We start from the raw sequence: 1,132,804 nt of genomic DNA on the forward strand, positions 1-1,132,804 counted from the left end.
CACACCTGAGCTGGGGATTTAAAAATTTATTTAAAAAAATCAAATTCATAGATGCACATGCTTGAAAAAGGGAGACAGTCTTTCATGGTTTACAACAAAAGTAGTGGCACCTTGCTCAACCTAATCCCCACTCCAGTTTTCCCCCCAGAATCTATTTTCAACCCATTTAGAAGTTTCTTCTGGTGTTTGTAATCATGTTATTAAATGACACACTTATCCCACTGCTTCCTGATGAGAGTTCAGGTTTCTGACATCCTCTTCACCTCACACCCAACCTCCCACCTTCCCAAAACACCAACAGGAAGGATTCCCACGTGGCGTTTGCATCATCATGACCTAAGTTCTCATTGCTCACGCTGGAGCCACGTGCATCTATGCTTCCGTTTCTGTTCTTGACATCTTTTTGTTTTCTCTGGAGTCAACAGTTCCTTTTGTAATGTGATGAGTTTTCTCTGTCCCATCATCTGTGTTCCACCAGCAGCCTGGACGTACGTCCGTACCCTCCTGAGGCTCCCTCCGTGCTTCGTTCCCTCCAGTCTGCCTGCCTGGCCGTCACCCCACATCCTCCCCCACCTGCATCCTCCCCCCACCTGCATCCTCCCCCCACCTGCATCCTCCCCCACCTGCATCCTCCCCCCACCCTGCATCCTCCCCCACCTGCATCCTCCCCCCGACCCTGCATCCTCCCCCCGACCCTGCATCCTCTCCCCACCTGCATCCTCCCCCCACCTGCATCCTCCCCCCACCTGCATCCTCCCCCACCTGCATCCTCCACCCGACCCTGCATCCTCCCCCCACCTGCATCCTCCCCCCACCTGCATCCTCCCCCCACCCTGCATCCTCCACCCGACCCTGCATCCTCCACCCGACCCTGCATCCTCCCCCCACCTGCATCCTCCCCCCACCTGCATCCTCCCCCACCTGCATCCTCCTCCCACCCTGCATCCTCCACCCGACCCTGCATCCTCCACCCGACCCTGCATCCTCCACCCGACCCTGCATCCTCCACCCGACCCTGCATCCTCCACCTGACCCTGCATCCTCCCCCACCTGCATCCTCCCCCCACCTGCATCCTCCCCCCACCTGCATCCTCCCCCCACCTGCATCCTCCCCCCACCTGCATCCTCCCCCACCTGCATCCTCCCCCCACCTGCATCCTCCCCCCACCTGCATCCTCCCCCACCTGCATCCTCCCCCCACCTGCATCCTCCCCCACCTGCATCCTCCCCCACCTGCATCCTCCCCCCACCTGCATCCTCCCCCCACCTGCATCCTCCCCCCACCTGCATCCTCCCCCCACCTGCATCCTCCCCCACCTGCATCCTCCCCCCACCTGCATCCTCCCCCCACCTGCATCCTCCGTCCTGCCCCCCTCCGCCTCTCTGCTGTGCTGAACCACCTGCTCCCGCATCCCCGGGCTGACTCTTCTTGGTTTTGTCCCTCGTTTTGGTAGAGGGTACCTTCTTCTTTTTCTTCCCAGCTTTATTGAAATGTCATTGACAAATAATATTGTGTAGGTTTGGGGTGTGCCATGTGATGACGTGACCTTGGGTATACTGTGGAATGCTTGCTGCGATAAGGTTCGTTAACATGCTTCACCTCCCGTCTTGTTGCTTTCTGACAGGTGATGCACAGGGATATAGCTTTTTAAGCTGTGTGCACTCGAGTCAGACTTTCCTGTTGGTAGCACGAGCTCTGGGTAGCCTTTTCTTCCCTTTCTCCTGGACTAATTGGAAACTTCAGTTTCTAAGGAAGCCCGAGTATTCACCATTGGGTAGTTTGCCGCACTTGGATTCTCTCAAGAACTGCTAACGCCTGCAGGTATTTCCATGTTGTACTCTGCTCTTGCTACACGTGACATCTTCCGGGATTTGAGAGGTGGAACAAGCGCTTTCTGCTTTACTTCTGCGTCTCCAATGGAGGCACCGAGTGGGTGCGTCTGCACAGGAGTGAGTGTAACTGAGGCAAGACGGTGGCTGTCTATCAACCTCAGATACTTAACCACTAAATGAATTGTGTTTCTTTTTGTTTTTAAACAAGGCAGAATCATTTACACAAAACCACTAGAAAGGATATGATTTGACAAAATTATTAAATATTTAACTGAACGGAATGTACTGGGTGACACGTGGACTGTGAACCTGGGCTGAGCCTCTGTGGTTCGTCCAGCTCTGATGCCTCCTCCAGGGCCTGGCCCCTGAGCTGAAGGTCATGAGCTCCATCCAGATGACCTTGCGAGAAGGCTGCTCTTTGCCTCAGATTTCCTTTCCTGCAAACGTGGGGCTTGTATCTCAGTTCCCAACTGAGGTCTTCGTTGCCTCCTTACTGCCTAAGAACTTCCTGAACTTTTTTCCCTGGGAAGAAGCAATCAGTTCCTCTCCACCTCTCCCAGATGAACTCCTTAGTAGTCGCACCCCAAGACCCACATTTCTGGGACACTCTTTTGCAGTTTAACCATCAAATATCACAGCAGAAACTCAGAGACAAGATCTTTTTTAAGTTACAGAAGTGAAAACTCAGGGCAAGGGTTTTAATCCACACTGTCTTTTGCTGGGCTGTGGCATCTCCCGACCTTTTCTGTGTTCAGCTGGAAAACTAGAAGGCAAGTCTGCTTTGTCACTGACTCACTTTCTCACTCAACACACACCCCTTAGCCTTATTTACATCTGCTAGACCAAAAGAGGTCACTGGTGCTTTAACTTCCTAATTCTGTTGGAATTCTAGAGAGGGCTCAGGAGATAAATGAAAAGGCTGCTGAACTAGGAGATCAAAGCATGTACCGGCCACTCTAACTGTCCCTCACGTGTCCATGAGGGATTAACTCAGAAGGCTGTGAGACTTCAGAGACAACAGGAGCACAAGCAAAAACCCTCCAGAAAGACAAGGAGTTACTTAGCATTCACTGCCAAGGGTAAGTGTTTAGTACCTGTGGCACTCAAAGAAAATTCAAGAGTGATTTCAAATTCTATTTCAAACACCTCCTCTATTTTCTCTCCTTTCCTCTAAGACATTTCTGAATAAGAGCTTCCCTCTCAGTGCCAGGGGAAAATAGTAAGCCTGATCTCACGGAATCAATTAATTTTTGCCCCCGTTAGAAGTAGGGTTCAGGACATTTAATCAAATTTTATTTTGTTTCTCTTTGCAGAGTTTTTGTGATTTTGACAATAAATGTTTAAAAAAGTATGGCAAAATGGACCTAGAGATGATCATACTAATTCAGACAGAGAAAGACGAAAACCATATGATACCACTTACGTGTGGAATCTAAACTATGACACAGATGAACTTCTCTACAAAACCAAAACAGACTCACAGATGGAGAAACAGACTTGTGGTTGCCAAGGGGGAGGGGGTGGGAAGGGGAGGGACTGGGAGTTTGGGTTGGTAGATGCAAACTATTATACGTAGAATGGATAAACAACAAGGTCCTACTGCAGAGCACAGGGAACTAGATCCAATATCCTGTGATAAACCGTAATGGAAAAGAGTATGAAAAAGAATGTGTGTGTGTGTATTTATTTATAAAACTGAATCACTTTGCTGTACACCAGAAACCAACACAACATTGTAAATCAACTATACTTCAATAAAAGTAATTTTTTTTTAAAAGTATGGAAGAATGTGGGGGTGAGTGTTCCGGAACCTTCCATTGGATAGACTTGTTATGGTTTGGTGCCCCGCTGTGGTGTGGAGGACAATCTCAGCCCAGAGCTTCTAGGGATGAAACCATCTATTGTAAAGCTTTGGAGGCTTGTTCTACCAGGGATCCCAGATGTCGCCACGTATCCAGGTCCGCAGTCTGAACCAGGCCTGGAGAGTCGCAGGTCATCACTTTTCTCCAGACTCTGAGGCCCAGGCACTCCTAGTATCACTTTCTGTCCAGTGTCTTACTATTCTCCTTTTCTCTTTTTCCTTCCATAGGGCAGCGGTCCCCAACCTTTCTGGCACCAGGCACTGTTTTCATGGAAGACAATTTTTCCACAGACTGGGAGGTGGAGGGTGTGGTTTTGGGATGATTCAAGCACATTACATTTATTGTGCACTTTATTTCTATTATTGTTATATCAGCTCCACCTCAAGTCATCAGGCATTAGATCCCTGGGAGTTGGGGACCCCTGCCTTAGGGCACCTTTAACTGCATAAAATGCATTATTCCAGAGCATTCTAATATGTGCTTATAAATCCCTGTCATTATCCATTTCCCACATGATTCACTTCTAATTAAAAGCAAAAGTCCTTCTACAGTAATGAAAACAGTATGGTACTGACACAAAAACAGAAATACAGATCAGTGGAACAGGATAGAAAGCCCAGAAATAAACCCACGCACCTATGGTCAATTAGTCTACGACAAAGGAGGCAAGAATATGCAACAGAGAAAAGACAGTCTCTTCAAATAAGTTTTGCTGGGAAAACTGGACAGCTACATGTAAAAGAATGAAATCAGAATATTTTCTAACACCATACACAAAAATAAACTCAAAATGGATCAAAGGCCTAAATGCAAGACTGACACTATAAAACTCTTAGAGGAAAACATAGGCAGAACACTCTTTGACATAAATCACAGCAAGATCTTTTTTGATCCACCTCCTAGAGTAATGAGAATAAAAACAGAAACAAATGGGACCTAATTAAACTTAAAAGCTTTTGCACAGCAAAGGAAACCATAAACAAAACGAAAAGACAACCTACAGAATGGGAGAAAATATTTGCAAATGAAGCTACCAGCAACGAATTAATCTCCAAGATATACAAACAGCTTATGCAGCTCAATATCAAAAAACCCAAACAATGCAATCCAAAAATGGACAGAAGATCTAAATAAACACTTCTTTGGAGAAGACATACAGATGGCTAAAAAAGCATATGAAAAGATGCTCAACATTGCTAATTATCAGAGAAATGCAAATCAAAACTACAGTGAAGTGAGTGAAGTATCACCTCACACCAGTCAGAATGACCATCACCTAAAAGTCTACAAACAATAAATGCTGGAGAGGATGTGGAGGAAAGGGAACCCTTCTACACTGTTGGTGGGAATGTAAGTTGGTACGAACACTATGGAGAACAGTATGGAAGTTCCTAAGAAAATCAAAAATAGAGCTACTATACGACCCAGCAATTCCACTCCTGGGCACAGATCCAGAGAAAACCATAATTTGAAAAGATACGTGCTCCCCAGTGTTCACTGCAGCACTATTTACAACAGCCAAGACATAGAAGCAACCTAAATGCATATTGACAGAGGCATGGATAAAGAAAATGTGGTGTATATGGATATATGTATATAAATATATATAAAATGTTTAATATATATATGTGGTCTATATATAATGGAATATTACTCAGCTATAAAAAAGAACGAAACAATGCCACGTGTAGCAACATGGATGGATCTAGAGATTATCATACTAAGTGAAGTAAGTCAGAGAAAGATAAATATCATATGATATCATTTGCATGTGGAATCTAATTTTAAAAAATGATACAAATGAACTTATTTACAAAACAGACTCAGATTTTGAAAACAAACTTGTGGTCCCCAAAGGGGAAATGTGGGGAGGGGAGGGATAAATTAGGAGCTTGGGATTAACATATACACACTACTGTATATAAAACAGATAACCAACAAGGACCTTCTGTAGAGCACAGAGAACTCTACTCAATATTCTGTAATAACATATATGGGTAAAGAATCTGAAAAAGAATGAATATATATACATGCATAACTGAATCACTTTGCTGTACACCTGAAACTAATACAACATGGTAAATCAACTATACCTCAATAAAATTTTTTTAAGAGTCCTTCATTTACATTTTGGATTTAAGATGTCCTTTTGAAAGAAGGCCTGGGGAGTTCAGGTAAACAGAAGGGAAACCATTTCTGCTCAGGTTTTTTAACTCTCTTCGCAAGTGTGGAGTTTGTTTCTTTCAATTTTAAGTGAAGACTTTTCAATAGGAGAGTAAACAATGATTGCTTTATCTACTCTGTTCCTCTGACTTTGAACAGACGTGGGTTATTTCTAACCCGGAGTGTTTCTGGGGGGCTGACGGCCTTGACAGCTTTGTAGAGTGGCCTCGGCTGACTGCAGAGGCTGCTCCCTTTTGGAGCTGCTGGAGGTTTGGTGAGCACAGGAGAGAGGTGTGATGTGGTGCCTGTTCGCTAAAAGCCGGTGGGAGAAAGTTTTACCTCCTTTCACCTTTTCATCTTCGCTCAGTGGAAAAAGCTGGGAAAGCTGGATATATTTACACAGAACTGAGAATATAAATATTTATTTATCTATCCACATCCAGTGAGATAGACAAGCTTGCTCTCTCTCAAAAAACGAAAACAAAACAAACAAAAAAGACCTGATGTAAGCTTATTTCTGTGACATAAATACCCTCATCACCATCAGCTTCAAGCTACCAATGGTTTGGCCATCAGCTCACAAAATTCCTGAGTATTTAACAATTGGTTCTAGAGAACACGGATGGTGTACTTACAACATACCACTCTATCTCTCTCCCTCCATTTACATCTGTCTTTCTGTCTGTCTATCTATCCATCACTAACTTATCATCCATCTCTACGTGTCACTCATTCAGCTCTACCTGTCTTCTATCTCCCTATTTATCCATCCTCTATCTGCATCTATGTATCTGCCCACCTATCTGTCTTCATCATCTGTGGATCTATCTAGAAAGACAGAAATGTCTCAGGAACCCCAGGCACCCCGGCCCCCAGCTGTCTGGGTCTTCCCAACCCAGATGTATGAAGAGAGCCTGTGGGACGACCCCAGCTCCAGCCTGTCTGCAACCACACGCCAAGCAGGAGCTGCCCAGCTGAGCCCTGTCAACCCCAGATACACAAGCAAGTTAAAGATCACTGCTTGGGTAGGTCTGTGAGGCCAACAGACACCTGTAAGACGCCTCCTTCGCTTCAGGCAGAGTGAGATGTGTAGGACCCAGAAGTGAGAGGAGAATGGGGGGAACGGGAGGAAGTGATAACCCTTCGTGTTCCCGGGAACCAGTGGAGACAGCAGTGGGGTGGTGGGTGAGCTCAGAGGGAGGAGTGACAAGGTCCAAGCAGGGGTGACCCTTGGGGGTCACTGGTCAGGATGAAAGGGAAAGCGAAGCACTGACTTTATTATGTGCTGGGGTCCTTGACGCCAAGCCTTCTACCCCTAGCGGACCTTCCGGTAGGGCAGCACTGCGGCTGCAGGCTGTGGCAGCCAGCTTTCAGGACCACCCCAGTGACTCTCTCCTCCTGGCATGTGTGACAGGGAAGAACCTTTGTGTTCTATTCCAAGTTAATCACGACAGGGCTGTTGCCTATAAGCTTACATGATACACAAAGGCCCATCTCTGGGAACCCTGCTTCCCAGGTAATGAGCATTAAGCTAAAACACCTTTGGTCAGCTCGCAGGAAACATCCTGACCAGACCCACCTGTGAGTGACTGCAGGGAGGAAGCAATGAACACATTGCCTCTGGAGGTGGATGAGAACTGGAAATGTTTGACTTTACTCCCTCCCCTTTTAGTATAAAAGAAGCCTGAGTTCTAACTTGGGCAAGGTGGTTCTCTGGGGGCATGAGTCCACCGTCTTCTTGGTCTGCTGGCTCCCTGGATAAAGTCACTGTCCCTTGCCCCAGCAACTTGTCTTTCAATTTACTGTCCTGTCGTGTGGCAAGCAGTACGAGCTTGAACTTGGTGACACATTCACACCCTTGTGTGGTCTTCTCCCACATGGTTAGGGCTGAGCTGTGAAGCTACAGGGATGCTGTGGACATGATGGTGTGTGACCACTGGGGCTGAGTCAGCAGAGACATCAGTGCTTCCACCTTACTCCCTCTGGGGGGTTAGGATCTCAATATATACATTTTGGGGGGAACGAAAACATTCAGACCATAGCACCACATTACTAAATTTAGAAGGTGGTCAGGTAAAATGGAGATGATTCCTTCATCCCTGTTTTCATTCAAAATCACCTGTGCTGGGGCACAGGCAAGACCCCAGGAATTTAGAAATGAAAACACTGTGGGTTCCCACCCAGGAGGATCTCACATTTAATGAGACAGAGAGATGGAAACATTAATTATTGTATGATCAGTGTGCCAATGTCACCAGAGGTACATTCATGAAATCCCATCAGGAGCTCAGAGGAGGAAGTCAAGAGGGGCTTTCCAGAGAAGGGGTCATGAACTGTCCCCCTCGGGTCCCATCCACTTGAGAAGAAAGGGTCCACATGGTCATGTTCTAACGGCACTTCTCTGCCTGAATATCTGGTCTGCGGGATTTTCCAGTGAACACGGATAGAATTAACAATCATGATATGTCATAAAAGATTGTGCCTTGATGTTCTGAAGGAGTTTTGAAATATCAAAAAATATACAGAAAAAGGTAGCCAGCACGATGCCCTATTTCTCAGAATCCAGAATTTAAACCATTAATATGTTGTCATTTTTATTTCAAGTCACTATTTTTTAATATTTAAAGGAGCTACAATAATATAATAAAGATGAAGTACCCTTTGTATCCATCCCCAGCTTCAACCTCCCTTTTCTTTCCCCAGAGGCCATATTATCATAGATTTGGTATATGTTTGTCTACTCTAAAACGATTTTTATCACATTTCAATGAATATATATCTCTATACCATATTGCAGGGTAGCATTTATGCATTTAAAACTTCTACAGAAATCCTGTGTTATGCATCACATAACGTCCTAAAGCTTGATTTTTTATTCAACATTATGGTTTCCAAGATAGAGCCGACCTGATACATATATCAGCTTATTAATTTTAAATGCTGTAGAGCATTCTTCTATTGAATGACTATTCCATGATTTATTTATACATTTTCCTACTGATGGACACTTAGGTTGTTTTCTCTTTTTTGCTCTTTCCAACAATGCTGCAAGAAGCCCTGTGTACACATCTCCTGGTAGAAAACTGCAAACATTTTTGGATTGTAAACTACGAGCAGCACCAGATAATGCCACCTTACTCTCTAAAGCGGTTGTACCCATTTTCACTCCCACCATCATTTAATGCATTTTTATATTAAGTACTCAGTATTGTCAGGCTTGTTGACTTGCCAATTAGTTGTGTGAACTGGCATCTTGTTGCCAGGCACGTACTGGAATTGGTTTGGGCTGCTGGGGGAGCTGATCACACACATCTCTTCCCATCTCTGGGTTCAGTGATGTTCCAGCATTAGCCAGGATGGGAGTATTTACACCATGGAAAGCGGCAAACACAGCAAATCAGGAGTGCCCCCTGGAGAGCAGGTGTTGAGCATTTACAGGCACACGGCTGCTGACAGCACCCCTGAGGACCACCTTCCTCCCCGGAATTCATCTCACAGACTCCCCGGGTTACCAGAGGGTGCGATTCTTACCGTTTATGGCTGTAAGTCTTACACGGGACAGCCGAGGCACCTGTTGCTGTCATGGTCTTAGCTGTTCCAGGCCAAAGGGGCACCAGGCAAGAGCCTCTCCTGTAAGCAAATTAAAAAAAAATACGTGAACTTCAATGGTTTCTATGAGAGGGTATGCAAGCATGTATTTAAATACATGAATACATTCTATTTGTATAACTTCTGGGCAAAATGTGTATTCAACTCTTTTACTCATTTTCAGCTGGGTTATAGAAGGTCCTTATGTATTCTGGATATAAGTTATCGGGTGTATGATTTGCAAATATCTTAGTCTGTGGCTTGTGTTTTTGCTTTCTTAATGATGTCTTTTTAAAAAAAACTTCAAATTTTATCAATATATTGGAGTAGAGTTGATTAACAATGTTGTGATAGTTTCAGGTGTACAGCAAAGTGGTTCAGTTATACATATATATGTATCTATTCTTTTTCAAATTATTTTCCCATTTAGGTTGTTATAGAATATTGAGAAGAGTTCCCTGTGCTATGCAGTAGGTCCTTGTTGGTTATCCATTTTAAATACAGCAGTGTGTACATGTCAGTCCCAAACTCCTTAGCTACCCCTTCCTTCCACCCTTTCCCTGGTAACCATAAGTTCATTCTCTAAGTCTGTGAGTCTGTTTCTGTTTTGTAAATAAGTTCATTTGTATCATTTCTTTTTAGATTCCACACATAAGAGATATCATATGATATTTGTCTTTCTCTGTTCAACTTACTTCACCCAGTATGACCTAGGTCCATCCATGTTGCTGCAAATGAAATTATTTTATTGTTTTTATGGCTGAGTAATATTCCATTGTATATATGTACCACATCTTTATCCATTCATTTGTCGATGGACGTTTAGGTTGCTTTCATGTCTTGGCTATTGTAAACACTGCTGCAATGAATAGTGGGGTGCATGTGTCCTTTTGGACCATGATTTTCTCTGGATATATGCCCAGGAGTGGGATTGCAGGATCATATGGTAGCTCTATTTTTAGTTTTTTAAGGAACCTCCATTCTGTTCTCCATAGTGGCTGCACCAATTTACATTCCCACCAACAGTGTAGGAGGGCTCCCTTTTCTCCACACCCTCTCCAGCATTTGTTTGTGGATTTAATGATGTCTTTTCAAGAGCAAAAGTTTTCAATTTTGATGAAGTCTAATTTATCACCTTTTTTTTTCTTTTTAAGGATTATGATTTTGTTGTCATATCTAAGAAATTTCTGCCTAATCCAAAGTCACACAAATTTTCTTTAATATTTTTCTTCTAGGTGTTTCACGAATTTAGCTCTTCCATTCCAGTCTCTGATCTATTTTGGGTTACTGTCTGTATACAATGTGAGGCAAGGATTAACTTGTTTTCCCATATGCATGTTCAATTGCTCCAGCACCACTGATTGAAAAGGCAATCTCTCCCCCTTTGGCTTGTCTTGGTGCCTTTGTAATGAAGCAGTGGACTATGCACATGTGGGTCTATTTCTGTCTTTTTTTTTTTTTTGGCTGCAACCCACAGCATGGGGAACTTCCTTGACCAGGGATTGAACCTGGGCTCCCTGCACTGGGAGCCTGGAGTCTTAACCATGGGACCACCCGGGAAGTCCTGTGGGTCTGTTTCTGAATTTGTTTCCTCTTTCTGTCTATATCTCTATCCTTTCAATAGGTTCTTAAATATTCCTGGGATATCACTTTTTAAGAAAATTGATTTCTTTGGCTGCTTCCTATAGAATCTCCTTTTCTTGGGAATCTGCCCCAAGTATCTTTAAGGGTTGGGTCAGGTGAGGTGCACAAAGGTGTCTAGGGATGTCCTTTGAAAGTATTTTAATTATTCTTCCCTCTGTTCCCCATTCCACTTTCCCAGGCCTTGTGTATACACCAGGAGCTCTTCTTTAAGAATGGCTTCCTGCCCTACTGTACACAGTTTCCTAGGAATCTTAAGCCTGGGCCAGGCCAGGTGCCCATTCATCTCCCATAGGTTTCGTTTCTCCGTGGACCCTCCTGAGACCCTGGTGGCCCCTGGAGATGCCCCGAAATTGCAGCGACACCAGCCTAGGACCCTCCGCTCCGCTTATGATACAGGGAGGTAGGAGATTCACCGCAAAGTCACAGAGTGTGTGTTTATGGGCAATGACAATCTCATTGTAATTACATCCTGTCTCCAAATGTTTGGGTCTTCACGCTCAGCCCTGAGTGGCTGAGAAAATGCCCAGCCGCCCTCATGCCTTCAGGTGCCCCCCACCCCCCCAACACAGCCCCTGTCTACTGGGGAGACATGTAGACCAGCAAATGCAGAACCAGAACATCACGTGAAAGGACAACTAGGAAACACAGACGCGACAGAGAGGCGGCCAGAAAGAGACCTGAAACCCTGGGGCAGGCTGTGGGTGGTCCGATGGGAAGGGCTTCAGGAGGCTGACCTGTGAGCTGGGGTGGGTCAAAAACAGGAGAAAGCAGGGAAAAGAATTCCGGGGAGAACAAACAGAGTTGGCAGACCTACCCCGGTGCAGAGCAGCAGAGGGTCACCTGTGGGTTAGAAATCAGGGTCAAACTGTGAAGTCCAAAATGGGAGCAGTGGGAGGCTGAGGCCAGAGGCACTGCTGTAGTTCTGTGACTTCACCCACTTCAAAGCTTTCACAATTGTGGTAAAATACACACACATCTTAACCACTTTTAAGAGTAAGGATCAGTAAAGTGCATTTACAGTATTGTGCAGCCGTCACCACGTCTTCTCTCGAAGATTCTATCCTAGCATAGAATCACACAATATTTGTCTTCTCATGACTGACAGTTCACTTAGCAGAGTGTCCTCAAGGGTCACCCCTCCTGTAGCAGGTGTTACTGTTATTGAACCCGGTTTGTTTTGCCCGCTTGCGGCAGGTCAAACCACCTAGACACCAGGGTTTGCAGCACAGAGAAGGGTTATTCGCAAGGCAGCCAGGCGAGGAGATGGAAGACAAATCTCAAATCTGCCTCCCCCAGGGTGAAGGGCTGGGGTGTTTATGGGATAAAGCAGCAGGGTGGTTGGAGGTGTGGGGAGAGGTGATGCGGAAAGGTGCGGTCATGGTCGTTCTGCGCAGGCGTAATTAAGCCATGGGCCTCTGTACGAGCTGAGGGTGGAGTTTTCCGCCCTCTGACGTCAAAAGGTCACTGAGTGGACCCTCGTGCATGCCCAGCTGAAGGGTCGGTGGTCCTATCCAGTCTCAACCAGTTCAGCTCAAACTAGACACAGCTGACTGCAAGTTCCTGGACAATAACTTGGGCAAACACATTGTTTAGTCTCCGTGATGCTTGGAAGACGTGCAGGTCTTAAACCGACCTTGATTAGTGGAGGCAGGTGAAACGGATCTAACCCATGGTTTCATTGGGATTTCCTTCCCTTTCAAGGCTGAGTAATGTTTTGTTGTATGTAAATGCTATATTTTCTTATCTATGCATCTGTCAATGGACACGGAATTGCGTCCACCTTTTGGTTACTGTGGATAATGTTGCTAGGAACATGAGTGTGCAAACATCCCTTTGAGACCTGGCTTTTAACTTTGGGAGGGGGGTAGACCCGGCAGTGGAATTGCTGGATCCTACGGTAAGTCTATTTTTAATACTTTTGAGGAACCAGCATACTGTTTTCCACAGCAGCCGCACCGTTTGCGTTCTGGTCTACTGCGCGCAGGACTCCACTGTCTCCACATCCTGGCCAACACGTGCAATTTCCCGCCACCCTAATGGGTACCTTCACCCCACTCTTGTTAGGAGACTCACTTACCTCTGAGCCACCAGAGTACAAAGATTGGCTCCAGGTAATGATTTTTTTTTTTTTTTAATGAGTATGGATGCGACCAAGGTCTGTCAAAATTCGATTCTTTGGCTGTCAACACATCAGTGAGGGTCACCTCCAGATCCTCAACTATCAGGTGGTATTTTCATTACACGTCACCAGATGTGGGCTCTTTCCCTGGCCAGAGCCCTGACTGCTGTCCCGGCCGTGCCCCTCACTGTATGAACCCCTCCCCACCCCCACCTCCTGCAACCGCAGACCAGGACAGCGTATCAGACAGAGGGAGGACAGGAGGGAGCAGATGAAAGTTGGGAAACATGAACTTATTCTTGAGCTTTTCCACTGAAATCTGGGTCCTCCTCTTCCCTTTCCGTTTCTCCCCTTTCTTTCCCGGAGTGCAACTGTGCACGTCCTTACCTCCCTCTCATCGGGTTCAAGTGCTGGGTGTTCTTGACAAGCTCACGGGCTGTTACAAGGATCAGGTGAGATTAGCGGTGAGCAGACACTCAAGTCTGAAGTGCTCTATCAACATGCAGGGTTATTACTAATCTTCCATTGATCTCTTAATACGGGGGAAAAAACTAAGCCTTTTCCCGTGGGGTTTCCATGGCAAAGAGATGGCTGTACCTCTCATTGCCCAGCCCCACCTCCCTTTCTCTGCGGGACCCAAAGTTTGGCCCCGGAAATTTCATCACCCTTGTGATTTACCACTGATCAGTCCTTGCCCTAAATCAGAGGTTGCGTGTCTGTTCTGAGGTCAGGTGCATATGTTAGTTTTGCTTGGCTCATGGTAGGTTTAAGAATTACAGTATTTTCATTTTGTGGGCAACGTACAGAAATCAAGAGGAACAAGAATTCAGGTTCCTGACTTTTGGGGAAAAGTTAGAGGACTTGGCTACTCTGGGAATACCTTTCTTCATGCTAACAAGGGTCCTTTCCCCACCTGCCTGACTCTCTCCAGGGACTTGAATTGCAACTCTGATGTGACCAAGTAGCTCAGTGTGAGGATAGCAGGAATCACATGCACCAATACTCTCTTGTGGGAATTCGTGAACAGCACTGAACGGGTTTGGGGATGATTATTTTGGGGGGTGTGTGTGTGTGCGCGCGCGTGCGTATGTGCACACGTGTGTCCCTCCTGGAGCCTGTAAAACCATCACCCCATGGATGTGGTCATCCTCCCCACCTTCTGGTGAATTAAATCCCTTCAAAATACTGGGAAGGAAAGTCCATGGATGGATAACAGTATCAAGACGGAGAGACCTTGAAAAACTGCAATTCTAAGTGTAAGCCTATATGTGTTCTGCCTTAGGATGAAAAAGTCCCAGACAAACGTGAAGTGTAATCAGATAAAAAGATCCAGCATGGTGAGGGGATCTGGAAACCATTCTATGAAATGAAAAATCCTGGGGTGGTATGCAAGGTGGCCGAATAAGACGCTCCCCCCGTTCCCCCCCCACCCCAACAACAATTCCAGAGCCCGTCCACCTACAGATGTGCTCTTGTAGGAGCTCTGGGATCCAGGTATGAGACTGTAAACCCTCAATGCAGCCCTAGACAAAGGAGAGGATTTTGAGATGGAAGGCTCGCACCCTGCAGCAGATTTGCTGACCACGGTCCCAGCTACAGACCCAGAGACAGCTCTGTACCCCTGAGAACTTGGCTACAGCCCCTTCTGGCTTCATCCTGTCATCAGCGCCGAATGCCAAGGGACCTGGAGGAGCCAGGCCCACCTGCGGGTCAGGTGTTAGGCATATAGACCTCGATCCTAGTGGTGGACCCTGAAGTGGCCCGTGAACCGGCCCCAGCCCCTCTTGGCCATGGTCTGGGGGCCGACGGAGGTGAGTCCTCCAAACTGAGTCAGACTGTAGGTTCTGAAAGGGCCCTGCAACTGGGCTCCAGAAACAGAAAAAACAATCGTAAAACTCACATAGAACCATGAGACATCTGAGCAGCCAAAACAATGTTGAGAAAGGACAAAGCTGGAGGCATCACACCTCCTGGTTTAAAACGATACTACAAACCTGTAGTAATCACACAGTGTGGTACTGGCATAAAAACAGAACCAAGAGCCCAGAAATAAACCCACGCATATATAGTCAGCTAACATTTAACAAGGGAGCCAAGAATACTCAATGGGGAAAAGACAGTATTCAATAAATAGTGTTGGGAAAACTGAATATTCACCTGCAAACAAATGAAACTGTACCCCTATCTTACACCACTCACAAAAATTAACAGAAAATGCATTAAAGACTAAATGTAAGACCTGAACTGTAAAACTCCCAGAAAAAAAACAGAGAAAAAACACTCCTTAACATTGGCCTTGGCAATGATTTTTTTTTTTTTTTGGATATGATACCAAAAGCATAAGCAACAAAAGGAAAAATAAACAAGTGGGGCCTACATCAAACTAGAAAGCTTCTGTACAGCAAAATAAAATGAAGAGGCAGCCTGTGGAACAGGAGAAAATATTTGCAAACCATCTGTCTGCTAAGAAGTTAATACACAAAAAATATGAAGAACTCACACAATTCAATCTGCTTAAAACATGGAGGAAGGACCTGAATAGACATTTTCCCAAAGAAGACACACACATGACCAACGGGTACGTGAAAAGGTGCTCAGCATCACCAGTCATCAGGGAAATACAAATCAAAACCACGAGATGCCCCCTCACACCTGTCAGGATGGCTTCATCACAAGACAAGCGGTAACAAGTGGCCACAAGGATGCAGCGAGGAGGGAGCCCCAGAGCCATATGCCGGGGATATAAACTGGCGCAGCCACTGTGGAACGTATGCATTCCTCAAAACGTTAACAGCAGAACCACCACGCGATACAGCAATCCTGCTTCTGGGTACGTATCTGAAGGAAATGAAATCAGTATCTCAAAGGAGTATCTCTACCCTCATGTTCACGGCAGCACTATTCACAATAGCCACGACATGGAAACATGTGTCCATCAAGAGATAAATGACAAAGAAGATGTGATACGTGCATGCATGCACACACAATGGAATATTACTCAGCCATAAAACAGGATGAAATTGTGCCACTTGCAACATGGATGGACTTGGAGGGCATTATGCTAAGTGAAATAGGTCAGAGAAAGACAACGACTGTACGATCTCACTTATATGTGAAATTAAAAAAAAAAGCCAAATTCATAGAAACAGAGAGTAGAATGGTGGTTGTCAGGGGCTGCGGGTGGAAGAAATGGGCAGGTGTCGGTCAAAGTTACAAACTTCCAATTATAAGATGGATAATTCCTGGGGATCTAGGTACAAACTTCCAATTATAAGATGGGTAATTCCTGGGGATCTAGGTACACACTTCCAATTATAAGACGGGTAATTTCTGGGGATCTAGGTACAAAAATCCAATTATAAGACAGGTAATTTCTGGGGATCTAGGTACAAACTTCCAATTATAAGACGGGTAATTTCTGGGGATCTAGGTACAAAAATCCAATTATAAGACGGGTAATTCCTGGGGATCTAGGTACAAACTTCCAATTATAAGACGGGTAGTTCCTGGGGATCTAGTGTTCGGCTGGCAACTATCCTTAACAATACTGTTCTACACACTTGAAAGGTGCTAAGAGAGCAGATCTTAAATGTTCTCGCCCCCAAATAAAACCATAATTACGCAAATGATGAATGTGTTAAGGAATTTTACTGTGGACATCACTGCACCATCTGCACTCCTATCAGACCGCATTGTACGCCTTACATTTACACAGTGTCATATGTCCATTACATGTCAACACCTGGAGAAAATTTCTTAAAATCCTGAATTCAGCTGGGGCTATCCACACGCGGTGTGCTGCATACAGCATGATTCCGGACAAAACCCAAAACATGCCTTTCAAAATGTTTGCTGTTTGGGTCACCTGCCCCTGCCTCCCAGGAAGAACTGGAGCTCGGGGACACGCCAGGCACTCCCAGGCCCGCTTAGGAAGCGCGAGCAGCCTGCAGCCGGCTCGCCCGCGGGGACGCCCCCCAGACCCCGAGCCGGGGTCGCGCGGGCCCTCCCGGGTCTGGAGCCGCCGCGGGCGGGAGGCCTGCAGCCTGCGGGGAGGGGAGGCAGCGCCGAAAGGCCCGAGCGCGGCTGCGGCGGGCTGGCTCTGCCCTCTCCGAGCCCGCTGCCCCCGGGCCCAGGCAGGGCGCCTGTCTCCTCCGGGAACCGGCCCCTCGCTCGGCAGCTCGGGCAGCCCTCCCCTCTCGCGGGGGAGCGCGCGGGCCGGGCGCCGGGGCGGGGCGGCTTCCCCGGGGCCTTTCCCGGCGCCGCCGCCAGATGGCGCTGCGGCCGCGTCCTCGCCAGGGCGGACCGGGCTGTGCGCCCCAGGCGGCGCCGGCACGCGGCCGCGTCGCCGCGGGCGCTGTGGATCAGAGCGCCCCCAGGCGACCGCTCGAGGTGCCGGGGCTCAGGCCGCCGCGTGGCTGCGCTGGGAGAGGGTCAAGCTCAGATGCGCCCAGAGCTTCAGAGTCCCGCCCGGCTGGGGGGATGGGGCACACAGCCTAGGGGATTCCTCTTATTTTGTTTTGTTTTGTTTTTTTCCCCCAAAGACTGTCTTGGCTAATACTGACCCTTTGCATTTCCACATAAGTTTAAAATCAGATTAATTTCTAAAAAAAAAAAAAAAAACAATTTTGATCGGAATTTGAATCTACAGATTCAGCCGACATCTTTGTATTGAACAAAGGCGACTGTAGAGAACCAGCATCTTTACAATATTGAATTTTCCACTCCACGAACAAAGTATTTAGGTTTTCTTTACTTTTTCTAGGTAATGTTTTTCCGTTTTCTTTAGAGATAACCTGCATAACACGTATAAGATGCATTTCTAGATACGTGAACTTTTTGTGTTATTAAGAGTGTCTTTTTACAGACTTTTGTCTTCTTTTTGGTGCTGGTATGGGCGGATAGGTTTTTATATATTGACCTTGTTTCTAGCAATCTTGTTAAACTCATTTACTAATTGTAATTATTTTCTGTAGGTCCTTCTGGGTTTCTACAAACCATTAATCTGTGAATAACGATCACGTTATTTCTTCTTTTCCAATTCTTACACATTTTGTTTCTTTTTCTTGCCTTATTCTTATCTCACAGGATCTTCATTACAATGTTGAGGTGACAGCTGGTATTCTTGTTCCTGTCCTTAAAAAAAGGTTTCAAAATTTTTAGTTTTGGTATTGCTGTAAGTTTTTAAAGAGATATATCCATTATCATATTGAGGGAGCTCCCTTCTATTTCTAGTTTGCTAAACGTTTTTATTTTTATTTTTTAAAAAATGTATTTATTTATTCATTGGCTGCATTGGGTCTTTGTTGCCGCATGTGGTCTTTCTCCAGTTGTGGTGAGTGGAGGCTACTCTTTGTTGCAGTGCACAAGCTTCTCATTGCAGTGGCGTCTCCTGTTGGGGAGCATGGGCTCTCGGCATGTGAACTTCAGTGGTTGCAGCATGCAGGCTTAGTAGTTGTGGCACACGGGCTTAGTTGCTCCACAGCATGTGGGATCTTCCCAGATTGGGGATCGAACCCATGTCCCCTGCATTGGCAGGCGGATTCTCAACCACTGCGCCACCAGGGAAGTCCCTAGAAGTTTTTAAAATCACAAACTGATGATAAATTTTATAAAACTCTTTCTGCATCTGTTGAGCTGATACGATAATGTCATTCATTGATTTTTGAGTAGTAAGTCCACATTGCATTCCCGGAATAAACCCAGCTTGGTCATTAAGTGTTATTCTTTTTGTTGTTGTTTTCTTTTTATTTACCACTGGAATCACTTTTCATATTTTGCTTCAGAATTTTGCATTTATATTCATGAATGTAATCAGTTTTGCCAGGATCTGATATATTGACCTCATAAAACGAGTTTTGGAGTGTTACTTCTTTTTTCTATTCTCTATTAGAATTTGTTTAAGATTTGTATCATTCTCTAAACACTTCATAAAACTTCTCAGGGAAAACAGTCTGGGCCTGGAGTTTACTTTGTGGGGAGTTTTTAAATTACAGACTTAATTCATTTAATAGTTATAGAACTATGCAGATTTTTTATTTCTTCTTGTGTCAGTTTTGGTGAGTTGTGTTTTCCTAGGTATTTGTAAATGTCATCTAAAATTTCAGGTTTATACCTTTGCTCACACTAGCACATTTGCTTTTATTTTTATTTTAACGTCTAAATATCAGTAGAAATATTACCTTTTTCATTCCTAATATTTATTTATTCCTTCTCTTTTTCTTTCCAGAGAACCACTGATTTTATTAGTCTTTTCAAAGATACAACTTTTGGCTTTTTCATCCTGCCTATTGTATATTTGTTTTTTAAATTAACTTCTGCTCTATATTTCCTTCTTGTCTACCTTCTTTAGTTTATTTTGCAGTTTAATTTTTTTTTAAGTTCTTGAGATGATTAGATGATTTTGGGTCTCACTGATTTTGGGTCTTCTTTTTTAAATTTTGGACTAAGCTGAACAGGTTTTAAAGTTATGAATTAGAAATATTTCCATCTTACTCCACAAATAGCTTAAATAACACAGGAATTACCTGTTTTCTTAAGGTTAACGAGAAGCCATCTTCTTGTCATCTCTTTATTTTCAAGCTTTCTGTGATTTAAACATAGGTAGCTATTATTTGAATCATTCTGAAAATTTTTGTCTCTTAATAGGAGAACTTAACCATTTTTAAAATAAATTTATTTATTTATTTTATTGTCTGTGTTGGGTCTTTTTTTGTTGTGCACGGGCTTTCTTTTTAGTTGTGGTGAGTGGGGGCTACTCTTCGTTGTGGTGTGCAGGCTCCTCATTGCCGTGGCTTCTCTTGTTGCAGAGCACGGGCTCTAGGCGTGTAGGCTTCAGTAGTTGCAGCACTTGGGCTCAATAGTTGTGGCTCACGGGCTCTAAAGCGCAGGCTCAGTAGTTGTGGCACACGGGCTTAGTTGCTCTGTGGCATGTGGGATCCTCCTGGAGCAGGGATTGAACTCATGTCCCCTGCATTGGCAGGCGGATTCTCAACCTCTGCGCCACCTAGGAAGCCCAACCAGTTTTTATGTGTTGTAATTACCAGTATGTTTTAATACATTCCCCCATCTTATTTTATGTTTTATTTCCTGTCTTTTGAGGACTGATCGTATCATTTCATTTTTTAATTTTTCCTCCAGTAGCTTGAAATTAAGATGTTATATGTATATTTCTACTTTTCTACTAATTGTCCTTAAACTGAAAAATGTCTAGAGTTAATCAGATTTATTTTCTCCTAAGTAAGACAAGACCGTTCATATAATTTTATTCCCCTCATTTCCTACCAAACTTCCCCCTGTTCTTGCTAACACACCTTTCCTGAGTTGAATTCTTTTGGAATGTTTTCAGCTTAAAGGTTTTAATAACATTTAAAAATATTATGCATCCTGAATTGTCTAGACAGATAATTTTTTTCACCCCTCCATTCTCTCCGTTGTCTACACATGAGACTCATGAGATGACTGTTAGAGTGATTTTATTTTTTCTCATCATGGTTACTTGCATTTTATGTTGCCTACTTAAATTCATTATTTTGGTTTGTTTTGGTGGAGTAAATCCTTAACTAATTTGTTCAAAAAAGATTTATGGACGGTATATGCTTTGAGTCCTAGTATGTCTGAAAGTGTCTTGATTTTGATCTCACACTTAAATATTAGTTTTGGACTGTGAATAAAATGCTGGATTCAAAGTGATTTTTATCCTCAGATTTTTGATGCTGCTGCTCCTTTGTCTTCTAGCTTCCATTGTTGCCAGAGAGAAGGCAGAACCCAGTTTTATTTTTGTTCCTTTGTAGGCAGTCTGTTTTCTTCTCCCTCCCTCCCGCCTACTTTGTAATCTTGAGGACTTCCCCTTCATTCTGTTTTGCTTCTGTTTCGCTTCTGTTTCATTCTTCTGATCAACTTCCGTGAGCCTATTCACCCCCAATACTTGTGTCTTTCTTTAACTCTGGATAAGCTTATTATTAAATGTTTTCCTCTCCTCCATTCTGTCATTCTCTACTTAGGAAATTCATGTTAGATGACTTTTGGGATGGTTCAGTTATTCAGGAAATAATCCATTTTTAGCTCCATCAATCTACTACTCATTTGATGGGTTGAGTTTAAAATTTTCAGTATCACATTCAAAATTTCTAAGACCCCTAACTGGTTCTTTTAAAAAAAAAAGTCAAGCCTCCTCCCTGCCCTGCAACCTGATGCAATATCACTAGGCATTGCTTTATCTGGGGCAATAAAATACTTCATGAAAAAACAGAAACCTTGTCAGTGTTACCCAGTATTTCAAATGGCTTGAGAATTATGCATTCATAGTTGACCTTAACCTTGGTCATGTGCAGAAAGATCTGAAGAAAGTAATGCACCCAGAAGTCATACTGTTAAAAACAAAATTACTCCTGTCAAGGGTAAAGTTATCAATCTTGAGATTCAGCAACACGGACTTACTGGATTCCCCAAAGAGGGACAAGCAAGCAGAACAGACATTGTCTGAAACGCTTTAGGAACTCTGCCATTGCGATTCTGACTTGTCACACAGCCCGATCTGTAAACCTAAATTTAGACGGTTCCTTGTTATGAAACCAGGACGTTCCATTTTTGTTCAAAAAGGAATGAAACAGAAGTCAATTCAGCTGCTTTTAATTCATGAAACAGATTTAAATTCAGCTGAGGAAATAAAGATGTTAATTACAGTATTATTTATAATAGCACAAATTAGAAACAACCCAAATGGTCAAAAAGAAGGAAAAAAGAAAATAAATCATAATCAAAGTATATTATGTAGACATTAAAGACAAGAGCTATGAAGATTCAGTGGCAAGATGGGAAATGCGTTATATAAGGTTAAATGAAAAACAGGACAAAAAACGATGTACACTCCTCTTACAATTATGCGTATGTAAAATATACTTCGAAAATAGGAAAATAGGAAAATGTTATTTGGTCATGAACTGGGATGCTTTTTTTTCTCTTTTATTGTAATTTTATTTTTATTGTTATTATTATTTTCTTCTTTCCCATTATGGTTTATTACAGAATATTGAATATAGTTCCGTGTGCTATACAGTAGGACCTTGTTGTTTATGGGTGCTTTTTTATGGGGGAATTTTTCTGTTTGTTTTTTGAGCCAAAGTTTTGTAACTTGAGATCACTTTTAAAATATTATTTAGGAAACTATTTGGCAGAGATAGGGAATGTGATGGAGAAATCAGGGGATGGAGCCAGGAGCCCTGGGTTCTCATCACAGCTCTGCTGTGGGCTTGGAGCGTCCTTGAACAACATCAGCTTTTCTGTAGCAGTTGGGCTATTGTTTTTGTTGTCTTTTCTCTCGCCATAGGTCATATCCTGTGCACTTTCTGTACTTCAAAAAATCTTCTAGTTGGGGAGGGAAGGATTGGGAGTTTGGGGTTAGCAGATGCAAACTATGATATATAGGATGGATAAACAATGAGGTCCTACTACAGAGCACAGGGAACTATACTCAATATCCTGTGATAAACCACAATGAAAAAGAATATGAAAAAGAATGTATATATGTGTATTATATAACCGAATCACTTTGCTGTATAGCAGAAATTGACACAACACTGTAAATCAACTATACTTCAGTAAAATTTAAAAAACTCTTCTACAGTCAGCCTAGTACTGTTATGTATTTATTCTCATTAAAATGATGTTGTGGGATTTCCTAGGCAGCACAGTGGTTAAGAATCCGCCTGCCAATGCAGGGGACATGGGTTTGATCCCTGCTCCGGGAAGATCCCACATGCCGGGGAGCAACTAAGCCTGTGCGCTACAACTATTGAGCCTGTGTGCCACAACTACTGAAGCCCGTGTGCCTAGAGCCTGTGCTCTGCAACAAGAGAAGCCACAGCAATGAGGAGCCCGCGCACCACAACGAACAATAGCCCCTGCTCGCTGCAACAAGAGAAGGACCATGCGCAGCAACAAAGACCCAACACAGCCAATAAATAAATAAATTTATAAAAAATAAAAATAAAATTATATTGTCTGCCATCTCACAGGAGTTGGAGTCAGAGGAAAGTGATGCTTAGTCCAGCATTTTGTTATGTCTCTATTGTTTATCTTTTGTTAACTAATCAATAATTTTAAAGACACGCTTAGTCGCAACCTTTGTTCTCCTAATGTTACTTCTCCCTTAAATCTTTGTTTTTTTACAGTAAGTCTCATCCAATTGTTGCTAGAAACTTAATCCATGAGGCTGGCATAGACTATCATGTTAGTTCTAACTAACCTTTATTTTAAGATTTATTTCCGTCTTCAACAACTTCTTGCCTCTCGGAGTTAAATAAACTTCATATTACTCATGGTATCGATTACGGATCTTGCACCTTGCTCTTTGCTCTATTGAGCTTGGCCGGGAGGAAATGCTTAGCATTGATTATATAACATCACGTTGAAAGTCACAACCTGTGGGCCCTGCTTTCAGCTGAGGCTCCAGCTTATGGACCGATGGAATCCGTTTTACTTTACTTGATACATACTTCACGATGCACCATCGCCTGTGCGGGCCAGCCTGGACCCGTTCATAAAACAGTACCTGTGGGTAAGCAGTCCTGGTTGACTACACTGCAAGGTATTAAGATGGCATCCCAAGAGCTGCCTGCCTTTTAAAATGTGGCTACTAGAAAATTTAAAACCACACACGCAGCTTACATTCATAGCTCATGCTATATTTCTACTGGGGTTTGCTGGAATAGGGTCTAGAAATAGATCTGTACATATATGATTAATTTTTGATAAAGAGGCTGAAGCAAATCAATGGGGGGAAAGTCTTCTCAACAAATGGTGTTAGACAGACCTACAGACTTAGAAAACAAACTTATAGTTACCAAAGGGGGAGAGGGGGAGGGATACATTAGGAGCTTGGGATTAACATATACACACTACTATATATAAAATAGATAACCAACAAGGACCTACTGTACATCACAGGGAACTATACTCAATTTTTGTAAATAACCTATAAGGGAAAAGAATCTGAAAAACAATATGTATATGTGTGTATATGTATGTATATATGTATATATATCTATATCTGAATCGTGCTATACACCTGAAACTAATACAACATCATAAATCAACTATATTTAAAAAAAAAAAGTTGAAGGAAAATGGTGCTAGAATAACTGTATATCCATGTGGAAGAAAAGTAAACATCAACCCTTACACCAGATCACACACAATATTAACTCAAAAGGGAACATAGACCTAAATGTGAAAGCTCAAACTACAAAGCTCCTGAAAGAATTCATAAGAAAAAAATGTTTGCAATCTAGGGTGTGTGAGAATTTTTTTTGAAATGCACATTATAAATTTAATTTCCAGCTAAAGAAATAGCAACGCGGTGAGACCTCACGGAGAATGGGGAGTTTTAGATACATAAATTTTATCAAATGGATAAGGAGGCAATAATATATTGAGAGCCAGCAATGCACCAGGTCCTTCTTTTTTTTTTTTTTTTTTTTTTTGCCATGCTGCATGGCTTGTGGGATCTTAGTTCCCTGACCAGGGACTGAACCAGTTTCCCTTGCAGTGAAAGCACAAAGTCTTAACCACTGGAGCGCCAGGGAATTTCCCTTGCAATGTACCAGGTCCTTGCCGGCTGTACTTTACATCTGTGACGTCATCCCAGCCACAGAGCACCCCTGCGTGGTGGGAAGAATCGCCTCTGCTTTATAGAGAAGACAGACAAGAAAACGGAAGCTCGCGGCATCAAGTGACCTGCCCACAGTGTTTAAGCCTAAGATGTGAATCCGGAATATAAACCCAGCCTCGTGCCAAGTCCTATCATCATATCATGCTGCCTCCTTTGAGCTACCAAAGTTTTCCCACTCAATAGTCAATTATTTGTCAATAAATGGTCATAAAATGGGAATGAGTTTTAGATGTGAATTCCCTTTCAGTTCTTATTTTGTTCCAAAGCAGACATACAGATGGCCAACAGGCACATGAAAAGATGTTCAGCATTGCTAATCATTAGAGAAGTCAAAACTACCATGAGGTATCACCTCACTCTGGTCAGAATGACCATCATCGAAAAGTCTGCAAACAACAAATGCTGGAGAGGGTGTGGAGAAAAGGGACCCCTGCTACACTGTTGGTGGGAATGGAAATTGGTGCAGCCACTATGGAGAGCAGTATGCAGCTTCCTTAAAAAGCTAACAACAGATCTACTATATGACCTAGCAATCCCACTCCTGGGCGTATATCTGGACAAAACTATAATGAGAAAAGATACAGGCACCGCTATGTTCACTGCAGCACTATTTACAACAGCCAGGACATGGAAGCAACCTAAATGTCCATCAATAGACACATACATATATGATGGAATATTACTCAGCCAGAAAAAGAACGAAACATTGCCACTTGTAATAACATGGATGGACTCAGAGGATATCATGCTAAGTAAGTTACACAGAGAAAGACAAATATTACATAACTTACATGTGGAATCTAAAAAATAATACAAATAAATCTGTTTACAAAAGAGAAACAGACTCACAGACAGAGAAAACAAACTCAAGGTGACCAAAGGAGAAAGGGAGGTGGGGAGGGAAAAATTACAAGTATGGAATTAACAGATATGTAGCACTATATATAAGACAGATAAGCAATAAGGATTTACTGTAGAGCACGGGGAACTATATTCAATATCTAATACCATAATGGAAAAGAATATGAAAAAGTATATATGTGTAACTAAATCACTGTGCTGTACACCTGAAACCAACACAACATTGTAAATCAGCTATACTTCAATTAAAAAACCAAGAACTGCTTACACAGGATACAAAAAAAGCAAATTATAAAATTTTTAAAGTTGATTAACTAGACTTTTAAAGATGTTGAAAACAGCTGATTGAAAACATCATTAAGTAAACAGGGAAAGTCACATAATCGGGTGATTTTTGTTTGCAGCATCTGTAATACACATACCTCAGGAAGGACTTGCATCACATTTCTGTGCACAAGAAGGTGAATGGCCAAATAAAAGACTGAATATTTGAAAAGACAGTTCACAAAAGCTGACATGGTTGGAAACCAATTCTCCATGGATTTCTTGTGTGCTTGCATGGTCCAGGCCTTCTGAGCAAAGAACACATTTCAACAGCAAGCCTGTATTGAAACCTAGGGCTAGAATACTTCTCCAGAGATACTTAGAGAAGTGCCTCCCTAGAGATGTCCCAGGGTCACCAAGATAAAATCTCCTTCCTCTTCTGGAAATATCTGCTTGCATCCCAGGGTAACGATTAGTCTTTTTCTCCAGAGGGGAAGGTTAGCAGGTATGCCAGAAATCTCATAAAGGTTCAGAGTCTCCCAATTTTAAGGGCCCTGGGGGGCACCCACCTGGTGTACAGGTGACAGCTGGCTCTCAGTGCATGGCCTTGTGGGGTTTAGGGTGTGGCAGGTCACATGAGATGCCACTGTGTCTACTCTTTGTGCCATGAGGGATCTATCGTTCGTGTCTCTGACCCACGTCTACGGATATAAAATGGTGGCCGGCTAAATCCTTAGCGTGCTGGTAGGAAAAAATTGCAGGCCTTTCCCAAATTCTGATTAACCCTCGTGGTAATGAGGCTGGGGTCCTGACCTGGCCGTCTGGACAAGGCAGACGAGGGCCCCAAAGACCAAGCAATGGGACCTGAGGGCAGGTCATGGAGATCGGTACTTGACATGCTGGCCAAACTCTACGATCAGCTGGGCCATACGGGGTCTCCACTTGGTCACCCACTAGAAGGATGGTTTGGGGAGGTGGCTGTAAGGTTGAAACATGTAGTCCAAGTGGTGCTTTTGGGTTTCGCTCTCTCCTCCAGGTGGGAGAAGAAAGTCCCCACTTTCTTCTCTGAGTCCCCAGGGCTGGCAGAGGGCTTCGGCCGGACTCATGAGGTTGGAAGGTTGTTCACTGGGCCACGGGCAACTGTCACGCTGCTGAGACCTGTGTGTCAGTGTCACTCGCCTGCTGGCACAGACACACTTTCTCAGGTCCCCCTGAAATTTTCAGGGTTCAGGGTGGGGCTGAGTCTCCCTGTCCCAGAGGAGGACGGAGTGCCCCAGACGACTGTCTAAATACGTTGGGGAGGAAGGACCTCAAACTTCGATTTCCCTGTTGGGTACAGGTACGCGAGTGCCCATCCTCCCTGGTCTTGCAGGGGATGGGACGCTGGGTGCGGCGGTGGGGAGTGGGGGGGGGGGGGGGGGGGAGAAGGGTGGGGGGAGGGGTAAGTGTACTGTGAGGGTTTATTCTGTGTGTCACCTTGGAGGCTGTTTTGGGGTGAGATTAATGTTTACGTTGGTGAACTCTGAGTGAGCAGCCTGCCCTGCCACGTGCTACCACTGATGACGGGTCAGGATGCAGTGTGGGGGCCCAGCAGCCCGGAGATCTCTCTAGATACTGGAGGCTGAACAAGCAGGGGCCTCTTGCTTAACTGGGGCCTCTGGGCTCCAAAGGGAGGCAGCCTCCACCTGCAGGTTCCCTCTGGGGTTTTGGATGTGTGGTTTCCACACAGCCATTAGATAACATGACTTTCAAAAATCAGTTACTAGCTTGCTGCCGAGCTCTTGTTGAAACAGAGGCCTGCAGTCATCTGTGGGACTGTTCCATATTGCGGGGACTGGGTAAACTGGACTCTGTAACTGACCCGCGGGAAGGGCCCACGAGCCTACGTGTCCAGTGGGCCTGGTGTCTTGGAGACTGTAGTCAACTTGGCCGCAGAGCAGCTCAGCTTCACAGGAGGAAGTGGTAAAGCATGAGTTACTGGCTCTTAAGGGTCCTTCCTTCACAAAAGTTCCCCTGAACGCCTGGGTCCGGCTGAGCCGACACAGACGCCATCTACGCTGGCTGTCCAGCCCGCAGGGCTGAGATTGGACAGCCTGCTTGGTGGGGGGAGTGCAGACCCTCAGACCAGGGCAGGTCAAAGACACCCCTCTGTGGGGCCATAAAGTGTGGAAACAGATCGTGGCTGCTGGCTGAACGGACCGGCCATGGTCACGTACGTGGCTGTGACAAAGGCCGTGACAAAGGCCGTGACAGAGGAGGGGTGAGGCCGTGGGTAACGAGGGCTGCAGTCCCTGGACGCCTGCTCTGTCCTCTGATGGGACCCAGGGGAAGCATGTGGCTGATGGGGCCGAGTCCTGCTTTCAATTTTTCACAAGGAAAAGCCGCTCTGCACTTCCAGGCACACACCTTCTTACGCAGGAGAGGCGGGGGGGCGGGGGGGGGGGGTTGTTCAGACAGACAGAACTTTTGGGTTGGGGGGGGTATGAGAATTTAAAATGTTTACAGGTGCTGATAGATTGTCTTCCAAAGCAGGCTACAAGTGACCAGTGCTCTCCTTTCCCTCTGCTTTTAATATAGGGGTTCAAAAAATATGTTACTAAAATACAGAGCATCTGGCTTTGTTTTATCTTACTGTTTTTGTTTTGGAAGCTCTAGTTTTGTCTAGCACCTGAGGCACTGATTTTCACTGGGAAACACGTACAGGGCACCCACTCTCTGGTCTAGGTGTGAAAACACAGCCGGAAGCAAAACGAAGCCCCTTCCCTGTGGCTGCAGCTCGGAGGGAAAGAGACAGCAGCCCAGCCGACAAGGGCACACACAGAACAGGGTGCCGGCCGGGGGGCACCGGAGGGTGGGGGGTGGCCGGGGAGGGGCTGTGATCTTGGATGGGATGATTAGGAAAAGCCTCTCTAACGCGATGACACTTGAACCAAGATCAGAATGAAGCGGTCCGTATCAGAGGATCCATAAATGTTGACTGAGAGAATTGATGTTGTGTATAAAAAATTCCCCCTCACGGCACCACTTGGCCAGATCATACAAGTGGCCCCAGCCCGCTGCCAAAGGACCGTGCACGTGGACTGACCCTTGACCCCGACCGACCCAAACGGAAGATGTTTTCCAGGCCAGTGAACGACAGGGCTCGAGTTAGCCCACGGTGCACACACCTCGGGACTTGTTCTGTTTACAGCGGTGGCTGTCAGTCTTTAATGAGCACGACCCCCAGGTCCCGTCTGGAATCTAAACCCTGCATTTCTGCTCAGAGCTGTTCTTCAGGGACACACGCCCCTTTGTCTGCACTGGAATAGTCTCGGCTTGGTATGCGTTGTCTAAGCTCTGATAGTCTCAGCTTTATTCTTTGATGGCACCCATTCTGATCTAAATGAAATACGGATATAAAGGGTCAAAGATGTGAAAAGGCCAGAAGTAATTTTTATTGGGTTGGCCAAACGTTCGTTTTCCATAAGATGGAAAAACCCGAACGGACTTTTTGGCCAGCCCAATATTTACCTGTGAAGCCTTGCATGTGTGAGGATAAGTTTAATTTCGGTTTATTTGTTGTTTATGGACCGTTGCTGATACCCCGGAAATGTGGCACCCGGGGAACCCTTGCACCTTTGGTGCCCTTCCCCTGAGACTGTGCCAAGAACAAGGACCGCAGGTGGAAACTCACTCCCAGAGGCTCTAACACAGCGTAAGGGCAGGAAAAAATCACTTCGAAATTCAGGGAGCAAGACGGAATTTACTTTCTCTAGCAGGTGAGCTGCCGGAGATGTCTCCTGCCCTCTTGGCCTTCTAGGTTCCTAAGGACGGTTATTTTGGTGCTGATCAAGGGTCCAGTGGGCTGCTCTGGCCACTCAGCGAGCGGAGATGTATGAAGGCGAAAGTTGAGCCATCGCCCAGCAGCTTCTGTTGAGGATGACGACGAGCACAGGTAACAGAATTGATGATGCAGTTTAATAAAGACGTAACGTGGGGCCCTACGCCAAAGTCACAGGACAAAATGCCGGCGTTATCTTGACCCCCAGAGCAATCTCTGACTCATGACTTGGACTAGCTGATAACCCAACCCGACATTAGGGAAGGTATTCACCCCATAGGACCCTAGCCTACCACCTAACCACACCTTTTGCCTTACGGCGCACTGACCAATAGATTAATGCCATGTTCTCAGCAGGAATTTTCCTCGTCTTCGGGTTAAAGGTGGCTGCGAGCCCACGAGAGGGTCGGCTCTCCGTGGTCTGCCAGGAGGTCGCCCCGCTGTCTTTCCAGCGCCCTCACTAAACCCTGTTCTTTGTGCTCAATAAACTCACTCTTTTCTGAAATGCTTTGTGTCTGGAAATTCGTTTCCAACCCGTGCTCGGACCACAACACAGAGGACGAACATAAAAAGTAGTCTGATGCCTTGTGTTCTTCAAGGTGGAATCCATAGTGGATACTACGTTGTAATGTAACAATATTGCTGTGTTATGTCATATATAAACATGATACACTATAGTGTAATATAACATACTACAGTGTAATATTATTACGTCACAGGATGACTTGGTGGTCTGATCTCAATCCTGGACCTCCATCCTTGGAGGTATAGCTTGCGATCAGATTAAGCAGAAATTCAATTTGATTGTTAAAATGGCTAGGATTCAGTCCACCACGACCTTCCCTGCTAATGAGCTTGGAACAGTGCTTCCTGAGTTCAATGTGCGTATAAATCAGTGGGGACCCTGTTAAAACGCAGAGTCTGATCCAGAAATTCCAGGGCGGGACCCAGGAACCTGCATTTCTGACCAGCTCCCGGGGGTGCAGCCTCTGCTGGCCGGTGGACCACAGTGTGAGCAGCGGGGGTAGGGCCTGGAGACATGGTGTGCTGGGCGCAGGCCCCAGGGGTTAAGACGGCGCTCTCTGCAGACGAGTAGGGCCCGGGGCCGCCTGAGTCCCTGGGCTGGTTCCCTCTAGCCAAGAGCAGCCTCGTCCTTTCACTCTAGTGGGTTCTTCTGTTTCTCTGTTCTACACGTACCGCTACGGGGCACAGACTAGCTTCAGCTTCACAGACCCCACACTACCTGTATCTGTTCGGATGCTTTAGATTTCTAGGGACAGAAACCCACAAGCCAAAAGGACGTTGACAAAAAGGAGATGCGTGGGTTCCTGCACTGGGGAGCTCTAGGAACAGCCCTGGCTTTAACGCTTCAACTGATGTCACCATGGACCAACTGCTTTCCTATATTCTCTGGTCCCGTTCACCGAGGGGTGGGTGCTTCCCTCATTTTCTCAGACTCCTATTCTTCCCTGGCAGGGCCGGGAGGGCCGGGGCACCTCCAGACCTCATGTCCCCTCAAGGTCAAAGCCAGAATTCTTAGCTGTAACCTCACTGCATCCGATTGGCTCCCACTGGGTCACACGCTCATCCCTGTGTTAGCCAGTGACTGAACGGCAGGCGAACTGTGTTTCCCCCAAAGATGCTGCGGTCCTAACCCCAGCGCCCATGACGTGATCTATATTTGAAAATAGCATCTTTGCCGAGGATCAAGTGAAGAGGTGGTCATTAGGGCGGGCCCTAATCCACTATGACCGGTATCCTCTTTAAAAGGGGACATTTGGACACAGGGACAGAAAGACACACGGGGGAAGGAAGAGACCGCGGTGACGCATCCACAAGCCACAGAACGCCAGAGACTGACAGCAAACCACCTGTAGCGCGTGGCCTCAGGAGGAACCCACCCTGCCCACACCTCGATCGTGGACTTCTGGCCTCCAGAACAGGGAGACCCCAAATCTGTTACTGCAGCTACACAGGCATCGCTCTGTGATGGCAGCCCAGCAAACCGCGCCCCAGGGTCCCGCAGTGCCCATCCGTCTCTGTTTACGCGGGCCCCTCCCCACGCTTGCCCCCACCCACCATCCTGGGAATGCCCGCCTTCGCGCCTCTAGGGACTGGCCTCTGGTGATTCTCCACCTTGAACCACCTGGTGGGGGTCCTGTGAAAACACGCTTCCCCAGGGTTTCTGATTCAGCAGGTCTGGGGTGGGGCCTGAGAACCTGCATTTCTAAGTTCCCAGGTGATGCTGAGGCGGCCGCTCTGAGGACCCGGCCCTGAACCACCCTATTTTCAAGCCTCCCTCAGAGGCTCTAGATTTTCCCGTTCACTGCTTTGCATTATTTCTTAGACTTTCCTCTTTTCCCCTCATCCCAGCCACGTGTAAGCCTCGGGAGTTGTGTGTGCCCCTCCTCGTTTAGGACACGGTAGACACACCCGTTGCCGATTGGTGTCTAGACGTGGGAGGAACAAGCAGAGAGCCTCCCTGATGTGAGTCGCCAAAGGCTGCAGAAGTACCCTGTCACCCGCACCTGCTTTCCTTTCAACTTTCCTACTATCGTCCATGTTTGTGTACATCCTGATGTACCTCTCCACAGTCCCCAAGAATCCAGCCTAAGTTACGACTTCAGAGAATAACACTGCACACACTTTTCCTGGAGATTTAAAGCAACGAGTTATTAGTGTGAATGCTGTTGCTACTCAACAACTCGAGGGAAATGGAAACACTGCTCGGCTGGTACCCATCTCTAGAGCCACACACGTGGGGCCTCCTGCCTCCTGCTGCACCAACGGCAGTGTGTCATCTCACATGGAGGAAAATGGACTTGTCTCCCCTCATCCCCCAGGGATGCTCCCTGTATACCTCGCAAGTCCCTTTGTGCCCCTACAACTAAGAGATGAGAAAAGCCACGCCTCCCTCAACTTAGGGAGTGCCCTCTCCCCCGCCCCCCCAAGAATCTTCCAGGAGAATAAGAGTTTGGTCGATTGAATCATTGGTCATGGTTTCCTATAATGCACCTGTGCTGTGGTCCTCCCTGCCCCACGGAGTTGGGGATTGGCTTTGGCCAATGGGATGACACAGGCAGGGATTTGAAGTGTGCTTGCAAGATTGAGCATGCACTCTTTTTTTTATTTATTTATTTATTTATTTATTTATTTATTTTTTGGGGGGGTACACCAGGTTCAATCATCCGTTTTTATACACATATCCCCATCTTCCCTCCCTTCCTTGATGCCCCCCCCCAAGCCCCCCCCACCCTCCCTGCCCCAGTCCTCAAAGGCATCTTCCATCCTCGAGTTGGACTCCCTTTGTTATACAACTTCCCACTGACTATTTTACAGTTGGTAGTATATATATGTCTGTGTTACTCTCTCGCTTCATCTCAGTTTCCCCTTCACCCCCTGCCCCCTCCCATACCTCGAGTTCTCCAGTCCATTCTCTGTATCTGCATCCTTGTTCTGGTCACTGAGTCCAACAGTACCATTTTTAGATTCCGTATATGTGAGTTAGCATACAATATTTGTCCTTCTCTTTCTGACTTACTTCACTATGTATGACAGACTGTAGTTCTATCCACCTCATTACATATAGCTCCATCTCATCCCTTTTTATAGCTGAGTAATATTCCATTGTATATATAGAGCATGCACTCTTGACCTTCTATCACTGACAAAAGAGGAGCTTGCCCTGAATAGCTTCTGCCTATTTAACCTGGATCCAATGTGAATCCAGAAGGCACAGACTAAAGTCTGACTCTGAGATGGGGAAGGCGGAGAGACCAGCCAGACTCGTAGCCTGAAGGAGCAGAAACCCCCAGATGAGCCCAGCCTAGATCAACAAACACATGCAATTTATTTTTTTGCCACTGTTCCTTATGCAGCAATAGCTGACTGATACAGAAGGCAAGGACAGTGGTGAGGAAGCTGGGGATGCAAAATATACTTTTCTCAGCTCAGAGATGCGCAGCCAGGCCCTGCTCCTATATCAGAAATCACAGGTCCATGCACAGCTCTTCAAACACCTGATTTGCTTTTTTCTTCCTTGTTAGGATTTGCAGGATAATGATGTCATTAAACAGCTTTAAAAACTCCCATTAGCTGAGGGATGGGATTGTAACCAACACTCTGGCAAGACTGCAAAACTGAAGGGGAGTTGTGAGGTGGGTTCATTTATAACAAAATGAAATGACTTGAAGGTTTTAGTTGTCAGTTATGAAAGTTCGAGTGCCAAAAGCCCAGCTGTGCAATTTAGTCCTTAGCTATTTTCACTAACATTGCCTCAGCCCCCACCGACATCTCAATACCCAGGCAACAGCCATAATGGAGCTCTTAGTACCTGCAGGGCTGTGTATGGAGCTGTGGGGAGAAGGGGAGAAAAACACTCTCCCACTCTTTGGGAATTGATAACTTAGAGTAAACATGAGCCACGAAACAGATCAATTATTCATTTAAATGCTAGGAGAAATTTATCAAAGCACTCTTTAGTAACTATTTTTGTAAGTTATAACCATTTGTGTTTACTTCAAATAACTTACAAAATATAAAAAACAGAAAGAAAAAAATATATTGCCAGTAATCCTAACTTTCAAATAACCATCCTTCACATTTTGATGAACAGTCTCTCGGACATTTTTTCAAGGCATGTGTACTTTCGTACACATTTCTTTTTCAAAGAAAAATATCACATTGCTTTTTTTCACTTAATATAACACGGCCAACTTCTCATGTCAATGATTATTGAACTGAAGCATAATTTTATGGCTGAAAAACATTCCTCTGCGTGGCTAGACCATGATTTGTTTCATTAATTTTCTATCAATAGTCATTTAGGTTACTTCCTGGGACTTCCCTGGTGGCACAGTGGTTAAGAATCCACCTGCCAATGCAGGGGACATGGGTTTGATCCCTGCTCCAGGAAGATTCCACATGCCCCGGAGCAACTAAGCCCATGCGCCACAACTATTGAGTCTGTGCTCCACAACTACTGAAGCCCTTGCGCCTAGATCCCGTGCTCTGCAACAAGAGAAGCCACTGCAATGAGGAGCCTGCACACCACAATGAAGAGTAGCCCCCACTCACCACAACTAAAGAAAGCCTGCGTGCAGCAATGAAGACCCAGCACAGCCCATAAATAAATAAATAAATAAATAAATAAATTTATTAAAAAAATAGTCATTTAGGTTATTTTCTGATTTTCTCTAATATAAATAGCAATGCAGTTAATATTATCATATATTCCCCTATGTCCAATAGTCCCCTTATGACCTTAAAACAGGTTCCTATGTGTGGAATTTTCAGGTCAAATCTATGCTTTTTGAATAAAGCACTTGATACACTCAGGTAAACTGACCTCCAAAGCTTAAATTTTAAATGCCTTCTCTAAAAACTTGATGATTTTGATAAGATGATCTCACCATTGAAACACGTAGTATATCTGAGTCCATCTTGATGCTAAAGGCTATTATTTTCAAGTTTGTAAGTTGGTTCTAAAAGCTTGTCCTTGTGACTCAGCCAAAAACTTTGAATTTTGGTCCTTCCGACTCAGTGTTCATTAGAGGGGAACATTACACATATACAGGAAAAAGAAAACGAAAAAAAGAAATGAAACAAAACAAACAGACGGAAGGTGCTACTGCATCTCTCCTGAGACTCCGCGCTCACGTGCTCTGCGTACCTTACGCCTCCCCTCCCAGCGCACCAGGCCCGCAGCAGTGACTGCTTCCAACACACCCCTACCGACCTCCCATCACTAGACACCTCCCAACCGCTGGGGAATTCCACGGGTTGGAAACTGGCCGCTTCTAGGTGGGCCCAGTGCATCTGCTCACATAGCCCCCACGGTTTCCCAGCCGTGATGGCTGGTTGCTTCACTTACTTTCCCTGCCGTGTTTCTACGGCCCTACTGGAGCAGGACCCTGTGGGGCTCGCGGGCACGAAAGCCTTTGTGTGCCCCCCGTTTCCTGTTTGTAGGAAACAGGCTTCATTCAGCCTCCACGACCTCCCCTGAGTTCCAGAGGGCAGGTTCAAACAGCTGCTCATCAGGGAAGGGAGGGGAGCGGAGACCAGGGAGGAGCGGCCAAACAGGAGAGCAGCCTCGGGGCGGGTCCTGCTTCCCCCTCGAGGGACACACAGAACAATGTCTTCGAGCTGGTTTGCAAATACTGAAACCCCCACCAGGTGGGAGAAGTTAACTGCATGCTGCTCCCCCTCCCAGCACATAGACCCCAGACCTGTTGGAACCAGACGGTCGGTGATGCTGACTCCTGATTACCTCACCACCAACCAATCAGAAGAACATCCACAAGCTGATCACATCCTCCTCTTTGAACCATTCCTAAAAATCTCCTCACTACCCGCTCCAGGTCGGGACATACTGTTTTCAGCCCATTGCGGCCCCCTTTGCCTGGGAAAGCCATAAGGCTACTCTTTTCTACTTCACCCCAAACTCTGCCTCCGAGATTCAATTCGGTATGGGGGTACAGAGGTCAAATTTTGGCTACACCATGAGTTTTTCTAAATATCTTCTGATTTAGAAGAAAAGGGTCTTACATTGCAAATAAGGAACCTGTGATGTGACCTCTTGTGAACTCTATTTCACAGAGCTTTGTAGAATGAATGGGCCTGGGCAGCGGGCACTTTCTGCCCCGATGGGGAGGCTTCCCACTGGGTCGCTTGGTTCGTCTTTTCTCGGTGGGTCCCCTTCAATCTCTGGTCCCCAAGTCCCATGTCCGACCTTATGGAAAATGAAGGCAACTAAAACAAGGACAAAATGTACAAAAAGGAAAGGAAAAGGGTGACTGAGCTGCAGTCTCCACCCTTTGTGTGACAAATGGGTTCCTCTGGTCCTTCCAATGGTGCACGTGAAGCTGGCTCTTCCCCAGCTGCTCCGGTGATTCCATCCGGGGAGCCAGAGGCCAGGCTGCGGCAGGAAGTGGACTCCTTCCTTCAATCCGAGCAGCATCTGCAGAAGTCACGGATTTTATAATTTGCTCTGGGAGAAGGGAGACCCACTACTCTCTTCCACCCCCGTCTCTTGCTCTTAAAAGGCACATCTAAAGCAAAACGCACCCAGAGGTCAAAAATAAAAGGATGGAGAAAAAGACATATCGGTCTGCTGTTCTTATAGTAAATATTAGGCAAATTAGACTTTAAGACATAAAGCATGATAAGGCATGGAGCTGGTCTCTGCAAAGTGGTAACATCTGGTAACATATACGGTCATTCTAATCATGAATGCACCCAGCAAGATAGCCCGATACAGAGGAAGCTGAAAATGGTTAAAACTGCAGGGGAAACGGATACGTCCACCAGGACAGTCACTGGTAAGGTAACCACACAGACACTGAACAAGGCTTTGGAGGCCCGCACAAGCCACAACACTGGCTGAACGGACCCACGTGGGATTCTGCATTCAGTGCCGGAGCTGGACGGGGCCCCTGGGCACCCCCAGCGTCAGCCGCGTCATTACCAGGCCACACAGCACCCTCTACAAATCAAACAGGACAGGTTACATACAGCCCCTGTGCTCTGATCACATCGTTACTAAGTTAGACGCTAATACAAAAAGACAATTAAAACATGCTCAGTAGTTGGGAATTTTAAAGCACTGCACTAAACAACGTGTGGGTTAGAGAAGAAATCTTAAAAAGCCAAAAGCTGATTCTTAAAAAGAAACAAAAAGACCCCAAACCAAACAAACCCACACAGCCAAGTTTCTAGCAAGACCGATCAAGAAAAAAGAGAGAAGGCCCAGCTAAACAATGTTATAAAGGAAGAAGGATTCATAAGAGTGGCTGAGGCCACGATGTAAAAGATAAGAGAACGCTATTACCAAGTACAGGTGAGTTTCATGACTCCTGGCATCTGTTTTTATACATAAACTCTGAGTTAGTGAAATGCTGAACGGCTGCTCCTGGGAAACGTAGGGTTAGGTTCCCTCCAGCCTCTGGTCCCAGCATTTTCATCAACTGATCAATACATAACTTTGTTTTATGTGTGTTTCTGTTGAAAGACATTATTTAATATATATTGTTGATTCACTCACACTGAACTCACAGCCAACCGCGTGGCAACCCAGGCCTGAACGAAGCTCATCTAACGCACGTGTTTTCTCCGAAACGCACATCACAGCCTTACCGCCCCTAGGAACCCGAGACCACACCTCAGCACCCTGCTTAGGGGGTATTTTAAACAGCAAAGAGCATACGGATGCAAAACATGGCATAGACAGACCGCAGGAAGGTTGCTTTTTTACAGCACACGAACGGAAACACGAAGGCAAGGGGCTGCATCAGGTGAATCAAATGATTCTCTGCTTTGCCCAACAGCCCCGCAAGTGCTGGTCTGCGGGTTACCGATCGGTTTCAGCGTGAAGGCAGATCCGAAAACGTGGAACCCGCGAATAAAATCCATTAACTGCAGGGGACAACAGGTTTTTTGTTGTTTTTTTTTGAAGACTTGGGTTTTTTAAAAAAGCAGTTTTAGGTTTACAACAAAGTTGAGCGGAAGGTACACAGATTTCCCGTTTCCCCCTCCCCCCACCTAGCCTCCCCCGTCACCAACATCCCCACCAGAACGGTACATTTTTTACCAAGGATGGACCTACACTGACACGTCCTCACCACCCGGAGACCACAGTCTACATCACGGCTCACTCTGGGTGCTGTACGTGCTATGGTTTGGACAAGTGTGTGACGACATATATACGCCATTATTATAGCATAAAGAGTATTTTCACTGCCCTAACAATCCTCTGTGCTCTGCTTACTCATTTCTTCCCTACCCTCACCCCAGAAACCGCTGCTCTTTGTCTCCATTGTTTTGCCTTTTCCAGAATGTCATATAGTTGGAATCACACAGTATGTCCTCTTTTCATGAGTTGATGACTCGTTCCTTTTTAGCACTGAGCAGTATTCCATTGTCAGGATGGACCACCGTTCATTTATTCACTCACCTGCTGAAGGATATCTTGGTGACGTCCAAGTTGTGAATAGAGCTGTTATAAGCATCCACATGCAGGTTTTTGTGTGGACAGACGTGTTCGACGCCTCTTGTTTCCAAACCAGCTTTGTTTTGCCTGACTGACAGCGCCACAACCCAAGAAGCCGGGGTTTGCTGCAAAGGTCACCTGACGCTCGAGCATGCCCAGCTGGAGGGGGGGAGGGCGGTCCTATCCAGTCCCACCAGCTCAGCTTGAATTAGACACAGCTGACTCCAAGTTCCTGGAAAACAGCTCGGGCAAACACCTTGTTTAGGCTTCATGAGGCTTGGAGGACGGGCAGGTCTTTTGCAGCAACTAAAACGACCTTGATTAGTGAAGGCAGGTTACAGGTGAAGTGGATTTAACTACAGATTACCCACGGTTTCACTTTGTGTAAAACCAAGAAGCGCCATTGCTGGATCCCGAGGCTCTGTGGTAAAAGTATAGTTAAATCCTGTAAGAAGCCGTCAAACTGTCTTCCGGAGTGGCTGCACCGTGTTGCACTCCCAGCAGCAGTGAACAGATTCCCTGTGGCTCCACGTCCTCACCAGCGTGCGGTGGTGTCCATGTTTGCAATGTCGTCTATCCCAAGAGGCATGTAGTGGTATCTCCTTTTAATTTGCATTTCTCGAATGACATACAGTGTGGAGTATCTTGTATATTATCATCCGACATCTGTATATCCTCTTGGGTGAGGTGTGTGCTAAGATCTTTGGCCACGGTCCACTCTTACAGAGACAAAGTGAAGCACAGAGCTGAGATGGTCTGAAGAGCTTAATTCCTGGAATCAGCTAGAATGTAAGCTTAACAAAGCCTTCAACGTGTGTTTCTAATGGCTGCCGTATTTCTAGCACTGAGAACGGTGCCCAGCACGCGCTGGAAGCCCTGTGTTTGCTGGGTGAATCATTAAACAAGACGTGTATGAATTTGTTCAGGAGTCAACAAAAGTGGTCTCTGGGCCAGTGAGGCCCTCAGCCTGTTATTATGAAGTTTTATCGGGACACAGACACACCTGCTTATTTACATACTGTCTAGGGCTGCGTTTGCATTGTAATGGCAGAGTTAAGTAGTTGCAAATGAAACCATCTGGCCTGGAAAGCTGAAAACCGTTCACTCTGTGGCCCTTGACAGAAGAGGTTTCTCCAGCCCTAGACTGGGTCGTCGGATTACCAGCTACCCCGAGGAGGGCAGCACTTGGGGGCAGGAACCGACACCCTTCGACTCCTCAGCTCTTCCTTTAATTTCATCATTGTCTTAGTCACATGTTGTAGCGAGTCCCCAGATTTTATGGAGGGCTGGGGAGCCAGCATCTCCCTTCCTCTGCTCAGGCTGGTGGGGTAGAAAAGTGCGTAAACACAGGTGCCTCATCCTTACCTGCCACTCCAAAATTCGAAAGTTCTGCACACTGAAAGTTTTTAGAACCCTTTTAGCTGCAAAGCCTGACCCGGCCTGATGAGAGGCTATTTATAATCATTATTTTCCCCGCTTAGCCTGAATAGTCATGTACTTTCCTGCAGAAATATTAACGGGCTTGATTACAGTTTGCTGCCCCTGATCCTTCTGGGTTTTTAATGTAACAGCCTCGGCCGTGCATTCTTTGGAAAGCTGCAAAGTTCTGAATGCGAAAGCACAGGCGGCCCGAGGGTGTTGGATGAGGCGCGTGGGGTGGGCCTCTAAGGGCGCTGTGATGCGATGCGGCTATAATCCCCTCTGTCGGCAGAGCGCTGGACTTGGGGCGGGGGCAGGTGAGAGGCTGCGGGACTCAGGTGGGCAGCGCTTTGCGGGCACCTGGACATTTGTTAGGCACCCGGGATGGTCTCGGGAAAGAGAAAGCAAGGATGGGAGAGCTCTGCTGAAAGCACATTTCTAATTTTTCCCAGAAGTGACTCCACTGGAGGCTTCTGCTGCAAGTTGAACTCATTCCCTCCACGCAAAACTGTGCCTTTTCTAGTCTACTGGTTTTCTGTCCGCCCCTCTTCCCCCCAACCAGGTAACTCACAGTCTCAAGTTGGGGAAATTCCTGGTCCACACTGCAGACCTGGTTCTGCGAGGACACTTAGAAGCACAGAGAGCTCCTCGCCCCTTGCGTCTGGTATCACCAGCTCAGGATGGACACCAGGCGGTGCTGACGGGGGGTGCAGGGCCAGCTGTTGGGGAGCTGGTGACCAAAACTGCCCGCCTTGGCCAGGCACAACGACAACCACTTGCCTGAGTCGTCTCGCGACAGGAGGTCCAGATGAGCAACACGGTGCTGCCTCCAAAAACTAACTGGGAGAACCTGGGAGGGGCTCAAAGACGGGAGGAGACACCAGCGCATAATATGTCCCGCCAACCTCCCAGAATCCTTGGCGCTGGAACCCAACTTGGCTGAGAGATGCGCACGCCACCGGAAGGACCGTGAGTAGACCAAATATGGGCCAAGCAAGATGACTGGCCAGCGATAACCCGGAAGCTAACCCCATCTCCATAAAATCCGAGACTGAGCGCCACGCGGCAGAGCAGCCCTCCTGGTTCCCTCACCCTCCTGCTCTCCACCCGGGCACCCCATCCCAATAGAGTCTCTTCCTTTGTCAGCACCTGTGTCCCCTCAGTCCATTCATTTCTGAGTGTTAGACAAGAGCCCACCTGCAGGCCCCGCTTCCTGCAAGGGAGGCTGGGAAAGCGAGGGTCTGGCATCTTCAGCCCTGGTCTCCAGAGCCATCTCTACCCCCTCCCTCCTCCAGGAAGCTCGGGGCCCGTGATTGGAAAACAAAACGGAAGTAGAAAACCAATGAGATCATGGAAATTTCTAAACCATCTATCATTTGGTTTTAGCTTTTTTCCTTCTCACGGATGCCAATCTTCGCTCCCCTCCCTCCCCTTTTCACTTGGGACCAAATTATGCTTTCAAAAGCTAGTCATTTTTTATGGACTGATTGAATGACTTCATTGACTTGAAAGAACTTTCTGCCAACTGCCTTTAATTGCTTTTTTTCCTTTAAATCAAAGGTGCTTATACTCAGTCCTGGATCTGCTCCAAATTAAGTGATTATATGTTGTTGCTGCTACACGCTCTCTCGTTTCTTCGAAGTAAATGGACTATTCACATCCCTGCCGAAAAGTAATGACCCACTCACGGAGGGAGCACCTGCCACGGTGGGTGACTGGTTTCTCGGGGAGAGGTGAGTTTTCTCCGGCAGGCGGCCCCCTTAGAATTCTTATAAAAAGAACCCAATGAAAAGGAAAAGGTAGAAAAAGATAAGGGAAACAGTTGGTCTCCAGGATGACAAATTAAGAAGAATGGTGACTGTGATTGAGTTGCTTTTCTCGTCTTTGGATTTGATTCATTACAACATGGGGCAAGATTCAGCACCTTTTCTGTGTGTAGCACTTCTGCAGAAGCTTTTAGGAAAGACCTCTGTGGGTCTTAGGGAAGAGGACAATATAGAGAGAGGCATAGCTTGGCAAAGACAGAGGCAGCGACGACAAAAGGCATGATTCGATCTAATTCTGATGTCTCAGAGTGGCCAACATCAGGTCTCTGGGCCCAAGCCAGTTTCCCTGCCTCTGTAGGAAAGCTTCTTGTGGCATACAGACCCTTTGGAAACTCAGGCTCTGGGGCACCCTGAAAGGCAAAGATACAAGTTGCAATCATGAAAAGGAATCTAGTTAGAATAAATTGCCCAGGCATGAAGGTGAATTAGCTACAGAGGCGCTGACAGGCAGGGACGGTTGGATTTGGTGATTGCCATCTGCTCAGTTATCAGGGTGATGATTATTTGAAATGACCTTTCAGCCCATCTCTAGGCTGGTACAGAAGAGCAAACGTATTCCCCGATCCATTAACTGTGTGTGTGTTGATGTTTGTGTCTCTGTTCCGTTTGAATGAAGGGAATTCGGAACAAATTGAGGTGGGACTGCTTAGGAAACACTCCAACGACTTTTCCCAGACGTGAGGACTTTGATAAGTGGGGATGCAGGAGAAAAGAACCCAGGACGGCGGGCGTTGTGGAGGACAGGAAGGAAGGAAGGAGGGAAGGGAGGGGGGAGAGGGGAGGGAGGAGGGAAGGAGGGAGGGAGGAAGGAAAGAAAGAGAGGGAGAAAGTGGAAGGCGAGTCACTTCCTTGTGAAAACTGCTCTCTGTTTCAGTCCCTCTCTACTCAAGATCCTGGTGCCTTCTGCAAACGTTGCCTCCCTTGGTGGCCTGCGTCTTTTCTCTCTTCCTAGCTGTGGACACCTTCGGAGGACCGATCTTGAATGCGAGTGTTTTGCTAGCCTTCTCTCCCGCCAGTGTTTTCAAGTCTCCCCGTCAGAGTCTGCATCTGCAGCTGGGACCCCAGCCCCAGTCTGGGTCTCCACCCATTTGCTGCGCATCCCTCCTTAGGGACCCTGGCACGGTCTCAAAATTAACAGGTCTCAAAAACAGCAAACATAACATTCATCTTCTTTTCTTTTTTTGATTGCGCCGCAGGCAGGATCCTAGTTCCCCAACCAGGGATCACGCCCGCAGCCCCTGCAGTGGAAGCACAGAGTCTTAACCACTGGACTGTCAGAGAAGTCCACCTGACGTTTATCTTTAAAGTCTGTCTTTTCATCCTTCCCTTAAAAAAACACTTTTTAATTGAGATATAACACATACATGCAGAGAAACGTACTAATATCAAGCATACAGCATGTGTGTGTGTGTGTGTGTGTTTGCATGTAACCATCACCCCATCAAAAATACTTAGAACATTTCCACCTTCCCAGAACCCTCCCTTGGGGCTCCACCCAGTCGATCCCTGAGCTGCAGAGGTAACCGCTAACCTGACAACTGTCATCAGAGATGGGTTTTGCCTGTGTCACATTCCCATGCCTGGGACCACACACTGTGTCCTATTTTGTGCCTGGCTGCTCTTAGTCAAGGATATCCTGTAAGTTTCCTCCACGTTATTATTTTTCACAATCTTTTTTATTTTTTTTTGATATTTTTTTATAGGAATATAATTGCTTTACACTCTTGTACCCGTTTTTGAGGTACACCGAGGTCAGCCATCTCTATTTATACACATAGGTCTTTTTTATTTTTTAAAAATGGAAGTACAGTTGATTTACAAAGTTGTGTTAATTTCTGCTGCACTGCAAAGTGACCCAGCTATGCATATATCTACATTCTTTTTCATATTCTTTTCCATTATGGCTTATCCCAGGACATTGAAAATAGTTCCCTGTGCTCTACAGTAGGACCTTGTTGTCCACCCTCTCTCTATGTCGTAGTTTGCAGCTACTAACCCCAAACCCCCAATCCATCCTCCCTCTGCCTTGGCAAACACAAGTCTGTTCTCTGTCTGTTTTGCATTCTTTTTTTTATTGCTGTGTCGTATTCTGTTGTATAATACACTGTGCTTTATCCATTCTACTCTTGATGGGCACCTGGGGTGTTTTCAGTTTGGGGCAATTTTGAGTAAGACAGCTGAGCTGCTCTGAGTGGCCTAGCACACAGTTTTGGTGAACAAACGCACACATTTCTCTAAGGACGGAGTTGCTATGCAGGCACGTGTTCAGCAGACAGCTGTAGAAGACACTGCTAAACAATGAACCCAGCTGGCTTTACGGGCTCCACTCGCGCCAGCAGCACAAGAAGGTTCCAGTTGCTTCGTGTGGCCAGTGTGTGCGTGGCAGCGCCAGTCTTTTTTTTTAACTTCTTTCTTCCTTTTTTAAAGATATTAGCCATTCTGCTGGATCTGTAATCATATCTCACTGTCATTTCAATCTGCTTTTCCCCGTTGATCACAAGGCTGTCTGCTGATGGAGAAGCTGATATTTTCTTTTGTGAGGTGTTCGAACCTGTGGCCCACCTTTTCACTGGCTTGTTTATCCTTCTCGTCTTCTTACTTATATTTACATATGACGCCTTCGCCAGACACAGGCAATGAGACGATGTCATCCGTGCCTATGTGTTGTCGTTCCCCATCCTTCATGGTGCCTTCTGATAGAGAGAAGTTTTCAATTTTACTGAAGTCTAATGTCTGGGAATTTTCTTTCTTGGTAAGTCCTCCTGGTGTTCTCTTTAAGAAATCATCGCATGCTTCAGCGTCCTGACAGCAGTGTGCTATTTTTTCTTCCGGAAGCTTTTTTGTTTCTCCTTTCGCATGTAGATCTCTAACCTACCTCCAATAAAATATTTTTTGGTATGATGTGAGGCAGTGGTCAGGGTTCCCTGCTGAACTTCAGGGGTGCCCTTGTCATTAAGGAAGTGACCCCCTAGGTATGGCTCTGGAACCAGACCCTCTACTTGCTACAATGGTCTGCTTTTCTCTCTCGGTGCTGACAGCGCGCTGAACTCCCGGCTGTAGCTTTAGGGTATGTCTGTATCCAGATCTCACCTGACCCAGCCGAGCTCGTCTTTCACAATTCTGTGAAATAATCTCTCTCATTTAGCAAGGCCAACTTCTTCTCTTTTTGTTTGTTTGCCTCATAGTTTCTGCTTTTAGAAATCAAACCAGAAAATTCTGTGAATGTCCACATGTGAAACTAGCAAGCCTTGACCTGCTGTGTCTGGGGCTGGGTGAGGGAGGGGGCTGAAGCCCCCCACGTGGTCCCCTCCCTGCTCCTCTCCATTCATTCACTCAATCTTGTGTTCATTCTGTGTCTACTTATTGAGCATCTACCACGTGCCAAGCCCCACGCCATGTGCGGGGGGAGCAGTGGTGAGAAAACAAGCAGACATGGGCCCCTTAAAGCTCCCGTTTAGAGGAGGAGACAGATAAGGATGTCAACTATGAGCAAGTTGTGCAATTTTGTTATAAACAGAGATACCAGGGAAGCACAGTTCAGTGAAACAGACCAACGAAAGGAGAACGCCTCATGCAGGTGCCAGGGCAGATCTCTCAAGCCACGACCTGGAGGATGAGAGGGAGCCCACTCTGTAAAGAACAGATTATCCTGAGCAGGAGAAAAGGCAGGTACAAAGGTCCTGAGGCAGGTCATCTTTGGATGTGTTCTAAAAACTGAAGACAAGCAAATACAACTGCAGTGACATGTCTTAACTGCTGGGTTCATCTGGAACTGATTTCTCCTGTGCTTGTAAGTTCCCTGAGCATAAGGGTTGGGTCCAGTACTTTTTGGAATTTCTCAAATAATTTGCCATAGCAGGGATAGGACAGGGTGGCCATGTGGGAATGTTCGCGGAAGGAAATTGTCAACACCTTGTCAGAAACTCGAGGCTGTGACTTGGAAGGCTGCCGGGCCCACCTTTGGCTTTTCCCGTGGGTGAATGATTTTTCTTGTTTAAGTGCTGGAAGGAGAAAGAAAAGGAATGAATAACGCCCCAGGCTGTATGGTTTCCACATAAAGATTTAACATCACCCGTTCATAACGGCTTCATTAATTTATGAGGTTATAGTGGTTTTAGGTACCTAAAACTCTTTTAGGGACATTGTAGGATGTGAGTAAATAAGTAAATTATTACAGTGATAATGTCTTCTGAACCTGAGGCCCATGAAAATAAAGCACTGGCTGTTGCAGCCTATTTGCTGGGCTGACCGCAAACCGCTGCTTTGTTGTGAACAAATTCCATCACGGAAAACTCTGGAGGCAAAACTCTGGAGGCATCAGAAATAAAACACAGCACTGGGAGGAGAATTCTGTATAATTAATGACATCATCTACCACGGCAGTGAAGCGATCGATAAATTCACTACCTATCCGATCCCCAGAGACGGATGTGATGCAGCGCTGGAGGTGGAGGCTCAGAGGCAGGCACGGCGGTCCCACTCGCTGCTTGGTCACTCGCTGTTTGACCTGAGGAAGTCACCTAGTATCCCAGGCCTCAGTTTCTTCATCCGTAAAGGGACGATTTCAACATCACCCACCTCCTGGGATTGCTGGGGCCTTTATACGGTTTAAGGGGGCCTGTTGGCTACATCTGATCCTCTACCCACAGAGCCTGTGAGCTAAAAATGAGTTTTACATTTTTGAATGGTTGCGGAAAAAAAAAAAAAAAGAAACCCGAACCAAAAAAACAGAAGAATAGTGTTTTGTGGCACGTAACATTACGTGAAATTCAAATTTCGATGTCCATAAATGTATTGTTGATTCACACACCATCTCTGGCTGCTTTCGGACTACACGGCAGGGATGGGCATTTGGACAGAGACCACATGGCCGGCAAAGCCAAAACTGTTTTTTACCAAACCCAGCGGCTCTGTCCTTTGAAGTTCCTAACCAGCGTCTTGCTAACACATCAGGTGGATTTCTATTGATGAATCTTTTCTGCCATTCAAAGCTACAGTAAACGTTAATGCACGAATCGTGTGGTGAATGTTTAATTCTCATCAACCTGACAAAGGGTAAGAATCACACCAGAAAAAAAAGTAAACTTGAGAAAAATATATGTATGTTCTTTAAGTACGGATGAAATAGAAATAGAAATGTGAATTCCAAATAATGTTTATGTGTTCATTAAATCAAGCTCAGCGGCACTTCTGTTTTTCCACGGCTGCTTACTAAATGCATATCCTGTTAATACAAACACTGTTTTCCCGAAATAAATCAGAATGAAACTTTTCATTGCATCAGGACCTATCTTTCTTTCTAACCCATCCTAATCCCTTTCTTTGCTGCACCATTCAGCAGTTACCTGTTCTGTAGATGCTGGAATTTTATCTAGAAGTTACCTTCCAGGTGCACTAGATTTCAAGGTTATGAGGCAGACACAGTGGTCATTTCTGGTATTTTTGCCACAGCTTTCTATTCTTGACTTTTTCTTGATTTGTAGGAATGCTACCCAGCCCTATAGGACCTTCAAAGGCGGGTGTCCCTGGGGTGCATTTCTGTGATGCTCTTCTAACTGTAATGGCTTTCAATAAGTTAGGGCTGGAAGGTTTCTCCTTCTTTCCCTAAAACATCTGTGTTAGGTAACTCACAGGCTTCTGCTGGAAGTTTGGAATCCTATGATCTTAGGCTTTCCAAAAATAGGTTCACGGCCGTTGCCTTTCAGCAGTCTTGAGGATGTGGGGCTCATTTTAAAGAAACAGAGGTTCTGCTGCTCTGGACATATATGTCCTTCGAAGGGTTATTTCCTTGATGTATATGCTCTCTGGGGTTTTGGCATTTCAAAGTATTCCTAATCAGCCAAAACCGGTTATAAGATGCTCATGGTTACATGGTTCAAGAGGCTAGAATTTCTACTACAGAAGAATCACCGTCCCCTTGCCCACATGGCTCACAATTCAGAGGGAAAGAAAGGATACAGATGGACTTTATTCTAAAGCATGAGTCATGGAGTTGTCCCAGGACAGTGACCTGGAAACCTGTCTGTCTCGGAAGTTTGTCAGGGCAGGCAGACGTCGTCTGATGGACCTGCCAGCATCAGGCCGTCCTCCATCAGCAGCCACAAAGGAGAAGGCAGGGAGTTTACTATGGGGGTTCAGGAGACTGGAAAGGGAGGGTGTCTTTGGAGGGTGCCTTTGAGAGAACACTTGGGGGACTTGACATAGAGACGAGGCCTTGGGTATCAGCTGCACTCTGAGACCTGTAAGTGTGTGTGTGGGGGGGCTGTGTGGAGCGCCCCCGGTGTCAGCACAAGGAAATGAAGGCTGCCTTGGGAACAGGTGGTACCACCATCCGTGGGACCCAATGCTTGCTCCGGTGGTGATGGGGGAGGGGCAGGGGGGGATCAAATATAGATTCAAGGCAGTGAGTTATTTTGAAGGTCACGCCCATTCTCTAAAGACTGCCTGGCAGGCAAAGTGACTCAGCTGACTGGTGGACCGCAGGAAGCCTGGGTGTGTTGAAAGCGGTCAGGTGGAATATACAAAAGATGGTGTATACAGCCGGTGTATACAAAAGATACACTGTATCTTGGAAATGTAGTCAGATTCCCAGCAGTGTTATCTAGGGGGACCCCAGAGACACCAGGTCACAGCTGCACCTGCCAAGTAACAGCTCCTCCCCAATCCTTCTCCCCATGGTGCCTGACCCTGGGGAACCAACCGCAACAGCTACTGAGTGCAGGGAACAAAGGACCAGCCTCCTTTCCACGGGACCCTTCTAACCCCAAAGCCAGCCTCAGGTGATGGAGGAAAAAAATTGGAGATTTAATGAAATTAGAAAATGTAATCCCTGAAAAAGATATTTGTCTGTATTTTCTGAAAGTGATCCAAACACCTCTGCAATCTGCCTGAGATTTCATTAAGGGGTGAGAGGGGCTAGTCAGGAAAAGGGGTTTGAAGAGCCAGTAACAGGAAAGAATAAAGGTGATTTGTTTGCTACTCAGACCAGCTCTGCTGATAAATCCCTTATGTGGGTTTGCCTCAAAGGACAGGAACAGTTACGCCAAGTCAATACTTCATTTTCCTAACGAGTCACCATCATGTCCAAGGCTCATCTCAACTCTTCAGACTACCTTGAAAGGCATATTTTACCACCCCACACACCTAAAACACCGGGAGGCTGAGGAATTTACGAGAGCTTTACTCAAGGGAGGATTGGGTGGGGATGGGATTTTTAACACTGGGGGGTTGTGTCTCTTGCGGTTTCAGAGCTGCTCCGAATTCCATGAAACTGCAGGCAAAATTTTATGTGTTTATGTACATTGTTTGGGGGGCAATGTAGGCATCGTGTTTTTGGAAAGGATTTTGAAGTTTTTAGGCTGGACATGGAGGCATTCCAGCAACCCCACCCCCCCGCCACGCTGTGTAAGCAAATGCAAACTTAGGTAACTTTCCTGTCCCTGTAAGTACTCTCCTTGACCTGAAACGCCAGTCCACAAATGCCAAGAAAATGTCAGGGTATCCCTGTTCTAAATAAGGTCAAATATGCAACCCCAGCCAATCAAGCTTAAGCCAAGTACTCCTGCCTTATTCCCTGACTGAGCATCGAGCCTTAAGGGGAAGGAAACGCCACCTTCCCGCAGCCTCCCCCCACCCCCACCCCGCCGTTTCCACTCTGCTGCTTCTAGGGCTCTATAAACCTGGCTGCACGGAGCCTTGGACGCAGTGCTCTATAAACCTGGCTGCATGGAGCCTTGGACGCAGTGCTCTATAAACCTGGCTGCACGGAGCCTTGGACGCAGTGCTCTAAAACCTGGCCCCCAACCCCCCGGGAACGGTGCTCCCCTGCTTGGGAGGTAGTCCAGGGGCTGTTTTCCCTTGAATTAAAGAGCACTGAACTCACTACTAAATTGGTTTGCTTTTGTCATTTGGCGAGAGTCTCAGGGCTAAAAGCAGTCATAAACCACTGGTTAGACTCTTGGGCCCCGATGAACAATTTAAGAGAACAGTCACTCCGTCCCCGTGCCCAGGCGAGCGCCTGGGGTTCTCTGGAAGCTGAGGCAGAGACGGGGATGTGGGTGGGTGGAGACACTCACTAGGGACCAGGGCCTGAGAGCTGAACGGGGAAGGAGCAGCGAGAAGTGAAGCTGCCCGAGAGGCCAACCGAGCCTCAGCCCACCCAGCCGGGCCCTGGAGTCAGCATGTCCATCAGACGCTACTTCAGAAGAGGCCCCGACGTCTAAAGAGAACCGAATCTGAAGTCCAACTCAGTACCTTTGTTGTGAAAGGTGCGTGATTAGCCTTTCTGGAAATTTTCCATCACAATTTCGCAGACGCCCATGCCACAAACAAAAGAACATAGAGAGCACTCAACCTGTCAGTAAAGAAGCATCCCTGGCTTCCTTGCACAGTGACTTGCTCAGCCACTGGTCGGGGGGCAGGGGCGGGGGAGCTCTGCCGAGTTTCTGGAATCTGGGGTTTTCTTACCGCACCAGCTTCGCCTTGCCCGCGCACAGCAGGTCACAACGCTGAGACACTGAGGTGTGCAGCAAAGAGGGGGGTTATTCGCAAGGAAGCCTTGCACAGAGGGAGAGCAGGTCCCAGATCAGCCTCCCTGAAGCCAAGGGACTGGGGAAGTTATGGGATGAAGGATAAAGACACAGGACACTCAGAGGCGTGGGGAGCGTTGGGAGAGGTGATGGGAAGAGGTGTGGTCACGGTCCTTGTGCGCAGGTGTAACCGAGCCACGGACCTCAGCACGATATGTGGGTGGAGTTTTCTGCCCTCTGACGTCCAAAGGCCACTGAGCAGACACTCACACTGGCCCAGCTGGAGGGTCTTCACCAGCTCAGCTACAAGCAGACACAGCTGACGCCCAGTTCCTGGACCACGACTCGGGCACACACCTTTTGTGTAGGCTCCAAGCGGCCTGGAGGACGTGCCTCGTGAAGACCTTGATTGGCGGAGGCGGGTGGGGTGGATCTGAGCGACGGTTACCCACAGCTTCAGCTTCACCTGGTCACACGGCCCTCGCAGCCCTGCCCACTTCGCCCCACGACGGGGAGCTTTACCTTCACAAATTGGAGTCCTTCGAAGGATGAGCCTCGAACCACCCAGAAGAACGCTCACCTTTTCAACTTCGAAGCTCTTGGCTCCCATTTAATCCCTCGCAAGTCGCAGAAACAGGAATGAAAAGCGCGAGTGCAGCGGTCAGGGCGGCTTTGCGTTGGGAGCGTCAGGCCCTCGCGGCTGTTTTCCCCAATTAGAATGTTTTCTGGACAGTCTGCTTGAGAACTAGGTCATAACCTGTTCAGCTTTCTCCACTTGAGGAAGCCCACTGATTCTGTGTCCGTGTTTAAGTGTTAAAAAAAAATCCCTGTTGTATAAATGCAACTTTTGATTCAGCTCTGGAAACACTGAGTTTATCCAAAGAATATGCAACCTACTATTAGTTTCCTAAGTGTATTTATGGTTCAAGCAGTTTATCATGTTCAAGAAGCAACAAAGAGACAGGAAAAGATAGAAAGTAACTTGGCCCTTGATTTTTAAAAAAATGTGTAAAACAATTTAAAGGAAAAAATACAAAAGTGAAGCCTGGGAGTTTTCAGTTTTTTAAAATTGGAACAGGGAGATCAACTCAATGATGGGTGATGACTTAGAGGGCTGGGATAGGGAGGGTGGGAGGGAGTCGCGGGGAGGGAGGGGATATGGGGATATATGTATAAATACAGATGATTCACTTTGTTGTACAGCAAAAACTGGCACAAGAGTGTAAAGCAATTATATTCCAATAAAGAACTTTAAAAAAAATTGGAGATGAATGGAGCGATCTGGAGCTCATCGGAGAGACTGGTTTCTCGACGGCTTTGTGATGAAGTCCCCATTTTGATCAAGTACTGGCGATGTTTATTCTGTTGCGGAACAGATGTTTATCTTGCTGGAGAACAGCAAAAAAAGTCCTTCTCCTAGCTGAGATAGGATGACAGGGGACAATTTAGAAAATGGAGTTTGTGAACTCTGCAACTGACTTTGGGGTCGACAGGGGGCTACTTGGCTACCGCGTTCTTTCTTCAAGGCCACTGTGATGATCTTTCCCTAAAGGTGGTCTTCATGGGTCCGGCCCTCCTCCATCAGGGCTCAGACACAATTGTTGGTACCCTTCCCAAGTGACTCCTAGGTGTTGGTATCTGAGACTGAGTTCTGTTTTGTAAATAAGTTCATCTGTGTCACGTCTGTTTTTTTAGGTCCCACATATAAGTGATATCATATGATATTTGCCTTTGTCTGACTTACTTCACTTAGTATGATCATCTCCAGGTCTATCCATGTTGCTGCAAATGGCATTATTATTTTTTTAATGGTTGAGAAGTATTCCATTGTACATATGTACCACATCTTCTTTATCCACTCATCTATCAATGGACATTTAGGTTGCTTCCATACCTTAGCTATTGTAAATAGTGCTGCAATGAACATTGGGGTGCATGTATCTTTTTGAATTATGTACAGCACAGGGAACTATACTCAATATTTTGTAATAACCTATAAGGGAAAAGAATCTGAAAAAGAGCAATATATATAGGGACTTCCCTGGTGGTCCAGTGGCTAAGACTCTGTGCTCCCAATGCAGGGGGCCTGCGTTCGATCCCTGGTCAGGAAACTAGATCCCACATGCCGCAACTAAGATCAAAGCTCCCGCGTGCTGCAACTAAGAGACCCGTGCAGCCAAATACATAAATAAATATTAAAAAAAGAATATATACATATATTCAGTTATATTTGTATATATATATATATATATACATATAGGTATATATACACACATACATACACACATATATATAACCGAAACACTTTGCTGTACACCTGAAACTAACAACATTGTAAATCAACTTATACTTCAAAAAATACTGAAAGGAAAAAAGAAAGAAAAAGATACTGAGTTCTAACAGGTAAGACTCATAACCACTTCTTCAGGAAATACTTATAGGGCCTGATCATGGACGTTACACCATGCAGGTTGAACATACATGTAGGATAACCTGTGTCTTCAAGGACTTTGTATGCTCCTAGGGAAGATAAAGCATGACCACAAGTAGGTATTCCACAAGGCGGCACGGGACAAATGTTAGCAGAAAGCTATCCGTGTTAAGGGAGTGTGGGAAGGCGGCACTAACGTCTAGCTATGTGCCGTGTGCCGTGTTTGATTACACGAGGGGCGCGTGGGAGCCATGTGATGCTGTCTCATTAGGAAACGACCTTGGGGGCAGAGGGACAGGATTTACGGATGATTCCTCATTCTGGGGCCTGAGCAATGGGAGGACAGGAGCCCAGCGAGAGAGCTGGGTGTGGGGGGAGTTGGGGATTCCATCCTTCAGCCCCATGAAGGTGGGAAGCCTGTCTGGGTGGGGAGAGGGAAGTGGGAGGGTCTGAGCCCTCTGAGCCCGAGGGTCAGGACAGGAGGACCTGGCTCAGGATTTACATTCAGGGCCATTGGCTTCAGCCTGGAAGAGGTGACCACCGAGGGACAGAGCCCCAGAGCCTGGAGGGAGGGGAGAAGAGGAGGAGGCAGCAAAGTGGTCTGGGGGGAGCAGCCAGAGAGGCGGGAGGGAAGCCCAGAGGGTGTGACGCCCTGAATCCAAATGAAGGAAGCGGCTGGATGAGGAGGGGGCGACCAGCTGTGTCAGGCGTTGCTCCCGGAACAAATAGGATGAAGGCCAAACACCGGGCATTGGATTTAACAGCGTGGAATTCTTGGCGAAAGCGACAAAAAGCAGTTGAGATGCAATGGTCTTTAAAACTCTGACTGGGCTCTGCCCGAGAGATGTTAGAAGGAGGGGAAGTGCAGTGGTTCCAGAGGCAACATCAGGACCAGTGGGTGATGGTTTTATAAGAAAGAGCACAAGACAACTGGGGTCGCCCACGGCGGACCCTTATCCCCAGGGACCTCCCCTACACGGGACCTGGTCCGAGGAAACGGACCAGCACGTTTATCAGGAGGGTTTCTACCGCACAAGGAAGGCTGCGTGAGACGATTTATAAGGTCACCTGCAGCGCTAAGACTCCATCATTCACTTTGCCATGGGCTCCATGACAGTCAATTGTGGTCACGTAATCCGAGGGAGTGAGCGCACCTCGCCCTGGGTGATAACATCAAGGCAGACAGATGCTTCTGCAGGAGACCTCTCTTTCCACCGTGTGTTCTTTTTCTTTTCACAATTGTATTTACATTCCCAGCTCCTCTTCTTACCATGTTGACTATAAACTAACTCCCCAGAGAAGTCCTAGAACTCCTCATAGGATGAATGAACAAAATTGAAAGAAAATCGTCAAAAAGAAACCTGCATAGTAGGCAAGGCCTCCCCGTGGAGAGGAAACACGGGTTCTTAAATGAATAATGATCAAGAAACTCATCTAAATTGCGCTGCACTGGGTGGTAGAGTATAAAAGGCCTAGAAAACTTTGTTTAAATTGAAAGGAACATTCTGAGTAGTGGATAAACACAGTCTCAGGAGAGAAGCAAAGTCATGTTATCACTTTCAATTAGAAGGCAGCTGGATTTTTGAGAAAAATGCTTGGTGTCCAGTACCATTTTTCACCAATGTTATTTTATATTCTGGCCAGAATGACTCACGTTTCTGGATCACTTTCTAACTCTTCACCCTCTTTTGTTTACTTCAAGGTGTACCCCACAATTTAAAATGACACTATTTACTTAATTGCATATATGTTTCTTGTCTATGTTCCTTAAAGACTGAACTCTCCTTTGTCTTGCACGTTGCTTGGTGTTTAATAGATGTTCAATATGAATTTGTTTACTAACCCTGACTTTATGTGGTTGGGGTTATGACACCAACCTATGTTACCAGTGTGTGGGACTCAGTGTATCTCTGGGATGAACCCTGATTAAAACAGATGTTCACTGCCAGGCAACAACCATCCCCCACTTCCTTCCCCTTGGTTTACTGTCCACTTCGGAGAATGGAAAACGGCCAGATGTTTGCTTTCCCAGTATTATTATTATTATTATTATTATTATTATTATTATTATTATTATTATTTTTGGCCACAAGGGATTGTCATATATCATCGTCTCAAGAGAATGTGCTGAAGAGATTCAACAAAAGCTTTTCTGTTGGTGATAATAAAAGAGAACCACTTATAGGGACTTCCCTGGTGGCGCAGCGGTTAAGAATCTGCTTGCCAATGCAGGGGACACGGGTTTGACCCCTGGTCCTGGAAGATCCCACATGCCGTGGAGCAACTAAGCCCATGCGCCACAACTACTGAGCCTGTGCTCTAGAGCCTGTGAGCCACAACTATTGAGCCCACGTGCCACAACTACTGAAGCCCGTGTACCTAGAGCCCGGTGCTCTGCAATAAGAGAAGCCACTGCAATGAGAAGCCCTCGCATCACAACAAAGAGTAGCCCCTGCTTGCTGCAACTAGAGAAAACCCATGCAGATCAATGAAGACCCAAAGCAGCCAATAAACAAACAAACAAACAAATAAAACCACTATAGAAAACAACCTTCTGCCACTGCACCCATCGTTTCCTGCTTTTGAATAAGGCTGCGATGCCTTATTCAAAAGGAGCTACAGCTGCCATCCTGTGACCATGAAGCAACACGCATCAGATCAAAAAGCCCACATCATAAAGAAGAAGGAAGCAAAGAATGGAGTAATCTTGGACACTCTTTTAAGCTAAAGGCATCCACCACCTATCTCTTCTATGAGTTGAGATTTCTGTTACTTGTAGCTAAGGTGATCTAAATGATACAATAACCAGCACACAGCATCATTAAACCCCTGTAAGGTAAACACTGGGTTTTCCAGACAGTCTCCAGGGTGCTAATAAGTCATGTTCATGGTTGATACATGTCTCTCCTCTGTCTAGGGCCAAATAAAGTGAGGCACTAAAGAGTTTACTAACTTGTTTAAGTTCACCTAGCTAGGACTGGGGCACCAGAATTTGGGCTCAAACCCAAGTGTTCCAATTCCAGAGAGAACCTCTGGTTCTCTCTGTACTCTCCACCCACTGGAGGGAGCTGATGAAAGCAGTGCAAGCTAGTGGGTTGGGTGTGCATGGCCTTTAACAGACTTACAGGGACTGTTTTCCAAGGCATGGTTTACTTAATGACAGCTACCTATACTGTAAAGAGATCTGAGTAGTGTGATGTAGTGATAAAATATTTTTAAGAAATTTTAGAAGCGATAAATGTCAAAGAGACATTTTCTCAAAACATACTTGTTCGCAATTAGCATTATGTAGATCCCTGGTGATAAAACACTGGCTGGACTTTGGCCCTGTAATAAAATATTCACCCCTTAAGTTTTTATTTCTTGTTCACTGATTCTACAAAGAAAATATGTCATAGTGAAATTCATGTTCATTGACATGGAAAATCTAGAATAATTATTTAAAAGTTTATAACATGCTGTATCGGCTAGGATACTTTAGCTACAAGTAACTGAAAATTTGATTCAGTGAATAGGATGTTTAGGATGATTAGGGTTAAATGATACAGGTGTTTAGTCTCTTTCATTGGAAGTAGTCCAACAGCAAGTTGTTCCAAGATTGGTTATTTCAGTGGAACCATGAAGACATCACAAATCTGGGTACCTTCTCTGTTTCTGCTCAGTAATCCTCAGCTTTCTTCCTTAGGTGATTTTCCTCATGGTCACTAGATGGCTACCACAGCTCCAGACATCACATCTTTACCCATGCATGTCCAGAAGAATAAAGAGGATTTAATTCTCGAATGTCCTTCTTGACCAAGGAATTTCCCCCGGAATATCTCCTCTGATTATCCACTGGACAGGAGTTGGGCCAGCCTAGCTGCAAGGGAGGCTGGAATGTACATGTTTCTCATTTTCTGCTGCTATGGTGGGAGGTGGCTCTGTCAGCTGGGAAGAGGGCAGAGGAAGGGACGGCAATAAAGTCTGCTCCACAGGCCCATCTGCACAGGGCAATGTTGTGAATCCTCATCAGTGTGCTGGGAAAGAAACAGCCTTCACCAAACAATCTCAGAATTTGGTGTGATCACTCTTTTTCCACAGGATGGCATTGCAGGGAAACAATTCGCCATGATACCTTTTCATCATGTACTTTGGTTTGAGGCTGTAGGGACCCACTCAGGGACTCCTGATGGTATCCTTATATATTTTTCTCCATTCATTTCAGAAAAGGTTTTCAGTTAAAATGAAATTTCCCTCCTATCACTGTCCCCCAGTCCTCCTCCCTGGAAGCAGCCTGATACCAGCTCCCTGTTGTATCTTTTTAGAAATATTCTGCAAATTTGCAAGCACATGCACATGGACCTCACATAGCAATGCCTCAGCTCACGAGTTTTGGCTGTGATGGTTCTTGGAAAGTTACAGCACTTTTTAAACAATGAAGACCCAACGCAGCCAAAGATAAAAATCAATCAAACAAACAAACAAGCAAAAGAATCTTTAAACATGAGGATCACACCCTCTCAGAGCTGACTACACACACGGTAGGAAGGTAAATGTGGATAGGATGCAACTACGCTACATCCCAATCTACTTGGTCTCAACCATCTGTTGAGTTTCTACCCAGTCACAGGCACGAGTTGCGTTCTGAAATGTCACAACGACCAAGGCACAAGCCCAGGGAAAGTGTACAAGGCATTTATGCTGGGGTTTCAGGGTAACAGAGTTGGGGGTCTTTGAGGCTTGTAGAGCCCCCCACCCAGGAATTCCTGTTACCCATGGGACCACACCCTGGACAAGCAGCCCCTCTTCAGCAATAGTCCAAGCTCCTCCCCAGTGAGGGACTGGGAAGACAAGGAAAGCAGTGCTCCCCCAAGTCCTACAGCCTGGAATCTTCTGGCGGGCTTTGTTGAGAATGTTCCTTGAGCTTATTACAGAAAATGTCAACTTCTAAAAGATATATGTGTCAGAGAACTCACTTTATCAAACTTCAAACCCAGTCCTCCATGGAGCTACTTCAGAGACTAAATTAATATATCGCAGCCCTGAATCACTCTCACACAACTCTGTCACCAACAAACAATGACAACAATGGCAGTTCCTGCCCCATGACAAGTCACACGCAGGGACAGCCATCTCACCGGCACATGGGACAGAGATGCTGTAGAAGAGGGCTGACGTGGACAGGTGGAAGGCCGAGGAAAAGGACAGATGCTCCAACTCCAGGCAGAGCTAAATGCACCTGCACAGGCTCCTGGAATGTTCCGGAAGCTGCCAGGGTGTCAGAATAACTGCTGATGCTTAAAAGCTGCCACAGGTTTCTGACCAGATAGGGAAATGGGCCGTGGCTGGAAATAGCTCAAATTCACAAATCACATGGTTTTTGTTTTTCTAGTTGGTGCAAACTTCCACTTTTTCCTTGGACCTGTATGTGAAAATCTACCAGTTTGCCTCTTTCATGCCTCTGGTGGCAGCTGAAATGGGCCAAGTTCTTCTCTTTAGGAGAAGGAAATATATATACTCCTTGGGAGGAAAGCACACAGCCAACGCCAGACACAGGTCATATGAACAGGTGATGCAAAGGGAAAAGGAGCGCTGCACCTTGCAGGACGCTGATGGGAAGTGTGTACAAAGGTCCAACAAGAGCAGAGGGGAGGGTTTGGGGGAAAGGCAGCTGCCATACACGATCGTGTCCTCGAGATGCACAGGGCAAGCAGGGTGCCCCAGACCCTCGCCTTCCCATTTTCCAAAGATGCCCGCTGCAAGGCTTCCCACCTCACCTGCTTCCTTTACCACTCTGCTGGCTACGTCGGGGGATCTGCGTCCCCTCCTCCAGAACCGGGGCGGCCCCTGGTACAGCCTCCACCAATGGAGTTCGATGGAAGTGAGACCCTGTGACTCCCAAGGCTGGCTCATAATAATGCCTTCCTGCCCTAGAACCTCAAGGTAGAACCCAGTCACCAGGCCACAAGGAAGCCCAGGTAGCCTACCGAGAGACAGAGAGAGAGAGACAGAGAGAGACACACACACACAGAGAAACAGAGAGCGAGCGAGCATGTGGAGAGGAACCAGGACCCCCCACCCCCAACCACAGCCCTAGCTGAGCCCCCTGCCAACCACCAGCGAGCGCCAACTTGCCAGCCCTGTGAGCCTGCCATGCTGACCTTGGGCCCTGTGGTCCCCAGGCGAGCTGCCCCAGCTGAAGCTATTTGGAGCAGAGATGAGCCATCTCCCCTGAACCCTGTGGATGGTGAGCAAAATAAATAACGGTTAAGGCGCTGAGTTTGGGGTGGTTTGAGGGGCCGCAGCAGATAACTGACTTTGAAACTAACCTCCCTCTCACCACAACACCACCTCTCATTCCACATCCTCTTCCTATAGCTTGACGTCAAGGCTCTTCCCTCAAGTCACATGATCTGTGTTCCCTCCCCTCCCCTCTGGGTCTGCCTGTGGCTCTGGCATAAGTGACGCTATGCGGCTCCTGAGCCTAAGCCCTGGAAGGTGACACAGCCTCCTTTGCTGTGGTCCTCTGAGGGTGCTCACTCTTCAAAGCCAGCGGCCATACCGTGAGGAAGCCCAACTAGCCCATGCAGAGAGACCCCAGGGAGAGGCCACACGGGCATCCCAGCCACCAGCCCAGCTGAGGTCCCAGCTGACGTCCCAGCTGACCGCCAGCACCAACTGCCAGATGCATGAGCAAGGCCGCCCCTGGGTGCTGTACGACAGGGCAGCCACTAGCCATGGGTGGCCATTTACATCAAAATTAAAGGAATTAAATAAAGTTTAAAATTCAGCTCCTCTGTTGCACTAGCCCCATCTCAAGTTCTCAAAGGCCATGTGCTCATGGTTAACATTTGAAGGTTTTTCCTTCCATGCTTCTTTCTATGCAAATTTTAAATAATTAATTAATTAATTGGCTGCATTGGGTCTTTGTTGCTGCGCTCAGGCTTTCTCTAGCTGTGGCGAGGGGGGATGACTCTTCGTTGTGAAGCGTGGGATTCTCCTTGCGGTGGCTTCTCTTGTTGCAGAGCACAGGCTCTAGGTGTGTGGTCTTCAGTAGTTGTGGTTCACAGGCTCTAGAGCACAGGCTCAGTAGTTGTGGCACATGGGCTTAGTTGCTCTGCAGCATGTGGGATCTTCCCGGACCAGGGATGGAAACAGTATCCCCTGCATTGGCAGGAGGATTCTTAACCACTACACCACCAGGGAAGTCCTCCATGCAAATATTTATGCAGTTTCTACAAAGTTAGGATTATACTACATATCTAGTTCTGTAATCTGTTTCTCTCACTTAAATATATATTTTAGTTTCCATGCAATCTTCTAATTCAAGCAAACTTTCTAACCTGAGCTGAAGAAAAGAGGATAAATAATCAATGTAATATATCCTTATTTGCTGGCAGAAATTTTTGAAGTTATGACCTCTTAGGTGAGGGTCACAGGATATAAATCTATTGTCTGAAAAGTTGTAATTAATTACAGGATTTATATAGGTTAAGCAAGAGAAAGAACTGACAATATGTGTCTCTAAAGGATGTTATCTGTGAGACTGATAATCCTAAACAGCTGTTTGAAATTAACCAAGAGGCATGAATTTAGCTGATGGCAGCAAAAGGCAGTGTATCTATAGTAAATGTTATCTCCAGGATCTCTTTTTTGCAATTTAGGGAATTCCAGCTGGCTCCCATGGAGTTTAGACCCTGGCATTTGGTGGTGGTGGTGGGGGGGACATCCATGATCAGTGGTTGCTACAGATCAAATACTTGTGTTCCCCCCAATTCATACATTAAAATCCTGAATGTGATGGAATTTGGAGATGGTGTCTTTGGGAGGTGATTAGGTCACGGGGTGGAACCCTCATGAGTGGGGTCAGTGCCCTTATAAGAACAGGAGAGCTTCCCTGATGGCACAGTGGTTAAGAATCTGCCTGCCAATGCAAGGGACATGGGTTCAAGCCCTGGTCCGGGAAGATCCCACATGCCATGGAGCAACTAAGCCCGTGCACCACAACTAATGGGCATGTGCTCTAGAGCCTGGGAGCCACAACTACTGAGCCCACATGCCACAACTACTGAAGCCCATGCACCTAGAACCTGTGCTCTGCAACAAGAGAAGCCATCACAATGAGAAGCCTGCTCACCACAACGAAGAGTAGCCCCTGCTTGCCACAACTAGAGAAAGCCCGAGCACAGCAGTGAAGACCCAATGCAGCCAATAAATAATAATAAAAAAAAAGGACAGGAGATAGTCTGTTTCCTCCATCTCTCTCTCTCTCTCTCTGCCATGTGAGGACATACCAAGAAGGCAGCCATCTGCAAACCAGGAAGAGGGCTCTCCCCAAGAACCTGACCACACTGGCACCCCAATCTCTGACCTCCAGCCTCCAGAACAGTGAGAAACTGATATCTGTTGTTTAAGCTACCCAGTCTACTGTATTTTTGTTATAGTGGGACACTGGTAACAAGGGTTATGTAGGAGTAACAGGACCTCAGTGCATCTGTACCTTTCATTCACACATTGTGTAAGTGTGCACTGCATGGTGCTGTAGTCTGATGTGGGATTTTCCCAGAACACCCTCAGGTCCAGTGACTCACCAGAAGGGCTCATGAACTGGAAAAGCTGTTATGCTCACAGTTATGGTTTGTTACATCAAAAGGATGCAGGTTGGAATCAGCAAAGGGAAGAGGCATATGCGGTAGAGCTCCATCCCAGTGGGCCCATGCAGGCAGGAAGGACATGTGACAATATGTACAGAGCGCTGCCAACCAGGGAAGCTCACCCATGCCTTGGTGTCCAGAATTCTTACTGGGGCTCAGTTGCAAAGGTGTGGCTGACCATTTATGTGGCTGAACCTGGTCTTCAGTCCTTCCAGTGGTCAAGCTGATACTGTGTGGTCGGAGGTCCCACCCTAATCCCATCACTGGCAAAGACTCTCTGGCACAGTTTTAGGCCCCAGATAAACAAAGGTGCTCACATTAGCCAGGACATACTAAGGGCTTAGAACATTTCCCAGGAGCCAGTCCAGGGCCACACCTTTGATGTGCAGGTTTGGACAACCGGGATCTACCAATCTTACCCTTCACTACCTATGCTCCCTTTCACCAATGGTTACCTATTCATGTAAACTGAGATTTTAAACTCTGTTGCACCATCCATGCCCTTGATCTGAAGTTCATTCCAGGGCTAGATGACAGATGAAGAGTGTCCTTACTTGGATTCCCTCCTGCTCAGCTACTTCTCTTATCTTGCTCTTGAATCTAATTAAGAAACTAAGAAAGGGTTTACTTATGACAGATGGTGATGTTCTTCCTGATGTGTGACAGTGAAGGAAGAGATGGATTAAAAGAGAATGCTAGCTACATATGGTGAGAAAAATCTTGGTTTGTGATCAAAGTTTAAGGTAACTACTCAAAATCTGAAGGAACCCTGTAGAAGCAGTACTGTTTAGACTCCCTAGGTAACTGGATGGTTTAATGCATACAAATGTAGGTTAATAAGAACAATGAAATTTCAGTAAATGTGACGGGACTGTGGTATTGGGGGATATGACTTTGTTTTTGTCAGGATGTTATTATTTATAACTTTAGTGTCATAGTGGCTCAAATCATTATGAGGATCTTCATAAAAAACACTATTTAATAACTGTCATGAATATCTTCCCTAGGGAGCTTGAAGAATTTTGCTTGACAAAAATCCTCAGAGTGAACAAAGACCCCACCCCACCCAACACACCCATTCCTAAACCACACACAAGGACACATGGGCTTAAGGAATTAAGCACTCAACACCAGACTTTTTAAAACAAAGGCATCTGCTAGACAAAAAGCATATGAAAACTAGATCAACCTCATTAGTAATCATGGAAACGCAAATGAAAGCCACAGTTAACCAGGTTGGCAGTACTTAGAAAGGCTGACTCTAGGAAATGTTGATGAGAACGTGAATCCGTGGGAATACACGTATACTGCCAAGACAATGACAGTGAGATACAATGATCTTGGAAAGCGATCTGGCAATATCTGGTGCTGTTAATGACACCCACACTCTGCCAAAGAGCAATTCCAATCCCGGGTGCAGATCCTGGAGAAAACCTTGTACAGATAGTCACAAGGACTTGGCTGAGAACATTCCTAGCAGCGGCATCTATGAAGACAAAATGATGGGAATGACATAAACATCTGCCACCAGGAGACCAGGCGAATGCACCATGGTATAGCCACACAATGGATGCCTTCAGGTCATCCCCATGGGTGTGCACCCCCAGCTTCCAATTGCACCTGTGATGGGAGCCTAATCAACCCTTGTCCATCAAGGCTGGAGGTTCTGGGGGTGTTAACAGCCCCTGGTCCCTGCAAGCTATCTTCAAACAATGACTGGTGGAAGCTGGTAGGTAACTCACCCTGGCCCCACCATCCCTCTGAGGCCTCTCCCAGAGGAGAGGAGGAGAGGAGACTCCCCTTCCAGGCAGTCTTCCAGAGTCCCCTGGTGGGATGGAGTCCCAGGGGCCCATGATGCTAAGCTTCTTTCCTTTCCACTGTTTATTTGGAGGTGGTCCAAAGAGGCAAAGTGGTATTTATCATTATTTAATATTCATTATCTAGTATTGTTATTATTTTTACATTTACCTCTGGTAAAATGATGTGGGCCCCAATCCTTGCCTCAGGGCCAGCCTTTGGGGGAAACCCACTCTAAGACTTGGCTTGAAACAAGCTGTCTTTCGGAACATTCCCCAAATTCTTTGTAAGTGCCCCAGCAGGCTTGCCGTCCCTCTGATGGTAGCATAAAGCATGAATTGTCTCTTTAATTCACTTGTTTCTCTCAGCTGACTCCCTGTACCCTCTTCTCTGTAGCTCATAGGAAAGAGAGAAAGGCTCTGATCTCTGGGACATGTTCTCATTGGTTTCCCAATGGCTCAGCTAACTCAGTCACTAACTCCATGCTGAACAAAGTTTATCCCCATAAAACGCCTCTGCTACATCTCAGGAGCTCCTGCTGTCCTTACCACACAATTCGTGTCAGAGGACACAGAGAGTCCCTTTCCCACTCTCAGACTTTGAGATACCTTAGAACAAACTGGACTTGTTTCTGGACAAAATCACACAACTCTACCCAACCATTTTGATAAAGGACTTTGTTATACACTTGTCTCCTGCATCATCATATTCTGGAAAGTCATAGATTTCACAGATCAGGGAGGAGTTTCAATAACTGCTGGGTTGATTGATTTTCAAATTAAAAAATGTATAAAGTAAGCTACTTGAATGGCACCTGAACATGGACGTTCTCTATGTCATACTTGCAGTTTGCTTCTTGGTAGTAAGGAGTAGTCAGATAAATGATTAAAGTCGAAATAACATAAAAACTATTTAGTCACCCTAATTTTATTTACCATAAAAGCCAGTCAAAGTAAAATTATTTTATCTTGAAACTGGTCACTTTAACTAAAAGCAGGATAAATCCTGAAAAGAACTTTCAGCTCCCAAAATCTTTAGTGAGGTTTAGTTGTTTAGCAAGATTAAAAGCTGGGATGTTCCACATTTTTTCACGTTGCCTTAAATCTCTTCTAGAACAAGAAAGGTTACAAGATCGGGTAACCATATGATTTTTTTTTTAGCCCAGACTGGAAAAAATTTGAAACTGAAAAGTGAAGCTAAAATATAAATAAGTTTAAAATTATTTATTTATTGACTGACAATTGGTTTCATGATATTGGTGTAGCTATGAAATAGTCCTTTAAAAAATAAATATTTTAAAAAACTAACCAAAATCTACATGCATTAAAGGGAAGAGAATTTAAATCTTTACATTAATCATCTGAACACTAGATAGTAACATGGGAAGAATAATTATTCTTGGCAGCTATTCACATATTTCCCCATTTTTTTAGCCATCTCTACTTCTAATACCATCTCACTGGTATTTTTCTGAAAAAGAAAGTTTTCAATATTGTTCTATTTTATTTTTCATAAGATTGCCTGCAATCTTGCTTGAAGTGGTTCTTATGACTAATGCATTTGAAATCGTTGACACCTTCCATCAATTTTTTTCTCAATCATAATATTTTAAGTTGCAAAAACATTCTTCTCTACAGGTACTGAGGTATCTGATGGGCTCAGAACAATTCGGATAAATGGAGGTTATTATCCATTTTATTATTTTTGTGTTAAAATGTGTAAATATTTCAGTCCAAAATTTTACAGAGCCTGTCATCTTTGTTTCCACCCAGAATACCTTCTGTTATTCAAAGGTGAAAAGCTGAAAGCATTTCCTCTAAGATCAGGAACTAGACAAGGACCACCCTCACCACTTCTCCACAACATAGTTTTGGAAGTCCTAGTCACAGCAATCATGCAAGAAAAGGAAATAAAAGGAATCCAAATTGGAAAAGAAAAAATAAAACTGTCACTATTTGCAGATGACATGATACTATACCTAGAAAATCTTAAAGATGCTACCAGAAAACTACTAGAGCTCATCAATGAATTCAGTAAAGTTGCAGGATACAAAATTAATACACAGAAAGGTGTTGCATTTCTATGTTCTACTAAAAACAAAAGATCAGAAAGAGAAATTAACCAAACAATCCCATTTACCACTGCATCAAAAAAGAATAAAAGACCTAGGAATAAACCTATCCAAGGAGGCAAAAACTGTACTCTGAAAACTATAAGACTGATGAAAGGAATCAAAGATGACAAACAGATGGAAAGATATACCATGTTCTTGGATTGGAAGAATCAATATTGTCAAAATGACTATTCTCAAAGCAATCTACAGGTTCAATGCAATCTCTATCAAATTACCAATAGCATTTTTTGCAGAATTAGAACAAAAAAATCTTAAAATTTGTATGGAAACACAAAAGACCCCAATAGTCAGAGCAATCTTGAGAAAGAAAAATGGAGCTGGAGGAATCAGGCTCCCTGACTTCAGCCTATGCTACAAAGCTATAGTAATCAAAACAATATGGTAGTGTCACAAAGACAGAAATACAGATCAGTGGAACAGGATAGAAAGCCCAGAGATAAACCCACACACCTACAGTCAATTAATCTGTGTCAAAAGCAGCAGGAATACACAGTGGAGAAAAGGCAGTCTCTTCAATAAGTGGTGCTGGGAAAACTCAACAGCTACATGTAACAGAATTAATTTAGAACAACCTCTAACACCATACACAAAAATAAGTTCAAAATGGATTAAAGACCTAAAGGTAAGCCCGGGTACTATAAAACTCTTTGAGGAAAACACAGGCAGAACACTCTTTGACATAAATCACAACAATATCTTTTTGGATCCACCTCCTAGAGTAATGGAAATAAAAATAAAAATAAACAAATGGGACCTAATTAAACTTAAAAGCTTTTACACAGCAAAGGAAACAATAAACAAAATGAAAAGACAACCCACAGAATGGGAGAAAAGATTTGCAAATTATGTGACCAACAAGGGATTAATTTCCAAAATACAAAAATTTCTCATGCAGCTCAATATCAAAAAACAAACAACTCAATCAAAAAATGGGCAGAAGATCTAAATAGACATTTCTCCAAAGCAGACATACAGATGGCCAAAATGCACATGAAAAGGTGCTCAGCATTGCTAATTATTAGAGAAATGCAAATCAAAGTCACAATGAGGTATCACCTCACAATAGTCAGAATGGCCATTATGAAAATGTCTACAAACAATAAATGCTTCAGAGGGTGTGGAGAAAAGGGAACCCTTCTACACTGTTGTTGGGAATGTAAATTGATACAAGCATTATGGAGAATAGAATGGAGGTTCCTTAAAAAACTAAAAATAGAGCTACCATATGATCTAGCAATCCCACTCCTGGGCATATATTCAGATAAAACCATAATTTGAGAAGATACATGCACCCTTGTTCATAGCAGCACTGTTTACATACAATTCCACTGTTTACACAATGGAATACTCCTCACCCATAAAAAAGAACAATATAATGCCATTTACAGCAACACGGATGGACCTAGAGATTGTCATACTAAGTGAAGTAAGTCAGAGAAAGACAAATATCATATGACATCACTTAGATGTGGATACAAATGAACTTATTTATAAAACAGAAACAGACTTACAGACATAGAAAACAAACTTACGGTCACCAAAGGAGAAAGGTGGGGTTGGGGGGGAGAGATAAATTAGGAGCTTGGGATTAACATATACACACTACTATATATAAAATAGATAACCAACAAGGACCTACTGTATAGTGCAGGGAACTCTACTCAATATTCTGTAATAACCTACATGGGAAAAGACTCTGAAAAAGGATATACGCATATGTATAACTGAGTCACTTTGCTGCACACCTGGAACTAACACACCATTGTAAATCATAATCATAAAATGTAAAATAAAAATTAAAAAATTTCTGTGAAGTAGGTTTACTCTATTTATGACTCTCTTGAGTGACTAATCAAAGATGCTGGGAAATTGTAAGTACTGAGTATCAATTTATCAAATTAAAAATAGGAGCTCCATCAGAAGATTCTTTCTGCAAGTCTAGATATTTTCAAACATAATTTTAGAATTTTAAAATTAAATCCTGTACATGGTTTGAACTCACATCATTTAATTTGTTTATTTCCTCGCTTACTTCTGTGGGAACAAATTTCAATACCTTCCTGATTGCAGACTTTATTTTCAATAATTGCATTTTGCTAACATCTTCAAGTGCTGAAGATCTTGTGGTACTACGTGATTACTTTAATTAAAGATTTCCAACGTATTTGGAAAAAAATGTGCCCCAGATTTGGAGAATTCATTTATAGAAAAGAAAAAAAAAATCACACCATTGTAGGATGCTTAAACGAAATAGTTTTCTCTAATGGTTGACACATTTCTAACATGCACTGATGACAGGAAGCAAAGATAGAAAGTGTTGAAATTTTTTCTTTTAAATTCAGCATTAACAGCATTTAAATAATTTTGTAGTTCAGTTACTCTGTGCATAAAAAAACTATTTGTAAATGGTGACAGGCACAGCTTTGGTTTCTATTCACAGAATCTTGCTTTGTATTTGGAAAAAATTATGTGGACACCACAACCTGTTCCAAGTATGTTTTTGCTCCACAGATTTTAATAATTTAGTAAGAATGCTATTTTTACCTTGACATTTTTCTCCGTAAAATTTTGTATGGTATGATCACAGTCCCCCAAATTATTTTATCTTCAATGTTGAAATTTTTAACTGAATTTTTTTCTTTCTTTTTTTTAAACTTTAATTTGTGTTGAGATATAGCTTTTATTTCATCAGACATTTTATGGCATTTTTCTCTGTCTCTAGTTGCTTCTTTCAGTTTGTCCTCCCACTGTTAACTGAATTTTCAATAGCATTTATAATATTCTTAGAGGTTTCACCTTCAAATAGATGAATTTTCAAAGGCTTTACTTTGATAGTGTGAATTGGATGAAAAAGGTCACACTATTATTGGAATAAAGTGATTTTCTGTTAGAAACATCTCGTGACATCATTTAACTTTGTGAAATTCTTCTGTCAATGAAATAGACACCTTAAGAGCTATTGCTTCACTTTTTATACATATGAAGTAAAATTTGGGATTAAAAATGAGCAACACTGATTTAGAAGAACAGTCATTTGATCTAAATGAAAAGTCATGCTCCACGGAGTGTCATGGAAACAGACCTTCCGCAGCTGCACGTGTTATGTTGTCACCTTTGTCATTTTAAAAAGGCTGTGCTCAATTAACTTTTGAAGTAGACACTGAAGCATCTTCAGCAGGTTGGCCTTTTTTTGGGTTTTCATGGGGGGAGTGCGATCCCCACGGTGCCCACGGTGAGCGGTAAATGTCAACAAGCATTTTGTGTCAATTATGTGTTTATCATCAACTTTCTGGAGACACGGAAATTCAGTCTTTAGTTTTATTAAACATGCTGTTTTGCTTTTCATTGCCAGTTTATTATTACTATAAGAGTTTGCTGCAAAATGAAAAGGCATTACCCAACCATAAAATACATAACTAGTTGTTGATTTACTCCATGCAATAAATGTCTGTCCCACCACAGCAAGAGTGTCCGGATGGTTCTAACACACTCGGCAGCAGGGGCTCAGTCTATTTCCCACGCATATTCCACACGCACCTATGCATATTTCCCTGTTTCTCACCAGCCTCACCAGCTGCTGGCCTGGTAGTTTCATACATGGTGCAGATCAAAGCACAGGCAGCTATACTGCATACTTTCCCGTCTCCCCCCAAACTGGAAGACGTTAGCCTTGCCCGGCCTCTCCTGAGTTCCTGCCATTGATCCACAGGCCTGCTTTGTTTTCTCAGTGGGCCCCCTACACGCTCTCCTTGAAAGACATGCATCGGTTTCTGTTGGAAACGCTGGGGAAACAAGGGACAGATGATCTGAGATTGGCTTTCAGATTCCATCATGTGTGAGAGTGAAAACCTCCCGCACGCACGCCACACACACCGCCAGGCGAGGTGAGGGCTGAAGCTCCATGTACACAGAGGGTGCTTCCCATCTGGGCTTATTCTTTTTTTTTTTTTTAAGAACTTTTATTGAGATACAGTTGACATACAATAAACTGCATATATTTAAAGTGTACAATTTGATATTTTTTTCTTATTAGTAATGTATATATGGCAATCCCTATCTCCCAGTTCATTCCCCCCCAACCCTCCCTGCTTCCCCCACTTGGTGTCCACGTGTTTGTTCTCTATATCTGTGTCTCATCTGGGCTTATTCTAATGCGGTGACTACAGCCCCGTGCGCTCAGAGATGAGACATCTAGACAAGTGCTGACCTGGACCACAGGCATAAGCTGAGCCTCTTTCAGGCAAATCGGGGAGTTGGGTCACCCTAGTGAGGACAGATAAGAGACTGATGTGTGTCTGTCTGTCTGTCTATCTATCCATCTGTCCATCCATCCCTCCTTCCAAGTTAGATAGATGATAGATACGCAGATGACAGAGGATGACACTGAGTCCCCTACAACTGAGTTCCTCTGCCAAGTTTATGATTAACCTCTTTCCAAAGTGTTATTATTCCCTTTCTTGTCCAACACCTGCCCCTTCCAGATAGGGGAGAATCAAAGAAAAAGGAGGATTGAAACTGAGCAGGAACCTGTGGGGCCCTCCCAGGCATTAAAGCCTTCCTGTGTTCCCCACTTTTCATTTTCTAGGAAAAAGACTTTCAGCCTCCTAGACCTTCTCTGAGTTCCAGATTCAGTTACTAATCAGGGAAGTGAGGGAAATGCAGGAAGAAACAACAGAGCAGCTGGGGCTGGTCCTGGTTCCTCCTCGGGGCACGCACATGACAATCTGATACAGATCTCTGAGCTCTTCTGTAGGAACCAAGGCCCCCACCCAGGTTGAGGACTTCAGGCTGAGTGCAAGTATGGGGAACCCAGACGAGTGGGGTGATGATGGAGATCCCTGTTACCTCACCACCAACCAATCAGAGGAGGGTTACACACCCTGCAGCCCTCCATCAAATTTTGCCTGTAAAAACTTCTTCCCTGAAACCATTAGGGATTTTGAGTCTTTTTTTTTTTTTAACTTTTTTTTTAGCTGCGCCATGTGGCATGTAGGATCTTAGTTCCTCAACCAGGGATTGACCCTGTGACCCCTGCAGTGGAAGTGTGGAGTCCTAACCACTGGCCCACCAGGGAAGTCCCGATTTTGAGAATTTTGAACACTAGCCGCCCATTCTCCTTGCTGGTCCTGCAGTAAACCGTTCTCTGCTCCAAACTCAGATGTTTCGGTTTGTTTGGCCTCACTGTGCGCCAGGCACATGATCTTGGGTTTGACAACAATAACACAGATGATACACAGATAGATAGATGATAGATAGATGGATACATAGATAGGTGATAGGTAAACACAGAGAGATGATAAATAATGATGGATGACAGGTAAATAAATGATAGATAACATAGATGACACACAGACAGATGATGGATGATAGACAGATGACAGTTAAGTGATAGATGACGGGTAGGTAGATGACAGGTAATGATAGACCCATCGATCAACTGTTTTGCTAATTGTCAATTAATTTTAGAGCCAACTGTACTCAAGCTGACTGCTAATATTCGGCAAATTTACTATTTTGTGAAATGTGAAGTGCAGTGTGGTTTGACTACGTACCGAGAAGTCTTCTACTCTAGGAACTTAGAATTAATCTAAGTTTTAGTTTCACTTCTGGCTCTTCACACAAAGGCGTGATACTGAATAAGATGGTGTCTGTGAGCACACTTTGAAAAATGTGAACTAAAAGCATAGGCCTCTCAAAAGAGAAGGCTCTCCGATGCAAAACCCAGCCATTGCAAACTGCTTCCACGTTTCTGCCAGTTCCAACAGGGAAGAAAAATACGTTACTTCTTCTGGCGAGATAAGAGACGTGGAGTGGCGATGACAGTTTATATTCTCATACAGATTTTCTTTTCTTCCAACTAAAAGATATTACCTATTGTGTTTGATTTTTTAATTTAAAATATTTATCAAAGTATCATGTATATGTAGTTAAAAGATCAAATCGTATCACAAGGCTTATAAGGAAAGCCAGTCCTCCCATCCCCACATCCTACGCTTCACAGATAACTGCTTTTAACCTTTTTAAACTGTGGTAAAATATATGCACCATAACATGTATCATTTTAACCATGTTAAGTGAACAGCTCAGTGGCATTAAGTACACTCACTTTGTTGTGCAACCATCACCACCATCACCTCCAGAACTCATTTCATTTTTCCAAACTGAAACTCTGTCCCCATTAAACACTAACTCCCCTCCCTCAGCCTCTGGTACGCACACTCCTACTTTCCACCTCTGTGACCTTGACTCCTCCAGGGACCTCATATAAGTGGAATCACACAGTATCCGTCCTTCTGTGTCTGCCTTATTTTGCAGAGCATCACGTCCTCAAGGTCCATCTGTAGTGTAGCAGGGGCCAGAATTTCATCGCTTTTTAAGGCTGAGTCATGTTCCATTTATGTACACGTTTATGTGTAAGTGGAACATACTATTGATAAAATGCCGTGTATAGAATGTATAGACCACATTTTGCTTATCTGTCGTTGGCTACTTGGATTGTTTCGACATTTTGTCTGTCGTGACCGATGCTGCTTTGAACATCAGGCTCAGGAGGAAGTGCTGTATTTGAAAGCCCACCCAGCCCCCACGGACAAGGTAGCTACTCTTCACATCTTGACAGAATCTGATGCTTGGAGACCCGGCACTGCCCCTTCAGCTGCCTCTGCAGGAAAAATTCGTTACTGTGAGCAAAGCCACGTCGTGGTAAATTAATCCTTGTCGAGAGATGGGCAGCGCCAGGAGGTGAGAATCTACGTGGAAACTTTTAGTTGCTTCGGACGAAGAGATGAATCTATTGGTCACCGACTTCTCTTTCGGATGTGAGAATCCTACCTCCGAGGTAGGAACCCAAGCGACGCTGTGGCCCTCCGCCTGCCGGAGGACAGAGTGAGTGACGTGGAGAGAGGGTGCAGGGCAGCCTTCAGGGAGACCAGCGAGGCCCCAGGGGCTGAGCACGTCATCCTCGTCTGGGAGCACGGCGTGATGAGATATGCAGGACCACTACAGCTTCAGACCTGGGGGGCAAAGGACGTTGCCAGCCCTGCCCTTCTGCCCTCTGGTTTCCAGAAGCAGCCTGGGCGATACCCCCACCCACTTCTCAAGAGAAAGCTCAGTGGGCAGTGGTAATGCCACCCTGCGTTTCCAGGAAGAAACCCCTTTGCTGATGAGCCGGCGAAAACGGACTTGGAAAGGCCGGGGAAGCTCTGATGCTCGGAAGACAGAGGCGTCATGAGCTGGGTCTTGAACATCCAAGACGATGAAGACAGAGACCTTCGTGGAAGGTGGCAGAGGACAGACGCTGGGGGTGGAGGGACAGGTTGGGCCAGAGCTGGTGCCTGTGAGCACAGAGGGTGCGCTCCTCCCCCTCCCCCAAGAGCAGGGCGTTTCCAAGCCCCCTGCAGAAGTGCTTCGCAGAGCGATGGCAACCATGGCGGAACGAGCAGGAGGCTCTTCCTCCCGGAAGTGTCCTTGTCCGCCGGCTCCTCAGCAGCATCTTCACGCCACGTCTCCCACCGGTTCTCTGTGCCTTCGCAGGTTCCTCCTCTGCACTTCATCCCTTACATGCTGGCGTTGCCCAGGGCTCGGGGCTTGGATCTCTTTTCTTCTTGCTCTGGTTATGCAGTCCCCACCCCCCCACCCCAACCCTTATCCCACAAAAAAATGAAAAAAAAAAAATCAGAGCTGAAATGAATGTAGGCGGGAACACACTACAAAGCCAGTTTCTCCTTCAGACCTCCGTCTGCAGGACAAACACCAAGTGCCCCCCGGAAGCAGCTTTCAAGGAACCACTGGGGGAAAAGGTGCTTAGCTGACCTGCCAAGTGTGGTGGTCACTCGGACAGTCCCCTCTGTCCCCGAGTCCAGGCGCCCCCATCCCTTCCTCTCGGCCCTTTCAGGTGAGCCACACAACACCTGCAGTCTCAGGTGTGACCCAACTCAGCCGTGGAAGTGAAATGCAGCGTCTCTGTTTCCTACCGTGGGTCTCATTTTCCTTATTAGGTGACCCCTGGTGGATGGAAGGGCAGGAGGGAGACATGTTTGTCCGGTCAGCCGCTGCCACCCCAAATGCCAGCTTCCGGGCAAACACTCACTCTCCCGGCATCCCGGCTCCCCCAGGCGGCAGCTGTGCGTCCTGGGGCATCCACATCCCCGGGCGTCGGCTCCGGGAGCGCCCCTGGCCTCGCACCCATTGGTCTCCAACAAAAGGGGGCTGCTTTGCCCTCTGCGGGTTCTCTGGCTGCCGTCCACCGAGAAGGGGTTTTCCTCGTCCCGTTCCCGGGCGCTCAGCTGGTGTCTGAAGCTCTTTCCTAGTGGGATAACCATGGGCTGTTTTCTTGCCCACAGGAAGCCTGGCCATGACTAGCAGGGTCCCACCTTGGTGGTGTTGGTGCTGAGGGACCCCGGTGTGTGGCTGAGGCCCCTCCGGATGTTGGACCCCAATAGTATCTGCCTTTGATGTCACTCGCTTCAGGAACTTCTTCAAAGTCAACTCGTCGGAACCACAGATTTCCCAGACACGCCCCCCCCCCCCCCCCCCCCCCGCCCCAGGCCACGAGGTCGCGCCAGAGGGCACAGCATTTGCTCACCAAACAACTGCATCTCTATCAACACTCCTCCGAGATCCTTGCCTCATCGTGCCGTCAGACCTGAGCTGTTACAGTGAGAGGCCTGCCCGAGCCGGTGTGATCTCCCCATTGAAAGCCCCACCTTAAACCACTGGTGACACGTGGTGGGCTGAATGCTGCCCCCCGCCCCCCAAAGATATGTCCACGTCCTAACCCCTGGAATCTGTGGGTATGGCCTTATTCGAAAAAAAGGTCTTTGTAGATGCAATTAAGGATCTTGAGATGAGGAGATCGTCCCAGGTTATCTTGGTGGCCCCCAAATTCAATGACGAGTGTCCTCACAAGAGACGCAGAGACAGAAGAGGAAGCAGTGTGACAAGAGGCAGAGACTGGGGTGATGTGGCCACAGGGCACGGAGCACCAGCAGCCAGCGGCGGCTGGGAGGGGCCGAGGAGGGACTCTCCCCCCTGCAGCCTTTGGAGGGAGGGTGGTCCTACCAACGTGTAATTTTGAGCTTCTGGCCTCCAGAACCGCGAGAGGAGACATTTCTGTTGTTTGGAGCTGCTTGGTCTGTTTTGGTCTGTTACAGCAGCCGCAGGAAACCGACACTAGCCTAGACCTTAAACCGTACACGCTGAACCCTTGACCCCCTCGACTGGGACACACTGAGACTCTGATGAGCTGGAGTCAGACTGAACTGTGTGGGTAAGAAACCCAGTCCACTTGGTCAATGGGTAAGTCGTCTTCCAGGGAGTGGACAGTCACTAACTCTCTTCTCTTGTCTCAGGCGCTTTCTCTTCACCACTGTGTTACGGTGTCTCCCCAGGCCCTGCAGGGAAAACACCCACTAGTGGTGTAAAGGTCTCCCTCTCTTCCTTCTCTCTCTGTCTCTGTCTCTCTTTCTTCCTCTCTCTTGCTCGAGCGAGCATGAGTGCCTGAGACTTACACTTTTTCATAAGGATTCTCTCCTTGGAATATGTTGCATTTGTTCTGTGGCATCTGGCTCCAGAAACCTGATTAATTCATTTGTTAATTCTTTATGCATTTACTGGATTTTTTGTTTACGTAATATTTTTACCAAGACCCTTGGGAAACAAGAGTTAGTACAGAAAAATAGTTGATAGCATGTAGAGTGGGGAATAGTGAAATAAAATAGATTAAGTGGGAAGAAAATACACATCTAAAATGTGTATAATGAATGCCTAATGCCCTACTACTGTATTAGCATTGATGCTTTACCCAGGATGGGACCAGTTCCTGCTAACAGCAGTCGCTCCAAACAATAGAAGAATTACAGCATGCTTAAAAATACATAGAAAAGGAAGAAAAATCACATTTAATAATACCCAACACAGATGTGATTATATTAGTATCAGTAAAGATCAGCTCGGCACTACACACCCCAGGGTTTACATGACAGCCTTGCTTTCAAATATTCTGTCTTTTGCTCAGATTCTGGATTATAATTGAGCTATAGGAACAAGCCCATGAAAACTGTCTGCTTATCTATTTAGGAAATAGCTGACTTTCCTGGTGGCGCAGTGGTTAAGAATCCGCCTGCCAATGCAGGGGGCACGGGTTCGATCCCTGGTCTGGGAAGATCCCACATGCCACGGAGTAACTAAGCCTGTGCACCACAACTACTGAAGCCCGTGCGGCTAGAGCCTGTGCTCCACAACAAGAGAAGCCACCACAATGAGAAGCCTGCGCACCACAATGAAGAGTAGCCCCCACTCTCTGCAACTAGAGAAAGCCCGCATAGCAACAAAGACCCAACACAGCCAAAATAAAATAAAAAAAAAAAAAAGAAAAAAAGAAATAACTGAGTGACACAAAGTGGGAAATTACAGATTTTGGACTCAGGTACCACTCTGCCTGTGACCTTGGGCAAGTTACTTCACCAATCTCTGCACCCATTTCTTCATCTGTAAAGTAAGGATGGTAACTAGTAGGGAGGAAAGGAGGGCATCTAAGTTTTGGGGTGATATTGTGAAGAATTTCCTGTTCTGCCACTTATAACTAGGGGCCTCCTTCACAGCCCTCAGCCAAGGGCAGGAACATCCAATCAAAGCATCGAATTTTATGTTTGAAAGAACTAGGCTTAGATGTATGACAGAGAGATTTGGTACAAACTTCATGTCACCCCAGAGGAAATAAATCTCCCCTGAATTTGTGGAGGAGGTGGCATGTGGAAAGAGAGCAGCAGTGTAGAGGCTGGTGAGATTTCTGCCCCCTGCACCCCCCACCAGAGGAAGAAGAAGGTTGCAGGAAGTGAGGGGGGAGGTCTGCACGAGTGAGCTCGGCAAGTTACTCAGTAGGTGGATAAAGAAGGAAGGACACATGATCACACCTTACTAAAAACCTTCTCAGAGCACGGAGATTTGAATTTTAGATATTGCCTTTTCAAAGGGCTTACCTCACCTCATTGTGGGAACATTGACCACGTATAACAAAAAGAACATGGTCACTGGAGTAAGGAAAATCTGGGTTCAAATTCTATCTATAGTAGAGAGATGTACCAAGCTGGCCTGGGGGATGAGAACACAGCCGAAGTGATGGCTTGTCACTGTCTAGATCAGGTCATAGAAGACACCGCCATTTCCATCCTGATCTGCCCCTCTTGGCTCCCGCCTGGGGGAAGCCAGCTGTGTTGTCTTGAGCAGCCCTTTGGAGGGGCCCACCTGGTGAGGAGCTGAGGCCTCCTGCCAACAGCCACGACCAAGAACTTGGAAGCCCATCTTCTAACCCAGTCAAGCTTTTAGACAGCTTTACTCCTAGCTGAAAACTTGACTGTATCTCATGAGACCATCCCCCTCCGCCCCCACCACCCCAAGCAAGAACCACGCAGCTGAGCCACTCCCAGATTCTGATCCTTAGAAACTGTGTGAGATAATCAATGCATGATGCTTAAAGCTTCAAAGTTTGGGGATGATTTGCTACGTGAAAAATGACAGCTACTACACCATCTCTCCCAGTTCCTGCTGGGTAACCTTGGGCATGTTGCTTCCCATTTTTCATCTGTAAAACAGGGACTGGGCAGTCAGTGCCCACCCACATCCCCTTGACTCTTCCAGATGTGCCTGCTAGGGGGTCTCATATGCACCAGCAGCTCCGCATGTCTCCTGCCGGAGTCCATTCTCTGGCCATGGGCCGTGCATGGAGGCCAGGCTGGAAGCGTCAAGGATTGGATACCCCAGGAGAGTCCCTCCACCAGTGCAGAAAGGGGCTTAGAGGACAGATACCCCAGCTCCCTTGCTCCTGTGGGAGGGCAGCTCTGAGTGTCCTACACAATCTCTCCTGGTGATACCTTTACTCCTCTCCCTCCCTCCCCTGTCTCGCCACCCCCTTCCCTCTCTGTGCTCCCTGGGACACTCTCAAGGAAAACACCTGTACCCATATCCTTGCCTCAAGGTTTGCTTTAGGGACAATCCAACTAAGACAGGGATAAGAGTAACTAGCTTTCTGTATGGCTGTCATGATGCACGGAGGTATCTCCTTTTCAAGGAGACTTGCAATGAGAGCTTGGTTGGAGGCAAAGCTTCTCTGTCCTTGAAATACCTTATTCAGAGGTGCTTCATCCATAGGAGGGCTTAGTTATGGATTCTTTATTGAACCAACCCTCCCTCTCTTTCTCCGTCCTTCTCTCTCTCCCCTTCTTCCTTTTTCTTTCTTTCTCTTCCTCTCTCTTTCTTCCTTCTCAAATACATCATGTGCTTTTTCTTCCTTTTATATAGAAGAGATAATACATAAATATAGATCTTCCAGTTTGAATGAAAATTTGATGCATAATTACAATGAGCTCAAGAGACAGTTCCCAAAATATCTAGAATTAAAGCCCTGTCTTTCCTTGGTGGTCCCTCTTCTGAAGAAACAACCTGTACCTGAATGATTGTAGAGAAGACTTTGCAAACTCTATAAAGTTATGAAGCATCTTCTCTGACCACAATGCTATGAGATTAGAAATCAGTTACAGGAAAAAAACTGTAAAAAACACAAATACATGGAGGCTAAACAGTGCACTACTAAATAACCAAGAGATCACTGAAGAAATCAAAGAGGAAATCAAAAAATACATAGAAACAAATGACAATGAAAACACAATGACCCAAAACCTATGGGATGCAGCAAAAGCAGTTCTAAGAGGGAAGTTAATAGCAATACACTCCTACCTCAAGAAACAAGAAAAATCTCAAATAAACAATCTAACCTTACACCTAAAACAACTAGAGAAAGAAGAACAAAGAAAACCCAAAGTCAGTAGAAGGAAAGAAATCATAAATATCAGAACAGGAATAAATGAAATAGAAACAAAGAAAACAATAGCAAAGATCAATAAAATGATTGATTCTTTGAGAAGATAAACAAAATTGATAAATCTTTAGCCAGACTCATCAAGAAACAAAGCGAGAGGACACAAATCAATAAAATTACGAATGAAAAAGAAGAAATCACAACTGACACCTCAGAAATACAAAGGATTATAAGAGACTAAGCAATTATATGCCAATAAAATGGACAACCTTGAAGAAATGGACAAATTCTTGGAAAGGTACAATTTTCCAAGACTGAATCAGGAAGAATTAGAAAATATAAACAGACCTATCACAAGTAATGAAATTGAAACTGTAATAAAAAACCTTCCAACAAACAAAAGTCTGGGACCAGAAGGCTTCACAGGCGAATTCTATCAAACATTTAGAGAATTGCTAACACCTGTCCTTCTCAAACTCTTCCAAAAAATTGCAGAGGGAGGAACACTCCCAAATTTGTTCTAAGAGGCTATCATTACCCTGATACCAAAACTAGACAAAGATATCACAAAAAAAGAAAATTATAGACCAATATCACTGATGAATATAGGTGCAAAAATCCTCAACAAAATATTAGCCAACAGAACCCAACAACACATTAAAAGGATCATACACCATGATCAAGTGGGATTTATCCCAGGAATGCAAGGATTCTTCAATATACGCAAATCAATGTGATACATCATATTAACAAATTAAGAAATAAAAACCATATGATCATCTCAATAGATGCAGAAGAAGCTTTTGACAAAATTAAACAGCCATTTATGATAAAAACTCCCCAGAAAATGGGCACAGAGGGAACCTACTTCAACATAATAAAGGCCACATATGACAAACCCACAGCAAACATTATTCTCAATGGTGAAAAATTGAAAGCATTTCCACTAAGATCAGGAACAAGACAAAAGTGTCCACTCTCTTATTCAACATAGTTTTAGAGGTCCTAGCCATGGCAATCAGAGAAGAAAAGGAAATAAAGGAATCCAAATTGGAAAAGAAGAAGTAAAATTGTCATTGTTTGCAGACGACATGATATTACACATAGAAAATCCTAAAGATGCCACCAGAAAACTACTTGAGCTCATCAATGAATCTGGTAAAGTTGCAGGATACAAAATTAATGCACAGAAATCTCTTGCATTCCTATACACTAACAACAAAAAATCAGAAAGAGAAATTAAGGAAACAATCCCATTTACCATTGCAACAAAAAGAATAAAATACCTAGGCATTAACCTAACCTAAGGAGACAAAAGACTTGTACTCAGAAAACTATAAAATGCTGATAAAAGAAATCAAAGATGACATAAACGGATGAAGAAATATACCATGTTCTTGGATTGGAAGAATCAATATTGTCAAAATGACTATACTACCCAAAGCAATGTACAGACTCAATACAATCCCTATCAAATCACCAATGGCATTCGTCACAGAATTAGAACAAAAAATTTTATGATTTATATGGAAACACAAAAGACCCCCAAATAGCCAAAGCAATCTTGAGAAAGAAAAATGGAGCTGGAGGAATCAGGTTCCTTGACTTCAGACTACACTACAAAGCTACAGTAATCAAGACAATATGGTACTGGCACAAAAACAGAAATATGGATCAATGGTACAGAATAGAAAGCCCAGAGATAAACCCACACACATACAGTCCCCTAATTTATGACAAAGGAGGCAAAAACTTACAATGGAGAAAAGAGCCTCTTCAATAAGTGGTGCTGGGAAAACTGGACAGTTACATGAAAAAGAATGAAATTAGAACACTACCTAACACCATACACAAAAATAAACTCAAGATAGATTAAAGACCTAAATGTAAGACCGGGCACTATAAAACTCTTAGAGGAAAACATAGGCAGAACACTCTATGACATAAACCACAGCAAGGTCCTTTTTGACCTACCTCCCAGAATAATGGAAATAAAAACAAAAATAAACAAATGGGACCTAATGACACTGAAAAGTTTTTGCACAGCAAAGGAAACCATAAACACAATGAAAAGACAACCCTCAGAATGGGAGAAAAATATTTGTAAATGAAGCAACTGACAATGGATTAATCTCCAAAATACACAAGCAGCTCACGTAGCTCAATATCAAGTGAACAAACAAACAAGCAAACAACCCAATCCAAAAATGGGCAGAAGACCTAAATAGGCATTTCTCCAAAGAAGACATACAGATTGCTAACATATGAAAAGATGCTCAACATCACTAATCATTAGAGAAATGCAAGTCAAAGCCACAGTGAGGTATCACCTCGCACCAGTCAGAATGGCCATCATCAAAATATCTAGAAAAAATAAATGTTGGAGAGGGTGTGGAGAAAAGGGAACTCTCCTGCACGGTTGGTGGGAATGTAAATTGGTACAGCCGCTATGGAGAACCGTATGGAAGTTCCTTAAAAAACTAAAAATAGAACTACCATATATAACCCAGTAATCCCACTCCTGGGCATATACCCTGAGGAAACCATAATCCAAAAAGATACATGAATCCCAATGTTCACTGCAGCACTATTTACAATAGCCAGGACATGGAAGCAACCTAAATGTCCATCGACAGATGAATGGATAAAGAAGATGTGATACATATATACAAAGGAATATTACTCAGCCATAAAAAGGAATGAAATTGAGTTATTTGTAGTGAGGTGGTTGGACCTAGAGTCTGTCATACAGAGTGAAGTAAGTCACAAAGAGAAAAAACAGATACTGTATGCTAACTCATATATATGGAATCTAAAAAAATGGTACTGATGAACCCAGTGACAGGGCAAGAATAAAGATGCAGACGTAGAGAACGGACTTGAGGACATGGGGTGGGGGTGAAGGGGAAGCTGGGACAAAGTGAGAGAGTGGCACTGACATATATACACCACCAAATGTAAAACAGGTGGCTAGTGGGAAGCTGCTGTGTAACACAGGGAGATCAACTCGATGATGGGTGATGACCAAAGTATTGACCTCATGACACTGGCCTCATGAGGTGTAAGACCAAGGATGTGGCCCAGACGGAATCCCTCCTCGGCAAAAACTGACCATTACGTGTCCCGAGAAAGTGAAGAGGCTTTTCCTTTAGTCCTCGTGACAACACCTCTTCACATCAATTTTTGACAGGATAGTAACTAATGTTTTAATTGACTATTGTGCATTTCAGGGAAGCACATGAATTCTCATCCACTTAGTGAGGGTCTTCTTTATGGAAATCATTATGAACAAGAATTGTTTTAAAATCATGTAGATACAACAACCTTAAATATATATTTTAAAGTTAAAGCTTTTTCCTCTTCAAAGTTGATGAACAGCTGTTTGAATAGATAATATATTTATGTGGTTCAAATAGATAATATATTTATGTGGTTCAATTCACAAGCTACAAGACAGGACATAGTGAAAATCCTCCTTCCGTCCCCGTCATATGCAACTGACTGGTCATCATACACGTGCACGGTCCGCCCTCCATATCTGTGGACACAGGACCATGGAGGCTATGGGGGGCGGTGCTGACCCTACACCACCACTTATACGAGGGACTTGAATATCCGTGGAGTCTGGGATCCTCCGGGGGTCCTGGAACCCCTGCCCTGTGGAATCTGAGACATATTTTCTACGTACAACCAACCAGGTGTATGTGTGTGTATGTATATACATGTGTATGTATATACGTGTGTATGTATATACGTGTGTATCTATGTGGTGCATATCCACAGACACACGTGTGCTGTAGTGGTGGGCAGAGGGGAAGTGCTGTCATTGAGACCATGCTGGTGGGAGCTGGTGGGAAGGAGACCCTGCTTTGTGGTGGCAGAAAGCTTAGCCCAACAGTTGCTATGGTAACATGGAAAATGGGAAATGTTTGTAACTAGTGGATGGATCTGGCTAAGATTTCCAGGCAGAAGGGCAAAAGCATCCACTGGTCTCTCTGCACTAAATTTCCTCTTCCCTGAGCTGTCTCTTCACAGCCTTTGTTGTTTTAACATTTTTGTGACTAGTGTCTTCTTATTAGGGAATTTAGACCTTGCGATACGAATTGCAAATACATTTGTAAGTCTGTCCTTTGTCTCGTGAGTCTGCTTGCGGGGGACAGGGGGGTGGGTTGTGGTACAGAAGTTACGATTATTATTGTTCTTACGGGATCAAACCCCTGTTTTCCTCTTAACAGTTTCTGAATTTGTAGCATACATATACAGCTCCCCAAACCCAAGAACTTTTTTTTTTAAAAAGATCCTCTTTTTATTTATTTATTTTTTTATAAATTTATTTTATTGGCTGTGTTGGGTCTTTGTTGCTGCACACGGGCTTTCTTTAGTTGCGGTGAGCAGGGGCTACTCTTCATCGTGGTGCGCGGGCTTCTCATTGCAGTGGCCTTTCTTGTTGCAGAGCACGGGCTCTAGGCGCGTGGGCTTCAGTAGTTGCGGCATATGGGCTCAACAGTTGTGGCTCACAGGCTCTAGAGCGCACAGGCTCAATAGCTGTGGCGCACGGGCTTAGTTGCTCCGAGGCATGTGGTATCTTCCTGGGGCAGGGCTCGAACCTGTGTCCCCTGCATTGGCAGGCAGATGCTTACCCACTGCGCCACCTAGGAAGTCCCCAGGATCATTTTTTAAACCTAACAAATTATTCTTTATTACTTTTGTGGTTTCCTTTTAAAAAAATAATTTAAACCTTTGTTCTAACTTCTTATGTGGATGTGAGAACGGCTACCGGGTTGTTCTAACACCATTGACTGAGATGCCAACTTAGTCATCAACAAAATTCTCATAAATGTTTGAGTCCATTTCTGGAATTTTTCTGTCCATTCACGTGTTAGCGTGACACGGTTTTAGGGAAGGTAGGTTTAAAATATGCTTTAATATCTGGTAGGACCGATCTTCCCTTCTTTTTCAGGTGTTCCTGTCTGTCTGTACCTGGTTTTCCACATCAGCCTGACAGCAGCTGTGTGTACTGGACACACACGCCCCTCACTGCTAATGCTATTGGGGTTATGGGAGATTCACACACTAATTCTGGAAGTATGGGCATCTTATGTAGATCTTCCGATGCAAGAATGTGATCTATCTTCCCATTTATTCCAGGCTTATTTTGTGCCCCTCAGGAGCATACTAAAGTTTGCTTCACAATGACCTTGCATATTTTATTCTCAGGTATTTTATCTTTGCTGTTAATGTCACCGCTTTTTTTAGGGAATTACTTCTTCTGTTATATATTCTAATTAGTTATTTTATATGTGAAGCCATTTTTTATGTATTAATATTGCTTCTTTTCCTTTTCTTTTTGCCTGCAGTTTTATATCAACACAAAGCAAAAGCCTCTCTTCTAAATGCGATTTCCACTTTGCCCCACCACCCTGCTTCTCACATTCAAGCTTCCCTTTCAGGGGGACCTCTGTCTCCAGGGCAGGCACCTGGTTTCTGTCTTGCAGACAAGGCAGGCCCTTCCTTCGTCAGCAGTGTGCCTGGAGGCTCCTCCTGGGCTGTGCAGCTGCTGTCGCTCAGATCTCTTGTTATTTGCAGCCAAAGAGGATTCTCGTGACAGAGAAGACGACATGGTGAAAGCAGAGCTTAGCCATGGAGCCGGGCGGGGCCTGACGACACCAACCCTGGACCAAGGTGAGGACTACCCTTGGGTTTTTGGTTACACAAAGCAGTAAGTGCTGTTTTGTAAGAAACCTGTGTGACTTGAGCCACCTGGCCGCTGCACCCAAAATCTTCCCCTGTGACTCAGGGAATGACGCCTCTGCCTCCTCTCGGTCACCCTTCATGATGGGCACATGTCACGGCCCGTGGACGCCCGCGGTCAGATCCTGGAGACTGATTTTGTTCTCTTGAACGAGTCACGTTTTCCTGATTCTTCGTGTCGCGTGTAGCTTGCATTGGTGTCCGCACGTTTGAACAAACAGCCCCTCTCCGAGGTCTTATGGACTGGCTTTGACTGGAAAGACCTTTACCAGTCGGCCTGGTAGAGATGTGGGCCTTTGTTCCTCACTGCCCAGAAGTCCAGTCTTCTTCTGGGGGGGAGTGGGGGTGATGGGAGCCTATACTCTCTCCTTCTGTCTGGTGTCTGACTGCCCGCTCGGCCAGCGCCCCGTATGAGGCAAGGTAGAAACAGGCCCCTCAGGTCCCCGACGGGCGACTGGCGCTCGAATGACTGTGGCCACCTCTGCTCCGTCTGCTTCGTCACTTGTGGAATGACTCAGGCCACCGAGGCAGGCTTGACCACCGTAAAGTTTCAAATGGTTTTTAACTGTGAAATTTTACATGGCTGTCATCCTTGGCCACGGCTTAGAGCATACATGGACCAGACTATTGTCCAAAGATAGGGAGCATATTGAACGCTGAATTTTAAATACAAGTTAAACAGGAGAATAAAAAAGAAATAGGGAGACTTCAGATCTGTCTCCAGATGACCCTCAGCAGCTCTTCACGAGAGCCATACATTGCTGTCTTTGTATCAAAAATGACACATTGAGATTCCTTCCTATTTTAAAAACTAGTGTTACAAAGAGTGAAGCGATAGCCCCACCCGAGTTGACTCCACGTCTTCTCTCTCCGCAATGCGCTGTTTGTGAGGAGAGGCTAGCAGGAGGCCCTTGAAACCATCTCTCATCTTTTCACTTAAAACACAAAACTTGTTTTTAAAACCGTTGATGATTTTGAAATCCAAGATTTCAAGAAATTCAAACACCTAGACAACTTTTGTCCATGTTTAGGATGTAACAGGTAGTTGAAATTCAACGTCGATTTCAATATTCATTTTTTTTTTTTAGATTTTTAAGTAAACAAATCAAGCTTTTTGTATAGCTTATTGGCTATATTCCCCTATTTCCCTACATTTTATGAAAGAACTATGTTTATATAATAACTTGTGTTAAACACGCTTTCAAAATTACACTGACCTAGATGAAGTGTTTTAACTTCACTTTATCACTCACCGTGCACGCAGGATTACCTGGTCACCGTGGCTGAGGCTGAGAACTGCGATTCTGAGTCCCTGCCCCGTAATTTTCTGGTTAGAATTGGTGGGAAGAGGAATTTATGGGAGATCTGCGGGAGGCATGAGCGTCCCGGGCAGATGTAGGGATGGGCAGACCCGAGGCGCCCTGGGGCCAGTGCCCCTCACCGCCCCCACCCTTCCCGGGGCGGCTCACGCACCTTTTGGGCCCCACGTCACAGCACTCTCCACTCTCTTCACCTGCACACCCTTGGCTGTGGTCCAGAGGGACAGGAGCCACCCGGGTGTGTGTCCCACCGTCCTCTCCATGGGATTCCCAACCAACTCCGCTAAAGTTGCCGCGTGTGCTTGATTTAGTGTCGCCCCGAGGACCCACCTGGCTCACCACTCCGTGTTCCAGGAAAACTGCTGAATGACTTTCCTATGCTCTCCCGGATCCACCGTCCAAGCCTCCACTTCCCATGTGTGTAAAGGTCAAATATCTAGAATAAACCCCTAGTTCTAAAACACTCATAGTGGTCCTGCTTCCCTGACTGAACCCTGACAGATACACCAAGAAAAAGTTGTGAAACGGTTAAAACCCTTGCAATGGTTCCTACGATGAGATAACACTGTGAAAGGGGCTGGTATTCAGACCACATAGGGAAACCTCAGGTACGTTCAAAACTAGGTGCGATTTTGCTTTTATTCCTTTGTGCGATACTTCGAAAACCCCCAAACCCATACACTACCCCCAGATCCCACAAAGCCACCTCTGGAGGAAAATATGGTTCCTGTATCTGTATTTTGTTCTCAAGACCTTGCGCAGACACTTCACAGAGACTACGAAGCCGGCTGATGTTTTCTGCTCTGGCCTTTTGTGTGCTTCCTCCCAAGGTTTTGCAAAGCCTTATCCTAGTCTGACTCTTAATGCAAAGCGGATTTCTGGATTCCAGGTAAAATCTGGCTATTTTTGAAATCCTGTCCTGGTAGTGAGCCCTTCCATTCCCCTTGGGATGTAAATGAACGCTTTCAACCGCTGGCCAGCCGTCAGGACTTAATCTTTCCAGGTTTTTAATCTGATACATGCAGCGTTTATCTGTGTTTTTTTAATTTGAATTAGTTAACAGCTTGTACACATTAGGTGATCTCCCAGTGAAACCTTGACTTCTGACCTCTCCAAAAACAGTCAGAGGACGCAGCACTATGGGGTCCTCCAACTCGCCTGCCCACAGGTTGCTGGGGTTGAGCAGCAGCTGCCCTCCCGGGCTGAGTCCCAGTCCCCACCCACCCCTACTGTCCCAACCTGAGCCTGCTGCCTGCGTTTGTTCCGCCTGCCAGGCTCCCCGGGGGGTGGTAGGCCTGTGCCTTGGTCCTTTCCGTGGACACCCTTCCAGGCATTGACCCTGGATGCAGTGAACTAACTGCAAGGCACTTTTCTGGGGCCACAGGGTCCTTCAACACATCGTCCTGCCGACGGCCCTGGGAGCTCTTCACATACTTCCTGCTGTCGTAGACGAGACAGGGTGAGCAGGGGACGTGGTGCCCAGCGCGCAGAAGCTTAGAGTTCGGTCAGCCGACATGTTTTCATTTTTTCTGTCTGGGAGATCTCAGCCCACTTATAAGCGTTTTATCCTCCTGGTGTTTTTCTCCAATTCTCTGTTGATTTTCAGAGCCTGTCAGTCTGGATGACATTATCTGCTTCCATGACCCTCGGTGTGTCTGTGTCAGGCCGAGCTGAAAAATCAGGTCTGCGCGGGAGATGCCAGCATGGTCTAAGGTTGCTAACATTCCATTTATTATTATACTCATCTCACATTGAATTTTTCTTCCACTATTTGGAAGTCTCTTTTTAATCATTTTCAGGTTTTTACATCAGATTTTTCCATAGGACTTTGGAAGCGGCTGCTGGTCTGGTTGTAATGGGGTGCAGCAGGTGCAGGCCCCCAATCCTGGCCCCACTGGTCAGTCTACCTGCCCCTAACTTCCCATACTCCGTCCAGACGGAGCACTAGCAGACCCACGGACACCACACACACTTTTCCTCTTTGCTTAAAAGCTCTTTCCCCTCCCATAGCTGCCTGACAAATCCCGGTTTGCGCTGCCGTCCCAAGGAAGGGTACCCTAACTGCAATAGGGCGGAACGAATCTGACTCCACTCTGGATCTGGTTCTCTTACTTCAAGCTTTCTATGCTGTTGCTTTCGCTCCGAGTTAAGCATGTTGCCTATAGTCTGAAATACACAGGATAGCCCATTCTCAAGGCTCTGACCTTTAAGGGGATGACACTTTTCCATTTATATAGAGACAAAAAGTTGCAGAAGAGAGAAGAACATTTGTCTTGTTGGAGGTTTACAGGAACATCATGACCTGACCTGTCACGGACAGCTGCAAGAACAAAGGATTCTGACACCAAGTAGTTTGCAATAACCAACCACACCCCCTTTCCTTTTTAGTATAAAAGTAGCCTGAATTCTAACTGTGGTAAGATGGTTCTTTGGAACACTAGTCTACCTTCTTCTCGGTCTGCTGGCTTTCTGAATAAAGTCACTATTCCTTGCCCCAACAACTTGCATCTCAACTTACTGGCCTGTCACACAGCAAGAAGTATGAGCTTGGACACGGCAACACGATCTCTTAGAATGAGCAGGGTACCCTGCCCTACCTCTAGGTCCCTATGATTCTGGCTCATACATTTGTAACAGCACCCATGTCAGTTTTGCATCAGTCTGCAAGTCTGCTCCCCCACTTGACTTCAAGCCCCCTAACACTGGGACACTCTTTTATTAAAGTTTTTGCATCTTTGCACCATGAGTTTGAGAATACTGTAGGAGTGTATTGGTCAGCTATTGCAACAATAATGCTGCATAACAAAGCACCCCCCAAACTCATGGATGAACAGTAGCAAGCATTTAATGATAACAAGCACTTATTTCTGGGTTGCACGTCTGCCAGTTGGTGGGGATTTGGCTGGTCTAGGCTGGTCTGGCTCTGCTTGGCCAGAGCTTGCCTGCTCTGTGCTTCTTAGTTTGGGGTCATTGGGATACCAGAGGCATGCAGTGTGCAGCCCAACTGGATGAGATTTTAACCTTTAGCATCTCTCCTGCTAACACCCTATTAGCCAAAGCATAACATATGGCCAAGCCCAGCACCCAGTGGTGGGGAAATTCTCTGCCCACCATGACTATTTGGATGTACAATACAACTACAAGGGAGAGAAGAATTCACATCAGTAATTCAGTCTGCCCTAGGGTACTTAAATATTTGAATACTTGAATAGCAAATATCCCATATTTGCTATTCAAGAAACTATGGAAGATTCCTCGCTAGTTGTATAGTATAGCAACTGCATTTACCCACACGTGAAAACGAACTTTGGGAGGCTGCCTCCCACGTGTCCCACTATGTCGTCCAACCCATTTTTTTTAAAGCAGCACTGACTGTTTCAAATCAACCTGGCAGGTCAATGTCATAAATGGGCGGCAGCCTTGACTGGGATGTCTGGCTCCCTCGTGGACTGATGCAACGCGGCGCCATCCGGGTGAATCTGCCTCCGGTCCCCACCCCTGCCTCCCCTATTAACATCCACTCATGCAGCAAAAGGGAGCAAAAGGCTGAAACCGTGTGAAGCTCTTGTCGACCGTCGTGTTTTACTTGGCCAGCACTGCAGGATGAGTGTGGGTGTACATTCGGGAATTATTAACGAAGCTTCGGAAGGAGCAAATATTTCAGCCCATCATTGTTCTTAATGTTTGTTCTTTTGATTATTTGCAGAATTTCATTAAAGAAAACCGAGGGAGATGGGCCCTTTCTAAGCGCGTGCTCGTGGATGTTAATCCCAGGGATTTTTAGGCAATAAGATTTGTTTTTCATTTTTGTCAGGTTGGTGCAGAATTTTCCTTTACCTTTTGAAGCGAGGCAGAGGTCAGGAAAAATATGGATAAATATTTATTGCCTAAACAGTTAATTCTTACTCTTAAGACGATCTGGGAAAGTGGAGGGGAATAAATTTTCATTATGTAGCAGAAAATGTTGGATATTTTAATAGGCCTTTTCAAATACCTGTCTGTGAAATAGAGGTGAGGTATGAAAAGTGAAGGGATGCTTGGAATTGTTCAGGGAGGGAAACCTACCCAGCACAGAGGGGATGGGAGAGGGACAGGACATGACAGAAGGGCACTGTGAGCCCGTGAGGGGCTGTGGGCTACCCACCCTACTTACCTGGTTCTTATCACCTGAGGCTGGAGATGCTGAATTACTTGTGGGCAATTGTGTTGATAGGAAGTCCTCGCCGCCACTGTGGCCTGTGCACTTCATACTAGAGGGCGGCTCTCCAACATGTGTGTACAGAGATGAGGTTTTGCTGGGAAATGTCTCATCATCATCATTTTCTATAAGAACCATGTGTTTTTCTAGGGCGGGCTCAGTTACAGTGATAGGTTTTATGCAATATATCCCTCTTCTGCCCGGTTTCTCGGCATTGGCACCACTGACCTTCTTTGCTGTGGGGTGTCCTGTGCCCTGCAGGATGTTCAGCTGCATCCCTGCCGATCTCTACCCACCAGATACAAGGAACACTGCTCACCCAGAGTGACAACCGAAAATGTGTCCAGACTTTGCTGCATGGTTGCTGGCAGGGGTACAATCGCCCCTGGCTGAGAACCACTGCCTTAGTCCAACCTACACACAGTTATGCGGTTGCTAACCAGGGAAATGCAGGTGAAAACAAGAACTCAGTACTATTTCCTCACTGGGTTCGCAACAGCAACATGTTGGAGAACGCAGGGTGTCGGCAAAAGAACAGGGAGAGAGGCTGTCCTAGTGCCGTGGTGGGACAAGTATTGGGGGGAGAAACTGGTAGATGCTATTCAAACTAAAAATGCACTAAAAATTTGATTCTATCCAAACTAAACATTTCCAGTGACCAAGACCTCTTTCAGTATCGACCCAGCAGAAATTGTGGCCCTTTTACACAAGGACGTGTTTAAACGATGTCTGTTGCAAAATTACTCGGTAGAGTGAAAAATGGAAAACCTCCCATGTGCCCATCTGTAGGAGAGGAGATCATTAAGCAGCAGTGACTGAGGCGCTGGGCTGTTTTGTAGCAGCTAAAAATAATTAGATGCATCTGCATGTACTAATGTGGACGGACCACTGAGACAAAGCGCTAAGAAAATAAAAAGCAAGTTGGCAAATGAAAGGCTCAGAATAATTCCACTTATGCTTCCCTTTCACTCCCTCACTCTCACATAAACACATGTTCTTCAGTTGCATGTTTGTGTATGGAAATAGACGTACATAGAAAAAATCTGGAAACGTTCTCTGGGAGTGGCAGGCCACTGTGACCCCAGTCTCCTTTCCCTGAGGGCTTGGGGAGGGCTTTTTTTTTTTATTTTTTTTATTTTTTTGGGGGTACATCAGGTTCAATCATCTGTTTTTATACACATATCCCCGTAGTCCCTCCCTTCCTTGACTCCCCCGCCTCGAGTCCCCCCCACCCTCCCCGCCCCAGTCCTCTAAGGCACCTTCCATCCTCGAGTTGGACTCCCTTTGTTATACAACAACTTCCCGCTGACTATCTATTTTATAGTTGGTAGTATATATATGTGTCTGTGCTACTCTCTCGCTTCGTCTCAGTTTCCCCTTCACCCCCCGCCCCCTCCCATACCTCGAGTTCTCCAGTCCATTCTCTGTATCTGCATCCTTGTTCTTGTCACTGAGTTCATCAGTACCATTTTTAGATTCCATATATGTGAGTTAGCATACAATATTTGTCCTTCTCTTTCTGACTTACTTCACTCTGTATGACAGATTGTAGTTCTAGCCACCTCAGTACATATAGCTCCATCTCATCCCTTTTTATAGCTGAGTAATATTCCATTGTATATATATGCCACATCTTCTGTATCCATTCATTTGTTGATGGGCATTTCAGTTGCTTCCATGTCCTGGCTATTGTAAATAGTGCTGCAATAAACATGATGGTACAAGTTTCTTTTGGGATTATGGTTTTCTCTGGGTATATGCCCAGGAGTGGGATGACTGGATCATATGGTAGTTCTATGTGTAGTTTTTTAAGGAACCTCCACATTGTTTTCCACAGTGGCTGTACCAACTTACAGTCTTGGGGAGGGCTTTGGTGGGAACTGGGCTGGGAGTCTGGGGGGACAGAAGGACAGGGTGGGGGTGAGTGAATGGAGAGGTGACACAGGCCAGTGTCTGTTCAAAAGCAGGGTACCTACATGCGTGTTCACAGCATCACTCTTTACAGTAGCCAAAAGGTAGATAAGCTCACGTGTCCAACAGATGAATGGATCACAAAATACAGTGAGACACCCACTGGGCTATGATTCAGCCGTACCAAAAAAGACAGATTCACACTACGGCGTCGATGGACCTGGGAAACATGGTAAGTGAGAGAAGCCAGACACAAAAGGCCACGTGTGATATGACTCCACGTGTGTGAAGTGTCCAGAATCGGTAAAGCCACAGAGACAGCAAGCAGGTCAGCATGTGTCACGGGCTGGGGGGTGAGGGATGACTGCTTAATAGGTACAGGCTGTCCTCCTGAGAAAGTCCTGGAGTTAGAGGTGCTGGTGGTACAACTCTGCGAATGGACTAAGCACCACTGAGCTGTCCGTTTTAAAGTGGGCACTTTTATGTGATGTGAATTTCACTTCCATAAAAATAAATGTAAGGAAAGCAGGGCAGTGCTTATTCTGAGAACCAGGCGGAATCACCCTTGAGCACAGCCGCCAGGTCTGCTCCCCCAGAAATGACTCTGTCGTGACACCAGAGCCAGGGTGACCCCTCGACGAAGGGCGTGCTTGTGGTCAAGGAAAACGTTCACTCCTAATTAACAAAAGTCAAATACTTGGATTTGTGACAAAACGTTAAGGTAACCAGCTCCATTCTGCCAGACACGTGGTAGAAAGATGTGAAGGCGGCACTGACCCAGCCCTCAGGGCCTCTGGGAGTAGAAACAGTCGCAAAAACAAATCATTAACGTGATAAATCAGTGCCAGAAGGATGCTTACTGTTTAGGGAAAACCCAAAGAAGGGATGACTACCCCCCCAGGAACCATCAAACAGAAGCACACTCCTGAGATGGCGGGTCTTTTAGGGTCCCACCCCTCCGCGGGGGAGGGGAGCACAGAAGGAAAGAGCCTGAAGGCATCTTTAAGATGCAGATAACAATACCCATTTTGAGAGGGTGAGGGGTTAGATTTCCCGCGTCCGCAGGCGTCCAGCGTGGCCGGCTAAGGGCAAGGCTCTCCACACCTGCAGCACACCCGCTAGGGCCTCTCATGAGCTCCCTTGTCCGTGACCCCGTGGTTGTCCCGAATCCCAAACCCTACATTCCTCCGCCTCTCGTTTTAAGACAATGACTTCGCATCCTTCTCCACCTGGAAAACGGAAGCCACCAGTGTGCAACTCCTTCGCGCTCCCAGGCTGTGCCCGCAGGTGTCCCTGTGCCTCGGCTGCCTCCCCCTTTCCACCTGCTGCTCAGGGCGGGGGGCATCTCCAAGATCGGGGCCGGGCCCTCCCCTGTGCCCCGAGCCCCCTCCCTCAGTTCCCCCTGTTGCTTCTGTCTCATCAGCGCGGGACGTTTGCTGTAACCAGGGGACCAGCACTGCTGCCCTGTCACTAACCGAGTCCACAGCTTCCACACCGGTTCACTCTCCACATCGAACAACCTGGGGGTTTGGACAGACGTATCCACCACGCCGCCATCAGACCGGATCCTCTCACTGCCCTGAAAGTCCTCTGTGGGCGCTTATTCATCCCTGCCTCCTTCCTTCTCCCGAGCCTGGCAAGCACCGACCTTCCCACTGCCTCCACGGTCTCGCTCTGCCCTGAACGTCACACACACTCGGCACCGCGGTCTCTGGCCCTTTCAGCCCGGCTGCTTTCACTCAACAACACGCATCGAAGCTTCCTCCATGCCTGTCCACGGCGGGACAGCTCTCTTCTTTTCAGTGCTGAGTAATAATCTGTTGACCATGTGCATCTTGGTTGCTTCCAATTTTTGGCGACTTTGGTGAAGCTGCTGTGAGCCTCGGGGGCAGGTTTTTGCATGTCCCACGGGCAGGTCTCCACACCTCACTCCCTGCCCTACGGCCCCTTCTCCACTTCCTTCCCTGTCTCTGCCTTTCTTCCCTCACCTCCCATTCGCTTCTCCACTCAGCCCCAGTCTCGCTTCCTCACTCGGCACTGTTACCCAACCAGGTTTGTCCTGCCCGCGTGCAGCAGGTCAAAACGCTGCGACGCTGAGGTTTGCAGCACAGAGAGGGGTGATTGGCAAGGCAGCCAAGCGAGGAGGGAGGACAGGTCTCAGAGGAGCCTCCCCGAACGCAACGGGCTGGGGTATTTATGAGAGAAAGCAGCAGGGCGGTCCGAGGCGTGGGGAGAGGCGATGGGGAAAGGTGAGGGCACGGCCGTTCTGCGCAGGCGTAACTCAGCACCCTCCGAGGGTGGCGTTTTCTGCCCTCTGATGTCAAAAGGTCACTGAGCAGACACTCACACAGGCCCAGTTGGAGGGTCTGAACCGGTTCAGCTAGAAGCAGACACAGCTGACGCCACGTTCCTGGACCACAACTCCGGCAAACACCTTATTGTTTCGGCTCCGTGCTGCCTGGAGGACGTGCAGGTCTTTGGTAATGACCTTGATTAGTGAAGGCGGGTGACGTGGATTTGAGCAGTGATTACCCACCGCTTCAGGAGTTTAGCAAAGTGGTTCTCAAAGTGTGGTCTCTGGAGCAGAGCCGTGGCGGCAGCAGCTGAGAGCTCAGCAGAAGTGCGGTTTCTAGCCTCCCAGGCCCGCCGAGTCAGACAGGGGAGCAGGGCCCGTCTTCCGCGTGTAACCTCCCTGCGTGACGCTGCCGAGGCTCCGAGTTTGGGAACTGCAGCCCTGGACAGTCCTGGCACCTCTGAGCTTAAAAGCACTCAAGGACGGTGTGATACCGCCTCATGCCCTCCAGAACAGGGACAGCAAACACTCTGACAAGTGTCCACGGAGACGCTCATACACTGCAAGCGGTGCAGCCGCTGCGGAAAACAGTCCGGTGGCTCTAGGATTGAACACAGAGTTACCATGCAACCCAGCAGTTCCACACCTAGATGCCCACGAGAAATGAAAACATACATCCACACGAAAACCTGCACACCCGCGTTCACAGCTGCCTTATCCACCGTGGCCTAAAGGTAGAAGTAAACCACGTGTCCACTGATAGGTGAAAGGATAAACAAAATATGCTCTATTCACAGGATGGAATATTACTCAGCCCTAAAATGGGATAAAGAACTGACACACACGCTACAACATGGGTGAACCTTGAAAACATGACGCTCAGTGAAAGGAACTAGTCCTAGAGGACCGCACATCATATAACCCCCTTCGCACGTAGGGTCCACAGTAAGCACAGCCACGGAAACGGAGAGCAGAGCAGGGGTTGCCAGGGGCTGCAGCGGGGGTGGGGAACAGCGGGGCGAAGCCTACGAGCCTGGGACCTCTCGAGGTGATGAAAAGGTCTGTACAATCGACTGTGGTGATGGTTGCACACACCTGGGAATATCTGGAGAGCCACGGATCCCATACACTGTAAACGGACTAACGGTAGCCCAATAAAGCTGCTTTAAAAAAAACACACAGAGCTCCCCACTGCTTTTAATATCAAGTCAGGACTCTTGCCAGCAGCCTGCGGAGCCCTGAACGGCTCCAGAGTGACCCAGGGGAGGTCACTGTGGGTGACCCCAGGCTGTCTCTCCACTGTGATGCTTTTCTCTGCTCATACTTTCCTCAGGTGCAGCTCACGTGGGTCCCTGGTCTGCCCCCCCCCACCCCGCCCCCCGGGGGCCCTGCCTTTTCCTTCATCACACGTATCACAGTTTGTGAAGCATCTTTTTGTTTCATCAGCATCTGGTTCTCTCACGAGACCCTAGGCTCCACGGAGCCTGACACCAGATCTCTTCTGTCTACACACCGAGCACGGTGCCTGGCACAGAGAAGGTGCTCAGTGAATATTAATCAATTAACTAATATTAATGGAAATGCTAATTAGCTTCCACACACCTGTGGGGAATGCATCAATACTCTTCAAATGCATGCAAAAATCATTATGATTGCTTTTCTTCTCCGCTGAGCACAAATTTCATATAATTGCCCATCTTTGAGTTGAAAATAAACTTGGAGAGGTGCTGTTGTTGATTGCATTAGGTTAAAAAGCCCGCAATCCCCGCTGACCTTTTCGTCTATAAACCCCTACTGTTGGGGGTGGGGGAGAATGTGTCTTTAAGTCAGAAGCTTCATAGAAACCCAGACAGAACTCAGGAACAGCCACCTTCATTATCCTGTCTGAAAGGTAGGCCTCTGTCGGAATTTGACATAAATCTATCAAAGCTGTCCACTCATGTCAGTCTTGGGTTTCAAGATATTTATTACTTCTTGAAGGTTTGTTACAAGAAGGTCAAAGAGATGCATGACAGGGGGAGACTGATGTGAGGAGAATGAGATTTTCCCAGGATGAAGCTGGGCGATGCTTATCAATGATGTTCTCCGACGGGGTCCATGCCCGCTTCAGTTTGGGCTCACGTGACAGAGCATCACAGGCTGGGCGGTTCAGCCAACAGAAACTGATTTCCTCACGGTTCGGGAGCCTGGAAGTCCAGGTTTGGTTCCTTTTTTTTTTTTTTATTAATTAATTAATTTATTGGCTGCGTTGGGTCTTTGCTGCTGTGCATGGGCTTTCCCTAGTTGCAGGGAGCGGGGGCTCCTCTTCATTGCTGTGCTTGGGCTTCTCAGTGCCATGGCTTCTCTTATTGTGGAGCACGGGCTCTAGAGCACGTAATCTTCAGTAGTTGCGGGACACAGGCTCAGTAGTTGTGGTGCACGAGCTTAGCTGTTCCACGGCACGTGGGATCTTCCCGTGTCCCCTGCATTGGCAGGTGGATTCTTAACCACTGCGCCACCAGGGAAGCCCCAGGCTTGGTTCCTCCTGAGGCCTCTCTTCTTGGCTTGCAGATGACCGTCTTCTCTTTGTGTGCTCACACGGTCACCTCCTGTGTGCGTCTGTGTACTGATCTCCTCTTCTTATAACAAGTCACAGTGGATTAGGGCCCATCTTAGGGACCTAATGGTACCATAAGTGCCTCTTTAGAGACCCTGTCTCCAAATACAGTCACATTCTAAGGAACTGGGAGTTAGGACTTCCACATATTCATTTTGAGGTGGGGGCGGGACAGAATTCAGCCCATCACACCATCTATGTGAATAAAGGACAAGTTCAGGGAGGACCCAGAATTTTTAACTCTTTCCAGAGTAGTAATGCCAACATGAGATATTCTTTGCATGATATTTGGGTCAAAAGCAGAGAAAAACCACCATTACTCACATGGCACACGCTCTCTTTTCAGTAGAACATGTTTAATTATTGTCTAAATAAATCCGAGACTAGCTCTCACAGTTCTGGTAAATCTGACCACATAGTCCTGGTACAACACAGATGCTTAGTGAGCACAGCCACTGCAACAGGTGTGAAGTGATGCCCCCTGCGACTGTGATCAATGATACTGAGCATCTGCTCGCATGCCTGTTGGCCATTTTGATGTCCTCTTTGGAAAAATGTCTATTTCATCCTCCGGCCCATTTTTAATCAGATTGGTTTTGTTTTATGAAGTTCTGTAAGTTCTTTATCTCTTTTGGATGTTAACCCTTTATCTGATGCATGGTTTGCAAAAATTTTCTCCCATTCTGTAAGCTCTCTTTTCATTTTGTTAATTGTTTCTTTCTCTGGGCAGAAGCTTTTGAATTGGATGTAGTCCCATGTGTTGGTTTTTGCTTTTGTTGTTTGTGCTTTTGGAGTCGTGTTGAAAAAAAATCATTCCCAAGACCAATAATGATGAGCTCTTCCCCACATTTTCTCCTAGGAGCTGCATGGTATCAGGTCTTATATTTCAGTCTTTGATCCTTTAATGAATTAATCAAAGACGTTTTTCATCAGCAGTTGTTTCATGCTATTATAAACAAAGGCTGCTTCTCATCTTACAGTTCAGTGCAGTCCTGTTCTTTTTGAGCAGCCATCTTCACGCACCTTTAGAGACAATTCTTCCCCCCTTGCTTCTCAGTCTGCTGAGTGGTGAGAGTTTTCAAGCCCTGAAGATTGATGATAAGATACTTTTAGGCAAACAGAGCCATTGGACTTGCCTTTGATTTTTTTCTCACTAGGATCGTAAGAGCTGCCTCCATAAACAAGGCTTCATCTGGCTAGTGGCTGGGGCTAAGCTATCCTAACTTGACATGTTGTTAGCTTTTGATTTAACAAGAAAGATAAGTATTTTACCTGTAGGACTTTCCTTAGTAGAAGACTTAGAAAAAAAACCCATTTGTTTCACTCGGTATGTTTACAGAGCCATTTGTGTGTGCCAAGCAAAATCTCAAGTGAAAGAGAAAGAGGGATAAAGCAGAAATTGACAGCACTTGGGAAAGACGTAGAAGAAAAGAGTAAAACCATCTTGGAAATGTAGATGGAGTTGGAAGGAGAAAAGGGAGACTGCCTAAAATAAAGATAATAAAGTTGTAGCCTAAAGCTGACACAGAGAAGCAGAGAGAAAAGAAAAGGAAAAACTGAAAAGAGACAATTTTAAAATAGGGTATGGAGGGAATGATACATGAGCTATGTAAGGTGTCCCTGCATCCAGGTAACTGGAGACCCTGAGGAAGAAACCCAGAAAGGAACAGAAGAAATATTAGAAGATACGATTAAAGAAAACTTCTTTGAAGTAAAAGAAGATTTGAATCTATGTCATGAAAGAACATCCTACGTGACTCAAAGCAGACAATACTGAAGCATTTCTAGTTGGTTACTAAACTTCGAAGTTAAAGAAAAAATTCCTTCGGGCAGCCGTGCAAATAAAGGAAGACTCTTAGAAGGAAAAAGTCCAAGTAGGTCTCAGATGTTTTCACAATAACAAAGCAAAAAAAAAAAAAAAAAAAGAAGAAGAAGAAAGAGAGCGAGTGAGAGAAAGGGAAGTCCTTACAACATTCTCATGGGAAGAGCACATAAGCCGTGATTTTACATCCAGTCACACTATCCTTGAAGCGTAAAGACGAGCCACAAAAATGCCTTTGACTAAGAAAACGTCATTCGCAGAGCGCCTCTTGGGGCAATTACTAGCAGACCTACTTCAGCCAAGGAGTTTGTGACCAGAAAAAGGAGGAAATGTTTCAGATTCTTTTCCTGAAACGAGCATAAGCTTGACGTTCATACCCAACAGGCTGCAGCAGTAGCAGACAGGATACAACCATCACTGGTCACCACGCGGGGTAACAGCAGCGACAACAGCTCACTCATGAACGTAGCTGCAAGATTTCTAAATAAAATATCACACTAGGGAATGCGTCTAGTGACATTTTCAAATACATCATGACCAAGTACATTATTATGGAACATAAGAACAGTTCAATTCGGGGAAATCTAATGAAATAATATAGTTCAACGGGAAAGGAAAAGATCATCTCCATTTTATGCTAAAAGGGCATTTGAAAAATTTTCAACATCCATGCTAATTTTATAGAAAGCACCCAAAGCAATAGGGATAGCTGGATACTACCTTCCACCACAGATACCTAATAAAACATATTCATCTCAGCTCAGAATCCAGGGTCATTCTTAACAGCAATCCCCCAGGAGCATTTTCCCTGAAGTCAGTGACAGGACAACGCTGGCTGCTCTCAACGCTGGCTGCACCGTGCTGCAGATTCTGGCCCGTACAAGTAGCGGGAGGAGACACCATCTGGAGTCTGGCCAAAGGGATCAAACGTGGGTCTAACCAAGCCTCTGGATCTAGCGGCCCCTTTGCAGGAAACACAGAGACCAGAGCGTCCTGCTGAAAGGCACTGCAGCCAAAAACACCCCAGAGTTTTCCACGGTAAAACTGTAAGAAAAAGGGATGGAAGGGAAATCCCAAGATTAAATGAGACTTAAACATAGTGTTTTTAAAGTGGGCAAGGCTGAGCTATAGGGTCCTGGGGGTGCACACCGGGTGATCAGTTTTTCCCAGAAATGCAAGAAGTCCTAGGAAACCCTTGCCCGCGAGCCCAGGAGACAGACGTGTACAGAGACGCTCACTGCCGTGTTGCCAGTAGCTGCCCAAAGCTGCAAATGAGCTAAACGCCCGTCAATGGGAGAACCAATAAATGGACTGCAGCTTCTTCACCCAGTGGAATATTATGTAGCAATTAAACAGATGAACTAGAGCCACATGTGCCAACATGGATAAATCTCAGAAACAGTGCAGAATGAAAAAAATGTGCAGGAAGATTTGTACAGAAGGCTACCTTCAATATATGGGGCTGTAAAAATGGAGAAGAATACCCTATAAAATTCATGGAAATATCTCTGGGTATTAATAGCAATTGGTATGCAACACAGGCCCCTGAATGTTGCATACCAATTTCTGAGAGTGTTTGCCTCTGGGCAGGGGAAGGGAGAAGGGTCAGGAGAAGATGTGGGGGGCTTTGGTTACAGGCATAGGATGTTATCTCTTTAAAAATGAAAAGAACTGAAATATACATGGCAAAAAGGATTTGACAGAGATCAAAAAAAAAAAAAAAGAAGGAATGCAAGGGAGTGATGGCCATACAAGCCAGCAGGGTGGTCACTTTGTGGGGGGAGAGAGGATGTTGCAATCACAGTAGATGGGGGGTTTCTGAGGGGGCTGTCCATGGCCTGGGTGTCACATGGGCGTTTGCCTTAAAATCACTCATGAAGCGGTGTCTCTTTTGCGTGTTTTTCTGCACCCATGTTTTATATTACAATAAAAATGTTAAACTCTGCATGGCATAAAACACCATAAAAAATCAAAAGTCAAAACTGCAACACCGTGTTCACAACTTATATCAGAAGCAGAGGGTTGACTAATTGTATAAAGGGTTCTTCCAAAGCAATAAGAAACAAAGCAGCTGTTTATGAGAAAAAAGGACAAACTATTCGAGCAAAGAGTTAAAACATCGTTTACAAGACACTCGGCTTCACCCGCGGGGGATGGCATTTGTGGGTCCCCTCCTTTCTGGCCCGGGTGCCTCTGAGGTCACGGGACAGGCTTTGGCCAATGAAATGAAGCAGAAGTGAAACATGCACTTGCAGGTGGCAGCGTCTAAATGCCCGTAGGAGGGGCCCCAGGGCCCTCTTCCCCGCCGACATGAACACGGCAGCACAGGTACTACGGAGGTGCAAAAATGAGCCATTACACGGCGGGCAGCTGCCTGGACGGTCACCGAGGTCCACCAGGCACCTGGGGCGACCAAGACACCGGCCCTTTGCACCTTCAGCCACTGAAGTCTTGGGGCCGTTTGTGGCCGCAGCCTAAGCCGGCCCATCCTGGGGGGTGAGGAGGGGCTGCAGACATTCTCAGCGCAGCCCCGACGAGGACCACCTCGCTCCACACTCGGGGGGAAGATGCTGCCGTTCCCAGGGGCAGGGATCCGCCGTGTGCCGCCAAGTGGGGAGGCGCCCCAGTGCAGCTGATGAGGGGGAAACTGACAACCGTTGAAGCAAAGCTGAAGACCTTCATGTTTCAAAATGCTGCACCACAGACAATACGTTTTGATGACCACACGATTTCATGTATTTTGTGATCCCCAAATGCATGCTATTGGGAAAGAAATAGCTGGCACTCCCCCCCCCCCCCCCCCGGCCACTTACTTATTCAACAAATATTTATTGAGTCTGCCACACTTCTGGGTGACAGATTGGGGAATAAAGAAAGTAAAAATTCCCGCTGGCCTCGGGTTTACATTCTAGCAGGGGACACATACAACCAACAAACACAGCACATAAATAAAAGGCAGAGCATGGCGGAAGGTGTTGAGGGCTGTGGGGAAAATAGGGCAGGATAAAATTGGTGGGGAATGCTGGCGGCGGGGCTGGTATTCGGAACGAGTGGTCAAGAGAGAATTTCTTGAGACAGGTGACATTTGAGCAAAGATTTGAAGGAGGAGAGATGTCAGCCATCCAGCTGTCGAGGAAGTGTGTTCTAGGGAGATGAAGTAGTCTGTGCAAAGGCCCTGGGGTATTAGTGGGATAGTGAGGAGGCTGGAATGGGATGAATGAGGGCACGAGAATGAGAAAGGGAAAAGGGCAGAGAGAGAGAGATCAGCTGGCAGACCTGGTAAATCAGCACATGGAGGCAGAGATTCTGTCTCTCGGATTCTGGGTTCCTACTTTCCAAGCGGGAGCTACAAGATTTCTTGATGGTTTGGCTGTGAAATCTTAGAGACGCTGTCAAGAGGGTCTCCAAGGTGTTAACCTGAGCAGCTGGAAAAAGGAGGCAACATCAAGGCAGAGGGGAACTCTGGGTGCGGGGGCCTCAGAGGAAGACCCGGGCTCAGATTTGGACAAACCAACACGAGGTGACCGTTAGGTGTTGCACCCGTCTCCTGTAGCTGCTGTGATAAATGACCACAAACTAGGCAGTTTTAAGACAACAGAAACGTCTTCTCTCACAGTTCTGGGGACCAGAAGTCCAAGTCCAGCAAGGCCACACTCCCTCTGGGGGCGAACCAGTTCCTGGCCTTTTCCGGCTCCAGTGGCACCAGCGTTTCTGGGCTTGTGCTGGTCCCACACCCATCTCTGCCTCCGTGGTCACACAGAGTCCTCTTCTCCTGTCTGTGTGTCTGTCCTCTGTGTGTTTTGTAAGGACACTCATCACTGGATTTGGGGCCTATCGGGATAACCCAGGGTGATCCCCTTATCTCAAGATCCTTAATAACAGCTACAAAGACCTTTTTCCCAAATAAGGCCACACTCACAGATTCCAGGGGTTAGGACGTGGACATATCTTGGTGGGGCGGGGGGAGGCATTCAGCCCACCACGTGTCACCAGTGGTTTAAGGCGGGGCTTTCAATGGGGAGATCACACGGGCTCGGGCAGGGCTCTCACTGTAACAGCTCAGGTCTGACAGCACGATGAGGCAAGGATCTCGGAGGAGTTTTGATACAGATGCAGTTGTTTGGTGAGCAAACGCTGTGCCCACTGGAGCAACCCTGCGTCCTGGGAGGGGTGTGTCTGGGAAATCTGTGGTTCCGACAGGCTGACTTTGGAGAAGTTCCTGAAGAGAGGGATGAGGTCCTTCACTGATCACAGCCACACGGCTGAGCAAGGAGTTCCAGTTCCTAGTTCTGATACTCCAGCCAATGTCCTAGGGATGGGCTCCACTCTCAAAGGGGCAGGATGGGTATCCCTACTTCTCTTCTCTGGACCAAAGTCTTGGTGGAGGTGGGGGTGGGGTGTGCATGTTAGACAAAGAGAAAGCTGGCAACAGAGAGCCTTGGCGGCATCGCTGTCAGGACCCTCGGGGATACTACTTCTCCCAGGAGTTCCCCACCGCCTCCGCGCAGGGGCCCTGGGGCAGGGGGACAATGACATCACCACTCAGTCCAGTGCCGCCGTCCGAGTGGTGGCATCGAGTTCTATTAGGAATGACTTTCCCACCTCTAATGCCCGATGAAATCTTCAGATCACTTGCTAGAACCCTCGCATTCTTAGGTGAGGAGTCCCGGAGACATAAAAACAAGGACGTCACTATGGTTAGACAGCATGCAAACAGGGGAGCTGGGTTTCAAGTCCAACCTCTGTTGCGTCTGACATCCCTGCCATGGCTGCCTTCAAACCCGAGGGACCAACCCTAAAGCAGAAGAGGGTTCTGGGTGAAGGGTGTTAGTTGCAAGCAACAGAAGTGGAGTCTGGTTCACGCCCTGGAGGCTGCTTTGCCAATAACGACACCCCAAACTCCGAACAGCGAGGCCCTCCTGCACAGCACAGGGAACTGCATTCAGTGTCTTGTAAGAACCCGTAATGGAAAAGAATCTGAGGAAGAATATATGTATATGCAACTGAATCACTTTGCTGTACGCTTGAAACTAACACAACACTGTGAATCAATGAGGCTTCAATTAAGAAATAAAAAACCCCCAACAATGCCCCCACCCACACTGGAAGATGCTGCCGTCACCCCGCACGCTGGGGCTGCCTCTGCCTGGCTCGGGCCCTGGACACAGCAGCTCTGCCGCAGCCACTTCTGGCGGGATGGACCCACGAAGTCCCTCATCTCTGGCCTCCCGGCATCGACGCCAAGACTAAGGGACCTGGAGCCCAGGCCAGGAGCCCTCGCCCACTTTCCAGTCTGTCTGGTGGGAGGTAGAGGCCGCTCTGCCCAATTCCCCGGACACAGAGGAGGAGAAGTGCAGGTGTGGGGCGGCCGGGATTCACCGCAGCCTTCACAGCGAGAAGCTGGATGTGCCCACCTGACACAGTGACAAACAAAGCAACCATCTTCCCAAGATACAGGCAGACCTCGGAGAGGCGGCGGCATCTGTTCCAGACCTCGGCAACGAAGCGAGACACACAGATTTTGTGGTTTCCCGGTGCGTAGAAAAGTCATGTTTACATTACACTGGAGTCCACGGAGTGTGCAATAGCACTGTCTAAAAGAACAACAGGCATACCTTAACTAAAAAATACTTCACTGCTGAAAAATGCAAACCACATCTGGGCTTTCAGCAAGTCATCAAGTTTTTGCTGGTAGAGGGTCTCACCTCAGTATTGGCGGCTGCTGACGGATCAGGGCGGGGGAGGCTGCCGAAACGTCTTAAGGTAAGACAACAAAGAAGTCTGCCGCATGGATCGACTCTTCCTTTTACGCACAATGTCTCTGTGGCCTGCAGCGCTGTTTGATACCATTTTACCCACAGTAGAACTTCTTTCCGGATTCGATCCTCTCAAACCCTGCCGCTGCCTTCTCAACTAGGTTGATGTAATACTCTGAATCCTTAGTTGCCGTCTCAACAGTGGATTAAGTTCCCCTCTTACATGGGCAAGGCTCACGGCGTCCCAAAACAACGAAGACAGTAACATCAAAGACGGACCACAGATCACCCCAAGTATGATAATAATAAAAATAATAATACGGCCAGATTTACCCCAGCGCAACCCAGAGACACGTGGGGAGCGGACACGGTTGGAGAAATGGCCCCAACAAACTTACTGGACACAGGGTGGCCAGACCTTCAGTCTGCAAAACCCCACAGTATCTGCGGGGTGCGGTACAGCAAAGCACAGTAAGATGGGGTGTGTCGCACAGTGTCGGTGGTGTCCTGCGCTTACACTGAAACTCAGTGCGTCCCGTGTAATGCAAACCGGAGCCTGGTCACCTGGTCGCCTGGCGACGGCTCGGTGGTGGGCTCCAGCGGGTCTGTCCGGGCTCAGCTCTCACTGTCACCGCCCAGCCTCACTCGGTCAGGCTGCGACAGGCCACTTGCCGTGCCCACCCTCAGCCCCCACGCTCCCTGCTTCCTGCTGCTGCTTTTTTTAGGTAAAATTTACATACAGTGACACGCACACATCTGAAGCCTTAGGATTTGACGAGCCCTGACAAGTGCACACACCTGTGGGAGCCAAACCTCTCTCGAGATACAGAACCTTCCCTCGGCCGGTCATTCTCTCAGGCCCCTCCCTGTCAATCCCCACCTCCATCCACCCCCAGAAGCAACTGCTGATTTGCTTCTGTCACTAGAGATTGGTTTTGGGTGTTCTAGAATCTCACATCAGTGGGTTCGACCGTGTGTGCTTTCGGTGAGCAGCTTCGTGCACCTAGCTAGACGTCCGTGACACTCACCGCTGCTGCTGCGAGCATCAGCCGTTCGTCTGTGACTTCCACGCACCGTGACAGGACCAAGGGGTCCGCGGTGGACCACAGAGGGGCTGGGAAATTCGTAGCTTTGATCACGGATTTTTTTCGGATCCCTGAGCCCGGCTGAGGATGGGGGGGAATGGGGGCCCTTGTGCCCTCCTTACCCACCACAATCAGACCCAATTTTGTCTCTTTTTACACAATAACGCTTTGGCTAAGATTGTACTTGGGGAGAAAAAGAAGATGTTCTTCTATAGAACGTCATTTGAGAAACACAGACTGCACACGACATGAGCGGTTTTTCTCGGAACCAAGCACATCCTCCAGCGAGAAGCCACGTCAGTCAAGACGTTGAGATTTTAGAAAATCAACGCACAAGCGTGTGGCCGCCCAGCGTGGGCGAAGCAGCCCGCGAGGCTCGGCGGAAGGCGCCCCAGACCCCAGGACGAGACTGTACCTGCGGGGGCCGCGGGCTGGCGGCTGGCGACGCTGGTCCAGAACGCTGCCGCTGGTCCCCGGCGAGCTGCGCGCGTCCCGCTCAGAGAGCTCACGTCTCGCAGAACATTCCGGAAGCCTGAGGAGCCCTCCCTGAGCTGTGAGATAGCAAAGGGGGGAGATTAGAGGCCGATGACGGTGCAGTGTTCACGGCGGGGGCGTCGCAGAGAAAACATTTTCATGCTTCACGACAGCTGAGGCTTTCTTGGCAAACATTTCTGACACTTGGGACGCTGATGAAGAACGCGCTCTGGAAGATAACTGGCAACTGTGCAGAGAGGGAGGAATCCGCCTCCTGGTGCAGGCGGAGGAGGCGGCTGCGGACCTGGCGACGCTGGGCTCCCGCGGGCCCCGGAGGGGGTGGCCCCCCACGCCCGGGGGCTGGGGGGAGGACCCGCCTCACCCCATCCCCCCGGCGCCCCTCCCAGGCACTGTTTCAGGCTTTTGCCACGGCCGCACCCCACGTCTGGGCGCACGTATGTATTAAGGATGTGCCGTGTCGGGTGTGGGTTGAGGAGACAGGAGCCGTGGCTCCCGTGAGGGTCTCTTACACAACAGTCCGTGGCTCTCGGTCCCGGCTGCTGCTGGGGGCGCGGGGCGGGGCGATGCTCCGCGCTCCACGGCGTCCCTCAGGACCAGGGTCCTTCCGTCCTGTTGCCCCCTCCCCGCCAGGTCCGGTCCACATCCAACACCACGGGAGCGGCACTGCTACCACGTCTGCGGGCCAGCCTCTGGAGAAGACGGGAAAACGCCAACGCCTAAAACAGGTGGTTTGCCTCCGGCCAGAGCGTGCACGGCGCTTCTGCTCACACCCCAGTGGCCCCTCGGGTCACATGGCCCCGTGGAGCTGAGCGCGAGGCTGGGAGGCGTCGTCTCCACGCGGGCGGGCGGAGAAGGAGCGAGAGGCTGGGGAGACACGGTCGCTGCAGGAAGTCCTCGCGGGATGGCCGAACGTCGTCCGCCCTGGCCGGTGCTTCTGCGCTCCTGCCGGAGTGAGGCTGCTTCTCGCCCATTCTTTTTTTAATTGAATGAAAGATTCTTTAAATTCTACAGTGCTTTACGGTTTTCAAAAGTTTCACCCAGATGATTTCATATAATCTCATAATAACCCTTCTTCTCCTTCTACCCCTGTCTGGCCCCTGCCCCTCCCTCTCCCCACGAGTAACCACTAGTTTGGTCTCTGTATCTGTGAGTCTGTGTCTCTGTTTTATTCCTAGTTTGCTGTAGTTTTTAGATTTCACATATGAGCGATGTCACAGTATTTGTCTTTCTGGGTCGGCCTTATTTCCCTTAATGCAACGGCCCCCCAGGTCCATCCATGGTGCTGCAAATGGCAACATTTCATGCTTTTTTTATGGCTGAGTAACAGTCCATTGTATACATGTGCCACACCTTCTCTATCCATTCATCTGTCGATGGACTTAAGCTGCTTTCATACCTTGGCAATTGTAAGTAGTGCTGCAGTGAACACTAGGGTGCATGTATCTTTTCAAACTAGCTTCTGCTCCCCCGACCCCCCAATATGTGCCCAGGAGTGGAATTGCTGGGTCATATGGTAGTTCTATTTTTAGTTTTTTGAGGGACCCCCATACTGTTTTCCACAGTGGCTGCACCCGTTTACATTCCCCCCAACAGCACAGGAGAGTTCCCTTTTCTCCCCATCCTCTCCCGCATTTGTTACTTGTGTGCTTTTTCATGATGGCCACGCTGACAGGTGTGACATCGTATCTCACCACGGTTTTGGTGTGCACGTGCCTGCTTCTCACCCATTCTTTCCAGCCCGGCCTCCTCTGCGTCTCTGAACCAAGCCGGGTCTGAGGAAGCTTCCTGCGCCGCCTCCCGCCCCAGCCCCCGCACTTGCTGTTGTGACAGCGGTGCAGCGGTTGTGTTTCAGGGTGAACCCCTCATCTTAGGGGTGCGTTCTGCATAACTGCTGCCCCTGCACGTCTTCACTTCTTTCCCTCCCATCGGGTCTTGCTCAACCCTGGCTGCTTTGTCAGTCTGTACACGTACTTTGAAGTCTGTGGACTATATCTATTTTCTGGTTTCCCCGAAAATGGAGTTTATGGGGTTTTAAAATTCTCCTTGCTCCGTATGCATGATTTACAGGAGGAGACGCAGAAACATGTTCTCATGCAGCCACGTTCATTCTGAAGGCAATGGGATAGTTTAACGAGTCACTTTATTCTGGTTAGAGGAGCCAAGGACTTGGCCTCTTGAGACACGGCGGTAGAAGGGATTTGTCTGGAGGGCAAAGGGACTGTGGCAAGTAGCCATTTAGGCCGGTGACAGAAAATCAGCTTGATTGACGACAAGAGCAGAGGAGGAGGAGAGGATGTGTCCGGGTTAGTGCCTTCCTGATGGCCAGCCTCCAGACAGCCTTCATAATGTTGCCCTGGGCCACGTGTAAGCCAGGGGCCCTCCAAGGACAGTGGCCCAGATGCACTTGGGAGGTAGGTGATGATCCTACAAAAAAAGCAAAAACTCCAAGGAAATACATGTGCAAGTGCCGCTGAGTAAACGCGAGGAGGGGTCTCCGTGGGCACCGCCGTCCCCTGCTGGGCAGCAGCACCGCGGGATGTAAATGACCTGAGTGCAGAGAGCTGACCGAAGTGCTGTTAGGACCACAAGTCTGCCTCTGTCTGGGGTCTCCAGCCCGGCAAGAGCGCAGCTCACTTCATCCGCTTACATGATGGTGGCTTGCAGCGCTAAGGCGTCTCTAGAGCATCTGATTTTGTTGTTGTTTTTTCTCCTTTTGAAGCAGGCTGCTGGTCTCAGAGCCAGAACTGTGAACATTTCTGTGTCCCCACAATGTAACCCATCACCAGGTTAATTCTAGACAGTGTGCAATGTATTTGGATAGAGGCCACGGCCAGACTTTCTTCCAGGGATGCCATCATGCAGGACATCCTTCGAAAGCCAGCCACCCTGCTGGGGGCTGAGGACACGGTGTTGTTCCGTTTTATGGACAAACAACAGGCTCACAGGGCTCAAGGGTCTCGTTCTCAGTCACTAAGCCATAAGCTGGCCAGGTGGCTAGAGTGGACACTGCTCACCGGGTACCTAAAACTCATCATCCCCTGCTTCCTTGCTAAGAGGAACTTGAGTTTAAGGCTGCAATGCACCCAGCCCCAAGTGATGACTTATGGCTAGCTAAGATGATCATGGGAATCAGCTGTTTCCCAATTCCCCCCAGCCTTTCCTACAGCTAGCAGAAGCCATGTGACCCAGTTCTGACCCATGAAACCTAAGGAGACGACTGCTACACGGACATCTGGGAAGCCTTTTGGTTTTTTGTTTTAAAAAAAAAAAAGGAAAGATGTGGCTAGCATGACTTCTCATGCTTCCTCCCTTCTCACTGCCTTGTTAGCAGAAGTGATATCTGGTGCTACTGCAGCCATTTTGTGACCCTGAGGCAAAAAAAAAAAGAATGAGTCTCAGAGCTAACATAGCCTGAGCTAAAGCAATGCCAGCAAAAGCCTACCTCCAGATTTCTGTGAGAAAAATAATCCCCTCTTTTAGAAACCCTGGTTATTCAAATTTTCTCTTAATCCCAGCCAAATGCATGCCTGATAAAGTAGCAGAGCAGAGCTAAAATGTTTTCAGAGCACTGTGCCTTCAAAGTCCTGTGGCTGTCACTTTACCATGGAAGCTCCTTGGCGAAAGACTCTGAAACAGGTTTCCCAATCCAACGGAATATGGCAAAAATGTCACGCAATGAGGTGGGGTGTAAGGATTCACATGCACGATGCTGAGTGTCACCTTGCTGGGTCAGTTACCCCGGCCATTTCTGCTCACGTGTGGCCATCAGATGGTGGGGATGCTCGGTTGTCTGAGGACTGGACTGGGATGGATGTCCAAGTGGTGTGCCCACCTGGCTCACCTGCAGGCTGGTGGTCGGTGGAGCTGGTGGCCTCTCCAGCCTGGTGGAGTCTGTCCTCACATGGCATCTGGTTTCCTTGAGATGCCTCCAGGGCAAGCATCCGAAGTGAATGGGCTTTTTCTGCCCTGAGCTTGGAAGCCACCCAGCATCACTTCTGCTCCGTCACAAAGAACTCACCAAGGTCAGCCTCGTTCTGACTGGAGGGACAAGAATCAGAGAATTCTAAGGAGGTGTTTTAAAACCACCACAATCATCTGGAAGGAAATCCTGCCAGAGGACCAACCAGAAGGGCAGCGTTCTGCCAGCCAGCAGCTCTGCACTGAGGGCACCGTGCCAGTACGTTGTTGACCATTTTTTGAGCAGCTTTTGCCTCTTTGCTGATTAGAAAATAATACACGTTAATGGCAGAGGCTCCAGAAAGCAGAGAGAATCTCGAAATCATGCCACACGTAATCTCATCACAGATGAGCCAAAATGGTACCAGTGGTGGGTTTGTTTGTTTTTTTTTAACTCCCTTGGTATTTTAAGGCCATGTCCTGCAGCATGCAGGATCTTAGTTTTCCCATCAGGGATTGAAGCCATGCCCCCTGCATGGGGAGCGCAGAATCTTAACCACTGGACCACCAGGGAAGTCCGTGTTTTTTCTTTCAGTTTTTCCCTTGCCCCAAGATAATTTCAGATCACACTTAGTTCTATGCAAGAAATGGAACAGGATAAGGGCTATAACAGGCCTGGAGTCTTGGGGTGCACTGGCTTCGATGGGGTTGTCAGAGAGGCCTCCCAGAGAGGGTGATGTTTTTACTGAAACCAAAATGGTAAAGGACTTGGGGAAAGAGCAGTCAAGAGGACGGTGGGAGCTGGTGCAAAGCCCCTGAGGTAGCAGAAGGTGAGAGCTGGTGCAAAGGCCCTGAGGTAGCAAAGGATCTGGTATGGCCTGGAATGTACTGAATTCCAGGGAGAGATATAAAATGGGGTAGATGTCAGCAAAGAGCAGGCTTTGCAGGGCTTGTCTGTCGTTGTAAGAAGGGTGAATTAATTCCTGAGTAAAATGGTGAATATGAAGCAGCAGGGAGAAGGGATCTGATTTAGAAACCGTTTCTCTGGGTGTATTAGTTTGCTAGGGCTGCTGTAACAAAAGACCACAAATTGTGTGGCTTCGTAAGAGAAATGTAATCTCCCCCAGTTCTGGAGGCTGCACGTCCAAGACCGAGGTGTGGGCAGGGTGGGTTCCTCTGAGGCTGTGTGGGAGGCTCTGCTGCAGGCCCCTCGCCCAGCCTCTGGGGTTCTGCGAGCAGTCTCGGCACTCCTGGAGAAGCACCACCCTGCTCTCCGCCTCCGTCTTCATGTGGAATTCTCCCTGTGCGTGAAGTGTGTGGATCTGGGTCCCAATTTCCCCTTTTCGGAGGACACCAGTCATATTGAATTGGGGCCAACCCTCGTGACCTAATCTTCACTTGATCCTCTGCAAAGAACCCATTTCCAAATAAGGTCACATTGATGGGCACTGGGCTTAGGACCACAACATCTTTTGGGGAAGAAGGCACAGTTCAACCTGTAACACTGGAGCTGCCTGGTAGGTGAGTTTGGGAGCAAGAGTGGAAAGCAGAACTACTGACCGAGTTCCCTGAGAAAGTTCTCACCTCCTCCAGGGTCTGAGGCCCAGCGGCAGGCGGAGTCCCTGTCCCAGGCTGCCAGCATCCCCACAGCGCCCTCACCGCCAGGCTGAGGCTACGAGGCTCCCGTGAGCAGATCGGACATATCAAGGTCAGGGCCCGACACCTCCAGGGCCGCCCAAGGACTCAGGGTCCAGGTCTTCTGAGTGGACATGGCTTCGTTCTGGTCCAGCCTGGGATGAGGCTGCTTTTCCTGATCTCCCCAGTGACTGCCTTGCATGGGAGAAGATGCTCTACACTTTGCTTGGAGGTTTGTTTTGCCTGCTTTGCTCTGTATCTTGGTTCTCATTATGGGCCCAAACCTGGTAGCCTGACCCCAACTCTGATCGGAAGAAGGCCTGTTCTGCTCACACTTAAAATTCAACGCAGTGGCACTGAGAGGGGGGAATATTAAGATCCTGACATCTTAAACTGAGAGAGTAAATCCATGTGGCTTAGCAGGGACTTGAGGGAGGGGATTGGTATGGGTTTCACTTTGTCCTCCCCAAATTCACATTTTATAGTCTGAATCCCCCAGTATCACAGAATGCGCTGGGATCTGGAGATGGGGCCTTAAAAGAAGTCCTTAAGGTAAGATGAAGTCATCGGGAGGGTCCTAAGCCAGTAGTACGGGTGTCCTTAGAAGCGTAGGACACAGATCCAGACAGGAGACGGCGTGAGGACTCAGGTTGATGACAGTCGTCTACAAGCCAAGGAGCATGGCTTCAGGATGACTCAGCCCTGCTGGTACCCTGATCACAGATTTGTAGCCTTCAGAACTGTGAGACTATAGATTTCTGCTGTGTAAGCCACCCGGTCTGTGGTGTTTTGTCATGTGGCCCCCAGCAAACCAACACCGGGACTCGACATGGAGAGATTTGGATTAAAAAAAAGTATAAAGAGGTTTACGAAGTGGAGTTCCTCCTTGTTATCCACAGATTCCACATTTACAAATTCACAGACTCCTTAACATTTGTAACCCCCAAATCAACACTTGTGGCACATTCATGGGGTCATAAAACAGCCCCAACCTTAGCACAGTCCCGAGTTCCTAAATGCAAGATGCAGGTGTTAGGCGAGCTTCGTCCAGGCGTGAGATAGACGGCTGTCGGCCACGAGTTCAGTGTTAACAAATCAATGCATCTGGATTAAATCAGTTGTCTTCAAATGGAAACACACCTGCACTGGGTTGTGCATTGAGCTGTCTCCGCATATGTTGTGACCAGAAGCTCCCTGGGGAGGCTGTATGTCTCCTGGGAGCAATGGTTCCATGTTGGCGGAGACTTTATAGGACATAATTACTGAGAATGATGAGACAGCGGTAGATGCTTCTAGGCTAAGTTGGGAAGATGCTATGGAGCAAGGGTTTGAGGGGCACCTCAGGGGTGCTTCTACTTAGCAGTTTTTTGGGAGGTGGGCCTCAGAAGGTGGAGACAGGATTAGAAAAGGGATCAAGGGGCATCTCTCGACCCCTATGCTGTTCCTGTGCTGATTTCACCAACCACCCTTTCTCCACGGCCACGGACAACAGAAACGGTAGCTTCCTTTCCTCCCCATGGAGTCTAAGTCCCATGATCAGCATTTTGGGCTCACCCCGTGGCCTTCGTTTTCTTTGGCCATTAGTGGAAGATAACTCTTGCGCCAGGCTGGAGGCGGGCAGGTCTTCATTTTCACGTGGCCAGGAGCCCACAGCACCACATGGTGTGTTTGGGGAATGAACACCTGAAGTTATGGGAAAGTGGAGGCACCTGATGTCGATTCTCTTTCTAAATTGGACAAAAAATTTTCTCTTTAAGAAAAGGGGAAGTTATTTTTCTGAACTTTGCTCTTAATTTTGGGCACCGGGAGGCAACACTCTCTTTCCATAAGATGAACCATATACACTTCCAGGAGACAGAAGACACTGAGCAGATTTTCGGGAGGGAGGCCTATTTTAAAACAAGGAGGGCACGTCCCTGGAAAGATATGGAGAATAAAGTCCTTTTATCCCCACGTTAACTCAGGATTCTGAAGTCTGAAAAGAAAGTACCGCCAAGGTCTCCCCATCTCTCCCAGATAAAGGACCGGGAGCCACGTGACTATTGATTGCAGACCTTGGGCAGACAGGGAGGGAGCTGAAAGTCAAAATGAAGGACCGTACGGGAAGGAGAAATACATTTTTCCGCTTTGGAAATCAGCTCTGTAGTTTAGCCCCGCGCTCATCGGGAGACATAATTAACGTCGGGAGGGAGGACAAGACAGATCACAGCAAACTGATTCAGCAGAATCAGAGCTGGGTATTGACCTCAGCAGGGGAGCGAAAAGCCAATCAGGGAGGCTGGATGCAGCCAGCGAAGGCAGGGCGCCTCCCAGCCCCCCGGTACGCGGCCCTCCACTTGGGATGAGCGATTGTTCATCTGCGCAATAAAATAAGAAATGCACATAAACAATACTCAGTATCTTAAAAAATGAAACCATTAGTGTAACTGCATATGCTGCTCATCCTTCCCTCCTGAAACGTATGAAAAATCCCTTCGCCGGGGCCAATTAGGATCTTCCACCGTTTGCTCAAGCAAGGCCACTTATTATAGGTGACAGCATAATGCTAAAAAGACGCTTAGAAATAAAACCCAGGCAGTAATCATTTGACTGGATAAGACTCCCTGGCTTTGGCAGCCTCGTATATCTGCTAAAAAGTCTTCTTTCCACAAAGGTTATGTCTCTGTTTACTACTTATTACTGTGCGTGTGGGGCCGGGGTGGGGGCGTGGTGGGGGGGAATCTCCGTCCACAACTCGGGTGTGCCAGAGACGTCTGTGTCTTCAGGGTCTTTACATCAACTCAGTTTCGTCTCTGAGTCCCCATCCTGCTTGGCTGGTGGGAGTACAACAGGCGTTTTGATCACACGCTCCCACCCCGGCTTCTTCTGGAAATTGAGCCTAGGATTTGGGGTTCCAGGGGGGGCACAGACAGCTGGGGGGCTGCTTGGGTCAGAGAGGGGCGAGAAGAGACCCCCAGTGCCGGCTCCTATGGACCCTCCAAGTCTGCAGCTCTCTTTGCTGCCTCTGAACCAGGTTTGGGGAAGCTGGGGGTCTAGGATGAGATCCGCACCCCGGGGACATCACGGGGCCATCACCTCTGAGGTCTGGGCACAATTTGGGGTGTAAAGGTCTGACGCAGGCCCCCGTCGTTGAGGGGAACTGTAGCCCCTCCTGCACATGCCCCGGAGATGCTGCTTTTTTATCTGAGAGAAACTCTCCCTCCATCTCCATGTTTTCCCCAGAAACTCACTTCGCTCTTCAAACTATTATTTCTCAATGAGCCTATGCTTTTGAAACTAAACCAGGTACAGAAAGAAAGTATCTGGCAAACACCTCCTGTCTCCCTCCCTGCCCCAAATCTCCTGATGCCGAAAGCATCAATAAGGGGAGAAAATCAGTATCTTAAACAAGGTTCTCTGATGCTTGATTTGACTGGGGGACCTATGGCCTCCACCACAGGAATTCCGCATTCCAGCGAGGTGAGGGCCAAGCAAGGCGAGCAACCTCTCCTTGCGTCTTGCTAGGCCGACTCTTAAAGAATCAATAGGGAGTATCATCCACACACCTCTAATCAACGTGATTTAGTGTTTTTCAAAAGTTGTATTCTTTTTATTTTTGGCTGTGTTGGGTCTTTGTTGCTGTAAGCTGGCTTTCTCTAGCTGGGGTGAGGAAGGGGCTACTCTTCGTGGTGGTGTGTGGGTTTCTCATTGAAATGGCTTCTCTTGTTGCAGAGCATGGGCTCTAGGTGCATGGGCTTCTGTAGTTGCGGCACATGGGCTCAGTAGTTGTGGCACACGGGTTTAGTTGCTCCATGGCATGTGGGATCTTCCCAGGCCAGGGATTGAACCCGTGTCCCCCGCATTGGCAGGCAGATTCTTAACCACTGCCCACCAGGAAGGTCCTGATTTCGTGTTTTTAATTCATATGTTTGGAGTCAGCCTTGCCATCAACTTTCTTGTCAGTGATGGAGCTCAATATTTAAGGCATGGGTTAAAATAATCCCTGAAGAACCCTGTAGAAATTAGAGGAATCCTAGAGTATGCGGGTATGAAATATCCTTTCAAAGTCTCCAAGAGTCATTTGTTCATTTATTCAACCTAATCTCGGAGGAGCTGGAAATTTCAATGAACCTGAATAATTCCTTGAAATAAAGCAAAAATAGATGACGATATGCTTGGGGCATGAGATTTAGGTGGTGACGAAGCTGTCCTCTGAAGGTGAAGAAGACATTGCTAACCTGCCACCAGGAAACAATGCGTTTACTTATCTTTCTAGTAAAAGTAGTGGATTTGCGCCGATCTGTGTTTTTTTAGTTTTGGCTTTTAAAATCCAATTTGGATTCCGGTTCTGGATAAGATGGAATAATACCTCACCCCTATTTTCTACTGTATGTAATTATAAAACCTGGGCAGAACGTATGGGAGAGCTACTGGAGGACTCTGAAGAGAAGGCAGTAGGGGTCCGACTGGGGAAGAAGGCCAGAATTTAAAGTACCACCAAAGGGGTGGTGGACTTATGATTTTCCCCTCCAGTGTCCTCAGCCTGAATTTAATGCAGCTGGAAACTCAGAAGCGAGCTGTGGAGACAGAGAGAGGGCGCACATGCCCAGGGAAAGTGGCTGGTTCCAGGTCAAAGACAAAACAGGAATTCCTATCCTTAGATGGAGAGAGAACATAGACCCCCTGGGTTTCCTTTCCTTCCTTCCCTCTTGTTTTCTCCATCCTCTCACACCCCAGCTCTCAGACAAGCCCAGTGGCCGTGGCCAGTGAAGGGGCCGGGGGGGCCAAGACTCCCAGAGAGAGGAGCTTTTGTTACAGAACCAGCCTCATTTTGCCCGATGCCAAGATGCCCAGGTTTGCATCAAAGAGAGGGTTTATTTGCAAGGCAGCCAAGCAAGGAGAGAACAGATCTCAGATCAGCACCCCAAAGGTGAGGGGCTGGGGTATTTATGGGATGAAGGCTAAAGCAGCAGGGCAGTCGGAGGCATGGGGAGCATTGGGAGAGGTGATGGGAAGAGGTGTGGTCATGGTCCTTCTGCACAGGTGTAACTAAGCCACGGACCTCAGCACGATATGTGGGTGGAGTTTTCTGCCCTCTGACGTCAAAAGGTCACTGAGCAGACACTCACACAGGCCCAGCTGGAGGGTCTTCACCAGCTCAGCTAGAAGCAGACACAGCTGACGCCAAGTTCCTGGACCACAACTCGGGCACACACCTTTTGTGTGGGCTCCGAGCTGCCTGGAGGAGAGCTTGATTGGCGGAGGTGGGTGGGATGGATCTGAGTCGCGATTACCCACAGCTTCACTTTCCTCTGCATTCGTGGAGGCGGGAGCCTAAAAGGAGGAACCAACCAGGACTACTTTTTTCTCTCTCTGTCTTGCCACCACTTGGCCCAGATGCAGACCTGGTCACAGAAGTGTGCAGCAGATCGCTGTGGCTGGAGTCGTAAGCTCTGGACAGAGGACCTACAAGGGCAGCAGGAGGGAGACGGAGGAGCCTGGAAAGAGACTCCACTAGACTGTCTGTGAGCCCTGGGTCCTAATTAGCACACCCCAAAACTTGGGAAGTGAACCTGTGGGTTACCCACCTTTCAGGCCCCAGGCTGACAACTGGGGGGCACACACCCAGGACGGAGGATGTGAAGAGCAGGGTGAAGGCTGTGAAGCTGAATGACATCGGAGCCGTGGCCCCGGGACGTGCAGCTTGAACCTCATGAGGTTGGTTGTTCACTGAGCAAAACTATCAACATTCTCCATAGGATCTGAACAAAACCCGGAGTCTCACAGCACACGGTTACAAATGTCCAGGACAGCACCCAGAGTTATGAGGTGAGTTAGAAATTATCCGCACTCCAGTTATATTAAAATTCTGTTGGCCGCACTGTCTTATCAATGCTTTCTGTTCAAGGTTGCTGTCTCCCCAGTCACTGCTGTGCAGGTGTGAATGTGTTATATCAGTTCATGTGTAACTGCAGTGGGAGCAAAAATGGATGTCCCAGTTGTCATTTGCACGAAAGAAGAGCAGCGTGTAGTGAGTCGTTTTTTTGTGATCTGAGGGTGTACCTGGTGCCGCTCTTTGTCAAAGACCTCGTGTGCAGTATGGAGAAAGTGTTTTGTCGTGAAGAAGTGTGTATGAATGGATAGAGATGCTTATTGAAGAGCTGAAGCCTAAACATTGGATTAAACGCAGAGGACAGCTGTCCAACGGCCTTGTGATCTCGCGTGACAATGCACGTCTGCACACTTCTGCCCACACTGTCGATGCTCTGCAGAAACTTTGTTTTGAGGTATTAAAGCATCCTCCCTATAGTCCTGATCTTGCTCCACCAGACTTTCACCTGTTTGGTCCCCTGAAAGCAGCCCTATGAGGATGAAGATTCACTTCTGATGAAGTGAAGACAGAGGTGTATTCGTGGCTCGCAGCTCAGCCTAAAACATTTTTTAATGAGGGAATACAAAAGCTTGTTGACAGATGGACAAAGTGTATTGGAAAGCAAGGAGATTATGTTAAAAAATGATGTATTTGTCTTTTCTAAAAGTTAATTAAAACAAATTCTACAGCCAGAGTGCAGACAATTTTTGACTCACCCTCGTATTTAGGGTATGAAGAACCACAAAAAAATTCAGCTCTCATGATCATCAAATGAGCAATCACAAGTATTCTTGGAATAGATATTGAAATAGAAAGTCTCAGTAAAGAAGTAGAAGATATTTTTAAAAATGGAAATTTTAGAAATGAAGAAGTTACAATTATTGAAATAATTTCACTGGGTGAACTCAAAGGCAGAATAGAGATGACAGGGGAGTCAATGAACTGAAGATAGATTAATAGAAATAATCCAATCTGAACAATGGACAAAACAAAGGATTGAAAAAAATGAACACAGCCTCAGGGACCTCTGGGATAATAACATGTTTAACATTCATGTCATCAGAGTCTCAGAAGGAAAGGAGAGGGACGTCCCTGGGGGCTCAGTGGTTAAGAATCCGCCTGCCAATGCAGAGGAACTGGATTTGATCCTAGGACTGGGAAGATCCCACATGCCATGGAACAACTAAGCCCATGCACCACAACTACTGAGCCTGCGCTCTAGAGCCTGCAAGCCACAATTACTGAAGCCTGCATGCCTAGGAGCCTGTGCTCCGCAACAAGAGAAGCCACTGCAGTGAGAAGCCTGTGCACCACAACGAAGAGTAGCCCCCGCTCTCTGCAACTAGAGAAAGCCCGTGTAGCAACGAAGACCCAACACAGCCAATAAATAAATAAATATATTTAAAAACAAAGGAAAGAAGAAAGAGGGTGGTTGGTGCTAAAAAATATTTAAAGTAATAAAGGTTGAAAATTTCCCAATTTTGGAGAAAGACAAACACCTACAGATTCAAAAGCTAAGTGAGTCCCAAACAGGATTAACCTAAAGGAATTCAGACACATCATAATTTTAAAAACCCTGAAAACTAAAAACAAGAAGACATATTGAAAGTAGCTAGGAAAACCAACAACAAAACAACACATTACCTATAGAGGAAGAAGGATTTGAATGACTACAGATTTCTCATAAGAAAACATGGAAGCCAGGAGAAAGGTCCAACATTTTAAAGGTATACTGTTGAGCCTACAATATATATGAATATGATGTATTTAACAATAGCAGCACAAAGTAGGCAGTGGGAACCTCGTTTATTGGAGTAAGGAAATGATGCCAGGTGGTAACATGAGACTGCAGAAGAAATGAAGAGAATAAGACATGGAAAATGAGAAGATAACTATCACAAACTCCATAAATATATTCTCTAAGTTTCTTTAAAAGACACACAGTTCTATAAAGTAAAAGTGATGACGATGTTTTGTTGAGTTTATAACACATATAGACACAGTGTGTATAGTAATAGCACAAAAAGAGAAGAGAGGGATTAGAACTACATAAGAGTAACTTTCCAGTATCTCAATGGAATTGTTAGTATAAATCTGAAACAGATTCCGATAAGTTAAGATGTAAGCCCAAGAGAAACTAATACAAAAATAACTAAAAAAAAATTAGGTAAAAATTTCTTAAAGGAATTAAAATACTATTTTTGAAAATATTCACTTCATGCAAAAAAAAAAAAGAGGGAGGAGTAAAGGAGTTTAGTGGAACAAAAATACAGATATATAGAAAACAAAAATCAAAATGGCAGAGGTATCAATAATAATGGCAACCCTATCAACGATAATGTTGACTGTTAATGGATGAAGCAAACCAGTCAAAAGGCAGAGCTTGTCAGACTAGATATAAAAACAAACAAACAAACAACAAACTATGTTCTCTATAGGAGACATGTTCCAAGTTCACAGATGTGAGTAGAATGAGAATAAAAGGACAGAAATAGTAACACCATGCAGACAGCATGCACAAGAGCTGGAGTGGCTATCCTAATAGACAAAATAGACTTTAAAACCAAAAATGTTTCTAAGGATAAAGGGGGACATATTATAATGATAAAATGATTAATCCATTAGAAAGATACATAAAATGATAAACATATATGCTCCTAACAAGATAGTCCTGAAATATATGAAGCAAAAAAATGACAGAATTGAAGGGAGAAATAGGTAATTCAATAATAGTAGTTGGAGATATCAATACTCTGCTTTCAAAAATGGATAGAACAACTAGACAGAAGATCAAGGATCTGAAAGACTTGAAAAACACCATAAATCAACAAGAGTTGACAGATATCTATAGAACACTGCACCCAATAGCAGAAGAACGGACATCCTGCCCAAGTGCACATGGAACAGTATCCAAGACAGACCCTATTCTAGAGCATAAAACAAACCCCAGTACATTTAAAGGCTGAAATCATACAGAGTACAGTTTCCAACAACAATAGAGTTAAATTTGAAATTAACAGAAGAAAATTTGGGAAACTCACAAAGACATAGAAATTAAAAACATACTCCTAAATAACTAATGGGTGAAAGAAGAAATTATAAGCAAAATTAGAAAATACTTTAACATGAATGAGAAAAAAAATACAACCAACCAAGATGTATGAAATGCAGCTAAAGCAGTACTTAAGGGAAATTTATAGTGTGTGTGTGGGGGGGGGGAGGGGGGCGGGGAGAGAAAAGATTCAAATCAATCACTAACTTTTCCACCGTAAGAAACAAGAAAAAGAAAAGCAAACAAAACCCAGAGCAAACAGAAAGAAGGAAACTATAAAGATTAGAGTAGAAATATGATAAAATAAAGACTAGAAATCAATACAGATTATCAATGGAATGGAAACGGGTTCTTTGAACAAAGCTTTAGCTAGACTAAGCAAGGAAAAAAAGGAGTCAAATTACTAAAATCAGGAATGAAGAAGGGATGGAATTAGTTCCTCATAGAAACAAAAAAAGATTACAGGGAATTCTATGAGCAATTATATAAATAACCTAGATAATAGATGAAATAGACAAATTCCTAGAAAGACACAAACTACCAAAACTGACTCGGGAAGAGATAGAAAATCTGAATAGACCTACAACAAGTAAAGAAATTGAATTAGCAATAAAACAATTCCCATGAAGAAAAGCTCCTAATCAAACAGCTTCACCAATTAACTCTATCAAACATTTAAAGAAGAGTTTACACTAATGCTTAATAAGCTCGTCCAAAAAACAGAAGAGGAAGGACATTTACTAATTCTGTGAGGCTAGTATTACCCTGGTACCAAAACTAGAAAAAGACATCACAAAAGGAGACCAACGCTATAGACCAATATTCTTTATGGATAGGGATGCAAAAATCCTTAGCAAAGTACTAGTAAATAAAGTCTAATAACATATGAAGAAGATTATATACCTTCATCAACTGGGATTTATCCTCAGGAATGCAAAGTAGTTTAATACGTAAAAATAAATCAATATAATAAAAATGTTAATAGACTCAAGGACATAAACCATATGATTGTCTCAATAGACACAGAAAAAGCATTTGACAAAATCCAACACCTTTTCACGATGAAAGAACTCAACAAACTAGGACTGGAAGGAACTTCCTCAATCTGATGCAGAACATCTACGAAAAACCTACCACTAACATCATAATTAATGGTGAAAATTGAATGATTTCCCATGAAGATCAGTTATAAGACAAGGATGCCTGCTTTCACCACATTTGTACCATATTGTACTGGAAGATTCAGGCGGGTAAGTAAGCAACAAAAAGATACCAAAAGCATTCGTGTTGGAAAGTAAGAACTTAAACTATCTCTATTTGCAGAGAGATGATCTTGTATTTACAAAATCTCAAAGACAGACCTAATAGTATGAATGATGAGGTTAGCAAGGTTTCAGGGTAAAAGATCAACATGCAAAAATTGCTTGTACTTCTATGTTGTGACCATTCCTTCAGTAACCCAAACAAGCCTCTCAATCATTTCATTTTTAAAAGTTTCCATCACAGAACTGGACAGATACTTTCTAAATACATCAAAGTCTATTGTTCTCTATCACTATGATTTCTGCCTTAGTTTATATTCTTATACTTTCCTCCAATTACTGCAGTAATCACCTGAATGAGTTTTCTGCCCTATTCCACTTTCTCACTTGTATTTCTATGCGCTAGCAACGCACAATTCCAAAACAAAATTGAGAAAACATTTCTGTTTACAATAGCACCAAAAACAATAGAATACTTATGAATAAACTTAGTAAAAGAAATGCAAAACTTGCACACTTTAAACTACAAAACATTGCTGAAAAAAATTTAAAAGACCTAAATAAATAGAAAGACATCCCATATTCGTGATTAGAAGACTTATGTTGTTAGGATGGCGATACTCCCCAAATTGATCTCCTTATTCAATGCAATCCCATTGGAATTCCGGTGACTTTGTTTTGCAGAAATAAACACACTAATCTCAAAATTCATATGGAAACTCAAGGGACCCCAAATAGTCAAAACACTCTTGAAAAAAAAGAATAAAAATGAGTAGTAACACTCTCATCTCAAAGCTTACTATAAAGTTACAGTAATCAAGATCATGTACTGGCATAAGGACAGAAATATAACTCAGTGCAATAGAATTGAGAGTCCAGAAATAAATCCTTACCTTTATGATCAACTGATGTTTGAAAAGGGGGCCCCATTATTTCAATGGGAAAGAATCGTCTTTTCAGTAAACAGCGCCGGGAGAACTAAATAGCCGCAAGCAGAAGAATGAAGTGGACTCCTGCTCACATCGTACATAAATATTAAACCACATGGGTTATAAACCTAAATGTAAGAGCTAAAATTATAAAACCCTTGGAGGAGGATGCAGGAGTACATCTTCATGACCTTCGGTTAGGCAATGATTTCTTAGACGTGACACCAAAAGCACAAGCAATACAAGGAAAAAGAGATAAATTTGACTTCATCAAAATTAGAAACCGTGCCTTAAATGAAACTATCAAGAAAGTGAAAAGACAACCCTTAGGCTGGGAGAAAATCGTTGTAAGTCTATACCCGAAAAAGAACTTGTATCCCAAATATGCAAAACCTCTTACAACATAGTAATAAAGCTTTTTAAAAAATCACATGATTTGAAAAAATCCGCAAAGAATCTGACCAGACCTTTCTCCGGAGAAGATGTATGAATGGCCAAAAGACATACCACGACAATGCTTACCACCAGGAAATGCGACTCAGAACCACAAATTCCCACCTTCTCAGACAGAGATGATCCAAACCACCACCAACAGCAGGTGTCGGCAAAGATGTGGAGAAACTGGAGCCCTCATGCTTCGCTGGTGGGGGCATAAAACAGTCCCACCACTTGGGGAAATACCCTGGCGTAGCCTCAAGATGCTAAACGTAGGCCCGTCGTATAGCTCAGATGTTCTACTCCGAGATACATTCCCAATAGAAATGAAAACACAAAAACTAGGACGTGAATGCTAACAGGACAATCACGTGTAATAGCTAAAAAGTAAAGACAACACGACGTGGACATCAACAAATGATGCATTCAACAACAGGTGCTCTACTCACGCGATGGATGTTTTTCAGCCATACAATGGAATGAATTACTGAAACGTGCTACAGCGTGGGTGAACCTTGAAAACATTATGATAAATGAAAGAATTCAGTCACAAAATACCACATATTGTGATTCCATTTACATCATAGGCCCAGAACCGGCAACTCTATAGGGTCAGAAAGGAGATTAGCGTTTGCCTAGGGCTGGGGTTGGGAGGGAAATGGGAGTGATTACAGATGGGCACACAGAGCTTCTTTTGGGGGTGATGACACTGTCCTGAAATTAGATTTGTTGATGGTTGCAAAACTGTGTGGCTATATTAAAACCACTGAAAGAGGAGTGGGGAGGGATAAATTAGGAGCTTGTGTTAGTAGTTTATACACACTACTAAATATAAAACAGATAACCAACAAGCCCCTATCGTACAGCACAGGGAACTCTACTCAATATCTTGTAATAACCTATAATGGAAAAGAATGTAAAAAAAAGAATATGTATATTTTATATATATGTATAACTGAATCACTTTGCTGTACACCTGAAACTAACACAACATTGTAAGTCAACTCAATTTCAATAAAAATGTAAAAAACCCATTGAAATGTGCACTTTAAGTGGTGAATTATATTACACATGGATTACATCTCGATAAGGCTCCTAAAAAAAAAAAACTCAGTACACGATTCTGGCTGATTCACACGCCCTCTTCCCTGCTGCCGTCTTCGGCATCGCTGTTTGTGAGTGTTGAAAGACTGTGATGTTCTGGGGTAAGTTCTTCTTGGTCAGCTCACATTGTGGTGTGTGCGATGCTGGCTTTGGCCCAATGTACTCATCAGAGCAGAAGCCTCCACCAACTTGAGAGCCAGAGTCAAGCCGCAAACAACCCCAAACCCTACCCTGGTTCCACCTGCCACCCCTGGAGACAGACATGAGGACAGACGCCGGCTGAAAGACGGGAGTCACATCTTCGGGCTGCCCTGGTGCACACCTCCAGGGGGCACTGTTCACAGTGCGCTCTATGCCGAGCGTGGCCTCTTGTGTGAATCACTCCCCCTGGAGTGGTGCAAGGCACAGAAGCTCACAAGCCGTGCTCTTACACACACCACATGAATTCTCACAGCCAACAATGGGGACGCTTACTTATTCCTGATATGCCAGGGGCCATTCCACACGGGGAAAGGACGACAGAAGGCCACACGAGTGCTCACGGCACCTCTCCAAATGGACGATTCCTGCAGCCTCAGATTGCTGGCACCAGGCGGTGCTGGGGGCTCCTCCGTGAAAAGTCCTCCTCTGTGCAAAGAACGGAGACCATGAAACGCAGAATGCCTCTCCCACTGCGGGGGGGGGGGGGGCTCCAGTCTGCACCAGGTACCTCACCAACGCCTGGGGGGCTGGACCCAGCGCGCGCGTGTGTGAGGCAGGCAGATGGACGACCAGTGCCCAGGGAACTGCAGGGGGAGGGTCCACGGCCACAGTCAGGGGCCCAGTTTGCAATGCCCGGCTCCGGATGTCCTCCTCCTGGGGCAGCGTGTGCAAAGGGTTATAGAGAACCCCCACGTCAGCACCAATATTTGTGTCAAATCTGAGTCTAGGTCCTGGTCGTCAGGGGCACAAACAAACATCTGGAGCGGAAGGGAAAATGCCGCCTTGCAAAGAGATGGCACCCGCCAGCAAGCCTCCCTGGGAGCTACAAAGAGGTGAGATGCCAGTGGTTGTTGCATATTTTATCAACCACCTCTTTGCAGTTTAATTCTGACACAGCCCTCCCCCCGGGTGGGTCTGGCGAATGACCCTGATTTGTCACCCCCTAGGAAGAAGGCTGCAGCCGCTACGCTATTTTACATTTCCCCAAATATCTAGACTTGGAAACTGTAGTTTTAGGACCGTGAATGTAAATCCGAGTGGAAAAAACAATCTCTGGAATAGGTATTGGGATAAACCAGACAGAAGGACTCTGGGTTCATAAAGCAGCCAGTTCATAGGAATCACATTATTTTGTTTGGCTCAAACAGGACCCCAAATCTCCTTTATTATCTGTGCCTCGGCTGCTCTCCAGAAACATTTTCGCTGCTCTTAACAGATTATGAGAGCCGGGCTCTCCCACCTAAGAGGGTTTTAGGATGTTGCTGTTACATTTTTGCCTCTCTACTCCCTGCAAATTTGGGTCATTTTGTGCATTACCAAGGACTTCTGCTGTCCGTGTTCGTTTGCTGTGATTATGCTGGTGGTCAAAGGAACCTGGCCAAATTCGTGTGTGGAGGAAGAGAGGTTTCTATGGAAGGCAAGAGGCCTCAGCGGGCCAGCACCTGCCCCGTGTTTTACACAGGGGCACACGTGTCTCGGAAATGTTCCCGCAGTTTTCCACCTCCTACGAGCCAGGCGTGACAATCTGTTTTGAGGAAAGGCACAGTCGATTATGGACTGGGCATTAAACAATAAAGAAAACCCATTAAAATGGTTTTGTGGTGGGCAACAGTTTTGGGTTTTTTTTCCACACAGGGCAATGGACTGAAAATTAACTCTAAACTCATTCGTTACCAATCTAAAGGGTGAAGATACAAAGAGCCAATTCCCTCATCCGCCCCCCACCCCACCCCGTCCTGCTTTTGTTTAGTTTGGATTTTTGACCGTTTTCACCTCTGTGTTAAATATGCTGTTAAATGTGTTCCTTGACATCTCCACAGACTTTTATAATTGAATTACATTATTTTCTGATTATAAGGTTGATGCATGTGGATTGTGGTAACTTTGGGAAATGCACAAAAATCATGGACAAGACAAATACTACCCCAAATCACACCCCTCAAAAGCCAGGCTTCATACCTCAGTGTATTTGTTTTATTAGAATTTTCAAACATTCCACAGTCCTATTGACAGCTGACTGGACGTCAAGCACTGTTCCTTTCAGTGTTTTCTTCTGTGATTATAGGTCTCTATATTTACTTACTTCAGAATTAAGACATACTGCACTTTTAAGTTTGTATCTTGCTTTTGTTACCTAATTTCACCCTCTGCCCCAGGATCATCTTTTTTTTAAATTTTTTTTAATCTTTATTGGAGAATAATTGCTTTACAGTATGAATGGATAAAGAAGATGTGGCACATATGTGCAATGGAATATTACTCAGCCATAAAAAGGGATGAAATTGAGCTATCTATAGTGAGGTGGATGGACCTAGAGTCTGTCATACAGAGCAAAGTAAGCCAGAAAGAGAAAAACAAATACCGTATGCTAACACATATATATGGAATCTAGAAAAATGGTACTGATGAACCTAGTGGCAGGGTAGGAACAGAGATGCAGATGTAGAGAACGGACTTGAGGACACTGCGGGGAGGGGAAGCTGGGACATAGTGAGAGAGTAGCATTGACATATACATGCTACCAAATGTAAAGTAGATGGCTAGTGGGAAACTGGAGGAGTTCAGCTTGATGCTTTGTGAAGACTTAAAGGGGTGGGATAGGGAGGGTGGGAGGGAGGCTCAAGAGGGAGGGGATATGGACATATATGTGTACATGTGGCTGATTCACTTTGTTGTACAGCAGAAACGGATGCAATACCTAATGTTTTATTTTTCCCATTTCCCCATGCCACTCAGTAGCTGTTTAACGGGCACATATAATTTGTTACACAAATTTATCATGGCTTATTTAACTGTTTACTTATTTGCACATGTTTAGGAGGTTTCTGGCTGTTATAAGTTAATATCTGTATACACCTCTTTGTGTGTTTAACTGCTCTTCAAGAATGAGTTGCTAAGTAAGATTTGTAGTCAAAGGTATAAATACTATGTAAGTTCTGGATGCTTATTTCTAAATGATGCTCCAGAAATGCTGGGAGATTTTCTCTTCTATGAAAAGTTGAATGGAAATGTCTAATTCATAGTTCTTATACCAACACTGTATGCTATTTGGGTAGAGGGGATTCAAAATTGGATTTTTAATGCCTTATTTTGCAATGTTTTAAATTTTTAATGTCATATTGTATATGTTTGATAGCTATTTATTTTTCTAGTGACAGAACTTGCTTTCAAAGCCAGTTTTTCGTACACTGGCTTTGAAAGCAAGTTTGCAAATATTTTTCCTACTCTGCCTTTCCACTTTTAATTTTGCTTGTGAGTTTGTTTTCTAATTTCAGTATATTAGTATAATTTCACTCATCTCTTGCCATTTTTTTCATGTTTTTATGGCTAGAAAGTCCCTTCTAGCTCGAGCTCCTTGTATTTCTTTCTAGTCGTTGGCTTGGTTTTTAGATTTAATTCTTTAAACTATTATATATTTATTTTAACATATGATGCAAGGAAGGAAACTATTTTGATTCAATCAGTTATGCCTGCTTCATTCCTCGATGAGGCATGGGTGGTACAAAACACTCTTGGAAGAACGGAAATTATGAAACAGAATCTGGGGACTAGTCTGCTGGGTTTCCTCTCCCAAAACCCCTCCGTGCTGTGGTCTCCCAGCCTCTCAAATGCAGAGGACAGTAGACTTGTTTGAAGCATTAAGTCACTATTTTTAAACAGTTCTACTTTCAGATGTAACTCACATGCCTACAATTCACTGACTTAATGTGTGCAACCCAATGGTTTTTTTTTTTTGGTAAATTCACATGGCCGTGGACCCAGCACTGTGAACATTTTTGTCACCCCCAAAAGAAGCCCTACATCCCCCCAGGCGACCACTATCCTACTTTCTGTCTCCATAGCGTTGCCTGTCGTGGACACGTCACGTAGATGGAGTCACACAAGAGGCAGGCTTTTTGCTTAGTCTCTTCACTAAGCATGTTTTCAAGGTTCGTGCAGGTTCTGGCCTCTATCAGTATCTTTCCTTTTCACGGCTGAGTGCTATTTCATTTCATGGACAGACCACACTTCCCTTGTCTGTTCACCGGCTGATGGGCACCTGAGCAGTTCCTACTGTTCAGCTCCTATGAACCACGCTGCTGTGAACACTGCTGACAGTTTTCGTGGGGGTGTGTGTTGTGAGCGCTCCGGGGAGAGGCACGCTCTCCACTTCTAACCCAAAAGCGATTCAAAAGAACCACGGCCTTCGGGTTGTGTCTGCGAGACGCTGGCCAGGTTGGACGTGCAGGCGAGAGAACAGTCCCTAAGACTCCCCCACTTTTGATGTTAGTTGCAAGTTCAGGGGTCTCCAGGACCACCTTCAGGTGCCACGATTCGCTAGGGCTCACAGGACTGGACGGAAGCTGTGCTCTGGTCGTGGCCACGGTCACAGCGTAGCAGTGACAGGACGCACCCTGGAATCGGCCGAGGGAAGAGGTGCCCAGGGCAGAGGCCAGGAAGTTCCAGCGTGGACCTGCCAGGAACGCCAGCGTTACTTTCCTGGCAACGATGTGTGACAACACACACAGAGCACTGCCAGCCGGGGAAGACCCTCCGAGCCAGGGTCTCCCTCGGGCACCCGCACGTGGGCTTGGCCGACTCCCCGTGTGGCCGAGCTCAGCCTCCAGCCACCCTGGAGCCTGGGCTAACGTCGCTAACCCCAGGCCTAATTCACATTTCATGTGCGGCAAGCCAAGACCCTCGGCAAAACAAACACTTCTGTCACACGTCACATTCCAAGGGCTTTGAGATCATCTCCCAAAGCGGACGGCAAGGGCCAGACCTCTTTGGGGGCAGGGTTAAATTCTTTACCACACTGTGAGGGACCCAAGCAGATTTCCTAGAAAGTAACCTGGAAGTCTCCTGTCTCATACCCCACCTTGTTACAAAATACAGTCTGGAATCTGGATACATCTCGCCCTTAATGGTAGGACTCTGCAATTTGGGAAGAACTTTAGAAACCAACATCATTAGCCATCAGGGAAACAAACGCACATCCAAACCACAGTGAGATACCTCTTCATACCAGGTAGGATGGCTCAGATCACAAAGTCAGATCCTAAAAAACAAGAGTTGGCGAAGATGTGGAGAAATCAGAACTCTCACACCCTGCTGGTGGGACTGGAAAAGGGGGCAGACGCTGTGGGCAAGTGTGGTGGTGCCTGAGACAGTGACAGGTGGTCACCCCATGACCCAGCCTCTCTGCTCCTAGTGTGTATATACTCAGGGTTTCTGGGCCCATCCTCGTCTGTTCCCTTTTTTTTTCTTTTCTTTTTTTCTTCTCTTCTGTTTTTTTTCTAATGCATTTCTAATTATTTATTTAATTTTGTTCCTTTCGGCCATGCTGCGTGGCTTGCAGGATCTCAGTTCCCTGACCAGGGACTGGACCTGGGTCCTTGGCGGTGAAAGCCCAGAGTCCTGACCACCAGGCCGCCAGGGAGCCCCTGGGCCCGTCCTCTTTTCACTAGAGCTGTAAAGAGAAGTCTCCTCACTCAGGGGTTGAAGGTAGGGAGGAGGATCGTCTCCCTACCCGCCACCAGCTGCTAGCACCCAGGAGCACAGAGGCAGGAGGGCTGTGTCTGCCAGAGAGTACACTTAGCCATTCTGTCTTTACCATGAAGTCTGTGTCTCAAAAAAAAAAAAACAACAAATGAGGGAAAACGCACTTGCAGACTTGCCTGGGCCGCAGGGCAGGAGCGGGGTCAGGCTGCGTCCTGCCGGGGCCACGTGCTCGACTGCACGGCTGCCCCGACCAGGCACAGGCCCTGCCCCGTCCCTACTCCAGGTGGACACGGGGCTGGTCCCTGCTGTGCCCGAACTGTCGTGAAAGCCGTCTAGTTAAACAGGCTCTGGGTGATTCCCTTGACTGTGACCATGAGGGTTTATGCAAAGAAGGGAGCAGACTTGGCCTGCTTCTTGGGGGCTGCACTCAGTGCAGACCCGGCCTCGCAAGGGCCCCGAGCCCTCCCCGCGCTGCGGCCCACCGGCCTGCCTCTGACACACCCTCCGGGCCTGCCTCACTCATTAGGCTGTGACCCCACAGTGAAGCCAGAAGATGGCTTGCTCGTGACCACAGCTGGAAAATTAAATTTTATTTTCGACACATCTTTACCCTTCTTGCCGCTGATCTGTGTGGCTCCGAGCCAGTCTCCCCATGGCTTTGGTTTTAATATGTGTCCATAAACCCCTCAGTGTTACAGCCGCTCTAAGCCGGTCCTGGTGTCACTTTCCTCAACACAGTTAATTAAGTTGTGAGCACAGAGTGCAAATGGAGGTGATAAAACTCCTTGGCTGGAGAGAGTGGGTTGGATGCATCTGGGAGAACATCCGAATTATCTTTTTACAACAGTGTCAACACAGAGTGGGCGGGGCCCATCTGGGGTTGGGTGGAAAGTGGCACTTCTGTGTTTCTTTGAAAAATTCTACGATATGTCCACCTTTAGAGATCAACGCAAGAGAAACAGAGACGTAGGTCCACAAAAGGCTTTTTTGAGAATGACGACGGCGGCATCACTGGTTTTAGCCCCAAAGTGGAAACCTGCGCCCAGGAGGCTGGAAGAGACACCGGGGTCCTTCCGTACAAGGGACTCCAGCTCAACAGTAAAAGGGAACGTACGACACGAGAAGCACAGACTGGGTGATTCCGCTGTTTGGCGTTCACTGGCCAGAAAGACGAATCTATAGTCACAGAAATCGGAACAGTGGTTCCGTGTCGGGGTGTGCAGCTGGGAAGCAGCACAGGGGAATATTATGGGGTGATGAACATATTCCGTATCTCGTGTGGTGCAGTGGTGGTGCTGGTATATCACTTTATCAAAGCTCATCCCAGTGTGTGCTTACAGCCTGGGCATTTCACTGTATGTAACTGTTATCTCATAATCCAAGAAGTTCCAAGATGATACAGCCCTGAGAATACCAGAAATGTGAGTGTCCAGCCCGCTCACCTTTCAGGATGGAGCTCCTCAGGCTCTGGCCAGGGCGTGGGGTCGGGGTGCAGGTGGGGTCATCACCAGTGTTCCCTCGGGGAGGGGCACCCCACGGGTGTCTGGGGTTTTCCTACAAACCCTTTAGAGACGTCCCATGGGGAGGAGAGCCTGAGAGACTCATTCACCTCTGGGGGTCCACCTGCTGGAGAGAAAGGTGTTTATTAAGTGGCTACTGAATGCATCCAGTGTTGGATGCTGAGATAAAGAACTCTGTCTTTCAGAATCCTACCAGGGCACCTCTGCCTGCTCAGAGCCAATGGAACAACTGCCACAAGAGAAGATGCTGTGCGCTGCGGTGAGATCAGGCTGGACCGTCCCACATCTCATTGGATGTCATCCTGTATTTCCCATCCTGTCTCTTGCACTGGGTCGGGGTGGTTGGGTGTGAGATGATGGCCCACTGATCACTTTTAGGGTTCTTTTAGGGTTGGTATAACCTTTCCTTTCTTTCTTTTTTTTTTGTAGGTGCTCAATGAATATTTGTTAATTTTATTTTATTTTACCATTGCTTTTTTTAAAAAATTTATTTATTATTTTTTGGGGGGGTACACCAAGTTCAATCATCTGTTTTTATACACATATCCCCGTATTTCCTCCCTCCCTCGACTCCCCCCCCACCCTCCCGCGAGTACCCCCCACCCTCCCCGTCCCAGTCCTCTAAGGCATCTTCCATCCTCAAGTTGAACTCCCTTTGTTATACAACAACTTCCCAATGGCTATCTATTTTACAGTTGGTAGTATATATATGTCTGTGCTACTCTCTCACTTTGTCTCAGCTTCCCCTTCACCCCCCACCCCCTCCCAAACCTCGAGTTCTCCAGTCCATTCTCTGCATCTGCGTCCTTGTTCTTGTCTTGTCACTGAGTTCATCAGTACCATTTTTAGATTCCGTATATGTGAGTTAGCATACAATATTTGTCTTTCTCATTCTGACTTACTTCACTCTGTATGACAGACTCTAGGTCTATCCACCTCATGACATATAGCTCCATCTCATCCCTTTTTATATCTGAGTAATATTCCATTGTATATATATGCCCCATCTTCTGTATCCATTCCTTTGTTGATGGGCATTTAGGTTGCTTCCATGTCCTGGCTATTGTAAACAGTGCTGCAATAAACATTATGGTACATGTTTCTTTTGGGATTATGGTTTTCTTTGGGTATATGCCCAGAAGTGGGATTACTGGATCATATGGTAGTTCTATTTGTAGTTTTTTAAGGAACCTCCAAATTGTTTTCCATAGTGGCTGTACCAACTTACAGTCCCATCAACAGTGCAGGAGAGTTCCCTTTTCTCCACACCCTCTCCAACATTTGTTGTTTCCAGAGTTTGTGATGATGGCCATTCTGATCGGTGTGAGGTGATACCTCATTGTGGCTTTGACTTGCATTTCTCTGATGATTAGTGATGTTGAGCATCTTTTCATGTGTTTGTTGGCCATCTGTATGTCCTCTTTGGAGAAATGTCTATTTAGGTCTTCCGCCCATTTGTGGATTGGGTTATTTGCTTTTTTGGTATTAAGGTGCCTGAGCTGCTTGTATATTTTGGAGGTTAATCCTTTGTCCATTGTTTCATAGGCAACTATTTTTTCCCATTCTGAGGGTTGCCTTCTAGTCTTGTTTATGGTTTCTTTCGCTGTGCAAAAGCTTTTAAGTTTCATGAGGTCCCATTTGTTTATTCTTGATTTTATTTCCATGATTCTAGGAGGTGGGTCCAAAAGGATCTTGCTTTGATGTATGTCATAGAGTGTTCTGCCTATGTTTTCCTCTAGGAGTTTTATAGTGTCTGGCCTTACATGTAGGTCTTTAATCCACTTGGAGTTTATTTTTGTGTATGGTGTTAGGAAGTGTTCTAATTTCATTCTTTTACATGTAGCTGTCCAATTTTCCCAGCACCACTTATTGAAGAGGCTGTCTTTTTTTCCATTGTATATTCGTGCCTCCTTTGTCAAAGATAAGGTGCCCATATGTGTTTGGGCTTACTTCTGAGTTCTCTATTCTATTCCATTGGTCTTCCTTTCTATTTTTGTGCCAGTACCATACTGTCTTGATCACTATGGCCTTGTAGTATAGTTTGAAGTCAGGAAGCCTGATTCCACCAACTCCATTTTTCCTTCTCAAGATTGCTTTGGCTATTCGGGGTCTTTTGCGTTTCCATACAAATCATAAGATTTCTTGCTCTAGTTCTGTGAAAAATGCCATTGGTAATTTGATCGGGATTGCACTGAATCTGTAAATTGCTTTGGGTAGTACCGTCATTTTCACTATGTTGATTCTTCCAATCCAGGAACATGGTATGTCCCTCCATCGGTTTGTGTCGTCTTTGATTTCTTTCATCAATGTCTTAAAGTTTTCTGCATACAGATCTTTTGCCTCCTTAGGCAGGTTTATTCCTAGGTATTTTATTCTTTTTGTTGCAATGGTGAATGGGAGAGTTTCCTTAATTTCTCTTTCTGCTCTTCCGTTGTTAGTGTATAGGAATGCAAGAGATTTCTGTGCATTAATTTTGTATCCTGCTACTTTACTAAACTCATCAATGAGTGCTAGCAGTTTTCTGGTAGAGTCTTTAGGGTTTTCTATGTATAATATCATGTCATCTGCAACGAGTGACAATTTTACTTCTTTTCCAATTTGGATTCCTTTTATTTCTTTTTCTTCTCTGATTGCTGTGGCTAAAACTTCCAAAACTATGTTGAATAATAATGGTGAGAGTGGACACCCTTACCTTGTTCCTGTTCTTAGAGGGAGTTCTTTCAGTTTTTCCCCATTTAGAACGATGTTGGCTTTTGGTTTCTCATATATGGCTTTTATTATGTTGAGGTAATTTCCTTCTATGCCCATTTTCTGGAGAGTTTTTATCATAAATGGATGTTGAACTTTGTCAAAAGCTTTTTCTGCATCTATTGAGATTATCATATGGTTTTTATCCTTCAATTTGTTGATATGATGTATCACATTGATTGATTTGCATATATTGAAGAATCCTTGCATCCCAGGGATAAACCCCACTTGATCATGGTGTATGATTTTTTTAATGTGCTGTTGGATTCTGTTAGCTAGTATTTTGTTGAGGATTTTTGCATCTATATTCATCAGTGATATTGGTCTGTAATTTTCTTTTTTTGTGACTCTTTGCCTGGTTTTGGTATCAGGGTGATGGTGGCCTCGTAGAATGAGTTTGGGAGTGTTCCTCCTTCTGCAATATTTTGGAAGAGTTTGAGAAGGATAGGTGTTAGCTCTTCTCTAAATGTTTAACAGAATTCGCCCGTGAATCCATCTGGTCCTGGGCTTTTGTGTGTTGGGAGATTTTTAATCACTGCCTCAATTTCCATACTTGTGATTGGTCTGTTCATATTTTCTATTTCTTCCTGGTTCAGTCTTGGAAGATTGTATTTTTCTAAGAATGTATCCATTTCTTCCAGGTTATCCAATTGATTGGCATATAGTTGCGTGTAGTAGTCTCTCATGATGTTTTGTATTTCTGAGGTGTCCGTTGTTACTTCTTTTTCATTTCTAATTCTGTTGATTTGCACCTTCTCCCTTTTTTTCTTGATGAGTCTGGCTAATGGTTTATCAATTTTGTTTATCTTCTCAAAGAACCAGCTTTTAGTTTTATTAATTTTTGCTATTGCTTCTTTCCTTTCTTTTTCATTTATTTCTGCTCTGATCTTTATGATTTCTTTCCTTCTGCTCACTTTGGGGTTTTTTTGTTCTTCTTTTTCTAATTGTTTTAGGTGTAAGGTTAGGTTGTTTATTCGATAATTTTCTTGTTTCTTAAGGTAGGACTGTATTGCTATAAACTTCCCTCCTAGAACTGCTTTTGTTGCGTCCCATAGGTTTTGGGTTGTTGTGTTTTCGTTGTCGTTTGTTTCTAGATATTTTTTGATTTCCTCTTTGATTTCTTTAGTGATTTCTTGGTTGTTTAAGAGTGAATTGTTTAGCCTCCATGTGTTTGTATTTTTTGCAGTTTTTTTCCTGTAATTGATATCTAGTCTCATGGCGTTGTGGTCTGAGAAGATGCTTGATATGATTTCAATTTTCTTGAATTTGCTGAGGTTTGATTTGTGACCCAAGATGTGATCTATCCTGGAAAATGTTCCATGTGCACTTGAGAAGAAAGTGTAGTCTGTCGTTTTTGGATGGAATGTCCTATAAATATCAATTAAGTCGAGATGGTCTAATGTGTCATTTAAAGCTTGTGTGTCTTTATTTAGTTTCTGTTTGGATGATCTGTCCATTGATGTAAGTGGGGTGTTCAAGTCTCCCACTATTATTGTGTTACTGTCGATGTCCCCTTTTATAGCTGTTAGCATTTGCCTTATGTATTGAGGTGCTCCTATGTTGGGGGCACAGATATTTACCATTGTGATATGTTCTTGAATGGATCCCTTGATCATTAGGTAGTGTCCTTCCTTGTCTCTTTTAATAGTCTTTACTTTCAAGTCTAATTTGTCTGATATGAGTATTGCTACTCCAGCTTTCTTTTGACTTCCATTTGCATGGAATATCTTTTTCCATCCCTTTACTTTCAGTCTATATGTATCCCTTGGTCTGAAGTGGGTTTCTTGTAGGCAGCATATAGAAGGGTCTTGTTTTTGTATCCATTCAGCCAGTCTGTGTCTTTTGGTTGGAGCATTTAATCCATTTACATTTAAGGTGATTATTGACATGTGTGTTCCAATTACCATTTTCTTAATTGTTTTGGGTTTGTGTTTGTAGGTGTTTTCCTTTTCTTGTGTTTCCTACTTAGAGAAGTTCCTTTAGCACTTGTTGTAAGGCTGGTTTGGTGGTGCTGAATTCTCTTAACTTTTGCTTGTCTGGAAAGCTTTTGATTTCTCCCTCAAATCTGAATGAGATTCTTGCTGGGTAGAGTATTCTTGGCTGTAGGTTTCTCTCTTTCAGGACTTTCAGTATATCCTGCCATTCCCTTCTGGCCTGCAGAGTTTCTGTAGAAAGGTCAGCTGTTATCTTTATGGGTTTTCCCTTATATGTTGTTTGTTGCTTTTCTCTTGCTGCTTTTAATATTTTTTTCTTTGTGTTTGTCATTAGATTAATATGTGCCTTGGTGTATTTCTCCTTGGGTTTATTCTGTATGGGACTCTCTGTGCTTCTTGGACTTGGTTAATTATTTCCTTTCCCACGTTGGGGAAGTTTTCTACTATAACCTCTTCAAATATTTTCTCAGACCCGTTCTTTTTCTCTTCTTCTTCTGGGGTGCCTATAATTCGAATGTTGGTACGCTTAATGTTATCACTGAGGTCTCTGAGACTGTCTTCTATTCTTTTTATTCTTTTTTCTCTTTCCTGCTCTGTGGCAGTTATTTCCCCCATTCTATCTTCCAACTCACTTATTCGTTCTTCTGCCTCAGTCATTCTGCTGGTTATAGCATCTAGAGTATTTTTAATTTCAGTTATTTTGTTATCCATTGCTGTCTGTTTTTCTGAGTTCTTATGAACTGTTTCTTGTACTTTCTCTATTTTGTTATAAAGATTTTGTATCATTTTTACTATCATTACTCTGAATTCTTTTTCAGGCATTTTTCCTATTTCCTCCTCATTTATTTGGTCTTTTGGGTTTTTTTCCTGCTCCTTTGCCTGCATGGTGTTTCTTTGTTTCCTCATGGTTGTCCAAACTTTTGGGGTTGCTTGTCCTGGCGATAGAGGTGTTTTTAGAAGACTGTCCAAGCCTCAGATAATATTTCTGTTTCCTTGGAGTCTCAGCTGTAAGTGTCCTTCTACTCGCCTTGGGTTTTTTTGCATTGTTTTGCGGCCAGCAGAGCTTCCTTTATTGTCGGTCTGTAAGTGTCGGTGTGTGGGGAGGGAGAGGGTACAATAGTGGCTCCTTTCCCTGGGAGTGAGTGAGCAGTGGCACACTGTTGTTTCAGTCGGGCTTGGAGGTGCCTGTTGCAGAGGGACGCTGGTGGCTCAGGTGTAAACAGAAAGTCTCAGAGTTGGGCCTCTCTCGGGTTTGTTTGTTTTTTTTTTTCTCTGCAGCCTCCCTGCTGCTGTCGTTCCAAGGGGTTTTAATCCAGCCCCACCCTGAGGGTCCTTGTTATCCCTGAGCGCCTTAGGTGGCCCAGGGGTGTCTCTCCACTGCCTGTTGCAGAGGCGTCGAAAGAGAGAGAGAGGCTATGCGCGTGGCTCCTCCCCCCCGCCCGGGAGCCTGCAGCCTCCAGCCGCCATCATGGCCGGGCAGCTCTCAGGGACAGGCACTCCTCGCCGTGGACCTCTTCCCTCCTGTCCTCTCGGACCGTCACCTTACTGGCAACAATGTTTCTCACCCTGAACCAGCTCTCTGGTTCCCACGCTCCTGCTCCCGGACCCTCTGTTCAGCTGTGGATCGACGTCTCGGTCCGGGAACGCTGAGCTGCGCTGCGGACCCTCCGTATGTTTCTCACTCCCTCCCATCTGCCACAGCTCCGCCGCTTCACCCTCTTTGAGCCGTTGTAGATGCCTCCCTACCGGTTATGTCGGGCTTCTTGCAGTCCTTTCTGGTGTCCAAGGTCATCTGCTGGTGTTCAGCTGGTTCTCTGTGGGAATTATTGTGTCCTTCGGTGCATTCCCAATGCATCTGTGGAGAGGGATGCACTCCACGTCCCTCTACTCCACCGCCATCTTTTTCTCCCCTTTCCTTTCTCAGAATAGTCTGTGCCTATAAATAAACGGACATCCCAAGTCTACTCGGTATCTCCCTGGGATGGCTAACTCAACATGACCAAACAAAATTCTCTCTCCCCACTGGATGGTTCCTCCTGACTCCCCTCATGTCTTTCTGTCAATGGTCCTGCCCTCCACCCACTTGCTCAGATACAAACCCTAAACATGTCCTTGATTCTTTATTTATTTATTTTTTCTTTTTTTTTTCTAGCTCTTTATTGGAATATAATTGCTTTACACTCTTGTACCAGCTTTTGAGGTACACCAAAGTGAATCAGCTGTATTTATACACATATCCCCATATTCCCTCCCTCCCGTGACTCCTCCCGACCCTCCTCATCCCAGCCTTCTAAGGCATCACCCATCATAGAGTTGATCTCCCTTTGTTATAAAGCAACTTCCCACTAGCTATCTATTTTACAGTTGGTAGTATATATATGTCTATGCTACTCTCTCACTTCGTCCCAGCTTCCCCTTCGCCCCCCGCCCCCCCAACCCCGTGTCCTCCAGTCCATTCTCAGCATCTGCATCCTTATTCTTGTCCTGTCACTGGGTTCATCAGTACCATTTTTTTTTTTTTTTAGATTCCGTATATATGAGTTAGCATACAGTATTTGTTTTTCTCTTTCTGGCTTACTTCACTCTGTATGACAGACTCTAGGTCTATCCACCTCATGACATATAGCTCCATCTCATTCCTTTTTATAGCTGAGTAATATTCCATTGTATATATGTGCCCCATCTTCTTTATCCATTCATTTGTTGATGGGCATTTAGGTTGCTTCCATGTCCTGGCTATTGTAAATAGTGCTGCAATAAACATTACAGTACATGTTCCTTTTTGGATTATGGTGTTCTCTGGGTATATGCCCAGGAGTGGGATTACTGGGTCATATGGTAATTCCATTTTTAGTTTTTTAAGGAACCTCCAAACTGTTTTCCACAGTGGCTGTACCAACTTACATTCCCACCAACAGTGCAGGAGAGTTCCCTTTTCTCCACACCCTCTCCAACATTTGTTGTTTCTAGATTTTTGGATGATGGCCATTCTGACTGGTGTGAGGTGATACCTCATTGTGGCTTTGACTTGCATTTCTCTAATGATCAGTGAGGTTGAACATCTTTTCATGTGTTTGTTGGCCATCTGCATGTCTTCTTTTTTTTTTTTTTATTATTTTTTTGGGGGGTACACCAAGTTCAATCATCTGTTTTTATACACATTCCCCATATTCCCTCCCTCCCTTGACTCCCCCCCCACCCTCCCTCGAGTCCCCCCCACCCTCCCCGTCCCAGTCCTCTAAGGCATCTTCCATCCTCAAGTTGAACTCCCTTTGTTATACAACAACTTCCCAATGGCTATCTATTTTACAGTTGGTAGTATATATATGTCTGTGCTACTACTCTCTCGCTTCGTCTCAGCTTCCCCTTCACCCCCCGCCCCCTCCCAAACCTTGAGTTCTCCAGTCCATTCTCTGCACCTGCGTCCTTGTTCTTGTCACTGAGTTCATCAGTACCATTTTTAGATTCCGTATATGTGAGTTAGCTGATTCTTTATTTTTAAACACACCCTATCCAATCCATCATCAAATCTCATCAATATCACCTCCCAAATCACTCATATCCAATCAACTTCTCGGTGTCCACTAGTGTCCTCTTTTCCACCCAGACCTCAACCTCCTCACTGGCCTCCCTGCCTCCATTGCTACTCTGTGCATGGATCCCATCCCACCCTCTCTGGCTCAGTGGTTTATCACTGCAGGGCGATTGAAAGCCCAGCTCTGTCCCATCTACAAAGCCCTGTAGGATCTGGACCCTGCCCTCCTCCCCGGCCTCCCCTAAATTTTCTACATTTCAGCCACCCCGGCCTTCACCCTGGGTTCGCGGAGCCCACTCCTGCCCCAAGGCCTCTGCACTTCCTGCCCCCCAACCTGGGACACTTTGTCTTAAGTCTGCCTCCTCGGAGATGCCTCTCAGAACACTTGACCTCAAGTGTGCCCTCTACTCAAGCCTGTCCCCACCCTCTGCCCAGCCCCCACTCCCTCACCTTTGGTTCTGCTGCAGTTCCTCCACCAAATGTATCACCGTTTGCATTTATCTTGCTTCTTTGTTGGTTGACTTATTTCCTGCCTGTCTGCCTCCTTCCCACCCAGGAACATTTACACAATTTGCAGGGCTTAGCGCAAAATGGAAATGCGAGTCCCCTTGTTCAAAAATTAATAAGAATTTTAAGCAAAACAGTAAATCAAGCGTGTGGCCCCCTGCACCTGCTCAGGCCTCCCACCTGGAAGCCAGCCCGCCTCCACCCATCACACCTGGAAGGCGAGCATATTGAGGTCACAGCCCTCATCCTACTTGTCCACCTCTGGACCAACGGTGGTGCAGGGCAGGGAATACCCGAGAAGGAATGGAAAAAGGATGTAATCAGGAGATGCCCAGTGCGGTGTGGCAGCCAGAGCGGGACCCAGCCCTGTGACATCATCCCTAAACATTCAGTTCCCCGCGGTCTCCCAGCTCTGAACCCCCAGCTTTCCTGCAGCCACCCGGGATGCCCATCTGCACAGCTGGACATGCCTCCCCGCTTCACTGCCTGGCCTGCAGGTGCGTGGAGCCCACAGATGACCGAGGCCTCGGGTTGTAACTTCCAGCTCCGTATTTTTTATACCTGTTCCCAATTCATGTGGGCTCTGGGCCATCCTAATAATGTGCAGGACTGGGAAGAGGCAGACGGGGCTCAGGGCTCATCTGGCTTCACATGATGGTCTATAAAAAGGGGAAAAGAAAATAGTGACCATTTACACCTGGGCTCCTGGACCAGTGCTCCCTCCATGTGCTCCGGCTTCCAGATGCCAGAAAGACCCAGATGCTGCCTCTCTCCTCCCCGGCGGTCACAAGACTCCTTCACCCTCACAAACTCATCCCAAGCCCTTTCCTTCCTAATGTTTTGCACCAGAAGGTCTCCCTGGTGTTAGACAAGGGGAAACATCTGAACCACAATCACAGTCATTCAGCATTTAGTCGTCGGTGCAACCAGCACCCAAAAGACATTTGGGTGTGTCTAGTATAAAAGCTCTGCTGACCGGAATTGTTGCAGCTTGGGGCAGGGGGCGGGGGGGGGTGTGAAGGTGAGCGGTGGTGGGGAGGTTCCGGTGAATTGAAAGAGGTAGGAGATACTCTGATCACTTAGATTGATCAAGCAAAGGACTTTCATTTTCATGATGGTTCTAAAAATGTGTCTGAAGCTTGAATTGACTTTCCTGTTTTTGCAAGTCCAGCCTCTGAATACACATGTTTCTAGGACTTAAAGATCATGTTAGTTGAAGCCATCACCGTGCAGGAGAGGAGACTGGTTTGAATTCTAGATGGAGGGATATTGCTGGTGTGCAGGTAAATGTTTAAACCACTAACTAACTCTCCAGGCAACAAGCTCTGGTTTGGGGGGTTCACCAGCTTCTGTGGTATGAATCCTCCCGTGGGGCTGACCTCAGGCTGCAGTGCGACATCCCTGAATGTGACGTGGGGGCAAGTTTGGCACAGGTGGCTCCGGCAGGGGGTAGAAGCCCGTGGTACACTCCCAGGAGACCTTTTAGTTTTACTTTGAAAAATATCAGCTATGCGTTTATCCTGCTATCTTCTGGCCCCTTTTGCCTAAAAGGCAAGAGCAGGAGAAAAACGGAGGGATGAGAAGGTCCCAGATGGGGCCTCCCACTGCCGGGCTCTGTGTCACTGGGACCCGCTGGCATGGTCCCCAAGATGCCACTTCCCCACATCTCTGGGCTGGGGCTGGGGGCACTGAGAAATGGGACAAGTTGATCGCCCACAGTAGAAATGTGGTTATCACGACCAGTGGGCGGGAGAGCGAGTTTGGGGAGGGGTCGCTGGGACCCCTCACATCCCCCATAAGGGAGGCTGCCGGCTGGTGAAGGCCTGCAGTCTCACACACGGAACCCACTCAGACCCTCGCTGCCTTGGCGTGTGGCGGTTTTAGCTTCAGCGAAGAGATAATCGTGTTAGTTGGGGTGCCACCATCGGGTGCAGTCGTTTCCGCATTAACTCGCCTTTACTTTCCAGAAACGACCACCAATGCACAGGCAGATTTTCCATGTCTCAGACGCTGGCATCATTGCCAAGAGCCAAACCGTATTTTTCAAAACCATCCGAGTATGAAATGAACAACGAGTATGAAAAAGGGCTTTAAGCCTATTAGCTGATGAATAATTCCTGTCTCAGGTCTAGAGGGAGGGAGAGGAAGTTTCCGGCTCACAGAGTCCGCGCTGAACTCGCTTCTGGTCAAGAACACGAAGGGATGGAGCGGCTGCACGTTGGAACCTACCCTTCGGTGGGCACAAAGGGTGCAAAACTCCTGCACCAGAACGTGCTTGATGAGGACAGGACCCAGGACGGCCGGGACAGGCGGTCTGCCGTCACAGACGCCAAGACCAAAGCGAAGCAAAACAGACAACAGCTATTTAAAAAGCCGAGACGTCCTGGTTAGCCAGCCTGGCGTTTCCTCTCCTAGAACTTTATTATTATGCAAATCTCCCATTCCTCTTTCCCTTCACAGCATAAAAAACCTGAGTATGAATTGAAAGGGCACAGCCTGATAGGATTTCTTCCATGATCTTACCTCCACTCACTGCCCCGGTGCTTTCTCAGGCATCCTGTCTCCCGTCGTGTTGAAATCTTTGATCTCTACTGTACCCAGAATATTCCTGGGCTTCCCCCACCCCCCCAATTCTGTTTTGGGATGTGTAATCTGAAGAGTTCAGCTTTAAGACTTCTGGCAGATCACCACCACCCAGAGTAAGATGTGGACGCGGTCACCACCTAGAAAGTTATGGTCAACCTGCCTGCCGCTCAGCTTCCCACCCCAAAACCCCTTCTGATTTCAACCACTAGATCCATTTTTTGGCTTCATAAGGATGGCATCGTATCTACGTATTCCATTGTGTCTGGCCTCCTTTGCACAACATGATGTCTGCGGGGTCCATGCGCGTTGGTGAGTGTACCCACAGTTGTTTCTTCTCGCTGTCGAGTAGGATTCCATTGCATGAAATCTGTCCATTTTCCAAGCGAACCCATAATTTGTTTATCCATTTTGTGTTGATGGACATTTGGCTCATGAAGGAGGCTGCTGTGGACACTCCTGTGCAAGTTGTTTGTTTCTGACACGCTTTCATTTCTCTCGGGTGAATGCCTAGGTGCAGAACTGCCAGGTTACAGAGGAAACGTATGGTTAACTTTATAAGACGCTTTTCTTCAAAGCGGTGGAGCCGTTTCAGAGGCTCACCAACAACGGGAGCGTGCCGGTCGCGCCACATCCTCACCAGCGTTTGGTGACGCCCGTCTTTTCTATTTTTAGCCATCCTCATGGGTGAGAAATGGGTTCTCTCCTCTCCTGGTTAACCAGCGCCTATTTGTCGTCCTTCAGGTGCTCAGATGCCACCTTCTCTACGTGGCTTTCTGGCTTTGCCGTGTTCCCTGTAGAGCCAGCATGGCCTTCGTGTTGGCTTTGAATCATCTTTCCTTCACAGAACCACGAGGCCCCTAAAGACAGACGCCGTGCGTGGCGTGTCTCTGCCCCTCGGTGCCTAGCAGCGTGCCTGCCCCACAGCAAAAGCCCACGGAGAATCCGATGAGTGAATGAGGGGCAGAGAAGGGGCTCGAAGCTGGTTTCTGGTTCTGCAATCTTGGCATTTCTGATTCTTTTAAAATGGGGATTTCAAGAGACATGGAGGTTAAATGTATCAATACGCTGACCGATGGTGCGCTATACCATATGCCCTGCCCTCAGACTTCTTAGCAGAAAACATTGGGCCGTGGGACCAAAATTTGTTTTGCTTGAATCCAGAGAGGATAGAGGGAGAAAGTGAAACTGGAGTGGGGCAGGCCACAGCACACAGAACATGGCCCAGATTGTGGCTCCCACACAGAAGGATTTCAAAGAAGACGTCCGCCTGCATGACGACACTTCGGCCGGGGCCTGGGCGTGCATGCTGGGGGTGGCGGCTTCTGCTCACCCTCGAGGTCACCTGGGGCCAGCTGGGTCCTGGCCTACTCAGTGCCCCCCTCCGTCCCCACCCCCGGGTGTCGCATTTGCATCGACCGTCTCCCTCAGTGGACGCCAAGAGTCTCTACGTAGCCTGCTTCTACTCACTCCCATGCATTTCTCAAGACCTTACTCAGATAACACCCAGTCCAAGAAGATTCTGGAAATATCAGCCCTTGCTCTATACCTGATTCAGGGCCCTGCACACAGTTGTGGTCCAAATACTGGTTAATTTTCAAACCGAGGAGGACACAGCAATGCCTCCGCGTCCCCTCTGTGAGTGAGACCAGGGTGTTACACCGCAGAGATGACAGTGGCCACGGTGCTTGCGCTGCAGGGAGAAGGTGGCCCCGCCTGCCTCATCGTGCTGTGGTGGAGGGAGAAGGATTCACAGTGAGGGGCTTACCCCATATTTTGTCATATTTCTCAAAATAGTTCAGATTCCAAAATCCCCCATCGAAGAAGAAAGGCATGTTAGACAGGTGACCCACTGCTGAGTCCACATGGCTCAGACACTCTGGAATGCGTCTCCCTCTTCTCACCCACTGTTTCCCAAAGTGGCCTCAAGATGACTTGGGTGGTACCTGGACTGACATCCATTAGGTTAACAGTAGCTATTTTAAGGCAAGTTAGAGAAACGTATAACTAGTACATGTAGTCCACAATGTCTAAGCTATGATTTCATAAGATAAAGCTACATTGATTTAGGTTTAAAAAATTAAAGGTTGAAAAAGAAAATCATATAGTGAATTATAGTACAGATGATATTTGGAGATGGGCAAAAATACTGACGATAGTAGGCGAATGTCAAGAATTTGGAAAACACTGGGCCAGCCGAAGCCTCTCTCATGTCCAGAAGGAGCTCAGACATTTATGGAAACCATCAGTTCCTGGCCTGCTAAGATGCCCACCCAGGGACGTGAAAGGAAGTGCTTTCCAACAGCTGTCTGTGAGGTCCGGCCACTTTTCAACCTGAAAAATTAGCACCCGTTGGAACCTGCGTTTGCAATCTAGTCCAAGAAGTGGGACTGAGCTGCAGTGGACGGATTTATTATGGAAACAGTCTCCACGCTCCTGGCTGCGTCTCTGCATTCTTGGTGCCGAGACAGCTCTGGACGGAAATAAAATGCTGTCTCCCCAGAGCACAGAGGACGGACGTTGCTTCCAGAAAATGAGAAAAGACAAACCCTGGAATTCCAGGGTGTGAACCCACCTGGGCCAAGGGCTTGCAAAGGGGCCAGGTTTCCATCTCCAGCCGGTCAAACCTTCTTCTCCTGTGGAGACCCAATCACTGCCTAGGGTCCCAGTTATGCCTTCTCTCCTCTTTGCCTTCCTGACTGCAACTCCCCTTTCCAGAGTGGTCCGAGACAGAGGACAAAAGAATTAGAATTAGTTGGACAGATTAAAGGAGCCAGTCACTGGGGGAACATGACTCTGAAACACACTCACCTTTCAATATCCCAAAAATGTCCCAGTGAATGGCAGAGGCTTGGGTCCGGGGATAGCCAGGCTCTTACAAACACTGTTCACCCACATCCCACACCTGTGGGATGGAGAGAGAGGCCGTAAAAAAGGTGCTTCGTCCAGCAGAAATCCCCCAGTGATGGAAATGTGCCGTCATCTGTGCTCATACAGTGGCCATTACCACGTGTGATACTGAACCCTTGAACGGTGGCTCGTGTGACCGAGGAGGTACATTTTAAATTTTAATTAATTTAAGTTTAAGTAGCCACATGTGACTGGTGGCTTCTGTATTGGAGAGCACAGCTCCAGACCGAGTGCATTTAAGAGCTAGTGAAATAGTGAACCGAGCCTAGACACCCGCGCCGTCCATCTGCCTCCTCGTCAGGAGCGAGGAGTCAGGGGGATTTGTGGACGTGGGAGTGTCGTATGGCTGTGGAGAGAGAGTGGGCTTTGAGGAAGGAGGGCTAGCTCTGTCCAGGGGATGCGGGTCTGCGGCGGGGGTGTGAAACCAAACGTAGGGTGGGCTGTGGCCAGTTGTCGAAGCTCATCAGCCTACCCACGACGATGAGGTTTTCTCAGCCTTCAGTGAAGCCCACGTTCACCTGGCAGAGAAAAACCCCTAAGATGTCACGTTAAAAAGATGACCATGGAGGTGAAGATGTGCTGCTCTCGGAGCTGTGCCCGGGAAGCACCGCACGGGGAGGCAGGTGAACGTTCTCAGGCACGTCGTCCCCTGAGAACTCGCGGTCTCTCGCACATCTGAAGCCACATTCAAACTCTGGTCCTTTCTATTTCGAAGACAGACTGTGTTCCGTCTTTCAAATAAAGATGCCTCTCAGACGTCCTTTGAAGACAGAAGCGTTCTGCCTTCGTCTGCGTTTTCAGTCCCACGGATAAGAAACTAGGAACTTACTCGTCAGTGCGCAAAGAGAGGCATGTCCCTCGAGGTCTCCTGGCCTCAGCCGTCCTCTTCCTGGGCAGGTGACTGTTCCTAGGGAGTGATTTGGTCTACTTCTTTGGAGGTAGGGCTGGGCTCTGGGCTCTGAAAATCAGGACCCCGTGACTGCTGTGGTTCCTCCTGGGCTGGGAGTCGGGAGGAAGGGGCTGGGGTCTGCAGAGGCCTGGACTGTGAATTAAGAATACGGTAGGAATAAAAATTCCCCGATGGCTGGAAGTTCCCAGTTTCGTGAAATGATGTAGGGCTGGGTAGTGAGATGAATTTCAGCCACATCACTTAAAAATTTGATTGTTGGGGAGACAAATGAAAAAAGCATGAAAAAAGGCATCTCTTTGACAACCTCCCTTCTGAACGAGAAGCGGGGAGGGTTTGCGTCCTCTTGCAGGTAGGATGCACGTTCTGGTTTCAATATTCTGGGCTTGTTCCCAAGCCAGGAAGCACTCGATGACAACAGTCCACCCCAGGGACACAGTCCCCCCTCCCCCAGTCCTGCAAGGAAGACACGCCTTGTGCCAGCCTGGGGGAGTTAAACATGCCGGTCACGTGGCCCTGAAGACCAGGTTTGCACAGACCACTGCTTCTGGTCCTGCGCTGACAGGACCACGCACAGCATCTGGTAGGCAGCGTGGTACCCACCTCCCTCCTCCCCACTCTGGCCTTCCTTCCCTCCCTGGGGGTGTCCCCTTGGCATCAGCATGGGTCTGCGCGGTAAGAACATTTTTACACCTAAATGCGCCCCCCTCACCTTCTCGCGTTTTCACAGCGGCTCCAAATTGCGACACAAGAGCTGGGTGGGCAGAATGTCAGTGGGGAGAGTGGCTCTCAGAGGCGGGGAGGTTTGAAGCAGGAGCGGGGGTCATGGGGGGAGCCCCATGGGACTGGCTCCCGGAGACTAGGGAGAGAGATGCACTGAGGACCTGGGACCCGTAGAAATGACCTGTCAGGCGGGGCCCACACAGGGACGGCCACCCACCCCGTCACGAGCTGAGGGTCCCATTCAGTTACGGAGAATACAGTTGCATCGTGGCCCCCGTCCTTTGCAACGACGACTGTGAAGTTCACACCTCTACCCAGTTTACAACTTGACCGTGACCTCAGGGCCCTCCCTCGGGCCACAGAACTGCGTTGGGCAGTCTGGGTGGGAGCGGCGGGGCCGCTGGACGCCACCCTGAGCTCCGGTCCAGCATCAGTTCTGCCTCAAGTGTCTTTTTTTCACTGTGTTTTTATCATTACACGTATGACCCATAAATATATTTTTTCTCTTTTTCAACATTTAGCAGCTGTATTGAAGCATAATCGATATACAATAAACCGCATATATTTAAAGAGGACAATGTGAGAGAGACATTCGCGTGAAACCGTCACCACACTCAAAATAAGGAACACATCTGCTGCCCCCGAAACTGCTCTCTGATCACTGCCTTCCGCCACCACGACTGTCTCGTGCCCGCCCCTCCCCAGCCAAGGACCTGCCTCGGTCGCTCACTTGCATTTCCTAGAACTCTATGGAAAATGAAGTCACACGGTATGTTCCCTGCTTTGTCCTGATTCTCCGTTTAGCTCAGTGCTCTCGAGGTGCGTCCGAGAGGTCACCTGTGCCAGCTGGCCGTTCCTGTTTTGCTTCTGCTGAGCAGTCTTCCTCTGTGTGAAATGGGCCACCGTGCACTTTATCAGTTCACCTGCGGGTGGACATTTGGGTTGTTTCCAACTTTTGTCAGTTGCAAATAAAGCTGTGATGAACATGTATATATAAATCTTTGTATGGCTACCACCTTTCATTTCTCTGGGGTAAATGCCTCGAATGGAACAGCTAAATTACACTGTAGTGTGCATTTAACTTTTTAAGAAACTGTCAAACTGTATTCTAACATGGTTGTATCATTTTGCACGGCCACCTGCAGTGTGTGAGGGTTCCGACTCCTCCACAAGGTTGCCAACCCTTGCTGTGGCCAGTCCTTTTCATTTTAGGCCTCCTAGTAGATGTGTAGGGGTGTCTCACTGTGATTTTTTAAACTTATTTAAAAATGATCATAGATTCACAGGAAGTTGCAGCGTTATTACAGAGAGCTCCAATGTACCTCTACCCAGTCCTCCCCAATGGTTCCATCTTCTGTAATTACAGTGTGAGAGCAAAACCACGTGTGAGCAGCTCTGCACACTTTATCTCATCTAGATTTGGGTAACCATCACTGCAGTCCAAACACAGAACTGTTCCATCACCTCCTACTACCTTTTTATAGGAGACACCCACCTCCTCAACAACCCCCGCCCGAGTCCTGATAACCACAAATCTGCTTTCCATCTCGATAATTTTGTCATTTCAGGAATGTTACATAAATGGGCTCATACAGTACATGGCCTTTTGAGGCTGGCCTTTTTCACTCAGCGTAAAGCCCTTGAGACCCAGCCACGTGGCTCATATCAGCCGTTCAACCCTTCTTATTGCTGAGTCTTTTCCCACTGTATGGATGGACCAGAGTTGATTTGACCATCCACTCAGGGTTGTTTCGGGGTTTTTTGGCTATTACAAATAAAGCTGCTATGAACAGATTTTTCATGTACGGGTTTTTGTGATGACATAAGTGTTCATTTCTCTGGAATAAATGCTCGGGAGTACAATTGCTGGGTCGTGTGTTAAATGTCCGTTTACTTTTTTTCAAGAAACTGCCCTGTTGAAACATTCACACTCCCACCAGCAGGAGAGAGCCAGTTTTTCTACATCTTCACCAGCATGTGATATTGTCACTATTTTTGTTTTAGCTGTTTTCATAGGTGTGTACGGATATCTCATCACAGTCTTCATTTGCGTTTCCCTAATGGCTAGTGGTGTTCAACATCTTTTCAGGTGCTGCTTCTTCTACTTTTTTTTTTTTTTTTTTTTTTTTGGCCATCTGTATATCTTCTTTGGTGAAATGTTTCTTCACGAATTAACTCATTTTCTAACTGGATTTTTTGTTTGGTTTTTACTTTACTGTTGAATTTTGAGAGTTCTTTGAGTATTCTAGATACGAGCCCTTGGTTAGATACATGATTTTCAAACATTTTCTTGTAGTCTATAGCTTGTCTTTTCATCCTCTTTCACGTGGTCTTTCGCAGAGCAAATATTTTAAATTTTGATGAAGTCCAGTTATTGACTTCTGTCTTTTTGTGCTTTTGGTGTCAAGTCCATGAATTCCTTACCTAGACTTGGATCCTGAAGATTTCTTATGTTTTTCCTTCAAAAGTTGTATAATTTTATATTTTATACTTAAATCTATAACCCGGCTGGAGCTGGTATGGAGTGTATAAACCACTAGGAGGAGGTACAGGCTGAAGTTCAGTTTTGGCATCTGGATGCTCCAGCACCATTTCTTGAAAAGAATTTCTTTTCTCCATTGAGTTGCTTTTGCACATTTGTCAAAAATCCGCTGGCCGCATTAATGTGGAGCTAGTTGCAGGCTCTTTAGTTGGTGCTGTGAATCTATGTATCTAACCCTCTGTCAATAACACAACATCTTTTCTTTTCTTTTTTGGCCACGCTGTGTGGCTTGCAGGATCTTAGTTCTCCAACCAGGGATTGAACCCAGACCGTCGGCAGTGAAAGTGCAGAGCCCTAACCGCTGGGCCACCAGTGTAACATCCAGTTTTGATTACTGTAGCTATATAACGTCTTGAAGACAGGTAAAGTGGTTCTTCCTGCTTACTCTTCGTTTTCAGAAACTTTGTGATCTTGGGCTGGGTAATGAGTTCTTATATAAGACACCAAACCCATAAATGATAAAGGGAAGATAGGTAATTGGACTTCATCAAAGCCAAAAATTTTTGTGCTTCAAAGGACACCATCAAGAAAGTGAAAATACAACCTCAGACTGAGAGGAAAATATTTACAAATCGTATACCTAATAGGGGACTTGTATCCAGAAAATACGAAGAACACTTAAAACTCGATAAAAAGAGAAATAGCTCAATTTAAAGATGGGTAAAAATATTTCAATAACCATTTTCCCAAAAGATGTTTGACTATCTAATAAGCACATGAAAAGATGTTCAGCCATCAGTCTTTAGAGAAATGCAAGTTAAAGCCACAAGATACCACTTTATACCCATTAAGACGCCAGAGTAAAAAAGACACAAAATCACAAGAGTTGACAGGATGAGGAGAAAGTGGAACTCTCATATTTTGATGATGAGAATGTAAAATGGTGCAGCCACACTGGAAAACCGTGTGTCAGTTCCTCAAAATGTAAATGTAGGGGTACCATGTCACCCAGCAATTCTACCTCTAGGTATACACTCAAAAGAAATGGAAACCTACGTCCACACAAAACCTTGTAAACGAAGGTCATAGCAGCATTATTGATAATGGACAAAACCCCAAACAATCCAGTTGTCCATTAACTGCTGAGTGGATAAACAAAACGTGGACGTCCTTATGATGGAATATTATCTGGCCAAAGAAGGGAACAAAGTGCTGACACATGCTACATGGGACCCTGAAAACATCACGGTCAGCGGAAGAAACTGGTCCCAAAATTCCATGTGTGGGTGATTTCATTTATACGAAATGTCCAGAAGAGGCAAATTTCTGGAGACAGAAGATGGATGTGTGGTGGCCCAGGCTGGGCGGGGGGCAGGCTTGGGGAAAATGGCAAGTGACTGCTCACAGCATAGGGTTTCCTTTCGGCGTGATGAAAACATACCAAACGTTCAACAAGGTGAGAGTTGCACAGCTCTGTAAATGGACAAGCCGGAATCGCTGACGTGCACACTTTAAAGGCATGTAAGTTATTTCTCAATAAAGCTGTTAGAAAAAAGTTAAGGGGCAGTGGGCGGCACGCCGCCTGTGGCTGCTGTTTGCAAACCCTGGGACTGCCCTGGCCCCCGCGGGGCAGCTGTCCAGCCTGTGCTCCATGCTTCCTGGAAGAAACCCCTGCCTCTTATGTTCTCAGAGAGGATCTGTTGTGTGAACCACAGAGCACAATGAACTACCCTCTGGATTTTCAGAGGTTTTCTCTAAAGAGCCTTATGGACCTTCCCCCCCCACTCTTGAACTCTGTATTTTGGAAGATTGTATCGATGTAGCGGATTCCTTTACCTTTCCGCAAATAACAGCAGGCTTGGCGCCTTCAAATTGTTGGTGGGGAACAGCTCTCTCCCTGAGGCCTACACGCCTGACCTTAAGGTGATAGCTGCCCCTGCCCGCTCCCTCTCCCCACGTCTATTTCTGTTTGTCATCACAGAGTCGTCTACACACTTCAGCTGTAACTACATCTACTGTTTACTCCTGGCTCCCCTTCCTTGAAAGTCAGTTCCACGATGGGGGTGGGTTTCTCTTATTTGTTCACGGATGCATCCCCAGTAGCACACGGACCACCATCGTACAGAGCTCAACACTGGTCTCTTGAAGGAATGAATGATTACTAAGAAATGCGTAGCTTTCCTTTTCTTAGTCTCTTAAGAATCAGGTACAATAACAATCGCTACCATTTCTTGAGTATTATAAGTATTTTACAGATGGGAGAACTGACCCCAGATCATAGCCTGTGAGGATGGGTCCTGGCTGTGAATCCGGACAGTGGCCTCTGCAGACCCCATGGCAGGGGCCCCAGCTCGGGGCTGTCATTTCACACCAATGTTATTTCAGTGGAAAGCAAAGAGATTGTACAGCCGACGTTAGGGAAAACGGATGATAACTTTTTGTTGGACATTTCGAAATATTGAAAATATCTTGTGGAATCCCCTCATGGTACCTCTTTGGGCCCCTGGACAGGCTGGCGAGGTTACAAGCTCTGCCGGAAGGTTTAGAGTAGAGGCTCCGGAAAACAGAACTTGATAGGCAGATGCATCTCGATTTAGAGAAATGTAAACAGATAACCTGCTTGCTCACAGTCCACCACCAGCAGCAGCGGGGGCCAGCCTGGGGGCTCTGACCGCACCTGGTGTGGGGTCTCAGCCCTAGGAGATGCGTATGCTGGGAGGACCGCCACGCAAAGCCAGGAGTCTCCCAACCCCGCACAGCCGCAGCCGCGCCCCCGTCCTCGGTGGAGCTGCCTGCTGCCCGGCTGGCTCCCTCCTAGGCCCTGGCACGGTGCCTTGCCTCTCTCCCGTCGGCTGCATGGGAATAGTGCGTCAGGGCGGACGAGCTGGCAGGTGGTGGGTCTGGCAGAACAGCCGCCCTTCTGAGCGCAGACACCGGCTTCGGGAGTGGTGATGACCGTGCCCTCATCTCACGTGCGCGTCTCCCGCCCGACATTCATCATCCTGCTTTCCAATTGTCTCTGCTAATAGCTGCCACGACTGTCCGTAGCCTCACTGAGATTCCAGTGCGTTTCCGGGACTTCTGATTCACTCGAAGGCAACAGGAAATTCAGACACCAAATTCAGTGGTGATTGTCCTTGACATGATGAAAGGCCATCAGAATTAAAGGCTACTCGGGAAGCCAGGACAAGGAGGATGCAATGGGGCAAAAGAGGAGACGGGGCTTAGCCACTTATGTTTTGAAGTCATGAGTTAGATAAGTATGTATTTCCAAAACTTCAAAAATACTTTTAAAAAATAATTTATTTGGTTGTGCCGGGTCTTAGTTGTAGCAGGCTCCTTAGTTTTGACTCATTTGCTCCTTAGTTGTGGCCAGCAGGCTCCTTAGTTGTGGCATGTGAACTCTTATTTGCAGCATGTATGTGGGCTCTAGTTCCCTGACCAGGGATCGAACCCGGGCCCCCGCATTGGGAGCGTGGAGTCTTAACCACTGCGCCACCAGGGAAGTCCCCAAAAATAATTTTAAAAAATGTATGGCACTTTTCCAGTACTAAATGGAAGATGGGACTGACTCAAGGAACAATTTCTTTGCCAAAAGACAAGTTGCCCTGAAATGAAACGCCGACCACAGTCCAGTTTCAATGTGAACTGGTTGAAACCAGCGTAGTGAATTCTGTTTTGAACAGAGCTATTTTCACCTAAAACGTATGAGCAGGAATGGTGTGGCTGGGTGGGGAGCCTGGGCCTGAGTACCTCCTGCTTCCAGTCCTCCTGTGAGCACCCGGGCAGCCAGGCCGGGACGGCTCACGCACCTTCAGGTTGGCCTCCATTTCCAACTCAAGGTGGCCTGAGACAGTGGCAGTGGTGACCACAGGAATAAACTGATACGAATGTATCTTTGGGGTCTGCAAACCATCTTCCCACCCATTTTTCACTTAAGCCTCAAAATAACCTAGAGTCATATTAGAAGGGGAAAAAAACCCCAGGGAGGATTAGTGGTTTTCCCAAGACCACACAGCCAGGAAGTGGCCCACCATCTTCAATGCCTGTTGATGTCCAGGGCCCTGATGCCGAGAGAGAGAGGACCAGGCGGGAGAGCAGGGAGGGGGAGGGGCCCGGTGAACTCAGAGCTCCAGCACTGCTCCATTTTTCTCTTTTTTACACGAAAAGATAATATACAGACCTGGTGAAAAATACAAACGGTGCCGAGGTGAGCCTCACTGCACCCGGGGCCCCCTCTTTTGTCCCCTTTCTAGAGATAACTGTTACCAAGCTCCTGTCCATCTTTCCAGAGAGAGTCTCTCCACATTCCACACAGGCGTGTGTGCACATGTGCAAACACACACACGTGGGAGCACGCTTATTTCTGCACAGCGTGGTATAACGCGGAGATGGCTTTGCACCTGTGTCCGTGATTCCATCTCATTGAAACAGCCGCACAGGCTCCACTGTGTGGATTCATTTCCCGCTCGGGTGACGTCTGTGCCAGGGGTGACCCTGGGTGAGGAAGGCCTCATCTCTGGACTTTGTGGAGGGCCGGCCCCCACTGGGGGCAGTGAGTGGGCACCACCGAGGTGGATGATGAAAGGGGGGCTCCCGAGAGGCAGATGAGCCCCCGGGAGGCTGTGTGGCCCCCTTTCTCCGTCAGAGAGGCCCCTGGAGGCCTTGCTGGGTTTCTATCTGGCTTCCGTCACCCCTCATCTCTGGAGCTGCAAGTCCCCAATCTTCCAGCCCTTGATGTTCTTGAAAAAATGTGCCCAAAGACCGAGAGGGGCACAGGACTGTCCCCCGCAGACTCTGGAGCGCCATCATATTTCTTCTTGGGCTTCCTTTGGGGGCCCCAGGGGGCTGTCTGGAACACCCCCAAATTAGCAGGCCAATTACGCCGCTTGCTGGTAGAACCCCGCAGAAGCATTTTCAGGGTGCCTTAGAAATACGAGTTTTTCTTATTAAAATACGTGAGTCTGGATCAGATTCAACCCCGTAATGCTGCGGTTGCTTAACGACTGCAGAATGCTGTCTTATCTGAGGAGAAGCAGGACGTTTTCAGACCGCAGAGTCCAAAGTTAACAGCTTGGAATTTTCGCCCATGCTGGCTGTTAATTGACTCCAGCTATTAAAGGCAAAGAAGTTTTGGCAAACCCTAAGGTACCTGTACAAGCAAAGCCATGGACATGTTCAAATCATTTTAAAATAGGTGTCTGGCAAACCAATCATGTTTGGAAAATAGGCTGGTTGTTCAGAAGGTTTGCAAAAGCTTCTGTGCCTCCCAAATAAAGTATCTGGAAGCAGTTTCAGCTCAGGACAAAACCAAACCTCTAAAACGTACTGGCGAACGTCACACAAAGTGGCAACGCCCACGCTGGACCTCAGTTTTCTCGGGGAGTCCGGGGAGGCCTCCACCCACCTCAGAGCCCCTGCTTGCTCGGCCTGTACTAGGTGCTGCGGGTCCCCGGCCCCCCAGGCTCCTCTGCCCGCAGGCAGGTGCTCCAGGAGGTGCGCTGCTGGGGTAGGCAGGGATAATCACTGCCTCTCGGTCGGGGGAGAAGGATGAGGCCGTGGTGGAGGAGGGGGCACGTGCACGCAGGGGGGCAACTGCTCCCTGTCCTCGTTTACCTGAGTCAACCCCAAGGGTTCCGGGTGGCGGGGCGCAGCGATGCTGACTTAGAGCGGACACGGCGGGCTGCGCCGTTTAAAAACAGTCCATGAAAACTAAATACAGAATTACCATGTGACCCAGAAATCCCACTTCCGGGCACAGATCCAGACAAGACTCTAATTCAGAATGATACGTGCACCCCAATGTTCACAGCAGCACAGGACACGGAAGCAACCGAAGTGTCTGCCGACAGAGGAAGGGATAAAGAAGAGGTGGCGCGTGTACACAAGGGAGTACGACTCAGCCACAAAAAAGAATGAAATGATGCCATCTGCAGCAACATGGATGGACCTAGAGATGATCACACTAAGTGAAGTGAGTCAGAAAGAGAAATGATACCGTATGATAGCATTTAAATGTGGAGCCTAAAGTATGACACAAATGAACCTGTCTGTGAAACAGAAGTAGAATCACGGACACAGAGCACAGACTTGCGGTTGCCAAGGGGGAGGGGGTGGGGGAGGGATGGAGTGGGAGGCTGGGGTTAGCAGATGTAAGTTCTTATACATAGGATGGGTGAACAACAAGGTCCTACTGTATAGCTCAGAGAGCTACCTTCAATATCCTGTGATACACCGTAATGGAAAAAATATTTAAAAAAAAGGAATGTAAAAAAAAGAAAAATAAAGAACACCAATCAATCAAAAAAAAAAAAAAGGGGGGAGAGAGAAAAAATAGTTCATGACTTTCACAGAGTGTTTCTTTTTCCCCTGGAAATGCCTCGATTTGTGGAAAATGCACTGAAGGCGACACCCCCGGCTCGCTGTGGACAAGCCCTCGTCCACTTGCTAAATCCTGCCGATCACGTGGACCATCCCTTGTCTCAGCTGAACGTAAACTGGGCCGTCTTGATTCTCTCCTGAGCCCAGGCAGCCGAGGACAGGGCTGCTCCCGCAGGTCTGAGGACCCCCAGGCGTTGCTGCCGGAGCCCTGGGGGCGGCCTCACACGCGCCCAGAGCCCGGCCTGGGGACCAGGACCCCGCCAGCTGCCAGCAGGGGGTGGTCTCCGGCTAAGATAAACAAGAGGAGCTTATTGAGAGACTGTCGGGAGCCCCTGAACAGGCAGGAAGCAAGGCTGCTCTAGACAAGCCGGGAGGAACCACAGAGGAGTCTCTGCTTCCTCCCCCACTGCGGGGGCCTCACTCCCAGGAGGGGCGCCTGCCCCCTCGGGCCCGCTCGGGTCATCCGTCTCCTGGGAGGTCGTCCTGTCCCAACAGCATTGCTTGGGGGACAGGCGACGGCCCAGGGGCAGCGAGGGTGCCGTGAGGCAGGAGAGACGTGTTCTCAGGGGCCCCCCTCACCCCTGAGAGAGCCCCGCGCTGTGTGCACTGGCCCCTGGCTTGCCGAGGCCAGCTGTCCCTGGACGGGAGGAGAGCTTGGGGAGGCAGACGGCCTCGGGAAGGTGGGCCTTGTGGTGGGAAGGTGGGCCTGACTGCCCGGCCTGGACCCTGCAACTACCCTGTGTCCACAGGGGCAAGTGGCTTCATCCTGGGTGTGCTTCCTCATCTGCAAAACGGGACCCTGAGGGGGCCACCTCGCCCTGCAGTGGAAGAACTCGAGGAGCCCACAACGCCACCTGGAAATGGTACCACTCGACAGGAGCCTGCTACCCTTCGCACGGCAGCTGCGACTTCCAAAGTACTGGAACATGGGCGGACCTTCACTTCATGTTGATAGGGGCGCGGAATGTAGGTGGACAATGTGAGGAAAAGAGAGAAAATGAAATGTTCTCACCTCTGGCATGTCAGTGGCAGTCTTTGCTTCCGGAGCAAAAGGCAAAGTCGGAACCGCAGGCCCCCTTCTCCTTCCTTTGACCTGGCCCCGGGCCCCGTCCTCCCAGGCACGTCCTCCTTAGAGGCACCTGGAATCACTTTTGCAGCTTTTCTCCTGAAAATTGGACGCCTGGGCCCAGCCCCGAGATTCTGTCTTAATGGGCCTGGGTGTGGCCTGGGGTTTTTAAGCACCATGTGGAGAACCACCCTCTGAGGCTGGGAGGACCTCAGGCTGAGGGCAAAGCCGTGCCCTTCCTGGTGGGCCCTGGCACCCGGCTACACGCCCCAGGGCGCACAGGCCCGGCACGAAGGGACGGGAAGGGCCTGCGGCTCCCAGAGCCTGCTGGGCCCTCACGGAGGGGGGACCGGAGAGCCCTTTGGAGCACGCAGTCTCTCCCTAATCCAGGCTACGTCTGGCAATGAGCAGTCTCCCGTCCAGGCACCTGTGGAGTTTCTTGGGGGGTTACGCCAGGTGGTGGTGGGCTGGCACGGAGATGGTTGCTGCCCACACTGGGGTGTGTGGGCCCCACGCTGCCTGCCTCAGGCCCCCAGCCTCTCGGCCAGGATGCTCCCCGGAGTGCCTCTCCCGGGAGAGCTGAAGCTGAACCCCTCTGACCTCACCTCCGCTGTGCGTCCACACCTGCATTTCCAGGAGGGGCGGGGGCAGCCTGCGGTCCAGCACAGCACGGGGCTGGCGTTTCAGGGTTCCATCCTACAGCTCTGGAATTCGTGAGTCACTTCATAAACACTTGAAGAAAATCACAGGCGCATAAGGAACAAAATGATGCTTTTATTAAAAATCGTACCCATAGCACCTCTCTGTCTTCCTACAAGTTTTCTGTTTGTTTTTTAAAGGAGATCTAGTTTTCTGCACAATTCCAGGAGATGTTGTAGGGAAAACTTGAGGACTGACCTAAGTCCCCGATAAACCAGCAGGCGAGGCTGACAGGACATGAGGCGCGCCCAGCAGAACAGCCCAATTCCTGGATTTCTACCTGTTCCCACCTTCCGGAGGGTCCACGCTGCAGGATTCTGAACCGAGGAGCCGCATGTGGATACGCGGATGTGGCTGCTCACTGGGAGAAGAACTACAGTGTGCCGGGAATTCGTAAAAACTGAAAACCATGCTACAAACCATTAGAACCATTATGCAAACACCATGCTGCAGTCGCATCGCGGTCAAGGGCAAGCAAGCGTCACGCGGGGTTGACGGAGTGCGCGCCATCCTCCGCGCTCTCCCCCGACGCCGCGCCACATCACGTCTTCCTCCGCGACATTTACCGAGTGCCCCTTAAAAGCATGGCTGGGGAAGGGGAGGCTTCGGTTTGGACCGATTTATTCAGAAGGAGGTCCAAAGAAGAGGTCAAGGAGATGCGCTCCACGCCCGCTGGGCAGAGGAACTGCCCACAGCCCCGCCCTGCCGCTCACCGGCCTGGAAACCTGTGCCCGGAGCCCCGAGCTGGGACGGGAGCTCCATGCAAACCCATCCCTGCGGCTCCGAGAGCGCGGCCCCGCGGCTGCCTCGCTGCGCGGTCTTCACGCGGAAAGGGCAGCTCGCCTGCCCACCACGGGGCCTTCAGAGGGGGCCTCTGCCAGGCTGAGCGCCAGACACCTGAGGGGCATCACGGCTCAGAAGGCGGCAGGAGAGAACACCCCTCCTTGCCTCGGTGAGAGAAGCGGTGCCTGTCCTTCTTTTTAGAACCAAGGTTAAAATCCAATATCCATTTTCCTATCGTGTGATTTTTTTTTCCTCCCTGAAGAGGAGAGTTTAAGAATCAGTGCTTCTCAGTACCCACACTGTCTGGAGGCTGAACCCCAACCAGAGACACCCGACGCTTCCTCTGGTCCAGCGGCTCCCACAGCCCAGAACCCCGGTGTCCATTACAGCCAGGAGCTGCAGCCTCTGACCGACAGTTCTGTCCCGAAGAAGCGCGCTCAAAGCAGAGAGAACCGAGAAAGTACAGTGAGCCTGGGGAAAAAGGTGTCATGTTGTCACAAAAACCCCAAAGCAAGAAACACACCTCAAACCCAACCGTCCCCACGCTAGGACGCTTCAGCGCCTTCCTGTGTGTAAAGCAACGTCCATATGGCTTAGAGAGCAGAGTGCCGGAGGCAGTGCTTGTCCACGTTCTCTGTCCGTCGCCTGTCTTCCGAGAAGTTCGGGGTGCAGCCTTGTGGCCTTCTGTCCACGTCCCCGCCTGGGGCCGAGAGGACAGAGGGGGCCCTGTGCCCCGGGCAGGTCCTGTTCAGGCAGCTGTGGGGGCGATTCTCATGCAGGAGAAGCTTTGGGTAGAGTGTCTAAGATTTTTGGTTTAGAACGTTTCCCCTCCACTCAGGAAAAGGAAGAGAGGGAGGGAGGGAAGGAGGAGAGAAGGGAGGAGGAGAGAGAGAAAGGAACCTTTCTACACCCCCTACCTCTACTTTTGGAGAAACTGAAAAGGGTCTTTTCACCCAACACAAAACTCTGGAACAGAAAACTCTCCTTGGTCTCCTGAGGCCACACCCAGCAACTCTGAAAGCAGAGGGTTAAGGCAGCCCTCTGCCCTGAGGAGGTGTGGGAAGAAGAGACCCCACAGACCACGTGACCCACATGTGGCCAGGTGACTGGCTCCGTGTGGTGCTGGCGGCTGGCCCAACTCTTCCCCCGGGGACGGGCAGGCCCACCCTGTGCCCTGGCGGGTGTGGACAGGCGCCTGCTGACCAGGCAGCAGGCGGGCTCCTTCCGCAGCCCCACCCCCGGGGTAGGAAAGGAAAAGGTTTCCAGAAAACCCGTTAAGGCTAAGAGCTGGCCTGGGGTCAGGGGAAGGATCTGCTGCACCGCAGCCACGGCAGCTGCAGGGGCCAGGAGGCCTGAGGCCACAGGCCACGCGCTCTCCCAGGAAGGAAGCGGCTACGCGCACGCGCGCACGGGAGGGCCTGGCGGCGCGGGGGTGGGGGGCGGGGCTGGGGACCCCGTCTTCTCGGAGGCGGTTTGCTTTATTTGGAGACACTGTCGCTCTTCGTCTTTCCCACGTACAAAGCTAAACAATTAATAAAAAGGCACCTGGAGACAGCTGAGACTCATTCATTTCATGTGACATATTTTAAAAAAAAGATAAAAAGATTTAAAAAATACTCTGGTTAACAACGCACACCTCCTACACCGCGAGCGGTTCTGCAGCCGCTGTCTTGTCTGCTCGGGCTGGCGGGCGGCCGTGTGCTGTGTGGTCGGGGGGCACGAGCTTGCCAGGGCCACGGGGGCGGCTCCCAGCGGGGGTGCTTCCTGCCCCTGGCTACCAGGTCAAAAGGAAGACAGGAGGCGGAAGCCCGAACATTTCATCGCCGGAAGGACGCGGAAAGGAACCTTGGAATCTGTCGCCCCGTGGCCAGGAAACTTAAAGCCGATTCCTCGCCTACAAACTGCAGAGTGAGGGCATCTCAGAGATGGGCACGGTCGGGTCGGGAGGCCCCGAGCCCAGGTCAGACACGGGCTCCTCGCACCCCGGAGTCGGAGATCGGCGGGATGGAGCCCCAGGCGGGCCGCTGGTTCTCGGGCAGGAGGTAGAGAAGAGAAGGGAGCGGCCTGGAGGAGGCCAGGCCTCCCTGGACCCCCGTCTCCCTCCCCCACCCCCCAGCCTTCCTCTCCGGCACAGGATGGAGAAGCCCGGGACCAGAGGGCTCAGGTCTTCCCAGGTCGGGGTGCCGAGCCCTTGCACCAGCGAAACACACCTTCTCATAAAAAGAAAAGAAAAACAAAGAAACCCGCTTCCTGCAGCGATGTTACAAAAAGCCAGTAAAAAAACTTTCCTAATTGAAACCTCGTGTTCACAAGTGGGGGAAAGCCATTCTCAGGCGTCAGGTCCTGGCAAACCCCAGCCGGAGCCCAGTTCCCGGAGCTGACGGCCTCCACGAGCAGCGCCGCTCACACGAAGGACGAGAAGCCGGTGAGCGGAGTCCGGGCGCCGCGGGCCGCGGGCGCGAACACGGCGCTCTGCGTGGTGACCACCGCGCGCGGGGCCGGCCCGGCCTCGGCCCCCGCCACCGCCTCGTACCTGTGCGGGGCCGCGCCCGCGCGCCGCTTCCACGAGTTGTAGTAGGTGGGGTCGCTCAGGTAGTGGTTGACGAAGGAGTGCTGGGGGGGCGCGTCCTCGGACTCCGAGTCGGTGCCCTGTGGGCGGACGGACGGACAGCGCGGTGTCAGCCGGGTGGCCGTGGGGGAGGGGCTCGGGGAGGGCGTGGACGTGCGGGTGGCCAGGGAGCGGGGTCGGGTGGGGGCTTTGGGCAGCAGGGCCGAGCAGGCGGCAGGCGTGGCCAGGACGGGCCCAGCGCTGGCCCCCAAGGTGGGATGGTGCAGGCCGACTGTTTCCCTCCCCCCTCCCCCTCCTCCCACCCCACCCCATCCTCCCGCACTCCACACAGCCTGCGCTCGGACCCCCCCGGGCCCCTCCCCCACAAGACCCGGTCTGAGCTCAGCATCTCGGCTGGGGTGTCTCAGTGCTCCCCAGTCTCTGCTCTCCAAGCCATCTCTGTGCCCTAGCTGGTCCCAGGAGGATCCACATGCCCCCCCCCCCCCACCCAGGAGAGGTCTACACGGCACCCCCATCCAGGAGAGGGCTACATAGCACCCCTACTCCGGGAGAGGTCTACAAGGCACCCCACCCTGAGCAGTCAAGGGTTCAGCCACACCTGCCCTTTTTCTCTCCCCAGAGGGTGACAGGGGCCTGGGTGGTATAAGGGACTGAGTCGCCCCCAGTGCTGTCCCTGACTCTCCAGGGAAGTCTTGGAGGAGAGCAGCTTCCGGGGCGGTGGCTCCCGCCCTGCCCTCCTGACTCAGTGGGTCTGGGGTGGGGCCAGGGAACGTGCATCCCTCGAGGCCCTGGGAGGGTTCTGATCGGCGGCCAGGCTGGGGTGGGGGCAGGGGAGGAGACGGTCGCCCGCTGGCCCTCAGAGACTCATGAAGACAAAGGACCACGTGGGGTCAGGAGTGCCGGGCCTGCGGCTGGCCCTCACCTGGCGGTCTGGGGGTGACGGCCGCCCCCCGCAGGCAGCTGGGACCTGTGGGCTCATGCTGTCCTCCACCCGGGAGCAGCGTTTTGGCTCTAAGAGCGGGAGGCCTCTTGGCTGTGCACACACCCCTCGTGTACATACGGTGGAGCCAGAGACGCCTGGGATTTTTCAGACAGACTGAAACCCTGGCTCTACCTGGAGTATTTACATAAAGTAACGGTGAGCCACCGCTCTGGGAATTCTCAGGGCGTTAAGCGTGAACTGTTCGTGTTGTGACACCGTACACGGCTGTGGTCCTTCTGTGTTTCCTGGAAATGAGGGCTGAAAAACGTCCCTCCCACCCTCCCCCTCCAAGGACACATCGCGAGGCGGAGGACACCCAGCTCCTCTGTCATCAGATGATGACCATGATGAGAGGCAGCACAGGCTTCTTTTCGGTGGGCGCTGCTCATGACAGAGTAGCCCTCGCGCCCCCGCGGTCACTGCACCGTGACCCTGGGAGGTGGGAGCTCAGATTCCCGGTTTACGGAAGAAGAAGGGGCTGCGTGGGAGCCCCGCCCCGAGCCCGGCCCCAGGTGCCTCCTCCTCTGAGGCAGCTGGACAGGCTCACCACCCAGCCGTGTTCCCAAGCCCATGATGCTCTGAAAACCAAAAGCTGTTCCTGCAACTCGCGTGGAGGCAGAGCCTGACCTGCGTTGAGCTAACGTGGCGCGGACCCTGAGCTGAGCTGCTGGGAGGACATTTGGTGTGGAGGTCCTCAGGGGTCACTGCAGAAACACCAGCGGGTTCCGCGCCTCCCATCCTTTCAGAGACGAGATCAGGCACCTGCATCTGTGGCTGGGGGTTAAGAATGATTCTTCACGTGTTTTCTAGAGGCCTTGAGGGGGCTTACGGGGCCAAGCTCTGGGTTAACGCAGACGGGAGAAAGGAGGACAGAGGTCATGGAGGGAAGCTGAGGAAGCTGTTATCAGTCCCTGAATTGGATCTGTCACTTCTTCAGACACTGATTTTGGTTCTAAATTTCCTGAAGCTCAGGAGAAGAAAGACACTGAAGGCCTCCTTCCTCATGAGAAATTCATGGGATGCTCAGGGTCGGACAATAGCAGCATGGTTCCTGGCTTCACAGATGGGCTCAGGGTTTGTGATGACATGCAGACTGACCCTAAGAGTCAAGATTCCAGCCTTTCGTGTCTGGGGTCCTCCACAGTCCCAGCCACGAGAGGACGAGTGTGAGAAGTTGCATTTGGGTTCCAGCTCCTCATTTTGTGTCGGAGAGAACAGAGGCCCACGGAAGCGGGTGATCTTCTCGGGGTCATACTGGCAGGGGACGGGGGCAGAGCTGGCACTGGCATCGCAGCCCAGGTGGCAGAGTTAGAGCCTTTCTAGTAACCCTTCAGGGCCACCTTCAACCCCAGCAGTATAAAAGGTTCGAGACACTTCAATGAGTGGGTCTCAAACCCGGTCTCTCAGGTGGTGGAGAGGCCATCATGTGTGGTGATCACTCGTTTTATAAACATGTCCCGTACCCAGGGGGTGGCCTGGGGCACTTCTCTCCCCTCTCTCTACCCTTGCCCCGCTCCTGCAGCTGCTCAGGCTGTAGGGAAGCCGGGTTTGCAGTCACTGGATGGGATGGAGAGGCGGCCTGGAAGGGGGCTTCGAGTTCTTGCAGGAGCCAGCGCTTCTCAGAGTACATGCAGCGCTGCTGTGAGAACCAACACATCATGTGTCCCACGCTCACGTGTATGTTCACGTGATTAAAAGAACGTAGTTTCACTGGAGACTCGTAGTAGCTATGTATCATGATGTATTTTCTCAACCAAAGATCTCAGAGTCCTGTAGGCCTGTGACACACGTGGGTGCTAAGAAGAGGTCCTGGCAGGAGATGGTCGGGGGTGGCTGTCCAGCTCACAGTGATGTCCCAGTGTTTGTGTCTGAACCGTGACCCTTTGAAGGAAGTGACCCTTGTTTCCTGTCACATGGGCTGAATGGCTTGTCCCTCAGACAGCAGTGATTGGGTACTGGGTGGGCATGTGACTTAAGCTGAGCCAATCAGAACCTGCCCTGGGATTCAACTGCATCTGGGAGAGCATAGTGTTTCACGTGGGGATGAAGCTGGCAGCTGTCTGGTCCAGCCAAGTGGCCCCCGGAGCCAACGTGAGAGAACAAAACCATCGCGCAGAAAGGAGAGCAGAGACTCAGAGCTGCTCCCTTTAGCTTCTTGCTGTTCACTTAGGGAGAGTGAGAACGCACCTGGGTCTCATGACACACGAGGGTGAGGCTGAGGGTGAGGCTGAGGGCCTCCTGGCTCCTGCTCAGGTCTTGCCTTTGCCTCCATGAGAAAGCACGGATTTAAAATGCCATTCCGCCTCCTGTTGCCCGCTCTATTTATTGTTTATGTGACATTATTATTTTTTAATGAGGATGTATTTTAGTGAGTTAGAATTATTGACAAAAAGGAAACGCTGCAGGGTCTTTTTTTTTTCTTTTAAGTTTCCTGTGTGATATGAAGTAGCGACGTGTGTTGGTTTCCTAGGAAACCGTAGAAGGCCAGCCTGTGATTGGATATGCTGGCAGACTGACTGTGAGAGTTTCTAAAGGTGCACAGATGCCTGGTAAGCAGCTAATAGAGATAATCTCAGCACTTTTCGGACGATGTTGGCAACATGAAAGACTCAAATATTATTAGGGAATTAATTAACTATGAGGGGGTTGGTCTAAGTTGGCTGGAGCAGGAGAGATCTTGAAAACTGTTCCTTTGGGTTTCGAAAACAATTTTTAAGATACGATTTGAACCGTAGCCCTGATATAATTCACAAGCAGCTGTGCGATAAAACAGAGACAAACCCTCTTATTTCTGAATGGAGACAGCAAGTGTCACGTGACGCTGAGGGCCTAATTCAGAGCAACACTGATCAGGCAGGTTCTTGTGCACCCCTGAACAGAGAATTCTGAGAAGAATTCTCACTTGAGCAATATTTCTGAAAATGGTTAAAAACACCCCAGGGAGAAAAGGATGGCATCACTATTTTTTTTTTAGTGAAATATCAGCATCGCAGAAGAGCTCTTCTGGCAGAGACCTACAGGGTTTCTGGCTTTGGAGGAGAGGGTGGGCAGGTGGGGAGGGCAGGAGAGCCCCCCCAGTCGACCAGTCATCAGTACAAAAGGTCCTTCCAGAATGGCCACAGGAGCCAGCAGCTCCTCTCCCCAGTGAAACAATGATGTAACTGGGGAATATTATCTTATAAACAATCATTTACAGTCCCTGGAAATGGTGCCAAGAGTCTATAGCAAAGGGGGGGAGATTTATTCCAGAAAACCTAAAATCACTAAGAATAGCCAGAGTCTGAGCCACTTGACATATGACCTGCTCCCCCTGCCCCTCAGCCCAGGGTGACTGAAGCTCCACGCTGGGCACGTGTGGCCCAGAAGACAGAGCTCCTAGTCCAGAATCTGGTTTGACCTGAGGAAGAAGCTGTGGCGTCTCTCATCCAGCTGCCCACCCCCAGCCTCGTGATGCAGAGCTATTCCAGGCAGGTGCGGCCAACAGAACTGGGCTCCCTTCCCTCATCCAGTCTTTGCTGGGAGGCTGGAAGAGGTTCACTCCGCATGGCAGGCTGAGAACACGGAGCTCGGACGGCCCCCACCCCAGCTGGCCTGGACACAGTAAGCTCCACACGGGGAGGGGCACGGCCAGAAGACCAGGGGCTGCCACCTCCACCCAGCGCCCCACTGCGGAGAGGAGGGCTGCTGTCCTCATCCCAGCTTTGGTGCTGTGACATGGAGGTCCTGATGGGGGAAGAGTCAGTCCTGAAGAACAGAGGCCCCTCTCAAGGGGAATGGCTTTATTTGGACCAGAGCGTGCCTAAGGGCATTACTGGGAACAATGGAGACCTCAGGGGTGAGAAATTAAGAGGAAGCTGGTAGCTCCATGATAGCAACAAGAGAAGTAATAATAAACCCACGAGAAGTTTAACAGTGAGAACCAGGCAAAGAGATCGCTAAGGAGAGCCCTCTTGGGGTTAGAGAGAAAAACAGAGCGTAACAACCTCCTGCCCCTGCAAAAGGGCTGAGCTGTAATTGGATCAAACGATGGAGTCATTTATACCCTGGAGCATTGTCAAAAATAATAGAGCGAGCAGGTACTGGAGGTCAACAGCTGGGTGTGATACTGGTGGTGGTAGACCATCCAGAATCTTAACGGGGAGGAAAGAATAGACGAGGGGACCCTGGCCAAGACCTCAGTCATCCCTGGTTGTCAGGGAAACTGCACATGCGCCCAAGGCTGCCCCTCTGGGGGGTGACATCAGAGGGTACACATTGCCGAGGAAACGGACTGCCCTGAACTGATCCAGGCAAGTCACTCAACAGATGCGCAAATAAGCAAACAACAGTGACCACAACCAGAGGGGGCTGAATATCGGCATTCCAAGCTGATACAAAATATTATCTAAAATGACCTGTTTTCAAAAAAACAGAAGAGTGTGATCCATACACAGGGAAAAAGCAGGCAGCCTCCGAGGAGCCCCAAATATTGGCAAAGACTTTGAAAGCAGCTATTATAATATGTGCAAAGAACTGAAGGAAACCATGTTTAAAGAATTAAAGTGTGCTGACACTCTCTCTCCAAGCAGAGAGTATCAATGAAGAGATGGAAATGACTTAAAAAGAAGCTAATAAGAAGTCCTGGAGTTGCAAATGCCATAACCAAAATAAAAACTCACTAGGGGGACTCAGTGGTAGATTTGAGCTGACAGAGGAAAGACTCAGCGCACTTGAAGACAGAATGATAGAGAATATGCAATCTGAAAAACAGAGAAAAAAAATTTAAAAAAAAACAACAGAAAACCCAGAGCACCCAACAAATGTGAGAACGCACTGAGTGTACCTACATACGCACAGTGAGAGTGCCGGGATGAGAAGAGAAGGAAGGATGCAGGAAAAACACTGGAAGTAATAAAGACTTAATACTTCCCGAATTTGGTAAAAATAAAGTCTATACACCCGACAAGCTCAATAAACCACAAGTGAGATACATGGAACAAGATTCACACCCAGATACATCACAGGTAAAATTCTGAAAGACAAAAAGACAAAAAGAAACTCTTGAAGTCAGCAAGAGAAAAGTGACTCACCCCGTACAACGGAACGCAAATAATGTTAACAGCTGACTTCTAATCAGAAAAAATGGAGGACAGAAGTCAATGGGGTCACACGTTCAAAGTGCTGAAAGAAAACTGTCAACCAAGAATCTTATATTCAGCAAACTATTTTCAAAATGAAGGTGAAATAAAGACATTCTGAGATAAACAGAAACAGAAAAATTCATTGCTAGTAGACCTGCCTCATAGGAAATGCTAAAGGAAGATTATCAGGTTGAAAGCAAGTGACACCAGAGGGTAATTCAAATCTATATGAAAAAACAAAAAGTACCAACGAAGGTAATTACATAGGGAATTATAAAAGGCAGTATAATTACCTGTTTGTTCTCCTTTCTTCTCTTATCTGATTTAAATAGCAATTTCATAAAATAACATGCATGTAATTGTACGGCCCAGTCTATAATATATAGAAATGTAACATACTTAACAAAAGCAGCACAAAGAGGCAAGGAGAAATGAAGAGAACCAGAAACAGTAAATAAAAAGGTTAAAATGATAAATCCTAACTAGATACTTGCTCGCCTTTCTTCTCTCAACTTCTTTAAAAGACACAAAGTTCTATAAGATGATACCTATAAAAATGCATTCTTGGGTTTGCCACATATATGGATGTAATATGTATAATAATAACACGAAGCGGGGAGGAGAAAATAGGCCTGTACAGAAATATAGAGATTTACTATAAATCTGAATCAAATACTGACACTAGGGCACACCATGATCAACTTTCTTGAACCAAATTGCATTAGGACCCAAAAGCAACTGTGGGAGTCACAGAAAGGAGCCCCTCCGCCAGGCACAGGGCTTGCCGAGGCCCTGCGCTCACTCGGCCACAGGGGCCGGGGCTGCGACTCCGCTCTGCGCACCTGGTCTGGCGGGAGAGGCAGAACTGCGCGCCCCACGGCCGTCCGTGTGCGTCTCAAGCCTTGGCTCTCCCACCTGCTCTGAACCTCCTTGCAGGACGCAGTGTGGATTCCGCGTCCCCCTCTCCTCCTGCCCCCGCCCCCCCTCCCTGCCTGCACAGCGTGCATGGTATGTACTTAGCTGCGCGCGTCTACGCCGGCTCAGCGCCGGCACGCCTTTAATAACCCTCCACGCAAATCAGCAGAAGCTGAATCTCAGGACACCCACGTGTGAGAGGAGAAAGGGACCCAGTGCTGCCGCCAGCCGATCCTGAGAACGCTTCTGCGGACAAACAGCCCCGACTTGACGCCTCCAGCCCTGGCAGCTCGGGGGAGGCCGCAGGCGCGGGCGCTGGGCTGGAGGAGATGGTGCGGCCGGGGTCGGCAGGCTCCGGACACGTACGCGTGGGGCTGTGCGTCCAGCCCCAGCCCCTGCGTGTGGGCGGCCTCGGCCCCGGCCTGTCGTGGGAACAAGGACGAGAACCGCCCTGCCCGGCGGGGCTGCTGTGCGCTGACCGCCGGCCCGAGCAGGCGCTGCGTGGCGCTCAGGGCCCGCGCGGAGCCGCGAGGGGCGCAGCCCGCAGAGCCACGCCGGTCGCCGGCACGGCATCCACGAGGCCTGACCCGCGAGGCCTGACGGTCTAAGAGCAGCCGCTCAGGAGCCGAAGGCAGATCAAGGCGGGTGCCAGCGACCGGCTCTAACTGCTGACCCAGAGCCTGCGGGATGGCGGCCCTGCCCCCTCCCCCCGCGCGGCGGCTGGAACAGGGCTGCGGCCTCCTTACCAGGAGGAGGCAGGTCAGCGGCTGCAGCGCTTCACTCCACAGCCCCTCGGTTTTAGCCGGATGTTCCCCCGAACATCTGCAGTACTGCTTGCTGTTTTCCCCGTGCCCACAGGCACCGCACAGACGGGGGGCCCGGCGTCCTTTGTCAACAGAGGCCGTGAGGCCAGTGAGCGGGTGCCACCCGCCACCCCCTGCTCTCTGCTCCCAGTGCGGCTCATACACAAACCACAATTTAAAAGAAGCCATTTTATGGAGACTGGGGGCTCAATAAGGCCCGAATTAGGGTCAAAATGAAGGTGACACTTATTTTAGATTAAATATTGATTTAAAGTATGAATGCCAAGAGGTGGGCCGGGCCTACGTGTCCGGCAAACAGCTTGGTGAATTTCCTCCCTGTCAAGGCTCGGCATCTCTGAAACCACACAGTCCAGGACCGACCGGGACCGCCTCTCTACCTGCTGCTTCAGCAGTTCTGCTGCTGGATGTGAGAGGCTGACCACGTGTGCTTGCAGGGAAGCGGGGCCCCTCCCGGAGCCCCCACGGAGGCCTCGCCCAGGACGCGCTCAGCTCCACTGTGAGAGCCCAGACGTGAAGGAGGCCTGAGATGTACAAGGCGGGGTCCTGGGGGTCGCGGCTGGAGGCCGACACCCCCCTCAGCATGGGGTCTCCCGGGTCCCAGGGCTCCCGTCCTGCTCGCCTGACCCTGTAACTGACCCTGCGACGCTGTGACCAAAGTCCCCTCTTCAGCACAAGGAGGCTGGCAGGAGGGGAAGCCCACGCCCAGGGCGGGGGTCCCAGGCGCCACCAGTCGGGGGGGCTCAGGCTCCCCATTACCCAGCTGGGGGTCAGAGGCCACCAAGTTGCACTGTGACCTCCAGAAAACACTCTCTCTCTCTGAAAACAAAATGGAACGAGGATGGTTTGGGGATCTAAAGTCCACGTTGGGCAAGTGACTGACCTAGGAGGCCTTGTGCCAGGGACCTCGTCGGGGAAGGGGAGCCGTTTGTCCCCCACTCTGCTTGTCCCCTTCAGTCATGGAGGCTCAGATGAGACCAGGGGTGCGGCCCCCGGGGGGGGGGGCCCAGGACAGAGCCGCCACTGCAGTTGCAGGCACCCACCTCGGATTCCATCCCGTCCCCCGGCTTCTCCTGGAGGGTCCCGCTCTCGGTCAGCGCAGTGCCATTGTACTTGTTGCAGATGTCCTCGTCCGAGTAGTGCAGCCCACCGGGGCTCGGCCGAGGCGGGGACCTGGGCAGGGTGGGGACACCCGTTACCCCCCACCAAGGCCTCCTGAGCCGCCCGCTGGCCCTGGTCACGGCTGAGTGAGACATCTGCTGCCTCTGGCACCATGTTGGCCTCCGATGCAAACAAGTCCAGTCCCCCTGCAGCTCTGCGTGACGCTCGCCCCTCATTTGGGGCCGGGAAGTCTCCCGACACCCCGTGCCTACACCTGAGACCGGCCCTCTTGCTCTGTCTCTAGAAATGTCTTTAACAGGTCCCCGACTCCCCGCCCCCCAGCCCCCCGGGCTCGGCGCCGCCCCCTGGACCCGGGGAGGGGGGCCCATGGGCGTGGGCCTGGCCGAGCGGGTCCTCGGGTGGGGGCTGCCCGCGGGGCTGCAGGCTTACCTAGTCCCGTTCTTCTTCGAGAAGGTGTTCTTGACGTTGAGGTGGCGGCTGTTGAGCTCCAGGGCAGCAAATCCCCCGTTGTCCAGAGTCACGGACTCCTCCATGTTGGAGACACTCTTACCTGAAGCCGGGTGGGGAGACGGCACAGACCCCTCAGCGCGTCGCCCCCAGCGGCCTGCGGGCCGGAGCCCGGAGCCCGGAGCCCGGAGCCGGGCGGCCCAGGGTGGCACAGCGGGTGGCAGGGGCGGGCTGGGAGAAAGGCTGCACGTCGGCCCCAGAGCAGAAGGACAGTGTGAGCGTTCCGGTGTTTATTTTCCTTGACACCAAAATCAAGCATTTTTATCAACTTTTATTAAAGAGCACTCGGAAAGCATAAACTTCTTAAACGATTGAGAAAATTAAATATTTCATAAATTTCAAAACACAAGCCTCACAGTCCTATAACCAGTGAGTAGAGTGTACACATATAAGAGTGACAGCTGGAGGGTGCGGGGTTTCTTTCCACGGTGAGGAAAGTGCTCTAAAACCGGGTGTGGTGATGGTCACACGTGTCTGTGAATGTCACTAAAAACCACTTAAAGATAAATCTGTAAATACGTGTCAAAACATATTCTAAAATATACTAGCTGACCAAGCTACAAGTAACCAGGGGATGTGACGTCTGTGTCCTCACAGCTGTCTCTCTGCTCTGCTCGGGTTGGTCCCTGCCCTGTCCCTCCCCCTCCTTGGGAGCCCCTCCCCCAGCCATCCTCCTGATCTACTCACTCACGCCCTCCTTCAGATCACAGTTCAAGTGGCGTGAGACCAGAGAGACCTTTCCGGACCCCACCGTCTTCACCCTGTGTTTTTCTCCCGGCGGTTCCCATCACCACCTGCTGCACCTCTCCTGTGCTGCCTTGTTTCCTGTGATCCTCCGTCTGCCTCCCCTACCGGACTATGAGCTCTTGGGGGTGCAGACCCAGTTACGCTCACACAATTATGCTCAGTTATGAGCCAGCCCCTGGGACACTGCCCGCGCACATACCAGGGCTCCGTGCGTGTTTGTAAAATCCATCAGCATTTCTGAACCCCAAGGATCCTCTCCGCTGGGGACCCCACAGCCCTCAGCTCACCTTAATGTTCTACTCGTGTGCACAGAAAAAAGCCAGCAGAACACAGAGAGTGGCGAATGAAAGATGAAGTTGCTTGCGAGTAGGCATCTGGGTTGATGGGAGGTGAGCGGGTGAAAACTGCGATCGGAAAGGGGATCTGATGTTGTACAAGGAGGGTTATAGGACGAGGCTGTAGCAGCAAAAGTTTAGGTTCTGTGTGTCCCCCGGGCAGGGAGGGAGACCTTCTGGTTGACAGGGGTTTTGTTTTTCCCCTCCCTGGGCTTCAGTGATGATGTTAAATTAACGCTCAGGGTGAGGCTGAGTATGAGAAGCTGCAGGTCAGACCGGGCTTTTCAGGTCTGTTTCCCAGATGGAGAAGGAGAGTGGAAGCGGGGAGCTTTTCTCCGCACCAGACGTACGATTCTGTAATAGCATTAAGTCAGTAAACTGGCATGCCACTCATACACTGTAAATCCCGGAGGAATAAAATCTGATTTACGAACACTTGTTAGAAGTGAATTTATACAGAAAAAAATAAATCCTTTCTCGGGGATGAATGGCTTAACGTTACAAAAGCAGACGGCAGGCACTTTAGGTGCCTGGTTTTATTAACCCTTTTGGTTCAGGGACCACGGTGCTGGGGGCTGAGGTCGGGGGACCTGCTGGCCCCACATTCACGGAGCACCCAGTGGGGTTCCCTCGGGGACCTTTGCTGTTTATACCTCTCCCATCATGCTGCCTTCTAGAAACATCCATCCGTTAGGTTGCTCCTGACCTTCCCTAAGTAGAGTCACACCGGGCGTGCCCTTCTGTAGTCAGCTTTGCCCAAGTTTGTTCATCCTTTCTCTAATGACAGTGATTGCTTCAGAAACAGACCCTCACTGAGCACCTGCTACACACCAGGCCCGGCTGTGCTGGGAACAACGGGGACCCGCCCGTGAGGGGCTCGGAGCTGGGATGAGGGGCCTACGGCAGGAGCTCACCTGTCCATGAGGGGGGCTGGACCACAGACACGCTTCCGTAACCATCCCCGAGCTGCACCCAAGTGTCTGAGATGTGCCCCCTTCACTGTTCTCCTGACACTGAAGAGTGAGATTTTTCTTCCGTGTAACGCTTTCCACTTTTCAGTCATATTAAAAAACACTACTGCATTTGAACAGCTGCAGATGTGGAAACAGACTCACAGAGGCCAAGTGACCCAGAGGACACACGGCCCACCTGAGGGCAGAGCCGGGCCAGGATCTGGGGGCCAAGGTCCAGGCTCCTGTTTCCCTGCACCCGCTGCCTCCAAGGGGACGTCTGTTGCGTCTGTTTGACGGAATGAAATGGAACGCGGATGTGGGCACCCCAGATCCACGAGGGAAACCCCCAGGCGTTTCGGGTCCAGAGCCCTCCACCGCCCGTGGGGGGCGGCGAGAGGGCGGGGCCGTCCCACCTGGGCCGCAGTTCCTGTGCTTCTTGCTCTGGCCGTGCAGGACCAGGGAGAACACCACCAGCAGGACGACCAGCAGGCTGGACAGCACCGTCACAAGCAGGAACCACCACTGCCCGTAGAATGGGGTCTCCGCCTGAGCTGAAGGGCGACACGGCGCCGGTCACGTGGGGCACAGACGAGGTCCCTGCCGTGAACGGGGGAGGGGAGGACACGGGGGACAAGCCCCGGGTGCAGGGGAGGGTGAAACGCTGCCTGGTCTGGGCAGTCGCGGGCAGGCTGACCCGTCTCCCGGAGACAAGGCTCTGGTTCCACCGCCTCTCTGGGGCCCGGGGACGTCTCAGCCCATGCCACCCCCACCCTGAAGCCGTCGCTGTCCCAGACCTTGGCCGTCACGCTTCTATTCTCCCAGTCTCGTTGGTCGTCTGGGTTGCAGGGAGGGAGGAATGCAAGTGCCCAGGCCTGCTCCTCTCTGCCAGTGCCCGGGCTTCCCCTGAGACGGCCCCCGAGCCCCCGGCTGCCTCCATCCCCACCGCCACCACCGCCTCCGCCCGGGACACCGGAACCACTGCCCAAGTGTGTCGCCTTTCCCCACGCGCCCAGATCCTTGACATCACAGGGAGGGTCTCGGGTGGCAAGTCGGCCCCCGCTAAAAGCCCCCGGTGCCGCCCCCGCCAGCCTTGGGGTGTGGTGAGTCTAAGCCTGGGAACCCCGTGACCTGACTCCTGCCCGTGCCGAGCGCTTGGACGCGTCCACACCCGCCCAGGAGCCTCTGCTCGCACGCTCTGGCCGGTGGGCCCCTCTGCCGCATCAGGCCCGCATCCCCACCCCCCCAACGAAGGCTGGGGCGGTGTTTTATGCATTTTGTGCCTCCAGTGAAACTGAGTGGAACAGCGGCTGCCTGTAGATGCCTTTTCCCAGGATGAAGAGAAAAGGTTTCATTTGAAAGCTGTTTTGAAGAGGGATCTTCTTCCTCATGTTTTATTCTGTTTACTAAGAAGAGAAAAATGGGATGGCCCGGGGGTCCCTCTGCCTTCCACCCGCTTCCCTGTTTCGGGGCCTCAGACGTGGCGGACAGAACAGGAAACCCGTTCCAGGTGGAGCCCAAGGTCTGGCTCCCAGGAGCAGAAACCCGCAAAAAAGAGCTCTCCCTTACGCTAAACACCTCACGGGACAGACGCGGAGCGCGTGCACCCTGGGAGCGAAGGGGAAGTCTCCTCTGGGTCACGTAACAGCAGAGTCATGACAGATGACAGCACTTTAAAGCCAAGATACGAGCTGGATTTCAGGCGGTACATTAAGTCCTCCGTCTAAAAAGGCCAACACATCTGAAGCCGACCGCTGGGCAGCGGCCCAGAGCGGACCTGGGCCGAAAGGCCTGGGCTGGGCTACAGGACTCCCTGGCCGGGAAGGACCCCTGGGCTGCACAGCAGGGCCCCAGGGGTGTCGGCAGGTGACGGCCTGCGGGCTTCTCGGAACCATGAGGTGAGCTGACCGCCGTCCAGCTGGCAACCCAGGCGGGCGCTGGGGTGCAGCGGATTTCAGAGGAACGGGCAGCCACGGTGCCCCATGACCTCGAGGGCCGGGAGCTGCGCTCTTACGTGGGAACGAGCCTTTGCCACCGGCTGTGCGTGTGTGGAATGAAAAGCTCTGCGCGTTGGGAACTGCTTTACATTGATTTCTGGTGCCTGAACCAAGGGAGGCAACTCTTGCATTGCTGATGCTGGGTGACGGGTGCGGGGCTCCTTATTCTCTTCTCTCTGCTTTGGGGTATGTTTACAGTCTTCTTCACGAAGATGGAGGAAATGAGGACAATTTGATTTTTCTCCATATTATTCGTTAAACAAGTGAGTGGTGCCCGGGGTCCTTCCCGCAGCCCCTCTCACGTGGCTCCTAGGCCGGGAGGTACAGGCCTGAGCACCCACAGACGCTACCCTTCCTCCAGACTCATGGCAAGGAAAGGATGAAGGATGCTTTCAATGTAAACAAGTGCAGTCAGTAGCTTAGACAAATGTGGCTGCAGGCAAGGGGAACATATCTGTCTTGATTGGAAGGAAGGCTCTCATGGTTTCTGGCCTGGACTCTGCCTGTTCCCTTCTCAAGACCGCCTCCAGTGGTCGGCCGGCAACCACCCCTCACTGAAACCCCTCTAAAGCCTGGCTTCCGATCTCGGCTGCACGTAAGGACCCCTGCGGAACTAGAAAATCATCAAGCCCAGACCTGTGGCCCCCACAGTGAAATCACTGTCTGCGGTGGGGCCCTGTGTGGCGGTTTTCTAGGCATTCCTGAGGGGTGACCCTAAGGTGCAGGGCGGGTGGAGACCAGCTTCTCACCAGCACCCAGGTGCCCAGGAGCGAGTCCAGCCCATGTGACCAGCCTCCCCTCCCCTCCCACCAGCTGCTCCTCACCTGCTACTCCCTCCGCCTCGGCCTAGGCTCTCCCTTCCCTGTGGCCATCCCCCCACCCCCACCCCCGCACCCTTCAAGACACAGATCCAGGCTCCCTCCTCCGAGAAGCCCTTCCTGATTTCTGGGTGGTCAATCCCCGCCCCCCCGCCCCCAGTCTGTTACACCCCTTGCCACGTCGCTGGTGAGGATGGAGTCTCTCACCACGGACACCACGGAGTCTGTCACTTCTTCTGGGAAGAGGAGGCTGGCCTCCCCCACGTCTGCCGCTCCACCCAGAGCAGCACCGGGGGCTGGCACCTCCAACCTCAGGCACAAGGCTCACCCGGGCCGCTCTCAAGGACACCCCGGTCTGACACAACTGCATGTCGAGGGCTAACACACTCCCTGGTGGCTGCTGGGGGTGACTGTTGCTTTTCAAAACCGGCCTGTGGCTCCACGCTGAGGACACGCCCGCTGAGGAGGGCCGCGGGCTCCCCTGTGCTGGGCGTGCCTTCACCCCAGCTCACGGCTCTGGCTCTGACCACGGGGGAAGCGAGGTTCAGAGCGGCCGGCGCACAGTTCGGCTGGGACAGTGTGGAGCGCGAGGGGCCTGGCTGGTGGCTCGGGGCCCACCCCGTCCTCCTAGCACGGCGAGAGATGCGCAGTCCTCTTTCCATCAGCGTGGCTCCAGGCCACCCTCCCTGCCCTCTGGAAGGAAGAGCATCGCCCAGGATTCGCGGGGGACAGGGCTCCTACCTGACACGGCGGCAGAGGGGCTGCTGGGCTCCCCGTAGCCCACCTGGTTCACGGCCACCACCCGGAACTCGTAGGTCACTCCTTGCCTGAGTGTGTCCAGGCGGACGGTGCAGGACGTGGCGCCCCGTGGAATGTCCTTCAGAAACACATCCCACAGGCCTTCATCTGTGGGGCAGGGAGAGCACAGGTCAGGGCGCTCTTCTCCCGGATGGAGCCCTGGGTGCGAATGCCTGCCTCCCTGCCCTCCCCAGGGACGGATGTGAGCGGCAGAGGCCTGGTGAGCTGCACGGGCCAGGGGCACAGGGTGGGAGGAGGGGCCTCCCCCTCGTGATCAGACTCTGCTAAAGCTGCAAGCTGGCTGGAGGCACTGTCCCGAACCCTCTCCTGGCCTCTGGTTTCTGACTGGACCTCATCTTCGGTGTAGGATTCCGGCTCCCTGCCGACATCGCGCCGTGTGTCCCCAACCTTTAAGGTCCCACCTTCCTGACTCACCGAGGACGCCTGCCCCCGCGCGCCACTGGCCCAGTGGCCCCTGCGCACACCAGCTGCGAGTCCTCGGCCCCCCGCCTTCTCACTGGAAATGACGATGCAGCCGGTGGGTCAAAGAGGAAACCTGAACGACAGCCTCTTTCCCCAACCAGCTGCCAGCCTCGCAGTGGTGCTGTCACGTTGTCCACGCTGCCTGGGGCGGTCACCGCAGCGCGCACGGCGCAACTGTCAGTAATCGATCACGGGCCGTGTTCTCACGCGGGGTGACGGCGCTGAGTGGCAGCTGGCACGGAGACGCACAGGCTCCGGGACAGCCCTGCCGGGGCCTCGTTCCCTCACCCGGGGTTCCTGCCAAACCAGACTCCCGTGGTGCTGCCCTCGAGCTTGAGCATCTCTTTAGGGGTTGCAGCATCAAACCTGCCCGAAGACCAGCAGTTATTTAATCTATGCCCAGGTGCTCTAAATACAAGGGTACATTTTAAAAAATACACTGAGTTTTGAACAGATACGTCTACACCCATGTTCACAGCACATTATTCACAGAAGCCAAAAAGTGCAGGCAACCCAGGTGTCCGTCAGCAGAGGAATGGACAAAGAAGACGTGGTCCATTCATACCTCAGAATCTGACTCGGCCTTAAAAAGGAAGGAAACCCTGACACCTGCTCCAACATGGATGAACCTGAGGACGTGATGCTCAGTGAAACAAGCCAGACACACAGAAGATAAATACTGTACGATTCCACTTACAGGAGATTCCTAGAGCAAGTTCATAGAGACGGAAAGAAAAAGGGTGGGTGCCAGGGGATGGGTTGTGGTTTAATGGGGACAGAGTTTCAGTTTGGGAAGATGAACAAGTTCTGGAGATGATGCTGGTGATGGTTGTGCAACAACCTGGATGTACTTAATGCTACTGAACTTTACACTCACACATGGTTAAAATGGTAAATTTTATGTTATGTATTTTACCACAATAAAAATACATATTGAATTTCTTTAAATGCTGACATATAGGAAAACATTAATAAAATTGAAATTAAAACCAGAAAATCAGATGCAGAGAGAAAGGAAGAAGCTAGACAGCTTTGGTGCGAAGCCTGCCTCACCACACGTTAGCTGTGTGACCTTAGGGAGAGTACTTAATCTTTCTGTGCCTCATCTGTGAAATGGCATCTACAAAGGGCATCTACATCACAGGTGTGTTTCAAGGGTTAAACAGGCTAATATTGCTGAGGTGCTTAGTAAACAGCACGCTCCATGAGTGTTTGCAGAGTAAAGTATAAATCCAACCTCTAAGGAGGTCGTTTGGTAAAAAGTAGGCTCAGGGCCCAAAATGTTCATTTGAAGTAGCGATCCTTCGTGCATTGTGAATTCTTTTATAGGCACTGGGTATGTGATCTTTTAAAAAGAGCAGGTGACCTGGAGAGGAAAAGCACATCTGAATATGCATGACGGCGTTGCGGGCCGAGGGTTGTCTGGAAACCAGCCTTATCACACGCCTTGAAACACCAGATACGGCCAAGCGGATCAGCCCCACAGTGAACAGGAAGCGAGTCTATATTTGCACAGGATTTAGAGTCTGCACCGACTCCGCCCCTGTAGTCACAGGCTAATGACAGAGTGGATGTGAACAAGACTTTAAAGGCACAAATCTCTGTACAGGCAGAAAGGAAGTACAATGCTTATTTATTTCTAAATATTCACATTTGTAGCAGTTTCTCACCAAGATACCCATCCCCACTAATAATGTCCAAATGGCAAGTCATAGCTTAAGCCTTTCTTTTCCTTCTGAAAATATTAAGGTTTACACATATGACTGTTGTATGTGATTTATTTCTAGTTTTGCAAGAACAACCGGGGAATAACGGGCACAGAGGGTGCGTTCTCTCTGCACATGCCACTCCCTCTGCCTGGAGCGCCTGGTGGGGGGGGGGCCTCCTCCCCTTCCACCCCCCTCACTCATCCACGCATTTGATCCACATACACTTAAGTGCTCACTCTTGGGCAGGCCCTGTTTCAGCCAACAGGGAATCAGATGAGATTTCTGTTCTCAATGAGCTATTTATATAAGTCTGCAGGTGGGGGACAGAGGAAAGTCAACCTGGTCATTTCACCCTTCCAGATTCATCTTTTTGAGGTTAACCCTGACTACTCCTACACTCCAGGAAGAGATGGCAGCTTCTGCCAATGGGCCTCCAGGACACTTTATATGTACCTGTCTGTTTGCACCACTGGGCTCCTGAACTTTTCAAGAGTTCAATAAATATCAGCCGACATGATTTATCTCCCCTTCCTTACTCCTCTCCTCTCCTCCTTCCACCCACCCTTCCACCCACCCTTCTACCCATCTTTCCATCCATCTTTCCACCCATTCCTTCCACCCACCCTTCCATCCATCCTTCCATCCACCCTTCCATCCATCCATCTATCCATCCTTCCACCCATCCTTCCACCCAGCCTTCCATCCGCCCTTCCACCCATCCGTCTACCCACCCTTCCATCCACCCTTCTACCCATCTTTCCATCCATCCTTCCACCCATTCCTTCCACCCATCCTTCCACCCAGCCTTCCATCCACCCTTCCACCCACCCTTCCATCCACCCTTTTACCCATCTTTCCATCCATCCTTCCATCCACCCTTCCATCCATCCCTCCATCTACCCTTCCTTCCATCCATCTATCTATCCTTCCTTCCATCCATCCTTCCATCCACCCTTCCATCCATCTATCCATCCATCCTTCCACCCATCCATCCATCCATCCTTCCTTCCATCCATCCTTCCATCCTCCCTTCCATCCATCTATCCATCCACCCTTCCATCCACCCTTCCTTCCATCCATCCATCTATCCATCCATCCTTCCACCCAACCTTCCATCCATCCTTCCATCCACCCTTCCATCCATCCTTCCTTCCATCCATCTATCTATCCATCCTTCCATCCATCCATTCTTTCATCCCTCTGTCCTTCCATCCATTCATCTTTCCGCCCCCATAGCCTTTCACAGGACCTGGCACAGGCAAGCTTTCAGTAAATAACCACCACCACCATTGTATTTAGCACTTACTATGAGGAAGTCACTGTTCTAAGGGCTTTAAACATTGAATAAGTTGTGCAGTGTTTTCCCTCTAAAAAGACAATTTTATGCTGTGAAAGAGACTAAAGAAAAAAATACAGACTCTTACAAACTGGATACTGTTTAAAACCATTGAAGTTACGGGACGAGGCACGTGAAAGGTATTCCCCGACTGCCCAGCAGGCCTGAGCACTTCTGTGGTGTGCTCTCCAGATGCCTTCTGCACTAATGCTTCTGCAATGCTTTCTTGCTACCAAAGAAAAAAGGTTATTTCCCCTTTCTCTACCATCACCTAAAGGCCACATTTTACTTTAAGCGCTCTGTCATAGCTCCAGGAATTATGTGCATTTTTCATAAAAACATTTAAAAATATTGATACAGAATCTCAACATAGATGGTTAACTACATTGAAAAATGCTTGGAGGGGAGGAGTCATACCAAGAGAATTTCCTTCTGAATAACTGAAAAAAGTTCGCATTTTTATTCTGCTAATTCTTCCTTTCCAAAATTAGCATACTCAGCATTTTAGATTCCGCTCATAATTCACCGGGCTATTTATCGGCACTAATATTCACGCCGTGATCATGGCACCAGAAACCTCAGCGGCTGCCGAAGCATCCACTCTGTCTCTGCACCGTGGATTGTTTTCCTCGTTTGTATTATGTTGTTAAATATCTCAATAAATCAATGATGGAGAAAAGTATGTCTACAAATTAGGGGGGAAAATGACATTATAGAACTATTAAGCATAATGCGATTTGTGCAGCTGATTTTCCACGCACCAGGATAATCCCCGGGCCCGGGTTTCCATCTCAATCAACACTTGAGGGGAGTGTGGGCCCTTGTGTGTTTCTGGGGATGCACTGAGCTGGCTTCAGACCCCAGGCGAGGCTGCTCCACCGGGTGCTCGTCAGACCCAGCCTGCTTCCCGTCCCCCGGGTTGTGGGGAACTCATGATTGGCCCGAGGAGAAGAGTCACTCTGTTTCCCAAAGCCACATCCCTGGATGACTGATGCCCGAGGCCTGAAGACCAGCCCTGCGGACGGCGCCAGGGCTTTGACCTTCCTGGGGGTAACATCGACCTTCAGGCTGGGGCCTCTGGACGTCTGAGGCAGGGTGTCCCTGGCGTCTGCTGGGCCCGGCCCTCCTTCCTGGACACCCAGCGCCTTCCTGGACTCTCGTTACTGAGACACTGCTGGGAAAACGCCAGCGCGAGGTAGGAAGGCGGGGGAACCGCTGAGAAATAAACTTTGCAAAATGCTGCTCGAGAAACTGCACTCCGCTTTATCCATCCCCGCCGGGCTCGGTAGGGAAGCTGAATGAGCGTCCACACACCTAGGGTGGTCCCACTGTCTGGTCTTCCTTTAAAGACATCAGCTCCTGGTCTTGGCTGTGCTGTGGCAGGATTTGTTTACTAAGAAAGAAGAACGGCTAACACTGAAAATTCTTGAGGAAAGCAAGCGCCTCCCTCCACACAGGTCGCTGCCCCGACCACACTTGGGTCCCGTGAGCGCATGGAGCGAGGCAGCTTCTCTCCTGCGGGGCCAGCACCTCCCCGCCCCGTGGCAGGAGGCACATGCGCTCCCGTCCTCGTAACCTGGAGCGGGAACACCGCTCTCCGCACCGCACCCAGCCCAGCGCAGGCACATCCCAGGGTCCCGCTCCGTTTACCCCCCGACGCCTGCAAGCGCGGCTGCGGCAGGTTTCAGGGCAAAAGTGTGATTTCATGGACAATTTAACAGGGTCTCCACGCTGAATGAAAGTGTCATTCCGAGCCTGAAGTTCCTGGTTCCACTAACTCACACGACCGACGATATGATGTCAGCTTGCAGCCTGAGCCTGGCAGCTGTTTATTCCTTAAATGCGGCCATTTCCCTTTGTATAAATGGTCTGGGGCGGAAATTTAACTGAAACAGGTGGGGCTTAAATCTGGGGCTAAATACATTTGATAAAAAAGTGATATTTTATCTGATCCTTGTTTAGGGTAGGACACACAATGAGATGAATGTTGAAATGCAAAGGATGGCTTGTGATGGGGACCCAGCCCAGAAAGAAATGGCTGCAGAGGCTGACGGGCTGTCAACACGGGGTCGTGATGGAGACAAGAAGTGAACACAGGCCAGTGACAGCGTCAGAACTGCGGCTGCAGCCCTCGTGCTGAAAATGCTGACTTGGCATCTTCCATGGATTTTAAACCTTTGGAAAAGCACTGATTTTTGTCTTTGTTCAGTTGAAAAGTCCCACAGTCTAAGATCAAAGGTGGGCAGAATGAGAGGGGAGGGGCTTGGAGGGCCCCCAGGAGGACTGCAAGTGGGCAGGGAGGGGCCCTCGGAGACAAGGGGCCATCCTGCATCTAACCCCCTCTCATCTCTGGGCTAAATACATTATTTGCGGGAAAAGGCAACACAATGTCTGCCTTGTATTGGGTACATCCTAAATACGTATTTCATGGCTGCTTTGGAGAGGAAAATATATTTATAGTTCCTTTAGTGCCATTCCAGTCTATTGTGTAAATATGTAAATTAGGTTTCCTGATCTACACAGTAAAACGCCTCGGGATAATGTGTGTAAATAAATCATCTGCATATGCCCACTGCACAGTTTCCACTGCCTTCCTGGGAGCTTAGCAACACCGGCGGGGGGCGGGGGGGGGAACCTTCGCACAACTGGAGAAGTGAACCTTCGGCAAGGCTGTCCTGCGGGGTCGGGGCCGCGTCCGCCCTCACTGACGGCCCTCCTCCAGGAATGAGAGGCCCTCTGTGTCCTAGTCCGACGTGAACTTCATCAGCGGCTGTTCAGTTCGGTGTTTTCACGTTCGGGCATCCGCAGAATTTGCAGGGGTTAAGAGGAAGATGCGCAAGGCTGCATGGCCACCTGCCTGGGCTGCCGGAGCCCTGCTGGCCACCCTCCCTGCACCAGCCAAGCGGATGAGCTCCTTGCCCTCCAGGGCAAGATGGGGACGAGGCCTGGTGGGCAGAGAGCAGGCAGCCTGGGGCCCGGGCCTCCCAACACAGTGGCTCAGCCTTCCCAGACGCCCAGTGGTGAGGGGACCCTGGGTGGCCCCCTATCAAAAGCCACCGCTCCCGGTGGCCCCCACACCACAGCCAAGCTCCCCTTAGACACCACAGCCCTGCCCAGAGACAGTCTCGACGGAGCGCGAGAGGGTGCAGCATTTACTGCTGTGTGTAATGAGGCCTGTAATAGATGACAGCTGAGATCCGAAGCCCACGGTTCCCGCAAGGTGTTTAAATATTGACACTCCATAAACACATCTCATCTGACTCCGAGCAGCTGCGGGCCTCCGTCACGGAGAGGAGGAGCGGGCCGGGGGGTCTTTCTCAACGTTCAGTAGCTGGACGGTGAGTCCGGCAGCCTGCTCTGGTCCAGGCGAAATTGCTGGTAAAACCTGCGTTCCGACGTTGAGAAAGTGAAGCAGAATCTTCAGCGCTCGCTGAAAAAGACAGTGTCCTCCAGGTCAGTTTCCTGCCGCGTCGTGGTCCCCGTGGGTCTGCTTCCACATCCTGGTACCGACCCGGTGAGCTCGGACGCCAGCTGGCTGCAGAAGGCTCCGGCCCGGGCGAGGCCCCCGGGTGTGGGGCGACGCCCCTTCCAGACGCCCTGAAGCTGCAGGTCTCACCATCGAGCACCTGCTCCCTTCATCACAGCGGCTGCAGGAGCGGTGCGGGCGCTGGGAGGGGAAGTGAAGCAGCTCCCCAGGAAGCCTGTGCGTCCACCCTCCCCGCCCTGGGGCAGCCCCGCGCGCTCACGGGGGCTAAGGTCCCAGGCCCACGCGCCCGCCTCTGGCTGCTGACGAGTCCTTCCCCCGCAGGCTGGTCACGGACGTGAAGGTGCTTGTCTCAGAGAGACGCTGGTGCACTTGACTGACCGGGTGAGGAGACCCCCCCGTGGGGATTTTTAAAAAATTGTAAGCTAAACTTTTTATTTGGAGATAACTGTAGATTCCCATGCAGCTGTGGGAAATAGCACAGGCATCCCATGTGTCCTGTATCCAGTGTCCCCCCAGTCCCCGCCCCAAGGGTGTCATCTTGGGAAACTGCATATAGGACTGCAAACTGGGAAACCGATGTTGACACAGTCCTGATGAGACAGGCTGGGACCCGGACCCTTTGCTGCAGGGCTTGCACCTGGACACACCTCTCCTCAAGCAACAAAATACAAAGAAACTGTGTGGGACTAAAAATAACTGCACGCATGAGCAGTTGGGGCAAATTCTGGACCCAAAAGATACAGAGACCAAAAAACCCAACTGCTGCTTTTGAAGCGCCCGGAGGAAAAGCAGGGCACTGCGCACGTCCCCTGCACACAACCCCACCTACGGGGCGGGCAAACCACCTGAGCCACCCCTCCGGCCTGACCCCTGGACACACCCCTACCCTCACCCCCTGTAAGGAACCAGCTCGCCACCCACCCCAGGGAGTGAGGGAGAAAGGAGCCTGTGGTCTGTTCTCACTCCCTGCTGCAGCAAGGCCCCACTAGAGCCTTGCCTGAATGTCTTCTCTGGCCTCTGATCCATTTCTGTCAATTAAGGAGGCCAAGAACCCTGGCTGGCAACAGTGACACAGAGTGTTTCCGTCACCCCAAGGGGTCCTCGCGTGGCCCATTTACAGCCACTCGTTCACTGGGACCTTTAACTCTCGTCGGGACACAAGCTTTCAGGTGAAGGAAATGACTCAGTGAGAGTCTCTGGTGCGCGTCCTTTAGACCAAGGCTTCCCCATCTTCTCTTGGGGCCGTGGACCCTCTGGTAACCTGCTGACTCTGAAGGACCCCACCTCAGGATGCTTTTAGATGCATAAAATAAAACGGAAAAGGAAACCAGTTATATCGGTGAGGCTCGTAAATGCCCAGTGGTAACCGCCAGTTCACAGTCATGTCCGTCCGTCTCCTGGTTACGGGGAAGGTCTGGATCACGTGGGTTTCCTTTGCACCCTTGTTAAGCCACGTGGTCTTTGGAAGACGTGGGGGAGAGACGTGCATTTAGGTGACACCCTTTTCCCAGGGAACTTGGACGTCGTCACGTCTTCACGAACTCTTTGTATTAGAAAGTCTAGCAGGGTCTGTGTACAACCGTCATTTCAGTGCGGTGGTAAGTGTGAAGGGTCTTGGGAAATCTCCGCACAGCTGGCATGGGATACGCACGTCGCTGTGATTTCTACTGCTGGCCGTTTCACTGGTACTGCAGTTACTTAGGTGGGCTCTCACCTACTGCGTCCCCTCATCACCCACACCTTCAAGACCTGATCCTTAGGATCTCAGAATGCGACCTGATTTGGAGACACGGTCTTCGCAGACATAATTAGTCAAGGTGAGGTCATGAGGCAGGGCCGTAATCTGTTATGACGGGGGTCCTTAAAAGGGGCAATTTGGACACAGACAGGAACACAGGGAGGAGGCCACGTGAGGAGGGAGGTAGGGGTGTGGCTGATGTTTCTGCTACAAGCCAAGGACCCGCAAAGACTCAGCAATGCGCCTGGAGCCAGGGGAGAGGCCTAGACCAGACCTGCCCCCCACAGCCCCCAGAGGGAACCAGCCCTGCTGACACCTTGATCTGGGCCTTCCAGCTTCCAGGACTGAGAGGAATGCATTTCGATGATTTAAGCAGCCCAGTGTTTGGTACTCGGTTTCAGTAGCCGAGGAAACTAACACACATTTATAAGTGAAGGAAATGCTAAATTTCAGTTAGAGGCTAGTGAAGACAAAAATGTATTTTTTTTCAGGGCTTCCCTGGTGGTGCAGTGGTTAAGAATCTGCCTGTCAACGCTGGGGACATGGGTTTGAGCCCTGGTCCAGGAAGATCCCACATGCTGTGGAGCAACTAAACTTGTGTGCCACAACTACTGAGCCTGCGAGCCTCAACTAGAGAGACTGAGAGCCACAACTGCTGAGCCCAAAGGACACAACTACTGAAGCCTGTGCACCTAGAGCCTGTGCTCCGAAACACACCGCAACGAGGAGTAGCCCCCGCCCGCCACAACTAGAGAAAACCTGAATGCAGCAACAAAGACCCAATGCAGTCAAAAAAAAAAAAAAAAAAAGTTTTTTTTCCCATCTCAGTTGAAGGGTCTCCCAGGTTCTATCTGTGAGCCCCTGGGTGGGCCTGAGCAAGGTAACCTTTGCAATAACTCTCCCTGGATTTCGGGAGCAAACGGCTTGTTTCCTTCAGGTCAGTGCAGCCCCACAGCCTCAGTCTGGGCCCAGACCTCCCAGGGCCTTTCAGCCACAGCGCTGGTTGACCTTGGAAAGTGTCCTGGGTCAGCAGAGGGCCGGCTGGCTATTCTGGGGGCACTGCTTTCAGAGGTACGGGGGGAGCAAGTGGCTACAGAAGCCTCCGGTGAGCCCAGGCCGGTCACGGATTTGGGACCCTCTGTTTCCAGAACAGGCCAGACACCCTGCTTATCAGAAACTGTCGGGACCCCCCAGGCCAGAGGGCTGAACGTGGGTGTCTTGAGCCAAAGAATCATTCCTGTCGCCTTTGCCTGGAAACTGTTTTGGTTTTATGTACTAGGTTTCTCCTTGGACGTTTCCAGAAGGCACTTCTACCTAGTAATCTTTCAAAAGCAATTTGGTGGGGCGGCAGGGGCGCCTGTGACCCCACGGTATCTGTGACTTTGGGGACCCTTCCTCTGGGTCTAACAGCTTCTTTAAACACGAGACAAAATGCGCCCGCCCCGCGCTGCGGCCCACCGGGCGGCGGGCCTGGCACGCCGTGGCTTGTCACGGGCAGATGTTCCTGCTGCGCCGTGCCGCTGTCTGAAGGTCACGGTGAACATGCCCGGGGCCCCTGGCGGCTGCTACCCTCCCAGCTCCAGCTGTAACCTCCGACTCAGCCCATCAGTTCGTTTCCCACAACGTCCGTCCTTAGGTGTCAACTGAACGGAGAGAAGGGGGCCCTCCTGGGGCAGATGGGGCCGCTCTCAGCAGCTGAGGGGTGGGTTTCTCACCCACAGGAAGGCTCGCGATGACCAGAAATTCACCAAGACCCCGGGCGGAGTCTCTGAAACCACTCGCGGGTGTCAGGGGAGCCGAGCACGGCCTGATGCGGCCCTGAGTTCTCACGCACGTGTATCTGAGTGGCTGTCCTCCTCCGCCTAGGCCTGGGGAACGTGGCCGTGACCCCGCGGGGGAGCCTCTCACTTCACCTCGATTCCCTCCGTCTCCACGTCGGCAGGGAAACGCTGGGCTGGGAGGCCCGCGGCTCTGACACGTCCCCTCTTTTACAGACGCAGAGACACCGCTTCGGGGCGGCGCCCACCCTACCTGAGGGCCTGGCCTCGATGACGTAGCCCGTGGTGGGCGTCCTGCCCGCGCGGCCCTCCGTCCACCGCAGGGTCAGCTCAGAGGCAGATTTGGTGACCGAGATGTCTCGAGGGGAGCCCGGGGAACCTGTGCACAGAGCAAAAGAGAGTGGGCGGGCTTTGGCCTGGGGACTCCTGGGCCCTCAGGGGGCCGGGCTAACCCGGGCTCAGTCGCAGGCTCCTCCCCTTGAAAGTGGGTGTGGGGGTGGGGCTGACACTGGCCTCCCAGGGTCCATCAGAGAATCAAGAGAGGTGAGACAGGGCAGTGCCCGCTTGAGCCGCTGCCCTGGCCTCCGTGAGCACTTAGCCACAGGCCAAGGTTGTTTGCGAGGCAGGAACCTCGTGGCTCCCCTTCACGATAGGAAAACCAAAATTTTCTTGTGTATCTTATTTCAAAAGTTGAATGCACTTATTTTCTCTTAATTTTTTTCCAGAAACCAAATACAGACTTGACTCGCTTAACACCTAAGAATTTGCTCGTGTGTATGGAACGAGGCCCCGTGCCCACATTCACGTTAACACATGCTTTTGAAAACGGGGCCAAGAGAGTCCTGAGCTGATGCCGGCTCTGAGCTGCCACCCCGGCGTGTCGGCGTGCAGACAAACCCCTAACTAGACAGAGGAGGCCGGGTACTCACCCTCGGCCGGCCCGGCCGTGACATTGGCTTGCAGCTCGGGCCCGTAGGCGATGGTCCGTGCCTGCACTCGGAAGAAGTATGTCACCCCCTTGGTGAGGTCCCGCACCTTCAGCCAGCGCTGCCTGTTCCCCTTCACGTCCACCGTCACCACCTTGCTCACCCCTAGAGCCGCAGGGAAGGGCAAGAAGGGGCTGGTTCAGAGGGGCCTTGCACACCGTCTCCTGGGCTGTGACAAGGAGGAGGCCTGTGGGTTGCTAAGGAAGTATTTCTTACAATTAGGAGGATGTTAAGTGGTGATAGTGGCCAATTTCCAACACAGATAAGTGCAATTAGAGCCTAAGCTTGACACGCGGGTGCTGACAAAGGGAAGAACCGCCTTTACGCCACGCGGGAGGGGGAGGAGGCGGCCCAGGCTCCCTGGTCACGTCGGGGGAGAACCCCGGCGACCAGCATCGCGGGGAGGGCAGGCCCCCGACATCTGGAGGGCCCCTCTCCTCTCGGCTCTGAGTTGCACAAAGCCCTGTGTCATGTCATAGGCGATCTCAGCCTTCCTGACTTAGGGGGAGGGAGTGTGGGGGAAGAAGACAGAGGAAGACTTCGCGCGGGGGTTACACGCGCCCCTCCCACCCCCCGCACGGAGTACCCTGCGGCCCGAAGGCCTCGACAACCACACTTCACCTGGGACCTTGAAGTGAGGATGGAGAAGCTGTCACCACAAACAGTGGCGCCTCCATCCAGAGATGCTTCCCTCACAAACGCGGACGCGGAGCAGAAGGGATGCTGGTTGTGCCAAGTTTAATGAGAAAAAAAGAGATCTGACATTTGGGAGGAGAATACGTACTGAAAATTACACAAACGTAGCGTTTTCCAGAAGGGAAGCTAGGGCTCTTTGGTAACACAAGTTTGAAAATGATGCGTTTAAACAAAAAGGCTACGTAAGCTCCAGACTGCGGGACTTCTCAGCCTTCAACTCGTGGATACGGAGGAACCACTAGGAGGAGGATGTCAGGCCGCGGCAGTTCCAGGACTTCTCAGGCTGCAGAGGTCGGGTGCGAGAGTCGCGCGTGGTGCCTGCTGTCCTGGGCCTAGCGTCCGCCCCACCGCGTCCCCCACACAGAGAACGGCTGGGGGGCTGCCTGCCCTCGCTGTGGTCTGCTGGTGTTATCTGCACCTTGAATCCTAGGGTAGCCTTGACCTCAGAGGAGCCCAATGACGAGCGTCCTTGCTACAAAATGCATCCAGTTTTCAAAGTCATCAAAGCAAATTCCCCTAATCCTTCAGGTCTGCAGAATCCCCTCTAGTCGGTTTACTATGTTGATATTATGCGTCTTATAAAACATTTGTTCAGCTACATCATTCTCGTCCGAATTATTTCAGAGCGATTTTGGCTGCTTTTGTGTGATTGGAGCTTTTCTGTAGAGAAGCAGGGCCACTTCTGCCCACAGAGGCTGCCCCTCACCTGCACGGGTCCGGAGAGAGGTTTCAGGGATGACAGTCTGTACCCATGGTGACCGTCACCGGCAAATGCACAGGGTCCTGCCGGATATAGAGTTTTTCTGGAGAGCAGCCCCTTTTCTGTTAAAAAATACTTTCCTTCTCCTCAGAGCAAAGCCAACGCTGTGAACGGACTTTGTGAATTCTATCCTACCAGGAGGCATAGCTCATCTGCCCCGTCCCTGCCCCCATCTCAACCACGTCAGAATCTTATTTATTGAATCAATTTTAAAACCATGCCCTGCACTCCAAGGCCTCAGGGTGCAATTGCCTAAAATACTTCCATTTAAAAAACATTTAAAAATACATTAAAATAGCTCTTCCACAGAATCAGAACACGGCTCAGTGCTCCGCGGGGCTGGGGGCTCCCCACGCAGCCGGGACTGCTTTCCTGGTGGGGGACCCGGGACCCGCAGCCCTGCATGGGTGCCGTGCGCCCTCCCCCCGGGGCCCGGGCCACGGGCTGTCTGAGCAGGTCCTGCAGGCGTCTGTGCAGACACTGCCCGGCCCAGGCGAGGGGGCAGGAAGCAGGGCCAGCAAGGCCACCCTCAGGCTGACATCATTGCTTTACAATTTGTTTTGTACTGTCTTTACCACAGACCTGCATGTGTGTATAAACACAAATATCACCTCCTCGGCGACCTTCCCAAGGGAGCCAGCGTTACCACGGAGCGTTAATATAACTCTAGCCCCAAGTAAAGATGCCCGAGGTTCTCCCTGCGTTTGCAGCCGTGTCTCTGGGAGATGCACAGGTCTTCTGGGGCACACGAAAGCATCGAAATGGCTTGGAGTCCCGGTTACCACTTTCACGGTTTCCTGTTGGAAGTCTTGGATCCAACACTGAAGTGGGTGAGGGCCAGGCTTCCCCAGGAGACGCCCTTCAAGAGGGCTGCACACCCAGATCAGCCAGCTGCCCTAAGGGGAGGACACATATACTCGAGGACCTGGGGGCTGCTGGGGCGGGACAGGCCCAGGTGTGGGGACTTGGGGTGGCACGGGCTGGACCACGGCCGGAGGAGCCGGGCAGCCTGCCCTCAGTGGGTCTGGGAAGCGGAGGCCTGGAGTTCAGTTGGTGTTCACAGCCATGGCCTGGTGTTCAGCCTCTCTGTCCTCACCCACAACTCCGTCCACAGTGTCGGGCCTGCTCAGCTGTGCAGCAGCGCGGTCTCACATTCAGGAGGACAGAACACCCCAACGTGCCCAGGGCCGGGAGGAGCCCAGGGCCGGGAGGAGCCCAGGGCTGGGAGGAGCCCAGGGGTAGGGCCCTGCTCCAAGTCTGGCCGAGGGCAGGTTCTCTCTGAAACTCGCAGGCGGCCAGCGGGACGGGGGGTGCAGATGCCCCGGGATTTGGAGCCCGTCCCAGGTCTGTCACTTGTGCCCCGCGTGATGCTGGGCGACGCACTTGACCTCTGCATGGCCTCCGCTTCCCGTCGGTCTGGAGCTGGCAGTGCCCACCTCGCAGCCACGTCAGGAGGGCCCGGGAGGACGGGCTGGGGAGAGCACAGAGGGTCAGGACCCCAGACTCTAATGACTGTTTGCAAGCACGTTAAACGCCGAGCGCTGCAACCTGCAGGGACCTCTCAGGCACCGCGCTGCCACGCCGCCCCAGCACCCAGGGGCTGATAGCAGCCACTGTGGGACTCGGCTTACGACCCTGCTGGAAGGGCCTTGGGAGGCGGCTGGTGTGGCTGATCGCGGCCCCGCTCCTGTGTGCGTCTGTGGCCAGTCCTCATGTGCCTGGCAGCTGGCTGTCTGTCAGCTGAGGCGAGAGGACCGAGAGGTCATGTCCCTGGCATCACCGTAAGGGCCAGCTCGATGTGTCCACAAAGTGGCAGGGCTCCCAGAGCAGCGAGGGGACAGAGTGCCTCCCACGTGCAAACGCTGTGCAAGCCTCCGCCTGCCCCGCACTTGCTACTGTTCCAGTGGCCAGTGCGAGCCATGTGGCCATGTCCAGGGTGTGTGTGGGACACCATCTGGGGCTTCCTATGCTTGACCATGACATCCACCACCAGGGGGACTGTCACCAGCAGCCACTGCCCTCGCCCCGCGTGACAGCCTCCTCACAGCCCCACTCCGCTTGGTCTCCTCCACTCTCTGCGGGCTGCGCTCCTCTCTGGCCTGTGCGGCGCCGGCTGTGGCCACTGGAAGGGGTACGTCTGCTAAGCCGGGGGTTCTGGCAGAGGCCGTGGTCCAGGCAGGCTCAGGGTGGGATCCTGGGATGGGATGCTGGGCTGGTGGTGAGCGGGGCACTTTCGGAAGGTCACAGGGTCACCAGGGCGGCAGCAGGGCAGCAGGTCGGTGAGCTCTGCTCCTGGGGAAGGGGTGTCTGCTGGCTGTCAGGGAGGCAGGGGAGGTGGCCTGTGGCCAGCCTCACCCCAGTGGAAGCAGGGCCAGGGCTGTCGGGGGGAGGCGTCTGCGGCGGGGCCCCCGGCGTCGTGTGGGCCTGGTGCTAAAGGCAGCCCCGCAACCCACCCCTCGGGCTGGCCGGATGCTTCCGTCACCGCCACGGTCACGTGGAGCAGCCCCAGCCCTGCACCGCCCACTTGCCAGAGCAGGAGTCCGGGGGTCTGGGACGTGCACAGTCAGGCCCTGAGGTCCGCGTGGTTCGCTGCTGAGTGCCCGGGAGCCGAGCCCCCACCCCTGCTCCGACGGCAGGGCCAGCGCCCAGGCCGGGTCAGCCCTGAGGCGGCGGCCCTTCCCCAGACAAGAGCCGCTGCTGCAGACGGCGGGCGTCTCAGTACTTGTGAAACAAAGTGAAGATGACTGTGACGGAAGTGACTCCCCCCACTTGTCACTCAAGGGAAGGACAAGCCCCACCGGTGGCCAGAACGCAAAATGCTTTACTCTGCTGGTCACCGCACATTTATGCTCAGAAACACAGGCGCACCAGACATTCCCCATCACCCGGCGGGTACGACCGTGGCTCCCGAACCTGCCTGCCTGGGTTCGAGTCCCTCCTCTCCCGCAGCCCCCAACCGTAGGCGGGGGCAATGTCTTACGGGCTCGAAGCCTGACTGATTCGTCTGCAAACGAGGACAGACGCGGCCCGCCCTGCAGGGCTGCGGAGAGGATTTGGAGAGAACGTACGTGAGTGGTCAGCGCGGCCTGGCGGGCAGTCAGTGCTCAGCGCACAGCACCTACTGGTCAGCGCGCCCAGTGGGGTCGCAGTGACAGGAGCACACAGACAGCCCCGTGAGCTGCTCGTGGTGAACCTGAGTGTCTAAACAACGTGAGACGAACAAGCACGCTCAACTCTGAGGACACTGGGAGGCCAGAGGTGCTGCTGTGCCCCAAGAGATGAGCTGCGGGCGAGCATGGGGAAGCTTTGCAGCAGCCCAGCAGCAATCGCAGCGTGTGACGGTGCAGAGGAGGCTAACTCGGGGCACAGCCAAGCCCCGCTGTGGCATCCGGCTGGGCGACGGCCTGGCCTGGAGGCCAAGGAGACAGGTGCAGGTCCGGAGGCTTCGGAGAGACTCTGCAAACCCACCCACACAGCCGCTCTGCTCAGCAGTCACTCACTGATCTGAGGAAGCGTGAGAAAACTCACTCATGGTCTGGGGTGAGGAAGGACTCGGAGGCCCAGCAGTCACCATTCTTGGCAACCTTTTCTCACCTGAACGGCACTAGTGGGTTAACATCCTTGAAAAGGCGTTTGGGACCAGGGCTCATGGAATATGTGTGTGTGCGCGTGCATGTGTGCAGGGATGCGGGTGAGAAAAATGACGGTTTCCAGTAATTCTCAGCCCTTCCTTCCTGCTGAGCAAGCAAGGACGTGGCCCGTCTCCCTCTGGGCCTCTGAGGCCAGGACCTCGACCGCAGCCACGCCCGGGCCACCTGTTCCCAGACAGGCGCTGGGTCCTGAAAGGAATACAGTAGAGCGGGGCTAAATCAATGCTGGTCCCGAGCCTCTTGGCTGTTTTACAAACTGTAGCCACACATCACCTCTACTGTTATTTACCAAAGTTCATCGATTTTCTGAGATGCACTTTTTCCCCTCGCACTTTTACATCTCTGATTTGGGATGCAGCTCGGAATTCATGCTACAAGAGGACCAGGCCGTCGTTTATTGGAAGCATTTTTTTCTTTCTCAGCACTTCATAAAATAACAATGAATCTCACAAGCTGTGGCAGTATAGATTCGATGAAATAAAATCCAGGGCTTAAATTTTCTTCTTCAAATCAACTCCCTGTTTTAGTTGAATGTGCTTATTTTAAAAGGAAACTTTTATCACGGCTTTAAATGGAGAGCCAATGTCATCTGATGTGTTGGTTCTATCTTTTCCTCCCAGACATTAAATAATCTATAATTTTTACAGTCTGTCTGTGCCTACGACCAGGGGCTCCCCTCCCTTCTCCGCACCACAGAGCCGGGCACACAGTGGGGACGGAAAGAAGCGCCCACTCAGCCCTTAGTGTGCACTCCGTGAGCTGGCAAGGAGCAGAGAGGAGTGGACAAGGAGGCAAACCAGTGCAGGGCTGGTGGCACCAACTACAGCAGGGATGCGGGGACAGAGCTGTGCACTCACGGTCCAGCTCCTTCTCACCTGCCCTGTTCACCCCTCACCTGTCCGCCCCTCACCCGTCCAGCCTCTCACCTGTCCACCCCTCACCTGTCTGCCCCCACCTGTCCGCCCCTCACCTGTCCACCCCTACCCTCTCCCATCCATCATCCCTGCCCAGAGCCCCTGCCAGGACACAGCAACAGCCCCCTGGTGACACTGGGGTTTATCCAGCCAGGGGTCCTTGTATCCCGTAACGCAGACCCTCTGCCCCCGGCTTCACTGTGACTGGCCCTGCAGCCACACGGACAGCTTGCATCGCGCCCTCCTCGCCCCGTGGGGGTGGCCCGGCTCCCTCCCCACAGGCCCTACGTGACTGAGCCTCTGTGGGCTGGTCTTGTCTCGGACGCTGGGCACCTGGGTCCCTCCTGTGTCTCAGTACCCACCCCCCATGACTGATGCTCTCACGCGGCCCCATGGCTGATCACCACCAGCCTTTGTGTGTGTGTGTGTGTGTGTGTGTGTGTGTGTGTGTGTGTGTGTGTGTGTGTGTGTGTGTGTGTGTGTGTGTGTGTGTGTGTTTGCTTGTGTGTGGCTCTCTCCCCCGGAGCACGGCTCACTGCACTCAGGAAGGCGAGGACCTTGATGGACAGGTCAGCTCCTGGGTCCACAAACTCCAGCCTCTAGAGCAGCACCTGGCACACAGCAGGTGCTTAATAAATACTCCCTGAGCGGAGAGCCCTGGCAGTCTAGTGGTTAGGACTCAACGCTTTCACTGCTGTGGCCTGGGTTCCATCCCTGGTTGGGGAGCATCCCGCAAGCTGTGCGGAGAGGGCTGGACGGAACCTGGGCCGCGCTCAGTCTGTTCACCCGGCCCCTCCCGCCGCCTGGCCATGTCCACGGTGGGTGCCGGGCACCCGCGGGGCTTACCTTGGACAGGTGCTAGGGGCTCGTACACCACTCGGTAGCCCTGCAGGACGCCGTTGGCCGCCGTGGGCTCCCCCCACGAAACGTTCAGTGTGGTGGAGGTTATTTCTGAGAACGCCAAAAAGCTGGGGGTCCCCGGAGCTGGAGGGACAGGACAGAGAGGACGTCCAGTAAAGCCCCTGTACCGATCATCTACATGTGCGTCTACCCCTCCGCGTGGAACAGAGATGTTATTCGATGTTGCTTTCAACCCTGTGAAGTCTCGATGCCGTGGGATAAAAAGGAGATTTGTCAATCATCCTCGAACTTCCCAGGGTCCATCAGAGACTCAGACCCTCCCGAGAGGAGCAGAGAAAACCACAGTGTTTAAACACAGAGGAGCTGAAGAGGCGCAATGACAAAGGCATAAAAATGAATAAGGCGGAGACAGAAGGTGAAGTGCAGGCAGCACCACCTCCCAGGGGCCACCGGAGGGCCCCACGGGCTCCAGTCCCGTTCCTCCGGGGAGGGTGGGCTCTCCCCTCCCACGCCCTCCGCTCCCGGGGGGCCCAGAGGCCTCCGAGGACATCCCTGTCCGCCCTCATCGGAAATCCCACAGGCGCCCGGCCACCTCACTGTGCCCTTGGTCTGGAGACGGGGCGCTCCTGCGCCCCCCTGAGCTGGAAGACGTTCCCGGCAGACGCAGAGGCCGGCTGTGAGGCCGGGGAGGACGCCTGCCCCGCCCACAGTTCCTGTCCGCCTGGGCTCCGTGGGAGGGCTGGGTGGGCGCGGCACCCAGAGCTGCCCCGACCCCAGCGGGTACTGATGCCCCTCTAGCCCGATTCCCGGCGGTGCTCAGAAAGGCCCACGGAATCGGCCCCCACGTGCCGCCTTTCTGTCCTTCTCCGCCCCCGGGGATCCTGTGGCCCCACGACCCTCCAGGGCTGCAGTGCCCGAGGCCCCCACCTCCTCCTCTCGGCCCCACAGGTCCACCCACACCCTTCCAGCTCCGAGGCCACAGGCGGCCCCTTCCGGGCTGCTGGGTGGGCCCAGAGGACCCAGTCCTGGCCATCTGGCCACGGTCACCCTGTGGGGAGCCTGACGCTCAGGAGCCCCTGGTCCCAGGCAGGCTGAACCCACAGAGGGCTGGGGAGCCCTGAGTGGGTGGGTCTGCGGCCCACAGGCTCCCTGACTGGTTTTGCCAGCCTTCTAATCCCTGCATCTCACGAAGGCCTCAGAGCTCCCGGGACCCAGGGCCCAGCCTCGGGAGGGCCTGGTCAGCCTCAGATAGCTCCCCAGGCCACTAGGGGCTCCGAGAGTCACCAGGAGAGTGAGTGGTCGGCTCAGGACGTACCCGGGGCGCAGAGAGGAGGCCACAGGCAGTGGGGAACTGCCCGGGGTGTGTGCCTGAGAGTCGGCCCGACAGCAGCTTCCAGAGAGGCCCACACTGTGGCCCGGGCTCAGCAGCTCAACATATAAGCAGTTCCCCTCCCTGGCCCCGGAGTCTGGACCCTGAGAGGAGCTCCTGGGGGCCTGGAGCGAGTCCTGCCGGTGATGGACGAGGCCTCGGGCAGGTGGGAGCCACGCCCGCGGACATTTACGGAGCAGCTCCACGGGGAGGGTGCAGGCCTGACGCTGGGGACACCACGTGCGTCAGACCCAGAAATTCCCAGCTACGTGGGGTCTGGGGTGTAGGACAGACAGAGTGGAGAGCTGAGGGGACAGCTCCAGGGCAGGGAGGCGAGCTGGGCTCTCAAAAGGAAACACTCGGTCCTCCTACCAGCCTGGTGGGTGCAGCCCCGCCGGGGGTCACTCCTGGGCCCGTCTCCAGCAGCGTTGAAGGCCAAGATGCTGACCAGGTACTCGGTGTGGCTGGTGAGGTTCTTCAGCTTTGCCGTGGTCTCGGGCAGGAACAGTACTCTCATCTTCTCTGTTTCGTTCTGGCTGTCTGCCTCCCAGTAGTAGATCTGTCAGGAAGAGCCAGAGGCTGGAGGCCAGCATGGCAGGGAAGGGGTGGCGCCCCCTCTGTTTCTCAGCCCGGGGATAGGCCACCTCTGAGCCAGAGGTGACCTGAGCGCTCCTGGGGGCCGAGCTGTGCTCTGCAGGGTCAGGGGTGGCCGAGGCCAGGCCAGGGTGGACGGGGCCTGACGATGGAGGTGGCATTTTGGCATTTCCTTTGGCTGCCGGGAAAGTGCCTTTCCTCTCACAGAGCTGGCTGGGGGGCCCTGCCCCTCCCCCCAGGCTTCTGGACAGAAGGGAGACCAATCACATCTACCCCCTGCTCCAGCCTGTGGACAGAACAAGCCCCCAACTTCTACCCTATGGTCCTACATTTTGTTTAAGGCCAACATTGAAGGCTTCGATCAATGTGATCCAACACTCTGGATATTAAAACAGACAGAAATGCCATGGAGGAGAACCACATAGGGCTCAGCACGGTGGGGTGGCCCTTGCTTCCCTGGGCTCCGTTTCCTCTCGTCTCGTTTTCATGTGCTCATGAGCGAACGCGATGCCCGCGGACCAAGGTTTGCTACGGTCCTCAGAGCTGTTTCCCAGACAGCTGGCCGAGAACCACTGCCCACGCCAGTGCCAGCCCGGCCACCCAAAGACAACCGCAATCCATGCATCCACCTTGGCTCTGTGGGCCTAACCAGGCCAGGCGGTCAGCAGCTGGCCCGCGCGCCGAGCAGCGGAGGCCGCAAGGCAGTGCAGGGCCCGGGGCCGGCTTTCCCGCGCCCGCACATCCAGCCAGGCCGCAGCGGCCCTGGCGGGTGAGCCTTGCTTATTTCCATCTGCAAGACACAGTCCAGCTTCTGTGCTCTGAACGGACCAGATGAGACGCTCTGCTCGAACAGGCCTTACTAACTGGAGATCAATATCCAAGTTCAATGTCTTTATCATCAGGAAATTAGGAAACATGTTTTGGACATACACAGATAGCATTTGCCTCCAGGCTCAGGGCACTGTCTGTTACCTCGTTAATCATTTTGCCCTGCTGCGGAGGAAGGTATTTGTTTTCACAAAACATCTACAAAATCCATTTTTAAAGGGACATTTAATTGGTCCAATAGTCTTCAGGACAGGCTTGGCCATGGAATCTGATGACTGACCCACTCGGACTCAATAGACCAGACGAGGAAATTCACTCTGGAGGTAGGTGGGGAATTTTCAAGGGACAGGACTGGGCTGTTTCCTTCGGGATGGTTTTAGCTGATCTTGGGGGGGTCCGAGCCCCTACATAGGGGTGATCTTGGAGGTGGAACGCTGAAAAGGGCTGCCTGGCCCCCACCCTAACTCTGTGTCACTGTCCACCTGATGCTCCGACTGGAACGGCCTGCCGCCTTTCTTTGATCCCACATCTGGAATATTTTTTTTTTTGGGGGGGAGGGTACCGTTGTTTCAGTGTTGTGCGTTTCTACTGTGCAGTGAAGTGGAGCTCCCTGTGCTCTACAGCAGGCTCTCAGTTATCTGCTTGATACATAGTAGTGTATATATATGCCCATCCCAGCCTCCTAGTTCATCCCACCACCCCCTCCCACTGTGGTGTCCATACGTTCGTTCTCTACGTCTGTGTCTATTTCTGCCTTGCAAACCGGTTCATCTGTGTCATTTTTCTGGATTCCACATATACATGTTAATATACGATATTTGTTTTTCTCTTTCTGGCTTACTTCACTCTGCATGATAGTCTCGAGGTCCATCCACCCCTGGAATATTTAGTGAATGTGGAATCATGACAGTTTAGTGTAGGTTTTCAAAGTGAGGTTCCCAGGAACCAGACCCCCTGGGGGAGCTTCTTACAAATACAAATTCCTGGGCCCATCCTAGACCTACTGGAGCCAGAGACGCGGGCCCAGGGCAGAGCTCGGGAGGGGGGAGGGGAGGACCTGTTCTCTCGAGTGCCTCCCTTTTACCGTCAGGAAAGGCGGTGGGGACTCCCAGAGGGGGTGCGGGGGAGGGAGGGGCTGTTGGCCACACAGGGACCCGGGCGCCCCTCCCCCAGGCCAGGGGCACGGTCAGGCTGGGCCCGCTCCAGCCGCTCGGTGACGCCCAGGGCTCCGGTGGCTGAGGGTCAGCGTGTGTCAGGACGGGAAGCAGAGTGCGGCCAGGCTTCCAGCAGAGCCCTCGGGAGACCCGGGGATTCAGGCCGCTGAGCCTGCCCACGAGCGACTGGAAGGAAGAGCCACATCGGGCGAGGGGGCCTTGCCTTGTAACCCTGGACGTTCCCGTTCTGGCTCTCGGGCGGCGGCGGGTCCCACGCGACCTCCAGCTGGCTGGCCGACAGTGGGCTCACCTGCACGTGCTGCGGGGCCAGGGCCGGGGCTGTGGAGGAGAGAGGGCAGCGTCAGCAGAGACGTCCGGCCGCGCGTGCGGGCTCCGGAGACCCCGCCCTGGACCATCCAGCTTCCAGGCCAGGATGACCACAGACCCTTCTCAGAACCACGTCTTTAAATGCGTAAAATAAAACCTGGAGAATCCCAAAGAAAACCAATTATACGGAGACAGAGCAGAGCTTCTGAGAACAAAGGTGTGAGGCAGAGACCCGCGTGCGCATGACTGAGCCCTGAGGTCAGGCTTCAGAGCTGCTCTAGCGGCTGCTGGGAGGTCAGGTGGGACAAGCAGAGACGTCTCAGTGACAGCCACCCTCGCCGCGACGGGGCACACCTGGGGGCCCTGCCGCCCTGCGCGGATGCCTTGCCACATTCAAGACCTAAACGAGGGGGATGCTGAGTTCCAGGTGGAACTCAGAGAAAATAAAGGCTTTGTGGGAGTTCCCTGGCTGCCCAGTGGTTAGGACTCTGCGCTTTCACTGCCAAGGGTCCAGGTTCAATCCCTGGTCGGGGATTGAAGCCACGCGGCATAGATTAGATAGACAGACAGACAGATAGCAAGATAGATAGAGAGATAAAGGCATCTGTGTTCCCACCGCGAGTTCCGGACCCTGGGGTACGAAGCCCTGCTCCTGGTGGAGCTGGCGCCTGCAGACCTGGGGCTGCGCCAGAACACAGAGGCCACAGCCCCATGTCCCCCAGGAGGACCCGGTCCTACGCCTTCCCTCCCAGCCCCAGGGGCCCCCGGGTGCCGTGTTGCTGCCAGCGGGGCCACACTGTGCAGAAAAAGGTGAAAGGTGGCTGACAGAACTCCGTGGCCGCGGCCTTGCGGGCAGCCACTGGGAAGCTGGGAACGACACAGTGTGTAGGTTTGGGGACGTTTCTCCCCACCGGGCACTCCCGCCAGCCGGTCTGTCCTGTGCTTCCTGGGAACGACTCCCTTCTGCCAGGCAGTGTGCCCGGCGCCTCCCCTCCCGGGGTGAGCTCCATGCTGGGCCAGACCCCCCAGGGAGCTGCACGGAGCCGTCGGGGGCGTGGCTGTGGGGGGCAGGGCGCCAGCCCAGCGTCCTCCCCTCCCGCGGCCCTGAGCAGCCCGGGCCCTGCCTTTTGACTCAACTCTATTTAGGGCCATAAATGGAAAGGACCAGGCGGTCCCCGCTGGAGGGAGACAGCCCAGCACACGGTCTCTCTGGAGAGGCCTCCTGGGGAGAGGATGACCTTCGCGAGGCACCCCTTCCGCTTCCCCGCGTCTTCCCCTCCCGGCTCCCCGCCCCCCAGTGCAGAACAGGATAGTCACTAACACCCACTCGGCCTGACACCGACTGTTTATCCTGTGCTAACTGCGCGGCTGGCGTTGGGGCCGCCCACCCCGCCGCTGATGGAAGCGTTAATACCCACACCAGGTTGTCGGGACAGATGCTCGCCCTCATTATCAGAAATTCTTATTTACCGCTCCATTAAACACCAGAACCACACAAAAAAGCAATTCAATCAAAACTAACTGGAGGAATTTTAACAGCCACATTAATAATCCAAAACATAAATAACGTTAATGTCTTTTCCATGTTTGCCACTGGCAACTCGATCACAAAATTACTGGTGTACAATTAAAATGTGAAAGGCAGACTCGAGCACAGCCATTACCCTGCGGGGGGTTAGGACCGTCTGTGCGCGGCCCCCCCGGCCCCCCAGGCTTCCTTCTCAAAGGCACGCCCAAACCCAGGGCCCACGACGGCTCTGGGGCGGACACGAGCTGGACACGCCGCCCGCCCTCCCCGGCCCGGCCTGCGCGGCTGTCCCCCCCGCTGGCCCGCAGCACAGCGCCGGCCCGCGTAAGGTGCTGCCGGGGACAAGGACTTCTGTGCTGGTAACACAACAGGGGACAGAGAAACCCTCGTGAACACAGAGCGAAGCACGTCGGTTTTGAGACGTCTTCTTTCACCTTGACAGGAGAGACTGACCTGCAGGAAGGCCCCCTGCTGACACCCCCAGCGCCATCCTTGTGCGTCACGAAGGGGCTCCGTTTGGAAACCGACGGAGCATCTGACGACCGTGGTCTCTGTTTCCCCACCTTCACATCTGTGGAGCACGGCGAACACGGCACCAGCTCAGGATGCTGTGTCAGAATGCGTGAAATTAGTTTCTAAAGGCACGCTGGCCTGGCAGCCTGGTGTCTGCTGATATGCAGATGGCCCACGGGCGGCGCTGGAAGGCGGTGCGGGGTTAGGGCGCAGAGCGGGGGTCCTCTCGGCCCAGGCAGACGACGCTCCCCCACAGCTGTCACCCTCCGGCCTCGAGGGACCGCTCCTGCCGCCCTGGCCCTGGCGACAGCGCTGGCCAGGGCGGTGAGAGAGAAGCTTCCTGGACTTCCGGGGCTTCTTGCACCTGACAGCGTAGTGGAATTCCGGAGATTTCTGGAAACTTCTGGGATTCTGGCTGAGTGCTCGGGGAGGCCTGGCTCACGGGCTCCTGACTCCGAGTCTCGCAGACCCCGGGCGGCCCTGGGGCTCCTTGGCGCCCCGCGCCTCAGCGTTTCTGAACCTCTGCTCCAGGGAGGCAGCTGGACAGGCACCCGTGTGCTCAACCCGCGGGAGGGAAGGAAACCAACATCTGCAGAGGCATTTGGTAAACGGCGGAGGCTGGGAGGCTGGCGGGCCGTCCGCTGCGCGGACAGGACCGGTCACCGTCCAGCCCTCCCTCGGCCGCTCGCTCCGCCCCCACGAGGGGGGCGCCCGCCTACCTGCCGCCAGCCCCCCGAGGGAGCGGCACGTCTCCCTCTGACACGAGTCTGGCTGATGACAGGGGAGTAGTCGTCACACGCACGCGGGGCACGTCCCAGCAGGGGCTTCCAGAGTGTTCCGTGGCGCCTACCTCTCCCCCCGTCCCACGCCAGTGAGCCCCTCCACGGTGGCTGATCCCGTCTGCGTCTGGGAGAGACGGTAACCGGGAGCACGAGAGACATGGTGACCGTGAAGGACGGGGGTGCGGAGAGAAAGCACCCAGGTGGTGTTTAAGCCGCTGAGACTCGGCGGTGACGTCCGTAACTTTGCTGAAAGTTTCCTGAATATCAACCAGGCCCTCGGCCTAGCTCGGAGGGGGCAGGTGGACACAGAGATGGACAAGAGAGGTTCAACAAGGGATGGATCACAGCAGTCACAGTACGAAGGCTTCTGGGCCCCCTCCATCCAGAAAGGAGGTTTACGTGGACGGCGGGGCTTGGGCACAGACGGACAGGCAGCGCCTCAGCACAGGAAAGAAGGCAGGGGAGGAATTCAAGGATCCAGGAAGGAGCCGTGTCCGGGCAGGTGCGCAGCCCCGCCCCCCTAAGAAAGCCGTGAGTCACTGCTGCCACCAAACAGGACGTCCAAGGCCCGGTCATCCAGGACTCCAGGCAGCTGTGAGCCCTGCCTGCAGGAACTCCGGGTCCCTAAACGAGCATTTCCATTGGCTTTACAAAGTCATTTTTAACAAAGCTTACAACAGACAAACGTGAGATCATATCTGATAAATCCGTATCGAACATGAGAGACACGCACCACCCTTCTCTCAATCGAGTCCCCCATCTCTCCAGAGCCCCCAGGACTCCTGAAGACAAACGTAGTGGTGCTGACATCTGGTTTGCCAGCTGCTGGAGCCATAGGGCCACTGTCACTGAGGGTGCTCCTTTCATGCCAGGGAACAGGTATCTCTTCAAACCCTTCTTCCGGGCTCAGTTCATCCTCATAACCTGGGGAGGTGGGCATGAGTCACTGCCCGTTACACAGACGGGAAGACTAAGGCCTAGAGAGATCCGGTAACCTGCCCAAGGTCACACCCTCAGCAAGCCTGCGGATTCAGCTTCGTATAAACCCAGGAGCCTGGCTCTGAGCCTCTCTCCCTCCCTCCCTTGCAGCAGAATTTCGAGGCCTGGGGCAGTGGGTGGGTGGGTAGAGGGGGCAGGGAATTGAGCCCCACATGCCTGGGTTCCCAGAGCAGCACCCTCGACCAGCACGTCTCACCCCTCCGGTCCCCAGCCCCTCCTCCATCACCTCACTGCTGGGGCAGAACCAAAATCAACTCCGAGGAAGCTTCGCGAGAAGCATCAGGAAACTGGTCACAAAAACCATTTTCAAAAAAATCAATGCTATGTACTCCAGGCTATAGAAACCGTAGCTGGGAGGCTGCGGAAAAAGCCCTGGTTGGCGAGTTTAAGATCTGGGCTCAGCCGGTGGGACCTGAGACTCTTTAATCGCTGAGCTGCAGTTTCATTGTTTGTAAAATTGAGAAAATATCAGACAGAAGGGTTTTTGAGCTGAAATGAAATGGGTGCTGTGAGAGCAGAGCACAGCCCAGCAAGGAGCACACGCAGATTCCCAACCTCGTCCCCCATCTGTCCGCGGACTGCCCGTGGGTGGGGGGGGCAGTGCTCCTACACGGGCTCTGTCCCGTAGAGACGGTAGGTAACTGAGTCACCGTGTGCTGATGCATCTAGATGTCCGTCTCCCCGGTGGTTCCCCAGTGAACCGAGAGCAGCTCAGGTGTGTCACCACGGACCCTGGTCTCGGCTCCAGGGACCCCCCTCCTGGCCTCACATCCTCGTGCAATCCTTCTGACAAGCAGGATACAGCAGATGTGGTGGGGCGGGGGGGGGGGAGGGGTGGCCTCCCTGCAGGCAGGTCACGGAGCCTGAGCTGCCCCTCCCACTGGCGCCCTTCCTGGCTCCTCTCACCCCCCACCAGCTCCCTGTAAGGAAGCCAGCCTGTGTGGTGATGCTCCACGGAGAGGCTGCCACATGAGGACCTCGGGGAGGCCTCTGCCCATCCACCCAGGAAACAGGGTTCTGCCCACAACCACCTGTGAGCCAAGAAAGGGGTCCTCCCTGGTTGAGCCCTTGGACGGCACTGCAGGCCTGGCTACACTTTGTGAGAGGCCCAAGGCAGAGGACCCAGCTAGGTCGAGCCTGGATTCCTGACCCACAGACGCTGTGAGGTGGCAAGTGTGTGCTGTCTGAGCAGCTACACTGGGACGATTTGTTACCCAGCAGCAGATGACTAATACACCCCAACCAGTGTGGGCTCCTCAGGGAAAGCACCCAGCCCAAGCCCAGTCTGTATGCTCTGGGCTCCCAGTGGCTGATTGCATTTGGTGTGGCCCCTGTTGTAAATGCCAGATTTCACGGCGTTCCAGCGATAACCCTCTGTGAAGGTCAACATGTGTTCTTAACCAGCCCAGACCCAGCCGTGGCCTTGGCCCCATGAGTCTGCACAGGAAACCTAAGATGAGCTCCTGGTCTCTTCACTGGTGCATGTCCTGGAAGTTTACAGAACTCTGGAGCAGTGTGGGAGCTTGGGTGGTTCTGATTACAGGTGCCTCAGACCAAGCATGGGGTGAGGAATGGGGGCTCTGAGCTCTGGCAGAGCCCGTTCCCGCGTGTGGAGGGATGGAGCGACCCGGCAGCACCAGCCCTAGGACACCGAGCATCCAAAGAGTGTGTTTTAAAAGCACTGGTTTCAATAGCAAAGGAGGTGGAGACCAGAGAGTTCCAGACTTGCAAGAACAGGCACATTCTTCTCACAGATGTTTCCTCAATAAAGGTCAGTGCTGAACAAATTGAGCACTCGGTTTCATCCAGTGATACCCTGTGTTCTCCCGTCACCCACACCATCAATTGCACCACCGCTCACACCATCCTCTCAGATCACTCACTCTACCACCCACTCTTACAAGATGCAAAGTTAGAGCCACTCAAGAAAACCATCTACGTCGCTCGCAACTGTCGTGGGTTTTTGTTTTTGTTTTTTTACCTCTTTGCCTGCAGAGTGAGTTTCCCATCTCGGCAAGATCCAGGTCCTGACAGACCAAGACTGTATTGCAGCCGACCTGGTCTGCATAACACAACTCACGGTCCCTAATTAACCAGTTGCATCCCAGGTAGTTTGTATTTGCAAAATTCAAGCTGTAGGAAAGGCTCTTATTCTCATCTCACCCTTAGAAAACTGAGGCTTACAGGGGTTAAGTCTCTTGCCCCAGGACGGACTGGATTTGAACCTGGGTCTGCCCGACTCTAGGGCAGAGATGGGAAGCTTTCCATAAAGGGCCAGATAGCATTTTAAGCTTCAAGAGACAGAAGGTTTCTGTTGCAAGAACTCAACTCTGCCTTTGTATGTAAGGGAATGAGTGTCTCAATAAAACTTTATTTACAAAAACAGGCACTGGCTGGAACCCCGCTCTACGAGGGCACAGACTGGTTAACCCCCTGACTGTCCACAGCTTTGAACCCTGTGTCTCTCTACTCTGACGCTGATGCCACAGGGGCCTTGCAGTGGGCTCGGATGAAGTGGCCCCACGGGGGCCGCCTGGGACCCCTGACCAGCTAAGCACTCCTGGAGAACCCTCTGGAAGCTTCGGTGCTTGCTTTTCTCATCTGTAAAACGCAGGTAAGCTTTACGCCCCACTCCTCTCAGGTGTGGCAGGTCTGTGAACCAAGACAACGGACATGAGTGGGGGTGGGGCCTCCCTCCAATTGCCACTCTCCTGCCCGTGCAGGTGCCATGGAGACCAAGCTGGGGTCGGCCCGGGTCAGAGGTCAGGTCAGGGCCAGGGCTGAGAAGCCCCTGCCCGCCTTGGTGACAAGAAGCTCCAAGGGCAGAGGGGCGGGAGCTGGCAGTGGTGGCCATGGAGGGAGAGCTGGGGTTGGGACGAGAACGCACTTCCGCGTGGTCTGAGTGCCGACGGGATACTTGATTATACTGAGAAACTGTTATGAGTTTTTCTAGGTGTGAAATAACCTTGTGGTGATATACACATATTTTTAAAGAGTTCCTTTAGAGACACAAGAAGGTATTTTTGAACAAAATGATATGATGTTTACAACGAAGGACATGCTGCCTGAGAACACAGGAGCAGGGACCCAGGTGGGTGGGGAGACGGGGGAAGAGGGTCCCAGCGCCTGGCGGTTGAGCACACGGCTTTCTGTATCCTAGTCTGTCTACCTCAACCTTCCCCCCGTTGCCCCAAGTCAAACAACACAAAACAAAAGCAAGGAGGCTTTTTCAGGGAGAGGGAAGGGTCTGCTGACGGTGACGGCCTCTGTTTGGGAAGAGGAAGGCGCCTGGAGGAGACGGGGGGTGGCGGCCACACAGCAGGTGACCGAGCTTCATGGCCCTGAGCTGGATGCTTGCTAGAGAGGAGGTCGGCACATTTCACCTTAACTGTATTTTATCACAAACAAACAGACGGCAAACTAGCAACCCCGGAACCAGAGCCCGGAGCCAGGTGCACGCCCACGGCCGCCCGCCGGCCCGCCTGGCTGTGCCCCCGTGCCGGCCGGGTCTCCTGCCAGGCTCCAGCCCCGCTCTCTGCACCTCTGCCCTGGTCCTGGGGCTGAGGCCCTGTCCACGGTGCCCGGGCCCCCGCGTGCTGGGTCCTCTCCTCAGAGTGCAGTCTGACGGATGGGCAGGTCAGCTCCTGGGTCCCAGCTGGCCAGCTGTGTGCGCCCCTCAACCCAGCAGTATGACTGCTCCTGCTGGTGCCCAGCGAGTGCCCAGAGTGCCTGTTCTTACGGATGGTGCGTGCCACATCCCCTCCCCGCCACGTCCCCCCACTGCCTGTGTGGGCGCTTCTGTGGCCAGGCCCGGGCCCTTCTGGAATGCCGCCCCACCCCACCTGCTCCCAGTAACCTCCACCTCCCCCCAGACAGACTTCTGTGTAGAGGCCAGTGTGACCTCTGCTCTTCTCCTGGTGGCTCACTTGCTTTATCCCTGATTACATGACAATACCGTGTGGCTGTTCCAGAAAAATCCTGCTAAGCTGGACCCTCAGTGCTGGTTGGTTTATGACAATAAACTCTCAATTGCAAAAAGTCGCCTGACGTGTCCTGTGCCCGCCCCAGTGACCAGAGCCTCTGTCCCCCCGCAAGCCGGGGTCCCTGTCCTCAGAGGGGTCCCCATGACTCCAGCCTCTCAACGCTGCACCGGTAGGTCTGAGCAGAACCCCCGGGCCACCTGCCTAACTCAGAGCGGACAGCTGTCAGTGCGGTGGGGCGGGGGGAGGGGTGCTCTGTGGCCCGCGGGCAGGCGACGCCCTCGTTCCAGGGCAGCCGGGTGGGGCAGGGCGGAGGCATGCAGGACACGACGTCTCCCTGCGGGTTAGCCCCACAGAAGGCACGGTCCTTGAAACAAACCCAGGGGCCACGTTGTATCTGAAAGGGGGACAAACAGGGATGTGCATGGCTTTCTGAGACCCAGGAAGGGGCTGTTACAGGCAGTCAGGCTGACTCGGTGCTGGGGCCACTGCCCAGGCCCAGCTAGAGATGGCAGGTGACAAACATCCCCCTCCGCGTACCGAGGTGCCTGCATACCTAGATTCCCACGGAGGCGACGGCATCGCTCCCCTAGAGCAGGTCCTGATAAACCCAGGCGTTAAATACCCAGAGTCTCAAAAGCAAGACTTGATCCCTCCCCGCAGCTGCTGGGACACCTGGACCTTGGCCGCACCCTCTTTCCAGAGGTGAGCAGAGCATCGCAGGCAACACGTGCCAGCGGGGACACTGCTGGCGCCTGAGCTCCAGGCTGGGGGTGGGGAGGCGGGACTCACCGGCCTCGCCGACGAAGACCTCCACAGGCGCGCTGGCTGGGCTCTCGCCGATGACATTGTAGGCTGTCATGACCACTTCATAGCGCCGGTACTTCTTCAGATCTGCAAGGGCCAGGGGCCAGGGGTCAGCTGGTGGGACCCCCTCCCTTTCTTAGAAAGCCCCCTCTGTGAGCCAGGCTGAGGGACCCGTGCCCCCCGAGGAGACACAGGGGGAAGAGTCTGGGTTTCTTTGTTGCAGAGGGAGGTCTGCGAGGGGCCCGCCCCCTCCGTCCTGGCACCCACCTCCCCCAACTAGTGACAGCGGTGAAGCAAAGACGCAGCCTGTTCTGCACCCCAGGGAAGGCGGCGGCAGGCTCCTCTTCTAGGGAAAGAATCTAGGATACAGAGCCTGACTCGGGCTTGCCTTTTGGTCCAGAACATCTCCTTAAGAGTCAGAACAGACGTGGCACCGCTGTACCACATGGGTAGAACCTTGACCACCTTCTGTGGAGCGATGGTGGGAGGGTCTGCGGGTGGGATTTGCCGCTTCTCTCCTGAGCTAGCTGCTCGCCGGGAGGCGTGATCTGCAGGAACCATGCACCCAAGATGTCGGGCACGCACGTGGGGCTTCAGGAAAGGCACGTGATGGGAGAACCTTCCAGAATGTTTTGGCTTAAAGGTCAGCTGCTCTCGCCACGTTGGCTAGTACAGAGCCTGTGCTTGGCTACCTGCCCTGGGTGATGTATTTGGATTCATCCGCCCTTTTCTTCCTAGGACACGGCCGTTAAAACCTCAAAGGCCTTGGTTTACCAATACAGGTACATTTAATGGTCAAGGTTCTGCCCATGTGGTCCAGCTATGCTGGTCCAGCCGAAAGCAGCCAGGCTTTGTCTCAACCCCGGACTTGCGTGGCTGCCGGGAACCCAGGGAGCCACACCAGAATGGACGTGGCTGCGTGGTCGGGGCTGCCCCTCCCGTGCTTCGTAACTGTGACTGAAAGGCCTGGACGGAGACCCTGGGAGGGAGACCTCATCACGGGCCCAGGCCTGCACTTGACTCTTCATAGGGAGGTCACGTCCGGGGAGCACCTGGCCTGGGAGGGACTCGGCGGACCGACAAGGAAACGACGGGGGAGTGATGGGCAGGGGTGGGGGGGCAGCGAGCACACGACGGATGGACACGGCGATGCTTGGGGAGGAGGGGCAGCTCCGTGAACCTGCCCTGGCCGCCGGACTGGTTCGCTGGCCCAGGTGGCAGTGGGATGAAAGGGGACGGGCTTGCAGCGCCCGCACACGGGGGCCGGGGGAGGGCTGGCTCCTCCGCTTTCTAGCCCAACCACGTTCTCTGCGCTGGAGTGCATCGTCTCGGGGCCCCTTAGCCTTGCGTTCAGTCACTGAAACCCATCCCCAACCAGATCCGAGAGGAAGCAGTTTGGTTAACGGGGAAGGGAGGACAGATGGATAAGTGAACGGGGTGTGTGCTCGTGGTGGGCTGTCCCTCAGCCTCGAGAAGGACGGAAACCCTGACACACAGCGCAGATGAAACTAGATGTGAACCCGGCAGACAGAGGGGGACAATCCTGTGTGACCCCACTTCTGTGAGGTCCCTGGAGGAGCCAGGTTCAGAGACAGAAAGCAGAGGGTGGGCGCCAGGGGCTGGGGGAGGACGAGTGGGCATACTGAATGGGGGACGAGTCTCGGGTGGGGAAGGTGAGAAGGTTCTGGAAGCAGACGGGGGAGACGGCTGCACAACAGTGTGAATGTACTTTGTGCCACTTAGCTGTACACTTAGAAATGGTGACGATGGTCAGTTGTACATTATGTGTGTTTTATCACAATAAAAAAGGGGGGTTAAAAAACAAGTCGAAGGAGCCAGGGAGGAGACCTGCCCTCTGACTCTCCTTCCATCCCAAACTCCAGGGCCACTGCTGGGACCCCTCCCAGCCTGTTTCTTGAGGTTTCCTCTGTTTCCCTGGCGAGGCTGGCACGCTGCACAGCAGTGTTGGGGGGGGGGGGTTCCAGAAATGAGAGCCATGCATCCAAGCTGCTCTCCCTCGGTCACCGAGAGGCCAAGTGGCGCCGCCCGGCTGCTCTCTGTCATGCGGTCCCACGGTCCCACGAGTCAGGCTGAGGGGGTGTCACTCACGTGTCAGCTTGTATGTTGTGGATGTGGAGCTGCTGTTCACGGCCTTGAAGCTGGTCTGGGCTGCGAGGGGCAAGCAGAGCAGACAGGCGGTCAGTGGGTGGGGAGCGGTGACGGCCACAACGGCCACGACGGCCACAGCCACGGACGTGGAGGAGGAGGGGGAGGAGGGGCCTGGCCGGGGAGCCACGCCGCCTCCCACGCCACATCCTGCGCTGCCTCCAGACCCGCCAGGCCGCCGGCCCGCGAGGGTGGCGTGTCCTCTCCCCTCACGTGGCCGGATCAGATCTGCACCTGGCAGGAGGTGGTGTGAGCCGCTCAGGAGGGGAAGGGAGGCTGGCTTCCCCAGGGCAGCGCCTCTTCAGGTACTCTGTCGCTTACCTGTGCTCAGGTAAGGGTCCCGGGCGGAAGCGGAGGAGCAGACGCCAGACCGTGACCATGTGCACAGACCCCACCGCGCCCTCTTATTTCACGGATCTGAGTTTGTGACACAGCCCAGGGAGACGCTCGTTGCCGTCTGGCCACCAGCAAGAGACAAGAGTGGGGTCCTCCTCCTGGTGGGGCTGGGGCCAAGCTGCAGCCCCAAGGCCCCGAAGGCGGGGCCGGGAAGGGGGCACAGGGAGCTGCCTGTCCCAACACGTAACCCTCACGCGGACACGAGGCCCGAGCAGGCCCAGGTAGAGCAGGCCGCCGCGCCCGGGCCAGCCTTCCCCCGACCCCAGCACGCGGGTGTCAGGCTCCAGGATCTTCTCTGGCAGTGTCCAGGGTGGGGTGGGGGGGACACCAGGAAGGGGGGTGCCTCTGAGACTCCTTCCCAGACAGGAGGAGGGGAGAGCGGCCACCTCCCCGGAAGCCCCAGAGCGGTCCCAAAGGCGGCTGGGAGGACCGTCGGAGCGGGGGCAGAGGAGCAGACACATGAGCCGGCAGGGAAGCTGGGCTCCCCAGGGCCACCCCAGCGCACCCCAGACCTGCTCCACTTGGGGCGGCCCTGCTGTCCCCTGAGGCCTGCGAGCCCCCTCCCGCGGCACACACGCCCACGTGGCGCAGCCCCGCCCTGGCCGGCCGAGCCCCTCGCCTCGTCCTGCCTCCCCCCACTGAGCCGTGCTGGGCCCTGTGTCTCCCCCTTCCCTCCAGGTCCTCCGCGACGTCCTTTTACCCCAATGACCTCAGATGGCTCCTCCTCCAGGCAGCCTCCCTGGGTCCCCGCCCGTGGGGCCCTCTGCTCACCGCCCCTCCCTGTGCCCTGAGCTGTGAGCACGTTCGTGAGGTGGGGGGCAGAGCACCTCCTCTGGCCCCTGCAGCCCTTCCCAGCAGGCCTGGGGTGAGTAGACGCGTGTGGTTACGGGAGCCTCCCCGCCGACGGGCCCCCACGCAGGAAGAGGGGAACGCTCACCCGTGAGCTCGGCCCGCAGAGCAGAGGGGGTCTGGGGTGCCTTGGACTCGGTGGCAGAGGCCGCCTCGTGCTCCAGCTCCCGGTAGTAGATCCTGTATCCCTGCAGGAGGCCGTTCAGGCTCTCGTCCCTCGGGGGCTGCAAAGACACCAGAGTCAGGGGGCCTCACTGCACGTGCAGCTGACTGTGTAGGAGGACGTCACCAGCTGTTTGCGAGAAAACAGGCAGGTGTCACCTGATGAGGACTGTACGGGACTCGGGGACACAACCAGGCTACGGGGCCATTTCCCCAGGACCCGGGGTTCCTGGTGTCCGTGTGTGTGGACACGGGCACTTCATCCACGTCCAGCCTGAATCCCTGAGCCCCAGGGCCAAGACTGGAGACCGCAGCCCAGGTCCCCGACGGGCGAGGAAGCTGCCTGTTTCCGGCATACCCAGAGGCTGAAGGGAACCATGGATGTGGCCTGGCTCTGCATCGCCCACCGCTGCCCCCAGCCATCCCCTCAGTCCCTGTCCCTTCCATCCACCCAGGCTGTGGCCGTCTCACTGGGCCAGGTCACCCCCACCCTGCCCGACTCAGGAGCAGGGCTGGAACCCCCTGCCCCCCACTTCCATGTCAGCTGGCAACGGTGGGGCAGGTGCTCGTCTGACCCTTTAGAGCCCAGCGGAAGTCGGGTGACGGGTGACTCGGAGATGTGGCAGGCATGGTGGAAGAATCTGAGCCCCGTGTGTGTGACCCCAGGACCCCGCAGACCCACACTAGGTGTGCGGCCTGGTCAGGCAGGGCCCCGCCACCTGTCCCTTTCCCTGTGGCTGATTTCTGTTGATAAATAAGTTTGGGGAGGGCATTCCCATCTGGCTGACAGATCTGTCAGTAGCAGAAAGGCTGTCTCATTCCACACGGAAGCCCCATAAGGCCACAGCACCAACCCGGGTGTTGGGGCTTCGGGCTCTGGCTTCCCCTCTGGGATCCTCAGCAAATAAAGGATCAAACTTCCCAACCTGTGAGCAGACAGGTGGACCCAGAGCCCGCCTGGCTGGAGGGGTCACGAGGCCTTGCCCGGGGATGGGGATGCAGCCTGGGTTCCGGTAACTCCGCACAGTCACGGCCTGCCTGAGAACGGTCACAGCGCCCAGGTCCCTGAGTGGAGGGCACCGCTTGGGAGGGGAAGCCCCTCTGCTGTGGGCTGGACTGTGTCTCCCCAAGAGGTATGCTGTCGTCCTAATCCTCGCACCCGAGGACGTGGCCTCATCTGGAAATAGGATCTCCACAGATGTAATCAAGCTAGGAAGGCGTCGCACGGTGGCAGGCAGGGTCCTAAGGCAACGTCTGGCTTCTTCTTGGAGGGCAATGCCATTTTATTTGTCAAAGTCTTTAATACACTCGCCTTTTAATCCAGCATGTGCACGTCTAGAAATCAACCCTACATAAACGTTTGCATGTGTGCAGTCCTGAGTCCTACAAGTACAAGCTGGGGACCGACCGCCCAAAATGCCACAACCAGTCCTCTCTGGGTCTTTTCAACGACATGAAGACAACAGGGCGGACTTAGAGCTTGAAGGACGCTGACAGCACGACGGCCTGCAAACACCATCACAGACTCTGGACTCGTGAACACCGTCAGGTAATATAATACTTCATTCACAGGGGCACCTAAGTGTTCAACGTGACGGGTTTGTGAAGACAAAGCACACTGTGAGAGGCAATAGAGAATCGAGCAATTATCTGACAAATGCTGAGACTATAAAAAGACCCAAAGATTCTTATAAGATGAGGACATTTGGACACAGGGAGGATGTCACGTGGAGGCAGAGGCAGAGATAGCAGGGATGCGTCTAGAAGCCAAGGAGCACCAGGGACTACCGTGGCCACCAGAAGCTGGGAAGAAGTAGGCAGGATGCTTCCCTCTGTCTTCAGAGTTAGCCAACACAAGGACTTCCCTGGTGGCGCAGTGGTTAAGAATCCTCCTGCCAATGGCTGGGGACATGCCACGGAGCAACTACGCCTGTGCACCACAACTATTGAGCCTGTGAGCCACGACTATTGAGTCCACGTGCCACAACTACTGAAGCCCGTGCACCTAGAGCCCGTGGTCTGCAACAAGATGAGTGGCCCCTGCTCACTGCAACTAGAGGAAGCCTGCACGCAGCAACGAAGACCCAATGCAACCAATAAATAAATAAATAGGTAAATTTTTTAAAAAAGAAAGTTAGCCGACACCTTGATCTTGGACTCTGGCCTTCAGAACTGTGAGAGAATAGGGCTCTGTTGTCCTAAGGTGCCCAGTTTGCAGTGACCTGTTACGGCAGCCCCAGGACACCCACATGCTTTGCTGTCCAAACTCTCACCCTTCAGGTCTAGTCTCTGAACCCGGGCACCACGAAGGTCCGGATGTTCCGATAACTCCATTCTCTGTGACCTCTTGCTACGCACAGTCCCGAACTCAGGAACCAAGCGGATGTGGACAGAGCAGGACCCTCTGCTCCCCAGACTCTCCAGCAGGACGGCGCAGACAGCAAGGGCAACTCCCGCTATTTTGCTTTTGCCTCCTAGGGCTGCCAGACGTAGCGCGTGGAAACAATGGGCACCCAGTCATATTCGAATCTCAAAATGACTGTGGATGTGACGTTTCCAGTAATCGCCACAGGCGGGCTGCAGGGACACCTCGCTTTACTGCGCTTCACAGATACTGTGATTTTGTTCTTATAAATTGAAGGTCTGTGGCAACCCCGCGTGGAGCAAGCCTTTCAGCGCCATTTTTCCAACTGCATTTGCTCACTTCATGTCTCTGTGTCACATGGTGGTAATTTTCCAGCATTTAAAGCTTTCTCAACAACGCCCTCACTGGGGGCCCCATGTGGCTCTAGAACCAGCAGCGAACACCGGGCCCCTGGCCTGTGTCCTCACACCTGGGGGCTGCGGTGCAGGGGGAGGGGAGGCGGAGGCCGCCGCGCGTGGGCGCAAACCCCCGCAGCCCCGGTGGGGAGGGTGCTGCAGGGGCGTGAGCAGAGGCCGAGCCCCACGGCCCGCCGCACACCCGCCGCAGGCACGGACAGCTCCACGGCTGGCGGCACTGGAACCCCCGTGATGCCCTCCCAGCAGCAGCCGTCCCAGCCGGGGAGCAGGGGCGGGTGCCCCACGGCCCTGAGGGCGGCCTCTCCGGAGGCCCCACCCAGGGCAGCTCTCGCGACCCACGGCGACGCCCAGGGCCCGCCTGCCTGCGCGGGATCCTGAACAGGGTTTAACCACACCTTCTCTTCCTTGAGCTTGGAATAAACCACCGGTCATTTGTGAGAGGCCTCTACGACTCTGGGTGTCCTGGGAGGTACCAGGAGGGCAGCTCCGTGTGACACACAGAGGGTTCCAGAAGCAACAGGCCCAGTTCAAGTCCTGGCTCTGCGACGGCCTTGAAGGGTGGGCTTGGGCTGCGGCACAACCTCCTGGGCTCAACCCCGTCCTCGCTGCAGGTGGCAGCTGGCCTGGGTGGTCTCTAGGGGGTTTCAAGACTCTGAAGAGAGGCTTCCCTTCGCACGTGCAGCTCTTTCTCCCAGCCCTTGGCCCCGGCGATGACGTTCCTGCGGTTTCTGACTCAGCACGTGCCCGTGGGGGCCGGGCCTCGTCTGCGTCGTGTTCGTGCCCGTCGACAGCTCCCCAGGGCTCCTCTCACAGGCCTGGGGCACGGCAGCTGCTCAGTCAGTGCGCGTGGGGTGAGCTGGGTCGCTCCAGTCGAGATGGCCCCACCTCTGGCTGAGTTCTCCCTGGGTCAGCCGTCTGTACGGGCCGGCGCTTGAAGGGACGGGGTCCCCTCTAAAAACGTCTTCTCTCTGCCTTTCACACGTCGGAAATTCTACACGCAGGTAGACTCTTCAGAAGTCCGGAGTGTTTTTTCAGTTTTCAAAGCCCCTGTTATAATGCAGATGAGCTGATCGGAGCACACTGGCCTTGATCATCCACTCCTGAGGGCGGGAAGGGGTCCGAGAGCTGGGGTGACCAGGAGGACAAGGGCGGGGGTCGTGGGGGTGGCAGGGGTGAGCGGAGGGAAGGGCCCAGGTGGAGGGGAGCCTCAGTCCTGGCTGAGCGCTCAGGGCCGCGCTGGGCCGGTGCGGCGGGCTTTCCCGCACAGGGCAGGTGGGGGCACCTGGACTTGGGGGCGCCCACACGGAGCCCCAGGTCTCACAGTGGGCACGAGGCAGAGCAGGAGCTCAGCTGCCGTCGTCCTGGGGCCCGAGCCCCTGACGTCCCACGACCTCCGTTCCCTGGAGTGCAGAACAGGGGTTCCCTCTGCCACCTGCGGGATTAAGTCCTGATGGTTCAGGGAGCACAGGAGGCCCTGGGGAACCTCGCTCCCTCGTGCCTTCCCCTGAAACACGGCACTGAGGGCCAGTGGCTATCACACTCCCAAATCTTTGCTCCGGCCGTACGTGACGCCTGGATAACTGTCTCCCTGCCTTCTACTGGGGGTGGGGGCTTCATCCTGTCACCTCCCACCTCCCCCGTTCCCCTCCGCTGTCTTCACACTAACGCCTGTCAAGCTCAGTACACTAAATGGAAGCTCTACAAGGCCTGGGAGCTGTCCCGTCCACCACAGGGTGCTCAGCTTTCCACGCCGGGCTGTTCCTGTGCAGACGGCAGGCGGGTGGTGAGGAAAGGAACAGAGGCCAAGAGCTGCCCTGCAGAGGCCCCGCCACCCGGTCCCCTCTGCCCGGGCGGCTGCCACACTCCTCTCAGGGAGGCGCCCTCAACAGCGCCGAGTCCTCCCTCCCCCGAGCCCATCGCAGGTGACGTGATCTGTCCCTTAGCACGTTTTCTTTGCTAGGAAGCAGCCTCAAAATCCACTCGGAGAAAGGCCGCTGCATCCACACGAGAGGAAACGCGTCTGAGAGGCCGACTGCGTGAGCCGCTGCGGCGTGCGCACAGCCTGCGGGAACGCTGTGATCAGGGCAGAGCTGTGAACGTCCAGTGCGCCGGCCTCAGCGGGAGCGCAAAGCCACCGCTGTCCAGAATATACGCGCAGACCCTCGGGTCCCAATCAGCACGGGGCCCGCGAGAGGCACAGGCTGATCACCTTACAAGAAGAATCGGATCTGACAGACGGGCCCTTCAAAAGGTCAGCGGCCTTGAAATTGCAGGCAGTGTTTGCATTTTTAAACAAATTACTAAAAGAAAGGTTTACAGGTGAAACATGTCATTTGGAATGCAAATCTATATTTAAACGTAGTCCCTTTGTTTGGCTAGCTCCGATTTAGTAAATTACTCATAATTTTAATTATACTTCAATTGCCTGGCAGTTGACAGGCATTTATTTCCACAATGCATCCTACTGACCACCTCCTGTTCAGGCTTCTTGCAATTAGTTTGTTCTGCTGAGCTCTGAAGGGGGACAGCTGACGGACACACATGCCAAGCGCCTTCGGTGCAGCTCTCGCCGCTTCACAGAGCGTTTTAACCGCGACCGAGGGCTGGCAGCCCAGCCGCCAGAGGCGGGCCGGCCGGGCCAACAGCCAGCACCGCGTCCACGGCCGTGCGTTTGGAGGCGATGAGGCGCCACAGCCCTGAGCGCTGCCTCCACAGAGAAGGAGCTCCCCCAGTTCCCGGGCAGCCAGCCCCCTGTCTGCAGACAAAGCACGAGCCTGCAGAGCTCAGCACATTCTGAAGGACCTATCTGTCCTGGTTGATCATGTTATCGGAGGGTGGGATGTGGAAGTGCTTGGGACCTTGAGTTTCCATTTTGAATGTCTCCCACCTCCCCACCACAGACCCTGATGGAAGTCAGGGCTGCAGAGGCCTAACGGGCCTTGGATCAGGGACCTGGCAGTGACCTCCTGGTTGTATGGAGGAGGAACTGGGGCCAGAGAGGCCTCTGGGGATCCAAGTCCCACAGTGCCAAACGGGCCTGCACACCGAGGCCAGCCCTGGCCCTCTCCTGGGCTCCCTGGCCCTCTCTGGCCCTCCCTTGCTTCCTGTGCCAGTCCAGTGCACCTGGCCAAGACCAACCCTCTCCGCTCTCCAAGGCCAGGTCCAGACCGTCGTGCGTGCTTGGCCCCTGCTGACTGCGGACGTGACTCTGGCGTGAGCTGGACGATCATCCGCAACCTGGAGGAAGGCTCTCCTGCCCACACACATCCCTCTCTGGACGCCCAGCCCACGGCGGCCACTGCGAGGCAGACCTCAGCTCCCCGCGGCTCTGACCCCAGCCCACGGCGCCTGCCCTCCCCGTGGCCTGCCGGCTGTAGGCACTGCCCCCGCCCCCACCAGGACGGCAGCCCCCGCTCTGGACTCAGCAGCCTCCCTTGTCCGCCAGCCGCTGTACCCGTGCTCATCAGGGCCCTTGGCTGCTGCCATCGGTGTGTGCGCCGCCCGGCCCAGCTCCAGCCCTGCTCCCGAATCGGCCCCCAGGCCCTGGCGGGACCCCCCCCCCCCGCCACAGAGCCGGCTGGCGCCCCTCCGCTGGGCTCGCCCTCGGGCTTGGCGCCCCTGTGCCTCACTGTTTTTGTCCGCAACGCACCTCGCCGTTTCAGAAACGACCCACAAGGGGGCACAAGGCAAAGAGAGGGCAGCGGTCCCGCCCACGCCGCATCAGAGCACTCCTGGCGGCCACCGAGGCGTATTTGATGATTTGGGAGATCGTGCCTTGGTTTGACTAGAGTCTTGGAATTAATGAAGACACGGTAAACCTGCTGATGTTACGTCTGGGTGCAGATAATTTGTGTGCAAACGACAACCCAGTAGGACCTTGCCACAGCAGCCTTGCTCTGTCCGCGGCCACCCCAAAGCCTGGAACGTTCAGCCCACCTGTGCCCTGGGCACCGCCCTGCCGTCCTGCCAGCCCCCCTAACGCACTGACCTCACCCTGCGCTCGCCGCCTCGGAGGTCACACTCACACCATTTCCCCGCACGGTGTGCGAGCCCCCCGGGGTGTCCCCTTCAGCCCACTCCACCCGACAGGGGCCTGGCAGGGGCCAGCCGACTGCGCAGTTGCATGAATGGGTTTCACAAGACACGGTGGGGTTCTGGGGCCCTTACCCGCCACTGGATCAGAACAGATGAGGTGGTGTGCGGCGTCACGGAGACAGAGCTCGGAGGCTCTCCCGGAACTGAAATCCAAGAAAGAAGAAGCAGGGATCAGGTGGTTCCACTTGCGCCCACCTGCCGCTCAGCCAGCTCCCTCCCGCCCGGTGAGGAGGCGGGGCCAGCCCCCGACCTCCTCTTCCCTGGGGACGTCCTGCCCGCACCTGCCAGCCTGTGTCCAGGAGAGAAGACCTCAATCTTGGGTGAGGCAGCTCACGCTCCCGACCTCACCCCCCCAGGCAGACCCCACGGAGACACACACGTCGGCCTGGCTCTCCCCACGGGGAGCCGCTCTCGCCAGCGGAGACGCCTGCCGTTCCCAGGTCTCCGTGGGGGCCACCCCGGCCCGAGGAGGAGCATCAGTTTTTCAAGGTACTCGGGTCACAGGGACCTCTGAACAGGACACGTGATCGAGCCAGGTCACAGTGCTCTTGGCTTTAAACATGGACGTGACCGTCACGAAAAGAGGCTGACTTCCAGTGGCCGGAGGGACGTCTGCCCCGGTCTGGGTCTCGGTGGCGTCTCTGCGCTGACCCCTGCCCGCAGCCGTGCCCCGCTCTCTGGAGCATCCGTCACGTCCGGCGGACCTTCCCTGACAGCCCTTCCCCACGTCTGCCCCTGCTGGGCCTGCGCGGCCCTGTCCCAGCAGACGGACTGGCCTTCTTACGGCCCTCCCAGCATGACATCCTGAAACCTGACCCACAGTCAGTGTTCAGAAACAGGCTTTGACTGGGATGATGTAGGCGTTCTCCCCCGTCCGCCCCCAGGGGTGTTCCTGGCACTCCCACCCCACTCCCCATCCCAGACGGGGTCCCTGAGTCCCTGCTCTGTGAGTCTCCCCGACACCTGCCAGGCCTCCCCGTGCTGCCCTGGGGTAGCTCTCTACCCCGCCTGCTCCACCTGCCGTCCTGTCTTAAAGCCCTGCTCCAGCGTTCCTGGTCACACGTGATGACGGTTACGGGGCGGTCTCAGTACCCGAAACCTCATAATAAAAAACGCTTATTAACGAACCACCCACACACTCCCAAGCCCCTCCCCCAGCGCAGGGCTCCCCAACCCCGGAGTCCGTCCTGCCCGTCAGGCTTCGCTGAGAGCTGGACTCAGAGACAACGCAATGAAAACACAAGGCCATTCCACGGCAAAGAGAGATTGCACATCTCAGAAAAGAAAGATGACACGATAGGTGCATCAAAAGCAGTGATTTGAATATCAAAGTGTGGAGAGAGGCCCTCTTCTGACTGAGCGGAAGGGCCGCGGGCGGTCGGGTGGGCGTCCTGCGCCCACGGTGCAGTGCAGGGACTTGCCCAGAAATCAGCGCGCTGCCTTTTCTTTCTTCTAAGAATTAGCACTTAGGTGCAGTTGTGTTAAAAGTAGGATTAAAGCGGGGGCCACAAAAGACCACCTCCGTTTCTCCAGGGCCAGGTCCCACCCTTCCTTCCCGCGGTCCGGGCTGAGGCCTCCCACGAGCAGAGTGGGCTCATCCCCGGTCAGGATCGCGGGGCCCCAGTGGCTTCTGCGCTGCAGCCAATAACCTCTGCACGTTCTTGAAGAGCTGGAAGGGTCCCCGGAACCCCTCAGCGGGTCCTTCAGGTCACTGGCGGCCTTGTGTTGGAGAAGCTGCCCTCCTAGGTTACAGAGAGCGCGGAGCTAAAGGTGGGAGGTCCCACCGCGACCCGGCGGAGATGGGCTGGTTTGAGCCCGGTTCCACTGCTGCGGTGACTGCGGAGATGGGGCTCGGGGCAGGTATGGGGATTATTACAAAGCTCCGAGCTAAGGGTTGGGGTTCACCATCCGGGATCAGAGCTGCAGCTCGGTATGCAGCGGCGCGATCCTCTCTGTCCCCAGACCTGCCTGTCCACTGGGTGGGCGTGGGGACACCGTCTACCGGCTCCCTCCAGGCCTGGTCTGGTTGTGGCTTGTCAGACAAACTCACGACGGATCGTCAGGCCCAATTCCTCCGAGCAGGACAGAGGGTGAAAAGCCACCTGGAGCTTTCAGGGGGTCTCACTTCCATCACTGAACTGTGCTCTTGTCAAATGGCAAGACTGGGATGGCTTGTGAATGAGAAAAATGGGGAAAGCCTCTTAAAACCCAGCTGCCCCCCGACATCCATTTTGACGACGCAGTGAAGTATTCAGTTTCAGGGATGCTAATGGACTGCCGGGGTCTGGAAGCGAATCGGAGAAACGCCCCTCCGCGTGGAGCCCTGAGTCCTGATCTACGGCCTGGGCTGCACAGGGCGCCCAGCTTCTGCTGCTACGTGAACTCCACTGCTGCCTCCGGTGACCCCTTGCTGCCGGAAGGCGGGGACGGGCTTCTCTTACAGCCAGGGTTTCGGGGTGCACAGGCAGCCGCGGGAGGTGGGCCCCTCGCTCACCGTCCTGCAGGGTGGTTACCGCCTCCGTCTCCGCGCTGAAGTCGCTGTCCCCAATGTCATTGGTGGCCTTCAGGCGCAGCTTGTAGGAGGTGAAGGGCCTCAGCCTGAAACACGGGAGAGACGGGTGACTGCAGAGAGCCTCCCCTGCCCGCCCGGGGGCCCTGAGGGCGTCTCCCCTGCCCCGGCGGCAGCGAGCAGTGGGCGTCCTGGGGCTGGGGCTGCATCGCCGCCAGCAGCAGCGAGCCGGGCCCCGGGACTGTGTGGGAGGCAGCCCCCCAACACCCAGCACGGCCCGCTGGCCAGTCTAGGGAGACGGGCGTCCCCGGGGAAGGGCAGCGCAGTGCTTCCAGGCCGGGGGGGGGGGGGGGGGGGGATGGCGCTTTAGCTCAGGGCTCCCGGGGGAGGAACCGCCACCTCCGGCAATTAGAGACACGTGCGCAGCAGATCACTGCTCTCTGAGGAGCTCTGAGGATTTCTCAGGAGGAGCTAATTACAGCAGCACTCTTGCGGATCCGCACCTGGAGCGAGTGGAGCGCGTGCCCGCCCAGCTCCCCTCCTTCCTCGCTCACCCGCGCTCCTCCCGGAGCTCCGCGCTGCCGGCCGGGCCGGACTCGGGGCGGGTGCTTGGCCCGCGTGACCCCATCTGACCCACGGGGCGGCTCCGGGGGGTAGAGCCCCCATGACCCCCACGTCACGGGGAGGAGACGCAGGCCCCTGCCCTCCGCCGGACTGCGCAGCGGCTGGGGGCGGGCACGGCAACAGGGGCCTCGTCTTGAAGAAACATTTGCCTCCCACCTTACGTACGACCAAGGCAATGTCGACTGTCCACGTGAACACGTGTCCCCCCTCGGGCCCACGGATGAGATTTTAGGGACGTTCACGCACGTCTTGGTGCCACCACCTCAGGCTTCCTCTCTCCTCACCATCCTTCCTTCCTTCCACCCACCCACCCACCCAGATGGTCTTTATTCACTGGGTCTTGTGTGTTCAGCTCGGAGCCACACCCACAGCTAAGGCTTCAGACAGGCTCCCCTGTGCTGCCGACACACAGGCCTTCGCCGCGTGCCCCAGCGGTGCGTCCCCCCGCTCACCCCCGCCAGCACGGCTGCTGCTGGGCAGGCCTCGGGTTCCACTCCCACAGGGCCGCGTGAGGACCCTGCACCCCACTTCCCTCCTGGCAGCAGCCCTGTCTCAGGCAGCGGCCCCGCCGTCCGCTCTGTTTCCTGGACCCGAAGATCCGAAGTGACTCTAGACGCTCCCTCCCCGTCCCTCGCGTCCAAACCACCTCCAAGTTTCCTCAACGCGGTCTCAGCAAAGCCCTCCTGCCTCCAACCGGCCCTCTCTCCTCCCTTCCCATCCAGCCTGTAGACCAGCGGTTTTCAAACTGAACCCTGAGGAACCCCGGAGACGCTGAGGAACCCTCTGGGCCTCCAGGGCCTCCGCTCCTCCTGCATCAACCAATAGCCGCTCCACTCCCAGCTGGTGTGTAACTGGTAACCGCTTTGTTCAGGGAAAGGATTCTGCTTTTTGAAACACTGACAACCATTTCGGAAACCACGATCAGAAAGCTTCCCTCCGCCTCTGTCCTCACATTGCCTCCTGCGTGTGGCTCTCTTGGAGCTGACACCTCAAGGGATGCTCTTGCTTCACAGCCCACCAGAGCCGATTGCACCCCCTGCTCCCTAGTCCGTCCGCACCCAGACGCCGCAGCCAGGAAAAGCAGTGACGGGCGGCCCTGCCTCGGCCCCGGCTTTAGTGGAGAAGCTTCTAAAGTCCCACTCTGAAGAACGATTCATCTTTGGTTTCTGGGCTACGTCCTTTACTCAATTAAAACAGATAAGTAATTTCCCATCTGTCCCCAGCTTCCTAGGAGCGATTTCACGAATGGTGGAGGTAACCACGTCTTTCCTGCCCCAGCTCTGTCTCACCCGCGAGCCCCCACATCTGCACGCGAGCTCCTGCTCCTCCATCCAGCGCGTCGGAAGGCGCATCCGCGCGGCTGCTGGGAACGCAGACTCCGCATCAAACCGCCCGCTTCTGACTCCCCGGGACCCTGGGCAGGTTCTCTGCCTCCGTTTCTTCACCTGGGCTGAGACAAGCGCCCACACCAGGATGCATTCAGGAGATGGGTGGCGGGGAGCCTGGCCCACAGCCAGAGCTCAGGACAGAGCCGTGGTCACAGGGCTCCTGCCCTGCAGGGGTCCGCTCGACTGGCTCCAGGGGGCGCCTGTGCCCGGCCCGCTGTCCCCTGCACCCGTTCACGTCCTCGTCTCCTCCACCACAACTTGTAATTAACTGTCTCCTTGACGACTGTCTGTCCTCTTTACAAGACTCAGGACTCCTTGGGGACAGGGACCAAGGCCCCATTTATTGCCCTGTCCCCAGCATCGACTGCAGCGCCTGGCACCCAGGAGGTGCTCCGTGGAAACCCGCGGGAGGGATGAATGGCTGGGTGACACTCTCTGTCTCTGAAGTTTCTTGGGAGGCCTGAATAAGAGGACACATGAAGATCAGCACAGGCCCGTGTGTGGCAGGTGCCCGGGACGACCCTTGTCTTCACGTGCAGCACTTTTGGTGTCTGGTTCGCTGCCATCAGGACACGGTAGTGCATGTGGTTTATTACACTGTATTCAGTACTTCAATCTTTCCTAATGATTACAGGATCTGAGGCCAAAGGTCAAGCTCTTTGAAGACCACCCTTTCTTTCCTGAGCCCTGGGGTCTCGAGGAGCCAGGGGACATAGCAGCGGAGTGGTACAGGATGTCCGATGGCTGGATGAACGGGCAGGTCTGAGACAGATGGGGTTGGAAGCAAAGCCCCTGGCATCAGACCTGAGCTATGTAGGCTCCCCCCCCCATAGGACCGATGACTGTCCCTGGGAGTCGCAGGGGACAGGAAGGCATCTGAGCTGCAGGACTTACCCTCTCAGCAAGAAGCCCTGCCAGGTGCCTGAAAACAGGCGAAGAGCAACCAGAGGTCATGAAGGCAGCGGCCAGCGCGTCGCCCTGCAGAGGTGACCATGGTTACTGTGTCTGTCTCCTGGTCTCCATCCTCTGTGGGCTCCTCATGTCTGCGGAGCTGCTCCTTTGGACTACTGGTCTACCTTCTACCCCTAGCGCGCCCCCATCACCACCTTCATCCCCGCCCCCCACTCCTGCCGGGCTTCCCCCGGGCAGGACAGGGCTTCTAGGACTACCTGATAAATGGGTAAGGAGCAAACCCTCCGATCTCCCCTGGTTCTGCTCTCTATTCACTCTTCCAGGCTTCCTTGAGCCTCTACTTGGGAGTCAGCCAAGCAGGAATTCAAATTCCAGCCTACCACTCCTAACTGGGGCATATCATTTAATTTCTCTGACTCTCCCCTGATTCATCTATGCAGAGGTAGTGATACCTGGGCTTCCAGGGGAAGTTAAATTACATAACCCGCCTCATGGAGCCTGGCACTTGGTTACACAGTAGGTGCTTAATAAACATTACTTTCTCTTCCCTGTCTTCCCAAAGGCTGTCCTTGCTCAGAGGAACAGCAGGGCCCCCGGGAACTGGACACACAGCCATCACCCGAGCCCATGCCACCACTGCTCTGTCCTCGAGGGCCATCCAGAACGTCCACGCGGCTGTGTGCTCGGAGCCCTTCTCTATACACTGCACTTCTAAGGGACGCAGCCATCAGCCAGAACCAGTGATGCTGAAAGACCTCCCTCAGTCCCAGCCTCTCCCCGCACCCTGGACCCACGTTCACCACATGTAGGTACAGGCACGAGATTTACATAAACGTTTTGTTTTAAACTTTTGTTTAGACGTTTCTGTTTTCCAGCCACTAGTGGATTTTCTGCAACTGGCAACAGTAAAATGTAAAAATGTGTTTTAAAAAAAAAACCCAGAAGAACACAGCTGTCAGGACTATGAAGTAGGAAGGGAGATTACACTGCGGCAGAGTACGAAACGCTGCTTTTCCGGTGTCCCGCCCGGTACGTGTTTGCTACTGATGGGAGGAAGCATGAGTCCTGGTTCTGGCCCGTTAGGAAACTGACAATATTCTCTCCTGCACCAAATTATACTGTCTGTCCTGAAGCAGGGACCTCTCCTTTCCCACGTGAAGTCCCCAGCACACCGTTGGTCTGTTAGGTTTCAGGAGGCTCCGTGGCAGGAGGGGCAGTGGGATTTTTATCTTTCTTCTTCTTTCAGGTGGTGACACGAGGAGGTGGGGTTATGTACACCCGAGGGCGCCCAGCCACGCGCCCCAGCCCCGGGCCCGCAGGAGAATCCCGGGCCGGGGGGTGTCTGCAGTGAAGCGCCCTCCCCTGCAGGGAAGCTGCACCCCGCGGGCCCCAGGGCCGTGGTCACTGGCGGACGCCGCGGGACAGGCTCTGACTATGCCAGAGCCGAATCACCTGGCCGCCGTTCGCGGCTGTCCGTCACGGCGACACCTCTTCCACCTGGAGCCGAAAGGAGCAGCCCCGTTTTCCGCTCCTCCGAGGCCCCGTGGCCACTGAGGGGCACACGGACTGCTGAGAGCTCGGGGTGCAGATGACAAACACTCTCCGCGACAGCCAGACCCGCGTCAATCAGTTGGGTGATCCGTGTCCGTGAAGCTTTGAGCTACAGGCCCAGCGGATGTTCAAACCAGAAAGGGATTCTCCCCTCCACTCGGAGAAGCCGAGGCACCTTCATTACCTAGCATGGATCTGCCTCTGCGTCCTCATCTGCACAACGGGAACAGTCAAAAGCCCGGTACGTGTCCCCACAGGGCCAGCTCCCTGTGGACGGCCTGTGGGACAACATGTGGAAACTGCTCGGGGACTGACAGAGGGCGGGGTGATGTTGAGACGGTCATGGTGGCAACGATGACAGTGACAGCAGGGAGGACGGGGCCGCGGTGAACATCCAGACGGGTGCCATTCCAGCTGCATCTTCCCCGCGAGGCGGGCGGGCACAGTGCAGCAACTGTCACCAGCTTCCTAAACCTCGACTCGCAAGCGATGGACCTAACAAGTGTCGCCTTTAAGCAGGAGTCAGCGACCCTGGTTCTTCAGGAAGTAGCACGTGTGCGTGGGGACCACTCTCCTCCATCTTCAGACAGCTGAGAGCTTTTTGGATCACGGGACAAAGGGGTCACTGTGACCACGTCTATATCACTCGGGGTCCCAGGAGCCGTAGCTATAAGCTGATGAGCTGCCTTCCTTCTTGGCCTGTGACTGGCTCTGAAGGTCACCTCCAAAGGGGGCACCCGGTCTGTGTGCCAAAGCAGAGCCGCAGGAGGTCTGTGTGAGCTGCCCGGGCTGTTCAAGGTCATCCCGTCAGGACGCAGGCTGACCACACAGCCTCCCGGGCGGGCAGCGGATGGCCACGCTGTGGATACTGCAACAGAGGCCACCAGCGCCCGGGGCCTGGGGCTTCAGGGCAGCTTGTATCACCTCCAAACCACGCAACAGCCCGGAAGGCAAGTGATGAGGGCTGACAAGGACGCGTGCGTCACCCACGCACTGGGTGTCAGAAAGCAGACGTGAGCCGGGGGCTCTGCCCCCAAAGCCCCCCCCCCCCCCGAGAGCCGACCGCACCCGCTGTGGACGCCAGCTTTACCCCCATCAGTGCCAGATCCTCGGGCCAGTGAGGTGGTGCCCTTCTCCTTCAGCCCCGCTATTGTCACACGTAGGAGACAGGGACAGTGCCACACTCCAACCCCAGTCCCGGTTCCAGAGCACGAGCGGTGCCTCCGGGGTCTCTGAGGATGCCTGGGCTCAACCTTGCAGGGGGGTGGGGGAGTGGGGGGTGGGCGTGGGCGCCCAGGGAGCCCACACGTGCTCCGTGCTGGCTGGGTGGGGCTGTCGGCCAGGTGCTGACCTCTGACCCTGCTTCTCACCCTGGGAACAGGGATGGCGATGCCCCCTTCCCTGAGCTGTCCTGGGGATTCAACAAGCAGGCGGCTGTGAACGTAGCACCGTGCCCAGCACAGGGCTCGTTCTGGACCACGAGAGGACCTTGGTCAGCCTAGGAAACCACAGTCTTGGCCTCCTCCACCCCCGGGAGGTCCTGCGAGGGTTCTAGGACCCCCCAAAAGAGACCGTGGGACCCACGACTTCGTGGCCCCTCCCCACCCCCGAGCGTGAGCCTGGCAGAAAGGGACTGAGTCAGGGCTGGGTGGGAGGCACAGTGAAGATGCTGGGCCTCTCCCGGGGCTGCCCTCACAGGCCAGGGCGTCCTTCCTGGCGGACGTGAGGTCGCGGGGCCTGAGGCCACTTCGTGGACCTGCCCGGCTAGACGGCTCCATCTGGAGGGTCCTGGCGGGTGACTTAACCCCTCCCAGGCCTGTCTCCGCCACTGTAAACGGGGGCAGCCAAGAGAAGAGGCCCAGGTGGGATCCCGGCGCGGCGGGCCCCACCGCGGTGGGGGTGGCGCGGCCCCTCCCCCCTGCCCCGCAGCTCACCAAACAGCTGCTGGGGTTGGGGGCGCCCTGCTCCCGCCCCACCAGCCGTCACTAAGCAGCGGCGGCACCCAGGCCACACGGGTCGGCCTCGCTGGCGTGGAGACAGCGCGGAGCAGGGCCTGTGCCGTCGGCCTGTGACGTGGCGACCCGGGCAGGCGGGATCGCACCCCCACCGCCCCGCCCTCCCGACTGCTGCCTCTCGGGGGACGGGGAGCCTCAGCCCCGCTCCTGGTGCAGGGCCCCGCCGCCTGTTCCCCCGAGCCGCGTCGGGGCCCAGGGCCTGCGGTGGGCCAGCCCCCTGCGCCAGGCTGCTTAGAAGGACGGGTGGGGAAGGGGCCTGGGTGGGCGTCTGGAGGCGGACGCAGGACGTGGGCCCCCCGGGGCGCGGCACGGGAGCGCCGACCAGGAGAGGAAACCTGGGCAGGGAGACAGAGGTGCGTCCCGCGCGGACTCCCTACTCAGGGCAGGAGCCGGGGGAGGGCCAGGCAGCGTCCCGCAGGGGCAGGGCCCCGTGCCCCGGGGAGGGCTCTCCGGGCCCTCTCGGTACCTTTCGACGGCACAGGCGGTGGCCTCGTGGCTGACGGACGAGGAGTAGGTGTGCCACGGCCCCCGGGGCAGCTCACGCAGCTGCACCGTGAAGTACCGGATGGGGGAGGCCCCGTCGCTGCCCGGGACCCACTGGAGCCGCAGGCTGCGTGCGGTCACCTCCGCCTGGGGCACCAGGAGCTCTCTGGGGGGCGCCGGCCGCTCTGCAACCAAAAGAGGACAGGTCAGGGACACGTGAGAGGCTCTGGTGGAATCAGGGGCGGGGGGAGGCACTGTGGCCGCCCAGAGAGCCGGCTGCGAGGATTAGGCGGCCTGCGGACCGTTCCTGGCGCCACGGGGCGGGCGGGGCTCTGACCGTGGCGGGGGCCCAGCCTGGAGCTGACTGGACACCCCTGCTTGCTCCTGGGCTGCTCCACCCTCAGCGCAGACACAGACAGACGGGGGGACAGCCCCCACGCTCCTCCACGGCACCGCCACTGCAGGCGCCGAGATGACACCTGCAGGGCCTCTGGGCTCCCTCCGCTCTCTGACTTGGGATCAGTGCATCTTTACCCCTGATTTCCTTCCCCAGAAGTCGGCCTGGGCCCGAAGCCATAAAGGCATGTGGAGCGGGGGTGCCTGGGGGCCGTCACCGGCCGCCCCGTGCCGTGCCTGCAGGGATGGGGAGCGGGGAGCGGGGCTGGGACCTGGCTTCTGAGTGGGGGTCCCTCGCCCATCGCCCTGTCTCCGCACCCCACCGATTTCAACAGAGAAACTCTGCAGGGGGAGGAATCATCGTCTAACTGTTCATCATGAAGTGTATCGATTCCGATTAGAATGTGTGGCGTGAAATGGAGCAGCCGCGGACAGCCGGCCCCGCGGTGACGGGCTGCGAGGGGCCCTGGACCCGACGCAATCAGTGTCCTTTGCGGAAGCTCACGCTTTGGCCCAGCCGTTTCCTCCCTCCCCGAGCAGCCCGCGTCCTGCCCCCACTTCCCAGGCCCCTCCTGGACTCACTGGATGGGGCAAAGCTACCCAGGGCCCCTCTCCCTGAGCCACACGGGCTGCAGGCAGGGGCACGTGGGGGGCCCAAGCAGGGGACAGGCCTGCCTCCTGAAGGCAGTGCACATCAGGACTTGCACTTGGGTTTGGTTTAAGTCACATCAAACCACGAGCAAACCCGTCTCTTCCCCCCTGCTGCAGAGGGGCTGCCTGACTGAGGAAGCGGCCGGCGGCACGGTCTGCGTCCCGGCAGCGAGCCGCCCTGCCTGGGCCTCGGCCTCCTCTTGCATGGAAGTGGGGCTCACCTACGCTGCGCTGCGGCTTTGGGGCGGTTAACTACGTAACGTGCCTCGTGCACCTTGCCCGGCGCCTGTAAAGACAGCTCTTTCTGGGACTGGAGGGTAGAAAACACGTTACTGGGACCTGCTGAACCGGGGACATGGTTTCAACATCGGAGACCAGGCGCCTGCCGTCGGGGAGCCCTCAGACACGACGACTGTTCAGCCCTGGGCCAGTTACACAACCTGAGCTGCACCTCCAGCTGAGAGCGCAGGCCTGGGGCAGGTGCGCCCGTGGAGCCCCACGGTGCGCCCAGCTCCAGGGAGGGCTCGGCGGTGCTGCATGGACGCGCAGGCACGCGGGGCCTCCCTCCCCCCGCCTGTCCGTGCATCAGGGCCCAGGGTCTCACCTCGCTTCTCGGTGGTGATGACGGTGGCCTCCAGCGGCTCCCCCCAGCCCTGCCGGGTCTTGGCCGACAGCCGGAAGACGTACGCGGACTCCGGGGCCAGCTCGGTGGCCGTGAACTGCCTCACGGTGGCGCCGACCTCCACGGTGGTGAATGTGTTCGGGCTGCTGCTGGCCAGGCGGTAGGCGATCTGGTACCCTGGTGGGGGGGGGGGCACGAGGGCCACGGGTCAGCCGTCCCCTCCCTCACAGGGACGCCCCCGGCCCAGCCCCCGGGAACCCTCACAGAGCCACAGGTTTCTGCGCTGCTTCCCTCTCCTGGGCCAGCACCTGAGCAGCAGGCTGGACCCTTGGGAGGGAAGCCAGGCCCAGTGATGAAGGGAGGGCCTCAGGGCGCTAGGCCCCCTCTTCATCCCCGACAGAACCAGACATGAAAACAGCTTCCTCTTTCCATGGCCCTCGGTGCCCAGAGGAACTGTGGGGGCAGCACAGGGAGCGGGCGCGTTCTCTGCCCCTCCTCCCCACCCCCACGCCCCCGCCCTCAACCCCCAAGGGTCTCTCGCCTGGAGTGCCCTTCTCCCCGGAGCTGAGCACCCGGCTGGCTGCCCTGGGGGCGTGCACACCCGCGCTCAGAACCTGTCTGTCTGTCTGCACAACCTCCCCCTTCCTCCTGCCAGCCCAGGGCCCCTGCTCCCCCCGGAAGCCCCGCCCCTGTGGCTCTGAGCTGGGGGATCCCCTGAAACAGCTCTCCCTGCTGTCACTGTCGAGGAAGCAGGAGCTCAGGGCGGAAGCCCGGCACTGACCATCTCTCAAAGTCCCCCGATCTCATCATCAAGGGTTCATGGCTGATTGGATGTCCTTAAGGACCAGGCCTCCCCCACCAGGCCCTGCCAGGGCCCCTCCACCTGCGTCTGAAGAGGCAGCGTGGACGTGGAGACCTGGCCCGAGCCTCCTGGGCTTGCAGACAACTGCGGTCCAGCTGCTGAGTCCTGCGCTAAGACCGGAAGTGGTGGTGCCGTGGCCTCCACACGGTTAATGACAAGCAGCTCCGCTCAACAGGGACCCTCAGGGAACCAGGCTGGCGGCGCTGAACCCTGCCCTCGGCCAGCTGTGCCTTCTCAGGGCCTCCTGTGGGTGGACGGCCCCTGTGGAGACAGGCCGCTGGCCCTCGTGGCAGGGTCTCTGGCCGCTCGCGCCTGTGGCCTCCCTGCTCCGGCGGACTCCTTCCGACTTCCTGCTCGCACGGCCTCTGGCCCAATCGGTGGCCGAGCTTCCTGGCACCTGCCAGCTCCTGCACCTTGTCACCTGCCCACCTGTGTGAGGAGCCTAGGCTCCCCCGCCACGTGGGGGCCAGGAGGACGGTCCTGTGGAGTCAGACGCGGAGCGTGCCCTAGCACCCAGCCCCTAACCACTGTGGGTCACTGCCACGGCCACGCAGACGGGGGCCGGCAGCCCTGCCCTGTCCACAGTGACCACTGTCACAGTGGGTTTGCAGGACCCTGGACAGGCCCTGAGTGGCCCTTACAGCTGCTGCTCTGCCTCCGATGGTCACCCGCCCCGCCGTGGCGACTAGCTGCCCCGGGCGTCCTGCTGGACACCTGTCCTTTCCCTTCTACTGACCGACGACCAGGTGCTCTTCTCCTGACCTCCCCTTGCCCCTGCCTGGTCCTGGTGGTTCAGGTGCCTCAGGAGCCCAAGCCCAAGCCCTGAGACTCCCGGGCACCTAGCATCCTGACCAGGGCAGCATGGTCAGGGCAGCTGCCTCGCAGAGCCCTCTGGCTGCACACCCCGAACCTCCGGTGGTCCCACCAGGGAGCCCCAGAGCTCAGAGAGGTAAGCGGTCTGCCTGAGATCACACAGAAGGTCACCAGCAGGGCTGGGCTGAGCCCTGGGTCTGTCTGGCTCAAAAGCCTTCACTCTCCACTGAGTCACACCGTCCCATGAAACGAAAGCATCTGCCCCAGGCTCCCAGCAAAGAGAGCGGGTCCCTCAGTGTCCAGCCCATGAGTGCGTGTCTCCCAGGGGCGACAGCACCCGGGAGCCACAAGGCGTGGGAGCACGTTCCACCGTTAACACCTCTGCGGTCGGCTCCCAACCCTCCGGCGGGTTTGCGTCTGTTCTGGTGCTTCTGGTCCTCACCCCCGACAGTCACAGCTGATTCGATTTACTTGGTCTTCTGACTCTCTCGACAGCACCTGCTCGCTCCTCGCCACGACCGTGGTGGAAGCACCAGGCACCCCTTCCTCTCGCCTCCCCCTTGTCTGTCACATGATCCTGATCTGTTTCATCATTTCTTCTATTCTCCCCTGGCCTGGGCCTTTACACGGAAGATACATTTACATCTCTGCTATCTGACATACTAATGCCCACGCTCTCCTGAAACTCACCCACTGCTACCAGAGTGATGGAAATCCACGTTCCTACACCTGCTCTAACCTCAGTACATCTACTCCGGCTTTTATGCATCGTATTATTATTTTTATGTTTTGCAGATGAAAAGCGATGCCCATGTTCAGCGATTTCAAGGGGCACACAGGGAGATGAGACGGGGAGGCAGCCTCTGTCCTAGGCGAGCACGGTCCGCAGGGGTGTGTGGTTCCCACAGAGGCTGCAGCAAACCTCACATGGGACCGGGGGTCGGGGCCTTGGCAGTGACCCCCGTGTGCACCTGGCCGCTGGAGGAAAGCCTGTGTCCCGCACAAAAGCAACTGACTGCCGTCGTTATCCCACGCATGTTCCCAAACTGAAGAAAGAGACCCAGGAGAGATACTTTGCAAAGACAAACCGAACTTTACAATTAAGCACAAAGACCACACAGGCAGACACAGACCACCAATGAGAACACGACCAAACACAACATTTTAAAGACCTCAAGAGGAAGGTGGGGCCCAGGGTGAGTGAGTTCGGCCATTCGAATACCATCCCTAGTGACGAAGAGACACCAACACTCCCCAAAGAACAAAGAAGTAACTGCACTAGAAACAGACGAATGCAGGTACGTCTGGGGCCTGGGCCCTGTCTGTGTACACACTGAATTTCTGGGTAGGATCGAACTGACCAGGTTTCTTATTCAGAGTGTGAGAAGGCATGCCTACACCTCAGATGGCCGGGAGGAGCAGAAACCACCCACCAACACGGCCCAGGCACCGGGAATGCCAGGAACACCAGGGCGGCCACTGCCGGGCAGGGAGCACGCAGTGTCCCAGGGGCCCCGGCACCCGTCACGGCGCTCCCCTCAGCTCCCCCCTCCCCCCACCGGCGGCCTCAGTCCCTGAGCTCGTCTGTTTGCGTTTGGAGGGTCACGTGCGTGATTAAACTCCTCACTAACTCAGATGGCCTTGCACCCAGCGAGCCTGGATTAACGAGGAATTCTGCGCTCTTAGGAACAGGACACGACTACGGATGTGCTTTCATTGCTGCCTGTTCTTCATGTTTCATTTCCGCTCAGATTATCTGCTGCTGGGGTTAAAAATCCTGGGATGAGACTAAGATTTTGTTCAAAGGCACGTCTTCGTGAGCTGGGATTTGGGAACAAAACAGGAACTGGTTTCTCGAAGGGCCTCCCTCCCCTCCTCCTCCCGAGCTGGCTCAGGTCTGCTCTCCATCAACGGCTCCACCTCTGCCCTCCCTCCGCCCCCAGTGCATGACTCCAGGGGGACCCTTGACCTCACCTCCACCTGTGCAGGTCACGTCACGTGGCCCCTCACTCCCTCCTTGTCCTCTTTCTCTTGTAGGCCGCCTCACCACCCCCACACTGGATGGCATATTGTCGTCCGTTTCTCGATAGTCTCGTCTGTCTGTCTGTCTGAGAAGCCCCTGGCCATGGGGCAGGATGTCGTCCTAACTTGGCCCAGCTTTTCTCACCACGGGTAAGTTTCAACTCTTGACTTCTCGCTTCTAGCTACGAATAATGAGAACCGTCAGCCCCTCCATTAGGGGCCCCTAGTTCCAGGCGCATCACTTCTGCCCCAGGCAGACCTCGTGGGGGTCCACAGTCCACGGGACAGTCCACGGTCCACGAGCCACGGGACAGCATCTCCACGTCACACCCGAGGACGGGGGTGGGGCACCCAGTAAACAGGACAGAACGCCTTCCTGCTCTAGAATGATAGGATCCTGACAACGTGAAGAAAAGGGAGACAAAACGGAGGACAATTTGGCCCTCCACAGGGTACCTGCAAGGTGACTGGAAGAGCAGGAGAAACCAGAAGGCTTTTAGACGCACCAAGAGGCACGTCACAGGGCCAGAGGCTGCACTCAAGCACCAGCCTCCCGTGGGCGACGTTCCACAGGAGCGGACGTGTTGTTTCAGACGGCGGCCAAAGACATGGGGCGCCTGGGAGAGCCTTGGGGCACCTGTGCAGGGAGGGGCTCAGGAGAGGCGGGGTTCAAGTCCCCTGCGGCAGGGCCCGGAGCCAAAGCCGCCACGCCTGAGGGGGGACAGACAGGTGGCGAGGAGCAGGCGGGCTCAGCCACGGCTGCAGAGCCAGCCCTTGGCCCGGCCGCAGCCAGGAGGCTCTGCCAGCTGCCAAGGCAGGACACGAGGACAGCGCGGTGTGCACTGGGACAGCGATGGCACAAGGGAAGGACACTGTGCACGTCCCAGTCCACGGGGCTGCCGTGGGTCACCGCGGCCAAGCCGCCCGGAGAGGAACAGCGAGCCGCCGAGCGGGGGTGACAGGTGGGGCGAGGCCGGGGCTCCGCCCCACGCCACACGCTCCCCACTCGACGGCGATTTCTGCCCGAGCCCCGGGGGCTCCCGTCCACCCAGAGAACTGCAGGAAACCCGGGCTCTTCTCCCTGATCCGGGTCCCACACGGAGCCACTGGGAGAATATTCCTCAGCGCGAGGGCTTCGTGTGTGCCCCCGTTACGGGCCCTAAGACAGAGACCATGTGCCTCCTGTCCCCCTTCTGTGGTGTCCTGAGCATCAGGAAGAATGCCCGCACCTCACCTCGACACGGATGGGACGGGCGGCCGCAGAGGGGCTTCTATACGGAAGCGGCCGCGAGAAAGTGAGCGCCGGCTTGCATGTCAGAACAAGGACGGGGAGCGCCGAGGGATGCGGGCACATGGGGGCGGGGAGAGGCTCGTTAGGTGATTCTGGGTCCAGCAAGCTCAGAAACACGAGCTGGGTCTCAGCGATGTGAGGTCAGAGGCCGCGGCTGCGCGGGGAGGGAACCCGCGGCGGGAAGAGAGGCGCCGAGAGCAGCCTGCTGTTGAAGGTCACGGCGCATCGTGGTGAAACAGCCACTCGGAGGAGCAAGGCCACACGCGAGCCACAGGGATCCAAGCTGAAGATGAAAACCGTGGATGAGAGAAGCCTGAGCAGCTCGAAAGCGCCCGCAAGATGAGGAAGCGTGGCTCATCGAGAAAATCAGGACCGAAAGAGGACGAAGCCATGAGCAGGCGGAGGGGTCTGGGCGGCCCGTGGTGGAGGGGCAAGCAGGAACGTCTGAGAAGATGCCGCTGAGGGCTGGAGGCCTTTGTGGGGGCACAGGGGATGCATCTCGGCTGCTTCAGTTAAGTGGGTGGGCTGTCGACGGACCCCAGCGCGATACTGGAGGGTCACGTGGACATTTTAGGTGGAGGTGAGGCTTTTACAAGGACTGAGTGCTTCCTGGGCAAATGAAAGGCAACAGGCTGAGAGTCGCCTGTTCAGTGACCATCCCTGGGGCCCTGGGCCCAAGGCCACGAGGGGGCCCGGTGCCACCGACCGCTCTGCAAGCACGGTGGGGGGGGTGTGGGTGGTGGCAGCCCCACCAACGCCCGTCCACAGCTCACGGAACCCACAGCAGCCGCGTCTCCCGTGGGCGAGCGTCAGCCTAGCCCAGACGCCGTGTGGCTCGCTGGTTTTACAGCTTATCCGTTTGGGGGCCGGGGGCAGACCAATGCAGCAGTGGAGCAAAACTATGCATTTGCAAACATGGGTCCCATTCAGTCGACCTCCTAACTCCTGGCAGAGTTCCCACACGCCCTGTGTAGCAAGCTAAAGGTCAAGGCTCAGCCCTCACTGGCAGGCCTCCCTCTAAGCGGGTGGAGGGGGAGGATCCGGCATGTCTGGCGGGGCAGACCCGCGTGGGTCTGAACAGCACATGCATCACGTGAGCGTCACAGCATTTAAGGGCTTGTGGGGCCGTGGGCAAGTGAGGGAGGGGCGGCCGCTCTCAGGTGGCTCCCACCGCGCCCCCCAAGGCAGGCTCTGAACGCCGCCAGCTCTCCCTGGTAAAATATGTACGCAAATAAGCAAATGTTTTTCCCTCTAGGCGCCTCCAGAGTGTCATGCTGTTAATCTCTTTTGGAAATGCAAGAACATGTTTTGATATAGATTACAAAAGCACCCGCTACAGAGGTGTTTCTATACTCAGAAGGCCACGCCTCCGGAGTCGGAACGCTGATTCAGGGTCTCTGGATGTAACGTGAGGCTCGCAGAAAGAGGCTTTCCTTTCTCCCCAGTGAACAGCAATCTGAATCTTTAAAGACTGTTTTCCCGTCTTTCCTACAGCATCTACGATTTGGTGCGCTAGCTGTAATCATACCCAGGTGACGGGTCACCCAGACGACGTGTCACAATCACCACTCAACGCCATCTCAACCAAGGAGGCTCGGTGTGACGTGCCCCACGCTGAGGGAGATGGAGCTGCTTCATTCAGCCTCTGTGTGGCCACGGCCGAATGCTCAAAGGATTAAAGTACGACCCCCTCCTTACCTGGGATTTTGTGATTTTCAGTGAGCCCCAGGGACTACAGATCTACACCCAAACTTCTCAGCACTTCGGGGATGTCCTGTAACCTGGCCCCAAGCTGCCTTCCATCACAACCCCCCCGTCACAGCCCCTCGTCCAGTGACAGAGCACAAAGCCGTGCAACGCGTCCTTGGTGGATACAGAGTAAACACACAGTGATGCGGCAGAACACTCCCTGGTCCGAGAGAAGGGGTGAAAAACCGGACGGCCACAGAGTTCCAGCTGCTGCTGACTGGGCACCTGCTGGGAGGCAGGCTCCGCCCCGGGTGCTCTGTGCACCTCGCTGGGGCCAGGGGGGGGACTAGGCGGCTCACGCGAACTCGCTCGCCAGGTCAGCACCCGGCTACGTGGCTGCTGAGCTCCGCCCGCCCAGCCTGCCTGCAACGCAGAGTTTAAAGCAGGGCAGACGCAAAGTGGGCAGCCGGTGGCCCTGCCACAGAAGCCGTGCGGACGGGGCCCGCCTGGGGACGCGGGGAGGACGAGGCGCCTGGCTCGGGGCTGGGGCTGTGCAGCCGCACCCTGAGAGCGCGAGAGGCTCCGTGGCTGGTCCCGTCTCTGCGTCTCACCCTCTGCAGCCTGAGGAGGCCGGGCCGCGTGGACCCCCTGCCGCAGACACGGGGCCCGAGAGCGCCTGCGACCAGACTTCAGGCCACGTCACTGCGCGGCTGGGGTGGGGAGGGGAGGGCTGCCACTTTAGAGCGAGGAACCAAGGGACCCAGCCGACGAGGCCCGTCTGCACCGAGAGCGACTGCACCACCCGCCGGGGAAGAGTCAGACATCCGACGACGTGAACATTTAAAGTTTATGTGAAAAGCACGATAACCAAAACCAAGAGGGAAACCTTTGGCCACAGATATGACACTTAATATCCTTAGTGATCATACTGGTTAATATTTAGTGAGCTGAAGGTCCTGACCCCAGAGCCAGGCCTCTAACCAGACGTGACCGCAGGGCCAGGCCGCTCACCACTGGGTCTTCACGGTGCTGCCAGCGTGTAAAGAGGGCGTGAAAATCAACGAGGAAAGGGTGAATCCCCAAGAGAAAACGGCCAAAGGACGTGTTACGGGCTGAACGTGTCATGAGTAGGACTAGTGTTAGGAAAAGTGTCAGGACAGACACAGGCAGAGGGCAGACCATGCAGGCACAGGGGGGAGACGGCTGCCTACGTGCCAAGGATGGGGGCCTCAGAAGGAACTGACCCTGCTGGCACCAGGATCCCGGACGTCCAGCCTCCAGAACTGACAGAAAATAAATTTCTGTTGTTTACGCCGCCCACTTTGTGGTACTTCATGCAGCCCTAGCAAACCGATACAGGACATAAACTGGAAATTCCCAAGAGGGAAAAAATACTTGTGGCCAAGAAACTTTGAAAATATCCCCTCAAAATATAAATATTACATTTTACCTATCAAACTGGCCAAGTTAATATCCAGTGCCGGGGAGGGCAGGGTGACGTGGGCTAATTAACAGTGTTTCTGGAGAGAAAACTGGAAATGTGTGTGAAGACCCTTAAAAATGTCCTAACGGCTGCTCCGTTATTCTACCTCCAGGACTATATCCTGAGGAAATCACCAGAAATGCTACAAAGATTTACCTCTAAGGATGCCCGTCTCAGATGAAAAGCCTTCCTGTCAAGGCATCTAGAAATAATAAATACGTGTAAACTGTTACATATAGATGGGTAAACGAGGTCCTATTGTACAGCACAGGGAACCATATTCAATATCCTGTAATAAACCATAATGGAAAAGAAAAAAAATAAAAATAATAAACATGATATTAAGTAAAGGAAAGCTTCTAAGTGCGCCGCTGAACTGGCAAGAGAAGAAGTTATTCGGATTGGAAAGGGAACGGCAGAGCATTTCTGAGACGTTAAGACGCCCAGGGCAGCCCAGGGATAAAGCAGCGAGGACGGCCAGCTCCTCCTCCGTCGGGGAAACACAGCATGAGACTGCTGGGGGGGGGGCACGGACCTCCCAGGACAGCACGAAAGGTGAACGCCCGAGTCTATCGAGTGTTGGCAAAGGCGTATCAAGCCGATGGGAGTGTAAACTGGTGTTACCACGTAGGAACACAGGCTGGCGTCACTGTGTAAAGTTGAAAACGTGCAAAGCCTAGGACCCAAGGAGGTCATGCCCAGGTGTGCACAGGTGCACCAGGAGGCGGGCCCCCGGCTGTGCCGTCACAGACCACTGGGAGTCTCCAGGTGTGCCCGTCTGAGGACGGAGGAGTGAGCTGCTGTAAGCCAGGGAGCGTGCTGACACACCCACGGAGACCGGCGAGGTTCACAACGTGGAAGGAGCAGCGAGTCACAGAACAGCACGCAGCGGGAATGCACGAGGTGCACACGTGCAACGCCAGCATCAAGTTGTCTGAACATAACTCTGGTACAATCATAAAGGAGCCCTCAGGGGCGTGTCCGCCTCCTGCTGGGGTCTCCACAGTGCTTCTGGCGTGCTCCATCTTCAACTGGGCGCAGGAACACCTGTGTCTTCTTACTATTCACTACAGCGTAAAACACACTAGCAAGAAGAGATTCCTCTATAAGTATGACATATTTTATAGTTAAAATATTAGAAAGTGGGAGAAAAAAACTGACATTATTTTTAGGTGGTGGAATTGTGGGTGATTTTTATCTTCTCATTACTTTTGTGAATTTTATTTTAAAATTTTCTAGCGAATGTTATTTTATTTTATAGTTGTCCTTTTAAAAATTCTAAAGTATTTCAAACATGCAGAAAAATACTTGCAATAATATAGATCACACACCCATTGAACAAATCTTGAGATTTTGCCAAATTGTCAATTTTTTTTATAAGACAGGAAATATGACAGAAAAAAATTGAAGATATTTCGTGGTCTTACTGGATCCTCTTCCTCAAAGGTAACCCCTATTCTCAACGCAGGGCAAAGTCCTGCCAAGTTTTCACACTTACTATATATGTGTACCCGTACGTGAGCCATGGCAATGTCTGTAGAATTTTTAAACATACAGAGACATTCTCAAGCCGCATATGTCCTTCTGCAACTTGCTTCTTTTCACTCAACAGATGTTTGTGAGATTTATTCATGTGCAGCTCTCGTTCATTACTTTAATTGCTATTGTGATTTCTGCTGAATGAATAGCCCACAATTTACCTTTTCTTTGCCTTATTGATGGACATTTGGATTGTCTCCAGTGCTTTCTTTTTAAAATTTTCCTGTTATTTAAAGCAGCTCTGCAGTGAATCTCCTTGTGCGTTTCTGCTTGTGAACAGGCGTGAGGATTTCTCCAGGGTTAAGACCTGGAGGGAGAGCGGCTGGGGTACAGGGTGCAGCTGCACCCAGACGGTCCCCACGGCGCCTCTGCCAGGTCGCGTCCCAACAAGAGTGGGTGAGGCTGCTTCCCCGCATCCTCACCTCTACTGGGGACCATCAGACTCTCCTTGGTTCTAAACTGGATGAACGTGAAACGGTATCTAAATTATCTGCACTGTGGCCTGAATCATCATTGTACACGTGCTTTTATGATCAGAAAAACAAATGTTAAAGACACCCTTACAAGTAAGTGACAGGATTCTAAAGTGAGCCCCTGGTCTCCTGTGGACGGAGGACTTGTGCTGTGACTGTGGGCACAGGTGCTTTGGGAGCAAAGAGGAGAAGAGCCCAGCCCAGGTCGGGATGGGCATGGGGGGAGGCTGCAGGTGGAGATGCCATCTGATGTGACTGTCAAAGGAAGAGCAGAGGCCTGGGAAGGGGGTCTCTCCTGGCAAAGGCAGGCGAGTATCATGGCCCAGCGCTGGTTGAGGCTGGAACGTCACCCTGTTTGCAGGGAAGCCCTCGGATGAGTAGTTCAAAGTCACAGCAACAAAACCAGAGCACACGTCTGTCTATGCAAAAGGGGAAACCCACGTGCGGGGCATACTTTCCTCCCGCACATCCCCGTGCAGTCCCGCTGTCAGAAATGATTCTTGTCGGCCCAGGAAAGCTGCAGAGATCGCAGAGAGGATCACAGAATCGGGACTGGCCGGGTGTGTACAGAGGTGGTGGAGGGCGCCGGGGGCGGCAGGGCCTCCTCCCTCAGCAGCGGGGCCCTCCTCCTCACAGAGAACATGGCTCTGGGAGACTCCCGGGGCTAGACGTGACAGGTGGAATTTCACATCTTGTGCTCTGAAAACGATCCCTGTTCCGCAGCGTTCTGGGGCATTCCAGAAGAGACCGCAGGCTGGGTGCTAAGCAGGGGGCGGGCCCTGCCTGTGTGCGGGCTCCAGGGACCTGCGAGGTGAGGCCGGCTCTGCGGCCCACGCCTGCCCAGGGCCTGAGGGCAGCCTGTGATGGCCTCTTCGCTGGACAGGATCTGAAACGCACGCTGCAGCAGAGGCTTCTCCGGCCGCTTGTCGTGCTTTTCACAGCAAGAACCTGCAGTTCCAGAGGTCACCTAGCTCAGAAACACTGCCCTCACAGCGAAGCAGCTCCAGAGCCGCAGGAGGAGAGAGTGGAGCGGAAGGGCCCCCGGCCTGATGTGCAGATGATGTGCGAGCCCCAGGCTCCGTCTTAATGAAGACACAACTCAACGAGCATCTGCCTTTCTGCTCACCTTCTCACGGCTGCCAGGTATTATCCAAAACACGCAGCCGACCCGTTCGCTCCGCTGCTCAAGGCCCTTGGGTGACTCCCTGTGGCCCTCAGCTCATACTTTCAAACTTTTTTAAAAAAATGAAGTGAAACCCTTTTCCAAACCACCTCTTATAAGCCTCACCTCAAACACAGGTGTAAGTGGTGCATTTCTCTGCCGTGGGTAAGCCCATGTTAACGGTCCTCCTGTCACCCTCCCGTGACCCGGGCGGGCGCATCCGGGGGGCGGCCGCGGGTGAGCAGGAGGTAAACACCGTATTTCAGTGCCGACCCGGGTCTGGAGAATACCCTGGGCCTCGAGCCTGGCCCGTACAGGCCCGCTCTGGAAGGTCTGGGCCTCTGGCCCTCTCCTGCAGGGGCCGCACGGCCTTCCCAATGGCTCCCTGCCCGGCCCAGCCCCCGTCTCCCTCTGGGGTGTCTGTGCTCCCACAGGCAAAAGGCAGCATTTGGCTCAAGACTTTGGAAACCACTCGCGTAACTGCGCAGGACCCATGGGGCCGAGCCCTCCCAGGTATCCTCGGCTGCAGCTCCTCTCCGAAGGACCCAGTAACAGTATCTGATGCCCTTTCCCTGAGCTGCTTTACAGACGCTAAAGCCCCACCACACGGAAGACGTTAACCACTCGATTACCTTGGGAACCTAACGGAGCCCCCAGGCCTACTGCAGCCCGAGGACTGATCACGTGAACCCCTGTGACCCGCCCTGTGACCTCACACCCTGCGGCCCCCTCCCCCACCTCGCCTTTAAAACTGCTTTGCAGAAATCCACCGGAGAGCTGGGGTGTTTTGAGCACCAGCTGGCTGGACACCTGGCTTGCCGCCCTGCAGTAAACGCTGCACGTCCCTTCCCCGCAACCCGATGCCGGTAGATTGGCCTCACTGCACACGGGCGAGCGGACCCGAGCTGTGGTTCAATAACCCTCGTCCTCAGGATCCAGCCCGAAAACACCTTCCACCCTCCGAGCCCCTGGCCCAGGAGGCGCTGCCCGCAGGGCGTTTCCCGCGTGGTACTGTCACCGGCGTTCCCCCCCGGGGGGCCGGGCCGTCCTGCGTCTTACCACTCCTCACCTCCTGCTCTGAGCATGAGGCCTGGCGTATCCGAGGCCCTTAATCTGTCCTGGTGAAAGGGTGAACAAATAAAGGGGCTGACGATTTTTTAAAATAAAATCTGCTGCCTTTGGGAAACTAGGACAAATTAAGGCTTTTCATCAAAGTTATCAGAGCTGGCCCTCTGAGTGAAAAGTTCAAAGTAAACCATTTCCCTGGGACCTAAATGCAGCACCGGAAACTTCCTCAAAGGATCAGGTGCAGGTTCTGCAGCAGAAGAGAGACGTTTCTGGGACTTAGGAGTGAAGCCTGGGCATGAATCTCCTATGAAAAACTAGCCTGTCGTTTTCCAAACACACATCAAAATAGCTGGGTTATTTCAGAGCAGAGGGAAGGTCCATTACAGATGGTACTGCCGCAAACCAGGAACAAACGAGAAATTCTGGCCTAACAAAATGTAAATTTCACTCTGCAAAGAAACCTCAGTGCAGAGACACAGGGCTGCCGTCTCTCAGCTCAGAAAATGCCAGGCTGCTGCAGACAGGATTTTTTTTAACCTCTTAGGCATCTAATAAAAATAGGTGAGATCAGTCTGCTTGTTGTTTCTCTCTGAGCTGTGGTCCCCTTAATCCCTGCCGCTCACTTACCGAGGATGATGCCGTTGGGCTCCTCGGGCGGCTGCCACACGGTCCGCACGGACGTGAGTCTCACCTCCGGGAACACGAGCCTCACGGGCGGGCCTGGGGCTGCAGGGAGAAAAGACCCGTGTGACCCCGGCACCGTCGGGAGGCCACGTGGGTGCACGATGGGGCCTCATCGGGGTGGGGGTGGGTTCTGTGGGCTGCCCGAGGACAGCCACCACTGTCGATGACACCAGTCACGGGTGAATCGCTCTAAGTTCTGGGAAAGTGACTTTTGGAATCTCCGTGTGTCTCCCTAATGATTTTGAGAAAACGCCTCACTTTGAATGCAGCTCATCTGCTTCCCAAGTTTCGAAGGCAGCACTCGTGAACTACACTGCGAGCCCTGTTAGTGTGTTACCTAAAGCAAGCCATCCAGTAGCTAAATAGCAACTCAGGGGGTATATCAAGTCAGAGTGGAGATTTCGCCAATCTGATTCCTGCCCTGGGCTGGACCTCCACGAAGCAGATGCCAGATAAACCCGCTGGCCAAAGGTCCCTCCCAACTCCAAGCGGAGGTCACGATTATTGACCAAACAACATGGTTATAGTCAGTGATTTTTCTCTTAGGGACACGAACCCTCTCCTGCATTATCACAGAAAATTCAGAGTTTATGTCCACAAATGTATACAATAGTTCTTCTGCGTGGTCTGCTGCATCAGTGATTCATGAAACAGTTATGTATCGAGGCACTACTGAATAACAGGGTCACAGCCACTGTAAAATGTAGTGTATTTACTTAAATGGAGAGGCGAGTAAGTGTGTGGCCGGCCTGGGAACTTGTTGTTGGAACGTAAGAGCTGATCGACTCCCAGGTAAGAGGTGACGAGCTGACAACAATCAACACGGAGGCAGGATGACGGGTGCTATTCCCTCCAGGGCTGCGGAGAGCCGCCTCGAGCGATGAAGCTGAGAACAGTGTTTTAAATGGTAAACGTGTTATGACCCCTGTGTTCAGGTAAAGGAAAGGAAAGGAGGCCCACACACCAGGACCCGTTCACAGACAGGACACTCTGACGTCTGTGTTCTGTGGCGTCTGCCCCCGCGCTGTCCCCAAGGCTGCGCGTTTGCATCACAATGAAATGAGGGGAAGGAGAAACATGCTTACATACTTCGGGAAGAAACAGTGAGAGCTGCCCGAGTTTGAGGAACGGTTACTAAATGCCCCTGTTACTTTTCATGCGTGTGGCCCTCAACACACCATATAGTTTTGCAAAGGCAGGACCTTGAGGTCACATGGTCCCTCGCAGACCCCAGCTGCCCCGAGACCAGCCCCCAGGGGCGGACCGTGTCCAAGGCGCCCCCTCTTCTGACCCCGGGGAAGCCCAGCTGTGTCCCAACAACACGGAGAGAAGGGCTTCTACTCGGCGGTCAGCGTGCGTTCCGGGGGCTGATTTAATTACTTCAGTGAAGATGCTTAAGAAAATCTATGGTGGTTTCACTTCTGCCAGCCGCTTCTGAGGCTGGGTTTTTGGGGGGAGGTTGGTATTTTCCCCCAGAATATTCATCACAGTCTGTTTAATACAGATCATGTAAAGGAGCTAGCCTTTACGTGCCTGACATCTGCAACGTGGAGAAACATTTCCTGGTGATTTCGACAATGCCCTCACAGTGTGCGCACCCTGGGAGCCCATCACAGCCGCGCTCTGCGGGGGCTTCTGATGGTCTCTAATTATGCAAATGAGAGCGGGCAGCCCCAGAGAATCGAGAGTCCAGGCACCGGGTCCGGAGTGGGGTTTCCCGCCAGGGTTGTGCAGCCGCCACCAGGCGGAGCGGCCTTGGGTTTTCCGGCCCCGCCCGCCTGGCCTTCCTGCGCTGCCCACGGCAGAGCTAGGAGATAGCTGTGCTCAGGCTCAGAGCTAGGCTGTAGACATTCACTCTGGCTGAAACTGGCCGTGGAAGTGCTCAGTGACCAGGAAACAATTTTGTTTTGTTCTCCTGTGCTGAAACAAGGCGGGGGGTGGGGGGAACGTGTTTTGAAAATTAAGTTAAAAATGACAACCATCCAGAGGGTTTGGATGGTGACAGCAAACCTGGGACACAGGCAGAGGCGCAGCCGTGGACGTACCGTCATCTTTGGTCCGCTCCAGGATGGGGGGCGAGCTGGGGACCCCGCTCCCGATGCGGGTGAAGGCCAGCACCTGGAGCTCGTACAGCACGAACTTGCCCAGGCCCGCCAGGAGCGCGGACTGTGTGTGGTTCCCTCGGACCACATGGCTTCTGGGCTCAGGATCCAGATCTTTGGCCCGGAACAGGATCTGAGCGAGACACACAAGGATGGGGTCAGGAGGACGGTGCGCGGGGCGGGGGGCGGTCTCGGCAGGCCTGGGTCTCGGGACCACGTGGCGAGGACCAGGCGACCGAGGGTCCCCCCCCTCCCTCCCCCCCCCGCCAGGCAGCTGTGTTGAGGGCTTAGGGATCTAATTCCTGGAAGGTAGCTGGGCTTGAGACCTGCCCATGGCTGGGCGGGGAGAGCCAGATGCCCTGCTGTGATTTATAGGATTTCAGGTGCCCCAGGGCAGCCAGGGAAACCAGGGCTCGATATGAACACGGAGACATTCTGTGTCCTCCACAAGCAGCCACAGCCACTCGCTGGCCTGGCTTGTTGGGAGACTGGGCTCCTGCCTCAGGGGACCCGTGTTCTCCCCCTGAGCCCGAGGCCCCGCCTCTGGGCTACTACTGCCCACGCTGCAGACACAGCCCGCCCTGAGATGCCCCCTCCACAGCCCGCCTGCTCCTCCTCACTCCCTAAGCCCACCCTCTCAGAACTGGTTCCCAAGGTCAAGGCCCAGGTAGGGGGTGTGCAGTGCTATTTTCAAAGCTGTGCTAGGGGATCGCTGTGTCTAAAGGGCCAGAAGGGAGTGATTAGAATGCCCGGGGTCGGGGGAGTGCATGAGAGCAGGTGGGGAAACAGAGAACAGGATCTGAATGGAGGAGAGCGTGGAGGAGAAGGCGGAGAGCATGAGACCAGTGTGGCCTTGCGGCCGAATCCAGGAAGATCCACCCTGCTGCTTGGTGCTGCGGGCGGGGGAGGGGATGGAACAAAAACAGAGTAGGTTTTTTAAGGGTCTGGGTAAATGCACTCAAGACTACACCCAGAAATGTCTTCCAGAGATGCTGGAAGGTGTCCAACCCTCGCCACTGATGCCACCGTCTAGGACGGACCTGGATGGCGATGACACACGTGCAGACACGCGTGCTGTGATCCAATGACACGTCCTTGGCATTTTACAAAATGAGCCACTTCTCACAGCAACCCTGGGAGGGAGCTACCATCACTCCTCTGGTTTCACATGCAAGGAAACAGGCTCAGAGCTCCAGTGCCTCGCCTTGGCCCATGTGAAGCGGGTACACGGGTGCTCATCCCCAGACTGTGATGAAGGGAGACCAGACCAGCGACGTGAAACCAGGAAACAGGCCAGAGCTGGGGACCGGCAGGAACTCACGGGTCTGGGGAGACAGGCGGCAGCACCTGTGCGGTGTGAGCAGAGGAAGGTCACCTGAGCACATACCTTGTAGCCCAGTATGAGGCCGTTCTGGTCCTGTTCGGGCACCGAAGCCCACGTCAGTAAGATCTGGGTGGAGCTGACGGCCTCGGCCGACACGTTTTCAGGGGCGGCTGAAGGAACTGCAAAGGATGAGTTAAACAGATTGGCACCCAAAGTCTGAAGGCTTCTGCAAATAAAGGTCTAATTTTTACCCATAATCAAGTTGTCCTCAAAATAGCAATGTGTTCTGAGCATTTTGCAATGATCAGATTAAACCTGCAGGGGTATCACAGAAATGTAAATCTCTTTAATATTAGCAACAAATTCCATAAATCCCGGGTATTTAGGAGCTCAATTCTACCAGAGTCCACCCAGCTAGAAAATAAGCTTGGTGTGATTCTTATATTAACGTGTGAGAACTGTGACTTCCATCTCAGACGGGAACGCTCACTTTCAGACACCAGTTCACCGACATCTCTAAACGTGGTATTGCGTGGGGGTACAGGCGGGCAGGGAGGGGAGGAGGTGGGGTTATGATTCCTAGAGTTTCTACAGCAAAGTGGTTTGGTCTTTGTTACGGGTTGAACTGTGTCCCCTCAAGTTCCTGTGCTGGAGTCCTGACCCCCAGTACCCAGAATGTGACCTTATTTGGAAATACGGCCCTTGCAGAAACAATTAGTAAGATGAGGTTACACGGGAGTAGAGTGGCCTCAATCCAACAGGACTGGTGTCCGCATGAGAAGAAACAGACGTGCACATGGGGAGACCCCCTGGCAGGTCTGGGCTTGTGCTGTCAGCCCAGGAACTGCCGGAAGCTGGGAGGGGGCTGGACAGACTCCCCCAGCCCCTCCAGAGGCAGCACGGCTCTGCTGACACCTGGGCCTCCACCTTCCGGCCTCCAGAACCACGAGAGAATACGTTTCTGCTGTGTGAAGCCATCAGTTCGTGTCCTTTGTTACCGCAGCCCCAGGAAAAGAACACAGGCTTTAAGGAGAAATGCCAGGATTCATGCCGGGTCTGGAAGAGGTGCTGTTACATCGTTTGCGAGCTTGACCAGGTCACTCCCACAACCAGCAGGTTCGGGAGGGAGAGGAGAGGAGGCCCCGCTGCAGGCCGCGGCCTCCCAGGGTGATTTGTTGGGGACACTGAGCCTGGGGCTCTGTCCTGGGAGGGCTGCCAGCCCCAGGAAAGGGCGACTTCCCTGACCTCGATGGCCCCCTCCCCTCATCCACCTGCTGCGTTGACTGCCCGTCCTCAGAACCCAGGCGTCACACTGGCTGCCAGTGCGGCCGACGCACCCACAAAACAGACACGTCGCCGTTGGTGCCTGTGAGTCCCAAGCCCAGGGACCCTCCTGACACTTGTGGAGAGAGAAGACGCCGGTCAGCCCACCCGGCCGATAAACGTTTTCTTCCCAAGCACGTCAGTTGAGCATCATTTATTCCGTTATTCGGTCAGTCAACAAAATAATGTGAATTTATTTGAGTGGATAAGTGTCACAGGAGAAGAATCTTCACGGTTTCTGGTTAACTGAGCCGCGAAGGGGAGCACGTCTGCCACATACCCTGTGTCCCCTGCCCTCCGGTGGTGGCTCCCACGGTGTCACTCGTGTTCTCCGTGCCCCGGGGGCTCCCACCGGGTGTTGTAACTTAGCAGGCAGTCACCAGGACATTGCTTACACATGCTTATCTTGTAAAAACCCAGAGATACGCTGGCATCTTGAATCCACTGCGAATCAAAGGAGCCACTATCACTCACAGAGAAGGTAAACCTACAATTTACCCGACTTAGTTTTCCGACTTTATTTAGAATCACGTGGCAGTAGCAAATATACTGTCTGCCCAAGATACGAGTGCAACATTCTACACTCCCGTCCCTGTCTGAAAAGACAGAGGCCATCGTCATGGCAACACAGACGGTCCACCTCTCAATCCTTAACTGTTTCCTGCAGGTCAATCTTTGAAGCGTAAGTGCCCAATTCTCACTGCAGATCTACAAATAACAGCTGACTTTCTAAGATGCAGTAGCATAGGCGTCCATTTACTGGTGGGCTGTCCGTGTCCCCAGAGAATGAGGGCAACCCGGTGACCATGGTGACTCAGCGTTGGCGCCTAGAGCACAGCTGGATTCCTAACGAGGAGGTGGGCAGAGAACATGGCCGTGTTCAGGGTGAACATTTCGGCTGACTCGAGTCCCGCCAGGATAAACTGCGACATCGAGTTACAAATTATTTATGCTTTTAAGATTTGAACAAAGATCTTATCTGTTACCTAATTTGAAGGAGACTCGACTTCTTTCACAAGCTGATGCCTTGAGTTTTGAGACAGTCCTAGAATCTTCCCTTTCATTAGAAACAATACTATTTAAAATGCGTTTTCCTTCATTTGTTCTGTCTCCTCTATAGGGTTTCTTACCCCTCTGCTTGCAGCTACTCCTCATGTACTCTCTCTGATTTTCAGGGCCTCATTTACCCTTATAATATATCATAATATATCATAAGATGTCATGAAAGCAGCTCAATCGCTCGATCAAATCTGGAAACCTCATTTAAATGTCATTCGGGACGTCCTGCTTGGCGCCTCCATCGCTGGCTTTCAGCATGTCTGCGCACCGTGCTATTCTCAAGCACTCAAGGACGGCTCTCTTTGGGAAGGCGATGCTGTGTTCCAGACGTGGGTCTGCAGTTGTCCTCCGCTCCCAGCTCTCTCTGGTCCCTCCCCATCCCCCTCAGCGGCAGCGGCACTCCATCAGGGGCCCTTGTAACCCCTTCACCCGCTTCACCAAATGGTGAGCAGCGCTTGACAGGACCAGTCCTCTGAACGGGCCAATTTCTCTGCCGGCGAGGCTGCCTGTCCAACCTCAGCAGGACCAGGGAAGTGAGACATCAAAGCTGCTGCAGCTGAGAAGGGCTTGTGGGTCAGAGGCAAGCAGCTTCCTGCAGCAGGAGGTTCTGGAAGCTCCATTTGGAGGTTGGAGGTACTGAACCCCTCCAGGACCAGTCCCCGATGGAGGGGGCAGATATGACAGCACCAGAACCCCCAGAGGAGAGAACAGCCCATGAGGGGTCCCAAGGAGCCCACTCTCCTGGTATTAAAATATCTGAAATCTGAATCACCCATATCTTGAAGATCAATAACCTTATTATTCAATTTGTAATGGAAACACCTGCTGAACCAAAACTCTTCTCTTCTTCCCCAAGAGATAGGTGTCGGACCAAAATTTCTCATTGCATGTTCAGTTCAAAACAAAAGATAGTTTTCTGTAAGAAAGAACATGATAGCTGGCAAAGCAAAGTGTGAGCTGCAGGGACAATTCTCACTCGAGACTGGAAGCTTTCCCAGCAAGTGAGCATCGCGCACGCCCACCGCACGCTCTGTCCGGTCAGCTCTGCTGGGCTGCGCAGGGCCTCCCACCGCCACATGCATGCACATTTGACAACCAACACAAAAGCGACCCCCTCCCCGTGCTCTTCTGGACGCAGAATCTATACCTCAAACAACCACACTGCTTAGGAAAGTCTCTTCAGAGTCGCCATGTCAGAGACGCTCCAGGACTGTCCGAGGACAGCAGAGGTAGAAGACGCCGCTGGCGTGAGTTTACATGCAGAGCGATGGCCTCTGACCGCTGCAAAGACGGCTTTCCAGCAGCTGGAAAGAGTTTTACAGAAACACAGCCTCACCGCAGCAGGTTTGCCATCGGTCTACTTTGTTCTTTGAAAACTTACCGGAAAATATTATTTTCCGTTTTTAATGACACTTGCTTCATCTTTACATAATGTTTAGTGTGTTGTTTTCTGAACAGAATCCTTGAAAAGTGTAGCTAGGTGTATAGCTTGAGGTGGACAGCTGTTTTCTTTCAGCTCCTTCAGGATTACTACCCACTGTCTTCTGGCCTCTCTTGCTCTTGAGAAGCTGGCTTCAAATGGTCTTTGCAGGTAAGAGGCCTTCACTCCAGGTGTTTTTAAGATTCCTCTTTGGCTCTTGTATTTGCAGTTGCAGTGAAGCGCATCTTGGTGCAGATTTATTTTTATTTATTCTGTTCAGGATTTGTGTCTTCAGTCTGATACCTGATGTCTTACATCAGCTCCGGAATTTCTCAGCCATGATCTCTGCATGTTTCCTCCCTCCCGTTTCCTCCCCTTTTCCCTCCTAAGTCTTATTAAATGTATGCTGGGTCTTCTCATTCTATTCTCTATGTCTTTTAACCTCTCTATCATACTTTCAGTCTCAATGTCTTTGCACTGCATTTTGAGTTTTTTACTCATTTCCAGCTTTCATTTTGGTAATTCCCTCTTTAGCAGTGTCTAACCCACTTTTTACCTCAATCATAGTGTTTTATTCAATGTCTGTGTTTTATTTGTTTTTTTTTCCCCTAAGAAAATTGCTTAAAATGGTATTTTAATCTCTACTTAAAGTTTTAAGGCTTTCTTTTAATAATTAAAGACTTTACTATTTATTTCCAGTTTTACTGAGATATGATTTGTATATAACATTGTGTAAGATTAAGGTGTACATATACTGCAAGACGGTTACCACCATAGCATTAGCGACCATCTCTGTTAGGTCACATAATTACCTTTTTTTTTTTTCTTTTTTGTGGTGACAATGTTTAAGATCTACTCTTTTAGCAACTCTCTCTATCTCTTTTTTTCTAATTATAATTGACATACAGTATTATACTGGTTCCAGTTGTACAACACAGTGATTTGGTTCTTAACTTTCAGGCAGGCATGTAATACTATAACTACTATGCAGTACATAAGGTTACTTAGAACTTACTCATCTTACTACCAAAAGTCTGCAATAATTTTAAAGGTACTTATTACATTTTGAGATCTCTAGGGTGGAAACAGCTGCTGGGAGGTGCTGGCTGCCCCTGGCTGCCCTCCCGTCCCACATGGGCTTCCAGGGTGACCTCTCTGCATCTGTCCCTGTGGAGCCTGGAGAAGACAGGGCACGCCCTGGGCTCAGGAAGCCTCCGACGAAACAGCTAAGTCACGGTGGAGCTAGTTCACTGTCTCAGACCTTCTACCTTCTTCTCACCCCTCATTGGGCAGAGGTCAGGAAGGTACTCTGAGTATGACTTTTAACAGCCCATGCAGCCTGGAATGAACAGGCCCCACCCCCACCCCAATACACCAAGCACTGGGACAGCATCGGGGGAGGGGAGAGAAGCAGAGACCATCTTCCTTTTCAGGAGAAAACCTCACTATTTTAGAACAGTGGGAAGAGCTGCTCTGTGCATCTTTAAAGAGTGTTAGCAACACTCTATTCTATGTTTCTACGAACTTGAAGCAGGCCAGTAAGGGTCCTGCAAACCACTGTTGACCAGTCAGTCCATGAAGCCTGGAAGATGAGCATTCTCAGAGAGACCACTGAAAGCTCTCCTTTCCTTCTTGACCACGAGGGGTACCCTGAGCCTGGCGGATGTGAGTAGGACACGCGCCGTTTCTGGGCAGGTGTTAAGAGGCAGGTGCACCACCTCCGCCCACCCTTCCCCTCTGGCAGCTGCACAAGGACGGCAGTTAGGCTCCACGGCAGCAGAGCCTGGGTCTTTGAGTCACCTCACGGGAGAGCCACCCATCAACAGGAGCACCCATCTCAGGCTGTAAGGAGTGAGCAGTAAACCTCTACTGTGCTGAAGCAACTGAAGTTTTGAGGGTTTACTTTCCAGCACAGGGGAGACAACACATCACACGTGTGACTTTGTCAGGAGGAAGTCCCGAACACCTTGTGTTGTAAAGGTCTCCTCAGAGTCTCTGTACACGCCTACTTCTCACCATTGGTGGTGAGAATTACCCCTAATTTAAAAGATAATAACGCGAGTCTAGCCCCTGGTAGAATTCCTCATCAATTTCAAAGCAGTGTCATGGCCTCTAAGGCAGTTTAACCTAATTACCCAGGAAAGCGTCAACACAGACACGGAGGGGAGGGTGGGGGGGATGAGCCACCGAGATGCCAGAGACTGGGGATGCTCAGCTCCGTCTCCAGGGAGACAAGGAGAGGGCCCGGCCAGTGCTCGTCTCACCTGACTCCCGTGTGCGGCCCCGCACGGCCTCGCTCCAGGGCCCCGCCCCGATGGCGTTGAAGGCCTGCATCTGCAGCTCGTACTCCGTCCACTCCTCCAGCCCCTCGACCGTGAACTCCCTCTCCAGCCGGTCGCTGATGACTTGGGCCAGCACCGCAGACGGGAGGTCTGGGCGCCAGTACTTAATCCTGTAGCCCACGGACTCGGGGTTCCCGTTGTAGCGGGAGTCGGGCAGCGGCTGGAAGTAGACAACAGTCCATGATCAGCTGACATCTTAGGACCACTTCCCCCCCCCCGCCCCCCTGAGGCTCCCCGCACATGGGCCTGTCTTATGGGGCCAAATCCATGGAAAAGTTATTCTGGGGTGAATATTCTTAGGACTTTTATTCTGCTTTTCCCTGGAACTCTTCTGTTAATTAAATGAAGTCCTGTCAGTAACTTAGGCTGGACATGATTTCTTTTAATACATTGTGGCTTAATTTTGTGGGGAAATGTTCTGATTCCACATCAAGCTGGCTCTTTTACAAACACCGAGCATCGGTTCCGCGTCAACCTGGCTTAAGGACTTACAGGTCCAGCCTGTGGGATCATTGGCTTTCCTCCCCAAAGAATATCCCTTGGTTCCCAGAAGCCAGTGAGTCATGCCACTAATTAATAAGGCAGTGGGGCGGGTCTGAGACCCAGCAGCGACTGGAAAACGCAACACTTCTCGGTTTAATGACGAGCTTGGTTTTGACGGGGACAAGGGCGAGAGGAAGACGTGACTAAGCGCTGGGCTCCGCGCAGCCCCCTCGCCACCTGACTCACCACCCAGCGGAGCCGCAGGCTGGTCTCGCTCGCGGTCCGGAGGGTGATGCTGGTGGGGGCCATGTCCGGGGGGGCCTGCAGCGTCTGGATGACCCGGGAGCACGGACTGAAGGGGCCGGCGCCGACGACGTTCACCTGCCTCATCCGGAACCTGCGGCAAGAGGTAAAGTGGAAGATGGAAAGCCCCCAACCCCACAGCTCTTCCTGGGGGCGTGTGTGTGGAGGGCAGGTATGTGTCTGCCTGCATCACAAAGCCCATTGCTCAAGCGCGCCCTCTTTCCACCTGGTTTCATTAAAAGTGAGAGTTACATACATGGCCTCTTCCCCTAAAAGCCCCCGAAGAATGGTCAATGCACTGCAACCCAGCAGCTTCCAGCTCCCGAGGGAACCGTGACTGGATGGGTTATGGGGCCAGAATCTGTGTCACCAGCTGCCTTGGCTGGCGCAAGTGCAGGGTGATACCAGGGGATCAGAGCTCAAGTAGCTCTTTAATGGAACTGGCGTGTCAGAACATCGCTACCCGATGACGGCTTTGAATCGCCAGTGTCTCATAATGACCAAGGGTGCCCCACACCCCCATTCCCTGTTGGTTCAGGAGAGGAGCCACGGTCCCAGAGTCCACACCCTGGGACTCTCACACCATGGCTGACTTGCCTGTTTCCTCGTCTGTAAAACGAAGGTGGAGTCAGATGTTCTTTAACGTCGATGTTAAATGTTCTCAGTTTTTATCTCTTCTTTATTAATATGTACAACTATTTGAATTGAACTTATATACCAGAAAAATATCCCAAGTTTGCACACATATTAATTACCGGGGCTTCCTAAACTGACGTGATTTTAAGACAGGAACACTGATACCTAACCCCAGTTTCTGATCTTTGAAATAAGTGTATAGTTTATACTAATTTCACATGGCAAGTCTTGGATCCTAACAGCTCATTTTCTGTTGAATGTTTTTCTCTAAAAATGAGATTCATCTGCTCTAATCTTAGGAAGGACATTAAAATGAATGTAAATTAAACAGCATCTCTCATTAGGTTTCTAAAAAAACCCTACGTTTGGTACTGTACTAGAAGATGTAATTTCACCTTTTACTCCCAGAATTAGTCATTCTTAGTCTTTTGTTCCCTGATCTCATGAAATGCATCTGTCCTGGCAGAGCTGTGACTTTACCAAGCTCAGCATCTGGGGATAACTGGAAGTTCCACCCCCTTGAGTGATCTTACAGGAAGTCATGACGTCTCCAACATCACCCTACCCTCTGTTAAGGCCAAGGGTTTACAGCCTGGATACATTTCAGGATCAAGATGCAAAGGTTAAACGGCACGTTAAGTGCTTGATTAGTGAGACCTGCGACTCCTGGGCCCCGGGAGGGGGAAGCAGCGGGGTGCTCCGAGGACGAGGACGTCCGCTCCACGTACACACAGCAGGTTAACAGTCCCCAGAGGCCGTGGAGTTTTGTAAAGAAGAGCGCCACATCTCCAACCACGTGGGTCTCGGCTACTAAGCCTAATGTACCAGGCACACCTGCCGGCTGCCTGGCAGCAATGACGGTGGAAGGGACACAGGGGATCTAGCATTGGGGTGCGCTCCCTGGAACGACACTCAGTGTGTCTCCCGCCGGAGAGGTTCAATTTACTGTTATGGCAACTAGAAAACGGCTCGCATCCACGCGCGCAGCACGGTTTCGCTTCTATAGCCAGAGGCCTCTCCCCCTCCTCGTGGGGACGCCCCTCCTTGTGCACGCCCCTCCTCCCAGGGGCTCCCTCCTCGTGGGGCCCCCTCACGGGGGCGGGGCCTGCTGTTCTCACCTGTAATGAGTGTAGGGCGTGAGGTTCGGGATCTCCAGCATCTGGGCGTCAGGCTCATTTTCCTCCTCGTAGAGGGTGACCCACTCCTCCTCGTCGCCAATGACTCCAACCTGGGGAAGGGAGGTCCTGGGACCAGCTGCACAACACAGGGCGGGGGCCGCCCCGCGTGCCCCCGCGTGGGGTGCGTTGAGTCCTGCGCGTACCCCCAACCCATGCCTCTGCGACATGGGCTCCTCTGGCCCTGTCGCCGGGTCTGGGGGTTTCAGGGCCTGGGCACCATCCCCAAGGGGTCAGGAGAGGACCTGGCCGTAGGGTCCTTCACCCCTGCTGACAGGGGATGACCCCACAGAGGACACCTGCCTGGGACCCACGGGACCCGAGCGGCTGGGTGTGCTCATGGAGCGTGCAGAGCCGTTTCCACTGCAGCCGGGAAGGGGGCTCAGTCTCTCCCGCTCCAACCGTGACCCCTTCTGCCCAAACACACACCAAAGACACCACCACTGGCTGGGACACGGGGGTCCTTCCAGAGGGGACACACTGCTGCCCTGGGAGCTGGCCGGGTTGGGAAGACCTGCCTTGGAGCACAGCTGGCCCTTTCCAAGTCAGGCGCCCGCCCGCCCTCTGGTCCTGCCCAGGGATCCGCCTCCTGCTGCTTCTACTCCCCGCCCGTGAACGTCCTGTCCCGTTGGCTGCCCAGGACGTATTTTCACGTGGCTCTAACCCTTCCAGGACCACCCAGCCTGACCCCCAGCCACACCTCTCGTGATTCCCGCCACCATCCGAGGCGGCATCTAATTCTGCCCGCGCCAGTCTGACTGCCCCACTCACACCGCCTTGTGGAGCAACAGGCCTGTCCCAGTGAAAGAGCAACGGGGTTGGAGCGGGGAGCAGACAGTGGTTACCGCCGGCCAGGGAAGCCCTCCGAATTCTCTGCAGGTTCCTGCATCCTGTCTCTGGCAGGCTCTGGGGGTCTGGGGGCCTGGGGACACCTGCAGAGGGAGCGCTGTGAGCACAGGAGCATCAGGCCAAGCAGGCAGCGTCGAGGGGGTCCGTCAGGGCCCCGTGCCTGTAGCACGTCAGCAATGGCTCCACGGACAGCGCAGGAAACGTGCTCATTACGTGTGTGGAGAAACCAAGCTGGCAGGTGGTCGTGGAGGGTGGTGTGAGAATTCAAACGACCTTGATGGACTGCAGGAATGGCCACGGAGGACGAGACAGCAACCACGGGGCTGGGTGGTGTGGGTCCCAAAGACACTAAATGCAAAACTCTAACACTCTCCATTAGAAACGGGAACATGACTTGGCTATTCCTCAAAACCCTAGAATCACCACATGACCCGGTAATTTCACTCCTGGGTCTACACCCAGAGGACGTGCCACCTGGTTCTGTAACAAGCCCTTGTGCACACACGGGTCCGTGGCCGCTCTGTTCCCAGCAGCCGGGGGAGGAAGCAGCACAGGCGCCACGAGAGACGGCGGAGAGACAGAGCGCGGTGCAGCCACAGGACGGGCGCGGCGCGGCCGTGGGAGAAGCGGAGTGCCGACGCCTGCTGCCGCGTGGACGTGCCTCGACTGCGTGATGCCCAGGGAGAGGCCAGACCCCAAAGGCCATATACCGTATGATTCCATTTCATACAATACACGGAGCAGGTAAACCCCTGGAAACAGAATGCAGACCGGTGGGTGCCGGGGCGGGGGGAGGCGGGGCGGGGAGCGGCAGCCTCACGGGCGTGGGACTGCCTTCGGGGGTCCTGGAAACGTTTGGGAACCAGGCAGAGGTGGTGGGTGACGCGGCAGAGGCACCAACGTGTGAGCTGCACACTCTACCACGGTTACCTTTACCTCCGTCCAAAAACATCAAAACAGATATGGGATGACCAGCCCCAGACAGACGGTGGGGAAAGGTCAGACGGTCAGAGGGGGTATCGAGCCCGGGAGTCAGCAAGGCTGCAGCGGCTGAAGGGGCAGCGACGTCGGGAGGAGGCGGCCGGTGTCCGGGGCGCCGCGCCGGGGGGGCCAGCTCTCCGCGTCCTCCGTGTGAGGTCCCACGGAAGGGGCTGCCGGTCGGCTGTGGGGCCTCTGCTCTGACGAGTGTGACGCACAACTGCAGGGCTGGGACGCCCGAGGTCACACCCCCCCCCCCACCAGTGCTCTGGCTCCAAAAGGCCTGGATTTGAATGGAGGCCACGTCACGGGGGCTCCGCGGGCCACGCCTGCCACTCTCCCTGCGGCCCCCGTCGTCATGACCCGACGGCATCCTACAGCCTCAAACGCCTGAAACTCCCCGAGACGTGTCCACCCCCTGCTCCTCCTCCACGCGGCCGGCAAACTCCTCCGGCATCTGGGCGGCCCCTGGGCCTTCCGGAAGCCTCGGCGAGCACGACCCCCCTCGCCCTTCCCCACCCCCACTAGGCCGCAGAGGCAGGGTTCTAATTCTGTGCCGTGCCGGCACCTTCCACGTGCCCCGATGCAGGGCTGCGCATGCCCGGGTCTCACACAAACACACAGCACGTGTCAAAGAGTCACGTGCTCACGGATGAGGGAACCAGCAGGGCTGACGGTGGTTCAGAGCAGAGAACCCGAGGCGGAGTCTGGAGTCAGCGAAAGGACGGAGGCCACGAGGAGACGGCAACGTCAGCCACGACACCAGCCGGAAGAGCAGCAGGGCGGCAACGCGGGGCCGAATCCTACATCGTGAAGTCACACACGGTCAGAGTCCTTACGCAGAGGAGCCTTGGGCAGGCTTGTTCAACAAGGCTCTGGTACTGGCGTTCGCAAACTCCGGCCCGCGGGCCAAACCCGGCCCACCTCCTGCTTTGAGAATGACGTTTTCCTGGCATGCGGCCGCGCGCACTGGTTTGTGCACAGCCAGCCCTACTCATGCTGCCACCGTGGAGCCGCGGAGCCGCAGGGGAGCCCACCCGGCCCGAGAGCGCACGTATTTCTCATCCAATGCCCCCGCCCGTGTCCCACCGTGGGGCACGCGGTGCGTCCCCTGCCTCCTTCCTGAGGCGTCTTCCACGCTTGTTGTCACTTGCCCCACGAGCCCCCCAGGTGGCTTCAGGGTCTGACTCACCACGGAAACCCCAGCATCACCCCCAGGGTCCAGCCTGAACTCGGGCCCCGACCTGCTGGTTTAACACACAAGCGAATATACAAACGAACACGCGCGTAATTTCAAAATCAGTATTGAAAAGGGGCTGCCTTGCATTGAGCTCCAAAAACAAATTATCACTGAAAACATAATTGTAGTTCTAGACCTCGGGGGCGGGGGGCTTACAATTCTATAATAAAAGGTCTACATTTGGGTCCAGCGAGACGAGGACCCTCCTTCGTGAGGAATGCAAGTCCTCTGAAGCTGGCCGGGCTCCTCGGGCTCTCTGCTTAGATTTCAAGACCATCGTGACGGAGTGTTCTAGACGCAACCAGCTGCTCACTAATGGTGCGCTGGGCAGAGAGCACGTCAGGACTCTTCAAAGATAAAACAAACCGGGGCTCAGTGGGAGGCTCAGATTTTGACAATTTTTTTCCTTCTTTTTCTTTTAAAGCTCACAAACAGCACTTTACAATACTTATTACAAGAGCAGAAACGCCACACATTTCACATACCACTCAGTGGGGGGTGGTGTTAGGACGCACCGGGGAGCCCGCTGTCCTCTGCTAAAGCCCCAGGGATGGCTGCCCCGCGGCCGCCACAGGAGGGCTCTGGGCCGCCGCCCCCACGGCCGGCCGGCACCTGGCACCGACGGGCCAGGGGGCTGGGCTCCTTCAGACATGCACGCTCTTTTAATACCTGGGTTCCCAGATCTGCCACCCTTGCCAAGTGGTTTTTCCATCAGAGCCTGAGTTGTCTGCTGCGGGAAGCCTCTGCAGTCAGCGGGGGCTCCGAGAAGTCAGGTGGAAATCAGCCCGACGGGCAGGACCTCCCGTGACCCATGGAGGCCACCGCGGCCACAAGGAGCTCAGCACCCCAGAGGCCAGGGATCAGGGGCCACTCGAAGGACAGGCATTAACCTCATCCACAAGGTCATTGCGGACGGAGAGGCAGCATGTGGCCCGCAGCTGCACATGGAGAGGAGCAGCAGGACGGGGAGGGTGGGAGGAAGCAGCTCTCCTTTCATCCAGAGCTGCAGAGGAGAAAGGATGCCCCAAGAATCCCCTCTGTGGAAACCTGCCAAGTCCACTGCACCCCGCCTGACTGAAACCCTGCTGTCAGCAGGAAAACTTGCCAGTCAAGCAACATGCATAGCCCCCGAGCCCCCTCTGGTTCGGAGCTGTGTCCCCACACCCGGGCAGCAGAGCCTCCCAGGGAGGCAGCTGGGGGGTGCGCGGGAAGCGGACAGATGGGGCTGCTCCACGTGGCAGGGCTGGAAAGGGAGGGACTCAGGCCTGGGACGGGGGTCGAGGCCAGCTCCCGAAGAGTCGGGACAGCCTGCAGCCTTAATGGGCTGCCGGGGGGCAGGGAGGGGCAGCACTGACCGATGTCCGCTCGTGAGAAGGCTTCCTGTTCTGCAGCCGCCGCGAGCCGGGTCCCCCGCCCTCCCTCCTCCTCACTATTTTGTTAGTTGGTTATTCACTTACTTTTTAACTATTTAATCCTCTTTGTATCTTCAGGAGCAGAAGGACTGTGGAATGACCACGTGGGTCTGTCTTAAATGCTCCTCAGTCCTCAACCCCGGGTCTTCCTGGTCCCTCCGGCTTTCCAGCCGCCTCGTCTCTGCTTCCTCCTCTGCCTGCAGTGACCCCTAAATGAAGTCTCTCCCGGGGCTGGGGTCTGTCCCTGCCCGTCTTCTCTCCCCTCGGCCGTGCTCTCCTTCCTCCTGGCATCTGGGGTCCCTCCACGAGGACGGCTCAGACCCTGGAGGGGCCCTCATGCCTCCTGACCACCGAGAGGACGCTCCCCGTTCCAACCTCTGAGCCGGCGCCCCACCCCGACGCCTGCAGCAGCACCGGGGCTTCCTCCCGGGACCCAGCCCCGGATGGCCGTGCTTTCGCTCAGGATGCCGTGGCCCTCTCGGTCCTGGAGGGCGCAAGTACAGAGCCAGCTCACCTGCTGCTCCCCCGCCCCCCTCTGCCAGATGCTGGGAGGCCTCTCAGCCTCTCTTACCTTCTCCTGATTTCACTGACAGGACCCTGGTTTAGAAGCGCCTGACCTGTCGCTTGAACTATTTGGATAGTTCAGCTCAGGGACTTAAAAGAAAAGAATGACATCGCTCAGAAAAGCCTCTCATCCTTAAAATGGACCCAAGGTTCAGGGCTGCCAGAGGGCCTGCCCTCAGGTCCGGTGGTGGCCACTGGCCTAGCGAGTCCACTTCCCCGATGAGCAGCTAGAAAGTCCAGGTCAAATGAAGGCCCCGGCTGTGATCCCAGCCCTAGTGCACGGGTCTCAGAAAGTTCTAGGCCTCACTTGTTGTGGCCATAAAGCGAGAGATGGGGTCATCATCCAGTTCAGACGGCCCACGGCTTCGTCCCCGGCCCACGCGCCATTGAACGGCCCTCACTGTCAGGGACTCGAGCCTAGACCCCGCCCCGGCGCTGCCCCAGCGAAGCTGGCCTCCTCTGTGTCTGTCACGAATGTTGGGGGACAGCGTGTGTGTCTGTCCCTTCTCTCCCGGCAGACACGACCCCTCCCCAGGACAAACAGCACTGCCCACACCTTCCTGCGCCCCGGCGGGGCTTCGTGCCGCGTTCTAAGGCCCTGAAACGCCGGCGAGGATTGGGCGCCAGCACTCATGGAGTGGGGAGGGTGGAGGGTCGTTGGAACAGGGACTGGAATGCGGAGACCAGCCCGAAGGCCCATGGGGAGACTCTGCTGGGGTGACGTGTGGGGGGTGCCGGGACACCCTGGCACACACCCGGAGACCAGGAGGTGGAGGTTCTGGTGGACACGGTTAGACAGAAACAAACGCCCTTAGCAAGGCGCTGCCGGCTGCTCATACCGGCGCCCGCCTCCCCTGCAGTCCCGGCGCCCATCACCGCCTGCTCACATGCCCGACCACACAGCCGCTCAGGATTCTGCACGCGTGGATCAGCCACAGTTCTAGTGTCTGCATGGCACGCCCTGACATCTGGGGCCTTGCTGTCCCTACCGGGACTGCCCCTCCCAAGGTTAGACAGTTCCTAGAGATAGTAAACAACGAGCCCACGAGCACACCTTTCACGTGCAAACTAGCCAACCCAGAGCCCACATCCCTGCCCCCTCCTCCACGAGGCTCCCGCACTCTGGGCCACTGTCCCCCTGCCCTCGGCACCCAGGGCAGGTACCAGACAACCAGGGATGGGCCCTGTGCCCCAGAGCCTGCTGGAACGATCCAAACCAGCCAGTTCTCAGCCTGTCCATCCTGCTTGTCCTTTCCTTCCACAGAAACCACCGTGACATCTCTGGTCCACACGGCACCCCCCCCCCCACCCCGCCTCCTGACCAACCCTGGTGCTTCCCCGAGTGGCCCTGCCTGGCATCACGTGCTCCCTCCTCTTGGGAACTGTGAGTAACAAACCATCTTTTCAGGGAGTTGTCTCCTGACCTGTTGGCCTCACTCTACCTGAATAATAATAAAATTCACATTTTAAAACAACAGGTACCATGCCTTTCACTCTGCTATTCTCTCTGCTTGGAATGTCCTGCTCCCCATCAAAATACTGTGCACCCTTCAAGGCCCAACTTAGAGTTCACCTCCTATGTGGAGCCCTCCTTGACTATCCTACTCGTTACCTATTTCCTTTCTGATATTGCCTTGCCTACACACACACACACACACACACACACACGTGTTTTTTTTTCAGTTGTGCCAGGTCTTAGTTGCAGCATGTGTGCTCCTTAGTTGCAGACTCCAGCCCCCTTTGTTGTGGCTTGGCGGCTTGGCAATGTAACAATTCTCACAGCCTCATTTTTATTGACTATTATATTACATCTCAATAGTCCCTCCCACATCCCCCCCAAACTCTGAGTTTCTGGAGGTGGGGTGTAAAAGTTTCCCACCTTTGTAATCCAGGATATAGCATGAGTCCTGAAAGCTATAAGACAGCAGGTGCTTAATAAACATTTGCCAGATGAATGGATGGTGGAGTGAACCAAATATAAAACCCAATGACCAGAAAAATGAAACACAGGCAAATCTAAAATTCCAGCAAGAGCACTAGGATGGAAAGATTTGAGCGGTCCTCAGACAGAGCAGGAAAACATTACTCCCGTAAAATTTAATTCAGTTTGACAGTTGTGATTTATATGTGCATTGACCTCTATCTCTTGAAAATGACATTTGTAGTAAAACGCTGTGCTCGATTGTACTTGAGTTGTCACTTATGCTGCTGTATTTTCTCCTCTTGTGGTATTTTTAAAAGCCCCGTAACAGGACCTGAAAGGATCTGATAGACTAACGAACAGAAAAGCTGCTTCAAAGCACTCATCCTGCACAGACTTCCTACGCACGTCGAGGAACAAAAGAGAGGAGTCATCACCAGGCTGTTATCGTGGACACGGAAGCAAACAATAAACATTTGGAAATATCCAAGTGTGTGTTTCACGGTCACCACCCAGGCCCTAAGCGCGTGGGCAGAGGTGCCACACCAGAACAGAGCCGAAGCCCGTCTCAGAAAATTTACCCAGATGGCCCGGCCATTGCTGGAGGAGCCATCAGAGCAGCGACAGCTCTCTTATGCATATGTGACCGCAGAGATAATGTCACTCTTTATCTCCCTATGATGAAAAAGAAATTCAACCTCTGTCAAGGCTTATTACAATTGAAATGATGACAGGTACTTATCAAAGGGGCCACAATCAGCCCTAACATCCACCCGTAACGAGGAAAGGAGGAGATATAATTGGCGATTAGAAATCCCCAACTCCAGACCTCAAAGTGATGAAATAAAAAACATCTGGCCTGTGACCCTGCCAGAGACAGAACACACTGTCAGAGGTAGCAGGTAGCCAGTCAGACAGACACGTAAACACAGGATGCAACGTCTCTGCCCGGAGAGTGGACCAGGGAAGGCTGGAAGTGGGATGGTTTTGGTTCTGTGTGAACACATTCTCGCACCAGCAGTTGGACGCTCAGCTGGCACTCTGGGTGCTCGAGCCGGGCTGCCTTCCGGGCACAGGAGCTGCTCCTCCGGGGCTGCACCCCACCCCCCCGCCCCCACCAGGGACGCGGCCTGCCTCGGTTCTCTGACCAGAGATGTGCACAGACCTCCAGCACCTCCCATCCCGAGCGTCAGCAGGACACTGACCTTGCGGGGCTGGCCTGGGCCTGGCCTGGCGGCTGGCTTGACTCCACGCTATTTCCCGGGGCCGAGCCTGCACTGTCTGCACAGGTCTGTCCCAGGAAACATCCCAGTGCGAGGACAGTCCTTCCTCGGAGCCACACCACCTCAAGCAGCTCTCTGTGAGTCCAAATATTTGCCTTGACTTTCATATTTTTATTATCGCTTGTGTTTATTAAGTGCTTAATAAGTGTGAGTCCAGCGCCGAGGCATTCTCATTCTCCGGATGTTATCCCGAGGGAGTGAGGCCAGGGGAGGCCACAGGATGCATCCCATGCACCAGGATCCTGTCCCTGTGCCTGCAGCGGTGCTGACGGGCCTCCTACACCCCAGCAGCCTCGCCTCGTGCTGAGGACACGCCTCCCTGATGTGCCGGTTTCTGCTCTTGCACCATCTTCGCTGGTCAGCCTGCCCCCTCCCCGGCCTTCCTGGGGCCACACACTTCCTGGCAGGTCTCAGCTGGTCCCATCCTGCCGATGGCCGGGCCCAGCTCAGGACGGAACACTGGAGGATCCCGGGCAGAGCCGGGCACCTGAGTGTCTTATTCCAGGGAACCTACGGTCTTGCCAAGCCTTGATGTCTCCCAATTTGCACTTTAGCACTTTTACAGACTGTTAAAGAGGAAAAATCACTGAGAACGCGCACACAGCGAAGTGGACCGCTGAGAGCAAGCTTTCGGAGAGCTGTTCCTTTGGTGTGCACACACCTCCTGGCCTTGCGCTCAAGGAGGGTCGTGAATGGCGCTCCCGGAGGCCCACGGCTGTCTGCTTCTCCCTCACCTGCCATGAGGGTCCGCGGCCCTGTTTCTTCCACGAGCCCTTCTTCCCTCCTTGCCAGAGGCAGAGGTGCCAGGGGTCAGCTCGGGACTGGAGCCCACAGGCCCTTGGCGTGGGAATGGTGCGGGCGTGGATGGGACAGACGAGTCTGCGAAGGAGCAGGACCAGCTCCCAGCCGGAGCTCCCAGGCGGCGCGCTGGCTCCGAGGCCACAACCGTGAGGGACCACGGGTTCACACACCCACCAGGACCACATTTTCCCAAGGACTCGCTGCTGGGAGAGAGTCACTGGGAGAGGCCTGGACCAGGGCCTGCGGGGGAAGGAAACACGGGCCCCGTACACCCCGTGAGCTTTCTCTCGGGGGCGCCTGTCAGCACAGAGAACAGGAGACAAAGCCTGGTCTCCACTCTCCAGCCTGATCCGGTCCCTCGGGGGGATGTGCACTTGGGAAACAGAGCGTCACTCTCCCCCCTCTGCGGAAGGTGTGTCTCCAAATGCCACCGCCATGGACACTGCCAAGCCACCTCGGGCATCTGTGAGTGCCTTGTCTGTGGACCCCGGGCACCGGCTGCCACCTGCACTGCTCTTCAGTTACCAAGAGACCAGTCCTTGGCAGCCCGCGCTGTGTTTGCTTAGCCTGTAACGCTCCCTGAAACAGCGCATCCGAAGAAAATGGCACCATCACGCACACATAAGCCCGAAGTGGGCTCTTTTTTCTTTCCATTTTCGGATGGAAACAGTTTTATCTGTACCCAAGTGCTACCACCAGCATCTTCGTTACAGAAAACCTGGCTCAGAGCAGCCCCTGGAGAAGCCTGGGTGTCATCCTGCTATTAGCACACAGCTCACGGCGGGGCTCCAGGAGGTGCCAGGCGGCAGGAGCGAACACGTGACGTTTGAATCTCCCCGTTTCGGTGCACCATGATGTGTGGGAAGAGATGTTTTGCTCACTCTACAGTCAAAGGTTACTAATGAAGCAAAGCATTACGGAACCAGAAATACCTGTAAAGGCTGCTATTTAAAGTTTTAACCCACATCTGAGCAACCACTTATTACAGGGCCCTTCAAGGGGCTCCTCCGACAGTGAGGATCTTTGGTTCCACGATTCACGGCCGACAACTCCAAGAGCACAACCTTCTCAGCACACTGTAACCAACGCTCAGAATTCAATGGAAATGCCTCTGTAAAGGCGTGGATCAGAGCGGCGGAAGGCACGCGGCGGAAGGCACATGCCGTCCTGCCACAAAGCGTGCAGGCAGGAGCCCAGCCCTCGCTCCCGGAGGCTGAGGCTCTCCTCCATCCTGGCTCACGGTCGTGGGCCCTGGGGATGGGGCCCAGGTGTCGCCCCCTCCGTGGGCTGCACGGCCACCTGAACAGACTCTGTCCCTCCTTCCTCAGTGCCTGCCAGCACCCTGAGCGAACCTCTATAAATCACCTCCCCGCTTTCCACGTGATCAATCACCAGGTGGCCAACGTCTCGCTGGCCTGGGTGCCCCTGAGCCTCACTGCTCCGCGAATCCCATTTCGTGGCCAGGCACAGGTCGGGGGCAATGACCACTTCTTTGATGGCAGATCAAATGCAGGGGTCACACTGCAGCATAGACTGTGCTGCAGCACAGAGCCTGTATCCATTCAAAGGGGATTAGGTGTGGAATATTCCAGAAGGCATCGCCTATGCCGGTCACCGTATCTAGGACCCTACTGTGCTGAGTTTAGGAAAGTTGGAGCCTGCCTGGACCAGCGAACGTGCCGAGACATCCTCAGAGAGGTAGTGGGGGTGCACTGAGGCCTCCTGGGGGACGACACGACACGGACATGGCCTCCCACTGCCCTGAGGGCTGACGGGCTTCTCAGAGATTTAACTTGTAAAGTGCCTCATGCCCACAGAACGAGAGCCATGCACATCCTAGACACATGAATAGGACCAGAGGGTCTAATGCTGCAGCAGCCTGCCGTACAGGTGCTGTCATTCCCGTTCTACAGCTGAAGGGCATGAACGGGATGAGGCACCTAAAGCCACCCAGCCAGGAGTGGCAGAGCTGGGGTCCAAGGCCCGGCCTCTCTGGTCCCAAGGCCTGTTCTATCTGTCTCTGTGTCACGGACAGCATCCTCAGGGACCTTGTCCGCGGCCCCCTCCTGGGGGTGAGTCAGAGGATGGTGCATGGAATGTGGTGAAGGCCAGGAGGGTGCACGGGGAAAAGGGGGGATGGGGTTTCTCGAAAGACCTCAGAGGCTGCGGGTCTGCTCTGTCCCTGGACGGGGCCATGTGTGTTTTGGGGATGAGGGGGTGGGTTGCAGTATCTTTGCCTTGAGTCTGCAGATAACTGAAAACTGGCCTCGCAATGAAGTGCCTTCCAAGGCCTTTAAAGAGATGCCCGTTCATAGATTTCCGAATGGACACCCTGCTGTAATATGCCTTTGAGGTTAGTAGGGCTCGTTCACCAATAAAAGAGGATTCATTTGCCCCAGGATGGACATTCATGCTAACCTCTGCCACGTCATCACGAGACTTCCTTGGGATAACTTAGTATATGATTGAAAACCAGTTCCAACTAATTGGACCAAGAGAATGGATTAGTAGCAGATAACCAGGCAGCAGTCAGTGCAGAGGACAGAGGAAAGGGCGCCTAGTCCACTCGGCAGGAGGAGTCATTCCAGGGGCTGTGTGTGCCTCGGCTCTGGGACGGGACCGGCTCGGGGCCCCACCCACCCAGTGAGGAAATACCCAGCGCTCACCCCTGCCTCCTCTGGGCCAGGAGAAGCCTGTAGTGCCGACCTCTGGGGCTTGGAACTAAACTTCTCTCTATAGCTGAACAGTTTCTCTCCAGGAACATTGAAACACAAATGGTTCAGATAATGAGTTTCAAGGGAAAACATTTCCTTTTTGGTTTTGAAGTTCCAACGGTCTGCACCACTACCAGCATTTTTAGGCTTGCTGAGTTAATGTTACAATATTTTAGAAAGACTGTTTTGAAGGGACTTCCAGTTCTGGAGAAAGGGCAGACTAGCTAACCTGAAAAGCCTCCCACCCCAAAGCCAGAGCAGAGCTGGACAGAGTGTAACAGACGCATAACAGGAGCATGGCTGAGTGCGCGGAGAAGCAAGGTCTGTGCCTGGAGGCCACAGAGTGGGAACTCAAGCTGCAGCCAAACTCGTCATGAAATCTAAGCAAGCATTGACTGTAAGGAAAGATGCTAATTGTCACCGCAGCCTTTGGGGACACAGAACACAAGGTGGGACTGAAACACTGGACACAATATGACTTGTTTGGAATTAAGGGGTTTGGAATCCCATACCACTGGGAGGAACAGAGAGACAATGATTCACTGGATAACTTAAGTTTGCAAGTTAAAATTTTTTGGGCAGCCTCATCCTTCCTTCCAGAAGCTCAGTGCAGAGGAGCCCAGTTGGGACCTGTGCAAAGGTGGCCACATATGGGGGACTCACTAAGCAAGCAGAATGCGGGTACTGGGAGCAAAGTGGGGTTAGTGTAAATGTGGAGAGGGGGTGGCCTGAGTAAATGGATGGCACTGAATTGTATCTGGAGGTGCTGGTGTGAACTAACACTTCTCAGTGTGTGCAGACAGATACAGAGGCAGGCCTGTGCGCAGACCTGCATGTGTGTGAGCATGTATGCACCGAGAGGGCCTGGGAGCAGGGACACCCTGGGAGCAATGAGCACATCTACTGCCCAGATCTTGGTTTCTAAACACCACTCTCCACCCAAGGTTCCTTGGAGAAATGGCTGGGAAAGAAGATAAAAGAATAAGATAAGCCAAGAACACCTTGTGCCAGAAAGTAAGGAGGTGCTTGGAGCACCCGCAACGTGTGAGAAGGACGCAGACGCCAGCTGGAGGGCCTCCCACCGGCCACATGCGGGAAAGCTTGACCACCACCGTAAACGATGACAGCAACGGATGATAAGCTGTTGCATAAAGCAGGGACCCGAGTCCACACTGACAGAAACAAACACACGGATAAACAAGCGAGAATAGAAAGCTTTTTTTTTTAAACAATAGAAGTCCAATCAATAAATGAAGAAGTGACCGAATTAGAAAGGTCGCAATTGGGCGCCTCGTTACAGTAATTAATGCTGGCAAGACATTATCCGTGAGAGACAAACTAGAGATGTGGGTGGAAAGGAGATGAGATTTTCACGCAATCTGGAAGTACCTCCCCACAAAGTACTTCTTTATTGTGAAAGGAAGAAAGGGAACTCTACAGTGGACACACCTGGCGGACTCCATTTTAACTGAGTGAGCAACGTGAACTCCACCAGTGATAGGGCATTTTGATATCATATTAAACCCAACAAGACGCAGTGTGAGGAACTCAGCATCGCTTCTGAGACATTCTGACCACAAAGCACAATCTGAGTCTACTCATGAAGAAATATACAAATCCAAATTGAGGGCTATTCTAGGAAAGGAATGGCTTGTGATCTCTGAAACTGTCAAGGTCATGAAGGTCAAGTAATGGCCAAGGACTAATCCAGGTGAGGGGAGTGGGGAGACAGGGCAGCCAGGTGCGATGTGGGGGCCTGGACCGGATCCTTTTGCTGCCAAGGACATTTTGGGATAACTGACAAAACTGGGATGGGGTCTCTGGGCCAAAGATGGTTTTTTGTAGTATTCTTGCAACTTTTCTGTAGTTTTGAAATACTTTCAAGGTGAAAGGTGAAAATGAACTTTAGGGCAATCTCAAACTTTCAAGAAATGGCTACAGGCTAACGGTGAGCTAGCCGTGAGCACGGCAGCCGGGAGCTGCATACCCAGGGGAACCTGTGTGATCACCATGCGCCCCACGCCATGGATCTGCACCACCCTGGCTGCTCTGAAACGCCAGGTGCAGGCCCGGGGACGGGCACGGAGCCTGCCCAGATCATCCTCCCCAGGGAACCGGAGCCTCAGAACCTCTGGGAAGAGACGTGGGCAGAGGCCATGGACACGTCCCACTGCAGGCTCCATGCACAGGGCCCCCGGGGCAGGACCGGAGCAGCAGACACGGGAGCATCTCGACCCCCTGTGTCACCTGGGAAGTTCCATACAAACAGGACCCATGCCGGGGGATACGGATGGGTTGATCTGCGGGGGGTCTGAGCGCTGGTGTGCCCTAAATTCTGCACTGACCCACAGCTGGGATGGAGACCCCCGGCCACCTGGGGAAGATGGTCATGAGGTTCCTGCTGCTGGTGAGATTGGGTGTCGGCACCTGCGCCTCTCACCTCCCCCTTCAGAGCAATCATGACTTTATTTCTGAAAACTGGTGAGAAAGGAAACTCCTGGTCTTAAAAGCCAAACCAACAATCAGAAAAGGCCAAGTTCACTTATAAACATGGATACAAACATCTTAAACCCAAACCAAACCAAACCAAATAAACATCAAATTGTGTTTATCTCTGGAATACTGGGATGGGCGAACAGTAGAATATCAACATAAATCATCCACCGACACCCAGAAGATGAAAAAACATGAACAACTCAACAGATTCAAAAAATAGTTTGACAAAATTAAACTTCTTTATGTTTTTTTAAATCCTAAAAAAACCCACCCCAAAACAACTCCTAGCAAACCAAGATTAGAAAAGAACTGTCTTAACCCAATACAAGCCAGCTACAAAACCAAAACATCAAAAATCCCCCACAAAACCTCCCATAAATGTTGTAAATGTCATACTTGATAATAAAACCTTAAAAGAATTTCTCTGAAGTTAGTAATAAAACAAAGGTTGTTCTATCACTGCTCCAATTCAGGACGATACAGGAGGACCCAGCCCTCCCATTAAGAACAATAAATGAAAAGCAATGGAAAAGAGAAAGAAAGGATTTGAAGGTTTCAAAGGCAGAAATAAAACTGTCGCTAGTAGCAGGTAATGTGACTTCCTTACAGAAACGACAGTAGAGCTAACGCACTAACCGGAGATTCTCCCAGCTTCTGGCCGTGAGGCACTCACTCCGGGCTGGCCGGCAGTACCTCCGCAGCCTCCGGTGTGCGGCCCGACCCGCTGCCAGGCTGAGAGGGGTGCCCCCGGGATGCAGCACGGTCCCTCGCGTCTTGTCTGTGGGGTGGTCACGGCAGCCTCCTCACAATCAGTGCGAGGAGTAAATGAGTTTACGTTTGTAGAAGCACTTAGAACATGAGAGTTCATTAAATTAAAAAAAATTCAAAACTCAGCTGTGCTCCTATACGCCAGCAGCAGCCAGAAGAGGCAATTTCAAATGTACACGCCTGAATCAGTCCCCACAGCAACCCCGCGGCAGCACTGCTGAGCCTGTTTACACACGAGGATGCTGGGGCTCCTGCAGAAGTGAGGCAAGTCCAGGACCACAGAGCTAGGAAGGGGGTCAGGGCAGGGGGCCAGGGCTGCTGGTGCAAAGTCCATACTCTTCCCATCACAGCTTCTCAGGCACGCTGATTGCCCCTCAGTCTCCCTGCTGCTTTGGGAGCAGAGTTGGGGTAGGAATAGACAGCCCAGCGCTTCTGCCAAGAAGAAAACAGCTGACAAAAGTAGATTTAAACAAATGGAAAGGCGTGTCATGTTCCTGGATAGAAAGACCAGATATCATAAGACATCAACAAGGTGAGAGAAATCCTAAACAAGTCAAGCCGTGCACACAGGTGTGTGTGTGCGTGCGTGCATGTGTGTGCGTGCGTGCACATGTGTGTGTGCGTGCACATGTGTGTGTGCGTGCGTGCCTGTGCGTACGTGCATGTGTGTGTGTGCAGGTGTGTGTGTGCGTGCATGCGTGCGTGCGTGTGCGTGTGTGTGTTGGTGGGGGTTGGGAAGACCTTACCAGACATTAAAACAAATTTTAAAGCCTCTCTAACTAAACAGTTAGTGCATGAACAGCCAGACTAACAGAACAGAATAAAGAGTTCTGAAATAGACTCAAGTGCACACAGGAACTTAATACTACAACTCAGGAGGAGGAGAAAATGGACTTTTTAATAGATGGCTTTGGGACAGTTACAGAGCTATTTGCAAAGTGATAAAAAATGGATTCATACCTCACTCCATATGAAAGAACAAATTCCAAATGGATGGAATTCCAAAACATGAAACCATAGAACTGGTAGTAAAAAATTGGGTGAATTCCTTTTTTAACTTGAGAATGGGGAAAATCTTTCTAAGACTTGAAGTCCAAAACCTTGTAAGAAAGGATTGATAAATTAGACTTCAGTTTTTTTTGGCATGTCAACCAATTACATATATTGCTGATGGAAATGAAAAATGTACCACTTGTATATTTTTCGTAACCTAATGCAAAATGTACCACCTGTAGCAGAGGGATTTGGTAACGTCTAGGAAATCTACATATACATTCACTGTTTGATCCCCAAATCCCATTCCTAGGAATCTATCCCAAAGAGTCAGTGGCAAAAATACAAAATGAGTATGCAAAAGGCTGAAAACCACCTTTCGGCAGAACAATGCCCCCCTACAGGCATCCTCCCAAGCCCCCCGGGAATGCCCCAGGTGTCCACACTCTAATCCCTGGGACCTGTGGGTATGCTACCCTACACAGAAGGGGCTTTGCAGATGTGATTACGGTTAAGAGCCTTGAAATAGGGAGATTATCCTGGATTATCTGGGTGGGTCCTAAAAAGTACAAGAGGGGGTGGAAGAGTGGATCAGAGAGATGAGACGGAAGGAGAAGAGACAGTTGGAGCCTGAGAAGGACCTGACCCACCATGGCTGGCTCCGAAGGTGGAGGAAGGAACGTGTGGCCATAGAAGCTGGGGATGGTGACAGCCAGCTCGGTCCTAGGACCACAGGGAAGTGAGTTCGGCCAGCAGCTTGAATGAGCAAGGAGATGGTGGTCCTCTAGAGCCTCTGGACAGGAACGCAACCTGCCCACACCTGGACTTCATCCCTTGGAGTCCAAAGCTGTGGTAACACACTTGTTTCAGCCACGGGGCTTTGGACGTTTGCTGTGGCAGCGACAGGAGAGGAAGGCGCACCCCAGGTGTCCGCCAGTAGAGGACCAGCTGAACACACAAGCTCACACGTCTACACAAGGGAAGACAACACGCCAGGCACGTGATCTTCACGACGTGTCCTCAACTGAAGAAAGCAAAGTGCCTTCTGAGTAAGGAAGGGGGACATGGGTGCGTGTACTTGCTTGCGCTGCAAACGACAGAAGAGGACCAAGCAGAAACCTACTGTGGGGCTTCTGGGGAGAGAGGCAGCAGAGTAAAGGGAGAAAGACGAACACAAACCTCCCCGATTTTTTTTAACATTTGTGACTTTGAGATCAGGCAAATGAATTACATGCTCAAAAATAAATTTTAAACATTTGAACAATTTTTTAAAAAGTAAAAGTGATATCTAAAGATTGAAGCAAAAGAACAAACCAAAACAACATTCCTAACATTCCAGAGCCTTCCAGGCACTGTTTCCCAGAGACCCCGGAGGGGACCAGCGCTCTAACACCAAGGATGACCTCTCCTTCTCTGGAACTCTGTGGACTCCAGTCACGAGCCTGGCTTCTCTTGCTCCACACTGTGCTTGCGAAAACTTGTCCCCATCTCTGCACGCACATGCATCCGAGAGGCGGGTGCTGAATACTTGGGAATAAAAGGACGTGTGGTCTGAGACACGCAGTGGTCACCAGTGGGGAGAGGGAAGGGAGAGGGGCATGGGAGTGGGGGAGTAAGAGGCACCAACTGCTCGGTATAAAATAAGCTACAGGGTGTGCTGTACAACACAGGCAACAGGGCCACTGTTTTATAACAACTATAAACGGAGAATGACTTTAAAAGGCGGGAATCCCTATACTGTATAAATATTGTATATAAATATTGTACAGCAACTATACTTCAATTTAAAAAAAAGAGGAAAAAGGTGCAAACTACTAAGCATGAAATATATACGATATATAGAGTTAATGCACAGCACAGGGGATATATCCAATATTTTGTAATAACTAAATGGAGTATAAGCTATGAAAAGACTGAATCACTGTGTTGTACAACTGAAAATAATATAATATTGTAAATAAATGCTACTTCAGTCAAATTTTTTTTAAATTGAAAAAAAAAAAAAAAAACCAACCCAGAAGTTCCAGCAGCAATAGAAAGTGGGACTAGATGGACCCAGACAGGAGGAGAGATGAACCTGGGTGATCAGGCATGCGGGAGCTCATTGCATCACTGCTTCCTTCTGAGTGTGTTTTAAAGTGCTTTAGATTAAAAATATAAACAGATCAGTTGTGGGACAGAAGCACAAAGCAAACGTGCTGTGCAGAGAAGCGCTAGGTGCTCACCCATCACTTCCTCTTCTCGGACAGGACAGACAGACCCCCTGCGGCTGTCCGGAGCCCTGACTGTCCTGGCGAACAGAACGCCGGCAGAAGGAGTGCCAACGCTCCCAGGTCTGGCTCTGGAAGCACAAGACGCAGGTCTCGAGCTGCGCCACGGAGCGGGGGGTCATCTCTGCTCCCGCGGCCCCGCCTGGCCTGACTCCCACCCCGAAGCCCGCAGAGCTTTGTCCGTCCTTGGCGTGCACCGTGCCCGGCTGTACTGCTGTCCAGTGACACCGAGGACGGACTGTCGGCGTCTGTGTTCCTCCAAGCGCTCTCCCGGCTCCATCTGGCAGACTCTGAGACGCCAGAATTGGTTTCCAGGAGGCCCCACAATTTTTCTCCTGTACTTTCTTTGATGCATTTTAAAGTTCGCTTTTATTGTTTTGGTTTTCATTTCCCGGGGATTTATTTTTTTCAGTTTGATGGGAGGTAGGGGCGTACGGTGATTTTTTTCCGAAGTAAATAATTGTTCCCGCCTCATTAATTGACCAGTTCCAACTAGCTGGTTCCCACTGTCAGAGTCCTGCAGAGGCTTCCAGAAACAGTCGCTTAATGAAAGTTTTGAAAATGTAGATGGAATTCGTGCCCTGATTTATGGCCAATATCCAAGAGCGAATTGTCTTGCAATAGAGCACAAGCATGGTCGTGAAAATCACTAGGGTTTTACTGCGGATGATAACCGTTCGGAAACTTTACTACGCCCAGCACGGGGCTCTTTGTCTGTTTTCTCTGCCTGTAGTAGAACAAGGCACTTCCGGTGAGTGGAATTCACCGAGGCCCCTGTGACCCTCCCCCTGACGCGTGAGCCCGCGGGGCATGCTATCTTGCTACTGCCCCCTCACTCCAGCCATCTGGACCCCTGCCGTCCTCACCTGTAAAGCACGTGTTCCCCTCCCAGCAGCCTGAGGGTCGTTCTCCCGAGAGAGAACTTTCCACCTTTACAGCACGCACTCTGCCCAGTTCTGTTTACCACTATGTCCTCACGCCTGGGAAGAAACACGCTCTACAAACATTGTTGAGCAAACGCACATTCACTCACTCACACGAGAGGAAGGCTGTACCAGACAATCCTTGTGGTCTGTTCAGCAGCTAACTGTGATACAGAATTGAGAGAAGGATCTCAACCAACGACGCCATTGAATTGGGGAACTTACTGTAAACTGAACCACAACTTGAATGCTCCCCCCATGATCACATCTTCCGCCCTCCAATAAGAGTCCAGCCTAACATCCCGTTTTCCCCCTCTTCCGAGGCCTTAACCCCGGCATCCGGCCACCTCCGGTCTCTGGCTCTCCTCCTCCACATGTCGCCACCTCCCAAACCACCCCGAGGCAGCCCCATTCTGCAAAGGCACCAATCGACCGTCTCTCAACGTCAGGCCCCAGTGTTACTCTGTGGAAACTGCAACTCTCGGCTTCAAGGAGACCATACCTGTCCCTCCACGATCCACCTGGAGATGGACGTCTTCCCGTCGTAGCCGGGTCGGAACTGCAGGGTGGCTGAGCGAGGGCTGATGTTGGAAATGACCAGGTTGGATGGGGCACCAGGGAGTTCTGGAGATAAGTGAGAGAGGAAAGGGGGAGATTTAAATTCTGTCACCGCTCAAGAAAGGTATCAACAAGGCGGCAAGTACACAGTTCCAAAATGCCTTTATACCAAAACAGGGTTGTGTTCGCACCCACAAGAGTGAGACGCACAGCTCTCCAGGAACGAGCTCTCAGCATGAGCTCCACTCCTATGTGGTGGCCCATTAGGCTCCAGGCCACGTGCAGTGTTGCTGGACATGCGTGAACGTGGCTCCCAAATGACAAACCCTGAAGGTCGGGTCGTGTGTCACTCATCTCCCTGCTCAGCAGGTGATCAGTAGACACTTGCAGAGCGAGGAGAGGATGGACGAAGGTAATTCTTCCAGGCTCCTCGAGCAACGCAAAAGACCGACCGCCCCCCTCCCTCTGACAGGGGCTGTGATGCCTTGGAAAGAGGAGGGAGTACGCACGCCGTGTGCCTCCAGGCAGCCTGACACGGGGAGATGTGCGGGTCCTGAGCCCTAGGCTTCCTGGCTCTGGTTTCCAAGACAACTGGATTTAGGTGAAAGTGCAGCACTCTTCCCACTCTGCCTGTGCGCAGTTGCTCTGGCAACTGAACGAGGGGCCGGTGGCTTTTGCGCTGCTGCCTCGTCTCAGGCTGCCTGGGGCTGAGCCTCCTGGTTGAACACAGGCCCTGGGGCTGGTTGTCCCAACCCCCCAGGAGCCTGTCCCACTCAGAAGTGAGACACTGTGAGTTCAAAAGGAGAGCTTTTACGTGATTGGGCAATGCAAAAGCTCTAGAGAAAGACAGCGGGATGAAATGAAGGCAAGAAAGATGCAACGTGAGCAGCAGAAAAGGCTCTCAGGTGGCGCCGTATCCAAGGAACGGCATCCGAACTTGCCCGTGTTTGGGGTGTTGCAGACTGGGTCTCGCGCAGAGAGAGTGAGACCACTTTGGTGATCAATTCAGTACTGGCACAGGACGCATCGCTAGGCTCTCAAGGGTCCTTTCCACGTCACATTTAATGAATTTGGAGTGGAAAGTATTTAAATCGAAGGACAAGTGACTCTTCTGTATATTTCTCAGCTCTCTGGATTCCTTAGCTGGTTCTTCAGTCATTAACAGATGTAAACCTTAAGCACAGCACACGGAACACGGCCCCAGAGTGACCATCACCACACGACTTTGCTCGGCGTGCCCCAGGCAGGGTGGACCCCTGGCGACAGGTGACCCGACCTGTTCGCGAAGCAACAGCAGCCCCACGGCCCCCCCGAGCCTGGGTATCAGCTTCACTCGGCACCGCCGGGCCCGTCTCCCCTCCAGCCCTGCCCCGCGTCCAGGGCAGAGCGGGTCACCGTCACGCCGGGGGCAGAGGCTGCACAGAGGTGAGGTCCACTCGCCCACCTCCCGGCCCTGGCTGGACGGTGTGCAAACTGTCCAGGAAGCAACCTGGTCAACCTGCTCACTGGGACGTGGCCGCAGTGTCACCCCTGTTGCTGTACGTCAGTCGTTTCTAACAAATTAAGTCATGCGCCGTCATCAGCATCTTGTTACTAGTTATTAAAGTACTAACCACACTTTAAATGTGTGCTTTGGAAACTGGCTGTTTACGTAGAATAAATGAATCTCTCTGGAAGCCAAAGACTTCTTTCTTAAGAAAGGATATGTGTACTTTGCAAATGTCTTTAAAAAAACATCAGGTCGCCTCAAGTGTGGTCCCCACCAGAGTGTGGATGCCCTCTGGGCGTGTTCCCCAGCAAGCTCTCCAGCCTCGCCCCAGACCCAGGGGTCGGCCGGCCACGGGGGAGGGGGCCCAGCACTGATTTGGGGGCGGCCTCGGGATTCTGCTGCTCGCGACCCGTGAGAACCACTGCCCGAGAGGGAGGGCCGTGGCCACTGCTCGTCAGTGGACAGAAAGCCTTGCTTCGGGACCCTGAGGGCTCAAGCCGCCCTCGACGGCCGGGAAGGTAGACGGTGCCCCGTGGGGTCACACAGCTCAGAGCACAGGAGACACTCCCTTCTCCTTCTCTGCCACCACGTGGCCTGCCCGGCTTCTCATGAAATGTAGTCCCGGGAGGAGAGGCAGCCCACGGCGGACAGGGTTATTCCTGCAGGGGTTTTTAAAACGGTGTACATTTTATTTGTTTTGTATTCTCTTCAAGTCACCTGTGTCACCCTTCCAAGAAAATAATTAGGTTACGAAAACCTCACTGGGCGTGGAGGGTGCTACGGGGATAAAGGCTGGTTTCAGCCCCTTGAGGCCTGGTGAATGAGACCATCTGCTTTTCTCAAAGACCACAGCGAGGCCAACGGACGTCTTTTAAAGAGCAAGAGGCCTCTGGCTTTCATTACAGAACTGAACTGATGGCCCCACGACATGTTCTCACACCCACGTGTCTGTGAATTCCTTGGAAAAACACTTTCATTTTAAACGTAAACTGTAGAGAGAAAAAACAGTCCAATTTCCAAAGCTGGAGTGAGGATGAACATTTAGGAGGATAATCTGACTTCCAGAAAGGCCCTGAGAGAGGGGTCCCCTTGGCCCTGCTGCGTGTGGACACGCGCCCCGCTCTCCACTCCACTTCCTCTCCCCTCCACCTCTGTACCTTTCCTCTCCACCCTCCCCTCATTCTTCCCCTCAAACCCACATCTTCACTGTTTCGTTGAGTGAGTACGGTTTTGTGCTTCCTGGTCTTAACGGTAATACTCACTGACCCCCGACCATCTGAGCTGCGAGCTGACACCCCTTCTTTAAAGGCCCCCAGGACTTCTGCACAAAGATGCCCATCAACTCCAAGCATGAGAAATGGCCCAGGGAAACGCGGCAGTGGGGATGCCCGGGCCCAACTGTACTGACCTGGGGGCACCCCAGAAGAGATGGTGGACGAGGTGGCCAGGCCGGCGCCCACAGCAGTGAGGGCCGCCACATCGATGGTGTAGGTGGTGAGAGAGGACAGCCCCTGGATCTTATACTCGTGCGTTGAGCTGTTGAGGGTGAGCGCAAGCCGCGAGTCGCTCTTCCCGTACACCTCCCAGGAGACCTGGTAGCCTGGAAAGCAAGTGTGGGCACAGGGTTAGTCCCAGGCACCCCGGAGCCGGGGGCAGAGGTTAGGCCATGCGCTTATCCCGGAGGGTCTGAGCAGCAGCCGGGAGCTTGGCCAGGCCCACCGAAGTCCCCTGTGAGTCCACTGCCCACGGAAATGAGACCCGGAGCTGGGCACCTCTATCCGGGTGCCGGGCCCTGGGAGGCGAAGGGTGGGCAGGAGGATGGGGCTGGGCTGAGGGATGACGGCCAGTCTGGTGCTCGGGGCAACCTTCTCGTCAAAAGATAGACGTGCTTCCTCCGTATTTCCATTTTATAAGCTGATATTTTCACTACCTGGTACCCTAAGTCAGCAGCTCGCTCCTGGCTTGGAACTAATTTGTGAAACACTGCCACTTTTCCCTTTACAGAATGACTGATACACGCGTTTTGCCTTAAAGTTTCTCTCCCCGGGGCACGCGTGTTGCTTGCAGCTCTGCCTCCCCCTTTGAGTCTGTTTTCCCAGCGACATCTGATTTCTCCTGTACTCGGTTCATCCGGCAGGCCCACGACCACAATTTATTCCATCGCGATTTGGGGCTCAGAGAAAAAAGACCCAGCCAGCCCCTGAGTCAGGCCCCTTGGAGAGGTTTATGTGATTAAAGGACTTTTAAGAGTGTCTCCTAAAGAGGGAGGCGGTGATGGAGGACGCTCCTGGGGCCAAAGGCAAAGTGCTGACACGCTTGTTGTTCTGCCTTCCCGGCCGATAAACTCAGGAACAAGAGCACTGGAAGGCGTCTTCAAGCTCCTTCTACTCTGATGAAAGCAATAAATAGAGTGAGAAACTCGCACTCACAGGTAAACAAGTACTTAGCGGAGAGCGTCTCGGGACTTCGGCATTTTGAAGAAAAAAAAAAAAGTCAGACGCTGCCGCCCGTCTGCAGCCCCACAGCCCGACGGCCCGTGTGCGCTGGCGGGGCTGCCACGCTGGCGCGGACGGGGCGCCCGGCCGTGGAGGGAGCGGGGGGCCCGCTGCACGTCGGAAGCCCTGAGACCTCCGCTCCCGGCCCGTGTGCACCCCCGACGCCCGCCAGGCCCGCGGCTCCAGCTGCCTCTCGGGGCCCTCGCCCCGCTTTCCCCTCCACGGAGGCGACCGCTCACCACCGCCTGACTCTGGGCCTTAGAGCCTCCCTCCTCCCAGGGACCCGCCCTGACCTCTGGCCCCCATCATTCTTGGTGGGCCGGCACGACCATCACGACGCCCTACATCAACCTGTTCTTTCTTTTTTGCCAATTCGGATTTTTGGAACTAACTGCACAATGAATAAAAGGCAAACCTTCAGGGCAGGGAGGATTCATAACTCCCCACACACAGAGTGCCTACGACGTGCCCGCGGTGCCCCGAGCCTGCACGCGTGTAAGCTCACCCGGCCTCGGGGCGGAGCTGCGGGGCTGCAGCCACGGCCACCTCCCTACAAAGGGGGCAGCCGAGGCCACCAGGGGCTCCTGCACCGGACAGAACCGGCCCAGGGCCTTATCCTCCCACGGCGCCTCGCTCCACGCAACCTGCTCTCGGAAGGCGCGGGGCGCGTGGGCACCGCTGCAGACCACCGTGGCCTCGGGGGGTTCGCCCGAGGAAGCTCCACGCGGGGTGATTCTCGGGGTGTCCCCTGAACGCCCAGGAGGAGGAGGCTGTTGTTCTCGTGTGCACGCGGGTGAGTCAGAAACGACCCGCACTCCGGTCCCGTTAAAGCTGCCTCACCTTCCCGCCAGAGCGCGGCTCACGTTTGACTCACCCTCGCGTGTCGTTACGTCCGTGTGTTACGTGTGTCGTGGACGCTACAACCTTGTCTGTCAGACAATTTTATTCGTTTAAAAGCTGTTCTTCATTAAAATTTACTAAAATACAGCATCTTGTTGCACATGGCTACCTGGAGCCCAAACACAGCAATTCCAGTGCCGTGAGCAGAACAGAGCCACCAGGACCTCCCGGCATCAGAGCTGACCGTCCGGTGTGCTGTCGTGGACACAGACACCCCCAAACGGGCCACTGAAGACCCTCACGTGCTCGGGAAAGGTCGCGATAAACACCCGTGCAGGCGGCGCGCTGGCCTGGACGCCGTGCCCAGGTGCACCGGGCATGGGCCTGTGGGGGGCGAGGCCCCGAGCGGGCAGCCCTGGCCGGGAGCGCCCCCCGGCCCCAGCGTGGGGGGCGAGGGGAGAGCCCCCCAGCCAGGGGTCCGGCCCCCAGCTGCTGCCCTCCCTGCTCCAACGGCTGCCTGACTGGGACGAATGGCCGGAGGAGCTTCACAGATAATTCTGGTTGCTCTGAAATAGATCCCACTCCAAGCTGCCCGTCTGCGCCCTGGCCTCACAAGTCAGAGCTCCCGCGGGGAGCGCTCGGGGGCACGTGGCTCGGGCGCCCGGGCCCCTGCCGCCTCCCTCTCCCTGCGGCGGTGCGGGGTGCTCCCGGCACCAGCGTCCTTCGGGCCAGCTGCGGGATGTCACAGTGCCGCCTGCCTGGCAGCCGCTCTGACGGCCTCCGGTGCTGACGGGGCGGCTGCAGGGGGGTGTCGCTGGTGCCTCGTGGACCTCTGGAGGCCAGGTTTGCTCACAAACACGGCTTTTCTTTTGCTGTACTTGGTAAATTTCTCTCCTTTCAGCCTGGAAAGGGCCTTTGGGGTGCTGCCAGCATGCCCCACGGGAAACCAAGTCGACGTGGGGGGCGCTGCCCTGCGTGTCTGGGCAGAGTGTCTGGGGCAGAGCGAGCCCTCCGGAGGGCAGGGGTCCCTAGAGGTGACTGCGGGGACATTGCAGCCGGGCTCCTGCCTCCGGGGAGGCCCTCTTCCCTGGCAGCCCATCTCACAGGGCGGGTGGGAAAGGCGTCAGTACAGGCCAGACATCATGGGACCACGCGGCCACGCGGGGAGAGCGGAGCGTCTGCCTGCAGCTCCAACCCGGCCTGTCGGACCTGCCACTGTGCACTCGCTGCAGCCCAGAGCAGGGCGGCCCGGCTCTGAACAGCCAGAGCTGCGATGGCTGAGTTCCACAACCAACAGCGGGCCTTTGCGCGTAACTACAGGTGTCTGTTTAACAAAATGCGAAATTGGGTTCACGAAGCCCTACTAGCTGGTGCGAACGGATGACCATCCGTCGGGAGTAGTGGCGGCCGCCACTCAGGCTGGGGACGTTGGCTCCCCTCGGGTGATGACCCCTGGGGGTCTCCTTCAAGACTGGGAACTGCAGGGGAGCGCTCAGGGCTCACGAAGGGGAGGGCGGGGCCGGGGGGTGCGTCTGTAAGGGAGGAGGCCTGCCTGCCTGCCTGCTTGTGGAATCTGTCCACCAAGGAGCCCTGGCCAGATTTGGGAAATGCAGCACCTTTAGGTGAACCCTAAAGGCAGAGCTGGCAAAGGTAAATGGTCTGCCCCGCCCCCACCCCACCCCGAAATCAGCCATAGGTATGGCTCCAATTCACTCTAATTCAGCCACAGACGGTCCCCCAGGGGCCTGAGCTGGAAAGCCTTTTTCTTCCAGACGGTAGCCTCCTACTAAGCTTTTGGTGCTTCTGGGTTTGCTTTCTCTCTTATTAGTCTGTCTGTTTTTCCTCCCTTTGTGTAGCTCAAAGTGACATTAAACTGGATTCCTGCAGCCCCTAACCTCCTCCTCCGTCCTCGCCCCCACCCCCACTTGGTTTAATTCCTTCCACTCCCTGAAACAGGAGGGCTTCTTCATTACATATTCAGCACGGCAATCCTCTACTAAGAAGAGCTCAGAATGTGCAACAGATTGGGGTTTTGAGATCCAATTTCAATACTGACTGTTCTGCATTCCTGGACTTAACATTATTTGAAGTGAGTATTTCAAAACATCAGCTTCTTGAGGGCAGAACTGGATTCGTAAATTTATTTAAAAGTGAGGGTCGGAGGCAGCATCAGGTCACAGGTGCTCTCTGTGGTACCACCTGCACCTGGGGACTCCACTCTGTAAGGGGGTCTGCACAGGGGAGCACAGGTGAGTAGAGGGCACCTTGCAGGTAAGTAGTGGGCGGGGTTGGCACCGCGAGGTTTTCTGAGTAACAGGAGAGAAGGGGGAGTTTAGGGTAGGAACATGGTCCCCTGGGGCGCTGCAGGGAGGCAGTGGTTTTAGCCCCTCTGCCGGTTTTGTAGAGGGACCCCTGAAAACCTCTAGCTTGAGCGAGTCGCAATTTCAGGACCAGAGTGCACTGCACGCCTGTGGACACAGCCTGCCTCCGCAAAGCTGAGTTTCGGTGGCGGTTGTGACAAGGACACACGGCTGATGTGAAAGCCGGGAGGAAACCTGGGAGGCAGGTCCCCTCTGGTTCCGAGCGGGAGAAGCTGGGCAGTGCCCGGGGCACACATGTCCCATCGGGAACTAACTGGTTGTTTAACAACGAAATGCAAACATCCTTTTCCTTCAATTAATGCGTCTTCTCTTCTCAAACGGCTATTGAGTAGCTAGGATACAAATACTTATTAAGCTGTTTGCACCTGGCCACTGGGTACGCAGAGCTGTCAGGCACGTCCCTGGCTGCAGCACGCGAGGAACCCCGCGAGTCACCGCGCGCGTGAACCCGAGTCACGGATGCTCTGGGCTGGGTGAGAAGCGCGGGTCGAACCCGCGTCTGGGGGTTGACGATGCGGAGAGGACGCCGCATCCCTGTGCTGGCTCAGCCACCTGCTGGCCGCGCGACCCTGGGACGTATCACCCAAGGTCTCAGACGGGGCTAGGAGTCGCACCTCGCGTGGTTGTCTGGAAATTCAAAGAGGGCCTGAACGCTAAGAGGCCTGCACGCGCGAGGTGTCCACAGACGCTGCCGCTGCCCAGGACACAGGCAGGCGGGAGGGGACCCTGGCCCTGTGGGCCAGCCGGGGACAGCCGATGGTGCCTGGTCCACGGGGCTCACCCCTGGACAAGTGTCTCGGCCGCACAGTTGGTGAGAGCACGCTTCCCGGGCCCCCGGGCACTTGAGGGACTGCCTGGCCACCCGCTGAGGGAAGGCACAGCTCCGGCTCCCAACGGGTCACTAGTGGATGGACGTGAGGTCCCCAGAGGGCGCTGCCAGAGGAGGCGGTCCGGGCCGTGGGGCCTGCGCTGTAAGAACGCTGCACGCTGGTGGGATGTCTCAAGTGCTGTTTACTGAATGGAAAGGGCCGCCCGGTGGTGGCCGAGCCGCTCGAGGCCGACTATGCCACACGGCCCCCTGAGGGCGTCACGATGCCCACGGGGCAGGGCGAGGGGTCTGAGCGGGGAGCCGAGGAACATGGTCCTCCCCAGCGTCCCCCAAGGCCAGAGCCTGTGTGGATTTTATCAAACCTGCAATTTTTCTTCCCAAACCAAGATTTAAATTCAGCCCTAATCTGAACGGTTTTTCAGAAACCTCTTCCATAAAATAAAATCATTAAAAGCCCTAAAAGGTGAGCTGTTCCCCAGAGGCCCCCCCCGCAGGAGACGAGAGGCGGCCGGCGCCCAGCCCTGTGCCCGGCTCCCCGGGCGCTGCTCGCCCTGAGGTCCCCCGAGAGCCCTGGGGACGCGGGCGGCCCCGCAGCGGGGTCAGGAGACAGGTGTGGCCCGGCCGCTCGTGGGCAGGGGCCAGGACCAGGGCGCCACGGCTGCTGCAGCAGTTTCCGCACAGGCAGGTGCCCGGGCTCAGCTGCTGCAGGAAGGGTCACCCGCCCGCCTGAGCCTCAGTTTCCTCAGCTGTAAAACGGTCGTGATCTCAGCGGTCACCTCACTGAGCTGCCGTGAGAACAAAGGGAGGGAAACGCCCATGAAGCACGCACCAGAAACACTGAGCGTGGCCAGGCCGAGACCGCGGAGGCTCGTCCCGTTCAGGCAAGGAGACCAAATCTCCAGATTCCGAGGCCACAGCCCAGCAGCGAGGCCACAGCAGGCAGCTCCCGGTGGCACCGTCCTGCTGGCGGGGGGGGCGGGCCCTCTGCCCCACGGCCAGTCACCCTGCAGCGGGGCAGGCACCCAGGCCCTGCCAGCCACGGTGTTTGGAGCTGTGTCCGTGGCTCTCTGTTGGGGCAAACTTGTTCCTCCTTCTTCTGACGACAGAGACCCTTACCTGTAATGATGCCGTTTTTCTCCAGGGGCTCCTGCCAGCTGACCTTGAGAGACGTGTCCAGAATCTCTGTGAAGCTCAGATGACCCACGGCCCCCGGTTCTAGTAATTAGAAACAAAGTCATCTGTTAGCAGAACAGCCCGATTCTCTCTGGTCAGATCTGTGTGGAACGTTCTAACTGTGGAAGAAGGCAGGAGCTGGATCACGCCCGCAGGCCAGAACCCACAGGAAATGCCAGAGAAAACCTGGAAGGGACGGGGCGTCCCAGGTGTCACAGGCAACCCAGGTACAATTTCACTTGGCCTCCTCCCAGCCTCGCCCAGAATGCAGAGACCGGCAGCAGGAGATTAGATGCAATCCCTTTTGCGTCTTTCTCCTGCTCTGGTCTCACGGGAACAACCAGGTGGCTGGAAGCTGAAAGCAGTGTCCTGGACGCCTCTGCGGCCATGGCGTGCTTCTGGCTCGTGTGGACGGAGCCGGGAGCCCTGGCCCAGGGGTGGGGCCGGCCACACCTGGCCGCAGGGCGGTTCTGCGGACCTGCTCCAGATTCTAGGCTGCCGCCTGCACTCTCTCCCAGGGACCCCAGGGGCAGGGCAGGTGTGAGGCATTTCTAGCAAAAATGCATGTTTCCCTGCAGTCTCCCTGACCGTAGCCTCTTCCTAACGCAGGAGGGCAGAGGAGCAGAACTGTGGTTTAATGCTGGGCTCAGCGGGCTTCCAGCCCGCCTTCGCTGCTTGCCGGCGGTGCCGTTACTTGGACGCTCTAAGCCTTAGTGTGCTCATCTGTGAAACAGGGAGAATAAAGATAAGTCACTGCAAGGGAACTCTGAGGAGAAATGGGATAAAACATGAAGGCAGCGAGCGTGCTCCTGGCGCCACAAAAATGCTGCCTCACGTTGGCTGCTGTCGTTACTAGTTGTCAGTTGCCGTATCGTCAGAATATGAAGTCATTTCTAAGATGAGCTTGCTGTCACTTTGAAGAGCACTGGGGAGAAAAGGCCTGAAAGGCCCAAACATGAGGTAAACAGATCCAAGGTTACGGATTCTCAGAGCCAGAGGGACATTACGGATCTGCCCCGACCCTCCCGCCTCTGCCGTCGTAGATTCAACTCCAGGCCCAGGGCAGCGAAGCCACGGCCTGCGGAGGCGTGGCCACCAGGCCCAGAGCTGGGTCTGGCATGCGGGTCTCCTGCCTGCCCTGGAGGGCCCGCAGGGGCGTCCGGGGGCTCTGAGCCCACCTCCTGCTCCGGCTCCCCCAGGCTTAAAGCCCCCACCACACGCCCCAGGGCTGCCTCCCTGCGTGGTGACCAGGTGTGGGAAGAGGTGACAGGGTGACGGTGCCAAGAGGGATGTTCTTACAGGGCAGCTGGTTACGTCCCAGCTCTGCGCAGGGGGTGGGAGCAGGTGGAAAAGGAAATTCTGGAGAGGCGGCAGGAGCCTTAAGATGGGGCTGGGGACGTGGCAAGGGGAAGGGAAGAGAGAGGGGCTCCACTGTTCCCCCAGCCGGCATCGCAGGGCGCCTGGCAGACATCCCCCAGCCATCAGTTCCGCCAGACCTGCTCCGCTCTCCTCTCTGTCGTGGCCCCCTTACACATCCCTCTCTGTGCCCCTTTCAGGAGAAGTGCAGGCGACCCCATCAGGGAGGAGGAGAGGGAGGCGCAAAGGCAGAATCGGAGACGAAGGAGAACGAGAAGGGAGGGGAGACATGGGCTGACTTCATTTCTGCTCCAGTCAATGAGCACTGGGCCCCGTGACTCCCTGGTCAACCTCTGGGCAATGCTGCAGGGAGAGATTTCTCATAATAACAAAATGCAATCTTTTAAGCCTAAAATAGGAGAGCATGAAGTCAAGGGTGCTGGCTGTCCGGACAGGAGTAGAGTTTGGGGGATTCCAGTCGATGAGCCTCAGCCCTGTTCTGGCTGCTGTCAACCTTGCCGAGAGGGCAAATTCAATACCTGGTACTCAGCTGGTACTCGGACAAAGCCTCCGAACACAAGTTGTGACTCTTAAAAAATGGTAACAGCCTCAGCACACACACTCATCTGGGTGAAACTTTCAAAAGACTTTTTATGGATGAGCTCGAACACTCTGACAAATCTCACTCCTTAAGCTGGAGCGTGGCTGTGAAGACCATCTCAGCCTCCCCCAGTGCTGTTTGCAGAAAGACATTCTGACGGATTTTTGAACTGACTTGTTCTTTTTCCGATCCACAGAGCAGCAAAGAAAGCTTTTTGCTCCTTTTATATTCTCAGTGTCTCTGCTTCCTGGATTCCTGCCCACATGTGCTTTGTCCTCTAGCTCTGCTGAAACCAGCTGGCAACGCCTAGGCTTAAATTTATATTCTGTTTCCTCTTTACTGTGCCGCACCCCCCACCCCCAACAAGTTCTTATTTCATCAAAGACTTGGAGAAGGAGGCCCGCTGGATGTGAAACTAACCGCGGCGCCGTCCGTGCTGTCACTACAGAGCGATGGGGGCCATTTCTCCAGCACCCAGAGTCCCGAGTCCTCCTTTAAAGGCCGCCCCCCCAACAGCTGACAGTAGCCCTACCTCCCACCTTTCAGTGAGATGGTCCACATCCACAAGGATGCTCTATCTTTCTAAATAGGATCAACAGGCTCCCTGCCTATCAAAAAAATGGCGGTTCAGTTAGAAAATTCTACAAAGATGACATCACTGCCATTTTCCTCAATTCCCAAGACATCCCTGATTTCTCCTCTTCCTTACTAATGGTGGACCCGGTTGCACAGAATTATGGGACATTTCTCCATAGTTTTGTCTGTTTAACTGGCAACAATAGGGCTTTTTTTACTAAAGATCTCAGCTAGGAGTCTTCTCTCATTTATCTGAAGAAGTTCTCTGCTTTTGCCATTTTTTACTTTTAAGAAGTGTCCTCTGGAAAGTAAAGCCTGATATCCAGTTGGACCTGGCTGTGATTGGAACTGAGATGCTGCCCTGGCCTCTTCTTTCAGTAATGAAATAGAAGAAAACGTGCAAGTGATGAAGAACCATGGGGGGTGCGTGACAGAGGCTCCTAGAATTCACTGCCACCCCCTTGGTAACGGGGACTCTCCCTTCCCATCCCGCCTGCAAACTAAAGGAGTCAGGTTGTGTTTTCCTACAGAGAAGTGGAGAGCGGGGCCTCGGAACAAGCAGGACCCCTCTTCCTCTTCCACAGGTCCAGCCTGGGCGGGCCCTCTGCTCCTCGCCCCGCCCCCGCACTCAGTCCTCACACCAGCCTCCTTGCTCAAGACGGTGCCAGAGCCCAGCAAGCCCCCTGCTTCTCCTAAGCCCACCTGATTCCCTGAGTCCTGCATCCACTGAGGTGGCTTTAACTGCCAAGGACCTCACACCTCAGATGCTCTGAGGTGGAACTGATGTCAGCTATTTTCATCTGTGGTTAGACCACGTGCTCAGTTATATTCCCTTACTTTTCCTTGGAAAATAAGGCCGCGATCGCTATTGCTAGGACGCCCAAATCGACCTCTTCAGACTCGCTGCTGCCTTGATGTGAATGTGTCCCGACTGAAGCCAGCGTCCTCACTCTGGACCTGTTCCCCAGCTTGAGGGCGTCACCATCTACCCCGACACCTACGATGAAGTTTGTGGAGTCATCCTGAAGAACTCCTCCGTCCCACCCCTACGTCTAACCGGCCCCATTCTCTGTGACACGCGTCCAGGGTCTCCCCTGCTGCTGGCCCCACCGCTGGGGACAGGCGCACATCATCACTGTCTTCTTCCCAGACCACGTCCCATTTATCTCTCACCCAGCATCACACAACTGCAGAAAGAGCTTCTGAAACACTCGAGTCACAGCCCTAGGGGAAACCCTTCTGTGGCTCCCCAGTGCCTAGACTCTCTCCATCCAAGTATCTCAACTGCTAAGTTGGGTCAGCTCCCAATTTGTGTCTCTAGGGTCACCCCCACCCCTAGACTGCACGGATGCTAAGCTAAGCACCTCATAGCCTCTCTCACTCTCTTTGCCGTTACAGGCTCTATTTCTTCTTGACCATTCTCTGCATGGAAAGCTTGCCCATCAAGGTTGACCTCAGTTCTTGCCTCCTCTACAAGAATGACCTGACTCCCCCAGGTACTTTCTGTCACTCCTCACTGGGCTGCCACAGCCACTGCTACAGGCCTCCTTCCTCAGGGGCGCTGACCTCAGTCCTGTCCACCTCACAGCTGATAAGGCTGGGAGCTCAAAGGCAGAGGCTGTGCTTACTTATCTCTGCTCCCCCTTCCACACCCAGCTGGCTCCCTCCCACATAACAGGCATTCCACAAACATCTGGATGCAAGTACACATACACACTTGTATGTTGGATAGATGGATGAATGAATCACCTGCAATTATGACAGGCCCAATGGGCACAGGACTTGATGAGGTAGCCATAATTTTTTTTTAAAGGAAAAGCCTAAATTTGACCAACTTTCTCCTTTAATCCTAAAATCTGATGAGGGCTATATAAAGTTTATAATTATGAAGCAGATTCCATAGCAGAATACACATTATTTTTTCAAGCACTCATAATACAGTCACTGAGATTGATCACATTCTGGCACATAAAACCAACCTCAATAAATTGAAAAGAGTTAAAATTATGCACAATGTGTTCTTTGACTGTAATGGAGCCAAGCTAGAAGTCAATGGCAGAAAGAAAACAGGAAAATCTCCAACACATGGAAATGAAATGGCACACTTCTAGATAATCCATGGGTCAAAGAGGAAGTCTCAAAGGAAATAAAAATATATAGAGCTGAAGGAAAATGAAACAGAACATATCAAAATATGTGGGATGCAGCTAGAGCAGTGTGAAGAGGAAAATTTATAGCAGTAAGTGCTTACTTCAGAAATGAGGACAGGCCTCAAATCACTAATCTAATTGCTTACCCCATTAAATTAAAAAATGAAAAGCAAAATAAACCCAAATCAAGCAGAAGGAAGGAAATAATAAGAGCAGAAATCCATGAAATTGAAAGTAAGAAGACAATAGAGAAAAGTTAATGAAACAAGATAGTGGTTCTTCAAAAAAATCAATAAAATTGATAAATTTCTAGGAAGAATGACCAAAAACCTCCACAAAAAACAGAAGAAAAAGCTCAACAATATCAGGAATGAAATAGGGAATATGACTACATATTTTGCAGCCACTAGAAAGATAATAAGGAAGTACTACCAACAGCTTTACACTCACAAATTCAACAACTTAGATGACGGATTCCTTGAAAATCACAAACTACCAAAATGAAATAAACAACGGAACAGTACTATAACCATTAAAGAAACTGAATTTATAATTTAAAAACTCCCCAAAAAGAACTCTCTAGAACCAGAGGATTTCACTGAAACATTCTACCAAACATTGAAAGAAGAATACCAATTTTTCACAATATCTTCCAGAAAACAGAGGCATATGGAACACATCCAAACACACTTTATGAGGGCAATATTATGCTGATACCAAAACCAAACAAAGACAATAAATACAGGAAAGGAAAACTTCAGACCAATATCTCTCATGAATTTATATGTAAAACATCTGCCATAAAGCACTGGCCAACTGGATCCAACAACATGAACAGTAATTATATACCATGACCAAGTGGGATTCATTCCAAGTATGCAAGGTTGGTTCAACATTTGAAAATCAATCCACCTTATCAATTAACAAGCTAGAAAGAAAAATTATATGGTTATATCAATTGATGCAGTAAAAGCAACTGAAAAAAATTCAACATTTATTCATGACAAAAACTCTCAAGTTAATATCAGAGGGAAATTGCCTCAACTTGATAAAGAACAGCTATAGGACTTCCCTGGTGGTGCAGTGCTTGAGAATCTACCTGCGAATGCAGGGGACATGGGTTCGATCGCTGGTCCAGGAAGATTCCACATGCCATGGAGCAACTAAGCCTGTGAGCCACAACTACTGAGCCCATGTGCCACAACTACTGAAGCCCACGTGCCTAGAGCCCGTGCTTCGCAACAAGAGAAGCTACCACACTGAGAAGCCCACACACAGCAACGAAGAGTAACCCCTGCTCTCCGCAACTAGAGAAAGCCCATGCACAGCAGTGAAGACCCAATGCAACCAAAAATAAAAATAAATAAAAAAAAATTTTTTTAAAAAAGAACAGCTATAAAAAATATCATACTTAACAGTGAAAGACCAAATGTTTCCCTTCTAAGATTATGAACAAGGCAAGAATGTCTGCTCTCACCACTCTTATTCAACACAGTACTAGAAATTCTAGCCACTGCAGTATGGCAAGAGAAAGAAATAAAGGACACATAGGTTAGAAAGGAAGAAAGGGAAGGACATGGACATGCCTACAAAAGGAGGATCTTTGTGGCACTGGAACCATGCAGTGTCTTGATGGTGATGGCAGACACACCAATCTACATACGTGACACGCTGTGTCGAACTGAACTGAACACATACACACACGCACGCACACGCGCACAAGGGAACACATAAAAGTGCAGAGGTCTAGACGGGACTGACGGTTTGCATCGATATAAATATACTGGTTGTGACAGACTATCCTCTGCAAATGTTACCATTGAGGGAAACGGGGCAAAGTGTACGTGGGAGCCTAGTATTATTGCCTATGAGTTCATGTGAATCTATAACTATCACAGCAAAATTTCAATTAAACAAAAAGCAGACAGCAGATCAAAGTCAGAGTATGGGAAGGACATCTGGGACCAGTGAGTAGTGGCAGAGCTACTTTTTGTCTTTTTAACAGAAGGAATATCAGCAGTCTCAGAGGGTCAAGAAATCCATCTCTATTCTTCCTGTGTCACTAACATGTTGAGGGCCTGGAGCCAGTACAAGGTGGTTACAGCAGAGTAGCGGGATGAAAGTCAGATGGCTACAGGTTTTGGAGAGTGGGAGAGGTTAGGGGTCAGAGCAGTCGTTTATACTGAAAGCTGGGTGACTCGGTGGGCAGCACAGTCAGGCAGCTGGCACTTCTGGGTGAAGGGGACCCGAGCATATCTGTGGGCTGAGGAAAGGTCAGACTCTTCATCCTCTGAGAGAGGAGGGAGGAGGACCGAGGGTGAGAACACAGGGAAACTCAGATGGAAGGAGGAAAGCGAGGAAGCTCATCTTGCATGACCTTGACCCTTTGGAACACAATGTTTTTTTTTTTTTCAATTACTAACAATTGTAAGGAGCCTCATTGTATATAAATCTTTGTGCACATCTGTGATTGCTTCCTCAGAAAATGTTTTCCAGGAGCGTCAGCTGGCCTAGGAGCACAGAAGCAGCTGATGTGATTTAACCAGAGGGAGACGGTGGAAAGGCCAGGGCCTTAAGAGGGCCGTGGGTGAGACGCCCCCTGGAAGGTTGGGGAAGACGCAGGCTGGGAGGCTTTAGGGGAGGTTCGAGAAGAAGGTAAGGGGATTGGAGGTTGAAATCTGAGTGAAGAGAAGTCTAGCCAGACAAGACCAACGGCTGAGTGCACAGCCGGGACTGGACTGTCTCGTCCCCACAGCTCCTCCCTCTAGCCAGGCGTCCACGGACCACCCCTGCCAAACACTATTGGTGGTTTCAGCGACATATCTCCCCAGGGTGAGCAGACTGTGAACACCCTGAGGCCATGCAGTTTCCTAGTGGCCCCTCTGCTCTTGCCCGGCGCTGGATGAGACAGTGGCCCAAACCTCTGTGACATCTGAGTAGCGGCTACTGACCAGGCGCTTGGAAGGGAGAACTCACTGTCTTCATGCGTCCGTATGAGCTGAGGTGTGCTTGGGGGCCCGTCCCCTGGAGTGGTGAAACACAGCACGCATGTGAAGTAGGCAGTGAACTTCTTCAAGTTCGTTATGTACCCGTGGTGGACTCCGTGGAAATCTGGAGCGATGGTGACAACAGTGACGGCCTCGGGGACGTCCGCGGGCCACGCCAGAAGCTGGGATGGAACAGGTTGAAAAAGAGACCCTTTTAATCGCATGTCTTCACCCTTAAGTCTGCGCCGGCATTTTATTTCGCAATTAATATGTCTTCAAAGAAAGCAAAGTCATAATTAAGAAACCCCATACATCCTACAATTGATAATCTCATTGAAAAATACTGAGCTTAAAAGATATCTCATAGATTACTGAGGACAAACATATATATTTATATATATATATATTTTATATATGTGTATATAAATAAAATATCCACTTTAACTCATACTGGGAAAACAGACACTCCTCAAACCTTCGCCTTCTGTTCACTTAAACATGTTATAGAACATATATGTTTCTTAACGTTAAGAAATCATGATGACGTTACCTGTTATTCAACTAGATCAGTACAATGAAACATCAGTACAAATACTTCTTCAGATAGGCACCGACACTGACTCAAAAAGAAGCCCCTGGTTCAACGGGAACAATGTGAATTACTTACAATTATACGCCAGTTTTCGGAAAAGGATTTTAGGAGACTGATTATGATTTTAAAGAAATGTAGTATATATACACATTCCAGGGGAAGCTGTTTTAGTGTTTTGGCAACACTATGCACGAGTGTGACTTTTAATTCCTCTGACTCCAAGCATTTCTAGGGTTAGTGCGGTCTGAAATTGATAGGGTTAGTGCGGTCTGAAATTGACGCTCTGCAGGCCGGTGGGGAGTGTTTATGGAGACGAGGCCGACAGCCAAGCCCTGAAGTGAGCACCCCGGTCTGGCCAATGAGACGGGATGGGAGCCTCGAGGAGGCAGAGTCATCGTCGTTGATCAATATGATCTCCTTTCTAAGAAGCTTCTGACTGTAGATGCCTCTGGGGGAAAAGAAAAGGCAGGGCAGATTTCTAGCTACATCTGCCTTTCTAGGGAAAAACAAGTGTTTTAGTAAGTTGAATCCAAATGGGAAAAAAAAAAATGAACTGTGTGTCTGAGGAAATAATACTCTCTGAACCTGAAATGACCAAGTTTTCAAGTAAACCAGGTGGAATCCCTTGTCCATAAAGATCTTTCCCAAGTTCACCTGCAGTCGCAGGTAACATTCAGATGGGCTCCCGGTCCAACCAGGAGACACTCATCTGAAAGGAAGGGGGGACCTGTACGTTTGGAACCTGCGTCCAGGTTCATCTCTGAAGGTAACATATTCTGGTACTCAGACAGAGGGTGGGTAGGAATTGTCTCTAATTCAGTGTGGGTTGGTGCCCCGAGTCAGCTGGTCTCAGCTCTACGAACAGAACTTTCCCTGAAGTAGCGAGAGGGGGACCTACTCACCCTCACCTGGTAGAAACATCACTCAGCTGCAGCCGGGCCCTTTGCTCTAAGCCTGCACTCCTCTGGGAGGGCCCCTCGGGGGAGAAGTGGTTTGTCCACGTGCTGACTGCAGTCCCGCTGGTCACTCTAAGGGGACGGCCTTTCTCATAACGCCGCTCAGTTCTGTGTGTTCCATACGAACCATCCTCTGTTTTGTTTTGTTTTGTTTGCTTTTGGCCACGCTGCACAGCTTGTGGGATCTTAGTTCCCCGACCAGGGATTGAACCTGTACCCCTGGCAGTGAAAGTGCAGAGTCCTAACCACTGGACGGCCAGGGAGCTCCCACGAACCACCCTCTTGATAACCAGCAGTTTGAGTTTCTGAACCAGTACAGCTGATGACAAGACCTTGGATACAAGGTGACCCCACGAGGTCACAGGCTCTGTGACTGGACGCCGTGGGTTCCTGATGAGATGAGGGCGGCCCCCTCACTGGCCACAAGACGCTGACACACCGCGACAGCCCCGAGCCGTGGCCCGAGGCGCCTACCTTGTAGCCCTGGTTGATGCCGTTGATGAACTGCTGTGGCGGAGGGCTCCACAGGCACCGGAGGGTCGTGGCGTTCACGGCTTCCACCTGCACGTTCTGCGGGGGTGCGGTCGGCACTGCTCAAGGGGAGCCGCGGGGACAGCAGGACACGTGGCAGGAGGCACGGGGGGACATGGGGGGAGGAGAGGAGACTCTTAGCTGCCGCTCACGATTCACTGGCGACCACAACACTGGGAACGGGGAGGGGGAGGGTGTTGGGTGTTTTGGGAGCTAATCGTGATGTTACAAAGAAGAGAACTGGGCGACTTCTCATTTTCTGGGGGAGAATTCTTGCAGGCGCAGGCGGGGTCCACAGAAAAGTGGACCAGGTCACCTCATTCCACGGGGGAGCCTTTCCTAGGGATGGCTAGCAAACAACAGCTTTCTCTATTTTTTTTTTCCAATTACCCAATATTTGAGATCAAGCCAAGGTTTCACCCAGAAACCTGCCTCCCCTGTTTACACCACTGTTTCAAGCCCAATTATACTTCATATGAAAAAAATCATCCCTTTTCACGTGTCGTTATTTATTCATTGGGAGGCTAAATTTCTCTTTGTCATAGAAACCACCATTTAAAGCTTTCCACTTCCCACTTCTTTTATTGAACAGCTACGAACCCAATTATATACCTGCCCAGAGGCCTGCCTTCAGGGAAGTCACATTCTAGGGGAGACACTCACAGAGCTGCGGTAAGCAAGGCCCTCTAGTAAACACATAGGGCAGAGCCTCTGCCCTAGGAAGGCACGGAAGCTTCAGATCAGGAGACGCCTGCACGAGGTCTGGGACAGACTTTTGAGGAGGGAGAGGCCTTGAGAAGGGCATTCGCATCTGGGAAGATGGAGTGAGCAAAGGCAAGTATTACAAAAAACTGGTGAATGGTGAGAAAATAGTGAGCATGGCTGGGCGTGGAGTCCGGGGGGAAGAGGGGCGGAGGAGGTGGACAAGTCACCGTGAGGACTGCCTCACAGCCCAGACACGGTGGTTACAGTGCATGTGGTAGGACACAGGGAATCAAAAGTCTTTTTAAAATGGTGGTGACGTGACACAGACAGCTTTTTAAGGATGATAACCCCAGTGGCCGCTGGAGAGGGGACCAGCCCACTGGCTGTGCTGTATAACTTTTTGCAGAATGCAAAAAAAAGATTCTGGTTCTTAAGGAGCTTGTTCCAAAAGAAAGACACGAATCCCAAGGGATCCTTTGGCTCAAAGTACAGAAACAAAGACAAGAGTCTCCTGGCACAGAACACGAGAGGACATAGCACAGTCCTGTTAAAAATCACTAAACCTTTCTTTATGCTCTTCTCCAGAAGCTCATGCCATTAGGCAGAGATGAAAAACAGAATTCATCCAAGCCCCTCCAGTCACGCTCCAAGTCATCTGTCTTTCCCCATCTGCTCTGGCTGTGCTATCTCTGGGTCCCTTGCTCCGTAAGTCACCAAGAAGACTGTCCCACTTTTCACTCAGCACCCATCCAAAATTTGTAGGCTAAAAATGGCCACAGGGGTAGCTGTGCCTGGGCTGCAGAGAGTTGGAAACAACACTGCATCCATTAAGCATGAGAAAAAGCTGAACAAATGGTAAAGTTTTAACTTTTCTTGAGCCCGTAAGGAAGCTGAGGTCACAGGGCAACCAAGCGTCTGAAACACAAGAAAAGATGGACCTCCTCCAGGAGTAGGAATGTGAACATGGGCTCACCTGTGACAAGGTACAGGAGAAAGAGCAGTGGACACCACACAACTGGGAAAATTCAGCCAAGATTCTTAATGAATTGCTAAAGGCTGAACGTGGGCTAGCGCAGGAGTACAGAAAGTCTGTGCTGCAGATACACAGAAAAGTACAATGCATATGAGACACAAAGACAAGAAACACAGCGCTTCCCATCAGAGACTCCGTGAGCCAGAAGGTAATGGAGTGATATCTTCAAAGTACTGATAGAAAAATTTATCACCCCAGAATTCTATATTCTGTGAAAATACCTTCTAAATATGAAAGCAAAATAAAAATGTTTTCAGAAAGACAAAAACGGAGAGATTTCATTGCTTGCAGACCTGCATGCACTGTGACAAATGTTAAAGGAATATGATATCGGACACCAAAACTTTAGATCTTTGCAAAGAATTGATGATTTCTGGAAATAGTTAAAATGAAGTAAATACAACGTATTTTTTTCTTATTTTGGCTCACTCTGAAAAATAGTAGCAATTTATTGTGGGCTTATAACATAGTAGGAATAAAACGAATGACCACGATAGCACAAAAGACAGGAAGAAGGGACTGAAAGTGTACTGTTGTAAGGTTTCTAATTATACACAGAGTTCAAGGCAAATTGTACTTAATGAATGATATATATTTTAAGCTCCAGAGTAATCACCACATGGGTCTGAAAAAGAGATGTAAATAAGGCAAGAGTGGAACAAATAATGTAATCATAAAAATATCTAATGAATCAGAAAGCAGGCGGGCAAAAGACAGAGAAAAGGAAAATAATAAGAGATGGAACAAATAGAAAAGAGTTAGCAAGATGGCAGGTTTTAATTCCGTCATAGCAACAGCTGCATTAAGTGTGAGCAGTGTGTACGTCCCAATAAAAGAGCGATCACAGCTGAATGAGAGCAAGACCCAGCTACGTGGTGTCAAAAACAACGCCACTTTAAACAGGAGGACACAACAGCTTAAACATAAGAGAATGGGAAAAAAATACATGAAAGCACTAATTAAAATAAACCTGGAGTGATTATAAATTAATATCAAAGTAAGTGTCCTACCAAGGAATAAAACCAATGATAAAGAGGGTCGTTCTATAATGATGATGTAATCTATTCACCAAGAAGACTCAAAGATCCTAAATGTGGATGCGACAGAGCTTCAAAATACAAAAGGCAAAGGTGACAAAACTGAAAGTAAACACTAGACAAGTCTACTAGTATAGCTGGCGATCTCAACACTCCTTTATTAAAAAATAAAAAAAAGGGGAGACAGAGAACACCAGTAAGGATCTACGAGACCAGAACAACATCATCAAGGAACTTGACCTACATGATATTTCTTGTGCAATCTACCCAACAGCAACAGGCTACACATTCTTTTCAAGCACACGTGGAACTTAACCGAGATGGACATATTTGAAATATATATGTCATATAAAACAAACCTAAACAAGTTAAAAATAATTGAAATCACAAAACGTATGTTTCATGACCCAACAGAATTAAACTTGAAGTTAACAACAGAAAAATATGTGGAAAATCCCTAAAAACTTAAAAATTAAGGAACACACTTCAAAATAATCCATGAGTTAAACAGGAAATCACATGGAAAATCAGAAAGCATTTTTAGTTACATGAAAGTGAAAAACATAACATATCAAAGTTTGGGGATGTTGAAGTGTTACGGAGGAATTTATAGCATTTAGATGTTTATATTAGAATCTAAACTTCTAGCTTAAGAATCTATGAGAGTAAATTAAACCTAAAAGAAAAGAGAAATGGAAGGAAAGAGTAAAGAAAAAGAGCAGAAATCACTGAAATGAAAATAATAACAGAGAAAACCGATTCATACGAAAGCTGGTTCTTTTAAAAATCAATAAATGTCTAGCCAAACTGATGAAGAATAAATAGAAATCACAAGTCACCAACGTCACCAATGTCACCAACATCAGGAGACACCTCCATAAACCCCACTGGTAGTAAACAAATAGAACATTGTGAGTATCTTTATGCTCATTAAATCAACAACTTCGATGAAATGAACACATTCTTTAAAGGAAACACACTTCCAATCTACTCAAGAAGAAACGGATGACCTGGGTAGTCAAATAGCTATCAAATATTTGAATACAAAATTAAACCCTTTCAACAACAACAAAAAACTCTAGGCACGTAAGGTTCACTGGTTAATTCTACTAAGCATTTGAAGAAGAATGACGTAAAAGACATTCTAAAGCATTATCCTGACACCAAAATCAGAAAAAGATGTTGGAGAGAAAAAAAAAAAAAAGAAAAGAAAACAACAGCCAAATATCCCTGAGAACACAGGTGCAAAAATCCTTAACAAAATATTAGAAAATCAAATTCAGCAATATGTAAAAATCACAATTTATCCCAATCAAGTGGGGTTTATCTTACAAACACAAGGCTGGCTCAACAGTTGAATATCAATCAGGGTAATTCCCCATTATCAACAGAATTTTAAAAATATGATCACCTTGATAGATTTAGAAAAAGCATTTGACAAAATTCAACCTCCAATAGGTGATTAAAAAAAAAAAACACCTCAAAGTAGGAATTAAAAGGAACTTACTAAACTTGCTAAGGGGCATCTGTAAAACACCTACAACCAACATCTTATTTAAGATGAAAAAATGAATGCTTTCCCCTAAGATCAGGAACAAAGCAAAGGTGTCTTTCTTTCTCAGCATTCCTATTCTGGAAGGGCAAGCTGGTGCAGCAATGCCAGAAAAAGAAATAAAAGGCATACAGATTGAAAAGGAAAACAAAACAGACCTCTCTCTATTCACAAACAATATGATGGTCCAAGTCGTTCACCAACATGCTGCTGGCACTGGGATAAGTGAGATCATAGGATACAAGATCAAAACACAGAAGTCAATTCGACTTCAACACGTGAGCAATGGACAATTGGAAACTGAAATTAAAAACTCAGTACCATGTATATGGCAGTGAAAGCATGAAACAGACATAAATGTAACAAACTATATGCAAGATCTGTGAGCTGAAAAGTGATGAAAGAAATCAAAGACCCACGTAAATGAAGAGTCACAGCATGTCACAGGACTGGAAGACAGCAAAACAACGATGTCGGTTCTCCCCCAGTTATCTACAGGTTGAGTGCAACCCTAATCAAAATTGCAGCCAGCATTTTTTAGAAATTGAAAAATTGACTTTAAAATTTATATGGAAAAACAAAGAAATAAGAATAGCAAAATCAATTTCAAAAAAAAAAAGAACAAAATTGAACAACCTTTACTACATGATATCAAAACTAACTCTAAATCTATAGTAATTGAAACAACGTGTTATTGGAGAAAGGAACACTGATCAATAAAACCATGAGTTCAGAAATTATTCACACACAGATTGGTTTTTAACAAAAGTACAAAGGCAAACTATGGAGAAAGATAGTCTTTTCAACACATGGTGCTGGAAAAAAATGGACATCCACGTGCCAAAAAACCCCCAAAAACCTGGATCCGTACCTTACAGCACACATGAGAACTAACTCAAAGTACACATGGATCACAGGCTTACATGTAAATCTGTAATTGTAAAACTTCTAGGAAAAAATAGCTATGGTGTTGGGTTAGGCAAAGATTTCTAGATATGACAGCAAGGGTATAAATCCACAAAAGAAGGAAAGTGATAAATCTGACTTCATCAACATAGCAACCTTCTGCTCTATGAAAGACACCTGTTGAGAAAATGAAAGGAGAGGCCACAGAATGGGAGAAAATACTTGTAAGACACATACCCAATAGAGGACTTTTATTCAGAATATATTAAGAAAAACTTTCAAAACTCAATAATAAGAAAACCAAAAACTCAAAAAATTGTCAAAAATAATTAGTTACTTCAACAAAGAAAATATAACAGCAGAAATAAGCGTGTGAAAAGGTCCTCCGTCAACATCACTGGTCACCAGGGAAATTAAATCGTGATGTGATGCCACTACACACCTACTGGAAGAGCTAGAATAAAACCAACAACGACCAGGTTTTAGTGAAGATGCAAAACAACTGAAACTCACATACTTTTAAAGGGAATGCAGAATGGTACCATTACTTGGAAAACAGTTCGGTAGTTTCTCACGGAGTTAAACATGCTCTAGCCACACAACCCGGCCATCCTGCTTCCAAGTATTTATGCAGCAGAAGTGAAAACTGAAGTTCACATAAAAATCTGTATGCCAGGAGTACAGCAGTTTTATTTTTTTTCTTTTTTCTTTTTGACTTTAAGAACTTTTATTGAGATACAATTAACATACAATAAACTGCACGTATTTAAAGTGTACAATTTGATTTTTTTTTCTTATTACTAATGTATATATGGCAACCCAAATCTCCCAATTCAACCCCCCAATTCCCAACCCCTTCCTCCCCCCCCGCTTTCCCCACTTGGTGTCCATACGTTTGTTCTCTACATCTGTGTCTCTATTTCTATAGCAGTTTTATTATTAACCATCCTAAACTGGAAACATCCCCAAAGCCCTTAACTGGTGGAGAGGAAGACAGACTGTGGTCCGTCCACAGGAGGGCACGGTGCTCGGCAGAGAACAGGAAGGAAGGGCTCACTCTCGCCAACCACACAGGTGGGCCCCGAATGCACTGCACTACGGAACGGGGCCTGACTCAAAAGGCTACAGGCGGGCTTTCCCGCTGTTACGCTACTCTGCAAAGGACAAGCTAGAGGAGAGAAAACATGGGTGGTTGCCAAGGGCTCAGGGTAGGGGCAGAGCTTGACCCTCAGGGTGGAATTTTACTGTGTGTCAGTTGTACCGCAAGAAAGCTGACTTCAAAAACGCTGCAAATTCTTGATGCTTTTTCTCCTCTAGAGGTGGTTTTGGGACCCCCTGAATGCAGGCTCTGTGACTATTCTGAACAAGACAATACGACCCGGGCCTTAATAAACTCGAAGCTTCTACTCCTTACCTCTAGAACCATCCTTTCCGGGAGCCCTGAGAGGCCGGCCACCCTGCGGCCACCATGCTGGAGAGGTTGCACGCAGGTGCCCCGCTGGACAGTTCCAGGGTGCCCGGTCTGCCAGCCTTCCCTGCTCAGGCAGCAACACATGAGTACCCGCCTCGCCTCCCCGGACCCCAACCGCCAGCGCAGCCCATCTGCCAGCTCTTCGGGCACGAGGCACCGCTGCTCAGAGCTCACATCCCAGCCCACCGACCATGAGATACCATACAACCCATACAACGGTGCTGCCTCCAACCTCCAAGCCTGTTTTGCACCAATGGATAATAGGACAATCTCCCCCGGAAGAAAGAAGGAAAAGAGGAGGGAAAGGGGAGGAAGGCGAAAGAGGGAAAAGGGAAAGGCAAGAAAAAATATCAAGAGCTGTTGGGAAAGGACTGAAAAGAGCTGTGACTTTTTCCCTTGGAACCCATGTTCTCATTCTTTGCTGGCCTAGTTCTGGGGTTTCATTTCCAATTACTGACTCTGAAATTCCACACAACTTTCCCGTCAAATGTTGTTATATTCTCCAAACGAAGACCACACCGATCAAATGCTTTAAGAGAATGGCGTTTTGCATAAACTAAATGGGCACTAATTTTCCGCTGCTCTTTGCTCTGCTTTGGTGTCATGTAATAGCCACGCTGAGAGGCGCGCACACGCCTGGTTCTGGCCCCTCTTCCTAAAGTCAGTGCCCCAACCGCACCCCAGGACCCAGATACCAGGCATCCTGCCCTGGTGGACCCAGTTAAGGAGGCCATTCCTCCTCCCTTCTCATGACCCGAGATCGCACACAATCGTGAGACTCAAGAATTGCTCTGTCTGTACCCTCCTCACATCAAAGCTCACAGGTCTGGCCCCTCTGCACACACTCTCCACCCCAAAGTCACAGGATGGAGGTTCTGAAGCCTCAGATTCCTTTCTCTTACCCATCCCGGGCTTTACTCCAAAAATCACCAATTCTTCTCAGCCTTCTTCTATCCCAGATCCTTCGGCTTCTCTTTTTCCTAATTACTGTCATCAGAAGTGACTCACAGATTTGTGGACAATGGGATTAAAAATTCCCTCAAGTGAGAAAAAGACCTACAGCCCATAAATCCTTCTTGACAGCGCTTCAAATAAAGGAGTCACTATGGCTGAAAGGTCTTAATTATTGCGGGTTACGTAACCCTACCCTTCTGGGAAAGGCAGGGCTTGGCCTCTGAGATGCCTTTCCTCAGCGTCAGGTGCAGGCTCACAGCCCAGCTGGGCTCAGTCCTCACCAGGACCCTAGTGGGAAGCTGTGGCCTCCTGTTGCTCGGAATAAGGCCTCAGGGACATTTTCTCCCCAGATGATCAGCATCTGAAGTGCCTTTCTTTCCAAGCCTCTAACTGCAGGCCTTGAAGAGCCCTTGTAAAATGACAGGTATTCGGCTTGTGATTTTCATTATTCAAAGAAAAAACATTTTCACCAGATAACTCCCCCAGCACAGATCCCAGTGTGTCCTTGGTCTTAAGTTGGATACAGCCTCAGCCCACAGGGTACCGTCTCAATCCTCAAGCCAAGGACAAGGAGCCTTGGTGGTGGAGCACCCAGCAGTCGCGGGCACCTAACAACCGGGTGACGTGAAAGCAAAACCAGGATCGGCTTTAGATAACAGGAGTCTTAACCCTTATGGAAACGTTTGCAGACTAAAACAAGGGCCGTTTCTGGTACTTGAGGATGCATTTCTTGGAGTGGCGAGTAGGGGGCGCTGCAGGGTAGAGCGGTCCCGTCAGGGTGAGGCCGACGGGGTACACCTGGGCCGGGAGGTGCTGATGCCTGCCCGCTTTGCATGGTAGTGAACCACTGTTCGCAGCCACTCAAAAATGTACAGCTGTTGAAGTTACATTTGAAAGCTACACGTGTGCACTACACACACTGCTAAGTGAAAAAACGCAATCCGACAAGGCTACACGCCTTAAGATTCCAACTATATGACCTCTGGAAACAGGCAAAGCTGGAGACAGAAAAAGCTCAGTGGCTGTCAGGAGCGGGGAGGGATGGATGACCAGGTGGAGCACGGGGGATTTGCAGGGCAATGAAATGAGTCTGTGTGATACTGTGATGGTGCACACATGTCCTTCCACATGTGTCCAAGCCCACAGTGTCCAACCCCAAGCATAAATCCTGAAGCAAAGCATGGATTCTGGGTGATAGAGAGGTGTCAAAGGAGGCTCATCAACGGTAACAAAAGTGCCGTCTGGAGAGGAGGCTGTGGGGAGGGCAGGGGGAGAGCGGAAATCTCTGTACCCTCTGTTCAATTCTGCTGTGAACCTTAAACTGCTCTAAAGTCTATTTAAAAACCGAAACCATACACAGACTTGTTCTGTAAACCTTCTGAATCCGTCATTGTTTCGCACTTTCTCTGTATTATCTGTGGCTGGGAGGGCTCCGAGCGACTAAGCCATGCCTTCCCTGATGCCCTCTGGTCCAGCCTGTCAAGCTGGGCTTTACTTTAGCTGCAAGTTGCATCTCATCAGTGAACGGTCGTTGTTCGGTGTGTGTGGGTATTTTTTTTTTTTTTTTTCAATTACTTTGGCAGTATTTTCACCCAGTCGTATGTAGAGGGCGTCTGTGGTTACACTTATGATTATTTTCCAGTATTAAGTGCTCCCTGATAAAAAATGAATGATTTCAAACTTGTTTTTCCCCCTCTTTCCCTTCCTTTCACCCTGGATAGTGATGTAAACTCAGCAAGAACTGATTCTTGAGGAAATTTCAAAATGAATCATTTTTTAGAAATTTTAAGAAATGTTTAAACACAATAGCCTACATAATTAAATCAACTCATTTGAAAGGACTACAGGGTTTTACAGTTTCAAATAATTTACTTTTTGAAATATTTTGGATAAGAGATTACACAACTAATATGTGTCATGAATTTTTCAGAATTTTTATCCTTACTTAAATAAAAAGGAATGTATCAATATTGCTTACTGCATGCTGCTTTTTTTTTTTTTGGATTTTTCAACCCAATTTATTTGAAGACTTTAAGAATTCGTTCAACCAAAACTTTTTGAAAAGTTGATTTCTGAAGTTACTACATACATACATACAGTTCGCTTTATTGTACTTTATATTTAAAAATATATTTATTAAATTATTTATGTCAATATTATTAATACTATTTTATGTTTATGAAGACATATTTCCTCACCATAATGAACAACCTTTTGATTAAAGGAACATCATCAGGTATACCGAGTCAGAACAGTAGAAACATTTTCCAGCCAGGGGATACAACAAGGACGATCTAGAATCAGATCTGTGTGTTCCCATGACCTTCTTCTTCAGTCGAAAAGCAGCATTTGATGGAAAAAGAATCAGATGAAGCAAAGATGCCAGGAAAGTTATGCCAGCACCTTTCCCCAAAGTGTTGCTCTGATCTAAAAAGATTAGAACCGGGAAAACTGTCTGCAGGTGCAAAGTAAGGACAAGTATTCGCGAGCTTGGTCACAACTGCACCAGACTGAGTACAAGAAGCTAGTCACGATGTGCTGCATTTAACAGCTGAAGCCGTACTCCTCCCGTGACTGCTGTCGCTCACATTGCCAGGCTGTGCAGAAACTGTCAGCTACACACCTGAGACGAGTAAAGCACAGGAAACAGGCAAGGTACCACGTCTGAAGACGCTGTTCGAAGCTGCACGGATGACGTGTCAGGTGACCCCACACTTGGTCTGGAAGATGATGAAGTGAGAAAGGCTTCCACTGCCAGCTGATGGGTACTCATGTTAGTAACTGCACTTCACATGTGGTAGTAGTTTGACTGAATAGACCATTATGCTGGAGAAACACAGCTGTCTTAGGCTGAGTGCCCTGAAGACTGGCTCTGGCCATGAAGAGTTTTCTGTACAAGCTCACGGGGGCTCAGCAGACACACAGCCATGCAACGGAAGATGCCATCACTGGGTGGAAGGAGAGGCTTCCCATGAGGCCTCACTGATCCCATAGAGAGTTCCGGAGCAGGGAACCCCTTCGCATCGTCCTGAGCTGAAGCCGGGGGACTGGGCTTTTCTGTGCCCACAGCGGCCGGCCCCTGGTCACAGGCTGACCCGTGGGAGGGGCAGGTCCCTGTGGCCGTAGCGGTGCCCAGGAGGCCACAGCTCGGAGCCTGGGCAGGCTGGGTGCTGGCACGTGGGACGGGTGTGTCACCCGGAGGGGCTGTTCTGGACGAGGCGCCACAGTGACCCCACACCATGCAAGCTGCTCGGGGTGGAACTGTCAAGCTAACTGGACGCCGGGGTAGATGAGATATGAGAGAACAAATTTATGAGTTTACACCAGTGCTGACAGAGAAGTATACAGACTTGGGTTGAAGAATTAACATTGTTAAAATGGACACACTACCCAAAGGGATCTGTCAGTTTAACATGATCCCTATCAAATTACCCACGGCGTTTCTCACAGAGCTAGAACCAATAACCCTGAAGTTTACATGGAACCACAAAAGACCCAGAATTGCCAAAGCGATTCTGAGAGAGAAGAACAAAGCAGGAGGCATAACCCTCCCAGACTTCAGACAATACCACAAAGCTACAGTAATCAACAGCATGGTAGGGCACAAAAACAGACATATAGGTCAGTGGAAAAGAACAGAGAGGCCAGAAATAAACCCACACACCTACAGTCGATTAATTTTCAACAAAGAGGCAAGAATACACGATAGAGAAAAGACTGTCTTCAGCAAGCAGTGTTGGAAAATCTGGACAGCCTCGTGTAAATCAATGAAATCAGAACACTTCCTAACACCATACACAAAAACAAACGTGAAATGGCTTAAAGACCTAAATATAAGACATGACACCATAAAACTAGAAGAGAACTTAGGCAAAGAATTCATGCACATAAATCATAGTAATATTCTCTTAGATCAGTCTCCCAAGCCAAAATAAAAGTAAACAAATGGAACCTAATCAAATCCATAAGCTTTCGCACAGCAAAGGAAACCATAAACAAATGAAAAGACAACCTACGGAGAGAAAATATTTGCAAACGATGTGCCCAACAAGGGCTTAATATCCAAAATACACAAACAGCTCATACGACTCAATATCAAAAAAAAAACAAAAACAAAAAACCCCAAAAAACAACCCAATCAGAAAACAGGCAGAAGACCTAAATAGACATTTCTCCAAAGAAGACATACAGATGGCCAACAGGCACATGAAAAGATGCTCAACATCACCAATTATTAGAAAAATGCAAATCGAACTACGAGATATCACCTTATACCAGTCAGAATGGCCATCATGAAAAAGTCTACAAATAATAAATGCTGGAAAAGGTGTGGAGAAAAGGGAACCCTTTGACATTGTTGGTGAGAATGTAAATTGGTGCAGCCACTATGGAGAACAGTATGGAGGTTCCTTAAAAAACTAAAAATAGAGTTAGTTACCATAGGATCTAGCAATCCCGTCCCTGGGCATATATCCTGAAAAGACGATAACCCTAATTTGAAAAGATACATCCACCCTGAGGTACACTGCAGCACTATTCACAATAGCCAAGATGAAAGCAAGCCAAGTGTCCATTGATGGATGAACGGATAAAGATGTGGTGTTTATACAATGGAATATTAGCCATAAAAAGGAATGAAATAACACCATTTGCAGCACCATGGAGGGACCTAGAGATTATCATTCCAAGTGAAGTAAGTCAGAGAAAGACAAATATTTTATGATGTCACTCATATATGGAATCTAAAAAAATAATACAAATCAACTTATTTACAAAACAGAAACAGACTCACAGACAGAAAACAAACTTAAGGTTACCAAAGTGGAAAGGGGGAAGGAGGGACACATTAGGAGTATGGGATTAACAGATACACACCACTATGCATAAAATAGATCAACAAGGATTTACTGTAGAGCACAGGGAACTATATTCAATATCTTATAATACCTATAATGGAAAAGAATCTGAAGCTGTACACCTGAAGCTAACACTATAATGTAAATTTAACAGTTACGTTAAAAAAATGCAAAGGATTAAAAAAAAAAGACAATTTTATGGTAAAATTCAATCCGAAAAGCCTGAGAGTGAAGAAATCCATTGTTTTATTCACAAAGAAGTTCTCATCTATAAGAGGTAGCCGGTACACCTGAACTCCTCATTAAATGACATTATCAGATGGTAAATCTAACAAAGTGCAAGACACTATAGTCCCACCAGTTTTTCACTTTGTGAAAGAAATGGAATCAGAATACCACTTTGACAAAAGAATTTCTTTGGAGGGATTCAAGCTGGTGCTGTACATCAGTCAGTACCATCAACTAGAGATGGAAATGTTTTTGATTTCATGATGTGGACTGGGTCTGTCTTCGGGTCACCGGACACGCCACCCGTCTATCTTCTTACAGTTCCATTCATCAACGGAACGTTCCTACTTCCTATTTCTGTCTCAAATCGAAGTCTATCAGCTGTCTAGGGGTTTTTGCAAGAGTCTGTGAACTGAACAAAGCATTACAATGATCACTGCTGTTACTGTTTTTAGTGAATGGGTCTCACTCGGAAGGTCTGTTGAAGGAAAAGTTATTGGCACCAAAAATGGCCATTAACTGACATTTTCAGCACCTGAATGGACACAACAGCGAACTCTCCAGACCTTGTGACTGTATACTAACACGTGTGTGCAAAATGTATGAATTCAAAGCAAAAATTCAGCTTCCTTACAGGGTTAAAAATTGTTCACTACTGACCCATAATCAGTTTTATGTTCTAAAGGAATCCGTGTTTGAACTCTAAAGGAAAATTATGAAGACTGGCAGCAGTATCTGTGTAGATATATAGAAATGCCCGTTATTTTTAAATACTTGGTATGAAAAACATTTGATCAGATTCCACATCCATTCACATTATCACAAAAGCCATTTGACATTACATTTGTCAAAGAAATAAAAGGAAGAATTGTTAACCTAAAGAAACACTGCACCTTTAAAGTATAATTTAAAAAGGTTGAATTATCTACATTCTGGTTGATGCAAGAAAGCAGTTTCTCTCAACTGGGGAAGAAAGCAATAAATAACCTTCAGGCATTCATGACCACCCACTTGTGCAAATACTTTCTCGTCAATGGGTGCTTTCAAGTATTTGAAGAGGTTATCATTAAACGTCTTGATGGCATCTGAGTGGCTCCACCTCAAGGATAAAACTGGGTATTGAGTAAATTATGGTCACCCACCAAGGTCAAGTTTCTCATGAAAAGTCTTGAGATTTTGATTGGAAGGTTTTATACAAATTCTGTATGGAAGAGTTTCCTTAGCATTCTCCAAAGATGCCAGTGAGGCTTTTAAAATGCATTCCGTTATGAATCCATGGGCTGAAATGTATTTGGAACACTTCAGTTCATTGCAGTCATTATTACTGATTTTCACATTATCCCATCTTTAACGTGTGGGAGCCTCTTCAAGGTGGCGCAGGAGTCTTCCTGATAAGCCCTCACTAGTGTCTGATGAGTGTCTTCACTGTTTGGAATTATATATTATATGTTGCCTGTCCCTGACTTGGAATCATCCGTTTGCCCAAGAAAGCATGTTTATTTTTGGGGGGTTCCTGGGAAGCTCAGTGCTACTAGGTTGGCTCCTATTTCCAGGCCTTTTTACAAGAAATTCTTTTCTTCTTTGAAGATAAAATCATCATACTGCCCATTCCAATTTAGGGTTTCAACTTTGCCAAAAATCTGAGTTCCCAGTGACATCCACATAACACGTACTTGCTTCATGTCACAAAACTCACACAATTGCGCCTTGACCCGGCACCACCATTACCAACACGACTGTTGAAAACAGCTTTACACCTTTCTTTGCCCTCCAGTTTTTGAGTCTGGTTTTGTGCTAGGGATGGATGGTCAAATCATCATGTTTTAAAGTTACCTGAAATAGTTACTGTCCATTTGACTAAGTCACCAGTTCAATATACTGCTGTGTTCATTTGTTTCCTTTTGCCTTCTTTTTCTAGAATTTCTTTTACAAATGTTTTAAAATAATTTAGTTTTATGAATAGATAAAATATATTGATATTTACCTAGTCAGTGAGAAGCCTAACTGCTATTTCTGTACCCTCCTTTTCCTGCAGGTATAATTCTAGCACCGCGAGGTCTTGGGGTCCACCAGCCTGTCCTCGCGGGGCCCGTCCCCACTCCCCCGACAGGCGGCCACTCTGTGGCTGCCAGCACAGCTTCTAGGACACCTTCCCTGCTCTTCAGTCAATGTGCGCCTGGCCGTGTGCTGTAAAGGGACTTTCCTTACATGGAACTAAAACTTTTCCTTCCTCAGTCGCTGCCTATTGCTGCCTGCCTGTCTCCTTGTCCACAGAGATCTCAGACCATCTGAAAATCATGAAAATACCCACCTGGGCTTTGCTCCCACGGGCCCAGTATACACCCCCTCCTCTCCCGTTTCCCACACGGCAAGACTGACAGAACGCTGCCAGGGCTGGCCATCCCTCTCTGCCGAGCCCCAATTTCTCACCATCCCTCACAGTGGCATCCAGCCCAGACAGGATTGCGTGGCATTGTGATCTGCCTTGATTTGGAAACGTGTCACCTACAAGATAATAATGGTCAATGCTTTCCCGAGATCTGTGCTCAATGCACCCTCTATCTCTCTTCATAGTAACTGTAGGCAAGTCCTGTCTGCCCTCCCTCTGTCGCGTGGCCAGTTGCGTGTATATAAATGCAGTGTCTAGCATATCCCTTTTACATTTCAGCATGATTTCAGCCATCAACCTAGCAGTTTCTTTTTATTTCTGATTTGGGGACACAGTATGTGAATGACCCCTCTCAGCTGTGACACCTGCACGTCTGATAGGCATGCCATCTCCACCCCCTCCGCGTCACTGACAGACGTGCTGACCAAGGAATGGGTTTTGCAACTGGAGTCATCCTCACAGTGCCGGCCCATCAAGTAAATGACACTCTTCAGGCAAAGCTGAGCCCTGGAGCCCACCTAACGACTCTGTCACCCAGTGCAGCTCCCCGTCTCAGGCACAGGGTGCTGACTGAGTGAATAAAGGAATGAAGGAAGGAAGGAAATCAAGCCACAGGATGAATATAGTATTTGGACCCATCAACATGGCAACCCTCCCCCAAAAGGTAATGGCGCTGGTAGGATGTGGCCCATTCTGAGCGACCAAAGGTGATTCCCAGTGCCTCTTCTCCACCTTTTCTTCCAGGGATGTCTACTGATATTTACAGCCCACAGAATTTGAGACTCTGCTGGGCAAGCACTTTTCCTGAACCAGTCTCTGCAGCTGAAAAGAGAGACACACGTTGTCTCCATGTTTGCCGTTTCATTCAAGGACTCAAACAATATCATGCAGATGACGCAGAGCTTATTTGCAGGACCCCCGAGTAAATTCTCATCTGTCATTACAATTTATCTTCTCTGTCATCTATGTAAACGGCAGAATCAATTTAAAACGATGGTTAATCGAAGGAGACCTGCGCTAACCATGGAGTTACCTGGTGTTTGGGAGATTCACAATGTGTCAAATAAAATTAATAAAGTGACACTGTGAAGTGCCAGCAGGGAAATTCACAAGGTCTCCTGGGGCAGGTGGGCGTGGCCTCTAGGAAAGTGATTGACTTCTGCTTCCTGCTTATTACTTGGTACCAAGTAATGCAAACCCAAGCCAAAGATGCTAGCAGCCCCCTGATAATGCTGTAAAATTAGCTGAATGTAGCTCAGAATGAAATTATATTGCATTGCCCAGCAAAATTTCTACACGCTAACATGCCCAGCTGTATCTACCTGAGGCAGCATGTCCACCTTTTCTGTTACAGATAAACTGTGGAATCTGTGTCCTGCACAACTGCAGTTCATCTCTCATCGCCCTCCAGGGCAAGGTCAGTTTTCCTGGTTGACAGCAGCCTGGCATGTGAGCATTCAGGGCCCCCCGTCTGCCTAGAAGGGCATCTCCTCTTGTATTCTGCTTATATTTCATCTGCTTGTATTTCATCTGCTGGGAACGGAGCTGCTGGCAGGACTGCTGCCCCCAGCAACGTCCACACCGGGGAAGGGAGTGTGGATCCTCTTGTCTTCATCACGACCACACACCGAGATCTTCATTATCCTAAAAGTATGTGATTTAAGTATCAGGGACTGAAGTGTCTACCTAGAATTCATGGGCGTCTCCTTCTCCAGGTGATCCCACAGAATTAGCTGCCTTTCAGAGGGGGGAGACGCAGCTCATTAAGGGGCAGAATCACTGGCTACGCTCTGCTGTGTGGACGAATGCTTTACAATTTGTGTTGGGTGTTATCGTTAATTCCAGATCGTTACAGGCTACGGCTGAGTTCTTGTGTCCTGACGGTTCTTGCAGTTTGGATACACCTGAATGTTTCCACTGCACTGAATGTTCCTGACGCATTATTAGGATAACAAATCTTGGACAAATAAGCTCAAAAATCTTTTTTTTAATGGTGTGCATAGGAAAATACCTTAACACTTAAAAATGTTTGTGTGTCCCTTTCTGAACTTATTTTTCCCAATTCTTTATGCACCAGGCACTGAGGAGAAAACATTTGGGACCCGCTTTTAGGCTGGGGAGGTACAATGAGTGGGGCAAGGCAGGCAGGCAGGCACCAGGCTCTCCTAATGAGACAGGGGTCCCCAGTCCCTGGGCCGCGGTCCGTGGCCTGTTAGGAACCAGGCCACACAGCAGGAGGTCAGCAGCGGCAAGCGAAGCTTCATCTGCCCTCACCATCGCTCCCCTTCGCTCCCATTGCCGCCTGAACCAACGCCCTCCCCCACCTGCCGCCATCCATGAAAAAACTGTCTTCCACGGAACCGGTCCCTGGTGCCAAAAAGGCTGCGGACCACTGCTCTAAGAGAAGGAGAAGACTCGGGAGAGAAGGCCGGGCATCGCGATAAACACGGGGATTCAATGGGCGCAGTGCTGGAAAATGAAACAGCCGCAAGCATCTGTCTTTATTCAGACGTCTATCTACGCTCAGTATATTTACGTATCAGGTGCTGTGCCTGGATTTGGGGATACGGATGTAAATAAGACAAACCGGACGCAGCCCCTGTCCTCACAGTGTTCCCAGGCTTGCAGGGAAGTCCAGCTCGTACATCACAAAATAATATGCTGGTCAGAGTCATTTAAGATTGATTTGGTTGTTCCTTGTAACTTTCAGTGGTGGCCGAAGGGCAAGTGTTACCCCAGAAACCCCTTCCCTCCCACGAGGTTACCTGCACAGACGCAGGTGCTGGACTCAGCCTCCTGCAGCCCCCAAATCCCAGCTCTGGGCCCGGCCGGCCACCCCTGCACAAACACCCCTCAGACCCCTGTTTGGTCTTTCATTGCTGGTTCCAGCAGTATCTCCCTTGGAAGCCTTCTTCAACCCTGACCCTAATGTGTCCTACAGGCCAGTAGAAGCCTGTTCTGAAAGGGATTCAAGATCAGCGGAACCAAACACCCTCTATTGCTGGAATTCAGTGTTTTTCAAACTGCAGGTCGGAAATGCATTAGCAGCAGACCAGGAAGTCAAGTTAGTGACCACAGCCTGCATTTGTTAAAGAAGGAGGGAGTGAAACAGAATGGAATAGAAAATATCAAAGAACATCATACACTGTCAGGGTGACTATTGTTCTATGAAACTTTTGTTTCAGGGGTGTGTGTGTGTGTGTGTGTGTGTGTGCACGCGTGCACGTGCACATCCTGGGTTTCCATGTAAAACACGTCTTATTGTGGATTGCAGTAAAGACTGTCCACGAGCTACTGCTAACCCACTTGCCATGTGAACGCAAGCACCGAAAATCTAGAAGTAACTTATGTCTGTGTTTGGTAAAGGCAGAATGAAAAGGAAAAGCAAAAATTATAGCATTTTCCAGCATTTCCGAGCTATGTGACCTTTGGGAAGTTAGTTACCTCTCTGAGCTTCCACTTTTTCTCTGTGAAATAGGGACGGTGGTGCCTATCTCACAGGACAGCTGGCGGATGGCCCACAGACTGGTAACGAGTGTAAGTGGGCAGCAGAGCACAGCGAAAACTGGCACAGAGTGGCTTCCCCTAAAAGGCTCGCTTCCTATCCTTCCCTTTCCTGAAAGTTGCAGACGATCAAATTAAGGCCATACCTGATGGAACATCCCATACCGTTTTTTTGTTTTTTTTTTTTTTGGGGGGGGTACACCAGGTTCAATCAACTGTTTTTATACACATATCCCCATATTCCCTCCCTTCCTTGACGCCCCCCCCCTCGAGCCCATACTGTTTTGTTCAGTTCCTACTTAGTGGTTCAGGTGACGCTGGGAGAATCTGAACGTCATCCTGTTCTGTAGGCACAGCTTGAAGTCTAGAAAGTCTTAGGGACTGAGAAGAAATCTTTTGTGCAATGTCATTTATGCCACACCGAGAATTTCCCAAGAGGAGGTAAGAATGGAGCTGCAAACAGAGGGCTCATTTATAACCTTAATTTTAGAAAACCTTGCAAAAAGCCCAAGTGAATATTTAAGGGCTTTTACTAATGTTTTAGAAATGTGGATAACCAAATGTTTTTTTCCATTTCTCTTTAAATATGAAATATTTCTCTTTCATTAGAAGGTAATGTTCTGAAACCAGAACAAATCATTACAGCACAAAAATACCTGTTACAAGAAGAAAAATGATAAAGAAATAAAACCAGAAAAAAATTAAAACCCCTTGGCATGCTCAAAAATGATGATTTATAGTATAATTTGTCTTTGGACCCTGTACAGAAAAACCAACATCTGCATCTTAATGGATACATTTAAGGAAGGGGTAGAAGTTCGCTAACCTCACTGGCTTATTTTAGGATGGAACCAGCACCTGTTACGCCCACATCCTAAGAGTATGTGGGATTCCACACGGAGGCTCACCTGAGAACTCTGTGGTCATGTTACTTCTTCACGTGTCTTTCACCGTTAGTTGAGCAATTTTTAACAGAAACTGATTGCAAGCAAACATTGCATCAGCATTGAATTTGAACCACTGATTGCTTCAGATGACTACAGTACTTTTTCTCCCATACTAGATGATTAGAAAGTTGCTGAAGTAGACATTGGCAGTAAGAAAAATGCTTGTAATTATACTGGGCGTTTAGTTACGCAGAACTTAGACTCTATGGCTTTTTCCACTTGAAACTAAAAGCATGTTGATTTTCGGAAGGGTTTTGAGAGAAATTCTCGAGTAAATTTGTTTTCTATTTCATTTGGGTAATCACAATGGAAATGTGACAAGCGGGTTCCCCGTATGCTGGAATTCTAGGCCACGGCCACTGTGGCAAACGAAACCACCCCCCCCCCGCCACGCCCCGGACCTGGAAAGTCCACGTGGCTGGAGCTGTATGAGCTTTGCTGCTCCAGGTGTAAGTTAATCTGTCACATTGGAAAATTCTTCTCTAGAGCACAGAAGGCCATGAAGCCCTGCTAATAAAATCTGTCAAATGGGACTGGCAGGCAAGATCATGGGGGATAAGGCGCATATGACACGTTGGGGAGGTGAGAAAGTTTGTGTTATATAATCCCTGCGTGTCCAAATTGTAAAGAACCAAAGCAGACAAACCAGACGTTTTATTATGTCTCAACAATGAAGGGACTGAAGGGAAAGCTGGGGTGCGTGACAGGTGGACAGTGGGCTCCAACCACTTCCGGGGTCAGTACCACATGGGGCTCAGTAACACGCTTGTCCCCCTTCAGGAGCGTCCTTGAAGGAAACAGCTCTGCGGCCAAGCCCGCGTGCTCCCGGCTGTGGGCAGCAGCCTCCGCGGCCCCCGTTCCTGCCGCCGTGTGGCCACCCCTGGGCCGAGGCTGCGTCACGTACACGTGCTCTCAGAGGGCCGAGGTCTAACAGGTCACACGCCCCCTCAACGGCAGGGGAGCCGCAGCAGCTCTCCTGGCGCCCCCACGCCGTCCCGGGAGGAGGCTCGTTAAGGTCAAGATAAATCACGTCTCGCTTCCCCTGACGGGTCCAGCCGGCCACAGGGCTACAGCGAGCGCGGCGATGGGCGGCTGGATGGCAGCGCCACTCCTCCCCAGGCCCAGGGCTCCCTGCTCCTCCGCGGTCTCCCGACTGCCTCCAGAATCACGTTCATGTGCATTTCAATAATCTCCCAAATTAGGCTGACAAATGTTTCCTCTTATGAGTTATTTTTCCCCCTTAATACACAAGCATTTTAATTATTGCCTTTTCAGCTTCAAGGGCCGACGGCCCCCAGGCTTTCTCAGCAATGGCTGCCAACAGCCCTGGGACACGCAAGGTGCTGGCGAGGGTCCCGGCGGCAAGCCCGCGGGCTCCCCTGTCACCGGGGCACACCCACTGAGCTTTGGGCGGAGGCTCAGGGGCCTGGAGAGGCTGTGGCTTTGCAGTGTCTGCTCATTCCAATGCGGGCGGTTATGAAGGATCACGGGTGCTCTGTACGCAACAGCTGTGAGACAGGCTGTCTCACAATTTTATATCTAGACCCTGTAAATACGTCCTCCGGGTTCGACTCCTTGGCAGAAGCCACCGTACAAAGTGGGGCAGAAACTGCTAGCTGCCCTGCCCTACCCCAACCCCACCGCTCCCCCCCCGCCTCCTTCCTTAATACTGGACAGAAAGGCCCCGCTGAGGGACCCTTTCCAGGCTCAGGCACAGAGACAGTCCATGAATGGGAAGCACATATCTGCGGCAGACAGGACTTCTAAGACAGCTCTTCAGGGCGGGCATACTTGATTGCTTGGCTGCAAGGCACACTCCGCGCCTTCCTCCTTCCAGGATGTGGGAGTGATAGCTGGCATTGCAGTAGTCAGCTTGCAACCACGAGGCAAATGCTAAAGATGGCAAAGCAAAAAGAAGGAGCCTGCCACTCTGGTGACCGGAGCTGTCACCATGACTCTGTAGAGCCCGCTGCCCATTCTCTTGGCATAAGAGAGAGAAAAACACACCTCCGCGTCATTTAAGCTACTGTTCTTTTGGGTCTGTTTCTAGCACCTGTGCTCCAATCCGAACCAGTTCAGACAGCTGTACTTCCTCCCTGGACGTTGTCCCAATAAAGCCCCTTCTCAGGGAGGCCTTCGCGCCAATGGCATTCTCCTTGGAGCACCTCAGCTGGCGAGCCTTTAAAGCACGTTAGTCACGCTGATCTTGTGGGCAAATGGGGAGTGACCACCTGTGGGTGAGGCTGGATGCTGTTCTAGTTCTTGATCTTGTTTCACAAATGTCAGTTTTTGCTCCTGGGCGAGGCTGCAAGCCCCCAGGTTTGACAACGAGACAGGCATCCCCTCCGCTGTCAGTGCCCTGGCCGGTCACACAACTCTGAGCACACGGTAGGCACGGACACCAATTCCTGAATGTGTGTCTCGATTTTACTATCAGCAGAGAGATATTTCTTTCTGTACAACGACCACTATGGAAACATTCAAATACTGCAGTAGATGCCGGTCACTGTCATGGGGGAAGGAGGAATACAGACCGCAGCTCGGGTGTTTGCATCACAGCTCAGTGTTTTCAAAGCCTTTTCACTACATTGCCTCCTTTCGCGTCACAACTGTCCTTAAAAGCAGTCAGGGCAGGCAGACGTGCCACAACTTCACAAACAAAAACAGCACAGGCTCAGAAAAGTTCACGTGTTTCTTGAAGACAGATAGGTACTGAATAGTAAGAGTCAGGCCTTTTGGACTCCGGGAAAGGGCAGTTTCTGGGGCCACGTGTGCAGAAAGGTGTGTGCAAGCATGTGTGCCCGTGTGTGTTTATGTGTGTGTACCTGTGCATGTGTGTGTGCCTGTGCATGTGTACGTGTGTGTGTACGTGTACAGACATCTCATTTTCTTCCCAGCATATCCATTTCTAGTCAGACCACGTTTTATCTGGTTTGTCAAGTCGTTCACTCCAGAGCCCGGCCAGTCGCCCGTCCCCGGTCAGGGTCACTCACCCCCATTCTTCCTGACCTTGAGTGTAAAGCTCTCCTCGGTCTGTCCTGTCCTGGGCGGGAGCGTGGGTTCAAGGACAGAGTGACCTCGCTCGCTCCCTCTTGCTGAGCTGTGGTGGCCGGGAGCCTCCCGAGGAGCAGGGACGACGAGCCCCGCGTGAGCCCCGTGTGAGCATGGGTCCCACGGGCGGCAGAGGCTGCTGACGGCGCCCAGAAAGAGGCCTCCTGACTCAGAAGACCTGGCGCCAGCGCTGCTCCGCCGTGTTCGCCGAACGACCTCCCACCTGCTCGGTTCTAGCAAACGTGCCCTGCTCTGTCCTGGACGCGCCGGCTGAGGGAGGGGCTGGGCCCAGCCCCACCGCGCAGGCCGCTTGGGCGAGGGCTCGCGGGGCCCGTGCAGCCAGGACGGGGTGCTGACAGCGCTGCAGAGGGAACGTGTGTGGGGCTGCCCCGGGACCCGCTAGGCGGCACCCAACACGCCCCTCGCCCCTCTCGTGGCCGCCCTCAGAGATGCGGGATTCATCACTTCACAGCCACACTCTGTCTCGGGAGCTCCCGGCTCCCCGCCAGCCTCGCCCGCACACCCGCCCCCGACAGGCCCCTCTTCTAATACGGCACTTTGCTCACGTCACTCAGGGCCCTGAACCTTCCACGGGTCCCAGGGCAGCGGGACAGAAGCCAGACTCTAGCCTCACAGCCCTTCTCCACTGGCGGCATCTGCGCCACACAGGACGCAAACGCACGGGGAACACGAGGAAGCAGTCGCAGTAAACAGTGGTGGGGGATTCTTAACAGCGATATCGGTCATTTTAAGTGTTTCCGAACTTATTGTTCTTTTATTAAATAGACTAATTAAAGCGCGCATTCACGGTGCAGGTTTTGGGCTATTTTCATTTTCCAACGAGTGATCAAGAATCACCGGCAGATAAACAGGCCCTTCCTGGTCGTCCTGCATGTTAAATATTTCTGCTGGTGGCTGTGAATGCAGACCTGACGGCACTTAATTTATAAAGGAGGATTTATGGACTTACGGGTGACAGCAGACAGCCGATCAATAAAGGATGATAATAACAGTGTGTAATATCAAGGAACATTAGGTCCCAGGCATGATTTGGGGAGAGAAGTGGGCAGTAAGAAACCTTATCGTTTGAAAAAGGTCAAGGCCTGGTAGCAATGAAAATGCCTAAGCAAATAAAATCACACCTGTGAGTCAGGAGAGGGTAACACTGCTGAACAAAAAAGGGTTTTTAGATTTTGTGGGAAAATTGCTTCCCCGGGCAAGGCTCTGGGCTGCCATGGGGCACGCGTGGCTGTGTTGAGAGAGGGCCTATTCATTACCGCCAAGAGCATTAAAAGTGAGATGCGGACGTGGAGCGTGCTTCCGAGCGCCCAGGGGCCGAGACCTGGATCCTCCGGAAGACAGTGGAAATAATTGAAAATGGCGGGGTCTGGTCTCAGCACATAAACGTAAGACCCGCTGGCTTTAGGACGTTCTGCCTGGTCATCTTTGGGGGGTGGGGTGGGGGTGGGGAAGCGTTTTTATTGATCTAGTAAACGGTTTGCTCATGTAACGGAGACGTGGGGGTGCGGAGAGCACCATGCTGCAAGCTCACTACCAATAACTGCATCCCATCGCCGAGAACAGAGTCTAAACCACCATCCTCTTCAAAACAGTCACAGTTCCACACAGGACGCCGCGACCAGCCTCCCTGCAAAATCTGCTGTCGATTCATTTAGGAAAAGTCAACCCCACAGACGGTTTACAGAATACTTGGACTAGTTACAGGATGTGTGCAGATACATCCTGTCCTTAGTAACCAGAAAAAAGCAGTTAGAACAGTATCTGATTCCCTTCTATGGTTTTGCGATCGTTTTGGAATAGATGTGTAGATTAAATTAAACGTGTGATTAATCTCCTTCTAATTGCTCCTGAGAGGACTGGACACTCTATTTTTATTTCTAATTTGCTCCAATCAAACTCTGCAAACCCTGCTCCCAACGAAGATTCTGCAGCCTCGGGGGACGCGAGCTTACCTCCTTGTAAGGTGTACTCGGTGACCGCCCTGCTGAAGACGCCCAGGCCGGCCCCGTTGTAGGCGGCCACCTGGATCTCATACTGTGTCCAGATGATGAGCTCCGTCACCAGGCAGTAGCTGACCTCAGGGCTGGTGATGTTGTGCTGCTGGTACTCCCCGGGAAGGCCAGCCAGGCGGTACCTGCAGCGGGCCCAGGAGAGAGGACGTGAGCAAGGAACTGGGTTTACCTGAAGTCACTCCATGTGATTAGAGGAAAACGGAAGTAAAAAAAACAAGAGTAAAGCCCAGAGGTCAGCCCCAGACAACACTACTTCTACTTCAACCACTAAAAAGGTATAATCTAATCGCACAGTGATTATAAGCTCTGGGCCAACAGAACTGGTATTTCACTCACGTTAGGGTTCAGGGTAAATGATCACTTTTTAAGTGTCTGTTGTCGTCCAGGGAATACAGTGACTCAGGGCCCCAAATTCTGGACATGATTCCTATTGGGGGGTGGTTATAAACCAGTCTGAGAGACCCCTTCCTCCCGTGACTCTGAAATGAGGGAGGAAAAGAAGTGAGCAGAGCGTTGTCTCTGGGTGTCCGTGGGCTGAGCTCCCCGGTGGGCTTGCTCACCAAGTTCCAGAGTCAGAATGAGTGGCTTGCAAAGGTGTTCACGCTCCTAAAATACTAGGCCAGTGCTAAGCAGGACAAACGACTTTTTAGGGGACCTGTGAAAGCATGGTATGTATGCTCTTCCGTGGATGAAAGGCTGAGATTTAAAGTTGTATTCATTTAAAACATCGCCATACGCAGCTCTGGACACAGAAAACGTATTAGCTAGGAAACTGCTGTTTGTACAATGAAAGGACTGTTGTAGTGTTATTCTGAGTTGCGAGTGTTTTTCACGATTGTGTGTATAGAAGTTAATTGGTTCTCCTGGGTAAACTGAGGGGCGTGTGCAGTGGGCATAACTTCCTCAGTCATCGGCAGCTTCCAAAAGCACGGATTTCCATCCGAGAGCTGGATCTTGTCTCAGGAAGACGGGGCTCTGGTGCTCAGCGGGGGAGGGGAGACAGGAGGTGGCAGGCATCGTGGCAGGCTGGGGTCTTCGGGCCTCGCCCGGACGCCGAGCAGCCCTGCAGAGCCCACTCAGTCACCCACGCTGTCCCCAGGGGCGGTGCATCTGGACGCACGTGGACCAGCGCATCAGCAAGGATGCCATCCTTGGGAAAAAAATAAGGAACCCTGAAATTCAGGCCTGGAATGGAAACAGCTCCCCAAAGAGAACGATGGCTGAAACGGCTCTCAGGAGGCACGGACGTGGCAAGAAAAGGTTCTTCATGAAAATCAGGATTTTCTGAGACTAGTCCTTTACCCCTTGCTGCTGCAGGCCGCCTATACATGGTGAGGCCCGCTGGAGAGGAAGCAGAAATGATGGAGAGCAGGCCGGCCCTGCAGCGGCCCTGGTAGGAGGCGCCGGGGGCAGACAGCGGTGCTCTGCGATGGGCCAAGATGAGAGTCAATGCATCAAACCCCACTTGTGCTCCATATTCCATCCACTTCCGATCCTGCGGAACTGGCATTCCTTTACTGAACTACAAGCACCAAGCGCAGGTGACATTCGCAGCGGGTCGGGTGCGTCCATGTGACAGGGCGGTCTGTCTTCCAGACAGGGGACGGCAGGAGGAAGGCTTGGTAAGGAACAACCTGCGTACCAGATGTCTCCCCATCTACGAAACATAAACTTCTTGATTTTACATTTACTTATTTACTTATTTATTTACTTGGCTGCATTGGTCTTTGTTGCTGCACGTGGGCTTTCTCTAGTTGTGGCGAGCAAGGGCTACTCTTTGTTGCGGTGCGTGGGCTTCTCACTGCGGTGGCTTCTCTCGTTGCAGAGCCCGGGCTCTAGGCATGTGGGCTTCAGTAGTTGCAGCACAGGGGCTCAGTAGTTGTGGCTCACGGGCTCTAGAGTGCAGGCTCAGTAGGTGAGCGGTGCACAGGCTTAGTTGCTCCGCGGCACATGGGATCTTCCTGGAGCAGGGATCGAACCTGCGTCTCCTGCATTGGCAGGCGGATTCTTAGCCACTGTGCCACCAGGGAAGTACCTATGAAACAAACTTTTAAAATAAACGGCATCAAGACAATTAGCTAGCCATTTTGAAAAAGGTAACTATTGGCTCCACACCCACACCAGACCCCAGTCACCTGGCACGTGACTGGTGCCCAGGACCATGGGTGACCAACAGGGCACAAGCTGGGCACGGTGGCTGAAGAACCAACTCCACTATCCAGTACATGTTCTAGGGGAAAGCAGAGAAATGAGCTCAGAAGCCTCAGGTTGGGAAGAAGACCTGTGAGCTGGGTGGTCTCCAGCAAGTTCTTAACTCCTCTGAGCCTTGGTTTTCTCCTCCCTGAAATGATGATGGTGGGGGCGCCTCACAGGGCTGTTGCAAGAATAAAAGGGAACGATGGGTGTGAACGAGGTGTGACAGGAAAGGCACCCTCTAAACCTCTCCCTTTTGGAAACACTGCTCTTGTAGGAAGCGTGCTGGGAGAGAGCCCCGAGCGGGAGGACACCGAGCCTGCGGCTTGCCCTCTCCCAGGCCCCTCTGTGCACCGCAAGCCGCGGAATCCACATGCCGGGCGGCTCGCCCTTTGCGGCGGGCAGCGCGGTCCACTCTGGCCAGCGGCTCGAGGTGCTTCGGTGATGTCCACGGGATGTCTGGGAAGGTCGTAATTAATAAGAGAAGTGCAGGGCATCGTCCCCCGACTGGCCGGGCACGTTACCCAGGAGACTGTCTCAGAGAGAAGATGATGGTTTTTCACATGGAAATAGACAGGAGAATGTTTTTAAAGGACATAACCCCTGTGCTCCTCTGAAAGGAACACCCTGCCCATTATTATAAATATTTTATTGCCGTGCACGCACTCTGGCTGCTTCTTACGGCCGGAGCCACGACGGTGATTTATTTCCATTTTGTTCTTCCGTGGATTCTGCTGCTGACCTGACACAGAGGCATGTGCCCCGGAGGACACATGCTTGCAAACAGAGCTGATTTGCAGACGGGAGGATTATTTGGAAATGTTTCCAAGCAAATTCATTTTGGCGCGGGTCTTTCGTTTCTGAAAACGTTGATACTCACAGTCCTTGGGTAGCGCACCCCCGTCTCAGGGCTTTCTTGATTTAAGCCCCTGCAAACACAGATGCTCTCTTTTTCAGGGCTCAACTGCACTGACACCGCCACAGAAAATCCTTTTAACAGTCGTAATCCCACAAAATAGAGAAATGTGCAGTCCCTGATGGGGCCTCGTAACATCAGAGAGATTTTATTATTAAACTCCATGCCCCGAGCCTGGTTCTGTGAGCTGACTTTTAAAGTCCTTACTTGGCAGCTGGAGCCCAAGGAAACTTTTCCTCCATGTGTTCAAAAGAAGACAGAGGTGGCCGGGGTGGCAGGCGCACGAGGGAAGGGCTGGTCCGGGAGTGGAGGCCAATGATTTTCATCAGCTGATGAGCCCAGAACAAGAGTGACCGCTGCGGCGAGCCACGAGGGGGAGGGTGCGGCCGAAAACCCCGGCCTCTAGCAGTGGGAAGCGTGGGGCTGCTTCCCCAGGAGGACAGAACAGCCTGGGGGCACCCGCAGGACCCGCGTCCACAGGCGACAGATCCACAGGTGACAGATCCGTGGTCTCCTCTGGACCTGGGGAGGGGTGGCCGGGACACGGAGGCCACGGGGGCCCCGAGGGCTGATCAGTCCTCCAGCCCTTGTGCCCCCCGGGCGAGGGCCGCACTTGAACCTCTTCAGGCAGATAATGGTCTGGCTTGTGCTCAGGGATAATTCACGTGCTCAAGGAAGAACTCGAGACTGCAGTGAGTTGGCTGTGACAGGCAAACATGACATGCATGTGGTTACACACGTATTCGACGACGAGTGGGTGATAACATAAACACATCCTGGGAATGAGCTGTCTTCCACACACAAAGATAATGGAGTTAAAGCAGCAACTCTAAGCAATCACATTTCTCCCCTTGAGACCTTGGCTAACCCGGTGTTTCCTGATCACACGTTTAGAGCGGGCACGGGGCTGGGCATCCCTGCCCCACATGGCTGGTAACAGATACGGCCACAGCTGCACAGTCCATTAGAAGAGGTTTAACAGTTATCCTTTTCTTTTTTTTTTTTTTTTAATTTATTTTTTATTTATTTTTTATTTATTATTTTTTGGGGGGGGTACACCAAGTTCAATCATCTGTTTTTATACACATATCCCCGTATTCCCTCCCTCCCTCGACTCCCCCCCCACCCTCCCTCGAGTCCCCCCCACCCTCCCCGTCCCAGTCCTCTAAGGCATCTTCCATCCTCGAGTTGAACTCCCTTTGTTATACAACAACTTCCCAATGGCTATCTATTTTACAGTTGGTAGTATACATATGTCTGTGCTACTCTCTCGCTTCGTCTCAGCTTCCCCTTCACCCCCCGCCCCCTCCCAAACCTCGAGTTCTCCAGTCCATTCTCTGCACCTGCGTCCTTGTTCTTGTCACTGAGTTCATCAGTACCATTTTTAGATTCCGTATATGTGAGTTAGCATACAATATTTGTCTTTCTCTTTCTGATTTACTTCACTCTGTATGACAGACTGTAGGTCTATCCACCTCATTACATATAGCTCCATCTCATCCCTTTTTATAGCTGAGTAATATTCCATTGTATATATCTGCCACATCTTCTTTATCCATTCGTTTGTTGACGGGCATTTAGGTTGCTTCCATGTCCTGGCTATTGTAAATAGTGCTGCAATAAACATTATGGTACATATTTCTTTTGGGATTATGGTTTTCTTTGGGTATATGCCCAGTAGTGGGATTACTGGATCATAAAAATATGGAACGCTTCATGAATTTGCGTGTCATCCTTGCGCAGGGGCCATGCTAATCTTCTCTGTATCGTTCCAATTTTAGTATATGTGCTGCCGAAGCGAGCACTGACAGTTATCCTTTTAATACTGCTTTACTTTTTTCTTTTTACGTGTATCAACAAACCACTGAAATGATCACTTTTGCCGCAGTCTTAAAATTAGAAGTAGTTTGGCAAAGCAGGTTCCTTTTGTCAACCCAGCCAAGCGCAGGTACAGCTCACTCAAGGTGCTCAGAAGCTTACGCCCCTCCCCACAGGGGCAGAGATAGCAAACTGGCCACTCCTGAGCCACATCTTGTCTGCAGCTCTGAGGGCTTGGCCTGCCCTGTGTTTCAGAATATATTGATTTCATTCCCAATATTTAAAAACTGTGAGAATGCGTGTAAAAAGCTAGATCTTTAAATTTCTTTGAAACGGTGGAAAAACCTAGCAATTCTGAAGAACACACTAGCATGGTAAAAAAAATAAATAACTGGCTTCTAATTAAATCAATTGCATTATTATTAATGAAAAATCACTATGCTTAATAATGCACGGTTCTGGTAAAACCTCAGAGTGAAAGGATTTGCAATGAATAAGCACCCCTTGCTCCCAGCCCACGACATCCCCCTCCATCCTTCCTCCAAAACGCAACCCTTGGTAGCGGTTTCTGTGCACACGCGTCACGGTTGGGCGTGCAAAGCCTGTCCCGTGAGGCTGCCCACGGGCACGTGTTCACGCTGTTTGCCACAGTCTCCACTACCCCCGAGAGTCTCACCGCTGCCCGAGTCTCCTGATTACTGTCGGGCTCCTGCAGACATTTGAGTTTGCGACTTACACAAACAGACACTTGAGGCTCTATAAGGACAGCCTGACGACGGCCAACGGCTGGCTACTTGCCTGAGGATGTACCCACGCAGGACCCCATTGTGCTCTGTTTCCGGGGGCGGCTGCCACTGCACCATGATGGACTGGTTAGTGCGTCCACTGGCCACTATGTTTTTCGGGGGAGCACTGGGTGGTTCTTCAGGGAGCACCAACCTAAAAGAAGATGACAGGAGGGGACGAGAGATCAGCTCCGGAAGCGGAGGGTCCTGGTTCGCATTCTCTACCTCGCTGCATCTTGAGCCTGACTATTTACTCAAATTCAGTGACGGATAAAGCAAAACACACAGCTGATCAAACCGAAAGGACACGCATGAAGTAGTTACAACAAATCAGCATAACATAAAATCAGTTCAGCAAGCAACAGGGAAGCCGAGGGGGGTGACCTTATTCTGTCTGAACAGCCCGCGGTACCGCCGCTCTTTAAAGGAGCACAAGCCCAAGTGAGCCGGCTCCCCGGCCCTCATCTGAGGCTCCTTCCAAACGGTTTCCTTCGGCTCTTTCAATATTTCTCACACCAAACTCCCACGTTTAGAGACCTCGACTTTTCTACACCGAGCGCTCGCGTTGGCTGGGGGGGGCCCGCTGAAGTGGGATGAAGCCCTTTCCCCAGGTCACAGCTGGATGGGCTTGAAGGCAGCCGCCCGGCCTGGTGGGGGGTCGGATGGGGGCTGCTCAGCGTCAAGACCGCCAGGGAAACACCGGACCGGGCTTCCCGCTGACACCTGCTCGGCGTTCCCCTGTCAAGACGGGGAAACAGCTCCTGCCCCGGCGGCAGTCAGGGGCGTAAAGGGCACAGAAACACCGTGCACGCTGTATCTCCTATATGCGGAGGGCTGTGTGGCGGGGAATGATGCACGTCGGCACAGCCAGCGCACCGCAGGAGCCTAAGAAACTCCCTCGGCAGGGAAGGGCCCCGGCGAGCCTGCCAGCCTCTGTGCTTCCTCTGCCCCCCGCCCCCCGGTCGCCAGGGGCGGAGGCTGACGTCGTGCTCGGCTCCCTCCGCCGTGGGCTGCGTGGCTCGCACCTGCTTGTCTCGGCGCTGTACTGGCCCTTGCCCACTTGGTTCACGGCGCACACCCTGAACTGATAGGTGCGAGCTGGGGTCAGGCCGCGCACGGTGATGGCTGTCATTTCGGGGCCGACGTTTGACAGGTGCACTTTCCAGGGAGAGTCTGAAAGAACGAGAAAAGCAAGTTCAGACTCTGCAAGCGCACGTCTGAGCGATGACACGCACATGGGAAGTGCCCGCCCACGGAGGAGCCCACGAGCTCACCGGGGCGGGTGGCGCGGCTGGCCCCGCTCAGCAGACGGGCACGCCGAGGCCCACGGCCCCCGCTAACCCCATGCTGTCATCAACAAGCACGGGGAGTCTTCACCCCACCTGCGTGTGGCAGTCTGAATGGAGCCAGACACTCCTCACGCCCGTGCTCAGAGCGTAACAGAAGGATGCTCTCGTCAGCTCGCGTGGCGGACTGCAGACTTGTCTCCCAGAAAAGGACGCTGCACATGCCACCAAATGATAAATAAAAACTATATGCATTAACATTTTAATAAAAGAGGAAACGAGCATGATACAGACAGATGGGCTGTGCATTTTCAACCCATCTGCGTGGCAGCCCGTTCCACCGCCACACCCCTGGGTGGCTCTGGCTGAAGAGATGCGGAATGAAATTCACAGCCCGTTTAGAATATCTCTGCCCTCAGCTTTCCAGCAGCTGTGGAAGAGTGACTCTGTCAGCCCGCAAGGCTTCAGAAGGTCCTGCCGGTTCTACACCTTGGCAGCAATTTCTCTGTGAGTTTAAACAGGCTTTCTGGCCCGAGCATTTCATGGAGTGATGCCCTGGGATGAACCAGCACCCTCTGTCAGTTCCACCTGGAATTTCTACGACCCTGAACTGCATTTTCAAGGTATCAGTGAAGTGAAATGTGGGGTTGGAGGGGTGACTCTTACGGAAATCAAATTGTCTTTCTCGTTCCTTGGAAGTGGCGTTCTAACCCCTTCACCCACGTTGGAGATGGTCACACAGAGGCGACGTGTGATTTCTACCCTGGCGTCGGCCAGCGCTCAGCTCAGACTGCAGACAGTGCTGGACAGCCCACACACAGCATCACAGCCACTTCCGCAAAAACCTGGAGGCCTGGCGCTGAGGATTCACACGTCTGCGCCTGGGGGCTCATCAGAAACGCACTCAGGGTCTTCATGATGCAAACTGCTTCAAGATGAAACGAGACTCTCAGCGGCGACTCCCGTGGACCCTTGTGCAGTGGTGTCACCACTACGTCGGAGTTTGCTGGCTGGACTCCTCAACGGAAGTCACACGGCTCTGCAGCACCGCGCCAGTTGGGCCATGAAGATGGAATCTTCTTAATTATTTCAAATAAAGCTGCTTCCAAAAATGGCTTTCTGGGAATGCAGTCCCCACCACCAGCTGGGCATTTCCGTGTTCTTGGCTTGAGCTTCTCAGTGACACAGGTAATCTACCGCTGAGGAGGGGCTGCTGCGCTTTGTGTTTCCTTTAAAAATGCAATGTGCACATCTCCCATTAACTGTGGAAAAACTGGCACCAATTTCTCTCGTACTTTGGGAATCTGAGGTCCTCCCAGAAGCTTCAAACGGCTCATGGTGATCTGGCTTTCTGGGCAGGCGCCCTCACAGAAAGAGTCTCTTGTCAACAGAGAAGATGAAGGAAGCTTCCCCCGTATCAGGGTAACTGGGCATGGCTGGTGGGAACCAGGGCCGCGCCAGTCAAGCTTCAATGGAAATTGAGTTTTCATGCTGAAGGCGGCTGACACACAGTAGAAAAAAATAGAGACCAAAAGTGGACTTTGAGCTCTTCCACTCACAGTGGTTCAGTTTTGTTCATGCTTCTTCTATAGAAATGGGGGGGGTGTGACAACTCAAGTGCAGGCTGAGACCAACTCACACCCGAGAGGGTGCTGCTACCAGAGGAGCTGGAAGCAGCGTGCCGCAAGGACGAGGAGAGGTTGGAAGCCCCGCACACCGTCGGCAGGAACGTCACAGCGTGTGGCCACTACAGAAGACACTGTGCAGCTCCTCAGAAGGTTACAAGTAGGATTACAATATCATCCAGCAATTCTATTTCAAAATATATACCCTAAAGACTGAGAGTAGGGTCTCAAAGAGGTATGTGTACACCCACGTTCATAACAGCATTCCTCACGGCAGCCGAAGGGCGACGCACCCCGCGTCGCTGGAGAGGCGGATGGATACACCGAGCGCAGTCCCTCCACACAGCGGGATGTTACTCAGCCTCGGAAAGGAATGACATTCTGATACCTGCTCCAACAGGGATGGCCCTTGAGGACATGATGCTTAGGGAAATAAGCCAGTCACAAAAGGACAGGCAACGTACAATTCCACTTAAATGAGACCCCTGGAGGAGCCAGATGCACAGAGCCAGAGCGTAGAGGGGTGGGTGCCGGGGCTGCGGGAGGGGTAATGGGGGTTAGTGTTTAATGGGCACAGAGTTTCAGTGTTTTGAAATGAAAAGCGTTCTGGAGATTGGCTGCACAAGACCGTGAATGTGCTTAACACTGCTGAGCTATACGTGCAAAAGTGGTTACGATGGAAAATTTCCTGTTACGTGCATTTTACCACAATTAAAATTTTTAAATGGTGGGAATAACACATAAGACAATGAGGTTGGGGGGGGGGGCGGGGAGGTAACACATGACTCTGGAGCCCAGTGGGTATGAAACAGGGAAGGGTCCCGGCGCACCTGGCACAGGCCTGGCCCCGGCAGACACTCTGCCCGACAGTCCTGTCCTCGCCCCAGGCCCCCCTCACCCCCAACCCCCGCCTCTGCCCTGGAAGGCCTGCAGGGCTGGGTGGGCTCTTCCCCACTCACGGGAGGTAGCCCCAGGCTGCCTGCCTTCCTCACGCGCAGCTCTGGGGCTCCCTCGCCCCTGGGACCACGGGTGACCCTGCCTCTGCTGCTCCTCGGTTTCCCTCCACCCACACCTCTGCCACCTTCCCCTCGTAAACTCCCCCTTGATTATTCTAAGGCTTGAGTGCCGCCTGCCCCCGCGGGGCCCTGACGGACCCAGCGCTCAAGAAAACATGTCTTCCATCCCTCTCTTCCTGCAGGTTTCAGGGTCTGTCGTGAACGGCTCACCTGCTCAGTCAGGTACAGAGTGAACGGCTGCAATTTCAGAAAGAGGCAAAGTCATAAGGACAGGGGTCGAGCCCGGGGACTGAAACGATGAATCGCACAGGGAAGGGGCAGAAAAGCACCCAGGACGCCGCCTTCCAGCCCGAAGCACCCTCCCTGCCCCCGCCCAGACTCGCCCCACGATTCCCTGCCTCGCGGTCGTCTGCTCACGCAGGGTGTGAACAACTCCTGAAAGCACAGCCCGAGCACTGGGAGCTGCTGCCCAGTCTGGCTTAACACCAGGGCCTATTCACCTGCCCTGGGCCCCCGGGCTCTGCTCAGTTCTCTGGTTGCACCTATAGGATTCTGTGTTTGTTCTTTTTCCTCTCCTACTGGAAGGTAAAAGATCTGGCAGGAAGAGAGATTAAGCTGAAAACTGATACAAATGAACCTGATCCATCTCACCGGCACCCTGATTGGACTGAAAAAAAGAGAAGTGGTTTAGGAAGGATTTGTTCTTTCACAAGCTTCGGAATTGCAAGCTTGCTGAGAGGTGTTAAAATTTAAATAGCAAGTCTGTTCCTGACAATCAATAAGCAAAATCCCTTTAAAAGATTCTTCTCCCTGTCTTCACAGAGGCGGCATGAGATGCCCGTCTTAGCACTGGAATGCAGAGAATCTTTTGATGGAGGAAACATCCCATAAAAGTTTCAATAGCTTTTTTCCTCCCCTTCGGGGATGCCCCTTGCGCCTCTGATCTAGAAGACTAAGGAATTTTAGTCTTCCCCGGCCGGGCTATTAAAGAAACCTCTGCTCCACAGACAGGCATCACTCATCTTTCTCTTGGCTTCAAGCGCCCAGAAACCACGAGGCGTTAATCACTCCTCCACTCTCTCTGTTGGTTTTCAATCCTCCCAAATGTACTGGAAGCTTTTTTCAATTAAAAAAAGAGCATCGCCACTTTCTCAATTAAAGGTACTTGAGGACGGAAAATACTTTCCAAAGAAAATTTTCTTAACTGCCAAAAGAACCATTACTATTATTAATACCTAACGTCTGTGCAGCTGTCTGCAGTCTGGAAGCACCTTCACATCCATAACCACACGAGTCCTCTAGGGAGGAAGTATTCTCTCTCCTCTTAACAGACTGAGAAAGCAAGACTCAGGAAGTGTAAGGAACTCCTCCCAAGCCTCACGGGCTGTCACCGCCTGGGCCCCTGGATGGTCGCACATGACTCAGAGCAGGGCGGCCGGGCCTCCAGCGCCCCCTCGTGTGACGCGGTGCGGGGCACCCAGCAGCTCCCGGGCAGTGCCGACACACACGCCCACACGCACTCCACGCAAGCACACGGAACCAAAAGCTGAATGCCTCTGGGCAACAAAGAAGACGCAGGGGCCAATTAAATGACGCCGGGAGGAAGCAGGCGGCCTCTCAGACGTGGGAGTTGGACAGGCAAGTGCCCCCCTCCCCCGGCTGTGCCCCAGGCAAGAGCTTGGGAGGAAGGCAGGTGGGGGCTCAAGGCAGGGAAAGTCAGTGAAGAGGCAAAACCACCAACACAACAGGTGGACCCTGTTTACGTCCCGATTCCAGCAAATCCACTGTGAAAAGACTTTAAAAAAAACGAGGGACACACATATGGGCTGAGTATAAGACGATATTAAGGATTTCATTCATTTTGGTAGCTGTGATGTCCTTTTTTGAACTATTTACTGAATCACTTAAGGATGAAATGACAAAATTTCTGAGATTTCTTTTTAAATACTCCAGCAAAAAAGTGGGGAACTGATGAAACAAATGTGGTAGCATAGCAACGGTTTTTCAAACTGAATACCGAATACCCTGCACCTCTGTGCCTATTTAGTACCTTTCCTAATGAAAAGTTTTTAGAAAGTGACCATTTTGTCACAACATTGGCAGCAGTGAGCTTCGTAACTGTCTTAAATTGTACCTCTGATAGATGAAAACATATGACGTCACTGATGCTGTACCTTGTATTTTTTATGTGAATTAAAACAACTTCCCCAGGTTACAGGGGGAGTTAAGTGGAAAATTAAGATGCAAATTTATTATTTTTCTAATTGTAATTTCACTGCTGCTTTGGCTACAACTGTCTGCATGTTGTGTCTCCTGAAATATAAGTACCGAAAGTATTAAAATATCAACGGCTACCCCTTTGACTAGCCACCCACGAGATAAACTCCATTCAAATGAATTTTATTCACTGTTGGATTCTCAGCACCTGGAAGAATGCCAGGCACACAGTAGGAACTCGATTCTCTCTTGTTCTGGGGAAGCACCTGCCAAGCCCCAGGCACTGCTGATGCCTCCATCTGTGCACACTCAACCTCCACAGTTACCTGTGGCAGGTAGGCAGGTACGAGCATCCCCATTCACACACGACAATCAGAGGCGGAGACCACGGGCTGATCTTTCCGCCTCGTGGATAAGCACAGCTTTGTTCTCCTGACTTCTGGTAGTTGCTTAGTATTAAAGCAAGGAAGCCGAGGGCTCGGTGGCAGAGACGATTCAGAAGGGGAGCTATTCTCTTGGAGGGTCCAGCAAGGTCACACTCATCAGAGACTCTCCTTCCCCAGCCCGGCTGGCTGTATAGACGCTGAACGCAAGTGCTCTGGGTTTCCTAGGCTGACCGTGCCCTCAGGACAGGGCCATGCGAATGCAACCCTAGGCACAAGTTCAAGTACAGCTCCCGACGTTTACAAGCCCGTCCCGCGTCTAGAGCAACGAGCCGTGCTGAGATCGGGGGCCGGTGGGATGGGAAGTGAGGGGAGGGCGCTTCACCTCAGTGGTCTCCCCCCTCACAAACCCCGAGCTCCATTCTAACCGTGAGAGAACCCTCTGACGAGCCCCAGCGGAGCAGTATCCTACAGAACGCCTGGCCGACACCCCGCAGAGCTGTCACGGTCATCAACACCAGGGCAAGTCTGAGAAACTGCCCGGCCAAGAGGAGCCCAAGGAGCGCGGGCCCTGAAGGTGATGTGGTGCCGGATGGGACCCGGGGACAGAAAAGGACATCTGCAAAATGCGGACACCCGATATAGCACGGCCTCCGGTGACGATCACGTGTAATGCTGGTTCCCTGACTGTGACGCGTGCCCCACGCAAAGGCAAGATGCTAATGGGGGGGCAACCGAGCGTCGGGTTCAGGGAGCTCACTGTCTCCACAGCTATTCTGTAAACCTAAAACTGTTCTAAAATAAAATGTTTAGCGAGGGGGAAAAAGGCCAGTCAGTTAAGGGGTTGGCGTGGACCAAGAGGAGAGGGGCAGGTGTGGGGCCTGCACTGGAGACCCCAGGTGTCCTGCACGAGAAGAGATCAGGGCTGTGGCACGTGGCGGTCACCAGGCATGCACAGCGCTCGCCAGCTGGATGTGGGGAGCCCAGATTTAAGCCACCGGGATTCTTCTCGGTGCTAGAGCTCTGGAGGGTGGGCTGTCCCAGACATCTGGGGAACCTCTCATGTTTGGGGACCTGCTGCCTTTGGGGTGGAGTGACCCTGCATGGGCTGCACACAGCGGTCACCCAATGGCCCTCGTGGCGGACCCTGTGCCCCCTCCAGAGGGACGTTGAGCTCTCGGCCCCCAGCTGCGGCGGCCCTGCCCAAAGTCCTGGTGGGGGTCCTTTCAGTACTGAATGGTTTTTCTCACCAAAAGCTCCAAAATTACATAAGCTATAAAACCTGGATCTACCCTGAGAACCGTACATCCATAGAGTAACACAAAAAGGTAAATTTTATTTTCATACGTATACACATATATATGCATGTATCTCACAAAAAAAAGCAACAAGTTCATTAACAAAAATTTGTAAAATAAAGAGTAGGAGAAAAACATGACACAAAACAAGCCGAGGTCGCTACTACAGTTGTTTTTTAAACTATTCTCATGATTTTTCAAGTGCTTTGTGTAATTATTTTCAAGTTTTTCAGAGACTCTGACCTATATTTCAGTGTTCATCTCAACGAGTCATTGAAAGCAGTTTGGTGGGATGAATAACATTCGCTTCTCTATTAAAGCACCCTCACGTTATTGTCACCGTGTCAACAGAGACACAGTTTCAAAGCCCAGACAACAAATAATCTCAACCTGCACGGAGCGAGGCCGCTGGGGGGGTGGGGGTGGGGGTGGGGGGGTTGTGGGATGGACCCCACTCCAGGCCACTCCTCCGCTCAGGCTGACGCGGGAACAGGGGGCAAGCACGCCAGGGCGATGAAGCAGCCTCTCCCCGTTCACGCTCAGCTCATCTGGATGTGAAAGGAGAAGCACAGATAATAGCCAGCTCTGCAAAGGTTAAATGAGGTCCTTCTGCAGGATTATGGATGAAAAATTATTAAAAGAATGAGAGGAATATAATTTGCAGTGGCACTTTAGAATTTCAAGCTTGAGCTGGCAGAAATAACATTTTTAGAATAGACCCTACTCTTGAGAGAAGACCATGAGGTCTTCCACGATTCTATCGCGGCATTAAACATTCCTAAGATGAGTGAATCGAAACACAATTTTCAAAGGACGTTGTGACCCAGACCTACTCCTGGCAACCGTGGGGGATAAGACCGAGGTCACAGGAGGGACGGGCCATACTCCCCTAAGGATGGCTGGGGTGAGAGGCTCAGACTAGTCAGACATCCTCACTGGTCCAGGATAAGGAGCAGGAAGTGGATGGGTACTCTCTGCTTAAGACAAAATCCCAAAGAGCAGACAGTTAAAAAACAGTTTTATGTCCTCCACCTTGGGGAGGCTTTCTCTGCTGCACCTGCCTTTAGAGAAACAATAGAAGTCTGTGGGGTCAGAGTTGCAATGTACCAAGTTCTGCCTTAAGAGTTAAGAACAGAAGAGCTGAGCATTTAGGAAGTAAACGAAGTTCTCTGCTAAGGAATATGGCCAGAGTGACGGCAAGAACAGGCTTCGAGACCTTCCGCTGTTCACATCCGAGGGACTGGGCCTCCTGAGCTGCGGCTGAGACACCAAACGTGACCCCGGCGTGGGCTGAGGGGGACACAGTCCTGGGAAGAGCGTGACCCCTGAACTGGAGAAGCCCTTTGCATCAGAGAAGGAGACACTGGTCGGAGGGGCTGGACACGGGGACTGGACAAACGCAGAAGTGGTGGGGAGCTCGGCCTGGGGCAGGCGACCAGTCTCGGTGAGGGGAGCCCCACGCAGTGGGCTGGGGACACGTCTGACCGCGGCTGGCCGGCGACCGGGTGGAAGCAGCTGAGCCGGCCTCGCGGAAGACACGCAGCAGGACTGCTGTGCTTCCGCGCTGAGCGGCATGAGGGGCGGCCGTCTGTGGGCTGCGGGGCCGCTCCGCTGCCGGCCCATCTCCTCATCCTGCCCAGGGGCAGGGAGGGTGGGGAGCCAAGGGGGACAGGACCCCATCCCCCCTCCTCAGCCCCCTCTGGGCCTACAACACAGCAACGGGACAGGGAATGTCCGTGACGCGCGCTGTCTTCCTGGAGGGATTTTAAAATGGGAGCAAGTGCTGTTAACGTGGGGTTAGATACGCAAAAAGCTGCAGAAATGTGAGCCCAGAGGAAACCAGCTCCTCACACTCGAGGCTGCTGGAAAGCGTGCGAGATGTGTTTCAAAGATGGATGAAAGCGACCTGAAGCAGGAAGAACAGAGTCTCTCTGCCGCTTTGGCAACCACACCAGCACGCGGCCCGGCCTCAGCTCTGCGGTCCGGGGTGGCGAGGGGACGGGGGTGCTGCACGCGCCTGGGGCGGCGGCGGGAGGATGGCAAGCCGGGCGCAGAGCCTCGCCGCGGAGGGGGCTCCCCCCTCGCAGGACCCCGGAGGGGCGCAGGCGCCGGGCCTCGGAGGGGCACAGGCGCCGGGCCTCGGAGACCGTCTCAAAGCCAGTCTTGGGTCCGCAGTTGGCACGAGAGGCCCTGCCCAAGAAAGTGACGGGTCCAGAATGTGCCCTGGGCCACCGCTGCCTGAACCCCAATACGCCACACCCACCAGGCTACCGGGCAGCGGCCGGACCTGCGCCTCATGGGGCTTCACTCACCGATTCAGAGACACCGCCCTCGGCCCCCCTCCCCGCCAGGACCCCAGCTGCCTGCACAGCCGCCGCCCGCTCCACGGGTCAAGCTGCCCGGCTGCAGCCATAGCTGCTCACACCTCAGTGTGGCATCATTCGGTCCTGTGTGTGTGAGTGTGTGTGTGTGCGAGTGAGTGTGTGTGGAGAAAGAGAGACCTACTTTTAACGAGGGCTTAAAGACCGTCTAAAGTGAAAATATGCACACAACTGGATGATGGAATGAAAATTAAAAATGAATCCAAATTCATTAAGGAGAAGAAGCCAGAGAGACGTCCTAGCACCTGGGAGGACGTAGGAAGTTCAGCTGAGTGCCGGTTCAGCCCTGGGTCCCTAGGTGACTAAGGGAGCAAAGCAGCGCTCGGGATGTGGGGCTTTAAGAGCGAGCTGCGAAGTCGCCCGGGGAACCAGCAGCCCCCGGGCAGCAGAGCCGCCTGCTGTGTGGACGGCCCCACGTGTGAGAGGCTGTGAAGACGCGGAGGATGCAGAAACATCCTTCCAACCTGACAGTTCTTGCACATCTTTGGAACAGACGAAGAAAGGTATTAACTTACAGAAGACGGTGTTTCTTTCTAAGTTAAGGAAAAAGACATTGATTTCAACTTGTGGCTCGGGAAGCTCGAGTCATGATGGCGACAAGCTCCTCAGAGTCAGCTCGGAAACTGGTCCAGAGGCAGGACCTCGGGGGTTCATGGCCGAGCTGCGAGCCTGCAGGGTACACATGTAGTGAGTTCTCCCGCATAAACTGCAGGGTATTGCTAAATGGAATAATTAAAAAAAAAAACAACTTGCTTAGAAAGAAGAAATATCCTTGCATATATGTTTAAAATCCCAAGAACGAGGAACGGGAGGAATGTATCACGTGATGAGAAATGGCTGTTGCAAATCCGTGTCATGTTCATTTATAGGAAGTCCAGACGGAAGTTGGGAGAGTGCTTGCCTTTGAAGGAGGAACACTGGAAAGGGACACAGGGAACTTCCTGAAAGGCTGAAAATGTCTTGTATCTTGTTTGAGGTGTGAGCTACATGCTGCATGTATATTTGTCAAAACTCAATAAACAACAGAAAATCAATATCATACACAACAGTAAAGAGATCAGATAGACAGCGAGTATGCCAGTTACTTTTACTTTTTTAAAATTATTCTGACCAACCCAATTAGACATAAAAGCAAAAGGAAATAGCACACTTTTACTATTTGGAGAAGATATGGTTGTCTACCTTGAAAACTAAAATGATCAACTGAAAAATATTTAGAATAATAATAAACAAATACCTAAACATCAGTAGCTTTCCTGTATTCCAGCAATGAATAACTCTCTAGAAGATGAAATGGAAAGAAAATCCTACCCACAGTAGAAATAAGACAAAATCTTAGCGCAACTGTAACAAAGTATAGAACCTATGGGTATAAACCTGCAACCTTTACTAAGCAACAGAAAGAAATAGCTGAAGAAATGGAGAAGCACATTATTTTCTGGATGGGAAGACAGCATCACCAAGAAGTCAGTGCACGTAAAACTTATCATAGGTTTAACATGATTAAAAAGTCATTGTGACAAAATAATTCCAATTTTTTTTCTAGAAGAATAAACAGGTGATAAGAACAAAAATTCTGAAAAGATAAGGGAACTGTTTTATCCGTTATTAAAACATATTTTGGGACTAAAGCAATTAAAATATTATAAAACTGGCAGAAAATCAGATGATGAATCAACAGATCCAAACAAACTCCATAGACTTTTACATAAACAGGTCCCCTTAATATATGAAAAAGGCAATTCATAAATAAGTGGATTATTCGATAAATCATGTTGAGAAAATGGGGTCATTTGGAAAAAATAAAAAGTCACATGTCAGATTACTTGCATCTAAATTCCAGATGAATTAAAGAGTTAGATGTAGTAAACCTTAAAGCTTTACAGACAAGATGAAAACTTACAAAAATATGTATGTTATGCTTGACAGTATTGAAATATCCAAACATAAAAATGAAAGAAGTCATAAAGGAAAATATCAATAGATTTACTGCATGATAAACACTTCTGTACGTCAAAAAGTAATACACACAAAAGTTAAGGGTAGAAAGCAAATTGAAAAAATTCATGTCACAAATGACCGAAAAAACCCTAAGGCCTTGATAGAAAAATAGGGAAAGGAAACTGACAGATCATAGCAGAGGAAGGGCAAAAAGCAACCAGCTTGGAAAAATGTGTTCACCAGGACCAGAAATCAAAGAAATGAAAGTCAAATAACTATATGAGACCTGAACTCAAGGCTCAGAGCCATAAATCTTCTCAATGTAAACACAGGGAAGTATCTTTGCAAACTTGGAGTGGGGAAGTTATTGAGTTTCCTTCTGGATATCTGACTTAGTTTTGGTGTCCTGCCTGTGCCGGGTCTCTCAGGGCCTGCTTTGCCTGCTGGGTGATTCAGCACTGCTGCCCAGGATGCGGGAGCAGGAGACTGGGGACAGCGCACAGAGGAGACGCCACAACGGAGCTGAACACAGAAGGGCAGGACTGGCGAACGGGCCCGGAGCAAAGCCTTGTTGCAGAAGCATGAAAAGCAGAGGAATGGGTGGCTGGAGATAAACCTGGAGAGGCAGGCGGGGGCGGGTGATAAATGGTGCTGTGAGCCGTGCCAATAAGCCTGAAATCCACTCTCGGTGGTGAGGAAGCCGATTAGCACTGGCAGCCCGGCTAGAAGGTGGCCTGGGACTAGTCTCCAGCACATCTGGGGGCCAAGGTGACCACGGAGGAGCCCGAGGTCCCTGCCCAGCCTGGCTGTGGTGCTCCGGGAGCCCCTGCAGGGCTTCAGGCAGGGCGTGTGCACTGGCAGATGTGCAGAGAACTCCCACGGGGGCTCATGGACAGTGGGTCTGAGCAGGCCAGAGGGGTGGGGCTGTGTGCGGGGCAGAGCCAGTCGGGGACTGGGCTGCAGGAATGGGAGGGGCAGTGGATTAGCCCAGAAGCCTGTGAGGTAAAACCAACCCAACAGGATGTACTGATGTGTTCGTGGGGGTGAGGCGTGGTGAGGAGTCAGGACTAAGGTCTCTGTTTCTAACCTGGAAAACTGTGGGGGGACGTGATGAGCTCTACTTTGACAGTTTGAATTTGGTGAACCCAGGGACATCTAGGTGGGGCTGTCCACGTGCATCTGAGGTCTGGGTTGGAAACAGGTGACAGGGAGCTGCAGCTTGGATGGGAGGTGAGCCTCGGGGCAGGGATCGCGGGGGGAAACGTGCAGAGAGAAGACCAGTGTCCTGAGCAACACGGTAAGGGCAGGACTGGAAATGAAGTCAGATGAGTCAGAGAAAATGGTCCAAGAGAAAAAAGGCTGGGAGGTGAGAGTGAGGAGGGAGATGAAGCTGAGCCCAGGGGCAGAGTGGTGAGGCGATGGGAGCACGGGACGCAGGGATGTCCGGGAATTGGGGGCGGAAAAGTGCTCGCTGGGTCCGTCCTTTGGAAGTGATGCTACAGCTTCGGCAGAGGGGGGCGGATGGCAGGAAGGGGCGATGAAGAGGCGGAAGGAGCTGGGGGAGGGGGCTTGAGGACGGAGGGCCGAGGGATTCAGGGATGCAGCTGAGTCCTGGGGGAGGTGGCGGCAGAGGGGCCAGGGATGTGGGGGCAGGCTGCTTTCCACATATGGGACCGCAGGGATTACTTTTATTCTTTGTGCTTTAAGTAATTTCTAAAATTTTTATTCATGAGCATATGTAACTTTAATAATAAAAATTAGGCATTTTTTATATTTTAATTAAATTTAAATATTATAAGGTATAAAGCAAAACCATAACTATGAACACTCATATCTGTTAAAAACTAACAGTAGAACTAAACAAGAGGAACTATTCTGAAATTTTCATAGACGTATGCTTGTTAACGGGCACAGGACAACAGGAGACACCTGCTAAGGAGACACCTGCTAAGATTTAAACAAATTAATGGGGAAAAGACCCACTTTTTCTAAGTGGTCAAAGACCACACTTATTCTGTTTTAGCAGTAAAATGCCTCAGTTAAACTCATGAAAACAGGGACGGGCTCGGTTTGAGAATTCGTCTGAGACACGCAGATGGCCTCCCCCCAATGTCAGGGCTATCACAGGAGCTTGCGCGTCTGTGCGCGTCCAACACCACGTGATGCCGGTTCAGCCGTGTTAAAGGACACCTTTTTAAGGAGGTAAAATCATGGTTCTCACCCCAATATAAAATGCGCACGTGTCAAAGATTTTACTTGTCATTAATTAATGAGGGAAACCAGTAAGATGTTACATTGTATCACAGGAGAATTCCAACAACACACACACACAATCAGGAACGCTAAAGTGAATTCAGAAACACACGCAAAGCTGACCGGTAGCTGTAGAGCAGCAGCCAGCTACTGCAGTAACCACTGATAACCGGGACTCAGTTTACTGGCATCTCTATGGACAAGAATAACTTGCAGCACTACAAGTTTCCTATAGTCTAGAGTTGTGAAAATAGCTCAAAAACAATGAAAAGCGCAGGCCCCCAAAGCATCAGGTAAACCTGAAGGCTTCTCGATGAGATGCCCAGTGACCAGTTTTGGGGTCCACTTCAGTGTTCACTACAAGTTTTTTCTGGCAGTCTCCCCCTTGTGATCAAACTCAACAAACATCTTAGAGCGTGGGCCAGATCCTTTTGCTATGCAACAGAGTTCTCCGCCTGTATACAGGGTCCCTGCTATGACGACACTAAGCATCCCTGCTCTCTCTCAAAACAGGGATCCCCTAGGCTCCCTGGCCGCCGCCGGGCCTGACCCGCTGCCCCCAGCCCAGCAGGCCTGTACCTCGGGCCAGGCCTTGGGACGCTGCTGCCCTCTCCAGCTCCTGGCGTGCCACAGAGACTCCTGGGCAAGAGTACTACAGCTCCACGGAGGAACTACGGGACGCCTGCAGGGGCCACACTCTCCACAAAAGGGCTCCGGCTGTAGCCGAGGGCATCTACAAACACGCGGCACAAGCTCCAGAGTTCTGCTCCATAACAGCTCTGAAGAGGCTCTTTGATGATGGTTGGCACATTGCGAGGGCAGGTGTTATGAAGTGCCTGCCTCTGCCACTAAACCCCGCCAGTCTGGTCCCTGCAGGATCCAGGGTTTCCAGGAGAATGGCATCCCACGCAGCCTGCAAGGAGGTGCTGGCGGCACCGAGTGCCCCGAGAAGCCGGATGAGTGGGCCGTTGGATGGAGCTATTTAGAGCTGTCCACTTGCACAGCACTGAGTGTAGGCCAAATACCATCTCCATTTTAGTGTACTTGCTGCTAGGCTGTTCTTCCTGACCATAACGAGCCATCACGTTCAGCTGCTTCTTAAGGGCACGGGTTCCTAATAGACATAAACACCAGATCACTGGCCCAGAAGACAGTGATGGTCTTGCTCTCTGCACGGCAGGGAGACGTGCGGCCAGTCCACTGAGAGCAGCACGAAATGATTCAGCCAAGGCTGCAGTTGTGTTTCCTGCAATCGAAATCAGGATCAGCCCGGAGATAACCATCTTGTCCATTTCAGACTCCTTGTGTGATAATCACACTCAATGCAATCGCAACAATGGTGCAGAGGACTCCAGATGCTTCTACACTAGGGCTCTACAGGAAAGCCTCTGGGTGCCAGTCAGCCGCAGGTGGGGCCAGCACGGGAGCCGGAGGCTGATGAGGGAGGACGAGGGCCTCAGCGGTCCCTTTCTCAGCATCCTGGCTGGTCCCCCACGTTACCACCACCTTGAAAGCTGGCGTTTCTAAACGCCTCGTGGCTCACACTCTGGGGCCCTTGTCCTCCGCCGACCCAGGCCCACGTCACGCCTGCCCCTCTTGAAGGCGCTGTCTATCTCCCGTCTGGTCCCCCCGCAACCTCCCTACAGCACTCGGGATGTACCTCACCGGGAGCGCGTCATGCGGCAGGATGTGTGGACGTGCCTGACCACGACTCTGCTGTCAGTGGGCTGAGGTTGGTCATTTCGGCTCTGCACCCCGGCAGCCAGCAGGGTGCCTGGTGCAGCGCAGATGCCCAGTCGGGACTTGGTGCTGAACGAACAGACAGACAGAATGAGTGACTGCAGGTAAAACCTGCTTTTTATTTAGGCAAGATGTCTCACAAACAGCCAACCCATCATGCACGTTGTTGAGAAAACAGTTGGGCGGCGTTTGAAACAGTGCCTTATCCCACGTAACCCGGGCTCCGCAGAGCACCTCCCTTACGGCGGATGGCCTGTGACAATAACGTGAGTCCCTCACTGGGGACGCTACCAGAGGCACTGACCCAGTTCATCTGGTGAGCGCCTCCTCGGGGCACAGGGACGGGACCACAGCCCTGATCTCAAGGAGACGCCAGCACTCACGTGGAGAGCCTGCTCCTGCCGGTTCTCTCCGTGCACGTCACCATCAGGCCCCGTTTTGCTCACAGGCCACGAGGCCCTGACATCCTCGCGAAAACCATACCTGCTCAGAAAGGTGACTTCAATCAATGCGGCCAACTGCCCCACCCCCCCTTGATCAGAGCCGTTGAACGGAGGCTAAGATGGTGTTGGCTGATCTCTACTCACAACCCACCCTCTCCTTGAGGAGAGAGGTGGGATCAGCATCGCAGACGACCACGCAGAGGGGGCGCGGGCCTGGGCCCCAGGCACCTCGGTCTCATGTGCCCAGAACCGAAGCCGTGTAGTCAAGCGTGAGCGTTCAGAACCCAGGACGTGGAAGGAGAATACTAGAGGGGTTGGGCGGGCGATTCAAATAAAGGCAGGTCCACAGAGTGGCTTCCTCTAAGCCCCGCAGAGACGAAACCCAAGTGCCATCCCGTGCAGCCACCACAGGCCGCTGCTCAAGCACGAGAGGGAGGGGTCTGCCTCCCACTCCTCTGCAGCGGCCTGGCCGTCAGGAGGAGCACAGGCTCCAGAGGCTGACAGCCGGGTGGATCCCCTCCTCACCTGCTGCTACCCGTGACCTTGGTGAAGTCCCCTCCTCACCTGTTACTACCCGCGACCTTGGGCCAGGGGTTTATACCAGCAGAGGAGAGGAGGGGAGTGGCCGGTGCGGCTGGAGGGAAGCTCAGTGAGGTAGGAGACTGTTTAGTGAAGGACGGTGCTGACCGCGGTGCTGACCGCGCCGAGAGGTGAGCGACATGAGGCTAGAGAGGGCCCACCAGCACTTAGCACGGCGTCTGCGCCAAAACCTCCAAAACGGGTTGACGATCAACGCTGATGGCCCTCAGATCAGCCCCAGGTGGAGGCACTGTTCACGCATTTCCGAGTTCGTCCGAGGCTGAATCGGGTACCCTTGCTCAGGGCGGCCCTGTGTGCATGGCCCCCTGGGGCCTCGGCCCAAACCCAGGCCCCCCCCCCCCCCCCCCCCCCCCCCGCCCCAGAGGCCCTCCAGCCACTCCTCCCGCTGCCCGCCTAGGCTCCCAGGACGCCTTTTACTTTTCCCAAGGCCCGAGCTGCGGCTTTCATTTGAAACTCGGTAAGGCATTGTAACGTTTGCCTAGTTGTTCTGGGTCTGAGCCAGAAGTAAAGGTTAAGGACATTAAGAGCACAGGGAGAAATCTGATTATCGTCCATGGTGACAGAGCTGCTTCGATACTTACTGTTTTCAGACAGCTCCACAATGTAATAAAGGACAGGGCTGTTTCCATCAAAGGGCCGCACCCAGGAGAGCACCACGGCATGGCTGTGGGAAGAGTTCAGGCTGGCCAGGAGGTTCTGGGGTGAATGAGGCAGTTCACTTGGATACAAAGGCACAAACAAGAAAAAGAAAAGAAAAGAAAACGCACATCAGAATTGCAGGTTAGCCTCCTGGTTCCAACACTGCGGGTCCTCGCGTGCAATGTTTGGAAAATGGAGGACATCAAACAGGCCCCGAACACACACACTAAGTACTCCCCGCCCCCCAAACCCTTCACCATTCACAACGCGTTTTATTTTCCAAACATAATTCGATTTAATCCCTCCTCTGGTAGGGATTAAACAACTAATGACTCTCACTTAAATCGAGTTGGGAGTGCTGATTTTATGCCGCAGGCTACGTAATTGAGAAAACTTGGTCGACAGTTTGTCTTTACAGCTAGAGGCTGTTACTGGGAATGCAGGAGCGCAGAGTGGGAACAGGCCTGGGAAACATGACTTAGGGCGCGTGCTTCCGACCCCAGCCGTGTGGCGTTGCCAGCCAAGATGCCCACGTGTATTCCTGGACCGCGCAGCTGCCTCGTTACTGCGCTTGCGAGGTTATGTTGTCATTCTGCCTTCTCTCGGATAATGGAGATTCGGGAAAAGCACTGAGAGGGACATGTGGTGAGAACACTAACGGAAACCCCATGGAAACAGTAAACAGTGCATCAGCAAAGCTATAAAACGGAAACATGGAGCAAATACATTCTGGAAAGAAGTTACTAACAGAAAGGGTCTTCTCTAGCAGAAACCACGCGGTCAGCGACCTTGCCATCAGAAGCCGCCGGGCCCGCACTTAACCTTCACCTCTCACGCTCCGGGAGCAGGACCCCGTCCTGTGGCCATTAGGGACGGCTTCTCCTCCTACGAGAGTGCTGGGAAAGGTGGGGCCAGTGCGACCCGCCTCACCTGCCAACTAGCTTCTGGTCTCTCTTAGACATCAATTACTGCTAACGCACATAGGTCAGCACAAAAAGCCATAATTATACTTGATATTTTTAATTTAAAAAACATACTCATTACACTTCAGAATTTATTAAGCTGTTATGTGCTTGCAGCTACCTAAGAAACACAGCTCTCTATAACCCACCCGCACCGTTTATAAATTAATATTTCTAACGTAGACTGCGACTTTAAAGCAGTACAATGAAGAATAAGCTTGAGCCTGAAATGCTGTCTTGTTTTCCCTTTCATTGTGAATTAAGCTTTAAATCAGAAGAGGAGCAGTTACTTCTGTCTGAGTTCTCCAATAGCGGAACCTCCCTTAGATTTCCAACAGAGGCCAATATGAAGGAAAGGCCGGGACGAAAACATCCTCTCTGCTTCTCTCCATTTCTTGGTGGATGTGGTTTGTTCTGAAACCAAACTAAACCACACCAAAGCTGTTGAAACAGTCCCACCTGCAAACAAGCTGACACTAAACCTGGATATATATATATCCAAATGAGACAAGTTTGGTCTTTGTCCTGGGTTCCTGGGATGGAACTTCTAAACCCTTGGAATTTCCTGAGTGACAGGAATGTCTTTGCTATTTGTGGCGGACCCCTCAGGTCGCACCCGAGCTTGTGCTAAAGGTCACGCGTGGGAGGGCCCTTCACGGTTCCAGGAGGCGGGTGTGCACGCTGGAAAGGCCCGCCATGCATCAGAGGGCTGGGGCCTGAGCCAGCGATCCCCCAGAAGAGGAAGGGTGGGGGCCCGGGACGGCGCTCAGTCACGCGGCCAAGGCTCCGCCCAGTCACGACCGCGTACTGAAACCCCAACAGAACTGGACACCGGGCTCACCGGACATGCCGGCTGGGGATCAGACACGTGTGTGCCGGGAGGGTGGTGGGTCCTGAGGCCACAGGCTTTGTGCTTGGCCTCCCAGCCCGTGCCCTGTGCCCCGCCTCAGCTGTCCGGTCCTGGTCGTCACCCTTCGTGGTAAAACGGAATCGTAAGCATGAACTGAGCCCTGTGCGTTGCTCCAGGGAATCACTGAACTGACGGGGAGTGAGTGTGTTAGGAGCCCCGGCACAAGCAGCGGTGTCTGGAGTGAGGACGGTGTCCCTCCCCGCGGGGTCTGCGCTAGCTCCAGGCAGTGTCAGAACTGCGTTGTAAACACGCCCTGAACGGAAGGTTTTCCGACACGAGGAACGTTAACTCAGAAGGCTGACAGGGCTGGCTGGTGTCCGGGCCGTTTGCTACGTGTGGACACTGGCCGTGCTCACAGAGGCCCCTTGAGGGCCACCCCGGTCTCACTTCCAAGTCGGGAGGAGAGACGGGCAGGTGACCTGAGGCCTTGGAAGCAGAGGCAGGACCCACGAGCCTGAGCAGACCTGTGTGACGCGGACGAGGGGGACCCTGGGGGTCCCGAGTGGCGTCTTAGCGCCTGGGAAGCGATTCTGACGGAAGACTTCACAGGCTTGTCTCCGGGGTTGACGGCGAACCATCCCTCCCGCCAGAACCAGTGCGTTCACCTGCCTGCCCTCTTTCCAGCCATGGCTGTGCTCCGGGATCTCCACTCCACCCACGGTCCTCCCTGCACACGGGCGCCGAATGCGTCACCGAGTCCCACCTGCCGGGCCTCAGAAAGGCCCACAACACCAGCCCCTCTGCTCCGTCCGCACGCCAGCCTCCCAGAGCCTGACACTTGGGCTGCGTGGAACCCTCTGCACTGCTGGGGTCATGCCGCCCCCTGCACCCTCTGGACCTCCCCCTCCACGCTCGTGAGCCCCGCCCCCAACACCAGGTGCTCTCGCAAGAGCCTGGAAGCGCCTGGCTGTGGTCAAGGCCATGACCAGTGACGCGCAGCTCCCTGAGCCCAGCCATTCCTGCCCGCGTCGGAAAAGCCAGCTCAGCCTCCGAAGCTCAGCCCCTCCTCTGTGAAGACTTTCTGGGCCCCCTCTCACCCTTGACTAATTCTTGAGCAGAACTCATCAGATCTATGCTCGACTCCCTCTGCGGTTCACAGACTTTTCAGCTGAACAAACACCGTGACGCCGACAGGCGTGGAGCCCACGGCACGTGTGTGCTGGCAGCCCCGCAGCCCCGCAGCGCCCACGCCGGGCCCCGGGTGGCACGCGTGCAACGGGGCAGCGTGGACACACGGGCCCAGCAGGGGAGGAGCGAGGAACACACGGTCCTCCCCCAGCTCCCCCGCACCCCCACGGGTTGGGGACACAGAGGGGAGGCCGCCACCGCCCTGGCCTCTGGGGCGCACAGCTGAGGAGCGCGAGGCCGGAGCCCAGCGGGGATGGTGCAGGACAGGGCGGCGGGGACCTGCTGGGCTGGACACAGAGCCGGGCCGCAGCTCCAGCTCGTGGAGGAGGTGGGGGCTGACTGGGAGGATAAGGAGCGGGCGCAGGAAGACCGGGGGAGCTTGGGGGGCACTGGCGGGAACGCAGAGCTCACACTGGGTGGGGGAGGCAGTCACGTAAGAGACGCCCGGGCTCAAAATTTCTGGCGTATCTGTGTGATGCTGACTTTCCGGAGGCTGGAACTGGGACCCCAAGGCCAGCTCATCAGAAAGGGTCCTGAGACAAAACGTCGGATGATGGTCTGTGTAACGGCCAGGCGGGAGGACAGACCACACAATGAAGCTGGTGAGAGGTCAGAGGAGGCAGGCGGCCGCGGCTGACACGTCCGGGGTCCGTGGGACACATGGGTAGCCAGAGGTGGGCACGGCTGGGTCGGGACAAGCCTCGCAGAGCGGCCTTCTTGTCCTTGAGGATGGACAGACGGACAGGAGGCCGGCGGGAAGAGACAGGCTCCTCCTGGACACGAGGAGAGTCACGAGCGCCCCTCCACACACCTTGTCCTGGGGGCCACGTGGGATCCGATTCTAACATTCCCACTACCGGGAAAACCCAGGGTCTACACGCGATTTCAGATCACGCTTCTCAGCCTACATGAGGGCGCACTCCTCAATGACCGATCTGACAGGTGAGTGGGCAGCTCCTTTCTTGGGGCTGGAGAGCTTTGTGGACAGCGGGCTGCTCCCTCCTCCGTGTCTACAGGTCACTCCAGAGCAGCCTCCTGTCCGGCCCTGGGGCTGGCTCAGGCAAGCTCCCCATCTAGCCCTCAGAGCTTGACGCTCACCCAGGCCGTGAGCCTGGCGAGGGTGGCTTCTGACGTCCCCCCTCCTAGCACTGGAAAGCCACCAAGGAGGAGGCCCAGGGCCTGCCAGAAGCAGGCACACGGCGCTGCAGCAAGGGCAGGGGTGGCCAAGGACATGGCGGTCCGTGATGCAGCTACAAATAACGGGCCCTCGTCCAACGCTGCCCGAGAGGGTCCACACTCACCGCCCGGAGGACAGCCCGCACAAAGTGTGATTTTTACATACATCATGGGACTCAGAGTCGGAAGGAAATCTGGCTGTTCTTCCCTAGTTCCAGCCTCTCCCCTATTTGGAAATCCCCTCTAGCCTAGCTCTTGTGTTCCATATCGCCTGTCTCATGACGCAAAAAACTTTTTAATATACACTGGAAACGTACACTATTTTTTTTAAGAACTTTTATTGAGATACAGGTAACAGACAATAAACTGCATATATTTAGAGCATACAATTTGGTATCCCAATCTCCCAATTCATTCCCCCTCAACTCTCCCCGCTGTCCCCACTTGGTATCCATATGTTTGTTCTCTACATCTGTGTCTCTAGTTCTGCCTTGCAAACGGGTTCATTTGTACCATTTTTCTATGTTCCGCATATATGTGTTAATATACAATATTTGTTTTCCTCTTTCTGACTCAACTTCACTCTGTATGAGTCTCTAGGTCCATCCAAGTCTCTACAAATGTCCCAGTTTCATTGCTTTTTACAGCTGGGTAATATTCCATTGTATATATGTACCACATCTTCTTTATCCATTCATCTGTGGATGGACATTTAGGTTGCTTCCATGTCCTGGTTATTGTAAATAGTGCTGCAATGAACATTGGAGTGCATGTATCTTTTTGAATTATGGTGTTCTCTGGGTATATGCCCAGTAGTGGGATTGCTGGATCATATGGTAGTTCTATTTTTAGTTTTGCAAGGAACCTCCATACTGTTCTTCATAGTGGCTGTATCAATTTATATTCCCACCAGCAGTGCAAGAGCATTCCCTTTTCTCCACACCCTCTCCAGCATTTACTGTTTGTCGATTTTCTGATGATGCCCATTCTAACCAGTGTGAGGTGATACCTCATTGTAGTTTTGATTTGCATTTCTCTAATAATTAGTGATGTTCAGGAGCTTTTCATGTGCCTCTTGGCCACCCGTATGTCTTCTTTGGAGAAATGCCTATTTAGGTCTTCTACCCATTTTTTGATTGGGTTGCTTGTTTTTTTGATATTGAGCTGGATGAACTGTTTATATATTTTGGAGATTAATCCTTTGTCTGTTGATTCGTTTGCAAATATTTTCTCCCATTCTGAGGGTTGTCTTTTCATCTTGCTTATAGTTTCCTTTGCTGTGCAGAAGCTCTGAAGTTTCATTAGGTCCCACTCATTTATTTTTGTTTTTATTTCTATTACTCTAGGGTATGGATCAAAAAAGACCTTGTTGTTATTTACATCGAAGAGTGTTCTTCCTATGTTTTCCTCTAGGAGTTTTATAGTGACTGGCCTTACATGTAGGTCTTTAATCCATTTTGAGTTTACTTTTGTGTATGGTGTTAGGGAGTGTTCTAATTTCATTCTTTTACACGTAGCTATCCAGTTGTCCCAGCACTGCTTATTGAAGAGGCTGCCTTTTCTCCATTGTATATCCTTGCCTCCTTTGTCATAGATTAGTTGACTGTAGTTTATCTCTGGGTTTTCTATTCTGTTCCATTGATCTATATTTCTGTTTTTGTGCCAGTACCATACTGTCTTGATCACTGTAGCCTTGTAGTATAGCCTGAAGTCAGGAAGCCTGATTCCACCAACTCCGTCTTTCCTTCTCAAGATTGCTTTGGCTATTCGGGGTCTTTTGTGTTTCCATACAAATTGTAAAATGTCTTGTTCTAGTTCTGTGAAAAATGCCATTGGTAATTTGATCGGGATTGCATTGAATCTGTAAATTGCTTTCAGTAGTATAGTCATTTTCACAATGTTGATTCTTCCAATCCAAGAACATGGTATGTCCCTCCATCTGTTTGTGTCGTCTTTGATTTCTTTCATGAGTGTCTTATAGTTTTCTGAGTACAGGTCTTTTACCTCCTTGGTTAGGTTTATTCCTAGGTATTTTATTCTTTTTGTTGCAATGATGAATGGGATTGTTTCCATAATATCTCTTTCTGATCTTTCATTGTTAGTGTATAGAAATGCAAGAGATTTCTGTGTGTTAATTTTGTATCCTGCAACTTTACCACATTCATTGATTAGCTCAAGTAGTTTTCTGGTGGCATCTTTAGGATTTTCTATGTATAATATCACATCATCTGCAAACAGTGACAGTTTTACTTCTTCTTTTGCAATCTGGATTCCTTTTACTTCTTTTTCTTCTTTGATTGCTGTGGCAAAGACTTCCAAAACTATGCTGAATAGTAGTGGCGAGAGTGGACATCCTTGTCTTGTTCTTGATCTTAGAGGGAATGCTTTTAGTTTTTCACCATTGAGAATGATGTTTGCTGTGGGTTTGTTATATATGGCCTTTATTATGTTGTGGTAGGTTCCCTCTATGCCCACCTTCTGGAGAGTTTCTATCATAAATGGGTGTTGAATTTTGTCAAGAGCTTTTTCTGCATCCATTGAGATGATCATGTGGTTTTTATCCTTCAATTTGTTAATATGGTGTATCAACATTGATTGATTTGCATATATTGAAGAATCCTTGCAATCCAGGGATAAACCCCACTTGATCATGCTGTATGATCCTTTGAATGTGTTGTTGGATTCTGGTGGCTAGTATTTTGTTGAGGATTTTTGCATCTAAATTCATTAGTGATATTGGTCTGTAGTTTTCTTTTTTTTGTAGTATCTTTGTTTGGTTTTGGTATCAGGGTGATGGTGGCCTCATAAAATGAGTTTGGGAGTGTTCTTTCCTCTGCAATGTTTTGGAAGAGTTTGAGAAGGATGAGTGTTAGCTCTTCTCTAAATGTTTGATAAAACTCACCTGTGAATCCATCTGGTCCTGGACTTTTGTTTGTTGGGAGATTTTTAATCACAGTTTCAATCTCATTACTTGTGATTGGTCTGTTCATATTTTCTATTCTTCCTGATTCAGTCTTGGAAGGTTATACCTTTCTAAGAATCTGTCCATTTCATCCAGGTTGTCCATTTTATTGGCATACAGTTGCTTGTAGTAGTGTCTTATGGTGCTTTTTTATTTCTGTGGTGTCTGTTGTAACTTCTGTTTCATTTCTAATTTAATTGATTTGAGTCCTCTCTCATTTTCTTGATGAGTCTTGCTAGAGGTTTATCAATTTTATTTATCTTCTCAAAGAACCAGCTTTTAGTTTTATTGATTTTTGCTACGGTTTTGTCTCTCTTTTGTTTATTTCTGCTCTGATCTTTACGATTTCTCTCCGTCTAATAACTTTGGGTTTTGTTTGCTCTTCTTTCCCTAGTTTCTTTAGGTGTGAGGTTAGATTATTTATTTGGGGTTTTTCTTGTTTCTTGAGGTAGGAATGTATTGCTATAAAATTCCCTCTTAGAACTGCCTTTGCTGCATTCCATGGGTTTTGGATCGTTGTGTTTTCACTGTCATTTGTCTCTAGGTATTTTTTGATTTTCTCTTTGATTTCTTCAGTGAACTCTTGGTTATTTAGTAGCATATTGTTTAGCCTCCATATGTTTGTGTTTTTTACAGTCTTTTTCCTGTAATTGATTTCTAATCTCATAGTGTTGTGGTCGGAAAAGATGCTTGATATGATTTCAATTTTCTTGAATTTACCAAGGTTTGATTTATGACTCAAAATGTGATCCTGGAGAATGTTCCATGTGCACTTGAGAAGAACGTGTAATCTGCTGTTTTTGGATGTAATGTCCTATAGATATCTATTAAATCAAGCTGATTTATTGTGTCATTTAAAGCTTGTGTTTCCTTATTAATTTTCTGTGTGGATGATCTGTCCATTGGTGTAAGTGGGGTATTAAAGTCCCCCACTATGATTGTGTTACTGTCTATTTCCTCTTTCATAGCTGTTAGCATTTGCCTTATGTATTGAGGAGCTCCTACATTGGGTGCATATATATTTGTAATTGTTATCTCTTCTTCTTGGATTGATCCCTTGATCTTTATGTAGTGTCCTTTCTTGTCTCTTGTAACATTTTTTATTTTAAAGTCTATTTTATCTGATATGAGTATCACTACTCCAGCTTTCTTTTGATTTCCATTTGCATGGAATATCTTTTTCCATCCCCTCACTTTTAGTCTGTATGTGTCCCTAGGTCTGAAGTGAATCTCTTGTAGACAGCATATATATGGGTCTTGTTTTTGTATCCATTCAGCCAGTCTGTGCCTTTTGGTTGGTGCATTTAGTCCATTTACATTCAAGGTAATTATCAATATGTATGTTCCTATGACCATTTTCTTAACTGCTTTGTGTTTGTTTTTGTAGGTCCTTTTCTTCTCTTATGTTTCCTGCTTAGAGAAGTTCCTTTAGCATTTGTTGTAGGGCTGGTTTGGTGGTGCTGAATTCTCTTAGCTGTTGCTTGTCTGTAAAGCTTTTGATTTCTCCATCGAATTTGAATGAGATCCTTGCTGGGTAGAGTATTCTTGGTTGTAGGTTCTCCCCTTTCATCACTTGAAATATATCATGCCACTCCCTTTTGGCTTGCAGAGTTTCTGCTGAGAAATCAGCTGTTACCCTTATGGGAGTTCCCTTGTATGTTATTTTTCCTTCTTCCCTTGCTGCTTTTAATAACTTTTCTCTGTCTTTAATTTGTGTCAATTTGACTAATATATGTCTAGGCATGTTTCTCCTTGGGTTTATCCTGCCTGGGACTCCCTGCACTTCCTGGACTTGGGTAGCTGTTTCCTTTCCCATGTTAGGGAAGTTTTCAACTATAATCTCTTCCACTATTTTCTCAGGTCCTTTCTCTCTCTCTTCTCCTTCTGGGACCCCTATAATGCGAATGTTGGCACGTTTAACATTGTCCCAGAGGTATCTTAGGCTGTCTTCAGTTCTTTTCATTTTTTCCTTATTCTTTTCCACATCAGTGATTATCACCATTCTGTCTTCCAGCTCACTTATTCGCCCTTCTGCCTGAGTTAATCTGCTATTGGTTCCTTTTCGTGTATTTTTCATTTCAGTTATTGTGTTGCATATCTCTGTTTGTTTGCTCTTTAATTCTTCTAGGTCTGGTAAACTTTTCTTGAACTTTTTTTTTTTTTTTTTTTTAGGCGCACGGGCTTAGTTGCTCCGTGGCATGTGGAATCTTCCCAGGGCAGGGCTCGAACCCGTGTCCCCTGCATTGGCAGGCGGATTCTTTACCACTGCACCACCTAGGAAGTCCATCTTGAACTTTTTGATCTTTGCATCCAGTCTTTGTTCAAAGTCCTGGATCATCCTCACCATCATTATTCTGAATTCTTTTTCTGGAAGGGCGCCTATCTCCTCTTCATTTAGTTGTTTTTCTGGGATTTTAGCTTGTCCCTTCATCTGGTACAAAGTCTTTTGCCTTTTCATTTTTTCTATCTTTCTGTGGCTGTGGTTTTCAGTTCCACAAGATGAAATACTGATGATACTGCTTGATTCCGCTGTCTGCCCTCTTGTGGAGGAAGCTATTTAGGAGGCTCGTGGGTGCTTCCTGATGGGAGGGACTGATGGTGGGTAGGGCTGGGTGGGCATAGCTCAGTAAGACTTTAATCCGATTTGGTGGGTGGAGCTCAGTAAAACTTTAACCTGCTTGTCTGCTAATGCATGGGGCTGTGTTCCCACCTTGTTGGTTGTATGGCCTGAGGTGACCCAGCACTGGGCTTACAGGCTCTTTGGTGGGGCTAATGGTAGACTCTGCGAGGGCTCACGCCAATGAGCACTTCCCAAAACCCCTGCCACCAGTGCCCGTCTCCTCGGTGAGCCACAGCTGCGTCCCAGCTCTGCAGGCAACCCTCCAACACCAGCAGGTAGGTGTGGTTCAGTCTCCTATGGGGTCATTGCTCCTTCCCCCTGGGTCCTGGTGAGCACACTTTTTTGTGTGCCCTCCAAGAGTGGAGTCTCTGTTTCCCCCAGTCCTGTGGAGGTCCTGCAATCAAATCCTGCTGGCTTTCAAAGTCTGATTCTCTGGGGATTCCTCCTCCCGTTGCTGGACTTCTAGGTTGGGAAGCCTGACGTGTGGCTCAGAACCCTCACTTTAGTGGCTGGACTTCTGTGGTATAACTGTTCTCCAGCTTGTGAGCCACCCACCCAGCATTTATGGGATTTGATTGCAACGCGATTGTGCCCCTTCTACCATCTCATTGCGGCTTCTCCTTAGTCTCTGGATGTGGGGTGTCTTTTTTGTTGAGTTCCAGTGTCTTTCTGTCAATGACAGTTCAGCAGTCAGTTGTAATTCCGGTGCTCTTGCACACGAGAGTGACCGCATGTCCTACTCTGCCATCTTGATCCTCTCCCACACTATTTCTTTAAATGATAAGTCTCGGTTATCTGGAAAATTAAGCTTCATGACATACTTGACTAACCCATCAGTAGCCGATAAACGAGGCTTTAATATATTCTGAATCCATTTCAGAGAATCCTATCTAACGGCAGGAGATTGTGTCTTGGCACTTCTCTGCCAACTCTGAAAGGAGATAAATGATCAGCCAGTGACTCACAGACAGCGAGTTGCAGACAGGGTGACAAATGAAAGAGATCTGGGAACAATGGGGACCAGGCCAGTGTGGAATCACTTGGTAATTTAAAGAGAAATCACCATCAGGAAAACTGTGCCAGCATAACATCAGACTTAAGCACAGCCACACCCAGGCTGTAGGGCTGATGAGGGGAGGTGTGCTGGAGAAACGCAGCTGGCACAGCAGGCCGTGGGGGGGGCCGCTCCGGCGGCAGAGGATCGGTCTGCATGTCCTGTATGAAAGCACCACCCCTCTACCGCGAAAGGATGCCTTGGTCAAACCCTTGTCCTCTGACTTCACTCTCAGGATGAAGGCGATGGGGACCTGACAACTCTCGAGAGATGGTATTAAGTTGTTGGCTCCTTGTTATGGCTTTGTCAGAAGCGGTTTTATTGAAAGAAACCTCTCCCACTGCCTTGGGGTGCGAGTCTTCCAGTCGCTGGGTAAATTAGGTTTTTCTCTGTACTCCGGGCTCAGAAGGAAAGATGCAATGCTAATTGGGTCTTTAAATGATTAATGGTCAATCCACAAGGCCGTCGTGCCTGGTCCTGCTGGTGTGCTCAGCATGGCCAGAAGCTCTGGGGGTCTGGAGTCACCCCAGAACCAGCTCCTTCCTGTGAGGCCCCAGAAAACTAGCAGGAAGGACAGAGCTCTCCTACCGGCGTCAATGAGGGCTGTGTGTTAATTTGCGGGACACATCGGGAGACCCTCTGGAATTGCAGAGGCCTCTCCTCTTGGGGAGGGGATGAGGCAGACCCCTCAGGAATTAGTCCTCCTTGGGGGTACCCAATCTCAACCTGCTGAGTGGTGCAGGGCTTCCTCAGACACAGATGGGGCACGGGCTATGCACCTGGTGCTGTCCAGGCACGCAGGGCTCTGCAGCAAACAGACACATGAGCATGTCAGAGGAGGAAAGAGAGAAGCCTCGGCCCTGGGTGAGGGGGTGCTGCTGGTGAAAGAGGAGGATGGTGAGGAACAGTAAGAGCTGTGACTGACTGAGTGTCCGCCCCAAGCTAGGTTCCCGGCCAGGACGCACACCTGGCCAGTCCACTCAAACCGCACCACACCCTTTAAGGTAAGTGAACACGTGCCCAGTTGACAGGTGAGAACAGCAAGGCTGAGGCGTGAGGTAGCCCGTCCAGAGTCACGCGGTCAGTGAGCTCTGGGGAGGGGCCTCCAGGCCAGCCTCGTGCGGGGGTGGCCAGTGGCCCTGCGGGGACTGCAGCCTCCCCTCTCGAGGTCCTGCCCCCGCCAGGCTCGCGCAGAGCGGAGGCTCTGGAGCCAACGACCGTGCAAACCAGAGGGAGAGCCGCCCGCGGGTGGCCTGCTTCTGGAAAGCCCACTCGTGAGGCTCCTAGTGTCTATACTTAACAGAGCAGCTCTCAGCTCAAGTGGGGAGGCCGGGAAGCAGGCTTTCAGGCTCTGCTGAAGGACACTGTTGAGCCGTCAGCACCGCTTAGTCACCCCGGCGTGGACGTTCTATTGCTGTCGTCTGAGCGGGTCGGGAGGCGTTACCGGCTGGGTCTGCGCACTCTGAGAAGCACAGACGCCCTGCAAGCCTCGGTTTTGGTTCCTGTCACAGCGATTGCCATCACCAATGTCCCGGAGTCAAGGCCTCATCAGATGTAAAGACACCACGCTCTAACCCGCAACCTTCCCCATTCACTCCAGTTTGGAAGAGCGCAGGGCCTATTACACCAACCATTCACAGGGAACCACCGTCTCCAAATCGGCTCCGTAACCAGTCGTACCTAAATCGGTCTGAATCGCGCATCTGCAAGCATTTCTATATTTAGAGATGAGGTGTTTTACCACTACAGGAAGCCTATTATTTTACAGATACAGCAACATTTGCTGAAAAATGTATTTTACTTAGAGAAAATCAAATGAGCAAGTAGTAGGGAAGATATGTAACTCAGTAGAACATAAAAATTGTGCAAAACAGGAAGAACGCACTATATTGGAAGCACGCAATTTGGCTTCTGCTGACAGAGTCCTTATGAAACGCTACCACTCCTTTATTTGGTACCAAAGACGGATGATCTGAGAGTTGGCAAAGGTAGTTGAAAACCTGTGACTAGCTCAGTGTGTTATGTGAATTCACTGGTCATGGACGCCAACACCATCAACACGTTTTTAAAAGATCCCCACGTGAGCCATGGACGGAGGAGGAAAGACGGGACCAGAGCTGAGCAAGGGTTGGGCGCCCAGCTCTCGACGGTGCGGGGAGCCCAGGGCATGTGAGCACCTAAGGGAAGAGGAAGGGCGGGAACGGAGTGTCTGGGAGGGCCACTGGGGGCCTGCAACATACACCTTCATTCAACCTACCAACGTGTATTTACTGAGCGCCTAAGGTATGCCAAACACTGCCAGGCACGCAACACGCAGAGCCGTGCCGTCCTATGTCGGGAGGGAAGGGATCGCCCCGTGCGATCAGGGCTGATGAGGGCGGAGCAGGGGCTGGGAAGCACGGCGGAGACAGCCTGCGTCCCAGGGGCAGGGAGGGAGCCTGCGCTGATTCCCAGAGGAGGACGCGCCCTTCAGGGCGAGAGGACAGAAGAGCCAGGGCAGGCCGCGGAGGCCGAGGTGCCCTGCATGGGGCTCCGGAGCCCAGGAGGGCAGGAAGAGCCCAGGGTCAGCGGGCCCAGAGGCCAGAGGCAGGGCTGGGGAGACCCCCCGATCTTCTAGGGCTGCAGGCCCCTGTGTGTCCTGACTAGGGTGACCTTCGCTCCCAACAAGAGAACAGGGTCGTGCTGGAGCGGAGCCAGCCTGGGGGCGGACGGGGCTCCCCCAGGCTCTGGAGGTGCAGCAGCCCGCCTGTCTGGACGAGCAGCTGCCCGTCACTAACCCGTCGCACCCCACGCGCGGGCTGGCACGAGCTGCAACAAGCACGGGGGGCCCTGGGCGCAGCGCGGCGCGCGCGCGGGTTTTGTTTATTTGGTTTTTTTTCACGTTTAATCCCCTCAGCCAGCGCCTGGGGATTCAGGGGCAAGAGAGACGCGCCCTGAACGGGAGGCTCAGGGCCCCTCTCAGGGAAGGACTTCTGTCTCTGGAGGCCCTCCTGGGTCGCGGTGGGCAGAGTGCAGCTGGCTGCCGCCCGGCCCGCCTCCCTCTGCTTCTCTAGTTTCAGGTTTTACTTCTGTGCATATGGGCTCGGGGAACATCTGGGGGAGGAGGGAGGAGGACACCATTTTTAAAAATCAAATAAATACGTCGGTAAAACAACCTGGTCAGCAGGCTTTTCAGCTTCCTGCCCGTGGGTGGGCGAGCGCGGAGCACAAAGGTGGACGTGACTGGGGCTCCCATGGGCCCCCCCGGGAAGGCGGATGGAAAGGGCAGCTGCTCGCCCCCCACCCCAGGAGTTCAGCGGACGTAACGGGAAGTGTGTGTTTGCCCACAGAGAGGCAGCCAGCTCTCCTGGGAACTGGGCCGGCCTGATGCTGGCCGGAAGTTCTGACGGGCGTCTTGTGGAAACGTGGACCCGCTCTTGCTCACACACGGTGCCGAAACCGTCCAGCACGACACGGGTCAACGGGGAGAATGTGATAAAAGGGATCAACGAGGAAGAAAACCAATAAGCAAACCATCTAAACCGAGGCTGCACACTGTAATTTTAAGGTCACAAAAAACCCCAGCCCTGTAAGCGTGTGCGTGAGGCCCATGGCGGTGCCCTCCGACTGCTGGCTGGCCACCCATCTCCCGTGTGACGTGTCAGTCACGTGGAGGAGGGGTGACAGTGAACGCGGAGCAGCCGCGATACTCACATCACCTCCAGGCGGGCTGTCCTGGAGTCGTTCCCGCCCTCAGAGACGACGCCGCAGGTGTAGTCTCCAATGTCGCCCGACCATGTCTGGCTGATGAGGAGGGACCCGTCCTTCTCCACCACGACCCTGGAGCTGCCCGATGGGGTGAGGACCACGTTGTCCTTCTTCCACACGTAGCTGTGGGCCAAGCAGACAGTCCTGAGCGAGGCCCCTGGCCGCTGACCCTTCCCTGTCTGTTGAAGAGCGAGCAACTGACAGCCTCGTGAATACAGTAAAAATCAGCAAAATGTCCTCTTAAAAGGGTGATATTTTATGACATGTGAATTATATCTTTAAAAAAAGGAAAGCAACCAGATGCCTTGGTCACAATACAAAGATAGACACTGAAGTTAAAAACAGGACAAAGAAGACAAGTGTGAACTTTCATCTGTCCTTGGGCTCTGGGTGGGGAGTCTGAGGAGCCCTGAGCACACCTGTCACCACTGCCGCTGCACCTCCCACTCCAGCAGCAACGCCCCTGGGGGACAAACGTGTGGCCTGGATGGGAGGCAAGGGCTGTTCAAAAAACCCCAGGGTAGAATTACCCAATTCCTGAAAAACCAGATCACACCCCAGACACGTTTCCTTAAAACCCAACATTCTGGCAGACTGTCCTTAAAACCGCATGTCTTTGTCTTTTCATTCTTTATGACATTTTAGCACACTTTTGTTTTCAAATGTAGGAGGAGCCTGTCCGGCCCCTGTCTGTCCATGGGCAGGGCCCCCCCACTCGTCACTGCTGGATGAGATGGCAGTGCCGGCTTCCTCTCCAAAGTTCTGGACTAGATTTCCAGAATGGGCCCAGCTCTTTGAAGGCTTCACGCACAGAGAGCACAGCTGTTTACAAACTGCTCCTCTGGAATCACCCCCAGACAGAGCAGGCCTGACTCCACCAGAAGGAAGCGAATCAGCGGCTCGCTCTGGGGACAGCACCCAGCGGCCAGTGTCCCTCAGGGCCCGGCCAGTGCCCCTTGGGGCAGAGGAACCCTGAGCAAGGGGTGCCCCAGAAGAGCAACCTAATTCCTTTGCAGGAAGGAAGCTCCGATTCTGTCTGTTTAATCACACGTAAAAAGCTACAAGAAAACCGCAAAGATCGGAGGGGACTCCTCCTCGTGTGCCCTCAGGGTAGCAGAAAACTGCCGGTTGGTCCTTTGTTTGGTGACGCTTCCAAATCAATTAGAAAGAGATGAATTCTTTTCCAGAATCCAAGAATTCTCCAGGTAATCTCTAACTGGTTGGTTTTTTGTTTGTTTGTTTTGCATTCGACATTTCTGTAAGGAAAGCAAACTTGGTCTCTGAGCTCTGGGGAAACTCCAGAGAGGCAGGTGGAGGTGTGGAGACTCACGGTTTGTCCAACACCTGCCCAAGAGGAGTGAGAAGATAGCTTAGTCTCTGAATCCCGCTAGTAACCTCTATGCCAACAGCCACCTCCCTCTGCTCAGGGTGAGACGTCCCGGCAAGAAGGGGGCGTCTTGATTCTGTCTGCCTGACTGCAGGCCTCTGGGGCTGAGGCCAGGGTGAAAATACTGGGATGATGTCTCTTTCTTTCTAGATCCGTTTTCAAGGCTGGTTCTGAAAATTAAAAACTATTCTAAAATGGCAGCTCTCTGGGAAGACGCTTGCCTCGACAGCCGCCTGTGTCTGCTGCCACGCGTCTACCTGGGCTGTCAGGTTTCCCACCAGGACCTTCCCTCCCCGCCAGAGTCACGCAGAGACGCGGTGTCACTGTCCCCTTCGTGGATCTTCTCGTCCTCCAGGTCGCTTCTTTCTGCATGTCTTTCTCTAAACGTGTTAGGAAACCACAGCTGGCTTGTCCACGTGGAGCCAGCCTTGGCGTCTGTCGCGCTAGCGCGGCCCCAGCGCAAACACTGTGGAAATCCCCTTTGATCCCTCTGGGTTTTTCTCTCATTAAGTATCAGCCTCTGACAAGTACGTTTTACAGATAGTGTATTAACCTTGGCAGAAAAATCATGAAAAGCTGTACTGAAGTCATGAAGTGGAACACAGCTCACTGTAAATAATGCATACGGCTGGAGGGGAAAATGGGATCTGTGTGATTAATGACGGAGCCCGGGACTGTAAGGAGCTGTAATCAGGGGTCCGCGGCTGGAATCGAAGTTCCTACAATCCCTCCCCCCCCATCTCTACTCCAGTCCCAGAGCCCAGCTCCGAATGAGCCCCAGCGGGGTGACTGCCCGCGCTGACCGGAGAGAGACGCGGGGGTCGTGGGTGGCTCCACAGTGCAGAGTGGCTGTGGTCCCCTTAATCACCACGCGGTCCTCCGGAGGGTTCACGATGGATGTTCGATCTGGAAAGACACAGGTTGCAACTCACATGAGATTTCGTGCCTGAGCCTTTCCTCCCTCGCGGGGTAATAAACTGGCCATCTGACATCAAAACCTCCTAGCTTTCTCTTATCTTGGCAAAGCCAGCATAAAGGGAAGCACACAGAAATGTCCAGGGGAGGGGAGCGAGCCTCCCTGCCCCACAGGTGGTCCCCGACCTCGGGCCCTCCTGAAGGAGATGAGGAGGAAGACCGAGTGCACATGTTCACCAGGTTCTACCCCCTGAGGAGTCGAGATGCTCTCCCGACAGCCTGGTAACTTCTGCCACCTACACAGCACGTCGTCGTGACTTTACAGAGTGCTTTCATTTAGAGTTTCACTTCATCCTCACAACAATCTCGTGACAGTTGTGATATTACTTCTCCCAGTGATCTGGAAGGAAAACAGGTGCTCAGAAGTGCAGGGTCTTGCCTGATACCACGGGGCCAGGAAGGAGTGGGGCCTGGTGCCTTGTGCAGGCCTGCAACTCCGTGCAGACCCACGGCCGCCCGACACAGCACAGCTGCCAAAGCCAAGGCCCTGGGATGCCCTGCAGTGTGTGTCCCCACACGGCACACCTCTGCGGAGGGCTCTGCCCTGGCACCGGGAACGGAGCCCGGGACGTGGAGTTGTGAGACAGGGTTCAGGGCCCGGTCTGACTGCGTACCAGGGGGGCCTCCAGAGAAAGGCCTCTGAGCTGAGTCTTCTTGTGTATGAAAGGGTGGGGGGGGGGGGGTGGGGGGGGCGGTGCTGCCACCGCTCCCGCTGGGACAGAACAGAGTAGGTGACGTGTGGGAAGAGCCCCGCAGGCCACACAGCACTGCACCAGCCAGTCTAGTGTTGTTATAATTTTGAATCTTAGCAGGTCCACAAAATTTTCTGGTGAGTGACCTATAAGGATGCAGACATCAGTCTTCCACAAGCTTTTACAGTTATGGTTAGTTTTTAGGGACACTGGATGGATCAGAGGTGGCTGATAGAAAAGACCAGAAAATGGAACACAAACCTCTTTTTTTTAGTGCTTAACAATATTGGGGGGATTTGGATTCTTTTCTTTTAAACTTGTGATATGTTTAGAACCCCTAATAAGTTAGAACGGGTCATTTATCAAAGTGGACACCAACTATATCACAGGAAACTAAGCAGATATGAAATGAAGCACAGCAATTTAGTTTTTCTTCAAGGATGGTATTTTAACAAATTACTCACTCATGCAAGTTAAAATTTTCTCTCCTCACATAGATGGCTTTATGAAAACCTGTTAGTGGGCACTGTCTATTGTTCTGAACAATAATTTTTCAGTAATATAGATATGGATGAGCCAGAGAGGATAAAGTTTATTAGCCAGTGAAGCTAAATACTTGGTAATCCAATCCTTATGTTCTGGAAAACACTTTAGTCTGCATTTCAGAATGTTATAGATGAAATAAAAAGAAATAAAAGCTGGAGGAACCACAATGATCTCTCTCGGTTCACTCCTAACATACAGGAACATCCGTATTTAATATATGAGGAGAGTTGGAGTTGGTTATTATGAAAAAATGTTTCCTCTGGGCGTTTAATTCTTGATCCATTTTTCTTATGTGATGCTTATTAAATCAGCCGACCTGTCAGTTTTGTTACTTGAGCTGGTTTGGGGGTAATATCCCTACTCTACTGGCTTTAGAAAGTTAATCTTTTATCTCTCCTGAAACGTCCCCATTAAATCTTTGAATACAGTTTCTAATTATTCTTTTAGAAGCTGAAAAATTAATTACTCAACAGATTTCTCTAAATTAGTTGTAAAAATAATGATTCTCCTTTGATTGGATTAGCGGGTCCAAGGGCACACTGACATCCCTAAGCACAGACGACACGCCGATTAAACTATCATTAACAGAAGTTCCGCGCGGGCTGTGGTCCTTACTCCACACGGTGAGCGTGGCAGACGCGTCCAGGGAGCCCTCAGAGTTGGCTGTGTAGCAGGTGTAGTTGCCCGCATCCTGGATGAAGACAGGGGTGATCTTCAGACCCCCGGACTCCAGGAGCGTGAACCTGGGGACCCGCACAGAGCCGCTGGCCAGAATGTGGTTTCCTGAGGACAGCAGAGGAAACAGGAGCGTGAGAAGCCGGCATGAGGGAGAAGGTGACGCTCTGGCTGCGCCCAGGAAAGGACGGCGGGGAAAGAATCAGGAGAAAGTGGAAATTTCATGCCCCAAAGTAACCAAAGCAGTTTGCTTTAGCATTAACTAGAATCACAGAAATCAAGAACATCCTAAGCGACCAACACTGAGAGATCTGGTTAAACACGTCATGATCCATGTATGTGACTGTTTCCTCTGGGTGACTGATTCTGAGTTTTCTTTACATTTGTATGCATTTGGAAATTCTCTCTATAAAGCTATTACTACATTCTAGATCTGAAAAATGTATGAAATGAAAGAACCCCTCTTTCTGATTAATCGGTAGCTTCCCAGATCTCTGTCTATAAGCTATGGCCCCAGTGCCCGAGTCACACCTTTGAGAGCCGGGAAGCCACCAAGTGGTTTTCTGGGTGCGAAAAAGCTGTAAGTTCTGAAGTTTCACCCAGATACAGTCCACCAAGCATGACCAGTTCATCTACGGGGACGGACCCAACTCAGCGGGGCCTGTTAAGGACGGACTACATGTGCCGCTCATGTAGTGGCAGGTGCGCTGAACGTGTAGACGGGGCTGGGGGCGGGGGGGAGGGCGTGCTGCGAGGAGACCAGGATGTGACACCACTCTTCACAGGAACTGAAAGTACAGTCAGATTCAGAGCACGCGCGTGTCAAGCGGTGGAGGACGCCAACGATCCTGTGCTAGAAGCAGCCTTCCTAGAGATGAAGGAGGATGCACGCTTAAGTGTGAATATCACCAGGGAGGCGCTCCTTCATCTCACAAAGTGGAAGCTGCAGCCGAAATCCGGGCCGGGTGATTGAAGGAGCCCGTCCGGCCCAGGGCCCCCGATGAAGGGCTTGACGGACAGTGCTGTTCGCACGTTGCAAAGAAATGTGAGCTGCGTGCCGCTCACGGGGTCTTGCCCGTCTGACGCCTCCCGGCGCCCTGGCTCTGACCCCTGGTGGGTGCTCAGCCAGTGGCTCTTTGCTCTTTGCTTTTCACTGAATGAACGGGTGCGTGAGAACAGCAGACACAGCCCTGGGCCTGCCGGCTTCGCCTCCTGCGCCGGCCATGCCCTGCAGCGGCGGGATGGGGGGGCGCCTACCTCTCCTCCAGGTGATGGCCGGCCTGGGAGCCCCAGACACCTCACACCTGAGGACGGCGGTCGTCCCGTCGGTCACCGTGGTGTCCTCCGGGAGCCGGGTGAAGGCGGGGGCGACATCTAGGCAGGGGAGGTGAACAGTGAGACGGTCAGTGCCTCGTCCCTCAGACAGGCTCGAGCCAGCCTGGTGGGGTCGTCCACCGGGCCCTTCACAGGCGAGTCGCAGAGATAAGGGTGGCGATAAACAATGAGGCCCCTCTCAGGAGGCCCGTAACCCTCCGCTACCCGTCTCCCAGGGTGGCCTCCCTTTGTCTACAACCTGAGGAGAAATAGTCTCGTGAAGGAATGGACACAAAAGTGAGGAAGAGCAGGAAGAACTGCTTTAGAGGAACGTTAAAGAGAAGAGAGATGTTTATGTAGATACATCAAACTGCTTTCACTATTTAAAACAACAGAAAAAGCTAATTTCTGAATATTATACATCATCCAAAAGGTGACACTTTGACACGTCCCAGGATCTGTCCTGAACGTTAAAATACCCATATTCCAAGGACTTGGGAAAAGAATTTCTGGGATGTGTGGCCCCGCGCGGGGGGGGGGGGGGGGGGGGGGGGGGTCTTCTCCCTCACGAGCCTCCAGGCTCCAGCAGCCCTGAGTCAGACCAGGAGGCCGGGTGGCGCGGCTGGGCTCTGGGGAGGGCTCTGCCGACTCTGTGCTACTTTGTGAAAGATGAGACCGAAACCCTGCCGTCCCAGCCGCGGCCTGCATCGCCCAGACCTCCCGTGGGGGCCCCTGCGGTGCCTGGGCCGAGGCCCCAGGGCAGAAGCGGGCGGGCCCAGCGGACCCAGGGCGGCTGCCCGCCGCTCCCCGCCTTACCCGCCGGGCGCCCACCTGGGCTGGGCCCACCCGGACGACGTGGGGGGCTCCCAACGGGTCTCGAGGCTGCTGCCCACAGTCCGCCCGCGTCACAGCAGGCCTGGGGGCCTCTCAAAGCTTAGATGATGCGGGCCGCTGCCCACTTCGAAGCCCTGGAGGCTCCGCTCACCCCTGCTCACCCAGGGCCCCTTCTCTGCCCGCACACCTGGGCCGGCGTGTCCCTCCCCCGCACCCGTCAGGCACCTGCAGCCCCCACCATGACACCCGTGGCAGGCACGTCCCATCCCCAAGACTCTGCGGGACTGGCTGCTCCCCACCTGCAGGCCTCAGCCCCAGTAAGAACAGTAAGAACCCTCTCGTCTCAGAGGAGCCCCCCGCCCCCGACCCAACCGCCTGTAGAGGAGCCCTCCCTGGCCGCGCTGGGCGTACCTGCTCTTCCTCCGCGGGGCCCTCGCCTCTACCTGAATGATCCTGTCCTTTGCCAACTCTCCCCTCCCCCAAGACCCTCCATCCTGGAAGCACGAGAACCTCTTCCTCACAGCTTCCTCTTAGCTCTGTCGCTGAGCCTCTCGGGCCTCACGGATGCAGATGCTCAATAATCGTTTGTTAAGTGAACGAATAAATAGGGATTGTTTTACACACTATATTTTTCTTTCATTAAAAGTGCTTTAATTAAAAAAAAAATCCATTTTGCAAAACCCTGTACTTACAGAGCAGACACGTAGTGTTATCATTACCACGTATTTATTTGTTCACTCTGCAGTTGTCATGGCAACCAGGTTAAGTAGCCCTCTCATTTAAATTTCCAAACCGATCCTTCTAAAAACCCTGTGAACTGGGCTGGGTTGGTTCCATTTTGAAGAGAAAACTGAGGCGGAGAGAACGCAGGGGATCTGCCCTGGGCCTCTCCCAGGAGCAGGTCCGCCAGCCACCGCCGTGGGCCAAATCCAGCCTGTCCCTGCGTCTGTAAACGAAGTTGTGAAGTTCTGTGGGACAGCCCTGTGTGCGCAGCGTGGTCTGTGCTGCCTCCAGGCTACGACAGCAGAGGTGAGTAGTAGCAACAGAAACCACGTCTCTCCAAGGCGGCAACAGGGACCAGCTAGCTTTTTACAGGAAACAGCTTGCCCATCCCTGCACTACAACATCCTGGCCCACTATTCCAAAACAGGCTTACGTGATTCTAATCGATCAAGACGCAGTTTCCGGCCCAGGTCCCCAGTATTAGTCCTACTGCTTGAAGCGATACTGGTTCCCTGCTCTCCACAACGGAGGAGAAATCTGACCCTGGACAAGGGTGCAGGGAACGTCCCCTAGTTTACCAAAGCACATGCACCAATGTTTCAATGTTGTGTCAGTCTCTTGCTAGTCCTGGCTGACGAGAGCCACGTACACACGGACCGTGATGTGCTTTCTGGAATGGCTCCTACACCGGAAGAGATCAGCGTTTCGCTTCCGAAAGGGCAGACGTGAAAGGCAGGGTCCATAATAACTGAATCCTACTGCGTTTCGCAAGAACAATATCACAGCTATGGGAGATGAAAAGGAAAAGCCACAGACACAATGAAAACCTTTACCTTGACTTTACTTCTCAGAGTGCCAAGGTATTTCTGTTAATGGGATAATAAAAGAAAGTCACAAAAGAACTATAATCGTTCAATAAAACTAAAATAGAGGATGAATATAAAAAAAAGAAAAAAGATCAAGGGAAAAAGACTCGGAACGAGCTGTTCACTCAACAGTCTTCCCAGTCCTCTCCAGAAAAACGGGGGCTGTGTTCCCTCGCGGCAATGAAGCGGTGCGCTCACGTGCCGGGAAACCAGGGCTCCAAGGAGCAGGGAGGGTGCCCGGGACGGGGGCGCTGGGGCTGAACACACACTCGCCTTTTCCGAGGTGTCCATGGGCAGGGGCCCACCCAGCAGGCGCGGCTCGGGGCGGGGGGCAGTACTCACTGGTGACGTCCAGGTAGGTGTAGGTCTGGACCTCCCCGCCCTCGTTCCGGGCAAAGCACTGGAAGATCCCCGCGTCTTCCGGACGCAGCTGCAGGACGCGCAGGCCTCCACCTGAGAGCACTTGGTACCGAGGGTTCTGGAGCTCGCTGACGGCGACCGCATCCTTGAACCACTGCAGGGTGGGAGGAGGGGCCCCTGGGTGGAAGCCGAAACAAAAATCACTAAATTTCAAGAATTCCTCACGTGAGGACTGCATGGCAGTGTTTCAGTGGGCGTGTTCTCACCCAATCATCCCTCCCAGCACCCTGGGAGGCGTCGTGTTTCTCGTCTCCTGTGAAGACGGGGAGGGACAGGCCCGAGGGGAGGAGGGGGCAGCTGCAGGCCCGCCCAGCTCTTCCCACGGCCCGTGCTCTCGTTCCGGACGGCTCCAGCTGTGACGGACCCCAGACGGGGCCTGGAGGAGGGTCTCCGGCTGTGCAGCGCCCTCCTCTGCAGCCCGGGCTTGGGAGGGGTCACCAGGACGGAGACAGGTGCCCCCCCCCCCCGGCCCCCGCCGACGGTGCCACCTCGGGCAGAGCACTTAACCCCCTCCCTTCCCTGCAGGGAACAGGGGTCGCGGCGACCTCCAAGGTGGCTGCGAAGGTGGACTGCGTCTGTGTGCGAGCGCCTCCTGGGGCCCCCGGGACGGCGCCCACTGGCCCTCACGACTAACGGCGACACACGAGCGCCGCCTCCCCGGCACCTGCGGCCGCCCAGGGAGCCGGACAGCACTGGCCCCCGCGCCAGCCCTGCACCGGGGCAGCGGGCGGCGCGCTCAAGGAGCGCGCCTGTGAGAGGAGACACAAGAGGTCCACGCTGCGGCTGCGGGAGAAGCCACCGCGGCCGACAGGACGAGACGAGTGCTGGCGCAGCAGATGGGGAGGAGGGCGTGGGGGCCCCGCCCCCTGCGCAGGAGGGGAGCGCGCTGAGACCACAGCCAGCACTTGACCAAGAGCACGCGGGTCGCGTGGAGGCTCCGTGTCCAGCTGCTCCATCCTGATGATGCTACGGGGAAGACCGAGGCCTCCAGGCAGTGCGGCTGGAGCTGCGCGCAGTTCCACTGCCTGGAGAAAGGCTGAGGTTGGGGCTGGGGGGGGGGGCGGTGTATGCGGTGGACAAGGTCACAGGGCCAGAACCCAGGCTGTAAACGAAGGGACTGTCCTCAGCCCAGAGCACAAGGGCCTCTGTTGGTCGTCCCCAAGTGGGTGTGGTCAGTGCAGGGAACCAGGCGACGATGCACTGGTCCCTGGTGGCCTCGCTGTGTGGGACACACCAGACTCCTCCTCTTGGTGGCTTCTCCGGGAGCCTTGGGGAACCAGCTGAGGGGAGACTGCTTCCCTCCTCCTTCATCCTGAAGCCAAGAAGGGTCAGGCCACCCAGAAGGGTAGACAAGCGAGCCCGACATGGAAGGAGACCAAGGCACTCAAGACAAGAGTCCTGGGCTTTGCTGGGCACAGTACGTGGGCTGTGGGCGTACTGGTGGTAAAGTGCAGAGGCATCTGGGCTTATTTCTAGATCTCAGGTGGTTCTGTGCCTCCGTTTCCCTAAGTAGAAAATGAATTTAAATAAAACATCTTGACATGATTCATGCTCAAAGGCACACCCAAATCCCCTGACTTAAGATACTGCGTAGGTGCAAGACGTCTTCTTTAATAAATAAAGTTAATGTCGTGGAATATTTCAAGATAATGTATTCGCAGATTCTGTTCTTTGCCTTAATTATGTTTCCTGTCACTTTTCATTAAATCAGGAAATTAAAAAAAATCCATTTCAAGGTAAAAGCATAACCAATTCATGTAAAACTCATAATAGCAATTACATGATGTAGCTTTCATAAAGAATAACCACTTCACATGCTGCGACAGTTTCATTGTCAAAATTAAAAGAAAGCAGTAAATTACATGATGGCAACGCAGTCCTGACAGACCTGTTCAGTATATATTTATAAGCCTGTACTTAACAAGCAGTTTACTCTGCAGACGTCATGCAAGAAAAGCATCCTCTTGTCACGGGGAGAGCCTAAGACTGTCACTTATTGAAAAACAATTATTAGTATATCAGGAACTAGGAGTATTTCTATTTTGGGGCAATTTAATGTCAAACAGAAATCCTATCCCTGCAGTATTGCACTGTAAATATTTTATAGCTTCACTTTCACAGAGTTGCTGGCCTTAAAAAGCTGGTGTTTAGACAAAAGAGAGAACAATGCAACCACAGTAGGGAAAGATTTCCACTTGAATCCACAGGACTCTTCTCTCTCCACCTTCTCTCCCGCCGGCGTCCGGGCAGAGCCGGAGAGCAGAGGACAGACGCAGAGCAGGGTTGAGGCGCGCGCCCCCGGACTGTCGGGCTGGGAACTAGAACCACCCGGGAGACGACTCCTCCGGGCAGGAGCGGCGGCTGCAGGAGGCGCGGTGGGCAGCGGGGGGAGGGGACGCTCGGCCGGACGCCCGTCTCTATGCTGACCCTCAGCACTGTCCCTCGCGGCACCTCGCTCCTTCCCAGAAGTGGAAACTGACCCGCAGGTCAGTGGTGTCTGTTCCGCGTCTCAGGGCCTCGGCTCCCAGGATCCGGGCCCGAGCAGCGGCTTTGGAGCTGGTGGACGTGGCGCGCGCAGAGCTCCGCGAGCGACGCCCGTGCCAGCCCCTCCTTCATCTTCTTGTCCCTGTGCCTCTAGCAGGGGACCTAACTTAGCTTCCTGTGGGGGTGTTTCCCGAGCACAGGAGGGAGGTGGTGGTCTCTCTCTGATGCAGCCCTCTGTCCCGTCCGGAAGATTCACGGAAGTGTTAGGAATCCTCACCGTCCAAGCTCTTGGATGGAAACCCCACCCTTAAGACGGGCAGGTATTAACATAAGCGTGCCTTTTCATTTCTTGACTGTCTCCAGAGCACTCACGTAGTTTTGTTTATGAAACGGCCGTAGGAGCCTGTCTCCGTTGGGGCGCTTAGCGTAGCTACGTGTGTGCTGCACACGAAATGGGGACAGAGGGCAGAGAGGGCTCGAGGCTCAGGGACAAGAGGTGGTATTCCCTGAGTAACAAAGGAAAAGTCAACCTGAAGCTGAAAGGGCAGAAAAAAAGAGGAGGAAGATGTCCTGTCCAAGACGTTAAAACAATCCCTCTTCTCTTAGAGTGGATGTGGTCACCAGGCCCTCACCCCAGGGGTGAGAGTGAACTTCCGGCCCCAAGTCTTGGGGGTCGTGTGGAATCAGTGCCTTCGAAGGGAGTCAAGGGGACAAGACTTTGTCTTTCTCTGTTGGGATGGACGGGGACCAGCTTTGCAGGTGAGGACACAAAAGCTCAGCACGGTCAAATGCCTCCCCCAAGGTTACACGCCCAGCAACGGAGTCCCAGTCCATGCCAAGGGCCCTGTTTCTAATATCACAATCAACCTGTTGCTCTCCAGAGGACGGCTCTGCGCTGGAGAGGCCATTTCTGCTCTTCCACTGCGTGGCTGTTTCTCCTGCAGCCTCCCCACTGCCCCCCCACGGCTGCCCACCCCCCCCCACGGCTGCCCACTCCCCCCACGGCTCCCCAGGCTCACCCATGGCTCCCCAGGCTCACCCACGGCTCCCCACTCACACCCACAGCTCCCCAGGCTCACCCATGGCTCTCCAGGCTCACCCACAGCTGCCCGCCCCCCCCACGGCTGCCCGCTCCCCCCACGGCTCCCCACTCACACCCACGGCTCCTCAGGCTCACCCATGGCTCCACACACGATGTCCACGCTTTCTTCTACTTCCACTAAAATCCGACTCTCGGGTTCAGCAGTAAAATATGGTGGCTCTTTAAACAAGAGAAAAAACCAAAACAGCCTCTCAGCCAATGAGGTGTATATTTTCATAATATTTCAGAAGACCCTATAGCCTACAAGAGTTTGAACTCCTCTTAAAAACTATTTTTGAAAACTTCATTAGTTACCATCGTGCACACAAACTCAGAATTCAGTGAGCAGAGGCCAAAGGCAATTTATAGTCTAAGGTTTCAGAAAGCAAATTACTACTCAGGGCGATGGCTACTTTTCAGTTTATGCGCCTGAATCATGCAATATCTTAATTCACATTTTAGAAGGACTATCCCATGAGGTTCATAAAGGCTGATATTTACAGCACAGTATTTTATAGGCTAGTTTGCTTCAGTATCTAAACTAAACAACAACTCATGAAGCATGTCAAATAAAGCACCACAGCCAGGCACCCAGCATGTGTCAGGGAACAGGGCAGCCTATTAACATATTTTTTAAAGTCTTAGCGGTTCCTCTTCTCCAAAATATAGATGTGATACTTCAGTGGAATGCAAAATAATAGCCAAGAGAAGAAAGAAAATGTGCCTTTCATCCACCTTCACCAGCAAAGGAAACCCAACCACTTGTGTATCTCCAGACACCTGCTCGCCTGCCTGTTCAACAGCAAAAAAAGCACTGGTTGTATTAAACAATGAATTTCCTTGGAGACTAAATTGCAATATTTTTCTCGGTTTATCCTGCAGGAATTCAACAGCGCCATAGGCAAGTTCATCGAGTTTTAAGGCAGTAATTATTGCGTTATCATGATAACAAAGGGCTGCTGTGCTCACTCTCCGTGAGATAATTTCCGGGCACTGTCTCCCGGAGTGGTTTATTTCCACTGCGACTGTGCGGATGTGGGTACGATAGCCTGGCATGCCTCCTGTATTGACTGTACCTTTAAAACAGGGTGGGACCTAAAGGAGGAAACAGACACGAAAACTGAGCATTTCCAGGAAGTGATTCAGGAGACAAGGCTGCAGGTCCCTCACGGGACGCGGCTGGGTATCAGCCCTGCAGTCACCTGCATCACTCATGCAGGACAACCTGCTGGGAGAGCCCGTCTGGCCAAGGCCACGGCCGCCAATTCACCAGGTGGGGGTGGAGCCTGCGCTGCGCTGTGTGTGTAGAGACCAGGCCTCCACAGACACTGCAGGGACCCCAGGTTTCTTTTTCAAGCTGGTCTTCATCGCACACGCGTACACACTCAGCCGCGTCCCCTTCGTCCGTACCGACTACAGCAGTGTTGCCTGTGTTCTGACTGCATGACAGCCGCGCCCCGCCAAGGCCCTGGTGCGCAGGCCACACCCCATTTTCAGCAGTGAACGCTGAAGTCCACACCTACCCCCGCGGTCTGGTTAAAGGGACGCAAAGGGAAAGGAAAAGAATTAAGTTAAAATATCAACATCTGCTATGACTGACCACAGTTCTCCTTTCCTAATGCAAACATTTTATGTTGAGATCACTGGAGAATCCCACGCAGTTGTAATAAATAATAAAGATCCCGCGTGTCCTTTACTCAGTTTCCCCAGTGGGAACGTGGCGCAAAACTACAGTCCAGCCAAGATACTGGCAGAGAGACGTGCAGCCTGTTACGTTCTCCTCCCCCAGTCTTGGCTGCACGCATGTGCGTGCGCGTGGGCATGCGTGTGCACATTTGGTCCTATGCATGATTTCGACCTGTGCACCCCACCACGGTCAGGATGCTGGACGGGTCCACACCATGTGGGTCCCCACGCTGCCCTCTGTCACCACGCCTACCCCAAGGTCCCATCCCCAACCTCGGGGAACGGCCCTCCCACGCCCCATCTCTATGATTCGGACATTTCCAGACGTTATGTGCTGGAATCATACACTCTGTATCTTCTGGAACTGGCTCTTTTCACTCAGCACAGCTCCCTTGAGATTCTTCCGAGAGAAGCTGCACTTTGATGGTAAGAATCCACATGTATAGATGCTCAACGCCTACAGGACCAGACAATTCCCGGCACTGGTTACGGATGCCGTCTGCCCCGCTGGCCGATGTCCTGGTGCCACTCGCCCTCACTCTGTAGTGCCCAGGGCTTCCCCAAGCGCCGGGAGAAACCCCCACTGGGGTCAGAGACAAGGGGCCCTCCTCACACAGTGACCTGAGCCTGGCCCGAGCTGACCAGAGGCCTGGCTCTGGGACTGTAGGTGCCTTCAGGGACCCCAGCCTGGCCAGGGCAGCTCCTCCGCGGGTACGGTCATCCCCGCCCGGCCAGGTCCCCTGGGTGCCCGGCGTGAGCTCACAGCTTCATATCCTCTGTGGCCCCAAGTGCAGAGCCGCCAGGCTCCCCGGGCACGTCCGGAAGGGCGGCCTGCCAGAGCCGGCCGAGCGCTGCCTCCTCTGCAGCCAGCGCCTGGGCAGGTGTTCCCGGCTGAAAACCAGGGAGACCAGGTCTGCTTATGCACGTATCGATGCTCCTGCCTTTTCCAGAGCCTTCCAGGTGGCTGAGCAAGCAGAGCAGCTGCGGGGCTGCCGAGGGCCGCGCAGACCCACGCGGCCTCTGGTGGTGATTACGTCGTTTCCCACCTCCACACGCCACCACGTCTCTCCCTGCTGCCCCTCATTCCAGCCAGCTCAGCACGCTCAGAAGACTCTCCTCTCGATCCTCAGCGACGTCTGTGCGTAGGCGGATATAAGGAGACCAGTGGGGGGGCGTCCTGGGCGTATCAGCTGAGGAAGACTGAGGCGACGCGTGGGGAAAATCCGCGGTGAACGGGTCGTCCCCGCCATGGACTTTTCAATCACTTAATCTTCAAAGGGCAAGTGTGTGTCTCAGCTAATTGGCAACGGCTCTTTCTAGAAAGGGTGCCCTGCCAATGTAGGTGCATACCAGACTTCTAAAAATTTATCACATCTGCAGCCCCTGAAAGTGGGGATTGAAACTAACACTTTTATCTCTTTTGAAACAATATGAAGACAACAGGAAAATGTTCTATCCCGTGTGACACTGGCATGTTAAGAAGAGGCCGGCCACACAGGTGGTCCTCCACATCCCCTGGGGGCCACAGGCAGCTCCTCCACTCAGCACCGGAAAGCCTCCAGTCCCCCCACCTCAGAACTGGGGGCAGGGATACCTCCCAGGCAGCCCCCAAATTAGGATCGCTCAGGCTCTCCTGCCCCTGACACTGGGCTTTGACTTCTGCCACGCACCCCCCCACCCCCCAGCTCCGAGCTGCAGGGCTCACAGCACGGCCCAGAGATGCCCCTCCTGCCGTCTGCCCTTCTCCCCCGACCGTCTCAGGCGCTGGCAGAGCCCGCGGTATGCCCTTGGCCCACCATCATCACCCATGCCCAGGTGCCTTTGTCCACCGGGGTGGGCAGAACGCCCCCCAGAGATGTCCACCGCCAACCCCGGCACCTGTGATCACGGCAGGGGGGGCTCTGCTGATACGACTGAGGTCATCGACCTAAAAATGGGGAGGTGATTTCAGACCAGCTGGGTGGGCCCAGTCTCATCACGGGAACCCTTAAAGCAGAGAACTCTCCCCCGCGGGAGTGGGAGAGACGGCAGGAGGGCAGGTCAGAGATCCGCGGGGTGAGCGCCTGGCCTGCTGCTGGCTCTGAAGACGGAGGTGGCTGTGGCCAGGGACGCCTCCAGAACCTGAGAATGACCCACCAGCAGCCAGAAAGGAACCGGGCCCAGTCCCACAACCACACGAGCTGAACTCTGCCAGCCCCTGGGTGTGCTGGGAAGTGGGCCCTCCCCGGGCTCTGGGTAAGAACCCAGCCCAGTCACAGGCTTGGTTGTGGCCTTGGGAGCCCGGGATCCACGAGGCGACACGTCTGTATTGTTTTAAGCTGTTGAGTGTTGGGTCCTTTCTCACAAGAGCAACACAAAGGCCGTCCTGGTTTTCAGCTGGGAACACCTGCCCGGGTGCTGGCTGCAGAGGAGGCAGCGCTCGGTTGGCTCTGGCAGGCCGCCCTTCCAGACAGGCCCGGGGAGCCTGGCGGCTCTGCACTCGGGGCCAGAGCTCCACCGGCTCCAGGGTTTCCCAGCTCAGTCCTGGCTCCTCCAGATGGAATGTCTTCCTCAAGCTGCACGTTCAGACTCGATCTTCAAGGCCCGTCCTCGCGCTCCTTCTCCTGCAGAGCCTCCCTGCCTCCTCGGGCTGGGTCTGCCCCACCAGGTTCCCCTTGGGGCCGATGACCCAGAGGCTGGTCTCCCCACCACGCCGGAGGCCGCTTCAGGGAAGAGTGGGGTCGCACCAACAGCTCCTCAAGCTGCCGTTCCAGTCCTTCTGAGCCAACGATACTTCACGTGACCCTCACGGTATGAACTGGAATCACTCTCTGCAATGTCCACGCTTCACAGACGTGGACACTGAGGCCCACAGAGGCCAGCACGCGGTGCAGTGAGAGCCCAGGCCCAGTGTTGTCTCCAGACGCCTAGAACATCACCGATCCACCAGTGTGTCCGCTCTCCGCAAGACAACCGCTGGGATGGTGCCACTCCCCTCCCTGGGGGACAGTCTGAGAGGTCACGGGGCGAGTGGTGACAACTGGGGGAGTCTTGAGTGACATGCAGACCCACGAGGCAGTTGAGGTGGGACCCGGGAGGGAAAGGCCATTCACCCCAAGCACAGACACTCGGGGTCTGAAGGGTGATGGTCCAAGTCTTGGGTGGGCCTCCCCAAGAAGCAGGCCTGAGACGGGGTCCCCTGCCAGTGGTTTATTTGGGAGGTTATGGGACTCCATCGGGAGGGCGAGGGACCGCTGAAAAAGAGCAGGTTACCAAGGCAGCTCCTGCTGAAGGAGACCGAGCTGGGGAACCCTGGAGCCAGTAGAGAACACAACCTGCACATTCCGTCCCCACCACAGGGGCGAGGAAGCCAGGCTCCTGAGCCACCCGTCCACGCGGCTCCTGGGGTGAATCCCAGCCCTGCCACCTGCCACACGGCCGGCGCCCCAGCCCCCACCAGCGGGCACCTTAACCCCACCCAGCGGGCATCCTGGCCTCACCCAGCGGGCATCCTGGCCTCACCCAGCGGGCACCCTGACCCCACCCAGCAGACACCTTAACCCCACCCAGCGGACACCTTAACCCCACCCAGCGGGCATCCTGGCCTCACCCAGCGGGCATCCTGGCCTCACCCAGCGGGCACCCTGGCCCCACCCAGCAGACACCTTAACCCCACCCAGCGGACACCCTGGCCCCACACACCGGGCACCCTAACCCCACACACCAGGCGCCCTGACTTCAGTGGCCAGAAAAGGCGGCCAGGAAGGAGACGGAGCCTGAGGCATCTGCCTCACTGCGTGGGGTGTGTGGGGTTGGGCAGGTCAGGAAACAGCAGAGAAGCAACAGCCCCAAACTCAGCGCAGGGCAGGTGGAAGAGAACACGGACCACCTAACCCAGGAGGCCGCTTTCCCTGCCGTGTGGAGAGCCATGCGCGTGACGCTGTCTGCAGTCAGACCCTGTGTTCCTGTTTAAACCTCAAAACTTAAGCAATGCAGCAGGGCAGTTGACAGCTGGGGTAAACAGCCACAACCAGCCTGTCTAGTCTCATCAGTAGGAAATAAGAATAACTGGAAGCCAACCTGTCTGCTTTCTTTCCTCTGCATGTTCACGTCGACAGCTCTTCGCACGGTTCCACCAGTGACGGCGCCTTAGCCGGGGACCCTCCCCCCAGGACCGCTGGGCTCGGGGCTATCACCTCCCAGATCACGCCGAGTTGACAGGCCCTTCGGGGTTTTCCCAGGATGACTCACCCACAAAATCCTGTCCCAGCAAATCCCTATGAATCAAGGGGATGTGAATGAACATCCTAGAGAGGCGGGAGTGTCCGTGTGCCTCGGAAGCTGGAGCACGGAGAGATGGCACTCAGGAGGACACAGAAGCAACCTGTTCTGGGGTCCAGGTGGAAATGCAAAGCCCATGCTCACGTGACAGATTTAAATGTTTTTAAAAGGGAATTATGATGGAAACAAACGTTCTAGTTTACAGGGAGATAAATCTCTTGTTTAAATTACCTTAAAATGTTTTAACACAATATAGTCCTGTCTGCTGGAGATTTACACATCACGAATTTTAATTTGGGTTCAATCTATAACGTGCTGTGCTCACATAGCTGTAGATCACCCCCAACAGAAAGGTCCTCGCCAGGAATGCGGATGGGGTATTGATGTCTCTACAGCGTGGATGAGAAAGGCAGCAGAGAACCAGCTCAGATCCCTAGCGGAGAATCAGGGATGATCTGTGACTCAAAACCTGCCTTCCCCAATGCTTTGAAACCCGTGTGCGTCTTTCACAGGGGCTGACAGGCTTGCGTCACGTGAGCCTGGCAGTTAGTTTCAGGCCACAGAGCCATTTCCTAACGATTTAAAGGGATGTGACACACTCAAGGCAAACTGCCTTTTATGCAGCATTTCTTCACACTCTTGTTAATTTCTTATGAAAACGCAAGCTTTTATGTTTTTTTAGTTTGCAAAGTGGCAAACTGCAAAATATGTTACGTGGGAAGCGAATGCTCTCGAAGGGCTTTCTGCTCACGTGATCCTTCCTGTTCTCTCCCTGGAGTGGACCCGAAGGCACCTCTTATCAGCAGTGGCCACCACTCCGCTAGACAGGTCACTGCGATAGTGATCACGGCCACTGTGGAGGCCTAACAGTATTACAGAAGCCGAAAAGACCAGAGGAATAAAGGCTCTTGCCTCATAATTAACGTAATCGTATCATAACCTGAAAACAGACTGAGGATGCCCTTGGAGCACAATGCACCTTCCTAACCACCGATAGTTCCCAGCATTTAGAGAAGCTCAGATGTGCCTAATTTTGTCTCCCTTCTTGGTTTAAGAATGACACGTGGTTCTAGGAAGCCTCTCTATTCTCACTTTTCAATTTAACAAAAGGTAACATCCAAGACTTTCTGACTTCTTCTGGGTCACAAAATAAAAAATAATGGTAATAGATTAATCTCTGAACACTGATCATAACGGCCACATGAGTCACAGAACAAGACAAGAACAAGGACGCAGATGCAGAGAATGGACTGGAGATCTCAAGGTTTGGGGGGGTGGGGGGTGAAGGGGAAGCTGAGACGAAGTGAGAGAGTAGCACAGACATATATATACTACCAACTGTAAAATAGATAGCCAGTGGGAAGTTGCTGTATAACAAAGGGAGTTCAGCTCGATGATGGATGATGCCTTGGAGGACTGGGACGGGGAGGGTGGGGTGGGGGGGAGTCGAGGGAGGGAGGGAATACAGGGATATGTGTATAAATACAGATGATTGAACTTGGTGTACCTCAAAAAAAAATTATAAAAAAAAAAAAAAAGAGTCACAGAAAAGCCAGCACAGGCAGGCGATAAACAAGCCAAGGATCTCGACAAGCCCTTCCCCAGCTTCACGACTGGAAGCTTTCGGAAGAACGTTTCTCGGGGGTATTCAGAACATCAGCTCTTTGGATTTCATGCACTGATATCCTTGGGAAAGAAGAATCGGCTGAATCTGGGAGGTAAGCTCAACTTCGCGTCTGCGTGCTGAGCTACAGATAAAGCCGGTGGAACACAGGTGCTGCCCCCTGTTCCGGGCCGGCCCCGGGAGCCTCACCGATGATGGAGAGGAAGGCTTTGGCTCTGGCGGGCCCGAAGGCGCTCCCGGGCAGCGTGGCCTCGCACTCGTACTCCCCGGTGTCCGAGGAGGTGGGGTTGCTGATGGTGAGGCGTCTCCCGAAGCTGTGGAGCCCGCCGGTGACTCTCGCCCCGTTCCTCCTCCAGCGCACACTCAGCTCCTCGACGGGCCTGTGAGGAAGAAGGGCTTTAGCGACGGTAACTGTGGGTCGTGCGGACGGCAGTAACCACCGCTCCACCGGAACTGCGGCGGGCGGGACGGGGGGCACGCAAAAGCCAGTGCAGGTACGCGCCACCGCCTCACGGCTCGGGTCCACGCCGCAGTCTGCTCGGGGCTGTTGAGCAAGGATAGCTAATCGCAGCAGCAATGGATCGTACGTGCTAATGATTCCATTTGCTCAGGAAAAGCGTGTTTAAAACCAATACTGCTCGGGGACACGCCACACGGGAGGCGTGATCACGGGGACTCGACTCTGGAGTGACCGCTAACGGGCCGAGAACACCTCGGACGGCAGAGCAGACGGGGATGAACTCTCTCCTTTGCTCCTCGAGGCCTCCGCCCCTGCCTGCGCCTCAGTCAGAAGCTCAGAAGAGACCCTCCCCGTGACCCGGAGCTAAAGGGAAAAGCGCCGCTTTCCAGGATGAATGTTACATTCGATATGAACACTGCAGGACGAGGCCTGGGGCAGATCGGCATGCCCACGGCCTATCTTCCCGCAGCCCAGCTGGACGAACGCGGGAGGTGTCGCCACGGGCTGCCCCTCCCCGCGGGGGAAGGCACGCACCTGCCATTGGCTATGCACTCCAGGGTGGTCTCACTGGACCCGGCCACCACACTTCTGTTGCTGGGGGGGACCACGATGACGGGGGCCATGGCTTCAGGGGCACCGTCGTCTCCTGCGGCAGAGAAGAAAACAGCGTGGGACTCTCTGAGGTACAGAAGGCGTAAGATCCGGACGTGACCGGAGAGCCTTGTCGAGCTGCTCTGACAGAACCCCCAGCGTCTCGAGACCCCACCCCAGCCCCCCGAGGAGCCCTCCGTGTGGTCCTGGTCCACAGGCGCATGTCCTGCCCGGAAACCATGGGAACTGAGAGCTCCCCCTGCCGCTCTCACGTCGCGCCCCTAGAGGGCTTCAGACTGCTGTGCATTTTCCAAAATGCTTGCTGACTTTATTTGCTTATCAATTTAAGACTGCTGATTGAGTTACCTGGTCTACCCACTACTTCCAAATGCGTTCAGTTTCACACATATTTCCTGCGTCAGGCCCTCTGCTGGGCACGTGTGTGGTTGGAAAGCGGCTGCTCTTAGTTGGGCCCGAAGGTGATCCTGGGAGCAAACATCCCAGGAACCAAGCGCACATTCAATCCCTTCCCTCTGAAAAGTAAATACCCCAACTCCATCTTTGTTGTGTGAGTATCACACTGTAAATAATTTAGCTCATACTTCTGTTGACAAGGGAGAAAACACACGAGATGTTCTCGCCACTTTTCTCTCAAACACATGTAATATCAAAATTACACCAGGCACAGTGCGTGTTACTACTGTTTATTTAGGGAAAATGAAGACGGATCAAACATTTCGGGAACAGGAATTTCAATAAAGGGCAGAGATGGAAGAGGCTGGAGATAAGAATATTAACATCACGGCAAACGCAAAATGCTTCCTGGGGAGCCTCATGCAGCAGAGACCCACCCCGCTGTGGGCGGCTGAGGGCCTGAGAGGTTCCAGCTGCTGGCAGTGCAGTCAGGACATCGAGACAGAGCAGGAGGAGAACAGTTTCCCACAGGTCTGAGTCCTGCTTTCACTGCAGTATGAGATTTTGGAATTAAAGGTTCATGTGAATTAAAAAAAAAAAAAGAAAGAAAGAAAAAGCTTGATGCAGGCAGAGCCAAAAAATCAATGTTTTAAACCTATATATGGACTACGTTAATGTGAGACTGTCCGCGCACCCTCAGGTCTCCTGGCAAGCACCGCACCGCACAGCGCTGCCCTCCGCCCCCACGCCCGGCAGGGCCTCCCGGGGACCTCCCCCCGCTCCACATCTTAGGCCAGGAGAATGCGTGGCTTGTGAGGCTGGTTATCAGGTCTCCGTGGAGATGCCGGGTACAGACACACGCGTGACAGAGGACAAAGGCTGAACGCCCATCAGACGGACAGCCTGCCTGTCACCTGTGAAAGTCGCTGATGAGGAGAAATGACCTGAGAAGCTAAGATTTGCAAACAGCCACGTGAAGGGAAGGAGCGCAGCGGGGCGCGCAGAGGTTGCCAAGCACGGTGCTAATTTGGCATGAATCAGCCTCGCCTGGCACAGGAGTGGAAGCCCGTGCTCAGCACTTATCCCGCCCAGAGGACAGTCCCCGGCCGCTCAGCCCCGCCTGGGCGCTGACCCCCAGAGCCCGGCATGCGACAGACAGGTAAGCGCCAGGCCCGAGTTCACAGCCCCGCGGTGATTCCAGCCACACCGAGGAAAGTGGGAGCTGATGGTAACTGTGACTCACACGGAAGGGTAACTTCTGTCTGTATCACTTTCGAGCCCCGAACCATTACAGGTGAAGGACCCTCACCCATGGGGTCGACAGGGCAAGTCGAGTGACCAGCTCGACTCGGGGCTCGTAAATGTCAGCCTGTCCCCAAACCCGGCCCTCCCGACCGCACCTACTTTGTTCTTTCTCGTGATGTGTGAATCACGCTTGGAGGAGTAGGTGCAGATAAAGCATAATAATTGCTAAAAAGTTCATTTCTAACATACACACAGGTACACACACAGGCAAAGCGGCCTCGACTTACGGAAGCTATGACAGCAAGATCAAAGCAAGGTCTCACGACTGCAGAGCCTGTGCGTTTTCTCGTAAAACTGCTGGAACACGTTTCCGTAAACTCGTACGTGAACGCCCAGGATGCTCGTCTCCCGGTAGCGAGGACAGTGCATCGCAGCACATGACGCTGCCCACTTTCTTCTTTTTAAAAAAATTGTTTTTAAATTTCAGTCAAATTCGTACGAGCTCATGGATGAAAAAGAATAGCAAAGAGAAGCTTAAAATGCAATGTAACCCCCCCGCCCAGCGCAACCCTTAACTTGTCAATGGGAGACTCTGCTTCAGTCAGGTGGAAACATCTTACTGGTGTTGTCCCCACGGGACCCTGAACCCCGGAGTGCAGAGCTCTTTCCTCTGGGGCCACTCATTCCTGCAGAGGGGATCCTTACCTGCCTGTCCGTCTGTCTGCTTTAGATGCTGAGTACTCTGCATACGGTGGGAGGTAGGAAGCAGGCCCTTCCAGACGCTAACCATTAGCTAACCCCCCCATTTGTAGCTCTGGGTCATAACTAGCCCCACGGTGGCCGCGTCTGCTCTGGGCATCCCCACGCCGAGACCTCCTCCACCCTCCCCACCATGCGCTTTATCCTCCATCTTTCAGTCTCTACGGCTCCTTCTTCTTGTCCTGTGGACCTGAGGCTCTTCCCCCTTTACTGCTTTTTAGTGGCTTTTTGCTTCTTTCTTAAGTGAGAGGAGGTCATGGATGTGCATTCTTAACCTGCCAAGCTGACTTCCTACCAATTTCTTGCCCACATTCAATTTTTAGGACAAAAATGCAAAGAAGACTCTCTGGGCATGTTTAAAAGAATAAAAAGACCTCTTCATTTCTGCTACTCCCACAGTGTCTAAGATATAATAACCATTCAACAAATACTCAACGATTGGTTAATTTTTCATACGTATTCTACAATCATGAGCCACGACTACCACCACCAGGAGAATTACCCGCTGCTTCAGGGTTCCGCATTAAAAAAAAAGTTTTTAAATACCATATGCCAATGTATTAAGAATTATTTTCAAGAAGAATGGAAACAAAATGGGAAGCAGAAGGAAACTGTATTTCACCAAGTTCCCGCACAGCCGCTGGACATTCTGTTACATGTTTACAGGTGTGGCCCCTTTAATCTAACAACAAGCTATGAAGAGCTATTGGCACCACCCCTTCTATGGGTGAGAAAATTGAGCCCCCGAGTCACATGACTAAACATGGTAGAGAACAGGTTTTAAATACAGGAATGTCTTCATCCAAAGTTCATAATCTTTCTTTTACGTAACGAAATCTCCTCCTAATAAAAACCCTGGTTGTACTCAGTTAAACAAAAATTAAATTAACTAGAACGCTCCTTCCCCCGAGCATTTCCTTAATTGAGGCTTGACTGCAGCCTTTTCCACTGAACACTTCCCGGGCTGGTGTGGGTGGTTGGGAAGTGAAGACATCACAGCAGGAGAGGATTTCTGCCGAGGTCAGCATCATGGCACCAGGTAGCTTCAAAGGCAGAAAGGCAAACGCTTTGTAGTGATGGAAGGAGGACTCCGGGCAGAGGCAAACGGGGCCTAATCCTAGTCAGCTTCCCCCATGTGAATCCCTTAATCACCGGAGATGTGGAGTAGAGAGGAGCTGTCCAGGTTGCATTTAATTAAAAAGTACACTTAAAGAATATCAAATCTCTCAGACAGAAAAGAAAAGAAAAAGTTGAAAGTCTCCCTCAACTGCTAAGCTGTGGAATTACTGCAGAAAAAGTAGGATGAATGGCAAACACCCTGCTTCCCTGCAATCAAGACAGTGGCTTCGGGGGAAGCAGCATAAGGAAAAAGAGCAAGTCACATGGACCTGGGGTCAAGAGTACAGGAGGGGCGGGACCCAGACCTGGAAGGAAGGAACCGGCCCTGCAGGTGTCTGGGTGCAGAGTCACAGGGTCGAACTCTGGAGCCCAAGGAGGCAGAGGAAGCCATGGGGCTCAGCCGGGCGATGGCAGGAGCCCATGCAGGACACGGCCGCATTTGGCCTGCGGTGGTGGAGGTGGTAACGGAATCCAGGATGTTTCTCCAAGGCAGCCCCACGTGTGTGGATGGATGGATGTGGGGACAATGGTGGCACCGGAGCTGGAAGAGGGACCACTGTGTCTGAGATGGAAGGGCTGGGGTAGAGGGTGTGCAGGCGGTTCAGGATGTGTGACAGGTGGGAGGCCTGTGAGTCCCAAGGCCCCCGGCGTTCCCCCAGGCCTGGGCTTTGCCTCTCTGCCCGCGAAGTTCACTCACCTGTCTTATCCACACTGCCCCCTCTGACGAAAGCTGCCCCCCCACCCCCAAAAAAAGAAAGCTGCCAATTCCTCAAAAAATAAATTAATTAAAAATAGAACTACTGTAGGCTCCAGCAGTTCACTTGTGGTTACATAGCTGACCCTTGAGCAACACAGGAGCTGCGGGTGCTGGTGCCCTGGCGGGTGACAGCCTCTGTGTGACTCAGGCTGGCCCCTGGCACACGTGGTCCCTCCACACACACGGCTGCACATCCGAGGATCCAGCCGACGTAGCCTGAGCAAGTCTGCAGCGCTTGCTGCTTCTGAAAGCATCACGAGGCAACCAGCATGCCCTCCCGGCCAGCAGGGCCCAACAGCAGCTACTTGAAAAGCTTAATTCCCTGGCGGTCCAGTGGTTAGGACTCCGTGTTCTCACTGCCAAGGGCCCGGGTTCAATCCCTGGTCGGGGAGATAAAATCCCACTAATCATCTCCATTTGACAGAAAACGGTTTTCCTTTCCATCTGGGATCCTAATCCTCACTGTTGTGCAAATAAATCTGCTTTGCATATAAACAAATAGACCCACACAGTCCGAACCCATGTTTTTCAAGGGTCAACTGTACATCTGAAGGGAACGGATGTATCTCAAGGAGATATCTGCACCGGCCTGTTCACTGTGGCATTATTCACCAGTGACACGGAAACAACCTGAGAGCCCATTGACGGGTGAACGGATAAAGAAAGAGCGGTGTACACACAGTGGAACACTACTCAGCCATAAAAAGGAGAGCCTGCCACGTGCAGCACCGTGGATGGACCTGGAGGGCGTCCCACTAAGTGAAATAAGTCAGACAGAGAAAGACAAATACTGTATGATCTCGCTTATATGTGGAATCAAAGAAAATGGAACTCTGTTATAACAGAGAACAGATTGCCGGTTAACAGAGGAGAGGCGTGGGGGAGGTTGAAACGGGTGCAGGTGGTCAGGAGGTACAAACTTCCAGTTATGAGAGAAATAAGCCGTGGGGACGTAATGTGAAAAGCAAGTCTCTCGTTGTTGCCAAACGTGCCCTGTGCAGAGAGTGGCCCCTGGTTGAGAACCGCTGGTTCAAGGTCACATTCCTAGTCAGTAATGTGGGCAGGAATAAAAACCAATCCTATATCTCTTCATAGTTAAAAAAGGAAAGGACAGGAAAAACAAAGCCAAGCCCAGCCAAGCAAGCTGCCCAAGCCTGGGGACTGATGACTAGCCAACATCTCCCTGAGCGGGGTCTCAGTGTCTGTCCTGGACAGTCTGGACAGGGCTCTCCTGGGTTCCAAGAATGGCAGCCCGTGGTAAGTCCAGATGCCCTTGTCCTCCCGTGCGTGCCCCCACCCCCTGGGCCCTGTGCCCAGCACCACACACCAGACGCACAGATGTTCGGCACTTGCTCTCTGCAGGCCATCTTCCCCGTCCTCTCCAAGCAGAGCTCCACACTGTCCCCAGTGGTGTCTGGAACGGTTCCTGAGGCCTGAAGCCAGGAACGTAACTAGCCTATCCACCAAAAGGCAGCTGGTCTCAATTCCCCCTTCCTCCACTCTCCCCCCATAACTGTGCATCTTCCCAAGTTTGTTACCGACTTGAACTGCTCTGGGAGGAGGACAGGCCACCCTGAGAACATGCAGTGCTGACCCTGAGCACACGCTCCGCTGACTGCCAGCCCCTTCTTTTCAACCTGTTCCATCCTGGACACGTGGGTGCAGGGATGTGCGCACAGTGACGGGGGTGCTGGCCAGGCCCTGGAAGCAGCCCCCACCCCGTTCCCGGTCCTTTCCATCGCAAGCGTCTCTCCCCCAGTTATCCCAGACGAGGTTCCCACATGCTCGGAGGCTGAGAGGTGTCGTGAGGAAGAGAACTGAGGTTAAACCCAGTGGAAATACCCTAGCTCCTAACTGGAAGTAAGTTATTCAGCTTCTCTGGGCCTTATCTTCCTAATTCACAGGGCCATTAAAAACAGGAGTATACGTTTGACCCTCTCACCTCTAACGTATGTTTATACGCGTACGCGATGCACGTCAGCCAGCGTCTGGCACTCGGCCCATGTTGCGGAGCTGGAGGCCATGAGCACCATGGTGAAGGGGAGACAGAGGCCCCTGGTCCCTGCTCCATCCCAGGGTTTCCCATCTCTCTGCCAGGATGGCCTCCTGCAGACGCCCTGAAGGCCTGTGTGCCCTGGATGTGAGGCCAGGGCAGGCTGGACTCGGGGAAGGCCCACGGCCCCACTCACAGCCAGGACGGGGCAGGGGCGGGGGGGCACGCCTGCCCGCGGGCTCCGGGCACACACGTCCCCCACACACCTCCTCACAAAGGTCTCAACAGCTCGTTCAAAAATACAGCCTCTTTCTTCCAAAAAAGAGCCTATGTCCTAAAAAAGTGGAATTTTCTGAAACAACTGAGAACGCAAATCCCTCGTCTGGCTCTCCTGTTAGAGCCACTTATTCGGCGTGTCCTGCTTCCTGGCCGAGCACTCCTGGCCTCAGGGAATCTCCACAGCCAACCAGGCGCGTCTGTGGCTGTTCCCTCCGTTCCTTCCGCGGAAGCTGGTCCTTCCCTGGCTGCCCGGAAAATAATGAGCTCAAAGGCTGCCTCCACCAGAAGATGCCAAGGCACATCTGTCCGGAGACACACAAGCATGTGAGATGGGCAGACCACACAGGCACACGCATTCAACCAGAGGCAACTCCGTTCCGGGAAAGACGGGGTGATGACAACTGCCCAGGACCCCAAGATTAGGAAGAACCTCGGCTCCCCAGTTACTAGTGGGTCTGTATCTACAGGGTTCTCACTTTGGTAAAAAGAGGACCCCCTCCAGAAGCAGCAGCTGGTGGGGTCTACAGGACCTTTAGAAACCTCAAAATCTTCTTGCTCCAAACACAACTGGTCTAAAATTTGTAGGAACAGAGGAGAAAATAGGGTCGAGAACATATATGAGGACTAAAAGGCCTTAGGAAAATGCTCAAGTGACCCGTCTCGAGTCAGGGCCACGGTTGTCAGCCTCCTTTGGCTCCGGCTCTCACCTCACGGCAGCACCCTGATTGGTGGGGAGATGTGCCCACCTTCTGGAATAAGGAGGGGCGGACGTGTTACTCCTCTTTGCACAAAGCAAAGTGCCTGGGCTACAACAGCCCTTCCGTGAGCACTTGTTGAAGGAAGAATTCAGTCTTAGACATGGCTGGTTATTATTACCAGATCGTTACCATTATAGGGTGGTAACAACAGTAGCACCTGCCTCTTATTTCCGGGCACTGCGTGAGAACACAGATACGAGGTTTAATCGCACGAGGTCAGAGGTCAGCGACGTCAAGGAGCTTTGGGTTTGGTGGAGGAAGAGAGCCACGGCAGCAGGACAAGCAGGCTGTTGTGGGGCCCAGAGAGCTGAGGGGAGGGATGTGGCGGGACGGGGCGGGGGGGGGGGGGGGGGCTGCGAGGTTAATTCTTGCAGGGGATTAGGAAAGGCTTGAGCCAGGCCCTTGGAAGATGGATAGTACTCACCAGGCAGAGGAGGGAAGGAAACGCATTTCAGGCACAGGAAAAAAGAAGGTGGAAACTGGGTTGGCCCGTTTGGAAAACTGTAAGTGGTTCTTGAAGGTTAAGGGGAAACCGGGGTCTGGGGGTGACCCCAGAGGAGGCTGTCGGGGTAGGCGGGCCGTGCTGTGGAGTTTGGAATTGACCCAGTAAGGGATGGAGGGTCGTTGAAGGACTGTGGGGAGGAAAGTGGTGATGGAGACGGGGGCGGGGGGGGGGGGGGAGGGTCAGGGAGGAAGAGGCGCCCGCGGCAGCTGGGTTTGTGCACTGAAGCTCTCCCGGCTTCTGGCTTGAGGGGTTTGGGTGGCTGGTGGAGCAGCTCACAAGAGTGAAAGCTCAGGAGCAAGAGCAGGTTGGGGTGATGATGCGGGCGTGTGAGGCTGGAGGAGAGGAGGCTGGGGGGTGGGCAGGGGCACTGGCTGGTCAGTGGCAGGAGACACTGAGGCCACCCCATGAGAGCACAGGGACGAGCACGGACGACAGGCCTTGGACACGCCCTCAGGCAGCATGGAGTCTTGAAGGGCAGGCACAGGAAGTGCACACGGACCGGGATAACAGACGCTCGCGGCCGTGGAGGAAGGAAGAGAGAGACGTGATGACGCTGAGGACAGAGGGGCTGTTATTTCTTCCAAACGGACAGCAATTCTCACACAGACAATCAAGGCTGCTTCTGCTCCGGTTGTGAAGGTGAATCTTTGAGTTTGCCTTGTAGGACAGCTGCTAAGGAATGCGGAGCTATAATAAGTAAAAATCCTAACCTTCCCCCAGAGGCGTTTCATTGTGTCACAGAGCACACTAGACACTGCAGAGCGCAGGCCACCCTTTTGTTCAGTTCTATAGTTCAGCTTCTGCAAACAGGCCACCTCCGGCCATTCTCAACTGCTTTGGCAAGAAAAAAAACGCAACTTAATTGGTCAGTCTCTTATGATTCTTGACCTTCTCCCATGCATAGCAAGGTACACTGGTGCCCTTTTGGGGGATGGGTGAAAACAGCCCCAAGACATTTTACTTAAAGAAAATCAAGTGGCTTTTCTGCTCGCCAATTTCTTTTGCAACCTCTTGGAGTCTGTCATCTTTCTCTGTATTAAAATGGCCTGGCAAAGGGATTAAGTGCCTTCCTACCTGCGCAAGCATCTCCACAGGTGTGTCTGATTGCTTGCCACCACGGGGAGCTGGCGTCTTGATAGCTCGAATCCTGCAGAGCTGAACCCTCCCGGGCACGTATTTTTTAAGAGACTAGGAGATATATTTGTGTGTGTGTGTGTGTGTGTGTGTGTGTGTGTACACACATATATATGTATATATATTATATGTACAATCTCCAAGAACCCATAGAAATTATTATTTTTGTTAACATGCGCTACAGGAAAAGGTGTACAGGGAGCACGTAAACCAGCTCATTCCCTCGGATTCCAAGAGGTGAGTTTCTCAAGGCAGAGCCTGGGCAACTTTAAGATGCACTTTACTGTGAAAACTGAAATAAACAGCACAAATTTTTCTCCTGATTGGAAAAATCTTGTTCACTAAATAGAAGGGTCCTCCCACACCTTTTACTTTCCCCAAACTCACTTTTTTGTTTCTACCCAGCTCCTGAACTGGTGAAGCGGGTGTGTAAATTTCTGGGTTAATAATCTGTTGTGTGCAGAGCTAAGGAAAGCTCCCCATCCTTTTAAACACGCCGTCTCTTACTGCTTGTTAGCCAGAACCCAATCACAACCTCGAAGGCGCGGGGCGGGGCGGTGGGAGGCGGAGAGGAGGTGTGCTGGGCTGGGGGCAGCGTGAGTGGACAAACCCAATTACAGAAGCTCTCCCCACTCCCTCTGGACGAGGCTGCACGAGCTGACTCAATTCTTCTTGTTTACTGTCCAACAGGAGAAGGGAAAGAAAAATGGGAGGAAATACAGCAGTCTATCCCACTTACAATTTTATCTTTACGTGTACTTCCATTTTTATCTCAACACACTTCTGGACTTTTCTATTGACAAGAGACGATAAATAAAATAATATGACAGTTTGACAAACAATCCAGCAGTTTCTTTTCTTCTCATTTATAACATATTTGAAAACTTGCACATTTGGAAATGAATGGAATGTTACAAAGAATGTATTTTCATCGGCTTTTTACTCAGCAGAGAAAAATGAAGGTGATAAAAGGCAACTCCACAGCAGGCTTGTTCGTTTATTTACTTGTTTTGGGATGAGTGCAGGTTGGTAAACCACAGCACAGGGTGTGGACTGAGGAACTGCATGTTTGGACCCTGGAGCGATCCAAATATCCAGAGACAACAGCTGGTAACCTGCTTTTCATTTAAACATACAAATGCATAATCTACCATTTAACAGTAGAAGAACCACAACCTGTAGGGAAACTGGGACCATACGCAGTTTGGGTGGGTCAGAGGAGTAAGAGGGTATTTTTCAGGAGAGTAGGTCAATTTTCCAAGTGGCATTCTGAAATTATTGACAATGTACCTAGGAACAATAACAGATCACTTTTAGCTTCAATGAGAAAAGCCCTTGAATAATTCTGCCAAACATGCCAGCCTGGGCATGGAGCCCAAGCCTACCGGGGCAATTGATGCCCCTCTGAGGCCATTAGCAAGGACAATGGGGAACCGGAGGACCCGCTGGCAGGGGCCTCTGAAGCCTGGGTCCCTGACACCCCCCAGCTGGAGGAGTTCCAAGGAAAAAGTCTTTCTCAAGGTTCACATGAGACATAAAGAGTTTAGAGGTTGGCAGATCTGCAGGAAGAGCACCGCTGCACTGAGCGACCTCGGGCAGCGGAATGGAAACCACATCCGATTTCTTTCATGACTGTAAGGCCATCATTTGGAGGACAGGAGCCTCGCTGCCGGGGGCCTCTGCCTCCGCAGGCTGTGGGGCTCTCTGACAAGGACGAGCCCATCCCTGGCGGCTGTGCTCTTCCCCACATGCCAAACTCCATGGGACCCTCCGCTTGCTGCCCTGGCTGGGTGTGCGTCTGTCTCTCCTCACAGGAACAAGGCTAGGAGCACAGGCACTTTCGTCTGCTCTGTTCCGGCCATTCTCTCGAGGCCTAGAACAGCACCTCGTGCTTAGCAGGTGCCGTAAGTACCTGTTGACTGAGCATGGAGAGGAGGGCTAGCATTCGCGTGCTTCACCCACCATGAAACATGGGCCCTCCTCGGACCTGAGCGCCGCCGCCTGCAGCAACTTCCCCCATTCCTACCCCCACCTGCACTGCTGCCTCCTGAAATCCCACCCATCCACTGGGGCCAGGGAGCAGGTCACCTCCTCCAGGAAGACTTCCCAGGCCCTCAGTTAAAGCGACCTTCCCTCTTGGTACTTGCTGCACATTTTTTAAAAACTGTGGTTAAATATACATAACATGAAATTTATCATTTTAACCATTTTTAAGTGCACAGTTCTGTGGCATTAATTTACACGGTTGTGCAACCATCACGAGTATCCCTTTCCAGAACTTTTTCATCTTTCCAAACTGAGACTCTGTCCCTATTAAACACTGACTCCTCATTCCTTTCTCCCCAGCCCCTGCCACCCACTCTTCTTCTCTCTGTCTCTGTGAATTTTACTCCAGGTACATCATGGAAATGGAATCGTGAGGTATTTGTTCTTCCATGACTGGCTTATTTCACTGAGCATAGTGTCTTCAAGGTTCACACATGTGGTAGCATGTATCAGAACTTCCTTCCTTTTTAAGGCTGAATAAGGTTCCACTGTATGGATGGACCGCATTTCATTTATCCATCCACCCGCTGATAGACACTGAGGTTGCTGCTTCCACCTTCGGCTGCTGTGAATATGCTGTTATGGACACAGGGGTCTGAGTATCTGCTCAAGTCTCTGTTTTCATTTCTTTTGGGTGTATATCCACAAGCGGAATTGCTGAATCATGTGGTAATTCTGCGTTTATGTTTCTGAGGAATCATCATACCATTTTCCACAATGGCTGTGCGATTATACATTCCCACCAGCAATGCAAAAAAAGAGTTCCAATTTCTCCATATCCTCACCAGCACTTGTTATTTTCTCTTTGTTTAGGTTTTTTTTCAAAGTAGCTGTCCTAATGGGTGGGAGTGGTGTATCCACTGATTTGATTTTCCTAATGATTAGTGAAGTAGAACATCTTCCCATGTGCTTGTTGGCCATTTGTATATCATCTTTGGCGAAGTGTCTACTCCAGCCCTGTGCTCAGTTTTTAAATCAGGCTGTTTGGTTGTTGAGTTGGAGTTCTTTATATTTTCTGAATAATAACCCTTTATCAGGTATAGTATTTACAAATACTTCCCCCCATTCCATGGGTTGCCTGTGATTTTGGTGTCATATCTAAGAAATCACAGCCAAATCCAATACCATCAAGCTCCCCCCACCCCTGTGTTTTCCTCTAGGAGTCTGACAGCTCTAGGTCTTAGGTGTAGGTCCTTTGACCCACTCTGACCCTGGACCTGGGGTATGTGGTGTAAGGCAGCTGGTGCACTTTTCACACTTGGTTAATAGCACTGGAGCTGGTGTTGCCCGTGCCCAGCCCACAGTCTCTGTTTGCTGTTCACTTACAAACCATGGCTTTCTGCAAACACCTGCTAGTTACTACCTGAGGTCATTCTCTGGCCAGGGGTATGACTGGCCTCCAAGGGGGAGGTGGAGAGAGAAGCCGGAATGCCTGGACACTCATGCCGCCGGAGGCCGTTCTCAAGGAACACAGCACGGAGCTGATGAACAAACCCTCGCTCTGCCTCCCTCAGGTCAGCGACACTACACGGCTTCCCTCCAGCCTCCCAGTGGAACTCACACGCTCTGCTTCTGGGGGTGGGTGACCCACACTTGTCTCCTCCAGACAAGGGCATCTGTACCTGTGCACGCCTGCCTTCTCCATGGGAAACTCCTAGTCTTCAGAGCCTCTGGCCAACAGTTTGTGCCTGACACAGCGGTCCCCAACCCTGCTGGCACCCGGGGTGGGTTTCGTGGAACACAATTTTTCCACAGACTGCGGGGTGGGGGGATGGGGGGAATGGTTCGTACGGTAATGCGAGAGATGGGGGGTCAGATGAAGCTTCTGGCCCGCTGCTCACCTCCTGCTGTGCGGCCCGGTTCCTAACAGGCTGCGGATGGGGGCTGGGGGCCCTGGCCTAAGAGATGCTCGCCAAATCCAATGTATCTAACTTCACATTTTCCAAACAGACTTCAATACCCATTCCTAAGAAATTCAAATCTCTTTCCAACACAAGAGTTTTGCATGTAAGTTTCTGGAGAGGAGCACAGCTCTGCTCCTGAGATATGTTTATGACTCTTTGCCAGGCTCAAATCCTGCTGAAAATCAGATGGTCTTTACATAGCATGATTCACAAACAGAATCTGTAACTAGAAAAGTGTCTCTAATAGATAAAACCAAGAACAAAGAAATGCGATCCTGAGTCCCTGGAGAAAACAGGAAATTATCTTAACAAATGCTGTGAGCACATGAGAGAAAGAAAAAAGAAAAAAGGAGATAAATAAGAGAGAAAGGGGGCACACTATGCTTGGCAGAATACATCTGGAAAATCACAAATGTGCCCCCCTCCTTAAAATACAATAAAGATCTTTAGGAAAGCAGACTAAATTGAAGTCATTTTTCCCTCGCTGCGGATACCACTGTTCAACCCGCAGACGAGAAACTGCGGCAACTGAAGCTCAAGGTAAGTTCACGGCCTAGTTACACAGACGCCTGCCTGGAGAGTCATGCTGCTGACGGACGCTCCCAGGGCTGTTCCTTTTTGAAGACGCTGCTTGATTGGAACTTCATAAAACTGAAAGCTTTATATTTTACACCTCCCCCAGCCACGTGAAAACACAAAGAGCTGAGGGGCCAATATGCTGAGAAACAGGTTTCTCAAGGTTTCAGCTCCTTCCCGGAAGGGGCACCCCACAGACCAACAGGTGACCTTCTTTTTATTTTTTCATATAAGACTGATATCCTAAATAAAACCAGAGCGTCTCAAATTAGAAACCCAAAACCAATAAAACCTCTCATTTACATATTTAGTGTTTCATAAAGCTGAAATGCCGAAAGGTGGTTATCCAGAACTGAAGAAGTATTTTATCAATTGTGTGGTGTTTTCTTACGTACTCCCACCCTAAACGCGAACGTTCACACCAATATACGGACGAACACGTCCTCTGCTGTGTGTTCAGGTAATCAGTTTCTCATTTATTTCATCCTAGAAGAGAGCAAACTCTGAGGCAGACACTTGCAGGATTTCTATCCTAACCAGCGCAAAGCAGCTGTGCGTACTAAACGTCCCAAAATAATGAACCTGAAGTAAACAGCGAGACGGGCAGCCACGTCCACCGGCCACACCCGCTCCAAGCTCGCTCTAGCACTAGGGCTGTATCTGTTTTCGGACCTTAGGGCCGAGGAGCGTGAGCCTCTGGAGGGTGGCGTGAGGACGTCGCTCCGGCTCATCTCTCGGTGGGCCGGACGGGCTGCACCTCCACCAGCGCGGCGGGGCTGACTGCTCCCAGGCACCAGCACAGTCCGGCCTCTCCGGGGAGGCATCACCCTGAGTGCACAGCCCTGATCCCGCGAAGAATGACGGAGCAGGTTGGGGACGTTTGGCTGGAGGGCAGCGCCACACACCATCGGAGCGCACAGGTGAGACGGAGCGGGGATCCCGGCCTGTCTCCCGGGCTTCCTCCCCCACCCCCCAACCTCATGCACTCTCTCCCCCCGCCTCTCTCTGGGAATTAGGTGGGTCACTGTCCTGGATGAGGAGCACAGCCAAGAAGAGCACGGGATGCGCCGGGGCACATGGAGGCTTTCATAGGGAAGGATGAGAGCTCATAACTCCGGAGGAATTTCCCCTTCTGTTTTCCCATCTCTTTTCTTTTTGTTAGCGTTGCTATATCAGAATTACCCTTGGGTGTCACAACAGAGGTACAAACAAATCAGGAAATCTTAAGAGAAGAAAGTATTTCTTTTCCTGTCTGCCCTAGCTTCCTTTAAATGAATAAAGTCAGTCCCACAGCACAAGAACAGAGTACTCAGCTAGAACAAGACATTTTCCGATATGACCCAAGGTTATCTATTTAAGCCAGCTGGTTCTCTACTCAATCTGCTAGGAAGCAAGGTTTTTTTAAAAAATGTCAACACAATCTCACTTATATTTTGGTCTAAAATCAACACCAACAATAAATCTACGGTGGATGACAGAAAGAGGGAGAGGATATAAAACAGAAGCTGTGTATGTAAAGAATTAAGCCTGCAAAACATGGCTAAGATCCCGCTTAAAATACACACTTAAAATAGATTATCGCAAGTATTAAAAGAGGGGAGTGCACTGCTGGTAGGAACATAATAAGTCTGTTCACATAAACTGGGAGGCAGGTGGATAAAAAATAAACTCCTAATCCCATTTATGTGACTGTTCAAATACATTAAGAAAGAAGCTGGTCAGTGTGGGCCTATTTAACATGTGGAAGGAAGGTCGATAATTACTCAGCAGATCTGGGCAGTGCAAACTATCATTTCAAACAAATGAGCACGAAGTGTATTTCGCACACTTGGCAACCTGCTGTGGTTTTAAAGCAGCGCACGTGCTCGGCTTCCTGTGTGACGGCATGAAAAACAGATTTATAGAGAATTTATAGGAAATCCAAAAGTAATTATGGCAAATCATTAAACAACAGGCACTTCCACCAGACCTCTCCCAAAGCTTCCAATAAGAGGATGCTATCTATTTATTTAAAAATGTGACTTAGTCTCTGTTCAATCCATGGAACTACTCGTTGATAAGCAGTGAAATGCCCCCACAAGCCCGCCCCGAGGGGAGACAGAAAGGGACTGGAGCTAGGACTGCACGCTCTCTTTCATCCATCAGCACACGAAGGCGGGCCGGGACTCACAGAGGGAGGCAGGGGGAGCTTGAGGAGCTTAGAATTCGCCCCACATGCCTGAATGTTAGGCAAGGATTTCCTCCCAAATGATTTCCCCCAAAAGCGGAAGCTGCCTTTGGCTGAGTCCTTTAAGTCTCTCAGATGAGAAACGCTCCCTGTTTGGGAAAGACACATTAGCCTAAAATAACCCCAACTGAAACATGTGGTGGCTACCTGAAAGGAGTCAGTTTTTAGAAAAGATGCAGAAATTTCACATAGGTTTAGTAATTATTCTCTGGGGGTATGACCTCCCACTTATAAGCATTATTGTGAAAAGGCCTTTTAAATGTCATTTTTAAAAGCAAAATGTTAATGTGGTACATCCACACTGCCGGATGCTTCCCGGCAGTAAAAAAGGATGAGGAGGCTCTTTATAGACGGGTATAGAGAGACCTCTAAGATGTACTGATAAATGAAAAAAGCAACGCACTGAACAAAAAATATGACATGTTCCTTTTGGGGTAGAAGAGGAGGAAGAAATAAGACTGTAATGCATATATGCTATTATTTACATAAAGAAAAAAATAATTCAGTAAGACAAATGCGGGAATCATTTTTCTTTTACAACTAGGTTTTTCTAAGAAATGGCTATAGAGAAGACATTCTAGATGATGATAAAGATACAAGTCAAATATATTTATAAGTATACTTTTCTTTTCCTAAACCTGGTACAAAATTTATTTTCCTCAGTGCCTTTTCTGGTTAATTTCAACCCACTCAGTAATTCGCTTAATTTGACATCCGTATTTTCAGTTTCCAAACACTGAAAAACCACTTACAGTCTTACAAACACGCTTAAGACCTTTTTATTTAAATCTTTTACGTTGGTGCTCCTCAGACCCTCATGTGCACACAGTCATCAGGGAGGCTGTCCAGGTGCTGGTTCTGCAGCAGCACGTCTGGGAGGAGTAGGGATTCCACACCTCTCGGCTCCCGGGTGAAGCCTGTCCTGTGGCCCTTGCTCTGGCAGCAGAGCTCTCACTCCTCAAAAGGAAAAGATCATGCTTTTCAGCACATGGTGAGTTTTCACTACACATCAACCAACTCACTGCTGCTCAGAGTGGAGCTGGGACCAGCAGTGCAGACCTCTCCTCGGCGCTGGTTAGAGGGCCAGAGTCTCGGGCCACACCTGGACCTGCGAAATCAGGGCCTACGTGCTAAACGCTGAGTGACGTACAAGCTCATTCAACTGGAGAAGCCCTGTGCTGGGCGACCTAACCCTCCAATTAGGGTTATATTGACGTGCATCAACTACATAAAGGAAAGGACTTCAAAACACTCTGTCTCTACGAACACGACTCAGCAGGAAGCTGTCCTGCTGGGGGTAGAAGGAGACAAGGTCTAGGGCAACTACCAGGGAAAAGAGACAGGAGGAAACGGGTGAGTCCAAGGACTTCGGCGCAGCACGGGCATCTCCAGAGATTCTGGAAGACACCCGTCTGAGGGAGCTTCAGCCCTGCAGAGGAGGAAGCAGGTGGAAGGTGGGTTGAGCCTCGGCAAGCTGGCTAGGCTGGACCGTCGAGAGAGGACTGATACCACAAGGAAATGAGTGAAAGGCGGACACCGTGGTGTGGAATAAGGAAGTGATGCTGGGGGCTGACAAAGGGGCAGAGAGACGAGCTAGGTACTGATGAGGTACGAGGGCAAAAGGCAGGAAACGTGGAAGGGAAGGAAGACCGTGAACAGACTAAAGATCCCAAAGGCAGGCCATTTTCAGGGACTGCAAGGCTTATAGCACGTTTATGAACGGCTTAGTGTGGGCTGGACTCACCATGCATCCACTGTCGCGTGTATTTTTATTGTTCCCAATTTGACAGGTAAGGAAACAGACGCGAGAGATAGCTTCCTGCCCAACATCACAGGACGGAGCTGGGATACACACCCAGGGCTGTGTGGCTAGAACCTGTGCTCTCAGCTCTACCCCATCCCGACTCCAATGAGGAGATCCAAGGTGTGGCCACGCAAAAGCCCCCAGAGAGAAGGCTGAGAAGTCCTGCAGCCGGAGTGGTCACTTCCCATGCTGACCTCAGGCCAACCTGCCCGGAAGCCAGGCTCTCACACTCAGCCCTGACCACTGCTCCAGGGCCTGCCGTGCCGGGTCTACGCCCCTGCCTGGGGGAGCCTCACAACGTACTGAGTTTGCTGCTCCTTCCTGACATGGGGGAGGGCCCTTCTCTTTTCCCAGCGCGTTAGGTGCAGGTACCAGGTAAGCCATGGGACTGGCTTGGGCCCATGAAATGTGAGTGGGAGGAGCCTATGTCATTTCCAAGCAGATGCATTCGCGCGCCCATGTGAGACCCCCGTGCCCCTGCAGTGAACCTGTGGACATGGCCACATCTCAGCACAGCGGCACAGCCGGCAGCCCGGGCCTGAGGGCCGTACAATGAGCGGACTCCTCCCTGCACAGCCCCTCCGCCGCACGTGCAACGTGAGTGAGAAACAAGCTGTGCAGCTCAGGCCCCGGAGGCCTCAGGCCGTCTTTACTGCAGCGCTCCTGTCTACACTGACTCATGGCTTCCAAGAACTCCTCTACCCCATCCCCACCCAAATCATCTGACTGTATTCTCCACTTCTCTCCAGTGTCTCTCCTCAGCTCCGGTCATGCTGGTTTCCTCGGCCTGGCCTGTGAGGTCTGCTGCTTCCCAGCTCTGTGCCCGGCCCGTATCCAACTCTCCAGCCCTCCCCACTGATCTACGAATAACCTCATAGGCCATTCAGTTCCACAGACATCCTTCAAGGGCCAGGTCAAAGTCCTCCAGCTCCGAAACTTCCCCTGATCACTCTGACCCCTTCTTCCAAACCCTTACGACCCCCACAGAATGCACTACAAAATGAAATGCTTCAATAAGCACTTTGTTCAAAGGAATTCAGAAGAACAGTCCTGCTGCTTTGTCTAAAAATACCAACAGAATCCCAAGCTTAACCTTCAAAAACATCCCTGGGGGTAGGGGAGACATGGCACTATTTGTACGTCCCTTTTAAGGTAAGGTACACATCTGGAATGCTCTTCTGGTTTCTGGATCTCCAGAAAAGAAGAAAAGCTAGAAAGGTCCCAGAAAGACGCATACAGCAATCGAGGCACTGGCACAGGCGAGGGTGTCTGGTCTGTGAAGGGCACTGAGGTCAGCCTGGCAGATGCACGCTGGGCAAACGGTCCCCGCCCATGAGACCCTGAAGCCTGTGCCAAGGGCAACAGGGACAGGACTGTCAAGTCTCAGGGATGAGTGACGGAACCCAGCGGCAAGTCTTGACTTTAAGGACAAATAAGAGGGCAAACACAAGCCGACGCGGCCCAGGTCATCATTTGACCAAGAGTGAAGATAAACACAGTGGTTCCCAGCCCATAACAAGTTTTAAGGCAGCTTAGACTCTTCTGAGGAAGATGCCTGTATGTCCAGAGCGGACACTAGAAAGGACAGCTGCATCTAATGTGTCTCCTGATGACACTGAGAAAGAGCATCAGATGGGACAGAGAGTTGGGTCCAGGGAGGCCAATTTTATCTTCTTAAAAGAAGCCAACCTCCACACGGCAGTCTGGCCGAGCGGTTGAGCGGGCATGCTGGGGTGGGGGTGGGGGGCACCCCACCTGAGTCTAACTCACCTGCCTCTAACTCCCGGCTTCCCACTCAGTTGTGCAAACGTGGACAAGCTCCCGACCATCTCCAAGACTCAGTTTCCTCATCTGTAAAGCAGGACAGTACCTCCTGCCTCAAAGGTTGCTGTAAACGTGAAGATGAAAGGGGACTGACCGCATGTGAAGCACGGAACCAGGTCCCAGGTCCAGACCGAGGGTGTTTTCAATGTTAGTTACTGCATTTCTGTCACTGCTATGTCTCTCTCTGTATTACTGGTCTTTCCAAAGAAAACGTGTTCCACTTCTACCGCTGGGTAGAACTAGAGTTACATGAGATCCTCTCGCAGCTTTATATTTTTGAACCTGAACTATTCTTTGCCACTCCTGAGCAGTTTCTTTTTTTACTGAAAAAGTTTCATCATCACAATCAAATAATATTTGCACATGTAGATAAAATGTGCATATATTAATAAAATTAACTTGTGAAAGGTTTTTAATTAAGTCGTAGAATTGAGGCATTTTAAACTAAACAGTCTTAGCTCACTACAGGAAATTTTATACCAAAAAAATAAAAAACAGGGTTTGCTCAACTATCTCAAGAACTCAGACCAAAAAATCCACTTGCACTTTAATCAACTAGCCTAGCAGCCCTAGTGGCTCTGGATACAGTAAATAATGACCATAATTTATGTTGGCTGAGAATTCTATTAATTTCCCTATACCTTTTTTGAAGTTATATCATTAATCGCTGTTAATGCTCCCTAATCAAGACAGAGCCAGTCACTGAAACAATTAACCTGTCTCTGAAGGTGCAAATAGGAAGAGGACTCATCAATTTCCTATTTTCCTGCTGCAACACGAGGCTGGCTTCTGTCACTAATACGCTTCTCCTCAGGACTCACAGCAGCTGCTGTCGGCAATCAAGGAGAAACAAAGCACGTGTTCATTTATAAGGGTCATTCCTGTGGTTCGGAGGTGAGGAGCGATCCTTTGTTAGCTCAGGTAGGAACCTCAGTCACGACCACAATTTCCACCATCTGAAGACACTAAACGAAGCTAGATTCCTGCAAAGAAATACACCTCAAAATCCAATCTATTTATGAAATTGGAGGATATTATTTTTACTGCCAAGCAGATTTCTCTAAAGTGATCAAAGGTATGTCCAGACAAGCAAGTTGGACAAAACAGTAGAAGACGAGGCAGATGGAGAATTTCCCTCAATAGCTGGTGGCTGAATTTCGCCTTGAGCCCTGGTACACCGTACGCCCTCTGAAATGACGGGCCACGGGAAGAGCAGAGGCTTGGACTCCAAGGACCTCGCGGTCTGTCCCGGTGCTGCTGTCCGCTGGCTCCCTGACCCTGGCAAGCTTGTTTACCTCAAGCCTCCTCTTACACGGGAGAAACGGGGTTGCGCGGCTGTGAGGACTACATGAAAGAACACATTCAGGTGCTTATAAGAGCACCTGGCACGCAGTAGGTGCTCAACAAAGCGAGTGCCTCAAAATACCTAACTCAAAGGCAGGATCAAAACTAAAGAACCCCCAACGTTTACTGGTTTAAAAAAATTCTTTTTTGCTAAGTCATGCGATTGCTTTAGAACATCATACATTTTAAAAAAGATTCTCAAATACCAACATGTTTATGACTCTTTCCATATAATGTTTAGTCAGATCTGGTTCAATAAGACCTCAGTTTCTGAGCCTCCCAAATACAAACTCTGAAATCTAAGGAACAGCACGGTGTCAGCCCCTACCTGCCCTCACCCAGAAGGCGAGCTGACGGAAACCCATCGGTGGACATCAGGAGCCTGTCCGTGGCCTGAAGCCCAGGACTGAGGGCCAGTTAGGCCCTAAGGTCGACCAGGCTATTGAGACTGACCTTTGAGTTCAGGTCCCCCCACGCCCTGTGGAAAATGTGGCTTCTGCCTACTCTCGCTCTAAGCGGAGAAGGATTTTTATTCCTGCTTGACATAAGGGGAGAAGTCTAGCACGCTGGCCTCGTCTCCTAGTCACGAGGTGGCTGGGATGGAACGTGGCCCAGATCCGCGTGACGCCGGAGCCCGTGTTTCTAACCACCACGCCTCCCTGCCCGAGACACATGCGGCTTGTGTGTGAAGCCCGTGCTCTCAGTGGTGAGTCTGAAATCAAAACAAGTTAGTGATGTTTCCCCGGGACCAACCAGAGCAGCATTTGTGGAGCACCCAGCATACGCCAGGCATTAAGCTGTGTGTCTATTCACACCTCGTCCTCACGGCTCACATCAGCCCCGGGACGTCTCAGTCTCTGCCTCCAAGGGTTCCGATGAGCAGCTACGGGTCCTCTCACGGGCAAGAAGATCTGCCAGGCACCACAGCCCGCGTCCTTCCGCTGTCACACACGCTCCTGCGGCCTCTACGCGTGTGCCTTTAGAGAGGCGCTTATTCGGGGTCTGGAAGATTGGAAACGACGCCGTGACCATGCGCAGGCGGAGCTGCTCCGCGCCCCTGCAGACGCTCCGAACACTCGTCCCAGGCACCTCTCTGGCCTGCGGACTTCAGGACGCAAGAGGGGTAAAAGGTCTGCACCGCTTACCGTTGTAAAAGCCTCCTTATGGAAATACAAAGGACTGTTGAAGACACAATTCCTAAAAAATAATTTCCATGTCATGAACAGGAAAAGGGGGCACGCTGACGGCCCCGAGGAGGGGAAGTGGGGGTGATGTGTCCACACACGGGCAGGCTGCGGGTGACTCCTCAGTAGACGGGCCGGTGGCCCGCGAGCCTTTCCCAGCAGGCGCTCCGATCATCTACAGCGACGGCCCTCAGGACACCTCGCTCTGCGTTTCCTCCGCTGAAGAGAGGAGCGGGGGTCCTCGTGCCCGAAGACTCCCTGCAAGGAGCCCAGGCCGGCCCTGCCAAGGTCTGTGCGGTGGGGCCCGCGGGGCAGCCTCCTCTGTCCGCCCGGATCAGCACTGCCACCTCGGCGACCGGAGCCGGACTTGCGATGGCTTCTGCTAAGGGGACACACCAACGTGCGGGGCTCGGTGCGCATCGCTGACCGTGGTCCTGCCCGGCAGAGTGGGGGCGGGTTCTCTGCTCAGCCCCTCAGCGCGCCTTCTTATTTCCGTTCTCTTTCTCAAAAGGTCAGTCCTCCTGCTGCAGTGATGTCACCACCCCCACTGCAGAACGGCGGCAACTCCCGTTCTCACCTGGGTGTGATGCCCCCGGGCACCGAGCTCGGCCTCCCAACCCCATGGACCGGACCCCAGGCCGCTCGCTCTGCTGCATCCTGTGCTCAGGACGGGCAGGCGAGCGGCCTCTGAGCTGGAGCAGGACAAGGAGCAAGGGAAGGGCAGCCGGCAGACCAGCCCTCCAGGGTCGGTCTGGGAGGCGGGAGCTGGCAGGCTGTGGAGCAGGTGACAGACTCCAGCGCCCGTCCCCACAGGGCCAGCGGGGACGTGACAACGGCTGCAGCGAGGAGTGAGAATCCAAGACCTGAGGTCCCCGACGAGAAGGACGTCTATAGTGGAGGCTGGCCCTGCACCCCGTCACACGGGAACAAGGACGCAAGCATTTTATGTGGGAACAGTTAGGACAGACAGGAGGAGGGTGAGGGGTGAAGACTTTCCCTGTTACCTTCAGCGCCACTCGCTAAACTTGAAAATGAACAGGCCACAGCTCCTCGCAGCACGGTGCTGGGAAACTGCAAACGTGTCACCAAGGCAGGGGGACCGCGAGCCTGAGCAGGAGGGCTGCCCTCCTCGGTCGTCTCTTAGGGTCCTTAGAGGAACGTCCTGAGCACCCTTCTCTTCAGCAACAGGCTGAGCAGAAGAGACCCGCCAGGGATGTGCAGGCATCGGCCTGTGTCCGGCTCGTGCCCATCCTGCTGTCCTGGCTATGGCACGCCGGGTCAGGAAAGGCCTCCTCTTTCCGTTCCCAAATGCAAAGCGTCATCCTGTCCAAGCCGAGTACAACTGAATGTCTTCCAAGAAATCATCCCGGGGCCACACTGCATTTTCCAGCAGACAGAGCCGTCCCCAGCTCCCTCCTGTCCCATCCTCCACGCAAGCCACCGCTGTCAAGCTGAGCCACGTTCCTCAGAAACACCAGGGAGCCCACCTGCTCCCCGCCGCCAGCATGACTCGCTGCCCCACAGCCGGCCTCACCGACCACCTGGAGGCCCTGTGAGTCTCCGTGGTTACGCTCCCTTGGGTCACCCTCAATGCAGCCGTTAAAAAAAGAAATCACACCCCTGCCCCTAGGTGATGTGAACTCACCCATTTTGTGCTTCTTAGATCCCCACAGAAATGTCCAAAGGAACAAAATAGGGAAATAACTGCATTAATTTTGAGAATCAGGATTGCTGCATCCACAGGAGAGGTTTTGCAAGGCGGTATGAATGAGCCCTGACTGGGGCAAAGGCTTACTGATCTGAATTCCCATCTGCAGAAGAAAAGTCAAAGGGACTCCCCCACCCCCACCCCCCGGGGAACTACACACGTGTGGCCAAGGTCAGGATGTGCAGGGGAAGGGAGGTCTCCTTTATGAAGCGGAACACTTCCAGAAATTTCTGAATCATTGATTCAGATGAGTCACAAAATCTGAATCAAATAAAAAACTCATTGAGAAAAGTCAACAAATACTATAAATATGAAGATGGAATAATCTGATATCAGGAAAGATTGTTTTAGACAAGAATACAGTTGCCAAAATTAAAAATGCAGCAGAAGCCCAGAAGAACAGATCAAAATAGTGTATAAAATCAAATCAGTGAGTCTGGCTGGAACTGAGACTTCTTCCTAGAACTCAGAGAAGGCAGACGAAATGGGCCACGAGGAGAAGATACGCAGAATGGAAGGCTGGCCAAGAGATTCCCCTGTAAGCACAACAGGGGTTGTTCCAGGTGGGAGAAGCAGAGTTGGCGAAAGAAAACGTTCATCACACGAACAACGTGGAAAAGATGCCCTGACGTGAACACAGAAGATGTGCACCTTCAAGTACAAGGGCTTCCCAAGTACCGAGAAAGAGAGACCCACACACTCACGTCCAGGACAACGCTGGAGCTTCACGGAGAAACAACTTATGAGAGTCAAGACAGATAAAGCAAGGTATCAACTCCAAACCAAAACCTCCAGACTTCTTCTCTGCAACATTAAGTGCTAGAAGAGGATGAAGTAACACCTACAGAATTTTAATGGGTCACAAGTACCCTAAGACATCAATCACTGGCCGCACCTTTCTCAATGAATCTGATAGTTTGAGTCCATGTGACACCCAGCGGTTTTCTGATAAACATTTAACAACAGGTCCTGGTCTGCAGCATTCACCAATTTCCTTGGTGCAAGTACTCCCACCCTGGCAGATTTCAGGCTACAAACACGCCCACAGTCAGCGCTCACCAGCACAGGAGTGATCGAAACCCACCCTCAACCCCCCAACCCAAGGCTGCCCAAAGTTAACTGGCCAGGACTCGTGACTGGCAGGAATCAGGCAATCAGACTTACCTTCTCAGGAATTTTAGCAAAGAGTCAGAGACACCTGTCAGCCGCTGAAGCTGAGTGGTCATGATGTAAAAGTGAGTCTGGTGGCAGAAGAAGTAAGCAAACCAGGCTGGTGAAGTAAAGAAGGGGACCAAGAGGCCCAGAGGAGCAGAGATGAGGCCGCCCAGCTCCTGAGGAGCTGGAAAGTGCCTTGGATCTGGGGAGTCTGTACCTTCAGTTTCTCAGGAGGCCGGGTGGTATCTTGTTCTTGAGCTGCACGAGATTCCCTCATTCCTCCTGTTCGTACGAACCCCATTTTCATGCTGGAGCCAGCAGGTTTGCATGTGTGTCTATTTCTTGCAATTAAAAACCTCTACTAGAACATCCTAAACAAACAGCTCCACTCCTAGGAATTTACTGTAAAGAAAGAATTTTGATCACATAGATTTAGCCAAAAGGATATTCATCATTCTGTCCATAATGGTGGAAATCTGGAAACAATCTAAATGTCCAAAGATTGAGAATTAGGTTGATGAATTATGATGCTGACTTAAAAAAGGACACTAGACAGCTATTTAAAATAAGATAGTTAATACTGTGTAAGTAGTAAGATAGTAAGTGAACAAGTTTACAAAATAGTATGTACAGTGTGATCTAATTTTACTAAAAATGTTTATTTTTTATTTGCATGAAACATACACAAGCAGACCTCGGAGATGTTGCTGGCTCAGTTCCTGACCCCCGCTACAGAGGGACTATCACACAATAAAGCAGGTCACGTGAATTTTCTGGTTTCCCAGAGCACAGAAAGCTGTGTGTGTGCTATGCTGCAGTCTATTAGGTGTGCAATAGTATCATGTCTTAAAAACAATGCAATACCTTAATAAGAAAATATATTATTGCTTACAAATGCTATCCATCGTCTGAGCCTCCTGCAAGTTGTGACCTTTTTGCTGGTGGAGGGTCCTGCCTCGATGGGGACGGCTGCTGGCTGGTCAGGGTGGTGCTTACTGAAGGTGGGGGTGGCAATTTCTTAAAATAAGACGGCAGAGAGGTCTGCCCACGGACGGATTTCCTCACTGGAATGATCTCTCCGCAGCATGTGATGCTGTTTGACAGCATTTTACCCAGAGCAGAACTTTTTTCAAAACTGGAGTCAATCGTCTCAAATCCCATTGCTCCTTTATCAACTCAGCTTACATCATATTCTGAGTCCTTTGTTTTGCGGTGATGATCTTCACAGCATCTTCACTAGGAGCAGATTCCATCTCAAGAAACCATTTTCTTCGCTCACCCATAAGAAGCACCCCCTTATCCGTAAAAGCTCTGTCATGAGACGGCAGCCATTCAGTCACATCGCCAGGCTCCACTTCTAGTTCTGGTTCTCTTGCTGTTTCCACCACGTCTGCGGCTACTTCCTCTACTGTAGCCTTGAACCTCTTAACGTCATCCACGAGGGTTGGCATCAACTTCTTCTAAACTCCTGTTAATGTTGATATCTTGACATCTTCCTATGAACCAGGAATGTACCTACTGGGATCTAGAAGGGTGAATCCTTTCCAGAAGGTTTTCAATTGACTTTGCCCAGATCCATCAGGGGAATCACTGTGTATGGCAGCTATAGCCTTATGAAATGTATTTCTTAAATAATAAGACTGGAAATTTGAAACTTCTCCTTGATCCGTGGACTGCAGAATGGACGCTGTGCATGAAACTGGCACGGCAATGTTTCCCTCACTGCACACCTCCATCAGGGCTCTTGGGTAACCAGGTGCCTCGTCAATGAGCAGTAATGTTTTGAAAGGAATCTTTTTTTCTGAGCAGTAGGTCTCAACAGTGGTCTTGAGATATTTAGTACATCACATTGTAAACAGACGTGCTATCATCCAGTCTTTGCTCTTCCACTTATAGAGCACATGCCGAGTAGATTAAGTATAATTCTTAAGGGCCCTAGGACTTTCAGATGGTAATTGTCTTCAACTTAAAATCACCTGCTGCTTTAGCCCCTAACAAGAGAGTCAGCCTGTCCTTTTAAGCTTTGAAGCCAGGCATTGACTCTTCCTCTCTAGCAGTGGAAGTCCTGGCTGGCATCTTCTCCCAATATAAGGCTGTTGCATCTGCACTGAAAATCTGCCGTTTAGTGTGGCCACCTTCATTAATTATCTCAGCTAGATCTTCCGGAAAACTTGCTGCAGCTTCCATATCAGCACCTGCTGCTTCACCTTGCTCTTTAATGTCATGGAGATGGCTTCTTTCCTTAAACCTCATGAACCAACCTCTGCTGGCTTCAAACTTTTCTTCTGCAGCCTCCTCACCTCTCTCAGCCTTTACAGAACTGAAGAGAGTTAGGGCCTGGCTCTGGGTTTGGCTTTGGCATAAGGGAATGTTGTGGCTGGTTTGCTCTTCTGTCTGGACCACTAAGACTTTCTCCATAGCAGCAATAAGGTTGTTTTGCTTTCTTATCATTTGTGTGTTCACTGGAGTAGCACTTTTAATTTATTTTTAAATCGTTCCCTTCGCACTCGCAGCTTGGCTGACTGTTTGACACAAGAGGCCTAGCTTTCAGCCTGTCTCAGTGTTTGACATGCTGTCCTCACTAAGCTTAATCATTTCTAGCTTTTGATTTAAAGTGAGAGAGCTGCGAAGCTTCCTTTCACTTGAACACTTAGAAGTCATTGTAGGATTATCAAGTGGCCTAATGTCAATATTGTTGTGTCTCAGGAAATAGGGAGGCCCAAGGAGAGGGAGAGAGACGGGGGGACGGCCGGTCGGTGGCGCAGTCAGAACACACACACGTCTGTAAATCAAGTTTGCTGTCTTATGCAGGTGTGGTTCGTGAGGTCCCCAAACACAACAGTAACGTCAAAAATCACTGATCACAGATCACTGTAACATTAATAATAACGAGAAAGTTTCACGCTTGAAAGTCATACCAGACACTCCCCTCTCTGTAGCCCCATAAAGTAGAGTATCACAAACCCTGCTGATTCTACGTTCTCTCCCAGACTCACAGATACGCTCTCTTCCCTCTACCCTCTTTGCCAAGCGTAGTTCAAGCCCTTATGTTATCTCATCCGACGTACCACAAAAGCCTTCTTTCCATTTGCCCCCGTGCTACAGTCAGCGGGATCTTAAGACACTCACAGGCCTAAAGCCCTTAGTGAATTCCCATGACCCACCAAGTAAAGTCCAAAAGTCTCAGTAGGCACAGCATGGCCTTCCCCTACTGATCCCCAGACCCACATTCCATCACCTCCCTGAACACAAACGGGCCCCCCGCCACGGAGAAGTCACGGCCACCCTGGCCATGTTCCCCCTGCCTCTGCAGGCGGCTCCCTCTGCCAGCTCTGCCCTCTCACGGGTCCTCCCTACGGCATCCTTTTCATCCTGAAGGGTTCAGCTAATTGTCGTCTCCTCGGTCAAGCTTTCTCAGAACTGGAACCCCCTCCCGCTAAGGAGGGCCCCCGTGACCCCAGAGCCCCGCGCACATGCCAGCGGGCAGCGGCGCCAATCACGGCTCTGACTGCTGTTCCACGTGTCTCCTCCCGGGGGGGCCGCGACCTCTCTGAGGTCCAGTCTGCGTCTGGGAGGTGAGGCGTGTGTGTAGCCCGGGTCTCACGCAGCCTCTGCCGTGCAGCAGGTCCCAGGGAATCACACCGTGAGGTCCTCAACCAGACTGCACGTGCCTCCAAGGTAGCAGCCTCCGGCGACCCCACAGCCCGTCGCGACAGCACGAGGTCAGCTGATCAATCCGAATCTGTAAGTGCTCTGAAGGCCGCTGCTGTGCTCGGAGACGGACTCCACCGAGCAGAGACACGCGGCGACGTCCTGGTCGACGCTGTGACGTGATCAGTGCTCTCTGCTGATGCTCTCAGCTCACCAGCAAGAGTGAGGAAGGCACTCGGGCCTTCTGCCTCCCCTCTCCTCCCCTCCAGTCTGTCCTCACTGGAGGGGTGCGGAAGGCCAGGCACATGACCCCTCTCTGATTCTTGACCTGCGGTGTCAGGTGCGTCCTCTGGCCTCAGCGAAGACAAAATCCGACGTGAGGTCTAGAGCGGCGCTGGTGCACGCCCACGGGCCGCACAGCCAGCTGTTCACCCTAGGTCTTGCCTCTGCAGACGAACGAACCGTTCACTGGTCACTGCCGCACATCACTCTGTCCCGGGAGGGGAGCCCGACTCCCAGGCTCTGCGGGGAGCCTAAGCCGTTCGGTTTGTTAGGCAAGGCAGGGAGAAGGCACAAGGGAGCAGAGGGAGGTGAGGCAGCAGAGACGCATCATGTGAGGCGGAACACAGTTAACAGCAGTAATTATACTAGTGAGAGTATGAATTATTCATAGTTAGTTAATAGTCATTCTATTAAGAAAGACAGCGATGCTTATGAGTTAATGGGCTAATGATGACTGCGTCGAATGTTGTGGTAATAGTGGATAGAGGATAATTCTATGCCCACGGACCAGTCTGAAAGGAAGTGGAATATAATACTGGTACGGATGTAGTCCGGACAAAAAGCGTGTGAGAAACCATGTACGTGGAAAATTACGAGAGGATCGATGGGGCCAGCTAAAAAGGAAGGCTTTCGGTAGAACTGAGCATCCGATGTCATTTCCTACAGACAGTCTTGAGGAACCCACAGATGCTTCCTGAGTGTTCCAAGACAGCGTGGTGTGGAGATGGAGGACACAGGGGCCCCCACCACTCCTGGGGCCCCCAGTTGCCCCCCGAGTTTGGGCTGGGAAGGCAGTGGCTGGGCGGCTGATCTGAGACCCAGTGAAGGGAAATTCTGCTGTGTTATCTCTGCCCGGAAGGGAACTCCCACAAAACTATGGACTCCACAGGAGGTCCATGAAACTGACTTTCTTGGGCCTTGAAACAAAAAAACTAGAATTAAAAAAGAAGCTGTTTCTGTTTGGCTGAGACTTTGCTCAGAATCTCTGAGCCCCAAGTCTTCTCATCTCCCAAAGGTGACCATGCACGCTGAGTGCAGGAAGGTGTGTGTGTGTACGCACGCACGTGTGTGTGTGTACAGTTGTGTGTGTGCGTACACTTGTGTGTGTGCGTACACACACATGTGAAGGTGTACATAAGCAGGAAAGCAACTTTGAGATAAGTGTGTTAGAAACCAAAATTATATCAAGATGTCTTAGTTTTTCCTCTTTCAGAGTTCTGGAAATAAAAGGCATGACTTAGGGTTTTAATTTGACAGCTGGTCACACAGAAGTTCCTCTAAGCCTGATTAAGGAGTCTGAGTTTATTCAAACAACAGCCATGGTTTCTGGACCGCCCCGCCCCACCACTTCCTTATTACCACCTCCACCCACCCCTCAGTCAGTTCAGTGGTGAACTCCCGTGATCTCCCCTCCAAGCTCCTACCTGGGGGAATCTGCCACACACCTTCTTACAACCTGGCTACAAGGATACTTCCCATCCACTCTGGGAGACAAACCCTCAGAGCTGGATACCTCATGGTGGAGTCCCCTCCTATCACGTGGAACCCTAACAGAAAGCAATTTCAGTACACGTTAGCTGAACGCATGATGACAGGCGTCTTGGAAATAGAGACACTCGTCCACTAGGCTATCACGTGACTGATTTTCATGTACTGCCAAGTTAGTTTCAAAGTGATAAGCTTGAAAATAATTTTAAAAATGCATGGTCCATGCCACAGACTGGATTTCTGTATTTTCCATACGGCTTCAGGATTCACCTGATAGAAACAGTGGACTGTGCTGGAGTCAGCCTGTGCAGGGAAGACAGCAGTGCTTTCACGTGGAGATTTGCCTTGGGGTTGTGAGCCTGTGGGCCTGGAGGAGTCATGGAAGTGGTGAGATGCTGCCAGGCACTCAAGCATGGTGAGATCTGTGTACAGCAAGCGCACACGTGAGCCTAAATCAGGAACTGCTGTAAGAGCTGAAATCTACCTACCTACATACCTACCATGTATAACTTTTCTATCAGAGAGAAGGTGATATGAAGGGTAACGTGAAGTATACAGAATTTGGGAGGAATATTGCTAAATTTCTCTAATACCTAATTATTCAGTAAAGAAATTGCTACTTAGTATTCTCCCTAGAAACACAATGCACACTCGTGCACACACTAGTACACACGCAGACAAAGTGTGTAACACAGGAAAATGTGAGTCGTCCCCAGTCACTCTAAGCAATTATTTGAGGCCACATTAAACCCCACTGAGGAGCTGCTGAAATGACTGATTTGCCTAAAATACACGTGAGCAGTCAACTTTCAACTGCCTTTAAAGAAGAGGGAGCAGAAGTACAAAGAATCCTTTTTTTTTTTTAAAGAACTTTTACTGAGATACAGTTAACAGACAATAAACAGCATATATTTAGAGTGTACACAATTTGGTATCCCAATCTCCCAATTCATTCCCCCCTGACCTTTCCCACTTTCCCCACTTGGTGTCCATGTGTTTGTTCTCTACACCTGTGTCTCTATTTATGCCTTGCATTTCCTCTTTCATAGTTGTTAGCATTTGCCTTATGTATTGAGGTGCTCCTACATTGGGTGCATATATATTTACAATTGTTATCTCTTCTTGGATTGATCCCTTGATCTTTATGTAGTGTCCTTTCTTGTCTCTTGTAACATTTTTTATTTTAAAGTCTATTTTATCTGATATGAGTATTGCTACTCCAGCTTTCTTTTGATTTTCATTTGCATGGAATATCTTTTTCCATCCCCTCACTTTCAGTCTGTATGTGTCCCTAAGTCTGACGTGGGTCTCTTGGAGACAGCATATATATGGGTCTTGTTTTTGTATCCATTCAGCCAGTCTGCGTCTTTTGGTTGGTGCATTTAGTCCATTTACATTCAAGGTAATTATCAATATGTATGTTCCTATTGCCTTTTTCTTGTTTTGTTTTTGTTTTTGTAGGTCCTTTTATTCTCTTATGTTTCCCGCTTAGAGAAGTTCCTTTAGCATTTGTTGTAGGGCTGGTTTGGTGGTGCTGAATTCTCTTAGCTGTTGCTTGTCTGTAAAGCTTTTGATTTCTCCATCGAATTTGAATGAGATCCTTGCTGGGCAGAGTATTCTTGGTGGTAGGTTCTCCCCTTTCATCACTTGAAATATATCATGCCACTCCCTTTTGGCTTGCAGAGTTTCTGCTGAGAAATCAGCTGTTACTCTTATGGGAGTTCCCTTGTATGTTATTTTTCGTTCTTCCCTTGCTGCTTTTAATAACTTTTCTCTGTCTTTAATTTTTGTCAATTTGACTACTATATGTCTAGGCATGTTTCTCCTTGGGTTTATCCTGCCTGGGACTCCCTGCACTTCCTGGACTTGGGTAGCTGTTTCCTTTCCCATGTTAGAGAAGTTTTCAACTATAATCTCTTCCAATATTTTCTCAGGTCCTTTCTCTCTCTCTTCTCCTTCTGGGACCCCTATAATGCGAATGTTGGCATGTTTAACATTGTCCCAGAGGTATCTTAGGCTGTCTTCAGTTCTTTTCATTTTTTCCTTATTCTTTTCCACATCAGTGATTATCACCATTCTGTCTTCCAGCTCACTTATTTGCCCTTCTGCCTGAGTTAATCTGATATTGGTTCCTTCTAGTGTATTTTTCATTTTAGTTATTGTGTTGCATATCTCTGTTTGTTTGCTCTTTAATTCTTCTAGGTCTTTGCTAAACTTTTTGATCTTTGCATCCAGTCTTTGTTCAAAATCCTGGATCATCCTCAACCTCATTATTCTGAATTCTTTTTCTGGAAGGGTGCCTAGCTCCTCTTCATTTAGCTATTTTCCTGGGGTTTTATTCTGTCCCTTCATCTGGTACAAAGTCTTTTGCCTTTTCATTTTCTCTATCTTTCTGTGGCTGTGGTTTTCAGTTCCACAAGACGAAATACTGCTGATACTGCTTGATACTGCTGTCTGCCCTCTTGTGGAAGAAGCTATCTAAGAGGCTCATGGGTGCTTCCTGGTGGGAGGGACTGACGGTGGGTAGGGCTGGGTGGGCGGAGCTCAGTAAGACTTTAATCTGCTCGTCTGCTAATGAGTGGGGCTGTGTTCACACCTTGTTGGTTGTTTGGCCTGAGGCTACTTAGCACTGGAGCCTACAGGCTCTTTGGTGGGGCTAATGGTGGCCTGGGAGGGTTCACGCCAATGAGCACTTCCCAAAACCCCTGCCACCAGTGCCCCTGTCTCCTTGGTGAGCCACAGCTGCCCCCACCTCTGCAGGCAACCCTCCAACACCAGCAGGTAGGTCTGGTTCAGTCTCCTATGGGGTCACTGCTCCTTCCCCCTGGGTCCGGGCGAGCACACTTTTTTGTGTGCCAAGAGTGGAGTCTCTGTTTCCCCCAGTCCTGTGGAGGTCCTGCAATCAAATCCCGCTGGCTTTCAAAGTCTGATTCTCTGGGGATTCCTCCTCCCATTGGTGGACTCCCAGGTTGGGAAGCCTGATGTGGGGTCAGAACTTAGTGGGTGGACTTCTGCAGTATAACTGTTCTCCAGCTCGTGAGTCACCCACCCAGCATTTATGGGATTTGATTTTAACGCGATTGCGCCCCTCCTACCGTCTCACTGCGGCTTCTCCTTAGTCTCTGGATGTGGGGTGTCTCTTTTGGTGAGTTCCAGTGTCTTTCTGTCGATGATTGTTCAGCATTTAGTTGTAATTCAAGAATCCTTTTTTTTAAACCAGAACATTAAAAACTAACAGAATAGACTTCTCAGAGTAACAGGAGAAACTCTGCTCCCGTTGAGAGAGGCAGTCAGGATAAAGAACAAACAGTAGGCTGCAAATAAAGAAGCACTAAAATATCTAAATATCTACACAATGAGTGGTTATCCCAAATGCAAAGCCGGCTGAGCCAGGCTCTTGGGGGGCTGCTCGGGCGGGAGGTGTATGCAGAGTGCGAGAATCGGCGGGTGGAAAAGTGGCTCGTTCACCCACATCCGTACCCGAGGCTGGCTGCAGAGGGCGCCTGGCGAGAACACCTGCTCCCTGGGCGCCCGATACGAAGGCTCCCCACTCCCCCGGGGCCTCTCCCCAGGGCCACCACCGCCGTTTTCGCCTAAGAGATGGGAGAATGGGGAGGAACTGGCTCGTCCCACCCCTGCACTGCCTGCTCCTTCACGTGTCGGTTCTGTTATGTGGAAAACACCCTCAACCCTCATGCTCCTAGAGGTGACCTAAAGCTCCCGGGCACAGGGCCGGGGAGGCGAGTCTCAGCAAGGGCGAGATTTCTCAGGGAAATGTGCCTGAAACACGGCTGAGGATGGCACACACGTCGAGTGCAACGCCTACATCCATGTTATGGACACCCACGTAAAATGACTCAGACTCACGGTCATGTGGACACACAAACACGCTTACTTTGGGGGATTTTTGAAACAATTTCTTTTTAAAATTTCCAATGACTACAAAGGTCTCATTTAAATTCTCAGAAAGCGAGTCAATTAACCAGCCAAATTGTATGGACGTTTTCTGCACATCCCATTTAGCGGGCTGTGACGGCTCCTCTGGAGCTGTCCCTCAACCAGTGTCACTGTGGTTGTCACAGAGTGCGACCGCTCTGTCCTCAAGCAAAACATCGCCTTGAAATGGGTGCTGGAAGCGAGCCTGTGCACGTGCGTGTGCGGGAGCCTGGGAACCTCCCCGGCTCCGCCCCTCACATGCTCTTCGCAGAAACAGCTACAGCAAGTAGACCAGGGTTCGCAGCAGCTGCACATGCACGCTTCTGAGTTCCAGGGGCGCGACCACCACCTAAGCTGTCTCCCACGTTCCCACTTCTGCCACAGCCGCGCCGGAACGTCAGCGCACGCGTATGTACACGCGTTTCTTTATTTCCCCTGAGTTCTGCACACAGCAGTCTTTGCAACCACCCTCAGTTTCAGAAAGCAGAATATTATAAACATTTAAAAGATGTGACAGGAGGCCAATAAGACAAAATAGCATGAGAAGGTGAGCGGGAATGGACAGAAGGCCGGCCAGGTGACTGCGAGACAAGCGTGACGCAGCATGGATGCCCAGGCAGGGTGCACGCGTGGTGCAGAGACGGGGGAAAGTGGCCCCCGGCTTCCCGTAAATGCCAGGCTCAAAGCTGACCTGGCACCGGGCGTGGAACTGTTCCTACCTTTCTTCGACATCTGAAGCACACTCTCCTATCCCTACAGGAAACACAGGAAGCTTCTAGAAAAGCAGGAAAAACACGGGCTTGGGTCCCAGCGCTGCCCTAACCAGAGGCGATCTGGGGCAATCGGCCACCACCCCAGGCCTGTGTCCTCTGGCCCGCAGGATTCTAAGTGTACCCAGAGATGGGTGAAACAAAGGGATTAGGGGGAACACATGAAGGAAAGTCAGAGAAGAAGGTAGGGGTCAGCCTCTGTCTTCCCCAAACCAGTTTTCTTACTGTGCACGCAGGCGACGGGCACAGTGAGTGCAGATCAGCCACTGTGAACTTGCCCAGGGAGGTTCCGGGGGCTGAGAGCTTAACAGGGGAAGGGACATCACCACAGCAGTGACACGGTGCAGGGGAAGTGAAGGGTGGCGGGGAGCTAAGCTGGGAGAGAAAGGCAGCGGAGGGGAGAGAGAAAGACCCCAGCCCAGCAGTGGCAGCAGACCCAGAGCCGCTTTGAGAAGGGGCTTCCCTGGACCAGCCTCCCCACCCAGCCTGCAGTGCCCGGGCCGGCTCTGCGCTCTCCAGCTCACTGAATATTAGCCAGAGTGGCCACTCCACCTTCCCTGTGTAACTTTCAAGCCTTCTCACTTGTCTTTCCTCCTGCTGAAGGCCCTCTCTGGAATGCAGGTGCTTCTTAAACCATATTCTATGCAATACTGCTGTTGTACTTGCTTATTTGTTCTTGCAAAACACTGAGGGTCTGCCATGCACCATTTACTGAAAAAAGAGGTTTTGTGGTCAAATAAATTTAGGAACTCACCCTCTTCTCAGAATCCACAATATGCACATTAGCATATGAAAGCAAAATCTGGAAGAAATCAAGGCAGCTCACTTCCTGTGGCCTAAGAAACGCCACTGAGAAGCTGGTCCAGCCCCCTCCACATACCAGCTTCATCTTCCTAAACACAGCTGTCATCACGGAGCTCCCTGTCTTTAAGTCCTTCCACGAGGTCACAGAACAAACTCCCGACTCCACCCGAGCTTCCTTTTGTTCCAGGTGGACAGGCCCCCTTGCCCTGCTCACCCCCACCCACAATCCCTTGCTCACATTGGTCCCTTACCTGGAATGTTTCCCTGGTCTCCAGGTCTCTGCTTCTACCCATCCTTCAGGGCACATCTAGAACATCTCCGCAGCCAGGGAGCTCTGCATCCACTCTCAGGTCACCTACCTGCAGCCTCGAAGGATGACCAGCCTGAGACACCGCTGAGGGGAACAGACGGTTCTCTACCTGCTCCAGTGCAGGGCCTGCTCCTGACTCCTCTTCCTCATTTACATCCTGTGTGGCCTCCCTCCCCCAACACCCGATACAGGACTAGAGACAAAACAGGGTCCAATTCAGGACTGGCTGGCCTGGGCCGCCTACCAGCTAGAAGACCGAGTTTCTCTTGCTGCCACTTTCCTACATTAAGAGTAAATTTCCTCAATGTATGACTGTGTTTCTTCCCGACAAACCCATTGTGAGTTGAAAATATCTTAAGTGGAAAGTGCATTTTCTACACCTAGGCTATCCAGCATTAGAGCTTAGCCCAGCCTCCTGTAAACACGCTCAGAACACTCACACTGGCCTACAGCTGGGCAAAATCATCTCACACAAAGCCTATCTTATAATAAAGAGTTGAATACTTCATTGAATACTTATTGAATACTGAACTAAGTGAAAAACTTCATGGCTGCCCGCGTCCAGAGTGGTTGTGAGCGTATCGACTGCTTGCTCCCGCGATCGAGGGGCTGACCGGGAGCTGCAGCGCGCCGCCACTGCCCAGCACCACGAGGGGTGTCCCCCCGCACACCGCCAGCCTGCGAGAAGACCGAAATTTGAAATTCGAGTATGGTTTCTACTGAACGTGTATCACGCTTGAACCATCCTGAAGTCAGGAAATTGTAAGTCAAGCCATCATAAGTCGGGACTCTCTGTACAGGCGTTGGCTCCCAGATAAACGTGGGTTTGAAATCCAGGTCTTCCTTAGGCAGAGGGAAGAACCCCACAGCACCGCGGCTGCGTGACGGCATGTACGTACATTCAACTTCATCCATGTTTTTATATGCCTGTCATTTCAACTTCTGTCCCAGTTAAAAAAGACTGACTCCACACAAATTCCCCGGCTGGGCCGCTGGAGTCCCACAGTGCTGAGAGCTGGTGCAGATCAAGGGCGCCCTCTTGGAAAGGAGAGCGGGAAGCCAGGGGAGCCGCACACATGAACTTGAGCAGAGAGGGCCTCGGGCGCCGGAGAAGCCCGCTGCGCCCACAGCACGTGTCACGTTTACAGCATACAATAGAATGTCGATGATCCTGACTAACTGGGGATTTAACGACCTGAATAATCAATTTTTCTGGATAATTGATCATGATGGATGCGAGAGGAAGAATTATCAGCTCTTCAGGCAGAAGGGCCAAAGAGCTGGCCTTCCAAGTGACCTGCACTCCAGAAGTTAACACCGCGGGCTACTTTCAGGCTAAGACTGCAGGACGATCAAGAAATAAAATGTCCACCTGCCCTCCAACTAGATGTGCCCAGATGGCATGTTTGCACAGAGAACCCCGCTGGGATGTACGTCAGACCTTCTGAGGGGTCTGGGGAGGCTTCAGACCAGGACGGCAGCACCAGGGTGACAGAAACAGTCAGTTACTACTTTTTAGTGACCTTGGAGAGCTCAGGCACCTTCCAGAATGCCAAGGAAACATTCCCTGGCCAGAAGAATCTGGCCTCTTGAGGCAACACTCTGCAACTTGCAGCTATTTTCCCTACACATGCAAATTCTCCAGCACAGAGCCTGTACAGACAGAATACGGCTTTAAACATGTGCCCACAAGAGACAATTCTGAAGAGTATTGTGCTGTGGTGATGCGGAAGCACAGCAGAGTAATCTGTTTGTGTCTCGTCTCTCTTTGAAACGCTCCGATTCTCTCTCTGCTGAGGCTCTGTGAGCTGCAGAGAGGACAGAGGTACCAAGCGCTGCACATTCCGCTAGAAGATAACGTGACTGTCTGCTGATGCAGCAGGAGGGGGGCTGCGTGCACTGTGTCATTGTTTGCCCACAAAGACACACTGCGTCCACGCTGACATCACCAGAAAGTCAGCAGTCCCTTCAGATGGCCTTTCAACCCGCGAGCGCTTTTATTCTTTTTATACATTTTAAATGACGCTCACCCAGGCTTCTACCTCGTCTCCTTCACAGGAGAAGACCCACTTCCCTGGGGGCGCCATGCACAATGATCCTTGCTGCTCGGTTATGTTTCCTAAGCTGTGTTTCCAGCCTGTTGCATTTAACTTTTATCCAAAAGGGGCTGATTTGTGTATTAAGAGGTACCTTACTTTAAGCAAGTGAGGTATACAAAAAGATAAAGCCAAAGATCATGTGAATTAAGAGAGGACTCTTTAATTGTTGAGCTTCTCTGTAGTAAATTTTAAAACACTGGTACCTAGAAAATGTGTATTTGTTTATTGTTAGAAACAACAGAAAACTCATATTGCACAGCTCATGGAGAACAAGTCCACCTACACGCACGGACACCTGGAAGACACAGCGCCAGGCACTGCGGGGACCACACGGACGGTCCCCACCCTCTAGATGTGTCCCAGGCTTATCATCTTTGTGAGGGCAAAAGACACACGAATGTATAAAAGGTCAATCAGTGCTGTTGGTGGCCATGCCGGCCTAAGGAGAGGCCACCACAGGAGGACCAAGGCCCACGCCTGCTCCACCAGCCACTCCTAACACTGGTGGACAGCGTCACCGCAGACCAGAGGGAACGTCGGCCCCAGGGCCAAGGCGAGAGTTTCTGGTGGCCACCTGGTCATCACCTGAGAGGTTGAAAAAGGAGCCAAACTGGAGGACAGCAGAGCCACACACGGAAAGAAACCCAGTCCAGGAAGTCACGCATGTGAGTACAGCTGTGTCTGAAGACGGTCTGCCCCTGGGACCTTCCATTACCCATGCCAAGAAATTCCTTATTCATATGTAAAGCCAGTTCCAGGAATAAATAACCTTCACGGGAACCAGGAGGAAAACGGGCCAAGACGCACAGTCCGAGGGTCACCTTCCTAATCTCCTCCCTGCCCCCTGTCCACCTGAGTAGAGAAAGACCACCTAGATGTGGCCTCACTTTCATCTCCTGATGGACCGTCCTAGAACCCCAAGATTACCTACGTTGGTGGAACGAACACCAACAGACGCGCGGGGCGTCAACCTGTGTCTTTCAAGTATGGCTTACTCCTTCTTTACTCCAAGGCATCCAAAAATGATTTCTTTCCCTCCTGGATCCCCCCAAAATACTGCCTTTTCCTTACTCCTGCTCTAGAGACCAGAGAAGACACAGGTGAAATACACTTACTAGGTATTCTCTTACAAAAGAGCACGATTTCCTCTTTGACATCAAAAATGTACTAGAAGTGATTTTGGGGAAAAAGACAATCACCACCAGGCGCTTCGGGGCGACAGGCAGCTGAGGCGACCGGCTGCTGGAGTGTTTAAAGGACGGAAGGGGTTGCCAGCGGCCAGCGGCAGCAGACGGACGAGGGGTCAGAACACTCTGACGCGTCCAGCACACGCCTCAGGGGTCGTTCCCCAAAGTCACGATGCTGTTCCCACGTGACCCACCCCTTGTGCTCACAGCTGACTGGACCGCTGCTGGGCGGGCATCTGGCCAGCAGTCTGTGAAGGGGTCTGCGGGCGTCACCTGCGCACGAGGCCACGGTGGGGAACTAGACTGAGAAGGTCTTCACCTGGATCAGGCAACTTTCCTCAAACCTGCCTTCCTCACTCCCACATGCACCTGCACAGCGAATTCTCTGTCACTCTCTGGAGCCCCAGTGAGCGTCTGTTTCCTGCAGCCCTGTGTGCAGAGCCTGTGAGACACACAGCAGGCGTCGTCTGGGTTAGGAATCCCGTTCCACGGACGTTCCCCGCTTCTACCACAGCCCTCACCACACTGCACTATAGTCTTCTCTCTCTGTCTCTGTTTCCCTCACTAGGACCCACGTCTTATTTAACTGATACCGCAGAGTCGACACTCAGCACATGTTTACGTGAAGGAAAGCTAAGCAGCAGAGGAGTGATGAGAAAGGCCAGGGGTCATTCTGAAGCAGGAATGAGTACAGCACTGATTCAGTACCACCCCAAACCCTAAACACACAAACCACCCTTCCTGAAATAAGGATGAGAAATGAACAGTACGCATACAAGTACTCATCGATCACACTATTGTAGTTCCGCAGACAATCACACTGGGTGCACGTGGTAACACGTGACAACAACTGGGCAATTCCAGGGCTTAAAAGCATTGGTCATAACCCTGAATAGCAAACGTTAACCCAAAGAGAGGAAACTTGATAGAGGACCCTCACTATCTCTGCTGTTTGAGTGCTACATCTTTTGTGGTTTATGTTGCTAAGAATCTATTTAAAAAACATAAAATTACCACATGATTTCCACTCCTAGGTGTATACCCCCAAGGACTGAACACAGGGACAGAAATAGATCTTTGTACATGAACGTTCACTGTAGCACTGTTTACAACAGCCGAAAGGTGGAAACAACCCAAACGCTTGTTGACGGGTGAATGAGTCAACAAGTGGTGGGACATGCATGCACTAGAACACTAGTCACACAAAGGAACTAAGGTCTGGTATATGTATGCTACAGTGTGGGTGAACCTCGAAAACATGACACTAAGTGAAATAAGCCAGGTACAAAATGACAAATACTGTATGATTCCACCTTGATGAAATATCTAAAATATACACATTCATTGAGGTAGAAGGTAGACTAGAGGTTACCGGGAGTGGCAGGGGAGGAGGGAATGGGGAGTTAATGCTTAACAGGTACAGAGTCTCTGTCCGGAGTGATGAAAATATTTTGCAAATAGATATTAGTGATGGTTGGACAACACTGTGGATATAATTAATGCCACTGAATTACACACTTAAAAATGGTTAAAATAGCAAGTTTTCTGTTATATATATTTTACTACAATAAAAAAAATCTAAAGTTTTTTTTTAAAGATCTATTTTTTTAAGATCTGTTTTAAAGATCCAGCAATCCCATTCCATATATCTGGAGAATGCATATATCTGGAGAAAGCATGGTCTGAAAGGACACATGCACCCCAATGTTCACCACAGCGCTGTTTACAATAGCCAGGACACGGAAGCCACCTAAATGCCCATCACAGAGGAGTGGACCAATAAGACGCGGTACATACATACAGTGGAATATGACTCAGCCATAAAAAAGAATGAAATGATGCCATCTGCAGCAACATGGATGGACCTGGAGATGATCATACTAAGTGAAGTAAGTCAGACAGAGAAAGACAAATATGTGCTATCGCTTACATGTGGAATCTAAAAAAAAAAAAAAAAAGGATACAAATGAACTTACTTACAAAACAGAAACAGATTCACAGACTTAGAGAATGAACTTATGGTTACTGGGGGGAAGGGTGGGGGAAGGGATAGTTAGGGAGTCTGGGATTGACATGTACACACTGCTATATTTAAAATAGACAACCAACAAGGACCTACTGTATAGCACAGGGAACTCTGTTCAATATTCTGTAATAACATAAGTGGGAAAAGAATTTGAAAAAGAATAGACACACGTATATGTATAACTGAATCACTTTGCTGTATACCTGAAACTAACACAACATTGTTAATCAAGTATGCTCCAATGTAAAATAAAAATTAAAAAAAAATCTATTTAAAGATTTCTGATTTTAACTACATGGCAGAATAAGGTATCATGGACCCATTCCTGCTATAAGCACATAAAGGTCTAGTTGAAATATAAGAAAGAAATTTAAAATTCAGAGCTAAGCTTGGTAGAAGAAAGAAGACAATTAGTATATGCCAGAAAATAAGAAGTATCAAAATGACAAAGAAATATTACTTGTGTTTTGTTGGACTCCTTAACCTGAGAAATTAATGTAAAACACTTCCAGAACAATGAAACCAGTGGGACAATGACACAGACAATGCAGAAACATTCCATAATAACACTTCTACGATTCACGAACAGGAAAATTAAGTACTAATGAAGAGGAGCTCTCACCCACACAAAATACAGCACCAGTAGGAGGAGTCAGTATATTCAAAAATAAGCTTTACACCCCTGAACGTGAGGCAAGAGAGTACTTTGAGTGGGACTATAAAATAAGACAGTGTGAAATTATTAAACATAAAAGAAAAAATGGAAATTCTAACAAAATAATAAAATATTATGAAAAGAAAATGCAGATTTAAGAAGTAGCAAATAGAACTTCTACAAATGAAAAATACTGTCATTGAAATTAAAAATTCAGAGGTGAGGGTAAATATCAATAAGACAGAGCTAAAGTGAAAATAATTAAATGCAAGAGAGATCAAGAAAATTTCCCAGAATATAGCAAAGACAGAAGAAATAGAAACTATGAAAATGAGGCTTAAGAGAAAGTAAGGTAAAAGAAGAAGGTTCAAAATATGCTTAAATAGGAGTTCTAGAAAGAAAGACTACAATAAGAAAAAGAAAAATAATATCTAGGGAAAAAAAAACCCTAATAATTTTGGAATTGATAAAAGATGTGAGTCTTCAGACTTAAGAAACATAGTGTATCTTAATCAGGAGGAAATAAACTACCTAGTGAAACTGCAGACAGCAAAGACGACGGGAAAAATCTTAAAAACGACCATAGAGAAAGATTACCCACGAGAGAATAACTGAACTGGCAGCAGATCCCTTATCGGAAAAACAAAGTGGCTGAAGAAAATGGAATAATAGTGTCAAAGGGCTGAAAGAAAATAAACTCTCAACCTAGAACCTTATACGCATCCAGACTTCATTCGAGACTGAAGGGAAAATCACCCCCGATGACGCACAAACACATGCACGAGTATTCATCGTGGCATTCCTCATAATAGAAAAACACAGAAAACAAACTTAAATGTCAATACATAGGAGACTGCAGAGCAAACTCTAGTACAATGAATTTGTAGCTGCTGTGAAAAAGGAATGGTCAAGGTTTTTATGAATTGATTTCCTGGATGTTAACTGAAAACAAAACAAGGTGCTCATTGATATATATAAAAATATGCCTATATTTTTATTGCTATAACTCATATACCACAGAAGTCACCATTTTAAGGTGCACAATTGAGTGGTTTTTATTATTGAAAGGTTCTGCAACCATCAACACTATGTAATAATCCCAGAAGCCGCAAAACTCCTAGAAGAACATAGGCAGTAAGCTCTTCAACACTGGTCTTAGAAATATTTTTTTGCATATATCTCCTCAGATGAGGGAAACAAAAGCAAAAATAAACAAATGGGACTGCATCAGACTACTAAAAAGCTTTTGTACAGCTTAGAAAGCCATCAATAAAATGAAAAGGCCACCTAACGAATGGGAGAAGGTGTTTGGAAACTATACATCTGATAAAGGGTTAATATTCAAAATGTGCAAAGAACTCAGGCAATGCAACTTCAAAATAACAAGTAACCCAATTTAAAAATGGGCAGAGGACCTGAATAGACATTTTTCCAAAGAAGACATACAGATGGCCAACAGACACATGAAAAGATGCTCAACATCACTAGTCATCAGGGAAATGCAAATAAAAACCACAGTGAGATATCACCTCACACCTGTCAGAATGGCTGTTATCAAAAAGACAACAAATAATAACTGCCGTGGAGAATGTGGAGGAAACGGAGCTGTCACACACTATCGGTGGGAACATAAAGTGGCACAGCCTCAGTGGAAATTGGTATGGAGGTTCCTCAAAAAATCAAAAATACAACTACCACACGATCCAGCAATTCCACTTCTGGGTATTTTTTTGAAGAAAAAGCCACTAATTTGAAAAGATATGTGTACACCTCTGTTCACTGCAACAATATTCACAATAGCCAAGATGTGAAAGCTCCCTGCGTGTCCACGGATAGACAAATGGGTGAAGAAGTTGTATTATTCAGGTATAAGGGAACATCAGTCATAAAGGGGTGAAATCTTGCCATTTGCAACAATACGGATGCACTTAGAGGGTGCTATGCCCAGTGAGGTAAGGCAGACAGAGGACAACAAACACCATACGACTTCACTCATGTGTGGAATCAGAAAATCAAACAAACACACAGAAAGAAGCTCATGGATACAGAGAGCAAACAGGTGGTTGCCAGAGAGAGGGGCACAGGGCACAAGTGAAGTAGGTGAGGGAGACGAAGAGGCTGAGAAGTCCAGTTACACAGTAAAGAGTCACGGGGATGAAAGTCCAGCATGGGGAAATCTGATCAACCATCTAGTCTGTCACCTTTTGTGGTGACTTACGGTGCTGACCGTTTGGTAACATGTAGAAACATGGAATCACGATGTCGTGCCCCTGGGGCCGACAGCACTGTAGGAAACTACATGTCAACATAAACAAACAGACACTTTGTCTCTTTTAAAATTAGGTTGCTTGTACTTTTATTGTTGAATTGTAAGACTTCTTTACCTATTCTGGATAACAGACTTTACCAGATATGTGACTTGCAAACATTTTCTCCCATTCTGTGGTATATGCTTATCTTTGCAAAAAGAAACACGGAAAGGACATAACAGAAACTTAGAAAAAGGGCTGTTTATGGGGCATGGCTGAGAATGGAGTACGACATAGAGAAGAAAACAGGACTGGGCTTCTCTGAGTTTTTTTCATGGAGTTTTAACTTTTTTAACCAAAAATCCATTACTAAATCAATAGAGGCAGAACAATTTTCCTACAGTTGATTCAGACAGAAACTAATCAACCTAACTCCACATCAAATAGATAACATAATATGCATAAGGAAAAAAAAGAATTAATCCAAGAAAGTTTGGAACCTAGTAACTGATTGTAACTCTCAATGGGATATCTTTTTTTTTTTTAATTTTTATTGGAGTATATCTGATTTACAATGTTGTGCTAGTTTTAGGTGTACAGCAAAGTGAATCAGTTATACATATACATATATCCACTCTTTTTCTTTCAGATTCTTTTCCCATGTAGGACATTACAGAGTACTGAGCAGAGTTTCCTGTGCCATCTATTTTATGTACAATAGTGTGTATATGTCAATCCCAATCTCCCAATTTATCCCTCCCAGCCTCAATGGAATATCTTTTATGCACACACACAAAAAAACTAGAAAGAAATCCTGAATTGTACTTAAGGACTTTAAAGTAGGTAGTGATATTAGTACAGCAATTCCAAACAATGTAGTGTGAAATACAGGATTGAGAAAATGAATAAATACATTAATTTTGTCAGACATCAGTGTTCTCATTGTGGGATAAGGGAGATACAAATATGTAATGGGGGAGGGGATGGAAAAACCCTGTGATAGCAATACTAAATTGAAATTAAATTGTGCCAGTGTAAGTGCATGGTTTTATATATAACTTTTGTATATAACATATAAAAATATAAATATGTTTTTTTGGTGGATAGAGCAAGAAGATACATTATACATATCATATAATATGTCATTATTGTACATCTTATCTTATTATATACATCTCATATACCTCCTTGCTGTGTCCACTGAAAGAGCTTAGAAGCAATAACAGCTCAGCAGTAACGAGCACACCTAGTTCCCAGCTCTTGCTTTCTACGTACCATGGCCTCCTGGAATAATCGCTGATTCCAGGGCTGTGGGCAGGGACATTACAAGCTGAGCACCTTGTTGTGCCAGAAAGTGAGAAATTCTCAAAATCAGATGAGAACATGTTGAAAAGATATAGGGGACACTTTAAATGGACTCCCGAAAGGCCAGCCAAATGTGGAACAATTTTGGCATCAGAATGAACACCTGAAGGACTATAACACGCTGAATTAATACCAGGAGCACACGAGTCCATCCTAAAAATTTTTTTAAAGGGAAGAGGTATGGAGAAGGAAAAGCAGTTCTTTACAGGAGAATGCTAACTTGAAAACATAGGTAGAATGGCAGAATTTTTAAAAATCACTAGCATTTGGTCGAAGCAAGAGTCATCAATGCATGCTACAGCCATAGGAAAAGAGAACAGTCATGTAGTTTGAAAGTGCTGCCACACAGATTTCTAACTAACTGCAGAGGAAGAACGCACCTTCACATGTGGAGAAATCTATCGGCCTCCATTTACCCGAATAATCCCTTAATCAAAAATCCTCAATAATGAGACAGACAGACATCAAGTGGCCTCTGACGTGGTGCACGGAGAAGGGCACAGTATCAAAAAAACGTTTATCGTGGATCTAATAAAGAGGAAACAATCAGATAAACCCGAGATTGAAGACCATTCCACGAAACAACTCGTCTGGACTTTTCAAAAATGTCAATGTCAAGTCAAACAGAAGGTCAGGAACTCTTAGATTAAGGCTGAGGAGATGAAGAGGACATGAGAAGGAATGCAGTGAATAACCCTTAACTGGATGCCAGAACCGAAACAAGCCGTGAAGTTCTTCACGGTTACAGTTAGGGACGTTTGGGTATGGACTGCATATGCTAGTGGTCAATCAATGTTAAATTTTAAAGCGCGGTAATTCTACTGTGATCATGGAGGAGAATGGTCCTGTTCACAGCTGATAAATGCTGGAGTATTCAGGCGGAATATCTGTGACAAAGTTTCAGACGCTTTGTCTAGAATAAGTATGTGTGTGTCTGTGCGCGCGTGCACGTGTTAGAGAGCGAGAGAAAGCATAAGTGGAAAACACTAACAGTCTGTAAATCTAGGTGAAGGTGTAAGGTACACATGCTATCATCTTACATTTCTGTAACAGAGGTTAAAATTTTCCAAAATAAAAGTGGGCGAACAAAAGAATGAGATGAAATAAAGATACTTTCAGACTTTCAACAGAAAATGACTCCTGAAGAAGGTACTTGTGTAAGAAGGATACCAAACCCAGGAGGAGGAGGGGGTGGGAGAAGCAGTCATGAGTAAATCTAAACAAGCACGAACTGGGACAAGGAATTGTGTGTCATTACTGTAACTAGCCTGGGGATGAAAACAAGACAGAAGCCACACGGGAGGCCACCCACGTGAGCCGTGCAGGAGTGGGCTGTACTGGAGCTGCTCCCTTTCTGCTGGGAGCGCAGCTGATCTCCGTCAGGTCAGCGCCGCATGTTAGGCCACTGGGGGTAACCGCCATGAAATGGAAGTTTTTATGTATACTTAAAAATACACAAATTCTATATTCTATGGAATTTGGGGGGAGGAAATGTGTAAGAAAATAGGAAAGCATGGATTAGAAGGAGTAACACCAAATTCAAGTTAATGTTTCCCTCAGCAAAGAGAGGAGGAGGGGGAGGGGGAGGGTGACATTTACAGTTAATTTTGTTTATAAAAGAATCCATCCGTATACCTAACAGCTTCCATGGTGAGGCAGCATGTGAGCAAGGGAACCAAAGCTCCAGGGAAGAACTGTGATTGGCTGTGACAACTCCTACAGCTGGGATGCGCACCAGGCCTGGGAGCAGGGGCGCTCAGGGTCAGGGAACGTCCCCTGGAGGGGTGTCAGCCTGCACCGCCGCTTGAAGACATTGACATTGAAGACAAGGCCGTCCAGGACAGAAAACAGGGTGGCAAAAACACAAACATGCAACAGAGCTGGGCGTTTGGACCACGGCGCGTGGCTGAGTGTGATGGAAGTGTTGGTGTGGAGGGGACGGTGTTGCTGATGGGCCTGCGAGGGAGGCGGTGGGGATCGTGGGAGCAGGGGCACCACGTCTGGACCAGGTGAGCTGAGGGCGTCACCTGCATTCTCACTCAGTCTCCCCAATGATCCTCTATGGGAACCTCGGTTACTCCCACTTTGCAGACGAGGAAACTGATGCCCAGAGAAGATGGGCATCCCTGTACGTCACATGGTAAGGGGTAGACACAGGATTTGCACACAGGCCTTTTTGACTTCAGAGCTCTGTTCTTAAACAGATGATAACCTGTAGGTGATGGGGAAGTACGAGAGAACCTTAAACAGAGGTGTGTCCTGGGAACAACCCTGTGAGTTTTAAAGCAGAATATCACCATAGGGGACCTGAGGGTGAAATGTCAAAAAAATCAAGGCTAGTTTGGAGGTCTCTCAACAGCAGATCAAGGAGGTAAATGTCTTTGTTTTCCAAGACAATTTTCACACACTGTCCTGCTTGACATTGACAGTAAATCTGGGAGGATTGCAGCAAACATATTTTAATAAATTTCTCATGATTAAAGTCAAAATAAAAAAGAAACAGAACTATAATGATATAATAATAAAATGAGGTACATATGGGCTGTTTTATCTTACTATAGTATTGGAAAACTGTTAAGTCAAAATTGATGATAATTCGTTTAGGGAATGGATTAAAAATCTACATTTGTTTAAATGATAAAACTTTTCCTCAGCAAATCAACAATATAAACAAGATGTCAGGAATAACCTCTTTGCACTTACAAATGAAAAATGTTCACTGTAATAAAATCACCATCTATTTATTAAAACATGTTCCCAAAGAGCTCTAATTGCTAAGACTTAGTTTGACAACCAAGGGTGACAAAATGCCTTCAACATAATGAAACTAAAACTCTAAATTAGTCACTCTAACTTTTTACTAATTCAGATGACTTATCATTAGTCAGAATTACTGTGAGGCTGCTCTTTCGTTTCAGGAGCATTAATTTTCTTAAGAACAATAGGATGTAAAAAGCAAAAGACAAATGATAAAACTGAACAAATATTTGTAACGCACGACATCTAAAACCATTCAAAAAAATGGGCAAAGTGCATGAAGAAGAAACAATTTTCATCGTCCAATTTTAATTATCGCATATATATATATAGAGAGTTTCCCATATATTGCTTTGAAATTTTAGAAGTTAGCTGAAAAGAGTTCTTGGGAAAACAGATCCGAATGACATGATGACAAGAACATCGTACAAGGAGGCAGCAGGTTTTTCGCTTTTACTCATATCATTTCTTCAACGTAGAACATCTTTGCCGCCATCGGTAAGCCGACTGCGCCCAACTCAGGACTCAAGTCAGCTGTCAGTACTTCAATCCCTCCTGGGTCACCGCGAGCTAAAAATAGCCTCCCTTCCCGACTGACCGAACTGCAGCATCTGTACCTCTCTTCATCTCAGGCTGCAGCCACGGACGCCCATGCATCCTCTTCCCTCCTGGCACGTGAGCTGCCTCCTATTAGCACGTCGGCCTGTCAACCGCGCTGACTGGTCTCTGCACACACAGTGGCTTCATGCAGCTGCTACCACACCTCCACCGAGGGAAGAGAGGGGACAGAGATGGGCTAAGAAGAGCAGAAGAGGAAAGGAAGAGGCAAGAATGAGGAAAAAAGAAAAGGAGAAAAAGGAGAGAGAAAGGGGAGAAGGTGATAAAGAGAAAATGGCAATGAAAGAAAAAAGGAACTGAAAATGGCAAGGAAAGGGAATTTGATCGAAGTTGGCTAATGAGCTATATCCATTTATCTCTTCTTCCCATGAGAATTTTACACAAAAATATGCACACTCACATACACCTGTGGAAACAAACTGGACAATCTGGTGAAGCGGCCATCGACATCTGAAGAATTATAACCAGCTTGTGGAGCATCAAAGCACACGGAGAACAGCACTGTCATCACAGCAGCCTAAAGGGGGAAGCAACCCAGTTGTCTACTGACAGATGAGCAATTAAACAGAACGTGGGCCGTCCATGCAATGGAAATCCAGCTTTAAAAGGAAGGAAAGTCTAACACTTGCTACAACGTGCATGAACCCTCAGGACATCATGACAAGTGACATGAGGTGCACAAAGGACATGTATTGCATGATTCCACTTGCATGAGGGACCTAGAAGCTATCACATTCACAGAGACAGGAAGTAGAAGGGTGGGTGCCAGCGGCTGGGGGAGTGGGATGGGGAGTTAGGGTTTAATGGGGCAGTCTCAGGTGGGAAGACAAAAAATTTCTGGTCATAGCTGCACAACAATGTGAATGTACTTAAGACTACTGAACTGTGTACTTAAAATGATTAAGATGGTAAGTTTTATGTTATGCGTATTTTACCACAATTAAAATTCTTTTATTTAAAAAGTAGATGGAAAGGACTTTTGCTTTCAGCTATGAAGGAGTAAGAGGAATCAGATTTATTTCTCCCCCTTAAACAGCTAGAAAACCAAATGAAATACATGAAACGATGATTTTCAGTTGCAGGCCCACCGGCAGCGCAGGGCGTTGATGCCTGAAGGAGAGGTGGTGCGTGGCTGCCCCGGCTCTCTGCCCTGAGAGCACCCATCCCAGGGCAAGGCACCCAAACACACCCCTCTGGACATCCTGAGTGACAAGGCAGACTTCAAACCTCGGGAGGCCAAGGAGGCCTACGCCTGTGGCCCGAACCCTAGACAGGAGGCAAGAGCAGACACAGGTCCAGAGAGCTGCCAAGGCGTCCCCTCCAGTCTTCTGCTGAGTGCTGGCTGTGCACCTGCGGTCCAGGAGAGGAAACCATCCAGGCCAGGGTGGGGCGGGAGGGAGGAGTGGGCAGTGCACCCCCAGGAGCCCAACAAGGCCAGAAAGGGATTGTGCTCCGCCACGTGCGGCACTGGAGAGACTATCACCAGCAGACCAGCTCCACCAGAAAGGTTAACACAGTGCCTCGGGGTGGGCGGGGGGTGGGGGGAAGAACAGGATGCCAGATAGAAAGCTAGATGTGCACAAGGGGGTAAAGAGCCCCCCAGATGTAAGTGTATGTGAGTGGATATAAAAGACTTCTGTGTCTCATTTTTTAAACAATTTCTTTGAAAGAAAAGTTAGAGAAGCAGTAAAGATACAGAAGACTTCAAGAACATTATAACCTACTTGACCTAATTGATATTTATAGAACACTCCGCCCAACAACAGCAAAATATAAATTCTTTTTAAGTGCACACAGAACACTGGCCAGAATCCTGTGGACCATAAAGCAAATCTCAATAAATTTAAGAGGACCGAAATCATGCAAAGTATGTTCTCCGACCACAACAGAATTAAATCTGAAATCAATAACAGAAAGATAATCTGGACACTCTCCAAGCAGCTGGAATCTAACAACACACATAAATAACCCACAGGTCAAAGGAGAAATTACAAACGCTATTAGAAAATATTTTGTCATGAATGAAAATGAAAACCCAATATATGAAAACTCTGGGATGCACCTAAATCAGTGCTTAGAGAGACAGCCATCGCATTAAGTATTGACGTTAGACGAGAAGAGAGGCCTCAAATCGGTGGTCTAAGAACCCACTTTACGCAAGTTCAAAAACAAAGGACGCTAAGGTCAGCAGAGGGAAGGGGTGAGGGGCAGGGGACCGGGAGCCACAGCGGAACACGGAGCTTCACGGAGAGGAGTCACCGAGCTTCCAGGCCCCGCCGGGCAGCCGCTGAAGGGGAAGCGGTGACTTAGCAGGAGCCATGCACGTTTTTAAACCGCTCCAGATTTAAGTTACAGGGAGAAGTAAATTAAATTTTATGAAAGCTTTGACTTTTAATACTATCGGCAGTATATTAAAATGTTCTGAAGATTATTTATGGTACATATTTTCTCAGACTGGTCCAACTCCAATGATGGAAAGCGTGAAAGGCTCCCAGCTTAAAGTACTTAAAACACTCCTTGCCATATTTAGAAAGCAATCTCAGGAGACACTGCTTAAGAAAGTTCCCGTGTCTTTCAGTGAATTTATTCCCGTATCTTAAACATCGCCGTAATGCCTGGCTACTGAGAAACCAGCAGGGGTGTCACTTCAGTGAAGCTAGGAGAGGACAGAAAGGAAACGCAGGGTGAGCGTCAGGGTTTCACCTCTTCAGCGGCGCGACCCAGGTGGTGCTCAGAGAGTATTTGCCCCTACGACCCTCTCTCAGGTAACCCTTGTATCCTAGAGGGGGCTGTGCTTCCTCTAAGACAACTGAGTTTTATCAGATGCTGTGGGTATTTTATCTTCATTCCAAATGCTAACATGGTGTCCTTGATATCTAAAGATAGGAATTTTTTTTTAAAAAAAGTTTTAGTTGGCTTGATGTATCTGTATAAATGCTGGAGGATCAATCCTCACTTTAAATATAAGTGAAGAAATAAGTGACCATTTCATACATTTCACGAAAATAATATATTTCCCCTCTTACTCTCTACTTTAAAAGACCAGGAAATTCAGGAAATTGTTACCTTCTCCCCCATTTGATTAAATGAACACTTTCAGAGATCCACTCAGCAAGATAACTATTCCAGACCATTAAAATAGAACGCTGGAGAATAAGAAATGAACCCTCAGGCAAAGAATAAATAAATGGTTATGATGCTAGAATCAGAAGGCCTGTCAAAGGTAAACCTGTAAAATCCTTAGTACTGGCCCAGGAAAATCTAAGACAAAAAAAATTTCAAGTGGCAAGTGGGTGGCCCCACAGGCCGAGTCAGGTAAGCATTAAGCCACCACCTTCGGGAGGGGGCAGGGCGAGGCCCAACGCTGAGTGAGGCGGCCAGGACACATCAGGAGAGCGCCGTGGCGGACTCTGCGTGTCCGTGGACATCTAGAGACCCCGGTGCCATTGCCCTGGGAACACTAACTCCAATTCTGAATGCACTCGCGGCTCCTTCACCTCTTAACCACAGCCGCTGACGCTGATTCCAAGAGGCCAGCTAGACGGATGGGGGTGCAGAAAACCTGGCACCTACGGGATGCTCGAGAGGACTGCGTGGTTAGGCCCGGAGAAAGGTGGGAGGGTCCAGAAGGCATGAAAACTGGGTTCAGGTGCCTGAGAGCTGCCTTTTGAAACAACAACAGCAACAGGAACAGCAGCGACCAGCACTCGCACGTCAGCTTGTCTCTGCTCACGGTAAGGCCGTGAGCGGGTGGGATGAGCGGACCACGTGGAGAAGAGCGCGTGGAGCGTCCTTCCCACAGCCACCCTGACGGGGAGCTGGCCCAGCTGGACCTGGACGCAGGCAGCCTGGCGCCCTGCTGCTCACTGCCTCGCTGCCCCCGACAGAAGCAGAACCGGAGCCAAAGGTCACCGGTGAGGGCGTCAGGTTTTGACTCAAAGTAACGAAGAATTTTCTCACAATAGGAATTGCCAGAAATAGTCCCAACAGCAGCCCTGTGAGCTGGGTGCTACTGCGTTCATTACACAGACGAGGAAATCAACCCAGGGAGTTTAAGCTGGCCCATGTTCCACATCCGGTAAACGGCGGAATGGGATTAAAACTCAAAGCAGCCTGATTCCTGAGCCCGTGCTCTTCCCCCGGAGCCCAGACTCCTCACAGTGCAGCGCGCTCCTGCCGGATGAGCGGCCGGCAGAGACTCAAAGCATCGTCCTTGAAAGCAACTCAAGGCATACCTAATCCAAAGGTAGCTATTACCTTTATTACCAGTGAAGAGGAACTCAAGATCCGCAGAGGAAAAGCCTCTGGCCTAAGGTACGCTTGTAAGTGGTGGTGTCGCAGTGCCCCACGGGGTTCCCTCTGTGGCGCACGGCTGGAGGACCACCAGAGTCGGAGGCCCCGTGGCTTCTAGCAGGCCTATGCTTCTGCCGCTATAAAAAGGCAGCACAGCTGTTCTTGCTGATTCACTCCTGCATTTCTGTATGAAGTCTGTACCTGTAAGACACAGTGGTACTTGCTCAAAATTATTTGGTTCTCCCTGCCCTTCTCATGACTTCACAGAAGGTGAAAGGCACATCCCACCCCATTAACTTTGAACTTCCCATGTCACCTGTGGGAAAAGGGACAGCGTGCCAGGTCCCAGCAGTGGGCTTCCACTCCCCCTGGAGGTCCTGCCTCCACCGCGAGACGAGCACTGCCCAGAGGGCAGCTGCTCATTCTGCCCCAGTCTTGGCATGAGGAGACACGGGAAGCACAGCCAAGCTCAGCAGAGCTGCAGCTGACGCACAGGATTCTTAAGCGAAAAATAAATGTTGGTCACTGAATGCCACAGAGATTTGGGGGCTGTTAGTTACTGCAGCAAAAGCTGACTCGTGCAGAAACTGGCGCACAGAAGTAGGGGCTGCCGTGCCAGAAAGCTGAAATCTAGGCACTGGTTTGGGGTCTAGGCGATAGGGCGCCAGAAAACTCTTATAGGAAGTTGGAAAAATGACAACCCAAGGTACGCAGCGCTGAAACATCTGGCAACAAACATCACCTGTGATAACTCAGAAGGCAGAGAACGCACCTACTAAACTGTTTTCAGAATGTTACCGTGTGAATTAGTTGTTATGGGATACCTTTACATCCTACACAGGGAAGAAAGCTCCCCACCCCAAAACAAAAACAAACAAAAAAACCCTCACTGCTTTGCAATTGAAAGGGAATATAGAAAATCCTAAGATTCCAGGCCTTGAAGGATTTGGAAATGGAACTCTTACATTTCTCACCACATCGAGGTTGGCCATTAAGACACAGCCTCCCAGCGAAGACTAAATCCAAGGTATGACTGTTACTGCCTTTGTTGAAATCCCCCCAGTGGACTCTCTCAGTTGTACAAAATGGTCCTGGGAAAGAGACTCGGAGTTCGGAAGCACCAAAAGCTCAAAGTCCTTGAGCCCGAGAGTGGAACGAGCACCTGGGATCACGGATCAAAAACAGACAACGGTTTCATGAAGCGCCAAACACACTTTGAACCTGAGCTAAAACAGACTGTGACCACCTGAGATCTAAAACGGTCCTCGGCTTCCATCTCTCCCGCGGGTAGGAGACAAGTCAAGAAACCTGCCTGCCGCTGGGGAGGGCGTTTCTTCCAGCGCCTTCCTCAGAGGGAGCTGGGGGGATGAGAGAAGAGTATGACCTCCAGAGGGCCGGCCAGAGCCATACAAACGGCAGACGGGTGCGTCCTCCCCATCAGGGAACACCCCACCCCCTGCCTGGGGACGAAGTGTCTGCCCAGCAGGGTATCAGGGCTGGGTGGGCTGCTGTGGGGCCCCCACCCTTGCTCTTTCTGAATGGGAGCGTCACTGCGCTTTTCCTGTCTTTGCTCCACCGCCGGGGAAGCAATGAACCCGCGTTTTGGTTCACGAGGCTCCGGGTCAAGAGGGGCTGACTGGACACAGCGTGGACCTTGACGGCCTGACGCCATAAACATGCGCTCCTCCTTCTCGCGGGAGCAGGCGGAGGGTGGCAGGTCACATCACATGCTCACGACCGCTCCTAAGCTCCCTGCTCTGGCTGTGTTTTCCCAGCAGGCAGGTACACACTCGTGCCACGGTGACTGTGGCCGTGGGTACGCGAGCCGCTCTGACCAAAGGAACGTGAGAGAAGTGGCAGCGGGCCAGCTGCCAGCAGAGGCCTCAGGAGGCCCTGGGTGTTTCTGCTCCCGCGCTGGAGCATCTACAGTGAGGAGAGTGCACCCCAGAGAGTGGCGGCTCCACCAGGGCCTGGGGCCCAAGCGCAGCCCGGATTAGAGGAGCCAGGCTTGGCCCCGCCCAGCCCAGCCACAGCTGACCTGGAGACCCACGGTGAGAAACAAGTGTGTGTGGCTATACGTCCCTGAAATCTGTGCAATACTAGTTACCACAGCAAAGACTAATAGTCAAGCATAATAACCACAGACCCAAGGTTCCCCAGAGACTCAAACGTCATCTTCTCTCATGACTGCATTCAGCAGCTTTGTTCAAGAGGAATCTACTCCAACTCACACGTGTCACTTTAATTTTACTGGCAGACACAGTGAAAAATTAATTTTATCTCATCCAGTATGTCTAAAATATAATCACTCAACCATGTGATCAACACAAAAACGTAAACGTGAGCTAGTCTCCTGTTTTGGATACTAAGCCTTCAAAACCAGATGGCATTTGGTGCAGCATGTCACAGCTTGGATACGTCGCGTGTTAGGTGCACAGTAGCCACTGTGGCCAGTGGCTGCCGTACGGAACAGTACAGGTCTCCGGAATGGCTCTTCTTCCTGATTAACTTTCACGAGTGAAAAGAAGAGAATTCCAGACCCAGCTCAGCTGCCAACTGTCTGCAGGACTCTGAGCAAGGAATGTGTCCGGGAGTCGTCATCTTAAAGTGAGAGGTTAGACCATCTCCCAAGTTTCTTCCTGCTTTGAGCACTCAGGAAATGTCAAACCAATAGTGACTGCTCAATCACTCTGGAGTTCTTGGTTGTAAATGATAGAAACTAACTCAGGCTAAGTTATGTAAAGCAAGGAGGAGGGGTGGGAGGTTTCCTGGAAGGTTCTCAGGAGTTCACAAAACCAACAAGAGGCTGGCCAGCCAGTCTTAGAAGACAGACCAACGGGAGCTAAGGTATCTCTGAGACAGCATACAGTCACCACCTTCTGGTCTGGCAAGGATGTCGCTGGCAGGATCTGTTGTAGGACTTGCCGCCTTCGGACACAGCCACGGTGAGTTCTGAAGCAGCTACGGCACCCTCCCATTGTCTTTGTGTCATCCAGGCTGCCTCCCATGTCCTGAGACGCCTGGTTCCTGGGTGCTGGGGGCAGGATGGGAGCATCATGTCCCTCCAGTCTCACTGCCATCTTCACCCACGCGAGTGCTCTTGGACATGAGGCACTGGTCTCAGTGAAATGGAGCAGGACCCTGCGGTCCTTGCACCACTAGCGTCCTCAGCCTGCCTTTTGTCTGTGGAAAAACTTTAGCCAAAGGATAAGTTTAATCAGAGAAGTGAGAAAATGCAGAAACAAAGGAAAACAGTCAAAGCAGACCAAACAGTAATAGTTTAGTCATTAAGCAAAGTCAAGGACGTTTAGTTCCTTCTCAAGGGCTACAGATAATATTCTGAGCCACGTCCTGTGAGCTGTCTTGTAGATACTGAAGCCCCCACCAGGTGGGGAAGTTAACTACATGGTGACAGGCTGTAGCCATGACATCAGCTGCCACAAACCCGAGAACTGGCCTCAAAGAAGTGGAAACAAACCGACCCCAGAAGTGAAGACTAACTGGACCTAAAACAACAAGACAACGCTGGTCAGACCACCGATGACCGATTTCAAGATGACTGTCAGAGCTGACTGTGCTGTTTCTGCATGCAGCCCCCTCCTTCTGCCTATAAAAGCTCTGCCCTCCGACTGTCAGGGGGCGGGGGGGGGGGGGGGGGGAGTTGGCCTTCGGACGGGCGTCTGCCATCCCCTCCGGCTGCCGGCATCCAAAATAAAACAAACTTTCCTCTCCACCGACCTGGCCTTTTTACTGGCTTTTGAGTGGCGAGCAGCTGGACCCCACTTTCGGTTACGTCAGTATCAGGAAGTGTGCAAAAACCAAATTCCATACGGTTCTATCCTCAAGGATCTTGGAGGCATTGATTAGACATCACGTGCAGTCTCAGTTCTTATCAGACTTCAGAGAGCTAAGAGCTACTGGGGCTTTCGGGTTTCCAGGCCCTAGAGGACAGCAGGGCTGTGGACAATTCTGTCAGGACCCTTGAAGTAGTATCAACACACCTCATTAAAACATTAAGAGCAACAAAATTATGCTATTCCCATAGTTTCACTTTAAAAAATATCAAATTTCATAGTTCCCTTTAAAATTCTTGCAACTATTAGAAGTGCTCACAGGTTCATCTTTAGATAATGTGAAAGGCCTAAAGTGAACAGAGCTCATCATACAGAATAAGAAGAGAATGATTCCGAAGACGTGAAAACCTTGCTAGTTCTGTACCAATGACTTATTACGTAAAACACTGGCTTCTCACAATATGTGCAGGACTTTTTGTGCCTCTGTACTTTGCAAAAATGAAATCTACTGCTCCACAAATCCCAATAACCCCAAATGAGAGCCACACCAGAATTCTAAGATCCTGTTTGTGGATAATTTATCAGCGTCATTTCTACTGTGGGGATATTGCTGTTGTTCTGTGATGATGTACTGTACGAAACGCCATCACCCAGGAATTACATTCTGTGGACAACGCATTCAGGAGCAGTCTCTTAACACATCACCACTGATTTATGGGATACATTTTCTCTTTGGGTCCTCAAAAGCCTTTGTAAATCCACTCCACCACAGGGCACGTAGCAGCACAAGCCCTCCAGAGGGGGCCTGCGGTGCCTGTCCTGTCCTGCTCTGGGGCAGAGACCAGGCTGTGGGGTGGGGCACCGTTACGCAGACGGCATCAGACTGTGTGAGGGCCACTCTCGCTCCCAGCAAGGAATTACTTCCACGGTTTTCACAAGAAATCACTGAGCGAGGACAGCCTGGGAACAGCTGTAAAGGTACGGTTTCCTCCCTCAGAAAGCAGAATCTGTGCACGTTTAGCAGAAAACAGAAATAGAGTCACAGATGTAGGAAACAAACTTATGGTGGGGGAGGGGAATAAACTGGGAGATCGGGGTTGACATGTACACACGACTATGTATAAAATAGATAAGTAATAAGGACCTACTGTACAGCACAGAGAACTCTCTTCAATACTCTCTAATAACCTACATGGGAAAAGAATCTAAAAGAGTGGATATATGTATATGTATAACTGATTCACTTTGTTGTACACCTGAAACTAATACAACATTGTAAATCAGCTACACTCCAATTAAAAAAAAAAAGAAAAGAAAAGAAGAAGGCCTGGCATCTGTTAATCACTGTGAAAGAAGAAAGTCAGACTTCAACCACTGATTTCAGTAGAACACATTCAATGCCTTCCTAAATCCGTTGGGCTCCTTTTGGCTGAATCATATTTTTTACAAAATACCATTTGGAAAGCATTTGTACATCTTTAGTGTTAAGGTGGCAAGAACAACATATTGTCACTTTTTCTGTAAAACAACCAGACAGAGGAGAGAAAGAGAATTTCAAGTGTAAGTGAAAATCTGTAGGCCCCAAGAGCGGCAGATCTCACATCGGTTGCTAGGCAGAAGAGAGAATTATTACAATAAACATCAAAATGCACTTTTTAGTTGTTTAGGTTTCAAAACAGCTGTGAGAACAACTGCTGATGACTAGCCCATGATGATATTTCATGCCGAGAAGATTTATTTCTGCGCATAACTTGGAGGGATAGGAAAGAAGAGGATGTTGCAACTAGCAAGATGTATAAAAAAAGAGTACGCGTCTGCTAAAGAGCCATCAGGACCCGGGAAACGACAGCGTGCTCTTTTGATTTGTTAAATGACAACACGCTTTTTTTTGATTTCTTAAATAACCAAACAAATATATCTTATTAGCAACAGCAACCTTGTCTCTGGGCGTCTCTGAGGAACTAATGAGCCACAGACATGTACAGCCCGAAGCAAAATTCTTCCCGCCTTTCAGAAATCCCCAGGAAAGGCCCCAGGCGGGCCTTGATCCTGACAGCTTAATTATCATTGCTTCTCTTACTGGGGAAGACGTTGCTGGGGTTCACTAAGACCCAGCAGTCCCTCCCTCACACCCCCGCCCTTCCTGGGCATTTTTGGAAGAGGGCACTTCCCAGCCTTCTTGTAACTAGCTGGACCACGTGACAAGATGTGGGGAACGCAATGGAACTAGACACAGCATCTTCAACTCCAGGCTGAGTCAGCGAGAGGCCCAAGTGGGAGTCTCCAGTCATTCCTGTGACCTGCGAAGGCTCCACGAGCTTGGGGGGAGTCACAGGATCAAAGCCGCCTGGCTCCCCGAGTCACCCGTGGACCCGCAGTGGACTCTGTGTGGGCGGGCAGTAAACTGGCGTTGTGTTAAACCACGGAGACCACAGGGCTGTTTGTGACAGTTTTGGAACCTGGCCTACTTACTACTCAAAGTTTGAATTAAAAACACATCACTCCAAGAGAAATATTTCCCCAGCCTCCTCCGTTTCTCTTTGGAGTGGGTGAGACACACTGCTTCATTGAAGCAAGGAGGCTCGGCACCTCAAGAACCAACTTTCGGGTCAGAGTCAGGCGGAAAAGACCCCCAACCCAGATGGAGGAGGTACTAAGCTACGAAGCCACTGTTGAGCTGAACTGCAAGTTAAATGCCTGGATTGGCAGGAAAGTGGGGGGTTTCCACAGAGAAAATTACATGAACGGCCTACAAGAGTCACCTGAAGCAAGCCTCTTAGGCCACGAAGACTCAGTTTTATTACAGAAGTCCCTACACATGAACAAGTTCCATTCCGAGAGCACGTTCATACGTTCCCATTTGTTCGTTAAGTCCAACAAAGTCAGCCTCGGTTCCCAACTAACACAATCGGCTATGTAGTGCTGTACTGTAACGGGTTTATAATACTTTTCAAACAAATAATACATAAAAAACAAACACAAAAAATAAAGAAAACAGTTTAGATCTTACAGCACAGTACCTGAAAAGCACAGCAGTGCAGTGCGCCAGCGGGCACACGGGGCGGCATCGAGTGACCAGGCAGGAAGAGCTGCTGCCTGGAGGAGGGAGTGGGGGTGGGAGCTGGTCAGCAACAGGAGACGGAGGGCGAGCTGCGGCGACACTCACGCCCCACGTGGGTGACACGCAGCTCCGCATCCTCGACAGCTCGCAACGTGAAGCTTCGCGTGCAGGGGACTTACTGTAACGGTCAAATGAAAGCAACACGATGGCCTGAGGCAGCAGTGCCCACTGGCAACACCCCTAGGCCAGCGCCTGCATCCGTCGCCTGACAGCTTTTTCTGGGGGCTTCGGCCCGCTCTGACGTCGGCCACAGGGGCCAGACGTGCCAGAGAGTTAGCTTCCCCCACGCACCGCTGTCAGACAGAGGATCGCGGGTCTATAAACACCTCAGCGCCCTCCCCCTCCCCGTACACACGTTGCACGCGCTCCAGAGTCCCCCGGAGGGATTAAGCTCCGCTCGCCCACGGCACGACCCACCACCGTGCCTGATGATAAGCTCTGACGGCGGCCTTCCCTTGGCTGTGTCACATGTCACCCCGTCCTAGGACAGGCACCTGCACTGAAATCCTTGTCTCAGGGGATGCCTGTGGGACATTCAAATCTCAGAGCTCAGCTTTGCGGTGTAAGTGGGACAACTCAAAATAAAACAACACGTAAAACGCAAGGCCCTGTGTCCTGTCTCTGGAAAGTGTTTAATAGAGGCTAGCATTCATCACTGTCAGCGCTATTTATCACGAACTCTGGGAGGAGACGAGAGAGGGAAGGCTGCAGTGAAACGGCACAACTAGTGAAGGCTGGCGCTGCGGCATAACGGGAAACGAAGTAGGCCAGGGGCGACTAAATAATTAAGCAGCACGCACCCTGTTTACTGCAAGACATGATACCGTGCTGCAGGACTCACGAGCTCGGGAGAGAAGGAGGCACACAAAAATGCCCCAGCTCCGCGGAGGGCGGGGGGGCAGCCAGGACGCGTGGCCAGGGCCTGAGGCCGCGCTGACCTGATACAAAATCCATCGCAGGGCAGGTTCTCGGTAAGCGACACACGCACGGAGAGCTTGCGCGTAAGGAACAGCCAGAGTGAAGGGGTCAACCATCAGAGGTCTGCACTGCAGTCCCTACAACATGTGAGGACGTGTCGCAAGTTCCAAACCCACACCCGTGGCGTCGGCCCCGAGTTACTGGACGGGGGGTCCCAGCCCGAAGGGCGTCAGCCAGTCTGCAGGTGTCGACTCACGACGCGGCCAACCCTGAGGAACTGCTGGTCACTCACCGCTCTCGCCCAGCACGTCGGCCACGCTACCCACACCGTCTGCGATGCACACACACTGTGCTCTGGTGGGCAGGTTCAAGTATGCCCGATCTGCCCCTCCCGCCGCTCCCAGGGCCGCCCTCAGGGTGCCGCCAGGGAAGCCTGAGGGACCAGCAGGTCAAGGACAGCACCTTCCCTCCCGCGCTTTCTGACCTCCCCGCTGAGAGTGACGGGGCCAATGGCGAGGAGAGGGGACAGCTCTGGCCTGCCCGGTCCGGTCTCAAGGCCCAGGCCTGCTCATCAGCACAGAAGCCCCGCCCCCGCCCCGCCCCCATCTGTGACGACCTGCTTGGGGTGGGGGTCGCCTTTTCCTCTGGGAGTCTGAAGGAGCCGTAGCACAGGTGCGCTTACGTTTGGAGAGGAAGCGTCTTGTTTCACATAAAGTGGGGGATGGGCTCTGTGCTTCCTCCACCAGAGGACTTCCCCGTCTGTCCCCCCCGCCCGTGAGCCTCCTGTGTTCCCAGCACGGGCCTGGCACGCCGTCGGTGCTCCCAAACTGCTCCTTGAAAGGATGTTAAAAGTCACAAAGTCAGGCAGGCACTGACGTTTCGTCATCTGAGGGGCGCTGGCCCCCCCGCGGCTCCGGGCCCTCGCAAGCAGTTCAGCAGCAGCCGAGGCCCTGCCTCAGAGGCGGGTGCGCGGGAGTGCCAGGAACAGCAGACACAACAGAGCACCGGCGAATCCCCTCCAAACAGACGGCGCGCCTTGCGTGTGTGCGACACCGGGGATTCCAGGGCAGGAGGCCCTCAGGGAGCCGCAGCCCAGGCGGATGTAAGAGACGCACAGCCGACAAAAGCCGTCGGCAAAGGAAGCCCTCAGGACGAGGCTGTGCACCTTGTGAGGAGCTCTGCACACCTGGTTGGGAGGCGCGGACGGTATCTGGCAGTGGGAAGCACCTGAGAATTGTTTTTAATTTTGTAAGGGTGGCGACTGGAGTGTATCTATTTTAAAAGTTGGATTCTTGAGGCCACGTGGAGCTTGAGGCAAGGGAAGAGGCTGGGACGGCAGGACAATGAGGACCTCACGTCCTGAGGAGGAGCAGACGCGGGCAGCAAGGAGGGGCCGGGCTCAGCACCCTGTCTTGAATCACCAGGCAGAGTGATCACTAACGGGCAGACAACAGCAAGGGGTGTGGAGAATAGCTCTCGGGTGTCAGGCTCGGTCTTCATGGTAAAGTCTACGTTTCTTAGAAGGGGGATGAAAGGCCTTCAAAATGTGAGGTCCTCAAAGTCGTCCCCTGGCCCCCATGAACCCTGGTTAGCCTTCAAGGTGAATTTCTGAAACTCACTTTTGCAATGAGACAGCCTTGAACAACAGAGCTTCACACACACACACACACACACACACACACACACACACACACACACACACACACACACACACACTCTCTCTCTCTCTCTCTCTCTCTCTCACATCAACTGATGGGTGACAGACTCACCACGTCTGCCCAAAGAACTTTGTCCTTCAGATGCACACCTTCCTTAAGGCTTGTGAAGGAGACCAACCCTGTCCTTTATAAATTCCTTTGGGACAGAGCAAAGGACTACACAAAAAGGGCTGTTCGTGCGCTTAAACTTTTAAGAAACTTTTTTTTCTTCCTAAAAAATCCTTAGGAGGAACTTCAACACAGAAAACAGAGGAATGGCGGGGCCGTGCTGGATGCAGTGTGTGTGCAGGGGGGACATGCCTGGAGCCTGCCCGGTGCCCACCCAGGAAATCTGCTTCACGCCTGGGGGCCTCTTGGCAGCTTCCCATTACCCCGAGCTCCGTGGATCCCCGCAGGAAAGCCCCAGGGCCCCATGAGTCACGCCAGCAACTCGGAGCAGCAGCTCCTGCGGTCCAGTTTCTTACAAGGATCACATCTGCGCGGCCCCTACGGCCAACACCTGCACTGATCTATGGAAATAGGGCAAAACTCTGTCACCAGAATCACACTCGAAGGGAATGACAGCCAGAACAACCTCTTCAGCAAGCGCGACCAAACTGTGGTCTGCGTCAATAGAGGACAGCAACTCGCAGGAGGAAGGGAGTCTAAACTATAGAATATTTTCTTTTAAATTCCGTTTCATTCATTTTAATGGCTCAAATGAATTGCTAACAAAGTGGTTCCAAAAAGAGGGCCTGCCAAGGCCGCTTCAGTGAAAAAGAGAAGGTTCATTTGTAAACAGTGACGTGAGTGGTGCCTAAGTCCCTACAAAGAGTTTGTTCGGGTAAGCAGGCAACACGTGCCCTGCACCGCGGTTTACACTGCCCCCCCCCCCCGCCTCTCCGGCTCACAGACGGGCAAGGGGAAGTGTCACCCCAGGCCAGGCCAGGCGATCATAAATCCTAATCGTGTGAAATCCAGATGGAGGCGAACGGAGTCCAAACCCAAATTCCAGGAGGACAGAATCAGAGTGTGGGGTCAGATTATAAAGGAGGGAAGAAAGACACGAGCCCCTGGGGTGGGGGGGGTCTCCTGGTTAACGCTGGCCGGTCCACCTGCCTGCACCACCCCAGGAAGGGTCTCCTACTGCCCCCCCCCCCCCCCGCGCACGCGCACACACACACACACCCCCACACCCCCGCTAGTCCTCGGCCCACCCCTGACGCGGAGGGAAACTGCACGGCGACCTCTCAGGAGAGGGTGAAGCGAACGTCTGTGGAGACACATTCAAGGGCCTGTGGGTCAGCCCCGCTGGGAGGGCCCCCGCACAGCTTCCCTGGGCGCCGCGCTGGGCCCCTGGCGTCCGGGGCCGAGGGCCGCGCTCCTCGGTCTCGAGGACGAGTGGAAGCCACTTACCCACGTCTCTCCGACGCCCGCCCCGCCCCGGAACCTGTGCGGGTCCGAGGGCTGTGCGCACGGCCTCCCGCCGCCTCCTCCGCGACGCCGAGGTTTCCTAAGGCGCCCTGCCCCGCAGCCGGGAGCCGAAGCCCCGCGCTGGCCTCGCGCTCAGCCGCCTGGCGTGTGGCTTTGGGTCAAGGCCGCGCCGGCCCCCGTCACCTCACCTGGGCCAAGGGAACGTGTTGGGGGAAACCAAATAAGAGAGGGCGTGGGTGGAAGGGGCGGGGGGCAGCCTCCGGGGAATTCAGCTCAGGTGCTTCTGGGCTGCAAGGATTTTTGTTTTTCACTTGTCTGCGTGTTCTTAAAACAACAACAGGGCACTGCTGGAAAACGTCACCGCCCAGCTGCGCATCGCTGCGCTTTTGTTGTGATCTCGGCAGCCCCCCCGGGGAGGCGGCGGGGTGCACGCAGGGCCGGTTCCTGCCGCCCCGGCCTGCTCCCCAGCTGGCCAGGCCTCCTCCCCGCCAGCCAGGCCCGCTCACTCCCTAGCTCTTCAACCACCCGCGGCTGCGTGTGGCCGGGCCGCAGCCCTGACCAGCTGTTAGGAATTTATTTCTAATGCGGCTAATATTTAAAAATTATTTTTCCAGAAACGAAGGCCCGCCTGACCATCCTGGCGCCGTGGAGCACACCCTCCTCCCTGCGAAGCACAGTGAGAATGGCGTTCATTAAAATCGTTTCATAGTGACATCCTTGCTATCAAAGGGCACAGAGATGATTGACCTTGGCATCTAGGATTAAGGCGGCATTATTTTTCTTGATTACCAGCAGCAGAATAGAAGGGAAATTATAAAGCCATTGAGAGGATTAATACAGCCTTGATCTCTCTCTCCTGGCTCTTTATCTCAAGTGATTAAAATTCTGCAGGAAAAAAAAATGGTCATGTAGCATACGCCGGCTGCCACAGACAGATACAGTATCAGCTCCCTGCATCAGCTCATGGTGACAGCCGCGCAAAGGTTAATTATGCATGCTGTATATAGTTTTAATCACTTTAATCAGAGCACGGTTCCGCTACAGACCAGACTATAAGATTTCCACAGGCAGGGGAAGCAGTGCAGGCAAGGCGATGTTCACGCAGGGAAAAAAAGAGAAGGAAAAGGGTACATCCACCACAAAAAAGAAAGAACGCAAAAGCTGCTGACCTAACACCAAGATTAAAGCCGGTGTCCACCCTGAGCTCGCAGGGAAGGGCGAAGTGAGGCTGGAGGTGCTGGGGGGTGAGGCCCACTTCCAGTGTTCTCCCCCCAGATTGTGAGGCCAGCCTGGCACCTGGTCCTGGAGGCAGGAGACCATGGCCTCTGCCCCCACCGAGCGCTGCGGCTGCAGGCCGATGGTGGAGCCCCGGGCCTGCGGTGTTGGCTGCTGCACAAACAGTCTCACAGGCACGTCTATCCAACTCCCTGCCAGGTTCCCTGATGCAGAGTGCACGACTCCCTACTGTAGCTCCACCTTTATCCAGTAACTGCAAGGTTAGTACCACATGATAACTTGTGCCAAACAAGCCGTCCATATCTGGTTAATGGCCAGCATGTAAAGCAATGTACCCTCAACTACATGCTTCTGCATACCGCCGTGTTTTTGCCCTTACAATTTCGTGGTTTTGTTTTGCTGTCAAAGAGTAAGAATATTGAAAGCTATGTCAGTGCTGTGGATAATCTCAAAACTAGGCAAGTTACTACACACAGAATACTGAGAACTAATTGCCCCCAGAGAAGAACAGAGGAGGGGAGACCAACTGGCTATGTTCTCCCAACGAGAAATTATTTACAGTCTCAGGTAAAAGTCATGGGTTTAAGGAATACGCAGGACAATTATACATCTTTCGTCATGGTCACCTGTATTAGAAAATGTTAATAAAAGAATTTTTTGTTCCTGACCTGGGTGGTGATTACACAGGTGTGTTTACTCTGTAATAATTCATTCAGCTGAGATTTTTATACTTTTCCATATGCATGTTATACTCTTCTAGTAAAAAAAACTTAAATGTCAAAGGGCAGCCCTGAGGTTAGGAGAAAGATTTCCTCCAGGAGTAAAAATGGTGACTGTTCCAAGACGGGGAGGCAGGTGACAGGGAAAGCGACAGGATTAGGGTGGGCATGCTTCAACCCTCTGACTTTAGAACCCCCTCCGCTCATCTCTTAAGAGGGACCACCCCCTGCGAGGATATTTAAGACCCTGCTATGATCATCATGAATACAGTTTTAATAGTGATTAGGACCAAAGGATTTGGTGTGTAGTTAAAGGCTTTTGTTTATTTTTTAGATAACTGAATTTTTAAAAACTTTGATATGAAAACAATTTTAAAGATACTATTTGATTTTAGGGGGAAAATGTGAAGAAAATGCTCTCACTTATCAAAGAATACAGAAATATTTTATTCTAAAACTCCCAAATGTGGAGATATGGACGCTACATATGCTCTAATGGGAGTGTAACTTAGAACGGCCTTTCCAAGAGAATTTGATAATATGTCTCATCTACAATATGCTTTCCTTCTGTCCAGCAAGTCTGCTTCTAAGACTGTATTCTAAGGAAATTACCATATATGTATGGTAAGATATACGAATAAGGGAGATAGCTGCAGTTCACTGGAAGTAATCTAAGTGTCCACTGATGGACATTATTCCAAATCTATTTAACTTGGAAAACCCACACAATGACATTTTATGATGATGTTGTACACTGGCCTGGAAACATGTCTATGATACAGCATTACGTGAAAAGGAGGTTATAAACATTACATTTCATGTAACACCATTCCTGTACACATCTGTATATTTAAAAAAAGATGGAAGGATATACTTCCAAAGGTGACAGTGGTTAACTCCCTAAGATAGCATATAGGTGATTTCACATTTCTTTTTCTTACTTTTTCTGTATTCTCTCATTTCTTATACTTTTATAGCCATAATTAAAATGGGAATATCACCTAAAGATTTTTAACTGGAAAACAGAGAAAAGTCTCCATCAGATACAGTTCACATCTCTAACCGCTGAACCTCCCCCGAATGACGTGAACCCAGGGCAGGCACCGAGAAGCTGGAGGCGGCCGAGGAGCGCGTTCCCTCTCTCTGAGGTATCTGACACCTAACAGGATCCTACTAGCCACTTCCTGCAGAGGACCCACTACGTGCAAGGAAGCACTGCACCTCGGTTAATCCTCATAGCAGCTCTTCCAGATAGAGGTTACTGTCCCCACGTCTGGAGGAACCCGGGGCTCAGAGAGGCTGGCTTCCCAGCAGGGACAGTGGAGAAGGGATGTGCCCAGCGGCTCGAGGCAGGACAGCATAAGGATTAGGGGCGCTCCAACAGGTCAGGTGACCATTCTGATCAGTGAGAATTCATCCTGATTGATTAGGGTCTCTTCCTGGCTGGAGTTTGAATCTAGTTCTAATTCTGAAGCTGGATCTTTTACCTCTACCCTTTCATCTATGAACATGCTACCTCTCGATCAAGGAGTTAAAATTTATACATAAGACCAATGGGAAGGCAGAGAGAGAGGTTATTTATCTCATCCGATAAGTCTTTGCTTCACAAAAAGAACAATGTATAATTTATTTTTAACAATCCCTGTTAATATCAAGATATATTTCAATTCCCCCAAAATTGTTTTGGGGACACAGAGTAAAATATTAAAATGCTAGGGTTTGGTGAATCTAGCTCAATGTCTATATCCCACCTTGGCTACTTCACGTGGAAGCAGTCACTCATCTTAATTAAAAGTGCCACCAGGTCAAAAGAAAAGACCTAAGTATCCACGTCCCTTCAACTAAATCTTTCCTTTGGCCACTGAAGATCTACTATAGCATTGTATTGATATTTTGAGTTTTGAAATCTGAAATGTCATCCTTTATATTTTAAACTTGAAGTATCTTAGGATGTAATGAGTCATCTGTTTTCAAATTTTGAAATTATAAAAATAACATCCAGAGAAAAAGTAATGTCCTGCAATCAGTTACTAAAAGCATCCATTCTCTTAAATAGAATAAGTTCTGGTAAGAGGATGATAATATTGGATTCTTCCTGTCTTAGTTCTATTGAGCCCCAGGAAATTTAAGTAATGATTCCTTCCACATCCCGCAGTGCAAGATCTCAAAACAAGACATGCAACATTGGATGTCAAAAACCTGTTCTCCTGTTTTGCAAATTTGCAACCTAAAGGAGACTGGGGAAAGTAGCACCAAAAAAGCTGGAGATTAGGAAAATTTTGGAGAAAGTTATCAGAATGCTGGGACTCCAACCCTGACTCCAGTTCACCTCAAGTCAAGTGACAGGGCTGCAGAAGACCCCTGGCAGATCATGGATACATGTCCCTGGCAATTTGAGGGGAAACGGGCTGGTGTCCAACTCATACGAGACCAGGCAAAGGGGCTGGTGAAAGTGCCTACAGTATAAGAGCTGTCCCTGGGAATGTAGCTACCCTCTCACCCATGGCAATAGGGCTACGAAGGTGGAAGTTTCCCACGGATCACGTATGAACCAGTTTGGCATTGTCATAGACCTTTCCCAAGAGAACTGCCTGGAAAGTGACAGAAGGTAGAAGCACAGCACCTGGTACCTAGGGGCTAAGGAAGGGAACACAAGGACCTGCAGGCTGGAGGAGGCGTGTGCTTCCACATTAAGGGATCTGAAGCTGAAGATTCCCAGCATGACTGGGTCTCAGGATTCACAAGGGCTCTCATGGGACAATTCCGCCTTTAAACACCTATATGCATTCAGGTAAGAACTTCCCTGCGTCCTCTCTTTACACCCCTTCCCCAACCCAACCTCTAGTCAATCTTTCCTTCCTCTGTCCCCAGGTCTGCAGACTGGGGGGGGGAGGGGGGGTGCGGGGGTTGGGGGGAGGCTAGCTGGGAGAGAGAGGAGAAGCAGAAGTGGGGAAATGGGAGAAGCCAGCCACAGTACCCTTTCCCACTGCCGGCAGCACGTTCCACATGAGCCTGAAAAGAGCAGGGGGAACGAATGGCTTCCAGAGCATTTCCTGTGTGTTTTGTCAGACAGTGTAATTTCTGAACTGGGGATTACCTGGGGTATTAAAGGCAGTGCAGGAGTGTTTATTTTTCTGAGAGTGACTTGAAAGGTAAATGATAGAAACTGGATAGTAAAACTCTAATTTCAGCTCCTACATGTAGAGAGCATCACCCTCACGATTATAACAAGAAAAAGGCTGACAAAGTGCAAACTAATGACTTTTCTTGAAACTGCCAGAGAACTGAAGGTGCAGGGCAAACAGCTTACCCCAAATCTAGAAAGAGCCAGGGACCTCCAGGAAGAAACAGGATCTGAGCATTGCATTTACTTATCTGGGACAGACACCACCGGATGGGACTGAGGCCCACAGGAAGATTCAGCTAGAAGTTTTAACGAATTGTCTAAGGCCAAGTGTGGGCTGGTGTGAGTGTGCAGTCCTAAGGGCCATGGACATACATGGGCTAATAGCCTACTGCAAAGTTTTCTTCCAGGAGGCCTACAAGGTGCTCACAGGGAAGGTCAATGGTGATCTTAAGAAAGCTGCCCTCCTGGTCCTGGCTGGGGGAGAAGAACAGCAGCCACTGCTGAAACTCCACCCAGACCCTTGTCTTCTATTCCCTCGAGAACAAAACCCCTCATCTGCAGGGGGAAGGACCAAAAAATCACAGCCTTTAGGTACTGGTGGAAACCACCAGCAGCCGGGTGAGGGAAACGACAGTCACCATCAACACTGCCCATCCCCATCCCCCCTAAGCCCCCTAAAAAACAAAACCCTTACTATTCATGAGAAAGAGCAGCAGAGCTGCAGCAGGAGAACACTGTGGAATCCCACTAGATCCTCCTGGGGGGGCAGGGGGAGAGAGACGGGAACACATGCTGTCATGGCATGTAGAAGCAGGCAGAGCCTAGTGGCTCTACCTCTGGGAGAGAGACAGCAACGCATGCCATCATCACATGTAGAGGAGGAACAGGAACACCTGTAAGGGCCACAACACTGAGCCTGGTTCACAGGGCCTGCCCAAGCGTGAGGCTTAATCAGAGCATAAGAGAATGCCCTCTGCCCCTTCACCCTACCCCATGATAAAAAGCAGTAAGTAACAACAACTGAGGGATACAGCTGAGGGAGCTGCAAGAGGCAGAGTCCCTCTGGAGAGCAATGCAAAGAGAAGCCCAAGGACAAGCTGGCTCAAAGGTAAGTGAGAGCAGAAGAGCCCTCTGGGGAACTAGCCCGCAATGTAAACACGAGACACCACTAGCGAAATTCGAAGCCTCCAGTGCAATGAGGGTGAACATAGCACCATCAAACTTTAAACCCAGCCCAACCTCTGACTAAATTAACACAAACCCTCACACTAAAGGCCCAGCAGAAGAAAAGGTATGCCTATCTCCAAGCATAAAAAATATTTATCCTAGTATCTACTGTCCGATACAATATATCTGGCTTTCAACAAAAATTATGAGGCATACAAAAAAAAAAAAAAAAAAAGGCAAAGAAAGAACTCCATGAAGAGATAGAACAATCGTCAGAACCAGGCTCAGATATAATATAGATGGTGGAACTGTCAGACACAGAATTTAAATGATCCATGGTTACTGTGTTAAAGGCTCTAAGAGAAAAGGTAGATAACATACAAAATCAGACAGGTAATTTCACACAGAAATAGAAATCATAAGAAAGAATTAAAATGGAAAGAATAGGAATCCAAAACACAGGATTTAGATGAAGAATGCCTCTGATGGGCTCATGAGTACATTTGAAAGAAAAAGACTATTGAGCTTATTTAACAAGAGATAGAATAGAAATCACCCAAACTGAAATTCAAAGAGAGGGGGGAAAAAAGGAGGAGTAAAACAAAATAAAGCATGCAGGAACTGTCTGAGAATATCAAACGGTCTAACATACACATAACTGGAATCCTAAAAGCAGAAGGAAAAGGGACAGAAGAAATAGTTGAAGAAATAATAGTTAAGAATTTTCCAAAATCAGTGACAGATACCAAACCACAGATCTACGAAGCTCAGAGAACATCAAGCAGCATAAAAACAAAATAAAACTTCACATCCTGGCATCATGTTGAAACTGCTGAAATCCAAAAACAAAGAAAAAATCTTGAAGGAGAAAAAAAAGATACATTACTTACAGAGGAACAACATAAGAAAGAGAGTGGACTTCTTGTCAGAAGCCATGCAAGCAAGGTGACAACAGAATGGCATCAAATGCTGAGAGAGAAGTGTGTCAATACAGAATTCCATACCCGATGGAAACATTCTTCAAAAGTGAAGGAGAAATAAAGACTTTGTCAGGCAAAAAACCCAAAACCCCCAAACCAAAAACCAAACCAAAGCAAAAAACCCCTAAACTCAGAATTTATTGCCAGCAGACCTACTACACAAGAAACATTAAAGAAAATTCTCCAGTCAGAATATGATATAGGTCAGGAACTTGAATACACACAAAGAAGCAAAGAACATAGCAAAGAACTAAATGAAGGTAAATTAAAATACTCTTCTTATTTTTAAGTTATGTAAAAGATTACCGACTGTTTAAAGCTGTAATGGTAAGAATATACTGTATGTTGATAACATGTTTAAAAATAAAATTATGACGGTAATAGTAAAAGAGATGAGAGGGAAGACTGGGAAATATGTTGTCAAAAGATCTTTACATTATACGTGAAGCAGTATAACACTATTTGAAGGTAGATTCAAATTATTTTAAAATGTATATTATAAACTCTACAGCAGTCATGATAAGAGTTTTCAGAAAAGAGGTACAGTCAATGAAACCAAAAGTTGTTTTTTTTAATATAAAAAAAGTGATAAATGTCTAGGCAGGCTGATTGAGAAAAGAGAGAAGATACAAATTACAAATATTGGAAAGAGAGAGGGAACATTACCAAATTGATACCATATACACTAAAAAGATAAAGAAATACCACAAACAATTCTATGCTGATAAATTTGATAACTCAGATGACATAGACTAACTCCCTGAAAGAAACAAATCACCAAAACTCACTCAAGAAGAAAAATATAATCTGAATAGTCTTATATCTATTAACAAAATTATATTTGTAGTTGAAACATTTAAAAATAAAATGAAACAAAATTCCAGTTCCAGATAGTACCACTGGTGAAATCTTCCAAACACACCAACTCTACAGAATACAGAAGAGAAGGGAATATTTCTCAACTCATTTTATGAGGTCAGCATTACCCCAGTACTAAAACTAGATAAACACATTACAAGCAAAAAAAACTATAGATGAATACCCTTCATGAATACAGATGTATACATTCTCAACAAAATATTAAAAAATTGAATACAGGAATATAAAAAGTGTACAAAAGAAAAATACATCATTACCAAGAAGAGTTTATCCCAGGATTGGAGGTGGGTTCAATGTTTAAAAAAACTAATCAATGTAATGCATCTTATTAACAGATTAGATAAGAAAGCGATAAGAACATATTTATAGAATTTAATAAAATTCAACATTCATTCATGATAAAAACTCTCAACAAATGGTTTAAAAAGGAAAAAAAAAAAGGAAAGTTTCTTAACCAAACATAGGACATCCATAAAAAACCTACAGCTAACATCACACTTCACAGTGAAAGACTGAGGGCTTTTAGGATCAGGAACAAGGAAGGGATGGGTGGATGTCTCCTCTCACCGCTCCTATTCAACAGCCTGTTCAATCCTAACCTGTACAAGAAGGCAAGAAAAAGACATGGTACAGACTGAAAAGAGAGAGAAAACCATCTCTATTTACAAGTGGGATGAATTGTCTATGTGGAAACTCTTAAAGAATTTGTGAAAAAGCTCCCAGAACAAGTGAGTTTCGTAAGATGGCAGGGTGTAAGATCAATATATGAAAGTCAATTGTATTCCTCTATACCAGCAATGAACAATGGAAATTTGTGGGAAAAAAGAACCCACAATTTACCCTAGCACCAAAAACAAACAAAAGAGAAAGAAATACTTAGGTATAAATCCTACAAAATTTGTGACGGATCTGTATGCTAAAAACTATAAAACATCAAAAGAAATCAAAGAAGACCTAGATACATGGAGAGGTATACCACATTCATGGATAGGAAGATCAGTGTTGTGAAGATGTCAAATTCTCTCAAGTTTGATCTATAGATTCAACTCAATACCAGTCAAATAATCTCTTCAAAATGTCAAGGTCATGAAAAACAAGGAAAGAACGAGAAAGTTTTACAGACTGGAGGAGACTAAGGAGACACAATGACTGAAAGCAACATGACAGCCTGGAGTGGGTACCGCAACAGAACACAGGTGAGAGCTGAATAAACGCTGTAGGTTAGCTCACGTACTGTGCCAATGTTAATTTCTTAGTTTTGATGAGTGTATTATGGTTACATAAAATGTGAATGCTATGGGGAACTGCATGAAATGTATACAAAGGTTTCTGTACTATTTAATTCTTCTATAAATCTAACATTATTTAAAATTAAAAGTTTACTTTCTTTCAAAAAAAGGTAAACAGCACCTGCTGGAGATTTCCCCCAGGGGGTGAGGGAAAGACTGGCCTAAGGAGAACGTCTTGAAATGACAGTGAGAGAGAAGAATTAAAGACATTTATTTAAAAAGGACTGCATCCTTCCAAGTCCAACTTGTTCAGTGTAACAGTGACGCCCTCACTGAGCACTCATTTTATTCCTGACAGCTGTCATCTTCCCCCAGGAGTTGGCACATAAGGTCAGCTGCCTTAGCTTAAAAGGGGCAAAGAGCTGTGAAAATAATAATGGATATATTAGAATAAATTTATAGAATAAGAAAGTTAAGTCTAACGTCAAAAACTCATGGAAACTGTGGCCTCTAGATTATAATATCTTTATGGAATCTTAAAAGCGAAGCATTATACAGCTTTACGTAAACTTTTCTGAGTGCTGACACAGGCTTTGTACTAAAGAATGATGCAATTTTGAATGCCCTTTATTATCTTGATCATTTTTACTTCTATTGACACCATGACAGTACTCCACCTGCACAGCACGTTTCACGGTACAGTCAGATGGATGATCCAAAATAAATCCGTGAGACACTAAAGTTATAATACTCAGGGAATGATAAATATCAGATGGCATTTCTTTCAAATAAAATTATTTAAACAGCATTTTCTTTTTCTACTCCATGGGAACAAAAGAAATCCACATATGATTTGTTAAAGGTTGCACGCGATGGGCTATGTTAGTTTTTGATCTTAACCATACATGTGAGCCCTTCTCCCTTTTCCTGGACAACATGGCCCTCCCACGTCCCATGCCCGAGGCAGCCCACGTTACCCCCCAGGTGAGGTCCCACAATCTTCAACTTCAAAGAGTCAAAAGCCACATGCCTCCATTTCCTCAAGGCAGGGAAAACGCACCTGGCCTGTGGAGTGTGGAGCAAGCAGGAGGAGGAGGAGGACGAGTTATCCAGGAGAGGAGGTGGGGCTTCCGGCCGCCCCACTTCCCTCTGGGCTTTGCTCCCCTGACTGAAATCTTAGAGAAATGAAAAGTACAGCTGTGCCAAAATGCACACTGCGTTACTTCCCACTTATTTTTTTTGAAAAGAAATCTTCAACTGACTGTGCTCTGCAGCCAAGCGGAGTCCCCTACAAGAACCACCAGAGTCAGCTTTGCTTTTCCCCAGCAAGAAATGTCAATCAATCTCGTGTTTCCCTTCTGTACTACTGCCTTTCAACAATGTAATACAGTAATTTACATTTTCCTAAACAGAGCAGTGATACCGTGCACATCATTTATTCATCTCAGGATATGAGGGAACAAAAGCAAGCTATGTAGATGTTTCTCACTCTGAAGGCTAAAAGGGTACCTTTTTATAAACTCTTTTTTTATAACCAGTAGCTCTTGAACACACTCCTACGTGTGCATGTTAACAGAAGTTTGCAATTTAACTTCTGTTTTGGAGAAAAAGGTATGTGCCCTTGGGGTGCCCTTAGTTTCTGAAGAAATAGAATAAACAAGAGTATAGACTTACATTCATGCTAAATTCTAAAATTAGAATGGAAGTCTAGGCTGTTTATCATGGTAGAATGCAGTATTAAAATATTGGTAAATTCTTGTGGTAGAAAAGTATAGAGGAAAGAACAGGGTTTGATCAGAGTAGCAGAGCATGTTACATTACCTGGTTGTGAAGACTTCCACATATTTTATTTCATCTAATAGTAATGCAAATTTTGTTTTCATCAGAAAGAGCAAATTTATTAGCCAGATGTCACCCAGTCTGTAAAGCCAACTTTGATAAGGTGGCTTTCTTTTCCTATTTCTTTTCTAATAAAGTCTAGTTCCCCTGTACACAGTTTTAATCTCATTATATCAAGGGCCTGCTTGATGGTATTTAATAATTGCAGCGCTTCCCGAGACAAATCTCCCTGCTCAGATGAGACCAGTCACTGAAATAAACTAAGCAGTGGATGTTTTCAGAATGCATGGCTGGTGACAGGTTTGTTTACTGTTCATTAACAGACAACAAATGATAACATTCCTAGTCAGTAATTGTCAGGTTACGTGACTGTATTTCCTTCCCATTTACAAGGCTGACCTATGACTCATCAGTTTGGTTATTTCTTCTAGACCTTACACACCACGGAGTAGCAATCCTTCAGCATGGCAGCTAAATATGCCAGAATTAACATTCTGCTAAATATTCAAGCAAAAATTACTCTCGAGTTATGAAGTAGGGTCTTTATGAGAGGTTTTATGTAATCTGTGAACTCTGATCATCTCTAGAAAGATATAAAGGATAGGTAATGGTCTGCCAGGAAACATTTATCTCTACCATGAAAGAAAAACAAACAAAATGAGAACATACCAGTGCAGAGGAAAACCATGCATAGACAATGGATGAGAGCTAAGAAATAAAACACACAGTTCTTTCCAAAGAAAATTCTGATTAAAAAACCCCCACTCTCTCAAAGCCGGAAAATAACCTATACATCCGAAAGTGTAATTTAAGTGTTTTTTTTAATGTTTTAATCAAAAGGACCTACGTTTTTATATATCTTCACACCAAAATAATCAAATTCCAATTTCTTAACATGTTTGGGGAAAATATGCTTTCAATTAAGAGTTCATTTCTTTCTTCTCTCCTGTGTCGAAGGCCCTTTTGTTTCCTTCAGGCAATTTGAACTCATCTCCTCAGACTGACTGGCCAAGACCAATTGTTATTTCATTTTAATCCAACACAATAAAATCACTAGCCATGCTTTCTCTGTGCTGGGTCGAACCTTAATTTCCCTTAGTTCTTATGCCGTCACTTGGAGAAACAGGACTTTTCCATCAGTGCCAGGGATGAAAACCCACTTACAACAGCCATGTCTGCAATCGCCCACTATCCCTCGTTAATTTGCCAGCTGGGCAGAGGAAGGAGGCAGGGGCTGCGTCCTCCAGCCTGAGTCCTTCGGGGAAGCCAGGGCCTCATCGCCACACTGGCCCGGGCTGAGCACTGTGGACTCGAGGCCATTCACTCTCTTGGCAACCCAGCTCCCGTGACCGACGGGGTCAAATCCCAGCTCTCCAGCTGGCAAATCAAGTCCTTCACGGTGCGTCCTGGCCCTCATCTCACACGGTTTCTCCATCGTCACCACCCTTCAAACACGCCTGTGGTTCCCACACGGGGAACCGTATGCTTCCCCACTGTAACCAGTCTGGTTTGTGCATGCCCCCAAATTAAAGCTCAGTCTCTCTCCTGCACTAATCTGTGGTCCATGGATTCTGGGGGTGGGGGGGTGCGGGCGGAGCGTCCATGAGCTCCCTGGAATCGCGTGGACTGTTGTGGGAGTGTGTGCACTGTTTCGGAGAGCTGGTCCACAGCGTTCAACATCTCACAATACACTTCCCCCTTGATAGCGACACTCCAGCTACTCTGGCCTCCTTCCCCTAAACCTAACAAATCCCTTCCTAACCCTGTGTAACTGTTCTGTGCCCCTTCTCTCACTTAAAACACACATCGGCCTCTGGAAGGCCTGCAGTGAGGCACCTGTTGACATGTTTGCTGTCTGTCTTCCTCTCAGAATGGGGCTCCTCAGAGCAGGGTCACCACTGAACTCCCAGAGCCTGCAACAGGTCTAGGCAGAGAGAGATGCCCAGTCCATGTTTGCTGAATTAACAAATACGTGAACGAATCAGGCTTTGAGTCGTTTGAGACCTAAAAGAGATTCTGACAGTGGTCGTACGAGATGAGGGAAACCAGCCTCACAATAGTTGAAAGGACTCTACGTCATACATTGTAAAACATCTGACTCAACTAATAAAACACAATCATGGTGTTCTGTTCTCTTTCCTTCTGATCTGTTACTGCGTCTCCCTTTCCTTCCAGGCAGGTATCGAATCTCCTTTCAGGTGTACACAGAGCCTTGCTTACTGCTGTTCTATTTGTTTTTCAAGTGCATATTTACAGCTTGTTCACTTGTGACTACAAACCCTTTTTTTCCCTGTGAACCTCAAAATAATTTCTAGAAACACGTTAGTGGTGTGGGTCTTGGGTTGTATGTGGGTTACACAGAAGAAAACCCACAAGACTGATGTGTTGAGAACTGAGGTGACTAGTCACCTGGCTTCTCGGCGGGGGCTCTTCTATTGTTTCTTCATGCAGACAGAAATTTTGGTAAATGGCATGTCATGTGTCAAAAAAATGTCTGAGCCTGTGGTCTTATTACTACCACCTTCCAACAACCCTTCAGAGGGAGAAGGAGGAACTGCCTTCCCCATTCCCTCTCGTTGTCAGATTCACTCTTTTAAGGCTAATTCCACCCTCCCTTTGTCAGGAGGCTCTGTCTACCCCAACCTCCACTTTCACCCCTCTCTTTCCTCCCCTCTCTCTCCTGCCCGCTTCCCAGTGGCTCCAACACGGCTTCCTGTAAATCTCATCTCCTTGGACATACTTCACTCCCCAAGACCAGAGGCCAGGGCATATTTTGTCTACTCCTGTCTGATGTCTAGGGGAAGAGATCTGAATAGCGGGAAGCTGCATAAATGTATGGAACATGTGGTCAAAGCAGCAGCCCCAGCAGGAGAGATGAAATTCAAGTAGGAGCAAAGGAGACTCTGGTAAACTTGGAGGGTTCCTTCTGGGGGAATGCTTCTTGCTCACTTCTGTCTCCTTCTTTGTAGGGAGAGGTCTACTCCTGATCGCTTCCTCTCTCTCTTTCTGCCCTCTCATTCTTTCCCTCCCCGGGGAGAGGTGTGACTTGGCTAATTAGTGGATTTGGGGAAAAATACATAGATCAGGTATGCCCAGCTTAGCTCCCCCTCTTCCTCCTTCCTAGGCAGGCTACCCAGCCCACAGGAGGCGCACCTGTCGTGCTCCTTCCTGCTCCTCCTGGACCTGCACATGTGCTGTCCTGGGCCGTCCAGGACTGAGTGGCTAAATTCAACTCTGGTTTTGGTGTCAGCAAACCCACTTTCCTGCAGGTTCTGGCCACGTCTCCAAAATCTGCTTTATTAGTTATAAAGATAATATTTCAACCTCCTATCTGCCTTCCCCTTTTGTCTTATTAAACAGGTTGAGAACTCAGGCAGGAAAGAGGGAATATTGTTTATTGGGTTCCTCAAACCATAACAGTTGTTAGTGTATATTTACTCTCTCTCCCTCTTCAAATTCTTCTAAAACAATAGTAAAAGATTTTAAAATAATTTTTGCTCTCCAAGTACAAAGCAAACAGAAGAGGAGATACAACAAATATTCGGAAGAAAAGAATTGATGGCAAGTTACAACTCAAGTGTCTGTTTAAAAAGATACCTTTAAAAAGTAAACACTGTAGAACCCAGGAAAGAGGCAGACCCTGAAGGCTGCAGGTATCACAGGCAGTTGGTTGAGTTTAAGGCTGCAAACGGAGAAGTGCTGCCTGTCTCTATACAGAGCTACTAGTGCCCCTCCCCAAATGTTACCTGAAAACAATCTTTTTTGTGTGTGAAATATTAGAAGCCAATTCCAGACATAGCTGTACGAAAAATGGGCCGGCCAGCCACTTCACACCCGTTAGACTGTCTGTCACAGAAAATTCGTGTTGGCAAGGACATGGAGAAACTGGACCCCTGGGGCACTGCTGCTGGGGACGCACGATGGTGCAGTCACTGTGGACGACAATACGGCAGTTCCTCAAGAAGTTAAACACAGGATTGTCATATGGTCCAGCACTTCCACTCCCTGGTACGTGACCAGGAGAACTGAAAGCAGAGACCTGAACAGATACCTGCACATTCATGCTCATAGCAGCATTGTTCACAGTGGCCGAAAGGTGAAAACAGTCCGAGAGTCCACTGACGCGTGAGAGGACAAACAAAATGTGCGCCGTCTGGACACTGGAATATTAAGCATCCTTGAAAAGGAAGGAAATTCTGACACGGCTACAACCTGGATGCAGCTTGAAAACACTATGCTAAGCGAAAGGAGTCCAGCACGAAAGGACAAATGCTGTGTAATTCCACGTCGACGAGGGACCTGGAGTAACCCAATCCAGAGACAGAGAGAGGAACGGAAGTTACAGGGGGAAATAACAGGAGTTAGTGTGTAGGGCACAGTTTCAGTTTGGGAAGGTGAGAAAGCCCTGGAAATGGATGGTGGTGATGGGCACACAACAACGTGAATATGTTCAATGCCACTGACGGTACACTCAAAACTGGTGAAAATGGTAAATGTTATGCTATGCACATTCTATCACAATTTTTAACAAGAGGACCTGCCGGCAGTGGGGTACCGAAAGGGGCACTAAGACATCCATGGACATGCTGAGAAGAGTTTCTGCCGGATGTCTCTCGAGGAAGCTGTCTGATGAGTGCGCTGGGGTGAGCGGCAGTACCTCCCCCCTGCACGCCTCTCGGGTGGCCGGGTCCACTGCCAAGGGGAACATTCCAGTTTGAGAGGGAGGTGGATGGTTGGGAGTGACAGCGAACAGGCTGGGCGATGTCACCAGCCCTTCCTTGCACCCCCACCGAGGAGCTCTGGAACTCGGAGCTAAGAGACGATGCCCCAGAGGAGCCACCAGGACCTCAAATCCTAGTTTTGTCAGAAAAAGATGGCATTTCTGGTAAATGCAAGGAAGAGACTACATGAAAGTCACTGGTTATCCAAGCTTTACCTAACAAATAAATAATCCAGGGTGACCATCTTCCAAATCGAGAATTAGGAAGTATCTGAGAAGGGAATCTTTCTGATTCGTAAATATGGGGCAGGGTGGGGGGGGGGGGGAGTCTGATAAGGTCACAAAAGTTACCTTCAGTTACACATACCCTTTCCTGAAAAGAACCAACCGTCAAAAATTATTCTATTCTAAAAAGACACGGCCACTATATCGCAGCAACACAGGCTGAGACTGCACCACCCTGGAAATGCTGTCTCAGTCAAGCAAGGGCTCTCCATCTTGGCTGCAGGCTGGCATTACCTGGGGAGATTCAAAAAGTGCCTGTTTCTGGTTTCCTCCCCTGACATTCTGATGGAATAGGTCTGGATGAGTTCTGGGACTTTCCAAAACTCCCCATGTGATTCTAATATGCAGCCACAGCTGAGCACGGGTCTAAATAAAGGGAACCAATTTCCTAATCATTGCGTACGTAGAGAGATCTGCAGATGCAGTCACTCAAATGAAATGTCTGTGCAGGAAACTCCCACAGCTGCTGGCAAGAAGTCTTTGGAAACTTGCTCTCAGAAATGTTTACACAAAACAATACCCAGGAGCCTTTGTTGTGCTGGGTCACTTAAAGCTGATAGTTTGAGTCTCCTGGATGCCAAGTCAACCTCACTCCCAGTAGGTGTGTGTAAAGGAGCGCCTGTGACCACGGTGAGGTCCCTGCACCGCAACAGCTGCTGGGATTGTTTTCCGCAGACGATACCCACCTTTACTTTGGGACGGATAAACACAAACTCTTCTAATTCCGTAATCAGGACAGATAATTGCATCCCCGTAATTGTTTTCTTTTTTCAGCTTAGGTTCACTTTGATGGGAGATGGTAAAATTAGTCCACAAGCCACGTGAAGTTTGCTTCTTTGCTGATTAAAGCCTTAATGGATTCAGAGTGTTTTACAAATCAATCTCTGTGAATTACTTCAGGCACATGAAGGCATCTTATAAAGAAGCGTTAGCCCCAAATAAGGTGTTGAACGAGCACCAAGTTAACAGGCAGCCCTTCTAGTGAAGACATCCAAGTTCCCCATGGGATGGAAATGAGTCTTGCGTTCTCCCATTTGTGCTCAAATTACTCATTCCATTTCTTTTTGGCGGCACCCAAGTAGCAGGGGGCCAACGAAAGCGCTTCAGTTTGAAGCACACAGCACTCTCCAAACCCCAAAATGCCTGTGCGGGATTACGACCCCCCTTCAAGCACGAGAGCAAGCCGTGCAGGAGACGCTCCAATTTTACAAAGACATCACAGGAAACAATGGGTGGATTCTATTTACACAAACAAACAAACAAACAAAAAACGACTTAAGTAACTAGTGGAAAGAGACATTTGATCGGTATTCTCTCCTGATCCTTATGCAGCGTGCTGCCTTGACCTTTGTGCATCGCACGGCACGCTGGACACACAGACTGTGCTTAAGCAGCCCCTGTCAGCACCACTCCCAGTTGACACCAGCACAAACACCCTCCTCTGGACTTCCTTGTGGTCACGAGCAGCTACCTCTCAGGGCAGAGAAAAGAAGGGTCACAGAGCAGGGGCTCAGTCGTGAAAACAGATATCAGCCACCTCCTCTCCAAAACGTCTATTAACTTATACACCAATTAACCGCATTTGGGAAATTCCATCATCCTACACCCAGCCCAACACTGGATACTATCAAACTTTTCAAACATTTGGCACCTTGAGGAGTGAAAATTTACATTTTGTTTTAACGTGGATTTCCTAAATTAAAACTGAGTTTGCCCATCTTTTCCTAAGTTTACTGGCAAGATGTATTCATTTTCCCCCAACTGCCTTGTCATATGCTTTGCCCATTTTTTCCAGAGTTGTCTTTTTGTTTCATATTGATTACCTCTAGAATAGTAAGCCTACGCTGCAAACATTTTCTTCCAGGCTCTCTTGTCTCTTTGTTCACAGGGCCCTTTGTTACATAGTGACTTTAAATCCTGAGGCAATAAAATATTTTATCTGTTCTATTATTGCTTTATGTTTTTGGTTCTTCCCCACACCAACATTTCCTGAGGCTTTAAAGGCTTACATTTTGCATTTATGCGTTTGGTTGATTTGGACTTTTGATGAGTACCGTGTGCGTGAGACATGCCACGGATGTGACCCCAGGAAATCAGTCCAAGCCAACGCGCGGCTGGAACCGCGGTTGACTTCATGAGACAAAAGGGAAGGAATTTTCGTGGTGTGACTCTTTCTCTCCTGATAAAGTAAGGAGGAAGCATGAAGCCCAAGCTGCCACCAGCAGTCACCTTTCACCATCGAAGGACACCAGATCTAGGGTGAATCTGAGCCTGCGGAGGAGGCTGAGACAGGCAGGAGGCATCCGGGGCCCTGGGGACATCAGGGGACACACCGGGCGCTGCCCTGCCTCTGGGCTTCGCATGTGATAAGTCACCTGTTACGAGTCTGTCTGAGTTGAGATTTCCTGCTACCTGAAGTCCACAGTAACCTAACTGATGAGCGGATGTCACCCTATAAGAGTGCTGCTACCCTGAAGACACCATACGTGAACGCCCTGGGCAACGAGACACCACAAGGAAACGCCACTTTAGCAGGAGACTTCTAGCCCAGCACCCGCAGACCGCGGGCGGGCCGGAGAGCAGTCCTCCGGCTGAGTCCTTCCCTGAGTCATGAGAGAGAAGATGGCCGTATTTAGTAGTAAATGTTGGAGATAATCTTTACACTAGATAACCCAAAACTGTATACTTGTTTATTCCTGCTCCAATATTGAAAATGTATGACTTTATCTTTATGATTTGCTTTGAGACCCCAGGGAAAATTTTCCCTCTTTTTTTGGTCCTTATAAAACGTCTGTTTTGGACTTGTGTTTCCAGGAAAATGGCATACACATATTTTCCCTTGTTCTTCCAGCTAAGCACAACTACTGCTCTGCAACTTTCTTTTTTCTCACACAAAAACAGGTTTGGGGAGGTCGAGCTATACTCCTATGCACAGGTCTACCTCGTTATCCTTAACTGATCTATTGCATTCCACAGTGTGAGTACACTACGATTTATTAAGCCATTTCCTCATTGCAGGCTTACTTTTTAATTCTAAAATCATCTCGATAAGTTTCATGATTGTATTGAATTTACAAATCTGAGGACAGTTGATAGCTTCATGTAATTGAGTCTTTCCATCCATGAACATGGTACATAACTCCATGTGTTCCTATTTTTAGAATCTTCAGTAAAGTTCTACATATTCTTGTGTATTTCTTATTGGGTTTACTCAAAATATTTAAAAGTTTAGTCTGCTATAGCGAATGGTATGTGTTAATTTTTATTACATTTCTATGATATTTTTCTACATAGCTACTCCCAATGAACAGAAAAAGTGTTAATTTTTTCCATGTTGATCTTGTAGCCAGCCATCTTTCAGAACTCTCCTATAAATCTTAATAGTCAATTGATTATTTCAGATTTTCTGTGTAAGCAATTACATTGTCTGAAATGATACTCTGACTTCCTTCCAATATCTAAATTCTTTTCTCCCCCTCTCCCTCCACCTCTCTCTCTCTCTTTCTCTCTCCTCCCTGCCCCCCCGTCCCCGCTCTGCTCTTATTTCATTTACTTAGTAAATATAATGCAACAATGGGCATCCTTGCCCAGATCCAGACTTTAAACCCAAAATTTCTCATAATATACCAGTAGGTTGTTTCTAGTAGGCTTTTGTTAGATACATTTTACTTTATTTTATTAAAGAACTCTGGTTTTTAATAATTTTGATCATTAAAGAAGTTTAAATCTGCATCATAATCATTTCAAAAATGTTTTTTTTTTTTTCTATTCCCAGTTGGCTAAGAATACTTTTTACAGTGAAGGAAAGTTGATATTTTTCATAGTGTAATTCTGAACCTTCCTTACACTTTTATATTCTTACATCACTACTTGGTGATGGTATGTTAACTATGATTGCCATAGTGTCTTGGTAGATGCTTCACTTCTCAACATGAGATATCCCCCTTTGTCCTTTTTAATACCATTTGCCTTGAATTCTAATTTATCTAGTATGTCATATATTCTAATTAATATTGCTAAACCTAATTGATCATGGTTAACATTTATCTGATATGTTTTTAAATCTTTTATCTTAAGCATCTTACATTATTTGAAAAAATAGTTTCTGTAAATAGCATATGATTTAACTATTTTTTTTCAAAACCCAATCTGAACGTTTCTGTCTTTTATAACAGGTGGGTTTAAATTAGTCACATTTACTGAGATTACTAATCTGTGAACTAATCCTGATATTTTATATATTTATTTTGCCATGATTCTTAGTTGTTTTTTCAAAATTCTCTTTCCCGTCCTTTCTTGAATTGATTCGATTCATTCCATTTTTTTTTTCTCTAGTAGTTTGGAAGCTATGCATTCAATTTCCATTCTTCTAGTGACTGTACTTAAAATTTTAACATTTACTTAAACTTACTTTTTCCTTATATCTAGACTTAATCAGTAAGAATGTCCTTCTTGTGAACAAGATTTAAAAATTAGTATACTTTTTCTTTATTTCTCCCCCACTCCATCTTGCTTCTGGGGCCCAAACTCCCAATACCTCTCATTGTTGATAATTCTTAGAATCTTAGTTCTATGTTGATAGTATCAACAATAAACATTATTATTTAGACTTAAAGTTTGGGAAATTCTTTATTTATTATTACTTCATTTGTATATAGTTTTCTTCCTGCTGGAGTATATCCTTTATTAATTCTTTCATAGTCTGTGTGGGAATTTCTGAGACTTTGAATGTCTGCAAATGTCTTTTTGAATGTTAAAAGACACTATAGAGTTCTATAGTTAAAGTTATTTTCCCTCAGAGCCTTGGCTAGAGGTATTCTATTTTTCTTTCTGGGATCTTTTAGGATATTGCGTTGGGAGGTTTGTCTGTTTGTTTCTGTTTTTATTGGCACCCAGTGGATTTCTTTACACATAACTATACCAAATTATCTTATTATGAAACTCCTGTTATTGAATAAATGCTGGCTCTATCTTCTATAACCATTAACTCTGCCCCCCTCCCCCCAATATCTCACAGTTTGGTTTTGATATATTCTAGGAGAGTCCTTATGCCTGCTCTCCAGTTGTGTTCACTTTTTCTTCAGTCTATTGAACTTTTATTTCAACAATCAATCTTTATTCTCCACGATCTCTAGTTTTTTACTGATGGAAGTTTTCTCGCATCTTTCCTAAAGTAACACATGTATCTTCTTTTTTCACTTGCTTTCTTCAATGTTCTTCCTCTGTTGAGTTTGGCATCTCTCTTTCACGGTGTTTCCTGGCTGTTTAGTGACTCTTGGTTGAACTCATCTTTGTATCTGAGATTCCAGGGTAGCATCTATTCGCTGCAGTGAGAGAAGAGGCTCAAGTGCTGCTGAGCAGGTTGCCTGTCTAGATAACCTCCTGGGAGTGAGTTCTCGCCTTTCCTCCTGGCTTTCTAGAGGACTGACCTCTCTCTTTCACTCAAATCCCAGTTCTCACAGTCGACAAATACACCTGCGGTCACAGCAGGGAAGGGGTGAGGAAGTACCACGTATATGGAGAATACTGTAGATGGAGCTGTCAGAGATCAATTAATCACCCTACGTTTGCACCTGGGTGCAAACCAGGATGCACCCTCTTGCTCTCAGTGTCTCCCACCTCTAGTGCTGCTCCCACCTTTCAAAAGTTTCCTTTCAACCCACTCTTGTTTGCTCTTGCTTTTCAGGAATTTCTCATAGTATATCCTCTCTTCTGTTATCTACCTATTTATCTATCATCCATCACTCATTTATCTACCTATCATCTGTCTATCATCTATCCATCTTTGTTGTTGTTTCTATTATTTGTAGTGAGAGGAAAAGGCTATGGCAGAAAGTCTGCCATTTGTCTTGAAACCCCTCAAATATTCTTCTTATATTTTCAGAAGAAAATATTGTATAATAAATCCACGTTGTCACTTTTATATTTTGTAATAAATACAGGCTCTCAAGTACAGTTGTGTGACTCTTTATAAAATTTCACGAGCAAAATATTTCTAAAATTTGCATTCCATTCTCATTGAAAGAACTTCTTGTCAGCATTATGGAATGTGTTCACTGTGTTCCCTACAATAATCAGATCATCTTTAGCAGCTAATAACAGATACTGGTAATAAGTACACATTGAGACTGTGGGTAAGGAAATAAGAAGGGGAAATAATGAACATGTATTGAGTGTCTGCCATTTTCTAGGTGCTCTTTTTATATTATCTGATTGAATTTGCATGAACACTCTGTAAGGTGTAGGCTACTGTGTTTATTCACACTGTACAGGTGAGGCATCTCCTGGTGTGCTCATCTTAGTATCTGAGAATTCATGCTGGAACATAGGCTGTATCTGTCCCCTGCAGCGAGAGAAGGGGGTGAGGCTGCTGTTGACTGGAACGCTTATCTAGGTCACCTCTGTGGAGAGTTCCTGCCCTTCCTCCCAGCTTCCCAGGAGTCTGGAGGTAACCTTCCCACGGTCACAAGACGAGGAGGGAAAAAAGCTGAGATCTGAACCCCTGCTCCCAGCACATCGTGCATCGTATTTGGCTCCAACAATTTTCTAAGAAAGTGAGATTTACTGTATCATCCTCAAGTGTCGTATTCCTCCCAGTTATAATCCCTATTCTGTATTTTCAAATTAAGAAATTTGTTAAGCTTTATTTTTAAAAAACATGGAATGCATACATACACATGCACACATTCAAAATCTAATTACAAAATTTTTCTAGCATAGCTTTCAATATTTACATTCACTTGATTAAAAAAAATGATTGTAAAACATGACACTAGATTGTGAGGTCCTAAAGAACAGTTGTGTTTATTGCCCTGTTCCCAACATCTGACACTTCATAAATGCCATCCAGAATTGTTAAATACATGAGCAAGCTCCAGAATCTACACTCAGGATTGCAAACTGTTTCCAAGATTAGTCTGAACAAGAGATTTCCTTCCATCTTTCCAACCAGCAAAATCAACATACACATTAGGCATCACTCACACGGCAAACACGCCCTCATCCGTGCTGCTGCGTAGGAAGACAGAACCAATCTGTATGACCACAGGGCAACATTTTGCCTTCGCAAGGGCTGACCCGCTGGGGGTGGGTGACTTCTATGACAAAGGTACATGGTACTTAAAGGCTAAGGACACATATGTTTTTCTTTCCTTAAGTAATATGTTTTAAAGTTAATTTCAAGAAACAAATTTTTTAAGCAAATAGCACCTCTCTCACATTTTGCCAGACTCATAAAACGGATGTGTTTCCAGTTGTGACGGCTGATGACAGCATTGTAACCACATCTTCCGAACACACGTGCTGTCCTTCAAAGACTTTATACCATCCAGCCTCTGGCCTGGTCAGTTTTCTATGCCTCCACAGGACACTAGCGAGACCATTTTTGTAATAAAAATTTCAAAGTGACTTAATGATCCCAAGAAAAAACAAGAGTAGACCCACACAGTTCATCATGAACTGAGGCCCCGGGGACCAGCAGTGGGGCCTGTCCTCTAATCTGTCTATAGGAAGACAGACCTCCGCTGCAACCCTTCCTTCTCTTCTCCTTCGCTCAGATGAACTCACCTTCAGCTCCACAAGCGATCTCTCAAGGCACCAGCAGCGTTAAATAGTTTAAAATACACTTCAAACACACTTCCTATTAGAAACACATTTTTCTCTTATTTGTCAAAATCTGTCAGGGATATGAGAATGCGCTACTTCATTTACAGGTCTCATTCTTTAACAATCATCCTTTAAATCTATTTTTCTTCCTCCAGGGGGTGTCCTAAGCCATTTAGCCATTTCCCTTCAACGTCCAGTCTTTTTTCCGAAGGGCACTCCCTCCGTGTTCACAGTGGCTCCCTGGAAGGAGGGTTTACTGGTGGGCCGTGGCAGTCACCCTGAGACTTTCCTGTAAGTCACCCTACCAAGTGCCTAACGCCAGCAAACCTTACCCAGGGAATGAGGATCTTTTTAGAATGTACATCCTCACGACACCTGTGTGATTGGCAAGTTCTTACATCAAGATATAACTTATCTAAATTATTATTCCCTTGGGATTAGTATTTTCAAAATATAGCTCCATTAAAGGGAATGCTGGTGACAAAGCAGGAGTAAAAGCACAGAACACAGTGACACACACTGTGCGTCTATCTGCATGGAAATGTGAGTATAAGTTAGTTTTAACTGAGGTTTAAAATATGTTAAATACTTATAACATTATTAACATGAAGCAGAAATTAAATATCAATTTCTTAAGAAGTATGAAAATAGGATAATTCCTTCATTAAAATGTGAATATCCCAAATAATTTGATTTAAAAAAAGACGATATCATGTCTTCAAGAGAGACATTGTCTCCCAAAGCTTATTATTCATGGTAGATAGTATCTTTGTCTGCTTTTAACAAGCGTTAAATGCATTTTCATAAAATGATAATTTTCACTCTAACAAGTGAAAATTCCAATGTGTATTGTATAATTTTGAATTATAATCATGCACATGTGGGATTTTTTTCAGTTAGTTCATCAGATTTGGTCAAGAACTCAAGACACTTTTTAGAAATTAAAAAAAGAGGTCTTGTTTTTATTAATAATAAAAAATAATGTCATAATCAATTAAGACAATAATAAAATAAGTGTCACTTTACTTAATTATTAAACAAGGCAATAGTAACTAAATAACAATAATAATTAAAATAAGTATCACCTTACTACATGCCAGGCACTTACACACACTTCACATGTATGTATTTAACACTTAAAAGGTTAGGGAGGGCCAGGCAGCTGTCATCTCTGCTTCCTTTAGAGCAGGGGAAGCTCAGGAGCGGGCTCAGGGCCACCCCAGCCCTCGGTGCGGCTGGACTCAAAGGCAGGCAGCCTCCCCAGGCGGGTGCGCCTCACTCCGCAAGTGCCACCTCTTCCAACTGGCTTTTGTCATAGGATGGCAACATGGAAGAGGATAACACACGTATGTGGAAGGACATGCCTCCGTGTTTTAACCTGCCAGACAACATCCCAGGAACTGCACTCGCCGCAGGGCCCTGCTCAGCTTGTGAACTGCTGTCATTTCAGCTTGTGAAAATATACATTATTATTCCAGACTTCTGAATCTCCCTCTACTAAAGCTGATACGTTACCATGGCTCAAGCGCTGCCTTCATAATTAAAGTCTGTCGGCTTTTCTATTACATACTCCCTATTTTTAAAATAAATCTTCTAAAAAAGATTTATTTATGATATTTGAAAGTTACATAGACTGATACAATAACAAGAAAAAGAAAGAAACAAAAGAGCCCACTACCCGAAGGGCCGTGAGTTGTAATACAGGTCACGGCCACTGTCAGGACAGCCCTGTCTGTATTATCAAAGTGTGCTGTCCCATCAGAACCACCCATCAAAGAGGATTCCACGTCCGGCTTTAAACTGAAGTTCACCAGTCAGTCTAAGATTCAAAAGATCTTCCAGATTCATACTTTCTTGTGATATTTTCTGAAGTCGAAAATTACTCGCTCAAACAATGAATAGAAAGATCATATTTGAGGAAAACTTGTTTCATTTAGTTTGATAGTATAAAGACAAGCCGATTTCCTCCAAATATCCAAGAAGTTTAATTTCTCAGCATCTGAACCTCTGGATTCTACTCCCAGCTCTGTACCGGGCATTGTGCTTCACCTGAGGATACCCAGCCAGAAGGGAGGTGCTGTCTGGAAAGGAGCTCAAACCTCTGCGGGCCAGGCAGGTGCACCGAGCGTGCGAGACGGCACCGGGACAGCGGCGCGGGGACAGCGGCGCCCTTCCCCCCGGGGCACTGGATACGGCTTCAGAAAAGCATCCCGAAGACGCGGAGGCAGGAGTGAGGGGGTGAGGGTGTTCCCGGCCAGGGCATTTGTTCAGAGTAGCACAGCGCGGGGAGGGGTGCGTTAATTTGGGGAGAGAAGGCGGGAGGTGACAGGGCAAGTTGGGATGGAAAACTGAAACTCTAAGCACAGGCTGGGACAGGTGTGACATGTGTTCAATACGAGGCCAAGGAGCGAGGATTTTAATCTCCGAGGGGAGCAGCACCTTTCAGGGGGAGAGCTCAGCTGCCACTCCTGAGGGCCCTCTGGGGGGACGTGGCGGTCACACACCCGCCGGGGGGCTGCAGAGGCGGCCGCTGCAGCGGACCTGAGCGGTGCCTGAGCGCTGGGGAAGGTGCGCCTCCGGAGCTCTGCCCTGAGCACGCGCAGTATCAGGGGCTCAATTTCCAGACACGCAGCTTCCCCGCGGACTTCCCCTAACACGGTCTTCCCGAGATGCCTCCAGAGCTCCAGGTCTCCCCGCCCCGCCTTCCCTTTCACAATCGTCCTCCTGCGCTTAGCAAGAACGGCCTACCTCTCTCCACACCGAACGTAAGGGCTTTCCACACTGAGTAAAACCCTTCTGGTACCAAAATGAACACACAATTTGAGCTTATTTCATCAGGGCACCAAAACATAAATGCCTCTGAATCCATCTCATTAAGAGATGTGCTTCCAATTAAATAACCACGATGATGCCGGTCCGGTAACCCAACCGTAATAATAACTCAATACGGAATTCGTTTTTTAACAGGAAATAAACAAAAATCTCCAATGCAATTTATAAATGTGTGTGTGCGCGTATGCTTGTGTGCATGTGTGTACACACGTGCACATGTGTGGATGACTGTATGTACCTATGTTTCAGGAAAGCATGATAGGGCAATAATGAAAATTTTTGAAGAATGAAAGAACATTACATTAGGATAAAACTGTGTGCGTGCGGTGGCAGAGAGGGGCAGAGGAGCAGAATTCAAAAATGAACCAGCACCGCCTCCCAAGAGCAAAGAAAACATTTTTCACATACTTTTGAAACAGACACTGTTAAATCACTATGGTATTTATATATTCAAGTGGGTCCATTCAGAAGAATGATGCAACAATTCTATCCTTAGATGTCAATATTTACAATAGTTATTTCTTGAAACTGTTTACACTTATGAAAGTTTGAACATCTTTAAAAAGTATGCAAGGAGGTACAAGCTTTCTAAAGCTCTCTCCACAGGAAGAGTAGCAAAAGCCTCTGCAGAGCCCCATCCAAGTGAGCTGATGGGAGCGTGGTGGCGGCAGCCGTGAGAGGTACGGTGGGGGGGGGGGGGGTGGACAGAATGGGGCCAGGGCTGCGCAGAAGATGGGCTCTGGGAAGTGGGGGAGTTTCGGGCTTGAACAGAAGCAGGAAGACCCGTCTGAACAGGAGGGAGGTAAGGTAAGAGCGAGTCCGCACACAGCGATTGGAGGGAATTTATACCGCTTGGGAGCTGGCTTCATTCTCCTCAGAGAGTCAGGAGTGTGTGGACAGGGAGGTGTGCAGGGAGCTGGGGCTTAGGGACAGTGGTTCCCGGGAGAGCGTCAACCGTGATCCAAGATGAATATGTTATATTATTTTCCAAAATGACCTATCAGTCGGTAATCAAATTCCTTAAACAAATGTCCTCAAATCAGAGGGCAGAATTCCCTGAGCACATTTAGAATTCACACCTTATACTCTACTTACTTTATGCAATAAATGTAATTTATAGGAAATCTTTATTGAGATCCCTTTAAACAGTATGTTAACTGCACACCGTAACGGCTGTGCCAGTGCATATTTTGCTTCCCGTGTGTGTGTGCGCGTGCGCACACACACACACACACACACACACACACACACACACACACACGTGGCTGGGTGTGTGTCCCCCGCGAACCCTTTTATTATTCAGTTCATGGGAATAAGAGAGAGTGGCATTTATCAGCAACCTAAACCTACCGTTAATAAAATTTCTGGGGCTCTCTCTCCTCCTGCTACGTGCAAGTTACTCTCATTTACTTCAAACAGAAATACATATGCGTTATCAAGAAATGCAAACCCAACCTCCTTCAAGTAATTGGGAATATGGTCTAAAATTATTAAATTGGAATTCTGTAAAGTTGTATACAAGGGAGCAGCTCAAATAAAATATCATTTCCACTGAACTTATTCCAGAAACCACAATTTCAATCTGTTCATACTGATGGTCCAGTCACTTTCTAAATGTAGCCAGTAATTTTCCCTATTCACTCAAATATGTTATTTTACTTTTATTATTTTGGGGCCCATATAGCAAACAACCTGTTCGGTGTTAAATAAATATTCACTGCAAATGGAATTCCTTTTCACTTGACTCGTCTGCACTTGTAAAAAATTTTTTTAAAAAAGAAAAAATTGTGCATAGAGAGAATCCCGCCTGAATGCTGAAGGCAGGCCCACTGCCTAGGGGACACTGAGTCAAGAGCTGGTCTCCTTTAGGGCAAGTTTGTGACCTGTTTGCAGCACAAGCAGATTTCAGGCCACCTGACCAGCTCCACAGCTCATGATTCCCTGTGTTCTTTTGACAGGTCTGGCTAACAACTTACAGTCTCAGATGACGTTTTCACCCTCCCACACCCTCCAGCCTGAAGCAGCTTTGCAACCCAACTCAGCACCACCCCCCCAACTGGCTGGGTCATAACGCTCATACCTCCCTCCGCTGAAGCTGCACTGACCGCTGCCTGGCCTCCCTGGGACAGGGTGCTAAGCCCAGGGAGTTCATTCTCTGAACATCTGACAGCAGGTGTTCTGCTGAAACACATATACTGGCTAATAATGTATCATGTTAAAAGCTCTTTTCTTGGGGGAAAAAAAAAGCACCCTTATTTGTTATGTAATGATTGGATTTATTCAGCAGGTTTTACTCCTAATGGATTCTGAACACACAATTGCACATTTTACACGAATTAAGGCTCTTATTTAATCAGACCAAATCAGAAACATGGTAGGTAAGTAGGTTTGACTTTTGTCTGTAAGGCTTTAGACGGACAGCAATGTCCTATGTGTGGGGCTCAGGCTGTGGAGCTGCTGTTGGCATTAAGTGGTCTTTCAAAAGTGATTCTCTCCAAATTCTTCACTGTTGAAATTATAGTTGAAGAAGTGGATTTTTCTTTGGTTTGGTGAAGTTTGGTTTCACAGTGTTCTGCTGCAAAAGACAGTAAACTATAGGAAGCTTCAGTGTCCCGAGAGCCACGTCAGCACGTCCGAAGCTCCCGAGGTCTATGATCTGACACCTGACGGAGTCCACTCTCCCCTCCCATCTCCCCTCCTCTGTTTGAGGAGTCCCCCTTCTCCCTAGGGCTGTATTGGTTAGAATTTTGATTGGTATTCTACACTGGGCTAAGAAAATGTTTAATTAGCAATTCTTACATAAACCTTTGTATATATTCCTTCCACATGCATTCTATAAAAGTTTACTCAGTTTTGTTGGGCTCATAAAACAAAAGTTCAGAGTTCACCTGACTCAAACTCCTCATTTTGCAGACGGGAAAACCAAGGCCCAGATTCTCAGCAGCCTAAAAGCCCAAAAGCCTCCTCAGCTTCATCGTGAGGTGGGTTCTCTATGAAATAGACTCACGTCCTCAGTCCGGAGGCCAGCTTTATAATAGGCCTTTTTTGTATAACAATGTCTGAGTGCCTGTGATAATATTGTTTCCGTTCTAAAAGAAACTAATTAATTTTCATCAAAAGCATTATGAATAAAAAAATCAGATGTGCAGAAAAATGAATTAAAACTAATGAAGGAATACCACCAATTGAAAACAGGTTGATTTTAGTTAACTTGGAGAAGAAAGAGCCAAGTTCTATTTCGCAGGTGATAGAATTTCAACAATTTCTTCTCCACAATAAAAGCTCCTTTTTAAAAAACAGCTAGAGACAAAGGTAATAAATCACACCCCGTCTGTAGTCATAAAGACGACAATTTGAAGCCAGAATATCCACCTCGATCCAGAACACAAAGCAAGGTGAGCCTGCGCTATGCAGAATTCTGAAGTAAATATAAGTCAAGAGAAAGTCCAGGGTTCCGTTCTCCCTTTTGGGTCGGCACCAGGCCCCACGCTAAGCCCAGCATCCCGGAAGTCTAGAGCAGGGAGAGCCTGGCGTACTGAGCTGCACGAGATCCTCCATCCTCAGGTCCCACAGGCTGCTCCTGGCTGGACCCCTGCTTCCCAAGTCCAGTGCCCCTGGTGAGGGGTTTACGCAGGTGCTCAGCGCGTCTTCACCCCAAAGGGAGGCGAGCTGGGCCACCTTCCTTCCCTTGCTGACATATGCTCTTCTGAGCCGGGCTCCACAAGTACCACAGTAATTTCTTGGCTGTGTCTGTGGTGACACCACATTCTCTTTGCCGTGTAGACTCAGATGCCCTGTCCGAGCCGAGGTTAAGCGTTGTCAAGGAGTTGATTCCAGGGATGCAGAGTGAGGAAGAAAGGGGTTCACACCTCACCCTTGGCCAGCAGGTCAGCTGGACTGGGTTGCTGGTCTGGTGGTGTGACTGAGACCTTTCTCAAAGGTGACTTTCCCCGCTTGCGATATATAACACACACACTCAGGGCCCAAGGCAGCACAGGTGCCCAAGAACGTGCAGACAGGTGGGGACTGTGTTGACAGTTTCCGCAGCAGGTCTCTCCAGAATCACCGGAGAGCAGGCTGAACCACAGATTCCTGGACCCCATTCCCAGAGATTCTGATCAGTAGGTCGGGTAAGACCCTGAGAACCTGCATGTCTAACAAGTGTCCAGGTGATGTTGATCGGCTGGCCCCTGGACCATACTTTGAGTAGCTCTGCTCCAGAACCTCTGAGTAGCACAATCGAGAACTCTGCTGCTCAACCAGCAGCAGCAGCAGGAGCACCTGGGAACTTGTTGAACAAGTTTGAGAAATCTTGGTTTTCTCAAACTTTACTCTGCATATGAATCACCTAAATATCTTGTTAAGATGCAGAATTTGATAAAGTGGCAATAAGATGGAGCTCAAAATTTTGCATTTCCTAACAAGCTCCCAGAATCATATGATGATTACCGGACCAAGGACTGCACTTTGAGTCTGGCCCCATCATTTGCAGCTGTGGCTATACAGTAACACCATGGGGTGCTTTAAAAAAAGGCCCGAACCAGCCCAGGTGATTTTCATGGGCATCTAGGGTTAAAAAAGTGTCATATACTTAAAATGTTTTTATTCTATTTTGTCACTTTTCCTATGACTATTGTTAAACATATTGGCCCAGCACTTCTCCGAGTTTCATGGGACTTGCCCTTTGTCAGTGGACCTCCCGCTTTCTCACTGTCCAGGCACCCTCAGTAGGGCAGTCAGGGGTCCTCATCTCCACACCCCCCCCCCCCAATCTCCTTCCCTGTTTCAACTTTCATTTCCAAACTAAGCACAGCCCTCTCATTTCCACTTTCACTGAACATGGACTTTATATATTTTTGCCCATAACAACCATAAAAGAATTTTGAAAAACTATATCCCCTTCACATATTGTAAGTTTACATTTACATTGTTACATTCAGTTTCTAGTGTATTTTAAATAAACCTTAAGATCACTATTTTAAGTGCATCTAAAGAGACCTGGATTCCACAATACCTACTGTCATTCATTAAAAAATCTTCTCAACACCTAGAAATTTTGTCATTCATTTTTCTCCTTCAATCCACGGCAGAATTTTTTTCACTGCACTATGTATTACGTTTGAAGGTCTTTTATCTGTATCACATCCCTCTGCATAAGAAAGGATAGCTATTTGTTTTTCAAATTCCTGTGACCCTGAAACTCTACACAGTAAAGAAATCTCTGAGTTGGTCACCCACTATCATTACTGTTAACAATAATCAAGCCAACACACGTCCTTACAAGCTTTGAAAAATACTGACTATAAACAGTAAAATTCTGCTGGAAATGCGTCTCGTAATGAGATGAATGGAACTGCTCTCTTTGTAATTAGTTCACGTACTCATGGATGAATATCACTTCCAGCTAAAATGAGAGAGCATTCAGCATCAATTTTATTTCTATTTTTTGTTTTTATAAATGTATGCACTGAGGAAACTTATTTTCATAAATAAGTAGATGGGAATGGAGGTTTTGTTATCATCATGTCAGTCACTTCTTTGACATTATTCCCACGGCTGTGCCCAAAGTCACACAGTAAGGTATCATCAAACATTATGCTTAATGATCTATCGGCTGACAACTTGATAAGGTCCTCCTTCCATTTTGCTGAAAGCTAAGAATTGTAAGCCACCCCACCTGCAAGAGGACTTCTTACCCAGTTGTCAAAGTCATCCACTTTCTCAGAACTGATCCCAATGTTTGAGATTATGCTTTGTCTGGCAAGTGGAGGGCTTGGCAGTCCAGAGCAATACACCAAAGAAAGATCAGCATTTGGTGGGAGGAACGCTTTTCTCTCGTACGGTGGGAGCAAAGCAATTGTGAAAGGGAGGCGAAGGAGCTGCTCCTCTGATTCCTGGAAAACCACCCATCTCTGAGGGCCCCTGGAGTAACTGAACCCTGACTTGAAGATCCCAGAACTAGACCGACTCCACCTGTGAGTGGCGAGCAGAGGGGACGTGCCTTTGTCCAAACTAATGCCTGCAGGGACCAGGCAGCCAGGCAGCAAGAATGACTCCACTGGGCAGTGGGAGATGTTCTCCAACTTCTTTGTCTAGCTTTCATTCACCTCTTTTTGGTAGAGATGGGGCACAGCAAAAGATTTCTCTGCTACAAGAAAGAGAACTGTGCAAACACTATAATAATGGAGCCAGGCTGGAGTCCTTGTTGGGGCCACAGTGTGGGACCCTGGCCAGATGAGTGAATGCACGAGTGGCTTGAGCAGCAGTACTCAGCTCCAGCTCACTGTTGTCCCGAGGGGGATGCAGGTTCCATGCCACCCGCTCTTCAGTATTTATGTGGAATCTCCTGGTTTTTAAAAGGTTGTTCATGTCTCCTGAACATCCTACCTGGGCCTCTGCTAGGTCAGAGCCTTGTCCTTGTCTTGGAAGTTGGTACATTCAGTCTGTGAACAGAGCAGCATCTGTTGACTCCAGGCACCCCTGGAGTGGCAGCTGGTGGGGGGAGTGGTGCTGGGGGGGGTTCCCTCCCCAGCTCTTCAGCCAACTAACTCTTACTCGACATGGAGGTCTCAGTTCAGCATCAGTCCCTCAGGTACAACCTTCCCAGTTCCCCCAGATGTGGCTGGGTGCCCGACCCTGGGGTTTCCATAGCGACCTGTGCTTCTCTCTATCATGGCGCACATGCTTTGCTTAATCATCTATTTAGTTAGATGACCCTCTCATCGTCGGCTTCCCTAACTGTCCAATGCCTAGCACAAGGCTCGGTGCACAAGATCTATTCTAGAAATAACTGTGGAATGGTCATCAGCATTAGCTGTGTATACCACACGGGCCTTGCACTGACCACTTCTTCTGGGCACCATTATGATAGATCATTATAGACCCTGGAGGTGTGCAGTGCAGCTGCCTGGAGGAATGACGGACCAATTCTATTTGCTAAAGGACATTCTCCCACTACAAACTGCTCCATGGCCAGAGACCTTGGTACCTGAACCTTAGGGATGTATCCTGCTTATACAAACAAGGGGACCTGGAGTCAGAGTCTTACTGGTCAACAAGCCCTCACCACTTCTAGACAATTCCAGGAGCACACAGAGATCAAAGATGGGTCACGTGGGTAGTTTCGATGAGAGTTCTTTTTGTATATAGAGTGTTACGCATGCTTACAGAACTGTCCTATCTAATATGGTGTCTCTGGACACATGAGGGCACTAAAATTAAAATAAATTGAAATTAGTAAAATTAAAAACCCACTTTCTCCATTGCACTGGTCACATTTCAGGTATTCAACAGCCCCAGGCAGGTGCTGGCCCCCTCACTGCAGAGTTCAAATAGAGAAGATCCCCATCCTCCCAGAGACTCCTGCTGGTCACCGCTCAACTGCTCCCAGAGCAGTAGCTAAAGTGAAAGAATGAACATAAGATTCAGAAACTTTTCTCTCCAAAGAGGAGGTCCGTCAGCACAAACACCAAAGTCACCTCAGGAGCAAAGAGTCTTACTCTCTCCTCTAAAACACCTGCCCTCACATAGCTTTCAATCTGCAATAATTCAACATTCCACAATGAATGTTTTCTCAAAACAAACAGTCGCTCCACGGGGAGCCTAGAGCCTCTGCCTCAGGAAGATTGAGCCCAGCTAAACAAACTGGGAAGGGGCCAGTTCATCAGATAGCTCTTGAAGCCAGAAAAGTTTCTCTCAACGTTTAAGTTCTGTCTCGTGTATTTTTAAGGTATTGTGCAGACGAAAGGAAACACAGTCAAGGAGTAAATACATCCCACAGATGCTAGTTTGGACTTCTGATCTAGAATAATACCTTAGGAAAGAAGCCTAAGGAGGAAGAAGGGATGGAGGTTGCTATGGACTGAGTGGTGTCCCCCTAAAATCTGTACGTGGAAGCCCTAATCCCCCATGTGACTGGCTTTGGACATAAAGCTTCGAAGGAGGTAATTAAGGTAAAATGAGGTAATAGGGTTAGACCCCAACTTGATATTATTAGAAAAGGAAAAAACACCAGCCATCTCTCCATCTCTCGCACTCCCCCCTCACTTCTCCCCTCTCTCCGTGGGTGCCCAGAGGACACACAGCACACGGCCCTCTGCAAGCAGGGAGACAGGTTTCCACAAAGCAACCCTCTGTCACCTAGATCTTGGAGTTCCAATCTCCAGAACTGTGAGAAAATAAATGGTATTTAAGCTGCCCTGTTGTGGTATCTTGTTATGGCAGCCCGAGCTCTAATACAAGAGTTTTAACTTCTATATCTACGCTATTTTATGTATGTGTATATAAGTTATGTATATAACTTATACATAAGTTATGAGGAAATCAATTTCTACAAATCACATATTGAATGGCTCAGCAATGAAGAACTTATATTAACAGTCCATTTGTAAAGCAACTCGATTTTAAATTACAGCCTGACATCCTGGGCTTGCAGAACATGAGCACTGCGTATTTCATCCGGCTCAGCTGGTTCTGCCCGCAGAAGGGCCCCGCTCATGAAAGTAATGATGCAGACGGCTCGAAGGCTGTGATTCCACTGACTTGTTCTATTATTTCCAACATAACCCATCTCTTGAAAATGTTCCATATTTTCTCCATATAAGCCTACACTAATAGTCATATACATAAGAACCACTGTGAACTCTTCTCAAAAATCTGTTGCTTCAACACACATTTTTGCATATATTAACTTTACCCTTACCAACCCCATCTTTCATAGCAGGCGAAGGATTAGAAATGGAAGTGGCAGAAACTCAGAATGTGTGGGAAAATGTCACCATATTAAAAGTGCCTGTTTGTCTTCTCCTTCCACCAAAGTAGGCTCTGATGGCAGAAACCCATCTGCCTTGACCATCAGTGTGTTCTCAATGCCCAGTACAGAGCTGGAACTTACCAAATACTCGATACATGTACTTTGAGTGGACGAAATAATGGGTGATGCATGGATGAACATACTGGAAGAATCTGGGACATAGCTGCCTGCTTCGGGGTAAGTGAGAGCTGGGAACACAGACAGAAGGTGAGGCGATTTGGTAGGGAATTCAGGAGAGGAGCCTGCTTCAGGGCATGAAGGAGAAGGAAATAGGCTAAGCTAGTTTCCAAGCGAAAATGTCCAGCAGCACCATGGATTCTGTTCTCGGGGCCCAGCATCCCGGTCACTGGGTCAGACAGGCAGCCTTTGTCCCCTGTCACCAGGAGCTGCATCATCTCTTGGGTGAGGGAGAGAGACTCAGAGGGAAGCCGGAGACTAGGGGGCCAAACGAAGTCATTAAACAGAAAACAGTCAGTAACTGAGGAGATGCACAGGGGCAAGGCTTTCACTTCAGGGCGCCTTTACTGAGTCAGGCAAAGAAGTTAAAAAATTAGAAGATGATTAGGACTTTAGAGTCATAGTGGACTTAAAATCCTCCATCCAACTTCCACTCAGCAGAGACTGAACGCTGCAGAATGTCTGGAGAGAACATCTGACCAAAGGTGATACTTAAAGTCAAAGAATCAATGAGTCCTCTGAGGAGAAATAAACAGCAGAAAAACAAACAAAACATTGTCCCCAAGGAGTAGACAATGGAGAATCCTCACATGTGGGGGTAAGGAGAACCAAAACAGCTAGAAACACCGAAGGAAAAGTAGCTAGAGGGAGAACAAGACACAGTCAGAGAAGGCACCTGAGAAGCCAACGATGGGGAGAGATGGAGAAAAGGAGAGGACAAATAACGGTCCATCGCGCAGGGCGAAGATGGAAGGTGGGAAAAAGAGCAACGCCCTTGGTTCCCAGTTGCTTCCTTCTTTCACTGAACAAGTGTTTACAGAGCCCCTATTACTTTTCATGTATTCTCCTCGCCGTGTGGAGAAACAGACAAAAATCCTTGGCCTCGTGGAACTCCCGTTCTGATGGAGATAAGACAATACACGTAGAGGGATGAGGTTTAGGAGATGCGGACTTGCTGGGCGACACTCATACTGGACACCAGGGGGGCAGACAACAGGACCGTGGATACAACGGTCCTCAGTCACAGGGAGCACCGTCCTTCCCCAAGTCTCCTCCTCTTACTCATCTCACTGGTGCTGCGTCTCTCCATCATGGAGAAGATTACAGAGTTCTGCTTACAAAGCTTTCCTGACCTCGGAAGCAAAATTAATTGCTCCCTTGCCTGTGCCTTCACATTTTCTACCGAAGCCCGTTTCCTGTGGCATCTAACACACTGCATTCTCATCATTTGTTTACGGGTCTGCTTCTCCTCAAGAAAAAGCAAGCTCAGGAAAGGCGAGAATCACGTGACTCATCCATTTAGTTTCCTCGGTTTCAACCATCTAACGCCTGGTAGGTATCAGATTCTCAGTGTTTTCTGAGCAACATACCAGAAAGGAAATCTGAACTTTTTTTAACGGAGGGGGTGGGGTGTTACACATTGTGGAACAAAAACAAGACACAAAGACCCTAAAAGTCAAAGGAAACGACCCTGCAGCCCTTCTGACTGCCCTTCCTCGCACGCACGGGGATGAGGACGGACATGGTGCAGGGGTGACTCCAGACAGCAGTCAAAGCATGCGAGCTGTTCCTGTAACGATGATAAGGCCGCTTTTCTATGCATCCCTTCGTGTTCCTCCAGGCTTGGGCGATATTCAGAATATTTAATGACCACCATGCCAACACGGTAGGGGTAGTACCAGCACTCAGCACAGAAGCCAATGGGGGCACAAAGGCTGCATACCAGTCCCCCAGGTACAGACTTCAGAGGTGGACAGGACGCAGCTAATCTCAACACCAGTGCAGAGTTCAAGTAAGCAGAGCTGCTGCCTCAATTTTTATCAAGAACATGCTTCTTGTCATTTTTAATGTTGTAGCTAAAATGAACAAAGAAACGAAAGGCTCTAAATATTGCCTATTAAAATGTATTTCTTTATGATAGTAATATTTTTGCAGAATTTTTTTCCGAGGCCATTTTCTAGACCAAAGACGTGTGAAACCACTGAAACTTTCTTAAATGAGCTAATAACCAAAGGTCAACCCCGTTGTATGCTTCTGATACATAAGTCATTCTGACAAATCAGGGTGCTTCCCAGAGTCCTAGGGAACGGAGCGGGAGAAGGCCGAATTCTGGAGCCCATTTGTGCTGGAAACCTTCCCAAATGCGAGCAGATCTGTGTGTGATTCAGCCCTGTCTGAATTAATACAGCCACGGAGTGACACACTGACAGGGAGGTAGATCGGCGTGTGCAACCATCTTCCAAGGAAGGTGAAGGGAGCAGCAAAGTGTGGGGCACTTAATACCAGACGGGGTACGGCTCAACAAGCTCCATCATCAGCAAAACAGGTGAGCAAACAAACAATCAAACAACCCCCCGGGGTCAGCTCAAAGGGTCGCCACGGCTGACTTACTTCTCCAGTTCCAACTCCTACTCCTACCTCCAAATTCAGGACCAAAACGAAAAAACAATCATTCTTGTCAAGTCTTTCACTAGAGTTTTTGCACTTCTGGGTTTCTGTCTGAATCTTGTTCCCTGGAACAGACACATAGCACAGCCCTCAGACTCCCCAGAGGGTCATTCACGTCTGTAACTAAGGTGAACCAGAAAATCCCCAGCTCACATTTTTATGCTTCCATAAAACTATGTAAAATAACAGTCCTCAGAATCTACCTTCAGGAGCTACACTTGCCAGATATTCCTGGGCCAACAGGAAGTTACACTGACAATCAGAAGTCACATTTCTTACACTCTCTGACAACCTGCTTTGCCAAATATAGAGCTACCCTAGGCTCTGAGAGTGGGAACTGATTTTGTGCCAAGGAGGATATTCCTGAAGATCATAAAAGGTGAGAGGGTATAGGCAGAATAATTACCTGAATAACAAAGAATCACAGGCAGAGACCACCGCTAAGAACTCACTAATTAGAACACAGAAAGAGTCTACATCTTAAGATATATTTCTGCCTTCTATTATTTCTGATATAAATTCCATCTTTTTTACATCTCAAAGTGTTCTTGGAAAAAAGCAGGGAATCCAGCACTTTGGATCTGGTAATGGTCTTCACAGGAGCTAAGTGGCCTTTCACTTTAACAATACTTTGCCCACTTTTCTGAAGGCCTGATTTAATATTCTCAGCCACCTTGTAAAGATCTGCAATTTTAATTACCTGCTGTAATTGCCTCCTATAAGAGCCAAAAGAACATCATTTATTGTGATCAGTGATAAAACATTATGACTAAGTGGTAAAGGTACATCTGAGCTGTTATCAGAAGGTGACCAAACGTTAGGCTGCATACACAAAGTGGCACCCAGGTCAAGGACTTTCAGCATGATTTTAAAAATTGAAAACAATTCTGCAATATAAATAATCTGGAGTTTCAAAACCTCAAAACCTCTTAAGGAAGAGAAGCTAAACAGATGCTTCTGAAGTACCAGATTCAGAATACTGAACTCATCCATAAAAGGAAAGGGTACTGGGACGTGTGTGTCCTTTGTATTCAATGAGTGAGAAAACTGTATTTACAACTAACAACTAGTTCTGTGGTCTCATCTCAGCCGATAACCATTACTTTGTCTGGGGTTTCCTCAGACAAGATGTGTAGTAAACAGATGTTAGAGTTCATACAATGTTCTACGGAAAATTCCATTTTCCATCCCCCTTGCCTGTGCCCTCTAAACTCTTATCTTTCTACATCAGTTGCAGTGTCGGGGGAAAGCAGACAAAGCATTACCACTTCAATGGATGTAACATCCGAGGCGACCAGAGCCTGGGAGATGCTTACTGCGTGAGTAACTTACAGTGCTGAGTCACTCTCCGTATATTGTAAGTTTTGAAATGTTATGGTTGCATATTATGAGCCTGTAGTGAAATGATCTTAAATTCTCCGTCACCTGAATTTGGGATGTGGCTGTTGGCCAAGGTTAAGACACTGGATCCCAGAATCAAGGGTAAACGTCTTTAGGGTTACTTCTATTTACCGTCCTAAAACGGCCACAATTAAGAGAGTCCTGCGCTTAAATATCTGAATATAATCATTTAAACTGGTACGGTTCACAAGGGGCAGGAGGAGAGGGGGTTTGGAGAAATTACTAAAGTTGAGTTTTCTGGAGACGTCTGTAAAAAATCAGATTAGGCAAATCACTGCGGAAGGATAATCTGTGCCCTGAAATAATCGTAGTATAACTGGGAGACGTGAATGAACACTTATGGTCCGTTCTGCTTGGTGAACGAACTCCCCCACGTGCTGCCCTTTCTCCCTGGCTGTGGCTTACGCGCTGTGCAAAGTGCGCTCCCACGGGTCAACGGTAACACCTGCCTGGGAACGGGGAGCAGAGCCGTGCACGTGGGTCTCGGACACCTGCGGGGCCGAGCAGGTCCTGCTTTACAGCCCATGCCGTGTCTAACGCATTCCGGATACCAACACCACCGCTTAGGTATCACATCCTGTGATGTACCCCCACGATGCTCACGAGTAAGCACCGCCTCCAGCCTCCTCTCCCACGATACCCGTAAGCAGACCTGTGTCCAGGTGCGCGGGGCCTAATTCCCAGGCCACCCAAACATAACCTCCGCTGGTTGCGGAAGGGGGCCAGGCTCCACAGTGCACTTGCATGGACAGCACACGGGCTTTGCTGAGGCTGAATGTGCCGCGGGAGTGGTTCTGATGTCAAAACAGAAGCTCTCGCTTTTTAAAACACAGCCACGCTTCTCTGAGGTTGTGTGTGGAAGAGCTCCTGATGGAGAACCTCCAGTCCGAAGAGAGGGCTGACTGGGAGGACGGCCGCCTTCCCCAAGGTGGGCCTGTTCCTTGGGCGTCTCTCATCTGTACACGTGCTGGCACCAAGGGCATGCCCAGCCTCCTTTCCGGAGGAACGTGGGGTAGGGGGTCAGATACACCCTGACTTGAGGCCTCAGCTTTCCATTTGCCACCCCGGTGATTTCTGTCAATACCCTTGCCTCCTGGGGCCTCGATGCCCCCAGCTTTGAAACGGGTTGATCATTTACTCACAGGGACGATGCAGGATTTCAGGAGGAAAATGGACGAGAAACACCTACCTCCAGCTCAAGGAACATCCGTGCCCTTCTTCTACCTATGCCCTTGCGGAATCATTTGACAGCTTATTTGTAAATTATCATCAAATCTGATATAGCTTAGAACAGTTTTTGCTCTTATATCACCTAAAAGAATTTTTTTAAACTATCATTTCTACAGTTTAAGCTGACATCTAAAGTTTTCAACACAGATTTAAAGGACTGCAAAGAATATAATTTCCAGTGTACTTTAATATTTTAATATTCTGCTGTAGTTTAATAATAATATTGCAGCACTCTTTTATATGTATCCAGAAGAACCTAAGTATTTGATAGAGCAGGTCTAAGGATTTGATACATAGCTTCCCCCCTTTAAACAATACATGAATAAGCTCTAATTTTTTAATAGTCAGAAAGTTTACATCATTTCTATTTTTCTTCCTGAACTGGCGCTTCCACGCTATCCTCCCACAGAAGTTTATCTTAGTTTACTATATTTAATGATTCAAAGTATTTTATGATCACCCTATCATAGCCTCTGAAAAAAATATGTATGCAAATTAAAAATTTCCCAGCAACCATATGCCTCTGAGGGAAAAAAAAAAAAAACCTCTTGGATTGAGTTACTACTACAGTTATTATTTGCACTCTATAAAAGACAAACACATGTATCACAAATGTTGATGACTATTATATATAAAAGAAAAACTCACTGGAAATGCATTTCTCCATGAGATGGATAGCAAGGTTTACCCTGATTCTAACCCTACTTTTCTTTTTTGTAGAAATAACTGCTGATATAAATTTTGCTCATATAACAACAGTCGATGAGAATGGAGGGAATTTTGCTATAGAAATACCTCTCAATTGTTTAAACTCCTCTGAGTATACTAAAATTCACAGAGTAATTACTAGTTAGGATAGACTACTCTTTGTTCCAATAACAAATAAACCCCGAAATCTCAGTGTTCAGCACACAAAGTTTTATTTCCCACTCATATCGCATTCCATTCAGCTGGGGGCTTCTGCAGGGCTGCTCTCTGCATGTGCTCATTCAGCCTCTGGGCAGCTTCCACTTGGCAGTGTCACTGTCTCCACGCGTGGCCCGGCCACTGTGGGCCCCACGGGGAGGGGGAGCATGAAGGTGACTTGCTGGCTCTTAAACACACAGCCTGGAGGTGACACTCTCCCTTCCACTCACATCTCATTGAGTAGAGCTCATCAGTGGCCCTGAACTGCAGACGGGCTGGAGATGTCTTCCTGTCCTAAGAGCAAGGGGACTTTCCATCACTTAGAAATCAGTCACCAAAAATGATCTGTAATAGAATGTCAGCTGACCACGCATTTGGGTCCTGCCTCATTTTGTAGACGTCAGGGAATTGAAGACACCTAGTTTATAAAATGATTTATTTCCCAGTTATTAGAGCACTTCACTTTCCCAGCGCTGACACCGATATTTAGAATTAGGCCTCTGTTTGGCACCTGGAAGTTTGTACCCTCAGGTAATTCCTGTACTAATAAAGATTCGGGATGGGTGTGACACGTACCCACAACAGAGGGACGGTTGTGACAAGAGCCCCCTGGCACCCAGGCGTCCTCAGGGAAATCTGATTTTTATTTTTTAAAGTTTAAAACTTTTTAACAATTTTATTATTATTATTTTTTCGGCCGCACTGCAGCCTGCGGGATCTTAGCTCCCCAGTCAGGGATTAAACGTGGGGCCTGGCAGTGAGAACACCGAGTCCTAACCACTGGCCACCTGGGAATTCCCAGGACGATCTGAGCACCTGGAAACAGATGCCCTGAGAAGTCTGCATGCCTGCTCGCCCTCTCGGAAACCCGTGTGCGCCCTGGGGGGCTGCGTACAGCGCCATCCGACGAGTGCTGCTCTGGGAGAGTGGGGGCGTTGGGCGCCTGAAATGGGTTCACAAGTTGAGGGGAGAACACCATTCGTGGTTTAACCCAACACGCTAAGATTTACCAAGGGCGACACCAGGCTGAAGTAAGTCACAAAGGGGAAAAGAAAGACAGCCAGATGAGAAAGGCTGGGAATTCCCTGGAGAGAGCATGCGCAGAGAGCAAAACTAACCCGGCTCTGCCTTGTGGAGGTGGGACGAGAATTAGGGCCTCATTATTTTTTAATCACTTTGTCCTTTTTTTCTCAAGTCTGGTTGAGAATCTCCAGCTGTACTCTTATTCTAGACCTCATTCACCACCACTTATACATACACTTGGGTTCAGAAACAAACTATTAAAACTGGCATTTTCATTTGTGTTTCTGAACTGAAGCCATGAGAAGGAAACTAATCCATGATGCTATCGTGCCATGGGGTCTGTCAGTGGGATGGCCTGTCACACATTGCATGCAAGCTGCCCCACGGGAGCTCCAAAAATCCTCATTTTCAAGGTGCACAGGATGGCTTCGTACATCTGTCTGCTTTCAGAATTTTGCAATGGGCTGTGGTTTCACCTTTGCCCGACAGGCGGATTTACATATCTGTGTATTTAGTATTAACTAAACTAACTCTCACAGGGTAGATAACTGGATACAAAAGTACACCCGGGGAGAAACCACAGATCTGAGTTATTCACAAGTCTAGCACAGACACAAACGGCAACACTGACACCTGTGTTCCTGCACAAACGGTCCTCTACAACCAGATGTCGGAAGAACGTGTCCAGAGAACTAAATGATCAGGAAGACCAAGTAAAATATGGATTTCCATCCACAAAGTCTACATTGTGCTGTGGGATATGAACTAAAATGGAATGAAACGTTCATCATTAGCAAGATTCTTAAGATGCTGTTTATTTCACTTTTCTGTATTTCACCTTTTTGTATGATAGTTAAACACTTGTACTTGAACAAATAGCTCAGTATGCATCCGTCAGGGGTGAACGTCAAGGCTTCCTTACTGATGGTGTGCCTATAAAAAGGCTTCGGAGACCACAGCCTAGACGTAGCTCCTTCCATGACCAGCTCCGGGAGGTCGGGGCCAGAGCGTGTCTCATGCTTCACCACATACCCTACTTAGCAGGTCAACACCTTCTAAACGATTCAACTCGTTGCTCTACTGTAAAGTATGCTTCCTGTTTATGTTTCTGAAAATTCTGGCAGGCAAGTACCATTTAACCTATAAAGCCACAGCTGGATCAGAAATAGGTCATTTATAATATAGACACTGCCTCTGGATTGCCTTTTAATAACATTTCAAACTGTTCCTATGGCTCTGGGCATCCGAGCCACGTCAAAGAACAACGGAAAGGCTTGTGCCTGGCCCCTCTCTCCCTGTAACGTCAGAGGTGTGAATAAGACAGGATTTTATCCGGGCACTCAAAAGCCATGTTTTACAGGGCAGTCCTCTTGGACGACGGTTCCTAGACATTATTCTCTGGAATTTGCTTTCAACTACCAGCCATATATGAGGTCTGTGGTTAAATTAGCATTATAGAGGACAAAAGAATGTTAAGTGGTCTTCAGAATTAAATGCAAGGGTTTGCCAGCCTGAAGGAGGATCAGTGGGAATGATATCCTATCTGCAAATGTTGTTTCAAGAGGAGACATTAAAATGAGAGAAGTGAAAAAAGCAAGAAGGAGAGAGGTAGTCATTTCTTTTCTAATCTAAGCTTCATCCCTAGCAGAGAATCTCATTACACTGGACATTTTGAAGATTGGGTCAGAGCTGATGATGTGTCTAAGGTACGTACAGCGGCATTTAAACAATAATTGGTTAATCACTGTGCAGAATTCTTCTCATCTCCTAAACTCCTATCTTTCTTTTTCAAAAAGAAACTCTCATTCACATATTAATTCAGTTCAGAAGACCTGGTCCACACAAGTTAACTCAAAGCAAAATCTTCAAAGTGAAAACCAACAACGGGTTGACAGGTGTATACAGCTTGGCTGGGTTTGACCTCAGAATGGAAATGTGGACTTTCAGGCAAGTTCAGCCCATTCTTTTCCTGGTGTGCACCTGAGCCCCGGAGCCAGTGATGAAAAATTCATGCAGGACGCTTCAGCAGTCCCACCTGTGTCCTTAACATCTGCTGGCTTCACATCACATCCAAACTTCAAAGTGAATCCACCCCTGAGATGGCGGCGAGCTTTCACTGGGAGCAGGAGAACGGACATTTCAGAGAAGTCCTCTCCTTCCCGACAGGAGATACCTGTGCGGAACACGCTGTAACTAACCCCCGTAACCATATAAAGGGGGGAAGTTAAGAGGCAACAATGCACAAAGCAGCAGGCGGTACCACGACGTGGCTGCATTTCACTTCTAATTGTCATGCTTTTTAAAAATTTTATTTATTTTTATCTCAACCTTCTTTATCTTTTGCTTCCCATAAGCTTCAAGTGCAGCCAAAATATTTAGCAACTGAAAAGCTGGTGAGGTTTTGAACTCTCAAGTACAGAGTTGTTTGGGAAAATGTATCATCTCCTCCTGCTGGCTGGGTGATAGCGCGTCACCGGTTTAGATGTTCCGAGGCAAGACTGGCCCCGGCAGCTACTCCACCTCCACACCAGACTGTCCCTGCAGGAGGAACGGTTTATCATGACGGCCGCAAACAAGAGGTGGGCCGCCTAGCACTCTCCACTTTTCAAATAATTACAGTACAACCCACCCGGAGTTTCATTTCTAGTGCCCTACCACCTTGGTCGTATTCACTACTTTACTATCCTGATGCCAAGGGAAAGTCTATCATCGTTACATGATAATTGGCTGTGATATCTTTAGATTCTTCAGAAATGCTTGCTGGCACGTTTTTAAAGTTTTTCATCAATCTTGTCTGGTGTTTTTAAGAAGCCTACATCAGAGAATAAGATGTCTAAGCCTGTAGAACACACCGCGTCTTACCACCTGCATGAAGAGGTCCTGAGAGTATCTAACTCCATAATACATCCAGGGGGTGATGCACCTTCCGTGTTTCACAGCCCCACACGGTGCCGGCAGGGAAGTCCCGAACTGTAGTTTCCCCCCTCACACAGCAATCGCTGCAGTCCAGAAAGGAGCAAAATTTAAACAACCGATTCTGGGGAATTCCCTGGTGGTCCAGTGGTTAGGACTCTGCATTGCAGGGGGCATGGTTCAATCTGTGGGCTGAGAACCAAGATCCCATAAGCCGTGTAGCATGGCCAAAAATTTAAAAAATAAATAAAAATTAAAAAAAAAATTCTGGGGTTTTCTGCAGATTTATCAAGACTTCTGATCTTTAGAGGTTTTCAAAATAGTACTTTTAGTGAGAAAATGCATGATTGACTGCCATTTAACTTTCAGGTAAATCCAACACGTCAATAGGGAGACTCACCCAAGAATTAAAATAAGGCTGTTTCCTCAGCCTCCTCACTTGTCACATTCTACCTGGTCCCCATAAAAAGCAGAGAACACAGACAGGGACAGAATGCAGGTTTTCTCCTAAGATTTAAAATAAGTCCGTCCATACCATCAACTTCCTTATATCTCAGCTTCTACACATTCTACCTGGTGCCAGTGAAAAGATAAAAATACACAAGGGAACAAAATGCAAGGTAGTTAATTATAATATTTATAAGCTGCTTCCAATATGCTTCTTAGTTAGAATAGACACTGAAATTATTAAAAAATTTACATATTCCAATTATCTAACGCATGGTATTGTGTTAGCATGGCAACCTGCAAATTCACTGTATTAGCTTTATTTTCTACTGGCCTTGTAGAGTAGGCATGTAGGAAACTACTAGGTGCTGAGTATTTCACACCTTTGTGATGTTAGCATCAAGTCAACCAGAATATTTGTGGAGTTTTTCCCCCATTCTAATAGACTAAGGTCAATTTTTTTTGTTTCTGACGCAGAATTCCAACAATTTGAGCTATTATTATCCCAGTATATACATTACAATTGAGTGCTGAATCCGATTTGCTAAACAGAATAAACGGCTCTAACTAGAAACGCTGGACATCATTAAAGTTATCACAATCTATTTAATAACACAATTTCCATCTTTTATTACTAATATTGAAAAATCGTCATAAATCACATTCTTTTTCTACTATGATGCTTGACTCATAGGGTCATGCACTGGACTTGTTTGAGCCCTGCCGCTTAACCAATGGACACAACTCTCCAAAGCACCGCAAAGGCCCTGCTCGTGGCCAGACCTGCACCACCTGTGGTCTGGAGCTGAGGACTCAGCTCCTAGGACTTAGGAGCTGATGGCAGGCTGGTGGCCACCGAAGAGCACTTGCTGGGCAGCACATGCAGTTAATGTCCACCGTCTCCTGACCGAGGTGCAGGCTACACGCACCTGGCAAACTCTGCTAGGCCTAAAGCAACTACATCCCTCAAGGACCAGGAGAAGCAAACACTACTGTCTACCCCACGAACGAAACAAAACCTCTCAAACTACTTGAAGGGGAAAGCCATTCCTTCAAGGTGTTTTTTAAAAAGATGAAATCTACCACTATACAGACAAATCCACTTAACTCACTCTTGTATGACGTGATCATAATATTTTGAAACTTACCATGACCATTTCCCATCTGTACTTTCTCAACAGCATAATCACTGCGTTTCATACTGTGAAGCTTCACGCTGCAGACATCTGGTGGCACCTCTGAGATGCACCTTCTGATCTCTTTTAGCTCCGAGTTCTTGCTTCTGGTCATTTTCCCCTTCTCTGGCAATCAGCTCTTCCTAGTAGAATTTCTGGGGCCTTCTTTCAAAGGCCAAATATTTAAACTAAGTTTCCTCAAAGTAAAACATCCTAAAATAAACTGAACATTTAGCTGTGACGTGTATTTTCTTCATGATCCAGGCTTTTAGTTCTTCTTGACACGCTCCTAATTTTAACACTACTTAGTACATATATTTCCTGGAAGATTTTTTTTATTAAAGTAAAAAAAGCATAACCTGTGGCCTAATCTAGTCTCAAATAAGTTTCATGCATACAACTCCTAATAAGCCGAGCGATGCTTTGTTGTTAAAAACCACACACATTAACAGAGTACAAAAGCAAAAATGTTTTCTTAAATTCCCCCAAACAAATAAGATCTTGCATTCAGAATTACCAGTCAGGTTCACATTCTCTGCTATCACTTCGGAGAAAGGAACTATAGACCCTGGGTCCATACGGAACCATGACCACTACACCAGGGACATAAGATGTACTGCACAACACCCCATGAGATGGTGGTTATTAATTAAATCCAGAGTTTACTGCCGCCACGTGACCGTGTGGGGCTGTGGCACTCACCTGCCACGCTCAGGTGAATGAGCGGGCTGGTCTTGTTCTCGCCGTTCCGCTCGTTGACGGCCTGCACGTAGTATGGCCCCGTGTCACCGGCAGCTGCCGCCAGGATCACCAGCTGGTTCTCCAGCGTGATGGCTCTGCGTCAGGGAAGAGGAAGGGAGAAGGTCAAGGCCGGTCCATGGGACATCTTATTTGTAAGACAGATTATTTACCAGGCTGACCATAAAGGGATGTCCAGAGCTGTTGGATTTTTTTAAAGGTTAAGAAAAGATCTGGAAGGACAGAAATGAATCCCCGGGCCACCGTGAGGAACGAGGTGGTCCTGAGCCTGCTCACGCCCAGTGATGCACTCGCTCCTGCTGGGAGCTCCAGGTGCCACGTCCGTATCAACCCTGGTTGTGAGGAAGGCAGCCTTTTGGAATATACACATCCAGGGTTTGTTACAACTCAAAGGTTCCTCTGGGAATTCGTAACAAGACAGGTGAGAAGGAACTCTGGGAGAGCTGGCCTTTTTCTTTCAGGCAGGGCTATATGATCATGCTGGACCACCAAACCCTGGACCCAGGGCGACGAAATTTACTGTGATCTCTCCACACCCAGGCAGCCTCATTTGAGCCTTTGTACATCTATTTCTAGACTAATGGGTAGAAAAGTTGCCAGTAAGCGTCATGCTGACCTCTTCAACTCAATTCCCCCCAAAGTACTCACCCCAGGGCTGCACATTCCACCTGTGCTATCTCCCTATGCCCTCAAGTGCAGACAAACGGTCTAGGTGACCATCCCTGAATCCTTCTGATATATCCCAATTCTACTGTGAAAGAGAATCTCTACGACACATTTGACCCACCTGCCTTCTCTTTAGAAATAAGAAAATGGAAGATCAGAGAGGTTAAGTTGTTAGTCCAAGGTCACACAGCAAGGTAACAATACCAGAGGGAGGACTAGGTCTTCTCACATGTAGACTGATGCTCTGCCAACCATACCACACACAGACTCTCACCCTTACTTATTTAAAAGAAGAAGAAAAATAGTAAAGAAACAAATTCTCTAAATCCAAGCAACCCTTCATTAAATGGGTGCCTCAGTATCCTTTGCTCACGGTATAGTTCTATAATCTTTTCACTTGTTAAGGAGGTTGGGGGTGGCGGTGGAGGGGTGGGTTGAACCTGTTAAAAAAACAAAAGCAAACAAAAAAGCAAAGGTAAGTGATCTCTTCCTTGGCTGGTGAAGTGCACTTTGAGGGTCAGACACATTCTGAGCACCAAGGAGTCAGTTAGCCTGCGCTCTCACGCTCACAGCGCTGGAAAGATCCTGGGACCTTGGCGCGAATTGTGTTACCTCCCACAACTGTGTTCCTCTGCGGGGAATAGTTTTATTTGTTCGTTTTTATCCTAGATAGTCATAGTCCTTCCAGACTCAGCTAAACCAAGACCTCTATTCTAGTAACATTAAAAAAAATGCAAAATAAATAACTTCTCATGAGAAACTTTAGCATAATAACAATCTTTTTCTTCCTGCTACCTTCTAAAACCTTTTTTTGAAAACCTCTTGATTTTCAGACATTTTACAAGATTATCTTAAGAAGTTACTGCTTACCCAGAGTTCCCATAGGATATATTACAGTTTGAGGTCTCTATGATTAACTTACCTCATTTCTCATTTAAGAAAATTTTCCTATTAAGAAGTTTTCAATTTTTAGTCCCATAAAATATTTCAAAAAAGCTCTACTATAATTATTTATGACTCCTTTATAGAGCCCTTTACAGAAGCACGGAATTGCTCCACTTTATTTTAGCATATGTCACATGGGCACCTAAGCTTAAATATGAATATTTATTTCACAGGACGTTACACATTTAATAGTACTATTTAAAAACTGAATATATCACAACTTTTTTCTCTAACATCTGATTTTTGCCATAGTAATTTCAAATATGCCTATTACTCCTCAGAATAATTCTCCAAAAACGTCTATTAATTCTCTGTGTTATTTATGACATTGTTTCAAGGGTACTGAAAATAAAAAAAGTACATAAAAAATAGAAATATTAAAGTTTACATCTATTATAATTTATACCTTAGGCTCATTTTTTTTCGTTTAGTTTTAAATTTCTGCAGTCGTTTAAGTCAAAACTCATGAAGAAAAACCTATTGCCCAAAAGAACACCACGAACACACCCAACCTTTAGAGAACATTAGATTAATGAGGATCACTCCCCCAGAAGGTTTTATTCTTTTTTGCTATCCAAGTCTTTCTGAGCAAGGCATTTCTACAAAAGAAAAGGATTTTTTAATGAAAACTAAAGTATCTAAGAACGTTCACCTAACTCAGAACTCTGGTGATTGTAAATGCTGAAGAAGAACCGTTTTTGAAGATAGTGAGGTGTGTACCCCGCGCCCGTGCCCTGAGTCTTCTTCCCCAGAGACCCTGACGACGCAGCGGCGCCCGCGCCTTCCCCAGGCAGCCGGGGACGCAAGGAAGTCACGTCGGCCCCTTTCTCAGCACCAGGTTTGCTACCCCGGCCACGTTCAAGACAGTGCGCAACTGCCAGGGGGCCCACGCTGCCCAGTCAGACCAACGGGAAGGACCGCGCGCGGGGCAGTCGGGACACGTGCTGCTCCACGGGCTGCTGCTGGCCACGCTCGCAGCCCTGAGGGAAGGCAGCATGTACACAAGAGCGGGAGGAAGGACAGAGTTTTGAGAATCAGAACGAATTCGATCACAGGCTGAATGTAATGACGAGAAAGTAAGCTAAGTGATCCCTTAATACGACCCTCATATTTGTTCATGAGATGTTCGGTGATGACGTTAGGTTACGACGTCAGGGCTGACTTCCAACATCCCACCCTCTGACAGCAGCACTGGTGTGAGAACTGACCCCACTGGTCTGTGCTAATCAAGGTCATCCAATCCCTCCTGCTGGAGACTAACAGTGGAAACCAGGCTTAAGCCAGTCAGCCTGCGGCATGTACCTGGGGACAGTCCCTGGCCTGGCGCGACCACACCTAAGGTATTTCATCAGATCGATGGGCAGGATTTCCATGGCCGGGGGTCAGGCTTTTTCTCCTTCCACTAGACGCGAACAAGGAAGCATGCTGTCCCAGAAGTTCGCGGTGACAGTTTTACGGCTGTGAAGGGAACAACCTTAGCATGAAGCGGACAATGCTGGCGCAGGAGAGAGGGGAGGGAAAGCACCGGGGCCTTGATCTTGGGAACCTGGTGGTGTCAGTGCTCCATCCTGCAGACCTTGCGATCTCTGGACCGCTCATTTCATGAGGTAATGCCCTTCATTCATACTTAAGCTCGTTAAGTCAGGGTTTCTGTTACTAGACGTGAAATACATCCCAACACAGACTAAAAACGGCATATGCAACAGCATCCGTTTAGGGTAAAAAACAAAAACAAAAAACCCCCCTAAGACATATGTATCCTCTGTGCATATATCAGTATACCTATGTATCCATGAAATGTTAACAGCAGCTAGCTCTGAGTACAAAGATAAGTTATTTTCTTTTGATTTCTGTTTTTTAAAATATTTTTCCATAAGAAATATCACTTTTGTTATCACAAGAAAAATTTTCCAAATGCATGCAAGGGCGTGCTAAGTAATTATGGCAGCAAAGTTTAATAATTTGTCCATATTATGAACTGCATGGCTTTTACTATAATGTAATTCCAAAGTACTAATTTAAAACTTACATTGATTTTACAGGAAAATTACAGTATTAAGCCAGAGATTTTCTTTTAACTTTCTTAAAATAACTGTATGTATGGTTTCATGTAAAATAATTTCCTTAGTCTTCCCCATCTTAATTCTACATTTCAAAATGAAATCTTATAATTCTAACTTCCAATTCCATGGAATAATAATGAAGAAAATAAGAAGAAAAAAAAAAAAAAGAAAGAAAGCACTTAGTCTAGTGTGGGTGAAACGTGCAGCAGCTCAGGACACCGCAACGCTGGACCACGAAGAAGAAGTCAGAGGCTACCAGCTACTGGCCGTGAGCTCAGGGGGGTGTTCTTGTGGCCTGATGCCCTGACGAGGGAGAGTCCCGGCAGAAGAAACGCTGCAGTTCCACAGAAGAAGACTAGTTCGAACGCACACTCTCTAAGCGCTTTGGGTTTTCACTTCATCCTCCCTGCGCTTTCTTGAGGCAGTGGGCAAAATAAGAATTCTCCATTTCAGAAAAGGGGAAACCTCCTAGGAGCTACTGGGGGTTTTTGAACATCAACACTGACTGAAAACACCTGTGGGGGAAAAGGTCCCTGGGAAGCAGGCTCCTAGACCCAGAGCGTATGCATCTGGTGCATGGGGCTGGAGGTGGGGGGGCACCCAGCTGGGGAACGGTCACGTGTGTGTCCCGCCGCACTAGCCGGCGTGAGGAGAAGATGCACTCCCCGCGCCCACAGAACACCTGCTTTCAGAGGTGTGACACTGACACACTCATTCCAGCAGCACCAGGTTACGGGTGATGGAACAGCCCGGGGTGTGCCTGCTCAAGGCCAGCAAGGGAAAGCAAGGGTGTGCGTTCGCTCGCATTGCCGTGGAGACAGATCCGGATAGCTGCATCCACCACGTAGCCGCCCAGGCCTGACTCGAGTGCAGGGAACACAATCTGGAGGCCGGCCCTCCACGTCCCATGGAGCTCGGGTCGGACATCCTTGTAAACCACAAGTAGGAATGGGAAACACTCTCATAACTTTCCCCTAAGAGCGGCTTTGGGCCCAAAGGGAGGAGTTCCAGTGGTACTCCCCAAAATTCCCATGATGTGCGTCAAAACTTCCAGTGTAACCCATCCTTTTGCTTTCATAGAAAAATCAAGTATCTTTGGTACTTTAATCTTCGACACTTTTAACATACAGCAGGATGGTCACAGAACAATGATTCATACATTAGGATGAACATTCAGTAAAGGGTTCAGTAAAACAACTTTGCCCATAAAATATAAAAGTATAATTTGGGTCTGTGGCTTTACTATTACAAATGTGAAAGCAGCATTTGATTAGTTTCAAACGTCATTCAATTACATTTTTTTAAAAAATCAGAGTGCAGAAAAATGCAGAACATTAGTTTTTAAGCCTTTAAAAATAAAAACAAAACATTTAAAATAGTCTCCATTTTAATTAAACAACTTTTTGATGGGTTGGTTCTAAGGTTTAGTGTTCTGAAAATAAGCTGGATCTCAAGGCTCACAGTTTAACAGCCAGTTCAAGGCAGACTACTTCAAAATTGATGCACTCCCCTTCCTTGTATAATTACAAGAGCTAAAATTGCTCCTTAGTAGTTTTGGCCATAATGAGTCTCCAGATACTCAATAAATGGTAAGGCTCTGGAACGACATGTTTACTTAGTCAAGAAGTAAGTGCTCACTGCTGACCATTTGCTCTGGGTGCAAGAACATTTTAAAAGCAATGAAGAGGGCTTCCTAGGTGGCGCAGTGGTTAAGCATCCGCCTGCAGGGAACACAGGTTCGAGCCCTGCCGCAGGAAGATATCACATGCCGCGGAGCAACTAAGTCCGTGCGCCACAACTATTGAGCCTGTGCTTTAGAGCCCGTGAGCCACAACTACTGAGCCCATGTGCTGCAACTACTGAGGCTACTGAAGCCCACATGCCTAGAGCCCGTGCTCCACAACAAGAGAAGCCACAGCAATGAGGAACCCCCGCACCACAACGAAGAGTAGCCCCCACTCACCGCAACAAAAGCCCGCGCGCAGCAAAAAAAAGACCCAACACAGCCAATAAAATAAATAAATAAATAAATAAAAACAAAAACAAAAAAACAAAAAAAGTAAAAATAAAAGCAATGAAGAAGAATTTGGGAAACCTATTTCTCAAAATTTCAAACCAAGAGAAGTGATGAGTTGAGCTGTGTTTGTCCGCAGAACTCAGGGATACTCAGGACAGGTGACAGGAAGTAAACGGGATTTCAATGTAGCCCCAGTGTAGCCAGCACTGCAGGCTGGCAGAGCAAGGCAGCTGTTAACTTCGAGAGCCCTGGTCATGCCGTAAGGCCCTTGTGTGGTAGGAGAAAGACCAACGGTGACCAGAGAGGGATGATGCTAGAGACAGAAAGGGGCCGTTCAAACCGCCACCAGCTCAGTGACCGTCACAGTCCAAAATCGTGAAACATTTCACTTCAGTCCATTCAGGGATCCTGTTCTAGGGCAGGTATAGTTAATTTCATAGCGGCAAGTGTATGGAAACATACAATTAAACTTATATAAATTAACCTTCAATCCAAGTCTTCTGTATTGACTATATCTGACTCCTAATTATAAATACAAAAAGGGGGTAAGTTGTAGGGTGGAGTTTCTAAAATGGTAACTCCTTTAAAATCAGCTGGATGTGAAATATACTCCGAGACACGTGTCCTGCCTGCTATGCAAGTGGCCCCCATGTTTCAGCACAGGGCCTGACAGTGTGTGATGAATACACAGGTGCGGGGGAAACGAAAGGCGAAAACACCCAGGTGTTCACATTCACACATTCGCTCTCTTCCCTTCCGTGTGCGCAACTATATTTTGGTGTCAGAACCCAGGCAAGGAGAGGAGTAACTGAACCTTTTAATAAACGTGAACAGAGCACCTGATACGTGTATAACACAGTCCAGGAAAGGCAGCTGGGAAGTACGGTCGTTGAACCAAGGAGCTCTCTGCACAGCAAGAAGATGCCCAAAGGCACGAGAAGACAAGTGACAGCTGTGTGAGGTCCCGAACGTGTGAAACTAGTCCATGTGTTTTATAGAATTTTAGCAGTGTAGGAGATAGCCGAACAGGTCACAAAACGTGCAGGCCTGACCACATGCATGTGCCAAGTGACAGCTTCCTGAAAAGTGAAACGTGAAATCAGAAAGACAGAGCCGGTAGCTAACCCAGAGCAGGTGTGACTGTTCAGGAACGGAGGGCTGCTCCGGGAGGATACCCGGAGGAGACACATGTGCCCTTTGGACACTTCTACCTGTACGCCCCTCCTTCCACCTGAGGCTCTGGTTGAAGGGCAGCACATCCAAGTCTCTCCCGACCTGTGGGCCTGGCCTGGGGCTTCCCCAACTGCTCTCTAGGGGCCTGGGCACTGGGTGTGTCCCGGTCAGCAGGCTGACAGCGCCAGAGAAGAACCTGCAGTGGACCACAAAGAGAAGCAGAGGGACTTCCTGCCTGAGTGACACCGTCTGTCTCTGGATAAAAGCAGGCAGGAGTGGAGCTCAGAGTTCACCCATCTTCTCCAAGCCCAGCTCCTGGAGCCTGCAGTAGAGCAGGGCCTGCCTTCAAGTTAGAATCTAACATGGTCCACAGAGAAGACACCTCCTTTTTCTACCAGAACAAGGTGATCACAGCTGATGGGAAGTAACACCAGAGATAAACTGAGGATGGAGGTATCCTGGTGCTCCGTGTTTATACAGAGAGGCCCTTAAAGTGTTGGGACAAGTGCAGTCTGGATGGAGCAGGGCTGGGAACCACATCTGGCCCTGAGTCTGCTCCCTGAGGCTTCCGTCTTGGTTTTCTCATCTGTGAAAGTAGGATAACAGTACTTACATCAAAAGGAAGCACAAAGCAGGTGAGGAAGCACAAAGCAGGTGACGAAGCACATGAGGCCGACACACAGGCACTCGTTCAGTGTTGCTGGGGCTGGACCTTGGGCGTGGTGCGCACAAACGATGAGAAACACAGTAAGGAATGTCAACAGCTGTCCTCTTTGGGGGCCAAAGACAAATAAGTTCTAGAGTTTTAGTCGACAGACCTCCACGCACACCCACACAGCCAGGCGACGGCATTATCAGAGCAAAGTCAAATGATCCGATGCTGCTACTACCTAAAAGCCATCTGCTCGGGGAGTCAAAGTGCCATGATTCAGCAAAGAGGCCCAGGAAAAACTCATTTTCAGCTACGTCCCCCCATCTAACACACAAACAGCAAAGTCCACTTTACAAGACTTTAATGCTGGAAAATCCCTGGCCTCTTCTCAACACATGTTGATGTGTCACAAATGGAATCGACCCCTTTCCTCTAGAAAAGATACCGGACAATAGGAGGGATGGAAAAGAAACAGAAATTACAGGGTGGCTCGAGGCAGCTCATGGAGGATTTATTTCCTCAGGGACTTTGGCTCAGCAGAAATATATTTATTTATAGCAGTGTTTCTTAACATTTCTAGCTAGTTTTTGAAAGCACTTTAGTCAATCTATACTCAGGGGCCTTTTGCTATTTTACTAATTGTCAGCGCAAGACACAAGTAAGCAGCCATGACAAATTTCTGGTGTGGTCATGTACCAAAGAATGAAGTCAAACAGGAAGGTTTCAACAGCGCTGAGGTTGAGGCACAAAAATTTCCAGCCACGCTTTTTTTTTTCTGCTAAAACAAACGAAATTTTAAAAAAGAATCAGAAACAAGACCTAAATAAAATGTGTGGAATATGTTATTAGGTCTGTAGGTCCAAAGCGTGACCTAAACACCCTTTTTACACTCTGAACAGACTGTACCATCCACTCAAACTAAAAGCCATTTAAAAAAATGAGAGAAAGGCATTTAAAAACACACGCGCACCTGTGAGAGCCTCTCTGGAGGTGGGCTCTCCATGAGTCCCTCCACCCCTGAGACTCTCTGGAAACAGTGGGCAAAGCTGAGGTAAGTCCACGTTGTACAGTGATTTAATAAAAACAATACCAAATTCGGCCTCAATTAATGAGTATTTCCACAGCCAAGTAAGACTCTGCCCCAAAGTAAAAGAGCACCAAGATGAGGGCGGTGCGCAGCCCAGTGGTTCCAGCGTCCGCCGCAGGACTCTGCAGGGTATGGAGTGACCACCTGTGCCTCGGTGAGTTGGGTCATTCCCAAGGTGGGTGGGGAGGAGGCGTGGACCCAGCCCTCCCTGTGTACAGTGTTGCTGGGAAAGCCTGAGGCTGGCGACTCTGTACCCCCCCTCCTTCAGGGCAGGACGCTTGGGGTGGGCGGGGCACTGGGCCGGCTCACGCGGCGTCCTCTGTGCAGGACCGCCTGCAGGCAGGGTCGGGCGCACGGAGTAGCCGCTGTGAGAGCGGAGCTCTCGTTCAGGAGCCCACAGTGGCAGAGGGCCCAGGATGGTCACTAGTGGGCACAGGCTGTGTCCAAGCCTCCACCTTTCAGGTCGGCCACAGTGCCAGTTCCTCTTTAAAGAAACAAGCGTATTACAAAGGGGCTCTTCTCTTCCTTCATCTCCTTTTGATGATTAAAGGGCAGAGCTGTGCCCGCAGTGCCCGGCGCACGGAGTGGACCAGGCAGAGCCTCAAGTGCCGAGGTGGATCTCCGCGAAGGGGCCCCAGAGACGCTGCTCCCCAGACTCCAGGGAAAGGGCTTCTCACTCAAGGACACCACGCCCTCGACCACGAAGACAGACGTTAACCTAGAAGACACCCCAATTTTCTCGTAACTCCTTTCCGTCTGGAAACTGCCACCGTGGGCGGGCACGTGTGTAAGCAGAGTGTCTGCCGGTTCTCTGCCTTCTCAGGGCCCACGAGCCATCTGTGCTTACGCACAGGATCTGACACACGGAGAAATGGGAAACTTTCAACAGAGAGAAACTAATTTATAAACGAGGTTGGAAATTACTTAAAACCCTGGGCCCGAAACCGAACTCTCCGGAAGGGCCACCACACCCCTTCCAGGGAGAAGCGCCGCCCCCTTCGCAGGCCGGCTGGGGCCCTGGGGCCAGAGTGAGTCCGCAGGCGCTGGTCAAGGAAGCAGCTGAACCCCCGGCTGCAGCTGGGAGGCGGAGGTCAGCACTTCCAGCATCCTGGCAGGCTGTCCGCAGCCAGCTTCAGCAGGGGTGAGCCTGCTTGTTTGGGACAAACTCCACGAGGACTGAGCCTCGAGTCGCTGCCCCATTCACCCTCTCCCTGGGTGTGGCAGGTCCCGGAAGGCTCCGGAAGCCCCCTTTGACTCTCCTCCTCCGGGATGATGAGAGCCAGCGTCTGGGCCCCTGCCAGGGGCCTGGCATGGTGCGGAGTCCCTGCAGGCTCGTCTCCCGGTCCTCCTGGCAGCCGGGGTGAAGAGCCAGGCTGTGGGTGCAGATGGGCCTCCTCTGGCACCCCCTGTGGGCGCAGGGCAAGCGGCCGCCTGCCGGGTGGCCCCGTCCTCACGCCCCTCTGCGGACGGGATGATAAAGGGCCCACTTCCTAGTGCAGGTGTGAGACACACGTGAGATGACGTATGAAAGACAGTCAGCACCACACCTGGCACACACCCCAAACTCCAAAATGGTTACGATTCCCATTTTACAGACGGAAACTGAGGCTCTCAGAGATGAAATAACTTTCCCAAAGAAAAGGGAGGAATCAAGACTCTGACCCAGGCCCCTCCACCCTGCGCACGCCTAGTGTACCCTCTCCTCGCCCAGTCTACACCACCTTACTCTACCCCATCTTCCCTCCACCCAGACCAGGGGGGCAGGAACGATCCTCGGTGCAGACTGCCATCATGGGGTTCCTCAGCATTGCGTCCTGGGCCTCTCTCTCTCTGTCTCCCCCACCCGCTGCCATTGCTCTCTCTCTCTCTCTGTCTCTCTCCTCTCACTTCCCTAGGACTCATGTCTGGCCCCTCGGGGACTAAGGCACCTGGCATGTGGCAGTGATGGTGGGAGCTGTGACCACTGGGTGTCAGGACATCCACGCATCCGCATCCACATCCACTGGGAGGACGAACGGCCCCAGGACGCGCCAGACCCCCATGGGGAGCCCCTGCTTCCGAGGTGTGGAAGCTGGAGGGAAAGGGTTCCCTTTCCTATCCCGGCAGGACCCCAAAGCCAGGCCATCCTGGTTACTGCTTAGAAGTTACTGCCTCCACTAGGTCACAGCTGTGAGTCTTGGAAACAAGAGGCAGGAACAGGAGACCTGGATGGGCCGTGACGGTGAGTGAGAACGGTGTTTCCCGTGGGGAGAGGGACTGTTTCTTCTCAAGACCTACCAACTTTGGACTTCCCTGGAAAAGCTTTTATCACCCTTTGCTTGCGGGCATTAGGACGTGTCCAAAACGAGCAGGTGACTTCAGACCCGCCGGGATAAATGGTGATCTGCCCAAGACACAGCCATAAATAACATAGAGAGGCCCACTCTGGGAAAGCCTGAGCGTGCTGGAAACACGATTACCCACGACCTGGCGCACACTGGCGAGACACGGCAGCGTGCATCTTTCGGTAACATCACTCACAGGGCCTGGACATCCCAACAAAGATGAACATGAGGAACGTGGATAAAAACAGAAAAAAGGCAACAGCCGCTTCTCCCAACTGCCTCACTTCTCGCCATTGTTACTGATCACGCCGTCATTCCCACGACAAACATAACACAGCCGCATAAAGCGTGATTGCGTCCGTCTGTCTCCGCAGGCGCCGCGCTGGGGTTCGTCAGGTGGTGATGCATTTGCTCCTGGGTCCCTACCACATGTCTCAGCAGGCCTCCCAGGTTTGCCACAAGCACCCTGCCCAGAGCGATTCAAGTGAATCAGACCAGGTTTTGAACAGAATAAAAGACCAGAGCCAGCCCTCACCAGAGTGACATACAAGTAAAGACCTTTGTGATTTCCTGAAGGAGAGGCCACCTTCGCTGGGAGGAGAGTTTAGAAGGGGTGAACATGCAGCCCAAACCTCACCACATGTTTGGTGTGTGACCCTCCTTCGGGTCAGCAGGACAGTGGCCCCCAAAGATGACCACGTCCTAACCCCCGGAACCTGTGAACACATGACCTCACAAGGCAGAGGGGCTTTGCAGATGCAGCTAAGCTAAGGACTGGACACGGGGAGACGACCGTGGACGTACGGGTGAATCCAGGAAACCACAGGGGCTCTTAAAGTGACAGGAGTCAGGAGAGCCAGAGCCAGGGGGAGTCTGAAGGGGCCACGCTGAGGACTTTGAACACGGAGGCAGGGGCCACAGCCAAGGAAGGCGGGTGCCCCTAGAAGCTGGGAAGACCAGGAAACAGGTGTTCCCCTGGACCTCCCAGAGAACGCAGCTCTGCTGACACCGTGGTTTCAGCCCAGTGAGGCCAATTTCGGATGTCTGACCGCCAGCCAGGAGTGTAAGACAGTGTTAAGTCACTACGTCTGCAGTAATACGTGACAGCAATAACGGAAAACTAACACTCCTGAGAAACCTGAGTTTTCTGGGCCCCTGTTTCTTCACCTCTGCAATGAGAGGTTCCCTGCCTAGCTCACAGAGCTGCGGTGTGTACTGAAGAAGTCAGTTTAAGGTGTATGTGTGTGCTAAGCACAGGACCCTGCACTGTAGATGTTCAGCAAGGTACTTCCCGATATCACACAAATTCAAACTTACGGCAAGACTGACTCAGGGCTTCCTCTGACAGAATATTGGCAGTGTTTATTCATTTATTTGTGATGAGAATAAAAGAGAAGAGTTTTAATCAAAAGCATGTATAATCTTCCTGTTCCTTTACTTCAGGGCCCTGTTGTGCAGTCTGGAGTAACAGCAGGGATCTAGCGAAGAGGAGGGCCTTGGGAGTTCACGCTGAGAAGATAAACTGAAATCCGGAACTGACCCAGAGGGCAAGGGGAGGGGCGAAGAGGCCAGGCTGGCCACGAGGAGAGGGTGTGAATTTTATAATTCTTGGCGAGACTGGTAGCGATGTCGGTTGCTCTGACAATTCTTCTTTTGGATGGGCTGCATTATATTCTTTTGCTTTGCCATCAAGCAGGGGTTGCACAGGATGTTTTTCATTCATTCACTCATCCATTCATTTAACCGCATGACAAACAACTGTGGAGCCCTTACGGGAAAGTGTTCTGACAGATCGGAGAGTGGGGGTTTATTGGTCCCCACAGTTCAGCAGGGGCCGTGAGGTCGGGCGTCTATCAAAATGGCTTAAAGTGCTGGCTCCCATCCCTAACGCCAGACTGTGGTCTCTAAATGCTGCTTCCACAAAAGGGAACCAGTGCCTTTTGGAGAAATGATTAATTATGGGTCTGGGGCAGGAAACGCAGAAGATGAGCCTTGAGCATCTGGTATCACATAGGGAGGAAATAATCAAAGACAAGGTCATATCAAAAGGACTCAGGAATCAACCTGAAGAAGCTCCCACTGCCCTAAAAGGGCATGATTTGGCATCAGTAAGACGTCACACAAATAAGGAAGGAAGAAACAACTGTCTCAACCTGCAGACAGCATGGTCTACATAGAAAATACCCAGAAATCGACAAAAAACAACTCATGGAACTAGTAAGTGCCTTCTGCAAAGGTTTCAGGATACAAGATAAGCATACAAAACCCAACTGTATTTCTATATAACAGCAGCAAACATGCACAAATCAAAATTAAAAATATAACACCACTTACAATTGCTCAACAGAAATACTCAGGTGAAAATGTGAAAATATATACAGGATGCCTACGTGAAAAACTATAAAAACACTGAAGAAAGAAAACAAAGCTCTAAATAAATGAAAAGACATATAGAGTCCATAGATTGGAAAACTCAACAAAGTAAAGATTTTAGTGTTCTCTGACCAGGTCTACAGATTTAATGTGATTCCTATCAAAATCCCAGAAATATTTTTTTTTTGTAGATGTAGGAAAGATATTTTAAAAATTAATATGGACAGTAAAGAAACTGGAATGGTTAAAACAATTTTGGGGACTTCCTAGAAAGAATCCGCCTTCCAATGCAGGGGACATGGATTCAATCCCTGGTCCAAGAAGATCGCACATGCTGTGGAACATCTAAGCCCATGCACCACAACTACTGAAGCCCGTGTGCCTAGAAGAGCCCGTGCTCCACAACAAGAGAAGCCACCGCAACGAGGAGCCCATGCACCACAACAAAGTGTAGCCCCCACTTGCTGCAACTAGAGAAAGCCCACGCGCAGCAACAAAGACCCAATGCAGCCAATAAATAAATTAATTAATAAATAATAATAATAATAAAAAACAGTTTTGTATTAGAGATATTTAAAAAAAAAACAATTTTTAAAAAGTAGGAAGAAACACTCTACCTGATTCTAAGATTTACTATATAACATAGTTATTGGAACAGTGTGGTACTGACAGGTGGCCAGACACATAGATCCATGGAATAGAATGGGGCACCAATACAGGCAGGGCCAACTGGTCCTGACAAAGGTGAAAATGCAATTAAGTGGAGGAAGGAGAGTCTTTCTAACAAATGGGGTTGGGGCAATTGGACAGTCATAGGAAAAAATAAAATTAACCTTGACCTAACCCCCATAAATCTTATACACAAATTAACTCATAATAGATCACAGATTTATATGTAAAATATAAAACTATAAAATTTCTGGAAGACAATACAGGAGAAATTCTTTGGAACCTAGGGCTTGTGCAGACTTCTTAGACATGACATCAAAAGCAAAGAAAAAATCAATAAACTACACCGTCAAAATTTAAAACTTTTGTTCTCTGAAAAATCCCGTAAAGAAACAGACGTTACAAATTGGGAAAAAATATTCGTAAACCACAAATCTGATAAAGGACACATATCTAGAATATATAAAGAACTTTCAAAAGTCAACAGTAATAAACAAAAAGTAACAACAACGACAAAACAATCCAGTTAGAAAATCAGCACGAGAGAGCTCTGTGGTGAGGGAGCAGATCTATGTCATGACAGCAGAGGTGGTTACTCAAATCTACACGTGTGATAACAGAACACAGAACTACACACACATTATACTGATGTCAGTCTCCTGGTTTTCATAGTGCACTGCAGTTACGTAAAATATAACCATTGGGTGAAAGGTACATGGGACCTCTCTGAATGATTTTTCCAACTGTCTGTGAATGTATACTTATTTCAAAATAAAAAAGTTTTTAAAAAGGGGGAAAAACCTATTTCAGAGAAAAGAAAAAGAAGGAGCATTCTCAACTCATTCTACAGGGACGGAACAATTTGGGAACTAAAACCAACGAGCTGTTTCATCCTCCTGGGACACACCAGCTGGTCTGTAGAGAGCTCCGGCTGCCGTTTCCAGGGGAGACAAATGCTGGGGTTTGAGGACTGAAGAGTAAAGGGGTTAGAGGATCCAGACAGAGAGCACCACGTGCAGAGGCCCTGGGGGGGGGCAGACGTGGTAGTTACCGCACGTCAAAGGAAGCCACGGAGGCGAGAGCAGACAGAGCTGGGAGACATGCAAGGAGACGCAATGGGAGCCACCGTGTCATATGCACCTTCCCAGACCTTCCGCACCCAGGAGCCCTTATCAGTGGGAAGGGCCTGGTTTGTTGCTCCAGGGTCCCCCTTCCTCCTTTGCTCAGGCTCGGTGACCAGAGCCTCAGGGTGGAGGCGGAAGGAGAGGGGCATACTGGTGGCACATTGACAACTGCAGGGGGAATAAATAAACTACGTAAATGTGGCTCCAAGAACGCAAAATGCAGAGCTGAGGCCAGTCGTGCATTTTACAAAGAAGGATTAAACAACTCAGTAGACTCTAAGGGTCAGGGAACAGGAATTTATGCTTTTAATTATAACCCTGCAGTGATATTGAGAATAAATTATACACACTATTTTCTAAAATAAAAGCACAGACATTTTAGAAAGGTTTTCATTAAAGCTACCATAAAGTAAAAAAAAAAAACAAAAACAAAAAAAACAGAAACAAAGAAAGAAAAGGTTATGGTGATAAAAATATTATTTTCAGTTATAAAAAATAACCTGTTACATGAAATAGCTAATTACATGATAATGGGTCATAAATGAAATAGTAACGTGTCTTATAGTATCTTCTGCACCTCTGTCTTCCTCTGTTCAAAAACTGCCAGCTTGGTATGGCTTGTTTGTGCTTTGGGATGTAATAGTAAAATAAAAGGAATTTGCTAAAAACTAGATTTCATTGTGCAAATATCTGAGTTTGGGATGTTTCAGTTCGTTAAGAACAAAGGGGTCAGTCGATATGAAAAGAAGGTTAAAGGGAGTTAGCTGAATGAGAGCCAGGAATTCTGCCAGCAACAACCCTGCCAAACCAAGAAGGAACCAGGCTGGCCTGCTGCTGCAGCCGGGCTTCTGACACGCCTGTGCACGTCTGCAAGACAACGTGGATGGTGCAAAGGACTCTTCGCTTTTGATGCAGGGATAGGGTGATTGTGTATGTAGAATGGTAGACATGAAAAACTGAATACTGTTGCACTTTTTGAGTCATTTGGGATGTGAAGAAAACGACAAGTACACTGAAGAGCACAGCAATGCAGGTAGAACACATTTTATACGTCATTATCCAAATACCAAGAGATTTAAAGCAATAAGAAGAGAGAATTGCTTCATTCCCTTATAAGATTAGACACACAGACTAGAAGATTTCTAATAGAGTCCACTAGGCTATAAAGCAGAAGGCCTGCTCAACTAACCAGTTGGGGGTTGGGTGCCAAACAAGAAACATCTGGTTTTTATTGCATACATTTGAAGGTTACAATGAATCCTGTGCAGGGACCTAAATAGTTACACAGTTCTGGGAAAGGTATACTGTTCCATCACTTCCAGACAAGAAACCAAACCTAACCTAGAAAAGGAAGAATGTGTAGAATTAACTAGGGAAAACAAAAACAAAAACCAAGGACCCATGTTATGGTAGCTTAGTAAATTTTAAAATAGAAACCAAAAGAAGATAATTCCAAATTTTCCATTTTGGTGAACATGTACACTCAGGTAAGGATAGGGAGAAGTTGTGGGCCCGTATCTGTCAATTTTAGAATAAATGGTATCTAACATATTCACACGACTTTCTTTCGCATAGAGAAGCCGGAATAGTTCTCAAGAGAATACAGGGATTAGGAAAACAGGGAGGAATGGCAAGCTTCCACGTAAGAGAATTACTGGGTCCTAAAGACAACATTTCTTTCCAGGTTTAGTTGTAAAGTTCAACAAAATTCTAAACAATGTCCCAATTGAACCCTCCAAAAATGGAAAATAGCTAATATCAGTGAGCAAAACCTGAAGGAGAAACAGGGTATCTGTATAACCAACCTCACAGTGTCTACCAAAATGCTTATCGATACTTTGTGGTGGTTTTAACTTATGTCCACACATTTTTTGATTCTCTTCTCTCCAGTAGGTGAAGTTTACCCTTCCCTTGGATGTGGGCTGGACTGCAACTGGCCTCTAAGAACAGAACAAGGAAAAGGAAAAATCCTAACTTCCCAGTGGACAAGCCCCCTGACACCACCTTAACAAACTGACCAAGACTAATGTCACCAGTAATGACTGATGTTGACATCACAAGGCCCTGAGAGGATGAGGAGAAGTTCACCACCCTGGGATTTTTTCCCCCAAATCTATAACCCCATCCTAACCATGAGAAAACATCAGACAAGCCCAAATTTTGGGACACTTTACAGACAAGTAACCAGTGCTCTTCAAGAGTGTAAAGGTCATGAAAGACAAGAAATGACTGAGAAATTCTCACAGGTTGCAGGAGACTAAGGAGATGTGACAGGTAAATGCAATGTGGGATCCAGGATTGGATCCTGGAGCAGAAAAAGCGCATTAGGAGAAAAATCAGGAAAACGAATAAAGTCACTAGCTCAGTAAACAGCACCGAACCAATATTAACCTCTTAGTTTTGAGAAACATACTGTGGTCTTACAAGATGCTAACACTCAGGGAAGCTGAGTGCAGGGGACACTGGATGCTCTTCCAACTCTTTTATAACCCTAAAATTCTTCCAGAAGAAAAAGTGTTTTAAAACGAAACTGAGTAAGAACAACAACAAGAAGTTGACATCTGTACTGAGCAGAGAGCCTCAAGACAGACCATGGAATATATCTAATTAATATGAAATAAAAGGAAAACTATAAATCATAGGACAAGAAGCAATAATTCAACAGAACCTCAGGGAAATACTGGCTAGCCAGTCAGGAAAAAAAGCTTTTTAGATCCTTAGAGCATGGCACACAGCAACACAAAATTCCAAAGAGATTTTCCAGTGGAAAAGAAATGATGGAGAAAGACTATAAATGATGACAAACACTCCATGGGATATCACACAACCACTTAAAAGAATGAATCAGAGCCAAGAAGTTGAGTTCAATGGTTTTTTTGTAGGTATCGCTGAATATAAAAAGTGATATAGAAAAGTACATAAAGTGTGATCCAAGCTCTACGAATGGTGGCAATAAAAGCCATGTATGTGTGTTCATCTGTGCCTGTCTACATGGAGACACATGACTACAGAAAAGAATAAGAAAAGGTACGTATTAGGCTATTAACATGGGTTGGATGAAAAGTAAACAAGGAGGAGGACTGGGACGGGGAGGGTGGGGGGGACTCGAAGGAGGGTGGGGGGGAGTTGAGGGAGGGAGGGAATATGGGGATATGTGTATAAAAACAGATGATTGAACTTGGTGTACCCCCCAAAAAAATAATAAAATAAATAAATAAATAAATAAATAAATAAATAAAAAAAATAAAATAAAAGTTATTCTCTTTAAAAAAAAAAAAGGAAAGTAAAAAAAGGAAAAGAAGGACTCAAAAGGAAAAAGTTGAAAAGTGGAACTTTAAAAAAAAGATGTATATGATCGCATTTACACATATTTAAAACAACAGTAACTGTGAATATGTGTTTAAAAGAAATTATATCTTAAGAATTAGACACTATAAAACAAAAATAAAATTTAGGTCAGTATATATCTAATTGCTAAATGTAAATGTGCTTTCCTAAATGTAAAAACTATGTAATAAATAACAAAGGATGAGATTAATAAACAACTACATAACATGTATAATTTTAGTTTACCTAAAAAACAAGAAAACTGAAAGGCAAACTGGCAAAAATGTAAAAAACAAACATAAAATTCATTTAGGAATTAATACTGAATAATGCACCTTTGAGAAAAGCTCAGCATTATCAGCGGCCAAAGGAAAACAAACAAAAGCAATGAATACTGTTTTCATCAAAGCCAGAAGTGCACAGGGTAACCCAAGCGTTGGGACCAAGGCTGTCACGGGAGACAGTAAGAAGTGGCTGCACCCTGGATATGTACTGCAGGCAGGGCCGACGGGAGTGTCCTGTGTGGGGTGTCCAGGATGAAGGGAGCCCACCCCGTGCAGGACAGAAGGTGTAAAGGTGCCGCCGTCTTTGAGAGGGAGCTCTGCTTCCAAGCGAGGATAGCAACATGCAAACAGGAAAATAGCCTCAAAGCCTCCCTCCAAGATCCACTTCTAAGTTCTATTACCTTCTTGATTAAGAAATTCTTGTTCATGGCCGAGGAAGCCTCTCCCTCCCTATTGAAGCCTCTTCCATTTTATCTGGCCTTCTGTGGGCCCTGGCAGGGGCTCTTTAGGCACCCCGGTTCATTCAGACTTAAAGGCCTCATCAGTCTTCCCATTATTAGCCTGTACAAACTCGAGTCTCCCTTTCACTTTACAGAACTATTTTCTATCCCTTTAATCCTTTTATTTTTTTAATAAAAAATTTCCTCTTCAAAACAGTGGGAGCAGAACTTACACCTCTAAGAAAATTAAGAGAGGCAAAGAAAGAGAAAGACTGCACACAACTATAGAGCTCCCTTTAACTGGCTTCCAGAGCAGGTTGGTGGAGCTCACAGAACAGTCCATGATTTTTAAAGCCAAAGGTTATGATTTCTATTTCTCAGCTCTCCTGTGGTGTCTGTGTGTGCATCTGGTCATGAATCATGACCTTCCTGAAACACGTTTTATGAGAACTAAAGTCAGATTTATTGTCCTCACTGATATTATTCTGCGTATTATCAGTCAATTTCACAGAGTTTACTACCTGACCCAAGGCAGAATACAAATGGGTACATACCCATTCTTGTGACTTTGTCCTATGACTATATAATACGGGGAGAACACCTACTGCCTTCTAAAGGGGATGCTTTAGGAAGGGCACATGTGACGTTAGATCTCAGCTCTCCATCTAACATGATGGGTTGTGTCACATCAGTGTCACTTTTCAATTTAATACAATTTAACTTTTCATGATAAGTAAGAGAAGGGAGAGGATGCCAGCTGAAAGACAGACGTTTCTCAACCAGATATGGTGAGGGATGAGAGAAAAATGTCCCGAGTGCAGCCAGTCCTCTCCGTTTGCACTTTACAGACTCCAACGCTCCTCTCAGGTCCCATCTCTGAAGGAGTTCTATGCACTCTGCATTTGTTTCTGGGCCCTCAAATTCCCCTCCCTGTCATAAACTCACAAAATGATCTGTAAGACTTGACCCCTTCCAGCAGCATCACAGGAGGGCCGGCGGCATGCTGAGTGCCAAGTCTTGTTTGGCCTGGTGTGCGAGGTGGCATCAATTTACAAGACAACCACATCCAACACTCCTGTAAGGGGAAGAAAAATCACAGCCAGAGCACACTGTCCCACTGAAGGATGATGCAGGACTCAGCTGGCCTAGTCCCGGCTAATAAATCCTGTCTCGTGTGCTAGGGCAGTACAGCGAGGCTGACGGATTCAGGAGTCAGTCAGCTGTGCCGCTAACCTTGGACAAGCTACCTGACCTAATGGCAGCTCCATCACCCATGTGAGGAGAAGAGTAAGATGCCGTACACGACAGCCGCAGCAAAGGAAGGAGGGGACACGCACAGAGCTTCCAGCAGAGTCCCTGGCAGAGTTCATACTTAATGGTGTAATAGCAACGACAATAGCAATATCTATCATAACTTTTTTATAATAAGCCCATTAATCTTTTCTTAAAGGACAAAGTTAGTGTCCAAGAATTCACATAGGCAATAGACAGAGGACCTAAAGCAGATGTCTGGCTAGCCAAGTGGGGGACGGGATGACATCGACTTCTGAAATAGAGAACATGGGTGCACCTAAAGCTCATCCCCTTACTGGATGTTATTTTCTTGCTTTGATAACTTACTTTGTTTTTATTTTTAAAAATTTTCAGGCTTACTGAGATATAATTGGTATATTAAAATTTTTCTTTTTATTTTGAAAAAGCATACTAAAATTAAAAAAGCAGCAGCTAAAATAGGAATGTGAAATATGACGTTTAGGACACTGGCTACAATGTGAGGGATGGGGGAGGTGGGGAGGGCCCTTCCAGCACGTGGGCGATGCTCCATGCCTTCAGCTGCAAGCTGGGTAGGTAAGGCACGCAGGACACTCTCCCTTAAGCTTTTTTTTTTCAAAGGAGGTGAAAATTATAAGATGTGAAACGAACTCAAAGAACATATTAGAGTAATTTTATAAAGACTGTGTGTTTATTAGAAATAAGATGAATTTGGCTTGTGCTAAGTCGGGGAATGCCACTCCCAAACAAAGGGATTGAGGGATACCCTCAGAGCAAAAGGGCTTCAGAAGGAGAGGATTTTAGGACTCTCCAGAGAGAAGGGCAGGGAGGACCCTGTTCCCAGACACCCCTTGTAAGCGATGGGGATGGGTCCTAACCAGGCTTGGGCAGATCCAGCTTCGGTTTCCAAGGTGACTGCAATTGTGCAAAAATGCTGCTCCTCTCCCCACCCCGCCACCACCCAGGCTCAGCCCACTCCCTTCCTGTGATTCCAGAATAACTGCGCCGCATGGCCATTAGAGAATCAGTATTCTGAATGCTGACACCCCATTTATTCTTTAAATCTCACTTCCAACAGCTAAGCGGCAGAGGAGTGGAAGGTTAGAAAAGATGCAATTTATAGCTTCCCAAATCTAAAGAAAGAACAAGATTGCTTAGTTGCTGACAGTAGCTGTAGAACTGACAGACGAGAAGGATGCAAGAGCTGAAAGGGCAGAGACTCGAGGGTCTGCTGAAAGTTTGCATGGAGAAAGGAATGGAAGACTGTCCTGGAAGACTGTCCGAGGCCCGGGAACCTTTCCCGATCTAACATGGCCACCACTGCGCAGAATATTCAGGGTTAGTCTTATTGACTGCTGGGCAGGCTTTTCTTAGTGGAGGGTGAAGATCTTTAAATACATAGCTTTTCTGTCCATGAGAAAATACATCTTATGTGCAGCTGATTATTAATAATGATCATGTCTTTTCAGAGGAATACAAAAAGACATGGTTTAAAGCTGAGTAAATGAATCATTTACAGGACCTTCTCATAGTGGAGGGGTTGCCTTCAAATTTAGAAATGTGTTGTCTTTTATAGAAACAGACCAAAATATTGAACTTATAACCCTTACATGTTACTATAACTTTTTCTTAAAGAGATTTTGGGTAGATATTTTTCATAACAGCACATCATTCTTCTTAATGGTGCTAATTTTATCATCGCCCCATTTGGAGGATTCTAGAATCCTGTGACCTTTTTTTCATTATCACCCACACAATTCTATGCACCGCTGTGAAATGAATCTTCTTCCTTCCTTTGTATAAAAGCCTTGGGGGGGGGGGGTCGGGGAAGGGAGGGAGTACGGGGATGTGTGTATGGAAACAGATGGTTGAACCTGGTGTACCCCCAAAAAAGTAAAAAAAATAAAAAATAAAAATAAAAGCCTTGAGTTATTACAATGTTAACATTTCATTGTGTCTAAGCTACAATAAATGCATTCATTAAGCTTCCTATGTTAAAAGCCAGGCTACATGTGTGCTAGAAATTACAGAGGATCAGATCCTGAGCAGGAGCCAGCAGTGGCCCTGACATTAAGTAAATGAGCTTAGGGTCAGATGTACAGAGACCCATGGAGGATGGATGGGTGGGTGGATGGGTGGCTGGATGGGTGGGTGGATGGGTAGGTAGATGGGTGGGTAGATGAATAAACTGACACATAAGTGGCTAAATGGGTGGACAAATTAACAGGTGGGTGGATAGATGAATGGATGGATGGATGAGTGAATGGATGGATGGATGGGTGGGTGGATGGATGGATGGATGAGTGGGTGGATGGATGGATGATGAGTGGGTAGATGGGTGGATGGATGAATGGATGGGTGGATGGATGGGTGGGTAGATGGGCAGGTGGATGGGTGGGTAGATGAAAAAATTGACATATAAATGGCTAAATGGGTGGACAAATTAATGGGTGGGTAGATGGGTGAATGGATGAGTGGGTGGATGGACGGGTGGGTGGACGAGTGGGAGGATGGGTGGTTGGATGGGTGGATATATGGATGGATGGATGGATGGGTGGACAGGTGGATGGATGGGTGGACAGGTGGGTGGATGGGTGGACGGGTGGGTGGACGGATGGGCAGGTGGATGGATGGATGGGTGGGTCGATGAATAAACTGACCCATGAATGGCTAAATGCGTGGACAAATGAATGGGTGGGTGGACAGGAGAGAGAGAAGAGATATTCAGGTCCCTGATGAAAGACATTCAGTGAGGCAGTGGGAAAGAAAGTGAGAGCATAAGAGGCCTGGTTTGTGTGATTCATTTATTTGTCAGCTAACGGGTCAGCTCTCTGCAAGGCCTGCTTGGCAGGGGAACAGTGAATATAAAGATATATATATAAGATACATTACGTACCTTCAAGAACATACATCTTAGGAAAATTTAAAAATTAATTCCTCAGACACAGAAAAATAGAGAAAATGAAAAAGCAGAGGACTTTGTACCAGATCAAGGGACAGGATAAAACACCAGAAAAACAATTAAATGAAGAGGAGATAGGCACCCTTCCAGAAAAAGAATTCAGAATAATGATGGTGAAGATGATCCAGGACTTTGAAAAAAGACTGGATGCAAAGATCAAAAAGTTTACCAAAGACCTAGAAGAGTTAAAGAGCAAACAAACAGAGATATGCAACACAATAACTGAAATGAAAAATACATGAAAAGGAACCAATAGCAGATTAACTCAGGCAGAAGGGCGAATAAGTGAGCTGGAAGACAGAATGGTGATAATCACTGATGCAGAAAAGAATAAAGAAAAAAGAATGAAAAGAACTGAAGACAGCCTAAGAGACCTCTGGGACAATGTTAAACGCGCCAACATTCACATTATAGGGGTCCCAGAAGGAGAAGAGAGCGAGAAAGGACCTGAGAAAATAGTGGAAGAGATTCTAGTTGAAAACTTCCCTAACATGGGAAAGGAAACAGCTACCCAAGTCCAGGAAGCACAGAGAGTCCCAGGCAGGATAAACCCAAGGAGAAACATGCCAAGACACATAGTAGTCAAACTGACAAAAATTAAAGACAGAGAAAAGTTATTAAAAGCAACAAGGGAAAAACAACAAATAACATACAATAAATAACACACACTCCCATAAGGGTAACAACTGATTTCTCAGCAAAAACTCTGCAAGCCAGAAGGGAGTGGCATGATATATTTCAAGTGAAGAAAGGGGAGAACCTACAACCAAGAATACTCTACCCAGCAAGGATCTCATTCAGATTCGATGGAGAAATCAAAAGCTTTACAGACAAGCAACAGCTAAGAGAATTCAGCACCACAAAACCAGCCCTACAACAAATGCTAAAGGAATGTCTCTAAGCAGGAAACATAAGAGAATAAAAGGACCCACAAAAACAAAAACAATAAAATGGTAATAGGAATATACATATCGATAATTACCTTGAATGTAAATGGACTAAATGCACCAACCAAAAGACGCAGACTGGCTGAATGGATACAAAAACAAGACTCACATATATGCTGTCTACAAGAGACCCACGTCAGACCTGGGGACACATACAGACGGAAAGTGAGGGGATGGAAAAAGATATTCCATGCAAATGGAAATCAAAAGAAAGCTGGAGTAGCAATACTCATATCAGATAAAATAGACTTTAAAATAAAAAATGTTACAGGAGACAAGAAAGGACACTACATAAAGATCAAGGGATCCATCCAAGAAGAGGAGATAACAATTATAAATATATATGCACCCAATGTAGGAGCACCTCATTACATAAGGCAAATGCTAACAACTATGAAAGAGGAAATGCAAGGCAGAAATAGAGACACGGATGTAGAGAACAAACACATGGACACCAAGTGCGGAAAGCAGGGAGGGTTGGGGGTGGAATGAATTGGGAGATTGGGATACCAAATTGTACACTCTAAATATATGCTTTTTGTTGTCTGTTAACTGTATCTCAATAAAAGTTCTTAAAAAAATTAATTCCTCAGTGTTCACTAGAAAATACTGAAGAAGAAAGGAAAAAAGAAAGCAAGACGGGAAGGAATAAACACACATGCAGGCCAGCACTCCGGTGCTCTGTGGCTGAGCAGCAGGACTCCCAGCCTCACAGGGGCTGCAGCTCAGGATCTGGCCACTAGGGGCGTGGAAGTGGGCATCCAGGATGGTCTGGACCCTGGTTTAGGGCCCATGCGAGTTCCAAGCAACACCAGGTCTCTGGAAGCTCTGTGCCATATTTGGCAAAGGCCCCCGGATTGAATTGCGTCCCTAGAGCACATCCTGGACTGATCACTCTTGACTTCAAAACTGATCTCCCTCTCAGAGAGAGCAAATTGGAGGCTTCCTGTAGCGGAGAGGGTCCACCCAGGGGAGCTCCTGGCATCATCCCACTCAGCCTCAGACTGGGTCCTGAAGGAATGAAGACCAGGCAGGAATCACACCAGCAGCCTTTCCCCATCAGCTAGTAGGATCTGGAAGCTGTGCTGCTTTGGGCTCATGACCAGTGAGCTTGGAGAACCTTTAGAACGACCAGTTGCCACCAAGTCCGTCTTTCCTCATGCCCATACCATGACTTGGTCCATACGATATGGTTTCTGCAACAGTTCCCTTATAATACCTGGAGCTCTGGCATCTAAATCACTAGCCGGTCCCCAGGGGGTAAATCTGCTGCTGGACTCCTGTGTCACCAGCTGTAGTTGCACTCGCCAGCTTGGTCTCACAACGTCATTGTTCCTGCTCAGCTAAATTCCCAGCCACGAATGGGACAAGCCACAGTCCAGCTTTTGTTTAACAAACACTTATATAATGTTTGCTATAGGCCAGACACTGTTCAACTCTACAATTTGTAGCTAGTAAATAATCCTTATGACACCCTGGGAGCTAGGTACTGTTATTAGAAACTGAGGCACAGAAAGGTTAAGTAACTTGTCCAAGGTCACACAGACAGTGAGGGTGGAGCTGTGATTCAAACCAAAGCAGGGGGACTCCGGAATCAAAGCTCTTTTGACCACTGTAAAAACTCAAGCTAATGTACCCACACAGTGGTCCCCTCCTTACCCCTGCGGGATAAGTTCCAAGACCCCCAGTGATGCCTGAAACTGCAGATAGTACAGAACCCTACATATACTGTTTTTTCCTATATATATACATACCTATGATAAAGTGTAATTTATAAATTAGGCACAGTAAGAGAATATCCAAATTCCCAGCATGCCTGCTCTTGCACTTTGGGGTGGTTATTAAGTAAAATGAGGGTGACTTGAACACAAGCACTGGGACACCATGACAGTGGATCTGATAATCAAGATGGCTACTAAGTGACTATCGGTCTGGATATGCTGGACAAAGGAATGATTCCTGTCTCAGGTGGGACAGAGCAGGACAGCACAAGTTTTCAGCACACTACTCAGAAGAGTGTGCAATTTAAAACGTATGAATTATTTATTTCTAGAATTTTCCATTTAATATTTTCAGACCACAACTGACCGCAGGTTAACCAAAACCGAGCAGCGTGAAGCCCTGGGGAGGGGGTCTACTGTGCTTCAATGTCTCTCCAAAGGCACAACAGTGCACCCCTCCCCACCTCCCCAGCCCCACTCCCAGAGACAATCACCGGCAAGTCCCTGAGGCGTGTCCTCTGATAGGTGCCTCTGTGTGGGCCACTCACCAGCTCCAAGCCACCATCCCGCCCAGCGCCAGGACACAGGGCTGCGCCTCTGCACACTAGCTCCGGACTTCTGACCAGCAGCTCCCTGCTCGACCCTGCCCGGGAGCAGCCCCAGGCAGACCGGTAGGCAGGCGCGGGGGGCAGGGATTCTCTCCCTTCACCAGCCGCCTGCCACGGCCATGTGCCGAGGAGCAGACTTTGCTCCAGCCTTCCGGCTCCTTCGCCTGCTCAGGGCAGGTCCGCGGCGCCCTCCAAGCCCCCAGCAGCCGCCAGGTGGCACCTCCCCCTTGGCCCTCTGAGCCCAGCTCTGAGGGGTGGTCTTCGGAGCTCCTGGGCTCCCGTGTCTCAGCCTCGTCCCTCGTGTGCTCCCAGCCCTAGCAGTGGGGGCTGCTCCTACAGCTGCCAGCTCTGGTTACCTCCTCTCTGCGTTCAGCCTTCCACCACCTCTGTCATCAGTACCTCATGCTAAATCCCCTCTGCTGAAATACCTGGCATGACTTCTGTTTTCCTGACTGAAATGCATCAATTTCTGAAGGTCTTTTCCCTGCGTTCATTCAACGTCCTCACAGACAGCCCCCTCCCACCCCGGCTTCTGGACTGTGATGTAAATGTCTGGTTCCTGGTATTTGGGGGAACAGGGCAGAAAATGGGCAGTGGGTCCGGCACTGAGCGTGAGACCACTGCATCTCCTCTCACCCGCCCTCTGCTATGTCTAGTATCCCCACATGGGGTCTCTCTCTAGGTCAATATCCCCCTGAAAAGACAACTGTTCTGGGGGAGTGGGGTGGGTGGTGGTGGGAAAATTAGTAAAAAGCCCACGTATGAACTTCCCAGCAATTCTGCCTCTTCCGTCCTGCACCTCCTGGCCTCCACAAGACTGTCCTGGAGTCTCTACAGGGTGTGCAGACATATGGACCCTCAGTCTGTCATAACTGCCTCAGTTCTGCTAACCCAGCTCCAGCTCCTCCAAACGCTCTCTATCCTGCCAAGGGCTCTGCAGCTCCCACGTCTGTGGGACTCTGCTGTCTATCCTATTCCTTGCCTTGTAGTCTGTACTTCCTATTCTCTCACTGACATTGTCTCGGGGTTTCAAGAGGAAGAGGAGAGATACAGTTGTAAAGTTAATGTTCCACATTTAATCAGAAATGAGATGGTACTTTTTTTCAATCCATTATCACTTTCCTTTTTAAATTCAGAAAGTACATACAGATGGCCTCATCGACACTTCTAAAACACCCAACACAAAAAGTACTATTACAGTGATTCACTTATTCACACGCGTGTAAACCAGTAAACGCAGCTAGAAGTAGAATCAGCTTTCGCAGTCAACAGACCTCCCTAGGGTCAATCAAGTTCATTCTTTCAGGATCTGTGCCTAAAAAACAGCATTATCACATCTAGCGTACGGCCAACCTCTGCCTCCCTCAGAGAAGACCTAGCTGTCGGTGGTGCCTAGCCAACCGGCGACACCCCACGTTCAGAGAGCAGAGAGGAAGCGCTGGCGATAGCTCCATTCCACCTCCAAACCCCACCTGAGCCCAGGCCTTGTTCCCAGGACAGGCCAGGAGACCCATGCAGCCTGAGGATTTGGGCCTGAGTTCCAGCTCCTCACCTCACACTGGGAGATGCTGCATCCTCACAAAGCAGTGCTTACTGAGGGGCCCTCGGGGAGGACCACTTGATACACCACACACTTGATCTAAAGGTATAAGGACATCAGAACAGTGCAGCATGCAGAATTCTAACAGAAAATATTACAAACTATGACGCGTGTGCCTGCAGGCGCTACGTGCACGCAGGTGCAGACAGGGTGGCCGCCACCACAGCAAGGCTTGCTCACCTCCGTCCTTCCCCCTGCGGGAGAGCATCCTGGCTGGCAGAAGCTAGAAAGCTCAAGGCCACATGTGCAGACCCCGCATGGGGTTTCACGCACTGACTGCACACACTGCTGCAGGCAGGGGAGGGAGAGCTGAGGGGTCCACGTGTCTGCTGTTTCTCCTGTCAAGCATGGACACGGGGGTGTCTGGTGTGTGGGCAGCAGTGACCACGGGGGTTCTGGTGACCACGTCCTCTGCCTCCCAAGGGTCAAGAGGCAGAGTACGCCGCTGCCTGTGGTGGCACCAGTGATGCTTGATCCAGGAGCCAAGAGTCACATCGGTGGCTTCCTGCTTCTGATCCCCGCAGGGGGAGTGTGGTCTTGGGGCCAGCACTGGTGCTGCAGCTTTGAGACTGCCCACCTCCTGCTTGTACGAGGGACCCCACTCCTGAGAGCGGGTCAATTCCTCCGCATTATTCGGGGGGTCACGCCCCAGCTCAGTCCAGAGCCGCCCTGTGTTTCTCCCGATGGCTCTGTGAGCATCCAGCTCGCATTCCTTTCCTGTGTCTGCAGACTTGCTGAGAGCAGGTCCTGTGCCATCTGCCTCTGACACTGATGGTAGAGAGAACGCCAATGCTCCTGAGGTAGGAAAGCCCCAAGGAGATGGCCTTTTATGCTTAGGAATGCTTTGATGCAGTGGTTCACAAAGCTACCAAAGGACAGCAGAGACAGCAGATGTGTTACATCTCTGCCAGTGGGTCAGCTTCATAGGGGTTTTAAGAGTGCATCTCTGAGTTCACCGTATTATGGTGAACTGGGCAATGTTACGTTTAAAAAAAGGACACCTGTGGATTGGGCCAGCTTAAAAAAAAGCATCGTCTAGAGGAATGATTCTCACTATTTATACAAAGGTACTTTGGGAACCCCTGAGACATAGAAATTGAGGGAACTAGAAGAGATGCCTTAGAAAAGTGAAAGTTTTTAAAACTAGTTTCTACAGGTATTTATTTCTTTTTCTTACATAGGTTCATCTCTAGGGTAAAATGATGCTCTTCAAACCAGTGAAATAGCAAGAAGAGCATAAGGTCTGTCTTCAGTGTGATCATTTTTCCTTTGTTACTTTGTTGCTGTGCTTTGTCACCTTTGCCTCTCTAGGAATGAAATAAATACTTTGTTTCTGCAACTGAAATAACTATTTTCTTTGTGCTTTCCCTAGTTAATCAGAATTTAGATGAATATATTTAGAGAAAAGAATTTTGTCAATCATAATTAGCATTCAAACAATGCCAGAAAATTAAAATTAAGTGGGCAAAAGAAGAAAGAAGATTAAGGACTATACGCTACGGCAGAAAAGTTTTCCTTATGGGATTTTTAAAAAACGGTTTCACTAATAAGTCTCTTTGGAGATGAAGGAACTTTAGTTGAGTGTGCTGCGAGAGAAGTCGCGTTTCTTGCCTGCAGGCTGCAGACACGAGCAATGCCTGCGTCCAGCACACCAAAGGGAAAGGAAGCAGCATCGACCCGTTGCGGACGAGAACAATGTTTATCCCCTGTGTCTTCTACTTTCTTTGTTATTTTTTAAATAAGTTGACATGAAGTTCCAGCAGTATTACTTTGTTATGAACTGGCGTGTTTGTGGGGTTGGAGGAAAACAAAAAGAGCCAAAGGAGTTGCAGGGTACTAGTTACAGGGCAGCATGACTTCTGTGTGTTCAAAAAAAAAATGTTTTTTAAGGAAAAGCAAACTGTAAAGCACTCAGGCACCATTAAGCTTATCTCTTCTGTCCCCCTAGCCCTAAAGCAAGCAAACCTTCACTACCTCAGAGAGATAAAGACCTGTATAAGTATTCACTGTATAAACTTCAGTATTCTCAGGGGAAACACATGGTCATGGGCCCCGGTCCATTCACTGGGACATGGAAATGGCTTTGCCACTGGTAAGACATCTAATGGTATCCTTGCATTTCTATTTGCATTCTTTTATACGGAGAGGCTTATAAGGGCATTAACTAGAACTCTCTTTCCTTCTTTTGTGTTTCACATACATGACTGTCACTAAGCCAGAACTTAAGATCCTGAATCCAAACTGTCTGGTACGGCTTTAGGTGGGAAAGAGGAGAAAGACTGCAAGCGGTGGCTGTGGAAGAGGTGGTCTATTTCAGCGGCCTCTTGCCCTATCCGAGCGCTCGCGTGCACTGGAAAAGCCTGTCTAACGTGCAGCACGTCCGCAGCACCAATTACGGATTATGCTTAATGACCACAGCTGCAAGAGGGGACTGTGCTCAAGTCTGCTGGACGTGCTCTGTCCTGCACACAAATGCTGTTTCCTAGGAGGAGCAAAGGAAGGAAGGAAGGAAGGAAGGGGAGAGAAGAGCTGACAGACCGAAAGAACTCAAAGGAAGAGAAACAAGACAAAAATGAGAGGTGCTCAAGGAGAACAGTCAGCCGTCTCTGCCCCACTGCGGTGCCAGCTCATCCTATTTTGAGAGAGAGCACATCCGCATATAACATACACGACCACAACTGTACCATCTGACACAGCAAGATGACAAGACCCACGACCTAATACAAGTAAGCAATACTCCAAAACTGTATGTATCTGAAACGTACACCTTATTTACTCAATACGTATTTACCCCCCAATCTTGTGTGGGGAAATAAGATAAGGGCACTGCTGTTTGAACAGGATGGTGATGTGACGAACAGGATGAAGGTGCAATGACTGTGGACAGCGGCGTCTGAATCTGCAACGCTGTGGGACATTTTTAGGAGACTGTCTTTTTTCCCTATACTCTTCAGACTGAGCTCCTGGAAGGGGACTTGCAGTCGTGCACAGTCGTACTTTTCAAATTAAATGCCTGGACTTACTGGGTGATTTCCCAAATGTGTTCTGTTTTCTTCTCCCTTTTCCCTCCAGCAGACAACTACTTTATGAAGCATTTACATCGATAGTCTGTTAAAAAAATAATTTCATTTGTAATGTTCTCCTGCATTTTGTTTTTGTTTTCACATTTTCTAAGCAGACTGGCCTCAGCTTCCTAACTGTATGATGTTCCCCCGAGATCTTGGTTCAGTTAGAAGATTCCTTTCACCGTAAACGGCATTTCAAAAAAAGAGATGCCACATCAAGATCGTCAACATCCAAATACAAAAGCTACTTTTCACTCAGGATGTTTAAATAAAACCAGGTCTGATGGGCTAACTCTGTCCGGGATTGTATAACGTAGGGGACAATCGTTTTTGCCACACTAAGAAGAGCACGACTTCACCAGCGAACACCGATGACCGCTCAGTGCCTCCCATCTGTCTTAAGAATCATTTGTAGCTCTGGTAGCTGCCACACAGAAGATGGATCTGCCTAGTCCGTGAGCATTCAGGAATGGGGATGTATTGCGACTCATTATTAAACTATGCCAGCCCTAATGGAACTCCTTTCTGAAGCTTGGGAGAGGCGACCCGGCCAACTTCAGGTCCATACTTATTCTGTTCAGAGTTTCTTGGACCAGATGGTATACCTAAGTCTTAAAGATAGTGTGTTTATTTTCTATATCAATCAATTTGAAATAATATAATTAGAAAAGAAACTGGGCAGAATTCTTCTCCAAATGATAAAAAAGGAACATCCGTAATTTAATACTGTCTTTGTTAATTTCATTTTACTCTGAGGCATTCAATTAAAGTGTCTGCACTAAAAGCTGCTGCTACACTGGAATCCCAAATCCTATTAAGTGTCAAGGATGTTAAACCTACAAAACTAACAGATTCTTTAGTCTGAAGCCATTTAGGTGCTTTATGGTGCTGCCAGCTAGCCTCCCACCTGAATAGCATTTTACCCGGAAGGCAGGCTGTAATGTGGAATCATCGAAGCACTTTGAAGTCATCGACCCCACAGGGCCCCTCAACCTTATTCAGTTTACATTAAATAATTATGAACTCATCATTTTGTTTAAGCTTATGTTTAAAGTCAGCCATTTTGCCAAGTCTATTCGGTTAAGATGAAACATATTTTAGCTTATGGATCATGCTAGATTCACGGTTGCTCTAAACATACTTCAACCGACTAAAAACATATGTGATGTACTTGACTATAATGAAATACAAAACACACACGCACGTTGTCAGAGCATAAAACAGATGCAGGCGAGCCGTCTGCTCATGTGTAGAAATAACTGTTAGATGAAGCAAAAACATTCTCTGACTATATTTCTCAGATATAAAAAGATAATGTGATAACTTCAGCCCAGCCACGTAAAGAACCATGCTACGGGAAACGGAGTTTCTCAAGGAGGCTTTTTGTCCAAAGTCCAAAACACTTAACCAAGGCATTTTTTAAAAAAATCTAAGTCAAGAGGGCTTGTTCTAAAATACATTATCACCTTGTTTTTTCATAATCTTCTTTAGAAAAATGCTATAAAAATATGGACTAATGTTAGTACAGGAAATTCCAGCTTCTTATTAACCTTCGTTCTTAACAGGGAAAACAAAGTTTGCTTAAAGGTAGAAAGACTTTCACATTACACACCCCTGGTTGTTACCACGGAACATGTGTGGCACCATGTGACTTCCGTGTGCGCAGACAAAAAAACACCTCTTTTGCCTAAAGGTAGATGCGAGAATCATCAAGAAAGACTTTAAGCTACTCACGTAACGTAGAACCACGTTAGGAAAGGCCAGCTACCAAATAACAAGGTCTGTCACCCCCCACTGCCATCCTTCCTCTACGGGAACCTGCTGCTGTTAATGCTTAGAGTTGCGGGGCGGGGAGACCACATCTCCTTTCATAACCACCACATATTTTCAGCAATACTTTTAGGATAACTTTCTGCAAGGTCTCTAAGAGTAAGAGAATTAGTGCAAAATAACAGGTAAATGCACATAGTAACAACGTGGCACGAAAAACTGCAAGCTGGTGGTCAATCAAAAATCTCAGAAGGTCCACTCTGAGCTCAGGCTAAACATCACATCAGAGGGTGCTTCCTTATCTGTAAGATGACCATCTCGCGGCCTGCCCTGACCACCTCACAAGGTGAGGGTCAAACTGCGTTATGTGAGTAAACACGCTGACAGCCATAAAGTCTCGTTCAAACATCAGCCTGTGTGTAACAAGGCTTAGGGACATCCATTAGCATCATACTCATGAGGGCAAATTAGTGCACAGCCTCCTGAATAAAAAGGGTGGGACAAAAGCCACTTGAAGATCAAGCTCGTGTTTCGCTCAGGTCTGCAGTTAAAACATTCGTTTGATGTCTGGAGCGCCTTTCTCATGAGGCAGAGTCTGCAGCCTTACAGAGACACCTCCATCCCCGCCCGTGTAAGCACCGAGGGGGTGGAGGGTAAAGCAGAAAGGGTGAGCTCTGATGTGTATTTTGGAGGAAAAGTTCACGGTGAAGAGGCAGGTGTCTGAGGCCCTGGGAGAGCGTGGAGAGGAAGCAGCCGTGGGACGTGGGGAAGGACGCAGATCTCTGGGGATCAGAGGTCACGCAGGCAAACCCTGCTCCATGTGCCACAGCTCTCTGCACGGTACCATGTAGACCTGGAGAAGTTTCACCACGTGGAAGATGAGGCAAGGGCACTGCATGACATCCTGAGGTCTCTGTAACAAAACCAAGCTCAATTTCCGTCATATGTCCTTTTCAGATTCATCCTTGTCCAGGAAATCATTTTATTGGTACATTATTTAGGTCTCTGCTTTAATTCTTCCAGAAAAAATCTTGGCAAAATATCCCCTTTTCTTTTTTCTAGTAATTGTTTCTCAGGTCGTTCGTATATTTTGCAATGACTATTAACTATGGTACATGGTGACTGCATGCTTAAAATCCATGCTGTTTGCAAAGTGGTTTATATACAGCCACATGTTATCCCCATGTAACCTTGCAGCACCTCTGTGAGACGGGTGAGCAGAGCACACAGTGGAGAAACGTCACACAGCAATGGGCCTGGCCGGGTTCATTACACGGAGCTGGACATGTCAGATGCGGTGGAGAAACCGGCACAAGGTGCTCAGGGGATAGTAATGCAGGCTCTAAATTACCTGCACACAAATCCAACAGAACGTCTTTCCAGGACGTAACTGGGAAGCAGAATGCGGGCACAGCACAAATGAAAAACGAAGTCCCCGGGGCTTTCCCAGAGCTCCCTGTGCACACACTCACGACTGTCCTCGCACACTGAAACCGTCTGCTCACACGTCTGCTCTCCGGAAGACAAGAAGTCCTCCGAAGCTAACACCACTCACTCACCGTCTCCCCCGTGTTCACTCAGCGTTTACTGAGCACCTACTCGCTGGGGTCCGCCACCACGCCCGGCGCTCAGCCCGCGGTGGGTGACACAGGGTGGGAAACAGGCCACACTGGAGTAGGACAGCAGGTAGGAATGTGCTCAGTAAATCCTGCAATCACTGGTCACAAGCACTTAAGCTGCAGGCGGGGAGAGTCAGAGACGTTAACCAAACGATTACACCATTCAGAGAGGTGGTGACGACTGAGCTCAGAATTAAACAGGGAAAAATGAAAAGAATAAAAATGTTACGGAAGGCTGAAAACTACTTTAAAAACATCAGCCTGCATGAGCAGGACACGCGTGTGTGTCACGGAGAGAAGACACGGAGGAAGCCCCCCCACCCCCCGCGGGTGCCGACCAGGGCCCCTCAGGGCTGCCGCAGCGTGCTGAGCCCACGCAGCCGCCCAGGTTCACTGCTCCGACCTACAAAACAGCAACGCACACGGCTCAGCCTAACAGAAATCAAGATGGCCTGGAAAAGGCAAAAACAGGGAAGACAACTGCGGGGAGCTCACGAAAGCAGACGCCTCGAACTATTTCTAACCCTCTAATTTGACCTGTGTTTACTGAAAACCAGCACATGCAGAGCAATGACCCAGGTGATTCCAAAACAACTGTGACTGAACATTGGTGAAGGTGGCTTTTCCCAGGACCAGGAGTGGAAGAGCGTGGACGCTCAGCCCACGCCAGGAGCTGCTGCCTCCAGCACCTGGGCACTGCCCATCTCCACAAGTCCTCAGCCAGTGGACCCTCCCAGAGAGGATGGACCACGGAGGCAAAGGTGTCCCTCAGAGAAGAAAGCATGAGTTTGGTAATTAACAATTTCATCTAGAAGGAGTCACCTCATGGTTTGTCAGACTCTGAGAATCTGAGTTACCTGAATACTAATACTACAAATTAATTTAGAAAAGCTAGACAAAGGGTAGAATTCAGAAGAAGACCATAAATCCCGAAAAAGACCCTCCAGATTTTATAGCGGTTTTTTTAAATTATAAAAACAATACACACTTTTCTTAGGAAACTTGGAAAATGCAGAAAAATGTCAAGAAATAATCTGGCAAAGACACAAATTTCTGAGAAGTTAAAGCATATTGCTTTCCAAGGGGGATGGCTTAAGCTGGATTTGTTCAAAAACCAAATCCATCCTATGAAGCAAAGAGAAACGCCATAGGTGTTCGTCTCTGTGATCACCCTCCCCGCCTCCCCCCCAAACAGCTTAAAGAGATTCAGAACACAAGAGACTAACTCAACAGACAGGAAGGGCTAGGTGAATTTCTGCTCTTTGCAAGGACTAGAAGTGTCTCCCAGCAGGAGATGGAACTCCCTTCCTCCCCTTGCACCTGGGCTGGTCCTGTGACTCGCTCTGACGGAAGGGATGGGACACCAGTTCCCAGCCAAGGCCGAGGGGCCCTACGCGCTTCCCCGCTCTCCTGCAACATGTGCCTGACACACAGACACACCCCGGCTGGCCCTGTGCTCAGAGACCATGTGGAGGAGAGCACGGTGGTCCCAGCGGAGGCCATCCTCGGTCAGCCAGAGAAAGCTGACCCCACGTGAGGGAGCCCCGTCTGGCTCTGCAGAGACACCTCGCTGATCACAAACTCTGGAAGAGCCTATCCAAGGCCAGAGAAAGCAGCCAGCTGACCCGGAGACTCACAAGCAGCAGCACATGGTTACTGTGAACAGGCGGAGAGCCAGGGGCCAGAGGAAGACGGCACGGGGCATCCGTGACCACCCCCGACCCACAAAAGGAAGGACTCAGGCTCGGTGTTTCCCAGGCCCAACACAGCAAAGGAGAGTCAGGTAGGCTCATCCCTCACCTGAACTGAACAACAGGAAGCGATCCCAGCAGCACAGACTAGGGGCTCATCCATCCAGGGTCTACTACACACAAGCAGCCAGAATATGGACTGAGGCTCCCTCCCCCTCACCAAGAGATGCCAGATGGCCATGGAAAGGGGATCTCTCCACAAGTGCCTAGGCCAGAAAGCCTCCTTGTTTCCACAGACCTGAGACTTCCAAGGCAGCCAGGCGTTACGAACCTGGCAAGTGCTTCCCACTCCCCACAGGCAGAGGAGTCCAGCCAAAGTAAGAGCCCAGTAGCAGAAGCTCTGTCCTTCCCCTCAAGCCTGGGAATGCCCTCCCCCACTGGAGGCACCAGGCAGCCCCGCCTGGGAAAGGTCTGTCCCCTTCTAAGCAACAGACGGCTGCAAGGAAATCGAAATGCACCAGATGAACCAAGAAGCCCTAAAGAGCATTACAAAGGCTCTGAACATTCACTGCCATTATCATAAACTTGACAATGCAAATGAAATGGCTCAATTCTTTGAATCACAAACTACCAAAACTCGACCAAGATGAAATAGATAACCTGAATAGTCCTACCATTAAAGAAATCAATTTTGAAAAATAAAAAAATCCTCCCCAATAGAAAGCTCCCAGATGAGGTGGTTTCACTGGAGAATTTTACCAAACATTTAAAGAAGAATTAACACCAATTTTATGTAAACTCATCAAGACAGAAAAAAAGTGAAAATTTCAAACTAACTTTATGAGGTCAGTATTGCCCAGATACCAAAACCAAAGATGGCACAAAAACAAAAACTACAGATAAATATCTCTCATAAACTTAGATGTACAAATCGTCAATAAAATATTAGCAAATTGAGCCCAATAGTGGATAAAAAGAATTACATACACTTTGCCCAAGGAGGATTTATACCAGATTTGCAAGGCTGGTTCAGCATCAATCCATGTAACCCACCCAATGAACAGCCTAAAGAAGAAAGTCATACAGTCGTATCAACGGATAAAGAAAAAACATTTGACAAAATCATTCACGATAAAAACTCCGAGATAGCATAGAGTGGAATTACCTCACCTTAATAGGGAATATCTACAACAAACCTACATCTAACATAAGAATTAAGCATGGAAGCCAATGTTTTATCCCTAAGGTTGAGAATAAGGCAAGTACATCTGTTCTCATCGCTCTCATTCAGTATAGCACTGGACATTCCAACCACCACGTAAGGAAAGGATAAGGAGAAAAGGCATACAGAGTGGAAGGGAAGAAGTAAAACTGTTCCTATTTGCATGTGATATGATTGTCTATGCAGACAATCTAAGGAATCTACAAAGAAAACCTCCTGGAACCAAAAAATGAGTTGAGCAAAGTCCCATGCAAAAAATAAAAAATAAAACTTATTTCCATGCACTAACAAACATGTGGGAATGACAAAAGCACAATACTGTTTACACTTACTCCAAACAAAATGAAATTAACTAAAAGCTTAGCATGTATAGACTCTGTATGCTGATATTACAAAATATTGATGAAAGAAATCAAAGACGACCTGAATAGATGGAGAGACGTAAACAGTAAAGATGTTACTTCTCTCCAAACAGGTCTATAGGTTTAGGGCTACTCCTATCAAAATCCCAGCAAAATTTTTTCTATATATAGCCAAGATTATTCTAAAATTCATATGGAAAGGCACTACGATAGCTAAATGAGTTTGAAAAAGAGCACTGAAATAAAAGGAGTCACTTCACTCTATGTTAAGACTTACCATAAAGCTACAGAAAACAAGTCAATATGGTACTGGCAGATGGATAGGCACAGAGATCAATGAAACAGAAAAGAGAACCCAGAAATATAGAAACACGAACAACTGATGTTTGACAAAGTCACAAAAGTTGAATAGAGGAAGGACAGTGTTTTTAACAATTGTACATTCACAGGGAAAAAAAATTAACCTTGACCTAATCCTCACATCTATACAAAATTAACTCAAACGATCATGGACTTAAATATAAAATGTAAAACTACAAAACTATTATAAAAAAGATACAGGAAAAATTCTTTGGGACCTAGAGCTTGTTGAAGAGCTTTTAGACTTGATTCCAATAGCAAGACACATAAAAGGAAAAACTGACGACTGCGACCTTGTCAGAGTTTAAAACCTTTGCATGCAAAAAGCCTGTTAGGAGGTTGATTAGGAAAAACATGTATCCAACAAAGGAATAGTATCTAGAATGTATAAAACTCTCAACACTCAACAACAAACTTCACTTAGGAAATGGCAGATGATGTGAAGAGATATTTGAAGGGAGTATCTAGATGGCAAATAAACAGACGAAAAGCTGTTCAACACCTTTATCCATCAGGGAAATGCAAGTTAAAACCACAATGAGACATCACCACAGACCCAGGGCGGCTAAAATAAAAAACAGTGACAGCACCAAATGCTGATGAGGATGCAGAGAAACGGATCACTCATACACTGCTGGCTGGAAAGCAGAATGGTGCAGCCACTCTGGAAAGCAGTTTGGCAATTTCATATAAACTATACATAAGCTATCACACAGTGCAGAAATTTATCTCTGAGAAATGAAAGCTTGTGTTCACACAAAAACCTGTACACAAATGTTCACAGCAGGTTTATTCAAAATAGCCAATAGCTGTAAATAACCCAGATGTCCTTCAGTGGGTGAATGACTAAACATACTGCGGTACATTCACACCATGGAAGGTTACTTAGCGATAAAAATGAGTGAACTACAGACACACACAACAGCTAGGATGGACCTCAAGGGAATTATGCTGAGGTCCAATCTCAAAACTAATATCCAAAGGTTACGTTCTGTATGGTTCTACTCCTATAACCTTCTTGGAATGGCATAATCATAGAAACGGAGAGCAGGCTGGTGGTTGTTGAGGGGGTGGGAGTGATGAGGTGGAGTCAATGAGGTGAGTGTAGCTATAAACGGGCAGCAGGCGGGCCCCTCGTGGTGATGGGACTATTCTGTATCCTGACTGTGGTAGAGACACGCAAACCTCCATGTGGTAAAATTACATGGATCTAAACACACACACACACGATGAGTACAAGTGAACTGGGAAATCTGAATGAGACGGGTGAGTTGCTGTGCTGTTTAATCACCGTCAGCACCCTGGATGTGATCCTGCAGGGCACGTTTGCAAGATCTCACCACTGTGGGAGCTGAGTCAATGGTACACGGCGTTTCTCTGTATTACGTTTTACAAGTATTGTGAATCTACAATTATTTCAAAATAAAAAGTTTCATTTATAAAGCTGTACTGTTCAAAATTCAACAGAAGCCACCTTAGGACACCAAGAGAAAGCAGTTTACTGGAACCATTTTGCAGATGTCACTCAGCACACACACACGTTGTGGCCATGACATGACAAACCCAAGAGGAGCTCACGGCCCCTGACGAAGTGCTTCCTTCTGCCCTGTATTCCCACCGGGTCTGCCAAACAGCACCTAAGGAAGGGGGAGGGAAAACGGAGTGGAAAACGCAGACAAAGACAACTTGGGTGATGCAGCGGGCAGAGCAGGAGAGGAGGAACAGCCTGCAGAGGGCCGGGCGGGCACTGGCGGCTGTTTCTGGCTGACGTCTCAGGACTCCTACAGCTGCGGACTAGGGCTTTAGGCTCCAGGCAGCGCAGAGTGTGAAAACTTCCGTCAGCGTGTGGGAACAGGCATGTAATTCACTCCAGACTTCCAGGGGCACTGGATTTTTCAAGAAGCAACTCTAGACAAGTACACACCTGCATGATCTAATCAAAAGACTGGACGCGGCTGCAGGAACTGCTGCAGGGCCAGGAGGCACTGAGAGTTTCCTCATAAAGACGCACTATTCGAGGAAACGCTGTCTTTGAGGTGACCGATTTTTATTTCGTCTCCTTGAAATGTAAGGTTCAGGAAAGCCCTGGAACAGGTCATCGGCATGCTAAGCCAACCGCCTCTGCCCAGCCCAGTGCTCTCCCTCCCTCCCTCTCCGTAGGGTGAACCCACGCTGCTACGTGGCCATCACAGCTCCAGTCCTTCAAGGGACACATGGCCGGTAGAGGAGAGGAATTTTGCTTCTACCACATTCACAGCTGCTTTAAAGAGAACAGTCAATGCAGTTAAAGAGCTGGTTGTTAAACTGACAGCCTGAAGAATACATGGGACATCAGGGACAGTCAGGAAGGCCGTCCAGAGCCTGAGACGGCTCCAGGCCTCCCCCTCTTCCTCGCTGTGTGGCCTCAGGCAAGTCAGGCACATCCAGTTTCCGTGTGTGTGAACAAGGGTGATCATAACTGTCTGCACCTTTTAGGGTTGTGAGGATTAAAAGGGGGAAAGTAAAGAAAAGGACTTAAAATAGTAACCAGCTCAAAATAAGTGTTCAATAAAACCATCTCTCTTTTTTGATAAGAAGTCATTCATGACAACGACCTGGAAGGAGGAAAACTGACTCTGTCTTGCTCTCTTTCTCACTGCCTTCCAGATAACTCTGAAGTTTGCTTTCTTGCTTTGTTTCATTTCATGAGGCAACATATCATAATGAAGAACACAGAGTCGGGACTCAGACTTCCCTGGGCCTGTTGCCTCACGCCTCAGCAGAGTGACAAGAAGGACGTTACCTGCCTCTCTGGGTGGCCGGGAGGTGAAACGAGTTGGTGCATGGAACGTATTTAGACCAGAACAGCCTGCGTGCGCTAAGCACTAAGTACGTGCGAGCAATTATGGGTTTCATTTTGTGTTAAAACCAGTAATTGCAATAAAATAACGAAAAATAAAGAGAGAAAAAGCCGTAATTCTCGCCCTCATCAGCCTCCCATCCCAGGGGCCTCAGCATCACCTGGCACTTTCTTTCTGGGCTGCTCTTGTTCTCATTCTCCTCAGCAATAATCTTAAACATGCTCCACCCAGACCCCAGGTCACCTCCTCGAAGCCGGCTCGGAGCCCAGGGGTCCGCCTGCAGCCACGCCCGGCCTCCTGAGTGCAACGGCGAGCCCCACCAACCTCCTCTCCTCCTCATCTCTCCGAGCCACCCCACCAGCCGGTGCAGTCCAGGCCCCTCCTCTCCTGCCCTTAAGAAAGGACCTCTCGGATGCCCCTCTATTCCATCCTATCCAGACTCCCCAAAATGGGTACACACTGCTCCTACTTCCTTTCTACCCCTGCACTGCTCTGGGTTTTCCTACTTAGATTACCAATAGGGTCCTGGAATCCAAATCCAAATAGCAACTGGAACCCAAGGCACCACCCGTAGTGCCAGCTGTCTTCTGCGGCATTAGATACAACCACCTTTGGGTGTGTTATTGTGGAGGCAGTGGCATGAGCTTGCTCTAAGGAGTAATCGTCCCGCATTCATATCTTTAATTCCCAAGGGTCTACACAGTTATGTGTAGGTTAATCTATATTTGTTGTCTACTGAGAAAACTAAGTCCAGAAAATTCAATGGAGGAATACAATTCCTCATTTCACCATTTATTAGTATTCATAGTAAAAACTGATAAAAACCAAAACTTATTTTTTATGGATCACATACTGAAAGTCAGGCAGTATTCTAAGTGTTTCACATTCTATTATTCCCTTTAATCATTAAAATAACCCTATCAAGTAGGTACAACTGGTATGAAGCGGGTTCAATTTATCCCATTTAACGGATAAGAAAACTGAGGCAGACAGAGAAATGACTTGTCTGGTAGAGCCGGGATAAAAATCAAGGTAGTCTGACTTCAGAGACCTCACCTGCTCCTACCATTCTACTTACTTCCCAAGGTGGAAAATAAGATAATATACTTTGCGGTTCACAGTGGCTGGGTTATTTTCTTGGAATAAAAGATCTTCCTGAGGCACGAATTTAGAAAATGTTCAGACTGAGAAAAAAATGAATAGCTAGTTTGCTTATTTTACATTAACCAATGCAAATCAGATACCAAGGAGATAAATATAGTTATATACAACAGGAATAATGCCCTCTATAAGTCAATATTAGGGTCTTGTACATAATCCAAGATGCCAGTCCTTAAATGTGATATTTCTATCCACCACTGCAAATCCTGGCCAACTGGCCAGAAATGTCACCTCTTGGAAAAATGCCATTTTTTAGTAAATGATACACTTACTACACACATGTCCTTATGAAACGAATCGTTAACTCTTTGCATTGCAATGTTACTGCCACAAGGTTCTATATTTCAGCACGAGCCACGAGCTAAGAAGAAAGTAAACACTTTAAACCACGAGCCAAGCAGCGCTCTCAGTCCTCTGGGATCCAACCCCGCCCCCCCAGCCCCTTTCAAGCAACAGGTGTTTAATAATGCCCACTTCACGCTTCTGAAGTGAAATGCGCAGATAAAATAACCACACTTTACACACAACTTCAAAAAATCAATACAGGGAAGAAGAAAAGAAAACGATTTATAACGACACGTATTTCAATATGTAGATGCTCAAGCCTGGCTACACTGCAGGCATAATGACGTTGTCTGATGCACGTAGCTTCTCGCGATGAATACATCTAGACGTGGAAACAGAAGATCAAAAGCCATTTCACACCATGGTGCAGGGAACTGAACGAGCAGAGGTGTAGGTGGACACCAGGACAAGGACTGGTGCTAGACGTGAAGAAAAGGAACAGGCTGCTATTGCACACGACGCAGCAGACTCTCACGGGCACAGCGTGAAAGCAGCCGGGCATAGAAGTGGGTGTTTTTTATGGTCCATTCATAGATGTCAGAATAAAAGCTACCTTTAGGGGGGCAGTAAGGATGGAAATGTTTTACATCCCCATCCAGATGGTGTTTTCGTGGGCGCATACACATCTAAAAACTCACTGACTGTGGCATATTCATATGATGGACTATTGTTTATCAATAAAAAGGAGCAAACTACCAGTAACCAAACAACGTGGATGAATCTCAAAATCATTATTTTGAGTAAAATAAACCTTACACCTTCTGTATGACTCCATTTATATGAAGTTCTAGTATAGGCTAAACCACTGGTTCTCAAAGTTTTTAGTCTCAGTAACCTCGTACAGTCTTAAAATTATAATTATTGAGAACCCCCAAAAGCTCTGATTTATGTTGATTATATCAATTTCTATTTCTCATACTATATTTTAAACCAAGACACTTACAACATTCATTAATTCATTAAAAATGGTAATAGCAAACCTTACATATTAACATATATAACATCATATTTTATGAAAAATAATTATATTTTCCAAAACAAAAAAAAAGTTAAAAGAATGGCACTGTTTTACACCTTTGAAAATCTCTTTAATGTTTGACTTAATAGAAGACAGCTGGATTCTCGTATCTGCTTCTGCATTCAATTTACATATTAAAATACATATTCATTATGAATTTCTTTTATTTCTCCTTTGTAGCAACACTAGGGCATTATATTGATTCTCTGAAATTATATGTGTAGACTGGTTTTTTAATCTGTGAATTTCATTGCAGGAGGGTGAGGGGGCATGATTAAATATTTGTTGTAATAAAAGGGGAGGGTGGTTTTTGCCCAGTAGGATTGAGAATAATACTGCCTTAAAACATGTTGTAAAGCATTTATTCTTTCCTAGCTCATCATCCTCACTGAAATATGAGACCTAGCAGCAATAACACTACAATGGAAAAAGTTAATGTAGAACTGGAAAATCCCAGCAGACGCTCAAGAGAACGACATGGAAAAGGGCAAATAAGGTCTATTTTATAAAAACAGTTTTGGCCCCATGGTCCCCCTTCAAGGTCTCCAGGGTCACTCATGAATCCTAGACCAGGGCTAAACTAATCTACGTCAAAAAAATCCAGAAGAGTGGTTTCCTCTGGGATTGGAGGTCAGGTATGACTGGGGAGGGGGACCAGGGAACAGTCGAGGGGGATGGTGATTTTCCATCGTGTCTGGGCTTGCACACAGACAGATGCAGTTGTAAATAGGAATCACATGGTACACTTACTATTTATGCAGTTCACTGTATGCAAATTTTACCTAAAGAAAGTAAACAAATATTGACGTCTAGTTAATCATACACATGGTGAAGTGTTTAGGGGTAAGTGTACTGATACCTGCAACTTACTCCGTAAAGCACCACGTAGTAAGATGGACTGGTGGGAAAAGAGAGGGGTGGGTCGATGGAGAGACACCTGATGAAGTAAACACAGCAAAATGTTCATTGTAGAAACTAGGCGGTGGGTATCAGGGTGTTCACTTTTTATTTTTTCTATGTTTGAAAATGTTCATAATAAAATGTTGGAAAAGATCTAGGAGCTAAGGGTCTCTAAAAAAATAAAAATAAAAAAATAAAATGTTGGAAAAATTCATTCAGTTGTATACTTAAGATCTGTGTACTTTACTATATGTAAGTTATACGTCAATAAAAAAATTTAAACTATTAAAAAGTTTAGGCTAAATAATAACAGATTGCTTATGGGTAAATGATAAGAGAAAGAGGAAATTATATTTATTGAAATAAAGTTTCAAGACAAATCACACATGATTAAAGAAAAAGAAATATATGACATTTTTAGGAATAATGAGGCTTATTTTCATATGCTGTGTCAAAACAATGTGCTATCCTGACATACAGTGGGGTACTGAAAAAGGATCCCAGAAATAAACCTTACATCTCAAATCGCCATCACATGCCATGTGATAGACCTGGTCTCTGATACTTAAGAGAGAAAGAACCAAGATGTTGTAACACGGGTTGCACACCACACTAAGGGTAGTATCAGAGTAAGACTAAAAAACAGCAGGCAACCCCCCCATATCAATAATTTAAATGTGTAATGTTATATTTCATATGGTTATATTACAAAAATAAAAATTAGAGAGGATGACAATAAATGACATTTTAAAACTTTTATTATTAAAGTGTGATATCGTCATATTTAATGTTCCTCTACTAATTAAAAAACATTTGGTTCTAAGTCTCCTGCAATGAGTCCTGGTTCCCTCTGCTATGTATCTGCATGCCACAGCTGCAAATGAAGACGGATACAGGTGCGCTCTACCAGCAGCTAGATGCCACAAGGGCATTGCTGAAGTGGTGAACAGCTCTTGGTAAAGTTCCCAGGAAAACAAAGTACAATTTTCCCTCAATTTACTCAGTAATTGCATTTGTGGAAAATTTCAGTGTATGTTAAAACTCTGCAAAAATACTATGTGTTTATTTTAAAAATGGAGTACTAGGCTCAGAGCGTCATGTTCGTTTTTTAACCTGTGTAAACATCCAGGGAGACGTGGGAAAGACACGTGCGGGCACGGAACTGCTCTTCATCACGCAGGACCACCCCGAGCACTGCAGGCGGTCCAGCCTGGCTCCTGCCCTCTCTGGGACTGGCTGCCATCCTTCGGACCAGAAAAGCCCCAAAACACCGCACAGGAGGCAGTCCCACCTCCATTAGAGACCACAGATCTCAGGTGAATAAAGGATTGTTTGAGGAACATTTTAGATTTAATAGCAGAACCATATTCCCCAAAACAGAATCAGCAGACTAGCACGTGCTCATTCCCAAACCACTCAATGCAAAAATATTTTCAATTTCTTTAAACAATTCGTGGCCAAGTTGTGGTTAAAAATAACACAACCCCACAAAGATATATTCAGAAAACACAGTCATCTGCTGATGTTTTGTGACTATAGTTTCACTACGAAGAAAGCATTTCAAATAGTAGCTGAAGACTTGTCACAGGGAAACAATATTTGCTTATTCCTGCCTAGGGCTGGATTTAAACCACTGAGGCAGAAGTGAAAAGCTCTACATGCTGCTATTTAAAAATCAAAGCAAATAAAAAAACTTCATAGTTGTTCTTAAATATTATTCTTATGATTTTTGTTATCAATTTTCAGATTACTCGACCTCAGTGTTCCAGTGTGGCGGGACTTCATGACTGCACGGTTTCCACTTCCATGTGTCACTTGGCCACTGCAGTACCCATGTGTTTTTATCCTCATCAGGCTGGTGTCACCAACACTCCCGAGGCTTTCCTGTGTCCTCCCCACCCTCTGCAGCATCCTAGACGTCTTCTGCCTTGGCCTTCTCCTTTCTCTCATTTTCTGTTTTTTCCCCATCATCCCTGTACGATGATTAGGCCTATTTTTTTTTAAGCAAGAAAAGATGAAATGACACGTGAATTTGTTTGTTTAGAAGAGGTGCCACCAAATAATTAAATAGCTCACTAAATATGGACCAAAAGGAAAATGTTCTTGATCAACAGAACAGATACGGAATTTTTTTCAGATAAATTACATGGAAAAAAAAAATCACTCAACTTTAAAAAGCCATCTGTAATCAGGCAATCAAAATGGTCACTAAGGAAAGGTGCTGCTCACTCTGCGTTCCAGGTAAACAAACATTCTGCAAACACTTACATACAAATTAAACAGGTAACATCTGACCCACTTCTAGGTATCTACCCAAGGGAACTGAAGATGTAAGTTTACGAAAGATTAAGTAGGCAAGGTTTATAGCAGCTTTAGTCAGAATCACCCCAACAACCAGAACGTCCTTCAACAGATGGATGGATACACAAATTGCAACACATTCAGACAATGGAAGATGCCTCAGCAATAAAAGGAATGAACTGTTGATTCACACGACAGCAGGAATAAATTTTAAACGCATTTTGCGAGGCAAGACCTGAAGATCCCATTTATACAACATACTGAAAATGGCAAAACTGTGCAGTCAGAAATACCTCCGCAGTTGCCAGGGGCTGGAGGGAAGGGCTGAGCACAAAGGGGTCACACAGGGGCTTTTAGGGTCAGGGACTGTTCTGCATGGTACCGCAGTGAGAATACACCGCTCTGTGCTTCCGCGACTCCCACAGAAAGGACACCAAAGATTGAACTTAACCACTTGCAAACTAAAAAGAGATACACAAAAATCAGCCAGGATGCTGAAAGATGCCAGGATGGGATTCAGCCTGTGAGAAACGCACGGCTGATGAACAAAGCACCGGTGTGTGACGCAACCTGGCTGAGGGGAGCCAGGAAGAGGAGATGCCCTAACCAGTCCTGGAAACAGCACTTAGATGTTATTTCGAGGCTAAAGGTAAGGGAGCTGCACGTAAACAGTGCCTAGCTGGTAAACTGGTTTCTCACAGGGGTATGACTCAGCAATCCTGAAACTAGTGGACATGTGCACTAGGGTTAAATAAGAACTGTAGATGGTGGAAGTTAGGCTTCTCGCTGTTAGAGCGAGAGAGAGATTACAGACACGGAGTAGAAGAACACAGAGTGAGCCCGTGGTCCTGGTTGAAGTCAGAGACACCTGCATGGACGCATGGCTATTTTAAAGCACACACAGATACAGGAATACAGACAGGGGTGTCCACATGGGTTAGAACATTGTGTCGATTTCCTAGCCCTGTCCACTGAGAGGCCAAGAAGTGTGACAACCCAGTAGCAACAAGCACACCTGGTACCCGGGTCTTTCTAGTCCCGTTTCCAATAAAAGAAACCAGGGATCTTGCAAGAAATGGCTAACTCCAGGGCCGGTGCAGGTGATACACACAATGGGCCTGCAGCATCTCCTGGTGCCAGGTGGGAGCCAGTGCTAAGCAAACAGTCACAGGGACACACAGAAGCCGACCTGAAAAGCTCCTAAGGCCAAAGCTGGAACAGTCTGAGCTGCCAGTTAAAAACAGATTATAGCCCAGGAAAGAACAAAAATACCCACGTCCATAACGATCCGATAAATGATGGATGAAAAATACAAGGGGAGAAGGGACACATCTTTGTTACAGAAGAATTCCGAACAATCAATGTAGAAGGAGTGAGGGGAGCGGGACGTCAGCACCGGAACTGCTACAAGCAGCAGCCCCGACGGTGACGCTCCGGGAGAGACAGGCACCTCCCCCAGGACGTCCGCGGATCACTGTGGAGGCTTTAACACGTGCCCACGTGTCATCGGATGCTCTTCCCTCGGGAAGTGGAGTCTAACCCTCCTCCCCCGCAGTGCGGGCTGCACCCAGGGACCACGCGCTCCTAAGGAACTGGGGTCCCATGGGAGACACACCTCTGGTCTCTGTCTGGGGTCCTGTCAATAGAGTTCCCGGGATTTCCTGAGCGAGAAGGGCGGTAGGGGTGTATTTTGTTCTAAAGATGGGATTCTGGGTGGGCTCCTGTATAGCTTCAGACATGGGGCTGGTTCCAAAAAGACCAAGCCTTGATCAGAAACTTGCAACTTTCAGGTCCATTCCCCCAGTCTCTGGGGAGGCAAAGGAACCGAGTTAATCACCAATGAGCAAGGATTTACTCATCTGTGCTTGTGCTAAACTGAGGGGCTTGCAGTGCTTCCAGTGAACATCTGCAGGTGCTGGGAGGGGTGCACCCAGACAGGACACGGAAGCTCAGCTCCCTGAACTGCACTGCTGGACACCCTTTTGGTGTCAGAGAACTGGAGAACTGGAGTGGAAAAACATCACATATTTGGTTAGTATGTGGAAAAAATCTCTCAGGAGTAGAGTGCAGGAAAAAAAAAACTAGGAACTGTACCTTGGAGAAACTTGTCAAACACCTCCTGCACCAGGTGCATCAACAGGAATAAAGCACGTCAATATCACATAGCCCCCGGCAGGATGCCACAGAACGGGCCCTTCACCTCCATGGTCTTCCTCCAAAGCCACAACCCCAGGTTAATCATGAGGAAACATCAGACAAACACACGTGGAGGGACATCCCATAAAACATCTGATCGGTACTCTTCAAAAGTGCCAAGGTCATGAAAATAAGGAAAGACAAAGAAGCTGTCACAGATTGGAGGAGACTAAGAAGACAGGACGACTGAACGCAACGTGGGACCCTGAATGGGATCCTAGAGCAGGAAAGTGACATTAGGAAAAACAAGTGAAATACAGATAAAGCCTAAAGTTCAGATTATTTTTTTTAAAGAGAATAAACAATTGATACACATAAAACAATATGGATGTGTCATATGCATTATGATACGTGAAAAAAGCCAGAGCAAAAAGGTCCACACTGTGTATATCCATTCATATGACATTTTGGAAAAGGCAAGACCGTAGGGTCAGAAGATGGATGAGTGGTTGCCTGGGGTCGGGGCGAGGGAGGGACTGGTTGCAAAGGGAAAACACAAGGACGTCTGGAGGTGACGTTCTCTATCTTGATCGCAGTGTTGGTGATCAGACTGTAGAGTGAATTTTACTATATACAAATTAAAATATAAATTAAAAAATATCCCAATAGGCTTCTTAATTTAAAATTTCCCACTTAAGGATACTCAGTTCACACATTGCTAGATAAATTCCTCAGTACAAACTGAGAGACCGAATATACAGACAGACGATGTCCGACAACAGAACTCTGACCCACGTGAGACGCCTGGGGAGACAAGCCAGGCCCCCAGAGAGCCCGCGCCTCGGTCACTGATGGCCCCCACACCCCTCCCAGCTCAGGACCAGACTCCAGCTGCCCCGGCCACGGCCTCCAGTCAGGGCCCACCCGCAGCCCTCTCTTCCTTCCCTGTGAAGTTCTCACTCCTCAGCCTGCCTTTGAGTCTCTGCCAAAAGCAAGGCTCCCTCGCTAAAGCCAGCACTGAATCAATAGCCTCTGTTTGTTCTCCTTTGCTTTTCATTTATTTCCACAGAAGCAAACCCACTTTATAAAACAAAGCCTTATCAGAAATTAGATAAAACATTGCCCAAGTGCTGTGTTATCAGTAATGTAAGAAGCTCTGGGCGTAACAAATGAACAGTAGAATGGAAGCTGCTGCAGGCTCCCTGTGCTGCTAGGCTCTTTCAGAATCACCAAAGCCCTTCTGAACTCCCTGTATCCCTCCGACGCCACCATCGCTGCACACTAGCTGTTCAGGGGACCAGGTACAATCTTGTCAAATGAGACTTTCTTTCATCATGTCTGAATTAGTCACTGAGTATTGTTACCACTGACAAGGGATTTTTCTTTTCTTTTCTTTTCTTTTTTTTTCTTGGTTACTCAGAAACCAGGTCCTGCTATGATTCCAGTCAGCAATCCTGGAAGGACTTCCTGGGATAGAAGGAGACAGGAAGGAAGGAGGGGCCTTAGGAAACGCAAGGGAAGAGGGGCAGATAAGAAGAGAACTGGCGTCTTCATAAAAGATAACTTTTCTTTGCAGGATACAGTAGAGTTAGTAATGGAATGCCTCCGAGGACCGATAAAATGATTGCACTCCGCAATCTAACATTTTAATGTTTCCTATAAAAGTGTTTTCTTTCTTACCACCTGTAATAGCTTGCCAAGCTATTTGAATTTCAGGAAAAATATTATATAGGCTAAATTAGCTGGTGTAAAATTAAATTATTCTGACAGAACAACACCAAGCAAAATTTGATGAAGGAATTAATAAATTAAGAAGCCTTCTTAAAAATGCAAGATTCAATTATAACTTAAATAAATCCTTGGGGTGTGAACCAAGACAATTGTGTTAAAAAGTAACATGAATTTCTCAGAAAAAGAACTTCAGTTTGGCTGAATAAAAACTCTCTCCAAGGGCCAACTTCATTAGCCAGCATAACATCCAAGCCTTTGGAGTGACCGGCTAATTTAAAACGTCCTTTACAACCATTTCCATACGGCCGAGTCATTTATATTTACGGTTTGGGCAGAAGTCTTGAGTGGAAAGCCGAGAGCGATGCCCAGAAATACCAGGTCTCTTTTGGAAAGAGTGTCCTCATCAAATCATTAATTTTTTTGCATTTTACTTTCCTTCAAACTTTTATTTTATAGGTGATGCTGAATTCTCAACAACATATTTTATTAAATATAGTAAAGAGAAAAAAAAAAGGACAATAAATACCCAAGGGCCCTGTTCTAGCTACTTTAAAGCATGTCTTTTTAAAATGCTTTATTCGCAGATCACAGCCTCGTTCAGCCCGCAAACGCCACGTCACCAACTTATGAACGTCAGCTCGTGCATGTCATTGATGAGAACGCCGCCCGTAGTCAGGCTCCTCAGACTCCCTGTGACAGACACGTCCACAGGATGGCCACTCACCCTCAACGCCCAGCCCTCCAGAGCCGGCTGTGGTAGCCTGCAAGAACAGTCCTGCCTGGGGCCACTGCAACTTGCCCGCATTCATGCCCACTTTCTCTCTTGCAAAAGGGCTTGCATGTCTCCTCCCTTGCTATAAAAATACCTTAAATGGCACTAACGTATTCCTTATTTCTCTAATACTGATGGTGATTATTTTTTTCCTTTTTATTGAAGATGTTTTACTATAATGAATTATGGTTTGAACAGTCAAAGTTTCTAGGAGCATTCAGAAACCAAATTCACAAGATGACAGAGAGTCTGGATTTTTTTATTTCCATAAATTCAGATTATAAAAGTAGTTAAGAAATCACTATGAAATTAATATTGAAATTCTAATATTTCTAGACACAGTAATTCATAAGCTTGATATCATAACTAGTTTATAAATCACCATATCTGGAACTTTTGCCCCAGACCTTCTAATTCTCTCCATTTTTGATCATGACCCCTGACACCTTATTGATCTGAAAGCAACAGAATTCAAAGACTCCTTGGGAGTTCAGTGCCTCTCCTTTTATTTGGCTAGAGAACTAGTAGCATCAATGTTGTCTACCCTTTTAGACTGGCGGGGGCGGGGCGGTGCTAGGAACCGCAATTAGGGAAAGCCAGAATTTAAAGCTGAGATGATAACAGAAGCGAGATAGAAAACAATTGTTGGGACTTACAGCAAAGAGAAGAGACTCACTACTTATTTACAGGTTATAAATCTGACTTTTTATACATTATTTCCCAATCAGGTTCTGGCCTTGGAAGATGGCTCTCATGATTCATAATAATAAAGATGCAAAGAAGGAAATGGCTTCACAGAGTTTTAAGAACCGGGGACGAGAGGAAAAGAGCACACCACACAGTCAGCCCTCCACAACTGCTGGTTCCACAGTCGAGGATTCAATCAACTGTGGACCAAAATATTCAGAAGAAAAAAAAATCCAGAAAGTTCCAAAAAGCAAAACTTGAATTTGCCACATACTGGCAATTATTTCCACAGCATTTACACTGGATTTACAACTATTTACATAGCACTTATACTGTGTTAGGTATTATAAGTGATCCAGAGATGATTTAAAGCATAAGAGAGGATTCCTGTAAGTTATGTGCATATGTTATACCATTTTATGTAAGGGGCTTGAGCATCCTTGGATTCTGGTATCTGTGTGGTGAGGGATAGGTTAGGGAGTGGGTTCTGGAGCAAATCCACTGTGGATACTGAAGGATGACTCCAGTCCCAGACGATATAAATGCATGCTAGGATTCTAAAATCAAAACAATTTCTATAAATGTTTCTGAAGGCATCTCCCAGCATGTTTTTGATTTCTTAAACAGAGTCACACTTTGACCAAGAATTTAAAACTTCTTTGAATGCTCAGTAACAAAGTTTCTCCATGACTCTTGTTTTCTCAACTTGTTTGCATTTAATTCTATTAGAATCCTAAGGTCAAATGACATTAAAAGTATTGGGAGCTCTTGCAGAATAGTAATTATGTATCAAAGTGAAGGCATGGAAACTGTGATGTTCAGGAAACTATTTAAATGAATGGAAATCAAAAGAAAAGGGTCTTTGAAGTCCTAAACATGCATTAAGATTAAAATAATTGATCTAATAAATTCATTACATAGATAGTAGTCCTTAATAACAGTGAATAAGAGCTTATGGAAGACAAGCTAACAGAGTCAATTTCAGCCTCAACCATCAGGTTGGGCAAGATGAAAACAAAAATTGTGATATATGTTCAATCGTGCATGCAGAGACTTAGAAAGCGTTTATTAGCTAACTTTCTCCCCAAAGACTGTTTTGAAATGTAAATCATAGAAGGTAAAAGAAATACTTTTTTCCACTGGTAGAGAGCTCATTTCATCCTCTGCTCACCAGAAACATGCCTCACATGAAATACTATCTTTAGTCTCTAGCCCATCATTCGTGATGTTTTTAAAAATTAGACATAACCACACAAATTTCGCAACTTAACCAGGAAAGGAAATGGAAGCAGAAAACAATTTTCCCAGGGCTTGCAAAAGACAGGGGTCCTCAGAGGAAACTTAGGAGGAGAGCTGTGTGGAGCCCAAGCCCAGCACTGGGTAAGGCCACTTCAGGGGCCATAGTCAATGTCCTGCCTCGGACCCCTTCCCAGCGCCTGTCAGCTGTGTCTGAACAGAGCTCAGCACTGCCAGCAAGGAAATGCTAAATAATTCCATGTGAGAAAAAGGACCTTTCAAGAGGAAGTCTGTATGGCTATCAGAGAACCATCACTAGCTGAGATTCAGGCCTTTGGGAATAGTTCCCCTGGGTAACTAATGACTGAACAGCACCCAGGCTTTCAGGGACCTGACCACACTCCCTGCCCCCTCATCTCCCTGCCTCGCAGTCTCCTTGTAGCCAGCGTCTCTGGTCCTGCTCTCGTGCTTTGTTTGCTACATGCAGCGTCTTGCGCTGAGCCACTGTGCAGCAGCAAGGAATTATGAACGAAGGCACTGACTTCAAGGTTTATGGGACAGGAAGTAATAAGGGACATCATCCGAGTTTTACAGCTCTCTTATTCGACACCTTGAGAACTATCAGATCTTCAGGAGACTGAGGTGCACAGGAAAACCACTGGCTGAAATTTAAGTTCCACGTTAGTGAGAATCTAAATGTCCTGTAACATCAGAAGCCAAGCCCTGAGGGAGGGGCCCGCAGCCTTCCTCTGGGACCACAGCTGCCAGGTGGAGGCTCAGGCATTGCTGTGGGTGGCAGGCCTGGAAGGAAATGCAGATTCTCAGAAGGGGAAGGCTCTGCACACGTAGGTACGTGAGATTATTACACAAAGAAGGGCAGCCTTGACATGTGTCTCTTCAGCTCTGCTGTCATCACCATACTCAGGCCTCTTCCCACATCTTAAGCAGAAAAAAGTACGGAAGAGAAAGGTGTGAACAGATGGCAAAAACTGAAATCTTTTATCCCGTATGACTCTACGGAGTATCTTTTATTTCACTAGTATTTGTTTATAGACAGCATTACATATAAATTATATATTTAAATACTTTCATATTTGTTGATCTGACACGTGGTAGTAGATGTCAAAATTAAGTGGACTGCCTTACTTTTCACTTGTCTGCAATGCAATTAACACCTCTTCCACATTCCTTGTCCAACTAATCACTTGAATCAAGCACCTTCTTTTAGAGACGGCTGTAAGATCTTACTAAATCTCTGGTCCTCCTTGGCAATGATAAACTGATACTGTGAAGTGATTTTTAACTGAAGCAGTCAAAATAACCATATATTCTGAGAGTAAAACATTTTTGCCAATTTTGTTACTAACTTAGTCAATTTTGTGGTAGGCAAATAAATCACGTCTTGGTCCCTAAACGCACATTACCAGAGTCTGTAAGCCCGCGTGAGCTTGATAGTAAAAAGTGTGAAAAACGCCTGGATGCTAACAAGAACGCAAGTTAAGCTCATGGACGCTGGTGTGCAGAGGGAGAGGCGGGGCTTGCTTTCTTTTTTGTCTCTCCCGTATCGTACGGACTTGGTGCACAGGCACCTGCATGGCTGCGACTTCGCACCAGGATAGCTGCAGCCTTGGCAGCTGCAGGGAGGACAATGGGAGACTGGGACTCTGCCCAGCGCATGGGCCAAAGAGGAACGTCATCCCCCCACTCCTGGCCCGGCAAGGAGGGAAGAAAGACACAAGGTCCCTTCTCTCCTCCTGAGCCAGGGTTTAGCTGTGAGCAAGCAGGGCAGGGGAAAGGACTTTGCTTTCTTTTCTTATTTGAGTTTAAGAGGTGGTGCTCCCCTTACCCCACCTTAATGCATCCATCTATTAGACCATCTGATCAGATTCTGGGGGCATGAAATAGGGAGAATATGACCGGCCAAAATATTCTCGTCACCAGTATGTTTTCATCTATACGTGGCTTGATTTTTTTGTTTCCTGCCATACTGAGACTTATTTTACACCAGAGTGTTATTATTATTAATGAATTTCTGTAGAACAGAAAAAAAGTCTAGATATGACAAATCATATATACCCAAACAATAGTGATACTGTGGATATTACTGAAAATAAAGGCACACAGGAGCTGAGCGTCCAAGTTTATGTAAAGTAATTATATAGCTGCACTAAGTACATTTGAATTTTTAAGATTTGTTTTTGCTCTCAGTCAAATAAAACAGAGATGAGATTTAATTCACCCTATGCCATCCTATGGTAACAAAACCAGAACTTTTACAGCTCGATACATGAAGCATGAAGAAACTGAACATGTATTAGAATTTCTGAAGCAATTGCCCAAGGCTAGCTGGTTTCAGTTTCTCTCCCAGATCCATATGTTTGAATAATATATTTCAATAAAAAACGCTGAAGCTTCAGGGTCCTTAGAGGAAAAGTGCACACTGAAGATCTCAAAGGGACAGAGCCAGCATTAGCCCCGACTCCGTCCCATTTAACGGGTATTTGCCATATCATGTCCTGAGCCTATTTTAATATATATAGACTTTTCATTTAAATGTTCCAAGATAAAACTGAATCTATTTTTCTGAAAGAATACATGTTTTTTCCTAAGTAAATGGAAACACCTATTCATTTTAGAGAATTTAGAAAATACAGGAGAATACGAAAAGCACCCTTCATCCCACCACACGGAAAACCACTGGAGTAACAATTTGGAGTAATTTCTCAGTTTCTACGTGGGTATACATACAATTTTTCTTTTTCAAAATTAAGATTAAACTGTACATGCTGTTTTGTGCCCCAGTTTTTATAATTTCATGTCATATCATTAAACACTGTATCATTATGTCACTAAAATTATATTATTTAATATTAATGATTGCATAGCTAATAACGATACACAGTGTAATATAGTGGTGGTATACAACATAACTATGAGACACTTATATTGTTTCATAAATTATATAATTTAGTATTGAACTATCATTGTCTTCTGTGGGAACATTATTTTTCCTGTCACTTTCCTGGTTCAAACCTTAAACTGCCTGTGAGGTCTGGTGCTGCTTCCCTCCCTACCTTACCAGCGTCAGCATGAGCTCCTCTCCTGTGTTCTGTTGCACCCTCTTGGTCTCTTGTACGGGTTCTGCTGGCCTTCACACCCGCCACTCCCCCATCCTCTTCTCCCTGACGCCTTCACCACTTTCCCAGGGAAAGCTTCCCATTCACCATCCCCGCCTCCCGCCCCCAGCATACAAGCACCCACCCCAGTCCTGGTGAAATCCTCCAGTGAAAGGCACTCATCTCTCTAGATCTTCCTCTCTGAACACTAGTGATTACTTTCAATTGTTCTCTTACTATTGCTATTTTATTTATCATCTTTAGAATTTGAGTTTTATTTCGTCAACATGCCACCTGTATCTTCCAGGAATGTGACTGAAATTGCATTAAGTCACATTGATCTGTGAATCAATTCAGAGAGAAACGGTGTGTTCCCATTCAGGAAAGAGGTATGACTGATCATCACATGGTCAAGGTATTATTTACATTCGTTTGTAAAGTTTCGGTTTGTCTCATAGAGGTCTTCCACACTTCTTGTTATATTTGTTCCAGATATTGTGTTGTTTTGAAAATTTCTTTCCATGATGTTTTCTATATGGTTACTGCTAATTATATAGGAAAGCTATCTGGAAAAACTTTTAAATTGTGAAATACACACACAGAAGAGCATATGAAACAGAACTAAATAGTCATATAAACTATCACCTAGATCAAAATACAGAGCTGTGGATCCTTCCCCCGGTGCTCCCTCGCAGTCATCACCTGTCTTCACACCACAGTGAACAGCTACCACCTACGTGTTCACCTCTACACACCACAATTCAGGTTGTCTATACTTCGAACTTCGTAAAAATGGAATTATACAGTAATCATTCTAAGATACTGATTTTTCACATTACGAGTACAAAAAGCAAAATATTTTACATTTATTTATTCCCTCTATAATGCTCTTCCTTCCTTTATGTAGATCAGAGTTTCTGACCTATATCATTTTCCTTCTCTCTGAAGAGCTCCTTTTAACATTTCTTGCCAGGCAGGTCTACTGGCAACACGTTCTTCAGTTTTTGGCTGAGAAAGTCTTTCTCCTTCACTTTTTCTCCTTCAGTTTTCAAGTGTAATTTTTACTGGATACAAAATTCTAGATCGGTGGGTTTTTTATTTAGTGCTTTAAATATTTCATCCCACTCTCCCCTTGCTTCCGTGATTTCCAGCAAGAAGTTTAATGTATTTCTTATTCTAGTTTCCTGCTAAGCAAGGTGTCTTCCCTACTCTTTTTTTCCCAGATTTTTTCAGTCTTTGGTTTTCTGCAGTTTGAAATCTGCCTAGTAGTAGATTTCTGGAATTTATCCTCACTGGTGTTCTAAGAGTTTTCTGGAACAGCAGTGTGGTGTTTGTAGTTAATTTTGGAGAATTCTCAGTCATGATTACTTCAATTGTTTCTTCTTTTCTGTCTTCTCCTTCTCACATTCTCATTATGCATATGTTACATCGTTTGTAGTTGTCCCATACTTCTTGAATATTCTGTTCCATTTTTTTCATTGTTTTTTCTCCTGACATTTCAGTCTGGAAAGTTTCTATTGACATATTTTCAAGCTCACTGATGCATTTTTTGTCCATGTCCAGACTACTAATGAGCCCATCAAAGACATTCTTTTTTCCTTTTTACAAATTTTTTTCCTCCTATTCCCTTTGATTCTTTCTTGGAGTTTCCATCTCTCTGATTATATTATCCATCTGCTGTTGCAGACTGTCTTCTTTTTTTTCATTAGAGCCCTTAACATATCAATCATAGTTATTTTAAAGTCCCTATCTGATAATTCCAAAATCAGTGTCATACCTGATTCTGGTTCTGATGCTCAATTCGACTCTTCAGACTCTGATTTTTCTTTCCTTTTGGCATGCCTTGTAATTTTTTTTTTAAACCAGGCACGACGTGTGGGGTAACAGAAACTGATGTTAGCTGGCATTCAGTGTGACGTTTATGTTAGTTTGGCTAGAAGCTGGGCTGTTTAATGTTTGCTGTAGCTGCAGGTGCCAGAAACTTCAGTTCCCTTGTTGTTGGTTTATCTTCCTCCCCTGTTGTCTTTGGGTTTCCCTAAGAGCTCCTCCTTAAATAGCCTGTGTCCTGCAGCCCTCTCAGTTGCCATCCACTATTATAATACTGGCGCCCTACTGACATGGTGGTAGGGTGTTTGGGAGGGAAAACATTCTATAATCTTATGATTAAATCTTAGTTTTTTCAGTGGGCCTGAATCCTTAGGCTGAGACCTTCAGAAGCATATCTTGGCCAATTTTCCTTCCCTTAGATGAGACAGGAAGGCTAGAGGGGGCTAGAGCTGGCCAACTGCCCCGTTCTCACGTCTGATGAGGTTTCTTTGCAATTATCCTACTTTTTTGAGTTCACTGAGCATGCTGGATGGATAGGTTATTATTCTTCAATAAACTTGGGATGGTTTCAGCCACTGTTTCCTCAAGCACGTTTTCTGCTCCCTTCTCTCTCTCCCTGGTATCCCCATTATGCATATGCAGGTGTGTTTCGTGGTGACCCACATCTCTCTGAGCTCTCTTCACGTCCTTCATTCTTTATTCTCTCTGTTCCTCAGCTTGCACAACCCTACCAAGAGAGTTTCAAGTTTGCTTATTCCTTTTTCCTGCCAGCTCAAATCTACTGTTCAGTTTTTAATTTAAATTATTACACGCTTCAACTTCAGAGCTTCCATTTGGTTCTTGTTTATAACTTCTGTTTATCGACATTCTCTATGCAACATTTTCATCATACCTTCCTTTACTCCTGTACTCATGGTTTCCATTAGTTCTAAGAATATATTTCTAATAGCTACTTTGAGACTCTTCCTGATAAATCTGACATCTGGTCCCTCTCAGAAGCAGCTTCTGTTGCTTCCTCCCCGCGCCCCTCTAGTGTACGGCTCATACTTTCCTGTTTCTTATCATGCCTCATAATTTCCTTCTGGAAGCTGGGCATATGTTGCGGCAACTCTGGGTATTGTTTCCTCCGACTATGGAACTTCTTACTGTTATTTGCTTGTCTGTTTATCGACTGGCTGGGTTATTTTAGTAAAGAGTATTTCTCCTCCAGAATGTTAAGCCTCAGACCTTGCTCTTTGGCTGTGTTCACAGCCATGTGACACGTGGTTTTGGTACGGTCTCTTCATGTTTTTCCCTGAACATGCCCAGCTGTTAAACTCTACTAACTGCCACTAATTGCTCTACTGTTTTCAATAATGCCCTGAGGCATAAGTTGTTCTACAAGTGAATGAAATCAAATTCTGCCTCCTTTGAAGGAATGGTTTTTGAGGCCAGTGTTTGATACTTGTTCTGACCTCAAGAGCCTCCCCCCAACCCCGCCCCAAGGCAAAAATCTTTGAGCCAGGGCTCTGGAGCTGTGGATGGGGACGAGGCAAGTTTCTCTGAGTGTCACACCCCACCTGCCACCTCTAGGAGCTGAGCTCTGTGTTGGGAGGCAGGATAGAAGCCTGAGGTCCTCTCAGCTTTCCTCTCTTGGCCTGGAACCACTGCCTCATGAGCTGAAGCAAAGGTGGCCAGGACCCCAGTATTCTTCCCATACTGAATCCAAGGCAGAGTGTCCCATCCACAAGCATAGGCTAGGTGGAAGAAGGGAGCCTCCACCTCTCTACTGCAGTTACTGGAGCTGACACTCAGCAACAGGTAGTTGAGGCAGGATGAGAAACACTGATGCTTCCTCACAGGAAGAAAGCCCTTCCCCAGGGAGTTGTAGGCAAAAGGAACCCTGTTCTAGGCTGAGGGAATCTGGAATGGAGTCTCTACCTTGCTAAGCTGGGAAGTAGGATGAAGAAGCAATCTTGATTCAAATTCCACACTCTCTCACCTTTCTTACTGAATTTTTATAGATTTCCTTGAATAGACGTTTCTTTATTTTTCCCTTGCATTTATGAGCATTTCTAGAAACTTTACATTTTTTAAAAAAATAATTTTATCAGTTTCACTGGGGAGAAGGTCAGTGGAGCTGAGCTCTTCATATTGTGATGTTACAAGCTGATATCCTCTGATTTTTTAATATCTAATTTTTGACTAGTTGCCCTTACTGACTTCTCTTACAGGTGGTAATAACATTAATAAGAGAAAATATTTATACATTACTTTTAGGTCAAATTATATGACATTGCCAATATCCAGCCATTTTGATCTATAAAAATAGCTATTTCATATAATTTAACCTATTATATGTTGAGTATAGTTCTAAATGCTTTACATATATTATTTTCTTTAATCCTCACAACAATTCAGTGAGGTAGCTACTACTACATTCCTATTCTACAGATGAGGAGAACCTTGACAGAGAAATTAAGTAATTTGCTAAAAGAATGACATCTAGTACACAGTGGAGCTAAGATTCAAACCCACACAGCCAGGCTTCAGAGTACACGTTTTTAATCACCACAACATAAGAACTTCCAAATTAAAAGTTTTCAACCATTTACTTTGGATTTTTCTGAAAAGACAAAATCATCATTTACAAACAATGATATGTTTTTTCTTTTCTCTTTTCTTTTCCAGTAGTGTTATTACTACTTATCATGTCTAATTACATTGGCTAGAAATTTTAAAACAAAGAGGGCATATTAAAACCGGTGAAAACTGAATAAAGTGTGTAGTCTAGTTAACAGTATTGCACGAACATCAGTTTCTTGGCGTTGATATTTTACTGCAGTTACACAAGACGTCACCACGGAAGAAGCTGGACTCTGGATTATTTCTGCAACTTCTTGTGAGTCTATGACTGTTTCAAAATAAGTAGTAGTGACAAAAGCAGATATCGTCATCTTATTCTGGACATTAACAGTAATGCTTTAGGATTTTACTAATAGCATAACTTTGGTTTAAGATATATATTATTTATGTACCTAAAGAGTACTATTCCAACAAAACAGAGGAACAGAGCTGAGAGATGTCAGGATACCACAGGATCTTCACTGAAGTTAATTTGATATAATTTATACACTGGATAAAAATTCCCAAGGTTATGTTTAGCAATGGCATGGAACTTCATAGCAAAGAGTAGATCAATGATTTATTAAAAAATTTCACTTTTAAGACAACAGTAAAGCTAACCGACAATCATAATAAGAAGGCTTATTACCTAACTTGACACCTGAGACTACTTCCTCGTCACTGGTTGCTATTGAAGCATACAAGGGGATTTAATCTTCATGAAGAGAAAAGAATATAACCACCAAAAAGAAACAGAGTCTTCATTTTATTTATACCATTAGTTCATTTAGCAGACATCAGGTGCCTATTAACTGTTTGGCAGATGAAGCCCATGCCCAAATGAGACTTACGTTCTAATGAGGTAGACACTGGAGACAAACACAGGGACACGTAGTAACAAGTGCTACGAAGAAAATCAAAGCAGGGAAGGTAAGGGGGTTAGCAGCAATCAGAGAAAGAAAGGGGACCTATTTTGGATCAGGAGGAACTTTCTGAGGGGACGACATTTGAGAAGACAACTGAATTAAGTGAGGGACCAAGCCGTGGAAAAATTTGGAACAGCACTCAAAGCAGACAAACAGTAAGAAGGACCCTGAGGCAGGAACAAATTAGGAGGCCACTGCAATAAACAAGGTGAGAGATGGCAGTGACTGGAGACATCCAGGGGGATGATTCTGGATGCAAGTTACAGAATATTTGAATAAAGGCATTGAATGAATAGTTTTATTGCCATTGTTTCACTAACCACACAGAATAATAAATGGGGAGAAGCTGCCTCCAGGGTTGGTGCTGTGGCTGAACAAGGTCACCATCCGGGAGACGCATCTTATGATCCACTCGCAGCTGCAGATGGCTCCTAAGTTATGGCCACTATAGTCCCAGGCATCGCACCTTCATACGACAACATCCAAGCAGGAAGGTTTCCTTACCATGCCGTGGTCTTCGTCTGTTTATATGACACACAACGGTGATATATCCACTCTTCTTCCTCCTCCTCCATCTAACTACAATGACTAGTACATACCTAGCACTAAGCACATTCCTGGTGCATGGTAATTGTTTCTTAAATGTTAACTATTATAACTGTTTATAGTTGAGGTTATGTTGAGGTATTAGGGTATTATGTATCCCAGCACATCTGTTCTAGTAAAATAAAGCAAGACGGGAAGGTGTGAGTGTTTTAAGAAGGCTTCCACCTTCTCTGGGGCTGCTTGGCCCCCTCCATTAATTAAATAAATTAAAAGGTCAACTCTAATTGCTCTGATAATTCCAGCTCTGTAAACAGAAGGCCATAAAAGGAAAGAGGTGGAGGGAATGTGGCAGGGAAAGGGCTGAATGTTTACAGAGTTCAGAGAGTCCTGAGAGGAGTCCCAGTTGGTCAGGTGTGCTGGCTACGGAGGCTGAGTCAAAACTCACCCGGAAGGCCAGACAACCTCCAGCTCCAAATGTACCTGCTGTTACCTCCAGGCATAAACTTAACAAAGGACCGGCCACTTTAAAACTATCCCACACAGGAGTTCCGCCCTCACCTCTATATTGAGGCTTTCCCCCTCTATGTGTCTAAGTACTCCTCTCCTATTCAAGGCACCCAGGACTTTTCTCATTCTTAAATACAGCCTTTCCTGACACAAGCCATGTGCACTGATGTGGGAAAATCCTGTACAATCAAATCTATGCCTTTCAGTAAGTAAAAGTCATGTCATACCAAAGCTCAATACAAATTACTAATGTTGATGAAGATGAATCATCCTGTAGAAAACCCATCTCAATTTAATACATACAGTTTGCTGCTATTTTTTTGTTTGTTTGCAACACACTTTTTTCTAGAATATTTCTCCGGGTATGTCTTCCCATTAACCAATCCCTGTGAACTCTGATTAAAAGGGCATTGATCTTTTATGTCATGAACTTTGACAAATACAAAAGAGATTGCAAAGGAAAGAAGAGAAAGAGAGAAGAAAAGGAGTGGGAAAAAGGGAGGGTCAGAAGATTTAATGAAACCAGGTATATGAAAACATAATTAAAACTGCCCACAAATTACTGTTCTGTCCCTTTTAGTTCAAGTGCTAATTCTGAAATCATTATAAATACAGCATACACATAAATGCACTAGAGTTTAGGTATACAAACTACAACTCAAGAAAATCGATGGGGTATGGGGTCTGGATACTGGTTGGCTCTCTAAGTCAATAGCTGTATATACATAGACCTTTGGAAAGTCATTTACTATATGCTTTCTGGTTTACACGGTAGTAAAATTAAAATGATCAAGCATGTCAATCCCAATAGTTCATCTCTTTCTTTGATGAGTTAGTTATACAGTGACATGGGATAAATGGGATTCTTTTTTTTTTTTCTTTTTTTTTTTCCAATTGTGGCATGTGAACTCTTATTTGCAGCATATGGGATCTAGTTCCCTGACCAGAGATTGAACCTGGGCCCACTGCACTGGGAGCACAGAGTCTTAGCCACTGGACCACCAAGGAAGTCCAGGATAAATGGGACTGTAAATGTAAATGTTAGGACTTCTAGCTTAAGAGCTTCATGTAATTTGCATAAATCTGCATGCTGAGTTCAAAAAGGCACAAATCTGTAATATTAAAGTTAATTAGGGCAAACTACTATTTAATATAAATCCAATATTCAAGAATAACACAGATGAAATACAGAGTAGTTTTTAAAAAACAGTTGTTTTAATCATTTCCTGATTAGGATCGCTAAAATAAGCTCCACACACCTATGGCACTGCCAGTGGGGTGCACAAGGCCCACACAGCCCACTGCAGGAGAGCGGGGGTGGGGGGTGCTAAGAGGAAGAGCCTCCCAGGAGCTGCACACTTCTGCTCAGAGCTCCAGAGATGCAGATGGGCTGACAGGGTCTTCCTAGAGTTCTGGTTGCTCTAGGACTCTGACTGGATAAACTCAAAATACTGCAGACAGTCCCATAGCTGGTGGGGGTTGGACTGTCCCAGAAACTCTGTCACGCCTTCCTCAGCGACTCAGCAAGTACGTAGGACATCCACGTGGGGTGTAGGAGGGGGCAGGGTGGGGTGGGTGTTCAAGGAGATGTGACCAGACCAGCCAGTGTTCTTCCATAAGCCATGTTCCACTCTGGGAGATCTGCGGAGCCGCACAGGCACGCGAACCACAAGGTCAGTCCCTGACAGCTTTTCTACACAAAGCTCCTCTCCCCCCACCCCCACTCCACCATGTCCACATCTGATTGAACTACAGGATGTCACCTGAGGAGAGAAGCACCTCTGGAATGGCAGAGTAAAAACCTCAGAAATTCAACTCCTCCATGAAATCAATTGAGAACACTGGCAAAAATTATAATGCCAACTTTTTCAGAATTCTGGGAATCAATCAGAGGCTTGCAACAATCCAAGGAGTGTTTATTAAAGAAAAAGAGACGACTCTTGTTAAGAGCAGCAAACTTTGGGTGTTCTAACTTGGCCCGTGCCCACATCCCTCTCCTCGATTCCAAAGGATTCTTGAAAACCAACGGCCTTGCAACTACAGTAGTCATGAAAACCAAGTCATCTTGGAGCCACTAGGTGGGATAAAATTGTTACTATTTGGTCTGTCAAGAAACTCCCTTGAAAAGCTTCATTCCTGGTATCTGCCTTTATCTGACCTGACTCAGAGCTCACTCTGTGATGAAAGGCATGATAAAAACACTCAACAAAGTAGGAAAGAAGGAAACTGCCCCAACATATTAAAGGCCATGTATGAAAAGTCTACAGTTAACATCATGCCTAGTGGTGACAGACTGAAAGCTTTTCCTCTACAACCAGGAACAGGACAAGGATGCCCACATTAGCCACTTCTATTCAACACAGTATTGGAAGTCCTAGCCAGAGTGATCAGGTAAGAAAAAGAAACAAAAGGCATCCAAACAGAAAAAAAAAGAAGTAAAATGATCTCTATTTGCAAACATAATCTCATATGTAAAAAACCTTAAAGATTCCAAAAATAAATCTGTTAGAACTAATAAACAAATCCAGCAAGGTTGCAAAGAAAATCAACACACGAAAATCTGTTGCATTTCTACACACTAACAATGAACAATCTAAAAAAGAAATTAAGAAAACAATTCCATTTAAAATAGCATCAAGAAAGAATAAAATACTTAGGAGTAAACAATTAAGGAGGTGAGAGACTTCTTCACTGAAAACTACAAAATACTGCTAAAAGAAATTAAAGAAGACACAAATAAATAGAAAGATATCCCATGTTCATGGATTAGAGGACTTATTATTATGATGTTAATACTACCCAAAGTGATCTACAGATTTAATGCAATCACTATCAAAATCCGAATGCTATTTTTGCAGAAACAGAAAAATTCATCCTAAAATTCATATGGAATCTCACTGCATCTCAAATAGTAAAAACAATCTTGAAAAGGAGAAATGAAGTTGGAGGTCTCACTTCCTGATTTCAAAACTTATTACAAAACTACAATAATCAAAACAGTATGGTACTGGCATAAAGACAGACAGATATATACATATATATACACCAGTGGAATATATATATGTGTATATATATGTATATATATGTATACACCAGTGGAATATAAAAGAGGGCCCAGAAATAAACTTTTTCATATATAATCAATGATTTTAGACAAGGGTGCCAAGACCTTTCAATAGGGAAAGGACAGTGTTTTCAACAAATGGTGTTGGGAAAACTAGATACCCACATGCAAAAGAATGAAAATTGGACCCTCACCTCATACCACATAAGAAATTAACTCAAAATGGACCTAAGACCGTAATGTAAGACCTAAAACTGTAAAAATCTTAGAAGAAATAGAAGAAATGCCTCATGAAACTGGATTTAGTAATGATTTCTTATATCTGACACAAGAAGCACAGGCAAAAATAGTGAAAATAGATAAACTGGCCTACATCAATACTAAAAACCTCTGTGCACCAAAGGATACAATGAACAGAGTGAAAAGGCAACCCAAAGAATGGGAAAAATATTTGCAAATTTATATTTGATATGGGGTTAATATTCAGAATATATAAATAACTCCTTCAACTTAACAGCAAAAAAATCAAATAACCCAATTTAAAAATGGGCAAAGGATTTGAACAGACATGTCTCCAAAGAAGATATACAAATGGCCAACAATATATGAAAAGATGCTCAACATCACTAATCATTTGGGAAATGCAAATCAGAAACACAATGAGATCACTTCACACCTAGCAGAAAGGCTGCTATCAAAAAAAACAGAAAATAACAAGTGTTGATGATGCTGTGAAGAAACTGGAACCCTTGTACACTGTAGATGAGAATGTAAAATGGTGTGGCAATTAGGGAAAACAGTATGGCAATGCCTCAAAAATTAAAAGTTGAATTACCATATGACCCCAAAATACAGGTATATACCCAAAAAACCTGAAAGCAAGATCTTGAAGAAATATTTTTACACTCATGTTCAGAGCAGCATTTTCACAGTAGCCCAAAGGTGGAAGAAACCCAGGTACCCACTGACCGACAAACAGATAAACAAAATGTAGTATATACATACAATGGGATATTATTCACCTTTAAAAAAGGAAGGAAACTATAACACATGCTAGTACATTGATGAAACTTTAGAATATTACACCAAGTGAAATAAGCCAGTCACAAAAAGGCAAATACTATATGATTCCACTTATATAAGGTACCCAGGGTAGTCAAATTCGTAGAGACAGAAAATAGAATGGTGGGTGCCAGGGTTGAGGGGAGTGGAAACAGGTAGTTGTCTAACAGGTACTAAGTTTCAGTTTTGCAAGACAAAACAGTTCTGGAGACTGGATACCCAACAATGTGAACTTTTACACTTAAAAATAGTTAAGATGGTAAATTTTATGTTATGTGGTTTTTACCACAATTAAAAATAAAAAATAAATGAAAAAGAAACAAGAGCTGATATTGACTGAAAGAAATGAATGAAGCAAATTTATAGAGAGATGCAAAGAGAAAAGAGAGAAAAATCTAGAGGTTTCTGATTCCAAGCTCTCCTGAGTCCCAGCTGGATTCCTGCCCTGTGACTTCAAAGATATCTCAATAAAATACCTCAATAGTCTAATTACAAAGTCTTCATTGGGCTTAAACCAGCTTGAGTGTGTGTCATGCAACTACCAGAGTCTTAGCCAACATGCACACAAAAAGGAGAGTGAGGGACACAGTCACTAAGACACATGGCTTACTTCATAATTCTGCCAAGAGCTTACTATATGCTGAACTTGCAAAATTAAGAATACGGGGCATGGAAAATATTGTCCTCCCCACCTCCCACAAGAAGACTTATCCTAAAGATATTATAATTTGTTCTGAAGAGAGAGGCTATTCAACTAAAAACCTATGCAGTAGGAGATGAAGTGGCTTAGATATACACCAGCCACACTCTTAACAAATGTCCCATACATCTCAAAAATATTTTGGCCTCCAGCCTTTGCTATTTACATCCACTTCCTCCAACTGGAAAAGAACTGGTGTTTAATTAACTGCTATTTCATTTGATCAAGTTTTGGAAGGGAAACATTATTTAAGCTGCAAATGGTAGCTAATCTCAGATAATATCTTTAGCTGAAATGTTTAGCCCTCTTACTAAATTACTAACTTAATACTTAAGGAGAAGCTTGCTTATGGACAAATTCCAAAATGTATGTCTACTCGAGTATCATTTTTAACATCACCTACAGGTGAGTCAAAGTCTGAGTACAGATTTCATAGCCTGTGATTACAGTGGCCAGATGCATCTCCTCATGCTGATCTGTGTAGAGAGAAGCCCTGCATCCCTTTGACCTGGCTACGCCGAGGCAGGTGTCATTAGCCTGCAGGTCACAGCACGCAGGTGTCCTCCCTCCGCTGCTTACACGGCACCCATCGTGCATTAAGACCTCTGCTCCAGGAGCAGTAGAGCATCGAACGACACAACTACATTTATGAACAACTGTAGCTAAATATCAGCACGATACCATAGGTGAGGGAAGAGAGCTATTGCTCCTTAACTCCAGTTACCTGCCATGAAGATGAGATGGCATCTCACTGGGAGCCTGGGCAAGAGGAAGGAGCTTTCGGTAAGGGCACAGCCAAGGCTTGTGGCAGGTATGGACCAACAGTTCCCAGAATGGATTCTCAGGGCAGTTTTATCAGAAACACTTTGGAGCCTTTTGGAAAGTAAACTCTTGGGGCCACTCCTGGGAGATCCTGGGTTAGTAGCTCAGGGCTGGGACTCCAGATCAAGTGCCCTGGGTGATTCCGACGTGCACGCAGAGTTGAGAGACACCTGTCCTGAGAACAGTCACTACAGGCTGTGAGAATCAGGATGGAAAAAACCTCTCACAGGGAAGGCTAGTGACATGACAGGCCTCTGAAATGCCTCAGAGAGAAGTCACTTCCAATCCCCGCTGTGCCTTCCTTCGTCCCTTCCTGTCTGAGTACCTTATGGACTGGTCACTTCACTGCTAGTCACTGTACTAGGGGCTGAGGAGTCACAGGAGACAGACGCAGCTTTAGGAACTCACAGGTGAACGCAGGTGAGCACAGGTCTTAGGTAGATTAAAGGGGCAGGAGCTAGAGAAGGCACCCAGGAAGGCCTGCCATCTGCAGTCACTCACTGCTCAGCGCTTGGACCACCAGGGTAGGGAAACTGAGACCCTCCAGCTCTGGAGGGAAGACCCAGTGAATCGAATTAAAGCAAAGAGGGAGTTTCTATTACTTGTAGTTTCTACCTATCAATCACAAAAAATAACTCATAAGAGAGCCTCTCCTGAATGAAATACTGTAATTTACAATGGCTGTCTAACTGCACACATTTAGAAATCTTCCCAAAGTAGTAACTATTTTCATGTCATCCTGTTAATGTTCTTCAAGTGAAGTATCTTCTTGGAAACTAGATTTGATTCAAGTGGCCCTATTGAAAGACACAAGGCGATAAACTCACGTATCTCTCAAACACCCCACACGCCACGCAGGAGTTGCTCTTGGTCATGTACACCCCCTTTTCAAGAAAGTTGCCGAACTCTTTTCTGCTCATCACTGAACTGCCTAATGTCTGTTTTATTAATTGCAAGAAACCCCACCGAGCTCCAGGGATGGATTTGCTCGCGAATGTGCAGACAAATGACCAAAATGCCCGCCGGGAACCCCTGAGATTATCTGCTAGAAACCAGGTTGCCTCCCTACACTCCAGGAAAATGTCCAATCAAGATAAACTCATTCCCCATGCAAGTAAGGATGGACACTTTAAGAAAAGGTGAATAGCACGTGGAGATGCACTAATCCCCACACCTACCCTCCAGTGACATGTAAACCTTGAACTGCCTGGTGAGCGCTGCCTTGTGTTTACCACAGCAGCTATGGGGCCTGAACTGAAGGTTTCCCATCCCACCCCCACCCCCCACCATTAGATTCCATGTCACTGAATGTGTTCCTAGACAATCTGTGCCTCAATTAATCAAATAAAAAGACACACTGCAAAGACTAATTCGTGTTTGCCACTCAGTCTCTTTGAATGCATCCCATGGAGAAAGCAGAGAAATGTGTTGCCAAAAAGAAAATAAAAGCATAATTATTAGCACTGAACAAAAGGAAATACACGAATAGAAACCGTTAAGACTGAGAAGGGACCGATGGCAGTCCTGTAAATACGAACTGTAGAAAGTAAACACTTAGTGTATAAAGTTTCAGAAAAATCTTCCCTGTCTTTTCTTGGAATTTTAGAAAGTTCCACTTTATTCTATCTAAATAAGCTCCAAATAATACGGCAGTCTCTCCTGACAAAGTGCAAAAATGTGTTCTTATTATTCCTATATGTTTATAAATACTTCTATATTCATTTGGTCATAACAATTGAAATCCAGCGGTTTCACGCCCTACTGACAAACTCTCACATGGCTGGAGTTTCCTACTTCACTCTTCTGCACCATCTACTCCAAAGAGAGAGAGAGAGAAAGAGAGAGAGAGAGAGAGAGAGAAAGCCAACTGGAGCTTTATGTAGTCACTGCTAACAGACACTCCTTCCTTCATCATTTTATCTTAAAATTAAAATTACCATGGGGATTCCATTCTGTTTCTTCTTAAATCTACACACTTCTTTTATTTAGTTCCTCTGAGTATGCTGTGTGAGAGCAGTATTTGTATTCTGGGGTTTCTACCATCATCACGTATCTGACAGAATGACTCAGAGATAGAAAAATTATCTACTAAAAATGTCTAGTCAAGATGACTGCCGAGGTGGATCTCAACCACAAAGTAGACTAAAATACATGACGTGTTAAGCTCCAAAGCAGCAATACCAAACATAAAAGAATATGCAGGAGAAAAGCCATTTTGACACCTGGTAGCAGTCAACTGGCCTACTTGTACGTCACCAGCTTGGGTATAGTGATGGCATCACTGGCCCCATATCCGCCTCCTGGTATGCACTTTCTGGAGTAATGTCCTCCCACACTGACTCTGAGCTTGGCTGCATGACCTGTTTGAAAGTGGTTCTATAGGAAACATACTGCAAGCAGCAGCTTGAAAAAGCACTTGTGAATTTCTTTCTCTCCTGGACACGCTGCTGGGAAAACATGCCCCTTGAGCCTTACAGAAGGACGCTAGTGACATGTGGGAGAGAAATGAGGCCCCTATCTGAGGTCACCCCTGACCAGGCGCTCCCAGTCATTCCCCACCTGTGACCATGGATACATAAGCAAGCCCAGACCAGTAGAACCACCTAGCCAATCCACAGACTTGTGAGAAATCATCAAAAGTTACTCTTTGAAACCACTAAGTCTGGAGGTGGTCTGTCACACAGCAATAGCTAACTGATACACTACTTGACAGAAACGTAGAGAGTATGAACTGAGAACCAAAATCATCAAAATAAAAGCTGTCTTGAGGTTCACCTAAGACCTTAAGCCTGATGCTGTATTTCAAAGACTGATGGCAGACATGAGAAGGCCTCCAGTTTGGGAGCCAAAGCGAAATCTTCACGGCCAGAGTTTGGTAGGGTACAGCTGCCAGAACAGCTGATTATACTTCCTCTCCCTCCCCTCCACCTCTTACTACATCTGAGGCTCTTCCAATTGGCTGCCTCTTGATCTGTTTGCTTTAGCTAGTTTCCTGGAAGGAATGTGGACCTTAATTTTGTAAGAAAAAAAAATGATCTAAGATCTGGAACCTGAGCCACAAGTCTTGCATGCCTTTGGCTTCCTTCCCAGAGAAAAAGGCCATTTGTCACCTCATCCTCTCAGACCTGCTGCCAGGACTCTTACTCTTCTGATGGGCTCTTCCCACTGGCACCAGTCCTCTCGCTGCCTTCCTCGAATCGCCTCATTCATGTCTCTATTACCTTCTACCCTCCTGTCATTTCACAATCTGCTCTTTGAAAAAATGGACACAGACAGTCCCAGAAGATTCAGAGTCTTGGCAAGAGCCTCTCCTATCCACTGGCTTCATTCCAGGGCTCCTACTCTCACTGGGGCTAGAGAAAGCAGCCTGGTGCCTCAGCTGTCAGAGTCCTTCACTGATAGGTGGTAAGGCAGGAAAAGTCCGGCAGAGCACCCCCATCATTAGCAGACAGTTAATGAGCAGCCACTGTATAGCTTACAGTTATCTAAGCCACTCTTAACAAGGGCTAAGATATCCCTCCTCTCTCCCAGGCTCACTGCTCGTTCAGCTCCAGACGTGAGGATTCTCCAGGTCATCTCCGTCTTCACGATGGTTCCCCATGATCTTCCCCCTTTGAGGACAAAGGCTTCCTTTCAGGACCATAAAATTCATCTGCACACAAGCACTAACTGGGGACTGAATAAACAACGGGTCTCACACAGACACACAGGTATTGTTGTTTTTCACGTGTTGACAACAGAGATTATGGTAAATATCTTACTAACCCACAGACACTGTGTGAGTGAGTGTGAATGTGTGTGCCAGCACTATTACGCATTTTCTCCATTACTGAATAATGAGGTCAACAATTGTGTGAGACTCCTTGAAAATTCTGGTCATTAAAAAAGGTCTTCATATTTAGACAGGCTGAGTGGAAACCACTGTTCTAGAGGTCATTCTAGAACATTCTCAAAGGCTTATTTGTACGTAGACCTAGGGTCACAGACATTCTCTGGGGTTACTTAACATCTTTCAGACCAAACCAAATATACAATATGTCTCAGGGTCTAGGGAGAGGTGCCCCAGACAAGAACTGAAGGCAGCACAGAAAATTATGTGAGTTTCTCAACCCTGGCACTGCTGACATTGTGGGTAACATAGCTCTTTGCTGGGGGGGAGGAGGGGTTGTTTGTGCATTGCCGGGTGTTTAGTAGCATCCCTGGCTTCACCCACAAGATGTCGGTAGCACCCCTCCACCCACTTGTAACAACCATAAATGTCCCCAGACATTGTTGGGTACCTCCTAAGGGACAGACTCCTCCCCTGACCTTGGAACCACTAATCGAGGCCAACGTGAGCATCTAAAGGCAGAGCTAGAGTGAACACTTCCAACATCAAGCCATTAAACTGTTCCTTTGTGAAAGTCTATTTTCATTTGGGCTAATGAACAATTTCACACCTGAATACATAAATGTTAAATTTTGCTTCTAAATTGAAAACAAAATAGTAAAGGATTTACTAAGATAAAAAACACTAATTTCAGTGGACCTTACACCCAAACTTTCATTAATACCCAAAGCAGTGATGCCTTGTTAAAATAAGTGCAAACAGGCGGTGGTGGGAGAGGTGTCGGCAGCAGCAGCGCTGAAGCCGGGGCCTGGGGCTGACCCATCAGACTCTCCGTCCATGCCAAGCCCACTCGAGCCGCAGCCATGTCCGGGAACGAGATGATTTTTGATCCTACTATGAGCAAGAAGAAAAAGAAGAAGAAGCCTTTTATGTTAGATGAGGAAGCAGATGCCCAGACAGAAGAAACCCAGCCCTCAGAAACAAAAGAAGTGGAGCCAGAGCCAAGTGAGGACAAAGATGTAGAAGCCAATGAAGAGGACAGTAGGAAAAAAGATGCTTCTGATGATCTAGATGACTTGAACTTCTTTAATCAGAAGAAAAAGAAGAAAAAGACAAAAAAGATATTTGATATTGATAAAGCTGAAGGTATAAAGGACCTTAAGATTGAAAGTGATGTTCAAGAACCAGCTGAACCAGAGGATGACCTTGACATTATGCTTGGCAATAAAAAGAAGAAAAAGAAGACTGTCAAGTTCCCAGAGGAGGATGAAATACTAGAGAAAGATGAAGCTTTAGAAGATGAAGACAGCAAAAAAGATGATGGTATCTCATTCAGTAACCAGACAGGCCCTGCTTGGGCAGGCTCAGAAAGAGATTACACATATGAGGAGCTACTGAATCGAGTGTTCAACATCATGAGGGAAAAGAACCCAGATATGGTTGCTGGAGAGAAAAGGAAGTTTGTCATGAAACCTCCACAGGTTGTCCGAGTAGGAACCAAGAAAACTTCTTTTGTCAATTTTACAGATATCTGTAAACTATTACATCAGCCCAAACATCTCCTTGCATCTTTATTGGCTGAATTGGGTACAGGTGGTTCTATAGATGGTAATAATCAACTTGCAATTAAAGGAAGATTCCAACAGAAACAGACAGAAAATGTTTTGAGAAGATACATCAAGGTATATGTCACCTGTCACATATGCCAATCACCGGACACAATCCTGCAAAAGGACACCCGACTCTATCGCTTACAGTGTGAATCTTGTCATTCTCGATGCGCTGTTACCAGCATCAAAACTGGCTTCCAGGCTGTTACCGGCACAGCTCTGTGCCAAAGCTAACTGATTTGCTAATCACCACTGATTTTACAAAGTGTGTTGTGGAGATTTGGCTGCACAGGTTTACCATCACAGTGGACATACCACTGTATTAAAAACAAGATCGAAAAGCTGCCAAGTTCTTTGGCGTGTGGCTGGTTGGTCTGAAATTCTTGCAAGATTCCGTTGCTCGAGCTGTGACATACTCACTGCCCACTTTAACAACCGTCAGAGAAACATGATGGGGTGAGGTGACGCTTTTTTAACATCGTTCATAGACTTCTGTAAAATGCAAGATAAATTAAAGTTATTATAACAGCAAAAAAAAAAAAGAAGTGCAAAGACCACTCAGGCAGGGACAGTGATGCCATGAGGCTGAACTGAGCTGTCAAGTGGGAGCCGTGCCGTCAGCAGCTCACCCCAAAGGCTGAGGTCGTGACGTCCGGGGCACTGTATAATCTCCCTCAAGTCATTTCCCTTCACAATTTTTATTTTTTCTTTTTTAATTTTTATTGGAGTATAGTTGCTGTCTCTTCATAATTTTTAAATCAAAATTTTATGTATATCTTACTGACACTAATTACTGAATGTATTCATTTTGGTGCGAACTTGTGGTGGTTTTACATTTAGCATTTCTTCTATAAGCTATAAGGACTTTTGTTGTTTCCATTTAGAATGCCTGTTTTGCGGGTATGAGGGATCAAGAATACTCAGTCCTTCATGCCCAGGCGGAACTAGGAATAACAGAATATGACACGCAGTGGAGAAAGAAGAAGAGATTTAGGAACACATTCCTGAGAGCCCAGCTCTGTGCTAACGCTTGGAAGTTACAGAAGACACAAAATACATGGTCTCTGACTGAAAGTTAATATAGGGGAAATTTTTCAGATAAAATAAGAGTGAACACCAGAGGCTAAGAATAATTAAAAGCTCAGAGCTGTGGGGAGAGGGATTCCAGGGAGGTCAGCCTTTATGGCAGACAGAGCTACATCGTGTACCCTGCCAGCTGGCAAAGGTAGGCGAACACCCCAGCAAAGTGACAGATCCAGGATTTGTCTGGAAACAGTGTCTTCCTCTCAAGTATGTATTTTCACTCTTAGAAACCTTCACTGGAGTTTGATGACTCATGACTATGTGGTCTCCTCGCCCCTCACCTCAGCGTCACCAGACCCTTCTTCACTGTTGACCACAAAGTCCTTCTTAGAGGAGCTCTGAGGTCTTACCCACGTATAAAAGACAAACTATAATTATGATATACTATGGAACTGTAGTTGGGTCGCTCAGCTAAGAAGTGGTGAGCACTTCTCACCTTCCTTCCTAGTGCAGTTCTCAATAAATAAGTCTTATCTCAAATAATTAGCTTATGGTCTAATAATCCACAAGACTGGTCAGATTCAAGGGAAGATATCTAGAAGGTGAATCCTGAGTAGCCTCTGCAAGCTAGGCAGAATTAAAATAGAAGTAGTATGGAAAGGGGAGAAAAGATTAACTTTCCAATGGAGAAACCTGAAAACACACCCCAGCCAAGTGAACAGGTCAATATCAACAGGGACGGATCATGTTGATAGCGTGTACCCTTGATATGCTGTGATGAGAATGGCACTTTAGCTCTGTGGTCCTCCTCCCAAAACTCCTAACCCTCGTTTAACGATGAGAAAACTATCAGGAAAACCCAAATTGAAGGAAAATCTACAAAATATCTACCAGCACTCCTTCCCAAAACTGTCAAGTTCATCACAAACAAGGAAAGTCTAAGAAACTGTCACAGACAGCGGAAGCCTAAAGGAGACATGGATGGTGACTAAGTGTAATGTGGGACCCTGGATGAGGTCCTGGGTCAGAAAAGAGATATTAAGGAAATCTGAATAAGGTATGGACTTCGGTTAATACGTTTCAGTCTTGATGAATCATTTTTAACTGCTGTCCTTGGCAAAAAAAGGAGGATGGGTAGGGCAGAACCAGCCTTATGCGAGCACAGAAATTATGCAGCGGCTTCTCTGTGCCTGGTGGTGGCAAGCTGATGGCAAATGTGGGTGGTAAATCCAATATCACACTTTCCTTCCAGAACAGAGAGCGATGGAATGAAACCACTTCCTGCTTAGGGATTCTGATTACACATTAGATCAGCAGACACAAACAAATAGAACTCTGATTAAATCAATATGGCAACAAGGTTGCTTTTAAAACTCAAAGTAACTTGCTCCTCTATCTGCAATGTAAACAACCAGCCAGGGACACTCTTTCCAATGCCTACTTATGATGCAAGTAAAATTTTAAAAATCAATTCCCTTTAATAGAGGGAAACGTTGTCTCTCGAACGGCAAGCTTGCTTTCTTGTCACAAGCATGTCATGCCTGCAAAGACTGAAGGGTACATTCTCCAGAGTGTCACTCAGAGACCTGCCTCATTCATGATCTATTTGTCATGGAGACAGACAATTATAGTTTGATTAGCACGTATAAATGGTGTTCCTTTCCAATATATCTAGCAAAATGGGTGAGCAAAAACCTCTTGGTGTGATTTACACCCCTGCAGACTGCACAGTGGACTCAGCAAAGGGAGGCGTTGGGCTGGTAGTAGGACATTCACCAGAAAAGTGGAAACCAGAAGGTGGGCTGGCTCTGCGGTCGCTGCTGAAATCTGCTGTGGTGAGCTGTGACTTCCCCCTGCCCCCAACTACATGAGAGAACCCAGAGTTTAATGTTCCCCACTACCCACATTTTAAAGTTTTTGAAGCATTAAAGGTTTAGATTTTTTTAAAGATTTGATTTGTAATCTTGGGACGGATTCAGTGACAGAGAATAAACTCAGAAACAATTGCATTTTAATGGATAAAACCAAATCTCAAATCAAATATTTTAGAAAGCTCTTACTAAGACAAAGAATTCATTTACTCCCTTAAAGGAAAACAGGTAGAAGGATGGCAGTTGGGCCTCAAAACTAGCCATTAAGGCTACAAAAAATGCATTTCCTATAAAGAAGAAATATCTACAGCTGAGTTACTGCTTCCGATTTCATTGTCTGCATGTATCATCTATCTTAATATCCAAAAGCATTAACTTTGTTCTTCATGCTGATCAGAGTTAATGGATTTTAGTAAGCATGCCTCTAAATCCACTCTTTCAAAAGAAAGTCTCTGTCAACTCAGCGGCTGTCATATTTTGCCTGGAGTAGTCTGAAGATGCTTACAAACGGGGTTCTAGCACCAGGCTGAAAAGCTTTTCGGCAACGACATCTCTGGTGCAGGGACTCTTTCTCTACGAAGTGGGAATTCCTGCTCCACTCGTCTCACTGGGATGCTGGGAGGACCAAACATTAGGCAAACGTAAGGTGATGTGACCTCAAGCATACTTAGCAAATCTGCAATTTATTTCCCCCTAAAGTATTTGAATAGTGTCCCTCTTGCTCTGAGATACTGGTGCCTGAGTACAACCTTATTTTTCTCAAACCAGTCATTATTTTGTAATGTAAGCATGTTTTAGCCCAGAATCAATTGACTGCTCGATACAATTGAATTCCGACTGCAGTAATCTTAGAAACTTTATTACAGTAGTAAATTGTGGTTTCAAATCAGATGTCACTCATGACCACGCTTGCAGAGGAGGAGAAGACAGTATACTCCCATGCTGGCATGGGTCATTTTCTTCTCTCTAATGGTCTTGGCTTTGCAACTGTGAAGTTTGACTGCAGACGGCTGAGTCCCCAGGGACAGAGACTGCTTTGATTATTTCTTTAGCGTGGCTATCCTCTCTGTTCTTGGGGCTCCTGTCTCTCTTCATATGGTTTATATTATAAAGTAGAGAGCAAAAGAATAGCAAGGATGGGTTAAAGTTTCTGAAATAACAGTAATTTTAATGACAATATGAATATTCCCTTAAGAGGATCCTTTACTACAGCTTCCTCTGTAATTATGATTAGGAATTTTCTTTTTTAAACAGAGAATCTGTCAAAACTTAAGTCATCTTTGGATTTCAAGGAGAAAAGACAAGAGGGTTACTTCACAGAAAGTATGTCTGTGGACCTTCCCCAGCCCTCCATCATATAGTAAGGCCCTGAGACTTGAGATGGCCATCTCCTTCTTGATCAACGCCCCTGCATCCACACTTTGGATCACAGTTTGTGAAATTCCTAGGAGTGATGCCTAAAAGACTCTCTTCCTCAAATTCTGCATTTGTTCACCTCTCCAGTCAGACTAAGGGTAGATTTTCTTGTAGTTTACAGAGTGCCCGGGAATGTATCTTGTTTAACTAAACTCTAGCCAGAAAAATTAATTCCTGTATCAAGTGAAAACAGATTCAACTCTCTAGAACAATCTTTCTCTTAAAAGTACCTGTCAAAGCCCATATATCTGGAAACAGAACATGGCTAAGGAGGGACATCTAAGCTAATACAGCTGAAGAAAGAAAGCTTCCAGCAGTTGGGCAGACTGTCCACCAAAATCCATTTTCTGTTTCTAACAAGCACGTGATCCCTGTGCAGCAGCCCCCCAGCCAGGACTGTACTCCCAACCCCTTTGCCGGCAGGTGTGGCCATGCCCCAAGCTCCTTTAGTGGAACTTTGCTAGGAATGACGTGTGGCTACTTCCAAGCCAGGCTCTGGCCAGGTGGGGGTGCCTCCTCCTTGCTCCTTCTCCCTTCTGACCAGATGCAGAGCAGTGGTGGACGGCAGGAGGACAGGAAAGGAAGCCCATGTCTCTGAACCACCAACGGAAGAGAACAATTCCAGGATCAGGGGCACCCGTCCTGGGCTTTTCTGGGAATGAAAACCACTTCTGTCGTGTTTGAGTCTGTTTGTCACCATAGCCTCATCTTACACAGTTCACTGTTAGGACCCTCAGAAGGTATAAACACAACCACATAAAAAGTTTTCTCTTAATGCAAATCAAAACAAACAGCCATCATCAAAAAGTCTACAAATAAAAATGCTGGAAAGGGTATGGAGAAGAGGGAACCCTGCTACACTGTCAGTGGGAATGCAAATTGGTGCAGCCACTATGGAGAACGGTGTGGAGGTTACTTAAAAAGCTAAAAATAGAGCTACCGTATGATCCAGCAATCCTACTCCTGGGCATGTAACCAGAAAAGACGAAAACTCTAATTCAAAAAGATACATTCACCCCAATGTTCACAGCAGCACTGTTTACAGAAGTGAAGACATGGAAGCAACCTAAGTGTCACCGACAGATGAGTGGATAAAGAAGACGTGGTACATATATACAATGGAATATTATTCAGCCATGAAAAAGAATGAAACATTGCCATTTGCAGCAACATGGATGGACCTAGAGAATATCATACCAAGTGAAGTAAGTCAGACAGAAAAGACAAAAATTGTAGGACATCACTTGTATGTGGAATCTAAAAAATAATACCAATGAACCTATTGACAAAACAGAAACAGACTCACAGGCATGGAAAACAAACTTATGGTTGTTAGGAGTATGGGATTAACAGCTACACACTACCATATATAAAATAAATAAGCAATAGGGATTTACTATATAACAGAGGGAACAATATTCAATATCTTGTAATAACCTATAATGGAAAATCATCTTAAAACATATATATATAAAATATGTATATTATATATACTGTATATATATAACATTCATTTTGCTGTACACTTGAAACTCACACAATATTGTAAACCAACTATACTGCAATAAAAAAGTTTTCTCTTAACCTCACCCCTCAGCACACAACAATTAAATACTCCTCAGGCATAATAAACTAATGGTGTAGGAGAATGGTAACTACTTAATCTGCCATGTTTTACTTTTCTAAATGCATGAATTGTCTTCTTTCAGTTCTTCAAACTTCATTAATGAAGAGTCTATGTCTGAAAGTCACGTTTTACGATGAAACGTATTAGGTCAGCAAAACAAATACAATTCTCTCACAGATTTTCCTAATTTTGTTACAAATGTGTGAATAAAGAAAATTGAAGATGTAACCTCTTTCAACTTCCCTATTTATTAAATCATCAAGATATGTAGCAGCCCTTAGACATTTCCTTTTATCAACAAATATTATATTTTTCAAAAGCTTGTATTTAAGATGTAAAAATTGTTATTCTAGTACTTTAGGAAAGCTCTATGTAATCATCTGAATTTATGTCTATATCTTGGAACACAGAGGCAACTTATTTATTTGGTCTTATTTACTGTCTCATTTTCAATTCTTAATCTATCACTCAATAGGGACAAAGCTAAATCTTGAGCATGGAAGCTTTTTATTTTAGAACACACTTGAGAAAGTTCTGAGAACAGAATTATACAAATTCCTTCCTAACACAGATATGCCTTGCCAAAGTTACTTAACCTCACTGTTTGTTTCCCAAGTGTGAAACTGAGTATTACATGTTACTTCTTTCTTTTCCCATAGAGTCATGTGAAGTTTAAAACCTGTAATGCAATGTCAAGGTGAAAGGAGTTTATAAATACTAAGTACTTAGGCTGATTCTCGACTCTCCCTTGGGAAGTGTTCCCTGAGAGTGGGCGGGAAAGGCCAGGCGGGGAAGGTGTGTGTGGCCCTGTAGGTCAGAATCGCACCCTGCCCCAGCACTGGGCACCGCCCAAAGTCAGGCAGGGAGGCAGGCGGGTGCAGACCCACGGCAGCTCAGCCCCTGTCTCCAGGGCCCTGAGCCGGGGTGGGGACTCTCGCTCTCACAATGTACGTGTCTGGGCACCTCGGGCGGCGGTACTGCAGACGCCCCTCGGCCCTTTATGAGCTCCTGCTGCGCGTCCTGAGGGGCGCGGTGTGCTGTGGGCGCACACTGTGTGCCCACAGGCGCTCCCGATTCTGAAGGGGCACGTGGATGGAGATAAAGGGCTGAAGAAACGCACGGGGCCACCCGCCCCTGTGTGCCCACCCGGTGCTGCCCCCTGCAGGGAGCTGGACAGCCGGGGGGCCCTTTGTATGTGCTTCTCTGCCCTGGGCTGGCTCCCCAGGGAGCCCCTTTCTTGTGGCTGACTTGCCGGGGACAGAGATTGCTCTGTTTCTTCAGCCAGCCATCTTCTCTGTAATAGGGGTTCCTGTCTCTCTAAGGGTGGCAGTGGTATGGGATGTGGTCCCGGGCCTCCTCTTCTTCCATGTGGTCTACCAGCCAGAGATCCTTTCTGTGTAAATCCTCTTAGCAAGATTTACTGCTAATGATGATGAGAAAGTCAGCAGATAACTGGCACAGAAGGGAGAGTTTAAAGGACGGCAGACAGTTCATGATGTTACTCTGCTACCTGTTCTTAAGTCCTAGTAAAACGAAGCAGAGTACATTTCTAGCAGCTTCCAGCTCCAGATTCTTTCCTTATGGTCCATTTCTCCTCCTATTCTTCCCCTTCCTTAGGGAGAACACAATGCACTCCCAAACCCTATCCTACATTCCTCCGGAAACACCAGACACCCTTCGTGGCAGACTTTAGAGCAGAACAGACAACTGAGAGTCATTTGCATCTAAAGGGAATACCAACAGAAGTGTTACCAAATCATCGTAAAGATCCCTTTTCAAAATTTAGAAGCTTATACTTTGAAAGCCTTATCATTATTTGATTTTGCACATTCTAATTGTATTTTTAATTATTTTTTTAAAAAACTTTGATTTTTAAATAATTATAGATTCTCAGGAAGTTGTGCATCCTTCACCCAGCCTCCCCCAACGCTGGTATCTTCAGCACAACATCAAAATCAGGAAACTGACACGGTACAATCCACAGAGCTTACTCAGATTTCACCAGTACGGTATGCGCTCATCTGTTTGCGTAAGTACACTTTGCACTTTTATCACACGAGCAGCTTTGTGGAACTACCATCATAGCCAAGATTGCAGAGCTGTCGCGCCATCACCTAGCGCCCTCCAGCCACTTCTGTATAGCCAAACGCAGCCCTTTGCTCCCCACCCAGTCCCTAACACCTGGTAAGCAATGACCTCATCTCCAATTCTCCAACTGTGTCCTTTCAAGAAAGTTATCTAGGGACCTTCCCGGCGGTCCGGGGGTTAAGATTCTGTGCTTCCAATGCAAGAGGTGCAGGTTCGATCCTTGGTCGTGGAACTAAGATCCTGAATGCCATGTGGCACGGCAAACAAACAAAGAAGGTGATCTAAATGGGAATTCTACAGTACATGTCCACTAGAGACTGGCTCTTTTCACTAGGCGTAACCCTCTAGAAGTCCATCCAAGTGGTACGTATCGATAGCCAATTGCGTTTTACTACTGAGTAGTATTCCATGGTAGCACAGATTTTTTAAACCATTCACATATTGCAGGGCATTTGGGTTGTTTCTAGCTTGGGGCTATTACAAATAAAGCAGTTATGAACACCCATATGTAGGTTTTTGTGTGAACACAGCTGTCATTTCTCTGGAATATGCCTGAGAGTGCAATTGCTGAGTCACATAGTAAGTATATTTTCAGTTATAGCAGAAACTCTCACCCTGTTTTCCAGAGTGACTATATCAGTTCACATTCCCACCAGCAAAACGTATGAGTGATCCAGTTCCCCTGCACCCTCACCAGCTCTGATGCTATTTTATCTCAGCCATCCTGACAGGTCTGCACTGATATCTCACTGTGGTTTTAATTTGCATTTCCCTAATGGCCAGTGATACTGCATATCTTTGCGTGTGCTTGCTTGCCATCTGTAGGTCCTCTTTGGTAAAATGTCTATGCATGTCTCTTGCACATTTTCTAGCAGCAGTTTTTTTTTTAATGTCAAGTTCTGAGAGTAGTTTATTTATTCCATATATCCTAGTATACTCTAGATATATTCTAGTCCTTTGTCAGATATGTGATTTGCAAATATTTTCTCCATCTCTGTAATTTGCCTTTTCATACTCTTAACATGGTCATTTGTAAAAGTTTTTAATTGTGATGAGGTCTAATTCATCTTTTTTTTTTTTTTCTTTCTTTTGTGGATCACATTTTTGGTATCATCAAGTTTAAGCACTCTTCTCCTGGGACCTCCCTGGTGGTCCAGTGGTTAAGACTCCACACTTCCAATGCAGGGGGTGCGGGTTCGATCCCTGGTCGGGGAACTAAGATCCCACATGGCATGTGGTGTGGCAAAACAAACAAACAAACAAACTCTTCTCCTAGTATTAGGTCCCAAAGGTGTTCTTTGATGATTTTTTCTAACAGTTTTAAAGTTTTACATTATTCGTTTAAATCTGTGATACGTTTCAAATTGACTTTTTAAAATAAAGTTTTAGGTCAAGATTGTTGGTGGTGGTGGGTTTTTGCCTACAGATGTCCAATCATTCCCACTAGAGTTACTGTAAAGTTCATCTTTCCTTCATTGAATCACTTTGGTCCTTTGTCAAAAATCAGGTGGGCGTGTTGGTGTGGTCTCTTTCTGGGCTCTCTGCTTCTTCCCACTGATCTATGTGCCTGTCCTCCCACCCACGCCACCCCATCATGGTCACTGTCACCGCGTAGGAAGCCTTAGCACTGGGTAGAGTCATTCTCTCCACTTCATCCTTTTTTTTTTTTTTTTCAAAATTGTTTTAGTTATTCTAGATCCTTTGCCATGCCATACAAATTTTATAATGAGATTGTCTATGTCTACAAAAAATTGTTGGTTTTTTAATGGGAATTATATTCACCCAACAGATTAATTTGAAGAGAACTAACATCTTTACAACACTGAGTTTTCTAATCCATGAGCAAAGCAAGTGTCTCCAACTATTTAGGAATTTTTTAATTCCACTTCTCAGCATTTTCTCATTTCCAGCACATACCTCATGTTTGATTTACACCTAAGTATTTCATTTTCTTTGGAGCAATTGTAAGCAATATTGTGTTTTTAATTCTGGTTTCCACATGCTTGTTACTATGTAGAAACGTGACGGACTCGTGTGTGTCGATTTTGTATCCTGCAATCTTCCTAGAATCACTTGTTAATCTAGGACTTTTTCGTGAGTTCCTTTTGATTTCCTATGTAGACAATAATGTCTGAAAGTAGGAACAGTTTTATTTCTCCTTTCCAGTTGCCGTGGCCTTTTTCTTGCCTCGTCGTACCACCAGATACGATGTTAAACACAAGGGGGGAGCGGCACGCTAGCTGTGGTCCCCGCTTCATGGGGAAAGCAGTCAGTCTTTTACCACTAAGGACACCATGCTGCTGATGAAACTGAAGAAGGTACACCGGTAACAGGTTGCTGAGGATTTTTACCATGAATGAGTGCTGGATTTCTCACCTGCTTTCTCTGTGTCAGTGGATGTGCTGCAAAGATTTCTTCTCAGCTTGTCGATACGCTGGGCTACACGGACTGGCCTTCAAGTACTGAACGAGCCCTGCACACCTGGAAAAAAGTCCACTCGGTGATGCTGTATAATTCTTCTTATACTTTGCAAGATTCCATTTGCCAGTGTTGTATTCAGGATTTTGACATCTATATTCATTAGACATATTGGTCAATAGTGTCTGTTTTGTGCTCTTTTACTGGCTTCATAAAACAAACTGAGAAGTGTTTCCTACTCATCTATTTACTGGATGAGACTGTGTAAAATTGGTTTTAATTCTTCTTTAAATGTTGGGTAAGTTTCTCCAGTAAGATCGTATAGGCTAGGAGGTTGAGGGCGGAGGGTTTAATTACAAATTAAATTTTCTCTAATAGCTACAGAACTATTACATTATTTACTTCACACGGGGTGAGTTTCAGTACTTTGCAGTTTTTGAGGATTTGGTCCAGTTAATCTAAGTTTTCAAATTTGTGAGCACAAAGTTGCCTGCAGTACTTCCTTAATATTCTTTTACCAGCTGCAGGAACTGTAGTGATATCTCCTGTTTCACTCCTAATATTAGAAATTTGTGCCTTTTTTTCTTCTTTCTCTAGATTCTTAAGGTTCTTAATTATTGATTTGGGATCTTTCCTCTTTTCTGATAGAAACATAATGCACATTTCCTCTCAGCACAGCCTTAACATACGACAAATTTTCGTGTTTTTTTAAATTTTCATTTTCATTCAGTCTTACGTATTTCTTTTATTTCCTTTAAGATCTTTTCTTTGATTCATGGATTATTTAGATGTTGTAATATTCACATATTTAGAGATTTTCCTGTTATCTTTCTGTTACTAATTTCTAGTTTGATTCAATTATGTTCACAGAATATACTTTGTATGATTTCAGTTCTTTCAAGTGCATAACGAGGTTTGGTTTATGACCCAGGATATATTCTATTGTGGAGACTATCCCATGGGTGCTTTAAAGCAATGTGTGGGGCTTCCCTGGTGCCACGGTGGCTGAGAGTCCACCTGCCAATGCAGGGGACACGGATTCTATCCCTGGCTCAGGAAGATCCCACATGGCAACTGAGCCCATGTGCCACAACTGGTGAGCCTGTGCTCTGGAGCCTGTGAGCCACAACTATTGACCCCGTGTGTCACAACTGCTGAAGCCCGCACACCGGAGTCCATACTCAGCGACAGGAGAGGCCACCGTGATGAGGGGCTCGCGTGACACAGTGAGGAGTGGTCCCGGCTCACTGCAACTGGAGAGAGCCCACGTGCAGCAATGAAGACCCAACACAGCCAAAAGTAAATAAATAAAAATAAACAAAAGATTAAAAAACAAACAAACCAATGTGTGTTGGGTAAAGTTGTTCCATAAATGTCAATTAGCTCTTATTGGTTGATGGTACTGTTCAGTTCTTCTACATCCTTCCTATCAGTTGGTACTGTCAGTTGGTGAAAGTTCCCAGATACAACTGTGAATTTGTCTAAGTCTCAGGTCAATCAGTTTTTGTGTCATGTGTTTTGAAGTCCTGTCGTTCGGAGCATATACGTTTAGGATTTCTATGTCTCCTCAGTGGAATAAACTTTTTATCATTAAGTAATGGCCATTTCTTGCCCTTTGTAATTGTCTTTGCTTTGAAGTCTACTTTATCTGATATTAATGTAGCCAGTCCTGCTTTTTTAAAAAATTAATGCTTGTATAATTTAACTTTTTGTCCTCTACTTTCAACCTATATATGGCATTATGTTTGAAGTGAGTTCTATAGGTTTTTTTAATCCACTCTGCCAATCTCTCTCTCTTTTAATGGGTGTATTTAGACTCATAATTTACTCTGTTTCTTGTTCTTCTGTTCCCCTGTATTGCCTTCATAGGGGTTACTTGAAGGTTTTCAGGATTCCACATTGATTTAGCTATAGTGGTTTTTTAAAAATTTAATTAAATTTATTTTTTATTGGTTGTGTTGGGTGTTCGTTGCTGCATGAGGGCTTTCTCTAGTTGTGGAGAGTGGGGGCTACTCTTTGTTGCGGTGCACAGGTTTCTCACTGCAGTGGCTCCTCTTGTGGAGCACGGGCCCTAGGCTCACAGGCTTCAGCAGTTGTGGCTTGCAGGCTCCAGAATGCAGGCTCAGTAGTTGTGGCACACGGGCTTAGTTGCTCTGCCGCATGTGGGATCTCCCCAGACCAGGGCTTGAACCCGTGTCCCCTGCAGGCAGATTCTTAACCACTGCACCACCAAGGAAGCCCAGCTATACTGTTTTTGTGTCTCACTTTGTATGGTTTTCTTAGTGGTTGCTCTAGCATTACAATACACATTTATAACTCACCACAATATTAACATTGTACTCCTGAGTCCTGAGACCCCCTTTTCCTTCCCTTCTCAGTGATGTCCTGAGATCCCCTTTCCCTAACCCATGTCTTAAATATAATTAAGTATTCCCTCTACACATATCTAGCACTTCAGATGGTGTTAACAGTTTTTTTTCCTTCAAATTTCAAATATTATTTAAGAAATTCATGAGGAGGAGGACAGTCTATTTTATTTACTTTCATTTTCCAGCTCTCTGTCCTTTCCTTTCTGTAGTTCTAACCTCCTTCTCTAATCACTTTCTTTCTGTTTGGAGGGACTCCTTTGGTCATTCTTCAAGGGTAGGTGTTGTAACAACACATTCTCCCTGTTTTCCTTACTCTAAGTTCCCTCCTCCATTCCTGAATAATATTTTTGCCAGATATAGATACAGAATTAGTTGACTGTTCTTTTTTCAGTTAGAAGAGTTTTCATTTTTCTTTACTTTTCATAAGTTTAAGTATGATGTGTCTTTCAATAGGTTTCTTTGACTTTGTCTTATTTGGGATTCATGCAGCTTCTTGAATCTCCAGGTTTGGTTTTTTGTTGTTGTTGTGGTTGTTTTTTGTTTGTTTCCTAATCTGGGAATTTTTTGGCCATTATTTCTTTTAATACTTCTTCAGCTTTACTCTCTTTCTCCTCTTGTTCTGGGCATTCCAATGACATGAATGTTAGTTAGATCTTTGGTTATAACCTCACAGGTTCCTGAGGCTCTATTCTCTTCTTCCTTTAAGTAAATTTTTTCTTTATTATTCAGAGTGAGTAAATTCTAGTGATTTGTTCTTGTATTCACACTCTACTACTGAGCTCATCCACTTAGCTTCTTTTTTCAGTTATTGTATGTTTCAATTCACTTATTTCCGCTTAATTTTTTTTAAAATTTCTTCTTCTTTGCTGAGGTTTTCTATTTCTTCATTCATTTAAGCAGAAATAGGAATGTGCTGTTGAAGCACTTTCACAATGGCTGCTTGAAAGTCCTTGTCAGGTAATTCCAACATCTTGATTCATTGCAGTGTTGGCCCAGTTGATTGTTTTCTTATTCAAATTGTGATTTTCTTGGTTCTAGGTACGGCAAGCGACTTTCAGTTGTATCCTGGACATTTTGGATATTATGTTGATGGTCCTGACCCTATTTAAATCTTTCATGTTAGCAGGCCATTGCCTGCTAAATTTCACTTACTTTTGTGGGCTGTAGTTCCAATGACAATTTATTTTTCAGAGCTATTCTGGTCTCCTTTGTTCTGTAAGGTCTGCTGGGTCTCCTGCTCTATCCCTGCTGTTGCTACTTGGGAGAGAAGGCACTTCCCTAGGCCTCCCTGTGTCACCGGGTATGAGGTGAGGGATGCCTGACCCTCTGGACTAAGAGAGTTTCTCTGGGCCATCAGGTACTGGTGGGGTTCTTGCTCAGTCCTGGCTGGTGCCATGCAGGGAGGGAAGCACCTACCTGGTCCACCTTCTACCACTGGGAATGGATCAGAAAATGCTGGGTCTCCACTTTTTCCCACTTACAAGCTTCCAACTGTTACATTCTGGGCTCTCTTGCTATAGTCTGAATGATCAAAACCAAACCAAAACAACATAAAAATTAGATGGGTGGCTGTTTAAATGTTTTCCTTCATACAGCAAGTAGGCTGGACAGTGGAGTCAGCCCAAGTCCCCTCCTCCTTCTTGTAGCAAGATGCTCTGTCAGCTTGAGACCAAGCACTTGACCATGACACTATAAACAAATGAAATCAGAGGCCCTCAAGCACATGACTTCAGTGCCTCGAGACTGACTTTTATCAGGATACCTGTGAGAATTCAGTGGCAGAGCTACAGGTGGGACATAATATCTTTAAATAAATTAGCAATCAATTATGGAGCAATTTCTCTGTGAGTTTCAAACCTCAGGAATTAGTCTCTGCCCTCAAGGCACCTGTATTCCTCACAAGACATCCTGAGGAATCAGGATGGATGACTATTCAGCTGATTTGGGGGTGTCAATAGAGGTACAATGAATGAGGCAGACCTCTTTTTATTGCATTTTGCAGATATTGCGTTTTTTACAAACTGAAGGTTTGTGACAACCCTGAGTTGAGCAAGTCTATTAGTACCATTTTTCCAACAGCATTTGCTCACTTCCTGTCTCTATGTCATATTTTGGTAATTTCTGCAATATTTCAAACTTTTTCATTATCGCTATATTTGTGATGGTGATCTGTGATCAGTGATCTTTGATGTTACTACTACGACTCACTGAAGGCTCAGAGGATGGGTAGCATTTTTTAGCAATAAAGTATTTTTTAACTAAAAAAAGAAAATGCTGGATCAAATAATTTTTAACAAAATTTCTGGTAAGTAGTTACATCATTAATTCATTTATACTCTGCAGTTCATCTGCAAAAAGTGAAGTAAAACAAGTTTGCAATTATATTTGAACAATTTATGACAATCTAGAATATTTGTGATTCAGGTAGTTTAATATCTCTCATTAACTGATGCTAATTACATGTGCAATTATTTTGGTATATAGTGAACAATAAGGATAATTACAATCTTAGCATTTAACAGATTTTTAAGTCATCATTTGAGAGATTGAACCAACTGAGAGATGTGTTCTCTCTACTTGATAATTTATTTTTTATTTGAGTTTTAATGCTACATAATATTGATTCACAACCTAAAAGATTAGAATTATAATCTATCTAAGCCCACACTGCATTCTCTCAAAGCCCATTTTAAAGGCTAAAAATTAGTGTCATTCATTAATTTCATTACAATCTGCACTTAATTAGAACCTCCCCATATCTGAGACACACACAAAACAACTCATTCTGTCATAACTGGGAAATGAGATATCCTACGAAAGCAAATTTCCCAGACATCTGATGCTCAGTGCTTCAAGCATGGTAACTTGTCTTAGAGTCACATTTCAGAGAAAATTTTCTGAAATTAATTACACAGTAGTTCTTTTCCTTCTTAAATGAAGTACAGTGAATGACATTTAACCTTTTCCTGAGGCCTCAGGACCATTTTCACGGTTTGTAAATTGTTCTGTAATGTAGTAATGACAATATCATCCATTTCCATAAGAGTGCAAAGCTTACAGGATTGCAAATTCCGTAATTCTGGAATGGCTCACAGAATGCAAAGCACGTTGAGGACATTATTTTACTGGTATGAAAGGGGCAAGTAAAGTACAATTATTTTCTCAATTTAGGAGGAAACTGAGTCTCAGGGAGGGTGAATGACTAGTCAATAATTAAATAGCTAATCAAAAGGCAGAAAAAGGACTTAAAAAAGCTAACCTTCATGTTGCACTTTTATAGTGAAAGCCCTTTTCATACATATTACTTCATTTAATTGTAAGAGCAGTAATTATTACCCTCTATATCTTACTGTGAGGAAACCTGAGCAACTGTGTGTTCACAGGCGGCACATCGAGGCCTCTGCCTCTGGACCCTGGGCTATCTGCAGCCCCTGGAGCATCACAGCCCTTCTCAACCTGAGTCCACAGCCACTCCTGCCGCACCGTATCGGCAGGGCTCTTCCCCCTTCGTGACGTGGCTTCACATGGCCGGTGCTGTGACTCTGGCCCCACATTTTGCATCCCTCTGTCTCTTCTGTGGCCGCCAGGCTGCTGGCTCGCCCCCTACTGCTGCCTGCACGCCCGCCGGTCACTGTTTCTAACCTGATATGTCACATGTGTCTGTGGACTGAGATGAGACAGCCTTTGAATTAGGGTCCGAGGAGCTCTCTCTTTTAAATCCAGACATGAGTTAATGTGATGTTTATTTTGGCTGTATAAAGCCTGTTTTGCTGATTCCTGGGTCTCAGTTTAGTTCCTAATCACAAAGGTTACTAGATATATGACTTATCGACAAGTGACAGGCTGTGACTATAATACCTTAGCATAAACAAATTATACAATAATTAAATTGTTGAGTGGTTTTGCTTTCAAAGCTAGTATATTCTCCAGATGAAAGCTCTAGTTCAGATTCCATGATCAGTGATCAAATAGTGGGACAGAAAGCTGCTGAAAGATTCTGATGACTGATGGGATCTTATTCTAATGGAGCTGACATATATTTGAAAAGATTCTTTTTTGCCCTTTTTGTTACAAATACTAAAGTCTAGACCAGTTCCAATTCAATGGTAGAAGACTGTGTTGGGGGGAAAGAAATAGGAGATGTCTAAGATATGGAGAGCAACAAATGAAGCAATTCCTGAGCAGAAGCAAAGAGAAAATGTGTAACAGTCACTCATCCCCCTCCCAAATCCTTTCTTACTTCAAACTCTTTGGAAATCCTTTTCATTTAGGAGTTGGATTTCTCTAGGCCTGGAGAGATAAACACCCACAGTTGCACTTTACCCAGAACCTCAGTAAGAAAGTAATGATCTTTCTTTTTTTACATTTAAAAAAATTTTTTTATTAGTTTATTTATTTATTGGTTGCACTGGGTCTTCGTTTTTGAGTGTGGGCTTTCTCTAGTTGCGGCGAGCAGGGGCTACTCTTCGTTGTGGTGCGTGGGCTTCTCGTTGCGGTGGCTTCTCTTGTTGCAGAGCATGGACTCTAGGCACACAGGCTCAGTAGTTGTGGTGCACGGGCTTAGTTGCTCTGCAGCACATGGGATCTTCCGAGACCAGGGATCGAACCCATGTCCCCTGAATTGGCAGGCAGATTCTTAACCACTGTGCAACCAGGGAAGCCCCCAGTAATGATCTTTCTTATCCTAACAAGGAAGACAACGTCTTCACCAACAGTTTGTCAACCAGCCAGACTCAGCTCTGAAAGCAGGTGTTTATCTTGGGGGTGCAGTCACATCTCCCAAGACTGCTGAAGGGCTCCCTGTACCCTCTAGCTGCCCAAGATCTCCTGCTCCTCCAGACTTGGACTCCTGCCACCATCCAGGGGACGCAGCCTGTGCCCTGGTGTCCTTTCATCCCCAGTCACACAGCATCCCCTTGGTTGGTTCAATCCCCTTAACACAGGCTCAACACTAACAAATAGTGTGGGTTTGCTCCTTCACGGGGGCTTTGGGGAGACAGTGCTCTAACCCAAAGGAGAGAATCCAATTGTACCAGGGAAGGTCCACAGGGGAGAAGTTGTGATGCAACTGGGCCAAATCACAGGGCCATTCACCATATATTTAGCCACGTTTAGACAACAATTTTATGCACTCTTCTGAATTTTCCCCCAGAATAAACTTCCTTCCTTTGTGTCCTGGTATGTACCCTGTATGTATATTTCTCACGTACTCTACACATCTGTTTGTATGCCCACTGCCATGTGCTTCACAAAGGCAGTGAAATGTCTTACTCATCCTTATAACAATGGGTTATAACGATTGTTGCTATATTACTAAGCACCTGCAGTGTTTACCCATAAGCCTTTCACATACGTTTCCTTACAGAACCCTCATGATAGCCTTATTTTGCAGGTACCACCACTACTCTTATTTGCAAACGAGGGAACTGAGCTTTAGAGAGACTCACACGGGAAAACAGCCCAGGAGAACGTTCCTGGAGGCTTGGCCGAGGCAGGTCTCCTCTCCCTGGTCTCGGCTTCCACACAGCAGCCAAAAGCACAGCAGACCAGGTCGCACCTGCTCAAAGGAGTCCAAAGGCGTCCCACTGTGCTCAGAATACAATTCCCAAGGATGGAAGTGGTCTAGAGAGCCCTGCAGGACCCAGTCCCTGCCAAACCCTCCATCCGCATTCTGAGACTTCTCCCACCACGCTCCTCTCTTTCCTGCTTCCTCAGTGCACCTGGCTTTTCTGCCTCGGACTCTCGGAGCCCGCGGTCTCCACAGCCAGAAACGCTCTAACCACAGGCAATCGCTGGCTCCTTCTTACACTTTAGGAATCAGGGCAAATGTCAGCTTCTTAAAGCGGACTTCCTTGACCACCAACCAGTTACCCACCACCCCAGCACATAAATCACTCAGTTCCCTTCACATAATTCACAGCGATCTAGAATTATCTTGTCTATTCATCTGTTTACTTGTGAACTCCCTGTCTCTCCCATGTAAACTTTAGGAGATCAGGGACCTTACCTGTCTACTCTCTGATGTGTCCCTGGAATGTAAGTCCAGTACTCAAGACATATGTAATGACACAATAAGTGGGTCCTTAATAGCAAAGATGACAGAGAGCACAGTCTCCTAAGTTAATGGAGATTATTCTCACTTTAAAGAAAAAAGGAAATCTGCAAAGATATATAGAAATATCTCTATGTTGTTTAAAAAATTCAAATCACTTTCTTGTGATAAAAAAGAAATTATATCAACTTACATAACTCAGACTTTTTTTGCACATAAAGCTCTTCTACCTTCTGAACAATAATATTAATTGCTATCAAATTATAGGTCATGAATTCACAAAAGCACCTCCTGACAGTTCCCTGGAAATGAAATTTCAAGTTTGAAACCGACATAAACATAAAAGAATTACTTCCAAACACACTTTATATTTTAGAGGAAAATTTCTATATTACTGCAGAAAGCTACAGTAATAAAGATATTAACCAGGTACTTATTAATGATGCAGCATTCACTATATTACATAACAGTATAAGGTAATTTGAAAATAGAAATAATCAGGTGTGCAAATGTTCCTGGGACATTTTCTAACAGGTAGACGGACCCACTAGCCTCTGCGCTCTCCTGATCCCCCGGGGGCCCCTTCAGCACAAGCAGAGACACAGCTGTAGTTAAACTGGGGTGTGCAGTCACTCTCACAGTCTTTGCCTCAGATGCTACTGCTCTGTTTCAGCAGGTGAGGAGAAACAGCAAGTATATAAAAACTCTGTTTAAGAAAAAGTAAATTGTGAAGCACTAAAACAGAAGAGAAAAATTTTCCCTAAGCAGCTTGTTCGTATATTAAAATTGGAAAACAACTCCAATCAGATCTTTGCCCTTAATAATTCCAACATGAGAACTTTAATAAAAAACAATCAGATTTGGGCAATGGATTTTTTCTGTCTCATTAAAATAGCATGGGATAATTGAATAACCGGTGAACAAACAATTCATTAATTGTGTCCAGGATGTGACAACCTCACACCGAGCAAGTCATTTTGAAGCATGCAGAGGTATTCCATATGGCCCCTCCATAAGAAAGCCAGGATGGGAAAGCTAAATGCATACATGTGGAACAGCAGAACACCTAACTGCAGCATATTACTGGCTGTAAGTATCACAGAATCTGCCACTGGAAAATTAGAGAAATATCAATTCTCTACCTGCCCTGAAAGGATTTAAAATGTAAAAGGCATTATAGGCAACATCAAAAGTTTAATAAGAAATCTTTAAAGAATTTTAATAAAATCTCTTTCTTTATCTATACTCAATGTATCAAATGATTTTAAAACAATTTATCAAAAGATTTAAAAAAGTACAATAAGGAGAATGTTTACGTCTTGGGGCATCTGACAGCTGCTTTGCTCCCTTGGGCTTGGGATGGAGTTCATCACAAAGGTCCTCGAGACAGACATCGCGAGGGCAGAGCCTGGCGTTTCTAGCCTTTGTAAATTCTCCTTTGATATTAGAAGTTTAGTTCATCCTGCAAAGTAGCTGGGAAAAGTTTTGCAAAAGACCAATTTCATGACAAAGAATTTACTCTAAAGAATAGGCAACCACCTGTTGATGCAAATGATTAAACAAGAACAACAAAACTATAACATGAGACAACAACTAAAGCAAACCACTTGGGAAGCCAGTGACAAATGCAGGAAAATTACCTGGTGGGATCCCACAGCCATTCCCAATCAAAACTATCAGTAGACGAGGAGCAGAACCTCCTCAACGTGATACGTAGTGTACAAAAGACCCTACAGCTGACACCATACTTCATGGTAACACACCAACTGCTCTCCTTAAGACAAGGATGTCCACCCTCACCACCCTTCTTCAACACAGTACTGGAATTTCTAGCAAGCTCAATAATGCAGAAGAGGAAATAACAGGCATAAAAGTAGGAAAGGAAGAAAAATAACCATTCCTATTTGTAGGTGGCATGATGATCTACCTGGAAAATCTCAAGGAATCTATTTTTTTTTAATCTGATAGAATAAGTAAATTTAGCAAGGTCACAGGATACAAGATCAACATGAGGATATCAACTGCATTTGTGATGAACATATGGAAATTAAAATTTAAAACTACAATACTTTTTATAATTACTTAAAAAAAGAAATACTCAAAACATGTTCAGGGCCTGATGCAGAAAAGTACAAAATATAATAGAGCAATCAAAGATTTAAATATATGTCCCATGGATTGAAAGAAGTCAATTTTCTTCAAAATGATGTATAAGTTTAATGCAATTCCTATCAAAATCCTAAGAAAAAAATTTTTTAAGTATAGAATAGATTATTCTAAACTTCATGTGCAAAAGCAAAGAAGCTGAAACAACTTTGAAAAAGAAGGGTAAAATTGGAGGAATCACTCTGCCCAATTTGAATTCCTATTATATAGCTAAAGTGATAAAAACTCTGTGGTATTGGCACAGGGACAGACACATAGATCAGTGGAGCAGAATAGGGAACCCAGAAATAGACGGACACAGGTACAGCCAACTGATTTTTGACAAAGGCACAAAAGCAATTCAATGGAGGCAGAATAGTCTTTTCAACAAATGGTCCTAAAGGGATTAAACATTCATGGGGGGGGGGGACCCTTGTCCTAAACCTTACTCCTTATACAAAAATTAACTCAAAATGTATTGGATTAAATGTTAAAAATAAAACTATCAAACGTTCAGAAGAAAACATACAAGGAAATCTCCGGAGTTTACAATTGGGTGAAGAGTTCCTAGACATGACACCAAAGGCACGGTCCATAAAAATCAATAAATTGGAATTCTTCATATTTTAAAACTTTTGCTCTGCCAAAGAGCCTGTTCAGGGGACGAAAAGACAAGCTGTGGACTGTAATAAAATCCTTGAAAGCCTCATATTCTCTAGAATACATAGAGAATTCTCCTAAAACTCCATTATAAAAAACTGAATTATAAAATGGGCCAATGACATGAGGAGACATTTCCTGACAGAGGGTATGCAGATGGAAAACAGGCACATGGAAGACACTCAGCACCACGAGCCCTGAGAGAAACGCAAATTAAAACCACGCTGAAATATCACTAAGGCGCTATTAGAACAGCTAAAACAAAAAGGAGTGGAAATCATCGAAGGCTGGCTAGGGTCTAGAAAAACGGGATTCTCGTATATTGCAGGTGGCAAGGTTAAAGGGTCCAGCCACCCTGGAAAATAGTTGGGCGGTTTCTTAAAAAAATTAAACATACACTGACGAGCAGACTTAGCGATTGCCCTCCTAAGCATTTATCTCAGAAAAAAAATTCAATCCTTTAGGTACACGGACCCTTTTTCATTATGTTCCTCTGTGTCTCTAGTATTTTCTTTGCTCTGAAGTCTATTTTATCTGATATTAATATAGCAAGTTCTGAATTCTTTTGATTTATGTTTCCATGGGATCTCTTTTACACCCTTTTACCTTCAATGTACCTGTATCATTATTTTGAAGTTAGTTTTTTTATAAACAGCATATAGTTGGGTCATGATTTTTGTATCTACTCTATCAATCTCTGTCTTTTTCCTGGTGTACTTAAGCCATTTACAGCGCGTAAATATGAGTATTTGAGGGCTTAAGCCTAGTATTTATTTTTGATTTGCTGTTTGTTTTCTGTTTGTGTCTTTAATTCCTGCGATTTCTTTTTCTGCCTTCCTGATTGTCATTTGATTTTTGTTTCCATTCTATTCTGCTCTAGATTATCTAGTGTGTTTGAGTGTATGCCTCTGCACAGCTTTTTAGCTCTAGACATTACATTTATCTATATAGATTTATCATAGTGTGCTAGTGTCAGTATGTTACCAGTTTCAGTGAGGAATAGAAATCTCACTTCCTTTAAATTCCTTACGCTTTCCCATGTATAACACGATCATCTTAAATATTTCCTCTACATTCACTGTGAATAATATTTTAGTGTTATACTTTTTACTTCAGCCATCAAACATAATTTAGAAAACTTATAAGGAAAAGAAAAACCTATTTTATTTATCCGTATTTTTCTTTCTGTTATTCTTTCTTCCTGATGTTCCAAGAGTCCCCTTGTCTTTTTTTTCCCCTTATTTCTGGGTTTTGAACTGCTCCCTTTAGCCATGCTTTACTGATAGGTATTATAACAACACGTATGCATAGTTTTCCTTTGTCTGAGAGTGTCTTGACTTTCCCTTCATTCCTGAAAGACAGTTTCACCAGATACAGAGTTAGGGGTTGACTGTTCTTTTCTTTCAGTACATGAAAAATGTTCTGAGACCTTCTCGTGGTCTTCATGGCTTCTGATGAGAAATCTGACGACGTCTGAACTGTTTTCCCCTTGTAGGTAAGGTGCTATTCTGCCTGGCTGCTTTTAAGACTTTTCCTTCATCTTTAGTTTCAGTGGCTGGACTATTATGTTTCTTGGTAAGTATTTCTTTAGATTCATGCCATTTGGGATACACTCAGCTTCTTAAATCGTAGGTTTATGGGCCTTGGCAAATTTGAGAATTTTTTCAACCTCACCTTCCTTTCCTGCTTCTGACACAATTGTGAGATCTTTTTGTTGTAGTCCCAGAAGTCTCTGAGGCTCTAGTTTTGGTTTTGTTTCTATTTTCTCTGTTGTTCAGATGAAGTAATTTCTGTTGTTATGTCTTCAATTTCATGGATTCTTTTCTCTCTCTTCATTCTGCTGTTAAGCCCATCCATTGAGACTTTTTATTTCAGCTATTCTATTTTTCAGTTCTAAAATTTCAATTTGGTATTGCTTTATCTCTTCTATTTCTTTGCTGAGATTTTCTATTTCTTTAATGAGATGTTCTCGTTTTCCCCCCATTTGTTTCCGTGTGTTCATAATTGTTCACTGAAGCATTTTTATGACTGTTGCTTTAAAATGTTGGTCAATTTCTAACACCTGTGTTATGTTGCTGTTAGTGTGTGTTGATTGTCTTCTCTCATTCAAATTGAGATATTCTTGGTTCTTGTTATGACAAATTATTTTCAATTGAAACCTGGACATTCTGAGTATCATGCTATGAGATTCTGGCTGTTACTTAGATCTTCTATTTAAGCAGGCCTCTTCCAACACTGCTCTAGTAGAGGAAGGGTAGCATTTCCCCTCATCAGTGCCAGGTGTGGACAGAAGTTCAGGATTCCCACTTGGCCTCTATGGATACCCAGAGGTTGGAGTGGAGGGCTCCTCATTGCTGCTGGGCTGGGGGTGGGAGTTCAGGCTCCCCACTGGCCTCTGCTGACACCTCCCTGGATGAGAGGTGGAGAGGGTCTCTCGCCGCTCCTTACAGAGTCTCCACTGACACTGTTGGGGAGGGAGACCCTGTTACCACTGGTGGAAGTCAAAGTCCTGACTCTCTACTAGGCCTCCTCTGACGTTACCCCAGTGAGGAGAGAAAAGGGCACCTTAACAGGCTCCCCGTGTAGGCTCCCCTGAAAGCAAGAAGGGAGCTCGTGTCTTGGCTACGCATTTAGCCCTCTTTCTCACCGCTCTGGTCAGGGGTAGGGGAGTGGAGCCAATGTGACAGCCTGGCGAGCTTGGAAGTCCAGGCTCCCTGCTGGCTTTGCTGGTGGAGCTGGTGAGTGTGGCCGCAGTGTTTTCTGTGGTGTTCAGATGGAGACTGGTTACAGGTTCTCTGTTCTGCGAGGCTGTCCATCTTGTGGTCCTTTGACTCGAGAGGGCAGGGTCTCCTGAAGACTCTTTTCCCTGAGCCCACCGGCACCTGGGTTTTCAGCTTCTCTGGCACCCAGTCCAGCACACGTGAGGCGAGTAGAAAGCAGGGAACCCACTGCTGTCATTTGTTCGGTCCCAAGGTCCCTAGGCAATCTGCCTTCTGCTTTCCACCTTTCAGGCTCTGCTTATGTTTTTCATATAAAAAGTTCACAGATTTTCGCTGTACTTAGCAGGAAAAATAGGGAAAAGTATATCCACTCCATCTTCCCAGAAGCATGTGTTGAGAGGACTCTTTTAACAGAGTCGTTCTTTCTCTTCCACAGACTGATGATCAGCAAAATAAGAGTCAAGGATCATTAGCGCGTAGAAATGCCGGAGGAACAACAACAACAGGAAAGCCTACTACATGAGTGAAGTGGAAAGAAGAACTGGATACATTATGAACTGTACACCAACTGTAGGAGTAAAAACAAGGCCCTCATCTGTTTTGCTTGTGGCAAAAGATAATCACTTGGAGATGGTCAAAAACTGTACGGGGCAAAGAGTAGGAACCTAGGTAATAATAAATTAAGAAAGAGGGAGGATTAAAGTTATGTGAATACACATGCTCTTAGGGACAAAAAAACAGAAAACCTTTTTTAAGGTCTCATGTCAACTTTTAACGAAGCAGAGCTGAAGGGAGATTCTCCATAATGTTAGCCAAACGTCGCTCAATTCCATTAGCTGAAGATGAAACCTAATTGCTGAGAAAAAAAGCAGAGGCAGAAGCTCCAAATCAGCAGCTGACATCCTAAAGACACACCGTAAATTACAGGGGGAGAGAAAGGAATGAGTAATTAGCACTACACAAATTTCAATATCTTGGCTTTTCTTATAATTAGCAGACAAGCAATTTAAAAACCTCAGCCCTGCACAGAATCATTACTTTACTTTCCAAAGGTAAAAGAAAAAAAACCTAGCAAGAAATGGTTTAAATTCCCTTCATTCACTCCATCGAGTTTTATTATGAGAATTGGTCAAAAACAGCTAAAGAAGGAAAATCTAGAAAATAAAAGATTTCTCTCACGTTAACAATTATGATCCTTAAGAGCCTGAGAGTGTATATCCCTTTCAAGGTCTTCAAAGGATTTTCAAACTGAAGGTTCACTCAGCACTGCTATTCTATATATGAAATGAATTAAGCACACATACTGTGTTACTTCTGTTTTCTTTAAGAAATTCCAATGGTAAATATTGGAGGTCTCCTAGCACTAGTGCTGGAAACCCTAGGGAATCAGAAGCAATGACATGCTCTCCCTTTACAGTAAATCACTTTCCTATAATTATATTTTAGTCTCTAAATTCAATATACTATTTAATACAATAATTAGAGAATCAATAAATTAGAAAATAATCAAATATACTATTTCTTTCATTCTTTAATTAGTTTTCTTAACGTTATTTTAGAAGTTAGCACCTTCGGGACTTCCTGTGACACAGTGGTTGAGAATCCGCCTGCCAATGCAAGGGACACCGGTTTGAGCCCTGGTCTGGGAAGATCCCACATGCTGTGGAGCAACTAAGCCCGTGCGCCACAACTACTGGAGCCCACACGCCTAGAGCCCGTGTTCCGCAACAAGAGAAGCCACCGCAATAAGCCCGTGCACCACAATGAAGAATAGCCCCCACTCGCCACAACTAGAGAAAGCCCGCACGTAGCAACAAAGACCCAGTGCAGCCAAAATAAATAAGTGAATAAATAAATAAAAGTTAAAAAAAAAAAGTTAGCACCTACAAAGGATTAGAAATTTAGGCAATAATTACATTAAATGTAATTGTCTTTGCTTTTTGAATAATCCTAAATATGGAAGATGATTCAAAGGAAAAGAGAAAAGTATACTCCATGAGAAAAAGAAAGTTGGACTATACATCTCAGAGCACCACTGCCAAATCCTGGGTGAAGAAAATGAGAAGTATGCAAAAATAGATAAGATTTTCATCACCGTTAGATGGTCACATAGATCTGAGAAGAGAAGGGACAGTCAAGGTCATACAGAGGAGCTGGACTTGAGTCAGGACCACAGTGAATGGCAGGTGTTAAGTGAGTCCCACGGCAGAGCGAGGAGGATAGGATGCACGATGGAGGACCATCGTTCCCTCAGAGGCAGCTGCAAACACGGGAGCAAGAGGAAATCACCCAGGGAGATTGTGATGGAAACAAAGAGGGTTACATAGAGAATGCACAGAAACACTAGTGTTTTAGTGACCAGGTGAAAAAAGTAGTTACGAGGAACGGTCAAAGAAAGAAACAGGAAAGAATAGCACTGAGGAAGGCGAGAGAGGCACGTCAGGAAGCCGAAGGTCATAACAGTTCCAAAGGCTGCAAAAAGCAAAATAATGTAAAAAAGAGGAAATTGTCCATTAGCTTTGATAACTGGGCTGTCACCATGGAACCAAGAGAAGGGAATTCTACTGGTGTCTTCTGGGGGCTAACCCCACCTTCCTCAGGGTTCCCCACGACACTGACTGGCTACTGCCTCATATTTGCTCCTCTATCTATTTTCAGGGCTTTATATTACTCAGATTAATAAATGCATTTTACAAGCAAAATACATACACAATATAAAACTAAATTATTTATTTGAAACGAAATGTATTGGCAATGTATTTCTCCATGTTTTATATTTCTGATTTTCTAGGAATACTCACATCCAAGTATGGTACCTCACATCCAAGTATGACAGACTATTATACAACCATTAAAATGATTTTTACAAGGTTTTTGATGAATGAAAACATCTATGATATAATCTGAGTTTAAAAATGTTTACAAAGCAGTTTATCAAGTAGGATCTCAATAATGAAGAACACACATAGAAGAAATAGAAACATGACAAGTGCTTGTAATTGTCTATAAAAAAAGTTAATAAAGTCACAGGTGACTTTTCCTGCTTACGCAAACTCTTCTGTACTTATCTAATATGTTACAACGAGTGTGTGTTTTGTGTAATTTTAAAAATCATGAAAAGAAATAATTAAATCCTATTACAAAGACAATCAACTTCCTATCCTCCCACAAGTATGTTTAATGTTCAAGTTCTTGGAGGGAAAAACCTATTTAATTTGCTGTATGAAGAAGCTAATATAGACCACACTGCCTTCTAAGAGGGCTGCCTTACGAGAACTCTAAGATCACGTGCTTACAAACATTTTAGCAATCAATAAGGTGTAAGTTATACAGAAAAACTGCATAACATAACAACCCTTTTTCTCTAATATGGACAGTTCCCAGTGAGCCACCTCTATATTTGCTTTCTTGAACAAGACATTTACACACTAAAATTATTTCAGAAATTGGTGGATCAATAAGAAAACACACAGAGATACACCAGAGCACTGACATGCCTACTCTTCGAGGGTATGTGCTTGTGTGTTTGTACACGTGTTTAACTTTTTGTTTCACGGAAGAAATGATTTTCCGTAAGGTCTGAGTATCACTACCAAGAATCCTGCTGCTCTTCCTAGTGCACAGTTTCACAAACTTCCCTGCTGATGTGAATTACCGAGGATGTCTATAAAAATGCACGCTCCCGGGCCCGACCTATGGAATCAGAATCTCAAGAGATGTGGACTAGAAATCTGCATTTTAAAAAAGTTTCCCAGGACACCAAACACACCGATATCTGAGTATTATTTTCCTGAGAGTGTTTTAGAGCATCTAAAGAATCGTGCACTTTTCCAAATTCAGATTTTCCCTTTGCAACTATTCTGATCAATATACACACACCCTTTCCAGACCAATGTAACTGCCAGTGATAACCAGAAATCTCTAGGTCTTTAGTTGTAATTTCAAATTTGCCTACCAGGCAGCTTCTATGCACACTCCAGAGTCTACTCGAGCTCAGCTGCTATCCTCCACTTGCCAACGCTGGCCGCCCACTGAGTCAGTCTAGTTGAGAATGTCTATGGGAGGACAGCATTATGCTAAATTATACCTGCCCAGAAATACTGATGTGAAAACCAGGTTTGCCTTAGGGACCTTCCAGTCTAGGAGGGCAAATGACTGGCATGGTTATCACCTCCTAAGTTTGCATTTTTCAGATAGCAAAGTGCTTCCACACAGCCCTGTGAGGCGGGCAGGGCATAGCTTACTATTCCCATACAAGCAGGAAAACTGAAGCAAAGGGACACTTAAATGACGTGCGCACTGTCACACAGCTTAGTCTTTCACAACTTGCTTTCCACGTTGTCACACTGTGGGGGAAGGATAGGTATACATATAAATCATCAAAGACAGATACGAAAAGTACTGCCCAAAAAGGTGTGAACAAAACGCCATGAAGCTCTGGAGGCAGCAGTAACCGTGTGCAGGTGCGCCAAGCACAAGAGGCAGCCTGGGCGCCAGCCGTGGAGGGGGCGGAGCAGGTGGAGGGTGAGCGGAGCGGTGACAGGCACAGATTGGGGGAGGCGGTCACTGAGTGAAGAGGGGCAGGCACAGATAGCGTGCAGGAAACAGGAGAGTGATGTGCGCAGAAACTGGGTGTCTGTCCAGTTCAGCTGCCCGCTGGGGTCCACGGGGGGCGGGGGCAGTGAGGCTCAGGCTGGTGAAAACTGCAGGCCAGTGCCAGAATCCAGAGGATGCAACAGGACACTCCCAGATACACCAGGGCTCCTGAAAGTAGACCATCCTGTTACGTTCCTGAACAACTTACTTAAAGATGGTCTCCAAGACAGAAACATAACAATTATAGTCAGGAAAGAAATAAAAACAAACTAGCGACAATAAAAAACATATATAAAATAGCCAGCAAAATTAAAAAGTATGGCATCTAAGAAAAAAATTTTTACCAAACAGCACTGGAAGATATAAAAGAAAATAGAAATTAGTTGAGAGACAGACAATATTTCTGGAGGAGAAGATGTAATATTGTAAAGCTGTCAGTTCTTTCCAAATTTAACTTATACTTTTGATGTAATTCTAACCAAAATCTTTAAGAAAAAATTTGAGCATTCCACTGTGATTCTGAAACTGATCTGAAGAATTAAGAGGCAACACTATGACACAAAAAAATTAAGGAACTGAAGTAACTCGTGATAATAAATATTAAGACATTTTCTTACAAGGGAGACAGGATCATAACAGAACACAGATGAGGAAAGCAACCTTGATGCTTGCACAGAGGAGTGATCTATCAGCACCATCACAAATCAGTGTCTTATTTTGTTATTTGTAAAAAATAATAAATTGCCAATATCCTTAAGAAACAATATATCTATATTAATATACTACATAGGAAATATACTGTCATATTAATGTAATATATAATGTCATCTATAATTTTATTTATATAGACTATGTTCGTGTATTTAATAAAAAAGACTATAATAATAGAAAATTGGCAAATCACACACAAACACATGAAATGCAACTGGATGATAAATAACTGGAAATATCAGGGTAATACTTTTATCCATCAAATTGACATATAAAATCTGCAAAATACTCAATGCCAAGGACATATAAACTAGACACTTACTCTTTATTGGGTGTGTAAAGTGATACAATTCTAGAAAATAGGAGTGTGCTTCACATTATATATTATATAAATTGGGTCATAAGGCATAATACTTTTACAATGTTTCACAGATGATGTGATATGCATATACTACATTATAAAAATATACCCTTTTTTGACCCAGTAATTCCAATTCTAGATTCTATTCTAGGCTAACAACAAGAAATGAGACAAGGATTTACACTTTCATCATCACATCAGTTACAATAACACAAAAATCGAGAGGACCTCATCAAAATGTATCCGAAGAAAACTAGTTAAATAATTTAGGTACATAAATACAATAAAAATTATTTAGCAAAACTAAAATACATTTTTAAGAGTATTTAATAATACGAGAAACTCTCACTATTTAATGATCATTTAAAGCAAATAGCAAAACTGAGTATATAGTGAGATCCCAAATGCACATGCATGTGGACATGCATGCACACACACACACACACACACACACACACAGAAGAAATAAGGGGAAAGAAATACATCAGAATGTAAAGAACAGTTATTTTGTTCTTTTGTTAGGGTTGGTGGGTTATTTTATGTTATTTTTTCTTGATAATAGTCTTATATTTTCTAAGTTTTCTATAAAGTTTTAAAAGGAAATCAGAAATTATTTGGGGTCTCTGAATAGGAATTACAATTGCAACAAAAGTTCTTTATACAATTACTTATTTAATTTAACGTCTGTCTCCCCAGTGAATTAGCAGTTAAGTCAGAGCAGGACCCACAGCCGTGGTGCTCACAGCTGCAGACTGAGGGCCTGGCACATGGTAGGAACTGAAAAAAACACTGATGAATGAAGGAATAAATGAAAGGAAGGAAAGGGAGGGAGGGAGAGAGAGGGGGAACGGGAAAGCCAGGTCACGGTGAATCGGGCAGAAAAGGAGCCCCTCTAACCATCCACTTCTCAAGGACGTCCCCGCTGCACAGCACGTTACCTTCCTTATAACACGTGCGAACACATGTTGAGGGAATGAGGAAGTAGACAAACCAAGATTTACTGCTTAATTAAGGCAAGAACAAACACTACAAGCCCCTATTTTTTTTCTTCTCTGATACGTTCTGAACACCACTGAAAGCAGACCTGATAGTAATAGATATGCATTTGCGCCCGTGTCGGATTACCAAGGTCACAATAGGAAAATCAGTAAGATCAGTTCACATGGATCATGTCAGGTAATAATCTTTTTATTTCTTTTAAAAATATCATACTGCCAGAGAACATCTATCTTCTACTTTTTATTGTGAATACTACTGCCTCCTTGTATAGGTCCCAGAAAAGAGAAGAGGGTATCCTATTTTCTGAGCCGTCTCCAACACCTGGCAGTTCTATGAAATCACTGTTTGTGGATTTCCACAGTCGAGTGGGGGAAGCGCCCACTCCAGGGCCAGACTAAGCCTGTGATTCACTGTCACCCCAAGGACTAGCCTACCCTCTTCACATCCAAGGACATTCTGATCCCATGGCATTTCTACTCTGCTTTGTGATCATCATAAACTTCAGGCAAGCCTGAAATTCAGAAGTTTCTAATTGGTTTTCAAATACATCTGAATTTATTCATGTTGAAAGGTAATTCTAAGGCATGAAACACTGGTGTAATTGTCTGAGAGAAATTGGTGAGCTTCCTGCTAAATGATAAGGAAATGAGAGAAGTGTTCTTCTATCATAAGTTGAAGAAATTTTCTTCCAAATAATCTTCCTTGAAGAATAAAATCATCTGACAAAGACAAACCACTATATTTGAGTATTTCTGGTGGGCCACACAGCGGCTTGTAAGGAAACACTAGCCCAGTGAATTGCCTGTAAATTCAGGCTAAAATATTAGCGTGTTTTTTTTTCCCGAAGTGTTTTGAGACTACACACTAGGAAAGGTGTCATATAAACGCAAAGTATTGCTTTTAAATTAAATTTTCTTGGAACTCAAAGACAAGTCATACAGCTTTTAATAATGTAAAGTTTATCTTGACCTTGCAGTGGAGGGTATAATCAACTTGAAAAAATATTGGTATATTATATGGGGTTAAAACTAATGTGGAATCTTAAAATGAAGAAGTGCTTTCCTAGTTCTAAATAAGATTGACCGTGCAATGTTTGCCTGGTGATTTATCTGTAAAAGTTACACAATGATCTCATAATCCAATATCTGTAGAACTGCTCGATGCATGATTTATTGGATTTCTCTTTATCCTAAATGCCAGAAAAAGACACAGGCTATCCAGTGGGTTTACTTTTTCATTTACTACATGTAAAATCTGGAAGAGAAACAATGTGAGAATTATAAAAGAATAAACATCTGTCACTATCAGGGAACAGAAACAGTAAGCCTCAAGTGAATTACTGTAATTGCGGCAAAAAAAAAAAAAATGCTATTTACTCACAGCCCCCCAAAAATTATAGTTACAATAAAAAGATCAATATTGCATAATGCTTGAGACATAAGTGTAACACGTCCTTTAATTCTGGATTTGTGGCACTCATCACTGGAAGTCCATCCAGCAAGCACTGGTGACAATGCCGGAGTTACGGCAAGAATGCCAACCACTGCACTGACAGTAACCAAGCTGTCTGTCCCAGTTGCCATTCCCTATTTTTTCAGAAGGTTAGATCTGCTATGGGTTATAAACTGTAAATCTCATCTAAGAGCATAACTGCCAGTGGGTGCTTTGCCAAGGCAATATTCTAAGAAATGGACAAATATATTTACAAAAGCATTTGGCAAAAATATTTTGTAGCTTAACTCAAATATTACAAAACATTCATTTCCACACAGATGATCAAAACAAGTATTTCTAAAACTGGAAATATTTTTGTTTGCAATAGAAACATGTTCTGGCTGTCAAAACATTTATAAATAAAACATGTTTTTTACAAAAGGTATTTAATTTGGCAAATATGTGCCTGTGTAGACATAGACTCAAAGTAATTTAAAATTATGTATGGATTCATTAGAAACAAAAATAACTTCTAATTATTTACCTATTCTATGGAAGAAACTGAGCAAAAGCTTTATACTGATCATCTAACTTAACCCTTGTTATTATTAAATGTGAGAAACAGATAAGAAATCTGAGGCCTGGAGAAGTTAAGTAATTTGTCCAAAGTTTTGCAAATAGTAAAAGCCTACACTATTGGATTTCACTGAATCACAAGCAAGAACAACAACAATTGTAAAAATGTTTTAAAGGGAAGGGGGTCCAGGACCAGACCAGCAGCTCAGCAAAGTCCATAAGGAATTCTGCCCTTCCATCTTTCTGTAGCTGCAAGGGAAGCTGGGAAACCAAGGGCTGGGAATACCATCGCTTTCTCAGAGGAGGGCTTGGCAAACATTTTCTGCAAAGCACTGGATAGCAAACAGCTTAGGGTTTGCAGGCCATGTGCTGTCTGTCACAACTACCCAACCCTGCCCATGCAGCTGGAAAATGACCACAGACAACACACAAATGAATAGGTGGCTATATTCCAACAAAACCTTATTTACAGAAACATGAAACAGGCTGGGGTGGGGGTGGGGTGCACAGATTTGGCCCTGGCCGGCTGTAGTTTGCTGACCTGTCTTAGAGCAATCACGATTCAGGTCAGGGGTGGGAAGCACACAGCACCACCGTCTTGAACAAAATCACAGCCCCATTAGGGAAGCCAGTGTTCGGCTGTGAGCAGTGCACACACAGAACAGAGCAAACTCTCAAATCCAGGCCTAGACGATTCCACAGTCGGTGCTTTCAACCACTATGTTTTGTTGTTTTTTAACCACTATGTTATTTCTATCATTTTATCTCCAAGCTCACCTTAGAATCCAAGAAGGTGAAAACTGGAGGATACTTTGCATATTATCTACTCTCTTGCAAAGATTCTATCAATAGAAGAGGAAACTGAGGTCTGCAAAGTTAAGTGACCTTCTGGAAGTCACAACACTAGCCAGCAGCAGAGATGAAATCTGTCTCTTGACTCCTTTGCACCATCGCTACTGCTCCTGTTTCTCATAACACCAACAATAGAAGCAGCAAAGCTTGCATCTGCAGAGCAGTCAGAACTGCTTTACTCTAAGTGCCTCATTTATCCTTCCCAAGACCCCTTCACAGGGATACAGCTATCACTGCTTAGTTCTCATTCAACATGTAAGAACTAAAGCCCAAAGATTAACCAATTTGCCAAAGGTCAGGCAGCCAGGAACTGGTGGGGCCAGAATGAGAATCCAGGCCTGATTCTCAAACCACCAGGCTAAACTGACTGCAGCCTCCTGTGAGCTCCAGGATTTTAGAAAGGTTTGTGATGCTCCTAAGAAACGCTTCAAAAGCCTCAATGGTTTTGAAAGAGTGATAATATTAGCTCTGTGTACACAGCACTCAGAAAGGAGTGAGGTAGTGGCCGCATCATTTCCACACTGAGCGTGGATTGCCTTAAAGCTCTTAATGCATGGGCTGCCCTGAAAGCAGCCAAAAATCAGTTTCCAGAGCAGTTTCCTTTCGGAAATCTTCTAACCTTTGGAAGTAAAACCTTTTCTAACAATCTCTGAAGGTGCCACAGCTCCCCTCTCATTCCCTTGCTCTAAGCTCTTATGAGCTTTATTCTGCTTATGAATGTGCTGACCCCAGTTCACAGAAAAAAAGAGGTGGTCTTTGTAGAGCATTTGAAACTAGGAACCTTAATTACTGTTTCTCCCTTTTTTCCATACATTTGAGAAGGCATAAAAAGCAAGACTCCAGCCCCTTTTGTCGCCAAGGGCAGAGAGAGTCATGTAGAAGGCAGAATGCCTTCCTGTGCTTCCTAATGCCTGGACATGGACACTTCATACAAATTAAATTCAGCACACATCTTGAGACATGTTCCATGAGCTTTCCTTCCTTTATTCACCCAATAAACTGTTCTAAATTAATCTTTTCATTTTGAGATAATTGTAGATACCCATGCAATTGTAAGAAATAATACAGAGAAAACCTGGGCATCTCTCACCCAACTTCCCCAGCAGCGAAAGCCTGCAAAGCTACCATCCAACCTCAATCCAAATACAGAGCATTTCCACCACCCACCATCCCTTGTGTTGCCCTTTTACAGTCACACCCACCTCTTTCCCTTCCCTATTTCCCTGAACCCCCAGCAACCTTTAATCTGTTCTCCATTCCTATAACTTTGTCATTTCAACAATGTTCATATAAATGTGACCTTTTGGGATTGAAACTTTTTCTCACCTTAATTCCCTGAAGATTCACCCAAGTTGCTGCCCCTATCAACAGTTCGTTCCTTTTTACTGCTGCACATTGTGGATATACCACAGCTTCATTATTCATTACCCAGTCCTGGGACTTTGGTTTTTCAATTTTTGGTAATTATGAATACACTGATTTTATGTGAAAGTAATTTTTCATTTCTATAGAAAAAATGTCCATAAGAAGGAGTTTTCTTTTAAAAAATATGCTGTCTTAACCTCATTTTGAGGCCCTGGCTAGAAGCCAGTCAGTTTCCATTTCTTGAGCAGTGGTAAGTCCACAGCCCACCACCTCTCTTGTGGGGCTTTCACATGACAGACCCCTGTGCACTAGCCCTAACCGCTCCAAGACCAGACTCCAGACAGCTGGGGGTGGCCCCTAGACCCTGCAGCTCACTGAAATTGTTCAAATTAACCAATCAACAAGGAGGGCAAGAAACCCAGCTGCCACATTCAAGCCCCCCCTTGCTACAACTCCGCGTGGCCTTCTCCTCCCGAGCTATACGTAACAAAGTATTCTGCCTTTCACCTATCCCCGGCTCAGTGTGTTGTGTTCTGCTGTGAATCAAGTCTTTGAATCTTATAAAACAGTCCAAGAGTACATATGATGTGTTGTATGTAATTGCATATTTAGATTTACAAAAACTACCAGACTATTCCCATAGTGGCTGTACCATTTTACATTCCCACCAGCCATGAATGGATGAGTGATAGGAGGTTTGGGGTCTCTTCCCCAGATGCGTTGATCCGTCTGAGGAGGTTACAAGTTCGCCCTGCATGAGGCCACTCGGGACAGCTGTCCTCCTGCTGTCTGTGCGTGCCCTGCCCGACCAGGGCCTGCTTCCCCCACACCCACACACGGCTGACTTTCCCAGTGCTTGCCCCAGCCCCCAGCTGCTGATTGTTCTTAAAGGGTCCGTGGGGGGGGGGGGGGCTTCTCTACTGGTTTTCCTGGTAACTGATGAGCCCACCCGACGTCACTTCCCCTGTACCTGGTAATCTCTCCCCCTCCCCCGTGGAGTGAAGGCTGCAGCCGTGTGCCGCCCACCGTCTGCCGCACGCAGTGGGGTGTTGCTCCAAGACCTTGCTTCAGACAGGTAAGCTCCCCCCTCCATTAAACCACTGATGTACCTGCTACTGACTCCAGGATCTTCCTGCAGTTTTAAAGCTGGGCAAGTGCAGGCCTTGCAGGCCCAGGGGGTGCAGCAGCCAGGAGGCGGAGGAGAATCCCATGAGCACAGAGGTGTCAGGAAATACAAGATGGGGAACGGAAAGCTGTGGGGGCCCGTCTATCCACTAGCAATGTGGGGCCCGAAAGTTGCAGGTACAACCCCAGGGTGGCTGTCCACTCGTATGTGGGGCCTTGTGGTGACCGTCCTGGCTGAATGGGGCTGCCCAGAGACCTGGAGAATAACGGCCTCTAATGGCTCTGCTGTTGTATCAAAGGAGCCTTTCGTTACTGGTTAAGCTGGGTTTCTAGAAGGAACTGGTATCTCTCTTGTGCCTCTGAGATGTAAATGGCCTACCTGGCCTCTCTGGAACTTTTATCTTATGTGATCTCTAAGAGTAAAGGAGAAAAAAGAGCTTTCAGGTAAACTCTAGAGAAATAATTATGTTTTGGGAATGTCTATCTAGTCTCTCCAGATTTTGGTAACTTTAAAGTTGAAAGTGTAATAGGGAAGAACCTTTGTGTTCTATTCCAAGTTAATCACTACAGGGCTGTTGCCTATAAGCTTAAATGATACATAACGGCCCATCTCGGGGAACCCTGCTTCCCAGGTAATGAGCATTAAGCTAAAATGCCTTTGTTTAGCTCACAGGAAACATCCTGTCTAAGCCCACCTGTGAATGACTGCAGGGAGGAAGAAATAAACACATCCCCTCTGGAGGCTGATGGGAACCAGGAAGTGTTTGACTGTAATCCCCCCCCCCCACCTTTTAGTATAAAAGGGGCCTGAATTCTAACTCAGGCAAGACAGTTCTTTGGGGCATGAGCCCACCATCTTCTTGGTCTTCCGGCTTCCAAATATAGCCATCATTCCTTGCCCCAGCAACTCATCTCTGGAGTACTGGCCTGTTGTGTGGCGAGAAGTATGTGCTTAGACTCGGTAACAAAAAAGGAGAATTCATGGGCCACTTCATATAGGATAAAACATTGAAACATTAATTGCTGGGCGGGTCTAAGTTTGTCTACCTTTGCCTGCTTAGGATAGGAAGACTAAAGCAGTAAGCTTTCCAATCAGGGGATGCACAATTACTTGCTTCTTGGTTTTTGCCAGAGATTAAGGTTTACAAGGGCTAAGATTATAATCAGTCATAATTCTTGTAGTCAAGTTTCTTTATCAATTACATTGTGATCAGGTTTAAGCTTTTTGTCATTTATAGACACCTTTTGTTTTATTCTGATGCTTCTGCAAAAGTGCTTCATCTTCAGGAGGATTCATGGGAAGCACTGTGTGACAGGCCTCTGCTAAACTTAAGATCATACTGCTGAACTGCATAAGAAATTAAAGAATCCTAATGGAAAGCCCAGTGACTTCCTAAAAAGTTAACAGAAGGACCGGTTACTGAATGAACTGGTGAATATGGTTGCAGTGTTCACGGGTTTTGTCTGGAATGTTACTGGTTTTTCCAGATAGAGGGAAGCCCTTCCCCTCAAGTTAGTTATGACTTACAGCAATTTGGTAAACTGTACCTGTGGGTAGAACTGAAGCATTCTCCTTTTCTCTCTGCCTGGTTCCTCCAGAAATTGGAGACTCTTGGGTTCTGAGCAGCCTTAGCAGGTGACGAGAAAGACTGTCTCCTGTCTTGTGCAGGAATCTGGATATTTTGGGGGCCTCTAAAAGAGGAAAATCCACTGAGGTGGAGCCTGATGGCAGGCCTTCAGCATGGTTTTCCTGGCCTGGAGAGGCCTTTTGGGAATTCAGTCTGACACTCCTTCTGAGGAGTTCTACCACAGCCAATTGGGAGGAGCCTACATGGTCAATTGACCAGACTTGTTTTGCAAACAAATTCGTCTTGATTTGGCTCTTTGGTGGAGATGTGGGTAATTTTAGAGAGAACAATGCTATGTTTCAGTGGATGTTAAATTCTAGTTCTGCTGAGGTCTATATTTATGAAAGTTATTGCATTAGCCATACTTTTGCCCCGATGTTCTGGACAGAAAGAAAATTACCTATCGAAACTGTCACAGAGTGTAACTACTCATGAAGTGTGACACTGCTTGCTTTAAGTCTGCTGCTAAAAGCACATGTACAATGCTTGTGTGACAACTGGGTATAAGTGATAAAATGTATACCCTATAAAGCATTTCCCTGTCAACAGACCCCTGAGCCTGTTCATGAGATCTGATTAGTTTTCTCCCAGCGTGAATGACTAGGCAAAATGCCATATATATGTTACTAATACAAAAAAATGTCAAATTGTATATTTTAAATATATGCAGTTTTTGTATATCAATTATATCTCAATAAAATCCTTTAAAAAATATTAAGAAGGCCTAGCAACCGAGGGACATGATCTGAACCTGGGGCAGTGAAACAGGAGGAAGGGGGGCAGGATACAGCCCTTGAGGATAGGACATAAACCTAAACCGGCTAGAATTAACAAGGTCCAAGCTGGCGGAAGATTCGACTTCTCGTGGACCTTGAGCCTCATTATATGCTTATTATAATGCATTAGCATCTAAATGACACCCACCAGCACCATGACAGTTCCCAGGCTGACCATAAAAAGCCAAAAAAGTGGGCGGTGGCCCAATTCCTAGAAATCCCCACCCCTTCCCCAAAATAGTTGGAATAATCCTCCCACTCATTACCCAGCCCATAAAAACTAACCACCCCATACTCTGGGGACTCTCGCCTTCTGAGATGGCCCACATCTGTCTCTGGAGTGTGTTTCTCCCTTGGCTGCTCTTACTTTCTGAGACAACCCCATGCCCTGAGGCATCTCACATTTTGAGATGGACTGCATTCTGTCTGTGGAATGTGTTTCTCTCTAAATAAATCCACTTCTTACCTATCACTTTGTCTCTCACTGAATTCTTTCTGCAATGAGACATAAAGAACCTGAGCTTCATTAAATCCTGAGACGAGGTGTGTGATCTCAGTTAAAAGACCATGGGCTCAAGTCCCAATCTGGGTTGTACGATTTCAGTAGGGGCCAGCACCCCAACATTGAGGGACAGATATATTGATCATCAATGCTTTCGCTGAAATATTTGCAATCAGAAGGGAAAATGATGGGAAAATCTCTGCATACTGAGGTATGGGGAAGTCATTCTGGCTTATCCATGGTTTAGCTTACATTTTACTGACCAGGGCAGCCTGTTTTGTGGTCTTTCAGACATGCATCGTACATCTGCTCTGGCCACTGAGAAAGAGAATGCATTTGAAAGTCAAAATGGAGTAGCTGATGTTCAGACAGCCAAGGTAAAACTAGGTGGCCATTGCAGACATGATTTTGGACATGTTCTTGTACTACTGAAAACGTGAGTTTTCTGAACTGTACTGCAGCCCAGGACAAAAGCCACAGGCGGGTGTGGTATTATCTCTGAATGCGGTCACTGCTTGTATGATGCTTAATGGTCACGATCTCCCCTGAGCTGGGCCTTTCAGGAGTCTTGCATTTCGTCCCTATTCTGAGGGAGGAAACCTATTTGAGGGCCGAGCAGCAGCACTGGCCTCCCTGCAAAATGAGTCTAACTGCTGGGTCTCCAGTGGGTGCTGCTGTCGTCCTCCTCTGGGCTTCCATGAAAAGTGGACCAGGCTACTGTGACTATGTGGGGACTACCGACCATGCGGGAAAAGGGCTCACCGTCTTTCTGTCCCATAAGCCCGTAGGTCAGAAGGACTCCCATTGGTAAATGCTACTGTGCAACTGACTGCCCCTGAGCCCCCTGGGCTATGCTGCGTGGAGCTGAATAGGCTGGCTTGTAGACACACAAGTCCAACTAGTGGGATTAACTGTTTTGTGGGTTTTGTTTGTTTTTTGAAAGACCTAATGGGTTGACCCCTAATGGCACTCAACCTCACATGGGGTGGCAGACCTGTACTGTGACTGCTGACGCCTGACTAGGTCAACAGAATGTTTCTTTTAGAGCCAGGCTCCACCCCTCCCCATGGGGATGGCTTTGGGTTTGTGAAAACCAGGGGTGGCCTGTCTGTATTGCATCTGTGGTATCTGGTCACAGTGCCCCCTACAAACCTGACCCCAGGGATACCGTGGAAGATGGGCAGACCAAGGTTGTAAGGGTCGTGCAGGGTATGCAGGGGTGGAGTGCACAGTCAGGCCACATGGGATGGCTGTCCTCTTGCTCTCTGTGCATCCCCTGCCCCACTAGAGCCTGCTTCACCTACACCTGCACACACGACTGACCTTCCTAGTACTTGCCCCAGGCCTCAGCAAATGATTGTTCTCAAAGGGGCCGTGAGGGGCAGGCTCCTCTACTGGTTTCCCTGGTAACTAATAAGCTTACCTGACGTCACTTCCCCTATGCTGGTAACTCCTCCCCCTGCCCCCCCCCCCCACATGTCCTGCCCATAGTCCACCTCACATAGTGGGGTGTTGCTCCAGGACCTTGCTTCAAACCTGTAAGCTTCCCCATCCCATTAAACCACTGATGTCTCTGGTACTGACTCCAGGCTCTTTCTTTGGTTTTAAAGCTGGGCAAATGCAGGCCAACACCCTCTATTCCTATTTTGCTAAGGATTTTGATACATGTTGAATTCTGTCAAAAGTTCTTTCTGCATAATTTGATATATTTTTCTTCTTTAGCCTATTCATAAGATGGACTACACAGACTGACTTTCAAATGTTGATACTTGGAATAAATCCTAGTCATGATATAATTTTTTATACACTGCTGGAATTGATTTGCTAATTTTTTGGTGAATTTTTATGACTAAGTGTATGAGAGATATTGGTGTACAGTGGGGTTTTTTTTTTATGCTGTCTTTATTTGGTTTTGGTATCAAAGTAATACTGTCCTCAAAATGAAATGGAAAGTGTTCCCTTCATTTTTTTTGGAAGAGACTAAAATTGGTGTTAATTCTTTAGAAGTTTGGTTAAATTCTCCCATAAAACTCACTCCAAATGCAATGTAGAGATTGCATGGAAATCTTTTTCAAAACTTTTTTTTCTAATTGAAGTACAGTTGATTTACAATGTTATGTTAACATCTGTTAACATAATTCTTTTCCATTACGGTTTATCACAGGATAATTGAATCTAGTTCCCTGTGCTCTACAGTAGGACCTTGTTGTTTATCCATTCTGTATATTATAATTGCATTCAGAAACTTTTAAATTGCAAATTCAATTTCCTTAGTTGTTATTGGACGGTTCTGGTTATTTATTTTATCCTGGTTGAATTTTGGTGGTTTTTTCCTTTTGAGGAATAGGTCCATTTCATTTCGGTCATCAAATGTATGTGTGTGGACTTGTTCCTACTGTTCCTTATTATCACTGATTTTTGCATATTTTTCATTTCTGACATTGGTGATTTGTATCTTCTCTTTTGTCCTTGTCAGTCTTGCTATAGGTTTGTCAATTTTATTAATCCTTTTTAAAGAAGTTTTTTTTTTAGAAGTAAAAGCTGTAAATTTATTTTCTGTCAGAATTTATAGTAACTTGACATCAGCATTTAGACCCTATATTAGTAGGCTTACATGTTGGCCTGTTTTATGCTGCATAGTGGCTAAGCAATTTTTCTTTAATCAAAGACTCTTGAAGGGTATCAAGATTCTAAAAGTTGGCTTTGTTCTTACTACATATAAAATAAGATGCAGAATGTAATGTACAGCACAGGGAATACAGCCAATATTTTATAACTTTAAATGGATTATAATCTATTGAAAAACATTGTTTTTAATATGGATTTTATTTTTCTGTTTTCAATTTCACTGTTTTTTGTTCTTATCTTTATTATCCCCTTCCTTCTGTTTCCTTTGGATTTATTTTGCTCTTCTTTTTTCTAATTTCCAGTTTCTTGAGGTGGGAGTTTAGTTGATTGAGACTTTTTTTTCCTAATATAAACATTTTATGCTATAAATTTTCCTCTCAGCCCTGCTTTAGCTGCATCCCCCAAATTTTGATATATTTTATTGTTGTTCATTTCTCTGTATTTTTAAACTTCCTTCCAGTTTTCCTTCTGAAGGATCATTTAGAAGTGTGTTGTTTAATTTACAAGTGTTTGGGGATTTTTCTGTTGTCTTTCTGTTGCTGACTTTTGGATTGATTCCATTATGGTCAAAGATTTCTGTATGATTTCAATTTTTTTGATTTGTTGAGGTTTGTTTTATGGTCCAAGAAAATGTCTGTCTTTGTGAATGTCCCATCTGTGCTTGAAAAGAATGTTTATTCTATTTTTGTTGGGGAAGTGTTCTATATATTTTCACTAAGTTCTGTTGGTTGGTTGTGTTGTTAAATTAACATTGTCGATTTTCTGCTAGTTTGGCCTACCAGTTTCTGAGATTGGATTAAATTCACAACTATAATGGTGGATTTGTCTATTTCTCCTCTCAACTCTATCAGTTTGCTCTGAAGACTACTCTTATGGGTTAACTTGCTCCCCCGCCCCCCAAACACACTGAAGTTCTAACTCCCAGTACCTCAGAATGTGACCTTATTTAGAAACATGGTCACTGAAGATGTGATTAGTTGAGAACAGCTCACACTGGAGGAAGGTATGATATTCCAATATAACTGGTGTCTTTATAAGGACATAACCATGAGTACAGTGACAAATTGAAGAATATGTGATGACAAAGGCAAATTAGAGTTACATAGCTACAAGGCAAGGAATGCCAAGGAATACCAGAAAAACCTCTAGAAGTTAGGAAGAAGCAAGAAAAGATACCCCTACAGTTTTCAGAGAAAGCATGGACATGCCAACACTTTCATTTCAGGCTTTTAGTCTTCACACTATAAGAAAAGAACCTTCTGTTTTTAGCCACCCAGTTTGTGGTACTTTCTTGCAGTAGGCCCTGTAACCTAACATAACTGCTTTGTTTGATATTAATACAGAAAACTCCTGCTTTTTTTTAAATTAATGTTTCCATCATATATGGTTTTCTATTCTTTTATTTTCAGCTCACCCACGTCATTGCATTTGAAGTGAGTTTCTTATAGACAGCAAATAGTTGGATTATGTTTTTAATATTATTCACTCTAGATCATTTACATTTAATATAATCATTGATATGTTAGGGCTTAAATTTTCCACTTTATTTTTCTGTTTGGTTCCTCTGACTATTACCCCGCTTCACTTTTCTTATTTTTCCTACGAGTTACTTAAACACTTCTTAGGAATACATAGTGATTTATTTCTAGTGTTTTTCAGTATCTTGTATAGTTTTCTTAGACGTTGATGTAGGTACTATATATATATATATATGTATATATATATATGTTTATATATATATATAACCACTCGAATGAAGCTTAGAAACCTCGTTTCCATTTAGATCCCTTTACCTTCTTCACTTTTAAAAAGGAACTGTTTTAAGTATTTTCTCTGCATATACTGAGCATCATTTCAGATAGTGGTATAGTGGTGGCTTCAACCATCAAATATGATTTAAGAAATTTAAGAGAAGTAGAAATAGTCTATTACAGTCACCCCTCTTTTTATTAATTCCAATGTTCTTCTTTCCTTCTGGAGTTCTTAGCTTTCTTTCTGTTATCATATTCTGTTTAGAGAATTTCCTTTAGCTGTTCTTTTGCTAGCAACAAATTATCTTAGTTTTCCATCACCTACGTATGTCTTGATTTCCCTTTCTTCCTGATGGATGTTTTCACCAGATATGAAATTTGCTCTTGACAGTTCTTTTCTTTCAGTACTTAAAAATGTTATGTCAATTCCTTCCATGCCCCACAGTTTCAGATGACTGCTGTCATTAGAATTCATGTTCCCCTATAAGTAATGTGTCATTTTGACTTCTTTCAAGACTTTTCCTTTCTCTTTAGTGTTCAGAAGTTTAATTATAATGTGTCTTGGTGTGATTTTCTTTGCATTTATCTGATTTGGGGTTTGCTCAGCTTCTTGAATTTATAGCTTTATGTTTTTTGACCAATTTGGGATGTTTTCAGACATTATGTCTTCAAATACTTTTCAGCCCCACCTCATTCAGCCCTACCTCTCCTTCTGAGCCTTGAGAATACGAATATCAGCTCTTGTCACAGTTTATAAGTCCCTACGGATCTGGTTCTTTTTTTTACCCCCCATTCTATAAGTTCACTGATTCAATCCTCTGTCATCTCTACTCTGCCACTGAGTCCATCCAGTGAGTTATTTACTTTGGTTATCATATTTTTCAGTTCCTTAATTTCCATTTTGGTTCTTTTCTGTTACTTTGACTTATTTGCTAAGCTTTTCTATTTTTCCCATTTATTTGAGGAGAGTTAATAAATACTTGTTAAAGTACTTTTATGATTGGCTCCTTTAAAATCTTTTTCAGATAATGCCAACATCTGATTTTTCTGGATTAGTGTCTCTTGACTGGCTTTTCTCACTCAAGTTGTGATTTTCCTGGTTCTTAGTATCTTAAGTCCTCTTAAGTTATGTCCTAGACACTGGAGAGTACATAAGAAGACTTTGCATCATATGTAATCTTTTTAGCAGGTAGTTCCATGGTTGATGTGTAGCATAAGGACCACTTGTGTATGTTTAGCTTTGTACTGGCCCTTCCAACACTACTTTGGCAAAAGTGGGGCACCAACTCCCACTACCTCGTTTCCTGAGTGAGAGTAAAGATCAGCTCCACTGTGGGCCCTGTAGCCACCAAGAAGGGGGAGGGGCAAGGCTTGCTGCCTTGTTTCTGTGGGTGGGCTGAAGCTCTCCTCCCACTGGGCGCAGATGAAACAGTGTTGCGTGTGGCTGGCTCCACCCCTCACCAGCTCCTTAAGGTCTCTTGGCTGCTGAGTTAAGGGGATGCTCAGCTCTGTTCTAGAGCCCACTAACAGCACCCTGGTGGGGGAATCAGAGCACCACCTGTATCTTCTGGGCAGAGGATGGAGGATCAGCCCCCTGCTCAGTCTTGCCAACACCACCCAATGGGTGGATCAAAGCACCTGCCTGTTTAGGTGGAGCAGGGGTTGGGGTGAAACATCAACCTTCCCATGAGGAGGAGCCGGTGGGGGACGTATATTCCTATTTGGCTACAGTAGGAGAGGGTTACCACAAGGGTTTTTGTTGGTAGGCTACACTTTTCCAAGTCCTCTGGCTAGAAGGAACAAACTTTTCTTTACCCAGGTGTGTGTGTGTGTGTGTGTGTGTGTGTGTGTGTGTGTGTTTCACATCAGAATTTCTGCAGCTCCTTGTCCAGGATACATGGGTGGCAGTGAGGAAAACCAGGGAACTCAGCAACACCTTGATCCTTAAGTGCCCAAGTCCCCAAGAAGCCTGCCTCTTCTTTCCACCTTTCAGGGACATCCTATGCTACTTTGTTGTGTGGTGTCCAGCAAATTTTAGTTGTAAGGGAAGGACCTGGGAGCAGCGGGGCTACTCCATCTTGGCAGAACCTTAAGTCAATAAATACTTTTTGCATGGCTACTACATGCAGGCCCAGAGGAGTCTCCTGTCCTCATGAAGCTACCTAAACCTGAATGGACAACTTACACAAAAATCATGACAATAATTTATGCTGAGTGCTCCCACAGGGCGTGTCAAAATCCACCTACTCGCCACAAAAATCCTTCTATCTGCTTCTTCCAGCCCAGAATTGTTTTTCACAGAGCTCAAAGGCATATCTCTCTTAAAAATAAAATGGGGAGGATAAAAGATGGCGGCGAACTAGAGGGACGTGGAATGCATCCCTTTCCACAGATGCATTGAGAATGCACCAAAAGACGCAATAATTCCCATAGAGAACCAACTGAACACCAGAAGATGACCTTGGACACCAGAAAGGACTGCAAGGATCCCGACATAACCAGTAGGGAGGCTTCCACGATGGCTCAAAGAGGGTGAAGCGGCTGAGCTGTGGCAGACAGGAGGGAGTGAGAAACACACAGAGGCTCTGCACCACAGCTCAGTGTTCCCAGACTGAGACGTCGAATCACAGCTGAACAGGGTGTCCAGGAGCAGGAGCAGGGGAAACGGAGAGCTGGTTCAGGGTGAGAAAAACTGTTGCCAGTAAAGAGATGGACCGAGAGGACAGGAGGGAAGAGGTCCGCAGCGAGGAGTGCCTGCCCCTGAGAGCTGCCCAGCCATGATGGTGGCTGGAGGCTGCGGGCTCACCGGTGGAGGGGTGGGGGGGGAGGAGCCGCGGGCATAGCCTGTCTCTCTCTTTTGGTGCCTGCAACCGGCAGTGGAGGGACCCCTGTGGGCCACCTAAGGCACTCAGGGATAACAAGGACCCTCAGGCCCTCGGGCAGGGCTAGCTTAAAGCCCCTTGGAACGCCAGCAGCAGGGAGGCCGAGAACAAAAAAACCCGGAGAGAGGCGCAACTCTGAGACATTCTGTTTACACCTGAGCCACTGGCATCCCTCTACAACAGGCACCGCCATGGCCAACTGAGCCACCGTGACCCAGGCATGGTGCCCCAGCAGAGGCGTAGCTGGGGGGAGGAGCTGCAGTTGGAGTCACTCTCTTGGCCTGAGCCGCCAGTGTCCCTCTGCAACAGGCACCACCCGAGCTGCCCGAGCCACCACGACCCAGGCAGGGCGCCACTGCTCACTCACTCCCAGGGGAAGAAGCCACTATTGTACCCTCCCCCACCCCACACACCAACACTTACATACGAACAATAAAGGAAGCTCTGCTGGTCACAGAATAATACAAAAAACCCAAGGCGAGGAGAAGGACACTTACAGCTGAGACTCTAAGGAAATAGAAATATTAGTATCAATTCTATTGAACTGGTCCATTCTGGGATCAGTTCTAGTTTTTGGGTTTTTTCTTCCTTTTTTTCTTTATTAATTACGATCCTAGTCCTAAGGGATCTACAAGTTTTATAACATATTTTTTATTCTATTTTTATTCTATTTTTATTTTTAGCCTTTTCATATACTTCTATTTCTAGCTAAGCTTTTTGTAGTACAGACTATATATCTCTACCTTCTTTTCATCTCTATCTTTTATACATTTCTATTCCTTTCGTTTTATTTGCATATTTCCAGTCACACTACGCTCTTCTGTTCCCGTCTTCCATCCATTTTTAGTTTATTTTATTTTAACATACTTATAAGCAACACTATCGATCTGCTCAGACGCCTTGCTCTATTCTCCAAATGACACACTGCCTTGATATTTAATATTAGGTTTTTGTCTTTATCTTAGTTCTTAGTACAATTGTCTAATTTCATTCTGAGAATCTCCATTCTGTCTGGTGGTACTCTAGCTCTTTTTTATATTTGATCCTAGCTTTCAATATCTCCCTGGCTTTGTGTTTCTATGTGTAAGGTGTTATTTGTTTGTCTGTTTTGCTTTAGTTTCTGTTTTGTTCTGTTTTGGTTTTCAATTTCTGTTGGTTTTCTCTTTGAATATCTGATGGCATACTGGGGTTCTTCTGTCAGGTATTTCCAGAGCCTTATGTCCTAATGGATTCAGTAATTGTGTGTCTTATACATGTATGTGTTTCCTAGACTTAGTATTTGTTTGACCCAACACTCGGCCATTAGTCTGGGGCTTGGACAGTCTTCTATAAACCCCTCTATTGCCAGGACAAGCAACCCCAGAAGTTTGGACTACCATGAGGAAACAAAGAAACACCATGCAGGCAAAGCACCAGGAAAAAAACCTACAAGACAAAATAAATGAAGAGGAAATAGGAAAAATGCCTGAAAAGGAATTCAGAGTAATGATAGTAAAAATGATACAAAATCTCGAAAACAAAATAGAGAAAGTACAAGAAACAGTTCATAAGAACTCAGAAGAACTAAAGAACAAACAAACTGCAATGGATAACAAAATAACTAAAATTCAAAATATTCTAGATGGTATAACCAGCAGAATAACTGAGGCAGAAGAATGAATAAGTGAGTTGGAAGATAGAATGGGGGAAATAAACGCCACAGAGCAGGAAAAAGAAAAAAGAATAAAAAGAATAGAAGACAGTCTCAGAGACCTCAGTGATAACATTAAGCGTACCAACATTCGAATCACAGGCATCCCAGAAGAAGAAGAAAACAAGAAAGGGTCTGAGAAAATATCTGAAGAGGTTATAGTGGAAAACTTTCCCAACATGGGAAAGGAAATAATTAACCAAGTCCAAGAAGCACAGAGAGTCCCACACAGAACAAACCCAAGGAGAAATACACCAAGGCACATATTAATCAAACTAACAACAATTAAACACAAAGAAAAAATATTAAAAGCAGCAAGAGAAAAGCAACAAGCAACATATAAGGGAAAACCCATAAGGATAACAGCTGACCTCTCTACAGAAACTCTGCAGGCCAGAAGGGAATGGCAGGATATACTGAAAGTCCTGAAAGAGAAAAACCTACAGCCAGGAATACTCTACCCAGCAAGAATCTCATTCAGATTTGATGGAGAAATCAAAAGCTTTCCAGACAAACAAAAGTTAAGAGAATTCAGCACCACCAAACCAGCCTTACAACAAGTGCTAAAGGAACTTCTCTAAGTAGGAAACACAAGAAAAGGAAAACGCCTACAAATACAAACCCAAAACAATTCAGAAAATGATAATAGAAACACACATGTCAATAATCACCTTAAATGTAAATGGATTAAATGCTCCAACCAAAAGACACAGACTGGCTGAATGGATACAAAAACAAGACCCTTCTATATGCTGCCTACAAGAAACCCACTTCAGACCAAGGGATATATATAGACTGAAAATAAAGGGATGGAAAAAGATATTCCATGCAAACGGAAGTCAAAAGAAAGCTGGAGTAGCAATACTCATATCAGATAAATGAGACTTTAAAATAAAGAATATTACAAGAGACAAGGAAGGACACTACATAATGATCAAGGGATCCATCCAAGAAGAACATATCACAATGGTAAACATCTATGCCCCCAACATAGGAGCACCTCAATACATAAGGCAAATGCTAACAGCTATAAAAGGGGACATCAACAGTAACACAGTAATAGTGGGAGACTTGAACACCCCACTTACATCAATGGACAGATCATCCAAACAGAAAATAAATAAGGACACACAAGCTTTAAATGACACATTAGACCATCTCGACTTAATTGATATTTATAGGGTATTCCATCCAAAAACGACAGAATACACTTTCTTCTCAAGTGCACACGGAACATTTTCCAGGATAGATCACATCTTGGGTCACAAATCAAACCTCGGTAAATTCAAGAAAATTGAAATCATATCAAGCATCTTCTCAGACCACAATGCCATGAGACTAGATATCAATTACAGGAAAAAAACTGTAAAAAATACAAACACATGGAGGCTAATCAATTCACTATTAAACAACCAAGAAATCATTAAAGAAATCAAAGAGGAAATCAAAAAATAACTAGAAACAAACGACAACAAAAACACAACAACCCAAAACCCATGGGACACAGCAAAAGCAGTTCTAAGAGGGAAGTTTATAGCAATACAGTCCTACCTTAAGAAACAAGAAAAATACCGAATAAACAACCTAACCTTACACCTAAAACAATTAGAAAAAGAACAAAGAAACCCCAAAGTGAGCAGAAGGAAAGAAATCATAAAGATCAGAGCAGAAATAAATGAAAAAGAAAGGAGGGAAGCAATAGCAAAAATTAATAAAACAAAAGCTGGTTCTTTGAGAAGATAAACAAAATTGATAAACCATTAGCCAGACTCATCAAGGAAAAAAAGGGAGAAGATGCAAATCAACAGAATTAGATATGAAAAAGGAGAAGTAACAACAGACACCACAGAAATACAAAAGATCATAAGAGACTACTACAAGCAACTATATGCCAATAAATTGGATAACCTGGAAGAAATGGATACATTCTTAGAAAAATACAATCTTCCAAGACTGAACCAGGAAGAAATAGAAACTATGAACAGATCAATCACAAGTACAGAAATTGAGGCAGTGATTAAAAATCTCCCAACAAACAAAAGTCCAGGGCCAGATGGATTCACAGGCGAATTCTATCAAACATTTAGAGAAGAGCTAACACCTATCCTTCTCAAACTCTTCCAAAATATTGCAGAAGGAGGAACACTCCCAAACTCATTCTACGAGGCCACCATCACCCTGATACCAAAACCAGGCAAAGATGTCACAAAAAAGAAAATTACAGACCAATATCACTGATGAATTTAGATGCAGAAATCCTCAACAAAATACTAGCTAACAGAATCCAACAGCACATTAAAAAAATCATACACCATGATCAAGTGGGGTTTATCCCTGGGATGCAAGGATTCTTCAATATACGCAAATCAATCAACGTGATACATTATATCAACAAATTGAAGGATAAAAACCATATGATAATCTCAATAGATGCAGAAAAAGCTTTTGATAAAATTCAACATCCATTTATGATAAAAGCTCTCCAGAAAATGGGCATAGGAGGAAATTACCTCAACATAATAAAAGCTATATATGAGAAACCAAAAGCCAACATCATTCTAAATGGAGAAAAATTGAAAGAATTCCCTCTAAGAACAGGAACAAGACAAGGGTGTCCATTCTCACCATTATTGTTCAACATAGTTTTGGAAGTTTTAGCCACAGCAATCAGAGAAGAAAAAGAAATAAAGGGAATCCAAATTGGAAAAGAAAAAGTAAAATTGTCACTCTTTGCAGATGACATGATATTATACATAGAAAACCCTAAAGACTCTACCAGAAAACTCCTAGCACTAATTGTTGAATTTCATAAAGTTGCAGGATACAAAAGTAACACACAGAAACCTCTTGCATTCTTATACACTAACAACGGAAAAGCAGAAAGAGAAATTAAGGAAACTCTCCCATTCACCATTGCAACAAAAAGAATAAAATACCTAGGAATAAACCTGCCTAAGGAGGCAAAAGACCTGTATGCAGAAAACTTTAAGACACTGATGAAAGAAATCAAAGACAACACAAACAGATGGAGGGACATACCATGTTCCTGAATTGGAAGAATCAACATAGTAAAAATGACGGTACTACCCAAAGCAATTTACAGATTCAATGCAATCCTGATCAAATTACCCATGGCATTTTTCACAGAACTAGAACAAGAAATCTTACGATTTGTATGGAAACGCAAAAGACCCCGAATAGCCAAAGCAATCTTGAGAAGGAAAAATGGAGTTGGTGGAATCAGGCTTCCTGACTTCAGGCTATACTACAAGGCCACAGTGATCAAGACAGTATGGTACTGGCACAAAAATAGAAAGGACGATCAATGGAATAGAATAGAGAACTCAGAAGTAAGCCCAAACACATATGGGCACCTTATCTTTGACAAAGGAGGCACGAACATACACTGAAAAAAAGACAGCCTCTTCAATAAGTGGTGCTGGGAAAATTGGACAGCAACATGTAAAAGAATAAAATTAGAACACTTCCTAACACCATACACAAAAATAAACTCCAAATGGATTAAAGACCTAAAGGTAAGGCCAGACACTATAAAACTCTTAGAGGAAAACATAGGCAGAACACTCTATGACATACATCAAAGCAACATCCTTTTGGACCCACCTCCTAGAATCATGGAAATAAAATCAAGAATAAACAAATGGGACCTCATGAAACTTAAAAGCTTTTGCACAGCAAAAGAAACCATAAACAAGACAAGAAGGCAACCCTCAGAATGGGAAAAAATAGTTGCCAACGAAACAACGGACAAAGGATTAACCTCCAAAATATACAAGCAGCTCAGGCAGCTTAATACCAGAAAAGCAAATAACCCAACCCACAAATGGGCAGAAGACCTAAATAGACATTTCTCCAAAGAAGACACACAGATAGCCAACAAACACATGAAAAGATGCTCAACATCACTCATCATCAGAGAAATGCAAGTCAAAGCCACAATGAGGTATCACCTCACACCGATCAGAATGGCCATCATCACAAAATCTGGAAACAACAAATGCTGGAGAGGGTGTGGAGAAAAGGGAATTCTCCTGCACTGTTGGTGGGAATGTAAGTTGGTACAGCCACTATGGAAAACAGTTTGGAGGTTCCTTAAAAAACTGAAAATAGAACTACCATTTGATCCAGGAATCCCACTACTGGGCATATACCCAGAGAAAACCATAATCCCCAAAGAAACATGTACCATAATGTTCACTGCAGCACTATTTACAATAGCCAGGACATGGAAGCAACCTAAATGCCCATCAACAAATGAATGGATAAAGACGATGTGACATATGTATACAATGGAATATTACTCAGCTATAAAAAGGAATGAGATGGAGCTATATGTAATGAGGTGGATAGACCTAGAGTTTGTCATAGAGTGAAGTAACTCAGAAAGAAAAAGACAAATGTTGTATGCTAACTCATACGGAATCTAAAAATGGTACTGATGAACTCAGTGACAAGACAAGAATAAGGACACAGATGTAGAGAATGGACTGGAGAACTCGAGGTTTGGGGGGCCGGGGGGTGAAGGGGAAGCTGAGACAAAGTGAGAGAGTAGCATAGACATATATATACTACCAACTGTAAAACAGATAGCCAGTGGGAAGTTCCTGTATAACAAAGGGAGTTCAACTCGATGATGGATGATGCCTTAGAGGACTGGGACGGGGAGGGTGGGGGGGAGTCGAGGGAGGGAGGGAATACGGGGATATGTGAATAAATACAGATGATTGACCTTGGTGTACCTCAAAAACTGGTACAAGAGTGTAAAGCAATTATATTCCAATAAAAAATAAATAAATAAAATGGGTAAATAATCATTTGTTTACAAGCAGATATTTGGCAAGTGCAGAGCGTGTGCTGAGCCCTGTTACAGGTATTAGGAAAGCACCAGGGAACAAAGTAACGGAAAGCCTCGTGCTAACACAGCTTACCTGCTGCTGGAGGAGACAAACACAGTAAACACAGTCCCCAAGAAGACTGTAATCTATGTTCATTCATTCATTCAACTCCATGTCAGCGCCCCACCAGGCAATGCCGTGCCTGAAAATCACTCCCAGTGAAATCTGCTATTAAATTGATAAATCCCAGTTGCCTGATTTCTGATCCTCGTCTGTTCTGAGAGGGGAGAGCAGGCTGGAGTGTAACGGGCGGCACTATGGAGCTGATGTGGGAAGAGGGAGAGCAGGAAGGGGAGCGTCCCGGTGTGCAGAGGGTCAGTGCATTCAAACAAATGCTGACCTGACAGTCCAGTGCACACCTGTGCCGCGGTGGGAGCTCTGCTATCAGTTATGTTCCACATCTCAGTACAACCGTGCATGATTTATGACAGCTTCATTATGAAGAAGCTTTTTCCCCTCTGGAAATGTTAATTTATGAATCACAAAAACTGCCATTTTCATGAGAAGCAGCTGTGGCATTGTTGAAAAAGTATTAGAATCAGAAGACAAAGTTTGTGTTTCAGCTCTGCTGTTTAGTAGACCCTGGGATAAGATCCTTTTCTTCTGGTGACTCAATTATCACATCTGGGAGGTAAGTATAATCTTATCTATGTGCCCTATCATCTCACAGAGTTGTAGTGAAAGGTAAAAGTTTTATACATTTCGTTGTATAATTTTTAGCATCGTAATCTTTGTCAAGTGATCTGACAGGCATGTCCTTTAAAATCCTACTACTAATCAAACAATTACTTCAACTGCTACGAGGCTATTTAGAGTCTGTTCTTATTGCATTTAGCCTGTCATAGTTTCACTGCAGAGACATTAATATGTTTGATTGTGCAATGCTCCCAGCGTCCGTACTTGTGCTATTAGGTAATACACAGTGTATGAACTGTATTACGTTTCCAAAAGAGGAAAAATTTAAAACTCAGAATTCCAAAATACATCTGGTCTGAAGGGGTTCAGAAAAAACACTCTGGACCTCTATTTGTTTCAACCCTTTTCAAGTGAAGGGAGGGTTAATTAGGGCAGAAAAGCTGCCCTGTCTCAGGCTCTGTTACAGATACTGGGGATACAAAATAGAAAAAGCAAAACAAAACAGTACTTTTTTTTTTTGGCCCTGTGGCGTGTGGGATCTTAGTTCTCCAACCAAGGAGCGAACCTGCTCTCCCTGCATTGAAAGCATGGAGTCTTAACTACTGGACTGCCAGGGAAGTCCCACAAAACAGTATCTTGAGAGCTTATATTCTAATGACGAAAGCCATATCTAGTCTTTATAAATAAATAAAATATGCTAAAAGTTATTAAAGGAAAAACAGGACTAGATAGAAACATTTTGAAAAATAGGCATCTCCTCGTGAATTTGAGAACATGCCTACCTTTTTGACTCAGCAATTCCATTCCTTGGCAAAACCCAACAGAAACGTGTGCAAGTTTACCAGTGAATATGTATAAGGATGGTTTATAACAGTCTAATCAGGAGACAATTCAAAAGTCTGTTAACACTAGAATGGACAAACACACTGCTGTGTGCAGACAATGGAAAAGTGAAAGGTAATGGAAATGAACGTTTACTTTTTAGAACAAGCATGAATTTCATAAAATGTTGAGTGAAAGAGGTTAGACATAAAAAGGACATATACAATAAGATTTCACTTATATAAAGTCTAAAACCTAAATTATAGCATGTAGGGGGCACACTTATTAACTATATAAATTATAAAGAATTACCAACTGGTTAACATCCTTTTGAGTCAGCATAGCTGTTACCTTTAAGGGAAAAGAAGGGGTAAGACTGGGAAAGGACAAACCTAGCCTCAGATATTTACTGACATTGTTTCTGCAAATATTTACTTTGTAATAACTGATTAAGCTCCACAACGATGTTTTAAAGCCAATCATAGATTTTAAATAATGATAGGTTCATAGGAAGATGCAAATACAGGTAAGTCTCAGGTACCCTGCAACCACTTTCCCCCAAAGGTAAAATCTTAGTTATATAACTATAGTACAATTTCAAAACCAGAAAAGCCATAGGTACAATTTCCAGAACTTAGACTTGCCCAGTTTTATGCAAGTTTAGCACGTGTGCATCATTTGTGTAATCTCCACCACAATCAAGACACAGAGCTGTTCGGTCACCACAAAGGTCCCTGTGCTAACCGTCTACGTGCACATCCATCCCTCTCCCGTCCTCTGCCTCCCAAATCCTCCTGCATCTCTAACTCCAGGAAGCCGCTGGTCTTTTCTCCATCTCCACAGTTGTGCTGTGTTGAGAATATGACAGACATGAAATCATACAGTATAGAACCTTCTGAGACTGGATATTTTTCACTCAGCATTATGTCCCTGAGATCCACTCAAGTTGTTCCCTAAGTAGCTTATTCCTTTTTATGTTGAGTTATATTTGACAGTTATGGATGTACCACAGTTGGTTTAATCATTCACACCCTGAAGAACAACTGGTTTTGTTTCTAATTTTTGGCTGATTACAAAGAAATGTCTAAAATTTGGCTATTACAAATAAAGCTGCAATTAATGTTTGTGTACACATTTTTGCTTGAACATACGACTTCATTTCTCTGGAATAAGTGCCAAGAAGTGCCAATGATCACTGGGCCCTATGATAAGTTTATGTTCTTCCAAGTGGCTGTGCCAGTTTACACACCTCCCAGCAATGTATGAGTGATTCAACTTCACATCTTGACAGCATTTCATATTGTCACTACCTTTAGAGTTAGCTGCTCTGATAGGTGTATAATGAAATCTCATTGTGGTTTTAATTAGCATTTTCCTAATGGCTAATGACGTTGAAAATATTTTTCCATGCTTATTTGACATCTGCATATCCTCTTTGGTGAAATGTCTATTCATCTCCTTTGCGCACTTTGTAACTGAATTTTTTAACTGTTGTTTTGAAAATTCTTTATGTATTCCAGATACAAATCCTTTGAAAGATGCGATCTACAAATATTTTCTCCCCGTCTGTAGATTATCTTTTCATCCTCTTCACAGCATCATTCATATTGCAAAGTTTTCAGTTTTGATGAAACCCAATTTATTGATTTTTTTCATCTATGAATCATATTTTTGGTGTCACACCTAAGAATTCTTTATTACTCCCTAGGTCCTGAAGATTTTCTCTTATGAGTTTCATAGACTTATACTTTACAGTTAAGTCTATAGTATGCTTTCAGTTTTGTTTTTGGGGGGTTTTGTTGTTGTTTTGGTGTGAGATTCAGGTTGAAGTTCTTTTTTTTTTTTATTTTTGCCTATAGATGTCCAATTGGTCAAGCACCAAAGATTATTCTTGCTCCACTGAATTGTTTTCTTTAAAATTGGTGTATATATATGTATAATATTATATTTTCAATATATATAAAATACATATTTTTTATATTTGTTACATATATAACATAAAATTGATCATTTTAACCATTTTTAAGTTTACAGTTTAATAGCATTAAATACATTCACAAAGTTGTACAACCATCACCACTATTTGTTTCCAGAACTTTTTCATCATCCCAAACAGCAACTCTGAACTCATTTAACAATAACTCCCAGTTCCCTCCTCTCCCTAACCCCTGATAAATTCTACTTTACTTTCTGTCTCCATGAATTTGCTTATTCTGGATACCTGATATAAGTGGAATCATACAATATTTGTCCTTTTGTGTTCAGCTTTTTTTTACTTAGCATGTTGTCCAAGTTCATCAATGTCACAATTTTCAAAATTTCATTCCTTTTATGGTTGCGCCATCCTCCAATGTATGTACATCCCACATTGTGTTGGTTATTCATCTCTGATGAACACTTGGGTTGGTTCCACCTTTTGGCTATTTCAAATAATGCTGCCATGGACATGGGTGTGCAAATAAAGTATCTATTCAATACTTTCAATTCTTTTGGATATACACCCAAGAGCAGACCTTCTGGATAACATGGTAATTCCATGTTTAACATTTTGAGGGACCACCAAACTGCTCTCCACAGCAGCTGCACCATTTTACATTCTCACCAGCAGTACGTGAGGGCTCCAATCTCTCCACATCCTCATCATTTTTTTATGATCGCCATCCTGATGGATATGCAGTGCTCTCTCACTGTGGTTTTGATTTACATTTCCCTAATGACGGTGAGCATCTTTTCGTGTGCTTATTGGCCATTTGTATATCTTCTTGGGAGAAATATCTATTCAAATCTTTTACTCACTTTTGAGTTGTAGGAATTTTTTAAAATATATACTCTGGATATTAATCACTTAACCAATTCAATGGAATCTGAGATATATATTAGATTTCCAAGTGGAGCTGTTTCATAGGCATGATAAAGTCTATGGAGTGACCGGCTTGTGGGTCAAATCTAGCCCAAGCCTGTTTTTATACAGCTCATGAGCTAAGAGCATGGAGGCCACTGTGCATCTATCCACAGGAGTCAAGAGGAATGCCAGTGCTCCCTACATTCCCACCATCCTGCCCGGTTACCTGCCTCATTCACCAGGGTTAATTCTAGCATGACCTTCACCCAGTGAAGTCAGTGCCTATTGATAATAGGAACAGGAAGTTTGTGCTTTTCTGTCCAAATTCTTATAAAATTAATGCCATGTTGTTGAAATCTGCTTTGATGGGAGTATTTACACCATGGAAATTCAAATGCCACAAATGAAGACTTTCCCCTGCAAGAGCCACTTATTAAACATTTAACAGCACGTCACTGCCTTTATCCCAGTTGATGGGTGAAGTCCCAGAATCTCAGTTCATCTCTCATCTCTTGTACTCAAATCCCCAGACATCTCTGAACATCTCCTGCTTCACTGCATCCCTCACGGATCCCAAACTCCATAACCACTCTTCCTGTGCCTCTGAGACTCACGGCCCGGCCTCAGGAAAAGCCCCTGCATTGTCACCCTCGTCATTGAAAGTTTCTTCCTTCACCTTGCTCCACTGGAAACCCGGTTCTCCCCTGTTGGCATGATGACCCTTACAGCTCTCTCTAGACCTCTCAGACCTCTCCCACCACTGGGCCTGGAGCTGGAGCAGGTGTCCTCCTAGCTTCTCACTGCCACCTCCAGTCCACTCCGCTTCCTCCTCCTCCAACTGCCTCCATCCCTAACTCTGAACCTCATGTCATCTGGTGTATTTCCCGCTGCCCTCCATCACTGCAGTGGACTTCCAATGCCGTCTGTCCCTCACTTTGATGGTGCAGCTCTTGACTCACAATTTCCACATGTGCATGGGTAGTCCTTTAACCAACATGCGATCAATGTGTGCTACGCAGAGACACTTTCTCATTCTCTGCGCCTTAATGGACTTCAAAGCTTCAAAAGTACTTAAAAATGCCACGATCAAACAAATCTTCCAATTGTTACCTATTAAAAACCTCCTTGAAATAATCCCTTATTCTTTATAACACTTCTATTGTGAGTTTTAACGAGATAAAAATTGCTTTGTTCTTGTTTCTAAGAATAATTTACAATCATTTTATCAATAATGATATACATATTCAAGAGGTACTTAGAACCCAGCTTTGGGATATAATTCTCAAATGAAACCAACATTTATGTTTTCCTCCCTTGGAATGTAAACTATCGTCTACCATGGAAAGAAGTGACCGTGTCGGCAGCAGGGAACGCGGGCCTGAGGGGAAGCCTGTATGGACAATAAACATTTTTGCTTCCCACAGGAAGACAACACTACCTTGATGCAATAGGAAAACATAACATTCAAAATCACATGAGGCAGAAATAAAAGAATCAGACTATCCCAAAGGCATCTCACAACTAATGTGAATCAACTCAGATGGGAACATGCCAGCAGGAGTGTGGTATGCCAGGATTTTTATTTGACACATCTAAATATTTGGTTATAAATTATTAGAAGTTTAAGATTCTCCTATGAGCTGTTCATGAGCTGATGAACAACTAGGAAAAGAGCATCCTGAAAAAGAAGAGCCACATGACAGCCTGTGACACCAGGGAGAAGACTAAGGCTTCCTTCGGAAAACGAAGGCTTGCATTTCACCTCTCCCGACACTGTCCAGCTCTCAGCTATTTCCATCCAGTGAGGGGTCCTGCTGATCATGAACTGCTCCTGCAGGGCCTGTCATCACAGTGCTTCACTCTAGTTTCACACTCCATTCTATCAAGTGCAGTCAACATCCTGTCCCTAGGAGGAGAGTTCTGCAGGTGAAAACAATTCTCTCCGGAACCCATTTTCCAAAAAGCTTGGTGTATCATTGAAATTTAGGAACCACTACCTTTCAAATTGGTCAAATGCTATCAAAAAGTATCTTAGTACTTTAAGTACTTATTTACTATCAGTAAATGCTGCCTCAGAGCCAAAAGAAGTTAAAAAAAGAAAAGATATTTATCCTTTAAAAATGATAGGAAAAAAAAGCAAATAAGAGGAAATCATCTGGAATCCTTCAAGGGGAAGTTGAAAGATGCCCCTGGAAAATAAGTTTGACTGTTTCAAGAGTAGGAACAGAGCTCCTACCCCCTCACTGCACACACTCAAAGGCTGGGCCTCGGGGTGGGGCCTGTGTGGGCACAAGGGCGCTCTCTACAAGCTTAGAGTTTTCTCAATTTTTCTCTCTGCTCTGCATCATCTGCTTCTCTGAGGCAGTTCTGGAGCCTATAATGGGGTTCATTCTGGACTTGTCTGGGCACTGGTTTCCAGTTCACCTCTCGTCTTCATCTGCACATCCTCTTTCTTTGATGATGCCTCAGGGTTTCTCCTCAAGAGTTCTCCGTAGAAGGATAACTTTAGATTAAGGTTTTCATGTTGGCCTATCTCCAACAGGGCCAAGAAACAAGGATATTTCAAGGTTTTGAGGGCTGGGTGGAGCAGATGAACTGCTTTGTTATGACAGAATAACACATGGTAGTGGTCACGATAGCCCAGCACTATGGAACCAGGACTGTGTGGAAGCCACTGGGGGTGCTTCCATTCTCACCAGCACTCAGACACACACCCCTTTATAATTCTCCCTGCCCCTCGATCCTACAATCCTGCAAGTTAGACAGTCAGTGAACCATGATCCACCGTTCCTCAGAGTTCCCAAGAAAACTCTTGAAGACCTCAGATGACCTTACATCCTAAAGCATTGTAAAATCCTCCCAGAGGCCAAGATGACTTCAGGGTCACTCTTTCTCAGTTTTCAGGGTCTTCCAGGGCTCAGCTCTAAGCAATTGCTATGTACGCCGTTATCAGCTGTAAAGGGAGTGGTTAGCATCAGCTGATTTCCTCATATTAAGTACAAATAACAAGCAAGAAGTCAAGCAAGCAAACAAAAACTTTACCTCACAGAAATACTGTGAGACCTAATTAAAAGAAAAAAACCTTAAAAACGGTTTCAAGATTTCCCACCAGTGTTACAGATTTTATTTTCTGCTCTTAATGTCTACTCATTTTCATTATAAAATTCAGTGAAAATGCTTCAGATTTTTCCACAACACTGTTTCCTCAAGGATTATTTTTTTCTGAGGGACAATGGAAACAAAAAAGGCTTTTTGATTGGCTAACCACCTGGAGAAAGACAAGTTTATTCTAAATAATAACAACTTGTATTTTGTTTTTCTATTAGCTTAGTCAAACTTGTTAACAGGTATAGCAATAACCATGTATTCATAGAGACTATATATTTTTCTCATATATATTGAGAAAAAAGGGGTAACATCACAGTTTGCACATTAGGAGTCCACAATAAGGAAAAGGATAACAACTGGGGCTCTCTTTGCTGGACAGTAAAGGGATATTATTCTGTCTTTGGGGGCATCTAAACCGATTGCCTATCTTCCTTAGAATTCGTGATTCTAAGTATTAGAAAACAGGTAAAAGATTACCTTGATGTGCCTAAACTCATAGAAATTGGAGCCAAATAAGAGCTTCTAGAGAACATCAAATCCAATTTTTCTCACTGTACAGCTGAAGAGACTAAGGCCCAGAGTGGGGACGCAACTTGCTGTTTAATGGCAGAAACAGGGTGGGAGGCCTGAACAAGGCCCAGAGTTACATCTACACCATTTCAGTAAGCAAAGCGAGAGCTTTCACAAACTTTTACCTCCCTCTGCTCCTACACTACTTCCCCATGGTATTATAATTTGAGATATTAGTTCCAAATTTTTTACCTAAAAATGTTCAACAAACCAATCTATTTTACCACTTTGTTACCACTCCTTACATGCTACTTTTTCACAGATTTATTTTTCTTCTTCTTGGAATGTGCCCTTTTAAAATTCTTTCAGAGAAAGAATCAAGATGGCGGAGTAGGACGACATGTGCTCACTCCCTCTTGCAAGAGCACCGGAATTACAACTAACTGCTGAACAACCATCACAGAAAGACACTGGAACTCACCAAAAAAAAATCACCCCACATCCAGAGACAAAGGAGAAGCTGCAGTGAGATGGTAGGAGGGGCGCAATCGCGTTAAAATCAAATCCCATAAATGCTGGGTGGGTGACTCACAAGCTGGAGAACAGTTATACTGCAGAAGTCCTGAGGGTTCTGAGGCCCATGTCAGGCTTGCTAACCTGGAGGTCCAGCAACGGGAGGAGGAATCCCCAGAGAATCAGACTTTGAAAGCCAGTGGGATTTGATTGCAGGACCTCCACAGGACTGTGGGAACGGAGACTTCACTCTTGGCGGGCACACAAAAAAGTGTGCTCACCAGGACCCAGGGGGAAGGAGCAGTGACCCCAGAGGAGACTGAACCAGACCTACCTGCTGGTGTTGGAGGGTTGCCTGCGGAGGTGGGGGGCAGCTGTGGCTCATCGAGGAGACAGGGGCACTGGCAGCAGGGGTTCTGAGAAGTACTCATTGGCGTGAGCCCTTCCAGAGTCCACCATTAGCCCCACCAAAGAGCCTGTAAGCTCCAGTGCTGGGTAGCCTCAGGCCAAATGACAACCAGGGTGGGAACACAGCCCCACCCACTGGCAGACAAGCAGATTAAAGTGTCACTGAGCTCCACCCACCAAATCAGATTAAAGTTTTACTAAGCTCCACCCACCCAGCCCAACCCACCATCAGTCCCTCCCATCAGGAAGCACCCAAGAGCCTCCTAGACAGCTTCCTCCACAAGAGGGCAGACAGCAGAATCAAGCAGTATCAGCAGTATTTCATCTTGTGGAACTGAAAATCACAGCCACAGAAAGACAGAGAAAATGAAAAGGCAAAAGACTTTGTACCAGATGAAGGGACAAGATAAAACACCAGAAAAACAACCAAATGAAAAGGAGATAGGCACCCTTCCAGAAAAAGAATTCAGAATAATGATGGTGAAGATGATCCAGGACTTTAAAAAAGATTGGATGCAAAGATCAAAAGTTGCAAGAAAAGTTTACCAAAGACCTAGAAGAATTAAAGAGCAAACAAACAGAGATATGCAACACAATAACTGAAATGAAAAATACACTAGAAGGAACCAATAGCAGATTAACTCAGGCAAAGGGCGAATAAGTGAGCTGGAAGACAGAATGGTGATAATCACTGATGCGGAAAAGAATAAGGAAAAAAGAATGAAAAGATCTGAAGACAGCCTAAGAGACCTCTGGGACAATGTTAAACACACCAAAAGTCGCATTATAGGGGTCCCAGAAGGAGAAGAGACAGAGAAAGGACCTGAGAAAATATTGGAAGAGATTATAGTTGAAAACTTTCCTAACATGGGAAAGGAAATAGCTTCCCAAGTCCAGGAAGCACAGAGAGTCCCAGGCAGGATAAATCCAAAGAGAAATATGCCAAGACATATAGTAGTCAAATTGACAAAAATTAAAGACAGAGAAAAGTTATTAAAAGCAACAAGGGAAAAATGACAAATAACATACAAGGGAACTCCCATAAGGGTAACAGCTGATTTCTCAGCAGAAACTCTGCAAGCCAGAAGGGAGTGGCAAGAAATATTTAAAGTGATGACAGGGAAGAGCCTACAACCAAGAATACTCTATCCAGCAAGGATCTCATTCAGATTCCATGGAGAAATCAAAAGCTTTACAGACAAGCAACAGCTAAAAGAATTCAGCACCACAAAATCAGCCCTACAACAAATGCTAAAGGAATTTCTCTAAGTGGGAAACATAAGAGAAGAAAAGGACCTACAAAAACAAAAACAAAACAATTAAGAAAATGGTCATAGGAACATACGTATTGATAATTACCTTGAATGTAAATGGACTAAATGCACCAACCAAAAGACATGGACTGGCTGAATGGATACAACAACAAGACCCATATATATGCTGTCTACAAGAGACCCACTTCACACCTAGGGACACATACAGACTGAAAGTGAGGGGATGGAAAAAGATATTCCATGCAAATGGAAATCAAAAGAAAGCTGGAGTAGCAATGCTCATATCAGATAAAATAGACTTTAAAATAAAAAATGTTACAAGAGACAAGAAAGGACACTACACAAAGATCGAGGGATCAATCCAAGAAGAGGAGATAACAATTATAAATATATATGCACCCAATATAGGAGCACTTCAATACATAAGGCAAATGCTAACAACTATGAAAGAGGAAATCGACAGTAACACAATCATAGCGGGGGACTTTAATACCCCACTTACACCAATGGACAGATTGTCCACACAGAAAATTAATAAGGAAACACAAGCTTTAAATGACACAATAAATCAGCTTGACTTAATAGATATCTATAGGACATTACATCCAAAAACAGCAGATTACAAATTCTTCTCAAGTGCACATGGAACATTCTCCAAGAGAGATCACACTCTGGGTCATAAATCAAGCCTTGGTAAATTCAAGAACATTGAAATCATATCAAGCATCTTTTCTGACCACAATGCTATGAGATTAGAAATCAATTACAGGAAAAAAACTGTAAAAAACACCAACACATGGAGGCTAAACAATATGCTATTAAATAACCAACAGATCACTGAAGAAATCAAAGAGAAAATCAAAAAATACCTAGAGACAAATGACAGTGAAAACACAATGATCCAAAACCTATGGGATGCAACAAAGGCAGTTCTAAGAGGGAAGTTTATAGCGATACAATCCTACCTCAAGAAAGAAGAAAAATCCCAAATAAACAATCTAACCATATACCTAAAGAAACTAGAGAAAGAAGAGCAAACAAAACCCAAAGTTAGTAGACGGAGAGAAATCATAAAGATCAGAACAGAAATAAATGAAAGAGAGACAAAGAAAACCATAGCAAAAATCAATAAAACTAAAAGCTGGTTCTTTGAGAAGATAAATAAAATTGATAAACCTCTAGCAAGACTCATCAAGAAAAAGAGGGAGAGGACTCAAATCAATAAAATTAGAAATGAAACAGGAGAAGTTACAATGGACACTGCAGAAATAAAAAGCACCATAAGAGATTACTACAAGCAACTATATGCCAATAAAATGGACAACCTGGATGAAATGGACAGATTCTTAGAAAGGTATAACCTTCCAGGACTGAATCAGGAAGACATAGAAAATATGAACAGACCAATCACAAGTAAGGAAATTGAAAGTGTAATTAAAAATCTCCCAACAAACAAAAGTCCAGGACCAGATGGATTCACAGGTGAATTTTATCAAACATTCAGAGAGGAGCTAACACCCATCCTTCTCAAACTCTTCCAAAACATTGCAGAGGAAGGAACACTCCCAAATTCATTTTATAAGCCACCGTCACCCTGATACCAAAACCAGACAAATACTACAAAAAAAGAAAACTACAGACCAATATCACTGATGAATTTAGATGCAAAAATCCTCAACAAAATATTAGCCACCAGAATCCAACAACACATTCAAAGGATCATACAGCATGATCAAGTGGGGTTTATCCCTGGGATGCAAGGATTCTTCAATATACACAAATCAATCAATGTGATACACCATATTAACAAACTGAAGGATAAAAACCACATGATCATCTCAATAGATGCAGAAAAAGCTTTTGACAAAATTCAACACCCATTTATGACAGAAACTCTCCTGAAGGTGGGCATAGAGGGAACCTACCTCAACATAATAAAGGCCATATATAACAAACCCACAGCAAACATCATTCTCAATGGTGAAAAACTCGAAGCATTCCCTCTAAGATCAGGAACAAGACAAGGATGTCCACTCTCACCACTACTATTCAACATAGTTTTGGAAGTCCTTGCCACAGCAATCAAAGAAGAAAAAGAAATAAAAGGAATCCAAATTGGAAAAGAAGTAAAACTGTCACTGTTCGCAGATGACATGATACTATACATAGAAAATCCTAAAGATGCCACCAGAAAACTACTTGAGCTCATCAATGAATGTGGTAAAGTTGCAGGATACAAAATTAACACATAGAAATCTCTTGCATTTCTATACACCAACAATGAAAGATCAGAAAGAGAAATGAAGGAAACAATCCCATTCACCATTGCAACAAAAAGAATAAAATACCTAGGAATAAACCTAACCAAGGAGGTAAAAGACCTGTATGCAGAAAACTATAAGACACTCATGAAAGAAATCAAAGACAACACAAACAGATGGAAGGACATACCATGTTCTTGGATTGGAAGAATCAACATTGTGAAAATGACTATATTACCAAAAGCAATTTACAGATTCAATGCAATCTCGATCAAATTACCAATGGCATTTTTCACAGAACTAGAACAAGACATTTTATGATTTGTATGGAAACGCAAAAGACCCCGAATAGCCAAAGCAGTCTTGAGAAGGAAAGATGGAGTTGGTGGAATCAGGCTTCCTGACTTCAGGCTATACTACAAGGCCACAGTGATCAAGACAGTATGGTACTGGCACAAAAACAGAAATATAGATCAGTGGAACAGGATAGAAAGCCCAGAGATAAACTACAGTCAACTAATCTATGACAAAGGAGGCAAGGATATACAATGGAGAAAAGGCAGCCTTTTCAATAAGTGGTGCTGGGAAAACTGGACAGCTACATGTAAAAGAATGAAATTAGAACACTTCCTAACACCATACACAAAAGTAAACTCCAAATGGATTAAAGACCTACATGTAAGGCCAGTCACTATAAAACTCCTAGAGGAAAACACAGGAAGAACATTCTTCGACATAAAGAACAGCAAGATCTTTTTTGATCCACCCCCTAGAATAATGGAAATAAAAACAAAAATAAATGAGTGGGACCTAATGAAACTTCAGAGCTTCTGCACAGCAAAGGAAACTATAAGCAAGACGAAAAGACAACCCTCAGAATGGGAGAAAATATTTGCAAACAAATCAGTAGACAAAGGATTAATCTCCAAAATATATAAACAGTTCATCCAGCTCAATATCAAAAAAACAAGCAACCCAATTCAAAAAATGGGCAGAAGACTTAAATAGGCATTTCTCCAAAGAAGACACATGGATGGCCAAGAGGCACATGAAAAGCTGCTCAACATCACTAATTATTAGAGAAATGCAAATCAAAACTACAATGAGGTATCACCTCACACTGGTTAGAATGGGCATCATCAGAAAATCGACAAACAGTAAATGCTGGAGAGGGTGTGGAGAAAAGGGAACACTCTTGCATTGCTGGTGGGAATGTAAATTGATACAGCCACTATGGAAAACAGTATGGAGATTCCTTGCAAAACTAAAAATAGAACTACCATATGACCCAGCAATCCCACTACTGGGCATATACCCAGAGAACACCATAATTCAAAAAGACACATGCATTCCAATATTCATTGCAGCACTATTTCCAATAGCCAGGACATGGAAGCAACCTAAATGTCCATCAACAGATGAATGGATAAAGAAGATGTGGTACATACATACAATGGAATATTACTCAGCTGTAAAAAGCAATGAAGCTGGGACATTTGTAGAGACATGGATGGACCTAGAGACTGTCACACAGAGTGAAGTGAGTCAGAAAGAGAAAAACAAATATTGTATATTAACACATATATGTGGCCTATAGAAAAATGGTACAAATGAACCCGTTTGCAAGGCAGAAATAGAGACACAGATGTAGAGAACAAACATATGGACACCAAGTGGGGAAAGTGGGGAGGGTTGGGGGGGGAATGAATTGGGAGATTGGGATACCAAATTGTACACTAAATATATGCAGTTTATTGTAAGAAATAAAAAATAAAAAAAAGTTAAAAACTTCCAAAAAAATAAAAAATAAATTTAAAAAATTCTTTCAAAGTGGTTTGGTGGGTGGTAAACTTCTTGAGCCCTTATGTGATGGATTATAATTTCCAAATGGGTCACAACAGTATTTCCACACGACACATTCTTCCAGATCCTTGCCACAAAGAGATGGAGTCTCTTCTCTCGAACCTGGGCAGGCCTACAGGAATATCTCAATAACATAACTGCGAAAATGACACTGTGTGTCTTCCGAAGTTAGTCATAAAAGGCAATAGTTTCCATGTGACTCTTTCTCTTGAGACGCCTGCTCTCGGAATCCAGCGCTCATGTTCTGAAAAATCCCAGGCCACACAAGGAGGCCTGTGTGGAGAGAAACTGAGGCCTTTGGCCTTTAATCCTGGATGAATTCTCAGGGCACCGTCAATACCCACTTGCAGACATGAGAGTGAGTCATCCTGTAAGAGGACCCTACTGCCCCAGCTGACACCATGTGGAGCAGAGACAAGCCTCCCTACTCCTACCCAAACTGCAGATTCATGTACAAAATAAACGACTGTTTTGTTTTAAGGTACTAAATTTCAGGGTTGTTTGTTAAGAAGCAATAGAAAATGAGAACACCTTTCATGTCTAAAAAAATGCTATTATTTCCACACACACCCCTGCCACCCCTCCTGAATGATAGTTTGGCTAGGTATAGAATGCTAGATTTCTGATTATTGCCACGAAGAACTTTGAAGATTCTTTTACATTTCTTATAAAGTAAGATATACACTTACTTTAATACCCAGCAGGTCCACTGTAGGAATTTAACTCAGTGAAATGAAGATTACATTTATACAAAAACTGATTTGTAAACATTTACAGTAGCTTTACTCATAACTGGTCAAAACTGAAAATATCCCAAATGTCTTTCAACTGTTGAGCAGAATAACAAACTAAGGTACATCCACACAATAAAACACTAGTCAGGAATAAAAAGGAGCAAATCATCGATACGTGCAACAACACAGATGAACTGCAAATGCGTTTTGCTAAATGAAAGCAGCCAGACTTAAAAGGCTATGCACTGTAGGGTATCATTTATATGCTCTTCTGGAAAATGCAAAACTACAGGAACTGAAAACAGATCAGTGATTGCCAAGGACTGGGGAGAGGGGGGAAGAGCTGAACACAAAGAGGCATGAGGACATTTGGGGCAATGAGAGTATTTTATATCCTGGTTGTGGTGGTGGGTCAGCAAGTGCGTGTGTTTGTCAGATTTCACGGAATTGTACCCTAAAATGGGTGAATTTTATACCTTAATTTTAAAATGAAGGAGAAAAGATACTACCTTTGGGTAGAAAAGACTTGGAAGAGGTTGGGAGGAAGACTCTATTCCTGGTAACCTTGTAACCCAGTACACAGCATCTCCTGGGAAGATGCAGCCACGTTCAAGGGGCCTGGCGCTGGACCAGGAGCTGCAAAGCCATCTGGGGCGGAGGCAGCTTTCCTCTCTCTCCCCCGGGGCCTCCTCCTCTCATTTCCACTTTCCCACGTCATCCTTTGCAGAACTGCCTCCTCTATGTACTGTGGCTCCTCTGTAATCCTGTAACATCAGAGGATAATGTGTGGCTTTTCCCAAGAAACAATTCTACAGGCTTGTGCTGTCTGGGTTTCTTAGTAAAGCTTTCTTTAAAGATTCTGCTTAGCCGAGGGTCAGCCAGTGGATTAATTTCTCCATCACCTCCGATCTGAAATCAGCTGTGGCCAGAGGAAGGAACCACATGGCTCAGACATGGCCCACCAGGCTCTGCCCTTCAGTGAGAAATGGGATTGTGAGGCATTTCCCAGAGAAAAGTTCCATTATATGTCACCACATAGGATTTTTTTAAGTTTTAGATTTAATGGACCTAGAAACAGGGTAGCCCAGACAGAGAAACGACATAATTAACCAAAGGTAAAGAACCGCGAAACCACAAGATGTGTTTCAAAAATAGCAAGTGGCCTGCTGTGCCTAAAGCCACAAGAGTTTTGTAGTAGGACTAAGGAGAGACAAGCCAGACAGGCTGGAGTTCAACAGACGTCTATCGTGGGGGCAGGGGCGGGAGAAACAACGAGACATAACAACTTGGGAACGAAGGCTACTTTCAGGAGAGTGCTACAGGCTGACCCAACTGTACTCTGTTCTGATGGAGTGTTAACTAATGAGGGTGGGGTGAGGGATCAGGGTGGGTCAGCATGCAGCCTGGCAAAAAAAAAAAAGCTGAAAGAACAGAGACTTGGCTGTGTTTCTCAGCCCTAGTGCAAGAAAGAAAAAGAGACAAACCTGGGTGCATATAAAAAACCCAGGTAGACTGCTGTAAAGATAGGCCAGTGTCTAGCCTCACCATGGCTCAGAATAAACATCTGTTAAAATGGTCTGACAGGACTCTGCACGGAAAGCAATTCTGTAACACCAACTTGGCTTCCTGGATCCTCTGATACTGGCAAGAGGGTGGCCTGGGAAACGGAGAGAAATCCAAGGGTCCCTGGAATGTGTGCTTCCTCACTGTAACGAGTGCTTGGCGCTTCCATCACTCTCAGTCCTCTGGGAAGGGTCAATCCCAAGAATTCAGGCCAAACAAACACACAAAAACCAGTCTGGCATGTGCACAGCTGAGGACCTCATTCAGGATGTGGTGATGAGTCACTACAGGAGCCAGGGGATCTTACCTGATGAGGTGTTAACTCTTACTGCTAAAACTACAACCAACAACAGATTTTTTGAGGCGCTCTGAGTACCAAAAAAAATAGACAGAATGTAATCACGTGTGGAATAAGTGACATTGTAGGTTTTTTTAATTCAACATATAATCACCAGAGTGACGTATCGGGAAGATATACCTGGTGAGGTAAGATGGAACACGAACTGGAAAACGGAGGCAGGAGGGAGCTGCAACAGCTAGATGTAAGGTAATAAGAGTGGAAAAAAGGGGCGCCAAGGAAAGAAGAGGAAGAATACACAGGATTTTCCTTCGCACCACAGACAAAAATCGACAGTCTGTAGGGTGGGGACCCAAGTGCAAAGGGCAAAACTGGAAGGCTTTCAGAAGATAACGTAAGAGAATACCATCTTGCCATAGAGCAGAGAAAGATCGCTTCAACAGGCCTGAAAAGGCATTAACTGTGAAGGGAAAGACTGATGGACATGACTGCTGTAAAAAATAAGTTCTCATCAACAGACACCACAAAAGGCGTGGCGAGGCGAGCCACAGAGATGAGGAGAATACAACAAGCAACGTGTCCAGGAAGAATTCCTACAAATCAATAAGACAACAGTTAACCCAAGAGAGCAAGTGGGCAAAAGCTTTGAAGACTTAAACAGGTACTTCACAAGGGAGGAAATGCAACTGACAAGGAAACAAATAAAAACATACTTAACCTCATTAAGCATCAGGGAAATTAAAACCACTGTGTGACTATACACTGACTAGCTTGGCAAATCTTTAAAAATCTAAAAATTGATGGCAAGTTGCAGTTTTAACCCCTTTATGATTGTGGGAACAAAAGCTGGTTCAGCCACTTTGAAAACAGGTTGAAATACGTGGTGAAGTTGAGGACGAGCACAGCCTCTGGCACCACGCATCAGAAAGCATGTGCAAGAAGACTGTTTCAGTGGGGGATGTTTCCAAGACCCCCAGTGATACCTGACCACAGAAAGCACCACATCCTACATGTATAATGTTTTTTCCTATACAAAAATACCTATGAGAAAGTTTAACTTATAAATTAGGCACAGTAAGAGATGAACAAAAATGACTAATAATAAAACAATTTTAACAATATAGTGTCATAAAAGGTATGCAAATGTGATCTCTCTTTGTCTCTCGAGATATCTCACTCACCCTTCTTCTGTGATGATGTGAGTGATAAAATGTGCACGTGATGAGAGAAGCGAGGTGAAGGGTACAGGCGACGTGGTGCAGTGTTAGGCTATCATGGACCTTCTGATGATGTGTCAGGAGGAGGACCACCGCTTCGGGGGACCCCAGATACTGAACCACAACAATGTCAATGACTGGATGTCAGGAGCAGATGATATGGGTGACTGGGGATCCCACCTCAGTGGGATAGAACAGGACGGTGAGAGATGTCATCATGCAACTCAGAACAGTGCACAATTTAAAACGTATGAACTGCTTATTTCCAGAATTTTCCATTTAATATTTTTGGACCTCTACTGACTGTGGATAACTGAAACTGCAGAAAGTGAAACCGCAGATAATGAGGGTGGGGGGGTGCTGCTCTGTATTCACAGCAGGGCTGCTCACTGTAGCCGTAATTGCAAACAAGATTAATGGCTGTTACCCACAGAATGATAAATTTTCATACAATGGAAAACCATACAGCAACGAACAGGAGCAAAATAAGTCACAAACGACAACACGGACAAGTCTCAAAAGCACAACAGTGAACTGAAGAAGTAAGACAGAAAAGAATACATTCTGTTAGATCCCATTTGTATAAAATCCCCCAAAGAAGCAAAAGAGATAAGCAGTACAACTAAGAAGAAGAAAGCGTTACCATAAAGGTCAAGTCCTCTGGGGGAGGCGTGGAGGGGAAATGAATTGGAAGCAGGCCCCCGGGAGGGTTACAGGTCGTGTTCAACGTTGGAATGAGAGGTGGGCACATGGTGTTTCGTTATAATCATGGTTTAGTCTGTACATCTATGTTTTATGCCCGTTTCCACCTTTATGTGTATTTCATAATTAAATGTGGTCGCACCAGTTGAAACAGGGATGTTAATAGTATAGCTGGGCTGGGGAAGAAGGTAGATTTCAAAGCAACAAGTTCAAGGTGACAGTGATTTATTTTGTAAAATATTTGTTGATATTTAGAAATGTTGAAGGAAAAACAAAGACACAGATATGGGAGTTACAGTAGAAAGTATGCACGTTTAATTTTTTCTCAGTATTGCTGCATATATTGTGTTTATCTTAATTCCACAGGGATGGTTTTCTAAAATAAATTAGTTTATATAAAATTAAGCAGATAAGTGACACTTTACATATGTTGACTGTTAAAATCTCAATGCAATGTGCCTTTATATCTGAACTGAAAAGCAATAATGAGAGTAACTGTTGGAACATTAAACCTTAAACTTCTTCTGCCTACATGGAACCCCCCCCAAAGTTAACGCAGGGCATGCGCCTCTTACGCCGCCAGTGACACTTCTACTTGCCTCTATCTGTGGTGACCAGAATTATCAGTTCTTGTGTATCAGCCACTTATAGATTTTCATTTAGCTCCAATTTTTCAAAAACTAGCTTTAGAAAATCATTCCAGGCCAAAATGTTGTTCTACATATTACTTACATAAAAAAGAAATAAATGATGTTATTTTAATAATGGAATAAATAGAAGCTGCAGAGTCCCAAAGATGCATTTTTGATAATAATATAGTTATAATAAAATTGCATTTGAACAACTATATAAACTTCATGGATATGTATTTCTCAAGAGAGAATTCGCCCACGGCGAGGTCAGAATAACTGGGCCGCGTGTACAGATGTGCAAGAGAAACTGCACGTGTCATAATTCACTGAGACTTTTATTTCTTTCATCATTTATTTCTCTTCTAGGAGCAGTTAATGGAAAAAACAAATCCTTACCACACAATTTCCCAAACTATAAGAGCACCCAAAGTAACAAAGCACAAGTCCTTAAAGAGAAAAGTAGATTAAAAATCCACTTCAATTCCAAGTTCAAAAAGAGTGATGTGACTACATCGGCCAGCACCACCCGATAAGAGTACACGTGAGCATCTATCCCTCATGTCATCCTGCAAGACCTGAGACAGGAAAGAATAAACCAGCTTACCTTCCCACTGACATCGTTAAACTATGCTCTCACTCTTTGATCTTTTTATCTCACAAATGTACTTTAATAGACAGATAAGTATGAAAAGAAAATTAATATTAGTCATAAATCAACCAATTCACTCAAACAAATCCAACTGCTTGCTCTGCACCAGGTGCTGCTTTAGAGCTGGGGACACACAGGTGACTGATACATGGCATCCATCCTCAAGGGGCTCAGGGTGCAGAGAGAAACCAACAGACAGGCCGTCACAGCTCAGAGCTGACAGGACTGCCCAGGAGGTAAACACAGGAGACACAGGACCACACAGACCTTACTGCACCTGGGCTCAGTGGCCAGCTGGGCTGAGGAAAGTGGCCTGGGAGGTGTTCTCAGAGAAAGATGAAATCTAAACCCAAAAGTAAAACCCAGTCAGGGGAACAGCATTCTAGGCAGCAGAGTAGCACGTGCAAGGGTCCTGCAAGAGCAAGGGCCCAGAGCAGGTACAGCAAACTTCCTGCGTGGCTGATGTGTTGAGGGAAAGGAAGAGGCAGGAAGAGCCAGAGGCAGGGAGCCAGCCGCAGGGAGGACCCCTGCTCAGATGGCATCTTGAAGACCACAGGAAACCACTCAAGCTGGGAGCAGAGGGTGGGCGACGTGTGACCTGCAGAGAGTGCTTACCCTCCAGGGAGAGACTGAGCTGGGGAGGACAAAGCTGGAGACCTGGACATGGGTCAGAGTTTGTGCAAGGACCTACGCAGCACACGCCGACCGCCTGAAGGAAGCCAGTGGCGGTGGAGAAGCAGAACTTGATGACACCTGGGATTGGAAGGGGGAGGTGAGGAAGGAATCCCGAGGAGGTGGCAGAAAGTGTTCTAAGGTCCTCTGTCCCTTCATTAATGAAACCAACTGAGAAACTGCTTTTATCGCTAAACATCAATCCAAGTCTGTTAATAGAGGGAGGAAAAAATAACACAACAACACTCGATATTTCAAATGTGAATAAACCGTTTACCACCTTTCTCTCTGACGCTAGGGGGCACTAAACAGACTGCAGACTGCTGAGGTGTCAGCATCAGAGAAGGGCCACTTCTCCATGGACCACACTACACATCCTGGAACGACCTTAAAACACTACTTCCGGCTGCCTTTTGCTGCTACATTAGGTCAAGGGAAGGAGGAAGGGAGGGAAGGAGGCAGGAAAAGAGGAAGGGAAGGAGGATAAGGAGGAAGGGAGGGAGAGAGGGAGGCAGGGAAGGAGGGAGGAAAAGAGGAAGGGAAGGAGGGTGGGAGGGAGGGGAAGAAGGAGGGAGGACAATTTGTTAACTCTGGGATATCAAGCACAAGGCAAGCTTCACTCATTCATTGAACCAATAAATGTTTCTCAAGCACCAACATGTGCGGTGCACTGTGCTGTATGCAAGAGGGGCAAAGGTAAAGAAAAATCAGTCCCTGTCCTCAAAGAATTCCAGCCCAGCTTGATTTAAGGAAGTAGGAGTTAGAAAAATAAAATCAGAATTATTCACTATATTAGTTGATGTGCGAATTCAGATGAATTATCCACCATGTTAAAGGGAGCTTGCAGAACTGGCTCAAGGTTCCCACAGGTGAGACCATCAGCTGTGAAGCGGGTGAGACCATAGGCATCACGCTGAGGAGGAGCTGCGGCTGAGCCTGCGGCGGGTGCACGGGACGGGTGTCCAGGCACGCGGGCTCCGTGCGGGGAAACCACACAGAGAACTCACACCTGGAACCTGCTTCACAGAGCAAGGGCCACCCACAGGTTCTCACAGGCTTGAGAAGGACAGCAGCACTCAGAGAGAAAGCGCATTCATTCTCAGAGGTGTATGTCATTACCTTATTTCTCTACTTTCACGTAAATTCGAAGATCTCCAAGTCAGTCAAAAGAATCTACTCAAAGTTATAAAGGTCTTAGTCGTTCCACTGCTGATACGGCTCGTATCTATTCACCCTGAAAATGATAAACTGTCCTTTAAAATCGTCGCTCTTTTTCAAATGTGAAGATATGAGAGTAACATTTTCTATTTCTTGGAGTCAGTGTTCCTTTGTCTGAGAGCCACAAGCAAGGTGCCAAGTTGTTAGAACTCATGCAGACTTCATCTACTTCTTCAAGAAAAAAAAAAAAAAAACTTCCCTAGAAAGAGATTTAAGCATACCAGAAGCTGGATTATACCATTTCTATTTTTCAAATTTATAAGCACAACAGCAAAGGCCTTAAGATGACCAGAATAAAACGTGCATATGAGGAAAGAGTACGGACATTGGATTTTCTCATTACGCTTTCTCACAACACAACTGCATTTTAGCTGGAGTTGCCCTGAGCTGTGGGGGCAATCGATAGCCTGGCATTTCTCATTATAACGACTGCCATGACCAAGAGCGCGGCAGCGACGCAGCTGGTTGGCACCCCTCTGGCTCGCCTCGTATTTTACAGCCCCTTCAAGGTGTGTGTGTTTCTGACAAGCATTCTACCAAGAAGAAAGAAAAACGTCTCCCTGTGGCAAACTGGGAAATGCTTGCCGAGCGAATTTCAACAGGTACGTTTCAGTGAGCACTGATGTTGTTCAGAAGGAGAACAAAGCGGGAAGTAAACCAGGATGCCTGTAAAAAGGTAGGACTGGTCGTTCAGTCATTCTGTAAGACTAAACTGAGAGGCAGGGGTCAGGGAATACCTTACGGTTAATTTTTCTCAAATTGACAATGCCTGGCGTACTGTGGAAGCATATCGGCTTCTTCCCATGTGACACTGATCTACTACTTTGAAATATGCTTTGAAAATAAATTAAGTTCCGTTTATGAAAATAAGCCTTGCTTAACACTCACAGGACAGTTAGTTAACGTGAGATTTCTTTTTCTACTTTTCATGCTTCTTGATAGATGTGGAGCTTTGACACTAGGAGGAAAAACATATAATTATAGTATGGTAAATTTTATAACCACAGCAGCCATAAACAACAGGTCGGGTGGCCAACCATCTCGGTTTGCCCGGGGACTTGGGGACTTTCAGTGCTAAAACCAGAACAGTCCTGGGCAAACCAGCATGAGCTGGTTACCCTACATGTCACACACACCCTTCCTCCAGACATGTGATCTAAACAATATGTTTATTTTCTCAACTTGCCCAATGTTTTGTTGTACAAATCCCTCAATTCCAGCATAAACCTCTAAGAGAACATCACAGAAAATAAACAAAACCATGAGAACAAGCCGCAAATCGAGTAGATATGATACAAGCATAAATTCAACTTCCCTAGATGTTTTCTTTATTTAAAAAATCAAAAGAAAAAAAATATGATACATGAAATAAACTTTCATTTTTGTATAATCCCCCTGAAGTCACCCCATTTGAGGTCTCTGCTCTAGGATGTTTTATTATCATTACAAATCTTATTCTAAATGTCAGTATCACAATCTTCCTCACTTCAAATATGGACAAGTCAAATCTTTTTATCGCTGTAATAGATTTAAAAATATGGAAACGTTTGACTCGATTTAGTCTGAGTATATTAATACTAACTTAAAATAATCAAATTATGCATTCCTTCAAAGTCCAAAATGAAATCAAACACGTGTACTAGCTGTCTGATATATGTAAGATACATGTTATACACACACACATACCTAGACCACCATGCACAGATAAGTGCATGTATGTTATATGTTTTATGTACACATGTCTCTCTAGATATGTATGTGTGGGTGCATGCGTATATCACTCTACACCCGTGAGACACACCTGGAGGACACCAAATCCTAGACATCTGCTGCTGCTGAGCGGTCTCTCAGTAAATGAACCACCCCCAACTCTGAGCCTGTGGGCTTCTGACCTCCATGTGTCCATTCCAGAACCTTTCTTTCTCAGCGCCCAGTGAAAGTCTACCTCCTGGTACCATCACTGTCTTGCTAAAATAGGGTTCTGACATGGACAAATGGACACTTAGAGAGCTGTCAGCAGCGATGGGTTTGTTCCTTTTAGGACTAAAACACAAGGCACGGCAAGGGGGGTAGGAAAACATGTGTCCCTCGCTCCAAGCCTCACCCTGTGGAACGTTCTGGGGCTTCCTATTTCCTGTAACCAAAGAGGATATCTTCTTGGAGATACGGTGACACCCCTGATCACATCTCTAAACCTGCAGAACTTCGATACAGCTCCCCCCATGGGATCTCCCTCACTGATGCGTCATCAGCTCCATCTCACCGATAGCTACTGAGAACTTGGACTTTTGTTCACATGAAGGATTAAGGAAATCATTTTCATACCTCCAGATGGAATGAAAGTAATCAGAAACACAAAATGCTACTTTGCTTTGCAAGATTTACTTGAAGGGAACTAACACCAAGAGACTAATACAACCACTGCCTCTTCCTCTATTTCAAACCCTCACATAAGTAATAATAAGGAGAGAATAAGAACCACTGACAGTTATGATGCTCTTACGTGATCCAGGAGTGGGTCCAAGCCCTCTAAATGGACAGGTGCTTGCACAGTCCTGTGAGGCAGCGATAATTGTTACTCCAGCCACACAGGAGAGGAAACTGAGTCACAGAGGAGCTGAGCATGTGCCCAAGGTCACACACCGTTAAACAGCAGAACCAGCGTTTGGACTCGGGCCATGTGATTTCGGAGCTCATGTTCTCAGCCACCATTCTATACTGCTTCTTTGCAAGTTGTATCTATTATCCCTCCTAACCATATTAAGAAGAACAGGACAATAACAGAAAATGCTAACGACATATTCCACTAAATATGTTAAAAAAGCATTTTTTAAAATTTTAATCATTAGATGCTTTTCAAAATTTCCATCATTGCCACAATTCCTTATTTCATCATTAGATCAAAGAAACGACTAAAATTTATCTGGGGCATTTACAATTTATTTAAATTCCTATAGAGTGTGTTAGATGAAAGCCAGGCACTAAACAGCTAGACATTCCACTCACGACCAACGACCAGAGATAAGCCATCGGCAGGTTGCCAATCCCTCTCCCCTCTCCAACTTTAATTAACACCAGTACTGTTTCACATCCATTTCCAAAGACACAGTGCTTAAATCTAACTAAAGTTTAATTCAATAATATTAACCCGTACACCACAGCTTCAAAACAGACTATGATTTCTCCATATATATCTAGTTTTAACTAAGAAAAAGTTAATGAGATTATTGACAGTAAATTAGCTGTGTAACGTACTTGGCGTGATACAGGTTGCAGACAGAATACTGAGTTCCACAGAACATAGGTAAATAGTGATCTAGATCTTCAGAGTAGGCAATAACGGTTTCCCAATGATTTTATTGAATGAAAGGCATGTGCTACAATGGGTCAACTTCACATAGGCAATTTCTAAATACCCAAGATTACTCAGCATAGGTAATACACAAAGTTGTTTCATGCATTAAACTATAGACTTACTACAAAAATAAAGTATACACATTGTGCATATAACCAAACGACATAATTTACCTCTTGGATATAATCATTTACCTCGTCTAATAACAAATGGGCATGTCTAGACTGAAGGAGGAAAGATTCATGCTTTCAAAGATAAGTTCTAGGGATTCTTCCCCATTTATAATCTTCCAAGGTAAAAGAGTACAATTCCATCAGCAATGATAAAGACCAAGCACTAAAACAGCAAGAAAAATCATCCTGGGTGAAGCATGAACTAGGCAGTTATCGTTGTTTGATCCCAAACTTTCTAATCTGTCCACAGCACATTTTTTCCAGAGGGCCTTCTAATTTATGGCTACAGCAGAGAGGAAAACTGGACCTTTTCCCAACCAGGCTGCAGAACTGAGTCCATCATGTGCAGGTTTTACCTGAGAGGTGATGAGAGCTATAAAATGGTAGGTTTTCCCTGTCTCTCTGCACTTTTCCCTTTCCTGCCGCACACTCCCTTTTCTCTTCCTCTGCTTTGCTAGAGCTCTTCCTGTGATCTCTTCTCCCTCTCCTCCTCTCCTTCTGCTCCCCTACTCCCCTCCCACTCCCCCGCCTTATTTTGTTTGTCCTGGAATTCAAGTCCTCTTGACTCAGATTACGTGTGGGCTGGACTCAGGTAGAATGTTCTTTTGGTGATTCCATGACATCAGGCCCTCCTGGCTGCCTCTTCCCTTACTGCTGCCTGTCTCTTCGTGGGCATCTTATTTCTCTAAACTTTGGAGTTCTCAGAGCTGGCTTCTCTTCTTTTCTAACATCTTTCTCCCCAGAAAAGCTCACATCTCTCACGGTTTTAAATACCACCTGTATATTAATGACTCTCATTTTTGTATCTCGAGCTTATATCTTTCCTTTGAGCTCCACACCTGTGTACATCCAATTGCTGATCCAAAAGTTGGTCTTTCTACACTGATTCTTCATAAGCATCTCTCTCAAACTTATCATGACCCAAAACCATTCTTATCCAGTTGTCATTATTTCAGTAAATATATTTCCAAGCCTCAAATCAGAAACAAGAAGCCTGTCTCCACTACATATCCAATTCATCTGAAAGTCCTATTGATTCTACTTTGTAATCCTTAATTTGTTATGACTTATTCACACTGTGACTGTTGATTATACTTTTAACCCATAGCTTTAATTTGTCCACTTTCCCCATTTCCTCTACCCTGCCTTAATCCAAGCTACCAGTACCTCATTTGCAAAGTAAGATGTTTGCAAAAACTTCCTAAGGATTCTATTTTCACTGTTACTATCCATTCTTCACAAGGCAGCCAGATTTTTCTTGAAGCATATCAGATGACACCCTCCATGTCTTTCCACTGTACTTAGAATAAAACCCTTCTCCAAAGCCACACGACTGGGGCCCTGTAGTCATCTGGGGGATTCCCCCCACTGTCACCATGCGGGCTCCTCAGGCCTTAGACCGCCAGGCTCTTTCCCAATGCTGGACGCAGAACATCCAGCCCCATTTCTTCATGTTACTGGCTCCTTCTCTCTCTTCAAATTTTGGTCTAAACATTGCAGTTATATCCTTGGATAGGGCTGATTCTCTTGATGTGTTTGTTCGTTTGCCCATTTTGCATCTGTTTGCCCTTACCAGACTAAATTCTGTGAGAATAGGGACCCATGTGACATTGTACCTGCACCCGCCAGAGTGACTGACACAAAAGAAGCATCTGGCAAATATTTCTTAAGGAAATGAAGGAACATCTTTTCTTTACCCACACAGAACTTAGCTCAAGAAAGTTACCAAAAAAAAAAAAAAAACCAATAAAATATTTAATGATGAACAGTGAAAGTAAAAAAGAGGATTCAATTAAATATTTAATGGTTATCAGTAAAACGTAAACAAAGAAAAAAGGCAAAAAAAAAAAAAGAAACCAACTGAATAAAGACTATATAAGGTGTCAGGTGTCGAAAGGCCACATAGTATATGATTGCTTTATGTGAAACGTCCAGAACAGACAAGTGCATGGAGACAGAAAGTAGATTAGTGGCTGCCAGGATCTAGGGGAGGGGGATGGTGAGTGACAGCCAGTGGGTATGGGGCTTTCTCTAGGGTGACGGAAATACTCTGTTAGTGGTGATGACTGCCCAGCTCTGGGAATACACTTGACCCTTGAACAACGCAAGTGTGAAGTGTGCAGGTGCACTTACACGTGGATATCTTTCAATAGTAAATACTATAGTACTACACGGGGTCTGTGGTCAGTTGACTGAGGACTCAGCGGAGTGAGGGAGGGTTCCACTGTAAGTTATACGTGGATGAATCCCCACACTGTTCAAGGGTCAACTGTACATTAAAGGCCACTGAACTATACAGTTCTAAAGATATATTCTTTTTTTTAAACAATTTTTTTCTAATTTTTGTTTTCTGGCCACACCACACAGCTTGAGGAATCTTAGTTCCTTGAACAGGGATTGAACCCACACCCCCTGCCGTGGAAGCGCATAGTCTTAACCACTGGACTGCCAGGAAAGTCCCAAAAGATATATTCTTTAAAAAGAATTAATGATAAGTAAGTCACAACTCAATAAAGCTTAAAAAAAAAAAAAAAAGACTATACAAGATGAACTACGAGGGAATGGCTACAGTCCAGTCACTAGATCGTGAGCCCTTCTGAGCCGGAATCTTAGTATTGACCTCTTTATCCTCAGACCCTAGCGTGGTGCTGACTGATGGACGGACTGAACGGATGAATGATGACCTTGATATTAGGGACTGTCATTTGGATGCAAATACTCTAGCAATTAGATCTAACAAGGCTTTGGTCGGATCTGATTACAGCAAAGAATGAGCCCTCACGAGAAAACGATTCCACATCACACAGACATGACACTTTGTAATTCACAAAAGGCTATTATGTCTGTTACTGCATTTGAATATCACACACAAAAATAAAAGTCCTGTGAGGTGGGCAGGCTGGTTTATCATCACTTGTATTTTCCAGATGAACAAAGGGAGCCTCACAGAAGTCAGAGACTTGCCCTAGGACACCTGGCTACATGTAGCGTCGTGGGGTCAAAGAACAGGTGGCAAATGCCCACTGCGAGCCCCGTTTGCAAATCACCACCCTTCTGTGCAAGCTGAGATCAACTCTGCCATCAACACTCACAAAAATAACCAAGAAGGCATTGTTCAGGTGCTCAACTCTGTCCTTGGTTCTATCACTAAAGTAGATTTGACCTTAAATCACATAGCCACTTTCTTCCCCCACGCAGTCATCCACAAAATTGGTCTGATAAGACTTCCTCTGCTTTCTTTACTGGATGCCATGAAGGTTTAGAGCAGCCTTGCAGAAAGAAAAGAGATACACAGGACCCTCCACAGCGTCTGCAGTGGCAGCACGTCCCTTACCCTGCCCCGCTGACCTACATCCTCCCAAGGACAGCCATCTCCCTCCACGCCTCATCAGAACTCAAGCCAACAAATGGGGGCGGGGGGGGGGGGGCAAAACGTTTTCAAGTCAGACCTTCATATGACTGGTTTTACCCATTTTATGTGTGAAAAAGCTGAGTCCCCCAAACATTAATTTAGGCCTGCCCAGAATCAGAAAATGATCAAAGAGTATAGCTGGTTCTCAGTCAGCAATTCTTACTTAAATCCAGAGTGCTTTCCGAAGCCCATCCAGCTCCGCAAACATTGTACATGCACATAGGACTGACCACTTCCATATACGTGATCTCTGGGACTCTGCACGGTACACTGCACCCCCCAGAAATGCTGCCTCTCCTCCCACAAAGAGAGCACCCCATGGACACAGGCTCCAACTGTACCAGCATCTTCCACCAAGTTCAGCTGGCCACTGCCCATCTGTGTGACCTGTGACCCTGTCCATGCCCCCACTGCCTTGACCTCTCCAGTTCACAGCTCTCATGGCCCCAGCCCTAAGGTGCTCGAAGGCCTGGAGTGGGACACACATCCTGAGACATTCTCTGAGCTCTAAGAACATCCCTTCCTTCCTGGGGTTCCTTTCCCCTCCTTCTTTGTGTGGGAGAACTTCACACTGGTATCCAGTATTTCTGCCTGAAGACCCAGATGAGGGCAGGCGTGCCATGATACAGAGCCCCAGGTGCACACGTAAACTGAACCACACGCTGACCGCTGGCTCTCCATGGATATGTGGGTGATGGGCATCCTGGAGCGTCACCAGAAGCTGCCCTCATGGGCCAGGCCCCACGTCTGGGTTACCAATGAAATAGTGTTACAAAGTCTTCTTGACATATTAACTCCAGCAGTACCCCCCTGGCCAGAGTTCAAAGCATATTTCCTTCACAGGGAACTTGGTTCTTCAGGAGTAACTTTCGTGGATGACACCAGTGTAATTAGGTAGTTGTTAAATGAACAGATAAGTGAATGAATAAATGACCTGTATTTAGGGAGAGTAACACTGACACTGATAATCTAAAAGTGCAGCTAATAAAAGTCACTTATATTTGACTGTGTAATAAACTATACATTAGATGCACAGGTAGAAACGCCTCCCTAATTATCCAACCAATATTAAGAGTGGCTTAAATTTCCCAAGGACATTTTAACTGAGGAAGGAAGCAAGGGAAGATGGAAGGGGGCATATCTCCTTGCATTCTGTATTACAGGTGCCACTAACCAAGGACTGAAAATTCATTGCAAAACAACCTAAAAACCCATAGTTTCAAATGAGCTGATGATTCGTCAGGTGCCTTCAAATACGAATGCATGTTCATTCACAGAATTAGAGAGTACAGTGAGCAGGGGGTGGCAATAACACCCCTACCTTACATTTGCTTCACAGGTTAGAGAGCGGTTTCACATCCATAATTCTATCCACCAAATAAATGTTCCCCGTAATAATTCCAAGAGCATCATAGGGTAGATACCATGGTTTCCATTTGAGATATCCCATTACATCATCTTTGTTGGGAATAGTTAAAAGACTTGCTCAAGGTCACGCAGCTACGAAGGGACAAAGCGGAGACTGAGACCTTCACTTTCTGAGTCTCGGCCTAGTGTACGTAGTCCCGTACCATCTCCCCAGGATGAGCCAAGTACTATTGTTTATTTATTCATCCAAGAAATACTCATCCAGTCATCCAATAAACATTAACTAAGTATGGCCAAGTACTGTGTACGTTGTTGGGCCTTCAAAGACAAAGAAATAATCCAATTAAAAATTGGGCAAAGTGCTGTTGGATTCTGTTTGCTAGTATTTTGTTGGTTACCGGGTGGGGGGGAGTAATGGGGAGAAACGGGTGAGGTGGTCCAAAGGTATAAACGTCCAGTTATCAGATAAGTAAGTCCCAAGGATGTGATGTACGCGTGGTACATTACAATACTGTATTGTATATTTGAAAGATGTTAAGAGTAGATCTTAAAAGTTCTCATTACAATAAAAAAAATTGTGACTGTGTTGTGAGAAATATTAACTAAACTTACGGTGGCGTATATACTATATACACATATACACACACACACACACACACAGACACACACACACACATATACATATAAAAACCAAGATGCTGCACCTCTTAAAATAACACAATGTTATACATCAATTATATCTCAATAAAACTGGGGGGCGGGGGAAGACAAAGGAAAACTCTTCCCTGCTTCTACAGATGATAAGTAGTAGCAAGCAACCAACTACACGTTCGGGGAGAGACAGACACGACGGCCGTGGAGAGCGTGTTATCCGGCATACTCATGAACGCAATCAGAAACGCCTCCTGCTCACGACTGCTGCCGTTTCAAAACGTAATGTGGACACAGACGTAAGAGCTAAAAAAAAGAGCAAGGTATGATTCAACTAACACATTCCAGGCCTGGCAACTTCGCAATTTATTGTTCATTAAAACTGTATTTTAATTATCCTAGTTTTAATTAAAGTATTATGCAGAGTTGGTGAAATGCAATTATGTGCAACTGACTTAAGATGTATAATAGGCTAATATTTGTAAAGAAATGCATTATTGTCACTAGATCTGCTCATGTAAAATGAAGTGGTATTTTATTTTCATAAGAAAAATTGGTGCATAGAATATTAAACTCGTCATTAAACACTACATTGCCAACTCAGATGGAACCAAGTAATTGTGAGATGCCCACGCCCGTGCCTAAGGCTATTCCCTTTGCACAGGAATGGTCCTCTGGCTGCGAGGCACCCTGAACCCCAAAGCAGCAGGGCCAGTGCCAGCTGCCTGCACCTGCCCAGCAGCCTTCACGACGTCCATCTGCATCATGAGATGATGCAGGCCTCACACTTAAACACCCACTGCTGCCAGGTGTGCCCCGTAACCTGGTCTCCTAGTGTTTATAAGGTAACCCTTCACACCACAGGGTCACACTGACTGACAACCGGAAGGAAAATACGCAATTCTCACAACGACCTTAGCCCGCCCCTCACTCCACACAGTGAGGCCCCAGGAGGAAGCACCCTGAACTGTGGGCTTGGCCAGCATCCTGTGCACCATCCAACAAAGAGATGCGGTGCCTCCAGCCTTCCACTGCTCCCACGGACACAGCATTAGTCTCCAGGACGGAATCCGCTCAGACCATCGGACTCCTCCTGGTGCGGCCAGAACCACCACAACAATAAGACCGTTCTGGGCTTCAGAAATCAGCATTTGGAGATGCCCACGGAGCGTGTCCAGGAGCGAAGGCAGAGGTGCTGTGCCCCAGCCTGCAGCACATTCTCCACCCCTGGGTCCCTCCTCCCTAGCTGGCTCTAAGTCCCAGGAGACATCTACAGGCACAGCCATGCACTCAGCCACAATCATGCATGACACTTCTGAAGCAAGCATCAGAACATGACTGTTACATGCAATGTCATGCGGGTGACATGTAGCACGTACTGTCTTCACGTCCTTGAACACTAGGTGGTAAATTACTTCTCACTCCATTGTCTCTTGTTAAATCTCCTGACAACTGCAGGAGGAAGAGGCCATTCTCCCGCTCCTAAAGGAAGCGGGGGCGCTGTGAGGTTATATGACCTGCCCCAGGAGAGATGCCTCTGATGGGCGTCTTAGTTCATTCAGGCTGCCATAACAAAATACCACTGATTAAGACATTCGTAAGCAAAAACATTATTTCTCACAGTTCTAGAGGCTGGAAGTCCAAGATTGGCAGATTGCGTGTCTAGTGAGAACCCACTCCCCAGTTCACAGATGGCCGCCTTCCTGCTGCGTCCTCACGTGGTGGAAAGAGCAAGGGACCGCTCTGGGGTCTCTTTTATAAGGGCACTGATCCCACTGTGGGGCTCCAGCATCGACCTAAGCACCTCCCAACACCATCACAGTGAGGGTCAGGCTTCAACACAGGAATGTGAGGGGCCACAGACATTCAGTCCATAGCAGTGGGGTTCCAAGCTGCTGACGGTGGAGCCAAACGCCCAAAGGGACAGTCCGAGGAGGCCTCCACTGTGCTGCTCTACCCAGAGCACGGCCCTTCCACGCCACCAGCAGGCACCACCTACCCACTTCCCCTCCTCCTCCTTCCAAACCCCAGCTCCTCTGAAGCCCACGTGATCCGGCTACAGCACTACTTACTCCCATGTGTCCCCTTCCTCTGTCCACTGGCTGAGGAAGGAGGTTCCTGGCTTTCCACCTCCCCCCGCCATCCTGCGCGGCTTAGCATCCACGTCCACATCCTCTCTCACACCGTGGCCTCAGTCGTAACCCTCGCACCTCCACGGACATCTCCTCCATACCACCTCAGCCCCGTGCTCACGGTCACCCCCTAAACCTTGCCGGCCCCTACAGATTCCATTCTGAAGCCTAGTCCTCAAATGCCCTATGTCTTAGCCCAGTTTTTCTGGCAAACAGAGCCTCTGCAACAGCTTCTCTGCTGAGCCCTTCCTGGTGGGTGTGGTCACAGGTAAGCAGGAAAGAGAGAGAGGAGGAGAGAGCACAGACCAAGGAGGGCCTGATCTCATTGGCTCCAGCTGTGCAGCTGTGCTGGACCTTCAGGAGGACTTCAGGGAAGCTGCATGAAGCTATGTGTCACTCAAAGAGTCCAGCTGGAAGAAATCTATCTGCTGTCCACACCCCTCACCTGCATACACCCATCCTGACTCCCTAAGGGCCAAACTTTACCCCCAAGAATTTAACTTGGCCACCCTCCCAGACTGCATCACCTGATTCCTTCCAAAGGAAGGGACTGGATGGAGCAGCCAAGGTGAGGATGGGAGGATCTGAGGTGCCCAGAGCACCCACTTGCTCTCAGTCCCCCACTCAGGTACTCTTCCACTCCACAGTCCTGCGATCTCTTGACTCTGCTGAATTGGACCACCCATCACTCCCTCCCTTACACCACTCACAGACAACCAAGAGCCACCACCCATTTGCAAACCCTCCACATGCCTGTTTCTCGGTTTCAGGCTACACTTTATCCTTCTTGAAACCCAATTAGCTGCCTTCTCTACAACCACATCAGAACCTCTCAGCTTTACTGGGACAATCCACGATTACAAACCGCAAAGGTGCAGTGGCATTCAAATTGTCCCCTAAGTCTAGCATGTTGCTCAACTTGTTTTTGACTCTCCAGATAATTACTGAATATCTTCACTTCTCTTCTTGTGTTACACTTCACTCTACACTTATAACCTCATCCCAATATTCACGGAGGAAATAAAAATCCACAGGAAAGCCCTCAGGTTTCTACAAGCACATCTGCCAAACAGTGTGCATCCAAACCCGTCTCGGGCCCCGTTCTGCAGTGGAAGCTGCCTTTGACTCTATCAAAGGCTACCCCTTGACGGGGCGCCACGCAGAGTGATGAAGCCTGCGGCCCGCAGCGCACTGGGGCTCGTGCACGCGCTGGTGATGTGGGTGCCCGTGCCGCCCAGCCCCTACCTTCTCCAGGACCCTGCCCCTCACTCAGTCTCCTTCTCTAGGAGGGTATTCCCATTAACATATGAGTCGTCCCTGTCATCTCCCACGTTAAGGAAAGAAAACCAACCCCGCTGACCTCACGGATCCCCACCATTTCTCTGCAGCCATTCTCAATAAAAATTCCCAACGATTTCTCATCTTGCTGTCTTTACCTCCACCTCTGTTACTGAAATGTATTAAAATTGCAATTACTAAACATTACCTAACTGGGGAAAATAACAAAATGAAGACCAACATTTCTAACATTGTATTTCCTCCTAGCGCCAATATTCCTTACCCCCAAGCCCATTCTTAGGTCTTCTAGCAAGTTCTCAGAAATGTAAACTCCCAGTCTGAAAATGTCTTCCCTTCTCCCTCACGTTTGGATAGTAGTTTGGCTGGATATGGAAGTCTACGATGACAGTTACATCCTCAGGTATTATCACCTCCCCTATTACTGCTGTCAGCTGTCATCTAATTGCTGTTTCATGGAGGAAATCTGAATCACCGGTATGGTTGCTTTTAAGGCTCCTTCTTTGTCTTTCAGGTTCTACAGTTACACTATAATAAGCCTAGATTTGGCTTTAGTTTTATTTATCCTATTTGCAGCTTTTTCTGCTTCTAGACTCTGAGGATTCCACATGCTGGGAAATACTGGAACGATGATCTCTTTGAACATCATCTAGCCCCTATTTTCTCCATTCAGTCTTTCTTGGGCGCTTCTTAGATTTCCAGTGACCATTCTATCCTCTATATCTCTTTGCCCATATTCTGTGTTTTCCATCTCTTTATCTCTGTGCTTCATGCTGAGTATTCGCCTCAGACCTACCAGAACAATATTTCTCACTTTAGCTGCAACACTCTCTGCTCTTTCACCCATTCAATTGATTTTTTAAATAAAAGATTGTATTTTTGACTTCAAGAAGTTTTGTTTTTCCCTATTTGGTTCTTTTTAAAATCAGCACATTAAAAGCTGTTCAACATCATTAGCCATTAGGGAAATACAAATTAAAAATACAATGAGTTATAATCATGTAACCATCAAGATGGCTAAAATAAAAACAGTGACAACACTGAATGCTAGTGAGGAAGCAAAGAAACTGGATCACTCTTACAACACTGGTGGGAATATAAAGTGGTACGGTCACTCTGGAAACAGTGGGCATTTTCTTAAAAAAACTACACATGCAAACACCATATAACCAGTCACTGCACTCCTGGGCATTTATCCCAGAGAAATGAACATATGTTCATTTAAGACATGTACAAGAATATTTACAGCAGCTTTATTCATAAGGGTGAAAAACTGGATACAACCCAAATGTCCTTCACCAGGCGAATGGTTATATAAGCTGTGGTATGTCCACACCATGGAAAACTACACAGCAAGAAGGAACTCAGTACTCACACATGCAGTAACCTGAACAAAACAGAATTATGCTGAGTGAAAAAAGCCAATCCAAAAGGTTACAGACTGCATGCTTCCATTTATAGAACATTCTCCAAATGATAAAATTACAGAAATGGACAATGTGATTGCCAGATTTAGGGTGGGGATGAAGGCTGCCAGAGATTGACTGTTGGTATAAACAGGCAACATGCGGGGTCCTGTGGTAATGGGATTGTTCTGTGTTTTGAGTGTATCAACATCAATATCCTGGCTGTGACGTGGCCCTACAGGGTCCCACCGGGCTGTGACGAGGCCCTACAGCCCTACAAGGTCCCACCCGGCTGTGACGCGGCCCTACAGCCCTCAAGGTCCCACCAGGCTGTGACACGGCCCTACAGCTCTACAAGACCTGACCAGATGCGGAACTGTTTAAAGGGCATATGGGATCTCCCCGTATTACCTCTTAACAACTGCATGTGAATCTACAATTAACTGAAAATACTAAGTTTAATTAAAAAGGAGGAAAAAAAAACAAATACTGCATGATTTCACTAATATGGGACCTACTGGAGTCAAATTCATAGACACAGAAAGTAGAAGGGTGGGTGCAGGGGCTGGGGAGTAGGGGGTGAAGAGTTATCTGTTCATGGGGACAGAGCAGCAGTTTTACAAGATGAGAGAGTTCCAAAGATGGGTGATGGTGACGGCTGCACAACAGTGTGAATGTATTTAATGCCACTGAATTCACAGTGAAAAATAGTTAAGATGGTAAATTTCACGTTACACATATTTTACCACAATTTCAAAAAAAGTTCCAAAAAATAAAACCACAAACTCTTCCAAAGACGTCCCACTATATATGGAATAAAACCCAGGTTTCCTCCCAGATTCTGGCGCCTCCAGGACCGCATTTCCTTTCTGGGCTGCTTCTCTTTCCACTCTTTGCCCACTGATCACGCCGCCCTACGTACCTGACGGCTGTGCAGCAAATACAGCAGGCTTTGTGTTTGCTTTCGCGTGCACGTGCCCCCTGCTCAGAATACTCGTCTCTAGATCCAGGCATGGCTGGCTCCTCCTCTCTCAGACCTGAGCCCGAGAGAGCAGCGCAGCATGGAGGGAAAGCGTGCGCTCGAGGACCAAAGGCTCTGACACTGACCAGCTGCTGGCCTTTCTCTGTCGTCGTTCCTCTCAGCAAAGCGATGGTAATAACAGTGCACCTCACTGGGCTGCTGTGAGGCTTCGATGAATCATTATAGAGAAAACATTTAAAACACTGCCTGGCGCTCAAAAAATATTTAATAACAATAATTATTAATATCACCTTGAGAATATCACAGAAAGTATGTCAAATGAAAGAAGGCAGAAACAAGAGTTCATATTCCATGATTCTATTTACAGGTGATTCTAGGATAAGGAAACTAACCTACGTAACAGAATGAGATTAGCGGGTGGGGTGGGGCAGGGACTGGGGTAAGAACTGCCCTAGGGAACATGACTAGGATGGCGATTACATCTGTGTGCACGTTTGTTAAAATTCATCAACCTGTATGTTTAAAGTGCTACATGTAAATTACAACTGAATAAAGGGGATTTAAAATGTCCCCTGCATAGAAAGGTGTCCTTGACCACTGGAGGCAGGGTGTCCACCTCCCTCCCCTCCCACCCCACCTCCATTTCCCTCACAGCTTTCATCACCCCCAGAAGAACCCTGGTTATTAACCTGTTTCCACACTGGACCATAACTCAGTGAAGGCAGAAGCTTCAATGTCTTCAAGCCCCTTCCTGTCCTGAGCAGCCAGAACAGCGTCTGGCACAAAACAAGTGCTCAGGAAGTAGCTACTGAGTGCAGGAAGGAGGAAAGAGGGGGAGGGAGAGGCAGGCCTGGCCCTGAGCACCCTCCCATGAGCATCGCTGGGGTGAACACCAGAAAGGACCACAGAGGTTGTTCACGTCACCTTCCTCATTTTTGAAATGAGAAAATGCAGGCAAAGGAGGGTAAGTACTTTTCCCAAGGTCAGAATTAATGGTGGAGCCCGTATCTCCTAGTCTTTTTCACTTATAACAAATATGGCTCAATTCACACGTATAGACATACTCTATAAACATTCACAGAACGCCTATAAAACATAATATAAAAATTTTAAAAGCATATTACTTTGAAAGCCCGGTTAACTATAAAAATATTATTACAACCAGATCTACTTCATTCAAGCATTAAGTTGTGACTTCCAATACAAGTGCTAATTTAAACAAATCTTTCTTGCATCAGTTGAAATGAAATAAATGAAATGGTAATAGGTTAATGGATATTCAAGTATTTAAGCACGGACAATCACGAGTCAGACTGTTTCTAAGTCACCTGGGATGCTGTTTGCCGCCCATACTTCACAATTCAGATCATTTCTGGCAAGTCGTCTCACAAAGCTGACTGGAGGTTTGAAATACTTAATCTATAAACCTCGCTTTCCTAGGAAAACACATGCCAGTACACTTGTGCTTCACATTCCTGTCAGGTAGGCTACAGGGTGCAGTCTGAGCACAAAAACCTACAATTAAGCAAAAGAATGGCATCGCACAGAACAAGTTTCTGCGTCCTAATCTGATAACTGCCGACATAAATTACCTCCCGGAGGTAAGAGAAATACTGCATGACATCAACATTCACATTTCATATTTTGAGAAATAAAAGGAAACAAAGAACATATATCTAAACTGAAATAGAGCAATTTTATTATCAAATTAGACTATATGTATAAGACAAGGCTACACTCATCTTTGATATGCAAAGAGAGCAAACTTACTGTTTGGATTCAGTAGAAACCCAAAATAAAAAATAAACATGCACTTTTTTCATCTCACATAAATAAAAACTATAATTACCAATTCAAAATTCTGAGTATAACTTATTTTCAATTCTTTCAAAATATTGTTTGATTTCCCAAGACATATTTCTTCTTCATCAGTGCTGTTTTCTCCTGAGGTTTGCTGTGCCGTTTTTTTCCCTTTTTGGGTGAGGATATTTATAGATATTACATGATTTTTTTTCACATTTCTTCATTCATTCAGTCAGTCAGTCTTTCCAGTATTGCATTTCTGCTCTGCATAGCACCCGGCCAGACAGAGTTATAAAAACAAAGACATTTTAGATGATCAATACCCAGGGGAGGTGAAAACTGCTTGAGGGGACAGGACCTACAGACCTGGTCCAGGGTGGTGACGCTCAATAGCCGAAGCCTCAGGGCAAGATGTTGAGAAAGAGCGCTGTCAAGTCTGGCAGGTGCGGGTCACGGGCACAGCCCTCAGCTTAACTGTTGCAGGCCTCAGCCTCCCTACCTCATCAGTTCCCCATGGAGCCTACTACCTAACTTCACCCCCTCCGCCATCCTACCTAACAAATTCAACAGTTCCAGGAGTCAGGACCTGGACGTCCTTGGGAGGCCACGAAAGTGCCGCCTTGCTCCCTGCGCCTTGGGCCTCAGAGCAGCCCTGGTTCACACCCTGCCCACTCCTTCTGCTGGTTCGGTTCTATAGTTCTCTGAATACTCCAACACATTTTCTTTTTGCTTAACCAGAGCCATCCTCTGTAACTTGCCACCAAGGGCATCTTACTGAAATGATGGAACTGTTTGGCTTAGCTCACGGGCTTATATAGTCCATATACAGCTTTAAAGACCTATAAATATCAATACAGCAACAACCCCCAAGTTTAACCAAGATCTCTTTGCTAACCTTGAGTCTGATGTATACAACTACCTAACGATGGGATCCTCTTGGCCACATACCAGCATATCACACTTAACATGTCCAAAACAAATTTTAGACACCACCATTACCAACCCCCACACGCATATACACAACACTTGTTTCACCCATAATCACCTCCCCATTTCAGGAAATGGTAACTCCAGCCCACCTCTGCCCAGCCTAGGACCTTCCAGTGCTGAGGCCACAATTTTTAACAGTTACTCATGGCTTCTCTCCTCTCATACCCCACATCCAATCCAACGGGAAATCCCATTGTTTCTGCTTTCAAAATATATCAGCATCTGACACTTCTCACCACCCTGATCTGAGCCATCTGAATTACTACAGCAGCCCCTCACAGTCCTCAGTCCTCCTGGCTTCCGATTCTGTCACCCAACCATCTATCCGTAACATAATTCTCAACAGAAGAATGCTAAGTGAGATTGCACTGCTGCTCTGCTCAGGTCCTCAGAGCAAATGCCCAAGTCCTCACTATGGCTAAGTAACCTGTTCTGGAATGTGGCCCCAGGGGCCCCGATCACTTCATCTCCAGCCCCTCCTGGGCTCCACACCAGCCCTACTGGCCTCCCTGCTGCTCCTCAAACACCCCGCCACACTCCTCCCTCAGAGCTTTCACACATGCTCTTCTCACCCATACACCACACGCCTCGCTCCCAGGACTCATTCAGGGCTCTGCTTGCAGTTTAGTATCCGAGAGGCCTCGTCTGGTTCCAGGTCTAAAACAGCCACCTCCCCATCCCGCATCCCCTGCTTTGCTTTTGCCTCACTACTTACCATCAGCTGGCCTATCACATGCGCACCAGGCTGGCATCTGTTCCCTTCCAGGTGGATGCAGGTTGCTGAGGACAGGGCCTTTCTTTTGTTTACCCATGTCTATTCAGAGTGCACCCTGCACAAGGACTTGGTGAATGAAGGAAAAAATGCCCCAAATTGCACTCAGAATGCTGTAAGTTTTTCATTCAGCCTTTCTCATACAAATGTGAAGCAGCTCAGGCGCCACCACCAGGTGCCACCACTTTTCTGGGAACGATGATGAATTTCTGCTATTTTTCCTACACAATCTATTCTTCATTCAACAACGTGCAGCTGAAGAACAAGGAGGCTACCCGTGATGAGGGGCCAGACTCTTCACATGGGCGTCACCCATCTCCTGCTGCCAGCCACCCTGCTAAGGCACCTGATGACCCTATACAGAGGTGGTTTCTATCACCACCTCCCATAGGCCCCTGAATTTCATCAAGCCCATGTCTTAATTGGAAGGCCACGTTTCCCTTCCCTTTGTCAAAAATTCCTGAAGATAGGGACCAACAGACCCAATACAGCAAGGATAAGAAATGGACAGGCAGGCACGCTCCTTGTTGACATGGGCGTGTGTGTGTGTGTGCAGGCATGTGTGTGTGTGCGGGCCTGTGTGTGCGCAAGCCTGTGGCGCACGGCAAACACAGGCGAACCTATAGTATTTCAAATTGAAAGCTGGTGTTCTAAAAACGGAGACAAAAGATGAAACCAGCGTAAGGAAAAGATAAATCAAAAGCACGAAGAAGGTTCAGTAAAATAAAGTGACAAGAAGAGTCAGCCTGACGCAGAGGAGAGCATGAGACTGAGAGTCACGGAGACCTGGGTTTGAGGCCCAGCTCTGCCATCTGTCAGCTGTGTGCCCTTGGGGGGGTCGTTTAGCATCTCTGAGCTTCGGTCCTGATGGCTAATTATACCTGCCTCAGGAGGCAGCTGTGAGGATACAGAAGATATGTTTAAAGTAGACTCAATAAATAACAGCTGCTGTTAAAATTATTAATAGACTATTCAACTAATTTTTCAAGTTGAGGAACATTAGACTTACTGTTTCCCTTGAAAATGAAAAAAAAATCATTTAATTGTAAGCCTAAAGCTCACCGTTTTAAGGTCATGAGATAATATTAAAACATGGGGGCGAGGGGGGGGCAAGATGAGGTTCTCCCTCCCCATGACAAAGGTCCATCTCTGCTGTGTGTCAGGGAGCTGACTTCAGATAATCAGGCTAAAAGCAGGTGGAGAGGCTTGACCTGTTTCAGCAGGTGTGAGACACGTTGAGCCAGACGTTCCATTTTTAAATGATACCCCTGGTGGTGCAGAGCAGCTCTCATGCCATCTGAGTTCTGTCTGCCAACCATCCGGGCAGAGGCAACGCATAACGGCCCTTCCGCTTGAGGTCCAAGCTGAACTTTGTCAGACGTGCAGAGCCATGCACCTCTGAATGCTGCACACACTTGCAGAGAAAGCCACGCGAGGACTGATTTGTGAAATCTTGCACAGCAGGGACTTAATAAACGCGGGGGTGAAAATGAGGTGGGAAATATGAAACTAAAGGGCCTTGAGAAAGGGTAAATATCCATAATCAGCCTCATCTCATCTCTTTAAAAAAAAAGCTTTGCAGGCATATTATTCTATCGAGATTGGAGATTTATCAATACCTTCATGGTTGTAAGCAGACCGTTGGTTTGCTGTGATCCTAAGTTAAAGCCCTACTAGAGTCTTTGCATTATTAGCTCACCAGGAATTAAACAGTCTTTAGCAAAAACTGCCAAGTTAAAAAAAAAAAAGGGGACTTCCTAGGTGGCGCAGTGGTAAAGAATCCGCCTGCTAATGTAGGGGACACAGGTTCGAGCTCTGCCCTGGGAAGATCCCACATGCCACAGAGCAACTAAGCCCATCCGCCACAGCTATTCAGCCTGTGCTCTAGAGCCCGTGAGCCACAACTACTGAGCCTATGTGCCGCAACTACTGAAGCCCACGCGCCTAGGGCCCATGCTCCACAACAAGAGAAGCCAGTACAAAGAGGAGCCTGCGCACCACAATGAAGAGCAGCCCCCACTCGCAACAACTAGAGAAAGCCCGTGTGCAGCAACGAAGACCCAACGCAGCCAAAAAATAAATAAAATAAATAAAAATAAATTTATTTTAAAAAATCTTATAAAATTAAGAGATGTTTTTTCATTCTGTATCCTTTTGTACTTCTTGAATAAATGTTGTCTCAGGAACATAGCTAGACCGCAGGTTAACAAATGAATTACTATGTAGTTCTTTGCTACTGAGTTAAAATAGTCCTTCCACCACTGACATTAATTAGGAGCTCCAGCGTTTGAGAGGAAGCCTAATTCCATCTACCCACCCCTCCTTGTACCAAGTCTTCCCCAGCACTCATCCCACCTTTGCCCAGCCATCCTGTGCTCAACTCTAGGACCTTCCAGAATATTTTACAAGAATCCCTCAGCCGCCTTGTTTTCCACGCCTAACGGTCTCCTAAGAGAATGAGAAATTGATCCCTCGTCTTTGTTTCACCCCAACTCCAGAGGCATTTGTTATAATTGGAATCAATATAAAGGTGGATACCTAAGCAACTTTTAATAAAATAAAAAGGATACAAGTTATTCCATTTTCCAAGGTAATTTATATTTTTACTAGAATTTTAAAATATGGCTTTTATACATTTCAATATTTTTCTCGTTTCCAATAACCAAACTAGAAACATTTGCCAAATAAGCTTAAGAACTGTGTAGGCTCATGCAGAGTTCTGATGCCCAAGTGAAAGAGCAGAGACACTGGGCTTAGAGAAGAGACTGCACAGAAGCTCACGTGGGGAGAAAGCACATTTGAACACTGTTCAGCAAACTGTCTTACACATATCCTTTTGGGGAAAAAATAAAACAAAAAGCATTTTCTTCTCACAATATTTTTTTCCTTAGTGCAACCAACCGATGGCATGTTTGACATTTAGGCCAAGCGTACAGTGTTTCACAGTTCTTTCAGAAAGGTCCATCCTCAAAACGTTCATATTTGGTATATTATCTTTAAATTACATTGCAAAATGACCACTTATAAAATATATACCAAATGCTCTTTTTAATCACTTAAAGCTCCAAATGCAGAAAGTGTTTGGCATTAGATACATACCTTAAATGTTCAATAGGCAAGAACACCTTGAAATAACGCTTAACTAATCACAAAGCAACTACTCTGCAATAGATGGGTGAACCACTAATTAGACGAAGGGAAATAAAACTGTCATGGTAGGATAAAAGGATAAAGGGAAATAAGCAGTAATTACTGTTTTATCGTCGGGCAAAATAGTATCAAACACGGCTCAGTAAAAGAGGGAAAAACCCCACAGCTCTATAAGTAAATACCAGCACTCATTAAATTAGTTCTTGGAGCTAAACACAACTCAGGATGACAATCACAGCTCAAAAAGTACATTCAAAAAAGGAAAAAAAATACCATAAAGAGTAAGGAAGAAGGCTTCAGTTAGGGTATGTGGCACTCTGAAGAATAATATTGTATGATGATTTTCTTAAACTGCTTAAAAATTTCCAAGCCAGTCTTAAAATAGCTGTTTATTAAGGACTGAGGTAGGTCTACTAGACTACTACTGCTTTATTCTTTTCCAAGCTTAACTGGTACACTTAAAATGTAAATAGCGCCAAGTGTAACGAGATGTATTTTAAACTTTAAAGTCTGGAGCAACTTACACTCTGTGGCTGGGAATAATCTTGTGCCCTTCTCTGAACCACGTGACTTGAGGTCTGGGGCAGCTGCTGATGGGCAGCAGGTTGAGCACAGCTGCGTGTCCTTGAGAGACCGTTTTTCTCTGATCTGTATCCATGAAACTTCCCATATCTGCAAAGAAAAACCAGACCTTTTAAGTTCTAGAAAATCTTTTTTGAGGGGGAGGGAGGTCAAAGATGGAAATAACTCTACTTTATTGCAAAGTCACCGATGCTGCTATGATTAAGCAGTGAGACAAGAGACGAGCGGCAGTGCTGATGCAGGCAGACTGGGCGGTGAAGGGGAGCAGGAGGCAAAGCCCTGTGCCTCCCCAGAGCCCCCAGAGTGCACGAACCAGCAGCGCCTCGTGGTCTCTGTGTTGCTGCAACAATACAATGAAATGTCTGCAACCGATCTGAATATTGAAATAAACTGTGGGAAAGCATCCTCACGTCACATGAAGCATTTTCCCAGAAACGATACTAAAATGCTTTCAGACATCCCCTGGCTACCAGATCTCTCCAGCTGGTTCTACCCAGGCACCCACTGCTGTCCTGCTCCGTTTCTCCTTCCTTTGTTTCCGGGGTGAACGTTCCCTAAAAGACCTTTTGGGAGAAATCTTTTTTAACCATTGATTCATTTTTTGAGGGTTCTCCAAGCCCCACACTACTGACTTAATTTGGGGCAGGTAGGTATTGTTTCAGTTTTTGTGCTACTGGTTTTACACCATTTAAAAAATGAGATTACAGGAAAAAAAAACAGCCATCAGAATGTGGGTATATGTGGCCAATTTTTGAATTAGTACCATTTGAAAGTTCCATATTATGACTAGCTACAGATATATGTCTACACACACTGATAGGGCACATATACTACATTTTTGTCTGAATGCATAGTCATTTGGGACAGTCCATAAAAGATATCTATTACCAACAGATTTGTGATTCAAAAGAAATTATTTACTACGTTACAAGCAGTGTTTAATAGTCTAGGAAAAAGATGAAACAAACTAATAAAACAGATTAGGAAATATTCACGGTTATTTTAAAGTCAAGTGAAACTGGTTATCAAAGAGAAGGAGAAAAGAGATAAGAAAACCCAGAGCTAGAGATAAAGGACAGAAACAAGGATATAAATGATTAAGGAGGAAAAAGTCCAAAATTTAAGTTTATAAACTAGAAGTTATTATAATAAATTCTAAGCTTATTCAAATATGTTTTGGTTACTGACCTTAATTTTTTATTTCAATTGAATAAAAGTTCTGAATTATTCTGCAGACAGGTTTAGTTGAGTGACTTCACCACAATTCAGAAAAAAGCCTTCCTAGTAATTAAAACTATAACTAAACATGTACAGCATCAGCACCTTACCCAGTCGCTAGTAATAACAGTACAAAAGCAGAATAACTGGAAATTACTTTATTTTATATAGTAACACTGAAAACCACAAGACTCAACTGGGGTCAAAATGACAAATGAGTAAAAATTGTCATCATTGGTTGACACAGCCCAATTTAGGGGCTCTTTAGAGTTCTCTAAATCTATTATAACATATTAACATGTACTTTACATTTTCTTAACACTTTTTGCTTTCTTTTAAGTGAAGAGACATTTTGGTAAATTCAGAATATAATAAAGCCTACAGGCCATTTTTAGATGGACCCTACCCATCACGGATTTTGGACTAGAAAAGTATTAAATGCTTTGTATTGGCCAACTTCCCTCTCCACACCCTCCTAACGACTACACCAAAATTCAAGCCCCCTGCGTTTGGATATCCCCTAAGTTTCATTCTCTAAAATGGTCTGCCCAGCAGAGTCCATTAATTCACTACAGCATTAATACATGCTATCCACATACTTTTTGTTGTGCAGCTGAAGGATTACTAAACAAATCATCATTGGAAAGAACTGATTATGAATTGATAAAATTTTATCTAATCGGGTTTAATTTTTTATTTTAAAAACATCTGAACCTGAATATAACAAAAGCTAAGAGCAGTAACTCATAAAACAGAAGGCCTCTTGCTCATCCTTTTCTATCCTCCACGGAGCCTTACCCCTTGAATCGAAAACAGTGGCATTTACCTCACTGGCCCCACCACCATCATCAGACCAGCTGCATTAGCTACTTACTTCTCTCCAGCCAATTTTAGCAATTATTCTATTCCAAATAGAACCCAAGATAGAAACCCAGTTCCCACCATTGTGAAAAGTGATTCTGACTAGCATTTCCACAGACACTGCTTTGCTATTTAACGTCTGTAGGTCTTTTCAATGGGCACATACATGCGACTTGAACTTCCGATCTTCTCTGCAAGAGTGCTCCCATTCTGTTTCGAACCACACAGCGGTAAAACCCAGCATCCAGCCTCTGTAAAGATGGAATAACATACCTGCCAAACACCAAAAAGCAGTGTTAATGGTTCTGTATCTAGACAGCCAGCCTTGCCATCTCATCTAGCATATTTTGGTATCCAGTACCAAAAATATTTTATTTTTGGTAAACTAGTATCTATGCAAGCCATCCATGACCAACACACTTACTGCAACTGCAATTTATTTGTGAGATTATTCCATTGCTATATGTCTCTCCAACTAGGCTGTAAATATCATGGGAACCTAGATTCTGGACCTATCTTGTTCACCATCACGTAGCAGATATCACTCAAAACTGCCTGAATGAATGAGAACTGTTAAATAGCTAAAAATCATTACACAAACTAGACTTTTCAATGTTGTTGTTTTTTTATAACTCTCTCAGAATTTCTAAAAGTTATTTCTAGAACTGGCAATGGTCTTAACAGAATGTGTCGTGTCCTTCTGCATCAGGTTCAAACAATGCAGGATGAGACACAGGTGTCATTAAGGCAAAGCAAGCAGTGACATCAGGGCACACCTCCCCGTGCCACTCCCCACAGCAAGCAGACATCTCCCAGCACCATTTACACACTTTCCTTTCTTATTCCACATACAGCCTGATATTAACTTTAAAAACTTTTTTGATTGATTGAAAGGCCATCCCTTAAATCAATGCCTTTCTAAAAACACCAGGTGATTTTATAGGGGTAAAAAAGTAATTAGAAGATACGGTTTCCATAAGAGCCCTGGTTTAGGTTTACTGTTAGTTTTATAATGCAGATTATAATGCAGGATGAGTTTAAATCCATAAACAAGCAGGAGATACAACTGAGGTCCACTTGATGTGAGTTCTGCAGCCCCGGAGCGCAAGTGTTTCATGCTACCTAGGAGAGCACACTTAATTGGTTTCTAAGCCGTGTCCACCGAAATTCAAGAAAAAGGCCTGGGTGCTCTTCACACATGGCGGGTGCCAATCCCAAGAAAGAAACAGAGCGCCTGCTTTCCAAAAGAGAGAACACATGATGTCATCCTTTTCTAAAACAGTGTCCCGGCAACAGTTATCGTCAATTTAAAGATACTTCCTCTTACAAAGTATAACCAGAGAAAGCTAAAAAAAAAAAAAACCAGGTAAAAGGCACCAAGTATGGTATGCTTTGTTTGCTCAGCTCCTGCGCATACCTTGAAATCACTTATATTCAACTAATTGCTCATCTTTTTATTCAAGTATGTCCAATTAGTCAACCAGAAAAAGGAACTGATAGGCATAATTTTTAAATAAATTAAACATTTGGACAACACAGGTAATTCAGAATTAAGCAAATATTAATCAGAGTGTGTTTGCCCTCCGACAACCATCTTGTGCTCTTATGGCAAGATTAATAAAATATTTTATAAAAAAAATACTGCTGAATCTCAGTCTTCAAAATTTTACTCCATTCTGAGGAATAATTCATCTCAAACAAAAAATTAGTGAAGACAATCAGAACACCACCAAACTGCACACAGAGTCAATGCCATTTATTTAAATTATAAATCGAGAGTAGCAGGCCAGGCGGAGCAGCTTTGATTATCACACAGGATGATTATCATAAGGAGGAGTTTTGACACTCGGTTAAAATAGAGTCAACAGAAGTTTTGGAAAAGAAATAACACGTTATTTATTGGCATACATATTTGAAAAACTACAAGAACAGGTTCACCACTGCAACATAACCACATTCATATGATTGTTATTCATTTCATTTTTCCTTTTTGAGAGTATCCTGAATAGATTTTATATTCTTATGAATCTCTATAGTAAATCTATGTACTAATGCACAAAAACAGCACTGCTTTCAAACCACTGGGAGAAGCAGATACAAAACTGAATATCAGGCATATGCTGTCTTGTACTGTCTCTTTAGTCTAATGTCCCACCAGGGAAAAAATATACAAAAAAGTTGCAAAGTACTCCACCTATTACAGGAATTCCTACAGAAATTATGTTCACCCAACAGATGGGAAAATTCATTGCAAGCCTATTGTTTATAAACACACATTTTTAAGCAGAGAAAGTTTCCTGGCTCTGTATAAGGAAGTATGATAAAATCTTAGCACCATATGCCACTAAAAATATAGAAAATGCCTGCTCCTATTTCAAATAAGCACAGCAGGGAATGTTTGTATTCACTGTTTCAAGGCAGAATCTACTAGACTAACAGAACCTTTTCCAGGGCTAGTTCATTATCAGGAAGAGCAAATTAAAGAAAATCGAACATAAAATCACAACAAACCCAAGGGTTTAAACATTCATTTCTGCTACGTAGGAGAATACCTCAGTGCTGAGCTGCCACTCGGAAAGGGCAACAAGAACAACCCCAGAATTCCCCTAAGAAGCAGTTTTAGGTCCATTTTGGTCTATGAACAATTCCTGGACTAGCCCTGCCTGGAGAGGACATCTGACATTTTGTCTGCCTAGGGTCTGCACCATGTTCCTGTATTTGGTGATTCCTCTGCTCTGAGTCTAGGTGCAGGCAGGCCCCTACATCAGCAGGCACAGGAATGAGACATCACGTGACCACTGGACACAATACTCTGGACTTCTAGACCTGGGGCTGGTGACACGCAGGAGCAGGGCTAAAGGAGAGTCGGTCCAACAACAACAGCAGTGGGGTGCAATGGAGCCCTGGATCAGGGGATGGTGCGAGTGTCCAGTGCCCACAGGGGCAGTGGCTCAAGCAGGGGCAACCAGGGTCCAACAGCACCAGCAGCAGGACCCTATGGGACTGGCTCTTGGGGCAATTTGGCTCTGGGGGGCTCACCTCCCTCTGTTCGTGCTCAATGTCTAGTCAGCCCAGTGACTGTAAGAGCAACCCAACGTCCAGGTGACAACTTGCTTTTTTGTTTAAATGAGAGACAGTTTGTTTGGCTTGTCCTAGAACTCCCCAGAATGTAGCCAAAATAATTTTTGTTGAAAAAACTTCTGAAGTTACTAGGTAGTCATCGTGGTCACAGAAAAACCTAAATAACGCCTCATGGAATCATCTCTTTTTAAACACTCATGGCTTCCTGGCTAACCACTAAGACTCATGCAGTGATAAACAGTCTCCAAACTGAGACTAATTAGCCTGTTATATGGAGTCTTCCTGACATGAGGCACCAAAATTTCAGAAAATGTCTGACAAAATACTGTCTGTTTTGGAAGAGTTGCTGTTGAGCAGTTCTTCCCAACAAGAGTTAGATGCTCTAAGCACACACTCTACAGAGATCTATCACAGTTCAGAATAACGAAAACACATCTTCGAAATAGAAGAGAAAACCCATGCTTCTCCCTCTGAGGTCACAGGACAACTCAATCCATAAGAAAGAATTTTCATACCCATTAAAATTAGATAAAAGGGTTTTTTCTCCCCCATTGCGGGGGGGAGGGTGGTGTCTACCTTCATTTTATGCCACTCCAGATACACAACTTTAATTTTTTATGCTGGTATGAAAGTGTTTTGCATGAAAATAAGTTCTATAATAAACTTTCATACCCTGGCCCAAAGCCCATTCTTACCTTTAAAGTGAAAAAAGGTTAAGAAAAAAAAAATAGAAAACTAAGCTGTTTATATCCTTCTTGGAACTAATTCAATTCTATTTTTGGAAATAAGATTGCAAATAACTGTATTTTCAGTTTTATTTTTATAAATTTCCTATATGAAATTTTAAATTTTAAAATACAGCAACAGTCAATAGTGGAATGAGTCCATAGCTGGCTTTTTCCTCAAGCAAATAGTGAAACAAAAAATCCAGACGGAAGCTTGTTAAGAAAGAGACGGACACAAAACTTCAAAGGTGTGTCCAGCTCACTAATAGGTCCTGGATATTAAGCAAATCGAGGGTTACGTTATGAGTCCTTTCAAAAGAGTTAAAGTAATCAGTATGAAGTTAAAGTAAACAGCATAATAAAGATGGAAGTTAGCTGATGGGAATATTATATTTGTGAAAGTTCTTTAATCTGTATTTTATTTACTTAAAAATTTGTATTCAGTTGAAAGAGGCAATAAGCAGATCCCTGCTGGGGTTGGGACTCTGTCTGGGACATAAATCCGGGGACTGCACGCCCTCCCTGGATCAGGTGGACGCTGAATACCCAACACCAGGAATAACTTCGCTTAGACCTCATACTCACAAAACTGAGTTCAAAATGTCAAACGTTAACACGGAAAGTGTCCTAAGGATCTTCTTCTGGGATGGTGGTTTCCGTGATTTTCTCTAACAGTAACAATGTTCTGGGATCATTCATTCTTCATCCATTCCTACCTTCTACTATCAAAGCAGGGACAGAAAAGGAGAAATTCACACTTTGGGAAACATGGACACAAGACTGGAACTAGTCTGTCAGATCTGTCATTAGAAGAAAATGCTCTCTCCAGTCAGTAAGAATGGAGTTTCAGAAAATCTTCGTGAAATACATCGTTTTTTTAGAGCTAAAAATCCTTTATTCTGTTTCTCTTTACTTAATTCTTTATATTGCCAGGTTCTCTAGAGACATAAAAAAAATCTAGGACCATTATATGAAGGGGTAAAATATGAGGGGAAATGTTAGTTTCTACGCAATCAAAATGATCCACGCCAAAACACAATGGAAAGAGGCCCTAAGCTATTGTTACGATATAAGGGTAAGTCAATTAGAAACATAAATTAAAAAGCTTTCACTTGTCTCATTTGGAAGCATTTGTCAACAATTACATTACAGACTTGTTTGGTCATTCTGGCTAAAGTTCTTCACTTAGATTCCACAATGATCCCTAGACAAATGAACCAAATGGAATTAATTCTCTAAATCCAAATCATCCCTGATAAGAACTTTTAAAAGTTCAATTCTAATTCTGTTTCAGAAGTTCTCCAGAAACAATCATATCTGTTATGACCACTTGGAGTTGAAAAGAGAGTCATTAAAATAATAAATAAAGACAATAAATATGGGATACACCATATTAATATTACAGTTCAAAATCAAACAAGACAGCACTGATTCATACCATGTAGGCCTTGGAAATCAATGTCAGATACTTTGACTAGGAATAAGATGAGAATAGTCCACCCACTTTTACCAAAGTTTACCCTCCCCTTCCTTTTAAACAGACGAGAGGACTTGATGCTGTAGGAATGAGAAATTCATTTGTTAATTCCAGGGCCCCTGAATATAACAGTGTGATATAGAAGAAAGGCCAAAATTAGGTGGAAAGCTTTACACCAAGTGCCCACCCATTCACATCTTGGGCACTAGGAAATAAGAATGTTACTCCCAGGCCTTAAGCAGCTTGGGACTATAAGGGGTTCTACTTATTTAAATCAAAATGGGCAAGACTAGTTCATTTGAACCAAAATACAACCTGTTGTTGTTGTGAGCTGGGCAGCTCGCACAGGACAGGACCAGTGAAGAGTGAACCAGGAGAAAAGAATGACTGTAAATCAGGTTAGGAAAACTGAAGCTGAACACCTTGGGGAACTCAGCCCTTTGTGGGAAGGTGCAGGTGGGAGTCACACTCAGTTTGGCAGGTTGATGAAGAAACCAGCTGGTTATGTCTCACTTAAGAAAAGGGTTCTCAATTAAGTGGACCTTTCCTGATGAACAGGGGACTCAGCAGATTAAAAACAAAACAAAAAAACAGGTAGAGGAATCTAACTCATGGCTTAGTGATGAAGTTCCATCTCACAGTCTCAAGCCTAAAGGAAACAGCCATGGGATCAATCCGGGAAAGTCTGACATGGCTGTAATACTGAGCTTGCAGACACTTGAACATGGAATATCTGTGCATTTATTTAGGTCTTCTTTTATTTCCTTAGGCAATGCTTTATAGTTTTTAGTGTCAAAATCTTGCAAATCCCTTGTTGGATTTATCTCTGAGATTTTTGAAGATATTTTTAAAATATTTTTATTCATAATAAAATACTACTTATTTTATAAAATAAGTATTTACTTTATAAAAATTATAACAATTGCAGATTATTCTTTCCTAGTATACAGAGATGTAACTGAATTCTGTATGCTCATCTTGTATCCTGTAACACTGCTAAACACACATGAATTTTAGTAGTTTTTTACGAGGTTGAGTCAAAAATTATCCGCACTCCGGTTATATTAAAACTTGTGTTGGCTGCACTGTCTAAGCACTTTCTGTTCAAGGTTACTGTTCTCCAGTCACTGCTGTGCAGGTGTGAACGTGCTACATCAGTTCATTTTTAACTGCAGTGCAAGCAAAAACGGATGCCTCACTTGTGATCTGCACGAAAGAAGAGCAGCATGCATTCGTTTTCTGTGGTCTGAGGGTGTACCTGGTGCCTCTATTTATCGAAGACGATGTGCGCTGTATGGGGAACGTGTTTTGTCACGAAAAAGTGTGTATGAATGGACAGAGAAGTTCAGATAGTCGCACAAGTATTAGCCATCAAGAAGGAGCCGGACGCCCGTCCACGTCCACGGCTGATGACAACATTGAGCGTACACGTGAAATAATTCTGTCAAATAGACAAGTGACAGTGGCCTATGTGGCAAATCATTTGTAAATCAGCCATGACTCTGCCTATGAAATAATCCACAACAGACTTAGGGTTCAAAAAGTTTGTGCTGAAGCCTAAACTTCAGATTAAGTGCAGAGGACTGCTATCCAAGGGCACTGTGATCTTGCATGGCAATGCACACCTGCACACTTCTGCCCACACTGTCGACACTCCGCAAAAACTTCGTTTTGAGGTGTTAAAGCATCCTCCCTCTAGTCCTGATCTTGCTCCATCGGACTTTCACCTTTTTGGTCCCCTGAAAGCAGCCCTACGAGGACGAAGATTCACTTCTGATGAAGAAGTGAAGACAGCAGTGCATTCCTGGCCCGCAGCTCAGCCTAAAACATATTTTAATGAGAGAATACAAAAGCTTGTAGATAAAGTGTATTGAAAAGGAGATTATGTCAAAAAATGATGTATTTGTCTTTTCTAAAAGTTAACTGAAATAAATTCTACAGCCAGGGTGCAGGTAATTTTTGACTTACCCTCGTAAGATAATATTTTCTACAATCATGTAACCTTCCATAAAAGACGTTTTTACATCTTCTCTTACAATCTAGATGCTTTTTCTTTTTCTTATTGCACTGGCTAGTAGCCCCACTACTGGGATCTGTTGAGCTTCTTGCATTGATGAGTTTGTAGTTTTCAACAAATGTAAAAATTTTTCAATATTATTTATTCAAAGACTTTTCTACCCTTACCTCCTTTGGGATTCCAGTTATACATATATTAGGCCACTTGAAGTTGTGCTGTAATTCACTACTGGTCTTTTCATTGCATTTGATTTTTTTTTCTATATGCCTTTCATTTTGAATAGTTATACTGCTATATTTTTAAGTTTACTAATATTTCCTTCTGCAGTGTCTAATCTGCTGATAGTCCCATCCAATGTGTTTTTCATCTCAGACATTACACATTTCATTCTTAGAAGTATGACTTCTACCTTTTAATATCTTTCATGTCTCTACTTAACTTTGATCACATAGAATACAGTTACAATGTTTCAATGCACTTCTCTGCTCATTCTAACATCTGTGTCAGCTTTGGTTTAGTTTCAGCTGATTGATCTTTCTCATTTTGGGTCATGCTTTCCTGCGTCTTTACATGCCTGATAATCTCTGATTGGATTCTAGACATGAATTTCACCCTTTTTGGTGCTGGATATTTTTTTATTCCTAAGCTTTCTTCTCCAATGCCACAGATACCTGGAAATAGTTTGATCCTTTCTGATCTTGCTTTTAAGATTTCTTAGGCAGGACCAGAGCTGTATTTGGTCCAGGGTTAGTAATTCCCCACTACAGACCCAAGATGCTTCTGTGTATCCTATGCAATAACTCCATGAGTTACGAGGTTTTTCAGTTTGGCTGCTGAGAACAGGCACTCAACCCAGCCCTGTGTGAGCCTACGGAACTGCTGCCTCCACTTCTTGGGTGCTTGGTTCTCTGGCCTTGGGCAGTCTCCTTACACAAACATGCTGGTGAATAATCTGCTAAATACTCAAAAAAGAACCTCTGCAGACCTCCAGAGCACTCTCTACACAGCTCTCTCCTCTCAAGTACCTTACCCTGATCTCTCTGAACTCTCAGCTCCTTTCACCTCGGGGACCCCCCAGGTTTCACCTGTGTTCTCCCTGTGATACAGCCTGGAAATTCTCTCAGGGCAGTGAGCCCAGCAAGCACAGGGCTCACCTTGCTGGTTTTCCATCTCTCAGGCATCACGCCTTCGGTTGCCTGATGTCCAGTATCTTGAAAACGATTATTTCACATACTTTGTCCAGTTTTATGGTTGTTTAGATTTCCTATCTAGAATTTTCCTTTATATCTCTCAGTGAGGTTTTCTATTTTTCTTCATGTTCTACTCAGTCTTATAAAGGTTATTCCTGGGTATTTGATAAATTTTATTGATGTTTTAGAATTTTTGTCCTTTTATATGACATAAGGAAAAGGGAATTTTCCCTTAACCATTCCCATTTTTTACTGAAATAAAAAAAATAAATATCCATCAAATTTCTACTGTTTATATGGTAACAGAAATTGAACCAAATACAGATCATGTGAGGAGACTATGATATTTTCAGCAGTTTAGAGTATCCAATTATTCTTCCTACTGGAACAACGAGTATTGTGACTAGCACTAGAAATTTTGGGCATATATGTGTGTACACATATGTATTTTGAATATAATTACAAAATATTTTTTATCCCAAAGCAGAAAAAATAATTTAGAGTAAATATGTTCTGGGGGGAAAAAACTAGATATAAATCTGTCTATGACACTCACACGACTTTAATTACTGAACTGCTCTCATTTTCCCAGTGTAGCCACATGTGCCTAAACAGGGACATAAGTATCAACACAAATAATGTAACATTTGAAACTCACTAACATTCACTGTGCAGTTTATACCACAAGCAGCAAAGAAAATGCTATTTTTAGTCAAAGATGGAAAAGCTGAATTTATACCATTCGCTTTTTTTAGGGTTAGCATTTTCATAACTGACACCAAAGGGTGGAGTAGGGGAGAAATAGGGACTCAGCGTCAGATAGGAAATAGCTATCATTTTCATGGAGTATCCACGTTTTTCCATTTGAGACTTACGACAGCCTCATGAAGGTTAACATATGTCAGCTGAAGGTGTTTATTGGAAGGAAGCAGAAGAAGCAGATGAAAGAGTAATTTGAAAAAATAGCATAAGATTTTTAGACAGGTTGTACACCTTGAAAAAAATGATGACAAAATACAATGGATCCTTAATAACCCATCTCAGTGTCTGAAGCCCTCAGTGAACAGAATATAATTTAGCACATCTAACCTAAACCGTTTTTGTTTCAGAATAACCCATTTCTTCTTAACGAGTTTCTGGTGAAATGGTAGTGAAGCATCTACCCTGCTTTAATGGTGCATTTATAATGAACCACCTCCTCAATCCTGCTTCAGTACAAGCAACAACGCTTTGTCTTCTTGAGGATTATCCAGGGTGTATCAGGTTCACAGGTAAATTTGCTGGTGCAAAGAGCTATGCAAAAAGATCAATCTCCTTGCATATTTTTAAGTTGACACCAAAATTGTTGTATCACATAGAAGTTTAAATAGCTGGCATAGTGCATGTTTTGGCGTTTTAAAATAAAACTGTCACACCACTGTTTTAAATGTATCCAATGGAATTTAAATAATATAATGATTTTGATATCCACATTATCTGTTTCTTAAAAATGAACTGACAGAACTTTCATACTGTTTCTTTTTCCTCTTTGAACGCGAGTATTAAGTCCACTTGCCCCACAGGATTTTACTCTAATGTAATATTTCTGTGCCTGAAAGATACTAATTCTTTATTACTAGCACACTTCTCTGAACTAGAAATACACACGTGGTAATTTGAAAAGAATTTCCTTTGACCAAAATATTCTAAGCCCTTAAAAAGATTTCATCTGGATTACATGTTAACTGTAATTATTATTACTACGTAGCTAATCAAAAACAACATAAATATATTGTAAGTTTTGAAAAATAATTATTAAACATTAAAAACTTAGAAAAGAGATACGTCTCTTGAGTGAAAGTGGTCCTTCTATATCAAAAGGGAACACGAAAATAAACAGAACTTTTCACGCCCTCCTCGTTGAGATCTGCCCCTGAAGCCTCGCCAAGCTCTTCTCATTGCTGGGTAGATGAAACGGAGACAAGTGGGCTTCAGGGAAGAGTATTTCTCGACGGGCTTTTCCTTTCTAACAAATCTTGAAAATTGTAATTCTCGTATGTGTAAGTGTGTAAGCCACAGGGTGCCATGCTAAGCTTGCAGGCTGGATAAAACAAGGTGCCTTGCCTGCAGTCTTTCTTGCAGATGTTTCTCTGCTTTGTTCTCATAAATGTTCCTTGAGGCATAATATATACTTTGATGCTGTCTGGAGAATGGAAAAGGTAAGGTTGTTCACAAAAAATTGGTACAGCTCTTGCTCACCACCTACACACATCCAAATTAAGAAATCTGGAATTAAGAAAACCCCAAGACTGGTCAAAAGATCCCATCTCTAGTGTCATACTCTGCCCTTAAAAGCAGTACCTATAGAGTGAAGGAAGAAGCTTTTCTATGGGATGTTTACAGGAGGATTCTTCAAGTCCAACATTTTAAACTGTGCTTGCCTTGCTCCCTAAAGACGTAGTTCGCAGAAGACTCAAACTGGGAAAGGTGTGCCCCTCTTTTGTGAAGTGGAAGAAATAACGCAAAGCAGGTACAAAAAGAGAACTGGCAGGTGCCAACACAGAGGGACGTTCTCAGGTAGCTCAGTTACAGAAAACATGCATGTGGATACTAAAGATCTAGAAAACCATGCCTTTGCTAAATCCATGGCACACACCCCAGTTTTAAGACCACTGTTATAGATCAGCCACATCACTACTTCTTTTTATGAGGAAAAACAATATGGATTCTTTTGAAACCTCACTTCCTTCTTCCTGGGTCATACAAAACATGGTGGTATTTAATTTTTATAAGAACCCTCTACGGTGGTGAGTTTTATTATACCCATTATACAGATGGGAAAAGTACAAACTGGTTAGATAACTTGTCCAAAGTCAAACAGACAATAAGTTGAATAGAAGTATTTGAACTCAAGTCATCTGTCATCAAAGCCCACTGCTCATAACAGTTCTCATTTTTAAGCTTTTTTTTTTTTTTGCTTTCTAATACCCCTTCTAACAAACCAAGCCCTATGTCATATTACAATAAAATAAAATGTCGCCTAGAATTTATTAACAGATTGTTGGTAGGCCAGAAAATATGCTGTTTTACATACATTAGAGCCTTTTAATGCTCATACCACCACAAACGCGGTTTGATCACCCACATTTTGCAGACAGTGAAAGTGGGGCTAACAAGCAGCTTGCCCGAGGTCATACCGCTAACGCTAACTGGTGGTGAGTTGAGATTCAAACCTAGGTCTACTGGATTTCAGCCCGCTCTGAACTAGCATGATAAACTGCTCTCACAACAGCAGATCCTCCGACAGTACAGGCCTGACAATGAAAGGGAGGACACAACGCCTCCATCTGCACAGGGCAGGTGGGTAACGGAACTAGGCAAAGCAAGCAGGGCACAAGATAGGGACCAGAGAGTGCTGAGGACGGGGTGTCCACGCCTGTACCCAGGCCAGCACTGCCCAGCATCTGCTTCTGTGTGGGGCTGCAGACCCTGGAGGCCAGACCTGCTGACAGTTAAAGAGGGACTGAAAAGCAGATTTTTATGTGAAATCTTACAAGTGTTAGATGCTGCAATCAATTAAGGAATATATATATACTGCGTGTATATCCACACATTTTTAAGCTGATTTTAAAAATACACATGCCACATTCCAGGCAGGCTGAATGTGGTTCATGGACCATCCTATTATAACTTCTGAGGTAAAGAGTGCATGGTGGGCTATGTGCTCTATTTAAAATACCTCTAGACAACCAACCTTCTTTCTCACCTTTCTTATTTCATTAAATAAGAGCATGGTATTGCTGATTTCTGCCCACTCTGGGGCCTCGGGGGCTGCTAGGCAGTCACCGATTCTCCATCCCACTCAGAACCAGAGCATCCAGCACAACCCTCACACAGAACAGGAGGTAAAAAGATACAGAACTGGAGAGACCTCGAGCACTGCAAGGAGGTCCGGAGGTGGGAAGCCGATCCTAATGCTTCCTGGGTGAAGCCGCACCTCGGGGGTACCCTGACCTCCAGCGCCCCCACCTGAGTCCTCTGCACTCAGCCCCCAGCACCTCGCACATGGCAGGCCTTCAATAAATATCACCGTTGCTGCTCAGTGTAGGTGCTGTACTTGTGCCCACCCTCCCATAGTTCCATCTTTTCCCATCCCAACTCTGAAAGCTAGTCAGGAAAGTTTTCTGTGGGCTAATCAGAGCTCCAGAAGCTATGGCCTGAAGAACTCTGTTTGAACATCTATGCTGCTTAAAGAGGAACAATACTGGTGGGTGTGGCTGTTGCCCCAAGAAAGCAAGTTTATCCTGCTAATGCTGTTATCGGCATTCCTCTGTAAGTATAGCTTCTTTTGGTCTGGTAACTTCACTGCCAGGCTTACTTTTACGGATATAATGACAGACTTCCTAAGTGTAAATACCACCTGTATCAGAATGGTAAACCACATCCTGATGACATGTTCAAATCTAATCCTTTAATCCTTAATACATTACAAAGTCAATTCATTATTTCCCCCGCCCTGTGCTACTATGACCAATAAGGCAAATATTCTAAACACATCAACCTGAAATAGAATCTCATTTTCGAGCTATCAATTACTTATATTCGCTGGTGTAGGTGGTGAGCTCCCTGTCGTTGTGCATCCACTTGAATTCTAGAGGCCAGCTGCCCTCAGCGAGGCACGTGAGGACAAGGCGGTTCCCTTCCAGGTGGATCTGCGGAAGGCCTGGCTCCGTTCTAAAATATGGCACAACGTCATCTGAAACAGTAAAGAAAAAAGAGACAGAAAGGAACAAAACTGAATCAAGTACACATGAAAATGTCATTCATCCAATTAATCACTTATTTAAACAGACCTAATTTTAAAAAGCAGAAATTTAGCCCAATTAAGTAGCTAATTATCCTTGACCCCCTAGACTCCTGCAATACCCTCGACAATATTTCAAAGGCTGAATGCTCTATGACAGGACCATGTGAAAGCACCTGACAAGTTCATCCAAGCTGTTTCCATTTGTGATTAATACTTACCTATCGCATGTTGGGCAACCTCTGCTGATGGAAGCCTTGGTTTTAACTAGGCATTATACTCTCAAAGTAACAATCAAGGGGATAAACCTTGGCTCTAAAAGAAAAATATAACCTTCACTTAAAAAAAATAACTAGGATAAACAAGATTAACATACACACAGAAATGACATGAATCGCAATCCAGCTTTCACCTCACACACACACTGTCTCTTTTAGTGACATTCAGGGGGCTATGACACTGGAAACCCATGTGTATTCGTACAGTGGGACAGCTTGCAGCAACAGGAAGGAACTAACTATTGCTACACACAACACACAACACCACGGATGGATCTCACAGACGTCTGTGTCATGAGAGAAGCCAGATGGGAAAAAGGTTTCAGCATACACGTCCATGAAAAAGTTCAGAGACGTTCAAAACCAGGTGAAACTAGTCTGTGGTGTAGAGAGGTCAGTCAGGATGAGCGTTACCTCCGGGGGACGGGGATGGTGGAGGGGGCACAGGGCAGCTCGTGGAGAGCACATCAAGATCAATTTCTTCATATGGTTACATGGGGGCATTCACTTTGTGAAAATTCATAGGAAATTCTCACTTGTGCAATTTTTGTATGATGCTTCCTTAATTTAAAAAATGTATATATATATATATATATATGAACACAGGAGACTTTCTTCCAGTTCTAGCTCCCTGATTCTCTACATGATCCTGATCAGGACATGTGGATTTCTGTTTCTTCATTAGTAAAATAAATAGAATTAGAAGACTTGTCATTGTGCGAACAAAACCCTAGGGCACACCTGCGTAATCGGCTCTGTCTATCCTCCAGGCATAAACACTCCAGCACACTCTGCTAACTCTCACGCCAGGCTAAGCCCTTTCCGCCTGGGGGAGAGGGGAAGGCTTTCACTGCTCCTCCCCCCCCCCCCACGGGCTCCTCCCCAGCTCCCAGAAGGCTAATGCATTCCCCCTCTTCAGGTTCACAAAGCTCCTCCCACCAACATGCCCTAACACACAGGACTTCTACTCCGTGGATCCCCATGCGCTATCTCAATCATTTCTGAATTCCTAGACCAATGCCAGGAACAAAGTAGATATTGAATAAATATTTGTTCAATGAATATTATCATAACACAAGTAACAGCAATAGCTAGTACTCACTGAGTATCTACTGTGCTGGAAACACATTACATTTTATGTATATAGTAGTTATACATATTACGTGATTTAACTGTCACAAAAGCCCTACAAAATAGATGCCATTATTATCCCATTTTACAAATGTGTACAGATAGGCATAGGGAAAGTAACTTGTTCATGGCCACCCAGGCAGTATGTGCTAAAATCATGACTTAAACCCCAAATAATCTGTTCCAGAATCCAGCTATTCTATATATTATGACTCTCAATGTCACAGGTTCCTCAGTAGGCAAACTTTCTCCTCAAGCATCCCTATCTTAACTTCAAATTTTTGATAAACTTGTAGAATTACTAAACTGGACTTTTAAATTAAATTACTGTATTTTTCAAGTCAAGCATGAAATAGCATATTAACGGTGGTAAAACTGAGGCTATGTTTTTACATTAAATTGTACGCATAGCTGGTTTCTTCTCTACCGAGTACACAGAACTTACATACACAGTTTGTTTTGCTACTGTGCTGATCAGCGTATTCCATAACTGGTATACTGGTAATACAATGCCACTTGTCTCTTACTAGTATTTATCCAAATAAATAAACATTAAACTGCATTTGAGCATGTAGTAAGAGCCTACAATAAGGAGATTTAACCACGTCAACGAGATGCCAGGCAGGAGCTGAGCGCTAAAAGATCAGTAGTTGTCAGATTCTCCTACAATACCACATGCAAAGGCCCGGTGGTGGCAGCAAACACGGCAGACAACCTCGGGAAGCACGAAGGACGGAAACACAGGGAGTTCTGTAGGTTCAGGGAGAGCAAATGGAAGCAGGGCCTCACAGGCAAGGCAAACACACATCTTCTTCCCATGTCCTCCCTGTGTGATTTTCAGTGGTGCCCACTTCACATTTAAAAGCGTTCTCATGTGAATGATAAATTATACGACCACCCTACTTCTAGGCCTTGGGCAAAAGTACTGTTGGTATAATTATGATGATGATGATTAGCTATTATGATAAAAGGACGGCAGAAAGGCTTTGAAGGGGCTATGTAGTCAAATGCTCATTTTGGCTACAACGTGGAGAAGGAATTAAGAGGGGCCAGAGCAGCGGGAGCAGACCAGTCAGGAGGTCACTGCAGTAACCCAAGAAAATGCTCTGAAAGGTGACGGTGGGTCGGGCCAAGGTAACAGCAGTGACTGTGGCGGTGGAGACGGAGAGAAAGGCATGGCTCTAAAGCAAGATTTAGGTGGCAACAAGGACATAATGACGGACTGAAGACGGGGGGAAGGAGAGAGAAGCGTCAAGAAGGATTCTTAGATCTCTGACTTGCACAACTTTCTGTTCAAGAGACACGCCTGATTCCGTAATCAGCATGGGGAATACAACGAGGAAAAGACACAGTTTCTGTCCCACTAGAGGCTACAGTCTAGACTGGCACAGGAATAGAAATGGCAAACTGTCAGGTGCTGTGCCCCTAACCCTAACTCAAAGGCAGGAAGCAGTCGCCCCCTGTCCTACCCCAAAAGTTCCGCCCGCTTCTGCCCACATTACTTGTCTAAGTCACAATTCAAGCGAATTCTTAGGTTTCGATGGTCAACTGTGTGTCCAATTTCCCTTTTTGCCACTTTAGCTGAAATCATCCACTCTCATGGCCCACACAGTGTAATAAAGCTGAACTGCAATGGATACAGCGTTGGTACCTTGGGATTGACACAGTCCCTGGCTTTATTAACGCCCTGCCATCTGCACTCTCTTCAGCAACAGAAAAAGAAATGCCTTCATACAGTCCCAGCATCCTGTAAGAATGAGTCATTAAAAAATAGATCTTTTTGAAAGAAAAAGGCTTCAGAATAGATGCCCAAGAATTTGAATTTGGTTTTACAGTTGATAGAGCATCATCAATTTTACACAGGATGGTTCTGAGTATAAATAATACCATAATAGTTCAATTTTTCCTAGCGTTCATAGTTTACTAAACTTGCCTATACCATGTGCAAGTTATCCTGGGTATTGTGATCAAGCAGGAAAAATTTTTTTCAAAGAGAATAGGTTCACATAGCTGGCAAGCAAACACCATGTGATCTAAACAATTGAAGAATTACGGTTAGCACAGACTAAAATTTATTGTAGGAAGAAGGGAGGATAACTACATCAATGATCTGGAATGCTAAATTAAAATTATTACAAGTACTTTAACACAGATTAGCCAACCTGCAGAATAGCACAGTTACCTCTCTGAGCCCAGAACTATTTACCACTGAAATCTACAAAGTAGATCATGAAATTAAGAGGACTTAAAGGTAACAAAACATAAAAGCTCTGGGCAGAGAAACAGAAGGATTAGTATTCCCCTCTGCACAGGCCCCTACAAAAGCATGTGATCTTTACATATCTGAAATGGAAGAGAAAAGACTCTGAAAAGATGCATAAAGACAGAAATGACTGAGTTACCTCTGAGATAAGATGATGGGCCTCTGACTTGGGGAAAGTCATGGTCCACCTGGTGCTCACTGCGGGGGGCGGGGGGCGCGCATGCATGGGTGTGTCTTCCCAGACAATAACTAATACATCTTCCCTTCCTCAGGAAAAATGAGAAGAGATAAAGTATGCTTCTGTATTCTTACAATGAACATTCATAGAACCCTGAATGAATTACTAAGAAAAACTGTGAAATTTCCCTTTTCACATACTATTAAATAGAACGTAAATCATTTATGAAAGAAAGGGTCTCGTCTGTCTGGATAATACAGATTTACGGTCCATCCAAAGGAAAGAAATGGACTTAATGTTCTCTCAAGACAGCATCATAATTTTATGACATAGAAGTCACTTCCCTAAATGGACTTTTCAGGTTTTCAGACATAACGTAAACAGATTTAACTTTACCTGTCCAACATGAAGACAACCTTCTGCTCATCTAGAAAGGAACCATGACCCACATGCCACAGTAAAGTCATTTCCATAGGGAAGCCAGAGGATAAGATGCTCTGGAGCAGAACCTCGTCCTGTGGTCCAGGCTTTCCTACCGTGAGGAAAGGTGACTTTGCCATGGGTTTTAATTATCTGCTTCCAATGCAATACGGAGGCTCTATCACCAGATACTCTTTCATGGCCGAATGGATAGGAATCAACTATTAGGTGCCAAGAAAGCCAAACTTCAAGCAATTCTTGCGTTGCCGCCAATGAGAGAACTTTGGCCACAACAGTCAGTAGCTGTAATCTATTCGGTAACTTCCCCTCCATTTTCCCCCCCAATCTCCCAGTTCACCTCACCCCGGCCCCTCTTTCCCCCTCTTGGTGTCCATGTTTGTTCTCCACATCTGTGTCTCTACTTCTGCCTTGCAAACCGGTTGATCTGTACCATTTTTATAGATTCCACATATATGCGTTAGTATATGATATTTGTTTCCCTCTTTCTGACTCACTTCTCTTTTTAGGTCCATCCGTGTCTCTACAAACGCGCCTCCACTTCAAAGTGACACTGAGGAAAGAAACAGTAATAATCACCTTCCGCTTAGAGGAGCCAGCCCACCACAAACAAGGGAGGCCTAGAGCAGAGGAGCCCCACGTGCGCCGGTGACAATACGATTGATTAAGCGACCGCAGTCAGCGCTGTCAATCAGGTGAGCGTCCCGCGGGAAGGATTAGGTGTCGCAGCGTGAGGGGAGCAATCAGCTGGAGCAGGACCCCGAATTACTGAGCTCTGCTTTCTCGACAGCTGAATTTCCCAGGGCGACTAATCTTTTGGTTTAAACCACTAATCTTCCTTTCAAAACTTCTTTTATATCAAATTCAAACATTTTCATGCCCCAAGCTTATGAATTTACCACTAACGGAAAGCTTTATTTTTCAAAGCCCAGTGAGAAACAAAAGCACAGGGCATAATGCGTCATTTGTGAACAGCTACTCTGAAAAATACAGGTAGAAGATTCTTTTCTGGTAAATACAGTCATTCAAATTTCAGCTGCCAGCAGGTCATTATGTACACCTATCGAAGCCAGGAATTCAATCTCACAGTATGTTGTGCTTTTTGTAATAGTAGTATTAATCTTTTTAAAACAACTGTTATGCATTTTAAATGAATTTCTGAGGTAAAATTTAAATGTCCGATTAGATATGTTCTCCTATAGTTAAGTATGCAAATATGGAAAGGTCACACTACAATGCGGAAAGATGATCCTGTAAGATAACTATCTCAGGACAAAGTCTCCTATGTGCTTTAGGACAAGCTGTTTCAACTTGCACTTCCTGTGACCACCTAATGTAAACCCTTCGGTGGTTAAGCTAAAATGAAGAAGGGAAGGAGGAGAAAGAGGAAGAGAGGGTGGCTCTATCATCCCAGCTAATTCTCAGGCTTCGTTCTTCTAGCTTATCAGAAATATTTATAAATATTTTCCAGTCTATATTTGAGACTTTGAAATATTTATAAATATTTACCAGTCTATATTTGATAGATATTTGAAAGTCCATCAAATATATATTTGATTAGACTTTCAAATATAGTAGGATGTACCATCCCATTCTGTGGCTAAAAAAATTAGCCAACTTCTCTGTATGTCACTTTATATATTTCTACTATTCTTGGTAAAATGAATGAGTATCAGAAATTTCAGGATGAAAGGTAGCTACAACTGAGCTAATACATATAGATCTGATTTCAAACACAATACAACTAACCTATTCTGATGACCATAAGACACAGGAATAGGGTGTTCTCACATCGTTAAGCACTTCCGATGGGGCAGGACTGAAGTCAGGTTTCCACTCTGCCCTGCAGCATCTCTGACCACTGAACAGCCAGGACCTCACCCCTTCCCAGTCTGGGCAGAGCTTCGCACAGAAGAGCAGACGAAAGCCTGAGGCCCACAGTGGCTCCCGCCCCACATCACAAAGACTCATCACCGTCCCTCAAGCATTTGCTGAGTGTCTCCTGGCGGCTCGGGGGACACAGCTCATCCCTGCCCCGAGGAGTCACAGCCCAGGAAGCAAGAGGCTAGTCCACATGCCAAGGGCAGTACAGGAGGTGAGGGCACAGCAGCATGAAGCCATGGCCTGAGAGGGTCCTTGAGAGGTTCAGGGCCACAGGCCTCCCCAGGATGAGGGTCCACGTGTCAGACCAGGCAGCACTGAAGGGGCGCCAGTGCCCAGAGCAACCTGACAGACTCAGGCATCACAGGGGCTGAGGCCCCAAGGCCGTACAGAACCCTGAAGGCTCAGCTACATCTCTGTGCTGCTTCAGCTACACAGTGGCTTCCAAAGGCTTTTGAAAGCTTGTTAAAGAACTGTCTCATCTTTTATGACACATGAGAATTTTTTTTAGATAAATGCACTCCTCCATTCCAACGAAGAAGGAAATTTTTATGAGCCTCTGTCTGTCTGTTTGTGCCTGGGCCTAGCTGTGAAAGGTGAGCAGTGCTGCAGGACCGTCCTCGAGCCCTTGGAGAGACCTCTGAGGGTGAAGAATGGCCTGCGGCGGGGGGAGGGGGGGGAGGGTGGCAGCAACTGCTAAGCCTGGTTACAGACAGAGTTTGGGGAGCCAGGAGCCAGGACCCCTGAGTACATACACCGTAAGAGGAAGGAAAAGATTGACAGTTCATCCTGCTTCCAGGTGTCTGTCCCACTGTCATCTGGAGGGCCCCGCAATCAGAGGGAGAAAGATCAAACCATGCACCGCATATGCCTAGATTTCATGGCAAAGTCATCACTTTCTATTCAAAAGTTCAGCTAGAAAGTGTGGGAGCATAGCTGGTCTGCAGCTTCTCGTAGTATTTGGATCTGCGTGTGTGAAAACAGGAAAGCAGGAGGCGTCCCTAAGATTTCCACCAAACAGTGCTGTGAACAGCTTGCAGACGCATGCAGTCAGGGGGAAGTCAAACTGATTATCTCTGTTTTCCCTAAAAATCAATGCGAATTAACAGCATATTTAAGGAAACTCATGGGGTAAAACTACCCTTCCAATATCTTCCCCTAAGAAACCATTCACGCTTTCAGTGAGATTAATCTACAGTGAAGCTGATGGTGGAAACATAAATGGTTGTATTTATGTACCAGTTTGATCCTGCACCGTGCTAATCTATTTTAGCATATAAATTAATAATAAGAGGCAGTGGGATAAAAGCAATTCCCCTATTTCTCCAAACTGCAATAAGCTTCCAGCTCTCCAATATTTTATTTCAAAGTAGAATTGCACTAAATTGTCATTTCTATGGTTTGCAGTGAAAAGTATGACCAACCAAAATAACAGGAGAGTTATCAGAAATAACCAACATTTTTCTTGAATATGGTACAATATTTCTCTCAAATATTCTTTCAAATAACCCTAAAACTCCAACTCAGATTAAATAAAAGGCCAAAAGACCAAGAAGAGAAACTCAGATGAGATTTATCTTCCCCTGATTAATGCAGACTGGTGAGTTTCTGTCACATGTGTACTGACATAAAAACTGGGACTCAAAAGATAACCTAAATGATAAAGGCTTAATTTTAGATGAAGAACGTTACATGGGAAAAGAGCTTCTTAAGAATGTCTAAATTCAAAAAGATAAGGCCTACTGATTTCAGTGAAGTTACAAACCATAAAGGATTCTCAAAGAGAAGTACTCATACATCATAGCAGCTTATTAGAGCAAGGGCTCAGGAGCCAGACCACCTGGGTTCCAACCCCAGCTCTGCCCCGACCAGCTCTGTGAGCTTAGGTAACTCAACCTTCTACACTTGAGTGTCCTAATCAACAAAATAATAAAATTATCTCAAAAAATTTAATCACAACAAATGCACTGTTAAGTTAATGAATATGAAAGCCACAAAGTAGAAGAAAATGTTCTAGTTACATACATCTTGAAAAGACCTGATGTCAGATTATATAAAGAATGCCTACTACTCAATGATGAGACAAAGAAAACATAAATAAAATGAGCAAAAGGCATGCACACGCACTTCACAAGAGAAGGAACACCAACAGCTCACAAGCACACAGGGAAGTGCTCACCATCATCTGACACCAGGGACTACAGTGGCCACACTGAAAAAGACAGACAACACCAAATGTGGGCGAACACGTGCTGCAACTGCAACCACCCTCCTCCATTACTGGTGAGAGTGTAAAAACTGTGCAGACACCTGAGAAAAAGGTTTGGCCATTCCTTATAAAATTAAACACCTACTCAATGACCCAGAAGTTCCAGGCCTAGATAGCTCAAGAGAAAAGAAAGCAAATGTCCACAAATAATTTTACATGAATAGGCACAGTGGCATTAATTATAATACCCTAAACTAAAACAACAGCGATGACATCAATAAAAATGAACAAGCTGATGAACTCATCACCGTGGAGGAACTTCACAGACATTTTGCTGGGTGAAAGAAAAACTGCCCATATGATACAATTCCCTTTATATGAAATTTAAACACAGGCAAACCTAAACTATGTGAAAAGAAATCAGAAGAATGGTCACCTACAGGGGTAGAGATTGACTGAAAGGACATTTGATGGGGTGTCAGAAATGTCCCATTTCCAGACTGAGGTGGTGGCTGCAGGAGTTTATACATTTGCCGAAACTCATTGAATTGTACACTTAGTATCTGTGAATTTCACAACGTACAAATTTTACCTCAACCAAAAGTCCTTCAGGCATACATCTACCCACTGTCTCAGAAATAGACGTTCCTTTCTCAGTCACCACCTCCAACTGCTTTAGATCAATGACCGGTGTCTACTCACATGGTCACTGTCACCTTAAGACACTTTCCTCTACTGCTATGCTAATGAGACTGTCCAGGTGTTACTGAATTTTCAATTCTCCCCTTACCATTTAATTCTTCAAGTGTATCTTATCTCCCAATCAGATGGATAAGTCAACAAGATTATAGCTTCTATTTGTACCATTAGTACCACTACCTAACAACTATTGAGCATTTATTGCGTATCAAGGTAGAAATGTTTTAATAAATACTATCTCAGATACTCCCCAAACAACCCCACCAGATAGGTCATTTTTTTTAATGCCCATTTTACAGGTGAGGAAACTGAGACAGAAAGTGGTTAGGTAACTCATTCAAGATCACACACAGAGAGTAAGTGGTAGAGTCATGGTCAAATACCTTTGTCCCTGATTAATTCCACCACCACACAGTTGGCCTACTGCCCCTCTGTTTCAGAATGTAAACTAAAAGTGGCTAGAAATATAATTGCATAATTAAATATCAATATTAGTGTTGGCAAGTTTTATATCGGGGAGTGGTTCATGTTTCTATTTCTTATCTGTAAAATATACAAATATGCCCCTTACCCAAGATGAAGCTGTGTGCAGGTAAGATTAATACAAAAACAGTAAAATATAATCAGTGCCATAGCCAAATATTCCCTGCAGGGAGCATTCAATGGACAGGGAAAATTGAAGTATAAAAATGAATGTATATAGTTTCCTACAAGCCAAATTACATAAACATATCTATATTACAGAAAAACCACTATTATGTAGCTGATTGAAAACACGTCATTCAGGCAAGACAAAAAAAAAAAAAAAAAAAAGGAAGAAAACTGGCTGCATCTGACTCCAATCTTCTAAGACTTGTTGAGAACAAACTGGAACTCACTGTGGCGGCAAAAAAGGTATTCTCCATGTCACTAAACACCAATTTTTAAAATTAAAACACAAACGCAAGTATAGATGAAACCAAACAAAATGATCTCTCTACACATAAACCTATTAGGAAATGATTAAACTCTAAACATTAATGATGACTTTGCTTTATCGAGAGCTAACATTTTCTTAACGTTAATGAGATCCAGGTATGGATCTTTAAGTACGCTTGACTTGAAAACTATCCTCTCTTGCCATGGTTGCAAACTTCATTAAAACAGGAACTGGTATTTCTCATATCTGTATCATCTCTAAAACAGCAAGCACAGTTTTCTTACAGTCAATGGATTTAAGCTAATAGGCACATAAAAAGGCTCAACCTTATCAGTCATTAGGAAAATCAAAATCATAATGAGATAACCACCCATTACGATGGCTATTATCAAAAAGACAAATAACAACAAGTGTTGGTAAGGACATGGAGAAAGTGGAACCCTCATACATTGCTGGTGGGAATATACAGTGGAAACAGCCTATCAGTTCCTCAAAGTGTTAAATATAGAATTAGCATGTGACCCTGTAATTCTGCTCCTAGGTACATGTTTAAGAGAAATGAAAACATACGTCCACACAAAAACCTGTAAATGAATATTCATAGCAGCATTAGTCACAACAGCCAAAAAGTGGAAACAATACAGATGTCTATTAAGTGACGGACAGATAAACAACGTAACATTATTCAGCAATGAAAAGAAAAATACATGATACATGCCGCAGCATGGATGAACCTTAGAAACATCGTGCTTAGCCAGAGCAGCCAGTCACAAAGAATCATATGGCCTATGACTGCAGTAATGTGAATGTCCAGAATAAGACAAATCTGCACAAAGTAGATTAGTGGTTACCTGGGGACAGGGTAGCAGAGCAGGGAGAGGGAAGAGGAAGGCAAGAGACTGCTAATAGGGACAAGGTTTACTTGGGAGGTTCAAAAATTAGTGTATGGTGATGGTTGGATAACTCTCTAAATATATGAAAAAACTCTGAATTTACACTTCAAACAGGTAGATTTTATGGCCTTAAGTTATCTCAAAAAAGCTGTTAAAGTAGCATATTTAGGAAATAGTAACAGCTATTTATGCCAAGCATGTTAAGTGCTATTATTTTCACTGTTTTACAGATGAGGAAACTGAGGCACAGAGGGGTCAAGAAAGTGCCCAAGGTACAAAGCTGGGAAGGGGCAGCGCCAGGGCTTGTGCCCAGGGAACCCCGTGCAAAGTGTGCTCTCACCCACTCTGCCTTATGTGCTTTTGCAAAGAGAGCCAGCTTCTGTCTGTGGGTGTCAGCAGTGGTCAGTTAGCCAGAGGAAGGGCAGGGAAACTGGAGGGGACACGGGAGAGCACAAGAGGAGAAGGCTGGAAGGACAACTGGCTTAAGTTTGGACATATATTCTTGAAAGCTAAAAGGCTCTCCCCCGTAGATAGGGGGACCTCTTTTGGACCAGATCTCAGGCAAGGCTAATGGATCCAATTTGAGAATAAGAAGGAAAACCATCATGAGAAGGTATCTTCAAAGTTTTCTTCAAAATAATCATGTTCTAAACAAGCAGAATTATACAAAAATGAGCTGAGTACTTTCAGAGCCTCGAAGGTCCCTGAGTAAATAAAACAAGATTCAAGGAAAGGGGCAGCTGACCCGTGGTCATTGCCCACTGAAAGCACGTGCATTCCCAGACCTGAGGGGCAAAAGAAGAGAGGGATGGCCTGGTGGAGATGGGTCTACACTATCCCGGTGTCCTCTACACTGGACAGGGAGGCCCAGAGGCAGCGACTGCCAGGTAGAAATAACTGAAGGCTAATGCCCTTTCGAAAGCCCTGAGGTGCTGAGAAAAAAAGCATTACTGTGCAAGTGTGTTCTTAATTTCAAGAAATAAGGCTTAACATGAGTAAGACTTCTCAAAATAGTACCTAGGCCCTAGCCTGCTGTCACAGATGCTGAATCAACTAAACTACTCTCCCCAACAGTAAGACCAAGACAGGACTCTCTTCTGCAGCCCCAGAAAGTTGCAGCTGCAACACTGCTTTCCAACAATGATTCACGGATGAGTTCTCTCTCCCTAGGTGCCTGTCTTCACTCCCCAATTCCTGGTGGAGGGAGAGAGGCAGGAGGAAACAGACTCTAGACTGCTCACCCCCACTGGCTACTCTTCACCTTCACCCCAAGAACACTGATAAACAATGCATTAAAAACACCCATGCCGAACCAGCTAGTGTTTCAAAAGTATACCGTAAACAGATGCTTTCAAATTGCCAGATAAAATGTTTAAGAGGTGGCAATCTAAGCTGTTTCCAGAGTTGTGATTTAGCCAAGTTCTTCTTTGTCTAAAGCAGTGACATTTACCTAAACAGGGCTTCCACAGCAGGAGTCCCAGAGCTCCACCAGCCTGCTGTGCATTACACAATGGCATGGAAAGGAATGTCTGGTAGCAGTTCAGAAAGGAAACAGAATACCAAGATAAGTAAACAGAGGATAAAATCCAGCTCAGGAAAAAATAAATAAGCTTCACTGGGCAGAATTCATCAGCAGCAATATACAAACAGCATCATTAAAATGTCGCAAGAATGACCGGCAGGTAGAGAGAAAGAAAAGGGCAGTAAGTGGACTTATCATTATCTGGACTATTAAAAGACTTAAAATAGAAGGCAGTTTCTCAGATTTGCAAGCCTTGAACCTTGAATGCTCCTCCTCATGTTGCAAGGATTCTGTTATTCTTAATGTTTGCATGTAAGGGGGAGGGGAGGGGGTGGCAATTATATTTAAAATGGCATGTAATCTTTTTACGACAGATAGCTGACATTTTATAGTAAGACATCATTTTGATTTCAAACTGCTGGGTGATTCTTATAATGACTTGAGGAGCTCTAAGGAAATAAAGTATCAGCAGGTGGTCAGTCAAATGCTAAGAAATTCCTCACTCCACAGGCAGTAATCAGGTTGAAATACCTCCTCCATTACTTCCAAAAATAGAGCAGATAGTGATATACAGGCCTTCCCAGTTTCAAAACTATAATTTCCACAAATGGTGAAAAAACATTCATTTGTTTCTGTATGAAACCATCAATAGACTTGTTTGTAATCTGTGTCAGGGCATCCAAGAAAAATTGCTTTGAGAGGAAATTTATTTAAATCATTGCCTCTCAAACTTTGGACCCCAAATCTGATACTAAATCTGATTCCGATATGCCTACAAAAGTTCAAGAATCACCCCATTTAAAGGTTTCCCTCTCTCTGCACAAATTTTGCAAACATTTAAATGAGCTTCATGTTTCAAAAAAAAAAAAAAAGACAGCAATATATATACACCCTGGCATGCCCATGCATGTGCACATACACCCCCTACACACACACCAGGTGGGTGCAAAGATTACAAACAGCTTCCGGTGGCTGTAGCCTCATCATGGTCATGAACCCTTTTCTGTCCACAGTGCACATTAGGCCCATTGCAAATTCTACCAAGAAACATACACCAGAAAGGCGTGCGGTGCATCGTCTTTCAACTGGGGAATCCCCAGCCATCACTGTGATCTGTTTTCCTGAATGTCAGTATGAGCAGCCAGTGCAAGATACTTCTTTAATTTTATGACTTTCACAAGTGCCCAATGCCAAGGCCACTGGGCAAACATATAAAGGACATCTAGAAAGGAATTAATAACGGTAAGGCAGCACTAGGTGGCCGTGAGCCTCCCCACGTCAATCAGATGAAAGTACTGAATTAACAGCCAGGTCCTGCCATATCCTGCAGGCTCAGAACAGTTTAAAAAGGGTCTATTGGGAGGTTTCAAAACCTTAGGTCCTGGCACTCAGTATTATGATGCTGCAAAAGGAAAAGGGTAATTTTTACAGTTATTGCCATCTAAAATATAAAAACTTTAAGGATAAATGTCAAGACTTTGAATTGCCTATAAGTTGATCTGAGCTGCCTTCCTCAGAATTTTACAACTCTAAAGTCAAAATGTTAAAATAGAGATCTAACTTTTAAAAAATAACTAAATGTGATTAAAGAATGATTATAATACAACCATGGTTCTTAACTTTGCAAGCACATTAGAATCTCCTGGGGAGTTTTTTAAAATGCTGATACCCAGGCCATACCCCAGACTAATGAAATCTGAATGTCTGGGAGTGGGGCCCAGGCATCAGTATTTTTCAAGCTTCCCTTGTGATTTCATTGTGCAGCTGAGGCTGAGACCCACTTAAAGGAACTGAAGGATACCACAGTTATTCAACGCTAGCAATCTTCCCCAAAATATGTTCAGACTTTCCATTTTAATTAATGGAACTCTGCTGCACAAAGCAAGAAATCACTGTGATTTAGTGATTTCAAACTTATTCTTCATTTTTTACAAGGTAAACAGAATGTTTTAAATTATCAATTCAGTTTTTCATTAAGTTTGTTTCATCAAATTTGTTATATATTTTAAACAATTGATAAGTATTTAATTATATTTATATATAAGTACCTATATTTATAAATATATATTGATATATATTCATATTATTAATATATTTATATATAAATATGTAGTTATTAACATATAAATGTAATATATATTAATAGAGATGTATTAATTATATAATAATTTAAAAATAATAAATCTGTTCAAAAGAAAGGCAAAGGAAACAAACGGGGAAGGAGATAAAAAGTCTAAATTGATCCTTTTTTTTTTTTTTTAACTTCAAACCAACCAGAATTCAAGAAAGACTCTGTTTCTATTTCAAATCTACTAAAGTTCAGCTTTTACTCAGGAGTACCGGTAACAGGTGAAGAAACTGAACAGCTACTCTCAAAGTTCCAGAGCAGAGCCTGAAGCTACCTGCTACAAGTGACACGCCAGCTTTAGTCTTCACCATAACAGACTTGTATTGATGCCAACATGAAAACAACCCCCATCCCTATCACCTCTGTGTGCATCCGGTTAAGTGGAGATTACTGTGCAAGTAATATCACTGCTGTTTTCCAGAAACAGGGGTCACAGCAGCCGACACTAATTATGTATATAAAAACTGGAAGAAGACATTCCGGCTGTTGAGACAGTGTTAATGACCAAGAAGCATCCCGGCGCTGAGGTCCAAGGGCCACCTTGACTGTGTGAACAAGCCGGCTCGTCCCTCTGAGTCTCGGGATCTGCAAAATGGGGCTGACGGTTTCCACCCCGCAGAGCTGGGAGAACTAAATGAGGTGATATCTGTACAGCGGTTAGCGAACATCGATACAAACTAACTCCTGCCCTTCACATCTGATTCACCCTTCCATGTCAGGAAACTAAAACCCCAAATGAAAAGGAAGCTCCTTTCGTAGCAAATGACAACTTCAAAATCACTTTAGACAAGCAGAAGCCGTGTGACAATGACTATGAAGCAAAAGGAGAGTAAATCAAACGCATCCTTTGACTCTTCTATTTCCTTGGTTTGATCACCCAAAAGAGCGATCCAAAGTAGCTTTGCTTTTTTCTCAAGTTTCTCTCATCTAATAAATTACTTTGCTCTAGAACACAGCAAAAAGAAACTAAATCGATGCAATACAGATATTGTTAAAACTCAATCAATTTTAAATGAATAATTCAATCAGTGAGGTGTCCAAAAGTGTTCACTAAATCTTTTTCAACATCCTTCACCCACTTGACACTAAGCCATGGTTGCAAGGACTTTCATCACCTCAACAGAGAGCCCAGGAGCACATGCTCAGGACCCAGGTCGTGCACCTGCCCAGCCCGTTCACCTTCTCACACACGTCATCACAGAAAAACTCAGTGCTCTGCGTCAGGGGCCTTTTGTAAGTGAATTTTCTTGGCCAGATGCTTTTCCTGTTGGCATGTTCTTTTGTTTTGTTTTTATTTATTAACCTGCCATAAAATGCAAAACTGTTCAACATGGACTTCACTCATAGTGTATTAGTGAAATAATGTTTTACCCTAAACAAATCTACTAAGTATCTGCAGACTAACGGCAAATACTGCTGGAAATATGATGTTATTAATCTAATGCAGTAAACCCCATAGTTGGGCTTTTCACTGAGTCCCTCTTTACCTAAGTAATACATCCGCTTTGCTTTAAGGAACCTTATATTTGGCCAGCAAATCAGATTGCAACAAGTCAATTTCTCTGCAAATCATCTTCCTTATCTGTAAAATGAGAGTAACAGGGTAAAGGACTCTTGGATTCCCAAAGACTGACCTAAGTAAGCTTCCTTTAAATGCTGAAGATCCCTTGTACATTTGAAATAAGATTCAATTTACAAAGAATTGATTTACCCACAGCTTTTCGAGAGCAATTCTATATTGGCATAGACATAAGTTTATTGGATCAATGAACCATCCAACACATTTTTATTGAACACTTAGTACATGGAAAGCATTGTGTCAGGGACAGAGAACATAGAAGAGAAGACAGGGCCCTGCTCTGGAGGCGCTCACACGTAACTGGGATGTGGAGATCCCATGTGCACACGTGGAAAGCCAGGTCACAATGCAAGGAAGGGCGTGGAGGAATGTGACGGCTAATTTCACGTGTCAACCTGACTGGGCGGAAGGATGCCCAGAGAGCTGGTTAAGCATTACTTCTGGGTGTGTCTGTGAGGGTCTTTCGGGAAGAGATCAGCATTTGAATCATAGGCTGAGTAAAGACGGCCCTTCTCGCTGTGGGTGTACATCATCCAGTCCATGGAGGGTCTGAACAGAACAAAAAGGAAGAGGAAGGTTGGATTCACCCCCCCTCTGCCTGACGGCTCAGCCGGGACGCTGATCTTCCGTCCTCTGCACTCCTGGTCCTCAGGCCTTAAGACTCAGACTGGAATCCACACCATCGGGCCCAAGGCTTTCAAACACCATGGGCTTTCCTGAGTCTTCAGCTGGCAGATTGTGGGGCTTCTCAGCCTCCGTATTCACGACTCTCTCTCTCTCCTGTTGTTATACCCCATTGGTTCTGTTTCTATGAAGAGCTCTAATACTAGCAGCAAATGCTGAAAGTTTCAAGCCCTCTAAACCCCCTGACACCCATTCCTTGTCATCTTCCTCTGCTCCCTCACTCTCCTCTAAGTCTGGCATCAGTCTGGCTGCTAAATTCTCAATCACTTCCTCTCACCTAGGTCCACGAGCAGAGTGTGTGTTAGGACTTAGCTATTGTGTCTGGACCCATAACCAGCTCTTTCAACACAATTTCACACACGCCCAAGAATCCCTCCCTGAGGGAACCTCAGTCCATGCCCGCCACGCCGATCCCCAAATCTCTGCACAGGGCCCCACCATCCTCTCCTCCTCCTCTTCCTTCTTCTACTACAGCTTGCAGGTATGCTGGCTGCTTGGCTAAGAGCCAGCTAACACTATTTGGACCCTCACTGCTTTAAAAAAAAATAAATCCCCTATGGAATCCTTATCACACTGACTCTCTCACAACTTCTCCAGCACATGTCACCTCTCTGCAAGACTGGCAGCGTCTCTGCCTCCACTGAGTGCTTCTCCGTTGCCTCCACAAACATTAAGAAATCCCCCACGACACCCAGATGACAGCTAAGGTTGCTCTGTCCTTGGACACTGTAACAAAAGTGCTTCTGCTGTCCTCTCCCACATACTGTGTGAAATCCAAATCCCTCCTCAATTTTGCTGCTAATCCCTAAGAGACAGGCCCTCAAGGTCACATCAGCTGGGCATACTTGCTCCTGCTCACAGCCGCTGGCCCCTAGCTGGGTTCTTGTCCTGGTCCATGCTGACCCAGTAGAAAGTAGCCCTTTCTTTTCGATAGGACAGATCCTTCCTCCCTCTGCTCCATCCTGCCCAAGACACCGGTCCAAGGTGTTCTGTGCATGGCACACGTCACCAAAAGCTAGGGCAACAGAGCACTGGCTCTGCCCTCTTGCTCCCTAATGACTCTGCTTCCATTTTACTCAGGCCTCTCCTCCAGCCCAGTCCCAGCCCCAGAGTCAATTCCCCTCACTTTCTTTAGCATAGCAATTTAGCTCTCTTCCACCCAATCAGTTGTGGAGCCCATATTTACATACCCAAAAGCTCATTCTTATTTCTTCTAAAACAAAGAGCCACAATCTCTGTTTCCTTTAGCAACAAGGAAGTGGCAGAGGCCCTACAATGTCAGTCTTCCCTCTAATCCCTTAAGCCACCAATCTCTGAAGGTAGAAGAGAAAAATAGATTTATTTCCCTAATGACAAAAATTATGCCACATCTTTAGAGGCAAAAATGGCTATAATCTGTTTCACTTTTAGTTTGCTTTTGCCCCTGTTTCATCTCTTACCCTTTCCTCAACTCACATGTACCTTCTAGCTATCACCCTCCTCCCCTCCACCACCAAATTTCCAGTCTTAGTGCCATCCCGGACAGCACCCCCTGCACCCACTGGGAACCACGAGTCCACTGCTGTGTGACTCCCGGAGTCCAGGGCCTGAGCTCTTTGGTGTCCTCAGAGGCTCCACACCCCACTCCTGCTTCTGCAGTCATCCTCTCTCTCTCACGAGCACCTCGTCCTCTCCCTTTCCATGCTGAGACAGTCCCATCTCTCACCTTCTTCTGCTACATGCCCCCATATGCAGTCTACTTCACCATCTTTTATCAATCATCTCTGAGAGCTCTCTTCCCAGGTCCTTACCTCTGGCTCCTCTGGTCCTGGTTCTGAGTCACCTCATCAACCACCTGCTGGGCATTCCTCTCCTTCCTGTTCTCTCTACTGACAGGACTACTGTGAAGCTGGTCACCCTTGGTGCCCCAACCCAGCCCATATACCCATCACACTGTTTCCCAAAGTGAGCCTGTGAAACACTGGTCTCAAATGCTCAATGGAAACAGGATTCTTGCCTTTGCCCAGGTCCTCCAGAAAGCAGAGCCTGAGGCAAGGATTAAGTGCTGACATTTTATTTGGCAAGTGCAAGCTAGGGCAGAGGACATGGAGAAACAGAGACCTGTGGCAAGGAGAGATGTAAAGCATCCCAGATGCTGTGATGGCACAGACTTGAAGACACATCAGCTCACCTGACAGACATGTCCAGGCACATATGACTTCTCTGAAAAGTTCTCAGAAGAAAGCACACCTTGGAGCAGACTGTGGAGAGAGGGTGGGACATCCACCAACGCAGCTCCCTCCCAATACCTACTGATCAAGATTCACCTCTTGGGACACTAACTCCCCCAGAAAGTCTAGGTTGCATCACCCACCTCTTGGTCATCCCATCAGGAACACTACCGAGAGGCATTTTGCCCAAGTCCAGGAGTGGAGGGGCAACTGAACCAGAATGGAGCCCAGACGGAGGGCTGGGCAGGGCTGAGGCTGTGAGTTAAACTGGTCAAGGAGTGCCCAGCACCCGAGACAGGAGGAGGCGGCCAAGGGAATCCAACAAGGTGCACCTGGTTTGTGTCCCACTCAGGTTTATGGTCCAAGATGTTTGAAATGGCACAAAATACATACCCCATCCAGAAAGTTACCAAGCATACAAAAGGTGCTAAGAAGTCTAATAATAAAAAGCTGCTTATTTCCAAAACTTAAAGCACAGAACACTTTTTTTTCCTCACAACACTCCAAACTAGGTTCAAACAAACATACTTTGGAAGAATTATTCAAATCAGTTTACTTTTCTTGCTCTATAAACTTTAGAAACTTCTCCATCATCAACCACCTCAGACAGGAATTTGGTTCCTCCTGCGATGGCAAAGGACGGCTGCTATCTGATGCCAAACCAGGGTTCCAGCCAATTACTTAATAGACTGCTGGCCTTTAGCCTTCACTCCAACCAGCAGGGCTCCACAGGCCCCATGCTTTCCTCTGTCCAAAAGGGCCCCTCCACCGGAAATGCCTACCCCACCTTCTCTACACTGCTGAATAAATTTCCTGTCTCAGATGCCACCTTCTCTGTGCCATTCCCTCTGACCTTGCAGGCAGATGTGGTCTTCCCGCCTGTGCCTTCCTCTGCATGCTTCACCTCTCAGAGGGCACTTAGGACTCTCCGCCTCTCATTTTAGTACTTGTTTTAGTCCCCCTTTCAAAGTGAGAGGCTCAAGGGCCAGAGAATGGCTGTGTGTTATTCAATTCTGCATCTTAAGGAGACCCCCCAAGTGAGGGTCTTACACATAATAGTGACTCAGTGAATGGATCAGAAATAAGTGCTATGAATGGATAGAAACAGTCTCTCAAAGACATAGATAGGGATGTGGATTCCAGTGTTTTAAGCTCCTTGCATATTTCTAGCAAGGGATTGCCGACTCTCCTTATGTTTTAAAACTGTTCTAAAGAGAATCTTATTTCAAGGTAAATAAAATATTCTTTATGAATCAGTCATCTTTAAGAGCAATTTGGAACAAGAAGAGGAAAGTTTCTAAATGATAACATAATAAACTGAAAATCTGTTTTACTAAGAAAGCAGTTTACTTCCCGAAAGATGGAGAATGTTACTTTAGAGCAAGAACTGCCAAATTTACATACTCTCAGGCATAAATGATAACCCTCCTTAGACCGAGAGCTATAAACAAGGTCACACTGATACACAGCCCACATGGCTACAACCAGGGCCTAAATGGAAGAAACCACCAGAGGCTTGGAGAATGTTTACACCAATTTGTCCACTGGCTCCAATTTTAGTTTCCTTATCAAAATGCTTTTTACCCCCAACCCCACCCCTAACCCCTCATTAGGCCTGACTAACAGAAGGGGGGCCTCAGGAAGACAACATCCCTCAGGCCCGGGAATTCCTGGATGTACCCCCATTACCCATGCAAGTCCTTTATTATCTGCCACAACCCTCCCCATGTGTGTCTTTCTCTCCAGCACCACTGAGGTCCTTAATAATAAAGTCCTTGCCACGTGCAGGCCACAGGGCTAAATGGAGATGAGAAGCTGGAAAACCGGGAGAGAGGGCTGGGAAGGCTGAAGGCCTACCAGAGAATGAAGGGATTCTGCTTCCTTTATTGCAAAATCAGAACAAGGACTAGAACTGAAGGACTAGCCTTGATACTACTTTCATAAAGCCTCCCTTTTAGGGGGAAATAATGCAAACTATATGGGAAAAAATATAAGATGAATCAAGAAAAGGGGAGGCGAAGGAAAAGAGAGGAACCTCACCACCTCCCTCCTCGGCATAAGGTGAATCACAAGGATCTGCCCAACCGCCTCTCTTCCTCTGATCATTTCTCTACAGCTTGAGATTTCCTTTAGACTGAATTAATCAAGGCATTCATTGCAAGCCTCTTCGTTGTGTGGACATATTAGGGGCCACCTGGGAACACGGAAAATGAAGAAACTATAGTCTCTGCCCTCAAGAAGCCTGTAACATGGTTGGGGGACAATACAATCAAATGAAAACTGAACGCAAACCAGGCTCCTCATTAGTAAAATAGAGAATGCTTTCCTCACAGGGCTGCGGCAAGAATGAAATTCTCAGTTTACTTCACTTTAACTTAATAGACATGGAAAGCTCTGAGCACAGGGTCTGACACAGACAGCGATTGGTAAATAGTAGGAAAATGAAAGACTTCCATGGGGGTTACACGGAGGGAGGGAAACCTCCAAGAGGACCTACTGTACAGAAGGGTACACTTGAGGAGGAATTGGCTGCAGTGGGGGAGCCCAGAAAGCATGAAGGAACCCCCTGGACACGCAAACCTCCAGGAGCCCACCAAGTCCCAGGCAGCTGCAGGGGCTGCATGGTGCCTCAGCTAAGATTTCTGCACTCAGACATCCTGCGTCAGGCTGACACCAGGACCTGCTGGTCAGGGACCTCGAGCTGGGTACCCTTCTCTCCTGGCCTCCTTCTCCTTCTCTGTGAAATGGTGCAAATAAAAGTACCAGCCTTGGAGCTCTGTTACTACTACTGTAATTGTTACTGGGACTAGATGCTGATTTATAGAGAAGCCTAAGGAAAGGAAATCCCAAGCTGGGCTGTGGATGTTGCTGGGGGTCTGGGATTCCAGATGGAGGAGCCTGGACATGGTGTGGAACGGGCTCAGAGGTGGATGAAATCCTCTAGCACGGCCAGGCTCCAGGGGGATTCACGTGCAGCCTAGTCTCTACGAGGTGGACCGGACAAGGGGACTCAAGTCTGGAGGTGCCTACGCAGGCACCGAGGAAAGACAAGGAAGTCTGTCCATGGTGGGGAAGTGCAAACGGATGCACCCCGAGCCTACCCTCTGCTCAGATGCCCACCAGATACCCGGGAAATTAACGCGCTATTTTCAAGAGGCAGGTTTAGGCAGTCCCAGCAAACAGCAGCTGACTTCGGCTTCGCAGAGACTGTATATAATTTAAGTACACACCTTCCACCTGAATCAAGGAAGCATCTGGAACAAGATGTGGAAGCTCTAGTTTCTGAGGCAATAAAGAAAGACTAGTTTTAGTTTGTTCACATGCGCTTAGAGAAGACAGAACACAGCCACATACGTGCCCGTGCATAATTCACACAGGTATAAGTAATGTCTCCACGCTGGGGAAAACTGGTAGAATTGGTTAGCAAGTTAAAGACACTGGCTGCTTTACTACAGGGCAACCAAAGCATCCAAGTAAAGAAGCTGTTGGCTGGATAGCTGAGGGCATGGCATCCGTGAACTGGATCAGTTCCTTCAAAGGCTACCATGTTAAGACACCAGGGACCTCCCGTTGTCACCACTGCCACACGGCTGCCCAGTGGGGATTCTCTGCTCAATGTTTTTTGCATTTGCTCACTGGCCCCCAAGGAAGGCGCAGCCTTTCTCTAACCAGGCAACATGCCGCTTACCTGCTCCAGATGCCCCCAGCTAGTGCAGAGTCAGACCCAGGTGCCTGGTCTAATTTCAGAAGCCTACAACTGGGACACCACCACCTACTCTGTAAACTATGGTGACCCCAAGGGACCTACTTGGGGGTGATGGACATAAAAGAGAAGTCTGAATAGCACGACATCACCATTCTACATTATTCATAATGACCCATGAGAGCTCCAAAGCACAACTGGCTTGATGGAAAATTTTGTTGAGAGCTGGAAATGGTAACGTAGCTGCCTCTGATTACAGTTTTAAACTCTATTCTGAAATGTAAAGTCAGGTTTGTGATTTTCCTCATTTTTCCTTTCCTTTTTTTCTTTACCTTTGAACATAGTCCAGGTAAACAAACACATTCATAAGAGAAGCAGGAACACTGAGTCACTGCTGACCTGGGTCACACGGGGAAGAGCTGAGCAGAGATGAAAGGCTTCATCTCCTATTTCTTTTGGCTATTCACAGGCCTCGCTCTGGAGCCTGCACCTTTAATAAAAAATAAATAACAGATTTACAGCCTCATGGTTTGTAACAAGACAAGTGCTATTGTGTTTTGGGTTTCAATGATACATGATAGACTGGGAAGCTTGTTTTTAATTCATTCTCGTAACTTTAAAGAATAAAGAAAGCTTGATGGGTTTGACTGCTATTAATAAGTTGATCCCCAAAACTTTCTCTAAACAGAGTTACTGCCTTTATTAAGATGGTCCCTTTGAAGCTCTCGCTTAATGGAATTTATTGTTTATCTCTACATTTATTTTTCTTGATCTTGAAAAAATCAAAAGCCAGCTGAAACCACTATTTATAGCCTTTGGGTTTTTTTTTTTTCTCCAGAAAATGTATAAATGTATTCTTTCAGCTTAAATAAACATATTAAAAGAGATGTTGTTATGGACTGAATGTTTTTGTCCCCCCAAATTCGTATGCTGAAGCCCTAACCCCCAGTGTGATGGCTCCCGGAGATGAGGCCTTTGGGAGGTAGTTAGGATTAGATTAAGTCATAAGTGAGGAGTCCTCATGAGCGACACCTGAGAGCCTGTACTTTCTCTCCTCTCTCTCTTTCCCCACCAGGTGAGGACACAGCAAGAAGGTGGCCATCTGCAAGCCAGGAAGAGAATCTCACTGGGAACCAAACTGGCCAGAAAATCGATCTTGGATTTCGAGACTCCAAAACTATGAGAAATAAATCTGTTGTTTAAGCCTTGCAATCTATGGTATTTTGTCACGGAGCTAGAGCTAAGACAAATGTCAATTCAAACTTCAGGATTTGTCTTCCAAGAGGCAAAGGGGGCATTCTTTGGGCTTCTCATGAGTGTGAAGCAGTGATAATTCAGAAAACATGGAGGGGGCTGGAAGGAACAACTCAGAAAATTACTCCCCTGCACTTTGAGACCAAGTGGCTCCAACATGACATCTCACACTCAGATGTTTTCTACAGTTCAGAGAAAGTGCCTTTCACATTATTAATTTCTGAGCCTGATAACTGCTTCTCTTCTTAATCCTAGAACTCTAACTTATTCATCTGAGTAGACTTTTTTACCAACTTTCTTTCACCTTTTATCACATGTTCCTTTATTCCTTTGGTTTAGTAATTGGTTTGCTTTGTAACTTTAAGTAAAATGTTTTCCTTCTGATTTTCACAAAGCCAGGCAGTACTGTGTTGTACCAACTACTCTATAAGCTGTTTTAGCTACATGGAACGTGTGTGTGGAGGGAGATGGTACAGAGCGGAATGGAGGTTGTGCTTTTTGCAAATGGCAGGACCCTGAAGCCAGAGCTGACAAGGGTCATGGCTGTGAGAAGGAGGCTGGGAACCTTCCCAGCCTCATATACTCTCAGCAACAGCACACTGGCCCCACTGGTTCCTTAAGCCCAGGTTCTGGCATCAGTTAACAGAGGAAATTCACAAACCAAGTCAAATCAGGGACCACAGAGTCTGCTTTGGAAGGACAGCTGAGCCCTCACTGTGAAGCCAAGTCTATCCACTCTTCAAAGTAAACTATTAGGAATCCTGCAACACACCCTGTCTTCAGAACACCAACTCCACAAAGAATGACACCTAAAATACAGCCTATCTTTAGTAAATATTCAATAAATGCATGTAGAACTGATGAAGCTGTCAGGAAAAAAAAAGATGAAAAACACAGTGTCTAGGTTTGACCTGATCACACATTCTGGTTTATTTTCCTTTCTCCCTTCTCTTTTTTTTCTTAATGAGGACTGGAACGAGAGAGTGGAAAATGGAAAGAACTGTGTACAGAACCCCAAGACTGGCCCAGCTGAGAAGGGCCCTCTGCTCAGCCTCTTCTGAGTCTCGACTTTGCCCACTGTCCACACCTCTGCAAGATTATTTGCATCCTTCTGCCCTCCTCGTCACAGCTGCTTGGTGTCAGCCCCTGGCCCAGTCCCAGCCCTAGTTCTGCCACTGCCTTTGGTTCTGCAGCAGCTTCTCCACCAGCCCAAACCATTCTCCACTTTGCCACCAGAGAATTTCTTCTACTTATTTTGTCAGATCCCAGCAATATTTAACCTATAGCTCCCCCACTGCTCTGGGATAAAGTCAGACTCCTTCAGAGCAAGTCAGAGGCACTGCCCGAGCAGGACCCATCTAGCCCCCATCCTGGGCTGCACACACAAGTTCCCGGGCACTCTCCCTCACTTCTGGGTAGTCAGGCTGGATGCTGCCTCTACTGGAACAATGCTCCCCTCACCTCCTCCTCTGACTGCTACCCACCTTCCAGCTGAAACACCCCTTCCAAAGGGAATTCTTCCTGTACCTCCTCTTCAGAAGAACACATTCCAATTGCACCCTGTATTTTGCCACCATCACATATGCTACTTAGCCTGTGCACTTATCTGACTCCCCCAGAACTACAAGATCTACGGGGGCAATGAGTTGGTCTATCTAGTTTACAATGAAATCCTCTTTACCTGGTAACACACCTATCACATAACAGGAGCTCAGTGAGTAGCTGTTGATGAACAGCTATCTTCACTGAGGAATATTCATCAGAATAAAAACAGAGCAACAGAAAAATAATAGAAGTCACCATTTACTGAGCTGTGAGGCCATGTGCTGAGCCCTTTTACACATGTGTCTCATTTAGCCTGTGCTCTTTCTGGCACACTCCAGCTGTCTCTCCTACGCTCATTCAGTGGTCCCTGCACCTGACACAGCACACGGAGACGTGACTCCAGCCCAGTCTGACCTGACGTCTATGCCAAGCCCAGGCCTTGGTGCCCACTATGTCCATGATCTTGTCCTCTGAGGGTCTAGAGGATCCTGATCCCAAATAGGCTCCACATCCTCTCCAATGAGGCATTTTTGGCCAGGACTGTCATTAAAAATCTCTTCTTTACAAAAATACAGGAAATGCCATTAAACAACTTAATCAACAGAAACTTCATTTAAATTGGAGTCAGGAGACCGTAAGGGACAGTTCTCACACCCTTCTACTAGCCAGCGATTGCAGAAACAATGGGAAGAGATGTATATTTGCATCTTCAATGGGAAGAAGGTTATTACTTAACCACTCAGCAGGAGGAAGGGAGAATTTCTCCCCGCCCAGCAACAGTCCAGCCAATGAGAGACTGCCACAAGTCAGCCAATGAAAATCCCCGGTTTCCTCCAATGGTCTTTTTGTTTGTAACAGCCCCTCCCAACTCCTCCTTCTCCTCTATGAAAGACTGCTCCTCTCCTTTGTCTCCAGAGGTGCCTGTGGTTCCCCAGAGGTCACATGTCCTCTACTGCAACTCTTTGTTGTTCCGGAATAAGCTTATTTTGCTGGTAAAAATAACCAGCTGTTTTATTGTTTTAGGTCAACAAGTTCTAGCAAAGTAACAGAAAAAAGCAAGAATGAAAGTTACTTGAAATAAGAGACTACTGACTTCTTAGTCCTCTTATTATCCACAGTATTTTGAACATAGTAAGTACCTAGCAAATGGTTGTTGAATTGAATAAAAAAAATATTAGGCCCTTCCTGCTGACCTAAAGATTTAATTTAACAGGTCAAGTGCATTGGTAGTTAGCCAGTAGGTCTTATGTACTTAGATGTGCAACAAGTAGATTTTAAAGATTTTCCTAATAGAATAGCAAGAGAGTAACTTAGGTAAGAGGAGGGAAAACAGGATGAGAAGAGAGAGTGACTGATGCCTTCTTAAGGGCTAGGCAGAGATTTACCAATTAGCTTAAAAAACACGGATAGCAGATTTAACTCAACATTAAGAAAACAGGTCAGTTTACACTTCCTCATAACTCAGGCTAGAATTGCTCATCCACGTTAAAAATTTGATCCTATTCGCTGATTACCAAGAATGCTGTATTCAGTGAGCTCCCTACACTTCTCAAAGCTGAGTTTAAAAGGGGGTTTTAATGAGCTAATACTTTTAAAAGATGTGAACTTGGCAATTCCCTTATAACAAACTGTAAAACAAAAAGCTACTTCATTAACAATAAAGATGGCCTACAATAAGAACAATACCATCAAAACCAAGATTTTGTAGATCAGTAATATATCTAAAATAAGTTTATATATCTATATATAGATATATATTTAGATACTCCAGCAATTATTTTAAGTAAATAATCAACTTCAATAATCCAACTCTAAATTGCATAACAAAGAATACTTAACTGGAATTTTAAAAATAAACATTTCAACAGGAAGATCCTAACGTCATTAAATAAATATATTTGAGAAAAATATAAAATATTAGCTCCCTGGGGAAATGTAAAACAAACGAGTGTACTGTAAGTACAAGTATCTCGGTACATATTCTGACAGAGAAATTCATACCACAGATGGTAAACACATAAATCACCACAGATTAAAGAAGCATGCAAGAAAAGTAAGCAAGCAAACTGTGATTATAATGAATTCTAAGCATTTATGTATTGATAAAAATCATGAACAAAATAAAGAACATTAATTTGTGTTAAAATAAAGCACTTTGTGGAGCAAAGCTTGAAATGCCTTCAGGGACCCACTGGTGCAGTAAATCGCACTGCTCTCACATGCCACGGCATGCCATGCTGCAGGACATGGCCAGGCCACTGCCATCTGTGACTGTGACATAAGTTAATGACTGTGTTGTTATAAATAAAACTATCATTAGAAAACAAGAACTATCCCCAGATAAGACAGAATTTGAGAGATCCTTGCAAGATCGATGGATTAAATGGGAATCCTTGCTATCCAGAGCGAGGCAGAGAGTAGTTTGGGGAAACAGAACCATTAATTAAGTGGTACTGGGGGGTGGGGGTGGGGGGGGAGGAAGACAGGGAAGAAGCAGCCTAAGGCTTCTCCCAAACCAACTGGATGCCTGTGCTACACAGAAAATGAAGAGCCACCAGTTTCTGTCTCCACTCTCTCAAATGATGGGGCTGTTGTCCATGGTTTAGAATTGTGTAGAAAAGACAGTGATAAGAAAATGATGGTCCTAAGGCCAAAGCCAGAGAAATACCCTGAGCCTCAAGGAGGCAGCCTCCAAGGGAGATGATGGTTTATCACACATGAGACGCACCAAGGGGACACAGTTCCCAGTAAAATAGTAAACCAAGAGTTAACTGTATGGCACAAAGAACAGAACAGACCCTAACAAGTTTAAGGTCAAATTCTTCCTTCACAAGTAACAAATTTGTAAGGCATGATGACAAAGTGAAAACTTCCTTCAATAAGTGCAAAGCAGAAGCCAGTGATTCCTGGGTGTATGAACACCCTGGACTCTCTAGCAAAGGACCTCTGACAACTGCCAGGCCCGAGATCATCCAGTGAAGAGCCTGTGCTCCTCATCCTGGCTCGCGTGTCAGGGCAACCTCACTGCCCATGTGGAGAGAGACTGCACTGGACAACCTTGGGACTCTTCACAAGGCTTTCTAAGGATGCCACTGAGACACTGCTCCTTAAGCCTCAGTGTCCTCCACTTCAAACTTCTCAAGAAACACAGCCTCTGGCCCAAGCATCCTGAAAAGCTGTGCTTTTCTGAAACAAAGAATTTGCTTTCTCTGATGAGCCCTGGGAACCAGGCAACTGGCTAGGAGTCCCCCTTCCCGTTGGCTGCACCACAGCACATCACTAACATCAGGCACAGCCATGGCGCACGAGCCAGCCTCTGCATCCTTCTCTCAGCCTCACACCTGGTTCTGCTTTGAGGGCTTACTTTTCTTTTTCCTTGTTTTCTTTTCACTTTTAACTCATACATTTGTTTTTGTACTTTGTATCCTTTTCACCAATTTTAAATGCATTTTAGAACAAGATATAAATTTTAAATGAGCAAATATAAAAAATACAAACAGTAATTTTTCAAGTAAGAAAATTAAGGTCCAAAGAAGTGCCGATAGTAATGTGGTACTAGAAAAAACATACGCCATGCTAAAATATTCAGTAATAAATTAGAGAAGTTAAACTAAATGTTTGTATAGTGAAAAAAGATACTAAATCAATTTGTCTATAATTCCTTTGAAAAATATTTTCTATTTTATTAACAACATAAAGTGAATATATGCTCCTAGTAGGAGCAAAACTTGGAATACGAATGCTGTTTGAAGGAATCTGTGATCAACATAACACATCAAAGATACTCCAAGATGAAGTCAATTTTAGCAAAAAATCATTTCATATCAGGGAGCCTGCCAAAGGCCACATCTATATGTCACCAGAGGTGGAGTCATAAATTATAAAGGTTCTCTGCCAAGGGTCTGCTCTTTATCATAAACTGCAAATCATTTCGGAGGTCCTTTGGAACATGGTAATGAATAACCTTGGGGGACATTCTGAATATTTACCAGAAAAAAGTCCAAAGGATACCAAGGGGGAAGGTCAAAATTCAATTCAACAAAAACTCCTTGAATGTTAACCATTTTAGGGATTGGATTCAACAATGAAGCACCCCTAGTCCCTGACCTGAAGACTCTGAAATGTAGTGATGGGGAAAAATAGGTACACTGCATACAAAGAACAGTACTTATTGCTTTAACAGAGATACATAGAGTTATGGAAGCACCAAGAAGCATCAAGAAGGAATATACTTCCTTCCGGAAAGAAGCCAAAAATTAGGAATGATCTATCAGAGCTGCCTAAAGTAGCTAACAAATTTTAATATAGGAAATAAAGGAATCCAGATACTGCCATTCATGACACTGGTTCAAACAACAAATCTCTTAACAATCACCCTCTTGAGAACCATGGAAAATGTGATATAGGTAGCAAGTAGGCAGACATTTTAACCCCCACCTTGACCAGGAACCAAACATGAATCAGAGGAAAACCTCGGGGGGTGACCACCTCTGATACTTACGGAAAAACAAAATGAAGAATGAAATAATGAGTCAATGACCCCAGTACTGAGCACACCTGAGTCAGATACCATGAAAACTGACCACAGCTCTATGGTTATCTGTGACACTTACTACCATGTAACATGTGCTGTATTTTATTTACTCTTTTGTTGCTCCTGTGGTGATTTAGTTCCACCTTTGTCTAAATGCCAAGACATATTGTAGGCACTCAATAAATACTAATTGAATGAACAAATGAACAATCAGCCTAAAAAAAAAAAACAAAACAGTTAACACCAATTAACCCAGTGCTTCTGCTTCTAGGAATAACACCACAGAAACAAGCCACCATGCACCAAGCACTTATCATGTGTCAGACACTCTTCTCATCCTGTTACAGGCTCAAGCATTCACATGTCACAAGAACCCATGAAGAAAGTAAGGCAGAGGGAAGAAATAACATGTCTGAGGTTACAGCTACGAAAGGCCAGATCACCGTTCTTTCTAAGTAGATAACCTCAAATGAGACCAAATAAATATTTTCAAAGATGTTCCTGACACTGTCTTTTTAAAACCCTAAGACAATCTAAATACCTAACAACAAGGGGCAGCTTTCACAAATTACATTCATAAAGCGAATATCATATAACCACTGTTTATATGTGGGGGTGATTTATGGACAGATTCCCTCCTGACCCCATTCCCCATGCTCATACTACAAGAACAAATGTAACCAAAGCGGCAGCAGCGGCAGTACCTTCCTGTCCTGCCCTGAGTGTAAGTACAGTTATGTGACCTTGAAATCTTCCCCCCAAACCTGCTCCTCCAAGCCTTGCCAGCAACCTTTTAAGTATCTGACCCAGTGCACTACACCTCCTTCCACTTGAAAACATGGAATCACACATTGTTTCCTAGAGTAAACTGTGACTCACAGCAGTATGCTTGTCCTGTTCCCAATATTAGAGAGAATGTATCTAAAATTTCTCTATTAAGTACAACCTTTGATATTATCTATCTATCTATCTATCTATCTATCTATCTATCTATCTATGGCTGTGTTGGGTCTTTGTTGCTGTGCGCCGGCTTTCTCTAGCTGTGAGGAGCAGGAGCTACTCTTCTTTGCAGTGTGCGGGCTTCTCAGTGCGATGGCTTCTCTTGCTGCAGAGCACGGGCTCTGGGCACACAAGCCACAGGAGTTGCGGCTCAACGGCTCTAGCACGCAGGCTCAGGAGTTGCGGTGCCCAGGCTTAGTTGCTCCACGGATCTCCCCAGTCTAGAGATGGCACCCATGTCCCCTGCACATTGGCAGGTGGATTCTTAACCACTGCACCACGAGGGAAGTCCCTAATTTTTTGGTATGTAACCTTAAAAAAGTCCCCTTTCATTACTAATTTGTTATATGCATGTGTGTTTTTAAAATCATAAGCTGCTACACTGAGAGAATATTTTTTTCTCCATTCTTTTAAATATGCAGTATTACATTCACAGATTTTCTAATAATGATTACAGTAGCTTCATAAAGTGAGCTGAGCATTTTTTCTCTATCTTCTGTTTTCTGGGACAACTGGTAAAAAAGGAACAGTGACCAGAAATCACCTAAAAAATTTTCCCTAGAGATTTTGGGAGAAAAGGCCTTTAACTACTATTTCCATGACTGATTTAATCTTATATCGGTCTGGACTATGTTCAAAGGTAAAAAAAGGAAAGGAAAAATGAGGAAAATCACAAACCTGACTTTACATTTCAGAATAGAGTTTAAAACTGTAATCAGAGGCAGCTACATTACCTTTTCCAACTCTCAACAAAATTTTCCATCAAACCAGTTGTCTATTTCTTCTTGTGACAATTTTGACATTTTATAGTTTTTCTGAAAATTTATTAATTTTATTTAGTTCCCCCTGCCAATTTCTTAGCATATATTTGTTCTAATACTTCTTTCATCTGAAAATATCTTTGGACTACACCCTCATCTTTTGTTCTCATTTTTTTGTTTTTCCTTTTCTTCATGTTCAGTCTCTCAGAGGTCTTTGTGATCCAGTTTCGGATTTTCTTAACCTTCTCTATCATTTATTAGTATTATTTTTCTGTGTTTTATTGCCTTCGGTACTTACCTTTATTATTACTATTATTTTTTATACTAACTTTTGAGTTGAATGCTGGGCTCACTTATTTTTTAACCTTTCTTGTTTACTGATAAATGTATTTAAGACTATAAAATCCCTTTAAGCACTGCTTGAACTATATCCCACAATTCTGACATTTAATGTTTTCATTATCTTTCAATTCTGAATATATAATTTCATTTTTTGTTTCTTTTTAACCCAAGGGTTATTTAGGAATATGCTACTTAATTTGTAATCATAAGGGATTTTTTATGGGAGGTAGGGCTATCATTTTGTTAGTAATTTCTGATTACATTGCACAATATAGAGGGAATCTAAATTGTATTACTTTCATTCTTGGGAATTACTGAGCTTCCTTTATGGCATAATATATACCCAATTCACATAACCCCCCAAAAGTCACATTTCTCTGTTAGGTATATGTTTTAGGGATATTTCTAATAGCTCAAGCTTATTAATTGTGTTGTTCTGAACTTCTCCACGTCTGCTTATTTTTTTAACTGCAGGATTTACGTTTCTGAGAGCAGTATATTAAAAATCTTCAAATACAATTGTTGATTTTATCTCTCTCTCAGCAGTTCTGTCAATTTCTGCTTGGTATATTTCCTGGCTTGTATTGTTAGATACCTGTGTTTTTGATGACTACACTTTCCTTGTAGTCTTGATGTTCCAATGTTCCTTTTATCAGCATATAACACTCCTCTTTCTCCCTTATATTTACTTTAAGTCACTGCTACTTTCTCTTGGATCAGGTTTGTGTAGTATACCTCTTTTCTATCCTTTTATTTTCAACCTTTCTCTGCCTTTCTTTTGAAGTCTCTTTTCTTGTAGATAACTCATTTTTGCTTCTTGTTTTTCTATCCAGTCTGAGAATTTCTCTCTATAATGGATAAGCCAGTAACATACACTGTAATTAATGTCATATTGGACTCTGACTACTTTTTTCACATTTCCCATGTAATGTACTTTTTGTTTTCCTCCTCCATTCCACCTCTTTTTCCTATTTCTGATTAGAAAAACCAAGTTTTCTTCTGCTGGTTTAAAAGCTGCACCTTCTGTTTTCTGTATGCACACACAATGGCTGCTTTTAAGATCCATTCTCATGTTTATTTACCCCCTACTATCAAGTCCCTTTGGTTCCCCACAAACCAATAATGCAGATAATGTCTAGAATTTTAGTCCTGGGTTATTTTCCCCCATTTCTCTCTCTCCATTTTGGTCCTTCACTTTGGCCCAGCCCACATCACAAATCAAAATGTAAGTCAGCCCGCACTTACAGGAAACACCTTTCAGGAGCCTAACACATGAAGCACAATGCTCCAACTCAGCTTGGCCAGCTCACCGGCCCCTAGAAAACAGGGCCCGCTTGCCTCACCAGGAATTCTCCAGCCTCCTAGCAACCCTCTCCTGTTTCTGTTCTGCTGCTTCCAACACTCCATAAACCTCGCTCTTGCCCTATGCCCCTCAGAAACCATGCTCCCCTGTTGGGAGGCACTGTACTCCCTGAGTCCACGGACTGTCTTTCCTTGAATGAAGCACATCAAACCCGTTACTAAATTATATATTTTTTTGTCATTTACAGCATCAAAAAACTTTCCCAGGGCACCTGGGGCATCTGATTCCTCTTTACTTCCCTTCTCTCTCAGAGTTGCTCATGTATTTGTTACCCTGATATTTAAATATTTCTCCCAACATGTTTCAATGTCCTCATATGGAAACCTTTATGAGGCCTTGTACAGCTGAAAGCACTTATTATGCCCTCATATTTGCATGACAATTTGGCTGAAAATATAATTCAAGGCAGTGGGAAAGGTGAAAGCAAAACTTACTGTGAACGTAATGACACAAGTATACACTGAAATAGTTAAAGTGGTAAATTTTATGCCATGTATATTTCTTCCACAATTAAAAAGAATAGCTAAAAAAAAAAAAGCTTTCCTCATGACACATCCGGCTGCCTCCCCGACAGGCTGTAGCCACATACTCCCCAACTATATAAAAGTTCATGCAGCCTTCAGTCTCTACGAGGGGGTCCTCATGTTTTGTTGTCAGTTCTTAGCACCCATATCCTCTACAGTTTTTGTACTTTTTCAGAAGTTAACCTGGGAGTGGGAAGTCAGTAGTCTATGCTAGCTTACCCTCAGGCTGGGACTAAAGACTTTTACACCACTTCTTGCACGTAAAACACAGAAGGCTACGACGAAGTATTCTCTACGTTGAGCGTATTTTACTTGAACAGAAAATGTTATTTTAAAGCTAAGGGTCAAAGCTGATAATGGCAAGTTATTTTTGGCAACTTTACACTGTGGTCTGAAATCCTGAGAGATAGGATCTGCCTCACACTTGGAACCAGTTTTCACTGGGGCACTATGCAGTTTCCCAAACAAAATTATATTCCCCAGGTGAAAGCTGGCTCTGAGGCAGCATGTTGTGGAGATTCAGCATTGCATTCTGTCCTAGATCAACTATGTAAACATAGCTGCGGGTTGTTAAAAAAACAGAGACCTAAAATATTTATCATGACCATATTTTCTCTGTATTTCCCCTCAATGGCATTTTTCATTAAAATTAATCTTTCTCAATCCATTTTAACAAGAAAATAAATGTGAATGTGAATTTAAAAAGAAAACTTTGAAAAGAGAGTGAAATATGCATAACTTGCAGATTTCTTATAAAAATAAGTTCCCAATGCAAGACCAGCCCTATAATGAATCTTTAAATTTAAATCCACATTCAGAAAAACCTATTTAGCTTGCTTGTTAGAAACAGTGCATTCTGAAAGAAAACATGCTTTTGTAGGCTGGCCTCTGATAATATCTCTTGCACCTTCAGAATGTAAATATGTGAAGGCCACGTGTAAGCTGTATAGGGAGAAACTAAAGTCATCAAATTCACATTTAGGAGCACAGTCTTGATTCATAAATGATTTACTGTGTAGTTACTATGTGCCGGACATTATATCTGGCCAATAAGCACAATTTAGGAAAACACATACACATCCTGATGAGCAAGTCTCTTTCTGAGTCCTCTGCCGGAGGAAACAAGTCATCATGAGAACGTTTATGCTCCCGGGGACTTCCAACTTCCACAACACACTCCCAGTTTCTAACATGTAGAGCTGCACTGCGACATCCATGTGGGAATAAACAAGTGACCAGAAAGGAGACAGCATCTTCCTTTGCTCCACCAGAAGCTCTGACCCTGATGCCTGAAGCAGCAACCACAGAAAAGTGGACGGCTGGCTTGGAAGTATTTCTGACACAAAGCTGGTCTAATGTCCTAAAGACACAAGGTAGGCTTCAGACTTTAAGGGTGAGTATTAGGGATCTGACTCAAGAAATGAAAGAGTTAACAGGAAGCATTCTGTTAACTCTGGAGACAGATCAGGATTAAATGAAGATTTTCTGACATGCCTGTTATATAGCAGGTACCATCCTATCCTACCCTCACCAAGTTTACAGTCCAGGGGTGTATTCTGCAGGGGAGGAAAGCAAAGTGAGGAAGAGAGAATACCTTCAACATGTAAAATGTATATAGTATGTTGGTAAGTATCAAAAAAAAAAACCAATAAAGTGGAAAAGGGGGATATGCTTGGTGGTAGACATGAAATTTTAGATAAGATGGATGGGTCAAACTCACTGCAATTGTGACTTCTGAGTAAAGACCTATTGAAGCGTAGGAGCCAGCCATCTGGATATCTGGGGGAAGAGCTGGTCTGGCAGAGCGAATGGCAAATGCAAAGCCTGCAGAAGCACCAAATCAGACTTGCTGGAGGAACAGCAAGGAGGCCAGACTGGGACAGAGAGCCAGGAGGACTTGGAGGCTGTAGGAGGTAAGGTTACAGAGCAGGACATGCACGGCCCTGCAGGGCCTAGTGAGAACTCAGCCCTCACTCTAGATATATGGGCAGCCACTGGAGAGTTCTGTGCCCAGTGAGGCCATGACCTAACCTGTGTGTTTATAGGATCATGCGGTTGCCATATAGACACTGGACAGAAAGAGGGGTGGGGGCAGACACGGAAAGACCAGTTATAAGCCTCCTCCACAAACCCAGGTGAGAGATGTTAATAGACAATCGGAGACAATATTTAAAATGTTAAGAGTTTATTTGAGCAAAGATCAATTTGAACCAGGCAGCCCAAACAGGAAGTGGTTAGAAGTATGCCACCCCAAAGGAGCCAGAGGAAAAACATACATAGAGAAAGTGCATAAGCAAAGGAAATCATCTGATTGGCTACAGTAAAGCCAAGCTGGTTGTTTGTCCTTAGTGTTTTGATTTTGTAACACTGAGGCATTTACAGGCTTAGATTTCGGTTTGCTTACAAAAGCCACCAGCATTAGAGCCACTTCAGTCTAAAGGACTCCTTGTTCAATTAATTTAAGAGATGGTGGTGTCAGATGATGGTAGTAGTAGGGTGGTTACAAGTGACCTAATTCACAATATATGCTCAAGGCAGAGCCAGCAGTAATTCCAAATAGGCTGGATGTAGCCATGAGAGAAAGAAATAAGTCATGGATGACTCGACATTTTTTTTTCCCCATCCACTGGAAAGACAGAGTTGCCATTAACCAAGATGATGAATTGAGGGCAAAGATAGAAGACATACATCTGGATGTCATCAGCACACAGAGAACACTTAAATAGCATGTCATTAACTGGACATTTGTATTTCTCAAAAGCAACAGAGATGTGTTAGGCATTCGGGATACACACAGTTCATTTCCCAGAAGCATGATATTATTTTATGATAGATAACATTTAAAATAATTTTTGTGATAAAACAAACATTCCTTATATGAAGTAGAATTTAAAATGTATATGAGTTTTTAAGATAAAACACCCGACTTCAAAGAAATGTGCTTGTGACAGGTTGCTCTGAGCTACATCTGGTCTCCTGAGGCTGTGCATTTCTCTCTTCTGCCAATACAAGCTTTTCTGTGTTCTTCCAAGTTCTGAGGAGCTAAGGACTTTTTAAGTTTATTCAATATCAATCATCTTGAAACGTTTATTGAGTGTCAAGCACTACACTGGGAGCTAGGGATACAGCAGTGAACAAAACAAGAGTCGCTGCCCTTGTGAAGTCCACAGTCTGTGTTGATGATACGAAGTTCCTCTGTGCTTATTTTGGTTGAGGTGAGTTTTTGAAAGAAAAAACACAGTGTCATCTCTATTAAGACTTTGCAGGGTTATTTTGGAGGTTCAAATCTTTATGATTGCCAAAACAGTGTAGAAATTGAAAGCAGGTATGTAGGTAAATTGAATTGACACTTCTTTTACAACAGGGCTTCAGACAGATAAAGTAAAAGCTACTGCAAGACACTTAGGAAGGAATCAGAATGGAGTACAAATGAATGACTTACATCTAAGGATGCCGATTACTACATCAGGGCACTAAACTGGTCCCCTAAGTGCCCTAGCAGTAAAGAAAAAATTAAAGCATGCATCTTTTCGTTTTCTGGCAAAAAACAAACAAACAAACAAACAACCAAAAACCCATAATGAAACAAAAAAAACAAACATAAAAATTCACTGGCATAGAAAATATTTTTCCTGGAAACGGACCGAAGCAAGGTTCACATTTGTCTTCATGTAAGCCATGCTGAATAATGGCGTGGACAAGAAGACTGTCCACCACCATTTCACAAAGGAGACAACAGCATTGTTCACACCGATGCTTCCTGTGCTGATGGGTTATAAAGTCAGACTGCACAGCAGTAAATTACCCTTGCAAGAGTCATTATTCTGTACTGTCTGGGATTTTGTTTCTATCTACACATTTGACTTCTGTGATATTAATAAAAGTAATTATATATCATAGTTAGGTTCAGCATCTCAATTACAGACTAAGAGCGTCAAAGAAAAGACCTTCAGTTGGAGATGCATGCTTTCTATTTTCATTCTTAATTTTTCAAAAAGATACATCCTGTATATAACAGCAAAATTTAAAACTTCCAGCTGTTGCTTCTAATACCCATTAGTCGAAAGCCTGCCTTCAAGCAGTTTTAGATATGTGACCTCAAGTATGGTAGGAAAAGTGATTATATGAATGTGGAGTGGAATACACATTTGCCTAATAAAACTGCTTATTAAAAACATACAAATATTCCTTGTTTAAATGCTACTTTAAAAATATTTTTGATAGTCCCTAATATAGATTGGTCTGTCTATTAACAGAAAGGGAAAAGGTCCACTGAACTCAAAACCTAGAACAATTAAGCATATTTCAAAAATTGTTTTTATAGTCACAATTTCATTATCATTTAGCTGTCTTGCCCTGATAACTAGCGCAGTGGACTGCAGCAGCTCCTGGTTCCCAGTAGCCACTCTAATGACCATGTCTGCATCTCCCCTCAAGTGTCCTCCCCTCTCCCCCTCTTCATACAGCAACAAGCTCTGCCTCCCCATCCACACTGCCCGTGCTGCTGCGCCAATCACTGCCCCTTCCCCAGTGACTGGAGAAGGTTGGGAATGTGACCGAAACCAGCCTAAATCTCAACTTTCCCTGGGATCTTTTCAAACAAATCCTTAAAGAGGGAGGTTCCCTTTCCTTCTGACTGAAGGCCTGTTTGGATAAGACCCTGGAGGCTACCAACGATCCCACTGCAGGCAGCATGGAGAACGCTCATCTCAGGGGAACCCAAAATTTAAGAAGAAAAGATAAGAAATGGATAAAGAGATTGTGTTCCAGGTTCCAGTCTCAGAGACCCTCCAGAGCTCTCTTGTCCCCTCCACAATCTACTTCAAGATCCTTCCAAGAAATCCTCTGTGCTCCAGCAATTTCTTTGAACAATATGAAACTGCCCTTTCTGTAAATCAAAAATGACAACTAATTTGACAACCATATTGGCAATTTCAATTGGTTCTACCTAACAGGTCATGTCAGGTTTATGCCACTTGGAACCTCAAGAGTCTTTGGTGACCACGACTGCCAATATTGAATGGAATTTTCAAACTATGTGACAAAAAAAAAACCTATATTATCTAGTATTAACCATTGCTGGTGAAGATACAAATATATATATATATATGCAAACACATATACACATCTATACGCATACACTCGTTTTAAAATTTACACATAGTATGAATCCATGTGATTGCATAAAACTACTAGTAATGCAATGTCTCAAAGCACGTGGAAGTGCAGATGTGTCACTGGGCACACAGGTTCCGGAATAACACTGTCATGGTTCAACTCTTAAAGTAACAAGTTCTTATCTTTTATTTTCAATTGAAAGTTTTATTGAGATAATTATACACTCACACACATTTGTAAGAGATTATAGAGATTTTCAGTATCTTTCACTCAGTTTTCTGCAACAATAATATTTTGCAAAACTATAGGATGTTGGGACCAGTATTTGACATGGATATAATCCACTGCTCTTACTCACATTTCCCCAGTTTAACCTGTTCTCATTTGTGTGTGTGTATAATTCTACAATTTCAGCACATGTGTAGGTTTATGTGTCCATCACTACAGCCAATATACTGAATATTTCCATCACCACAAGGATCCCTGGTATTGACCTTTAGTAACCACAGCCACTACCCTGTATCAGTTTCCTTAATGGTTATAAAACCCTTCAAATTATCTATTTCATCTTGATCGAGTTTTGGTAGTTTGCAGTTTTTGACAAATTGGTCCATTTCTTCTTATGGCAAATGTATGAGCATAAATTTGTCCTTTTTCTCTTTTAATGCCTTTCAGGATATGTAGTGTTATTCCATTTCATTCCTGATATTAGTGATTTTTGTCTTCTCTTTTGCTTTTTTGGTCTTGTTAATGGTTTTTCAATTTTATTTTATTAATTTTAATATTATTATTATTAACAAAGAACCAGCTTCTTGCTTCACTGGTTTTCTCTATTATTTTCTCATTTTCAATTTCATTGACTTCTGCTTTTTAATGTTCTTTCTGCTGGCTTTGGAGATTTTTTTTTTTCTTTTCCTTTTCCTAATTTCTTGAGGTAGGAACTTAGATTATTGATTTGAGACCTTTCCTCATTTTTGGTGTAAAATCTAGTGCTATAAATTTCCCTCTCAGAACTGCATTGGCTGCATCCCACATTTTGGTATCTTTGTTTTCAAACATATTGAGTTCTTATTTTACTCCACCATAGTCAGAGAACACACTCTGCATGAGTTCAATTGTTTGAAACGTACTGAGGTCTGCTCTAAGACCTGAGATGTGCCCCATCCTGGCAAATATCCCGTGAACTCTTGAGAAGTCTGCATTCTGCCACTGTTGGGTGGCATGTTCTAGAAATTTCTCGGGTGATTGGCTGATGGTGCTGTCCAGCACTTTAATTTTTTACGATAAACTGCATATATTTAGAGTGTACCATTTGGTGTATCCCAATCTCCCAATTCATTCCCCCACAATTCTCCCCGCTTTCCCCACTTGGTGTCCATATGTTGGTTCTCTACATCTGGGTCTCTATTTCTGCCTTGCAAATGGGTTCATTTGTACCATTTATCTGTAGTCCACATATATGCGTTAATATACAATATTTGTTTTTCTCTTTCTGACTCACTTCACTCTGTATGAGTCTCTAGGTCCATCCATGTCTCTACAAATGTCCCAGCTTCATTGCTTTTTACAGCTGAGTAATATTCCATTGTATGTATGTACCACATCTTCTTTATCCATTCATCTGTTGATGGACATTTAGGTTGCTTCCCTGTCCTGGCTATTGGAAATAGTGCTGCAATGAACATTGGAGTGCATGTGTCTTTTTGAATTATGGTATTCTCTGGGTATATGCCCAGTAGGGGGATTGCTGGGTCATATGGTAGTTCTATTTTTAGTTTTGCAAAGAATCTCCATACTGTTTTCCAAGGTAGCTGTGTCAATTTACATTCCCACCAGCAATGCAAGAGTGTTCCCTTTTCTCCACACCTTCTCCAGCATTTACTGTTTGTCGATTTTCTGATGATGCCCATTCTAACCAGTGTGAGGTGATACCTCATTGTAGTTTTGATTTGCATTTCTCTAATAATTAGTGATGTTGAGCAGCTTTTCATGTGCCTCCTGGCCATCCGTATGTCTTCTTTGGAGAAATGCCTATTTAAGTCTTCTGCCCATTTTTTGAATTGGGTTGCTTGTTTTTTTGATATTGAGCTGGATAAACAGTTTATATATTTTGGAGGTTAATCCTTTGTCTGTTGATTCATTTGCAATTATTTTCTCCCATTCTGAGGGTTGTCTTTTCGTCTTGCTTATAGTTTCCTTTGCTGTGCAGAAGCTTTGAAGTTTCATTAGGTCCCACTCATTTTTGTTTTTATTTCCATTATTCTAGGGGGTGGATCAAAAAAGATCTTGCTGTTCTTTATGTCAAAGAGTGTTCTTCCTGTGTTTTCCTGTAGGAGTTTTATAGTGACTGGCCTTACATAGTTTTCACTTTGCCATAATACACTGATTTTGAGCACATTAATTCATCTGAAGACCTCATTAAAAAGGGAAGAAAATGCAAATTACTAAAATGTAAAGGTTAAAAAAATTGCAGGCACTGAGATACTGTGAGTTTATTTAAACATCACAAGATACCTAAAATCTGTAACCCCCTTAATAAATCATTTGTTATTTGTGTTATCTCAATATATATGCAGAAATACATACATGTTGAGCTATACAAAAATAAACACATTGAGATAGATAGATATATGAAAGTATAGGTATATATATTTATATGTAAAGCTAAATATTCACACTGACTTTACAAATATCATTATCATTGTGATAATTGTAAAGTTTTAATAAACAATATTATATATACTTTACATATCTAAATATATGTTTTTAGGAACAGTTTAAGGAGACTATAAACGAAGCTGCATTGTTTTATTTCAGTGTTGCATGCACCAAAATAGGATTTTTGTCCTTCCTGGTTAAATTTGGCCTGAGGAAAGAATTGGCCTATGCAAAGAAAAATGAGTCATGATTCAGATCTCTGTTTACATATTAACTAATCTGCAGTAAATAGAAGGGCAAGAGTAAAGAGCAGTGCCTCTGTGTGCATTAATAAAGCCATTTACGGAAAGATGTCAGTGTCTTGTTTAGGGTCAATTTAAACAATTCCTATAATTTTCACCTTATTCATAGTATAATAGTCTAAGTCTGTGTTAAAAAGTAAAACCAAAACCAAAACCATAAGCCCTCACTGCGTGGAGACCAGGTAACTCTGATCACAGGCACAAATGTTCTAAGTTCAGCCTGGTATGTACTGTGATTGATAACACATCTCCCTCCTACTTCACACTGAATACTGTAGGACATAAAACTCCCTGCTCTGAAAAGAACTTTATTTTCCTTCAGCACAAGGGATAATATTTAGCACAATATATTATTTAAAAATTTTAAGTAAAATGGCAACACACAAGGAATTCCTATGTCATCAAATAATTAGTGAGATGTCATTACTTCAGCTCTGTCTCCTGGTTACAGAAGGAGGTACAAAAAGTGTACGGAAGAAAAATAACACCGTATCAACCCTGTGGGGCTTCACAAAGAGAATGCATCCTCACAGGAAGACCAACTCACAGCAATCACATCTCATGGCCTTCAGAATTAACTCAGTAAATTCTAGGTTCCATCAAAAAGAAGTGTATGTATGAAAGATAACATAGGAGTAAGTATTAACACAGCACATGTTTTTATACAGTTTGGGAATACACTGCACTCCCATTGGCTAGATAATGGAGAGTGACAGAAATCCTGCAGCAGCAGTTCTAGCAGGGATGTAATTCACTGATAGTGTGAGGGAGGAGGGGCTGCTGGCCGCCACACTGTTAATATATTGATACTATGCAAAGTAAAGCCTACTACCACTGTTCATGTGACTGAATCATAACAGAGGTCTCTGACTAATGCTAGAGAAGAAGATATCTGGGGTCAAAGAAGTGATATTTTCTTCCTGCCCTTATTGATACGTTACTCTGCGATAGATGATAAAAAGGATAAAAGAATATTAACTCCAGACTTCACAGGAAGCCTTAGTTAAAAACTTGCCAATATAAAAAGAAGATGGGGGAAAAGTACTTCTCTATAACAAATGATGGCCTAGGAATAGAAATATAGTAAGATATTGAATACAACACAAGAGCCAAATCCTTAAATTGGCATGGCCTTTCTGAAGAGCCATTTGGAAATTCATTTCCAAAGCCTTTGAAAATCTGAGTATCCTTTGACTCAGCTACTTCACATCTAGGAAATGGTTCTAAGAAGATAATCATGGATCCACTTATCAATTTAGACATGATTTATAAGTATTATTTATAAGGACAAAAAATAAAATGGGAACTATCAAATGATGAGCAACAGAAGACACTTCTCTCCCCTGTCTCTCCTTCAGGGAATGTAACAGGACAACACCTGTCAGCATTCACGAGGCAGCACATAGCATGAGACAGACCTGGATTCAAATTCTGCCTCTACAACTTGTGTATTTGGAATGTTTAGAATAATAATGTACCTGAAATTCATTTTTGCACATAGCAGAGAAGGATGTCTAAAATTATTTTCTTCTGGAACTATGGTCAGTATGTCAATGACATTTATTAAATTAACCATACTTTCTGAATTGATTTTTACAGCTTTATCATAAATTGTATATCAGATCTTTATATATACTTGGATCTCTAATCTATTCAGTAGATCTGTTTCAACATTAACTCATACGGATTTAGTTGTGGGAAATTTACAGTACATAGTGCATGGTTTATACCTGTCCCACACTGAAATGTTTAAAGAATCTGGGGACAAATTCTTGGATCTATTCTTCCATTGATACTTCAGAAATAATAAAAGTTATCTTTAAAGAATAAAAGGAAAGGGGATGGTGGGAGAAACTGGTTATGCTAATACATTCTTCCACAAGAATGTGTGGGTTGACATGATCGGAGAAGGTTCTGAGAGGAAACAGCCAACGGCCAGGCAGTGAGAGAGGAGGGGAGCAAGAAGCCATTGTCTAAGGCTGAGGTGTATCTGGGTCTTAAGAGAGTACTGAAGTCTCCTCACAACTTTATATTCTTGGTTTTCCATGCTTGCTCCCTTTAGAGAAGATACAGTTCTAGCCAAAAGGGTAAGAAATATGTAAGAAAGATGTTTTGTAATAACAAGGTGACCCAAACAGCAAGTCAAAAGGAAGGGCCAGAATAGTACCATGGACTTGGTCAGGGGTTCCCAGTCTTTCTCAGGTATGAGGATCCCCCTTTTCACACCAAAAATCTCAACAGGACTCATATGGTAGTAACTGGCCTTTTGGTGTTCAGTGGTTGAAAAACACATAATAAAATCTATTACAATTGCAGTAAAGCTTTCATATAAACATATATTAATCATAATGGTATCCAGCAGATATAGTTACACTTCACTGTCTAGAGCTCAATCTACTACTCCGATACTGTCTTTGCCCAGTAAAATCTCAATTTTATTGTCAAAAATAATTTTTATTTATCAGATAAATTGCTCTGACCTATAAAATTAGTCCATATTTTCTATTCTAATCAATATTATTAATGATAAATTATCACTTTAATCTTAAATATCGGGCTATTAAACCACTTAGAGTAAATATGCTAATATTCTGCATTCAATATTAATTTCTAAACCTACTATTAAGTATAATTTTTAAAATTAGAGTTAAACCATAATAAAAATATCTAAAACTCTAAAAATAGACAAGGTCACATGTCATAAAAGACAAATGCTAGTGCTGATCAACTACGTATGAGCTACATTTTTTGATTTTCGGGGATTTTCCTCACCCACCGTTTGGCTAAATCAAAAGTTTTGGTAGACTGCTATATAGACTAAATGTGCGTATCCCATCAAAATTCATATGTTGAAATCTAACCCCCAGTGTGATAGTATTAGAAGGTGGGGGCTTTAGGAGTTCATCAGGTCACAAGGGTGGAGGTTTAATGCCTTTATAAAAAAACACATCAGAGAACTCCCTTGTCCCCTCTATCACGTGAGGTCACAACGGTGAAAGGATAGCTACCTATGAACCAGAACTGGGTCCCTCACCAGACACCGAATCTGCCAGTGCCTTGATCTGGGGCTTGTCAGCCTCCAGAACTGTGAGAACTGTTGTACTTTAAGCCACCCAGTCTGCAGTATTTTGTTACAGCAGCCTGAATAGGCTAAGAAAATGACATTATATATCTTTCTGATATTTATATTTACAACTATCTTATTGGAATGAGTTTTAAATGCTGGCAAAACAAATGATTTTATACTTTTAATTTCACCAAACTTTAAGAAGTAGTCAACCTGAGATGTAGTCCATGAAAGAATCCACTTCACTCAAAATGCTCCAACATTGAAGATTTCTAGGTTTCAGGACATTACCTTTGCGATAAGACAGTCCTACAGCAAAGAACAAGCAGTGTCTTCCTATGAAATGATGGTCTTTACACAGTAAAGTCTGGGTAAAGGCCACCTGAGCTGCAACCTCTCCTCCTCTGAATTCTTAAATCCATTTCACGTATTTGGCATTTGAGATAGCCCCAAATTTGCTGTTTTCTTTTTCTTTCTGTGTCCTATCCTCCACTCCCTTGCACAGTGTACCCTGTATATATTTGACTGCAAACTAACTGTTCATGATTCATATTATATAGGATATCCTAAGGTGGTATTTTCACAGCGCCTTACTTTAAAAAAAAAAAGGTCCTGTTATACAATTGTATCTGATCCTCTGTGAGGTCAATTATGACCTTCATTTTCCACAAGAGTGAAACAGAGAACTGGAGGGGTCGAGTAACTTACACAAAGTCAAACATTTATTAAGTAGCATCACAGAGATTCAAGCGCATACATTTTTTTTACTCCATTTTCACTGTCCTTTCCTCAACATCACTGCTTATCAAAGTGTGGTACCCAGAGCAGCAGTCTCGTCACCTTCTGGGAACTGCAGATTCTCAGGCTCCAGCCCAGACTAACTGGACCAGAAACTCTGGGAGGTGGGGCTCTGCATTCTAGGTGTTAGCCAGCCCTTCAGGTGACCCTGATGCACTCAAGTTGGAGAACTGCTGTTCTGTATCACCAAGATTAAAAGTTAAATTATATGTTTGATTATCTTTAATAATTTTGTAATAAAAAATGTGAAGCCAAGAATACCACGTTATAAAGTCTTCAAATGGCTAGATTGTATTAATTTAGGTTTTCTTCCTTTTAATACATTTTAATACACTCAAAGTAGGAAACAAAAACAAAACAAAAATGATGTATTAGGTACAAATTTCCTTTTTCCTTTTTCTTTTTCAGCTCTCCAAATACTACTTTATTACCCCTCCTACTTGCATTGGTCCCACCAAGATGAACAGAGCCGAGGCCAGAATGCTCAGAATTGCCATCCTGCTCTAGCTGCGTCCACAAGCGGCAACCCCCAGTGTAGGTCTGTGAAGCACTGAGCCAGCCGAAGGGGACTGCAGGCCTTGGCACTGTGGGAGAGGGTTGCCAGATGGTTCTAATTCATTCATTCAGTCATCATGCAGTGCCTGTAAACCATGTGCTAGGCGTACAGGATATAAAAATGGCCCCTTGGCCTTGAGGAATTCATATTTGAGTGGGAACAAAATATATGCAAATAAGTAACTAATATTCAAATTAAGGCTCAAGGGGTGAGGATTACAGGGTTTGAGAGCTCCCTGAGTAAACAGCGATGAGGAAGCCCATAGTCCAACTTTCTAGAAACAACTCCACATTCATCTTTTTTTCCCCAAATATGCAATGTCATGTTGGCCTAAAATTGATTATTAACACCAGTCCCTTTCGGCATTCTGTTTATTTGGTACACCACACCATTTTTCTAACCCCTTCATCAATCCCATGACACGTCTCTGCTTTCCAATGCCTTTCTCACCAGCCATCAAACTCACACTGCACAATGCAGAAATGTCTTGAGCGAAGATGTTACCTATCAAAATTTCCTCCTAAAGTTGGCTTTGGTTGGGAGATCGCCTCTGTAAAGTGCGGTTTTAATCCTGCTGCCCAGTAAACATTCCCAGCTCTCCCAGGCCCTCGTGGGCCTGTACTACCCTGCTCCCTGAATTGGGTATGGCACCTTCTGTCAGCCAGCGGAATGCAAGCAGAAGTCAGGGGGCTCACTTACAGGCAGAAGCATCTGGCCCCAGTGAGCTACACACACACACACAGAGACACACACAGAGACACACACAGAGACACACACAGAGACACACACAGAGACACACACACACACACACACACACACACACACACACACACACACACACGCCACAATGCCTTCCCCTCTGGCAAGTGTCGGCATTTGAGATGGTGGCTCTTCCACCAGCCTAGGACAGTGCTGAGCAGAAATTCCTGGCTGGCCCACGCACACTGGATGCATAGCCTAAGCATGAAATAAACTGAAATTTAAAAAACCAGACTCCCAGTGCAGCACTCTCTGGACCCCACACTGCCTTTGAGGGTGCTAGAGGTCCAGTGCTGCTTGATTCCACGTCGTCTCCTGCACTGCCTTTGCTGACAAAATGCGCTCTGCTCTAAATTAAGCTGCAAAGGAAAAATGTCTTTTAAATTATTCTGGCAGTTATAAACTGTTGGGAACCAAGACGGATACATATGGTCCTTGGAAAGTGAAGAATTCTTACAGAACTATGCTAGAAAATTTACAAGCAGTCAAGCATGTCTCCGTAGGCATTTAAAAATGAAATTGATGCTATAAAGGCCAGAGAGTCAAAAGCATTTACTAAAGAGAAAAGCCTTTAGCCAAGGATAACATAATTTACGAGGAAAATAATTCAAATATAAAAACTATACAATTGTTATGGTTGAGGAAGGAATTAAACACGTTGAACAGCAGCATAGACGGCTAGTGGTAACAATCTATGAGCAAAAAATGATCATTTTTCAAAAATAAAATCAAGCCCATCTTAATGACAAAAGCTAAAAATTTATAAAACTTGGATTGCTATTGGTGTTTTTATTATCATGTAACCACTAATATTTTGAGGTAATACAGAAGCTAATATTCATTAAATGCTCTGGAAAAACCATCCTCTTGTACAGAATAAGCCAAAAATGAAATTCAAACCATAAGAACATCAATAGAACTTAAAGCACAGTATAACAATAACGTCCCCATAATTCCTGCCCAAGGCTATAAACGTGCATAACAGAGAAACACACTGAGTGCCATTCCAAACCTTCTTCCGATAAGCAAATGACCACCCTATGTTTCCAGACCTGCCTGCCTGTGCCCATGTGTCATCTTCATCACTCACTATTAGACGTGGCCCCTGGAAAGCTTATAAGCCAAGTGCAGTCGCCTCCACCTGACCTGCCTGCGGCCCGTTCTGCCCCGGCTCCTTTCAGACTGGAGAGCTCATCTCATGAGTAAAATGGCTGCCCCTACAGGGCAGGAGTCTGGCCCTGTGGCTTTGCCCGCACAATCACAACAGGTAATGATCAAATTAAATACTCAGAGTAGAACAGGAGGCCAAGGGAGATGGGATCTATTTCTTCAAAAGGTCAAATCTTATCACAAATGCCATCTCAGTGACAATGCCTCTATGTTGATCTCTCAATTATTTTCTTGCTGGTGGTAGAAACATTAGCTTGTCAATTTAAAACGATAAAATAAAAATGAAGCATAAGCTCAGTTAGCTTGGAGACACACGTGCTTTGGCAGAAAACTCTGAAACACAAATCGGAAGCACGCCTAATTTTGCCCAGCGCGGAGGTGAGAGAACAGCAGCAAGTGCAAAGCCACTGTGAAGGTGAACCCCCCAGAGAGGCTCTTGGCGTCAGGGAACGAGACAAGCAACTGAGCGACTGAAGGATGCCCTCAGCAAGGTCTGCCTCCCTTTTTTTTCCTGGTCCCCCCTTTTGGGAAGCATCTGAAGCAAGGGTAAATCCATTTCTAGTTTCCTTCTTAGAAATCTTCCTTTGTCCACAATGTTTTTTACTCATTTCTCCATTTATTCTTAAAAAAGGCCCCTTTCAGAGCACTACACCTTCTCTGAAGGTACCCCTCGTAAATAAAGAATAAAACTAAGCCTACCACATAATTTCTAAGACAGGTTTAAAGAGAAACAATTTCACACTGCCAACAGATACGACAAGCTGTTTTTATAAATTAAAATCTTTTACTTTAAAAGCATGAACATTTTTAATGTTTTTATTGATTACAATATCAATGCCACTTTAATCAAGCAATACTACATAAACACTTATTAAATGCTAACCTACTAGATATACACCAGGCTGGGTAACAATAACAGCTGGGTATACCAAGACGCTTCCTAACACAGCCCCTAAACACTGACCCTTCTCTCTTAAGACCCGGCGCTCTGCCCTGGAGCATGGGAGCTAGGGCCATGCCACCTACACAGATCTCTATAAAACAAGGAGCCATGCTCACAATCTCAGCAAAGCAGAGGTCACAAAGGATCTTTCTGACATACTGGATCACCTTTCCAACACTGGTGTTGGGAGAAAAACAATGTTCTAAGTTGTCTTCTGTGAGACTTTCACAATCATTAGCTTTCTGGATGATGAGTCTATTTGCGGCTTATCTAAACTATGCAGTATCAGGCTCTGACATGCTAGCACTCTACCGCAGGTTATTAGAGAAATCCCTATCATTCTGAATGAAAATTCTAGTTTGCTTTGTCACTGACAACTTAACCAACAATTAAATTTTTAAATAAATGTGAACCATCTTTTTAAATTAATTGGCTTATGAAGGCTTCAGTATATATCTAGTCCTTCTTCCCTTGAAAATTCTTTTCTGTTCCATTGTTTGAATTACATAATAATACGTGAGATCATTTAGTTCATCACACTGTTAAGCTAAATATTTAATAACACATTGGGTTAATGGTTTATTTGCCTGAGTCATGCACTGAAGTGATATATGTCCTAATAAATGGATTCAACCTAAGTCAACAATCATTTGTTGAAAAGTTCCCCCATGTCAGATATGTGCCTAGATGCAGAAATTAATTACAAAGACTTTAGGAATCTCACAGTTCTGTGGAAGAGAAAAATACCAAAAACGTTATTTGATAAGTGCTGTATTCATAGTACACACAGTGTTATGGGGATAATATAAGCAGGTGTTAAGGACAGCTCTAGAGTGACTCACACTTTAAACTGTCCCTGATGCATAAGTAGGAATTCACGAAAAAGATTAGGAGGACAGGAGACTGGGAATGGATGGAAGATTCCAGGCAGAGGGCAGCACGTCAGAAATAGACATGGAAGCAAGGAAGTACAGAGGACAATCAGTGTGTGGCTCAGACTATACCCTCTTCAGTATTGTGATAACTCAACCTGCGTGGCTTTGAGCACATGGAAGTACAGGGAGGGACTCAGTAAGCGGGTTTTGTTTGTCCAGTGAGACAATTTCCAACTTGCACAAAGCACTCATTAGAGAAATTTATAATTATAAACTATTTCAACAAGTAAAAATGTAATCATCTTCTATTAGTCCAATGCCTTAGATAGGATACATTCCGTTATATTCAAGGATATACCTCGTTCAATTCCAACTTAAAATGCATATATCACATGAAAAACACTGATGAAGTTTAGCAAATGGAAGTGATAGTGTCAAATGTTTGAGAGACTTTGGAAATCTGTTCTTTGGTAGATAACACAACAGAAAATTAATACTGAGACTTTAACTGGGCCTCCCTCCAAAAAAATAAAACCTCCTGGAATAGGATCTACTCTCATAACTTTACCCAGACAGGCAAGACGAAGGCCCATCCTATCATGGTGAAGATATGAAAAGAATGATTCCCTTGACAGTTTCATGTAAATTCCTTGAAATATTTTAAATGCTTCTTTAAAGTATTATATCATGGATACATGAATAATGGTTTTCAAGATGTCAAGTTAATTTATATGAACCTGGACTCGTGTTTTGTCAAAGCTTCAAGGAAATAACTTTAAAAACAACTTCAGTCCAATTGATACCTAAGCCACAGTCTGGACCATATTTATGCCAGACCAAAAACAGCTGCCTAATATTAATATGCACTCTCCCTGCTTTCATGAATGATTCACTGTGCTCTCTAATTACTTGACTTCTCCATGACATATATCACAGCAGATATCCATCAACCTTGCCCAGATTTCCTGAGAGTCTTCCCTTCTTAAGATTCAAGTTCATTGCTTTCCTCTAGCTCTTTAATTGCCCTTTCTCAAGCTTGCTGGAGATTCTTTTCCTTCCACCTGCTTTTTAAGGATTCCTGGCATCTTGCCCTCTTCTTATTTGGTTTTCTGGAGACACAATGTGAAAGCCTACAGACCAAATCTGACTTATTCATGTGTTTTATTTGTTCCTCAAAATACTACAAATTTAAATTTAAAAATCAGAATAGTTCATGTTGTCTTCTGCAAAATCGGGAGCTTTGCCACCATACCTACTGGCTACAGCTGAGCAGCAACTGGTCCCATCTGATAAGGCGTGTGCTCTGCAGCCAGCCACCACCTACCGACACTGAGCCAAGCTGCAGCTCATCATCTGAGCGTGCTCTGCACTCATTCGTCTGGACACTGTACCCACAGAGCTGATGACTCCTGGATGGAGATGCATGCAATACTTCTTTGTAACCTCACGCATTCCTAGGACTCATCTCGGTGTGGATGATCACCATGGTGGTAATGGCCTCATTTAATCAATCCGTCTACAATCATTTATTGAGCACCTACTACATGCCATGAATTATGCCAGTTGCCAGGAGTTCAACAACAAATGAGATGTGGCCCTGCTCTCAATGAGCCTGCAACCCAGGGTAGGGAGCCAGGCAAGGACATTAGTCTCTGCTGAGCCCCAGCCCAGAGTCTCTAGACCCCAGAGACCTCTCCCGTGGATGCTCCAAAGCCAGGACAAACTCAGCCTGTCCAGCCTAGAGCTCCCGCAAGAAGCCCTCCTCTGGGCATCGCAGTTGGCAAGGGCAAAGGCCCAAAAGCTCCTCTTTCACTTTCCCATTAAAATTTCATACAAACATTCAAATAATGTTTTAAAATCATGTATACATCAAGTCTTTGGGGGACTTTCTAAAGATGAAGCACCAAATGGATAAGGTCTTCATGGCCAAGCTCCAACTTCTTGGTAAGTACACGTAACAGGATGCCCTAGCCACCCCCTCCTGCACAGGCCCTAACTTGTGGAAAGCAGCTTACCAACCTGGGAAGTAGGTGACCTGAACAAAGAGAAAGGACCTACTGGAAAACCTCTCCCTTGGGTCTTCTTGTCCCCCTCCAAGTGTTGTGGGCAGTATTCAACTCAAAACCAGTGCCATTTCTCATGAGCTGAACCACACCAGTTAGTGACTAGGTTGAAAAGGCAGAGGGAAACGATACCAATTTGGGAGGCAGGAAAGAAATAGGAGAAAGAATCCAGCAAAAACACCTCTACGGGAGATCCCTTCTGCCTCTTGCTTCCCACAACCATAAAATCATGCCAGCAGGATAATGCTCTCTGGGTCTCTCTTTTTTTTCCCCCTCTTTTGTTCCTTAAAACATTATCCAGTCACCAAAGTGACTTCCTCTAGATTAGGGCCTGAATGAGTCTTTTTGCCCTCCTCCAAGTTTATCACATTCTGGGGTAAGAAGCGTCTTAAATTCCTATGTCCTAAACCTAGCATAGAAGTAGCTGGGTTGGCAGATATAAGGGGACCGTGTGGACTTAGTCGATTCCCACATAAAAGGAATAAAGTACAAATTCTTTAGTACACCATCCAAAGTATTTCACAGTCCAACACCATCTTCCTTTCCAGGTAAGGGGGGCATGTACCTTAAGAATGAATAAGGATAACTGGCTGACAGGCCAAGAGGAAGGTGCTTAAGAGTCAAAATTACATTGAACTTTAAAAAATACAAAAACTCATCATTTCTGAACCTGCCCCAGAATTAACAGAAGGAAACATAACTTAAAAAATTAATGGAAAAAAGAGCTGTTCCTAGAGTGATTTTTTTTTAAAAGGCACTTCCAAGATAAAGATGGCCGATTGAAAGTACATATTTATTTTAATTCTCTTCTGAAACTTCATGAAATGACAGTAAAAGGATTCTCTTGTAAAAGTAAGGGGAACACAGGACAGAATACAAAATCTGGACAGCTGGAAAATGTTACAGTGGTGGGAAACGCTATAGCTGTCGCACAAAGCCTGAATCCAAAGCTGGCAAGAGGGAAACGAACAGCAGACATGATGATTTACAATGCAAAATCCCCAATGGATTTCAAGTAACCTGAGCTACCCCAAAAAGAAGTGAAAAGGAACCAGACAAGGAAGATTACATGAAAGTTAGTTAAAAACAACCAGTACCCGGATGCCCTTTCCCACTATACATGATACCAGGTGCTGCCCTCTGCCATCCTGGGCAAGCACTGGAGGTTTAGTCTCTGGAGAGGGTAACACAAGAGTATGTGGACTCAGAGACGCAGGGACAGGCACAGCTGAGCACCTTTCTGAAATCTGCAAGATGACCTGACTGTATGCACGCATGCCCCAGCTCAACTTCCTGAATGCTGCAGCCAGCCGATCACCCCCCAGGCCAGTGACGAACAGGATCTTCCCTGGAGAAATGAATCTGCTCACGGGGGTAACAAAAATGCCAGCATCTGAAATCAGGTTCCCTGACTCAACACTCCAGTCAGATCACCCCACAGCCAGGGCTTGGGTTCAGCAAGCTGCTTAGGACAGTAGTGACTTGATGAACACTTACTGAAGGAAAACTGGAATTTTACATGTAAATATATATATATGGGTGGGGGGGTGTGTGTGTGTACACAAATGCAGTTTGTTGTACTTCACAATCCCATAACACTATGGTATTGTTGTGGAGAACTCATTATAAGGAATAAAATACACATTCCTTAGCATAACATTCAAGGTACTTCACAATTTGACTCCATCCTCCCCTCCAACGTTATTTCCTATCACAAGCCTAGGAAAGTCACAAGCATAGGGGTCAGAGAAAAGAGCTCTGGGGTCACATAGACCTGAGACCAAGCCCTGGTTCTGGCATTTCGTAGCTCTGCAACTTTGGCCCAGTTACTTAAACATTAAGAAAAAGAAGAATAGGTTTTTTAAAATAGTGATGAAGATACATAAAGATGATATGACGTATAATGGAACAGTCAGACACAAAGGAGTAGAGAGTGGGATTTCACTCAAATGATGCTCAAAACAGAAGAAATTAATCTGTGGTGACAGATGCCAGATCAGTGGTTGCCCAGGTGGAGTAGAGGGGCTGATTTAAAAGGGATTCAAGGGGCTTTTATGGCATTGTTGGAATGTTTTACATTTTAAGTGCAGTGGGTAAAAATCTCATCAAAATGTATAGTTAAAATCTCTTCTTTTATTATATGTAAATTATACTTCAATTAAAAATTAAAAATGGAAAAAATAACAATAAAATATTTTAATGAGGTGCTATTTAAGTCAATAAAGAATATGGTTTTATAATTCAATTAAACAACTACTGATTGATAATTACTTCATAATAGCATGGTACTTTTTATTAAAGTGGATTTTCCCCCAATAAAATGTCAATTGTTAAAAATATGAAATATACAGAAAAGCAGAAAGGAAAAAATTACTTCAAATTTAGCACCCTGCATAAGCATTGTTAACATTTGCTTTATTTACTTTCAGACATTTTTCTATGTACAGATTTTTAAAAATTATTCTATTACAATTCAAACATGCAGAGGGAAAATTAAGATTTAAGAAAAGAGGTAAAGAATTAAAAGTTAAATTTCTTATTAAATTATAAATTACAGCTACCAGATACTGATTAAAAATAAATATATTCAGGAATATGTTTACATAAAATCATTTTCAAGATGTAACAGGGGAAAAAGTAAGGTACTAAATAGTACCCGTATTGTGATTTATATGCCTGTACACTGTACAAACTGCAGTAACGTACAGAGACCATCAGCTCTGTCACTGTAGACTTTTAATCTGTTTTGTTTTGAGTGGGGTTGGAAGCAGACTTTCACTTTTTTTCTTATACACTTTGATAATGTCCAAATTTTTCACCATGATACACATACATACATATATATGCATGTGTGTGTATATATGTGTTGTTTGTATTAGTTGATTATACATTAATTTAATAAGAAAGACCTATAATGAGATAGTTTGTCATATAATAAGGGAGTATTACAAATAGAGGAAACCCAAGGGCTCTCAGAGCTGAGAAAACTTTAAAGCAGAGAAGTAACTTGTGGAAGGTCACACAGCTAAATAAGTAGTCTAACTCAACCTAGAGAACAGTTCTCTTGGTTCCCAGGTCAGATTTCTTTCCATACTGTAGCCATAAGGTATAAAGTAATCAAATGTTCTTAAAATTAAGATTGAGACTCATGAATTTATGAACATAACATTCAACACTAATGCACAGAATTAGAATAATATAGGTTTACTTTTAAATTAAACCAACAGATAAGCAAAGGGACTCTTTATAGCCTACCATCGTTTGTTTTAACATAATAAAAGAACTACCCACACTTAAACACAATCATACTAATGAAAATTAATGTCCAAGCTTTTCTATTTTATTAGCTTTGATAGTTCTGAAATAAATTGGTGCATTTTATTAATTTAAACCATAAGGCTAAATGCATTTTTTCTCACTTTACAAGACCCTTAGCACCTATTAGTAAAATGGTTTTGAGAAAATATCACTGCTCTTTCTATGAAAACACTGAACTTTCTTTGTGATATCTGCCATTTTTTAAAGCAGTTTAAAATATTTAAATTATTTTTACATGAAACAATTTCTCAGCAACTAAGTATTTAAGAATGAAAAAAAAAAAAAACATTATCTTAATCCTAATTAAGGATCACAGTAATAAAGTATCACTGAGGAGGAGCTCTGAACCACATCAATGGCTAGCAACTCTACCAGAAGAAGTGTGTATTGTAAATTGTTCATCTAAACCCAATGTAACCCCTGAAATACGGCGAACTCTGGGGGAGTAGAATGGTAATATTCCTGAATACAACACCCTCACCACCCATGAAAAGACAAGGACTCTGCTCCTGATTCCTCCAACAAAATCTCTCACACTAAACACACTGCAAACAGATAGCATTAATATTTAAAAACCAGAATAAGCTTTCAGAATTTATAAAGCCTTCCATAATAATTCAATACAATAGCTAATATCCCTAGAATTTAAGTTTTTCTTATTCTTAATTCAAATAGTTTTCTAGATTTGTTAGTTACATGTGGAGAACTTAATGTAAAACAAAAGGTATACACCGACACCTAGAGAAACCCACTGAGATAAGACAGATCACCTTATAAAAAAGCATTTGGGTCCCATCCATGTGCAAGGAATTTATGACCAACAGGCATCTGAGGAAAGCCTCCAACATGAAGGACAGAGACCAAGACAAACAAATGCATAAAAGGACGCAAGCAGCAGCAGAGGCAATGAAGAAAGCAGAAGGAAAAAACTAACATCCTCAGGGAGCTAAGAAAAAACTACTATTAAACAGTGAGGGGGGGAGCCAAAGAGACGGACAATAGGAAAAAAAACATAAAAAAAGGATAATTAACCTCTCAAGTCCAACAGGAAACTAGCAAGAGTTCTAAAAAGAAATAAAAGACAAAAAGAGAGAAAGAAACTATCAAAGATTTCTTTACACCAAAAGTAAAAAAAAATTCCCAGAACATGAATTTCCACATTTTAAGGACAGAGTACCATTACTTTTCATTACAGACTTACAGTGATAATTGGTTTTATACAGTACATGTGTTAGGTCAATAAAATAAAAATATTCAAATTCAAAACTCTGCTTATACCATAATTCCTTACTATCTGGAGAATATATGGAATTTATTTTGGCATCACCCTCAGAATAATAAAGTTTTTATATTTAAGTCACATACAAGTCACCCCTTAACCTTTCCTTTTCAAGCCATAGTAATTCTCTTTCCTTAAGTCTTTACCAATGGGTCTTCTTATTCAACTTCTCAACTTACTTACTAGAGCTCATATTCTTTAGCCCTGTGTACATTTTTTATTTTGTATTATCCCGTACTGGAAATGGAATTCTAATCAGAGTCTGATCAGCACTAACTTGAACCTCTAAGGGAGAGGTCAATGTTATACACCATTATGTACCCAGGATTTTCACGATATCTTTACTCCACGTTTACCACACGGTTTCAGTTGGCTGTAACACTTGAATCCTTTTCTCTCACATCTAGGTATGCATAGTTCAATGATTTTCCCTCTGTATTTGGGTATTTCTATTTTTCTACCCATTGGTCCTCATTCTCTGCCCCTCAGGTGTCCATGTTTACTCACAGTCTTTCCATCTCCCTCTTTCTCCCCATATTTTCTCAACTTATTGACTGTTCTCTAAGTTGAGGGTAGTGCTTTTTGGCCAGTAGAAACAGTCAACAAGGACAATACTTCAGAGGCAGGGTGCAGAAGAAGGAGAGAAAAAAGACAAAAGATGACAAGGCATAGGCCAGGCCTATGTGACAGAGATGGAGCAGAAGGAAGACTCTGAAGACACTTAAACCAGACAAGCTTTCAGTAGCTCTTGGAGTGCAGAGTGCAGAGATGTTTAGATGATCCTCTGGTTTACCGTGTATGTAAGAAGGTGAGTCATATGAGTCCCTTCAAGAAAGAACTTTATTTATCAAGACTGATGACAGTGCTCTTAAAAATCGCCTGCAGTGAAGGTCGTAGCTACAGTGAGAAGCAGGGGCTTTGAGACAGGAGTCTGAGACTTAAACCCAGGGTTCTGCTGCTATTCAGTGTGTGGAAGCCAGGGCCATTACCAGGATACTCACTCAGGGCTCCGTTTACTCACCCCTAAGGGAAGGCGAAGGTACCAGGTAGCATCTAACATACAATGAGTAGGTGAGCTCTCAGTAATCAGCCTTTCAAGACAGAGCTCCAAGTGCGGAAGCGCTGGGGAAGTATGAATGCCTGACCAGCTGATGAGAACAGCCCTCAAGCTGCGCGCTTGCTTCCTGAGGCCCTCACCCTGATTCTCCTGGATTCTGATTTCCCATAAACAGTAATTCCTAAAAACTCTGGTTTCACAAGCCATGGAGAACAAAAACCAAAACCACTAAGAGAGAAAGAAGAGTTATTAGAGGTGATACAACAGTAGCGATTATTAATAATCTGACCAAGAAGGAAAAAAACTTAAAAGCAGGCATAACACTCAAGTATCTCATTTTTTTAAAATTGTGGTCCTGAGACATCAGAAAAAAAGATGGAATTACATTGAGTATCCTCTGATTAAGAAAACATAGGAAACTAAGAAGGTAGAAAGTGTATAATAAATTTTGTAAAGATTTCCATCAAAAATGGTTAAATTTAAAAGATTTTAGTCCTTGAAGGTGTAAGATTCAGTTACCTGGAAAACTAATTTATGATCAGTTACCTGGAAAATTCCATCTTATTCTGGAAAATGACCAGATAAATGGAGTGTTACTGAATGTGCTACTTTAGTACAAATAAATGAATCAAGTTTAAAACAAAAGCCTACTTAATTTCTAGACAGCTTATTTTACCTGAACGGCAAAGTATTTCCTGAGAATTCCTTATATGTTTAAAACATTAATGTGTAACCCTCTGCATTGTTCAGCTAAGCATTGTTAGTAGTAAGCCAAAATCATTCTTTTTTGAAGAATAAACTCTGCCATGTATCACTTCTGACAAATGTCAGTAATCAGTACAAATGGAAGGACCAAAATAATGAAATTAATGTAATTATCTACACTAACAGGGAGAAAATTAAATCAAATTTAAAAAATTAGATTAAATCTCCATCACATTTCTCACTACCCTTAAGTACCTGAAGTCAAAATAATCATGAACATTTCTATACAAAATTAAGGGTAAATAAAGGTCTTACACAAAGCACTAACATAGGGAATGGATTAAGATCACGCCAAAGTGTGCCCCTGAATTATTCAAGAAAAAGTGTGGGCTTATCAAAAGATCCTCATTTAATATCAAATGAAAACCATGTAGTTTGAGGGTACGTACTTTGGTCTGACAATCAGGAGCAGATCCAATATTCAGAGTAGAGTTCACATTAGTCAAATCTTGTTAGACTCTTAAATGAATCATTCATTCACTGGTACATGAGGCAGAGCTATCTTGGTAGAATAGTCTAACAGCATAATTCCAAATACCAGACATATATTTCCAAACCAATGAAAATTCAACAGAGATGATCAACCGTACAATAAGGTTTTTCATTGGGAAACAAATTTTAGTAATATTTAGATTTGACTTTCTGGATAGTTGTCTATGTTTTTATACATAGAGAAATAATAAAGCAAGAAAATAATTCTTTCAAAAAATATGTTATCACACAAATTTGTTCACAGATGTAATTTCACAGACTCACTAGTACTCCCCATGAAGTAAATGAATGTTGATATTCCATGTGTGAATTTAGCTACCACAGCTTACATTTTTATTTCTCATTCATGCACGTATGCTAACTTCAAACACAAGCTAGTCTTGAAATAATGACTGACCTTATATGCTTATCTATTTGAAAATAGGTAACACACTGTCAATAACATCACAAATAAACAACAGAAATACTATTTTCCCTCTCTTGTTCATTCTAGCCGTTTATTTTCCTTTATACAATATGAATGAATCTAAGTTCTACCTATCCGTTCTTTATTCTTTCTGATTTGGTTTTCTTATTTCTCTCACAGTTTATAGTCATCCTAAGAACTAGTCACTGGTAGATGTCTTCTATAAGCTACCATATAGGTTAATAATATGGTAAAAGACACATTTCCTTTAGTAATGTGGAAAGGCCTAAAATGTTAATAAGCATTTAGCCTTAAAAGAAGCAAAGTTCACGACCTTCCATTGGAGTGTTTAAGCAGGAGGGTGATGAACACCTGTGAGGGGAACCACAGCAAATGTTCTTACACAGAAATATCCAAGCCTCGCTCTTAGGCAAATTGAAATGGGTCGTTCTAAGATGATGGCTTATTGTATTATTTTTAAATGCATGCTAATAAACTCACTGCCATTTTGAGCTTATATAATTGTTACTTATATACAAATCACTAGCGTGAACGTAAACTGGTGCTAGGTTTGGGAATATAATCTAACAATACTTTTCAAGAGTCTTTAAAAGCTCTTAATCTTCCTTCTAGTTATTACATTCTTAGAACTCTATTCCCAAGGAATACTGTTAGGTATAGAATTCTACCCACAGAAGTGATCATCACATAGTGAAAACTTAAAACTCTGAAACTACACAATGTTTTTGAATTATGACTTATCTATATGATGGAATACTATTTCTTGACATTAAACAGCTGCTAATAAATAATGTTTAAAAGGTAAAATGGCTATGAGGTATACTACGTTTAAAAAGCAGGACATACAGTTGTATACATAGCATGATTTCAACTATGTAAAACTACATCAAATAAAAAGTAAAGAAGTATACCAAAATGGAATGCTGATTATTTGAGTGAATCACTTTTTTCTTCTTTATACGTTACTATAATCTCTACAAGATTTCTTTTAAACTCAGGGGAAAAATGAAGATCACTGTTAAAGAATTCGTGAGTTTTATTTTTTGTTTTGGTGGTGTAGCAGAGTACCTGAATGGCTGGGAGTAGGAAAAGTACCTTCACGCATCTATAACTGCTGAAGTGCTTTCCAGGTCTGCACGGTGAGGCCCCCAGGTCAGACCAGATGACGCACTGCTGGAGGAGGGCTTGCTGCTGCCCTAGGCTTGATGAGGTGCTCACCACCACGCACTGCCCGACAGAACAACCCCAACACAGGGGTCAGACTGAGCACTGATTACCTACATTTCCCTGGAGCCATCCCATTATGCCCTAAATTACTAGTTTTGTTGGTTTGCTGGCTTTGTTGTACGCTTCTGCCCACAGAACGACTTCAAGCATGCTAGTTATCGGACATTATACAACTTCTTAACCCCATGTAACCCTCTCCATGCAGCAAATGCACTTGCATTCTACCTGCCCTGCCCTCCATACCCTGCCACTGTGCCCTCTGCAGTTCACCATCTGCCATGCCTCTACACCCTCAATTTCCTCTCTGAATAGCCCTGTCACCTCTTCCTTTAACTGAAACCAGACTGTCCCCTGAAGCCCCTGTAGGTGGCAGCCGTTTTTTTCCCCATACTCCATATGCCATTGCCCTGAAGACAATACGCCATGGCTGGTTCCAGATCTTTTTCCTCAAACTTTCTGTAACTTTAAAGAATTAGCCTTAAATCATCTGTATTATTTTCCTATTCCTGTTATAACAAATTACCACAAAGTCAGTGGCTTAAAATAACACGCATTTATTACCTCACCGTTATGGCTGTTAGGAGTCCAGAAAGGGTTTTGTGGGCTGAGACCAGACTGTCGGGAGGGCTGCAGTCCGTCTATTCCCTTGCCTTTCCAGCTCCTAGGGCCGCCGGTGCTCCTGGCTGGGGGCCCCCTCCTCCATCTTCAAAGCCCACAGCACAGCAGCTTCAACCTCCTGACTCTGCTCCCATCATCACTCTCCGACTCTCACCCCGGCCTCCTCCTTGCAGGCACCTTTGTGATGGCGTCTGGCCCACCCAGGTAATCCAACATAAGCTCCCTGTCTCGAGAACCTTATTGTAATCACATCTGCAAAGTCCCTTTTGTCATGTAAGGTAACGTGCACAGGTTCCAGCCATGAGGACACGGCTGTTTCTAGGGGGCCACTGCTCTGCTTACCAGACCATTCCACCCAATCTGCTTCTTGCTAAAACTGCTACTTACCTCCTGGCCACCCCTTCCTCTCGTGATGAAATCGTCAGCACTGAGGCACTGTCGTCATCATAGCATCACAGGTCCTGTCATCACTCAGCACGCACACAGACGAGCCACCCTCCATACGCGTCTCTCGGTTCTCTGCTGTCCCCAAGCCTGAAGAGCTCTCCTCCATCCCAACTTGGTCATCTCCTTCCACGACTATACTCTAGAGACCCTGACAAAATCTCAGTCTCAAGTATCCGTGTCCCCGGCTCTCCTCCTTCTCATCGGGGCCCCTGAGAGTAGGACTGCAGCTGTGCGATAAGGCAGTCCTGCTAACACACCACCAATCAACGACTGCCTCCACCGAGACCCTGGAGCCGTGCACCCCTAGAGCATCTCCACTGGTCATTCCTCTGTTCACGTCCTACCTCAGCTCTACCCAGTTTAGATCCCACTGTCCTTTACTATAACCGTGCCCTGATAAGCACCCCTAACTTTCCCGTTCTCTCTCCCTGGATCACAGACAGCCGGAAACCCCCAATACCATCTAAACCGCACCTCACCTCACACAAAGAGCTGAACGTGGTTTGCGAAAAGCACAAAACCAAGCTGCTCGATCTCACTTTGAATGGAATTTTTACAATGCTGAACCCTAAAATTATTTCCAGCTGTAACTCCTAGAAATCTAGATTCCTAAATGCAATGAGTACACTGAGTGCTTCGGTCTTATTTTCTAAATTCCATCTTCCACTAAAAGAAAACCACAGCTCCTTGAAGGAACAGTTGATTCCAGCATAAACAAAAGATGATTATGGAAAATGTATTCGTGTCGGGAAGCAAGGAAGTACTCAGAATTATTGGGCCATGTCCGAAAGCTCCAGGATCCAGCCTGAAGGGGCTCTCCCTGTCCGAATCTTGGGCAATTTGAGCATCAAAATAAGTAATGAGTAGGCATAAATAAATAAATAAATAAATAAATAAATAAATAAATAAGAAGGAAAGTTCTTCCTCACAGAAGAATGCCTGTTAATAAATGAGGAAGGAATAATGAAGTAAAAAAAAAAATCACCATTTGGCAACCACTGAAGTGGCGACTGACTCAGGTGGGAGCCACCAATGGATGCTAATGGTGGGGGAGGTTTGATGAGAAACAGAATATTGCTGTAGTCTTGGCATATCTCCCCACAAAATACTTAAATTACAAAGGGCAAACTGGTAACCAAGGGGTCAAGATGAACACTGGCAGCGGTGGGACGTGGTGACATCACGTGCCTCCTAATGAGAAGTACTGAGAAGGGAACAGTATCGATTAGGTGGTATTTCTGCCAGAATTCCAGCCCTGGGCTGGATATGAGGAAACACTGCATGGACTGCGGCTGAGGGACACCCTGGAGAATGGTAAACCTGAACTCTTTATAAATGTCAACATTGTGAAGACAGGAAAAGACTAAGAAGCCAATAAAGATTAAAAGGCAGGAGACACAGCAACTAAAGGCAACACACGGATATGGAGCTGGAAGTAGAAAGAGACGGTAGGATGGTCGGCAATATGTGAATAGGTTCTGTGGACAGGACTGACAGTGTGATATCAACACTGACTTCCTGATTCAGATGGTTATATTGTGCTTATGTAGGTGAGTGTTCTTGTTTTGTTTTGTTTTTGCTTTGGGTTTTTTGGTGGTTTTTTAACAAATGCAGACAAGCTCACCACTTTTCCCTACAAAAAATTCCTCCGTTTTAAGGAGGACAAATGCTCCACTTAAAATCCAAACTCTTTATTGTGCCCCTTAAAGCACTCGGACCAGCCCTGCTGCCTCTCCAACCTTAACTCCTACCACTCACCCAGCTGACTACCAGCCTCCTCCCTGACCTTCTTTCTGTCCCTAGGACACTCCAAGCTAGTTCTGCTCAGGGCCCTTCCACGTGCTGCTCCCTTCTCTAATCTGCCCTTCATTCCATCAAATGCATCAGGACTCTGCCTGAAGGCTGCCTTTCCCAAGAGGCCTTCCCTGACCACACCAAATGTGTTCAACTCCACTGCTGCACCCTGCTCTGGTTTTTTTGTTTGTTTTTCGTGTTTTTTTTTTTTTTTTTTTTTTTTAAGCACTTAACACTGTCCGTTGCTCTATAACGGTTGTATTTACTTGCTTACTCTCTGCCTCCCACACGAGGATGTGATTCCTACAAGGGCATCCTATGCACCATGGCATCCCCATTACTTACGTGCCTAACACGCGGGGGGCATTTAATAAATATTTGCTAAGCTGACACATTAACAAAATGTATGCATAACAAGCATTTACGAAAGAGAAATATAATCATCTGAAGAGGTGGATTCACTATAAATGGCAAAATAACAGGGTTAGTGACACTAACCACTAGCAACATCAGGAACAGATCACCAAACCAGAGACGTGCCATTCATAATAGAATTTACGTAATTATAGCATACTGAAGCTGAAGATAGATTCATAGCAATTTAACTGAAAACCTGCTTTGTGAAAAGTAGAAAAGGTAAGCAGAGAGAGTCTCAAGGAAGAAGCCTTTCGGAGCTGCCCAAATGACAGATATCTTCATAATAATATAAAGCTAAATCTGGAAGGCATATACAGGAATCAAAACTGCACACTCCAGTGGTTTGCATATACATCAAGAATGAAAGTCAAGCAAATAGAAGACCATCTATAGCTCTGCACAACAGGGAAAAAAGCAAAGGAAACCGGTACACAAATGAGGCAGATTGATGGCATGAAGGAAAACCTGATGAAAGTAAATGGGACTGCAGGAAACAATCATGACGGTGAAAAAGAGAAATGAAAGTAACCATTTCATCCAGCTTTCCCAAGCAAAGTAACAGAGGAAAGTGTAACAAAAAGGAAAATTCAACCTAAAGACTCTCTGCAGACAATGAAGACGATAATTATATATATGGAATATATGTGTGTGTGTATACATATGGAATACATATACTCACATTGCTACGTATAAGGAAAATATATGATATGAAAAGGAGGCTGATAAAATTTCAATCTAAAAACAATGATTATTAAATAGAAGTCAGAGCAAATCATAGGGGAAAACACTGACTTTAAAAATTTTCTCCAATGTATGAAAAATATTGCCTATTTATAGTGAAATAGGTACCATAATAAAAATCCATGGTAAATCCTACAATGTAAAATTGGATGGTAAAAATAACAAATCCTATAAAGGCCAAAATGTGAATTATTTGATAGCAGGGATATATTATCTCATTAATCTCTAACCCAGCCCCATTTTAAGTCCTTGGTAAAATCTGAAGTTTATTTACGTGAACAAAATTACATAGGACAAGGTATTAGTTTAAATGTGATAGTTTTTATTGGTCAGAGAATAGGGAGTTAGGGAATCTTGGGCAGAAGAAATCTTCTACAAAGCAACTGAGACAGAAAATAACAGGGCATGTGAGGAAAGCCATCTGGAGGACCAACTGTAAATATGGCTTCCATGCTGACATCACCTGTGCAGAAGCCACCCCTTCATCAGAAACGGTACTCCAAGAGAAAAGAGGTGACAGGAATTAAGCCTGACCCAATACAAGGGTAGAGTCTTTTGCAATCAGAAGTATACTGTACACATAACAGCTACAAAAGCATTTTCCAGGTTGCGGTGCTGGGCAAACTACTGAGTTAGTTCTGCTCTCTTACTAACCAGCCACACTCACAGACTGTACTTGGGGAGTGAATGTACTGTGCCATCAACCTTCCAGAACATAAGAAAAGGGAGATGTGGGGGACCTCCTAGGTGGCACAGTGGGTAAGAATCCGCCTGCCAATGCAGGGGACATGGGTTCGATCCCTGCCCCAGGAAGATACCATATGCTGTGGAGCAACTAAGCCCATGTGCCACAACTATTGAGCCTGAGCTCTAGAGCCCATGAGCCACAACTGTTGAGCCCATGTGCCACAACTGCTGAAGCCCATGTGCCTGGAGCCCATGCTCTGCAACAGGAGAGGCCACTGCAATGGGAAGCCCGTGCACCACAATGAAGAACAGCCCCCACTCGCCACAACTAGAGGAAGCCCGTGTGCAGCTACGAAGACCCAACACAGCCAATAAAATAAATAAATAAATTTTTTAAAAAAAGGGAGACATGGGATCTGAACCATATTGGGAGCGAAAAGGCGTTTCCCCAAGTACAAGTGAGCAAACTCACTAGATAAAGAAAGGGCAGGGGGCAAAAAGTGACCCACTGCACCCAGAGTTCCCTCTTCATGGCTTGACTCCATGGAGAGGCCCCCCATCGCTACAGAAGCAGTCCGCGCTCGTGCACGTGTGAGCTCCACTTCTACTCCCAGGCAGCTGACTGTGCTGGACAAAGACCCACAACCATATCGACTGGGCTCCCTTTAAACTCAAGACTGCAAACCTGAAGAAGGGCCCTTCTTGTGGTCCAGCAATCCCACTGTCTGGTCCGTTCCCTCTCCCAGTCCCCTACATGACAATTTTATATGCCTTTCCCCAAACCTCCCACATCACCTTCGTCTTCCTCATTTTCAGTTTGCTCCTGCTTCTCTAAGAAAATAAATGTGAGCAGAAGAGCCTGGCACAAGCACCACCACCTCATCTACTCTCCACCTGCCGCTGTGTATTCTGCCCTGTCACCTACCTGCATGCTCTGTCCTGTCACCTATTACTACTGGCCATGCTCACACTAGATCAAGGACCTAATTCCAGCAATCCCACCCTGTCACTAACTTTTCCCTCTCCTCCCCTTTACTCTTTACAACAAACTCCATCTTCACCTTCTCCAATTTCATTTTCCCATTGACTCTCTGGAGAGAGAGTTAGTTTTCATCACTATCACTTCATCAAAACTGTTCTTCTAAGGTCTCCCAATAACATTCAAGTGGCTGAACCCAGCATTCAGGTGTCAATGTCCTCTTGCTGGACTCAGCAGCAGCAGCTGGCATGGCCGACCTTTCTTCCCTCCACATCCAGGACACCATGGTCCCTGGTCTCCTCCTGCTGCTCTGTTTCCTCTTTATTGCCCAGATCTCTGAATGCTGAGAACCCAGTGTTCAGTTCAAACGACCTCATCTCTTTTCTGTCTACAATTTCTCCCGTAGTGATCTCATCCATTCCCGCGACTTCCAGGCCTTTAGTTACACTGATGCTCCCCCATTTTTATTTCCAACCTGGACCTCTCCAGAGCGTGATTCCAGATTTGTACATCCAACTGCCTATCCAACAACTCCACTTGGATGTCTAATTGACGTCTCAAAGTGAATACGTCTAAAACTAAGCTCCTGAAATTCATCCTCCAACCTGCTGCTCTCAGTGACCCCATCTCAGTGGACAGAAACATAATTTCTCAAGTCAAAACACTGAGGTCATCCTTGGCTCTGTTTTCTCTTTATCCTTTCTTTTATGGACACACGTACACACACACACTCCATGTCAAAGCCTTTAAAATATATCCAAAATCCTGCACTCCCCACCATCTCTCCTGCTACCACCTCGTCCAATTATCTTATTACCTTTGATCATTTAAATCACCTCCCAACTGATCCCCCTGCTGCCACCCTTGTCCCCTTCAACTATTCTCAACACAGCAACCAGCGTAACTTTGTTAAGATGTTAAGTAGAATCTTGTCACTTCTACCTTTACTCAAAGTTCTCCAATGGTTTGCCAATTCATTGCAAATAAAAATCAAAGTCTTTAAAACACTCCAGAAAGCCATAGACGATCACTTACCATCCGGGGCCCCTGACCTCATCTCTCTCATCTTAGAGAAATTACTTTTGCTGTTCTTTCCTCCTGGAAAGTACCTACTTAGTTCACTCCCTTCCTTCCTGCAGGTCTTTGCTCAGATGTCATCTTCCCCAGCAATATTCACTGAATGAATGAATCAATGAATCAATGCTGTCAACAAAGCTGATGTGCTGACTCATCACAAACTGCAGGAGTCTAACCCCAGTGATGGACTCACAGGCCAGGAGCAAGAATCCAGACTCAAAGGAGACGGGTTTGTACAGACACCAAGTCGTCAGCCAACAGTGGGGTCTGGACCCACAATCACAGTAATATTGTTGTCACTAAGGTAAGCAGAAAACCAAACACACAATCACGAGACTGCTTGGTGATGATAACATTAGAACAAAGGGACAAATTATCTGGTAGAACACAGGCAAAATTAATCATCCAGTCACACTGTAGAACTGCTGCTCAAACGTGACCCAGCACTGCCAGTCTGTACACTCTCAGGTCAGAAAAAGCAAACACTTAGAAACTATGAGGCAACTGGACTTTGCTGTGACTTGTCCATGAATCTGATCAGGGTACACACCAGTTTGGGTTCCATGTGGTGTGAGCTATGTCCTACTCACGTGCAGAAAGGCCATTCAACAGTCTGCAATGGATTTTTTTCTTTAAAAAAAGAAAAAACTGGTCCTTCACCACAGACGGTTTGAGAAGCACCACTATAAGGAATGCCTTTATAACATGTGCTTGATTACCTACTGGATAATACTTCATTTAAATATATACAGAATTATTAATATGTGCTTTCTGTCTTTTTTTTTTTCCTTAGGTCAAATGTCTATTCAGTTTTCTCTTGACAACATATACCCATAACAGATCACAATTTGGAAATTTTTTCTTTTAACTGACATTGATAGGTTTACTACTTCCTGGTGACTAATTTCTAAAGATTTTTCTTAGAGATCAACAGTCCCATTTTTGACATATAGATTCTACTAACCATTTTGCAGAGAGATTTCTGATATCAAAGAATTTCCATTATGACATTATAATTTCTTTTCCCAGGCCTCTCACTACTCCAGTTATCTCATCACACTATAATTACTGATTTAATTATCTGTTTTCTCTATTAGAAACATCTGTAAGGGCAGGCACCATGTCTGAATTCTAGAATAGCTTTATCCCCAATATCTGTAATAGTTTCTGACTCATAATAATTGTCCAATAAACACCTACTGAACAAATGAATAAATAAATGATTCATCTTATATAGGTAAGTGAACTACAGGTGACAGAAAACCTGGAGCCATCAACTGGAAAAAGGGAGAAAGCAGTACATGTTTTCTAAATAAGAGGACACAAGACAATGGTGTAACTCTCAGTGGTGGACATGAATGAGCTCTGTCCCAGAAATTCACATGCCTGCCATCAGACAAAGCTAGCGAAATGGAAGCAGACTTTTGTAAGAGAATACAAAAAAGGAAATGAAAACATAAGAAATCCACTCATTTATAACAACAACAAGCACAATAAAAAGCTTCCTTCAAACTAGAATGCTTCCCCCCACAGTATTCCTGGACATTTACTGAGCACTTTGCTGAAGCACAGAACATGGCGGGGTGAGGGAGGAGGGTGGGGACGCAGATGTGTTCTCATTCCTGGAGCAGAGCTGACTCCTGTGTGAGCTAAAGGATTCTAATTTTCCTTTGTTTTTATTTCTAGCATGATGAAAAGAAAGAGTTTTCACATCACTGCAAATCAAAAGTCTGACTGGTTGTTAACAACTGCCCGGCTTACTTAATACTTGATGATTCTGACTTGCTGAGAGTTACAAGTTTTTCTGCTGCTCTGGGAGACTAACCTTCCCTCTATCCAGCCCAGGGCTCCCCATGCTGCACTCATTCTGGTGGCTATTCCTGTTGGGATATCATAAATGCCGTGACATCAGCACACACTGCATAAACGTAGTAAGGGGTCAAAAAAGACTCTCTACAGGACACTTATGGGTCACAGCTAGACCTCAAAAGCTTAGCAGCCATTCACCAGGTAGACACATTTGGAAGAAGGGTCACTTTCACTCACTAATCCGATACTTAGTGAACCCACTATGTGCTGAGTAGTTACCACAGGCTCGCTCTGCGCCCACAGCAAACCCCCTTGGAAATGTATGCCTGAGTCTGTGTCTCATTCCCCACTAGCCTAGAAGCCCTGGGACAGCACAGGCTACATCGCCAGGATCCAGCGCCTAGCACAGTAGTAACCGTCTGTTAATGGAGAAGAAAATAAGCTGTTTCATTTATGATTTACAAATGCTTTTGCAAAATTTGGTGGCTTGTTAAAAATTACATCATTCAGGTCAATTGCATTTAGTGTTTTTCAGATTTCATTCCAAGTTTTCTCAAAAATATACAAATATTGTCATTTCTAATTCAAACGTGATACCTAAATTTTTCCCCTTTATTTAATCCTGACCTATATCACCTGTGTCATGATACAAATGTTAAAGGTATGCCAATTTACCACTTTGCATTAAATTACAAATTTGCCTTGAAGAGGGTTTTTATAAAACTATTACCCAAGTCCTATACAGTATAATTAAATAAATCAAACTAGCCCTTAGGGACTTCTTACTCTGAAATGAAATTTTGGAGCCAAAGAGTGCCTTTAACCTTTACTGAAGTCATGTCTAAAATGCTAGTTTGAATTTTACAAACTAATCAGATCTCCTTAGAAAAGGCTAGTCACACTCTCTGATGTGAATGCTTGTGAATTCCCTCCCCACCAAAAGGATCAACATGAAAATTATTTTAAAACAAGACTGTGTGTTTCAAAGGGTGCTGTGAGCCTCAGGGTATCGAACACTCAGGGTTAGGGTCTTGCCAGGTTGTCAGCTGGCCCTCAGGCCTCGGGAAATGGGGAAAAATGGAAATAAGACGCTTTTCAAAGGTGAGCCGAGGTGATCCCCGTCATCAGTCATTAATAAGAATCTCAGGGCTCCTTCTATGAGCCGGGCCACATAAAAGCCCTGAAGCCCCTAGATGACCAAGTCTCTGCATCCAAGCAGCTTCAAAGTGTTTATCATGTGCCTCATAGATAAGTTATCTGCTTAAAAACAAATAAATACATACATTTATTTAGCAGGAAAATTATTCAGTTTAAGTCCAACTGCGTATCTGAAGATTCTCTCAACTTATCTCCAAGAACAGCTGCAAGGATACGGCACTGGATCATAATTAAAGCCCAGAATTTTGCTTCCACGTATGACACTGACATGCTGAGTGATCTTGATAAAATAACCTCAGATTTCTGAATTCCACCTCTTCATATTCAAATAGAAAAGCAATTCTTTCTATCCTGAATGTGTCCTGAAGACTATTATCAGAAAAGTATGTGAAGCACTAAAAGTCTGACAGGAGAAAAGTTTATCACTCTTACTGATATCAAAGCTGCCAAAGAGAGAGAAAGATTAACTGTATACAATAAAACCAAAAGATAGCCTCATTAACGAAGGAGTTAATGAAGTTGCCTCTTAAAGCTTATGCTTTAAAATCATAAAGTCTGTGCCATCAGTCTCCAAGACTGTGCTCAGTAAGCAAGGAGCTTGGTGATGATGACCCAGATCCTGTGCCCCACTTGTCCCAATGCCACCCCCTCCACCTTCAATCCATCTGCAGACTGCTGCCAGGCTAATCTTTACGAAACTCATTTCCTTACACCACTCTCTCACTCAAAACGAAGCGGCTTCCCATTTTAAGAAATCATACCTAAATTCCACTGCATGAGTCTCCAAACTTTCTCCAATTTGTACGTATTATCTACTATTTCTAACCTAGTCAATGTGGCCTCTTTGCTGTCACATAAATACACCATGTCCAATCCTACATCCTCTTTGTTCAAGTTGATCACGTTCTTCCTGTCTTCTACAGCTCCTCAATCCTTAGAACATGAAAGTTCAATACAGTCTTAAAGCTTCCTCCTCTATAAAGCCTTCCTTATTTTCCATCTTCATTGAACTTACTTTCCTTTAAAATCCTAAAATACCAATAGAAGTGTTTATCATGAATCTTCCACCAGTTTTTATCAAGTCATGTGTTAGGACTATCTCTTATTTTCTGGGTACTCACTGCTGTGGATAACCATGGTTACCACATAGAAGGAATGTGTTTATAGACAGGCATGAGAACAAACAGGCTCACTGTGGCCAACAGAGCAGCCCCCAAAACATATCCACGCCCTAAATCCCAGAACCCTTGAATATGTTACTATACAAAGCGAAAGGGACTCTGCAGATATAATGTTAAGATTACCCTGGATTATAATCTGGGTGGGCCCAATCTAATTACATAAGGTCCTAAAGCAGAGAGGTGTAGCAGAAGGGAAGTGGAACATTCCCTTGAAGAAGATACAAGCTGCTGTTCCTGAAGAGAGGCACACAGAGAACCTGAGAAGGAATGTTGGTGGCCTCCGAGAGCAGAGATCAGCCCCTGGCTAAGAGCCAGGGAGGAAATGGGGGCTTCAGTCCCACAACCGCAAGGAACTGATGATGGGCAATACTTGAATGAGCTTGGAAGCAGCTTCATCTCCAAAGCATCCAGAAAGAAACAAAGCTCTGCTGGTACCTTCATTCTGACCTTGTGAGACTAAGCAGAACAGTAAGTCCAACCACAATATACCCAGACTTCTGATCTACAGAACTGTGAAATAATAAATGAGTGCTGTTTCAAGTTGCTAAATGTGTGGTAATTTACTATGGTAGCAACAAGAAACTAATCTGTTCACAAATATGGCAGCGCAAGGTCAAACAAGAAGGTTCACTGGCCAAAACGCACATTCAGGCAAGCTATCCAAGCTGAAGCGAAATGGTAGTAAGTTGGTTAAAGATAAACATGCCCAGGTGAACAGAGCTAACAGTAAAGAGCAGACAATGCTTCCGTTTTTACTAAGGAAAACTTGGAGAGATCCCCATAGTCAAACTGGATTTTAAAATAATTGGGTCAAATATATTAGAACTATAGTATATGATAAAGCTATTTGCTTCAATTGCTTTTGAAATACAGTGAGAAGTTTATACAAAAATTTCCAAACATTCAGGCACAATATCCCCTTTTCTTTGGCAGGATTAGGAGTACAGTCTGTAGCATAAAACACAGCAAAGTTAAACAGCCTACAGAGAGAGTGTTCCCACAGCTCTGTTATTACAAATGCTGCACTAACGAGGTAACCATCCAAGGGCTCGATGGAGCAAACAGATAACTGCACCCAATGTTCTTAACACACAAACTGGATATAGATACAGATAAACCAATGAACCACACAGCATTTATCTACAAGCTCTTGGGGCACAGACAGTGAAGCTGAACTTGTTGGTCAAATCCTTTGTAAGATCACTGTGCCAAATACACGTAGGGTATGAATGTAATCCCCACAGGAAGGGGTCTAGAGAAGATTCTGATAACTTGACACAGCATTTTTATTTACTTAACTGGCACAATGGCAAAAATATAATTAAAGGTAATAACTTTTAATCTAATTAAAACCTTTTTGACTCTAAGTAACCTTTTTTTCTAAGTGCAGAATAACATGCTCAATGCAAAACACTTGGGAAACAGAAAAAATACATGCACAAGTAAAATCACCCATAATTCCCACATCCAGAGGTAGTCACTACTGCTAATATTCTGTGTGATGATTCCCGAGTTTATGTATATAATATCTTTATTCAAATTTACATGTATTAATACCCTTCTTATAAAAATACGACCATACTTTTTTAACGTTTAGCAGTATGGAAGGCATTTTCCACAACCTGAACTTTTAATCTCTTCATAGAACTCGATTGTATGATTCTCCTCAGTCAGTAATAACCTCTATTGGTAGAGATAAGTGGATTCAAAACTTTTCATCTTTTACACATATTTTAATGCACACCTCTGAGAGTTACAGAGGCAAAATAAAATCCTGACTTCACTATTCACTGGCTAAGTGATACTGGACAGGTTACTTAACTTTCTGTACCTCAATTTTTTAATCTAAAAAATGAATAATAACAGTACCTACCTCATAGGGTTATGGTGAGTTAGGTAAGTTAATATATGTAAAATGCTTTAAAATAGCATCTAAAATACAGCAAGTGGTATAGAGATGTTAGCTATTATTGTTATTATTTCCTACAATAAATTCCAAGAAGTATAATTATTGCATAGAAAAGCTCACATTTTAAGAATTCTTAATATGTATTACTAATTTTTTTTTCCCAGAAAGGATAGTACAAAATAAATTATTCACGTAAAGAAATGTATTCTCTTGCCTCATAGCAACACTGGGCAAACTATATAAACTTAGTCCATCTTCTAGGCAAAAACAATACTCTAAGTATAAACACAAATATCTCACTAAAACACTTTGAAAGATTAATTATGTTTTGACAAGAAAGGACCTAAAACTATTACTTTAATTTGGTTCTTTAAATACCCTGGTAGGCTTCTGCAGCAAAAAGAGCGAGAGCACTAAAGCAGACTAACAAAATACAAAATGAATTAACCATTAGATTAAGAAAAAACATTTAGTCACTGGGTAAAAGTAGCACAATAACAAGAAATCTGTTTTCTGGAAAGAGCAATTTCAACTATAGTGGCGGGTGCTAGAAAAATGGTCTTATTTAACGATGACGTAGGAGAAGAAATGCACAGGAAATTCTCCAGATGAGCTAGGAAGAGACAGCACTGAGCGGTAGTGAAGTTCCAGGCTAATAGATCACGCAAGGTAGAAAAGCTGAGAGCTTGATCAGAAGAGTGGTGGGTACCAACACGGACAACTTGCAGGGAACACACTCAGAATAATAACTCAACCTACTCCAGAGATGACAGGCTCTGAGCTATGAATCATGGAGGGTGACGTATCCATGGCTCCCAAAGTCGCCCTGGGGCATTTCCTAATGAAACAGGCTCCGTAAGTGCCTGCAGAAAGCATGTAAAAGTGATAAGTATCATCAGGAAGAGCATCTGAAGCACAGAACATTACTTGACTTCCTCTTCTGTGGAACCATGATGCACTTCTGCCTCTGACACTGTACTGAATTTGTATGGGTAAAATTCAAGAGGAGACGTAGTAAATAAAACAAAAATGAGCTAAAATAATAAAGAAGACATAAGAGACCCCCATAAAGACAGACCAAAAACATTAGTGCTCTGCAAAATGGAAGACTACGTTGGGCATAATCGAAGTTTTTATATAAAGATGGGCACTCTCATCAACCTGAAAGTTGTAATTTCCTGAGAGCAATTGCTGCTACTCTTTCAGAAGCAATTGCTTAGGAAAGTTTCTTCCATAAATGGTTCAGACTAAAAATGTGAGTAGGCTCAACAGAAGTTTTCATACATTTATGAATGATGTCTACAACATCGGTCACAGAGAAAAATCAGGGCTGTTTGCTTATACCCCAACCCTCGGAGATGGCACAGTCCAAGGCAAACATACCAGAAGACAGGCTCTGGTTCTCGACATTGGAGAGGTCCTAGCAGGCTGATCTGACCCAACACAGCATTTCATAGCTCTTTAAGTGAGTGCTTTTTCATGTCCCCAAATTATGGGTAATGAAGTCTGTTACAGTTAATGAAATCTTAAGAAAGTAAGCGCTTTTCTTTGGATGATTTTGTATCAATTTCTTTTAAAGTAAAAATGTATGACACTGGATATATTTCGCATTGTTAACTGTTAGAAGATAACCAGAGTTCTTCACAAAAGTCTTCCATGAACTTCCCCAAATTTTCATTTATACAAACCCACAATAATTCACCTGAAAGGCTATTATACCCTAATCAATATATTTTTAGAACACTTTGCAAAGGTATTGTTAGTAGTACACTAGAAAATGAATTCCTTAAGAGGTCATCAAAGCTCTAAAAATACTTCATTTAGAAATCAGGAGAATGTTTTCATAAAAGGTTTGACAATTATATCTTTATTTCTTAAAATATAAAACAGACTTTTTAAATAAAATACTTTAAAATTTCTTATTGTATTTTCAATTATTAGCATGTGGCAAAGCAATTCAACATATGAAAGTCACTTTTTGGTTAAAAGAATACAGAATCAACCAGTAGGATGGTTTGACATAGGAAGAGTGTGTGTGTGTGTGTGTGACAGAGAGAGAGAGAGAGAGAGAGAGAGAGAGAGAGAGAGAGAGAGAGAGAGAGAGAAGGGGAGAGGCGGGGGGGAGAGATAAAGAAATTATTTATAGGTGCATGTATGTATAAACACTATATATAAATATATAATTTACAGTATACATAATATGTACATATAATGTATAACCTACATAACTACAGTATATAGGTGCATGCATATTTTATATCATATAGGTGTACATATACATAGAGAGGCAGAGTTTATATATATATATCTTAAGCATCACACACACACACACATCTATTTTGTTTGTTTTTTTTTTTTTGGGGGGGGGGTACACCAGGTTCAATCATCTGTTTTTATACACATATCCCCGTATTCCCTCCCTTCCTTGACTCCCCCCCTCAAGTCCCCACCACCCTCCCTGCCCCAGTCCTCTAAGGCATCTTCCATCCTCGAGTTGGACTCCCTTTGTTATACAACAACTTCCCACTGGCTATCTATTTTACAGTTGGTAGTATATATATGTCTGTGCTACTCTCTCGCTTCGTCTCAGTTTCCCCTTCACCCCCTGCCCCCTCCCATACCTCAAGTTCTCCAGTCCATTCTCTGCATCTGCATCCTTATTCTTGTCACTGAGTTCATCAGTACCGTTTTTAGATTCCGTATATGTGACTTAGCATACAATATTTGTCCTTCTCTTTCTGACTTACTTCACTATGTATGACAGATTGTAGTTCTATCCACCTCATTACATATAGCTCCATCTCATCCCTTTTTATAGCTGAGTAATATTCCATTGTATATATATGCCACATCTTCTTTATCCATTCATTTGTTGATGGGCATTTAGGTTGCTTCCATGTCCTGGCTATTGTAAATAGTGCTGCAATAAACATTATGGTACAAGTTTCTTTTGGGATTATGGTTTTCTTTGGGTATATGCCCAGGAGTGGGATTACTGGATCATATGGTAGTTCTATTTTTAGTTTTTGAAGGAACCTCCAAATTGTTTTCCATAGTGGCTGTACCAACTTACAGTCCCACCAACAGTGCAGGAGAGTTCCCTTTTCTCCACACCCTCTCCAACATTTGTGGTTTCTAGACTTTGTGATGATGGCCACTCTGATCTGTGTGAGGTGATACCTCATTGTGGCTTTGACTTGCATTTCTCTGATGATTAGTGATGTTGAGCATCTTTTCATGTGTTTGTTGGCCATCTGTATGTCTTCTTTGGGGAAATGTCTTTGTAGGTCTTCTGCCCATTTGTGGATTGGGTTATTTGCTTTTTTGGTATGAAGCTGCATGAGCTGCTTGTATATTTTGGAGGTTAATCCTTTGTCCGTTGTTTCATAGGCAATTATTTTTTCCCATTCTGAGGGTTGCCTTTTAGTCTTGTTTATGATTTCCTTTGCTGTGCAAAAGCTTTTAAGTTTCATGAGGTCCCATTCGTTTATTCTTGATTTTATTTCCCTGATTCTAGGAGGTGGGTCAAAAAGGAGGTTGCTTTGATGTATGTCATAGAGTGTTCTGCCTGTTTTCCTCTAGGAGTTTGATAGTGTCTGGCCTTACATGTAGGTCTTTAATCCATTTGGAGTTTATTTTTGTGTATGGTGTTAGGAAGTGTTCTAATTGCATTCTTTTACATGTTGCTGTCCAATTTTCCCAGCACCACTTACTGAAGAGGCTGTCTTTTTTTCAGTGTATGTTCGTGCCTCCTTTGTCAAAGATAAGGTGCCCATATGTGTTTGGGCTTACTTCTGAGTTCTCTATTCTATTCCATTGATCGTCCTTTCTATTTTTGTGCCAGTACCATACTGTCTTGATCACTGTGGCCTTGTAGTATAGTTTGAAGTCAGGAAGCCTGATTCCACCAACTCCATTTTTCCTTCTCAAGATTGCTTTGGCTATTCGGGGTCTTTTGCGTTTCCATACAAATCGTAAGATTTCTTGCTCTAGTTCTGTGAAAAATGCCATGGGTAATTTGATCGGGATTGCATTGAATCTGTAAATTGCTTTGGGTAGTACAGACATTTTCACGATGTTGATTCTTCCAATCCAGGAACATGGCATGTCCCTCCATCTGTTTGTGTCGTCTTTGATTTCTTTCATCAATGTCTTAAAGTTTTCTGCATACAGATCTTTTGCCTCCTTAGGCAGGTTTATTCCTAGGTATTTTATTCTTTTTGTTGTAATGGTGAATGGGAGAGTTTCCTTAATTTCTCTTTCTGCTCTTCCGTTGTTAGTGTATAGGAATGCAAGAGATTTCTGTGCATTAATTTTGTATCCTGCTACTTTACTAAACTCATCAATGAGTGCTAGCAGTTTTCTGGTAGAGTCTTTAGGGTTTTCTATATATAATATCATGTCATCTGCAAAGAGTGACAATTTTACTTCTTCTTTTCCAATTTGGATTCCTTTTATTTCTTTTTCTTCTCTGATTGCTGTGGCTAAAACTTCCAAAACTATGTTGAATAATAGTGGTGAGAGTGGACACCCTTGTCTTGTTCCTGTTCTTAGAGGGAATTCTTTTAGTTTTTCCCCATTGAGAACGATGTTGGCTTTTGGTTTGTCATATATGGCTTTTATTATGTTGAGGTAATTTCCTTCTATGCCCATTTTCTGGAGAGCTTTTATCATAAATGGATGTTGAACTTTGTCAAAAGCTTTTTCTGCATCTATTGAAATGACCATATGGTTTTTACCCTTCAATTTGTTGATATGATGTATCACGTTGATTGATTTGCATATATTGAAGAATCCTTGCATCCAAGGGATAAACCCCACTTGATCATGGTGTATGATTTTTTTAATGTGCTGTTGCAGTCTGTTAGCTAGTATTTTGTTGAGGATTTTTGCATCTATATTCATCAGTGATATTGGTCTGTAGTTTTCTTTTTTTGTGACATCTTTGCCTGGTTTTGGTATCAGGGTGATGGTGGCCTCATAGAATGAGTTTGGGAGTGCTCTGCCTTCTGCAATATTTTGGAAGAGTTTGAGAAGGATAGGTGTTAACTCTTCTCGAAATGTTTGATAGAATTCGCCCATGAACCCATCTGGTCCTGGGCTTTTGTGTGTTGGGAGATTTTTAATCACTGCCTCAATTTCCGTACTTGTGATTGGTCTGTTCATGGAAGAAAGTGTAGTCTGTCATTTTTGGATGGAATGTCCTATAAATATCAATTAAGTCGAGATGGTCTAATGTGTCATTTAAAGCTTGTGTGTCTTTATTTTCTGTTTGGATGATCTGTCCATTGATGTAAGTGGGGTGTTCAAGTCTCCCACTATTATTGTGTTACTGTCAATGTCCCCTTTTATAGCTGTTAGCATTTGCCTTATGTATTGAGGTGCTCCTATGTTGGGGGCATAGATATTTACCATTGTGATATGTTCTTCTTGAATGGATCCCTTGATCATTAGGTAGTGTCCTTCCTTGTCTCTTGTAATAGTCTTTACTTTCAAGTCTAATTTGTCTGATATGAGTATTGCTACTCCGGCTTTCTTTTGATTTCCATTTGCATGGAATATCTTTTTCCATCCCTTTACTTTCAGTCTATATGTATCCCTTGGTCTGAAGTGGGTTTCTTGTAGGCAGCATATAGATGGGTCTTGCTTTTGTATCCATTCAGCCAGTCTGTGTCTTTTGGTTGGAGCATTTAATCCATTTACATTTAAAGTGATTATTGACATGTGTGTTTCTGTTACCATTTTCTGAATTGTTTTGGGTTTGTATTTGTAGGTGTTTTCCTTTTCTTGTGTTTCCTACTTAGAGAAGTTCCTTTAGCACTTGTTGTAAGGCTGGTTTGGTGGTGCTGAATTCTCTTAACTTTTGCTTGTCTGGAAAGCTTTTGATTTCTCTGTTGAATCTGAATGATATTCTTGCTGGGTAGAGTATTCTTGGCTGTAGGTTTCTCTCTTTCAGGACTTTCAGTATATCCTGCCATTCCCTTCTGGCCTGCAGAGTTTCTGTAGAGAGGTCAGCTGTTATCCTTATGGGTTTTCCCTTATATGTTGCTTGTTGCTTTTCTCTTGCTGCTTTTAATATTTTTTCTTTGTGTTTAATTGTCGTTAGTTTGATTAATATGTGTCTTGGTGTATTTCTCCTTCGGTCTATTCTGTATGGGACTCTCTGTGCTTCTTGGACTTGGTTCATTATCTCCTTTCCCATGTTGGGGAAGTTTTCCACTAGAACCTCTTCAAATATTTTCTCAGACCCTTTCTTGTTTTCTTCTTCTTCTGGGATGCCTATAATTCAAATGTTGGTACGTTTAAGGTTATCACTGAGGTCTCTGAGACTGTCTTCTAATCTTTTTATTATTTTTTCTTTTTCCTGCTCTGTGGCAGTTATTTCCCCCATTCTATCTTCCAACTCACTTATTCGTTCTGCCTCAGTCATTCTGCTGGTTATAGCATCTAGAGTATTTTTAATTTCAGTTATTTTGTTATCCATTGCTGTTTGTTTTTCTGAGTTCTTATGAACTGTTTCTTGTACTTTTTCTATTTTATTATCGAGATTTTGTATCATTTTTACTATCATTACTCTAAATTCTTTTTCAGGCATTTTTCCTATTTCCTCTTCATTTATTGGGTCTTGTGGGTTTTTTTCCTGCTCCTTTGCCTGCATGGTGTTTCTTTGTTTCCTCATGGTTGTCCAAACTTTTGGGGTTGCTTGTCCTGGCGATAGAGGTGTTTATAGAAGACTGTCCAAGCCTCAGACTAATGTCCAAGTATTGGATTAAACGAATATTAAGTCAAAAACTTAGCGGCTATGTCGAGCTCCCCGCAGCCCTTTCTGGTGTCCGAGGCCGTCTGCTGGTGTTCAGCTGGTTCTCTGTGGGAATTACTGCGTCCTTCCGTGCATTCCCAATGCATCTGTGGAGAGGGATGCACTCCACGTCTCTCTACTTCGCCGCCATCTTTTTCTCTGTCGGAAGATCTTTATATACTTTTAGGACCTGCACCCAAGAAATGAGCCCCAAAGCCCTAACTTTGAAAACTAACAGCGCTCACATCCCGAGACCCACAGGACTGCAGCGATCTGAGAGACCACCTATTTTGAAAGTGGACCAAAAAACAAGAAAATATCTTTTGAGTTAAAGGGTAAGAACAAAGGAGAGTTCTAAAATTTTCTTACATTTTTTCCAACTTTAATCACTGAAGACTTAATGCTTAAACTAGTTCTCATCTAATGAATTATAGGTATAAAAAAAATTAGTAATGAAATAATTACATGTGCAGAAAGCCCTTCTAATTATACTACATGAATATTTCCTAAGGTCAAAAATGAAAAATTTCAACTAAATCTCTTACACATAGTGAAGACTATTTTTCATTAGTTTTGTTTCAATCTTCAAAAATTGATCAAAATACAGTGATTTATAGCTTTGAGACTGTACTATTAGGATTTCTTAATAATGCAGTCGTAATTTAAAGTAATTGGTAATTTGCGCCTTACGCACATGGACCTATGCTAAGCAATTCATAAGGATGCAATTTTTGCCCTCCAGGATTCTGCCGATTAGGGATACCTCTCCTTCTGAATTAAATTTAGACACAACGAAAAATAATAAATTTTCTTCTTTTCCTAAAATACAGAAGTCTTTCCTCCTATGGGACCATTTCTTAGGATGGTCCCAAGAGTTAAGAGTCAGCTCTCAGTCCAAGATGTGCTCGATTTCCCAAGATCATTCAACAACACAGCAGAATGAGAAGTCGCCCATGAGGAAGAGTGCAAGTACCGTACAGCGACTTCCAGACGTCTCCTTAATACACAGCTAAGCTTATACAATTGGTTCTATTTTCCTTGGCTCTCTTCCTCTCTACAAGTGGAAATGCATGACAGTTGGATGAGAGTATCCATCTAGGACAATGACATGCTATTCTGGCAGAGTGGTGAGTCACACGGAGCCTGAGTCCTAATAAGTGTGGCCCCACCACACACCAGCCCTGGACTACCTACCTCTCACAATGTAAGAGAAAAGTAACCTCTCTCTTGTTTAAGCCACATGGATTTTCTACTGAAAGCAAGCAAAGCGAATCTACCTGACGTGTAAATTTTCTACAAATATATTTGAGTTTTAACCACATATTTTTATCCTTGTTTCATTAACAGAAAATACACATTAACACATAAAAACATGGCCAAAAAACAACAGAAGATTATACAACATATTCAACTTATAAAATACAGAAATGTCAATTGTAAATCTCTTGCATAAAAAAAAAATCACACTTGGTAAAAACATACAAACTCCAGACAGCAAGTCTGTAGACATTTGCTCTGAAACCTATCTTGTACAGGGGTATAACCTATCTTGTCCTTCTGCTCTTTCCTTATGTCTAAAATACTACTATATTCTTTATATTGTAGCCATAATTTCATGTTTCAGTCACATGAGTCTTAACTCTTCATTAAGAGACATTAAACATGACAAAAATTTGAATAAAGAGATTTGCTACGTATGGGAAGACTTTTTTAGATGTCATTTAGTCCCAAATTGATTTATAAGGTTACCACAATTCCAAACAAAATCCCATAATTGAGGAAAAATAAAAATATAAATATTTACCAACTTTCTGGATGATGTTTCTATGTTTCAAAGAAATAGAAGAAACCATAAAAGAAACAAATTTGTCTACTCAGACCATATTTTTTTTTTAAACTGAAAATGTGCAAACAAAGCAAACTTAAATTTAAAAAGCAAATCACAAACCTAGACAAAATATTTGTAACAAATATGACACAATATAGATAGGTTAATTTCATAGCAAGTTAGTAACAATGGAAGGATGTGAAAAGACAAGGAAAACAAGAAATACAAACAGATAACACATATTTGAATAATTTTTCATTAATTTTCCAAAGTAAACCAAAACAAGAAGCCATGTCTCAGCCATAAAATTAGTGAGATTTTAAAAACAGAAACTTTATAATATTAGCTCTCTGGGATTGAAAACCAATGCAGCGTTCTCTTGCCATGCAAAGCAGCACAGCTAAGGGGATGCAAAAGCAAGGGCTCTGGGGGGAGACAGACCACCTGAGTTTGAATCCTGGCTCTGCTTCTGCCATCTTCCTGGGCTTCAGTTTCTCCAGGGATAAAACAAGATCATCACAGGACCCCCCACACAGGGTTTTTAAGAGGATTTAATGAGATAAAACATCAGAAGGACTAGGAATAAAAGTAAGAGCTCAGTGTTAACTGCTATCATTTTTATTAGTATAATTATTGGAAAGCAACCTCATAATGTGTATAAAGACCCTCAAAAATGTTTCTCTTCTCCAAACCAGTTACTTAATTTCTGGGGATGTACTCTAAGGAAATCATCCAAAATACAGGAAAGGTTTTATGTACAATTATTTTAACGGAAATGCTATTTATAATTTTTAAAAGGTGAAAATCAAAATTTCTAAGAATAGGTGAATGTTAAATCTCATTACAATCACACAGCTCTTACAATGACGTGATGCATATTTAACAAAACGGGAAAAGAAGCTTCTATTGTGATGTTAAGTGGGAAAAACAGTCACAAAGTGATATTCACCCCCAAAGCTCAACTATTCATACAAATAAGCATGGAAATAAAAAGATGGGGAAAATAATAACAGTAAGAATGGTTGCCACAGAATGGTAAAATTATGTTTGATTTTCTATTTTTATTTTTTGCTTCTATATTTTTTATGCTTTATAATTTTCTACAATTATTTTTATAGTAAGGCATTTTAAAAAATAATTGCAAAATGCTGCCACTTATCACAGTTGCTAGGGAAAAACTGGATTAGAAGGAATTCCACAACATTAAGAAGACAGGAATAACTGCTAAATAAACATTTCGACTAGCCGTTTAACAGAGTCTGACAATTTGATTAGCAAATTTTACTCATTAATTAAATATTCATTAAACAGGAAAATTTTAATGTAAAGCACTAATGTAAGTAAAATGACCCAAATAATCTACTTATTGAACTTTACATAATTTAAACATCAAAGAATTGAAGTAATTTTCCAACTAGAGCTTTATTTAAAACCTTCAGCCCTGAAATCGAACACAAAATCTCAGATAAGAAAAACAGATAAAGATATCGCCACTCTGAGAATGATGATGAGACTACAGTTAGATTATATGTAAGCAATAGACGATTACATATAATCCAAATACAGTTTTCAGAACATAGTAAATTATAAGTGCCCACAAAAGGAAGAAATAAAATTCGAAATCACCTTATTAAATCCACAGAAGCAGCCTGTGGTGAACGCCAACAGAAACAAGCAGGATCAGGGCCATCCTTGACTCCTGACCTCAGACAACACGTCCACCGTGGAATCCCGCTGGCTCTACGCTCACAGACATCCCTGCCACCCTGGCCCAACCCACCTGCTGCCTGTGTTACTGCAACAGCCCCAGACCCGGCTCCCCTGCTCCCACTCTCATCCCCACACTCTTCAACACAGCAGGTCCTCTTCTGCTGGATCCCGCCACTTCTCGTGCTGATGGCTTCCCATCTTACACCAAGCAAAAACCAAAATCCTTACAAAGGCACTTAGGCCCAAGCCCCTGTTATCTCCAGCTTACTCTTCTACTACTGACCACTGTGGTCTCCAGCCCACTGCCTCCCAGCTGCTCACCGACATCTGCTAAAGGTACCTCCACCCCCCACCCTGCATGGTGTTTGCACTCACCACAAGTGCACTGCTCACTCCCTCACTCCTCTCCAGACTTTGCTCAAATGTCACCATCTTCATGAAGCCACTCCCTCAACCACTCTGAAACTGCAGGCCACTGGACCCCATTTCTTACATGCTGTGCTTTTTATTCCTCACAGCACTTCTTGCAACATGCCATATAATTTACCCATTATGTTTATTATTCATCCTCTGTCCCCTGCGAATGCTGCCACTAAACAAAAGCTCAGTGAGAGCAGGAACTTTTGTCCATTTTGTTCACTGATGTTTCCCAAGAACCTCGAGTTTCACTGGTGCATAGTGCACCCTAAATAAATGCGGTAAGGGAATACATACCCCATGGCACACAAGTGCACCAAGGAAAATCTGCCTCAAAACAACTTAAAATGTTGACTTCTTTCTTTTAAGACCAGTGACACTAATGTCTGTACTGCCAAAGGTAATTTTCATCAAACGTCAGCAACCTATACTCACTGCAGAGAAAAACATGCACCAGAACATCTGAAAAGACTGTTTGGTAAGATGGGACTTCCCTGGTGGCGCAGTGGTTAAAAATCCGCTTGCAAATGCCGGGGACACAGGTTCAATCCCTGCTCCAGGAAGATCCCACATGTCGCAGAGCAACTAAGCCCAGGTGCCACAACTATTGAGCCTGTGCTTTAGAGCCTGTGAGCCACAACTACTGAAGTCCACGCGCCTAGAGCCCTTGCTCCACAACAAGAGAAGCCATTGCTCCACAAAAGAAGCCACTACAATGCGAAGCCCACGCACCACAACAAAGCCCCCGCTCGCCACAACTAGACAAAGCCCATGTGCAGCAACAAAAGACCCAACACAGCCAATAAACAAATAAAATTTATAAAAAAAAATTTTTTAATTTTAAAAAATGAATGTCTAGTAAGAAAGATAGACATTCCTTCTCCAAAGCTATCCACTGACTATCCTTCAATTTCTCACTTAATCCCCCATCTACCATGTAAATTCTTTTTTTTTTGCCCAAGCAAAACATCAGAATATAGTACCCAGTTGAAGTTCTGTCACAGGACATAAAAATCCAAATACTGCCTAGCCAGCAAACACAGGTGAAGTAAAAACTTCAAACAGCCAACACATAACCAGTGACACCTACGGTGCAACAGAATCTTCTGTGCAAATCAATTACACTTTGAGCATTCAGGCCCTGCTTCCCTGTGAAATTTTACATTCCTTGATACACTGGCTTCCTCCCCACCTCACACACTGCTCTTCTCTTGCCTCATGACTAGCAGCACATTGTGGTTTGCAAAGTTGAATTCAAGCTGCACTTTAAAAAAAAAAAAGAAATATCCCCAGGTCCAAGCACTGCAAAATCATTGTGAGATCTACTTCTGATAAGGCTGTCTCCTGAAAAATCTGGAGGCACAAGCCATAACTGAGCCCCCACCGAGGCTACATCAGTGGCTCTTCTCAACCCTGACTGCACCTCAGGGCCACCTGGGGAGCTCTGCCAAGTAAGGTCCTGAGCCTCACGTGCAGCCTGAGTTGAGAACCAATGATCTAGCTCATTTTACTCTCTAAGATGCAGACCCCACATGCTCACTCCCCAGTTGTACTGGGGGCTCTCTCTGCTCGTCCTGTGCCTTTTCTTACAGAAATCCTACCCAGGGCCAACGGTAGAGAACACACACCTCATATGACAGCTGCTGTGGGAGACTGCCTGCACTGTTAAATGGAGGGTCGTGTACAGAGTGAAGACACAGGTGTAATGTGAGGGAAAGGACTTGGAGACAGATCAGCTCTGATTTTTGAGGAACCCTTGGAACACTCAGCTGACTGGCCCATAGTTTTGGAAAATAGAGATGGCAGAATAACCCCTAATGTTGTGCTTTTAAACATTTATTTAATAAACTCTTAAATAGCAATGATTATGTGCCAGGCACCCTTATGTGCTTTACAAATCATCATTCCCATTTTTACATGCGAGGAAACTGGAACACGAAAAGGTGAAGAAACACCTTAGGTCACATCTTGGCAGAGCTAGGATTCAAACCCACGTAGCTCTGGCTCCAGGGTCAGCCTGAGAAGCTCCCATCACTGATATCAGAAACACAGCACAATTAGGGAAGCCTGAGAATCCATCCCCAAGCACGTGTGCCAGTGCTGGCACCTGGGGGTCAAGTCACTGGGCACAATTCCATTACCTGATACAATTTAACCTTACTTGACCCTCTGACTGCTCCTTTAGGGTGCACTGTGTGTACACTACCTCACAGGCATGCACACACACACAGACCTCATCCCTTAGGCTACCATAAAATGTTGAGTTCATCACTGCTCCCGGCCTGCTGTGACTGCCATCACTGCTACAGCTATTATTAGAACATTCGATTTGGGGCATGTTTATTCTTTAAGAGCAAAAGAATAAACTACATATCACATTCAATAAAAGAAATAATCACTTCTGATAAATCTTATTTCTTCATTTGTTCACCAAACATATACTCGCTAAGTACCTAATTACAGAATGAGTTCCTACCAAAGAACTTACTTACAACCTAATTGGGAAAACAAAAAAGTTTGGGGAAAGGCCAGTGCAATACAAGGCAATTTCCATACAAAGGCTCTATGTGTTAAGATAGAAAAAATACAGAATGCTTTGGAGAATTAGGAAAGGATTCTTGGAACTAGATGTCTAAGTTGCAATCTCAAGAATGATAATGTCAGAGGGGCAAGAGTAATGATTTGGGGTATTAGTGACTGGAAAGTCTGATGGACGGGCAAGACAACAGTTGGTTATCTACATGAATCTAAAGCTCAGAAAAAAGTATGGCCAGAAAAAAATATTTGGAGAACACCAGCTTATGGATGATAATTCAAGTTACGGAAGTATGTGAGATTGCTAAGGAGGAGTGTGAAGAATAAGAAAAGACAAAGACCGTGGACAATACTCCAAAAATCACCAGCAGTTTATGCCTGATAAGAGAAAAGGAAATCAGACAAGAAAGGGATAGCCTAAAAGGGAAGAAGAAAAGTAGGAACTTATAATATCAAAAAAAAAAAGAGAGAGAGAGAGAGAAAAGAATTTCAAGAAGTCTCAAATGCCACCAGAAATTAAGTGAAATTAGTACTGAGGCAGTCTGCTCATTAAGCAGTAGGCAAGCCATGAGTAAGCCTGACAAATGCTATTGCAGGAGAACTACTAAGTGAATGCAAGCATGAAACAGGTTGAGAATTGAGTGATAGCAGGTCCAAGTATGGCTGTTTAAGACAAGGGAAGATTAAAGCATATTTAAAAGCTAACTGGAGGACATCAGCCCTATACGAGAAATAGAACATACAGGAGAGAGAGATCATCTATTCAATAAAACATTAGCAAATATTTATTAAGCACTTACTATGTATTAGGCTTTGTTCCAGACTCAATGATACAAGAAAGAAAGGAGAAAATCTCTGCATTAATCAAGGTGACAAAATATTAGCAAGTTAAATAATAATAATAAAGGGACTGCTAAACATTGCAAAATAACTACCATGGGACCAGCCTTCCTGGAGTAAAAAAACTAGAAAACAGAACAAAATATGAGAAATGACTGTTTTCTGTCACTGGACTATGATGCCTGAGAAAAAGGAAATAAATGAGGTGAGCCCTGGAGACATTTATTGCACCATGTTATGAGGGATGGGAGCCCAAGCAGCTGGTCTTGTCAGCTGAGGAGACACAGACCAGAGGAATCTGTGGAGCAGAACACTGAAGTTTTACAGAGAAAGAAGTCCAGAAACATGCATATGATCCCCTTGCCTCTCTGTCTGAATATTAAACTGTGCATATGTATGGTGAGGTTAGAAGAGACAAGGAAAAAACAAAACAACTAGAGAGGAGCAAGTTGGACAGTTACTGGAGTGCACACAGGGTTGGATGACATCAGAGTTCCACTGGAACCTCCTTAAACACCAGGAGAGACCTTTGAAGACCATGAATTAGAATTAGGGCTAAAACCTGCTATAGTAAAGACCACTGTTCACCCACCAATCAAAACTCAAAAGCCAGGCTTGAAGAGGTCAAGTTGATACACATGTAATTTAGCTTGCCACCAAAAAAAAAAAAAAAAAAAAAAAAGCTCTTAAAGGAAAATGTAACTTAGAAGAAAAATCAAAGAGTATAAACAGATGCAGCAATGACAGAGATGATGGAATTAACAAAGACTTCAAATGAGGATTTAAAGGAAAACAATTAATTTAGATGAAAATATACGGAAAAAAAATTTTAGAGTTGTAAAATATAACACCTGAAATGAAAAAGTGACTGAATGTGCTTAAAAGCACATAAACCTAGGAGAAGAGAAGAACACTGGACCTGAAGACAGAACATTAGAAACTGTACAGACTGAAGCATGGGGAGAAAAAGTACCTGAATGAGTCACAGTAATCAGGGAAATTATCAAGCAATATGCTCTACATGTCACTGGAGTCCTGGAAGAAGGTGAAGTATTTAAATTTGGGAAAGTAGTTGAAAACATAAATCCACATATCCAAAAGGCCTATAAACCCAAAACAGAATAAAAACCAAGAAAATACACTAAGGCACATAATAATTAAATTTCTGAAAACTAGTGACAAATTCTTACAAAGCAACCAGAGGAAAAAAAGAGAAAATAGATAAGAGATATTACTGACTTTTCATAAGAGACAACGCAAGTCAGAAGACAATAGAACAAAATCTTCTCTTTTAAAAAAATAAAAAATAAAATAAACCATGACCTTTGGATTCTAAATCCAATGAAAACGTCATTCAAAAATAGAACCAAAAAAATGTTGAGATAATTTGATTTCAAAAGACCTGAACTGAAGCTAAAAGAAGTTCTTCAGGTAAAAGAAAAATGTTATAAAATAAAAGCTTGGAACTACAAAAAGGAATAAAAAGCACTGTAAATGGTAAATACAAATAAATTTAAATTAATTTTTCTTATTCTTTTAGTTTCTTTAAACAGTAACTGAGAGTTAAAAGCAAAAACAAAAAATAATTGCAGAGCTTATACATATGTAAAAACTAGGTGATGGTAATAGCACAAAGGGCAGGAAGGGGAAAATAAAAGTATACTGCTTTGGTTTATTATCTTCTACATGAAGGAATATAATATTTAAAGATAGACAATAAATTAAATATGTATATTGCAAACCCTAGAGCAACCAGTAAAAATTAAAGAGCTTTAGTTAATATGGCAAAAGAGAACAGGTTATACTTTTAAATCCTGAATCGAAAGATAGGAAAGAAAAAAGGAAAATTTCTACTTTATTTTTTTTCAACTACATACAACCTATACTTTTTAAAGAAAATTATTCTAATAGTCAAAGGTCTTACCATATAGAAAAAGAGCCAAATTAAACAACTAGAGTTGTATCACCCCTTGAAATGTTATATATTTTACTTGTTTATATATATTTATTTACTCTTATTATTATGCAGGGCACGTAAGAGGTGCTCAATGTTCAATAAATACTAATTGAATGAGTAAATCGAATTCTTATAAATGGTGGTTGATGCCCTAAACATCTATTTCCCATTATTTTATTTTTTAAAGCAGTACAATACATTTTCCAAAGAAAATTGCATGTGGTACTACAATCTATACAATGAATAAAAGAATAGGGACTTTGTTAGAAGAGGGAAGGCAGGCTGGGGGCACCCGAGGTCCCTGTCACTTGTCCTCCCTATCACCCATGGAAGCCACAAATACATCTCCATGAAATAAAAACATTCCATGAAGCACAGTCCAAAAACTTGTTTTACATCATTCTACTGACAACTACGAAATAGTTGGGTTTTAAGAAAGTTCTATTGAGATATGTCATATACCATAAATTTCAGTTGCTTAAAGGGTACAATTGATTTTTTAGTAAGTTCTCCAAGTTGTAGCACTATCACAATCCAATTTTAGAATATTTCATCACCCTAAAAGAAATTTCAACTCTATTGGCAATTAATTCCCATTCCCCACCTCACTTGCACCCCTAGGCAACTACTATCTTTCTCTCCATATAGATTTGCCTGTTCTGGGCCTTTTATACAGACAGAATCAAACAATACGTGGTATTTATGTCTGTCTTCTTCACTTAGTATTATGTTCTCAAGATTCTTCCATGTTATAGAATGTACCAGTATTTCATTCAAGGGTATGGATATACCACACTTTATTTACCAGTTCATTAGGACATGGACATTTGGATTGATTCCATTTTGGGGCCATTATGAATAACGCCACTAAGAACATTTGTGCACACATTTTTGAATGATGTATATCTTCATTTTTCTTGGGTACATATCTAGGAGTACAATTGCTGGGTTATACGGTAATTGTATCTTTGACATTTTGAAGAACTGTCAAACTGTTTTCCAAAGTGACATTTCCACAAGCAATGCATGAGAGATTGTTTTTCTTTTGCTTTCTATGCTTTCAGTGTAATATCTAAGCAACTATTGCCTAACCCAAGGTCTCAAGATTTACTCCTATGTTTTCTTCTAAGAGTTTTATGGTGTTAGCTATAAGAAAAACTTTGAATTATTTTTTGTACTGGTGTGAGGTAGGGATCCAAACATTCTTTACACATGGGCATACAGCTGTCTCAGCACAATTTCTTGAAAAGTATTTTTTTCTCCATTTAATTTTGGTTAAAAATCAATTGGCTATAAGTGTAAGAGTTTATTTCTGGACTTTCAATTCTATTCCATTGATCCACAAGTCTTTCTTTATGCCAATAACACACTGTCTTTTGTCTTGATCACTGTAGCTTTGGAGTGTTTGAAACTGAGAACTGCAAATCCTCCAACTTTTATTTTCTTTTTCAATATTATTTCGTTATTTTGGATCCCTTGTATTTCTATGTGATTTTAGGATCAGTCTGTGAATTCTGCAACACTGACAGAAAGATTCAGCTGGGATTCTGATATGAATTGTTGAATCTGTAGATCAATATGGGGAATAATGTCACTTTAATAATATTAAGGCTTCTGATCTATAAATATGTCATGCCTTTCCATTTATTTAGATGTTTAATTTCTTTTAACAATGTTCTATAATTTTCAGTGTAGTAGTTTGCACTTCTTTATATTTATTCTTAAGTACTTCACTCTTTTTAATGCTATCATAAATGTAGCTGTTTTCTTAACTTCATTTGTGGACTATTCACTGCTGTATACTGTGTTTGACAACTTCATTTGTGGACTATTCACTGCTGTATACTGTGCTTGACAACTTCATTTGTGGACTATTCACTGCTGTATACTGTGTTTGACATCCCTGGCTGAAAAGGAATATACTGAAATATTATGAATACCATAAGCCAAATAATCCAGTTCTTCCAAATACAATTGCTGGAATTCCTAAATATTGATATTTTCTTACTCCTTGTTTTTCCCTAGAGTGGACAAATTCTTCAGAACCTTGTAATTATGTATAATTTAAATATTTTATATTAATATTCACTTGCCATTTGCAGAGGAGGAGAAGACTGCAGCAGCATGCCACTATCTCCATGTAATTTTAATTAAAAGAAATCCAAAACATTGGATGCTACAATGGCATCATTATCTGTCCACTGTACTGAACATAATACATAATATTAATGATAATATCAATATCAGGTATTCCAATTCTAAGGACAAAATATTTCACAAGCATTAGTTAATTAATCCCTACAATATTGCAATGATTAGGTAGAATCAGGATTAACATCTTCATCTCAGCTTTACAGCCAAGAGAAGTGTGTTATAGAACAAATAAACAATTTGTTCAAGGTCTCTCAGAAAATCAGAAGCTGGAGATGATTTCTACTAAAAAGCCCTTTCATTTGTCAAAAAACACAGGTTTATGCTCATGCAGCATATGTAGTTCTGAAAATGCACGTGAATCCAAATTTTGTATATGTAATCGGGCTTTCAATGTATTAAAGATACTATTAAAACAAATCACCTTATGAAACATTTTGTTAAAAAAACTTTTATTAAAACAATGAATGTTAAAATTCTGAAGCAGCAATCCCCAGTTAATCATCCTTGTGTACACCTAAGTTTTCATTTCATAGTTTTGTTTTAATGGTAGTGACTAAATAAACCAAAATTTAACATTAATAGGTTAATTCATAGTAACCAAATGACAATGAGCTTATGTATAAGTGGAAATTTATTAAAGGTTTTTCTATCACTAGAAATACAACTACATAAAAACATATAAATTTATAAAGAAAAGACATCTCTGGTCTGGTAGGGCAAAACCACAAGAATAAGGATAAGTTAAAATGGTTACAGAATACTTGAAATTTCCAAATGTCTATAAATCAAAAGGAAATCATAATATGAACCTTGGAGAAGAAGTATTTCTCATAGTCTCCCATTATTTTTGAGAACTTGTAGATAGTTTATAATTGCAAAAAGTTCAAATGATTGTTCTACTTCAACAAAAATAAAAGATTATGATAATTATGGACAAGTATTTACTTCAGTAACTAGGAAGATTAGAGAACAAATTAATAAATCATTTTATAGTCACTAGAAAAGTACACATACTGGATCAACTGAAATGGTTAAGAAAAAACAAATTGCTCCAGAACAATCTGCATTAATACCTCATCTATTTAGAATTCTGTTACATGAATACACCATGTTTCCAGAATACATCCAAGAACACAAAATAAACAAAAGTATGTTTCTAGGTCACCAAAATAGATGCCAAAAAGTTAACACATTTAAAGCATTTTATGCACAGGCCAGTCCCTTAGGCTGTCACTCAGGATTTAATCGTTATAATTTCAAACAATCCTAATCAGGTTTTTCTCCCTGATTCCTTAGCTTATAGAAAATTGCCAACAGCAAATTAGAGAAAGGGAAAGGAAGAAAAAGTGGCAACAGCTAAAATCCAAGCAAGTGATTGAAGTAATCTCCTCTAGAGAATCTAATCAGTCCAACAGGAATTCTCTAAAGATACTATCAAAGGTGACACAAAAAGAGCTCAAGCAGATCACCCTGCAATGAAATTCCAAATTAAAGTGTCCCACCCACATGCCTAGAACTTTCAACTTTTTAGCCTGCTATTTGGCATTATAAACACTTATATAGGATTAATAGTCATCTAAAGAAAGACTTCAACAGAGAAGCTAGAAATCAAAACAGTCATAAAGAAAAGAAACTTTTGGAAAGTAAAGACTATGCAGAAAGAAGAAAACTTCTCAAAAAATCTATCACTAAAATTCTCAGAGATATGAAAAAATATTGCATCTAAGCAATAAGAACAGGATACTATAGAAAGGGAAAGAACAAGAAAAGAACTCTTAAAAATTAACAGCATGATAGCAGGAAAAAAAGAAAGAGTTGGAGGATGAAGTTAAAGAAATCTGCCAGAAAGTAGAGCAAAAAGTCAAAGAAATACAAAATTAAAGAAAAGGTAAGAAATAGAGGGCCAGTCCAGGAGGTGCACCATCCAAATAACAGGAATCCCAGAATGAATGAACAGCGGGAAAAAAAATGGAGAGAAAATCATTAATGAAACTTCTCAGAACTGAAGGAAATCAGTTTCTGGGTTTAAAGGACCCACCAAGCACCCAGTTCGATGGAAGAAAACTGATTCCACCTAGGCATATAATTGTGAAATCTCAATTCAGTGGGGAAAAGAGAAGTTCTTCAACTAGCCTAAGAAAAACCACAAGCCCACATCAAAAGAATTAAGAACCGGAATGTCTTGTAACTTCTCAATAGCAACACTGTAAGCAAGAAGAAAATGGAGCAACACTTTCATGTTACCGACAAAAATTATTTCCAACTGAGAATTCTCTATCCTTCAATCTAAGAATGAGGGTAGAATAATGACATTTTTAGATATGTAAGATCTCAAAAAAGTCATCTTCCATGCAGCTTTATCTCAAAATATACTGGAGGGTGTGTACAATCAAAACAAGAAAGTAATCTAAAAAGAGGTAAACGTGGGTTTCAGGAAGCATGAGATCCAGCACAGAGGAGAGGCAAATGGAATCATCAAAACACAGTAAAGAACGATCCTGAGATTAGAGCTGTGAGACAAGTACAGAGAGAATTAATCCAGCTTCAGCAAAGTGGCTGAGATAGGCTGAGGGCTAAAACCACACACACTACTCCACTCCCTCACCACCACCACTTCCCCCTCCACCCCCCCCTTTTTTTTTAACCTGAATACAAAATGCCCAGGTGAGCCTGACCCAGATTCTTACCTGTACTTTGGCTCATCCTAACCACATTAATGAAGTTCCTACTCAACTCCCCACCAACTTTCAATCCCACCTTGAAGCCTTTATCCACTGAGGCCTTTCTTTCCACCCTATGATGGCTGCTTTCATCTCCCTTGGAGAGCTTGGTAGCCACAGTGAACTCAGAAAACAGAGAAGCACATATCTCCTCTTATCATATTTCTGCCAGGCATTTGACACATGACCCACACAATAGCCCTGCCAATTTTTCTTATTATGGTAAACCTTACGTTTCCCAGAACTCGTTCATGACCTTGAGCACTAACTTCCCCAGAAGGGGCTCTGTAAACTCCCAGGAAAAATGAAGCCCAGCTATGACCCAGAGACTCAGTTCAGTTTCTCTAATTATGGAGACCACAGCAGCAACACTGCCCTTTCCTTACTCAGCCACATGTACAAAAGTTACTCAATTTTTCAAAACAACAATAAATCGTTTCATGCAAAATAACAATATGGTGGTTAACCTGTAAAGAGGAATGAGGAAACACCTTGGGTTTACTTCTGGGGGTGAGGGAAAAGGGAAAAATGGGGAATGAGTCCATGGGGGATCCTAAGACAATGATAATATTATTTGCTTAACCTGGAACTTGATTATTTAGGTGTTCCTTTTACTATTATTTTAAAGAGTAATACACATTTTACATACTCTTCCTCATTTAGTATTCATCTCACAATTTAAAAAAAATAAAAATAGGAAAAAAAGGCTAAGGCATTAAAGAATAATTGGTTAATAAACCCCATTTTAATAAAGCAAGACAAGTGGAAAGCTTTAGCACTTTCATAATAAAGGTGCAATGATGTCTGTAGCAGAGAGTTACAAAAAGTGTTAAATATCTATCAAAAAATAAAAAAATTAAATGTAAAAGAGAGTAGGTAGCTTGACAAGGCATTTATCCAAGTTAATGTATATATGACTGTTAAATGTTGAATTAAATCAAGGCATAAGATAAATTTGAAAAGATGTCCATCTTAAAGAAACAATTTAGTGCTGCACTGGGTACAATTTCAGCAATTCAGGAAACCAGATTTTCCAAAACAAATCACTGCAAAGGCATCATCATAACCAGCAACTGCAGAAATGGAACACTTGACTAAAATTTACTTATTTTAGGTATGACATGCAACATCAGATTTTAAAAAACACCTACCTTTTAATTAAACTTAGAATTTCCACATATTCTTAGTTAACCAATAAGAGCCCCAGATCAATGGTATTCCTTCCCAAACTTATCTTTACCTGCCCTTATGGCCACTGGGTCCCCTGATACACCACGTAAGCAGGGTAAGAAGTGTCTTTCAGAGGAGCCCAGAGGAGAGAGCGGGGTTGGAGATAACCATGTGGAAGCCATCAGCATACAAACAAGTTACAGCTGAAGTCCTGGCTGTGGATTAGATTACCTACAGCGTGTACAGTAAACAGGAGAAATTCCAACACTGAATAGGCAGATGAAGAAGCAGGTGAAAGACTGAGCCACTGTGTCAGTGATACTGGTGGAAAACAAGGTGAGAGGAAGGTTTTAGAAGCCAACAGAGGAAAGAGGCTAAAGAAAGGGAGAAGTAACAGCTATTAATAGCAGCTGGTAATTAGCAATGGTAATCAGTAGGAAAGGAAATCCTTTTTCTCACAATGTGCTATGCAGCATGTTAAGCACATGACATTATTTCTATTTCACAATTTCTGCCCTGGGGATGCCTATCTTCAGGGCAAAACAATCTAAAAAGTAGAGTAGCCACTGTGCTCCTGTAGAGGTAACATGCTTCCAGGAGCATTTTTCAGGATCTCTCTTTTTAGTTAAGTCATAGATTAAAATTAAGTGTTAAGAATAAGCACTGTCTTGTCTGTTAATAAAATTCTTATCTAGAATGCAGTGAAATGGGTACCATCATCACCCCACTTTATAGACTCAGGGAAGTTAAGCAATGAGCTCAAATCTAGAAAGCTGTTAAATAAGGACGTCGATCCCAACACCAAACTCCACCCAAGTTTTCAACTCTTGCAAAATCTAAAAAGAGACAAATTCAAACTCTGAATATATAGTCTGTAGAGTATAAACTATTCTTCATAAAAGCTGACATTTTTCAAGGCAGGCCACGAGTCTTCTCACCCCCAAACTTCCAACACACAAGAACCAAGGCTTAATTTTACAAATCAGTCCAAAACGAGTTTCAAGAATAACGCCTTAAAACTTCATATTAAATGTAGGCCGATTTAGCCTTAGGGTTTTAAATGACTAGCTTTCAGAGAGCTGGTTTCTTTAAATCAATAATGATCGATATAAACCAGATGGCTGGACTGTCAAACTGGATAGAGCTGTCTGCATGATAAGGTCACTGCATCTGTCACTGGGAGACTTCGGAAAAAGTGTCACATCCAGAAACTCCCTAACCTCACAGCTCATATATCTGAGAAAAGTCCATTAGGGATTAAGATGTGCATTGATGGGATTAGATGGGGTTACAGCGTTTGACAGTGTTTGTCAAAGTATTGTTTGCATTTTTATTTTGGGAGTAAAGAAAGGAACCAAAATCAAAAGCTCTCCACAGCCTAAATAGCATCTAAGGGGTTTATCAAGGTATGTGATTTTATTCCTTCATCTTTAAGCCACTTTTTACTCCATCTTACTACAAACAATATAATCTTAACAGGCGCCACACTGTGTCTGATATCAGGAAGGATATTACCATAATTAAATGTTATTTCTGTGAGGATATGTGTGTTACAGGTTGAGACAAGATCATATATAGTATTATATTGCAATTTGCAAAATCATCTCACTCCTGCTGCTTCAGAAACTCAGTCTGGAATAGCAATGACGGGAAAGCTACAGCACTTTCATAATAAAGGTGCAATGATGTCTGTAGCAGAGAGCTGTAAGAAGAGTGATAAATATCATCTATCAAAGAATAAAAAATAAAGTGTAAAAAAGAGTAGGTAGCTTGACATTTCCCACAAATACTATATTTATTCACCCAAATCTATAGCCCCAGTCCCCTTGTGTACATTTCTGTTTCACAATTTCTGCACAACGTGCTTACAGGAGCATTTTTCAGGATCTTTCTTTTTAGTTAAGTCATAGATTAAAATAAAGCCCTAGGAATAAGCACTGTCTTGTCTGTTAACAAACATTCTTATCTAGAATGATTTCAACTCTCACATATTAGTTGTGGACATTTTTCACTGGAAAAATGGCATGACCAACAAGAATTATTTAATTATTCCGTGCTGAGAACATAAAGGGAGAGAAATACAAATATGGGGACTCAGATTGTTTGCTCCAAACCCCGAATTAAATCAAGTGACCTCTGAAGAGGACTCTGGTCATGCACTACTAACCTAACTATGGGAGGTAAAAGGACTTTTATCTTCTAGCCTGTAGAAGAAATTAGCCAAATTTAGCTTGAGTTTGTATACCTTCACTACACTAAATGCATTAACCAATGGCCCATTCTTTATGCTTTCAGAATGTAACAAATGAAACCAAATTGAAAAGTAAAATATTTGGAGCACAGACATTCTTCATAAAACAGAGGACCTCAACATGTGCAAATTCATTGTTTTGAAATTTACTGAGCATAAACCAATGTATTATACTTGACCCGAATCTTCAGTTTTAAATTTTCACCCTCGCTATGCAACCTGTAACCAATTAACTCATTTGTGAATGTAAAATAGTATTACTTTCCCTATATATTACAATTAGGAAGCAAAACAAGATAAAGTAGGTGAGACAACTTTCTATAATACTGAAAATATAATGTTAAAAATAGGACTTGATACCCTGACAAGTTATAGAAACTTTTAAGAAGTATATATGTATATGTGTCTGTGTTTGAAAAAAGATAGAATGGTTTTATTCAGAATCCCATAAATAAACTGTGGGAATATTGCGAACACAGCTACAACCATGATACCAGTAACAACAGCAGCTAAAATATATAGCACGTGATTCCATACCAGACATTATCCTTGAAGCTTCAGATATGCTAACTCGTTTGTCCCTGCAGCAACCCCATGAGATAGACACCATATCACCCCCGCTTTAGTGATGAGGAAGCAGGGCTGACAGAGAGGTTATAGTCATATAGCTGCTTACTTTATTCTTGAGCAGGAATTCAAGACCAAGCCATGTGCCTCCAGAGTCCCAGCTCCTAACCACTATATTGCCTCTATTCCCGGGAAAAAGTTTATCAGTAACTTTATTTTACAGTTAAGATCTTATTTGATCTTAACACTGAAAGTCCACTAAGAAAACATGATAAATATATTCTAAGTATGTAGAAAATTTTCCTGGAATATATGAACTGAAATTTTGAGACGTATAGCTTGATAGATCTACGCTAGAATAAGATGTTAACTCAAGAGACAGTGGTCTGTCATTTCCTTGCCTTCAGTATTTTAAAAGAGCACCCAGGCAATGAGAACAGAACATGCAAAGGCACAGATCTGTGGTGGGACACAGCCCACTGGGGAGACCAAGATGGGCATGTGGGGAGGACGTAGCGGTGGGAGCCAAAGCTGAAGAGGGATGAAGGACCAGATGACAGAGTAGTCAGCAGTGGTCTCTGTGGGAACCAAGACATCATCCCTATCATTTTAAAGGGAATAGTTATGTCAACACTGTGGAAAGCCTAAACACGGGGAAAACATTTAGAACTGTTACATATTCCAGCTGTTGGCCTGAACTAAGGCAACAGAAAAGGAGAGAGGGGTCTCATTGAGAGGATGGTTCTGAGGAAAACATAACATTGTGATCATTGGGATAGTAAGGAAAGCGTTGAGATTACCCTAAAGCTTCAAATTTGAGACACAGATGGTGGGGACCCCATTAACCAAGTCAGGGAATTCCCCTGAGGAGCAGCACTGCAGGGAGATGGAGAGAAGATGACTTGTTTTTTTGTTTGTTTTTTGTTTTTAGTGCCCTTGTTACAAATTTTAAATCTGAGGAAGTCCTTTTTCCCACCCAAAGAGTTCATAAAAGAGAAACAGAGCAAGTTCTTTACTTTAAAACGTCGTTTATGAATAGGTAAAAGATGACATTCATGGGCATCAGTCCAACTTCTAATAGGCAGTGCACAGTACCAAGGCTAGAAAGGCTGCCTCACCGTCCAGAATTAATGGGTTAATTTCTACACTTAACAAGGAAGGATAAAATTTATATGGTTCAACAGGGAAGAAAAAAAAAAAAAAGCTATTTCCAAAACATATTCCTGCATCAGTCCCCAAATTTTCCACCAAGGTGATCCTGAGTTTTTCTGTCCCACTAGCCCTTGGTATTTTCCCCATACATAGTATTATTCTCTATCTCTTTTTGCACAAATGTGTTCAAGTGACATTAGATTTCAGGCTCTCACAAGACAGAGGACATTGCTAAACTTTAATCTATAAGAAACAATGGTCTGGAACTCAAGCAAGAGGTTGGGTTGCAGATGGATGGATAGAGACACAAATGAAACCACAGGAGTAAGGAGCGGGCACCTGGTGAGAGAAGAAATCCCCACATCACTTCCTGCACATAATAAGTGTTTTCCAAATAAAGTATATGGAGTAACCTCTGACCTAAGCAACATAATCAGTAAAGAGGTGATCCACATAGGTGAACTTTACAAACATTTGCTCTTATCATTTCCTTACTGTAACATAATGTTATCCTTAGAAGTTATTATTGGCTCAGAGTTACTTAGCACTACCCTAAATGTCCCCAGACTATTGTAACTCCTTCCCTCTCTTCCAGATATGAGCCCCGCATCGTTCCTCATTGCTCCATCTAGCACTACTTATCACCTCCCTCCAAATTCCTATCTTTAATCTGGACTATAACAGAATAACGTACAACAAAGCTTGTTAAATTGTATATAAGGTAAGTATGTTGATTCTAGATAAAAAAGCATAAAAGTCTTCCCTATGCAATAAGAAAAAAAGATTTTATAATAGCTATTTTGAGTGTTGAGGGGAGAAGGGGGTGTTTGCTTTCTCCTAGGTCCTTGAAATATATCTGAATTCTAAATAAATGGGATTAAAGTTTAGTAAAAAAAAAAAAAAATCTAACTTTTCAAAACTCACTTAAGGATAATACCGAAATGGACTCTTTCAATGAACAATCTATACTGGAACTTATTCTTCTGCCTGCTCTGCCTTTACCAAACCACTGAAACATCTGATGACTTCTGAGCTACTTGAATTGATATTTCCAATTCAAACTAGAAGGCGGGATGAAGGATTCGTAAGGGAACTTTGGTGCCAATTCAATCTGGTCATTCGTGTACAGACAGATTCAGGCAGATCTACTATAGGAAATCCAATGTTCCGTGAGTCTCAGGCTATGTCATAAGTGAGAAAGGATGATCAAATACAATATTTGCGAGCTAACACAAGAATAATTCTCTTAACCTTGCAAGAGAGAAACTGAAACTGAAAAGTGCTAACAATGCAAAAGCCCTGACTCATGAAGATGGGACTCATAAAATTCTTCCTATAATCCCTCCTTGTCTTTAGTTAAATAAAAGAATTATCCCCCAAAAGTCAAATTCCTTAATTATGATTATTTTATCTGTGTGGGCACTTCCTTGTAAATATGTATAAGTTAGAAATAAAAGAAACAATATTCTGTAGTGAGAACACTACCCAAGAAATATTCTTAATTTTTTTTGAGAACAAAATCCATAAGCATCATTAAAATGATTATTACAATAAATGAATGAACAGAGCTCTAGACTTAAAGATTAAAACCTCATGTGCAGTTTTAGCTCTCAAGTAATGTCAAGGATGGATAAAAAGATATTAAGTAGGTAGGCAGACAGACAGACATATATTTAAATCTCTTGGAACACAGTACATGCATAAACAACTTACTATTTGAATCTCATTAAATTCCCAGTGTTTTCCTGGCTCATCTAAAATATAAAAATTTCAGTCTTTAAGCAGCTAAAGGCCAAATTAAGTTCTATGTTCAATCAAGAAGAGCAAGCTAAACAGCTGCATCTTTCTGTCTGCCATTACTGTCAATAAGTTGGGACTTTGTTTTATAATTACAGTCTTAATAGATGTCAGGATGTTATGTAACAAACAGCACATCAGTCAACCAGAAAGCAACAGGCCACTTGTTAGATGTGAACTGTTGAGATACAGGATGGAGTCTGCCATGTTGAGGAGGAGGAGGAACACTGATGAAGAACTACTCAATGCACACCCGCTGTCCACCCCTTTCTTTGGTATAAGATCACCCAATCTCACAGACATCTGTCAGCCACGAGCTTTCTAATTAGAGACATTACTCTTTAACTCATAAATCTGCTCTCACACATAATAAATTTTAGCAAAGAAGAAAGTCTGAGATGAGCAGAAAAGACTTTTGGAAATACTCTGGATTTAAATAAGCAGTTACTACAGTTTCCTCATGTTTTGAGTTCCTAAAAAGCATTTATTAGAGGAAATTTAAGTTTTATCCCACCAAATGTCCAAATCACATTTGGCTTTGAAAATGATATCAACACGCTACTGTATCCAGAAACCAGCAGGGAATCAATGTGAAATGGAACAAAAGGTAATGTGTCCAATACGGATAGAGGATTTTAAATGCCTATCATATGTTTCGTAAGAGGACCTGTATTCACTACATCAACTAAGTGGTGGCCAATTAGATACTTTTATCTATGCTAATTACTATTTCTAATTCTTAAATTTAAATTCTGTTCAAGAGTAAGAAATCTTTAAATGGCTACTTTATAGTTTGATTACATAATTGTTGGCATAGGAGAAAAAGTAAGTTGGCTTGCAAACAATGTTGGATTTATTGCGCTGATCCATTTAAAAAGCCATAACACTCAGGTAACTTTCAGTGGAACAATGAGAAAATATCTAAAGTTCTACCTCAGCTAAGAATGCCTAATTATTACTAATTATTGCCTTAATTAGTTGCTGCAAAAAGACTTTAGAAGAGATACAGCTATATGTTCATTTCTTTTTCTAAGTAAATCTCATCAGGCAAAATTAGGTAATTCTATAGAAGATTGCTATCACAATTGTTCATGAATGAGGGAAAAATGCTTTAATCTTTAATTCATTTTATAGACAAGTCAACATTTTTCAGTAACATCTACCCTAAAATTGCAACAACTGCATTATTCAAAGCTCTAAACCAGTGGTTCCCACATTTGGCTGCATACTGAAATCATTTGGACACTTTCAAAATCCTGATGGCCTGGGTTCCACACCAGAGGCTCTGACAGGGATCTCCACACAGCCCTCCACACTGCGGTATTATGACGTGAAGATACACTGACCCACCTTGACACAGTCTCATTGCGCAGTGTCAATGTGAACAGAAGTCACTGTGGGCCCCTTAGCAACCAGGGAGACAGCCTGCTCCCTTAAGGCTACATATGCCTGTAAAATTAAGTTCCATGAGCAAATGCTTAAACTTCTACAAGACAATCCAAACAAGATCCTTGTCCTTTCTCTCCTGCAATCTATAAAGTGGGGTAATGTGAGGCTGAGAGCGAGAGTGCCTAGAGCACAAGGTGTGGAGAAGGTGATCAACCGGGTGATGGTAGCTATTTTCACATTTGCCATTTGCGGCCCCAGGATGAATGCTACACAGGAGTAAATGCCAAAGAGAAGAAAATTTGCCTGTTGGAGTGAGGGACAGGGGGAGTCCACTACTCTCCTAGTCTTCTCTTGAAATTCCAAGAATGCCCCCAAGAAATGAAGGAGAATGCACTTCATCAAAGCTCCCTGCCTTGCAAAAATCTAGGAGACTGTCCCAAAATTGCAGGGTACAAGGGTTCCTGTTAGAAGAAGGAGCGTTCACAGACCCACCCAAGTCAGGGATGTCCTCTCCTCACCAGCCATTCCACGTAGTTGAGTGTCTGAGCAGGGAAGGCTTTACGCATATGTTCACACTGAACTGTATTCCTGACAAAGAGTTAAATGGATGTGATGGGAAGTCATAGCTTTCTACATGATAAATTCTTAATACAAAATAAGGTCTCTAAAGAAATATAAGAAAAGGAATAGCAATCTATAAAATGAGGTACAGAACATATGAATGACTGGCAATCACAGATAATCAATAAATACTGTTGAATTAATACATGTTTATTCTATGCCAGATATGATACCTAGGCCAAATTTCACACACCTTCCCCAAGAGTAACAGAACAATTCTACAAGAGCGATTAAGAAATATAAATCCTGGGAATTCATTTCTCATTTGCTAATTGGTATCAATGATAAGGACTATTAATTTAAAGTATGCCTGTTTGCCATAAAAAGAACTTAATAACCCATCATTCATATTAAATTACCTGATGCAAAGTAAAGAACCTCTCAGTTACAAGATTACACAGTTACAAGATACATACATTAGTTGTAATAATTTTACTTAAGATGGATTTCTTTTCACTTAATTCTATCTACATCTAAATATCAAGAGAAATAACTCCAGTTTGAAGGCAAGTGACAATATATCATTTTTTGTATTTTCTCAACATAACTGAAAATAAACAAATGACCAGTAAACACAAGGGGGGTAAAGAAGCTCATCCTGACAATTAGTTATTCAAATATATTAGCCTTGGACTACTTTACACGTAATTGGCCACATCACTTCTTTATGACAGGACTCAGTGACACCACAACTTCACATCAATTCAGCATTTTACAACAAACTTGAGCTAGTAATTAGCTGGCATGAATCTTGCTGCATTACCATATATGCTTTGTGACCAGATTTTAATAGGACTATCTAATCTGTATTCACACAATGCTGTTAAACCAATTATTTTTTATATTTTGCCTTAAAATAAATCTACTTTATTTTTCATATTAGAAGCTTTCCCTGGATTGCAAATATGCAGGAAAAAAATAACATTTTAATAAAAACAAACTAGGTAGCTAATCACATACTGAGTTACATTTCAATCTATCTCCAGATATACACCTTTTATTATTACTAATAATTAGTTTCTGGAAATCCAGTGCTCACTGCTGGATGAGTAAAGAAGACACAATGCTCAAAATCCTAAGATTATGAATTATAAATAAAACAATATATATATATATATCTGACATACCACAGTAATAGAAAGAATTTTATAGTAATCATTTTTCAGGGGTAGCAATTACTTTATTAAAGACAAAAATCACACCAAACTTTCCACGATAAACTCAATTATTTACAGCCAAAAAGATGCTTAAGTTACACCTGAAAAAACTATTCCAAATGAAGTGTATGGACTGTGCAATCTTACGCTGCTCAAGTCGTGCACTGTGTAGACAGTAACACTGGTTTCCCATCCAACCACCATCCCTGTGCTCCCTGCCACACAAGCCCTTAAACTTACTCTTGGAACCCTGATTTTGTTCACTCTGGCTCAGGGTCTATGTTCTTTGGAAAAGGCAACTGTCCCTTTTGTGCCTCTAATCCAGACTCACCCTCAAGCTGCAAATTATTATTATACTTACTACCCATGGTGGTCTTATTCCCGATGACTGCTTTAGGAATGGGCCTGTAACACCATTTTGGTCATTCAAAGAGCTTGCTGGATCTAAAGGAAGCTTCTCTGAAGGCCTTACACCCACCCCACCCCCTTCCACCCACACACACAGCACAGGCACTAAAATGAGGGCATTTATTCTTTATCTGCTCATTACCTGTGAGACCATTCTGAAACCACAGGGAGAACCAGCCTAAGAGGATAAGCCCATGCTGAGAAGGGGAGAATGGAAAATTGGAAAGCATTTAGGTTTCGGATGATGCTACTGAAGCCCCCAGTTAACAATCCCTAGAATTACCCTACTTCAAGGCTTCTGATTACGTAGATCAGTGGTCCCCTACCGTTTGGGCACCAGGGACTGGTTCCGTGGAAAACAATTTTTCCACAGACGCTGGGGGAAGGTGGATGGTTTCAGGATGATTCAAGCGCATTACATTTATTGTGTACTTTCTTTCTTTTATTATTACATTGTGATATATAATGAAATAATTATACAACTCATTATAATGCAGAAGCAGTGGGAGCTCTGAGCTTGTTTTCCTGCAACTACACAGTCCCATCTGGGGTTGATGGGAGACAGTGACATCCAAAGTGTGCTGCTTATGCCCAGTCTACTCCATAATCTCATTTTGGTTGCTGTCACTGCAGAAAACCTTGCTTCACAAAGATAGGATGTTGAAATGCAAGCAGACTTTTCAGTGCTTTTGTGGCAGTCTCAGGATATCCTGCCTTCACTTCAATCCGGAATGTATGGAAACTTGAAGTTGTCTCAAACATACTTTTAAAGCCACCGTCATTTGCGATCTCAAGCAGTTGATCCTCTTCTAGCATGGACAAAATCGATTCACCTGGCTTATTCACAAGTGGGTTGCGGATCCATTCCTTCCCAGTTTGGGGGTCTTTGTGGTTGGGAAGAGATGCTCAAACTCTTTTGAAAGCTGAGACAGGTGACCATGCACCCAGTGGGAGAAAGAAGGCCCTGGTTCTGTCTCTTTCAAAATCTCTGCTAATGTTTGAAACATGTCAAAAATACCATGTTCACTCATCGCCCCCATGATTCCAGTTTGGCTCTAAATGTAGCCACTTTATCTGCTGACGTGAACACAGTTGTCATTCTCCCCTGAAGTGACACATTGAGTTTGTTGAGCAGGTTGAATATGTCACACAAGTAAGCAAGTTTTGCAACCCATTCTGTGTCACTGAAACATGCTGCCAGTGGTGACTGTTTCTAAAAGAAATCTCTGGAGCAGCTCTCGTAACTCAAAACCTCTGGCCACTGATCTACCTTTAGAAAGCCATCTCACTTCTGTGTGTAAGAGAAGACCTGTGTGCTCTGCGTCCATCTCCTCACAGAGCTGAGCAAACAGATGAGAGTTAAGGGCGTGTACTTTAATGTGGTTGATAATTTTAATCACATCCTTCAAAACACTATTAAGTTCAGGTGACATTTTTCATCTAGCCAGCATTTCTCTATGGATGACACAGTGCACAGACTCACATTCAGAAGTGGCCTCTCTGACCCGAGTAGTGAAACCAGAAGCCGTCCAGTCATGGCAGCCACTCCATCATGTATATACTGACACAAACGGCCAATTCAGTTTTCCTGATATGTAATCATTCAAAGACGTGAATAGTTCTGCAGTGGTGGTGCTGGTTGGCAACAAAAGTGCACATAACATACCCTTATGCACATCCTCCTGAGAAATGTATCGCACAAAAACAAGCACTGTCGCCTTGCTGTCAACATTGGTAGACCTGTCAGCCTGGATTGCATACCATGGTGACTCACTGATCCTCTCTAACAATTGTGCCTCAATATCCTCTGCTATTTCATCAATTCGTCTAGTTACGGTGCTAAACAAAAGAGGAACACATGCCACCTTTTGAAGTGCAGCCTCTCCTAAAAGTTCCTGACAAGTGTCGTGAGCAGCAGGCAGGATCAGCTCTTTGCCAGCAGTAAAGGGCTTCCCAGCTTCAGCAGTGTGGTCAGCCACGACGAACGATGCTCTCGGCACAGACACATTTCATGCAGTGGTGGCCTTCAGTAACTGCTTCTGTTCTTCACGTTCACATTTTTTTCTTTTGAAAAACTCCAGAGGCTCGTCTTTTGATGCAGCGTGCGTGGTCTCCACGTGGCGAAGCAGTTTTGAAGGTTTCATGGTTTCACTGGATAGCCAGTCGCCACATGTTATATACAAAGTGGGCTTGGAGAATGTGAATCACCTGTTGTGACGAACCCATAATTTAAGCAGGACTCTTGGTATTTTCTTTTCAATACAGCTTTCTTTTTGCTGGCAGTCAGAGTCTTCTGCTGTCTCGTTATTGGGTCTTTCCCCCTTTTCAAAGAAGCCCTCCAGCAATGTTTGTTTTTTACTCATTTTGGATAGGGTTAGCTTGTGGGCTCACCAAAACTGTGACTGAGACAAGTGCCCAGTGCAGGAAAGAGGCACAGACAGAAGTGGTAAATAAAATAAGGGGCAGGCCACACGCGGACTAAAACAAGTGTCGGATTCTGACTTACAGCCCGCCACCAGAGGCCACTGTGCAACTGAAGTACATCAACTCACTTGCCACTATAAAGCCCACCACCAGATGCAGCTTAATTGTCACCTGCCACTCACTGATGGGGTTCTGATATGAGTGCAAGCAGTTGATTTATCATGGTCTCTGTGCAGTCAGACCTCTCTGCTAATGATGGTCTGTATTTGCAGCCACTCCCCAGTGCTAGCCTCAGCTCCACCTCAGATCATCAGGCATTTAGATTCTCATAAGGAGCGCGCAACCTAGACCCCTCCCACGTGCAGTTCACAGTAGGGTTCACACTCCTACGAGAATCTAATGCCAGCACCAATCTGACAGGAGGTGGAGCTCAGCGGTAATGCAAGCAATGGGAAACAGCTGTAAATACAGATGAAGCTTCACTCGCGCGTCCCCCACGCACCTCCCGCTGTGTGGCCCAGTTCCTAACAGGCTGCAGACCAACACTGGTCTGTGGCCCAGGGGTTGGGGACAATAAATTTCCTTCCTGCTTTAGCCATTTTCAGTTGGTTTCCCATTACCTGTAGCTGAAAGCACCCTAACTGATGATCATTGTGATAGACTTCAAAAATCATTTTTGATCATAGAACACTTATAAAACTTGATTACATATTATGCCACAAACTATGCCTCAATTCAAAAGAACATAAATTACACAGATCATGTTCTCTGAAGATAATGTAATAAAAACTGAAATTCATGACAAAAATATAAAACAAAAATAGCTAAATAAGGAAAAGAAAATTTTTAAATCCTCCTCAAATACTAAATCATTCCTCAAACAAACAAGAAGCTAAAGACACAATTATAAAAACTTTAGAAAATAATGTAAGCAAGAACACCACATAGCAAAAAAAGAAAGAAAAGATGCAGGGGGGAGAAATATAACCAGACTTACATCAGAAGAAAAGATATAGCATAAAACTGGGGGGAAGGGAACTAGAAAACAAATTAATCATTCAATTAGGGACATTAGAAAGCAAAGAACAACAAGCAAAATAAAGATAAAAGACAAAAATAGATGAATCTGGGAAAGAGCTGAACTGGAAAACTAAACCAAAAGAGTTTCTTTGAAGGGACTGGGGAGATTAGTCTCTAGCAAGTCTAGCAGAGAACAATTAGAGAAAACACAATATGCAACAGTAGGAGTTAAGAAAAATGTGTAACCTCAGACACAGATGTTATAACAATCTGAAAGAATATGACATTCAGGAAACAGTACTAAATCTGAATACTTTACCATTTTCTCATTATCGTTCCCCTAAGGAGCCTTTCCTAATCAATAACCTGCCTTTGAAATTAAATGTTGAGGAATAAGATTCTGTTGGGTAGAACTGAGCCTTGGAGGGCCACAAACCATTGCAATTTCTAAGATTTTTTTTTTTGCCCTTCCCCCAACCCAAACCAATTTTCACAATATTGCCCTTTTGAGAATGCATGCATTAATATAAGTATAATGTTTTAGCAAAATAAGGATTTTCAATACCAATTCAAGAGGAAAGATACCAGAAAGGCCAAAAAAAAAAAAGGGTAAAGCTGTACAAATTTAACAAATTACTACCAAAAAGGTTGACAGACACAGACAATATTACAGAAAGATACCATCCTAATTTCAGAGTCTCATAATCTTTATGCTAGAATAGGAGTGGGCAAACGGAGACCAGGGGGCTAATTGTTTTTATAAATAAAGTTTTATTGAAACACAGCCATTCTGTTATTTACATATCATCCAAGACTACTTTCAACACTACAAGGGCAGAGTTCAGTAGCTGTGACAGAAACATCTGGCTACAAAGCCTAAAACATTTACAAGACAAAATTTCCAAACCCTGTTCTAGCCCATAAAAAGATGGCTAAAACAACATTTGCAAAGCAAATACAACTTTTATGCACTTAATACAATAGTTTTAAGATGTATATAAGATAAAAACAAGGATAAATTGATAGAGAATAAGAGTTATGAGAGGCAGAGAATAATGTATACTCTTATCAAACACATGTGGAATGTTCACAAAAACTACCAACCAAATATTAGTACAAAAGAATATATTCACAAATTCAAAAGAAGAGAAACCATACAAATCTTTTTAAATGAATGTAAAGAGATAAAACTGAAACATGGTTACAAAAAAATACTATCTCTATACCTATCTACTGAACTTTAAAACCTTACTTACAAATGTGTTTTGTGTAAAGACAAAACAAACAAACAAACAAAAACACTGGGGGACTTCCCTGGTGGTCCAGTGACTGAGACTCCACACTCCCAATGCAGGGGCCCGGATTCCATCTCTGGGGAGGGAACTAGATTCCACATGCTGCAACTAAGTGTTCCCACGGTGACGCAACTGAAGATGCTGCGTGACTGCAAGGAAGATGCCGCGTGCCGCAAGGAAGATCCCCTGTGCACAGACTACAGCCCACGTGCGTCAATGATGACCCCACGTGCCGCAAGGATGACCCGGTGCAGCCAAATAAATATTAAAAAAAATAAAAATTTTAATTTCCTTTATACATAAATAACAATTAGAGCTTATACACCACAACAAAAAGAATGTTCAAATAAACCACACTAGAAATGGAAAACATAACTTCAAGTTTGAAGGAGATATTTTTATTTTTCCCCATATAACTTTAATTTTAAAACTGAGGCAGGATGGATAAAATATTAGAAGAATATACTAAAAAGAATAAGAATACAAAGAAAACATGAACAGACCAACAAACCACAGAAAAAACTAAAATGATAATTAATGATGTAACTCTAAAAAATGGAAAAGCACTAAGATGGTTTTTGGAAGTTTTCCAAATCTTCAAGAAGCAGATAATTCCCACCCTATATAAAATGTCTAAGGACAAAGAAAAAGATTTTTTAAAGAGCTACCTGACAAATTTTAAGAGGCCAACATAACTGCATTCATAAGCATGATAAATATAAGAATAGAAGCTTAGATGGAAATAATACAAACATGGATGTAACTTTTGTTGTTGTTTTTTGTTTTTTAACAAGTAAATTATTTCAGAGAGTAATAATACAAGGTAACAAGTTGAGGGGAGAGGGTGGGTATGGGACCGTTTGGATGGAACAGTCAGGAGGTTACATTTCAACTGAGACCTGAATAAGGAGCCAGTTGTGTGAAGATCTGGAAAAACATCAGAGCAAAGGTAGGCATCTGCATTAGAAATTGTTTGGTGGAGGTATTGGTTCGGGAGTCATCAGGGTGTGGATGGTATGTAAAGCCATGAGACTAGATGAAGTCACCTAAGGACAGAACATAAGGAGAAGAGGACTGAGCCTTGGGGCCCATCAGCTTTTAGAATTTGGGAAGAAGAGATAAGAAAAAAACGAATCTGAAATAGTCCCTGCTCTTAAGAAGCTTACAGAATCACAGGGCAACAGACTTAGAATCTCTTTTACAGGTTTCATGGGAGCTAGGAAGGTCGGGAAGCCTTCCTAAGGACAGAGGCATTTGAGTTGAGTCCTGGGTTCAAGGTAGGAGTTAACCGGTGGGGGAGGTGGGGGAGGGGAGGAGAGTAGTCCAGACAGATAGTACCAAGTGAACAAAGAGATAGAAACCTGCAAGAGCACAGAGCATTCCAGGAAGCCTAAGCAGTTCTATATTTCTAAGGTCTGATGTGAGTCAAGGTGTGGTGAGAGGTGAGACTCAAGTGGGGTCAGGCCAGATCATGGGGGACCTTCCTTCACCCTAGGAAGGAATTTAGCCTGAAGTGTAAACAGTGGAGTAACATGGTCAGATCTGAGTTTCAGGCAGCTCACTCCTGCATTGCTGACAACAATGTGTTTGAGAGAACAAGACCAGATCCAGGGGGCCAGAGAAGGGCAAGAGCTGAATGAGGGCCGTGGTAGCAGGGTGGGGAGACTGGAGCCACTCCGAGCAGCATTTCCTGAACTGCTTATGAGGCAGGATGTAACGTTTTAAAAATAAGGTATTATCTTAAAGTGTAAAAGCTAAGCAGGTGTTGTGGCCATGTGGGGTTTATCCAAGGTATATAAATATGTTTCAATAATTAAAAAAAAAAAAAAAGGAAAAAGGAAAACAAGGGCCCCATTGAATTTTCTGTAGTTACATAGTAAAGGAGAAAAAAAATCATATGATTATCAAATAGAGACTGCAATATCATTTGATGATCTCCAACTCTAATTCCTAACAAAAATGCTTAGCAAATTCAGATAAAGGGTATATACCAGAAATTTAGAGAAAATTTTACATGTAATGGTACAATATTAGAAGCATCCATTAAAGGAAGAGCAAAACAAAGAGCTTGGGTCTACCTGCTAATATCCCACATCTACCTGACTTGGGTATTGCAATAAGAAACAAAAATTTAGAACTATAAATACTGGAAAAGAAAAGATCATCATAATTCATAAACAGTATGATTATTCACCTAGAAAATAAGAGGCAATCAATAGAAAAATAAGAAATTTTGCCAAGTGGACCACATACAAGGTCAACACAAAAATCGATAGCTTTCTTCCACCTCCAAAATAGCCAATTTAAGAATCTAACAGAAAAAAGCAACAAACACTAAAGTATGTATAAAACTAAAAGAAATGTGCAAGATCTTTATGAAGACAGCTGTAAAACTTTACTAAAGGACATAATCGAAGCCTGAATAAATGAGAAGTACACTCTGTACAAGAATGGTGAGACTATTATAAAAATTTCAGTTTTTAACAAATTCATTGATAAATGTAATCCATATCACTATCAAAATTCAAACATGATTTTTCAGGAACTTGACAAGCTAATCCTAAAACTTATATAATATTTTAAAATATGGAAGAATATTTTTAAAAACAACAATGAAAGAGTTTGAGATATAGGAATTAATAAAAAAACAGCATTATATTAATTAAGGAGCATGATATTAATAGAGGAAGAGAGAAAGCAATTAAGAGAATTAAAAAGCCTTGAGATCATGGATGTCATCACTGTTGCCATCACCATCATCGCAGACATTTACGTGGCACTTACTATGTGCCAGGCATGGTTCTAAGTTCACTGCATAGATTAGCTCATTTGATTCTTACAACAATCCTTGTAAGTAGGTGTATTTTCATTATTCCCACTTTACAGCTGAGGAAAGTAAGACTCAGAGAGGTTAAACAAACTGTCTAAGGTCCCACAACTAATGTTTGGCAGGCTGGGATTCAAAGCCAGTATATCCGACCACAGCAACCACCACATCATCCTGGTGCCGTGCCATATAGTCTATGGAGGTTGAGAATTTTAAAAGGTAAAATTTCAATTGTCGGACATACTTAACATTTCCCACGTACCTCTCTAGATGCACCCTTCTGCACCCCGCTCTGTGCCCAAGAGGCTGACCCGTTTGGACTACACTGATGGGCTCCATGACTTCCAGTTGGTTTCACCCAACGGGACACAAGGGTACATAATTAGGTCAAGGTATTTATTCTGGTCCCTGAGCCCTGACTGCCCGCCCCCCACACACACACCACGCACACACAAAGGCTCCTTTCCACAGGGTTCCCACAAAGCTCACTCCATCCTTCCGCAAAATGTCACAATTCCTATCAAGTGGCCCTGCCCACTCAGTTCTCTCAATGTCTGCTTTCCACTTCCACTGACCTTCTCCCTGAAGGCCTAGGGTGGAAAAAGCAGTTGTTACTTGCTCCGGGGTAAGGCAGAATTCCTTTCAGTAAACTCTTCAAAACTACCCCTGTTTACTTGCCCAATCTGTTTTCTGCCAGGGCCCTGACTGATATACTGAGAAAGGATCAGTTAATCAAATCAGCTATCCTTTGGGGGAATAAATACTTAAAGCCTACCTCATATCAGTCACAAAAAATATTACAGACAAACTAAAGATCAATATATTCAAAACAAACTATATAAATATTAACAGAAGTTACAGGAAAATAAATATTTTATAACCCTGGATAAGAATTCTTTCTTTAAAAAAGAAGACAAAGTTTTTTGTCTTTTTTTTTAAGACAAAAAACTCAACACACATAAGAGGAAGACAATGAATTTAATGACATCAAAATTTAAATTTATGTGACCAAAAAAAAAAGGCAACAGATTTGGCAGGCAGAACTTGTAAGAAAGGATTAATAATGCAAAGGATGTCAAAACATCCATAGAAAAAGACAAGCCATACAATAGGAAAGTGAAAGGACACACTCTACCAGACACACTGTAAAACCACAGCAATAAAACGGATACTACTGGTGTGTAAAAAAATAGACAGGTTTTATTTTACAGTATTATGACAGATCAGATACCCTAAACTACGTACCTGACAACAATTTAAAATGTTACATGAAATATTTTTTAAAAGATTCCAAAATGTATCTCTGATCAGGCAAGAGAGTAAGAAACTGGCAGGGAAAAAAAGTGAAAGTTGGACTCTAGGAGGGCAGGGAGATTTCACCATCTCTCTGAACTCTGGTGTCCGGGAACCTCTGATTAGAGGACTGCATGGGGCATCAGAGTTAAGCAATAAAGCCTATGGTCTCTGCAAGATGGGAAGCTCAAAAGACACTTCTGAATAAAACTGGAATCACAAAGTGCTTCGCCCACAGTGTAAAGGTGAATGAGAAATAACCCCTGTATAGAAGAAAAAGGCACAGACAGCTCTGACTTACTGGTTTAGAAGGGAAATCTCCTCCTCCAGAATTTCTAACCACCAGGGGGCCTCATGCAGGTCTGCGGGCCAAATTCCCACTAAGCTACCAGGGAAGTCCAAGACAACCTCAAGCTACCAATTGTTAAATGTGCCCTTCAGGTAGCTGTGCCCCCAGGCAACTAGCAAAAGCAAATACAAATCCTCCCTGGAGGAAAGCAGCTTCAACCCAGATTCAAAGCATTACTGAAGGCAGCAAAAAAAAAAAAAAAAAAAAACAGGTAAAGGATTAGCAAGCAATTCACACAAGAAGAAATGTACATCGTCAATAAACAGAAAACAGAAAAAGATGCATCATCTCACCAGGTGTAACCAGAGATATACACATAAAAGCAACAAGGCAATAATACCACTGCACCCACTTTATTGGCAAAATTTATAAATCTCATAATATTAGGTGCTAACAAGGATGTGGGAAAACTGAACTCTCACATGTTGCTAACTCATTCATTATTCAACAAAATATTTATTGAGCTCCGATATGTACCTGGTATTACTTTGGTGAAAACATAAAGTCCGTTTTGAAGCTTATATTATAGTGACCAGAGCCAAACAGTAAACAAATAATTATATTTTAAGGGGAGAGGGAAGGGCAGAGACTTCAGGGCTATAAAGAAAAATAAATCAGGGTAAATACATAGAGTTGGGGTCTGCAAACTTTTTCTGTAAAAGACCAGATAGTAAGCATTTTAGGCTGTTCAGGACAAATGGCCTCAGCTGAAACTACCGGCATTCCTCATTACATTGCTCTTCTCTTCACTGAGCTTCACAGATACTGTATTTTTTTTTACAAACTGAATCTCCGTGGCAACCCTGCAAGTCTATCTACGCCATTTTCCAACAGTATTTACTCACTTTGCATCTCCATGTAACATTGTGGTAATTCTCATAACATTTCAAACATTTTCATCATTATTATATTTGTTAGGGTGATCTGTGATTGGTGATCTTTGATGTAACTACTGTAATTCTTTTGGGGTGCCACAAACCATGCCCACACAAGACAGTAAACAATCTATAAATGCCCACTGTGTTCTGACTGTTCCAGTGACCGGCCATTCCCCGGCCCCTCTCCCTCTCTTCGAGCCTCCCTGTTCTGAGACACAACAATACTGAAATTAGGCCAGTGAACAACACTACAATGGCTTCTAAGAGCACAAGTAAAAGGAAGAGTCACACCTCTCTCACTTTAAATCAAAAGCTAAAAGTGAGAGGAAGGCATGTCAAATGCTGAGATAAGCCAAAAGCTAAGCCTCTTGTGTCAAACAGCCAAGTTGTGAGTGCAAACTAAAAGTTCTTGAAGAAATTAAAAGTGCTACTCCAGTGAATACACAAATGATAAGAAAGCTAAAGTCTCAGTGCTGGTATGGAAAAAGTCTTAGTGGTCTGGATAAAAGATCAAACCAGACACAACATTTCCTTAAGCCAAAGCCTAGTTCAGAATGAGGCCCAACTTTGTTCAATTCTGTAAAGGCTGAGAGAGCTGAGGAAGCTGGAGAAGAAAAGTCTGTTCACGAGGTTTAAGGAAAGAAGCCGTCTCCGTGTCATTAAAGTGCAAGGTGAAGCAGCAGGTGATGATGTAAGAGCTACAGCAAGTTTTCCGGAAGATCTAGCTGAGATAATTAATGAAGGTGGCCACAGTAAACAGCAGATTTTCAATGTAGATGCAACAGCCTCATACTGGAAGAAGATGCCATCCAGGACATTCTTGGCAAGAAAGGAGAAGTCAATATCTGGCTTCAAAGCTTCAAAGCACAGGCGACCCTCTTGTTAGCAGCTGGTGACTTTAAGTGGAAGTCAATGCTCACTTACAATTCCAAAAATCCTAGGGTCCTTCAGAATTATGCTACATCTATGGAACAACAAAGCCTAGATGACAGCACATCTGTTTACAGCATGGTTTATTAAATATTTTAAGTCCATTGTGGAGATCTACTGCACAGAAGAAAGGATTCCTTTCAAAACATTACTGCTCATTGACAATGTTCCTGACCATCCAAGAGCTCTGATGAAGATGAACAATGAGATTAATGTAGTTTCACGCCTGCTAACAGCCCACAGATGAAGGAGTAATTTCAACTTTCTAATTTTATTATTTAAGAAATATATTTCATAAGGCTACAGTTGCCATAGATGGTGATTCTTCTATGGATCTGGGCAAAGTCAATTAAAAAATCTTCTCAAAAGGATTCACCATTCTAGATCTAAGAATATTTGTGATTCATGGGAAGAAGTCAAAATATCAGTATTAACGTGAGTTCAGAAGAAGCTGATTCCAATCCTCAGGAATAACTTTGAGAGGTTCAAGACTGCATTGGAGGAAGTAACTGCAGATGTGGCAGAAATAGTAAGAGAATTTGAATTAGAAGTGGTGTGTGAAGATGTGACTGAACTGCTGTGATCTCAGGATAAAACCTGAAGGACGAGAAGGTGCTTCTTACGGACGAGCAGAGAAAGTGGTTTCTGAGATGGTGTGTGCTCCTGGTGACGATGCTGTGGAGAACCGCTGAAATGACAGCAAGGGATTTAGAATAGTACATAAACTTAGTTGATACAGGAGTGGCAGGACTTGAGAGGACTGACTCAAATTTTGAAAGAAGTTCTGTGGATAAAATGCTATCAGACAGCACTGTATGCTACAGAGAAATCGTTGTGAAACGAAGAGTCAATCGATGCAGCAAACTTCATTACTGTCTTATTTTAAGACATTGCCACAGCCACCTCAGTCTTCAGCAACCACCACCCTTCATCAGTAGCCATCAACACTGAGGCAAGACCTTCAACCAGCAAAACAATGACAACTCTCTGAAGGCTCAGATGATGATTAGCATTCTTTAAACAATAAAGTATTGTAATTGAGGTATGTACATTCTTTAGACATAATATCACTGCACAGTTAACAGATTATACTGTAAACATAACTATTCTGTGCACTGGGAAACCAAAAAAATTCCTGTGACTGGCTTTAATGCAATATTTGCTTTATTTCAGTGGTCTGGAACCGAACCTGCAGTATCTCTGAGGTCTACTAAACTCAAGCTCTCCCCATGCAGCACAGCTTTAAAGCTGCCACAGACAACATATAAGTGAGTATAGCTATGCTTGCCAACCCCTAATACAAAACAAAGAATAAATTGCTTTTGTTTGTTTGTTTTTCTACGTACTGTGTAAGTTTCAAATATAAAGTATTTTTAAAAGTCTAATGAATATCTATACACCCACCATCCAGGTTTAAAATGAACATTTTGGTATATTTGTGTTATCAATATTTTGTTGAATGATTTTCAAGTAAACACTAGAAATCATGACATAGCCTCATACATACTCCAGCACACATTTTTTAAAATAAAGATATTTTCCTACATAATCACACTATTGTCACAGCTAACAAAATTAACTATAATTCCTTAATTTCATCTTACCCTCAGTTCATATTCAAATTTCTACAGAGGTCTAAAAAAATTACTTTTATAGCTGTTTAGTTCAAATCCAGATCCAATCACAGGCAACAGAATGCATTCAGTCATTAGCTCACTCTTACGTGTCTTTTAATCTCAAGTAGTCACCTTTTTTTTCTCATGACAGGCTTGATGAAGAGACCAAACCAGTTGAAATATAGAATGGCTCACCTTATCAACTTAACTGATTTCACTTCCACTTTTAATTACATACCTTAGAGAAACTCTCCCAAATATGCACAAAGAAATGCAAGAGAATATTTGTGTTTATAACAGCAAAAGAGTGAAAACAACCCAAATGCTTATTGATAGGGAATGGATAACTAATACATCATTGTTTATTCATGAGACAGCATTTCATGTAGCAGTTAAAAGCTATACACTGTATCTATACGTATTCATTTGGATAAATGTAAAAAATATGATTAGTAAAACAGCATATAAGAACATACAGTATATTGTTCATATATTTTTAAAAATTACACACTGATAAAGTAGTAAACACTGTTCATAAATGTTCACATTCTAAAAAACGTGTACATTATAAAAAATAGAAAACAAACTAATCTAGACCCCTTGAAAGCTTTTCATTTGCCATAAAATACAGAAAGAGTATCTGAAACTCCTTTTATGGGCATAGCTTAGCTTGCAAAGAAGAGAGGGAACTCATTTTCAAAGGACAGAACAAATAAATAAGAAACATAAAGGTGGAGCACAGACCCCAAGTGGCTTAAATTGGTGGCCCCAGAACCTAGAGCTTCTGTTTTCAATGACTGAACAAAAAACAGAAGACAAGACCCTGCGCCTACATAAGGAGAGAAACAAGAATAAAGCCAGAGCAATCAAAGGTCCCTACTTTCTGTAAAAAGATAAAGAAAGCTTGTCATTTTTGGTCTTAATTCTGGGTAAAGGAGGGAAAAAATGTCTGAATTCTAATCACAAACTGAACTTAACGAATGAGTGAGATTTAATTTTACCCTATCTGTATGGTCCAAAGCACTCTAAATAGAGAAATTAATTTGAAGTATTCCAAAGAAAGACAGAGAAAACACAATTGCTTCTAGAGAAAGTCTCCCCATGACACAATCCTCACAGAACTTTTACACTTTAAATCTCCAGAGAAAAAAAGATGGCGGCAGAGTAGAGGGACGTGGAGTGCATCCCTCTCCACAGATGCATTGGGAATGCACAGAAGGACACAATAATTCCCACAGAGAACCAACTGAACACCAGCAGACGGCCTCGGACACCAGAAAGGACTGCAAGAATCCCGACATAACCGGTAGGGAGGCATCTACGACGGCTCAAAGAGGGTGAAGCGGCGGAGCTGTGGCAGATGGGAGGGAGTGAGAAACATACGGAGGGTCCGCAGCGCAGCTCAGCGTTCCCGGACCGAGACGTCGATCCACGCCTGAACAGAGGGTCCGGGAGCGGCAGCGTGGGAACCCGAGAGCTGGTTCACGGTGAGAAACATTGTTGCCAGTAAGGTGATGGACCGAGAGGTCAGAAGGAAAGAGGTCCGCGGCGAGGAGTGCCCGCCCCTGAGCGCTGCCCGGCCATGATGGCGGCTGGAGGCTGCAGGCTCGCGGGTGGGGAGGGAGGAGCCGCGCGCATAGCCTCTCTCTCTCTTTCGGCGCCTCTGCAGTAGGCAGTGGAGAGATGCCCTGTGGGCCACCTAAGGCACTCAGGGATAACAAGGACCCTCAGACCCTTGGGTGGGGCTGGATTAAAATCCCTTGGAACGTGGGCAGCAGGGAGGCTGCAGAGAAAAGAAAAAACAAAAAAAAAACAAAAACCCGAGAGAGGCCCAACTCTGAGACTTTCTGTTTACACCTGAGCCACCGGCATCCCTCTGCAACAGGCACCTCCAAGCCCGACTGAAACAACAGTGCGCCACTGCTCACTCACTCCCAGGGAAAGGAGCCACTACTGTACCCTTTCCCTCCCCACACACCAATGCTTACAGACCAACAATAAAGGAAGCTCTGCTGGCCACAGAACAATGCAAAAAAAACCCAAGGTGAGTAGAAGGACACTTACAGCTGAGACTCTAAGGAAACAGAAATATTAACATTAGTGTGAGGCTTGGACAGTCTTCTATAAACACCTCTATCGCCAGGACAAGCAACCCCAAAAGTTTGGACAACCATGAGAAAACAAAGAAACACCATACAGGCAAAGGAGCAGGAAAATAAACCCACAAGACCCAATAAATGAGGAGGAAATAGGAAAAATGCCTGAAAAAGAATTCAGAGTAATGATAGTAAAAATGATACAAAATCTCAATAACAAAATAGAGAAAGTACAAGAAACAGTTCATAAGAACTCAGAAAAACAAACAGCAATAGATAACAAAATAACTGAAATTAAAAATACTCTAGATGCTATAACCAGCAGAATGACTGAGGCAGAAGAACGAATAAGTGAGTTGGAAGATAGAATGGGGGAAATAACTGCCGCAGAGCAGGAAAAAGAAAAAAGAATAAAAAAAATAGAAGACAGTCTCAGAAACCTCAGTGATAACATTAAGCGTACCAACAGTCGAATTATAGGCATCCCAGAAGAAGAAGAAAACAAGAAAGGGTCTGAGAAAATATTTGAAGAGGTTCTAGTGGAAAACTTCCCCAACATGGGAAAGGAGATAATGAACCAAGTCCAAGAAGCACAGAGAGTCCCACACAGAATAGACCCAAGGAGAAATACACCAAGACACATATTAATCAAACTAACGACAATTAAACACAAAGAAAAAATATTAAAAGCAGCAAGAGAAAAGCAAACAAACAACATATAAGGGAAAACCCATAAGGATAACAGCTGACCTCTCTACAGAAACTCTGCAGGCCAGAAGGGAATGGCAGGATATACTGAAAGTCCTGAAAGAGAGAAACCTACAGCCAAGAATACTCTACCCAGCAAGAATATCATTCAGATTCAACAGAGAAATCAAAAGCTTTCCAGACAAGCAAAAGTTAAGAGAATTCAGCACCACCAAACCAGCCTTACAACAAGTGCTAAAGGAACTTCTCTAAGAAGGAAACACAAGAAAAGGAAAACACCTACAAATACAATCCCCAAACAATTAAGAAAATGGGAATTGGAACACACATGTCAATAATCACCTTAAATGTAAATGGATTAAATGCTCCAACCAAAAGACACAGACTGGCTGAATGGATACAAAAACAAGACCCTTCTATATGCTGCCTACAAGAAACCCACTTCAGACCAAGGGATACATATAGACTGAAAGTAAAGGGATGGAAAAAGATATTCCATGCAAATGGAAATCAAAAGAAAGCTGGAGTAGCAATACTCATATCAGACAAATTAGACTTGAAAGTAAAGACTATTAAAAGAGACAAGGAAGGACACTACATAATGATCAAGGGATCCATTCAAGAAGAACATATCACAATGGTAAATATCTATGCCCCCAACATAGGAGCACCTCAATACATAAGGCAAATGCTAACAGCTATAAAAGGGGACATTGACAGTAACACAATAATAGTGGGAGACTGGAACACCCCACTTACATCAATGGACAGATCATCCAAACAGAAAATAAAGACACACAAGCTTTAAATGACACATTAGACCATCTTGACTTAATTGATATTTATAGGACATGCCATCCAAAAACGACAGAATACACTTTCTTCCCAAGTGCACACGGAACATTTTCCAGGATAGATCACATCTTGGGTCACAAATCAAACCTTGGCAAATTCAAGAAAATTGAAATCATATCAAGCATCTTCTCAGACCACAATGCCATGAGACTAGATATCAATTACAGGAAAAAAACTGTAAAAAATACAAACACATGGAGGCTAAACAATTCACTCTTAAACAACCAAGAAATCACTAAAGAAATCAAAGAGGAAATCAAAAAATATCTAGAAACAAATGACAATGAAAACACAACAACCCAAAATCTATGGGACGAAGCAAGAGCAGTTCTAAGAGGGAAGTTTATAGCAATACAGTCCTACCTTAAGAAACAAGAAAAATACCGAATAAACAACCTAACCTTACACCTAAAACAATTAGAAAAAGAACAAAGAAACCCCAAAGTGAGCAGAAGGAAAGAAATCATAAAGATCAGAGCAGAAACAAATGAAAAAGAAAGGAAGGAAGCAATAGCAAAAATTAATAAAACTAAAAGCTGGTTCTTTGAGAAGATAAACAAAATTGATAAACCATTAGCCAGACTCATCAAGAAAAAAAGGGAGAAGATTCAAATCAACAGAATTAGAAATGAAAAAGGAGAAGTAACAACAGACACCTCAGAAATACAAAACATCATGAGAGACTACTACAAGCAACTATATGCCAATAAATTGGATAACCTGGAAGAAATGGATACATTCTTAGAAAAATACAATCTTCCAAGACTGAACCAGAAGAAATAGAAACTATGAACAGACCAATCACAAGTATGGAAATTGAGGCAGTGATTAAAAATCTCACAACAAACAAAAACCCAGGACCAGACGGATTCACGGGCGAATTCTATCAAACATTTAGAGAAGAGCTAACACCTATCCTTCTCAAACTCTTCCAAAATATTGCAGAAGGAGGAACACTCCCAAACTCATTCTACGAGGCCACCATCACTGATACCAAAACCAGGTAAAGATGTCACAAAAAAAGAACATTACAGACCAATATCACTGATGAATATAGATGCAAAAATCCTCAACAAAATACTAGCTAACAGAAACCAACAGCACATTAAAAAAAACCATACACCATGATCAAGTGGGGTTTATCCCTGGGATGCAAGGATTCTTCAATATACACAAATCAATCAATGTGATACATCATATCAACAAATTGAAGGATAAAAACGACATGATCATCTCAATACATGCAGAAAAAGCTTTGGACAAAGTTCAACATCCATTTATGATAAAAGCTCTCCAGAAAATGGGCATAGAAGGAAATTACCTCAACATAATAAAAGCCAAATATGACAAACCAAAAGCCAACATCGTTCTCAATGGGGAAAAACTAAAAGAATTCCCTCTAAGAACAGGATCAAGACAAGGGTGTCCACTCTCACCATTATTATTCAACATAGTTTTGGAAGTTTTAGCCACAGCAATCAGAGAAGAAAAAGAAATAAAAGGAATCCAAATTGGAAAAGAAGAAGTAAAATTGTCACTCTTTGCAGATGACATGATATTATACATAGAAAACCCTAAAGACTCTACCAGAAAACTGCTAGCACTAATTGATGAGTTTAGTAAAGTAGCAGGATACAAAATTAATGCACAGAAATCTCTTGCATTCCTATACACTAACAACGGAAGAGCAGAAAGAGAAATTAAGGAAACTCTCCCATTCACCATTACAACAAAAAGAATAAAATACCTAGGAATAAACCTGCCTAAGGAGGCAAAAGATCTGTATGCAGAAAACTTTAAGACATTGATGAAAGAAATCAAAGACGACACAAACAGATGGAGGGACATGCCATGTTCCTGGATTGGAAGAATCAACATAGTGAAAATGACGGTACTACCCAAAGCAATTTACAAATTCAATGCAATCCTGATCAAATTACCCATGGCATTTTTCACAGAACTAGAGCAAGAAATCTTACGATTTGTATGGAAACGCAAAAGACCCCGAATAGCCAAAGCAATCTTGAGAAGGAAAAATGGAGTTGGTGGAATCAGGCTTCCTGACTTCAAACTATACTACAAGGCCATAGTGATCAAGACAGTATGGTACTGGCACAAAAATAGAAAGGAAGATCAATGGAATAGAATAGAGAACTCAGAAGTAAGCCCAAACACATATGGGCACCTTATCTTTGACAAAGGAGGCACGAACATACACTGAAAAAAAGACAGCCTCTTCAATAAGTGGTGCTGGGAAAATTGGACAGCAACATGTAAAAGAATGAAATTAGAACACTTCCTAACACCATACACAAAAATAAACTCCAAATGGATTAAAGACCTACATGTAAGGCCAGACACTATCAAACTCCTAGAGGAAAACATAGGCAGAACACTCTATGACATACATCAAAGCAGCATCCTTTTTGACCCACCTCCTAGAATCAGGGAAATAAAATCAAGAATAAACAAATGGGACCTCATGAAACTTAAAAGCTTTTGCACAGCAAAAGAAACCATAAACAAGACTAGAAGGCAACCCTCAGAATGGGAAAAAATAGTTGCCTGTGAAACAACGGACAAAGGATTAACCTCCAAAATATACAAGCAGCTCATGCAGCTTAATACCAAAAAAGCAAATAACCCAATCCACAAATGGGCAGAAGACCTAAATAGACATTTCCCCAAAGAAGACATACAGATGGCCAACAAACACATGAAAAGATGCTCAACATCACTCATCATCAGAGAAATGCAAGTCAAAGCCACAATGAGGTATCACCTCACACCAATAAGAATGGCCATCATCACAAAGTCTGGAAACCACAAATGTTGGAGAGGGTGTGGAGAAAAGGGAACTCTCCTGCACTGTTGGTGGGACTTTAAGCTGGTACAGCCACTATGGAAAACAGTTTGGAGGTTCCTTAAAAAACTAAAAATAGAACTACCATATGATCCAGGAATCCCACTCCTGGGCATATACCCAAAGAAAACCATAATCCCAAAAGAAACATGTACCATAATGTTTATTGCAGCACTATTTACAATAGCCAGGACATGGAAGCAACCTAAATGCCCATCAACAAATGAATGGATAAAGAAGATGTGGCATATATATACAATGGAATATTACTCAGCTATAAAAAGGGATGAGATGGAGCTATATGTCATGAGGTGGATAGACCTAGAGTCTGTCATACAGAGTGAAGTAACTCAGAAAGAGAAAGACAAATATTGTATGCTAACTCATATATACGGAATCTATAAGTGGTACTGATGAACTCAGTGACAAGACAAGAACAAGGACACAGATACAGAGAATGGACTGGAGAACTTGAGGTATGGGAGGGGGTGGGGGGTGAAGGGGAAACTGAGATGAAGCGAGAGAGTAGCACAGACATATATATACTACCAACTGTAAAATAGATAGCCAGTGGGAAGTTGCTGTATAACAAAGGGAGTTCAACTCGAGGATGGAAGATGCCTTAGAGGACTGGGAGGGGGAGGGTGGGGGGGACTCGAGGGAGGGAGGGAATATGGGGATATGTGTATAAAAACAGATGACTGAACTTGGTGTACCCCCCAAAAGATAATAAATTAAAAACAAAATCTCCATACACATAAGCTCATAATAAAAATAACATGAGAAAGGAAAGCACCATACTGAGGAAAGCATCATACATAGAAAAAGCAAATATGATAATGAGACTCATTAAAAAACTAAAGATACACAGAACATCAAGATATAGAAAACAAAGTAAGGTACTCAATATGTTTTGAAAAATAATAGGTAATTGAAGTCATAGGAAAGGACCAACAGACAATGAAAGTATGAACAAGCATATTTTACAAAGTAAAAAATACACCTTCTAAAAATAAACAGAATTAACTAAACAGCAGATGAGATATAGTTGAAAAGAGAACTTTTGAAGCAGGAGATAGAAAAGAAGGAAACTAACTAGAATGTGGCATAAAGCAAATAGTCAGAAAATATATATTAAAAAAAAATAAAAGGTTAAGAGACACAGAATAGAGAAGTACTGAAATACATGTAATAGGAATCCCCAAAGAAAATGATAGAGGGATGAACTAATGACTAAAAATCTTCCAGAGTTGATGATAGACATAAATCCACAGATTCAGGAGGCACGAAGAACCCCAATTCAATTAAGGTAATTACAAAGAGCTCACACCTTGGCACATTACCATGAAACTACAAAACAACAAAGACAGACAGACCATTTCACCAATAGCAAGTCAATTTACAGAGAATTCCCAACAGCAATGTCGGGAAGCCAGAAGACAACAGAATATTCTACGATGCAGAAAGAAAATAACTGTTAACCTACAATTCTATAGCAAATAAAACTATCTTTCAAACGAAATGCAAGAATAAAAATGTTTTCAGACAAACAAAACCAAACAATGTGAAAAGGAACTTCTGAATGATATATACTTGAAAAAAAAAAAAAGCAAACCCAAAAGGATGGTCTGAGAATGCAAAATGAAAACCTGGGCACAGGAAATAGTAAATATGTGGTTAACCCCAAACAAATATTACCAAATAAAACAACAACAAGGATACTGCATTTGGGATTAAGAAAGAAGAAGAGATAGATCTAAATATACTGAAAAATAAGAATGTAAAAGAGAAATGACCAGAATAAAGATCATTTAGAGGTCCTTGGATTGGTAGGGTGAATTCTTTAGACCTTAAATATGCATGTTAACTATTTAAGAATAACTACAAAAATAACAGGAATAAAACTTATTAAATCTAAAGTAGTGGAGAAAAATATGAAAAGGAACACGTTTTTACAAAGTCAAAGTGGGAACAAAATAAAATGGTAGAAATACAGTGCTAAAAATGGTTCCAAATATGTCAGTAATCATAGTAAGAATAATTGTTCTGATTTCTCCAACTAAAAACAAATACTGTCAAACTAGGTAAAAAATCCAAAATCCACATACGTAATGCTTACAAGAGACACAAAACACAAGCATACTGAAATATAAAAAATAAAAAAGATATACCAGGGAAATACTAACCAGAAGTCTGATGCAAGTCTCACTGGGCTACAGTTGGCAGAGCTTCATTCTTTCTGGAGGCTCTAAAGAAGAAGACATTTCCTTGCCTCTTCAAGCTTCTGGAGGCAACGTTGCCTGCATCCTTTGCTTCATGTCTGCTTCCATCTTCAAAGCCAGCAACAGCTCATGGAGTATTTTTCACACCACACCACTCTGACCTCCTCCTGCCTCCCTATTCCACATTCAAGGAACCCTGTGCATACATTACACAGCTAGCAAGTGGTGGAGGGCATCTTTCAACCCAAACCACTCTGACTTGAAAGCCCAGATTCTTCCACTACCCCTCACTGCTGTGGTAGCTAAGGATATATACAAATTCAGAAAAATAGCCTAAGAAAAGTAAATGAAGACAATACAATGGGTCTAAAATGATCACCTAGTTTTTATCACACTCCCTGAACATTATCATATATATTAGGGCTTTATCTTGGGAGCTAAGGTTCTATGTTTAGGAAGAAGAAGCTAGAAGTAGAATGAAGGTAACTAGAAAGATAAAATGAAAAAAAAAAAGCAGTAATTGAAGACATATTAGTAGCTGAACTTAGAGGGAAAATGTAGTAATCAGTAAGCACATGGAAGCACATGGTCAAATTTAAAAGGCTTTTCCAGAGTCATTTAGGACTGTCAACATCCCACTTAATGCAGCAGTCCCATCTAGAGATGGGTGGTCCCTTGGGTCTAAAAACTCCACAAAGCTATTCTTCCAACCAGCCTAGATTTTTGTTTCTACTATCTAACTAGTAACAGTATCTAACTAGTAATAGTGCATATAACACAAACCCATAAAGATTATTTAAGAAGTAAATCTATAAAGCATTTTTAAAAGGCACAAGCCAAGTAATTACAATAAGCATTTAAGCAATTTCACTCCTCATTTTCCACATGTTCTAAATGATTCCTTGGTTTGGGAAAGGATTAGGGATGGAACCAGCTTTCTGAGAGGCAGTGGGAAAGGCTTGGAGGAGGACATTGGGTTTGAGGTCTTGTTTCACTTACTTCAGCAAATTATTTCACTGATTTGCAGGTGTGTTTTCTCAGCTTCGGTCAGTCAAGCCTGACCTACCTCACAGGTTTCTGTGATGCTGAAGTAAATTGGTATATACGTAAGTAATTTTGAAACCATAAGGAGCCACTCAAATAGAAGAGATAATGACACTGATGATGCTGATGATGATGAGAAAGAACAGCAGCAAGAGGAAGAAGGAGAAGAAGAGGAGGGAGGGAAAGGGTCACATATAATGACCTTTCATGTTATTACATCAAGAATGCTTATGAGCGTGTCTTCCCTAAGAATTATCAATGATTCAGACTCGTATGTTACCCCATGTCCTAATGCTGGCACTACTGTTAGGTAGCTGTGTAACTTGGTCAAGTCACTGGCCTTAATTTCTTCAAATGTAAATTGAGTAAGATAAAGTTCTAAGTTTTCAAAGCTTTCTGGTGCTCCACAAACTTCACTAAGATAGTGATTCATTTTCTTTAAAATTCAAATGGTAGTAGCCTGTTTATTTTAAGACCCTGTGATGGGGAAGTAACCATTTTTAAATACAGAATTAGTCCTTATCAATCACAATTACAATTACTCTGCTAAGATATAAAAATATATTTATTCTTACAAAAATATATTTACTCTTTCAAAACATACTTATATATTATCTTTAGCCTATACTGTTTTCTAACTTATTAGCCCTGTCCCTCTAATTACATAATAAATCTCTTTAAGCAAGAAAAATTATTAATTCTTCTCATTTCCTTCACAGTACCTAGCAACACACTGGGCATATGCCTGACGCTTAATAAAATTTATGTAAAATGTATACCACGTAGAAACTCAACTATTCATTATAATCCTTCCTCCCTCAGCAAAAGGTGTTTCAAAATTGTGAAAACATAATAGCTAAAAATGGAATTTTGTGGATATCTGAAAAACAAGAGACTCAAATATTTACAATCCTTTTTGCCAACAAAAAGCAGTGGAGGGAAGTATGAATTTATTAACTCAAAACACACGGAGAAGGAGACGTGGACAAAGGATAAGAAAGCACTCGTGTTCGCTGCAACACTACTTTTACATAAGCTGAAATACAAAAGGAGGACACAAAGATTACAAAAGTGAAAAAATGCTCCAGACTACAACACATGCTTCAAGTAAAAGTGATTGTGGTTATGAATAATTTGACGAGTTTGACTTTTTTTTAAAGAAAAAAGCCTTTTTCACAAATGAGATGCAAAACAATTATTTCAGAGAAATTTCATGTTACAATTGAAGTTTAAACATTAAAGTCCCAGAGTGTTTCAAACTAGTATAATCAGGCAAGTTTTATATTAAAAACAGAAAGCCAAATGGACTATAAAAAGTAAAACTACATAACACTCATTTTGCTCTTGGTTAGTAAAAGTAGTTTTTTATCTGTCTCTTTGCAATGTTACCAGCCCATCTCTTGAACACAAACTAAGTTGGTCTATGTAAGTAAGCAGACAACATTTCTTATTCTTGACTTACTTCAAATATTTCAGACAAATGGAAAACAAAGTGTAAATATGTAAAACTGAATTTCATCTGAATTACCTGAAAAATCTAAATTGACTGCTCATGTTGCTAACTTTATTAATGATTCCTTAATTAGCAAGGTCTTAAGTACCTGTAGTTTGAGGATTAACACGTACTAAAATAAGTGTGAAATAACCTAATTTATAATATCAGGAGAGGATAATGATTTTGTAGAAAGAAACAAGGTCTAATAAAAATAATCTAGACTCCTAATACCACTTACTGACAATCACAGCTCTATATCATGCTAAAATTACATACTTATCTCCTCATTAGCAACTAATCTCACTTACTCTTCTTGCCAAACCAATTATGAGAAAATTTTCAGACTCAAAGGAATTAATAGGACACTTGGACCTCTCTCAGTTTTCTCATGACTCAAGTAATTAGCAAGCACTTGCATATGAAATCCAAATTGTTTTCCTAAATTAATGAAACAAAGGACATAAAAATGTTATCAACTAATAACAACTAAAATCCCATATACCAATAGTCCTCAAATAGATATAACAACTGCCAGATGCTGACAGGTTCATTTTGGTCAACTCAGAGACTAATTTGGGGTGTAAATAAGGAGGAGGAAGGAGAGGTAGTTGCTTATCAAATATAGCAAACTATTTATGTGATAAAGGAAAATTTTATAGGCAATGCTTTGTATATTAAACAGCTTCTGGATTCTCCAAACTCTTTAGGCACATAATACAAGGTGAACAAATTATTATAGCAGAAATTTGCATTTATATGGTACTTTCTTCCAAGGAGCTCAAAATGGAAGAACATAAGTCTAAGCCATTTTCTCAAAATTTCATAAAAAGCCTGGAATTTCTGAAAAGAAATCTGGAAAGCTTGATTCTCCTGTCAGTCCCTTATTTTACGTGCCCTTTCAACCATTCATTTCAGAAATCAGACTGTAACCCTTCGTTAGACTTTCATATTGTTTCCGCTCCTTTCACAATCCCAAACTCAATAAAAAGCCTCCATTGTACACAGTTACAGCTTTCTCCCCAAGGTTTTCTTACTGACTGAGAGCCTCAAAGCAAACTTTTTTTTTACAGACATATTTTATAAGTTAACAGCTCATTAGCTGCCCCTAGCTCTAACTTTTTAAAAGGCTAAATTAATAGTAAGTCAGAAATTAAATTTAGTTTGATTATTAGACTTTATATTTCTTTACTAAAACTGAGGCTGTTCAAGAGATCTTTAAATAGTTGCACGCAGTGTTTGGAGGACAGTACTTTGACTCTCTCTGAAGCCCACTGCCTATCAGATCCTACACCTGTTGGGTTTGCTCCTGCTAAATAGTACAAACCAAGAGTCTGGCACAAAATAAGCACACACACACACACATGTGTGTATGTATAAAAGGAGGAAGGGGGGTTGGCATACACATTTTTGAAAATTTTCAACTAGATTCAGAAAAGCCCAGTTGCAAATTCTTCCAATGACACCAGGCCCCAACAAGGCTAAGAATAAACAGAACCTTGCTGGTCTCTTCCCCACGGGTATTAGTAATGGTAGACGCAGTAAAATTAATGAAAAGAAGTTGCTTCTGGCCATCAATATTATTGCATGAATTTTGTGCCTGAGGTGAAATTTAAAACATCCTCTCATACCAAGTTAAGCAAAACTCTGAAATCTCTAACCAAAGACTAAACCATTGATCAGCACAGTTATTTTCCTATGTCTTAATTCAGAGAAAGCTGCTTCACCTGATCTGAAATCTTAGGACGCACTTTCAATTTCCTTGGGAAAATGCCTGACAGACTTCTTTTTAATCTCCCTTCAGATAAAGCTCTCTGAAGATCAAAGGGGTCTCACTCAGGCAGATGTGTTTTGCTATCAATGGCTAAGAGGGAAAAAGACTTTAAGCAAACGGCTCAGAGAATCCTTAAATAATTAGGCATTAAATGGAGAATACAGTCTTCAGAAATGTCAATGAATAAGGAAAAGCATGGCATTCACACACACACACAAAATTTCTTCGGAAAACCAACCCAGAAATAAGCCCTACCTAGAAAACTAAATCCCAATGAGATAGACAAGCTCTACATAAATATTTTAAATTACTGAAGAAGCATACATAACCTGATGCTATTTACTGCAAGTCTTAATTTCTAAAGAATTTCTGATAGGATCACTTAATTGATACAAAATTTCAAATTTAAAATCAGCCTGTACATAATCACATAAGCGGAAAAATCAATCTTTAAACCTAACAACATATTGTTAATGAGTATTTCATAGCTTCATGCAATTAGAGAAAAGCCCAAATTGTAAAAACAGCCCCCAAAATTCCATAAACTAATTTGTTTATATCCTTCGAAAAAATGCATCACTGGGCATGAGAAAATCATATTTCACTAGTAGTAAAAGAAAATATACTTCTCTTGGACAATAAGAATATCACATGTGGTAAGAATAAAGAAATGTTTAACATTTATCTCAGCTTTTTCACAATTTGAACAAATGATTCTCTATGCTTTATTTTTTCTTTCAAAAATATTGAGATAATTATTCATTCCTTGGATATATTACACATCATTATAAATATCTGAGGCAAAGAACTACTTTAATTCCTCAGTAAAGAAATAGAGTAACAGTAATGAAAATGTCACCTATGTATAACAATTAGAAAGCCAGAAAGCCTAAAAATTATGCAAAGGCAAGCTCTCTAATAAACGTGTGATGCATTTTCAGATTTTTCCAAGCACTGTTTCAGAGCATAAGCTAATAAACAAAGTCTAATGCTAAGGAAAAGTAACTAAGTTTCCATTTGGAAAATAAGTTTTAATTAAACACTGTCCAATTTAAGACATTTCACCATAAAATTAGGTAATCTTTAATCCTACCTCAATTTACAAATACAAAAAAAAGTAGAAAAAAAATCAGTAATAAAGAAATTGGTTATAAGACATATTCTTAAAGGTTTCAACAAAATTTGTTCTTAAGGAAACTTGATAGCTGCAAAACATGAACTATGATTTCCATCGTATTTTTAGTAAACATAATTTTAAAAGAACCTAGGATGATAAAAAATTACCTAAAAGCAAACAAACTCACTCAAGGAACACCTAGCCCATTTCTCCAAACACCAATAAGATTGTTGTTTTACAAGCATATTTTTTATGTATACCAAAAGTACGGTGGGCAACAATTCTTAAATGCCTGTGAATATGGCTCTTAAATTCATGAGTAAAAATATTTTCCTTTTTAAGAAGATGTTAGTGGTATTTAGCTTCAATTCAAATGTTGCTCAATACACAAATTTTACTGAGTTTTCAATTACGGGCAATTTTTAAAAGTAATTTTTTTCTACCGTGAAAGTAATATGTGCTTATAGAAAAAATCTTTTTTACTGATTTAACTAAAATAATACATGCTCTCCATGAAGCATAAAGTATAAAGAAGTAAAAAGTATCCCAAATTCTACACATTTATCAACACCAAGTATAAACACATTTATCAACATTTTGTACCTTTGCTTAAAATCTTATTTACTAAGTACATGTATGTTTTCACATAGTTGATTTTATAATACATACACACACACACACACACACCCCCATATAGAGGAGGAGAGAGAGGGAGGGAAAGGGAACACACACCCATATGGGGGGGGTGGGGAGCAGAGAAGAGAGAGATTTTTACCAGTATATTTAGCAAAGGAGCTAAAGACATTAATGAAGAATTGGATGGTACATAATGTTTACCATGGATGATCTGTATATATTTCCAGCTTTAAAAACTCAGTGCCTCCAGTCATTTCACATCAGTTTAAACACACAGTAAATCATTAGTCAAAATCCTAAGCTATGAAAATTCCCTTTATGTTGTTCAATTCAACTCTGCTATGGGGGGGGGGGAACACTTTGTATAATCCTCTTGACAGATTATCACAATCGTTTGGATGGTTCTGCTATTACTACAAATGCTACAACAGAAAAGGAACCAGTCATTATTTTATATGATAAGCAAGAATGACAAGCAATTTCATATGAACTGTGGATATGGAACATGGCTTGAAAAACAGTCACACTCATTCTGCGATAAGAGTGGAGGAAGACAGGTAAACCTGTCAGAAACAGTATAAGGCTGAGCTCATGGCCCAGGCTAAAGAATCCAACTGACAAGGCACAACCCAACTGAATTCTTGAAGTCAGGACACAAGCTAGATAAGAACCCTGTCTGTGAAAGAATAACATTCACTTTGTTCTCCAGGTGAACACCCAGAATTTATTCAGTATCAGAGAGAAAGCGCAATTTGATGTTGCCATGCTTCCTATTACTCCCTCTTTCGGGATGCAGCGTCCATGACAGAACACCTCATTGTCTGCTTCATACCCTGCAGAACACAGCTCTCAGAACAAGCATATAAAGCTAAGAATCTGCCTGAAGACCCTCAGACTCTCTTCATATCCCAAGAACTAAACAAAATTAGTTTTCCGTTGAATTTTCATGTGTTAAATCATAAATGCCAAGGTGTTCAACAGTCCCGTTCCAAGAGGCAGAGGTCAAGGCATAGCCAGTAACAAAACCTCACCTTCTAACACAGTTGTCCCTTTGAGGAGGGAAAAAAAAAAAAAAAAAAAAAAAAACCACCTCCTGAAGCAGCAGTCGAAGGGATCCATGTCTATGCTTTATTATCAGTCCAAGAAAAAAAAGAGTGATGGAAAATCACTACAACAACTTTCACTCAGGAAGGACTTCGTCCATGTGGACATGTCTCAGGTGTGGTTCATGTAAAATTCTCTTCAACATGTCCCTGTGGTTGGCTGGGTATTTAGACCTATGGCTAACTCAGTGTTGACTCCCTGAAATGCTCCATCATAGGCTGTAAAATGTTTCAGTAGCCACCAACACAGTGCTCTAAGCTGGCTCACCAGGCACCCCTTCCAGAACTTCCAAGTCCTGCACCTGAATGGTCAGATAAGCGAAGGATAAGAAAAAATGGGCCCACCTCCCTTTGTGGGTCTTTCCCACCCTCCATTAAATGGTTAATCAGGAAGAGTATGTTCCCAGTACATGGGGGGCTTGATCCCACCAATAACCTAACATTATACACACCTCCGCAATTAGAGGGATGGAAAGCCATTCAAAGAAGAAAGGAAAGTGTTCACAGGTATTAAATGAAGGGAAAAACCAATGGTCAGGGACACCAGAGTATCTCTACTTGAAATATCTCCTCTTAAATTCAGTCTTTAATTGCTGAGATCTCAAATTATCCTGAGGTTATTCATTACGTTTTATACACCTATTTCTCCTAATTTTCATTTTGGTTTAAATAGTTTTATTCATGGTTGACTTTGCATGTGTTACAAAAATGTTGGAAAAATTATGATAATGTCTAGAGAATGTCATCCATTGTCACAAGTGACAAACGGGACACGAGGACCTCTGCTTTATCTCAGAAGCTGAACCATATCACAAATCAATAAGTCCACTACAGAGTTCATCCCTAGAATTCCACTAATCACTGTGAAGTGGAAGTCCAACTTCAACTTGCTTTGGGGAGCTCCCCACTTGTAGCCTCACTTATAGAGTTGCCTCCACCACATGCAAATTTTCTGATTCAATTTCTGTAGGAGTTTGTGCCCTTCCCTTCCAAAGTCTTCCTCTAAGTGTACCTTCAGTCAGTAATAATGTTAGCCTTGGCGACACAAAGTACATTATTTTTTAAAACACTCAACAGATACTATAGTTCAATATCAAATACTAAAGGAAAAACATCATATAAATGTATATTTTCTCCAGATAAGGACTAATTTAATGTAGAATATAAAGTCAAGACTTGTAAAAATGTGCTATTAAAAACTTGAACTAAGAAATGTCGTAAAATTGAAATATATTTCTGCCAGAATTTTATATGTGTGAATAAATACACACATAGGTACACATACAGTGAATGTTAAAAACATACTATGAAGCAGGTATTAAGCAAATACGTATTATCATATTATAAATGTTTTAAAAAACAACTTTTCTTAAAAAAACAGTAATTGACAGAATGAAAATACATTTTAAGTTTTAACTTTTATATCTTGCTTTAACAGAGGAAAACAAGTTTCTCTGTCCCAAAAAAAGTGCTTTATATACTTGAAATGTGCATTTAGGTGTTACACTCAGAGAAAAATGTATCAGTGTAACAGTATTCAGAGATAAGTACATAAAATATTTTGAAATGATTTTTACAATTGGTTAAAAAAAAAGTCATAGTTAAAACATACTAAAAGGCATTTGTTTGTTTTCAGATTAAAGCTATCAGAAAAGGGGAGGAACATTTTACATCTGCCCAGCCCTCTGAGTTCAGAAGCTCCAAAGATGGAGGAAATGACCCTGAAGAACTATGGGGCCCACTCACCCGGAATTTGTCAAAGTTCAGGTTCATAAGTCACCATTAAAAGCAAAACTTACAATAGAAAGAATAATATACAAAAGTCATGGATTAATAGATACAGTACTGTAGAAATGTCAGTTGTCCCCAAGTTGATCTATAGACAATATAATCCCATTCAAAATCATTACAGAATATCTGTGTGTGTGTGTCTGTGTGTGTGATTTGACACATTGATTCTACAAACTTACATGAAAATACAGAAAGGTCAATAATGATCAAAACAGTATTAAAGAGGAACAGAGACTTTCATTATCAAATATAAATCCTATTTATTAAACTACAGTAATTAAAATAGTGCAGTAACAGTGCCACAGTAGATGAAAGAGAACAATGACAGAATCCCTATTTGCTTGAGCAAAAAGAAAGAGTCCTACATATATACAGTTATTTGATTTACAACAAACATGATATTACAGTGCACTGGAGACAGGATGATCATATTAATAATGATGTGTCAAATAGACACACATATGGAAACAATAAATCTTGTACTGTCTCATACCACATACAAAAACAAGTGCGAGACTGACTGTATACTTGTAGATTATTCTATTTCCTGTCAGGACTCTGACCATAAAGGTGATATACAAAAAAAAAAAAAAATTATATGAAAAAAAAAAAGGAGGGAGGGCTCTTGAAAATAATTATATTAGAAGACAAAAGAACAGGAAAGTGGGAAGATCAATTAAGGAAATCTCCTTGTGTATAGAACAAAAAGAAAAAGACTTGTACAAAAGAAGAGGAAAAACAGCTAGAAGATAAATCCAGATTTAACTGCCAAACAGAAGTTCGTTTGTCCATTCACTCAACAAATATTTATTGTACAGAGTACTTATACTGTAAAGACAGTGTTGTAGGCACTTGGGATAAAACAATGAAAAAAGATAAAAATCTCTCTAGTTTTAGAGCTTATATTCTAGCAGAGTTCCATCAGGTAAGAAGAGAGACACAAGAGGAAAGATATTACCAAAGAAATATTAGACATTTTCCCAAGAAAGAAAAACAGTTTCCAGATTAAAGTAGCCCACCAAGACCCAGCCCAATGCCACAATGTCACATCAAGGTATATCGATGCAAAATTTTGAAATAAAGAGATATCTTAAAGTATTCATTCTCTTATATGTTAACCACAAGAATCAGAATGCCATTTGATCTCCCAAGCGAGTCACTGGAGGCTGGAAGGCAATGGGCAACACTGAAAATTCTGAAGGAAAATAATTTTCAATTAAGAAATTCATACCTAGACAAGCGTGAGAGTAAAACAGATATTTTCCAAGATCAAAATTGCCTAAAAATGTATATCTCACGTGTGCCTTCTCAGGAAACTCCTAGAGGGTATGCCTCAACAAAAAAGAAGCAAACTAAGAGACATGGAATCCAATGGACTAAAGAGACAACAAAGGAGACAGGTGAAGGAAGCAGTGGGGTGGTGGTGATGCGGAGTTATACGATGGCAGCTGCACAGAAGGCCCAGAAAACAACCAGCTCAGATTGAAGCCCGGCTCTTGGAGGAACATCTCTAAGTTAAAAAAGGAAATAAGCCACCTGACATGTTTGACTATATTAAGCCAAATTTCATAGAGTTCAGGAGTAAAGCAGTAATAGGTACACAGAAAACCTGTGAAGGAAAGAAATATCCTCCATAGCACACTGTGTGGGCGAGCTATGAACAATAACTAATGTTCACAAAAATGTAAATACCATGTTCAGATTCAACCAAAAGTTGTGAAATTGGGAGGATGAAAGGAGGAGAAAGGACGATGTGTATAGTAAGTGTGGGAATAGGTTGGGGAAAGATAAAGAATCAGCTAAAATAGTTAAATCCTCACCCCACAAGAACTGTGAAAGATGGAAAGAAGAAATGAATAGGTTAGGGATGCCAGGACTGGAGCAACAACAAAACGGCAGGGCAACTTATGAACACCCAACTAACAGATTAAAAACAAACCAGGCAGGTATTTCCCGATCTCTAAACTAGCAAAGGACACAGCTATGGTGGGCTCATTCCTGCCCTTGATCAGTAAGAATCTTGACAATGACAGCAGGCAAGCAAGGCAGCACCAGAAAGGGACTTCAATTAAGAACCTCACTGAGAATAAGCAGCCAGAAGCAGCACTACTCTTTCCTGCCAGGTCAGAAATTCCCTTTCCCCAAAGTCAACAGGCAGCCCAGACTGGGCCAACATCTTCTGTACCCTTGGAAAGCACCAGCGGGAAGCACTGCAAGTCCTGCAGGCACCAGAACAAAACAGACCAAAACAGCAAGACCAAGGCTCTAAAAATTAAGGTGTCTCTGGAACCACTAACAAAAGTAGACTAGAGTTTGAGTGCTGAACCTAAATAAGGTGACTGCTGGCAAAAATAAAAGGTTTAAGAAAGACCAAGAGTCTCCCAACATGAAAGCCAAAATGTCCAAGACACAATTAAAAGTCATACATCATACCAAACACCAGGAAAATCACAACTTGAATGAGAAAAGACTATCAACTGATGCCAACACTAAGATGGCACTTGTTAGAACTCGAGGATGTAAGATGTCTTAGAGGACTGGTATGGGGAGGGTGGGGGGGACTCGAAGGGGGGGGAGTCAAGGGAGGGAGGGAATACGAGGATATGTGTATAAAAACAGATGATTGAACTTGGTGTACCCCCAAAAAATAATAAATAAATAAAAAAAAAGAAAAGATAACCTCAGCAAAAAATAAGTTATAAAAAAAAATCTACAGAATTGAAAAATAAATAGAAATGAAAAAAGAAACTTGCTGCAAGCACTTAATAGGACACTGTAGATGACAGGATAGAATCAGTGAACTTGAAGATGGAACAATACAATTTACCAATCAAAACAACAGAGAAAAAATACGCTAGGGGAAAATATGACAGAGATTCAGAACCTGTAGTACAATAACAAAAGAACCGATACTTGTGTCATTGGAGCCCCAAGGAGAGGTGAAAGCTAGTGGAGCAGAAAGAGTATCTGAAGAAATAATGATTAATGATTTCCCAAATTTAGCCAAGAAAACATAAAACCTACAGATTCAAGAAGCTTAATGAACTCCTAAAAGGATAAATCCAAAAAAAAAAAAAATCCATATAAGGACAAATTAATGAAAACTTAAAAAAAATTATTGAAATCAACCACGGAGGCCAGAAGGAAGTGACACATTTTTCAAGTGCTGAAAGAAAAAACATTGTCATCCACAACTTCTGTATCAATAAAAGTATCCTCAAGGAATGAAGAAAAAATAAAAACATTCTGAGACAAAGGAAAACTGGAAGAATTCATGACTAATAAACCTTTTCTTAAAGAATGTCAATCATCCCCAAATTGACCTATTGGTCTAACATGACGTCTATCAAAATCCCAGTACAAACAGACATTGTAGACATAGACAAGATTACTCAAAAATTTACATGAAAAGGCAAAGAACCTAGAATAGCTACAACAATCTTGACAGAGAACAAAATGAAAGGAATCACTCTACCCAATATTAAGACCTTCTATATAACTACATTAATCAAAACTGTGTGATATTGGCAGAAGGACAGACAGATCAATGGAAAAGAGAACCCAGAACATATACATATAAATATGCCCAACTTATTTTTGACAAAGATGCAAAAACAACTCAGTGAAAGAACAGTCTTTTCAACACATAGAGCTGGAACTATTGGGCAACTATGGGTTTAAAAAAAAACCAAAAACTCAACCTAAAGTCTCACATCTTATGCAAAAATTAACTCGAAATGAATCACAGACTTAAGTGTAAAGCTTAAAACTCTACGTTTTAGAAAAAATAGGGGGAAAATCTTCTGGAACCAATGGTAAGAAAATAATCCTTAGACTTGACTCTAAAAACACAATGCATAAAGGAAAAACTGGTATGCTGGACTTCATCAATATTTAAAGCTTTTGCTCTGTAAAGACCCTATTAAGAGGATGAAAAAACTACAGACTGGGAGAAAGTACTTGCAACCCATATATCCAACAAAGAACAAGTGTCTGAATATATAAAGACCTATTAAAACTCAACAGTAGATAATTCCCTGGTGGTCCAGTGGTTAGGACTCTGTGCTTTCACTGCGGGTGGCGCAGGTTCAACCCCTGGTCAGGGAACTAAGATCCCACGTGCCGCGAGGCAACTAAGCCCACACACTCTAGACTGGCAGATATTATTTTTTTTTAAAAAAGATATTCAACATCAATAACCAGTAGAGCATTGTGAACCACAAAAAGATATTACTACATACCTATCAGAATGTCTAAATTTAAAAAATGATTATACCAAATACTGGCAAGAATGCAGAGAAACTGTGCCATTCATACACTGCTGGCGGGATACTAAAATGGTACAGCCACTCTGGAAAATAGTTTGATAGTGTCTTATAAAACCAAACATGCAATAACTATACAACCCAGCAACTGTACATTTGGCATCATCCCAGAGAAATGAAAAATTATGTTCACACAAAAACTTGCACATAAATGTTCACAGTAGCTTTACTGGCAGCAGCCAAAAACTGGAAATAACCCAGATGTCCTCCAATGGGCAAATGGTTAACCCTAACACAGCAGATCTATGTCAGGGGATACTCAGCAATAGAAAGGAATGAACTATTGATAAACACAGCAACTTAGATGACTTCCGGGAAACTTATGCTGACTGAGAAAGAAAACCCTAAAAGCTTAAATGCGGTAATATTTTTAAAATGACACTTTATAGAAATGGAAAATAAATTCACCACTGCCGTGGATTAGGGACTGAGGAGGGGTGGTTATGAAGCCACAACACAAGGGACCCTTGTAGTAACAGAACAATTCTGTATCTTAACTGCAGAAACAGAAAACTACATCTGCGATAACACTGCACAGAATGCGCACACGCATGCATGCACACACGCCCACAACAAGTAAATCTGGGGAAACTGGGGAAATGGGAAAAAAACTAAACACATTTATTACTATCAATAAAAGTTCATTTTTAAAGGGGAAAAATTAAAAGAAAAAACAAAAAGCACGATAAAGGTGAAACTCTAGAAACTGAGCTGATTTTTATGATCTGGCTATACCAATTTTATCTTGGGACTTGTTTTCTTTTATGTATATTGCATTTACACGTTCTTATTTCATAGTGCCTCCAATTTTGTAGAAAAACATGTATAAATAGACAACCAATCAACCTTGGCTCCAGGTTTATATAAGAAATAAGAAAGCAGTCATTAATTACTACAAATAGGAAATAAATAAGGGAAAAGTTAGCATTTTAATGATGATGACAAAGTTCTCAACATAAAAAAAGAAGCCACATAACATATAATTCTTAAAATTTCCCTTTCTTCCTCTCCTACCTCACAGCTATGCTTTGTACCAAAATTGAGTAATGAATGAAATTACTTTGCAGATCTAGACTAATCCAAAATAAGTTAATCCAAATGTACCTGAATTACAGTTCTAGAACTGTAGAGTATAGCACTGTCTCTCAGCTCTATTAAAAAATATGGTCCTAACGTCCACCTGAGATGCGAGGCATCATCTTACACTGGCTGCAGGTCAAAGACCACAAGCTGATAGCGCTTCCTCAGCCAACATGCGTCAAGTATAGAGGTGAACACCTGCACTGAAATTACCCAGGTGTTCATTTTTCAAAAATGCATATTCCTGGGCTCTCCACCCAAAGCTGCCATACCAGTTCCTGTGACTACCGTAACAAGTACTGCAAACTGGGTACTTAAGACAACAGAAAGGTACCCTTGCAGATTCCTGGAGGCCGGAAGTCTGAACTCAGTGTTGGCAGGGCTGCCCTCCTTCTGGAGGCTCTAAGGGAAGTTTTGCTCCTTGTCCTTTCCAGCTTCCAGTGGCTCTCAGCATTCCTTTCCACGTGGCAGCATCATTCCAAGCTCTACCTGGTCACACTGCCCCTCCTCTTCTGTCTTCCCCTGTGTGTCTCTCTTAAAATTTGTTATGGCATTTAGGGCCCACCTACATAATCCAGGATGATCTCCTCATCTCTAAATCCTGAATTTAATCACATCTGCAAAAACCCTTTTTCCAAATAAGGTAACATTTGCAGAATCTGGGGATCTGATGTGGGATCTCTTTGGGGGGGGATACATTTTTCAGCCTATCACAGCTACTGGATCAGGATCTCTGGTTGTGGGGAACCCAGGCCTGCACTCTTTACAGGCCAGCAAACCTCATGCATAGCCAAGTTTCAGAGCCACTGTCCTAAGTATTAGGAGAGGGGACGCCCACCGTGCCAAGGCACTCACCCTACTCAGGTGCTCGTACGGAAGCTTTAGCAAGTTCGGAAGAAGTGGGCAGAGGACACCAGGTCTAAGCTCTGCTACAGTTCCAGACACCAGCAGTAGGATGTGGACAGAGGCGCTGTGAAACAGGGTCAGTTTTATCATGGTGGCAGGATGGAGCTGAGGAAGCACTGTTGGGACAAAGGGAGTGGTGGCATTAAAAATAACAGCCATGTGTAGTTTTCTCATGGTTGAATAAGGCAAAATGGGGCAACTGACATCAATAAGGGCTTCACAATGGAATGTGCTCCATACTGGGGAAAAAACAAAAAGAGAAAGAGCCAGAAAACAAAAAGAGGGAAAGAAGAAAGGGATATATAGCAACAGAAATCTGATTCATCAAAAAACCTTACAAGACTTTTAGAAAAATTAAACAATGGGAACCTCTAACAGGTTGATGGATAAAGGAAGGGAAATTCCCAGAAGAAGCCACATAACTACATGTATTCCTTTGGACTGTAAATGTCATCAAAAATAGGACAATACTGTGGGAAGTGTCTCTCTAAGATAACATAGCAGGTCGGCAAATATTTTCATTTTAATATTTGCAAGACGGCATTATGAGCTCTTAGTATTGAAGCAAATATACACAAAATTAAGAGTTTTCTTAATGTGACATTTTAGTAGTAAAGGTTTTGATTTATTAATGTATTTTCCAAATAACTTTCTTGCTTTTTACTTTTGATACAACAATCACAAGGTGAACTTTATTCCAGGGACGTTTATTGTAAGAATTTCCCTATGATTCAAAATGAATTAATAAATCCATGTTATTGATATGTAGGTACATAACTCCCAAACTGCCAGTTTCTAGTATCAATCACCTGCTTCTACAGAGTGGCAGAAAGAAACCATATGCTTAGCAAAAGCAAAGTGCAGCCAGCATCTAAGAATCTGAGATAGCAACACCATCCTAGAATCCTTAGGAAAGTAACTACTTATTCTGAAGAATTTAGATGACATTCTACCTGTTCTAAAGAAGGCTGACATGACAAAGGCCCCAAATGTGTTAAACAGATAAGACATAAAAATGTCCATAACTTAAATATTTTTAATCATGTGAATCAGTTTCAATAACCCTTGACAAATTTACACAATTTAACTCAATAAAAAGTTTAGTCCTCTGTTCCTGGTTCTAAGATACCAGTTTATTCATGTTAATGAGTTTTGAATAAATTATTTTTACTATATACAAAATTATAGTCAGAGCTCATAAGCAGAGAAACCTATACACTATGTTAACACCTCCACTTGGGGCCTGTTTTCTTGGCAACTGCCCAAAGCAACACTTTCATGCACTGCCCCAAGTCTCTTCCTTACTGCACCAGTTTGGCCATATAGAGTTGGTTCATAGTTGAGAGAAAAAGTGTTAATATTGTCAAAGAGAGCAAAATGAAAAGTAATCAGGTAGAGCATAGTTTCTGAGGGCGGACGGAACTATTTAATTTTACGTGTGTATTGTTTATCAAATATTTACTTTAGCTTAAATTTCAGTAAATTAGTCCTACATTAAACATAAATTCTCAGTATCAAACATTTTATGCAATGAAAGATAATGGAAATTAAATTAAATTTACTTAATTCTGATCCCACGTCCTGCATCAGCAGAACTGAGGACAGCAGTCCTGTGCAGAGGCAAGTTTGCTAAGCAGCTCCCTTTCCTGACCCAAGCCCTCCATCTCTCCTCTCTCTGTCCTCAGAAGGCATCTCTTAATTCACAAAGGAAAACGCAGCTATGCTCCTTTCTTCCCTCTGCCTACTATGCCTCTGACCCTAACTTGCCTGCACTTCACATCTTCATCTTTTCCTCCCTCTCCAGACACTGTGGGAAAGGGGTCCCTATTTTCCTCCCTCTCCAGACACTGTGGGAAAGTGGTCCCTATTTTCCTCCCCCTCTCCAGACACTGTGGGAAAGGGGTCCCTATTTTCCTCCCCCTCTCCAGACACTGTGGGAAAGGGGTCCCTATTTTCCTCCCCCTCTCCAGACACTGTGGGAAAGGGGTCCCTATTTTCCTCCCCCTCTCCAGACACTGTGGGAAAGGGGTCCCTATTTTCCTCTCTCTCCAGACACTGTGGGAAAGGGGTCCCTATTTTTTAATAGAGCCCCATGCTCCCTCATCTCTTTAGGGACACTGTGTCAATCACCTCCCTCATCGCCCTTATTTTTACTCTCTATTCTCAAAACTTAGGACATTGCTCAAGTCTTGTTCATCGACACACACACACCCCCCCCCCCCCCCGCTCAGTCCCACATCGTCTCCTTCTAGCTACTGTATTGTCTTCTTATAGCCAACCTACTGAAATAAAATACTAGCATACTTGTCTCCACTTCATCTCCCATCCTCTATTCAGTCCCTACAGGCTACCATCTTTCAGTGCCACTTCAGGAACTTGGTCTGGCCTATGCCACTGATAACCTCTTTGTTACCAAGTCCAACAGACACCTTTAAGGACTGAGCTGACGCAAACTCTCTGGGCCAACTCACCACACTAACTACTGCTTCCCTTAGAAAACTTTCTCCTCCTTTGGCTTCCACAAAACTGCTCTTCTATTTTCTTACCTTTCTATTTCATTTCAGTCCATTTTATATGGTAAATAAAAATGAACAAACAAATTAGTCACGCAAGTCTCTTTGCTGCTTGGTATCTTTTGAGTTTAAATGCTGGACATCTACTGTAGATACTGCTTTATCATGAAACATAATATTGTGAGAATATTTATCTACTATAAATATTCACCAAAAATATAATATTTAATACCTACATACTATTCCATCCTAGGAATATAGCATATTCTATTTACTTAGGACCTTACTCTCAGATATTTAAACTGTTCCTTTTAGGGTTCTGAACAGACTTCAAGAACCTATTTCTAATTATAAAGATGATCTATCATTACAAGAATGCAATATATAACCAAATCTTCTCAAATCTGTAATTGATATAATCCCTGCTGCTACCTCCTGATTAGAGATACTGAAGTTACCACTGCCTCTCTTTCATTACTTGTATCATGGTGAACAAATCCAATCAGCATTCCTCACCAAAAAGATTTTGGAAAGCATGATGGTGTAGCACCAAGTCCAAGGACTTATTTCCACAATGAATGAAAGTAAGATATGCCTGGATTTGATCTCTCTGTGCAGGGCATACTTAAAAGATGAACCCAAATAGAACTGGGATATAGAGAGTTTGCCTTCAGATCCCTCTGGAGGAGCAGCTTTGAGGTGTCCCTTGCCCAGGGGTCCCCAATCCCCAGGCCGCAGACCACTACTGGTCCGAGGCCTATTAGGAACCGGGCAGCACAGCAGGAGGTGAGTGGCAGGCAAGCTAGCGAAGCTTCATCTGCCGCTCCCCACCATTCGCATTACCACCTGAACCATCCCGTCTGAGGAAAAATCGTCCTCCACAAAACCAGTCCCTGGAGCCAAAAAGTTTGGGGACCGCTGTCCTAGCCCACGTCATAACAGTCTTTCTTGGAGAGCCATCCGTATGTAGCTTATGCCGTGAAGGAGGAGAAAGGTCTCTGTGAACCTATTTTCTCTGTGTATGTTTGAAAAGAAAAAAAAGATTTCTTTCTTATATTTAACAAATTACTTTCTTCACAGTGTTTATATGCTACTACTCTTGTAGAGGCACTGAATATCTCAGATTTTCTCTTTTTTTACCCAGGGTCTTAAAATTGTTAAGTTACATCCTGATTAGTGGATTTGTTCACAGCAATAATCCTTCTTGTGCTTGCAATTTTAGTCAGCAACAATAAAGAGTATCAGGTAGCATTTGACATTTGAGCACAGAGAAATAACCTTTCCAATTTACTAAATCCTGCTTTTAAAAAGTCATTACCTTTCTGAAAATGGGTTAAGCTGGAGAAGAAATGTAATCACTCAAATATTTTAAAAGTATACTGATAGCATTTAAATTTAGAGACGGAAAGGATGGTTTATTTACTAAAAGCCATTAGCATAATAAATGGCTAGCTATCAAGAAAAAGGAAAAGCTTGGCCCCTGTATCTCACTATACATAAAAGTAAATTCCAAATGACCTAAAGATTTCCATACAAAAAAAAAATAAGACAGTAACATTCAGACTAGGAGAATGCAGGAGCATATTTGTAGAACTAGGGAAGATAGGAAACGCACAACAATATAGATAAATAACTGTGATAACATATTTTGTATTTATTCTATAGCAAAAATTACCACAAACCACTTCAAAAGTTTATAGACTGGTAAAAAATACTTTCAAAATAAGTGATCAAAGAGTTAATACCTGATACAGAAAGCACTTCCACAAACTGAAAAGAAAAAAAAAAATCAATGTAAAAATAGGCAAATAACAAAAAGAGGAAATTCACAGAAGACCAAACTAAAGTGGCCAATAAAAAAATGAAAAGATGTTCAACATCACCAAAAGCCAGAAAATGGCACTTAAAGCAAAAATGAAAATCTCATTGAAACTACTTGAAATGTCCAACAATAGGGAATGATTGCATAAACTGGCCGTCCATACTACAGACACTATATACTGTAGCTAATTTTAAATAACTTCTATGTATATCATCCTGGAAGAAGGACAGGAAATATATGTATAGAGAATGATCCAATTTATGGAGCACATATTACTATTAATGAAGTCTAACACATTTGAAATGTATGTGAGTGTATGTAAGTACGCGTGTGTTTGTAACAGAACATGGAGAAGGATATGGAAAGAGAAACCCTCCACTGTCAACATTAGTTGGGGAGAGGGAGAGAGGATGAAGAGGAGGCTGCTGGGGAAAAATGATTAACTTTTCCCTCATAATATGTTAATCGCTTCAAATGTTACAATTTATTTAATTACACAAGTAAAATAACTTAAGAAAATATTAAACATAAATACTGTCTCTAATGTAGTTTAATGTATATTATTTAATATATTAAAACAGATATAAATAACAGTGAGTTACAAACCTGCTGAGTAGAAAACACTTTTACAATGAGATTTAGTCTATCTCCACCCTCTAAGACTTTAATAAGATTTCAAGTTCAGAGTTCTATAACCTGTCACTTGCACAAAAAAAGGACCTAAAACTCAGCACTCAAGATTCATTCATATTTCACATCACTCCATTAACTTTCCCTTCATGAAATTCATGTGTCTTTTTCTCAACTTTTTTCTTGAAAGCTGTTCTATGGATTACATGGTCTCTAAAAAGATGAGCCACATAAAGACTTCTTGAAAATCTGAAGAGAACGGAAGAGAAGAAATTCATGGTAAAGCAATAACCTCATAAGCAAACACACTTGACAGTAGAGTTTAACATCCAAAAATATTGTACTTGTAGCTAAGACAACATCCTGGGATATTAACCTAATTCTATGCAGTGCCACTGATTTATATTAATTATTTCTCAAGGACTGAATTCAAATACAGTTTACTCTTGTTTGAAAACAGGTATTGCTAAAGTCTTTGTTAACTTGTTCTACAAATGCTATTTTACAATAATACATTGTCAGGAATCTACTAGAGAAAATTAAAAGCAGGGACTTGGTAGAGTTGAATGGATCCACAATATTTAACTTGATAAAGCTTCTAAAAGTTGGTTGTTCTTATTCATACCCTCTTTTTAAAATTCTACTTTAGGGCTTCCTAGGTGGCGCAGTGGTTAAGAATCCGCCTGCCAATGCAGGGCACATGGGTTCGATCCCTGCTCCAGGAAGGTCCCACGTGCCACAGAGCAACTAAGCCTGTGAGCCACAACTACTGAGCTCATGTGCTGCAACTACTGAGGCCCACGCGCCGTGGCAATGAGGAGCCTGCGCACCACAATGAAGAGTAGCGCCCACTCACCGTAACTAAAGAAAGCCCGCGCACAGCAAAAAAAAGACCCAACACAGCCAATAAAATAAATTTATTTTAAAAAATTCTACTTTAAATGTAACAAAGCACTGAGAGGGTAATTTTAATGGCGGGGGGAGGGGAGGCTGGTGGAAATTTTACTAACTGAGATTTTATCCAATTTTCTACAGCTGTATGATAAAAGCAATGGGCAAATATTTTAGAATTAGACAAACTTTGGTTCCTACCCTAATGCAACCATTTCTTCATTTTGTGACTCAGCTAAGTTAATTTACTTCTATGAGCCTCAGATTCTTCATGCACAAAACAGAGATAATACAACCTAATTCACAGGGGTCTAGAAAAGACTAGAGATAGCACACAGCCTGTTAAGCACATAGCAGGTACGCCATGAATTATAGTAACTGATACTGTGATTATTAGAAAAATTTCAGATTTACACCAAGGGTATTAAAAATTCCAAAAACAAAACAAAATACATACAAATATGCATAAAACATGTATAAGTTAAAGTGGCTGAACATTCCTTTACCCTAAGAAAAGAGCATATTCTGATTTAATGTGCAATTTTATTTAAAAGAAATATAATCATTAAGCAAAGCTTCCTGACCTCCAGCTCCAAACCAAGATGGAGTACACATACTCTTCCCTATTCCTCCTGCTAAGTGCAGCTAAAAACTCTGAACCTAACAATCATAAAGGTCTCTGAAAGGTTAGAAAGAAATAGGATTGGCTAGGGACCTCAGAACCCAAAGAATGACACAGCAGTAATATTCTCTCGGTTTTCTTTTTGTCTTATCCCAGATCAGATGCTGAAGAAGATGGCAACCTAGAAAAACCAACGGGAGCAGACAAAAAAGTCTCCAAGAAAAACTTCTTCTCTCTAATAACCAAAGCACAAGGAAGGACACAACCTAACAGGACAGAAAACTTATAGACAATAACCACTCTACTCCAGCAAAACACCTCAGAAAACAAACACACACACACACACACACAAACCGCATTCCTATAAGCAAAAGCCCAGTGAGATGCCTAGATTGCCACCCTTGTCCTGTGTCGAGGTACCTTTCCTCCCATCCCTCTGGGGTGGTATCAGAGAAGACAAAAGACTTTCATCACCATTCAGCAGTAACAAGTTCCAGCCTCCCCGCCGACCCTCAACGAGTCATCTGTGCAAATGGGGATCATTGCTCTACATAAGGCACCTCTCCCCAATCAAGCTGGATACTGGGATGGCAAAAATGGAATATTAAGAATACCAATCTAACAACTGACTGTAGAATAGAAATATACACAGCTAGGGAGAGGAGCACAGAAGTGGGATCATCTAAGGAGAACTAGCAGGAGACAACAGAAGACTGTGCCCAGTTCTGGGTTGCCCACTTTTAAAAGAACTTTGAAAAACTACAGTTTTCTTGTAAAATGAACAGAGTTTTCTTTTTCTTGGATGGAGTAAGGAAAGAGCCTTCCCTCTTCTTAGAACTACCTAGTACTGAAATTATATGTTGAATTCACCCACTCATTCAACAAATGTCTTATCCTAAACACAGGGATACAAAAACGAGTAAGAGAGAAAAGATGAGGAGGAGGTAGAGAAACCAGTTTGGAAAAAGGAAAATCTAAGCGACACTAAGCACATGTGAAGTTAGAGATGTCTGGGAGAGATCCAAGTGGAGATGTCAAACAGGCAAAACTCACTGGCAGACAAGCATAAATACTGGAGGACCACTCTACTGGAGAGAGAGAGACCACCCAAGGAAAAAAGCAAAGAGCGGGTGCCTGGGCCCAGGAGGTATCAATCATCCCTGTCTTATAAATAAGGACAGAACTAGACTAAGTTGTCCTTTCCAGGGGAAAATGCACAGAGAAGAGCAGTGCCGGGTAAAGATGTCTGCAGAGATGAGAATGCTACAGCAGTCTATCGAGAGAGAGAGAGAGAGAGAGAGAGAGAGAGAGAGGGAGGGGGAGGGGGAGGGGGAGGGGGAGAGGGAGAGGGAGAGGGAGAGAGGGAGGGAGGGAGAGAGAGAGAGAGAGAGAGACAGACAGACATGGGTGGGAAGGCTGCACAACAGCATCTACTGAATCTTTTTGCTTCTTGTCAGGCTTCCATGCTTATTGCCAAAACAACTGTAATTGCTTCCTACCTGCTCTAGTCTCCATCTACTTTAGCTCATTTCAATCCATTTTCCAATTGCAACCACAGAGTAGATTTTTTTTAATCAAAACTGAAGTTGGATTACATTCCCTCCTTACCTTAACCCCTCCAATGGATTCCCTTTGCTCTTATCATAGCATAAAGACACATCTCCCAAAACTGGCTTTCTGGGCCCTGCATGCTAAGGCTCTTACCTAACTCCCCAGAACCCTCTGTACCTGACCTGCTGCTCTCTGCTCCAGCTTCACGGGCCTTCTCTAAGTGCCTCAGATACTACGTGAACTGGCTGTGCTCTCCCCCCACAGGAGTTTGCGTGAGCCGTTCCCTCTCCTGCACACTCTTCCCTCCCTTTTCATCTGGTCAACTTCAGACTGCAACTTAGGCAGCCCATCCTCAAGAAAGCCTTTCTTGAGCTCCAGCAGCAAGGACAATAAAATGTTCCTGCCCTTCAGCCGCCAGTTAGAGCCTCTGGACTGACTCTCTGCCTGCTCGCCCCACCCCGCGCCCCGCGTGTAAGGGGCTCTGGCGCACTACTGCCTCCCCAGCATTCAGTTTAGTGCCTGGCACACAGTGGTTGGTAGAAGAGATGAAGGACACCCAGGAGGGAGGGCTCATGATCACCAGTGAGTGCGTGCTCTGAAGTCAAGTACCTGATACAACCTTTTGCTTATGCTCAGAATTTCACTCACTGTCCGAATAGTATTTCTCTTCTGTATTAAATGCCACATTATATGAAGATAACGAATACTGTTCTTTTGTTATTAAACCATTTATGTTACTAGTATTCTGCACTCAGGTCTCCAAGTCATATTGGCGGATCACGTTCTGCTTAGCTTTAACTGACCTTAACATTATCTTTTTTTTTAATGGTGATATCACTAGCCTGACACACTTCTAGTGGTGATATCACTAGCCTGACAACATTAAATTTATAACAAAGAATCTAAAAATAAAAGCCGTTATGCTTGCTGACCAAAAAATAGAAATAGATTTACTATCTTCAAGGTCACTCAGAGCTGAACTTAACAAATTCAGTTTTTCCCTCGACAAACACAGATGAAGAAAGTAAGCACAAATCAAACTAGTATCAAGGCTTGTGTGGGTTCGTACTTATGGCAGCTGTATGGGAAATATTTAAGCTTGGTAGTCATCTGGCACTATGGGTTCTGTAACTAGTCATTATCTCCTTCATTAATAAGCAGTTAGTGACAAAATCAGATCACATCATCTGTGCAGTTAATTACAAGCAGGAAAATATTCAGGGTATACAAATTTTATTAGCATGGCTGACATCTGTCAACTATTTTGGTTAATTACTTCTGAATTTGGATTCTAGCCTTCAAATATTTCAAATTTAATATATTTGACATAAAGGGTTTTCAAGCTACTATTATCTCTGTTTAGTATTTTGTCTTATTCTTATTTTAAAATTGTCAGAAATAAGTACTCATACTGATAGTTCATTCTGTAGCTAAATAAAATTATTAATTAGCAGAAAACTACCACATGGTTAATTTTTTGTCACTGTTTATTAAATACTCTATTATTATATAGGACATAAAATATTTTGAACTCTAAGTTACATGTTAAGGATAGAACCTGAAAACTTTTCTCTTTGCTTTGGAGTAGAAAAAGCATCTGGCTTTTTATTTTTACAGGTTGGCTATGGATAGGCTGTTTGTGTGGCTGTGTAAGTAAACATGTTTCCCACCCTGCTCTGATCTATAAGTCATTTGTGGTGTGTGAGGGCAGGCTTCCTGGAAGAAATTAGTTTTGAAGTGAAAGAGAAGGCTGACTGAGGTGAAAAGAAAAGATCAAAAAAGTAAGAGGGAATGCAAGAGGTGAGACAGGGTGAGTAGAACAAATAATTTACAGAAAGTAAAGCAAAAGCTGTTCACTGAACACAGTTCACATTTTCACAGGTAGGCGATGGCAATGAGAATATACAAAATGAAAGATAAAAAGTGGAAAAAATACATTATGCTAAAAACACAAAATGTACCAAGCACACTAAACCCAAACATTCACCTTTGAACTCTCCATGCTATGATTACAATTTTCTGTATCCTTTAAAGAAAAGAGGCATAGAGAAATTCACTCCCCAAATGTGCAAAGGCAGAATGAAGTTAGCCCCGGCAGGCTAACTTCATGCCCTCAACCACAACACCACCCTAGTTTGAAAAGATGTAGTCTCCACATAAGAGGACAGCATAGGCACACATTCAACAACAAATAGGTTCTGACTTGTCCTTGAAGAACTGGTGGTTAATTTGCAATGACCAGTCACTATTCCATTTGTTATCTTTATATAACTGACTAAGCAGGACTGTGGGTACCAGCTATGGTGGTGATAAACAATCCCACTGAGTCACACCTTAGCCTCATATCGTAATCAATACTGCCTAGAAAAATGTGACGCCCCAACATGAAAAGCTATATTCTATAAAAGGCATGGTTATCTCAATACTTGCAGTATCTGACCTCTTTCTTTTATAACCAGAAATATGTTGCTCTTATTAATAGTGGCTTAATCTTTGTTGCATGTATTCCTTTGCCTTTCCTGAAGGAAATTCTTAAGAAGAGGCAGCTGATCAAGGGAGGATTTGAATATTCTTGGATCTCTGGCTTAAATCCCTCTTAATCTCACTCAATGATCACAGTCTGGTGTGGTATCAGCAGAGTAGATGAGTATATCTATTTATGGTTGACTGGCATCTGTGGGACAAGGATGCGTGTGGAGGGCTTGAGGTTTCTATTAAGATATCTAGTATTTAGACATTTCATATTAAATGAAAATTTTGTGGAGAATTGGTCAAGCAAATCAAGCAAAAAGACCAATTCCCATACAAATCAAAACCACAGTGAGATATCACTTCACACCTGTGAGAGGAGCTATTATCAAAAAGACAACAAATAACAAGCGTTGGCGAGGATGTGGAGAAAGGGAACCCTTGCACTGTTGATGGGACCGTAAATATAAATGAATGTAGCCACTATATAAAACAGTATATGGATTCCTCAAAAAATTAAAAGTAGAACTACCATGTGATCCAGCAATTCCATTCCTGGCATTTTCCAAAGAAAATGAAAACACTGATTTGAAAAGATATCTGCACCCTCATGTTCACTGCAGCATTATTTACAATAGCCAAGATAAGGAAGCAACCTAAGTGCCCATCAATAGATGAAAGGATAAAGAATGGAATATTACTCATTTGTAAAAAAGAACAAAGTTTTGTCATTTGTGACAGCACAGATGGACCTAGAGGGCATTATGCTAAGTGAAATAAATTGGAGAGAGACTAATACTATATGATTTCACTTACATGTGAAATCTAAAAAAAATAAAGCAAATGAACAAAACACAATCACAGATACAGAGAACAAACAGGTGGTTGCCAGAGGAGAGGGAAATTAAAAAGTACAAACTTCCAGCCATAAAATACATGAGTCATGGATACGAAATATACAGTGTGGAGAATATAGTCAATTATGTAATATCTTTGTATAGTGACAGATGGTAACAAGACTAATCATGGTGAACATTTTGAGATGTACAGAAATATCAAATCACTATGTTATGTACCAGGAACTAACATAGTGATGTAGGTCAATCATACTTCAAAAACAAACTCATAGAAGAAGAGATCAGATCTGTGGTTACCAGAGGCTGGGGGAGGGGAGATGCCACGAGGAGGAGGAATTGGATGAAGGTAGTCAAAAGGTATGAACTTCCAGTTATGAGATAAGTAAGTACTGGGATATAATGTACAGCATGATAAATATAATTAGCACAACTGTATGTTACATATGAAAATTAAGAGTAAATCCTAAGAGTTCTTATCAAAAGGAAAAAAGATATGTTTCTAATTTTTAAATTTTGTGTCTATGTGTGATGATAGATTTTCACTAAACTTACTGTGGTAATCATTCCACAATGTAAGTCATTACACTGTACACCTTAAATGTATACAGTGATATATGTCAATTATATCTCAACAAAACTGAAGGGAAAAAAGACCAATCCCCAGCATCCTGTTTAATCTAACTGTGAGGCATCTGAGGTATCCCTTTGCTTTGTCTCCTTATCAGTGATCCTGAATGTTTTACATTTTAAACCCAGATACCCATTTTAAATTTCAGAGATCCAGAGACCCTGTTCATCGTTTGAAAGACTCAATATTTGTTAAGATGTCAATTCTCCCAACTGTTCTACAAAATCAATGTAATCTCAATCAAAATCCTAGCAGAACTTTGGTAGAAAATGACAAGCTTGTTCTAAAATTCATATGGAATAGCCAAAACAATTCTGAAAAAGGAGAACGAAAGAAAAACAAAGCCCGAAGGCTAATGCCACCTAACTTCAAGAATTATAAAACTACTGTAATCAAAACACTGTAGTATTGGTATAAAGAGAGACAAACAGATCAATGGAACAAAATAGAGTCCCAAAATAAACCCACACATATGAACAATGATTTTCAGAAAGTACAAAGGCAATTCAGTGGAGAAAAGAGAGCCTTTTCAACAAATAGTGCTGGAACAATAAGATAGCCACAAAAGAAAGACAGAAGATCTATTCCTCACACCATATACAAAAATTAATTCAAAATGCATAAGCCAAGAACTAAAAAAAAATTCCTAAAATAAAACTTACGAGAAAATATTTGTGATCTTGGGTTAAACAAAGCTTTCTTAGATATGATACCAAAAGCACAATCTATAAAGGACAAATTGGAAAACTGGACCACATCAAAATTAAAAACTCCTACTCTTCAAAAGAGATCGTTAAGAACATGAAAAGGCGAGTCACAGACTGGAAAAAAAATTCTTCAAAGTACATACCTGATATACTTGTTTTCAAAATAAATAAAGAACTCCCAAAATTCAACAAACAACCCAATTTCAGCTGGACAAAGGATTTGAACAGATACTTCACCAAAGAAGATATATGTATGGCAAACAGCACATGAAAAGATGCTCAAAATCACTAGTCATTAGGGAAATTCAAATTAAGACCATAATGAGATACCTCTACACACTTATTAGAACTGCCAAAATAAAAAAGACCAACCATATGAAGGGTTTGCATAAATGTGAAGAAACTAGACTTTGGAAACATTGTCCTTAAAAAGTATACTTACCATATGACCCCACCACCCCATTCCTAGGTTTACATTTTTCTTGGGCAAAACATAAGTCCAGATAAACACTTTTACAAAAATGTTCATACCAGCTTTATTTGTAATAGCCCAGACCTGGAAATACTCCAAATATCCATCAACAGATGAACCGATAAACAAACTGTGGTATATCCACACAACGTAATATTTACACGGCCATAAAAATGAACAATGGATACACACACAAGATATGTGAATCTCAAAATAATCAGGCCAGACAAAAAGAAGACATGCTTTCATTTTAAACAGAAGTCTACAAAATGCAAACTTATGTATAGTGACAAAAAGCAGATCAGTGATTGATGATGGGGGCGTGTGCAAAAGAACCTGCTCAAGGGATTACAACTCTGCTCAACGAAATGTGAGGAAGGAATATATATGCTCACCATCTTGACTGTTGTGATGATTTCATGCTGTATTCACATCAAAACTTACCAAAGTGTATACTTTAAATGTTTTCAGCTTGTACCTCAGTTATACCTCATTAGAACTGTAACTTTAAAAAATGTACACTATAGGTTTGGGAGTTATTTTAATTAATGTTCCATTCAGATCCACCTTAGATGCTTCTGGCACAAGAACAGGGCCCTCTGGTAGGGAAGCAGGTCTTCATGTGTGTAGTCAGAGCTGTGTTGGCCATTCTGAGAGTCATCTTCTCGCAAAACTGACAGGTTTAAGTCATGATAATAAAACCAAATAACGTATGAATGAAAATTTTTATTCTGTTCTATGACGCTAACTCTGATAACTCATCCAAAACTGTATCAGATCATTAAGAAACAAATTAAAAAGCAGAAGAAACTTTTTTTTTTTTACCCACTGGAAAGTATTAACTAGGCCAATACAGGACATTCCTGTACAGACTCAGTATGAGCATTAACGTGGAATTTTGGATTTCGCTTACGTATCTCGGCACATAACTGACTGCTGTCCACTGCGTCAGTCCTGGGAAAGGCTGACCACACCCCCAAACAATCTGCTATTATTCATGACTATTACTCCAAAGGTCTGTAAGGAGTGTAACAGTGGTCTCTAGTGGAACAGCTGGATCCGGAGCTTGCAAGCTCCTAATATATAATCACGGCTCGAGAAACATTAGTTCTATCGATTTTTAAGCAAGAAAGTAGCATATATTTTGGATGGAATGTTTACTCAGGGGAAATTTAACGTTATTTACCTTTTGAAAAAATGGGTTCACTATATTGTATCTAATCAGTTGATGCGCTCAACTGAAAACTGCCATGAACTACACATTCAAAAGGCTCAACAATTCCTGCAAAGGGGAAATAGGATCACGGCCAATGAGGGAATTAGTGAAGAACAAACTTCTCAGAACGGGGATATGAGGGCTGTCTGAAGTCAGAGGAGAAGATTCTACAGAGAGAAAGATTAAGAACTTGAGAGGGGAAATCAAGAATCTAAGATGAGTGCTGGCAATGAAGATGAGAGGCCCCACACCAGCCAAGTGACAGGCGAGGCGTGGAACCCAGACACAGACTGCTCCTGAGCCAGACTCTTCACCGCGACCCAAACCAACTCTCTTTCCTGCCATCAGTGGCAGGAACATATGGGCTAGTGGCCTTCCCAACAGACATTTCTTGAGGCTGGCGTTGTCTCTGCAGCTGACCACACTGTACAGACGGCACAGGCAGCATGGACACACTCGGCAACAACAGGAGACACGCACATTTCCAAGCCTTCTCTCATACAGAAACCTGAGGCTCTAGAATATGCTATGACTAAAGGGAGAGAAATTATTCAGACTATGTGGCACATCCTATCTCCCGCCTTTAAATGAAGATGTCAAATTTAGCTGGAAGACAGATAACTCTAAAATGACAACCCTCGGTGCATGTTTTATGCGGAAGTCATATTCATTGAGATATGAAAAAACAATGCCATATAGATCTTAGCAGCAGGTTTCTGGCTTCGTGTTAAATACGATGTATAAAATGAAAATAATCAAAAGCCTATATAATGCGGCACCTTGAAAGTGCTGTGGGGAAGAGGAGGGTGCCCAAACAACTGGAGGTAAGGTTAGTTGCAAACGTTAACCATGTAACCTAGGATAACAGTTATTCTAAGTCTACTTCTTCATCTGTAAAATGCAGAATAACTCCACCCGCCCTAACAATATTTCAGGACTGAGAGCATCCAACGAGACAACGACAAAGAAACAGCCGAGTCTCTCACACAAACGGAAGCAGTATTCTCAGCTGTCAACATATTACCTCTTTCAGGGGTGTCACTTCTGTGGTTTCTCCACTAGTAAGTTCCAGTACTACAAAATATAAAGCTCCTATTTGGCCAAAGCTTCTACAAAGCTATGTGAAGAGTTTTTGATTCTGCTTAATCATATCTAATTGTAACTGCTGACATCTGATAGGGGATTTCAGGTTACATAAATTTCCATATTTTTTTAAAGTTTTGCTTTTCATATACTATTAAACATTTGTGTTATTATGCTAAATCATTCTTTTTAAAAAGTCAGATTTTAGCCTTGAAAATACCACATTCATCTTTTATTCCACCTCTCAATTCTGGGAAATAACAATGTTAGAAGTTGTTGTTTTTTTTCTTTTTTAAGAATCATTTATTACTTACCATTCACTTAGATTTTAGATCTATTTTTTGCGTTGGAATATCTCCTTTCACCCCTGAAAGGCACTGAGCAATAAAGGTGAAGGACTACAATAAAGTGTCCTGTATGCATTTTAAAGGATTGTATTAATTGTCTTTTAGTGTCATGATATCTTTGGGAAAGAAAAGCAATGTTAAAACAGACTGGGCTCTCCTGGATGATGGAAGAGCGGTTGCTGCCCCTTGGGTATAGTAACTCAGGAGTTTTTTTTCATGTTACTGATCTATTAGACATTTTAAGCTCTACATTTTTTATCAATGAGTAGTAGTGAAGTAAAGATACACTTTCGTTAGAGAACATTCTATTGTCTCTGCAGTCCCTGGGGAAGGTAGATGAGTTTTTAAAAGTAGTCTAGCATCTTTCTGGTTTTTATTTGCAACTCTAGACTATAGGCTTCAGGGAAAGAGGGAAGAATGTGAGCACAAAGATTCTGTTCTAATTTAAATATTCTTCACAATTTAGAAGTAATTACTTCTTTTAAGGTTCAATCACCTTCTAAATGTTATGCAATAAAAAGAAAAGTATTACGTGGTTCATAGACAAGAACATTAATAAAAGCACTTTCTAAAGTATAATCATTATTTTCATTTTCTATTTAAAGTTTTTCATTTTTTATTTCAGTTGCCAAATTTTAATCTTCATTGATTGGAAACACTGCAGAACTCCTTGCATACAAATTTATTCAGGTTTGCAAACATTAGATCATCATTAGATTAGAATGACGAGCGTGACAAAATTAACACTTCAAAAGAAGTCCAGGGAAATACAAAACCTGAAAAGAATTAGGTTTTAAATTGAACTCATACAAGCTTAAGTTCAATGAAAACTAATACTGCACACCTATTAATCAATTATTTCATAATCATCCCCCCAAATCCTTTAATTTACCAAGAAATCCTATCTAAAACAGTTTTCTTAAGTCAGCCATAAAATACCACTAAAATGCAAATTGATCTTAACTTCCACTGAATCCATCAAATGTCACCTCACTTCAACTCATCAAATCACTTCTGAGTGAATGCAAAGTGTCTTCAGTGTTCATTAGCATTACAATTAAAATCCACATTATATAGAAAATAAAATGACGCATTTATTTGGAACCATTATGGAACTAACTCTTTAAAATAACGTAGCACGCAAACCACATGATGCTAAGCTCATTTACAACCTAAAACATAATTTAGACATAATTTCCAAAGCTAACATTTAGTTAAGAGCCACAGTCTTGCCTTTTTTTAATATTTCTAGTGGAGAGAAAACTCTGTCGGTTTCACTATACAGTCTTGTGGCTAACAAGTAAATACGGGGGAGACAGCCTAGAAATCTAAGTTGGGAGTAATCACCACAAATCCATGAGACAGAAGGAGGTCCCCAGAGAGTGAACACAGACAGAAGGGAGGTTAAGGGAGGGGAGGGAACAAACAGAGAAACAGAACTAGTCAGAAGACACCTACAGAAGACAGACAAGGGTGAGGGTGGGAGGCATGTAAAACAGCACAGAGATCAGTTACCCTTTAGTCCCTCTCTGAACGGTAGCCCCCTTAGTAAGTCACATGTCAAAATACGTGGAACTGGAAATCAAACTGGAAAAGATTTCTAACGTAATCTGTTTTATGCTTAATAATAGTTTGCTTTTCTCCCAGTCACTGTCTTCCATTAAATAGTGAGAAAAAGAAAATAAGTCAATAATAATACGAAGAGGCTTTTGTAAAAATATTAAGAATCACAAAAATAAACTGATTATAAGTTAGCAATCTTTAATTCACGTGAAGCCAAAGAGATTGCAATTAACTGATCAGAATAAGAATTACAGAATTTGGTATTTTATTCTTTGGGATGTAACTTCATATTTTATTAGTGGGATCCAGATGGAGACTTAACAATTAGGAAAAGTCTTCAAAAATTGATCTAAAATTTTAGCCCATCTTTTCTTCAGAAAAATCACCTATGAAATGAGAGAACGTAAGATAATCAGTGCTCTGAAATAGGTCAATTCTAACCTGTGACTGAGTTTGCCGGGGGTCAAATGGAAGCAACAGGAGGCTCCACCAGGATGTGCTTGATTCCAGTCTACTCTGGTGACAGCACTACTGGCCAGCAGGGGTCGCAATTCAGAACCCCCAAAGAAGACTGGTTGGTGATGGCAGCAAGTCACACCTCGTGGGGAAGCCATCTAGGGAAGTAGTTACGACCATCTGTGTTAGGTCAGTTGACTCGGGATGGAATCCCAGCTTGGTCACTTGACTGGAAAAATGACCTTGGATGAGCTACTCAACATTTATGAAATGGAAATACTTTTTTTGTTGTGAGGGTTAAAACAGAGAAACATGTGATCTTCAATAAATGGTAGTTCTCGTTACGGCACACCAGCCTCTCCAAGAGAAATGGGTGGCACTCATGGCTAACCGAAATTCCTCAAGGTAAGTGCAAGGTGGTGTAGCTAGGACACTCACCCTCAGCAAAATTAACAAAACAGACGAGTAAAAATTCCATCTCATACACCAAAATCAAGGGGAACAAAGTGCAAATTCTCTTGCAGATCCCTGATAAAAGAAAAATCAAATTAACATACTCATCTTCATTAAATGAGTCTGTAAACATGACTTCCTAATCTTCTCTCCATCATGCTGGCTCTCTTCTACAAAGGTGAGTAGCATAGCATATGCATACGTTCTAACTCTAGGTCTTCAAAGAGAAAGAAAAAAAAAAGTCCATCACAAGACAGGCCAAAATTACCAGCAAAAACAGATTATAAGATGGACCAACATCTATGGCTTTTGCCTCTTTTCTGTTATTATTCCTTTATTGAACTTCCCTCAATTGACTGCTTAAAAGGAACATTGCTTTAAATTCTCAGATATGTGTGGTAACAATTCTTAACACTTCCTTAATGCATTGTAGTAATTATATGCAAAGTAACCTATTTAACAAAAGTTAAACTTATTAATGAATCACTACGTACACAGAAAACTTTAATACAAAACTGTTTAAAACATAAACTTGTGAAGTCAACTGCAGCACGCATGTAATCTATAATGTTGCTGACCTTGTGATGCATAAGAGCCATGTTAAACAGGAGAGGTTTTCAAATCTACAATAGTATCTTTTTTTTTCTGCTAAGCACTGACTATTGCTCTTAAAATTTTTCTGGGTCAGTTGAGCTAGAACGACAAAAAGATTTCTAACATGTTTGTATTTGATGTTGGTCCCTAAAGGCTTTCATACAAAAATTAATGGTTTCTTGGCCAAGCAGTCTTTAATGTTGCAATTTGCTCAGTCATTGTGCTAGAAATTTTTCTTCTGTTTAATATACACCTAAAGAAAAAGGAGAAGAAACAGGGAAGAAGAAAGAAAAAGAAGAGATGAAGATAAAAATGAAGACAGAGATAGAAACGGAGATGGTGATGGGATTCTCAGGAGAGGGGATTTTATTATTTGAATACAATAATATCACCTTTCTCAAGAGAAAAGAAATAACAGAAATCTAATCCAACTAACCCATCCTCACAAGTATTAAAATGACTAAACCAAACATCAACTTGAACACACCTTTTGAAGTGTGACTATAAACCAATAACTGCAATGGCAAGACATTTGTAGTATCACAAAAGGCTACAAAATTTATCTCTGGTTTACCATTCACTTGAGGCCCGCCAAATTTGAGAATCGAAGCAGTTAACCAGATAATTTAGGCAAAAGCAGGCATATGCTCTGGCCTCCACCTGGTTTCGCTTGGACTTCGGAACACTGTGCTGTCACACTTGGAATTGTATGAGCAGCATGAGTTATGTCAACTGGACTCTCTGGAGACATGTTTTGCAACCAAGATGAAACTTCAGGAAAACCTTCCTCTAAAGTGAATAGAAAACTAGCTTTAACTCAGAAATCTCAACAACGATGTAAGAGAACTCCCAGATTCTAGTCACTATTTCCTGTAAAATGAATGTTTACAAGTTAGCAGTAACATGCCATGGATCCAAACAACAACAAGGCCCAGCCATGAACTTCTTCCTGGAAAAGTGGGAGGGCTCTCTTCATCTTCAGGTTTGGGGGAACGTCTTAGATAGAGGAAACAATTTCACTTGCGAGTTATAAGCACATTTCGTTACCCTGTTGGGAGGGGTTGACTCCTTCAAAAGCAACTCAAGTGCAAGTATCAGTCTGTTTCACAGACCAATCCACCAACACCCTCTGTGACAGTGCAGGGTGCAGTCTGGACAGAGGAGGTAACTAACCTGGGTTCTTACGTTTTGGATACTGTGTCTCTAGCCACTTAATTTCTGAACTTCAGGAGTTTCTCTATGTGAAACCTGGCAAAATATACTTTTAAATAAGTACATACAAGCTTTTGTGATACTACAAACTAAGTTTTTACAAAATATACTTTTAAATAACTAAGACTGTTATGTAAATTCAACATAAACATGAAACAAACTATTATTTATTTCTTGCTACTACTTTAATCCTTTGAGCTTTTTTACACATTAGCTTTTAGGCTATTTTGCCCTCTGGAGAATAAATTCACCAGCAGGCATAAGACTGCCATAGTACAAACCAAACCTCCAAAACTGCTGTATCAAAATCCTCGTAGCGGCAGATGAACTAGAACTGCCTCCAGCCACTCCTGACGAGAGCAAGATGCCATGGCTCCGGTGTGAGTGTCGGCTCAGCACCAGGGTCACAGTGCCCAGACCAACACGACAATACCCATGTCAGCAAGTTAGCAAGAGTATGGCAGAACTGGCACTGATGTCACTCTCATAATGCAAAAATTCACCCCGAAATCTAAGCTATGAGAATATTCTTTGTGTACTGCTGCCTGCAAAACATTTTTTTTGAAGTATTTCACATGGATTTACTGAGTTTTTATCATAATTCTACCAGAATTTTTTTTCTCACTCTACCTGATGGGTGTATTTTTTAAACTCATACATATAAATTTAACTTTTGTTAATTAATCACAGTTTAAAAGACTGAGAAGAGGTTGGATCTTAAATGAATTCTAGGGAAAATCTTTTTACAAACCATAGTCTTCTGATATGAAAAAAAAAAGTCACTCCTGATTTGTATAAAATCTTTCTTATTATTTACTTTGCTCAAGTCAGAATGTACCTATATTCTGATCTGTTCTATCAAGTAGATCCCATTTTATATATGAGGAAATAGACACAGGTCAATGTGCTTTTTTTCAAGGTCACAAAGCTAGTCAGTTGCAAAACAGATTATATCTCAGAGCTCCAAATTCCCCATCCTCCCCTTAGTCCATGGGGCCATGCTGCTTTTCTGACTGAACTGAAAGTAGATTAAAATAAAAGATTACCATAAAAGTTTGATTCTTCCATTCACCACTTCATGGACGGCGTTTAGAAGTACAATACCGAAAAATTGATTTGGCATTCACCTTTGGTATTTTTTTTTTTTTTTTTTTTTTTTTTTTTAATTATTTTATTTTATTTTTTTGGGGGGTACACCAGGTTCAATCAACTGTTTTTATACACATATCCCCATATTCCCTCCCTTCCTTGACGCCCCACCTTTGGTATTTTTCATTGCAATGAAGCAGCAAAGAATGTGACTAAAAAGCATAGTCTTACTCATAGACCAAACCACTGCAGGTGTCTTCAGATTACTCATCTAAACAATCAGCAGGCTAGTAGGGTTCTGGTTAAGCAAAATAGACAAGTTTGCTTTAAAGTATCTTCCCTAGTTTTCAGAGTAAGTCTGCTCCTGGTCCTTCTTGTATCACAGCTCTTTGGGAGCTCTTTATTATTGGGGATACTCTGGATGTGAATTTTAATTTGAAAATACAGAATGTGTGGTGATTATTGTTTTCTTAGTTTAAAAGTAGTAAAATACAGAAAGCCAGAAGCAAAAAAGCCAAATACAATTAGTGAGTAACATACCACAGCAGGCACCTCCCACCTCTGCTCCTGCTTCAGTAGAGGACCGAGCCCCAGCAGCACTTGGGGAGGGCAGGACTCAGCCCCCCAGACCATGGACATCACATGGATACCTAACTAGTGATGGATACCTAACTCTGGGTGGGCCAAAGTTATTCTGTCTTTGGGATTCTGGAATCAAGCCTCAGAGACTCTGCTTAGAATCCACCCATCACTGAAACTGAGGAGATCTAAAACCATGAGCAGGGAGGCAGTCACGTAGGACCGTATGCTCAAGAGGTCTAGAGCCAGCCCATGAACAGAGAGAGAAGGAAGTCAACAAGCAAAGAAAAGGTTGCTTCAAGAGACTTTAAAGCCAGAAGGCAAACGTAGAGACAGCAATGAGGCAGAGAAGAGCCAGACGAAGAGAGAAGCTCCTCCATGTTTAACAGAGTTCCAGTCCCTGGTCCTTGGCAACCCTGTAATTCCAGATGTGAAAATACCCACTGTAGCCTTAGAATTGGTGTCTTTTTTAGTAGGCTAGAGTCTGTTTTTGTTACTTGCTATCAAAAGAACTTTAATTATTAATCAAGACACAGTCCCAGTACCCAAAAACAATTTATTAATACTCATGATAAGAAAAATGGAACATAGAATGTATCAAGTAAGTGCTATTTATTCTCAAATTTAGATACCTGAGAAGTGATTCACTGGAAATGCTGCCTCTCTTATGAACACAAAGACGAAGACAGCTGCCATTCCTGCACAGATGTAAACAACTGTTCCTCAACAATGCTGCTGATAGGAAGGGCTGCCCTCCAGGTGAGGAGCAGAGTTCCCAGGGTCCCTAAGTTGTACCTCGAAAATGTATGATTTTATATAATAATTACATGCATTTTAAATAGTACAGAAAGCTGTATATAAAGAAACAGATATACATATTGAGACACAGAAACATAGAGATATGCATATAAAATAGGTTTTTACAGTATGGCCCCGGTAACAAATCACAATTTAAAACATTATTTCTACAGAAACATGAATTTTGGAGTCCCTACAACAGGCTTAGTTCAAGATCAAAGATGAGACATACATGCCCTAAATGTCTGTCTTACTTTTAACAATGTTTTAGTCTGGCATCTTTCACTTAAGAGCTATGTGATATATTAAATCACCACTTACTAGCCCTAGCAGTTAAGTTACTTAACTTTTTTTTGAGTCTCAAAGGCTTCCTTATCTCTGCAACGCCTGCTAACAAGATTTTCATGAGAATTACATAATAAGTAAAAGCCATGCACAAGGCCTGGCATTTTTTTTTAATAAATTTATTTATTTTTTATTGCTTGCATTGGGTCTTCGTTGCTGTGTGTGGGTTTTCTCTAGTTGTGGAGAGTGGGGGCTACTCTTTATTGTGGTGTGCGGGCTTCTCACTGCATTGCAGTGGCTTCTTTTGTGGCAGAGCACAGGCTCTAGGTGCCCAGGCTTCAGCAGTTGTGGCACATGAGTTTAGCAGTTGTGGCTCACGGGCTCTAGAGTACATGCTCAGTAGTTGTGGCGCACAGGCTTAGTGCTCTATGGCATGTGGGATCTTCCCAGACCAGGGTTCAAACCCATGTCCCCTGCATTGGCAGGAGGATTCTTAACCATTGCGCCACCAGGGAAAAACCCAAGGCCTGGCATTTTAGAGGCACTAAATAATGCCGCTTTTTCTTTAATCAAAACTTTTCTCAGGCTTCATCTTTCCAGGCCTAGTATTAATCCTTTTAGTCCATCTCTGTATCACAGTTCTCCTCTATCCTGAATAATTTTAAATGTTCCAAATGGGACCTCCTCAGTCTTAGAAGCTAGACTGTATCTCAGAATCAGACTCACTCAGGTTTAACTACTCAGTGTGGACTCCTACCAGCTGGCCAATGAATGAAGCAGAGACTACGCTGAAGCCATCCCTGAATCCCAGAAGCTGAAGGTGAGGTCACTTAACACATCTACCTACCCTGCTTATCTCCCAACCTAACCAGGGATCTCCACTGCTAAGTACCTAGCCCACTTTTATCCACTCAATTACTGGGATGTTCCTTTCCTTCTCAGGGATTTTTTCATTTGTTCTAGGCTGGTCCTCCTTCATTCTAATACTAAGGACTGTTGATTCACTCCAAGAAACAGTCTCATGTAAGGTCAAGTGTGTCACTAGCTTCCAGAAGCTTTGCACAATCACTGTACAACAATTCATTTTTCAGGCAAGCCCTGCAATATTACATGGTCAGCCCAGCTAAGCAGAGACAGAGTCCCCAGAGGGCTACAAACCAGATTTGATATGCAGATGAGTTTCTGAAGACAATCCATTAGTCGTTCAAGCTCCAGCAGTATTTTGACAGACGCATCAACTGATAGGTTGTGTGTCCTTATAGCATTAAAATCTAGAGACATTAAAAAATTTTGTTAATGGGTTTCTGACACTTCTTAGCTATGTAACCTTAGACAGTTGCCTACTCTTTCCAAAACTCAGTTTCTTTGCTTGGAGAATGATTATAACATACAGGCAGCCCTTGCTTTGCACAGTTTTAAGATGCATACATTTCAGTTGCCACATTTTAGTTAAATAACACCATTTCTTTAATAACAGGGTTCAAATGTCAGTTACTATACCATATTAACCATGAATAATTACATAAAGCACAAACTTCTGCACTAGCTCTTCAGTCCACAAATCATTAAATAAGTAACAAATGTGTATCATAATCCATGACCAATCGGGTCACTTCTTTCAAAGCCTATCAGTGATTGGTCACTGTGCATCTGTTCATTCACACAAAGTGTGTTACTGTTTTGCCTCCTTGTCTCCCAATGATAAACACACGGGACATCTTACAAAAATTGGTAACCCAATGAGGGTATTGGCCAAAACAAAGATGAAAGTGCAGCAAATAAACAAACGTAAAGCTGGAAGTAAAATTTAAATCAAGCGTAAATGGGGGTTATAGAGAGACTGCTGACCATGGGAGTACTGGCACCACTGATGTCTGAAAGATTCTGGATGCGCAGCCACAGGGAGAAGGGGAGGCAGCTTATCAATGCAAACAAGCAAGAGGATGAAGATGTCCAAGAGGAAGTAATACCAGCGAAAAACTTCAGGTTAAAGGAACTCCAGGAGATACTTCACAACACTGAAAGCACGAAGGATAAGATATTGGAAGCTGATCCAGACTTAGAGAGGAGTATGACAATTCACCAAGGCACAGAAAAGGTACTCCATATGTTACACCACAAGATGAAGAGAGAAACTGTTCACACCGCTCTTGATAAGTTTTCATTTCTCAAGATTTCTAATGTTTTACATTACAGTGTACTAAACCAATATTCATTTTACTATTTTTTCATTTCCCTACACATTTATAACAGAGAGTAAGAGTTTTCAATGCTTTAACAAAAAGTGTTAAGGGCCCTGAAACCACTGTAAATTTTCCCACTGGTTATTAAGGTTGCTCTGCACCGCCCAGCTCACCCCGTTGCTGTTACAGTCCTGTACGGTCCTGCGAAGTGAGGATGCTTGCACAACCTTTAAAAGGTTGCACTAAAATTAAATGATATGGTGTTCATAAAGCATCTGCTGGGAGATGAGGTTGGAAAGGCAAGCAAAGCAAATTCTGAACAATCTTGCATGCTAAAGGTTAATTATAAATTCCTTAAGTATGACAGGGAACCACTGAAAGGGTTTAGGGGAGTGGCAGGGCAAGACCTGCATTTAACTGGTCATATTGAGCAGGATGGATTTTAGGAAATTTTCACTAAAAGAAGTAACTGAATTAATATAAGAGATTAAGAGTCTCTAAGACTATGGCCCTCGGATGGAGAACCCACCTCCAAGAAATATTTAAATGTAGAATTGACCAAAGGTGATGACTGACTAGAGACAGGAGTTGAGGATGGCTGCTTATGTCTAGCCAAGGTAATACTTGCTGCCATTTGGTGAATGCCATGTGCTAGGTACCGTCCTGAGGGCTTTACATCTACATATTAACTCAGTTAATCCTCCCAACAAATTTAGGAGGTAAGTTCTCTCATTATCGTTATTTAGAGAAAGGAAAATGAGACACAGAGAAAGTAACTTGCCTAGGATCACACAGGTAATAAGTGATGCTCCTGAAACTGGAACCATGCTGTCCAACTCCAGGGCCAATCTGAACACATCCTCGACCCACTCATCCAAGTGGGTAACCCTCTTTCCACCCGGGGCCCTGTCACTGCGCTTAGAGCCCTCTCTTGCTGTCATCCCTTCCCGCCAGGCTGCTTCTCTTTCTTCTGTCCTTCATCAAATACTTATTAAGTACCCATTATGTGACCAGCACTGCCCTTCTCTTCTTACTGTAGTGAAAGTTCCCTTTAAAACAGCCAAGATCAACTGCTTATCTCCTGACCAGCCATTTCTTCCATGCTGTTAACTGTTTAAGTCACACAATTGCATGGAACAAGAGGAAGATAAAGTAAGGGCCATTTATCTGAGAAGAATATAATTTCATGAAGTTTGTAATCCCTCCATCTACAGGTCACCACCCACAGATCAAAATTTTTTGTGAGAATAGTGTTCATGAAATTATTTTTTTAACCCACCTGATTTCTAGCTTCCCCTTCCATGTGAGCTCCTATGTCTCCCATCCTGTTTTAAGAAAGACTCATCTTCCTGAAGGAAAGCCTCTTGGGAAAGTGTGTCCAAAAGAGTGGGCTAACATTTTTTTACACTTTTCTAGGACTTTCAATAGAAGTTATTTACTCTGCAAATGTCCTAGAAATGACTTTTTTCTATCCACTTATTTTACCTAACTAATGGCACATTTTATCATAAGTACCTTTAAAATTAAACATTTATCTCATTTTTCCTCTCCCACCTAAACAGTGGATATAGTTGCTTTGGCCAGTCCCAGGCATGGGAGTCCCACTATATATAGACTATAAATTTGTTTTCTACTCTATTAACTGAGACTATTTTTTGAGTTATATGAGAAGTCCAGGTGAATTCCACGAACTACCAGAAAAAAACAATCTACCACTAGTATTAAGTTATATTTTAGTTATTCAGCTTATGCCAAAATATAGAAAATTGGTCAAAAATGGTAATTTAAATGGGTTACAAAAAGTCACTCAGAAATCAATCTCTGAACCATAGATTTATGCTCAAAGGGAAAAAAAGTCATTCAATTCTTGATTTACAACAGTCATTCATAAAATTCTTCCCAGATAAGGACCATAAATTTGCTCTCTGTAAAAGTGTAAATCATTGCCACAGGAAGATAACATAGGCCTGCCTCCCCGAGATCACTCAGCTGTCGAGCAGCAGCTTATGAGTAAAAAGAAAAGGTAATTCTTAGTTCAGTAGTTCCTACAACTCTTCTACCGCTTGCAAAAAGCTGACAATTTTATGACTGACAAGAACGGAAAATCAAAGACCTCAAGGTTTTGATACTTTTTCCATATAGAGGATGTAATAACTACATTAAATAATTAATATACAGTCGATTTAGCCAGAAATAGTTTTAATCAGCCATGGCCATTTCAAACAATGAAAAATATTTTGCTGTTCATCTTAAATATTTTAGGTTTGATTACTTTTGAAGGGAAATTCTTAAAAAGGTAAACTAAACTGCTTATCAGTCAGACCATCAGCAAAGAAAAATTAAACTTTGATGCCTAAATGAAACATATACTCATAAATCTCCCATTGTTTTTCCTTTTCACAATAATACTAAAGTCTCCTGTTTGCATCAGTATGAAAAGATTTCCTGAAATATCCCACATGGTTCATAAATCCCTTATACTTCAAGGTGGTGTAACTAGGTTTAAATGTTTAAGGACATGATTCCAGAGAAAAGACTTATCTAAACATAGGTATTTACGAAAAGATACCAGATATCTACAGCAAGCTACCTTGGTAAGCACACGTTTGAGCATAAAATAATGGCTCTTTTTACACCTTTGATCAAAATGAACTATAAAATAACATCCCTAAAATTAAATTAATATGTATTTGCTAAGAACCAGTTGCTTATTGTTCAGAATGTGTAGGGAGAAAAACAGAGTAATGGTTTTACTTACTTTTACTCTCTGTGTTATTTACAGAAAATATAACATTAGAAAATTTTCACAAGGTTGAATTATAATTTTCATAGCAAAGAAAATGACATGGTGTCCGTCTGATCATCTGGTCCCTGATTGCCCAAAAGGAATTTTCCTAACCCATTCAGATATCAAAAGCAAAAGTAAATTCAATTTCAATTACTAAGTTCTATAATATACTACCACCTAAAAATAGATTTCCTTTGTATTTGCGATTGTCTATATGGAAAATAAAAGCAAAAAAGTATAGAAAGCAATTGACTCCATGATTAAAACATAATTCAGGGTCTTTATCGATTGACTTTTCATTCCTGAATTTACTGTTTTTATGTTCTCATTGCCCCAAAAAACCCATCTTATGAAATCATAAAAACTACTTATCTCTAGAAATTCTCCCTGTTGAAGATGCAGTTAGCCTTGCTCTGTACTCCCTTTGCTCACCCAATCTGTTCAAAAGTTCATTCTTTTGATAGGGATCCTGAAAATTAACTACATATTCTCTTTCTCCTAAGGCAGAAAACTTGGGTCCTGGTTCCTCAATGAAAATTTTACTCTTCTCTACTGTCTGATATAAACCAAGCCAACCAATCCAATATTGCCATAGTAAAAAATGTAATTTATTTGCATCATCTGTGTTTAAATGTCCTTATAGAAGGGACAACAGTTCTCACCAACCAATTTATTCTTTTCTCTTTACATGCTGCATCTACAATAGTTTCCTTCAATTCCTTATTGATTATGATTACTCCCTAGACTTTTCAATTTTAGAGTAAAGGGGAAATAGGAAAAAGAAAAGACTTTAAAATTAAGGTATCTATAATATTAATGAACGCTTTTTACACTTTTGCAGGTATATAAGATTGGCCTGTCCATTAATATCCCTGATAATATGCACGGTAAAATGAGGTAACAAAAATAAAGTACTTAAAACAAGACACTGCAACACTTAATAAATGCTATCTGTTTTTATGATTACGTTTGAAAATCAGATCAATTGTTTCTGGTATTTTTCCCCGGAATTGACAGTCTATCATATTTGTATCATATCCTCTCCCACATTCTAAACATCCCCATTTAACCCCCATCTTTCATCCCCTTGGTCCCAGGTTTTGCGAGAGTATATTTTTCAATCAATTAATTAGAAATGCATGTGAACTCAGAGCTATAGAAAAGAATAATTTATTTGACTTATGTAAAAAACAAACAAACAAACAAAAAAACCTCCAGTGTTATTAAAATAAAAACTGGCTATGTTCTACAGTATTTTCCATGCAATGAATCCACTTAGCTTCACAACCTATTAACAATTATTTAGATTCAATTCAAGTTCATTTGGTTGCACACAAGCCATTATTTCTTTTCTGTAATGGTGTGTGAGCTTTTCACCCTTGATTATGCCACTGCCTTCAATTTTTTCTTAACTTTTCCTGAAAGCATTCGCAGTTATAACAGCATGTCTGCCAATATTGATCCTTTAACCACTTAGGTAATAGTAGTTTGGCTGGGTATAGAATCCTTGGGTCTGTCTGACTTTATTCCACTTGAAGTTAACATGGTTTATTCTGATTAAATACCTGTAGAATTTTCTATTTTGAAATCCAGAAATCACAATTGAGATATATACACATATCTCATTACATCCCTGCTACTACTGTTAATCAGGCATTATGTCTTCTAATTTACTATTTGATTTTGAGCACCACGCAGTCTGCTATTTAATTCCTCTAATCAGCAACCATGGCTTACATCTCCAAGAGTTTTCTTCCATGCTGAGATTATTTTTTGTACCAGTCTCTTATTTTGTAGATTTAGCACAATGAAAATTTCATTAAAAACTTAGTCATCAGGTCTCAGCTTAAATGCTATTCCTGTAGTATCCAATGTAGATATAAACTAAGACCTAAGCGATCTAGTTTTTATTCAGGCTAGTCATAAAAAACCAGGGAAGCTCTATGGAGGCAGGGAAATAGTACTTAGATTCTAAAGAAGCTCCACTACTCCAGGGATCTTAACTTATCAATTCAGTCAACTTATCTTAAGAAGAATTTTACCCACTTTCCAAAATAGTCTCAAGTACCCAAAAACCAGAAAGGAAAGATGCAGCTCCTGGAGCAGCTCTATTATTTGAGGTTGAGAGCAGGTTCTCATAAACTCACAGTACTCCAAATGTCACCCTTAAATTAGGGGAGAAGAGTTGTCTTTTGGTATAACATCCACTATCAAGTCCACAAGAATATAGTCCCAACCAAGAACAAATGGAAAGCTACCTCACTGCCTAGAGGTGTTCTTTAATTTTAGACACTCATGCAAAGTAGAAGATGTCCATTCTCCACCGATTTCATTTCACAATATAATCGGTTTATGTATAGTAGCTTAGTACTAAAAATTAAACTTTACACATCTAAACTAAAATCTAAACATGAAATTTTTAAGTATTCATAAAATATTTAGGTGAAAAGGTTTTCTATCATAAAGTAGCCAATATGAAAATGCAATTTTAAGAACTTTAGTAATTGTGAATATCACAATTATTTAGTCACAAACAGTAAATTTAACATTGAAGTAACTAAAGGTGGGAGTGTAGAGAAGGAAATTTATTGTAAAAAACAACAACAAAAAAATAACTGGTAAAAGGTTTTACTCTTTCTCCTTTGGACTACCACTTAAGCAATAAAGAAATAAAACAATCCAAGTATTATGCTTAAAAAATAATTGTTCCTGAGATGTGGTAAATTCCTCCATAAAAATTCTCTTTATATTAAAAAGAGTAACAGTGAGATAACATTCAGATTCTCTAAAACAGTAATTTACTTTAATCCTATTTACTGTTGAGCCATATATCAAGCTCTGTAAAAGACAAAACATATCACAAAATTAAGCAAAACCTCCCCCTACCCCTCCCCAAAACATTAGCAAGGCTATTAAGAGCTATGATAAAGCAGACACACAGACATACAAAATACAGAGAAGTTCATTAACACCTAACTACTTAAGCATCTCTTCTACAGAAAGTAAAATGGTCACTGCTCTGAAAGAAAAATTAATGAGAAAGGAAAAACGCAAAAAGAAGATCAGGAGAGTACTGAACACATCTGAGCTGTAAAGTCCTCCCTGCTGCTGGCAATTCATCAAACTGTGCAAAATAAATGCTATTTCATCTAACCTTTAAAAATATTTTAGGTTAAACAATACTTTCAAACTCACCAAGCCAAAAAAATAATGGGAAAATTTTAACACTAATACAACAATACTGTTAATCCAGCTATAATATTATTACTAACATTTTTAAATTTAAAGAATACCAAATTGAATATTAAATAGCATTTTGTTTTGTTTTCACTCTAGGGCATTCTTTTTCTTTGCAATAACTGTGGAAGGCTCTCCAGTCTGCCACTGACAAAGAGGTTTGAGGGTCAGAGAAATACTTCAAACACCCAATACTTTGGTGGCACGTTCACAACCCAGGACTTGGATGCATTTCTTAGCATTATCTACTTGTAAGTCACTGGCACATGTCTAACGGCTTTGCATATTTTCCAATTTTACTTATTTATCTTTGCTTTTCCACATTTTGCCCTTTTGATTGCAGAACTTCTGGGCAGGGATTAATACCAGACCACACTGAGCTTAGTTCTGTTCTTTAGAGAAAGCTGTTAATTCTTTTTTAATAGTGTAGTGCATTTCTTGAACACTGGGAACTTCAGTACTTAATGCATACACAGGTAGTTATCAACTTAAAAACAGATTATGTTCCAAAAGTATACACGTAAAAAAAAACAGTTATCAAAACTAGGAACATATTTTCCCTTATGATCAACATTGTCAAGGTTGACTAGGATTCATGACCAGCATTCAAAAATCAACTGAATCCACAATGAAGCTCCTACTGCAAAAGAATCATACAGAGCCAGTGATGGTGTCTGGAGAAACTGATACGTTCCAAAACAGCACCTGCCCTGGTGGGAGGGCATGGAAGCCTTTGCACTGGTGTTTCTCTAGATACCTACACTAGAAGTGAAGGGAGAACATGTGCTCAGCAAGAGGGCAGGAGGATGGAGGCAGAAAAGGGAATGGCAGTCAATCCTAGGTCCCGACTTCATAATTAGTGCCCTCAGAGGTACATTAAAGTAGGTGAGAATGTAGATTCTGAAGCCAGAATGCCTGGGTTCAAATGCCATTTCTGCCCTCCTGGGCAAGCCACTCAAGCTTGACAGATTAAAAAATACAAGGAATAAAGGCAGCCCTTCCTCATACGATGTTTTGTGAAGATTAAATGAGTAAAATATATATAAAGTGCTTAGAACAGGTGACTTGCCCAAAGCGTTGCATGCATTTGTTACTACTATTACTTCTCAGAAGTAGCACACACCAGGACTGCGCCCAGCATTGCCCATGGGCCTGCCCACCACACCTTCCACAACACAGCCTGGAAGATGCTCACAAGCAATGTCTTCATTGAGGCCACTTCCATCGCACACAGATTTTCAGATTACCTCATGTTTATGTGAAGAGTTGGTCTCCAAGGTTCTGTTTCAAGTTCTATCGAGCATAGAGATGAAATAGTACACGTTTTTTGATACCAGTGGTACTAAAAAAAAATGACTGTACTTTTGGCTCAGTGATAAGCAGAGGGGATGAGAAACATTGGGGTTACTCTTTGCTCTTCTGGAGCAGAATGCTCTGAACTGCCTGCCTGTGATTATTTGTACTAAAGTGAATATTCCATTCTGTCCATTATTTGCTGAGAAAAGAAATCACAGTAGCATGTCTTGGGATTTATTTTTTATCTTATTGTTATAATTTGGAGGATTCTGACAGTGTTTACTGAATTAGTAAAACTCAAGAAAAGGTGCTATCAGTGGAGAAATTACTTGCAAGTGTTCCAATGTTTTATAGTGAGTAGTGCTGCTTTTCTTTTTAACATATTGTACAATCTTGCTTTTGTCCCCACCATTTTACTAAAACTATGCCTTCTAAAATACCCAGTGGCCTCCACTTGCCAAACCCAGTAGACACCTTCCAGACTCTGACTTGCCATGCTCAGCAGTACATGGCACTGCTGGACACTGTCATTTTATTCACTCCAGGAATCTGGTAGGCATGGAATATGTGCCAGGCACTGAAAACACATGGGGGATACAGCACGAACAAGACTATCATGAAAGGCAGGAAGGCAGCAAGAAAATAACTGTGTAAATATTTTATTATAATCATGACAAATGTTACTAATAAGAAACATAAGGGGCAGTTAGTACATATACTTGGTATATTTGCCTTAGTATATTAAAGCAAGCACACCAAGCCTGGAGGGTCAGAAAAGGTAATATTTAAGGGTAAGCTTGAAGAGTTAGTAGAACTTGACCACAGGAAGGAGCAAGAAAGGGTTCAGGCAGAGAGAACAGCATATGCAGAGGACACAGGCTGAAAGAAGGCTGGTGAGCCTGAGACACCAAAAGAGGGTCATACTGAATGTCACAAGAAGATACTGGAGAGGGAGGTAGATTCCAGACCTGTTCCAAACTCTGTTAGCTCCATCCTTTAAAAAAGGAAAATTACATACATTTTCTCCTGTAGCCAAAACTAGAACCTCAGTCTCCAGACATTCAGTTCACCATTCAATGTTTTCTCTAATATACCAACTTGCCCCTACTGAACTATTCTGCAAATGAAGAGTCACTCATTTTTAATTCATTTATTCCATACTTCTTTTTTCTTTCATATTATAATAACTGTGGAGTGGGGTTGCATCTTATAACCAAGGCATCTTACAATTAATTGGCAGAATCTTTTTTAGTGAGACATAAAACAATGCATCTTTTAATAAGTGGCATCTTAGATTTAATTAAATATAACAGCTACATTTTTTAAGTAAAATATTACTGTGCTGAGTAGGTACTTATCTGAAGGAAGACAGACTGTTTTGGTAAATTCACAAGTAAAAATAAAGGGTTTCACTACCTATAAAAGCAACTATCAACAATGTGCTCTGTCAGGATCCCTTAGGATTTTAGCTGCTTTTATGAGTTCAGATAGGTCAAATTGCTTCTAAAAAGCTGAGTAAATCCCTATAATGCCAAGATGCTGGCTGAAGGTTCTGTGAGACATACTTACAAAAGGATGGAGAAAATCAAGACTATCATCATCATGGGGGCGGGAGGTGCACACAGGAAACTTACGGCTCACCTCTACCGCCTTTCCTGGTTCTAATCAACTGAGCATCCCCGCAGACAGACAGATGGAGACCAAAGCATGAGCGATCACTATCTACATGACCTTATAGCTTCCGCCAAACTGTGCTGGAGAATGTACCTTGAGCCTAAGGTCAAAATGAGGCTCCCTATGTCCTTCCTCCTGACCCAATGTGCAGAGAGAGCCTTAATTGCTGAGACAGGACCAGACCTGTACAGGTCCGGCTGGGCCTGACAGGGCCGACCCCCTTGTGCTTACTGTAAAGCAGGCAGGAAGAAGAGGAAAGTCTTTACTACCATGAAGCACTTGGTGAAAGAGATAACAGAGACATTGAGACCAGAAACTTCACCCGTATTGTCATCAAGCTCCAAACTTTATAATTTGTTCTTTTTCCCATGAGAAGATAATAAAGAGAAAGGAGGTACAGACGCTAAGCGGAAACAGAGTTCTCTTCCTCTATATAAACACAAAGAAGTGAAACCAACATATTCCTGAAAAATATTAGTAGTACTACTTCCAAATCTGATCACAGACATCTTTCTTTCTACAACTGCCTGAGTAAGCTGTGTAAACTGACACTTGATACAACAAAGGCATCAAGATTTATAGGATACATAATCATTACCTTGACAATGAAGAGAAAATCTACTGAGGTATCATAAAATACTCCATACTTTAAGAGATAGCAATGACTTTTGCAGCAAAGATATCTTTTATCCTGCTTATCTACACACACCATCTGCTTTACTAGCATGTCATGTCACACAGAACTACTCTTGTAATTGCAGGCCTCATATTATGATAACATTAGGAGAATATGAAGGTACAGAAGAGACAATAAGCAGAAAGGGAGAATGGCTAATTTAATTTGTCTTGCCCTACCTTCTTCCCAAAATAATTTAAGTGGCCTCATATTCATTTGCTTAGCCATTCAAAAATATGTTTTTACACCCATGCGCTAGGCACATCATGCTAGACAACAGAAATAAAACAGTGAAGAAAATATGGTCCCTGTTCTAAAGAAATTGACAGTCTTGTAATTTGTTAAATACACAGGAAGAAGTAATGGCAGGAATTTTAAAGCTCAGAAGCAGGGATGCAAGGCAACTACAACAGGGACCAGTAAACGTCTTCCATGCGCATTTTCACACTTTTGCATGTGGGTTACAACGTATAGAGTTTCCTTAACTCACATAAATGACCTTATATCTATCATTCTGCAACTCATTTTTTCACTGGGCATTATGTTCTATGGTTTTAAATCTATTCTGCTATATAGATAACTGCTATACACACACACCTATCTGCAAGTCTTCCACTATGTGACTATCACACATTTTATTTACCCTTCCTGACAAATATTTAGGTTTCAATTCTGCCCTAAAGTAACCAATACAGCAATGAACCTCATTTTAAATATATTTTTGTGACACATGCAAGCTTTTCTCTAGCCCACCTAATCTTTCAGAACTTCAGTTTCTTTTCTCAGTCACTGTCACAAAGGATATAAAGCACTTTGTAAATAGTAAAGTTCTACATAACCTCAAAAAGTTAAACACAGGTTACCATATGACCCAGCAGTTCCACTCCTAGATACATAACCAAGAGAAGTGAAAACATATGTTCACACAAAAACATGTACACGAATATTCACAGCAGTATTATTTATAATGTTCAAAAAGTAGGAACAACCCAAATGTCCCTCAACTAATGAACAAATAAATAAAATGTGAATGGTATATCCATAAAATGGAATATTATTCAGCTATGAAAATGAGAGAAAGATGCTACAACATTGATGAAACTTGAAAATAGTATGTTAAGTGAAAAAAGCCAGTTACAAAATGCCACACACTGTATGATGCCATTTATATGAAATATTCAGAGTAGGCAAATTCATGAAGACAGAAAGAACACTGGTAGTTCCCTGGGACTGGGTGGGGGAGGCAGAGGGAGAATGGAAAGTAATTTCTAATTAGTATGCAATTTCTTTCTGAGATGATGAAAATCTTATGGAATTAGATAGTAGTGATGTTGGCATAACCTTGTGAATAATGCTAAAAATCACTGAACTGTGTACTTTAAAATGGTGAATTTTATGGTATTTGAATTATATCTCAAAAAAAGTTCAAAGCTATAAACTTTCCCAGAATAGAAAATGTGCATTATGCATCTTTGCATTTCCCAAAATATTTTGTATATAGTAGGTACAAAAATTATATTTGCTACATCAATATTATAGGCACCAGGAATGCCATGGGCACTCATCACTCCAAGTTCATTGGAAACTTCATCCCTAGACTATACCAATTCTTATCTAATCTTTGCCTTTCAATAAGATGAAATGTAGTTCTCATTAAAGAGGGTGGAGGCCATCCTAAGTCCAGCGAGTGGTCATAGTGTGCCAAATTATAATATTAATGCTTGAGGAAGAGCATCTGCAAATCTGCAAAGAAGGAATCCCAAGAAGTTCCTGTTGGGTCACAGGTCTGGAGGTCTACAATCCCTGCCCTGCCCAGGGACCTGAGCTTGGCTTCATAATCCTCCCACCCACCACTCACACACATACACAATCTCAACTGTAGAAAAGCCCAATTTTATTATATTAAAATAAATTATACTTATTGGCAATTTACATAGTCAGTTTTCTGTTTTTGGTTAATTTTGAAACACACTGATTACATACATCATTTTATTATGTCAGGTAAATTTTTTGTAAATTTTGTGACTATGAAGCTCCATGGAGAGTTCATTCATTCCTTATTTAAATTACATTGATTAAGGACCCACCATGTGCCAGGCACTATTCTAGGCAATGGGTTCATACACAGTGAACAAAGCTCCAGCCCCATTGAGCCCTCACAGATATGAGACAAGTTGAACTGCAGAGTTCATAGCCTGTTGTTCTCAAAATATGGTCAAGTAAGCTCACAATTTTTTATTTGTGGAGAAGGAAGACACAAAGAAGGAAGAAAAAATGGGAAGAATTACTATGAATAAGAGTAATCACTGCATTAAAAGGGAGCTTTTCCAGGTTACCACTAGCATACTGTCCATCATTTCATGGCAGTATAACCACTGCATTTCAGATTTGTGGAGAAGCATCACAGATGCATGAGATAGCTGAGTTTTCCAACTAGATCTCTAATTAAGCTGATAAATGTCAGACAATGCATGCTACTAGAATATTCTATTGATAAAACTTATGAACTTGGAAAAGGGGAAGGGTCAAGAGAATAAATCTAACTCTAAATTTTAGCTGATTCATCAACATCATTGGATCGTATATTTCTGTTTCTTATCATTGTATTTTTAGTCAATCGTTTTTAGCTCCAAAGGGAAATAAATTTAATTTGTTAACACCAAAGAGTGACTCAGACTGCCTTTTCTCAGGTCTCCTTCTCCTTGACCTCCATGCAGCACTTGACAATGTCAACCAACAGGTACTTTTTAAACTCTCTTGTCCCTAAATGCAAAAACTACGTAACCCTTCCCTACCCTCTCATTCTCTTGGACTTTGCTTTGTCCTAAGCGATCTTCTCCCTTTTCCCCTTTCATTCTTCCCCAGCACTTCTCAAATGCCAAGCTTCATCTGAATCTTTCCACAAGATTTTCTCTCTTACGGCAATAACTGCTATTAAATGAGCAATACTCAGAACAACCTTCTGTGCGTTAGGTATTTTGTTCTCTCTCTTTTCTCGTCACCATGCAGCCTCTGTTGAAGAGCGTATTTTCACAAAGGAAGGGGAGCAATGAGCAAAGTTAAGAATACGGTTTGGCCAGGGTGCGAATTCTTCTGCCACTTACTAATTACGTGGCCTCTGGCAGAGCAGTTAAGTACCCCTGTTCTATACAGTATGTACAGCTGACCCTTAAACAACACGGGTTTGAACTGCATGGGTCCACTCACACACAGATTTTTTTTTCGGTAAGTACATATATGTACTGTAAATATATTTCCTCTTCCTTATGATTTTCTTAAAACATTTTCTTTTCTCTAGCTTACTTTATTGTAAGAATACAGTATTTAATACATATACAAATTATACGTTACTCGACTGCATGTTACTGGTAAGCCTTCCAGTCAATATTAGGCTATTGGTAGTTAATGGGGGGGATGTCAAAAGTTACACACAGATTTTTGACTGTGCAGGGGTTCAGCTCCCCAACCTCCTCGCTGTTCAAGGGTCAACTATGTAATAATACCTCTTTCCAAATGAGTGTTGGATTACATTGCGATGAGGAGGAGGACTAGCATTTAACTATTAGTTATTATGCACTACACACTGTTAAGCACTTTACACATATTAACTCATTTAATCCTCACAAGAATCCCATTTTACCCCTTTTACAGATGAGAAAATTTAGCATCAGAGAGTATGTTCGTATAGCCCTTATCACAGTAGCTAATACACATTCAATAAACAGGGGCTGCAATTACGGCTACATTTAAGGCTGTGATCTCAAACACATATCCCAACAAATATAGACCTTCATTCACTTAAACTCTGCTAGGGGATTCCCACATGCTGTCTCACCAACATAAACCTAAGAATGTCCAAAATCAAAGCCCACATTCCATTCCCCTCCTCCCGGCCTGCCTCCACAAGAAGCCGGCTTCTCCTCCCTTGTTTAACACACAGTCACCCAGACGCTCCGCTCTACTGAGCTGTCTCAGTCCAGCTCCAGTCTGGGTTTCTTCCTACTTGTACCCCTCCTCTTCTCTCTCTTTGCACTTCCTTCACCTCTGTCCTGCCAAAGTGCTAGATTCTGAAGCCAATGAAACTGTACTAAATGTATGCTGTGGAATTCCATAATTTACATAAAGTTTGATGAAAATAGGAAGCAGCGACAGCTCAAACCCCACCTATAAAGGATGTCTGAAAAAAACAGAAAGAGAAGAGGCAGAACAAGACCACCTACCCAACTGTACAGGCAACCAGCCACAGACACAGGGCAAATACGTGATCAGATTAGAAGCGGCTCTCAGAGTAACCATGAGTATTATTCAAATGGCCTTGAAAGCATCCAAAACAAACACGGAATAAAATCTTAAAAGAGACCATCATACAGGAAAGGTGAGATGAAGGATTTGAAGATGGGTGAAAGCTCAGCAAGGCAGAGGACTGGAAAAACACCAACCCACACTGAATGAAAAGGCCCATGTTAATCACAAGCAGAAGTATCAGTTTACAGTATCTGGTTCTGCTTTTCTGTCATGAAAAAGAAAGCCAACTCATATCTCAAGGGTGGGGAGGGAACGGAGCTGAGCACGGTACTGCCACTCTTATATGTTTCATTTTAGCAGCCTGACAAGCCAGCACTGTGTGCCTGCAACCGTCAACAGGCCTGACAGAACCACTTAAGCTAATTAACTAGCTAGGTCTTGAAAATGCAATAGGAACTGAAAATCAGCACTGCTTAATTATTTCAAAACTAGAAACTAAAAAAATAAATATTGTAAAGCCTTGGTAAACAAAAGGCACGGCCATTCCATAAAGCATTATTATCGAATGTTAGTGAATAGAGTTGTGTATGCGAAAGCAAAGTTCTAAAAGCAGAATTTGGAAATATTAAAATAACTTAAAATTCACAAATAGAGCAATCCATAGTGCTCTCTGTCCAAAATATTAAATGTAAACAGTTAATTCAAGTACAGGTCAAATCAATAAATTGATACAAACAGGTGATTAAAAACAATGATCGATTCAACATATAGGAAGCAAAGAGTAACTGGCTAAAACATCCCTGAATAACAAGATAAATGAGATACTTGAATGTATTTAAATATTGTTTCAGTAATTTGTCAAATGGCACGCTACACGGAATTTGTTCATAACTTCCTTTAGAAATAATAACCAGAGTCTAAATTTTTTTAAAAAAATCAATAAAGCCAATGCTTATAATTAAAGACTAAGGATTGATAAGTAATAATGTAAAATAGAGGAAAAGTAATATTTTAGTCATAAAGTTAATTTGACCCAAAAGAGTGAATGACGGCATTCTCCAGGTCATCACAGCACACCGGACTTTAGCTGAATCTTTGTCAGTTCTGTCTGTGCTTCCCACCCCCACCTCTACACGTCTCAGAACATTCATGGTGTCTGCTGAGAGCAGGACTATGTCTGCTTTTTTTTTTTTTCCAGCGCCTGGTACCATGCCTGGCACATGGCAGTCTCAGTAAGGACCAGTTACAGGATTTGTTACAATTCTGCCACAAAAGTAGGAACTCCTTGAAGGACCAGTTCTTACATAGCGCAGTGTACCCAATGCTAGAATAGTGCCTGACATAGTAACACCCAAGAAATGTCTGCTAAACAAAGAATCTTCATTTTCAATTTATACCCAGCTTGAAATTTTATAATATAGGTAAATAAAATATTATAATACACGTCACTAACATAAAGCTGGTTTCCTGAAAATGAATTTCCTTTATTAAAGGAGATTGACTGACCAATGTCACATGCTGGGATAAACTTATTTCTGTATGTAAACACACTGTCACTATGTTTATTTTTTCCTTCATTTATCTGTTCTTTCATTTACATCTTTTAATCACAGATATTTAAGCAGGTTGCTGAGGCCAGTCAACCACAGCTCTGGTCACAAAAAAATACCACTTAACACAATGCAAAAATCTGTGAAGCCTGGCACCATGCAAGAGGGCTCAAAGTTTGTTTTCAATCAGTCATTGAAAGAACAAATGTTTGGTAATGGCTATCAGCAAAGATATTGCTGTTTGAAAATTCCCTCTGTGATCTATGAAATTTTTAATATGAAGTTCCAGGAAGCCCAGTGAATTCTGAGCAGGTGATAAACTAAGGGAGAAACAAAAGCCAGCTTGCAAGGACCTCTTTCAGCCCAAGCATCATTAGTGCAGACAGTACTCCCTGTCTCTGTTCATTGGGTGTTTTGTTTTTGTTTTTTCCTACCTATACAGAAAGAAAGAGCAATTTCAGGTGAAAAGAATCTCTACCCTTTCCTCTAGGATTCTTGATCCTGTTGGCAACCAATTCTCTGTGCCTCACCAGCTCTGCAATTTACTCAATCTTGCCCACAAAGAGGTAGAAATTATAAGAGGGTATTTTCTGCTTTTCTCTTTTAGTATAAAAGTTGAATGCTTACATTACAAATGTACTGTTTGTTCTTATTCTACAAAATGGAAACTCCTCCATTCATTAACTTTCTAAACTCATTTTGTGTTTATATCAATGTTTGTATTCATGTACACACAAATCCCCCTATGTATCTGTGAGTGTGTTTATATGTGGATGTTGTGTGTGGTTTCTCAATCATTTAAAAAGTCTTTGATGACCTTCCCTTAAATATCCCTTCTTATGAAACACATCCAAACACTTGGAGATTGGCTTATCCTTCGTTAGTACCCTAGTCTGGATGGTAAAGCTAAATGTTTTTAGTATCATGTTTCACCTCATCCACAAAACAATCTATCAAGTAAGAAACCAAAACTCAGATGGATTAATGAACTGGCCCAAAGTTGAAGAAAGAGAGGTAAGATCTGAACAAGGTCTGACTCCAGAGTATCTAATCTTGACTTAATAATACTCCCAGTGCAGTAGGAGAGGAAAAAATAACCCAGCAAGTTTCCCTCAGACACAAGTAGTACAGAGAGAGAGAAACATATCTGCTACTTAAGTATGAATCTAGGGTTATTTATATTGTCTGTGTGCTATCTGAAAAGCTTTCCCACAGATATATCTATATAGATATATCTATACATATATCTATAGCTGATAGAGATTTTTATAAGCCAAGAGTCCAGTATAATACACACATCTAAGTTCTATGCCAAGATAAGCACAATGAGATGGTAACTGACTGAGTTTGTATTTCAATGCATCAGCTTTTAAATGAGCGCCAAAAAAAAAAAAAAAAAAAAAAAAATTTTGGATTAAGTTGTTCCACATTTTGTTTAAAAATTTTAACATTCAAAACTATTCTGAGGAAAACCGTAATGAAACAAAATAAAAAATACTGCTACTAACTTTCTTACAAGGTTAGCTACCCAGCCACTACCCTTGAGTCTGCTTTATCAGCCCTACACTGTTTTGCTAAAGTAAGCTTTCTTATAAACATATCTGATGATGTCACTCTCCTCTCGAAACCTTTGTATGTCTACATATTACCCCAAAATGGGGTAAACTCAAAAAATTTCAAAGGCAAAAGGCAGGTACAACAATCTAGTATGAGACTAAGAAAAAGTAGAAAATATGGGGAATGGAGAGAGTATACACGTGTAAGGGTGTTTTGATACACAATGTTCAGGATAAGCATTAAAACAAGTGGTCAGCCCAGTGGCTGCTTGTTTCTAACTTGTACATTTATGGTGTAAAATCTGTGCAGCCTTGTCTAGCAATAAGGCTCTGGGTCTTCTGGATGTGGCATGTTCACATTTTACTCCCAATTACTCTACCCTCTCCCTCAAACTTTAAGCTCCTGTGACAGAATACTCCTACAGCTGCTAATGCCACACTTATTTCTTTCAAAAAGTATTCCAGGGCTAAGAAAAGTTTTACAAATGAGAGAGTTGGAATAGATCCTCTTTAACAATGAGGATGTTCAAACTTCCCAAAGTCATAAAGGTTGCTGATCAGGCCATGATCAGAACCCAAGCCTTTTATCAACTAGTTCAATTTTTTAAATCCAACTGTTTTTGCTCAGCATCTTTCACATATAGCCAATTCCTCTTACATAAAAGGCTCATTTGAATATTTTCATTTACTTAATACAAACATTGAAACCTTAATCTTATTATATACATTATAGAATACAAAATTAACAAGTTACATTACTGTAAATTTCTGCCATTGAAAATACTGCAAAATAGCTTTTCCATTCTTGTCCAATCAAAACACATTTATTTAAACACCAATTACAGCAGCATTTAAAAGAATCCTATATTGTACCACTAGGCAGAATTAAACCATTTACCAAAGCTGTAGTTGTTCTAGCTCTGAAGTAACTGACCTCAGTCATGTAAAAACACTGACAAGAATCAACTGGCTTTCAGCCCAGAGAAGCTTTCAAAACCAGCTCAGAAGTATTTAATAATTTTAATCATTTCAAACTCCTTTTCCACTGAATATTACTGTATCCCTAAAATAATGCCAAGCCTAAAGGCAGACTAATCAGGTGTTTAGATAAAGAAAAGTCAACAGACTGTTAATAACAATACCATCAATTCTCTATTACTTGACATAAACAGGTAGATATAGACACACACACACTCTGCCCTAATTCAACTGAAACATACTACTCCAGTACCCACTCAGATGTGTAGTATTCCTGCCCTTTCAGGAAGAGCGCACCAGTGAGCACTCCATGTGGAAACAGACAACAGTATCAGACTATTTTAGCAGACAGTAACCACTGGGCTATTTTACATCAAAAAACTGATATAATATTGTGTCTCCTTTTTTTTTTAATATACTTGTGTTCTTTTCACACTTTACTCAGATAGTTAGGTATCATCTGTCATTTTGCTCATATGTACAAAGAAATTGTTGTTTGCCTAAGTCATTATGCTGCTACCTAAATAACTGCTTTTATTAGAACCAAAGTGCCGTTTTTTCCAGTGGTATTTATGAGTCAGCACCACAAATGAAACCAAAAACACTGTCAAATAGCCATAATATTAAAATAACCTGCAGTAGACAATAATAGCTAAAAATTCTCCAGTATTAATTTCCAAACATTTGAAAGAAACATTCATTACTATTATGGGGAAAAAAGTAAAATAAAATCAAATCACAAAATTTTAGACAGAGGAAATCTTAGAGACCTCCTAATGAGTAAGCTAAATGACAGAGGTCCAGAAATGTTGGTTTATCTACTTTATAATAAACCAAAGTATGCATAATTAAATCTCTATCCATCAGAAACCATCACATTTACATAAGAACAAAATAATTTTAGTAAGTTTCCAAACAGAGTTATAACAGAATCACTACTGAGTTTAGAATAAAATTTATATTAACTATAAGACTCAATAATGTTGAAACAAACACATTGGCTTCTATTTTTAAGCTATACAAATAGTGAAGGGAAAATTGCAATCAAGAGGAAAAAAACATAGTGATCTATTTAAACACCTCAAAATGTCATCATAAAATGGCCCTTATAAAAAAAAAAAGAAATTACTTCAAATTATTTGCCTTTCACAATGCATATTCTTATTTTACTTGGAAAATTTAATTGTGTTTCACGTATGACCTTTAAAGCATCATTGTCACAGCTTGACGATAACATCCAAATAATTTCAATAAAACATCTACCACAGATGGGAAGTAATAAAATCATAATAGAAATACTCAAACTTTATAACAGTATCTAGGAGAAATTTCTTTTCTAAAACTTAGTCTTTGCCTCATCAGGAATGAATATTGTGCTTCCAAGTAGATTTCTTGGGAAGGCACAATAAAAACTCTCTGAATAGCCAGACTTTACCATTCTTTATGTCTGATCATTCAATTCTTCAGTTCTCATTAAATCCTTTCTTAAGAACCTCAGTTAGACCTTACACATACCCCTGCATATCCTACTGAGTGCAAGACACTAAGCCACATGGTGCTTTCCCTTAAGGTCTTTTTACATTTATTTTCTGCATATTATCTTCTGTAAATGACACCAATTTGTCACTTATGATTCACATAAAAGCAATACATCATAAGCCAAACTGAGGTCCACGAGGGTAGGACCCAGTTTTCTACTTCTTTATATCTACCACAATAGCTAGTACAAGGTACACATACAGCAGGTGTTCACACCTCCTAACTGACAAAAGCAGTAAAGACAGCCATGCAAATGTATGAGAACATCAATATCAACTCCTAGCAAATGCCATGTACTAGTCTTCAAATCCAGATAGTTAAATAATAAAAAAATTGCACGGCTATGCATTTGTACAAATGCCATTTGCCCTAACTTTGGCTAATATTCAAATGTTATTTTACATTTTAAGTATCTGAGAAACTAAGGGGTAATTTTTATATTCTAAAACTAGTAGATACAAAATCATTACAAGGCATAACTATTCCCATAGTTCAGACAGGTAAGCTAAGGCTCAGAGGAGTAGTGTAACTGTCCAAAGTATAAGAAGTAAATTCAGAAATCAAAGATGGGTCTTCACAATCAGTGAACTGCAGCTGCTTCAAGCTCTTGTGGCCATGAGCAGCCTTTCTACCTCTCCCAACAAATCATAAAATTACCATTTTCTATGGATCCCATACATGAAAAGGTTTGGGAGTACCATCTGACTCTACCAATACTGCCTCTCAAAAAAGTTTTTCAGGAATATATATTACCCAGTGGTGGTACTCCCATTATCAATGCTCTGTGCTGACACTTATATTAAAAAGTCATTCTGTAAAATAGAAAAATTGTAACTGTTTAAATTTTCATCTTCTTAGTTTCCTTTCCCTTCTGATCCTGTCTGCATATTATGTTCACGTCATCCTGAAGGCTGTTTTGGGTATTCCCCCCCAAATCTTCACTTGATTATTCTAAACAATCTCTTGAATGCTTGAGCAACTGGAGAACACCATGCCTTAAATATGGATTTAATGAGAGCAGAATTATCTGTGTATTTACCAGGCTCTTGCTGACAGCTCCTGTATACGTATTAAATCCCTCAGCGCACATTGTGGAGCTGAGGGCTGTGAGATGGCCGCTGGTGGCAGGGACCCAGGCAGAGGCAGCGTGAGACGCGCACTCGTCTCAAGGCAGCACCGTGGCCATCGCCCCTCTCATCATTATCCCCATCTTGTCCCGATAACGGAGTCTGGGCAGGCTGAGGCAGTCCGATGTGTGACTGGGCAGAAATATGCTCCCAGAGTAATTCCTCTGGCCATAAAGATGCCTTTGAAAGCTGAGGTCAAAGCTCTTTTATAAAACTCCATTACATAATAAATTCCCCAACTCATGTGTTACAGTCAAAGTAACCACAACCGCAACATTTCTGTTTGTATACATGTTTTCAATACTGTAATAAAACCCCATGAACCCACTACTCCAAAATAAAACTGGTCCTTAATTATAAAACACATATTCCTATGCACCCCCATCCCATCCCTAGGTCTGTCTCCACCTGAGGAGACCACTATCTGGAACTGTTCATGTATTCCTGGGTAATGCAAATATTATATTAAAATTGCTTTTAAAATTGCTATTAAAATTCATCCATATGAGGGAAGGGGTAGGCAGGGAATGGCAGAGTTTCCAGAATAGTGGAATGAGGATCTGTGTAAATGCTCTCATCCAAAAGAACAATGAAAATGCCAGTGCAACTGTAAAAAGTTGAAAATCAACTTTTTCAAAATTCTGAAAGTTAACCAAAAGCTAACAATAATCCAAGGAGGACTATCTGGGGAAGCGTGATGAATCTTCTTGGTTAGAATGGCTGGATTTAGAGCATTTTAATGTAGCCTATTGTATCCCTCTCTCCTAAGCTCTGAAGGAGGCTTAAAAACCAGCAACCTTGCAAACCACCAGCCCCACAACCACAGTAATTGTGAAAACCTGTAGCCCTGCAGCCATTGGGTTTGGACCTCCTCAAAAAGCACTATTTCCAGAGCACTGTCACCATTTGACCTGTTTCAACTCCCTGGAAAAGCCCCATTCACAAAGCATTATTATTTGATGTCAGTCAGAACTCACTAAGCAGGGAAGGCCCTATCCCCAGGGTGTCTGTCAAAAACAATTAGATTAATAGCCTACTTCTCATTACAAACCATGGAGGCCAGAAGTCTGTGAATGACATATTCAAAGCACTGAAAGAAAAAGACTATCAACTAAGAATTATATATCCAGTAAAACTATCCTTCAAAAATAAAGTTAATAATTTCACAGATAAAGAAAAACAGAAAGAATCTGTCACTAGCAAATTTGCTCTACAGGAAATAAAAAAGGGATTTCTTCAAATCTGAAATGAAACTAAATGAAAACTCAAATCCAAGTAAAGGACACCAGTAAGGGAAACTACATAAGTAAATATAAAAGACAATAATTGCATTTTGGGAGGAACAGAAGGTGTAACGACTTTCTTCTATTTGATTTGAAAGGCAACTGTATAAAACAACCATTATAAAAATGTTAATGGGCTTATGTATAAAGATGTAATTTGTAAAACAAAAACAGCATAATGGTGTGGGAAAGGGCTAGAGCTACATTAGAGCAAGATTCTGTACTACTGAAATTATGTGAGGATTAATATGAACTGGACTGTTTTAAATTAAGATGTTAATTGTAATCCCCAAGATAAAAACTAAGAAAATAACATACATGGGGGAAAAAAATCTACCTAACACAAAAGGCAGTGAGAGAGCAATGGGTGAACCAAAAAGATATGACATGTAGAAAATAACAAAATGGTAGATGTTTATCTTACCTTTTCAGTAATTACAATAAACGTAAATGGATTAAACACTGAAATCAAGAAACAGATTAACAGTATGCATTTTTTAAAAAACGACTCAACTATATGCTATCTGAAAGAGACTCAAATTAAATTCAAAGATACAAGTAAGTTGAAGACAAAAGGATAAAGATGAATCATGCAAACAGTAAGCAAAGTAGAGCTATACTAATATCAGACCAAACAGGCTTTAAGACAAAAAATGTTACTGGGAAAAAAGAGGGAAATTTTGTGATAAAAGGGTCAATTCAGAAGATAACAATTATAAATATTTACGAACCTAACAGAGCTCCAAAATACATGAAACTAAAACTGATAAAACTAAAGAGAAACAGACGATTCAACAATAATAGTTGAACATGTCAATACTCCACTTTCAACAATGGATGGAAACAAGCAGAAAGATCAACAAGGAAATGGAAGACCTGAAAAACATTACCAACAAACTTACCTTAACAAACATCAATACCACATTCCACTCAACAAAAAGAGATGTTCTTCTCAAGTACACGTAGAACATTCTCCAAGATAAGCCACACGCTAGGCCATTAAAAAAAGCATTAATAAATTTAAAAGGATTGCAATTATATAAAGTATATTCACCAACCATAATGGAGTTAAATTAGATATAAACAATGAAAGAAAATTTAGAAAAATCCACAAATATTTGGAAATTAAACAACACATTACTAAATAATAATCGGTCAAAGAAAAAATTACAAGGGCAATTAGCAAGGATTTTGATCTCAGCAAAAATAAAAACACCTCAGGTCAAAATGTATGGGACACAGCTAATGCAAGACTTAAGGGAAACTTTATAGTGTTAAATGCCTACATTAGTAAAGAAGATAGATTTCAAATCAATAACCGAACCATTTGCCTTAAAAATGTAGGGGAAAAAAAGGAAAACACATTGAAGGCAATCATAAAGAAGGAAGTAATGAAGATGAGAGTGAAAATTAAAGAAATATAAAACAGAAAAATAATAGAATAAATTTTCTAAGATAAACTTACAAAACCAAAAGTAAGCTCTTTAAAAATATCAACAAAATTGACAAACCCTTGAGTATACAAACTCTTAGCAAGAAAAAGGAGAGAAAATACAGGCCACAAAAATAAGGAATGAAAGATTACCTCTCACCCCTCAGAAATTGAAAGAATTATGAGGAAATACTATGAACAACTTTATGCCAACAAATGCAATAACTTGGATGAGAAAGTAAAAATAATACAAAGAGGAAGGGAATATGGGCCGATCTCTTTGGATATATCTTGTTTTACAATGTTGACATTGAAACCATGTAATCCTATTATGTAATTTAAAAACAAAATTAAGGGCTTTCTATGTGGCACAGTGGTTGAGAATCTGCCTGCCAATGCAGGGGACACGGGTTCAATCCCTGCTCCAGGAAGATCCCACATGCCGCAGAGCAACTAAGCCTGTGCGCCACAACTATTCAGCCTGTGCTTTAGAGCCCATGAGCCACAACTATTGAGCCCATGTGCTGCAACTACTGAAGCCCATGCGCCTAGAGCCCGTGCTCTGCAACAAGAGAAGCCACGGCAATGAGGAGCCCGCACAACGCAACAAAGAGTAGCCCCCACTCACCACAACTTAAAAAAAGAAAGAAAGCCCACGGACAGCAAAAGAAAAAGACCTAACACAGCCAATAAAAAAAAAAATTAAAATTAAAAAAATAATTAAAAAACAAAAGGCAGTCACTGAAATAGAAAATGAACCAAACTGCACGTCAAGTTGGTGGCATAACCACACAGAGAAATAATTACTTCAAGTTACTTTAAAATGCTGAATTTAGAGAGTTCCCTGGTGGTCTAGTGGTTAGGATTCAGCACTTTCAGTGCCGTGGCCCAGGTTCAATCCCTGGTCAGGGAACTGAGATCCCACAAGCCACACAGTGGAGCCAAAAAAAAAAAGCTGAATTTTGACTACACATCTCTCCAAAGTCCAAGGGGATATAGCCTAAGCTGGAGGGGGTGGGGTGGGGTGGGGGGGTTGAGGAGAGGGGAAGTAGGGGGTGTGGGGAGGAAGAGAACCGCAAACAAATATCAAACGGCATTCTACAGTCTTTTTGCAAATAGAAATACTGTGGTATCATTGTTTTTTAACTATCACAGTTACATCATAGGATAAATCAAATTAGTATCATACTTTCCAATTTAAAATCATAGAAGATCTAGTACTCTTTCATTTGATTTAGAAGCATAAGTTTTTCACTTTAAAATAAACATATGTTTATCATATTGCTACAAATATGTGTGTATATACGACCTCAGAGACAGATATGTGTATTTGTGTGTATTTCCTAGCTCTGACCACTGTAAACACCAGAAAGCAATAACCCAAACTTGGTTTCTAAATATTGTTTCCACTGAAAAGAACAAAGGCTATTTTCCAAAATGCTTGATTCCACAGCGAGGTGATGAAATGTGCAAGACAACACTAAGACACTTGTTATTCCAGCAACCAACAAAACTAAGGGGGGGCCCTCAAAACAAACACTAACAAACCAACCCCAACAGCATATTAAGATTACCCACCACTGCCAAATTGGATTTACCCAGGAATGCAAGGGTGCTTCAACATAAGAACATCAATGTAATACCACATTAATAGAACAAAGGAATAAAGCCACATGATTATCACAATTGACAAGAAAAGGCATTTGACAAAATTCAATATCCTTTCATGATTTAAAAAAAAAAAACACTTTAAAAGGTAGGAAAAGAAGGAAATGTCCTCAAAATAATGAAAGGCATTTACAAAAAACCCACAGATAACATCATTCTCAGTAGTGAAAGACAAAGCTTTTCATGTAAGATCAGAAATGAGAGAAGGACGCCCACTCTCACCACAGCTACTCAACATTGTATTGGAAGTTGTAGTCAGGGCACTTAAGAAAAAAGGGATCCAAATTGGAAAGGAAGAAGCAAACTCTCTATTCAAATGTGACATTATCCTATATACAGAAAATTCCAAAGAATCCATAAGAAAGTTACTGGAGCTTAATGAATGCATTCAGCAAAGTTGTAGAGTACAAAATCACCATGCAAAAAATCAGTTACATTCCTATACATCTGCAAAAACCTATCTGAAAAGGAAATTAGGAAACCAATTCCATTTACAATAGCATCTAAAAGAATAAAATACCTAGGAATAAGTTTCATCAAGAAAGTGCAAGAATTATACACTAAAAACTACAAAACATTTCTGAAATAAATTAAAGAAGTCTTAAGTAACAGGAAAGACATCTCATATTCATGGATCAAAAAACTTAATATTGTTAAGATATCAATACTACCCAAAGTGATCTGTAAAGTCAATGCAATCTCCATCAAATGCCAGAAGTCTTTTTTATAGAAATGGAAAAGTCAATCCTCAAATTCATAAGGAATTTCGAGGGGCCCCAAATAGCAAAACAATCTTGGAAAAGAAGAACTAAGCTGGAGAACTCACACCTCTAATTTTAAAACTTACAACACAAAAGCAATTAAAACAGTGTGGTACTGGCATGAGGACAGATGTATAGACCAATGGGAAAGAATTGAGAGTCCAGAAATAAATCCATACCTCTACAACCAAGTTAGTTTTGACAAGTGTTCCACATCCTATTCAGTGGGAAAAGAACTCTCTCTCCAACAAATGGTGCTGGGATAACTGGATGTTCACATGCAAAAGAATGAAGTTAGACCTCTCTTTCATATAACGTGCAAAAATTAACTCAGATCAACAACCTAAATACTGTACAGGAGCTAAAAACATAAAACTCTTAGAAGAAAACATAAGGGTAAATCCTCATGACCTTAGATTTCACAAGGGATTCTTAGACATGACACCAAAAGCACAAGCCACAAAAGAAAAATAAACTGGACTTGATCAAAATTTTTTAAATTTGTGCTTCAAAAGATATCATCAAGAAAGTGAAAAAACCACCTACAGAATGGGAAAAAATATTTGCAAATACATTATCTGATTAGGGTTTAATATCCACAATATCTAAATAACTCTTAAACTCAACAAGATAACAAACACCTCAATTTAAAAATGGGAAAAGAACTTGAATAGATTTTTCTACAAAGAAGATACACAAATAGCTGATAAGCACATGAAATGATACTCTATATCATTAGTCATTAGGGAACTGCAAGTCAAAATCCACAAGCCATCACTTCACACCTACTAGAATGGCTATAGTTTAAAACAAAAAGAAAGAAAACTAACAAGCAGAGAGGATATGGAGAAATTGCTAGTAGGAGTATACTACCATGGTGCAGCCACTGTGGAGGAGAATTTGGCAGTTCTTCATAAAGCTAAACATAAAATCACAATATGACTGAGCAATTTCACTTCTAGGTGTATAGTCTAAAGAACTGAAAACAGACTCAGATATATGTACACCAATTTATCACAGAATTATTCACAACAGCCAAAGGTGATAACAACCCAAGTACCCACCAACAGGTGAATGAACACACAAAAAGTGGTATATCCATTCCATGGAGTGCTACTCAGTCAAAGAAGGAAGGGAATTTTAATCTAGGCTACGATATGGATGAACCTTGAAAGCATTATGCTATGTCCAACCACAAAGGGACAAACATTATGATTCCACTCACGTGAAATATCTAGAGTATGCAAACTCACAGAGACAGGAAATAGATAAGAGATTGCCAGGAGCTGAAGAAGGAGGGGATGGTGAGTTATTGCTCACTGGTTACAGAGTTTCTGTTTGGAGTGATGAAAAAGTTTTGGAAATAGACAGTGGTGATGGTCGCATACATTGTGAATATAAATTAATGCCGTTGAATTATACACTTAAAAATGGTTAAGATGTCAAATTTTATATTTTATAAATATTTTTTAAGCCATAAGATAATTTTTAAATAACTGAGTCTTGCCAAAAGGTCATATGATCCAACTTAAAGGGGCCCAACTAGACAAAAGTGTGACAATTTGAGTGACAGTAAAAACTAATGAGTGACATGGATTAAACATCTCAAGCACATAAAAATTCATGAGTCAATAATGATATTAAATTTTGTTAGATCATTGGTCACCAGTAGAATCTGCTAGGGTATTATGGTAGATTAAAGATGGCTGTAAATTCTTTCCTACTTCTCCCCTTAAATCCAGACTGGGCTTAGTGACTTACTTGACTGATAGAATGTAATAGAAATGAAATTCTGAGACTTCAAGGCTAAAACAAAAGAAGCTTTGCAGTTTACACGTAGGACTCTTGAAACATTCCCTCAGGAACTCTGAGCTACCATGGAGAAAGCCCAACACTACCCTGGGACCATTATGCCTGAGGGGACATGTTTAGGCTCTCTGATAAGTAGTCCCAGGGGAGCCTACCCCTCTAACTATCTCCTCCAAGGTGCCAGACATGTGAGTGAATCGGTCTTGGACCATCCAGATCAGCCCATCCACCTTCTTCCACATATAACAGTACTGCTGGCCAAGCCCTTCAAAATTCCTGATCTATAAAATAATGATGTTTAATAAAACAGTTGTTGTTGTACGCCCCTTGAGTTTGGGGAAAATTTGTTATGCAGCACACACAAGATAACGAAGCAGGCATCAGCTTATTACTCTGAAAATTGATAAAGGAAAAAAATCAAGCATTTACCTTGCCCTTCTAGTATAACCATTTCAGGGTAACTATATGGCTGATGAGAGATAAATTGTATAAATAATTCAAGGTAATAAAAGCATAAAGAATGATATTAGAAATGCACTGTTTTTCAACCCCTGAGGAAATCACGGTTCTAGGCAATAACCATCAGCAGACACTAAAACCTCAGGTGGAAGGTTTTTAAGAGAAGGATCAGGCACACACCACAGGAACACCCCCCCACACACACACACACACATCCCCACAACCCCACACACAAAAGCACACACAACCAATAAACTGCAGGAAATAAAGTGGGGAAGCCATTATACAACCAAAGAGGCTTAAAGGACATAATCAAATACAATGTAAGGACTTTTGTTTACATCCTAATTCAAATAAGCCAAGTGGAAAAAGCCATCTTTGGATACAACCTGAGAAGTCTGAATGTGGATGGAAAATTAGATGATATTAAGGAATTACTATTCATTTCTTTGGGTATAATAGTAGTTATGTTTTTTTTTTTAAAGTAATTAGTAATGTAAACTGAAGTAATAGGCAAAATGGCATGATTTCTAGTCCTGCTTTAAAATTCTCCAGGAAAATAAAACAACACACTCTTCCCCTCAAATTCTTTCAATTATAACAATATTGCCAAAATGCTGATAAACGTCAAAGCTGAATGATGGGTACATGGGGTTCACTATACTATTCTCTTCTGTGAAGTTCAAAAATATCTGCTATGAAAAATGTTGTAAGTGCTCAGTTATTGATTAGAACTGAATTTATGGGTTAATGTGGAGACAACTGTCATCTTTATAATATTGATACTTTCCATGGTGAATATGGTACATCAGTGCATTTACTGATATCTCCTTTTATATCTCTGTGAAGGCTTTGCATTTTTTTTAATTTAACCTTACTTAATGTATATATTATGCTATCTTGAATATAGAATTTTCTTTAAAAATATTTCTAGCTTTTTTTATTGGATACATATATCTACTTTTAGGGGCTTTTTTTAAACTACATATTGGGTACAATTATTTCCTTGTGGGAAGAAATCGTTTATTCTACAACAGAAAAACTAAAAAGAAAAAAACATAGCTTCACTTCATACAATGTACTCTAAAGCAGAATTTCAAGGGACAACCCTATTCCACAAAATAAGCAACTGCTTATATTCAAAGTGCATTTCTAAGTCTTGCACAAGGAATAAAGGTCATGCAGGGTTTGAAAGGACAGAGAAAAAGAATGACAGGAAAGTCATTTTAAGAGTTGACTTCTGTACAGTCTATCTATTATTTCCCTGGCCAGCCTAGGGCAAAAATTACAAGAAGCAAATAGCAAAAGACATGGTGCCACTTTATGCAACCTTCCTTCCAGTTCTTTCTTGTCCCTTCTGAGTTGGATATTAAGTTTGATTTTGTGTTCAAGGTCTTCTCCCTCCATTCGAAATCTCACCTGGTACAAAAGGTTTGAGAATTACCCAATTATCATAGCTAACTTAAACTTCCAGAATTCCAAATTTGGAAAACAGCCATCATAGGCACTGGCTCTGTGGAAGAGTGAAATTTTCTATTGCGTTTTTAAATTAATTTGCTAGAGTCCCTTATCTAATTTTTATTTGTTAGAAGATGGATTTGTTCCCTAGAGCTGCCGTAACAAAATACCACAAACAGGGTGGCTTAAAACAACAGAAATATATTCTCTCACAGTTCTGGACACCAGAAGTCCAAGATCAAGATTGTCGGCAGGGTCCGTTTCTTCTTGGGGGCTCAGAAAAAGAATCTGCTCTATGCCTCTCTCCTAGCTCCTGGTGGTTGCCAACAATCCTTGGTGTTCCTTGGCTTGTGACAGTGTAACTTCTACCTCTGCTTCTGTCTTCATGTGGTAGCCTCCCTGCGTGTCCCTGGGGTCCAAATTCCCCTCATCGTGTAAGGGGACGTCACTAGATTGGGGCCCACCTAATCCTGTATGACCTCATCTCAACTTCATTATATTTGCAAAGACCCTATTTCCAAATAAGGTCACATTCACAGGTTCCAGGGTAAACATGAATTTGGGGGATGGGAGGAAGCGCCATTCAACCTAGTACAGGAGAGATGCCAAAACACTTTCCAAAATAAGAGAAGGCATAGTTTTTACATACTGGCTTAGATCGCTGTAACAGGATCAGTTAAGTTATTGCCAGTGGTAAACATTCTGAAGACAGATGAGCACATTCAAACTCTTATTCATATGACACATTTGACACTCTAAATAAACAAACATGGTTCTCCACAACCTTGCTATTCAAAGTGTGGTCATTAGGGCAGGCTGTCAGAAAGAGCAGACTGGAACTCTAGGACATGCAGTGAAGCTGCAGTCCACGGGCAGAATTTCTTCTCACATTTTACCGTAGGCAGCAAGAAGAAACCAAACAGCACCATCAACCCTTTGCTTGGAAATGTCCTCAGCTAGATATTCAAGTTCATCACAAGCTCTGCTTTCTATAAAACTGCAGGACATAATTCAGCTAAGCTTTCTGCCACTTTATAACCAGAATCTGCTTCCCCCAGTTTCCAAGAACAAGCTTCTCATTTCCTTCTGTGCACTCAGCAGCAGTCTTGAACACCCATATTTCTACCAACAGTCTGTTCAAGGCAACCTAGATTTCTTCAATCACGCACATCAAAATTCAATCCTCTAGCCATTGACCATTTCCAAAGCAACACCCCTCTTCTAGGTACCCAAATCTGTGTTAGTTTTCTATTGCTGCTATAACAAATTACCACAAACTGATGGCTTGAAACAACAGCAATTTATTCTCTTAACAGTCCTGGAGGCCAGAAGTCCAAAATATGAGAATAAAAGGGCAAAAGTCAGCCAAATCCTCACTCCCTCTGTAGCCTCTTGGGGAGAACCCATTTCCTTGCCTTTTCCAGCTTCTAGATCTGCATTCTTTGGCTCCCCGTCCCTTCACCCATCTTCAAAGCTAGGGGTGTACCACCTTCTCTGACTCTTCTTCCCTCTGTTTCTGTCACGTGGCCTTTTTCTCTTTTGGAGTCCCTCCCTCTGCCTCCCTCTTATAAGAACATGTGTACTTGGGGCCCACTCAGATAATCCAGAGTAATCTTCCCATTTCAAGATCCTCAACTTAATCACACAGTCACAGTTTCTTTCGCTACAGAAGGTAACATTCACAAGTTCCAGGGGTTAGGACCTGGATACCTTCGGGAGCCATTATTCAACCTTCCACACTCACCTAGCTGTTCTCCCCGGATCCTTTACCTCTGCCCTCATTCCTTCTAGAGTTGGCTCCTTCCTGTCTCTCTGTTAGCTTTCAGTCGAAATGCCCCTTCGTCTGAGAGGCCTTTCCACACTATCTTATCTAAAAGTGGACCCATCTCTACCACAGCAGTGATTCTCTATCACAGCATGCTGCTATTTCTTTCCCAGGAGGTAGCACACCTGCTAATGATTTTATTTACTCATTTGTTTACTTGTTGATTGTCTTTCTCCACTGGAAGGTAAACTCCATTTGCGCAAGTTACCTTCTCTTTATCATTTCTCTACTCCAGCATCAAGCATGGTGCCTGATATACAATAGGTATTCAATAAATATTTGTTGAATGAATATATGATAGAATTCCCTTTAGTTATATATTTATATTCCATAAAATATTACATCATATTTATATGACATACAAATATATGTATAGCATGCATACTATTAAAAATTCTATATTTTTTAACATTTCAAGGAACAATTTTCAATGCCTCTTCTCCACTAAAGTATAAAAAACTTATATGTTTCAAAATATACCCTATTATCCAACTATTACCTGACTATGTGGTGGGTATTATAAAGAAAAGGTTCACATTTCACAATTGAGAAACTCAAACAACTTTTCCAAATGAGGGTTGATAACAATTATTTTTTCTTACTTCAATCACACAGCATTTGAGAGATGAGATTCCATAGGTTTGATATAGAACACAACCTCCGAGCTATATGAGAACATACACACCCAGAGCATTTACTGATAGAATTAGGCGGAACTTCACAATGAACATTGTACAATCTCCTTGTTTTACAGCTGTAATAACTGAGGATTAGAGAAGCTACACTGCTATAGTCACAAACGCAGTCTAGTCACAAAGCCAGAACTGAGAACCCCAGCTTCAGGTTCCCAGTCCAGATCCCCTTCTACCTAAATATAGAAGCAAATTGGGACAATGTGTATTTGTATGAATGTAGTGGGCTTTCGCATAAGCCATGGAGCGAAACAGCGTGGGTTTGAATCTGGCTCCCCCACTTAACAGCCAAGCAACCTGAGCAAGTTATGTATCCTCCAGGCAGCACAGTTTCCTCATCTATAAAATAAAGATTATAACATTAGCTACTTCACACAGTTGTTGTAAGGATTCAATGAATTCTAATATGTAAACTGCTCAGACCGGTATCTGACATGCACTAAAAATGCATGAACTTTATCAACTATTATTTTATTAAGCAATACTTCTTTAAGTATAGTTGATTTACAATGTTGTGTTAATCAATGCTATACAGAAAAGAGACTGTTACGTATTTTTTTCAGATTATTTTCCATTATAGGCTATTACAAGATGCTGAATGTAGTTCCCTGTGCTATACAGTAAAGCCTTGTTACTTACCTATTTTATGTACAGTAGTTTGTATCTGTTAATCCCATACTGCTAGTTTATCCCTCCTCCCTCCCCCCACTTTCCTCTTCAGTGACCATAAATTTGTTTTCTGTCTGTCAGTCTGTTTTGTATATAGATTATTTTGTATTATTTTTAAGACTCCACATATAAGTGATATCGTGTAATATTTGTCTTTCTCTGCCTGACCTGCTGCACTTAGTATAATAATCTCTAGGTCCACTCATGTTGCTACAAACAGCAGTATTTCATTCTTTTTATGGCTGAGTAATACTCCATTATATCTATACCTACATCTGTCTATATATCCCACACCTTCCTTATCCATTCATCTGTTGATGGACACTTAGGTTGCTTCCATGTCTTGGCTTTTGTAAATAGTGCTGCTATGAACATTATGATGTGTGTATCTTTTCGAATTAGAGTTTTTGTCTTCTCTGGATCTATGCCCCAGAATGGGATTGCAGGATCATATGGCAGCTCTGCTTTTAGTTTTTCAAGGAAGCTCCATACTGTTTTCCACAGTGGTTGCACCAATTCACATTCCCACCAACAATGTAGAAGGATTCCCTTTTCTCCACTGCCTCTCCAGCATTTACTATTTGTAGACTTTTTGATGACAGCCATTCAAGGAATATACTTTTTGATATAGACTGAATGTTTGTGCCTCCACGCCCCAGATTCATATGTTGAAGCCCTAACCCCCAGTTTGATGGTATCTGAGATGAAGCCTTTGAAAGGTAATTAGGTCATGAGAATGGAGCCCTCATGAATGAGATTAGTGCCCTAATAAGAACTACAAAAGAGATAATCTCTCTCAAGACACCCAGTCTATGGCATTTTGCTGTGGCAGCCCAAACTAAGATACTTTGGCAAACACTAAAATAAAATGAAAATCAACATTTATGTTCAAAATAGGAAGACCTGTATATGATTAAAAGCTCCACTGTGACTGCTATATACAGCTCTTGCATGATGTTGAAAGTTGTTAGATTCTATTCTAATTTTGGATTGGAGACAGTCTTAGCAGAAGGATGAGTTCATTCCCAGTGTCCACTGCCAAAAAGGAGACAGGGCTTCAGATGTGAAACAGATGTGGACCATGAGGGTGAACTCCTGAGGGGAAGTGGGAGGAGACAATCAGCCCATATCTGCAATGAGGAGATGAGGGACCTCTAAGAGCCATCTCAGTGGGGGGTTAAAGGTGGTCTATGCCTTTGGAAGGTAAAAGACAGCTAGCAAAACCTGAGAAAGTGATCTTAATGCAGGACCACAACACATGCACGTGCCCTGCACAAAGCTGCCCAGGTTAGGGGCATGAGTGGGGGCTAATATCAACCCTAGCACAATACACCCTGGCTGTGGCTGGCTCAGCCTGGAAAGGAGGCATGTGCCTACCAGGGGACACCTCTTTGTAATCTGTCAGCCCAGAATGAGCACAGACTCAACTGGAGAACCGTTTTTAAGTTCATAAGGCACTCATGCAAGCAGCAGTCCCAAGTAACTGAAGATGAGTGTGCCATAGCCCTGAAGTTGGAATACCTAAACTCATGGTTCATAGGACGCTCTGAGCTTTCCTCCCTTTGTTACTCTATAGTATTCAGTAGAGATGTTGAAGAGGAAAACTAGAAGTTTGCGCTCAGCTAGAAATAACTTCATGCTTGCTCTGCTTCTGTAAAATCTGCTTGCTGTGCTGAGATAAGAACAAGATGACCTAGCAATCAACTGTAACCTTAAGATGTTCTGATAAGTATGGAATGTTCTGCTCCTACAAGTTTCTGTTTGGAAACCCCCTGCACGTAACCTATAGCAACTCCTGCGCTCTGTAACTGCCCATAACCTATAGTGACCAGGTAATCAATCAACCAATGCTAACTGTAACCATGTGCACTGACCCCTATGAAAGTAAAGCTCACCTTGAGCTCGGGGCCCCAGAACTTTGGAGCGTTAGCTCATCTGGGACCGCCAGCTTAATAAACCTGAGTTCTCCAACCCTCCGAGTGTGGTGCTTGGTTTCTCGACAGACCGATTCGATTTCCACAACAATGTCTTTAAACACAACAGTCTTAATTATGACATTTGGTATCTGTTCTTGGACCAAAGTATTAAAAGGGACCAGCACCTATTCTCCCAAAAGATAAACATGGTGGCAGCAGCTATAATTAGCAGAAAGCCTCCAAGGAACCGAGTCCCTGGGACTGACTCTAAATAAGCCACCCAATCCAGTGACCTCTGGCCTACAGAACCCAAATTGGAGGCTCTGAGCTTGATTCTCATCAGGAAAACACTGTTTCCTTGCAAATGGTGAATGGGTGGGCTGGATGTAGTTCCTGAAAGAACATGTTTATATCAAGAGTTCACTTCTGGAGGAAAAAAAGATCTCAGAGAACATCCAAAAGAATTTGAACATCATGAAAGACCTAATAAAAACTAGACACACATTCTAGATTGCTTTTTTAACCCTTAAAAAATATGTAAAGATCAGGGGCTTTCCTAGGTGGCGCACTGGTTGGGAATCTGCCTGCCAATGCAGAGGACATGAGTTCGATCCCTGCTCCACATGCCGCGGAGCAACTAAGCCCGTGAGCCAAAAAAAAACAAACAAAATATATATATGTAAAGAAATGTGGGCATGTTTTGAAATTATTGCAAACATCTATATCATAAAGCTATATAAAGCTAAATCATTCTGACAAAAACCTAACCTTAACTCTAACTCTTTTAAAAGGAGAATTTTTTCCTAAAGTGATATGAAATAACTAATAGCCAAAATTATAATCTGCATGGTATTAAAATCATCACCAAAAAAAACAACACATTTACAATAATATGACGCAAAACCCAAATATATCACATCTTCAAATATCATGAACCTTACACTACACAATTTTATTATAATTCAGCTGGATGCTAATGTATGAAAAGAGTTTTACTTCTACCAAATATTTTCTTAAGTTATCAAGAAAATTTCAAAACAATTGGTTCCATTATTTCCTACTGTTACCTACTCAATCTTGTCAAGAGAAGTATTTTCCCATTGTTTATTTGATTAATACTACTGGCTAGTGAAAATCTGTAACATTTTTACCACAGCTTCCTTTATGTAGGGAAAGAGATACTGATGCAGAGAGCAGAAGAGAGAGAGCCCATATATTTTGAAACAAATTCTATTACAGAATTTTACAAGTGTCAGTAAGTAAGAGCTTCATTAGTCCTAAGGCGCTGAAATAATAGGTATGAAAAACTATATAAGCAAATAAAAATTTGCTCCAAAGAAATTTTGTTAAAACTCAGAATTACAAAATATTGCAATACCTTACTAATATCCATAGAGTATGATCTTCATTTCAACTCATAAACAATATGTATATAAATGTGATAGTGATAAGGATTCTGAAGAAAAAGTAAGGCAGGATAAGGGACAGAGAGATACATATGGGAAGAGTGTTTAGGTGGTCAGGGAAGTGAAGGAAAGGGGCAATCACCACCTGTGGAAGAACCTTCCAGGCAGAGAGACTAGCAAGTGCAAAGGGCCTGAGGTGAAAGCATGAAGACACTTCAGAAATTTTTAATTTTCAGTAGTTTTCAGGGAAGGAGGGAAGTTTTAAAACAAGAATGGAAAAAGTCCATTATTCTCCATTAAGAAGAACAATATACATATTTTATGTTCATAATTTAAAAAACTGATTATCTGCATAAAAAATGAAACAAATAGGAATTTTCTTATCCAACACAAATATGGAATGGAAAAATTTAGATTAATTACATTTGTTTTTTTAATAGAGATTTACCCCAGATCAAGAACAATAAACATTCACAGCATTTTTCTAAGTAATTAAAATAAGTTCTGACAGTCCATATATTACATTATATTCTAATAATCTTACAAGGTAAGTATTATCTTCATTTATAAATGAGAAAAACTAAGGCTGAGAAAATCTGTAACTTGACGAAGACCACATGGGTGAAAATTACAGCATCTTGGCCTGAACCTGGATATTCTGACCCAAAATCCAGGGCCTTTTCTTTTGACACACTTAATACTGAAATGGTACAGAAAATAGTTTAGATCACATCCATCTGCATACTTCTGAATGTCACTCTGTATGTTGAAGAAGGCAGTTGGGAATATGCCACGGACCAGTAAGATATCCTCATCTATTTATTCAACAAGTATTTTCTGATTCTATCTGCTACACACTGCAGGTATCGTAGTGATTAAGTATGTATGTCTATGTCTATATATGTGTGAATATATCCTTATAAACGTATGTTTATATAGGCATATTGTTTATATAGGTATATGTGTAGCACATAAACATATCTGTTACATTTTAACGTTGGATTACAGGATTTGGGAAGGAGAGCTACAGTTTATAACAATATATCCCCAAATGACTATAAAACACAAGGTCCCAGAGTCCTTAAGAAATTCGAGGGTATTATGCAAAACAAGAGTGGAAAACTCTATACAAATTTTAAAGTTTTTGTTGTAGTTCTGGGGAAAATGCCATGAGTAATTTGATGGGGATTGCACTGAATCTGCAGACTGCCTTGACATTTGACATTCTGACAATATTGATTCTTCCAATCCAAGAACATGGTGTCTTTCCATCTGTTTGTGTCATCTTCAACTTCTTTCATCAGTGTTTTAAAATTTGTATGGAGACACAAAAGACCCTGAATAGCCAAAGTAATCTTTAAAAAAAATGGAGCTGGAGGAATCAGGCTCCCTGACTTCAGACTGTATTACAAAGTTACAGTAATTCGAACAGTGTAGTACTGGCACAAAAAGAGAAGCACAGATCAATGGAACAAGATAGAAAGCCCAGAAATAAACCTACTCACCTATGGTCGATTAATCTACGATAAAGGAGGCAAGAATATACAATAGAGAAAAGACAGTCTTTTCAATAACTGGTGCTGGAAACACTGGACAGCTACGTGTAAAAGAATGAAATTAGAACATTCTCTAACACCATACACAAAAATAAACTTGAAATGTATTGAAGACCTAATTGTAAAACTGGATATTACAAAACTCCTAAGGGAAAACATGGGCAGAACACTCTTTCACATAAACTGCAGCAATATCTTTTTGGATCTGTCTCCTTAGAGTGATGGAAGTAAAAACAAAAATAAACAAATGGGACATAATTAAACTTAAAAGCTTTTACACAGCAAAAGAAACCATAAACAAAACGACAACCTACAGAATGGGAGAAAATATTTACAAATGATGCAACTGACAAGGGATTAATCTCCAAAATATATAAAGAGCTCATACAGCTCAATATCAAAAAAAAACAAACAACCCAATCCAAAAATAGGAAGAAGACCTAAACAGACATTTCTCCAAAGAAGACATACAGATGGCCAAAAGGCACAGAAAAAGATGTTCAACATTGCTAATTATTAGAGAAATGCAAATCAAAACTACAATGAGGTCACTGACTTAGAGAATAATGGTTACCAGAGGGAAAAGGTGTGGGGGAGGGACAGATTGGGAGTTTGGGATTGACATGTACACACTGCTATAGTTAAAATAAAATGTCTTTCCATGGAGGGGTGGGGGGAACTACAATGAGGTATCACCTCACACCAGTCAGAATGCCCATCATCAAAAAGTCTCCAAACAATAAATGCTGGAAAGGGTGTGGAGAAAAAGAAACCCTCCTACACTGTTGGTGGGAATATAAATTGGTAAGCCACTATGGAGAACAGTATGGACATTCCTTTAAAAGCTAAAAATAGAGCTGCCATATGATCCTGCAGTTCCACTCCCAGGGGGGCGGGGGGGGGGGGCTGTATTATGTATTTCTTTGGCATTTTAAAATAAAATTAAAATTATGTGTCAAGGCACTTTCTAGCAAGCCACAGGCTGTCTGCATCTCAGGAGTGGGTCAGAGGACAGCTCTTGGAAGATGGAGGAACTTACATCGACAAGTTTTCCAAGCTAGCCTCTTCTGAAAGACACTGGAACTCACCAAAGAAGACACCCCACATCCAAGGACAAAGGAGAAGCCACAATGAGATGGTAGGAGGGGCATAATCGTGTTAAAATCAAATCCCATAAATGCTTGGTGGGTGACTCACAGACTGTTGAACAGTTATACTGCAGAATGCCACTTACTAAAGTGAGGGTTATGAGCCCCACATGAGGCTTCCCAACCTCGGAGTCCACCAATGGGGAGGAGGAATCCCCAGAGAATCAGACTTTGAAAGCCAGCGGGATTTGATTGCAGGACTTCCACAGGACTGGGGGAAACAGAGACTCCACTCTTGGAGGGCACACAAAAAAGTGTGCTCACCAGGACACAGGGGGAAGAAGCAGCGAACCCATAGGAGACTGAACCACACCTACCTGCTGGTGTTGGAGGGTTGCCTGCAGAGGTGGGGGCAGCTGTGGCTCACCGAGGAGACAGGGCCACTGGCAGCAGGGGTTCTGGGAAGTGCTCATTGGCGTGAACCCTCCCAGAGTCCACCATTAGCCCCACCAAAGAGCCTGTAAGCTCCAGTGCTAAGTAGCCTCAGGCCAAACAACCAACAAGGTGTGAACACAGCCCCATCCATTAGCAGACGAGCAGATTAAAGTCTTACTGAGCTCTGCCCACCCAGCCCTACCCACCATCAGTCCTGCCCATCAGGAAGCACCCACCAGCCTCCTAGACAGCTTCCTCCACAAGAGGGCAGACAGCAGTATCAAGCAGTATCAGCAGTATTTCGTCTTGTGGAACTGAAAACCACAGCTACAGAAAGATAGGAAAATGAAAAAGCAGAGGACTTTGTACCAGATCAAGGGACAAGATAAAAACCCAGAAACACAACTAAATGAAGAGGAGATAGGCACCTTTAAAGAAAAAGAATTCAGAATTATGATGGTGAAGATGATCCAGGACTTTGAAAAAAGACTGGATGCAAAGATTGAAAAGTTTACCAAAGACCTAGAAGAATTAAAGAGCAAACAAACAGAGATATGCAACACAATAACTGAAATGAAAAATACACTAGAAGGAACCAATAGCAGATTAACTCAGGCAGAAGGGCAAATAAGTGAGCTGGAAGACAGAATGGTGATAATCACTGATGCAGAAAAGAATAAGGAAAAAAGAATGAAAAGAACTGAAGACAGCCTAAGATACCTCTGGGACAATGTTAAACGTGCCAACATTCGCATTATAGGGGTCCCAGAAGGAGAAGAGAGAGAGAAAGGACCTGAGAAAATATTGGAAGAGATTATAGTTGAAAACTTTCCTAACATGGGAAAGGAAATAGCTTCCCAAGTCCAGGAAGCACAGAGAGTCCCAGGCAGAATAAACCCAAGGAGAAACATGCCAAGACATATAGTAGTCAAACTGACACAAATTAAAGACAGAGAAATGTTATTAAAAGCAACAAGGGAAAAACAACAAATAACATACAAGGGAACTCCCATAAGGGTAACAGCTGATTTCTCAGCAGAAACTCTGCAAGCCAAAAGGGAGTGGCACCATATATTTAAAGCGATGGAAGAACCTACAACCAAGAATACTCTACCCAGCAAGGATCTCATTCAGATTCGATGGAGAAATCAAAAGCTTTACAGACAAGCAACAGCTAAGAGAATTCAGCACCACAAAACCAGCCCTACAACAAGTGCTAAAGGAATATCTCTAAGCAGGAAACATAAGAGAAGAAAAGGACCTACAAAAACAAAAACAAAACAATTAAGAAAATGATAATAGGAACATATATATTGATAATTACCTTGAATGTAAATGGACTAAATGCACCAACCAAAAGACATGGACTGGCTGAATGGATACAACAACAAGACCCATATATATGCTGTCTCCAAGAGACCCACTTCACACCTAGGGACACATACAGACTGAAAGTGAGGGGATGGAAAAAGATATTCCATGCAAATGGAAATCAAAAGAAAGCTGGAGTAGCAATAGTCACATCAGATAAAATAGACTTTAAAATAAAAAACGTTACAAGAGACAAGAAAGGACATTACATAAAGATCAAGGGATCAATCCAAGAAGAGGAGATAACAATTATAAATATATATGCACCCAATATAGAAGCACCACCATACATAAGGCAAATGCTAACAACTATGAAAGAGGAAATGCAAGGCAGAAATAGAGACACAGATATAGAGAACGAACACATGGACACCAAGTGGGGAAAGCGGGGAGGGTTGGGGGAGGGCATGAATTGGGAGATAGGGATACCAAATTGTACACTCTAAATAAATGCTGTTTGTCTGTTAACTGTATCTCAATAAAAGTTCTTTTAAAAAAAATTATGTGTTAGGTTCTCTAGCTAAAGAATTTTAAAAATTTCTCTAAAACAAAAAAAAGCACTGTGTACTGCTCTCCTTTGGCTAAGACCATTTGTCCAAGAAGGACTAGTCTAGTCACTTATTTAAATAATACTGGCATTTAATCGGTTCCATGCATCAAAGATGTCTGACAATCATTAACCTTTTAGGGCTACAGTAATTTATGCAATTAACTTGGGGAAAATTATTTTTCTCAGTCACATAATTTCCATGCCATCTTTAAAAAATTCTTGTACCTGAACTAAAAGTTATATGAAAATACTAAGACTACACAGTTTAAGATGAGGTCCCCAACATGGAGAACAATTAATAGACACCTGAAGTGCTTCCATATGCATGCAATCTGATTATATGCAGGCAAATAAAAGAGGGCGAATATCCTTCACAAGCTTGGTAAACTAAACACTGCCACAGGTGTAACTTTTTATCCTTTTAATTAAGACTTTAATTAGAAATTGGATGATTACATTGTTCAAAGTTCATAATTTTAAATGGGAATTTTTAACTGAAGTATAAGAATACAATTTAAGAACAAATATTTGTATGAGAGTCAGTGATTTACTTTTAATTAATATCACTGGTACCTGTGGGTGTTCACAAGTTGGAGATGAAGTGAGAAGTTAGGAATTCCTTCTCTTTACCCAAAACAAGCTTCATAAATAAAAGGGAAACAGGTTGATAATCAGTCAACAAATACGTAGTAAGTCAGAAATCTACTGAATTAAAAATTAACCCACACTTTTTTTTTCGTTTTATTTATTTATTTTTTGGGGGAGTACACCAAGTTCAATCATCTGTATTTATACACATATCCCCGTATTCCCTCCCTCCCTCGACTCCCCCCCCACCTTCCCCCTCCCAGTCCTCTAAGGCATCTTCCATCCTCGAGTTGAACTCCCTTTGTTATACAGCAACTTCCCACTGGCTATCTATTTTACAGGTGGTAGTATATATATGTCTATGCTACTCTCTCACTTCATCTCAGCTTCCCCTTCACCCCCCACCCCCTCAAACCTCAAGTTCTCCAGTCCATTCTCTGCATCTGCGTCCTTGTTCTTGTCTTGTCACTGAGTTCATCAGTACCATTTTTAGATTCCGTATATATGAGTTAGCATACAATATTTGTCTTTCTCTTTCTGAGTTACTTCACTCTGTATGACAGACTCTAGGTCTATCCACCTCATTACATATAGCTCCATCTCATTCCTTTTTATAGCTGAGTAATGTTCCATTGTATTTATATGCCACATCCTCTTTATCCATTCATTTGTTGATGGGAATGTAGGTTGCTTCCATGTCCTGGCTATTGTAAATAGTGCTGCAATAAACATTATGGTACATGTTTCTTTTCGGATTATGGTTTTCTCTGGGTATATGCCCAGTAGTGGGATTCCTGGATCATATGGTAGTTCTATTTGTAGTTTTTTAAGGAACCTCCAAATTGTTTTCCATAGTGGCTGTACCAATTTACATTCCCAACAACAGTGCAGGAGAGTTCCCTTTTCTCCACACCCTCTCCAACATTTGTTGTTTCCAGAGTGTGTGATGATGGCCATTCTGATCGGTGTGAGGTGATACCTCATTGTGGCTTTGACTTGCATTTCTCTGATGATTAGTGATGTTGAGCATCTTTTCACGTGTTTGTTGGCTACCTGTATGTCTCCTTTGGAGAAATGTCTATTTAGGTCTTCCGCCCATTTGAACCCACGCTTCTTGAGTGACTACCACTCACTGAATCAGATGTTGTGGAGAATACAAAGATATAATTATTTGACATATATATAGTTGGTTATATATAATTTATATATATTTGATGATATATAATTTTTATATATTTGATTTTCAACTTTCCTATGAGATGGGTTGTTTTTATAATCAAAAGAAGTCTTTTTTTTTTTTTGGCGCACGGGCTTAGTTGCTCCGCGGCATGTGGGATCTTCCTGGAGCTGGGATCGAACCCGTGACCTCTGCATTGGCAGGCAGATTCTTAACCACTGCGCCACCTAGGAAGCCCTCAAAAGAAGTCTTAAAAGAAACTAATATTTATCCTGTGGTGGTTTGGCTTATAATGATTTTTTATATATTCAGATACAATAGATAAGTTATGGATATAGATAATAAATAATATAAATGAATACTAAATAAGCAGGCTTACAACTATTACAATTTAGTCTATTTTTATGTTGTAATGTTTGTTTTTTCTATATTTTTGCCAATATTCCCAGCAGATTCCCACCACCACAAAATACAGTTTGTCAGTTTAGTCAGGGAAAGGTAACATCCCTATCAAAATGTACTCATTTCAAGTAAAACAAACTGGAGAGTTCCCTGGTGGTTTAGTGGTTAAGATTCAGTGCTTTCACTGCCATGAAAGCTAGGTTCAATCCCTGGTCTGGGAACTGAGATCCCACAAGCCACGTGGTGCAGCCAAAAAAAAAAAGTAAAATAAACTAAGGATGTTATTCAAAAATTAGCACTAATGTGCTGATTTTTAAAATCAGGATAATTAAGATTGTAAATAGTTCAGAATGTTACAGACTATGGCAATTAAAATACTTAGGGCAATGCCTAGGACAAAGCAGTCCACTGACCTTGGCAATTATTTGGGTAAGTACTTTGTATTGAGTTGAACCATAAAATTGTCGATCTTGTCATTTTTTACCTACAAAACAGGCAATTTTATGTGTTTCAATCCACACAATAGTTAATAACACCACCTACAGTCAATGAGATGCAGGTCAAATCCTGCTGTTACTACTAACTCAGACATTTAATTATCTGCGCCCAGGTTTTGTCATCTTTTAAATGGCAGCAATAACATACCTGCCTCCTAGGTTTTTCTTGTGAAGTCTGCATAAATCATGCAGGTAACGTGGTTATACCTTTTCATCTGGAACAGAGTAGTGCCCTCAATAAATGTTAGTTATTATTAGAAGTTACTTGTTTTAGAGGCAAAACTATTAAACATGCTTTAACAACTTTTTTGTACAAATCTATGGTTCTATACCTCTAAAGTGTTTGTAGGTATCAGTCAGAAATGTCAGCTAGATTTTTAAAAACACTTCCCCTGTAAGATAATAGCACTGCACAGATTGGTACTACTGAACCCAATTTAATTCAGGTTCCCTAACCATGTCTGGGCTCTTAATGGAACCCACCTACCCACATTTCACTCTCTTCCAAATCCTCTACAACATTTTTCAATGGTCTTGTCCTCTCTCCTCAGTCTCCAAGTCTGCCATCTCTCTCCTAACACGGAGGACGATGTCTTTCCTCATTTCCCAGAGAAGACAGAAGCCATCAAGAAGGTTACCTCTCGTATCCTTGCCACCAAACTATGAAAGTCCCTATGTGTCCATACACCCTTCCTTCCTTCAAAGCTTACCATTCCTCCCTGGGCTCTGGATCTCAACACCTTCCATGTCCCTTGGGAAATATAATTCTTCTACAGAAAATCCTTCTCAAATATCTTCAACAATTAACCATGTTCTAGTACCGCTTCTCACACACACATCTCCTCTCCCTTCTCTGCCCCTCCATTTTGCTTAGAATCTTTCAGGAGTCATTTACTCTCACTGTCACTACCCTCTTCACTCCATAGGCCAGGGCCACCGCTGAAAATGCTTTCTCCAAGGTCACCAATGGCTTCCTTTTGCCAAACCTCAAGTTCATGCCTCAGTTCCTGGAATACTTGACTCACCAGCACACAGAGCAATATAAACGGTCTTCCTCCCTCTCCTTAGGCTTAGAAAACACCACATCCACCAGGTGACAACCTCCCACCACTCCCAGTCATCCCTTCTTAGTGGCCTCCCTGTGAGCACATATATTCCTCTGTCCCTTCAACACTAAAGTTCCTCGGAGCTCTTTCACTGATTCTCTTTTCTTACTCTGAATACTCCTTCTGAGGAGTCAATCTCACTCCTGACTTCAATTACCATGTATATAAGCAACCACTCCTGTAGCCGACAAAGCAAGTTGCCTAACCAATATCGACCCTCTCTTTTATTAACAGAACTCTGATTTTTGTTTTGAAGAGCAACAGGGTCTGGCTTAAAAAAAAGAACAAAAGCTTGCCTTCTCAGGCTTCCTTGTAGTTAAAGATGGCTCTGTGACAGTTCTGGCCAGTGACACGTAAATAGGAATCCAATGGGTGACGTTTCTGTGAAAGCTACTGTATTTTCTGATAAAAAGGGACAAACACAACTGGAATAGCCTTCCTCCTGGTGCCTGTCTGGGTCACAGACGCAATTTCCAGAGATTCAACAGCCACCTAGTTATCATGGAGCTATTAGCCACACTAAAGGACGGTAAGGCAGGGAGAGAGAGAGCCCGGCTCTTTTACGGCATATTTAAAAACGACTATACATGTCCTAAACTTTAAAAAGTTAAAATGTAAAGCTTGCTCTCTCAAAATTACTTAGCATTTGTTTGTTTGGGTTTATGTTACTTGCAGCTGAATACAGTTCCAACTGATACAACACCTAGGTTGGCCAAATTCAATTCCAACTCCTCAAACACATATTCTAGACCTGAATATCTAAATGCTCTTTGGCAGACACTCCAACGTCAAGGTATCTATAACTCATAGGTTTTCTGTAACTCTCAAAACATTATTTGTAGGAAACAAAGGCTTAAAGCCTTTGATCACTATGAATCATTTAATTGCTTTAAAACAATTTTATCATGAGGCATGAGCAAGACCTCAAAATTACTTCTTAAGTAATTTCCTTCTACTGCATGTGTCAGTTTTGCTACCAATTGTATGCCATTGCCATTAAGTATATGCTAACATCTTTATGATACTACAGTTGATACTCCCTTGACCTATTCACAAACTGCATTTTTTACATATCATTATAAGCCAAACTGTAAGTTAAACATTAGTTTCTTTCTTTTTTTACTTTATTAAAATACTGAGTTTATTTCACATGTATATTTTGTCTCTCCACCATTCCCATTTGTCTGACCACCACTACTACTATGTCCTATCATAACATTCCATACATACTTAAAATCAAGCAAAGGGTTGAGTTCCATCTTTAAAAACTAAACAGACATTTTGGACAACACATTTTGGCGACGGAACCTGGACAACATTTACCAGACACGGTAGGGCAAGTTCTCACTCTGCATTGTAAGAAGGACAGCCAGATATCAACTGTTACAGAAATGAAATAAGATGGAAAATTTTAACAAACTGTTTAAACTATTTTCTTAAAGAGACTTCCACCACTGACAGAGATCTTGAACAGCCTCTTGGTCAGTCATCCAGAAACAATTCTTCACATAATTGATGAACTTGGCTTCCAATTCGGGAAGGGAACCACCTTTTTCTATACTTGCTTGCATTTTTGCTTTAATGTCTTCTACAGAGCTAGGTCCTTTTGGTGTTTGGGGAGTTTTTTTCCTGTTTTTTGAAGGATTCTTGACCTTTTGATCTTGATGTTGATGGTTTTGAGTCTTTTCCCTGCACCTTTGGCTGGAGGGTCTCGTACAGATTTCTTTACTGGAGCTTTTTCTTCAGCTTCCCCCTCATCACAGTCAGCATCATCTTCATCCTCAGCAGCAGCAGTTTTACCTTTTTCTGTGGAAGCTTGCCACCACTTCCAGGGGCAGAGCGCTTTCCAGATATACTCAGGAGTTTCACATCCTCCTCCCCTTCATCTTCTGACTCTGCATCCTCCTCCACAGCTACTAAGTGCTGCCCACTAATATGCACAGGCTCTGAACCACACTTCAACGGTGAGACCACAGGTCGTGTCATTTCAAAGCCCCCAAGGGAAACCGTTGGCTGTATAGACATTTTCAAAGTTGCCAGTGTTACTTTAATTGGACTGCCTTCATAATTCATCGCTTCAAAACGTGCAATCCATCCTTTGCGCCAGCCCCTAAACTGACCATTCTTCACGACACCTGGTGCTCACTTTCACCACTATCCACCCTAAAGTCATCCTCTTTGTCGGCCTTTAGTTCACGACTGAAAAGATAGTTCTGGGGCTTCAGGGGGCTCGTGTCCATGTCCATTGAATCTTCCATGGGTTGGTGGCACGCACTTAGGTAGCAGAGAAGGCGGATGGAGATAAACGACTACTGTCCTGAACAGCCGCACAGGACGGAATCACACCAGGGAAAGCCATTAATTTCTTTTAAGAAAAAAAATTTCTGACTATAAAAGCAATCCACACTCATAGAAAAGTTGAAAATCAAATAGAAGTATAAAAAAGGTCATAAAAAATCATGCCATCCCACGTCCCAAGGATAACATTTTTGGTACTGGTATAAGAGCCTTCATATTTATATATATATATGGCATAGCACATATAATATGTAAGTTTTTTAATGTTTTCTCACTTAATGCTTATATCATTAAATTTTCCCAGGTTATTATTCTTTGAGGCTTCTTGGTTCAATCAAGACAGCTAATCTAACTTTTTCTCCCTCCCAAACTCCATGAAATGGGAGAATAAATATATAAGGAAAACAAGCCCACAGCAATTGTACATACCCAGCAGACCATGCTCACCTTCATCTGTCAGGTCTCTTCGCCACCTGTTCCCCTCCACGTGAAACACTCTTGTCCTCGCTCTTCATCTCCTAGTCCTTCCTTCTCTTCTCACAGCTCAAGTCAACGGTCACTTACCCCAGGAAGAATTCCACAACAATCCCTCTCCCACCAAGCAGCTCTGTCATATGTCCCCAAAGCACAATGCAACCTTTCCTCACAGAACATGAGCTTTCTGTGAGTCAGCTATTGGTTTAATGCCCATCTTCCCCACATAACTGTGCATAAACTCCATCACGATGGGCTCTCTTTGTTCACCTATATTTTCTAATGCCCTATACAATGCCCTCCCAACAAATATTTGTGGAATAGATGAGTGAATTTCTGGAAAAACTAAAATTGACGGGAACATGATGGCAAATCCAAGGAGACATAAGGAACCTGTGACAGTTGTCAAGACTCCCCAGCAGAAGCTCAGAATAATCCCATTATCAGTAGAGCGCAGGCTAGAAGAGGGAGCTGGCCACAGACAATCGGCCAAATAATTAACTGGAGGGTAGCAGTGCCGAGTTAGTCCCCCTTCTTTGACTGCTGAACTCCAATGTCTGCTCCAGGGAAGGGGTAGGTGGGCACGAGCACAGCTTTCTCACAGGGAAGACAGCCAGGTGCACCAAGGGACAGACAAAACGGAGCAGAGCCGCCTCACCCAGCAGGACAGCTCTGTGACTACCCTGCCCCACACATGCCCACACCAGCCCCTGAAAAGTCATCTCAAGTGGAGCTCCTGTATTCAACCTGCATTTGCCACCAGGTGAGGGGGGAATTCTCGCTTGAGCTAAAGAAATACAGTCCATTATAGATCCTTACCTACAGATGTGAACAGAAATACAAGAAACACCATTTGTTTAGGGTAAACAAATAGCATGAAAAAGGCACCCAACTTCAGTGCCTCCTCACGTGTAAGACAGGGATACGTGCACACTCCTAACCCTCACTAACTGCTAGTACAGTAAGCAGAAGAGATTTTAAACATACTTGGAGAACTTCAAGGAGATACCACACCCACAAAAAAGAAAAAACAAAAACCAAAAAAACAGGGCATCTGAGCACAAGTATCTACTTCCCCTCCCACCCAAGGCCTCATGCACTGACAGGAAAGACTTGTTTTTAAAATTAAAGAATCCTGGACACAAAAAAATGGTGCCATCATATTAAATATTTTATAGGATGGCTGGAAATCAGAAAAACTGCAGGACCAAAAACACGGGGGACTTCTGGAAGACAGAGCAATGTTAACTGTGGCCCCAAACAGAAGACTAGAGCAGTCCTCAAAGTATCCAAGAGAAGTTTCCAGCTCAGAGTCAACAAATACAGAAAAGCAAGGGTGGCTCGACACTAAGTTGATTAAAAAGTAGAGTTGAGAACAGTTGGACTCATAAGCACCCCACACATAATCCCCTGCCCTCCGTGTAGCAGTGAAAAAGAAACTCAAATGTCAGAGGGTCTAAGAAGGGGGACAATACTAAGTGACAAGGATCACTGGGGGCCATCTTATAGGCTGCTTAGCACCTTTTATTTTTCCACTAATTTAAAATGAAGTATGTTGGACCTATACTGAAACCTCATATATGCTTGGGTTTCCTTCTAGACTTTATTTCATTTTTCTATTTCTGGGTCAATATTGAAATGATTTAATAATCACAGCCTTATCATAATTTTATTATCTGTAAAGGCAAATATGCCCTCATTTTTGTTCATTTTCTAAAATTTTTTTCAACAAATCACGAATATCTGTTCTTGCAAATGAACTTCTAATTTACTTTATTAGACATGAGAGACAGATTGACCTCTGTGATAGTGTTAAGAGTTGTTGATAGAAGCTGTATAAGAAAAATGCCTATATAGCATCATTAAACATGTTACATTATGCTACTCAAAGAACATGTTTTAAGTTATCGTACATTTATTCATTCACCAAATATGTATTGAATGTCTACTACGTGGCAGGTACCATCTAGGTGCTGGATCTATAATGGTGAACTAAGCAGACATAGTCTCTGTCCTCTGAGGAGGGTGACAGACTATAAACAAAACAAACACATGATTACCATTAAGCGCTATGAAAGAAAAGGTCAGGGGCTGAAACAGTGAGCAAACAATAGAACCTAATCAATTTTAAAATGTTAGGAAAAGTCTCTCTGAAGAGTTTATCAGAGACCTGAAGGATGAATTAGTGTGGACCAGATGTGTGTCGGGGAATGCGGAGAGAGGAAGAGAATGGTCAGGAGTTGGTCCAGACAGAAGGAGCACCGTAAGTAAAGGGCCTGGGATGGGGAAGAATTTGACTTGTTTCCAGCACTGAAAAAAAGGCCAGTAAAGCTGTAGTGTAAGGAAAGTAGGGTGACCTGAGATGTGCAGTGGCCGAGGAAGTAGGCAAGAGGAAGATCATATATTACCTTAGGTAGTATGTTGAGGCATATTGCCTCGGCTTTCAGAGAAACAGTCACACTGCACTGATCTTAGCCCATCACAGCCAACCTTAGCTGTGACGGGCTAAGACACTAAAGGAACGTAGCTAACCTCCCTGAAGGCAGAGCAGGACGAAGGCAGAAAGTCAACTGTGGAAAAAAAATCTCTTGGGTAGCCACAGTAGACGATGACAACCTGTCCTTCTGTGCACAACCAGGGGGAAGGTCATACCCCTTCCAGAGAGTTAACACACCCCAAGTGCAGAATTTAAGAACAGTTAATAGGTGGCCTTGCTCCTAAAAAGTGAACCACTTGAGGCAATAGTGGATTCCTGACACCAGACTCAGATAATCTCCCCCAATCATCCAGCCTCTATCAGCAATGAGGCAGTGAATCTAAAGATTTCCATCATTCCAATTCCCGTGGGTATCATAACATCAAGTTAAAAAAAGTTCTACTACAATTTGAATCGGGATTACACTGAATTTACAGACCAAGGGAAAACTGACATATTACAAAGCTGACATTCTCATGTGAAAACAAAGTAGGACTTCTTTTTTCAAATCTTTATGTCCCTTTAAAAAGTTTTATGGTTTCCTTCACTAAATCATATACACTTCTTATCAAGCGTATTTCAAGTTTTGAGGTTTTCTCTGTTATTGATTCTAAAAGGTTATTGTTGGTATAAAAGAAAGTTACTGAATTTTACACACTTAATTTGTAAACAAGCACCTTAGTAAAGTGCTAATAGTTTGTCAGTTAACCTTTTTTCTAATCATATCTTCAAAATTAGAATAATTTTGCTTCCTCCTGTCATTTACTACCTATTTTGCAGTGTCACATAACATTATGTCATTTCCAAAAGGAAACATTTTTAATGGAATTGATAATAACCTTATTTGGCTTTTTTAAATAAGTGTTTCTAGAATTTCCACCATAATAGATGATGTTAAACTATTACTTTGAGACATATCTTCAACTATGTTAAGATCAGAAAGCACCCTTCAGTCTTTTTCCGATTACTAAGGATTTTCCTTTTTAAACTAAGGAATAAATGTGAAACTATCAAATAACTTCATAACATCTATTTAGACCACATGGTTTTCCTCCATTGATTTATTCATAACTTCAATTATATTATTAATACAAAATAGAATAAATTCCACTTGATATTTTTTAAATTAACTGAATTCTAGTTTCTAAAATTTAACTTTCACCAAAAAATCCTGCAATTTTCTCTTCCCATTGTTTTCTTATTATAGTATTCTTAAATTGGGAATGTAACCAAAACATAAAAGGAAATTCCTAGAATGTTAGAATTTAGGTAATTCTGTATTTTGAAATAAAATCCATTACCTTTATACATTTGCAATTCTGCCAATATAGCCTACAATGTATATTATCCTACATCATGTGCTACCTTCAGAGACTAGTTTACTTTCAGTATTTATCACTTAGGATGTATTCAGCTGCAAGTAACAAAAACTCAAACTCACACTTCCACAATATGTAAACTGACCGTTTCCCATAATGATTACTACAGAGATAGAGCTAGTTTTAGGGTTCTTTTGTTCAGGGGCCAAATGATGTTCTCAAGAACTCAGGTTCTTGGAAAACCATATGGTGATTTCCCAAAAAGCTAAAAATATCAATAGAACTACCATATGACCCAGCAATGCCACTCCTGGGTATATGGGTGTATACATGACAAACAGAAAAACACTAATTGAGAAAGATACATGCACCCTCATGTCCACAGCAGCATTATTTACAATTGCCAAGGTATGGAAGTGACCTAAGTTTCTATCAACAGACGAATGGATAAAGAAGATGTAAGGCGCGCACGTGCGTGTACACACACACACACAGGAATACTAGTCAGCCATAAAAAGGAATGAAATTTTGCCATTTGCAGCAACATGGATGGACCTGGAGAGCGTTATGTTAAGTGAAGTAAGGCAGACAGCGAAAGAAATACTGTATGATGTCACATATGTGGAATCTAAAAAATAAAACAACCTAGTGAATATAACAAAACAGACGCACAGATACAGAAAGCAACTACTGGTTACCAGTTAAGAGGGGGAGGGGCAACACAGGGGTGGGGGAGCGGGAGGTACAAACCACTGGATGTAAGATAGGCTCAAGAATGTATTGTATAACACAGGAAATATAGCCAATATTTTATAATAATTGTAAACGGAAAGAAATCTTTAAAAATTATATAAATTTTCTCATCTTTTAAAAATTTCCAGCAGAGAAAAATAACAATTTGGGTTCTTGCCCTCTCTCTGCTCCATCATCCTCAGGGTATTAGATCTGTCCTCAGATTAGCCCTCCTCCTAGTTGCAAAATGGTAGTAAGATGCAACTGGGTGAGTTTTAAAGCACAAAAGTTTTCAATTTCAATGGAGTTCAATTTATCAATATTTTATCTCTTGTGCTTTTCATGACATATCTAAGAAAGCATTTACCTAACCCTATGTATTCTAAGATTTTTGTCATTTGAGCTCTTACATTTAGGCCTGTGATACATTTTGAGTGAACTTTTGTGTATGGTGTAAGGCACAGTTCCAGATTCATCCCTTTGCATGTGGCTATCTAACTGTACCACTTGTTGGAAAGCCCATTTCTTTCCCACTGAATAGCCTTTTTAACAAATGGCACTGGGACAATTAGTTTCCCATCAACTGGCTCCTAGACTCATCACAGAGCACCCCACAGAGCTGAAGATGGAATGCATTCCTAACAAAAACCAGAAGACTTTTTAGGAAGACAGCAAAGATAAGTAGATGCTGAAAAGGCAACCAATAGGGCAATAAAAAGGTTTTTTTTTAAGTTTCTCATTTTTCTATGTTCAGGAACAATTTATGTACTGTAGGTATGATCTGTTTGGAAGAATTTACCAATGAAACTACTCGGGTATAGATTTCTGTGTTGGGAGGGGTGGTGCTAGCTCTTCAATGTCCCTCATTTTCTACTATTAATAGTTACCCTTATGGTTTTTCTCCTCTACTGTAGCTGATTTGGGTAACACTTTACTAGAAAAGTATCCATTTCCTTTGTGGTTCAAATTTATGAATACAGTCACAATAATATTTTCCCCTTTTTCATTTCTAATTTTTCATGTTTTGTTTTCTGTCTCAGGCTACCTAAAGCCTTACCTATATACTGAAGCTTTTTTCCTAAATAACACAAATCTATCAATTGTACTGTTTTCTAGTGCATATTTTTAATACCTTCCTTTTTTCTTTTATGTTTGAGCTGAAATGTTTTTTATTCCCTCTTGCTAAGAAACATTGGTATTTAAGGACATTAATTTTCCTCTATGTACTGCTTTGATCACACCTCAATGATAAGATGCACTTTCCATTATACTTTTTTTCTAAATATTTTGTAATCTTAGTTTTGCTTTTCTCTTTGACCCAATCAAGACTTATTTAGGAGATGGCCTGAAGTGGGGGTGGGGGGGAAACTCAGCACTTTCTGTGTTAAATTTTCATGTATAACATTTTTGAAATTTCATTGTGGTTAGAGAATGCATTTTCTATTTTATTCAGTTTATTGGAAGTTTAGATTTTATGATCCAGAAAAAGAATTCCCTGGGGCCCTGAAAAGAAGGAATCATCTCTATTTTTAGGGTAAAGCTCTCAGTATGTATCTTGGATTACCCTTAGAATACTTATGCCCTCTATCATCCTGACTTCTTCTCTAACAATCTGTCAAAAAGAAACATTAGTGTCTCATTACTCTTTGCTTTCCTTTGCATTCCCAGTGATTAATGTTTATTGTGATGTAATTTATCCCATAAAAATTAATGTAATTTCTTTCTTGTGGCTTATACTTTTCATCTTCACGATTACTTTTGTCCCATGTTAATGCTTTGTCTTAGGACAGAGCATTAAAATGGGACAGAATTTCTATTCTCTTTGTTTGCATTTCTCAATTTATTTCCTTTAAGCCTTTGAGTCATTTTATTTGACACATAGCTTTTATCAAGAAAATATAGCTGGATTGTTTTTGGTTTTGTATTTGGTTGGTAGGTTTTCAGTTGAGCTAGACCAGTCTGACAGCCTGTACTGCTTACCTCCAATCAAAGGACATGACACATAAATATATTCCAACTTCCCAAAAGGTCAGGCAGCTATACAGCTCTGTGCTCTCCTTTCAAAGTCAGAGAAATAAGCTAAAACCCAAGAGTGGCCTCCTCCATGGGTGAAATACATATCCAAGCAGGTTTTAAGGGATGAAATATGAATGCTATTGTTTTACATCTGAAAACAGTCATTTAAAAACAAGATATTATATATATGTGTGTGTGTGTGTGTGTATATATATATATATATATGCTCAGCTGAACACCATTACTTAGCCACAGACTTAGTATGTTCCTTTGTAGGTAATCTGCTTTACTTCCTGGGTTTGCTTTATCCTTAAAGTTCAAATAGTTTGCCAGAACAGGCCTAAGTAGGAACCTTTTTTTTATTATTGTTGGCTGGTTCTCAGAGCACCCTTTTGATTTTTACTCACACTATTCTCTGGCATGGGAAAGTTCCCTCATGACTTCCCTGACTACTGCTTTAGTTTCCTGCTATGGAATGCCTCTTGGGCTGAAGACCTGTTATCTGTCCTCCACAGCTACTTTTCATATTTACATCATCTTTGTCCTTTTCTTCTCTGCATTCTGTTCTCAAGCTTGTCATCCATAATACTCTTCCATGTTTTGGAATATCAAGTCTTCTTCTGATTGCCTTAATACAAATTTTATGTTTTATTGCAATTCTGGTTTTCTTGCATTCTTTTATTTCAACCAGCTTTGACATTTCTGCTTTCATCTCATCCTGTTCCTCCTTAGGGCTCTCTAGTTTCCTTTTCACTTGAACCTATGATCTTTTAAGATCCCAGGAGACTTACACTAAGTTTGTTGTAAATTTACACTAAATGTGTTTCATTTTCAGAGAGACACTGTGTTTTCACAGTCTTTATTTCATTTCCCTTATTTTCTACACTCTTTTCAAAGCTACACAATAGACATCTTCTATGTACATAGTTTTGTAGAGGAGAGGACTATTTAAATCTAACGTTCTTGCAGACAAGGTAACATGTTTTTAGTCTCAGTGTCCACTAAATGTTGGCAGGTTCTCCCTCTCAGAGTGAAACTCAGATTGAAATGAGATGTGTTCTACTCTCAGCTCAACTGCTGATGTGTGACAAGACATTCCTTCTAATGTGAGCATGTAGAGAGAGAAGCTCTCCCTGCTCTGATAGGTACTCCTGTCAGCTGTCACATGCACTGCACATAAGACACGAAACACATGGGCACCCACGGTTTTTCCCACTTAAAAAGCTTTAAGTGACACGCGTCCAATGGTGTAGGGCACCCTCAGCCATCTCCCTCTAGCTCCTGCTACTGGGCTGCACATTGGGAGTTAGTTTTTAGAGGAAAATGAATGGAAATAAACTCGTGGAGATCGGGAAAGGGCAGGTTAAGAACACTGATTTGACTGGCTCAAAAGTCTACAGATGGCAAAATCTGCCACACAGCATAACCCACGTGCTTCCTGAAGTCAGGCATGCTGTACAAATCAGTCTTTAAACTGTGTCCTATGCTGGGTGGGGCCATTTGTCCTGTTCTAGTTCCGAAGCAGAACATGTGCTATATAATCTCTAAATAGTCTCAATCCACGCCACCAACCATGTTTAGGAGCTTCTACCCAGATCTCAGCATATGGTATTTGCTTTACAGTGCAATTGCCTGTGTCTGTCATCTGCATGGATGTTTTAACAGGAACTGGGAAACGATCTATCAGGCCCAAGTCGTGTGCCACCACATTACCTCAGAAACATCAGACCTAAGAGTTTGTTTCCTTTTTAAATTACATCATCTCCCACTATTTTAGTGAGAACTGAGGCTACGGGCTGCACTTGTGCATTTAATGCATACTTTTCTTCAAAGATTTCTTTTCCCACATGGTTCTGAAGTCAAGCTACAGACTTATAAAGCACAACTGACAACAATTGTTTTCTCACTCCCTCAGGGGTTAACATTTGTGTAGCTGTCTCTTTTGGTTGGCACACCCTGTACTGAAGAAAAAGAGCCATCTGCCCTGCTGTCTGGAAAACACCACTCGTCTGATGTTCCCTTGCCAGTAAGGAGACTGCTCTAAAAACCCACATACTCGAGAAGCAGATTCACTTTTGAGAAATAAACAACCACACTATCAAAACCATACTCTCAAGTCATATACACATTTCAATTTAAAGTCAGATCTAAACTCAAATTTTATCTTAGGCCTATGTTTGTACTCTTTATTATGGCTCTGAATCTAAGTGATTCAGGTAATAGTAATGATACATTATAAAACAAAGATTGGTTTTCAAAGTCCTTCTCAATGGGTAGCAACACACTGTAGATGAACGTGACACCACTGACTCCCCATGTTTAGTAATGTTCTGAGTTGGTACTGTGAGCTGATGAGGCTCAGTACTGCCCTGAAATACTAATTCCTATGAAGGCAAACTATTGCACAGAATAAATTTAAGTATTTATTCTTAGTAAGTGGAAAGAAAATGTACCATAAATTTTATACGCTCAGGTTTTCATCTATTATGAAAAGAAAAGGAACTTCAAGCATTTAAATTCACATAGTTTACTGCAATTGGTAATGTTTTAATAATTTACAGTAATTCAAGATCAGTTCTTTAATAGCGACATAAATGAAAACCTGAATAAACATCTTATTTTGTGCTATCCTTTTATATAACATCATTTGTTTCAATATGAGATTAAGAGAAATGAAGACTAAATGATGGTTTCAGAAAGCAGTTCTATAATTGAGTAATTTTTATTTACTTTTACTTTGGATCAGAAGACCCTATGTTTCAGGTGTTGGCAAGCTTTTCCTATCAAGTGCAGATGGTAAATAATTTTTGTTTTGCAAACCACATAACCTCTATCTCATCTATTCAACCCTGCCACTGCAGAGTGAAAGCAGATGTAGACAATACATAAATAAATGAGCAATGGTGTGCTTCAGTCAAACTATTTACATTGTTAAATGAGGCAGGAGGAAGTATAGTGCAATGACGCATAAAAATCTGGGACAACACTATTTCAAAGAATTACAGACTTCTTGACCTTTATATGTAAAATAGAGAGAACAAGGAGCAATATTTATATTATTTAACAGCAATCAAACTTTATGTGTAAGAGTTAACTCTTATTCAGCTCTTACTATGTGTCAAGTACTGTTCTAAGTGCTTTGCATTAATTGTCTCATTTGGTTCTCACAAAAACTCAGGAGAAGTTTGAAACAATATTAAGATACACAGGAGATGCCAGGTTAAGTCAGGCTCCTTTTCACTTCGAGGAGTGGAAATGAACAGAAGGGAAGACTGGGACGGCAGGGTCCAAATGGCACATGCTTTGGGTTCAAACAACAGACTGCCAAAGTCCTAGAAATTTTCCAGTGGGTCTCCTCTCCTACTGTCCTTACTGGTTTATCCCTTCAACTCTACCATCCCATGATCCAAATCCTTCCACACTGCTTTTAATTCTCAAATTATCAATTTCACTAAATCCCCTAATACCCTATTACTGACTACTCTCCTTCAATCCCATGAAAACTGGATGGAAACGTGGTAGTGAGAGATACTGGATTTGCAATCCCTCTGATAAAATCTGGAACTGAGTAAATGTTTCCCACATAAGTGAGCTGGGTGATAGGTGATTTTAAATGTTCATTTAAACACTACCCTAACAAGAGGACAAATATCTTTGTCAAAGTGGGTAAAGAAAACATTCTCTCTTTCAGGAAAGGAGAGGCTTGGGAACACTTTCTTCTCTTTGTAATACCTAGAAATGATCAGAACTTACATAACTGACTTAATAGTTAACTAGATTTTACATATTATATCTGTTTCAGGTTTTTTTTTTACTTACAGAAGCCATCATTATTAAGTTTACTTTTAGTTGAGGACAAGAACACTGGCAATAATGTGACAAGACTCCTTGATGCAGACCATTTCCTCTTAGAATTATCACTTCTACAGAGGCATCTGACAATGTGATGGTGTCACCATTTAACATTTTTTCTGCAAAGTTCATCCTCAAAGGGAGTATTTTCAGCAACATTAGCATCCAATAAATAGGAATCAAAGCATGTTCTAGTTATTCTGATTTTCTTTAAAAACTTTTCATATATTTGTTCTATAATAATAGTATATCAAAAATAAATAAAATCTTATCACCATCATCATCCAAACACTGTACCAAATTCCCTGGAGATACATGACTCTACTATCTGATTTTATAGTTAAAGGAACTGATATTAAATTTACTCAAAATGATGGCAAGGAAGTGGGCAGTTAAACAAGTTGAAGGGGATTTTAATTATAATGGCCTAGAGCAGGGTCAGCAGAATGTAATCCATGGGCCAAACCTGCCCACTCTTCCCTTCTCCCCCTACAATCACCTGTTTTTGAAAATAAAAATTTGCTAGAACACAGCGATGACATTCATTTACATATCCTGTAAGGTTTCCTTTACATTACAAAAACAAATTTGAGTAATTGTGACAAAGACTATGTAGTCTGCAAAGCCTAAAATACTTTCTTCTGGCCCTTTGCAGAAAGGTATTGTAAACCCCTGTTTCAGGCAACAGATGCAAGGAACACAGACTATGGAAATGTATTACAAATATAGATGGGAAAAGGGGGCATTAATGCCATTCCACAAAAAGAATTAACATCACTATGCAACTGTTTTCACAAATGACGTTTATGATAGACAAAAAGCCAGTAGAGGCTTCCCGTGGTTTTCTGGTATGTGGTGAGAAGATTAACCAACATGGAAGCTGGAATAACGCACTGTTAGTGACAGATGGTTTGAAATATACCCCAAAAAGGTGAGCAGCTAGAGAATGAAGACATGAAAAGTAATTCCTAACTTCTCTACCCCATCTATGTAGAACATATGCATAAAGATCTAGGGCACATGAAATTACAACTATGAAAAAGGCATTTTTCAAAACTTACACATCAAAAAAAAAAAAAAAAAACCATCCTAAAACAAATGGGAAGCCAGAATATTTACAGTTCATCTTCCAAGGAGATAATCTTTCTTTTTCTTCAAAAACAAAAGTAACAGGGACTTCCCTGGCAGTCCAGTGGTTAAGGTTCCATGCTTCCACTGCAGGGGGCGCAGGTTCAATCCCTGGTCAGGGAACTAAGATCCCACACACCGTGCAGCACAGCCAAAAAATAGGGGGGAAGAAAGCAATAAATACCAAAAATCTGATAGACAAATAGTCAGAAGAGATGAACAAACAGTTTATAGAAAAGAAAGCTCTTAAATATTTTTAAAATGTTCAACTCATAAGAGAAATGTAAAGTAAAACTACACTGAAACACTACTTCTCACCTACCTGCCAAAAAACTACTCTCCTGGCAAGGTTGAGCAGTAACTGAAGGTGGCAAACACTGTTGATAAAAGCACAAAATAAAACTCCCATAAAGGGGAATCCTGCAGTATCTAATAAAATTACACATGCAAAATTATCCGGTAATTATGCTGTCATAAAAAGGAGTAAGGAATATTTCTATGTACTATTATTGAGTAATCTGCAGGATATATTGTGAAATTAAAAAAAAGAGAACAGAGTATACAATACTATCTTTTGTATAAGAAAATATGCACTTCCTTACTTTTACAACAAAAACAATAAAAATGTAGGAGATACTGGAAATGAGTGAAGGGGTCAGAGATGGAAGCGCACCATCTCTAAAGATAGCTTTTTATTTAATTTTGACTTTTGAACTAAATATATATATACCTGTGTATGTATCTATACATACATATATACAAATACATATACATCCATGTACTTGTGTATATATGTATACATATAGATACATATACAGAATTAAAACACACACTATGCAAAGAAATGGAATTAAATAAATCAATATTTATACTGAATTGGTAAAATATCTACACAAAGAAATGTCTGAAGAAAATTTTAAACTCGGTACTCTCTCTGTACATCCTTGGTAGGACACATTGAAAGGACTCCAACCTTAAAAAAAACACCTGCAAAGAAATCTTTAACTTTATTCAGTAGTTTTATTTTTAATAATATTGGTACTGTAATTTTAAAATATTTTATGTACACTGTAGGATAAAGCAAATAAATTAAGAAACAATTGTTTTCAATGTAAGATAAAAAGGATAGAAATATAAAGTGAAAGAAGGTAAAAAGTTAAAAACCACCTGCTGTTAAATTTGACTCTGAAATATCAATGTGAACGCATAATTATTTTCATCTCCTAGCTCTGAATACTGGTTTTTTTTCTAGCTATTTTGAAGCAATTGGCCACCTGTTGCAATAGAGCCCAGATCTTGGTTTCTAAATATCATTTCCCCCTAAAAGAAACCAGGGCTTCTTGGAGAGAAGGCTGGCTCTAGGTCTTGGAAAAGAACAAGATGAGAAGAGAACATATACAAACTGAAAATAAATGACATATTTAAAGTCTTCAAAGGTCCTTAAAATCAAGAGGCATTTCTACTACCACCATTCTCTAGCAAACGATCTACTCATTTCTGATTTACTCTATTTCAATTTTCTTCCTTCTTCCTGTACAATGGCTTTAGGTTTACAATGCAGCAGCTGTGGCCTTCTATCAGCAAGGTCATAGGAGATAAATATATAACACTTGCATATGCTAGTAATGAACACCACATGTATACCGAAATTTAAAATACAATACTACCTACAGTTGTTAAATCCTTAGGTGTAAAGCTAACAAAACATGTACAGACCTTATATGCTGAAAACTACAAAATGCTAATGAAAAAAATCAAAGAAGATAAACAAATAGACATACCACAGACTGGAAAACAATAAAGTTATCAATTCTCCCCAAAATGATTTAAAGATTTAATTCAATTCCCATCAAAAATCCCAGCAAGATTTTTCTCTTGTAGATATAAGAATTGCTAAAGTTTATATAAAAATGCAAAGGAACTAAAATGGCTAAAACAATATCGAAAAAGAGTATAATTATTCTGATTTTAAAACTCATTATATAGCTATAGTAATCAAAGACTCTATGTTATTAGTTGACAGACAGATTAAAAGATCAGTAAAATAGAATAAAAACCCCAAATTAGATTCACAAATATTCTCAACTGATTTTTGACAAAGGTGCAAAAGCAATTCAATGGAGGAAAAAAATGCCTTTTTAAAAAAGATGGTGCTGTAGCAACTGGACATCCACAGGTTAAAAAACAGAACCTCAACCATATACAAAGATTAACTCTACATGGATCATGGAACTTAATGGGAAACATAAAACTTTTATAAGAAAGAAACAGGAGAAAATCTTCAGGCTAGGCAGCAAGTTCTTAGACTTGACACCGAAAGCATGATCCATGAAAGAAAAACTAAGTAATCCAACTTCATCAAAATGAAACTTTTGTTCTGCAAAGACCAAAAAGATGAAGAGTCTTCAGAGTGAGACAAAATATTTGTAAACCACATGGCCGACAAAGGACTAGTATCTAAAAACACATTAAGAACTCTCAAAATTCAACAATGAAAAATAATCTAATTAAAAAACAGCAAAAGACACAAAGAGACATTTCCCCAAAAAGAATATACAGATGACAAATAAACAAATGAAGAGATGTCCAGCATTAGGGAAATGTAAATTAAAATCAAAATGAAGTATCACTCCACATCTATCAGAATGGCTAAAAGAAAATAACAATACTAAATACTGATGAGGATGTGAAGAAAAGGGATCATTCATAATAACTGATAATGTTGATAACATAAAATGGTTACCAGCGGGGAAGGGTGGGGGGAGGGATAGTTAGGGAGTTTGGGGTTGACATGTACACACTACTATATTTAAAATGGACAACCAACAAGGACCTACTGCATAGCATAGCAAATTCTGCTCAATATTATGTAACAAGCTAAATGGGAAAAGAATTTGAAAAAGAATAGATACACATAGATGTATAACTGAATCACTTTCCTATACACCTGAAATCAACACAAGGTGGTTAATCAACTATACTCCAATATAAAATAAAAAATTAAAAAAAAAAAAAAAGGAAAATGTCTTCCAGGGAGAAAAAAACAGTTATGCATGCATATAATCGTTAATAAATAGTTTTTCTTAATTACATGTTTCAACACTATAATTCACACTGCAGAGTGTTAGTTTAAAAAATAAATGCAGGGCTTCCTTGGTGGTGCAGTGGTTAAGAATCCACCTGCCAATGCAGGGGACACGGGTTCAAGCCCTGGTCTGGGAAGATCCCACATGCCTCAGAGCAACTAAGCCCGTGCGCCACAACCACTGAGACTTCACTCTAGAGCCCACAAGTCACAGCTATTGAGTCCAAGTGCCCCAAATACTGAAACCTAGCGCCTGTGCTCTGCAACAAGAGAAGCCACCACAATGAGAAGCCCACACACCACAATGAAGAGTAGTCCCCACTCGCCACAACTAGAGAAAGCCTGGGAGCAGCAACAAAGACCCAGTGTCCAATAAATAAATGAATAAATTCAAAAATAAATAAATAAATGCAAATTTTTTATTTTCTAAAAATTAATGAATTTTAAATCTTGTGTATTCCTTCAAAAGTCTGGGAAGAAATATTAAATTATACTTAATTTTTTAAACCTCAGTATTCTAATGGAGTTTGTAAAGATATCAGAAAATAATAAAAATGGCATATCTTTAGATATAATAAATCCAAGAACAGTTATAAATTTGGTGGTGTATGAAGTTTCTGCTGCTGTATATTTATGTTCAAACACAGTCATCAAAATCCTACTCAAATAAGATTACCACGATGACAAAAAGAGAAGATTCAAGTTGTGTTAGATAAATCCTAAAAGGAGTTACCAAAGAGCCAAAAAGAGAAAAGGTTAAGGAAGGTTGCATTTACACTCAGCTCACACACATATTTGTGTACTACCCCTGTGAAAACAGATTATACAAAGTCATAATTGGCCACTTAACGCCTCAGGGATATATAAATTCTCTTAGGGTTAATCTCATCCAGATTCTACAGTGAGAGTTATTTATCACAGTATAGTCCTCAGATCAGAATGCTATTGTGAGAACTAGGTCCTTTCACTCAGGAAAATTATTTTTCTTTTCTTTCCACCCTGCTCTAAAATTGCAATAATAAACTTTAAATCCTTTAGGTCTGAGAATTTTGCAATAAAGTGTGGTACCAAGTCATAATTCAATGCAGAGAAAATGAGGCTCACCACTGAAAAATTAATCTGCTCCAAGGTATAGATCAAGAACAGTTAAAACAGATTTTTTTAAGTGTCAGGTTGTGCATATGGCTTAGTTTCAGTATCTATTACCAGCAGAGCACTTTAAATAATCGCCCTGAAAAATTCACTAGTTATTTTTAATTGATTGAGATTAGAAACCTGCCCAGCTATGTATCTTTCCTCTAATAAGTATTCAGTAAAGGCCTGTATACTTTGCATGACCAAAGGAGAATTCTAGCCAACAGTTCTAAGGAGGAGGCAACCACAGGGTAGGTTATCAAGAAGCATAGCTAGCTCGTAGCCTATTTGAAACCTCCTACTGACACATATAATTTAAAAAATAAATGAGAGACAGTCAAACTGTAGATTTAAATGGATTGAATCAAAAGCAAAAGATAGAGAAGATGAGGAAGTGAAGATGTGAGAGAAGTATCCTGAGGAAGGAAGAGATACATGGAAATGGAGAAACGACCAGACCTGGACACTGAAGTAGAAAAAATGAGAAGAGAACCTGCCAGTAAGTGGGACATAAAATGGAGTCAAAGAACATGTAACAGAGGTACAACAAGAGAAATACAAATATTCTTATCACAAACATCCAGAAAATTAGTACTCAATTTAAAAAACCTTCATTGAAACAAGTAATTACGGAAATAATGACAGTATCAGAGATACCTGACCATATATTTTTTCTAAGAATTTGGTATATGTTTATCTTTTGATCATATTAAATTTCTTGAAGTCTGTCACTTCAAAATTCAACCAAAGTGAGAAGATGGCAGATATGATCAACTCATCATTTTGTTTCTTCAGTACATATGCTATAAATGGCAACTGTAGGCCTTACTATTGAAATGTGTTGAACTGCTATTCCGTACAAGTACAGGGAGTAACACATAGGCAGAACCATCTCCAATATGCAAATTTCCCAAATTAAAACTCCCCCCTCCTCCCAGCGGGCTCACAATTTCATAACAGAGTACAGACTTCCCATCCTCAGGGGCTTCTCACGTAGCTATACTTTGACAGCTTCTCTTCGCACTGCTCCAGGATCAGGCAGGCTAGGTGTTGGGACTGTGGAAGCATCGCTGGCCAGGGTTACAAAGCTTGGTACAATCAAACCAACACCAGCTTGTCACATACTCTTGACATGTTTTAAAACACATAGCAAAGAAAAGTTTATGTTTCAACAGGAACCTTGAGCAGTTATTCCTACTGAAGAATGTCAATAAACCTAAGGAGACCTAATGCTGATAAAGAATCAAAAGTGAAATCTGTTTTGCCCCCCACAATACACACACACACACACACACACTTCATTCATTAACATAATGGGCCTGGCATTTGAGTAGGCTACCCAGAGCTACACATTTGCATGATAGTGGTCCTATAAAGTCTAACTGCTTTAAAATACCTGTTATTCTCTGCACTGCTCTGATGAGAATCAGCCCCACCAGCCACTGACATTTAAATAACTGAGGAGCCTCATTCATTTATTCTACAGATTGTATAATGAGCTCCTGCTGCGCCAGGTACTCCACTGGGTCTAGTGAAGAACGTTATCTTGAACAAAACTAACCTGTCCCCTATGCTCGTGACGTTTACATTCTAACACTGGAGAAACTTAACAGGAGTAGTGGTAATGCTAAAGAAGGGTGCTCCATTCTAAGAAGGCCATGAAAGAGGAAGGAACGCCTCTCTCCCAGTCCGTGATGTTATGTGGCCTGCACAGATGAAGCAGAGTGACACAACCATCTTTATGAAAGTACCTATTGCTCTAAATAAGGAAAGTAACTCCAAAGGCAAGGCAGAAGCCTCAAGATTCATTCAGCTGAAAAGCCTTCCTCAATTTGCCCTAAGATCCAAAGAGTCATGCCTACGGTAAAAATTCCTATCTCCAGGGCTTAATTACTGAGTATTATTCCTTTTCACAGCAACCTCCAGAATGCCCTGAATAGGAGCATCCCCCAAAGAGTTCCATGAAGCCTAAAGACACTGTCCTAAAATTGCTGAACGAGTGTGAGTGAGGTTCATAAACTGAAGAGAGACAGCAGGAACTGCGGTGGCATTGGCACATCGCTCCATGGCTCCCACAGTACTCCCAACAGAGAGCCCCCAGGTCCTCTGGAGTAGAATGTCAGCCCTAAGGAACCACACAGAAATCCTGTTTTGAAAATAGACATTTTACAGAAGGTATCCAAAATGTTTTATTGAAACGCATTCCTAGCCAGATGTAAAATTTCTCATTACAAGCAAGAAAAACATATAATAAACTTAAAACTTAAAACCTAAAAGCCTAGACTATGATTCTTTTCATAATAATAGCCTGTAAAAAAAAACAATGAAATAATGCCATCTGCAGCAACATGGATGGACCTAGAGATGATCACACTAAGTGAAGCAGGCCAGACAGAGAAAGACAGATGTCACAATATTGCTTGTATGTGGAATCTAAAAAAAAAGATACAAATGAGCCTATATACAAAACAAACAGATCCACAGATACAGAAAACAAACTTATGGTTACCAAAGGGAAAAGGGGAGCAGGATAAATTAGGAGTTTGCGATTAACATATAGACACTACTAAACATAAAGTAGATAACCAACAAGGACCTACTCTAAAGCACAGGGAAATATACTCAATATTTTGTAATAACCTATAAGGAAAAAGAATCTGAAAACATATATATATAACTGTATCACTTTGCTGTACACCTAAAACTAACACAACATTGTCAATCAACTACACTTCAATTAAAAAACAAAACAATCAAAAAAAAAAAACCCAAAAACCGATGGCAGCAATGGCCTGACAGCATAGTTCCTAACTTGCCACGTTCCTTGAGGTAGGATTGTTCACAGTTTTCAATTCTAAGTGGAAAGAAATCACACAGTTTAAACAAAAAAGAGAATGTACCCACAATGCAAGTAAGTAGCCCTGTAGTGGAAGACTTTTACCTTTAAGGAACCCAGATTCCTAGAGTGTCATCAGGGCTTGAGTCCCTGGGCTCTGCTCCATCCAAGTGCTGCATTCCTCAGAGGAGCTCTCCCACAGAGCCAAGAGGCGCCACTTGGCAGCCCACACACAAGCAGCAATCCAGAAAGAAAAGGCAGTCTTTCCTTGCTAGTCCTGCAGAAAAGTACCAAAGGGGATGCCAATCGACCTGGTTGATCACATGCCCATCCCTTGAAATAACATGTGTCTCCAAGATGATGCTGTGTAGTTCTGTGGTGGGGGGGTGGGGGGACCGTAACTGACAGCTTCCACCGAAGAGCTACGTTTAGGCATGTGCACACAGTACAGAATGAAGGAGGCGGGGGGAGGGGGGGGTCTGCAAATAAGGAAAACCATTCTAGGTAGAAAACTAGTTGCCACAGCCCACTGTACCAAATTTTTCAACTTTTCCTCTTTACCAAAGTAAGCCTTTCTTTAAGTTAAATCTTACATTTTATTTTTGTACAGAGGGCAAATAGAGAAAAGCAGAGCTGGATAGAAAGTAGGGAGGAACAGTGTCTTCCCCCCCACACCCCTACCTCCAAAGTGATGCCTGAGGAAACTCCCATAACCCCTGGAGTTCTGAGGAACCATCTGAAAACCAGGGCTCTAATTTACATGTTTTTGGGGAAAAGCTGCACTAATGTTCCAAACTATGCTTTAGAAATGGTGTACCATATTCCTATCTATAATAATCATTTAATCTTTATTTGCCATTGCAAAGAGAAATTAAATATTAAGTGTTTAACGCTTTTATTAAATGCTTAAAACCCACATTTTGGCTCTGTCTAGGATGCATCCTTATTTACTGTAGTGCAAGTACACATAAAGGTCTCAGAAATCAAGTCCTCCGGGGACAACTGCCAATTGGTTTAATTTTCAAAATCAATATCAATGCTCAGAGCTACTATAACCTTCAATCCTACAGAAAATTCTAGCTGCATAGTAATTTCAGACAACATAATTTTCTATTTTGAGATTGATTTTATAGCAAAACTTTTTTATGAGTCATACCTTAAGCTGTAAGCTTGAAAGAACATTTTAATGATTAGATTAACTAATTGCTCCAAGTGTCCTCTCTTATTAAAATAACTTACTAATGAAATACACTGTCAAAGATCACCACTCCTAGCACCAGAAATGAATAGGTACAACTTACACATCAATCTATGAACATCACTAACGGTTTAAAGTTTCATTAAGCTACACTCTGTGTTACTAAATATAGTTTTTTTTAAGCAAATATAATTGAGAAATAGATCTATTCATAACTACAACAGGGTATTAAAGAGGAAAAAAGATACTTAATCACAAATCATAAAACAGCAGAGAAAGTTCAGTTCATCTTTGTTTTTAAGAAGGTATTGTCATCACAGAAGATCTGGCCGGTGGTCACATAATAGTATCTGCACCTATCAGACCATCCTCAACGTGTTAACACTTTACTCCTTAAAATCTGTTTGCCTTCCTCTTCAATCCCTCAGGTCACAGATATGACACCTAGGTCATCTGAGCACCTGAGCCATTACATTTTAAAACTTGTTCCTGTTTTTTCGTTTCTGTATCATATTCAAGTATGAGAAAGAAAGAGAAGAAGGAGAGAGAGAAAAGTGGACTGAGATGGAGGGGAAAACAAAGAGAAAAAAGCTTGATAAAGAGGTGAAGCAAGAGAAAAAAACATAAAACATTCCATTTTCTAAGACCATGAGTATGAACGCGTACATCAACTACAAGAGTGCCCCGAGTCTCTCAAACATTAAATTCTGACTACAAACACATGAGTTCAAGGAGAAAAAAATGGAAGAGATATTTAAAGAGATTAACATGATCAAGCAGGTATCTTTCTGATAAGCTCAGAAATGTTCAAAAGACAGACATGTCGTGTATAAAAGAACAGCATGAATCTCTAGAATTATTATCAGGAAACAATGTCAGAATAAGATAAGGTTTGTAAAAAAATAAATAAATAAATAAAGTTCCATTCAATTATATGAGGGTTGGTCAAAAACTTCATTCAGGTTTTTCCATAAAATGTTACAGAAAAACTCAAACGAACTTTTTGGCCAACCAAATACTACATGGTTAACAATTATGGAAAACACACATAACTCTACAAATACTTTCTTGGTTAAAGAAAATAATCTTCAAAATACATACAGAAAACTAAACACTGGAAAAAAGAAAACTAAAATCCAAAGATTAGTGAAGATAGTGAAGTAGTGAATCTTAGATACTCTAAATAAACTGCAGCCTCCTAACTTGTATGAATTAGAAACATAGGAACTTGTGGATGAGCTCATGGAATACCTGCATTAATCTTTCAAGAGAAGTAACAAACTCAAGTGCTTCTAGGAGCTGGCAATGTCCTATTTCTTGATCTCAGTGGTGACTACACAGGTGTTTATTTTACAGTTGGATGAACTGTACATTTGCTTTATGTACTTTTTTATGTGCTGTATTTCACACACCGAAAAAAAGCCTAAAAAATTTAAGAGGTACAAGATGACTGGGAAAGGGCAAATGCTGTCTCATTTTTCAAAACCTATAGCTAGAGGAAAACAAATATCATATATTAACGCATATATGCGGAACATAGAAAAATGGTACAGATCAATCGGTTGGCAAGGCAGAAATAGAGACACAGATGCAGAGGAAAAACATACAGACACCAAGGGGGGAAAGCGTGGTGCAGGAGGTGGGCGGGGTTGGGAGATTGGGATTACCACGTATATGTTACTAGTAAGAAAAAAAATATCAAATTGTACACTTTAAATATATGCAGTTTATAATGTCAATTATATCTCAATAAAAGTTTTTTTTTTAAACCTATAGGTAGATACATTTAATATGAATCCCTACCAAGAGTCTTACAAACTAAGAGAAGAGTTTGCAAAAGCTAATGAACATGTCATGGAAATTCATACACTACAAGGCCATGAAACCCTCCTATTTCAACAGTGTTACTTGTCAGCAACTATAACTTGTAAGAGCTATGAGGTGTCCTACTCATACAGTGCAGCCCTCATGATAAGGGAGTGGGGGAAGGCAAGATGGAGAAGTGCCCTGAATGTTGGAACTGTTGTGTAATTTCCTAACTTTGAAGAACAAGACATAAAGGGAATTAATTACTGGATCAAATTCACTCTAGAGGGAGGATTCTGGGATGCGCTGCAAAGGTCTGTGCCCTCTCCTCTCAAGACATGAAGGTAAGAATATGCAAGGCATACAATGGCAGATTTCATGGATAATGAATCTGGGCATGATAGATGAATTCAAGGGATAGTTTCTGAAACTAGGACCAGGAGCCCTTAAAATATAGATGGTAAGGATGGGTGCCTAAAAGCATAAACATGTGGACAGGTGGGTAGGATGTCAAGGGTGTTTCCACTAAAGGCTTCTATTTCTTCTATGACGGACACCAGGGGGAGGGAGACACCAGGGGACTGAGAAGGATGGGGAAAAGCAGATGTAGAGAATGGAAGAGAAAGCTGACTGGAAACATAGAGAAAATTTTAAGACTTAAATTTGCAAGTGGCAGAGTATACTTTCACCAATGGATGTATTTTAAAAATAACTCCATACACATATATCCACTCTTTTTGAGATTCTTTTCCCATACAGGCCACTACAGAGTATTGAGCAGAGGTCCCTGTGCTATACAGTAGGTCCTTATTAGTTATCTATTTTATATACAGTAATGTATAACAGATTCACACTGCTGTATACCTGAAACTAACAAAACATTGTAAACCAACTATACCGCAATAAAAATTAGAAAATTTAAAAATTTTTTAAAACTCCATTATCGATATGACTCATTTATATTTTAACAAAGATTTTTAGCTCTAATTTCTGAGAATCAAAATCAAATTTTAGATATGAAATATCCTGAAGTCTTCAGTTACTTCAGCATTTTTAAAAACTTTATATCTTAATAGAATACATCAATGGAATTAACACATAACATGACTGAAAAAGGACTAGACTTGGCCAGATAGGTCCCATTCCAATTTAAATCAAAGAAAATGAGGACATGAACTGAAACTTAGTTATAATCATATAATTAGAACTTCCCAATAGATACGAGAAAGTAAACCACTATCACATATATTAAATGTTGTCTGGTGAGTTATTTTAAGCATCTATAGTTACATAGCAGAGACAATTCCTCAACATAGTCAACTAAATATAGTTTAACAGTTTCTTCATTCTACTTCACTTTGAGATATTTAAGCACAACAGAGTTGATAATATTTTGCCCTTATCCCTCAGGATATGTTTTATAATAAGGGCAAGGGTTAATGCCTTAGCCAACAGAGCTAAGCAGCCTATGCCAGACCTGTAAAGCCAACATGAATGCCCAATGAAACAAAATTGACAGTATGTGACTTAATAAATGTGTAGTTTTGATATGCATGAAAAAACACAGATTGATCATGACAGTTTTTTTCAGGAGCTTTTAAAGCATCAAATGATACAAAAAATGTTCCTGCAAATGAAACGTGAGGACTGTTAAATTTAACTTTTATGATGTTGTTTTTACCAACATTTTCCCTAGAAAATTAATTTCTAAAATGGTAATTACCAATGAAAAATATTGTTTTAAAAACCTCTTATATTCACTTTTCCAGACATAAACATAAGACCTAAAGATTTGTCCACAGCTCTGGCTTTTTGTCTTAAAAAAATAATCTGAATCTTGGTGAAATGAACAGTGGTTTAAAATGTTGATTCAGAATCCAATTCTCCCACAAAATGTGTTACTTGGGCAACTGGTCAACCTTGCTGTGGGCTGGTTCCCCATCTTCAACTTCATGGGATCATTATGAGGACTACACAAGGTACCCTATGGAAAGCATTCTGCACGGAGGCTGACACAGGATGTGCTCAAGCACATTAGACTCCTGCTTCTATTCATCAGTTGTATGGAGTCCACCGTGACTAGTCCTTCATCCAACAATGACAAACATGGCTCCTGTAACTACAAGTTGCATGGTCTGTGTATGTTAACCTAGTTATTCTGGTTTCTATTGATGACAGTGATAATATTTGCAATAGGTCTAGGAGCGGTAGGCATTCAGAAACGGACTATAGCCAATTCTTGGGTGAACCATTAAGGAAGCTACACACAGGGCACAAGTAATTAGAGCCACATATTTTTTGAATTTTACAAAGAATAGCAACAGAGAATATGTGTTATTCTGTTAATTCCAAGTAGTAGTAAATTTTAACTTCTCTCAATTTGTGTTATAATTTTTTAAAACTATGGTTACTTCAAAAACTAGGAGTCATAGTACATTTTATAAATCCAAATGTGGTCTAAGTTTGTTATCAACTTTTATTCTAAAAGCCAACAATCTTCAAAATCACCCCAAAATGAAAGATATTCAGTGAAATGTATAAGTACCAATCCAATATTAAGCCAGGCAGCTTAAGAAGAGTAAAAGAGGATATACAGCTGACCCTTAAACAATGCAGGGATTAGGGGCACCAACCGCAAACTGTCAAAAATTAGCATTTAACTGTACAGTCTAGTTGGCCCTCTTTGTGGTGATTCAACCAACCACAGATTGTGTAGTACTGTAGTATGTATTTAGGGAAAAACATCTTCATATAAGTGGACCCGCACTGTTCAAACCAGTGTTGTTCAAGGCTCAACTGTAATCTACTTCATGGTCTTGAATTTTTTCATGCCATCATCTACATCACTTAGATATCCAGCCTCTACTCAAAGAAAAGGTAACAATAACAGGAAACAAATCAGAGAAACTGTCTCAGGAAAAGAAACTGTAAATTGGGATAATGTGGAAATTTTTTAAAAAACAAAAAACTAATCAGCCAATGAGATATGATCACTGGAAAAACACATGTATCCACCTGACACTTAACCTACTCTTCTATGCCTTGTTCTTCAAGTTAAATCCTCTATTTCAACAAGCTATTTCCATATATAGCGTGTTCCTGCATCCACGGCATGACAAATTATTTCTTCAGCCTGGTGTCTGTCCTACTTTAGATACCCACTCTTTCAAAACATAGGCCAGAACTCATTTCCTTTTAAGAAATAGTGAATGCCTGAATCTTTTCATGCTACTCAAAACTTCTAAAAAGAAAAGGGTGGAGGAGTTCTCTAGATCACAAACAATCAGTAATAATCTGAAATGCCTCTTCTCTTTCCCTCAGAAATGGACGTGGGAAGGAGTGGTTAAATCCCAAATCTATGCATCTGTGAAGGCCTACAGGTGCCTCTGCTACCATCATTCAAATACGGAAGTAGAAATATCTACTTCAGCCTGTCGGAGCCTCAAATTTCCTTCAATGTCAAGCTCACAGTCACACTATAGGCTCAGCTGGTCTCCAGAGCTCTAATAAGCAAATGAAAACAGGGGCCACCATCTGTGAACTAAAACCTGTATGTAAATCTCCTGTTTCTGGTATATCCATAGATTTCCTGGTCATGGCACACTCTCCTGCCACCAGCAGGAATGATCTTTTCCCCATTTAGCTCACGGACTTACTTCCTAATCTGATTTAGACGATCACTAGCCTCCAGGGAAAGAAGAATTATCAAAAATACTACAGATCGCTGGAATACAGACTTATCAAAAATTTTTACATTGAGAAAAATACACCCAAATTCTGCCAATTTTTAGTTACTAGGTTCAGCTATAGTGATTTGTTATTTTTTTTAAATGACTTTTCATCCTTCCAGTACTTTTATCAAACTTCATTAATCTACAAAACATTTGGAAGTATATTTCTTAATTTTTAGACATATGGAGATTTTCCTGTTATCTTTTCATTACTGCTTCTTTGCATAGTTCTACTTTGGTTAGAGAATATATTCTACATGATTTCATCATGTGAAATTTGTTGAAACTGGTTTTACAGTCCTATACATAATCAATGTCAAATGCTCCATATGTGCTTGAAAAGAATGGGTTATACAGAAAGCGTATGCAACATTCTACATATGTCTATTAGGTTAAATTTGTTTTTCATGTTCTTTAAGTCATCTATATACTTCTGAATTTTCTATCTTCTAGTTCTATCAATTATTCAGAAAGCTGTGTTAACTTCCCACAGGACTGTGGATTTGGCCATTTTCCTTCTGCTTCTGTAATCATACCTATGTTACTGAGTACCTAAGTTCTTTATAGCTGATTAATTGAACCTTCTACCATTGTGTAGTGCTTTTCTTCACCTCTGCTAATGCCTCTGACCTTAATCTCTATTTTGTCTGCTATCATATAGTTATACACCAGCTTTCTTTTCATTAGAATGAACCTGAAATGTAATTCACATTCTTTTACTTTTTGTATCCTTATTTTTCAGATATGCTTCTTGTAAACCTAGCATCTCATTAGATTTGGGGTTTTTATCTAATCTGACAACCTTTGTTAACTGAATCACCTAGTCTATTTACATTTACTGTAATCACTGACACTTGGATTTATGTTACTTTGCATTGTTTTTCCTGCCTCTTCTCTATTTTTTCTCTACATAGAAGACAATAATGTTAAGATCTATTTTCTTCTAATTTTCTACCTTCTGTTCTTTGTGAATAATGACAGTAAATTAGGTAAATAAAATGATTCATCAATTTTTATTCTTATTTATATGCTTGTTTTCTCAATGGAAGGGAGTAATGTTTAACTTTCCTAGTGAATAAATTCTAATGCTTTTAGCTGATAGCAAAACACAGGACATAAAATCTTTATGTAATTTTGATACAACTACCATCTGGTCTTTAAAATTAACCAATCCATTGAAGTACAAGGCTACCCATTTAAAAAGATGGCAAAAGACTCTCAGAATAAACTCTGTTTAGGCAGTAACCAAGTGCTTTCAAATTCGTTTTTATTCTTCTAGTTTTATCCAATGAAACTAAGGTATGTTATCACAAAATACATACATACATATCAGATATTATTGATCCTTGCAGCAACCAGATGTCACTAATTGTGTTTACTATTTTATCATAATTCTCTTTAACACTAAGCCCAAAATAAAAACCAGTTGAAGCCAAATTCCTCCAAAACAAAACAGTGTTATTTTACTTTTAATGGGGAAAAACTGAGTATTATAATTGTATCACTATTTTTTTTAGGTTTCAAGCAAACTACCATATACATGGATCAATTGTGAGAAGTGAATAAACAGAAACAAGGTTCAGCATTATAAAATGAAGCAAAATTAACATGACATATTGGGTGACTATAGAAATAAAAGCTGGAACATCACTAGGAAAAGGCTACAAATGCCCCACGACTAGTGGTACAGGATAAGATTCAGTCTTGTACCCCAGAAATCTTATCACAGTTCTAGAGTGTCTCAGGAAAGACACTTCAGGCCAAATTTAAAGGCTATCAACTATATTAAGCAAAATGACATTATCAATATTATCAGTAATTTATAAGAAAATAACTTCCAAGATGATTGAATACTTAACTCTTCTTGTCACTGTAACCTGTCCCCCATAAGTGAGGTACACTTGAGAACTACAGTGGAGTAACAACAGATGAGCAATGGGTAGATGTGGAATCACAATAAAGGGAGTTATTTACTGATTTCAGAAGTTAATGCTTCATTTCACAAGTTGCACCCACTTCCACTGTGAGAACATGCCTGCTCCAGGACACCCTCTCCAGGAGGTCACTCTCTTCCACAGGTCAGGCTCACACAGGCACTAACAGACTCCTGTTTTCTGAGCTCACTGCTGAATGGCCATTTTTTACTTTATGGCATATTCATCCTGTTATTGCTTTCAGATCATGTTATTTGCCGGGCTGGGGGTCTCTCACTCTCCCCTTTGATCCATTATATACTGGTTGACCCAAAATAGTTTACTCCTCTCAAACCAAACTTACTGTTATTGGGGTACCTCACCCATATACCACCATCATGAACTTACATTGCTGTGCTACTTAAAAAGATGGCATAAACATGAGACATAAAGGACAGCGTCGAACTTCATCCTCCTCCTGCTACTTTATCAGCAGCCTGACAACGCTCAAGAAGTAAATCCCTTAGCTCTACCAACAGGGTGCTAAGATACACGCACTCTGGTCCCAAAAGACAATAAAACTTCAACAGCTACGTGCACATATTCCTCGTTTCTTAGTCCTCCATCTGACTCCACATAGCTGGTCCTTCCCAGACACACACCAGGGCAACTCCCTCCTGGACATCTTGGTCAGTCACACTCAGGTCCAAGAGTCAAGCAGAGTTTCATCCTATAGACACCCAGAGTTCTTCCTACCATCCTGCTCTCCAGCCCCTGTGCCACTCTCCTATCTGGGAAGCTAGCCTCTTTTTCAGATGAGCAACTCCAAGAATGACTTTCCCCTTAAGTGCTAATGACCCATGGTCTAATAAAGGTGAGACCATACTCTTATCACAGAACCACAGCCCTGATGAAGTCAAAGTCATACACCTACACACAGGATCTTTTTTTATTCCCCAACTGCAACCACAGGGCAGTTGAAGACTTAGGAAAGAGGCAGCAAAAGTAGCAGAAGCACAAGGATACAGAAGGGAAATGAAGAAAATGCCAAAATTAAAGTTCACTTTCAAGTTATTTCTGCCTAGGGGGCAAAAAGGAGGGGAAAGAGCAAGCCAGCTGCAAACCCTACAGTGACGTGTACAAAATTGTGAGGAGTGCATTCCAGAGATAGGACAGAGGCTAACAACATGAGAAACAAGGGGCAGAGCATCAAAATGTTCTGTCCTGTGAGCGGCTTACTCCATCTGTGTGTTAGAACTGGAACTCTCTGCTAATGAACCTTCTGCAGTCAATAATACTAACAGCAAAAGCTATCCTATACTCAGTGTCTGCTGCCATGTCCCATGCACAGTACTTGGCTCTTTTTCTCACTCACCAAAAGTCATAATGATGAATAATAAAAACTGCAGCTCACATTTACCAAGTTGTTAATTTTCATAACAACTTTATGAGAGGTACTAGTATGATTCCAGTCTACAAGTGAAAAAGGCTGAGCTGGAGATTAATTTGCCTAAGGTCACACAGTTGTCAAGTAGGGAAGCCAGGAACTAAAACCTAAGTGCTTAACAACCGTCCTATGCTGTCTCTGATGTAAGCATCACCCCTACTTTAAAGATGAGAAAAATGTAGAGAGGTTAATCTACCACAGTCTCACAGAGGCACAATGCTGAGCTGGAATATGAACTTGCTTCACCTTTATGACTATAATATACCCCTTCTCTCAATGAAACATTACACATTTAAGTATTTATGAAGCAGGATTCCTAGAGTTAAGCTCAGTCTCCACTGTTTTCAAATCTATACTCCAAAGTGGCAAAAAAATTCCACAGTGTGTGCGTAACTGGCTAGATACTAAGCTACACTCTAATGAATAAATTATTCCCTGGGAATTAATAAGATACTTAAGAAACTTGTATTAACTCTTTCAGGTCACAAGGGTATCATTCAGTGAACTGAATTCTTAATTTACTAAAATGGTACCCAAGAGGTTCAAAAGTACATAACTTCCTCTGAGAGCATGGGGAGAAAAAAATCTGTAAAGCCATTTAGGAATATAAACTAAATTCAGAATACAATTAAAAAACAAGCTACAGGGAAATACTGTTCTAGTGAATTGGCCCCTGGCCCTCAAGAATTTGGCAGGAATGAAACTAAAGGGAGGTTGGAAATATCTAGGTCTTTTGGATAGAAAGCCACCTTGGACAGAGTATCTGGGCCCAATGGCTAGACTTGACTATAATCGTCACAGAGCAGAGGAAAGAAAAAGTTATCTTGCTCCTGTTTAATCAGGTACTTTTGGCAGAGACAGAGTGAGGGCAGTAGCTTTGGGGAGAATCACCAGGTCTCCAACTGGCACCACTATCTTTCCATTCTCTCTCACAGCTTCTTCATTTGGGGGTTCTAGCCTATCAGAGTCTGTCTTCCAGCAACATTCCTCCTTGTCACTGTTTCATGGTGATAGTGCATCAGCATTCACAAGTCTCCAGCAATTTAAATCTCAATGTATATACTGTATACTCAAGACAACATAAACACTACTAATGTCTCATTAAACACGCTCTTTAACCTATAAAGCTATTGCTCCATATACTACAGAACATCAGACGACTTCAAATGTTATCCGAGTAGTACAAAACAGCTGTAAGAAAAGCTAGAACATAAAAAATCAGTTTTGGTTTGTGCAATTGGAGAGGAATTCTTGAAGTGAGTGGGTCTGTAAGGACAAGCACAACTTTAAAAAAAAAAAAAAAGGCTAACATCTAGACGATGGAGATAACAAAAAGCAACAGCAAGAGCAAATGAACAGAGTGAGAAGACAGTCTTTCAGGGAGCAGCAAGTAAAGAATTTAACTGCAGACTTCGGTATCTGGAGTGAAACTTCCTCCAGTTTCTTCAGTAAAGAAGAACAAAGATTTCTCTCAGCTTCACCACTAATGCTTTCCAAGTATGGTCTCCCCAGCTTTCTTGTTTTTACTGATTCTGATGTTCTTATCAATGTTCTCCTTTAATATTTTTGCCATATCTAATCTCTAATAAAGATATAACTAGCCTTATTTAGTATGGCTTGATTGATCTTTTCCAGTACTCACTATTCTTAGGTTTCTTTTTTTAGACAGTCTCTTACTTCAATAATATTGTTGTTCTTATATACGCATGCTTGTAATTCTTCTGCTCCTATTGAAAGACCTGAGTGTTGCCATGGACACGCAATTGCTCAGGGTCCACATTCCACTTGGCTATGGGAAGCCCAGTCTTACCACACCTCTAGGAACGTTAATCTTCCAGAAATCCAGCACTCTGACATCCCTAAAGACCTACAGGAAACAATCTAGAAGTGCAACACTTCTTTCAACGAGGGAGTTAGAGGAAAGTCCTTAGATTTTACTATGCCAAATAGTTTGGCTCCACATTCCAGTATAAGACCTTGTGTTCTTTTACATAACCAGAAGACCTACTTAAGTGAATTTCCCAAAGCAGCATTTTGTCCTCAAAGTTTGGGCTCCAACTCTAGAAATGCAGAAAAATTTCCACAGATTTTAATATTAATTTTAAAATTCTGATTGAGGATTCAAAACCTAATTGGGTCAGTAATCAAAAAGTCTCCCAACAAACAAAAGTCCAGGACCAGATGGCTTCACTGGTGATTTCTACCATTTGAAGGAGAACTAACACCAATCCTTCTCAAACTCTTCCAAAAAAAAATAGAATAAGCAGGAACACTTCCAAACTCATTTTATGAGGCAAGCATTACCCTAATACAGAAAATTATAGACCAATATCCCTGATGAGCATAGACGTAAAAATACTCAATAAAATATTAGCAAATCAAATTCAACAACACGTTAAAAGGATCATACAGCATGATCAAGTGGGGTTTATTCCAGGGATGCAAAGATGGTTCAACATCTGCAAATCAATGTGATTCATCACATTAACAAAATGAAAGATAAAAATCACACGATCATCTAACAGATGCAGAAAAAGCATGTGACAAAATTTAGCATCCACTTATGATAAAAACTTTCAACCTGGGTATACAGGAAACATAATAAAGGCCATATACTACATGCCCACAGCTAACATTATACTCAACAGTGAAAAGCTGAAAGTTTTTTCCTCTGAGATTGAGAATAAGACAAGTGCCTACTCTCATCTCTTTCATTCACTATAGTATTGGAAGTCCCAGCTGGAGCAATGAGGCAAGAAAAATAAGAAGCATCCAAATCAGAAAAGGAGAAATAAAACTGTCTCTATTTGCAGATGACATGATATTATTATATATAGAAAATCCTAAAGATTCCACCAAAAACTGTTAGAACTAATAAATTCAGTAAAGTCACAGAATACAAAATATTAAAATTCTGTCCCATTATATATACTAATCAACTACAGTATCAGAAAGAGAAATTAAGAAAATGATCCCTTCCACAATTGCATCAAAAAAATAAAATACCTATAAATACATTTAACCAAGGAGGTAAAAGCCCTGTACACTGAAAATTCTAAGATATCGATGAAAGAAATTAAAGACACAAATAAACAGAAAGGTATTCCATTCTTATGGACTGGAAGAATATTGTTAAACTGTCCATAATACCCAAAGCAATCTACAGATTCAACACAACCCCTATCCAAATTCCAGTGGCATTTTTCACAGAAAGAGAACAATCTTAAAATTAGTATAGAACAACAAAAGACCCCAAATAACCAAAGCAATCTTGAGAAAGAACAAATGTGGAGGCATCATACATCCTGATTTCAAACTATATTACAAAGCTACAGTGATCACAACAGTATGGTATTGGCACAGAAACAGACACACAGATAGATGGAACAGAATAGAGAGCCCAGATGTAAACCTGCACATATATGGACAATTAATTTACAACAAAGGAGCCAAGAATGCACAATGGGGAAAGGACAGTCTCTTCAATAAATGATATTGGGAAAACCAGACAGCCATATGCAAAAGAATAAAACTCTATCTTACATCATACACAACAAATCAACTCAAAATGAATTAAAGACTTAAACATAAGACCTAAAATTGTTAATCTCTTGGAAGAAAACATAGGTGGTAAGCTCCTTGACATTGGTCTTAATGATGACTTTTTGAATTTGACACCAAAAGCAAAGGCAACAAAAGCAAAAATGAAGAAGTGGGATATCATCAAACCAAAAAGCTTTTTTTGCACAGCAAAGGAAACCAACAAAATGAAAAGGCAACCTATGGAATGGTAGAAAATGTTTGCAAATCATGTATCTGACAAGGGGTTAATATCCAAAATATATAAAGAACTCATACAACTCAACAATAAAAACACCAAACAACTTGACTGAAAAACAGGCAAAAGTCTTGAACAGATACACCCAAAGAAGACAAGCAGACAGCCAATAGGTACGTGAAAAAGGTGCTCAACATCACTAATCATTAGGGAAATGCAAATTAAACCACAAGGAGAAATCACCTCACACCTATTAGAATGGCTATTATTAATAAGATAAATAAGTGTTGGCAGTGATGTGAAGAACAGGGAATCCCTGTGCACTATTGGCAAGAATGTAAATTGGTGCAGCTACTATGGAAAAAGAGTATGGAGGTTCCTCAATAAATTAAAAATAGAACCATCATATGATCCACAAATTCCACTTCTGGATATTTACCTGACGGAAACAAAAACTAACTCAAAAAGATATCTGCTTGGCCACGTTCACTGCAGTATTGTTTACAATAGCCAAGACATGGAAACAACCCAAGTGTTCATCAGTGGATAAATGGATAAAGAATGTGTATGGGGGGGGAGGGTGTGAGGGTGTGTGTGTGTGTGTGTGTGTGTGTGTGTGTGTGTGTGTGTGTGTGTGTGTGTGTGTGTGTGTGTGTGTGTTTCTCGATACAATAGAATACTATTCAGCCATTAAAAAAAGGATATCCTGCCATTTGCAACAGCATGGATGGACCCTGAGAAGATTATGCCAAGTGAAATAAGTCAGAGAAAGACAAATATCATATATGGAATCTTTAAAAAACAAAACAAACAAAAAAATACCTCATCTATGAGAATAGACTGGTAGCTGCCAGAGGTAGGGGGTGAACGAAGGGCATGAGGGTGGTCAAAAGATACAGAATTCCAATCAAAAGTCCTGGAGTTGTAATGTATGGCATGGTGACTATATTTAATAATACTGTATTGCATATTTGAAAGTTTCAATAGTAAGGTCAATTGCAAGTGGTCAGTTTCAGGATTTAGTTTGAACATAGAGCCAACAGAATTTGTTAATGGACTGAATGTGAAAGAGAAGACCAAGGATAATGCCAAGGTTCTGGGCCTGAGTTACTAGGTAAATTATAATGTCATTTACTAAGATAGAGGACATTGGGTAAAGGGCAGAGTTGGAGGAGGAAAAAAAAAGTTTGCTTTTAGACTGATTTGAGAAGCCTATTAAATATCTAGGAGGAAATCAGCGTAGACCACTGAAAATATAAATCTAGACCTCTGGGGAAGATTGAGGCTAGAGATAAATTAGACAGGTGATTACCCACAAAGAGAGAAGAAAAGAAAGGACTGAGCCCTGAGGCAAGGAGAGGACTCAACAAAGGGAAGAGAAATGGATTCAGTCAGTGAGATAGGAGAGTAAAATGTCCTAGACTCTGAAGAAAGGTTTTCAAGAAGCAAAGAGTAATCTGATGGTATCAAGTGCTCCTAAGAGGCTGTTTTTGGAGTCTCTGGAATGTTTTTATTTCCCTCCTCATACTTACTCTTCTCACTTCCTGGACCCCAATTCCAGGAAGTCTCTGTGTCCCTAGGAACTTTGCTGACTCTTGCCTCCTTTTTCCTACATTCCTTTAGTGTTGTGAGCTACACACTGTGATTTAAAAGGGACAGGAAAAAAGGTGTAATGATTAAGTTGCGTTCACACCAGATTCTTTTTCTTTCATGCTTGGGCTGTAGTACCTGCTAAGATTAAAAGGGACCAGAGTGAAGTAGAGTAGGAATTGCTACTTTAAGGAACAGAAGAATCACCCAGTCAAGGACAAGTGAAAGGACAGTAGAGCAATTTTGAAGAACCAGCTATAGTTAGAAACCACACACCTATGAAGAATACTGTAGACTGACTCACTCAAAGCTACTCCAGTCTTCTTACTAACAATTCAGAAAGACACTTAATTCCCTGTAATAAATCCCTTTCTGTTTAAAGTAGTAAGAAATAGATTCTATTTTCTACAACTGAACCTGACCAACACAAACAGTCTACAAAGTTGTTCTAATTAACCCCAAAATCCTGAGCAATGTGGCCACAAGAGCAGATAAAGAGTTTACGTTGGGTTAGGGATTTGCATGACAGGAGAGGTTTTAAAAGTAAGAAATTCCAGATATCCCATGAGCATCGTGATCTTGCCAGTAACTGGCCCCACTGGCTCCATGCATTTTGACCTTCACTAGGAATCAGCCACCCACAGAGCAACAGAACCAAGGCTCCCAATTTCTTAAGCAAGAGATCTGAACTCACTCACAGAGAGCCCACCTGTGAGAGTGACATAGTCAAACACACTGCCTGAAGTAGCAGCCTCTTCCTTTCTTAACAACACCCTTATAAAAGATAATGACATACTGACAAGGAGAAATATAAGTGCCTTTTCTGAACAATGCAACCCAGTCCCCAGGCTCAAGTTAGCCTTCAATTCTAATCAGTGATAATATCAAAGTGGTAAGGTAAATAACTGTTTAACTTAAAAAGTTTTATTTAGGCACCTTCAATGATATAATGAGAATCACAAAAACAAACAAACACATACACACAAAAACATAACAGATTTATCAAAAATACTTCTTATCTATTTAGGGGAGAGGGAGTTATTTGGAATACAAACAACTTATTGGCTAAATGTCAGTCTTTGAAAGTATTACTGTTTCTATAGCATATTATGACACTCCTAGAAACTGTTTCAGCTTCTACTAACTTTAATTATGAAATGCAGTCTTTCTAGGGCCTAGAAATACATTATTTCTAAAATAAATGGTAAGCCATTTACATTTATTACAAATGGCAATAAAATTTGTTTTTCCAAATAGATAACAGATTCCATTATCATTCCTTTATAATTACTCTGACTTCACTTTATAAGAGTTGTTACTTATTAGAAATGTGAAGGAGAGCAATTTTTAAGTTCTGAATCCTATTGAACCATATCCCTTTTCACCCACAAAATAAGAATTTATATCCACATAAGATATAATGCCAGAATAACAGGAAGTATGTGAGAACAATTTACAGCACTGACATTAAAGGATGGAACCCTGCTAGGATTAATTTGTACAACTTTAGTCATACTTGCCAGTAAGCCATGCCCTGTACATTAATTACCCGGAAGAAAGAGATTTAAAGCTATAATACTGAAAAAAAATTTTTAACTTTCTGTGGATGACAAAAAATCAGTTTAAAATGTCAAACAATTTCAGCATCAATTAGTGTTACTCAAAAAAGAGATATTAACTTAAAAGATAATAGTTTGGATAAAGTATTTTAATTTTCAATAAATTAATCACCATCTCCTTAGCTTAAAAAAGAGGCTTACTGCTAATCAAAATAAGGCATGAGAAAGCTACATTCTTAACCTGAAAATAGATTTTTTCTTTTTAGTACCTATAAAGTAAGCAACAAGTGTTTTACCATAAATATGCAGAACTACATTGCAAGGTCACATATTATAAAACCTAGATTAATTTTCTTATGAAAATGCCTTTAAAATACTGCCAAGTAAAATATCTAAGTCAACTAAGTTGACACTGCCTTAAAGATAGCATGCACCTGAGATGTTCAAGGAGCATCTGAGATAAAAAAACATGTTGCACCAGTACCCAAAGGAAAGGTATTTCATCATGCAAATTCATCTAAAAATGAATGCTGATACATGACACCAAAAGTACAAGCAACAAGAGAAAAAGATAAATTGTACATCAAAATTTAAAACTTTTGTGCTTCAAAGAACACCATCAAGAAAGTGAAAAGAAACCCAAAGAATGAGAGAAAATATCTGGAAATCATATACTAGTCAAGAAACATTATAACTCCAAAATAAACCATTTTAAAGTGTGCAAAGAATCTGAATACACATTTCTCTAAAGATGTGTAAATGGCCAATAAGCACATGAAAAGATGCTTAACCTTATTAGCATCAAGGAAACAAGTCAAAACCACAATGAGATACCACTTCCCACCTACAAGGATGGCTATAATTTAATTTTTTTTAAGTGGAAAATAACAAGCATTAGCAAAGATCTGGAAAGGTTAGTACCCTCATACACTGTTGGAGGGAATATAAAATGATGTGGCCACTTTGGAAACAGTCTGGCAGTTCCTCAGAGTCATATGACCTAGCAAATCCACTTCTAGGTGTATATATATATATATATATATATATATATATACACACACACCCAACAGACATGAAAACACAGCCATACAAAAAGCTGCACGGCAGCATTATTCATAACCACCAAAAAATAAAAACAAGCCAAATATCTGTCCATCAGCTGATGAATGAATAAATAAAATGGGGCATATCCATACAATGGAATAATATTCAGCTATAAAAAAGAATGAAGTACTGCTACAGACTACAAGGTACATGAACTTTGAAAATACGATGCTAAATGAAGGAAGCCAAACACAAAAGGATCACACATTGTACCACTCTGTTTATATTAAATGTCCAGAACAGGCAAATCTAGAGAGACAGAAAGTAAACTAGTGGCTAATCTAACTGCTAATTAGATGGGATCAGGGTTAAGCTAATTCACCCCCTCCCCCCAAACCCTGCCCCAGGACTCAAAGGATGGAGGGATTATAGCTAAGGAGTGTGAGGTTTCTTTTAAGGGTGACGAAAATGTTCTCAAATTAATTGTTGATTGGTTGCCCAACTCTGAATATACTAAGAGCTGTTGAATTTTACACTTTGAGTGAATTATACGGTATGTGAATTATACCTCAAAAAGGCTGTTTAATTTTACAAACATGTGAACCAGGAGCTCAAAATGAAGAGAGGACAAATAATCTGTTTCTCCCCAGTGTCATAAGAGTGCCTCATGAAGACAGTCCAAAGGCATGAGAGCTGAGAAGCTACATGAGTACCAACCACTGTCTGCAACATGAAAAATGACATGGCTCATACATAAATTTTTTCAAACTGACATTAACAAAATATGAATTTAAATATAAAAAGTAAAACATACCTACATAAATAATACCTAGCAGCAGCAAGAGAGGGGATAAATAGCATTCATGAACACAGTGAGAAGATACACTAGTGAGACCTTTTGTTTGGGTAATTCAACACCATCAGTATGTTTAGATGTACATATCCAGCATTTCCATGGTAGGAATCTACCTTCTGGGTTTTCTTGCAAAAAAAAAAAAATGTCGAACCACACATATAAAGATATTCAGTGCATGATCAGGTCTAATAACAAAAAAGAAACAACATAAAGGTCCCTCAAGGACTAGTCATGAAAGTTATGATACACAGGGAACACTACACAGTGACTGCAAGATCTATGTGTGCACTTATAGAAAGACAATGGTCAGTACAGAGAATATATAATCCTATTTGTATCATTTTTTTAAAATACACATATATACTAACATGAATAAAGATTCTGGGGGCTAAAAACTCACAAAAAATTTAGTAACAGTTACCTTTGAGTAGGGATTAGGGAAAGGAGACCTTTTTTACATAACATGTTTTTATGCTGTTTGACTTTTTGTTTTCAACCAAGTAAGTTGTCAGTTTTTATAAATACATTTTTAAACCACACTGGCTTTCTGTGTGACGTTTGGGGTATGGCTTACAATACAAACAACCTAGACCACTTGAGCTAGGATGTCAGCATGATCTAGAATGAAATCATCACCATTTACAAGTAGCTTCAATATAGACGCCTAAAAGCAAACTCAAAGAGCTCATAAATGCAGACCTTAAAATAAGGCTGATTCTGTTTTACGATACATTACTTCATTTCAAATAATTCAAAATAACATTATAATGCACTAATCAAATTAGATGAAGTGAAAACATTTTGAAATGTCATTTGTCTCTAGAAGACATCTCTTTACTCAACACCTATAATAGCTCAACTATTCATTTCAACATTATTCCTCCCGTTTTCAGAAGGAACCTTAAACATGTACAGAATAATACTATACTTGTCACATGTTATTTTTAGGCAATCCTACATCTTAACCTTATTTTCACAGCCTCCAAAGGGAGAAATAGGGGAAACTATTATCATCCTCTTTTTATATATGCACAGTGATCAGGTATCCAAATACATAGTATATCATTCAATATATGAAAAAAAACCACCATTATATTATAGGTACAAAAACTCTTTGGGCCAAAAGTGTTTGAGAATTCAGACTTCTTTGGGTTTTAGAACGGTAATAATACAGTACTACATAACACCCCCTGGGGTATGGCAAAGCACAATATAACCTAACACACTACTATTTCTGCAAAGAAATGTATGAATATTCACACCAAGTGGCATAAATAAAGACATATCCGTTCAAGTCAAATTTTGCCTGCAATGAGTTATAAAAAAAAATTTTAGAACTTTTATTCTGAAGCGATAGATATGGGATTCTTGGCCTATACTGGGCCATTTTCTAGCTGGAAAATTTTTTTCTACTGAAGCATATTTTCTTGTATGGCAACATTACTTTAAATCTCAGAGTTAAATCCTTTTTTTGGAGACATGGGTGTGTGGAGTAAAACCTGACAAAGATCATCTAAGGTTTTCCTGGAAACCCAAAAGCATCGTTTGTGCCACATAACGAATCACTTGCTTTCATCAGCTGTATATAAACAAAATCAGTAAAATCCAAGCACGAGAGCCAGAGAGGAGATATAATTTATTGCTACTTAATTAGCAGCTTTTTCCTCTTTATCTCCCTGAAATCCTTTCACACGACATATTCTTCAGAGTTGCCCCCATTCGTTACCTTCTTTCCTCAGTTTTTTCTTCTCCAAACTAAAGATCCCCACCAGGCTCCTTCAGCCATCCTCTGTGTGACACTATTCCTTAATTTTCCCACACCCCATTGTGAATATGCTCATTTGTCAATATCCTTCTGAAAATGTCACACTCAGGACCAAATGCTGATGTTATCTGACCAGCACAAAGTATAGTTTACTTTCCTGGAACTAAATATTATCTTTACATCTAACATCTTAAGATTATTAAATCTAAGTGCTAAATCACACTAATACAACTGGTATAAAAATCAGAGAGAGAAGACCAAATAATTCACTATTAAATTAAAATGTGTAACTACTTTGTACCCAAAATGTATATAAAAGGATACTCATTCTCAGTAATAGAAAGATGTAAATAAAAATGAGGTATTATACAATAATATGATACAGATTAAATGGTAATGTCTGGAACATGCTTCAAATGAATGGACAGAAGGGAAACAGGTGGGATGTAGATGAAATAAGATTAGCCATGAGCAGAACCCATCAGGTGAAAAAACTGGGTGATGGGTGCATATTCCAATGTTGCACGTTTACATTTTTCATGATAAGTTAAAGCAATAAAAAATGAAAAAAAGATAAAATTGGAAAAATAAACCATCAGTTTGCCTATTTCTGATTTGTAATAATTAAGAAAGACCAACAAAGCAGTGTTGGTGAGAAGATGTGGAAATGAGGACTTCATTTAATGAAGTAGAAATTAACACTACCTTTTTCAAGGGCAGTCTGGTGATACTGAACAAAATGGAAATACTCCGGGACACAGCAATCCTACTGCAAAGTATTTCCCCTAAGTAAGGTGATTATCAGACAAGTAGGAAGAGATGTACAACTAACCATATTTATCACATCATGACAAAATGAAGAACTAAAACAACTCCAATGTCTTATTAATCAGAGAGATAAGGAAAACCTGACTCACACTGGAAGAGTATGCATCCAGCCATTGAAAATAACAGTTGCATGTGTGTATTTATAGATTTGAAAACAGATTGATAGGTGAAAGGAAACAAAAAAGCACACAATTTGATCCCACTTCATTGGAGATATGTATACTTTTACATATACATGTAAGTACAGAGAGATTTCTAGAAACCAGTTCACTAAAATGTTAACAACAGTTATCTCTGCAGAGGACGATTTCTATTGATGTTTACTTTTCCCAGTTTACATTTTACTTTCTTTACAGTTTTCTACAGACTACATTTTTTAATGAACAAGTAACATTTTTACAAATTCTAAGCCATTGGGAGGGGAAAAACTAACCTCCTTATTGGAGTTACATTAAGAGATATTTAACAAGATATATAAATGCCTAACTTTTTCTTTGATTGGCTCTTTCTCCCATTGAGAACGTATATGGATACAACCAAATGAGGTGGCCTTTCCCAGGTCTCTCAAAGGGAATATATTTGACTCATGCAACACAGTCATGATTTCTAAAAGCCTTCCACTTTTATTATAACTACCATCCCTAAGATTTTCCTGCTCACAAAAAATCAGTTGAACAAAACATCAGATATTTAAGGAGTCTGAGGACTATTTATGTTTTATTTTTTAATGTGTAAGACATTATTCAGCAATGGTTCTAGTACTCTTTCAAAGATATATAAAACTATATTATTTGGCAATATTAATAACTTTACACAAGAAGTTGGTTTATTTTGTTGATATGCACTTTAATCCCTTAAGACAGTTCTATGATGGAAATAGTTGCTTTCATAGTCTATCATCTACACTAAAAATCATTTTGGCCCCTGGGAACCGGGATTACATTAAAAGAGCTTTTTCATATGACTGTAATAGTTTTTTATTATTATTTTATTTTATTTTTTTGGGGGGTACACCAGGTTCAATCAACTGTTTTTATACACATATCCCCATATTCCCTCCCTTCCTTGACGCCCCCCCCCCGATTCCCCCCCACCCTCCCTGCCCCAGTCCTCTAAGGCATCTTCCATCCTCGAGTTGGACTCCCTTTGTTATACAACAACTTTCCACTGACTATTTTACAGTTGGTAGTATATATATGTATGACTGTAATAGTTTTAAATGTAATGTTGAAATTCTCATTTTAAAATGTATCCATATTGTTCTTTTAAAGTTAGTATTCTTTAAATATTAATGAAAATAAGTAAAATTACTTATGTATAGATATATGCAATAATCCATAAGGTATGAGAAATACAGAGTAATAGGTTGAGATGATACAAAGGTTAGAATATTATATGTAAGACTGGGAATGCTATGATATATGTAATTTAAAAAAATAGGCTATTGATGTTCAGATCATGAATCCTCGAGCATATTTATGATGTGGTCTACTGCTTTAAGTTGTCAAATTTCTACATTAGAATACCACATAAGAACCTATTCTTTAAGATGACTCTGTAAAACTCAAGCATCACCCAACTGTGGATAGGTAGAAAAGTTTAAAAAGCTGTCCTTCCCAAAGGGTCCAAGATTCTTTTTAGTAGTGGTGATGATAAATGCTCTTCTAAGGACACATAAACTAACAGGTATCCCATTGGCAAAATCTACCACATCATATGGCTTGAATATAGCTTCCTAAAGCTTGTTCTGTTAAAAAAGAAAAGTTCAACATGGAAAGCTTGCCATATATTAAAACAGAAAAATTAAGCATGGAAAAAGGACTTCCTGTTGCACGTTGGCCCCTAAGAACTTCCGAACATATAAATTCTGTAATCTTGCCCTTTACTATTTTCTGGGCACAGGTTTAACAAAATTATAGAAGAGAAAAACTATAAAACTATATTATTTGGCAATATTAATAACTTTACACAAGAAGCTGGTTTATTTTGTTGATATGCACTAAAATCTTTGGTCTTAAAAATAAAATATAAAAACCAACCACCACTTCAAATTGACCCCATTAGGTTGACTTTTCTAAAGAAGTTTTCCAGTTTCTATTTTATTTTAACAGCAAAAGTAAGAGCCCACTACTGCTTTAAGTGAAGAGCCCATTTTTATAACTAAAAGTTAGTTATACAATGAGAGTTTATCTACTATTCCTGAGAAGATAAGGAATCTAGCTCCACATCACCTTTGGTCACTAAGTCCCACCCTCTGTAGCAAACAAACTTATAAGAGCTACCTCCTAACTACTCTTATTCCATGCTCCAAACAGTTTAACCATTATCTTTTATACCTGCTTCTTTAAAAAGCTTTTTTTTAAGAATTAAATAGACAAAAGGTTCATCAAATTAACAGGCAAACAAAACACTGCTTTCAAAGGGACCACAGGACAGTACACGCCCTAATGTTTTGATTTGGGTATTAATTACATGTGTTCCATTTGTGAAAATCTATCAAGTGATAGATTTATTATTTGTGTACCTTTCTGTATGTCTATTCAATAAGAAGCTTCCTTTAGAAAAACCATATTATGCTTATAATCAATATTATGCTTACAATCAAAATAATCTACTCAATGATTTCAAATGCTAACATAAAAGAGGAGAAAAAAATGCAAGAAAAACAATCTGAACCTAAAACTGCAACTGGAGAAAGAAGAGAAACATGAATCACATTTCCCTAGAACAATATATACTAGGTTTCATTATGGCCCAACAGTCCATTTAAACTCATTTCTCTCGAGCTCACTTCCACATTATGAGATGCATGGCATGATTAAAATCCTTGTCACACATGCAGCAATATGAGACCAAGGGCCTGAAGGAATGAAAACAGGTCATATACACCCTCAAGTTAAAAGGCAGGGAAAGATGTATTTTACTGGCTAAAGCAGAACCTTTACCCAATCTTACAAAACATCACTAAACTTTGAGCACTGCAGTAGGCAGAATTCCAAAGATGTCCCATCCCAATCTCTGGAACTTGTGCATAGTGTGACACATGGCACATTTAAACCTTCAGACAGGGAGACGATCCCTACAAGGAGGCAGTGATCTGGGCACAGGAGCCCTTAAAAGCAGAGTTCCTCTGGCTGAAAATAGCAGTCAAAGACTTTCAGAGCGATAGGAGGATATGGGGTGCTGTTACTGGTTTGAAGATGGAGGGGCAATGTGAAAAGGCAGGCCTCTAAAAGCAGAGTGGCCCCAGTCAACATGGAAAAGAGACCGCAGTCCTACAAATGCAAGGAACTGAACCTGATCAACAGCTGAATGAACTTGGAAGTGGGTTTTCCTCTAGAATCTCCAACTATATTATGAGCCACCCAAATGCTAGCCCACGTTAACCATATTTTTTTCTTCCTATCTTTTATAGCGAGCTTTGGAAATTATATAAGCGCAGGCGTAAACAGTGATAAAGGAAAAATCATACAATGTATTCATCCATTCAACAGGAACTTATTGGGTTCCTATTATATTTGGGCACCATGCCAGGTGCAAGGAACATAGCAATGAATAAAATAAAATAACCCTCTCTTCTGAGGTTCTCATTCTGGTGAAAGACACAGACATGATAAACTATAATGAGGAAGGTACAAGGATAGGGAGATGAACAGGATACTGTAGAAATCAAGACGATTCTTTGTGCGGAGGACACAGAAATCCAGAAGGCTACAAGGAGGCAGTGATACCTGAGCTGAGGCTCAAGGAATAAGCTGAAGTCTGCCTGGCCAAGGTGGGTGAGAGAGGGGGCTTAGGGCACAGCACTAAGGGCTAAAAGCACCTGCAAACAAAGACAAGGAAGTAAAAGCAACATAGTGTGTTGGGGAGAAGGAAGCAAAAGAGTGGAACTACTGGCAGTTCAGTATTCTGAGAGTGCCAAATGAAACCTAGGAAGAGATTACACAGCAGAGCAAAACAAGGCTCAGATTATGATCTCCAGGTGCCTCAGTGAGAGCCATTCTAAGCAGAGATTCATGGTGAGATTTATGTTTTGGAAACTATGTACAGGAGGGATTTGACCAAGAATTGGGCAGAAAATTCAGTAAGGACGACAGATTTTAGAAATGTTTAGAGAAGTAAAGCCCACTGGATTTCAAAACTGACTGACTGGATATGGCAGGGGATGGGGAAGGGTCAGGAAGGAAGTGGTAGGCTCAAGATGCGTCTCGGGCTTCTCGCTGAGGTGACTCAGTGGATGATGGTGGCACCAAGACACAGAAAACACTGGCTGAAACACAGACTGGGTTACAGAAGAATAAGAACAGGCTGGAAAGGTGTTTAGTGACGTCTAGAGGCAGGTGAGGAGCTTTTAACACTAGGCTCTACTTGATCAGCTTTGGACAGCCAAATAAAGTCTCCAAGACTAAAAGGTAATCCCCAAGGCATTCTCTGAAAAAAACTGGGAGTCATTACCACAGCCCAGACAGTAGGTGGAGGCCACACTCAGGCTGAGCCAGTAGGAAAACAGGGGGTGTATATGAAATACTTCCATGTAGAAACAATGGTATTATTTTCATACACAGTGTGAGGAAACATTCCAATCTCATTCTGTTACATGTAGCTGTCCAGTTTTCCCAGCACCACTTATTGAAGAGACTGTCTTTTCTCTATTATATAATCTTGCCTCCTCTGTCATAGATTAATTGACCATAAGTGTGTGGGTTTATTTCTGGGTTCTCTATTCTGTTCCACTGATCTACATGTTTTTGTGCCAGCACCATGCTGTTTTGATTAAAGCAGCTTTGCAGTATAGTCAAAGTCAGGCAGCATGATGCCTCCAGCTTTGCTCTTTTTCTCCAGACTGCTTTGGATGGACCTTGAAAACATTGTTAAGAGAAATAAGCCATATATAAAAGTTCTCATATTGCATAATTCCATTTACACGAAATACCCAGAATAGGTAAATGCATACAGACAGAATGTGCATTAATGGGGAGAGGGCTGCCAAAGGGCCCGGGGCAGGGGGCGTTGCTACTGTTAATGGGTATGGGTTTCCTTTGGGGGTGATGAAAATATTTTGTACCTAGGTAGAGGTGGTGATTGCACAACACTGTGAATGTACTAAATGCCACTGAACTGTTGACTTTTAGAGGTTAATTTTATGTTATGTGAATTTCACCTCAATTTTTAAAATTATCTTTAAAAGAAAGAAGCTAATATGGTTACCTGTGACAAGGGAGGAGGCAAAAAGGCTGGAAGGCAAGGGTATAAGCAAGACCTATCTACATACACACCTACACGGTTTGACTTTTGAATCCTGTAAATATGCTCACAAAGTAGTCAAAAACAACTCTGCATTCGTTTTATTAAATCTAAGGTTTAAAAAATAACTTTTGTCACAACATAAAGAGTGTTTCTTTCCATAAACTTCTTCAGATACTATACAATCTTTAAAATACCTTTTTAAAAAATGGCTTTTTTTGAGTTCTTCTTACAATAGCATGACAGGTTCTGATATCCTCATCTGATTTGCATTCCTGGGCCAAGCCTGCTTAGACAGGGGTAGCAGAACAGGCCAAAGTTTACTGCCTACAGCCTAACCACCCAGGATCCCATCATTAGCACTGTACTCTAAGAAACCTTACTCGTGACAAAGAAATCAACACAAATTAAATGGCCCAGGAAAATCAAAGATGACTTTCTAATTCATTTTGACTTTGATTTGGAGGCTTCCAAGAAATCTGTCAAAAAATTCTGTGATATCATCTTTCTTCGGGATTTTTTAAGATTGAGTTTCAAAAAAGATTTTTTATGTACAATAAATTACTTAATAGTTTTCAAGAGCCTTCAGTAGATATGCTCTGATATATCTTAAAATTTTAGCAGCAAAATATCCCTATACCCTATGTTACGTTAGCAAAAGTTACATTTCAGAAGAAAAATTCAGAAACTTCAAGAACTTTGTGATCCTCTCTGTCAAAGTCTACAGACCATATTCAATTTTTATCAAGTACAAGATTTAAAATAAGACTACTTAGCCTTAGCTGATATTTTTAAGCCACACTGTTCCTTGGGTACCAAGGTACTAATTTTTCTAATTCCTGAGATCAAAATTATTTTAAACATTTTTTGTAAAGTTTAATACTATACATAAAGTGTGATCTTATTCTATAAGCAGCAAAACATATGAAAGGTCTTGTTTCCTTTCTTAACAAAGAGTAGTTAAACAAATTTTGTGCCTCAAGAAGGACATTCTGGGATGGTTGTAATTATTATTTAAACAGAAATTGCTTAAAATATGTAAAATATTTGACAAAAATCTATAAAGACCATGGACTGGCACTACAGATTTGGTTAAATTTCTGATGACATTTAAAAAGAATGAAAATTAGTCAAAAGCCTTCCTCTATCTTTAGGGTGTTCATACACCAAGCAATATTTTAAAAAATCAATATTAAACAAGGCCAGTTTGGGACTTCCATGGCAGTCCAGTGGTTAAGACTCCACACTCCCAATGCAGGGGGCATGGGTTCAGTCCCTGATTGGGGAACTAAGATCCCGTATGCTGCGCTGTACAGCAAAAACAAAAACAAAAACCCCCAACAAGACCAGTTTTTTTTAAAGGAACTCTGATGCTGAAATACACAATTCTGAATGCTAAGTGGCAGTCTACAGGAACATGAGTTTTTATTCTGTACAATATATTAAAAATACATATATTTTATTTTACTTGTAGCTTTCTCCATAGAGTCAAAGGTACTATGTGTAAAGTAAGAACATGGGATAGAAAAAAATTTTCCAACTGCAAAGATGTCTGGAATTAGAATGTCTCGTTCTTTTAGTGTATATATGCATGTATGAGGGGTGAGGAGGGAAAAGAGGAAATTGTGTATGAAGCAGAATCATCTGGTCCTTCTTAAACCCACACATCAGAATAGAATGAGGCAAGGAAAAATGAATCTGGAAGAACTGTTTCAAAAAGCAGAAGAATTATGATTCTGCCATACCACAACCTCCACCATTTCTGAGCAATTCTAGAGTGAAATTCATTTTCTCACTTTCTCAGGAAGCCTTGGTACAGAGTTGAGCTGTCATCTCTTTAAATATTCAAATTTTCAGAAAATGAAGAAAGGAAAAGAAAAAAAAGGATTTCTAAGAATGGGATAGATCTACACAAATGGAGGAAATCAGATTTTTAATATAAAGAAATAGTTACAGGGATTTCCCCGGTGGCACAGTGGTTAAGAATCCACCTGCCGATGCAGGGGACACAGGTTGGATCCCTGCTCCAGAAGATCCCACATGCCACAGAGCATCTAAGCCCATGCACCACAACTACTCAGCCTATGGGCCGCAAATACTGAAGCCCACGAGCCTAGAGCCCATGCTCCGCAACATGAGAAGCCACAGCAAAGAGAAGCCCTCGAACCGCAATGAAAAGTAGCCCCCACTCACTGCAACTAGATAGAGCCCGGGCACAGCAACAAACACCCAACTCAGCCAATAAATAAATAAATTTTTATTAAAAAAAAAAAAGAAACTAACAAAAGCAAACGCCTTGAATAGAACATTTCAAATGTATTTCAAGTGCTACATTTCTATATATTTCCTTCAGTAATTATACTTCTATACATTTCTTTCTATGGCAGAAAGGCTATTTGAGTTGGCAATACACAGACCAAGGACATGCAGACCATCACCAGAAACTTTACGCACCACCACAGCATATGATAGAAACTCAATACGGACAAAACATTATCAAATAGTACACATATGTATTTCCAAGTAGTGAAAACCTATTAGTTCAAGAAGCCAGAAAGCACAATCTTGAGGAGAAGATAAAAGAAACCTCTCAAATGTAAGCCAGCTCGCTGAGGCCACACCAGCTAGTGGGTATAGATGAAATCACAATGATGTGTGTGAATTAATACTTTAAACTTGCCAGCTAAGCCCCCAGATGCTCTTACAGGCACTTAACCCCCTTAAAAGGCCCTACACAAGTATCCCCGGGTGCCCCAATCCTGACTCCTCCAAGCAAGACAGCTTGGCAGACCCGGTCAAGTGAGACTCATGCCTCCCCCTTCCCACAGCTGGACTGCTTGTGCCCTGAAGCAGAACATTAAAATAGCTCAGTAAGGTAGCTCATCTAGTTTACATACACCAAATTCTTTTTTTTTTCTTTTTAACACACCACACCCTGCATACTATTCCCCATGAGAACCCACTGCCTCTGACTTACCCTGACAGTTTTTAGTGAACAATACGTCATTACAAACCCCCCACCCATGCACACACACTCCCCCTCATGACTAGCCCCGTGAATCGGCCTCCTAGGGCCACTTCCAGACAGGCCCACAGTTGAAGTGCTTCTGTGGCATCTCAGGCCCACACTTAATACTCTCTGCCAATTGCCACCTGTATTCAAATCTCAGTCCTGTCCCAGCTGAAATCCCAATCACAAAAAGAATCATCCTGTCTAGTGACTTGACTATATTTGATTGCCAATATTCAATTCATTCCAGAGTATTATCAACAAAAATATTCCTTCTCTGTTGAGGTTTATACTAAACCATAACTGATGGCACCTAATGCAATGACAGGAGGATATGATCGGTCACTAAAGTCATCAAGAAGCCAAGAAACCTCAAAAGTGAAAGAATACATTTATTGGGGAGAGGGTGAGGAGGGAAGAGGGAGAGAATATAAACAATAAACTAGAAGAAAAGGGCAACCAAGGTAAGTTAAGAGGTTGAGAAACATGTAATGCCTTCTGTATATTTTATTTTAGTTGAGGAAGGAAAAACACATTAGGAGTTCATTTGATCTGATAAATCATGAGCCTAAAAGCAGCTATGATTTATTAAGCAAGACACTGTGCTAAATGCTTTACATATGTTATCGCTTCTAATCCTTACAAACACCTTGTGAAGAGATACTAAATGAGCAACTGAATCAGACAGATTATGTAACTTGCCCAAGGTTACACAGCTTATAAATGACAGAGCCAGGATTTGAACCCAGCTCTAAGACTCAAGATACCATCATGTTATAATGCCAATACACCACAGCCAATGGCTTAAAAGTACGTTTTCTACGTATGTATTTAAAAATGAAATATATCTGTATTTGCTAATATGAAATGATCTCTAAGATACATTGTTAAGTTGAAAAAAGAACTATGCTGAGGCCAGTCTCCAAAGTATGTAACAGCATGCTACCATCTGTATAAAGCTAAAGAGTGAGGAGAAAGATACATGTATATGGTTGCATTACACATAACATATTACTGAAAGAACACTCAAACAGCGAACAGTGATGACCTCAAGTAGAAACGACCAGGGGACTGAGGATCAGGAAAGTCCATCCTTTTCATACATATACTTTTACATGATACAACTTTTTAACCCACTCATGTAATTTTTCACAAAGAATAAGCACTACATAATAAAATATAATTGTAAACTAAAATCCTGTCTTGAAAGGATACCTTAAGCCTCCTTGCTTACCAAAGCTAAATAAAAAGCCTTAAGAACCACAAAGGCACATCTATTTCCAGATGTTTCCACAAGTAAAGGGTACCTATTAATACTGCTCACTTCCTAAATGTGGACCACACTTGCTGCCACACATAGAAAGAAATTCCGGTGAACATGGCAGATAGGAAGCCTTGGTGAGGAACGGAAAAACAATGGCCACTGAAAACACTAAGCCAAGAGAGACAGGTATGGGCAAAGGCAAGCCCACTCCTGGTGGGCCCAGGGAAGTACAGCCACAGAATGAAGCCAAGCCACAGAAATGGGCAAAGAAGGTAAAGGCACATAAGCACCTTAAGCAAGGTTAGGGAAAGGCATTCTCACTTCCCAATTAGTCTGGAAAGTGTTAAGATGAAAACAAGATCAAAACACACAAAGACCAATTCCATTTGTTGTAATCCAATGAATAATATGCCTATTCAGAACCAATATATGTTTGCTTGCCTTGAAATATTTACTTTCAGAACTTCTACAATTTATTTACAGTACAATTCAAAATTATTGGCAGTGCTTATTATTAAGTCTTCCCATTTTAAAAGGTTTGAATATCGTTTGCTCGAAGAAAAGGCTAGTCTGGCTAGCTTAAGCAAAAGGGAAGCACACTGGAAAACAGACTTGAGGAAAAGGCAAACATCCAAACTTCGGGATCAACAAGAACCAGAGAAGCTCTGATGCCACAGGATTTGTAGAACTCCGTGAAAACAAGTAGAGATGACACAGCAGAGAAATGGCCAATGGGGCCCCAACTGTGTACTGGGGTCATTCTCAGAAAATGGTACTTTTTGTACACTACTGCATTCATACATAACACTCTCCTAATCTGCATTTATATTATATTTATTATAAATTTATTAACAATTCATAATTTATGTAAAACATATAAAATCACTAATTTTCAGTTACAAACTACATGCTTCAAAGTTTTTGTACATATTACCATTAGAACTTGAACTTATTAAATTTATTTGGTATCAGAGTTGTTATTGGAAGAATGTGACAGCAGAATCATAAAACAAAGATTAAACAGCACTAACTAAAAATCGATGGTACAAATGTGTTTATCAACCCATCTTTCAAAGGAGTTTTTGTTCCTACAATGAGCCTGTAATTTAAGATACTGCATGCCTTTTTCAAATAGATGAACAAAATAAGGGCCAAAACAGTAATTTAAGTTTCCTCAAATAGAAAAAAGCACCCAAATCTCAATTCCCCATTAATGCAATCTTAGCCTGAACCACTAAACTACTTTAATATCACATTCCTCCTAAAATCCACTAATATCACATTACAGTTAATAATAATTGCTTTCATAATTTTTTAAAAGTTATAAATGTTTATTGTTTGAAACTTAGAACTTTCAGAAAAAAAGAAAAATTTCCCGTAGCAAAGAGATAAGCAGGCTGGTCTATTCCTTCAACCATACTTGCTGCATATATTATAAAACAGTAATTTCTTATCCATTTCTGACTTAAAATTATATCCCCCTTACTTTTTTGATCTATTACACTTTTCTGTAAGATTTTGTATTTCTTATTTCAAAAGCAATCTAAGACCATTACAGAAAATCAGAAATTAGAGAAAAGTAAAAGGAAATAAAGTCGCCACCAAACAGCTGCTATCAATATCCTGGTGCACTGCTTCCCAGACCCTTTTTTATTGACATACATATGAATGACCCTATGCCAGAAACTTCCCACCACCAGTGCTCATGTCACACACAATGGGAAGCACAGTGCAAGGACCAAGAGCAGGGGCTCTGGAGTCAGCTAGCACTGCATTCAAAGCCTAGTTGCACCATTTACTAAGTGGGTGACCTTAAACTCTCTGTACCTCAATTTCCTCACTTATAAAATGGAGCTGTCACAAGATTATAAGATACTGCATAGAAAGACTTTAGCACATTGCCTGATGAATGAGAAGCACTCAATAAAGACATTATTACACTGTACAAACCACGCTATAACCTCATTTTTCACCTAATACACCCTGAACGTCCTTCCATGTCAATGAGATCCACCTCTGCAACATCTTTTTAAAACCAACACCGTACAGTAGTTTTCTCATGTGCTACATCAGCCGCTAGAAAAGATGTCAGAAAAATTCAGATCATCACCATTTTGGTCAGTGTCCCCTGCTGCTGACTATTACACGGAAGGCAGTGGGCTCCAGCCAACCCAACTTGCTCCCTAAAAGGGGCGAATGGGAATCAGAGCAGGTGAAGACTCCCAATGTTTCCTCACTCGCTGATTTGGGGGATGTCACAGGGCAAATGGGGTTTGGCTGCTGTTTTGTTTAATGTTTTTTATTGTCAATAGTATCTACAATGAAATTCAGTTTATTTACCCAAGAAAGAGCAAGTTTTAAAGCAAAGAACTGTAGTTTTAAAAAACCCTCTTAAGCAGTATTTTCAGATAATAAAATGCTAAACTATAGATTTTAAATTGCTATAAAGTATCCATCTACATAAAAGCATACCACAGCTTACATTTCACGCTTCTGATCTCACAGAGAACAGCAAACTTAGAGATGCAGATGACCGTTGTTTAACTATAATAATACTGTGATACTAGATTTAAGTAATTTTCAAAGTCCAGGAGTTGGTCAAAAACAACCAGCCAATCATATTAAGTTGACACAAAACAGCAAATGTCTACATTCTCATCTGCCATTTATCCTCACCCACTGAGCTTCTTTGTGTCTTAACCATGGTCCTCCCTCAACACATGCTTTCCCTGAAACGTTGTTAACCGTAGTTTACCCTTGTGCATTGAATCTCTGATAGCTAACAACCAAGTCCTATTTTTCCACAGCTAAGACCCCAATTCTGAATGTAAAGGAGGTCATTTTGGAATGTGTTGGCTAAACATGAAGGTCTTGATATTTGGTCCCCCCTGGCAAGAACCTTGTTATTATCTAGACAATGAATTCCTCACTCCTGTTGCTCAGTTTCTTTTACCTAAATCCTTCATCTTTGTTTTCCCAAGTGCTAAGCTGAATGCCCAGACTCTAACATGGCCTACCTACTTGTAGTCCTACTAGGATTCTTTTAAGCTGATCTCCTAGGTTCTGAACCCTGTGTCAGCACTTCGCTATTTGTAACTCACTCCTTCCTTCGACTTTCAATTTTTCTTCTTGAAGTACATCTTTTAGTAGTTTCTTCAGCAAAAGTCTACAAGTGATCAACTTTGTCTTTACCTACAAAGCTTTCATTTCACTTTACTTTTAAATATTACTTCATGTGGATGCAGAATGCCAGGTTGATGTCTGTTTCTCCCCCAAAGCACTTTGAAGACATTATCCTATCTTCTGCTGCCAACAAACTTTCTTCCAGTCTAGACAAGGACTTTGCTCAGGTTGCTTCTGTCTTGTTTCTAGTACTTCATGTACAGTGTGTCTAGATATGGATTTGTTTTCATTTATCTGGCTTGGAGTTCGCTGTGCTTCTTGGACCTAAGAACTCAAGCCTGGCATTTATTATGGAAAATTGTCAACCACTGTATCTTTGGAGATTCTCTCCCCCACTCTATTTCCTTTCAGGAAGCTCACAGAAGGTAATGGAGAACTTTCTCATACTAAAGCTCAGGAGTCTTAACCACTCATTGTCCACCTCTTTCTCTCTCGGTACTGTATTCCAAGCAATTTCCTCAGAACTCCTCAAAAATCAATACTTTTCATTTGTATCCACTCAGCTGTTTAAACTGTCCGTTGAGGGTGAAGTTTCTAGAAATTCTGTTTGGTTCCTTTCCAAATCTATGTGTTCTTTTTCCAAACTGTATGCAGTCTTACCCCTTTTATCTCCAATAATTTTAACCAAGTGATTTCTGTCCTATGTCCCAGGAGCAACCTTCCCCTATTTACAACATCTGCCAAAGCTCCTTCATAGTGATTCATTTCCTTGTGTGACTGAAAATGTTTTATTGCAAGTTCATTCTTAGCATGAGTTGTTTCTTATATTAGAGTCCACGTTGTTCATCTGCTCTGCAGGACAGTTTCACACTTACTTCTGAGGGCTCCGTTGGTTCCCACAGTTGTGGACCAGATTTTGTGTTAATTTCTTAGCTTGAGGATCAGTTGCACTGTAAGAAATGTTAAATCTTACCCTACCCCCAATGTGAGGTGCAGCCTTTCTCTTTTTTATTCCTAATTATGCACAATCCCAGGAGGACAGCATGTTTTTTTTCCACTCCCTCAGACTAATAGGCAAGGCTTTCCTAGTCTTTTCACAGATGCGACACCCTTCAAGATTTTATACAGGAGGACCCCCAACTCCACCTTCCTTCTTTACAAAGACCTGAGACCATGTCTCCTGTTCTTTCATGAGACCCTCAGGTCCCAGCCCTTGGGGCCTATACCCAGATCTGAAACTAGCACAGGCCTCGAGCTCCCAATTATACCCTCGCTTTGAATTCTCTTTTCACTTTTGGCACCTGGGATTTCCTGGTTCATCAGGCTCAGGAATGCTTTTGCTTGTCCTTGTTCCATTTTGTCCACAGTCTGCAGCAGGGTGGGAGTGAAAGTCTTCTCTATCAGTTCTGGCAGCAATGTTGCTAGAAGCCTCAAGGAGTCACAAAATATGAAACTGTGAAATGATCACTTCAGAGAACTGTGATGATTACTTACAATTTTGCCAGATGACAATAGCCCACATTTTTTTTTCAGCCTTGAGAACAGTTTTTAAATTGGAAAAAATAAATATTCCCAAGGCATTTTAAGATCATTTTGTTACTACACACTTCAAATATCTTCATAGTTCTTTTCTTGTTTGGGAATTTTAACAGTATGAGGAAAACACCTGTTGACTCCATTTTCTCACTGCCCATTCATTCTGTAATCAACTTCAATCTGCTTTACAGTCCTACAACTCTAGTGAAATTATACTAAAAAAGATCAACATTTACCGCTTTACCAACAAATCCAATGGCCTTTTCTTGGTCCTCATATCAAATTCACTCTCATCAATTCAATCTCTTCCTCCTTCAATTTATCCAGTAAGTCACTGCCACATTAACGTGACTACACTCTAGTCATGACAGCTGTTCACCCTCCTCATTCTGTCCTAGTGGCTTACTGATACCTAGTGCTATGGGAAAAGACAAATGAATGAGGCATGATTCCTGTTCACAAAAGTGTAAACAACAATCACCACCTTACACTTACTGGATACATACTATGTACCTGGTAAGGTGCTAAATACCTTATCTGCAATCGTATCAACTGATCCTCAGAATAGCTATATGAAGTAGGTACAAGTATGCAATTACACTTCGGGGTTGAGAAATAATGCCTAGAGAAGACTAAGTAGCCGACCCACGGAAGCACAGCTAGCTTTTATGAGTCGGTTTTATTTTATGCCAAGCCCATTCTCTTAAATATGCTATACTATCCCCACAAGTATTTATACCAAAAGCCCAGAACTCTCCTCTGACTGCAAAACTCATACGTCCAAACATCTTCTTGACAGGTCTGGATGCCTCAAAGGTACCTCACATTAATGTATTCAAAACCAAAATCATGATTATGCTGCCCAAACTGAGATGGTCTAACCTCAGTGAATGACTCCCCTAATCAACTAGTCATGGGACTTCCTAGGTGCCGCAGTAGTTAAGAATCCACCTGCCAATGCAGGGGACACGGGTTCAATCCCTGCTCCAGGAAGATTCCACATGCTGTGGAGCAACAAAGTCCATGCACCACAACGATTGAGCCTGCACTCTAGAGCCTGTGAGCCATAACTATTGAGCCTGTGTGCTGCAACTACTGAAGCCCTCACACCTAGAGCCTGTGCTCCACAAGAGAAGCTCCTGCAACTAGAGAAAGCCTGTGTGCAGCATCAAAGACCCAACGCAGCCAATAAATTAATTAATTAATTTAAAAAAACAACAGTCACGCAAGTCAGAAACCTGGACACCACCCCTAACGTAGTCTCACCATGTCCAACCTATTACCAAGTCCTGTCCATCTTTTGCCTTCTGTTTCTCTCCTTACCCACCCACCCCCCTGGCCGAAGCTACTACTTTCTAAGTTGTCTACAGTCATTCCGGCTTCTCCCAACCCATTCTCAACTTTGCAACCAAAGTGCCTTTTTCTTCTCAAGATGATGCTTTTAAAATACAAATCTGACCAGTTCACAAATTTCACAACCAAAGCTTTTAAGTCAATCTTTATTTCAGGCTCTGAAACAATAGGAATGCAAAGCCTGGCAATAGCCCCATTTTTGTCACTAAAAGGAAAGCAATTTCAGTGAGAGTCAAGAAGGACCCCAACACAGGAACAGAAGCAAACAGAGATGATGACAAAGAGGACAACACCTGAGAAGTTTCAGATACTTGGCTCTAGCTATCCCTGAGATGGAGCTGAATCCTAAATCTGCCAAGTTTCAAAGTATTCTTCCTGTTACACTGATACCCCAAGATGCCTCCAATAAAATCAGTTTTTTTGGTTTTGTTTTGTTTTGTTTTACATCATTTCTAGTTTGCAACCAAGAAAGTCTTAGCTAAGGGGAAAAACACAAACAAAACAAAAAAACCTTAGAAGAGCCAAGAAAACATACTTAGAAAAAGGGGGCATGCCTACATGGCAAAAATAAAACAAATTTCACATAAAGTAAAAATACCTTTGGCCAGAAAATATATAAATATGTTCAATGTTTGTAAACTCATGTATCTCCTCCTTTTAAAGGTGTTACATAAAACGCTGGAGGGTAAGAGCCACATTTTCTTTTATGTCCTGCAAATCATCACAGCTTACTGTAGAGCTAAATGCTGAATAAAAAATTAGTAAAAGCATGACTGTACAATAATATAAATCATAAAGTTGCATCCTTGGAAACCCACTCCCTCTAGGAACAGTTTATACATGCACTCATGTAAATAAAATGTCTTTTTTGTAATACTTTACCACTACTCTATTTCCTGGTTGTGATTTGCATTGTAAGGTATTACAAACTCACCTTGCTCATAGCCAAGAATTTTATATATTGCATGAAGTGCTGAAAAGCAGTGTACCATGGAAGGGGAAAAAAACAGCTATGGAAACTAGAGATTACATCTTATATAAATACTTTTTCTGTTGCCATCTGGTGGTTCGTGTATTAAATCAACACTGGCACTCATTGTACAGAAGGGCTTGGTCCACAAAAAAACCTCCTATTCTTTCTGCATCACATTTAACACCTAGGGGGAAGGCAAGACAGAAATGACCTTCACTTTGAAAATAGTCCCTCTCTCATGAAACCACAAATATACACACAAAAATTAAGGACCACACTAAAAAGAAGAACCCACAGACACCTGTGGATATAATCATCCTTATCTACACATGAACAGTTTATACCCATGTGATATAAGCTATGCTATCCCTCCTTACCCCACATCTAACTTCTTCCTTACTAGCCTGCTTGGGTTGGTAAAGTTCTTAATAAAGGCAACTGACAGCACTCTGAGTAGCCATACTCCTCTTTCAGTTGCCATAGTCATTCTTTAGTTACCTCCCTATCTTCTTTTTCTTGGAAAGATCATTCATCTTTATAAAAATCAAGCATACATATTTGAAAGCTTCCAAAACTCTCACAATAAAGAGTCATGTCTAGAATACAGAGGAGAGTTCTGAAAGGGAGAAAAGGCAACAAAACATTGCACCAAAGGCTAAACGTATCTATGTAATAACATGGGTCCAGGAGTCTATCCCATTCTCGAAAGCCCACATGTTCAAAGCTGAACACACACACCCCCAAAAACACCGAAGAAACTACAGTCTTAGCCTATGCTCAACAAGCTAATCTCCAAAGATAAGTAAATTAATGGATTTACCTGACATATTTGTTACCAAGAAATTGGATTATTTAATTGATAGCTGTTATCTTCACTAGACATTGTCTGTATATCAACAGATTAAGCCTGTTAAAATGAAAAATAATTATTGTGTTAATTTTGAGGACCTTTTGATTCACTGAAAGTCCCTGATGAAGACAATTAACCAACATAACATTAGGTTGTGCCCAGAAACATCAACAGAACACCATCTACTAATCTCTTCAATTACTGACAGTCACTGTCCAGTAAACATAAACACCCTCATATCACTATTTCATATCTTTTAAAATTTCTCACTGCATTAATTACCTCCTAGATTTCAATTAGCCTTGCCCTTTCTTCTTCCAGCCATTTAAATAAATATCTCACATTTTAAAGAAATTTATTCCTCCAAACTTCAGGCTTACACTGATAAATTATGGCACTAATTCATTTTACAGAACCTAAAATTTTGAGCATGAACCACTCTCAGGCTACAGTAAATACATCATGTGTAAGATGGCAGCATCTAAGGAGAAATATTCTATTGCATCTTTGCATCTCAGTTGTCTTTGACATTGTAAATACCACAGCAAAAGTAAAATGAAGAGAATTAGGTTCTAAGAGTAAAGACATATGGAGTTATACAATCGCCAGATAGAAGACACAGAGAGTTTGGTGAAGGGCAGAAAGGATATGACAAAATACAGATAAAAGAATCAGAGCAGAATGATTTTGAAGACCTAGTCTAACCCCCAACTTTTACAGGTGAGAAAAATCAACTCGGAGGCTAACAGACCTGCTCATATTGCAAGTTAGCCACAGAATGAAATAAACACCAGGTCTACTAACACTTATTTCAATGCCTTCTCCACTCACCACATCCCTGTTTCTAGGAAAGCTTTATAAACATATTCTCATTCCCACAATACCCACAGGAGACCCTGGGGACGGCAGGCCTGGAGCCAGGCTAAGGCAATGAGTCTCTGGCTTTAGGAGCTGCCTGTCAGGAGGTCAGACCACCTAAATACTAGAATCGCAAACACATAAACAAGGGTTTCCTAAAGCAGTGCTTTCATACATTTTTAATTTTTGTTATTTGAATATGGTAAGAACAGTGTTAAAATAATGACACTATTTGACTAATAATAATGTATTTCTCCAGAACAGTTCTCAGGTATGGGATCAATAACTGGCAGGTAGTTATCCATCAAACTATGACAGACTTTGTATTTCAGGGCATCGTTAAAAAACATAAGACTAATTTCTATGCACTACTATAAAAGGATGATACGAGGTGCCATCATTGCAGTCTCAATTGACAAAATATATTGTCTCTTGAGATCGTAGGTACATATGTTTATAATCTGTTTTATTAAGAGATTTACAAATTGAGGGCAAATTTTAAGAAAATGCTTTATAGAACTGATGAAGTCAAATTACTAATTAGGATGAAAGAGACTACACATATTAAAATGCCCAGTTTAAAAAAAAAATGCCCAGTTACATTAGGCAAAAATGTGCCATCGCTTACTATGAGTATTAACCAGATCGTAAAACTTACACCAACACCTTTAGTTTTGGGGGTTGTTTTTTTTTTTTTTTTTTTAAAGACAATTCTACTTTAACTTCTCTTTGTACTATATCTCTCATCCTGATTTTCAATCCCCACCCTCAGCTTTATTCAACTTTCATAGATTTGGACTTAAAGGATGTACTACGGCTTTTCTTACTTCTTACAGAAATTTAAGTCGTGACCTAGTCAAAACCCAGCTTCTGAGTTGTCACTCTGTGTCTGTTTCATTCTCTAGATGTAGTCAGCAGACATTACTGGTCTCTGACCTAAGGGACACCTGGAGGAAGGCCCTGAGTCTCCCAGCAAAAACAACACAAGGACTCTTAGGAAGGATGGGACATAAAGTCAACTGGGAGGTAGAATTTAACTACAATCTCTTGTTTGATTCCACTCCATCACCTGCTTGACTTTTCAGAGTGATTTTGTTTTACTCCAATATTTGACGACACAGGAAACTTCCTGGCTAGATATAATCCCAATACCCAGCTAAACTTAACTGTGGTTAGACAAAATGCATGCTAACAAAAGATCACTACCTTACAAACCCCACCTTCCTATTTCCATTTAAAGGACTTAAATGCATGTACCTGATTGAGATAAAAGAATTTTCTAAATTTCTTCAAAGAAACAGTTAGTATGCTCCTAGTGGTCAGTTCTGGGGAGTTCAAATCTGCCAATCGACTGCCACAGCCCCATTTGCAATTGAAATTTGATATGTACATTATGAAAAAGAAATTCTTCAAAAAGAAAAATCAAAATGGCAAGTCATTTTATTATGGGAGAAGGATAGTTATATGCAGGGGATTATACATATTCTTCTTTGTTTTTCAAATTGTTTAACGTATTTTTTTAATTGTTTTACGGTAACAGTAAATAAGGTAACCTAAACCTTGAGGTCATATAACTCAATACCGTATTTGGAAAACATCAGCTGCCATCTTCCCAGACTGCTTTCCTTCCCCACATACAGCCACAGGCAGCATGGGAGGCACTCCAGCCCACTGGTCATGAACATGAACTGGATTAGGAAGCCTGCTTACCAGTCTGGTTCCACCACTAGTCCTGAGACCTTAAGCAAATTAGTTAACAGTTCAGTACCTCAGTTTCCTAACAGGTAAAATGAGTACAAAGTACAACTTGCCTCTCAGGGGTCGTTGTGAAGAGTAAATGAGCCTACCTGTAAAGCACTTAAGTGCTTGGCACACAAAAAGGGCTCAGTGAAGGTGAGGTACAGGTGGCCACATATAAGACTGCAGAGAGGATGATAATCGCTTATTACTAGATTTACAAGATGGCTACCAACTAAGTGGCCAGTTGCCATCTGTTAAACACGCAGTGGTCTAATAAAATTTAATCAGTAAGTACCTGAACACTTACTAAGTGTAGCACTCTCCATGAAGACTCTCTAGTGAAGCTGGCAGCCTGGAATTCAAGTTCCAATTGAAACTCAAATTACAAAGATGTGTTGAGAAGGGGGTATAGGGGTAAGAGGAACAGGGGAAACAAACCACTTCAGAAAGAATGGGAAGCGGCAAGGGCCCAGAAGGAAGCTAGATTTGTACTGAATCCAATCAGCACTGCTTTGAGATTTCTCCAGCAAACCAGTGTCAGAGAAGCTTAATTAGCAGACCTTACTCAAGCTGAGACTGGCCCAAGAAAAGGGAACCAGGTAGGCGTCCAAATCACAGCAAGTCAGGCTAAGGATGACAAAGAATTGGGTGAGATTATAGGATTGGCCAACAAGGATAAAATCGTAACGCAAAGATATAAGAATCACCTGTGGAGTTTTTAAATGCATGAATTCTCCCTCCAAAGACCTCCAGGCTGGAGGTAGAGCCCAGATGAGTATATTTTTAAATTGATGCTGATGCAAACCCCAGACTAGCACAAAGCAGGAGCTTGACAATGTCAGTAGGAATAAATAGAGTAAGTGACTCAAAAGCTAATTAAGTCTGGAAGAAATTTCAAAGTTTGAGATCACGAACATGGAACAAGTGAAAATCAGCTCGAAGTGCCAAAGCTCACTGGAATTTCGGGGGGCTGGGGCGGGGTAGGGTGCAAAGACTATAGACCCACAAGACCAGCCAGAAACAAGGTTAAAAGAAAAATCAAGTCACGTGACCTTACGTAAAAAGGATTACAGTAATGGTTCTCAAACTTGGCTGAATCTGGAACCACCTGAGGAGCTTTTAAATCTCCTGATGTTCAGGTCAAACCACAAGTCAATTAAAGCAAATTCTGGGAATGAGATCCAGGCTTCCGTATTGCTTAGAGTCCCCAGGTGATTCCAGTGTGCAAACATGTTCCAGAAACACGGGGTAAGAGAGGTTCCAGGAAATCAGCAGGCAAAGGGAATGAGGAAAAACCAGGCAATTCAAGTTAGTGGTTCTCGGGAGGTATAGCTCAGGGGTAGAGCATTTGACTGCAAGTTAGTGGTTCTCAAACTGATGTATACCAGAATCACCTGGAAGCAAGCTCGTTTCTTCAGTATGGCTCACTGAAGAACAAAAGAAGCTGGCCCTCTACCGTGTCACCCAATTCCCCAGGCACTTCTGACACACACCAAAGTTGGAGAACCCGGGGTCCGAGTGGCTGGAAATAACTCCAGAGGAGAAACTAAGAACTATGAACCACCCCAAACAGTAACTGAGAGGAACAGTCCTGCCCCTATCCACCTGATGGATATAACCTTAACATGAGACTACAGTGAACAGTACCAGAGTCAATACGCCTGTAAAGGTCCAGCAGTAAAGCTAAGGTGCCACATATTTCACACATATGACACTTATGACCCTGACATCCTCCACCTCAGAAGGCATCCTTCTACAACACTCAAGCCTGGCTCCCTAGTGGACGACATACCGAAAGCATGCATTGCCACCTGCCTTTCCCAATTAACAAGACTTGGCTCTTCAGCAGTCTAGAGAAGTCACAAACACACACCAATAAGCAGAGCATGTAACTCAAATTCTCATTACCCTGTAGAAAGAAACTCCAGGATTATTAAAGTTACATTTGGAAGACCAGAACCTGTTGTTTCACATAATGGTCAATTATGCACTCTGCTTATAACCTGGGCTACAGTAACTCTATGGAACTTTTATTGGTCAATATTACACTTAGTTTCTGCCAAGATGTCATGACCAAGCCTAGCCACATGAAACACCATTAGAAGGAAACAAAGAGAAATTAGGAATTGCTTCACCTAGCTACATAGTAACATACTGCTTATGACCAGTTCCAATCTAGCAGTAAGTATTCCATTTAGAATGTTACATTTTATCTGTTAAGATTCAAGAGAATACATTGCCAGAGCATATGACCAACTCATCATCCCATCAGGAATCTCTATAGCAGCCCTAGAATTTTCATTTTCAAGATACATGAGCTTTTGTCAAATGGTGACATCTCCCCGTAATATGAATTTTCAATATGATATAAAAAATGATGGATATATTACACATTTCACAGAGCACAGAGAACAGAAACCTGTCAATGAATTTAAAATTTGTGACAACCTATTTGAAATTTTACACTAAATGATCTGTACACTTTATAAACCATGTAAATGTAAAATAAGTACCCACGTTTTATACTGGCAATGAGGAAAAAAAATATTCCTAACAACGTTTGTTGCCTTAGTATCTTTTTAAATTTTCATTACCATTACAGTTGTAAAAAGCAACATACTAGACACCCTTCAAACTGATAAAAACTTGAAATCTGCATAATATACTTCAAAACAAAGGCAGATTTTTTCCCACTATTTGAACTTGTGCACAAATCTTTACATGTATAAATGTACAGGGCTTACTGCAAAGTGCAAGTCACTGTTTTAGAAAAAACAAAAAAGGAAAAATTAATAAACACCCTTTCTATCTTAAAGGTCATCCCTAAGTGATTTAGATTTCTTCATTTGAACCTGGCTTCTCTGGCAATCTACAGATGCCATTTTACAAAACGACTTAATAAGTGCTTTTCTACCAAAGTCAGTCATTAGGCAAAAAAGCACAAATAAGCGAAACGAAAATTTTCCAAGTAAAGGAGGAGAGTTAAATTAACCAGAAATATGGCAATTTGTTTCCATGTTGCAAAACATGAAAGCGGGCACTTATGAAAGCCTTCGGGAGAGGTTGGGGAGGACCACAGTGCAGATAGGTTAGGTTAACATTAAGAAAAGAGAAAAGAGCTGTCTGTTTTAAACATCGGATGATAGTTTTGAGTTCAGAGCTTTAAGATATGATTCCATTTAAATCATCATTCGTCGCTACACGCACATCACCTTCCTCGGACACTGAACACCGCCAATTTTAGTGCTCGCACCTGCCATCCACCTGGCTCCCTCCGTACCCTACGACGCTCAAGACCACCAAAGCCAATTCCCCTGAAGCTGCCCATGACGACGCAGGTACAGGGATCTTAAAAGACCGCAGCAAAAGGATGCGCGGAGCTAGTTACTTCCACCTTTTCGTTGCTTGCTTCCCCCTTTATTCTTTCCAGACAAGCAAACTTCAGCGAGCCAGGGATGCTCAGAGGCAGGGGCTACATGCCAAGTCTTTAAAAGAACGCAAATTTCAGGGACAGCTCGGCCCGGGAGAGATGCCACCTCCCTTTTCGAACGGTCATTCGGCACCGGCAGAGGGGCAGCATCTACTCCGAGACCAGCACCGTCTCAGCAGCAGCCCTGGGTTGGGGGTGGGGGGGGTGCAAAGCCGAGGCGAGAGGCTGCGGGCACCCAAAGTTCTGCTCCAGCAACTGCCGGGCTCCCCCTGGGGTCGGGCACCGGGCCTGAGGGATGCGGGGGCTGGGACAGCGGCTCCAGCGGACCTGCAGCTGGAACCCGGCGAGAGTCAGACACCATCCCGCCTGGGGGACCGGCGCGCTGAGGAGTGGCGGGCTCCCAACTTGGGGGTTCGGTGCCCGGCTCCGCTCAGGTCCAGCGCGCGGCGCTCGGGGCGCCTCCCCGCGTCCGCCCCGCGTCCGCCCCGCACCCAGCCCGCTCCCTGCCCGGCGCCCGGCCCGCGTCCACCCCGCTCCCCGCCCGGCGCCCGGCCCGCGTCCACCCCGCTCCCCGCCCGGCGCCCGGCCCGCGTCCACCCCGCGCCCACGCCTACCTTGAGCCAGCGCCCGGAGCAAGTGCAGCTGCAGCGCCACGAGCGCCCACCACCCGCGCCGCCGGCCCGCGCTCAACTTTGTCGCCGGCCGCCCGCCGCGCTCCCCCGCGTTCTCGCCGGGGCTGCCGGGCGCCGCGCGGGCTCCCCGGGGCCGCCGCCGCCCCTCGGGGCCGGGCAGCGATCCCCACGGCCGCCCCGGGCCCGCCGCGCCGCCGCCGCCGCCGGCAGCCAGCCGGGCGCCCCGGGCCATCCCGAGGAGCCGCCGCCCCCGGTCCCGGCCTCGGGCCCCGCAGGCGGGACGGCGGGCCGTGGCCTCCCCGCCGGGCGGCCGGACGCGGGGGGCGCCGGGCGCTGAGGGGCGCGGCGGGGTAGAAGTTGTCGGCGGGGAGACGCCTGTCACGCCGCGCCCGCGGCCGAAGCGCCTGGGCTGCGCCGCGTCTCTAGAAGGGTCCGGCGGGCGCTGAGGAGACGCCGCCGCCGCCGCCCCCGCCCGGCGCTGAGGAGAAAGTGCGCCCGCCCGCGCGCCGCCGCTCGCCCTCCGCCGCCGCCGCCGCGCCCCATTCACAGCCCGGCCGCACGCGCCGCCCGCCCGCGCCCGCCGCCGCCGCCGCTGATTGGCCGAGGGGAGGTGGCTCGCGGGCCCCCGAGTCCCGCCCCCACGCCCTCGCCTGTTTTCAAACTCGCCGCGCCCGCCCGCCTGGAATTTCGCGCCGGGCCCCGGGCTCGACTCCGGCGGCTTCCCGCGCCGGCTGCGCCCCCTAGGGACGCGCGGCGGGCACTGCAGGCCGGCGCAGGCTCTGCGAGCGCGCCCGGGGCGGCTCCCGCGGGGGCGGATCCGGGCTCGCCCAGCTCGGCGGTGCCCGCGCGCAGGTGGGCTCGCCCGTGAGGCCGAGGGGCGGGCGGGCGGGCGGGCGCGCAGGGGCGGGTGGGCGCGCCCCGCCTGGCGCCCCGGCTCCTCATGCCCCTCCCACGCGCGGGCTCCGGGTTCGCGTGGTTACGCGCCAAGTTGCGGGGACTGCAAAGGAGAGACACGCAGGATCGGGTCTTCAGTTTCCAGCAACAAAAGGCACCTGTGGGTGCAGACCTTCCGCCCGTCGAGAGGGGTGGACGCAGGCTTGGTAGGCGCGTCCAAGGTCATGGGTGGCCTGCGGGGAGCACAGCGCCGGCCGCTTCCCCCAGTGGGGTGGCCGGGCCCCCTAGGTGATGGGTCCGTTAGAGGAAGGGTCCCCTGGGGGAGGGTCCCCTGGGGGAGGGTCCCTGGAAGGAAGGGTCCACTAGGGGGAGGGTCCCCTGGGGGAGGGGCCCGTGGGGGAGGGTCCCTGCGAGGAAGGGTCCACTAGGGGGAGGATCTTCTATGGGGAGCATCTCCTGGTGGGAAGTCTCCTGGCGCCAGGGCCTGGGGCGCCCGCGAAGGGGGGTGGGCGCGGACGCGGGAGCTCAGCAGCATGTGGGAAGCATTAGCTGAGTTTACGGGGTGAGCTAAGCGCTCTGGGGGCTGGGAGGCCAGCATTTCTGTGGGAGGAGGGCCTGGAAGCTGACACACAGCCTGACGCCCGGGGCGGGTGATGACTGAGTGAGATCACGGACGTGGTGATGGCAGCGGGTCAGGCGTGCGCCTCGCTGGGCGCTGGCTCCCCAGGAAGCGCTGGCTCCCCAGGAAGCACCGGTTTATCGCTGCTCCGTTTATTGCCCCAGATGGGAGAGTGGACAGCCGGTCAGTGTGGCCCGAGGTTCCTGAGTGGGGGCTAGCTCCCGCTTCCAGAGCGCCTACTGTGTGCTACCCAACCTCTACTAAGTCTGAACAATGACCCCCTAAAGGAAAGATGAGGAGGCTGAAGACTGAGGACATCAGCCAGTTGGAAGAGATGGATTCTGAACTGGATCCGACCCCAGGGCCTGCCCTCTGCGCGCTTCCGGCATCGTGCAAGGAGGGCGGGAAAGGTGATGCGCAGCCCAAAGCCAGTGTGCTCTCTGAGGCCGTACTGCGCGGACTCCAGCAGCACAGCCGGGCCCTGTGGGCCAGTGGTGTCCTAAGGACACGTGGATGGGGACGGGGGGTGTCTTCATGTAGTTTCCATTGCGGCAGCGCTTGGCCTCTTCTAACTTGAAGGTTATATGAGAGTCCCGAGGGGAGACTGAGCCACGCCTACTGTGCGCTGAGCACTCCTGTGGGCCAGCCTGTGCGGTAGCATCACACGCATCCCCACCGCCCCGCGTGTGAGCGGTGCTGTCCCGAGTGCAGGTGGGGAAATAGGATCAAAGGGGTGAAGTGGCCTCACTGCTGAGCACCTCTGCTGTGCCCAGAGACGGGGGCAGCGGGGGCACCAGTGGAGCAGGTGAGGGTTTCCAGGTCTGAGCTCCACTCTTTCTTGTTGTGAAATCTGGGCAAATTGCTGACTCCATGTTCCTGTAAAAAGTTAGGAATAATTCCCATCTCACAGGGTTGTTGCGAAGGAGTGAGGTAATTCACACTCAATAAATGCTAGTTTCCCTTTCCTCACACCAACTTATGAAGCAAACCACGCTTGCTATGCCCACCCGTTAAGTCCAGTCCACATTTAACCTTTTCCTTTCATCTGGAAACACAGGCCCTTATTTTCCTTGTAAATGGCAACCCGTGACCATATACCCTTACAGCAAAGGCATGAACAGGACTCAGGCAGCTTCTTGATGTCGGGACACTCAAAAAATGCCCAGAGTCTCTTTGGCTGTGATTTATTTTGCAGTTCAGAGAAACCTTTATGGAAACTTGCTTGGAAATTGGAAAGCCAAGCCAGTATTCTGTAGGTTGTAGCAGAAGCCTTGAGATCACTGCTACTCCAAAAGGTCTGGAGACACCTCTGGGAAATTTTTTATTCCAGTATCATCCTGGGTAAGTGAGGCTCTAATGGTGTCTCATTTTACAGTTGAAGGAACCAAGCCAGGGGAGTTTAATAGACGCAAAGGAGCCGTGATAAAGCCAGAGCAGGAATCCAGCTCTCCTGAGTCCAGTTCTAAGACTTTTTCCACACCAGACGGTGCTGCCTCTTACATGACGCATTAGGTTAATGTCTTAGGGGGGACGTTTAGACTGTATGTATTCTTTCTCAAAAAAAATAATACAGAGAAATCCCTTTATAATGCTGAGGAGAGGAGGTAGCCAGCACAGAGCTGGAATATTTCTGCCTAAAAGGACCAATTAATTCTCAGTTTAATTCTATCCAGCCCATCGAGAAGGTCTCAAGAAGTGACCATTTCGTACATGTTTAAAAAATCTTTAGCTACATATTCCAAAGGGCCATGAGATGGATGCATGTTACTCCATGCAGCACAGTTATTTTTCTTTAAACAGTGAGCTATGGCTCTTTCCTATTTTCCAGAACAGGAAGTTAGGGTTTGCCCTGGTTGCTTAGAGAAAGGGTTTTCAAAACAAAAGATAACTTAAGTGGAGTTAGGACTGTTCACTGAGACCACTGATGTTTTCCACCTGTTGCCATAAATGAAAGTTCCTCCAGGTGTGGTCCATAGGCCATCCCTCACCTGGGAGCTAGTGAGAACGGCAGACTCTCAGTCCCTTCTTGGACCTACTGCATCAGAATCTACAGTTTAACAAGATCTCCAAGTGATTCACATATAAATTCACGTCTGAGACGCACTCCGTGTCTCTTGGGAATTTAATAGCCATGATGAATGCAGCTCTCCCCATCTTCCTCACCACATTCCTCCATTATTTCATTCTGTCCTCTCTCTTCCCTCTTCTTTTGCCCATAATGCGCCATGAGATGAGGGAAGTTTTTTTAATGAGAGAATTATAATTTTACTTTTTATCTTAAAAGGAAAACATGCGTCTTCCTAGAACATTAATAGACTCAACTGTATACAAATTAAAAACCAAACACACTCTCCTGGCACTGGCACCATGAAAAAAAGTCAAGAGAAACAAGCAACAAACTCTATACAAATAGCTTTTATAAGTCAGTACAAAAAACAGATGAACAATTTCTAATATAAAGATGGGCAAAGCACATGAACAGGCAAGTCTGGGAGAAATACAAAGGGAAAACCAATATTTGAAGAGTGCCCAAAGAAATTGATCCAAGAAATGAAAAATTAAATAATAGGGCTTATAAAAATGTTAAAGGACTGATAATGCAAGCGTGAGTGAAGGTATGTGGAAACGGGTACTCATATTATGGGTGGAAATATCAATTAAACAGCCTTTCTGGAAGAAAACTTGCAATCTGTAGCTAACCTTTAAATAAGAATTGTCCTTAGTCTAGACATTACACCTCACAAATGCACAAATGTGTGTTTAAGGTTGTCCATTGCAGCATTGCTAGTAATAGCAAAACTGGAAAGCAACCTAATCACCCATCCAGCAAGATTAAGTACAATATGATGCACCCACACAATAAAATCCCTCGTGACTGTGAAAAGAATGAAGAAGTGTGGATGCAGAAATGTCCACAATATTTAGTTGTGTTCTCTTATAAGGTTATACAACAAGTAAAAATAGAATAATCCCTTCTATGTTCATTTCATTTTCTTTCTAAAAGGATGGATGCCAAACTTTAATGTTTCCTTTAGTGGATATGGAATTATATGATTTTCTCTACTTTAAAAATTTTCAAATGTGAATGTGTATTTCACAATAAATAAAGAGCTTATTTTTAAAAAGCAGATGGTGAGGAGCCCAAGTCATTTCTTACCTATCACTCATTAAGAAATGTCCCTCATGGGTTCTTAGTGGCTCTTCTGAGAAAAATATTCCCCGATCCCATTAGAGGCTAAGCTACAGCATGAACTTCCCTGCACAGGGATGTCTTGCCCGTCCACATGTAAATGAAGGCAACGATCGAGGGGATTCCTTACATCTGGTTTCTTTGGTCCTCTGATAGATGTCGAAGTCGCCCCTCTGAATGCCTTAGTGTCACTGGAAAATCCCCACCACCTGCTTATCCTACCCTCACCCTCACCTTTGTTCTGTTGCCTAGCAACCCATTAACAAGCCACCAGGTGCTGCCTTTGATCCCTAAACAAAGGTGTGCTTTGGTTACCTTAGAGCCTACCCAATTTCCTGAGAATCTTCAGAGACTAAACTCTCTCATGAAATGCTCTTATTAAGGAAGCTGCAAAGAAGAGAGGGGCCAGAAATTTAGCAAGCCTCCAAAAACTGGTACCAGCCTTCTTTAAGAGTAATTGTCCTTCACCTTTCAGACTGCTTTACCTTATATAAAGCAGAAGTTCTTAATGTGTGGTCCCAGACCAGCATCGCTATCATCACCTGGTTGGAAATGCAAATTCTGGGGCATCGCTGGAAAACTACAGAATCAAACTTCAATCAGAATCTCTGGGGGTGAGCCCAGCAGGCTGTGGTTTCACAAGCCCTCCAGGTGATTCTGGTGCATGCTCAAGTTGGAGACCCACTGAAAAGTAATTCCTTCCATTCTTACTTCTCAACAAGTGTTTGTTAAATTCCCCATGGGCGCTAGCCCCGGTGCTAGGCAAGAGAGAAACAAACAATTACAGTAATTGTATGATACGTGAAAGCACTTCAGGGAACATCTGAGAAAAGGTCTCACCGCCTTGGGGAATCAGGGGAAGTTTTCCAGGGGAAGTCAAGTCTAAGTGTAGACCTGAAGGATAAGTGGGAATTGAATCAACAGCCAGGAGGAGAAGGAAGGGCTTTCCAGGCAGAGCGAGCACCACATGCAGAAGCCCAGAATGTGAACTTCAGCATGAGAAAAACAAACATCTACCGGAGGTTTCTACCAGGCAGCTACATAATCAGATACATTTTAAGAAACATCATTCAGGCGGTGGGTTGGATTGAAGTGGGGCAAGACTGGAAGCCAGGAGACCTACCAGGAGACCACTGCAGCAATTGAAATGGGAAGTAACGGTGACAGCTGGGATGGGAGAGAAGAGGCAAATTAAGGAGCTGTTTAGAAGGCAGGATCCATACATGAGAAACAGAGGTGTCAAAGATGACACCTGTTTTCTGGCTTGGGCAGCTAGAAAAACAGCCTTTTGTTTCCTAAGAGGGCGAACACAGGTGGAGGAACAGAATTGGAGGGATGAAGGAGGGAGAAACACCTGGTTCAATTTTGAATCAGACCTGAGATGTCTGTGGGACATCTTCACACAGATATGATCACTAGACATGTGGATTTGGGGGGGGGGTAAAACTGAGAAGCAGGGAACAGAGGTGGGGGAAAGGTAGGAGAGGATGGTGGTGTCCTGGTGATGGTAACAGATGACTTCTGGGAATGGGCAAGATGACAGAGTGTGCAGAAGCTCAGGACTGAAAAGTGACCCCTGGATTTAGTGACAAAGATGTTCTCCCAGACCTGTGACAGCAGTTTCATTGGGAGCCCGAGCCAGCACCAGGTGGTAGAGGAGTGAGTGGGAGATGGAGGTGACATTTTCAAGAGGTTTAGTGTGAAGGTGAGGGCAGAAGATGGCAAGAAGAAGATTTGGGCTTGAGGGAAGTTTCTTTTCTGTAGAAAGGGAGACCCAGGGGAAGGCGTGGTAATCAGTAGCTCAGGGTCCTGAGGACCCCTGGGAATATCCTGTCTAGTGAAGGTTTGATCTTATACAGGGAAGGGCCATGCAGTCCACTGCAAAGGGAGGCTGGGGAGAGGGGTGGTGGGCACAGCTTCATTGGTAAGTGGTTGGAGAAAGTTAAGGAAGATGTGGTTGATATTTTCTTTCTCTCTCTCATCACTGTCTTCAACAGGGGACCTAGTTATTTTAGGGATAGAGAGAGGAGAGGAATTGGCAGACTTTGAGACTAGAGTGTAGAAGTTTTGAGATATTTACTTTGGAGAAAGGGAGAGACTTTAGCAACAGTTTCAATAGACATCTCTCCACCTGGTTTTCACATAAGCACTATATTTAATCCTCACAACAATCCCTGTGTGATAGGAAATGTGTTTCTTTACTTTACTGAGGCTCAGTAAACTTAAATCATTTGCCCGGGGTAACCCAGCCATGAGCGGTAGATCTGGGATTTGAACCTACGTCCTGATGCTGTCTCCTGCTTTGGGGTCAGGCAGGACAAATACTGTACAGACAGCATCATGAAAACTGATCAGAGGGGACCCTAAAGGGCATCTTGTTTAAAAGAGGGAGTTTTACGTCAAATAAAAGTAAGCTCTTGAATCCCTCTGGGAACAAGGCACGGAAGTGATGGACTCTCAGAGTTGAAAGGGAGAGTTGGAACTGATCTCAACACCTATTAAGTCCAGTTGTCTGCCCAAGGCACTCAGCTCCACTCTGTCAACCTCCAAGATCATTTCATTTGGTGGAAGCTCTGGTTACTACCAAGGTCTCACTGACACTGAATTGTAATCAGTTTTTCTGCGACGTCCATCCACTGGTCCTCATTCTGCACTCAGGGAGCTATATGTACGTGTCACCGCTTTCTCCCCTCCATGCCCCCAAATGTGTGTGGTTCACATACACAATAAACATATGCTAAAGAGCAATGAGTGGAAGGAGCTCTGGACTGAACACTGTGAAGGCTGGATTTTAGTCTAGGTCCATCACTTACCAGAGGAATAATTTTGAATATGCCATGGTTTCTCTTTTGGCTTGAGTGTCCTCATTCCAAAATGTGGTATAAAAAAAATCACTTGACTCTGCTCACAAGTTCTGCGGGTCAGGAAGTTAATCAGGGTACAGCTGGGAAATGGCCGGGGACCGGAATCACCTAGGAGTTCTTCACTCCACGTCTGGTGCCTGAGTTGGAATTACCTGCAGGCTGGGCTGGACTGGGACTGTTAACCAGACTGCATACGTGTGGCTCCTCCGTAAGACTTGGGCTTCCTCACAACGTGGTGGCTGGGCTCCCAGAAGGAGCATCTGAGAGCAAGTGCCTGGAAGCTGCAAGACCTCTTAGGGCCTAGCCTTGAAATGCACGCAGCATCACTTCCCCTGCAGTCTATCAGCCGAGATTCACTAAGGCCAATACAGATTCAAGAGGAGGGGGAATTAGCTGCTACTTCTTGACCGGGGGGAAGAAAAGTCACATTGCAGGAGAGCAGGCAAGATAGGAAATACTGTTGTAACCATTTTGGAAAATACAGTCTGCCAGAGATAATCCCTGAGGACTCTGGGAGGTGCTTGGAGGAAGGGTACTTTGCAGGGCCAGAAGTCCTGCCTTAGAAAGCTGTGATTCAGCTTAGAAACACACAGCCCTCCGTGTCACCACTCCTTCTACGTCTAGGTATTACGTGTCCCCTCCCCAAAATTCATACGTGAAGCCCTAACATCCAGTACCTTAGAATGTGACTGTATTTGGAAATAAATCTTTTAAAGAGGTAATTAGGTTAAAATGAGGTCATTAGGGTGGGCCCTGATCCAATCGGACTGGTGTCCTTATAAGATGTGGAAATTTGGACACACACAGAGACACCAGGGATGCACACACAGAGGGAAGACCATGTAAAGAGGGAGCGACCGGGCAGCTGTCAGCAAGCAGAGGAGAGAGGCTTCTGAAGGAATCTGCCAACACCATCATCGTGGACTTCTGGCCTCCGGAACTGTGAGAAGATTAAATGCTGTTGTCCAAGCCACCCAATCTGGTGTTTTGTCCCGGCAGCCCTAACAGACTGGTACAGTGAGGGACTAGGACTCATGGATTCGGTCAGTCTTGCTTCAGGGACAGCGTTGCCCACTTGTGCTTCTCAGCATCTCAGCCTCAACTGGGGCATCTATTATGCGTTTTCCCCTTTCACTCCCCTGTGTTCTATTCAATTAGGCAGCGAAGCTGAGAGTCGATCAACTCCATCATTCTGAAAAGTTATTAAGTGAAAGAGTTACATGACTGCAGGGTCACATCGAGATCATGGAAAGTACTTTGGTGATACATGTATACGAAAAGCCTTGAGAGAGTTCACATTCTATGGCCCAAGATTACATTCCAATAAACATATCTTTAAAATAATTGAAAAATGCAAAAATTCATGCACAAAGAATGCTTATCTTGGCATTGTTTGTAATAGGAAAAGAAATCAGAAGCAACCTAAATGTCTAAAAGTAGAAATTATTACACATTATAGTTTATCTACTTCGTGGGATACTATGAAATTATTAAATCTATATTTTCAAAGAATATTTAATGACTTGGGAAAATGGTCAGGATAAGTGGGGGAAGTTGTTTATGCCATTTTTCTTTTTGAAAAAAATGGAATACATGTGTATACTTTGGATGGATAGCTGTAAAAATAGGTAACTATTAAAAAACAATTGGAAGAAAATGCACCGAAATATAAATGGTGGTCATTCCTGTATAAGATTATAGGTGTCTTTTTCATTAAAAATTCTAAGAATTCTAGACTGAATACATTTCACTTTATAATAAATAATAAGTAAACTAAAATAAGCTATGTTTTAATGTGGAGATGGTACCAGCAGCTCTCTCCACCCACATGAGGAGCAAACAGCATTTGTTCCATTCATACTGGGAGATGTTTGGAATTTTTTTGTAATGCTGCTTCTTCCTTCCACTGCATCTTTTCTCTTTTCTCTACCTTCTTTTCCTCTCAGAAACCATTACAACTGAGTCAGCCTCCTGGCCCGGCCCAGTTGGCTTCATTCCGGGGCCAATAGTGGCACCAAAGAACATTTGTTGGTAGGACCAAGAATCACAAAATTTGAGAGCTGGAAGCGGCCTCAGAAACCGTCTCGTCCAACACGGTTATTTATCCTGTTGTCAGCTGGAAAAGCAGGAAATGTGCAGCAGAACACCCCAGCTTGCCATAATAAGCCATTATGAGTCTCTCAGCCATGAAGTTGTCTGAATCATTTTCAAAGCTGTTTGTATTTTCAAGTGTGCCATTTCCATAAATCTGCTACCCACTGGGGGAAGCACAGGCTGGGGAGGACATGGTTTCACAGCAACACGTGTGAGACCAGGCTCCAGGCTGCTCTGGGGGCCTGCGAGCGCCGTGGGGAGTCTGCAACACGTGGTGGTGGTCCTGGGCTGATGTGCGGTCGACACGGTGTGCAGAGAGCGGGACGAGCTGGCCAGAGCTGGGTCAGCCTGGCCACGGCTGGAGCAATGTGCTCATTTCTTGGTCGTGCAGCTGAAGAGGAATGACCACAAGCTACAGCCATAATCCCAGGTGAACAGGTTGGCAGAACAAAGGATAGGTAAACTAAAATGGGGACTTGATGTGGACTTGAGGTGGATCTGGTGGCTATTTTTAAATATCCAACTGTGCGGACGAGTTATTAGACTCAATCTCAGCACCAGTTGGGAGGCCCTATCCAGTGGTTAGTCGAAATTCAGTTAAGGGAGCTGAATTTCTAGCAACTGGAGCTTTCCCCACACAGAATAAGCTGCCTTGAGAGGTAGTGAGTTCCCTGTTGGTGGAGCAAGTAAAGACCAAGCAGCTGGGTTTCAGGAATGTGAGAGAGAAGGAAAAGCGGCAGATAGAGGGTTGGATTCAGCAAGAGTGAAGACTCCTATCAACTTCCCCTTCCAACTCTGGGATTCTGTCTCTTTTATTTTACTTTTGAACACTGTGTCTCATCCACAAAAAGACGTGGACACAAATGTTTACGGCAATTTTGTGCAAAATAGACCCAAACTAGAAGCAACTCAAATGTCCTCAATACCTAAATGGATGAGCAAACTATACCGTGGCCCACAATGAAATACTATACAGCAATGAAAAAGATGCAACTACTGACACAGGCAACGACACGAATGAATCCCAAAAACACACAGCTGGGGAAAGGAAGCCAGGCCCCAAAATGCACTTACTAGGCTCTGGAACAGGCAAACTAGTCCACAATGATAGAAAGCAGATTGGTTACATAGTTGTATACATTTGTGAAAACTCACTGAAGTGTGCCATCACAATAGGTGTATTTAATTATATGCAAATTTTACCAAAACAAATGAATTTTTAAAAATAGGATGCTTCGTTAGCCAGAAAGATTTAAGGCAGCTTTCTTTTATGTGAAAAAATATTCTAAAGTTTTTCTTAAACATCAAGGGTTGCCTCCTCTTTCCAACATTCTGTGACTTGGTGAGCAGGGCCCTGGTTCCCCTTCTCTATACCTTTCAAGGATTTTGACGTGTTACTGGTGTCCACTCTAACCGTCATCTTTCCCACTGGAGGACCTGCCTCCCTACTTCAGGCCCTCCCTCTGCAGGGTCATCGTGGCTGGCTTGGGACCTTTCCCATCTCCATGTGTCTGTCTTCAGATACCTACAGTAGGTCTGCTCTCCATTTGTGCATCCCATAAATCGTTATTGAGCACTTACTACTACATAAAACATTTCTCACTTTTGAGGAGCTCACCTTGCAAGCGGCCAACATTCAGCAGATCATCTTAACACGCTTTCAACAGGGGTCTGAGCAGAAAGTGGAGTGAACACAGAGGAGGCAAGATGAACTCTGAGCAGTGACAGCTGGACCCACAGTCAGGGGGGGTCTCAAGGCATTTGTCATTATTAAAAGGTACCAGGAACTCACAAGATGGTGGTACACTCTGTGGAGGGCAACACAACATTCAAGAGCATGGAGTGGACTTCCCTGGTGGCGCAGTGGTTAAGAATCCGCCTGCCAATGCAGAGGGACACGGGTTTGAGCCCTGGTCCAGGAAGATCCCACATGCCTCAGAGCAACTAAGACCGTACGCCACAACTACTGAGCCCACATGCCACAACTAGGAAGCCCTCGAGCCTAGAACCCATGCTCAAGAAGAGAAGCCTGAGCACCGCAATAAAGAGTAGCCCCCGCTCGCCACAACTAGAGAAAGCCAGCATGCAGCAACGAAGACCCAACACAGCCAAAAATAAAATTAATTAATTAACTTTAAAAAAAAAGCATGGAGTTATGAAAGGGGAACAAGGAAAGTTAAAAGGAGCCCCCAGCAAAGGAGGGTAGGGGATGGGAAGAGAACGATGGAAGATGAGGTGTTTCATGAAGCAGTGGGATAACGCACTGTGTCCTTTAATGACCTGATGCCCTTCCTGGGAAGATCTGGTGTTCTGCTTGTGTCTTGCCTGATGTGTGCCAGAAATAGTGCACAGTGCCTCCCCGGCCGTTTCCCCGGGACCTGGCTGACAGCTCCAAGTTACTTTTCCCCAGATGCATGACCAGGGTTTGCCCCAGTGACACTCATTTGCCACTTCCCTGCCCACGCACTCAGCCCTGAAGACCTCCCACCGTTCATCTCCATTGGCCTGACATTCTACCATCCAGGAAGGTCCAAGGTCACGTGCTGAGTTGCTGACTTCACTGGGCACGTCTTCTTCCAGATTGTTTGCAAAAACATCACAAGGGACCACTTCCAGGGCTCCTCGCCGGGGTCCCGGCAGTTGACACTGTTCCTGCCAGGGTTGCTTCTTCATTACTGTTCTTTCCGCCCTGTCTCCAAGTCACTTTCTCATCCATTTAAAAAAAACCCACACTGCCCACCCCATCCTATGCTAACTAAAGGTTTAAAAATAGATTTCGGTGCAGAACCTTGTCAAGGGCTCTTTGAAAATCTAAAATATTATTTCTGTGCATTTCCTTTCTACTCGTTTACTCCCTAACAGAGATGTCATCGGCTCGATTTCCTACATCAAAATGATGATGCTTTTCTCTAAGAATCTTTCATTTCCTTTGATTGGTGTTCAAAGATCATTACTATTTATAAGTGAGACACCAGCTTGCCCAGAGCAGAAGTGACATTCCCTTGGCCGTTCTCAAAGTCCTGGCTAGAAGACCACCCCCTACCTTGACACGTTAACAAACATCCCTTACCCCCGCCCTACAGATCCAGAGGGTTCTCAATCTGAAGATGGTCAAAGAGATCTAGGCAAGTCATTTGCAAACTCTTTTTTAATTGAGGAAGTTTGTGCAACACAGTCTTAGGTGGAAATTTATTCATTCAATAAATAATCATTTTAGTGCCTTCTCTGTGCCATGCCCTTTCCTGCGTCCTTGGAATATATCAAGGAACCCAGCAAAGTTCTGGTCTATGGAGCTGACACGCTGTCGGGTAGAGAGGAGAGGAGAGCAGAGAACACAGGACGCATAATAAATTACATCGTGTGTCCAAGGGTAACAAGTGGGATGGGGGGGAAGGTGGAACCGAGAAGATGGGGTCTCCCCACTGAAGATGGCATTTCAGCAAAGACCTCAGAGAGGCAGGGACTGAGCTGCGGGGATTATCTGGGGAAATTGTTCCAGGCAGAGGGAACGGCTATAAAGAGGGAGCCTGCCTGGAGGGTTCCAGGAGCAGCAGAGAGGCCAGTTTGGTGGAAGCGAGTGAGCGGGGGCAAGGTCAGCTGGTCCATGGGGGGTGGCAAGGGGGCTTCAAGGCCACAAGAACCGTGGCCTTGGGGAGTCATGGCAGTGCTTTGAGCCAGAGAGTGCCATGACTGGAATGTTTGCAAAGGTTACTCTGTAAACTAGATAATAAGGAAGCCACTCTGTTTGAGGGGAAGAGGAAGAAAAGACCTCTCAGTGGGGTGATCCCCAGCTCCTGGTGATCTGCAAAGCCCTTATTGGTTCCATTCCTTATATTACTGCTCTTAAAATATGCATTTTTCTATTACTTAGGTATGGCAAGGCTAACAGATCCCGAGATGACTGCTGCTGGAGGGAAAGTTTTTTATGCTCACAGCTCCCAAGAGGAGAGGCACACCACACCCAAGGTGTGGGGGAGGGGACACAGGGAAGCACCAGAACCAGTCAGGAGGCCGAGGGAGAAGGGGAGATGTGAGCAGAGGCCTTTACTGTTCTTTTCTAGGAAAGAAACAGGTGAGGCAGGGTGGGCAGGCTTAGAATTGGCCGGTTTGGATCGTAGCAGCAGGTTCTGGGGCACGGGGCCCGTCCCCGGTTGTCTGGTACCTGCCCTGGGTGATGAGGGCAGGGGGACAGTGGCAGAGAGCATGGAGCCCCTTGGAGGAGGGGGTGGTCTCTGGTCTGGCTGGTTTGCACCTGAAAGGCATGCTTACAGGTGGGTTGTTTACCAGCTCTAGGAACTGGTTAACCTTAGGAGAGCAGTCCCTCCAGGGTCTGCAAGGTCCTGAGATAGCAAAGCATCAAAAATACAGAATAAAAAGATATCTTTAATACACATGGTTCTTATTAGTATCGCTCAGGGAGCTTTAGAAACACAGTGACACCAGGCCAACTGAGTCAGACTTTGGGGGAAACTGGTGAGTCAGCTGTGAACCAGCACCTCACACCAACTCCTCAGACGCGCATGGAGAAAAGCAGTGGAGGAGGCCCTGGCCTGGCCGCCCCTTGGCTGGGAGATCTGGGCCAGGGCTCTGTCCCTCCATGAGCCTTGGTTTCCTCCTCTAGGAAATGAGGAATCCGTTTCATGCTTCACGGTTGATGAGAGGCTACATCTTGTCAAAATGCTCTGTAATTACAACGAGCTCTATAAATATTGTTGTTTTGCTGATTTCTTATCCCGAGAGCTTTCGAGTTCATTTCAGAAGCAGGACTCTGGGTGATGTTTTCATCTCTCTTCTTGTGCCACTTATTTTTCTCTGTCTGGTCTGATTATCACTTGTGTACCTTGGTCCTCCTTCCCTAAGATACTGGGAGCTCCTTAAGAGCAATCAGTGCTCTTTCATCTTTTTTCCTTGGTTCCTCACAGGTTCCTGGAATGCTGGCTCCCAAGAGTTTGGTGAATGAAAGCAAGGGGCCTTGGTCAGTAGCAGGTCAATTAATACAGGTTGTATTGAATCCTTCCCCGTTCTTTCCCAGGCCCTGAGCCCAGAAAAGTCCCCTGCAAACACTCCCTTTGCTTAACGATGGCGTTTGAAGACTTAAAAGGCCAGGGAGGTCTTTCTGAATTGTTAGCCTGTTGATGTCTAAGGGAAAATAGCTTGTTCCTTCTGAATGACTGTCCAGTTAACAAGGGGTTATGATTACAGCAATAGGGATGTTACTTTTATTCAACAGACACTTGTTGAGTTCCAACCATGCACCAGACACAATTTGAGGGTTAGGGTTAGGGAATAAGACACAGACCCTGCCCTCAAGGAACTTACAGTTTAAAGTAGGATACACACAGAGAAACAATTATAATACAAATGATTCTCGTGCCATCACAGCTCAACTAATATCGGTTCTATTATATGAGTTTTAAAAGGTTCACCATTTCTTTCACTGGATTTTCCAAACTTAAAATGGGAAGAAGCCATTTTAAGTGATAAAGATTGATGAGGCTTCAGAAGCCAGGAGGAAACCCTCGTAGCCTTCTTAAAAAGAATAAACGGCACAGACAGAAGCTGACCCATTGAAAGGGACATTATATACAGGCAGAGAGCAGACAAAGAAAGAAAGCCGGATTATACAGCCCAACGCCAGGAGCTCATACGGACCCTTGGCAGCAAACGGAGATCCTAACGTAGCTGGCATCTCGGAGCCCCAGGGGCAGGGAAACAACTGATGAGATGGGCCTCTAGGCCAAAACCAATACGAGAAGGAGAGAGACAGCAGATGGAAGGAGAAGAGCTGCTTGGAGAAGGATGATGCAGATAGCAGCAGGGCCCCTGGACTCACCAGGCAAAGGATGTCCTAGGGGGTCCGGGTGAGTGGGAATTCCACGTCACGGCAAAGAAAACGTTTTGGGACGCTCACCACCCACACCCTGCCATGCCCCGGATGCAGATAGCCAAGATTAGGGAGAAACATTGACACATTGACACTATTAGCCAAGAGGCCAATGTAGACTTGGCATTGATGGAAACCTCTCGTTACCCTGCATAGGTAGGCCAAATATCTTATTGAACAGAAAGTAAAGGTCAAGTGTCTCTGAAGGTCAGTGGCTTGTTTTTTGTTTTTTTGTTTTTTTGGAAAAAAATTCAAACTTAGAGCAAAGTTGAAAAATTAGTACCATGAACATACAGGTAGCTTTCTGCTAGATTTACCTGCATTAACTCTCTCTTTCCCTTTCCTCCCCTCCTTCTCTCTCTCTTTTCCTCTCTCTCTCCCTCCCACATCATCTCTGTCTCTCTCCTTGAGGAACCATTCCTATCACCCCCCCCCATTACTTCCCCATGCATCTCTTAAAAATAAAGACATTCTCCTCCTCTTTTTACATGGAGTATCTCATTTAATCCTCCCCACCACCCTGTACAGGAGGTATTCCTGTCCATGTTTTACTGGTAATAGCCATAATGCCAATTCACACCTGTAAGAACTAACATTAATTCAGTTACCTAATACCTTTCCCCATTTGTTCCCTGAATGTTTTCTGTAGCAGGTTTGTTTCACCTGCCCCTGGACCCAATCAGGGTTAGCCTATGGTACGTGGCTGTTCTGTCTCCCCAGACTCTTTCAGTCTAGAATAGTCCCCCCTTCTTTTTCCTTGTTTGTTTCTCATGACATAAACTTTGTGGAAGAGCTCAGGCCAGTTGTCCTTTAGAACTTTCTGGACTTGCTGATTGCTTCCTCATGATGACATGCAGGTTAAACGCTTTGACAAGGACATAGATGATATGGGTATCTCAGTGCATCTTGTTGGGGGCACACGACATCAAGCTGTCCTACTGCTGGTGATGCAAAGTTTGACCACTTGGCTAAAGTGATGCAAAAATCAAGTTTTTATAAGGGATGATGGGCTGACTGGCTCTTTTCTGGCACAGGTGGGTTAGGACTCTGGCCTTGATAAAAATGACCAGGCTGGGAAGTCATGGAGGAAAGGCACCAAAAAAATAGACTAATAGGAATAATAATAATAGCAGCAATTAACCACTGAGTACACTGCCTATAAGGCGAATGGCTACTGTTTTACATGGAGCATCTCATTTAACCCTCATAACTACCCTGTACAGTAGATGCCACTGTCCATGTTTTACTGATGAGGCTCAGAGAGGGACAGTGATTTGCCCAAGGTCACACAGTCAGTTAGTGGTAGAGTCAGGGTTCAAACACCAGGCATCTGACTATGAATCCACATTTTAGCCATCAGGTTAGACTTCCTAATCATAGAACAAATTCATTTTCTGGGAGAAAGAGGGGGGAAGCACATACCCAAGAATTAGCCTGCCTACTTACCTACTCCTTTTAGAAAGATGATATCGATAATACAGTCAAAAGTGGGCTTTAGGAAAGCATGAAGGGAGCATTAAAAAGAATGAGCAACTCTATAAAAGCCAGAGCATCATCTTAAGCCAACTTACTGGATGAAAAATATCTCATTACAGGAAAACATACAATCAGAGCTGATTGATTTGCTTTTGTCAAGTCACTTTTATCTCTTCAAGGCTCAGTTTTCTCATTTTCAAAATGGGCTAGTATATCCTAGAGCAGAGGCTGATTCAGGTCTTAGTGGATTTGAAGCTTATTCAACCTGGAATAAGAAAAAGAAAAGATTATCAATAAAATCAGGAACAAAAGTGAATATTTAGAATGAGAAAAAAATCATCACAAATTAGCACATTTGAAAAACTTGACAAATACCACACATAGCACAAAACCCAAGCCTTGGAGAGAAGCCCAAACAAGCGAGGGCTCTTGAAGGCTGAGTTTCATCAATAACCCATTTCTCCCTGTGATATCCATGAGCCAGACTTTCAGAATGTATCCCAAATCTGCCTACTCTCACCACCCGCCGCACCACCTTGAGCAAGGCTCCCTCATCCCCCACCCGGACTGCTATAGCTGGTCTCCCAGCTTCCATTCTAGACCCTTTACAAGTCTGCTCTTCACGTGGCTTCCAGAAAGATCCTTCTGAAAGGTCAGTAAGTTCATGCCCCTGCATGTTGTCTATCCTACAGTGACTCCCAGAACACTTAGACCTGCCTTTTCCAATACAGCAGCAACTAATCACACGTGGCGGTTGAGTGCTTGAAATGTGGCTCATGTAACTGAGGAAGTCAATTTTTAATTTAGTTTAATTTAATTAACTTAGGTTTAAAAACTGATGCCCAATTCAGTTATTAGAAAAACTTTTCAGCACGTTTGGGACAACATGGGTATGTGCGTCTACTTTCTCACTTGTAAGCATATGAAATCTATGAGAGTGAGGCAAAAATTATCCGTGCTCTGGCTGTAGCATTTACAGAAATTTTACTACAACCAGAGTGTGGATAATTTTTGACTCACCCTCGTAAATACTGATCAAGTGTTTATGGTAAAAATTCGGCACTTGAGTTGAGATGTGCAAGTATAAGTGTAAAAACGTATATCAGATTTTTAAAAATAGTATGAAAAAAAGAATGTCGAATATCTCATTAATTTTGTTATAGTGATTGCATGTTGAAATGTTAACAATCTGTATGATTGGTTAAATAAAATGTTATTAAAGTGATTTCATCTATTTCTTTTTGTTTTTTTAAATGGGGTTATGGGAGAGTTCTGAATGGCATATGTGGCTCTGTTTTATTTCTCTTGGGTAGTGCTGACTTGGAGTAAAATTCGTTGTTTGTCCTCCATGATCTGGTTCCTGTCTCTCTCTGACCCTGTCTCCTAAGACTTTCTTCGTGACTGCCAGGTACAGTTGCTCAGGTTGTGTCCAACATAATGATGCCTGGTGCTAGTCTACCCAGAAGAGGATGCCTTTTTCTAATTAACATGAAAGTACTATATGTGCTAATAAACGCTCCTACTTGCCCCCCACTCTCACACCATTGGCCTTGCTTTCGTACATTATTCGGACTCTCATTCCAGCTTCAGGGTCACTGGACTTGCTGTACACAGCCTGGGAACCCTCTTCCCACTGGCTTACTCCCTGAATTCATTCAGGTCTTTGGTTTAATGTCAACTCTTCAGAAAGGCCTTCTACAATCACCTAGGAACACCCTGTCTAAATTGGCATCCAAGCCCCCAGTCACTCTCTGACTTGATCTATTTTGTCTTTGTAGGACTTACTGCCACCTGAAATCATATTGTGTATTTATCCACTCGTTTGTCTCTCCCGCTGCAATGTAAGTTCATGAAGGCAAGAGCTCTGTCTTGTTCACCTGTGTATTCTCAGTGCCAAGAACAGTGGCTGGACATAGTAGGTTTGTTGACCTGCTGAGTAGACTTCTATCTCAAAAAGTGGCTGACAGCATTTAAGGAGGCATAAGGTACAGAAGTGCTTTGAAAGTAGTTTGGATCCCTGAAAGCTAAAGAAGAAAGAGAAAGAGAAGCTTGTCCAGGTGGAAGCAGAGAATCCGCTGAGGCACAGCCAGACACCGTTAGACCCCCAGGCTTTTGTTGTGTAGTTTGCAATAGACTCTCATACCAATCACATGAAAAGAGGCCTTTTAATGATATTAAAGAAGCAAGACTTTTAGAGACTCAGTAGGAAACTCAGTTGGGGGCTGGGTTATTCTGGACACGTTGGATGCAATCAGCAGGACCCCAACACATACAGCTCAAGGGGAAAAGAAGGCTTCATTGACTCACGTAACTGAAAGCAGGCGATGCTGCTGGCTCTGGAGCCCTCAGAGCTCTAGGGGCCAACTCTCCTACTCACTCCCTATTCCCCAACTCCTCCCTTTACCTGCTTCAAACAGACCCTTCAGGAGAAAGGAGAGAAGGACCCTAGCAGCTCTGGATTATAAGTGTAGCAATGGCCTTCCCAACAGGCTCTACTTAGAAAAATTCAGGAAAGGATTCTGGTTGACCCATCCCTGGACCAATCACTGCAGCCAAGGAGACTGCGTATTGTAACTGGTGACCACAGCACAACCACTGTGATGGAGCATGGGAGGAGAAGCTCCCTAAAGGGAGAGAAAGTGGTACTAGCCAGGCAAGCTCCCCGGATGGGAAGTGATGGAACCAGGGCTTCAGCCTGGGTCAGTCTGACTCCATAGTCGATACTCTCAGTCACTAAGCAACACAACTTCCTGATCACAGACAAGGTCAGCATCCTGCTAGGAGAGCGCAAGCCACCAACCCAGTTGCTCAGTTCAGTTTTGAAAAGGATGGAATGACTAATAGATGTTCGCTACAGGGGAAAGGATGAAAAGAAAACAGCTGACGGATTGAATGGACTTCCAGCCTTGGTCTACAGAGAATGTGAGAATGGCTTCTGCAGCAGACAGGTACTAGATCAAACCATGGTCAGTACCAGGATGTTCTAAGCCAGATTGGAGAGAAGTAAGTGCAGATAAATCACTGCGAGCAGATGGCATCCACCTGAGAGGGCTGCAGGAGCTCATGGATGAAATTGGGATGGTTGGTTGGCAGGAGTGTGGGACCTGTCGCGGCAAACGGCCGCTGAGCTGGAGAGGATGCCGGCTCACAGATGTGACCCCAGCCCTAAGAATGCCACGGCAGGGCCAGGGGAATTACAGCACAGATGAGTCAGCTCTCAGCCTCCATCTGGACCAGGCTGGTGGCGACTGGAATAAAGAAGAGAAGCCTGTGGACTCAGAAATAACCCACGGGGAAGGAATGAACGGGCTGTGGGAGCAAGAGCGGCCGCTCAGGTGCTGCCCAGAGAGGTCACACCTGATGGCTCTGCTGGCGTCCTCCGAGGCCGGGGGCGTGAGTCAGCGCGTGCGCAAAGCGGAACTGCTGCGGCCGCTGTATCCGGGAGACACTGGTTTTCTGAGTCACGCCATCCTGGCTCCAGTGTAAACTAGGTGAACTTGGGCTCGTTGCGCTGAGCCTCAGTTTCCTCACCAATAACATGAGGATAATCCGACATCACTCCAAAAGCAGTGCTGAGGATTTAAATTGATTTTTTAAAACTATCCAAAGAAAATGTACCGCAGTTTTCAAGGAATTGAATTTGTGCTACGAGACACGTTGCATTTTTTAAAAAGTGCCTGGCAGGTGGCAGGTAGCAGGTAGGTATAAGCAGTAGCCAGTATTATCGACTACACCTGGAACCAAAGGATTTTTTCCTCTGAGTTGCACAGCGCCTAGGACATCTGGAGGCAGAGCCTCCAGAGCCACTTTCAGAGGCTCTTTGGGGAGGTCATTTCACAAGGTTCCAGGCCTCCTTACCTGTTTGTCCCAAACAGCTCTACTTGTATTTATTTTCCACCTAAGATTCTTTTTGAGAAAGGGTGTGGCATAGAGGGATTCTCCACCCCCTCACCTCTCATCCCATCCTCACTGCCTGTGGGGTCATTTAACGTAATTAATGATGGTCCTACATACTAGTAATACAAGGTCATTTGCTTCTAGATTTACCACCCCAAAGACACTGAAGCATCTATACCTTTAGTGCAGTGGCTGAAAGCATGAGCTCTAGAGCAGGCTGCCTAGGTTTAAACCCTAGCTCTGCCTTTACTGTCTGTTGTCACCTTAAGCAAGTTACTTAACAACTCTGTGCCTTGATTTCCTCACCTGTAAAATGGGATCAATCATAAAAAATATTTGGCTCATAAGGGTGTCTTGAGGCTTGAATGAGTTAATAAATGCAAATTGCTAAAGAATGGTGTCTTGCACTCTTAGCTACTGATGCTATCACCACATTACCATCCTCATCAACACAAACACCACCACCACCACCACCATCGCCACCACCACCATCACCACCACCATCATTGCCACTGCCTCCACCAACCATCACCACCACCACCACCACCATCACCACCACCATTATCACCACCACCATCACCATCATCACCATCACCATCCTCATCATCATCACAAGCATCATCATCTCCATCATCATCGTCGTCGTCATCTCCATCATCATCTTCTTCACTATCACCATCATCATCACTACACCCACAGAAAACTGATGATTTCTTTTGCCCTACAGGAGAGAACAGATATTCACTGACTTTGACTGTTCAGGGAGCCAGAAATTGCAGACCAGGGCTCTGGCTCTGGTCTGGGGAGTGGGTTGAAAAGGGAAGCTGGAGGGTGACATGTGAAAGATAGGCTCCCCTATAGCCTATATCTGAGGCCAATTCTGCAAAGACTGGAAGGTGACCCAAGCAGGAAGGGGCTGTTTTCTGTGTTGCACCATTCCCTGGGCTCCTTGTTATGATCCATAATCAGCTACCCATTGACTGAATGCTTTTCTTGATCAATACAGTCACACACTTCTAGATGTCCAGTGGTGGCACAACAGTGGGGTAACTAAGGATTTCGCTGCTACAAAGGTTTGAAAAATACCTCCTTAAACTTTCAAGACTTCAAGGAATTTTATTCACTAAAGACCTTTTGAAATAATTGAGCCACTGACCAATTGAGACGGGGGCTGTATTGACACAATCAGGGAGTGGTAGAGAGTAGGGGACAAATGCCAGTAATAAAGGGACAGAGTCTTTTCACCACAGGGAAGGGGAAAGAGCAAGACTTCTGAAAGATCAGTGTCAGCCCCAGTTTTGTTTAATATTCTTTTGTGAGAGCTGAAGGAAGTGGGTAGGGTGTGCTGCAAAGAAAGCTCAGGGTTAGCAGATAAAAGGACAAGTGCTGGAAATTGATGACAGGAAAAAAGGAAGATCTCAAGATTCTGTGCAGGTGAGCAGGAAGGAGGGAAGTGAGATAGAGTGTGAGCAAGTTCAAGACGATACTCTTAATAAAATGGGAGGTCTTGGAGATTGCCCCCGGCATGCTGCTTTGGCAAAGCCACCGTGCTCCAGACATCACCAAGAAGAACGTGAGACACAGAATGGGAAGGTTGCCCGTCACTTACACATTAACTTCATTTCCACATTTCCCCCACATTGCCTATATTTGGGGGATGTTCTGAGCTCCAGCACAGTAATGCCAAGGCTGGAAACAGCTGAAATGGGGGACTGGGTCAAGGGGGAAGTCAGCAGAGTGGGCCATCTGGCTGGATCAAGTGCTAATGGCCTTGTTACCGTCCAGAGGATGACCTACAGAGGGGAAAGAAGCCATACTGCTGCTATCACTTCCCAAAACGTCCTATCAGCTCAAGGGGTAGATGACTGTGTTCTTCTCTCCAGAATGCTTGTGTGTGATCAGTGATCTCCCAGGCCCAGTGACAATATTTGTGAGCCGCAAATGCTTAGGATGCACTGGCTACAAAGCTGCTTCCTCTAGCTTATGCCCTGGAGTTCAGTACCCAGGGCCGATTTCCCTGTTGTTTAAATTCCGGCATGAATGGCCGGAGAGGACTCTCAGCCAGCTGGCTCTGCCAAACGAGCTCCTTCTGCCTTTTTCACTTCTCCGTTCTCTTCCATAAGCCTGAGTGTAAGAGCAAAGCAGGCTTGGCTTTTCAACAGTCTTATGTGTCATCTAAATAAATACATTTCACCCAGGGAAACATGCTAAATATGATATTCCCATGAGTCACAAAACAGCTGTGCTGGCTTTGCAGCGTGAATCTCCTCCCCCATCAGGGCTAACGATTGGAGATCACATTTCAGAACCCCGATCCCCAGAGCTGCAGGAAGGGATCACCTCCTGGCAATCCAAGGGGGCCCTCAGAACTGCTATGGAAAACTCATTAGCTGTAAAGAGTAACACCCAAATAAAATGTGATGGGGGTCCAAGGAGCTCAGCACAGATTTGGAGTTCATGGAGAGGGCGCAGGAGGGGCAGAAAGAGTTCTAGACAGCGAAATGATTAGATCTCCCTTTTCTTCAATTCCTGTTACAATGGAAATAAATAAATCAAACCCAGCAGGCCTCCCACCCACCCACCACAGCCACTGCCAAGTGCTAGGGATCTTGTTCACAAACAAATGAGCTAATATTTACAAAGACACTTTGTAAAATTTAGAGTGCTATTGGTGGACTAGGGAGAAAGCCTTTAGCATAAAGTCAAACCCCAGATTTCTTACTTTCAAATGTCAGAAGGTCTTAAAGGATGGCTTTGGCTGTGGCCAACTTCAATACATTCAAAATTCAGGAGGTAGGAAAAAAAAGAGTATTTTGTTTTACTCTCCCCGAATGACAATTTAGTTCTGCATTTCTGTGACCTAATTAATGGGAGACTACCTGAGTCACAGTGGAGGAAGGTGCTGTACAGAGAGGAGAATTCGGGAAGTTATCTCTAAATCATACTAACAGCTTGCCTATTTTCCTGAAACACTTTTTTTCAAGAACGTTTGAGACCACCCGCAGGAGAAAGCCAACAGGCAAAAGGCATGAGGATGTTACTGTCAACTGTTTAGAGCACTTTGAGGGAGATTATCCTAACAGAGCTTTTACCTTCAAATCTTAATCCTTTAGGACCTCTGCAAACAGCCCTATCAGGCTCCTTTTTCTTAAGTCTGAGAATGCCTCTGGCAAAGGTAGGCTAAGGACATTTCAGAGGGAACGAGCAGTAAAGAGAACAGGTCTAAGATGCTAGGAAGCTCTCCGTGGTCCAACTCTCCCCATTGCCCTGGCTTTGATTTTTAATGTTCCTTCCAATTGCTTGTGAATCTCTGAAGAGATTCACATCAGCCCCGATCCTGTGCTGAAACTCACATGTGGAACGCACTGGCTTCTAATAACAAATCTGAAATTAAATCCTTGTGTCCTTTGATAGCATCTTTCAAAAGCAAAATTGCCCGCCCAATTATCCAGATAGCACTTTTCGCCTATGCGGAGACAAAGGAGACACAGCGGAGTTAATATAGTTAATATTCTATTTTCAGAGGCATATACCATAGAGTATCTTTGTTAGTACAATTAATTTAATTCAGTCATGCCTATCAAGAAAATTTTAAATGTTATTGCTATTTGAATAGGTGGTGTGATTATAATAAACTAACATTCTTTTTTTAAAAACAATGCATATTTTATTGTGGGGTGATAGGGAGAAATTGAGAGAGGCCTGGAAACCATTACTGTGAAGGCTTGAACAACCACAATTTACTGCAAAGAGATAAAAACCAAACACCTCAGCTATATTATCGCCATAATTGTCTGCCGTTTACCCATCTTGTAAAATAAACGGATCATGAAATGTGAGAGCGCGTTTCAAAACACACATAGAAGGTGTTAGAGTGATTATGTGTAGGCTGCCTGACTTAATTGTAAATTGTTTTGCTTTCAGCGGGAAGTGAGAAGGTATTAATTAGCAGTGGTTTAGACAAGATTGGAAGTCCATGGACTTCCTTCAGAAAGAGCTCTGCAAAGGTGTCTGCATCTTTCCAAGGGTTTAAAAAAAAATTTTTTTTTAAGCTTTTAATGGCATTTTGTTGTTTGCTAATCCCTGGTGTGGGCACAAACCAGAAGATCCAAGATGAGATAAAATGCACAAGTGGCTGAAGTTTTCACAAGGAGCTTTTCTCTCCACACTCCAGGTGGCAGAGACGAAAGCTGGACTGCACCAGGTGGCCCCTGGGGTTCGGGCACAGTCACCATGCCAGCTGTCTCCTACAACTTCAGAGGTGCTGGCACCAAAGTGAAATCTAACTCCACACTCCTTTCCTTCATTCCCAGTCACTCTGTTCTGTGCCTTTTCCACCAACAGGTTTTTATTCTCAGCAGCCAAAATAATTTATTGGCTTCCACTGTTCTCCTTGGCTGAATCCTCAAGTACACCAACTCCCCGCTTTTCTGGACAGACTCTCCATAACTCAGCTGGCATCTCATCAGCGCCTTGCTGCTCTTCCATCCTTCCTTCCTCCAGTGTCATGATTCTTCCTTGCCTCTCGAGTCGAAGGGGAATAACAAACAAACAGACACTATCCAGTTTGGGTTAAACCTAATGGGGAATGAACTCTACCACGTGTGCTTCTCTGTTGAAATAAGCTCAATATCACCCTTGTACAGATAGCAAATCAGCTTCAACCAGGCAACAAATGTTACCCTTTTTCTCCTGGTCCACATCACAGTTCTGCATTTCCCACTCACAGCAGACACAGCTCTTAATTTTGTCCTCACCGGGAGAGTTTTCTGAGCTTCAGGATGCCCCATTTTACCTGGATAATTAGCACTGTCCTCTTGTTTTGGGCAAAAACAAAATCATTATGGGATAGCTTCTTTAGGTAAGTTGAGAAGGGAGCCTAAACATGTGGGCAATGGGTCTGGGGGTCAAATTCAGATTGTCACCTGTGGCAATCCATCTTCCAAGGAAAATCACCCGGAGAATACGTAAGTCTGATGAACCTCACTGCTGCAGACAAAGCAAAGTGATAATACAGAAGAGCGACTCCTTTAAAACTGAAGTAGAGTTCTGCTGGGCTCTGTGTTGTGTGTGTGTGTGTGTGTGTACGTGGGTTTCACACCAACCTCCAGTATTTTTCTAGTTTTGAGCAGAGACTTCCATCAGTCCATTAATTTCCATGACAGATTCCAGTGAGCTGAGCAGGCAATGGGAGCACCTGGATGGTCCCCACACACCTGGAAGCAGGTAGATGGAGCACAGCCAGCCAACACTCAACACCACGAAACAGGTCACGTGTCAGGAAACGTCAACGTGTGTGTCCTTCCAGTCCAGCTGCGAGACCCCACCAGCACACATCTGAAGCCTCTCCCTTTTACAATAACATACCTCTGAGTTCTGCGGTGTTCAGGTAACATTTTTGACAGAAATGACAAGAGGGGTTAACATTTAAAAACTCTGACTGCGAGTGAGAGACCAGATTGGGGCACTGAAGAGAGGCAAACCTTGGACATATATCTAAAAATAATATCTACGTCTCCCTTTGCAGCTTTAATTATTTTTACACCTCTGGTGAGCTGTCTCAAGGCTGAGATGGGACGCTCTCCCAAGCCTCCCCCACAGTCCCTGAGACTTGGTTGTTACTTTTTCTAAAGCAGACGTCAGGCAAGGGGAATGGGAAACGGAGGGCCAGGAGAGGGTTTAGGGGCATGGTCAAATCTCCCCGAAACAGCCACCGAGGTACAGGAGGATTCTGAAAACGGCTCCAAACTTGGATCTCCCTCCCTGCTGCTTTGCAGGGCCCCGGAAGTGAACAGTGGAGTTCTTCCTCACATGGAACTCAGAGCCCCTGCCATCTGGTTGGATTTTAGAAAACAGCCCCTCAGGATGAACCTCACAGACAATGCTGAGAAAACGAAGCCAGCCGTTAAAGAGAATATCCTGTAGGAGTCTGCATGATTCCTTCGCACGAACGTAAAAAAACAAACACAGTTCATTGACGCTGATGGAAGTGACAATAGTGGTTATTCTGGGGGGGGAGGGGTCTATCATTGGGAGGCCCTTCTGCAGTGCTGGATTCTATACTGTGCTCTGGATGTATTTACCTTGTGAAGCTCTATCAAGCTGTACACTTGAGATGGGTTAATTCACTGTATGTAAGTTACACCTCAGTTATGCCTTTATATAACTTCTCTCTCCTTCTAGCTCATATGCAATGAAAAATGTCAAACACAGAAATGTATGGGAATGGTAGCTTAAATGCTGTGTACTCACAATTTAACTTCAACAAGACAATACTCTGTTGTTTCCTCCAAATCTTTTTTTTTTTTTTTTGGAAGAAATAAAGCATGACAGGTAGAATTGAAGTCCCTGACATGTCTGTTTCCGGTCCCACTGCCTGCCCTCCCTCTCCACAGGTAAGCACCATCCTCCACGTAGTGTTTTTCCTCATGTCTTCCCGACATAAGTATTTTGTATAGCCGTAACGGATGCACTGTATTGTTCTGCAGGCTTTTAAACGTTACACAATTGTTATCTTATAGTTTGAATCATTTTGCAATCTTTGTTTCTCAGGCAAGAGGTTTTGTTTGGGGGACTATCCATATGGGTTCGGGTAGCTCTGTTTCCTTCATTTTAACCACTGTGTAGTACTCCACTGTGAAAATATACCGCAGTTTATTTGTCCATTCTCCTACTAAAGACAGACATTTGAGTAACAAAGACTGATGGTTGCTTCCCAAAGCCCCTCTTCCTTTCTTAATAACAGACCCCACATTTGTTCAGAGCAGCAATGTGCCCAGTTAAAAAGATTGATTTCCCCACCTTTCTTGCTCCCAGGTCTGGCCACTACAATATAAGCAGGAGTTCCTGGGGGTACTTAAGAGAAGACTCCTTTAAAGAGGGACAGGCTGGAGCATGCCTTTTTGTTCTTCCTCCCCTTCCCTTTTCTTGTTGCTTGGAATGTGGGCTTGATAGCTGGAGCTCCAACAGCCACCTTAAACCATGTGGTGATGGTGAGGATGGAAGCCACTTGCTAAGTCTGACAAAGCAGGAAGACACAAGAGAACTGGATCACTGGTGACTTTGTGTAGCCTTCATCCCAGCCCTGAACTTTTCTTTCAATGCAAGGAAATAAACCCTTACACAGATAAGTCTCTATTGTTACCAGCCGAACATTTCATTGTTGTTACTAACTGGTAGAATTGGGGCGTTATTATAAGCAATAATGCAATGAATGTTCTTGGACCTGTCTTACTGTGCTCTTGTGTGAGAGTTTCTATAGAGCATTGTGATACACTAAGAAATACATATTTGGTCTTTGTTCCAGGTTCTTGTTGCAGAGCTTCTAAAACCTGTAGAATTTCCTGATGATAGGAGCATCTTTTGTTATTCCTAAAAAGCCCCATTCAGCCATACCTGAGTTTCTGCTAATAAGGTGACTCAGGGTGGGTCCCCCGATAACTCCGGGATGGGGACTGGTTGTCAGAGGAACCAATAATGTAATTAGAGGGCTGGAATTTTCAGCTCTATGTACAGACCTCCGGGAAGGGAAGAGGGGCTGGAGATTGAGTAAAGTCACCAATAGCCATGATTTAATCAGTTAGACCACGTAGTGAAACCTCCATAAAAGCCCTACATGATGGGTTCAGAGAGCTCTGGAGAACACATTGAAGAGGGTAGTGTGCCAAGAGAGAGGGCATGGAGGCCTGGCATCCCTTCCCCCATGCCCTGCCTTGTGCATCTCTTCCATCTGGCTGTCCCTGTGTCACATCCTTTATAACAAGCAGTAATCATAAGTAAAGCACTTTTCGGAGTACTGTGAGTCAGTCTGGTGAGTTACTGAACCTGAGGAGAAACCCCTGGTTTATAGACAGTAGGTCAGAAGCACAGGTGGCAACCTAAAACTTGTGACTGGCATCTGAGGTGGGTGGGGGCCATTTGAGGGACTCAGCCCTTCACCTGGGGGGCCTGCACGAACTCCAGGTAGTGGTGTCAGAATTGAATTGAATTGCAGGACACCCAGTTGGTATCAGAGAGCTGGAGAAGTGGTTCGTGTGAAGAAAAAAAACATGCATTTGGTGAAAACATTTCAGGCTCACACCTGGAAACAGACCTGGAGGGAGGTAGGGCATGCCCGTATCCAGTTTTACAAGATATGGCCAAATGTTCTTTCAAAGCCTGTGCCATTTTATATTTGCACAGCATATATGAGAGTCTGGTTTTGCTTTCCATTCTTGACACTATTATTATTGTCAAACTTTAAACGTTTTGCCCATCGGATGGTGTGAAACAGTATCTTATTTCAATCTGCATGTGACTGATTCCTAGTGCAACGGATCTTTTTTTTTTTCATATATTTATTTGCTATGCAGGTTTCCTTGTCCATGAATTATCTGGTCATTTTCTTTGTGCGTTCTTCTATTGTGTTTTTTGTTTTCTTGTAGGAATTCTTCATATATTCTGGAAACCACATTTTAATCAGTTATTGCTTTCCTCATCTATGCCTTATTTTTTTGTCTCTTGTCCAGAGGTTTTTATTGTAGTCAAATTTATCCATCCATATTTTCCTTTATAGTTTATTCTTGCTTAAGAAACTCTTTGCTACATGGAGGCCAAAAATATATTTTTCTATATTTTCTATTAAGAATTTTCTCATTTTATTTTTTACATTCCAGTCTTTAGTCCACCAGCACTTTATGTTTATACACGCTATGGAGAGGGAACTAATTTTTATGTGTATCATCAATTGGCTTGCATCCTTTCCTCACTAAAGTGAACATTAGTTAGTTTCCACATATGTTGTTTTGTCTCTCTTCTTCCTATTCTATTCTGTTGCCCTATCAGTTTATTTTTGTGTTATTATTGCACTATTTTAAACCCCAAAGCTCTGTAAAAATTTTGATACCAAGTAGGGCAAGTTCCCTGCTCTTTGTTTCCATTCATCAACAAATTGTAGGATATTCTTGGCCTTTTCTCTTTCATGTGACATTTTGAGTAAGTTTGGGAAAGTTCCTTAAGAATTCCTGGAGTAGAAATAATATCTTTATTATAGTAAAGATTCCCAACCTTGTATATGATTTATCCGTGCTTTAAAAAAAATTCCTCTGGTCTTTTTTTGTACTTTCTTCATGAAGTTTTTGTAAAATTTATCTATTCACAGTTGGTGAAAGGACATTTGTTTGCTGTTGTATTTTTTTTCTATTATGTTTTGTGTGTCTTTTCCTTCTATGACATTTTCTTACTGGTTTCTATTGTTATAGAGAAACACTATTGATTTTGTGTTTTGATTTTATATCCTGAACACAGCTCATCTCTTATTAGTAGGGGATCTAAGTTTTCTGGTATTCACCTGTTGTCCTAGGATCCCATCAGGTTTAGCATTAGTCCTGGGTCTCTCATTTTTAATGTGATATTATTAGCAATTGAATTTACATGGACCAGAATGGACTTGGTAGACCTCATCTTTGTAATTCCAGCTTCTGCAATGGTCTCACCTACATCTTGCCTGAGACAGTTAGGTCTTTGTGCAGTAAACAAAGTTCTCACTTTAACACATAGTTTAGCATGAGAGACACCCATGATAACCCACCTTTCTTCTCCTGACTCTTTTCACATGCCAGGTAATAGGAGAACAAACAGGGCGCTGGCTGGTGGAACAAAGGTACTTGAACCCACCTTGCTCTTGGCATCATGAGGACCTGGATCTGTGTTTTTTACCCCTTGCTATACCTATTGTTTATTTATGCCTTTTTGATCCACCTTTAAATCTTGCTAGAGGCTTGTATGTTTTGTTTGATTAAAAAACCAGCTTAAAAAACAAAACAAACAAACAAAAAACCTTTCTTCTGGATCCCAGTTTTCTATTTTACTTATTTTCATTAAAAATTTATTAATTTTTCTGTTAAAACAAAAAAAAATAGCATTTTAAAATGAGATAGTTCATTGCATTTTCTAGTGTATTTCATGTATTTCTGTGCTGTTTCTCATTTTTCATGCCTGTCTTCTTTGTTCACGTCCTCTGATATTGAGTATCTGCTGGTAATAAACCCTCTTATTTGTTGTACATCTGAAAATGTCTCTGTTTAGCCTTGACGGCTGAATGGTAGTTTAGCTGGGTATACAATCCTAGGGAAGGCATTTTTAAGAAGCTTTCTTTATTGTGCTCATTGCACTTTATAATTATACACATTGTGTGATTATTTGAAAAATGTCCATCTCCCACCACAATGATTTTTGTTTGTTTTGCCCACCACTGTGTATCCTAATCGCTAGAGCAATGCCAGGCACACAGTAGGCACTCAACAAACAGTATGCAATGAATGAATGAGTGAATGAATGAATCCTTCACTGGGCCCTCCATTCTCTGGCGCCAAGGTGGGTGTCTTCTTCTTCAGGGCTGAGTCCCAGTGCCATGCTTAGTGCCTGACATCGTGGAAACTAGACATTTGTTAACGGAAAAAGTGAATTCACCCAAGTTCTAAAACAAGAGCATAATGGTAGTAGTCTTAGAAATCAGTGCCTTTTGAAAGGCAATCTTTGGAGTCCCCTGGGTTCCCATTTTCTTTTTGAAATTTCTTCCCTGGGGTTAGCTGCAAGAGAACTGGGGGCAGACAGGGAGTTTTCATGAAACAAAACCCCCCTTCGAAAGGGAGTGTTCCCTTTTGCCAATCTGCATAACTTTCAAAGATCTATTCACAGAAAGGAGAATGTTCTCCAACTTAGCTGAGGGCCTGGCTGAGTCCTCGTTTCTAAACAGACTATACAGTGCATTATCTCTGGTGGCTCCTTTAAAGGAAAGGGGTGTCACAACAGGAAAGATGACATCCAGATGCTGACTGCACGGACAGGCACAGCGACTGATAAAATATTCAGCAGCTGCTGCTGTGGTCTCAGCAAGGACAGCACGGCTGAGCCAGTCGATGCCCAGCGTGAGGAAGTGCACTGGGATTTTGCAGAAAGGCCCATTTAGGAGGGAGGTGGGGACCCTGAGGCCATGGTACAGGAGGCATTTAAAGACTTAGCCCCCTGAGAGCACAAATGAGCTTCGATTTGGCCATTTATAAAATAGAAGGAACTATTAGGATTCGGAAAAGATGCCTGGCCTGCACCATTTGAGGACACAAGGGTCATCTCTGTGTCAACAGCGTAAGAGGGTCATTTATAAAGCCTTTAGTCTGTTCGTCGGCCCTAAAACCCCGCTCACCATGCCTGGGTGGGCTGCTGTGTTTCTCCACGCTCTGGTCAATTCTAATAATTCTCAAACGTCTGGTCTCACACATGCAGCATCCCAACTGCAGGCAGTTTCTACAGACACAGGCAGCACCCCGTCCCACTCAAACCACCCCCTTTCGATCGGAGGAGGGCGGTAACCTTGTAAGAGACACCCCCTTCCAGCGGTAGGGGGTTCCAGGGCTCATCTCTGCCCCAGTCCCTCTTAAGACCACACAGTTCACAGACAGCCACACTGGAGAAAGGCAAAAAAAGAGGTAAAAAATGAGTTTTAAAGATGCCAAAGCTAGTGTGTTAAGGAGACTTAAAAAAAATGTTTTCCTTGGCTCGCTGAAATCAGGCCTTTTCGCAAACTGTGTCTCCTTCAGCCATGACGTCTTCCCTGAAACATGGGAATATAAACAGAGGAGGACGCCCCTTCCAAACAGTGGTGCAGATGCAGGCAGAACACAGTTGCCAAAGGAAAAGAACAAAATCAGAATCAAAAAAGCAAATTGGTTTTTGAGGCATCCAAATAGGTTTCCCAAACAAAGGAGAGTGGCTATTTCTTTGTTAGGAGGGAAAAAAGCCATCCTGGGACATACTTTACAGTCATCCTTTAATGCTGATACATGACAACAATGTTATTTTGATCTGCAGTCCACCATTCGGCCTTGCCTTTCAGAGACTCTCCAGCTTCTGCGTCCTCGAGAAAGGGACTTACTGAGAGGCTTAACACATCTTTCATGTAAAGATTAACAACAACAATAATGATAAAGCAACAAATTGGCTTTGGATCTTGGCAAAACCGGAAACCATATGTTCTGAGAGTTGCTTCATTCACTGGTAATTAAGTTTTCCTTTCCCCCACAAAAATGAGACTTTTTTGGACCCAACTCATAGCTTGAGGCAAGTGAGCATCTTAATGGGGACCCCTCTCCTCGTTCGAAGATCAATCCTGGCCAGTTTTGTTTGAAGTTCAGAGCCCTGTATGGGATCCGAGGCTTGTTAATAAAATAGTAATACATATTTGGAGTTATTTCGACAACCTCAAAGACTTCATCCCAGGAGGGAAATGTAATAAGGACTCACTGACTTTAACCAAAAACAAACAAACAAACAAACAAAATAGATGGTCTCCAAATCCCTCTGACACTATGGAATCGTACATATGTCTGCACGCCCCGGGGCCACCCAGAAGACTCAGGTGTGAGGATGCCAGCCTATCATCTGCATCTCTTCTAATCAATGCCCAGGTCATCAATCCTCGCCTCAGCAAAAGTCACTGAGCATTTGGGTATATACACAGCTTGTTTGTCTTGAGTTAGAGCGGCCTTGCAAAACACAGATGTTTTCCTCTTAATCCTGCTTGTGCTTTGCAATGGTCACACTCGGAGTCATTTGGCTGCAGGAAACCCCTCCAGGACTGACCCTGCAAGAGAAGTGGCGTGGGGGGGTGGGCATCTGATTCGGGGTCGCTCCCTGCCTCTCTGCATTGCTGGGCACAGCTAATTCATCTGCACAGAATGGGGAATGAGGGTGAGGATGAACGTATAAAAACCTCTTTTTTTTTCCTTAATTTAATGCTAACTCTACAGAATCTCATCATCGGGCCCTTCAAGGTCAGTTTATGACTGTGCTTTATGTATGTTTGGATATTCACTCCTCCACCAGGATCTGCAAAGAGCCTTCCTGGCTTTCCTGAGAGAGATGATTCGAGAGCTCAGACCAATGGCACACAGTCTGCACTCAGCAAGTCTCGGACTTGCTGCTTCCTTGGCTGTGTGACCTTGGGCAAATTACTTTACCTCTCTGGGCTGTTTCTTTACCGCAAAGAGGAGCTAATATAAGTATCTGCATCATAGGGCTGTGGCGAAGATTAAGGGAGATACTGCACAGAGGCACACAGAGTCAACGTGCAGTACATGTTTGTTATTCTTTTATTTAATCTCTGTCCCTTGGGCCTCTTGGCACTCATTTCGGGTACTGGATCTCACAAAGAGCCAGCTCAAGGATCAGAGCCTTGGAATGAAATAGACCATGTGTGTATGTCTCCTCTGCCTGAGAAAATGTCCACCTTGCTCCCTTCTTTGGATCAAGGCACAAAGGCTGCTGTGAAGCACGATATCATCGCGTGACTCACATCCTGTGGATGCTGTGGTCCAAAATCTGGATCAGTTCTAGAGAGAGGGCTGGTCTTAGAGGAACAGGACGTGAGGCAGATAAAAGTCCAGAGTCAATAGCATTAACTGAGAGCCTGCTCTGTGCCCGGAAGTTTGTTAGGTCTGTTCTTATGCATGGTTTTGTGTAATACCTACAACAAAACTCTAGGACAGGCAACATCATGATCTCCATTTTACAGAAGAAGCAGCAGCTCTCGGGAGGCTAAACAATTGTTCCAAGACCCAAAAGTCCCCCTCTGCCACCAGGATAAAGCCTTAGACCCAAGAGATGACCGGAGAGAGTCATGGTGTGACTTTCTATCCATCCACCTCATCTCCATCCCCTACCTTGGACCTCACTGTAACCCGAGGCAAACCCAGCCTTCCTTTTCCTGCCTTAAGAGACACTAAGCTCCAACAGCTAGCAGCACAATGAACAGAAAATCCAACCCCGCAAAGCACTGAACTCGAATGACAGTCTTTACTGGCAATTTCTTATGGACAGTCTTAACACATGGAGGAACGCCCTGAAAACCCACTTTCCACACCTCTTACCTCAAGCCCTCGTCCTTATGGGAGCTGCTCCTCTCGTTTCCTTTTCTCCCTCATTAATTCTCAAATGCCACCCCCTTATTCTCCTCTCCCTACAATGCACCTGCTCTGCTTTCTCCAGAGGGAAGAGCGTGGCCAGCCCTGGCGTCCACCCCCCACCCCCCCACCACTGGGTCCTCTCTGCTCCCTGCCAGGTTAGCACGGCAAAGCCCAGTGGGGAGGGAGCTCTGAAGACTGCAAACATGGATGCTGACAGTTTTTTTCTTGATCACATTCACACTGTGCTTCGAGCAAAACTGAACCGCCAATAACTTCCCTGCAGAGGCCACGCCACGTTAAGGCCTTTACTCACGTAGTCCTCTCTGCCCCAAGCAACCTGCTTCTGCCGTGACTCTCCTCCTCAAGCCCTACTGCCCACTCAGGCCCAGGGAGGAGGCCTTCCCTGCTTGACCCACCCCCTCACCTGGACGGGAGGCTCAGGGGCCCCTTGACTGGGCTCCGGAGCCTCCCCGACCGCAACTCACACGTCTCGTGGTTACCATGCGATACTGCCACCCAGCCCTCCCCTCTTATCCTTGGTTTCACTTTCCTCGGCTTCAGTTACCTGAAGCTATGATCGGAAAATACTAAATGGAAAATTCCAGAAACAAGTGATTCCTACGTTTTCATTTGTGTGCTGTTCTCTGTAGCATGATGGTATCTCTTGCTGTCCTGCTTGCTTCCTCCTGGGACGTGAATCATCTCTTTGTCCAGCATGTCCTGCATGTTAGTCACTTAGTAGCTGACTCTGTTATCAGATCTACAAGTCACCCTTATTTTACTTAATTATCGCCCCAGAGTGCAAGCGCAGGGAAGCTGGAAATTTGGATATTCCCTTGCTGTGCCTAAGTTATAAATTACACTTTATCCTAGGTGTGTACATATAGGAAAAAACAGTATATCTGCAGTTTCAGGCATCACTGGGGGGTCTTGGAATGTATCCCCCTTTGATAATGGGGGACCCCCGTTTTCATTTACAGATCCCTCTCCCGCCACATTGCGAGTTTCCTGAGGGCCTCACAGCAAGCTCTCCCCAGATGATTGCTTCTGTTGTTGTTGTTGTTGTTTAAAGTGGCTTAAACAAGAATTAATTCTTCTCAGCAACAAAAAGACAAGAGGTGGGTCCTTACTAGCATGGATTCAGCTGCACGGAGGCAGGGCCAGCCTCTCCGCGGTCCTCTTGGGCTTCCCCTCACGCGGAAGCCCCATCACTGCACGATGGCTCTTGTGACTCTAGACAGTGCATCCATGTCCAAGGGAGGAAGAAACAGGGAGTGGAGGCAAGGCCAGCTGTCTGAACTTTGACCGGGAATGCAATGGCTCCCCTAGAACCCAGCCTGGCCTTGAACCTCAACCAAGGTGTCTTACTGGCCATTGCTGGGAGGCAAAACATTTCCGCAGCTTGTTTAGTAGAGTGTTATGATCTGATTTGTTTAGCTTTTATCTTTTTTGGACTAAAAGTCATATAACATAAAATAACCATTTTAAAGTGAAAGATCCGGTGGCCTTTAGTACATTACCACTGCTGTGCAACCCTCACCTCTATCTACTCCCAAAGAACTTTCGTCGCCCCAGAAGGAAACCCCATACCCACCAAGCAGTTACTCCTCGTTGCCACGGCCCCTGCCCCGTTAACACCAGTCTGCTTTCTGTCTCTATGGATTTCACTATTCGGCACGTTTCATGCAAGTGGAAACATGTAATACGTGACCTTCTGCATCTGGCATCTCTCACTTAGAATGAAGTTTCCAAGGTTCACCCACGTTGTAGCGTGTACCAGAACTCCATTTAGGTTTATGGATGAATAAGTTTCTACTGTATGGATATACCACAATTAATTTGTTCATTCATCCTTTGGTGGGGATCTGGGCTATTTATCATGTTTGAGCATAGGCATCCTGGCTCCACGTCCCTGCCGTGCCCTGTAGAATGCCAGGGCCTGGACCTCAGGGTGAAAAAGTGCTTTAGGGCTGCCCTGATTGCCTGGAGGGAGAGAGCTTGCTCCTGGGACGGGGAGGGGCCACTTGGGGACCCACCGGAAACAGTCTTTGCCTACTTCCCAATCCTTCGTGGCCCTGTGGACGTCAGCCTCTGGGAAACCTCTGCCTTCCGTACCCACGTAGAGCCACCGCCAGGGAAACCAGTCGCTGTCTCCACCTGTGGTCACCCAGTCCACAACTGCATTGGCTGGAGCCCAACCAAGAGCATTCCTCAGCACTGGTGTCATTTTATGTAGTTCTTATTAGTAATCAGGTAGGATTCATAGCCAGTTGACTCTTTATTCTTGCCAGCAGCTGGTAAATTGGCCAGACACAGGAATCATTCTTCAATAATTAAAAGCCTTTATGGATTGCGGAAGGAAACGAGCTTGGGAGCACCAACCATGAACCTGGGCAATATTGCTCCCAGCCAAAGACCACCTCCCCCACAGGCTGGTGATGGTTCACCTCTGACGTGGCCTCGGGATCTCAGTTCAGCCATCCAAAGGCACTGTTCTCTGCAGAGTCAGGCACTTCTGGGTGTCCCCTGGGGTCTGAGTTGGACCAGTCGGTCCAGGGAAGCAGAAGGACGGCTCTGAATGGGCTCAGTATCCAGGAGGTTTGCATGGAGGTACCATTTCAGCCCCTTTTAAGTTCCCGCTCTGGAGACATACAGGCATCTCCAGAGGCAACAGAACCTGGTACACTGTTCTCAACCCCCAGGGAAGGACACTGTCTTCCAAGGGAAGAACCCAGGAAGGAAATGCTCAGCCATTGGCTTGGGGCACGTGAAGGCAAGCAGAGATTTTATTCCAGCACGAGCCTCTACAGCATTGTGCCTAAGATCTCCAGCTTTGGAGTCAAAAAGACCTGAGTTTCACGGACTTAGAGAATGAACTTATGGTTACCGGGGGGGAGGAATAGGATGGGAGTTTGGGATTGACATGTACACACTGCTATATTTAAAATAAAATGTCATTTCATGAAAAAATAAATAAATACATAAATAAATTTTTTTAAAAGGGCTAAGTCTGAATCCAGGCTCTGCCACTTAGTAGCTGGGTGTTCTTGGGTACGTTACTTAAGCTCTCTGAGCCTCAGTTTCTTCATCCATATAACAAAAATAATGTCAACTTCATGAGGAGTAAATAGGAGAATCCTGTGAAGTGCGTGTCTGGCACAAGGTGAGAGCTCAGTCAACTGCGGCTGTTAGATTACCTGTGACTCAATTCCCTACTTCATTTGCCCCTATCCAACCAGAGCTACCAGGACCCCTACTCTCCGATACCTCCCCTGTTTCGGTCCTTCAAATCCAAGGTTTTAGAGATTCGAATCTTGCCAGGGCATTACTCCTAGCGGGCCCTCTATGCCAGAATGGGCTGAGGATTATAAAGTGTGGTTAAGAGTTTCAAGGTCAAACCTAGTACTTCCTATGAAAATAAAAGGAGAGCCGTACATTACGTTGTCAAGTTAATACAGCGTGATGGAGCATCTCCAGACTGCACATCCTGGAAGACTGTAAACGTCTAATAGATTTAGGGAAACTGTACCTCGGGGAGCATATTAGACAGTGCTCATCAATGGATCAAAACTGTCTTGGAGGCTCCCTTCCCAGGGAACAGCAGTGCCCCTTAAATGATTGCTTTCTCGCCAACAACCTGGAGATAAATTGTACTTCATACGTTAACCACACACGAGCGGGGCACTTACTCAGAATGGAGAGTGCATCTTATTTTACCCCAAATGAAAAAGTATATCCTTTGAAAGCCGAATTCTGCTTTCTTCTAAGTGACTGTAAAATGACATGCCAGATTGACTCCCCTGGCTCCGTCTCCGCTGATTTCGGATGTACTCAGACCCACTTCGATACGTCTATGGAAGTGTCTTTAATTATTCCAAAGGATGTCTTCATGTGTTGAAGCCTTAATCGGATATGAAATTAGCAGAGTGTAAAGTTTGCACATATGCTCCTAGGAAGGCATCCTTTCAATGAGCTTTTATCCTGGGAACGAATGCCGTTTTACAATGAAAATGCTAACAAAAATAACATAACTGAACTCTTCAGGCTTTTTAAGAGTTACCACATGAGATTATCAGCTTATTTTCCCCGTTTTGCGCCGTCCTAAAATTGCACACGCGTTCCCAATCTGAACAGTCACTTAAGAGGCATCGTCCCGATGAGCGGAGGTTGATGAGGAACAGGGCTGCTGACAGAAGCTTGCCCCCTGCTTCTCATGTATCTTCCCGTTAGCTGGGATTTCATCTCTTCCACGGGGAGGACTGTTCAAATTGAGTAATTTCCATACCCTCAGTGACTAGATAATGCATCACGCCACCCTCAGGGACCAGGCCACCGAATGAGCATCCGTCACCAGGGTCTTGAGTCCTTTTCAGGGGCAAGACGCTGGGGGTGGGAGTTGTGCACATCACTTCTCCAGTAAGTTGTTTGTCAAGACAGTCATGGGACAGCCTGGATCTCAGGGGAGGGGAAAGAGACCCCATGTCCTGATGAAAAGATTGTCAAAGAATGTGCAGCCATCTTCAACTCCCCATGGCAATCAGGAACACATGCAAAGTGGCGGTGGCTTTGGAGACTGCATGTCACTGTTGGAGGCACATTGTTACCCTGGGCCATGAGAAGCAGGTTAACAAAGATGCACGTTCAACTAAACCAAGAGCAACTTAAGGTCGTTACTCTTACAAAATACATTTGATTTGTCCTTGTTCCTCATTCTCCATTTCTAAGTGATTTCCAAGCATCACCAAATCTTGTCCATTTTACCTTCAAAATATTGTGCAGATTTCCATTTCTGTCCATCTCCACCACCACCATCACCTCCACCACCTCCACCACATTTGTCCAACCTACCCCCATGTCACCCACAGTAGCCTCTGACTCTTCCAGCCGCACCCGCCCTGACCCCTTCCAGTCCAGCTGTTCCACTGCAGAGTGAGGATTTCAAAATCTGGCCATGCCCCAGAACCCACTTGTAACTCTCCAGTAGCTTCCTGGCCCTCTCAAGATGGGAACCAAGTTATTTCTCCTGGCACACAAGATCCAGCCTACCCCTCCAGCTTCATCTCTCATCAGGTTCTCCCTTTGTTCTAATCCAATCTTTTCAGGTCTTGGGCCTTGCAATGTTTCCTCCACCCACACGCTGGCCTCCAGGCAAAAAGCCCCTTCCTGCTCCCTTTGAACAGGTAACTCTCAGCTCACGTCGCTCCAGGTAAACCCAGCACGCCCACCGCGGACTCTCAGAGCGGCTCCTTCACTTTCTTTGCCACGCGTGCACATTCCCATTTGCTGGTGTGACTGTTTGTTCAGGAGGCACCCTCCACCCTAAACGGTAAGCTCTGTGGAGACAGGGACGGCCCCCGAGTCTGCGGAGCTGCTCAGTAAACTCTTCCCGAATGAAGGAAGGAAGTTCACCATGAACTGTCCCATTTCCCTCTTTCAGGTCGTGAGGTTGGTTTGAGGGTTTAAAATTAGAACAAAGTCATGGCTATTAAACCCTTCATTTTAGGCTCAAAGCAGTCACAGACTCGTATCTCAGCACCCTTGATTTATAAATATCTCCATTGAAAGATTTCTTACATATATTAATACTCAGCTACTTTAACCATGTAAAAAATGATTTAAAATTGGATGCACTCCTAAAAACAACTCTTGAAAGAAAGAATATTTCTATCTACTAAGTAGGAGAATCCAAATGTTTTTATAATCCTGTGTACTTGGCTGATGGCAGGGATTAAGCAGCCATCCATTCTTAGCTGTATTTTTATCATTTTCTTCAAAATTTTAATAAAGAAATAAAGCATTACAAGTGAAAACGAGGTTGGCTTTACCTCCTGTACTGGTTCCATTACTTCCCTCCTCTCTCTGGAGGCAGCCGCCATTAAAAACTTGGTATAAATACATTAAATTCCTGATTTTATATTTTTCTACATATACATGCAATCATAAATAAGGTAGGTGTTGGTTTGTGTATCTTACAGTTTTGTACAAACGGCATCCTATATTTCACAATATTCTGAAACATTTGTTTTATGAGGCCTATTCATTCAGATAAGCAAGGATCTATTTAGTAACTGCTTATAATATGCCATTATCTGCATATTCTACAATTTATTTATCTATTCTTGTACTGATGATCATGCAGATTACTTCCAAGTTTTCAGGAAGCAAACTGTTGGGAGAGACATGGAACAGAGATACTAGAGTTTCTCTATATCCAGGTACAAACTGTACTCAGGAGAGACTTTCTAAGGACCAGAATTGTCCAAACATGAGATGGGCTGCTTCATGTGGAATACACTCCCCATGCCTGAGCAGAGCTGGCCAATTGCTCCTTAGAGATGTTTTAGAGACAATATTTTAACATTTATTTTACTGAAATATAGCTGATTTGCAATGTTTTGTTAATTTCTGCTGCATAGCAAAGTGATTCAGTTATCTGTATAATATATACAAATATATATATATAACTGAATATATATGATACCTATTTTATATATGTTCTTTTTCATGTTCTTTTCCATCATGGTTTATCACAGGATATTAAATACAGTTCCCTGTGCTCTACAGTAGGACCTCGTTGTTTATCCATTCTATATATCATAGTTTGCGTCCGCTAATTCCAAACTCCCAATCCCTCCCTCTCTCACTCCCCGTTGGCAACCACAAGTCTGTTCTCTATGCCTGTGAGTCTGTTTCTGTTTCATATTTAAGTTCATTTTTATCATGTTTTAGATTCCACAGATAAGTGATATCATATGTTATTTGTCTTTCTCTGTCTGACCTACTTCACTTAGTATTATCACCTCTGGTTGCATCCACGTTGCTGCAAATGGCATTATTTCATTCTTTTTTATGGCTGGGTAGTATTCCATTGTATATACGCACCACATCTTTATCCACTCATCTGCTGATGGACATTTAGGCTGTTTCCATGTCTTGGCTATGGTAAATAGAGCTGCTATGAACACAGGGGCACACGTATCTTTTGGGATTAGAGTTTTGTCTGGACACATGCCCAGCAGTGGTGCTGCTGAGTCATATAGCAACTTAGAGACAATTTCTATAGGGAGTTGAAGACTTACCTGGTTCCTTCTGATTCTGATTCTGTATGTTCTAGGTCCTGGAGGGTGTGATATTTTGGAATCAGGGGTTGGCAAGCTAGAGCCAGAAGGCAAAAATGCAGCCTGATGCCTGTTTTTATAAATCGCACTTCTCTGGAACACAGTCCTACTCATTCATTTATATACTGTGTGTGGTGGCTTTCACGCCAAAACAACCTAGTTGAGTAGTCACAAAATTCACTACTTTTACTATCATGGCCCTTCAACAAGGTTCTGGAAGATCTGGGCTTCACATCTCACGCTCCTTTAAGGAAGCCACCCACCTCGCCTTTCTTGGCAGCACACTCTAGCCTCAGAACCCAGGGAAGAGGCTGGAACACAGCTGGTGCTCGGTAAACACTCGCGTTAACCGCCAGGGGGTGAGTGAATGACTGGTGAGGTGGCCTCTTACAGCAAGAACACTGGAAAAATCTCTAAGGTCCGTGAGGGCACAGATCTTCTCTGTGACATTCCCGCCCGACACACCGCCCACCGCAAGGTAGACCCTCACTGGGTATTTGTGGAATGGAATCGAACAGGCCTGCAGTCATGGCATTTCCTCCGTTTCCTCAGGCTGCGCTCTGTCCGCAGTCTAGGTTGGCTTGGAGACGCTTGAGGGAAGGGGCAGTTCCTCTCCTGCCTTCAAACAGATGTCCCTGTTCTCAGTGTGCACGTCTGGCTGGTCTAGCTCGGAACAGCGACACAGCCAGGGGCACGCGTGAGCTGGACTAACTGTCCCCTCAGCTGCACAGTCATCTCTTAGTCAGGCGTGGGCAGCGCAGAGCGGGCTGGCCTGTTGTCTCCTCCGCACACACGGCTGAGGGCTCACCAAACCCACAACACTCAGTGCCCATGAAAGGGCGACCCAGGGTTCCGATGGTCTCAACGGACGGCATCGCACACCTCGTACACACGTGGAGATCTAAATTGACGTCTTCACCAGGGCTGGGTATGGCGGATCTGCTCTGTAGGAACCAAGACTGGTTTCTGCTCCCACATCTCCTTTTGCTTCCTCATCCTTCGAGAAGCAAGTCCAGTGCCACCCCCTCCAGGAAGCCTTCCCTGAACTCATTTGTGAAACTACCTACCTCTCAAGTTCGCAATGATCCTACAGAGGACTTCTGACCAGCAGAATGACGACCCTCCACACCTAACGACTATCTAGTCCTCAATCAGACAGAGAAGAAGGATGGAAGATGAAAAAAATCTAACCTCACCTCTTTCACTGACTTAACACTCAGGGTCTTCATCTGAGAAGGGGAAGAATTCCTGCCTCACCTTGACAGGGAGAGCATACAGTTTCTCACCCCATATAGCCTTCCTCAAAGCTTCCTGAATTCTATCTTCTCATAACCCCCATTTCCATCATTAAAAGACTTCAGCTGCAATGAACTGAATGTTTATGTCACTCCAAAATTCATACCTTGAAATCCCAACCCCCAAAGTGATGGTGTAAAAGGTGGAGACTCTGGAAGGTGATGAGGTCATGAGGGTGGAGCCCTCGTGAATGAGACCAGTGCCCTTATAAAAGAGACCCCAGAGCCCCCTCACCCCCTCCACCTCGTGAGGACACACACTGCGAGAAGACAGCCAACTGTGAACCAGGAATCGGGTCCTAACCATACACCGAATCTGCCGGCACCTTGACCTTGGACTCCTAGCCTCCAGGACTGTGTGAAATAAACATCTGTCATTTAAGCTGCCCAGCCGATGGTCCCTTTGTTTTAGCAGCCCCGGGGGACTAAGACACCAGCCCAAAGCACAGTATTGCGTATCCACTCACTAACCATTGGTCACTAACACGTTCAGGTATTTTCGATTTATTGTCCCAGAGGAATTTTAAAGCTTCCTGAGGGCAAAGACTCCATCTTTGATTTTTCTTAAATAACAGTGACGTAAGAGAGCTTTCTGGTGGGCAAGCAGTGGTTACACAGGTGTGAACGTGTGTAAACATTCACCGGGCCCTACTCTGAAACTCTGAACACTTTACGGTCTCACGCGCCACCTCAGTAAAAACTGAAGACATTAATGATGAATGACCACTGAGTAAAACACTCACTACACATGTGAGGCACCAGGGCAGGGACCTCACGACATCATTTTTATCCTCACGACAAATGGGTGCGTTTGGTACCATCCTCCCCACTGAACAGCTGAGCAAACGGAGGCTCCAAGAGACGAGGCTGTTTGTCCAGGGCCCCGCACCTGCTCAGTTCTGCACTCAGGGCCACACGCAAGCAGAGGGGACTGTGAACCCTGTGTTTCTTCTCAACTGAGGTCACCAGGACCTCAAGAGAGAAAGAAGCACGCGCATGCATGCACATAAGCACCTCACACGTGCACACACACACGTGTGTGTACACACTTATTCCAGATGTGCTTTCAACTACAATTTCAAAGTACATCTCGTAAAACATGATACACACATGTATGCCTCCCAAGGAAATGCAAATACAAGAGCAACTGGACAGGATGTGCCAAGGATGAACCCAAACCCTAACGTGCGGTGAATCACCTGGGCATCTTGTCCAAACACAGGTGCTGAGTCAGGACAGCTGGGGTGGGACCAGGGCATCTGCATCTCTCACAAGCTCTGGGCAATGCCAGCACTGCTGCTCTGTGATCAAACATCAGAGCGTATTTCCATGCACATGGGATCCGTTGAATCATCAGCAAAACACAAGAGCTTGCTTAGAAAATTAGATAGTTCCTGCAAAGGTAAAATATTGGCATTGCTCCTGGTCAGGTTACAAACTTCATTTTCATCTAAAGTGATGCATTTGAAACCCCCTTCTGAGGGGTCCAACCTGAAGCCTGCAGCTCTCAGAGCCCACCTTGCTCCCAGGTGTCAGGTTCTGCCCCGCCCCAGCCCACCTCGGCTCCCAGGGACACCAGAGGCTGTCAGCCACAATCTCATTCTGTAGGAGGCAGACCCTGGGCTCTATTTACATTTCTCTCCAATGGCTTTTACCCCTGCAGCTCCAGGTGTGACAGAGTCTTTATAACCAAACCCCAGGAGTCTGCGATTGAAGATGAACAGGACTTACAACTTCTTGCTCCTTCCCTGCACCCCAGATTTTGACGAGGCCAATCTGCGTGTCAGCAGCACAGCAGCAAGGGTACGGAAGCTGTCAGTTTGCAAAGTCCCAGCCCTAAGTTCAGACAGAATGTGGAATTCTGCTCCCAGTTTTCCAACAGTGGTCGTCTCGTTTATTACTGAGAGAGCGAGATAGCTGTTGGTAGAGACACATCTCACCTAGCCTGATGTACCTGCAGGCCATGACAAAACAGCTCCTGTTCAGCCAGCTCTTCTACCTTGACTGACAAATTTGCTCCCTGAAATCACACAGTGGCTCAGCAAAAAGGGAAGTTCCCTCTCTCTCTCTCTCTCTCTCTCTCTCTCTCTCTCTCTCTCTCTCTCTCCCTCTCTCCCTCTCTCTCTCTCCCTCTCTCTCTATAGAGAGAGGCACATAAAGGTGTTTTGATTCTTGGCACTGGTGTCTTGCTACCATATTCTGTGAAGCACAGCCCTGAGACCTCATGGAGAATGTGATTCTTTGATTTTTGCTGCAATTTGGTGAAATATATACAGAGGAGCTTTTGTTGTGTGTTTCTCTCTGTGTGTGCCTTTTTAACCGTCCCAGGCAGGCCATGGGGGAATGGCGAGCTGAAGGCTTCGTGCACGTGGGGAACGTGGGAGAAAGACGGGGTGCCAGGCCTCCGTTCAGAAATGCAGCAGCAGCAGCAGCTGCAAGTTGGATTTGGAGCTGCCAAGAAGCGTTCGCCCCGATAGCTGCCTCTTTTGTGAGATGCTGATATGCAGGGGCTGTCCGCCATTGCCAGCAGCTTTGTGGACAACCCTGTTATAAGCCCTCTGCAAAGATCCAGTTATTTGACTGTTGTTATGGGAACGGTACAATTATGGCCAAATTGGAGTGGCGATGGGGGACAGAAAAGAAAGTGGATTGGGGGTGGGTGAAATTGCTATTTTCGTTCAGACGTATTTTGGCTGATCACCTGGACTGAATGTGAACAGCAGTGAGGAAGACCAGGGAGCAGAAACCCTGCCCGGCATTGGGGATTACAGGCCTGAGGATGTGCTGGAAAAAGAAGCTGCCTTTCAGAGAGAAATATCACATCCTCTTACTTTCTTTGTAATTTTACAAAAAATACTATAATTGTGTACCAGAGCAGGAACTTCAATGATGTTCAAAGATTCCATGTGGCCTCTTTACTGTCATTACCCAAGTTAATACACGCTTGAAAAATGTCATTTTGCAATTTAAGGGTTCTGACTGAAAAATCTGAAGTATCAGTTGATAATCTTTTAAAAGGACTGATATAGTTGTCAAACCAACGCCTGACTACAAGCTAATTAAGATACAACCGAAACGCCAAGGCAATCAGAGCTCCCAGAGGCCAGGCTGCTTGTTCAAAGCTGTAGGCGGGGAGAGGAGGTTACTTCCCATAAAAATGGCAACATGAGTTCACACAACACTTCCCCCTTCTACCTCCCAAACAGAGAAATAATGAAAAGTATAAACATAAGTTTTAAGGCTTAACCACCTTTGAAAAACACATAGATTCTTTGGGAGCTAAATCCTGCAAGGTAAAGAGAACAGATCGTTGTCTCCACCTGTCCCAGGGCGGGGTCCAGTCTGGGGAAGACTCTTCCACCCACGAATGGGGGCTGAAACAAAGGTGGCAGGAATCAGCAAAGGCACCTGCAGAACTGGCCTCATGTTAAATCACACCTTGTTAATGTCCCTGTGGGACAAGAACCCCAACCCCCCAATATAAGCCCCCCTGTTACTGAGAAACCCAGTGGGCTCCGTGGAGGTTGCTGCAAAACTGCTGGTCCCAGCAGGGTGATCCCAGAGAGGGGAAACCTACCCAATTACACGCAGAACTTCTATTCAAGATGAGCTTTCACATTAAAATTCCAAAGCACATCTTCTAGGAGAGGACCAACAAATTCATCAATCCCAGGAAATGAAAATATTAGGGTAATCCGAAACGGATTTGAAATAAGTATGAGCACGATCCCCAAATATAAAGGGAGGAAGAGTACCCACGGAACAAGACCAAGATAGCCAACAAAAACGAAGCAGACAAGAATGAACAAAAAAGCGAGATTTTTAAAAATTAAAAAAATCCTGGAAATAAGAATGTCCACGCACAGAAAAATGGAATTAATGTGCTTGTTCCTGAAAACCCTGGACACCATGCATAAAGCAAACACAACGAGATGCCGAGAAGCGAGAGAAGACGGCAGAGCTCCCGAGAAAGAAGAAATGAGACAACACTGAGCTCTTCAGTTTCCTCTTGCCTCAGCTCTTCCTCACACGTCCCACCGGAAAGGCTGGCAATTTGGAAACACCAAGAGGCACAGACAAAAACGGAAGAAAGTCTCAAGGAAGGTCTGCTTCCTCTAGCTAATGAACCAGGAAAGTGGCAACCTAGAAAGACAGAAAAGTGTTGATTATTTATTTATTTAAACTACATTTTCCTTTTTTTTCTTTTTTTAAATTTATTTATTCATTGGCTACGTCAGGTCCTAGCTGTGCCACGCGGGATGCTTTCCTGCAGTGTGTGGGCTTCTCTCTAGTTGTGTTTACTCTTTGGCTCCAGAGCGCGTGGGCTCAGTCGTTGCGGGGCACGGGCTCTCTAGTTGTGGTGCACAGGCTTAGCTGCCCCACGGCATGTGGGTTCTTCGTTCCCCCATCAGGGATCGAACCCACGTCCCCTGCGTTGGAAGGCAGATTCTTAACCACTGGACCACCAGGGAAGTCCCCAGAAGACTTTACGACAATAGCGGCTCTACTGCAGGCAAACAACACAGCAAACACTGTGGTCCCACCGACATGCCCACCAGCAAAGGCTGGGTGAAAGCCAGAACTTCCATCCCCACGGAGTGGCTGTGAGGCCCCACCAACAGTGTCAGTAGAGACCAAGTGGGGGGCCTGCACGTCCACCCACGCCTGGTAGGATGACATGCCTGTCCACCTCCCTGCTGGAGTGGTGTCTGAAGAGCCAAGTGGAGAATCAGACCACTCAGCATTGTCCAGTGGTAACAAGGCAACCTTCATGCGACAGCAGCGGACACCATGTAGAAAGGAGTAAGGAAGTACCCATGTGCCCACCAGCCAGGGTGGTGTCAGTGGTGGCCGGTGGGGAGCCCGAAGCCACGCCTCCACTCAGCACGAACAAGGAACACCTCTCCCTCTGATGTCCCTGGAGACCAAGTGAGGAACCTGCATGCTCCCCCCAACCCCAACACCTGAAAGTAACAAGGGAAGGATCCTGCATCAGCTGAAGAAGGGTAGAAAAGGCGCACTCAAACAGAAGTTTTAAATAAAGTCCAGAATCTCATAATACTCAACATGTCATTTCAATCAAATGTTACTCATCATATAAAGAACCAACAAAGCTCAATGGGAACGAGGAAAGCAAATCAGCAGGTGCTGTCGTGTGTTGAAGGGCATCCCCCCAAAGTTCATGCCGACCTGGAACCTCAGAATGCCACCTTATCTGGAAATAGGGTCTTTGCAGATGTTATCAGTTAAGGACGTCAAGATGAAATCACCATGGATTTAGGTGATTTCTCTCTTGTTCTTACAGGAATAATGACACAGAGAGACAGACAAAGAATACAGCCAAGACGGAGGCAGAGACTGGAGCGGTGCATCGACCAGCCAAGGAGAAACAAGGATGCCAGCAGCCACCAGAAGCAGGGAGCGAGGGCCCATCCCTCCCTCAGAGCCTCCGGAAGAACCAATCCTGCTGACACGTTGATCTCCGACTTCCAGCCATCAGCACTGGGAGAGAATGAATACTGTTGCTTTAAGTCACCCAATTTGAGGTAATTTGTTATGGCAGCCCTAGCAAACTAAGACAGATGCCAACACAGAGATGACACAGAGGTTAGAATTATCTGACAAAGATTTTAAAGCACTCATCGTAAAATACTTCCGTGAACAATTATGAACACACTTGAAACAAATGAAAATATAGAAAGTCTCAGCACAGAAATAGAAAATATTTTTTTTAAATATAAATTTTAAAACTGAAAAATACAACAACCAAAATACAAGGATTGGCAGAATGGAGAGGCCAGAAATAGCGAACGTGAAGAAAGAATAAAAATGACCCAATCTGAACAACAGAGAACACACACACACACACACATACACACACACACACACACGGACACTCCAGAATCTGCAGCACTGTAACAAGCTAACAAACTATCTAATACTCACGTTGTCTGAGTTCCAGAAGAAGAGGAGGAAATGGGTGGGACTGAAAAATCTTCAAAGAAATAACGGCTAAAAACTACCTAAATTTGGCAAAAGACACAAATTTACAGATTCAAAGAGCTGAGTATGGGGTGGGGTGAATTGGGAGAGTGGGATTGCCATATATACATTACTAATAAGAAAAAAAATCAACTTGTACACTTTAAATATATGCAGTTCATTGTATGTCAATTATATCTCAGTAAAATTCCTTTTAAAAAAAAGCTGAGTAAACCCTCAACAGGATACACTAAAAGAAATCCATATCACCATCAAATTTATGAAAACCCTTTGGTTGTAAAAGAAAATAGAAAAAGAAAAAGTCTTGACAGCAGTGAGAGAGAAATGAGACCTTATCCAAAGGGGAAAACAAATCACACAACAGTGGGTTTCCCATCAGAACCTACAGAGGCCACAAGGAAGTGACACAACATCGTTCAAGTGCCAAAATAAAAGGACTGCCAGTCCAGAATTTTATATCCAGTGAAAATTCCTTCAGGAATGGAGAGAAAATCAAGACTTTTTGGTAGGAAGAGAAGCTAAGAGAATTGGTCACCAGTAGAACTATGCTCAAAGTATAGCTAACAGAAGTTTTATAAACAGAAAGGAAATGATGAAAGAAGGAATCTTGGAACACAAGGAAAGAAGAAAGAACAAAACAGACTTTTCCTCTTGAAATCTCTAAATTATGTTTGATGGGTAAAGCAAATTATAACACCGTCTGATGTGGTTCTCAATGATAATTGTATTATAAATAGGGGAGGAGAAAGGGACATTAAAAAGAAGTAAGGTTTCTATATTTTGCTCAATCTGCTAAAATATGGACAGCAGTAGACTGTTAAATGTTTTGCATTGTATATATAACGTAATACCTAGAGCAACAGCTAACAAATCTATAAAAGAGATGCATTCATCAAAGACACTATAAATAAATCAAAATGGCATTAGAAAACAATGATGAGGTAACTCACAAGAAAGTAAGAAAAAGAAAACAGGAATCTGATTTCCAACTTTCAGCTCCCATCCTCCCAAGCAGAAAAAAAGCTGAAGATCAACAACTCTTCTTAGATCCATCATAGAACTTAGGTCATGGGCAAACCACTGCCTTGACATTTGGAAAGATGGGTGAATACAGAGAATCACAGCTTGTGGGGAACAGAAGCCACTGGAGAATTTAAACTCCTGGGGGCCCAGTTTTAGGGGGGACCCGATTTCACAAGTTTTATCTCCAAGAGAGTCACAAAGTTATCCCCCTGAAGAATGGATGAAAATCCCCCATGCTTCAGGCAGGAGGAAGCAGAAAGTAACCACTTTGAAATAAACCTAGAACATTCCGTTCTCAGCCACACAGGCCTGCTCTCAAGGGAAACGTTCAGAACCTCCTCTGATCTAGGAGAAGGGCAGCTACACAACTGGAGTTCACTCTAGCCTCCCTGTCTCACATACGTGGAGGGGGAAACGGCTGATAAACGTTTCCAAAGGTCATAGCCCAGGGACTCAGGTCCACTAAAACCCCAAAACAACCAAAACTCAAACCGCAAAAGCCCTGAGATGTAATCATAAGATGATAGACTGTCTCCCCTCCCCAGTACATCACCGCCACGCCAGTAGGACTCCAGCATAATCATAGGGAATTACAACTGAGAAATCTGCAAGACAGAGACTCTATTTAACAAGAAGTTTCCCAGGAAACCCAGAGACAACAGGGAGGACAAGCAAGGACACCAGTGCACCCTGAAGCCCCTGACACTAGGGCTGCAGGAAGCATCTACACAGCCTAACCTCCAGCCAGGAAACAGAAAGCGTCGCAATAAAAGAAAGCAAAGCCTACGCACTCTGCTCCTGTTGCCTGATACACCACGTCAGACTTTCAACAAGAAATTACAGGCATGATAAAAGGCAAGGAAAAAACACAGTCAGAAGAGACAAAACAAGCACCAGAATCAAACTCGCATATGACACAGATGCTGAAATTATCAGGCTGGGGATTTAAAATAACGATGATTAACATGCCAAGGGATCTAATGGAAAAAGTGGATAACAGGCAATAAAAGATGGTTAATGGATGCAGAGAGATGAAAATGCTAATAACAAATCCGAAAGAAATGCTTCAAAAAACCTGCAACAGAAACGAAGGGCGCTTTTCACGGGCGAATCCTGGACTGAGAGCATGGTCAAGGAAAGAACCACTGAGCTTGAAAAACGTCAATAGACACTTGCTAAACTGAAATGCAAAGAGAAAGAATGAGGAGAAATGAGGAACAGAACACCCAAGAGCTGTGGGACAATTACAAAAGGTACAACATTTGTGTAATGGGAAAAAAAAGGAAGGAATATTTAAAGTAATAAAGACGGAGGATTTTTCAAAATTAATGATGTACACCAAACTACATTTACAGGAGGACACTAAGGAAGATGAATGCCAAAACGTCTACACCTAAGCAAATTACATTCAAACTGCAGAAAATCAAAAACAAAGAAAAAAATCTTGAAAGATGACAGAGGGAGAAAACACTTTGCCTACAGAGGAGCAAGAATGAGAATTTACATCAGAGTTCTCTTCATAAACCATGCAAGCAAAAACAGAGTGGAGTGGAATGCTTAATGTGTTAAAAGGAAAAAAAAGAAAAAAAAAAAAAAGATTTCCAGCCTAGAAATCGTACCTAGCAAAGTTATCCTTCAAAAGTTGAGAAGTACTTCCTCAGACAAAAAAAAGTGAGGAATTTGTTGCCAGTAGACCTGCCTTGTAAGAAATGCTAAAAAGACATTCTTCAGAGAGAAGGAAAATGATGTAGAGCAGAAACTCAGATCTGCATAAAGAAGGGAAGAACCACAGAGAAGGAATAAAGGAAGATAAAATTTAAAAATATTTTATTTTTCTTATTCTTAATTGATCTGAGAGATAACTCTTCAAAATGATAATAACAACAATGTACTGGGTGATTGTAGCTAATAGATAAGTGAAATGCATGACACCAACGTCATGACAGAAGTTGGAAATACTCTGTTATAAGGAAGCAGTGTAATGTTATTTGAAAGTGCACTTGGGCTAGCTGTAAATGTATATTGAAAACACTAAAACATTTCTTAAAAGAAATAGGATTGACATACTAACAGAGGAGAGTAAATTGAATCACATAAAATGCTTAATTCAAGCCAATGAAGGCAGAAAAAGAAACAAAGACCAAAAAAGAAAAAAAAAAAGAAAAGAAAAGAAAAAGAAAAAGAGAGAAAGAAGGGCTATGAATAGAAGACAATTATAAACATGACAGCTACATAACCTAGCTGTAAAAAGTTATACAGAGAAGTCTCATTTCCTATCTCATTTCCTATCCCAGTCCCCTAAACCCTTCAGGTAACTGCTTTCATTAATTTCTGGTTTATATTTCCTGTGTTGTTTTACAGAAAAAAAAATCAAATACATACATACATACAAAACTAGGCATATTGTAACACTCTTTTGCACTTTGCTTTTTTTAGTTAACAATATATTCTGGAAATCACTATCAGTTCTTAAGGATTTTCCTCATTGTTTTTTCCAGCTGCCTAGTAATCTATTGCATGGATGTATCCTAATTTATTCAATCAGTCTCCTATGGGTGGGTAATTAGGTTGTCTCCAGTATTTTGCCATTAGAAATAAGGCTGCAATAACTCGCTTAAATCTTGTCATTTCATATTTGCGGAGATGTGTCTTCAGGGTGAATTCCTAGAAGTAGGATTGGTGGGTCAAAAAGTAGATGCTTGGTATTTGGTTGAATATTGTCCAGTTCCTTGCTGGAGGGGTTAGTTATTTTGCACCGCACGGCGTCTTCCTATAGAGTGTTGTTCAGCTGTTCTTGACTTTTTGTTAGAATGAAAGGTAAGAAATGGTACCTCAGTGTAGTTTTAATTTCTATTTCTCTTATTGAGGGTAGAGTTGAATACCTTTTCATGTGTCTGAAAGGGTTATTTGTGTGTTGATTTTTATGAAGTATGTGGTTATGTCTTTTGCTCATTTTTCAGTCAAGTTTGAAGTCTTTCACCCTTCCCTTTAAAGAAAAGCTTTTTATATATTAGGAATATTAGCCCTTTATCTGTAATACAGGTTATACTCCTGTTCCCTGGTTTCTCACTTGTTCGGTTTTTACTTGGCTTACATTGATTTTTTAACCATGAAAGGTATATTTTTTCATGCAATCAAATGTACTAGTCTTTTTATTTCTTACATCTGGATTTTTCATCATAGTTAGAAAGGGTTTCTCCGTGGCCAGGTTGTAAAGGAGTTCACCCATAACTTTAAAAAACACTGTGCAGTTTCATTATTTACATTAGACTTCTAATCCGTTTTGAATTTATTCTAGGTTATGGTATGAGGAATGGATTAAATTTTGATTCTATGTCCAAATACCTATCACAAAACCATTTATTTAAAAGTCTGTCTTGAGAAAGACACATACTGTATGATATCACTTACATGTGAAATCTAAAGATACACCAAACTAGTGAAGATAACAAAAAAGAAGCAGACTCGTAGATCGAGAGGACAAACTGGTGGTTAGCAGTGGGGGGGGGGGGGGCAATATGACGATAGGGGATTAAGAAGCACAAACTATAAAGCTTAGGTATGAAATAAGCTACAAGGATATATTGTACAACACAGGAAATATAACCAATCTTTTATAATAACTATAAGGGGAACATAACCTCTAAAAGTTGTGAATCACTATATTGTACACCTGTAACTTATATAATATTGTACAGCAACTATACTTTGAAAAAAAGAAGTCTATCCTGTTCCCAGTGATTTGAAATATCACATTTACCACATACTAAATGTTCATATGTCTTTGGGTCTATTTCCAGATTTCCTACTGATCTTCCTGCCTGTTTGTGCACCGACACCACACTCTTAGTTATAGAGGCTGTATAGTATGTTTTACTCTCTGAAAGAATAGTTATCCTTTATTGCCCTTTTTGTGGTTTTCCTATTTTCACATGTTTATCTTTCTATCTGAACATTCAAATCTACTTGTCTAACTGCAGGGAAAAAAAAAAAAAAAACCTTGGTATTTTTATGAAGAATTGACATCTTCATGATGTTGAACCATCCTGTACAAGAAGAAGAAATGTCTTTCCATTTGCTCAAGTTTATTTTTGCAGAAAGATATTGGATCCTTAATTAGAAATTTCACATCTTGTGCTGAGTAGGATAAATACAAACAAATTCACACAGACAATTTTAGCAAAACTGCAGAGAATTAAGGATAAACAGAAAAAGATTCACAGCTACCAAGGAAGAGGATTTTGATTACCCGCAAAGCAAAGACAATTAGGAAGACATCTCATCAGCAACATCAGATACCAAGAAACATAAAACTGCTGAGAAAAAAAAAAATGTCAGTCTAGAATAATATACCCAGATAAGTTATCATTCAAGAGTGAGGGCAAAATAGAGATATTTTCATACATAAAAAGATGAAAAGAGTTTATTTCCACAGATGGCCCCACAGCTCATAAGAAAGCTACTAAAGGATGTACCTCAGAAGAAAGAAAAGTACATTCTGGTGAAGGAGAGGGACACAGGAAACAAGAGTGAATGAAAACATCATTAAGTAATTTGATGTCTTGTTAACTATTGACTGTAAGAAAAGCCACTTTTGTGTTTACAAAAGATAGATATGACCATGGAAAGTGGGAAGGAAGAGGTTAAATTTGCTAAAGCCTTTTCTTGCTCAAGGGAAGAACAGAGACACTGTATACCTTCAGGCTTTTGAGAAAAATGCACAAAGTATCTGTGTTAGAATTTTTTTGTGAGTAACAAAGGAAGAACAGAAATATAAGCTATCATTTCCACCACAGTGAGAGAAACAAAAGAAAACAAAGAAACCTTATCAATCCATAGAAGAAAGGACAGGAAGGGGCAGAAACATGGCAAATAGAAAAAATACAAAAGGAGATGACAGAATTAGATCCTGATATATCAGTAATCACAATAAAGGTGATTGGGTTAAACACATATTAAATACCAAATTGGGTTTTAAATAGAGTTATATGCTGCTTATAAACAAGAGGCACACTTAAAACCAAATGACTCAGAAAGATTAAGATCATAGGTGGCTGTTAATTCTTCGTACCCTGTAGTTGCTTTTATTTTTCTTATCCCCAGCACAGAATTTTACTCATTTTGGAAAACAAGTGAGTCTGGATTCAATGGGCCCATCATTCCAGTCTGTTGGGGTGGACTGGTCTGATTCTGTCCTGCTTCATGACATCATGTTCCTCTTTGATCAGCCTTGAATAGTTTCAGAAAAAGACTAAGAAAAGAGCCCTAAGGCACTCCACTAGAGGTACCAAACTCCCTAATAGTCCTTATTTGGACACTTTCATTCTATGTTACAAAGTTACCTGGCCATCTTCTCATTCATCCTGCTATTTTCCCAGCTTATCCAGATATCTTAATATGCCAGGGCTTTGACCGCCAAAACACAGAGAGAACTTTTGCTAATAACAGACTTAACCACATCACAAATTGTTTTGCTGAAAAACCCCAAACAACTCAACCCCCTTCAGCTGACGGAGGATACCGCATTGCTGCCGCTTAATTAGCACATCCCGTACTTCAAAACTGCCTCTGATGTCAGTTCTTTTGTTTTCCGTTTGCAGTGATTAAGAAATGAAGGTCAAGAAACAGTATCAGAAAAAAAGCCATAGCTGCCTACTAGTCGTTTGGCATGTTTAAGTGTAGCCTTCTTAAAAAGTTCATTGAGAAGTCTGGGCAAAGCATGCCAATGGTGCACCTGTCTCTTTCAGCTGATACAGGAATAATTAATTACATGAAAATGACTTCCATTGGAGGTTAATTTATTTTGGCTGACAGTCACATATACACACAGATATGTCTTATGCTGCAGCAGAGCAGAGCTTTATATAGAACATTTTATTTATATCTTGGGTGACTTCACCCCTAAGAAACTGAGGGAGAGAAAGAGGAGTCAGTGCAGGAATGCAACAAGGGAAGATTTCTCACCAGTTTTTTTTTTTTTTAAACAAAAGGGAAAAGAGGCCAATGTCACAGCTAAGAACTTGGCTTTCTCCCCAGGATGTAGTAGAACTCAGACACACCAGGGGGGAATGATCGAATGTGTGTTGGGGGCAGGGAAGCAGGGGAGGGCAAGGGCGGGGAGGCGGACTTGGCTGACTGTCTGTGGGACCTGCCAGGTCTTCATTTATTTACTTCCTCCTCAGAGGTGGGACGTGAGGCCAAAGTTGCCAGCATGCTGTGCACAGACAGGGTAGCACGAACGCACTGCACCAGAATCAGCCCACCCACCCCCACAAATGTGACCCCAGCCTCCCTGGGAGCCAAGAGGAACCTATCTTTCCAAGCAACCGCTAAACTTTTTGTTATGTGCCAGGCACTTTACAAGCAGCATCCTACCCCATCCTCCCCCCAACTCTGAGTGGTAGGTACTTTTATTGTCCCATTTATGGATGGGGAAACTGATGCTCAGACAGGTTAGGGAACGTGCTCAGAGTTGCATCGCTAGCCACTGGTGGAGCCAGGTTTCGAACCCAGGACTGGAGCTGACTCTCCCAGTCTATACATGTCACCAGTGCACACACTGCCTCTCTGTCGCCGCTGTCATTATCAAGACAAGCGGTCCCACAATATCTCTGGAAGATCTTACGGATTTCTGACGTGTATCCCTGAGTATGTGTGCTGGGTTTTTACATTTCAGGCATGGAGGGCATCATCACGTCTGAGGGGTCAGGGGGGCTTTAGCCTACGCCCTGCTTCCCTGGCTCATAAAGAGTACGAAACAAGGCGTAAGAGGAAGTGGTTTTCAGTAAGCACCTTGCAAGCCCCGTCCTCATCAGCAGTGGCTGTTGCCATCAGCCGCAAGCCTCGAGCTCCCGGGACCCCGTGCCACTAGCTTGCTGCGGTAATAATACTCACCGTTACCATCAATACTCTCCCACTTGTGAACTGCCTACTGCAGCCAGAATTCAGGTCCAGATCTGCCCATTTCATCTCCATCACCGATTAGCTTTGTAGCCTGGGGACAGGTCACGTCCCTTCTCTGAACTTCAGTTTCCTCTTGGGCACAGTGAGGACAGCTATGCCCACTTAAAAAATAATATTCATTTATTTAGTCACTGCTTTATATGCATGGTTTATTTATGCCTGATTTCATTAATTCTCACAAGAGCCCTGTTAGGCAGATACTATCAGGCTGCCCCCCCTTAGATGAGGAAACTGAAACTTACAGAGGGGACTGCAACCTACAAAGGCCACAGCTTATTAGGTGGTAGAGCGGAGATTTAAACCAATTTAGGGGTGACTCCAATGCCCAAGCTTTTAATCATAATACACCTGCAGGATTTTTGTAAGAATTAGATACGATGTGTGTTAAGGGAGTAACCCAGGGCCCCCCACATAATAGGACCCAATCGTCAATACGTAGACACCATGGTTACAACTACTGTCCTCAGGCTGGCCCCGCGTGTCTCCAGGGCGAACCCCAAATCAGCAGCCACAGTGACACCCCCTCCTAGCCAGGTTTAGGGGAGACCTGAATCGCCTGCGGAGAGAGGGTCACCACACTGATACTCATCTGATTTTAAAATAGGTAATTCTTTAAAAAAACAAAACAAAACAAAACCAAAACCTGTTTAGCCAGACTGCCGGGTTTCCTTGCACAATAGCTATCTTAATGAAATCTCAAGTTCGTTTAACTCTATCTGAAAGCCTCTTGGAAGGAAAAGCACCCAGGTTCCCAGCTCTGGTCTAGAAAGAGCACATTGGGTAACCTGACACTTGTCGGCAGCCAGCTTTAGGGAACAGACCCACCCACTTGCCTCAGCAGCAAACCCCCCTAATGTCACAGCAGGTAATCCTCCTGCGCTGGCTGACAGGAGGTGGAAAATAAGCATTTACGGGAAACAAGACAGTGCTGGCTTGGAGCCCTGAGCGTGGGGGAGGGAGGTGGTGAGAGGCCCGCCATGGGGCCCGGCTACCTGGGTTGAAACCCTAACTCCGTAACAACCTCCCTGTGCCTCAGTCTTCTGCTCTGTAAAATGGGAATAAGAAGACTGCCTACCTCTGCAGGGCTGCTGCTTGGATCTGGTAAATCAATTCACATGTGTAATGTGCTTCCAGCAGCACCAGGCACATAGTCACGTCCACGGGACGTTCAGTAGTTACATTATTTATCATAACAACGATAACAGTGGATATCAGTTTTATTGTCCTATGGAAATAGGTTTGAACTCTCCACCTTCTGTGACGACCCAGCTTCTCTGGCAATATTTTTACAGGCAGATTTGCACAATCAAGAAGCTTTTGAGTTTTGCAACAGAACCTGACAGGTAGGGTCAGAGTCTGCTGTTGGGGAAAGAGCTGGTGGGGGATGAGGATAAAAGAGGTTAGGAAAGGGGTAGAGGCCGAGGGCCCCCTCCTTACAGCAGGGCCTGAGATGCAGTCAGGGATGCATGGACTTCCGCAGAAGCCTCCCTCAAACTCCAGGGCAGCCTCTCTGCTCAGCCCTTGCTTCCTACTGCCAAACTCTTCCAGAATCTGAGGGACCATCTTGTTTGGGGGGACAGGGTAGGAGGGAAGGCTCTAGAAGGGGTGGGCCCAGAGGACCAGCAGATGGCTATAGGCAAAGGTGACAGTACTCTGAAGTATCCATAAGCCACCAAGTGTTTTAGATGACCCCTGGGGGTAGTGATGTTGAATTTTATCTGAGCCCTGTGCTCCGGGAAAACAGTGTGGTTAAGAAATCCCCCACCCTCCTGTGTTCCAGAAACAGCTTACTGAAAAGAAGCACCCTCCCCCAGTATGACATGAATAAGACTCCAGGATGCTGATGCCACATTTGCCTATCACGTGGCCAGACTCAGACCCTCCCCCACAAATTCCCACCTCTTGCTTCATAAATGATCCACTGGGTTACTGGTCCCACTCACTGATCAACCAGAACAAACCCGCGTTAACAGAACTTGGGTTAAGCATCTCTCCTTTCTGCAGGTCCCTGAAGTCTGACCCACCTGCACCCGCAGGTGAGTGGGCGATAGCCCCTCCTGAGAACAGGCTGGCCTCGGGGTAAGACCTTCTCTGAGCCGCCACCCCCTCCTCTCCCTCCCCCTCCCGTTCAGACCACTGCCCCGTACCCACTCTTCCCGGCCTTGCTTACTCTTTTCCATAAAAGAAAAGCCCTGCGCCTAAGCGTTCAGCCCTCACGGATGTCTGGTCAGAGTGTTCCCCAAACCGCAAGGGTCCCCGCGCCCCAACTTTCTGCTCGCCATAATCCTGCGGTAATCTCGCCTTAGGAAACCCGGATTTGTTTTTTATTGGACGGAGGGGAAAACCTTCGCGTGGGATCTCCTGAGTTGTGGTTTCCTAGAAGGCTTAGGTCTCTCTCTGCTCCTGCTGGCTTTCTCACTCTTTAAGAAACAGAGGACCCCGCCTGCCCCCCAGTCTCCACAGAGGAGCCGTGTCTGAACTGGGCCTTCAGGGAGATGAGCAGCTGTTCTTCCCTTCTCTCTCACAGCATCTCCAGCTTTGGCCCCTCCATCCTCTCCTTCCACCTCACGCCAACTCTGCCTCTTCCTGTTTCAGCTGCTCCAGAACTGCCGCCAGAACTCAGTGACCAGGCCGCCCACACGTCCCGCGGCCTTGCAGCGCGGAGCCCGCGTCAGCTGCCAGGGTCCCTCTGGTCTTTCATCGACTTCTACGACCCGGCAGCCTGCTGGTCACCCTCTGGATTGGCTGCCCGCAGTCAAGCTCTCACCTCTGGTCCCACCTGCTAAGCCAGGTGAGGCCACATGATGAAAACCACGGCTGCTCAGACGGCAAAGCAGCGGGACGCCTTTCTCTTCAAAGGGGGCGCAGGCGGGCCAACGACGATGGATGTTTCCACTCCAGACCCTCGAGGAGGCTTCAAGAAAGCCAGCAAGCCTCTCATGAACTAAAAACCGACGATTCTTTGGAAGTGAGCATGAACTCAACCCCCAGTTGCTTAATTCGTTCATTTCTCCACTTTCCCAGAATATCCCTTGTTGTTTCACCCTTTTCTCTTTGACATGGTGCATTAAGAGTAACTGAAAGTGACTTCGCACGGTACAGACCCCCCTATAGAATTCCGCAGTTTCACCACGAGCCCAAATAAGAGGAAATCTGTCCACTGCCTTGCTTGGTCTGCAGTAATTCTTTGTGCTACCTAAATAAAAATCTTCTGTTTTTCTTTTTTGCTGGTGCTGTAGCAAACAGAACCCCCTTTCTTCCTTTTTTCGGTTTCAGCAGCTTGCGATGCTGCACGGTGCGAGGATTTGGAGGCGGCGGCGCTCACTGCGATGGTGTTGGCGGTCTGTATGTTGAATAATATAGAGGCAGCCGCCAGAGTGAAATAATGAGCACGAGCCCGTGTGAAGGAGTGGCCCTGGAGGGGCCAAATCAGAGCTGCCCAATTAGGGTTCACAAACAATGGGAAATGCCGTGCTCAGGACTGACTGCGGATAAGACGGTCCCGGCTAATTAAAACGTCAGGGGTCCCTGGTTCCCCAGGATTTACCGTCAGCCTGGGAGGTAACACTTGTCTGCTGGACAGTTCCCGCTGATAAGAAGTTCTGCTTGACAGTTACTGAGGTCTTTGATAAATAAAATACAGGAAAACAGATGAATTATTACTTAATAAACACAGTGTTCTTGGAGAAGTTTTCAGAGTGCAGAGGTCGTAAGCTGGCAGCCAGCGGGCCGGGGCCAATCATTGGACATCTTCTACTTGGCCTGCACAGTGTTTCTGGTTTTGTTTTACTCATTTAAGCCAATGTCAGGAAACGGAGATATCACCCCCCCACCCCCCACACCCCCCCCCCCAGCTCAAATCCAGACCTGCTCCTTCACTTGAAAACTGGCCACGCTAGCCATGTGTCTGGGGGGGGTCACAAGTGGCTGAGTACGGCTGCCGCTCACGGATGGGACACGTGGGCACCGCCCCCTCCCAGCCTTCTGGCGTGGGCGCAGCGCTGGTGGCCATGCAGCAGGCACCTGCACGTGTCCCCAGGCTCCCTCCAAACCCGAGGAAGAGGAGCTAGAACCAGGGGGCGTTTTAGGTGGGGGGAGGGGTTGTTTGTGTGTTTGTTTTGCTTCTGGCATGTTTTACTCATTGACTTGATCTACTGGCCTCTTTAGGTGAGGGGTTGGCACATGACGCCCCCCGGGCCCCATCTGGCCCAACACCTGTTTTCCTAAATAAAGATTTATTAGGACGCCACCATGCTCAACGGTTTGCAGGCTGTCCACGGGTGCTTTCACACTTCAGTGGCAGAGACAAGGAGCTGCACAGAGCCTGTCTGACCCGCAAAGCCCAAATATCCATGATCTGGCCTTTAACAGACCAAGTTTGCAGCCTCTGCTCCAGGCACTTAGTGAGGCATCTAGCCCTTCATTAAGCCCACCTTTCCCTGGACAAAGGGCAGAGGGTGGGCGTTGGAACTGGCCCTCGGTATGCTCCAGACCCCACTCTGGTCCAGAAAGCCCCTTCCTCAGGGTCAGCCCCAAGAACCGGGCCTCCAGAGCCCCCTGCACAGTGAGCTCAGTGGAGACCCACCGGGTTAGGGGAGAAAGAGGAACCAGGAGGCTGGAACGAAGAGTATCTTGGAGAGAAGATTAGGAAAGGGTCACCTCGGCTTGCCGTTCCCAAATCTGGGCCACCCATGGAAGAAACAATGGCAGAGAACGTACGCCCTCAAAGAGGTGCCTCCAGCAGCCAGAGCCTGGCCCAGACTGAGGTCAAAACTCCTGGGCCTGGAGCCAAGAAAGGAACAACCTCCTACGCCAGCTCCCTGCACCAGCAAGTTTGATGGCTCATATCCTCCCTCCCCTTTGACCCTCAAGCATCTTTGCCAACTTCAACAGATGGAAGGAGAAACTGGGGCTCAGAGAGGTTAAGGACCTTACCCAAGATCACACAGACACAAGGTGGCAGAGCTGAGACTCAGACACAGGAAATCCACACCCCTCGCCTGCCTGGAACGGGGACCAAGGACACACGAGACCCAGGTCATCCTGGTTGATAATATTGGGGCTGCTCTGACGGGGGGTCCTGTCCCCTGCCCTGGAGTGAGGCAGGGCCGCTACTGGCCATCCTGGATGGCTATCCCTACCCACTCCAGGCCCCCTGTATGACTTGTTCCTTCTCTCCCAGGTTTGGCGATGTTTCCCTTTTGTGATTGTTTTCCTGGTGACAGTGCTGCAGACACCGCCCTTGTCCCAGCCAGGGTCCTTACGACACTGAATTATCCTGGTTTATTAGGCTCTTTAAAGCTGCTTTACTGCTCTCTCCTTGCCACGACCCTAATCTTCATTTTTCCTCTAGCTCTCTCCAGGGTTATTGATCGTCAAGAGAAAGGTTGCCACAGACTTGAAAGAAACAGGGAAACAGGCAAGAGAAGGCTGACTTCTGGCTGTCAAGTTTGCTTTCAGCAACATTAAATTGATAAGTGGAGATCGAGGGGCCCTACCACGTATGCTGTCTCCTCTCAAGCTACATCTTACCAGGCCCTAGCTTCAGAAATAACAATCATTAACAATCATAACAATCGTATAATAAAATTCTCTACTAGCATCAGATGCTCCAGTGTACTTTCACATACATGACCATCTTCATTAATTCTCAAGATAGTTCTGCAGTGCAGGCAGAGTAGGTATTACTATACCCATTTTACAAATAAAGAAACAAAACAGAAGGGTCATGTCACACCCTGAACTTCCAGCTGTGGACGAGATGGACTATCCCCATTCCTCCCAGGTCCTCCTTCTTACAACTGAAAATCCCTGGACGTGACAGAACAAAGAAGCCTAAGGAGAGTTTGCCTATCCCTTCCCTGGTGTCAGCAGGGCTTTTGCCCCCTACCCTGCAACAACAAAGCAGTGGGATTCAGATCTCCACTTCTCCCATCCCTGCATCAGGAGAGCCTAGCAGGGGGGCTCAGAGACAATAAGATGGTGCAAGCTGTTTCTCCACTTTCACTGGAAAGGTGTCAGCAGAGCCAAGGGGAAAGCTAACGGCCACCTACCCAGCTGCCATGAAGTAGTCAGCATTCACTTCTGCTAGGATGATGTCGGGGGCTCAGTGGGAAGTGATTGTACAACCACCCAGCCCCCATCCATAACAACTCATGGAAAAACCCAAATGAACTTTTTGGTCAACCCAGTACATCTCAACAGGCAGACTGCCTGCTCAGAAAGGAAAAGGGAGCAGCACCCAGGGTCTCATGCTATAATATTCCCAAAGTCCAGGATAGGGTGGGAAAATCCCCCCTCAGACCAAGAACCAGGAAAATCACACCTTGGCTGAAAAAAGACAGTTAGTTGGCAAGCAACATGCAGAGAAGGATCAGAGGTGGGACCCGTCAAGACCGTAAAAGCAGCCATCATAAACATGCTTCAACAAGCATTGTCAATTCTTTAGAAACAAATAAAACAGAAACTCTCAGTAAAGAAACAGAGTTATTAAAAAGGAATCAAGTGGAAATGTAAAACCTGAAAAGTACAATAACCAGAAAAAAATAGCCATGGACTTAAATGTAAAAATACAATTACCGTTGACCCTGGAACAGTGCAGGGAGTTAGAGGCACCAGCCCTCCTTGTAGCTGAAAACCCAAGCACAAAATATCCACTTACAGATGCCCTTTGCACAGGAGTTTCCTCCATATCCGAAGTTTTGTCATCTGAGGAGTCAATCAACTGAGGATGTGCAGTCCTATAGTCTTTACTATTGAAAAAAGTGGACCCACACAGTTCAAACTTGTGTTATCCAAGGGTCAACTGTATAGAATTCTTAGGAAAAAAAATAGGAGAAAATCTTTGTGATATAGGGCTAGACAGAGTTTATTGGAAGCACATTTAATAGAGGGAAAAATTGGTTAATTGGAGCACATCAAAATTTAAAACTTTTGGGACTTCCCTGGTGGTGCAGTGGTTAGGAATCTGCCTGCCAATGCAGGGGACATGGATTCAAGCCCTGGTCCAGGAAAATCCCACATACCGCGGAGCAACTAAGCCCAGGTGCCACAACTACTGAACCTGTGCTCTAGAGCCAGAGAGCCACAACTACTGAGCCCACGTGTCACAACTACTGAAGCCCACACACGGCAACGAAGAGTAGCCCCCGCTTGCCGCAACTAGAGAAAGCCTGGGCACAGCAACAAAGATCCAACGCAGCCAAAAATAAATAAGTTAATTCATTAATTAAAAAAATTTTTTTAAATTAAAAACTTTGCTCTGTGAAAGACCCTTTTAAGAAGACAAAAAGACAAGCTATGGATGGGGAGGAAATATTTGCAAACCACATATCTGACAAAGGACTCATGTCTAGAATATAAAAAGATCTCTCAAAATTCACAGTAACTAATCCAATTAGAAAATTGGCAAAGGGCATGAACAAACATTTCACCAAAGAGGATACACAGAAGGCAAATAAGAGCAGGAAAGGATGCTCTCCCTCATTAGCCAGTAGGGAAATGCAACGAAAGCCACAATGACCTATCACCACATGCCGATCAGATGGCGCGAATGAAAAATAGTGATAAGATCTAGTGCTGGTGAAAACGTGGGGAAAATGAATCACGCACGTGATGCCAGTGGGAATGCACAGCAGCACAACCACTCTGGAGAAGAGTGCTCGGTTTCTTATAAAACTAAACACACACTTATCACGCGACCCAGCTATTGTACTCCTGGGCATTTATCCCAGAGAAATTAAAACTTATGTTCACAATAAAATCTACACAGGAATGGTCATAGTGGCTTATTCATAATAGCCCCAAATTGGAGACGACCCAAACGCCCTTCAAAGGGAAGATAATTAAACACACAGCCACATCTCTACACCACGGAATACTACTCAGCAATAAAAACCGAAGAGCGAACTACTGATAATATGACACCTTGGACGGAGCTCAAGAGAACTGTGCTGAGTGATAAAAGCCACATCTCAAGAGGTTACACAGCTTATGATTCCATTTTTATAACCCTCTTGAAATGATAAAACCAGACGTGGAGAATAGATAAGTGGTTTCCAGGGGCTTCCAGGGAAAGAGGGGAAGGAGAGGAGGCTCTGGCTACAAAAAGGCGGCACAAGAGATCTTTTTTTTTTTTTTTTTCGGCTGCACTATGTGGCTTGTGGGGTCTTGGTACCCTGACCAGGGATTGAACCTGGGCCCTCAGCAGTGAGAGTGCAGAGTCCTAACCACTGAACCACCAGGGAACTCCCACGAGAGATCTTTTTGATGGAAGTGTGTCGACTGGGGCTGGCAGAGGTCACACAATCCACACGTTATAAAATTACATAGAGTTGACTACACAGCTATACATGCGCAAGTGAGTGCATGTGAAACTGGCAAACTGAACAATGCTGGTGGATCGTACCCACGGCAATTTCTCCTTGGGATGCTGTAATATAGTCACGCCAGTTGGTACCATTGGGGGAAAGTTAGTGAAGGGTATGCAGGATCCTTCTACTTGTTGCTTCCAACAATGTGTGTATTTACTACGATCTCCAGATAACGTTTTTTTTAAAAGGTCACACCTGTGTAATACCCAGAGGGTACTCAATGTTACGTCATTCTTGATGTTCTTGCTAAACGGAAGACGTGATTCTGGGTAGGCCAGGGGACACCGTCGGAAGCAACCCCCAGAACTTGTGTTCCAGCGTCTTTCACGGGGAAGGAGGAGCTGGCGTGGTTGGTGAGGAAGATCTCACAGGGAAGAGAGGGAGCCGCCGAGACCCGGCCACGCCAAACACACCATCAGCTCTGCCTGGAGGGAGGTAAGAAATGCCAGGTGGTGGCACTGGCACCAAACACGATGGGGTCAAAGGGAGGTCCCCAAGGCAGGAGGGTCCAAGGAATCTTCATGGAAGAGACAGTTCTCAACACGCCTAAGTGTGGGCTTGACCCACTGACTCCCCTCTAGTGACTACAGCAAAAGTGAAGGATGTCACTTCTGAGATGAGGTTACAGGAGTCTGTCATCGTGACAGCACTCTCTCTCTTTCTCTCTCTCTCACTTTCTCCTCTGCCAAAGCCAGTTACTGTGCTGTGAGACTGCCCTATGGTAAAGTGATGTGACCAGAACCTGGGGCCTGGCTCTGGCCAACAGCCTGAGAGGAGCTGAATCTACTATTAAGTATGAATTGTGCCGGCAGCGGGTTCTGCTGCAGGTGAACTTCGTTAGGACTCTGGCTCCCCTGACTCCTTCAGTGCAGCCGTGCAAGGGTCTCCAAGCCAGAGGACCCAGCTAAGCCGAGCCTCGATCCCTGATCCACAGAAAGTGAGATCATAAACGCGCGTTGTTTTGTGCTGCTTAGCCTGGGGATGACCTGTCACGCAGCACGGGATAATGGACACAGGAGGCCATGTCTCCCATTATCCAGCAGGCTAGCTAGCCGGGGTCTGTTCACACGGTGGCTGCAGAGCAGAAGCACGTGAAACCTCTCAGCGCCCAGGGTTAGCGTCAGCGCGTGTCACTTCCACCAAATTCTATTGGCCAACGCAAGTCCCGGAGGGCGGGGAAATGAACTCCTCTGTGGATGGGAAGAGCAAGGAAGTCACATTGCAAAGAAGTGTGGGTACAATTTTATAAACAATCGCAACCCCCCGGGGTCAGAAGGTGAATGTCGCACAAGATAACAGCAGGCTCGGAACTGGAGCCAAAAGTCCAGCGGGTGGGGTGGGTGGGAACCAGGCCACAGGTTCCTCCCTGCCCCAAACCCTCCGCACTCCCTCTGGAGCCTGAAATCAGCTTTCAAATAGGCTAACTTTGCCCCCTCTCGGCTTCCCAGGCAGGCAGGACAAAGCCCTGCACCCAGCCTGCAACCAACACCGCGTTCTGGCCCTCGCCCGCCTCTGCCGCCTCCTGTCAAAATCTTCCCGCCCTCAAGCCCCACCGTCCTGGACCCCTTGCAATGCTATGGGGTCGGTCTCTGAGCTCCCCGTGGCCCCTGCACCTCCCCTCTCTGTCCCACACATAGCAGCCTGGTTTCCAAAGGCCGGAACCTCACCGCTGTTGGAGAGTTGCTGGAAAACGGCAATGAATTCCCGGGACTACCTGGGAGTCCATACCCCCTCCGCCCCAGAGGCAGCCTCTTCACCCGCGTCGGGGTGCAAACACCCCATCTGAGGCAGGCGCCCCGGGCCATTTCCCAGACCCCCCCGTAGGGTCTGCTCCCGCTGCCCGCGTGAACACTGGCGTCCCCACCACAGCTCGGTGGGCTGCCTTCCGTCCTTGCGTCACGCCCCACCCTCAGCTGCACTCCCCATTCACAGCTCCCACAGGCTCTCTGGCGCAAGGTTTGCTTTGCGGGAACTCAGAGCAGACAGCGCTGCGTTGCTCTCTTCCCTTGAGGCCACGACTGAACACGTGCTGTTTACTTCTGATTTGTTATCCAAACTCAACTGGCAGGTGTCCTCTGCAAGCCTCTCCCTGGTCACCCTGCAGCCCCTCACCCTTGACCTGTCTGGACCAGGCAAGTGAGGGTGTGTGGAGGTGGGAGGGAGGGCGGGAGGAGGGCCCATTTCTCCCCCCACCTCCAGGGGCTCTGTCACCTTCCTGGGGACACTGTCCAGTGGCTCCGAGGACAGAACTGCCCCACGAGCGGGTTCCCCGTCCACGTGGATAGTGTGAGAAGCAGGGCCCCGCTCCCAGCACAAAGGATGGAAACATTCAGCTGCTTTTAGTCCACGATGCCCAGCGTCAGGGCTTCCCTCGGCCCGTCTCTCCACACTGAGGAGCCCTGGGCTCGCTCTCTGCCATCCAGCCAGCCGGATCACCAGCGGCGGGGTGCGGGCCTGCGAGTTAATACGTCCAGGGTCCCCACACCCAGGGTCCCCCCACCCCCACCCGGGGTCAGTGACAACATCCAGGGCCTCCGACCTGGTCCTGCGGGGCGGAGGGAACACGCGAGCAGAGGTCGTGAGCGTGGGCCTGGGGTAAAATTACACCATGAGGGCCGGACCCAGGGCCGGGGGTGGTCCTGGCACCCCAGAAAAAGGTTGTCAGTGGAGAAGGCCTTCTGTGCTCCGGGCGGCTGCTCTCGGTGGAAACTCAGCGATTGTAACTGTGAAGGCTGGCCTGGGAGGACGGGCCGGCCGGGCTCCAGGTGAAGCAACCACGCCGCCGTCCACACTCGGCATCCACGCCCGGTGGGCATCTCTCCTCCTCACTTCTCTATGCCAAAGTCACCCCTGGAAGCCTGGCTTTCCTCTCCCTGTTCTCCTCCCCTCCAGCCGTTCCTTCCCTGACTTTCCCCCAGCTTTGCTTCCTCTGCCGCAGAAACAGAGCTTGGCTTCTTCCCTTCTCTCTCCCTACACAACCCCCCACCCCCCCCCACCCCATCCCCGCCCCGCTACTCTCCACCCGTGGCGGTCCCCATGGCTCCCGGGAGAGTGGCGTCTGTTCCCACAAACCCCAAGTTCCCCTGGTAGGCCCCACAGGTCAAGCTCAGGGAGCTCAGATCTGAACTCATCTTGTCCCCCATCCCCCCACCTGCCTTTCCAGGGGCCCCCACCCCCTCCCAGCTGACTGGGGAGGAGGGTGGGCTCGCACCTCATTCCCCGCGCCAGGTGCTGCTAACAGCCTCTCATTCATTCACAAGTGCTGATGGAGATGTTCTGTGTGCAGGCCAGGTCACAGGACGCTGGGCAGGGAAGTGACCCGTGACTGTTCTCGGGGCTCCCACTGGCGAGCAGATGAACAAGCGTGTGGATCCCGGAGTGGCCGGGGCCTCTGAGTCCTGAGTCACGTGGCTTTTGAAAAACACGATCTCGAAGTCTGGGCTGTCACACAGTTTCTTGGTAATCAATGCATCTCGCACTACATGGAGGTGAATTTCTTTCCACTCGGCTTCCCCGCGGGCGTATACAAAATTGCAATTTAGATTCAATCGGTAAATGTGTATCGAGAGTCTATTGTTTGCCTACAGATCGTGGGCACCATGGGGACACAAAGGGAGACAATGTGAGAGGAGCTTACCATGGAAACGTGTCCTGTCTGCTCCATGGTGTTTACCGGGACAGGGATAAAACAACAGGAACGTTTTTGGTGACAGTGGAGGAAGGAAAGTGAGAAAACAAAAAGAACATCCTCCGTTTCCACATAGGATGAAGTTCTGAGTGGGTGAGGCAAGCCTGATTTGATGGTATCACTGTAGACATCCCTTCTCTTCCCCAAACTTCTGCTGACTAAAATTCTACCATTAGAGATTTATTCCCCTGATTAAACGTTGCCCTCCCTAGGCCAGTTCTTCTTCTTTTTCAAATGAAAATACTTGTAGAAAGCGAACATCATGCCCTTAATCTCCCTCTCTTTTTTAAATGAATTTATTTATTTTATTTATTTATTTTTGGCTGTGTTGGGTCTTTTGTTGCTGTGCATGGGCTTTCTCTAGTTGTGGTGAGCAGGCTTCTCATTGCTGTGGCTTCTCTTGTTGCGGAGCTCAGGCTCTAGGCGCGTGGGCTTCAGTAGTTGTGGCACGTGGGCTCAATAGTTGTGGCTTGTGGGCTCTAGAGTGCAGGCTCAGTAGTTGTGGTGCACGGGCTTAGTTGCTCCATGGCATGTGGGATCTTCCTGGACCAGGGCTCGAACCTGTGTCCCCTGCATTGGCAGGCGGATTCTTAACCGCTGCGTCCCCAGGGAATCCCCCTTAATCTCTTAAATGACACATAATTTGACATGCATACCAATCCGGACCCATGGGTAGTAGTTGCCTGAAGAATTGCATTAAGAAAGGCTCTGAGGCTCTATCTGGCCTCTGATGCAAAGAATGTTGATTGATTACTTATGTCTGCCATGGGTGCAAGAAGGGAGGAAAGTATTTACTTTCCCTGCCTTAGAGCAGAGGAGCTTGCTGTACCAGGAGGGGCTGGATGAACACTGAAAATCTGAAGCGGGGGCGGGGGGTGCCTGAAGAAGGGACTTAAGAAGAAAAAGCTGTGACCACTAATCTCATCACATCACCTCCTTGTCTGTCCATGGTCCAGGCTCTCAGTATCTGTGACAGGACTCCCAGAGCCCTGTCCCTGCTCTCAGAGCCATCTGAGATGTCAACTTACCTGGCCTTCTGCCATGTCTTTGACCATATTCCTGGTGCTTTTCTGTTCCAGCCTCAGTAAACTCTTTTTTTCCCAGCTTTTTGAAGTATTATGACACACCCCCCCCCCAAATTGTTAAATATCTAGCTTGTACAATGTGTTTGTTAAAAGGTGTATAATGCAATGATTTGATTTGTACGCACAATGTGAAGTGAGTACCACAAGCCAGTTAATCCATCTATCACCTTACATAGCTACCGTTGTATGTGTGGTGGGGGAGAACACTTAGAATCTATTCTCTCAGCAACTTTCAAATATTATTAACTGTACCCACCATGCTGTACATTAGAGCCCCAGAGCTGATTTATCTTATAGTTGGAAGTTTGTACCCTTTGACCAGCTTCTCCCATTTCCCATGGTAACCACTGTTCTACCCTCTGGTTCTGTGAGCTTGACTTTTTCAGATTCTACATATGAGTGAGACCATACAGTAACTGTCCTTCTCTGTCTGGCTTATTTCACTCAGCACGGTGTCCTCTGGGTTCTTCCATGTTGTCTCAAATGGCAGGATTTCCTTCTTTTTTGAAGGCTAAGTGATAGTCCACGCTTTCTTTATCCATTTATCTGTCAGTGGACACTTTGTGTGTTTCCATATCTTGGCTATGGTGTGAGTAATGCTGCAATGAACATGGTTGTGCAAATATCTCTTCAAACTACTAATTCCATTTCCTTTTGGTGTGTATACCCAGAATTAGGATGGCTGGATCACATGGTAGTTCTACTTGAATTTTTTGAGGCACCTCCATACCGTTTTCCATAATGACTGCACCAATTTATATTCTTATCAACAGAATACAAGGGTTCCCTTTTCGCCACACCCTTGCCAACACCTGCTATTTCTTGTCTTTTTGATAATTGTCATCCTAACAGGCGTGAGGTGATACCTCACTGTGGTTTTCATTTGCATTTCCCTCATGATTAGTGGTGTTGAGCATCTTTTCACGTACCTCTTGGCCATTTGTAGGTCTTCTTTGGAAAAATATCTATTCAGGTTCTTTGCCCATTTTTAAAGTGGTTTTTCCCCCCACTGAATTCTTTGCAAAGCCTGAATGTGCCTTTACTATGCTTTTCCTAGACCACTTAGAACATCCATGCCTGTTGTCTCTGCAGGAGAACTCTTACGTAACTCCATCCAGACCCGACGGAAACATTGCTTCCTCTGAGAAGCCCTCCCTGATTCCTCCACCGGAGTCATCACTCCCTCCTCCGTTTACGCACCGTGGACCCAGCCTCCGCCTGGCAGTCTTCACTCTCTACCACCCTATCCTTCCGTGTATCTCACTTTCTCATATGACTGAGAGTTCCATTGAGGACAGGGCTCGAGTTTGACCTCTGTGAGTCTAGACCCAGCACTGGGCCTGACCCACAGCTGGTGTGCAATGACCATTGGCTGCATATATGAATGGGTGAGTGCGTGAACAAACTTCAGAGGTGCCATACTGCTGCTGCGACTCAGCTCCTCGTGGTCCTACAACACTGCACTGGCATGGCAAGTCGCCCCCAAGTCTCCGTGGCTTCACGTCATGCAGGTTACTTCCCTCCCACAAAGCCCAATGTGAGTGCTCTTGTATTAACCGTGTCCTTTATCTTCTGTTCTGAGGCTGTCACACCTGGAGTCTTGCTGATTCTGGAGGGGCTGCCCCTCCCAAGGTTAGCTAGTTCCTAGAGATAGTAAACAACTCACCCGTGAGCACAGCTTTCAAAGGCAAACCAGCCAGCCCAGAGCCCATACCCCACCCCCTCCTCCACAAGGCTGCCACGCTCTGGGCCACTGTCCCCCTGCCCTCATCACCCAGGGCAGGTACCAGACAACCAGGGACGGGCCCTGTGCCCCAGAGCCTGCTGGAACGATCCAAACAAGCCAGTCCTCAGCCTGCCCACCCTGCCTGTCCTTTCCTTCCACAGAAACCACTGTGACGTCTCTGGTCCACACGGCACCCCCCCACCTCCTGACCAACCCTGGTGCTTCCCCAAGTGGCCCTGCCTGGCATCACGTGCTCCCACCTCTTGGGCACCGTGAGTAACAAACCATCTTTCCAAGGCAGTCATTTCCTGATCTGCCGACCTTCTTGTACCTCAAATTTTCTGTCAGTGCATGACATTCCAAAACAGTCTTCCATTCAGTGACTCAGCCACCCAGGATGCTTCCCATACAGCTCCACCGCTTCACCAAGTGGCCCCCACATTCAGCAGCAAGTGAAAGAGAGCAGAAACATCTCCCACCAGCTCTTAACTGCCTGTGCCCAGAAGTGGCACAGGCCACCTCCACTCACCACTCATCGGCCAGAACCCATCACACGTGGTGCCACCCAGGCACAGGGGGTGTGTCTGGGAAATCTGGGGGTGGGGGGTTTTACTGTCTGCACTTCTGGTCTTGAGCTTCCCCTCCAAATTAAGAATGAATCAGCAATCTGAGGTCAGTGTGTATTTAGTTTAATAATGATGACATGATGTGGTTGTAAGTACCCTTTGGCATGGATATGACCTAGCTTGTCACCAGAAAATATGGAAGTTGAATGTTAAAAAAAGCAGAGACTCCAAGGAGATGAGGCAAAGGACTGATTGGGCCATAAATGTGCTCCAGCATTAGGGCCATGAGTGAGATTAATGGGCCGAGGCCCCGAGAGCTCACCCGCTCTCACCTCCATAGGCCAGAAGCAGATGGGGGCCATTTGGCTGGCTTAGGCTGGGATATGGCCAAAGAGGAAATGTGTGTCTGTTACCGCCCTCTCTTGTTAATGTCCTCTGGGTGTGGTGTCTCTGGAGCCCATAAACTAGTTTCCCCCAGATGTTTGCTTTTAGTGGCTGCATGAAGCAACTTGACTGTCATCAGGATCTCGAATATTCATGACCCGGGAGGGGTCAGCAGAGGAGAGGAGCATCGGGAATACTTGAAAGCACAGACCTGAACGGAGATGATAATTCCAGCTTCTTTCTCCCCCAAATATTCACTGCAGCTGCTCAAAGGTTGTAAAATGATGGAGGTTTCCTCTCTTCCTTCTGCACTGGGAGACACAGAGGTGACGCACCAGGGGGAGGAGGAGGCTGACGGGAAGAGCCTTTCCCAGAGGCAGGAGAGGAGCCAAACATGCAGTTCAGACCCGGGCAGGGGCTTTAATTGCATAGTTGTATTTACTCATAAATGGAAGGCGGTTCTCATTTTTACAACTGAGGATGCAGGATTCAAAAGGGGTAGGAAACCAGCCTAGAATCACACAGGATTTGGGTGGGTGATTTTGACCCAGTGCCCCTTCTCCTACTGCAATCCTATGCAGACAGGCCCAGCCTGCAGCTCTGAGATCTTGAGATTAAGGCATCTCAGTCCAGACCCATCGCCCACTTTAGAGATGGCCATTAACAGAGAACAATGGCTTTAACCTTGTGGAAGACGCATTCCAGAGGCTGGTGAAAGCTGCACGTTCTTTCTGCAGAAAAATGCACATACCTGCATGCAGGCACGCGCACTGAGGTTCTGTCCACAGTTTCAGGGTGTTTGTGGGTGTCCAGGATGGAAGTATAGCTGGTGGGGTGCAGGTGAAGCACTTTCGCCCCAGCCTGGTATATTGCAAACACCTTTGACACACCTGTGCTTAGAGAGCTGCTGGACCAATGTGAGAGGACAGGGGATCCGGGACAAGGAATCAAAGAGTCACATGTTTGTTTCACGTGCCCCCTCCCACCCCATGTCAGAACCTGGCCTCACCTTTGCTCCGTGAGCCCCTGTGAGGGGAGGCTGAGTGTCACCCACCCCTCCCAGCCTCAGGAGAGGACCTGTCCTCCTCAGTATCACATGAGCCCTTCTCTTCTTTCCTCCCTCTCTCGTGACCTCTCTTGTGACCTTCCATTCTACGACTTGGTCTCTGACATCCTCGATTCAGAAAACTGGTGGGGAAGATGAGCCGCCAGCCGCGGGGGGCCAGGATGCAGAAGATCCCACCCAGGTTTTGGCGAAAGGGCTTCTGCCTTCCACGGATTGGAGGAGAGCGCTGGGGCTTGGGCAGAAAGCAGCAGCATAGCTTGTGGTTACTTGGCCTCCCGTGCCTTGGTTTCCCCATCTGTAAAATGGGGGCAATGGTAGTTCTAAACTCAGAGGGTCACTAACCTGCAAAGCATGGAGAACAGCACCTAGAGCACAGGACTCACAACACACTGGAGCTCCAGCCCCTGTGTCCACAGTGATGAGGGGACGGGGTTCTGGGGTTGCAAGGGAATCACCATTAAATAACACCCCCTTGTTCCCCTGGGCTCTAAACAAGTCAAGTGAGACTAATGAGAGAGCAAAACATCCCCTTCATTCTCCACGCACCTAAAGTCCATCCCTCCGCCTCCCAGGAGTGTGCAGAGGCCAGGAGCCCGGGATGGGGGATGGGCAGTTCTCTCGGCCATGGCCAGGCACTGCTCTCTGTGCCGTGGTGCCAGCCCCAGGCCTGCGTGGCTCCTGGTCGCGCCTGTGGTCTGAGATGCGTCTGCATGTTTGTGACCACCCGCCCCAGGAGTCAGCTGTGCCCTATGGTGAACGTCATCAGTGGAACCTTCTACGTGCACCCCGTATAGAAACACAATCCTGGCTACGCCTGGGTTTTTGTTTTTGTTTTTGTTTTTTCAATTAAAGTCCTTTAATAGTCTCCATTTAATTGGTTTGTTTGTGATCAATGAATTGGCAACACAAGGAGGGGCCAGCGGTGTGCTCCCCAGCAGATCCTGTTTGGGCTCAGGCAGGAGACACTGCCCTGCGGCAGGGGCAGGGCACAATCTTCGGTGCTCCAAGGAGGGAAGGAAAAGGACTCTCACTTCTAGGAGCACCCCGGAGAGGAAGACAGTGGCTGACAGGGCAGTTTCTTCTCCAGTGTGGGCCCCCTCGTGTGGCTGCAGTGGCTCTGTCACTTCACTGCCCTCCTGGTCAGCAGGTGACACAGGAGTGCCAGGCTACCTGCAGCCCCCAAACACTAGGCTCGGCAGTTGCCTCTGGTTGGAAACATCTTAAGCCTGAAAGCCAATAACCAGGACCTCACAACCTCAGCAGCCTCCCGCTTTGATTTTCCAGCAAGAGAAAAGCATCTGTATTATTAATGAAGTCAAGATTTGGGGAGAGAAAGCATACTTCCAGCTGAGTTCTGGCCTTACATAAGTACAATCCACTTGAAGGAAAGGAAAAATATTGTTAACACCCATCACAGAAAAAAGATTACTTTTGATCATATATAAAAACACCTACAAATCAAAAACAAAAAAGACAAATGACCCAGTAGAAAAATGGACAATGAGCATTGTTGTGAGCTGTGCTGGTTGCCTGCTTGGACAGCTACTCCTGTGTCCCCGTCCCAGGGCCCCAGGTCTGCCCAGGTCACCACCTCCCTGTGGCCATGTGCTAGGGGCAGCACCCAGCCCCAGTGCCCTGGGATCTGGGGACATGGTCGATTGCGTTGGGATAGTCTCCTTGCCTGTGGCCCACAGGCAGGATGGGTGAAGGGCAGGTGATGTCACCTGTTCCATCTGCTGGGCAGGATGGGGAGGGAAGGGAAGGGGGCTTCCAGGAAAGGTCTTCCTCAACCTTAAAAAGAGGTGCTGCCAAGAAAGGCCCCCTTTCCTGCTTGCAGTCATTGTGGTGAAGATGTGCGGCCTGGAGGGGCTGCAGAGGTCTTGGACCCGAAGGGGAGAAGGCTGAGATGAGGCTTCTCTGAGGATGGCAGAGCAGAAGAATGGAAAGTACCAGGGCCTCCCCGACAGCACCGGGCTCCTGAGTTCACCAACTTGGGAGCTGATTTTAGTCTGCTCCATTTTTTTACTTAAAAAATTGTTTTTAACTGTGGTAAATGCATGCAACATAAAATGTACCATAGTGATTAAGTGTATCATTTTTAAGTGTACAGTTCAGGGGCATTAATTACATTCACACTGCTGTGCAGCCATCACCACCATCATCTCCAACACTTGTTCATCTTCCCAAACTGAAACTCTGTCCCCATTAGATACCAACTCGCCCTCCCCCACCCCCCAACCACTTCTACTTTCTGTCTCTATGCGTTTGACTCCTCCAGGGACCACATGTAAGTGGCATCATACAGTAGCTGTCCCTCTACAACTGGCTTATTTCATTTAACACAGTGCCTTCCAGGTTCATCCGTGCTGTATCGTGCGTCAGAATTCCCTTCCTTTTCAAGCTGAATAACAGCCCATTATTTGGATGGTACACATTGTGTTTACCCCATGCAGCCGTCGATGGACACGTGGGTTGTTTCCGCCTTTTGGCCTCTGTGAATAAAGCTGCTGTGAACGTGGGTGAACAAAGATCCCTTTAAATCCTTGCTTCGGTTCTCGTGGGTGTAAACCCAGGAATGGAGTTGCTGCGTCATACAGTGATTCTATGTTTATTTCTTTGAGGAACAGACGTACTTTTTTCCAAAGCAGCTGCACCATTTTACATTCCCTCATCTCCAGCTCTTTTAATACAAGAAGATGAAGTCCTTACGGTCCAAGCCAGTCGAGTCATGGTTTTCCATTCCGTGCTCCCCAAAGCACCTGAATTAGATGGACACAGGTAGAAATAGGCACTTGTAGAGACAAGATATGACTGGTCAATAAACATGAAAATATGCTCAGCCTAAGTCGTTACACCGGGACATGCAAATTGCAGTAACTGATATAGTTTGTGCCCATCAGATTGGTAAAGAGTAAAAAGATTGATAATTGGTAACATCGGTGAGGCTGTGGTGTAGGAGCTCCTATACACAGTGGAGGAAGTGGTCACTAAAACAGCATTTGCGGAGGGCAATTCAGTGTCGCTGCCATCTTTTAAAAAACTTTTTATTGGAGTATAATTGATTTAAAATGTGTTAATTTCTGCTGTACAGCAAAGTGAGTCTGTTATACATATACACATATCCACTCTTTTTTAGATTCTTTCCCCATACAGGTCGTTACAGAGTACGGAGAAGAGTCCCCCATGCTCAGGGTCACTAAAAATTTAAACGCACCTACCCTTTGATCTCACGATGCCAGGTCAACCTGTTTTGTAGGAATGCTAGCACAAATACACAAAGAAGTAAGGGGAAAGAAGCTGATGGTGTGGAGCAATGGTAATAGGAGAAAAACGGGAAACCGTCCAAATGCCTTCCGAGAACTTGGTTAAACAAACCCCGATGCAGTCACGCTGTGGAAAACTATGCAGCTTAGAAAGAATGTTTCGCCACGAATTGTGCAAGTGTGGAAAACCCTCCAAGACAATCAATTTTAAAAGTCCAGTGAAAATATCACAGAATAATGCAAATAATATAATTGCATTTAGGTCAAACCTTGTATCTGAACGCACATACGTACGTGTGTGTATACCTACACACATTCATAGAGAAAAGGCCATAAAGGAACAGACAACAGGGTTAACAATGGTTCCTCTGTTGAGAGAAAGTGGAGAGCCGGGAATAAGCAGAAACCTTAACTTCTCATTCTACGTTCTGTTTGAAAAACATTTTTTACAGTGTATTGCTGCATTGTGTGATTTCTTTAAAATGCAAGCCCCTCATGATGTTCAAAATCAGTGTATAAAAGGGTTGTGTTACGGAAAGAAAGGGTTTTATTGTAAGAGGGGTGGTTCTGCCCGCTCCCTACTCCTCAGATGCCTGACCCCATGTCGCAGACGCGTGCGTTTCCCCGCCAGCGAGGAAAAGGCAGCAGCTCCGAGGCCAGCAAAGCAAGGCCAGTGCCTCCAGTTTCTCAGCCTGGCACCCAGAGGAGCCTGCAAACAGAGCTGTTTTCTGCGGCCCCCAGGCCTCCATCTGCACTAATGTCACCTCCTCCCCCAGTTTCTTCCTACCTGGTGTCCCCCACGGAGCTCTGGCCTCAGCCGGGAGCCAGCTGCCCCCGATCCAAAGGCTGCAGCCACCTCAGCCAAGCGTCCGAGCCACGTGACTGGTTGGCTGCCTCGTGGCTAGAAATCCACCTTCTCAACTGTGCGGTTTGCTTTCAGAGGTCCCTGACAGTTGTTGGGGGCGTCTTACCTCGTGGGAGGGGTGCTGAATTCAGGGGTGCCGTGGGCTTTGTTAACCTCTGTCCGGGGTCCTTAACCAAGAGTGCCGCAGGCACAAGTCCGAAGGTCCGGGAACCTGGTATCGCGTAATCTCACGTATCTTATTTTGCGCGTTTGCACATCTTTCACAGCCCCTCCAGCTGTGAGCCCCAGCCCTGCCGCTTAGCAGCTGTGGAGGGGACAACGTCCCCTAACCTTCAGGCTTCAGCTTCCTCATCTGTACAATGGGGCGAGACCTGGCTGCGAGGAGTCACGGTGGGGATGAATGTGCAAGGGCTGTGATCAAGGAGCCTGGGCAAGGGGGAGGGGCACAGAAGAAGGATGACTGGACCCAGCCGAGGCATCCTGGAGGACTTCTTGAGGGAGGGAGCAGAGAGCTGAGTTTTGAAGGCCGTCCAGTTACCACTGTTGTGCAATTAAAGAAACACAACTTAGTGGTGGAAAACAACCGTTTCATAGTATTCACAGATGCATGGGCCCTCTCCACTCCATGGAGTCTGGGGCCTCACCTGCGCAGATGTGAAGCCTGGGATTGGGGTCATCCGGAGGCATCTTTACGCGCGTCTGGCAATCAGCGCTGGCTGTCGGCTGGGACCTTGCTGTCCTGTCAGCTGGAACACTGACCCAGGACCTCCCTGTGGTCCCTCTGCATGGGCTAGTTGGGCTTCCTCACAGCATGGCAGCTGGGTCCCAAGAGTGAGTCTCCCAAGAGAACCAGAAGTCACACAGCATCACTTCTGCCGGGGTCATACACCCTCCCAGATTCAAGAGGATGGACTGTAGACTCCACCTCTAGATGAAATGTGTCATTGTAAGATCACGTGAAATGGGAGATATCGTTGCTCCCATTTTTGGGGGGAATAGAATCTGTCACAAAGGCCAGAGCAAATAGCAAGTATCTATTCTAGACTAAGGGGAAGGGCATGTGTTTCCCGGGCCGCCTGGGACTGTTGTGCAGGTTGCACGAAGGGCCCATCTGAGAGGGTGAGTGGGAGCTGAGATCCATTCAGTCCTCCATTCGGTGAGCTCTAGCATTCGCGAAGCTGCATCTGCTCAGAGGAAGATGCAGCCCTGTCCTTCCTAAAGGGCATTGTCCACTTGCTAAGGTGAGCACCCACAGAGCTGCATGCACCCAGTGTGTACACTTTCCTAATACCCATAAGACAACCACATGGACTGGCTGGGGTCCCGGGGAAGGTGAGCAGGAGAACTAGAGGCTGGAACAGGAAGTGAGGAGAGGGGAGGGGAGGGGAGGAGGGCAAGGGGAGACCTAGCGAGACCAAGGGCCCTGTTCCTCTGTCATCCCCCCACCCTGCCCCGAACACACACACCCAGAAAGCCTTTTTCCATCTCATATTGGCATCCTCTGGCCAGGATTCTGGTTTTACTCTGGTCCCAAATCCGATGCGCCTCAAGTTCATAGAGGAGGTCCTGATGTAGCCAATGAGTCAGTCTAAACATAGAAGAGAAGCAGGAGGCAGGACTTGGGCCAGACTCCGGGCTTCAGGGGGGACACAGCCTCTCCTGGAGAAGAAGAGGAAAGGACCAGGTTAAGATGTCCCTCCTTAGAAGGTTTGGAAGAGCACCCCCTCAGGGGTGGAGGTGCTGAAGCAGGAGGCAAGGACTCCAAGTTAGATACAGAAGTGTCCCTGTGCTGAGCATTTCATCTCTTTTTGTCCAATTCCCCTTTATGGAAATGGGGCTATTTTGAAGAATGCTCAGCGCTATAAAAATAGAGCCAGAATCGCATATCTGGGCTTCCGGAGAGCCCGTGGTAGGAAATGTGGAACGCAAAAGCTATTTATACAGTGAGGGAGCGTTTCGGCAAGAAACTTACAACCAGCGTTTAGAATTAATTTAGCGCCTTGTCTGCTCCAAGGACATATGCTGTGTGTCTGGAATTATGACACCTCCGACACCGCGTGTGTCTGTTTGATGTGCCCAGGAAGGATGGCGGAACCTCCGGGCACACAGCTCCGTGTGTCGGTGACGCTCACACCTCCCTCTGTGTGCGAACTCCGCCCAGGTGTCTAGACTCCTAGAGTCTTCGGAAATAAGTGGACATATGGCGTGTGTCTCAGGTGCTGGCACCAGACGCAGAAAATAAGCAGTGTGTAGAGTCCAGGGTCAGGCAGGGGGCGACCTGCGCTGTCTTTGCTGTCTCGACTTCACAGGATCTGGCGGGTTCCCAGCTCAGAGGGGGCATCCCCAGGGCTTGCATCTGCATGTACTGGAGCCCCCGGTGGGGCTGCTGGAATCAGACAAGGGAACGGGCACCCACCTGTTCAGTAACTGGCAGCTCTCGGCAGTTTTCACCTTCGAAACGCTAAAAAGGTAACTGGTACATCTGGTGGCACAGAGCTAGAAAATGTGAATTAGCCAGAGACTCAGCCACCGCCCAAGGGTGGAAGCAGGGAGACACATTTGTGGCAACAGATGTGGGGTCACAGGCCAGACCTCGAACACAGTTCAGGGAGGAATTGGGAAAAGCAGTGACTGTCACCAACCAGTGTGGACTCACTGTCCCCATGGTGACCAGACACATGCAGAAGTCCCAAGATCTGTCCCTACTTTCCCTGTAAAAGCCAGAAGCAAACTCACTTATGCCCTCAGCAACTATTTATTAAGTACTCTTATAGGGGTTGTTCATACGAAAGAAACGAGATCCACACGCCTGTCTCCACGGAGCTGACGTTCTCACGGGGCACCGGCGACGTATTAGTAAGCTCTGGCTGCCATAACAAGAGATCACAGACGGGGCAACAACGACATTTATTTCTCACAGTTTTCGTGGCTGGGATTGCAAGGTCAAGGTGCCCTCACGGTTGGTTTCTGATGAAGCCTCTCTTCCTGGCTTGCAGACGGCCGTCTTCTCACTGTGTTCTCTGGGTGGCCTTTCCTCTGGACTCCCAGAGAGAGAGATTTGGTGTCTCTTCTTCTTCTTATAAGGCCACCAGTGCTATTGGATGAGGGACCCACCCTTATGACCTCATGGAACCTTAATTACCACTTAAAGGCCCATCTCCAGGTACAGTCATACTGGGGGTTGGGGCTTCAAACATATAATTTTAGTGGGGACACAACCCAGTCCACAACAGGGGAGAGAAACACAAAATAGTAAGTCCATTGCACCGTGTGTTAGAAGGAAACTGCCATGAAGGAAAAGGAAGCAGGGCGGGGAGCGCAGGGTGGGTCTGCAAACTGAATAAAAGTGGTCCTATGAGCCTAGCTGAGAAATGACACCCAAATGCAACAAGCCACTCAGCCTCACGGAGACTGGGAGGGGCTGCAGGGGCCGGGAGCGCAGGTGCAGAGCACAGGTATGTGTCGGGGAGCAGCAGGGAGGCCAGTTGGCAGGAAAGGTGGACACAACGGGCAAATCAAGTTCAGAGAGGCCAGATGAGGTCAGACCAACCATGGGGGACAGGTCACGTGGGTCTGCAGAGCATGAGGAGGACTTGGCTTTCAGTCCTGGTGATGAGGAACCTTTCGGGGGAGTCAGCGCAAAGCGGCAACATGACCTGACCTGCACGGTGGCTGCTGGGAGGATAATATTCTGTATCAGAGCAAACGATAAAGCAACATTAAAAAATTTTTTTGAACTCAATTAGTTCTTGCTGGAAAATCAGTCCCTGATTTTCCAATTCCACTTTGGACCCCATAGAGAAAGCAGAAAGTCATAGTCAGGAGACCCGGGTAGAAGCCCTCCCTCTGTGATGGTGGACACGCCACTTAAGCTTCCCTGCCTCGGTTTCCCCATCAAATGGGGACCAATGGGGACAGTCTGGCATCCCTCCCCACCTCACTACTAACCAGCACGAGCTGAGATTGTGGAAACACAGACATGCAAAGCTTTGAACGTAAAGATGCTCTTCAGCTCTGGGGCGGGGGTGGTGGTGGGGTCCTGGGGATGAAACCAACACTTCCTGGCCTTATGTTTCCTTCTTCAAGCCAGGACAGGGTGTGGTGTTAGAGCATCTGAAGTGACCCCACACAAGGCTGTGTCTGGAGCGTGAGATGAGCTGCCGGAGGAGTTGTGAGGGGAGGTCTCACAAGTTGGATGACTTACGTGGTATCTTCCCCGTGGACTGCCCCCCTAAAGCACCCCAAACTCCCACCACCACCACCCCCGTAGCTAGCAACTTGTAAGAAATAGTTTTTTCTTTTCCATTTAACAATCATCAAATTCATCTTCAAATTCTGCAAACTGAATGTCAGTTTATGAACCCAGAATAATATTTCCAACTAGAGAGTGCAAGAACTTAAAAAGTTACCTAAAAAAATCAGGAACTACTTGCAGAAAGGAAAGATTTCATCAGCATAAAGGGGGTTTCAGGGAGAGGTCAGTCATCGCCCTGTCCTGACACCCGTTCCTCCTCCCCAGAAGAGACAGTCATACCTGTAACCCTGCCTTTAAATGCTTTTTATACACACGCATATATGTCATTCCTTTAATTCCAAAATGGATAGTGAATCATACTTCCTCTGGCACCTTGATTTTTTTCACTTAATACAAATTGAATACTGTTCCAAATCAGCACTGAAAGAACTTCCTCATTCTTTTCTGTTTCTTTTTGCACATTCTTTCTCATAGAGTGAAAGTACCATAATTTAGTCAAGCAGACTCCTATTGACTTGGGTTGTTTTCCATTTTTGGCTAATTTCTACACGGTTGGAAAGAATATGCTGTACAAATGCTTCTGGGTACCTGTGTGAACACATCTGTGGGATAAACTCCTAGGAGAGGAAAAGCTGGGTCAGAAAGTAAGGGCTTTAGGCATTTGGATGGGTCTCCCCAAACCACCTTCTCAAGAGCATTTGGAAGGGTCTCCCCCACAACCCCCAAGGTATGAGAGCCATCATTCCCCAAAGGGAAGCTGTGTCAGTTTCCTGGGGCTGCTGAAGAACGTGACCACGGCTGTGGCTTAAAACCACAGAAATGCACTCTCTCGCAGTTCTGGGGGCCAGAGGTCCAGGTTCAAGGTGTCAGCAGGATCGGTTCCTTCTGGAGGCCCAGGGACAATCTATCCCACGTCTCTTTTCTAGCTTCTGGTGGCAGCTGGCATTCCTAACCTGCCTTCCCTGGTAGATGCATCACTCCAATCTCTGCCTCTGTCTTCCCATGACACGTCTCTCCTACAGGTCATGTGTCAGAATTTTCCTTGTCTTCTGAGAACACCAGCCATTGGATTAGAACCCCCTCAAATCCAGGATAACCTGACCACACCTGCAAAGACCCTGTTTCCAAATACGGTCACGTTCACGGGTTCCAGGGGTTCAGGCTTCAACTCACCTTTTGGGAGGGCAACCTGCAACAGAGGTATGAGAGAATGTCTCCACCTTTGATACTCTGAGGGACCCCAGGCACTTTTTACAGCAGAGAGTCAGGTCGGTGGTGGGAATTCCAACCAGACAGCTGCTCCCACCTAAGCCCACCAGTGCCTCCTCAGCACTGCTGGCACCTGAAGTCCTTTGTCCACTGTTACCAGAAGCCTCCTGAAGCTCGTTCATGGGTAGGATGGGGCTAGGGAGGTGGGAGGAATGGGGGATGGGGACTGGTGTCCTAAGATGTTCCCACATATTTCCCACACCTGGGACCACTTGCGGAGGCTTTGCCAATACTGATGCCTGGTCCAGTGGAGTCGCATTTAACTGGAGCTTAAATTCTAAACCTCTGCAAAGTAAAAATCACATATAGTCAAAGTTATGCTTGGAAAGGCCCCTTCGACATTCAAAAGCCACTACCCAACTTTTGTCTTTGCATTTGGCAATGTAAAATGGGCCACAGAGGTCAAGGTCTAGCTTGGGGTCCCTCTTGTTTCACCCCCATATGTGTGACAGGGCGATGGGATGCTTCTTCTCTGTACTCAAGGAAGGATGCTCCCGTCCAGGGAAAGACTTGCACTCTCCCTCCCGAGAGGAAGTGCAGTATTCATTCTCCCTCTTCCTTCAGCCAAGCTTTGAAGTGAACAAATCTGAAAGTGCTAGTGCCCAGAGCACAGGCTCAGCCTTCAGGGCATCCCCCCCTGCACTCTGTCAGCAAGACGAATGGTCCAGAGGTGGACTGGTGACCCCCAGGGGCCCCTCTCAGCAGCCTTGCCGGCCCCTTTCCGTTTTCTGTCAAGGAGACAAAGATTTTCTCTGGGGCCAGCACCCTGGTGATGGCCCGTGTCCCTCAGTCTCGCTGGCACGTCCGCATCCAGGGAAAGTGAGGGGCAGGGTGGTGGGAATCCTCCCCTGTCCCAACCTGCTTGCTAATCCAGGAAGCTGGCTGTGATGTAGGGAGTATAAAAGCAGGAAAAATGAGAGCATCCCCGGGGCTCTGACAGAGATGTAGAGAACCCTGCGTCCAATGGATGGAATATGTAATGGACTGAGGGGACCTCCTTTGGGAATTTCCGTCTGCTCTGTCCAATTATCCTGCCTCCTGATGAGGATCCTAAGTGTTTCACCCCACTTAAGTGACATTTAAAGATGCGCCTTTGTGATGGAGGAGGGGGTGGCTCCCCAGCGCACGTCAGCTTACGTGGAGCAAATGCAAATGTTGTGCACATTTCGTGATGTATTGACTTACTTCTCCCAGTCCGTTTCCCACCCAGGACAGCATGGGGCTGGAAGCCACGTGAAAATCTTCCAAACGCTGCTCAGGAAACAAGGCATCACCCTGTGAACACCGTGCCTGCTCCCTGAGACGACCAGAGAGGGAAGTCCCAGAGCAGAAGGTATCGCTGGGGAGTCAAGGTTCCCTCCAAACACCAAACACAATCAAAGCACACAATCAGTGCCAAGGTGAGGAATGTGATTCGCCAGAGCTTCCCATCAGGGGAGTTGTTTGTTGATTTTTTTAGGCTGTTTTTTTTTTTAAAGGAAGGCTATTAGTGCTTCCGATTTTATTTCCTTTAATATTTTAAGAGAAACATGATCCAATATTGGAATTATTTGTAATTAGTGTTTTTCGATGGCTTGTTTCTGTTGACATGACCCTATACTGAACAGAACCTTGTGGGGCATGCGGGGTTACTCGAGTTACATGTTGGGGTCACATCGGGATCCTGGTACACGTGTGTGGTATGCAGTGTGGACATGGGCGAAGGGAGGGTTTTCACCTCCTAGCTTCTGGACTTGTGAAGTCTGGGATTAAAGCTGCATCTGATGTGAGCCGTTCTGGTTCTTGGAGTACAACTGCAAAGTCAGAGAGGCATTACAGAGAGGACCCTAAAAAATGAAGCCAGACTTTCTGGGAAAATGCGCTTTAGGGGCAAGATATTTCACGTGCAGTGTCTCAGAGGAACAGGTGAGTTCACTGAAATTGCGGAAGCTTTAAAAACCTCTTCTGGAGACTCTGAAGGTTTCCATTTGAGATTGGATTCACATCCCCTGCCTCCTAATGTCCACAGACACCGAGAGTTGTTTTGTTCTGTTTTGTTTTTTTTTTGTTTTGTTTTTGGGAATCAGAGTCCTTTTCGGACACTGAGGAAAGTTCACCATCAGATTAGCTAAAAATCACTTTTCAGATTTTAAAATAATTTAAAAATTGTCTTCCAGTCATCTCTCCTTTTGCCCAGTTACAAACTTATGGAATTCTAAATGGGTGAGTGTATAAAGGAATGAGGAATTGTCTTCTCATTCCACAGGACCTGAGACTAGAAGGTTCACAGTAAATATCTGCAGACCACCTGAACCACTAGCCAACCAGTGTGGGGGCCAGGGCAGAACCAGGAAATCACTGAGTCCTGCTCTCAGAGAATCTGCAATCCAGTGACTGGAAAAAGAGAGAGGGTGAGGAAAGAAAGGAGACAGAATGGACCAGGCAAACGGACCACTCTGGTGGGGACCCCCCAACTCCTACTTCATGCCCACCTCTCTGCCTCTTACTTACCACTGGTCCCTCACTGTATCCCTGCACCTTGCCATGGGACTCTGAAGTCTCTCCCGTCAAAGGGGTGAGAATATTTCCCCACACCCTCCCTATGGTTTTACCCATGGGTAAAATCCATGCTTTGCCCAATAGAACGAGGAGGGCATGAGGCTTCATCCCCAGCCAGCTCCCAGCCTGGGCCTCGCGTGTATGCACGTTTGTATTTGTCTTTTTATCCTTCTGCCAGTGTCAAGAGCAGGACAGGCCTGACTAGCCCGCTGTCTCCAGAGGAAAATGAGAGACCTGTGGATCAGAGCCGCCCTGGCCAAGCCCAGTCTGGGTCATCCAATCCTCAATGGACCCTCAGCCCCATGAGCATGAATAATGACAGTTTTAGGCCACTGAGCTTGGGGGTATGTTTGTTATGCAGCAGTTTTATATCAATAGCTAACTGATACACTCCCTTCCTGTGACCTGCTTCGTCCTCCCCATTCCACACATTTTAACTCATCTGCAGCTTCACAGCACCAGTTGCTCCTCTGCATGTGGTGTACTGATATCAACTCCCTAAGACCCTTCAGCACCAATATTGATTTTCCAGTCCACCTGTTTCCCTTGTATTGATGTTTCCATCTTTGAATCTTTCTCAGGTCCACAGCACCTTTGCACACGGAGCTGGCTGGTCCTGCCCTGGTCCCCTTCTCCTCTCCCCAACTCTCCCAGCCTCCTAGCACTGGGCAGGTGCTCACCTTCCCCCTGGAATCTCTGCTGTCTTCTTTGCAGGAAGGCGTTTAGAAACGCTCTGTGCGGGCATTATTCATACATGAGACATTGTCACTGTTGACGGGGTAGGTAGGCCCCACGGCAGGCTCAGTGACCTCCGGTGCCAAGATCTCCTGGCAGAAGAAGCTGGGCTCTTGTGGAACAGACGCAACCTTGTCTGGCAGCAGGCAGTCTCTGCCAACAGCAAATTCCGTCAGCTGCAACTGTTATTTGACAGCATTTGTTAACATATTAATGACGGGAAGAGGCTTTTGGCAGAAATAGTTTATGCCTGGGTCCTCCTCTCTGAAAAGAAGGGATGTGGCTGTGTGGGGAGGTGAAGCAGACACTATAGAACCAATGCCCCTGGAAAGACCTCCAATTTCACCAATGCTGTTTTGAGTGTGGGGTCTCAGAAGGCAGGCACACATCTGTCTGTTGAGTCCCAAAGTCACACAATTTGGGAGCAAGGAACAGGGACTCACACAGGCTAATTCAAGGACAAGGAGTGTCTCCATCAGGACTGTCACAGCAAAGATGGCACACTCCATTAAGATGACTCCAGACGGGCTTAAGAAAAGGGATGAGAGAAAAATAAATAAAACCAAATATAAAGAATAAGAAAAGGGATGAGAAGCATTCTGGGAAACCACAGGGAAAATGAAGTATCACAGGGCTCATAACAGTGGAGCTGCCCCCATGTCCAGGCCCAAAGGGGCAGGGAAGAGCTGATGACAAGGACTGAGGAGGAGAGAGTCACGCACAGAGCCACCTTGAGGTGACATATAGCTTCAGTTGAGGAGCCCAGTTGGCCCAAGGCAACCACACAGGAGGCAGCTGGCGAAATCGACACACCAGCCTTACCCTCTTCTGTGCCTCTGAACTCCCAACGGGAAGCCAAAGACAGGTTGGTCCATTGATGTCAGCTGCACAGTTCAGCATCCTGGGCTCAGAGTAGTGGGAAGAAGAGTTAGAGTGGATCTGGGTATTTGTAGCTCTAAGGCAAACCCCAGGACAGCTACTCAGGGCTGGGCTCCACAAACTCTGATGCTAAGAAGGATTGGAAGGTACTTGAAATTTGTTTTAATCAGGTATGGTAAGACACGCGGACGTGGAAATGACAGTCATGAAGGGAGAAGTCTTTATACTCACATATCCCCAGAAACATGAGGCTTATGCCAGGCAGGGCCACACGAGGAAGCACCAGGGTCAGCCGGGGGCAGAGGGAGGGGCAGCATGGACCAGAGACTTCACTGTGGTTTCTGCAGAGGGAGTGGACATGGCAGGGTGGGCAGGCTGAGGACTGGCTACTTTGGATCATTCCAGCAGGCTCTGGGGCACAGGGACTGTCCCTGGTTGTCTGGTACCTGCCCTGGGCACAGGGGGACAGTGGCCCAGAGTGTGGGAGCCCCATGGAGGAGGGGACGGGAGCAGGGGGTGGGCTCTGGGCTGGCTGGTTTGCATTGGAAAGTTGTGCTCACGGGTGAGGTGTTTGTTATTTTTAGGAATTAGCCAGCCCTGGAGGGACAGTCCCTCCAGAGTCAGCAAGACCCCAAGATGGCAAAGCATCAGAACAAAAAACAAATGATTAATACACATGATGAGGCCAGAGAAGAAGAAGAGAGATTCAAAAGGGGAGGATGTATGACAGCAACTTTTTAATACAACCTCTTGTGTAAGGACCTGTGCCAAACACAGAAGGATTCCAGGAAGCGCTAGGTCCTGCCCTCATCATGAGTATGAAGTGGACACGGGGACTTCAGCTCAGGGCTTCAGAACAGGAGCCCCCATGCACGCAGGCGTCGTCCGCTCCAGGGAGGGCAGGAGCGCATTTGTGGTCCTATATCTAGTCAGTGCCAGGAGTGGGCACCGAGGGTCCACTTCCAGAGCCAATTCTCTAAGCAGCTGAGCACACACGCCACCGTTCCCTCTGCCAGAGCCGGCCAGGGAGACCGCTGTCAGCCGGCTTTTCAGGACACAATGTTTTCTACTGAATGACTACTGCAAGGCCATTCAGGGAATCAGTGGAGTCTGCATGGGCGGTGGGAAAGCAGGCATAAAGGGCGCCCTGGGGGACGTCGGGGTGGGCAGGACAGGGTAGCACCTCCTGGAGCAAGATCCTTCTAGGAGGTGGGTTCTCGCAGCTGGCTTCTTTGCATTAAATATATATATATACCACATTGAAATTTGGGAGCCTCCAGAGTGGAAACACCAAAAATCTTCAAACAAGGCAATTAATTTTCCCATTCAAACCCCGTCCCCAAGCTACAAGAGGTGTCTTTCAGCAAACTCGGAACATGAACGTGGCTGGAAGTCCATCAGTCACCCTCGTTGAAAATAAAAGAGCTGTACACTGAAAGGAAAATGGAAAGATATCACGAGGGCACGAGAAAATGCACCGGTTTCCAGAGTGTCCTTTGGAAAATAGCACCAAGTGCTTCCAGTGGTCTCCAAGTTCATGGGCCCAACGAGGCTGTTTGTCTCTCCTCTCTAGGGCAGTCCCTCCCCAGCACCCTTGGGGCCCCTTAGACACAGAGGAGAGCCAGCCCTGCTCCCGACAGCCCTCACTCTCTGGGGGACGAGTGGGGGTCTCTGCGTCAGGGCAGAGTGGCCGGGAATGCTTCAGGCCTCAGCCTCCTGCAACTCAAATGCAGCAGCACAAGAAACATTCAGAGCCCAGGACAGTTGCAAACGCCTTTCTTCATTATGATTTTTTTTTTCCTTGAGCCTGCTAATTAAATCATTAAAATTTTATCTTCACTTAACTATGGATAAGAACCATTCGAAACATTTAATTAGTATGCTGAAAGAGGTACCCAGGAGCCAGGAATCTCTGCAAGTTGTGACTGTTAGGAAGGGGAGGTGGATGGGGTGGGGGAGGGAAGAGAGACACGGGGAAAGAGAAGAGGGTGGATGGTTTATTTACAAAGGAACCTGCAACCCTCTCCTGCTAGAAGGGGAACCAGAGCCACGGGCCTGGTCCTGCCCCTCTGCCTTTTCTCTCTTGAGCTCTGGCTGGCGGCCAGGTTGTTGCCCAGAGAGGCGATCCGTGTGCATACATGCCTCTGTGCATGTGCACACGTGCGTGCGTGCGTGTAGAGAGAGACAGACAGAGAGAGACAGAGAAAGCAGAGACAGAGTGAGAACGAGATGGAGCGAGAGGTCCAGGGCTCTTGGCTCAACGATCTAAATTGCATTTCAAATTTTACATACATTTACATTCAAGGTCTCTGAGTTCCCTGCCCTCTCTCACTCCCAGCCAGCAAAATAAAATATCATGAAATAAAATTGAAGTAGTGCCACTCCAAGGTCAAGCTCATATTCGGCAGGTTGGGAAAAAGGCCCCTGGGTCCCTGGGGAGGAGAAGCTGCCAGTTCCAAGCCCTCCCTGCTGGCCAGCAGCTTGCTAAGCATTTTCTAGGGTCTCCCAGGATCCCATGACACCTCCAGAACTGGTATTATCACCTCCTGAGCCGTGACAGATCTAGTTCTCTGGCCACCGTCACAAACTACAACACACTCTGTGGCTTAGAACATTGCCGGCCTCACAGTTGTGGAGGTCGTGCTCCTGGAGGCCGCCGTCCTCGTGTGTCACTGCTGTTTTGTGAGATTTCAGGGCTCACTGCACGTGTGACTAAATCTCTGTGAGCAAAGTGTCAGAGGGATTCTTCCTGGCAGGGCTACCCCCTCCCTGCAGATCTCCCAGCTGCCTTGCTCACCCCTGACCCCATGACCAGCAGGACAACGTGTGGGGCCAAAGTGAGGCTCCCCCAGCTATGGCCTGAGGATGTCAAGATCAGAGGGGCCTCTCAGACCCTCCGGGCGTCCTGAGTCCGGGAGTGCCAGCCCAGGCGCCCTGGTACCACTCAGGGTTCACCCAGAAGGGAGGGGCCTGATGTGCCTTCTTGATGCCCCCATGGTCAGTCCCTATCCACCAGGGCTTTCTCTATCACCCCACCCTCATCCTGCTCAGGGTGGAGCTCCAGGTGCCAATCAGAGAGAGGAGGCTGGAGAAGGCAGAGGGATGGGTGGTATCCACTCTGAGAGCCGGGTACCCACTCAGGCAAGTGGATTCTCTCTTTGGGTGGCTCCACGTTCATTCCTGTTGTGAACAAACGAGTCAAGGGGCTGCCCTGCCGAGGTGCAAACGCCCCCCCAGGCATGCTGGTGCGTTGGCCAAGTCTTCTGCAGGAGGGGGATTCAAAGAGGGGAAGGATTTCCCATTAAACATCGTAATTATTAAAATCCTTTGAGGCAGAACACAGGAAAGAGTATGCAAAACATTTAAGGAAATTTCTGGTACCAAACGGCTATTATACTGTCAAGTCACAGATATGGGGGAAGAAAAGCACACAGATGCCAGCGTTCCGGAAGCACAGTGGTATAGGACTGCGCGCAAAGCGGGTCCGTGAACCTGAGCTGTGCGCTAGGAGATAATTTGAGTGTGCAGCTCTTTGATTTGGATCACTACCTGGGGAGTTTAACCCTTCACTCTGGACCGGGGTGGGATATCTGACTGCACCACGGCCGCTTTCCCCAGCTCCCCTGCATGTTAGGGAAGCAGGATTTCTGCTCTGGGGCAGACACAGCCGGTGACCAGCTTTGGTCTCAGTGAATTCCTGAGATTTCTTAAAAGAGCCGAGAGAGGGACTTGCCTGGTGGCGCAGTGGTTAAGAATCCGCCTGCCAATGCAGGGGACACAGGTTCGATCCCTGATCCAGGAAGATCCCACATGCCACAGAGCAACTAAGCCTATGCGCCATAACTACCGAGCCTGCACTCTAGACCCCACTAGCCACAACTACTGAGCCCACGTGCTGCAACTACTGAAGCCTGCATGCCTAGAGTCTGCGATCTGCAACAAGAGAAGCCACCGCAATGAGAAGCCCATGCACCACAACGAAGAGTAGCCCCCACTCACTGCAACTAGAGAAAGCCCACATGCTGCAACACAGACCCAACACAGCCAAAAAATAATAAATTAAAAAAAAAAAAAAGGAGCTGGGAGAGAGGGTACGCGAAGAGGTGCAGGAAGAGTAACAAACCCTCCCTTGTGGCAATCACCTGCCACAGTAATTGCACCATTTCGTTCTGGCCAAGGAGGGACGGGTTGAAAGCCAGGACCGGGGGTGGGGGGCCCACACAGACCCTGGCCTGAGCACACAGGCCGCCCCTCCCCATAGAAAATAAGACCTCGCCCTGCTGCCCCTGAGAGTGTGTGCTCAAGAAAGTTCTGGTTAGAGTTTTGGGCTGGACAGAGACAGGGCAAGTCCTTACTTCTTCCTTGTTAGGAGGGGACATTCCAGGGAAGCAAATGCAGACGGGTCTTTGTGAGGTGCATCTGGACTTTCTACTGCCCCAGGCGCTCCCTGGGGCTTTATTGATGCCCCAGGCAATGAAGTGGAGTGGCATCTGAGGCGAGCTCCTGACAGCTAAACCCCTTCCTCCTTGGTTGCCAGCTCCATCTCTCCACAGAAAGAGCCAAGCAGCCCCTCAGGCCAGTGTGACTTCTGCTCTGACCAGCAGCGGTGGCAAGGCTGGAAATGTCCCCTACCAGCCCTGTGGACAGTGTCTGGGGGGAGAGCCCACTTCTGTCTTTTCTCCATCAGGCCTCTCGTTTCCCTGGGGCCGTTGCCCATGGCATTCTAAGAGGCTGGGCTTGCTAATAGAGAGGTATTCCAAGCACCAGCAGAAACCCACACCCCCGCAATGAGTCGGTCATTTTATCCGGATATTCAGCTCATCTGTGGGCACATCACAGTTTGAGAAGCCCTTCCCCGAGATGCTCCAACCTGGAAGGCACTCATGGCCCCCCTGCAGGATGGCAGGAGGGAAGAAGTCTCCAGGTCTACGGGGCTGAAGGAACAGTCCAGAAAGCAGGACCGGATCACGGACACAGCCCTTGTTTGGACCGAGTGTTTGTACCCCCCCAAGATTCACACATGATGGTGTTAGGAGGCGGGGCCTTGGGGAGGGGATTAGGTCATGAGGTTGGAGCCCCGTGATGGGATCAGTGCCCTTACAAAGGGGACCCCAGAGAGCTCCCCTGCCCCTTCTACCACGCGAGGACACAGCGAGAAGATGAACCAGGACGAGCGCCCTCCCCAGACACTGAATCTGCTGGCACCTTGATCTTGGGCTTCGCAGCCCCCAGAACCACAAGAAGTAAAGGTCTGATGTTTAAAAGCCTCCCAGTCCAAGGTGTTTTATTACAGCAGCTCGAACATGGAAAAGAAAGAGCTGCTTGTTGAGCTGGGCTTCTTGCAGGGTAAAGTGGCGGGTGTACCCCCACAGCTCTGGGAGGAGACGGTGACCCCTCAGAAGAGAAACCAAGAACATTTAGAACACAGGACAAAACGAAATGGTCCCTTGATCATGTACCACGCCCCCTCCCCCAACCTGTGAGGAGCTTGAGCTATCGCCCTCTGCTGGGCTCTGTGAGAAATACAGCTGGGGGCTGTATCAGGACGCCTTTCAGACCCACTAATGATTTCAAAAGGAAGGCAGGATAATAATAGCCAACGTGTCCTGAGGACCACTCAGTCCTGGGCACTCTTCTACGGTCTTTATATATTAACCCACTTAATTCTCACAGCCCCCTGTGAGACTTCTCTTATTTTCTCTTAAAGATTGCAGTACGTGCACTTGTACTTCACTGTGCCCTTTTCCTTGCAGTAAAACTCAATACTCGTGGCACAGACTTTACCACTTTAACCACTGTTGAGCGTACGGTTCAGTGGCACTAATACACATTATTGTATAACCACCACCATCATCATCTTCAGAACCTTTTCATCTTCCCAAACCAAACCTCTGCTCATTAAACACTAACTCCCCACCCCTCACCCCCAGCCCCTGGGGATGTATCTTCTACCTTCTGTGTCCGTGATTTTGACTACCCTGGGAACATTGGGCAGTGCGTTGAGTATTCTCCTTTTTGTATTTAGCTAATTTAAACTAAACTAAAATCCTTTAGTGTTTTACTTCAAGCAAATAGACACGGTGAAGTACAAATGCAGTTTATTGCGATATCTAAAAAGAATTTTAAAAAGTAAACTTTGTGGGAAATCCTCTGGAGGTCCAGTGGTTAGGATTCTGTGCTTTCACTGCCAAGGGCCCACCCGGGTTCAATCCCTGGTTGGGGATCTAATCCCACAAGCTGCACAGCATGGCCAAAACAACCCCCCAAAAACAAACAAAAACTTTGTGAAATGAGAACTGTGATCCACAAACAATCTTATTTTTTTGGAAATGGACCTCAAACTAAAAAGGGGCCAGGGGGCAGCAACAACAGCAGACGCCCCAGCTGCTTCAGGAAAGTTCTAGAAAGTGGGACATGGAGCTATTCCCTCTGGCACCTGAGCTGGGAAGCCCTGTGTCCACCCACCGCCTCTCCGGGTGGCAAGGGGCCTGCTCACGGTGCGTTTCTAAGCTGAGCTGCTCTGCTGTCTGAGCTGTTGTCACAGCCCGCTGGCCACAGCCAAGTCTTGGAGCCAGAGGTGGCGGGTTCGGCCTCTGAGGCAGGAAGCCAGGCAGCCAGCTATGAAGATGGGCCCACGCTCATGGATGCCCACCAGTGCCCCCAAACTGGCAGCTCCCAAGAAGGCAGTCAGAGCTGGAACCGTCCCCTGGGTGATCTCGGCTTCCTGTTGGCAAGGGGAGGAAAAATCCAGACAGGCCCTCAGCCAGAGGCTCCAAACCCTTGGAGGAGTCTCCCCCCATCCCTCCAACATTGTTTCCAAGTCCTCTCCCTGCAGGGGATCCGGCAGAATTCCTTTGCCCCCAGGGTGAGTTTAATCCCCTCTTGTTAATCAAATCATCTCTAGAAGCTGGTCTAGACCTGAATTAGGTTCTCCGCTTCTAGCCAAGCATTTCCAGACCAGGATCTGTGACCACAGCTTTCCTTTAAGAGTCCCAATTCTTTCTCCTTTAACGACATCGTGGGGCAGGGCGGCCTGGTGGGATGCAAAGCTTGCTTCCTTTTAAAAAATGAAAGTTCCCCAGCATTGAACTTGACAGCGTATAAATGGCACAGGTTGGTCCCCACGGGGTTAGCTACTGCCATTTAACAAGTCCCCTTTCCCCTCAGAACCAGCCTCATCTCGGAAGAAGAATCACAGTTTCCTTCTTAAGAATACTCCTCAGGCCTGACCGTTGACTGGAAGGAGTCAGCCTGAGGGGCTTGCTAAGGTTTTACTGTCCTGTTTAGTTTAGGACGTTTTCACGGCTCATCACGCATCTCCTCCTCCCTCTGACTGTCTTCTTTCCAAAGGGGAACCAGTTTAGGCCAGGAGGCATGGCCCTCTGCTCTGCCTCCTCCCCATCCCCTACACCCTCCTCCAGGCTAAAGAACAAGGCAGGGGACTTGCTTCCTTTCCCTAATTTAATGAGCAAGACTTCCGCCCCAGCCAGGCTCAGCTGCAGGGAGCACAGGGGGGTACAGGGGGCCTGCCTGGGGGAGGTGGGGCAGCAGCACCCTCTGCAGAGCTGACGTGGGGGAGGTCTTGGAGGACCAGGGGCCCAGAGGTTCCCAGGCAGGCTCCCGGGAGGCTGGCTTTGATGCCGTCCCAGAATTTGGTTCATAGTCAACGGAAAGGAATGAATTTATTAGCTGGAACACATCCCTGTATTCTCCCCAGGAAATTCTCTGAAAAAAAGATTTAACCTGGGAGGCTTTCAATGAGGTGGTGAATCACCCAGCTCCTCTCCAGCCTTTCATATCCAATGATTCCCTTTTCTACCTTGGGTGAGATAAATGGATGCAAAACATCCTTAGATTCCTGGGCGCTTTGAAGTTTTCAAAAGGCCTCTACTTACCTTGTGTCCTGCGGACTTCTGGGCAACCCTAGGGGCGAATGGGAGAGGCACAGTAACAGGAGCTTGGGGTGAAGGGCCCCATCATACCAATAGAGAAACAGGACACAAATAAGGTCCAGTGACTTTCCCAAAGTCCCACAGCCTGGGAAGTGTGGTTAGGACCAGAGGCCGGGTCTCCATCTCCGAGGAGTGGTTACCATATTGGACAGAACAGATAGAACACTTCAGGGTCACAGAAAGTCCTGCTGGACAGCAACAGGACAGGAGAACAGGGCTGGTCATGCCACAGCCCTCGAATGCAGGGGAACAATGTTTTTTTGTGAACAATGTTTCATTGGAACACGGCCACACCCTTTCCTTTATTCATGGCCGGAGGCTGCTTTCATGTTCTGAGCCGAGGGTCCAATAGTTGCCATGGAGACCATATGGCCCACAAAGCCATAAATATTTAGTATCTGGTCCTTTACCAGAAAAGTTTGCTTTCCCTGCTCTAGAAGACTCAGTTTTCCTAGAACTCTAGTTCTTCTGAATCTCTAGTTCCACTCAGGGCTCCTCAGTATCACGCAGAGGCCAGAATGACCTCAAACGGCAGAAACCCCTCTTCTCTCTTCCCCCGGTTAGTGGGATCCACTGAACACACCTGCCTGTGTGTGTTTCCAGAAAAGAAGTGTGGTTCTTTCACTAACAGGATGGGTCTCTTCTTCTTCCTGTTCCATCTTAGCAGCTTTCTTCCTGCTCTGTCTCCACCCACCTCCTCGCCTGTTCCAGCTGCTGGAGGACGTCTCATCCGTCCTAATGGATCAACGTCGCAGGACTCTCGGGCGTCAAGGAATCCAGGGCTCATATAGCAATCATGTATGGATCCCTGAGCCAAGCACAGACCGACATTATCTTACCGGCTCTTCCGCACAGTTATGTGAGAGAGGGTGTGTTACCAACCCACTTTATAGATGGGTACACTTCAGTCTTTCTGAAGCCAAGACCTTGTTCCAACTGTAATTAGAGCCAGCAGGGCAGAGCCCTTAGCAGGCAGCCCTTGCTGGGAGCTTTTACCCCCTCACCACCCCTGTTACCAGGCAACGGTTTCTGGGAGACTACTAATGCCAAGCTAACTGGCCCACTCAGCCACTGGTCAGCCCACAGAGGGCCCTGCTCAGCCATTGGTCAGTGCCACAATGGGCCCCATTCAGCCATTGGTCAGAGCCATAATAGGCTCCATTCAGCCATTGGTCAGCACCACAATGGGCCCCATTCAGCCACTGGTCAGTGCCACAATGGGCCCCATTCAGCCATTGGTCAGCGGCACAATGGGCCTGTTCAGCCATTGGTTGGTGCCACAGTGGGCCCCTCCCCCAAGCGAGCTAACGGTCAGGGGACAACCGTTAGTGGGGGCCATTTTTTCAGCCAACAGTAGGTTGAGTGGTCGTTGGTGAGGTGGGGAATGAGGTAAGAGGCAGGTGCGGGCCTTTCCGCCCCGGGGGGGCCCCCCAGCTCCCCGGGCCTGGGTCAGGGCGGGGCGTTGAGCCTGGGGGCGGGGGGCTGGGAGCAGGCTAGGGGTGCCCTGCAGGCGCCAGAGCCCAGCCAAGGCCGTCCGCTCGCCCCCCCACCCCCCGGGGGCCCAGGCCCTGAGGCGGCGGTGACCCTCCCGCCCCTCCTGTGCGGCCTGCGCGGGGCGCCGCCTGGGGGGCCGCCCCCATGTTCACGCGGCCTGAGGAGCCTGAGGCCCAGGCGGGCCTGAGGGCGCCGCCCGCGGAGACGGGCCTCCTCAGCCGGGCCTGGGCCGCGGGCCGCGGGGGGCGCGGCGCCTGCTTGTCAGAGCGGCTTGGCGGCGCTTCACGGACACGTCACCGTCCGCGCTGGCCTGACCCCAGCGGCCCAGGGTCTGGCGCGGAGAGGGCCGCAGCAGGCGGCCAGGCCTCCCGCGCGGCCCGTGCGAGGGCTTGGCTGAGCGCTCTCGCGAGATCGGGGTCCTGGCGCGGGCCTGCGGCGAGCCCTCTCCGTCCCCAGCTCCGCGTTGTGCCCCTCTGTGCGCGTTGGGGTCTCGGGGCCCCGGCGCGGTACCGCCCCGGGGGGCCTGCGTGACAGCGGTGACGCCCCCCCCGGAAGGCGTGGGACGTCTGCTCCCTGCGGCTCTCACCCGCTGTCCGCAGCGTCCACCTCGCGGCGGACCCTGTTGCACCCACCCTCCGGCTCATTCCCGCGCTGGCCCTGGCTTCTTTGGAGGCAAGGGCCAGGCGTTCTGTGATTTTAATCCGTAAGTATTTCAGTACGACGCACCTTTAAAAACCGTAAGCACAATAGTGCCATCACAGCTAGAAGTGCAAGAATTGTTTACTGTCCTCAAAAATCCAGTCGACAAAGTCCGCTAATTGACAGACTTATTCTTTTATTGTTTTTAAATGTAAATTAGGATCTAAGTAAGGCCCACACATCGTGATTGGTTGGTCTTTCTCCTACGTCTCTTCTAATCTATGCCCCTCCCTTTCTGTGAAATTATGTAAATATTGTTTAATTTACGTAATGAAGAGGAGTCATCTGTCCTGTAACGCTGGCCACAGTCTAGATTTTGATGATCGCAGCTCCATGGTGTCAAACTTAAGGAGCTCCTCTGTCCTCTGTTTTTTCTGTAAATTGGTAATTGGGTCTGGAGGGTTGATGAGGTTCACGGTTTGGTTTGGGGCAAGAATATTTCATCATGTAGTGCTATGCTCTCCCATTGGGGCACAGAATCCTTGGTTTCTGTGTTTTGGGGGGGCATGGGGGAGTGTTCGTGGACTTTAATGTTCATTGCTTAGATCCATTAATTCATTAATGCAAAATGCTCATATTTGAATTCTAGCTTCCTCTTACTCTGCTGGAATACTTCTGTAGTGAGGACTCTCCTCTCATCCACTATTTGGCCACCTGGCCTGAGGTATAGTTGCTCAGGAAAGGCAGGATAAATGCTCAATTTCCCCTCCTCCACCCCCCCCCATTGATTACTTTTTAAAATAATGAGTTAGTATCCTAGCATCCTCCAAAGGTGGTCAGTGGGTTTTTTTTTTAAGTATCATGGATTCATGGATTTAAACATATTCCATGTGTTTTGACCCATTGTGCTAGTTATCCTTAAGGACGCTGAGTTGTTGAAGGGGATCGGTTGGACCAACTCCCCCTACACTTTTGGCAGCTTCTAGCTCAAGGTCCATCAGAGCTGACAGGGTTGGGGAAAAATGGGATCCCCTCATCTTCCCACAGGCTGTAGTATCCCACCTGGTTAATGCAAGGTCTACCCATGTGCAGATGCATGGTTCACAGAGCAGCTATAAGCAGAGAATGTTCTAGAACCCAGCCAGGTGGTAGGAGGGGCCAGGCACCATTCACAGTCAAGAGTGAGAAACCTGGACCCAGGTGTCTCTGGTGAGGGTTGGGCCTTGTTGGGTTGTGTTTCATGCAGACACTGATTCTAGGCCTGCAAATGCACACACCACACCTGCACATACACGTATACACACATCACACTAGCACATGCACACAACTACTGCTCATGAGGGAAAATCCTTTCCAAGCTCTGTTTCCACCTGCTGAAAACACAGATGTTCTCATATCTCAGAGTTGGCCAACTAACTGGGTTTGTTAAAGGAGTCGATTCTCTTTTTAAGGCACCTCTATATCTATGTAAGTTTCCTTTTCTTCTCCTCCCATCTCCGGACTTGGGTTGTGCCATGCAGTGACATCCTGAACCTACCAGTGAACGTCTAGTCTAAGTGGGATTTCTTATGCCATTTCCAGTGTCTGCAGATCTCCACTGGCATTCTCTTTATTTTATTTGCTCAGCCCCTGCTCAGGACAGGATATTGGAGGTGAATTATTTATACCCCCAAGAAACCAAAAGAAAGAGAGAGAGAGAAAAAAGAGAGAGAAAGCAAGAAAACAGTAATTTCTGTACTGCTGTCTTGCAGGTGTCTGCCTTTCTCACTAAAAAATATTTCTCCATTTTTGAAAATTTCATTTGTGTACTTCCATTGGAAGACAACATTATTGATTTATTTAAAATATTTATACTGAATTACAGCATCAGATAGACACATGCATTACCAGGAAACATTCACAACAATATGCCCACAAAGTTTATTTTTGAACGAAAAGTTGCGAAGGCTGTGTCTACAAACATCAAATGACTCATTCTTTGCTAATTACTGACACCTGCAGCAGAATCACTCTCTACTAAAACTCAGCATTTCAGTTAATTTCTGCTCCAATTAGTGTGGTAACAAATGCATCGCCTGCTTGATATAGAAACGCAGAAGCTGCAGAACAGCTTCGGGAGCTTTTGATTTTCTTCCTAAAATTCTAGCCAAGAAATCAAGAAGAGGCAACCATGTGGGTTTTATGACCGGACCCAGGTGGTCACTGGTCCCTCACCTAAGACCAGGGTTGCTTGGAAGCCAGTCAGTTCAATCTCTTAAGCGGGGACATTCAGGGGTTGGGACAGGACAGTCTTGGGTTCAGGTTGCTGCCCTGCCATTCACATGCTTTGTGACCTTGAACAGATCACTTAGCTCCTCTGAGTCTCAGGATGGGGATAAGCAGTTGGTCCCATTTCACTGGGATGCTGTTGAGGCAAAGTCCTTGGACCGTGGTAGGTGCTCCATGCACACTGTTCCCACGGCTACTGCTCAGGATCAGCTCCATTTTTCTTGACCCCCAGACTCTCCACCAATGTTGCTCCCCATTTCAGTTCTCCAGGCTGGACTCCTATTCTAGGTCCCAGTGCTGTGGGCTCCTGCCTTCCACTGGTCCATGGAAGTCCTTTCATCCTAACCTGGCCCCACCCACCAGGTAGAGAGCAGAACAGTGATGAAACAGCCACCCAGGCTTGGCGCCCACCGTGCAGTGATGATAAGAGCACTCCCTCAGTTGCGCACACTGACTCAGTAAATCTCCACCACTCCAAGAGGTAGGTACTATCGTTCCCCCATTTTATGGATGAGAAAACGGAGACTTTACGGAAAAGTAGTCCCAAAACACCAAAACAGACAATTCACAGAGGGGGAAATCAAAATTGCCAATCAGGCTTAGGAAAAGCGGCTCGGACTCACAAGCCACCAAGGAAAGGCAAACTAAATTGATCGTGAGGTACCCTTCTTCATCAATTAGATTAACAGATGATTACAAGGGCAATAGCTTCCAATGCTGGTAGAATGAGGGAAAGCAGGTGTTTACATACCTTTTGAAACAGTGTAATTGCTGCAACCTTTACAGGAATTAACCTTACAATTGCTGTTAAAATTTTAAAATGCGTGTCGTTTAAACAACATTGGGGAATCTATTCTGCACAGGTCAGATCATCAGTGGGTGAAAGCTGTGTGCAAGGGTGTTTGTGACTGCATTGTCCGAGGCAGGGAAAATGAAGGGTTCCTACAACATGGTAGTGGAGGAAAAAATAGAAACAACTCAAGGGTGTTAAAGGATTGTTTTTAATGGGGGGAAGTGGAAACAAACTAAATTTTCATCAGTAAGAGAGGAGCTGAATAAATTTTATCCATATTACAGAATATCATGCAACAGTTTAAAAGAACAAATCACAGCTCTATGTGCCAGACTGCTGAGTGAAAAACCAACCTAAGCTGCTTCTTAAAATAGCTAATAGCAAACTGTATTCCATTATTTTAAGCAGTGTGATATTGTAATGCATTCCTAGCCTGTTCAAAAACCCCAAAGTCCCCCAAATTACTAAAACTCTCTCCAACAATCATGAAAAAATCCACTGAGTATTTATAATATCAGACATTCAAAACATCAATAACCTAATTATTTAACACTTTGTGCACTCACTCAAGGGGGCGTGTGTGCACACTCAACGGTATTGTTCTCCTTTATTGCAGTTAACATACCCTGTGATAACAGCACATGGCAAAATAATATGTTAAAGGTACGCAGTGAATGCAAATAAGATTTAGCAAAATAAAGCGAACAGGGAAATGTTTTAATAATGGTGGTTTACTGATGGCAGAGCTGTCAGAGGAGGGGAAAGGGGCTGTGATGGGCACTGTGGGCCACCTGGACGTCCCTTCAGGGAGGAACTTGTCTCTCCAGCTGCCAGCAGTGCTGTGGGCACTCAGCCTTTAGTTGTGAGCCCTTCAGGAACTGCGTCCCCCAAGGCCACACGTCCCTTCCTGGGACAGCTGGTCCATGTGGGTCATTGGCTTCCTGGTCTAATGGGCACAGTCAGACATCTGCTCACTGTGAGGGGATGGGGAGGGAGCGGCAGGATGAGCAGGCTGAGGACTGGCTGGTTTGGATCATTCCAGCAGGCTCTGTCCCTGATTGTCTGGTACTTGCCCTGGGTGATGAGGGCAGGGGGACAGTGGCCCAGAATGTGGGAGGAGGGGTGGAGTATGGGCTCTGGGTTGGTTGGTTTGCACTGGAAAGGTGTGCTCATGGGTGAGTTGTTTATTATCTCTGGACCTGGCTGCCCTGGGAAGGGCAGTCCCTGCAGGGTCAGCAAGGCCCCCGGTGTGAAAACATCAGAACACAGAAAATACAAGACAAGTGAATACACGTGTAAGGTGAACGAGCGTGGTGAGAACAGGGAATCGTGTTGGCGGGAGCTGCATGACTGCAGGAAGACAGGCGCACATTCTAATTTCCCCTCCAGTTGCCCTGCCTACAGCCTCCAAGGATGGCTCTGGGGGGCAGAGAACACTGCGCACTGGTGCCTCAGGGTGACTGAACTACAGCCTAGCTTCTGGTTCACATCTGCTGCTCCTCCTGCCCGCACCCAACTGCACCTGTGACCTCAGGCCAGGTAGGATTCCCTGAAATAGACCCAGCTGCATGCAGGACATTTACTGAGGAGGGGACTCACACTGTGGAGGGGAGAGCAGGGGGCAGGAGTGAGCAGGGGAGAAATCGTTGTGATGCAGCCTTGTCTGGCCCTGCGGGAAGCGTGGAGTCAAAGGCCCGTGAGTGGGGCCCAGGGCTGCCTAGCTAGCTGGGCTTTTGTGGCTGCGTCAGGGGCCCTGGGAGCCTGGGGGAGGCACAGCAGCAGGTCAGAGAGCGGTGAGGGCCTTGCAGAGGAGGCATCTTGAGGGGTGGCACAGGCAAAGGAAGAGTAGGGCTCAGAGGGAGGCTCTGAGGCTGGGAGGCTAGGTGTGTGCGGGGCCTGGTGACCTGGTAAGTTAGGAGGGAAAAGACCTTTACGATCAGCAAGGCCTTGGTATGCAGGTCCTCCGGGGATGTGCTGGGAGGCTTGAATGATGCCCGCTGGGCAAAGGGAGCCGCTGAAGAGGACTCAGCAGGGCTGGTGCAAGTGTTGGGTGAACCTGCTCTGCTATTCAGGGCGGATTGCAGGGCATCTGTGCCTGGCTCAGTTTTTGTGGACTGAGTTGATAGACAGGTGCAGTCTGGAGCAGACAAAGTGGAGATATTTGGGATGTGGCACGAGGATGTAGCGACTGATGGAAATGCACACGTGTTGGCTGGGCAGTGGATGGAGGGGGCCAGCAGGAAGCTCCCTGGTTTCATTTGCAGCTGTGTGGGTGTCAGGTATTTAACTGGAACAGAACTTAAGGACAGCATTGATCTGGGGAATAGTTACTTTCACGTATGAAAAAGGTATCCTGAGTGGAGTTGAGCAGACGTTTGTTTCAAAGTGCTGCACTGTAATTTTCCTTTTTTCATGATTTCTTTGTCCGGTCTTGGTATTAGGGAATGAGTTCGGAAGTGTTCCTTCCTCTGCATTTTTTAGGAATAGTTTCAGAAAGATAGGTATTAACTCTTTTCTAAATGTTCGGAAGAATTCACCTGTGAAGCCATCTGGTCCTGGACTTTTTTTTTGTTGGGAGCTACAGGCCAATATCACTGATGAACATAAATGCAAAAATCCTCAACAAAATAGCAGCAAACCAAATCCAATACATTAAAAGGATCCGACACCACGATCAAGTGGGATTTGTCCGAGGGGTGCAAGGAGTTTTCAATATCCGCAAATCAATTAACAAACTGAAGAATAAAAACCATATGATCATCTCAATATAGAAAAAGCTTTTGATAAAATTCAACATCCATTTATGATGAAAACTCCCCAGAAAGTGGACATAAGAGGAAACATACCTCAACATAGTAAAGGGCATATATGACGAGCCCACAGCTAGCATCATACTCAGTGATGGAAAGCTGAAAGTGCTTTCTCAGAGAGCTGCACCGGTGCTCATCAGTGCAGGGTGCTCATCAGTGCAGGCCAGCCTCGCGGGCCGGCTGCCCCTCCTGCCTCCACACTCTATCCTCCCCTCCGTTTTTTCTGTCTCCCTCCCCTCTTCCCTAAAGTACATTTTTAGCATCAGAGTATTGGGCAGCCTACTCATGGCATTTAAGGAAAACCTGGCAATAGTTCTATGTGACATAAATTCATCAGTGATACCTAGTTTTGCCTTAATTATTCAGAAAGCTGTATCCAATTAATCCAAAGCTAGGGTGAGAGATGGTGAGTAAAGGTACACATAGAAATCTGCCGATGTGAGCTGAATGGCCTCTGAAGATAGTTTACCCTCCCCAAGTCTGTTTATTTCCTGGGCTCTAAAATACAGCAGAAGCTACCCCACAGCACGCCATGAGGCCCCAGTGAAATCACCCTGTGAATGTAATCATTCTTTTTCTTCTCGAAGCAGCTCTTGTTTTTGACCTTGGAGGTATGAAATATTCAGCCCTCGCTGGAGTGGGGCACCTCCCTGTTGCCTCTCTCTTCCTTGTCCCCTCTCTCTTCCTTGTCCCCTGATCCTGCCCCACAGTGGATGTGACCTGGGGTTACCGATTTAGAACCCAAAGACAACCCCCTCCCCGGGCCCGCCTCACCCCCTCGCCCCAACCTCATGCTGATTTCTATAACCTGAATCCTTCCTCCCCAATTTGCGACGACTTTCTTAGTAAATGATTATGAAGCAGAATGTGGTCTCTTCTATGAGAGAGATTACTCAGAATAAATCATAGCGGCATTTTGCCTTCTCAGTTTTTTCTCCCACGCAGTGTGTGCTCCATCATCTTAAAGATCTTTGTTTGACAGTTAAGTGCGTTAACATAGACGAGTGTGACATTTCTTCCCTCTTGTAATTATTATTTCCTCTTTTAATTTCTGAATTTATGATTGCTTCTGATGTTGTGACCCCAGCCTTTGAACATAAAGATTTCCACTGCACCTCAGTAGCCAAGCTGCATGAGAATAGAATGATAGCGGCAAAACTGCACAGGCATATAAACATCTCAGGAATAAAGCAACAGCACTGATTGTCTAGCAGGGTGAGCATTGCCCTGCAAGAAAGATGCCAGCCTATTCATTTAGCAAACGCTTTCAGAGGCGGGTGATCATCAAGGTTTGGGGCAGCTCACACCACGTCTAATCATAATATGATTCTTTACGGGGGTACCCTTATGATCACGTTCAAAATGCTTGTTTATCAAAGGGTCTGAGGGGGCACCAGAGAGTTCTTCCAGCACACGCTTCCCTCCGTCACTGACATAGCTCCACAGCCCCCAAGGCAGAGGGAACAAAAGGCATAACAATCAAATGCTTGACCTCTCTGTCCAAGCCTCGTTTCCCCCATCACATTCCGTCCGTGTGTACTTTGCTCCCAGGCCATAAGGTGGTGTCAGTGACCTGGACTTTAGAGAGGTAAGCCGGGGAACCAGGAAGTCATTCATGGGCCAGAGATGACAGGTAACAGGAGACAGAAACTCCGACCACTCAAAGTGTGATCCCGAGACCCCAGCCAGGCGTCAGAAACCACACCTGCTGCGATTTGCCAAGACTCACAGGTGACCCGTATGGACGCCGAAGCTTGAGAAGCACTGGTTTGGGGAAGAGCGTCTCGAAAGTAAAGCCCAGAGAGATGCAGGAGCTCTTGTGCAAATGGAGACCTGGGGATGTTAGGTTGTGGCCGGTTTTCAGGGGGTTGAAGCAGCAAGGCCCCAGGAGGAGTTGGGAGGCTCCCCTGAACACTTAGGAAAGTTTCAGTTAAGTGCACAGGCACACCTCGTTTGTCGCGTTTCGCAGACATTGCATCTTCCACAAATTCAAGGTCTGTGGCCACCCTGTGTCCAGCAGGTCTATTGACGCCATTTTCCCAAGAGCATTGGTTCACTTCATGTCTCTGTGCCACATTCTGATAATTGTCACCATGTTTCAAAGTTTTTCGTTATTACTATATTTGTTATGATATCTGTGATCAGTGGTATTTGAGTTAATACTATGACTTGCTGAAGGCTCTGATGGTAGTTAGCATTTTTTAGCAAGAATATATGTTTTTAACTAAGGTATGTTCATTATGTTTTTTTAGACATACTGCTGTTGCACACTTAAGAGACTACAGTAAAGTGTAAACATCACTTTTCTAGGCACTGGGAAACCAAAAGCAAGTGTGACTTGCTTTATTTCAACTTTCGCTTTATTGTGGTGTTCTGGAACCAAACCCAGCATCTTTAAGTCTGCCTGTAATTGTGTTAAGCAGTGATTTTGAATCAGTAGGATTTCAGCGATTATTTTGTCTGGGGGTATATGTGAACTTGAAAGAAGTGCTCAGGTGGGTTTCTCTGTCTCACACTCAGTCAGCTTAGATTTCCCAAATCATGTTAACGCCTACTCCCGCAATTTGGTATTGATATAGTGAAAGGAGGTGGGGGAGAAAAAGAAGGAAAGGAAGAAGAAAAGGAAGGAAGGCAGAAAGAAAAAAAGTCAAACTGCTCTTTATTGTGGGGAAGCCTTCCAACCCTGGTCCCTGGTTGGAAAGCATCATTTGTTTCCAAGAATTCTGATCTTTTAAAGTACTGATTCGGTGGCAGGTCTCCCCAAGTCTTGGACTTCATAAATACGCTTTTCTAATTGGGAAGAAGGATGTCGGCTTGCTCCAAATCATTGCTGCTGACCTGTGCAATGCTAGATGCCAAGGACAGGTATCACCTGGGAGACAAAGGTGCTTATGGAAGGAGACAGATCCTAGGGTGTGTTAGTATCCTGTGGCTCCTGTAACAAAATACCACAAACCAAAGGACATGTCCCCTCTGACAGTGCTGGAGGCTAGGAGTCTGAAATCAAGGTGTGAGCAAGGCGAGGCTCCCTGTGAAGGCTTGAGGGAAGGATCCTTCCTGCCTCCTCCAGCTTCTGGTGGCTCCCGGGGATCCTTGGTGCCTTTGTCCGTCCAGTCTCTGCCTCCGTCTTCACACGGCCTTCCTTCTTTGTTCATGTGACTTTCTTATCGGATACCCGATGTTAGATTTAGGGCCTACCCTAATCTGGTGTGACCTCATCCCAACTTAAACAATCACATCCGCAAAGACCTTATTTCCAAATAAGGTTACATTCCGATGTTTTGGGTGAACATGAACTTGGGGGAGGGGGACACTATTCAACACATACAGAAAGGAAAGCAACTGATAGCATGGCAGGAGCCCCAGACGGGCCTTGGGGCACCTGAGTTCTCCCGGCGGGGCACCTCTGTGGGCCTCGGTTTCCAGGTCTGTAAAAGAAGGTGCCATCAAGGCCTTGAATGAATCCCTTTCTTTAATTGTATAGTGGCCAGGGAGGCCACCAAGGATAGCTGCAAGGGGGCCAGCGAGGAGAAGGAGCTGAAATTCCTCTCAAACCTGGGAGCAAAGTCCCAAGTCTCGGTGGAATCGCAAAGTCCGTCTCTTAGGACCCTTGGATGTCCCTTTCGTCTCTGCTTCCATCTCCTTGCTCTTCAAACTAAGCTAATAACTCGGAACTCCCGCGCAGGAATATTGCAAAAAACTGTATTTAAAGGAAATGATTCTCGAGCATGTTGCAAGTAGGAAGTGCTACAGGAATACTAACTAGGGGGTAACCTGTCAAGGTTTCTCAGATTCTAAATCTGGCAAGAGAGAAAAAGAGAGAGGTGGGGGTTTGGGGGCGGAGAGAACGAGCTATGTTTAATTCCTGGCCAAGAAATGATTTTTTTTTAATCCACACTAATGTTATGAGCTCAGGCAGTTTGAACAATGAATTGTTTCCGTAACTGTCCTGTCCACAGTTATGCTCATAGAGAGAGCAAGAGTCATGGTGATTTCTAATCTAAAGCTGTCCGTGTTTCCAGGTGGCTGAGTGGGGGTGGGGGTGCTGTGGGAGCCCCCGGAGAACCCTGAGGATGGGGGAGGGTAGTTCTCCCTTGGGGCCAAGCCATATGACTAATAATTAATATTTAACACTGCTTTTAAGAATAAGTGGCAGGGCCCTCTATCAGCACATGTGATCTAAGGTCAGGAACAGAAGAAATGCATTTATTTATTGATTTGCTCTGTACCCTCTCATCCCCGTCTGTGTCTCTGGGTATATGTGAATCAATATTGCCTACAACCTCCAGATTTTTTTTTAAAAGATCTCCTGGATGCATCTATAAAGACAGCCAGCTCCTTCACTGCTGCCGGGGAGGGCGTGTCGGCAGAAATGCTCTCATTTTAGGAGGAGGGTCCCTTCTTCTGCCATCAGACCTGCTACAAAACAACTCACTTGAATTGAAGAAGAGGGTCAGATAAATTCAGTATGTAGTTTCTCATTGATTTTAATGTTCTTGAAATGTTTAAAACTCAGAAGAGTGCAGAGATCATGGAATACATTCTTCCCAGGTGCCCACCACCCCAAATTAACAAATGCCATTTTCTGTCTTTAGGGTGTTTTCAAAATATAAAATGAATAAAACATTACAGCTCAGGCTCCATCTCTTTCAGCCTTGCTGGCGGGCCCTTCCCTCTCCCCTCTAGACTGGGGTGGGGGTTTTCAGGCCGTCATGGTGAGGGCTTCTGTCCTCCTCCACCTGCATCTGTGAACAAGCTGTTACATTGTTGTTTGGGCAGCTTTCAGGTTCCTAGAACTTGCTTTCTGTCACCCGACATTGCATTTGTGCTCATTACCCATGTTGATCCATGTTTATTGTTTATTGATTACACTTGGATATAGAAGCCTGTGATATGAACACACCCTGGCTTCCTCAGCTTCACTGGGCACGCCAAGCTCCTCTCCAGAGAGGCTATGTCCATTTGCACGCAGTCAGCAGGGCATGAGAGTTGCTTCTCCCACATGTTCTCTCCAACAGTTAATAGTGTCCAACTTTTCTTCCTTATTTTAAATATCCACTCAATATTCTGTAATAACCTAAATGGGAAAAGAATTTGAAAAAGAATATAGATGTAGATGTATAACTGAAGGTGGGGGGGGGAGAGGGCCCTCAAGATTGTTTCCATAGTGTCGTTCTTTGGCTCTCTGTGTTGGAGGTACGAAAATACAGCAAAGGGAACAAAAACCAGAGCAAGAGCCAGATTTAAGCGATCTGAAGCTGGACGGTCTACACAGTTCCAGCTTTCCAGAGACCTCACTGCCAGGACTGCCATCCCCACCGTCCCATCAGCCATTTCAGTAAAGCAGAGTAACACAACATAAGTGTTTTGAGAATGAGTGATGCCTTGCAAAATCTGGGTCTACGTGTTGGCTCTAAGACTTTTTGTTATTTATTTTTAATTTTTATTTTATATTGGAGTATAGTTGACAGCAAAGTGATTCAGTTATACATCTATTCTCTTTCAAATTCTTTTCCCATTTAGGTTATTACACAATATTGAGCAGAGTTCCCTGTGCTATGCAGTAGGTGCTTAAGACTTTCTTTAGACAGCTGACTTTACTCTCTGAACCTCAGTTTCCCCAACAGTCAAAAGTGGACGATAATTCTTATCCCGTAGGTCCTGCAAGGATGAAAGGAGACAATATTTGCAAAGGACTTAACACATCACTTGGCCTATGGTGTCCAGAAAAGTCCAGCTATTATTGTTAATAATCAGTGGTACATTGAAAGGGTTGGGTCTGGACTCTGGGCACTCTCTGGGTTTCTTTCCTGGCTTGGCCGCTTGCTTGTTGTGTGCCTTGGTTTTCTCGTATGTAAACTGGGATGCTGTTCATACCAATTGTGAAGATCAAGAGAGATGGTTCACATAAAAGACTTAGTGCATGGTACACAGTAAGTGCTCAGTAAATCAGTGTTCCTATTCCTAACAGAGCAAATTATCAAGAGCAGAACTACCCTGTGATTTGGGCAGAATCTGTTAAGGAACCTTGGCCTGGAAGGTCAACAAACTACAAAGATTTAGCAGTGTAATGCAGCTCATTCAATGTCTTCCAGGCTATGAGAGCTCCATTTTCCTTCCCATTGACTTTGGCAGCTGGATAAGGGCTGCTGTGCCCAGTGGAAAGCACCCCAAGGACCCAGTGATCCTTCCACCCCCTGCCTGGTTCTGTGGCATAACGGCAGTTCTGGCCTCCAAAGACCCGGGCAGATTTTGGGTGGAGGAAAGAAAGGAGCATCAGATGACGGTGGAGAGCCCCTTGTGGGAAAGCTGCCTCATGCACAGGCCCAGGAGGAAAGCACGTTGGACCAGCTGGGTAGTAGAAATGCCAGCAGGAAGCAACATCAATTTTCTTCTCTTCTTAGATTTTCCCTGCCAGCACTCTGAGTGATAATAAATCACTCATTTCTGACATGGTTTATTTTTCAAGGCGTTTTTGTAAGAAGCATCCAGCCGTCTCATTTCAAACATAATTTAAATGCGGGGAAAATACCCTGCAATGTTTATTATTAATTAAACAGGATTACAGGACCAACTTGGTAGAAACAGGCAGAGGGAAGTAGGCTTCATCCCAAATATTTGACACTCAGCCCCCAGACCTTCCTGGGAGGGGCTTCCTGATGAGATTCCTTTTGTCATAAATCCAAATATGTATTCACACCTATCTGCATTTTGATGCTGGAATTAGATGCTCTTTGTGTGCGGATGTTGGAATATTTATTGATAGTTAAAATTTCATGTTCCCTGGATTGATGTTTGTGCATAAGGACAAATGAGTAGTGTCTTGCAGGTAGTCTGAACAGGTGTAGAGTAAAGATTATTTAACACCGGCTTCTGCTTTCTGTCTTTAGATTCTCTAGGAAATGAGAAATCAAATCTCCAGGGACTATCCAGGTGGGAAGTAGAAATAAATGATAAACATATAAATAAGTCAGTTGTGTCTCCTATTGGTTGGGAACAGGCTTTTTCTTTTATGATCTTGTTACTGTTCCAAATTTATGAATTCTGAAAAATTTAGAGACGATTTGAAATATTTAAATGTGTTTAAAAGACTCTGCTTGGGAAAAGGAGCTATAACGTGACAGCATCCAGAGTGCCTTCCATAAGCCCGTGCTCGCTCTGGGAGGGCCTTTGTGGATGGCACCTGTGTCCCATCAGTACGATGCATGAACTGCCTAAGAACCTGCAGCTGAAGACATGGATGGACCTACACCCACAACTGGGGTGTCACTGGGGCACCCAGGGTTATCCGAGGGACCCACCAGCCGGAGCAGTGTCCTTGGAGCATGGACAGCAAAGATCCCCTAAGAGCGGCCGGCACGAATGCCTCCAAACCACTAGACGGCAGCCGCCAGCCCTGCTCATTCAAAGAACGTGACCCTCACAGTGTCCTGCTCATAGCTTATAACTGGATGAATCATTCCTTTGTCGTTCGGGAATAGTATTGGAGTGGGGGGAGCCATCCTCCCCAGGGGCCCCAATAAGGGGAGCCTCATCTGTAGCAAATTTCAAAACAAAACCAATTCAGAGTCGACCTGCTTTGTGTTATTGCAAGACACTGGCAGTTCTACACAATGCCTCTGGTAACACGTGCTTTCCCGCCAAAGTCCTTGCACTGGCTTTAGTTCTACTCAGTTACCATCTAGTCTCAGTGGTATGGCTTCAGATCAGCACAGCTGTCTGACTCATCCTCTGTGAACATTATATTTGACGTGGAGGGTTTTACAGTTTGCTCCCAACACTCAGGAATTCGGCCACATGTGCCCATTTTAAGAGTAAGTTCGCCAGGGTTCAGAATTGTTGGGACTTGTTTGGGGTGCATTTCAGGTCCCCAACCCCTGTGATGCTACATATTCTTGTGCTTAAACAGTGGATTCAAAATAAGAGATAGCTTGGTTATTGTGAAGATGAGACAGAATTCGAGTTGCTTCAGTTCTGTGGTTCATTGTGACCACTTTGAGTTTTTATTCGTTTTCAACATTTAAAACCCTGAAACAAGGAGATCTGAGAGCTCTTATATTTTTGTTTGGTATGTGCGAGTGTTAGTGTGTACAAGAGATACTTCATTGAATTCAAATACTATCTTTAAAAGTTTATTTTTTAGTTGTTTTACCATTTGTTTTAAAATGAAAGGGTGATTCAAGAAAATGATTATTCCATGATTATTACAGAAAATAATTTTGTCTTTTAAAGGAGGGTATTAAAAATGATGAACTTCAGGTGTCTGTTTCGCTTGGCACATGGCTGCCCTCAGCACACTTGAGCCACCACCGGGTGGATGTGTGCTGTCAAGTTCGGTCCTATAAGCCTATACCCTGAGTGCTACAGCAGAGACCACAATAGACATTTCTAAACAGTGAATTTCATAGCTCATTAAGTATACGTGTCAAAGAGAATAATGTTGGAAATGACCATATCAGTTGTCTATTGCTGTGTAACAAATTACCACAAAACTTTGTGTCTCAAAAGAATAAATATCTGTTATCTCCGTTTCTGTGGCTCAGCTGGGTGGGTCTGGCTGAGTCTTGCCTGAGGTTGCAGACAAGATGTTGGCTGGCACTGCATAATCTGAAGGCTCGACTCGGGCATCAGAATCCACTTCCAGACTCACTCACTGGCTGTCCTTCCCCGTGTAGACCCACGTGGAGGGCTGCTTGAGTGTCCGCACAGTGTGGCGGCTAGCTTCTCCCAAGCAGGCCACCCAAGAGGGGCAACCAGGAGGAAGCAACAGGGCCTTTTATGACCTGGTCTCAGAAGTCACACGTAGCCAGTTCTGCCGTATTCTGTTCATCAGAAGTGAGTTGCTAAGTCCAGTCCACTCTGAAAGGGAGGAAATGAGGCTCCATTTTGGAGGGAAGAACATCAAAGGGTTGATGGATTTATTCTAAAACCCACACACCAGTTCTGTAGTGAGAATGGGAACTAATTAAGGAAAGAAAGAGGAAGGAACATTCTAGGCAGAGGGGAAAGTGTGTGCAAAGACCACAGAGTGGAAGGAGTGGAGTGGCTCCAGCTGAGGAAGGGGAGGACCATTCCCTGCAAGGATGTGAGGTTTTATCCCAATAGCAAAAGAAGGGTGTGCATCAGAGTACTGACCGGACCCATCTGTGTTTTTAAGGATCTCAGTGGTGACCAAATTAAGGCAGAGGGAGTCAGGAATGATGAGAGATGGACCCATTAGAAGATAATTACGGGACTTCCCTGGTGGCTCAGTGGTTGAGAATCCACCTGCCAGTGCAGGGGACACGGGTTCGATTCCTGCTCCACAAAGATCCCATATGACACGGAGCAGCTAACTCCATGTGCCACAGCTACTGAGCCTGCGCTCTAGAACCTGAGAGCCACAACTACTGAGCACATGTGCCACAACCACTGAAGCCCATGTGTCTAGAGCCTGTGCTCTGCAGCAAAAGAAGCCACCGCAATGACAAGCCCACACACTGCAACTAGAGAAAGCCCGCATGCAGCAACAAAGACATAGGAAAACATAGGCAGAACACTCTATGACATCCATCAAAGCAAGATCCTTTTGGACCCACCTCCTAGAATCATGGAAATAAAATCAAGAATAAACAAATGGGACCTCATGAAACTTAAAAGCTTTTGCACAGCGAAAGAAACCATAAACAAGACAAGAAGGCAACCCTCAGAATGGGAAAAAATAGTTGCCAATGAAACAATGGACAAAGGATTAACCTCCAAAATATACAAGCAGCTCATGCAACTTAATACCAAAAAAGCAAATAACCCAATCCACAAATGGGCAGAAGACCTAAATAGACATTTCTCCAAAGAAGACATACAGGTGGCCAACAAACACATGAAAAGATGCTCAACATCACTCATCATCAGAGAAATGCAAGTCAAAGCCACAATGAGGTATCACCTCACACTGATCAGAATGGCCATCATCACAAACTCTGGAAACCACAAATGTTGGAGAGGGTGTGGAGAAAAGGGAACTCTCCTGCACTGTTGGTGGGACTGTAAGTTGGTACAGCCACTATGGAAAACAATTTGGAGGTTCCTTAAAAAACTACAAATAGAACTACCATATGATCCAGTAATCCCACTCCTGGGCATATACCCAAAGAAAACCATAATCCCAAAAGAAACTTGTACCATAATGTTTATTGCAGCACTGTTTACAATAGCCAGGACATGGAAGCAACCAAAATGCCCATCAACAAATGAATGGATACAGAAGATGTGGCATATATACACAATGGAATATTACTCAGCTATAAAAAGGGATGAGATGGAGCTATATGTAATGAGATGGATAGAACTACAATCTGTCATACAGAGTGAAGTAAGTCAGAAAGAGAAGGACAAATATTGTATGCTAACTCACATATACGGAATCTAAAAATGGTACTGATGAACTCAGTGACAAGAACAAGGACGCAGATACAGAGAATGGACTGGAGAACTCGAGGTATGGGAGGGGGCGGGGGGTGAAGGGGAAACTGAGACGAAGCGAGAGAGTAGCACAGACATATATATACTACCAACTGTAAAATAGATAGTCAGTGGGAAGTTGTTGTATAACAAAGGGAGTCCAACTCGAGGATGGAAGATGCCTTAGAGGACTGGGGCAGGGAGGGTGGGGGGGACTCGAGGTGGGGGAGTCAAGGAAGGGAGGGAATATGGGTTTATGTGTATAAAAACAGATGATTGAACTTGGTGTACCCCCCAAAAAATAATTAAAAAAAAACTACAAATAGAACTACCATATGATCCAGGAATCCCACTACTGGGCATATACCCAGAGAAAACCATAATCCCAAAAGAAACGTGTACCATAATGTTTATTGCGGCACTATTTACAATAGCCAGGACATGGAAGCAACCTAATTGCCCATCAGCAAATGAATGGATAAAGAAGATGTGGCGTATATATACAATTGAACATTACTCAGCTATAAAAAGGAATGAGATGGAGCTATATGTAATGAGGTGGGTAGACTTACAGTCTGTCATACAGAGTGAAGTAAGTCAGAAAGAGACATATATTGTATGCTAACTCATATATACGGAGTCTAAAAATGGTACTGATGAACTCAGTGACAAGACGAGAACAAGGACGCAGATGCAGAGAATGGACTGGAGAACTGGAGGTTTGGGGGGGCGGGGGATGAAGGGGAAGCTGAGACGAAGTGAGAGAGTAGCACAGACATATATATACTACCAACTGTAAAATAGATAGCCAGTGAGTAGTTGCTGTATAACAAAGGGAGTCCAACTCAAGGATGGATGATGCCTTAGAGGACTGGGACAGGGAGGGCGGGGGGGAGTTGAGGGAGGGAAGGAATTTGGGGATATGTGTATAAATACAGATGATTGACCTTGGTGTACCTCAAAAACTGGCACAAAAGTGTAATGCAATTATATTCCAATAAAAAAATAAGACCCAACACAGCCAATAAATAAATAAATTTATTTTTTAAAAAGGAATTACCATAACCCACATTGGAGGGACGATGGCTCAGCTAGGGGGTGGTGGGAGGATAGAAAGAGGTGACTGGGCTGGAAAGGTATTTAGTGATTGAGGGGATGAGAGAGAGAGACCTCAGAGATGATGCTGAGGTTTCTGGCTTGTGCGGCTGACGGAGGAGGTGGTGGGGTGCCATCTACTCTACTCTGATAGGGTGCTGGGGGAGGAGCAAGTTCCTGGAGGAGGATCAGGAACTGCATTTTAACCTGCTTAGCTTGAGAGCCCTGCCAGACATCCAAACAGCAACATCAAGCAGAGGGCTGAGTATAGCCTTCTGTTCATGGGTTTAGCCTTGGAGGGAAAGAAGGAGATTAGTTTAGAGAAAAGAGGAAATGAGATAGAAGATGGCATTTGAATCCCCTTTTTTGCAGCTAAATTCTTGTCAGCTTTCATGATTCGATTAGACAAAGTTACCTGTTTTGCTTAAGCTACTCAGGGTTGGGTTTCTGTCACTTGCATTCAAAACATTTTGACAAACACACAAGGCTACTTGAGAAGAGCTTTCCTACTTCTTAGAACAGTAAACCAATTTTTCCTCCCACTTGCAAAAAAAAGACAGAGATGAGAAAGTTCCTGATTTGTATGCAAATAGAGATGGATGATGACCTCTCGCTCATCAGCAGCAACGTGTCCTCTTTTCATAAAGCAGACGCTTACCCTCCACTTTATACAAATGGTGCATTGCAGGATGACAGCCTGAGACGAATATTTCCTTCTTCTTCTTCCTCTTTTTTTTTTTTCCTTTGTTTTTTGTTGTTGTTGCTGATTATTAAGCAAGACCTCACTTACTGTGTAAATGCTTCTATAACCTTTGACACAATCATTTCAGATCTTTCCTCCTGGGTGAAACTTTCAGCAGAAGTGCCTGGGCAGAGAAGTCTAATTAGAAAGCTGGTCACCCTCCCACAGGTGATCAAAATTCAGAGAGAGTGGGTCCCTCTGGCAACTGATTCTGGAAAGAGCAACTGATGGAAGCCAGATGGGGGTGGCCTCGTGTCAACATCAGGGACCTGGTCAGCAGGTCAGTCCCAGGAAGTCATGACCCTGGGTTGCTTTCTTAGAAGAACACAAACTACCAAAGACCTGACATGTTGGAAAACAAAGGGTGCTACACAAGATGGCCTTGAGTGCGATTTTGGATCCCACGATGACACTCCCAGGGAACAGTCATTTGCGAGGTATTTGTCACCTACAAAATGTTTTCACATAGATTGCTCACCAAGCCTTCTTCCTAGAGCAATTCCCAATCCTTACGGGAGCTAACTTCTAAACAAATTCCTAGGGTGCAGAAATCCTGGTTCCGTCAGACCCACCTTCACCATTTTTAGAGTTTAACACATCCTGAGAAAAAGTGGCAACGTCTCTTGTATTTTCAATTGGTGCATAGCCAATCACTCCAATACATCATGGCTTAAAACAATATTTATTATCTTGCAGTTTCTGGGGTCAGGAATTTGGGGATGGCTTAGCTGGGTGGTTTTGGCACAGGGTGTCTCATGGGTTTGCAATCAGATGTTGGCTGGGGTTCTGGTGATCTGAAGGCTTGAGGCCCCCCCTTCCAAAACGGCTCACGTAAAGGGGGCTCACTCTGTAGGGCTGCTTGAGTGACCTCACAGCATGGCAGCTGGCTTCCTGCAGAGTGGCTGGTCCAAGGGGGAGAGCCAGGCAGAAGTAGCAATGCTTTTTCTGACCTAGCCTCAGAAACCACACACCATAATTTCTGCCATGTTCTGTTCATCAGAAGTGAGTAAGTCGAGTCCACAGTCAAAGGGAAGAGCATTAGTCTTCATCTTTGAAGGGAGGCGTATCAAATAATTTGTGGGCATATTAAAAACAAGTCTCTTTGAGTCAAAAAGCTCGTAGAAGAGGCGTCAAATCAGTTTAATCATTCATTGAGCAAGGAATAGGGAAGCCAACTCCATCACACACGTTTCATTTTGTGGTGAGCATTTTTTAATCAGTCAGGGTCCTAACAGGAAACAGATGGCACACTCAGATGGTGAACTATCTCAGAGACACAGAAACAGCAGTTGACAAAATACAGCACCCATTCATAAAAACAAAGACCATCAACAAACTAAGAGTATAAGGGAATTTCCTCTACCTGATGAAGTACATCTATAAAAAGTCCACAGATAACATCATACTTAATGGTGAAAGACTGAGTGCTTTCCCCCAAAAGACTGGAAATGAGGCAAAGAGGTCCATTCTCACCACTTGTATTCAGCATTGTGCCAAAGATTCTAACCAGTGAAATAAGGCCAAAAAAAAATCACAGGAATCCAGATTGTAAAGAAAGAAGCAAAACTTTTTATTCACAGATGGCATCGTTCTGTATGTAGGAAATCCTAATGAATACACACACAAACACACACACACACCCCTTCTATAACTAGTAAATTTAGAAAGTTTGCAGGATAAAAGGTCAATATGCAAAAATAAATTGTATTTTTCTATATTAGTAATGAACAATTTGAGCATTAACTTCTTGAAAAGCTCATTTGCAATAGCATCAAAAAGAATAAAACACTTTGGAATGAATTTAACAAAAAAATGTGTACGATCTATACAGTGAAAACTATAAAACATTACTGAGGAAAAAAGATGTAAATAAATGGAGACATATTCCATGATCATGGAATGAAAGATTTAATATTAAGATGTTAATCTCCTCAAATTGATCTATAGATTCAATGCAACACCAGTTCATAGTCTAGCAGGATTTTTTGAAGAAACTGACAAGCTGGTCCTCAAATGTATGTGGAAATGCAAAAGACCTAGAATTGCCAAAACAATTTTGAAAAGGAAAAACAAAAGTTGGAATACTTACACTACCCAATTTGAAAACTTAACTGTAAAGGTACAGTAATCAAGGGTATGTGATATTGCACTCAGGATCAGAATACTGACCAATGGAACAGAAGTGAGACTTCAGAAATAAACCCTTACATTTATGGTAAATTGATTTTTGACAAAGATGCCAAGACAATTCAATAGAGGAAAGGATAGTCTTTACAAAACTGGTGTTATAACAATTGGATATTCATATATTAAAAAATTTGCTTAGGCCTTTACTTTATACCATATACAAAAATGAACTCAAGGTGAATTATAGACCTAACTGTAAGAGTTACAATTATAAAACTTCCAGGAGAAACCACAGGAGAAAATCTTTCAGACTCTGGGTTAGGCAAAAGATTTCTTGGACATGATACCAAAAGCATGAGCCAAGTGATAAACTGGACATCATTAAAATTAAAAACTTGCACTTCAAAAGACACTTAAGAAAATGAAAAGATAAGCCAGAGTCTGGGAGAAAATATTTGCCAATCACATATCTCATGAGGAAGTTGTATCCAGAATATACAAAGAGCTCTTGCAACTTGACAATAAGAAAACAATTTAACCATACTAAAAATGAGCAAAAGACTTGGACATTTTCCTAAAGATGACATTACAAATGACTAATTAGGCACATGAAAAACACTCAAAATTATTAGTTATTAGGAAAATGCAAATTAAAACCATAATAAGATACCACAACACAATAAATGGCTATAATTTTAAAAAATCAGACAATACCAAGTATAGGTGAGGATGTACAGTAATTGGAGCCCTCATTTATTGCTGGTGAAAAGTAAAGTGATACAGTAACTTTGGAAAATAGTTTGACAGTTTCTTTAAAAGTTAAACTTACCATATGATCCTGCAATTCCACTCCTCAGAAGCTACTTAAGAGAAATGAAAACATGTGACCACAAAAAGACTTGTACATCAATGTTTGTAACAGCTTTATTAATAATAGCCCAAATCTGCAAACAATACAAATGTCCATCAATTGGTGAATAGATAAACCACATGTGGTGTATCTGTACCATGAAACACCATGCAGAATAAAAAGGAACAAAACACTGACACACACTGCAACATGGACACCCTCAAAAAGTTGCAACATGGACACCCTCAAAAAGTTGCAACATGGACACCCTCAAAAAGTTATGCTGAGTGAAAGAAGCCAGACATTGAAGACTGTATATTGTATGATTCCATTTATAAGAAATGTCCAGAAAAGGCAAATTCTGGATATTGCCTGGAGCTACTGCAAACCGGCTGGAGTGAATTATAGGGGGCAATGGAAATGTTCTGAAATAGGATTGTGGTGATCAAATTACTAAGAATCACTGAACTGTACACTAAGAATGAACTTTATCATATGAAAATTATACCTTAATGAAGCTGTAAAACAAGAAGTGAAAAGAAGAGCCAGAGGAGAAGGGAGGCTGGTGATGTAGTTCTTAGAAATCAGTCTTGGGGCAGCAGGGCTGGTGGAGAGGGTGGAGCACAGATCTGGAGGGTCAAACGTAGAGTATCCAGTCCATGAATGATTTCTGTGTGCCCTGCATCTTTCCCCCATTTTTGGTAACAGCCCTACAGTCTTCCTTGGGAGAACTGCTCCTCCAGCTCTCCCAGGGTGTATGATTTCTCACACCTGCAGGCAGGGAGAAACAGGTGACCAGGGCCCAGCCAACCAATGCCAGTCCTAAGGGCTTTAGTAGAGTTATTGGAAAGTTACTGCTGCTGGTTGCTAAGCAGATAACATAGAAGATTGCCACTGTTGGAGGACAATTTTCCCACCGTGAAAGAGGTCATCACAGAGGAAAACAGAACTAAGAGATGGAGGAAAAGTGAGACACTATGTCTTGAGGTCCAGCCACTCCTGGACATTTCAGCTGAGTCATCAAGTTCCTCTTTGGGTTTCCATCTGCATCTCTGTAAGGTTTCTGTCACTTGTCACAAATAGTCTTAACTCCACTTCATCTGGGCTCACCGCTCTGCACTCTCCCTCCTCCTGCTTCATCTTCCCCTCACATCCTCTCCATTTCCCCTCCCTCGTTCATTCTCACCTCCTACCATTAGACTTCTAAGTACAGGGAAGTGGAGGGCCACCGGCCACTTACCACCTGCTGCTTACCAGTTGCATAAACTTGTTGGACAAGTGACTTCCTTCTCTGAGCCTCTGTCCCTTATAAAACAGGGACAGTGACATTGACTTACGAGTTTGCCAGAAGGATGAAATGAGGCACTGGATGCCAAGTACCTGTCACATAGTAGGTTTTCAGTAAACGTAACTATTATTACTAATCATTATCTTGGCATTAGCGGCCCAAGAGGCCATATTTGGTACTAGAATGGTTGCAGAGCTCTGTGTACGATCAACCCTTCTGTGTCATGTCCTGGTGAAGGGACCTTCTTGGGTCCCTCTGGGATGGCCACTATCACTGGTCCATGTCTCCCTAAAAGTGGGACAGGTTGGAGAGCGATTAGCTAGAGTTGAGGGCAATGAGACTTGGAATTGTCAGGAGTTACCAAGGTTCCTCCCAATGGCGATCGCATCTAATGCTCCCCAAACTGCAGCACGCACAAAGGTCACCTTTGTGAGAAGGCGAGAATCTTGTTCATGTGTAGATTTTGACTCAGATGGTCCTGGTGGTTTGGAAGAACTAGCATGGGGCCTGAAATTGTTTCTCTAGCTGGCTCCCAGGTGATGCTGCTGGTCCACGGACCATATGTTGACTAGCGAGGATTCCAGAGCACTGGCTTTGATATCTGACTGCAGCTGGAATCACCTGGGGAACTTAAAAAGCTGCTGATGCCTGGTTCCACCTGGAGAGAGTCTCTTTGGTTGGTCTGAGGTATGGCTGGGGCACTTGCTTTTGTCAAGCTGTCCTCAGGGGCAAGCGGGGATGGGATCCACTGTCCTAAAAGAACCTTCGTCTCTTTCCCTTGGGAGAGAGAGATTTGCTTTAAACACCAGAGGGTGAAATTGACTTTTTTTTTAACCCCTCTAGAAGTACTCCCCACACACAGGAAGGAAATAAGTGACTCACAGCTTGAACCCTCACACACTGAAATATCAACAGAAATGACAAATACAAGTCGAGAAGGAAAGCTGCGTAAACCCTTTAACCTGATTTAGATGCCTCAGTGGTCCTGGGGCAGGGGAGGCGTGGGCCGCGAGCTCTGTTCAGGAAGCAGAGCAGTGACATTTCACTTGAGGAAAAGTAGAGCAACTCCCAAATCAGGACCTCGGTGACACCCTGAATATTCTCAGGGAGCCTTGAATGTTAATGTATGCATGCTGGAAACGCCTCGTTCCTGGAGAAATGTTATCCCTGGCCCTCTCGGTTCGGAGCTGCCCCTTTGTCGCCACTTCTGAGATTCCGTCCTGGGCCCTGTTGCTCTACCTCCTGAGACACTAGGCATTTAGCGTCTATCTTAAGAGCTGTGAGCAGAAGGCCAAGCCCGTCTCTCGTCCTTGCTACAGGCAGAGTGATGTAAGCCCTGAGGGCAGAAGGCATTTCAACTACACTCAGCCATTACCCCCATGTCAACCAGGACCTGGAAAAACTAGTGGAGAGGGCAGGGACAGAAATGAAAGGTAGGAGTCCCTTCAACAAGCAGCGCAACATGTTCATGTCTTTTAGGAGGCAGGTGTTGGAGAGAGCATTTTTTAAGCTGTTTAATTTTTTTTAGTAAAATTCTCCCTCATTGAATTTTTTCTATTGTGGTAAAATATACATGACATAAACTTTCCCATTTTAGCCATTTCTAAGTGTCCCGCTTAGTGGCATTAATCATGTTTACATCGCTGTGCAACTACCACCTCTGTCCATCTCCAGAACTTTCTCACCTTCCCGGACTGAGACTCTGTCCCCGTTACTGACTTCCCATCCCCCCCCCCCCACCCACCTTCTGTCTCTATGAATTTGACTCCTGCAGGGACTTCATACACGTGGAATCACACAATGTCCGTCCTTTCATGTCTGGTGTATCTTGCTGAGCATAATGTGTTCAAGGTTCATCCACGTTGTTGCCTGTGTCAGAATCTCCTTCCTTTTTAAGATGAGAGCATTGGTTTAGAGCCTGTTTGAATCCTGGACTTGAGGTAAATGCTTCACCTCACCAGGCCTCCGTTTCCTCATCTGTAAAGTGGGTCATGATGTATAGTAACAGCCAGTGAGGTGTTGTGTTCACTTGTATGTCGTAGAAACCCAGCAAAGAGGGTACCTTTCTCTCCACCTCCACATGTAACAAGATATCAGGAGGAGGCCTCCCAGCGCTGGTAACTTGTTCCATGATATCCTTGACATCCTAAATGCCTTCTTTTTGCTCTGTCATTCTTAGTGTGTGACTTTCATCTTCATAATCATGAGAGAGTCACTCTTCCCTAGCCACCTGTCCATGTTATGGGCAGGAAGAAGGGAACAAAGCAATGGAGAGGAATGGGTGGTGCTTGTATCAAGAGGCCAAAAATTTCCCAAAAAGTCTGCCTGAGACTTCCTCTCACATCTCATTGGCCAGATATGTCATGACCATGCCCAGCTGCAAAGGAGGCTGGACAGGTAAGGGGTGCTACCTATTCCATTGTTTGTCTGTCTCATACAAACAATGGACTAGGTAGCATCCTATCTCATTTCATAGGACATTTTACTCCTTTTTCCAACGGTTTCACTGTTTTAGATTATCACACCTAGAAGGAGAAGTGGGTTATGTTTGTTTTTATTAATGCAGCTTTTTAAAATGTTAGTAGCTTGCCATGCTAAACAAAATCACAGTTCTGCATAGTGAGCAAGAAAGGGGAGAATGCATCTGAGGTAGATTATTAGTACTATACCACTTCACAAGTTGTTCAGGGAATTAGATATAGATGTAGGGAACATCTGAAATAGTGCCAGCACACAGGAGTCATTCAGCCAGTGATGGTGTCAGTGATGATGGTGGTGGTGGTGACTAGATATGGACAGAAACATCTTCAGTGGAATAAACTTTTTCATAAGACTGCTGTTTAAGTGGATTTCATTGGGAAAACAATAGCAGCCAGTAAATGGTTAACAGTTATTGAGCACTCACTGTGTACCTTGCACTTTGTAGGTATTATCTTCCTGATTCCTCGCGACTCTCCCACGAGCATCCTGATCTTCATTCAGGGGTGTTCTTTGGGGGTAACTCCACTTCTGCTCTAGAGAAGGGGTAGGGACCTCAGACATGATCTGACCAACGGAATCTTGTGCCCAGGACCCTGATTGGTTCAGATATGGTCACACGATCCAAATAATTCCATGAACCCCCAGGAGAGTTTTAATGAGGGCTCCATGAAAGAAGCTTTCTCAGTCTCCTGTGACACTTGCCCTCTCTCCATAGGCACATCTCTAGCTCCAGGACTGGTTGGCAGTCATATTACAATTATGATGAAGCTGACACTGCCCTGGAATGGAAATAAACAAGGTACCATCTAAGTTGTTACCATTGCAAGTAGTTGCAAGTTGTTACCATTTTTGGCCCCATTTTACTGGTGGGAAAACTGAGGCTCAGCAAGGTCAGGGCTACTCAACTAAATAGCAGAGCTGAGATCTGAACCCAGGCGGCTGGATGTCAAATCTTAGAACATAATCATTCTGTTGTATGCACGTAGTGTGCTTATTGGTGGAGGTTTCGATACCCCCTGCCCCACAGATAACCCTGGCATTTCCATCTGTCATTTTCCATCCCAAGGTCAGCCCCACCCCAGCATTCACATGGGCAGTAAGGGAGTCTTCATCTTGCTTCTGGATTTCCAAAAGCTTAATGGAAAGACCCTGTACATGTACAGAGCATGACAGAATTCAGGCTGGTTAAAATACAGTGTCTTTGCCCTTCACTGGAATCGTATCCACTCCATGGGAAACACTGCTTAGTTCAGGATCAGCACAAGTGCTGACTGCCTGTTGTATGTCTTTGATTAATAAGAGTAATTTTTAAATGAATTCATTGTTTCTTAATAAATGCAACTTAGTAAACAAAATCATTCAAAGTACAAAATATATGAGGAACACAGCAAAGGGGGCCATCGTCTCTCCGTTCCTCAGTGTGGACATCGTCACCCCCAGATCCCTCCGTCCTTAGCACCCAGGCTTGTGTGACTATTCAACAAGATCTGGAGGCTTCTCTCCACGCCAGGTCACCCTGAGACACAAAGCCGAGTGAAAATTAGCTCCTATTCTGTAGAAGGAAAACGTCCGTGGGCCTTTTCTCCAGAAATGAAAAGGAAGACTTAATATGTGATGCACTCGTTTCCAAATCTTGTTTAAATATTGTTTAAAAAACGTTCAGTGGGAAGTGATGCCAGCCGCTTCTGCACGGTTTCTGTCTGAAGCTGAGAAAGTTGCTGGTGAGGCCCCCGTTGCTACGGAGACAGTGAGGAGGTTCATTATATGTAAATTCCAGGCAAATAGGAGACAGAGTTCTCTCAAAAAGGGAAGATTTTTGGGAGAGATGGGAAAGCAAATTGGCAGAGAAGCTCGGATTGGAGAAAGTCAGTCCCAGCGGGGCTTTGTGCTCAGGGGACAGACGCGTAAGGAAGCAGCCATCTCCCCCCACCCCCTCTCTCACTCCCTGTCCATGGAAGTGGTAAATTCTCATCTAAGCTTTTCTTCTCATACTTTGGGGTCCAGGAAGGGTTGCCAGACAGGGCAAATAAAAACATTTGTACTAAGAAGGAATGTGTTTGTCTGAAATCCAAATTTCATCTGGTGACCCTCAGTCCAGGGGACCATAGCCTGCCACATCTTCTTCATGACAGCACCAACACCCCATCTCAAGTTCCAGTGTTAGCTCCCAAGTCTCTATGGGGCTGACTGTGTGTGTGTGCACGCATGCAAGCAGGCATCTGGAACATGATGGAATGTGAAACTGAACCGTGTGTAAAATTGGCCTTGTAAATTGTAAGCGTGGCATGATTCTATTTATTCTGTGCCTCAGTGCCTCAGTATAATCACATTTTTTAAAAAAATCAAGATAGATACTAAAGAGTAAAGATAAGCCTGGGATACCATCATCTAAAGAAACTGACCACCGTTAGAGCAAATTGCAGGGAGGAGACTCCCACCCCTCCCCCACCCTTGCTCACACAGGCTTTTTTCCACCTTAAGCCCCCAGCTTGAAGCAGCAGCTCTTCCTCAGATGATCCCTATCGCTCCGCCGATTTCCTGCTGACCTGCCTGGCCCCGAAGTCCATCCACCCAGGGCTGTGCTCCCACAACTAACTTCAGGTACTCTGCCCAACAGGCCCTGAAGGAGGATAGAGGTGGTCCCCAGCCTTGCGAGCTGAGGCTGCAGGGCACACTGGGATTGGCTCCACACAGAAGCTATGGGCTCCACACCCCACCTATTTCACTCGGAATCATTTCCACGAGTCACAAAATAATCTTTGCAAACACAATTGTTGTCCAGTAGGACTGGGGCATGTCTTTACCCATCCCCTATCACTGAGCATTTAGAGTGCATCCAGTTTTATAGGGGCTTTGATCTTAAAGTCTTAAAGGGAAGAAAGAATGGAGTCATAATAGCTACAAATGTATGAACTCTGTGCCCACATTTTATGTAATATCCTGACTTGGCAAGTTTGGTGATGAACTGCCCGGTTTACATCAAAAGATACACTGGCAAGTCCATAGTTATAGTCTGGAACTTTAAAAAAAATGTGGAGGCAGGGCAGATCCCATCTGAATAGAAACATTTGCCAATACAAAGTCGGAGTGTGGGAGAAAACTAGTAAGTGCTGCATTTGCAAACGTGAAGTTATCAAGGGACAACCGTAGAGACATCACATCCTAGGAAAAGAGATGCCTGCTGGGCCAAAGGTGGCGATAATCTATTCTGACTCTGCCCAGGGTTTCTCCATCTAAGTCCCATTCATGATATAAGGAAAGGCAGGAGAACCCCACCTGGTTGGGCGGGTGGGTGGCACTGAGGAGAGAAGGAGTATGCTGTGGCTTCCAGGAGGGAAGTTGATTGAGTCAGTGATAGCCCAAGACCAAAGCTGGAGTTCTATCAAAGCCTCAGGTCCGAAGGGCAAGGTGAGGCTAGAAACCGAAACACAATCCATGGATGACCAATGAGCTCAGATGCTGGGAGAATTCAAAACAACATGACGGACAGGATGCAGAGCTGGGTGAAGCATGTGGTTCAGAACGAGTAGTCAGTGAACACAGAGAGAAAGCTGAAGTTCCTTTTAAATGGACAGGGTGTTGTCCAAGATGCAGGGGTGGGTGTGACGGCTAAAAGGAATCTGCAAGGCTGGCCACCTGTCGTATTACACTTAGACTCTGGACATTTCATCCATCAATTTCCTTTCTTTGTCCATTGCCAATTTCATACCACGCTTAGATTCTCAAACAGCTGTCAGCTACTGCCCTGCCCACATTCCCAACATCACCACCTTCAGCCTCACTCAGTGTTCTGTAATATAGAACTAGAGAATCTTTTCCTTACATTTAGAAAGGAACACCCTCTAGGTCTACTCAATACTCTGTAATGACCTAAAAAAGAGCAGATATATGTATCTATGACTGATTCACTTTGTTGTGCAGACACAACATTGTAAATCAACTATACTCCAATAAAAATTAATTTAAAAAAAAAAGAAAGGAATATTCTCTAGAGAAATGCTCCCTTCCTTTCCACCTCCACCCAGTCTGAATAATTAATCTAGAGGATAAAAATTAAAGCTATCAAAATAAAGTCACTTGCTGACAAGCTATGACTTGGGAAAACTAAATGTTTACAGACAGAAGGGCACCAGGGAAATCCATTTTAGGGATTTTAAAGTTTGCTTCTACTTATGGCCTTAAAGTTTTTATTTTCTCAAGTTACAGGGGAAGATCAATCGTGGTGAGATAAAAATTTCTTTTGGAAAAGTCGTGAAAAATGTCTTTGCCCCAACACGAAGCAACAGGGTTTTGTCTAATTTTCCTGGTGGGCACAGTGAAGATGATGGGGCTAAGATAAAGAATGATGGTGATGGTGGTTTATGTTGCTGACATGTCGTCTTAAAGATGATAATCAGCTCGCCTGGGAGAGCTCCAGGGAAGAAGGCTATGCAGGTAGAATGAACACGGGTGATCTATAAATAGGACACATGCTTGAGAAGCAGCTATCTTATCTGGAGACAGCCTTGCCTGTTACTTCATTGATTCTCCCCACGTTAATGGTGTTGCTGGAGCTTCTATTAATCTAATGACTGTGCTGTGGAATAATAATGCTTCTCTCCTCCCCCAACTCTCCCATTTGACAGACAGCTTGGATTCATCAGAGAAAGGGCCCAAGAGCTACATCAGTCATTATTAAATAGAAATCAATAGAAGACATTCCATGAAGGAAGCCACAGGTCTGTGATATGTGTTGACAAGTTACTTCTCAACTCCCAAGTCCGGTCCAATTTCCGAGCAGCAGCTCTCTGTGAGGCCATGCTGGACCCTGGAAAGTATGCACAGACACTGGAAGTTAGCGCTGCTAACAGGGCGAGCAGGGCGGGGTGCAGTGTCAGTGGTGCCCGCGAGTGGAGCACGTGGGTCCCCAGGGGGCAGATGTCTATGCGAATCCTCGTCGCCCAGCTGTTGAGCAGTGCTCATGACAGAGTCCCGCACACCCGCTCTGAACCGGCGGGCTGGCTCCGGGTTAGGGGGAGACAGCAGGGGCGGTGGCACATCTGAGGGTTGAAGGGCTGGGGGCTTCCCCAGCAGGCTTCCCAGGTACCTGGCAGGGTAGCGAAACACCACCTGGGCAGGCTCGCCCCCATGTTCCCTGCCTCGTGCGCCATCACAGCCCCCACCCTCATTCCTGGGAGAGTTGGGGGAGGGGGATCTTCCTTGTGGCTGATGCACAGAGAGGCGCTCAGAGCTGCGTCAGCAAGCTCCCCGAGAGCCTTTCTAAAGGTGCAGGTGTCCCGGCTCTGCTCCAGGTTGTTGGCCCAGGGGTGGCGCGCGTGCCCATGATGGCTTGCCTGTTCCTATTCACAGGAGTGGTGATCATGCCAGATAGCCGCTGACATCGCAGCGCTTGCTGTGGGTGGGCTGAGGGCCAGCCCGAGGCCCGCGGATTCCACAGTGGCCTGGGAGCTAGGCCCCGCTGCTGCCCCAGTTTATGGGGGAGCCCTTGAGACTCAGAGGCCAACAGGCCTGGATTCACACCCAGCCTTCCTGAAGCCACGACCGTGCCTTAACCACATGCTCGCGGCCCCTCCGCGCAGGTGAGGGAGATCTGCATCCTCCCCGCGGGCTCCCCCCACGCCCACAAAGCTGCCACGTTTGCCCCGTGGCAGAAGTTGTCAGGGCCCTTCCCCCTCCCTCAGATCCCTGTGCCGTGAGGGGCTCTGGGTCCCAACAGCCAGCCCTGGGCTCTCTGTGGGAGGCCGTCCTCCGGCCGCGGGAGCCACCTCCCTGCCTGCGTGGAGAGGCAGCAGCACCTGTGGCTCCACAGTGAGGTGTCACCTGCACTGTCACCAGAGACCCCCCCCCTTTGTGCAATTGAGTCAAAATGCCTTTATCAATTCTCTATTGCCATGTAGACAAATGAACCCCAAATTTTGTGGCTTAAATAATAACACACATTTCTTACCTCCCAGGTTCAGTGAGTCAGGAATTTGGGTGGGCTTAGCTGAGTGCTCGGGGCTCCAGCTGAGTGCTCCCAGCTCCTCTTTTGTGAGGTTGCAGTGAAGGTGTCGACCAGGTGTCACTCCCTCTGAGGGCCGGCCCAGAGCTGGAGGCTGCACTTCTAAGACGGCTCCCCTCACGGCTGGCAAGTTAGCGCTTGGCTGGCGGCTTGACCATCCTCACAACATGGTGGCTGGCTTCCCCCAGAGCCGGTGATCCCAGAGAGCAAGGGATGATCTCAGAGAGCAAGGGAGTAGCTGCAGTGTCTCTTATGACGCAACCTCAGGAGTCACGTGGGTCTTTCCTACAGCATCCTATTGCTGAACGGGTCTGCCCCATTCAAAGTGGGAGGGCGCCACACAAGGACGTAAATACCAGGAGGGGCAGATCCTTGGGCGCCATCCTGGCTTCTGCAGTGCCTCCCTGACGCCACGTTTGTCTTCGCACCCTCACCTGGCCTCCTCCCTTCCTAGTCCCACTTCCCTACTTTCCCACCCCTTTTTCCTGGGAATATTCACTATCAGAGGGTTTTTCCACTTTCACAAGAATCTCCCCCAAGGATCAGCTTCTGAAGCAGCACCGTCGATGGCCAGCTCTGCTCCATTTTTTCATCAGCCCCTGCCTCTCTGCTGGCATCCAAGCCCTTCTGTGAGCCACACTCTCCTTGGCTGTGGCCTTGACCAGCTCTTAGGAGACTCTGATTCTCTCCTTTGTCTTTTGTCCCGTCACTGGCTGGGGTCCTGCTAATGGAACTGCCCCCCAGAATCAACTATACCTTTAACCAAGCACTTGGCATACAGCAACCCATTTAACTTAACTCCTAAACAATCTGCTATTATTACCTCCTTTTCCAGGAGAGGAAAAGAGATTTAGAGACATTAAGTAACTTGCGCAAGTTTGCATTGCAAGCATCACAGCCGGTGCTTGGCCCACGTTCACAAAGCAGGAAGCTCACTTCCACCTCCGTCATGGCTGGGCTTCCGTCATCCTCTCCTCCTGCTGCCACGCCATGTCTGTAGGTCTGACCCTCTCAAAGACAGGGATGGAGCTGAGGCTGACCCCGTCACCTCAGGCTGCTGGCCACCGCCCCATGTAGTCTGGGTCCACTCCCCCTGCTGGCCCGGTGCTGACTTCCTGTCCTCCACACCACGTGGAAAGTCCCAGCATGCACCTGGCCTTCGTGTCCGAACCAGCCCAGAGCTGTGGCCACTCTGGCCCGGACACAGATCTGAGTAATGAACCCTCCCTCCTGCCCTGTCGCTCCCTCAGCGCCCCCTTCGGTGCAGAGAGTGCGTGTCCCTCGTGTCACCAGGCACAGGCTTGGCTGCAGCACGTGGAATGGCTGCTTCTTGGTCAAAAGATTTTTGCTTCCCCTGAAAATTGTGCTGGAGCGTAAGCGTATTGGTGCTGGGGCTTCTTTGAAGATGAGGACTGACAGGAGACGGAGCAGAAGGCACTGCAGTGGCTGCTTGAGGAGGAAGTGGGTTGAGGGAGTAGGGGGGCCGCCATCTTGGCTCTTTCAAATAAGGCAGTCCTCCCCCCTGGAGCGACTGGGGTTTAGGGACACCAGCCCTGGGCTGTGGAAACTTCTTGTCTGTAAAACACAAGGGCTCCCAGGGCAGCAGGTAGCTAATTAGCCAATTGTTCTGCATAAATTTGCCTGTTAAATTCAAAACATGAAACTCCTTGGAAATACCGTACAGTTCAATTTTAAAGAAAGACTCATAGTATCAAACAGGTTTTTTTAACTTTGTATTAAAGAAAGATATTCATATGTATATATATGTATATATTAAAGATAAATTATGTATCATACTTTATATAGCTTATAGATATTAAAGATTTATATATAGATTTATAAATAGTATATACATATCATCTATATATCTTATATATATCAATATATCTTCAATATATGTTGAACTTCAAACACGAAGTTCAATGACTGGTCACCAGCTGAACTCACTTGTATAATCAGCATCACCCCAGGAAAAGGAACACCCCAGGTCCCAGAAGTCACCACATTTGCCTCCTGGTCACTGGCTCTCCCCTTGCCTGATTTCTAATGCCATGAATTAGTGAAGCCGAGGTCATGGGAGTGTCATTTTTTTAATTGAACTATAATCAGCACACAATAAAATGAACAGATCTTAGTCATTTGGTTCAATGAGTTTTGACACTTGCATACACTCACGAACCACCACCCAAAACAAAATACAGCCCAGCGCTGCTCAGTAGGAATATAATGAGAGCCACACATGTCATTTAAAATTTTCTAGTAGCCACACCAGGAAAAGTAGAGAGAAACAGGAGAAATTAATTTTAATACCATATTTTTAGCCCAGTGCATTAAAAACATTATCATGCCAACATATAATGAAGATTAAAATTATAATAAGAAATTTTATTTTTTTGGCAACAAGTCTTTGTAACAGTGTATGTTTTATACTTATGGCATATCTCAGTTCACATGCTAACTTATTAACCATTAATGTGAGATGATGTCCTACCAAAACGAGTTATATTATTTTGTACTGCTTCAGTTTTAAATTTTAAATTTAATTAAAGTTAAATGAAATTTAAACTTCATTTCCTCACTTGCACTAGCCACAATTCAAGTCACATTTTGTGTGGCTCATGGCCACCATCCCAGACAGTGAAGATTAGAACATTTCCATCACCCCAGAACATTCTCTCTCCTCCCGTGTCAGTTTCCTTCCTCCACACCCAGACAAACACTTTCTGATTTCTATCATCATAACTGACTTCACTTGTTCTTGGGTTTCATATAAACGGCATTATACAGTATGTACTGTTTTGTGTCCTGCTTATTTTGCTCAGTATAATTGTTTTTAAGAATCACCCAAATTAAAACAATGAGATACCATCACACACATGTTAAAGTGGCCAAAATCCAGACCGCTGGCAACATCAAACGTGAGGGTGTGGAGTGACAGGAACTCTCATACATTCCTGGTGGGATGCAAAATGGTGCAGCTGCTTTGGAAGACAATTTGTCACTTCTCACAAAACTAAACATACACTTACCATATGATCCAGCAATTGCACTCCTCGGTATTTACCCAAAAGAATTGAAAACGTACTTCCTCACAGAAGCCTGCACCCCAGCGTTCACAGCAGCCTTATGCGTCATTGTTGAAACTGAGAAGCAAACAAGTCGTCCTTCGGTAGGTGAATGTGATGTGCTCAGACAATGGAGTATAATTCCACAATGAAAAGAAATGAGCTGTCAAGGTTGAAAAGACGTGGCAGAGACGTACGTGCGTATAATGAAGTGAAAGAAGCCAATGTGAGAAGGCTATATACTTGTGTGATGCCAACTGTATGACATTGTAGAAAAGCAAAACTATGGAGACAGTAAAGAGAGCAGTGGTTGCCAAGGGTCAGGCAGGAGGGGAGAGGCAAGAGATGAACAGGCAGAGCACAGAGGATTCTTAGGGTAGAAAATACTGTGTATGATGCTATGATAATAAATGCAGGTCGTCATACGTATGTCCGAACCTATAGAATATCCACCACCAAGAGTGAACTCTGATAGACTTGAGTGATTCTGATGAAGGTTCATCCTTGGTAAAAAACGTACCATTCTGCTGAGTGTTATTGATAACGGGGGAAGCTGTGCATATACAGGGCTAGACAGCATATAGGAACTCTATACCTTCCTCTTATGTTTGCTGTAAACCTCAAGCTCCTCTAAAAATTAATCTTTAATAAAAAATAATACTCATCCACTTCATTGCATGTATCAGAACAGGCATATCTCAGAATCAGTGTGAGTCTGGTTCCAGACCACCATGGTAAAACAGATACTGCAATAAAGGGAGTCACATGAATTTTTCAGTTTCCCAGTGCATATCAAAGTTATGTTTACACTGTACTGGAGTCTATAAAGTCTACATAATGCAATAGCTTTATGTCTAAAAAAACGATATACATACCCTTATTAAAAATACTTTCTTACTAAAAAATTGTAACCATCATCTGCACCTTCAGCGAGTCATAATCTTTTTGCAGTAGTAACATTAAAGGTCACTGACCACAGACCATCACAGCAAGTATAGGAACAATGAAAATGTTTGCAGCACTGTGAGAATTACCAAAATGTGACAGAGACGAACTGAGCAAATGCCCTCGGAAACGTGGCACCCCTAAATGTGCTCGATGCAGGGTTGCACAAACCTTCAAATTTGTAAAAAGCGCAGTATGTGCAAATTACAATAATGTGAAGAGCAATGAAATGAGGGGTGCCTGTAGTTTGCCCTTTGTTATCGCTGGGTAGTACTCCATTGTCTCAATATACCACTATTTATTCCTCTGCTGATGCACAGTTTGGCTGTTTTCAGTTTGGGACTATAATGATAGGCTGCTATACACCTTCTCATACAAGTCATTATATGAACATATGTTTTCACTTCTCTTGGATAAACACCAAAGAGGAATTGCCGAGTCACATGGTAGGTACATGTTTAACTTTATAATAAACAGTTTTCCAAAGGGATTGTACCATTTCACACTTCCACTGACAGCATTTGAGAGTTTCATTTTCTCCATATCTTTGCCAACATTTGCTACTGTTAATCTTTTCTTTTTTAGCTCATGTATCTACTGTGGTTATAATTTGGTGACTAAGATATTGAGAACCTTTGATATATGTATTGACCATTCTTAGATCTTCTGTAAGGGGCCCGATCAAGTCCTGTTCATTTTAAAAATTGGGTTGTTGTCCCTTTATTGTTAATTTGTAGGAATTCTCTACATGTTCCAGATGCAAACCCTTTGCCAGATACCTGTGCTGCCGGTATTTTATCCAGCCTGTGCCTGTCTTAATGATGTCTTTTGAAGAGCATTTTCTCCACACTGTCTTGTGATGAGCAGAAACTTTTAATTTTAATGATGTCTAATTTATCCAATTTTTAATTTTGTGGTTAGTGCTTTTTTGTTCCAACAAGAAAATCTTTGTCAAGGTTATAAGGTTTTCTCCTATACCTTCGATAGCTCTCAGGCCAGATCCAGCCTGCCGCCTGTGCTTGTATGGCTTATGAACTAAGAACGATTTTACATTTTTTAAATAGCTGAGAAAAAAATCAAAAGTAGGATAACATTTTGTTACATGCAAAAATGATATATGCGATTCAAATGTCAATGTGCGTAAAGTTTTATTGGAACACGGCCCCATCCATGTTTACGTGCTATGTGTGGCTGTTTTTATACCACGGAGGCAGAGATGAGTAGCTGCGTCAGAGATTGGATGGTCCTCAAAACCTAAAATTGTTCATATCTGGCTCCTTATAGAAAAAGTTTGCCCACCCCTGTTCTGTAAGCTTCTATGGCTTCTGGGTTTTGTGTTTGGGTCTGTGATCCATCTTGAATGAAGTTTTCTGTTTGGAGCGAGGCAGAGGTCCAGTTTCCCTGAGACAGATTTCTTTACATGACCATTTGAATCATGTGGTTGATTGGGAGACTCGAGGACACAGCCTCAGTTCCTAGACTGTGGCAAAAAGCACCTCCTCTTCTCCTCTGGAAAGAGGCTGTGTGCCCCCCGCTTCCCAGGGCCTGGCGTCCAGGCTGAGAACTGGAGGAGAGGGTCTCCCCTGGGCCTCTAGGGGACCAAAGAAGCTGACTTAGAACAGGCGTGGTTTTCAACTCTTGTGGGTTTCCCCAGTTTACACAAACCACTTCAAGTCTCGGTTTTTATATTAAAATTGCAGTCTTCTATTCATGATGGACCACTGTTCATTCCTGGTGCCAGTGTTCCTCTCCAGATAGGGATCGCGGCCTTACAACAGCTCTCTCATCAGAGCCAAGAGGCTCCACGGCAGTTCAGGTCCTGTGCATCCATCCATCAGCTCCCACTTTTACAGCCCTTTATCCCGCGGAGCGATCTCCTGCCACAGGAAAATGCAGTGGAAGCCTTGCAAAAGCAAATAATTAGTTTGAATCTGTTTATAGCTCGTCCAAGTTGTCGGCTCTGAGAATGGAGTTCAAAAAGTCACACCTCCTAACAACCAAACAGAAATATTTGCCTGTCGTTGAAAAGTTCTGCAGCTCTCAGGGCCCGCCTTACTTAAAGTGCTTGTTATGCAAAGCATTCGGAAATGAAATTTAACTTCAGCGTTTGGGAAAGGGCTGTGGATGGATTTATTCAGCGACTTTATTTGCATTGCCTCTCTTGTATTCTGTGCTCTATCTTCTTCTTGTTATCTTTTATGCGAGGCCAGGACTGGTGGTTATTTTGCATTTGTGAGCCTGTTTTCAATAGAAATCACACACACACACACACACACATACATACACACACTCCTTAGGTGTGAATCTAAGGCAGCAGGCGCCCTGCCAACCTCTGCCTCCCCATTCTGTAGAGATTGCAATCACATAATTACAATAACGCACTGCATCCACATCCCATGTTTCATCTACAGTTGCAAAGGGTTTCAAATCTACTCTATCACGTGTTTTCCAAGGGAAGAAACTGAGGCCCCACGACACTTGCGACATTTCACATCACTGACTACTTTCTACCTCCAGGGCTTACTCCAAACCTGTCCCTCAGCTCTAACGGACTATGACGATATCCACCACTTACCATTTTCAAGTAGTGTGTCAGGCTCTGCTCTCAGCATCTTTCAGGTTCTAGCAAAATTAACCCTCGCTACAACCCACATGCCCATGTTTCAGAAGCGGGAAATGAGGTACTGGAAAGGCTCGGAAAATTGCCCAGGGTCACAAAGCTAGCAAGAGGCAGAGCCAGAATCCAAACCCAGGCAGGGGAGCACCAAAGACCACGCTGGGGTCTGTTTCATCTGACGCCATAGATGATGCCATCTGGTAAAGATTCGTCCTCCTGGGGAAGAGACACAGGTGACGCGCACCTGTCAGCATGCATCGGTGCCCAGAGCTGGAGAAAGCCTGTATGTGAGGGATACACGGGTCCCATCAGCTTGGTTGCAAAGGATTTCTCTATGACTCAAAGGAAAATTTAAAAAGGAGATTTTTACTGGGTGTTTGGAAATCAAAACTACACTAAAGGGCACCTGGTCTAAAAGTGTGTGGCCAACTGTGTCTTTGGCCATTTGTGACCAAAGAGCTTCAGAAAGAAATGCAGTGGCGCGAGACAGCTGTAAAATCCAGTGCACGTCTATGTCACATTAAAATAGGTACGTTTTCACATGCACAGCCTAAATCTGTATGCAAAGCAGAATGAGCCCCACCATCAAAAATTTTATCTGGACTTTTCCCTGCCTCAGAATACAATCCTCCAAGGATTTTTCGGTAAGGACAAGTAAGATCACAAGGTTGGTTTTTTTTAGTGAAGTCACAAAATTATGGTAGTATAAGGGGCACTCAAAAGGCCGATGATCATTGCGGCAAATTAACATTTGTTAATATCAGGGGAGAGAAACCCAGCAGAGGAAGCTCCCGCAGGTCTGTGGTGAGGGACGTTTCCTCCGTCTCACTCCAGCCCAACTACAGAGAAGTGCGGCTTCCAGTGACCTTGGGAACGGGAGGTGCTGGAATGGGAGTCACAGACCTTGCCCCAGCCCTACCTGGCCCATGAAATTGTCAGGCCGGAAATGTTTCTGAGACTCTGCCTCTAACCTCTTGGAAATCCATCAGTGTCTTTCATTTATTCAACAACATGTAACAAATACTTGAGTACCTTCGACATGCCAGCGTCAGTGATATGATGGTGAAAGAGATAGATGGGGTCCCTGCCCTTACAGAGCTTGTGTCTGATGGGAAGATGCGCTCCAAGGGTAGACGTGACAACACAGATGGGGATCATGGGGACCAGTCAGGAATGCATCCACTGCAAAGAGCAAAATCCTAGCTAGAGGGGCTCAAACCAAAGGGACGTATTTTTTCCACATAACAAGGTCCAGGTAGGTGGCTACAGGTATCGGTTCAGCCACTCAGTGATGTCAAAATCCACATCTTGGCAAATCTGTTAGGATTCCTCCGGATCACAGGAGGACTGCTGCAGCTCCAGCCATCATTCTCATTCTAGGCAGAAAAGGAAGGCAACGGGAGTACAAATTGCACTGTTCCCTTTTAATAGGAAAACAGAAGTTTTCTCGGGACCATCAACTGGACCACATGACCACCCCAGCTGCAAGGCAAGCTGGAAGAGCCAGTATTTAGTTAGGCACATAGCCAATCCAAACAAAACCAGAATTCTTTTACCAAGGGAAGGGAATGGAGCAATGGGTTTTTGTAGCCAATTGTTCTAATTATCTGTTGTTGTATAAAAAACACCCCAAACATAAGTATATTTTCTGACCACAGTGGTATTAAAACTAGAAATCAATTACAAGAAGAAAGTTGGAAAATTCACCAATATGTGGAGATTAGACAACATGCTCCTGAATAAATAATGGGTCAAAGAAGAAATCAAAAATCAGAAAAATATCTTGACACAAATGAAAATGGAAATAGATCTTACCAAAACATATGGGATGCAGCAAAAGCAGTTCTAAGAGGGAAGTTCATAGCCATAAACACCTACATCAAGAAAAAAGTTGAATGCAGAATTAGCTGCCCTTCATGTGTTTGTTTTTAATTGAAGTCTATTTGATTTACAATGTTGTGCCAAGCTCTGCTGTACAGCAAAGTGACTCAGGTATACACCTATATACATTCTTTTTTTAATATTCTTTTCCATTATGGTTTATCACAGGATATTGAATATACTTACCTGTGCCATGTGTTCTTTTTATGTTCCCCAGTGGGCTTAGAGCAGCTACGGTGACAACAACTTCATTTTTCTGCAGACCAACTGATAACCCTGTCGTGGCACACTAGTGCTTTCCTAAAAGCAGCCAGTAGACAATAGCCCCTGCCCCACCCACCCCAGCACCATCTCTGGATGCACTCCATAGCAGGTGCTAGGTGCTCCCTCGACGCTCAATAAACACTTGCTGCTTTTTAAATTTCCCTTTGGTTGGGAGGGAAAATCTGAGAGGCAGGATGTGCTCAGGGTGGAAGATGAGGCTTCATTTAACACGTTTTCGTGTAAGGCTGGTAATGCAGTTTCCTCTCATTAAAGATGGTTTGTTCTTAGCAGTGCACCATTCAAGCTGCGTTAAATTTTAAGACCTAGTTAAACTTGTATTTCTTCAGGCTAAGTGGAAACTCGGTAGATTATTTTTTCCCAATTAAAATAATAATAAAACTGATTTGGAAAAAGATAAAATTAAACTAGCTTGAAGAGGCCTAAACATATCTGTTTGTCAGTTTTACCATTACAAATAGAATTAGTCCAAACATTTAAGTGGCTTCCATAAGCCTACCTCCTGTGGGTTCTCTCTGTGTATATTCTCCGTACAGAATGTTATTAGGTATAATTTATCCTTGCTAATTTATTAGATTATGTCTATATACTGCTGTACTTATTTTAACAAAGAGGTTTTTAAACAAATAGAAGTAAATGTAGATTTAATTTATTTCACCAGGCAAGGAATTCTCCAGAAAATCAATCTTCATTTGCACAGGTATTCTGGTCACCCGGCACCCCCCCCCAGTTATTACACTCCTGCTCCTTCCACGCTGGCGTTTACATGACAGATAGCTTCATTTCTCTGCCATGATTCTATTACTTACAGGAAAATATGTTTAAGGAGTATTAAAGGTCTAACTTGAACTGACAAAAGTCACCAAAGCTTGTGTTGAGGCTTTGACTTACTCGGGCAAAGGGGAATCATGGGGAAAAGTGCACATTGCCCGTGATGATGGGGTACATCTGTTTTTATTTGCGGCCCCTTATGTTCTTTTAACTTATGAAAGACATTTAAGGCTTTCTAAACGGAAGAGGGGGTCTTGGCCCAGCATGGGAAGGTCTGACGATGGATTTTCTCTCTTGTCTCTGAAACTGTGCTTCTCAGAACCAGCGGGTGTGGGGGCTGCTCCCTGCTAAGGTTCTAAAGTGGGTGGGTCTCAGGTCTACTTCTAAATGCTACGGTTGTCCCATTTTTTCTAGCCTCAGGGCTCATCGACAGATATACATTAGATCATCTTTTCTATCCTTTGCCCAAAACCCTTCTAAAGGTTTTCATCCTCTTTTCCAAACTCCTCAGCGCTGCTCCTTATTATGTGTGCTAGAGCCGGCTGGTACTCGCTCGCTACAGCCAAATTCGCATCTCTTCCCAAGTCTGCATTCAGAGTTCACCTTGGTAGACGACATCAGCTAGGATGTGAATATTTGCACCATGGAAAATGACAAATACTACAAATCGGGGCTCTGGGATTTTTGTGCGGGAGGGTTGGGTTTTTTATTTTTAAAGAGCTGGCTGAAAATATCAACCAGCCCACCACTGCCTTTCCTCTTCCCATTCTCTGCATCCCTCACAGTCCTCCGGCCACACGAACCTTCTGGAACTCCTCAAGCTCTTTCCTTCAGAGCTTTTGCATCCTCAGCCCCCCGGGTATTGAAAGTGCTTGCCCCTCATGGCAGATGCCATGGCTTTGGTACTTAAACCCCATTCCCTTCTCCCATCAGTGCACGGGGCTCCCAACTTCAAACTTCCAGGACACTCGGATCCCAAGGACATGCTCTGGCCACCACTGGGTGCCAGCATAGATGGCTAGAGCACCAGGAACTGAGGCACTGTCCCCACCCCTACCCTTAGCAAAGACGAGCAGGGGCTGGTGGCTCTCTGAACGGCTAAGTCTGGATGCACTTCCTACAGGCTCCCTGTGTTGGCTACTTTTCTTCCCTGTCTAACTGCCCCAACCCTCTATGGTCTTTCCCGGAGTCACCTCCAAAAATAAACTTCTTGTACTTGAATCTCTGTCTTGTGGGCTGCTTCTAGGGGAATCTTACTCAGATGCCCCCAACTGTCCCCTGGTTGGCTGCTTCCTCCCCTTCAGATGTCAGCTCAGCTGACTCCTCCAGGAAGCCTCTCCTGATAACCAACCCATCCGATATCCCCGCACCAGAACCCCAGCCCCTAATAAATGCCAGAGCGTAAACGCCAGAGATCTGAACTTAGATCTCTGTGGCTCTCAGGCCAGGGTCTCCTGCAGCTCCATCACCTGGGGGGCTGTGAAAAGGCAGGCACTGATTCTGCCGCTCTCCAGTGAGGCCTGGGAATCTAGAACCCATATTTTATTTTTAACACATTCCCCCGAGTGATTTTTATTCATACTAAATAGTCCCAGAAGAGAGCTCTCAGAGGTAGTTTAACAGTGAGATGTAATGTCTTTGTATAACTACTTTATCATTTAATTTACTACATATTCATTCATTCAACAAGTATTTGTTGAACTAAGGATACGATGCCTTAACAAGACAGGTGTGGGTCTCTGCTTCTGTGGAACTTCTATACACACGTGTTATTTTTGTGAATTGAGTCTGTTTAAAAAGAAATAAGAACATCTGTTGATTGAGTGAAGGAATGCAACGGTGATCTGCCCACCCAACCAGGCCTTCCACGGGGACACCCACGTTTTGGACTTTATTTTGTGATCCGCTCCAAAGTGAGGTGATCCCCTGTCTAGACCAGGCTGTACTTTGATTATTTCATTGCAATGAGAACCCAAGAGACTGATAAATGGTTACAATCTCTTCCCTGCTATTTTTTGATCACCTTGGAATGCAATGCCCAAAACAAGCCAGTTGTACTACGCCTCCATCTGTCCCTGTTTGGAGGTGGAATGGGGAGCTTCTCGTGTTCAAGGATCCTAGGCCCCGGTCTGGGGTCACCACCTTGTGCCTACAGTCCAGCCTCTGCTGGGACCATTCAGGCCTTTCTGATCTATGACCCTGGTTTATAGCTCAGGTGGGCAGACGTGCTGTCTTCCTGATAAGAGTTCCCCACACGTTTCTGTGGTGTGATCCCATTAGACCTAGCTGGGTACAGCTCTTTGCCCAGGCAGCCTTAATAGACCTCAACAAAAGTCCTCTACACATGCTAAGTCGGGGTCGGGTGGCAAGGGGGGACAGCTGGGAGTGTGTATGTGGGGAAGTTTCCTGGACACTGCACCCTTGGCTGATTTTAGTCTATATCCTTTGCTGTAATAAACCGTAACTGTCAGTAGGACAGCTCTCAGGGATAAGTGAGGAGGGTGTTGTTGACTGCCTCCTAACTTCAAAGACCCCCCAAGTTTCCAGGGTTAGGAAACCCCCCTTCCCAGGCCTTAGGGCCCCAAGCCGTGGCATGCTGGCTGGGACACTGCCCCCTCCCGTTAAATGGTGTGCCGTGTGCTGCCGGCCTGCACACCCTGAGTTGGGCTTCCTGACCTGTTTCCTGCCCTCCTTCCTCTGTGTAAGCCTCTGCAGTCCATCCTGTCTTTGTGCCTCTACCTTTGGGAACCTGGGTTCTCTCTCCCCAGCACCCTCACCTGCAGCTGGATTTCTCCCCTGTCCCCATGCACATGGGCGTTCCTCCAGGTCCGAGCCCTGTCCTTGCATCACATCACCTTTCCCTCAACCTACAGGATGGCTAAGCAGACATCCCCTTCCCTCCAGGTAGCACCATCCTAGGTCCCGTCAACCAGAGACCTCTGTCCGTTTGGGAAAAGCTCAACAGAAGATTTCCCTCTGGAGTTTCTGGTTCTGTGGCTCGTTTTCACCCAGGCACATCTCTCTAGTCCAAGACGGAATCTTTCATTTCCCTTTTGCACAGAACAAGCTTGTCTGATGTTTTTAGCCTCTGTGGGCTCCAAGGATGAGAGAAGCCCTTTATCTTGTCATGACCGCGTTTCCCGCATTGGGCATCGACTGAGGCACATGGGTGTCACGGCTTCCTTTGCAGAGGGAGCACGGAAGGGTCTGCAGTGCGGTCCCCGCACGTTTCAAATGAGGCGAGGCTTCCTCCTCAGCGTCTCTCAGCCATCTGCCCGGCAGCCTCTTAACTTCCTGACATTAAACAAAAACGAAACCGAGGTTTCCCTAATTGAGGGTCATAATCAAGACTCTGTCGCAGGGTCTCTTAGAAATTAATTCAGCTTGATGGTTCTTTAGACTTTCGCTAAGGAGCCGGCGTGTCGCTCTTGACACCAGCATGTCCCGTTTTCACCGCATATCCGTTCCCTAACAAGGTTGCACGATCGGCATTCAGTTCCCAAATTAGAAGAAGGGCCATGGTTCCAGCAGCTCGGTCCCCGTGCTCTCTCGCCAATTGCTGTAATGGTCCCACTGCCAGGCTTCCGGATCTTTCTGCATGAGCTGAAATTGGTTCCAAATGTAACTTCATGTTGGATATTTCCCCCCTTTCCATCAGCGCTGTCACGGTGCTCCATTTTCTTTTTTTAAAGAACTTTACCCGGTTTCCCATCTCATGGAAATTGGAATAGGGTGTTGGCTTCTCGTGTAGTGAGTGGCGCTCTCGAGACACCGGTCCTATGGACCCCATCCAAACACATCTCTGGCCACCAACATTCTGCATCTAATTCACTTAGGTCAGGATTTGTGACTCTTCCCTGAGGGGCATCACTGGGATGGATTATGATGTGGTGAGGGGACCTGGTGGGGAACACCCTGAAATTCCTAGTTTTAGTCCAAGGTAGTAACTGATGTCTTGGTCCATGTGGAGCCGGGCCATGGAGTTAAGTGGACCTGGGTTTCCAGCTCCTGCCAGTCATTTCCTAGTGATACACCCACAGGTAAGTCACTCACTCTCTCTCGAGCCTCAGTCTTTTCATCTGTAAAATGGGGATAATCACAAACCTCCCTTCCACGGCTACTGGGGGGCTGAAAGGAGATAAAACACTGTGCTGCCCAGGCTGAGTGCCAACAAGCCACCATCCCTGCTGGCCTCCTGGCCCTTCACCTGTTCGGTATTTTCCCCTTCGGTCTAGTGTCTGAGGCCTTTGCATATCTGAAGGCTGTGATGTCAATCAAATCATGGTTGTAATTAAAAACATCCAACTTGCAGCTCAGCTGCTCACCCTGCCTTAGCTGGATCCGATTCTTACCTGTAGGGAATCACAGAGCATTATCGGAGAAATAATTGTGTTGTCAAAATCCCGTGCTACGCCCGATGCCAGACAGTCGTTGTCGAAGTAAGAAACATTCATGCGGCCTGTAATTCCTAAATCGTCAGCAAAAGTCAGAGAGAGAAGTAAAAAATGTATGAGCACTAAATGAACTGATTTTCATACAATTAACATTATACTGTATAATAACATTCCCAGTGTAAAACCTTTTCATATTAATATTTATAACCCTGTAAGGATTGAATCATACGTTTGTGATTATTTTCATCTTTTTTTAACCTTATTCTGTTCCAAAGATAAGAGTTGGTTTCGGGTTGTTTTGGGGTTGACGTTTTGGGGTGTTTTTTGGGGAGGTTGCCTTTATCTTCAGAATGTTGGTGGCATTCTGGATTCTTCCAACAGGGAGCTCTTGTACCTTTAATAACGGTTACAACAACACACACAAGAATCTCTCACGGACTTATGGGACTGAAAAACCTGCTTCAACACCCAGCTTGAAAACGCTTTTCTTTTCTCACGTGTCATTTGCAGTCATCTCCTTCCTTTGCACGTGGCATTAGGCGTGTCTGGGAGAGGTCAACACGCAGGGTCCGGCTGCCCCTCCACCCCCGTTCTGGGGGCTCTGCCTTCTGGATGTACAGCTAAGGCAGAGTCGGGGAGCAAAGGTGAGCAGCAAAAGGGCGGGCACTGCTGCAGCGCCTGCTCCCCAGCGGGCCTCCCGCGGGCCAGCCGACCCCTGAGCTGTGTGCACAGAAACTACGCACAAAAGCCACAGGCGGTGCAGGAAGTTGGCCCTGCAGCCACATCCTGGGGCCTCACTTCTTCAGCCTGGGGGAGGTGGGGAACCTACCCTTCTTCCTTTCACAGTAACAGATTTTTTTTTTTAAGCATCACTTTTTTTCATACTTACCAGTATTTAAAGTTTGGGGCTTCTCTGTGAACACGTGAGTTCGTCATTTGAGCTGAGTAATGGAGAGAGGCACACAGTTTACCCAATCACCATGACAAATCACCACACACTGGGTGGTTCGAACAACAGAAATGTCTTGTCTCCTGGTTCCGGAGGCCAGAAGTCCGAGATCAAGGTGTGGGCAGGGTTGAGTCCTTCTGAGGCTGTGAGGGAGGGTCTGCCCAGGTCCTTCCCCAAGCTTCTGGGGTTTACCCGCGTCCTCAGCCTGTGCAGGCTCACCCCAGCCTCTGCCTTCATCTGCACATGGTGTTCTCTCTGTGTGAGTCTCTGTACCCAGACTCCACCTTTGTGGGAGGACCCCCGTCATATTGGATTAGGGCCCACCCTAGTGACCTCATTTTAACGGGATGCTTTGCAAAGACCCTATTTCCAAATAAGGTCACATTCACAGGTACTGGGGTTAAGACTGCAACGTCTTTTATGGGGGACATGATTTAACCCATAACCAGTTCCCACCTCCCTGCCCTCCCCCACCAGTGCAGACTGCCCACTCCCCTGGCCTGACTTAGGGAACTCATCTCCTTACCCTGCACACTCTCTGATCCCTTCTCCTACTCTAGGGCCTCCAGCTGGGTGTCCCAGGAAGCAGACTCAAGGAGATGAATGTGCAGGAGCTTTGTCAGGGGGTGGGAACATCCCCTGTGCAAGCGGAGGGAGGGATGCAGGAGTAGGCAGGGGACTGCATCCAACGTCAATCCAGCCTCAAGGAAGGCCTCCGATAACCGCACCAGGAATTCTGGAGAGGGATGACCCCTCAGGCTGTCCTGGGGGTGATCAGGTACCAGATGCTGGCTCGCCTGCGAAGGGGTGTGACTTGGGCCAGCACCCTGTCCAGCAGACACCATCCTGAAGGGGTCAGATGCTGAGGGCTTTCTGCCCGCAGCCCTCCCAGCATCCAGGGAACAGGATGTTATTTCTGTAGAGCAATCTGAAGGCACGTTGCAGAGCCCACCTCAGGGAGCCCGAGGGATTGTCTTACAGGCAAATTTGACCACGCTTCCCCTTTACATCCTTCGGTGGGTCGCCTACTCTTGGGATAAAGATTAAAACTGCTCAGCTTGGCCCCTGCTCACCTCCACAGCTTCAGCCTGCTCTGTGTCCCTGTCCCTCTCAACCCTGACCTCATGCTGCCATATGTCCTCCTACTGCAGGGTCTTTGCAAATGCTGTCCCCGCAGCCTGATCACTCTTCCCTTTTCCTCCTACCTAACTGACTCCATCTCATCCTTCAAGGGTCGCTTCCTCAGTAAGCCCCCCCACCAGCTCCACAACCAAGTCAAATCCTCTTACTATAGGCTGTGAGAGCGCTGTGCGACTTCCCTAGAACACAATTTGCAATTTTACATTCATTTATGTGATTATTTGGTTATTGTCTCACTTCACACTGGATTGTAAGTGCCTTGAGGACTGGGACCAAGTCTGTTTTTGCTTTTTTTTTTTGCCATCGTTTCCCCAGAGAGTAGCATGAGCCTGACACAGAGTAGGTACTCAGTAAAATACTTATCAAATGGATGAATCCATTCATTCATAATATAATTTATTAACATAGAATAATATTCACATTATGATAACATTCATGAATGACAATGACTGTATATGTCCACTCATCAATGACTAAGTCCCCACGACAGAGATTTTCACAGGAAACCTGGGAGGCATTCACGTCACTGTCAGAAAGCAAAAACAGAAACAAAAGCAAGAACTAGCCATGTTTGGGTCCCTGAAAGCAGTGAAAGATTGGCTCTCCAACAGGTTAATAAACAGCAGTGGGCCCCGAAGACGCAAGGGAGCCGTTTTTCCAAGCGAGGACGCGATTCCGCGGTTGTGGGGATTTAGTAAATGGCCCCCTGGTGGACTGAACACGGATTTGCTTTCCCAAGTTGGGCCTGACCTGTCCCTTCCACGGGTCCCCTGACGGAGGCGGGGAGGGCATATGTGGCTGTCAGCCCAGAATTCTTTTCCAACAGGTTTGCAATCCTAGCCATGTAGGTCCTGGGCTAATATACCAAGAGCCAGAGGGAGAGAGGACAGGAGCTAGGCTGGCACACAGGCCTTGGAATATCTGCACCACAAATAACCCACGTGGAGTCCCATTTGTGTACTGCGACCGGAGTTGGACGTGACCTGGTCAAGCGTGACCCAAGAAGCTGCCCTCTGGCTTGGTCCCCTTTCATCAGCATCCTTCGCATTCTGTCAGATCCCACCGTTCCTGCTCCCCAGGGTCCCCACATCGTCCTCTAACACTGGCAGCTCCCAGCGTGCCGACACTGAGCTCCGGAATGCATTATCTCGTTTCCATGTCGGCAGCGACCTGGCGAGGTTCCCACCGTACAGAAGGGGAAGCTGAGGCCAGGCAATCTGCCAGAGCTGGAGTTCAACCCTAGCCTGCAGTCTCCTTGCGAGGCCCACAGGGAAAGTGCCCAGCGCAGGGAGCTGGTGGGAACGAGAGGGGGCCTAGCGAGCAGCAGAGACGGGTGGGTCATCCGTGCTCAGCGCCTGCCCTTGGCAACCATTGTGCTTTCCCAGGCCTGCGACTGGGACAAAGAGACGCTTGTGTCTCTGCAGGGCCCGGAGGATGGAGAGGCCTGAGACGTGAGATGCTGAGGCCTTGGCGATCAGGCCTGAGGCGCACTGCCTCTGCCAGGAACCTCTGGCAGCTCCGTCGCACCTGCTAACCCCCTTCTGTTTTCGTTCTTTGTTGTGGCTGCACCAAGTTCAACACCCCACCAGCCCTTCGGAGGCAGTGGTCCCACTCCAGGGCCTGGGAAACTATGGAACCAGCCCCAGACAACCGCCTCGCTGCTGCTCTTGGCCCTGGCATGGCTGCGGACGCAGAGACACGCTTCTGGGTCCGGGAGTGTTTTCCTGGCACCCCGGGTCTAAATGGCAGGTCAAGCATGGGGCCACCTGACGAGGAGAAGCGCCCTCGCCTCCCGTGGCCTTCTGCTCCCAGCCCTGCACTGGAAGGTCAATGTCATGTGGTAAATTCTTTGCTAACGTCAGCCGTGCGTGACCAGAGCTCTTCCCCCACCGACAGGACCATCCGTCAATGCCAGGAATTGGGACGCAGGTGCCCCAGCTCCCAGCCAGACGCTGCAGCTAAAAGCACACACCTGGTCCAGGGCGGTTCTGCCAGGGCAGGAGGACGATAGCATCACGGAGAGAACTCCACACAGGAGAGCTCTGGGTCTGAGCTGCTCCGCCTCCAGGTGAAAAAAGTCTTTAGTACCTTGGCGGGGGCGGGGGGTGGGGGGGTGGAGCGTGGACCTGGGGTGGTGACAGCTGGATGTGGCTCCTGGTTCTTTGGGGGCTTCAAGGACTTTAATGCCATCTCATTAGGGTGAAGGTCGAGCTCTCTGTTATAAGGAAAAGCCGCTTACTTGGGGTACTTGGGTCACCGAGTGGACCCGGCGTCTCCTGCAGCCCCGCCAGGTGCCACCCCAAGAGCCGGATGGTCTCCTCCCCCTGGGTTTGTAAAGCAGGTCTTCTCCCTGGAATCTGAGATGCCTCATCTTTTCCTGGGGAGAGAGGCAGCCAGGGCTAATGAGAAAGTGCACTAAAGAGTGTCTAAAACACCAAATGAAAAATGACACTCTTCAGCTCAGCAAAATATAAAAGAAAGACCACTGCTGGATTTCTCTGCGTGCTGCTTTGTAGCCGCCAGGCAAAGCTGTCATTTTGGACTAAACTCAGCCAAGGAGGAACTAAGGCTGATGGCTTGTCTTTGCCTCCTTGTTAATACATCCAAAGTCATTCTCCCCCCGAGTTAACGATGGCTTCTTTCCTGCCTGGGCATTTTGCAGGCACGACAGTGAGATTCTTGGGAGAAGATTCCACGTTGCCATTAAATAAATAAATAAGACGGAATCGTCCACTCTTCCTGGCCCGACACCGCATCTCAAAGTATGAAGTCCCTGCCTCTCAAATATACGGCCGGCATCCCTGTCTGTGTTTTGTAAGGACAAAATAGTAAATATCAACTCTCTACTCTGGCCGTCAGCGGAGGACGCGGGGGGGACAGCGTCGTAATTCTTCTCCTTATGAAGGTGAGAAGCATTACCCCGAGGACATTATCCAAGTCTGACCTGGAGTCTGGAGTGGTTTTGGCTCAGCCGGCGTTCCAGCCATTGCAGAGAACCTGCATCCTCCCTCTGCTGGTCAGCGGGTCAGCAGATGGTACCCCTGGGCGTGCATCTGTGAATCTCGGAGCCTCTTCACATTTTCTAAAATGAAAACAGGCTAAACTTATAGGGGTCGAATGAAACTATGTGGGCCTGATGACAGAATCTAAAATAAAATTACACCAAAATAGAAGACACAGGGGAAAAAAAGTCATTTCATTGGGCTTCTGTTTTGGTTTATTCTTTCTTTCCTTTTTTTTCTTTTGAACTTTTGAATTTTTGGTCTATAAGACGCTGACAACTGATTCGCCTGATGTCCTCTGTTATTTCCAGGATGCTCTGGACGCACTGGGGTTTTATACATTAATTTCTATTTTAGCTTTCAGGGAGTTCATTTCACATCCATGTACCAGGCTTACGCTGGCAGTTGTTTTCATCCTGAGAACACTGTAATTGTCTTTCTAACAAGTCCCCCCCTTTCTGAGCTCCAATTCGTCTGCTTCCCAGGGACTCAAAGTCCTTCCTAAGCAGCAAAGCTCCATTTACTGTCCTTACCCAGCATTTGGTGACTTCAGGATCCAACAAATGTCACCCCTGATGTGGCCTTCAAGTATTGTCAACTAAGACTCCCCCACCCCAACCTTCCTCTTCTTCTGATCCCCAGAACACGAAGACTAGGTTTGGGTGGAACTTTCTTGCCTCCCACAGAGCTGGGTCCCCTAACCCTGACTCTCCACCACCTCCAGGGGGCCTCCAATGCAGCCCTGCCTTGGTCCTCTCTCCCTGGAGTGTGTTCACTGCTGGCCCCTCCCAGGACCCACCCACCTCTCCATCGTGAGCTGAACACACGGCTGAGTGTTCCCTCTGCTGTCACCACAACCCTTTACGGTGTCTCATCCACATCAGAGTTTCAATCACAGCATCACCCCTGCCCCAAGTTGCCCCTGTGCCTCACACATCCCCACATAGGACTGGCATTGCTTCCTCTCTCCTCATCAGTCCCCCAGGCGCCCGGTCCTCCCCAGGGCATCTTGGCTGTCTGTGCTCAGCCTCCCAGGAATATCCAGACCCCTCTGGCCCTGACGCCCTCCCCCCGGTGGCCTTTCAGCTCCTAGTTAATGGTGCCACCAGCCCTCTCCTTGGCCCAAATGAAGTTTGGCCCGGCTCCCTATGTCTGTGCCGTCCTGCGATGTCTTCTGATTTCATCCGTTTGATGAATTGCGCGCTATGTGCTCTGCCTGTATTTGCATAGAACGTCGGTAATTAGCTGTGGAGCGTTTTGCTCAACTTCCACGCGAAAGATACTAGAGAGAAATAAAGTGCATCACGTCCTATGTCACTCCTGAGCCAGGCCCGCGCGCTCCGCACCAGCCCGTCTCCTGCTGCCTCCCCGCCCAGCGCGCTGCTATTCCTGTCTCGATGGCTGGGTCTTTGCTGCCTCAGAATTCGTTTCCAGGGTACAGAGCAGTTTCTACCAACGCCATCCTTTTTCAGAAGGGTCTTATTTACCAAAGTTAATTTCGCGCGTGTTGCAACATGCTTGAAAATCAGCATGAATCTTGTTTATTTTCCTTTGCAGTGTCCCCCAGCAAGTGGCAATTGGAACTAGATTGCACGTGTTCAAGGAATGTGCTCCCATATTTCTGAGCTGTTGAGAAACATCTTGCTGGACTAAGCCGGGTTCAAACAGAGCCATAAACCAAACCATTGTTCGCTTTAGGACACCCCAGAGAGGGGGGCCGTTGGTGTCACGACAGGCCTGGTGGGGTGCCGTTTGTTTTAGGTGCAAAAGCTGGTCACAGTTCTACCATCTATCTCGCTCACATCCCTGGCAGCCAGGCTGGGGACGGCATCAACGTAATGGTTCCTCGTCCATTAGAAATGCAAACCTTTTTATTTCCTTGTAAATAAATCTCCACTTCTTTCCAAAGCGGCCCAAGAGGAATGGGGCTGCCAGGGAAGGACTTTACACTTTCCCAACAAGGTTATTCTCCATTTCTTCCCAGAAAGCGGGAGAGCTCTGCGCCCCAGGGAGGGGGCACGAAGTCAACCAGCCAGTCTTTTGGGTGGGCTTGCCACACGCTGGGAAAACAAGCCAGGCGAGATCCCTGCCCCCTTGCCGTTTGCCATCTAGCAAACGAGGACGCCCGCAGGGCCACACGTGGTGGCCATTGCGGGAGGTGCCGTGGGGAAAAGCCAGGAGCCTCTGGGAAACCCCTGCAGGCTGGGGACCCAGACAAGGGCTTTGTGAGGAAGTGACATTGCAGCAAAAGCCAAACATCCTGACTGCAGCAGCCAAGACCGGGGATTTTCTGTTGGACTCAAACCAGGGGTCCCCACCAGCTTTATCATTTAATGTGTGTAGATTTCCTGGGGTACAGCATCAACTTTGAAAACCGTGTCCCTAGACATTTTGTGGATAGATTCTGATTTTTCCACTGATCTTAATGTCAGGGAACCTCATCTTCATCTCTGATTGATAGCTTCACGGCAGGGACCCCAACCCTTTGTTTCTAAGTGTTTCTGTCCCTCTTCTGTCACACTTCCAAATTACTCAGGCTTGAATTTCAGATTTTTACACTCAAGATAAAATGTTTAGTTATCCTTTTGGTTGATGGCAAAAATGACCCCATTTCTCCACCCTTCCTAAAACCCACCCCCTTCCCCTCTCAGCTCTGCAGCATCCCCCAAGGGTCTAGTTCCCCACCCCTTGGAGCAGGGCTGGTCACATGATTTGCTCTGGCCAGTGGGATGTAGCAGAAGTGATGGCGTGCTTGTCGGGAGCCCAGGCCTCAAGGGCCCTGTGCACTAGCCCTCTCCCCTCTCCCTCTCCCCTGCTGTCTCCATGGCTACAAGCTGGAGCTCCCCACTGGAGCAGCAGAGACCGCAGGGCAGCACAGCCGCACCGCTGCTCTCCCGGATGCGGCCACCGAGGACCTGCCGACAGCTAACCCCCGACGCAGGTGAGCTCGGCTGGGGTTCGCAGAACCATCCGGCCCACCTGCAATCATAAACGGTCAGACTAGGTGGCTTAGACAACAGAAATTAATTTTCTCACAATTCCAGAGGCTGGGAGTCCAAGATCAAGCTGTTGGCAGGGTGAGTTTCTTCGGAGGCCTCTCTCCTCGGCTTGCGGGTAGCTGTCTTCTCCCAGTATCCTCACATGGTTTTTCCTGTGCGTGCGTTGTGTCCTAATCTCCTCTCCCTATAAAGACACTGGCTGTGTTGAATTAGGGTCCTGCACATGACCTCATTTTACCTTAACCACCTCTTTATTTTTTTTTAAGATTTTTTTGATGCGGACCATTTTTGAAGTCTTTATTGACTTTGTTACAATATTGCTTCTGTTTTATGTTTTTGGTTTTTACGGGGATCTTAGCTCCCTGACCTGGGATGGAACCTACACCCCCTGCATTGGAAGGCAGAGTCCTAACCACTGGACCGCAAGAGAAGTCCCTTAACCACCTCTTTAAAGACCCCATCTTCAAATACATTCTGAGGTCCTAGGGGCTAGAACGCCAACCTATACACTTGCGGGAACATAATTCAGCCCACTACAGGATGTTTTGTTTCACAGCATTATTACCACAGTTAATAACAGATGCCCTCAGTAAGGGCCAGGCCCTGCGTCTGTGCTGGGATTATACACAAGCACAAGACAGGATCCGTGCCCTGCCCAGCGGCTCACAGCCTGTGGGTTTCCTTCATCTGTAACCCTGTACCCGGGGCCAACCACGTACACGTCCATACACACATCCCAACCTGGAACCACCCATCCTTGGCCAGCACACTCGTGCTCTGCCTTTGCCAAACAGACTCCAAGAAACGCAGGATGAGAGAAAACATTATACTCCCCTGTATCCTCACATTCAGTCACATAATCAGCAGTTACATTTTGCTGCCCCAGGCAACAGCTTGTTCTGTTTTAATTAACTTGCCTTTTATTGAATTTCCATATCCGTCACCAAACGCCAACGCACCTTCACGTGTGTCTATAAAGTCGGCGATCGCAGCAGCGAGGGCTCTGGGACGTGCAGGACCTCTGACCATGGGGAGGAATGGTCGGGCTCGCACGGGGAGGGTATTTGTGGTTTGACTGGCACGATTGCGGTGGGGCAGCAGGAAGAAGGTGTGAGGCGGCGCGGAGGGTGGCGGGCAAGCGGAGAGGCAAGACTGGGCCCCTCCACAGTGGTATGGGGAGCCCAGCATCTGCGACTCGGCGACGCTGCGTCACGGATGAGACCCGTCTCGCGCTGGCAGCTGCATGGAACAGGCACTTGATTTCTGCTTGTAAGAGCAAGAAACCGGAGGCAACAGGGAGACACCAGGCACACATCAAATCCATACTGAGGGTCGCCTCCTCCAGTCCCTACCAAGGCCTCGTGGGGACAAGGCTGGGCTGACAGTAACGAAGCCAAGAGCTGCACCATCGGAACAGACCGGCAGATCCTGCCCCAGCCTAGGAACCCCCTGGTGGGGCCAAATGGGAAGATGTCAGCCCCACAGGCAGGGGCGTGCTGCCCTCTGGCTTTGCTGCTGTCTCCAGTGCCTAGAAATAAGGATTGGCACCCAGCAGGTGCCTGGGGACGTTCCTTCTAATGGATGCGTGTGACTGCACCACACCTTGTTCCTCTCTTCAGGGGTTGGAGGGGGCGGGGGGGTGGGGTCCGTCTCAGGTTGGGTTTCCCCGAAGCAGATGCTGACGTGAGGACTTGGGTGCTCGCCGGAGAAACTGGTGAGGGAGGGAGTGGGGTGAGTGGGGAGTGGACAGGGAAAAGGTGAAGGAACCCAGAGGGCTGAGGGGTTGGGGGAAGCCCCACAGGGCCCGGCTTCTGCCTGAGCCTACGAGGAATGCAGGAGAGGAACGGGGCCCCGAGTCGCTCCAGCCCGAGGGGAGGGGCTGGGCTTCCCGCTCTTCTGCCAGCCATGGGCTAAGGGCCACCTCGGGGAGCAGAAACCCCCAGTGCTGCAGCCCTCTGTGCCTCGGCCAGGCGGCTCGCAGGGCAGCCTCTGTAGGAGAGGTGAGGCTCGCGGGTGTGGCACGCTGGAGCCGGGAGACAGCTGCTGGGAAGGGGAGAGGGGCCCAGGGGCTCTGGGTGCGGCGTGGGCAGAAGTGTGAGCCGGGAGACCGCATGTCAGGTGCGGGTCCCTCCCCGTCGGCTCGCTGCCCCCTGTGAGGGTTCACGTGCTGTGTCAACTTGGCTGGGCCACGTTACCCACATGTGTGGTCAAACACCAGTCCAGATGCTGACAGGGACGGGCTTTCTTAGATGAGATTAATACTCCGATCAGTAGACTTTAGATAAAGCAGATTATCCTCCATAACGTGGGTGGGTCTCATCCAACCAGTTGAAGGTAATCAGGGAAAACAAAAAGACTGGCATCCCCAAAGGAAGAAGAAACTCTGCCAGTCAACTGCCTCAGGACTTGAGCACAGTGTCAGCTCATCCCTGGGACCCAAGCCTGATGACCTGCCCTGCAGATTTTGGACTTGTCAACCTCCATAATTGCGTGAGCCAATCATACGAAGGTGAGTCAAAAATTATCCACACTCTGGCTGGAGAATTTATGGAAGTTTTAGTATAACCGGAGTACAGATAATTTTTGACTCACCCTCATAGATAGATAGATAGATAGATAGATAGATCAATAGATAGATAGCTAGACAGATAGATACATGGTAGATAGATGTATATGAGTATATCTATATGTGTCTATATCTAGATACACACAGATTCAGATATAGATACATATAGATGTGTATTATATATAAACAATATATCTATAGCTGTAGCTGTGGCCACATCTACACAAAACCTCCGTGGGGGAGGTTAGCTAGGGCTTTATCACGTGAAGGCTTGACTGGGCTGGAACATCAAGGTTGTTCACTCCCCTGTTGGCAGCTGGTGCTGACCGCTGCTTGGGGCTCCTCCACGTGTCTCCGCGTGCAGCTTGGGCTTCTTCGCAACACGGCAGCTGGGTTCTGAGCTGGGGCACTCCATGTGTGGAAACTGCATGTGGGCTCAAGGTCCACACTTGGAGTCACGTAGTGTCACTTCTGCTGCATCTGTGGGTCACAGCCAATCACAAGGGCAGCCCAGATCTGGTGTGAGGGGCTCTACACAGGACAGGAAGACCAGGAGGCATGGCCACTGCAGGGAGGAGGGAGGCTCATCTTTGGAAGCAAACTATTGAAAATTCATATTTGGAATTTTTCAGAGCGTTGTTGAGGCCCAGTTAACCATCAGCTGGCCAGATCTGGCCTACAGCCTGCACATTTGAAACCTCTGCTTTTGGTCCAACACGCAGTTTTCCCAGAGGAAGACCCCAAGACCTTGTGGGGGATAGGGACGGAAGGAACTTTTTAAAACGTGAGGTGAAATTCTCATAAGATTCATCATTGTAAAGTGAACAATTTGCTGGCATTTAGTACAGTCACAATGTTGTGTAACCATCACCTCTAGCTAGTTCTGAAATATTTCCATCACCTCAAAAGAAACCCTGTACCCATTAAGCTGGCACTCCCCATTCCTTTCTCTCCTGGGCCCCTGGCACCCACCAATCTGCTTTCTGTCTCCATGGATTTACCTACCCTGAACATTTCACATAAGAGGAATCATAAAACCTGTGACTACTTGTGTCTGGCTTCTCTCACTTAGCCTCATGTTTTCAATACCTCCTTCCTTTTTGTGGCTGAGTAGTATTCCGTTGTATGGATATACCACAATTTTCTCATCCACTCACCCACTGACAGACATGTGGGTTGTTCCTGTTTCTTGGCTCTTGTGAACGGTGCTGCCACAAGCAAGTGTGTAAGTACAGGAGTTTATTTTTGAGACCACGCAGGCAGTGAGAAGCAGATCTTAAAACATGTAGGTTCCCTGGCTCCTGACCTAATGTATATTCTTGGACTGTGTTAGACGCGGATGGAGCCCAGGGATACAAGGGGGGAGGCGGGCAGGCTGCCAGGGCCTGGCTCTCTCGGGGGTGATTTTAACAATGAATCAGAACCAGAAAATTGCTGCCGCGTCGGATCCTTCCAGCTGTTCAGACACGTCTAATATCATACAGATAAAGCCACCTGGCGAAGAGGATTCAAAGAACCAAAGAGGGTTTGATCTTATTCTTTCCTTCAAAAGATGAGCGCGCGCGCACACGCTCCAGCCTATGATAAGCTGAGCCCTTAAAACAGCACCAAACATTTTAAATACTTGGAATTGATTCTCAAAAGCTTCCTCCAAGAAAAACCCATTTGGGATGCTCCTTTGGGTCTGGGGATTTCTTTCATCTTCCCAAACCCAGGGGAGATCGTAGGTAAATGACAGCTACTGAGAAAAGGTGAGCATTGTCGCCGGAACAGAAAGAGCCCGACATTTCCAGCTTTAAAACCTCTGCATTTCACGGGTCCCTGGAACTGTCTTTGTTGCTGTATTTTGAAAGAAACATTATCACCCCCAGGGGCCCTGGCAGGTTGCAGGATTTGAGTTACAGCTTTGGATCTTGCTATATGTTGGTTGTTATGCAAAATTAATTATCTTGGTCATTTGAATGTTTTCCCCAAACATAATATAATCTCATTACAGACTACTCCATACCAGAGTCAATCTAGAGCCAAATTCCATTTAGGAAATTGAAGGTAATTTAGAATTATATGATTTGCAAAAAAAAAGAAGAAGAAGAAGAAGCCCCTTTCTGTGCTAAATGCTAATTTGGTCTGTCTCTATAATGTAAAAGTGACATTCATTTGTTGGGGAATTGCTGTAAGTGTGTAGGAGACTTGGGGCAGTGGATGGGGCAGCTTAGAATTTTTGAGTGAGATCTCTGGAAATAGACTGTGCAGCAGGATTCTGGGATGCAGGCTGCAGAAGACAGGAGGCCATCAGTCTTTCCAGAGGACGGCATCCGTCAGCTGGTGAGCAGGTGAGTCCATGGGAAATACAGTCCTTTGACCTGAGAGACAGCTATGGAGGCAAGGCTGTGCAGGAAGCGGGAGGGGATGGGAGAGGACCTGGGCCGTGTGAGCTGGCCTGGTTTTAGCTGACACTATGTGTGTTAGTTTGCAGTGGGGGTTGGGGGAGGGGAGGGGGCTGCCTTAGCAAAGCACCACAGACTGAGCAGCTTAAACAACAGAAATTCATTTTCTCACAATTCTGGAGGCTGGAAGTCTTAAGATTGCATTGTTGGCATGGTTGGTTTCTCCTGAAGCATCATTCCTTGGCTTATAGACGACTGTCTTCTTCCTGTGACGTCATGTGGTTGGCCCTCTGCGTACATGTAGGTTCTAACCTCCTCTTCCTAAAAGGACACAGTCATATTAGATTAGGGTCCACCCTTATAACCTTATTTGACCTTAATTATCTCTTTAGAGACCCAATTTTCCAAATACAGTCATGTTCTGAGGTCCTGGGGTCGGGTCTTCAACACATGACTTTGTGGGGGACACAGTTCAGACCATAAAGGAGTATAAAGCCTCAGGGGCCCTCCAGCCAGCTACCAGCTTGTCTTACCAGATGCCCAAGAGCTGAACCCAGCCTCCCTGCTCCCAGCCTCCCCTGTTCCTGTTGTTGTCTGCCCACGGAGGCCAGAGTGAGGGATGCTCTTAAAACTTCTTTCAGGTCGTGATGTTTCTCCAGGCCTTTGGTGGCTTTCCTTGTGTTTTGAATACATACAGACTCTCCAGCAGGGTCCCAGAGCAGCCTCTGCCTCCCTCTCCAGCTCTGACCTCCAGTCACTGTGCTCAGGACACCTGTACCCTGTGTCTTCCCCTTGAGCTCCTGGGCCTTTTCTTCTCTGCCTCAGGGCTTTGTGTGTACTCTTCCTTCTGCCAGGAGACACTTGTCTCTGCTTGTCATCTAACCAGCTCACTCCTACCCACCCTTGGAGTCTCCATTTTAATATCACCTTTGTAGGAAAGCCCCCTGAGTCTCCCTCCTCCTGACTGAAAGAAGTCCTTCTACTGTCTGGCATGGGACAGGCACTCCATAGAGACTAGCTCAACAGAAGAGAAAATGAATACCTAACATATGACCCAGCAATTCCACTCCTGAGCATATATCCAAAAAAACCAAAAACTTAATTCAAAAAGATATATGCCCTGCAATGTTCATAGCAGCACTAGTTACAAGAGCCAAGATATGGAAGCAACCTATGTGTCCATTAACAAATGAATGGATAAAGAAGGCATGGTGGGTGTTTGTGTGTGTGTGTGTAATGGAATACTAATCAGCCATAAAAGAGTGCAAATTTGACATTTGCAGCAACATGGATGGACTTGGAGGACAGTATGCTGAGTGAAATAAGTCAGACAGAGAAAGACAAACACTGTATGATATCACTTACACGTGGACTCTAAAAAATACAATACTCTGGTGACTATAACAAAAAAAGAAGCAGACTCACAGACACAGAGAACTAACTAGTGGTTACCAGTGGGGAGAGGGACGTGGGGAGGGGTGAGATGGCGGTAGCGGGGCAGGAGGGTTATTATGGGATTATATGAAATCCTGTGTGAAACTTGTGAAAACTGTGAAGCCCTATAGAATGTAAAGACTTTTTCATTCAATTAAAACCAAAAAAAGAATGAATGAGCAAGTAAGTGAACAAACATCTCCAAACAGAGTACGGTAACTGTCAGCCACTCCAGTGAAAGTTACAGTGTCAACTGTGGGGTCACGATCTCAGCCGTGGTGCAGAGGAAACACCCACGGGGAACTAGGGTGTCCTCACCCATGTCCACCCAAAGGGCCCTGCCAGAAGTGCTCACCTCTCTCACTTCCTACCCCCCACAACCCACCGCAAGTGAAAATCCACAGCCATGAGAGTTTGGGCTCTCTGGCCTGTGGCCCTCCACCCAAACTTCTGTCCCAGTAGAAATATCAAATTATAAATTTAAGCCACAGAGAGGGAAGCTGAGAAATGTTTCAAGTGGCAGTGAGAGTCCCCATGAGACTTCTCTCTGATTTCTTTTTCTTGGGTTATTCTTGTCTAAAAACCTATCCAAGCCAATCACTCCTCCCACCTTGGAATGATGGTTGTACATTAATAAACAACCTGCAAAGAATGTAACAACCTCATTCAGACTCAGGCAAGTGTATTTGTTTGTGAAATGCGAGTACATTAGTAAATGATTCCTTGAAAGAAACAATCAGGAATGTCATTCCCTGTTAAATGACGTGGTCAGAAATGAGGTCCTCACCCTGAGATGAGGAGGCAAGTGTGACTTGTTTGCTGGGAAGCTGATTTCCAGGAAGCATTGAAGAAGGGAGGTGTGGTGGGCTGGACAACGCCACGCCCCTGACAAGACACCCAAGTCCTAATCCCTTCGACCTGTACAGCAGCTGTGGTTACATGAAGGGTCTTGAGGCAAGGGGACTGTCCTGTATTATGTGGATGGGCCCTTAATACAATCGCACGTATCCTTATAGGATGGAGGCAGAGAGAGATTTGACTACAGAAGAGAAGGCCTTGGGGGGACAGAGGCAGAGATTGGAGTGATGCGACCAAAAGTCAAGGAATGCCAAGGGTTGCAGGCAGCCACCAGAAACTGGAAGAGGCAAGGAATGGATTGTCCCCTAGCCATCGGAGGGCGCATAGTCCCACCGACACTTGGTTTCAGCCCAGAGATATTGATTTCCATTGTCTGGCCCCCAGAACTGTGAGAAAACAATGTCTATTGTTTTTCAGTCATCAAGTCTGTGGCCATGGTTATGGAAACCACAGGAAACCAATATAGGAAGAAAACCAGTACTGTGCATGTCACCAAGCAGCTTACTGCTGTGCGCAACCGGGGTTCGGTCCAGCAGGGACAGAGAGACACTGTGTGGCTCCCATCTCAGAGTCATCCCAGCCGGGGATGAGGAACTGGGTAACTGATTCACTGTCTCATCAGTCATTGGTTGGAAAGCGCTATAGCTGCTGCCGTTACACGCCAGCGGTGGGTCAGTGTGCGCAGAAATGAGCACTGCCAAGGGCGTATGGGTGGGGCACCGACCGTGTGTACTACATGTGCGAAAATAAATGAAAAACTCAAAAGTGAAAACTCAAAAGCAGGGCACCACGTTGAACCTGCACTAAGAATTTTTCAGTGAATAAATCAGGATGCTGATAGCTAAAGCGGAAAACCAACCCATAGCTCCAATGTTACCTGTTAAAACAGCCTGGAATGGCAAGAAGAACCAACACTGGCTGTGTGTTTGCCTTGATCAAGCACTGCATCCATCTTGCCACTTAACTGTGCCGTCATTCTGTTTAGAGGACTAGGTCAGTTTCTTAGGGCTGCTATAACAAATTACCACAAACCGGGTGGCTTAAAACAGCAGAAGTATATTTTCTCCCAGTTCTGGAAACCAGAAGTCGGAGATCAAGGTGCTGGCAGGGTTGGTCCCTTCTAGAGGCTCTGAGGGAAAATCTACTCCATGCCTGTCTCCCCTAGCTCCTGGTGGTCGCTGGAGGTCCTTGGCATTCCTTAGCTTGTAGACACATCTCTCCAGTCTCTGCTTCCATCTTCATGTGGCCTTCCCCAGGGTGTGTCTCTCTGTATCCTCTCCTCTTCTTATGGGGACACCCATCCTTGGATTTAGGTCTACTCCAAACCCAAGAATATCTCACCTCAAGATCCTTAACCAACTACATCTGCAAAGACCCTCTTTCCAAGTAAGGCCACATCCTGAGGTTCCAGCAGATATGAATGTAGGGAGGACACCATTTAACCCACTAGAAGTAGCTACCAGTATTGGCATTTTTATGAACGAGGGAACTGAGATTGCCCAAGATCACAGAGCTAGTGTGTGGAAGACGCATGATTTCAGCCCAGGTCTTTAGGACATCCAAGTGCTTGAGGTCTCACTAGATCTTCCATATGGAGGCTGTGGAGCTATGCGAAGCTCTGAGAAAAGGCTCCAAGCAAAACTGGCTCACAGTGGACCAGGCACAATTCAAGCTCAATCGCTATTCGTTGCATAACTGAAATGAATATTCCAAAAGGACCCCAAATTCCCGGTTCTAAACACAAATAGTGCATTTCTCTTTCATGTCTACCTGATGGGGACTTTAGCCCTGGGAAACTGGTGGGGTGGGGGCATGATCTGGCCAAGATCAACGGTCCACAGTTTGTGCTTCTGTCTGCTGCTCTTGTCCTCGGCATTAGAAAAACCCTCAGCCACAATCAATTTTGTATTTTATTGCCTTCTTACCTGGTTCTCAAACAGTTTCGAGTACACTGGAGCATCTTTTATCCTTAATGATCTGTCCTCCTGAAATTTATTTTTGGAAACAAATGAGTAAACAAAAGAAACCAAACCCAGCTTGATCCCAATAACTCTGAACCAAACAAATTGGGTCTTCTCTCTCATTTCTTTGCTGCTTACAGGGCTTTAAAGGGTCTTCTGAGCCATTAATTTGTTGGCTCTTGTGGAAGTATTTATGCAGAGTCATTAAGTAGCACAAACTGTGGAGGAAGCTTGAGATTCTTTATGAATCTGGCCTCTGACCCTCACTTCCCGTCTCCTCTTAAGAGGAAAACGCAGACAGGACTTTCAGCTCTGGGGCTGCCAGTTCATTGCAGCCTGGTTTTCAATCCTCAGACCATCATTTTCCACCCTTATCCTCATCTGTAGTCAAAAACAGAAAACAAAACACAAGGGCAGAAGATTTTCTAAGAGGAAAAGCTGGGTCCCTGAGTAATGAATTAGTCGCACCCTAAAAAGTGATTTCTCCACCCAGAAATGGCAAGTTCTCATCTAAATTGTATCCTCTTAACCTTGGTACAAGGAGGAAACACATTACACTTTGGACACAAACTACTGGGAGTTGGGTCAAATATTACAGGTTAAGACTGTCCTCATTTCAGACACTGCAAGCTCAGAAGCTCTCAGGCCACCTGCACTTCTGACCATCTGGCTACAGATTCAGGGTCCCCTGCTGTTCCCTTGGGTTTGATAATTCACTAAAATGACTGAGAACTCAGGAAAGTGCTGTACTGACTATTACTATTTTTTAAATAAAGGACACAAATTAGGTCCAGCCAAAAGAAGAGACCCGTAGCGTGAGGATTGGGAAAGCCCCGAAGGCAAGGTTCTATGTCCTCAGATACTTCCCACTCCCTGAACAGAGATGTCTGATTACCAACCAATAGGGCAATGAGCTTCAGTGCCCAGAGTTTTTACTGGCATTTCACTACTCAGGCATTATTGTTTGATTCACTGGTTACATGATTTCATTCAGTCTCCAGCCCCTGACCTCCCCAGAGGTCAGGCTGATGTCACCTGGCTCAGAGCCCCACAGCCCTCTAATCATATGATTGGTCTTTCTGGTGTGGCCAGTCCCCATTCCGCATCATCTTTCTAGCATAAACTCAGGTGTGGTCATATTGCAGAAATTGGTCTGTCGAGAAACCAAGCACTACACTCAGAGGGTTGGAGAACTCAGGTTTATTAAGCCGGTGGCCTCGGACAAGCTAATGCTCCAAAGTTCTGGGCCCCAAGCTCCGGGTGAGCTTTACTTTTATAGAGGTTAGTGCACATGGTTACAGTTAGCATTGGTAGATTGTTTACTTGGTTTACAGAGCACCGAAATTTCCAAACAGAAACTTACAAGAGCAGGTGCAGAACATTCCATATTTAGCAAAACATCTTATGGTTACATTTGATTGCTAGGTCATCCTGTTTTTGTTTTTCCTTTTTTGGGGGGGGGGTGCGGCAGCAAGTATATTTTACAAGGGAGAACAAGCATGGAGTTATTTTTAGCTGAGTGCACGTTTCTAATTTTCCTCTTCAGTTGGAGGGGCCCACCATGAACAACAGACATGCCTATCACTTGGGAAGTTTCAAGGGTTTAGAAGCCCCCTCCCAGGAACCGGAGACAAGGAACCAAACTTGTCTTTACACAACACAATACAATTTACAGGGCCCAAATTAAGAAAGTATTCTCTCTCCTCTTGAACTGAAAAGAACTTGTCGTCACTGGATTGGTTTTCCAGCACCTAAAGAGAAGGGATTCTTGCTGGAATCTGGTCGACAGGACGGACTGCGAAGGGTGGAAAAGGAGCCAGAGAGCTGGGACGTGGGAGAGAGCTGTTGGGCGGAGGATAAGTGGATGGTGGGAGCAGCTGGGGGTTGGGGGCACTGGGAAGGGCTTTAAGGACTGCTCGTGATGGTCTTAGGTTGGACTCCCTGTAACGTGATTGGAGAAACATGACGTCGGAATGAAATGCATTTCAATTTCTTTTGACTGTGGACCCGCGCTTTCAAGTGCCTTCTCCCTGCAAAGACTGAGCTGTGAGGCTCATCCCCCCTGGGATGTATCATGGTTTTATCCACATGCAGATCTTCTTCTTCTGATGGTGAACTTTCCTCTTTCACGTGCCATCCTCACATCACAAATGGGAGCCAGTGCAAATTCGGCCTGTGCTTCGACCTTCAAGTACAGGCGGGAAAGGCAGGAGCTAGGCCCAGGGGGAGCCCACGGATGAAAAGAGAGGCCCTGGGCCCAGGGGCCAGCAGTTTGGTCATGGACGTTATCCGTGCTTTTTCCTGTATTACTTGGTCCCTCCCCGTGTTGGGCACGAGGCACGGACAGAGAGGGACAGTGGGAATGCCCAGTTCTACTACGAGTCAGTGGCCGCGGGCTAATGACAGCTTCTTTCCGTCAGCACTGGTTTCCTGATCTGCCAAATGGGGACTGACTCACTCTGAGAGCCAGGCAGACACAGCCAGCATCCTCCCCTGGGCCCTGACTATTTCAGCGAGCACCTTCGCTATACCAGCATCTCTGTGCCCAAGGGATGTTTTCCAGACACCCCAAGAGCTGTTATATAAGGAACAGTGGGAATTCCCCGGCGGTCCAGTGGTTAAGACTCTGTGCTTTCGTTGCTGAGGGCATGGGTTCAATCCCTGGTCGGGGAACTGAGATCCCACAAACCACGCGGTGTGGCCAAAAAGTTAAAAAGTAAAAATATGAAGATCAGCTCCCAGGTCCCCAGGTGAGATCATCCTGATGCCGCTGTAAGGCATCCTCCTTGCAGTCAGGACCGCTCGGTCCAGCGGTGCCTTGCTCATCAGATACCCTGTGTTCACCACCTCCCCTTCCCGGCCTCACTTTCCCTCACCCTTACCGGTGTTTCCCGGGACCCCCTCCCCAGTAAGCACTTACACAGACATCCTCATCTCGGGGTCAGCGTCTGGGGACGCCCACACCAGGAGGCAGAGGTACTGAGAGGCACCACTGAGCTCCTGCACGAAGAGCTCGCTCTGGGCCCACACACAGGAAGGCGCAGTGAACACCAGGTGCAGGTGCAGGCTTTGCGTGGGGGGGTCGGACGGGAGACGGGCCTGGAGAGGGCTGGAGGGGGTCCAGGTGGAAAGGGGGTGGTGGACACCGGCCCCGAAGGGCGGTGCCGAGGCCGGAGGAAAGAGCGCCACCTAGGGGTGGGGGGAAGAGGCGCCAGAAGAGCGGAGGGTTGGCCAGCATCACCCCCCAGGAGGACAGAGAGCGTGAAGCTCCCCGCGTTCTCATTCTCAACAGCAACGAACTTAACTTCGTGGAGTCTGTGTCCCTGCTCCCCGGGCTCTGGGTAGCTCTGTCCTTCTGGTGGAAAGGTGGGTCTATCATTGGCCCCACCCCCACAGTTCAGGTAGGGAAGGAGGACTCCTCCGTCTACATACACTTTTTCCCTTCTTTTTACATCGTTATTACTGTTATTTATATCACTTTGGGCATAAAGCTTCATTCGCATCAGAGCAGCATCTTATATTTATAAACCGCCTTTCATCTGACGCTTGTCTGACACTCACCGAAGGCTCTGGAAACTTTAAAGAAGCCACACAAAGCTCGGCTTGACTCCACCCTCGTGTCAAAGGCACACTTTGGGGCGGGAAGGAAACGGGTCACAGGCTTACTCACCGTCCCCACCGGCTTCTCACAGCAAGCCAGCGAGGTAGGAATTGCGAGGCCCTTTCCACATACGCCCAGGAGAGAACTTCCCAGAAGCAAATTGACTGGCGTCTCAGCGCAAAGTCACGTGACCCAGACCACCCCTTCCCGAAGAGCCTCTCACAGGGGCCGGTGAGATCGCCAGGAGAAACGCACCAACATGCTAGAAAGAGGACGACGTTCCGCATTCATCTATAAAGCGACCACACCACCATCCTGCGTAACACCTCCACGTCTTTTTAAAATAAATCCCTGAGTCCAGCGGCCCCCAGCCGTTGTGGCACCAGGGACCAGTTTTGTGGAAGACAATTTTCCCACGGATGTGGGGAGGGGCGCGGGGGATGGGGGGATGGTTCAGGCAGTAATGGGAGCCCCGGGGAGCGGCAGGTGAAGCTCCGCTCGCTTGCCCGCCGCTTGCCTCCCGCCGTGCGGCCGGGTTCCGACAGGACGCGGACCGGTGCCGGTTCATGGCCCAGGGGTTGAGGAGCCCTGCCCAAATCCACTTGGAAGAAGCGCAATTCGAGTTCTCATCACAAGAAAAATTTTTTTCTAGCTATGTGAGGTGACAGATGTTAACTAAACTTACTGTGTGACCCTTTGCTATATATATTCACATATCATTACATGGTACACCTGAAACTAATACTGTGTTACGGGTCAATTATATCTCAAAACTGTGGGGGAAAGAACTTAAGTGAGATTCTGTAAGAGTAAACATCCTTCTGTCACAAGATCATAACAAAACAAGTAAAGACAACTTTTGGCGCACAGACTTTACAGAAACATACTGCAGGGTGGGTTTGGCCCATGGGCTGCTGTTTGCTGACCCCCTACTCTGGCAGATGATAAACTATCAAGAAGGAAAACAGAGGTGGCCCTGGCCTCCCCTGGTTCCCAAGAGCCCCTCAATCCGCCCTCTTCATTCTGCCTTTCATTCTGTCTTGGGTTGGGGACCCCAGAATGGGACCCTGAAACAAATATTCAAGGGCAGGTCATTCATATGCGAGGTGGTCCCCAAACTCCCCAGTAGGGCAGTGACGAAATGAAATGGGAAAGAGAGGACAAGGAGCCTGCCATTGATCCCTTTACCACGCTGGGCTGCTGGAGCTGGTCCTGCTGGGACCTCTGGAGACAGAACACAGTTCAGAGTTACCCTACTAGCCAGGGAGTGACTCGGGGTAATTACCCTCCAACCCCGCCAGTTATCAGCCGAGCGCTGCTCCTGGGGCTGCTCCTGTGAGTCAGCGAGACTCCCTGACGCTTGTGGCTGACAATGGCGGGGCCTTTGTACCCAGAGGGGCGAGATACCAGGGGGCTTGAGCGGGGCCCTGGTAGCATCCTCACCTTTACAGCATCTTCAGGAGCATGCACGTCCTTTGCAAAACAGTTCTCTTTTTCCCTAGAAACAGTAGATCTCAGTTAGTGGGCCCATGGAAGGAAATGATACCCTCTCCATTTCCCCTTAATCTATGCAAAAAAAAAAAAAAAGAAACATATTTTTAAATATATTTTGACAAGCTCAAGGCTGTGAGCCCCTGGAGGGCAGGAATGATAAAAGCCGGTTGTTTTTCCCCCTTTTATTCATAAGACCCCATTCCTTCTAAAGTCTCAGTAGCCCAGCCCCACTGACAAACTTTCCATTCCAAGGTGGGCAGCGAAAAGGGGAGGGGGGCCAAGGTGGTGGCAGCAGGTCAAGATTGCACCTTTATCCCCATTTCACGGAAGAGAAACCAAAAGAGCTGCACATGGTCACACAATGAGTAACAGCAGAACCATGTTGTTCTCACATGCCCGTGCTCCTAGGGGGTGCGGACGCAACACTGCAGCCCCTACAACACTGTCATCCTGTGCCTTCTGACCACAGGCCCCAGAGAGCAGAGTTGGGACAGAACAGAGGTTGCCACTCAGCCGGTCCGCAGACCATCTCAAATGACTCAGCAGGCATGTATGGAGGGTCTTCTGTGCACAGGATGGGGAGGCACACAGAGCGGATAAGACACAGCCATCCTGTGTGTGATCTGCTCTGCACGTCGGAGACAGAACTGTGTCAAAGCAGGGTTCAGAGACTGCTGGGAAGTGGGGTGGGCACTGCTGCAACAGGGGTGGGGCAGTGGGAAATGTCCGCTCTGGGTGTAGGCAGTAGGAGAGCATGTTCTCCATGGAGAATTGTAAAGTAACATAGAACCAACTGAAAACCTATGTGTTTCTATTATCAAGTTGCCACCAGCAATTCTACACAATGCCAGTGATAAACTTCTGCCCTCTGAAAAGTATCTTTGGTTAGTCTAAGTTCTAAACAATGACTGTGGTTACTGTTGGTTTTATTTTTTAAATATTTTTATTGACGTATAACTGATTTACAATATCATGTAAGTTTCAGGTGTACCGCACAGATTCCTTTCCTTTATAGGCTATTGCATAATATTGAGTATAGTTCCCTGTGCTATACAGTAGGTCCTTCTTGGTTATCTATTTTATACATAGCAGTGCGTATGTTAACCCCAGCCTCCTAATTTATCCTTTCCTCCACCCCCCTTTCCCCTTTGGTATCCATAAGTTTGTTTTGTGTGTCTGTGAGTCTCTTTCTGCTTTGGAAATAAGTTCATTTATGTGATTTTGTTTTCTTTTTTTTCTTTTTTTATATTCTACATATAAGCAATACCATATGGTATTTGTCTTTATCTGACTTTACTTCACTCAGTATGACAATCTCTAGGTCCAAAATGTTGCTGCAAATGGTGTTATCTCATTCCTTTTTAAGGCTGAGTAGTAGTCCATGTGTGTATATGTACCACACCTTTATCCATTCATCTATTGATGGACATTTAAGTTGCTTCCATGTCTTGGGTATCGTAAATAGTGCTGCAATGAACACTGGGGTGCATGTATCTTTTTGAATTATGATTTTTTTCCCAGATATGGGAGTGGGATGGCTAGATCATATGGTAGCTCTATTTTTAGTTTTGTAAGGAACCTCCATACTATTCTCCATAGTGGCTGCACCAATTTACATTCCCATGTTGGGTTTTAATAATATATATGTGAGCCTCAGGTTAGCACATTTTTATTACTTGATCTTTAACAAATATTGTATTCTCCTAGGGGGTTAATTTAGTTCTGCAGTCTGCCCCTAATACACACTGACCCAGCTATACAACATACTCATTTTAAAAGTAAGTTCCTGTGGAACAAAACAAGGATGCTTGTCTTGGGCACTTCTACCAGAGGGACTGGCCAAGGCAATTAGGCAAAAAGAAAAAGAAATAGAAATAAAGAAATAAAAGACAGCCAGATTGGGGGAAAAAGTCTATTTGCAGATGACATGCTCTCCCCATACATAGAAAATCCCAAGGAATCCACTAAAAAAACATTAAAAGTAATAATCAAGTTCAGCAAGATTGAGAGACACAAGATCAACACAAAAACCAATTGTAATTCTATGCACTAGTAGTAAACAATTTGAAAACAAAATTAAGAAAACAATTCATTTACAATAGCATCAAAAGGAATAAAATACTTAAAAATAAATTTAACAAGGGACTTCCCTGGTGGCACAGTGGTTAAGAATTCGCCTGCCAATACAGGGGATACAGGTTCAAGCCCTGAGCAGGGAAGATCCCCACATGCCACAGAGCAATTAAACCTGTGTGCTGCAACTACTGAAGCCCACATGCCTAGAGCCAGTGCTCTGCAACAGGAGAAGCCACCACAATGAGAAGCCTGCACACCACAACGAAGAGTAGCCCCCGCTTGCTGCAACTAGAGAAAGCTCGGGCACAGCAATGAAGACCCAGTACAGCCAATAATAATAACAAAATAATAATAATAATAATAATAAATTTTAAAAAATTAATTTAACAAAAAAGTGAAAACTTATGCACTGAAAACTGTAAAAACTTCATTGAAAGAAATTAAAGAAGATTTAAGTAAATGGAAAGATGTCCCATGTTCATACTCCTCAAATTGATCTATGGATTCACCACAATTCCTATCAAAATCTACTCCTTTTTTGCAGAAATTGACAAGCTGACCCTAAAACTCATATGGAAATTCAAGGGATCTAGAATATTCAAGAATATTTCAATGTTCTTGAAAATGAGGAAGGAAGTAGAACTCGCACCTCCCATTTTCCAAACTCATCACAAAGCTACTGTAACCAAGACGTTGTGGTTCTACCATAAGGATAGGCATATGGATAATGAAATAAATTTGGGAGTCCAAAAGCAAACCCTAATTTATAGTCAACTGATTTTTGACAAAAGGAGCTAAGACAATTCAGAGAGGAAAGAATTGTCTTTTAATTGTTGGGACAAAAAGATACCAGGGTGCAGAAGAATAAATTTGAACCCCTACCTCACATCATATACAACATTACATCAAAGTGGATCACAGACTTAAATGTAAGGGCTAAAATTATGACACTCGCAGAAGAAATCACGGGAGTAAATATTTGTGACCTTGGGTTATTCAATGATTTCTTGGATATTTCACCAAATGCACAAGTAAAAAAAAGAAAAAAAAATTGGACTACATCAAAGTTAAAATTTTTGTGCTGCAAGCAATACCATCAGGAAAGTGAAAAGACAACTCACAGAATAGGAGAAAATATTTACAAACCATAAACCCAATAAAGGACTTGTATGCAGAATATATACAGAACTCTTAAAATCAATAATAAAAAGACAAACCAATTTTTTAAATGGGTAAATGATTTGAATAGACATTTCTCCAAAGAAGGTATACAAGAACATAAAAAGATGCTCAACATCATTAGTCATTAAGGAAATGCAAATCAAAACCACAACGAGATCCTACTTCACACACATTAGAATGGCTGTACTAAAAAAGACAGACAGTAACAAGTGTTAGCAAAGAAATGGAGAAACTGGAAACCTCACACACTGTTGGTGCGAATGTAAAAGGGTGCAGCTGCTTTGGAAAAGACTTCAGTAGTTCCTCAAGATGTTAAACATGGAACTACCACATGACCCAGCAATTCCATTCTCAGGTACCTACCCAAGATAAATGAAAATATATGTCAACACAAGAACTTGTTACATATATGTTCATAGCATTATTTGCAATAGCCCGCAAAGTGGAAACAACCCAAATGTCCATTAACTGATAAACAGATAAGCAAAATGTGGTGTATTTATAAAAAGGAATCATATTTGGGAATAAAAAGAATGACATACTGATACATGCTACAACATGGTGAACCTTGAAAACAATTTGCTAAGTGAAAGAAGCCAGATACAAAAGTCCACAGGATCACAAGCTTTAATTTTTGGGGAGTTGGGGGGGGTAAGTACAAATTTTGGTTCATTTACGAAGTATTTTCCTAAATTTGAAAGCTATCTTTAAAATTGAAATTCATTCTTTTTATAACTGAAAATTGTTTTAAAACCAAAACACAAATAATGATTGTTGCTGATTTTGATATAATTATTACTGAAAATAATTCTGAAATATAGAGGAGATAGTTAAAAATGATCTGATCCAAGTGCCACGTATGCTAGTGCTACTGGGATTTGGGCATGTCATACCTGGTTGGAAGCACACACTTTAAAGCAACTAGCTGTACCCAGAGTGATATGTGCAGGCCTCATGGACCTTAATAGTTATCAATAAGATATTGATATATTTCATATATCCAGTCAAGTCCTCTAACATTGTATGGACCATTTCCACATCATAATTTAATCTCAGCATCCCCAAGTACAAAAGCCAATGCTAAGAACAAAAAAATTGTGTACATATGGAATACATAACTGGCGTGTGCGTGTGTGTGTGTGTGGTTGTTGGTTGTTCTTGTTTGGTTTGGTTTTGGTTTGGCTCTGTGCTCTTCCCACCTTACAGCTCTCAGGGTGGGCGGCTCGGTATGCCAAACGAAGCCCTTGCACCGCGACAGTGGTTAGTGTATTTATTTGGTGTGTTTGTCTCGTGGCCTCGGTCCTTTGGGCTGAATAGTTCTGAACCTTATCGGTTCTTCCCAGCATTTGCTTCTGTCTGATCAGCCCTAGAGCGGTTTGTTCCTGCTCTCACTTCCAATCATTCTTTCCTTCCTTCAAAGACAGAAAATTTCTTTCTTCCTCCTTGGAAAGTTTCCTCCCCTCCTATCTGCTCTCAAATAATCCTTTATTAGCAGTGGTACAGTTTCTCCATGTTCTTACACAATGAACTCAGCCATTTCAGTACAAACATTTCCAATGGACACAATTCTTTGATTAGGAAAATCAAAGGTCAGAGAAACAAATCTTCCAAACACTCTACGCACAGCTAAGTTCCAAGTAGATGACAGTGCACTTAATTTTATAGGGTGTAAACAATTTGAAGGCTTAAGCTAAAAGGACAGCACACGTGCACGCACAGAAATGCGTATAATTCTTCTACATAGTCGTGACATAATGTCACGCGTCGGCGTCGACACTGCTAAAGTGACAGGTGCCTTTCACATAAGTCATGGGCGGCTGACTTCCTCCTCATTGGCTGGAGTGATCTTGTGAACGCCGTGCCCGGCTGGACCTTGGGGAAATAGACTGGTGTGTGGTGTGCACATAGGTGCTGAGAGACGCCTCGTGAGCACCCCGACCGCTATAAAACAGTTTGAGAACCACTGGTGTGTGGACGACTGTGTTTAAAGTGGCCAATTCTATAAGCTACAACATTCGTATTTTTAATGAGCCCTGACTTTCCTGCTCAAACATCGTGTGCTAAAAACAGGCATAACTCAGAGCCATTTGTATTGCTTGGGTGTTTCTAGCGGCTTCCTCTAAAAGCAAAGGGGAAGGGGAAAAAAGCAATTGGCAGGCTTGGTGATTGATGAGCAGGGCTAAATATTTTCCATTTTCAAACAGGGGCACCTACAGCGAGTGCTCGGCCACTCCTCAGCTCTGTGCAGAGGGGCGCGGGCCCCAGCTTGACGGAGCACTTCCCGGCCTCCGCGAACCCCTACCAGTCACATGTTGGTGATACAGTCCCTGAGGACAAACAAAGCTCAATGCAATCGCTCACACGTGTTTCTGGTCATTACCGAGATCATTCATTATTAATATAGTGCCGCCAGCACACACACCACACTGTAACATGGATTTAATGTGCCAATTACCCCGATGCTGATTAACTGAGAAAGAAAAGGGTGGTCAAGTTTCAGAGGCTGTCCCCCGTCCCCTCGGGAGGGAAAATGGACGGGACGCAGCAGGGTGCAGTGACTGGGGTGACCCCACACTTTCTCCACATCTGCCTCCTGCACAGACGGCGCCCCGTGGCCCATCCTGAACCTGCCCTCCTAGGCTTACACCAAAAAGCCCTAAGCTCGTTGCAGCAATGGGCCCTCCATCATTTTGGTCCCCACCAGTGCTGTTTTCAGAGTGAAATTCAAGGTATCTTTCCCCCATGAGATATATAGACGGCTTTCATCATATTTCATAACTCAAGCAATTGAAAACTATTGAACGTACATTACCAGCCTACAGATGGGGACATTTACCTCCTGGATTTAAGCCATGCTTTCTGCAAGAATTAAAAAAACAAGTCAAGGGTCATTTGGAGTGATCAGCATACAAGAAAGTAAACGGACCTTTCAGTGAGTTGGCTTTTTTTTTTAAATAAATTTATTTATTTATTTATTTTATGTATTGGCTGCGTTGGGTCTTCGTTGCTGCACACGGGCTTTCTCTAGTTGATGCAAGTGGGGGTTACTCTTTATTGTGGTGCGTGGGCTCCTCATTGGAGTGGCTTCTCTTGTTGTGGAGCACAGGCTCTAGGCATGTGGGCTTCAATAGTTGCGGCACATGGGCTCAACAGTTGTGGCTCACGGGCTCTAGAGCACAGGCTCAGTAGTTGTAGCACACGGGCTTCGTTGCTCCGTGGCATGTGGGATTTTCCCAGAGCAGGGCTGGAACCCGTGTCCCCTGCATTGGCAGGCGGATTCTTAACCACTGTGCCACCTAGGAAGTCCCAAGTGGGTTGTTTTTTATTTGTGTGGGATAACGGATACACTGGCGCCTTTCTGGCATCAGCTTTCTGTAGAGAGATGGCATAAAAAACAGTCTGAAATTAAGAGGAGTGAGCTTGGAGGGGCAGCGAGAACCATAATACCATAAAAGTATAAAGTTGTAAAACATAATTAAAGGCCTGGTAGCTTCTGTTTTGCTCTCGATGCTACTTTGCGGGGTATTAATACACACGATGGCAGTGAGGTGCGGCATCTGGGAAAAAAAGCAATATACTAATTCTCAGATCGATAGTTTGTGAAATACCTTTTTTGCTGTCCCAAGTGTGTGACTGTTTCCCTGATAAGGAATGATTTTCTGGGAGGTGAAGGCAGCCTTCACAGGAGGAGGGTGCTCTCTCTGGAGGGGAGAGGAGGTGGGAGGGGGCGCCCCAGCAAGGGAGGGGTCATTTAAGAGACAGAACCATGTCTTCCCCTGGGTTCCCGCTCCTGTTCCATGTTGTTCTCAATGCAACACAAACGTCTCAAAACACAGCATTGTGACTGGAGCTAAGATTTGGCTCCAGGTGAAACCCGTCCGTCATTTTCCCTGTTTCTGATCTCCTGTTGGGGCTAGAAAACGCTGAAGCTGCTGTGTTCAGTTAAAATTTTTCAGGAGGGAGGAAAATTGAAGGTGGGGAGTATTGGCAGACATATCGAGACCTACGGGGCTCAAGAGTGAGAAGGGGGTCATAGCAAACAGAGCTGACAGTTCCAGGAACAGAACTGATTTCATGGCCTGCCTCCAATTTCGCAGCTATGACAGGACCCCTGCTGCTCTGTCCTTTCCGTTTCTAAGAGGCGGATTCAGGGTGACTCCCCTCTCGAGAGAAACCTTGTTACACACACCTCCGTCTGGCAGCCCACAGGCAGTGGTTGACCAACCCTGAGCTCCAGAGCTGCTGGTGGGATCAGGCTAGACTCCAGCTGGGACCACCTTCCCGTTCAGCAGCCCCCTCACGTTTGGGAAAGTGGGTCTCCTGGAGCTCTCCCAATAGTTGCACAAAGGGGACAGAGGGAGGATGAGGAGAGGACCAGGCGTGGGTGTGGGGCTGCCCCGTGCAAAAGCTGATTGCCGCAGCCTGTCCTGCAGAGAGGCTTGAGCTCCCTGGTGATGGGTGACACGGACGGTGAGTGAGAGCCGGATCCAGCACTCGGGGTGACCCCACAGCAGAGGCTCAGGGCCTTCGGGCTGGGTAAGACCATGGCAGGTGCTCACCCAAGAGGGAAGCAGACCAGGATTCTGCGGGAGCTGGATGTCAGCCCTGATTTCCCGCAGGGCAAGGCTCAACCAGGCGAGAAGGAGACGTCTTCCTCGTGGTCCTCAGGTCCTCCAAGCCACTGGGGACACACAGAGGGAGGGGCAGCTGGAGGAGAGACTAAATATTGTTATTCCAGAAAACCTGAAAGGACTGTTAAGTTACTGGATGCGGCTATATTTTTAAGGCAGATGGATAGAGCTACTTGGTCCTACTAACGTGGAGGGGAGGCCCAGAAGACAAGATCTCTTCCACATACAATAGAGGTCTTCTCTGTACACACGTCCCGCGGTGTCAGTGACCCTGCGACCCCAGCAGGGGCTCAGATCATAACTTGAACTCAGGGAGAGATGGGAACTAAAGTGAGCAGTTCCCTCCTGGGTTCTCCCACCCCTGTTTCTTGTGGAAGTGATTTATTTTTATTAAAAGAGAATTATACAACATGGAAAAATACAATTTCTGGAACAGAAGGACATCCAGTGAAGACCATTTGACCCTCCTCTCTCTTTTCTAGCTCAACCCCTTAGAAATGACCATTTTTCACCAAATAAGACTTTCGGATCCATCTGACGTCATGCTTAGTCCGATTCAGCAATTCCACAGTGCTTTCCAGTTCTGCGGGTAGTGAGGATCCGACTTAAGCTCAGAAACATCTGGACTCTTTTTTAGGCCTGCATAGTTACTATTATTTTTTGTTGCTCTCATGGATTTATTTCACTGTTTCCTGGATCCCATGTCTTCCTCTTTCTTAGATTTCTTTTTCATTTCATTGTAGTACCTTCTCAAGCCATTGTTTTTCTCCCTGGCCCACCCACCACCCCCATAAACATCCCCCATCAGAGCAGTACCTGAACCTACATCCACACATCAGAGTCACCGAGAGTCCACAGTATATGTTACTGATCACTCTTGGTCGTATACACTCTGTTGGTGTTTGTTTTTTAAGTATTCTTTTCACATATATGCTTATATATTTACAGTTGAAATTATATGATATTTGGGATGTGACTCTAAACAATCTGGAAATGGAGGGAAGTGTGTTGGAGCATAGATAAGATTGTAATGAGTTGATAAATGTTGAAACTGACTTAGGGGCACATGTGGCTTCTCTAGTTTTGATTATTTTTGAAACTTCCCATGACAATTTTTTTACATGTTAAAAAAAAAAAAGCAATTGTGTTTCTGGAGAAGTGCTTGGGGGATATATTTCCAAAGCCCCTGCATGTCTAAGACTGTGTTTATTTTGCTCTCACACTGGATGGATGGTTTGGTTGAGTACAGGGCTCCGCATTTAAAGTAAGTCTCCCCGAGAATGCTGAAGCATCACTTACTGTCTCCTGGCTGGAGATAACCCAGTGTTGCCCATGAGAACTGAGCCCCATTTGAGCCTCAGCATCAGCGTGCGTTTTTTTTCCCCTCTAAAAGATTCTAGAATCTTCTCATTATCCATCTTTTCCTTTTCCTTCCTGAAATGTCATGAGGATGTACCTAGAGGCAGACCTTTTTTTATTCATCACACTGGTTGTCACTGGACACTCATTGTGGAGAATCACGTCACTCTTAAGCTCTGGCAAATGTTATGATCATTTTGTGATTAAGTCCTCCCTCCAGTTTCTCTCTTCCTGCCTGGAACACTTTCTAAGTGGACAAGGAACTATTCTAGTCGATCACTTACATCTCCACTTTTTTCTTGCACTTTTCCCGGCTTGGTGGATTTCATTTGTTTTAGCTTTCAGCCTAGGAGGCACACTCAACAGACATCTTCTTCCAGCCCTTCTTAATATTAAATTTTATCTATTTTTCCTATTATTTTGGCAATTGTATTTGTAATTTCCGTGAACTGTCCTTTCTTCAGGCAGCCCATTTCACAGCCGTCTGTTTCTCTTTTGTGGATGTGATTTCGGCTTGCATCTCTCCAAGGACGCTCATTAGAGGGTTTTTTGTGTCATTACACTTTGTCCCACGCCCCGCCCCCCACAGCCCCCAAGCGCTACCCATTTCCTCTCCACCCTTGGGAGACAGGTGTCCTGTTTGCTCATCTAGATCCCTCACTTTCAAGCTGCTGGTTTCTGCCCATGTCTGCAAAGGCCCAGGGTGACTGATGTTTCCCAACCTCCTTGTGGAGAGCCTGGCGGGGCTCTCGGGGCAGATGTGGTGCCCCAGCAGAATGCCTTCCCTCCAGGGCAGCACCACGCAAAGTCTGGCCCGTGGACCCGTGTCCTCCCATGCGCCAGTCCTCCTCGAGAAAGATAAGAACAGAAATCAAGACTGAGCAGGTAGAAACCGTTATACAGCACTTTGACGTTGCCACGATAACCAAGCGTGATCAGCGGGCCAGTACCTTGAGCATCTTTTTATAAAATCAATTTTCTAAATTTATTTTTATTATATGTTACAAAAGTATCAGTCTGTAACAGATCACAATTTTTTTTTAAGGTCGGGCGGGGGATGTCTTTCACTACAGAAGGCACTGCTTTAGGGCGCCCAGACAGAGAGAGGTCCAGACAGGCCGCCCCTCTGCCAAATGTCACGTGGGGAGGCATCTCCTGGCATCACTGCCCTCATTCCAAGAGCCCTTGACCCTCAGGGCAAGTTTCCTTAGAAATACTTCTCTGGCTTCGCCTGGGGGGAAGCTGAAGGAACACAGTGGAAGGTCAGAGGCGGGAAGTGCCCAGGGAACTACACTCAGCAATTCCATCCATCCATCACTCAGCATCTGCCCCTCCTTCCACCCTGCCCTACCCTCAGACCTGACAGATCTGAGGGGTTCCCAGTGAGAGAACCACTCCCATCTTTGCTGCCTCCTTCTCCCCTTCGCGCTCTGAGCTGGGGCTTCTGTTCACGTACCTTTTATTCACCTGTCCACTCACTTAATTTCCTGGCACCTGGACTAACTCATCACCCCCTGTTCTTTGCTGTAATTCCACCAGGTTTCCAAAAGAGGAGGTGAATGTTTGCATTTAGGTCATTGTCTTGAACCCGAAGTCCTTCTTCAAAGACTTTTGAATCGCCTTTGTGCTGGGGTCACAGAGGAATCAGGTTTCAAAAGGGCAGGCCTGGGCAGGAGGGAACTTTCTGGGTGATGGTAGTGTTCTACATTATATCTGCACTGTCCTATAAAAATATAATGTAAAATTTAAATTTTTCTAGTGGCAACATTAAAAAAGAAATGTGAAATTCATTTTAATAATATATTGTATTAAACCCAACTTATCCAGAATATTATTAATTCAACATGCAATCAATATCAAAATTATGAGTGAGATGTTCTGCATTCTTTTTTACATACCATGTCTGCAAAGACTGGTGCATTTTTTAACAGTTACAGCACCTCAATTTTCCTTGAAAATACTTCACCTATATTTAACTTTTGTAAACTTTAGAGTTGATAAAGTAGATTAATATACTCAAGTTTGCTCGCAACATACGTACAAGTTTTCCAATAACAGAATCAAGTATCAGTTTTTAGATTTTAATTAAAATTAAATGGAATTTAAAATTTAAATTGTTTAAAATTTAAATTTAAATTTAAATGGTTCCTTATTCATACCAGCCACATGTCAAGTGTTCAACAGCCAAGTGTGGCTGGTGGCTGCCATATTGGACCCCACAGTTCTACACCTTCACAGGATTTGGGTTACACGGTGTATACATTTGTCAAAACTCATTTTAGGACATTGTTAAAATCTGTATGTAAATAAATTTTACCTAAAAAAATCTCTCTAGTTAATGATACACATCTTTAAATGCTTAAAAGATGTCATCACCAAAGAAGACATACAGATGGCCAACAAACACGTGAAAAGATGCTCAACATCACTCATCATCAGAGAAATGCAAGTCAAAGCCACAATGAGGTATCACCTCACACCAGTCAGAATGGCCATCATCACAAAATCTGGAAACAACAAATGTTGGAGAGGGTGTGGAGAAAAGGGAACTCTCCTGCACTGTTGGTGGGAATGTAAGTTGGTACAGCCACTATGGAAAACAATTTGGAGGTTCCTTAAAAAACTACAAATAGAACTACCATATGATCCAGGAATCCCACTCCTGGGCATATACCCAAAGAAAACCATAATCCCAAAAGAAACTTGTACCATAATGTTTATTGCAACACTATTTACAATAGCCAGGACATGGAAGCAACCGAAATGCCCATCAACAAATGAATGGATAAAGAAGATGTGGCATATATATACAATGGAATATTACTCAGCTATAAAAAGGGATGAGATGGAGCTATATGTAATGAGGTGGATAGAACTACAGTCTGTCATACAGAGTGAAGTAAGTCAGAAAGAGAAAGACAAATATGTATGCTAACTCACATATATGGAATCTAAAAATGGTACTGATGAACTCAGTGACAATAACAAGGATGCAGATACAGAGAATGGACTGGAGAACTCGAGGTTTGGGAGGGGGCGGGGGGCGAAGGGGAAGCTGAGACGAAGTGAGAGAGTAGCACAGACATATATATACTACCAACTGTAAGATAGTCAGTGGGAAGTTGTATAACAAAGGGAGTCCAACTCGAGGATGGAAGATGCCTTAGAGGACTGGGGCGGGGAGGGTGGGGGGGGGACTCGAGGAGGGGGGGGAGTCAAGGAAGGGAGGGAATATGGGGATATGTGTATAAAAACAGTTGATTGAACTTGGTGTACCCCCCCAAAAATAATAAATAAATAAATAAAATTTAAAAAAAAGATGTCATCAACTTTGCAATGCATCAAAAAAACAAAAAGAAGGATTGATGGCTAGAGGGACAGATGGGTATGTGTGTGATATAGTAAATACAGCAAAATGTTCCTGGTAGAATTAGGTGGTGGGATATGTGGGTCTCCACTATACAATCCTTCTAACTCTTCTGAATGTTTGAAAAGTCTAATAAGTCATAAGAGGCAACCTGCCTTCAACAAACCATACCTGCATGCAATCCCATGGCTAAATCTGAAAAACAAAATACTGAGTCAAAGAAGCCAGACCAGGACTTTAGAGGCAAGAGATCTGTTTGAGGTCAGAAAGTGGTTTATCCTTGGTGGGGGGTGGGGTGGAGTGGAGATATTACATGTAGGGGTATGTAAGGGGGAGTTCTGGTGTTTTGGTAACTTGGGTGTGTTCCCTTGATGAAAATTCATCACGTTTTTTGCAGAATTTTCATCAGTTTTTGTTGTTTTAAGGCCTGCCTGCCCACCTTTCATACCCTGCATGAGGAAAAGCAGAGTTCCCTTTGAAACCATGCAGCCTGATTTAAAGGTTCACCTAGTGCAACAGAGATTCCACCCTGGTCCCTGGCGAGTCACTGGGGACCGAGGACCTGGATGCTGTGGGCCTTGGCATTTATTTTAGGAACTTTCTCTCTCTGTGGTTCCTGATTACGTTTTTGAACATGCTGTGCAGAAAGCAAACTCACGTCTCCCTTCGTGCCTGGCCCATGTGGGTCCATCAGCCGTACTCCTCGGAGCCGCCAAGATTGCAGACTCTCCTGTGCTCCGACCCTGCCATCATTTATTTATCTTCATGCAGTTGCTTAATTTATTGAATGCCTTTTCCTCCAGGAGCTCAAGGCACTTTTCTCAGAGAACTTACAACTCAAAACAAGAGGGAATGTTCTCCAGCTGTAATGGGGGGCGGGGGGGGGGGGGCGGGGAAGGGGTGGGAAAGGGAGAGAAGACAGGGGTAAACTGAGGCAGAGTAGAAGGAGAGGTGCGGGGCTGGGGAAACGGGTACATGAGCAGCGGGCAGACTAGAACCCAAAGTTATCCGGATGTGCCCGGTTTGTCCAGGTTTTTAAGTTCACGGTTCAGAAAAACCCTCGGGACCTTCTCACCCTACAGTCCTGTGAGAAAGTAACACACCCAGGGGCCCGTGCCACAGCTTTGGGGGTAAATTATTAAACCGATGACATCCAGAAGTCACAATTTCCCCTACAGGTGTTGAGTCTGAGAGCACTGGGGGGGGAGGGGGGGTGTGTGAGGAGGGCCGGAGGCAGGAGGGGTGTCTGCGGTCCTCGGAGGTGTGCGGACCGCCAGGCAAGCCCCAGGAAGCTTCTGGAACAGAGGCTAGGGAGGGAAGAGCCTCGGGGGTGCCCAAGGCTGCAGGATCCCTTGCTTCCCACTCCTCTGTGGGAAAAGCCTCCCCGCAAAATCTCAGTGATGCCTCTGGGAGTTCTTCGAAATAGGGCCAGCTCCTCTGGGCGCGCAGCTGCCCCAACCTCCCACCCTGGGCCTAGAGGAGCTAAACGCG

The 1,132,804-nt window shown here is 45.6% G+C and overlaps 2 protein-coding genes, 1 non-coding gene and 1 pseudogene across 3 annotated transcripts; 1 reads left to right on the plus strand and 3 right to left on the minus strand.

The window, feature by feature from the left end:
• Nucleotides 1-160,644: 160,644 nt before the first annotated feature.
• Nucleotides 160,645-953,653, minus strand: SDK1 (sidekick cell adhesion molecule 1). The gene is made up of 45 exons (XM_057750135.1): nt 953,404-953,653; nt 674,658-674,817; nt 661,759-661,865; nt 659,456-659,603; nt 488,199-488,332; nt 376,101-376,212; nt 375,296-375,486; nt 367,633-367,716; nt 363,894-364,088; nt 361,072-361,188; nt 359,755-359,922; nt 357,730-357,832; nt 355,486-355,662; nt 340,923-341,059; nt 324,184-324,331; nt 323,172-323,312; nt 317,387-317,568; nt 292,724-292,839; nt 290,691-290,883; nt 282,975-283,073; nt 276,722-276,913; nt 273,769-273,890; nt 253,998-254,107; nt 252,187-252,337; nt 251,380-251,617; nt 245,377-245,492; nt 243,933-244,122; nt 241,831-241,929; nt 228,784-228,978; nt 227,116-227,317; nt 220,145-220,248; nt 217,723-217,793; nt 210,701-210,836; nt 209,311-209,370; nt 207,187-207,288; nt 198,489-198,604; nt 196,062-196,248; nt 194,306-194,443; nt 187,383-187,544; nt 186,707-186,832; nt 175,866-176,030; nt 172,726-172,863; nt 170,200-170,320; nt 169,692-169,821; nt 160,645-160,890 (listed from the first exon to the last, which is right to left on the minus strand). The coding sequence occupies exons 1-45, from the start codon at nt 953,651-953,653 to the stop codon at nt 160,645-160,647; spliced, it is 6,579 nt and encodes a 2,192-aa protein (XP_057606118.1).
• Nucleotides 322,254-322,360, minus strand: LOC130829611 (U6 spliceosomal RNA). Its single transcript, XR_009047624.1, has one exon. It is a non-coding gene; the product is annotated as a U6 spliceosomal RNA (small nuclear RNA).
• LOC130861340 (eukaryotic translation initiation factor 2 subunit 2-like) lies at nt 561,512-562,572 on the plus strand. The gene has a single exon (XM_057750136.1). It carries the CDS (start codon nt 561,592-561,594, stop codon nt 562,570-562,572), a length of 981 nt encoding a protein of 326 aa, XP_057606119.1. The 5' UTR covers nt 561,512-561,591.
• On the minus strand, nt 887,972-888,801 carry LOC130861341 (nucleophosmin-like; annotated as a pseudogene).
• Nucleotides 953,654-1,132,804: the final 179,151 nt, after the last annotated feature.

This window comes from Hippopotamus amphibius, chromosome 9 (genome assembly GCF_030028045.1).
Source record: "Hippopotamus amphibius kiboko isolate mHipAmp2 chromosome 9, mHipAmp2.hap2, whole genome shotgun sequence".
NCBI lineage: Eukaryota > Metazoa > Chordata > Mammalia > Artiodactyla > Hippopotamidae > Hippopotamus > Hippopotamus amphibius.

What these genes read in the sequence shown, in the direction of transcription:
- LOC130861340 (XM_057750136.1), top strand. Translation starts at nt 561,592, where the DNA reads ATGTCCGGGAACGAGATGATTTTTGATCCTACTATGAGCAAGAAGAAA.
- SDK1 (XM_057750135.1), bottom strand. Translation starts at nt 953,653, where the DNA reads ATGGCCCGGGGCGCCCGGCTGGCTGCCGGCGGCGGCGGCGGCGCGGCG. An exon ending in ACGCCCTACACTCATTACAG is followed by an intron (nt 252,338 to 253,997) that starts GTGAGAACAGCA and finishes CTCTTGCCGCAG; the next exon opens with GTTCCGGATGAGGCAGGTGA. An exon ending in CCCCTCTGCCGCCGTGTCAG is followed by an intron (nt 172,864 to 175,865) that starts GTAGGAGCCCTG and finishes GTCGCCCTTCAG; the next exon opens with CTCAGGCGGAGACCCCATTC.